The following is a 1,153,433-nucleotide window of genomic DNA, read 5'->3' as shown; positions in this document are numbered from 1 at the left end:
AATGTCCCATTCCCAGCAGTCACCTCTCCAGTCATAACCCAGACACATCCCCTGGTGTTACTGTATAATGCCCCATTCCCAGCAGTCACCTCTCCAGTCATCACCAGGACACGTACCCTGGTGTTACTGTATAATGTCCCATTCCCAGCAGTCACCTCTCCAGTCATAACCCAGACACATCCCCTGGTGTTACTGTATAATGCCCCATTCCCGGCAGTCACCTCTCCAGTCACCACCCAGACACACCCCCTGGTGGTACTGAATAATGTCCCATTCCCAGCAGTCACCTCTCCAGTCATCACCAGGACACGTCCCCTGGTGTTACTGTATAATGTCCCATTCCCAGCAGTCACCTCTCCAGTCATCACCCGGACACATCCGCTGGTGTTACTGTATAATGCCATATTCCCAGCAGTCATCTCTCCAGTCAAAATCCAGACACGTCTGCTGGTGTTACTGTATAATGCCCTATCCCCAGCATTCACCTCTCCAGACATCACCCAGACACATCCCCTGGTGTTACTGTATAATGCCCCATTTCCAGCAATCACCTCTCCAGTCATCGCCCAGACACGTCTCCCGGTGTTATTGTATAATGCCCAATTCCCAGCAGTCACCTCTCCAGTTATTGCCCAGACACGTCACCTGGTGTTACAGTATAATGCCCCATTCCCAGCAGTCACCTCTCCAGTCAGCAGCTGAATGATCTTTTGGTGAGTTCCAGGAGCTTCTGGTCATTGTGTCTCTTATGTATCAGTGACTGAGGTGGAGGCACCGCGATGGAGCTCTGGGTCCTGCTTAGTCCACCTGACACACGAGGATGGCTGCTGAGTGTCTCACACTCACCGAATGTTATGATCCTGACACTCAGGTCAGGGTAGATCTTATACGGTGGGACCTGAGTACCAGGACGTAATGCTGGGAAAGGGAAATGGAATGGGAATAGCCCCTGGCACCCTATCTCCATTGTCTCACCCGTGCTGTCAGTACACTCTTGCGAGACTATGGTTTCTTGGGTCCATGGCAGCCGCGTTTGAAGGGCGGATTACATCTGCCCAACTCCGATGCCCCCTCAGGTCTTAATGAGAGACAAAGAGTGAACTGAGACAGGGTGATAACAAGGGGCCCTCTAACTAATCAACAAGGCCAGGGGCTACTGGCAAACCTGAAACTAAAAGTATGTGCGGATTACCGCCAGGGAAAAGAACAACCAAAATATTCCACTTGTCCACTCTCCTACACGGCACCGCCGAGTACCGGAGAGGACTATGGAAGCGGAAACCTCCGCAAATGCACCAGTACAATGAAATAATACTAAAGTGCCCTAGGCCACAACATGCGGCAGGGCCGCAACTCACGAAACCAAGAGAGAACCTCAATCGACTGCCACAGGTAACTTAGGACCAGAAGAACTCCATGGGACCAGGTGACTAACTCCAAGATTCAGGAACTCAGAGAACTGGTGGGACCGGACACAGCTAACCAGGAACAGACGTTCACCAAACATGAGCAGCATGCAACGGGGAACGCGGTCCACCAGTGGCGTCCGCGTTGCTAGGGACCTGGCGGCTCAGCGCGCACGGCGTACTAGCGTTGCTAGGGACCAGGTGGCTCAGTGCGCACGGCGTCCCTAGTTGCTAGGCGCCGGGCAAGGAGGAAGCCCCGGACCGCGGCGCCTAAAACCGGATGTCTTCTTCACTACAGTGTAATCCTGCGAAATGGGGGAGACATCAATATCACTGTAAATATTCCCAGATAACCTCACCTCCCCAGTAATGTCCTGTAATAGATATAAGTGATGTCACTGTGATGCTCCCAGATCCCCTCACCTCCCCAATCATGTCCCTGTATTATTACTATAGATATAAGTGATGTCACAGTGACACTCGCAGATCCCATCACCTACCCAGTCATGTCCCTGTATTATTATTATAGATATAAGTGACGTCACTGTGACGCACCCAGATCCCCTCATCTCCCGTCATGTCCCTGTATTATTACTATAGATATAAGTGATGTCACTGTGACACTCCCAGATCCCATCATCTCCCCAGTCAGGTCCCTGTATTATAACTATAGATATAAGTGATGTCACAGTGACACTTCCAGGAGTCTGATATACATTTGCTTCATACTGCTGCAATTATCATCTGTTACACATGCCAGGGATAATATGGTCCCTGCTTTAATATATCCTAGAATTTGAGAAAAATTTTCAATCCCCACAATTACATATTATAATAATAACAACAACAACAACAACAACAACGACACTAAAGGCTGCACCCCAGTATAAAAATAATAACACTTGCCTTTAAAAGCAGGACACCTCAGTCCATTCCTCCTGTATTTTAGGACATCACCACCACTCCCAATGTATAATAATAATAATAATAATAATAATAATACTACCAGGACACCACAAGCTGCTCTCCCTGTATAATAATAACCATACACAAAAAACCTGCTCCCTCTGTCTAACACTAATAACAACAGGACATCCCATTCTGCTCTCCTTTTATAGTAATAATAAAATGACACCACAGGCTGCTCCCCCTGCAAAAAAATAATATTAATAGGACACAACAGGCTGCTCCCCCTGTATTATAATAATAATAATAATAATAATAATAATAATAATAACAGGACACCACAGACCGCTCCCGCTGTATAATAATAATAACAGGACACCACAGGCTGTTCCCCCTGTATAATAATTATAATAATAATGACAACAACAATAATAATAACAATAATAATGAGATTTATGGTAAGAACTTACCTTTGTTAAATCTCTTTCTGCGAGTTACACTGGATTCCACAGGAAGAGTACACAAAGAGTAGGATTTTGATCCGAGGCACCAACAGGCTAAAAGCTTTGACTGTTCCCAGGATGCATAGCGCCACCTCCTCTATAACCCCGCCTCCATGCACAGGAGCTCAGTTTTGTTAACCAGTCCAATGCAGCAGCAGGTAAAAGATGACAACAGTTAGTAGCCACCGACCACACATTCTCACGACAGGAGACGGTATCAGTGGCTAATGCCATACCAACCCAAAGAAGCTAAGTGCGTCAGGGTGGGAACCCTGTGGAATCCAGTGTACCTCGCAGAAAATAGGATTTTGATACCTACCGGTAAATCCTTTTCTCCTAATCCGTAGAGGATGCTGGGGTCCACTTCATGACCATGGGGAATAGACGGTTCCGCAGGAGCCATGGGCACTCTTAAGACTTTTCAATGGGAGTGAACTGGCTCCTCCCTCTATGCCCCTCCTCCAGACCTCAGTTATAGGAACTGTGCCCAGGGAGACGGACACTTCGAGGAAAGTATTTACTTTAACACTAGTGATGATATACTTACCAGCTCACACCTCAACCATGCTGCACAACATGGCATTCAACATATCACACGCCAACAGGCATGAACCATTTACAGCAACATGCTGAAAACAAATGTAACACAACTTGTGTAACCAAAATGAACAAAACTGCAGGTAAAGTACGCACTGGGACGAGCGCCCAGCATCCTCTACGGACTAGAAGAAAATAAGATTTTACTTACCGGTAAATCTATTTCTCGTAGTCCGTAGCGGATGCTGGGGACTCCGTAAGGACCATGGGTAATCAGAATCAGCTTTATTGGCCAGGTGTACTCACGTACACTAGGAATTCTTTGTGGTACAATGCATCGCCAAGCAGCAACATGAAGGGGGAATACATAGCATACGAAGGGGGAAGAACATAGCATACATTACACACATTACACGTATGAGTTGATACTGCACATTGCAACTGTACAATAGACTCAACATATTAGACATATTATACATGTAGGACTAAACACAAAGGCTGCTTGGCAGAGCAGCACCGAGGCAGCCATCCGCGGCGCCAACTAGAACTCAAACAATGCACATAATACAGAAGATTTAAGTATTACATCAAAAGATAAACCACACAGACAATAAAGACAGAAAGCATAATGCAGGGTTGGTGTAAGCATTTTGGGTAATAACCTCCAGGGGTTGTGTATTCCACCCTCACAAGGTACCAGGTGCGGCAGCCATCTTAGGCGCTCTGCGTAGGATTACCCAGGGTGGAATAGTCCACCCCTAGAAGAGAACACAAAACGGGGAGATTGCAGAGTCCTTAGGTTCAGAGTAGGGTTCCAGTAAAACCATCAGGTCCATGTATTTTTCATCCCATCCACAAGTTTACCAGATGAGGCAGCCATGTTGGGCACACTACGAAGGTTACACAGTGGGAGATGAGCCATACAAGGGCCAAATGCATTCACGGGAAAGCTGACACGAGTGTAGGAGTATGCTATACCCTGCATGGAAAGATCCAAATGAAGCACACCCTGCCCATGGAGGAACCATCCGAGGCAGCCATGTGAGGCGCACTGTGTAGGTTACTGCTGGCAGGGTGTGCAACCAATGGAGGCACACATTACAGGAATAGCACACAGTGGGGAGAAAGAAAGTACCCTGTAAGAAGAAAGAAGAGAAAGACACATTTGCAGGAAAACATTAATTTGTGAAAATGATAAATGTCCTGGTCTCATGAGAGCAGTGCGGGTGGGTGTGAGAGTGTGGGGAGCAGTGCGGGTGGGTGTAAGAATGTGGAGTGCACACTAATGTCCAATGGAACTGACCCAGCAAAATCTGGTCCTGATGCGCACGCCCCTCAGTTCCCTGCTCAGCTTGAGGGGTAGTCTTGGGGGCAGTCATGATGTTCTTGGACAGAGAAGTAGCAGGCATTGGTCCTGGTGTTCTCAAGGCAGAGGGGAGGAGAGGCCACATGATGGTCCCGAGTTGCAGTGTTTGGGGAAATTGTATTATTCGAGATTTTAGCGTAGTCCAAATCCAGTTCTAACTCCATTCTTAAATCATATTCTTAATAATTGCATTCTTCACAATTGCAAGCAGGCCAAGTCCTGACTGCAGGCCTTGATAATATTGCTCTTAAATGCTCCAACTATATCAGCTGGCAAAGGGGGAGGTATGCAATCAGAAGTTCAGCTAATTAACAGAGGTTATTTTGCATTGAAGAAGGATCACAGACATTTGCAGACAAACTTTCTTGGGGTGTGAAAAGTGTAGCCAGAGAGAGATGAGAGACTCAGATATACAAGCATGAACATGGTGTTTTTACCTGTGAAGAGAGGAGAAATGGTTACCAGTTCCGGTTCTAACTCCATTCTTAAATCATATTCTTAACAATTGCATTCTTCACAATTGCAAGCAGGCCAAGTCCTGACTGCAGGCCTTGATAATATTGCTCTTAAATGCTCCAACTATATCAGCTGGCAAAGGGGGAGGTATGCAATCAGAAGTTCAGCTAATTAACAGAGGTTATTTTGCATTGAAGAAGGATCACAGACATTTGCAGACAAACTTTCTTGGGGTGTGAAAAGTGTAGCCAGAGAGAGATGAGAGACTCAGATATACAAGCATGAAGATGGTGTTTTTACCTGTGAAGAGAGGAGAAATGCTTTTCAGTTTCGGTTCTAACTCCATTCTTAAATCATATTCTTAACAATTGCATTCTTCACAATTGCAAGCAGGCCAAGTCCTGACTGCAGGCCTTGATAATATTGCTCTTAAATAGACGGGTAATAGACGGGCTCCGCTGGAGACAGGGCACTTTAAGTAAGAATTAGGAATACTGGTGTGCACTGGCTCCTCCCTCTATGTCCCTCCTCCAGACCTCAGTTAAGGAAACTGTGCCCGGAAGAGCTGACAGTACAAGGAAAGGATTTTGGAATCCAGGGCAAGACTCATACCAGCCACACCAATCACACCGTATAACTCGTGATAAACTTACCCAGTTAACAGTATGAACAACAACAGAGCATCAGATAAACCTGATGCAACCATAAAATAACCCTTATTTAAGCAATAACTATATACAAGTATTGCAGAAGAAGTCCGCACTTGGGACGGGCTCCCAGCATCCACTACGGACTACGAGAAATAGATTTACAGGTAAGTAAAATCTTATTTTCTCTAATGTCCTAGTGGATGCTGGGGACTCCGTAAGGACCATGGGGATTATACCAAAGCACCCCAAATGGGCGGGAGAGTGCGGATGACTCTGCAGCACCGAATGAGCAAACTCAAGGTCCTCCTCAGCCAGGGTATCAAACTTGTAGAACTTTGCAAAGGTGTTTGAACCCGACCAAGTAGCCGCTCGGCAAAGCTGTAACGCCGAGACCCCTCGGGCAGCCGCCCAAGAACAGCCCACCTTCCTTGTGGAATGGGCTTTTACTGATTTTGGAGGCGGCAAGCCAGCCGCAGAATGAGCCTGCTGAATCGTGTTACAGAGGGAAAAGGGCCCTAATTTGCACACCTTAATTAGGTAGTGAGGTGCTACTCTGCTTGAGACTTAGTAAAGTGTACAGAGGGAAAAGGTAGCAGGTGCACTATCTCACACTAGCTCAACCTGTAGTAACCAGAGGCACTTAGCATATTCCTGGCCAGGGCTATGAGCTTACCCACCGCATCAAGGTAGCCTCTCATTGGGTAAGTCCCTAACACTAACTATAGGGGTTCAGGTCCGGGGGGCAGGACACCCCAGAGCCACCCAGCCAGACAGATCCAGCGAGCAATAGTTTGCTTTGAAGCAGGAGCACCCAGCTTGTTGGATGCATACAGGATAAACAGCAACTCAGTTATCCTGACTCTAGCCGTTCTGGCGACATAAACCTTCAAAGCCCTGACTACATCCAGTAACTCAGAATCCTCCAAGTCACGAGTAGCCACAGGCACCACAATAGGTTGGTTCATATGAAAAGATGACACCACTTTTGGCAGAAATTGCATACGAGTCCGCAATTCTGCCCTATCCATATGGAAAACCAGTTAGGGGCTTTTATGTGACAAAGCCGCCAATTCTGACACTCGCCTCGCCAAAGCCAAGGCTAATAGCATGACCACCTTCCACGTGAGATATTTTAACTCCACGGTTTTAAGTGGCTCAAACCAGTGTGATTTCAGGAAACGCAACACCACATTAAGATCCCAAGGTGCCACTGGAGGCATAAACGGGGGCTGAATATGCAGCACTCCCTTTACAAATGTCTGAACTTCAGGCAAAGAAGCCAGTACTTTTTGAAAGAAAATTGATAGGGCCGAAATCTGGACCTTAATGGACACCAATTTTAGGCCCAAAGTCACTCCCGACTGTAGGAAGTGACGGAAACGGCCCAGCTGGAATTCCTCTGTAGGGGCATTCCTGGCCTCACACCAAGCAACATATTTTTGCCATATACGGCGATAATGTTTAGCCGTCACGTCCTTCCTAGCCTTTATTAGCGTAGGAATAACCTCATCCGGAATCCCTTTTTCTGCTAGGATCCGGCGTTCAACCGCCATGCCATCAAACGCAGCCGCGGTGAGTCTTGGAACAGACAGGGCCCCTGTTGCAACAAGTCCTGTCTTAGAGGCAGAGGCCATGGGTCCTCTGTGAGCATTTCTTGCAGCTCTGGATACCAAGTCCTTCTTGGCCAATCCGGAACAATTAGTATTGTTCTCACTCCTCTTTTCCTTATGATTCTCAGCACCTTGGGTAAGAGAGGAAGAGGATGAAACACATAAACCGACTGGAACACCCACGGTGTCACTAGTGCTTCTACAGCTATTGCCTGAGGGTCTCTTAGCCTGGCGCAATACCTCTGTAGTTTTTTGTTGAGGCGGGATGCCATCATGTCCACCTGTGGCCGCTCCCACCGACTGGCAATCTGCGCGAAGACTTCTTGATGAAGTCCCCACTCTCCCGGGTGGAGGTTGTGCCTGCTGAGGAAGTCTGCTTCCCAGTTGTCCACTCCCGGAATGAACACTGCTGACAGTGCTCTCACGTGATTCTCTGCCCAGCGAAGAATCCTGGTGGCTTCCGCCATCGCCACCCCGCTCCTTGTGCCGCCTTGGCGGTTTACATGAGCCACTGCGGTGATGTTGTCTGGTTGAATCAGCACCGATTGGTTGCGAAGCAGGGTCTCCGCTTGACTTAGGGCGTTGTATATGGCCCTTAGTTCCAGGATATTGATGTGAAGGCAAGTCTCCTGACTTGACCACAGACCCTGGAAATTTCTTCCCTGTGTGACTGCCCCCCACCCTCGGAGGCTTGCATTCGTGGTCACCAGGACCCAGTCCTGAATGCCGAATCTGCGACCCTCGAGAAGGTGAGCACTCTGCAGCCACCACAGAAGAGACACCCTGGCCCTGGGGGATAGGGTGATCAGCCGATGCATCTGTAGATGTGATCCGGACCACTTGTCCAACAGATCCCATTGAAAGGTCCTCGCATGGAACCTGCCGAAGAGAATGGCCTCGTATGATGCCACCATCTTCCCCAGGACTCGCGTGCAGTGATGCACCAACACCCGTTTTGGCTTTAAGAGGTCTCTGACTAGTGTCATGAGTTCCTGAGCCTTCTCCATCGGGAGAAAAACCTTCTTCTGGTCTGTGTCCAGAATCATGCCCAGGAAGGGCAGACGCGTCATAGGAATCAGCTGCGACTTTGGAATATTCAGAATCCAGCCGTGCTGTTGTAACACTTCCCGAGAGCGTGCTACGCTGATCAGTAACTGCTCTCTGGACCTCGCCTTTATGAGATCGTCCAAGTATGGGATAATTGTGACTCCTTGCTTTCGCAGGAGCACCATCATCTCCGCCATTATCTTGGTAAATATTCTCGGTGCCGTGGAGAGACCAAACGGCAATGTCTGGAATTGGTAATGACAATCCTGTACCACGAATCTGAGGTACTCCTGATGAGGTGGATAAATGGGGACATGCAGGTAAGCATCCTTTATGTCCAGAGACACCATAAAATCCCCCTCTTCCAGGCATGCAATGACCGCTCTGAGCGATTCCATCTTGAACTTGAACCTTTTCAGGTAAATGTTCAGGGATTTTAAATTCAAAATGGGTCTGACCGAACCGTCCGGTTTCGGTACCACAAACATTGTGGAATAGTAACCCCTTCCCTGTTGAAGGAGGGGAACCTTCACCACCACCTGCTGGAGATATAATTTGTGAATTGCCGCTAACACTATTTCCCTCTCCAAGGGGGAAGCTGGCAGGGCCGATTTGAGGTAACGATGAGGAGGCATCACTTCGAATTCCAGCTTGTATCCCTGAGATACAATCTGTATAGCCCAGGGATCCACCCGTAATCGAACCCACTGGTGGCTGAAATGTCGGAGACGCGCCCCCAGCGTCAGGCGGTGGATTTAGAGGAAGCCGTGCAGCTTCTTTCCTCTACCCCTGCCTCTGGCAAGAAAGGACGCACCTCGGACTTTCTTGCCTCTTTGCGATCGAAAGGACTGCATTTGGTAATACGGTGCTTTCTTAGGTTGTGAGGTAATATATGGCAAAAAATTTGACTTCCCAGCCGTAGCTGTGGAAACTAGGTCCGAGAGACCGTCCCCAAACAATGCCTCACCCTTTTAAGGTAAAACCTCCATGTGCCATTTTGAGTCGGCATCACCTGTCCATTGCCGAGTCCACAGGACCCTTCTGGCCGAAATCGACATTGCATTTATTTTAGAGCCCAGTAGGGTAATATCTCTCTGGGCATCTCTCATATATAGGACAGCGTTTTTTATATGCCCCAGGGTCAGTAATATAGTATCCTTGTCCAAGGTATCAAGTTCCTCAGATAAAGTATCTGTCCATGCTGCGACAGCACTACACATCCAGGCCAACGCAATTGCCAGCCTTAGCAGAGTACCTGAATGTGTATAAATGGACTTCAGAATACCTTCCTGCTTTCTATCCACAGGATCCTTTAGGGTGGCCGTATCCTGTGACGGCAGGGCCAGCTTCTTAGATAAGAGTGTCAAAGTTGTCTACCCTAGGGGAGGATTCCCAGCGTAACCTGTCCGTTGGCGGGAAAGGATACGCCATAAGCAACCGTTTGGAAATCTGCACTTTCCTATCTGGAGATTCCCAAGCTTTTTCACATAACTCATTTAACTCATGTGAAGGGGGAAAGGTCACCTCATGCCTTTTTTCCCCAAACATATAAACCCTCTTGTCAGGGACTGGGTTTTCCTCTGAGATGTGTAAAACATCCTTCATTGCTATAATCATGTAGTGGATGGCTTTAGCCATTTTAGGCTGCAACTTTGCATCATCGCCATCGACACTGGAGTCAGAATCTGTGTCGATATCTGTGTCAACTATTTGGGATAGTGGACGCTTCTGAGACCCTGACGGCCCCTGCGTTGTAGGGTCAGGCATGGGTTGAGACCCCGGCTGTCCCAATGCTGCAGCTTTATCCAACCTTTTATGCAGGGAATTAACATTATCATTTAAAACCTTCCACATATCCATCCAATCGGGTGTCGGCGGCGATACCACATTCATCTGTACCTGCTCTGCTTCCACATAGCCTTCCTCGTCAAACATGTCGACACAAGCGTACCGACACACCAAACACACAGGGGATGCTCTATTTGAGGACAGAACCCCCACAAGGCCCTTTGGAGAGACAGAGAGAGAGTATGCCAGCACACACCTCAGCGCTATATGACCCAGGGATTACACAGTAACTTAGTGTTTACCCAGTAGCTGCTGTATACACTGATTTTGTGCTAAATTTATGTGCCCCTCCTCTCTTTTTACCCTCTTTCTACCGTGATTCTGCAGGGGAGAGCCTGGGGAGCTTCCTCTCAGCGGAGCTGTGGAGAGAAAATGGCGCTGGTGAGTGCTGAGGAAGAAGCCCCGCCCCCTCAGCGGCGGGCTTCTGTCCCGCGATTTTGTGTAAAATAATTGCGGGGGCTCATGCATGTATACAGTGCCCAACTGTATATATGCTCTTTTATGCCAAGAGGTACTTAATTGCTGCCAAGGGTGCCGCCCCCCCCCCCCCCCTGCACCCTACAGTGACTGGAGAGTGCGGGTTTAATGTGGGAGCAATGGCGCACAGCTGCAGTGCTGTGCGCTACCTCATATGAAGACTGGAGTCTCCTGCTGCCGCTTTCGAAGTCTTCTTGCTTCTCACGCCGGCTTCTGGCTTCTGGCTCTGCGAGGGGGATGGCGGCGCGGCTCTGGGATCGGACGACCAAGGTTAAGTTCCTGTGTTCGATCCCTCTGGAGCTAATGGTGTCCAGTAGCCTAAGAAGCGCGACCTATCCACAGTGAGTAGGTCTGCTTCTCTCCCCTCAGTCCCACGTAGCAGAGAGTCTGTTGCCAGCAGATCTCTCTGAAAATAAAAAAAACCTAACAAAACACTTTCTATTCAGCAAGCTCAGGAGAGCTCACTAATGTGCACCCAGCTCGTCCGGGCACAGATTCAAACTGAGGTCTGGAGGAGGGACATAGAGGGAGGGGCCAGTGCACACCAGTATTCCTAATTCTTTCTTAAAGTGCCCTGTCTCCAGCGGAGCTCGTCTATTCCCAATGGTCCTTACGGAGTCCCCAGCATCCACTAGGACGTTAGAGAAAAGGATTTACCGGTAGGTATCAAAATCCTATTTTCTCATACATCCTAGAGGATGCTGGGGTCCACTTCATGACCATGGGGTTTATACCAAAGCTCCAGTACGGGCGGGAGAGTGCGGATGACCCTGCAGCACCGATTGACCGAACTTGAGGTCTTCATCGGCCAAGGTGTCAAACTTGTAGAACTTAGCAAATGTGTTTGACCCTGACCAAGTAGCTGCTCGGCAAAGTTGTAATGCCAAGACTCTCCGGGCAGCCGCCCAGGATGAGCCCACCTTCCTAGTAGAATGGGCCTTCACTGACGTAGGTAACGGCAATCCAGCCGTAGAATGTGCATGCTGAATCGTACCTCTGATCCAGCCCGCAATACACTGCTTGGAAGCAGGACACCCAATCTTGTTGGGAGCATACAGGACAAACAGAGTCTCTGTTTTCCGTATCCTAGCTGTTCTAGTGACATAAATCTTCAAAGCCCTAACCACATCTAGAGACTTTGACTCCGTGAACGTGTAAGTAACTACTGGCACCACAATAGGTTGGTTTATGTGGAAAGATGAAACCACCTTTGGAAGAAAATGTTGGCAAGTTCTCAACTCTGCCCTATTTTTATGGAAGATCAGGTAAGGGCTCTTGTGAGACAAGGCCCCCCAATTCAGACATCCGCCTTGCCAATGCCAAAAGCATCACCCCTTTCCAAGTGAGAAACTTCAACTCTATCTCTTGTAGAGGCTCAAACCAATCCAATTGAAGGAACTTCAACACCACATTAAAGGTCCCATGGTGCCACAAATGGAGGCTGGATGTGCAGAACACCTTTCACAAAGGTCTGTACCTCTGGAATAGCGGGCAATTGTTTCTTGAAGAAAATTGACAAAGCCGAAATCTGGACCTTGATTGACCCCAATCGAAGGCCCGCCTCCACACCAGCCTACAGAAAATGGAGAAAACGTCCCAATTGAAACTCTTCCGTAGAAGCCTTCTTGGATTCACACCAAGACACATATTTTCTCCAAATACGGTGGTAATGTTTCGACGTAACTCCTTTCCTGGCCTGAATAAGTGTGGGAATGACTTCTTTCGGAATACCCTTTCGGGTTGGGATCTGGTGCTCAACAGCCATGCCGTCAAACGTAGCCGCGATAAGTCTTGATACACGAACGGCCCCTGCTGCAGCAAGTCCTCGCGAAGAGGAAGAGGCCGAGGCTCTTTTATGAGCAACTCCTGAAGATCTGGGTACCAAGCCCTCCTTGGCCAGTCCGGGGCAATGAAGATTGCTCGAACTCTTGTTCTTCTTATGATCCTGAGAACTTTTGGGATCAGCGGAAGTGGAGGGAATACATACACTGACCGGAATACCCACTGGGCCACCAGCGCATCCACTGCTACTGCTTGAGGGTCTCTCGACCTGGAACAATATCTCTGAAGCTTCTTGTTGAGACGAGATGCCATCATGTCTACTTGAGGAACTCCCCAAAGACTTGTCACCTCTGCGAAGACTTCTTGGTGGAGGCCCCACTCTCCTGGATGGAGACTGTGTCTGCTGAGGAAGTCTGCTTCCCAGTTGTCTACTCCCGGAAAAAAAAATTGCCGACAGAGCTTTTACATGCCTTTCTGCCCAGAGTAGGATCTTCGTCACCTCTGCCATTGCCGCTCCGCTTTTCGTTCCGCCCTGCCTGTTTATGTACATGACTGCTGTTACATTGTCCGACTGGATCTGCACGGGATGATCTTGAAGAAGATGTACCGCTTGTCAAAGGCCGTTGTAAATGGTTCTCAATTCCAGCACGTTTATGTGAAGGAAGGCTTCCTGACTTGACCATTTTCCTTGGAAGCTTTCCCCCTGAGTGACAGCTCCCCAGCCTCGGAGACTTGCATCCGTGGTTACCAGGACCCAGTCCTGAATCCCGAACCTGCGTCCCTCTAGTAGGTGCGAACTGTGTAGCCACAACAGGAGCAAAATCCTGGCTTTTGACGACAGGACTATCTTCCGGTGCATGTGTAGGTGGGATCCCGACCACTTGTCCAACAGGTCCCACTGGAATACTCTGGCATGGAACCTGCCAACCTGTATGGCCTCGGAAGCTGCCACCATTTTCCCCAACAACCGAATGCACTGATGGATCGACACACTTGACGGTTTCAATATCTGTTTTACCATTGTCTGGATTTCCAGAGCCTTTTCCACCGGAAGAAATACTCTCTGAACTTCTGTGTCCAGAATCTTCCCGAGAAAAGACAATCTTTTCGTCAGTTCCAACTGTGACGTTGGAAAATTTATGATCCAACCGTGTTGTTGGAGTATGGACAGGGAGAGCGTGATGTTCTGTAGCAACTGCTCCCTGAATCTCACCTTTATCAGGAGATCGTCCAGACTAGGAATTATATTGACTCCTTTTCGACGAAGGAGGACCATCATCTCCACCATCACCTTGGTGAATACCCTCGGCGCCGTGGAGAGACCGAAAGGCAACGTCTGGAACTGGTAATGGCAGTCCTGAACCGCGAATCTCAGATAAGCCTAGTGAAGAGTATAAATGGGAACATGTAGGTAAGCATCCTTTATGTCTACTCACACCATGTAATCCCCCTACTCCAGACTGGAAATCACTGCCCTGAGTGATTCCATCTTGAACTTGAACCGTTTCAAGTAGAGATTCAGATTTTTTAGGTTTAGGATCGGTCTGACCGAGCCGTCCGGCTTCGGAACTACTAAGAGGCTGGAATAAAACCCCTCCCCTTGTTGTGACAAAGGTACCAGGACTATGACCTGATCCTGACATAATTTTTGAATTGCCGCTGTTACTGCCTCTCGTTCTGCAAGAGAAGCTGGCAAGGTCGATTTGAAAAATCGGCATGGGGGAACGTCTTGAAACTCCAGCTTGTATCCCTGTGATACTATCTGCAAAACTCAGGGGTCCAGGCCAGATTGAATCCAACCTTGACAGAACAGTTTCAGACGTGCCCCCACCCGAGCGGCCTCCCGCAAGGGAGCCCCAGCGTCATGCTGTAGATTTGGCAGAAGTAGGGGTTGACTTCTGCTCCTGGGATCCCGGAGATGCTGCGGGCTTACTACCTCTTCCCCTTCCCCTACCTGCAAAGAAGGGGGAACCTCTGTCCTTTTTGTATTTGTTGGACCGAAAGGACTGCATGTATGAGGGATGTGTCTTTTTTGCCGATGCAGGGGCATATGGCAAAAACATTGACTTACCTGCGGTAGCCGCCGAGACTAACGCATCCAGCCTATCGCCAAATAAGGCCTCACCTTCATATGGGAGAGCCTCCATATATTTTTTTTGAATCTGCATCCGTGTTCTACTGGCGAATCCATAACGCCCGCCGAGCCGATACTGCCATGGTAGCGGCTGTTGAACCCAAGAGTCCAATATCTTTCATCGCTTCTAGCATGTATGCGGCTGCGTCTTTGATATTACCTAACTTTAGGAGTATCTCATCCTTATCAATCGTGTCAATTTCCGAAGATAAGTTGTCTGACCATTTTTCAATCGCACAACTCACCCATGCGCAAGCAATTGTGGGCCTGAGCAGCGTACCATTGGCAACATAAATGGATTTCAATGTAGTCTCCATTTTGCGGTCTGCCGGCTCCTTTAGCAAAGCCGTGCCAGGTGCAGGGAGAATTACCTACTTTGTCAACCTGGACAGTGCACTGTCTAACACAGGGGGTGACTCCCATCTTTTTCTGTCCTCTACAGGGAAAGGATAAGCTATCTGAATCCTCTAGGGAATACGAAATTTCTTTTCGGGATTCACCCACACCCCTTCAAAGAGAGTATTCAGCTCGTGTGAAGGAGGGAAAGTTACCTTAGATTTCTTTTCCTTATAGAAATAGGCCTTCTCCTGAGGTACAGGAGCGGCTTCCGTGACTAAGTAAGAATTCCAGACCCTATGATAAATCCGAGCAGATGCCCTTCAACATAGTTTGAATCATCTCGGAAAATCCGTTGGCCCTCAGAAATGAAGCATCAAGAGCCACGTCGTCAAAGCCAGCCGAGCCAAATCCTGGTAGACACAAGGGCCCTGAAAGAGGAGGTTTGGGCGTTGCGGAAGTAGAAGAGGACGCTCGAATGAGAGACCCTGTAGGTCTGAGAATCAATGCCGTCTGAGCCACGCCGGAGCAATCAGAAGAAGGATCCCTCCTTCTTGCTTGAACTTCCTTATTACCCTGGACAGGAGGCGACACTGGAGGGAACACGTACGGCAGCCGAAAGTTCCATGGAATTGCCAGTGCATCCACGAACGCTGCTTGAGGATCCCTTGTCCCTGCTCCGAAGACCGGAACCTTGTGATTGAGTCAAGACGCCATTAAATCTACGTCTGGTAGGCCCCACTTGTCCACTAGGAATTTAAATACTTCTAGTTGAAGGCTCCACTCTCCAGGCGTGTATGTCCTGATGACTGAGGAAGTCCGCTTCCCAGTTGAGGACCCCGGAATGAACACTGCCGATTTGGCTGGTAGATGGTGTTCCGCCCATTGAAGAGTCTTTGACACTTCCATTATTGCCATGCGGCTTCGAGTAACGCCTTGGCGATTTATGTACGCCACCATGGTGGCGTTGTCCGACTGTACTTGAACAGGCCTGTTCTATATCAGATGCTGGGCCAGTGCCAGAGCATTTAACACTGCCCGTAATTCCAGAATGTTTATCGGGAGGAGGGACTCCTCCCTGGTCCACCGACCCTGAAGGGAGTGTTGCTCCAACAGCTCACCCCAACCCCTCAGACTGGCTGGCGTCTGTCATTAGGAGGACCCAGTTGGAGATCCAGAAGGTGAGGAAGACGAAATGTAACATAGATATTCTTCAGGTGGGAAATAGGAAAACTACGTAATTAGAATTTTAATAAACCTCTCCTAAGGGGATGAAAAGGGAGTTGACATAATGACGTCATTACCGATGTGTGGTTTGCGCTGCGTGAACGATAACGCCCAAACGGACAATCTGATCAAAATTTGGATTGTGTAGAATTTAATAAACTACAAAAATTGTCCTGTCACTTTTTACCGTATCTGCTACGGGTGCTCCTCGGGTAACGCCAAGAACCATGGATTCATATTTACTTACATTAGGACGTCTCAGATTTACATCTCTATAGATTTACCAAATTATTGACACTCATTTATGTGTACAACCATGAAGATCAGAAACTCTCGTGTGAAGAGCGAGTAGAACAGCCAGTAACTTATAAATAATAAGATTTTACTTACCGGTAAATCTATTTCTCGTAGTCCGTAGAGGATGCTGGGGACTCCGTAAGGACCATGGGGATAGACGGGCTCCGCAGGAGACATGGGCACTTTAAAAAAGAATTTAGTTCCTGGTGTGCACTGGCTCCTCCCTCTATGCCCCTCCTCCAGACCTCAGTTAGAGAAACTGTGCCCAGATGAGATGGACAGTACAAGGAAAGGATCTTGTTAATCCAAGGGCAAGATTCATACCAGCCACACCAATCACACCGTATAACTTGTGATATACTACCCAGTTAACAGTATGAAAACAACATAGCATCAGTTCAATACCGATGCAACTATAACATAACCCTTATTGAAGCAATAACTATATACAAGTATTGCAGAAGAAGTCCGCACTTGGGACGGGCGCCCAGCATCCTCTACGGACTACGAGAAATAGATTTACCGGTAAGTAAAATCTTATTTTCTCTAACGTCCTAGAGGATGCTGGGGACTCCGTAAGGACCATGGGGATTATACCAAAGCTCCCAAACGGGTGGGAGAGCGCGGATGACTCTGCAGCACCGATTGAGCAAACATGAGGTCCTCCTCAGCCAGGGTATCAAACTTGTAGAATTTTGCAAAAGTGTTTAAACCCGACCAAGTAGCAGCTCGACACAGCTGTAGTGCCAAGACCCCCCGGGCAGCCGCCCAAGAAGAGCCCACCTTTCTAGTGGAATGGGCCTTGACCGATTTTGGTAACGGCAAACCAGCCGTAGAATGCGCTTGCTGAATCGTGTTACAAATCCAGCGAGCAATAGTTTGCTTTGAAGCAGGGGCACCAATCTTGTTGGATGCATACAGGACAAACCGCGCTTCAGTTTTCCTGACTCTAGCCGTTCTGGCTACGTAAATTTTCAAAGCCCTGACCACATCAAGTAACTCGGAATCTTCCAAGTCACGCGTAGCCACAGGCACCACAATAGGTTGGTTCATATGAAAAGATGAAACCACTTTGGCAGAAATTGCGAACGGGTCCGCAATTCTGCTCTATCCATTTGAAAAAACAAATAGGGGCTTTTATGTGACAAAGCCGCTAATTCAGACACTCGCCTAGCCGAAGCTAAGGCTAATAACATGACCACCTTCCACGTGAGATATTTCAACTCCACCGTTTTAAGTGGTTCAAACCAGTGTGACTTTAGGAAACTTAACACCACGTTAAGATCCCAAGGTGCTACCGGAGGCACAAAAGGAGGCTGAATATGCAGCACTCCCTATACAAAAGTCTGAACTTCTGGGAGAGAAGCCAATTCTTTTTGAAAGAAAATGGATAGGGCCGAAATCTGAACCTTAATGGAACCTAATTTAAGGCCCAAATTCACTCCAGTTTGTAGAAAGTGAAGGAAACGACCCAGATGGAATTCTTCAGTAGGAGCATTCTTGGTCTCACACCAAGAAACATATTTTCGCCATATATGGTGATAATGTTTTGCTGTTACTTCCTTCCTAGCCTTTATCAGCGTAGGGATAACCTCAACCGGATTGCCCTTTTCTGCCAGGATCCGGCGTTCAACCGCCATGCCGTCAAACGCAGCCGCGGTAAGTCTTGGAACAGACAGGGTACCAGTTGCAACAGGTCCTGTCTTAAAGGAAGAGGCCACGGATCTTCTGTGATCAGTTCCTGCAGATCTGGAAACCAGGTCCGTCTTGGCCAATCTGGGACAATGAGGATTGTTCTCACTCCTTTTCTTCTTACTATCCTCAACACCTTTGATATGAGAGGAAGAGGAGGAAATACATAAACTGACCAGAACACCCACGGTGTCACTAGGGCGTCTACCGCTACTGCCTGAGGGTCTCTTGACCTGGCGCAATACCTCTGTAGTTTTTTGTTGAGACGGGACGCCATCATGTCTATCTGTGGCAGTTCCCACCGACTCGCAATCTGTGCGAAGACTTCTGGATGAATTCCCCACTCTCCCGGGTGTAGGTCGTGTCTGCTGAGGAAGTCTGTTTCCCAGTTGTCCACTCCCGGAATGAACACTGCTGACAGTGCGCTTACATAATTCTCCGCCCAACGAAGAATTCTGGTGGCTTCCGCCATTGCCACTCTGCTCCTTGTGCCGCCTTGGCGGTTTACATGAGCCACTGCGGTGATGTTGTCTGACTGGATCAGAACTGGTCGGTCGCGAAGTAAGATCTCCGCTTGACGTAGGGCGTTGTATGCCCTTAGCTCCAGGATGTTGATGTGAAGACAAGTCTCTTGACTTGTCCAAAGACCCTGGAAATTTCTTCCCTGTATGAATGCTCCCCAACCTCGGAGGCTTGCTTCCGTGGTCACCAGGATCCAGTCCTGAATGCCGAATCTGCGGCCCTCGAGAAGGTAAGCACTCTGCAGCCACCACAGTAGTGACACCCTGGCCCTGGGGGACAGGGTGATCAACCGATGCATCTGAAGATGTGACCTGGACCACTTGTCCAGTAGGTCCCATTGGAAAGTCCTCGCATTGACCCTGCCGAAGGGAATGGCCTCGTATGCCGCCACCATCTTTCCCAGGACTCGAGTGCAATGATGCATTGACACCTGTTTTGGTTTTAATAGGTTCTTGACCAGAGTCATGAGTTCCTGGGCCTTCTCCATTGAGAGATAAACCCTCTTCTGGTCCGTGTCCAGAATTATGGCCAAGAAGGGCAGACGAGTCGTAGGAACCAACTGCGACTTTGGAATATTGAGAATCCAGCCGTGTTGCTGCAACACTGTCAGTGAAAGAGATACGCTGTTCAGCAACTGCTCTTTTGATCTCGCTTTTATGAGGAGATCGTCCAAGTACGGTATAATTGTGACACCTTGCTTCCGCAGGAGCACCATTATTTCCGTCATTACCTTGGTGAAAATCCTCGGGGCCGTTGAGAGACCAAACGGCAACGTCTGAAATTGGTAATGACAATCCTGTACCGCAAATCTTAGGTACGCCTGATGAGGTGGATAAATGGGGACATGAAGGTATGCATCCTTTATGTCCAGTGACACCATAAAATCCCCCCTTTCCAGGCTTGCGATGACCGCTCTTAGCGATTCCATCTTGAACCTTTTCAAGTATAGGTTCAGAGATTTTAAATTCAATATGGGTCTGACCGAACCGTCCGGTTTCGGGACTACAAACATGGTCGAATAATAACCCCTTCCCTGTTGAAGGAGGGGATCCTTGACCACCACCTGCTGAAGATACAATTTTTGTATTGCGTTTAACACTATTTCCTTCTCTTGGGGGGAAGATGGTAGGGCCAATTTGAAATACCGGCGAGGAGGCACCTCTTCGAATTCCAGCTTATAACCCTGAGACACAATTTCTATTGCCCAAGGATCCACCTGGGAGTGAACCCACATGTGGCTGAATTTCCAAAGAGGCCCAGCTCCACCAGTGGAGCCCCAGCGTCATGCGGTGGATTTTGTAGAGGCCGGTGAGGACTTCTGTTCCTGGGAACTAGCTGCGTTGTGCAGCTTCTTTCCTCTGCCCCTACCTCTGGCAAGAAAGGACGCACCTCGGACTTTCTTGTTTCTTTGTGAACGAAAGGACTGCATTTGATAATGCTGTGCTCTCTTAGGCTGTGAGGGAACATAAGGCCAAAAATTTGACTTGCCAGCTGTAGCTGTGGAGACCAGGTCCGAGAGACCTTCCCCGAACAATTCCTCACCCCTGTAAGGTAAACCTCCATATGCCTTTTTGAGTCGGCATCACCTGTCCACTGCCGAGTCCACAGGACCCTTCTGGCAGAAATCGACATAGCGTTTATTCTAGAACCCAGTAGACTAATGTCCCTATGAGCATCTCTCATATATAGGACAGCGTCTTTTATATGCCCCAGGGTCAATAATACAGTGTCCTTATCTAGGGTATCCAATTCCTCAGACACGGTATCCGTCCATGCCGCTACAGAACTACACACCCAGGATGACGCAATTGCCGGTCTTAGTAAGGTACCCGAATGTGTATAAATGGACTTCAGGGTAACCTCCTGTTTGTGATCAGCAGCATCTTTGAGGGTAGCCGTATCCTGTGACGGCAGGGCTACCTTCTTGGATAAGCGTGTTAAAGCTTTGTCAACCCTAGGGGAGGATTCCCATCGTAACCTATCCGTTGGCGGGAAAGGATACGCCATAAGAATCCGTTTGGAAATCTGCAGTTTCTTATCTGGAGATTCCCAAGCCTTTTCACATAACTCATTCAGTTCGTGTGAGGGGGGAAAGGTTACCTCAGGCTTCTTTCCTTTATACATATGCACCCTCGTGTCAGGGACAGGGGTTTCCTCTGTGATGTGCAAAACATCCTTTATTGCTATAATCATATATCGAAGGGATTTAGCCAATTTTGGCTATAACTTTGCATCTTCGTAATCGACACTGGAGTCAGAATCCATGTCGGTATCTGTGTCAACAATTTGGGATAGTGGGCGCTTATGAGACCCTGACGGTCCCTGCGACATAGGATCAGGCACGGGTTGAGACCCTGACTGCCCCAATGCATCAGCCTTGTTCAATCTTTTATGCAAGGAATTAACATTATCATTTAAAACCTTCCACATATCCATCCAATCAGGTGTCTGCGCCGTCGGCGGAGACACCACATTCATTTGCTCCAGCTCCTCTCCCACATAGCCTTCCTCATCAGACATGTCGACACAAGCGTACCGACACACTACACACACACAGGGAATGTCCTTTCTGAAGACAGTTTCCCCACGAGGCCCTTTGGTGAGAGAGAGAGAGAGAGAGAGAGAGAGAGAGAGAGTATGCCAGCACACACCCCAGCGCTATAAAATCCCAGGAATAACACAGTAACTTAATGTTAACCAGGTGTTACAGCTGTAGCTGTGAAGACTAGGTCCGAGAGACCTTACCCGTACAATTCCTCACCCCTGTAAGGTAAAACCTCCATATGCCTTTTTGAGTTGGCATCACCTGTCCACTGCCGAGTCCACAGGACCGGACCTTCTGGCAGAAATCGACATAGCATTTATTCTAGAACCCAGTAGACTAATGTCCCTATGAGCATCTCTCATATATAGGACAGCGTCTTTTATATGCCCCAGGGTCAATAATACAGTGTCACCACTGATTATACTTATCTCTGCCTTCCTTTTCTATATCACTCTCTATGAGGACATAGTTTCTATGAGCATAGCTAGACATACAATCTGAACCTATGCCATATGACTTTATGGGTAACCAACAAAGTGTATAGCATTGACCTAATGAAAGTGGTCTTTCTATGACAAAATATGCACACTGACCTCCTCCTTGGGTCCCATTAATACAGAATATCTGTACTGGTCAGGAGAAACGGTTGTCAGACTGTCTAGTGTCTGCAACCTTTCTAATCTTTCTCTCACGATTTATAGACCAGAACATTCTTAATATATATATATATATATATATACATATATATATATATATATATATATATATATATATATATATATTTATATTATTTTTTTGCATTTTTTGTGCACTCTCTTTTTTGGATCGGAGAAGGGTATTTGTTTTAACTAATCAATAAAATAATAAGAATTTACTTACCGATAATTCTATTTCTCGTAGTCCGTAGTGGATGCTGGGAACTCCGTAAGGACCATGGGGAATAGCGGCTCCGCAGGAGTCTGGGCACATCTAAAAAAAGCTTTAGGATCACCTGGTGTGCACTGGCTCCTCCCCCTATGACCCTCCTCCAAGCCTCAGTTAGGATACTGTGCCCGGACGAGCGTACACAATAAGGAAGGATTTTGAATCCCGGGTAAGACTCATACCAGCCACACCAATCACACTGTACAACTTGTGATCTGAACCCAGTTAACAGCATGATAATAGAGGAGCCTCTACAAAAGATGGCTCACTACAGCAATAACCCGAATTTTTTGGTAACAATAATTATGTACCAGTATTGCAGACAATCCGCACTTGGGATGGGCGCCCAGCATCCACTACGGACTACGAGAAATAGAATTAATCGGTAAGTAAATTCTTATTTTCTCTGACGTCCTAGTGGATGCTGGGAACTCCGTAAGGACCATGGGGATTATACCAAAGCTCCCAAACGGGCGGGAGAGTGCGGATGACTCTACAGCACCCAATGAGAGAACTCCCGGTCCTCCTCAGCCAGGGTATCAAATTTGTAGAATTTTACAAACGTATTTGCTCCTGACCAAGTAACTGCTCGGCAAAGTTGTAAAGCCGAGACCCCTCGGGCAGCTGCCCAAGATGAGCCCACCTTCCTTGTGGAGTGGGCATTTACATATTTTTGGCTGTGGCAGGCCTGCCACAGAATGTGCAAGCTGAATTGTACTACAAATCCAACGAGCAATAGTCTGCTTAGAAGCAGGAGCACCCAGCTAGTTGGGTGCATACAGGATAAACAGCGAGTCAGATTTCCTGACTCCAGCCGTCCTGGAAACATATATTTTCCGGGTCCTGACAACGTCTAGCAACTTGGAGTCCTCCAAGTCCCTAGTAGCCGCAGGCACCACAATAGGTTTGGTTCAGGTGAACGCTGAAAACCACCTTAGGGAGAAACTGAGGACGAGTCCTCAATCCCGCCCTGTCCGAATGGAAAATCAGATAAGGGCTTTTACAGGATAAAGCCGCCAATTCTGACACGCGCCTGGCCCAGGCCAGAGCCAACAGCATGACCACTTTTTCTGTGAGATATTTTAACTCCACAGATTTAAGTGGGTCAAACCAATGTGACTTTTGGAACCCAAAAACCACCTTGAGATCCCAAAGTGCCACTGAAGGCACAACAGGAGGCTGTATATGCAGTACCCCTTTAACAAACGTCTGAACTTCAGGGACTGAAGCTAGTTCTTTTTTGGAATAAAATTGACAGAGCCGAAATTTGAACCTTAATGGACCCCAATTTCAGGCCCATAGATACTCCTGTTTGCAGGAAATGTAGGAATCGACCCAGTTGAATTTCCTCCGTCGAGCCTTACTGGCCTCGCACCACGCAACATATTTTTACCAAATGCGGTGATAATGTTTTGCGGTTACATCCTTCCTGGCTTTGATCAGGATAGGGATGACTTCATCCGGAATGCCTTTTTCCTTCAGGATCCGGCGTGCAACCGCCATGCCGTCAACGCAGCCGCGGTAAGTCTTGGAACAGACAAGGTCCTTGCTGGAGCAGGTCCCTTCTTAGAGGTAGAGGCCACGGATACTCCGTGAGCATCTCTTGAAGTTCCGGTTACCAAGTCCTTCTTGGCCAATCCGGAGCCACAAATATAGTGCTTACTCCTCTCCATCTTATCAATCTCAGTACCTTGGGTATGAGAGGCAGAGGAGGGAACCCATACACTGATTGGTACACCCACGGTGTTACCAGAGCATCTACAGCTATTGCCTGAGGGTCCCGTGACCTGGCGCAATACCTGTCGAGTTTTTCCCAACGGTTTATAATCATGTGGAAGACTTCTGGGTGAAGTCCCTACTCTCCCGGGTGGAGGTCGTGCTGAGGAAATCTGCTTCCCAGTTGTCCACTCCCGGAATGAAAACTGCTGACAGTGCTATCACATGGTTTTTCGTCCAGCGAAGAAATCCTTGCAGCTTCTGCCATTGCCCTCCTGCTTCTTGTGGCACCCTGTCTGTTTACGTGGGTGACTGCCGTAATGTTGTCCGACTGGATCAACACCGGCTGACCTTGAAGCAGAGGTCTTGCTAAGCTTAGAGCATTGTAAATGGCCCTTAGCTTCAGGATATTTATGTGAAGTGATGTCTCCAGGCTTGACCATAAGCCCTGGATATTCCTTCCCTGTGTGACTGCGCCCCAGCCTCGCAGGCTGGCATCCGTGGTCACCAGGACCCAGTCCTGAATGCCGAATCTGCGGCCCTCTAGAAGATGAGCACTCTGCAACCACCACAGGAGGGATACCCTTGTCCTTGGTGACAGGGTTATCCGCTGATGCATCTGAAGATGCGACCCGGACCATTTGTCCAGTAGGTTCCACTGGAAAGTCTTGCGTGGAATCTGCCGAATGGGATTGCTTCGTAGGAAGCCACCATTTTTACCCAGAACCCTTGTGCATTGATGCACTGAGACTTGGTTCGGTTTTAGGAGGTTCCTGACTAGCTCGGATAACTCCCTGGCTTTCTCCTCCGGGAGAAACACCTTCTTTCTGGACTGTGTCCAGGATCATCCCTAGGAACAGAAGACAAGTCGTCGGAACCAGCTGCGATTTTGGAATATTGAAAATCCAATCGTGCTGCCACAACACTACCTGATATAGTGCTACACCGATCTCCAACTGTTCCCTGGATCTTACCCTTATCAGGGAATCGTCCAAGTAAAGGATAACTAAAATTCCCTTCCTTCGAAGGAATATCATCATTTCGGTCATTACTTCAGTAAAGACCCGGGGTGCCGTGGACCATCCCTACGGCAGCGTCTGAACTGATAGTGACAGTTCTGTACCATAACCTGAGATACCCTTGGTGAGAAGGGTAAATATTGACATGAAGGTAAGCATCCTTGATGTCCCGAGACATCATGTAGTCCCCTTCTTCCAGGTTCGCAATCACTGCTCTGAGTGACTCAATTTTGAATTTGAACCTCTGTATGTAAGTGTTCAAAGATTTTAGATTTTAAAATCGTTCTCACCGAGCCGTCTGGCTTCGGTACCACAATAGTGTGGAATAATACCCCGTTCCCTGTTGCAGGAGGGGTACCTTAATTATCACCTGCTGGGAATACAGCTTGTGAATGGCTTCCAAAACTGCCTCCCTGTCAGCGGGAGACGTCGGTAAAACAGACTTTTGGAAACGGCGAGGGGAATACGTCTCGAATTCCAATTTGTACCCCTGAAATGTTACCTGAAGGATCCAGGGGTCTACTTGCGAGTGAGCCCACTGCGCACTGAAATTCATTGAGAACGGGCCCCCACCGTGCCTGAACTTGTAAAGCCCTAGCGTCATACTGAGGGCTTGGCAGAGGCGGAAAAGGGTTTCTGTTCCTGGGAACTGGCTGATCTCTGCAGCCATTTTCCTCTCCCTCTGTCACGAGCAGAAAAGAGGAACCCTTTTGTCCGCTTGCCAACCAGGACTGCGCCTGATAATACGGCGTCTTATTTTGAGAGGCCACCTGGGGTACATCCCCTTTTTTAAGGCAATACTTCCAAATGCTGTTTGGAATCTGCATCACCTGACCACTTTACTGGTAGAATTGGACAACGCACTTATACTTGATGCCAGTCGGCAAATATTCCGCTGTGCATCATGCATATATAGAAATGCATCTTTTAATTGCTCTATAGACAATAATATACTGTCCTTATCTAGGATATCAATATTTCCAGTCAGGGAATCCGACCACGCCAACCCAGCACTGCACATCCAGGCTGAGGCGATTGCTGGTCGCAGTATAACACCAGTATGTGTGTAAATACATTTTAGGATACCCTCCTGCTTTCTATCAGCAGGATCCTTAAGGGCGGCCATCTCAGGAGAGGGTAGAGCCCTTGTTCTTACAAGCGTGTGAGCGCCTTATCCCCCCTAGGGGGTGTTTCCCAACGCACCCTAACCTCTGGCGGGAAAGGGTATACTGCCAATAACTTTTTAGAAATTATCAATTGTTATCGGGGGGAAACCCACGCATCATCACCCACCTCATTTTATTTCTCAGATTCAGGAAAACTACAGGTAGTTTTTCCTCACCAAACATAATACCCCTTTTTTTTGGTGGTATTCATATTATCAGAAAAATGTAAACATTTTCCATTGCCTCAATCATGCAATGTGTGGCCCTATTGGAAATCACGGTTGTCTCTTCACCGTCGACACAGGAGTCAGTATCCGTGTCCGCGTCTGTATCTGAGGTAACGGGCGCTTTAGAGCCCCTGTATGAGACGTCTGGACATGCACAAGCTGAGTAGCCGGCTGTCTCATGTCAACCACTGTCTTTTATACAAAGCTGACACTGTCACGCAATTTCAACAGTACATCCACTCAGGTGTCGACCCCCTAGGGGGTGACAACACTATTACAGACACTCTACTCCGTCTCCACATCATTTTTCTCCTCATACATGTCGACACAAACGTACCGACACACAGCACACACACAGGGAATGCTCTGATAGAGGACAGGACCCCACTAGCCCTTTGGGGAGACAGAGGGAGAGTTTGCCAGCACACACCAGAGCGCTATATATATACAGGGATAACCTTATATAAGTGTTTTTCCCTTTATAGCTGCTGTATTGTTTATACTGCGCCTAATTTGTGCCCCCCTCTCTTTTTTAACCCCTTTCTGTAGTGTAGTGACTGCAGGGGAGAGCCAGGGAGCTTCCCTCCAACTGAGCTGTGAGGGAAAATGGCGCCAGTGTGCTGAGGAGATAGGCTCCGCCCCTTTCTCGGCGTCCTTATCATCCGTTTTTCTGTATGTTTTGGCAGGGGTTAAATGCATCCATATAGCCCAGGAGTTATATGTGATGCATTTATTTTAGCCATATAAGGTTTTTATCGATTTATTGCGTCTCAGGGCGCTGCCCCCCCAGCGCCCTGCACCCTCAGTGACCGGAGTGTGAAGTGTGCTGAGAGCAATGGCGCACAGCTGCGGTGCTGTGCGCTACCTTATCTGAAGACAGGATCGTCTTCTGCCGCCGATTTTCCGGACCTCTTCGCTCTTCTGGCTCTGTAAGGGGGCCGGCGGCGCGGCTCCGGGACCTATCCAGGCTGAACCTGTGATCGTCCCTCTGGAGCTAATGTCCAGTAGCCAAGAAGCCCAATCCACTCTGCACGCAGGTGAGTTCGCTTCTTCTCCCCTTAGTCCCTCGATGCAGTGAGCCTGTTGCCAGCAGGTCTCACTGAAAATAATAAACCTAAACTAAAACTTTCACTAAGAAGCTCAGGAGAGCCCCTAGTGTGCACCCTTCTCGTTCGGGCACAGAGATCTAACTGAGGCTTGGAGGAGGGTCATAGGGGGAGGAGCCAGTGCACACCAGGTGATCCTAAAGCTTTCTTTAGATGTGCCCAGACTCCTGCGGAGCCGCTATTCCCCATGGTCCTTACGGAGTTCCCAGCATCCACTAGGACGTCAGAGAAAATGTTTTAACAATCTTTTTCCAATTGAAGAATTTTTTCTTCTCTTTTCTTTTTCTAAGAGTGCGCCCACACAAGAGCTTTCTTTCTCTCCCACTGCCAGTACTCGTACTCCCTAGCTCTGGGCGCACCACCAATAAGGACTATTATTGAAAGAACGTATCTCCCTTTCCTATAGTTTAAATGTCCGCCTTTGGTTTTTTACAATATTATCAACAACCGATTACATACCAGTGCCCAGTCGCTCCTTTTCTCTGTACATAGAAATCGACATAGCGTTTATTCTAGAACCCAGTAGACTAATGTCCCTATGAGCATCTCTCATATATAGGACAGCGTCTTTTATATGCCACAGGGTCAATAATACAGTGTCCTTATCTAGGGTATCCAATTCCTCAGATAAGGTATCCATTCATGCCGCTACAGCACTACACACCCAGGCAGACGCAATTGTCGGTCTTAGTAAGGTACCCGAATGTGTATAAATGGACTTCAGGGTAACCTCCTGTTTGCGATCAGCAGCATCTTTGAGGGTAGCCATATCCTGTGACGGCAGGGCTACCTTCTTGGATAAGCGTGTTAAAGCTTTGTCAACCCTAGGGGAGGATTCCCATCGTAACCTATCCGTTGGCGGGAAAGGATACGCCATAAGAATCCGTTTGGAAATCTGCAGTTTCTTATCTGGAGATTCCCAAGCTCTCAATGCTATAATCATATATCGAAGGGATTTAGCCAATTTTGGCTATAACTTTGCATCTTCGTAATCGACACTGGAGTCAGAATCCATGTCGGTATCTGTGTCAACAATTTGGGATAGTGGGCGCTTATGAGACCCTGACGGTCCCTGCGACATAGGATCAGGCACGGGTTGAGACCCTGACTGCCCCAATGCATCAGCCTTGTTCAATCTTTTATGCAAGGAATTAACATTATCATTTAAAACCTTCCACATATCCATCCAATCAGGTGTCTGCGCCGTCGGCGGAGACACCACATTCATTTGCTCCAGCTCCTCTCCCACATAGCCTTCCTCATCAGACATGTCGACACAAGCGTACCGACACACTACACACACACAGGGAATGTCCTTTCTGAAGACAGTTTCCCCACGAGGCCCTTTGGTGAGACAGAGAGAGAGTATGCTAGCACACACCCCAGCGCTATAATATCCCAGGAATAACACAGTAACTTAATGTTAACCAGGTAGCTGCTGTATGGTATAGATTTTGCGCCTAATTATGTGCCCCCCCCCCTCTCTTTTCAACCCTCTTCTACCGTGTATCAGCAGGGGAGAGCCCGGGGAGCTTCCTCTCAGCGGTGCTGTGGAGAAAACATGGCGCTGGTGAGTGCTGAGGGAGAAGCCCAGCCCCTCGGCGGCAGGCTTCTGTCCCGCTTAAACTGTAATTTTGGCGGGGGCTCATACATATATACAGTGCCCAGCTGTATATACGTGTTCTTTTGCCAATATGAGGTCCCAAATGCTGCACAGGGCGTCCCCCCCCCCCTGCGCCCTGCACCCTTACAGTGACCGGAGTATGTGAGGTGTGTGGAGCAATGGCGCACAGCTGCAGTGCTGTGCGTTACCCTAGTGAAGATCATGAAGTCTTCTGCCGCCTGTGAAGTCTTCTTTTCTTCTCATACTCACCCGGCTTCTATCTTCCGGCTCTGCGAGGGGGACGGCGGCGCGGCTCTGGGACGGATGGCGAGGGTGAGATCCTGCGTACCAATCCCTCTGGAGCTAATGGTGTCCAGTAGCCTAAGAAGCAGGACCTAGCTTCAGAGAGTAGGGCTGCATCTCTCCCCTCAGTCCCTCGAAGCAGGGATTCTGTTGCCAGCAGAGCTCCCTGAAAATAAAAAACCTAACAAAATACTTTCTATCAGTAAACTCAGGAGAGCTCACTGAAAAGCACCCAGCTCGTCTGGGCACAGTATCAAACTGAGGTCTGGAGGAGGGGCATAGAGGGAGGAGCCAGTGCACACCAGGAACTAAATTCTTTCTTAAAGTGCCCATGTCTCCTGCGGAGCCAGTCTATCCCCATGGTCCTTACGGAGTCCCCAGCATCCTCTAGGACGTTAGAGAAAATAGGATTTTGGTACCTACCGGTAAATCCTTTTCTCTTAGTCCGTAGAGGATGCTGGGGACTCCAAAAGGACCATGGGGTATAGACGGATCCGCAGGAGCTTGGGCACACTATAAAGACTTCAACTGGGTGTGAACTGGCTCCTCCCTCTATGCCCCTCCTCCAGACCTCAGTTAGAAAACTGTGCCCAGGAGAGATGGACAATTTGAGGAAAGAATTTATTGTTATAAACACGGTGAGTGTCATCCAGCTCACACCTCCACACACCGCAGAACGTGGCATTCAGTAGAATACCAGCCAACGGCATGAACAAAACACAGCCACATGCTGAGAGAATATATAACACAACCCGTGTGTCCACAGAAGCAAAAATACGACCCCACATGCTACGTCATGATCATCGGTAGCAACCGCCAGACAGAGAACAAGCACCACCAGGGTGTAACCAAAAGCAATAACTGCAGATACCGTACGCACTGGGACGGGCGCCCAGCATCCTCTATGGACTAAGAGAAAAGGATTTACCGGTAGGTACCAAAATCCTATTTTCTCATACGTCCTAGAGGATGCTGGGGACTCCAAAAGGACCATGGGGTTTATACCAAAGCTCCAAAACGGGCGGGAGAGTGCGGATGACTCTGCAGCACCGAGTGAGCAAACAAAAGGTCCCCAAAAATCAGGGTATCAAACTCGTAGAGCGTCGCAAAAGCGGTTGACCCCGACCAAGAATCCACTCGGCAAAGTTGAACCGCCGAGACTCCTCGGGCATTCGCCCAAGCAAAACCATTCTTCCCAAAAGAAGGAACTTCCACCGACTACGGTGACGGCAAGCAGTCTTAGAACGAACCTGCCAAACCGCATCACAAATTCGGCATGTAACAAACTGCATAACGCAGTCCCCCAAAGTAGGCTGGGAACATACCATACAAACAGGGCCTCTGTTTCCCCAACTGAGCCAAATTTATGACCTACATACTCAAATCCCAGGTTAGATCAAGGTCATTCGAACCAGCTAATGCCTAAGTGACCCCCGGCATCAACATAGGCCGATTTCTGCAAAACCCAGAAAAGCACTCTTGGTAGAACTACCAACGAGTACTCAAATCCTCTCTATTCACCTGAAAGACCAAACAAAGCTCTTGTGAGACAAAACCACCACTTCCGACACCCGCCTTAGCGGACGTCAAAGTCAATAGCCTGACTACTTTCCAAAAGAGAAATTTCGTAAAGAAACTCATTAGGCTTGCCATAGTCCCCGCCTACTCCTCTGCCCTATCTGACTATTATAATGTCCCTTGCCTTTACTCCACCCCCTCACCCTTAGTCTCCGCCCCTATCTTGATTCCTGAAACGTGTGTATTCTGTATCAGGACAGGGACAAGACAGGACGCAGTGTGGGGGTGCAGTGAGGAATAAGGTATACCTATGCAATAGGGGGGTTGTCTTAATACTGTCTGTGCTGGGGATGGTTTATTAATGTGTGTGGGGGGGGGCGGTGTATTCATATGCTTTCTTATTGGTGGGTCACAGATGGTCTCTGCATTATCTGGCGGTCACAGCGACGCTCTCTGCATTGTGTGGCGCTCTCTGCAGTATCTGGCGCTCACAGCGACGCTCTCTGCATTATGTGGCGCTCACAGCGACGCTCTCTGCAGTATCTGGCGCTCACAGCGACGCTCTCTGCAGTATCTGGCGCTCACAGCGACGCTCTCTGCATTATATAGCGGTCACAGCGACGCTCTCTGCAGTATCTGGCGCTCACAGCGACGCTCTCTGCAGTATCTGGCGGTCACAGCGACACTCTCTGCAGTATCTGGCGCATACAGCGACACTCTCTGCAGTATCTGGCGCTCACAGCGACGCTCTCTGCATTATATAGCAGTCACAGCGACGCTCTCTGCAGTATCTGGTGGTCACAGCGACGCTCTCTGCATTGTGACGCTCTCTGCAGTATCTGGCGCTCACAGCGACGCTCTCTGCATTATCTGGTGGTCACAGCGACGCTCTGTATTATCTGGCGGTCACAGCGACGCTCTCTGTATTATCTGGCGGTCACAGCGACGCTCTCTGCATTATATAGTGGTCACAGCGACGCTCTCTGTGTTATATAGTGGTCACAGCGACGCTCTCTGCATTATATAGTGGTCACAGCGACGCTCTCTGCATTATATAGTGGTCACAGCGACGCTCTCTGTATTATATAGTGGTCACAGCGACGCTCTCTGCATTATATAGTGGTCACAGCGACGCTCTCTGCATTATATAGTGGTCACAGCGACGCTCTCTGTATTATATAGTGGTCACAGCGACGCTCTCTGCATTATATAGTGGTCACAGCGACGCTCTGTATTATCTGGCGGTCACAGCGACGCTCTCTGTATTATCTGGCGGTCACAGCGACGCTCTCTGTATTATCTGGCGGTCACAGCGACGCTCTCTGTAATATCTGGTGGTCACAGCGACGCTCTCTGCATTATCTGGTGGTCACAGCGACGCTCTGTATTATCTGGCGGTCACAGCGACGCTCTCTGTATTATCTGGCGGTCACAGCGACGCTCTCTGCATTATGTGATGCTCTCTGCAGTATCTGGCGCTCACAGCGACGCTCTCTGCATTATCTGGTGGTCACAGCGACGCTCTGTATTATCTGGCGGTCACAGCGACGCTCTCTGTATTATCTGGCGGTCACAGCGACGCTCTCTGTATTATCTGGCGGTCACAGCGACGCTCTCTGTAGTATCCGGCGGTCATTGCACTGTGTAAGCGCTCTGTGCGTGCAATGCCAGAGACAGACGTCAGAGAAATCACAGCCGGGACTCGGGAGAGATAAATACATTGATAAATGCAATGTGCATCATGTGACCCTGTGCCTGCTTGCACTGAGGTGAGAGTAACTATGGGCGCTGCAGCTGCTGAGGTCGGGGTGTAGGGGGGGGAACGTGTCTCTGTGTGTAGCGGGGGGGGGGGCTTGTTGGTAGGGGGGCACCAACCATTATCTCCAGGCGCTCTACCCCCTATATACACACATATTACATACATGCCCTGTGTACAGTGATAATGCAGCACTACAGGCTGCTCCAGCTGCACTACAACAAGGCACCAGAGGCTGCTCCCCCTGTAGTACAGCAACCTGACACCAGAGCTGCTCAGCCTATAGAATGATAATAATAATAATAATAATAATAATAATAATAATAATATCATTACCTGCTGCCAGACACAGCAATGGCTGCTCTCTGCTCCTGCTGCCTCGTGGGAATGATAGAAGGAAGGTGGAGCTCAGACCAGGGGAAAATGGCCGCCGCTCCTGACGTCACTACACAGCCAGGGAACCTATTGCTGATAACTGACTGGTCTACAAGAACATGGCCGCTGGCCTCCTGCACTGAGGACATGTATGGTACAAGTGTTTACAGAGGGCGGGTGCTATGGTCGGGGTGTAGAAGGGGAGGGGTCAGTCTCCAGGAAGCAGCCTGTGCCAATCATGCCTTACTTCCGCCTGTGCGTTCCACCATACTTCCGGTCTTTGCGTTCCACACACAGGAATTGAGTTTTCATTGCTGCAAGTGGTGCTAAGGGACCTTTTCCGTCTGGGGGAGGAGTTACGACATAAGAGGGAGGAGTGTCCGTCGTGATCAGGTAATGGCGTCTTACTATACAGGGGGAGCAGCCTGTAGTATCCTGTTATAATTGTTATGCAGGGGGAGCAGCCTGTGGTGTCCTGTTATAATTGTTATGCAGGGGGAGCAGCCTGTGGTATCCTAATAGTATTATTATACAGGGGGAGAAGCCTGTGGTGTCCTGTTAGTATTATTATACAGAGGGAGCAGCCTGTGGTGTCCTGTTAATATTATACAGGGGTGAGCAGCCTGTGGTGTCCTGTTCGTATTATTATACAGGCGGAGCAGCATGTGGTGTCCTGTTAATATTATTATACAGGGGAGCAGCCTGTGGTGTCCTGTTAGTATTATTATACAGGCGGAGCAGCATGTGGTGTCCTGTTAATATTATTATACAGGGGAGCAGCCTGTGGTATCCTGTTACTATAGCAGCAATGTAATAATAACAGTAATGAGTGGTCACCCTCCGCTGTACACCCAGATTTCCTACTTTTGTTCCCCTCTCCCCAAATCTACACCCCTTCTGCTCTCCTGTGTAACTACCCCTGGTTATGAATCAAAGGGTCGCCCTCGATAAGGACAATGGGTTGACCGCTATTGGTCGACATGTGGAAAAGGCGGACGCGGGACAGGTCAACACGTGAAAAGGTCGGCATACATTAAAATGTGTTTGGTGTCATTTTCTCTGTAACATCACCAGGAACCCCAATTATTGCACCACATCCCCTTGCATGGCTCGCTGCGCTTCCCGGGTCACTATTCCCAATCATAGTCCACGTGGATCGTAAAGTATGAAAAAGATAAAAATAAACTATAAAAATGTCAAACTTTTCCTGTGTCAACCTTTTTCCCATGTCGACCAATAGTGGTCGCCCTATTGACTGCCACCCTACCATCCGGATCCCCTCTCCCCTCACCTCCCCCCTATCTGTGTGACCTGGGTACAGTCACAAATCCTCTCAGGTTCTAGAATAAATTGAATATAAAATCCCAACATCCCTAATTCATGTGTCTGTAACTGATTCCTGTGCAGCAACTGGCACCAAGTACGTGTCTGGGAGGAATAAGACCCCGGCCATGGAAGGAGCATTGGGGTAACATTATACAGTACAGCGCTGTGTGACTCTGAGGAGCCTTATGGGGAACAGGAACCTCTGACAGACGCTGACCAGGGATCTCTGGCTGTGGGGGCGTGGCAGAGGGGGTGTCTTAGTGGTCACGGAGTGTCATGTATCTGTGTTACATGCTTTCTCTGTCATGTGTGTGTTATATCTATTACATTTATTCCCAGACTCTCCAGCTGTGAGGAACCAGAGTCTTTATTACACGTCACACGTTCTGTATTCTCATCTATCACAAAGCATGGACATGGACGGAAGTCACAGGACTGAGAGGATAATAAATATCACCATGGAGATCATCTACCTGCTGACCGGAGAGGTGATGGGATCTGGGAGTGTCACAGTGACATCATTTATACCTCCTATAGTAATAATACAGGGACATGACTGGGGAGGTGAGGGGATCTGGGAGTGTCACAGTGACATCATTTATACCTATAGTAATAATACAGGGACATGATTAGGGAGGTGAGAGGATCTGGGAGTGTCACAGTGACATCATTTATACCTATAGTAATAATACAGGGACATGACTGGGGAGGTGAGGGGATCTGGGAGTGTCACAGTGACCTCACTTATATCTATAGTAATAATACAGGGACATGACTAGGTAGGTGAGGGGATCTGGGAGCATCTCAGTGACGTCTCATATCTATAGTAATAATACAGGGACATGACTGGGGAGGTGAGGGGATCCGGGAGTGTCACAGTGACATCACTTATATCTATAGTAATAATACAGGGACATGACTGGGGTGGTGAGGAAGTCTGGGATTGTCAGAGTGACATCACTTATATCTATAGTTATAATACAGGGATATGACTGGGGACGTGAGGGGATCTGGGAGAGTCACAGTGACATCACTTATATCTATAGTAATAATACAGGGACATGACTAGGGAGGGGATCGGGGAGTGTCACAGTGACGTCACTTATATCTATAGTAATAATACAGGGACATGACTGGGGAGGTGAGGGGATCTGGGAGTGTCACAGTGACGTCACTTATATCTATAGTAATAATACAGGGACATGACTGAAGAGGTGAGGGGATCTGGGAGTGTCACAGTGACATCACTTATATCTATAGTAATAATAAAGGGACATGACTGGGGAGGTGAGGGGTTCTTGGAGTATCACAGTGACGTCACGTATCTATAGTAATAATACAATTACATGACTGGGGAGGTGAGGGGATCTGGGAACGTCACACTGACATCAATTATATCTATAGTAATAATACAGGGACATGACTGGGGAGGTGAGGGGATCTGGGAGCGTCACAGTTACATCATATATCTATTATAATAATACAGGGACATGACTGGGACAGTGAGGAGATCTTGGAGTATATGTATTCATAGTTAGTGTCTTCCCCAATACACAGGATTACACAGTAGTGAGGAAGACATCCGGTGAGTATGAGACACCCAGCAGCCGTCTCCGCGTGTCAGGAGGACTGAGCAGGACCCAGAGCCCCATCACGGTGCCTCAACCTCACTCACTGATACATGAGAGACACAATGACCAGAAAATCCTGGAACTCGCCAACAAGATCATTCAGCTGCTGACTGGAGAGGTGACTGCTGGGAATGGGACATTATACAGTAACACCAGGGGATGTGTCTGGGTGATGACTGGAGAGGTGACTGCTGGGAATGGGGCATTATACAATAACACCAGGGGATGTGTCTGGGTGATGACTGGAGAGGTGACTGCTGGGAATGGGACATTATACAATAACACCAGGGGATGTGTCTGGGTGATGACTGGAGAGGTGACTGCTGGGAATGGGACATTATACAATAACACCAGGGGACGTGTCTGGGTGACGACTGTATTACTGTGTGTCAGGTTTATGTAAGGTGTCAGGATGTCACTGTCTATGTCTCCATGCAGGAGGGGGAGAATATAGAGGAACACAGGGGTCTGTACAAGGACGTGATGATGGAGAATCACCGGCCCCTCACATCACTGGGTAAGAGGAGACTGTCATGTATTGTACAGGGGAGAGCAGGTATGGGGGCACCTATATACACACATCACCTGTTAATCACATATATACACTGTACTCAGTCACTGTGTGTCTCCTACAGATGGGCCCAGTAACAGAGATACCCCAGAGAGATGTCCCCGTCCTCTGTATTCCCAGGATTGTACAGAGGAGAATCACAGGACCCCACAGGAGGATCAGGTAGGTGGGAGGAATACGTACGATTTACATGCACCCTCTATAAGGTGTTGTGGTATTATACTGTTTCACCTAAATTTAATCTGACTGTATGCAAATGTCATTATAGTGGGGTTTTTTTTTTTTAGTTAGAACACCTGTCTGATATTAAAACAGAAGATATAGAGGGAGAAGAAGAGACGTATGTGACTGATATGAAGACAGAAGATATAGAGAAAGAAGAAGAGACGTATGTGACTGATATGAAGGGAGAAGATATAGAGGGAGAAGAAGAGACGTATGTGACTGATATGAAGGCAGAAGATACAGAGGGAGAAGAAGAGACGTATGTGACTGATATGAAGGCAGAAGATATAGAGGAAGAAGAAGAGACGTATGTGACGGATATGAAGGCAGAAGATACAGAGGGAGAAGAAGAGACGTATGTGACTGATATGAAGGCAGAAGATATAGAGGGAGAAGAAGAGACTTATGTGACTGATATGAAGGCAGAAGATATAGAGGGAGAAGAAGAGACGTATGTGACTGATATGAAGGCAGAAGATATAGAGGAAGAAGAAGAGACATATGTGACTGATATGAAGGTAGAAGATATAGAGGGAGAAGAAGAGACGTATGTGACTGATATGAAGGCAGAAGATATAGAGGGAGAAGAAGAGATGTATGTGACTGATATGAAGGCAGAAGATATAGAGGGAGAAGAAGAGACGTATGTGACTGATATGAAGGCAGTAGATACGGAGGGAGAAGAAGAGCCGTATGTGACTGATATGAAGGCATTAGATACGGAGGGAGAAGAAGAGACGTATGTGAGAGGTGATCAGCAGTGTAAGGAGGAGAAAATTCCTACAGATATCAGCACAGGTGAGTAATAAACACTTATTACAGATAAGAGTCACATATTCTCCTTCCTCAGTCACTACAGCAATCTCTTATCCTACACCCTCCTCTGTCCGTACAAACTAATGAGCAAAGTATATTTTCCCAGTGGGGTAGTCAGGAGCCATCAGCCCCTATTATACTCCTGCTCTCCCCTTCACATCATGTCACTGTGTGTCACCAGCAGCCATGCTATGTACTATAATATATTATTATAGATAGATAGATTTATTTATATATATATATATATATATATATCTATCGTTTGAAAAAGGAATAGATCAGTGCGCTTCTCCCAGTCCAATATTTCTGTACCCTGATGTAGTCCACAGGGTTCCATGAAGTCCAATGTAGGGTTTATAGCCTCAATCTCACACACTCCACTTCTTTGGGCGGCTGCTCAGTTCCTCAAATTGCTACTAGGTAGATAGTCAAAGAATCTGTGAACAAGAGGGAGAGGAAGAAGCGCCAATGGTATAGTATTTCTTTTCAGGGTGCCCACACCCACCAATAATAAACTACGTACCAGATTGTGACTTGAATTACAGCATATCAATCCACTGCTTCATATACTAATATCTGGATCTGATCGTAGCAGCAAATTTGCTGCTATGATCAGACTGATTGCTAGTGTGGCTGCTGACCTTTACTGTATATCTGTCAGTTTTGCGGGTGTTATATATCCTCAATGCTGGTGCAAGGCAGAGAGGGATCGGATTGTATATCACTTTAGCAAGCTTACAGTGAATGTGGTCACAAATTGTGTAGTTAACACCATACAGGTGTGTGAATGCCATGTCTAAGAGAGGCAAGGGTTAGGAGGATACACTCTCCACAGCAGCACCAACATTGATATCATGTTTGTCATGCAAAGCAGGGTTAACCTCTCAAGATCTGGTACAAAATGGATTATGTGTTATAGCTTCCACCAAAGCCTCCATAGTAATCCAAGGCAGGCACAGGTTCTGTCAGAACCTCCATGGGCTTCTTTTACACAAACATTATCCAATATTGTTGAGCGGATTATACCAGCTCCCATACCAGGGATATGTTACCCAATTAACCCTTACATGCAACATTCTCCCTGGGTCTTATCAGATCCAGTCCAGGAATCTGCAGCCTTTCAACAAAAACAGGCTGAAAGGCCTGTGGAAAGTAAATCACACTGACATGAAACAACAATCTTCACAGTCTACACAGGTTTCAGAAGGGGACACTTCGGAGGATGAGGATGATTCATTGCATTCTGGGTCTGTATACAGAGATGAGGATGAAGGTCCCAGCTTGGTAGATATACCTGAGCTAATTAGTGCTATGAAAGCCATTCTATCCTTAGAGGAGGCACATGTGTTTAAATGTCCCAAAACGGTCAGAACTGAATTTCCGGAGACAGAACAGCTGACGGAAATCATGCAAGATGCTTGCGTCACACCCAATAAGAAGTTCATAATTCCTAAAAAATGGAATTCTCATTATCCTCTTCTGGATGGGGATTGTTTGAAAAGGGAAGTGGCTCCCAAAGTAGATACGCATGTCATTCGGTTGGTGCGTAAATCTACATTACCCCTGCCTTCAACATCATTAAATGATGTAACGGATAGAAAAATAGTTTTCTAAAAACTGTTTTTTCCTTGTCAGGGGCAGTTGTTAGGCCGGCCATGGCTTCAGCCTGGATGGTGAAAGCAGTGGCGGCCTGGGCTGATGCATTAGAAGACAATCTGCTAATGGTGTACAGAGAACAAAAGTCCCATATTGCTCATATTAAACAATCAGATGTCTTTATGGAAGAAGCAGCCTTGGATATGGGTACTATAGCTTCTCAAGCATCAGCCTCTGCAGTAGCAGCATGCAGAGCTGTCTGGCTACGTACATGGAAGGCTGACTCAGAGTCCAAAAAAGGACTAGAGATTTTGCCTTTTACTGGAGATATTCTTTTTGGTAAAGAGTTAAACAATATTCTGGCGTCAGAAGCAGACTCTAAGAAAGTGACGTTTCCTTCTACCTACAAGTCTAAACCTAGGTTTCCAGCTTTTCAGTCCTTTTGGACCCAAGGAAAAGCGAAAGGAAAGGGTTACGGCAAACAGTCCCGATCGGATAAGTCTGTAAAGAGTAAAAAGCATTGGGCTACCAGAGGGCCTGCTTCCAAACCAGAAGATAAGCCATCAGCCTCTGTACATTGCTGCATTCATCTTTCCCTACTTTCCGGATGCACTGTACATTTGGGTGCATCGTTTTCATATGGAGACTTTACGTTCCATTATCTTGGACGTGGAGCCGGGGGATTTTATGGCACCCCTAGATATCCAGGATGCTTACCTGCGTGTACCTATAGCAGGGATGGGGAACTTTGGGCCCTCCAGCTGTTGTTGAACTACACATCCCATCATGCCCCTCATCAGTTTTTGCATGGCCAAATAGCAAAAACTGTTGCAAGGCATGCTGGTATGTGTAGTTCAACAACAGCTGGAGGGCTGAAGGTTCCGCATCCCTGACCTATAGCACCGTTCCATCAGTGCTATCTCAGGTTTGCTATGCTCCGGCAACATTTTCAGTTTCAGGCCCTACCGTTTGGACTGGCTACAGCTCCAAGAGTGTTTACCAAAATGATGGTGGTGATGGCGGCTTATCTCCGTCTTCTGGGGACAAGAATTTTCCCATACCTGGGCAAACTGTTAATCCTGGCTCATTCCCAGGAAACTCTCCAGGGCCATCTGCAATTGACAATAGGCTGTTTACAAAGCCATGGCTGGCTCATAAATTGGGCGGTTATCCCTGGTTCCGTCTCAACGCATGATGCCCCTGGGGGCTGTATTGTATTCCAGGCTTCTGAGACTTTTTCTACCTCTGAACAGAATATCCACAATACAGACAAGGATTCAGTAGCTACTACACAATCAAAGAGTATCCATTCAGGCAGCAATGTGAGTGATGGAATCTATGGTGTCAACATTCGACATGGTGGAATATGCTCAATTCCACTAGAGGCCCCTTCAACGTCTGATTCTTTCCAGATGGAATGGGCTACATGAGATGATAAAACGCAGACTATGGTCTTTCCTCAGGAAGTACGGAGGTCGTTAGCCTGGTAGCTACAGACAAAGGGCGACCCTTTTGGATCTCGGAGTGGGAGGTTCTGATAACGGACGCCAGTCTTCAGGGCTGGGGATCCATGTCAGAAAAGTGCTGCTTCCAGGTGCAGTGGACCAAGGAAGAAAGTTGCCTGCCGATAAATATATTGGAACTTCGGGCCATATACTGTATATGGCATTCACTCAGGCAAATGACATACTTCAAGGAAAACCGGTACAGATTCTCTTGAACAATGCAACGGCAGTAGCGTACCTCAATCATCAGGGAGGAACTCGCAGCCAAATGGCAATGAAGGAGGTAAACCGCACATTAAGGTGGGCAGCCCTTCATCATCCAGATCCTGAGCAGAGTATCCCTCGGTGCTTGGATAGAGGCCTGTTAGGACTTTGGGAGTCTATGGATCCTATAAGTAAGAAGGTCCGCGGCAGAAGCCTTTCGGTGAAAGTTTCTGAATGAGGTCCGTGGCATAATCATAAAGCTCGTAAAGATTCGGCTTTCAGAGATAATCTGCGCAAAACAATCAGTAGTGCAGCTAAAGTCTATATCTATTAGTGCTTCCCCTTTGCACCATAAATATAATACAGTGTTTTAAAAGATTTTAGACAATAGACTTCAAGCGCTCCACAAATAGAACCAGTTCACCCTCTATACACCACAGATAGAGACAGAATAAAGAAGAAGAATAATACCGTCCCTTATTGTGTAGTATCAAATTCACAATTTGATTGATGGTATGTTCAAGATGTTTCTTTCGAGTGTACCATCTGTAATAAACTGTGTCCCCTTCATATAATATAAGAGCTGATAGATTTTGGCTCATAAAGGGGAACACATTAAAAACATCGATAGTGCAAATTATCGTTTTAAAAACATACAGGTTTTAATGACAATAACACACTTACAAACATAGAAGATAAAAGCGCATGTCACAAAATTCCCCCTCAGGCAGTAGTAGCAGTTGTGTGGAAGATCCTTATATATCCCAGATGGAGTTTTGGGTTAGCTGGACCGAGCTCCGGAACAAGGAAACAGCAGGATCTCCAAAAACAAGCACCGAGATGGGGTCGTGATAAATGGGAGAGCAGTACGCTTAACGCGTTTCAGACATCATCGTCCTTCGTCAGAAGCGTATCCTACTGCTCTCCTAATTCTCTCTTTATACCCTATACTAATACAGAGATCACCTGTCTTGAATCGCCGCTAATCGGCTGGTTAATCACGGCGCCGGTGTAGTTCTTTGCTGTTCGTCACTTCCGAGTCAGCTGTGCGTTCCATTTACTTCCGGGTGCGTTCCACCCGCCGGAAGTGATCATCGCAATCCGGAAATGGCGCTCCGTTACCGTTGTTTGCGTTCCACTTCATAGTTAGAGTATTCAGGTGATGATCAAACCTTGTCTCCTCTAGATAGGAGCAATTTCATTCCATGGGCTACACAATGTCCACTTCATAATCAATACTGATAGTATGCCTCAAAGAAAATGAACATTGTTATATATACAATCACACAGACTCATATAAAATTCCTAAAATTCAAATAAAACATGGACAGGGAACATAGAAGACATGTAGATGAGAAGGAATGTAGGAATGCCACGGGTCATAGTGGAAAAAACAATTTATATTTCTAATCAAAATTTGATTAAAAAAATCTTTTAGTTAAAGAATCTTTAAGTTAAAAAACATTTCAATTCGAAATCCCCATTGAGACCCCTGGGAACCAGGGTGTCTAAGTGGTAGACCCATCTCATTTCCGCTTGGGATAGGCGTTTTTCCACATTCCTATTTTTCCAATGGGGTAAAATCAGCTGGATTCCCCAAAACCCTTTTATTCTTCATTCATTGGACTCATGGCATTCCTTGAAATGGGATGACACAGTGTGAGTAAGCAAACCTTTCCTTATGTTATATATATGTTCTGCTGCTCTAATTTTAAGATTCCTAGTGGTCTTTCCCACATAGTACTGGCCACATGAGCATTCCAGAACATATATAACATTCCTTGAGTGACAGGATATGAATTCTTTTATTTCCACCTGCCTATTATTTATGGTTAAATGGGTGAATTTCCTTTCTGTCAATTTTACAGTTTTGCACATTAAACATTCACCACAACGGTGGAATCCCTTTGTTCTAATACTCTGTCTAGGGTTAATTTCAAGGTTGCTTCTCACTAACTGATTCTGTATTGAAGATGCCCTTCTATAAATAAAGACAGGTTTGTCCGGTATCACCTTGCCCAACAATGCATCCTGTTGAAGCAATTTCCAATTATTTTTAAAAATAGCCTCAACCTGCCTATGTTTGGTACTGAATTGACTTAAAAAGGCCCATTGGAATTTGTTGTCCTTTTCTCCATTTGTGTTTTTAATCCTTAAAAGATCAGATCTTTCCATATTGTCTACTCTAGCTCTGGCCCTACTCAAGGTGTTTTTTGAATAGCCCTTTGCTAAGAACCTTTCCGAAAGGTCATCCTGCTGTTGTTTACAAACAGAAATATCTGTACAGTTACGTTTGATACGAATATACTGGCTAAAGGGAATTGATTGTAGCCAGTTAGGGTGATGTTGGCTAGACATCTCAATAAAACTGTTAGAGTCGGTGGCCTTCCTAAAGGTGCGAGTCTTCAAGGCACCGCCATCAACATACAGTTCTAAGTCTAAAAAATGAATACAGATTTGACTGAGATCAAATGTCAATTGTATTGCTACATCATTTGTATTTAATGTGTTGCACAGACTTATTAGGCCTTCCATCGTCCCTCTCCAAACAAAAATAATATCATCGATAAAGCGTTGCCAGAGCACCAGGCTCGTCCCCAGCATGCCCCCACCATACACCATCCGTTCCTCCCAGTGGGCCATAAACAAGTTGGCATAGCTGGGGGCGAACCTGGTGCCCATGGCAGTGCCCCTCCTCTGCAAATAGAATGAACCATCAAATATAAAATAATTATTTATTAGAATAAAGTTGATACTTTCCAGAATGAATATTTTTAAATCCGGACTCAAGACGCTTTGGTCCAAAAAATAGGAAACAGCTGATATACCTTTTTCTCTATCAATGATAGTATAGAGAGATGACACATCAGCGGTACATAAATGGTCACCTTCTTGCCATTCGTACATATCTAATTTCTGAAGGATATCAGTCGTATCCCTCAAATATGCCTTCGTACCCTGTACAATTGGCTTAAGATAGAAGTCAATAAAGGCTGACAGGTTGCTAGTTATACTATTGCAACCTGAAATGATGGGCCTGCCTGGTGGGTGGAGGGGGTCCTTGTGGACTTTTGGCAGTACATATATTGATGGAACCGATGGATCCTTAATATTGATGAAATCAAATTCCATTTGCGAGATGGTTTTTGATTGTAATGCCTTAGAAGTGAATTAATTTAATTCTTTTATCACCCTCAACGTGGGGTCTCCTTTCAATTTCTTATAAGTATTGTCATCTGACAATTGTCTGTATATCTCATCAACATATGCTGCCCGGTCCATAAGGACCACCCCTCCACCCTTGTCTGCAGGCTTGATGACAATAGAGTCATCCTCTCTCAATGCTTTTAATGCAACAAACTGTTTCTTGGTGAGGTTTAGATTATTCCTTTTATTGGTTACTTGTGGAGTTTTTATCAGTTTTTCTATTTCATCAGTTACTACCTTGTTGAAGACATCTATACAACTCCCCTTACAAAAAGTTGGATTAAATGTGGATGGAGTACGAAAATTGGTTTTACTAACTGAAGCAACAGCAGGAGTTACATCATTTTCTTTTTCCTTATTCAAGAAGAAACGTTTAACTGTTAGTTTACGAGTGAATTTCTGCACATCTAAAAACAAGTCAAAACCTTTCGGTTCACTAGAGGGGGCAAATTTTAGTCCCTTTTGTAGGACTTGCTTTTCTTGTGCAGTTAACTGTTTTTTTGATAAATTAAAAATGTTAGTGTCTTACTCAGAATCAACCACATTTCCATTAGTAGCTAGTGTCCTATCTAACGACTGTTCCTCTCCAGAAGGTGTCTTTTTTAAATAAAGTTTGTTTCTCTTTCTATTTTTCCCGGCCCTTTTCCCCCTATGAGATTTTTTGGGGACCTTCACATTTTGTTTCTCCCCGATGATTTCTGTTCCCACTCTAAAAAAGACGTATTGAGATAGTTTGAATTTCCCGGGTCATCTATCTCTAATCTTTCATATCTATTGCGGACTACAGGATTATATTCATTACCCTGTCTGTATCCATTTTTTGGCTGTCGGGTATATACGGGATATTTATTTCTTCCCCAAGATTCCTGATTTGTTGTACCATTATGATTCCTAAGGACTGATCTATTGGGTCTTTGTTGGTGCAAATTAGTTTGATCTCGATAATAATTCCTATTGTGATCTGACTCACCATAGGGATTAAAGGGGGTATTTTGGATTTTATATCTCCTATCGGAGTTGCGCCAGGCTGGTGTTCTTTTTTTATTGGTTTTTAATACTTGTTTTTTAGGGGTTTCTGTTTTAGGAATCCCCTTACTTCCTTCCTGGGTACCTAACTTGTCTCTTTGATATTTTTTATTTTTCTTTTCCCTTAATTCCTTAGTATTTTTATTCATTTTCTGTAGGAGTTCCTTCTCATAAACCTGAAACTCCTCTAACTCCTTAAAGGGGTGTACCAAGGAGTGTAGCTCATTAATCTCATGATTTAATTGTTTCAAGGTGTTCCCTCTTTCTTTGATGATCAATTCGATTAAAGCTATGGAGCATGTATCAAGAATTTTGTTCCATTCATCCTGGAAACCCTCATTGATAGTTTCAAAAGATGGAGGTTTGACAATTTTCAATCCCTTAGGTATCAAATTCCCCTCAAGATACTTTTCCAGTGTAGTCACCTCCCACCATATTCTATTTTCCTTCATCATAATATTTTCTAATTTATGGAAAAGAGTACCTAGATCTTCATCACATAGATCTATTACATCAGTATTAGATTTGAAGGTGGTTTTAATGAGGTCATTTCTTTTTTCTCTGAATGTAAACATGGCTGCAGCAGAACTCAGAAAAATGAGGAAAAGTAGCAAGTAAAGATTCGGCTTTCAGAGATAATCTGCGCAAAACAATCAGTAGTGCAGCTAAAGTCTATATCTATTAGTGCTTCCCCTTTGCACCATAAATATAATACAGTGTTTTAAAAGATTTTAGACAATAGACTTCAAGCGCTCCACAAATAGAACCAGTTCACCCTCTATACACCACAGATAGAGACAGAATAAAGAAGAAGAATAATACCGTACCTTATTGTGTAGTATCAAATTCACAATTTGATTGATGGTATGTTCAAGATGTTTCTTTCGAGTGTACCATCTGTAATAAACTGTGTCCCCTTCATATAATATAAGAGCTGATAGATTTTGGCTCATAAAGGGGAACACATTAAAAACATCGCTAGTGCAAATTATCGTTTTAAAAACATACAGGTTTTAATGACAATAACACACTTACAAACATAGAAGATAAAAGCGCATGTCACAAAATTCCCCCTCAGGCAGTAGTAGCAGTTGTGTGGAAGATCCTTATATATCCCAGATGGAGTTTTGGGTTAGCTGGACCGAGCTCCGGAACAAGGAAACAGCAGGATCTCCAAAAACAAGCACCGAGATGGGGTCGTGATAAATTGGAGAGCAGTACGCTTAACGCGTTTCAGACATCATCGTCCTTCGTCAGAAGCGTATCCTACTGCTCTCCTAATTCTCCCTTTATACCCTATACTAATACAGAGATCGCCTGTCTTGAATCGCCGCTAATCGGCTGGTTAATCGTTTTTAAAACGATAATTTGCACTATCGATGTTTTTGATGTGGTGTATAGAGGGTGAACTGGTTCTATTTGTGGAGCGCTTGAAGTCTATTGTCTAAAATCTTTTAAAACACTGTATTATATTTATGGTGCAAAGGGGAAGCACTAATAGATATAGACTTTAGCTGCACTACTGATTGTTTTGCGCAGATTATCTCTGAAAGCCGAATCTTTACTTGCTACTTTTCCTCATTTTTCTGAGTTCTGCTGCAGCCATGTTTACATTCAGAGAAAAAAGAAATGACCTCATTAAAACCACCTTCAAATCTAATACTGATGTAATAGATCTATGTGATGAAGATCTAGGTACTCTTTTCCATAAATTAGAAAATATTATGATGAAGGAAAATAGAATATGGTGGGAGGTGACTACACTGGAAAAGTATCTTGAGGGGAATTTGATACCTAAGGGATTGAAAATTGTCAAACCTCCATCTTTTGAAACTATCAATGAGGGTTTCCAGGATGAATGGAACAAAATTCTTGATACATGCTCCATAGCTTTAATCGAATTGATAATCAAAGAAAGAGGGAACACCTTGAAACAATTAAATCATGAGATTAATGAGCTACACTCCTTGGTACACACCTTTAAGGAGTTAGATGAGTTTCAGGTTTATGAGAAGGAACTCCTACAGAAAATGAATAAAAATACTAAGGAATTAAGGGAAAAGAAAAATAAAAAATATCAAAGAGACAAGTTAGGTACCCAGGAAGGAAGTAAGGGGATTCCTAAAACAGAAACCCCTAAAAAACAAGTATTAAAAACCAATAAAAAAAGAACACCAGCCTGGCGCAACTCCGATAGGAGATATAAAATCCAAAATACCCCCTTTAATCCCTATGGTGAGTCAGATCACAATAGGAATTATTATCGAGATCAAACTAATTTGCACCAACAAAGACCCAATAGATCGGTCCTTAGGAATCATAATGGTACAACAAATCAGGAATCTTGGGGAAGAAATAAATGTCCCGTATATACCCGACAGCCAAAAAATGGATACAGACAGGGTAATGAATATAATCCTGTAGTCCGCAATAGATATGAAAGATTAGAGATAGGTGACCCGGGAAATTCAAACTATCTCAATACGTCTTTTTTAGAGTGGGAACAGAAATCATCGGGGAGAAACAAAATGTGAAGGTCCCCAAAAAATCTCATAGGGGGAAAAGGGCCGGGAAAAATAGAAAGAGAAACAAGCTTTATTTAAAAAAGACACCTTCTGGAGAGGAACAGTCGTTAGATAGGACACTAGCTACTAATGGAAATGTGGTTGATTCTGAGTTAGACACTAAAATTTTTAATCTATCAAAAAAACAGTTAACTGCACAAGAAAAGCAAGTCCTACAAAAGGGACTAAAATTTGCCCCCTCTAGTGAACCGAAAGGTTTTGACTTGTTTTTAGATGTGCAGAAATTCACTCGTAAACTAACAGTTAAACGTTTCTTCTTGAATAAGGAAAAAGAAAATGATGTAACTCCTGCTGTTGCTTCAGTTAGTAAAACCAATTTTCGTACTCCATCCACATTTAATCCAACTTTTTGTAAGGGGAGTTGTATAGATGTCTTCAACAAGGTAGTAACTGATGAAATAGAAAAACTGATAAAAACTCCACAAGTAACCAATAAAAGGAATAATCTAAACCTCACCAAGAAACAGTTTGTTGCATTAAAAGCATTGAGAGAGGATGACTCTATTGTCATCAAGCCTGCAGACAAGGGTGGAGGGGTGGTCCTTATGGACCGGGCAGCATATGTTGATGAGATATACAGACAATTGTCAGATGACAATACTTATAAGAAATTGAAAGGAGACCCCACGTTGAGGGTGATAAAAGAATTAAATGAATTCACTTCTAAGGCATTACAATCAAAAACCATCTCGCAAATGGAATTTGATTTCATCAATATTAAGGATCCATCGGTTCCATCAATATATGTACTGCCAAAAGTCCACAAGGACCCCCTCCACCCACCAGGCAGGCCCATCATTTCAGGTTGCAATAGTATAACTAGCAACCTGTCAGCCTTTATTGACTTCTATCTTAAGCCAATTGTACAGGGTACGAAGGCATATTTGAGGGATACGACTGATATCCTTCAGAAATTAGATATGTACGAATGGCAAGAAGGTGACCATTTATGTACCGCTGATGTGTCATCTCTCTATACTATCATTGATAGAGAAAAAGGTATATCAGCTGTTTCCTATTTTTTGGACCAAAGCGTCTTGAGTCCGGATTTAAAAATATTCATTCTGGAAAGTATCAACTTTATTCTAATAAATAATTATTTTATATTTGATGGTTCATTCTATTTGCAGAGGAGGGGCACTGCCATGGGCACCAGGTTCGCCCCCAGCTATGCCAACTTGTTTATGGCCCACTGGGAGGAACGGATGGTGTATGGTGGGGGCATGCTGGGGACGAGCCTGGTGCTCTGGCAACGCTTTATCGATGATATTATTTTTGTTTGGAGAGGGACGATGGAAGGCCTAACCAGTCTGTGCAACACATTAAATACAAATGATGTAGCAATACAATTGACATTTGATCTCAGTCAAATCTGTATTCATTTTTTAGACTTAGAACTGTATGTTGATGGCGGTGCCTTGAAGACTCGCACCTTTAGGAAGGCCACCGACTCTAACAGTTTTATTGAGATGTCTAGCCAACATCACCCTAACTGGCTACAATCAATTCCCTTTAGCCAGTATATTCGTATCAAACGTAACTGTACAGATATTTCTGTTTGTAAACAACAGCAGGATGACCTTTCGGAAAGGTTCTTAGCAAAGGGCTATTCAAAAAACACCTTGAGTAGGGCCAGAGCTAGAGTAGACAATATGGAAAGATCTGATCTTTTAAGGATTAAAAACACAAATGGAGAAAAGGACAACAAATTCCAATGGGCCTTTTTAAGTCAATTCAGTACCAAACATAGGCAGGTTGAGGCTATTTTTAAAAATAATTGGAAATTGCTTCAACAGGATGCATTGTTGGGCAAGGTGATACCGGACAAACCTGTCTTTATTTATAGAAGGGCATCTTCAATACAGAATCAGTTAGTGAGAAGCAACCTTGAAATTAACCCTAGACAGAGTATTAGAACAAAGGGATTCCACCGTTGTGGTGAATGTTTAATGTGCAAAACTGTAAAATTGACAGAAAGGAAATTCACCCATTTAACCATAAATAATAGGCAGGTGGAAATAAAAGAATTCATATCCTGTCACTCAAGGAATGTTATATATGTTCTGGAATGCTCATGTGGCCAGTACTATGTGGGAAAGACCACTAGGAATCTTAAAATTAGAGCAGCAGAACATATATATAACATAAGGAAAGGTTTGCTTACTCACACTGTGTCATCCCATTTCAAGGAATGCCATGAGTCCAATGAATGAAGAATAAAAGGGTTTTGGGGAATCCAGCTGATTTTACCCCATTGGAAAAATAGGAATGTGGAAAAACGCCTATCCCAAGCGGAAATGAGATGGGTCTACCACTTAGACACCCTGGTTCCCAGGGGTCTCAATGGGGATTTCGAATTGAAATGTTTTTTAACTTAAAGATTCTTTAACTAAAAGATTTTTTTAATCAAATTTTGATTAGAAATATAAATTGTTTTTTCCACTATGACCCGTGGCATTCCTACATTCCTTCTCATCTACATGTCTTCTATGTTCCCTGTCCATGTTTTATATGAATTTTAGGAATTTTATATGAGTCTGTGTGATTGTATATATAACAATGTTCATTTTCTTTGAGGCATACTATCAGTATTGATTATGAAGTGGACATTGTGTAGCCCATGGAATGAAATTGCTCCTATCTAGAGGAGACAAGGTTTGATCATCACCTGAATACTCTAACTATGAAGTGGAACGCAAACAACGGTAACGGAGCGCCATTTCCGGATTGCGATGATCACTTCCGGCGGGTGGAACGCACCCGGAAGTAAATGGAACGCACAGCTGACTCGGAAGTGACGAACAGCAAAGAACTACACCGGCGCCGTGATTAACCAGCCGATTAGCGGCGATTCAAGACAGGTGATCTCTGTATTAGTATAGGGTATAAAGGGAGAATTAGGAGAGCAGTAGGATACGCTTCTGACGAAGGACGATGATGTCTGAAACGCGTTAAGCGTACTGCTCTCCCATTTATCACGACCCCATCTCGGTGCTTGTTTTTGGAGATCCTGCTGTTTCCTTGTTCCGGAGCTCGGTCCAGCTAACCCAAAACTCCATCTGGGATATATAAGGATCTTCCACACAACTGCTACTACTGCCTGAGGGGGAATTTTGTGACATGCGCTTTTATCTTCTATGTTTGTAAGTGTGTTATTGTCATTAAAACCTGTATGTTTTTAAAACGATAATTTGCACTATCGATGTTTTTAATGTGTTCCCCTTTATGAGCCAAAATCTATCAGCTCTTATATTATATGAAGGGGACACAGTTTATTACAGATGGTACACTCGAAAGAAACATCTTGAACATACCATCAATCAAATTGTGAATTTGATACTACACAATAAGGGACGGTATTATTCTTCTTCTTTATTCTGTCTCTATCTGTGGTGTATAAAGGGTGAACTGGTTCTATTTGTGGAGCGCTTGAAGTCTATTGTCTAAAATCTTTTAAAACACCATAATCATAAAGCTCAGCATTTGTAACAGAATCCGGAATGCCCATTATTCTGATATTATTTCTCTGAGAGCATTCTTCTAAATCAATGACTTTATCACGAATAGAGACCATGTCTTCCTGAAGGGTGTCATGTACTGAAATCAGATCTTTGTGAGACGCAACAATCTCTTTCATCATAGTCTGTATGAGTGCCAATCTCACTGATATCGGACCTCAAAGCTTGAATATTAGAGTTAAGTTCTGAGGTTATTTCAGTCCTTTAATGTAGATAACATAGAATGTATAGAGCGTAGAGTAACAGGACCATCTAGAGTGTCTTAAGACGTCTTCAGCCATTACAGCTGGGCTGTGCGACTGACAAGAAGAAGCAGATGATGTTGTAGCGGTCTCAGAAAGACCACCTGAATTCGAGGTACCAAAGAGATGGATAGGTGGGGCCGATTTGGTACCTTTTAACATTTTTTAAAGCATGGTAAGCTGGCTACAAAGAGACAGACCTCTCAGAGATAGGAAAACACCAACAATCTCTAAATAAAAGGAGCAGTAGTACGCTGTCAGGAGGTTACATCAAGATGACTCCGTTCAAAATGACATTCTGGGTGACTGGTCTATCCGAGCCCAAATATCAAGTAAACAGGATGTAATGCAACTCAAATAACACAGTAATGAGCGAGAAATTCCACTAGAGGTCAGCGTGATCACAGACGTGAAGTACTCAGCTCAGAGAGACACAAATGGCAAAATATATTCAGTGAATAAATCCACAAAATAATATACTGTGAGGTTGTAATCAGAGTGTAATGAGCTGTACTCAGACGATACTTGATACTGGGCTCTGCATGTAGACTGAGAGGAAGTAGATTATAGTGGTACCATATACATAGAAGGTAGTTTCAACTCCAGGCAAATGCTTCAATGTAGTGTAGTGACCCCGGTCCAGCCGTCAGGACACTTATTTAGCAGCTTATATCAATTTTATTGAAGGCAGAAGGCAAAGCATGCGATGGCCGGGCACCAGGATTTAAAATGGCAGCCACCTCACTTCCCAATATCACCGCCGGGCTCCTGTGACTGTGGGCAGCCCGTTCTGTCCCCAGCAGTAGCGGGAGTTGTGCATCCGTGTGAGCGGGAGAGCAAGTGCTCCTGCCTGAGCAAAAGCGCCTCCAAGTCATGTGTCCGGAGCGTGCAGGAAAGACTGGGCGCACTTAGCCCCAGAATACAGCCCGAGGCTTCAGCGGCGTCACTAAGCTGAGACAGTGAACAATGCCCAGAGTGAGCTGAGCGAGCTGATTTAGGGCAGGAAGAGTGGGGGACTTAATAGATTGGGTCTTGGTCCCAGCGGCGGCTGAGAGCTATCAGGTAGGGTAGATAAGAAGCCACTTAGTGAGGAGAGCTCCAGAAAGCATGTCTGGATGAACTCCGCCCACGCCCCTCCTTATTTATTATTTTATATACTTACAGGGTGACAGGTTTGGTACATCCCTGCAAAGGCAGATCCAATCTCTTTCTCATCAGACTCTGCTGTCTTCCCTGCACTCTCACTCAGATGTTCACTGCTGCCAGTAGCACACGTATGAGAAGCAGAAGTATGGCGGCAGCTGTATAGATTCTGATATGTAATTCTCTGTATCGTACCATACACACATCATCCTTATTACTATTGAGAGTATAGAGGTAAGACACTGATTATGGGGGTGTAAGAGTGGACTATAACCTAGCAGATGTATGATGATTGCAGGGTATTATATGGTGTATTGCATGTAAAGTACCTTGTTCCACACCTGCTCTGCTGTAGCAATATACCTTATAATAGGATTTTAATTACCTACCAGTAAGTAATTTTCTCATAGTCCGTAGAGGATGCTGGGGTTCCATTTAGTACCATGGGGTATATGCGGGTCCCTTGGGAGCCATGGGCACTTTAAGAGTTTAATAGTGTGGGCTGGCTCCTCCCTACACAGATAGTGGTGAGATTCACACCAGCTCACACGTACGCAAAGAAAAGCCAAGCCAACTAGCTTGAAACGATTCAGCAATGGCTGAACAACAATACTTAACCAAGTAACAATGCAGTACTTAACCAAGTAACAATGCAGTACTTAACCAAATAACAATGCAGTACTTAACCAAGTAACAATGTAGGAAAACGAAGCACTGGGTGGGCGCCCAGCATCCTCTACGGAAGACGAGAAAAGGATTTACCGGTAGGTAATTAAAATCCTATTTTCTCTTCTGTCCTAGAGGATGCTGGGGTTCCATTTAGTACCATGTGGATGTACCAAAGCTCCCAGTACGGGAGGGAGAGTGCTGAGGTTCCTGCAGAACAGATTGACCAAACTTTAGGTCCTCAGAGGCAAAAGTATCGAACTTGTAGAACTTAGCAAACGTGTTCGACCCTGACCAAGTAGCCGCTCAGTAAAAAGTTGTAAAGCCGAGACACCCCGGGCAGCCGCCCAGGAAGAACCCACTTTACGAGTAAAGTGGGCCTTAACAGATTTTGGACACTAAAGGCCTGCCGTAGAATAAGCATGCTGGATAGTAAACATGATCCAGCAAGAAATCGTCTGCTTAGAAGCAGGACACCCAATCTTGTTGGGATCATAAAGGACAAATAGAGCTTCCGACTTCCTGTGACGAGAATTTCTCTTTACATAAATTTTCAAAGCCCTCACAACATCCAAGTACTTTGAGGTGATTGAGGAGTCAGTAGCCACTGGCACCACAATAGGTTGGTTGATATGAAAAGCTGATACAACCTTTGGAAGAAATTGCTGAGGCGTTCTGAGCTCAGCTCTATCCTCATGGAAAATCAAGTAGGGGCTGTTGCATGACAATGCCCTCAATTCTGACACACATCGAGCAGATGCCAATGCCAACAGTGTGACCGCCTTCCAAGTAAGAAACTTGATGTCGACCTCCTGTAAAGGCTCGAACCAATCCGATTGCAGGAACTGCAGCACCACATTAAGATCAAGGTGCCGTAGGAGGCACAAAGGGTGGTTAGATGTGCAGAACCCCTTTTAAGAAAGTCTGAACCTCACGGAGGGCATCCAATTGTTTCTGGAAGAAAATGGACAAGGCCAAAATCTGTACCTTTATGGAGACCAAAGGTCCACATTCACGCCTGCTTGCAGAAAATAAGAATTTACTCACCGGTAATTCTATTTCTCATAGTCCGTAGTGGATGCTGGGGACTCCGTAAGGACCATGGGGAGTAGCGGCTCCGCAGGAGACTGGACACAACTATAAAGAAAGCTTTTAGACTACTGGTGTGCACTGGCTCCTCCCACTAAGACCCTCCTCCAGACCTCAGTTAGGATACTGTGCCCGGAAGAGCTGACACAAGTAGGAAGGATTTTGAATCCCGGGTAAGACTCATACCAGCCACACCAATCACACCGTATAACTCGTGATACAATACCCAGTTAACAGCATGATAACAACTGAGCCTCTCAACAGATAGCTCAACAATAACCCTTTAGTTAAGCAATAACTATATACAAGTATTGCAGACAATCCGCACTTGGGATGGGCGCCCAGCATCCACTACGGACTATGAGAAATAGAATTACCGGTGAGTAAATTCTTATTTTCTCTAACGTCCTAAGTGGATGCTGGGGACTCCGTAAGGACCATGGGGATTATACCAAAGCTCCCAAACGGGCGGTAGAGTGCGGATGACTCTGCAGCACCGAATGAGAGAACTCAAGGTCCTCCTCAGCCAGGGTATCAAATTTGTAGAATTTAGCAAACGTGTTTGCCCCTGACCAAGTAGCAGCTCGGCAAAGTTGAAGAGCCGAGACCACTCGGGCAGCCGCCCAAGAAGAGCCCACTTTCCTCGTGGAATGGGCTTTTACTGATTTAGGATGCGGCAGTCCAGCCGCAGAATCTGCAAGCTGAATCATACTACAGATCCAGCGAGCAATAGTCTGCTTAGAAGCAGGTGCACCCAACTTGTTGGGCGCATACAGGATAAAAAGCGAGTCAGTCTTCCTGACTCCAGCTGTCCTGGAAACATAAATTTTTAGGGCCCTGACTACATCCAACAACTTGGAAGCCTCCAAGTCATTCGTAGCCGCAGGCACCACGATAGGTTGGTTCAGATGAAAAGCTGATACCACTTTGGGGAGAAACTGGGGACGAGTCCTCAATTCTGCCCTATCCATATGGAAAATCAGATAAGGGCTTTTACATGACAAAGCCGCCAATTCTGAAACACGCCTGGCCGAAGCCAAGGCCAACAACATGACCACTTTCCACGTGAGATATTTTAAATCCACGGTTTTCAGTGGCTCAAACCAATGTGACTTTAGGAAATCCAACACCGCGTTGAGATCCCAAGGTGCCATCGGAGGCACAAAAGGGGGCTGAATATGCAGCACTCCCTTAACAAAAGTCTGAACTTCAGGTAGTGAAGCCAATTCTCTCTGGAAGAAAATCGATAGAGCCGAAATCTGGACCTTAATGGAACCCAATTTAAGGCCCATAATCACCCCTGACTGTAGAAAGTGCAGGAACCGGCCCAGCTGAAATTCTTCCGTTGGGGCCTTCCTGGCCTCACACCACGCAACATATTTTCGCCATATGCGGTGATAATGGTTCGCGGTTACTTCTTTCCTAGCTTTTATCAGCGTAGGAATGACTTCCTCCGGAATGCCCTTTTCCTTCAGGATCCGGTGTTCAACCGCCATGCCGTCAAACGCAGCCGCGGTAAGTCTTGGAACAGACAGGGCCCCTGCTGCAGCAGGTCCTGTCTGAGCGGTAGAGGCCATGGGTCCTCTGACATCATTTCTTGAAGTTCCGGATACCACGCTCTTCTTGGCCAATCCGGAACAATGAGTATAGTTCTTACTCCTCTTCTCCTTATTATCCTCAGTACCTTTGGTATGAGAGGAAGAGGAGGGAACACATAAACCGATCGGTACACCCACGGTGTTACCAGAGCGTCCACAGCTATCGCCTGCGGGTCTCTCGACCTGGCGCAAAATTTTCTAGCTTTTTGTTTAGGCGGGACGCCATCATGTCCACCTGTGGTTTTTCCCACTGGTTTACAATCATTTGAAAGACTTCTGGATGAAGTCCCCACTCTCCCGGGTGGAGGTCGTGCCTGCTGAGGAAGTCTGCTTCCCAGTTGTCCACTCCCGGAATGAACACTGCTGACAGTGCTAACACGTGATTTTCCGCCCATCGGAGAATCCTTGTGGCTTCTGCCATTGCCGTCCTGCTTCTTGTGCCGCCCTGTCGATTTACATGGGCGACTGCCGTGATGTTTTCTGACTGGATCAGTACCGGCTGGTTTTGAAGCAGGGGTTTTGCCTGACTTAGGGCATTGTAAATGGCCCTTAGTTCCAGAATATTTATGTGCAGGGAACTCTCCTGACTTGACCATAGTCCTTGGAAGTTTCTTCCCTGTGTGACTGCTCCCCAGCCTCGAAGGCTGGCATCCGTGGTTACCAGGACCCAGTCCTGTATGCCGAATCTGCGGCCCTCTTGAAGATGAGCACTCTGCAGCCACCACAGCAGAGACACCCTTGTCCTTGGAGACAGGGTTATCAGACGATGCATCTGAAGATGCGATCCGGACCACCTGTCCAACAGGTCCCACTGAAAGGTTCTTGCATGAAACCTGCCGAATGGAATCGCTTCGTAGGAAGCTACCATTTTTCCCAGGATCCACGTGCAGTGATGCACCAACACCTGTTTTGGTTTTAGGAGGCCTCTGACTAGAGATGGCAGCTCCTTGGCCTTCTCCTCCGGGAGAAACACTTTTCTCTGTTCTGTGTCCTGAACCATCCCTAGGAACAGCAGGCATGTCGTAGGGACCAGCTGTGACTTTGGAATGTTTAGAATCAAGCCGTGCTGTTGTAGCACTTCCCGAGATAGTGCTACCCCTACCAACAACTGCTCTCTGGACCTCGCCTTTATCAGGAGATCGTCCAAGTACGGGATAATTAAAACTCCCTTCCTTCGAAGGAGTATCATCATTTCCGCCATTACCTTGGTAAAGACCCTCGGAGCCGTGGAGAGACCGAACGGCAACATCTGGAATTGGTAATGACAATCTTGTACCACAAACCTGAGGTACTCCTGGTGAGGATGGTAAATGGGGACATGTAGGTAAGCATCTTTGATGTCCAGCGATACCATGTAATCTCCCTCGTCCAGGCTTGCAATAACCGCCCTGAGCGATTCCATCTTGAACTTGAATTTTTTGATATATGTGTTCAAGGATTTCAAATTTAAAATGGGTCTCACCGAACCGTCCGGTTTCGGTACCACAAACATTGTGGAATAGTAAACCCTTCCTTGTTGAAGTAGGGGCACCTTTACTATCACTTGTTGTGAATACAGCTTTTGAATTGCCTGTAACACTGCCTCCCTGCCTGAGGGAGTGGTTGGCAAGGCAGATTTGAGGAAACGGCGGGGGGGAGACGTCTCGAATTCCAGTTTGTACCCCTGAGATACTATTTGAAGGATCCAGGGATCCACCCGTGAGCGAGCCCACTGATTGCTGAAATGCTTGAGACGGGCCCCCACCGTACCTGGCTCTGCCTGTGGAGCCCCAGCGTCATGCTGTGGACTTAGAGGAAGCGGGGGAGGACTTTTGCTCCTGGGAACTGGCTGTATGCTGCAGCTTTTTCCCTCTACCTCTGCCTCTGGGCAGAAAGGACGCGCCTTTAACCCGCTTGCCCCTATTGGGCCGAAAGGACTGTACCTGGTAATTTGGTGCTTTCTTTGGTTGTGAGGGAACATGGGGCAAAAATGTAGACTTCCCAGCTGTTGCTGTGGAAACGAGGTCCGAGAGACCATGCCCGAACAATTCCTCACCCTTATAAGGCAGAACTTCCATGTGTCGTTTGGAATCTGCATCACCTGTCCACTGCCGAGTCCATAACCCTCTCCTGGCAGAAATGGACATTGCACTAATTTTTGATGCCAGCCGGCAAATATCCCTCTGTGCATCCCTCATGTTTAAAAGTGCGTCTTTTATATGCTCTACGTTCAGTAAAATAGTGTCCCTGTCTAGGGTATCTATATTTTCTGACAGGGAATCTGACCACGCAGCAGCAGCGCTGCACATCCAGGCTGAAGCTATAGCCTGTCTCCGTATCACACCTGTGTGTGTATATATAGATTTCAGGATAGCCTCCTGCTTTCTATCAGCAGATTCCTTCAGGGTGGCCGTATCCGGAGACGGTAGTGCCACCTTCTTTGGCAAACGTGTGAGCGCTTTATCCACCCTAGGGGATGTTTCCCAGCGTGACCTATCCTCTGGCGGGAAAGGGTACGCCATTAGTAACCTCTTAGAAATTACCATCTTTTTATCAGGGGAAGCCCACGCTTCTTCACACACTTCATTTAACTCTTCAGATGGAGGAAAAGCTACTGGTAGTTTTTTCTCTCCAAACATTATACCCTTTTTTGTGGTACCGGGGGTAACATCAGAAATGTGCAACACATTTTTCATTAACTCAATCATGTAACGTGTGGCCCTACTGGAAGTTACATTAGTCTCTTCGTCGTCGACACTGGAGTCAGTATCCGTGTCGACATCTGTGTCAACCATCTGAGGTAGCGGGCGTTTTAGAGCCCCTGATGGTTTTTGAGACGCCTGGGCAGGCACAGGCTGAGAAGCCGGCTGTCCCACATTAGGTATGTCGTCAAACCTTTTATGTAAGGAGTCGACACTATCACGTAATTCCTTCCACAGCACCATCCACTCAGGTGTCGACCCCGCAGGGGGTGACATCACATTTACAGGCATCTGCTCCGCCTCCACATAAGCCTCCTCATCAAACATGTCGACACAGCCGTACCGACACACCGCAAACACACAGGGAATGCTCTGACAGAGGACAGGACCCCACAAAGCCCTTTGGGGAGACAGAGAGAGAGTATGCCAGCACACACCAGAGCGCTATATAACACTGGGATCCCACTATCAATGAGTGTTTTCCCTATAGCTGCTTTTTTATATATATTACATATATATATATATATATCTATACTGCGCCTAAATTTAGTGCCCCCCCTCTCTTTTTTACCCTTCTGTAGTATTCTCAGACTGCAGGGGAGAGCCAGGGAGCTTCCTTCCAGCGGAACTGTGAGGGAAAAATGGCGCCAGTGTGCTGAGGGAGAAGCCCCGCCCCTTTTCGGCGGACTTTCTCCCGCTTTTTCTGTGATACTGGCAGGGGTAATTTTACATCTATATAGCCTCTGGGACTATATATGATGTATATTTTGCCAGCCAAGGTGTTATTTATTGCCCTCAGGGCGCCCCCCCCCCCCAGCGCCCTGCACCCATCAGTGACCGAAGTATGAGGTGTACATGAGGAGCAATGGCGCACAGCTGCAGTGCTGTGCGCTACCTTGGTGAAGACTGAAGTCTTCTGGCTCTGTAAGGGGGACGGCGGCGCGACTCCGGGAACGAACACCAAGGTCGGGTCCTGCGGTCGATCCCTCTGGAGCTAATGGTGTCCAGTAGCCTAAGAAGCCCAAACTACCACCTGTTAAGTAGGTTCGCTTCTTCTCCCCTTAGTCCCTCGCTGTAGTGAGTCTGTTGCCAGCAGATCTCACTGAAAATAAAAAACCTAAATATACTTTCTTTCTAGGTGCTCAGGAGAGCCCCTAGTGTGCATCCAGCTCGGCCGGGCACAAGAATCTAACTGAGGTCTGGAGGAGGGTCTTAGTGGGAGGAGCCAGTGCACACCAGTAGTCTAAAAGCTTTCTTTATAGTTGTGCCCAGTCTCCTGGGGAGCCGCTAATCCCCATGGTCCTTACGGAGTCCCCAGCATCCACTTAGGACGTTAGAGAAAGAGGAGAAACCGTCCGAGTTGAAACTCCACCGTAGGAAATTTCTTGGATTCACACCAAGACACATACTTTTTCCAAATCTGATGGTAATGTTTAGACGTTACTCCCTTTACTGGCCTGTATCAGGGTAGGAATGACCTTTTTCGGAATGCCCTTCCGAGCTATGGTCTGGCGTTCAACCTCCATGCGTAGCTGAGGTAAGTCTTGATAAGCGAATGATCCCTGTAGTAGAAGGTCCTCGCGAAGAGGAAGAGGCCTCGGATCCTCCAGCAGTAATTCCAGAAGATCCGCGTACCAACCCCGTGTTGGCCAGTCCGGAGCAATGAGGATCGCCTGAACTCTTGTTCTTTTTATTAGTTTGAGAATCCTTGGGATGAGTGGAAGTGGAGGGAACACATACACCGATTGGAACACCCATGGAGTTACCAGGGCATCCACTGCCACTGCTTGTGGTATCTCGACCTGGAACAGTATCTCCAAAGCTTCTTGTTGAGGCGGGAGGCCATCATGTCTATCTGAGGTACACCTCATCGACTTGTTACCTCTGTGAACACCTCTGGGTGGAGGCCCCATTCTCCTGGATGGAGATCGTGTCTGCTGAGGAAGTCCGCTTCGCAGTTGTCCACTCCCGGTATGAAGAGAGGTATGCAGTGAGAAAATGGCGCTGGTGAGTGCTGGATCCACTCTGAGGAGAAGTCCCGCCCCTATAATGGCGCGTTCTCCCGCACTTAGTTGATTATACTGGCCTGAGGTATTTTATAGCTAACAGCGGGATTAGCCCCTGATAGCTATAGTTGACCAGTGTAGGATGATTGTGCTGGCCCAGGACGCCCCTCACAGCGTCATACACAGTGTGCCACTGAGCCTTCCGGAGCGCAGCCTGTCAGAGCTGTGCTCCCACTCTTGTGCCGCCATTCCCGCCGGCGACCCGCTTCCCGGGCCGCCGGCGCTGTACTCCCCACACTTCATTCTTCTGTCTCTGTTGGGGGTGGCGGTCGTGCTGCGGGAGTGATCGGTCGCCTCGTGGGCTTGAGATCAGCACCCTCAGGAGCTCAGTGTCCTGTCAGCGGAGATAGAGAACCATTAACTTCTAGACTTTGTTTCTACTCCCCCCCCCCCCCCAAGTCCCACGAAGCAGGAAGGCTGTTGCCAGCAGCAAAACTCTTAGGAGCTCCCCTAGCTGGGACCGGCTCCTCCAGGCACATTTTCTAAATGGAGTCTGGTAGGAGGGGGAGGGGCATAGAGGGAGGAGCCAGCCCACACTGTGAAACTCTTAAAGTGACCATGGCTCCCAAGGTACTAAATAACCCCAGCATCCTCTCGGGCGTGAGAGAAATAAGGGTGAGTAACACATGTACAGGCTTACCAGCGTATGAGCACACACATATAAAGGAATGCTACCTTACCAATGCTTCCAGGAGTAACGTTAGGCGACATTTCTCTGATCCATCAGCTCATATGACTGATGTTATTGTTCATCTAGAATCTCCAATTCATACGATATATTCCCCATCCATAGTTTTACATTGGTGCTGACATAGGACTTGGCGAGTGACTACATCTCCATTTATACTTCATGGTTAGTTACCAGTACAAGAGAGATATATCTAAGTCTTGTTATAATATCACGTTTGTTATTGTGAGTGTTCTCAGGAGAGTGGACACAATGATAGTCTGAGACACAATATTATAAAGCCTTCATTAAAAGTAATGTTTTATTATACACACACATTTACAATTAAGTGTCCCAGAAAGTCGTCTTCTTCTATTGTTTACAAGATTAATATTGTTACAGAAAATTTCACATTTCCATAATGTATTTTATTTCCAGCAGATGGACACACAAGCAGGAATATCTCAGAAGGACATCTAATGTTATCCCCGGATTGTGAAAAAAAAGATAATGACAGTAGACCGGATTCTCCAAGAGATGATCCTATTACCCCAATTATACATCCAGCTCTATCAGCTGGTCCCTCTGATCCTGGGAAATGTTCTCCTGATCACTCTGATATTGGTGCATCTGTTACAGCTCTGACAGTAGATACAGTGTTTCCCTGTTCTATAGATGCCAAATGTTTTACACAGAACACAAACCTTATTACCCATCAATCAGCTAAGGCAAGCGAGAGACTATTACCATGTTCTGAGTGTGGTAAGTGTTTTCCATACAAATCAGATCATGTTAAACATCAGGGAAGCCACACAGGTGAGAAGCCATTTTCTTGTTCTGAGTGCGGGAAATGTTTTACACGGAAATCAGGTCTTGTTACACATCAGGGAAGCCACACAGGTGAGAAGCCATTTTCTTGCTCTGAGTGTGGGAAATGTTTTACACGGAAATCAGGTCTTGTTACACATCAACGAAGTCACACAGGAGAGAAGCCATTTTCCTGTTCTGAATGTGGGAAATGTTTTATAAGTAAATTATATCTTGTTAGACATCAGATAATTCACACAGGTGAGAAGCCATTTTCTTGCTCTGAGTGCGGGAAATGTTTTACCCTGAAATCAAATCTTGTTACACATCAGAGAAGTCACACAGGTGAGAATCCATTTCAATGTTCTGAGTGTGGGAAAAGTTTTACACACAAATCAAATCTTGTTAAGCATCAGAGAAGTCACACAGGTGAGAAGCCATTTTCTTGCTCTGAGTGCGGGAAATGTTTTACCCTGAAATATAGTCTTGTTACACATCAGAGAAGTCACACAGGTGAGAAGCCATTTTCTTGCTCTGAGTGTGGGAAATGTTTTACCCTGAAATCAAATCTTGTTACACATCAGAGAATTCACACAGGTGAGAATCCATTTCCATGTTCTGAGTGTGGGAAATGTTTTACCCAGAAATCACAACTTGCTTCACATCAGAGAAGTCACACAGGTGAGAGGCCATTTCCATGTTCTGAGAAATAAATCAGCACACAATAGACATCACTCAGGTGAGGAACCATTTTATTCTTCTGGAGTATACTTATCATTGCCATGTAACATTCAAGGTTCTTATCCTATCTCCCATGCTTTTTGCAATACACGTGCTACCACTGGGTGAAACAGACATCATGTCCTCGTTTACCACTGCTATGCCGATGACTGGTCTTTTGCTCTGGGTACTGAGAACCCAATACCAATCCTAAATGTCTAGCTGAGCTCCAGGTGTGGGTGATGCCGGTTGGCTGTGACTCAATGCTGGTGAAACAGGTCCTTATGATAGAAGCTCACGACAAAGGGCAGGGCTACAGCTCAGCTTTGCTTACCAACCAGACTTACACTTGGGGGTTCAGAGTTACAAAATGCTGATCATGTGCGGAATCTTTGTGTCCTGGATGGTGGAGTGACATTTAGACATCAGGTATCAGCCACAATCAGATCCTCATCTGAGGAACATAGCCAGACTCCAGCACTTATTTCCCTCAGAACCCTCAGAAGACCTACAGTCATACATGCATTTGTAACATCACACATAGAACACTGTAATGCCCTCTACCTGGGTCTCCCAGCAAAAGAATTGCAGCACTTGTAGCTTGTACAGAATGCAGCAGCCAGGCTGTTACCTAACCAGCCCGTTCCTGCCACATACCACCCATTCTCTGCTCCCTCACCGGCTGCCTGTAAGATGGTGACTCTGGGCCTGATTCAGGTTGGTTTGCAGTGTGCGATCCAACCAGAATTATTGAGAAAACATTGCAGGCGCAGCACCCATCCTGCGCATGCGTCCTCATTTTCTTTGGGGGGAGCAGAACATGTGATTGGCCCTGCCTGTCAATCAGGCAGAGGTGGTCGCTGGGGGGCGGGTAACGCTCCATTTCCAGGGATTAGACTGGGCATTGTAGGACAAACGAGGGCGTGATCACGTCTGCTACGTGACATCACACGCAGCTGCCACGATCGAGAACGTGGTGTGCCAACTGCGGGTGCAGCTAAGCTGAACCAATAGGAGGCTTCACTAATTTCTATGATGGAGCAGAAATTGTGAGGCGATCGTAATTTCTGCTTCATCAAGGGGGGAGGTGGCAGTCAGCATGCTAGGAAAAGGATTGCAAACGCTGCTAATTAGCAGCACCATATTACAGAATCTTACTAACTCTCCGAGCCTTACATGACCAGGGTCCATGGTACCAGAAGCAGCTTCTGACTCCTTACTGCCCTGGTTACAGCCATCTGTTGATGAAGGACTGTTAGCAGTACCATAAATGCCCAAGCAGTGCTTAGATGTCAGGGGGAGACAGGGTGGGTGGCAGTAGTGCAGTCGCGGGGCTGCTGCAGGCAGTGGGTAATATTGTCCCCAATCAGCGCTGAGGTGGCAGACAGGACGAGTGGCAGTAGTGGGGGCTGCTGGAAGCAGTGTGTAAGTGGGTAATGTTGTCCCCAATCAGCGCTGAGGTGGCAGACAGGGCGAGTGACAGTAGTGGGGGCTGCTGGAGGCAGTGTGTAAGTGGGTAATATTGTCCCCAATCAGTGCTGAGGTGGCAGACAGGACGAGTGGCAGTAGTGGGGCTGCTGGAGGCAGTGTGTAAGTGGGTAATATTGTCCCCAAACAGTGCTGAGGTGGCAGACAGGACGAGTGACAGTAGTGGGGGCTGCTGGAGGCGGTGTGTAAGTGGGTAATATTGTCCCCAATCAGCGCTGAGGTGGCAGACAGGACAAGTGACAGTAGCGGGGCTGCTGGAGGCAGTGTGTAAGTGGGTAATATTGTCCCCAATTAGCGCTGAGGTGGCAGACAGGACGAGTGGCAGTAGTGGGGGCTGCTGGAGGCAGTGTGTAAGTGGGTAATATTGTCCCCAATTAGCGCTGAGGTGGCAGACAGGACGAGTGGCAGTAGTGGGGCTGCTGGAGGCAGTGTGTAAGTGGGTAATATTGTCCCCAATCAGCGCTGAGGTGTCAGACAGGATGAGTGGCAGTAGTGGGGCTGCTGGAGGCAGTGTGTAAGTGGGTAATGTCCCCAATCAGTGCTGAGGTGGCAGACAGGATGAGTGGCAGTAGTGGGGGCTGCTGGAGGCAGTGTGTAAGTGGGTAATATTGTCCCCAATCAGCGCTGAGGTGTCAGACAGGATGAGTGGCAGTAGTGGGGGCTGCTGGAGGCAGTGTGTAAGTGGGTAATATTGTGCCCAGTCAGTGCTGAGGTGGCAGACAGGACGAGTGGCAGTAGTGGGGGCAGCTGGAGGTAGTGTGTAAGTGGGTAATATTGTCCCCAATCAGCGCTGAGGTGTCAGAGGGGGAGACAGGGCGGATGGCCGCAGTGCAGTACCAGGGGCTGCTGGAGGCAGTAAAGAGGTGTATGGGTCCCGCACAGAACCAAATAATAATTAGACTTAATGATGATTATGCTTCCTTATGTCTAATTAATCCCTTGTATGTGATAATTTATTGTTATTTGCTGTGTCAGCCTTTATGTGTGTTCTGTGTAATAATCCTGAAAGTACTGGTGCTACCGATCTCGCATCATTTGTAGTAACTTGGAAAAGATGAGATATGAGATGCACGCTGGAAGCTTGTAGGGAGTTAATCAGAGATAGACGCAGATGTGACATCACTCAGCCCCCTGGAAAATGGTCCCGGCCCGCGTTCACCCCTCAGGGATGCGACCGCAATGTGTGTGTCCGCACGGCCGCTGCGCATGTGCATTTTGCCACCACCAGCAAACTGCTGCGGGCAGCTATTGCAGCTGGGTCTGAATGTCCCCCCTAAGGCTTTTGGCTCTCCTGATATGTATCTGTTTTACTTACCTGCAATACTAAAACATAACTTGAATTGTTTCTGTGCTTTAAAGGATATTTCTCATACGTCCTAGAGGATGCTGGGGTCCACTTTAGTACCATGGGGTATAGACTTCTGCAGGAGCAGAACTAGCTCCTCCCTCTATGCCCCTCCTCAAGACCTCAGTTTAGAAAATGTGCCTAGGCAGACTGGCCGCACTCTAGTGGGGCTCTACTGAGTTTCACTGAAAGACTTTATGATAGGTTTTTTATTTTCAGGCAGACTGCTGGCAACAGTCTCCCTGCTTCATAGGACTTAGGGAGAAGAAGTAGGAACCAACTTCCTGCATAGTTTCATGGCTCTGCTTCTTGCTGACAGGACACTAGTAGCTCCTGAAGGGTACTGAACACTAGCTGCGGCTATGCGCTCACTCCCACAGTACTCCGTCACCTCCCTAACAGAGCCAGAAGACGCGTGAGTATTATTACCGGAGATCTGCCACAGGGACCTCCGGTCATCGTGACGGCTAAAGGTACCGCGCAGCGAGCGGGAATGCTGCGCGAACATGCTATCAAAACTCAGGCACACAGCGGGTGCAGGGCACGGGGGGGCGCCCTGGGCAGCATAAAATCCTACTCTGACTGGCAAAAAGTGGCATATTGGACCGTGGCTCAATCCTACACCCCTGCAAGTATACATTTTTGTCAAATAAGCTGAGGGTAAATGCGCTATTACAGGGGTGGGGCTTCCTCCTCAGCCAGAACACCGCTCAGCGTCATTTTCTCCAAGCAAGGTTGCAGGGGAAGAAACGCTGGTCCTCCTCCACTTCTGAATCAAGTATCATGGTGCAAAAAGGGGGGGAAAGTGTAATATTGAGGTACTCAAACTACTATTGGCAATATATAAGCACTGGAAAGTCTCTGTGTACAAAGTACGCGACACAGGGATTTTTTCTTTAGGCACTGAGTTGTGGACTGGCAATTCCTTTCTGTGTCCCTCTGACAGATTTTACTGTGGGTCTGTCCCCTATAATCCCCAGAGTGTCTGTGGTGTGGTTGTGCACGTGTGTGACATGTCTGAGGTAGGGTGCTCTTCCCCTGAGGAAGCCATTTTAGGGACAGAGTTGTAATGTGGTGACACTGCCGACACACCATGAGCCTGAATGGGTGAAAGAATTACATGAAAGTGTGAATCATATCAGTAAGAGATTGGATAAGTCTGAGTCTCATGCAGAAACCTGGAGAAAGTCTGTGGAAGATGTGATTTGTCAAAACTCTGCTTTTTCATCCACAGGGGACCCCTCTGGGTCCCATAAGAGGTCATTTACTCAGGTAATACAGACTGACACCGACACGGACTCTGATTCCTGTGTGGACACTAGTGATTCCAGGGGAATAGATCCAAAATTAGCAAAAAACATTCAGTACATGATTGTGGCTATAAAGGAGGTGTTAGACGTAATGGAGACCCCTGCTTTACCTCAGCAGAAGGTTTACCTTTATAAAGAAAAGAAAATTAATGTAACTTTTCCTCCTCATGAACTGAACACTCTCTTTGAGGGTGTCTGGGCAAACCCTGAAAAGAAATTTCAGATCCCCAAAAGGATTCAGGCTGCTTATCCTTTCCCGGCAGAGGACAGGAAAAGGTGGGCGTCACCCCCGTTTTAGACAGTGCCCTGCCACGATTAACAAAAAAGGTAATTCTCCCTGCTCCTGGGACGGCTTCACTCAAGGAGCCGGCAGACCGCAAGTTGGAGACTACGTTAAAATCTATTTATGTGACCAATGGGACGCTACTCAGGCATACAATTGCCTGTGCGTGGGTAGTAGTGGATAGTAGTGCTATTGAAAAGTGGTCAGATAACTTATCATCTGAAATTGACAATAGATAGAGACGAAGTCCTCCTACCGTTGGGTCATATTAAAGACGCTGCAGGGTACATGCGTGAAGCCATGAGAGATATTGGGCTCTTGTGATCAAGAGCAACTAACATGGCAGTCTCGGCATGGAGAGTGTTGTGGATTCGTCAATGGAATGCTGACACAGATTCCAAAAGGAATATGAAGTCTCTCCCATATAAAGGGGAAGCCTTGTTTGGAGACGGGCTGGATACTTTAGTTTTTGTGGCTACCGCAGGTAAATCGACTTTCTTGCCTTATGCTCCGAAAAAGCCACATCACTTTCAGATGCAGTCCTTTCGGCCCAATAGATACAAAAAGGGAAAAGGTTCCCCTTTCTTTGCGGGTAGAGGAAGGGGAAGAGGAAAAAAGTCCACAGCGTCTCCAGGATCACAGGAGCAGAAATCATCCCCTGCTTCTGCCAAATCTACAGCATGATGCTGGGGCTCCCTTGCGGGAGTCCGCTCAGGTGGGGGCACGTGTGAAACTTTTCAGTCAGTTCTGGGTTCATTCTGGCCTGGACCCGTGGGTCTTACAAATAGTGTCCCACGGGTACAAACTGTAGTTTCAAGACGTTCCCCCGCCCCGTTTTTTCAAATCGGCCTTACCAGTTTCTTTCCCAGACAGGGAAGTGGTAACGGCAGCAATACAAAAATTGTGTCAGGATCAAGTCATCGTCCTGGTTCCCCTGTCACAACAGGGAGAAGGGTTTTATTCAAGCCTCTTCGTAGTTCCGAATCCGGACGGCTCGGTCAGACCGATCCTGAACCTGAAATCTATGAATCTCTACCTGAAAAGGTTCACATTCAAGATGGAATCTCTCAGGGCAGTGATCTCCAGTCTGGAGGAAGGGGATTTCATGGTGTCAGTGGACATAAAGGATGCCTACTTACACGTTCCTATTTATCCTCCGCATCAAGCTTATCTGAGATTCGCGATACAGGATTGTCATTACCAATTTCAGACGTTGCCGTTTGGACTCTCCACGGCACCGAGGGTCTTCACCAGGGTGATGGTGGAGATGATGGTCCTCCTTCGTTAGAAGGGAGTCAATATAATTCCTTACCTGGACGATCTAATAAAAGCGAGGTCCAGGAAAAGGTTGGTGCAGAACATTGCACTCTCCAACAACACGGTTGGATCATAAACCTTCCAAAGTCACAGTTGGAACCGACGACAAGGTAATCCTTTCGGGAATGATACTGGACACAGAAGTACAGAGGGTATTTCTTCCAGTGGAAAAGGCTCTGGAAATCCAGAGAATGGTCAAACAAATTCTGAAACCGACAAGAGTGTCAATTCATCAATGCATACGGTTGTTGGGAAAGATGGTAGCGGCCTACGAGGCCTTACAGTTTGGCCGATTCCATGCCAGAGTATTCCAGTGGGACCTGTTGGACAAGTGGTCCGGATCCCATCTACACATGCACCAGAGGATAATCCTGTCAACCAAAGCCAGAGTTTCGCTCCTGTGGTGGCTACACAGTTCTCACCTACTGCAGGGTCGCAGGTTCGGGATTCAGGACTGGGTCCTGGTGACCACGGATGCAAGTCTCCGAGGCTGGGAGGCAGTCACATGGAGTAAGCTTCCAAGGAAGATGGCAAGTCAGGAAACTTGTCTTCACATAAACATTCTGGAGTTGAGAGCCATTTACAACGTCCTTCTACAAGTGGAGCATTTTCTTCAAGATCTACCTGTACAGATCCAGTCCGACAATGTAATAGCAGTGGCGTACATAAACCGTCGGGGCGGAAAAAAAGCAGAGCGGCGATGGCAGAGGCAACAAGAATCCTCCTCTAGGCAGAAAGACATGCAAGCGCTCTGTCTGCGATTTTTCATTCCGGGAGTGGACAACTGGGAAGCAGACTTCCTCAACAGACACGATCTCCATCCAGGAGAATGGGGCCTCCACCCACAAGTCTTCGCAGAGGTGGCAGGTCTTTGGGGAGTTCCTCAAGTAGACATGATGGCATCTCGGCTCAACAAGAAGCTTCAGAGATATTGTTCCAGGTCGAGAGACCCTCAAGCAATAGCAGTTTGACGGCATGGCTGTTGAACGCCAGATCCTAGCCCGAAAGGGTATTCCCACTCTCATTCAGGCCAGGAAAGGAGTAACATCTAAACATTACCACCGTATTTGGAGAAAATATGTATCTTGGTGTGAATCCAAGAAGGCTCCAACGGAAGAGTTTCAGTTGGGATGTTTTCTCCATTTCTACAGGCGGGTGTGGTTGCGGGCCTAAAATTGGGCTCAACTAAGGTCCAGATTTCGGCCTTATCGGTTTTCTTTCAGAAACAATTGGCCTCCCTTCCAGAAGTTCAGACGTTCGTGAAAGGGGTTTTGCACATCCAACCTCCATTTGTGCCTCTGGTGGCACCATGGGATCTTAACGTGGTGTTGCAGTTCCTTCAATCACATTGGTTTGAACCTCTACAGGAGATAGAGTTGAAGTTTCTCACTTGGAAAGTGGTCATACTGTTTGCCTTGGCATCTGCAAGGAGGGTGTCTGAGCTAGGGGCCTTGTCTCACAAGAGCCCTTACTTGATCTTCCATGAAGATAGGGCGGAGTTAAGAACTCGTCAGAAATTTCTTCCAACGATGGTTTCCTCTTTCCATATAAACCAACCTATTGCGGTGCCAGTGGCCACTGACACCTTTTCTACATCAAAGTCACTGGATGTGGTCAGGGCTTTGAAAATTTATGTCGCAAGAACAGCTCGAATACGGAAAACAGAGGCTCTGTTTGTCCTGTATGCTCCGAACAAGATTGAGTGTCCTGCTTCTAAGCAGACCATTGCGCGGTGGATCAGAGGTACGATTCAGCACGCTCATTCCAAGGCAGGATTGCTGTTACTGAATTCTGTGAATGCACATTCTACAAGAAAGGTGGGCTCTTCCTGGGCGGCTACGTGGGGTGTCTTGGCGTTGCAACTTTGCAGAGCAGCTACTTGGTCAGGGGCAAACACGTTTGCCAAGTTTTACAGGTTTGATACCTTGGCCGATGAGGACCTCAAGTTTGGTCAATCGGTGCTGCAGGGTCATTTGCACTCTCCCGCCCGTTCTGGAGCTTTGGTATAACCCCATGGTACTAAAGTGGACCCCAGCACGTATGAGAAAACAGGATTTTAATACCTACCGGTAAATCCTTTTCTCCTAGTCCATAGAGGATGCTGGGCACCCGACCCAGTGCGCACTTTACCTGCAGTTGTTAGCTGTAATTACACAAGAGTTGTGTTACGCTTCTTTTCAGCATGTTGCTGTAAATTTGTTCTGCCGTTGACATGTTTTATGTTGAATGCCCTGTTGTACGGCGTGGTTGAAGTGTGAGCTGGTATGAATCTCACCGTTCACTTTAAAATAAATCCTTTCCTCAAAATGTCCGTCTCCCTGGGCACAGTTCCTATACTGAGGTCTGGAGGAGGGGCATAGAGGGAGGATCTAGTTCACACACTGGAAAAGTCTTAAAGTGCCCATGGCTCCTGCGGAACTGTCTATACCTCATGGTACTAAAGTGGATCCCAGCATCCTCTACGGACTAGGAGAAAAGGATTTACCGGTAGGTATTAAAATCCTGTTTTTATCCATGTTGTGCACATAGTAAAGTATTTTTTAAGTTTAAAATATAGATGGACAAAAATGTGTGTATTAAAGATATGAAAGTCATTTAAAAACAAAAGATTTCCGTTGAGTCTTTTTATTTGTCTGTGTATTATCTTATTATCAGATAATTGTTGCTATGGTGACAGAAACAATTCCCTGTTAATGTGTCATTGTATTGTTACTTTTGTGTCCACATAATATCAGTGTTGCGGTGTATAAATATCTCGTCTGGTGTGTAAAGGTGGGTACACACGCTGCCATTGTGACTGTGCGATTTCCCTTGAACTGGCCGGAGCCCAGAACCACCAATAGTGACTATATGTACTTGTGATTTTGGCTATGTCTGACTTTGACAGCTCATTAGAATAGTGGGATGACATTACAGAGGGGGGGCTCTGTGTAAATAAATAGTGGCAGACATTTTATATCAGTGCATTTATGTGGAGTGGGGGCGGTGGCCTGTCAGGAAGCTGCAATTACATCATGTGATTTCCTCTGATTTCCATATTCCCTTCTGTGTGTTTGTGTGTCTGTGTATATATATATATATATATATATATATATATATATTTTATAAATTATGTCTATTCAAAGGTTCTGTTTTCTTATTTTACTTGTAGGAGAATTAAGGTTGTCATTAAAAAAAAAACTTACCTGGCCTGGAGATGTACATGTATGAAGGTATGGGAGATACCTGCTGCAGTCTCTTCTACTTACATTTGGGAGGTACGGTTATTTGGGGGAATCAGCAGAAAATATTAAATGATACATTGGCTCCATAACATCTCGCTGACCCTCTGATTTTTACAAACTATGCTACAAAAAATTCCATTAACAACCATTAATTACACAAGAAAAATACCACTCATTTTCTCATACGTCCTAGAGGATGCTGGGGACTCCGTAAGGACCATGGGGTATAGACAGGATCCACAGGAGACATGGGCACACTATAAGACTTTGAATGGGTGTGTACTGGCTCCTCCCTCTATGCCCCACCTCCAGACCTCAGTTAGAGTCTGTTCCCAGGAGAGACTGGTCACACACTAGGGAGCTCTACTGAGTTTCTCTAGAAAGACTTTATTCTAGGTTTATTATTTTCAGAGAGACCTGCTGGCTACAGGCTCTCTGCTTCATGGGACTGAGGGGAGAGAAGTCAGACCTACTTCTTCTGAGTTAAGGGCTCTGCTTCTTAGGCTACAGGACACCATTAGCTCCAGAGGGTTCGATCACTTGGTGCGCCTAGCTGCTTGTTCTCGAAGCCGCGCCGTCAACCCCCTCACAGAAGACAGATGAGTATTGGAAGAAAAAGAAGACTTCAGGTCTCGGAGGTACAGCGCAGCGGTCGCGCTGCGCGCCATTGCTCCCACACACCAACGGTTCTACAAGGGCGCAGGGGGGGGCGCCCTGGGCAGCAATATACCTCTTTCCTGCAACCGGCAAAAGATGTATACAGTAGGCACTGTATAGGGACCCCCGCCAGTATAAAAATGAATAATATTAGAGGGCTGAAGCGCGCCGAGAGGGGGCGGAGCTTAGCCCTCACAATTTGTTACAGCGCTATTTTCTCCTCATGTCCCCGCCAAAAAGCACTGTTAGACAGCTACCTGTGGAAAACGAGGGGGGGGGGGCAAGGTGATTTTAGTGCAAAAGAGAAAATATAGCACTATACACTATAATGTGCGTGTTAGTTAATGAGTTGTACTGGTATTCTGTGTTTTTCCTGTCACATATACCCATGATAGCTTATAGTACTCATGTGTCGACATGTGTGTGTGCTCTGCCACGAGCTGGCTATGCGAATCCCTCTGTCGGCATTGCTGACTCCTGATGGTACTTGGGTTTGCAGATCAAGTGTCAGCAGATCGGTAGTTGTATGGGTGACACAGTAGTATGTGGGTGACCTGTCGGCGCCAACTGTTATTACTGGGTGTAAATTAACATGAAGTACATAACCTATACCTGTATAGGGCACGGTTCCATGGGCCTGTAGCTCTGGCACAGATGTGCTTTTATTTGTGGGGGAATGATATTAAATTTATGTGTATATACTTCCCTCGAACCCCTCAGGGTCGTAAGAATGTTATTTTACCTAGTTACCACTCCCTGTTGTCGACAAATTCTGTTTTATGTCGACCATAAGGTTTCCTGGTCAGATCCACAACTTGGGCATTTAGTACATGGTTGTACACATTCAGCACACATTAACGTCACTAGGGACCCTGGGGTTCTGGACAAAATACTTATACATGATATATAGATATATATATATATATATATATATATATAGGATATGTGTATATATGTGTATTCAAATATGTATATTCATATTGCAAGTTCTAATGAATGCTGAAGTAAAAGTATTCCTTCTCATGTGCTAGTCGCTCTGTTGATAAAGCTCTAGGTCGGCCGTGACGAGTTGGTCTCAGATCCTCATGAGGAGTCAGAGTGTTTATTCTTTTCCTGCCGCGGATAGAATACGGTGAAAGTCAACTCCTGGTCGGCACGGGGCCCTGTCACAAAGGATCGTATACAGGAAGCTAAGTGATATTTTACTTATATGTTTTGAGGTTATTTGCATTACATGCGCATGGGGGAGTGCTTGTATTCAGAAAAACATCCAATAGAATTACCCTAGAGAGAGAGGGGATGTTTCTTATGTTGGTTCTTCTCTATAACATTGCGGCAGGCTGCCGTGCGTCTGCAGTAGGTGTGGCCGGAGGAATACTGAGGCTGACTCCGAGAGATACTGGAGTTTTTCCCTGTGACGGTGTACCGCTGTTTGGGGATGCCTCAGTTAAGTCACTCTCGGTGAATAACACTGGTAAGTCTACCTTCGTGAGTTAGATTCCCTCACAACGGTTGGTGACGCGTTCTTTTGTGGGATACAGTAATTTTAACTGTTTCAATACAGTTCTTTTTTCCCTTTCTGTGCACATAATGGAAGGGGAAAAGGTAAGAGCTCTGCAGCCTTGTTAGGTTCGCAGAAGCAGATATTGTCTTCTGTTTCTACCACATCCACCGCATGTCGCTGGGTCTCTGGCTGGAGCCCACACCGGTGGGAACTCGTCTATTACTCTTCCGTAAGTCCGGGAATGGACTTGGACCTGGGGGTTAATAGTAGAAGCCAAAGGGGGACATACTGGAATTGACAGATGATTCCCCTCACTGAGTTTTCAAATAGATCTTACTGATTCCCCTCTGGAAGGGGCGGTAGTACGCGACGCCATACCAGAGTTGCGTCAGGTTCAGGATTTTGTCCTGCAGTCCCTGTTAAAAAAAAATAAATATATATATATAGCCACTCGAGTAGCCTAGTGGTACAGTGCTCTACACTACAACAGCTGGGGTCCTGGGTTCAGATCCCCATCCACCAGAAACAAAGACTTCTACTTACAAAGTTGAACTACAGGATGGAATCTCAGGCCAGGGAGCCCCAGCACATAAAGGTAGAAAAAGGGGTTAAATGCGTTTCTCAGCATTCAGCCTACCTGGGTTGATATCCAGGATTGTCTTTGCCATCTCACCGGAGTGTTGGCAGTATGATGGTTTTCTTTCAAGAGTAAGAGCCATTGTTATTCTGTACTGAGGCACTCCCCTGATTATGGTGAGGTCAAGAAACAAGTGCTCCAAATAGTTATTTCTCTCTGACTGTTCTGCGACACAGGGAATGGCTGTTGTTCACAACGATGCGGATGTCGGAGGTGGGTATCAGAGTAGATACTGAACGGTTGAGGTTCTGTGTTTTCCTGTCGAAAGAGGTCTGAGGATCCAGAGTCGGATCAGATTTGCAGTGACAATCCATCAATATGTTCCATTGATGAAGAAGATGGGTGCGGCCTAAGAGGCCTTTTTCGGTGAGCAGGTCAAATGCCAGAGTGGGTTTCACGGGACCAGTTGGAAATATGGTCCGGATCTCACCTGCACATGCACTGGAATATAATCCTAATGGCCAGGATATCGCTCCTGTCGTATCTGCACAGTCTCACCTCCTAGAGGGACGAAGGTTCGGGATTCAGGATTAGATCCTGGTTTCCATGCATGAAGATCTCAGAGGCTGAGGAGCAGTCTTTCCAAGGGAAGTATTTCAGAGGAAAAGATCAAGCTGGAAAGCTTGTCTGCAATAAGTTTTCTTGAATTAAGAGCTGTTTTCAACAAACATATTCTTCGTGATCTGCCCGTGTTATGTCTGTCGGACAATTTGACAGCAATGGCGTAAGTAAGCCGCTAGGACGGAACATGGAGCAAAGCGGCAATGGCAGAAGCCGCAAAGAAGTTTTCCGCTGAGCGGAAAGACAGGTAAACGATATATTAGCGGTCTTCGTTACGGATGTAGACGATGGAGAAATAGATTACCTCTGCAGACGCGATCTCCATCCGGGAGATATACACTCATCATCGAGAAGTTTTCACAGAAGTGACAAGTCTTTGAGGAGTGCCTCAATTGGACATGTTGGCATCTCGCTTCAACAAGAGACCTCAGGGATATTGTTCCAAGTCAAGTGACACTAAAGCTATAGCGGTGGATGCCCTCGTGACACCTTGCGTGTTTTCAGTCGGTCTGTGTGTCCCCTCCGCTTTCACTCTTTCTGAAGGTGATAAAAGTAAGAACAAAGGTTCAGGCAATCCTCATTGTTCCGGTCTAGCCAAGGAGGGCTTTGTATCCAGTTCTTCAAGGTTTACTCATAGAAGATCCCTGGCCTCTTCCTCTTCGTGAGGAACTGTTACAGCGAGATCCGGGCGTGTATCAAGACTTACCGCGGGTGCATTTGACGGCGTGGCGGTTGAATGCCATATCCTAGCCCGAAAGGGTATTCCCAGTGAAGTCCTTTCCACACTTCAGGCTAGAAAAGAAGTAACGGCAAAGCCTTACCACCGTATTTGGCGTAAATATGTGTCTTGGTGTGAATCCACAAAGGCTCCTACTAAAAGACTTTCACCTGGTCGTTCTTCTCCATTCTTTGCAAGCAGGTGTGGATGCAGGCCTAAAGTTAGGCTCCATTTCAGTACGGTTTTGGCCTTAAAAAAAAAAAATGATTTCAAGAAAAGAATTGGCCACCTTTCTGGAGGTTCGGATTTTAGTGAAAGGAGTACTGCACATCCAACCTCCCTTTGTGCCCTCATTGGCACTGTGGGACCTTGACGTGGTGTCACACTGATTGGAACCTTTATGAAAGGTAGTGTTAAAATTTCTCTTTTGGAGAGTGGTCATGCTTTTGGCTTTGGCGTCCATAAGGCGGGTGTCAGAAGTAGCGGATTTGTCTCACAAGAGTCCCTGTTTGATCTTCCATGTGGATAGAGCGAAATTGAGAACTCGGATAATAGTACTGTCAAAAGGTTTTTTTTCTGTGTTCCGCAGAAACCAGCCTATTTTGATGCCTGTGGTATCCTCAGCATTGGCGGATTCAAAGTCTCTCGATGTAGTCAGGGCTTTGAATATTTATGGCACCAATTTGGCTCAGTTTGGGGACACAGAGGCCCTGTTTGTCCGGTATGCTCTTAGCGTGATTGGGGCGCCTGCGTTTATGCCGTCTGTTACACGCTGGATCTGTGATACGATTCAGGGTGCTCATTCTACGGCTGGATTGCCGTTACCGAAGTCGGTGGAGGCCCATTCTACTAGGAAGATAGGCTCTTCTTGGGCGGATGCCCGTGGTGTCTCGGCGGTTTAACTTTGCCGAGTGGCTACTTGGTCAGGTTCAAACACCTTTGCTAAGCTCTACAAGTTTGATACCCTGGCTGATGGGGACCTCCTGTTTGCTCAATCGGTGCTGCAGAGTCATCCGCACTCTCCCGCCTGGTCTGGAGCTTTAGTATAAACCCCATGGTCCTTACGGAGTCCCCAGCATCCTCTAGGACGTAGGAGAAAATAAGATTTTAATACATACCGGATAATCCTTTTCTCTTAGTCCGTAGAGGATGCTGGCCGCCCGTCCCAGTGCGTACTGTATCTGCAGTTATTGGTTATGGTTACACTCTTGTGGTGTTTCTTTTCTGTCAGGATGTTTCTGACGTTGTTCATGCCATGGCATGCGGTACCTTCTTATTGGTTGGATTGACACACAGGTTGTGTTATATATTCTCTCAGCATGTGGCTGTGTAAATTTTCATGCCCGTGGCTGGTGTTCTATTGAATACCACGTTCTGCGATATGTTCAAGGTGGGAGCTGGTATGACACTCACCGTGTTTAAACAATAAAATTCTTTCCTCTACATGTTCGTCTCCCTGGGCACAGTTTTCTAACTGAGTCTGGAGGAGGGACATAGAGGGAGGAGCCAGTTCACACCCATTCAAAGTCTTGTAGTGTGCCCATGTCAACTGCGGAGTCCCCAGCATCCTCTACAGACTAAGAGAAAAGGTTTACCGGTAAGTATTAAAATCCTATTTTTTTTCCCTAAAAAAAACTTTATAGAATTCTGGTCTGGACTCATTGACTATCACGAGAACAAGTGTCTTTTTAGCAAGAACTATGCCACCAGTAAGCAGTAGAGCATAGGTTCTCAAACTCGGTCCTGAGGACCTCACACAGTGCATGTTTTGCAAGTAACCCAGCAGGTGCACAGGTGTATTATTTACTCACTGACACATTTTAAAAGGTCCACAGGTGGAGCTCATTTTTTCACTTGTGATTCTGTGAGGAGACCTGCAAAACATGCACTGTGTGGGGTCCTGAGGACCGAGTTTGAGAACCTGTGCAGTAGAGGAATCAGGCGTATCTCACAGAATATCAGTGCTGCCACCATACATTGGGGAGAGAAGATAAAGTGCAGATTTCTGAACAGTGCTTTTAGAAGGAACACAAGAAATACATAGATCACAATGATCAGAAGTCCGGGACAGTGAGGTCAAGAAACCAACGCTGTGGTACTAATGACCTCAATACAGGTCACTTGGAGCAAGAGACTAGGGTAACGGCAACCACAATATTTTAAACACAAAAAAAAATGGTTTGAAAAAAACTAATTATAAATTTCAAAAATAAGGATTGTCCAGTACAGAGGACTATGTACTAAGCATGTCTAAGTACACACCACTGGAGGAGACACTGGAATGGGAGGAGGGGGTGGGCTGTATGGGTCCTGGCAGAAAACTCGATTGTTGAGGAGGGTTTCCCGGCGCATACTGCATGGGTTGGTTATGTGGGCGGGGGCACATTTGGGAAACAGCGCCTGGCAGCTGGTGTTATCTCACACGCCTTGACAAGAGATTTGTTTTTGTGCATGAGGTAGCATTAGGAACCAGACACTTGTAGATATTCTTTTGATCATCCTTCATCAGTCGCATCTCCGCCACGATGTAATTGCCAAAAGTTTGCGCCAAGTCCATGGGCCTATTAAGAACTTCCTCGGCGTGAGTAAAAAGCTGTTGTGAGCTGGACGGGGTAGAAGTGGGTTTCTGGACGACCTTCGCTGTTTCGGGAGTCATGGCTGTGGAATTGGATCGTCCACTTCAGTTGCCTCGCTCATGGAAGGCACCACTTCCTGGTCCAGTGTAATATCCTGCAATATAAGACAAAAATGAACTCCATGTAAAAATGTGTGGGTACAATACAATACAAATGTGTGTGTACTTACCAGATCTAGACTCTCCGATGCCTCCTCTTCCACAAGAGTGGGAGAATACAAAACCAGATTACACCATGACCTTATCCTTGGCTCTTGCTCCAAAGTGAATTTCATGAGGTCATAATACCACAGTGTTGGCTTGTAAACCTCATTCGTCCCGGCTCCTGAACGTTGCGATTCCATGTACTTCTTGTGCTCCTACAAAAACACTGTTCGGAAATTTGCGATCCTCTTCTTTACCCAATTTAGGTCTGCAGCGCTGTTCCTGGCTCTACTGTTTCTGATAATCTGTTCTTATTCCTGATAACTCTGTGTCCTGTTGGCATAGTCCGCACTTTTTACGTGCCACAGGCACTCATTCTCGTGATACAATTCAATGAATCCAGACCAGAATTTGTGATTTGCCTCTGCTGACATATCTGTGGGAAAAACATTAAACACAATTTAACTACAAAATACAAGTGTAATGTACATACCTACGTCATACAACCTCTATAGTATAACACAAACAGCAACTTCATTTATGAGCACCCAGCTGAAAATTGAAACCTATCTTCAGCGTCATTACACATTATTACACACCGTTATACCCATTACACATTATTACACAGCATTATGCACATTATTACACACTGTAATGCCCATTATACACCGTAATGCCCATTACACATTATTACACACCGTAATGCCTATTACACATTATTACATACTGTAATGCCCATCACACATTATTACACACCGTAATACCCAATACACATTATTACATACCGTAGTACCCATTACACATTATTACACACTGTAATGCCCATTGCACATTATTACTAGAGATGAATGGGTTCGGTTCCCTCAGAACCAAACCCGCCCCGAACTTCACGCTCCGAGTCCGGCTCGGGACTTTGCCGCCAGACTCAGAAATCAGAACGAGGCAAAATGTTATCCCGCTGTCGGATTCTCGCGGGCTTTGGATCCCATATAAACAGCCGCATGTCACCATTTTCACTCCGGACTTGGAGAATGAGGGAAACAGACCTCTGTGTCTCTGTGCTGGTGGCATCAGGTGGGGTTAGTGTGTAGTCTGTAGAGGTGTTGTTCCTGTCACTGTGGTGTCTCCGTGCTGTGTTAGGGGTGCTGTCCTGGCTGTCACTGGTGTGTCATGTGCTGTTACGGCTGGGTGCTGCAGCTGTACATAGGTGTTGATGCCCTGGCTGTCACTGTGTTGTCTTAATAACATTACACTGGCCCTGACTGCTATATAAATTCAGGGGTGCAGTTCTTACAAATTAAAAGCACACTGCTCCTGTCACATATAGGTGTGCTGATGACTTAATAACATTACACCGCTCCTGTCACATATAGGGGTGCTGATGTCTTAATAACATTACACCGCTCCTGTCACATATAGGGGTGCTGATGTCTTAATAACATTACACCGCTCCTGTCACATATAGGGGTGCTGATGTCTTAATAACATTACACCGCTCCTGTCACATATAGGGGTGCTGATGTCTTAATAACATTACACCGCTCCTGTCACATATAGGGGTGCTGATGTCTTAATAACATTACACCGCTCCTGTCACATATAGGTGTGCTGATGTCTTAATAACATTACACCGCTCCTGTCACATATAGGTGTGCTGATGTCTTAATAACATTACACCGCTCCTGTCACATATAGGTGTGCTGATGTCTTAATAACATTACACCGCTCCTGTCACATATAGGTGTGCTGATGTCTTAATAACATTACACCGCTCCTGTCACATATAGGTGTGCTGATGTCTTAATAACATTACACCGCTCCTGTCACATATAGGTGTGCTGATGTCTTAATAACATTACACCGCTCCTGTCACATATAGGTGTGCTGATGTCTTAATAACATTACACCGCTCCTGTCACATATAGGTGTGCTGATGTCTTAATAACATTACACCGCTCCTGTCACATATAGGTGTGCTGATGTCTTAATAACATTACACCGGTCCTGTCACATATAGGGGTGCTGATGTCTTAATAACATTACACCGGTCCTGTCACATATAGGGGTGCTGATGTCTTAATAACATTACACCGGTCCTGTCACATATAGGGGTGCTGATGTCTTAATAACATTACACCGCTCCTGTCACATATAGGGGTGCTGATGTCTTAATAACATTACACCGCTCCTGTCACATATAGGGGTGCTGATGTCTTAACATTACACTGCTCCTGTCACATATAGGTGTGCTGATGTCTTAACATTACACTGCTCCTGTCACATATAGGTGTGCTGATGTCTTAATAACGTTACACCGCTCCTGTCCAAAAGTAAAACACCGTAAGCGCCCACCGCACATCTCTAATTATTACACACCGGTATGCCCATTACACATTATTACACACCGTTATGCCCATTACACATTATTACACACCGTAATGCCCATTACACATTATTACACACTGTAATGCCCATTACACATTATTACACACCGTAATACTCATTACACATTATTACACACCATAATGCCCATTACACATTATTACACACCGTAATGCCCATTACACATTATTACACACCGTTATGCCCATTACAGATTACACACTGTAATGCCCAATACACATTATTACACACTGTAATGCCAATTACACATTATTACACACTGTAATGCCCATTACACATTATTAAATGCCGTAATGCCCATTACACATTATTACACACTGTAATGCCAAATACACATTACCCACCATAATTCCCATTACACATTATTACACACCGTAATGCCCATTACACATTATTACACACCGTTATGCCCATTACACATTATTACACACCATCATGCCCATTACACATTATTACACACCGTAATGCCCATTACACATTATTACACACTGTAATGCCCATTACACATTATTAAATGCTGTAATGCCTATTACACATTATTACACACTGTAATGCCCATTACACATTATTACACACCGTAATGCCCATTACACATTATTACACACTGCAATGCCCATTACACACCGTAATGCCCATTACACATTATTACACAGCATTATGCCCATTAACACATTATTACACACTGTAATGCCCATTACACATTATTACACAGCATTATGCCCGTTACACATTATTACACAGTGTTATGCCCATTACACATTATTACACAGTGTTATGCCCATTACACATTATTACACACCGTAATGCCCATTACACATTATTACACAGCATTATGCCCATTACACATTATTACACACTGTAATGCCCATTACACATTATTACACAGCGTTATGCCCATTACACATTATTACACAGTGTTATGCCCATTACACATTATCACAATGCCCAGTGTTTGTTCCCATGTACCTCCCATTGGTGGTGTACAGTGGCACTTGTGTATGCACCACTATTCATGCCCCCACCTAAACCCATGTGGTGGTGTACAGTGGCAGTATACTAACTGCATTTTGTATTGCTTCCTCCTGCACACTGTCGATGCTTACTTGTCCGTCTCAGCACAGAAAATACACAATATGGGTGGTGGGGAGCGGCTGTGATGATGTAGATCGGTATCACACGATAATATCGGTCACTACTGGAAGCACGTGCTATATGCACTAGATCATGGGTCTCCAACCTGTGGCTCTCCAGCTGCTGTGAAACTACACATCCCAGCGTGCCCTGCAACAGTTTTGCTATTAAGCTATGCTAAAACTGAGGCAAGGCATCCTGGGATGTGTAGTTCCATGGCAGCTAGAGGGCCACAGGTTGAAGACCCATGCACTAGATAGTACACATAGTGAACATTGCCATGCCTGCACAGTCTATTGTTTTATTTTTTAAATACCAACCTCGCGGGACCGCGCATTAGTATCACAAGCTGTGTAGACACAGTGCGATATGTGATAACTTTTCTTACCATTGTGACTATATAATCATTGCAACATGTGTATACAGCTTTATTCCTTCTACACGAAGAGGGAAAGAAAGGTTGTACAGAATATCTGCCTATGGGGGTTATTCAGAGTAGTTAGCAAAGCAAAAAAATAGCATTTTGGCAAAACCATGTGCACTGCAGGTGGGGCAGATGTAACATGTGCAGAGAGAGATTGGGTGGGTTATATGGTTTCTGTGCAGGGTAAATACCGACTGGTTTATTTTTACACTGTAATTTAGATTTCTTGCACACCCCACCCAAATATAACTCTCTTGGGAGTATGGAGGGGTGGTGGATTACTAATTTAAATATTTAAATGTGCCTATCCCTGCTAACGCCCCATCCATATCCCAAGAGTACTCCAGTGATGCCAAGCGGATGAAAAATAAATACTTTTGATGGGGAAATAAGGCTGGTACTTTCTTGGCCAATATGACTAAAACCTACAACCGTTGCAATCATATTGCGACCATTCAAGATCCCATATCCAACATTCTCCACTAAGACTATTGATATTGCTAGGGTATTCCAGACTTATTATGAATCCCTTTACCAGGCCTCTTCCTCGGACCCTGACCTGATGGCTAAATTGCTTGATGAGGCAGACCTTCCTTGTCACGCCACAGAGCAGAGGGAGACCCTGGAGGCCATCATTACAAAGGAAGAGATAGTATCTGCTATTTCTCTTACGTCCTAGAGGATGCTGGGGTCCATATTAGTACCATGGGGTATAGACGGGTCCACCAGGAGCCATTGGCACTTTAAGAGTTTAACAGTGTGGGCTGGCTCCTCCCTCCTACCAGACTCAGTTTAGAAAATGTGCCCAGAGGAGCCGGTCACAGCTAGGGGAGCTCTACAGAACTTCTTTAATAAAAGTTTTTTTTAGAGTTTGCTATTTTACAGGGAGGCTGCTGGCTACAGCCTCCCTGCATTGAGGGACTGAGCAGGGAGCAGTGTCCGCCCTGCGAGGTCTGAGCCACTGTCTCCACTGACTGGACACTGAGCTCCAGAGGGGATAGATTGCTCCCCGCCGCAGGGGAACGCTCACCCCAGTAGCATGCCGCCACCTCCTTGCAGAGCTGAAGTGTGGCGAGTGAGTCATTGGCTCCCTGGCAAGCGGGGAGCCGATGTGAAGATTGCATCTACAGGGTAGTGAGCGCAGTACTGAGTGCGTTGCGGGGGATCAGCGGTACATGGTGCGGCGCTGTGAGGGGCGCCCTGAGCCGGTGCCAAAACCCTACACTGACCAGAAAGCCTGTCGGGGTCCTCGGATCTCAGCCAGCAGAAAATCCTCAGGCCAGTATAATCTTGGAAGCGTGGGAAGACAGCGCCATTAAGGGGGCAGAGCTTCTCAGAGCGGACCCAGCAGCGTTCACCATTTTCCTGCCTACAGACACGCTGCCTGTGAAGAGCAGTCCCTTCAGAGCACCTCCAGCTATCTGTACAGTACCAGGGGGTTGTAGAAGGGAGGGGAGGCTGTGTATAGACTGTGTCCCTTAATATGTGACATAGTCAGCGCTGGTTAAGGGTCTCCCTATACCTGTATAGCGCTGTGTGTGGGTTGGCTCCAATCTCTGTGTCTCTCTGACATTCTGGGGGGGGGGGGGGACTCTGCCCTGTACCCTGTGTGTATGTGGGGTGTGCAAGCAACCATGTCTAGAAACTGTCTCATATGCTGCAGAGGATATATCTTCTCAGGAAGATCCCATCCCATGTAATCAGGATTGCACTGTTGTAGCGCAGATCCCGGCTAGGGAACCGGAGTGGTTAGTCTCTCTTAGGGGGGCTATTTCTCAGATTTCTGAAAGGGTTGCAAGGACTGAGCATGCAACTCAGGTATTGCAGTCCTCTATGGCTGTATGGTCCGATACTGCTGCCCCAGGGCCCTCTGCGATACGTTCTCACAAGCGTGCTCTTGCCCAATTACGCAGGATGATACGGATACCGATTCTGACACTGCAGACGGTGATGGGGATGTGTCAAGGGGGGATGGCATCACTTGCTAAGGGGGTGCAGTTGATAATTGAGGCCATGCGGGATGTGTTGAATATTTCTGACACACTCCTGAGCAGGTTGAGGAGGCTTTTTAATGGACTGTAAGAAAGCCCCTCTCACCTTCCCTGCATCTAAGGAATTAAATGCCATTTTTGAAAAGGCCTGGGAAAACCTGGAGAAAAAATTCCAGATTCCTAAAAGGGTTCTGGTTGCTTTTCCCTTTCCGGAGGATGACAGAAAAAAATGAGAGTCTCCGCCTATAGTTGACGCCTCTGTTTCCAGGCTGTCAAAACAAGTGGTTTTGCCTGTACGTGGATCTACCACGTTGAAAGACCCGGCAGATCGCAAGGTGGATGCTACGCTCAAATCCATATACATGGCTTTAGGGGCGATACTGCGGCCTACTATTGCCTGTGCATGGATTTCAAAAGCAATAGCAAAATGGTCAATCACTCTGCAGAAGGACTTGACTACAAAGGATAAAGGAGACGTTAATTTGTTTTTACGTAACATACAGATTCTGCAGGGTTTCTGGTGGAATCCATGAAGGATCTGGGTTCCATGGCTGTGGGAATCTCCATGTCCGTCTCGGCTCACAGAGGTCTCTGGCTGTGCCAATGGTCTGCAGACGTGGAATCCAGGAAAAGTGTGGAGAGCCTATCCTATACAGGTCAGCCTCTGTTTGGGGAGGCGCTGTATGCGTGGCTTGCCACAGCTACAGCTGAACTGGCTACGGAGAAGCCTTTTTCTCCCAACACATCACAGTCCTTTCAGTCCACTAGGACTAGAAAGAACAAGCCCTCTCACACCTTCTTAAGAGGTGGTCGTGCCAAATCCAAAAAGACTGCTCCCGCAGATTCCCAGGTCCAAAAGCCTTCTTCTGGTGCCTCAAAGTCCTCAGCATGACAGGAAGTAGGTCAGGTGGGAGCGAGACTCCGGCATTTCAGCCACGTCTGGGTGTCGTCCGGCCTGGATCCCTAGATACAGGATATTGTGTCCTGGGGGTACAGGCTGGAGTTTCAAACTCTCTCACCTAACCGATTCTTCAAATCAGGCTTGCCGGCTTTGCTGGCAGACAGAGCTATTTTACTGGACGCTATCCGAAAATTGGTATTGTCGGAGGTCATTGTTCCAGTTCCACCTCATCAGTTGAACAAAGGTTACAATTCGAACCTTTTTGTGGTACCAAAGCCGGATGGTTCAGTCAGGCCAATTCTGAACTTGAAATCACTGAACCTTTATCTCAGGGACTTCAAATTCAAAATGGAGTCTCTGCGAGTGGTTATCTCAGGACTGATGGAGGGGGGAGTTCCTGGTGTCCCTGGACATCAAGGATGCGTACCTCCACATTCCCATTTGGTCGCCGCATTAGGCTTATCTCAGGTTTGCACTGCTAGACGATCACTATCAGTTTCAGGCACTGCCATTCGGTCTCTCCACGGCACCGAGGATCTTCACCAAGGTGATGGCAGAGATGATGGTTCTCCGCAAGCAGGGGGTGAACATAATTCCATATCTGGACGACCTGCTGATCAAGGCATCATCCAGGGAGAAGTTGTTAAGATCCATTGCTCTCATGACGCATCTGCTCAAGGAGCACAGTTGGATCCTGAACCTTCCAAAGTCTTATCTGGAGCTGACAAGGAGGCTGTCTTTCCTGGGGATGATTCTCGACACGGAGGTGCAGAGGGTGTTTCTACCAGTGGAGAAATCGTTGGTGATTCAAACAATGGTCTGGGATGTCTTGAAGCCGGTCCGGGTATCGGTTCATCAGTGCATCCGCCTTCTGTGGAAGATGGTTGCCTCCTACGAGGCTCTGCAGTACGGAAAGGTTTCATGTTCCGTCCTTTCAACTGGATCTCTTGGACCAGTGGTCAGGATCTCACCTACATATGCACCAGAGGATATGTCTGTCGCCAAAAGCTAGGATTTCACTCCTCTTGTGGCTGCAACTACCTCACCTACTAGAGGGCCGAAGGTTCGGGGTTCAGGACTGAATCCATCTAACCACAGATGCAAGTCTAAGAGGTTGGGGAGCAGGTGCTCAAGGGGAAACCTTCCAAGGAAGGTGGTCAAGTCAGAAATCCCTTCTTCCGATAAACATCCTGGAGCTAAGAGCCGTGTACAATGGCCTTCTTCAAGCGGCACACCTTCTACAGGATCGGGCTGTTCAGGTGCAGTCGAACAACGTGACCACAGTGGCCTACATAAACCGACAAGGCAGAACAAAGAGCAGGGCTGCAATGTCAGAGGTGACAAGGATCCTCCTCTGGGCAGAAAAGCATGCTGTAGCAATGTCAGCAATCTTCATTCCGGGAGTAGACAACTGGGAAGCGGACTTCCTCAGCAGACACGATCTCCATCCAGGAGAGTGGGGCCTCCACCCGGAGGTGTTCGAGGAGGTAATCGGTTGGTGGGGGGGTTCCTCACATAGACATGATGGCCTCCTGCCTCAACAAGAAGCTGAGGAGGTACTGTTCCAGGTCGAGAGACCCACAGGTAGTGGCAGTGGATGCACTAGTAACGCCGTGGGTGTTCACGTCAGTGTATCTGTTCCCTCCACTTCCTCTTATCCCAAGAGTACTACAACTTGTAAAAAGAACAGGGGTTCTGGCAATCCGCATTGCTTCAGACTGGCCAAGGAGGGCTTGGTATGTGGATCTTCTGGATCTACTGCTGGAAGATCCAAGGCCTCTGCATCTTTGGGAGGATCTTCTACTACAGGGGCCGTTCGCTTATCAAGACTTACCACGGCTACGTTTTAATGGCATTTTGGTTGAGTGCCAGATCTTAGCTCGGAAGGATATTCCAAGCGAGGTTATTCCTACTCTTATACAGGCTAGGAAGGGGGTAACGTCTAAACATTACCATAGAATTTGGAAAAATGTGTCTTGGTGTGAATCCAAGAAGTTTCCTGTGGTGGAGTTTCAACTTGGACGGTTTCTCCTTTTCCTGCAAGGAGGTGTGGATTTAGTCCTGAGTTTGGGCTCCATCAAGGTCCAGATTTCAGTCTTATCTATTTTTTCCAGAAACAATTGGCTGTCCTCCCTGAGGTTCAGACCTTTTTGAAAGGGGTTCTGCACATCCAGCCCCCTTTTGTGGCAACAACGGCACCATGAGATCTTGATGTGGTGTTGCATTTCCAGCAATCGGATTGGTTTGAGCCTCTACAGGAGGCTGAAATCAAGTTTCTCACATGGAAGGCGGTAACTTTGTTGGCCTTAGCTTCTGCTCGATGTATGTCGAAATTGGGGGCTTTGTCTTGTAAAAGTCCCTATCTGGTCTTCCATGAAGATAGGGTGGAATCAGGACTCATCCACAGTTCCTTCCTAAGGTTGTGTTGGCTTTTCATAGCAACCAACCTATTGTGGTGCCAGTGCCTACTGACTTCTCAGTTGTTTCAAAGGCCTTGGATGTTGTGAGGACTTTGAAGATTTATGAGAAGAGGACTGCTCGTCTCAGGAAATCTGACTCTCTGTCCTTTATGATCCCAAGAAAATTGGGTGTCCTGCTTCTAAGCAGTCGATTTCTCCCTGGATCAGGTTCATGCCTATTCTACGGCAGGATTGCTGTGTCCAAAATATGTTAAGGCCCACTTTACTCGTAAAGTGGGTCCTTCCTGGGCAGCTGCCTGGAGTGTCTCGGCCTTACAGCTTTGCCGAGCAGCTACTTGGTCTGGTTCGAACACATTTGCTAAGTTTTACAAGTTCGATACTTTGGCCTCTGATGACCTCAAGTTTGGTCAAGCAGTTCTGCAGGAGCCAGCACGCTCTCCCTCCCATTCTGGGAGCTTTGGTACATCCCCACGGTACTAATAAGAACCCCAGCATCCTCTAGGACAGGGGTGGGGAACCTCCGGGCCGTATAAGGCCCGCAAAGCCGTTTGCTCCAGCCCACCCGCTTCTCAGTGAGACACGCCGCCGCTCAGTCCGGCAGCAGCGTGTCTCAGCTGTCAGAACAGGGAGGAGAGCGCGGCTCGGCTGTCGGGTGGGAGCGGCGGCGTGTAGGACTTGAAACCAGCTGCCGGCTCGTGAGCCAATCAGGAGCTGCGGCTGCCGGTCTGCGAGCTCTGATTGGCTCTCGAACCGGCGGCTGGTTTCAAGTCCTACACGCCGCCGCCCAACATAGCCGCGCTCTCCTCCGTGTCCTGCCGAAAGGAGCGGTAAGGGGGATGGGGGGTGCATCTGTATACCTGGCACTGTGGGGACATCTGTATACCTGGCACTGTGGGGGCATCTGTATACCTGGCACTGTGGGGGCATCTGTATACCTGGCACTGTGGGGGCATCTGTATACCTGGCACTGTGGGGGCATCTGTATACCTGGCACTGTGAGGGGCATCTGTATACCTGGCACTGTGAGGGGCATCTGTATACCTGGCACTGTGGGGACATCTGTATACCTGGCACTGTGAGGACATCTGTATACCTGGCACTGTGAGGAGCATCTGTATACCTGGAACTGTGGGGGCATTTGTATACCTGGCACTGTGGGGGCATTTGTATACCTGGCACTGTGGGGGCATTTGTATACCTGGCACTGTGGGGGCATCTGTATACCTGGCACTGTGAGGGGCATTTGTATACCTGGCACTGTGGGGGCATCTGTATACCTGGCACTGTGAGGGGCATCTGTATACCTGGCACTGTAAGGGGCATCTGTATACCTGGCACTGTGGGGGCATCTGTATACCTGGCACTGTGAGGGGCATTTGTATACCTGGCACTGTGGGGGCATTTGTATACCTGGCACTGTGGGGGCAATTGTGGATCTGTCACTGCACTATTGGGGGCATATGTGTATCACGTCCCATTTTAACTGGCCACACCCATTTTTTGGGCGCGTGCCTCCGGCACGCACGGGGTACACATACTGAGGGGCAGGGTAACTTTTTAAGTTGAGAAATTTTGTATGGCCCCCGAAGGATTTTAGAAATATCTAAATGGCCCTCGGTAGAAAAAAGTTTCCCACCCCTGTTCTAGGACATAAGGGAAAATAGGATTTTAATTACCTACTGGTAAATCCTTTTCTAGTAGTCCATAGAGGATGCTGGGCGCCCGCCCAGCGCTTCTTTGTCCTGCAGTGTTTCTTTGGTTCAGTACTACCTGGTTCCTAGGTGAGTTCTGTATTCATTCCTGTTTCAGCTGTTGCCGAGTTCTCCGGCCTGTTGGCTGGATTTGCTTTGTTGTGTGAGCTGGTAGGACTCTCGCCACTATCTGTGTATTTCCTTCTCTCATAGTAAGTCGTCTCCTCGGGCACAGTTTCTATACTGAGTCTGGTAGGAGGGGCAAAGAGGGAGGAGCCAGCCTACACTGTTAAACTCTTAAAATGCCAATGGCTCCTGGTGGACCAGTCTATACCCCATGGTACTAATATGGACCCCAGCATCCTCTACGGACTACGAGAAAAGGATTTACCGGTAGGTAATTAAAATCCTATTTTCATCTCTCCATTCTAGCAAATCTACTGGTCCGCATGGGGACTCGGCCGAATGTTATAAAATGTTGAAACATGATATCATTCCGGTCCTCTGTGAACGTTTTAATTGTATTCAAACAGTAACAACTTTATTTCCTAATTTTAATCAGGCATTTACCACCCTTATCCCCAAACCAAATAAAGACTTAACACCCTGTAACCCTACTCAATGTGATTATAAATTAATAGACAAAATAATGGCTGATCTTACAGTCCCTTTCATCCTCTTTAATAACTGACCATCAACTTTGGTTTGTCGGGGAAGACACTCGGTAAAAGGTATACGAACTGCCAGTGCGGCAGTTATGGCTACTACACTCAAATCAGATTATCCTAGTCTCCTTTTATACCTTGACGCGACCAAAGTGTTTGACATGGTTTCATGGACATACCTTGTTGACATATTGGTCAGGAGAGGATTCGGACTGACTTTCACCAACATGATAACATTTTTCTATAACCAACCTACTAACTCTTTATTACTAAATGGTCTGCTGGGGGATCCATTAGTCATGCACAGGGGCACAAGACAGGGGTGTCCTTTATCACCCATACTGTTCATTTTGACTCTAGATCCAATGCTTAGGATACTACAAAATTGACCCTCTTTCCAGGGGATCAAGATCGGTCAATACAGTTAAAATATCAGTCTTTGCAGATGATGTCCTCTTATATGTGTCAAACCCAAAAGAGACCTTTGTGCCTTTGATGGAGTGAATAACAGAATTTGGTTTAACTTCAGTCTTTCAGGTCAACTTTGAAAAATCCACAACTCTGTATCTTCTACCAGGTTTCAAACGACCTGCATGGTCTAGTACTATCTAATCACATGGGCAACCAAATCTATTACTTATATAGGGCTACAAATCCCCAAAATATTCCAACTTTGTATAATTACAACCTGAAAACAATCTCACATAGTATTCAGGAGGATACCATGAGATGGTGCAAACTCCCTTTACCTTACCTGGGGTGAGCCAACCTGGTTACACTGATCCTATTTCCGAGACTGCTGTACTCTCTTCACTTCTTACCTATTATTATAACAAGAGACACTCTAGAGATTGGGGACATGATTAGAACATTTATTTGGCATGGTAAGAAGGCGAGAATAAGCCTTGTGACAGTTCAGCAGAGCAAGGATAATGGAGGCATTTACCTACCTAACATCACTACTTACAGTCATTCAAGTAATTTACCCTATAAGAGATTGGCTGCACAATACAGATATATACACCAGCATAGCTTTACAATCAGCCTTTTTGGAAGGGATTAGTTTGACCACATTTTTACATCTACATGACAGTGAAATACCCCTCTCTGCCCAAAACAATCCTTTATTAATATCAACCAAAAGACTGTGGCATATTCTCCAACATAAAAATCTTTTGAACCCAGCTGTATCTCTTTTTCTGCCCTTAACTAATCATCCTGGTTTTCAGCATGGAGAAGCAAGACACCCCTTCACTTTATGGTCACGTTCAGACCTCACGTGTTCATCATTCACCGATCCATCCACTAGACAACCATTATTTTCACAAGCTGCCACCTGTTGTCGGTTGAAAAACTCAAGCAACTAGGTTCTGGGATACATTGTGTTAAATATGGAGACTGACACAGGACATATGAAAAAGAATAAGCATTTATTTATCTAAGATACAATATTGAAAACCTGCAAATAACAAGTTATACTCAGTTTTATCTCAGATGTTTTAAGATCTGTCCCAGATGATGGTCATCGATTAAGTACTTTAATAATCCAGGGTCCCACCTAATAACTTTGTCGCAAGTTAAAAGCTGGAGGGCATTTGTAGAATTCTAGGTCCGCTGCAGCCAGACCCAGATTCAATCAGAACTCACTGCTATGTGTAAGTGTCTAGGCTTTATACCCCTGCAAGGATACGCTAACATTGTCTTACCAGATATTACATTGCCCCAAGGGAGATAAGCCATGTAGCATTAGGTCGACTGAGTGTGTCATCTAATTTGGCCCCTTTTAGAGGGGAAGAGAATAGCAGGGGCTTGATGGACAGTTATTGCAGGCAAGTGCAGGGTTAAAAGTGATGTACAGAAGGTGGGAGGTCCAAGAGATGGAGGAGGGGACGTGACCTGGAGAGAGCAAAAGGCTGAAGCACAGGATTGTCCTCTTTGCATGAGATCTTTCAGTCAGAAGCCAGATACATCTAGAAGGATAAGTAGTTTTCTTGGTATCCGGTATATAGATCTACACGATATATCTGTGATAGCTCAATAGTTTTATTAAATGTATGTTTATTGAGAAAGAAAAATCAAGCAGTACATATGAAATAAATGACGGGTATAGGCACAGTATGGTAGTAATAGGAAAAGAGGGGAGAGAGACTCTTTGTTGGGGCACTCTTAGTCCAAAATGTTAGACACTAAAACATAACTTTTAATAGATAGAATAAAAATCTAGTGACTCAATAATAAAAATTAAATCTTGTGAACAAATATATTCATGCATATTATTCATGCATATCGCTCAATGCTTCTAATATAGGAATAAATATAAGAAATGCCTGGGTGAAAATTATTTATAGTTAATATTTTAATTGGGACAGAACTGTCTATAATTTGAGACAGGGTGTAGTTATGGTCCCTCAGGATTATTACCTATGTTCAGTTTCTCAATGTTGTACAATTTCTTAAAGAAAAAAGATTCAAGACAGTATGATCTTTAAATGTTGCCTTAGAAGGTCCTTAGACACCTGCTGCGCAAGATCTGGGCAGTGGTGTTGCTGGGAAGGCTTGTTACTCGATTAGACAGTGTATTATTCGACTCTATGCAATCAATAGAAGTCTGAAAACACGATGTGAGGATAAAGGCATTTACATACACATTAAATAGTGAGCAGTGTATTATTAGACTCTATGTAATCAGTTAAGGTCTGAAAACACAATGTAAAGATAAATGCATTTACATACTCGGTGGTAAAACAATATTGTGATTAATAAAGGTATGCAAAAGACAGTATTATGGGTTTTGCATGGAAATATGTTGGAAACCAAAGGATTTATTTGTATACGGTATATTTAGTAATAATACAGTGAGATACTCACACTTAAATCAACAGAAAAATAAAGTAATTGAAGAAAGAAAAAAAGGAGGGGTATGTCTTACTTCTGCTGTTCAGCTGGGTTGTTTACTGCACCTGGTGTTCGCTGTTGGTCCCCCACACAGTTACTGACCAGGCCTACCACAGATTTGCTTCCAAGATCGGACGAGATCTAAAAGATGACGTCTGTTATCCAAGCTTGTGACAGGTAACACTGCCGTTAAAATGTACCCACTGTCAGAGTCTGTGGAACGCAATGCGTTCCCATGACTACCGAGACACAATCCCGTACATGACGAGATCACGTCCGGCACGGAGACATCCGCGTCTGACGTCACGTATCCATGACTACGCATGACGCCCGAGCTCCCAACCGGAAGTGTCCGCGGCAGCAATGAACCGGAAGTGTCCGCGGCAGCAATGAAGTGGAACGCATTGCGTTCCACTACTACAGAAAGACTTAGTTCAGACACGTACTACCGGAAGCACGATACTTCCATGCTAATCTTCTGCAGCCAATTAGGTAATTATACTCAGACTACATATACCCTCATTGTGAGAGTATCTGTCACCAGTGAGCAAGCCTATGGATAGGTGAAACGGGCCGTTTGGTTAATGGGACTTTGTGGGACTGCGCAACCCACCCCCGCACTAAGGGATCTACCGGTTCAGTAAGGACCCTTTTTAGGGTCACCAAAATTTATCATGTACTATTTCTATATCAAATATAATTCTTATTAATTCTTGCTCATAGTGATATAGCAATTTGCTACAATCTATGAATTGTGACTACATGCAAGTATTTGTAGCTTACTAAAAAATCTGATTTTTTGAGCATCTGTGTTACTCATATCATATAGCAGTGTGACCACATGCAACATCTGCATAGCAATCAAATGTCTGCAGTTCATCAATACCTCTGAATTTAGAATACCCTCTGACATTTATATTACATTTATGCAGTGTGATTACATGCAAAATCTGCACAAGAATTAAAATGCCCATAGCATTTTTTTTCTCATATCATATTGCAATGTGACCATATGCAATATTTGCACAAGAATCAAGCTTTTGCACTTTTGTCAATATCCTTGACAGTTTATATACTCCTTAACTGTTGGAATGTCAGGGCACTCTCTGATACTAAGGCATTTATGGTTATCGATTGGAAGTATTTATATGCAATATTGGTACAAGAACCAAATGACCACAGTTTGTTAGTATCCTTTAGGGATCCTTTTCTTTCTCTCTCTCTCCTGTAATTAAGAAATATACCTTTAACTAGTGGAGAGCACTAAGCTCCGTTTTTTCTGATATATTTACCTCTATGTAGAACTCCATCTGGGCACACTACCAAATCTGGCATCAGTTTAGAGCCCACTGTATATAAAATATATCTCTTTCATGCTCTCTCATCCATTAATTTGGACAGCAGAAGCACTTTGGCAGTCATACTCTCTCATTCAGCAGATTACGGCCATACTCCACAGGATACGCCTGATCTCGTCCGATCTTGGAAGCAAATCTGTGGTAGGCCTGGTCAGTAACTGTGTGGGGGACCAACAGCGAACACCAGGTGCAGTAAACAACCCAGCTGAACAGCAGAAGTAAGACATACCCCTCCTTTTTTTCTTTCTTCAATTACTTTATTTTTCTGTTGATTTAAGTGTGAGTATCTCACTGTATTATTACTAAATATACCGTATACAAATAAATCCTTTGGTTTCCAACATATTTCCATGCAAAACCCATAATACTGTCTTTTGCATACCTTTATTAATCACAATATTGTTTTACCACCGAGTATGTAAATGCATTTATCTTTACATTGTGTTTTCAGACCTTAACTGATTACATAGAGTCTAATAATACACTGCTCACTATTTAATGTGTATGTAAATGCCTTTATCCTCACATCGTGTTTTCAGACTTCTATTGATTGCATAGAGTCGAATAATACACTGTCTAATCGAGTAACAAGCCTTCCCAGCAACACCACTGCCCAGATCTTGCGCAGCAGGTGTCTAAGGACCTTCTAAGGCAACATTTAAAGATCATACTGTCTTGAATCTTTTTTCTTTAAGAAATTGTACAACATTGAGAAACTGAACATAGGTAATAATCCTGAGGGACCATAACTACACCCTGTCTCAAATTATAGACAGTTCTGTCCCAATTAAAATATTAACTATAAATAATTTTCACCCAGGCATTTCTTATATTTATTCCTATATTAGAAGCATTGAGCGATATGCATGAATAATATGCATGAATATATTTGTTCACAAGATTTAATTTTTATTATTGAGTCACTAGATTTTTATTCTATCTATTAAAAGTTATGTTTTAGTGTCTAACATTTTGGACTAAGAGTGCCCCAACAAAGAGTCTCTCTCCCCTCTTTTCCTATTACTTCAACTTATTGACTCTGGGAGCACCACCGACAAGTGATCAGCACTCATAGTGCATATAATTACTCCTAAGTCGGTCACAGATAAAGACCTGACGTTGGTCAATATCTGTACAAACAACCTGTTGCGGAACTACCCCTTTGTAGATTAACCACAGTATGGTAGTAGGCACAAGAGAGTCCACTCAGGGATACACAAGGTTGCTACAAAAATCAATTCGAAATCAGTGTCACATGGGAGAGCCTCAAGTAAAATGAAACAGATGAGAACCAACATACAATAAAAATACCTCCACAGTGTCTCTGGATGTGTTGTAACATAATAAAGAAAACTTCCAAACAACCCAGTTAGAAAGGAGGTGCGTTCCCCACCAGGGTTGCCATGTTATACCATGTAGTAAGGTGAACAATTCTTCTAATCTGGTCCTTCTCAATATTACGTAGCGTAACAATATAAGGCAGCCATATGTCAAAGAAGTTTGACGCTCGTGACTCAACATCCGAGCATTCAACCCAGTCCATTCTATAAACATGGGCAAGTCCGGAAACATACATGACAAAGAGATACGGTCAGGGTGTATCCATTTTGAGAGAATGGTTTTCTTAGCAACCGCAGGTATTTTGGCCAATAAGCGACAGACACCCATTGTTGGTTCATTGGACCTTGAGGAAGGAAAGTGATTCCACAAAGCCCATGAAACTGTCTCCGAGAAAGGAATGTGCAAGGTATCATTAATCTGGATCTCTTTCCAAAACAATTGACCAATGTCACAAGACCACAGACAGTGGAAGATATCAGCCTCCGGGAGTGGGAATATAAAACAATTAGAATTATCCAATATGCCCATTATAAAACGTAATCTGGGGGTGTAATAAGCCCTATGTAACATTTTATATTGTATTTCTACAAAAGAAGACAATATTAATTGTTTGTTCAATGAAACTGAAAGCTTAACTATAGCCTGCAAAGAAAGCTCAGGAACGGAATCCAACCACTTAACCGTACCAGTAGTAACCGCCGACAGGTCGAGTTTTTTGCTAATCTGATCATACAGCATAGAAGTGGGGAGCGGACCCCCTTTACGTTCCAATACTAAAGCATCAAAAGAGTTAGTCCTATCAATTAGGGAAAGCTCCGACATTGAAAAATATAGCTGCAGGCTTGAAAGTATGCGAACAATGGAATTGTAGCATTAGAGTATCATTCTGTGAGCTTGGACAGAGTAAGGATAGAGGATCGGTCGTCCTACAGAAATTGATGCACTGAGCGGAGTCCATGGAGGTGCTAAGTATTAAAAATAATGTCCGCACTCCCATTATGTAAGTCTCAAGTATGAACTAAAAGGTAAAAATAACATCTTGGTACAAGACAAGCAAAGTCTCCTACGTAAAAGATGCCAGGTCAAAATAGGATTTTAATTACCTACCGGTAAATCCTTTTTTCGTAGTCCGTAGAGGATACTGGGGTCTACATTAGTACCATTGGGTATAGACGGGTCCCTTGGGAGCCATGGGCACTTTAAGAGTTTAATAGTCTGGGCTGGCTCCTCCCTCTATGCCCCTACTACCAGACTCAGTCTAGAAACTATGCCCGAGGAGACGGACATACTTCGAGTGAAGGACATACACAGATAGTGGTGAGATTCGCACCAGCTCATACATACAAGGCAAACCAAGCTAACCAGCTTGAACTCAGCAACAGCTGAAGAAAATTACTTATCCAAGTAACAATGCAGTACGTAACCAAGAACAAACAGTACTGAATCAAGTAACCACTGCAGGAAAATGAAGCGTTGGGCAGGTGCCCAGCATCCTCTACAGACTATGAGAAAAGGATTTACCGGTAGGTATTGAAATACTTAATTTTCTCTTACGTCCTATAGGATGCTGGGGTCCACATTAGTACCATGGGGATGTACCAAAGCTCCCAGAATGGGAGGGAGAGCGTGGAGACTCCTGCAGAACTGCTTGACCAAACTTTAGGTCCTCAGTGGCCAACATATCGAACTTGTAGAATTTAGAAAACGTGTTCGACCCACACCAAGAAGCCGCTCAGCAAAGTTGTAAAGCCGAGACCCCCTGGGCAGCCGCCCAGGAAGAAACCACCTTACAAGTAGAGTGGGCCTTAACAGATTTTGGACACGGCAATCCTGCCATAGAATACACATGCTGGATCGCCTGTTTAGAAGCAGGACACCAAACCTTCTTGGGATCATAAAGGACAAACAGAGTCCGATTTCCTGTGACAAGCAATCTTCCTCACACAGATCTTCAAAGCCCTCACAACATCCAAGGACTTTTATGTAATTGAGGAGTCAGTAGCCACTGTCACCACAATAGGTTGGTTGATATGAAAAGCTGACACAACCTTTGGAAGGAACTGCTGATGCATCCTGAGCTTAGCTGTATCTTCATGGAAAATTAAGTAGGGGCTTTTACAGGACAAAGCCCCCAATTCCGACACACGTCTAGCAGAAGCTAAGACCAACAATGTGACAGCCTTCCATGTGAGGAACTTGACCTCAACCTCCTGTAAAAGGTTCAAACCAATACAATTTCAGGAACTGCAACACCACGTTAAGATCCCAGGGTGCTGTAAGAAGGACAAAGGGAGGCTGGACGTGCAGAACCCCTTTCAAGAAAGTCTGAACTTCAGGGAGGGCAGCCAATTGTTTCTGGAAAATAGATAAGGCCGAAATTTGGACCTTTATGGATCCCAAACGCAGGCCCACATCCACACCTGCTTGCAGGAAGAGAAACCATCCAAGTTGAAACTCCACCGGAGGAAACTTCTTAGATCCACACCAAGACACATTTTTTCCAAATGCGAAGGTAATGTTTAGACGTTACTCCTTTCCTAGCCTGTATCAGGGTCGGAATAACCATGGTTGGAATGCCTTTCCACGTTAAGATCGAGCTTTCAACCTCCATGCCGTCAAACGAAGCCATGGTAATTCTTCATAAGCGAATGGCCCCTGTTGTAACAGGTCCTTGCTAAGAGGAAGAGGCCTTAGATCTTCCAGCGGTAACTCCAGAAGATCCGTGTACCAAGCCCTTCTTGGCCAGTCCGGACCAATGAGGATCGCCTGAACTTTTGTCCTTTTTATTAGTTTGAGAATCCTCAGGATGAGTGGAAGTGGAGGGAATACATACACCGACTGGAAGAACCACTGAGTTACCAGTGCATCCACCGCCACTGCCTGTGGGTCTCTCAACCTGGAACAGTACCTGCGAAGCTTCTTGTTGAGGCGTGAGGCCATCACGTCTACCTGTGGTACGCTCCGAAGACTTGTCACCTCTGCAAACACCTTGGGGTGGAGTCCCCACTCTACTGGATGGAGATCGTGTCTGCTGAGGAAATCCGCTTCCCAGTTGTCTACTCCCAGAATGAAGATTGCCGACAGTGCCATCGCATGCTTTTCTGCCCAGAGGATTTTCGTTACCTCTGACATTGCCGCCCTGCTTTTCGTTCCGCCTGGTCAGTTTATGTAGGCCACCATTGTCACATTGTCCGACTGCACCTGAATGGCCTGATCTTGCAGAAGATGTGCCGCTTGTAGGAGACCATTGTACACGGCTTAGTCCCAGAATGTTTATTGGAAGAATGGATTCCAGACTTGACCACCTTCCCTGGAAGGTTTCCCCTTGGGCAACTGCGCCCCAACCTCTGAGACTTGCATCCATGGTTAGAAGGATTCAGTTCTGAATCCCAAACCTGCATCCCTCGAGAAGGTGAGGCAGTTGTAGCCATCATAGGAGTGAAATCCTGCCTTTCGGCGACAGACGTATTCTCTGGTGCATGTGTAGGTGCGATCCCGACCACTTATCCAGGAGATCCAGTTGGAAGGACCACGCATGAAACCATCCGTACTGTAGAGCCTCATAAGCGGCGACCATCTTCCCCAGCAGACGAATGCACTGATGAACAGATACCTGGGCTGGCTTCAAGACATCAAGGATCATTGTTTGTATCACCAATGCCTTCTCCACTGGCAAATACCCTCTGCACTTCCATGTCGAGGATCATCCCCAGGAAAGATAATCTCCTTGTCGGCTCCAAATGTGACTTTGGAAGATTCAGGATCCATCCATGATCCCTGAGCAGTCGAGTCGTGAGAATAATGGACTGTAACAACCTCTCCCTGGATGATGCCTTTATCAGGAGATCATCCAGATATGGAATTATGTTCACTCCTTGCCTGCGGAGTATCATCATCTCTGCCATCACCTTGGTGAACAATGATAATACCAAATGATTACCTTATAACCTTCACTATATATGGGTAAGAGACTAAGGGTACGCACTTAGCGTAGCGTATGCTCAGCCGTGATCGAGACGCACATGCGACACGCTCGCTCACAGCTTAATGCGTGGTGTCGAGCACGCTCTAGGCGGTCGACTACCGTAATGCTACGCTACCAGCGTAGCGGACGCTCGAGACCACGAGATCACGAGCGGCTCAGACGCTCACAGGATAACAATCAGTAAACCTTGTATGTGACACACAGAAAGGATACTCTTATGCTGTAAACCTTGTATGTGACACACAGAAAGGATACTCTTATGCTGTAAACCTTGTATTGAAATACTGTAGTGATGTAACGCTGCTTAACCTTGTTAATACTAAAGCTGTTTGAGCGATCGAGACGCTCCTATTACCCTCTGCAATGTAATGAACACACGATACCGTGCTAAGGTTCCAACACCTTTACTAACAAGCTTTTAGTTATATCGAAAAGGGGGAACAGTTGACAAGTCATACACTACAATCTAACATATAAGTCTAACAGAATATCTAGACCGAAATATACAATAGTAAACGATCACAAATACATAGACTAAGAATGAATGGCTAACATTACACGGGTAACAAAATGGTCACAGAGAAACATACCATACGGGGAACACTCGCAAGCGCAACCGGAATCCAGTCCTCCAATTATCAGAGATAAATGTTGAAGAGAGAGAGTACTGGCCGGTCTGGGGACAGTGACCCTTATATACACAACATACAGTGTACTACAAAGGGCCCTACAATCTTATTGTTCATTGGACACAGGAATGTCTCTCTGCACTGTAACAAAAGGTCATAGGTGGATTTAAACAGGTGGGCTGTGGCTATTACAAACTGCTCAGGTGGGATGGAATCGCCGGATTCCCGCCGCATGGATAATGAACGGCAAATATAGGAAATTTCCAGAAACTACTAATGGCCATAACTATATGCAGGAGCGATTAATCTTTACCTAAACAACACCGGATTATTGCTATTAAAATACTCTTCGGTTAGGTACCAGACACCACTGTTCAACCTTAATCAGACCCTTTGTACCACGTAAAGAGGGATTCCCAAGTCCGTGAACAAGTCACATTAAACAAACTTACAGTTATCATTAAGGGGAACATTACCTATAAAACCTGCTATATGGATTTATTAAGTAGCGATTGAGTCACTCGCTAGATGCACACAAAGTCTACCGTAAATGCACATACCATGCGCTCAAGCGCACGCCCGTAGGGGCGCCGTCACGCAACTGCGAGTATGTGCACGCACGCCAGGGAAAGTGCATGTGCAGCGGGCAAGAGCATGAGGTGAATATATGGCAACGTGTAGCGTGATATTTTTCTGACTTTGACAACAACCTCGATGCCGTGGAGAGGGCGAATGGCAGTGCCTGGAACTGATAGTGACAGTCCAAATCTGAGATAAGCCTGGTGTGACAGCCAAATCGGAATGTGGAGGTACGCATCCTTGATATCTATGGATACCATGAACTCCCCCTCCCCCAGACCTGAGATCACCACTCTCAGAGACTCCATTTGAATTCCCTCAGATAAGGGTTTAATGACTTCAGGTTCAAAATCGGTCTGACTGAACCGTCCGGTTTCGGTACCATAAATAGGTTTGAATAGTAACCCTTGCTTTCCAGATGAGGTGGAATTGGAACAATGACATTTGCCTTTTCCACTTTTTTGAATGGCTTCCTGTAGGATAGCCCTTTCTGTCAGCAAAGCTGGTAAGCTTGATTTGAAGAATCTGTGAGGTGGGAGCTCTGGAAAATCCAGTCTGTACCCCTGGGACACAATATCCTGTACCCAGGGATCCAGGCCTGATAACACCCAGATGTGACTAAAATGTCTGAATCTCGCTCCCATCTGCCCGCTTTCCAGGCAGTGAGGTCCACCGTCATGTTGAGGATTTTTAGGAAACAGAGCCGGGCTTCTGTTCCTGGGAACCTTCGGTACAGGTTTTTTTGATTTTCCCCACCCACTTCTGAAGTGGTAGGAAGCTTGGACTTCTTAACCTTTGTGGTCCGAAAGGACTGCATAGTAAACGTAGAAAAAGGTTTCTTCGGTGTCTGCATGGCTGAGGAAAGAAAGGTTGACTTACCCGCGGTTGCCGTGGAGATCCACCCATCCAATGCTTCCCCAAATAGAGCCTGACCTGTGAAGGGTAGGTTCTCCACAGTTCTCCTGGACTCCGCGTCTGCAGACCACTGGCGCAGCCAGAGTCCCATGCATGCCGAGACAGGCATGGAAGACGTCCTTGCATTTAGATGACCCAGGTCCTTCATGGCCTCCACCATGAAACCCGCAGAATCCTGTATGTGACATAAAAACATTTCAATGTCACTTCTATCCATAGAATCTAATGACTCCAGTAATGTGCCTGACCACTTTACTATGGGCTTTAGAAATCCATGCACAAGCAATAGTGGGCTGCAGTGTAAATGGATTTGAGCATAGCCTCAATCTTGCAGTCTGCCGGTTCTTGCAAAGCGGTAGACCCAGGGACAGGTAAAACCACTTTTTTTGACAGTCTAGATACAGAAGCGTCTACTATAAGCGGGTTTTCCCACTTTTTCCTATCCTCCTCTGGAAAAACAACTAGAACCCTTTTAGGGATCTGGAATTTTTTTTCTCCATGTTTTCCCAGGAATTTTCAAATAATGCGTTTAATTCCTTAGACGCAGGGACGGTCAGGGAGGCTTTCTTATTATCCGTAAAGTAAGCCTCCTCGACCTGCTCAGGTGCTTTGTCAGTAATGGCCTCAATCATGAGCTGCTCCCCCCTGGCCAGCGATGCCTCACCCCCTCATATCCCAATCACTGTCTCCCGTATCAGAGTCCGTATCCACCTCAACTTGCATAATCTGGGCAAGAGCACGCTTCTTTGGGCATAAACCAGGGGATTTTTTTTTTAATCCAATATTTTTTTATTCTTTTTCCATGATCTCAGACAAACAAAAAAAATCAGAAAATAACACAACAAATAAACATTTCCAGATTAAGGGAATACGCAGATTCCCGCATTATAACTAATATAAAAAAATAAGATTTTACTCACCGGTAAATCTATTTCTCGTAGTCCGTAGTGGATGCTGGGAACTCCGAAAGGACCATGGGGAATAGCGGCTCCGCAGGAGACTGGGCACAACTAAAGAAAGCTTTAGGTCACCTGGTGTGCACTGGCTCCTCCCACTATGACCCTCCTCCAGACCTCAGTTAGGATCCTGTGCCCGGAAGAGCTGACACAATAAGGAAGGATTTTGAATCCCGGGTAAGACTCATACCAGCCACACCAATCACACCGTATAACTCGTGATATTATACCCAGTTAACAGTATGAAATATAACTGAGCCTCTCAACAGATGGCTCAACAATAACCCTTTTGTGTAACAATAACTACGTACAAGTATTGCAGACAATCCGCACTTGGGATGGGCGCCCAGCATCCACTACGGACTACGAGAAATAGATTTACCGGTGAGTAAAATCTTATTTTCTCTGACGTCCTAAGTGGATGCTGGGACTCCGTAAGGACCATGGGGATTATACCAAAGCTCCAAAACGGGCGGGAGAGTGCGGATGACTCTGCAGCACCGAATGAGAGAACTCAAGGTCCTCCTCAGCCAGGGTATCAAATTTGTAGAATTTTGCAAACGTGTTTGCCCCTGACCAAGTAGCAGCTCGGCAAAGTTGTAAAGCCGAGACCCCTCGGGCAGCCGCCCAAGATGAGCACACCTTCCTTGTGGAATGGGCTTTTACTGATTTAGGATGCGGCAGTCCAGCCGCAGAATGCGCCAGCTGAATTGTGCTACAAATCCAGCGAGCAATAGTCTGCTTAGAAGCAGGAGCACCCAGTTTTTTGGGTGCATACAGTATAAATAGAGAGTCAGTTTTCCTGACTCTAGCCGTCCTGGAAACATAAATTTTCAAGGCCCTGACTACGTCCAGTAACTTGGAATCCTCCAAGTCCCTTGTAGCCGCAGGCACTACAATAGGTTGGTTCAAGTGAAAGGCTGATACAACCTTAGGGAGAAACTGGGGACGAGTCCTCAATTCTGCCCTATCCATATGGAAAATCAGATAAGGGCTTTTACATGACAAAGCCGCCAATTCTGATACACGCCTGGCCGAAGCCAAGGCCAATAACATGACCACTTTCCACGTGAGATATTTTAGATCCACGGTTTTTAGTGGCTCAAACCAATGCGATTTTAGGAAACTCAACACCACGTTGAGATCCCAAGGTGCCACTGGAGGCACAAAACGGGGCTGAATATGCAGCACTCCTTTTACAAATGTCTGAACTTCAGGTAGTGAAGCTAGTTCTTTTTGGAAGAAAATCGACAGAGCCGAGATCTGTACCTTAATGGAGCCTAATTTTAGGCCCATAGTCACTCCTGACTGTAGGAAGTGCAGAAATCGACCCAGCTGAAATTCCTCTGTTGGGGCCTTTCTGGCCTCGCACCTAGCAACATATTTCCGCCATATGCGGTGATAATGTTTTGCAGTTACATCTTTCCTGGCTTTAATCAGCGTAGGAATGACTTCCTCCGGAATGCCCTTTTCCTTTAGGATCCGGCGTTCAACCGCCATGCCGTCAAACGCAGCCGCGGTAAGTCTTGGAACAGACAGGGCCCATGCTGCAGCAGGTCCTGTCTGAGCGGCAGAGGCCATGGGTCCTCTGATCATCTCTTGAAGTTCCGGGTACCACGCTCGTCTTGGCCAATCCGGAACCACGAGTATTGTTCTTACTCCTCGTTTTCTTATTATTCTCAGTACCTTTGGTATGAGAGGCAGAGGAGGGAACAAACACTGACTGGTACACCCACGGTGTCACTAGAGCGTCCACAGCTATCGCCTGAGGGTCCCTTGACCTGGCGCAATATCTCTCTAGTTTTTTGTTTTGGCGGGACGACCATCATGTCCACCTGTGGCCATTCCCAACGATTTACAATCAGTGTGAAGACTTCTGGATGAACCCACGGTGTTACCAGAGCGTCCACAGCTATTGCCTGAGGGTCCCTTGACCTGGGGCAATATCTTTTATAGCTTTTTGTTGAGGCGGGATGCCATCATGTCCACCTGTGGCCTTTCCCAATGGTGTACAATCCTTTGGAAGACTTCTGGATGAAGTCCCCACTCTCCCGGGTGGAGGTCGTGCCTGCTGAGCAAGTCTGCTTCCCAGTTGTCCACTCCCGGAATGAACACTGCTGACAGTGCTAGTACGTGATTTTCCGCCCATTGGAGAATCCTTGTGGCTTCTGCCATTGCCATCCTGCTTCTTGTGCCGCCCTGTCGGTTTACATGGGCGACTGCCGTGATGTTGTCTGACTGGATCAGTACCGGCTGGTGTAGAAGCAGGGGTTTTGCCTGACTTAGGGCATTGTAAATGGCCCTTAGTTCCAGAATATTTATGTGTAGGGAAGTCTCCTGACTCGACCATAGTCCTTGGAAGTTTCTTCCTTGTGTGACTGCTCCCCAGCCTCGAAGGCTGGCATCCGTGGTCACCAGAACCCAGTCCTGTATGCCGAATCTGCGGCCCTCTAGAAGATGAGCACTCTGCAGCCACCACAGCAGAGACACCCTGGTTCTTGGAGACAGGGTTATTAGGCGATGCATCTGAAGATGCGATCCGGACCATTGGTCCAACAGGTCCCACTGAAAGATTCTGGCATGGAACCTGCCAAAAGGAATTGCTTCGTAAGAAGCCACCATCTTTCCCAGGACTCGCATGCAGTGATGCACCGACACCTGTTTTGGTTTCAGGAAGTCTCTGACTAGAGATGACAACTCCTTGGCTTTCTCCTCCGGGAGAAACACTTTTTTCTGGACTGTGTCCAGAAACATACCCAGGAACAGTAGACATGTCGTCGGAACCAGCTGTGACTTTGGAATATTCAGAATCCAACCGTGCTGGTGTAGCACCTCCTTAGATAATGCTACCCCTACCAACAACTGCTCCCTGGATCTCGCCTATATTAGGAGATCGTCCAAGTACGGGATAATTAAAACTCCCTTTTTTCGAAGGAGTATCATCATTTCCGCCATTACCTTGGTAAACACCCTCGGTGCCGTGGACAGTCCAAACGGCAGCGTCTGGAATTGATAATGGCAATCCTTTACCACAAATCTGAGGTACTCCTGGTGAGGATGGTAAATGGGGACATGCAGCCCCTCGTCCAGGCTTGCAATAACCGCCCTGAGCGATTCCATCTTGAACTTGAATTTTTTTATGTATGTATTCAAGGATTTCAAATTTAAAATGGGTCTCCCCAAACCGTCCGGTTTCGGTACCACAAACAGTGTGGAATAGTAACCCCGTCCTTGTTGAAGTAGAGGCACCATGATTATCACCTGCTGGGAATACAGCTTGTGAATTGCCGCTAGCACAGCCTCCCTGTCTGAGGGAGTAATCGGCAAGGCAGATTTTAGGAACCGGTGGGGTGGAGACGCCTCGAATTCCAGTTTGTACCCCTGAGATACTATTTGAAGGATCCAGGGATCCACCTGTGAGCTAGCCCACTGATCGCTGAAATTTTTGAGGCGGCCCCCCACCATACCTGGCTCCGCCTGTGGAGCCCCACCGTCATGCGGCGGACTTGGAAGAAGCGGGGGAGGACTTTTGCTCCTGGGAACCTGCTGTTTGTTGCAGCCTTTTTCCCCTACCTCTGCCTCTGGACAGAAAGGATCCGCCTTTTCCTCGCCTGTTTTTCTGGGTCCGAAAGGACTGTACCTGATAAAACGGCGCCTTCTTAGGCTGTGAGGGAACATGGGGTAAAAATGCTGACTTCCCAGCTGTTGCTGTGGAAACTAGGTCCGAGAGACCATCCCCGAATAACTCCTCACCCTTATAAGGCAAAACTTCCATGTGCCTTTTATCCTAGCAGAAATGGACAATGCACTTATTTTAGATGCCAGCCGGCAGATCTCCCTCTGTGCATCTCTCATGTACAAGACTGAGTCTTTTATATGCTCTATGATTAGCAGAATAGTGTCCCTGTCTAGGGTGTAAATATTTTCTGACAGGGAATCTGACCACGCAGCGGCAGCACTGCACATCCATGCTGACACAATAGCTGGTCTAAGTATAATGCCTGAGTGTGTATATACAGACTTCAGGATCGCCTCCTGCTTCCTATCTGCAGGCTCCTTGAGGGCGTCCGTATCCGGAGACGGTAGTGCCACCTTTTTAGACAAACGTGTGAGCGCTTTATCCACCCTAGGAGGTGTTTCCCAACGTGCCCTATCCTCTGGCGGGAAGGGGAACGCCATTAGTAACTTTTTAGAGATTACCAATCTTTTATCGGGGAAAGCCCACGCTTCTTCACACACTTCATTTAATTCTTCCGATGGGGGAAAAACTACGGGTAGTTTATTCTCCCCAAACATAATACCCTTTTTAGTGGTACCTGGGTTTATATCAGAATTGTGTAACACCTCTTTCATTGCCTCAATCATGAAACGAATGGCCTTAGTGGACATTAGATTAGACTCATCGTCGTCGACACTGGTATCAGTATCCGTGTCGACATCTGCGTCTGCCATCTGAGGTAGCGGGCGTTTTAGAGCCCCTGATAGCCTTTGAGACGCCTGGGCAGGCACGAGCTGAGAAGCCGGCTGTCCCGCATTTGGCATGTCGTCAAATTTTTTGAGTAAGGAGTCGACACTTGCACGTAATTCCTTCCATAAGACCATCCACTCAGGTGTCTGCCCCGCAGGGGGTGACATCACTTCTATAGGCATCTGCTCCGCCTCCACATCATTTTCCTCATAAAACATGTCGACACAGCCGTAGCGACACACCGCACACACACAGGGAATGCTCTAATAGAGGACAGGACCCCACAAAAGCCCTTTGGGGAGACAGAGTGAGAGTATGCCAGCACACACCAGAGCGCTATATAATGCAGGGACTAACTGAATTATGTCCCCTATAGCTGCTATTATATTTACTGCGCCTAAATTTAGTGCCCCCCCCTCTCTTTTAAACCCTTTTCTGTAGTGCAGACTACAGGGGAGAGCCAGGGAGCTTCCTTCCAGCGGAGCTGTGAGGGAGAAATGGCGCCAGTGTGCTGAGGGAGATAGCTCCGCCCCTTTTTCGTGGACTTTTCTCCCGCTTTTTAATGGATTATGGTAGGGGTATTTATGACATATATAGCCTCTGGGGCTATATATTGTGATATATTTGCCAGCCAAGGTGTTTTTATTGCTGCTCAAGGCGCCCCCCCCCCCCAAGCGCCCTGCACCCTCAGTGACCGGAGTGTGGGGTGTATGAGGAGCAATGGCGCACAGCTGCAGTGCTGTGCGCTACCTTGGTGAAGACTGATGTCTTCTGCCGCCGATTTTCCGGACCTCTTCTTGCTTCTGGCTCTGTAAGGGGGACGGCGGCGTGGCTCCGGGAACGAACACCAAGGCCAGTTCCATGCGGTCGATCCCTCTGGAGCTAATGGTGTCCAGCAGCCTAAGAAGCCCAAGCTAGCTGCAAGCAGGTAGGTTCGCTTCTTCTCCCCTTAGTCCCTCGGTGCAGTGAGCCTGTTGCCAGCAGGTCTCATTGTAAAATAAAAAACCTAACATATACTTTCTTTCTAGAAGCTCAGGAGAGCCCCTAGTGTGCATCCAGCTCGGCCGGGCACACAAATCTGAGGCTTGGAGGAGGGTCATAGTGGGAGGAGACAGTGCACACCAGGTGACCTAAAGCTTTCTTTAGTTGTGCCCTGTCTCCTGCGGAGCCGCTATTCCCCATGGTCCTTTCGGAGTTCCCAGCATCCACTAGGACGTTAGAGAAATATCATTAGAACTATGCAGACTTAAGGTTAAAAATCTGCATCTACAAATTCAAAGAAGTGTCACAGGTTGTCATAGATTATTCAAATATCGTGCATAAAATTACTTGTATCGAAGAAACACAGTTATGTAACACACAACATATCAGAACGTGCGGGCAAGGGAGCGGCTGGTCGCAGGTGCCAGGGAACTTCACGGGGAGAGAAGACTCTCCCGGTGCAGAGCTATGTCCGATATATTAACACAGGTCACTTGATAAGTGTCTTATTCCTCTACACATCCAGGTGTCGGATACACAGTGGCCGGTACTCAAACATTCCGATTCAGTGAGTGCGAGGACTCAAGCCATCTACCCCACAGATCTTGATATTTTTTCCCTGCTTTCCTGGCTAAATATACATATTTCTCGTGAGCAGCTGTATCATTAACAAGTGAAACCCAGGACTGTAATGTGGGAGCATCTTTAGCCAGCCACCGTCTGGCAATACACACCTTAGCCAAGCCACAAAGGTTAATTACGTATCGTCTGGCAGGAGGATCCAGGGCATCCTCCTCCATAGCTGAGAACACACAAGTCACCGGGGAGCATACAGAAGATGGAATTCCGGTCGACACCAGGGAGTTAATAACACCAGACCAAAATATAGCCATCTTGGGACAAAGCCAGAGAGTGTGCCAGAAGTCTGCATCCAAATTACCACATTTAGGACAACTAGTGGAGTGAGTACCCCCCATGCGGCACAATCGCACTGGTGTCATATATACTCTATGTATGATAAACAATTGGATTTGTTGAAATCTAGTGGTGGTGGTGGATAGTCGTGGGGAGTCCAAAGCACCCTCCCATATCTCATCAGAAACAGGGCCCAGATCAGATTCCCACTTAGTCCTGAGAAGGGATAATGGGTTGGAGTAATGAGTCCGAAGCACAGTAGTATAGATATTGGATACCAAACGTCTATTCCCCAGGCTTTGTAAAAGGGACTTGACTGGAGAATCGACAAGGACTGGAGGGGTATCAGGAAACTGGGCATTAATCGCATGTCTCAATTGCAAGTAGCGGTAGAAATGAGAATAGGGTATGTTGTAGTCCTGCTGGAGCTGCAGGAAGGATTTCAGTACGTTGCCATTATATAAGTGTCCCAGGGACGTCACACCCCCATCTCCCCCACACCGCCCAAGGTTGCAGCGAGGCCAATTCTGGGAAATCAAGGACATTGTCCAAAGGAGTATCTGGGTCTATACCATGGCCTAATAAAAGAACATGTACCTGTTTCCATACAAGAATGGCCTGCTTGATTATAGGGATCTTGGACAATTTAGGGTTCCTACAGAGAAGCATCTGTAAGTGAGTGCCATCCGGATATTCCTGTAAAAGCATTTGCGAGTGTATAGTAAGGGTATCAGTATCAGTCACCCATTCTCACACATGTGCCAACTGTGCAGCGTAGTAATAGAATTTAAAGATAGGGAGGGCCAAACCGCCCAGCAATCTTGGTCTGGACAAGATGTCAAGCCTCAACCGTGCTCTCCTACTGGCCCAGATCAAGGAAGATAGCAGGCTGTCAATCTGTTTGAACACCTTCATGCAAATATAGACAGGGGACTGCTGGAGGACGTACAGAAGCTTAGGCAAATACACCATTTTCACCAAGTTGACCCTACCAGTAACCGTCAGAGGCAAAGACCCCCAAACCTTAACCTTTGAACGAAGATACACAATCTGCGGCTTAATGTTGAAAGAAACGTAAGTACACGGATCATTTGACACCCATATGCCGAGGTATTTGAAAGAATCTACCCATTTAAGCGATGTATGGATTAGTGGGGCTATCGGGATCGGGCCACTAAGTGGGGTAATTGTAGATTTATCCCAGTTAATTTTAAGCCCAGAAAAGTATCCATAGGTAGTTATCAAATCAAGGAGTTTAGGCATAGATGAAACATAATTATCAACAAACAATAGGAGATCATCAGCATATAGTGCTATTCTGTCCTCTCTGGCGCCCACCCTAATGCCCACTATATCCTGAGAAGCCCTAATTAAACATGCTAAAGGCTCGATAGCAATGGCGAACAGAGCTGGGGACAAAGGGCATCCCTGTCTCGTTCCACTGGCAAGGGGAAGGAGCAGGACACATACCCGTTCACGGAAACTCTGGCCATGGGTAGGGAATACAGCAATCTAACATAGTTGATAAAGTTGGGGCCCAGACCAAATCTATCCATAGCCTCCCACAGAAAGGCCCACTCCACCGAGTCAAAGGCATCCAAAGAGGCCACTACAGAGGAGCAGCCCCCCCCTCCCGAGAAACCTGGAAATGAGTAAACAGACGACGCAGGTTAACAGCCGTGGACTTACCAGGCATAAAGCCCGTTTGGTCAGGGTGAATAATTTGAGTTATAACCTGATTAAGCCTGGAGGCCAAAACTTTGGCCAGGACTTTAATATCCGTGGGCAGTAGGGAGATAGGGCGGTAGGATTCAACCCTCCCGGGGTCCTTATCCGGTTTAGGAATCACTATAATTAGTGCCTCCGCCATAGATGGGGGAAGCATGTTTTGGGCAAAGATTGTATTAAATAAGTTAAGTAATTGAGGGGCAAAAAATTTAGAGTGTTTCTTATACAGTTCTGATGAAATGCCATCAAGGCCTGAGGCCTTACCATCAGGGGAAGCAGAGGTCGCCGTTTCGATCTCCTCCAGTGATAAAGGGGCATCAAGAAGCGCTCTGGCTTCACTAGAAATACGGGGCAGTTGGATGTTATTTAAATAATCACACAGTTCCGTCGGGGAACAGGTCAACTTGGAGCTATATAGTGCCTGATAGTATGAAACAAATTCCTCAACAATCTGAGGGGTACGGTCCAGCACCGTCCCGGCCGAGTTCAATACTTCCACTACTGTACGAGAGGATCGATCCCCCCTTGCAAGATTAGCCAAATAGGAGCTCGGTCTGTGCCCAGTAGCATAATGGACATGCGAGGAGAAGAGAAGTCTGTGCTGGGTTTTCCTCCACAGATAATCCTTCCATTCCCCCCGAGCATGGAGCCATTCCAGCCTAGAAGTATCCAAACCATCCCGCAAATATGCCAACTCTGAAGCATCGACCCGAGCCTCCAACTCAGCCTCATGTTTTCTAAAGGAGGATTTAAGACTTCCCACCCTCTTGATCAAAGTATCTCTCAGAAATGCCTTAAAGGTGTCCCAGAGCAGAGACACATTAGTAGTGTCGTCATGCAAAGCAAAAAATTCTAGCCAGCTAGCCTCCAACTCTGACCCCTCACCCATATGCGTCAGCCAGAAAGAGTTAAACCGCCACACTGCTTGTCCCCGCTGAGAAGCTAAGTCGATATGTAGCGATATAGGGGAGTGATCCGAAATACCCCTAGTCTCGTATTTAACATTATGAACCTTAGGCAAAAGCTCCCGGGAAAGGAGCGCCAAGTCTATCCTAGAGAAGGAAGAGTGAAAAACACGAATATTGCCTCAAATCGGGGTACCGCAATCTCCAAGGATCGACCAAACCCAGCTCAGAGACAGTGTCTGCAAACTGAGACCTCTTCGGCTGTGGGTTGGAGGATGCTGCAGAAAGCCTATCCATCGCGTGGATAACCAAAGCATCACTTTAATAAAGCAAACTACCCGCGACCAGCCGACTCCAACACACATAAGGGAAACGAAGCCCGTTAGTAGCTGTGACACATGCATATCAGAAACAAACACAATACATGTTAGGAAATGGAAATAAAAATATAATTTTCCTAAAATAACCCCCACCCCCACCCCATACACCACTTAAAACTTGCAGCATACCTGGTTCCCTAACAAACAAAACTCTCTAAACACTAACAATAGCAACTAAGGCAGAAAACACCTATGCATATCCCACCAGTAAAAAAAAACAAAAAACCCCAACACAAAAACAAAACCCCAGAATCCACTATCCCGAAAACCAAGAGAGGGCCAAGAATTTAATGACCTTAAGGCAAGAGAAGCCCCCAGCTAAATTCAACCCCCCACACAGGCCCCCGCAACAACCCCAGCTATATAGAATATCTGAGACTAGACTATACAGCAAAACAAATACCCATAACATAGAACATAACAAAAGTACAGAGAAAGCAATCAGCACTCTCCTCGTCTACACATGGCCGTATGACCCCGGCGATGTCACGCGCCAAGCAGAGAGCCTGTATAGACTCAGCACAGCAACCCAGCTCAAAACATCAACAGGAAATCCCCCCCCCCCTCCCTAGACCATCTTCATGTATGGCACAACATACAAGCAAGGGGCAATATACTTCCTAATTAAGGAACGAAGTGCAGGAGATCAGTCAGCGGCCAGCGCCCGCCGAGCCGGAAAGCGTCTGTCCAACCACACCAATGCTTCGCGGGGGGTCATGAAGAATTTAGTTTCTCCGTCTGAAACCACCCGCAGTTTAGACGGAAAGAGCATGGCATAGGGGATGTGCAGTTCACGCAGCCTGCGTTTCACAGAGACAAATTGAGCTCTATCTTTTTGAACATCAATGGCAAAATCAGGGAAGACTGAGACCGGAGATCCGTTCCACTTGAGAGGATCCTTAGTACGGGCCAATTTCAGAATCACATCCCTATCACGGTAATGAAGGAGCTTGGCTATGAGTGTACGAGGAGGCGCCCCCGGAGGCAATGGACGCATCGGGACTCTGTGAGCGCGCTCCTCTGCTCCAAACGCATCCCGCAACCAGCGTTCAAGAAATTTTTTTGGGGAGGCGCCCTCCTCCTTTCTCAGGCAAGCCGACGAAGCGGACATTGTTCCGCCGCAGTCTCCCCTCCATATCGGTCATCTTCTTGTGTACCTCCGACATTTGGGACTCCAGGGCAGCGGTACGTCTATCAATTGGTGGTACCGTGTCTTCCAGCATGGAGATGCGTGTTTCAACCTCACCGACCCTCTCCCGCACCCGTTGTAGGTCTTGGTGGATGATGGATAGGTCCGCCTGGACCTGGCCGATCTGGTCTGCCAGGCGGGTTTCGCTGGCAGCAACCGCCTCCAGTACTTTCTGTAGGGCCGAATCCGTGGCCTCCACAGAGGAGCTATTGGAAGGCGACGGTGGTGACGGAGACAAGGCCGACTGCGCTCGAGGGTTTCTGGCGTATTTCTCCAGTTTTGCTGCAGCCGCAGCATTCTGGTGTTGCTTAACCATGGTAGCCTGCCGACGGCGGGAATCAGGGGAATTCAGTATATCAATATTGTCCAGTCTCCGCCCGCAATGCAATATAGTATATCAAAACTGTCCAGTCGCTGCCCGCGGATAAATGTAGTATATCAAAACTGACCAGTAGGCGCTCACGTGGACCTTTAGTGGGTCTGGGACTCAGGGTCGACAGCACAAAGGTCGACACACTTTAGGTCGACACCAATTGGTCGACAGGGTCAAAAGGTCGACAGGATCAAAAGGTCGACAGGGTCAAAAGGTCGACATGAGTTTATGGGTTTTTTGTGTCGTTTTCTTCATAGAGTGACCGGGAACCCGAATTAGTGCACCGCGTCCCCTCGCATGGCTCGCTTCGCTCCGCTACCGCTTCGCTCGGCACACTTTACCGTTCCAATCGTAGTCCACGTGGATCGTTAAGTATGAAAAGGTTCAAAAAAAGAAAAAATGAAAAACTCATGTCGACCTTTTTCCATGTCGACCTTTTGACCCTGTCGACCTAATGTGTGTCGACCTAATGTGTGTCGACCAAAAGTGTGTCGACCTTTGTGCTGTCGACCTGGAGTCCGGATACCACCTTTAGTATATCAGACACATCCAGCCGCCGTCTGCCCTGAAGCATGAAGGAGAATCCTCAGCACAGGGGACGCATACAGCATGCAACCCGGCCAAACGTGCCCCTCGGCAACTTGTCCAGTTGAGCCCCAGGGGATCCTAGAGTGCGGGGCACTGGGCAGAACCACAAGCAGGCCCTCAAGGGGTTAATACAGCGCAGAGCACAGCAGGGCAACACCTATGACTGGAGAAAATGGAGAGGGGGCACAGAGAAGTACACAGCCCCTCCAAGCCCCGCTCCTCAGCCGCACCATCCAGAGGCTCAACGAGGGAGATCAGAGGCTAGAGCCGCAGGAGAGAGAGAGAGGAGAGCGGCGGCGGGTCATGTGTCAGGGTCGCAGCGGGAGATCCCGCTGACACGCACCCGGACACAAGCAGGGGGGAGAGGAGCGCTCACCGGAGCTCTCCCCGGCCGCAGTCACTCACAGGAGAGGCAGCAACGGCGGATGCAGGCAATGTACTGAGCGGCATCCGTGCACAATAACTCAGTGCGGGTAGACAGGAGGGCGGTGTCCCACGTGAGTGATCCGTCCCAGGAGCCCAGCACACAAATGTCGTCCGTCTGCAGCAGGAGTTTGATGAGCAGGTCTCAGAGTGGCACAAGGGTCCCACTCACCTTCACACAGGTTTTGGGGCAGTTTTCAGGCCCAGGGGGAGACAGGATGAGGCAACAGGATTATTTAGCTGGAGTCACACAGCCTGTGTGCTACTTCATGTCCGCCGAAGCCACGCCCCCTATACCAGGGGATTTTGATATGGTAGTGAGAACAGAACCAGACAAAACCTCCAGATAAATTCAAAACCTGTGTTTCAGTCTCATTATATGCTATCCTAGTAGAAATCTGGGATATCATTCCCTTTATGGAAGCCACCCACTGGTGTTCGGATTCGGAAGGCTGAGACATATTACATTCCTGAGTACATGGAATGGATTACTCTGGGGAAGATACATATTCTGCAGCACAAGACACAGAGTCCCTGGACATGGTACTGTGAGAAACTATACACACACACACACACAGGAAAATGTCAGTTTCCCCCAAGTACCTTCAGAGAAACAGAGTTAATGGAGCCAGCACCCACACAGCGCCCCAGTAGGCAGTTATAGAATAAGTGCCTGGCGCTGACTGTGAACCCTTAATAGACCACACAGTTATAGTGAATATACACTCTCCCTCTATAACCCGCTGGTACCGCACAGGATAGCTGAAGTTCTGTGGAGGGGCAGCGCTCCCAGTCGGCGCCTCAGTGTGATGATCTGCAGGGAGAAAATGGTGCTGGTGAGCTGATGGGTCTGCTATGAGAAGCTCCGCCCCCTAAAATGGTGCGTCTTCCCACACTTTGATTATACAGGTCTGAAGTAAATGATCGCTGGCAGCAGACAGAGTCCCTGATAGCTTAGAAGTGACCAGTGTTAGGGTATTGCACTGGCCCAGGGGGCCCCTCCCAGCGCCACACCATAGTACCGCTGAGCCCACCGGAGTGCAGCTTCAGTACTGTGCTCCCACCCTGATGCCGCCATTCTCACCAGCTCCCTGCTTGTCAGGTCGATGGTGCCCTACTCGCCATCGTAATTTTCTGGCTTGGTTAGGAGGTTGCAGGAGCGGTTGCCTCGGGGGCTAGAGATCATCACCCTCAGGAGCTTAGTGTTCTGTCAGCAGAGATAGTGGCCATTAACCTCAAGGGTTTGACACTACCCCCCTCCTAAGTCCCACGAAGCAGGGAGGCTGTTGCCAGCAGCCTCCCTGTGCCTAACATCTCTTAAAAAATAATAAAACCAGAAAAGCTCAAGGAGCTACCCTAGCTGTGAACAGCTCCACCGGGGACATTTTCTAAACCGAGTCTGGTACGAGGGGCATAGACGGAGGAGCCAGCCCACACTATTAAACTCTTAAAGTGCCCACGGCTCCTAAGGGACCCGTCTATGCCCCATGGTACTAATGTGGACCCCAGCATCCTCTAGGACGTAAGAGAAATATAGGGTATAGAGTAGAGTAGAGTAATGGATTATTGCATAGTTCCACTGGAAAATAAGTTATCGGTAAATGTAATAAGGCATCCAAAGTAACAGCAGAAAGAAACGCTTGATCAAGAGAATAACAAACATAATTGTCCACACTCCTTACCCAATCCAGTGCATATCGTAGGTTAGATGCCAGGGCATAAGCCTGAACATTCTGGAAGTTAATGCCTCCCAGCAATGGCTGCTGCAATTTATACAGTGATATCCTGGGGCGTTTACCAGACGATATTAATTTGGTTATAGCCCTATTAATATGTGCAACATCACGGTCAGTCAGAAGGAAAGGCAACATCTGGATTGGGTAAAGAAGTCTGGGAAAGGAAACCATCAACGGCCGATATAGGATAACGGCAAATGACGCCATTTATCAAAATCAGTCAACATTTGAGTAATAAAATAAGTAAAACTAACCAAATAAAGAGTGGATATATCCTCTGGAAATCGGAGTACCAAATACACTAAAAAATTTGGTGCCCAACGGAAAGGGAACGAGATACCTCAATAGTTTATGTTCATGCTTCAATGAAGATTTTATAATCCAAAAAACAAAACATAGGACATAGAATAGCACCTGAAGGAACAATGCAGGGAAATGGTGAAGACGAGTCTACTCCAGAAGATTAAAATGCTTCCCCACCTGTGTGATGTCTACAGTGTGCATCAAGAGCTGATTTATTTCTCACTCAGAACATGCAAATGGCCTCACCTGTGACTTCTCTGATGTCTAATCAGATGTGATTTCTGAGCAAAATATTTTCCACACTCAGTGCATGCAAAGGGCTTCTCACCTGTGTGACTTCTCTGATGTCTAACAAGACGTGATTTCGCTTTAAAACATTTCCCACACTCAGAACATGGAAATGGTTTCTCACCAGTGTGATTTCTCTGATGTATAACAAGCTGTGATGAAGTAGTATAACATTTTCCACACTCAGAACATGCAAAGGGCTTCACAACTGTGTGAAGTCTCTGATGTATAACAAGAGCTGATTTCCATGTAAAACATTTCCCACATTCAGAACATGGAAATGGTTTTTCACCTGTGTGACTTCTCTGATGTATTACAAGAGCTGATTTATTTGCAAAACATTTCTCACACTCAGAACATGAAAATTGCTCCTTACCTGTGTGACTTCTCTGATGTATAACAAGATATGATGCCTTAGTAAAACATTTCCCACACTCAGAACATGAAAATGGTTCCTCACCTATGTGACTTCTCTGATGTATAACAAGATATGATGCCTTAGTAAAACATTTCCCACACTCAGAACACTTAAATGGTTTCTCACCTGTGTGAGTTCTCTGATGTATCACAAGTTTTGATTTCGCTGTAAAACATTTCCCACACTCAGAACATGGAAATGGTTTTTCACATGTGTGACTTCTCTGATGTGTAACAAGAACTGATTTGTGTGTGAAACATTTCCCACACTCAGAACACTTAAATGGTTTCTCACCTGTGTGACTTCTGTGATGTGTAACAAGAACTGATTTGTGTGTGAAACATTTCCCACACTCAGAACATGGAAATGGATTATCACCTGTGTGACTTCTCTGATGTGTAACAAGAACTGATTTGTGTGTGAAACATTTCCCACACTCAGAACATGGAAATGGTTTCTCACCTGTGTGACTTCTCTGATGTGTAACAAGATACGATTTGTGTGTGAACCATTTCCCACACACAGAACATGGAAATGGCCTCTCACCTGTGTGACTTCTCTCATGTTTAACAAGATTTGATTTCAGTGTAAAACATTTCCCACACTCAGAACATGGAAATGGCCTCTCACCTGTGTGAGTTTTCTGATGTGTAACAAGAACTGATTTCCATGTAAAACATTTCCCACACACAGAACATGGAAATGGCCTCTCACCTGTGTGAATTCTCAGATGTGCAACAAGAGCTGAGTTGCATGGAAAACATTTCCCACACTCAGCACATGGAAATGGCCTCTCATCTGCCTTAGCTGACTGATGGGTAATAAGCTTTGTGTTCGGTGTAAAACATTTGGCATCTATAGAACAGGGAAACACTGTATCTACTGTCAGAGCTGTAACAGATGCACCAATATCAGAGTGATCAGGAGAACATTTCCCAGGATCAGAGGGATCAGCTGATAGAGCTGGATGTACAATTGGGGTAATGGGGTCAGCTCCTGGAGAATCCTGTATAATGTCATTATCTTTTATTTCCCAATCCGGGGATAACATTAGATGTCCTTCTGAGATAGTCCTACTTTTGTGTCCATCTGCTGGAAATAAAATACATTATGGAAATATTAATTTTCCTGTAACAATTTTAATCTTGTAAAGAATAATGGTAAAAAAATGGCAAATCACTATAAAATTAGTAGACAAGACCCAGGATGTTACATGGTACAATATATAATTCTATAAATGACATTGTAATCCGTACTATATTTCAATCATTGCTTTTCTGCTTAATTAACAATACTAGGAAGCTTGGACTGGAGTGCAACCTACACTGAGAGATCAAGTGGGATTACTAGAGGTGACATGGGCTGTGCAGTAATATAACATCTCCTGTGCATACATGTAGGTAAAACTGAGATCATGTGGGATTACTAGAGGTGACATGGGCTGTGCAGTAACATAACATCGCCTGTGCATACATTTAGGTAACACTGAGATCATGTGGTATTACTAGAGGTGACATGGGCTGTGCAGTAATAAATAGAGTTATGGTAGACCTACCCTTGATAACTCTTTCTCCGAAGTCCACAGTGTCTACAGGGTACCTTGGGATATGAGGTATCTTAAGCGGATTGGCACCAACGATCAAAGCTTTCAGCCTCCCAGAATGCAACAGGCCAGTCCCCTATATCCCTGCCTCTTGGCTCAGGCAATTCAGTTATTTTCCAAAGCTCAAGGCAGAAGCATCATAGAGAACCCTAATCAGGCGAGAAGAACACACATACACACTTCCATACAAAAAGGAAGGGGTTAGTAAATATAAGCATCCTCAAATCAGGTGCGTCAGGGTGGGAACCCACGTGGACACTATAGACTTCGGAGAAATAGAGTTATCAACGGTAGGTCTATCACAACTCGATATTTCTCCTGCATGGTCCACAGTGTAGTCCACATGGTACCTTGGGACGTTCCAAAGCAAACATTTAGTGGAGGGGATGCTCCTGATTGGACAGAATCCTTCGCCCGAATGCAGTGTCCTGAGAGGCATCAAAGGCGTAAAGTCTAATGAATGTATTGACGTAAGACCATGTGGCTTCCTCTCCCCGTATGTGGGCACCTTGAAGTTCTGCCAAGAAGCCATGAGATCTCTCTCTGGCAACCCCCATTTGTCTACCAGGCTCTGGAAGACCTCTGGGTGTAAAGCCCATTCGTTTGCATGAATGGTGTGTCGCATGAGAAAATCTGCTTCCCAGTTTAGGATTCCCGGAATGAATACTGCGGACAAGGCCGGATAATGAAATTCTGCCCACCTTAGTGTGCGACTTACCTCCTTCATTGCCTTTTGACTGCGCGTTCCTCCTTGATGATTGAGGTACACTACTGCCGTCGCATTTTCCGAACGAATCTGCACCGGCTTTTCCTGAAGAATGTCCTTCGCCTGAGCGAGAGCCAGATGCACGGCCCGAAGCTCCAATATATTTAATCGGCAAGCAACTTTCTTCTTTGGTCCACTGCCCCTAAAAGCAACCCTTTTCTGAAACGGCTCCCCAGGCCAAAAGGCTGGCGTCCGTTATCAGAATCTCCCAATCCGAGATCCAAAGGGTCGCCCTTTGTTCAGATGGGACGTCTGTAGCCACCAGGCTAATGACCTACAAACTTCCAAAGGAAGGACCAAATTCTGAATTTTAATTGTCTGATGTAACCACTTCCATTTGGAAGGAATCAGACGCAGAAGGAGCCTCAAGTGGAATTGAGTGATAATGTCGGTATTATCTTAGACCGCAAAGCTATACCTCTAAATACACTTTTACCGTTGAGCCGCTAGACTACGTGCACGTGCTACGCACTTTGTACGCTATTTGCGTACAGAGTCCTGCACGCGATACGCACTTGGCGTACACACGCCGCGCTGAGTGTACAGAAAACACACAGCGAGCGCACACACAATTAATAAACTTTAAACCTTGTTAACGATATAATGTAATATGCTTGCACTTAAAACCCTTAACAGTAAAGTACTGTAATGATGTTATACCTTTAAACCTTAAGTAGCGCTGGCGATACAAAGTACCCGCAGTGCATACACCTTAACAATGCTTATACACATTAAACAGGTTAAACTACTTTAAAGCCCATGCAGGAAAGTGAAAACACAACACTGATTTGTAGTTGAAACCACAGGGTTCTAAGGCCACCGTGGTTTGATTCCAAAAGATAAAAACAATAAAATGTATACACTACAGGCTAACAAGTAAATCTAAACAGAATAATGGCTACAGAGAATGTACGTACGTGAGAATATTCGCAAGCGCAACCCGAATCCGGTCCTCCGCTCATCAGGTAGATAGCGTTCAGAGTCTTCTGACCGGCCAGGCAACAGTGGTCTTTTTATACACAACATGCATACACAATACAATGTTCACTGTAATCTCATTGTTCATTGGACACAGGGACATGTCTCTACATTACAGTAAAGGTCATAGGTGGATTTGAAAGGGTGGGCGATGTCTTTCCCCATCTGCTCTTGTGGGTGGTATCCTCTGGATTCCCGCCGCATGTGTAATTTACAGTAAATACAGTTAATGTTCATATTCTACTTTTGTACATAACTATACGCAGGAGCAAGCTATCTTTCTCTAACTAACACCGGAATGTTACCCTCAAAATACCCTACAGCTGGATACTAGACATCACCTTCCAACCTTTATCTGACCCTTCCTATCATGAAAAGGCAAATCCCTTTGTCCAGGAACTGTTTAAACTAATAATACTCGCTGACATGGTCTAGGGGAACTACTTCTAAAATGTACGCTATTTGGGTTAAATATGCAATGTTCTAATAACACACTACACGCTCACAAACCCTACCGTAAATGCGCATACCACGCGCCAAGGCGCATGGCCGTGAAAGCTCCATTACGCAAAGTGCGGATATGCGCACGCACGTCAGAGCGAGTGCACGCGCAGCGGGCATGTGCATGGGGTTAGCACAAGGCATATACATTATATTTTTTGACTTTGACATGAGCATATTCTGCCATGTCGAATGTCGATACCATAGATCCCATCACAAGCATCGCTGCGTGAATGGACACCCTTCGACTGTGTAAAAGCTCCCGAATCCTTGACTGTATTGTGGATATTTTGTTCAGAGGGAGAAACACCCTCTGAAGACCGGAATCCAATACAACCCCTAAGTGCGTCATACTTTATGATGGAACCAAGGATGACTTTTGCCCAATTTATGAGCCAGCCGTGGCTTTGTAAATAGGCAATTGTCAGTTGCAGATGGCACTGGTTTCCTGGGACTGAGCCAGAATTAACAGGTCACCCAAGTATGGGAAATTCCTTACCCACTGACGACGGAGATAAGCCGCCATCACCACCATCATTTTGGTGAACACTCTTGGAGCTGTAGCCAGTCCAAATGTTAAGGCCTGAAACTGAAAATGTTGCCGGAGGATAGTAAACCTGAGATAATACTGATGGGTCTCTGCTATAGGTACATGTAGGTAAGCATCCTGAATGTCTAGGGATACAATAAAATCCCCCGGCTCCATGACCAAGATAATGGAACGTAAAGTCTCCATATGAAACCGAGGCACTCAAATGTATTTGTTCAGAGTTTTGAGATTGAGAATGCTCCGGAATGACCCATTTGGTTTCTGTACTAGAAACAGGTTGGAATAGAAACCTTGTCCCTGCTGTGCAGGTGGGACTAGTACTATCACCCCTGATTGTACCAACTTCTGAACTGCCTCCTGTAAAGCCCTGGCCTTCGCTTCCACTGAAAACGGGCTGGTACAAAGCTTACAGCTGCTAGAACAACAGCCCAAAGATCGTGGTCCGGCTCCTGCCGCACCAACATAAAAAACAGAATCGCCTGAGCCAGGAGGTGGGGATATAGGGGACTGGCCCATTGCATTCTGGGAGGCCAAAAACTTTGATCTTTGGTGCCAATCCACTGATGCTACCTCATATCCCAAGGTACCCTGTGGAATTTACTGTGGACCCTGCAGGAGAAAATACCTACTGGTAAATCCTTTTCTCATAGTCCGTAGAGGATGTTGGGCAGCATCAAAGACCATGGGGTATAGATGGGTCCTGTGGAGCCTTGGGCACTATAAAATTTGAATAGTGTGGGTTGGCTCCTCCCTCTATGCCCCTCCTCCAGACCTCAGCTTAGGAACTGTGCCCGAGGAGACAGACAACCTCGAGAGAGGATACTACAATGATATGCGGTGAGATTCACACTAACTCACACTGAACTTATAACATGCAACCACATGTAACTCAATGGAAACATGTCAGTATACATGTACCAAAGAGAGACCGCAACCGCTGCCATTTATTTAACAAGTAACTGTGCAGAGAATAGAAGCACTGGGCGGGCGCCCAACATCCTCTACGGACTACGAGAAAAGGATTTACTGGTAGGTATATTAAAATACTATTTTCTCGTACGTCCTAGAGGATGTTGGGGAGAATCAAATGCCATGGGGCCTATACCAAAGCTCCCACTAGGGGAGGGAAAGTGTTGATGTTCCCTGCAAAACTTATAGACCAACTGGAGGTCATCAGAGGCCAAAGTATCAAACTTGTAGAACAGTGATTTTCAACCTTTTTTTATTCGCGGCACACCGAACCATATTTTAAAATTGCCAAGGCACACCATCAGTTTTCCACAGAAAAAAAACAAAAAACCACACATTGGCCCTCATAGTAAAAAAAAATCCACACATACATTGGCCTACACAAAAAAAACAATCACATTGCTCCCCACATAAATCATATTGCTCCCTATATAAATCCTATTGCTCCCCACATGAATTATTCACATTGTTCCCCCCATAAATCCTGTTGTTCCCCACAGGAGAAGAAAAAAAACAAATATTAGCCCCTACTGGTCAGCTGTCCTCCTCCCTGTCCCTCAGTGCGTTGTTCATAGTGGAGTGCTGCGAATACTGAGCAGCGGGCGGTCGGGCAGGTGTGGATGTGGGTGGGCAAGGAAAGCTGTGTATGCAGGCGGGTACTGGAAGATGTGTATACAGGCGGGTGTGCTGGCTGGATGTTGAGACGCGGCGGCCCTGACCTATGATATTGCACCGCCACGTATTCAAGGCATACGTCACGGCCGGAGCACGACTGATCCTCTAAGAAGAGCCCGGGCCAACGGTTCACTCTGAAGGTGCAGGAAGCTGCTCTGGCTCCGCGGCACACCTTGCAACTGGTCGCGGCACACCAGTGTGCCACGGCACACTGGTTGAAAAAGCCTGTTGTAGAACTTTGCAAATGCGTTTGATCCTGATCATGTAGCTGCGCAGCAAAGTTGAAGTGCCGAGACACCCCGGGCAGACGCCCAGTAAGAGCCCACTTTAAGAGTAGAGTGAGGCTTTACCGATTTAGGTTCCGGCAATCTTGCCGTAGATAGTATGCGGAATAGTACATCTGATCCAGCGAGGAATAGGCTGCTTTGAAGCAGCACACCCAATCTTATTGGGATCATGAAGCACAAACAACGCTTCTGACTTTCTAAGAGGAGCAGTCCTCTTCACATATATCTTCAAAGCCTCTTGTGAGACGTCCAATGACTTATCTGAAGTAGAAATGTCAGCAGCCACTGACATCACAACAGGTTGGTTGATATGAGAAACTGACGCAACCGTTGGAAGGAAGATTGACGCGTCCTGAGCTCAACTCCAACCTCATGAAAAACAAGGAGGGCTCTTGTGAGACAAAGCCCCACATTCTGACACCCGCCTTGCGGATGCCAAAGCCAACAAAGTGACCAGCTTCCATGTAAGAAACTGAAAGTTAGCCTCTCGTAAAGGTTCAATGAATCCGAATGCAGGACTTGCAACATAACATCAAGATCCCACGGCACCATAGGAGGAACACAAAAAAAAAAAAATAGAGGCTGGATGTGCAGAATCCCTTTCAAGAAAGTCTGTACCTGAGGAAGTGCAGTCCGTGTTTCTGGAAGAAATCAAGGCCGAAATCTGGTCCTTGAGCTAGCCTAATCGTAGGCCCACAACCATACGTGACTGTAGAAAGAGAAGTAAATGACCCAAATGAAACTCCACCAAAGGGAATTCTTGGATTTACACCAAGACATCTTTCCTCCAATTTCAATGGTAATGTCTTGACGTGACTCCTTTTTCTCCTGCCTGAATAAGCGTAGGGATGACTTCGGAATAATATTTCGAGCTTATATCTGGTGGTCAACCTCCATGCCTTCAAACTTAGTTGTGGTAAGTGTTAATTAAAGAACTGGCTCCTGAAGACGCAGGTCCTCTTGACGAGGAAGAAGCCTTGGAACCTTTTGAAGTAACCTGAGAACCAGATAACAAGTTCTCCTTGGCCGTCTCAGGGCAATGAGGGACGCCAGATTTTATGTTCCATTTAGTGTAACTGGAGGGAACACCTCCATTAACTAAAACGCCCCCTGAACCAACAGAGGGCTGTCAATGTATGTGGGCTTGTTCTGGAACCATGGCCAGTATTTACTAAAAATCCGAGTTTTGCCGATTTGTGTTTTTTTTTCTAAGTCCCAATCCGGGAATTCACTAAGCAGAAAACTCGGCAGTGTCTGGTCTATTTGTAATGGTTTGATTGGCAAAGTTCTTAAATACGAATGAATAGACCATCGGTCAAATGCGGCTGTTATTTCATACAATACGGGTATTCACTATTCATTCGTATTTGGGTGTTAGTCTCTGAGTGCTCAAGTGCGGGTCTATTTTTTTTCGAATCGTTAAAAAAGCAGGAAAAAAATAGACCTGCTTTTTCCAGTCGAGTTTGGATAACCACGCACGGATCAGTGAGATCTGTGCATGGTTATCTAGGAGAAATGGTGTGTTTAGAGTCAAAAGTGAAAAAAAAATTGCGTGGGGTCACCCCTCCTAAGCATAACCAGCCTCGGGCTCTTTGAGCCGTTCCTGGTTGAAAAAATATGGGGAAAAAAATGAAAGGGGTTTCCCCATATTTGATCAACCAGCACTGGGCTCTGCGCCTGGTCCTGGTTCCAAAAATACAGGGGACAAAAACCGTAGGGGTCCCCCGTATTTTTAAAACTAGCACCGGGCTCCACTAGCCAGGTACATAATGCCACAGCCGGGGGACACTTTTATAGTGGTCCCTGCGGCCCTGGCATTACATAGCCAACTAGTCACCCCTGGCCGGGGTCTCCCTCTCCAGCCACCCAAGGGCCAGGGGTGAAGCCCGAGGCTGCCCCGCCCCCCATCCAAGGGTGGCGGATGGGGGGCTGATAGCCAAGTGTAAAAAAAGTGAATATTGTTTTTAGTATCAGCACTACAAGTCCCAGCAAGCCTCCCCTGCAAGCTGGTACTTGGAGAACTATAAGTACCAGCATGCGGTGGAAAACCTGGGCCGCAAAAAAACAGGACACACACACCGTGAAAGTATAAGTTTATTACATACATGCACACCTCCATACATACATACATACATACATACATACATACATACTTACCTATGTTCCCACGAGGCTCGGTCCTCTTCTCCCTGTAGAATCCTTGGGGACCTGTGAAAAAAATTATAGTCACATAATCCAGTGTAGATTCTGTCCTTTGTATAATCCACATAGTTGGCAAAACAAAAAAACGGAAACCCGACCACGCACTGAAAAGGGTCCCATGTTTACACATGGGACCCCTTTCCCCGACTGCCAGGACCCCCCCTAACTCTTGTCAAAGAGGGTCCCTTCAGCCTATCAGGGAGCGCAACGTCGTGGCACTCTCCTGATTGGCTGTGTGCTCCTGTAGTGTCTGTGAGGCAGCACATGGCAGAGATACAATGTAGCGCCTATGAGCTCCATTGTATCCAATGGTGGGAACTTTGCGGTCAGCGGTTGACCGAAAGTAACCTCACCGCTGACCGCAAAGTTCCCACCATTGGATACAATGGAGCTCATAGGCGCTACATTGTATCTGTGCCGTGTGCAGCCTCACAGACACTACAGGAGCACACAGCCAATCAGGAGAGTACCCCGAGGATTCTACATGGAGACGAGGACCGAGCCTCGTGTGAACATAGGTAAGTATGTATGTATGTATGTATGTATGTATGTATGTATGTATGTATGTATGTATGTATGTATGTATGTATGTATGTAGGTGTGCCTGTATGTAATTAAACTTATACTTTCACGGTGTGTGTGTCCTGTTTTTTTGGGGGTATTATTTTAATAGTAGTACTACTACAGGTACCAGCGGCCCAGGTTTTCCACCGCATGCTGGTACTTGTGGTTCTCCAAGTACCCGCTTGCGGGGAGGCTTGCTGGGACTTGTAGTACTGCTACTAAAACAATATTCACATTTTTTACACTTGGCTATCAGCCCCCCATCTGCCGCCCTTGGATGGGGGGACAGCCTCGGGCTTCACCCCTGGCCCTTGGGTGGCTGGAGGGGGAACCCCTTGATTTAAGGGGTTCCCACTCCTCCATGGTACCCCGGCCAGGGGTGACTAGTTGGGTATGTAATGCCAGGGCATCAGAGACCGCTATAAAAGTGTCCCCCGGCTGTGGCATTATGTACCTGGCTAGTGGAGCCCGGTGCTGATTTTAAAAATACGGGGGACCCCTACACTTTTTGTCCCCCGTATTTTTGGAACCAGGACCAGGCGCAGAGCCCGGTGCTGGTTGATAAAATATGGGGGAACCCCTGTGATTCCCCCCCCCCCCCATATTTTTTCAACCAGGACCGGCTCAAAGAGCCCAAGGCTGGTTATGCTTAGGAGGGGTGACCCCACGCAATTTTTTTCAGATTTTAAAACACTTTAAACACCTTTTTAAGGTACACAATGAAGCCCTGCACTGATCTCACAGATCCGCCTGGGATTCCTTGTGTTTTGTCAGGCAGTGTTTTACTCATCACTCCCGTAAAACACTGCCTGACATTACGAATCACATCGACATTGGAAAATACGAATTGGGAAAAGTCGGCAGCTTAGTGAATGACCGTATCAGGATTCAAAAAGTTGCAGTAAAATGCACCCGATACCATTCGAGATCAAACACCCTTCAAAACAGCAAAAACACGAATCTTTGTAAATATACCCCCATGTGTCCATAACTTTATTGTGAGACTTTGTCTGTTTGACCTTCTTCCTAGAATTATTGTACGAAGAAGTTTGAAAATGCGCGGAAGTACTACCCTTGCGCGAATGTCTTCCAATCTTTCTCCTGATAGAGGAGGATCCAGGTCTGACTCCTGAACCTGCGTCCCTCGAGTAGATGGTACCGTATTCCCCCTTTTAGGGGAATGAAATCTTGGTGGAAGCACAACGGCATACTCACTGTTACATCCAAAGATGTGATCTGAACACTTGTTCTAGAGATTCCGCTAGAAGAACTTGCCCTGGAATCGTTTAATTCCGCCACAGCAGTGCTGTGAGATATTACGTTATTTGGGGAGATGTCAACATCTGGACAAGGACCCTCTGCAACTTGGAGAGGTCTAAGAACCTCCGGAACTGCTCTAACAGTGTAGCATTGCTAACCTTATGAAGGCAAGAAGCAGAAGTTAATTGGGAAGCGGGCCTAGCCCCGCTAGTCTTAGAGACATCCTTTCCGAATTTAAATCAGAAGTTTAGTTTTCAAATTTCTTTGATAATTCTGCCAGGTGGGAGCCTGTTAAGTCATTGACTTGTGACCTTAGGTAATTCCTACCCTTAGCGGATCCCTGTCTCCCACCTGCTTTGACTCCCAGTCGGAAGCCTTAGCGTCATGCTAAAGTAGTAGGTGGACAGATGTATTCTGTTCCTGCCCCTCCTCTCCCGGAGAAAAAAAAAAGGGGGGGGGGGGGGGGACTCGGGACCATTTTGTTTTCCCGGCCCAAGGGTTGAGACAATATCATCCCTGTCAATCGAACATATATATATACCCACAATAGGTGGCCTGAGGACAGTTTTACTGGCCGTGTATATAAATCTGAGTGTAGTCTCAAGTTTGCGGACAGCCGGTTCTTTTAGTGAATCCGTACCGGGGGTGGGCCAGGTAACAGTAATCTGATAATCTGGACACGGCGGTGTTCACCATGGAAGAAGTCTCGCATTATGATTTATCCTTTTCAGGAAACGGCTAAGCTGTGAAAATCCCCTTAAAGATCAGGAATTTATGCGCCTGGGATGTCCCAGGCGTGTTCACACATAGCATTTAATGTATCTGAAATAGAGAATGTTATCACAGGTTTCGTATTTATATGAAAATAAACCCTTTTCTCCTGTACTGGAGGTACAACAGTGATTTCTAACTCTGCCCCGAAGTTTGCATCATAGTTTGAATACAGTTTGCTAGGGTAGCAGTCTGTCTACATATCCCCTTCCACGTCCCCCGTGTCGACCTCTGTCGACTTGCATTATACGTGTAATAGCACGCCTCGAGGGATCTGAGGGGTCTGAAGAAGTTTTCAGATTGTACAAATCTATCATTCAACTGAGAAATTATAACTTAATGTTCTCCAAATCCTTGTCATGGGGACCAGGAAACATTACACCGTCCGGTCTTACTGACAGGAATCAATAGCTGAATTACATTCTGCATTTCTGACATATTCCTTATAGACATGATATACCGCAATTTCACACATACACAGTGTATGCAGAACAGTTATCATACTGATTGATCAGGTTAATATGGCAGGAATTCATCTGTAGTTGACATACATTCCACATCCTCTGCTATATACTCTATAGATGGATAATGTGACCTTTCACCCACATACCCAGTCACAGAGGGTCTGGAGAACAGTTACCTCAGAGATCAGATTAATACAGAAGTATGAACCAGACGCATACCAGCGCTTCTAGAAGCTTTTTTATAACCTTCTGCTTTTGTTAATTAATACGTTAACATCATCACCAAAATACACCTTTGACTTTTAACCCCCTGGTACCACAGTGAGTTATGAGGAGGTCAGCGGTCTCTGCAGCGTGTCCTCTGCGGTGCATGCAGTCTCAAAATGGCGCTGGTGTGCTGGATCTGAAATGAGAGGAAACGCTGCCCACAAGATGGTGCGATTCTCCCGCTCTTTTTGTTATTTATACTGGCCGGAGGGATTTATACGCAAACACAGGGTTAATCACCCTTGGTTGCCGCTGGGCCAGTTAAGGGATAATATGGCAGCTCAGAGCGCCCCCCCCCCGCACTCTGCACCCAGTAGATTGCAGTTTAAGATAGTGTAGTGCAGCGCCTCATACCTGCGTCTCCGTCCCCCGTCAGCCGCCATAGACTCTAGCTTTCCGCTGCCGGCTTGTTAGCATTTTAATACTAACCACCGACGTCTTCTGGCAGTTTCAGGGGGTGGCGGCTGGTGCTGCAGGAGTGAGCGTTCGCCATCAGGGGCTATGCGATCAGTACCCTCAGGAGGTAATGGTGTCCTGTCAGCGGGAGCAGAAGCCATGAACTCTTTAGGAAGTTGGTTCCTGCTCCCTCCATGAGTCCCACGAAGCAGGGAGGCTGTTGCAAGCAGTCTCCCTGTAGTTTAAAAACTTAGAAATATTCTTTACTGGGCTCCTCTTCTGGAGCTCCCTGGAAGTGCTGCCGGCTCTCGGGCACAATTTCTAAACTGAGGTCTGGAACAGAAGCATAGAAGGGAGGAGCCAACCCACACTATTCAAATTTTATAGTGCCAAAGGCTTCACAGGACCCATCTATACCCCCTGGTCTTTGATGCTGCCCAACATCCTCTAGGACGCAAGAGAAGAAACATCGCCTGTGCATACATTTAGGTAACACTGAGAGAACATGTGGGATTACTAGAGGTGACATGGGCTGTGCAGTAATATAACATCGCCTGTGCATACATTTAGGTAACACTGAGATCATGTGGGATTACTAGAGGTGACATAGGCTGTGCAGTGATATAACATCGCCTGTGCATACATTTAGGTAACACTGAGAGATCATGTGGGATTACTAGAGGTGACATAGGCTGTGCAGTAATATAACATCGCCTGTGCATACATTTAGGTAACACAGAGATCATGTGGGATTACTAGAGGTGACATGGGCTGTGCAGTAATATAGCATCACCTGTGCATACATTTAGGTAACAATGAGATCATGTGGCATTATTAGAGGTGACATGGGCTGTGCAGTGATATAACATCTCCTGTGCATATATTTAGGTAACACTGAGAGAACATGTGGGACTACTAGAGGTGACATGGGCTGTGCAGTAATATAACATCGCCTGTGCATACATTTAGGTAACACCGAGAGATTATGTGGGATTACTAGAGGTGACATGGGCTGTGCAGTAATATAACATTGTGCATACATTTAGGTAACACTGAGAGATCATGTGGGATTACTAGAGGTGACATGGGCTGTGCAGTAATATAACATCGCCTGTGCATACATTTAGGTAACACTGAGAGATCATGTGGGATTACTAGAGGTGACATGGGCTGTGCAGTAATATAACATCGCCTGTGCTTACATTTAGGTAACACTGAGAGAACATGTGGGATTACTAGAGGTGACATGGGCTGTGCAGTAATATAACATCGCCTGTGCATACATTTAGGTAATACTGAGAGATCATGTGGGATTACTAGAGGTGACATGGGCTGTGCAGTAATATAACATCGCCTGTGCATACATTTAGGTAACACTGAGAGATCATGTGGTATTACTAGAGGCGACGTGGGCTGTGCAGTAATATAACATCTCCTGTGCATACATTTAGGTAATACTGAGAGATCATGTGGGATTACTAGAGGTGACATGGGCTGTGCAGTAATATAACATCACCTGTGCATACATTTAGGTAACACTGAGAGAACATGTGGGATTACTAGAGGTGACACGGGCTGTGCAGTAATATAACATTGTGCATACATTTAGGTAACACTGAGAGATTATGTGGGATTACTAGAGGTGACATGGGCTGTGCAGTAATATAACATCGCCTGTGCATACATGTAGGTAACACTGAGATCATGTGGGATTACTAGAGGTGACACGGGCTGTGCAGTAATATAACATTGCATGTGCATACATTTAGGTAACACTGAGAGATCATGTGGGATTACTAGAGGTGACATGGGCTGTGCAGTAATATAACATCTCCTGTACTTACATTTAGGTAACACTGAGATCATGTGGGATTACTAGAGGTGACACGGGCTGTGCAGTAATATAACATCGCCTGTGCATACATTTAGGTAACACTGAGATCATGTGGGATTACTAGAGGTGACATGGGCTGTGCAGTAATATGACATCTCCTGTGCATACATTTAGGTAACACTGAGATCATGTGGGATTACTAGAGGTGACACGGGCTGTGCAGTAATGTAACATCGCATGTGCATACATTTAGGTAACACTGAGAGAACATGTGGGATTACTAGAGGTGACACGGGCTGTGCAGTAATATAACATTGTGCATACATTTAGGTAACACTGAGAGATCATGTGGGATTACTAGAGGTGACATGGGCTGTGCAGTAATATAACATTGCCTGTGCTTACATTTAGGTAACACTGAGAGATCATGTGGGATTACTAGAGGTGACATGGGCTGTGCAGTAATATAACATCGCCTGTGCTTACATTTAGGTAACACTGAGAGATCATGTGGGATTACTAGAGGTGACATGGGCTGTGCAGCAATATAACATCGCCTGTGCATACATGTAGGTAACACTGAGATCATGTGGGATTACTAGAGGTGACACGGGCTGTGCAGTAATATAACATCGCATGTGCATACATTTAGGTAACACTGAGAGAACATGTGGGATTACTAGAGGTGACACGGGCTGTGCAGTAATATAACATTGTGCATACATTTAGGTAACACTGAGAGATCATGTGGGATTACTAGAGGTGACATGGGCTGTGCAGTAATATAACATTGCCTGTGCTTACATTTAGGTAACACTGAGAGATCATGTGGGATTACTAGAGGTGACATGGGCTGTGCAGTAATATAACATCGCCTGTGCTTACATTTAGGTAACACTGAGAGATCATGTGGGATTACTAGAGGTGACATGGGCTGTGCAGCAATATAACATCGCCTGTGCATACATGTAGGTAACACTGAGATCATGTGGGATTACTAGAGGTGACACGGGCTGTGCAGTAATATAACATCGCCTGTGCTTACATTTAGGTAACACTGAGAGATCATGTGGGATTACTAGAGGTGACATGGGCTGTGCAGTAATATAACATCGCCTGTGCATACATTTGGGTAACACTGAGATCATGTGGGATAACTAGAGGTGACATGGGCTGTGCAGTAATATAACATCGCCTGTGCATACATTTAGGTAACACAGAGATCATGTGGGATAACTAGAGGTGACATGGGCTGTGCAGTAATATAACATCGCCTGTGCATACATTTAGGTAACACTGAGAGATCATGTGGGATTACTAGAGGTGACACGGGCTGTGCAGTAATATAACATCGCCTGTGCATACATTTGGGTAACACTGAGAGAACATGTGGGATTACTAGAGGTAACACGGGCTGTGCAGTAATATAACATCACCTGTGCATACATTTAGGTAACACTGAGAGATCATGTGGGATTACTAGAGGTGACACGGGCTGTGCAGTAATATAACATCGCCTGTGCATACATTTGGGTAACACTGAGAGAACATGTGGGATTACTAGAGGTAACACGGGCTGTGCAGTAATATAACATCGCCTGTGCATACATTTAGGTAACACTGAGAGATCATGTGGGATTACTAGAGGTGACACGGGCTGTGCAGTAATATAACATCGCCTGTGCATACATTTGGGTAACACTGAGAGAACATGTGGGATTACTAGAGGTAACACGGGCTGTGCAGTAATATAACATCGCCTGTGCATACATTTGGGTAACACTGAGAGAACATGTGGGATTACTAGAGGTAACACGGGCTGTGCAGTAATATAACATCGCCTGTGCATACATTTGGGTAACACTGAGAGAACATGTGGGATTACTAGAGGTGACATGGGCTGTGCAGTAATATAACATCGCCTGTGCTTACATTTAGGTAACACTGAGAGATCATGTGGGATTACTAGAGGTGACATGGGCTGTGCAGTAATATAACATCGCCTGTGCATACATTTGGGTAACACTGAGAGAACATGTGGGATTACTAGAGGTGACATGGGCTGTGCAGTAATATAACATCGCCTGTGCTTACATTTTGGTAACACTGAGAGATCATGTGGGATTACTAGAGGTGACATGGGCTGTGCAGTAATATAACATCGCCTGTGCATACATGTAGGTAACACTGAGAGATCATGTGGGATTACTAGAGGTGACATGGGCTGTGCAGTAATATAACATCTCCTGTACTTACATTTAGGTAACACTGAGATCATGTGGGATTACTAGAGGTGACATGGGCTGTGCAGTAATATAACATCGCCTGTGCATACATTTAGGTAACAGTGAGAGAACATGTGGGATTACTAGAGGTGACATGGGCTGTGCAGTAATACAACATCGCCTGTGCATACATTTAGGTAACACAGAGATCATGTGGGATTACTAGAGGTGACATGGGCTGTGCAGTAATATAACATCGCCTGTGCATACATTTAGGTAACACAGAGATCATGCCGGATTACTAGAAGTGACATGGGCTGTGCAGTAATATAACATCGCCTGTGCTTACATTTAGGTAACAGTGAGAGAACATGTGGGATTACTAGAGGTGACATGGGCTGTGCAGTAATATAACATTGCATGTGCATACATTTAGGTAACACAGAGAGATCATGTGGGATTACTAGAGGTGACACGGGCTGTGCAGTAATATAACATCGCCTGTGCATAAATTTAGGTAACAGTGAGAGAACATGTGGGATTACTAGAGGTGACATGGGCTGTGCAGTAATATAACATCGCATGTGCATACATTTAGGTAACACAGAGAGATCATGTGGGATTACTAGAGGTGACATGGGATGTGCAGTAATATAACATTGCCTGTGCATACATTTAGGTAACACAGAGATCATGTGGGATTACTAGAGGTGACGTGGGCTGTGCAGTAATATAACATCTCCTGTGCATACATTTAGGTAATACTGAGAGATCATGTGGAATTACTAGAGGTGACATGGGCTGTGCAGTAATATAACATCGCCTGTGCATACATTTAGGTAACACAGAGATCATGTGGGATTACTAGAGGTGACATGGGCTGTGCAGTAATATAACATTGTGCATACATTTAGGAAACACTGAGAGATCATGTGGGATTACTAGAGGTGACATGGGCTGTGCAGTTATATAACATTGCCTGTGCATACATTTAGGCAACACTGAGAGATCATGTGGGATTACTAGAGGTGACATGAGCTGTGCAGTAATATAACATCGCCTGTGCTTACATTTAGGTAACACTGAGAGATCATGTGGGATTACTAGAGGTGACATGGGCTGTGCAGTAATATAACATCGCCTGTGCATACATTTGGGTAACACTGAGATCATGTGGGATAACTAGAGGTGACATGGGCTGTGCAGTAATATAACATCGCCTGTGCATACATTTAGGTAACACAGAGATCATGTGGGACAACTAGAGGTGACATGGGCTGTGCAGCAATATAACATCGCCTGTGCATACATTTAGGTAACACTGAGAGATCATGTGGGATTACTAGAGGTGACATGGGCTGTGCAGCAATATAACATCGCCTGTGCATACATTTAGGTAACACTGAGAGATCATGTGGGATTACTAGAGGTGACATGGGCTGTGAGTAATATAACATTGTGCATACATTTAGGTAACACAGAGATCATGTGAGATTACTAGAGGTGACATGGGCTGTGCAGTAATATAACATCGCCTGTGCATACATTTAGGTAACAGTGAGAGATCATGTGGGATTACTAGAGGTGACATGGGCTGTGCAGTAATATAACATTGCCTGTGCATACATTTAGGTAACAGTGAGAGATCATGTGGGATTACTAGAGGTGACATGGGCTGTGCAGTAATATAACATTGCCTGTGCATACATTTAGGAAACACTGAGAGATCATGTGGGATTACTAGAGGTGACATGGGCTGTGCAGTTATATAACATTGCCTGTGCATACATTTAGGTAACACTGAGAGATCATGCAGGTTTACTAGAGGTGACGTGGGCTGTGCAGTAATATAACATCGCCTGTGCTTACATTTAGGTAACACTGAGAGATCATGTGGGATTACTAGAGGTGACACGGGCTGTGCAGTAATATAACATCGCATGTGCATACATTTAGGTAACACTGAGAGAACATGTGGGATTACTAGAGGTGACACGGGCTGTGCAGTAATATAACATTGTGCATACATTTAGGTAACACTGAGAGATCATGTGGGATTACTAGAGGTGACATGAGCTGTGCAGTAATATAACATCGCCTGTGCTTACATTTAGGTAACACTGAGAGATCATGTGGGATTACTAGAGGTGACATGGGCTGTGCAGTAATATAACATCGCCTGTGCATACATTTGGGTAACACTGAGATCATGTGGGATAACTAGAGGTGACATGGGCTGTGCAGTAATATAACAACATCGCCTGTACATACATTTAGGTAACACAGAGATCATGTGGGACAACTAGAGGTGACATGGGCTGTGCAGTAATATAACATCGCCTGTGCATACATTTAGGTAACACTGAGAGATCATGTGGGATTACTAGAGGTGACATGGGCTGTGCAGTAATATAACATCACCTGTGCATACATTTAGGTAACACTGAGAGATCATGTGGGATTACTAGAGGTGACATGGGCTGTGCAGCAATATAACATCGCCTGTGCATACATTTAGGTAACACTGAGAGATCATGTGGGATTACTAGAGGTGACATGGGCTGTGCAGCAATATAACATCGCCTGTGCATACATTTAGGTAACACCGAGAGATCATGTGGGATTACTAGAGGTGACATGGGCTGTGAGTAATATAACATTGTGCATACATTTAGGTAACACTGAGAACATGTGAGATTACTAGAGGTGACATGGGCTGTGCAGCAATATAACATCGCCTGTGCATACATTTAGGTAACACTGAGAGATCATGTGGGATTACTAGAGGTGACATGGGCTGTGCAGTAATATAACATTGCCTGTGCATACATTTAGATAACACAGAGATCATATGGGATTACTAGAGGTGACACGGGCTGTGCAGCAATATAACATCGCCTGTGCATACATTTAGGTAACACAGAGAGATCATGTGGGATTACTAGAGATGACATGGGCTGTGCAGTAATATAACATCGCCTGTGCATACATTTAGGTAACAGTGAGAGAACATGTGGGATTACTAGAGGTGACATGGGCTGTGCAGTAAAATAACATCACCTGTGCATACATTTAGGTAACACTGAGAGATCATGTGGGATTACTAGAGGTGACATGGGCTGTGCAGTAATATAACATTGCCTGTGCATACATTTAGGTAACACTGAGAGAACATGTGGGATTACTAGAGGTGACATGGGCTGTGCAGTAATATAACATCGCCTGTGCAGTAACACCGAGATCATGTGGGATTATTAGTAATATAACATTGCCTGTGCATACATTTAGGTAACACTGAGAGAACATGTGGGATTACTAGAGGTGACATGGGCTGTGCAGTAATATAACATTGTGCATACATTTAGGTAACACTGAGAGATCATGTGGGATTACTAGAGGTGACATGAGCTGTGCAGTAAAATAACATCTCCTGTGCATACATTTAGGTAACACAGAGATCATGTGAGATTACTAGAGGTGACATCGCCTGTGCATACATTTAGGTAATACTAAGAGATCATGTGGGATTACTAGAGGTGACACGGGCTGTGCAGTAATATAACATTGTGCATACATTTAGGTAACACAGAGATCATGTGGGATTACTAGAGGTGACATGGGCTGTGCAGTAATATAACATCGCCTGTGCATACATTTAGGTAACACTGAGAGAACATGTGGGATTACTAGAGGTGACATGGGCTGTGCAGTAATATAACATCGCCTGTGCATACATTTAGGTAACACTGAGAGATCATGTGGGATTACTAGAGGTGACATGGGCTGTGCAGTAATAGAACATCGCCTGTGCATACATTTAGGTAACACTGAGAGAACATGTGGGATTATTAGAGGTGACATGGGCTGTGCAGTAATATAACATCGCCTGTGCATACATTTAGGTAACAGCGAGAGAACAGAAAGGAATTTCTCTTACGTCCTAGAGGATGCTGGGGTCCATATTAGTACCATGGGGTATGGATGGGTCCACCAGGAGCCATTGGCACCCTAAGAGTTTAACAGTGTGGGCTGGCTCCTCCCTCTATGCCCCTCCTACCAGACACAGTTTAGAAAATGTGGCCGGAGGAGCTGGTCACAGCTAGGGGAGCTCTATAGAGCTTTCTTTGAAAATGTTTATCTGGAGTTTTTTATTTTACAGGGAGGCTGCTGGCAACAGCCTGCCTGCAGCGAGGGACTAAGGGGGGAGCAGTGTCTGTTCTGCGGGGTCTGAGCCACTGTATCCACTGACTGGACATTGAGCTCCAGAGGGGTCTGATCGTTCGCCGCCGCAGGGGAACGCTTGCCCCAGCAGCATGCCGCCACCCCCTTACAGAGCTGAAGTAGTGGTGAGTGAGTCATCGACCCCCCAAGCAAGTGGTGGGCCAGTGTGAAGATGGCGGCATGGGAAGGGAGCGCGGCATTAACCGCGCTCCTGGAAGGCTCAGCGGCACATGGTGCGGCGCTGTGAGGGGCGCCCTGGGCCAGCGCTTACCCCCACACTGGTCACAAAGTCTGTCGGGGTCTGCGGATCTCAACCAGCAAGTATTACCTCAGGCCAGTATAATCTTGGAAGAGCGGGAAGACAGCGCCATTGAAGGGGTGAAGCTTCTCCTCAGAGTGGACCGAGCAGCGTTCCAGCACCATTTTCCTGCCTGCACAGCATTGGAAAACCGAACAGGTCCCTCCACAGCAGCTCCAGCTATCAGTATACGGTACCAGGGGGTTGTAGAAGGGAGGGGAGACTGTAATTATACTGTGTGTCCTATTAAGGAACTCAGTCAGCGCTGGTTGGGGGTCTCCCTTTACATATAGTGCTGTGTGTGGGTTGGCTCCAATCTGTGTCTCTTTTGCCATTCTTGGGGTGGAAACTCTGCCCTCACCTGTGTGTGTGTAGTGTGTTTTGTGGTCTCCTTTCACTATGGTGGTCATTCCGAGTTGCTCGCTGTGTATTTTTTTCTCGCAACAGAGCGATTAGTCGCTAATGCGCATGCGCAATGTCCGCAGTGCGACTGCGCCAAGTAAATTTACTATGCAGTTAGGTATTTTACTCACGGCATTACAAGGTTTTTTCTTCGTTCTGGTGATCGTAATGCGATTGACAGGAAGTGGGTGTTTCTGGGAGGAAACAGGCCGTTTTATGGGTGTGTGCGAAAAAACGCTGCCGTTTCTGGGAAAAACGCGGGAGTGGCTGGAGAAACGGAGGAGTGTCTGGGCGAACGCTGGGTGTGTTTGTGAAGTCAAACCAGGAACGACAAGCACTGAACTGATCGCAGATGCCGAGTAAGTCTGGAGCTACTCAGAAACTGCCAAGAAGTGTCTATTCGCAATTCTGCTAATCGTTCGTTCGCAATTTTACTATGCTAAGATTCACTCCCAGTAGGTGGCGGCTTAGCGTGTACAAAGCTGCTAAAAGCAGCTTGCGAGCGAACAACTCGGAATGAGGGCCTATGTCCAGGGACACTGTGTCCTACGCTGCTGAGGATTTATCCTCCCAGGGTGATCCCATTCCAAGTAATCAGGATAGCCCTGGTTTAGCACTGATTCCGGTAAAAGAACCAGAGTAGTTTTCCTCTATCAAATCTTGGATTTCTCAGATTTCTGACAGGGTTCCTAGTACTGAATCAGCAACCCAGGTGTTACAGGGCTCTGTGGCTGTATGGCCAAGTTCTGGTACCTCGGGACGCGCCGCTATATACCCCCATAAGCATGCGCTTGTGCAGATCACACAAGACGACACGGATACAGATTCGGATTCCGACGGTGATGGGGATATGTTGCGGGGGTCTGCATCTCTTGCAAAGGGGGTGCAACTGTTGATAGAGGCGGTCAGGGATGTGTTAAATGTTAATGATACCACACCTGAGCAGGTTGAGGCCTTTATCACTGACAATAAGAAGACCTCGCTAACCTTCCCTGCATCAAAAGAATTAAACGCTATCTTTGAAAAAGCATGGGAAAACCCTGAGAAAAGATTCCACACCCCTAAAAGGGTCCAGGTGGCGTTTCCTTTCCCTGAGGTGGATAGGAAAAAATGGGAGAATCCGACGATTGTTGATGCATCTGTGTCCAGACTCTCAAAGAAGGTGGTTTTACCTGTTCCAGGTTCTACCACCTTAAAGGAGCCGGCAGATAGGAAGATTGATAACACGCTTAAATCAATGTACACTGCTGTAGGGGCCATCTTGCGCCCCACTATTGCTGATGCATGGATTGCGAAGGCAATAGTAATGTGGTTGGCTACCTTGCTTGAGGATCTGGATACAATGAGGGACCTGCGTTCCATGGCTGCGGGAATTTCTTCCATGTCTGTCTCAGCTCGTCGGGGACTGTGGCTGCGCCAGTGGTCGGCCGACGTGGAATCCAGGAAAAGTGTGGAGTCCCTACCCTATACAGGTCAGGCTCTCTTTGGAGAAGATCTGGACGCGTGGTTCTCCATGGCTATGGCGGGTAAGTCTCCGTTTCTTCCCTCCGCAGCGCCTGCGCAGAAGAAGTATTTTTCTTCTTCTGCTACGCAGTCCTTTCGGCCCAACAAGTCTAGAAAGGCCAAACCGTCCAATACCTTTTTTAAAGGAGGTCGCGTTAAGTCCAAGAAACCTGCCGCTACTGGTTCACAGGAACAAAAGCCGGCATCTGGTACGCCAAAGTCCTCCGCATGCCGGTGGACCACGCGGCCGGGAGGTGGGGCCGGTAGGTGCGAGACTCGGACACTTCAGTCACGTTTGGGTTTCGTCCGGCCTGGATCCCTGAGTGTTAAATATTGTATCCCAGGGATACAGGCTGGAATTTCAGAATCTCCCCCTCATCGTTTCTTCAAATCAGGCTTACCGACTGTTGGCGGACAGCACTGTATTACAAGACGCTGTCCGGAAGCTAGTGGAGGCACAGGTCATTGTTCTAGTGCCTCCTCTCATGCAAATCAAAGGCTACTATTCGAACCTTTTGGTGGTACCGAAGCCGGATGGTTCGGTCGGGCCCATTCTGAACCTAAAATCGCTGAACCCCTTTCTAAAGGAGTTCAAAGTTCAAGATGGAGTCTCTCAGGGCTGTGATATCGGGCCTGGAAGAGGGGGAATTCCTGGTATCCCTGGATATCAAGGATGCATACCTCCACATTCAGATCTGGTAACCGCATCAGGCTTTTCTCCGGTTTGCACTGTTAGACGATCACTACCAGTTTCAAGCACTGCCGTTCGGTCTCTCCACAACACCAAGGTGATGGCAGAGATGATGGTTCTCCTCCGCAAGCAGGTGGTGAACATAATTCCATATCTGGACGATCTCCTGATCAAGGGCGTCCTCCAGGGAGAAGATGTTATGGTCCATTGCTCTCATGATGCAGCTGCTCAGGGATCACGGTTGGATCATCAACCTTCCCAAGTCTCATCTGGAACCGACAACGAGGCTGGTTTTCCTGGGGATGATCCTCAACACGGAGGTGAAGAGGGTGTTTCTCCCGGTGGAGAAATAGTTGGTGATACATACAATGGTCCGGAATGTCTTGAAGCCTACCTGGGTGTCGGTTCGGAGAGGACAACTGGGAAGCAGACACGATCTCCATCCAGGAGAATGGGGCCTCCACCCGGAGGTGATCGAGGAGGTAACCAGTTGGTGGGGGATTCCTAACATAGAAATGTTGGCCTCAAGCCTCAACGAGAAGCTGCGGAGGTACTGTTCCAGGTCGAGAAACCCGCAAGCAGTGGCGGTGGACTCCCTGGTAACACCATGGGTGTTCCTGTCGGTGTATGTGTTCCCTCCACTTTCTCTCATTCCAAGAGTTCTACAGCTTGTAAGAAGAACAAAGGTGTGACGGACGGTGGCCACGCTAGCGTCACGTCGCATATTTTTTGGCCAGCCTGGTCCTGCGCTTCAGTAGTGAACGGCAGAATGCCAGAGATAACTGTATTTTATCCTGTATAACACCCAGCTATCATTCGTATCTGAGCTGTATACCCCATACTACTGTATGCAGTGGACCTAAAGGAGTAGGACCTATATGTATTTAGGTAATTGTCCCTTTTTTTATATGGTTGTGACTCTGAGGGAATATCTTTCTAGCCCTGATTTGCTCCCTACACAATGCCTATGAAATGTATATGTGTGATTGTATTGTATTGCACTAATGGAGGTAAGTGCTTATTGTCAGGTGGGTGCCCAGCCAGGTGATGTACCAAAAGTGCAGGGCTGACCCCCCCCCCCCCCCCCTCTGTCACAGCACCCCTTCACAGGAAGCATCACTTAGCTGAAGTGGCTGTGACATCACAAATGACTACATGGGGTTCAGATTGACTCCGGTTATGGCCTCAGGGCGGCCAACCTTCCTATCTCCATAATTCAGTGCCTGCCAGTAGACTAAGTGACTCCAAAGCCACATGGGTCCCCTGGTGTCCCTGGACACTTTTACATATTAGGATTGAAAATCCCTCCAATCGGGACACCCTGCGGCATCACCAGGTGAGCAAAGCATCATGGGAGTTTAGGAGGTTTCAAAAGGGCCTGCAGAGAGATGGGAATGTGATTCTGATGAGGGAAAGCAAGCTGTTGCCAGGAGACTGTCCTGTCAGCCTGTGTGTGGGTACCTGAGGCCCAGCAGGCGATAATGTACCCAAGCGTATTGCTCCCACCGAAGCCATCCTACGTAACTGGCTTAAGTTTTGCCAGCAGGAGCTGGGTGAATTTTCCAGGTTACCCTAGTCGCAAGAGTAGTGGATTCACACAGGCCGCAGGGCCGGGATCAGCAAAACAGACATCACCCCTTCCAGGAACCAGTATCCACCAGGTGTCGCCAAACGCAAGTAGTCCCTGGGGTGGTTAGTGACTTTGTAGGGGCAGGAGTTGTTGCTTTTGTGTGGTTCTCTCTCGGCTATAATCTTAATCAATCATTATTAATGCTACCTGTGTATATTGTACAAAGTGTGTTACGGATTTTCCTGTATAATTAGTGTGTATGAATATAAAGGTGCCGTTGTACCTTGCTATTGCGTTCTTACTTTGTGATCTTGGGCACTCGGTAGCGACCTCGCGGCGCAGTGCAGAGCTTTAAACGCTGCCTATCTCAAGGCAGAGATAGCAAAAGGCGAGAATAATGCACACATGAACACGGGGTCCTCACAAAAGGTTCCGGCAATCCTCATTGCTCCGGACTGGCCAAGGAGGGCTTGGTACGCGGATCTGCTAAATCTACTACTGGAAGATCCAAAGCCTCTGCCTCTTCGAGGGGATCTTCTAATACAGGGGCCGTTCGCCTATCAGGATTTACCACGGCTTTGTTTGATGGCATGGCGGTTGAACGCCAGATCTTAGCGCGGAAGGGTATTCAGAGCGCAGTTATTTCTACCCTGATACAGGCTAGAAAGGGGGTAACGTCTAAACATTACCATCACATTTGAAAAAAGTATGTGTCTTGGTGTGAATCCAGGAAGTTTCCTGTGGTGGAGTTTCAACTTGGGCGTTTTCTCCTTTTCCTGCAAGCAGGTGTGGATATGGGCCTGAGATTGGGATCCCTCAAGGTCCAGATTTCGGCTTTATCCATTTCCTTCCAGAACCAATTGGATGCCCAAACTGAGGTTCAGACCGTTTTGAAAGGGTTTCTGCACATCCAGCCTCCGTTTGTAGCACCGATGGCACCCTGGGATTTGGACATGGTGTTGCATTTCCTGCAATCGGATTGGTTTGAGCCTCTACAGAAGGTTGAGGTCAAGTTTCTCACGTGGAAGGCTGTCACTTTGTTGGCCTTAACTTCGGCGCGACGTGTGTCGGAATTGGGGGCCTTATCCAGTAAAAGCCCCTATTTGGTCTTCCATGAAGATAGGGTGGAACTCAGGACACGTCCACAGTTCCTTCCTAAGATTGTGTCGGATTTCATATCAACCAACCTATTGTGGTGCCAGTGGCTACTGACTCCTCAATTGCTTCAAAGGCCTTGGATGTTGTTAGGGCTTTGAAGATTTATGTGAAGAGGACTGCTCGTCACAGAAAAATCGGACTCTCTGTTTGTCCTGTATGATCCCAAGAAAATTGGGTGTCCTGCTTCTAAGCAGATGATTTCTTGCTGGATCAGGTCCACCATTCAGCATGCTTATTCTACAGCGGGATTGCAGTGTCCAAAATCTGTTAAGGCCCACTCTACTCGTAAAGTGGGTTCTTCCTGGGCGGCTGCCCGGGGTATCTCAGCTCTGCAACTTTGCCAAACGGCTACTTGGTCTAAGTCGAACATGTCTGCTAAGTTTTACAAGTTCGATACTTTGGCCTCTGATGACCTCAAGTTTGGTCAAGCAGTTCTGCAGGAGCCTCCACGCTCTCCCGCCCGTTCTGGGTGCTTTGGTACATCCCCATTGTACTAATATGGACCCCAGCATCCTCTAGGACGTAAGAGAAAATAAGATTTTACTTACCGATAAATCTATTTCTCGTAGTCCGTAGTGGATGCTGGGACTCCGTCAGGACCATGGGGATTAGCGGCTCCGCAGGAGACAGGGCACAAAAATAAAGCTTTAGGATCAGGTGGTGTGCACTGGCTCCTCCCCCTATGACCCTCCTCCAAGCCTCAGTTAGGATACTGTGCCCGGACGAGCGTACACAATAAGGAAGGATTATGAATCCCGGGTAAGACTCATACCAGCCACACCAATCACACCGTACAACTTGTGATCTGAACCCAGTTAACAGTATGACCAACGTAGGAGCCTCTGAACAGACGGCTCACAACAATAACAACCCGATTTTTTTTTGTAACAATAACTATGTACAAGTATTGCAGACAATCCGCACTTGGGATGGGCGCCCAGCATCCACTACGGACTACGAGAAATAGATTTATCGGTAAGTAAAATCTTATTTTCTCTGACGTCCTAGTGGATGCTGGGACTCCGTCAGGACCATGGGGATTATACCAAAGCTCCCAAACGGGCGGGAGAGTGCGGATGACTCTGCAGCACCGAATGAGAGAACTCCAGGTCCTCTTTAGCCAGGGTATCAAATTTGTAGAATTTTACAAACGTGTTCTCCCCCGACCACGTAGCTGCTCGGCAGAGTTGTAATGCCGAGACCCCTCGGGCAGCCGCCCAGGATGAGCCCACCTTCCTTGTGGAATGGGCCTTGACAGATTTAGGCTGTGGCAGGCCTGCCACAGAATGTGCAAGTTGAATTGTGTTACAAATCCAACGAGCAATCGTCTGCTTAGAAGCAGGAGCACCCAGCTTGTTGGGTGCATACAGTATAAACAGCGAGTCAGATTTTCTGACTCCAGCCGTCCTTGAAATATATATTTTTAATGCCCTGACAACGTCCAGCAACTTGGAATCCTCCAAATCGCTAGTAGCCGCAGGCACCACAATAGGCTGGTTCAGGTGAAACGCTGACACCACCTTAGGCAGAAACTGAGGACGCGTCCGCAGTTCTGCCCTGTCCGAATGGAAAATCAGATATGGGCTTTTATACGATAAAGCCGCCAATTCTGACACTCTCCTGGCTGAAGCCAGGGCCAGTAGCATGGTTACTTTCCATGTAAGATATTTCAAATCCACCGATTTGAGTGGCTCAAACCAATGGGATTTGAGAAAATCCAAAACTACATTAAGATCCCACGGTGCCACTGGGGGCACAACCGGGGGCTGTATATGTAGTACTCCTTTTACAAAAGTCTGGACTTCAGGAACTGAAGCCAATTCTTTCTGGAAGAAAATCGACAGGGCCGAAATTTGAACCTTAATGGACCCCAATTTGAGTCCCATAGACAATCCTGTTTGCAGGAAATGTAGGAATCGACCCAGTTGAAATTCCTCCGTGGGGGCCTTCCTGGCCTCACACCACGCAACATACTTTCTCCAAATGCGGTGATAATGTTGTGCAGTCACCTCCTTCCTGGCTTTTACCAGGGTAGGGATGACCTCTTCCGGAATGCCTTTTTCCCTTAGACTTTGGCGTTCAACCGCCATGCCGTCAAACGCAGCCGCGGTAAGTCTTGGAATAGACACGGTCCCTGCTGAAGCAGGTCCCGTCTTAGAGGTAGAGGCCACGGATCTTCCGTGAGCATCTCCTGAAGTTCCGGGTACCAAGTCCTTCTTGGCCAATCCGGAGCCACGAGTATCGTTCTTACTCCCCTTTGCCGTATAATTCTCAGTACTTTTGGTATGAGAGGCAGAGGAGGAAACACATACACTGACTGGAACACCCACGGTGTTACCAGAGTGTCCACAGCTATTGCCTGAGGGTCTCTTGACCTGGCGCAATACCTGTCCAGTTTTTTGTTGAGGCGAGACGCCATCATATCCACCTTTGGTTTTTCCCAATGGTTCACAATCATGTGGAAGACTTCTGGATGAAGTCCCCACTCTCCCGGGTGTAGATCGTGTCTGCTGAGGAAGTCTGCTTCCCAGTTGTCCACTCCCGGGATGAACACTGCTGACAGTGCTATCACATGATCTTCCGCCCAGCGAAGAATCCTTGCAGCTTCTGCCATTGCCCTCCTGCTTCTTGTGCCGCCCTGTCTGTTTACGTGGGCGACTGCTGTGATGTTGTCCGACTGGATCAACACCGGCTGACCCTGAAGCAGGGGTTTTGCCAGGCTTAGAGCATTGTAAATCGCTCTTAGCTCCAGTATATTTATGTGAAGAGACATCTCCAGGTTTGACCACACTCCCTGGAAGTTTCTTCCCTGTGTGACCGCTCCCCAGCCTCTCAGACTGGCATCCGTGGTCACCAGGACCCAGTCCTGTATGCCGAATCTGCGGCCCTCTAACATATGAGCACTCTGCAACCACCACAGAAGAGACACCCTTGTCCGTGGAGACAAAGTTATCCGCTGATGCATCTGCAGATGCGATCCGGACCATTTGTCCAGCAGATCCCACTGAAAAGTTCGTGCGTGGAATCTGCCGAATGGAATCGCTTCGTAAGAAGCCACCATTTTTCCCAGGACTCTTGTGCATTGATGCACAGACACTGTCCCTGGTTTTAGGAGGTTCCTGACAAGTTCGGATAACTCCCTGGCTTTCTCCTCCGGAAGAAACACCTTTTTCTGAACCGTGTCCAGAATCATTCCCAGGAACAGGAGACGTGTCGTCGGGGTCAATTGAGATTTTGGAAAATTCAGAATCCACCCGTGTTGTTGCAGCACTACTTGGGTTAGTGCAACTACGTCCTCCAGCTGTTCTCTGGACCTTGCCCTTATCAGGAGATCGTCCAAGTAAGGGATAATTAATACGCCTTTTCTTCGCAGAAGAAACATCATTTCGGCCATTACCTTGGTAAAGACCCGAGGTGCCGTGGACAATCCAAACGGCAGCGTCTGAAACTGATAATGACAGTTTTGCACCACGAACCTGAGGTACCCTTGATGTGAAGGGCAAATTGGGACATGCAGGTAAGCATCCTTGATGTCCAGGGACACCATAAAGTCCCCTTCTTCCAGATTCGCTATCACTGCTCTGAGTGACTCCATCTTGAACTTGAATTTTTGTATATACAGGTTCAAAGATTTCAGATTTAGAATAGGTCTTACCGAGCCGTCCGGCTTCGGTACCACAAATAGTGTGGAATAATACCCCTTTCCCTGTTGTAGGAGGGGTACCTTGACTATCACCTGCTGAGAATACAGCTTGTGAATGGCTTCCAATACCGTCGCCCTGTCTGAGGGAGACGTTGGCAAAGCAGACTTTAGGAACCGGCGAGGGGGAGACTTCTCGAATTCCAACCTGTAACCCTGAGATACTATCTGCAGGATCCAGGGGTCCACCTGTGAGTGAGCCCACTGTGCGCTGAAATTCTTGAGTCGACCCCCCACCGCCCCTAAGTCCGCTTGTAAAGCCCCAACGTCATGCTGAGGGCTTTGCAGAAGCCGGGGAGGGCTTCTGCTCCTGGGAAGGAGCTGCTTGGTGCACTCTCTTACCCTTTCCTTTGCCTCAGGGCAGATATGACTGTCCTTTCGCCCGCTTGTTCCTATAGGAACGAAAGGACTGCGGCTGAAAAGACCATGTCTTTTTCTGTTGGGAGGAGACCTGAGGTAAAAAGGTGGATTTCCCGGCTGTTGCCGTGGCCACCAAATCCTATAGACCGACCCCAAATAATTCCTCCCCTTTATACGGCAATACTTCCATATGCCGTTTGGAATCCGCATCACCTGACCATTGTCGCGTCCATAAACTTCTTCTGGCAGATATGGACATCACACTTACTCTCGATGCCAGAGTGCAAATATCCCTCTGAGCATCTCGCATATAAAGAAAAGCATCCTTTAATTGCTCTAAAGTCAATAAAATACTGTCCCTATAACTTTTTCTAAGCAGCTCTTTAGGAGAGCCACCTAGATTGCACCCTGCTCGGACGGGCACAAAACCTAACTGAGGCTTGGAGGAGGGTCATAGGGGGAGGAGCCAGTGCACACCACCTGATCCTAAAGCTTTATTTTTGTGCCCTGTCTCCTGCGGAGCCGCTAATCCCCATGGTCCTGACGGAGTCCCAGCATCCACTAGGACGTCGGAGAAAATAGGATTTTATATACCTACCTGTAAATCCTTTTCTCGTAGCCCGTAGAGGATGCTGGGCGCCCGCCCAGCGCTTCTTTATCCTGCAGTGGTTATTTGGTTCAGTACTGCCTGGTTCCTAGTTAAGTTCTGTGTTCTTTACTGTTTCAGTACTGTTACGGCTGTTGCTGAGTTTTCCGTCCTGTTGCCGGATTTACTGTGTGTGTGAGCTGGTATGAATCTCGCCACTATCTGTGTATTTCCTTCTCTCGAAATATGTTGTCTCCTCGGGCACAGTTTCTAGACTGAGTCTGGTAGGAGGGGCATGGAGGGAGGAGCCAGCCCACACTGTTAAACTCTTAGCGTGCCAATGGCTCCTGGTGGACTCGTCTATACCCCATGGTACCAATATGGACCCCAGCATCCTCTACGGACTACGAGAAAAGGATTTACCGGTAGGTATATAAAATCCTATTATCACCAGCTATCCCTGTTACTGGAAATGCTCCATGTCAGACATTACAGTGGGAGACTCCCGTCTAGATTAGGTACAGAGGCTAGATACACATGCAGTGATGGTATATAGTGCAGCTCCTACTCTTACTCTGTATCTCTGTAATCACACACCTGATCCGACTTCCTAACACCCTCTGCCATGGATATATAGTGATCGCTGTCACCAAATGTAACGGGTGCAGGTCCCACTTCTTTCCATCCATCGGCTGTAGGTAACAAGACGGTAATACAACCTCCTGGGTGATGTGAGATGTAGATACATCTTAGGACAAGATATCTGGCCTGGTTCTTGGAGACCATGTACCCTTGTAGATATTTACAAAGGGATGTCTTCACCCAAGCGATTTATCTCTCCAACCTTTCTGGCAGAAGTAACTGGTACCAGTGTCACTACATTCCGTGTCACCAGTCTCAGAGAGACGTCATGTAGTGCTACAAATGGAAGATCCATCAGAGCATTAAGGCTGAGGTCCCACAAAGCATTGTGCATGGATAGAGAGAGGTATAGAGGAATCCACACCGCATAGGGGAAAAGACGTGTGGAATGGTTGCATTGGTTGGATCTGTAGTGGAATAACACCATATAATAAATGTCTTCCATACTCTGTTATATACTAATGTAGAGCTCATCTTTCTGCCTGCAAAAGTGCCCCAATTACAGACTCTGATGCTCCTGCTCCATTTCCATGCAATAAATCTAGTTCTATGTTCAGGTGAAAGACTGGGCCCTGGGACAATAATGTGGACAGCGAGGCACAGGCCATGGTTCTTCCTGAACATATCCCAAGCTACCTGGAAACAAGGATGATGAGGACAGAATGGAAGCATTGCCATCACCTCTACTTTCTCTTTCTAGATCTTTCTTAGCCTGTGAGATGAGAGGACACTGGGCAGCGGATACACCCAGGAAACAGTCCGTGCGTCCATTTTTTCTGCCCCTGGAAACCTGGGTTCTGTTGTGTTCTGCTTTGTTACCACAATGACTACTTGAAGAAGCCTGAATCTTTCTATCAGTAGCTGGGAGACTTCCCGATGTAGGGACCAGTCCCTTGGAACATCCTGCCTCTATTTCAGCTATTCGGCCACTGTATACTCCTAGCCTGCTACATGGAACGCGTGAGGTGACTCTCTCTACACAAGATATCAGCTCTGCCACTATCCCATTGCTCTCCTGGCACACTCTCTGTCTAAGAATACTCGGAGATGTTTCTCCAGTAACTGTTGATGGAAACATTGATCTACTGTACATACTGCTCTGACTTACAGGACATTTATGTGACACTTCTCTTCCCGTAACCACATACCTGGTGCTATCGTTGCCTTGAGGTGAGCTCTTGAACCTGTGGCAGTGTCTGATGTATCGGCCATTCTGGGTGTAAGGGAGACATTCCCTGTGTCGTTACCTTTAGATCATGACACCGGATGAGACATCTTCTGGTGGATCTCAGTAACCAGACGTTGTGATCCCAAGATGCCGGCATGTGATCCTACATGGTATTACATATGGAATCTACACACCTGCTATCTTGCACAGAAGACACCTCTATGGTGGAAGGGAACGTTCTCACCAGCTGTTACCCTTTCCTTACTGCTGTCTGCTGATGGGTCAGTAGATGATACGCCAAGGACTAGACCCTAACACATTACTCCGACAGTGTCACTTACCTCTGTATGGTATGTGTATGCACTGCCAGGAATGTCATGTGGATACATGACAGAGGCTGCACCGGATATTTCCTGTGTCATGTGGCATTAGGAACCCCCGAGCCTGTGTGCCAGCAAGTAGCCGCACCATGCCAGAGATAGGGAGAGGTTTATATATACACTGCCGAGTGCAAATAGTGACACTCTCAGGGCATACAGAGCTCACACAGTAAGACAAGTGACGTGTACCAGCATGTGACCAGACCTTCCTGGGTGTCATCTATGGGAGAATTCACCAAGCAGGATCATATATACTGACAGCAAGATGGGGTGTCACCTGACTAGTTTTCCCATAATCTGTAATATGCACTTCACTACCAGGATAGTATACTGTGACCTCACAGCTGTATGTCACTAACACATCCATAGCGTACATAATATAGCATGTAATACCATAGGCAGAGGTACTGCTAGCACACAGTATGGCTGCTGGTGACACACAGTGACATGATGTGAGGGGAGAGCAGGAGTATAATAGGGGCTGATGGCTCCTGATGTATGAGATACACCAGAGAGTGTGGGGAGGAGACTGGTCAGATCTCTGGGCTGGTAACACACAGTGGCATGATGTGAGGGGGAGAGCAGGAGTATAATAGGGGCTGATGGCTCCTGATGTATGAGATACACCAGAGAGTGTGGGGAGGAGACTGGTCAGATCTCTGGGCTGGTAACACACAGTGACATGATGTGAGGGGGAGAGCAGGAGTATAATAGGGGCTGATGGCTCCTATGTATGAGATACTCCAGAGAGTGTGGTGAGGAGACTGGTCAGATCTCTGGGCTGGTAACACACAGTGACATGATGTGAGGGGAGAGCAGGAGTATAATAGGGGCTGATGGCTCCTGATGTAAGATACACCAGAGAGTGTGGGGAGGAGACTGGTCAGATCTCTGGACTGGTAACACACAGTGACATGATGTGAGGGGGAGAGCAGGAGTATAATAGGGGCTGATGTCTCCTGATGTATGAGATACACCAGAGAGTGTGGGGAGGAGACTGGTCAGATCTCTGGGCTGGTAACACAGTGACATGATGTGAGGGGGAGCAGGAGTATAATAGGGGCTGATGGCTCCTGATGTATGAGATACACCAGAGAGTGTGGGGAGGAGACTGGTCAGATCTCTGGGCTGGTAACACAGTGACATGATGTGAGGGGGAGCAGGAGTATAATAGGGGCTGATGGCTCCTGATGTATGAGATACACCAGAGAGTGTGGGGGAGGAGACTGGTCAGATCTCTGGGCTGGTAACATACAGTGACATGATGTGAGGGGGAGAGCAGGAGTATAATAGGGGCGGATGGCTCCTGATGTATGAGATACACCAGAGAGTGTGGGGAGGAGAGTGGTCAGATCTCTGGGCTGGTAACACACAGTGACATGATGTGAAGGGGAGAGCAGGAGTATAATAGGGGCTGATGGCTCCTGATGTAAGATACACCAGAGAGTGTGGGGAGGAGACTGGTCAGATCTCTGGGCTGGTAACACACAGTGGCATGATGTGAGGGGGAGAGCAGGAGTATAATAGGGGCTGATGACTCCTGATGTATGAGATACACCAGAGAGTGTTGGGAGGAGACTGGTCAGATCTCTGGGCTGGTAACACACAGTGACATGATGTGAGGGGGAGAGCAGGGGTATAATAGGGGCGGATGGCTCCTGATGTATGAGATACACCAGAGAGTGTGGGAAGGAGACTGGTCAGATCTCTGGGCTGGTAACACACAGTGACATGATGTGAGGGGGAGAGCAGGAGTATAATAGGGGCTGATGTCTCCTGATGTATGAGATACACCAGAGAGTGTGGGGAGGAGACTGGTCAGATCTCTGGGCTGGTAACACAGTGACATGATGTGAGGGGGAGCAGGAGTATAATAGGGGCTGATGGCTCCTGATGTATGAGATACACCAGAGAGTGTGGGGAGGAGACTGGTCAGATCTCTGGGCTGGTAACACAGTGACATGATGTGAGGGGGAGCAGGAGTATAATAGGGGCTGATGGCTCCTGATGTATGAGATACACCAGAGAGTGTGGGGGAGGAGACTGGTCAGATCTCTGGGCTGGTAACATACAGTGACATGATGTGAGGGGGAGAGCAGGAGTATAATAGGGGCGGATGGCTCCTGATGTATGAGATACACCAGAGAGTGTGGGGAGGAGAGTGGTCAGATCTCTGGGCTGGTAACACACAGTGACATGATGTGAAGGGGAGAGCAGGAGTATAATAGGGGCTGATGGCTCCTGATGTAAGATACACCAGAGAGTGTGGGGAGGAGACTGGTCAGATCTCTGGGCTGGTAACACACAGTGGCATGATGTGAGGGGGAGAGCAGGAGTATAATAGGGGCTGATGGCTCCTGATGTATGAGATACACCAGAGAGTGTTGGGAGGAGACTGGTCAGATCTCTGGGCTGGTAACACACAGTGACATGATGTGAGGGGGAGAGCAGGAGTATAATAGGGGCGGATGGCTCCTGATGTATGAGATACACCAGAGAGTGTGGGAAGGAGACTGGTCAGATCTCTGGGCTGGTAACACACAGTGACATGATGTGAGGGGGAGAGCAGGAGTATAATAGGGGCTGATGGCTCCTGATGTATGAGATACACCAGAGAGTGTGGGGGAGGAGACTGGTCAGATTTCTGGGCTGGTAACACACAGTGGCATGATGTGAGGGGGAGAGCAGGAGTATAATAGGGGCTGATGGCTCCTGATGTATGAGATACACCAGAGAGTGTGCGGAGGAGACTGGTCAGATCTCTGGGCTGGTAACACACAGTGACATGATGTGAGGGGGGGAGAGCAGGAGTATAATAGGGGCTGATGGCTCCTGATGTCTGAGATACACCAGAGAGTGTTGGGAGGAGACTAGTCAGATCTCTGGGCTGGTAACACACAGTGACATGATATGAGGGGAGAGCAGGAGTATAATAGGGGCTGATGGCCACTGATGTATGAGATACACCAGAGAGTGTGCGGAGGAGACTGGTCAGATCTCTGGGCTGGTAACACACAGTGACATGATGTGAGGGGAGAGCAGGAGTATAATAGGGGCTGATGGCCACTGATGTATGAGATACACCAGAGAGTGTGGGGAGGAGACTGGTCAGATCTCTGGGCTGGTAACACACAGTGACATGATGTGAGGGGAGAGCAGGAGTATAATAGGGGCTGATGGCCACTGATGTATGAGATACACCAGAGAGTGTGGGGAGGAGACTGGTCAGATCTCTGGGCTGGTAACACCCAGTGCTATTGGCGACAGAAAGTACCTTGGTGCCAAAAAAGAGATAAGCTGCACACAAGTTGGTCAGAAGGTATCCCCAATACCAAGATATTAGCGTGAACAAGGGACGTTAGACCAGATGCAGTGCGCTAATCAAATAATGTCATGGGGTGTACTATGTATTTCAGACAAATGGAATCCATATATGGGAAAGATTCACCAGACGGACGGAGTGGTGTGATCTTTGGAGGCAGGTTCCGGACCAAGTGTCTCCCCATGTTGGCATCTTAAAGGCACATACCCCGCTTAAATCTGGTAAACCTCCATTATAGTGTTATTTGTTCTGTGAAAAACATACCAGCGAGCCACATTTTAAAAGCACCATTTAAGGCTTTTATTATACCATTCTCTGGTAATTCTCCATCTATCGCCATTTGATTGTAATATCATTTGACAGAATGGTTTTATTGGCAATTTTTATTTGATTGTATTAAAAAAAATTTGTCTTGAACATACTACACTATATTTGGAATTTTTTTCTGTCCCATATATGGATTCCATTTGTCTGAAATACATGGTACACCCCATGACAAAGGAATTGTGAGGGAAGTACTATTTTATTGTTGATTAGCGCACTGCATCTGGTCTAACTTCACTTGTTCATGGTAACACAGTGACATGATGTGAGGGGGAGAGCAGGAGTATAACAGGGGCTGATAGAGTATGGTGTAGGATAAGAGATTGCTGTAGTGACTGAGCAAGGAGAATATGTAATAAGTGATTATTACTCACCTGTGCTGATATCTGTAGGGATTTCCTCCTCCTTACACTGCTGATCACCCCTCACATACGTCTCTTCTTCTCCCTCTGTATCTTCTGCCTTCATATCAGTCACATACGTCTCTTCTTCTCCCTCTGTATCTTCTGCCTTCATATCAGTCATATACGTCTCTTCTCTCTCTATATCTTCTGCCTTCATATCAGTCACATACGTCTCTTCTTCTCCCTCTGTATCTTCTGCCTTCATATCAGTCACATACGTCTCTTCTTCTCCCTCTATATCTTCTGCCTTCATATCAGTCACATACGTCTCTTCTTTTCCCTCAATATCTTCTGCCTTCATATCAGTCACATACGTCTCTTCTTTTCCCTCAATATCTTCTGCCTTCATATCAGTCACATACGTCTCTTCTTCTCCCTCTATATCTTCTGCCTTCATATCAGTCACATACGTCTCTTCTTCTCCCTCAATATCTTCTGCCTTCATATCAGTCACATACGTCTCTTCTTCTCCCTCTATATCTTCTGCCTTCATATCAGTCACATACGTCTCTTCTTCTCTGTCTATATCATTTATCTTCATATCAGTCAGCTGTTCCCCCTAAATACATCAGAGAATATAGTGTAATGCCCGATGTTATTACTGGAGAGGAAACAGTATAATATCAGTGTATGAGACACACAGCTGCTCTGTACATCATATAACTTTGCATCTAGTCAAACCTTGTGTTTGTATGCAGGGTAAATACTGGATGCTTTTGCACGGAGCCTACAACTACTGGGCAGTTTTATTATGACAGATTCATTCAGATTTGAGATTGGACACGCTCCTCCCAGATCTGCCCCCTGCACTGCAGCACGGTGTCACCTACTTGCTCTTATTTGCTTCACTCCCACCTCAGTATCAGCCCAGTGACAGTCACTTTGGTATATTGGGGAGACCCTAAATCCCACCTACCTGATCCTCCTGTGGGATCCTGTGATTCTCCTCTGTACAATCCTGGGAATACAGAGGACGGGGACATCTCTCTGGGGTATCTCTGTTACTGGGTCCATCTGTAGGAGACGCACAGTGACTGAGTACAGTGTATATATGTGATTATCAGATGATGTGTGTATATAGGGGCCCCCATAGCTGCTCTCCCCTGTACAATACATGACAGTCTCCTCTTACCCAGTGATGTGAGGGGCCGGTGATTCTCCATCATCACGTCCTTGTACAGACCCCTGTGTTCCTCTATATACTCCCCCTCCTGCATGGAGAGATAGACAGTGACATCCTGACACCTTATAGGAACCTGACACACACAATGATACAGTCATCACCCAGACACATCCCCTGGCGTTACTGTATAATGTCCCATTCCCAGCAGTCACCTCTCCAGTCATCACCCAGACACATCCCCTGGTGTTACTGTATAATGCCCCATTCCCAGCAGTCACCTCTCCAGGCATCACCCAGACACGTCCCCTGGTGTTACTGTATAATGTCCCATTCCCAGCAGTCACCTCTCCAGTCATAACCCAGACACGTCCCCTGGTGTTACTGTATAATGTCCCATTCCTAACAGTCACCTCTCCAGTCATCACCCAGACACGTCCCCTTGTGTTACTGTATAATGCCCCATTCCCAGCAGTCACCTCTCCAGTCATCACCCAGACACATCCCCTGGTGTTACTGTATAATGTCCCATTCCCAGCAGTCACCTCTCCAGTCATCACCCAGACACGTCCACTGGTGCTATTGTATAATGTCCCATTCCTAGCAGTCACCTCTCCAGTCAGCAGCTGAATGATCTTGTGGGTGAGTTCCAGGATCTTCTGGTCATTGTGCCTCTCATGTATCAGTGAGTGAGGTGGAGGCACCATGATGGGGCTCTGGATCCTGCTCAGTCCTCCTGACAGGCAGGGATGGCTGCTGGGTGTCTCATACTCACCAGATGTCTTCTTCTCTACTGTGTAACCCTGAGAATTGTGAGACGACAAATATTACAATATACACTCCCAGATCCTCTCCCCTTCCCAGTCATGTCCCTGTGTTATTACTATAGATATAAGTGATATCACTGTGACGCTCCCAGACCCCCTTACCTCCCCAGTCATGTCCCTGTATTATTACTATAGATATAAGTGATGATAATGTGACGCTCCCAGATCCCCTCACCTCCCCAGTCATGTCCCTGTATTATTACTATAGATATAAGTGATGTCACTGTGACACTCCCAGATCCCCTCACCTACCCAGCCATGTCCCTGTATTACTACTATAGATATAGGTGATGATAATGTGACACTCCCAGATCCCCTCACCTCCCCAGTCAGCAGGTAGATTATTTCCAGTGTGAGATTTATTATCAAATCAGTCTTGTGTTTCTTGTCCTTTTCCATTCTGAGTGCTCCTTGTAATAACACCTCTCGCTCCTCACAGCTGGATTGTCTAGGAATAAATATAATACACATCACATAGAACACATGTAACAGTCATATATGTAACACCGAGTGACCATTAAGTCTCCCATCCCCCCTAAGCCGTAGAGCCCTGGTGTCTATCAGAGGATTCTCTTGTTACAAAGCGAGTACCTAAACCCTCTAACCCAGGGCTGGCCAAACCAGTCCTCGAGATCTACCTACAGTACACATTTTCCAGATCACCTAGCTGGTGTAGTCCTTACTAATTAAGATGTGCTGCATTCATTCCTAACTGACAATTCTACAGGTCTCCAGGAGGCCTGGAAAACATGAACTGTTGGTAGATCTCGAGGACCGGTTTGGCCAGCCCTGCTCTAACCCTACCCAGCGCTGCAGATTCACTGGCTTGTACATAACAGCTGACCAGTCACGTCGGGATTTTCCTGTAGCTGCAGTCCAGAACAGCAAGAGTGCCGCCATCTTGCCTAAGGTCAGCTGAGCGCTCCCAGCCATCCACAGTGTCCCTATGCTGCACATGACTCACACGTCCAATCCAATGCTAGAACCCAACCTAAACTGCTTATTGTCACCTGTACGTTGCCAGTAGAATAAGTCTCCTAGGACTACTCGTCCCCTGTGGCAGAAGCAGATCCCGGCTAATGAGCTCCGACCTCTCCATTCATTTACCTGAGTGCTCTCATTCCTGTGGGCTCAGCCTACATCAGTACTCATCATTCTGCTGCTAGAGTTACCACCTGCTCCTGCTGTAATCAGCGCTTCCATCAACACCAGTGCGCTGTCTGCCTCCTCCAGCACGCAGCCTCCTAACCCTGCACCACCTGAGTACTGAGCCGCTACTGACCTCCCTCGTTATTCAGCTGCTACCCAGATACACATGTAATAGTGTGATCACAGGCTGGTCCATCCAGTACACACTGTAGCACTCATTGCACCAGGTATACTCTCTCTCCTACATTACAAATTGGCCTAACTTAATGAGAAGGAACATTCATCCTCCTTGATACACATAATTCCCCTAGTAGTGCCAGGTACACATAATTCCCCTAGTAGTGCCAGGTACACATAATTCCCCTAGTAGTGCCAGAAACAGATAATTCACCTAGTAGTGCCAAATACAGATAATTCACCTAGTAGTGCCAAATACAGATAATTCACCTAGTAGTGCCATATACACATAATTCCCCTAGTAGTGCCAGAAACAGATAATTCCCATAGTAGTGCCAGGTACACATAACTCCCCTAGTAGTGCCAGAAACAGATAATTCACCTAGTAGTGCCAGATACACATAATTCCCCTAGTAGTGCCATGTATATATAATAGCCCTAGAGTGCCAGATACAGATAATTCCCCTAGTAGTGCCATGTATATATAATAGCCCTAGTAGTGCCAGATACACATAATGCCCCTAGTAGTGCCAGATACACATAATTCCCCTAATAGTGCCAGAAACAGATAATTCACCTAGTAGTGCCAAATACACATAATACCCCTAGTTGTGCCAGATACATATAATGCCCCTAGTAGTGCCAGATACACATAATACCCCTAGTTGTGCCAGATACACATAATACCCCTAGTTGTGCCAGATACACATAATGCCCCTGGCAGTGTCAGATACACATAATGCCCCTGGTAATGCCAGATACACATAATGCCCCTGGTAATGCCAGATACACATAATGCCCCTAGTAGTGCCAGATACACATAATGCCCCTAGTAGTGCCATGTACACATAATAACCCTAATAGTGCCAGATACACATAATGTCCCTAGTAATGCCAGATACACATAATGTCCATAGTAGTGCCATGTACACATAATGTCCCTAGTAGTGCCATGTACACATAATGTCCCTAGTAGTGCCATGTACACATAATGCCCCTAGTAGTGCCATGTACACATAATGCCCCTAGTAGTGCCATGTACACATAATAACCCTAATAGTGCCAGATACACATAATGGCCCTCATTCCGAGTTGATCGCTCGCAAGGCGAATTTAGCAGAGTTGCTCACGCTAAGCCGCCGCCTACTGGGAGTGTATCTTAGCTTCTTAAAATTGCGAACGAAGTATTCGCAATATTGCGATTACAAACTACTTAGCAGTTTCAGAGTAGCTCCACACTTACTCGGCATCTGCGATCAGTTCAGTGCTTGTCGTTCCTGGTTTGACGTCACAAACACACCCAGCGTTCGCCCAGACACTCCCCCGTTTCTCCGGCCACTCCTGCGTTTTTTCCGGAAACAGTAGCGTTTTTATCCACACGCCCATAAAACGCAGTGTTTCCGCCCAGTAACACCCATTTCCTGTCAATCACACTACGATCGCCGGAGCGAAGGAAAAGCCGTGAGTAAAAATACTATCTTCATAGCAAATTTACTTGGCGCAGTCGCAGTGCGAACATTGCGCATGCGTACTAAGCATAAAACCGCTGCGATGCGAAGAAATTTACAGAGCGATCAACTCGGAATGAGGGCCCATGTCCCTAGTAATGCCAGATACACATAATGTCCATAGTAATGCCAGATACACATAATTCCCCTAGTAGTGCCAGATACACATAATAAGTAATAATAAGTGTAATAAGTGACTGAGGACAGAGCGTGGTGTTTCCAGATAAGTGACTTTCTGTGTATAATACACACTAGATACTGAGACTGTCATTCCCCATTATTACTCAGAGTATAAATGTCACCATCACTCTCCTCCCTATACACATACATATTACACACATAGCACCTATTCATACATACATATATACTCACAGAGGGGTGTGCTGCCCTATATCCTCACCCCTGCTACACAGCCCATAATGCAGCACCACAGGCTGCTCCAGCTGCACTATCACAAGGCACCAGAGGCTGCTCCCCCTGTAGTACAGAACCTGACACCAGAGCTGCTCAGCCTATAGAATAATAATAATAATAATAATATTACCTGCTACCAGACACAGCAATTGCTGCTCTCTGCTCCTGCTGTATTGTGGGAATGATAGAAGGAAGGCGGAGCTCAGACCAGGGTGAAATGGCCGCCGCTCCTGACGTCACTACACGGCCAGGGAACCTATTGCTGCTGCTGCTGCTGCTGCTGCTGCTGCCGCCGGACTGGTCTACAAGAAAATGGCCGCCGGCCTCCTGCACTGAGGATATGTATGGTAAGATGCATTACAGATCCAAATCTGTGGCCGAGGTGTAGGAGGGGAGGGGCCAGTCACCAGGAAACAGCCTGTGCCAATCATGCCCTACTTCCGGCCTGTGCGTTCCACCTTACCTTGCTATCGGGTTGTGCGTTCCACACACAGGAAGTGAGTTTTCATCGTTTCTTGCAGCCTCCAAGTGTCCGTCGTGATCAGGTAATGGCGTCTTACTATACAGGGGGAGCAGCCTGTGGTGTCCTATTATTATTATTATGCAGGGGGAGCAGCCTGTGGTGTCCTATTATTATTATGCAGGGGGAGCAGCTTGTGGTGTCCTGTTGTTATTATTATACAGGGGGAGCAGCCTGTGGTGTCTTATTATTCTTATTATTATGCTGGAGTAGCAGCCTGTGGTGTCCTGTTATTATTCTAAAAAGAGAGCTGCCTGTGGTGTCCTGGTATTATTAATATACAGGGGGAGTCGCCTGTGGTGTCCTGTTGTTGTTGTTGTTATACAGGTGGAGTGGCCTGTGGTGTCCTATTATTATTGTTGTTGTACAGGGGGAGCGGCCCGTGGTGTCCTGTTATTATTATTATACAGGGGGAAACGGTTGCCGCTCCGGACTCCCCCCCCCCCCCCCAAAAGGCCCCGTCCCCCATTGGTGCTTGATTGTGTGTGTGTGTGTGTGTGTGTATGTGTATATATATATATATATATATATATATATATATATTATAATGTGCTACATGTCTGTCATATATTTATTTATTATTGTCCAGACTGTATAATGTTGGCGCTGGTTTTGTGTGCTGGAAAAATCCCGTGTCCCTCTGACAGTTTTACTCCCATAAGCAGGTGTGTCTGGGGGTACTTAGTACATATGTGTCAACATGTCGGTGGCTGTATGTTTTTTCCCAAGAGGAAACTATATTAGGGACACAGACATATGTGGGTGGCCCTGTCGGCACCACCATTAACTGACTGGGTAACACGCTTGCCTACCTGACCCTCTCCATGAGGGAGAAAATGCTCTGTTCCTGAACTTTCCTGTATGATTGCCATCACCTGTGGTGAAACACCTTTCTTATCAATTACCTAGCTCACCACAGGTGATGGAAATCATACATTACCAGGAGAGTCCAGGAACAGAGCATTTTCTCCCTCATGGAGAGGGTCAGGTAGGCAAGTATGCTGGGTAATAACTTGCATGATATAGTGTTCATATCAGAGTAAAGTTGCATAAATCTGTGTCCCAGGCACAGACGTAGAAATATCTATGGAGGATGTCATGTTCATAGCTATTTTTCCCTCAGACCCCTCGGGGTCGCAAAAATGTTATTTCTGATACGTCCTAGAGGATGCTGGGGTCACTCAAAGAACCATGGGGTATAGACGGGATCCGCAGGAGACATGGGCACTTTAAGACTTTTTAGGGGCGTGACCTGGCTCATCCCTCTATATCCCTCCTCCTCCAGACCTCAGTTTTAGAATTGTGCCCAGGGAGACTGGTCACACAAGGGGGAGCTTTACTGAGTTTCTCTGAAAAGAGTTTGTTAGGTTTTTTTATTTTCAGGGAGGCTGCTGGCAACAGTCTCCCTGCTTCGTGGGACTGAGCGGAGAGAAGTTCGACCCACTTCTAGTGAGTTTCAGGGCTCTACTTCTGCTGACAGGACGCTTCAGCTCCTGAGGGTGCTGATCACCGGGTACGCTTGGATGCTCACTCCCGCAGCCTGCCGTCACCCCCTTTCAGAGCCAAAAGTCAGAAGACAGGTGAGTAGAAGAAGAAAGAAGACTTCTCTTCAGTGACGGCATGTTAGAGGTACCGCGCAGCGGCTCATCAAGTGCGCGCCATGCTCCCATACACCAACGGCAGGGCGCTGGGGTGCGCCCTGAGCAGCATTTTCCTCTTATGTTAAACTGGCCAGAGGGGTCATAAGTGCCGCGGCACTGTCCCGACCCCCGCAAGTATAAATAATTAATTAATGGCGGGACGGAAGCGCACCATTACGGTGGCGGGGCTTCTTCCTCGCCTCACCAGCACTGCTCAGCGAATTTTTTTTCTCCTCAGGGAGAAGCTGGTCCTTCATTCACTGCTGACTAGTCAGGGTGCAACAAAATATGGGTGCTTAATTATATGGAGATATATATATATATATATATATATATATATATATATATATATATATAATATAATAAGCTACATGTCTGTATATATTTATTTATTGTCCAGCCTGTATATGGTTGGCGCTGGTTTGTGTGCTGGAAAAGTCCTCTGTGTCCCTCTGTCAGTTTTACTCCCGTCGGCAAGTGTGTCGGGGGGTACTTAGTACATGTGTGTCAACATGTCGGTGGATATATGTTTTTTTCTCTGGCTGGGTCCACAGGATTATCCACAGGATAACATTGGGATATTGTCGAGCGACAGCGAAAATGGCACCAACACGGTCACAAGCTTTCTGGCCTCCCAGGATGCATTGGGGCCTCCACTATATAGTCCCGCCCACTGACTCAGTCAGATCAGTTTTTTGCTTGGTGCGGCAGGAGCCGCATGGTCACAGGGCTGCTGTGAAAGCAGCCTCAAGTTTCATTACTTTATATTTTTATAGACTTACTGTTTTGGTTTTTGAGCGACTTCTCTTAACAGCGTCTTAAAAACACATATTAGAAAGAGTCGCTCCAACAACTCCCCACCGGGTCGCAACAACGCTTACCTTCGCGGTACAGTGCTGTCTCGACGGGCGTCTGTGTCGGATGTTCTAGCAGGCCCAGCAGACGTTACCAGGCTGTGGCCGGAGCATGGGGAGACGTTGAGTCTATGGACTTCCTCTTACTAGAGGGGTCAGGACACAGCTACACTGATTTGGTGGAGACTGCAAACAGTGTGTTGATGCGCCGAACATCTTGATTGTGACAGCGCTAAGCTCTGGGGATCATAGGCGCCAGGACTAGGTGAGGCCGCGATCCTGGGAGTTTAAGTCAACAGGGGGTTTCAGACGCTCTCCTGGTCGTCCCTCCTCCGAGTTCATGGCCAGTTCCCGCGTGTCTCTCGTTTCATAAACTGAATGACCTCACTTCCGGCTCAGACGCTACCACGAGGGTACTCGGTCGCAGCTTAGACGCTGCGGTTGTGTACACTGGATATAAACCCGCCCAGACCGAGTCGCAGGCCTTTAGTGTCTGCATGCACGTGGAGTCGCTCAGCGTCCGTGTCCGTTGGTGAGCGTCCGTGTCCGTTATCAGTTACCAAGAGCGGCAGTGTACACCAGTAGCGTCTGAATCCACTCAGCGTCTTACGAGCGTCTTTGCTTGGATATGGAAGTGTGGTGAGTCTCCCTGTATCCCGCTCCCTGGAGGCAGGGTATACAGTACTAAAAATTCCTTCTACTTCTTAGTGTGCACTGTTAATTTTTAGTACCTATTGCATATGAGACCTGTATATTACTGTGTTTTCTGCATGTTATGTTGAAAAAGAACCAGTTAAACAGAAGTACAATTTTCATTATGGAGGTTGTATTCTCATATAACAATGTCTAATGCTTTAACATGTGAATGACTGCTAGTATGTGTGCTGACTTTTCTGTGTAATGTCAGTCCTGACTGACCCTCAAATCAGGTGCACTGTGGTCAGATTGATTTCACCTCTATATACTGATTATAGGGTGTGGTTCAGTCACAAAATTGTGTAGTCAATATCAGAAAAAATAAGAATTTACTTACCGATAATTCTATTTCTCGGAGTCCGTAGTGGATGCTGGGGTTCCTGAAAGGACCATGGGGAATAGCGGCTCCGCAGGAGACAGGGCACAAAAAGTAAAGCTTTTACAGGTCAGGTGGTGTGTACTGGCTCCTCCCCCTATGACCCTCCTCCAGACTCCAGTTAGGTACTGTGCCCGGACGAGCGTACACAATAAGGGAGGATTTTGAATCCCGGGTAAGACTCATACCAGCCACACCAATCACACCGTACAACTTGTGATCTAAACCCAGTTAACAGTATGATAACAGAGGAGCCTCTGAAAGATGGCTCCCTAAACAAAATAACCCGAAATAGTTAACAATAACTATGTACAAGTCTTGCAGATAATCCGCACTTGGGATGGGCGCCCAGCATCCACTACGGACTCCGAGAAATAGAATTATCGGTAAGTAAATTCTTATTTTCTCTATCCTCCTAAGTGGATGCTGGGGTTCCTGAAAGGACCATGGGGATTATACCAAAGCTCCCAAACGGGCGGGAGAGTGCGGATGACTCTGCAGCACCGAATGAGAGAACTCCAGGTCCTCTTTTGCCAGGGTATCAAATTTGTAAAATTTTACAAACGTGTTCTCCCCTGACCACGTAGCTGCTCGGCAGAGTTGTAATGCCGAGACCCCTCGGGCAGCCGCCCAGGATGAGCCCACCTTCCTTGTGGAATGGGCCTTAACAGAATTAGGCTGTGGCAGGCCTGCCACAGAATGTGCAAGTTGAATCGTGTTACAAATCCAACGAGCAATCGACTGCTTAGAAGCAGGTGCACCCAACTTGTTGGGTGCATACAGTATAAACAGCGAGTCAGATTTTCTGACTCCAGCCGTCCTTGAAATGTATATCTTTAAAGCTCTGACAACGTCCAACAACTTGGAGTCTTCCAAGTCGTTTGTAGCCGCAGGCACTACAATAGGCTGGTTCAGGTGAAACGCTGACACCACCTTCGGGAGAAAATGCGGACGCGTCCGCAGCTCTGCCCTATCCGAATGGAAAATTAAATAAGGACTTTTATAAGATAAAGCCGCCAGTTCTGATACTCTCCTGGCCGAAGCCAGGGCCAGTAACATAGTCACTTTCCATGTGAGATATTTCAAATCCACCTTCTTAAGTGGTTCAAACCAATGGGATTTGAGGAAATCTAAAACTACATTTAGATCCCACGGTGCCACCGGAGGCACCACAGGAGGCTGTATATGCAGTACTCCTTTGACAAAAGTCTGGACCTCAGGAACTGAGGCCAATTCTTTTTGGAAGAATATAGACAGGGCCGAAATTTGAACCTTAATAGATCCCAATTTGAGACCCATAGACAATCCTGATTGCAGGAAATGTAGGAAACGACCCAGTTGAAATTCCTCCGTCGGAGCATTCCGACCCTCGCACCATGCCACATATTTCCGCCAAATGCGGTGATAATGCTTTGCGGTGACTTCTTTCCTTGCCTTAATCAAGGTAGGAATGACTTCTTCAGGAATGCCTTTTTCTTTTAGAATCTGGCGTTCAACCGCCATGCCGTCAAACGCAGCCGCGGTAAGTCTTGAAAAAGACAAGGACCCTGCTGAAGCAGGTCCCTTCTCAGAGGTAGAGGCCACGGATCGTCCGTGACCATCTCTTGAAGTTCCGGGTACCAAGTCCTTCTTGGCCAATCCGGAGCCACTAGTATCGTTCTTACTCCTCTTTGCCGTATAATCCTCAATACCTTTGGTATGAGAGGCAGAGGAGGAAACACATATACCGACTGGTACACCCAAGGTGTTACCAGCGCGTCCACAGCTATTGCCTGCGGATCTCTTGACCTGGCGCAATACCTGTCCAGTTTTTTGTTGAGGCGAGACGCCATCATGTCCACCATTGGTTTTTCCCAACGGTTTATTATCATGAGGAAAACTTCTGAATGAAGTCCCCACTCTCCCGGGTGAAGATCGTGTCTGCTGAGGAAGTCTGCTTCCCAGTTGTCCACGCCCGGGATGAATACTGCTGACAATGCTATCACGTGATTCTCCGCCCAGCGAAGGATCCTGGCAGCTTCTGCCATTGCACTCCTGCTTCTTGTGCCGCCCTGTCTGTTTACATGGGCGACTGCCGTGATGTTGTCCGACTGGATCAACACCGGTCTTCCTTGAAGCAGAGGTTCCGCCTGGTTTAGAGCATTGTAGATTGCTCTTAGTTCCAGAATGTTTATGTGAAGAGACTTTTCCAGGCTCGTCCACACTCCCTGGAAGTTTCTTCCCTGTGTGACTGCTCCCCAGCCTCTCAGGCTGGCGTCCGTGGTCACCAGGATCCAATCCTGTATGCCGAATCTGCGGCCCTCCAGTAGATGAGCCTCCTGCAACCACCACAGAAGAGATACCCTTGTCCTTGGCGACAGGGTTATCCGCAGGTGCATCTGAAGATGCGACCCTGACCATTTGTCCAACAGATCCCTTTGGAAAATTCTTGCATGGAATCTGCCGAATGGAATTGCTTCGTAAGAACCTACCATTTTTCCCAGGACTCTTGTGCATTGATGTACCGACACCTTTCCTGGTTTTAGGAGGTTCCTGACCAGGTCGGACAACTCCTTGGCTTTTTCCTCGGGAAGAAAAACCTTTTTCTGAACTGTGTCCAGAATCATCCCCAGGAACAGCAGACGAGTTGTCGGCATTAATTGGGATTTTGGAATATTCAGAATCCATCCGTGCTGCTTTAGCACCTCTTGAGATAGTGCTAATCCCATCTCTAGCTGTTCTCTGGACCTTGCTCTTATTAGGAGATCGTCCAAGTATGGGATAATTAATACGCCTTTTCTTCGAAGAAGAATCATCATCTCGGCCATTACCTTTGTAAAGACCCGAGGTGCCGTGGACAACCCAAACGGCAGCGTCTGAAACTGATAGTGACAGTTTTGTACAACGAACCTGAGGTACCCCTGGTGTGAGGGGTAAATTGGAACGTGGAGATACGCATCCTTGATGTCCAAGGATACCATAAAGTCCCCTTCTTCCAGGTTCGCTATCACTGCTCTGAGTGACTCCATCTTGAACTTGAACTTCTTTATGTACAGGTTCAAGGACTTCAGATTTAGAATAGGCCTTACCGAGCCATCCGGCTTCGGTACCACAAATAGAGTGGAATAATACCCCTTCCCTTGTTGTAGAAGAGGTACCTTGACTATCACTTGCTGAGAGTACAGCTTGTGAATGGCTTCCAAAACCGTCTCCCTTTCGGAGGGGGACGTTGGTAAAGCAGACTTCAGGAAACGGCGAGGTGGCTCTGTCTCTAATTCCAACCTGTACCCCTGAGATATTATCTGTAGGATCCAGGGATCTACCTGCGAGTGAGCCCACTGCGCGCTGTAATTCTTGAGACGAGCGCCCACCGCCCCCGAGTCCGCTTGAGAAGCCCCAGCGTCATGCTGAGGCTTTTGTAGAAGCCGGGGAGGGCTTCTGTTCCTGGGAAGGAGCTGCCTGTTGCTGTCTCTTCCCTCGACCTCTGCCTCGTGGCAGATATGAATAGCCCTTTGCTCTCTTATTTTTAAAGGAACGAAAGGGCTGCGGTTGAAAAGTCGGTGTCTTTTTCTGTTGGGGAGTGACTTGAGGTAGAAAGGTGGATTTCCCGGCTGTAGCCGTGGCCACCAAATCCGAAAGACCGACTCCAAATAACTCCTCCCCTTTATACGGCAAAACTTCCATATGCCGTTTTGAATCCGCATCGCCTGTCCACTGTCGTGTCCATAAAGCTCTTCTGGCCGAAATGGACATAGCACTTACCCGTGATGCCAGTGTGCAGATATCTCTCTGTGCATCACGCATATAAAGAAATGCATCCTTTATTTGTTCTAACGACAGTAAAATATTGTCCCTGTCCAGGGTATCAATATTTTCGATCAGGGACTCTGACCAAACTACCCCAGCACTGCACATCCAGGCAGTTGCAATAGCTGGTCGTAGTATAACACCTGCATGTGTGTATATACTTTTTTGGATATTTTCCATCCTCCTATCTGATGGATCCTTAAGTGCGGCCGTCTCAGGAGAGGGTAACGCCACTTGTTTAGATAAGCGTGTGAGCGCCTTGTCCACCCTAGGAGGTGTTTCCCAGCGCGCCCTAACCTCTGGCGGGAAAGGGTATAATGCCAATAATTTCTTTGAAATGATCAGCTTTTTATCGGGGGCAACCCACGCTTCATCACACACGTCATTTAATTCTTCTGATTCGGGAAAAACTACTGGTAGTTTTTTCACACCCCACATAATACCCTCTTTAGTGGTACCTGTAGTATCAGCTAAGTGTAACGCCTCCTTCATTGCCAAAATCATATAACGTGTGGCCCTACTGGAAAATACGGTTGATTCGTCGGCCTCACCACTGGAATCAGTGCCTGTGTCTGGGTCTGTGTCGACCGACTGAGGCAAAGGGCGTTTTACAGCCCCTGACGGTGCTTGAGGCGCCTGGACAGGCACTAATTGATTGTCCGGCCGCCTCATGTCGGCAAACGACTGCTTAAGCGAATTGACGCTATCCCGTAATTCCACAAATAAAGGCATCCATTCCGGTGTCGACTCCCTAGGGGGTGACATCCTCATATTTGGCAATTGCTCCGCCTCCACACCAATATCGTCCTCATACATGTCGACACACACGTACCGACACACAGCAGACACACAGGGAATGCTCTATACGAAGACAGGACCCACTAGCCCTTTGGGGAGACAGAGGGAGAGTCTGCCAGCACACACCAAGAAAGCGCTATATATGACAGGGATAGCCTTATGATTAAGTGCTCCCTTATAGCTGCTTTTTATAAATATATAGCCATTAATATGCCCCCCCTCTCTGTTTTACCCTGTTTCTGTAGTGCAGTGCAGGGGAGAGACCTGGGAGCCGTCCTGACCAGCGGAGCTGTGACAGAAAATGGCGCCGTGTGCTGAGGAGATAGGCCCCGCCCCCTTTTCGGCGGGCTCGTCTCCCGCTTTTTAGTGAAGTTTGGCAGGGGTTAAATATCTCCATATAGCCTCTGGGGGCTATATGTGAGGTATTTTTAGCCAGTATATAGGTTTACATTTGCCTCCCAGGGCGCCCCCCCCCAGCGCCCTGCACCCTCAGTGACTGCGTGTGAAGTGTGCTGAGAGGAAAATGGCGCACAGCTGCAGTGCTGTGCGCTACCTTAGAAGACTGCTGGAGTCTTCAGCCGCCGATTCAGGACCTCTTCTTGCTTCAGCATCTGCGAGGGGGCCGGCGGCGCGGCTCCGGTGACCATCCAGGCTGTACCTGTGATCGTCCCTCTGGAGCTTCATGTCCAGTAGCCAAGAAGCCAATCCATCCTGCACGCAGGTGAGTTCACTTCTTCTCCCCTCTGTCCCTCGTTGCAGTGATCCTGTTGCCAGCAGGAATCACTGTAAAATAAAAAACCTAAGCTAAACTTGTCTAAGCAGCTCTTTATGAGAGCCACCTAGAATTGCACCCTTCTCGGCCGGGCACAAAAATCTAACTGGAGTCTGGAGGAGGGTCATAGGGGGAGGAGCCAGTACACACCACCTGACCTGTAAAAGCTTTACTTTTTGTGCCCTGTCTCCTGCGGAGCCGCTATTCCCCATGGTCCTTTCAGGAACCCCAGCATCCACTTAGGACGATAGAGAAAATGTCTGTGAGCGGCAAAAGTGATGAGGAGAATTTGTCAAGCACTCCTACAGCCCTAACATGCTTATCTTGTAAGTCAGGGGTAATTGATATGATTCAATTGGTCACTTATGAGGGTTTGTGTGCAAACTGTTTCGCTTTTCAGCGAAGTAAAAAACAGGAGTTAGTTCAACCTCCAACAGAGCCACCATGGAATATGTTCGCAAAGACTCTGTCTTCAATAGCGGACAGGTTAGCTCCAGTAGCACCCCCTCAAGGGTTAGGTTACACTATGAACCCATACATGCAGCTCCCTTCCTATGGTTTGGTTCCAGTAGCCTCTACAAGCAACCAAGGGGTAGGTAAGACTAAGACAGATACGTCTGTATGGCAGACTACACAAGATGATACATCGGATGATGATGCGGAAACAATAGATTCAACTCCGTATGATGATCAGTCGCAGAGCTTTAGTTCAGAAGATGTAGCTGAACTCATTAATGCAGTAAAGGCTGTGCTTTCTCTGGAAGAACCAGCCAAGACAGTGTTAAAAGCAAAAGTACCTGTATTCAAACGAACAAAGTCAGTGAAAGCTGAATTTACAGCGTCAGAGGAGTTGACGGAAATGATGGATGAGTCTTGGGCAGCGCCCGGTAAAAAGTATAAGATTCCTAGGAGATGGGATTCTTATTATCCATTTCCTGCTGGAGATTGTTCGAAGAGAGAAGTTCCTCCAAAAGTAGATGCACATGTTCTGCGACTCGTGCACAAAACTGCTTTGCCACTGTCATCTACCTCTTTGAATGATGTCACAGACAGGAGGGTAAAGAGCCTATTGAAAAATATTTTTTCTCTTGTGGGTGCAGTGGTAAGACCTGCTATGGCTTCGGCCTGGGTAGCAAAGGCAATGGGCGAATGGATAGAGGAACTAGAGAATGACATCCCCTCTCCTACTAGGGAGCAAGAGGATCGTCTTTGCCGTTTAAGACAATCTGCCCAGTATTTAGAAGAAGCAGCCATTGATGTATGCACTGTTGCTTCTAAAGCTTCAGCCCTGGCAGTAGTCGTTCGCAGAGCAGTCTGGCTACGGACCTGGAAGGCAGATGCGGAGTCCAAGAAGGAATTGGAAGCATTGCCTTTCGTGGGTAATATATTATTTGGAAAACCTTTATTGGATATCCTAGAGTCAGAGGCTGAATCGAAGAAGGTCAGATTTCCGGCTACCTACAACCCTAAGTCCAAGGGTTCAAAATTTCGCTCATTTCACTGGCAAAGCGAAAGGTAAAGAGGAGCCTAAACAACCCCAGTTTAAATCCAGGGGTAGGAAGCAGTGGGCTAGCAAAAAGCCAGCTTCCAAACCTGAACAGAAGCCCTCAGCCTGAAGAGACGGGCCTCCGCCTGAAGGATTCCAGGGTTGGGGGCCGACTCCTGCAATTTGCACACACATGGCAACAGTCAACAACAGATGCCTGGGTGCAGGAGGTAGTATCTCAGGGGTATGGGTTCCCATTCAGGGGGCAGCCTCCTCAAAGATTTTTTTTGCACCAGCCCATCTCGTATAGAGTCGAAGGCCAATGTCCTGCAAGAAGCAGTCCAAAAATTACTGCAGTCAGGTGTGATTGTCCCAGTACCTCCATCACAAAAGGGACAGGGGCATTACTCCAATCTGTTTCTAATCCAGAAACCAAATGGGTCATATCAACCAATTCTAAATCTGAAGATATTGAACAATTACATATGGATCCCGAAGTTTCACATGGAGACGTTACGCTCCATAATGTTGGCTATGGAACCGGGAGACTATGGTATCTCTGGATGTGCGGGATGCTTACCTACATGTGCCTATAGACCTATCACATCAGTGTTACCTCAGGTTTGCCATCCTCAAGGAACACTTCCAGTTCCAAGCTCTGCCCTTCGGGCTAGCTACAGCACCCAGGGTGTTTACCAAGATCATGGTGGTTATGGCAGCTTGTCTGCGCAAACAAGGGATAAGGATATTCCCATGCCTAGACGACCTATTAATCTTAGCACAGTCGCAAGATTTACTGTTGAGCAATCTCCAACAGACGATAGTTTGTTTACAGAGACACGGGTGGCTCATAAATTGGGAGAAGTTGTCCCTGAATCCATCACAGTGGATGGTTCATTTGGGAGCCATATTGGATTCAGACCTACAGAGAGTTCTCTTACCAGAGAAGAAAATAGTCAAGGTGCAGGTCATGGCTCAGGAAGCGTTGCAAGCCCAGACAATGTCAGTCCATGCAGCCATAGAAACATAGAAACATAGAATTTGTCGGCAGATAAGAACCACATGGCCCATCTAGTCTGCCCCTTTTATTTTATTTTTTATTTTTATATATTTTTTTTTTATCACTAACCTTATTTGATCCTTATTTCTTTGTAAGGATATCCTTATGTCTATCCCATGCATGTTTAAATTGCTCTACTGTCTTAGCCTCTACCACCTCTGATGGGAGCCTATTCCACTTGTCCACTACCCTTTCTGTGAAACAATTTTTCCGCAAATTTCCCCTGAACCTCCCCCCCTCTCCAGTCTCAGTGCATGTCCTCGTGTCCTATTGCTTCTCTTCATTTGGAGAATGTTTCCCTCCTGGACTTTGTTAAAACCCTTCATATATTTGAAAGTTTCTATCATGTCCCCCCTTTCCCTTCTCTGCTCCAAACTATACATATTGAGATTTCTTAGTCTTTCTGGGTATGTTTTGTGATGTAGGCCATGCACCATTTTAGTTGCCCTCCTTTGTACAGTTTCTAATGTATTAATAGCCTTTTGAAGATATGGCCTCCAGAACTGAATACAGTATTCTAGATGAGGCCGTACCAATGACCTATACAGTGGCATTATTACTTCTTTCTTTCTGCTGCTGATTCCTCTCCCAATGCAGCCAAGTGTTAGGCGCCGGGGTCCGCCCGTCCGTGCGGCCCGGCGCCTAGCAACTAGGGACGCCGCAGGCAGACAGCCGCCGGCTCCCTAGCAACGTCAGACGCCGGGCGCACGGAGCCGCTCTGACCATAGCAACGGGGACGCCACTGTCAGACCGCGTTCCCCGTTGCTAGGTCTAATTATCAGTGCAGTGTTTTCCTGGCCGTGCAGCATGCAGCTGCACGGCATAAAGATTGATTGTCCTGTCTGGATCCTGATTGGAGGGGTCCTAAATAAAAGCACTCTTTGGACTCCTCTCAGACGCCGGTGATAGCTTCCTGTTTGCCTGATTCTGCTGCAGAGAGAGTTCCCAGTCCCGGTCTGTTCGTTTGTTCCTGTTCTCAGTGATCCTGTACTCGGAAGTTACCATCTGTTCCTGGAGTCTGACCGAGCACCTTTAACATCTGGTGGTGTTCGTGAGTCGCGGCGCAGCCGTGTGTTGCGGCTTGTCCGCTACTATTTATTATTGTGTTTATTTTGAGTTCTGGAGCCTTGCGGAGGATTCCGCTTCCACAAGATCCACTCTGGTGTCCAGCAGTGCCGGATAGGAGTGTCGGATCCGTGGATCCTTGGTTGTCCTTTTCCCTGGCGGCTAGTCCGCACATACCTTTTGATTTAGTTAGTTAGCTTGTAACCCCTGGCTTAGGTTGCTTAGTCAGAGGGCCCCTTGTTATCACCCTGTCTCGGACTTCCCCTTGTCTCCCATTAAGACCTGCGGGGGCATCGGGGTTGGGCAGACATAATCCGCCCTTCGAACGCGGCTGCCATGGGCTCAAGCAACCATAGTCTCGCAGGGGATTTCAGATAACACGGGTGAGACAACGGAGTTAGGGCGCCAGGGGTTACTAGGCTCTCCAGCTCCCACAACCTGTATTCCATTCCTGTACTCAGATCTCCGCCATAAGATCTTCTCCAGTCTGGAGTACAGGAATCGTAACATTATCACCGGCCAGACAAAAGAAAAAATTTCAACAGGAGTTAATTTTTTCACTTATCCAGTTGGGAGAATTTTGTCGGCCTCATGAATCCCACCGGTGTTGGGCCAAATCCTGGCCAGTTTTTGGTTAGTCAGATTCAGGAACTTACCCAGATGGTTCAGGATCTGTCCCTCCGGGTGAGCTCACAGGAAGATCTGTTACGGACTTCCCCGAGGGTCATCCCTGAACCAAAAATGCATCTGCCTGACCGTTTTTCTGGGGATAGAAAACAGTTTTTTAACTTTAAAGAGTCTTGTAAACTGTATTTTCGTTTAAGACCAGTTTCCTCAGGTACGGAGGCTCAGCGGGTTGGAATTATAATTTCTCTGCTTCAGGGGGATCCTCAGACTTGGGCTTTTGGTTTAAAAACAGACGATCCGGCCTTATCGTCTGTAGACGCCTTTTTGAAATCTTTAGGGCTATTGTATGACGACCCTGATAGAGAGGCATCCGCAGAAAGTCAGTTGCGTGCTCTAAGACAGGGTAGGAATCCTGCAGAGAATTATTGTACTGAGTTTCGCCGTTGGTCGAACGACTGTGGCTGGAATGATCCTGCCCTGCGCAGTCAGTTTCGCCTCGGCTTATCTGAATCTATAAAGGACAGCCTCCTTCAGTATCCCGCTCCTGAGAACCTTGATAAACTCATGGAGCTCTCTATTAAAATAGATCGTCGGCTCAGAGAGCGGAGGACTGAGAAAGGGGCATCTGTAGTTTCTTTTCCCTGTGTTTCTTCCGTTCCGATAGACATGGAGGAGCCTATGCAGATTGGTCTCTCCAAATTGTCTCCGGAAGAAAGAACCAGGAGGCAAAATTCTGGTCTGTGTTTGTACTGCGGAGGTAAGGGACATTTTGCCCGTAGTTGCCCAAACAAGTCGGGAAACTTCCTGACCAAGTGAATAGTGAGGGGGTTCACTTTGGTCTACAGCTCATCTCCTCAAATAATTCACTATTGGTTCCTGCTAAAGTTTCTTATGACAGCCTCTGTTCCTCGGTCTCTGCTTTTGTGGACAGTGGAGCTGCAGGAAACTTTATGGACTTAACATGGGCCAAGGCCTTAGGTATTCCTCAGTTAACCTTAAGTAGGTGTATCACCATGCATGGTTTAGATGGGAGTCCCTTATCCAATGGGGTTATTTCTCTATGTACACCTCCTGTTTTGCTCTCGGTGGGAGCTCTACATTCTGAAAAGATTGAGTTTTTTCTTACCCATTGTCCAGCAGTTCCTGTGGTTCTGGGTCACCCTTGGCTGGCCTTTCATAATCCCATCATAGATTGGCAGTCTGGGGAGATTCTACAATGGAGTACCATCTGTGATAAAGAATGTATTACACTTCCTATCCGAGTAGCTGCTGCCAGGTCCGCACATATTCCTGGAGAGTACCAAGATTTTTTGGATGTGTTTTCCAAGGGCAATGCGGATATTTTGCCTCCCCATAGGCCTTATGATTGTACCATTGAGTTAATTCCTGGTGCCACGTTGCCTAAAGGAAGGTTATATGCATTGTCTGGTCCTGAAACTGTGGCCATGAATGAGTATGTGAAAGAAAGTCTTGAGAAAGGGTTTATCAGGCCATCTAAATCCCCTTTAAGTGCAGGTTTTTTCTTCGTAGAGAAGAAGGATGGTTCCCTCAGACCCTGCATTGACTTTCGAGCCCTGAACAAAATCTCAGTAAAGAATACTTACCCTCTGCCTCTGATCTCTGTCCTCTTTGATCAGCTACGTTCGGCTGTTATTTTTTCTAAGATTGACCTGAGAGGAGCATATAATCTCATTAGAATCAGATCGGGGGATGAGTGGAAAACGGCATTCAGTACTCAATCAGGTCACTATGAGTATCTGGTCATGCCTTTCGGCCTATCTAACGCTCCGGCAGTCTTTCAGGATCTCATCAATGATGTGCTCCGTGAGTTTCTGGGAAGATTCGTTGTGGTCTATTTAGACGACATTTTGATTTATTCTGACTCTATAGAACAACATGTTACCCAGGTGCGTCAGGTACTTAAGAAATTACGTGAAAATCACTTGTATGCCAAACCGGAGAAGTGTGAATTTCACGTCACGGAGGTATCCTTTTTAGGGTACATTATTTCCCCTCGGGGATTCCGAATGGAACCTAAGAAGCTCCAAGCCATCCTGAGTTGGGCGCAACCCACCAACTTAAAAGCAATTCAGCGCTTTTTAGGGTTTGCAAACTACTATAGAAGGTTTATTCACTCTTTCTCTGACATAGTTGCTCCCATTGTGGCACTCACTAAGAAGGGAGCAGATCCTACCAATTGGTCATGTGAAGCTAAAGTATCTTTTCAGGCCTTGAAACAAGCCTTTGTCTCAGCTCCTGTCCTTAGACATCCCAACCCAGAATTGCCTTTCATCGTTGAGGTAGATGCCTCGGAGGTTGGTGTAGGGGCTATCCTTTCTCAAAAGGATCCAGATTCCCTTGAGTTACATCCTTGTGCCTTTATGTCCAGGAAATTCTCATCTGCTGAATCCAACTACGATGTTGGTAATCGGGAGTTGCTGGCTATTAAATGGGCTTTTGAGGAGTGGAGACATTGGCTTGAAGGAGCGACCCATACCATTTCTGTTTTGACGGATCACAAAAATCTTCAATACATTGAATCAGCTAAGCGACTGAATGCCCGACAGGCTCGTTGGGCTTTATTTTTCACTCGTTTCAAATTCATTATCACCTTCAGACCTGGTTCCAAGAATACCAAGGCAGATGCCCTCTCACGCAGTTTTCTTCCCGTTCAAGACAACAGTCCTGTTACTCTCATACTTCCGCCTTCAGTCATTCAGGCAGGTCTCACACAGGATGTTTTTTCTCAATTGATGCTGCTTCAACATCAAGCTCCGGGAAATACTCCTGCTGGTCGTCTTTTTGTTCCTGAGTTTTTGAGAGCAACTGTTTTGGAGGAATTTCATGATAGCAAAGTTGCAGGGCATCTGGGAGTCGCTAAAACTTTTGAATTGGTATCCCGCTCAGTGTGGTGGCCTGGTCTTTCTAAAGACATTAAAGAGTTTGTTTTTTCGTGTCAGGTCTGTGCACAGCATAAAGTTCCCCGTTCTTTGCCTATTGGTCAACTTATGCCATTGAATGTTCCCCTTAGACCATGGTCGCATATCTCCATGGATTTTGTGGTGGATCTCCCTCTGTCAGCTGGATGCACAGTCATATGGGTGGTAGTGGACCGTTTTAGTAAGATGGCTCATTTTATTGGTCTTCCCCGATTGCCATCTGCCCAGGGATTGGCAGTCTTGTTCCTCCGTCATGTTTTCAGACTCCATGGGTTACCCACTGATATTGTTTCTGACAGGGGTCCACAATTCATTGCACAGTTTTGGAAGTCTTTTTGTGCTTCGTTAAAAATGAAATTATCATTAACCTCCGGTTATCATCCACAATCAAATGGACAGACTGAGCGAGTGAACCAATCCTTAAAACAATATTTGCGTTTGTACTCGGCCAAACTCCAAAATGACTGGTCTGAGTTTCTTCCATTGGCAGAGTTTGCTTATAATAATGCCTGTCATTCCTCCACCAATGTGTCTCCATTTTTTGCAGTTTTTGGTTTCCACCCCAGAGCTAATTAATTTTTCCAACATTCCTCTGTCTCCTCTCTGGCCCTGACCTCTCATCTTAAACTTATTTGGAAAAAAGTGCACATAGCTCTCAGAAAAGCAGCTTTCAGGGAAAAAGATTTTTCGGACAGGTTCCGGCGGCCGTGCACTTTTAGAGTAGGAGACAGGGTGTGGCTGTCGACTCGCAATATCAAACTTCGACAAACCTCAGCCAGATTGGGTCCTAGATTTATTGGACCATTTCTCATTATCAAAAAAGTCAATCCAGTTGCTTTCCGGTTACAGCTACCAAAAACGTTACGGATCGGAAATACCTTCCATTGCTCTTTGCTCAAACCATATGTTTCATCTAGCAGATTTCCTCGTAAAAAACCTCAGGGGAGATCACCAGTTAATGTACAGGGTCAGCAGGAGTTCGTGGTTGAGAAGGTTCTCGATTCCAAGTTGTCCCGGGGTCGGCTCTATTTTTTGGTACATTGGAGAGGTTATGGTCCTGAGGAAAGGTCGTGGGTCCTGGATGAGGACCTTCATGCCCCAAGACTCAAAAGGGCATTTTTTCAAGAATTTCCTCAGAAACCCGGATTTAGGGGTTCCTTGACCCCTCCTCAAGGGGGGGGTACTGTTAGGCGCCGGGGTCCGCCCGTCCGTGCGGCCCGGCGCCTAGCAACTAGGGACGCTGCAGGCAGACAGCCGCCGGCTCCCTAGCAACGTCAGACGCCGGGCGCACGGAGCCGCTCTGACCATAGCAACGGGGACGCCACTGTCAGACCGCGTTCCCCGTTGCTAGGTCTAATTATCAGTGCAGTGTTTTCCTGGCCGTGCAGCATGCAGCTGCACGGCATAAAGATTGATTGTCCTGTCTGGATCCTGATTGGAGGGGTCCTAAATAAAAGCACTCTTTGGACTCCTCTCAGACGCCGGTGATAGCTTCCTGTTTGCCTGATTCTGCTGCAGAGAGAGTTCCCAGTCCCGGTCTGTTCGTTTGTTCCTGTTCTCAGTGATCCTGTACTCGGAAGTTACCATCTGTTCCTGGAGTCTGACCGAGCACCTTTAACATCTGGTGGTGTTCGTGAGTCGCGGCGCAGCCGTGTGTTGCGGCTTGTCCGCTACTATTTATTATTGTGTTTATTTTGAGTTCTGGAGCCTTGCGGAGGATTCCGCTTCCACAAGATCCACTCTGGTGTCCAGCAGTGCCGGATAGGAGTGTCGGATCCGTGGATCCTTGGTTGTCCTTTTCCCTGGCGGCTAGTCCGCACATACCTTTTGATTTAGTTAGTTAGCTTGTAACCCCTGGCTTAGGTTGCTTAGTCAGAGGGCCCCTTGTTATCACCCTGTCTCGGACTTCCCCTTGTCTCCCATTAAGACCTGCGGGGGCATCGGGGTTGGGCAGACATAATCCGCCCTTCGAACGCGGCTGCCATGGGCTCAAGCAACCATAGTCTCGCAGGGGATTTCAGATAACACGGGCGAGACAACGGAGTTAGGGCGCCAGGGGTTACTAGGCTCTCCAGCTCCCACAACCTGTATTCCATTCCTGTACTCAGATCTCCGCCATAAGATCTTCTCCAGTCTGGAGTACAGGAATCGTAACACCAAGCATCTGACTAGCCTTCCTCATTGCCTTGTTACATTGCTTACCTGCTTTTAAGTCATCTGAAATAGTGACTCCTAGATCCCTTTCCTCCTCAGTAGTTTTCAGTATAGTGCCATTAATACTGTATTTAGCTTTAGGATTTTTGAGACCCAAGTGCATGATTTTGCATTTTTGGGCATTAAACTGTAATTGCCAGACTCTTGACCATTCCTCTAGTCTACTTAGATCCTCAATCATTTGTTTTACCCCACCTGGTGTGTCTACCCTGTTGCATACCTTTTGTGTCATCTGCAAAAAGGCATACTTTCCCTTTAATGCCATTTGCAATGTCACCAATAAAGATATTAAAAAGCACTGGTCCAAGTACAGATCCCTGGGGTACTCCACTGGTAACATTTCCCTCCTGTGAATGCACTCCGTTTACCACAACTCTCTGTTTTCTATCCTTCAACCAAGATCTTATCCATTCAATAATCCTAATATCCAATCCCAAACTTTCAAGTTTATTTAGCAGTCTGCGATGTGGAACTGTATCAAAAGCCTTACTAAAGTCTAGATAAGCTATATCCATGGCTCCACCTTTATCCATCACTTTAGTCACACAATCAAAAAAGTCAATAAGATTTGTTTGACATGATCTCCCCCCAGTGAATCCATGCTGTTTGGGATCCAGTAAATTGCCGGATTTGAGATGATCTACAACTCTTTCTTTTAAGAGTGTTTCCATCAATTTCCCTACTACTGATGTAAGACTCACTGGTCTGTAGTTGTTTGCCTCTTCCTTGCTTCCACTTTTGTGCAGTGGGACTACGTTTGCTCTTTTCCAGTCCCCTGGAATTTCTCCTGTAGCTAATGACTGGTTGAATAATTCTGTCAATGGTGCTACCAGCACCTCTTTAAGTTCTTTTCGTATCCTTGGATGTATCCCATCTGGCCCTATAGATTTGTCCACTTTCAGCTTTGAGAGTTCTGTTAGGACCTTCTCCTCTGTAAATGTACTTGTTTAATTTTCCTGAATATCCCTGCAACTTAACTGTGGCCCCTTCCCCTCTCTTTCAGTAGTAAATACTGAGCAAAAATAATCATTAAGATGATCTGCTATTAAATTGTCTCCTTCAACAAGACTCCCAGTGTCCGTCTTTAGTTTTATAATTCCGCCTTTTGTTTTTCTCTTTTCGCTTATATACCTAAAAAAAGTTTTGCCTCCTTTACCCACTGACTGGGCCATTTTCTCCTCAGCTTGTGCCTTTGCACATCTGATTACCTTCTTTGTCTCCTTCTGTCTAACAAGATATATCTTTTTGTCTTCATTATTTTGTGTCTGCTTATATTTCCTAAAAGCCATCTTTTTTGCTCTCACAATATTTGCTACTTCTTTTGCAAACCACACTGGCTTCCTTTTCCTTGTGTTTTTCCTAACAGTTTTGATACAAAGGTCTGTTGCCTTCAATATTGCACATTTGAATGTTTTCCACCTCTCCTGCACTGTTTCCAAGTTCCTCCACTCTGCCAAAGAATCGCTTACACATTTTCCCATCCCTACAAAATCAGCCTTCCTAAAATCCAACACCTTTGTTTTTGTATGGGACGAGTCAGTCTCTGTCTTAATGCTGAACCACACTGCTTGATGATCACTGGATCCGAGGTTTTCACCCACTTTTACGTCCGATAATCTGTCTCCATTTGTAAGTATTAAGTCTAATATTGCGTCTTTCCGAGTGGGCTCCCTCACCAATTGGTGGAGGGATGCTCCCTGAAGGGAATTTAAAATGTTCCTACTTCTAGTGGAACTAGCAACAGACACCTCCCAGTTTACATCAGGAAGATTAAAGTCTCCCATGATTATTACCTCTCCTTTTAATGCCATTTTAGTTATGTCCTGCAATAGGTTCTTGTCAAGTTCCTCTTCCTGACCTGGTGGCCTGTATATCACGCCAATACGAATAATCAACTTTTCCCCTGTTTCTCTATGGTCACCCAAAGGGCCTCAGTTTTTTCTTCAATACTTTGTATTAATGTAGTATTTATGGCATTTTTTACATACATTGCTACCCCTCCTCCGATTTTTCCAATTCTGTCCTTCCTAAACAAAGTATATACCGGTATAGCTATGTCCCAGTCATGATTTTCATTGTACCATGACTCTGTAATTGCCACAATGTCTAGATCATCCCTTGTCATTATTGCAGTTAGTTCTGGGATTTTATTTCCTAAGCTCCTAGCATTTGCACACATAGCCATGCGACTGTTGATTCTGATGGTATCAACGTTCGACATGGAGGAATATGCGCAATTCCACTCCAGACCATTGCAGCATCTCATTTTGACAAAATGGAACGGAAATCATCAAACAATAAAGAAGCAGATGATAAAGATTCCAGTAAATGTAAAAAGGTCTCTAGCATGGTGGCTACAGACAGACCATTTAAACAAGGGGAGACCCTTTTGGATAAAAGAGTGGCAAGTCCTGACGACAGATGCCAGCCTGCAAGGTTGGGGGGCGGTACTCGGAAGCCTATGGTTCCAGGGAAAATGGACCGCAAGGGAAAGTCACCTGCCGATAAATCTGTTAGAAATAAGAGCCATTTACTTGGCCCTAGTTCAGGCAAAGGACAATCTACAAGGAAGACCAGTCCAGATCCGCTTAGACAATGCGACGGCAGTAGCATACCTAAATCATCAAGGAGGGACTCACAGCAAGAGTCTGATGGAGGAAGTAACTCCCATTCTAAGATGGGCAGAACCCCATCTCCCGGCATTGTCAGCAGTATTTGTCCCGGGTGTACTAAATTGGGAAGCGGATTTTCTCAGTCGGCACACCATTCAGGAAACCGAATGGGCACTACACCCAGAAGTGTTTCAGACACTGGTGAACAGATGGGGTCTACCGGAGATAGACCTTATGGCGTCTCGTCTAAACAACAAAGTTCCGAGGTACGGATCAAGAACAAGGGACCCAGGAGCAGTCCTGGTAGACGCACTGTCAGTAGAATGGAGGTTTCAGCTGGCATATCTGTTCCCTCCAATATCTCTGTTACCCAGAGTAGTGAGAAAGATACAACAGGCAAAAGGAGCAATCATTCTAATAGCTCCAGCTTGGCCAAGAAGGCATTGGTACACAGATCTGTTGAGAATGTCTGTGGAAGCACCGATACTGATCCCTCAACGTCCAGATCTGTTAATGCAGGGTCCTTGTTATCACAGTCATCTGGATCGCCTCTCTTTGACGGCGTGGCTGTGGAAACCTCTATCTTAGAGGCTAAAGGATTTTCAAAGCAAGTAATCCAAACCATGCTTAGAGCAAGAAAGCCTTCTTCGGCCCGTGTATATCATAGAATATGGCAAGCCTATATTGGTGTTCTGGAAAAAATTATAATCCGAGATCTTTTAAAGTAGCTAGAATTTTGGATTTTCTGCAGGCAGGATTGGATAAAGGGTTGAAGGTTGCTTCCTTGAGGGTGCAAGTCTCAGCGTTGACTGTATGGTTTCAGCAGAAGATTGCTGACCTACAGGATGTACGTACTTTTTTCCAAGGAGTAGTACATATTCAAGCTCCATTTGTTCCTCCTGCAGCTCCCTGGGATTTGAATTTTAGTTCTTACATTTCTCTCTTTGTTTGAACCACTTGAGAGAGAAGATCTTAAGTGGTTAACTGTTAAAGTTCTTTTCTCTTACGTCCTAGAGGATGCTGGGGACTCCAAAAGGACCATGGGGTATAGACGGATCCGCAGGAGCTTGGGCACACTATAAAGACTTAAACTGGGTGTGAACTGGCTCCTCCCTCTATGCCCCTCCTCCAGACCTCAGTTAGACTTTGTGCCCAGGAGTGATGGGTCACACACTAGGGGAGCTCTCCTGAGTTTCTCTGAAAGACTTTATGTTAGGTTTTTTATTTTCAGGCAGACCTGCTGGCTACAGGCTCCCTGCAGCGTGGGAGTGAGGGGAGAGAAGCAGGACCTACTTCTGTGAGTTTCAAGGCTTCTGCTTCTCGGCTCCTGGACACCATTAGCTGCAGAGGGTTCGATCACTTGGTGCGCCTAGCTGCTCGTTCCCGGAGCCACGCCGTCACCCCCTCACAGAAGCCAGAAGAAAGAAGCCGGGTGAGTATGAGAAGAACAGAAGACTTCAGTAACGGAGGTAACAGATTGTGCTACACTCCATGCTCCCACACACCAACGCACTCTTAGGGTGCAGGGCGCTGGGGGGGAGCGCCCTGGGCAGCAGGTTACTGGGGTTTTCCTGGGGTCTGACTGAAAAGTGGATCGGTGCCTGGGCACCGTTGTTTCCTACCCCCGTCAGCATATAGCAAAACCCCCTCCACAGCTCCCCCGGGTGTGGGGTGCTGGGCGCTCTGCTCGTGTTACTGGTGCCGCTTTATGGGGATTTTGTGTTTATTAACATTTTGAGTACTGAGACTGCCGGGGCTCCGGGTCCTGGTTACCCGGCAGCTCGTTGTGGCGCATTACGCGCCGTTCCTGGCCGCCGCTGGCTTTCCCGCTAAGTGTCCGGCGGGGCCGAGACTTTCTTACAGTGGCGGGGCCGGGGCTCAGTGTCTCAGACACCCGCTAGACTCTTAGAGCACACTGCGCTCCTTCTTCCGGCGCCGCCGGCTTCTCTGGGTGCGGGGCGCTGGGGGGGAAGCGCCCTAGACAGCGATCGATGTAGACCACTCATTGCTTGGAGCAGGCGAGGGTCCCTAGACACCACGGCCGAGACACCCGCCATTTGTCGGCTGCGGGCGCGCTGCGCGTGAAGGTTCCCATACGGTGACAGTTTGCTGGGGTGCAGGGCGCAAGGGGGGGTCGCCCTGAGCAGCATTGCCTCTGGTGGGTGTATAGTGCCTTAAAACTATATGCAGTGCCCGATATATATATATATAGATATATATGTTTATAATGGAATGGGGCTATAGCGCGCCGAGGGGGGCGGGGCTTAGCCCTCACACATGCATGGTCAGCGCCATTTTCCCTCTGTCCCGCCGAGAAATACAGAGGGTACAACAGGGGCACAGTGTTTAGTGTTATGTTAAACATACATAACCTTAGCGGAGTTAGGAATAAGCATCAGGTCAGGCTAGTATCTATTTTCGGTGTGCTCCCTGTCAGATGTACCCTTTATAGTACAATTGGGTCGAGGTTCACTGTTGGCATCGTCAACGCACGTGGGTACTTGCGATATAAGCATAACATTGCGATATATGATATAACATTGCGATATATGATATTGCGATAACATAAGCAGTGATCATTAGTGGACGGCACAATATTAGATTAGTGACCCTGTCGGCACTAAGTGTTGTCACCGGGAGTAAATGGGCCAGATGTATCTGCCTTATACAGTTGTATGTTACTCCCCTCGGTCCGATTGCGGGCGCAAGACTGTGCTTTTGCCTGATTACTACTGCCTGCTGTCGACGATTACTGGGGTTTTCTGTCGACTGGAATGTTTCCTGGTGGATCCACAGCTGGGGTTTTTCAGTACATGGTCCTATACGGTAAAAACACATTAATGTCACGGGGGTCCAGAAAGCTCAGGACAAACTGTTTATATGTATGTTATATATATATATATATATATATATATTTAGGATACGTGGCTATGTGTCTTGCAGTATGTATGTTTATATTATGATTTATGATGAATACTGGTGTAATAGTATTCCTTCTCATGTACTGGTCGCTCTGTTGATGAAGCTCCAGGTCGGCTGTGACTCACGCCCTCCACGGAAGTCCGAAGGGTGATTCTGTTTCCGCCATGGATGGAATATTGTGGAAGTCACTGACTGGTCGACGCAAGGCTTCCTCTCTCAAAGGATCGGCTACAGAAAAGCTAAGTGATTCTTTTTTCTATGCGGGGGGCTGTTTGTATTATAGACACATGAGAGTGTGTTTGTGTTCACTAAAAGGCGTAACATAGATTTACTCTAAGCAGAGAGGGGAGGTTCCTTATGTTGGATCTTCTCTATAAATTTGCGCAGGCTGCCATACTTATGCGGGTAAGGTGGCCGGGGGATTGCTGCTGCTGCTAGCTCCGAGAGTTACTGGGGGTTCTTCCTATGACGGTGTGCTACTGTTTGGGGGGATATCTCAGTTCAGCCAATCTCGGTGGATATTCCTGGTAAGTTTAACTTCGGGAATTGAATTCCCTGGCAACAGTTGATGACCCATTCCTTGTAGGGAGGCAGTCATCTTAATCGGTTGAATACTGTTTTTTGTTTTTCTCTTTCTGTACATCCTGTGAAGGGTGAAAAGGTAAGAATTCTGCAGCCCGGTTCGGTTCGCAGAAGAGGATGCCGGTTCTGTTTCTACACCACAGGTCGCGGAGTATATAGGGCGGGTTCCCGCTCTGGTAAGGACGCCGTTACTATTTTCAGTTAGTCCGTTAATAGACTAGGACCGGTGAGTTATGGATAGAATCCAAATGGCCATTCTGGGATTACAGATGGTTCTCCTCACTGAGTTTCTAAAGGATATTGCCATTTCCCTCTGGAAAGGAATGTAGTACGCAACGCCCTAACAAGGGGGTCTCGGCTGCAGGGCCTAGTCCTTCTGTCCCGGAGATATATATATATTTATATTTAAAAAAAAAAAAAAAGAAGCCATTGTTATTCTGCACTGAGATGTCCGCCTGGTTAGGGCGAGAAACAAGTGGTGTAAATTGTTGTTTCTATCTGACTGTTCTAAAACACAGGGAAGGACTGTTGTCCCCGCATGGCGCAGATGTCATGAGTGGTATCAGGGTAGATACTGCATAGTTGAGATTCTGTTTTTCCCTTGGTGAAGACGGTCAAAGGGAATGAGACACGGGTCTCCCAAGCACTTGCACCGGCAGGTAGTTATAATGGCCAGGATATCACTTCTGAAGGTGTCGGATCAGCTCTCACCTCTTAGAGGGTTGAAGGTTCAGGAGCCAAGAATTGGTCCTAGTGTCCGTGTATGCAGATCTCCGAGGATGGGAAGCAGTCCTTACTTGGGAAGTATTTCCAAAGGAAGAGGTCAAGCTGCGAGGCTTGTCTAAAATAAACTTTCTTGAATTAAAAGTAATTCTGTGTGATCTGCCGTGGGAATGATGATAGAGGATTTGACGACAGGGTCGTCAGTACGTCGCTAGGCCGGAACACGGGCCAATGCAGCGTTAGTAGAAGCTGACATAGCTTTCGGCGGAGTGGAAGGCTGGTAGGCGTTATATTGGCAGTCATCGTTATGAATGTAAACGAAGGAGAAATTGATTTCTTCTGCAGCCGCACTATCCATCCTCGAGAGGCTATTGTCATTGAGAGGGTTTACAGAAGTAACAAGCTTTGAGGGCTCTCTCAATTGGGTAAGTTGGCGTTCCGTTTCAACAAGAGACCTCCGGAATAGAGTTCCAGGTCAAGCATTGCTCAAACTATGGTAGTGGATGGCTTCGTGACACCTTTGGTGTTTTCGGTCGGTAGATGTATCACCTCAGCTTTCACTCTACTGAAGGGAAAACATAGGAAGGACAGAGGTACCGCCGATCTTCACGGTTCAGATCTAGCCAAGGAAAGCTGGGTATCCAGTTCTTTAAGATTGGTTCATATAAGATCCAGGGCCTCTTCCTCTATGGGTAGAATTGTTACAACAAAGTTGGGGCGTGTATCAGGACCTGCCGCGGCTGTGTTTCGCAGGGTGCCGGTGGAACACCATATTCTAATCCGATTGGGTATTCAGTGAGGTCATTTCCACATTTCTTCAGGTTAAGAAAGTAGTGAAGGCAAAGGTTTAACACTGTGTTTGGCGTGAATATGAGTCTTGGGTAAATCTAAGAAGCTTACTACGGCAGACTTTCAGCTGAATCATTCTCCTCCGTTCCTGGCAAGCAGGTGTGGAGACAGGCCTATTGTTAGGCTCTGTTTCAGGGCAATTTTGGCCTTGAAAAGGTTCTAAATTTGACCACATTTCCAGTGGTTAAAATTATTGTGAAAAGGAGTACTGCACATCCAACTTCCATTTGTGCCCCATTGGCACAGTGGGCTCTTGACATGGTGTTGCGTTTAGGGTGTCTCGCTGTTTGCAACCTGTATTAACGGTTATGTTAAAATTTCTCTCTTGGAGAGAGGTCATGCTTTTGCTTTTTGGGGACCCTAAGGTGGTTGTAGGAAGTACCGGGTTTGTCTCACATGAGCCCTGTTTGTTTTTCCATGTGGATAGTGTGGAGAACTCGGATAGTAGTTCTGTCGCAAAGGATTTTTGGGGGTTTATTGATAACCTGCCTTTTTCGATGACTGTGGTAACTTCAGCATTGGCTGTTCAGTCTCTCTCTCGATGTTGTCAGAGCTGTGAAGCTTTATGATGCCAATTGGACTCAGTTTGGCGTAACAGAGGCTCTGTTTGTCCGGTATGCTCCCAGCGGGCTGGAGACGCCTGCTCGTTTGCAGTCTGGTACACGCTGGTTCTGTGATAAGATTCCGTGTGCTATTTCTACGGTTGGGTTGCTGTTGCCGAAGTTGAGGGAGGCCCATTCTACTAAGAAGATGGGTTATTTTTTGCGCGAATGTCCGAGTTATCTCGGCGGGTTAGCTGTGCTGAACAGTGATCTGGTCGGGTTTCAAACACCTTTGTTGAGTTCTACCAGTTGATAGCCTGAAGGATGGGGACCTCTTGTTTGCTCGGTTGGGGCTGCAGTGTCGTCCGCACTCTCCCGCCCGTTCTGGAGCTTTGGTATAGACCCCATGGTCCTTTTGGAGTCCCCAGCATCCTCTAGGACGTTAGAGAAAATAGGATTTTGGTACCTACCGGTAAATCCTTTTCTCCTAGTCCGTAGAGGATGCTGGGCGCCCGTCCCAGTGCGTACTGTGTCTGCAGTTATTGCTTTTGTTGCACTTTGTGGTGTTTGTTCTTTATCAGGCTATCGCTAACGTTGTTCATGCCATGGCATGTGGTTCTTGTTATTGGTTGGATTGACACACAGGTCGTGTTACATAGTCTCTCAGCATATGGCTGTAGGTTTTTTCATACCGTGGGCTGGTATTCTGTTGAAGGCCATGTCTTGCGGTATGTTCGTGGTGTGAGCTGGTATAACACTCACTGTGTTTAAATTATAAATTCTTTCCTCGAAATGTCCATCTCTCCTGGGCACAGTTTTCTAACTGAGGTCTTGAGGAGGGGCATAGAGGGAGGAGCCAGTTCACACCCAGTTTAAGTCTTTATAGTGTGCCCAAGCTCCTGCGGATCCGTCTATACCCCATGGTCCTTTTGGAGTCCCCAGCATCCTCTACGGACTAGGAGAAAAGGATTTACCGGTAGGTACCAAAATCCTATTTTTTTACTGGCAATGGCGTCAGCCAGAAGTGTCAGATTTGGGAGCATTATCATGTAAGTCTCCTTTCCTAAGTTTTTTTCCAGACAGAGCAGTTCTCAGAACTAGATCTGGTTATCTTCCAAAGGTGGTGTCAAAGTTTCACCTGAATGAAGAGATTGTAGTCCCAGCTTTTCAGGTATCGGGACTATCTGCGGGAGAAGCGTCACTGGACGTGGTCCGGTCTTTAAAAATCTACATAGATCGTACTAGTGCCATCAGGAAAACAGATTCCCTCTTCATCCTCTACTGATTCCATAGGAGAGGTTGTCCTGCTAGTAAACAGACGCTGGCGAGATGGCTCCGAATGGTAATATCTGAAGCTTAGTCTCATGCAGATCTCCCTATTCCGGCTAATGTCTCTGCACACTCTACACGTAAGGTAGGTCCTTCTTGGGCAGCACAACAGGGTGCATCAGCAGAACAGATTTGTAAGGCAGCCACATGGTCTTCCATAAGCACATTCATCAGACATTATGCCTTGGATACTTTTGCCTCTCATGACGCAGACTTCGGGCGAAAGGTCCTCCTGTGCAATCAGGAGCGTCACCACCACTAAAATGGCTTTAGGAATCCCAATGTTATCCTGTGGATAATCCTGTGGACCCAGCCAGAGATTTTAATGTTATGGTAAGAACTTACCGTTGATAACGTGATTTCTCTTATGTCCACAGGTATCCACAGCGATCCCACCCTGACGCATCTGATTTGAGGATCTAGACAATCACTAAACCTCTTCCTTCTTGTATGGAAGGGTGTGCATGTGTGTTCTTATCGCCTGTACAGGTCTCTACCTAATGTTCCTGCCTATAATCGCTGTGGAAAGAACTGATCTGACTGAGTCAGTGGGCGGGACTATATAGTGGAGGTCCCAATGCATCCTGGGAGGCCGTGTTGGTGCCATTTTCGCTGTCGCTCGACAATATCCCAATGTTATCCTGTGGATACCTGTGGACATAAGAGAAATCACGTTATCAACGGTAAGTTCTTACCATAACGTTCATTTTTCCCAAGAGGAAACTATATTAGGGACACAGACATATGTGGGTGGCCCTGTCGGCACCACCAATAACTGACTGGGTAATAACTTGCATGATCTTGTGATTTATATCAGAGTAAAGTTGCATAAATCTGTGTCCCAGACACAGACGTAGAAATATCTATGGAGGATGTCATGTTCATAGCTATTTTTTACCTCCGACCCCTCAGAGTCGCAAATTTTTTTATTTTGCCCAGTTACTGCTCCCTGATACCGACACGGATTCTGATTCCTACGTCGACCATAATGTTCCTGTTTAGATATATAGATTTTAATACACATCTATAGACCCTTTTGTCAGGAACATCAGGGTCCTCCGTGACGTTAATACGTCCTTAATATGCACTAATGATGTACTCAAAGCTCTCTTTAAATAGTGTGTGTGTGTGTGTGTGTGTATGTATGTATGTGTATATATAATATATAATATATATATATATATATATATATATATATATATATATATATATATATATATATATATATATATATATATTGTAAACTCTGTTTGAGAATGTCTGGGTCGGCCCTGACAAGATGGTTTCAAATCCCCGAGAGGATTCCGATTGTTTGTTTTCTTTCCAGCCACGGACAGAATAAAGTGGGAGTCACCCCCTGTTCTGCACTGGGCTCTGTCACAATTCCAGCGGATCGTATGCAGGAAGCTACGTTATATATAGTTATGTGTCCACACGTACGTTATTTAGACCTCCCATTACATGAGCATTGGTGTGTAGTAGTAGCAGTCAAAACTGGTCGGATACCTTGTCATCCGGTATAGATACCCTGGGGAGAGATGGGATACTCCTTACGTTGGGTCATATAATGGACACTGCAGCATACGTACGCGAGACTGCAAGAGAGATAGGACTCTTGGGTTCACGGGCCAGTTCCATGGCGGTCTCGGCTAGGAGGGCGTTGTGGATTCACCAATGGAATGCTGATGCTGACTCCGAGAAGAAATGGAGTCTCTTCCCTATGATGGTGAAGCCTGGTTTGGTGACGGCCTGGTTGATTTGATCTCGGCAGCTGCCGCAGGTAAGTCTACCTTCTTGCCCTATGTTCCCTCACAACGGATGATGACGCTTCATTATCAGATGCAGTCATTTCGGCCGGGTAAATACAGATTCCCCTTTCTTTGCAGGTAAAGGAAGAATAAGAGGGAAGAGGTCTGTAGCCTCTTCAAGATCACAGGAGCGGTAATCATCTTCTGCTGCTGCCAAATCCACCGCATGATGCTGGGGGCCTCTCTTGCAGGAGCCCACGCCGGTGGGGCCACGTCTAATACTCTTCAGCCAGTCTGAGATGCGTTCGGACCTGGACCCGTGGGTTTTTACAAATAGTGTCCCAAGGGTACTAACTGGAGTTTCAAGAAGTTCCCCCTCACCGATTTTTCAAATCGGCCTTACCACTTCTCCTGTCTCTTATGTCTAAATTGAAATGTGCATACTATATCATTAATGCTAATTGTATTAATGGAGATCATAGCAGTGTATTGATATATATCAGTGGCGTGATCTATAGAAATCCAAATAGGCAGAGACCACTGTGATTATTCATCACTGAACTCAGACTATCCACCTCGAGTCAGACCTACCGTATTTGCCGGCGTATAAGACGACTGGGCGTATAAGACGACCCCCAACATTTCCACTCAAAATATAGAGTTTGTTATATACTCGCCGTATAAGACTACCCCCTCTTGCGCACACCTTCCACACACCAAATAAAACGTAAAAGAACAAAGAAGTTTAAAACTTGCATCATATTTCTTTCTTTTTGCTGGTGCCATGATAGGGTTGATAGGCGTTTGAAGGCTGGACTTTGTCCATGCTGTATTGTACTGTACAATGGTGCAGTACTGTGGTTGGCTGTATACAAAGCTTGATTGGATTGGTCCCTGCTCCCTGTCTCCCTGTCACTAGCAGCAGTCTATTAATACCAAGTGACATACTGTATATTATGACCGCATGTGCAAGGGGCGGGTCGGAGCGCCGCTGCTTCCCACCAAGCAGAACGGGCCGGTCATGCCGAAAAGGCTGGCACCCCTGTATCGCTGCTGATGCTCGCCGCAGCCACGCTGATGACCGGCCGCAGTGCATCGGGAGGCCACTTGGAGGCATGTTTTGCAGGGCAAAAAAGTAGTCTTATACGCCAGAAAATACAGTATATGCAAGGATAGTTTATTTAGTGGAGTGATCTGTGAAAATGTAAATAGGCAGAGACTATTGTGACTATTTATCATTGAACCCAGACCATCTACTATGAGCTAATTGTATATACAAGGATAATGTATTCTGAGTATCACGGATAAGGAATCTCATTGCCCAGATGATTACATACTATTAGATTTTTGCAAACCCAGAACAGAATTGAACACCACAATCATTTATAACTATACATACCAATTCCTATACTTATATCTGATCATTATGGAATAGTGTATTTATTCTAATACAATAGGGCTTGACACAGATAAGTGAGAGATTTTGGGAATTGCATTACAATATATATAGGGGGTCATGCCGTTCTCTGAGTCACTATAGGGATCAAGCATTACCATATGAAAGATTTGGTGAACTACTATGAGATAGAGAGATTTATATCTGACATCGTAAGTGAGAGATGATTCACTAATATTCATTGTGGGAGTACTTGTGAGTGACGGCTATCACTATCATACTCATTATTAAATACATGTAAGTGACACCAGACACTACATGACAGAAGACACCGGCTGACCGAATTTACATGTGAAGTGTGTCGCTATTTGGAAAACTGACACTATATACAAGAGGCATTCTAACCACACTTCACCATATATTTCTATATATACTTTCCCACTACTCTCTATGTCTGAAAAATCCCCTACATGACACAGTGACATGTGACAATATATGTGCGAGGGGATTGGCTGACCTAATCCAAGTGTGTAGTGTGTCTCTATTTTGAATTTTAATACTATAAGTAGGAGACACCTTAAACCCTTACTCCACTATACATATATTTAGAAATATACACACCTTCTCACTATGGTATGTGTCGAAAAATTCCCTATATGAGACGGTGACATGTGACAATATATGTGCGAGGGGATTGGCTGACCTAATCCAAGTGTGTAGTGTGTCTCTATTTTGAATTTTAATACTATAAGTAGGAGACACCTTAAACCCTTACTCCACTATACATATATTTAGAAATATACACACCTTCTCACTATGGTATGTGTCGAAAAATTCCCTATATGAGACGGTGACATGTGACAATATATGTGCGAGGGGATTGGCTGACCTAATCCAAGTGTGTAGTGTGTCTCTATTTTGAATTTTAATACTATAAGTAGGAGACACCTTAAACCCTTACTCCACTATACATATATTTAGAAATATACACACCTTCTCACTATGGTATGTGTCGAAAAATTCCCTATATGAGACGGTGACGTGACAATATATGTGCGAGGGGATTGGCTGACCTAATCCGTGTGTGTAGTGTGTCTCTATTTTGAATTTTGATATATGTAGGAGACACCCCCAATCACACGTCACCATATATATCCCCATATATATTTTTTATCACTACTTTACATGTCCAGGGGGGGGAGAAATTCCCTATGTGTATAAATGACTATTTAGCAGATTAGTCCTATCCGTATATTAAACATTTTATGGATAGATAGGACTTAGGTGTTTTCATAATATAATTTCTGGGCAATGAGCCAAGGGTTGGTTCTATATCTGAGTGGGAGAAGGGACCTTGTGACGTACCTAGGGGAGGAGACACGTCACCAAGGGGAGGAGCTACAGGTGAACAGGGTACCCGAAAAGTACCCTCGCGGGCTCGCTTCGCTCGCCGCGCTTCGGGCACGGTGGCGAGCTCCGCTACGCTTCGCTCGCCACTTGATTACTAAAGGTAATAGTTGGTGGCGTGGATAGTAGAGAAACTATCCCGCTGGCCTAGCTCCTCCCCCTTGCATTGTAACTCCTCCCCCTTACGGAAAAGGTCCCTTAGCCCACTTGATTCTAGCATCTACCATGAGCCAAGGTCTCTGACAAGAGCAAAAAAGTGATACTTTGCTATAAACCTTGATTATAAGGAACACAATTGTATTCAACTGTCTCCAATCCTCTCTTCAAGGTACGTAATAGAATCCCCACAGAAGTACAATTTGATTACACGTCATTAACATCTATATCCTCTCCTGCAGCAGACACACACTATAAGGGTTCGCACAGAGACAGAAATGATAGCGGACAGGCACGAAAGAGACGCTCAGAGGTTTTAATAATTGTGTATTAGTTATTTTTCTTTTTTCCTTCATTCACAGTGTTGTTATGTCATTACACCAATGTTACATGTTTTTTTAATATTTCGCAACAGTCAGACCTTACAGACATGTAATAAAACATGTCTTCACATTCATAACAATTTTTAAGATATAAAATAAAGGTTATATTTTACTTAAACAATCTATTACCTTGTGCACCGGAAACAGATCCTTTTTCTCTTTTTTCCTTTATTTTCCACTTTGGGAGGAGACTACCAAACAGTCGCTGGCGCTGCTGCCACCTCGGGTGCACCAGCGCTAGGCCTTCATTATCAGAGGCTCCAGGAATAGTATGAGGCCGCGATCCCTAGGGTTGATGTCAGCAGGGGGAGTCAGACGCTCTCCTGGTCGCCCCTCCCCCCAGTTCATAACCAGTTTCCTCCGAGTTTCCCGCCATGAACTGTCTCCTTGCTTCCGTCTCAGGCACTGTACACGAAGGGGACCTAGTCACAGCATAGGCGGCTGTGTGACTGGTGCGTCTGTGTTCACTATATGTTCATGGAGCGGCAGTGTACACTCGTAGCGTCTGGATCCACTCAGCGTTCACAAACGTATTAATTGGCCCTGGAAGCGAGGTGAGACTCCCTGTATCCCACTCTACTGAGTACGGGTAATACAGCGCTAAATCTCTATCTACCTTTTTGAGTATGAATAGTTAGATAAGTGCCTATTGCATATGAGTCTGTATACATTTACTGTTGTTTCTTTCGCAGTGCGTCTGAAAACGGTAGATCTGTTTAAACATGATTCAGTAATATGTTCTCCGACATACTTGAAATGTATTTGTAGTTGATTATGTACTCATATTGCTTATTATACTAATGTATAACATGTGACTGACTGCTAGTGTTATTGCTGACTTTACTATATATTCTGTCAGTTTTGTTCTATTCCGATCCTCAATGCTGGTGCATGGGTAGGGTCGAATTGTACGTCATTTTAAATGCTTAAAGTGATTACAGTCACAAATTGTGTAGTACACTGTGGAAGTGTTTATTATTTATCATGTCTAAGAGCGGCAAAGGTGAGGAAGATACACTCAGCAACATCAACACTCATCATATTTGTCTTGCAAAGCTGTGTTATCCTCTCAGGATCTGGTTCAGGATGGTTTGTGTGAAAATTGTTTTAGCTTTCACCAGGAGTTCTTGAAAAGTACAAGGCAGATTCAGGTGCAGGTTGATCCACCTTGGGATATGTTTGCACAGACTTTATCCAGTATAGCTGAACGGATAATTCCTCCATCTCCTGTACCAGGGATAGGTTACACGATTAACCCTTACATGCAGCTCCCCACCTGCGGTTTATCACGTCCAGCGGCAGCCTCTCAGAAGTAACAGGCTGATAAGCCAGTGGCAAGTAAATCTTCATCCTCACAGGCTACACATGGTTCAGATGAGGATTCACCAGACGATGAAAGCTCAATTAATTCTACTTCGGCATACGAAGAGGAGGAGGAAGGTCCCCGCTCAATGGATAGAGCTGAGTTAATTAAAGCAATGAAAGCCATTCTATCATTAGAGGATTCAGCAGAGCCTGTGTTAAAAAAAAAAAAACACCCTAAAACAGTTAAGACTGAGTTTCCAGGGTCAGATCAGCTGACGAAAATTATGGAAGAGGCTTGTGCTACGCCCAATAAAAAGTTTAGAATTCCTAAGAAATGGATTCAAATTCTCCTCTTCCAGCTGGGGATTGTTTAAAAAGGGAGGTGGCTCCTAAAGTAGATACGCATGTGATTCGATTAGTGCGAAAATGTACATTACCTCTCTGCCTTCAACATCATTAAATGATGTCACGGATAGGAGAGTGGATGGTTTTCTAAAAAACATATTTCTCATACGTCCTAAAGGATGCTGGGGACACTTCAAGAACCATGGGGGTATAGACGGGATCCGCAGGAGACATGGGCACTTTAAGACTTTGAACGGGTGTGAACTGGCTCCTCCCTCTATGCCCCTCCTCCAGACTCCAGTTTTAGAATTGTACCCAGGCAGACTGGATGCACTTGGAGGAGCTCTACTGAGTTTCTCTGAAAATACTTTGTTAGGTTTTTATTTTTACGGAGAACTGCTGGCAACAGTCTCCCTGCATCGTGGGACTTAGAGGAGAGAAGTCAGACCTACTTCTAGTGAGTTTAAAGGCTCTGCTTCTTGGCTACAGGACACCATTAGCTCCTGAGGGTTTGGAACACTAGGTACGCCTAGGGGTTCACTCCCAGAGCCCACCATCACCCCCCTTGCAGAGCCAGAAGACAGGTGAGTAGAAGAAGAAAAGAAGACTTCAGTGACGGCTTCTGAGGTACCGCACAGCGATCGCGCTGCGCTCCATGCTCCCACACACAGCGGCACTACAGGGTGCAGGGCGTGGGGGGAAGCACCCTGGGCAGCATAACACTCCTCATTAAGTCTGGCAAAGTGGAAATTAAGTGCTTAGACACAAAATCCTAACCCCCGCCAGTGTGATTATATATAAAAAATAGCGCGGCTGAAGCGCGCCATTCAGGTGGCGGGGCTTAGCCCTCACAACTCTCCTCAGCGCCAATTCCTCTTCACTGAGCTGCAGAGACGCTGGTCCTTCCTCAACACTGCTGTACAAATAACAGGGTGCAAAACAGGGGGGGGGGGGGCACAGTTAATTTGGTGCAAATATAAGTATTATAAAAGCGCTACAGGTCTGAAGCTTTATATTAACGTTTCAGAACCGGGATTGAGCGCTGGGTTGTGAGCTGGCAAACTCCCTCTGTGTTTCTCTGACAGGCTTTACTGTGGGTCTGTCCCCTTTTTTGCCCAGTGTGAGTGTCGGTATGCGTGTGTCGGCATGTCTGAGGCGGAGTGCTCTTCCCAGGACAGGACAGGCTAGTTAGGGACAGGAACGGCTGTGGGAGTGACCCTGTCGGCACCGCCGACTCCTGATTTTGTAAACATGTTGAATGCCTTGAATGCTAATGTGGCAATTATTAATAAGGGATTAGATAGATCTGATTATCAGAACCAGGCATGGAAGAAATCTGTGGAGGATATGTTATCACAGGTTCAGACCCCCTCGGGGTCACATAAACGTTTGTTTGCTCAGTTGGCAGACACAGATACCGACACGACGGACACTGACTCCAGTGTCGACTATAGTGATGCCAGATTAGACCCAAAATTGGCAAAGAACATTCAGTTCATGATTGTGGCGATAAAAGACATGTTACATATCACTGAAGACCCTGCGATTCCTGATACTAGGGTCTGTATGTTAAGGGAAAGAAACCTGAGGTAATGTTCACTCCCTCTCATGAACTGAATACTCTGTTTGAAAAAATGTGGGAAAATCCAGACAAAAAGTTTCTGATTCCCAAAAGGATTCAGGTGGTGTATCCATTCCCCTCTGGGGATAGAGAAAAGTGGGAGTCATCCCCCATTGTGGACAAGGCTCTATCACGGTTTTCTAAAAAGGTGGCTTTACCGTCTCCTGACACGGCAGCCCTTAAGGATCCTGCGGATCGTAGACAGGAAAATACGTTAAAATCCATTTACGTCACCACAGGTACACTGCTCAGACCAACCATCGCATCTGCGTGGGTGAATAGTGCTATCGAAAAGTGGGCAGAGAACTTGTCATCTGATATAGATACCCTAGATAGGGATAGCATCCTGTTAACTCTGGGTTATATCAAGGACGCTGCAGCCTAACTAAAGGAGGCGGTGAGAAAAATTGGCATTTTGGGATCAAAAGCCAATGCCATGGCGATTTCAGCTAGGAGGGCATTGTGGAATCATCAATGGAATACTGATGCTGACTCTAAGAAAGCTATGGAGTGTCTCCCATATAAAGGTATTGTCTTGTTTGGGGAAGGTCTCACTGATCTGGTATCTATGGCTACCGTGGGTAAGTCGTCATTTTTCCCTTATGTTCCTCCACAACAAAAGAAAGCTCACCACTTTCAGATGCAGTCCTTTCAGACGAATAAATACAAAAAAGGCCGAGGTTATTCCTTCCTTACTAATAGGGGAAGAGGAAAAGGTAAAAGATCTCCGGCCGTGGCAGGTTCACAGAAGCAGAAGTCCTCCCCGGCTTCTGCCAAATTCACTGCATGACGCTGGGGCTCCTCTGCGGGAGTCTGCACCGGTGGGGGCACGTCTCAAGCTCTTCAGTCAATTCTGGGCTCGTTCGGCCCTAGACCCATGGGTACAAACTGGAGTTTCAAGACGTTCCCCCTCACCGATTTTTCAAATCGGCCTTACCAGCTTCTCTTCCGCACTGGAAGGTTGTATGCGATGCAATACAAAAGTTGTGTCTAAATCAAGTCATTATCAGGGTTCCCCCGTCACAACAGGGAGAAGGCTTTTATTCCAGCCTTAATAAATAGTATTCACCAGCGCTAGGTTTTAAGATTAAAATAATAATAGTACTAAAAATAATTTCAGGACGGTAGGTTATGTTGAAAAAAGTATACAATAAATTTAATAAAAATAACATAAAATCACAGATGCCTATAAAGCGTAATTAGGAATTGAATGATCATGTGAAATGGCACATCCACATATTTCCTCAACATATGTTAATTCATACCCCGGCTAGGACTTCCACTGCAGTTGTGTCCATGAACTTGTTATTGGAGAGTTGATGAAAGCAATGGAGTGAAGAAAGTCCCTTTTAAGCATGTAGATGCAAGCGTTTTGAGCAGACAGGGAAGCCTCCAATTTTCTCCACAGATGGAACTGTCCAGGGAAATGCTGTCCAATTAGTGCCGTGTGGGTGATGATGACAAAAATCCAGCAGTGTTGAGGATAATTTTGAGGATGTGTCCTGCAATCTCTAACTCGACGCGTTTCGCTGGTGTTGACACCCAGCTTCCTCAGGAGTGAATGTTAGAAAGCTGTCCTAGGGCTCCTTATAAACCCTGAGCAATTTAATGTAATCATAGACACCTGAAAGGCAATTTGTTCAGCAAAAACCTAACCGTCCAAAAATGTAAAAGTAACACACAATTTATATTGCAATTGGTCCCACATGTGTATAGGTCCATTTGTATCTAAACACGAGTAGTAGAAAGTATTTAAAAGTACCTTTTAATTTACAATGTAAACATCCTCAAGTCCGGTCATGTGACTACATTTGTCACATGATCTGTTTGCTGTAAGTGATTGGTCGCTATTCGTCAGATGACTAGTCTGACTCAAAGACGTCATTGATCTCTGTTGGTGCGCATGCGCCAGACACGCGCACTCCCGCACCCACCGTGAACGTCCGCCGGCCCCCACCATGAACGTCCGCCGGCCCCCACCATGCCGCGCGGCGCGCGACACCGAAACACGTGATCAGTCACGTGACCGGAGCCCGAGCGTTGCACCATGGCAACGGGCCGTATGGAACAAAGTGAGCACGGACCAACGCGGCCCGCGCACGCGCACCAACCCGACTAGACCACAATCTTATTTAACAGATGGATAGAGCAAAAAATAGACAATGTAGTAATAGATCTGCCATGCTGAAATATAGTTCTATAGCAATCATGTAACTTAGAGCACAAGTTCTCAACGTACTTATAATAGTCAATATTCTTAGAGACATGTAATAAGGTTTATAAATCATTTACTAGTAAAGTAACATAATAATATTTAAAGGTTATTGATACAATGTATTGATCACTGGAATAGTGGTCAACTTCCCATTATAGCAAGTCACTGACTTGAATTGACAGGGACCACACTAGACCACCAGGGCAGGGGCACAGGTTGTGTTACCTCAGGTACCCGTTTATTAAGGCCCACAGTACCTGGTGACGAAGTCCAGCAAGGGGAGAAGGCTCTGACCTGTAGCCCCTCCCCCAGCACCTGGACGCCATTTAGAGTAAATGTTCCCGCCCTGGAGCTGCATCTTTCTGTTTCCCTCACTCTCTGTCAGCGTTTGGGGCGCCATTACACACATCTGCGCTGTTCTTGGGACTGCTGGGCGATGCCTCCTCTGTAAAGCCGCCTGCATCATCAGCGCTGTGCTTCTACAGGCCACTTAAGTATTCTACATGTCGTTGAGACAGTGTTAGTTAAGAACAAGTGCTTACTTCAGGGTTATTTAGTACAAGTACCCTGTGATATACATCCAGTTTTTACTGTGCATTGTTATATCTACTTTTATACATAGCTGTTCTCTGTATTTACTTAGTATTGCTAGTCCAGTGCAGTTTTACGGTTTGTCATAGTTACTGCATTGTATATGTGACTATATTACTCTTTCGTCCTAGAGGATGCTGGGGTCATCAATAGAACCATGGGGCACTTTAAACTGGCTCCTCCCTCTATGCCCCGCCTCCAGTTCTCAGTTTAGAAATGTGCCCAGGGAGACTGGTTACGTATCTGGGGAGCTCTCCTGAGCTCTCTGGAAAAAGACTTATGTTAGGTTTTTTATTTTCAGGGAGGACTGCTGGCAACAGCCTCCCTGCTTCCTGGGACTGAGGGGAGAGAAGCGTGACCCACTTCTGTGAGTTCTAGGGCTCTGCTTCTGCTGACAGGACGCTCTGCACCTGAGGGGAGATGATTGCCGGGTACGCTCGGATGCTCGCTCCCACAGCCTGCCGTCACCCCCTTTCAGAGCCAGAAGTCAGAAGACAGGTGAGTATAAGAAGAAAAGAAGACTTCACTTCGTCTGACGGCATTGCAGAGGTACCGCACGGCTCAGCGCGCCATGTTCCCACACACAGGCGGCACTACGGGTGCAGGGCGCTGGGGGAGGAGCACCCTGGGCAGCATTGACCTCCTATTACAGTATATTAGACTGCGGAGGCAGTAAATAGATAAATCCCCGCCATTTTTTACAAATCAGAGCGGGACCGAAGCCCGCCGCTGGAGGGGGCGGAGCTTGATCCCTCAGCACTAACCAGCGCCATTTTCTTCACAGAAGCTGCAGAAACGCTGGCTCTCCGGAGTCTCCCCTGCTGAACACGGCTCAGAGGGCTGAACAAGAGGAGGGGGGCACAATTATTGGTGCAGTGAGTGGGGAAATCATTATTATAACATAAAAGCGCTATCTGGGTTTATTCCAGTGTCAGTTTGGCGCTGGGTGTGTGCTGGCATACTGTCTCTCTGTCTCTCCAAAGGGCCTGATTGGGGATTTGTCCCCTTATAGTTATATCCCGGTGTGTGTGGGGTGTCGGTACGTGTGTGTCGGCATGTTTGAAGCGGAAGGCTCGTCCAAGGAGGAGGTGGAGCAGATGAGTGGTTAGTCCCCGTCGGTGGTGCCGACTCAAGAATGGTTGGATATGTGGCATATGTTAAATGCAAGTGTAGCATCCTTACATAAGAGACTGGACAAAGCAATCCACGGATTGGACCGACTCACAGGGCCCTTCAGGGTCTCAGAAACGTCCCTTGTCACAAATAGTAGACACGGATACCGACACGGACTCTGACTCCAGTGTTGACTATGATGAAGCAAGATTGCACCCTAGGGTAACAAAAGGTATTCAGTGTATGATTATTGCAATAAAGGATGTTTCGCATATCACTGATGAACCCTCTGTTCCCGACACGAGGGTACACATGTTTAAGGGAAAGAAGCAGGTAGTAACCTTTCCCCCATCTCATGACCTTAACGAGTTATTTGAAAAAGCTTGGGAAACTCCAGATAAGAAACTGCAGATTTCCCAAAATGGTTCTTATGGCGTACCCTTTCCCTACGCAGGACAGGGTACGTTGGGAATCCTCTCCCAGCGTGGACAAGGCTTTAACACGCCTGTCCAAGAAGGTGGCGCTGCCGTCTCCTGACACGGCGGCTCTCAAGGATCCTGCGGACCGCAGGCAGGAGACTACGTTAAAGTCTATTTCTCTGACGTCCTAGTGGATGCTGGGACTCCGTCAGGACCATGGGGGATTAGCGGCTCCGCAGGAGACAGGGCACAAAAATAAAGCTTTAGGATCAGGTGGTGTGCACTGGCTCCTCCCCCTATGACCCTCCTCCAAGCCTCAGTTAGGTTTTTGTGCCCGTCCGAGCAGGGTGCAATCTAGGTGGCTCTCCTAAAGAGCTGCTTAGAAAAAGTTTTTTAGGTATCTATTCTCAGTGAGTCCTGCTGGCAACAGGCTCACTGCATCGAGGGACTTAGGGGAGAGAAGTTCAACTCACCTGCGTGCAGGATGGATTGGCTTCTTAGGCTACTGGACACCATTAGCTCCAGAGGGATCGAACACAGGCCCAGCCATGGAGTCCGGTCCCGGAGCCGCGCCGCCGACCCCCCTTGCAGATGCTGAAGATGAAGAGGTCCAGAGACAGGCGGCAGAAGACTTTTCAGTCTTCCTGAGGTAGCGCACAGCACTGCAGCTGTGCGCCATTGTTGTCAGCACACTTCACACAGCGTGTCACTGAGGGTGCAGGGCGCTGGGGGGGGCGCCCTGGGCAGCAATGTATAATACCTTTTTATGGCTAAAAATACATCACATATAGCCCTTGAGGCTATATGGATGTATTTAACCCCTGCCAAGATATCACAAACTCCGGAGAAGAGCCCGCCGAAATAGGGGGCGGGGCTTATTCTCCTCATCACACAGCGCCATTTTCCTGCTCAGCTCCGCTGTGAGGAAGGCTCCCAGGACTCTCCCCTGCACTGCACTACAGAAACAGGGTAAAACAGAGAGGGGGGGCACTTTTTTTGGCGATATTATTATATATATATTTTTTTAAAATATTAATTTTTATTGTTTTGCGGGTAAACAAAGCAGTTGGGATAGGGATACAGAAAGGAAAAGAGGGGGGGGGTACACACATCAGGCATCATAATACAAACTAACCTACACAGTTTTATACAAGGCATTGTACATTGAAAGGGGGACTGCAGGAGTCACTCGTGTCTACCTGAGATACATGTTAAGCCTATATTATGAATATCTAGGCGTCCTGAGGGGGTGTGGAGATTGGAGGGCGATTATGCCAGTAGGTGGACCATGGATACCATCGAAGGAGCGGGGATAGGGAGGACGAAGCGTAGGCTATACCCGCTGTCTCAAATTCGTAATGTGATTGTATGGATCTTTCTATTGCTGAGATGTGGGGAGCCGTGGTGGAGCGCCAAAGGCGAGCTATTGAGAGTTTTGTTGAGAGAAGGATATGGTCTAGTATATATCGATCACCTGGTGTTAAATCTCCGTAGTATAGGTGGAGGAGGGCTAGTCGTGGGTGAGGGGAAATATGGTGGCCTAAGACTGTTTCTATGAGGTGGAAGACCAATGTCCACAATGAGGCAAGTAGAGGACAGTCCCAGAAAATATGCATTAATGTGCCAACCATTCCACAGTTCCGCCAACACATTTTGGTTGTAGAGGGTTGCATCACATGGAGGCGGGAAGGGGTGAAATACAGGCGGTAAAGCAGTTTATAAGACAGTTCTATATGAGATATACATTTAGAAACTGAGTAGCAGGATCTATATATCTTTTCCCATTCCTCCTCTGAAATTGAGCATTTAAGGTCTATCTCCCATTTCAACTGAAAGGGGGTTTTCTGCAATAGTCGGGGGTTATTAATGTAATTATACCATTTGGTAATACCCCCCCTGCCTTCTCCTGTTTCCAGGAACTTATGAACTAGTTTGGGCAAAGAGGGGGGGGGGGGGGGGGGGACAGTGGGTGTTGAGACTCCATGGAGCCAATGTCTAAGTTGCAAATATTTGTAAAATTCCCCACGTGGTAGTAGGAAATTTTCCTGGATCTGGGCATAGGGGAGGAGGACACCATGCTCCAATATATCCTGTAAAGACTGGATTCCATGAGATATCCAGTAATCAAATCTTAAGTCAGGGATCAGTGAGGCTATTCCGGTCAATGATATGGCCGTTGTGGGGAGGGTTATGTCATTTCTATTTCGCACCACCTCCATCCAGGCCTTCCTAGTGGACTGGACAGAGATAGACCGATTGGTTAGTGATGAGCCCTCAGATTTAGGGAGTAGCAATACATCAGTCAGGGGTAATGGGGTTATAAGACCTTGTTCCAGTTGTACCCATGATTTACACGTGGGTTGGTTATACCATGCCCCTATCTGTGCCAGCCGGCAAGCCAGTTGGTATGTGTGTATATCCGGGAATGCCAAGCCCCCGTCTCGTTTGGAGCGAGTCATTGTTTTCCTGGCCAACCTTGGTTTTTTGCCCCTCCACACATACGCGTTGAATATCGCGTTAAATTTGGATATAAGGGAGTTGGGAACGAGGAGGGGGATGGCTCGGAACAGATACATAAGTCTGGGAAGGACCGTCATTTTCAGCGCGGCTATTCTCCCCAGCCATGATACATGTTGCATCATCCAATCCGTGACTAGGGTTGTGGACTTGCGCAAAAGGGGGGGGGTAGTTAGCGGATATCATATCTTCTAGCTTCTTAGTGATATGGATTCCTAGGTATTTGAGACTTCCATCCTGCCAAGAGTACGAGTAGGAGGCCTTCAATTCGGCCAAGAGAGAAGGCGTAAAATTAATAGGGAGTGCCTCTGTCTTAGTGTTATTAAGTTTATAGTAGGATGCCTCTGAATAATCGGACATAAGTGTGTGTAGCGCCTTCAGGGAGGAGGGAGGGTTAGTAAGGGTCAAAAGGACATCGTCTGCAAAGAGACAAATCTTATGAGAATGTCCCAAATATTCCACTCCTGTAATCAAGGGAGAGGATCGTATTTTTTCGGCCAATGGTTCCATCGCCATGGCAAAGACTAGTGGAGATAAAGGGCATCCTTGGCGAGTGCCGTTCGTAATGGAAAAGGGGGATAAGAGCAGTCCGTTCACACACACCCTAGCCGAGGGGAGGGAGTATAGAGCAAAAATAGATGATAGGATTCTCCCAGTTAAGGCCAAATCTCCCTAGAACCGCCTGCAGGTATCCCCAGTGGAGGCGGTCGAACGCCTTCTCCGCGTCTAGCGAGAGCAATAATAAAGGAGATTCGGCTCCAGAGAAGACATCCAGTACATTTATTACTCGCCTAGTGTTGTCGGATGACTGTCTACCGGGAACGAATCCCACCTGGTCCCCGTGGATGATAGAAGGAAGTAGGGGGTTAATCCTATTGGCGACTAGCTTTGCGTATATTTTCAAGTCAGTATTTAATAAGGCTATAGGGCGGTAGTTGGGCATCATGGCAGGATTTTCCCCGGTTTAGGAAAAGCTACTATGCGGGCTTCTAGCATCTCCACTGGGAAGTTCCCTACTGTGGAGGCGTGGTTATAAACGCCATCCAGAATAGGGACCAGAGTGTCTTTGAAACATTTGTAAAAATTGTTTATAAACCCATCCGGGCCTGGGGCTTTGTCTAATGGAAGTGAGGCTATAGCCTGGGAGATTTCCGTCTGCGACCATGGTTGATTTAAGGATTGTAGAGATTCTGCGTCCAGGGAGGGGAGATTAACATCTTTCAGAAAGGCTGCTATAATAGCTGGTGTGGGCTGTAGGGTGGAGGCATCATCTTTTAGGTTATAGAGGGAGGAGTAATACGAGGCAAAGGAGTTAGCTATATCTGATGGGTCTGTTATCTTAGTATTATTTGAGTTAATGATATATTTCACCCTTTCCCTAGCATTTTTTCCCCGTAGTTTGCGAGCAAGCATTCTATCCGCCCTATCACCTTGCATATAGAACTTTTGCCGCAATCGAAAAAGGTTTTTACGTACTTCCGTCAGTTCTAATTTATTCAGTTCATCTCTGACCCGAGTCAAATCTCTGTATACTTTCTTATTAGAGGGATTCAGCTTAAGCAAAGCGTCTAGGTCTGCAAGTTGGGCTTCGAGTTCTACCTGTTTTTCCCGGGAAGTCCTGCGTATATAAGCAGCCGCTTGAATTGACGTTCCTCTGATTACCGCCTTGAGGGCGCACCAATGTGTGAATACGGACGTTTCTGCTGGGGTGTTAGTTTCAACATATAGGGAGAGGGCCTGAGCTATAGACCGATGGGCGTCCGGGTTTAAAAGGAGATAGTCCCGAAGGCGCCATAAGGTGGGAGTGGACCTCAGTTGGTGGGGGTACCACCGGACTAAGAGGGCAGAATGATCGGACCACGAAACTGGCAGGATAGAAGCCTTCGAAACCTGTTGGAGAGTCCATTTATCAGATATCACTAGATCTATCCTAGAGTAAGAGCCATGGACTGGGGAGAAAAACGAGTAGTCCCGGCTTGACGGATTCTTAGCCCTCCAGACGTCATAGAGGTCATATTCATGCATTATGTTTCTAAAGGCGTGGGAGCTGTCACGTTGTGGGTTTCCCTTGCGAGAAGGGCGGATTTGGGATCTGTCTACCGCTGGGTCAAGGACCATGTTAAAGTCACCCAACAGTAGTAGAGTACCCATCATGTGCTTCTGGAGGACTGTGAAAAATTTCCTAAGGAAAGGTATTTGTTTAGTATTGGGAGCGTAAAGTGTAGCTACAGTGACCGGCTTGTCTTCCAATTTACCCGTCAGTATAAGGTACCTACCCTCTTGATCTGAGATCTGGCACTCTAGAGAGAAATTACAGGAGTTTGAGAATAATATTGCCACTCCTGCTCTTTTTTTCGGGCCGTTGGACATATAGCTAATTGGGAATTTATTATCCCTGAATGGGGGGGGGTGACGAAAGCATAAAGTGAGTCTCCTGCAGGGCCACTATATGAGCCTTACATTTGGCAAAGTGACGTAGGGCTAATCGTCGTTTATTCGGAGAATTCAGCCCTTTTACGTTTAAAGAAAGTACATTAACCATTAGGTCTATCTGAGAGCCGAGCTATTATCAGGTTACATTTAATATCTCTGCAACCGGGTCTGCCAATGTATGTGTGTATTAAAACTTGGAGAGATGGGACGAACAGGGGGGATGACGGAAATAGGAAGGAAGGGGCGTAGAGCGGGCACCGCATGGGTGCCAAATATGGTTGCCTAGCGTGGCAACACATGGGGTCGGGGCGAGGTGCGGGGAGTTATCTCCCCCCACTCCTAAAACATTCAACCTAAACAAAAATAGAGCAGTAAACACCGGACCTCAGAGGGCTGCATGACATATGCTATCCTCTCGGGGAGCTTTACACATAACCTAAATAGCATCGACCTAAACGGCCCTTCCCCGTTTAGAGGAGCAGTATTGAGCAAGGTCAGCATGAGTACAGTGAAAATACAACACAATAAGCGTCCCAGGGGAAGCCGGCGCCGCCCCACACGCCACGCCCCCCCCCCCCCCGGAGTATCCTCCGGGGGGGTGTAGCCGCGGGACGCCGCGACCCCACAGGAAGCAGGCATAACAGCGACATGTATGACATCGATATACAACCTGAAAGAGAAAATCAGACTCTAATGTCCATTGTCTGCTGTCGACCACTCCCGTGTCAGCCTGAGTGTTGCCGGAGCCGTTTCGGATGTATCCTCTTTCCTCCAGGAATCCAATAATTTCAGACCCGCTTCTGGTGTGATAATCGCGTGCATAACACCATTCCGTCTAACCAACAGTTTCGTCGGAAATCCCCATCGGTAGAGAATGTCGGCTTTCCTAAGAGCCGTGGTCACCGGGTAGAATGAACGTCTCAGAGCTAGGGTGGCTGCCGAGAGGTCTCCGTAGACTTGTACATCTCCCAGGGTTCCGGCTGGCAGGTCCGGGCGCATGGCCGCCCGCAAGATCTGCTCCTTGATATGGAAGTAATGCATCCGCATTAGAGTGTCTCTCGGAGCGTCCTTCGGGGCATTCCTAGCTTTCGGTAGACGGTGGATGCGGTCAATAAGCAAGTCACCGATAGAACGGGTTGGTAAAAGCGCCATGAAGAGGTCCGTCGCAAATTGGGTGAGTTCTGCGTTGGTGACGGTTTCTGGGATGCCTCTGAGTTTTATGTTATTACGCCGTGACCTGTCCTCCAGGTCACATGTCTTCCTCCGTAGGTCCGCGACTTCGGCCTGTAGGTCTTCGAGTTGGGTAATCACCTCATTATGCGACTTCACCACCTCCTCACATTTATTCTCAAGGTGATCTGTGCGTTGGCCCACAGCGTCAATCGACTGTTGGCAACTTTGAAGCGCTGTTTTAACTTCCTTCGAGATATCATCTTTAAATGAAGCCAAAAGTTGTCGCATAGACCCCAGCGTGAGGGGTGCGTCATCATCTAGTTGAGAAAGATTAGATTGATTGGCCCGAGGAGTCGAGGATATGTCTTCGTCTGTTCGGGATTGTTTAGGTAAAGAGTCCGATAAGACAGAGCTTTTCTGGTTTTGGGAAGACGGGGACTGTTTAAAGAAGGCGACCTGGCGGGTTGGGGTCGGGTCTTTTTGGCGTTTAGGCGGCATAGTCCCAGTTTGCGTATCCTCCTCAGAATTATCTTATACACAGAAGATCGGACCAAGGAGGAGGAGAGAAAAGCCTATGTCGGCTTAGTGTGCATATCTCGGCAGCTTTACTTTTTTCAGGAGCGGGGGGGGAGCACCACGCTTCACGCAGGAGATCACATCAGAATGGTTTACTAGGGGATGAGACGCCCCACGGCATCCAGTCGTCGGGTGTCAGCGGGGAGTCACTGCTCTTATACGTATGTCTAACTTTCCCCTGTGCGGGCAGGGTCAAATATCAGGGAGTGAATATTCCTTGCGCCTACCTCTTATATAGAGGCACGGAGGTGCTGGTGTATTTTGCAAGAAAGATGTAGGACAGGGGCAAAAACTGCAGTACTGGCTATTATGCCAGCATTCAAGATGGCGCCTCCGGCTTCCAGCAATAGGTCTCTGATAGCTTGGTGTCTTGGGTTCCCTGTGATCATTGATGGTACCAGTGGGTGTGGGCCGAGGGTTTTTGGGGTCCCTGGCTCCCACTTCTCAATTTGACTCTCAGCAGGGTGCTCAGCTCTTTCTTGAGGAGATTCTCAGAGCTGCAGCATGGGATTCCAAGATGGCCGCCGGCTGGAGCCCAGGTAGGGAGTGTGCTCTGTAGTCTCAGCTCCTGCAGGCTGGGAGCGGTGGGACCTCGGCCTGTGGGTGCCCGGGTGTCTGGGGAGGACTGGGGAGCAGTTTGGGGAGAGTTAGGCAGCGGTGGGCGGCGCTACGAGTCCCGTTTTGGCCGCGGTCCGGACCCGGAGCTCGAAATCGGGTCGACCGCAAACTCAAGGCCCCGGTCTCGGATGTCTCTGTAGGCCGCAATCACGGGAGTCGGGCGGCGGTCTCCCGGCTGGGTCCTCTCGCTCAGGGCACTGTCCACAGCCGTGGGCACAGGCAGGCAGGGTATATGCTTGTGCAGGAGAGGTGAGATTACTGGGTTTTAACCCAGTTTAAAGCAGAGCTCCTGCACTGGACGTCCGATCAGTGCTGCGTCCAAACGATATTATTATATTTAAGTGGCTATAAGGATACAACACTTATATAGCGTTGTTCCCATATATATTATAGCGCTTGGGTGTGTGCTGGCAAACTTCCCCTCTGTCTCCCCAAAGGGCTAGTGGGGTCCTGTCTTCTATCAGAGCATTCCCTGTGTGTTTGCTGTGTGTCGGTACGTGTGTGTCGACATGTATGAGGACGATGTTGGTGTGGAGGCAGAGCAATTGCCGGTAATGGTGATGTCACCCCCTAGGGAGTCGACACCGGAATGGATGGCTTTGTTTATGGAATTACGTGATAATGTCAGCACTTTACAAAAATCAGTGGACGACATGAGACGGCCGGCAAACCAATTAGTGCCTGCCCAGGCGTCTCAGACACCGTCAGGGGCTGTAAAACGCCCTTTACCTCAGTCGGTCGACACAGACCCAGACACGGACACTGAATCTAGTGTCGATGGTGAAGAAACAAACGTATTTTCCAGTAGGGCCACACGTTATATGATCACGGCAATGAAGGAGGCTTTGCATCTCTCTGATACTACAAGTACCACAAAGAGGGGTATTATGTGGGGTGTGAAAAAACTACCTGTAGTTTTTCCTGAATCAGAGGAATTGAATGATGTATGTGATGAAGCGTGGGTTAACCCAGATAGAAAAGTACTAATTTCAAAGAAGTTATTGGCATTATACCCTTTCCCGCCAGAGGTTAGGGCGCGCTGGGAAACACCCCCTAGGGTGGATAAGGCGCTCACACGCTTATCAAAACAAGTGGCGTTACCGTCTCCTGATACGGCCGCCCTCAAGGATCCAGCTGATAGGAGGCTGGAAACTACCCTAAAAAGTATATACACACATACTGGTGTTATACTGCGACCAGCCATCGCCTCAGCCTGGATGTGCAGTGCTGGGGTGGTCTGGTCGGATTCCCTGACTGAAAATATTGATACCCTGGATAGGGACAGTATTTTATTGACTTTAGAGCAATTAAAGGATGCTTTCCTTTATATGCGAGATGCTCAAAGAGATATTTGCACTCTGGCATCGAGAGTAAGTGCGATGTCCATATCTGCCAGAAGAAGTTAATGGACGCGACAGTGGTCAGGTGATGCGGATTCCAAACGGCATATGGAAGTATTGCCGTATAAAGGGGAGGAATTGTTTGGTGTCGGTCTATCGGATCTGGTGGCCACGGCAACTGCCGGGAAATCCACCTTTTTACCTCAGACCCCCTCCCAACAGAAAAAGACACCGTCTTTTCATCCGCAGTCCTTTCGGTCCTATAAGAACAAGCGGGCAAAAGGACAGTCATATCTGCCCCGAGGCAGAGGAAAGGGTAAGAGAGGGCAGCAAGCAGCTCCTTCCCAGGAACAGAAGCCCTCCCCGGTTTCTGCAAAGCCCTCAGCATGACGCTGGGGCTTTACAAGCGGACTCAGGAGCGGTGGGGGGTCGACTCAAGAATTTCAGCGCGCAGTGGGCTTGCTCACAGGTGGACCCCTGGATCCTGCAGGTAGTATCTCAGGGTTACAGGTTGGAATTCGAGAAGTCTCCCCCTCGCCGGTTTTTAAAGTCTGCTTTGCCAACGTCTCCCTCAGACAGGGCGACGGTATTGGAAGCCATTCACAAGCTGTTTTCTCAGCAGGTGATAGTCAAAGTACCCCTCCTACAACAGGGAAAGGGGTATTACTCCACGCTATTTGTGGTACCGAAGCCGGACGGCTCGGTAAGACCTATTCTAAATCTGAAATCTTTGAACCTGTACATACAAAAATTAAAGTTCAAGATGGAATCACTCAGAGCAGTGATAGCGAATCTGGAAGAAGGGGACTTCATGGTGTCCCTGGACATAAAGGATGCTTACCTGCATGTCCCAATTTGCCCTTCACATCAAGGGTACCTCAGATTCGTAGTGCAAAACTGTCATTATCAGTTTCAGACGCTGCCGTTTGGATTGCCCACGGCACCTCGGGTCTTTACCAAGGTAATGGCCGAAATAATGATTCTTCTGCGAAGAAGAGGCGTATTAATTATCCCTTACTTGGACGATCTCCTGATAAGGGCAAGGTCCAGAGAACAGCTGGAGGACGGAGTAGCACTAACCCAAGTAGTGCTGCAACAACACGGATGGATTCTGAATTTTCCAAAATCTCAGTTGACCCCGACAACACGTCTGCTGTTCCTGGGAATGATTCTGGACACGGTTCAGAAAAAGGTGTTTATTCCGGAGGAGAAAGCCAAGGAGTTATCCGAACTTGTCAGGAACCTCCTAAAACCAGGAAAAGTGTCTGTGCATCAATGCACAAGAGTCCTGGGAAAGATGGTGGCTTCTTACGAAGCAATTCCATTCGGCAGATTACACGCACGAACTTTTCAGTGGGTTCTGCTGGACAAATGGTCCGGATCGCATCTGCAGATGCATCAGCGGATAACCTTATCGCCACGGACAAGGATATCTCTTCTGTGGTGGTTGCAGAGTGCTCATCTGTTAGAGGGCCGCAGATTCGGCATACAGAATTGGGTCCTGGTGACCACGGATGCCAGTCTGAGAGGCTGGGGAGCGGTCACACAGGGAAGAAACTTCCAGGGAGTATGGTCAAGCCTGGAGATGTCTCTTCACATAAACATACTGGAGCTAAGAGCGATTTACAATGCTCTAAGCCTTGCAAAACCCCTGCTTCAGGGTCAGCCGGTATTGATCCAGTCGGACAACATCACGGCAGTCGCCCACGTAAACAGACAGGGCGGCACAAGAAGCAGGAGAGCAATGGCAGAAGCTGCAAGGATTCTTCGCTGGGCGGAAGATCATGTGATAGCACTGTCAGCAGTGTTCATTCCGGGAGTAGACAACTGGGAAGCAGACTTCCTCAGCAGACACGATCTACACCCGGGAGAGTGGGGACTTCATCCAGAAGTCTTCCACATGATTGTGAACCGTTGGGAAAAACCAAAGGTGGATATGATGGCGTCTCGCCTCAACAAAAAACTGGACAGGTATTGCGCCAGGTCAAGAGACCCTCAGGCAATAGCTGTGGACGCTCTGGTAACACCGTGGGTGTTCCAGTCAGTGTATGTGTTTCCTCCTCTGCCTCTCATACCAAAAGTACTGAGAATTATACGGCAAAGGGGAGTAAGAACGATACTTGTGGCTCCGGATTGGCCAAGAAGAACTTGGTACCCGGAACTTCAGGAGATGCTCACGGAAAATCCGTGGCCTCTACCTCTAAGACAGGACCTGATTCAGCAGGGACCGTGTCTATTTCAAGACTTACCGCGGCTGCGTTTGACGGCATGGCGGTTGAACGCCGAATTCTAAAGGAAAAGGGCATTCCAGAAGAGGTCATTCCTACACTGGTTAAAGCCAGGAAGGAGGTGACTGCACAACATTATCACCGCATTTGGAGAAAATATGTTGCGTGGTGTGAGGCCAGGAAGGCCCCCACGGAGGAATTTCAACTGGGTCGATTCCTACATTTCCTGCAAACAGGATTGTCTATGGGCCTCAAATTGGGGTCCATTAAGGTTCAAATTTCGGCCCTGTCGATTTTCTTCCAGAAAGAATTGGCTTCAGTTCCTGAAGTACAGACTTTTGTAAAAGGAGTACTACATATACAGCCCCCGGTTGTGCCCCCAGTGGCTCCGTGGGACCTTAATGTAGTTTTGGATTTTCTCAAATCCCATTGGTTTGAGCCACTCAAATCGGTAGATTTGAAATATCTTACGTGGAAAGTAACCATGCTACTGGCCCTGGCGTCAGCCAGGAGAGTATCAGAATTGGCGGCTTTATCGTATAAAAGCCCATATCTGATTTTCCATTCGGATAGGGCAGAGCTGCGGACGCGTCCTCAGTTTCTGCCTAAGGTGGTGTCAGCGTTTCACCTGAACCAGCCTATTGTGGTGCCTGCGGCTACTAGCGATTTGGAGGATTCCAAGTTGCTGGACGTTGTCCGGGCATTAAAAATATATATTTCAAGGACGGCTGGAGTCAGAAAATCTGACTCGCTGTTTGTACTGTATGCACCCAACAAGCTGGGTGCTCCTGCTTCTAAGCAGACGATTGCTCGTTGGATTTGTAGCACAATTCAACTTGCACATTCTGTGGCAGGCCTGCCACAGCCTAAATCTGTCAAGGCCCATTCCACAAGGAAGGTGGGCTCATCTTGGGCGGCTGCCCGAGGGGTCTCGGCATTGCAACTCTGCCGAGCAGCTACGTGGTCGGGGGAGAACACGTTTGTAAAATTCTACAAATTTGATACCCTGGCTAAAGAGGACCTGGAGTTCTCTCATTCGGTGCTGCAGAGTCATCCGCACTCTCCCGCCCGTTTGGGAGCTTTGGTATAATCCCTATGGTCCTGACGGAGTCCCAGCATCCACTAGGACGTCAGAGAAAATAAGATTTTACTTACCGATGAATCTATTTCTCGTAGTCCGTAGTGGATGCTGGGCGCCCATCCCAAGTGCGGATTGTCTGCAATACTTGTACATAGTTATTGTTACAAAAAAATCGGGTTGTTATTTGTTGTGAGCCGTCTGTTCAGAGGCTCCTACGTTTATCATACTGTTAACTGGGTTCAGATCACAAGTTGTACGGTGTGATTGGTGTGGCTGGTATGAGTCTTACCCGGGATTCAAAATCCTTCCTTATTGTGTACGCTCGTCCGGGCACAGTATCCTAACTGAGGCTTGGAGGAGGGTCATAGGGGGAGGAGCCAGTGCACACCACCTGATCCTAAAGCTTTATTTTTGTGCCCTGTCTCCTGCGGAGCCGCTAATCCCCCACGGTCCTGACGGAGTCCCAGCATCCACTACGGACTACGAGAAATAGATTTATCGGTAAGTAAAATCTTATTTTATACACATACTGGTACGTTGCTCAGACCGGCAATTGCGTCGGCATGGGTATGTAGCGCAGTTGCAGCTTGGACAGATACCCTGTCAGCTGACCTTGATACCCTAGATAGGGATACCATTTTGTTAACTTTAGCCCATATTAAGGACACAGTCTTATATATGAGAGACGCTCAAAGAGACATTGGATTTAACTATTAAATTGAAGAAGATGGTGCAATTACTACTGATTTGTACAGAAAAGCAACTGCCACAAACAGTTCCCGTCTTCCAGCAACAATACGAGGAGTCCCTAAGGGAGAATTTATAAGGATACGTTGTAACTGCTCAAGTAAAGAAAAATGTGAAAAGAGGGCAAAAGAACTGAAGGAAAGGCTTAAACTGAGGGGGATACAGTAATAAAAGCATCAAAACCAGCTGCAAATACAGATAGAAAATCTCTCATTCTCCCCAAAAAAGCAAGAGCTACAGGAGAACAACAACCGGAAATTAGATTCATGGGAACATTCTGTAATGAACACAGAGATACGAGACATCTTACAGAAACATTGCCATGTGGTAATCATGGATGCAGATATAAAAGTAACCTTGGGAGAAAAGGTGTACACAAGTTGGAGAAAGTCACCAAACATAAAAGATACTTTAGTACCCGGCCATTTCCTGCGAGATGGAAAACATCATAAAGACAAAAACATCACGAGATGCTTTCCTTGTGGAGTATACAACACCTGCAAGTATATTCAACGGACAAAGAAGATTAAAGACCGCTATGGAAAACAAAGAAAGATACATGCCTATATCAACTAAATCAGTTGGAGTAGTGTATTGTGGGAAAAAATACATAGGAATGACAAGCAGGCAATTAAGGATACGCATCATGGAGCATATTAGAAACATCAGGAATGTATCCATAGATCTCTGAGGAGAATCACAGGACCCCACGGTAGGATCAGGTAGGTGGAATTTAGGATCTCGCCAATATACTAAAGTGACTGTCACTGGGCTGATACTGAGGTGGGAGTGAAGCAAATAAGAGCAAGTAGGTGACACCGTGCTGCAGTGCAGGGGGCAGATCTGGGAGGAGCGTGTCCAATGTCAAATCTCATTTACTCTGTAAGAATTAAACTACCCAGTTCTTGTTGGGCTTCATGTAAAAGCAGCCTGTATTTACCCTGCATGCAATCACAAGTTTTGTCCAGATGCAAAGTTATATAATATGCAGAGCAGCTGTGTGTGTCTCATACACTGATATTATACTGTTTCCTCTCAAGTAATAACATCAGGCATTATACTTTATATTCTCTGATCTATTTAGGGGGAACAGCTGACTGATATGAAGATAAATGATATAGACAGAAAAGAAGAAACGTATGTGACTGATAAGAAGCCAGAAGATATAGAGGGAGAAGAAGAGACGTATGTGACTGATATGAAGGCAGAAGATACAGAGGGAGAAGAAGAGACGTATGTGACTGATATGAAGGCAGAAGATATAGAGGGAGAAGAAGAGACGTATGTGACTGATAATAAGGCAGAAGATACAGAGGGAGAAGAAGAGACGTATGTGACTGATAAGAAGCCAGAAGATATAGAGGAAGAAGAAGAGACGTATGTGACTGATATGAAGGCAGAAGATATAGAGGGAGAAGAGACGTATGTGACTGATATGAAGGCAGAAGATATAGAGGGAGAAGAAGAGACGTATGTGACTGATATGAAGGCAGAAGATATAGAGGGAGAAGAAGAGACATATGTGACTGATATGAAGGCAGAAGATATAGAGGGAGAAGAAGACACGTATGTGACTGATATGAAGGCAGAAGATATAGAGGGAGAAGAAGAGACGTATGTGACTGATATGAAGGCAGAAGATATAGAGGGAGAAGAAGAGACGTATGTGACTGATATGAAGGCAAAAGATACAGAGGGAGAAGAGACGTATGTGACTGATATGAAGGCAGAAGATATAGAGGGAGAAGAAGAGACGTATGTGACTGATATGAAGGCAGAAGGTATAGAGGGAGAAGAAGAGACGTATGTGACTGATATGAAGGCAGAAGATATAGACAGAGAAGAAGAGACGTATGTGACTGATATGAAGGCAGAAGATACAGAGGGAGAAGAAGAGATGTATGTGACTGATATTAAGGCAGAAGATAAAGAGGGAGAAGAAGAGCCGTATGTGACTGATATTAAGGCAGAAGATACAGAGGGAGAAGAAGAGACGTATGTGAGGGGTGATCAGCAGTGTAAGGAGGAGGAAATCCCTACAGATATCGGCACAGGTGAGTAATAAACACTAATTACAGAAGTCACATATTATCCTTACTCAGTCATTACAGCAATCTCTTATCCTACACCGTCCTCTATCAGTACAGACTAATGAGGGAAATGTATCTGCCCAGTGAGGTAGCCAGAAGTCATCAGCCCCTATTATACTCCTGCTCTCCCCCTCACATCATGTCACTGTGTGTTACCAGCCCAGAGATCTGACCAGTCTCCTCCCCACACTCTCTGGTGTATCTCATACATCAGGAGCCATCAGCCCCTCTTATACTCCTGCTCTCCCCCTCACATCATGTCACTGTGTGGTACCAGCCCAGAGTACTGACCAGTCTCATCTCCACACTCTCTGGTGTATCTCATACATCAGGAGCCATCAGCCCCTCTTATACTCCTGCTCTCCCCCTCACATCATGTCACTGTATATTACCAGCCCAGAGATCTGACCAGTCTCCCCACACTATCTGATGTATCTCATACATCAGTACTGGGGGCGTCACTATAATGATCAAATAACTGAGACCCCATGTGACATTACCCATTATCTTCCTCGAGTAGTGTTAGTGAAGTGACTGATTTTCAGCATGATGTATCCTACACATCACAATACACACTTCACATAAACTGTATTTCTCTTATGTCCTAGAGGATACTGGGAACCATTTAGTACTGTGGGGTATAGACGGGTCCACAAGGAGCCATGGGCACTTTATTTGATAGTGTGCGCTGGCTCCCTCTATGCCCCGCCTAACCTAGGAGCCGGTCACGCTTATGGAAGCTCCTGAAGAGTTTTCTGCATTTATTTTATCTGTTATTTTCAGGCAGGACTAGGTGGCACCAGGCTACCGGCTTCATGGGACTTAGGGGGATAATGGCCCAACCTCTTGAAGGATTAATGGTCCCGTTCCCTGCTGATGGGACACTGGCTTCTGAGGGAAATATTTGCAAGTCCCACCACAGCGAGTGTACATTCCCGCAGCACGCCACCACCCCTAACAGAGCCAGAAGAGTGAACAGTGGGGAGTACTAATCCAGCGTCCTGGTTAGCGGGTCGCCGGCCATTATGGCGGCATGAGGGTATGAAGACGCATGGTTTCTAACCGGGGCAGACTTATGAGGGAGCGAACTGAGTCTCAGTAAACTGTACACAGTACCTACACTGGCAAACACAGACTTAAAACGACTCTGACTCCATTTTAAGCACTAAATTACCTCAGCCAGTATATAAAAAAAGCGGGAAGACAGCTCGCCATTTCGGGGGCGGGGCTTCACTATGAGTGGATCCAGCAACTCACCAGCGCCATTTTCTTTCTGCATTGGACACAGACGCTGACTAGACAGGGACACGCAGCTACTCCGGAGAGACTCCAGATTACCTCAGCGATACCAGGGGATCATAACAGGGGGGAGCGATTATTAGTGTACTAAGGACCCGCACGGCAGTGAAATCTGCTAGCGAGTGACCAACTCAGAATGACCCCCTCAGTCCCCAAACCAGCATCTCAGACCACTACCATTTGTCTGCAAAAACGTACACTGGCCCATATCTTGCAGTCTGACTCTGATGATGATGGGTCAGACATGGATGAGGGTGAGGCGGGGATGCTGCTCTGTCACAGGGAATAGAGGCTCTTATAGAAGCTATCAGAGACGTTCTGCAAATTCCTGATAAGGTGACAGAGGAGTGTGAGGAATCTTATTTTAATGTTAAAAAGAAATCCTCAGTCACTTTTCCTGCGTCAAGGTAGCTGAATACCCTGTTTGAAGAAATGTGGGTTAACCATGATAGTAAATTTCAAATCCCTAAAAGGTTACTCTCATCCTTTCCTTTTCCTCCTGAGGATAGGAAAAAATGGGAAAATCCTCCGATAGTGGATGCATCAGTCTCTAGGCTGTTACGTAAAATAATTTTTCCTATTCCTGGTGCAGCCTCCCTAAAAGACACGGCTGATCGTAGAATTGAGACCACACTCAAATCCTTGTACACAGCTGCTGGGGTGGCCCAGAGACACACTATACTATAGCATGTGCTTGGATCACAAAAGCCATTGCTACATGGTCAGGTAACCTAATTGATTCCTTATCTAGGGGGGAGGTTGTTTTACTCTTGCAACATATACAGGACTCTGCGAACTTTATGGTGGAAGCCATAAAAGAAATAGGTTTGCTTAATGCATGCACCACTGCTATGGCAGTGTCAGCTACGCCAGTGGACTGCTGATGCGGATTCCAGGAAAGGCATGGAAGGCCTACCATTTACAGGTGAGGCCTTATTTGGAGATGAACTGGATAAATGGATCTCCAAAGCTGCTGCGGATAAGCCCACATATCTTCCTTCCACAATTTGTAACCATAATTTATAATGATACTAATCTAGAAGAAATAATGATGAGCCTTTGAATGAAATCTGCTGCGCTTGAACTACACATGCACCAGTCAGTGTGACTACGGAAATAATAAACGTAGTGCGCATGTACAAATAAGTCGGCTGTGGAATCTGATTAGCAGTGACACGCAAGTGGAGCGCATGTAATGCGCAAGCGCGTGTATACGGACAAAGTGCCCGGAAATACAAAAAAGTACCCACTATTTAAACGAATGAATGGGAGCATAAGTTTTATTACTCCTGAGGAAGCCGCCGAGTATAGAGGCGGAGAAACGCGTAGAGTTGGATCTTTATACACGGCTGCGATCTGCTAACAATCTGGACATCAATTAACGGACTTGGTGCGGCGGGACCCCGGACAAGCTAAAGTGTCATACAGCAATTATTCAGCTGGAGGGGGGATCGGCTCCCAGTAGAATCTGCAGGTACTGGGGGTGATTACTGCAAAAAGCCAACCAAGATTCCAGTGTCCTGTTCATCGCCCGTGGCAACGGGGAATGTGCCAAGTTGTGAGTGCATGTAATTTACTAACAAAAAACTTTTAAAATCCACTAATTTGGAAACACACTAATCGTGACTATAGACATTGTTACAGATATTCTCTGATTATCTACTAATCAATTGCAATCTTGCTTCAAACCTCAGCAGAGGCTTATATCAATTTATGCACGCAGTGTTCGAATAACAGTTGTGGATAGTGTTTTTAACATCAATTTACACTAAATAATCTGCATGTTCACTTGATTGGAACTGAGACTCAAACTACTGAATGACTAACCAAGTCTTTTTTGCGGACTAATGTGCATGAATTAATCAACTAATAAGTACTGAGTTTATTTGTTGCATTTTCTTATTGAATATTGCATGATGTATATCCAATGGTTAGTGTGGAGTATTAATGAATTTTGGAATTAATTATCTAATTGATTTTAATTTACACCGGCCGTGTGTTTAGTGTTGTATGTATATGTTTGTTTTTTAAATAAATTTATAATAATATATCTGGCTGTACAGCGCTTCAATTTTTATTATTTTCCTTCCACAGCTCCCCAGTCAGGAAGGCCTACTCAGCTTCCAATTTGCAGTCCTTTCGAACAGCCAAGTTTAAGGGAAAACCAGAGGTTCTTCTATAGCCACCAGAGGCGCTAGAGGTAAACCACGAAAACCAGCAACTGCAGGTTCACAGGAACAGAACTCAAGTTCTGCTTCCTCAAAGCCGTCAGCATGACGGTGGACCGCGATGCCTGGAAGACCAGCAGGTGGGAGCCAGACATAAATTTTTCAGTCATGTCTGGACGACATCATGCCAGGATCCCTGGGTCATAGGATTTATCTCCCAGGGCTACAGACTGGAGTTTCAGGAGCTCCCACCTTACAGATTCTTCAAATCAGGCTTACCAGTTTCTCAGGAAGCAAGTATAACCTTACAGGACGCCATTCAGAAATTGGTACAGACTCAGGTCATTGTTCCAGTTCCACCTCATCTGCAAAACAAGGGATATTATTCCAACCTGTTTGTAGTACCAAAACTGGATGGTTCAGTAAGGCCATTTTTGAACCTCAAGTCATTGAACCAGTACTTACGGGTGATCAATTCAAGATGGAGTCTTTGAGAGCGGTGATCTCAGGTCTGGAGGAGGGGGAATTCCTAGTGTCTCTGGATATCAAGGATACGTACCTTCATATTCCAATCTGTCCGCCCCTCAGGCTTATCTATGGTTTGCACTGCAGGACTGTCCCTTCCAGTTCCAGGCCCTGCCATTTGGTCTCTCCACGGCACCGAGGGTGTTCACCAAGGTGATGGCAGAGATGTTTCTATTACGTCCTTGAGGATGTTGGGGACACCAAAAGAACCAAGGGATATAGACGGATCCGCAGGAGAAATGGGCACTTTAAGACTTAAGACAAAGGGGCGTGGCCTGGCTCCTCCCTCTATATCCCTCCCAAGACCCAGTTTTAGAAATGTGCCCGGAGAGTACACAGGCACTCGGGGGAGCTCTTAGAGTTTCTCTGAAAAGACTTAATGTTAGGTTTTTTATTTTGGGGAGATCTACTGGCTACAGACTCCCTGCTTCGTGGGCAAGAGGGGAGAGCAGTCTAGACCCACTTCTATTGAGTTTCAGGGCTCTCCTGCTGCTGACAGGATGCCTTCAGCTCCTGAGGGAAGAACAACGCCGGGCGCTCCTGGATGCTCCCTCCCACAGCCTGCCGTCCCCCCTCTTCTAGCCAGAAGTCAGAAGACAGGTGAGTATGTGAGGAAAATACATCTTCTCTTCAACAAAGACAGCATAGAGGTACCGTGCAGCGTGATTTGCTCAGTGCACACCAGGCTCCCGGGCAGTACACACCACTGGGTGCACGGCGCTGGGGGGGGGCGCCCTGGGGAGCAATTTGGACCTCAAATAAGGCTGGCATGTATAGATACAGTGCCCAGGCACTGTGCATAACCCCCACCAGGATAAATAATTAATGAAATAGCGGGACCGAAGCGAGCCATTACAGGGGGCGGAGCTTCGTCCCCACAGCTCACTTGGCGCCATTTCCTCCTCAAAGCAGCACCGCTGGTCCTTCCTCAAAGCAGCAAGTACCAGGGGATTTATTGCAAAACAGGGGGGGGGGGGGGCACAGTTATTATTATTATTATACAATATAGCGCTGCAGCTCTGTGACACTTCAGGGTGTTGTCAGACCTGCACAATTTGGCGCTGGGATGTGAGCTGGCTATCTCCCTTTGTGTTCCTGACAGGCGCTGTGTTTGTGGGATTTCTTTCTAGAGGACGACATGTCTGAGGCAGAGTTCTCCTCACCAGGGGATAACTTATTGGGGACACCTCCCGTGTTGTGGGTCCCTTTGTCGGCACAGCCGACTGCTGACTGGTTTTCTACGTTGAATGCTTTGAATGCAAATGTCACGCTTTTAAGTCAACAATTTTCTCAGTCTGAATCCAAGATCCATGTATGGCAGAGATCTATGGAGGATGTCATATTGCTCCAGGACCCTATGGGTTCTCTCAAATGTAATATTGACCAGGTAGCTGACACCGACACGGACTCTGAAACCGATGTCGACTATGCAGATTCTAGGTTAGATCCTAAATTGGTAAAGAGTGTTCAGTATATGATTGTGGCAGTTAAAGATGTTTTGCACATTAATGAGGACCCTTTTATACCTGAAACCACGGTCCTCATTTATGGGGAGAAGAAACGCTCGGTAACGTTTCCCCTCTGTTTTGAACTGAATTCTCTATGTGAGGGCATATGGAATACCCCTGATAAGAAATTCTTGATCCCTAAAAGAATTCCTGTGGCGTACCCTTTTCCCGCTGCTGATAGGGAAAAATGGGAGACACCCCCCACGGTTCACAAAGCCCTGGCGCGCTTGTCTAAACAGGTGGCCCTCCCTGCGGCTCAGTCAACGACCCTTAAGGAGCCGGCTGACCGTAAGCAGGAGGCTACTTTGAAAGCTATTTTTGCTACCACGGGGACGCAACTCAGACCTCTGCGTCTGCGTGGGTGAGTAGCGCTATTGAAAAGTGGGCAGACGGGTTGTCTTCGGGTTTGGATACTCTTGATAAGGATACCATCCATATGACGCTGGGTTATATCAGAGATGCAGCTGCGTACTTGAAAGAGGCTGCTAGAGACGCTACCCTGCTGGGTGCTAAGGCAAATGCTATGTCAATTGCAGCTAGGCGAGTGCTCTGGACTCACCAGTGGAATGCTGATGCAGATTCCGAGAAAAATATGGAGTGTCTCCCCTTTAAAGGTGGCAAACTCTTTGGTGACGGTCTTACTGATTTAGTGTCGGCAGCTACCGCGGGTAAGTCGACATATTTACCTTTTGTTCCTGCGCAACAAAAGAAACCGCACCATTATAACATGCAGTCCTTTCGGCCCAACAAATATAAAAAAGGCAGAGAAAATTCCTTTCTTGCCCACAGAGGCAGAGGAAGGGGGAAGAGGGCACCCGTCTCCTCGGGTTCCCAGGAGCAGAAGTCCTCCCCGGCTTCTGCAAAATCCACAGCATGACACCGGGTCTACTGTACAGGAGACCACTCCGGTGGGGGCACGTCTGAAGCTGTTCAGTCAGGTTTGGGTTCACTCAGACCTAGACCCTTGGGTGTTAAAAATTGTGTCCCAAGGGTACAAACTGGAGTTTCAAGATGCCCCCCCTCGACGTTTTTTCAACTCAACCTTACCAGCCTCGCACCCAGACAGGGATCTGGTCTGTGGGGCGATACAAAAGTTATGTCAAAATCAGGTTGTAGTACCGGTTCCCCTGGAACAGCAAGGGGAGGGCTTTTATTCCAGCCTGTTTGTAGTACCAAAACCGGACGGTTCGGTGAGACCGATCCTCAACCTGAAATCTCTCAATTTCTTCCTAAGGAAATTCAAATTCAAAATGCAGTCCCTCAGAGCAGTGATCTCCAGTCTAGAGGAGGGGGAGTTCATGGTCTCATTATACATAAAGGATGCATACCTTCCTGTCCCCATCTATCCCCCTCATCAAAGTTACCTGAGATTTGCTGTTCAGAATACTCACTACCAATTTCAAACGTTGCCGTTTGGCCTGTCCACGGCTCCGAGGATTTTCACCAAGGTAATGGTGGAAATGATGGTTCTCCTCCGCAAGCAAGGAGTTACAGTTATCCCGTACTTGGACGATCTCCTGATAAAGGCGAGGTCCAAGGACAAATTGATACAGGACATTGCACTGTCCCTGTCTATTCTGCAATGACACGGCTGGCTTTTAAACTTGCCGAAGTCACAGTTAATCCCGACAACACGGTTGGCGTTTTTGGGCATGATTCTGGACACGGTCCAGCAGAGAGTGTTTCTCCCTTTGGAGAAGGCTCTGGAACTTCAGAGTTTGGTAAAACTCATACTGAAACCAAAAACAGTCTCCATTCATCAATGCATTCGATTGCTGGGGAAAGTGGTTGCAGCATACGAGGCCCTCCAGTTCGGAAGGTTCCATGCCAGGGTGTTTCAGTGGGACCTGTTGGACAAGTGGTCGGGGTCCCACCTTTATATGCACAGGAGAATAGTTCTATCTCCCAACACCAGAATCTCACTTCTGTGGTGGCTCCACAGCTCTCACCTCTTAGCGGGATGCAGGTTCGGGATCCAGGACTGGATCCTAGTGACCACGGATGCAAGTCTCCGAGGTTGGGGGGCTGTCACTCAGGGGGTGACCTTCCAAGGAAGATGGTCAGGTCCAGAAACTCATCTTCACATAAACGTTCTGGAACTGAGAGCCATTTACAACGGCCTTCTACAAGCAGATCATCTTCTTCTAAACCTGCCAATCCTGATCCAGTCGGACAATGTCACGGCAGTAGCATACACAAACCGCCAAGGCAGCACAAAAAGCAGAGCAGCAATGGCGGAATCCATAAAGATTCTTCGCTGGGCGGAGAAGCATGTAAGCGCTCTGTCAGCAATGTTCAATCCAGGAGTGGACAACTGGGAAGCAGACTTCATCAGCAGACACGACCTAAATCCAGGAGAGTGGAGTCTCCACCAGGATGTCTTCACACTGGTGACAAGTCTCTGGGGGGTTCCCCATATAGACATGATGGCTTCTCACATCAACAAGAAAATTATGAAGTATTGTTCCAGGTCCAGGGACCCTCAGGTGGCGGCAGTGGACGCACTGACGACACATTGGGTGTTTCAGTCGGTATACATATTCCCTCCGCTTCCTCTCATTCCAAGGGTTCTGAGAATTTTGAGAAGAACAAAGGTTCCAGCGCTCCTTGTAGTTCCAGACTGGCCAGGGAGAATTTGGTACCCAGATCTTCAGACATTACTGATAGAAGATCCCTGGCCTCTTCCTCTTCGCGAGGACCTGCTATGACAGGGGCCGTTCGTCTATCAAGACTTACAGCGGCTACGTTTGATGGCATGGCGGTTGAACACCAGATTTTACCCCAAAAGGGTATTCCCAATGAAGTCATCCCTACCCTTATCCTTGCTAGGAAGGGTGTGACGTCGAAACACTATCACCGTATCTGGAGGAAATATATTTCCTGGTGCGAGTCCAAGAAAGCTCCAGTGGAGAAATTTGACCTTGGACGTTTTCTCCATTTTCTACAGAATGGAGTGGATGTGGGCCTTAAATTAGGTTCCATAAAGGTGCAGATTTCTGCGTTGTCAATTTTCTTTCAGGAACAATTGGCCTCACTTCCTGAGGTGCACATCCAACCTCCCTTTGTGCCCCCTGTGGCACCTTGGGACCTTAATGTGGTTTTAGCATTCCTTAAATCACATTGGTTTGAACCTTTACGTAAAGTGGAGTTGAAATTCCTCACGTGGAAGTTTGCCATATTGTTAGCTTTAGCATCCGCAAGGCGGATGTCTAAGTTGGCGGCCTTGTCTCACAAGAGCCCTTATTTGATTTTTCATGAAGATAGAGCAGAATTGAGGACTAGACAACAATTTCTGCCAAAGGTGGTTTCTTCCTTTCATATAAATCAGCCTATTGTGGTACCAGTGGCTACTGGTGCTTTGGCTGAGGAAAAGGCTCTGGATGTGGTCAGAGCTTTGAAAATGTATGTCGCCAGAACGGCTCCACTTAGGAAAACAGAGTCTCTGTTTGTCCTCTATGCTCCCACTAAGATTGGGTGTCCTGCTTCCAAGCAGACCATCGCCCGCTGGATATGTCAAACGATTCAGCAGGCTCATTCCATGGCAGGCCTGCCGTTACCGAAATTGGTTAAGGCCCATTCCACTAGGAAGGTGGGCTCGTCCTGGGTGGCTGCCCGGGGTGTCTCGGCATTGCAACTTTGCCGAACTGCTACTTGGTCGGGGTCAAACACGTTAGCTAAGTTTTACAAGTTTGATACCTTGGCCGATGAAGACCTGAAATTTGGTCAATCGGTGCTGCAGAGTCATCCGCACTCTCCCACCCGTTATAGAGCTTTGGTATGATCCCTTGGTTCTTTTGGTGTCCCCAACATTCTCAAGGACGTAATATAAAACAGGATTTTAATACCTACCTTCTTTTGGTGTCCCCAACATTCTCAAGGACGTAATAGAAAACAGGATTTTAATACCTACCGGTAAATCCTTTTCTGTAAGTCCGTAGAGGATGTTGGGCTCCCGTCCCAGTGTGTACTGTATCTGCAGTTTAGTTCTGGTTACACACAGGTTGTGTTATGGTTTCTTCAGCTTGTTGCTGAATTTTGTTCATGTCCGTTGACGTGTTCAGTTGAATACCATGTTATTCGGCATGTTTATGGCGTGAGCTGGTAATAGGCTCACCTTGTTATTAGTTCCTTTCCTCGAAATGTCCGTCTCTCCGGGCACAGTTCCAAACTGTGTCTGGGGAGGGATATAGAGGGAGGAGCCAGGTCACGCCCCTTTGAAAGTCTTAAAGTGCCCATGTCTCCTGCGGCTCCGTCTATATTCCTTTGTTCTTTTGGTGTCCCCAACATCCTCTAAGGACTTATAGAAAAGGATTTACCGGTAGGTATTAAAATCCTGTTTTCTCCTCCGCAAACAGGGAGTGAGCATTATTCCGTACCTGGATGATCTTCTGATAAAGGTGTCGTCCAGAGAGAGGTTGTTGGACAGCATTGCGCTCTCAACCAGATTACTCCGAGATCATGGGTGGATTCTGAACCTTCCGAAATCTCACCTAGAGCCAACACTGAGGCTTCCATTCCTGGGGATGATACTGGACACAGTCGCAGAAGGTGTTCCTTCTGTTGGAAAAGGCATTGGTAATCCAGTCGATGGTTGGGGATGTCCTGAAGCCAACCTGGATATCGGTGCATCTATGCATTCGTCTTCTGGGAAAACTGGGAAAAATACTTCAGTACAGAAGATTTCACGCAAGACCTTTCCAGCTTGATCTGTTGGACAAGTGGTCTGGATCGCATCTTCACATGCACGAGGATTAGTCTGTCGCAAAGAGCCAGGATTTCTCTTCTACTGTATAGTGGCTTCAGACTTCTCACCTAATCGAGGGTCGTCGGTTCGGGATTCAGAATTTGATTCTGCTAGCCACAGACGCAAGCCTCAGAGGTTGAGGAGCAGTCACCTAGGGGGTGCAATTTCAGCGAAGATGGTCAAGTCAGAAAGTTGTCCTTCCAATCAACATTCTGTAACTCAGGGCTATATACAACGCTTTTCTGCAAGGCTCATATCTTTTTCAAGATCAGGCCATTCGGGTCAGGTCAGACAATGTGACGGTGGTAACGTACATATACCGACAAGGCGGAACAAAAAGCAGAGCAGCAATGTCAGAGGTGATCAGCAATCTCCTCTGGGCAGAAAAACACGCTGTGGCGTTGTCAGTGGTCTTCATTCCGGGAGTAGACAACTGGGAAGCAGACTTCCTCAGCAGACACAACCTGCACCCGGGGGAGTGGGGCCCACACCCGGAGGTGTTCACGTACTTCATACGTCGGTGGGAATATCCACAGATCGACATGATGGCCTCTCGTCTCAAGAAGCTCAAGCAGTGTTGTTCCAGGTCGAGAGACCCACAGGCAGTGGTGGTGGATGCTCTGGTGACTCCATGGATCTATCAGATGGTGTATGTGTTTCCTCCACTTCCTCTGATCCCAAGAATTCTCAAATAATAAAAAGGGAAAAGGTTCAGACAATCCTCATTGCTCTGGACTGGCCAAGAAGGGCCTGGTACGCGGACCTTCTGGAGATGCTATTAAAAGGTCCGTAGCCACTACCGTTTTGCGAGGATCCCCTGCAACAGGGCCCGTTTGTCTTTCAAGACTTACCGCAGCTACGTTTGACGTTGGAAGTTGAATGGCTAATTCTTGCCCGGAAGGGGATGCCGTACAAGGTCATCCCGACTATGATCCAAGTCAGAAAGGGGGTAACGTCTAAACATTACCACCGTATTTGGAAGAAATACATCTCTTGGTGTGAGAACAGGAAATTTTCTGCGGTGGAATTTCATCTGGGACATTTACTGCTTTTTCTACAGTCAGGTGTGGATGTGGGCCTATGTCTAGGCTCCATAAAAGTCCAGATTTCAGCCTTATCCATTTTCTTTTAGAAACAATTGGCTTCTCTCCCTGAGGTCTAGACATTCTTGAAAGGTGTTCTGCACATCCAACGTCCCTTTGTGCCTTCCACGGCACCTTGGAATCTCAATTTAGTGCTGTAGTTCGTCCATTCGGACTGGTTTGAACCGTTACTGAAGGTTGACGTAAAATATCTTACGTGGAAGACCGTCACACTGTTGGCCTTGGCTTCAGCAAGACGTGTGTCAGAGCTGGGGGCGGTGTCTCACAAGAGCCCCTATTTAATTTTCCAAGAAGACAGAGCTGAACTCAAAACTCACTAGCAATTTCTTCCAAAAGTGGTGTCTCCTTTTCACATCAACCAACCTATTGTGGTTGCGGTTGTTACCGAAACCTCTGCTACTTCAAAGTCTTTGGATGTTGTGAGGGCTTTGAAGGTGTATGTAATGCGAACGGCTCATCACAGAATTTCGGACTTGCTGTTTGTTCTTTATGATCCCATTAAAATTGGGTGTCCTGCTTCAAAGCAGTCCATTGCATGCTGGATCAGGTTCACTATCTACCATGCTTATTCCACGGCAGGATTACCGGTTCCAAGATCTGTACAGGCCCACTCTACTAGGTCAGTGGGTTCTTCTTGGGCAGCTGCCTGGGGTGTCTCGGCTTTACAGCTCTGCCAAGCAGCTACTTGGTGAGGTTCGAACACGTTTGCTAAGTTCTACAAGTTCGATACTTTGGACTCTAAGGACCTTAAGTTTGGTCATTCAGTTCTGCAGGAACCTCAGCACTCTCCCACCCGATTTGGGAGCTTTGGTCCTTCCCCATGGTAAAATGGTTCCCAGTATCCTTTAGGACGTAAGAGAAAATAGGATTTTAATTACCTACAGGTAAATCCTTTTCTCGTGCTTCGTACTTCCTGCACTGTTATTTCGTTAAGTATTGTTGATTTATTCAGCCATTGCTGTTCCTCTTTTACAGTTTGGTTAGCATGGCTTTCCTCTTGTTCGTGTGTGCTGGTTCAGAATCTCACCACTGTCCTTTTGTATCCTTCTCTCAAAGTCTGGTAGGAGGGGCATAGAGTGAGGAGCCAGCCCATACTATCAAATTCTTAAAGTGCCCATGGCTCCTAGTGGACCCATCTATACTCATGGTACTAAATGGTTCCCAGTATCCTCTACAGATTACGAGAAAAGGATTTACCAGTAGGTAATTAAAATCCTATTTTTCTCACTCACACAGAGCTATAACCACACTCCCGTCATTATACAATGGCTGCCTCCAGGCTCTGTTCTTGGAGGCTCCGTACTAATGCTCTTTATCTGCTGATCTGTCTCTGTATCCTGCTCTAACCTTCTGATGTCTTCCTATTTCTGATGTTGCCTGTCTGTGTCCTGCGCCATTCCCCTACCCTGTCCTGCTGCCTCCCCGCTCTGTGCTCTGCGCCATTCCCCTACCCTGTCCTGCTGCCTCACCGCTCTGTGCCCTGCACCATTCCCCTACCGTGTCCTGCTGCCTCCCCCGCTCTGTGCCCTGCACCATTCCCTACCCTGTCCTGCTGCCTCCCCCGCTCTGTGCTCTGCGCCATTCCCCTACCCTGTCCTGCTGCCTCCCCGCTCTGTGCTCTGCGCCATTCCCCTACCCTGTCCTGCTGCCTCACCGCTCTGTGCCCTGCACCATTCCCCTACCCTGTCCTGCTCTGTGCCCTGTACTATTCCTCTACCCTGTCCTGCTGCCTCCCCGCTCTGTGCCCTGCACCATTCCCCTACCCTGTCCTGCTGCCTCACCGCTCTGTGCCCTGCACCATTCCCCTACCGTGTCCTGCTGCCTCCCCCGCTCTGTGCCCTGCACCATTCCCCTACCCTGTCCTGCTGCCTCCCCCGCTCTGTGCCCTGCACTATTTCCCTACACTGTCCTGCTGCCTCCCCCGCTCTGTGCCCTGCACCATTCCCCTACCGTGTCCTGCTGCCTCCCCCGCTCTGTGCCCTGCACCATTCCCCTACCGTGTCCTGCTGCCTCCCCCGCTCTGTGCCCTGCACCATTCCCCTACCCTGTCCTGCTGCCTCCCCCACTCTGTGCCCTGCACTATTTCCCTACCCTGTCCTGCTGCCTCCCCTGCTTTCTGCCCTGCACCATTCCCCTATCCTGTCCTGCTGCCTTCCCCGCTCTGTGCCCTGCACACATATACTGTATTTCTACAGCGGGGTACACTGGGATTCCACAGGGAATAGATTGGGGTGTAGAGTTTGATCTTGATCCGAGGCACCACAGCCTAAAGCTTTGATTGTTCCCAGGATGCACTGCACCATCTCCTCTATAACCCCGCCTCCAGGCACTGGAGCTGTTTTTAAGTTTGTGCCTGCAGTGCATCCCAGCTACTACACATCCCAGCAGGCCCTGACAAAGTTGTAGCTTTCCCAAATAGAAAAGCAGTAGCAGAGCATCATGAGTCTTGAAGTTTCACAACAGCTGGAGAGCCGCAGGTTGGCCAGGCCTGCTATATGGTATTCCTGGACATACAGAATGCTTATCTCCACATACCTATTGCCATTTCGCATCTGCAATATCTGCGGTTTGCTATTGGCAACCTACATTACCAATTCCAGGCTCTGCCATTTGGACTGACCACAGCTCCTCGGATCTTCACCAAGGTAATGGCTGTGATGACGGCCCATGTCCGTCGTCAGTGAATCAGAATCCTGTTGTATCTGGACGAATTGCTGATCTGGGCAAACCCCCAAGATGTTCTCCTCAGTCATCTGGAACTGATGGTACAATTCCTACAAGCCCACGGGTGGCTCATCAACTGGAAAAAGTTCTCACTGGTCCCTGCTCGGAGCATGGTGCACCTGGGGTCACTGCTGGACACACACAGTCAAAGATTGTTTCTGTCTCCAGAGAAAGTCCTGAAACTTAAGGACAGGATCAGATACTTCCTCTCTCGCCCAGGAGTGTCGATACACTCGGCGATGCAAGTACTAGGCCTCATGGTGTTAGCTTTCTACATGGTGGAATACACTCAATTTCATTCCCGCCCTCTGCAAACGTTAATCCTCTCCAACTGGGATGGCCGGCCTCAGTAGATCAGGTCTCAAATTATTTCCTTGACTCCGGATGTCTGTCTGTCACTGAACTGGTGGCTACAGGACCAACAGTTGATCATGGGTCAACCCTTCTGGATCTCCAACTGAGTCCTTCTGACAAAGGATGCCAGTCTGAGAGGTTGGGGCGCAGTGTTGGAGCAACACTCTCTCCAGGGTCGATGGACCAGGGAGGAATCTCTCCTCCCAATAAACACTCTGGAATTGCGGGCAGTGCTCAATGCTTTGACACTTACCCTGCCTCTAGTACGGAACAGGCCTGTTCAAGTACAATCAGACAACGGCACCACGGTGGCGTATATAAATCATTAAGGTGGCACTCGAAGCCGCATGGCAATTCTGGAAGTATCAAAAATTCTCATTTCGGCGGAACGCCATCTGCCAGCAATGTCGGCAGTGTTCATTCCCGGAGTCCTCAACTGGGAAGCGTATTTCCTCAGTCGTCAAGACGTTCACTCTGTAGAGTGGAGTCTTCATGCGGAAGCCTTTCAACTCCTAGTGGACAAGTGGGGCTTACCAGATGTAGACCTGATGGCGTCTCGACACAATCATAAAGTTCCGGTCTTCAGATCAAGTACAAGGGATCCTCAAGCAAAGTTCATGGATGTACTGGCAATTCCATGGAACTTTCGGCTGCCCTATGTGTACCCTTCTGTGTCACTCCTGCCCAGGGCACTACGGAAGTTCAAGCAAGAAAGTGGAATACTACCTCTAGTTGCTCCGGCGTGGCCGAGTCGGCATTGGTTCTCAGACCTGCAGGGTCCTCTTCTACTTTCTCAATTCCCAGACCTACTCGTTCAGGGCCCTTGTGTCTACCCAGACCTGGCCATACTGGCTTTGACAGCGTGGCTCTTGAAGCTTCACTCCTGAGGGTCAAAAGATTCTCTGAGGCGGTTATCCAAACTGTGCTAAGGGCCCACAAACCTGCTTCTGCACGGATTTATTATAGAGTCTGGAATTCTTACTTCACCTGGTGTGCTGCTAAGAATTACGATGCTTACAAGTTTAGTACTTCCAGACTTCTGGTGTTTTGCAACAAGGCCTGGATTTAGGACTTCGTCTGGCGTCCCTTAAGGTTCACATATCTGCCTTGTCAGTGTGGTATCAGAGAAAAATTGTGTCTATACCTGATGTTCATACATTCACTCAGAGTGTATTACAGATTCAGCCTCCCTATGTCCCTCCTGTGGCTCCATAGGATCTGTCTGTTGTCCTGAACGCCCTTCAAGAGTCTCCATTTGAACCTCTTGAGACAGTGACCTTAAATGGCTCACCGCCAAGGTCCTGATTTTACTGGCTATTGCCTCTGCTAGAAGGGTATTGGACTTAGGAGTGTTGTCCTGTCGTCCACCCTTTCTGATATTTAATCGTGACCAGGCAGTTTTTAGAACTCGCCCATGTTATTTGCCAAAGGTGGTGTCTTCTTTTCACCTTAACCAAGAGATTGTGGTTCTGGCTTCAACTCTTCTGGATTGTCCTCCAAAGAAAGGTCTTTGGATGTGGTATGGGCTCTCCGTATCTACATGGATAGGACTACCTCTATCAGGAGGTCAGATACCTTGTTTGTACTTTTTGGTTTTCACAAACGTGGCTGGCCTGCAAATAAGCAAACCTTGGCCAGATGGATTAGAATGGTGATTGCACAAGCCTATGCACAGACTGGACTCCCAGCTCCTGCTGCTATCAAAGCCCTTTCTACTCGGCGTTGGACCTTCTTGGGCGGCCCACCCTGGTGCGTCCGCTGAACAATTGTGCAAGGTGGCTCCGTGGTCCTCAGTGAACACGTTCATTAGGTTTTATGCCTTTGATACTTCCGCCTCCCAGGATGCTTCCTTTGAAAGCTGAGTTCTTGTGCCTGCTACAGTGCGTCCACTCCCATGAGGAACTGCTTTGACATACCCAATGCATTCCCTGTGGAATCCCAGTGTACCCTGCTGCAGAAAAGGAGATTTATGGTAGACTTACCATGGTTAAATCTCTTTCTGCGATGTACACTGGATTCCACAGGGTGCCCACCCTGACGCACTTAGCTTCTTTGGGTTTGTAGGGCATTAACCGTTAGAACCACATTCTCACGACAGGAGAAGGGACTATGTGAATAACATCTACCGTCTCTTTTACCTGCTACTGCATTGGACTGGTTAACGAAACTGAGCTCCAGTGCTTGGAGGCGGGATTATGGAGAAGGTGGGGCAGTGCATCCTGGGAATAGTAAAAGCTTTAGCCTGTTGGTGCCTCGGATCAAGATCCAACTCTACAGCCCAATGTATTCCCTGTGGAACCCAGTGTACCTCGCAGAAAGAGATTTAACCATGGTAAGTCTACCATAAATCTCCTTATATAACCACTTGGAGCACTTTGTGTAGTGTGGATGCAGTTGTTGGTAATTAGCACACAAGTGTCCCATGTTTATGTGTGAGGAGGTCTGGATGGATATTGTGGTTCAGCAACGTCACTGGCTGATGAGGCTTCCTGCTCTGTGATGCTGGCTAGGGAATGTTACCCAGCAAAGTCTGCATTATGGGGGGATATCCATTGGTGATGTGCTATCTGCATGTCCCTGTGGCCGGGGCTATGACATGTGCTGATAATGTGGTTGTGATATTGTAAGCCAGTGTTGTATCTGATCCGTGAGTGTATTTATTTGTTGTTTGTGCATTTGTAATGTGGTCAAAGGTTGTTTTTTTTAATGGATGCGCTACTTTTGTGTAAAAAAAAAACCCGGGATGATAGCGCGATTAATAACTAATTAATAACTGATGGTCTTCAATTAGAGCCCTTTTTTTTCCAGGAGAAAATGTTGCGTTATCGGGCAATCACCCATGGGTTCAGGGTTAATCCTATGTGTTGTCAAGGCTCTGTGGGCTATATCTTTGATTATGTGTAGCATAATCCCAGATAAGCGCTGTGTATTTGACTACGCGATTCCCCCGGGGGATTATTTAAGCGGTAAAGTACCACGGGTAATTGAATAGCCCCTAAAGTTTGCAGGTTTAAATGAATCCGCTAAACCTCTTTGTTAGTAATAGTAAGATAGCGGCGTAGTGGTTAGCATTGCTGTCTCACAGCACTGAAGTCATGAGTTCAATTCCTGAACTGTGTGGAGTTTGTTTGTGTTTGCACAATTACTCCAAAAATCATACTGGTAGGTTAATTGGCTTCTGATAACAAATTGACCCTAGTGTGTGCGTGTGGTAGGGAATATAGAGTGTAAGCTCCCCTGGTGGGCCTGATGTGAATGTCTAAATATTCTCTGTACAGTGTAATATGTAGGCGCTATATAAAGATCTGTGAATAATAATACTGCTATTTTATCACCAGTAGATGGAGGCACAAGCAGGAATTCCTTGGAGGGAGATCTCTTCTTGTCTGCAGATACTAAAACAGAAGATAACATCACACCAGATTCTCCAGGAGACAGCGCTGTTATGCTAAATATACATCCAGTACCTCACAGCGCATATATATCATCCAATCCCTCTAATCACGAGGACTGTTCTCCTGATACCTCAGCTTTTGTAACACATAGTGCAGCTCATACACCTGATAATATATTCCCCTGTTCTGAGTGTGGGAAATGTTTTACACTTAAATCACATCTTGTTACACATCAGAGAAGTCACACAGGTGAGAAGCCATTTCCATGTTCTGAGTGTGGGAAATGTTTTAGATGGAAATCACAAATTGTTACACATCAGAGAAGTCACACAGGTGAGAAGCCATTTCCATGCTCTGAGTGTGGGAAATGTTTTACACTTAAATCATATCTTGTTAAACATCAGAGAAGTCACACAGGTGAGAAGCCATTTCCATGCTCTGAGTGTGAGAAATGTTTCACACACAAATCAGTTCTTGTTGCACATCAGAGAAGTCACACAGGTGAGAAGCCATTTCCATGCTCTGAGTGTGGGAAATGTTTTACACAGAAATCAAATCTTGTTACACATCAGAGAAGTCACACAGGTGAAAAGCCATTTACATGCTCTGAGTGTGGGAAATGTTTTACACAGAAATTAAAGCTGGTTAGCCATCAGAGCAGTCACACAGGTGAGAAGCCATTTCCATGCTCTGAGTGTGGGAAATGTTTTACACTTAAATCAAATCTTGTTAACCATCAGAGAAGTCACACAGGTGAGAAGCCATTTCCATGCTCTGACTGTGGGAAATGTTTTAGATGGAAATCACAAATTGTTACACATCAGAGAAGTCACACAGGTGAGAAGCCATTTCCATGCTCTGAGTGTGGGAAATGTTTTACACTTAAATCATATCTTGTTAAACATCAGAGAAGTCACACAGGTGAGAAGCCATTTCCATGCTCTGACTGTGGGAAATGTTTTACACAGAAATCACATCTTGTTGCACATCAGAGAAGTCACACAGGTGAAAAGCCATTTCCATGCTCTGAGTGTGGAAAATGTTTTACACGTAAATCACGTCTTGTTACGCATCAGATTTCACACAGGAGAAGCATTACTATGAGTTGATACAAAACAGGGTTGAAGCAACACTCCTGTCACACACTATTTTAACACGTTATGTTATCCTTCCACAGATAATTGGAATGTGTGTCATTAATATAAGATGACTAGATCACTCCAGCAAAACTTTTAGTAATTTCTCCTATGGGGTATATGCAATTCACGGCGAATCGCGGCAATTTTTCGCCGTTTTTTAATTCGACACAATTCGACAGGTGAATTCCGGCAGGTGGGTGCCGGAATTCACCATATTCAATGAAAAACGGATTCGACAGACTTGCGGGCGAAAATCGGCCGATTTGCCGGATTTTGCCGCGATTTTAAAAAACGGGGAAAACCCGGAAAAAAAAATGGCGTGGGGTCCCCCCTCCAAAGCATAACCAGCCTCGGGCTCTTCGAGCTGGTCCTGGTTCTAAAAATTCGGGGGAAAATTGGGCAGGGATCCCCCGTATTTTTAAAACCAGCACCGGGCTCTGGTGCTGGTGCAAAAAATACGGGGGACAAAACGAGCAGGGGTCCCCCGTATTTTTCACACCAGCATCGGGCTCCACTAGCTGGACAGATAATGCCACAGCCGGGGGTCACTTTTATACAGTGCCCTGCGGCCGTGGCATTAAATATCCAACTAGTCACCCCTGGCCGAGGTACCCTGGGGGAGTGGGGACCCCTTCAATCAAGGGGTCCCCCCCCAGCCACCCAAGGGCCAGGGGTGAAGCCCGAGGCTGTCCCCCCCATCCAATTGGCTGCGGATGGGGGGCTGATAGCCTTGTGAAAAATGACAAGAATATTGTTTTTTCCAGTAGTACTACAAGTCCCAGCAAGCCTCCCCCGCATGCTGGTACTTGGAGAATCACAAGTACCAGCATGCGGGAGAAAAACAGGCCCGCTGGTACCTGTAGTTCTACTGGAAAAAAAATACCCAAATAAAAACAGGACACAAACACCGTGAAAGTAAAAGTTTATTACACACTACAGACACACACATACTTACCTATGTTGACACGCCGACTGCCACGGTCTCCGACGATCCGGGGTACCTGTGAAAAAATTATACTCACCTTCCAGCGTCCAGAGATACATCCACGTCCAGAGATAATCCTCGTACTTGTTAAAAAAACAAACCGAACACCCGTTCCATGCCGGACTGAAAGGGGTCCCATGCTTTCACATGAGACCCCTTTCCCCGAATGCCAGGACATCACGTGACTCCTGTCACTGAAGTCCCTTCAGCCAATCAGGAAGCGCTACTTCCGTGGCGCTCACCTGATTGGCTGTGCACTGTCTGAGCTGTCAGACAGCGCATCGCAAAGCTCCGTCCATTACTTTCAATGGTGGGAACTTTGCGGGTAGCGGTGGGGTTAACCCGCGGTCAGCCGCTGACCGGCGGGTGACCTCACCACTAGCCGCTAAGTTCCCACCATTGAATATAATGGACGGAGCTGTGCGATGCGCTGTCTGCTCAGACGCGCAGAGCCAATCAGATGAGCGCAACGAAGTTGCGCTTCCTGATTGGCTTTAGAGACCTTTCTGTGACAGCTGTCACTCTGAGAGGTCTCTCTGCATTCGGGGAAAGGGGTCTCATGTGTCAACATGGGACCCCTTTCAGTCCGCTGGATCGGGTATTTGCGTTTTGTTATTTTGCCAAGTACGTGGATTTATATCTGGACGTGGATTTACCTCTGGACGCTGGAAGGTGAGTATAATTTTTTTCACAGGTACCCCGGATCGTCGGAGACCGTGGCAGTCGGCGTGTCAACATAGGTAAGTATGTGTGTGTCGGCAGTGTGTAATAAAGTTTTACTTGTCACGGTGTCTGTGTACTGTTTTTATTTGGGTATTTTTTTTCAGTAGTACTACAGGTACCAGCGGGCCCGTTTTTCTCCCGCATGCTGGTACTTGTGGTTCTCCAAGTACCAGCTTGTGGGGGAGGCTTGCTGGGACTTGTAGTACTCCTGGAAAAAACAATATTCGTTAAAAATTCTCAAGGCTATCAGCCCCCCATCCGCAGCCAATTGGATGGGGGGGACAGCCTCGGGCTTCACCCCTGGCCCTTGGGTGGCTGGGGGGGGGACCCCTTGATTGAAGGGGTCCCCACTCCCCCAGGGTACCCCGGCCAGGGGTGACTAGTTGGATATTTAATGCCACGGCCGCAGGGCACTGTATAAAAGTGACCCTCGGCTGTGGCATTATCTGTCCAGCTAGTGGAGCCCGATGCTGGTGTGAAAAATACGGGTGACCCCTGCTCGTTTTGTCCCCCGTATTTTTTGCACCAGCACCAGGCGCAGAGCCCGGTGCTGGTTTTAAAATTACGGGGATCCGCTGTCAATTTTTCTCCCGGATTTTTAGAACCAGGACCAGCTCGAAGAGCCCGAGGCTGGTTATGCTTTGGAGGGGGGACCCCACGCCATTTTTTTCAGGGATTTTACCATTCCATCTATAAAAAAAAAAAAATATATATTATTTTTAAAAATATATAAATAATACTTGTGCCTCCAAAAAAGACAAACCAAGTACCTAATCCCTTCTAATATAAATAGATCTGCTATTCCAAAAAAAAAAAAACACAAAAAAAAAACATGTTTAAATTTTTTTTATTTGTTTTCACCCTCCAAAGTGTGGCGGAATGAAAATGACGAATTTGCTGTCTAAAAGCACTGCTGTCGAATTTCCAAACTTGAATTGAATATGCTTTTGTCGAATTGCAGCACTTGTATCATTGCAGAAAAGTCGAATTTCAAAAAATCGAATTTTGAAAGTCCGTTTTTTTGACGGAAAGCACTGAATTGCATTGACGATTTATTTATTTTTGCGAAAATGACCCGAAATTCGACAATTTCGGGAATTTGACCGCAATTGCATATACCCCTATATATTTTTCTGTATAATATTTCCTATATATGTAATTTAGTCTAGATGTTGCCAGCACTCTCCACAGTAATACCAGACCACATAACTGTTATGTATGGGTTACATTGTATGGATTTCAGTCACACAGATAAACGATAAAACACATCACCTTGTAAAAACATTTTATTCTGGAAACGTATGGGTAGAATCCAGCAATTGCTGTTCTGGAATGGTGGAGAAATGGTGAAGCACGAACCACAAAGTATTTCCTGTTGGTTAGAAAAAAAATTAAAACTTTCTTTTCACTTTTTTGCAATTTATTGAAACCTAATTATTTTGTCAAAAAGCAAGCTAATTATATTTTCTGGGGGTAAAAATATTGTGTGGGTCTCTACATCAGCACCTAATGAGCTGGCTACTTAGCTTCTATAAAAACTATTCCCCTCTTATCCCTCCTAACTCAGTGCTGAAGGAGCAGGTATCTCCCCTGTTCTCCATAGATGTCCAGGTTGGGTATGTGTGTCAGTGCTGAAGGAGCAGGTATCTCCCCTCTTCTCCATAGATGCCCAGGTTGGGTATGTGTGTCAGTGCGGTGTCTCTCCTTACTGGTTACAGGCTCTCTAAAGAGCAGATACTGGTGGCTGAGAAGGTGCTGTTTTCACACAGTTCTGAACAGATTCTGGGGTTTCAGAAGCAGGACCCCAGGCAGGGGGAAGGTGGGAGACACTGCAGTAACATTCCCAGGAGTGAGGGACAAGCCAGGTGCCCGCACTCTGCCAGCAGCACATGAAAGATGCTAGCAGAAAGTGCATCTTAGTCCTCTTTATCACCCTAACAAAAGGGCAATTGGTACGGGCAGACATGGTCACTGTCCACCCTAGTAGAGAGGGTAACACACTAAGATAGGTCATCTGACCAACTGGAACATCACTGCCAGAGCCGCATTAACCTACAGCCACCCACACTGGATATGCCCAATCTCATCTGATCTTGGAAACTATGCAGTGTTGGGCCTGGTTAGTACTTGGATGGGAGAACACCTGGGAATACCATGTGCAAATACTTTTGACTAATGGGATCATTGTAGGCTGCTTGATCAGAGGTATGTGCGAGAAGCATTGTGGATGTTAGGAAGGTTCCTAAATCCGCTCTGTCATTAATGCATGAAAGAAGAACGTTCACTGCAGGAATGCACCTCACCCTGGAAACCCCCAGCCCCCCAAACTGCACCCCAGGGAACGGAGAGTGGTAACCAGGGAGCTGCAAACGGGTCTTCCCATGCATACCATTGCACATGAGTTCCACATGGCCACTAATGTGCCGGTTTCCACAAGAACACTTCGTAGGGAGGCCCATGCAACTCTAATCACAAAGAAGAATGCAGCCCAGCGCTTATGATGGTGGTAAGACTGCAAAAACTGGACAATGGAACAATGGCGGCGAGTGTTATGGGGCGATGATCACAGTTTCCACTTTTCAGATCAGATGGACGTGTTTGAGTTTGGTGACTGCCAGGAGAAGGTCTGATACCAGAGTGTACAGTACCTACAGTAAAGCATGGAGGTGGTGGTGTTACGCTGTGGGGCTGTGTCAGCTGGTTTGGCATGGGTCCACTAGTTTCCAAGAAGTAAAGAAAGAGATACGCCCGGGCGCTATTATTTTCACTAATTAGCTAATAATATAATGATAAATCAAGCAGCAAAATATTACCCTCCTATATGCTTGTGAATATATACTCTATATACTGGCTACATATCCTGTATATAACAAACTGTAAAAAAAAAATCATTTTTTGAGAGTTTTGCGCTAGTTGTAAAAACACTCTGGGGTCTGATATCTGAATAAACCGTCCACACTAGATGTTATACCTCATACTGTACGTTCTTTCATTTATCAATGGCATGAATATTCATTATAAAAATATCACATGAACAACCGCTTATTCACAATACCAATAAAAGCAGACCTATAAGAAACATCACACATATATAACATACTGACCCTTGGTCCTAAATGAACTTTCCTACTAAAGGTGGATTTTGTATATTAGCTCTTACACGGGATTATGCACAGTCCTTGTGTTGAAACACTTCCAGAAAATAACTGGTTAAATCACAATGTCCTGATGCATTTGCTTTATTTCCTTTGTATATTAAATGGAGTTATCAAGGCATGGCGCACCTGGGGTCTGTATTGGATTCCAGGCTTCAGAGCGTTTTTCTACCTCTGAACAAAATATCCACAATACAGACAAGGATTCAGGAGCTACTGCAGAATTGAAGGGTATCCATTCACGCAGCAATGTGAGTGATAGGATCCGTGGTGTCCACATTCAATATGGTGGAGTATGCTCCATTTCACTCCAGGCCTCTACAACATCTGATCCTTTCCAAATGGAATGGTTTTCTTCAGACAATAAAAACACAGACTATGGTCCTTCCTCTGGAAGTAAGGAGGTCATTATCCTGGTGGCTACAAACATCCCATCTGGACAAAGGGAGACCCTTTTGTATATATGGGGAAGTTCTGACAATGGATGCCAGTATTCAGGGTGGGGGAGCAGTGTCAGGAAGAAGTTGTTTCCAGGGGCAGTGGACCAAGGAAGAAAGTGGCCTGCCATACACTGTAACATAGAACACAGTACACAGTAACATAAGGGGTAATTCAGAGTTGATCGCAGCAGGTAATTTGTTAGCAGTTGGGAAAAACCATGGGGGTCATTCCGAGTTGTTTGCTCATTGCAGATATTCACAACGGAGCAATTAGGTGGAAAATGCGCATGGGCATGGTACACCGCGCCTGCGCCAAGTTATTTAACACAAAACTTTGCTATTTTACTCACGGCATAACGAAGCTTTTCCATCGCTCTGCTGATCGTAGTGTGATTGACAGGAAGTGGGTGTTTCTGGGCGGAAGCTGACCGTTTTATGGGAGTGTGCGGACAAACGCAGGCGTGCCAGCAGAAAACGCAGGAGTATCTGGAGAAACGGGGGAGTGGCTGGACGAACGCTGGGCGTGTTTGTGATGTCAAACCAGGAACGAAAAGGACTGAGCTGATCGCAATGGAGGAGTAAGTCTGAAGCTACTCAGAAACTGTGGGGAAATCGGTACGAGAAAATTTGCTAAGGTTTCGTTAGCAAATCTGCTAAGCTAAGATACACTCCCAGTAGGCAGCGGCTTAGTGTGTGCAATGCTGCTAAACTCGGCAGCTAGCGAAAATCTCGGACTGAGGGCCCATATGCACTGCGGGGGGGACGACAGATATAACATGTGCAGAGACAGTTAGATTTGGGTGGGGTGTGTTCAAACTGAAATCTAAATTGCAGTGTGAAAAAATAAAGCAGCCAATATTTACCCTGCACAGAAACAATGGCCCTCATTCCGAGTTGATCGGTCGCAAGGCGAATTTAGCAGAGTTACACACGCTAAGCCTACGCCTACTGGGAGTGTATCTTAGCTTCTTAAAAGTGCGACCGAAGTATTCGCAATATTGCGATCACAAACCTCGTAGCAGTTTTAGAGTAGCTTCAGACTTACTCTGCCTGTGCGATCAGTTCAGTGCTTGTCGTTCCTAGTTGACGTCACAAACACACCCAGCGTTCGCCCAGGCACTCCCACCGTTTCTCCGGCCACTCCTGCGTTTTTTCCGGAAACGGTAGCGTTTTCATCCACACGCCCCTAAAACGCCGTGTTTCCGCCCAGTAACACCCATTTTCTGTCAATCACACTACGATCGCCGGAGCGAAGAAAAAGCCGTGAGTAAAAAAACTAACTTCATAGCAAAATAACTTGGCGCAGGCGCAGTGCGAACATTGCGCATGCGTACTAAGCGGATTTTCACTGCGATGCGATGAAAAAGGACGAGCGAACAACTCGGAATGAGGGCCAATATAACCCACCCAAATCTAACTCTCTGCAAATGTTATATCTGCCACACGTGCAGTGCACATGGGCCCTCATTCCGAGTTGATCGCTCGCAAGGCGAATTTTGCAGAGTTACACACGCTAAGCCGCCGCCTACTGGGAGTGTATCTTAGCTTCTTTAAATTACGAACGATGTATTCGCAATATTGCGAACACACACTACTTAGCAGTTTTAGAGTAGCTCCACACTTACTCTGCCTGTGCGATCATTTCAGTGCTTGTCGTTCCTGGTTTGACGTCACAAACACACCCAGCGTTCGCTCAGACACTCCCCCGTTTCTCCGGCCACTCCTGCGTTTTTTCCGGAAACGGTAGCGTTTTCAACCACACGCCCCTAAAACGCCGTGTTTCCGCCCAGTAACACCCATTTCCTGTCAATCACACTACAATCGCCGGAGCGAAGAAAAAGCCGTGAGTAAAAATACTATCTTCATTGTTAAATTACTTGGCGCAGTCGCAGTGCGAACATTGCGCATGCGTACTAAGCGGAATTTCACTGCGATGCGTTGAAAAAGAACGAGCGATCAACTCGGAATGAGGGCCATGGTTTTGCCCAACTGCTAACAAATTTGCAGCTACGACCAACTCTGAATTACCCCCATAGTATACAGTAGCACACAGTAACATAGGTGGTCATTCCGAGTTGTTCGCTCACAAGCTGCTTTTAGCAGCTTTGCACACACTAAGCCGCCGCCTACTGGGAGTGAATCTTAGCTTATCAAAATTGCGAACGAAAGATTAGCAAATTTGCGAATAGACACTCCTTAGCAGTTTCTGAGTAGCTCCAGACTTACTCAGCATCTGCGATCAGTTCAGTGCTTGTCGTTCCTGGTTTGACGTCACAAACACACCCAGCGTTCGGCCAGATACTCCCCCGTTTCTCCAGCCACTCCCGCGTTTTTCCCAGAAACGGTAGCGTTTTTTCGCACACTCCCATAAAACGGCCAGTTTCCGCCCAGAAACACCCACTTCCTGTCAATCACACTACAATCATCTGAACGAAGAAAAAACTTCGTAATGCCGTTAGTAAAATACCTAACTGCATAGCAAATTTACTTGGCGCAGTCGCACTGCGGACATTGCGCATGCGCATTAGCGACTAATCGCTCCGTTGCGAAAGAAAAAAAATGAGCGAACAACTCAGAATGACCACCATAGTACACAGTAACATAATACACAGTAACATAGTGACATAGTACACAGTAACATAATACACGGTAACATATGTCAAAGTCGAAAAATATCGTAATGCATATGCCTTGTACTAACCCCATGCTCGTGCACTCAGTCTGCCGTGCGTTCACATATCCGCAATTTGCGTAGGATCGCTCCGGCGATCATGCGCATGATATGGCTATTTATGGCGGAGTTTGTGAGCACGTAGCGGGTTATTAGAACATTACATATTTAACCCAAATAGTGCATTTTGTACCCATAGTTCCCTTGCACCATGTCAGCGAGTATTAATAGTTTAAACAGTCCCGGGACGGAGGGATTCACCTTTGCATGATAGGAAGGGTCAGATAAATGTTGTTGGAAGGTGATGTCTAGTATCCAGCTGTAGGGTATTTTGAGGGTAACATTCCGGTGTTATTTAGAGGAAGATCGCTTATTCCTGCGTATAGTTATGTACAAAAGTAGAATATGAACATTAACTGTATTTACTGTATTTTTATGTATGCGGCGGGAATCCAGAGGATACCACCCACAAGAGCAGTTGGGGAAATACATCGCCCACCCTTTCAAATCCACCTATGACCTTTTCTGTAATGTAGAGACACATCCCTGTGTCCAATGGACAATGAGATTACAGTGACCATTGTATTGTGTATACATGTTGTGTATAAAAAGACCATTGTTGCCTGGCTGGTCAGAAGTCTCTAAACGCTATCTGTATGACCAGCGGAGGACCAAGCCGGGTTGCGCTTGCGAAACATTCTCACGTATGTACATTCTCTGTAGCCATTATTCTGTTTAGATTTACTTGTTAGCCTGTAGTGTATAAATTGTATTGTTTACCTTTTTGGAATCAATCCACTGTGGCCTTGGAACCCGGTGGTTTCAACTACAAATCAGTGTGGTGGTCTTCACTTTCCTGCACAAGGGTTTAAAGTAGATTTATCTGTATAAGGTGTATCAGCATTGATAAGGTGTACGCACTGCGGGTACTTTGTATCGCCAGCGCTACTTAAGGTTTAAAGGTATAACATCATTGCAGTACTTTACTGTTAAGGGTTTAAAGTGTAAGCATATCATTACATTGTATCATTAACAAGGTTTAAAGGTTATCCATTGTGTGTGCGCACGCTGAGCGTACTCCGTACACTCAGCGCGGCGTGTGTACGCCAAGTGCGTACCACGTGCAGGGCTCTACACAAATAGCGTACAAAGTGCGTAGCACGTGCATTCAGTCTAGCGGCTATAGCGGCTCAATGGTAAAAGTGTGTTAGAGGTATAGCTTTGCGGTCTAAGATAATATCAGCATTATCACATAGCACACAGTAACATAGTGTAGCACACAGTAACATAGTACACAGCAACATAGCACCCAGTAACATAGTGTAGCACACAGTAACATAGTACACAGCAACATAGCACCCAGTAACATAGCACCCAGTAACATAGTACACAGTAACATAGTACACAGTAACATAGTGTAGCAAACCGTAACATAGCACACAGTAACATAGTACACAGCAACAGCACACAGTAACATTGTACACAGTAACATAGTAACATACTGTGGCACACAGTAACATAGCACACAGTAACATAGTACACAATAACATAGTACACAGCAACAGAACAAAGTAACATAGTACACAGTAACATTGTACACAGTAACATAGTAACATACTGTGGCACACAGCAACAGCACAAAGTAACATAGTACACAATAACATAGTACACAATACACAGTAATATAGTGCACAGTAACATAGGTCCTCATTCAGAGTTGATCGCTCGCTAGCTGCTTTTAGCAGCAATGCAAACGCTAAGCCGCCGCCCTCTGGGAGTGTATCAGCATAGCAAAAGTATGACCGAAAACATCGCAGTGCGGCGTCAAATGAAGACTGTGCAGTTTCTGAGTACCTGCAGACCTACTCCTTCCTTGCAATCACCTCAGACCATTCAGTTCCTGATTTGACGTCACAATTTCTACAGGCACACCTGCGTTTACATCTGTGACGCCTGCGTTTTTCCCAACACTCCCTGAAAACGGCCAGTTTCTACCCAGAAACACCCACTTCCTGTCAATCACTCTGCAGCGTTTACAGAGACTGAAAAGCTTAGTTCGGACATGAGTAAAAGTACTAAGAATGTAGTAAAAGATCGCCGCGCGTGCGCATTGCGGCCCATACACATGCGCAGAAATTACGATTTTTGCATTAGTAGAAGAAAGGCGAAAATCTGTAGCTAGCGATCAACTCGGAATGACCCCCTTAGTACACAGTAACATAGTACATAGTAACATAGTACACAGTAACATAGTACACAGTAACATAGTACACAGTAACATAGTACATAGTAACATAGTACATAGTAACATAGTACACAGTAACATAGTACATAGTAACATAGTACAGAGTAACATAGTACATAGTAACATAGTACATAGTAACATAGTACACAGTAACATAGTACACAGTAACATAGTACATAGTAACATAGTACACAGTAACATAGTACACAGTAACATAGTACATAGTAACATAGTACACAGTAACATAGTACCATACTGTAGCACACAGTAACATAGCACAAAGTAACATAGCACACAGTTTCATAGTACACATTAAAATAGTACATAGTACACATTAACATAGTACACAGTAATATAGTAAACAGTAACATAGTACACAGTAACATAGTACACAGTAATATAGTAACATACTGTAGCACACAGTAACATAGCACAAAGTAACATAGCACACAGTAACATAGTACACATTAAAATAGTACATAGTACACATTAACATAGTACACAGTAAGATAGTACACAGTAACATAGTACACAGTAATATAGTAAACAGTAACATAGTACACAGTAACATAGTACACTGTAACATAATACACAGTAACATAGTACAGAGTAACATAGTAATATAGTAAACATTAACATAGTATACAGTAACATAGTAACATAGTACACAGTAACATAGTACATAGTGACATAGGGGGTCATTCTGAGTTGATTGCTAGCTGCATTTGTTCACTGCGCAGCGATGAGGCTAAAAAATGGCCCTTCTGCGCATGCGTATGCGGCGCAATGCGCACGCGCGACGTACTATTACAACGACCAATGTAGTGTCACACAGGGTCTAGTGATGCTTTTCAGTCGCACTGGCTGCCGCAGATTGATTGACATGAAGTGGGCGTTTCTGGGTGGCAACTGACCGTTTACAGGGAGTGTTCAGAAAAATGCAGGCGTGGCTGGATGAACGCAGGGCGTATTTGTGACGTCAAATCAGGAACTAAATGGTCTGAAGTGATCGCAAGCTCTGAGTAGGTTTTGAGCTGCATCGGTCGTTGTAATAGTACATCGTGCGTGCGCATTGCACCGCATACGCATGTGCAGATGTGCCTTTTTTAGCCTCATCGCTGCGCAGCGAGCAAATGCTGCTAGTGATCAACTCGGAATGACCCCCATAGTAACATAGTACATAGTAACATAGTACATGGTGACATAGTACACAGTAACATAGTACACATTAACATAGTACACAGTAATATAGTACCATAATACACAGTGGCATAGTACACAGTAATATAGTACACAGTAACATAGTAACATAGTACACAGTAACATAGGCACTCATTCCGAGTTGTTCGCTCGGTCTTTTTCATCGCATCGCAGTGAAATTCCGCTTAGTACGCATGCGCAATGTTCGCACTGCGCCTGCGCCAAGTTATTTTGCTTTGAAGTTAGGAATTTTACTCACGGCTTTTTCTTCGCTCCGGTGATCGTAGTGTGATTGACAGGAAATGGGTGTTACTGGGCGGAAACACGGCGTTTTAGGGGCGTGTGGCTGAAAACGCTACCGTTTCCGGAAAAAACGCAGGAGTGGCCGGAGAAACGGTGGGAGTGCCTGGGCGAACGCTGGGTGTGTTTGTGACGTCAACCAGGAACGACAAGCACTGAACTGATCGCACAGGCAGAGTAAGTGTGGAGCTACTCTAAAACTGCTACGAGGTTTGTGATCGCAATATTGCGATTACTTCGGTCGCACTTTTAAGATGCTAAGATACACTCCCAGTAGGCGGCGGCTTAGCGTGTGTAACTCTGCTAAATTCGCCTTGCGAGCGATCAACTCGGAATGAGGGCCCTAGTACAGAGACACATAGCACACAATATAGTACACAGTAACATAGTACATAGTGACATAGCACACATTAACATAGTACACAGTAACATAGTACACATTAACATAGTACACAGTAACATAGTACACAGTAACATAGTGACATATTACACAGTAACATAGTACCATAGTACACAGTAACATAGTACAGAGTAACATAGTACACAGTAACATAGTACAGAGTAACATAGTACACAGTAACATAGTGACATATTACACAGTAACATAGTACCATAGTACACAGTAACATAGTACACAGTAACATAGGTGGTCATTCCGAGTTGTTCGCTCGTTATTTTTCTTTCGCAACGGAGCGATTAGTCGCTCATGCGCAATGTCCGCAGTGCGACTGCGCCAAGTAAATTTGCTATGCAGTTAGGTATTTTACTCACGGCATTACGAGGATTTTTCTTCGTTCTGGTGATCGTGATGTGATTGCCAGGAAGTGAGTGTTTCTGGGCGGAAACTGGTCGTTTTATGGGTGTGTGCGAAAAAACGCTGCCGTTCCTGGGAAAAACGCGGGAGTGTCTGGAGAAACGGGGGAGTGTCTGGGCGAACGCTGGGTGTGTTTGTGACGTCAAACCAGGAACGACAAGCACTGAACTGATCGCAGATGCCGAGTAAGTCTGGAGCTACTCAGAAATTGCTAAGAGGTGTCTATTCGCAATTCTGCTAATCTTTAGTTCGCAATTTTACTATGCTAAGATTCACTCCCAGTAGGCGGCGGCTTAGCGTGTGCAAAGCTGCTAAAAGCAGCTAGCGAGCAAACAACTCGGAATGAGGGCCATAGTACACAGTAACATAGTACACAGTGACATAGTACACAGTAACATAGTACACAGTACCATAGTACACAGTGACATAGTAACATAGTACACAGTAACATAGGCCCTCATTCCGAGTTGATCGCTAAGATTCTTCGCAACGCAAATGTGCGAAAAGTAAGTGTCTGCGCATGCGCAAAAGCGTGATTACGCATGCGCGAGTACATACGTACGACAATGGTGCAAAATTACACATAAAAAAAACCAACGTAACTGCCAAACAAAAACGAGGAGTGGCGTGGGCGTGGCGGAGGCGAGACTTCGCAATGCTCCGACATGGGCGTGAAAGTGGGCGTACAGTGTGGGTGTATGCAACTCGCAATGGGCGTGGATTTCGCAATTAAACTTTGTCGCTGTTAAAACTAACACAGGAAACCGTAGCTACCTTCACGCAGCAGCCGAGTAGGTCTGCAGTTACTCTACATTTGCGAAGTTCAGTTACAAGTGTGTGTATGCAGTAATTAGCTGTTAATTGGAGAGCACATTCATCTGATGCCCAATTACTTGTTAATTAATGCACAGATGAAAGTTAGCAACCACCAATTGTCTGAACCCACATTACATGTTTATTCTACTCACATATAAATCTCACACACTGCCAAATAAGTTGGTTATTTGTGTTACAGTTGGTGTGTAAACATTAGTTACAATTGTTTTAATGTGTGTAAGACTAACAAATACAAACAAGTGAAATTTGTTAAACTATTTTTATAAACCTGCATCATTTTTACTAAAGAAACAGACACCCACATAATGCAGCATACTGTTAAATTTTGTCTGAAATGTAACATTAATATGTGTTTAGAATATCTGTCAATGTTTAAAATGATGTCCTGTTGACCATAGATAAATGTAAAAAGTGTAGTGTCAGTTTACTTAATATGGACATTAATTTGTTTTCCCAAGCATACCTGTTTTTTTTTACTGTTGTTTTTGTATTTTAAATATTGCAGATTGGTCTACAAGTGTCTATATGCTGACCTAATCTTTAGGGAACTAAGATGTACCTAATGCATTATCTTCAATAAATTGATAATTTTTTGAAAATATTGTTTTTTATTACTGTACTAATATTTTACAACATGAAAATAACATGGCTACACGTGAGTCTCACAGCCAGAGATGGACCAAGCAGCAAGCATATGGCACTGACACAAATGATAGAGCAGAACTCAGTACTCAGCAAAAATCTGCTTCTGACAAATTTTTTGGAAAAAAAAAAAAAAACATATTACACACCCTGCCACACAAACATTTTTTTTTTTTTTTAATTCTTTATTTTTCATTTTTCATTATAGAACATTTTCCAAATATGTCAACATACATATCAAAAATAGAACATGAAGGGCTGTCTCACATCTTATCAACTGCAGTAATACAACATCAGTAAATGGTTGCGAAAAGGAGAGAGCAACAGATTCATATATATTATCTTAAGTTGTGCAACGGTCAGCAGAAATGGTAGAATCTGAAATAAAGAGCAATCTCGCAGCAATATCGCTTAGGCACACAGTAGTCCTACAAAGTGTGTGGTAGCAAACATTTGGAAACACATAAAGAGAGAGAGGCGGACAAGGGGAAGGAGGGAGAAGGGGAGAAGCAGAATAGGGGGGGGGAGCAGGTAGGCCATAGATGTAGAGCAGGCCTGGCCAACCTGTGGCTCTCCAGATGTTGTGAAACTACACATCCCAGCATGCCCTGCCACAGTTTTAGCATTCCACCATAGCAAAACTGTGACAAAGCATGATGGGACTTGTAGTTTTACAACAGCTGGAGAGCCACAGGTTGGCCAGGCCTGATGTAGAGCATTTAGAAGGCAGCGCGGGGGCCTTATCAGCCTCCGTCAGCAGTGTATGTCAGGGTGTATAGCTAGCATAGGTCTTAGTGGTCTTAAAATCAATCCAAAGAAACCAGGTAGCCATATAGTCTGAGTATTTGTCTAGTGCGGCAGAATACACATCTTCCATATGCATATAGAAATCAATGCGTTGGAACCATTCCCATATTGTCGGTGGGTTGGTGGATCTCCAGTGTACCGGGAGTACAGCTCTCGCCGCATTATTTAAGTGCTTAAGGAGGGACTTCTTGTAACGGGAGAGGGGTATGTCTGAATGTGACAATAGCCAAAAATCTGGACCCGGTGGAACTGGGCTTCCCAAAATCTTTGTTGATAAATCAATAATTTTATTCCAAAATGGGGTAATTGACGGGCAGTCCCACCATATGTGGATCAATGTACCAGTATCTCTACTACATCGCCAGCACAGAGGGGAAACGGAGGGGTAAAATTTATGTAGGAGAGATGGGCATCTATACCATCTCGTCAGTAATTTGTATTGCGTTTCCACAACGTCCAGGCTGGTAGAGCATTGTGCCATAACCTTACAGTGTGTGTCCCAGCAGATCTTGATTCCCCGATGTATTAAATCTCTATCCCAGGTGTCACAAAAAGAGGGGACAGTAGGAAAGGAACCCTGTTGAAGAATCTTGTAGATACCGGACACTACATGCAAGGGGGCTGTCTCCTGGTTGCACATGGATTCAAAGGGAGTGAGAGCCTTATAAAGGTCTATCGCCTCTCGCTGCGAGGTAATAAAGTGGTGTACCTGAAGGTAGAACCAATAATCTTTGGCGGGTATGGCACCCGTTTTCTGTATTTCAGAGAACGTTTTGAGTTTGCCATGTGCAAGCAAGTGGGCCACCCTAGTCACACCCGCCCCCTCCCATCTAGAAGCAATCACGTTAGACCTTCCTGGGGGGAATAACGGATTATCAAAAAGAGGTATAAGGGAACTCCGTTTAGACGAGATTCCCATCTTATAGCGGAGCGTCCGCCACAAAGCCAAGGTGGGCCCCACAGTGGGATGTGTTGAGCGACTAAATCTAGGGGACCAGGGCACTGCCTGCAGGTTAAGGTTGGTGGAAGAAGACTCCAGGTCAACCCACAGTTTCCTGTGTGTGAAATGGGACGGGACCAGTCTATAACTCTATGTAGTAGTGTGGCATGATAATATGAAGAAATCATAGGTAGTTGTTGTCCGCCTTGGGATTTCAGCCTAGATAAATGGCTATGCTTGAACCTAGGCTTCCGGCCGCCCCAAATGAAGTGGCTTATCGCCTTGTGCGCTTCAGCTAAGAATTGCGGGGGAAGTTTCAAAGGGATGGTTTGAAAAAGGTATAGCAACCTGGGGAGAATATTCATCTTTACTATATTTATACGGCCTAGCCATGAGAACCTCTGCGTGAGCCAGTATTTCATTTCCTGTCGCAGTTTGCGAAGTAGAGGGGTATGATTAATATTTGCTATAGTAGTGAGTGCCGACGGGATTCGGATTCCTAAATATGTAATATGGGATTTTTGCCATGTGAATTGAAATGATTGCGACAAGAGGGATGCCGTGGCGGGTGGGAGCGTGACATTCATTGCCATGGATTTCGAATAATTAATTTTAAAGTTCGACATGTCACCGAACCGCGCAAATTCTTTCATAAGGTTGGGTAGAGAGATCAAAGGATTCGTTATGACCGCCAGTAAGTCGTCTGCAAAGAGGGCCAAACGATGATCAATTTTGCACACTCGCAGGCCCGTGATGTTAGGGTTGCATCTGATCGCACGAGCCAGGGCCTCCATGCATAGCACAAAAATTAAGGGCGACAGCGGACAACCCTGGCGTGTGCCGTTGGAGATTGATATGGATTCGGAAAGAACGCCATTCACCCTAACCCGGGCAGACGGAGCTCTATACAATGAAAGAATCCTCTGCAGGAAAACCTCTCCCAGACCCAACCGCCGAAGCACTGCCTCCATAAAATCCCAATCCACCCGATCAAAGGCCTTTTCTGCATCTGTGGAAAGGAGCATGAGAGGAGCATCAGTTATCTGTGCGTGTGCTATCAAGTCAATGACTCTAATAGTATTGTCTCTTGCTTCTCTGCCCATAACAAAGCCGACCTGATCAGGGTGTAGTAGATCTGGCAGGAGTTGCTTAAGACGGTTAGCCATGAGTTTTGCAAATAATTTAACATCTACATTTAGTAGCGATATCGGCCGATAGCTGGAAGGGAGCGTCGGGTCCTTAGATTCCTTTGGGATGACAGTGATATGGGCATTTAAGGACTGGTCCGATAGAGGAACCGCTGAGGAAATGGCATTGCATGCCCACAGGAGAAGGGGGCTGAGTTTATCCTGAAAGGTCTTATAATACGTGATTGGGAAACCATCTGGCCCTGGGCATTTACCGTTAGGGGACGACTTTAGAGCAGCTCGCAGTTCTACCTCAGTAAAAGGGTCATCTAGGGCCCGAGCAACGTCCGTTGGGAGAGCCGGGAAAGTTATTTCATCTAGAAATCTCTGTATGGTGTGTATGTGATCCTTGCGTGCAGTTGAGGTCCGCGTAGAGGTCAGATTGTACAAGGCTGAGTAATAATTATGGAAAATCTCCGCTATCTCTGTATCAGAGGCCCGGGACAACCCATCAGCACCCGTGAGTTTAGAAATGTACGTTGAAGATCTCTGAGCCCTAAGAGCACGTGCTAGAAGTTTACCGGGTTTATTTCCCCATCTATGATATTTATGTCGGCAGTTACGAAACGCCCTGCGGGTACCGTCGCTAAGTAAAGTATTAAGAGCTTGCCTCGCTGTATGGAGCTCGGCAAAGGTGTCCGACGCCAACGTGGCCTTATGGGTCAGTTCTAGTTTTTTTATTTTCTCTAGCAAGACGTTTCTACATTCAGCCTTCTGTTTTTTCAGACGCGAGCCTAATTGTATGCACTGACCTCTAATCACACATTTGTGTGCTTCCCATAATATAACCGGGGAAACATCATCAGATGTATTCAAAGAGATATAATCATCTATTGCTGTCTCAATTTGGGCTCGGCAAACAGGGTCCCGAAGGAGTTGTTCATTAAATCGCCAGCGCCAGTGTTTGGGGGGAGGATGACGGGGAGAGAGTATGAGCGTAATTGGGGCATGGTCTGATATTGTTATTTGGCCAATTGTCGCATCAATCAATTGATCAAGATGGGCATGGCTCACGCAGAGGCAATCTATTCGAGAATATGAGTTATGTGGGGGTGAGTAGAAGGTGAAGTCTTTGTCTGAGTGATGTAAAAGACGCCAAGCGTCAACTAGTTGGAAATCATGTAAAACAGCTTTAAATTGTCTGGTCTCTCTAAGAGTATTCCGCGGAGACTCAGAGGAGGAATCTAAGCAGGGTTCAAGGACCCAGTTAAGATCTCCGCCCACTACCAAAGTGCCCTTCAGGTTTTGCTCGATTAGTTCCAATGATTCTCTAAGAAATCGAGTTTAGCCCCGGTTAGGAAGGTAGAGATTTACAAAGGTGAATGTCTGGTGGGCTATGGAAGCTCTGACCAGAATTCCCCTCCCATCACCTATCGACACTTCGGAAACATCCATCAATCTCAGATGTTTGGCGAAGAGTATGGCAACACCCCTAGCCTTCGCTCCCGAGTAATTGTTAAAGTAACCAGTAGGAAAGTGACGTGAGCGAAGACCAGGGGAGGCCCCCTTCTTGAAATGCGTTTCCTGTAAGAAAACAACTTCCGCCCCATCAGTATGTAGGGTGTGTAGTAAGCCCGATCTCTTTTCAGGGATATTTAAACCCTTGACATTATAGGAGATAATTTTTAAACTAGCCATATAGAAAAGAATGTAGGAACCAACAGACTGAACAATATGCCATGACTACAACTCCGACACAGTGCCTCGCCATATAAAGCCCGGGGTTGGTAGTGGCCCTGTAAAGGGGGGGGGGTAGGCAGGAGAACACACGAGGAAAGAAAGGAAGACATAGGTATTTTTAACACAGAAAAAAGGAAGTAAACCAAAGAAAGAGAAAAAAAAAACATAGACATCGACAAATAGTGGCAGTCTCTGCATTGATAGCCATGAGCATAAGTTAAGCAGCCCATGGTCTAAGAATATACAGCAGAAAGGGGGGGTCCAAAGGGTGATAACGGGATCAACACATTTAAATAGTTAAATAAAAAGGTTTTATAAAGGGAATATGTCATGGTCAGGAGGGAGATGTGCGGAGGTAAACCAATCAACCGCCTCCTCTATCTCGCCACCTAATCCCACACTGCCCACAAGAAACCTCGCAAACTAAGTACATGAATAACTGCTAACAATAAGGGAGTAGTAGGCAATCTCAGGGCAATTGAAGCTTATACATGGAACAACCTGTAAAAAGATCAACGTGAGCATTCAGTGAGGTGACATAGAAAAAGAATATCACGTTTTAGGATGGCAACCACTGTCACGGAATTTCAGATGTTTCAGCCGTTCTGCCAGCCCGATTACGTCTTCTGGAGGAGCCCACTTTTTTCCAAGGTTCTCCGCGGGGTAGTGTCGTGGTGGGAAGCTGCAGGGGGTCTGTCCAGTTTGGCAGCGAGATTAACGGTAGGCCCAACGCGGTACAAAATGCTGGGACACCATCATAGTCCTCAAGGACATGTCGGGTACCATCACGGGTGACCTGGACACTTAAAGGAAAGCCCCAGCGGAACCTGATATCCTTCTTCCGAAGAGCTTCCGTAAGGGGATGGAGAAGACGTCTCTGCTGTAGGGTCACCCAGGAAAGGTCCTGGAAAATCTGAATGTGGTGGCCATTGAAATCTATGGTCGGGACCTGTCTGGACTTCTGTAGAATAGTCTCTTTCACCTGGAAGTAATGTAGCCGACAGATGACATCTCTAGGACGCTCCGTGGGCGCCCCCCTCGGCCGTAGTGCCCGATGCGCTCTGTCAAACACTATTTGAGAGTTGGGGTCGGCACCAATAAGGCCGTTGAATATTGTAGTCAGTGCCGCGACCAAGTCCTGGGGTTGCACATCTTCGGGTAGACCTTTGACCCTTAAGTTATTCTGCCTACCTCTGTTATCTATATCATCCAGTCTACGTCTCATTTCGGTGGTGGTACGGGAGTATCGAGATACAAGATCGTGGAGGTCGGCGAGCTTAGAGTCCGTTTCATCTCTGTGATCTTCCAAATCAACCACTCTGTTTGCTACTTGCGTGAGATCAGACTGGATGGTGGAGAGACTCGCTTGTAGGGAATCCTGGATTATTTTCTCCATATTGGATAGGTCTTGTTGAATGTCTTGGCGAGTCGGAAGAGAGCGTAGTTGTAGGAGGACTGCCGCCATATCGGCAGATTCTTTACTGGCAGGACCAGCTTGGCGGTGTTTTGGAGAGGGCAGGGCCCCGGTGTCCTCCATGATGGTTGACGGCAGGGTATTAGAGAGAGGAATGGAGGTAACGGGGTCAGGCACGGGGTTGCCAAATAGAGTATGGAAGGCTGCAACTTGAGTGGTCGCGGATTTAGCTTTCGATGCGTTACCAGAGCGGCGCCGTCTTGTCCTCTGTCTGAGTGAAGAGAACAGAGTCCCGGACAGTTCCCAAAGGAAGTAAGAAAAAAAACTTTATGACATATCTCAATTAGAAGTATAACCCGTTATCCCCTCTGCGTGGCTTGGACATATTATAGCATAATATACGTCAGGCCAGCATCTGTAAGCACTGGGGTAGGCAGTGTGGTAGCATACAGGACACGGTTGTGGACGCTCCGCTTTTGGTGTTCACATAGCCCCGATGGGAGAGCCGCGTTGGCATTGGTGGTCGCTGGGAAGATGGCCGCAGGGAGGCAGCTCACTTAATGCACCTTATTCAGGTTCCCCAGACAGATCGCTCCCGGCCGCCGGCTCTCGTCTCGATCCGCCAAGCGACCGTCGGAGGTTGCAGTGATGACGGGGAGTGCGCCGGGTCAGATGCCGCGAGCAGCCGTCCGCCACTCCGCGTCTCCCGTCCAGGCCTCAGGCAGGGTTTCAAGAAGATGGTGGCCGCCGTCCCCACCGACCTCGCCGTCTGAAGCCTCAGAGTCCGGCAGCGGCGGGTGTCCACGAGGGCAGTCAATGCAAGGTGGGTGTCCTGTAAGCCCCACGCAGAGCTCCCGAATCGCCGGGAGGGGTACACGGACGTCTGGTACACAGGCCGGGTCCGCAATAACTCCAGGCCCCGGCTTCTGTCCGGGGGGAGGGCCGCAACCCGCAGGAGCGCTAAAAAGCACTCCGCGATTCCGCGGCGTTCCCCCAGAGCAGCTCAGAACACTCCACCGGCAATAAGGGAGACGGATGGATGTGGGTGAATGGGCCCAGGTATTCAAATATAGACTTTTATCAGGGGGATTCACAGGAGCTCTCAAGCTGTGTGTCTTTCTCCTCCAGCAGCCAAGCCACGCCCCCACACAAACATTTTTAGCAAACTGAGAAAGAATTTTGTTCCACCACACAAACACAACAATACATAGCACACTAGTAAGAGGAAGATGGCTCTGTTGTTTTTTTTTCAAAAAAATCACAGGCTACAATACCTCCAAACAGGAAAAAAAAATTTCACTAAGAGGGAGTTATCCATTCTGGCCACACAAGCCAACTCCAAAATAACATAGAGGCAACATGAAAAACATGGGTGCTGCCCATCTGGAGAGACATCACTTTCTTTTTTTTCGACCCGCCTGAGGCTGTTCTTCTTGGCTTGGTCTGCGGAGTGACCTTCGTTGGGCCTGCCCAGTGGCCTGTTCTTCCTGGGCAGGGGCGGGGGAGGGAGCCGATGTGGGTGGCTCTCTGCCACTATCTGCAAGGGAGACAGCGATGGCCTGGAGTCCTTGCAAGATGTTATTTGCAAGGCTTTGGAATGAGGAGGCAAGTTGTCCTTGGCCCTGCCTGATCTCTGCCAGACCTTGGCAGAGTTGAGCAACACCTTGCTCAACACTGGTTCGGTGCTCAGTGAGCCGGACAGCTATCTGGCTTACCTCCTGGATGACCCTGTCTTGAAATGCATTTAGGCTCTCACCATACCTAGCGATTTCAAGCAGGATCTCCGGGATAGCAGAGGGTTGGGTGGGGGGGCCAGTAGGAACCTGCAGAGGTGGGATTTGTGGCCCCACACTGGCAGACCCACTAGGTCCCTCCACCTCAGCCTCAGCCACATAACCCTCCTGTGACTCAAACTGATCACCCCCCTGTGCTGTGTTTTGTTGCAAGCAAACAGAAGAATGTGTGGGTGAAAAGGGAAATTTAAAATTAGTTGTTATTTAAAATATACAGTTTAAATTGCAGACAAATACATGTGTAAACTTACCTGGCAAGTCATGTCCCACCAGGATTTCAGGCAGGTCCGTGTCCATATGAGACACCCCTTGGCCCTCCTCATAACTTACACAGTCCATCGCCATCTCCTCCAAGTCAGTAAACTCCACAGCGACAGGTGGTCCTCCACCTATAGCCCTTGAGGCATTCCACTCCGCAGACCTCTTTGCCTTCAGGCGGGATTTGAAGTCGGCCCACCTACATATGTATTGTAAAAGAGGGACAAAGTAGAGTCTTATTATTTGTCTAAGCAAATATATAGGACACATGTTCTGCTTGTGTTTGCTAGACATAACATCACATGTAACTACATTTTTAAGTCAACTTAGCACAGAAAAAGGACTGCCAAGATGCACTTACCGTCGTCTCACTTCCTGCGATGTTCTGACGACAGAGCCAACTTCATTCACAGAATGTGTGATGTCCCTCCAGATGCGATCTTTTGTAGCAGCCCCCATGTTTTTTGGCCCTCTATGTATTTTCGACATGGCCTGCGTGACCAAGACACGCAACTCCCTCTTAGTGAATGCTGGCTGTCTTTTCTTCCATCTGGAGGTAGCCTGTGAGGTTTCTTCTTGTTGCTCCTCACCATCTTCCTCCTCACTAGCAGCTTCTGTCTGTTGTGTTTGTGTGGCTATTGCCGAATCTCCCTCAGTTTGGCCAGTATGTGTGTGTGGCAGGGTATCCCCACTCAATTGTTGGGGCTCAGAAGCAGACATTTGCAGAGTACTAGGTCCTGCCTCTTCACAATCCGCAGAGGTGGATTCCAACATGCGTCTTTGGCACTCTAGGCGTTTTTTCGCCAATGCCATCTGCTGCTCTGCAATGCGGTCCATCTCTGCTGCTATTTCCTCACGAGAAGCCATGTTTGCGATGACGTGTGTACGCCGAGGTGTGTGCTTATTTATACCTACGTGCGGCGCGTTCATTCACACAGGTGTACAGTATGTTAATCTTGGTAATGATTGCACTGCTTATTTAAGGGCCTACTTTGCACGCTGTGAGTGTTGGTAGTTTGGAGTTTGTATTTGTCAGTTTGGAGTTTGTTGGGCTGTGCGTGAAGGTGCTATTGTGCTTTTCAGAGTGAGTAATTGTCAAGCATACATTTGTCAGTTTGTTCGCGTTTAGAATATAGACAGTATTGCATTATTTTTGCGAAATTCCGTTTGTGTGTATTCGTGCATTCGTCTTGTTCCTATTTTTTATTTACAATTATTTTTTTGTGAATTATTTGTAATTCTTTTTATCACATATATATTTTGTTTGGCCATTTTTTACACTAAACCTGTGCTTCAGTGTTGCTGTTTTGTGGACTAATGTTACTATGTTGATCTTACTGTAATTTTAGGTCTCTTGTAGGTTTTTTTTGGGGGGTGAAGTAACCCCTTTTTGTTGATTTCAAGGAGTGTGATCTATAACACGAATTTGCCTGTTGTTTTCTTTGGAGCAGGTAAGTGCCCTTGGCCTGTGTTGGTGCCTGTTTGTGTTTGTTCAAAGTGTTTTGCTTATGTTTGTCTGCCATCTTGATAATAAATGTTACATTTTTTTCAAGGATTGTTGTGCAAAGTAATGCTGTTCTTGCCTGTACTAGCTACTAAAGGGATAACTTTGGTTGTTGTTTTGTAAATTATTTTTAACCTATTTTTCTACATTTTTTCGTTGGTGTTTGTGATGTGTTTGATGCTCTGAGTATGTTTTTTTAATTTTTTTTTTATTAAAATGAATTTAAAATATGTAGGTTTCAAACTTTTAATGTGTTTTTTTCCTTTTTGGTATCATTTTCATTTTGAACCTGAAATGAACCCAGAAAATATGTCTTATGCTCCTGCAGTAAGTTGACACCCCCTTTTTTTTAAAATGTTTTGTATATTTTTTGAGGTTTGCTTTTGTCTTATTCAACATATGTGTTATATGTTTTTAAAGTGTGTGTGATGTCAGTGTTTATCGCAGCGTGGTCCTGTGCGCTATACTACACAACATCGTGGTAAGGAGTAGCGTAGAGCTTCCTCAGACAGAGGAATTGCCTGATGAGGAGCCAGGGGTTGTCAGACACTTCGGTGGGGGGAGTGTTACACGGAGGGGGAGCCAAGTCAGGGCAAGCATTGTTGCTGAATATTTCAGGTATAGTGTTTTTTGTTTTTTTTGTTTTCTTAAAAAAAAACACAGTATGCTTATGTTCATTTTGTAATGTTGTATTTTTTTTAGCTATTGTAAGGTCATTGTGTAATTATTTTGGTGTGTGGGAATCTGTAATATTTTTTATCAAAAATATCCGTAAACAGGTTAAGCTTACAATGTGTTATTTGCAAATATAATAATGTTATGTTGCTAAATAGTGTCCTTATTTGTTTTCTTTCCTAAAAACCTGTTTATTTAAACAAACACACAAACAAATGAAAATGAATGTTGACCACTTTGTGACTGTCCAGCTGAATGATCACACAAACTGTGGTGAGTACACAGATATGTTTCGAAATTGAAACACTGTTTGTGTGTGTGTCTGTGTCTGTGTTTGTGTTGGGGTTTTATTTTTTTATTTTTTTTTATTCCTTCTGCGACTGCGTATTTCCGCTCGTGCGATTTAACACTCTGCTCTTCCCAGCATTGCAAAGATCAATAAAGTTATTAGAAATGACAGCATAGATTTTGGACCAATCACATGCTAACAGACACTATAAATATATGCCCAAATAAGGAAAACGCCATTGCCATGATGCGTGCGGCACCTTTCACCAGGCGGGAGCTCCGCGTCCTGGTTGCGGTGATGGACCGCCGCGTGGGCCACGTTGGGCGCTTCATCCCAAATCGGGTTAAGCGCGAGGCCTAAGCGGAGGTCCGCCACCTACTGCGGATTCGCGTCCGCAGCAGGCGGACAATCATCCAGCTGGAGAGGAGATGGAGTGATCTCCGCAGGAGGACTCCAGAACTGTTGGCGGAGATCCGCCAGCAAATCAGGGAAATGCATGCACGCAGTAAGTTACATTACATAAGATTATTAGCATAAATTTTGCAAATTTACACTAAGGGGTAGGCTAATAGCAACACTGAGTGAACAATTTTTAAAAATAGGACAGTGTGTGTGGTTAGGGCAAACAGTACTGACTGTGTCAAAGTGTCACCAAACAAGTGCATGTTGTACAGAATTAATACCCAGGCAGGAAACTGTACCCAAAAACATGATCAGTGGTGTCTATATAATATGGTGGCTTGAATAGTGATCTGGTGATGTTGCCTAGACCAATCAATATGACTCAATGGAATAGATTAAGGAATGAGCGTCCAAATAATTTATTTGAATCATTTTGGTTGCTGTGGCCAACATGAAGAGGTTTTTAAAATGTGTTGTTAAAAAAAAAAAAAAAAAACTGTGTATTTTACATGGAACAGAACAGTGTAATTTACAAATGTTTAGTATGTAATTTAACATGCAAATAAAATTTTAACACAAATATCATTATAGGACGACCACAACGGCAAAGACATACAGTGAGCCCACACTCCCCCTCCACTTCCCAGTCCCCCTCAGCTTCCCAGTCCCCCTCAGCTTCCCAGGCCCCCTCAGCTTCCCAGGCCCCCTCAGCTTCCCATATAGAACAACACAATGATTTGTGGTGTTAAAGTTACACTCACAAAATGCTAATTTGTAAAATTTAAACCTGTTTGACCTTATTTCGGAAACTGGATTTACATGGATTGTGGGCATGCTAGGATATGTAGTCCTTCTGAAGATGTTGATATGCAGTGTGATCATGCAGGAACAAACCTCCTTAAATTTAATTATCTTCAGTCCAGATGTGAATGAATGGCAACATGGTGTTACATTTACTAAGATGGTAGTTATCTTTAACATGGGATGTTGACCATAGCAACCAATAAGATTAGAAATTAAATTGTTATGCCCACTTTTACAAGATAACATGTTTAATTTGTTTGTTTGTTATGGTCTACTTCCCATCTTAAATTGAACTCCCGTAGTAGTAAATGGACAACATGGTGTGGTTCACTTTCTAGTTAAAAAAAAAAACATTGCTGAGCAGGATTGTGTATTATGCTACTGATTTAGCCTTAAAGCAGCCATGATGTAGTCACTTAGGCATTAAAGCAGGCCTGTCCAAACTGCGGCCCTCATGCTGGAGAAAAAATAAACATCACAGCATGCCCTGACACAGATTTGGCATTCTCTGACCACAAAACTGGGAAAAGGCATGCTGGTAGATGTAGTTTCACAACAGCTGGAGGCCAGCAGTTTTGACATGCCTGCATTTAAGTGTGCTTTGTGCCTTTCTTGGATAATAAGTAATGTAATTCAGTTATTAATGTTTCTGTTGCTTCTTAATTTCAGATGTTGCAGTTGGAGATACAACAAGTTTTGTAGGCATTATTGCCACAATGCGACAACACCTGCATGGTGTATTAAGTTGTCTGGATGATTTGGACAAATTTGCATGATTTTGTTTTTTTGGAAAAAATAATAATGTTTTCAAAAATATAAAAAAATTAAAAATTATGATTCAAGTTAACCGGGTGTTGTGCTTATTAATGCAAAAAAGGATCAGCAGAATGGCAGGCAGAAATAGTTTAAATTAAACATTACTCACATGTAACGTAAGTTTACAATTAAAAAATCAGTTAGGAGATTATTGTGTTAATAAACATGTAAACACCTTCATTCACAAACAACATCTTTTAAAAAAGATAAACGAATTTTTTAAATAAAAAAACTTTTTTTTTTTTTACACTTTTACATGTTGATGCCCAATTATGGCAACAAAGTGTTAATCAGGTTTTTTGGGCTGACTTAATTGTTTAGGAACATTATCAATCATTACACTAATTGGATTAGTAATTGACAAGGGCTTGTGTACTTTAAAATGAAAGGGGTAATTTCACTTAATCGCAAAAAAAAAAAATTTTTTTGCGTTTTACCTTAAAAGTGTGCAATTTTAAGGAAAAATGAGTAAATCTACTAAAACTTAGTATTTTTACGATGAAATATGTGTTTTTGCGAAGGCTTCGCAATGCTGTGATGGTTTCGCATTACTGCGATGTCATTTGGCGTACGCCCACTTTGTGCAATACTGCGTACGAATGTGCAAAAATACGTTGGGGGCGGATGTTCGCAAATTTACTACACTAACGCAACTTTGCAAATATGTTGTGCGAACGAAAAACTGAGCGATCAACTCGGAATGAGGGCCATAGTACAGAGTAACATAGCACACAGTAATGGGGTGATTCTGAGTTGTTCGTTCGCTAGCTGCTTTTAGCAGCATTGCACACGCTAAGCCGCCACCTACTGGGAGTGTATCTTAGCATAGCAGAATTGCGAACGAAAGATTCGCTAATTTTCTCGTAACGATTACCCTGCAGTTTCTGTGTAGCTCCAGACTTGCTCTGCCATTGCGACCAGCTCAGTCCTTTTCGTTCCTGGTTTGACGTCACAAACACCAAACACACCCAGCGTTCACCCAGCCACTCCCCCGTTTCTCCAGACACTCCCACATTTTTCCCTGAAACGCCTGTGTTTTTCCGCACACGCCCAGAAAACGGGCAGTTTCCGCCTAGAAACACCCACTTCCTGTCAATCACACTCCGATCAGCAGAACGATGAAAAAACTTTGTTACGCCATGAGTAAAATACGTACATTGTGCATGCGGAGTTTGCGATTAATCCCTCCGTAGCGAAAAAAAAATAACGAGCAAACAACTCGGAATAACCCCCATAGTACACAGTAACATAGTAACACAGTACACGTTAACATAGTACATAGTAACATAGTAAACATTAAGATAGTACACAGTAACATAGGCCCTCATTCCGAGTTGATCGCTCGCAAGGCGAATTTAGCAGAGTTACACACGCTAAGCCTACGCCTACTGGGAGTGTATCTTAGCTTCTTAAAATTGCGACCGATGTATTCGCAATATTGCGTTTACAAACTACTATGCAGTTTCTGAGTAACTTCAACCTTACTCTGCCTGTGCGATCAGTTCAGTGCTTGTCGTTCCTGGTTTGACGTCATAAACACACCCAGCGTTCGCCCAGACACTCCCCCGTTTCTCCGGCCACTCCTGCGTTTTTTCCGGAAACGGTAGCGTTTTCAACCACACGCCCCTAAAACGCCGTGTTTCCGCCCAGTAACACCCATTTCCTGTCAATCACACTACGATCGCCGGAGCGAAGAAAAAGCCGTGAGTAAAAATACTATCTTCTTAGCAAAATAACTTGGCGCAGTCGCAGTGCGAACATTGCGCATGCTTACTAAGCGGATTTTCCTTGCGATGCGATGAAAAAGAACGAGCGAACGACTCGGAATGAGGGCCATAGTACAGAGTAACATAGCACACAGTAACATAGTACACAGTAACATAGTAACATAGTACACATTAACATAGTACACAGTAACATAGTAACATAGTACACAGTTACATAGCACACAGTAACATAGTACAGAGTAACATAGCACACAGTAACATAGTACACAGTAACATAGTAACATAGTACACATTAACATAGTACACATTAACATAGTAACATAGTACACAGTTACATAGTACACGTTAAGATAGTACACAATAACATAGTATACAGTGACATAGTACATAGTAACATAGTACACAGTAACATAGTAACATAGTACACATTAACATAGTACACATTAACATAGTAACATAGTACACAGTTACATAGTACACGTTAAGATAGTACACAATAACATAGTATACAGTGACATAGTACATAGTAACATAGTACACAGTAACATAGTAACATAGTACACATTAACATAGTAACATAGTACACAGTTACATAGTACACGTTAAGATAGTACACAATAACATAGTATACAGTGACATAGTACATAGTAACATAGTACACAGTAACATAGTAACATAGTACACATTAACATAGTACACATTAACATAGTAACATAGTACACAGTTACATAGTACACGTTAAGATAGTACACAATAACATAGTATACAGTGACATAGTACATAGTAACATAGTGCATAGTAACATAGTACACAGTAACATAGTAACATAGTACACGTTAACATAGAATATATGTCGATATGCCGGGTGTTGGGATTCTGGTGCCGGTATACTGTGTGCCGGGATCCCGACATTCGGCAAACTGAAGACCACCCGTTAGAACCTGTGCAAAACCACAAAGGACTTTGTACCCGTACATCGCACGTGCGCATTGCGGTGCATACGCATGCGCAGAAATGCAGATTTTTAGCTTGACCGCTGCGCTGCGAACAACGGCAGCTAGTGATCAACTTGGAATGACCCCCATAGTAGACAGTAACATAGTACGCAGTAACATAGTATGCAGTAACATAGTAATATAGTACACAGTAACATAGTACATAGTAACGTAGTACACAGTAACAGTACACGTTAACATAGTAATATAGTACACAGTAACAGTACACGGTAACATAGTAACATAGTACACAGTAACATAGCAACATAGTAATATAGTACACAGTAACAGTACATAGTAACGTAGTACACAGTAACATAGTACACAGTAACATAGTAACATAGTACACAGTAACATAGCAACATAGTAATATAGTACACAGTAACAGTACATAGTAACGTAGTACACAGTAACATAGTACACGGTAACATAGTAACATAGTACACAGTAACATAGCAACATAGTAATATAGTACACAGTAACAGTACATAGTAACGTAGTACACAGTAACATAGTACACAGTAACATAGTACACAGTAACATAGTACACAGTAACATAGTAACACAGTAACACAGTAACATAGTAACATAGTACACAGTAACATAGTACACAGTAACATAGTACATAGTAACGTAGTACACAGTAACATAGTAACATAGTACACAGTAACATAGTAACATAGTACACAGTAACATAGTAACATAGTACACAGTAACATAGCAACATAGTAATATAGTACACAGTAACAGTACATAGTAACGTAGTACACAGTAACATAGTACACGGTAATATAGTAACATAGTACACAGTAACATAGCAACATAGTAATATAGTACACAGTAACAGTACATAGTAACGTAGTACACAGTAACATAGTACACAGTAACATAGCAACATAGTAATATAGTACACAGTAACAGTACATAGTAACATAGTACACAGTAACATAGTACACAGTAACACAGTAACATAGTACACAGTAACATAGTACACAGTAACATAATACATAGTAACATAGTACACAGTAACATAGTACACAGTAACATAGTACACAGTAACATAGTAATATAGTACACATTAACATAGTACACATTAACATAGTAACATAGTACACAGTTACATAGTACACGTTAAGATAGTACACAATAACATAGTATACAGTGACATAGTACATAGTAACATAGTACACAGTAACATAGTAACATAGTACACATTAACATAGTACACATTAACATAGTAACATAGTACACAGTTACATAGTACACGTTAAGATAGTACACAATAACATAGTATACAGTGACATAGTACATAGTAACATAGTACACAGTAACATAGTAACATAGTACACATTAACATAGTACACATTAACATAGTAACATAGTACACAGTTACATAGTACACGTTAAGATAGTACACAATAACATAGTATACAGTGACATAGTACATAGTAACATAGTGCATAGTAACATAGTACACAGTAACATAGTAACATAGTACACGTTAACATAGAATATATGTCGATATGCCGGGTGTTGGGATTCTGGTGCCGGTATACTGTGTGCCGGGATCCCGACATTCGGCAAACTGAAGACCACCCGTTAGAACCTGTGCAAAACCACAAAGGACTTTGTACCCGTACATCGCACGTGCGCATTGCGGTGCATACGCATGCGCAGAAATGCAGATTTTTAGCTTGACCGCTGCGCTGCGAACAACGGCAGCTAGTGATCAACTTGGAATGACCCCCATAGTAGACAGTAACATAGTACGCAGTAACATAGTATGCAGTAACATAGTAATATAGTACACAGTAACATAGTACATAGTAACGTAGTACACAGTAACAGTACACGTTAACATAGTAATATAGTACACAGTAACAGTACACGGTAACATAGTAACATAGTACACAGTAACATAGTACACAGTAACATAGCAACATAGTAATATAGTACACAGTAACAGTACATAGTAACGTAGTACACAGTAACATAGTACACAGTAACATAGTAACATAGTACACAGTAACATAGCAACATAGTAATATAGTACACAGTAACAGTACATAGTAACGTAGTACACAGTAACATAGTACACGGTAACATAGTAACATAGTACACAGTAACATAGCAACATAGTAATATAGTACACAGTAACAGTACATAGTAACGTAGTACACAGTAACATAGTACACGGTAATATAGTAACATAGTACACAGTAACATAGCAACATAGTAATATAGTACACAGTAACAGTACATAGTAACGTAGTACACAGTAACATAGTACACAGTAACATAGCAACATAGTAATATAGTACACAGTAACATAATACATAGTAACATAGTACACAGTAACATAGTACACAGTAACATAGTAACATAGTACACAGTAACATAGTAATATAGTACACGGTAACATAGTTACATAGTACACAGTAACATAGTACACAGTAACAGTACACAGTAACACAGTAACATAGTACACAGTAACATAGTACACAGTAACAGTACACGGTAACATAGTAACATAGTACACAGTAACATAGTAACATAGTACACAGTAACATAGTAATATAGTACACGGTAACATAGTTACATAGTACACAGTAACATAGTACACAGTAACAGTACACAGTAACGCAGTAACATAGTACACAGTAACATAGTACACAGTAACAGTACACGGTAACATAGTAACATAGTACACAGTAACATAGTACACAGTAACATAGTAACATAGTACACAGTAACACAGTAACATAGTACACAGTAACATAGTACACAGTAACATAATACATAGTAACATAGTACACAGTAACATAGTACACAGTAACATAGTAACATAGTACACAGTAACATAGTAATATAGTACACGGTAACATAGTTACATAGTACACAGTAACATAGTACACTGTAACAGTACACAGTAACATAGTACCATAGTACACAGTAACATAGTACACAGTAACAGTACACGGTAACATAGTAACATAGTACACAGTAACATAGTACACAGTAACAGTACACAGTAACACAGTAACATAGTACACAGTAACATAGTACACAGTAACAGTACACAGTAACATAGTACCATAGTACACAGTAACATAGTACACAGTAACAGTACACGGTAACATAGTAACATAGTACACAGTAACATAGGGGGTCATTCCAAGTTGATCGCTCGCTAGCTACTTTTAGCAGCCATGCACACGCTTAGTCGCCGTCCACAGGGGAGTGTATTTTCGCTTTGCAGGAGTGCGAACGCCTGTGCAGCCGCGCGGCAGCAAACACATTTTGTGCAGAACAAGACCACCCCTGTAGCTACTTATTTGTGCGATCAATCCAGCGACAAAGGATCCGGAATTGACGTCAGAAACCCGCCCTGTAAATGCCCGGCCACGCCTCATTTTTCCAAACACTCCCAGAAAATGGTCAGTTGCCACCCAGAAACTCCCACTTCCTGTCAATCTCCTTGCGTTCGCCAGTGCGACTGAAAGCGTCGCTAGAACCTGTGCAAAACCACAATGCTCTTTGTATTCGTATGACACGCTTGCGCATTGCGGTGCATACGCATTCACGGATTAGCCCCATTCTGCCATAGTCGCTTCGCTGCGAAAATCCGTAGCGAGCAATCAACTCAGAATGACCCCCAAAGTACGTAGTAACAGTACGTAGTAACATAGTACACAGTAACATAGTAACATAGTACACAGTAACATAGCACATAGTAACATAGTACACAGTAACATAGCACATAGTAACATAGTACACAATAACATAGTAACATAGTACACAGTAACATAGCACATAGTAACATAGTACACAATAACATAGTAACATAGTACACAGTAAAATAGCACATAGTAACATAGTACACAATAACATAGTAACATAGTAGACAGTAACATACTACACAGTAACATAGTAACATAGTAGACAGTAACATAGTAATAGTAACACAGTAACACAGTACACAGTAACATAGTAACATAGTACACAGTAACATAGTACACAGTAACATAGTACACAATAACATAGTAACATAGTAGACAGTAACATACTACACAGTAACATAGTAACATAGTACACAGTAACATAGCACATATTAACATAGTACACAATAACATAGTAACATAGTAGACAGTAACATACTACACAGTAACATAGTAACATAGTAGACAGTAACATAGTAATAGTAACACAGTAACACAGTACACAGTAACATAGTAACATAGTACACAGTAACATAGTACACACTAACATAGTAACATAGTACACAGTAACATAGCACATAGTAACATAGTAGACAGTAACATAGTAATAGTAAACAGTAACACAGTACACAGTAACATAGTAACATAGTAGACAGTAACATAGTAATAGTAACACAGTACACAGTAACATAGGGGGTCATTCAGATCCGATTGCATGCTGCAGTTCTTTGCAGCGGTGCAATGGGGTCAGAACTGCGCTGGTGCCGCAGTGCGCATGGCCGAAGGCCGTCGTTGCCTAGCGATCGCCTCTGCCTGATTGACAGGCAGAGGCGGTCATTGGGCGGGAGGGGGCTGGATGGCATCATTATGCCGCCGTTTAGGGGGCACGGTCCGGCCAACGCAGGTGTGGCCGGACCGTTGGGGTGGCGGGCCGCGGTGGCTGCATGACGTCACATGCAGCCGCTGCAACATAGTACACAGTAATATAGTACACAGTAGCATAATATATAGTAACATAGTACACAGTAATATAGTACACAGTAACATAATATATAGTAACATAGGCCCTCATTCCGAGTTGTTCGCTCGCAAGCTGCTTTTAGCAGCTTTGCACACGCTAAGCCGCCGCCTACTGGGAGTGAATCTTAGCTTCTCAAAATTGCGACCGACGGATTCGCAATATTGCGATTAAACCTCTCTTAGCAGTTTCTGAGTAGCTCCAGACTTACTCGGCATCTGCGATCAGTTCAGTGCTTGTCGTTCCTGGTTTGACGTCACAAACACACCCAGCGTTCGCCCAGGCACTCCCCCGTTTCTCCAGCCACTCCCGCGTTTTTCCCAGAGACGGTAGCGTTTTTCCGCACACACCCATAAAATGGCTTGTTTCCGCCCAGAAACACCCACTTCCTGTCAATCACATTACGATCACCAGAACGAAGAAAAAACCTTGTAATGTCGTGAGTAAAATACCTAACTGCATAGCAAATTTACTTGGCGCAGTCGCACTGCGGACATTGCGCATGCGCAGTAAGCGGTAAATCGCAAAATAACGAAAATCGGCAACGAGCGAACAACTCAGAATGACCACCATAGTACACAGTAATATAGTACATAGTATCCTAGTACACAGTAATATAGTACACAGTAACATAATACATAGTAATATAGTACACAGTAACATAATACATAGTATCACAGTACACAGTAATATAGTACACAGTAACATAATACATAGTAACATAGTACACAGTAACATAATACATAGAACATAGGGGGTCATTCCGAGTTCTTCGCTCGCAAGCCGATTTTAGCAGTTGCTCACGCTAAGCCGCCGCCTACTGGGAGTGAATCTTAGCATCATAAAATTGCGAACGACGTATTCGCAATATTGCGATTACACACTTCTTAGCAGTTTCAGACTTACTCGGCATCTGCGATCAGTTCAGTGCTTGTCATTCCTGGTTTGACGTCACAAACACACCCAGCGTTCGCCCAGACACTCCCCCGTTTCTCCGGCCACTCCTGCATTTTTTCCGGAAACGGTAGCGTTTTTTCCCACACGCCCATAAAACGGCCTGTTTCCGCCCAGAAACACCCATTTCCTGTCAATCACACTACGATCACCTGAGCGAAGAAAAAGCCGTGAGTAAAAATCCTAACTTCTTAGCAAATTTACTTGGCGCAGTCGCAGTGCGGACATTGCGCTTGCGCACTAAGCGGAAAATCGCTGCGATGCGATGAAATTTACAGAGCGAACAACTCGGAATGAGGGCCATAGTACACAGTAACATAATACAAAGTAACATAGTACATAGTAACATAGTACACAGTAACATAATACATAGTAACATAATACATAGTATCATAGTACACAGTAATATAGCACCCAGTAACATAATACACAGTAATATAGTACACAGTAACATAATACATAGTAACATAGTACACAGTAACATAATACATAGAACATGGGCCCTCATTCCGAGTTGATCGGTCGCAAGGCGATTTTAGCAGAGTTACACACGCTAAGCCTACGCCTACTGGGAGTGTATCTTAGCTTCTTAAAAGTGCGACCGATGTATTCGCAATATTGCGATCACAAACCTCGTAGCAGTTTTAGAGTAGCTTCAGACTTACTCTGCCTGTGCGATCATTTCAGTGCTTGTCGTTCCTGGTCGACGTCACAAACACACCCAGCGTTCGCCCAGACACTCCCACCGTTTCTCCGGCCACTCCTGCGTTTTTTCCGGAAACGGTAGCGTTTTCAGCCACACGCCCCTAAAACGCCGTGTTTCCGCCCAGTAACACCCATTTCCTGTCAATCACACTACGATCGCCGGAGCGAAGAAAAAGCCGTGAGTAAAAATACTTTCTTCTTAGTAAAATAACTTGGCGCAGTCGCAGTGCGAACATTGCGCATGCGTACTAAGCGGAATTTCACTGCGATGCGATGAAAAACACCGAACGAACAACTCGGAATGAGGGCCATAGTACATAGTAACATAGTACACAGTAACATAATACATAGTAACATAATACATAGTAACATAGTACACAGTAATATAGTACACAGTAACATAATACATAGTAACATAGTACACAGTAACATAATACATAGTAACATAATACACAGTAACATAATACATAGTAACATAGTACACAGTAACATAGTGTCAAAGTCGAAAAATAGCATGATGCGTATGCCTTGCACTAACCCCATGCACATGCACGCTGCTCGTATACTCGATCCTTTGTGCGTACACATCCCCGCAGGTTGCGTAAGGGATGCACCAGCGTCTCGTGCGCATAAGATGTGTATTTACGGCGGAGTTTGTGAACGTCTAGCGTGCAACTCGATCGTAGCATATTTAACCCATATAGTGTGTTTTATAGTTAATATTCCCCTAGACAATGTCAGCTAGTATGATTAGTTTAAACTGTTCCTGGACAGAGAGATTCCTCTTTGCATGATAGGAAGGGTCAGACAAAGGTTGAAAGGTGGTGTCTAGTATCCAGCTGTAGGGTATTTTAAGGGTAACATTTCGATGTTACTTAGGAAAGGATCGCTCGCTCCTGCGAATAGTTATGTACAAGTGTAGTTTATGAACATTAACTGTATTTGCTGTAAATTACACATGCGGCGGGAATCTTGAGGATACCTCCCACCAGAGCAGTTGGGGAAAGACACAGCCCACCTGTTCAAATCCACCTATGACCTTTGCTGTAATGTAGAGACACATTCCTGTGTCCAATGAACAATGAGATTACTGATACCATTGTATTGTGAATGTATGTTGTGTATATAAAGACCATTGTTGCCTGGCCAGCCTCTTGTCTCTGAAGGCTTTCTACCTGATAGCTGAGGACTGGACTCCAGGTCACGCTTGCGAATCATTCCCACGTATGTATATTTCTCTGTAGCCATTTTGTTGTCCATTTTATTCGCCATATGTTTCCATTTGTCCGTTTTTGTTTGCAATTGTTCGCCATTATATGTTTTATTCTCTGTTATTCTGTTAGATATCTTTGTTAGTTTGTAGTGTATAATTTGTACTGTTTTTCCCCTTTTACTCTAAACAATCCTCGGCGGTGTTAGAGCCGCTGGGGTTTCATATCCAAACTCGGTCGTGTGTTTTTCACTTTCTTGCATAGGGCTCTCTTAGCGTCTTAATCGCTCAAACAGCATACACATTGCTAAAGGTGTCAAAGTCGAAAAATATCATGATTCACATGCCTTGTACTAACCCCATGCACATGCCCGCTGTACGTGCACCCAGTCTGCGGTGCGTGCGCATATCCGCACTTTGCGTAAGATTGCTCTGGCGATCACGCGTGTGGTATTCGCATTTACGGTAGAGTTTGTGAGCATGTAGCGGGCGACTCGATCGCAACATATTTAACCTATATAGTGTGTTTTGTAGATAATATTCCCCTTAACAATGTCAGCAAGAATGTTTAGTTTAAATGGTTCGTGGACAGAGAGATTCCTCTTTGCATGATAGGAAGGTTGGAAGGTGGTGTTTAGTATCCCACTGTAGAGTATTTTATTAGTAACATTTCGGTGTTGGTTAGGAAGAGATTGTTCGCTCCTGCGTATAGTTATGCACAAAAGTATGTTTAGAACATTAAATGTATTTACTGATAATTACACATGCGGCAGGAATCCTGAGGATACCACCCACAAGAGCAGTTGTAGAAAGACACTGCCCACCTGTTTAAACCCACCTATGAACTCTCTTGTAATGTAGAGACACATCCCTTTGTCCAGTGATCAATGAGGTTACAGTGGCTATTGTGTTGTGAATGAATGTTGTGTATAAAAAGGCCACTGTTCCCTGACCGGCCAGTACTCTCTCTCATCAACATTTATCTACCTGATAATTGGAGGACTGGATCCGGGTTGCTCTTGCGAGTATTCTCACGTATGGCATGTTCTCTGTGGCCACTATTTATTTCTCTGTTATTCTGTTGGATTCTTATGTTAGCCTGTAGTGTATCACTTGTATTGTTTTATCTTTTAAAAATATACTTGTTTCCACGGCAGTGTTAGAGCTGCTGAGGTTTTGAAACTAACTGGTTGTCGTAATCACATTTCTGCAAGGGATTCTCTGAGCGTCTCAATCGCTCATATTGCATACACATTATTAAGGTTTTCCAGCGTCACATCGCTGCAGTGCTTTATGAGTAAGGTTTAGAGTTTAAGCATATCATCTCTGTGTTTAACATAACAAGGTCTAAAAAGGTTATCAACTGTGTGTGCCCCCGCTGTGTGTATTCCGTACACCCAGCGCAGCGTGTGTACGTTAAGTGCGTACCACATGCAAAGTCACTGTACGCAATTAGCGTACAGAGTCCGTAGCACATGCACGTGGTCTAGTGGCCATAACGGCTCCAAGGTGAATATATAGCTTATGTTTAAAGGTAATCTTATTGACATTATCAATTGGGAGCATCGTCCGCAGCCCAGTAGGACAAGGCAGACATTTATCTATCAGCAAAGGTCGGGAAGGTAGTATCCCCTGTTAACCGTTTGGTGGTTGGGGATACAGTAGTGCTGATTAGATAAAGCGTCTGCGCTGCTTGGTTTGTAGGGATGCTGGTGGAATCCGGTTCCAGAAGGTAAGAACGTAAAGCTTTGGTTTTTTAATCTGTTTAATTTCTGTTTGGTGCCAACTGCGCACTCAAGACACGTAACACGCGCACACACCTGTACTCTGCATATCTGATCATATTGTTGCAAAACAAGGTTCAAATGAGTCATATTGGCCCTCATTCCGAGTCGTTCGCTCGTTCTTTTTCATCGCATCGCAATGAAAATCCGCTTAGTACGCATGCGCAATGTTCGCACTGCAACTGCGCCAAGTAATTTTACAATGAAGAAAGTATTTTTACTCACGGCTTTTTCATCGCTCCGGCGATCGTAGTGTGATTGACAGGAAATGGGTGTTACTGGGCGGAAACACGGCGTTTTAGGGGCGTGTGGCTGAAAACGCTACCGTTTCCGGAAAAAACGCAGGAGTGGCCGGAGAAACGGGGGAGTGTCTGGGCGAACGCTGGGTGTGTTTGTGACGTCAAACCAGGAACGACAAGCACTGAACTGATCGCACAGGCAGAGTAAGGTTGAAGTTACTCAGAAACTGCAAAGTAGTTTGTAATCGCAATATTGCGAATACATCGGTCGCAATTTTAAGAAGCTAAGATACACTCCCAGTAGGCGTAGGCTTAGCGTGTGTAACTCTGCTAAATTCGCCTTGCGACCGATCAACTCGGAATGAGGGCCATTGTGTTTGATTCAGATTGGATTGCTTATCTGTTTAAGTAGGTTTAAAAGTATATTTAAAAGTTGTTGCAAAAGCCTTGATATAGTGTTGTTGTTTTTTTTTAACTAAGGCCTAAAATAACTTCAGGGGCTTGCATGGTGATATTTTTTTGTGACAAAGGAAGCCGCATGGTCTGTCCTGCATTTTTTGTAACCCCTATGGATGTGGAAGGGGGAGGAGCAGCGGCCATTTTGGGAAGGTCACATTTGTTTTTTTCTAAAATAGCTGATTTTCAGTCTACTCAGGAATAATCATCCGACCCTGGTCAAAAAGAAATCACCATTTGAGTTACCAATGCATTTATTTAACCCATGCCATAGTATTCAGATGGGGTTTAATAAAAGTTAATAGTAAGATGAATAATTTGATGTAAGAACAACACACAGATATAAAATAAAGTTTTTTTCTGTGTTCTTTACCTCCACGATTCTGTTAAAACTCTGCTTGTTGTAAGATAAGTCATTGAAATACAAATTAACCTGTGTGGCTGCTTTTTCCTGGCAGTGTAAAAAACTACCTTCACAGACAGTCAAAAGCACATTCATATTGTTAGGCGTCGGGGTCCGCTCGGCGGTGCGGCCCGGCGCCTAGCAACCAGGGACGCCGTGCGCGTTCAGCCGCCGGCTCCCTGGCAACGCTAGACGCCGGGCGCACTGAGCCGCTCTGACCTTAGCAACGGGGACGCCACGTTCAGCCGCGTTCCCCGTTGCTGGGTCTGTTTTGATTACCTGATTATGTGCTGGCCGTGCAGCATACAAGCTGCACGGCATGTCAGTAGATTACCCTGTCTGGATCTTGATTGGAGGGTTCCTGAATAAAGGCACCCTCAGGACTTCCTACAGACGCCGGTGATAGCTTCCTGTTTGCCTGTGTCTGCTACAGAGAGTTTCCAGTCCTGCTCAGTCCGGTTGTTCCTGTCCTCAGAGATCCTAACTCGGAAGTTGTCATCTGTTCCTGGAGTCTGACCGATCACCTTTAACATCTTGTGGTGTTCGTGAGTCGCGGCTCAGCCGTGTGTTGCGGCTTGTCCGCTTACTGCTTATTATTTAGTTTCTTGTGTTCTGGAGCTTTTGCGGAGGTTTCCGCTCCCACAGATCCACTCTGGTATCTAGCGGTGTTGGATAGGAGTAACGGATCAGGGGATCTTTTGGTTGTCCTTTTCCCTGGCGGCTAGTCCGCACATACCTTTGGTTTAGTTAGTTAGCTTGTAACCCCTGGCCTGGTTGCTTAGTCAGAGGGCCCCTTGTTATCACCCTGTCTCGGATTTCCCCTTGTCTCCCATTAAGACCTGCGGGGGCATCGGGGTTGGGCAGACATAATCCGCCCTTCGAACGCGGCTGCCATGGGCTCAAGCAACCATAGTCTCGCAGGGGATTTCTGATAACACGGGCGAGACAACGGAGTTAGGGCGCCAGGGGTTACTAGGCTTTCCTGCTCCCACAACCAGCATATTTTCCTTGTACTCAGACCTCTGCCACAAGATCTCCTCTGGTCTGGAGTACAGGAATCATAACATTATCACCGGCCAGACAAAGGAAAAAATTGTAATTAACAGGAGTTAATTTTTTTTCACTTATTCAGTTGGGAGATTTTTGTCGGCCTTATGAATCCCGCCGGTGTTGGGCCAAACCCTGGCCAGCTTCTAGTTAGTCAGATTCAAGAACTTACTCAGATGGTTCAGGATCTGTCCCTCCGGGTGAGGTCACAGGAAGATCTGTTACGGACTTCCCCGAGGGTCATCCCAGAACCAAAAATGCATCTGCCTGACCGTTTTTCTGGGGATAGAAAACAGTTTTTTAATTTTAAAGAGTCTTGTAAACTTTATTTTCGTTTAAGACCAGTCTCCTCAGGTACAGAGGCTCAGCGGGTTGGAATTATTATTTCTCTGCTTCAGGGGGATCCTCAGACCTGGGCTTTTGGTTTAAAGACAGACGACCCGGCCTTATCGTCTGTAGACGCCTTTTTAAAATCTTTAGGGCTATTGTATTACGACCCTGATAGAGAAGCGTCCGCTGAGAGTCAGTTGCGTGCTCTTAGACAGGGTAGGAATCCCGCAGAGAATTATTGTACGGAGTTTCGCCGTTGGTCGAACAACTGTGGATGGAATGATCCTGCCCTGCGCAGTCAGTTTCGCCTCGGCTTATCTGAATCTATAAAAGACAGTCTCCTTCAGTATCCCGCTCCTGAGACTCTCGATAAACTCATGGAGCTCTCTATTAAGATAGATCGTCGGCTCAGAGAGCGGAGGGCTGAAAAAGGGGCATCTGTCGGGCCTGCTCCTTGTGTTCTTTCCATTCCTGTAGACATGGAGGAGCCTATGCAGATAGGTCTCTCCAAATTGTCTCCGGAGGAAAGAACCAGGAGGCAAAATTCTGGTCTCTGTTTATACTGTGGAGGTAAGGGACATTTTGCCCGTAGTTGTCCGAACAAGTCGGGAAACTTCCTGACCAAGTGAGTTGTGAGGGGGTTCACTTTGGTCTGCAGCTCATCTCCTCAAATAATTCACTGTTAGTTCCTGCTAAAGTTTCCTTTGGCAGCCTCTGTTCCTCGGTCTCTGTTTTTGTGGACAGTGGAGCTGCAGGGAACTTTATGGATTTAACATGGGCCAAGGCCTTAGGTATTCCTCAGTTAACCTTGGGTAGGTGTGTCACCATGCATGGTTTAGATGGGAGTCCCTTGTCCAATGGGGTTATTTCTCTATGTACACCTCCTGTTTTACTCTCGGTGGGAGCTCTGCATTCTGAAAAGATTGAGTTTTTCCTTACCCATTGTCCAGCAGTCCCTGTAGTTCTGGGTCACCCTTGGTTGGCCTTTCATAATCCCATCATTGATTGGCAGTCGGGGGAGATCTTACAATGGGGTACCATCTGTAGTAAAGAATGTATTACACTTCCTATCTGAGTAGCTGCCGCCATTCCCGCACCTATTCCTGGAGAATACCAGGATTTCGTTGATGTATTTTCCAAAGGCAATGCGGATATTCTGCCTCCCCATAGGCCTTATGATTGTGCCATTGAGCTAATTCCTGGTGCCACGTTGCCTAAAGGAAGGTTATATGCATTGTCTGGTCCTGAAACTGTGGCCATGAATGAATATGTGAAAGAAAGCCTTGAGAAAGGATTTATCAGGCCATCTAAATCCCCTTTAAGTGCAGGTTTCTTCTTCGTAGAGAAGAAGGATGGTTCTCTCAGACCCTGCATTGACTTTAGAGCTTTGAATAAAATCTCAGTAAAGAATACTTACCCTCTGCCGCTGATCTCTGTCCTCTTTGATCAGCTGCGTTCGGCTGTGATTTTTTCTAAGATTGACCTCAGAGGAGCATATAACCTCATCAGAATCAAGTCAGGGGATGAGTGGAAAACGGCATTCAGTACTCAGTCAGGCCACTATGAGTATCTGGTTATGCCATTCGGCCTGTCTAACGCTCCGGCAGTTTTCCAGGATCTCATTAACGATGTGCTCCGTGAGTTTCTGGGAAGGTTCGTTGTAGTCTATTTAGACGATATTTTGATATACTCTGACTCTGTAGATCAACATGTTACCCAGGTGCGTCAGGTACTAACGAAATTACGTGAAAATCACCTTTATGCCAAGTTGGAGAAGTGTGAATTTCATGTCACAGAGGTATCCTTTTTAGGGTACATTATTTCCCCTCGGGGATTCCGTATGGAACCAAAGAAGCTCCAAGCCATCCTTAGTTGGGCGCAACCCACCAACTTAAAAGCAATTCAGCGCTTTTTAGGGTTTGCGAACTACTATAGAAGATTTATTCACTCTTTTTCTGACCTAGTAGCTCCCATTGTGGCTCTGACCAAGAAGGGAGCAGACCCTACCAATTGGTCACGTGAAGCTGGGTTATCTTTTCAGGCCTTGAAACAAGCCTTTGTCTCAGCCCCCGTCCTTAGACATCCCAACCCAGAATTGCCTTTCATTGTTGAGGTTGATGCCTCGGAGGTTGGAGTAGGGGCTATCCTTTCTCAGAAGGATCCTGATTCCCTCGAATTACATCCTTGTGCCTTTATGTCCAGGAAATTCTCATCTGCAGAATCCAACTACGATGTTGGTAACCGGGAATTGCTGGCTATTAAATGGGCTTTCGAGGAGTGGAGGCATTGGCTTGAAGGAGCGACCCATACCATTTCAGTTTTGACTGATCACAAAAATCTTCAATACATTGAATCAGCTAAACGACTGAATGCCCGGCAGGCTCGTTGGGCTTTATTTTATACTCGTTTCAAATTCATTATCACCTTCAGGCCAGGTTCCAAAAATACTAAGGCAGATGCCCTGTCACGCAGTTTTCTTCCAGTTCAAGACAGCAGTCCTGTTACTCCCATACTTCCGTCTTCAGTCATTCGGGCAGGCCTCACACAGGATGTATTTACCCAGTTAAAGCTGCTTCAACATCAAGCTCCTGGAAATACTCCTGCTGGTCGTCTTTTTGTCCCTGAGTTTTTGAGAGCAACTGTTTTGACGGAGTTTCATGATAGCAAAGTTGCCGGGCATCCGGGAGTCGCTAAGACTTTGGAATTAGTCTCCCGCTCTGTATGGTGGCCTGGTCTTTCCAAAGACGTTAAAGAGTTTGTTTTCTCGTGTCAGGTCTGTGCACAGCATAAAGTTCCCCGTTCTTTGCCTATAGGTCAACTTATGCCCTTGAATGTTCCTCTTAGGCCATGGTCGCATATTTCCATGGATTTTGTGGTGGACCTCCCTCTGTCAGTCGGATGCCGAGTCATATGGGTGGTAGTGGACCGTTTTAGCAAAATGGCCCATTTCATTGCTCTTCCCCGATTGCCATCTGCCCAGGGATTGGCAGTCTTGTTCCTCCGCCATGTTTTCAGACTCCATGGCTTACCCACTGATATTGTCTCAGACCGGGGTCCACAATTCATTGCACAATTTTGGAAGTCTTTTTGTGCTTCGTTGAAGATGAAATTATCATTAACCTCCGGCTATCATCCTCAATCCAATGGACAGACTGAGCGAGTTAACCAATCTCTTAAACAATATTTGCGTTTGTACTCGGCCAAACTCCAAAATGACTGGTCTGAGTTTCTTCCATTGGCGGAGTTTGCTTATAATAATGCCTGTCATTCCTCCACCAATGTGTCTCCATTTTTTGCAGTTTTTGGTTTTCACCCCAGAGCTAATTCATTTTTTCAACATTCCTCTGTCTCCTCTCTGGCCCTGACCTCTCATCTCAAACTTATTTGGAAAAAAGTGCACCTGGCTCTCAGAAAAGCAGCTTTCCGGGAAAAAAAATTTTCTGACAGGCTCCGGCGGCCGTGCACTTTTAAAGTAGGAGACAAGGTGTGGTTGTCGACTCGCAACATTAAACTTCGACAAACCTCAGCCAGATTGGGTCCTAGATTTGTTGGACCATTTCTCATTATCAAAAAAGTCAATCCAGTTGCTTTCCGGTTACGTTTACCAAAAACTTTACGGATCGGAAATACCTTCCATTGCTCATTGCTTAAACCATATGTTTCGTCCAGTAGATTTCCTCGTAAAATATCTCAGGGGAGATCACCTGTAAATGTACAGGGTCAGCAGGAGTTCTTGGTGGAGAAGGTTCTCGATTCCAAGTTGTCTCGGGGTCGGCTTTATTTTTTGGTACATTGGAGAGGTTATGGGCCAGAGGAAAGGTCTTGGGTCCTGGATGAGGATCTTCATGCCCCAAGGCTCAAAAGGGCATTTTTTCGAGAATTTCCTCAGAAACCTGGCTTTAGGGGTTCCTTGACCCCTCCTCAAGGGGAGGGTACTGTTAGGCGTCGGGGTCCGCTCGGCGGTGCGGCCCGGCGCCTAGCAACCAGGGACGCCGTGCGCGTTCAGCCGCCGGCTCCCTGGCAACGCTAGACGCCGGGCGCACTGAGCCGCTCTGACCTTAGCAACGGGGACGCCACGTTCAGCCGCGTTCCCCGTTGCTGGGTCTGTTTTGATTACCTGATTATGTGCTGGCCGTGCAGCATACAAGCTGCACGGCATGTCAGTAGATTACCCTGTCTGGATCTTGATTGGAGGGTTCCTGAATAAAGGCACCCTCAGGACTTCCTACAGACGCCGGTGATAGCTTCCTGTTTGCCTGTGTCTGCTACAGAGAGTTTCCAGTCCTGCTCAGTCCGGTTGTTCCTGTCCTCAGAGATCCTAACTCGGAAGTTGTCATCTGTTCCTGGAGTCTGACCGATCACCTTTAACATCTTGTGGTGTTCGTGAGTCGCGGTTCAGCCGTGTGTTGCGGCTTGTCCGCTTACTGCTTATTATTTAGTTTCTTGTGTTCTGGAGCTTTTGCGGAGGTTTCCGCTCCCACAGATCCACTCTGGTATCCAGCGGTGTTGGATAGGAGTAACGGATCAGGGGATCTTTTGGTTGTCCTTTTCCCTGGCGGCTAGTCCGCACATACCTTTGGTTTAGTTAGTTAGCTTGTAACCCCTGGCCTGGTTGCTTAGTCAGAGGGCCCCTTGTTATCACCCTGTCTCGGATTTCCCCTTGTCTCCCATTAAGACCTGCGGGGGCATCGGGGTTGGGCAGACATAATCCGCCCTTCGAACGCGGCTGCCATGGGCTCAAGCAACCATAGTCTCGCAGGGGATTTCTGATAACACGGGCGAGACAACGGAGTTAGGGCGCCAGGGGTTACTAGGCTTTCCTGCTCCCACAACCAGCATATTTTCCTTGTACTCAGACCTCTGCCACAAGATCTCCTCTGGTCTGGAGTACAGGAATCATAACACATATGCAAATTAGAAGAGTGAATGGGTCTCGGGAAACCAGTTAATAGTACATAGATATAATATTATAATTATGTGTGTGTTTATATCAATGTATGTTCTACAAGATAGCTATCCAATATGAATCATACTATTGGAAGCATTGATTACTAGATTAATTTAGAATTGTATTTGTGTATTTTCCACATATCTACCTTTCTGTTTGCCATTAGCATTGATCACGTGCTGAGAAAATTTGTTGCTATTTTAGTTAAAAGTAAAAAGTAATACTTAAGGGAGTAATTGTAAAAACACGCACGCAGCCTGACCCAGTTATACTGGTTATACAGGAGATACTGTGTGGTGCTTGGTAAACGATTAGTTAAACATCATTTACATTTATAGAAACGTGTTATTTGCGTTACTGTGAGCGTATCTGGCCTTTTGTATACGTGTCTCGGGCAACGTGCGAGATTACGTACGCAAACGCAAAGGCCTACACACGTGGCGTATATTATACAGCGTGCGTACGTATACGCCCACTAAATTCAAATCACACGATAGCATTGTTTTAGTGTGGGTGGTATAGTTACCATGAGAAAATAGCACAAATTTGTTCAGTGTCCTAAAATTTAGTTTAAAAATATCCTTCTCTCGTTGCATCTCCTCTGGGAATAGCCTGTGTTACTTGAATGAAAGAAATTTTCTGTACAGAAAAAAATCAAAGTATATATGAAGTGAAAGAAGCGTGTGTATGCAAGTAAAGTTTTCTTTGGTGTGAACCTTGAGAAAAATCGAGATCTCGTAGAAAGACACCCGTGAAGTGAACACGTGGTGGCGTGGGAGAAGGCCATCTCACGTTAACAGTGAATAAGGTAAAAGGAGCAATTAGTGTTACAGCAGACCAGAAGGTCCGCGAAAGTCAGAAAGCCGTTAAAAGTACCTATACGAAGTTTCTGAAAACCCTGATTTAAAGAAAGGTCAGAGGTAGTGAGCGCAGCCCCGGGGGTTGGCGCAGTACCCATATAGGCCCATTTTGAGAATACGCTCCGGCTGAAGGTTTCGCAGCCAGAACAACCGATTCTGTTGGTCGTTCAGCGGATAAGTAATAGTTACTTATAAGCAGTGCGACTGTACCGCATGTAATTGTGTGCATTAGTTAGTTACCTTGATACCCATTACGCAATTTGCGTACGCTTTGCGGGATCATAAACGCTATTTGTACACTTTAACGTGATTTGTGTAGGTTTTTAATTTTTAGTTTAAGGGAGGTTCGCTGATCACTCAGGAATTCCCCAGCAACTGATACTTACTGGGTAGGGTAGCATACTCCCACACGTCCTAGTAAATAGAGGTTACACAGGGGCCCTGGGTTGAGTACGCCAGCATTGGGCACAGTGTGTGGGCATATTGGTTGACGTTGGCGAGAGTGGGTGAAGGGACTCGTTGGACTTTCACCGTTGCCTTACCTCTGAGAACGTGGTTTTTGTAGGAATTCGCTGAGAAGGGAATACCTGCAAAGATGGGGGCCAGTTGCTCAAGTAAGGGACGATCAACCAAGGTTCAGGTTGATATAATTCCGCGGCCAGTAGGGTCGGCGAGGTACATAATGTGTGAAAAATATGGATCACACGCAGAGGTTTTATGCAATGAGTGGGAACGTATGACTGTGAACGATGGGGAGAAGTTTCCCAGGGTAGGCAGTTTTAATCCTGAGGTTTTGCAAAATGTAAGGAGGATATGTTTGATAAAATCCGGGAAGCAACGGATTAGACATTATGACTATTTACAGTTATGGCAACAGGAAGGGGAGATACAACAGGGATTAGCTCAAGCAGCTGGTTCCAATCCTATCAGGAAACTGATAGCTACCGCACCACCACCACCATACATAACAGGAGAGAAAGTGGCTACAGAGAATGGCATACTGGGAAATGATGATAATAGTGCACTTAGTAACTGTATTAATGATGATAAGAGTAAGCGTAATAAATGTGTTAATGACGATAGGAGTAAAACTGATAAATGTACAAATTCTAACCCGTGCAAGTTACACCCCATGTTAAACTTCCCTCAGGATTACAAGCAAGAAAGTGAGCCCAGCACGATGTCGGCACTTTTTCCAGCAGCCATCATACGAGACACCCAGGTGGGCACGGCCCAATCCATAAAGGCAGAAGTAAAGCCCCCTAACGGAGGGTCAGGTGAGGTCATGCCCACAGGTAAGTACGGTATTGTATGTTATGCACAGACAATTGCACCTCACATTGTAGAGTATAGAGAGGTAGCGGTTTCTGCATTAATGGATGGTTTAAAGGAAGTGTTGAGAACAAGGGTTCAGACCACTCAACCAAATTGGAAAGGTATGTCGGTGGCTGCTTCGAGAGAGACCGCTATTGAACATGGTCGGAACATTATAAGACACAGGGAGTCACAGGGGGGTAAGCGAATGACAATAAGTAGACAGGCCCTGACAACGAAGCCACATCAGCTTAAGCCCCAGACCCCTGTTGGTAAGTCGAAGGTGATAAAATGTTATAACTGCCAGAGGGGAGGGCATTATGCACGGAATTGTATGTTTAGAGACCCACATAAGGTATATAAACCCCCTAGACAACGACATAACGCACGTAATTGTAAGCAGGGATCATATAGGAAAAATTTTGGGTCGCACCTGTAATTTGCAGCCAGTGAAGTTGTTCATTAGCCATGATAGTAAGCCTGAGATTACAGTCGATGTAATTGGTAGGTCATTCCTTGTAGACACAAGGGCGGTCAGGTAAACTCTGTAATTTATCTTTACATATTTCCTTTTCATCTCTGACGTTCACCAGCAGAAATACAGCTCAAACGTCACATGTCTACTTGGTCTTTTCAGAGGTCTACCCAACCCCAGTATATCTCACCAGCATCGTTGTGTCTGGCCAAACACAAAGGGTGGAGAGTGGAAATACTGGTGGGGGAGACTTTTTTTGTACTTTCATGTTTTACGGATGGTATGTCACACAGCAGTTAGACAAATGGTAATGCAAGATTTATGCTCCTTACAGAAAGATCGCTGATTCGGAAAGAATATCGTATCACTGGAGTGTTCGTTTTGGGAAGACTGAGAGACAGCATTGTTGAAGACGACATCTGAGCAAGAAGAACAACAAGACCAGAGGACAAAATTATCGTAACAAGTTTTTTTTCCCTTCAATTATTTTCTGTACCCCCATTACAACTCTTTCTTTCACCTCCTGTAAGATGGACTCGCCCCAAGAGATTGCAGTCCGTGTTTTCCTGTTGACCCTGTTGTTGACCAGAGCAGTCTGTTTCGGTGAGAGTATCAGAGAGGTCGAGAAAGGATCTGGAATGGGTTCTGATGACAAGGACGGACTTGTGGAATTCCAAGAGCAACACAATCACAGAGTAAAGGCGAGTATCAGAAAACGATCTGGTAGCCATGACGTTAATAGACATTGTGAAGGATTGTTAGCTGAAGAGAACTGAAAATATAGTTGAGGACGGTTGCATCAAGAAATGTCAGTCCAGTTTTAATATCAACATGGACCGGCATCCATTGAGTGACTATCACTCATTAGTGGGTAAAGTGTTAAATCAGACAGACTGCTGGGTGTGCTCACAAGTACCTCAAGGTCATAGTAAGTCAGGACTAGTACCATTCCTTTTAACGATAGGTGAGGTACTTGAATTAAGGGGTGGGAGGCCGGTGGACAAGAGATTTAATATTTCTAGACCTCCTAGTTTGAAGCTCCACCAATACCATGTGGATAGGTCCTTAATATGTTTTAACATTTCCAATCCCCGAAAGCCAGGAAATTGGGAAGTGTCATGGAATAATCAAACCATGACATTTTCACACAGAGCCGACAGAATGCCCGTAGACTCAGAACTTATACGCCAAATAGCCGACGGTGAAAAATATTTCTGGTATAGGTACACTCTAGGAAGTAGGACCATGCGAGTTGGAGAAGTATCACCAGGATACTGTGCACATATCATACAGCCTGATACGTGTACTAGACAAATGAGAGAGTTAGCGATAGGACTTTTTACATGGAAGGTTTGTAATATGGTTGTGTCATATTCTGTCCCATATGTTCTCCCCGATGACGCATATTTCATATGCGGGAGAAAGGCGTATAAGTGGCTTGCCCCAAACTCAGAGGGATTGTGTTACGTTGGAAAAGTATTGCCTGAAGTAATGACCATTACCCATAACAAAATGAAAGACATTCACCGCAATGCTCAAGCTCCTTACACTCACACTCATTATGAACACATCGTTAAAAGACACCTTGTAGATAGGACAGAGCATGCGGCCTCTGATTTGATTCACAAATCCACCGGGATTCAATTCCTACTCGCGATAGATATCACCCGTACCGCCAGAGGAGTTATAAATTATAGGTATATTAATGCGCTAGCGAACCTGATAGACAATATCACCGAGATGTATGATGACACCTCCAGGTATACTGGGAGGGAGCTGCAAGCCTACAAAACGGAGCTGGTCCAGCATAGAATGGTTCTCAATTACCTCACAGCTGTAACAGGCGGGTATTGTGTCACCCTAGCAACTCATTATGGTGTGAAGTGTTGTACTTATATCACAAACAGCACTGAGGATCCAACTGAGGTCATAGATCAAAAGATGGATGACATCTTGCAATTAAAGTGGGAGTTCCGAAGGAGGCACAATCTTACTCTCGCTGCTGTGGGTAATGAACTGACCGGCTGGGTTTCATGGTTGAACCCACGCAATTGGTTCTCAGGTTTAGGAGAATAGGCTCAAGGCGTTATCATGGATGTAGGAAAACTTCTCTTGTGTATCCTGGGAGTTATCATAATGATTGGTCTGATATTCAGATGTGTTCGGACGTTAATGCATTGCAAGCGCAGTACCAAAGTGATGAGTCTTAGGAGCGAGGGCATTGTAACAACAACTGGTTTAATTTATGACACAACGATTGAGATAATGTTGTGATAAGACGTGATTCCATGGACCATTTCTTTCACCTGTTTCTCCTTTGTTTTTCTCCAAGGTAAAAAGAAACCCACCTGGAAGAAGATTTTGACGCACATCTCTACAAACCTCTGATGACCCATTATACAGACCATTGATGAACTGTTTCACCGACAATTGATGAACCCTTAGAGACTGTAATTTTATGGACACTTGAAGAGCTTTGCTTGCCACATACAGCAAAGATACAGCAATCTGGACAAGACATCAACAAGACTTCAGCAGATGCCCAAGGACGATCGCATACATAATCACAGAACTGCATTTATAATACATGTTTCTTATTTTCATCTCTACAACCTCCAGGTAATACCACACATAGTCGACAGGTGACTCTCACATACTAGCATCCACATATGTTTCCCCCCTCATGTATCATCAACTAAATGTGCTCCCCCATTTGTTGTAACCAAAAGCCGAAAAGAGCTCGGTAGAGTTTGACAGCCCATCCACAGACCCTTAATACGGGATAAGAAGGATTCAATGTATACTTCGCAATACCTTGAAGCTTATTTAAAACATGTACGGCGGTGTTGGTTAGGAAGAGATTGTTCGCTCCTGTGTATAGTTATGCACAAAAGTATGTTGGGAACATTAAATGTATTTGCTGATAATTACACATGCGGCGGGAATCCTGAGGATATCACCCACAAGAGCAGTTGTGGAAAGACACTGCCCACCTATTTAAACCCACCTATGACCTTTCTTGTAATGTAGAGACACATCCCTTTGTCCAATGAACAATGAGGTTACAGTGGCCATTGTGTTGTGAATGAATGTTGTGTATAAAAAGGCCACTGTTCCCTGACCGGCCAGTACTCTCTCTCATCAACATTTATCTACCTGATAATTGGAGTACTGGATCCGGGTTTGTGCTTGCGAGTATTCTCACGTATGGTATGTTCTCTGTGGCCACTATTTATTTCTCTGTTATTCTGTTAGATTCTTATGTTCAAAATGCAAAAAATGGTGAGCTGCTCAATCAGATAGTGATGTCACTCAGGTGCTAAAAGGGAGGGGTAATTCTGTGTAGGAAAAACCAATGGTTCCCTAATGCACACAGAGTGAAAAATATTACTACATAATAGTTGTTAGGCGCCGGGGTCCGCTCGTCTGCGTGGCCCGGCGCCTAGCAACCAGGGACGCCGTGCACGTACAGCCGCCGGCTCCCTGGCAACGCTAGACGCCGGGCGCGCTGAGCCGCACGGACCCTAGCAACGGGGACGCCACTGGCGGACCGCGTTCCCCGTTGCTGGGTCCATTTGAATTTATGGTGCACCTGTTCTCTGGCCGTGCAGCAAGGCAGCTGCACGGCATTTATGCTATCAGCTCTGTCAGCAGCTGATTGGAGGACTCCTGTTTAAATACACTCTCAGGGCTTCTCACAGACGCCGGTAATAGCTTCCTGCATGCTGCCTTTGTTTGCTGAGAGTCTGTATCCAGTCCTGCTGTATCCGGTCGTTCCAGTCTTCTGAAGTCCTGTACTTGGGAGAAGTCATCCCGTCCCTGGAGTCCTGACTGATCACCATTAACATCCAGTGGTGTTCGTGAGTCGCGGCTTTGCCGTGTGTAGCGGCTTGGCCGCTTTACCCTTTATTATTTGTGTTTGGAGCATTTTGCGGAGGGTTCCGCTTCCACAGGTCCACTCTGGTATCCGGTGGTGCTGGGTAGGAGTATTGGACAAGTGGATTTTGGTTGTCTTTTTTCCTGGCGGTTTTTCCGCACATACTTTAGGTTTTGTTAGTTAGCTCGTAGCCCCTGGCCTGTTTGTTAGTTAGAGGTCCTCTTGTTATCATCCTGCCTCGGATTTCCCTTTGTCTCTCATTAAGACCGGGGGGCACCGGAGTTGGGCAGACATAATCCACCCTTCAAACGTGGCTGCCAAGGGCTCAAGAAACCATAGTCTCGCAAGGGATTTCCGATAGCACGGGTGAGACAACAGAGTTAGGGCGCCAGGGGCTATTATTCTTTCCTGCTCCCATTACCAGCATGGTAGATGCTAGAATCAAGTGGGCTAAGGGACCTTTACCGTAAGGGGGAGGAGTTACGATGCAAGGGGGAGGAGCTAGGCCAGCGGGATAGTTCCTCTACTATCCACGCCACCAACTATTACCTTTAGTAATTAGGTGGTGAGCGAAGCGGAGCGGAGCGAGCCACCGTGCCCGAAGCGTGGCGAGCGAAGCGAGCCCGCGAGGGTACTTTTCGGGTACCCTGTTCGCCCGTAGCTCCTCCCCCTGGTGACGTAGCTCCTCCCCTCAATACGTCACAAGGTCCCTTCAGCCCCTCCGATATAGAACCAACCTTACCAGCATTCCATTCCAGTGCTCCGGTCATTATCATAAGATCTCTGGTCAGGAGTGCTGGAATCATAACATTATTACCGGCCATACCAAAACTTAAAATTAAACGGGGTTTAATTTTTTCTCATTCAGTTTTGTGAGAGTTTATCCAAATCCTGGTCAGCTCTTAGTCAGCCAGATTCAAGAACTTATTCAGATGGTTCAGGATCTTTCTCTTCGGGTGAAGTCGCAGGAAGATCTTTTGCGAGCTTCCCCGAGGGTAGTCCCTGAACCAAAGATGCATTTGCCTGACCGTTTTTCTGGTGATAGGAAAGAGTTTTTTAATTTTAAAGAATCCTGTAAACTCTATTTTCGTTTAAGACCGGTTTCCTCGGGTACTGAATCTCAGCGGGTCGGGATTATTATTTCTTTGCTCCAGGGGGATCCTCAGACCTGGGCATTTGGTTTAAAAGCAGAGGATCTGGCATTGTTGTCAGTGGACGCTTTTTTTGGGTCTTTAGGGCTCTTGTATGATGACCCTGATAGAGAGGCATGCGCTGAAAGTCAGTTACGCGCTCTCAGACGGTAGAAATCCTGCAGAGGTTTATTGTACAGAGTTTCGCCGTTGGTCGAACGACTGTGGCTGGAATGACCCAGCCCTGCGCAGTCAGTTTCGCCTCGGCTTATCAGAGTCTACAAAAGACAGTCTCCTTCAGTACCCCGCTCCTGAGACTCTCGATAAACTCATGGAGCTTTCTATTAAGATTGATCGTTGTCTCAGAGAGCGGAGGGCTGAAAAAGGAGCACCTGTAAGGTCAAGTCCATGTGTATATTCCATTCCTGAGGACGTAGAGGAGCCCAAGCAGATGGGTCTCTCCCGGCTATCTCCTGAAGAAAGAGCCAGAAGGCAAAATTCTGGTCTTTGTCTGTACTGTGGGGGTAAGGGACATTTTGCTCGTAATTTTCCGAACAAGTCGGGAAACGCTTTGACCAGGTGAATTGTGAGGGGGTTCACCTAGGTCTGCAGCTTATCTCCTCGAATAACTGCCTTTTAGTCCCAGCTAAGGTTTCCTTTGGCAGCCTCAGTTCTTCGGTGTCGGCTTTTGTTGACAGTGGAGCTGCAGGAAACTTTATGGATTTAACTTGGGCTAAGGCCTTAGGCATTCCTCAGTTACCTTTGGGTAGGTGTGTCACCATGCATGGCTTAAATGGGAGTCCACTGTCCAATGGGGTTATTTCTCTCTGTACACCCCCAGTATTACTTACAGTAGGAGCTTTACATTCTGAAAAGATCGAGTTCTTCCTTACTCATTGCCCAGCAGTTCCAGTAGTTCTAGGTCACCCTTGGCTGGCCTTTCATAATCCCACCATTGATTGCCGGTCGGGGGAGATTTCACAATGGGGTACCTTTTGTGATAAGGAATGTATTACGTTTCCAGTCAGAATTGCAGCTGCCATTCCTGAACTCATTCCTGTGGAATACCAGGAGTTTGCTGATGTGTTCTCCAAGGGCAATGCGGACATTCTGCCTCCCCATCGGCCTTATGATTGTGCTATTGAGTTAATTCCTGGTGCCGCATTGCCAAAGGGAAGGTTATATGCTTTATCCGGGCCAGAAACTGCGGCCATGAATGATTATGTTAAGGAGAACCTAGGGAAAGGATTTATTAGACCATCAAAATCTCCTTTAAGTGCAGGCTTCTTCTTTGTGGAGAAAAAGGATGGCTCGCTTAGACCTTGCATTGATTTTAGAGCCCTGAATAAGATCTCAGTTAAAAATACTTATCCTTTGCCGCTGATTTCTGTCCTCTTTGATCAGTTACGTTCGGCTGTGATTTTTTTCTAAAATTGACCTAAGAGGAGCGTACAACCTCATCCGAATCAAATCTGGAGATGAGTGGAAGACGGCCTTCAGTACTCAGTCGGGTCACTACGAGTACCTGGTTATGCCGTTCGGCTTGTCTAACGCTCCAGCAGTTTTTCAGGACCTCATTAACGATGTGCTCCGTGACTTCCTAGGGAAATTCGTGGTCGTTTACTTAGATGACATCCTGATTTATTCTGAATCACTGGAACAACATGTTACCCTGGTTCGTCAGGTTCTTCAAAAGTTACGTGAGAATCATTTATATGCCAAGCTGGAGAAATGTGAGTTTCATGTCACGGAGGTATCTTTTTAGGGTACATTATTTCCCCTCGGGATTTTTCATGGAACCTAAGAAGCTCCAGGCCATCCTTAGTTGGGCGCAACCCACCAATTTAAAAGCAATTCAGCGCTTTTTAGGGTTTGCGAATTATTATAGGAGGTTCATTCATTCTTTTTCTGACCTGGTTGCTCCCATTGTAGCTCTGACAAAGAAAGGAGCAGATCCCACCAACTGGTCGCGTGAAACTGAGTTGTCCTTTTGGGCCTTGAAACAAGCCTTTGTCTCGGCTCCAGTCCTCAGACATCCCAATCCGGAATTGCCCTTTGTTGTGGAGGTTGATGCCTCGGAGGTTGGAGTGGGGGCTATCCTATCTCAAAAGGATCCGGAGTCTCTGGAACTACATCCTTGTGCCTTTATGTCCAGGAAATTCTCCTCCGCTGAATCCAACTATGACGTTGGTAATCGGGAGTTACTGGCAATAAAGTGGGCTTTCGAGGAGTGGAGGCATTGGCTGGAGGGAGCAAAACATACTATTTCAGTATTGACTGACCATAAAAACCTGCAATACATCGAATCAGCTAAGCGGCTGAATGCCCGGCAGGCTCGTTGGGCTTTATTTTTTACTCGTTTCAAATTTATAATCACTTTCAGGCCTGGTTCCAAGAATACCAAGGCTGACGCCCTGTCACGCAGCTTTCTTCCGGTTCACAATAACAGTCCTGTTACTCCCATACTTCCATCTTCAGTCATTTGGGCAGGCCTCACACAAGATTTATTTACCCAGTTAAAACAGCTTCAACACCAAGCTCCTGGAAATACTCCTGCTGGTCGTCTTTACGTCCCTGAGTTTTTGAGAGCTACTGTTTTGACTGAATTCCATGATAACAAAGTTTCCGGGCATCCGGGGATCTCTAAGACTTTGGAGTTAGTCTCCCGCTCAGTATGCTGGCCTGGTCTTTCTAAAGACGTTAAGGAGTTTGTTTTTTCATGTCAGGTTTGTGCACAGCATAAGGTTCCCCGTTCCTTGCCTATCGGGCAACTCATGCCCTTAAATGTCCCTCTCAGGCCATGGTCTCATATTTCCATGGATTTTGTGGTAGACCTTCCCCTTTCAGCCGGATTCCGAGTCATATGGGTGGTAGTGGATCGTTTTAGCAAGATGGCTCATTTCATTGCTCTTCCCCGACTGCCATCTGCTCAAGGATTGGCAGTTTTGTTTCTCCGCCATGTTTTCAGACTTCATGGCTTGCCCACTGATATTGTTTCTGATCGGGGTCCACAATTCATCGCACAATTCTGGAAGTGTTTTTGTGCTTCATTAAAGATGAAATTGTCGTTAACATATGGTTACCACCCACAATCCAACGGGCAAACCGAGCGAGTTAACCAATCATTGAAACAGTATTTGCATTTGTATTCAGCCAAACTCCAGAATGATTGGTCCGAATTTCTACCGTTGGCAGAGTTTGCTTACAATAATTCTTGTCATTCCTCCACTAATGTATCTCCATTATTTTCAGTTTTTGGTTTTCACCCCAGAGCTAATTCTTTTTTTCATCATTCCTCAGTTTCCTCGCTAACCTTAACCTCCCATCTCAGAGCCATTTGGAAAAAAGTGCACCTTGCTCTCAGAAAAGCGGCCTTTCGAGAGAAAAAAAATTCTGACAGGCTCCGACGTCCTTGCACTTTTAAGGTGGCAGATAGGGTATGGTTGTCGACTCGTAACATCAGGCTTCGACAATCCTCGGCTAGATTGGGACCCAAATTTATTGGACCATTTCTTATTATTAAAAAAGTCAACCCAGTTGCTTTCCGGTTACGTTTACCAAGATCTCTCAGGATTGGAAATACGTTTCATTGCTCCCTGTTGAAACCATACGTTTCTTCCAGTAGATTTCCTCGGAGGATCTCTCAGGGTAGATCTCCGGTGGATGTACAGGGACAACAGGAGTTCTTGGTGGAGAAGGTTCTCGATTCCAAATTGTCCCGGGGCCGGCTTTATTTTCTGGTTCACTGGAGAGGCTATGGTCCGGAGGAAAGGTCTTGGGTCCTGGATAAGGATCTTCATTCCCCGAGGCTCAAGAGGGCATTTTTTCGGGGAATTTCCTCGGAAACCTGGCTTTAGGGGTTCCTTGACCCCTCCTCAAGGGGGGGGTACTGTTAGGCGCCGGGGTCCGCTCGTCTGCGCGGCCCGGCGCCTAGCAACCAGGGACGCCGTGCGCGCTGAGCCGCCGGCTCCCTGGCAACGCTAGACGCCGGGCGCGCTGAGCCGCACGGACCCTAGCAACGGGGACGCCACTGGCGGACCGCGTTCCCCGTTGCTGGGTCCATTTGAATTTATGGTGCACCTGTTCTCTGGCCATGCAGCAGGGCAGCTGCACGGCATTTATGCTATCAGCTCTGTCAGCAGCTGATTGGAGGACTCCTGTTTAAATACACTCTCAGGGCTTCTCACAGACGCCGGTAATAGCTTCCTGCATGCTGCCTTTGTTTGCTGAGAGTCTGTATCCAGTCCTGCTGTATCCGGTCGTTCCAGTCTTCTGAAGTCCTGTACTTGGGAGAAGTCATCTCGTCCCTGGAGTCCTGACTGATCACCGTTAACATCCAGTGGTGTTCGTGAGTCGCAGCTTTGCCGTGTGTAGCCAATTTTTTTCACCTTCAGTTCATACAGCTCCACGTGTGTTTATCTCCTCCATTATTTTTGAATGATTTGAATTTATGTTTATTTACACCTCACAGCGCTGCTACTTTGTTTGTTGTTTATTGTGTATAGTGTTTTCAGGACTGACTAGACCTGTTTTTTAGCAGCTGCTATAATTAGAACACCAGCCCACCTTGCGCCCGATTTTTAACCTTGGTTAAAAAAACTTTTTGCTTGCCGTGTGTAGCGGCTTGGCCGCTTTACCCTTTATTATTTGTGTTTGGAGCATTTTGCGGAGGGTTCCGCTTCCACAGGTCCACTCTGGTATCCGGCGGTGCTGGGTAGGAGTATTGGACAAGTGGATTTTGGTTGTCTTTTTTCCTGGCGGTTTTTCCGCACATACTTTAGGTTTTGTTAGTTAGCTCGTAGCCCCTGGCCTGTTTGTTATTTAGAGGTCCTCTTGTTATCATCCTGCCTCGGATTTCCCTTTGTCTCTCATTAAGACCGGGGGGCACCGGAGTTGGGCAGACATAATCCGCCCTTCAAACGTAGCTGCCAAGGGCTCAAGAAACCATAGTCTTGCAAGGATCATAAGATCTCCTCTGGCTAGGAGTGCTGGAATCATAACAATAGTCAGATAATACGGAGATCTTGGTTGCGTATATATGCAGATATAGGGTTAAGCCCCCAGGCTGATCGACAGGGCTTCTCCGTCACTGGGGGTCCCTAATACTAGGTATGGGTCCGGGGTGCAGGACTCCATAACGTCGGCACAGGCCGGCTACCCCAGGTCAGCACACAGGTGAGAGTTAATAAGGGTTAATAAGAAGCACAGAAGTGCTTTGTAAGTGGTGTGATTAAAATAATACAAAAATATATACAAACTGATAGGGAAAATCATAAGTGTTAATAAAGTGTTAGGGTGTGCCGACCTGAAGCAGCCCAGCCATACCGACACAGGGGCCACCCAGCCCCGGGTGATATATAAAATTCCTCCATGTTTTCTGGATATCTTTTCCATATGTAAAGAACCATTCGTGTATGTGAGCAATTGGTCAAGTTCATTCATTGGTATATACATAAACAAAGGCTCCACATTTATATCTATCACACCACATGATATTTAATCATGAAATATCTATGAGCACATCTAATGAGACTGTCCTATTTTTGGGAACAAAAACAAGGACATTGTTAATATATGATTATTTTTAGCCCTCTGTGGTCACTATTAGCTATATGATCCACCTCTCATGCTCAAATAGTCGTTTTAGTATTTAGCTTTTGATTTGGTTTCATTTGTATGCGCATACTAATCAATTTAATTATTGATGAACTTTCTGTGTATTTTATACATGATTGATTTTATAGATATTAAAATGATCTTACAATTATTCTATTGAGTGTATTCATGTCCTGTTGCCTCTAAATAAGTTTAATAGCGCAAGGGGTTTTATAGTTTGTTATTGCTAGACTGACATCTCTGGATGCTCTCATATTCAATTATAGGGTCACAATAACTACAAAATACAGTATTCCTCAGACAATAGCCTATCAGGTTACCTCCGAACTCCGTAACTACTAGTTCTTTGTAGATCTTTGATTTTCTCTGGCTTTAACAAACTGATAGGCTAATCCTGGGATCCTATAAAGAAATCACTCCTTCCTGCAGAACCAGTTCCAGTCCCACACTCGACTCCTCGTGAAAAACCTCACAAAAATTGAATGTCCTGAAAAAAATGTTTGTCAACGGGAAAAAGGAGAGAAAAAAATAGAACAAAACAAATCTTGTCCATAGCAAATCAATTACAACGACTGGTCTTTCTGTAATTCTTTAGTACGCTCAGGTAGTGTTCAACAGTGCTGCCTCTCTGTCTTCACGGAACAGACTCTCTGGTGATACTTCTGCGATCTCACTCCATTTACGAGTTCTTTCCGGACTACCAACTTTCCTGCAATAGGAATCGTTGACCCAAGTTTCTCTCTCTGGTATTTTCACTGGGATCATGCCGTCAACAAAACTTGGTATGGTCCTTCCCACCTGTCTATTAGGCAACCTGAGCGTAAGAACAATCACACAGTCTCTTGGTTCACAATCAAGACAGTTAAAATTTGGCATATCAGGAATCAACAGTTTAAAGTTATTTTGTCAAGTTCTCAAATGCTGGCTCATCTCGATAAGGTACTGTACTGTCACCTCATTGGTGTATTTCTGATCATTGTGTGGATCAAACATGACATGAGGTTGTCTTCCAAAAAAAACAAACAAACATTTTTTTTTAAGAGGGTGATTCGTTAAGTTAAGATCTGGGAGTGGTTCCAATGCTACATAATACCAGTGGCAGTATCTATGACCACAATAGTCCAGTTTCAAGCTATCACTTTGCTCCTACTCCTAGGGGTACCATATCTACACATACATTTCTGCACAATTTTCTTTGCAGTAAACACAGCAGTATCCGTAGTGGCAGGAAATGCCTCTACCCAGTTTGAGAAAACATCAGTGCACACCAATACATAACAATAATTCCTAAAGGGTGTTAACTGTATGAAGTCGATTTGTATTACCTGAAAAGGTCCGTCTGCAGGAGGGATATGGGATGGCTCTCTTAGTACTTCCTTACCAAATGTTCTTCCTCATGCAGGTCATTGCTTTCCTGAGAAGAGAACCCTGGAACACGTCAGTAAGCTCTTACCAATTTGCACATACCTTCCCTACCCTAGGTGAGTCAGACCATATTCCGCCTCAGCTAGGCTTGGGAGATACATCCTGGGGGCCACTGGCTTACCTTGTCCATCTCTCCAGAGTCCTGAGGACTCCTAACCATACCCCTGCGCCTTCCAGACCTCTTTTTCCTGTAGGGAACACAAATTTGTGTCTTAATTTAACTGTTGTGTGTTTGCAATGTAGAGTACCATGAGCATAACTAAAAAAAAAAGAAAAAAAGAAAAACATCTCTAGAGGAGAAACAGAAGAAGAAAATATCCGGTCTGCGTTCATCAATGGGCTGTCACTTATGTCTGGTCTTGTAGTAAAGGTCTGATTCAGATATTCCATACCATCATGCATATCAGTGTCTATACAAAATTTCCCTTCACCAGTATTCTCATCCTCCACCCTTTGTGCATGACAAGGCACATGCAGTAATACTGGTGCCATCGTGCTGATGAGACATACCGGGTTCGGGCAGAACTTTGAAGGACCAATACGGCATGTGGTGTATGAACTGTCAAATTATGTACCAGTACTATGTCCCAGGTATTTGACCCTTCTCCTACACAACTGTAGTTTATCCCTTGATACCTGGTGCACTGTTTGGAAGAGACGAAACAGAAACTGCTTTGTATCTGCCAGGGACGACTCAATTGAATCAGCGCACAACAACAATTCATCAACATATTGTATCAGCACTGACCCACTCTCAGGCTGAAAAGACTGTAAACAGGCATGCAGGGCTTGGGAAACAATACTCAGGCTGTCATTCAAAACCTTGGGAGAATCAGGTCCATGTATTTTACCACCCTGTGTGAACGCAAAAGATGAAGTGGAAACTGTGGAGAAACAGAATAGAGGTTGGTGACAGATAAGTTTGTAGAGGTGGAGGGGATTTTATTAAAATGACAACTGGATTGGGCACTACGGGGGAATTGATTAACTACTTGGTCTACCCCCCTTAAAGCTTGTGCTTGCTGTGTCACTACTGGGACTATCTCAGCCATCAATCCAGTGTCCTGTCCATCATAAGTTCAAAGGGAACCTGGTATCTGTGAGATAATTTCCTCTACCTGTGATGAACATGAATCTAGAAAGGTGGAATGCAACATTAGTCTTCGAGGGTATCTAACATACCTTGTACTTCCTGAGCGGGAGTAAAATATGTATTTCACATCTGTCGATTATGTTAGTCAGGGTCCACTGACTTCCTGCTGCTAGGAAAAAAAAGGAAAGGGTTTAGCATCATAGAGGCCCAATCGTAACTTCAGCAGGTTTTGTCAAAGGGTAATGTTGCACTTCTTTCGTTACTCCCATTTGCCGAATTAGTGTTTACCAGTGATCTTATCCAGAAGGAGAATTTTCTAGTACTGCAAAAGAAAAAAACATCAACAAGCTTCTAGGTCATGCGAAGTATTCATTCAATCCTTCTCATCCCGTATTAAGTGTCTATACATGGTCCAACAAACATTTCCGAGCTCATCTAGACTAGTGCATTACTAGAAATGAATACTTCTTATATGGTAACTAAAAGAAATACCCGGGGGTTACCCTAACTCTGTCCGCTTTCCTTCTGGCAAATTCTAATGTGCGGACAGGTTTATTCTCCATTTCTGATGTTATTCTTGATTTTTTTATTTTATGTTTGGGTTTTACTATCTATGTACTCGAATTACTCCATGCTTACCAGTTCCACTGGTCTCAGCCACTTCCCCTGCAGGCTACTGCTCCTCTTTTACAGGTTGGATACTCCTCTGAGTGCATGAGAAATGGCTGAAACCAGTCAGGTCGCCTTTTCCTCCTAAATAAAACTTTGACATTCATTAGTACATATATAGGTTACATTCATATTTTTCATATTTTCATATTTTTATTATTTTCTATAGTTTGTATGCTGGCCGTAACTGCTTCCACATCCACATATGGCGGTGTACTTACTTTCTCTTTTTTTTTACTTGTTTATTGTTGCTACAAGTTTAAACAGTTCTTATATTTCCGGTCTTGTCAGGATCAAACTCACCAACCCTAGGGAGTTATGCCCTATCTTCAGCAGTCATGCGTACCCATTAATTACAAAAAGCCCCCATGTGTGGACCATACTTCTCACACATTATTAACCTTGCTGACCCCTTGGGCTGCAACTCTCCAGCCTGAACCCTGGCTGCCGAACGCTCACCACTTGTCCAATTGGATCCTATCATGGACTTTTTGCCTTATACACAATCCCCATATGCACAACACCAGCAGATGGTGAAAGTTAACCTAGCGATTTCCTACTCCGCTGGCTGTACCACGACTCACTCCAATAGTGAACACCGCATACCCAGTGAGGACCCTATCAGCAACTGGTTTCTATTAACTGGAACTATTATAGGGAGAGAAACAGACTATATATCCCCCTTTCCAGTGAATGTCTCACCTTGGAAGATTTCTTCCTGAGAGAGAAACAGCGAAAAAACTCCCTTCTACTATACACAAATCACGTTTGCATATGCTCTACACAACGCGTATGATAACGCAATTTATACAAAAGCACGCAAACTGGTATCACGTTGCACCACGTATCGCATACACAAACGCGCGGTCCAATCGCACAGCATATAGATACTTGTTATCTATCCGCCCTATGATTACTGGAGTCAAAGTCACAAGCTGCGCTCCTCAGCTGGAGCGTAACACAAAAGACTTAAACTTCAATTCACAATTTATACTCTATCACGCTCCTGTGCAAGTCTCCTCACGACTTGCGTACTCCTGTATTATTAACTTAAGTTTGCCGACCTTACGCCACTGAGCCTCTGCTAACTCAAAGTCTCCATGGGATCACAAATTTCCGGGGTTCAATCTTCTCACTCTTACTTTCAGCTCACACAAATACACAATGTTTTTCTGTACAGAAAAATATCACTTCTGTTGATTGATGGTTTTAACACAGAGGCAGTACAGTTTAAACAAAGTCTTACAATAATCTGCTTTTGAAATCGGATTGTTATGTGCTATAGTATTAAATGTATTCTTTCCCGCCTTAAATTGAACTGCTATTGTGCGGTTATAATTTGCGCTCACAACTCTACGCAACCTTGCGTAAACATGCGACTGTGCGTGTCTCTACGCCACGTGCACGCTTCTGTTCACTGTCCTCGCGTATTGGACCACGTGTACAAACGTGCGTTCGCAATTAAATAAACCACACTATCTCGATAAATGTGAGCAATTAAACACACAATTGTTCCTTACATTCGCCGGAAGTCACCCACAAATATGATTCCCCTTTGAATGTATACCTAAACGTTTAGGTTGGAACTGCATTTCATGTTTTTATAATTATTCCCTTAACACATTAATTCAAATATATATATATATATATATATATATATAGAAAATAAATGTATCCGATTTCACACAGATCTATAATGACTGCAATAAGACTTGTGATGATAGATTACTTGTATTTAAGTCATAACAAACACAATTATTCCAACGTTTTGGGGCCCATAGCCCCTTTGTCCCGGAGTGCCACTGCTTTTGTTCGTCATATATATATATATATATATATACATACATACACACATACACACATACACACACACACACACACACACACACACACACTATATACTGCACTTCTATGAAACACCACAACCCTTCACTGCCTCTAATTTGCATATCAATAGAGGTTCATACGCCTGTTCAAGAGAGTATTAGGACAGGTTAATTAACATTTCAATGGCTATCCTACACTTGCAGAGTTAACTAAATCCTGGAAAAGAGGAGAGAGAAAAAACACTCTTTTTTTCTGTGTATAATTCCCTTACATCAAGTATTCATTTATCTCACCATTAACTCTCACTAGGCCCAATTGAAACTATTTGTAATTGACCATGGCATGGGTTAAATAAATTCATTGGTAACTTATAAATGGTGTTGGATTTGTACACATATGTTGTTTCTTTGTGACAAAGGAAACTGATTGTTTTAACCAGAATGAAAGTCAGCTATTAGCTAAATTGGATAAAGTGACATTCCTAAAATGGCCACTGCTCCTCCCCCTTTACATCCATGTGCCTTGAACAAGATGGTGGCTAGCCCAAAATAGAGGACAGGCCATGCAGCTATTTTGTCAAAATGAAATCACACTCTATACAAGCACCAAAAGTTACTTTAGGGATGGGTTTAAAAGTATACAAATTTGCCTCAGCATGCTAACACAGCTATATTATGGCTATGCACCAACTTTTAAATGTTCTTTAAATTTACTCAACAGATAAACAATCCAATCTGAATCAAAAACAATATGACTTATTTGAACTTTGTTTTGCAACAATAAAAATCCACTGTAGCATTTTAAATATTGTGAGAAACACATTGTCCCTTAAATTTCATATCAGCGCCTTACTGATTACACAAATAAAAAACAGCACGTGATTCGGCAGCATCAAGATGCGTCCATTGTTAGCTGGTAGACCACAGCTGCGTTTGCACAGTGCATCATTAATAACGTGATATCGCGGATGCAGCCCCCATCTGTTTAAGTCAAATTACTTTCTAATAAATATTTAAAATGCCAGCTCTAATATATACTGCGGATGCAAGGCGCATCTTATTACCATGTGCTATAAATGTGTCGCGAAACACTACATCCCATAATAGAAAACAATACACCCACACATTGTCTGAGTTTCAAAGCTCATTGATGGATATATTTGTTATTAAAAGGATATGTATACAATATATCACATGTACAGTATATATATATATATATATATATATTTACATGGTTACAATTTACACAGTAAGCAGTTATTACAAACTAATTAATTACAGACACGCCAGCAATACCTCACCATATTTTGCTCAATGCACCCTCCACTCCACATCACTCTCTCTCTCAGTAAAAACAAACAGCCACTGGACAGGTAGCATCTCGACCATCACCCGGGACAAACAGGAAACTCTTCTGTGTGGGATCAGCTATACACTGAGTCGGTTGGGGGTATACAGATCTCTTGTTATTGGTCTAGGGGAGGGAACTTTCTCATTCATGATGAGTCATTGGTCGGTGTGAGGGCTTTTGTTCAAGGTTGCTGGCCTCTGGTTTCCTGTCCACACATGCTCCTTTGAAAATCCTTTTGTTCCAGTAAAAGTGACTTCATATTCCTATATTTAATCATATCTACTCAAGGCAATGTGCTACATCTTAATCACAGGCATCAAATTGACACACACATTCTCCCGGTCATCCCGACACCATGCATGAAATACCCATCTTGCTCTGCTCCAACAATACACATACATGACGTTAGATTCCATTGTATAATTTAAAACCTTATGTCTAGGGTTTGATATGTGTAAGTTTATGTGCTGTATGAAAAATGTGTTGAATTTATCTTTGTAGCATGTCTGTGTCAATTCGTATGTTACCATATATTGCTGTGCTCGCTGCGCGTATTTGCAAGCATAGTGACTCATCTGTTTGGAGTTTGGATGTTCTCTCTATGTAATATTTTTTCTTCGACAAGTGTTTGACAGATAAAGGACTCATCATTAAATTTAAAGATAAAGTGTGCATCATCCAAAATGGAATAGAAACAGCCACAGCCAAAGCAGAACAACACCTGTATCATCTAGACACTGCGGCACAACAGGTGAGATTAAGCACACACGGACACACAGACTGCATTCACATGTGGCACAGACGACTAGGACACAGGCACCCAGGCAGCATTAAGGAACTACAAGAGAGAGGCCTAACAGAGGACCTCACAGCATCAGACTGTTCAGTAACCATGAGGTGTGACTGCTGTATAACAGAATGACAGTTCCAAGACAAAGTGAGAGCAGAGCCCAAAGACCTATAGATCTCATACACAGTGACGTGTCCTCCTCTGGAAAATCAGCATCTAGGTTAGATTCAATTAACTCACCTTCCTCCGTATCAAGGAGAAGACCCTCTTCCTCCTCTTATTCCGGTATAATAGGGAGAGGTCTTTAACAGCCTTGCGCACACTCATTTCTGCGTGTGCGGGCGGTGTTAACTTGATGAGAAATTACTCCAACGTCTTTGAGAATCCCGCAGTCCATTCTGATTGCTGCTTGCGCGATTCTGCCATCTCCTTGGAGATTCTATTAGCAAGGTTGTCTTCCCATGCCCTAGCCAGAGCACTGCTCCCAGGTGGAGCGTCCTTGTCTAAGCAGGAGTCGCACACCCCGGAGCTGCCAACCCGCGTGCTCTTCTTGTTACATTTTGTACAAACATAACAGGTCTTAGAGGTCTTGATTGCCTGAAACATGTTGTGTAAACCCCTTACCAGGGTATTACGCAGCGCTTTCACCCTTTAAACTAGGAAGAGAAAGACTGGGAGATGACGGAAGCGAAGGTATTGGATCCGGCTGGAATTACCTGTCCCTTATATAAAACGATCAGGCCAAAATATTTTTACATTAAAACATAAAAAAAAAACCCACCAGGCGACTCGCAAAACTCACACCCCAACTGTTAAATCAGCTACGATGTTAGAGTTGGTATCCGCTTGCTTCCGTGTATTTTTTTCAGGATCTTTGAAACAGAATTCCTTTGAAAATATAATCAATAAAGTATATTACTTTTTAGGAGATCCTCAGAGAAAGTAATATATATTTTATACCAGCAGGGGGAGCTATTAGCATAGTGAATCTCTCTTCTAATCACTATTATATATGTCACCAGCAGGGGGAGCTTGATGTAATCAGACTTTGAAGCATACTTGCCTACTTTTGAAAACTAGTTTCAGGGAGATTCCAGGCGGCAGCAGAATGCGCCGTGCAGGGGTGTGTCGAGTTCCGCCCAAGGGGTGTGTCTAGTTCCGCCTATGGGTGTATTTGTTGCAATCATGGGTGTGTCCTGCAATGGCATTTGAAAACTATAGTACAATAAGCATAAAAAAAAAAAAAAAAGAATTAGAAAAAAAGCAACAATATAAGTGCAAGATACATTAATTTAATCTACTGTGCACATTAAGTGACTGAGAAAACCAAAATCTATATACACTGGTGCGGGATTATATATATATATATATATACACACACACACACACACACACACATATATATATTTACATATACACACATATATGCACACATTATGCCACACGGTGTGAGCTGAAATTCACATTTTGCTACACAGTATGAGCCACAATCCACACGGAATGAGCCAAAATTCAGGGACAAGGAGAGTCATAGGGAGAGGACAGCAAAGACATACAGTAGGGAGAGAGAAAGGCGGCAGGGTAAGATTGGTTAATGAGCGGAGGAGTGTGTGGTTGGCGGTGTGGAGGATGAGCAGGCTGTGGTCATCGACGGTGCAGAGGAGGCGGCAGTGCGGAAGAGGAGGCTGAGGGCAGCGGCCTTCGGGGTAGCTATGGTCCACCTATGACCGCCACTATTTCAAATCTGCCGCAGACCAGCAGCCAATCAGGAGTGGATGCTCCTGATTGGTTGCTGGTTCAAGAGCTCCAAGTGGCACGTTAATAGTGACGAATTTGAAAAGATGCGGCAGTCAGTGCTCGAAGTGCCGGTATGCCATACCAGTGTATACCGGACCACTTTCAGCACTGTGTGTGTATACATACACCCACTACACCCACATACACATTATACCTAGTACATACAGCACCAGAATACATTGCATTATGCACTGCCCCCTCCCACTTATTACACCCAGCACATTACATTATACGCACCCCTCCCTCATATTACACCCAGCACATTACATTATACGCAACTCAACCATATTACACCCAGCTCACGTCATACACAGTCCCATACCCCATATTACACCCAGCTCACGTCATACACAGTCCCATACCCCATATTACACCCAGCTCACGTCATACACAGTCCCATACCCCATATTACACCCAGCTCACGTCATACACAGTCCCATACCCCATATTACACCCAGCTCACGTCATACACAGTCCCATACCCCATATTACACCCAGCTCACGTCATACACAGTCCCATACCCCATATTACACCCAGCTCACGTCATACACAGTCCCATACCCCATATTACACCCAGCTCACGTCATACACAGTCCCATACCCCATATTACACCCAGCTCACGTCATACACAGTCCCATACCCCATATTACACCCAGCTCACGTCATACACAGTCCCATACCCCATATTACACCCAACTCACGTCATACACAGTCCCATACCCCATATTACACCCAGCTCACGTCATACACAGTCCCATACCCCATATTACACCCAGCTCACGTCATACACAGTCCCATACCCCATATTACACCCAGCTCACGTCATACACAGTCCCATACCCCATATTACACCCAGCTCACGTCATACACAGTCCCATACCCCATATTACACCCAGCTCACGTCATACACAGTCCCATACCCCATATTACACCCAGCTCACGTCATACACAGTCCCATACCCCATATTACACCCAGCTCACGTCATACACAGTCCCATACCCCATATTACACCCAGCTCACATCATACACAGTCCCATACCCCATATTACACCCAGCTCACATCATACACAGTCCCATACCCCATATTACACCCAGCTCCTCATCATACACAGTCCCTTACCCCATATTACACCCAGCTCCTCATCATACACAGTCCCATACTACACATTACAAACAGCCCCCCTCCCCATATTAGACCCAGCACATTACACACAGCAAACACTACCCCCCCTCCCCCATATTACACCCATCACATTACATTATACACAACCCCCTCCCCCATATTACACCCAGCTCACATATTACACCCAGCTCCACATCATACACAGCCCCCTACCCCATATTACACCCAGTCAGTGCCACATTACATTCCCCCCATTACACACAGCAGTCACCTGGCTATGTTGTTCCTTCCTCTTAGCAGCAGACTGGAGGCCGACCCCAGAACAGTGTGTGAAGGCAGCAGTGAGAGCCGAGGAGCAAAGAGAGAGGTCAACTTCTGCTGCTAGCTTCATACACACAGCTCTCTCTCTCTCTCTGAGTGTGGTGGGAGGGGCCAGCCACAGGAAGCACACCCCTGATTGAGACTGCTTCCTTGTCACTGTGCTGTGCAGTGTGCCTTGCAAGACGGACACTGCCGCCCCCGAAGTCTCCCGTGCAGGTGCTGGGCCCTCCGGACTTGCGCATGCGCATTGCTGATTTTAGGTAAGGACCCTGAAAATCCGGGGGACTGGCAAGTTTGGCGGGGCAGCGGGAGGCTCACTTAAAAATCGGGAGCCTCCCGCTGAATGCGGGAGGGTAGGCAAGTCTGCTTTGAAGTGAGATTGGCACCTGTCTGGGATATTAAACTGGGCACCACTGAAGGAAAAAGAGATTTGCCTCATGAGTTATGCCCCAGCTAAACAGCGCTGTCTCCCCCACTTGTATCTCTAAACGGAGTCCTGATCTCTTTTATACAGGCCCCCACTGCCTGCTGGCTGTGCGCTCCCACTGCCCGTCTCCCACTGCACGCAGCTGAGGGAGTCTCCTCAGCTGCGCGACTTTTCCCTGCCGGCCAGCGCGCACCTGAACCGCTCTTACCGGGTCCCGTAGCGGCGCCTCTCAGTGACCACGGACCATTAGCGGAGTCTGTGCTGCTGATAGGGGAGACCCTCTGCTGCCTGTGTGAGAGACTTTGCGCTGTCTCCCTGCTGTTGGCCACGCCGCTGCGGGAACATTACCTTTTATCTAAGCAACTACAGCTACTTTTGTACAAGAAAGCCTATAGGAAAATAATAATAATAATTTTTTTTTTTATTAACTAACACTACTTGGGCCCTGTAACATGTTACTCCCGTTGCCCAAGTTGAAGAGGATCTCCTGTGGAGAGATGCAGGTCCCTTCAAAAGGGATCTTTGTCTCTCCAATATAAAGAGGCTTTGTCTCCCTTATATTAGCTGGACGCAGCACACTGTTTTAGAGTTTTAGTCAGGAGCTCAGTGCTCCCACGTGCTGTACTTCCAGCACAATTTTTCAAACTGAGGGAGGAGGGATGTGAAGGGGGAGGAGCCGGCTGTGCAGACAATACTAGTTTTAGATTGTGCAACACCTCTGGTTGCAAGCTTCACACCCCTACTGTATAGGACTCCAGTGTCCCCTAGTGGATGAAAGAGAAATAAAAGAAATTATCTGATAAAAAATTTTACATTTGCAATATGCCATTCACAACACGAAATGGCAAGGAAAAGCTAAGCCCTTGGCCTATGTTCATGACTGGTGGCTCAACTTCTCATGAGGATGGGAGCCCTCCGCCCTCTTAAAAAACATAAAAATATTAAGCTTGTTAAAATACAGGAAAAAAACGACGGTGCGTTCAGAGATATCACAAGTCTCCAAGGAGAGTCCAAGTGTGTCCGTGGTTGCGATGTCTAGGCCTGACCTTTCCAAGACTGTATGGAAAGAGAAGGCTCCTACCACCATTTGCACGCCCTCTGCAAGTGCGGGGAGGAGCACCGCCAGTCCAGTTGCTGATATTGAGATTGAGGATGTCACTGTAGACGTACACCGGGATGGGCAGGATATTGGTGTAGCTCTGAGGAGGAAGTTGATGATAAGGATTCTGATGGTGATGTAGTTGGTTTGAATAAGGCACCAGTGGAGACAGTTGTTGTCCGTGGGATGAGAAAGGCCATTGTCATGCCTGGACAAAATACCAAAAAAGCCACCTCTTCGGTGTGGAATTATTTCTCCACAAATCCGGACAACAGGTGTCAAGCCATGTGTTGCCTTTGTCAATCTGTAACAAGTAGGGGTAAGGGCGTTAACCACCTAGGAACATCCTCCCTTATACGTCACCTGCAGCGCATTCATCAGATGTCATTGTCAAGTTCAGAAACTTTGGGTAAGAGTGTAAGCAGTCCACTGACACCTAAATCCCGTCTTCCTGTTGAACCCAAGCTCCTGCAAGCCACACCACCAACTCCCTCAACGTCCATTTCCTCCTAAGTCAGGAACGTAAGTAGTCCTGCAGGCAATGTCACTGGCATGACTGCCAAGTCCTCTCCTAACCGAGATTGCTCCAGAGGATCCTTGAGTGGTACGCCTACTGCCACGAATGTTGTTGGTTCTAGGAGTCGATCATCATCCCAGAGGGGAAGTCAGAAGATCACTTGTACTACTTCAACTAAGCAATTGACTGTCCAACAGTCCTTTGCAAGGAAGATGAAATGTGACAGCAGTCATCCTGTTTCAAATCGGATAACTGAGGCCATAACAACTATGCTGGTGTTAGACGTGCGTCTGTTATCCGCCATTAGTGCAGTGGGATTTAGACAGTTGATGGACGTACTGTGTCCCCAGTACCAAATCCCATCTAGATTCCACTTCACCTTCACTAGGAAAGCGATTCCCGGACTGTACAGGGACATTAAGAAAAGTGTCCTCAGTGTCCTGAAAAATGCGTTTGCACCCAGTGTCCACTTAACCACGGACATGTGGACAAGTGGAGCAGAGCAAACTGAGGACTACATGACTGTGACAGCCCATTGGGAAGATGTGTTGCCTCCCGCAGCAACAACAGAAGCGGCACCAGCAGTGGTTGCCTCCCGCAGCAACAACAGCAGCGGCACCAGTAGCAGCATCTCGCAAATGCCAACTTGTTCCTAGGCAGGCTACGCTGTGTATCACCGGTTTCTATAAGAGGCACACAGCTGACAACCTCTTACAGAAAATGTCACACAATGACTTACCCCACTTATCTCCTGGGGATTTGTGACATCGGACAACACCACCAATATTGTGCGTGAATTACATCTGGCCAAATTCCAGCACATCCCATGTTTTGCACATGCAATTAATTTGGTGGTGCAGAATTTTTAGAAAAATGACAGGGGCGTGCAGGAGATGCTGTCAGTGGCCCAAAAAATTGCGGGCCACTTTCGACATTCAGCGACTGCGTGCCGAAGACTGGAGCACCAGCAAACACTCCTGAACCTGCCCTGCCATCAACTGAAGCAAGAGGTGGTAACGGGGTGGAATTCAACACTCTATATGCTTCATAGGATGCAGGAGCAGCAAAAGGCCATTGAAGCCTACACATCCACCTACGATATAGGCAAAGGAGTGGGAATGCACCTGACTCAAGTGCAATGGAGAATGATTTCCGTGTTTTGCAAGATTCTCAAACCCTTCGAACTTGCCACATGTGAAGTCAGTTCAGACACTGCCAGCTTGAGTCAGGTCATGCCCCTCATCAGGCTTTTGCAGAAGCAGCTGGAGAAACTGAAGGAGCTAAGACGTAGCGATTCTGCTAAGTATGTGAGACTTGTGGATGGAGCCCTTTATTTGCTTTGCCAGGATTCAAGGGTGGTCAATTTGTTGAAATCAGAGCACTACATTTTGTCCACCGTGATCAATCCTAGTTTTAAAGCCTATGTTGTATCTCTCTTTCCGGCAGACACAAGTCTGCAGAGGTTCAAAGACCTGCTGTTGAGAAAATTATAAACTCAAGCGGAATGTGACCCGTCAACAGCTCCTCCTTCATTTTCTCCCGCAACTGGGGCTGCAAGGATAAAATGTCTAAACCAATCCGCTGGTGGTGATGCAGGGCAGTAAGGAGCAAGTGTTGACATCTGGACATACTGTCACTGCATATGATGCTGTCACCATTGAAAGAATGGTGGAGGATTATATTGGTGACAGCATCACTGTAAGCATGACAGACAGTCCGTATGTATACTGGCAAGAAAAAGAGGCAATTTGAAGGCCCTTGCACAAACTGGCTTTATCTTACCTAAGTCCCCCCCCCCTCCAGTGTGTACTCCGAAAGAGTGTTTACTACAGCCAGTAACCTTGTCAGCGATTGGCATTGGATGGGCCAGCTGTTTGTGCCGCACACTTGTGTCACTTAGCTTATTCATCCAGCGACCTTGGTGCACCTCTTTTTTTTCTTTGCATGATGTGCTATTTGGGGCCTAGTTTTTAAAACTGCCATCCTGTCTGCCACTGCAGTGCCACTCCTAGATGGGCCAGGTGTTTGTGCTGCCCACTTGTGTCGCTTAGCTTAGTCATCCAGCCACCTTGGTGCAACCCTTTGGCCTAAAACCAATATTATGAGGTGTGAGGTGTTCAGAATAGACTGGAAATGAGTGGAAATGAATGTTATTGAGGTTAATAATACCGTAGGATCTAAATTACCCCCAAATTCTGTGATTTTAGCTGTTTTGTTTTTTTTTAAAAATCATCCAGATCCAAAACCCGAGACGGTGGTTTTGACATAACCAATCCAGATCCAAAACCAAAACACAAAACCTGAAAAGTGTCCGCCGCACATCTCTACTAATGACGAGTAACAAGTCGCCTTATAACCCACTAGGAATTGTCCAAACATATATGAATAGCCACTAATAGTAACAGGAATACACAACAGATTGCTCAGTGTTTACCGACATTCCTACCATCTAGAGATCACAGTAAAGGCCCATCCACACTAAACGAGCCCCCACCGGCGCCGATATTGGTAGTGGCGGGGATCCAGCGGGGTGCCGGCAATCACAAGAGCATACACACTTGCCGATGCCTGCGGGGAAGGGAGCGGCAGAGGGGGGGACACGCCCATGCTGCAGCTGCAGATGAGGGAGGGCGTGGATAACGATATTGAGTGTACACACTAGACGAGATTGTAAAAGATCTCACACAGAATGGCCGTCCTGAGCGATGTCTTTTATTCTCTCATCTAGTGTGTATGGGCCGTAAGGGCATCATACTCTAATAGCAGACACCAGCAAGGACCTGCTATAAGGGGATGCAGATAACATGCCGGCTGTCAGGATCCCGGCATTCAGGATACCGACACCGATATGAGCAGATAACATGCCGGCTGTCAGGATCCCGGCATTCAAGATACCGACACCGATATGAGCAGATAACATGCCGGCTGCCGGATCCCGGCATTCAGGATACCGACACCGATATGAGCAGATAACATGCCGGCTGCAGGATCCCGGCATTCAGGATACCGACACCGATATGAGCAGATAACATGCCGGCTGCAGGATCCCGGTATTCAGGATACCGACACCGATATGAGCAGATAACATGCCGGCTGTCAGGATCCCGGCATTCAGGATACCGACACCGATATGAGCAGATAACATGCCGGCTGCAGGATCCCGGCATTCAGGATACCGACACCGATATGAGCAGATAACATGCCGGCTGCAGGATCCCGGCATTCAGGATACCGACACCGATATGAGCAGATAACATGCCGGCTGCAGGATCCCGGCATTCAGGATACCGACACCAATATGAGCAGATAACATGCCGGCTGCAGGATCCCGGCATTCAGGATACCGACACCGATATGAGCAGATAACATGCCGGCTGTCAGGATCCCGGCATTCAAGATACCGACACCGATATGAGCAGATAACATGCCGGCTGTCAGGATCCCGGCATTCAAGATACCGACACCGATATGAGCAGATAACATGCCGGCTGTCAGGATCCCGGCATTCAGGATACCGACACCGATATGAGCAGATAACATGCCGGCTGTCAGGATCCCGGCATTCAGGATACCGACACCGATATGAGCAGATAACATGCCGGCTGCAGGATCCCGGCATTCAGGATACCGACACCGATATGAGCAGATAACATGCCGGCTGCAGGATCCCGGCATTCAGGATACCGACACCGATATGAGCAGATAACATGCCGGCTGCAGGATCCCGGCATTCAGGATACCGACACCGATATGAGCAGATAACATGCCGGCTGTCAGGATCCCGGCATTCAAGATACCGACACCGATATGAGCAGATAACATGCCGGCTGCAGGATCCCGGCATTCAGGATACCGACACCGATATGAGCAGATAACATGCCGGCTGCAGGATCCCGGCATTCAGGATACCGACACCGATATGAGCAGATAACATGCCGGCTGCAGGATCCCGGCATTCAGGATACCGACACCGATATGAGCAGATAACATGCCGGCTGTCAGGATCCCGGCATTCAGGATACCGACACCGATATGAGCAGATAACATGCCGGCTGTCAGGATCCCGGCATTCAAGATACCGACACCGATATGAGCAGATAACATGCCGGCTGCAGGATCCCGGCATTCAGGATACCGACACCGATATGAGCAGATAACATGCCGGCTGCAGGATCCCGGCATTCAGGATACCGACACCGATATGAGCAGATAACATGCCGGCTGCAGGATCCCGGCATTCAGGATACCGACACCGATATGAGCAGATAACATGCCGGCTGCAGGATCCCGGCATTCAGGATACCGACACCGATATGAGCAGATAACATGCCGGCTGTCAGGATCCTGGCATTCAAGATACCGACACCGATATGAGCAGATAACATGCCGGCTGCAGGATCCCGGCATTCAGGATACCGACACCGATATGAGCAGATAACATGCCGGCTGCAGGATCCTGGCATTCAGGATACCGACACCGATATGAGCAGATAACATGCCGGCTGCAGGATCCCGGCATTCAGGATACCGACACCGATATGAGCAGATAACATGCCGGCTGTCAGGATCCCGGCATTCAAGATACCGACACCGATATGAGCAGATAACATGCCGGCTGCAGGATCCCGGCATTCAGGATACCGACACCGATATGAGCAGATAACATGCCGGCTGCAGGATCCCGGCATTCAGGATACCGACACCGATATGAGCAGATAACATGCCGGCTGCAGGATCCCGGCATTCAGGATACCGACACCGATATGAGCAGATAACATGCCGGCTGCAGGATCCCGGCATTCAGGATACCGACACCGATATGAGCAGATAACATGCCGGCTGCAGGATCCCGGCATTCAGGATACCGACACCGATATGAGCAGATAACATGCCGGCTGCAGGATCCCGGCATTCAGGATACCGACACCGATATGAGCAGATAACATGCCGGCTGTCAGGATCCCGGCATTCAAGATACCGACACCGATATGAGCAGATAACATGCCGGCTGCAGGATCCCGGCATTCAGGATACCGACACCGATATGAGCAGATAACATGCCGGCTGCAGGATCCCAGCATTCAGGATACCGACACCGATATGAGCAGATAACATGCCGGCTGCAGGATCCCGGCATTCAGGATACCGACACCGATATGAGCAGATAACATGCCGGCTGTCAGGATCCTGGCATTCAAGATACCGACACCGAAATCCCGCCAGACGACAATGCCGCCATGATTGTCCACCCATAGAGTGGGAATAGATCCTGTGGTGAGCGCCCTTAGCCACCGAGCCCGCAGCGACTCTGCAAGGGGACTCTTAGTGCTCGCCCGACTGCCGGCATTCTGGTGGGTGGGATGCCGCTGTCAGGATAATGTATGTAACCCGCTATAAGAGCTCATGTAACGTTCAGCCATAGCAGTATCATTAGTGACCCCATATTGTATTCATCAACGCCCACATCTATAATGTCAGTGGCATGCCTGAGGAGTCCCAGTAATTTACATAACACTCTGCACAGAAACAATATAACCCACCCAAATCTAACTCTCTCTGCACATGTTACATCTGCCCCAACTGCAGTGCACATTACATGTGCCCCACCTGCATTGCACATGTAACATCTGCCCCACCTGCATTGCACATGTAACATCTGCCCCACCTGCAGTGCACATGTTACAACTGCCCCACCTGCATTCCACATGGTTTTGCCAAATTGCTAACTTTTTTGGTTTGCTAACAACTCTGAATTACCCCCATAGGCAGATAATCTGTACAACCTTTCTTTCCCTCTTCGTGTAGAAGGAATAAACCTGTATATACACGTTGCAATGATTATATAGTCACAATGGTAAGAAAAGTTAGCACATATCGCGCCGTGTATACACAGCTTGTGATACTTATGCGTGGTCTCGCGGTGTCAGTATCCCAAGAAAAATAGACTGTGAGGGCATGGCAATGTTCACTATATTGTGTACTATCTAGTGCACATCGCACGTGTTTCCTAGAGATGTGCACTGGAAATTTTTCGGGTTTTGTGTTTTGGTTTTGGATTCGGTTTCCGGGGCCGTGTTTTGGATTCGAACGCGTTTTGGCAAATCTCCCTGAAATTTTTTTATCTGATTCGGGTGTGTTTTGGATTCGGGTGTTTGTTTTTTTTTACAAAAAACCCTCAAAAACAGCTTACATCATAGAATTTGGGGGTAATTTTGATCACATAGTATTATTAACCTCAATAACCATCATTTCCAGTCTATTCTGAACACCTCACACCTCACAATATTATTTTTAGTTCTAAAATTTGCACCGAGGTCGCTGGATGACTAAGCTTAGCGACCCAAGTGGGCAGCACAAACACCACATGATGCAAAGATAAATAAAAAAAAGAGGTGCAAGATGGAATTGTCCTTGGGCCCTCCCACCCACCCTTATGTTGTATAAACAGGACATGCACACTTTAACAAACCCATCATTTCAGCCACAGGGTCTGCCACACGACTGTGACTGAAATGACTGGTTGGTTTGTGCCCCCACCAAAAAAGAAGCAATCAATCTCTCCTTGCACAAACTGGCTCTACAGAGGCAAGATGTCCACCTCCTCCTCATCCCCCGATTCCTCACCCCTTTCATTGTGTACATCCCCCTCCTCACAGAGTATCTATTCGTCCCCACTGGAATCCACCATCACAGGTCCCTGTGTACTTTCTGGAGGCAATTGCTGGTAAATGTCTCCACGGAGGAATTGATTATAATTAATTTTGATGAACATCATCTTCTCCACATTTTGTGGAAGTAACCTCGTACGCCGATAGCTGACAAGGTGACCGGCTGCACTAAACACTCTTTCGGAGTACTCACTGGAAGGGGGGTAACTTAGGTAAAATAAAGCCAGTTTGTACAAGGGCCTCCAACTTGCCTCTTTTTCCTGCCAGTATATGTACGGACTTGTCTGACATTCCTACTTGGATGCTGTCACTCATATAATCATCCACCATTCTTTCAATGGTGACAGAATCATATGCAGTGACAGCAGACGACATGTCAGTAATAGTTGGCAGGTCCTTCAGTCCGGACCAGATGTCAGTTTTTGCCCCTGACTGCCCTGCATCACCGTCAGCGGGTGGTTTTGGAAATCTGATCCTTTTCTTGACAGCTCCAGTGGTGGGAGAAAATGAAGGAGGAGCTGTTGGCGGGTCACGTTCCGCTTGACTTGACAAGTGTCTCACCAGCAGGTCTTTGAACATCTGCAGACTTGTGTCTCCCGGAAAGATACAACGTAGGCTTTACACCTAGAATCGAGCACGGTGGCCAAAATGTAGTGCCCTGATTTCAACAGATTGACCACCCGTGAATCCTGGTTAAGCGAATGAAGGGCTCCATCCACAAGTCCCCCAGAATCGCTCCTTTTTAGCTCCTCCTTCAATCTCTCCAGCTGCTTCTGCAAAAGTCTGATGATGGGAATGACCTGACTCAGGCTGGCAGTGTCTGAACTGACTTCATGTGTGGCAAGTTCAAAGGGTTGCAAAACCTTGCACAATGTTGAAATCATTCTCCACTGCGCTTGAGTCAGGTGCATTTTTGCCTATATCGTAGGCAGATGTATAGGCTTGAATTGCCTTTTGCTGCTCCTCCATCCTCTGAAGCATATAGAGGGTTGAATTCCACCTCGTTATCACCTCTTGCTTCAGCTGATGGCTGGGCAGGTTCAGGAGTGTTTGCTCGTGCTCCAGTCTTTGGCATGCGGTGGATGAATGACAAAAGTAGCCCGCCATTCTTCTGGCCACCAACAGCATCTCTTGCACGCCCCTGTCGTTTTTTAAATAATTCTGCACCAGCAAATTCAATGTATGTGCAAAACATGTGACGTGCTGGAATTTGACCAATTGTAATGCACGCACAATATTAGTGGCATTGTCCGATGTCACAAATCCCCTGGAGAGTCCAATTGGGGTAAGCCAATCTGCGATGATGTTCCTCAGTTTCCGTAAGAGGTTGTCAGCTGTGTGCCTCTTATGGAAAGCGGTGATACAAAGCGTAGCCTGCCTAGGAACGAGTTGGCGTTTGCAAGATGCTGCTACTGGTGCCACTGCTGCTGTTCTTGCTGCGGGAGGCAATACATCTACCCAGTGGGCTGTCATAGAGTCCTGAGTCTGCCCTGCTCCACTTGTATACATGTCCGTGGTTAAGAGGACACTGGGTACAACTGCATTTTTTAAGATACTTGTGAGTCTTTTTCTGACGTCTGTGTACATTCTCGGTATCGCCTGCCTAGAGAAGTGGAACCTAGATGGTATTTGGTACCGTGGACACACTAGCTCAAGAAATTTTCTAATTGCCTGTGAACTAACGGCGTATACCGGATGCACGTCTAACACCAACACCGCTGCCAAGGCCTGAGTTATCCGCTTTGCAACAGGATGACTGCAGTGATATTTCATCTTTCTCGCAAAGGACTGTTGGACAGTCAATTGCTTAATGGAAGTAGTACAAGTGGTTTTCTGACTTCCCCTCTAGGATGATGATCGACTCCCAGCAGCAACAACAGCAGCAGAGCCAGGAGCAGTAGGCGTTACACGCAAGGATGCATCGGAGGAATCCCAGGCAGGAGAGGACTCGTCAGAATTGCCAGTGACATGGCCTGCAGGACTATTGGCTTTCCTGTCTAAGGAGGAAATTGACACTGAGGGAGTTGGTGGTGTGGTTTGCAGGAGCTTGGGTACAAGAGGAAGGGATTTAGTTGTCAGTGGACTGCTTCCACTGTCACCCAAAGTTTTTGAACCTGTCAATGACTTCTGATGAATGCGCTCCAGGTGACATATAAGGGAGGATGTTCCTAGGTGGTTAACGTCCTTACCCCTACTTATTACAGCTTGACAAAGGCAACACACGGCTTGACACCTGTTGTCCGCATTTCTGTTAAAATAACTCCACACCATAGAGGTGATTTTTTTTTGGTAATTTTACCAGACATGTCAATGGCCATATTCATCCCACGGACAACATGTGTCTCCCCTGGTTCCTGACTTAAACAAACAACCTCACCATCAGATTCCTCCTTGTCAATTTCTTCCTCAGCGCTAGCAACACCCATATCCTCATCCTGGTGTACTTCAACAGTGACATCTTCAATTTCAATATCAGGAACTGGACTGTGGGTGCTCCTTCCAGCACTTGCAGGTGGCGTGCAAGTGGTGGAAGGCGTCACCTCTCCCCGTCCATTGTTGGGAAGGTCAGGCATCGCAACCAACACAATTGGACTCTCCTTAGGGATTTGTGACTTAGAAGAACACACAGTTCTTTGCTGTGCTTTTGCCATCTTAAGTCTTTTAATTTTTCTAGCTGGAGGATGAGTGCTTCCATCCCCATGTGAAGCTGAACCACTAGCCATGAACATAGGCCAGGGCCTCAGCCGTTCCGTGTCGTAAATGGCATATTGGCAAGTTTACGCTTCTCCTCAGACGCTTTTAATTTAGATTTTTGGGTCATTTTACTGAACTTTTGTTTTTTGGATTTTACATGATCTCTACTATGACTTTGGGCATCGGCCTTGGCAGACGACATTGATGGCATTGAATCATCTCTGCCATGGCTAGTGGCAGCAGCTTCAGCACTAGGTGGAAGTGGATCTTGATCTTTTACCTATTTTACCCTCCACATTTTTGTTCTCCATCTTTTAATGTGTGGAATTATATGCCAGTAATATATCAATAGCAATGGCCTACTGTACCGTACTGCTACTGGTGGTCATCAAAATTCTGCCCTGTCCTCCTACTATATACTGCGCACAACTACAATGCAGCACAGATATGGATAGTATATTTGACACAGAGCTGCAAGATAGAGCAATGGACTACTGTGCCGTACTGCTATATATATACTGGTGGTCAGCAAAATTCTGCACTGTCCTACTACATACTGCGCACAACTACAATGCAGCACAGATATGGATAGTATACTTGACACAGAGCTGCAAGATACAGCAATGGACTACTGTACTGTACTGCTATATATATATATATATATATATATATACATATATATATATATATATATATGAAAAAAACTGTGTTCCCTAATGCACACCGAGTGAATAATATTACTACATAATAATAGTCAGATAATACGGAGATCTTAGTTGCGTATATCTGCAGATATAGGGTTAAGCCCCCAGGCCGATCAACAAGGCTTCTCTGTCACTGGGGGTCCCTAATACTAGGTATGGGCCCGGGGTGCAGGACCCCACGATGTCGGCACAGGTCGGCCACCCCAGGTCAGCACACAGGTGAGAATTAATAGGGGTTAATAAGAAGCACAGAAGTGCTATGTAAGTGGTGTGATTAAAATAATATATACAAAGTGATAGGAAAAATAATAAGTGTTAATAAAGTGTTAGGGTGTGCCGACCTGAAGCAGCCCAGCCATACCGACACAGGGGCCACCGCACCCCACACCCACCCCATAAATAATTACAAATATATCTGGGTTAAATTCCCAGTGTAAGGCCACATGGTAATGGCACCTACAGCATCTGAGAGCCAGCTTACCTGGGGATACCCCTGGCTTCCCCTGTGGCACTTCTGGAGTCAGCAATCCCTCCTAATGCTGACCCATTTATGCCGCTCTATATACAATACACAAAGTGGAAAGCTGCTCAATCAGATTGTAATGTCACTCAGGTGCTAAAAGGGGAGGGGTAATTCTGTGTAGGAAAAAAACTGTGTTCCCTAATGCACACCGAGTGAATAATATTACTACATAATAATAGTCAGATAATACGGAGATCTTAGTTGCGTATATCTGCAGATATAGGGTTAAGCCCCCAGGCCGATCAACAAGGCTTCTCTGTCACTGGGGGTCCCTAATACTAGGTATGGGCCCGGGGTGCAGGACCCCACGATGTCGGCACAGGTCGGCCACCCCAGGTCAGCACACAGGTGAGAATTAATAGGGGTTAATAAGAAGCACAGAAGTGCTATGTAAGTGGTGTGATTAAAATAATATATACAAAGTGATAGGAAAAATAATAAGTGTTAATAAAGTGTTAGGGTGTGCCGACCTGAAGCAGCCCAGCCATACCGACACAGGGGCCACCGCACCCCACACCCACCCCATAAATAATTACAAATATATCTGGGTTAAATTCCCAGTGTAAGGCCACATGGTAATGGCACCTACATCTCTGCCATGGCTAGTGGCAGCAGCTTCAGCACTAGGTGGAAGTGGATCTTGATCTTTTACCTATTTTACCCTCCACATTTTTGTTCTCCATCTTTTAATGTGTGGAATTATATGCCAGTAATATATCAATAGCAATGGCCTACTGTACCGTACTGCTACTGGTGGTCATCAAAATTCTGCCCTGTCCTCCTACTATATACTGCGCACAACTACAATGCAGCACAGATATGGATAGTATATTTGACACAGAGCTGCAAGATAGAGCAATGGACTACTGTACCGTACTGCTATATATATATACTGGTGGTCAGCAAAATTCTGCACTGTCCTACTACATACTGCGCAAAACTACAATGCAGCACAGATATGGATAGTATACTTGACACAGAGCTGCAAGATACAGCAATGGACTACTGTACTGTACTGCTATATATATATATATATATATACTGGTGGTCAGCAAAATTCTGCACTGTCCTACTATATACTGCGCACAACCACAATGCAGCACAGATATGGATAGTATACTTGACACAGAGCTGCAAAATACAGCAATGGACTACTGTACTGTACTACTATAATTATAAACTGGTGGTCCCCACAATGCAGCACACTGAGCACAGATATGGAATGGATACTTGCAGTGACACTGAGCTGCAAGATACTACAGCAATGGCCTAATGTACTGTACAACTATATACTGTTGGTCACCAAAATGAAGTACACTAAGCACAGGTATTTCCAGCACACTGAGCACAGATATGGAGCGTTTTCAGGCAGAGAACGTAGATATTTGCAGCACACTGAGCCCAGATATTTGCAGTACACTGAGCACAGACAATGAGCTTTTCAGGGAGAGAACGCAGCCACATCCTCTCGCTATCTCGACAATGCACGAGTGAAAACGGCTGCGACGCACGGCTCTTTATATGCAATACGAATCTCGCGAGAATCCGACAGCGGTATGATTACGTTCGCCTCGTTCGGGATAACCGAGCAACGCGGAAAGATCCGAGGCTGGCTCGGACGTGTGAAAATCATGTGAAGTTTGGGGGGGTCGGATCTCGACGAACCGAACCTGCTCATCTCTAGTAGTGACCTATATTAGTGTGTGATACCGATCTACGTCATCACAGCCACTCCCCACCACCCATATTATTTATTCTCTGAGGCTGAGAAACAGCAAGCATGGGCAGTGTGCAGGAGGGGGCAGTACACAAAGCGGTGAGTATACTGCCACTGTACACCACCAATGGGAGGCACATGGGAACAAACACTGGGTATTGTGAGAATTTGTAATGGGCATAATGCTGCGTAATCATGTGTAATGGGCATAACGGTGTGTAATAATGTGTAATGGGCATAACGGTGTGTAATAATGTGTAATGGGCATAACGGTGTGTAATAATGTGTAATGGGCATTACGGTGTTTAATAATGTGTAATGGACATTACGGTGTGTAATGCGAAAGATGTGTAATAATGTGTAATGGACACTACGGTGTGTAATGTGTAATGGGCCTTACGGTGTGCAGCATAATGTGTAACGGGCCTTACGGTGTGCAGCATAATGTGTAATGGGCATTACGTTATGCAGCATAATATGTAATGGGCATTACGGATGTGTAATAATGTGTAATGGGCATTACAGATGTGTAATAATGTGAAATGGCCATTACGGTGTGTAATGATGTGTATTGGGCATTATGGTGTGTAATAATGGGGGTCATTCCGACCTGATCGCATGCTATCTTTTTTTGCAGCGTTGCAATCAGGTCAGAACTGCGCATGAATATGCATCGCAGTGCACAGGTTCGTGGCACGGGTATAAAGCAGATCGGTGCCCAATGATGGATTGTATGAAGAATCTATTCGAACATGCGTTCGCAAGGAGATTGACAGGAAGAGGGCATTTATGGGTGTCAACTGACCATTTTCTGGGAGTGTTTGGAAAAATGCAGGATATCTGACGTCAATTCCGGGCCCGGACAGGCTGAACTGATCACAGTGGCTGAGGAAGTTCTGCGCAACTCAGAAACTGCACAAACTGTTTTTGCACCGCTCGGCTGCACATGCGATTGGACACTTGCACAGCTAAAATACACTCCCCTGTAGGCGGCAACTATCTGATCGCAGAGCTGCAAAAAAGTGCTAGCGTGCGATCATGTCGTAATGACCCCCAATGTGTAATGGGCTTTACAGATGTGTAATAATGTGTAATGGGCATTACAGTGTGTAATAATGTGTAATGGGCATTACGGTGTGCAGTATAATGTGTAATGGGCATTACAGTGTGTAATAATGTGTAATGGGCATTACGGTGTGTAATAATGTGTAATGGGCATTACGGTGTGCAGTATAATGTGTAATGGGCACTACAGTGTGTAATAATGTGTAATGGGCATTACGGATGTGTAATAATGTGTAATGGGCATTATGGTGTGTAATAATGTGTAATGGGCATTATGGTGTGTAATAATGTGTAATGGGCATTACAGTGTATAATAATGTGTAATGAGCATTACGGTGTGCAGCATAATGTGTAATGGACATTATGGTGTGTAATAAAGTGTAATGGGCATTACGGTGTGTAATAATGTGTAATGGGCATTACGGTGTGCAGTATAATGTGTAATGGGCATTACAGTGTGTAATAATGTGTAATGGGCATTACGGATGTGTAATAATGTGCAATGGGCATTATGGTGTGTAATAATGTGTAATGGGCTTTACAGATGTGTAATAATGTGTAATGGGCATTACAGTGTGTAATAATGTGTAATGGGCATTACGGTGTGCAGTATAATGTGTAATGGGCATTACAGTGTGTAATAATGTGTAATGGGCATTACGGTGTGCAGTATAATGTGTAATGGGCATTACAGTGTGTAATAATGTGTAATGGGCATTACGGATGTGTAATAATGTGTAATGGGCATTATGGTGTGTAATAATGTGTAATGGGCATTATGGTGTGTAATAATGTGTAATGGGCATTACAGTGTATAATAATGTGTAATGAGCATTACGGTGTGCAGCATAATGTGTAATGGACATTATGGTGTGTAATAAAGTATAATGGGCATTACGGTGTGTAATGGGCATTACGGTGTGCAGTATAATGTGTAATGGGCATTACAGTGTGTAATAATGTGTAATGGGCATTACGGATGTGTAATAATGTGTAATGGGCATTATGGTGTGTAATAATGTGTAATGGGCTTTACAGATGTGTAATAATGTGTAATGGGCATTACAGTGTGTAATAATGTGTAATGGGCATTACGGTGTGCAGTATAATGTGTAATGGGCATTACAGTGTGTAATAATGTGTAATGGGCATTACGGTGTGCAGTATAATGTGTAATGGGCATTACAGTGTGTAATAATGTGTAATGGGCATTACGGATGTGTAATAATGTGTAATGGGCATTATGGTGTGTAATAATGTGTAATGGGCATTACAGTGTATAATAATGTGTAATGAGCATTACGGTGTGCAGCATAATGTGTAATGGACATTATGGTGTGTAATAAAGTGTAATGGGCATTACGGTGTGTAATAATGTGTAATGGGCATTACGGTGTGCAGTATAATGTGTAATGGGCATTACAGTGTGTAATAATGTGTAATGGGCATTACGGATGTGTAATAATGTGTAATGGGCATTATGGTGTGTAATAATGTGTAATGGGCTTTACAGATGTGTAATAATGTGTAATGGGCATTACAGTGTGTAATAATGTGTAATGGGCATTACGGTGTGCAGTATAATGTGTAATGGGCATTACAGTGTGTAATAATGTGTAATGGGCATTACGGTGTGCAGTATAATGTGTAATGGGCATTACAGTGTGTAATAATGTGTAATGGGCATTACGGATGTGTAATAATGTGTAACGGGCATTATGGTGTGTAATAATGTGTAATGGGCATTATGGTGTGTAATAATGTGTAATGGGCATTACAGTGTATAATAATGTGTAATGGGCATTATGGATGTGTAATAATGTGTAATGGGCATTATGGTGTGTAATAAAGTGTAATGGGCATTACGGTGTGTAATAATGTGTAATGGGCATTACGGTGTGCAGTATAATGTGTAATGGGCATTACAGTGTGTAATAATGTGTAATGGGCATTACGGATGTGTAATAATGTGTAATGGGCATTATGGTGTGTAATAATGTGTAATGGGCATTATGGTGTGTAATAATGTGTAATGGGCATTACGGATGTGTAATAATTACAGATGAGCTGGTTCGGTTCCCTGAGAACCGAACCCCCCGAACTTCACTACCCGAGCCCGGATCCGAGTCCAGCTTGGGTTTTCCCGCCTGCCTTGGAAATCAGAACAAGGCAAAATGTCATCATCCCGCTGTCAGATTCTCGCGGGGTTTGGATTCCATGTAAGGAGCCGTGCGTTGCCGCCATTTTCACTCCGGCTTTGGAGAATGTAGCTAGAGGACGTGTCTCCGTCCTCAGTGTCTGCGCAGGAGGGAAATTGGGGTGGCGATTCCAGTGCTGTCTTGTGCTCCTCGAGCCAGTGTAGTGTCTTATGCTCCATCAGTCCAGTCACAGTGGTGGTGTCCTCTGCTGCCATATGTCCAGTGTAGCTGTATAAGTCCAGTGCAGTGGTGCTGTGTTGTCCTGCATCAGTACAGTGGTAGTGTCTCTGTGTTGCTGTATAAGTCCAGTGGTACTGCCATATAAATGAAGTGGTACTAGCGTATAAATCCAGTCCAGAGATACTGCCGTGTATGTCCAGTGCTACTACCATATAAATCCAGTGAGACTGCCGTATATGTCTAGTGGTACTGCCATATAATTCCAGTGATCCTCCCGTATATGTCCAGTGGTACTGCTGTATAAATCCAGTGGTACTTGCGTATAAATCCAGTCCAGTGACACTGATGTATATGTCCAGTGATACTGCTGTATATGTCCTGTGGTACTGCCGTATTATCCAGTCAGTGATACTACCGAATAAGTCCAGTTGTACTGCCATAAAATTCCAGTGATACTGCCGTATAATTCCAGTGATACTACCGTATAAATCTAGTGATACTGCTGTATAATTCCAGTGATACTGACGTATAAGTCCAGTGGTACTGCAGTATAATTCCAGTGATACTGCTGTATAAATCAGGTCCAGTGGTAATGTCGTATAAGTCCAGTGGTACTGTCGTATAAATCCAGTACAGTGGTACTGCTATATAAGTCCAGTGATACTCCCGTGTATGTCCAGTGGTACTGCCATATAATTCCAGTGATACTCCCGTATATGTCCAGTGGTACTGCCGTATAAATCCAGTGGTACTTGCATGTAAATCCAGTCCAGTGATACTGATGTATATGTCCAGTGATACTGCTGTATATGTCCAGTAGTACTGTCGTATAAATCCAGTCCAGTGGTACTGTCGTATAAATCCAGTACAGTGGTGCTGCCATATAAGTCCAGTGGTACTGCCGTATAATTTCAGTGATACTGCCTTATAATTCCCGTGATACTGCTGTTTAAGTCCAGTGATACTGCCGTATAATTCCAGTGGTACTGGCGTACAAGTCCATTGGTACTTCCGTATAATTCCAGTGATACTGCCGTATAAGCCACTTGTGTCGCTTAGCTTAGTCATACAGCCACCTCAGTGCAACCTTTCTGCCTAAAAACAATATTTTGAGGTGTGAGGTGTTCAGAATAGACTGGAAATGAATGTTATTGAGGTTAATAATACCGTAGGATCAACATTGCCCCCAAATTTTGTGATTTTAGCTGTTTATATGTTTTTTCAAAGATCATCCAGATCAAAAAACAAAACTAAAACACAAAAGGGTGGTATTTTCAAAACCAATCCAGATCCAAAACACGAGCATGGAACCAGAACAAAAACATGAAAAGTGCCCATCGCACATCCTAATGTGTAATGGGCATTATGTGTGTAATAATGTGTAATGGGATTTATGATGTGTAATAATGTGTAAAGGGCATTACGATGTGTAATAATGTGTAATGGGCATTACGGATGTGTAATAGTGAGAAAGGGGCATTATGGTGTGTAATGTGTAATGGGCATTATGTGTGTAAAAATGTGTAACAGGCATTACGGTGTGTAATAATGTGTAATGGGCATTACGGTGTGTAATAATGTGTAATGGGCATTATGTGTGTATTAATGTGTAATGGGCTTTACGGTGTGTAATAATGTGTAATGGGCATTACTGATTTGTAATGATGTGTAATGGGCATTACGGTGTGTAATAATGTGTAATGGCAATTACGTATGTGTAATAATGTGTAATGGGCGTTACGGATGTTTAATAATGTGTAATTGGCATTATGGTGTGAAATAATATGTAATGGGCATAACAGTGTGCAGCAAAATGTGTAATGTGCATCATGGATGTGTAATAATGTGTAATGGGCATAACGGTGTGTAATAATGTGTAATGCGCATTAGGGTGTGCTGCATTATGTATAATGGGCATTACAGTGTGTGGCATAATGTGTATTAGGAATTATGGAGTGTAATAATGTGTAATGGGTATAACGGAGTGTAATAATGTGCAATGGGCATTACGGTGTGTAATAATATGTAATGGGCATTATGGAACTGTAATAATGTGTAATGGGCATTATGGTGTGTAATAATGTGTAATGGGCATTACGGATGAGCAATAAGGTGTAATGGGAATTACAGTGTAATAATATGTAATGGGCATTATGGAACTGTAATAATGTGTAATGGGCATTATGGAACTGTAATAATGTGTAATGGGCATTATGGTGTGTAATAATGTGTAATGGGCATTATGGATGTGTAATAATGTGTAATGGGCATTATGGTATGTAATAATGTGTAATAGGCATTACGGATGGGTAATTATGTGTAAGGGGCATTACAGTGTGTGGCATAATGTGTATTAAGCATTATGGAGTGTAATAATGTGTAATGGGCATTACTGATGTAATAATGTGTAATGGGCATTACGGATGTGTAGTAATGTGTAATAGGCATTACGGTATGTAATAAGGTGTAATGGGCATTACAGTCTGTGGTATAATGTGTAATGGTCATTACTGTGTGTAATAATGTGTAATGGGCATTATGGTGTGTAATAATGTGTAATGGGCATTACTGTGTGTAATAATGTGTAATAGGCATTACGGTATGTAATAAGGTGTAATGGGCATTACAGTCTGTGGCATAATGTGTAATGGTCATTACTGTGTGTAATAATGTGTAATGGGCATAACGCTGTGTAATAATGTGTAATGGGCATAACGCTGTGTAATAATGTGTAATGGGCATAACGCTGTGTAATAATGTGTAATGGGTATAACGGTGTGCAGAAAAATGTGTAATGGGCATTATGGATGTGTAATATATTCTAATGGGCATTATGGTGTGTAATAATGTGTAATGGGCATTATGGATATGTAATAATTACAGATGAGCTGGTTCGGTTCCCTGAGAACCGAGACCCCCCACCCCGAACTTCACTACCTGAGCCCGAATCCGAGTCCAGCTTGGGTTTTTCCACCTGACTCGGAAACCAGAACGAGGCGAAATGTCATCATCCCGCTGTCGGATTCTCACGGGGTTTGGATTCCATATAAGGAGCCGCGCATCAACGCCACTTACACTCCGGCATTGAAGAGTGCAGCGAGAGGACGTGTCTCCATCCTCAGTATCTGTGCGGGAAAGTGAAAGTGGGGTGGCGATTCCAGCGCTGCCTTATGCTGCATCAGTCCAGTCACAGTGGTGGTGTCCTCTGCAGCCATATGTCCAGTGCTGCTGTATAAGTCCATTGCAGAGGTGCTGTGTTGTCCTGCATCAGTCCAATGATGGTGTCTCTGTGCTGCTGTAAAAGCCCAGTGGTACTGCCGTATATGTCCAGTAGTACTGCTGTATAAATGAAGTGGTACTGGCGAATAAATCCAGTCCAGTGATACTGCCGTGTAATTCCACTCATACTCCCGTATATGTCCAGTGGTACTGCCATATCATTCCAGTGGTACTTGCGTATAAATCCAGTCCAGTGATACTGATGTATATTTCCAGTGGTACTGCTGTATAAGTTCAGTGATACTGCCGTATAATTCCAGTGATACTACCGTATAAGTCCAGTGATACTGCCGTATAATTCCAGTGATACTGTTATATAAGTCCAGTGGTACTGTCGTATAATTCCAGTGATACTGCAGTATAAATCCAGTGATACTGCCATATAATTCCAGTAGTATTGGCGTAAAAGTCCAGTGGTACTGCCGTATAAATCCAGGTCCAGTGGTACTGCCGTATAAGTCCAGTGGTACTGTCGTATAAATCCAGTACAGTGGTACTGCCATATAAATCCAGTGATACTGCCTTATAATTACCGTGATACTGCTGTTTAAGTCCAGTGATATTGCCGTATAATTCCAGTGGTACTGGCGTATAAATTAATTGGTACTTCCGTATAATTCCAGTGATACTGCCGTATATGTCCAGTGGTACTGCCATATAAATCCAGTGGTACTGCTGTATAAATCCAGTCCAGTGATACTGCCATATATGTCCGGTGGTACTGCCGTATAAATCCAGTGATACTGCGGTATATGTCCAGTGGTACTGCCGTATATATCCAGTGGTACTGTCGTATAAATCCAGTCCAGTGATACTGCCGTATATGTCCAGTGATACTGCCGTATATGTCCAGTGGTACTGCCATATATATATCCAGTGGTACTGGCGTATAAATCCAGTCCAGTGATACTGCCGTATAAGTCCAGTGGTACACTTGTACAACTTCAACTAAGCAAATGACTGTCCAACAGTCCTTTGCGAGGAAGATGAAATATGACAGCAGGCATCCTGTTGCAAAGTGGATAACTGAGGTCTTGACAGTTATGTTGGTGATAGACGTGCCTCCGGTATCTGCCATTAGTGCGGTGGGACTGCAGTGCCACTCCTAGATGGGCCAGGTGTTTATGCGGCACACTTGTGTCACTTAGCTTAGCCATCCAGCTACCTCATTGCACCTCTTTTTCTTCTTTACATTATGTGCTGTTTCAGGCCTATTTTTTAAATCTGCCCTCCTGTCCTACACTGCAGTGCCTCTCCTAGATGGGCCAGGTGTTTGTGCTGCCCACTTGTGTCGCTGAGCTTAGTCGTACAGCCACCTCGGTGCAACCTTTTGGCCTAAAAACAATATTGTGATGTGTTCAGAATAGAGTGGAAATTAGTGGAAATGAATGTTATTGAGGTTATTAATACCGTAGGATCAAAATTACCCCCAAATTCTGGGATTTTAGCTGTTTTTATGTTTTTTTCCAAAATCATCCAGATCCAAAAACAAAACTAAAACACAAAAGGGTGGTATTGTCAAAACCAATCCAGATCCAAAACACGAGCATGGAACCAGAACCAAAACACGAAAAGTGCCCGCCGCACATCATTATGTATAATGGGCATTGGCCCTCATTCCGAGTTGATCGCTCGCAAGGCGAATGTAGCAGAGTTACACACGCTAAGCCTACGCCTACTGGGAGTGAATCTTAGCTTCTTAAATGTGCGACCGATGTATGCGCAATATTGCGATCACAAACGAGTTAGCAGTTTCTGAGTAACTTCAGACTTACTCTGCCTGTGCGATCAGTTCAGTGCTTTTCGGTCCTGGTTGACGTCATAAACACACCCAGCGTTCGCCCAGGCACTCCCACCGTTTCCCCGGCCACTCCTGCGTTTTTTCCGGAAACGGTAGCGTTTTCAGCCACACGCCCCTAAAACGCCGTGTTTCCGCCCAGTAACACCCATTTCCTGTCAATCACAATGCGAACGTCGGAGCGATGAAAAAGCCGTGAGTAAACTTACTTTCTTCATAGTAAAGTTACTTGGCGCAGTCGCAGTGCGAACATTGCGCATGCGCACTAAGAGAATTCTCACTGCGATGCGATGAAAAACTCCGAGCGAACAACTCGGAATGAGGGCCATTATGTGTGTAATAATGTGTAATGGCATTACGATGTGTAATAATGTGTAAGGGGCATTACGGTGTGTAATAATGTGTAATGGGAATTGTGTGTGTAATGTGCATTACAATGTGTAATAATGTGTAATGGGCATTACGGTGTATAATAATGTATAATAAGCATTACGGTGTGTAATAATGTGTAATGGGCATTACGGTGTATAATAATGTATAATAAGCATTACGGTGTGTAATAATGTGTAATGGACATTACGGTGTGTAATAATGTGTAATGGGCATAACGTTGTGTAATAATGTGTAATGGGCATTACGTGTATAATAATGTGTAATGAGCATTACGGTGTATAATAATGTGTAATGAGCATTACGGTGTGTAATATTGTGTAATGGGCATTACGGTGTGTAATAATGTGTAATGGACATAACGGTGTAATAATGTGTAATGGACATAACGGTGTGTAATAATGTGTAATGGGCATAACGGTGTGTAATAATGTGTAATGGGCATAACGGTGTGTAATAATGTGTAATGGGCATAACGGTGTGTAATAATGTGTAATGAGCATTATGGTGTATAATAATGTGTAATGAGCATTACGGTGTGTAATAATGTGTAATGGGCATAACGGTGTGTAATAATGTGTAATGAGCATTATGGTGTATAATAATGTGTAATGAGCATTACGGTGTGTAATAATGTGTAATGGGCATAACGGTGTGTAATAATGTGTAATGGGCATAACGGTGTGTAATAATGTGTAATGGGCATAACGGTATGTAATAATGTGTAATGGGCATTATGGTGTATAATAATGTGTAATGAGCATTACGGTGTGTAATAATGTGTAATGGGCATAACGGTGTGTAATAATGTGTAATGAGCATTATGGTGTATAATAATGTGTAATGAGCATTACGGTGTGTAATAATGTGTAATGGGCATAACGGTGTGTAATAATGTGTAATGAGCATTATGGTGTATAATAATGTGTAATGAGCATTACGGTGTGTAATAATGTGTAATGGGCATAACGGTGTGTAATAATGTGTAATGAGCATTATGGTGTATAATAATGTGTAATGAGCATTACGGTGTGCAGTATAATGTGTAATGGGCATAACGGTGTGTAATAATGTGTAATGGACATAACGGTGTGTAATAATGTGTAATGAGCATTACGGTGTGTAATAATGTGTAATGGGCATTACGGTGTGTAATAATGTGTAATGGGCATTATGGTGTGTAATAATGTGTAACGGGCATAACGGTGTGTAATAATGTGTAATGAGCATTACGGTGTGTAATAATGTGTAATGGACATAACGGTGTGTAATAATGTGTAATGAGCATTACGGTGTGTAATAATGTGTAATGGGTATAACGGTGTGTAATAATGTGTAATGGCGCTGGAGATGGGTTTCAATTTTCAGCTGGGTGCTCATAAATGAAGTTGCTGTTTGTGCTATACTATACAGGTTGTACATTACACTTGTACTTTGTAGTTAAATTGTGTTTAATATTTTCCCCACAGATATGTCAGCAGAGGCAAATCGCTAATTCTGGTCTGGATTCATTGAATTGTATTATGAGAACGAGTGCCTGTTGTCAGGAATCGCTGTTCTGCAGCATCTCACTTACCAGCGCACTGGTGTGCAGGCATCCGGAGGTCATGGCCCCAGTCACAGCTGTATGAGTGCACTGCCCGCAAGCGCCATAACTGATGTCGCCGAGTACCTCTGAACTGCGTCCAGTGTGTGCCCCGCTGTGTGCTAGCGTTTGTCCGGCATGGGCGCTGCCATGACACCTGTGCTCAGCTGATCCGGACACCCAATCCAGCAGGGTGTGTTCTCACAGAGATTCAACATCCAATCATCACAGAGCAAGGGGTATAAACTCCAGTTCCTGGCTCAGTCTCATCGCCTCGGACAATGAGTCACACTCGGTGTACTAGTGTTCCTGGTTCCCGTGTTCCTGTCTCCAAGTGGATCCCCTGTTGTGCTTTTCTTCGTTCAAGTCTTCAGTTCTCATTCTACCAGCCTGCTTCAGACTCCAGCCACAGATCACTACTTCCATCTGCAGTAAGAGACTTTCCTCAGGTGTTACACTTTGCTGAACTTGTGCACCTAATTAATAGCATTCCATCCCGTGCATTGTATCCAGAATTTAACACTCTTGCTGAGTAGGACTGTCTCCTGCCTGTGCCATGCTAGGCTAAAGAACTTTCATGCTATAGAGACTGTGTGCTTTTTACAAACTACCGGAGTTCTGTTTTCTTCAGCCATAATTACAGTACCGTTTGCATCCAGTTTTTCAAGTTATCATTATTACCTATTTCTGTTACCAGTGACTTTTGCGTTCCTGTTATTATTGGCTTTCAAGTTATCATTTATTGCATTTCATCCCATCCGTTATTCAATTACTCTGTGACCTCTGTGACATAATAAACATCAGCGTATATGCGCAGGACTTTTATTCAGCCTCCTCGTTTTATCCACCACACCAGCACTGACCCACTAGTGCCTCCTCCGGGGACAGACAAAACTAGAGACCTGACAGTTTGACCGAGGCCCATGGACCCGGATGGTGGTCAGAGTGTAGGTTCAGGCCCATTCCAAAGTTTGGTGTCACGACTGGATGGTCAAGAGGTTGCACAGCAACAGATAATACAATTTTTGCAAGGGATGTCTTCCTGTCTGGAGACTCTACAACAAACCATTTCAAATCCTGTTTCTCCAGTTCCTGTTCCAGTTTACAGTTCTTCAGTTTCCAGTTGCTCCTGCTTCTACATCTCGCATTCATCTGCCTACGCCAAGCAAGTTTGATGGTAATCCTAAAATGTGTCATGGGTTTCTGAACCAATGTGAAGTCCACCTTGAGTTGCTGCCACAGAACTTTCCAACACCCAGGGCCAAGGTTGCATATATTGTGTCCCTGTTGTCTGGCTCCACCTTGAACTGGGTCTCCCCGCTGTGGGAGCGAGCTGATGCTCTCCTGAATAATTATACTGATTTTGTTGCAGCATTCTGACGCATCTTTGATTAACCGGGGTGTACAACCTCCGCTTCCTCAAGCCTTCTTCAGATTCGCCAGGGAACACGTACTGTGGGACAATATGTTATCCAGTTCCAGATATTGGCTTCAGAGGTAAAGTAGAATAATCAGGCGTTGGTTGCCGCCTTGTGGCATGGTCTATCCAACCGTATAAAGGATGAGTTAGTTACCCAGGATCTCCCAGAGCCACTGGAAGCCCTAATCTCTTTATGTATCAAATTGGATTTACGTTTACGCGAGCGGACCAGTGAACGTTCTCAAGGTGACCTTCGCAAGCATCGAGTTATGCCTCCAGTACAACCTTTACCCGTTATTCCTGATGAACCCATGCAGGTGAATAGATCACATTTAACGCCTGAAGAGCGGTCAAGAAGGTTAAGGGAAAGACTGTGTCTATTGTGCTGCTGCTGGTCATCTGATTGATTCCTGTCCTGCCCGTTCGGGAAACGCCAGGTCCAAACTTGTAATGGAGGAGTCAAGTTAGGGACCTCAATTAAAGCTCCTTCTTCTCAAGATCTCACTCTGCCTGTTACCTTTGAAACACAGAATGGTCTTCAGTCTTTATCTGCTTTAGTGGATTGCGGTGCTGCTGGGAACTTTATCACACAAGCCGCAGTGGTCAGAATCCATCTTCCTGTCTCAAAGCTGTCTCATCCTGTCTACCTCACTGCTGTGGACGGAAGTCGAATTACTGGTGGTTCCATTTTTCAGCAAACCAAGCCAATGGTCTTGGGAGTAGGCTTTCTTCATTCTGAGCTCATTGAATTCCTGGTCATTCCAAAAGCCACCTATGAGATTGTACTAGGTATGCCCTGGCTTCAATTACACAATCCACAATTCAACTGGTCCACATTACAGCTTTCTGCATGGAGTCCTTCCTGCTTCCATTCATGTTTGGCTCAAGTGCGTCCAATGAGAACAACAGGTGTAAAACTTCAGTCTGATCTTTCAGATGCCTATCAAGAATTTGCTGACGTCTTCAGCGAAAATGCCGCTGATGTTCTGCCTCCCCATCGAGAATGGGATTGCCCCATCGATTTGGTTCTGGGGAGTAAGCCACTGAGAGGGCGCACTTACCCTCTCTCTGTTCCTGAGACTCAAGCTATGAGTGAGTACATAAAGGAGAATCTTCAAAATGGGTTTATCCGTCCGTCCTCCGGCTGGTGCGGAGTTCTTCTTCGTCAAGAAAATAGATGGAGGATTACACCCCTGCATCGATTATCGAGGTTTGAATGACATTATTAAAAACAGCTATCCTTTGCCACTTATTATCGAACTGTTTGACAGAGTCAGGGGTGCTCGTATCTTCACTAAGTTAGATCTTCGCGGGGCTTACAATCTCATCAGGATCCAAAGTGCCAATGAGTGGAAAACTGCCTTCAATACCCGCGATGGCCACTACGAATATCTAGTGATGCCCTTTGGGTTGAGCAATGCCCCGGCAGTATTTCAGAACTGTGTCAACGAGGTGTTCAGAGATCTTCTGTATAAATGTGTGGTGGTTTACCTCGATGACATCTTGATTTTTTCCCATGACTTAGTTTCCCATCGCCAGCAAGTGAATCATCTTTATGGAAAATTATCTAAGTGCACGTCTGAAGCTTCTTCAATGCCTTTTCTGTGATACATTATCTCTGGTACCAACCTTCAAATGGGTTCAACTAAATTAGAGGCTATAGAGAACTTGTCCCTTCCTACGACACTCAAGTCAGTTCAATGTTTCATTAGCTTTGCCAATTATTATAGGAAGTTCATTAAAGGGTTCTCTACGTTGATAGCTCCTATTACTTGCCTCACTCGGAAGGGGGTAAATCCTTCCCAATGGTCATAAGAAGCACTGTCTGCCTTTAATAAAATTAAACAAGCTTTTGTTTCAGCTCCTGTGTTACAACAGCCAGATGTCAACAAGGCCTTCGTTCTAGAAGTGGACGCCTCAACAGTTGGTGTGGGCGCAGTCTTGTCCCAAGTCGGCACTGATGGTAATATGCACCCTTGTGGGTTTTTCTCTCATAGATTCTTGCCCGCAGAGATGAAATACGCCATCGGTGATCAGGAACTTCTAGCAATTAAACTGGCCCTTGAGGAATGGAGGTATCTGTTGGAGGGTGCAAGATTTCCCATTACCATCTACACAGATCATAAGAATCTTCTTTATTTGAAGGCAGCGCAGTGTTTAAACCCTCGACAAGCAAGCTGGGCTTTATTTTTCTCTCGTTTTGACTTTAGGTTGCTATTTAGACCTGGCTCTCAAAATGTCAAAGCAGATGCTTTATCTCGCTCTATGAGCTCCAATGAGGAATCTTCTGAGCAAGTTTCTCGCCCAGTACTGAATCCTGTTGTGTTTGCCGCTACCAATGTATCCTTAGTTCCACCTCCGGGCAAAATGTTTGTTTCTCCTGGGCTTCATCCCAATCTTCTGTCCTGGGCTCATACGTCCAAGTTTACCGGTCACCCTGGAATCTTAAAGACTTTTAAGTCTCTGTCTCAAACCTATTGGTGGCCTCATATGAAAGCAGATATTCAAGAATTTATAGCTTCATGTACCAAGTGGGCTCAACACAAGGTTCCTCGTCAGGCCCCTACGGGCCAACTGTTGCCAAATTCTATTCCAAGTCGTCCCTGGTCTCATCTGTCCGATGGATTTTATTTCTGACCTTCCTCCTTCAAAAGGGTATGATACCATCTGTGTAGTGGTCGACAGATTCTCAAAAATGGCTCATTTCGTTCCACTCATGGGCTTGCCCTCTGCTCCAAAATTGGCGCAGTTATTCCTTAATGAAATTTCTGGAGGGCTCTGTGTTCTGCGCTACAAATCAAACAAATTCTCCACTATCACCTCAAACAAATGGTCAGAGAGGGTAAACCAAGAGCTTGAGACCTTCCTGAAACTATATTTCTTCTTCACAGGATGACTGGGTAGATTTATTGCCTTGGGCAGAGTTTGCTCATAATTTCTGTTACCATACATCCACAGATACCACTCCGTTCTTCGCAGTTTATGGTCAACATCCTAGAGTTACGGATTTTCAAGATTTACCCATCATAGATGTGCCTGCAGCTTCTTCAGTTCTTCAAAAGTTTTCACAGATCTGGAAAAAGATTCATTTATCTCTCAAAAAGGTATACCATCAATACAAAGTTTTTGCTGACTGAAAAAGACAAGCAGTTCCTAGTTTAAAGCCAGGAGACAAGGTCTCGCTGTCTACCCAAAATCTCCGTCTTAGAGTACCTTCAATGAAGTTCGCTCCACGATTCATTGGTCCATTTTCAGTAGAACGTGTCATCAACCCAGTGGCATATAAATTGAAATTACCTTCCTTTCTGAAAGTTCCCAACTCATTTCATGTTTCTCTCCTTAGACCATTAATTCTGAATCATTTCCAGAGAGTTCTTCCGGCAGCTCCAAAAGTCCAGACTCATCGGGGTGTGGAATATGAGGTGGAGAAGATCCTGGACTCTCGACATCGCTATGGTCGTCTAAAATATCTGATTGACTGGTCCGGATATGGTCCTGAGGAGAGGAGTTTGATCAACGGCACTGACGTTCATGCTTCACGGGTAGTCCAATCTTTCCATAGACTCTTTCCTTTCAAGCCACGGGGGTGTTCGGTGCCCACCCATAAAGGAGGGGGTACTGTCAGGAATTGGCGTTCTGCAGCATTTCACTTACCAGCGCGCTGGTGTGCAGACCTCCGGAGGTCATGGCCCCAGTCACGGCTGCATGAGTGCACTGCCCGCAAGCGCCATAACTGATGTCGCCGAGTACCTCTGAACTATGTCCAGTGTGTGCCCCGCTGTGTGCCAGCGTTTGTCCGGCATGGGTGCCACCATGACACCTTTGCTCAGCTGATCCAGACACCCAATCCAGCGGGGTGTGTTCTCACAGAAATTCAACATCCAATCATCACAGAGCAAGGGGTATAAACTCCAGTTCCTGGCTCAGTCTCATCGCCTCGGATGAGTCACACTTGGTGTACTAGTGTTCCAGGTTCCCGTGTTCCTGTCTCCAAGTGGATCCCCTGTTGTGCTTTTCTTCGTTCAAGTCTTCAGTTCTCATTCTACCAGCCTGCTTCAGACTCCAGCCACAGATCACTACTTCCATCTGCAGTGAGAGACTTTCCTCAGGTGTTACTCTTTGCTAAACTTGTGCACCTAATTAACAGCATTCCATCCCGTGCATTGTATCCAGAATTTAACACTCTTGCTGAGTAGGACTGTCTCCTGCCTGTGCCATGCTAGGCTAAAGAACTTTCATGCTTTAGAAACTGTGTGCTTTTTACAAACTACCGGAGTTCTATTTTCTTCAGCCATAATTACAGTACTGTTTGCAACTAGTTTTTCAAGTTATCATTATTACCTATTTCTGTTACCAGTGACTGTTGCGTTCCTGTTATTATTGGCTTTCAAGTTATCATTTATTGCATTTCATCCCATCCATTATTCAATTACTCTGTGACATAATAAACATCAGCGCATATGCACAGGACTTTTATTCAGCCTCCTCGTTTTATACACCACATCAGCACTGACCCACTAGTGCCCCCTTCGGGGACAGACAAAACCAGAGACCTGACACCTGTGACACATAAAAAGCGCAGACTATGCCAACAGGACAAATAGGAATCTGGCATATGAGCAGCTGATCAGATACATTAGAGCCAGGAACAGCGCTGCAGGCCTAAATTGGGTAAATTAGTACTTTTGTAGGAGCACAAGAAGTACATGGAATCGCAACATGCAGGAGCCGGGACGGATGAGGTTTACAAGCCAACACTGTGGTATTATGGTCTCGTGAAATTCACGTTGGAGCAAGAGCCAAGGATAAGGTCACAGTGTAATCTGGTTTCGTATTCTCCCTCTCTTGTGGAAGAGGAGGCATCAGAGAGTCTGGATCTGGTAAGTACACACACATTTGTATTGTATTGTACACACACATTTTTACATGGAGTTCATTTTTGTTTTATATTGCAGGATATTACACCGAAGCTGGAAGTGGAGCCTTCCATGAGTGAGGCAACTGAAGTGGACAACCCAATTCCACAGCCACGACCCCCGAAACAGCGGAGGTCATCCAGACACTCAGTTCTGCCCCACCCTGTACACAACAGTTTTTTAATCATACCGAGGAGGTTCCTAATAGGCCCCAGGACTTAGAGCAATCTTTTGGCAATTACATTGTGGCAGAAATGCAACTGATGAAGGAGGATCAAAAGATCTACAAGCATCTGGTTCTTGATGCTACCTCATGCACAAATGACAAATCTCTTGTCGAGGCATGTGAGATACCACCACCTGCCTGGTGCTGTCTCCCAAATTTGCCCACACCCACCTACAGACATCCCCAACCCATGCATTATGTGCAGGGAAACCCTACTCAACAGATGAGCTGTTTTCCACCAGTACCATACAGCCCACCCCCTCCTCTAATTCCAGCGTGTCGTCCGGTGGTGCGTACTTAGACATGCTTAGTACATAGTCCTCTATATTGGACGATCCTCATTTTTTAAATGTATAATTAGGTTTTTTTTCAAACATTTTTTTGTTGTTGTTTAAAATGTTGTTGTCCTTACCTTAGTCTCTTGCTCCAAGTGACCTCTATTGAAGTCATTCATACCACAGCGTTGGTTTCTGGAGCTCACTGTCCCGGTTTTCTGATCATTGTGATCTATGTACTTCTTGTGTTCCTTCTAAAAGCACTGTTCAAAAATCTGAACTTTATCTTCTCTCCCCAATGTATGGTGACAGCACTGATATTGTGTGAGATACGCCTGGTTCCTCTACTGGTTACTGTTGGCATAGTCCTTGCTAAAAAGGCTCTTGTTCTCCTCATAGTCACTGAGTCCAGATCAGAATTGATTAATGGTTGTTAATGCAAATGGCATTTTGTGTAACATATTTTTGTAAAAATCAGAGGGTCAGCGAGATGTTATGGAGCCAATGTATCATCTAATATTTGCTGCTGATTCCCCCAAAACAACCGTACCTCCCAAATGTAAGTAGAAGGGACTGCAGCAGGTATCTCCCATACCTTCATACATGGACATCTCCAGGCAACGGTCAGGTAGTTTTTTTTTATTGTTAGATACAACAACCCTAATTCACCTACAAATAAAAAAACAACAACAAATAAACAGATCCTTTGAAGAGACATCACTTATTTTAAACAAAAAAATAATAATATATATACACACACACACACACACACACACACACACGTGGGGAAAGTACATTTAGGAAATTGTGTGTGTGTGTGTGTGTGTGTGTGTGTGTGTGTGTGTGTATATATATATATATATATATATATATATATATGACAGGAAAACAGAGTGTGCTAAAACATATACAGTGATAAAATAATATTTAATTCACAGAGTATGGTGACAGGTTCTCTTGAGTTCTGTTCCACTAGGTACCTTCCCAATTGGACCTATAGAGAAACCCTCTCACCAAAGGAAATAATCACCCGACAAAAAATACAGAACAGACGTGGGAGTTCGTCGATTGTTGTACACTGTCCTGTTGTTTCGAGTGTCCTCCTTCGAGCTCACACCGTTAGGTGAGGAGGTCACCTTGTTATATCATCTAAGCAATTTGATATGTGCCCAATCGATTGTTTATTTTATACAAAAACCTTGTAATAAAAACTCTTTTTAAAAAAAAAATTCCAGTATTAATCGATTGTATTTTTTGTCTGGTGATTATTTCTTTTGGTGAGATCCTTTGGACAACTCCCGGAAGGGACATTACTTTGCTGCTTAGATGTGTGCAGCTTATACATTGCGATCCCTCATGCTGAGGGCATGGCAGCTGTAGCTGCATTTCTTAATTTGCACCTCCCTGTTGATGTGTTTGACCATAACCTTTTCCTTACTCTGCTTGAACTGACACTCCATCGGAACTACTTTCTGTTTGACGGATAGTTTTTACAACTCAAGGGGTGTGCGATGGGGTCCCCAGTGGCCCCATCGTATGCCAATATTTACATGTTTATTCAGGAGAATGAGTTGTTTTTTAACAATCATGACATTAGCGACAATATTTTTATGTATTGTCGCTATATCGATGATGTCTTTCTACTCTGGACAGGTGGGGAAAGTACATTTAGGAAATTGATGTCAGATATCAACCTTAGGGATTCCCCTATAAAATTTACCTTTTCGTGCAGCACTAGTGAAGCACATTTTTTGGATGTTGCTATCAAAGTGGATAATGGCTTTTTGATTACCAATGTGTTCCATAAATCCACCGATCGCAACACCCTGCTTTTGGCTTCTAGCCACCATCCTGAGCCCCTTAAGAATGGCCTCCCCCGTTCCCAGATGATGCGTATTGCACGCATTGTCAGTGATCCATCGGTTTTAACTACGGAAATTGATTCACTGAGAGTTAAGTTTTTGGCCCGGGGATATGATAATGGCCTGCTACAGTCATATAAGACTGAGGTTTTGCAGATGCCTAGACAGAGGCTTTTATAATCTGCTAGGAAGACCAATAAACAAAAAATTCCATTCCCCTGTTTGTTCTCCACCTCCAACCCCATCATGAGAAGGGCCACTCGGGCACTTTGGCCCATAGTGGCCAATGACCCTGATCTGAAAGGACTTCACCAATCCGCCCCTATGATGGCATTTCGGCGGGGGAGGAATATCCGAGACAGGGTAGTTAAAACTGACATCACTGGTATGGGAATCTCTAAAATTCCCAACGTACATTACAAAGCCCCGGGTTGCTACCGATGCAGTGGTTGCACCATTTGCAATTTTATGTTTAATTGTAAAGCCTTCCAACACCCCCACTGCAAAGAGAAAAAATATGGCATCAGATTTGTCCTCACTTGTACCTCCACGTATGTGGTGTATATTATTATTTGTCCGTGTGGACTTTTTTATGTGGGACAAACCATTCGAAAATTCTCTGAACGAATGGCTGCCCACAGGTCGGCCATTAAACTCATCCTGGAGGGGAAACAGGTTGACCAGCCGGTTGCTAAACATTTTAAGCAGGCAGGACATCCCTTAGAATCCCTCCGTTACGTCATGATTGATCACGTCCCTCTCTGACTCCGTGGGGGGGGGATCGAGCCAAAACCTTATGGATTAAAGAAGCTCGATGGATTACTAGACTAGGGACCTCATCTCCAGGGGGTCTCAATGAGAAAATTAATTGGAACTCACTAGCTTAAACGTGTACTTTTTGCTCCATGGGTATAATTTCTCCTGTATCAGATAGCTTAACGAGGGTTGTTTTAGATGTATATTAGGAGCTCATGCAAATCATCGTTGTCCTTTTCCCCTTTTTTTGGCATTGTGTTGTTAATGTACACTGTGGTGTTTTTCTAATTGTACTTTATTCTTGTTAGTTTATTTTTCCTATGTTTTGATTTTAATGCTGGCCCGTCCTATCTCTCTTCTTCCCTGCAGTCTCCTCCACAATTAAGCCCCCCCCCCCGTGTGCAGGAGCCGTGGAGCGCAGCACAGGACCTAGGTGGAACGCATGTTCACGTTCCCTAGACAACCGCCAGCCCTGCGCCCGGAAATGACGTGGCGGATGCAGCTGGGTGGATGGGATGCGGTGACGGAAGCGGGAGACGGCGGGACCGGCGCTGCACGGTGGGTTACTTAAGGGGGTAAGTTTGTCTTTATGCTTCTGTGTTCATTCTGAGGACGGGGCTTGCTGCCCCGAAACGTTAATTAATATATACAGTTTTTTATCATATTATCTCTCAGTGCCGTGTTTTTTGGATTCATATATATATATATATATATATATATATATAAACAAACACACACACGTATATACACACACGCGCAGCTAAAGGGATTATGGAAATCAAATGTAATTGCAGCTTCCTGACAGGCCACCGCCCCCACTCCGCATAAATGCACGGATATAAAATGTCTGCCACTATTTATTTACACAGAGACCCCCCCTGTAATGTCACCTCACTATTCTAATGAGCTGTCAAAATTGGACATAGCCAAAATCACAAGTACATATAGTCATTATTGGTGGTTCTGGGCTCCGGCCAGTTCAAGGGAAATGGCACAGTCACAATGGCAGCGTGTGTACCCACCTTTACACACCAGAGATATTTATACACAGCAACACTGATATTATGTTGACACAAAAGTAACAATACAATGACACATTAACAGGAAATTGTTTCTGTCACCATAGCGACAATTATCTGATAATAAGATAATACACAGACAGATAAAAAGACTCAACGGAAATCTTTTGTTTTTAAATGACTTTATTTCATATCTTTAATACACATATTTTTGTCTATCTGTATTTCAAACTTAAAAAATACTTTACTCTGCACAACATGGATAAAATATCCTTTAAAGCACAGAAACAATTCAGGTTATGTATTAGTATTGCAGGTAAGTAAAACAGATACATATCAGGAGAGCCAAAAGCCTATGGGGGTCATTCAGACCCAGCTGCAACAGTGGCACGCAGCAGTTTGCTAGTGGTGGCAAAATGCACATGCGCAGCAGTCACGCAAACACATTGCTGTTGCATCCCTGAGGGGTGAACGTGGGGCGAGCCGAGACCATTTTCCAGGGGGCTGCGTGATGTCACATCTGCGTTCATCTCTGATTAACCCCCTATAAGCTTCCAGAGTGCACCTCATATCTCATCTTTTCCAAGTTACTACAAATGATATGAGATCGGTAGCAGCACTTCTTTCAGGATTATTACACAGAACACACATACCCCTCCCCTTTAGAATGTAAGCTCTCACGAGCAGGGCCCTCCTCCCTCATGTGCTTACCCTTTTCTTACTTTAATAATCTTCAGCTGCACCAAATCCAGCAGCCTTCTGCCACCTGATACTTATTCCAGTGTCATCTGCTGATGTAGCTATGTTTATTTACCCTGTACTTGTCCTACATTGTAGCCAACTGTAAGTTGCTGTTTTCCTAGTTGATTATTTGTTTATGTACTCTGTAATTGGGCGCTGCGGAACCCTTGTAGCGCCATATAAATAAAGGATAATAATAAATAATAATAAAGGCTGACACAGCAAATAACACTAAATTATCACATACAAGGGATTAATTATAAATAAGGAAGCATAATCATCATTAAGTCTAATTATCAACTTATTCTGTGCGGGACCCATACACCTCTTTACTGCCTCCAGCAGCCCCTGGTACTGCACTGCGCACAACCGCCCTGTCTCCCCCTCTGACACCTCAGCGCTGCTTGGGGACATTACCCACTTACACACTACCTCCAGCAGCCCCCACTACTGCCACTCATCCTGTCTGCCACCTCAGCACTGATTGGGGACAATATTACCCACTTACACACTGCCTCCAGCAGCCCCTACTACTTTCACTCGTCCTGTCTGCTACCTCAGAGCTGATTGGGGACAATATTACCCACTTACACACTGCCTCCAGCTGCCCCCACTACTGCCACTCGCCCTGTCTGCCACCTCAGCGCTGATTGGGGACAATATTACCCACTTACACACTGCCTCCAGCAGCCCCACTACTGCCACTCGTCCTGTCTGACACCTCAGCACTGATTGGGGACAATATTACCCACTTACACACTGCCTCCAGCAGCACCCACTACTGCCACTCGTCCTGTCTGCCACCACAGCACTGATTGGGGACAATATTACCCACTTACACACTGCCTCCAGCAGCACCCACTACTGCCACTCGTCCTGTCTGCCACCACAGCACTGATTGGGGACAATATTACCCACTGCCTCCAGCAGCCCCCACTACTGCCACTCGTCCTGTCTGCCACCTCAGCACTGATTGGGGACAATATTACCCACTTACACACTGCCTCCAGCAGCCCCCACTACTGCCACTCATCCTGTCTGCCACCTCAGCACTGATTGGGGACAATATTACCCACTTACACACTGCCTCCAGCAGCCCCCACTACTGTCACTCGCCCTGTCTGCCACCTCAGTGCTGATTGGGGATAATATTACCCACTTACACACTGCCTCCAGCAGCCCCCACTACTGCCACTCGTCCTGTCTGCCACCTCAGTGCTGATTGGGGATAATATTACCCACTTACACACTGCCTCCAGCAGCCCCCACTACTGCCACTCATCCTGTCTGCCACCTCAGCACTGATTGGGGACAATATTACCCACTTACACACTACCTCCAGCAGCCCCCACTACTGCCACTCGTCCTGTCTGCCACCTCAGCGCTGATTGGGGATAATATTACCCACTTACACACTGCCTCCAGCAGCCCCACTACTGCCACTCGTCCTGTCTGCCACCTCAGTGCTGATTGGGGACAATATTACCCACTTACACACTGCCTCCAGCAGCCCCCACTACTGCCACTCCCCCTCTGACACCTCAGTGCTGATTGGGGATAATATTACCCACTTACACACTGCCTTCAGCAGCCCCCACTACTGCCACTCGCCCTGTCTGCCACCTCAGTGCTGATTGGGGACAATATTACCCACTTACACACTACCTCCAGCAGCCCCCACTACTGCCACTCGTCCTGTCTGTCACCTCAGCGCTGATTGGGGATAATATTACCCACTTACACACTACCTCCAGCAGCCCCACTACTGCCACTCGTCCTGTCTGCCACCTCAGTGCTGATAGGGGACAATATTACCCACTTACACACTGCCTCCAGCAGCCCCCACTACTGCCACTCCCCCTCTGACACCTCAGTGCTGATTGGGGATAATATTACCCACTTACACACTGCCTCCAGCAGCCCCCACTACTGCCACTCCCCCTCTGACACCTCAGTGCTGATTGGGGACAATATTACTCACTTACACACTGCCTCCAGCAGCCCCGCTACTGCACTACTGCCACCCACCCTGTCTCCCCCCTGACATCTAAGCACTGCTCGGGCATTTATTGTATGGCTAACAGTCCTTCATCAACAGATGGATGTAGCCAGGGCAGTAAGGAGGCAGAAGCTGCTTCTGGTACCATGGGCCCTGGTCATGTAAGGCTCGGAGAGTCAGTAAGATTCTGTAATAGGGTGCTTCTAATTAGCAGCGTTTGCAATCCTTTTCCTAGCATGCTGACTGCCGCCTCCCCCCTTGATGAAGCAGAAATTGCGATCGCCTCACAATTTCTGCTTCATCATAGAAATTAGTGAAGCCTCCTGCTGGCTCAGCCACACCAATCACACTGTACAACCTGTGATCTGAACCCAGTTAACAGCATGATAACAGAGGAGCCTCTGCAAAGATGGGCGATTTTTGTAACAATAACTATGTACAAGTATTGCAGACAATCCGCACTTGGGATGGGCGCCCAGCATCCACTACCGACTACGAGAAATAGAATTATCGGTAAGTAAATTCTTATTTTCTCTGACGTCCTAAGTGGATGCTGGGACTCCATAAGGACCATGGGGATTATACCAAAGCTCCCAAACGGGCGGGAGAGTGCGGATCACTCTGCAGCACCGAATGAGAGAACTCCAGGTCCTCCTCAGCCAGGGTATCAAATTTGTAGAATTTTGCAAACGTGTTTGCCCTTGACCAAGTAGCTGCTCGGCAAAGTTGTAAAGCCGAGACCCCTCGGGCAGCCACCCAAGATGAGCCCACCTTCCTTGTGGAGTGGGCATTTACAGATTTTGGCTATGGCAGGCCTGCCACAGAATGTGCAAGCTGAATTGTACTACAAATCCAACGAGCAATCGTCTGCTTAGAAGCAGGAGCACCCAGCTTGTTGGGTGCATACAGTATAAACAGCGAGTCAGACTTTCTGACTCCAGCCGTCCTTGAAACATATATTTTTAGGGCTCTGACAACGTCTAGCAACTTGGAGTCCTCCAAGTCCCTAGTAGCCGCAGGCACCACAATAGGTTGGTTCAGGTGAAACGCTGACACCACCTTAGGGAGAAACTGGGGACGGGTCCGCAATTCTGCCCTATCCGAATGGAAAATCAGATATGGGCTTTTGTAAGATAAAGCCGCCAATTCTGACACTCGCCTGGCCGAGGCCAGGGCCAGCAGCATGGTCACTTTCCATGTGAGATATTTCAAATCCACAGATTTGAGCGGTTTAAACCAATGTGATTTGAGGAATCCCAGAACTACATTGAGATCCCACGGTGCCACTGGAGGCACACAAGGGGGCTGTATATGCAGTACTCCCTTGACAAACGTCTGGACTTCAGGAACTGAAGCCAATTCTTTCTGGAAGAAAATCAACAGGGACGAAATTTGAACCTTAATAGACCCCAATTTGAGGCCCATAGACACTCCTGTTTGCAAGAAATGCAGGAATCGACCCAGTTGAAATTCCTCCGTTGGGGCCTTCCTGGCCTCGCACCACGCAACATATTTTCGCCAAATGCGGTGATAATGTTGTGCGGTCACCTCCTTCCTGGCTTTGATCAGGGTAGGGATGACTTCCTCCGGAATGCCTTTTTCCTTCAGGATCCGGCGTTCAACCGCCATGCCGTCAAACGCAGCCGCGGTAAGTCTTGGAACAGACAGGGTCCTTGCTGAAGCAGGTCCCTTCTTAGCGGCAGAGGCCATGGGTTCTCTGTGAGCATCTCTTGAAGTTCCGGGTACCAAGTCCTTCTTGGCCAATCCGGAGCCACGAGTACAGTTCTTACTCCTCTCCTTCTTATAATTCTCAGTACCTTGGGTATGAGAGGCAGAGGAGGGAACACATACACTGACTGGAACACCCAAGGTGTTACCAGAGCGTCCACAGCTATTGTCTGAGGGTCCCATGACCTGGCGCAATACCTGTCTAGTTTTTTGTTGAGGCGGGACGCCATCATGTCCACCTTTGGTTTTTCCTAACGGTTCACAATCATGCGGAAGACTTCCGGATGCTGTCCCCACTCTCCCGGGTGGAGGCCGTGCCTGCTGAGGAAGTCTGCTTCCCAGTTGGCCACTCCCGGAATGAACACTGCTGACAGTGCTATCACATGATTTTCCGCCCAGCGAAGAATCCTTGCAGCTTCCGTCATTGCCCTCCTGCTTCTTGTGCCGCCCTGTCTGTTTATGTGGGCGAATGCCGTAATGTTGTCCGACTGGATCAACACCGGCTGACCTTGAAGCAGAGGTCTTGCTAGGCTTAGAGCATTGTAAATTGCCCTTAGCTCCAGTATATTTATGTGAAGTGAAGTCTCCAGGCTTGACCACACTCCCTGGAAATTTCTTCCCTGTGTGACTGCTCCCCAGCCTCGAAGGCTGGCATCCGTGGTCACCAGGACCCAGTCCTGAATGCCGAATCTGCGGCCCTCTAGAAGATGAGCACTCTGCAACCACCACAGAAGAGACACCCTTGTCCTCGGAGACAGGGTTATCCGCTGATGCATCTGAAGATGCGTTCCGGAACATTTGTCCAGCAGATCCCACTGAAAAGTTCTTGCGTGGAATCTGCCGAATGGAATTGCTTCGTAAGAAGCCACCATTTTTCCCAGGACCCTCGTGCATTGATGCACTGACACTTGGCCTGGTTTTAGGAGGTTCCTGACTAACTCGGATAACTCCCTGGCTTTCTCCTCCGGGAGAAACACTTTCTTCTGGACTGTGTCCAGAATCATCCCTAGGAACAGCAGACGTGTCGTCGGATTCAGCTGCGATTTTGGAATATTTAGAATCCACCCGTGCTGTCGTAGTACTATTTGAGATAGTGCTACTCCGACCTCTAACTGTTCTCTGGACCTTGCCCTTATCAGGAGATCGTCCAAGTAAGGGATAATTAAGACGCCTTTTCTTCGAAGAAGAATCATCATTTCGGCCATTACCTTGGTAAAGACCCGGGGTACCGTGGACAATCCAAACGGCAGCGTTTGAAACTGATAGTGACAGTTCTGTACCACGAACCTGAGGTACCCTTGGTGAGAAGGGCAAATTGGGACATGGAGGTACGCATCCTTGATGTCCAGAGACACCATATAGTCCCCTTCTTCCAGGTTCGCTATCACTGCTCTGAGTGACTCCATTTTGAATTTGAACCTTTGTATGTAAGTGTTCAAGGACTTTAGATTTAGAATAGGTCTCACCGAGCCGTCCGGCTTCGGTGCCACAAACAGTGTGGAATAATACCCCTTTCCCTGTTGTAGGAGGGGTACTTTGATTATCACCTGCTGGGAATACAGCTTGTGGATAGCTTCCAATACCGCCTCCCTGTCGGAGGGAGACGTTGGTAAAGCAGACTTCAGGAACCGGCGAGGGGGAGATGTCTCGAATTCCAATCTGTACCCCTGAGATACTACCTGCAGGACCCAGGGGTCCACTTGCGAGTAAGCCCACTGCGCGCTGAAACTCTTGAGACGACCCCCCACCGTACCTGAGTCCGCTTGTAAGGCCCCAGCGTCATGCTGAGGACTTGGCAGAAGCGGGGGAGGGCTTCTGTTCCTGGGAAGAGGCTGCTTGCTGCAGTCTTTTCCCCCATCCTCTACCCCGGGGCAGATATGAGTGGCATTTTGCCCGCTTGCCCTTATGGGGACGAAAGGACTGAGGTTGAAAAGACGGTGTCTTTTTCTGCTGAGAGGTGACCTGGGGTAAAAAGGTGGATTTCCCAGCTGTTGCCGTGGCCACCAGGTCCGATAGACCGACCCCAAATAACTCCTCTCCTTTATACGGCAATACTTCCATATGCCGTTTGGAATCCGCATCACCTGACCACTGTCGTGTCCATAAACTTCTTCTGGCAGAAATGGACAGCGCACTTACTCTTGATGCCAGAGTGCAAATATCCCTCTGTGCATCTCGCATATATAGAAATGCATCCTTTAAATGCTCTATAGTCAATAAAATACTGTCCCTGTCCAGGGTATCAATATTTTCAGTCAGGGAATCCGACCAAGCTACCCCAGCACTGCACATCCAGGCTGAGGCGATTGCTGGTCGCAGTATAACACCAGTATGTGTGTATATACTTTTCAGGATATTTTCCAGCTTCCTATCAGCTGGTTCCTTGAGGGCGGCCGTATCAGGAGACGGTAACGCCACTTGTTTTGATAAGCTTGTGAGCGCTTTATCTACCCTAGGGGGTGTTTCCCAGCGCGCCCTAACCTCTGGCGGGAAAGGGTATAATGCCAATAATTTTTTAGAAATTAGCAGTTTTTTATCGGGGGAAACCCTCATTTAATTCATCTGATTCAGGAAATACTACAGGTAGTTTTTTCACACCCCACATAATACCCCTTTTTGTGGTACTTGTAGTATCAGAAATATGCAAAACCTCCTTCATTGCCGTGATCATGTAACGTGTGGCCCTACTGGAAAATACGTTTGTTTCTTCACCGTCGACACTGGAGTCAGTGCCCGTGTCTGTGTCGACCGACTGAGGTAAAGGGCGCTTTAGAGCCCCTGACGGTGTTTGAGACGCCTGGACAGGCACAAATTGATTTGCCGGCTGTCTCATGTGGTCAACAGTCTTTTGCAAAGTGCTGACGCTATCACGTTAATTCCTTAAATAAGACCATCCAGTCAGGTGTCGACTCCCTAGGGGGTGACATCACTATTACCGGCAATTGCTCCGCCTCCACACCATTTTCCTCCTCATACATGTCGACACACACGTACTGACACACCGCACACACACAGGGAATGCTCTGATAGAGGACAGGATCCCACTAGCCCTTTGGGGAGACAGAGGGAGAGTTTGCCAGCACACACCAGAGCGCTATAATATGTATAGGGACAACCTTATATAAGTGTTTCTCCCTTATAGCTGCTATGTAGTTTATACATATATATATATGCCAATTAGTGCCCCCCCTCTCTTTTTTACCCTGTTTCTGTAGTGCAGGACTGCAGGGGAGAGTTAGGGAGACGTCCTTCCAGCGGAGCTGTGAGGGAAAATGGCGCTTGTGTGCTGAGGAGATAGGCTCCGCCCCCTTCTCGGCGGCCTTTTCACCCGCTTTTTACAGAAAAACTGGCAGGAGTTAAATACATCCATATAGCCCAGGAGCTATATGTGATGTATATTTTGCCAAAAAAAGTGTTTATATTGCGTCTCAGGGCGCCCCCCCCCCCCCAGCGCCCTGCACCCTCAGTGACCGGAGTGTGAAGTGTGCTGAGAGCAATGGCGCACAGCTGCAGTGCTGTGCGCTACCTTTACTGAAGACAGGACGTCTTCTGCCGCCGATTTCTGGACCTCTTCTGTCTTCTGGCTCTGTAAGGGGGCCGGCGGCGCGGCTCCGGGACCCATCCATGGCTGGGCCTGTGATCGTCCCTCTGGAGCTAATGTCCAGTAGCCAAGAAGCCCAATCCACTCTGCACGCAGGTGAGTTCGCTTCTTCTCCCCTTAGTCCCTCGATGCAGTGAGCCTGTTGCCAGCAGGACTCACTGAAAATAAAAAAACCTAAGTCTAACTTTTACTCTAAGCAGCTCAGGAGAGCCACCTAGATTGCACCCTTCTCGGCCGGGCACAAAAATCTAACTGAGGCTTGGAGGAGGGTCATGGGGGGAGGAGCCAGTGCACACCGGCTAGTCCTAAAGCTTTTACTTTTTGTGCCCAGTCTCCTGTGGAGCCGCTAATCCCCATGGTCCTTACGGAGTCCCAGCATCCACTTAGGACGTCAGAGAAATATACTTTCTTTCTAGGAGCTCAGGAGAGCCCCTAGTGTGCATCCAGCTCGAGCCGGGCACAGAGATCTAACTGAGGCTTGGAGGAGGGTCATAGTGGGAGGAGCCAGTGCACACTAGGTGACCTAAAAGCTTTCTTTAGTTGTGCCCAGTCTCCTGCGGAGCCGCTATTCCCCATGGTCCTTTCGGAGTTCCCAGCATCCACTAGGACGTCAGAGAAATAAGTGCTGGAGTCTGGCTATGTTCCTCTAATGAGGATCTGATTGTGGCTGATACCTGATGTCTATGTGTCACTCCACCATCCAGGACACCAAGATTCCGCACAGGATCAGCATTTTGTAACTCTGAACCCCCAAGTGTAAGTCTGGTTGGTAGGCAAAGCTGAGCTGTAGCCCTGCCCTTTGTCGTGAGCTTCTATCATATGAAACTGTTACACTAGGACGGAGTCAGAGCCAACTGGCATCACCCACACCTGGAGCTCAACTAGACATTTAGGATTGGTATTGGGTTCTCAGTACCCAGAGCGACCGGTCATCGGCATAGCAGTGGTAAACGAGGACATGACGTCTGTTTCACCCAGTGGTAGCACGTGTATTGCAAAAAGCATGGGAGATAGGATAAGAACCTTGAAGAACGTTACATGGCAATGATAAGTATACTCCAGAAGAATAAAATGGTTCCTCACCTGAGTGATATCTATTGTGTGCAACAAGAGCTGATTTATTTCTCAGAACATGGAAATGGCCTCACACCTGTGTGACTTCTCTGATGTGTAACAAGTTGTGATTTCTGTGAAAAACATTTCCCACACTCAGAGCAAGAAAATGGCTTCTCACCCGTGTGAATTCTCTGATGTGTAACAAGTTGCCATTTCTGGGTAAAACATTTCCCACATTCAGAACATGGAAATTGATTCTCACCTGTGTGACTTCTCTGATGTATAACAAGATTATGTTTCAGGGTAAAACATTTCCCGCACTCAGAGCAAGCAAATGGCTTCTCACCTGTGTGACTTCTCTGATGTGTAACAAGATTTGATTTCAGGGTAAAACATTTCCCGCACTCAGAGCAAGAAAATGGCTTCTCACCTGTGTGACTTCTCTGATGTGTAACAAGATTATATTTCAGGGTAAAACATTTCCCGCACTCAGAGCAAGAAAATGGCTTCTCACCTGTGTGAATTATCTGATGTTTAACAAGTAGCCATTTCCGGGTAAAACATTTCCCACATTCAGAACATGGAAATTGATTCTCACCTGTGTGAATTCTCTGATGTGTAACAAGAGCTGATTTCCGTGTAAAACATTTTCCACACTCAGAGCAAGAAAATGGATTCTCACCTGTGTGAATTCTCTGATGTGTAACAAGTAGCCATTTCCGGGTAAAACCTTTCCCACATTCAGAACATGGAAATTGATTCTCACCTGTGTGAATTCTCTGATGTGTAACAAGATTATGTTTCAGGGTAAAACATTTCCCGCACTCAGAGCAAGAAAATGGCTTCTCACCTGTGTGACTTCTCTGATGTATAACAAGATTATGTTTCAGGGTAAAACATTTCCCGCACTCAGAGCAAGAAAATGGCTTCTCACCTGTGTGAATTATCTGATGTCTAACAAGATATAGTTTACTTATAAAACATTTCCCACATTCAGAACAGGAAAATGGCTTCACACCGGTGTGACTTCGTTGATGTGTAACAAGAGCTGATTTCCGTGTAAAACATTTTCCACACTCAGAGCAAGAAAATGGATTCTCACCTGTGTGACTTCTCTGATGTCTAACAAGAGCTGATTTGGATTCAAAACATTTCCCACACTCAGAACATGGAAATGGATTCTCACCTGTGTGACTTATCTGATGTGTAACAAGATTTGATTTCAGGGTAAAACATTTCACGCACTCAGAGCAAGAAAATGGCTTCTCACCTGTGTGACTTCTCTGATGATTAACAAGAACTGATTTGTATGGAAAACACTTACCACACTCAGAACATGGAAATGGCCTCTCACCTGCCTTAGCTGATTGATGGGTAATAAGGTTTGTGTTCTGTGTAAAACATTTGGCATCTATAGAACAGGGAAACACTGTATCTACTATCAGAGCTGTAACAGATGCACCAATGTCAGAGTGATCAGGAGAACATTTCCCAGGATCAGAGGGATCAGCTGATAGAGCTGGATGTATAATTGGGGTAATAGGGTTATCTCCTGGAGAATCCGGTCTACTGTCATTATCTTTTTTTTCACAATCCGGGGATAACATTAGATGTCCTTCTGAGATGTTCCTGCTTGTGTGTCCATCTGCTGGAAATAAAATACATTATGGAAATGGGACATTTTCTGTAACAATATTAATCTTGTAAACAATAGGAGAAGACGACTCTATGGGACACTTAATTGTAAATGTGTGTGTATAATAAAACATAACTTTTAATGAAGGCTTTATAATATTGTGTCTCAGGCTATCATTGTGTCCACCCTCCTGAGAACACTCACAATAACAAATGTACTATTATAATAAGACGTAGATATATCTCTCTCTTGTACTGGTAACTAACCATGAAGTATAAATGGAGATGTAGTCACTCGCCAAGTCTTATGTCAGCACCAATGTAAAACTATGGATGGGGAACATATCGTATGAATTGGAGATTCTAGATGAACATTAACATCAGTCATATGAGCTGATGGATAAGAGAAATGTCTCCTAACGTTACTCCTGGAAGCATTGGTAAGGTAGCATTCCTTTATGTGTGTGCTCATACGCTGGTAAGCCTGCACATGTGTTACTCACCCTTATTTCTCTCACGTCCGAGAGGATGCTGGGGTTATTTAGTACCTTGGGAGCCATGGGCACTTTAAGAGTTTCACAGTGTGGGCTGGCTCCTCCCTCTATGCCCCTCCTACCAGACTCCATTTAGAAAATGTGCCTGGAAGAGCCGGTCACAGCTAGGGGAGCTCCTAGGAGTTTTTCTAGTTTTATTGTTGTTCTAAGAGTTTAGGATACAGGAAGGCTGCTGGCAACAGCCTTCCTGCTTCGTGGGACTTAGGGGGTGGGGGGGGGGGGGGGGGAGAAGAAACCGAAGTTAATGGTTCTCTATCTCCGCTGACAGGACACTGAGCTCCTGAGGGTGCTGATCTCAAGCCCATGAGGCAACCGCTCACTCCTGCAGCACGACTGCCACCTCCAACAGAGCCAGAAGAATGAAGAGTGGGGAGTACAGCGCCGGCGGCCCGGGAAGCGGGTCGCCGGCGGGAATGGCGGCACAAGAGCTCTGACAGGCTGCGCTCCTTAAGGCTCAGTGGCACACTGTGTACGATGCTGTGAGGGGCGTCCTGGGCCAGCACAATCACCCTACACTGGTCAACTATAGCTATCAGGGGCTAATACCGCTGTTAGCTATAAAATATATCAGGCCAGTATAATCAACTAAGTGCCGGAGAACGCGCCATTATAGGGGGCGGCACTTCTCCTCAGAGTGGATCCAGCACTCATCAGCACCATTTTCTCACTGCATACATCTCTTCATACCGGGAGTGGACAACTGGGAAGCGGATTTCCTCAGCAGACACGATCTCCATCCAGGAGAATGGGGCCTCCACCCAGAGGTGTTCGCAGAGGTAACAAGTCGATGAGGTGTACCTCAGATAGACATGATGGCCTCCTGCCTCAACAAGAAGCTTTGGAGGTACTGTTCCAGGTCGAGATATCCACAAGCAGTGGTGGTGGACGCCCTGGTAACTCCGTGGGTGTTCCAATCGGTGTTTGTGTTCCCTCCACTTCCACTCATCCCAAGGATTCTCAAACTAATAAAAAGAACAAGAGTTCAGGCGATCCTCATTGCTCCGGACTGGCCAAGACGGGGTTGGTACGCGGATCTTCTGGAATTACTGCTGGAGGATCCGAGGCCTCTTCCTCTTCGCGAGGACCTTCTACTACAGGGGTCATTCGCCTATGAAGACTAACTGCAGCTACGCATGGAGGTTGAACGCCAGACCATAGCTCGGAAGGGCATTCTGAAAAAGGTAATTCCTACCCTGATACAGGCCAGTAAAGGAAGTAACGTCTAAACATTACCATCAGATTTGGAAAAAAGTATGCGTTTTGGTGTGAATCCAAGAAATTTCCTACGGTGGAGTTTCAACTGGGACGAATTCTCCTCTTTCTGCAAACAGGCGTGAATGTGGACCTACGCTTGGTCTCTATAAAGGTACAGATTTTGTCCTTGTCCATTTTCTTCCAGAAACAATTGGATGTGCTCCATGAGGTTCAGACTTTCTTAAAAGGGGTTCTGCACATCCAACCACCCTTTGGGCCTCCTACAGCACCTTGTGATCTTAATGTGGTGCTGCAGTTACTGCAATCGGATTGGTTCCAGCCTTTACAAGAGGTGGACGTCAAGTTTCTTACTTGGAAGGCGGTCACACTGTTGGCATTGGCAACTGCTCGACGTGTGTCAGAATTGGGGGCATTGTCATGCAAGAGCCCTACTTGATTTTCCATGAGGATAGAGCTGAGCTCAGAACGCCTCAGCAATTTCTTCCAAAGGTTGTATCAGCTTTTCATATCAACCTATTGTGGTGCCAGTGGCTACCGACTCCTCAATCACCTCAAAGTACTTGGATGTTGTGAGGGCTTTGAAAATTTATTTGAAGAGAACTTCTCGTCACAGAATTCGGACGCTCTATTTGTCCTTTATGATCCCAACAAGGTTGGGTGTCCTGCTTCTAAGCAGACGATTTCTCGCTGGATCAGGTTTACTATCCAGCATGCTTATTCTACGGCAGGCCTGCAGTGTCCAAAAATCTACTCTGCATTGTTACTAGGTTTAGTACTGCATCGTTACTTGGTTAAGTATTGTTGTTCAGCCGTTGCTGAATTGTTTCAAGCTAGTTGGCTTGGGTTCTTTGCGTATGTGTGAGCTGGTGTAAATCTCGCCACTATCTGTGTATTTCCTTCTCTTGAAGTATGTCCGTCTCCTCGGGCACAGTTTCTAGACCGAGTCTGGTAGGAGGGGCATAGAGGGAGGAGCCAGCCCACACTATTAAACTCTTAAAGTGCCCATGGCTCCCAAGGGACTCGTCTATACCCCATGGTACTAAATGGAACCCCAGCATCCTCTACGGACTACGAGAAAAGGAGTTACTGGTACGTAATTAAAATCCTATTATAAGGTACATTGCTACAGCAGAGTAGGTGTGGAACAAGGTACTTTACATGCAATACACCATAAAATACCCTGCAATCATCATACATCTGCTAGGTTATAGTCCACTCTTACACCCCCATCATCAGTGTCTTACCTCTTTACTCTCATTAGTAATAAGGATGATGTGTGTACGGTATGATACAGAGAATTACATATCAGAATCTATACAGCTGCCTCCATACTTCTGCTTCTCATGTGTGTGCTTCTGAAAGCAGTGAACATCTGAGTGAGAGTGCAGGGAACACAGCAGAGTCTGATGAGAAAGAGATTGGATCTGCCTTTGCAGGGATGTACCAAACCCGTCACCCTGTAAGTATATAAATAATAAATAAGGAGGGGCGTGGGCGTGATCTATCCAGACGTGCTTTCTGGAGCTCTCCTCACTAAGTGGCTTCTTATCTACCCTACCTGACAGCTCTCAGCCACCGCTGGGACCAAGACCCAATCTATTAAGTCCCCCACTCTTCCTGCCCTAAAGCAGCTCGCTCAGCTCCCTCTGGGCATTGTTCACTGCTGCAGCCTAGTGACGCCGCTGAAGCCACGGGCTGTATTCTGTGGCTAAGTGTGCCCAGTCTTTCCTGCACGCTCCGGACACTTGACTTGGAGGCGCTTTTGCTCAGGCAGGAGCACTTGCTCTCCCGCTCACACAGGTGCACAGCTCCCTCTACTGTTGGGGACAAAATACGGGCTGCCCACAGTCACCGGAGCCCGGCAGTGATATTGGGAAGTGAGGTGGCTGCCATTTTGGATCCTGGTGCCCGGCCATCGCATGCTTTGCCTTCTGCCTTCAATAAAATTGATATAAGCTGATAAATAAGTGTCCTGACGACTGGACCGGGGTCACTACACTAAATTGAAGCATTTGCCTGGAGGTGAAACTACCTTCTATTTATATGGTACCACTATAATCTACTTCCTCTCAGTCTACATGCAGAGCCCACTATCAAGCATCTTCTGAGTACAGCTCATTACACTCTGATTACAACCTCACAGTATATTATTTTGTGGATTTATTCACTGAATATATTTTGCCATTTGTGTCTCTCTGTGCTGAGTACTTCACGTCTGTGATCACGCTGACCTCTAGTGGAATTTCTCGCTCATTACTGTGTTATTTGAGTTGCATTACATCCTGTTTACTTGATATTTGGGCTCGGATAGACCAGTCACCCAGACTAAGAATGTCATTTTGAATGGAGTCATCTTGATGCATCCTCCTGACAGCGTACTACTGCTCCTTTTATTTATAGATTGTTTGTATTTTCCTATCTCTGAGAGGTCTGTCTCTTTGTAGCCAGCTTACCATGCCTTCAAAAAAGGTTAAAAGGTACCAAATTGGCCCCACCTATCCATCTCTTTGGTACCTCTAATTCAGGTGGCCCTTCTGAGACCGCTACAACATCATCTGCTTCTTCTTGTCAGTCGCACAGCCCAGCTGTAATGGCTGAAGACGTCTTAAGACACTCTAGATGGTCCTGTTACTCTACGCTCTATACATTCTATGTTATCTACATTAAAGGACTGAAATAACCTCAGAACTTAACTCTAATATTCAGGCTTTGAGGTCCGATATCAGTGAGATTGGCACTCGTACAGACTAAGATGAAAGAGATTGCTGCGTCTCACAAAGATCTGATAATTTAGCACATGACACCCTTCAGGAAGACATGGTCTCTATTCGTGATAAAGTCATTGATTTAGAAGAATGCTCTCAGAGAAATAATATCAGAATAATGGGCATTCCGGATTCTGTTACAAATGCTGAGCTTTATGATTATGCCACGGACCTCATTCAGAAACTTTCACCGAAGGCTTCTGCCGCGGACCTTCTTACTTATAGGATCCATACACTCCCAAAGTCCTAACAGGCCACTATCCAAGCACCGATGGACACTCTGCTCAGGATCTGGATGATGAAGGGCTGCCCACCTTAACGTGCGGCTTACCTCCTTCATTGCCATTTGGCTGCGAGTTCCTCCCTGATGATTGAGGTACGCTACTGCCGTTGCATTGTTCAAGAGAATCTGAACCGGTTTTCTTTGAAGAATGTCATTTGCCTGAGTGAATGCCATATACAGTATATGGCCCGAAGTTCCAATATATTTATCGGCAGGCAACTTTCTTCCTTGGTCCACTGCACTTGGAATTAGCACTTTTCTGACATGGATCCCCAGCCCTGAAGACTTGCGTCCGTTGTCAGAACCTCCCACTCCGAGATCCAAAAGGGTTGCCCTTTGTCCAGATGGGATGTCTGTAGCCACCAGGCTAACGACCTCCGTACTTCCTGAGGAAAGACCATAGTCTGAGTTTTATCATCTGATGTAGCCCATTCCATCTGAAAAGAATCAGACGTTGAAGGGGCCTCGAGTGGAATTGAGCATATTCCACCCTGTCGAATGTTGACACCATAGATTCCATCACTCACATTGCTGCCTGAATGGATACTCTTTGATTGTGTAGTAGCTACTGAATCCTTGTCTGTATTGTGGATATTCTGTTCAGAGGTAGAAAAAGTCTCAGAAGCCTGGAATACAATACAGCCCCCAGGGGCATCATGCGTTGAGACGGAACCAGGGATGACCGCCCAATTTATGAGCCAGCTGTGGCTTTGTAAACAGCCTATTGTCAATTGCAGATGGCCCTGGAGAGTATGGGAAAATTCTTGTCCCCAGACGACGGAGATAAGCCGCCATCACCACCATCATTTTGGTAAACACTCTTGGAGCTGTAGCCAGTCCAAACGGTAGAGCCTGAAACTGAAAATGTTGCCGAAGCATGGCAAACCTGAGATAGCACTGATGGAACAGTGCTATAGGTCAGGGATGGGGAACCTTTGGCCCTCCAGCTGTTGTTGAACTACACATACCAGCATGCTTTGCCACAGTTTTTGCTATTTGGCCATGCAAAAACTGATGAGGGGCATGATGGGATGTGTAGTTCAACATCAGCTGGAGGGCCCAAAGTTCCCCATCCCTGCTATAGGTACACGCAGGTAAGCATCCTGGATATCTAGGGCCCCCGGCTCCACGTCCAAGATAATGGAACGTAAAGTCTCCATATAAAAACGAGGCACCCAAATGTACAGTGCATCCAGAAAGTAGGGAAAGATGAATGCAGCAATGTACAGAGGCTGATGGATTATCTTCTTGTTTGGAAGAAGGCCCTCTGGTAGCCCAATGCTTTTTACTCTTTACAGACTTATCCGATTGGGACTGTTTGCCGTAACCCTTTCCTTTTCGCTTTTCCTTGGGTCCAAAAGGACTGAAAAGCTGGAAACCTAGGTTTAGACTTGTAGGTAGAAGGAAACGTCACTTTCTTACAGTCTGCTTCTGACGCCAGAATATTGTTTAACTATTTACCAAAAGGATATCTCCAGTAAAAGGCAAAATCTCTAGTCCTTTTTTGGACTCTGAGTCAGCCGTCCATGTACGTAGCCAGACAGCTCTGCGTGCTGCTACTGCAGAGGCTGATGCTTGAGAAGCTATAGTACCCATATCCAAGGCTGCTTCTTCCATAAAGACATCTGATTGTTTAATATGTGCAATATGGGACTTTTGTTCTCTAGACGCCAATGACAGATCGTCTTCTAATGCATCAGCCCAGGCCGCCACTGCTTTCACCATCCAGGCTGAAGCCATGGCTGGCCTAACAACTGCCCCTGACAAGGAAAAATCAGTTTTTCGAAAACTATTTTTCTATCCGTTACATCACTTAATGATGTTGAAGGCAGGGGTAATGTAGATTTACGCACCAACCGAATGACATGCGTATCTACTTTGGGAGCCACTTCCCTTTTCAAACAATCCCCATCCAGAAGAGGATAATGAAAATTCCATTTTTTAGGAATTCTGAACTTCTTACTGGGTGTGACGCAAGCATCTTGCATGATTTCCGTCAGCTGTTCTGTCTCCGGAAATTCAGTTCTGACCGTTTTGGGACATTTAAACACAGGTGCCTCCTCTAAGGATAGAATGGCTTTCATAGCATTAATTAGCTCAGGTACATCTACCAAGCTGGGACCTTCATCCTCATCTCTGTATACAGACCCAGAATGCAATGAATCATCCTCATCCTCCGAAGTGTCCCCTTCTGAAACCTGTGTAGACTGTGAAGACTGTTGTTTCATGTCAGTGTGATTTACTTCCACAGGCCTTTCAGCCTGTTTTTGTTGAAAGGCTGCAGATTCCTGGACTGGATCTGATAAGACCCAGGGAGAATGTTGCATGTAAGGGTTAATTGGGTAACATATCCCTGGTATGGGAGCTGGTATAATCCGCTCAGCAATATTGGATAATGTTTGTGTAAAAGAAGCCCATGGAGGTTCTGACAGAACCTGTGCCTGCCTTGGATTACTATGGAGGCTTTGGTGGAAGCTATAACACATAATCCATTTTGTACCAGATCTTGAGAGGTTAACCCTGCTTTGCATGACAAACATGATATTAATGTTGGTGCTGCTGTGGAGAGTGTATCCTCCTAACCCTTGCCTCTCTTAGACATGGTAATCACACACCTGTATGGTGTTAACTACACAATTTGTGACCACATTCACTGTAAGCTTGCTAAAGTGATATACAATCCGATCCCTCTCTGCCTTGCACCAGCATTGAGGATATATAACACCCACAAAACTGACAGATATACAGTAAAGGTCAGCAGCCACACTAGCAATCAGTCTGATCGTAGCAGCAAATTTGCTGCTACGATCAGATCCGGATATTAGTATATGAAGCAGTGGATTGATATGCTGTAATTCAAGTCACAATCTGGTACGCAGTTTATTATTGGTGGGTGTGGGCACCCTGAAAAGAATTACTACACCATAGGCGCTTCTTCCTCTCCCTCTTGTTAACAGATTCTTTGGCTATCTACCTAGTAGCAATTTGAGGAACTGAGCAGCCACCCAAAGAAGTGGAGTGTATGAGATTGAGGCTATAAACCCTACATTGGACTTCATGGAACCCTGTGGACTACATCAGGGTACAGAAATATTGGACTGGGAGAAGCGCACTGATCTATTCCTTTTTCAAACGATATATATATATAGAAGGTATAGCTACTCCGGCACTCCACAGAGTCCAATGCTGGGCTCGAACTGCTCTGGTGCCCTCCCCAACCGGGAACCGGTGGTATGCAGTGGAACAAACGAGGTGGCACTCAGAGACTTTCACTTCTAAAATATAATTGGTGCAAATAGTGCAAAAGGTCACATCAGATGTGACCTTTTGCACCAATTATATTTTAGAAGTGAAAGTCTCCAAGTGCCGCCTCGTTTGTTCCAATATATATATATATATATATATATATATATATATACATATAAAAAAATATCTATCTATCATAATATATTATAGTACATAGCATGGCTGCTGGTGACACACAGTGACATGATGTGAAGGGGAGAGCAGGAGTATAATAGGGGCTGATGGCTCCTGACTACCCCACTGGGAAAAATAAGAATTTACTCACCGGTAATTCTATTTCTCGTAGTCCGTAGTGGATGCTGGGAACTCCGTAAGGACCATGGGGAATAGACGGGCTCCGCAGGAGACTGGGCACTCTAAAAGAAAGATTAGGTACTATCTGGTGTGCACTGGCTCCTCCCTCTATGCCCCTCCTCCAGACCTCAGTTAAGGAAACTGTGCCCGGAAGAGCTGACATTACAAGGAAAGGATTTGGAATCCAGGGTAAGACTCATACCAGCCACACCAATCACACCGTACAACTTGTGATAACCATACCCAGTTAACAGTATGAACAATAACTGAGCCTCATTCAACGGATGGCTCATAACAATAAACCTTTAGTTAAGCAATAACTATATACATGTATTGCAGAGAGTCTGCACTTGGGACGGCGCCCAGCATCCACTACGGACTACGAGAAATAGAATTACCGGTGAGTAAATTCTTATTTTCTCTGACGTCCTAGTGGATGCTGGGAACTCCGTAAGGACCATGGGGATTATACCAAAGCCTCCAAACGGGCGGGAGAGTGCGGATGACTCTGCAGCACCGAATGGGCAAACACAAGGTCCTCCTTAGCCAGGGTATCAAACTTGTAGAATTTTGCAAATGTGTTTGAACCCGACCAAGTAGCAGCTCGGCAAAGCTGTAATACCGAGACCCCTCGGGCAGCCGCCCAAGAAGAACCCACCTTCCTTGTGGAGTGGGCTTTCACTGATTTTGGATGCGGCAATCCTGCCGCAGAATGAGCCTGCTGAATCGTGTTACAGATCCAACGCGCAATAGTTTGCTTTGAAGCAGGAGCACCCAGCTTGTTGAGTGCATGCAGGATAAACAGCGAGTCAGTTTTCCGGACTCCAGCCATCCTGGCTACGTAGATCTTCAAAGCCCTGACTACATCAAGTAACTTGGAGTACTCCAAGTCCCGAGTAGCCGCCGGTACCACAATAGGTTGGTTCAAATGAAACGCTGATACCACCTTCGGGAGAAATTGGGGACGAGTCCTCAATTCTGCCCTGTCCATATGGAAGATCAGATAAGGGCTTTTACATGACAAAGCCGCCAATTCTGACACACGCCTAGTCGAAGCTAAGGCCAATAGCATGACCACTTTCCATGTGAGGTATTTCAGCTCCACGGTCCTAAGTGGCTCAAATCAGTGGGATTTCAGGAAATCCAACACAACGTTAAGATCCCAAGGTGCCACTGGAGGTACAAAAGGGGGCTGAATATGCAGCACTCCCTTAACAAACGTCTGAACTTCAGGCAGTGAAGCCAGTTCTTTTTGAAAGAAAATAGATAGGGCCGAAATCTGGACCTTTATGGACCCCAATTTTAGGCCCATAGTCACCCCTGACTGTAGGAAGTGCAGAAATTGACCCAGCTGGAATTCCTCTGTTGGGGCCTTCCTGGCCTCACACCAAGCAACATATTTCCGCCATATGTGGTGATAATGCTTTGCTGTCACATCCTTTCTAGCTTTTATCAGCGTAGGAATCACTTCATCTGGAATGCCCTTTTCCGCTAGGATCCGGCATTCAACCGCCATGCCGTCAAACGCAGCTGCGGTAAGTCTTGGAACAGGTCCTGTCTGAGAGGCAGAGGCCATGGGTCCTCTGAGATCATTTCTTGTAGTTCTGGGTACCAAGTTCTTCTTGGCCAATCCGGAACGATGAGTATTGTTCTTACTCCTCTCTTTCTTAATATCCTCAGTACCTTGGGTATGAGAGGAAGAGGAGGGAACACATAAACCGACTGGTACACCCACGGTGTCACTAGTGCGTCCACAGCTATCGCCTGAGGGTCCCTTGACCTGGCGCAATATTTTTTTAGCTTTTTGTTGAGGCGGGACGCCATCATGTCCACCTGTGGCAGTTCCCAACGATTTACAATCTGTGTGAAGACTTCTGGATGAAGTCCCCACTCTCCCGGGTGGAGGTCGTGCCTGCTGAGGAAATCTGCTTCCCAGTTGTCCACTCCCGGAATGAACACTGCTGACAGTGCTAGCAAGTGATTCTCTGCCCATCGAAGAATCATTGTGGCTTCTGCCATCGCCATCCTGCTTCTTGTGCCGCCCTGGCGGTTTACATGGGCGACCGCCGTGATGTTGTCTGACTGAATCAGCACTGGTTGGTTTTGAAGCAGGGGCTCTGCTTGACTCAGGGCGTTGTAAATGGCCCTTAGTTCCAGTATATTTATGTGTAGTGAAGTCTCCTGACTTGACCACTGTCCCTGGAAGTTTCTTCCCTGAGTGACTGCCCCCCATCCTCGGAGGCTTGCATCCGTGGTTACCAAGACCCAATCCTGTATGCCGAATCTGCGGCCCTCGAGAAGTTGAGCACTCTGCAGCCACCACAGCAGACACCCTGGCCCTCGGGGACAGGGTGATCAACCGATGCATCTGAAGATGCGATCCGGACCATTTGTCTAACAGATCCCACTGAAAGGTCCTTGCATGTAACCTGCCAAAGGGAATTGCTTCGTAAGAAGCCACCATCTTTCCCAGGACTCGCGTGCAATGATGCACCGACACCTGTTTTGGTTTCAGGAGGTCCCTGACCAGAGATGACAATTCCTGGGCCTTCTCCACCGGGAGAAACACCTTCTTCTGTTCTGTGTCCAGAATCATGCCCAGGAAAAGCAGACGCGTCGCAGGAATCAGCTGCGACTTTGGGATATTCAGAATCCAGCCGTGCTGTTGCAACAACTCCTGAGAGAGTGCTACGCTGACCAACAACTGCTCCCTGGACCTCGCCTTTATAAGGAGATCGTCCAAGTACGGGATAATTATAACTCCCTTCTTCCGAAGGTGTATCATCATTTCGGCCATTACCTTGGTAAATACCCTCGGTGCCATGGACAGGCCAAACGGCAACGTCTGGAATTGGTAATGACAGTCCTGTACCACAAACCTGAGGTACTCCTGATGAGGTGGGTAAATGGGGACATGCAAGTAAGCATCCTTGATGTCCAGCGACACCATAAAATCCCCCTCTTCCAGGCTTGCAATAACCGCTCTGAGCGATTCCATTTTGAACTTGAACTTCCTTATATAAGTGTTCAAGGATTTTAAATTCAAAATGGGTCTCACCGAACCGTCTGGTTTCGGTACCACAAACATTGTGGAAAAGTAACCCCATCCCTGTTAGTGGAAGCGGGGCAGGATTTTTGTTCCTGGGAACTGGCTGCCTGGTGCAGCTTCTTTCCGCTACCCTTGCCTCTGGGCAGAAAGGATGCGCCTCTGACCCGCTTGCCTTTCTGAGGCCAAAAGGACTGCATTTGATAATACAGTGCTTTCTTAGGCTGTGAGGGAACCAGAGGAAAAAAAGTCGACTTCCCAGCTGTTGCTGTGGATACGAGGTCCAAGAGACCGTCCCCAAACAATTCCTCACCCTTATAAGGCAAAACCTCCATGTGTTTTTTAGAATCAGCATCACCTGTCCACTGCCGAGTCCATAATACTCTCCTGGCAGAAATGGACATTGCATTACTTCTAGATGCCAGCAGGCAAATGTCCCTCTGTGCATCCCGCATATATAAGACGACGTCTTTTATATGTTCTATGGTTAGCAAAATAGTATCCCTGTCGAGGGAATCAATGTTGTCTGACAGGGTATCAGTCCATGCTGCTGCAGCACTACACATCCATGCTGAAGCAATAGCAGGTCTCAATATAGTACCCGAGTGTGTATACTCAGACTTCAGGATTGCTTCCTGCTTTCTTTACAAGCAAGCTCAGTAGAGCCCACTAGGAGCACCCAGCTCTGGCCGGGCACAGATTCTAACTGAGGTCTGGAGAAGGGGCATAGAGGGAGGAGCCAGTGCACACCAGATAGTACCTAATCTTTCTTTTAGAGTGCCCAGTCTCCTGCGGAGCCCGTCTATTCCCCATGGTCCTTATGGAGTTCCCAGCATCCACTAGGACGTCAGAGAAATATACTTCGCTCATTAGTTTGTACGGACAGAGGAGGGTGTAGTATAAGAGATTGCTGTATTGACTGAGGAAGGAGAATATGTGACTCTTATCTGTAATAATAAGATTTTACTCACTGGTAAATCTATTTCTCGCAGTCCGTAGTCGATGCTGGGAACTCCGTAAGGACCATGGGGAATAGTGGCTCCGCAGGAGACTGGGCACAATTAAGAAAGCTTTAGTACTACCTGGTGTGCACTGGCTCCTCCCACTATGACCCTCCTCCAGACCTCAGTTAGCATACTGTGCCCGGAAGAGCTGACACAATAAGGAAGGATTTTGAATCCCGGGTAAGACTCATACCAGCCACACCAATCACACCGTATAACTCGTGATAATATACCCAGTTAACAGTATGAAATATAACTGAGCCTCTCAACAGATGGCTCAACAATAACCCTTTAGTTTACAATAACTATGTACAAGTATTGCAGACAATCCGCACTTGGGACGGGCGCCCAGCATCCACAACGGACTACGAGAAATAGATTTACCGGTGAGTAAAATTTTATTTTCTCTGACGTCTTAGTGGATGCTGGGAACTCCGTAAGGACCATGGGGATTATACCAAAGCTCCCAAAACGGGCGGGAGAGTGCGGATGACTCTGCAGCACCGAATGAGAGAACTCCAGGTCCTCCTCAGCCAGGGTATCAAACTTGTAAAAGTGGTTGCATCCGACCAAGTAGCAGCTCGGCAAAGTTGTAAAGCCGAGACCCCTCGGGCAGCCGCCCAAGAAGAGCCCACCTTCATTGTGGAATGGGCTTCTACAGATTTAGGATGCGGCAGTCCAGCCGCAGAATGCGCCAGCTGAATTGTGCTACAAATCCAGCGAGCAATAGTCTGCTTCGAAGCAGGAGCACCCAGCTTGTTGGGTGCATACAGGAGAAATAGCGAATCAGTCTTCCTAACTCTAGCCGTCCTGGAAACATAAATTTTCAGGGTCCTGACGACGTCCAGCAACTTGGAATCCTCCAAGTCCCTAGTAGCCGCAGTCACCACAATAGGTTGATTCAAATGAAAAGCTGATACCACCTTAGGGAGAAACTGTGGACGAGTCCTCAATTCTGCCCTATCCATATGGAAAATAAGATAAGGGCTTTTACATGACAAAGCCGCCAATTCTGACACATGCCTGGCCGAAGCCAAGGCCAATAGCATGACCACTTTCCACGCGAGATATTTTAAATCCACGGTTTTTAGTGGTTCAAACCAATGTGAATTTAGGAAATCCAACACCACGTTGAGATCCCAAGGTGCCACTGGAGGCACAAAAGGGGGCTGAATATGCAGCACTCCCTTTACAAAAGTCTGAACTTCAGGCAGTGAAGCCAGTTCTTTCTGGAAGAAAATCGACAGAGCCGAAATCTGGACCTTTATGGAACCCAATTTTAGGCCCATAGTCACTCCTGACTGTAGGAAGTGCAGAAATCGACCCAGCTGAAATTCCTCTGTTGGGGCCTTCCTGGCCTCACACCAAGCAACATATTTTCGCCATATGCGGTGATAATGGTTTGCGGTCACTTCTTTCGTAGCTTTAATCAGCGTAGGAATTACTTCCTCCGGAATGCCCTTTTCCTTTAGGATCCGGTGTTCAACCGCCATGCCGTCAAACGCAGCCGTGGTAAGTCTTGGAACAGACAGGGCCCCTGTAGTAACAGATCCTGTCTGAGCGGCAGAGGCCAAGGGTCCTCTGATAGCATCTCTTGAAGTTCTGGGTACCAAGCTCTTCTTGGCCAATCCGGAACCACGAGAATCGTCCTTACTCTTTGCCTTCTTATTATTCTCAGTACCTTTGGTATGAGGTAGAGGAGGGAACACATAAACCGACTGGTACACCGACGGTGTCACTAGAGCGTCCACAGCTATAGCCTGAGGGTCCCTTGACCTGGCGCAATATCTTTTTAGCTTCTTGTTGAGGCAGGACGCCATCATGTCCACCTGTGGCCTTTCCCAACGGTTTACCAGCATTTGGAAAACTTCTGGATGAAGTCCCCACTCTCCCGGGTGGAGGTCGTGCCTGCTGAGGAAGTCTGCTTCCCAGTTGTCCACTCCCGGAATGAACACTGCCGACAGTGCTAAGACGTGATTTTCCGCCCATCGGAGAATCATTGTGGCTTCTGCCATCGCCATCCTGCTTCTTGTGCCACCCTGTCGGTTTACATGGGCGACCGCCGTGATGTTGTCTGACTGAATCAGTACCGGTTGGTTTTGAAGCAGTGGCCTTGCCTGACTTAGGGCATTGTAAATGTGAAGTCTCCTGGCTTGACCATAGTCCTTGGAAGTTTCTTCCCTGTGTGACTGCCCCCCAGCCTCGAAGGCTGGCATCCGTGGTCACCAGGACCCAGTCCAGTATGCCGAATCTGCGGCCCTCTTGAAGATGAGCACTCTGCAGCCACCACAGCAGAGACACCCTGGTCCTTGTAGACAGGGTTATCAACCGATGCATCTGGAGATGCGATCCGGACCACTTGTCCAACAGGTCCCACTGAAAAGTTCTTGCATGGAACCTGCCGAATGGAATTGCTTCGTAGGAAGCTACCATCTTTCCCAGGACTCGCGTGCAGTGATGCACCGAGACCTGTTTTGGTTTCAGGAGGCCTCTGACTAGAGATGACAGCTCCTTGGCTTTCTCCTCCGGGAGAAACACTTTTTTCTGGTCTGTGTCCAGAATCATCCCCAGGAACAGTAGACGTGTCGTAGGAACCAGCTGTGACTTTGGAATGTTCAGAATCCAACCGTGCTGTTGTAGCACTTCCCGAGATAGTGCTACCCGGCCAACAACTGCTCCTTGGACCTCGCCTTTATCAGGAGATCGTCCAAGTATGGGATAATTAAAAGTCCCTTTTTGCGAAGGAGTATCATCATTTCGGCCATTACCTTGGTAAATATCCTCGGTGCCGTGGACAGGCCAAACGGCAGCGTCTGGAATTGGTAATGACAATCCTGTACCACAAATCTGAGGTACTCCTGGTGAGGATGGTAAATGGGGACATGCAGGTAAGCATCCTTGATGTCCAGGGATACCATGTAATCCCCCTCGTCCAGGCTTGCAATAACCACCCTGAGCGATTCCATCTTGAACTTGAATCTTTTGATATATGTGTTCAAGGATTTTAAATTTAAGATGGGTCTCACCGAACCGTCCGGTTTCGGTACCACAAACATTGTGGAATAGTAACCCCGTCCTTGTTGAAGTAGGGGCACCTTGACTATCACCTGCTGGGAATACAGCTTGTGAATTGCCTCTAGCACAGCCTCCCTGCCTGAGGGAGTTGTCGGCGAGGCAGATTTGAGGAAACAGCGAGGGGGAGACGCCTTGAATTCCAGCTTGTACCCCTGAGATACTACTTGCAAGATCCAGGGGTCCACCTGTGAGCGAGCCCACTGATCGCTGAAATTTTTGAGACGGGCCCCCACCGTACCTGGCTCCGCCAGTGGAGCCCCACCGTCATGCGGCGGACTTGGAGGAAGCGGGGGAGGACTTTTGCTCCTGGGAACCGGCTGTTTGCACTTATTTTAGATGCCAGCCGGCAAATATCCCTCTGTGCATCTGTCATGTAAAAGACTGCGTCTTTTATATGCTCTATGGTTAGAAATACAGTGTCCCTGTCTAGGGTGTCAATATTTTCCGACAGGGAATCTGACCACGCAGCTGCAGCACTGCACATCCATGCTGAAGCAATAGCCGGTCTCAGTATAATGCCTGTGTGTGTATATACAGACTTCAGGATAGCCTCCTGCTTTCTATCAGCAGGCTCCTTTAGGGCGGCCGTATCCGGAGAAGGTAGTGCCACCTTTTTTGACAAGCGTGTGAGCGCTTTATCCACCCTAGGGGGTGTCTCCCAACGTGACATATCCTCTAGCGGGAAAGTAACCTTTTAGAAATTACCAATTTTTTATCGGGGGAAGCCCACGCTACTTCAAACACTTCATTTAATTCTTCAGAAGGGGGAAAAACCACTGGTAGTTTTTTCTCCCCAAACATAATACCCTTTTTGTGGTACCAGGGGTAACATCAGAAATGTGTAAAACATTTTTCATTGCCTCAATCATGTAACGAGTGGCCCTATTGGACATTATATTCGTCTCTTCGTCATCGACACTGGTATCGGTATCCGTGTCGACATCTGTATCTGCCATCTGAGGTAGCGGGCGTTTTAGAGCCCCTGATGGCCTTTGAGACGCCTGGGCAGGCACGAGTTGAGAAGCCGGCTGTGCCGCATTTGGCATGTCGTCAAATTTTTTATGTAAGGAGTCGACACTTTTACGTAATTCCTTCCATAAGTCCATCCACTCAGGTGTCCGCCCCTCAGGGGGTGACATCACATTTATAGGTATCTGCTCCGCCTCCACATAAGTCTCCTCATCAAATATGTCGACACAGCCGTACCGACACACCACACACACACAGGGAGTGCTCTGACAGAGGACAGGACCGCACAAAGCCCTTTGGAGAGACAGAGAGAGAGTATGCCAGCACACACCAGAGCGCTATATAACACAGGGACTAACTGAATTATATCCCTTATAGCTGCTATATATATATCTACATATACTGCGCCTAAATTGAGTGCCCCCCCTCTCTTTTTTACCCTTCTGTAGCTGTATACTGCAGGGGAGAGTCAGGGAGCTTCCTTCCAGCGGAGCTGTGAGGGAGAAATGGCGCCAGTGTGCTGAGGGAAGAAGCCCCTTTTTCGGCAGACTTCTCCCGCGTTTTTAAAACTCTGGCAGGGGTATTAATCTACACCTATATAGCCCCTGGGGCTATATATGGTGTATATTTTGCCAGCCAAGGTGTGTAATCATTGCCCTCAGGGCGCCCCCCCCCCCCCAGCGCCCTGCACCCATCAGTGACCGCAGTGTGAGGTGTACAAGAGGAGCAATGGCGCACAGCTGCAGTGCTGTGCGCTTCCTTGGTGAAGACTGAAGTCTTCTGCCGCCGCTTTCCTGGACCATCTTCATGCTTCTGGCTCTGTAAGGGAAACGGCGGCGCGGCTCCGGGAACGAACACCAAGGTCGGGTCCTGCGGTCGATCCCTCTGGAGCTAATGGTGTCCAGTAGCCTAAGAAGCCCAAGCTACCACCACTTAGGTAGGTTCGCATCTTCTCCCCTTAGTCCCTCGCTGCAGTGAGCCTGTTGCCAGCAGGTCTCACTGTAAAATAAAAAACCTAACAGAAACTTTCTTTCTAGGAGCTAAGAAAAGCCCCTAGTGTGCATCCAGCTCGGCCGGGCACAAGATTCTAACTGAGGTCTGGAGGAGGGTCATAGTGGGAGGAGCCAGTGCACACCAGGTAGTACTAAAGCTTTCTTAATTGTGCCCAGTCTCCTGCGGAGCCGCTATTCCCCATGGTCCTTACGGAGTTCCTAGCATCCACTAGGACGTCAGAGAAAAGTGTTTATTACTCACCTGTGCTGATATCTGTAGGGATTTCCTCCTCCTTACACAGCTGATCACCCCTCACACACGTCTCTTCTTCTCCCTCCGTATCTACTGCCTTCATATCAGTCACATACGTCTCTACTTCTCCCTCCGTATATACTGCCTTCATATCAGTCACATACGTCTCTTCTTCTCCCTCTATATCTTCTGCCTTCATATCAGTCACATACGTCTCTTCTTCTCCCTCTGTATCTTCTGCCTTCATATCAGTCACATACGTCTCTTCTTCTCCCTCTATATCTTCTGCCTTCATATCAGTCACATACGTCTCTTCTCCCTCTGTATCTTCTGCCATCATATCAGTCACATACGTCTCTTCTTCTCCCTCTGTATCTTCTGCCATCATATCAGTCACATACGTCTCTTCTTCTCCCTCTGTATCTTCTGCCATCATATCAGTCACATACGTCTCTTCTTCTCCCTCTGTATCTTCTGCCATCATATCAGTCACATACGTCTCTTCTTCTCCCTCTATATCTTCTGCCATCATATCAGTCACATACGTCTCTTCTTCTCCCTCTATATCTTCTGCCTTTATATCAGTCACATACGTCTCTTCTTCTCCCTCTGTATCTTCTGCCCTCATATCAGTCACATACGTCTCTTCTTCTCCCACTATATCTTCTGCCTTCATATCAGTCACATACGTCTCTTCTTCTCCCTCTGTATCTTCTGCCTTCATATCAGTCACATACGTCTCTTCTTCTCCCTCTATATCTTCTGCCTTTATATCAGTCACATACGTCTCTTCTTCTCCCTCTGTATCTTCTGCCTTCATATCAGTCACATACGTCTCTTCTTCTCCCTCTATATCTTCTGCCTTCATATCAGTCACATACGTCTCTTCTTCTCCCTCTATATCTTCTGCCTTCATATCAGTCACATACGTCTCTTCTTCTCCCTCTATATCTTCTGCCTTCATATCAGTCACATACGTCTCTTCTTCTCCCTCTGTATCTTCTGCCTTCATATCAGTCACATACGTCTCTTCTTCTCCCTCTATATCTTCTGCCATCATATCAGTCACATACGTCTCTTCTTCTCCCTCTGTATCTCTTGTTTTAATATTAGACAGGTGTTCTAACTAAAATAAAAAAAACACACTATAATGACATTTGCATACAGTCAGATTAAATTTAGGTGAAACAGTATAATACCACAACACCTTATAGAGGGTGCATGTAAATCGTACGTATTCCTCCCACCTACCTGATCCTCCTGTGGGGTCCTGTGATTCTCCTCTGTACAGTCCTGGGAATACAAAGGACGGGGACATCTCTCTGGGGTATCTCTGTTACTGGGCCCATCTGTAGGAGACACACAGTGACTGAGTACAGTGTATATATGTGATTATCAGATGGTGTGTGTATATAGGGGCCCCCATACCTGCTCTCCCCTGTAAAATACATGACAGTCTCCTCTTACCCAGTGATGTGAGGGGCCGGTGATTCTCCATCATCACGTCCTTGTACAGACCCCTGTGTTCCTCTATATTCTCCCCATCCTGCATTGAGACATAGACAGTGACATCCTGACACCTTATAGGAGCCTGACACACACAGTGATACAGTCATCACCCAGACACATCCCTGGTGTTACTGTATAATGTCCCATTCCCAGCAGTCACCTCTCCAGTCATCACCCAGACACGTCCCCTGGTGTTACTGTATAATGTCCCATTCCCAGGAGTCACCTCTCCAGTCATCACCCAGACACGTCCCCTGGTGTTACTGTATAATGTCCCATTCCCAGCAGTCACCTCTACAGTCATCACCCAGACACATCCCCTGGTGTTACTGTATAATGCCAAATCCCCAGCAGTCACCTCTCCAGTCATCACCCAGACACATCCCCTGGTGTTACTGTATAATGTCCCATTCCCAGCAGTCACCTATCCAGTCATCACCCAGACACATCCCCTGGTGTTACTGTATAATGTCCCATTCCCAGCAGTCACCTCTCCAGTCATCACCCAGACACATCTCCTGGTGTTACTGTATAATGTCCCATTCCCAGCAGTCACCTCTCCAGTCATCACCCAGACACATTCCCCGATGTTACTGTACAATGTCCCATTCCCAGCATTCACCTCTCCAGTCATCACCCAGACACGTCCCCTGGTGTTACTGTATAATGTCCCATTCTCAGCAGTCACCTCTCCAGTCATCACCCAGACACATCCCCTGGTGTTACTGTATAATGCCCCATTCCCAGCAGTCACCTCTCCAGTCAGCAGCTGAATGATCTTGTTGGTGAGTTCCAGGATTTTCTGGTCATTGTGTCTCTCATGTATCAGTGAGTGAGGTTGAGGCACCGTGATGGGGCTCTGGGTCCTGCTCAGTCCTCCTGATATGCGGAGACGGCTGCTGGGTGTCTCATACTCACCGAATGTCTTCCTCACTACTGTGTAATCCTGTGTATTGGGGAAGACACCAACTATGAATACATATACTCCAAGATCTCCTTACTGTCCCAGTCATGTCCCTGTATTATTATAATAGATATATGATGTAACTGTGACGCTCCCAGATCCCCTCACCTCCCCAGTCATGTCCCTGTATTATTACTATAGATATAAGTGATGTCAGTGTGATGTTCCCAAATCCCCTCACCTACTTAGTCATGTCCCTGTATTATTACTATAGATATAAGTGAGGTCACTGTGACACTCCCAGATCCCCTCACCTCCCCAGTCATGTCCCTGTATTATTACTATAGGTATAAATGATGTCACTGTGACACTCCCAGATCCCATCACCTCTCCAGTCATGTCCCTGTATTATTACTATAGGTATAAATGATGTCACTGTGACACTTCCAGATCGTCTCACCTCCCCAGTCATGTCCCTGTATTATTACTATAGGTATAAATGATGTCACTGTGACATTCCCAGATCCCATCACCTCTCCAGTCAGCAGGTAGATGATCTCCAGGGTGATATTTATTATCCTCTCAGTCCTGTGACTTCCGTCCATGTCCATGCTTTGTGATAGATGAGAATACAGAACGTGTGACGTGTAATAAAGACTCTGGTTCCTCACAGCTGGAGAGTCTGGGAATAAATGTAATAGATATAACACACGACATAGAAAACATGTAACAAAGATACATGACACTCCGTGACCACGCCCCCACAGCCAGAGATCCCTGGTCAGCGTCTGTCAGAGGTTCCTGTGCCCCATAAAGCTCATCAGAGTCACACAGCGCTGTACTGTATAATGTTACCCCAATGCTCCTCCCATGGCCGGGGTCTTATTCCTCCCAGACACGTACTTGGTGCCAGTTGCTGCACAGGAATCAGTTATAGACACATGAATTAGGGATGTTGGGATTTTGTATTATATTTATTCCAGAACCCGAGAGGATTTGTGACTGTACCCAGGTCAGACAGATAGGGGGGAGGTGAGGGGAGAGGGGATCCGGATGGTAGGGTGGCAGTCAATAGGGCGACCACTATTGGTCGACATGGGAAAAAGGTTGACACCGGAAAAGTTCGACTTCACATTTTTATAGTTTATTTTTATCTTTTTCATACTTTCCGATCCACGTGGACTATGACTGCGAATAGTAACCTGGGAAGCGCAGCGCGCAATACAAGGGGACGCGGTGCAATAATTGGGGTCCTGATGATGTTACGGAGAAAATGACACCAAACACATTTTAATGTATGCCGACCTTTTCACGTGTTGACCTGTCCCGCGTCCGTCTTTTCCACATGTCGACCAATAGCGGTCAACCCATTGTCCTTATCGAGGGCGACCCTTTGATTCATAACCAGGGGTAATTACACAGGAGAGCAGAAGGGGTGTAGATGTGGGGACAGGGGAAGTAAAGCAGGAAATCTGGGTGTACAGCGGAGGGTGACCACTCATTACTGTTATTATTACTCTGCTGCTATAGTGACAGGACACCACAGGCTGCTCCTCCTGTATAATAATACTAACAATACAACACAGGCTGCTCCCCTGTATAATAATACTAACAAGACAACACAGGCTGCTCCCCTGTATAATAATATTAACAGCACACCACACGCTGCTCATCCTGTATAATAATACAAACAGGACACCACAGGCTGCTCCCCTGTATAATAATATTAACAGCACACCACACGCTGCTCATCCTGTATAATAATACAAACAGGACACCACAGGCTGCTCCCCTGTATAATAATATTAACAGCACACCACACGCTGCTCATCCTGTATAATAATACAAACAGGACACCACATGCTGCTCCTCCTGTATAATAATACGAACAGGACACCACAGGCTGCTCACCCCTGTATAATATTAACAGGACACCACAGGCTGCTCCTCCTGTATAATAATACGAACAGGACACCACAGGCTGCTCCCCCTGCATAACAATTATAACAGGACATTACAGGCTGCTCCTCCTGTATAAGAATAGTAACAGGATACTACAGGTCGCTCCCCCTGTATAACAATACTAACAGGACACCACAGGCTGCTCCCCCTGTATAGTAAGACGCCATTACCTGATCACGACGGACACTCCTCCCCCTTATGTCGTAACTCCTCCCCTAGACGGAAAAGGTCCCTTAGCACCACTTGATTCTAGCATCTACCTCAACCGGACGGACACTGGGTGGCTGCAGCAATGAAAACTAAATTCCTGTGTGTGGAACGCAAAGACCGGAAGTATGGTGGAACGCACAGGCGGAAGTAAGGCATGATTGGCACAGGCTGCTTCCTGGACACTGACCCCTCCCCTCCTACACCCCGACCATAGCACCCGCCCTCTGTAATGTCTATACCAGCGTTTTTCAACCGCTGTGCCGCGGCACACTAGTGTGCCGCCAGCGGTTGTCAAGTGTGCCGTGGAGTCAGCGGAGTCAGAGCTGCCTTCAGTTCAACAGAACTGCCGGGTAGCGCTGGGCTCTCTTAGGGCGGCTCATTCACGCCACGGCCGTTACCTATGGAGACGGAGCAGCGTGTTCTGCAGCAGTCCTGGCCTGACACAGGAGTCAAGTGCTGCCTGAGATGACAGGAAGGGCTTGCATTGTGCAACACACACAGGCGGCCGCACCACCACTTGACAGCTTCCTGCATTCCAGGCCGGCCGGGGATCCACACGGCTTCCATTCAGCATGGTCACCTTGGCGGCGGCTGGGCTCTGTCACCACCTGACATCACACTAGTCACACACTGTGTACAAGTGGGTTCCAGGGTTACTGTGTCACGGCGGCTCAGGCATGCCGCAGCCGTGTCCGGCGGCTCAGGCATGCCGCAGCCGTGACCTATAGAGACGCAGCAGCGTGACATTATAGGCCACACATGCTGTGTTGCAGTCCTGCAAGCCAGCCAGCACGCCTGCATGCCCGTCCCCCCACCAGCCAGCATGCCCCCCACACACTGCTCAATGCTCTGCAGAGCGAGTGTGACTGTACCTCCCCAGCTGATGAGGTCCCGCTACAGATGACAGGTAGGGACCAATGTGTGTTATTTTTTTTCTATAGGGAGCAATGCGATTGTTTTTTCTGTGGGGGCTAGCCAATGAAATTGTTTTACTATGGGGAGCAATGGATTGGTTTTTTTTTTCTGTGGGGGCCAGTCAATATAATTGTTTTTTTTTTCTGTTGGAGCCAATGTGTGTGCTTTTTCCCCCGTGGGGGACAATGGTGTGCCTTGGGAATCTGAAAAAAATGTCAGTGTGCCGCGAGTTGAAAAAGGTTGAAAATCACTGGTCTATACCATACATGTCCTCAGTGCCAGAGGCCAGCGGCCATTTTCTTGTAGACCAATCCGGCAGTAGCAATAGGTTCCCTGGTCGTGTAGTGACGTCAGAAGTGGCGGCCATTTTCCCCTGGTCTGAGCTCAGCTTTCCTTCTATCATTCCCACAAGGCAGCAGGAGCAGAGAGCAGCCATTGCTGTGTCTGGCAGCAGGTAATGATATTATTATTATTATTCTATAGGCTGAGCAGCTCTGGTGTCAGGTTGCTGTACTACAGGGGGAGCAGCCTCTGGTGCCTTGTTGTAGTGCAGCTGGAGCAGCCTGTGGTGCTGCATTATCACTGTACACAGGGTATGTATGTAATATGTGTGTATATAGGGGGTAGTAGAGCACCTGGAGATAATGGTGGGTGCCCCCCTACCAACAAGCCCCCCCCCCCCCGCTACACACAGAGACACGTTCCCCCCACACCCCGACCTTAGCAGCTGCAGCGCCCATACTTACTCTCACCTCAGTGTCAGCAGGCACAGGGTCACATGATGCACATTGCATTTATCAATGTCTTTATCTCTCCCGAGTCCCGGCTGTGATTTCTCTGACGTCTGTCTCTGGCATTGCACGCACAGAGCGCTTACACTTCTTACACAGCGCAATGACCGCCAGATACTGCAGAGACCATCTGTGACCACTATATAATGCAGAGAGCGTCGCTGTGACCACTATATAATGCAGGGAGCGTCGCTGTGACCACTATATAATACAGAGAGCGTCGCTGTGACCACTATATAATACAGAGAGCGTCGCTGTGACCACTATATAATGCAGAGAGCGTCGCTGTGACCACTATATAATGCAGAGAGCGTCGCTGTGACCACTATATAATGCAGAGAGCGTCGCTGTGACCACTATATAATGCAGAGAGCGTTGCTGTGACCACTATATAATACAGAGATTATCACTGTGACCACTATATAATACAGAGAGCGTCGCTGTGACCACTATATAATGCAGAGAGCGTCGCTGTGACCACTATATAATGCAGAGAGCGTCGCTGTGACCACTATATAATGCAGAGAGCGTCGCTGTGACCACTATATAATGCAGTTAGCATCACTGTGACCACTATATAATACAGAGAGCGTCGCTGTGACCACTATATAATGCAGAGAGCGTTGCTGTGACCACTATATAACGCAGAGAGCATCGCTGTGACCACTATATAATACATAGAGCGTCGCTGTGACCACTATATAACACAGAGAGCGTTGCTGTGACCACTATATAACGCAGAGAGCATCGCTGTGACCACTATATAATACATAGAGCGTCGCTGTGACCACTATATAACACAGAGAGCGTCGCTGTGACCACTATATAATGCAGAGAGCATCACTGTGACCACTATATAATGCAGAGAGCGTCATTGTGACCACTATATAATGCAGAGAGCGTTGCTGTGACCACTATATAACGCAGAGAGCGTCACTGTGACCACTATATAATGCAGAGAGCGTCGCTGTGACCACTATATAATAAAGAGAGCATCACTGTGACCACTATATAATACAGAGGGCGTCGCTGTGACCACTATATAATGCAGAGAGCGTCGCTGTGACCACTATATAATGCAGAGAGCGTCGCTGTGACCACTATATAATGCAGAGAGCGTCGCTGTGACCACTATATAATGCAGAGAGCGTCGCTGTGACCACTATATAATACAGAGAGCATCACTGTGACCACTATATAATACAGAGAGCGTCGCTGTGACCACTATATAATGCAGAGAGCGTTGCTGTGACCACTATATAACGCAGAGAGCGTCGCTGTGACCACTATATAATACATAGAGCGTCGCTGTGACCACTATATAACACAGAGAGCGTCGCTGTGACCACTATATAATGCAGAGAGCATCACTGTGACCACTATATAATGCAGAGAGCGTCGTTGTGACCACTATATAATGCAGAGAGCGTTGCTGTGACCACTATATAACGCAGAGAGCGTCACTGTGACCAATATATAATGCAGAGAGCGTCGCTGTGACCACTATATAATACAGAGAGCATCACTGTGACCACTATATAATACAGAGAGCGTCGCTGTGACCACTATATAATGCAGAGAGCGTCACTGTGACCACTATATAATGCAGGGAGCGTCGCTGTGACCACTATATAACACAGAGCGTCGCTGTGACCACTATATAATGCAGAGAGCATCACTGTGACCACTATATAATACAGAGAGCGTCGTTGTGACCACTATATAATGCAGAGAGCGTTGCTGTGACCACTATATAACGCAGAGAGCGTTGCTGTGACCACTATATAACGCAGAGAGCGTCGCTGTGACCACTATATAATACAGAGAGCGTCGCTGTGACCGCTATATAATACAAAGCGCGTCGCTGTGACCACTATATAATGCAGAGAGCGTCGCTGTGACCACTATATAATGCAGTTAGCATCACTGTGACCACTATATAATACAGAGAGCGTCGCTGTGACCACTATATAATGCAGAGAGCGTTGCTGTGACCACTATATAACGCAGAAAGCGTCGCTGTGACCACTATATAATACATAGAGCGTCGCTGTGACCACTATATAACACAGAGAGCGTCGCTGTGACCACTATATAATGCAGAGAGCATCACTGTGACCACTATATAATGCAGAGAGCGTCATTGTGACCACTATATAATGCAGAGAGCGTTGCTGTGACCACTATATAACGCAGAGAGCGTCACTGTGACCACTATATAATGCAGAGAGCGTCGCTGTGACCACTATATAATACAGAGAGCATCACTGTGACCACTATATAATACAGAGGGCGTCGCTGTGACCACTATATAATGCAGAGAGCGTTGCTGTGACCACTATATAATGCAGAGAGCGTCGCTGTGACCACTATATAATGCAGAGAGCGTCGCTGTGACCACTATATAATGCAGAGAGCGTCGCTGTGACCACTATATAATAAAGAGAGCATCACTGTGACCACTATATAATACAGAGAGCGTCGCTGTGACCACTATATAATGCAGAGAGCGTTGCTGTGACCACTATATAACGCAGAGAGCGTCGCTGTGACCACTATATAATACATAGAGCGTCGCTGTGACCACTATATAACACAGAGAGCGTCGCTGTGACCACTATATAATGCAGAGAGCATCACTGTGACCACTATATAATGCAGAGAGCGTCGTTGTGACCACTATATAATGCAGAGAGCGTTGCTGTGACCACTATATAACGCAGAGAGCGTCACTGTGACCAATATATAATGCAGAGAGCGTCGCTGTGACCACTATATAATACAGAGAGCATCACTGTGACCACTATATAATACAGAGAGCGTCGTTGTGACCACTATATAATGCAGAGAGCGTCACTGTGACCACTATATAATGCAGGGAGCGTCGCTGTGACCACTATATAACACAGAGCGTCGCTGTGACCACTATATAATGCAGAGAGCATCACTGTGACCACTATATAATACAGAGAGCGTCGTTGTGACCACTATATAATGCAGAGAGCGTTGCTGTGACCACTATATAACGCAGAGAGCGTTGCTGTGACCACTATATAACGCAGAGAGCGTCGCTGTGACCACTATATAATACAGAGAGCGTCGCTGTGACCGCTATATAATACAAAGCGCGTCGCTGTGACCACTATATAATGCAGAGAGCGTCGCTGTGACCACTATATAATACAGAGAGCGTCGCTGTGACCACTATATAATGCAGAGAGCATCACTGTGACCAATATATAATACAGAGAGCGTCGTTGTGACCACTATATAATGCAGAGAGCGTCGCTGTGACCACTATATAATGCAGGGAGCGTCGCTGTGACCACTATATAACACAGAGAGCGTCGCTGTGACCACTATATAATACAGAGAGCGTCGCTGTGACCGCTATATAATGCAGAGCGCGTCGCTGTGACCACTATATATTGCAGAGAGCGTCGCTGTGACCACTATATAATACAGAGAGCGTCGCTGTGACCACTATATAATGCAGAGAGCATCGCTGTGACCACTATATAATGCAGAGAGCATCACTGTGACCACTATATAATACAGAGAGCGTCGTTGTGACCACTATATAATGCAGAGAGCATTGCTGTGACCACTATATAACGCAGAGAGCGTCACTGTGACCACTATATAATGCAGAGAGCGTCACTGTGACCACTATATAATGCAGAGAGCGTCGCTGTGACCACTATATAATGCAGGGAGCGTCGCTGTGACCACTATATAACACAGAGAGCGTCGCTGTGACCACTATATAATGCAGAGAGCATCACTGTGACCACTATATAATGCAGAGAGCGTTGCTGTGACCACTATATAACGCAGAGAGCGTCACTGTGACCACTATATAATGCAGAGAGCGTCGCTGTGACCACTATATAATGCAGAGAGCGTCGCTGTGACCACTATATAATACATAGAGCGTCGCTCTGACCACTATATAATGCAGGGAGCGTCACTGTGACCACTATATAATGCAGAGAGTATCGCTGTGACCACTATATAATGCAGAGAGCGTCGCTGTGACCACTATATAATGCAGGGAGCGTCGCTGTGACCACTATATAACGCAGAGAGCGTCGCTGTGACCGCTATATAACACAGAGAGCGTCGCTGTGACCACTATATAATGCAGAGAGCATCACTGTGACCACTATATAATACAGAGAGTATCGCTGTGACCACTATATAATGCAGAGAGCGTTGCTGTGACCACTATATAATGCAGGGAGCGTTGCTGTGACCACTATATAATACAGAGAGCGTCGCTGTGACCACTATATAATGCAGTTAGCATCACTGTGACCACTATATAATACAGAGAGCGTCGTTGTGACCACTATATAATGCAGAGAGCGTTGCTGTGACCACTATATAACGCAGAGAGCGTTGCTGTGACCACTATATAACGCAGAGAGCGTCGCTGTGACCACTATATATTGCAGAGAGCGTCGCTGTGACCACTATATAATACAGAGAGCGTCGCTGTGACCACTATATAATGCAGAGAGCATCACTGTGACCACTATATAATACAGAGAGCGTCGTTGTGACCACTATATAATGCAGAGAGCATTGCTGTGACACTATATAACGCAGAGAGCGTCACTGTGACCACTATATAATGCAGAGAGCGTCACTGTGACCACTATATAATGCAGAGAGCATCGCTGTGACCACTATATAATGCAGGGAGCGTCGCTGTGACCACTATATAACACAGAGAGCGTCACTGTGACCACTATATAATGCAGAGAGCGTCGCTGTGACCACTATATAATGCAGAGAGCGTCGCTGTGACCACTATATAATACATAGAGCGTCGCTCTGACCACTATATAATGCAGGGAGCGTCACTGTGACCACTATATAATGCAGAGAGTATCGCTGTGACCACTATATAATGCAGAGAGCGTCGCTGTGACCACTATATAATGCAGGGAGCGTCGCTGTGACCACTATATAACGCAGAGAGCGTCGCTGTGACCGCTATATAACACAGAGAGCGTCGCTGTGACCACTATATAATGCAGAGAGCATCACTGTGACCACTATATAATACAGAGAGTATCGCTGTGACCACTATATAATGCAGAGAGCGTTGCTGTGACCACTATATAATGCAGGGAGCGTTGCTGTGACCACTATATAATACAGAGAGCGTCGCTGTGACCACTATATAATGCAGTTAGCATCACTGTGACCACTATATAATACAGAGAGCGTCGTTGTGACCACTATATAATGCAGAGAGCGTTGCTGTGACCACTATATAACGCAGAGAGCGTTGCTGTGACCCCTATATAACGCAGAGAGCGTCGCTGTGACCACTATATAATGCAGGGAGTGTCGCTGTGACCACTATATAATGCAGATAGCGTTGCTGTGACCACTATATAATACATAGAGCGTCGCTGTGACTACTATATAATACATAGAGCGTCGCTGTGACCACTATATAATGCAGGGAGCGTCACTGTGACCACTATATAATGCAGAGAGCGTCGCTGTGACCACTATATAATACAGAGAGCGTTGCTGTGACCACTATATAATGCAGAGAGCGTCGCTGTGACCACTATATAATGCAGAGAGCGTCACTGTGACCACTATATAATGCAGAGAGCGTCGCTGTGACCACTATATAATACAGAGAGCATCACTGTGACCACTATATAATACAGAGAGCGTCGCTGTGACCACTATATAATGCAGAGAGCGTTGCTGTGACCACTATATAACGCAGAGAGCGTCGCTGTGACCACTATATAATACATAGAGCGTCGCTGTGACCACTATATAACACAGAGAGCGTCGCTGTGACCACTATATAATGCAGAGAGCATCACTGTGACCACTATATAATGCAGAGAGCGTCGTTGTGACCACTATATAATGCAGAGAGCGTTGCTGTGACCACTATATAACGCAGAGAGCGTCACTGTGACCACTATATAATGCAGAGAGCGTCGTTGTGACCACTATATAACGCAGAGAGCGTCACTGTGACCACTATATAATGCAGAGAGCGTCGCTGTGACCACTATATAATGCAGGGAGCGTCGCTGTGACCACTATATAACACAGAGAGCGTCGCTGTGACCACTATATAATGCAGAGAGCATTACTGTGACCACTATATAATACAGAGAGCGTCGTTGTGACCACTATATAATGCAGAGAGCTTTGCTGTGACCACTATATAACGAAGAGAGCGTTGCTGTGACCACTATATAACGCAGAGAGCGTCGCTGTGACCACTATATAATACAGAGAGCGTCGCTGTGACCGCTATATAATAAAGAGCGCGTCGCTGTGACCACTATATAATGCAGAGAGCGTCGCTGTGACCACTATATAATACAGAGAGCGTCGCTGTGACCACTATATAATGCAGAGAGCATCACTGTGACCACTATATAATACAGAGAGCGTCGTTGTGACCACTATATAATGCAGAGAGCGTTGCTGTGACCACTATATAACGTAGAGAGCGTCACTGTGACCACTATATAATGCAGAGAGCGTCGCTGTGACCACTATATAATGCAGGGAGCGTCGCTGTGACCACTATATAATGCAGGGAGCGTCGCTGTGACCACTATATAACGCAGAGAGCGTCGCTGTGACCACTATATAACACAGAGAGCGTCGCTGTGACCACTATATAATGCAGAGAGCGTCACTGTGACCACTATATAATGCAGAGAGCGTCGCTGTGACCACTATATAATGCAGAGAGCGTCGCTGTGACCACTATATAATACATAGAGCGTCGCTCTGACCACTATATAATGCAGGGAGCGTCACTGTGACCACTATATAATGCAGAGAGTATCGCTGTGACCACTATATAATGCAGAGAGCGTCGCTGTGACCACTATATAATGCAGGGAGCGTCGCTGTGACCACTATATAACGCAGAGAGCGTCGCTGTGACCGCTATATAACACAGAGAGCGTCGCTGTGACCACTATATAATGCAGAGAGCATCACTGTGACCACTATATAATACAGAGAGTATCGCTGTGACCACTATATAATGCAGAGAGCGTTGCTGTGACCACTATATAATGCAGGGAGCGTTGCTGTGACCACTATATAATACAGAGAGCGTCGCTGTGACCACTATATAATGCAGTTAGCATCACTGTGACCACTATATAATACAGAGAGCGTCGTTGTGACCACTATATAATGCAGAGAGCGTTGCTGTGACCACTATATAACGCAGAGAGCATTGCTGTGACCCCTATATAACGCAGAGAGCGTCGCTGTGACCACTATATAATGCAGGGAGTGTCGCTGTGACCACTATATAATGCAGATAGCGTTGCTGTGACCACTATATAATACATAGAGCGTCGCTGTGACTACTATATAATACATAGAGCGTCGCTGTGACCACTATATAATGCAGGGAGCGTCACTGTGACCACTATATAATGCAGAGAGCGTCGCTGTGACCACTATATAATACAGAGAGCGTTGCTGTGACCACTATATAATGCAGAGAGCGTCGCTGTGACCACTATATAATGCAGAGAGCGTCACTGTGACCACTATATAATGCAGAGAGCGTCGCTGTGACCACTATATAATACAGAGAGCATCACTGTGACCACTATATAATACAGAGAGCGTCGCTGTGACCACTATATAATGCAGAGAGCGTTGCTGTGACCACTATATAACGCAGAGAGCGTCGCTGTGACCACTATATAATACATAGAGCGTCGCTGTGACCACTATATAACACAGAGAGCGTCGCTGTGACCACTATATAATGCAGAGAGCATCACTGTGACCACTATATAATGCAGAGAGCGTCGTTGTGACCACTATATAATGCAGAGAGCGTTGCTGTGACCACTATATAACGCAGAGAGCGTCACTGTGACCACTATATAATGCAGAGAGCGTCGTTGTGACCACTATATAACGCAGAGAGCGTCACTGTGACCACTATATAATGCAGAGAGCGTCGCTGTGACCACTATATAATGCAGGGAGCGTCGCTGTGACCACTATATAACACAGAGAGCGTCGCTGTGACCACTATATAATGCAGAGAGCATTACTGTGACCACTATATAATACAGAGAGCGTCGTTGTGACCACTATATAATGCAGAGAGCTTTGCTGTGACCACTATATAACGAAGAGAGCGTTGCTGTGACCACTATATAACGCAGAGAGCGTCGCTGTGACCACTATATAATACAGAGAGCGTCGCTGTGACCGCTATATAATAAAGAGCGCGTCGCTGTGACCACTATATAATGCAGAGAGCGTCGCTGTGACCACTATATAATACAGAGAGCGTCGCTGTGACCACTATATAATGCAGAGAGCATCACTGTGACCACTATATAATACAGAGAGCGTCGTTGTGACCACTATATAATGCAGAGAGCGTTGCTGTGACCACTATATAACGTAGAGAGCGTCACTGTGACCACTATATAATGCAGAGAGCGTCGCTGTGACCACTATATAATGCAGGGAGCGTCGCTGTGACCACTATATAATGCAAGGAGCGTCGCTGTGACCACTATATAACGCAGAGAGCGTCGCTGTGACCACTATATAACACAGAGAGCGTCGCTGTGACCACTATATAATGCAGAGAGCATCACTGTGACCACTATATAATACAGAGAGTATCGCTGTGACCACTATATAATGCAGAGAGCGTCGCTGTGACCACTATATAATGCAGGGAGCGTTGCTGTGACCACTATATAATACAGAGAGCGTCGCTGTGACCACTATATAATGCAGTTAGCATCACTGTGACCACTATATAATACAGAGAGCGTCGTTGTGACCACTATATAATGCAGAGAGCGTTGCTGTGACCACTATATAACGCAGAGAGCGTTGCTGTGACCACTATATAACGCAGAGAGCGTCGCTGTGACCACTATATAATGCAGGGAGTGTCGCTGTGACCACTATATAATGCAGATAGCGTTGCTGTGACCACTATATAATACATAGAGCGTCGCTGTGACTACTATATAATACATAGAGCGTCGCTGTGACCACTATATAATGCAGGGAGCGTCACTGTGACCACTATATAATGCAGAGAGCGTCGCTGTGACCACTATATAATACAGAGAGCGTTGCTGTGACCACTATATAATGCAGAGAGCGTCGCTGTGACCACTATATAATGCAGAGAGCGTCACTGTGACCACTATATAATGCAGAGAGCGTCGCTGTGACCACTATATAATACAGAGAGCATCACTGTGACCACTATATAATACAGAGAGCGTCGCTGTGACCACTATATAATGCAGAGAGCGTTGCTGTGACCACTATATAACGCAGAGAGCGTCGCTGTGACCACTATATAATACATAGAGCGTCGCTGTGACCACTATATAACACAGAGAGCGTCGCTGTGACCACTATATAATGCAGAGAGCATCACTGAGACCACTATATAATGCAGAGAGCGTCGTTGTGACCACTATATAATGCAGAGAGCGTTGCTGTGACCACTATATAACGCAGAGAGCGTCACTGTGACCACTATATAATGCAGAGAGCGTCGTTGTGACCAATATATAACGCAGAGAGCGTCACTGTGACCACTATATAATGCAGAGAGCGTCGCTGTGACCACTATATAATGCAGGGAGCGTTGCTGTGACCACTATATAACACAGAGAGCGTCGCTGTGACCACTATATAATGCAGAGAGCATCACTGTGACCACTATATAATACAGAGAGCGTCGTTGTGACCACTATATAATGCAGAGAGCTTTGCTGTGACCACTATATAACGCAGAGAGCGTTGCTGTGACCACTATATAACGCATAGAGCGTCGCTGTGACCACTATATAATACAGAGAGCGTCGCTGTGACCGCTATATAATAAAGAGCGCGTCGCTGTGACCACTATATAATGCAGAGAGCGTCGCTGTGACCACTATATAATACAGAGAGCGTCGCTGTGACCACTATATAATGCAGAGAGCATCACTGTGACCACTATATAATACAGAGAGCGTCGTTGTGACCACTATATAATGCAGAGAGCGTTGCTGTGACCACTATATAACGTAGAGAGCGTCACTGTGACCACTATATAATGCAGAGAGCGTCGCTGTGACCACTATATAATGCAGAGAGCATCACTGTGACCACTATATAATACAGAGAGCGTCGTTTTGACCACTATATAATGCAGAGAGCGTTGCTGTGACCACTATATAACGTAGAGAGCGTCACTGTGACCACTATATAATGCAGGGAGCGTCGCTGTGACCACTATATAATGCAGGGAGCGTCGCTGTGACCACTATATAACGCAGAGAGCGTCGCTGTTACCACTATATAACACAGAGAGCATCGCTGTGACCACTATATAATGCAGAGAGCATCACTGTGACCACTATATAATACAGAGAGTATCGCTGTGACCACTATATAATGCAGAGAGCGTCGCTGTGACCACTATATAATGCAGGGAGCGTTGCTGTGACCACTATATAATACAGAGAGCGTTGCTGTGACCACGATATAACACAGAGAGCGTCGCTGTGACCACTATATAATGCAGAGAGCATCACTGTGACCACTATATAATACAGAGAGCGTCGTTGTGACCACTATATAATGCAGAGAACGTTGCTGTGACCACTATATAACGCAGAGAGCGTTGCTGTGACCACTATATAACGCAGAGAGCGTCGCTGTGACCACTATATAATGCAGGGAGTGTCGCTGTGACCACTATATAATGCAGATAGCGTTGCTGTGACCACTAAATAATACATAGAGCGTCGCTGTGACCACTATATAATACATAGAGCGTCGCTGTGACCACTATATAATGCAGGGAGCGTCACTGTGACCACTATATAATGCAGAGAGTATCGCTGTGACCACTATATAATGCAGAGAGCGTTGCTGTGACCACTATATAATGCAGGGAGCGTTGCTGTGACCACTATATAATACAGAGAGCGTCGCTGTGACCACTATATAATGCAGTTAGCATCACTGTGACCACTATATAATACAGAGAGCGTCGTTGTGACCACTATATAATGCAGAGAGCCTTGCTGTGACCACTATATAACGCAGAGAGCGTTGCTGTGACCCCTATATAACGCAGAGAGCGTCGCTGTGACCACTATATAATGCAGGGAGTGTCGCTGTGACCACTATATAATGCAGATAGCGTTGCTGTGACCACTATATAATACATAGAGCGTCGCTGTGACTACTATATAATACATAGAGCGTCGCTGTGACCACTATATAATGCAGGGAGCGTCACTGTGACCACTATATAATGCAGAGAGCGTCGCTGTGACCACTATATAATACAGAGAGCGTTGCTGTGACCACTATATAATGCAGAGAGCGTCGCTGTGACCACTATATAATGCAGAGAGCGTCACTGTGACCACTATATAATACAGAGAGCATCACTGTGACCACTATATAATACAGAGAGCGTCGCTGTGACCACTATATAATGCAGAGAGCGTTGCTGTGACCACTATATAACGCAGAGAGCGTAGCTGTGACCACTATATAATACATAGAGCGTCGCTGTGACCACTATATAACACAGAGAGCGTCGCTGTGACCACTATATAATGCAGAGAGCATCACTGTGACCACTATATAATGCAGAGAGCGTCGTTGTGACCACTATATAATGCAGAGAGCGTTGCTGTGACCACTATATAATGCAGAGAGCGTCACTGTGACCACTATATAATGCAGAGAGCGTCGTTGTGACCACTATATAACGCAGAGAGCGTCACTGTGACCACTATATAATGCAGAGAGCGTCGCTGTGACCACTATATAATGCAGGGAGCGTCGCTGTGACCACTATATAACACAGAGAGCGTCGCTGTGACCACTATATAATGCAGAGAGCATCACTGTGACCACTATATAATACAGAGAGCGTCGTTGTGACCACTATATAATGCAGAGAGCTTTGCTGTGACCACTATATAACGAAGAGAGCGTTGCTGTGACCACTATATAACGCAGAGAGCGTCGCTGTGACCACTATATAATACAGAGAGCGTCGCTGTGACCGCTATATAATAAAGAGCGCGTCGCTGTGACCACTATATAATGCAGAGAGCGTCGCTGTGACCACTATATAATACAGAGAGCGTCGCTGTGACCACTATATAATGCAGAGAGCATCACTGTGACCACTATATAATACAGAGAGCGTCGTTGTGACCACTATATAATGCAGAGAGCGTTGCTGTGACCACTATATAACGTAGAGAGCGTCACTGTGACCACTATATAATGCAGAGAGCGTCGCTGTGACCACTATATAATGCAGGGAGCGTCGCTGTGACCACTATATAATGCAGGGAGCGTCGCTGTGACCACTATATAATGCAGAGAGCGTCGCTGTGACCACTATATAACACAGAGAGCGTCGCTGTGACCACTATATAATGCAGAGAGCATCACTGTGACCACTATATAATACAGAGAGTATCGCTGTGACCACTATATAATGCAGAGAGCGTCGCTGTGACCACTATATAATGCAGGGAGCGTTGCTGTGACCACTATATAATACAGAGAGCGTCGCTGTGACCACTATATAATGCAGTTAGCATCACTGTGACCACTATATAATACAGAGAGCGTCGTTGTGACCACTATATAATGCAGAGAGCGTTGCTGTGACCACTATATAACGCAGAGAGCGTTGCTGTGACCACTATATAACGCAGAGAGCGTCGCTGTGACCACTATATAATGCAGGGAGTGTCGCTGTGACCACTATATAATGCAGATAGCGTTGCTGTGACCACTATATAATACATAGAGCGTCGCTGTGACTACTATATAATACATAGAGCGTCGCTGTGACCACTATATAATGCAGGGAGCGTCACTGTGACCACTATATAATGCAGAGAGCGTCGCTGTGACCACTATATAATACAGAGAGCGTTGCTGTGACCACTATATAATGCAGATAGCGTCGCTGTGACCACTATATAATGCAGAGAGCGTCACTGTGACCACTATATAATGCAGAGAGCGTCGCTGTGACCACTATATAATACAGAGAGCATCACTGTGACCACTATATAATACAGAGAGCGTCGCTGTGACCACTATATAATGCAGAGAGCGTTGCTGTGACCACTATATAACGCAGAGAGCGTCGCTGTGACCACTATATAATACATAGAGCGTCGCTGTGACCACTATATAACACAGAGAGCGTCGCTGTGACCACTATATAATGCAGAGAGCATCACTGAGACCACTATATAATGCAGAGAGCGTCGTTGTGACCACTATATAATGCAGAGAGCGTTGCTGTGACCACTATATAACGCAGAGAGCGTCACTGTGACCACTATATAATGCAGAGAGCGTCGTTGTGACCACTATATAACGCAGAGAGCGTCACTGTGACCACTATATAATGCAGAGAGCGTCGCTGTGACCACTATATAATGCAGGGAGCGTCGCTGTGACCACTATATAACACAGAGAGCGTCGCTGTGACCACTATATAATGCAGAGAGCATCACTGTGACCACTATATAATACAGAGAGCGTCGTTGTGACCACTATATAATGCAGAGAGCTTTGCTGTGACCACTATATAACGCAGAGAGCGTTGCTGTGACCACTATATAACGCAGAGAGCGTCGCTGTGACAACTATATAATACAGAGAGCGTCGCTGTGACCGCTATATAATAAAGAGCGCGTCGCTGTGACCACTATATAATGCAGAGAGCGTCGCTGTGACCACTATATAATACAGAGAGCGTCGCTGTGACCACTATATAATGCAGAGAGCATCACTGTGACCACTATATAATACAGAGAGCGTCGTTGTGACCACTATATAATGCAGAGAGCGTTGCTGTGACCACTATATAACGTAGAGAGCGTCACTGTGACCACTATATAATGCAGAGAGCGTCGCTGTGACCACTATATAATGCAGAGAGCATCACTGTGACCACTATATAATACAGAGAGCGTCGTTGTGACCACTATATAATGCAGAGAGCGTTGCTGTGACCACTATATAACGTAGAGAGCGTCACTGTGACCACTATATAATGCAGGGAGCGTCGCTGTGACCACTATATAATGCAGGGAGCGTCGCTGTGACCACTATATAACGCAGAGAGCGTCGCTGTTACCACTATATAACACAGAGAGCGTCGCTGTGACCACTATATAATGCAGAGAGCATCACTGTGACCACTATATAATACAGAGAGTATCGCTGTGACCACTATATAATGCAGAGAGCGTCGCTGTGACCACTATATAATGCAGGGAGCGTTGCTGTGACCACTATATAATACAGAGAGCGTTGCTGTGACCACGATATAACACAGAGAGCGTCGCTGTGACCACTATATAATGCAGAGAGCATCACTGTGACCACTATATAATACAGAGAGCGTCGTTGTGACCACTATATAATGCAAAGAACGTTGCTGTGACCACTATATAACGCAGAGAGCGTTGCTGTGACCACTATATAACGCAGAGAGCGTCGCTGTGACCACTATATAATGCAGGGAGTGTCGCTGTGACCACTATATAATGCAGATAGCGTTGCTGTGACCACTAAATAATACATAGAGCGTCGCTGTGACCACTATATAATACATAGAGCGTCGCTGTGACCACTATATAATGCAGGGAGCGTCACTGTGACCACTATATAATGCAGAGAGTATCGCTGTGACCACTATATAATGCAGAGAGCGTCGCTGTGACCACTATATAATGCAGGGAGCGTTGCTGTGACCACTATATAACACAGAGAGCGTCGCTGTGACCACTATATAATGCAGAGAGCATCACTGTGACCACTATATAATACAGAGAGCGTCGTTGTGACCACTATATAACGCAGAGAGCGTCGCTGTGACCACTATATAATGCAGAGAGCGTCGCTGTGACCACTATATAATGCAGAGAGCGTCGCTGTGACCACTATATAATGCAGAGAGCATCACTGTGACCACTATATAATACAGAGAGCGTCGCTGTGACCACTATATAATGCAGAGAGCGTCACTGTGACCACTATATAATGCAGAGAGTATCGCTGTGACCACTATATAATGCAGAGAGCGTCGCTGTGACCACTATATAATGCAGGGAGCGTCGATGTGACCACTATATAATACAGAGAGCGTTGCTGTGACCACTATATAATGCAGAGAGCGTTGCTGTGACCACTATATAACGCAGAGAGCGTCGCTGTGACCACTATATAATACATAGAGCGTCGCTGTGACCACTATATAACACAGAGAGCGTCGCTGTGACCACTATATAATGCACAGAGCATCACTGTGACCACTATATAATGCAGAGAGCGTCGTTGTGACCACTATATAATGCAGAGAGCGTTGCTGTGACCACTATATAACGCAGAGAGCGTCACTGTGACCAATATATAATGCAGAGAGCGTCGCTGTGACCACTATATAATACAGAGAGCATCACTGTGACCACTATATAATACAGAGAGCGTCGTTGTGACCACTATATAATGCAGAGAGCGTCACTGTGACCACTATATAATGCAGGGAGCGTCACTGTGACCACTATATAACACAGAGCGTCGCTGTGACCACTATATAATGCAGAGAGCATCACTGTGACCACTATATAATACAGAGAGCGTCGTTGTGACCACTATATAATGCAGAGAGCGTTGCTGTGACCACTATATAACGCAGAGAGCGTTGCTGTGACCACTATATAACGCAGAGAGCGTCGCTGTGACCACTATATAATACAGAGAGCGTCGCTGTGACCGCTATATAATACAAAGCGCGTCGCTGTGACCACTATATAATGCAGAGAGCGTCGCTGTGACCACTATATAATACAGAGAGCGTCGCTGTGACCACTATATAATGCAGAGAGCATCACTGTGACCAATATATAATACAGAGAGCGTCGTTGTGACCACTATATAATGCAGAGAGCGTCGCTGTGACCACTATATAATGCAGGGAGCGTCGCTGTGACCACTATATAACACAGAGAGCGTCGCTGTGACCACTATATAATACAGAGAGCGTCGCTGTGACCGCTATATAATGCAGAGCGCGTCGCTGTGACCACTATATATTGCAGAGAGCGTCGCTGTGACCACTATATAATACAGAGAGCGTCGCTGTGACCACTATATAATGCAGAGAGCATCGCTGTGACCACTATATAATGCAGAGAGCATCACTGTGACCACTATATAATACAGAGAGCGTCGTTGTGACCACTGTATAATGCAGAGAGCATTGCTGTGACCACTATATAACGCAGAGAGCGTCACTGTGACCACTATATAATGCAGAGAGCGTCACTGTGACCACTATATAATGCAGAGAGCGTCGCTGTGACCACTATATAATGCAGGGAGCGTCGCTGTGACCACTATATAACACAGAGAGCGTCGCTGTGACCACTATATAATGCAGAGAGCATCACTGTGACCACTATATAATGCAGAGAGCGTTGCTGTGACCACTATATAATGCAGAGAGCGTCACTGTGACCACTATATAATGCAGAGAGCGTCGCTGTGACCACTATATAATGCAGAGAGCGTCGCTGTGACCACTATATAATACATAGAGCGTCGCTCTGACCACTATATAATGCAGGGAGCGTCACCGTGACCACTATATAATGCAGAGAGTATCGCTGTGACCACTATATAATGCAGAGAGCGTCGCTGTGACCACTATATAATGCAGGGAGCGTCGCTGTGACCACTATATAACGCAGAGAGCGTCGCTGTGACCGCTATATAACACAGAGAGCGTCGCTGTGACCACTATATAATGCAGAGAGCATCACTGTGACCACTATATAATACAGAGAGTATCGCTGTGACCACTATATAATGCAGAGAGCGTTGCTGTGACCACTATATAATGCAGGGAGCGTTGCTGTGACCACTATATAATACAGAGAGCGTCGCTGTGACCACTATATAATGCAGTTAGCATCACTGTGACCACTATATAATACAGAGAGCGTCGTTGTGACCACTATATAATGCAGAGAGCGTTGCTGTGACCACTATATAACGCAGAGAGCGTTGCTGTGACCACTATATAACGCAGAGAGCGTTGCTGTGACCACTATATAACGCAGAGAGCGTCGCTGTGACCACTATATAATGCAGGGAGTGTCGCTGTGACCACTATATAATGCAGATAGCGTTGCTGTGACCACTATATAATACATAGAGCGTCGCTGTGACTACTATATAATACATAGAGCGTCGCTGTGACCACTATATAATGCAGGGAGCGTCACTGTGACCACTATATAATGCAGAGAGCGTCGCTGTGACCACTATATAATACAGAGAGCGTTGCTGTGACCACTATATAATGCAGAGAGCGTCGCTGTGACCACTATATAATGCAGAGAGCGTCACTGTGACCACTATATAATGCAGAGAGCGTCGCTGTGACCACTATATAATACAGAGAGCATCACTGTGACCACTATATAATACAGAGAGCGTCGCTGTGACCACTATATAATGCAGAGAGCGTTGCTGTGACCACTATATAACGCAGAGAGCGTCGCTGTGACCACTATATAATACATAGAGCGTCGCTGTGACCACTATATAACACAGAGAGCGTCGCTGTGACCACTATATAATGCAGAGAGCATCACTGTGACCACTATATAATGCAGAGAGCGTCGTTGTGACCACTATATAATGCAGAGAGCGTTGCTGTGACCACTATATAACGCAGAGAGCGTCACTGTGACCACTATATAATGCAGAGAGCGTCGTTGTGACCACTATATAACGCAGAGAGCGTCACTGTGACCACTATATAATGCAGAGAGCGTCGCTGTGACCACTATATAATGCAGGGAGCGTCGCTGTGACCACTATATAACACAGAGAGCGTCGCTGTGACCACTATATAATGCAGAGAGCATCACTGTGACCACTATATAATACAGAGAGCGTCGTTGTGACCACTATATAATGCAGAGAGCTTTGCTGTGACCACTATATAACGCAGAGAGCGTTGCTGTGACCACTATATAACGCAGAGAGCGTCGCTGTGACCACTATATAATACAGAGAGCGTCGCTGTGACCGCTATATAATAAAGAGCGCGTCGCTGTGACCACTATATAATGCAGAGAGCGTCGCTGTGACCACTATATAATACAGAGAGCGTCGCTGTGACCACTATATAATGCAGAGAGCATCACTGTGACCACTATATAATACAGAGAGCGTCGTTGTGACCACTATATAATGCAGAGAGCGTTGCTGTGACCACTATATAACGTAGAGAGCGTCACTGTGACCACTATATAATGCAGAGCGCGTCGCTGTGACCACTATATAATGCAGGTAGCGTCGCTGTGACCACTATATAATGCAGGGAGCGTCGCTGTGACCACTATATAACGCAGAGAGCGTCGCTGTGACCACTATATAACACAGAGAGCGTCGCTGTGACCACTATATAATGCAGAGAGCATTACTGTGACCACTATATAATACAGAGAGTATCGCTGTGACCACTATATAATGCAGAGAGCGTCGCTGTGACCACTATATAATGCAGGGAGCGTTGCTGTGACCACTATATAATACAGAGAGCGTCGCTGTGACCACTATATAATGCAGTTAGCATCACTGTGACCACTATATAATACAGAGAGCGTCGTTGTGACCACTATATAATGCAGAGAGCGTTGCTGTGACCACTATATAACGCAGAGAGCGTTGCTGTGACCACTATATAACGCAGAGAGCGTCGCTGTGACCACTATATAATGCAGGGAGTGTCGCTGTGACCACTATATAATGCAGATAGCGTTGCTGTGACCACTATATAATACATAGAGCGTCGCTGTGACTACTATATAATACATAGAGCGTCGCTGTGACCACTATATAATGCAGGGAGCGTCACTGTGACCACTATATAATGCAGAGAGCGTCGCTGTGACCACTATATAATACCGAGAGCGTTGCTGTGACCACTATATAATGCAGAGAGCGTCGCTGTGACCACTATATAATGCAGAGAGCGTCACTGTGACCACTATATAATGCAGAGAGCGTCGCTGTGACCACTATATAATACAGAGAGCATCACTGTGACCACTATATAATACAGAGAGCGTCGCTGTGACCACTATATAATGCAGAGAGCGTTGCTGTGACCACTATATAACGCAGAGAGCGTCGCTGTGACCACTATATAATACATAGAGCGTCGCTGTGACCACTATATAACACAGAGAGCGTCGCTGTGACCACTATATAATGCAGAGAGCATCACTGAGACCACTATATAATGCAGAGAGCGTCGTTGTGACCACTATATAATGCAGAGAGCGTTGCTGTGACCACTATATAACGCAGAGAGCGTCACTGTGACCACTATATAATGCAGAGAGCGTCGATGTGACCACTATATAACGCAGAGAGCGTCACTGTGACCACTATATAATGCAGAGAGCGTCGCTATGACCACTATATAATGCAGGGAGCGTCGCTGTGACCACTATATAACACAGAGAGCGTCGCTGTGACCACTATATAATGCAGAGAGCATCACTGTGACCACTATATAATACAGAGAGCGTCGTTGTGACCACTATATAATGCAGAGAGCTTTGCTGTGACCACTATATAACGCAGAGAGCGTTGCTGTGACCACTATATAACGCAGAGAGCGTCGCTGTGACCACTATATAATACAGAGAGCGTCGCTGTGACCGCTATATAATAAAGAGCGCGTCGCTGTGACCACTATATAATGCAGAGAGCGTCGCTGTGACCACTATATAATACAGAGAGCGTCGCTGTGACCACTATATAATGCAGAGAGCATCACTGTGACCACTATATAATACAGAGAGCGTCGTTGTGACCACTATATAATGCAGAGAGCGTTGCTGTGACCACTATATAACGTAGAGAGCGTCACTGTGACCACTATATAATGCAGAGAGCGTCGCTGTGACCACTATATAATGCAGGGAGCGTCGCTGTGACCACTATATAATGCAGGGAGCGTCGCTGTGACCACTATATAACGCAGAGAGCGTCGCTGTGACCGCTATATAACACAGAGAGCGTCGCTGTGACCACTATATAATGCAGAGAGCATCACTGTGACCACTATATAATACAGAGAGTATCGCTGTGACCACTATATAATGCAGAGAGCGTTGCTGTGACCACTATATAATGCAGGGAGCGTTGCTGTGACCACTATATAATACAGAGAGCGTCGCTGTGACCACTATATAATGCAGTTAGCATCACTGTGACCACTATATAATACAGAGAGCGTCGTTGTGACCACTATATAATGCAGAGAGCGTTGCTGTGACCACTATATAACGCAGAGAGCGTTGCTGTGACCACTATATAACGCAGAGAGCGTCGCTGTGACCACTATATATTGCAGAGAGCGTCGCTGTGACCACTATATAATACAGAGAGCGTCGCTGTGACCACTATATAATGCAGAGAGCATCACTGTGACCACTATATAATACAGAGAGCGTCGTTGTGACCACTATATAATGCAGAGAGCATTGCTGTGACACTATATAACGCAGAGAGCGTCACTGTGACCACTATATAATGCAGAGAGCGTCACTGTGACCACTATATAATGCAGAGAGCATCGCTGTGACCACTATATAATGCAGGGAGCGTCGCTGTGACCACTATATAACACAGAGAGCGTCACTGTGACCACTATATAATGCAGAGAGCGTCGCTGTGACCACTATATAATGCAGAGAGCGTCGCTGTGACCACTATATAATACATAGAGCGTCGCTCTGACCACTATATAATGCAGGGAGCGTCACTGTGACCACTATATAATGCAGAGAGTATCGCTGTGACCACTATATAATGCAGAGAGCGTCGCTGTGACCACTATATAATGCAGGGAGCGTCGCTGTGACCACTATATAACGCAGAGAGCGTCGCTGTGACCGCTATATAACACAGAGAGCGTCGCTGTGACCACTATATAATGCAGAGAGCATCACTGTGACCACTATATAATACAGAGAGTATCGCTGTGACCACTATATAATGCAGAGAGCGTTGCTGTGACCACTATATAATGCAGGGAGCGTTGCTGTGACCACTATATAATACAGAGAGCGTCGCTGTGACCACTATATAATGCAGTTAGCATCACTGTGACCACTATATAATACAGAGAGCGTCGTTGTGACCACTATATAATGCAGAGAGCGTTGCTGTGACCACTATATAACGCAGAGAGCGTTGCTGTGACCCCTATATAACGCAGAGAGCGTCGCTGTGACCACTATATAATGCAGGGAGTGTCGCTGTGACCACTATATAATGCAGATAGCGTTGCTGTGACCACTATATAATACATAGAGCGTCGCTGTGACTACTATATAATACATAGAGCGTCGCTGTGACCACTATATAATGCAGGGAGCGTCACTGTGACCACTATATAATGCAGAGAGCGTCGCTGTGACCACTATATAATACAGAGAGCGTTGCTGTGACCACTATATAATGCAGAGAGCGTCGCTGTGACCACTATATAATGCAGAGAGCGTCACTGTGACCACTATATAATGCAGAGAGCGTCGCTGTGACCACTATATAATACAGAGAGCATCACTGTGACCACTATATAATACAGAGAGCGTCGCTGTGACCACTATATAATGCAGAGAGCGTTGCTGTGACCACTTATATAACGCAGAGAGCGTCGCTGTGACCACTATATAATACATAGAGCGTCGCTGTGACCACTATATAACACAGAGAGCGTCGCTGTGACCACTATATAATGCAGAGAGCATCACTGTGACCACTATATAATGCAGAGAGCGTCGTTGTGACCACTATATAATGCAGAGAGCGTTGCTGTGACCACTATATAACGCAGAGAGCGTCACTGTGACCACTATATAATGCAGAGAGCGTCGTTGTGACCACTATATAACGCAGAGAGCGTCACTGTGACCACTATATAATGCAGAGAGCGTCGCTGTGACCACTATATAATGCAGGGAGCGTCGCTGTGACCACTATATAACACAGAGAGCGTCGCTGTGACCACTATATAATGCAGAGAGCATTACTGTGACCACTATATAATACAGAGAGCGTCGTTGTGACCACTATATAATGCAGAGAGCTTTGCTGTGACCACTATATAACGAAGAGAGCGTTGCTGTGACCACTATATAACGCAGAGAGCGTCGCTGTGACCACTATATAATACAGAGAGCGTCGCTGTGACCGCTATATAATAAAGAGCGCGTCGCTGTGACCACTATATAATGCAGAGAGCGTCGCTGTGACCACTATATAATACAGAGAGCGTCGCTGTGACCACTATATAATGCAGAGAGCATCACTGTGACCACTATATAATACAGAGAGCGTCGTTGTGACCACTATATAATGCAGAGAGCGTTGCTGTGACCACTATATAACGTAGAGAGCGTCACTGTGACCACTATATAATGCAGAGAGCGTCGCTGTGACCACTATATAATGCAGGGAGCGTCGCTGTGACCACTATATAATGCAGGGAGCGTCGCTGTGACCACTATATAACGCAGAGAGCGTCGCTGTGACCACTATATAACACAGAGAGCGTCGCTGTGACCACTATATAATGCAGAGAGCGTCACTGTGACCACTATATAATGCAGAGAGCGTCGCTGTGACCACTATATAATGCAGAGAGCGTCGCTGTGACCACTATATAATACATAGAGCGTCGCTCTGACCACTATATAATGCAGGGAGCGTCACTGTGACCACTATATAATGCAGAGAGTATCGCTGTGACCACTATATAATGCAGAGAGCGTCGCTGTGACCACTATATAATGCAGGGAGCGTCGCTGTGACCACTATATAACGCAGAGAGCGTCGCTGTGACCGCTATATAACACAGAGAGCGTCGCTGTGACCACTATATAATGCAGAGAGCATCACTGTGACCACTATATAATACAGAGAGTATCGCTGTGACCACTATATAATGCAGAGAGCGTTGCTGTGACCACTATATAATGCAGGGAGCGTTGCTGTGACCACTATATAATACAGAGAGCGTCGCTGTGACCACTATATAATGCAGTTAGCATCACTGTGACCACTATATAATACAGAGAGCGTCGTTGTGACCACTATATAATGCAGAGAGCGTTGCTGTGACCACTATATAACGCAGAGAGCATTGCTGTGACCCCTATATAACGCAGAGAGCGTCGCTGTGACCACTATATAATGCAGGGAGTGTCGCTGTGACCACTATATAATGCAGATAGCGTTGCTGTGACCACTATATAATACATAGAGCGTCGCTGTGACTACTATATAATACATAGAGCGTCGCTGTGACCACTATATAATGCAGGGAGCGTCACTGTGACCACTATATAATGCAGAGAGCGTCGCTGTGACCACTATATAATACAGAGAGCGTTGCTGTGACCACTATATAATGCAGAGAGCGTCGCTGTGACCACTATATAATGCAGAGAGCGTCACTGTGACCACTATATAATGCAGAGAGCGTCGCTGTGACCACTATATAATACAGAGAGCATCACTGTGACCACTATATAATACAGAGAGCGTCGCTGTGACCACTATATAATGCAGAGAGCGTTGCTGTGACCACTATATAACGCAGAGAGCGTCGCTGTGACCACTATATAATACATAGAGCGTCGCTGTGACCACTATATAACACAGAGAGCGTCGCTGTGACCACTATATAATGCAGAGAGCATCACTGTGACCACTATATAATGCAGAGAGCGTCGTTGTGACCACTATATAATGCAGAGAGCGTTGCTGTGACCACTATATAACGCAGAGAGCGTCACTGTGACCACTATATAATGCAGAGAGCGTCGTTGTGACCACTATATAACGCAGAGAGCGTCACTGTGACCACTATATAATGCAGAGAGCGTCGCTGTGACCACTATATAATGCAGGGAGCGTCGCTGTGACCACTATATAACACAGAGAGCGTCGCTGTGACCACTATATAATGCAGAGAGCATTACTGTGACCACTATATAATACAGAGAGCGTCGTTGTGACCACTATATAATGCAGAGAGCTTTGCTGTGACCACTATATAACGAAGAGAGCGTTGCTGTGACCACTATATAACGCAGAGAGCGTCGCTGTGACCACTATATAATACAGAGAGCGTCGCTGTGACCGCTATATAATAAAGAGCGCGTCGCTGTGACCACTATATAATGCAGAGAGCGTCGCTGTGACCACTATATAATACAGAGAGCGTCGCTGTGACCACTATATAATGCAGAGAGCATCACTGTGACCACTATATAATACAGAGAGCGTCGTTGTGACCACTATATAATGCAGAGAGCGTTGCTGTGACCACTATATAACGTAGAGAGCGTCACTGTGACCACTATATAATGCAGAGAGCGTCGCTGTGACCACTATATAATGCAGGGAGCGTCGCTGTGACCACTATATAATGCAAGGAGCGTCGCTGTGACCACTATATAACGCAGAGAGCGTCGCTGTGACCACTATATAACACAGAGAGCGTCGCTGTGACCACTATATAATGCAGAGAGCATCACTGTGACCACTATATAATACAGAGAGTATCGCTGTGACCACTATATAATGCAGAGAGCGTCGCTGTGACCACTATATAATGCAGGGAGCGTTGCTGTGACCACTATATAATACAGAGAGCGTCGCTGTGACCACTATATAATGCAGTTAGCATCACTGTGACCACTATATAATACAGAGAGCGTCGTTGTGACCACTATATAATGCAGAGAGCGTTGCTGTGACCACTATATAACGCAGAGAGCGTTGCTGTGACCACTATATAACGCAGAGAGCGTCGCTGTGACCACTATATAATGCAGGGAGTGTCGCTGTGACCACTATATAATGCAGATAGCGTTGCTGTGACCACTATATAATACATAGAGCGTCGCTGTGACTACTATATAATACATAGAGCGTCGCTGTGACCACTATATAATGCAGGGAGCGTCACTGTGACCACTATATAATGCAGAGAGCGTCGCTGTGACCACTATATAATACAGAGAGCGTTGCTGTGACCACTATATAATGCAGAGAGCGTCGCTGTGACCACTATATAATGCAGAGAGCGTCACTGTGACCACTATATAATGCAGAGAGCGTCGCTGTGACCACTATATAATACAGAGAGCATCACTGTGACCACTATATAATACAGAGAGCGTCGCTGTGACCACTATATAATGCAGAGAGCGTTGCTGTGACCACTATATAACGCAGAGAGCGTCGCTGTGACCACTATATAATACATAGAGCGTCGCTGTGACCACTATATAACACAGAGAGCGTCGCTGTGACCACTATATAATGCAGAGAGCATCACTGAGACCACTATATAATGCAGAGAGCGTCGTTGTGACCACTATATAATGCAGAGAGCGTTGCTGTGACCACTATATAACGCAGAGAGCGTCACTGTGACCACTATATAATGCAGAGAGCGTCGTTGTGACCAATATATAACGCAGAGAGCGTCACTGTGACCACTATATAATGCAGAGAGCGTCGCTGTGACCACTATATAATGCAGGGAGCGTTGCTGTGACCACTATATAACACAGAGAGCGTCGCTGTGACCACTATATAATGCAGAGAGCATCACTGTGACCACTATATAATACAGAGAGCGTCGTTGTGACCACTATATAATGCAGAGAGCTTTGCTGTGACCACTATATAACGCAGAGAGCGTTGCTGTGACCACTATATAACGCATAGAGCGTCGCTGTGACCACTATATAATACAGAGAGCGTCGCTGTGACCGCTATATAATAAAGAGCGCGTCGCTGTGACCACTATATAATGCAGAGAGCGTCGCTGTGACCACTATATAATACAGAGAGCGTCGCTGTGACCACTATATAATGCAGAGAGCATCACTGTGACCACTATATAATACAGAGAGCGTCGTTGTGACCACTATATAATGCAGAGAGCGTTGCTGTGACCACTATATAACGTAGAGAGCGTCACTGTGACCACTATATAATGCAGAGAGCGTCGCTGTGACCACTATATAATGCAGAGAGCATCACTGTGACCACTATATAATACAGAGAGCGTCGTTTTGACCACTATATAATGCAGAGAGCGTTGCTGTGACCACTATATAACGTAGAGAGCGTCACTGTGACCACTATATAATGCAGGGAGCGTCGCTGTGACCACTATATAATGCAGGGAGCGTCGCTGTGACCACTATATAACGCAGAGAGCGTCGCTGTTACCACTATATAACACAGAGAGCATCGCTGTGACCACTATATAATGCAGAGAGCATCACTGTGACCACTATATAATACAGAGAGTATCGCTGTGACCACTATATAATGCAGAGAGCGTCGCTGTGACCACTATATAATGCAGGGAGCGTTGCTGTGACCACTATATAATACAGAGAGCGTTGCTGTGACCACGATATAACACAGAGAGCGTCGCTGTGACCACTATATAATGCAGAGAGCATCACTGTGACCACTATATAATACAGAGAGCGTCGTTGTGACCACTATATAATGCAGAGAACGTTGCTGTGACCACTATATAACGCAGAGAGCGTTGCTGTGACCACTATATAACGCAGAGAGCGTCGCTGTGACCACTATATAATGCAGGGAGTGTCGCTGTGACCACTATATAATGCAGATAGCGTTGCTGTGACCACTAAATAATACATAGAGCGTCGCTGTGACCACTATATAATACATAGAGCGTCGCTGTGACCACTATATAATGCAGGGAGCGTCACTGTGACCACTATATAATGCAGAGAGTATCGCTGTGACCACTATATAATGCAGAGAGCGTTGCTGTGACCACTATATAATGCAGGGAGCGTTGCTGTGACCACTATATAATACAGAGAGCGTCGCTGTGACCACTATATAATGCAGTTAGCATCACTGTGACCACTATATAATACAGAGAGCGTCGTTGTGACCACTATATAATGCAGAGAGCCTTGCTGTGACCACTATATAACGCAGAGAGCGTTGCTGTGACCCCTATATAACGCAGAGAGCGTCGCTGTGACCACTATATAATGCAGGGAGTGTCGCTGTGACCACTATATAATGCAGATAGCGTTGCTGTGACCACTATATAATACATAGAGCGTCGCTGTGACTACTATATAATACATAGAGCGTCGCTGTGACCACTATATAATGCAGGGAGCGTCACTGTGACCACTATATAATGCAGAGAGCGTCGCTGTGACCACTATATAATACAGAGAGCGTTGCTGTGACCACTATATAATGCAGAGAGCGTCGCTGTGACCACTATATAATGCAGAGAGCGTCACTGTGACCACTATATAATACAGAGAGCATCACTGTGACCACTATATAATACAGAGAGCGTCGCTGTGACCACTATATAATGCAGAGAGCGTTGCTGTGACCACTATATAACGCAGAGAGCGTAGCTGTGACCACTATATAATACATAGAGCGTCGCTGTGACCACTATATAACACAGAGAGCGTCGCTGTGACCACTATATAATGCAGAGAGCATCACTGTGACCACTATATAATGCAGAGAGCGTCGTTGTGACCACTATATAATGCAGAGAGCGTTGCTGTGACCACTATATAATGCAGAGAGCGTCACTGTGACCACTATATAATGCAGAGAGCGTCGTTGTGACCACTATATAACGCAGAGAGCGTCACTGTGACCACTATATAATGCAGAGAGCGTCGCTGTGACCACTATATAATGCAGGGAGCGTCGCTGTGACCACTATATAACACAGAGAGCGTCGCTGTGACCACTATATAATGCAGAGAGCATCACTGTGACCACTATATAATACAGAGAGCGTCGTTGTGACCACTATATAATGCAGAGAGCTTTGCTGTGACCACTATATAACGAAGAGAGCGTTGCTGTGACCACTATATAACGCAGAGAGCGTCGCTGTGACCACTATATAATACAGAGAGCGTCGCTGTGACCGCTATATAATAAAGAGCGCGTCGCTGTGACCACTATATAATGCAGAGAGCGTCGCTGTGACCACTATATAATACAGAGAGCGTCGCTGTGACCACTATATAATGCAGAGAGCATCACTGTGACCACTATATAATACAGAGAGCGTCGTTGTGACCACTATATAATGCAGAGAGCGTTGCTGTGACCACTATATAACGTAGAGAGCGTCACTGTGACCACTATATAATGCAGAGAGCGTCGCTGTGACCACTATATAATGCAGGGAGCGTCGCTGTGACCACTATATAATGCAGGGAGCGTCGCTGTGACCACTATATAATGCAGAGAGCGTCGCTGTGACCACTATATAACACAGAGAGCGTCGCTGTGACCACTATATAATGCAGAGAGCATCACTGTGACCACTATATAATACAGAGAGTATCGCTGTGACCACTATATAATGCAGAGAGCGTCGCTGTGACCACTATATAATGCAGGGAGCGTTGCTGTGACCACTATATAATACAGAGAGCGTCGCTGTGACCACTATATAATGCAGTTAGCATCACTGTGACCACTATATAATACAGAGAGCGTCGTTGTGACCACTATATAATGCAGAGAGCGTTGCTGTGACCACTATATAACGCAGAGAGCGTTGCTGTGACCACTATATAACGCAGAGAGCGTCGCTGTGACCACTATATAATGCAGGGAGTGTCGCTGTGACCACTATATAATGCAGATAGCGTTGCTGTGACCACTATATAATACATAGAGCGTCGCTGTGACTACTATATAATACATAGAGCGTCGCTGTGACCACTATATAATGCAGGGAGCGTCACTGTGACCACTATATAATGCAGAGAGCGTCGCTGTGACCACTATATAATACAGAGAGCGTTGCTGTGACCACTATATAATGCAGATAGCGTCGCTGTGACCACTATATAATGCAGAGAGCGTCACTGTGACCACTATATAATGCAGAGAGCGTCGCTGTGACCACTATATAATACAGAGAGCATCACTGTGACCACTATATAATACAGAGAGCGTCGCTGTGACCACTATATAATGCAGAGAGCGTTGCTGTGACCACTATATAACGCAGAGAGCGTCGCTGTGACCACTATATAATACATAGAGCGTCGCTGTGACCACTATATAACACAGAGAGCGTCGCTGTGACCACTATATAATGCAGAGAGCATCACTGAGACCACTATATAATGCAGAGAGCGTCGTTGTGACCACTATATAATGCAGAGAGCGTTGCTGTGACCACTATATAACGCAGAGAGCGTCACTGTGACCACTATATAATGCAGAGAGCGTCGTTGTGACCACTATATAACGCAGAGAGCGTCACTGTGACCACTATATAATGCAGAGAGCGTCGCTGTGACCACTATATAATGCAGGGAGCGTCGCTGTGACCACTATATAACACAGAGAGCGTCGCTGTGACCACTATATAATGCAGAGAGCATCACTGTGACCACTATATAATACAGAGAGCGTCGTTGTGACCACTATATAATGCAGAGAGCTTTGCTGTGACCACTATATAACGCAGAGAGCGTTGCTGTGACCACTATATAACGCAGAGAGCGTCGCTGTGACAACTATATAATACAGAGAGCGTCGCTGTGACCGCTATATAATAAAGAGCGCGTCGCTGTGACCACTATATAATGCAGAGAGCGTCGCTGTGACCACTATATAATACAGAGAGCGTCGCTGTGACCACTATATAATGCAGAGAGCATCACTGTGACCACTATATAATACAGAGAGCGTCGTTGTGACCACTATATAATGCAGAGAGCGTTGCTGTGACCACTATATAACGTAGAGAGCGTCACTGTGACCACTATATAATGCAGAGAGCGTCGCTGTGACCACTATATAATGCAGAGAGCATCACTGTGACCACTATATAATACAGAGAGCGTCGTTGTGACCACTATATAATGCAGAGAGCGTTGCTGTGACCACTATATAACGTAGAGAGCGTCACTGTGACCACTATATAATGCAGGGAGCGTCGCTGTGACCACTATATAATGCAGGGAGCGTCGCTGTGACCACTATATAACGCAGAGAGCGTCGCTGTTACCACTATATAACACAGAGAGCGTCGCTGTGACCACTATATAATGCAGAGAGCATCACTGTGACCACTATATAATACAGAGAGTATCGCTGTGACCACTATATAATGCAGAGAGCGTCGCTGTGACCACTATATAATGCAGGGAGCGTTGCTGTGACCACTATATAATACAGAGAGCGTTGCTGTGACCACGATATAACACAGAGAGCGTCGCTGTGACCACTATATAATGCAGAGAGCATCACTGTGACCACTATATAATACAGAGAGCGTCGTTGTGACCACTATATAATGCAAAGAACGTTGCTGTGACCACTATATAACGCAGAGAGCGTTGCTGTGACCACTATATAACGCAGAGAGCGTCGCTGTGACCACTATATAATGCAGGGAGTGTCGCTGTGACCACTATATAATGCAGATAGCGTTGCTGTGACCACTAAATAATACATAGAGCGTCGCTGTGACCACTATATAATACATAGAGCGTCGCTGTGACCACTATATAATGCAGGGAGCGTCACTGTGACCACTATATAATGCAGAGAGTATCGCTGTGACCACTATATAATGCAGAGAGCGTCGCTGTGACCACTATATAATGCAGGGAGCGTTGCTGTGACCACTATATAACACAGAGAGCGTCGCTGTGACCACTATATAATGCAGAGAGCATCACTGTGACCACTATATAATACAGAGAGCGTCGTTGTGACCACTATATAACGCAGAGAGCGTCGCTGTGACCACTATATAATGCAGAGAGCGTCGCTGTGACCACTATATAATGCAGAGAGCGTCGCTGTGACCACTATATAATGCAGAGAGCATCACTGTGACCACTATATAATACAGAGAGCGTCGCTGTGACCACTATATAATGCAGAGAGCGTCACTGTGACCACTATATAATGCAGAGAGTATCGCTGTGACCACTATATAATGCAGAGAGCGTCGCTGTGACCACTATATAATGCAGGGAGCGTCGATGTGACCACTATATAATACAGAGAGCGTTGCTGTGACCACTATATAATGCAGAGAGCGTTGCTGTGACCACTATATAACGCAGAGAGCGTCGCTGTGACCACTATATAATACATAGAGCGTCGCTGTGACCACTATATAACACAGAGAGCGTCGCTGTGACCACTATATAATGCACAGAGCATCACTGTGACCACTATATAATGCAGAGAGCGTCGTTGTGACCACTATATAATGCAGAGAGCGTTGCTGTGACCACTATATAACGCAGAGAGCGTCACTGTGACCAATATATAATGCAGAGAGCGTCGCTGTGACCACTATATAATACAGAGAGCATCACTGTGACCACTATATAATACAGAGAGCGTCGTTGTGACCACTATATAATGCAGAGAGCGTCACTGTGACCACTATATAATGCAGGGAGCGTCACTGTGACCACTATATAACACAGAGCGTCGCTGTGACCACTATATAATGCAGAGAGCATCACTGTGACCACTATATAATACAGAGAGCGTCGTTGTGACCACTATATAATGCAGAGAGCGTTGCTGTGACCACTATATAACGCAGAGAGCGTTGCTGTGACCACTATATAACGCAGAGAGCGTCGCTGTGACCACTATATAATACAGAGAGCGTCGCTGTGACCGCTATATAATACAAAGCGCGTCGCTGTGACCACTATATAATGCAGAGAGCGTCGCTGTGACCACTATATAATACAGAGAGCGTCGCTGTGACCACTATATAATGCAGAGAGCATCACTGTGACCAATATATAATACAGAGAGCGTCGTTGTGACCACTATATAATGCAGAGAGCGTCGCTGTGACCACTATATAATGCAGGGAGCGTCGCTGTGACCACTATATAACACAGAGAGCGTCGCTGTGACCACTATATAATACAGAGAGCGTCGCTGTGACCGCTATATAATGCAGAGCGCGTCGCTGTGACCACTATATATTGCAGAGAGCGTCGCTGTGACCACTATATAATACAGAGAGCGTCGCTGTGACCACTATATAATGCAGAGAGCATCGCTGTGACCACTATATAATGCAGAGAGCATCACTGTGACCACTATATAATACAGAGAGCGTCGTTGTGACCACTGTATAATGCAGAGAGCATTGCTGTGACCACTATATAACGCAGAGAGCGTCACTGTGACCACTATATAATGCAGAGAGCGTCACTGTGACCACTATATAATGCAGAGAGCGTCGCTGTGACCACTATATAATGCAGGGAGCGTCGCTGTGACCACTATATAACACAGAGAGCGTCGCTGTGACCACTATATAATGCAGAGAGCATCACTGTGACCACTATATAATGCAGAGAGCGTTGCTGTGACCACTATATAATGCAGAGAGCGTCACTGTGACCACTATATAATGCAGAGAGCGTCGCTGTGACCACTATATAATGCAGAGAGCGTCGCTGTGACCACTATATAATACATAGAGCGTCGCTCTGACCACTATATAATGCAGGGAGCGTCACCGTGACCACTATATAATGCAGAGAGTATCGCTGTGACCACTATATAATGCAGAGAGCGTCGCTGTGACCACTATATAATGCAGGGAGCGTCGCTGTGACCACTATATAACGCAGAGAGCGTCGCTGTGACCGCTATATAACACAGAGAGCGTCGCTGTGACCACTATATAATGCAGAGAGCATCACTGTGACCACTATATAATACAGAGAGTATCGCTGTGACCACTATATAATGCAGAGAGCGTTGCTGTGACCACTATATAATGCAGGGAGCGTTGCTGTGACCACTATATAATACAGAGAGCGTCGCTGTGACCACTATATAATGCAGTTAGCATCACTGTGACCACTATATAATACAGAGAGCGTCGTTGTGACCACTATATAATGCAGAGAGCGTTGCTGTGACCACTATATAACGCAGAGAGCGTTGCTGTGACCACTATATAACGCAGAGAGCGTTGCTGTGACCACTATATAACGCAGAGAGCGTCGCTGTGACCACTATATAATGCAGGGAGTGTCGCTGTGACCACTATATAATGCAGATAGCGTTGCTGTGACCACTATATAATACATAGAGCGTCGCTGTGACTACTATATAATACATAGAGCGTCGCTGTGACCACTATATAATGCAGGGAGCGTCACTGTGACCACTATATAATGCAGAGAGCGTCGCTGTGACCACTATATAATACAGAGAGCGTTGCTGTGACCACTATATAATGCAGAGAGCGTCGCTGTGACCACTATATAATGCAGAGAGCGTCACTGTGACCACTATATAATGCAGAGAGCGTCGCTGTGACCACTATATAATACAGAGAGCATCACTGTGACCACTATATAATACAGAGAGCGTCGCTGTGACCACTATATAATGCAGAGAGCGTTGCTGTGACCACTATATAACGCAGAGAGCGTCGCTGTGACCACTATATAATACATAGAGCGTCGCTGTGACCACTATATAACACAGAGAGCGTCGCTGTGACCACTATATAATGCAGAGAGCATCACTGTGACCACTATATAATGCAGAGAGCGTCGTTGTGACCACTATATAATGCAGAGAGCGTTGCTGTGACCACTATATAACGCAGAGAGCGTCACTGTGACCACTATATAATGCAGAGAGCGTCGTTGTGACCACTATATAACGCAGAGAGCGTCACTGTGACCACTATATAATGCAGAGAGCGTCGCTGTGACCACTATATAATGCAGGGAGCGTCGCTGTGACCACTATATAACACAGAGAGCGTCGCTGTGACCACTATATAATGCAGAGAGCATCACTGTGACCACTATATAATACAGAGAGCGTCGTTGTGACCACTATATAATGCAGAGAGCTTTGCTGTGACCACTATATAACGCAGAGAGCGTTGCTGTGACCACTATATAACGCAGAGAGCGTCGCTGTGACCACTATATAATACAGAGAGCGTCGCTGTGACCGCTATATAATAAAGAGCGCGTCGCTGTGACCACTATATAATGCAGAGAGCGTCGCTGTGACCACTATATAATACAGAGAGCGTCGCTGTGACCACTATATAATGCAGAGAGCATCACTGTGACCACTATATAATACAGAGAGCGTCGTTGTGACCACTATATAATGCAGAGAGCGTTGCTGTGACCACTATATAACGTAGAGAGCGTCACTGTGACCACTATATAATGCAGAGCGCGTCGCTGTGACCACTATATAATGCAGGTAGCGTCGCTGTGACCACTATATAATGCAGGGAGCGTCGCTGTGACCACTATATAACGCAGAGAGCGTCGCTGTGACCACTATATAACACAGAGAGCGTCGCTGTGACCACTATATAATGCAGAGAGCATTACTGTGACCACTATATAATACAGAGAGTATCGCTGTGACCACTATATAATGCAGAGAGCGTCGCTGTGACCACTATATAATGCAGGGAGCGTTGCTGTGACCACTATATAATACAGAGAGCGTCGCTGTGACCACTATATAATGCAGTTAGCATCACTGTGACCACTATATAATACAGAGAGCGTCGTTGTGACCACTATATAATGCAGAGAGCGTTGCTGTGACCACTATATAACGCAGAGAGCGTTGCTGTGACCACTATATAACGCAGAGAGCGTCGCTGTGACCACTATATAATGCAGGGAGTGTCGCTGTGACCACTATATAATGCAGATAGCGTTGCTGTGACCACTATATAATACATAGAGCGTCGCTGTGACTACTATATAATACATAGAGCGTCGCTGTGACCACTATATAATGCAGGGAGCGTCACTGTGACCACTATATAATGCAGAGAGCGTCGCTGTGACCACTATATAATACCGAGAGCGTTGCTGTGACCACTATATAATGCAGAGAGCGTCGCTGTGACCACTATATAATGCAGAGAGCGTCACTGTGACCACTATATAATGCAGAGAGCGTCGCTGTGACCACTATATAATACAGAGAGCATCACTGTGACCACTATATAATACAGAGAGCGTCGCTGTGACCACTATATAATGCAGAGAGCGTTGCTGTGACCACTATATAACGCAGAGAGCGTCGCTGTGACCACTATATAATACATAGAGCGTCGCTGTGACCACTATATAACACAGAGAGCGTCGCTGTGACCACTATATAATGCAGAGAGCATCACTGAGACCACTATATAATGCAGAGAGCGTCGTTGTGACCACTATATAATGCAGAGAGCGTTGCTGTGACCACTATATAACGCAGAGAGCGTCACTGTGACCACTATATAATGCAGAGAGCGTCGATGTGACCACTATATAACGCAGAGAGCGTCACTGTGACCACTATATAATGCAGAGAGCGTCGCTATGACCACTATATAATGCAGGGAGCGTCGCTGTGACCACTATATAACACAGAGAGCGTCGCTGTGACCACTATATAATGCAGAGAGCATCACTGTGACCACTATATAATACAGAGAGCGTCGTTGTGACCACTATATAATGCAGAGAGCTTTGCTGTGACCACTATATAACGCAGAGAGCGTTGCTGTGACCACTATATAACGCAGAGAGCGTCGCTGTGACCACTATATAATACAGAGAGCGTCGCTGTGACCGCTATATAATAAAGAGCGCGTCGCTGTGACCACTATATAATGCAGAGAGCGTCGCTGTGACCACTATATAATACAGAGAGCGTCGCTGTGACCACTATATAATGCAGAGAGCATCACTGTGACCACTATATAATACAGAGAGCGTCGTTGTGACCACTATATAATGCAGAGAGCGTTGCTGTGACCACTATATAACGTAGAGAGCGTCACTGTGACCACTATATAATGCAGAGAGCGTCGCTGTGACCACTATATAATGCAGGGAGCGTCGCTGTGACCACTATATAATGCAGGGAGCGTCGCTGTGACCACTATATAACGCAGAGAGCGTCGCTGTTACCACTATATAACACATAGAGCGTCGCTGTGACCACTATATAATACATAGAGTGTCGCTGTGACCACTATATAATGCAGGGAGCGTCACTGTGACCACTATATAATGCAGAGAGTATCGCTGTGACCACTATATAATGCAGAGAGCGTCGCTGTGACCACTATATAATGCAGGGAGCGTTGCTGTGACCACTATATAACACAGAGAGCGTCGCTGTGACCACTATATAATGCAGAGAGCATCACTGTGACCACTATATAATACAGAGAGCGTCGTTGGGACCACTATATAACGCAGAGAGCGTCGCTGTGACCACTATATAATGCAGAGAGCGTCGCTGTGACCACTATATAATGCAGAGAGCGTCGCTGTGACCACTATATAATGCAGAGAGCGTCGCTGTGACCACTATATAATGCAGAGAGCGTCGCTGTGACCACTATATAATACATAGAGCGTCGCTGTGACCACTATATAATGCAGGGAGCGTCACTGTGACCACTATATAATGCAGAGAGTATCGCTGTGACCACTATATAATGCAGAGAACGTCGCTGTGACCACTATATAATGCAGAGAGCATCACTGTGACCACTATATAATACAGAGAGCGTCGTTGTGACCACTATATAACGCAGAGAGCGTTGCTGTGACCACTATATAACGCAGAGAGTATCGCTGTGACCACTATATAATGCAGAGAGCGTCGCTGTGACCACTATATAACGCAGAGAGCGTCGCTGTGACCACTATATAATACAGAGAGCGTCGCTGTGACCACTATATAATACAGAGAGCGTAGCTGTGACCACTATATAACACAGAGAGCGTCGCTGTGACCACTATATAATGCAGAGAGCATCACTGTGACCACTATATAATACAGAGAGCGTCGCTGTGACCACTATATAATGCAGAGAGCGTCACTGTGACCACTATATAATGCAGAGAGTATCGCTGTGACCACTATATAATGCAGAGAGCGTCGCTGTGACCACTATATAATGCAGGGAGCGTCGCTGTGACCACTATATAATACAGAGAGCATTGCTGTGACCACTATATAATGCAGAGAGCGTTGCTGTGACCACTATATAACGCAGAGAGCGTCGCTGTGACCACTATATAATACATAGAGCGTCGCTGTGACCACTATATAACACAGAGAGCGTCGCTGTGACCACTATATAATGCACAGAGCATCACTGTGACCACTATATAATGCAGAGAGCGTCGTTGTGACCACTATATAATGCAGAGAGCGTTGCTGTGACCACTATATAACGCAGAGAGCGTCACTGTGACCACTATATAATGCAGAGAGCGTCGTTGTGACCACTATATAACGCAGAGAGCGTCACTGTGACCACTATATAATGCAGAGAGCGTCGCTGTGACCACTATATAATGCAGGGAGCGTCGCTGTGACCACTATATAACACAGAGAGCGTCGCTGTGACCACTATATAATGCAGAGAGCATCACTGTGACCACTATATAATACAGAGAGCGTCGTTGTGACCACTATATAAGGCAGAGAGCGTTGCTGTGACCACTATATAACGCAGAGAGCGTTGCTGTGACCACTATATAACGCAGAGAGCGTCGCTGTGACCACTATATAATACAGAGAGCGTCGCTGTGACCGCTATATAATAAAGAGCGCGTCGCTGTGACCACTATATAATGCAGAGAGCGTCGCTGTGACCACTATATAATACAGAGAGCGTCGCTGTGACCACTATATAATGCAGAGAGCATCACTGTGACCACTATATAATACAGAGAGCGTCGTTGTGACCACTATATAATGCAGAGAGCATTGCTGTGACCACTATATAACGTAGAGAGCGTCACTGTGACCACTATATAATGCAGAGAGCGTCGCTGTGACCACTATATAATGCAGGGAGCGTCGCTGTGACCACTATATAATGCAGGGAGCGTCGCTGTGACCACTATATAATACAGAGAGCGTCGTTGTGACCACTATATAACGCAGAGAGCGTTGCTGTGACCACTATATAACGCAGAGAGTATCGCTGTGACCACTATATAACGCAGAGAGCGTCGCTGTGACCACTATATAACGCAGAGAGCGTCGCTGTGACCACTATATAATACAGAGAGCGTAGCTGTGACCACTATATAACACAGAGAGCGTCGCTGTGACCACTATATAATGCAGAGAGCATCACTGTGACCACTATATAATACAGAGAGCGTCGCTGTGACCACTATATAATGCAGAGAGCGTCACTGTGACCACTATATAATGCAGAGAGTATCGCTGTGACCACTATATAATGCAGAGAGCGTCGCTGTGACCACTATATAATGCAGGGAGCGTCGCTGTGACCACTATATAATACAGAGAGCGTTGCTGTGACCACGATATAACACAGAGAGCGTCGTTGTGACCACTATATAATGCAGAGAGCATCACTGTGACCACTATATAATACAGAGAGCGTCGTTGTGACCACTATATAATGCAGAGAGCGTTGCTGTGACCACTATATAACGCAGAGAGCGTTGCTGTGACCACTATATAACGCAGAGAGCGTCGCTGTGACCACTATATAATGCAGGGAGCGTCGCTGTGACCACTATATAATGCAGATAGCGTTGCTGTTACCACTATATAACACAGAGAGCGTCGCTGTGACCACTATATAATAGAGCGTCGCTGTGACCACTATATAATGCAGGGAGCGTCACTGTGACCACTATATAATGCAGAGAGTATCGCTGTGACCACTATATAATGCAGAGAGCGTCGCTGTGACCACTATATAATGCAGAGAGCGTAGCTGTGACCACTATATAATGCAGAGAGCGTAGCTGTGACCACTATATAATGCAGAGAGCGTCGATGTGACCACTATATAACGCAGAGAGCGTCACTGTGACCACTATATAATGCAGAGAGCGTCGCTGTGACCACTATATAATGCAGGGAGCGTCGCTGTGACCACTATATAACACAGAGAGCGTCGCTGTGACCACTATATAATGCAGAGAGCATCACTGTGACCACTATATAATACAGAGAGCGTCGTTGTGACCACTATATAATGCAGAGAGCTTTGCTGTGACCACTATATAACGCAGAGAGCGTTGCTGTGACCACTATATAACGCAGAGAGCGTCGCTGTGACCACTATATAATACAGAGAGCGTCGCTGTGACCGCTATATAATAAAGAGCGCGTCGCTGTGACCACTATATAATGCAGAGAGCGTCGCTGTGACCACTATATAATACAGAGAGCGTCGCTGTGACCACTATATAATGCAGAGAGCATCACTGTGACCACTATATAATACAGAGAGCGTCGTTGTGACCACTATATAATGCAGAGAGCGTTGCTGTGACCACTATATAACGTAGAGAGCGTCACTGTGACCACTATATAATGCAGAGAGCGTCGCTGTGACCACTATATAATGCAGGGAGCGTCGCTGTGACCACTATATAATGCAGGGAGCGTCGCTGTGACCACTATATAACGCAGAGAGCGTCGCTGTTACCACTATATAACACAGAGAGCGTCGCTGTGACCACTATATAATGCAGAGAGCATCACTGTGACCACTATATAATACAGAGAGTATCGCTGTGACCACTATATAATGCAGAGAGCGTCGCTGTGACCACTATATAATGCAGGGAGCGTTGCTGTGACCACTATATAATACAGAGAGCGTTGCTGTGACCACGATATAACACAGAGAGCGTCGCTGTGACCACTATATAATGCAGAGAGCATCACTGTGACCACTATATAATACAGAGAGCGTCGTTGTGACCACTATATAATGCAGAGAGCGTTGCTGTGACCACTATATAACGCAGAGAGCGTTGCTGTGACCACTATATAACGCAGAGAGCGTCGCTGTGACCACTATATAATGCAGGGAGTGTCGCTGTGACCACTATATAATGCAGATAGCGTTGCTGTGACCACTAAATAATACATAGAGCGTCGCTGTGACCACTATATAATACATAGAGTGTCGCTGTGACCACTATATAATGCAGGGAGCGTCACTGTGACCACTATATAATGCAGAGAGTATCGCTGTGACCACTATATAATGCAGAGAGCGTCGCTGTGACCACTATATAATGCAGGGAGCGTTGCTGTGACCACTATATAACACAGAGAGCGTCGCTGTGACCACTATATAATGCAGAGAGCATCACTGTGACCACTATATAATACAGAGAGCGTCGTTGTGACCACTATATAACGCAGAGAGCGTCGCTGTGACCACTATATAATGCAGAGAGCGTCGCTGTGACCACTATATAATGCAGAGAGCGTCGCTGTGACCACTATATAATGCAGAGAGCGTCGCTGTGACCACTATATAATGCAGAGAGCGTCGCTGTGACCACTATATAATGCAGAGAGCGTCGCTGTGACCACTATATAATACATAGAGCGTCGCTGTGACCACTATATAATGCAGGGAGCGTCACTGTGACCACTATATAATGCAGAGAGTATCGCTGTGACCACTATATAATGCAGAGAACGTCGCTGTGACCACTATATAATGCAGAGAGCATCACTGTGACCACTATATAATACAGAGAGCGTCGTTGTGACCACTATATAACGCAGAGAGCGTTGCTGTGACCACTATATAACGCAGAGAGTATCGCTGTGACCACTATATAATGCAGAGAGCGTCGCTGTGACCACTATATAACGCAGAGAGCGTCACTGTGACCACTATATAATACAGAGAGCGTCGCTGTGACCACTATATAATACAGAGAGCGTAGCTGTGACCACTATATAACACAGAGAGCGTCGCTGTGACCACTATATAATGCAGAGAGCATCACTGTGACCACTATATAATACAGAGAGCGTCGCTGTGACCACTATATAATGCAGAGAGCGTCACTGTGACCACTATATAATGCAGAGAGTATCGCTGTGACCACTATATAATGCAGAGAGCGTCGCTGTGACCACTATATAATGCAGGGCGCGTCGCTGTGACCACTATATAATACAGAGAGCATTGCTGTGACCACTATATAATGCAGAGAGCGTTGCTGTGACCACTATATAACGCAGAGAGCGTCGCTGTGACCACTATATAATACATAGAGCGTCGCTGTGACCACTATATAACACAGAGAGCGTCGCTGTGACCACTATATAATGCACAGAGCATCACTGTGACCACTATATAACGCAGAGAGCGTCACTGTGACCACTATATAATGCAGAGAGCGTCGTTGTGACCACTATATAGCGCAGAGAGCGTCACTGTGACCACTATATAATGCAGAGAGCGTCGCTGTGACCACTATATAATGCAGGGAGCGTCGCTGTGACCACTATATAACACAGAGAGCGTCGCTGTGACCACTATATAATGCAGAGAGCATCACTGTGACCACTATATAATACAGAGAGCGTCGTTGTGACCACTATATAAGGCAGAGAGCGTCGCTGTGACCACTATATAATGCAGGGAGCGTCGCTGTGACCACTATATAACACAGAGAGCGTCGCTGTGACCACTATATAATACAGAGAGCGTCGCTGTGACCGCTATATAATGCAGAGCGCGTCGCTGTGACCACTATATATTGCAGAGAGCGTCGCTGTGACCACTATATAATACAGAGAGCGTCGCTGTGACCACTATATAATGCAGAGAGCATCGCTGTGACCACTATATAATGCAGAGAGCATCACTGTGACCACTATATAATACAGAGAGCGTCGTTGTGACCACTGTATAATGCAGAGAGCATTGCTGTGACCACTATATAACGCAGAGAGCGTCACTGTGACCACTATATAATGCAGAGAGCGTCACTGTGACCACTATATAATGCAGAGAGCGTCGCTGTGACCACTATATAATGCAGGGAGCGTCGCTGTGACCACTATATAACACAGAGAGCGTCGCTGTGACCACTATATAATGCAGAGAGCATCACTGTGACCACTATATAATGCAGAGAGCGTTGCTGTGACCACTATATAATGCAGAGAGCGTCACTGTGACCACTATATAATGCAGAGAGCGTCGCTGTGACCACTATATAATGCAGAGAGCGTCGCTGTGACCACTATATAATACATAGAGCGTCGCTCTGACCACTATATAATGCAGGGAGCGTCACCGTGACCACTATATAATGCAGAGAGTATCGCTGTGACCACTATATAATGCAGAGAGCGTCGCTGTGACCACTATATAATGCAGGGAGCGTCGCTGTGACCACTATATAACGCAGAGAGCGTCGCTGTGACCGCTATATAACACAGAGAGCGTCGCTGTGACCACTATATAATGCAGAGAGCATCACTGTGACCACTATATAATACAGAGAGTATCGCTGTGACCACTATATAATGCAGAGAGCGTTGCTGTGACCACTATATAATGCAGGGAGCGTTGCTGTGACCACTATATAATACAGAGAGCGTCGCTGTGACCACTATATAATGCAGTTAGCATCACTGTGACCACTATATAATACAGAGAGCGTCGTTGTGACCACTATATAATGCAGAGAGCGTTGCTGTGACCACTATATAACGCAGAGAGCGTTGCTGTGACCACTATATAACGCAGAGAGCGTTGCTGTGACCACTATATAACGCAGAGAGCGTCGCTGTGACCACTATATAATGCAGGGAGTGTCGCTGTGACCACTATATAATGCAGATAGCGTTGCTGTGACCACTATATAATACATAGAGCGTCGCTGTGACTACTATATAATACATAGAGCGTCGCTGTGACCACTATATAATGCAGGGAGCGTCACTGTGACCACTATATAATGCAGAGAGCGTCGCTGTGACCACTATATAATACAGAGAGCGTTGCTGTGACCACTATATAATGCAGAGAGCGTCGCTGTGACCACTATATAATGCAGAGAGCGTCACTGTGACCACTATATAATGCAGAGAGCGTCGCTGTGACCACTATATAATACAGAGAGCATCACTGTGACCACTATATAATACAGAGAGCGTCGCTGTGACCACTATATAATGCAGAGAGCGTTGCTGTGACCACTATATAACGCAGAGAGCGTCGCTGTGACCACTATATAATACATAGAGCGTCGCTGTGACCACTATATAACACAGAGAGCGTCGCTGTGACCACTATATAATGCAGAGAGCATCACTGTGACCACTATATAATGCAGAGAGCGTCGTTGTGACCACTATATAATGCAGAGAGCGTTGCTGTGACCACTATATAACGCAGAGAGCGTCACTGTGACCACTATATAATGCAGAGAGCGTCGTTGTGACCACTATATAACGCAGAGAGCGTCACTGTGACCACTATATAATGCAGAGAGCGTCGCTGTGACCACTATATAATGCAGGGAGCGTCGCTGTGACCACTATATAACACAGAGAGCGTCGCTGTGACCACTATATAATGCAGAGAGCATCACTGTGACCACTATATAATACAGAGAGCGTCGTTGTGACCACTATATAATGCAGAGAGCTTTGCTGTGACCACTATATAACGCAGAGAGCGTTGCTGTGACCACTATATAACGCAGAGAGCGTCGCTGTGACCACTATATAATACAGAGAGCGTCGCTGTGACCGCTATATAATAAAGAGCGCGTCGCTGTGACCACTATATAATGCAGAGAGCGTCGCTGTGACCACTATATAATACAGAGAGCGTCGCTGTGACCACTATATAATGCAGAGAGCATCACTGTGACCACTATATAATACAGAGAGCGTCGTTGTGACCACTATATAATGCAGAGAGCGTTGCTGTGACCACTATATAACGTAGAGAGCGTCACTGTGACCACTATATAATGCAGAGCGCGTCGCTGTGACCACTATATAATGCAGGTAGCGTCGCTGTGACCACTATATAATGCAGGGAGCGTCGCTGTGACCACTATATAACGCAGAGAGCGTCGCTGTGACCACTATATAACACAGAGAGCGTCGCTGTGACCACTATATAATGCAGAGAGCATTACTGTGACCACTATATAATACAGAGAGTATCGCTGTGACCACTATATAATGCAGAGAGCGTCGCTGTGACCACTATATAATGCAGGGAGCGTTGCTGTGACCACTATATAATACAGAGAGCGTCGCTGTGACCACTATATAATGCAGTTAGCATCACTGTGACCACTATATAATACAGAGAGCGTCGTTGTGACCACTATATAATGCAGAGAGCGTTGCTGTGACCACTATATAACGCAGAGAGCGTTGCTGTGACCACTATATAACGCAGAGAGCGTCGCTGTGACCACTATATAATGCAGGGAGTGTCGCTGTGACCACTATATAATGCAGATAGCGTTGCTGTGACCACTATATAATACATAGAGCGTCGCTGTGACTACTATATAATACATAGAGCGTCGCTGTGACCACTATATAATGCAGGGAGCGTCACTGTGACCACTATATAATGCAGAGAGCGTCGCTGTGACCACTATATAATACCGAGAGCGTTGCTGTGACCACTATATAATGCAGAGAGCGTCGCTGTGACCACTATATAATGCAGAGAGCGTCACTGTGACCACTATATAATGCAGAGAGCGTCGCTGTGACCACTATATAATACAGAGAGCATCACTGTGACCACTATATAATACAGAGAGCGTCGCTGTGACCACTATATAATGCAGAGAGCGTTGCTGTGACCACTATATAACGCAGAGAGCGTCGCTGTGACCACTATATAATACATAGAGCGTCGCTGTGACCACTATATAACACAGAGAGCGTCGCTGTGACCACTATATAATGCAGAGAGCATCACTGAGACCACTATATAATGCAGAGAGCGTCGTTGTGACCACTATATAATGCAGAGAGCGTTGCTGTGACCACTATATAACGCAGAGAGCGTCACTGTGACCACTATATAATGCAGAGAGCGTCGATGTGACCACTATATAACGCAGAGAGCGTCACTGTGACCACTATATAATGCAGAGAGCGTCGCTATGACCACTATATAATGCAGGGAGCGTCGCTGTGACCACTATATAACACAGAGAGCGTCGCTGTGACCACTATATAATGCAGAGAGCATCACTGTGACCACTATATAATACAGAGAGCGTCGTTGTGACCACTATATAATGCAGAGAGCTTTGCTGTGACCACTATATAACGCAGAGAGCGTTGCTGTGACCACTATATAACGCAGAGAGCGTCGCTGTGACCACTATATAATACAGAGAGCGTCGCTGTGACCGCTATATAATAAAGAGCGCGTCGCTGTGACCACTATATAATGCAGAGAGCGTCGCTGTGACCACTATATAATACAGAGAGCGTCGCTGTGACCACTATATAATGCAGAGAGCATCACTGTGACCACTATATAATACAGAGAGCGTCGTTGTGACCACTATATAATGCAGAGAGCGTTGCTGTGACCACTATATAACGTAGAGAGCGTCACTGTGACCACTATATAATGCAGAGAGCGTCGCTGTGACCACTATATAATGCAGGGAGCGTCGCTGTGACCACTATATAATGCAGGGAGCGTCGCTGTGACCACTATATAACGCAGAGAGCGTCGCTGTTACCACTATATAACACATAGAGCGTCGCTGTGACCACTATATAATACATAGAGTGTCGCTGTGACCACTATATAATGCAGGGAGCGTCACTGTGACCACTATATAATGCAGAGAGTATCGCTGTGACCACTATATAATGCAGAGAGCGTCGCTGTGACCACTATATAATGCAGGGAGCGTTGCTGTGACCACTATATAACACAGAGAGCGTCGCTGTGACCACTATATAATGCAGAGAGCATCACTGTGACCACTATATAATACAGAGAGCGTCGTTGGGACCACTATATAACGCAGAGAGCGTCGCTGTGACCACTATATAATGCAGAGAGCGTCGCTGTGACCACTATATAATGCAGAGAGCGTCGCTGTGACCACTATATAATGCAGAGAGCGTCGCTGTGACCACTATATAATGCAGAGAGCGTCGCTGTGACCACTATATAATACATAGAGCGTCGCTGTGACCACTATATAATGCAGGGAGCGTCACTGTGACCACTATATAATGCAGAGAGTATCGCTGTGACCACTATATAATGCAGAGAACGTCGCTGTGACCACTATATAATGCAGAGAGCATCACTGTGACCACTATATAATACAGAGAGCGTCGTTGTGACCACTATATAACGCAGAGAGCGTTGCTGTGACCACTATATAACGCAGAGAGTATCGCTGTGACCACTATATAATGCAGAGAGCGTCGCTGTGACCACTATATAACGCAGAGAGCGTCGCTGTGACCACTATATAATACAGAGAGCGTCGCTGTGACCACTATATAATACAGAGAGCGTAGCTGTGACCACTATATAACACAGAGAGCGTCGCTGTGACCACTATATAATGCAGAGAGCATCACTGTGACCACTATATAATACAGAGAGCGTCGCTGTGACCACTATATAATGCAGAGAGCGTCACTGTGACCACTATATAATGCAGAGAGTATCGCTGTGACCACTATATAATGCAGAGAGCGTCGCTGTGACCACTATATAATGCAGGGAGCGTCGCTGTGACCACTATATAATACAGAGAGCATTGCTGTGACCACTATATAATGCAGAGAGCGTTGCTGTGACCACTATATAACGCAGAGAGCGTCGCTGTGACCACTATATAATACATAGAGCGTCGCTGTGACCACTATATAACACAGAGAGCGTCGCTGTGACCACTATATAATGCACAGAGCATCACTGTGACCACTATATAATGCAGAGAGCGTCGTTGTGACCACTATATAATGCAGAGAGCGTTGCTGTGACCACTATATAACGCAGAGAGCGTCACTGTGACCACTATATAATGCAGAGAGCGTCGTTGTGACCACTATATAACGCAGAGAGCGTCACTGTGACCACTATATAATGCAGAGAGCGTCGCTGTGACCACTATATAATGCAGGGAGCGTCGCTGTGACCACTATATAACACAGAGAGCGTCGCTGTGACCACTATATAATGCAGAGAGCATCACTGTGACCACTATATAATACAGAGAGCGTCGTTGTGACCACTATATAAGGCAGAGAGCGTTGCTGTGACCACTATATAACGCAGAGAGCGTTGCTGTGACCACTATATAACGCAGAGAGCGTCGCTGTGACCACTATATAATACAGAGAGCGTCGCTGTGACCGCTATATAATAAAGAGCGCGTCGCTGTGACCACTATATAATGCAGAGAGCGTCGCTGTGACCACTATATAATACAGAGAGCGTCGCTGTGACCACTATATAATGCAGAGAGCATCACTGTGACCACTATATAATACAGAGAGCGTCGTTGTGACCACTATATAATGCAGAGAGCATTGCTGTGACCACTATATAACGTAGAGAGCGTCACTGTGACCACTATATAATGCAGAGAGCGTCGCTGTGACCACTATATAATGCAGGGAGCGTCGCTGTGACCACTATATAATGCAGGGAGCGTCGCTGTGACCACTATATAATACAGAGAGCGTCGTTGTGACCACTATATAACGCAGAGAGCGTTGCTGTGACCACTATATAACGCAGAGAGTATCGCTGTGACCACTATATAACGCAGAGAGCGTCGCTGTGACCACTATATAACGCAGAGAGCGTCGCTGTGACCACTATATAATACAGAGAGCGTAGCTGTGACCACTATATAACACAGAGAGCGTCGCTGTGACCACTATATAATGCAGAGAGCATCACTGTGACCACTATATAATACAGAGAGCGTCGCTGTGACCACTATATAATGCAGAGAGCGTCACTGTGACCACTATATAATGCAGAGAGTATCGCTGTGACCACTATATAATGCAGAGAGCGTCGCTGTGACCACTATATAATGCAGGGAGCGTCGCTGTGACCACTATATAATACAGAGAGCGTTGCTGTGACCACGATATAACACAGAGAGCGTCGTTGTGACCACTATATAATGCAGAGAGCATCACTGTGACCACTATATAATACAGAGAGCGTCGTTGTGACCACTATATAATGCAGAGAGCGTTGCTGTGACCACTATATAACGCAGAGAGCGTTGCTGTGACCACTATATAACGCAGAGAGCGTCGCTGTGACCACTATATAATGCAGGGAGCGTCGCTGTGACCACTATATAATGCAGATAGCGTTGCTGTTACCACTATATAACACAGAGAGCGTCGCTGTGACCACTATATAATAGAGCGTCGCTGTGACCACTATATAATGCAGGGAGCGTCACTGTGACCACTATATAATGCAGAGAGTATCGCTGTGACCACTATATAATGCAGAGAGCGTCGCTGTGACCACTATATAATGCAGAGAGCGTAGCTGTGACCACTATATAATGCAGAGAGCGTAGCTGTGACCACTATATAATGCAGAGAGCGTCGATGTGACCACTATATAACGCAGAGAGCGTCACTGTGACCACTATATAATGCAGAGAGCGTCGCTGTGACCACTATATAATGCAGGGAGCGTCGCTGTGACCACTATATAACACAGAGAGCGTCGCTGTGACCACTATATAATGCAGAGAGCATCACTGTGACCACTATATAATACAGAGAGCGTCGTTGTGACCACTATATAATGCAGAGAGCTTTGCTGTGACCACTATATAACGCAGAGAGCGTTGCTGTGACCACTATATAACGCAGAGAGCGTCGCTGTGACCACTATATAATACAGAGAGCGTCGCTGTGACCGCTATATAATAAAGAGCGCGTCGCTGTGACCACTATATAATGCAGAGAGCGTCGCTGTGACCACTATATAATACAGAGAGCGTCGCTGTGACCACTATATAATGCAGAGAGCATCACTGTGACCACTATATAATACAGAGAGCGTCGTTGTGACCACTATATAATGCAGAGAGCGTTGCTGTGACCACTATATAACGTAGAGAGCGTCACTGTGACCACTATATAATGCAGAGAGCGTCGCTGTGACCACTATATAATGCAGGGAGCGTCGCTGTGACCACTATATAATGCAGGGAGCGTCGCTGTGACCACTATATAACGCAGAGAGCGTCGCTGTTACCACTATATAACACAGAGAGCGTCGCTGTGACCACTATATAATGCAGAGAGCATCACTGTGACCACTATATAATACAGAGAGTATCGCTGTGACCACTATATAATGCAGAGAGCGTCGCTGTGACCACTATATAATGCAGGGAGCGTTGCTGTGACCACTATATAATACAGAGAGCGTTGCTGTGACCACGATATAACACAGAGAGCGTCGCTGTGACCACTATATAATGCAGAGAGCATCACTGTGACCACTATATAATACAGAGAGCGTCGTTGTGACCACTATATAATGCAGAGAGCGTTGCTGTGACCACTATATAACGCAGAGAGCGTTGCTGTGACCACTATATAACGCAGAGAGCGTCGCTGTGACCACTATATAATGCAGGGAGTGTCGCTGTGACCACTATATAATGCAGATAGCGTTGCTGTGACCACTAAATAATACATAGAGCGTCGCTGTGACCACTATATAATACATAGAGTGTCGCTGTGACCACTATATAATGCAGGGAGCGTCACTGTGACCACTATATAATGCAGAGAGTATCGCTGTGACCACTATATAATGCAGAGAGCGTCGCTGTGACCACTATATAATGCAGGGAGCGTTGCTGTGACCACTATATAACACAGAGAGCGTCGCTGTGACCACTATATAATGCAGAGAGCATCACTGTGACCACTATATAATACAGAGAGCGTCGTTGTGACCACTATATAACGCAGAGAGCGTCGCTGTGACCACTATATAATGCAGAGAGCGTCGCTGTGACCACTATATAATGCAGAGAGCGTCGCTGTGACCACTATATAATGCAGAGAGCGTCGCTGTGACCACTATATAATGCAGAGAGCGTCGCTGTGACCACTATATAATGCAGAGAGCGTCGCTGTGACCACTATATAATACATAGAGCGTCGCTGTGACCACTATATAATGCAGGGAGCGTCACTGTGACCACTATATAATGCAGAGAGTATCGCTGTGACCACTATATAATGCAGAGAACGTCGCTGTGACCACTATATAATGCAGAGAGCATCACTGTGACCACTATATAATACAGAGAGCGTCGTTGTGACCACTATATAACGCAGAGAGCGTTGCTGTGACCACTATATAACGCAGAGAGTATCGCTGTGACCACTATATAATGCAGAGAGCGTCGCTGTGACCACTATATAACGCAGAGAGCGTCACTGTGACCACTATATAATACAGAGAGCGTCGCTGTGACCACTATATAATACAGAGAGCGTAGCTGTGACCACTATATAACACAGAGAGCGTCGCTGTGACCACTATATAATGCAGAGAGCATCACTGTGACCACTATATAATACAGAGAGCGTCGCTGTGACCACTATATAATGCAGAGAGCGTCACTGTGACCACTATATAATGCAGAGAGTATCGCTGTGACCACTATATAATGCAGAGAGCGTCGCTGTGACCACTATATAATGCAGGGCGCGTCGCTGTGACCACTATATAATACAGAGAGCATTGCTGTGACCACTATATAATGCAGAGAGCGTTGCTGTGACCACTATATAACGCAGAGAGCGTCGCTGTGACCACTATATAATACATAGAGCGTCGCTGTGACCACTATATAACACAGAGAGCGTCGCTGTGACCACTATATAATGCACAGAGCATCACTGTGACCACTATATAACGCAGAGAGCGTCACTGTGACCACTATATAATGCAGAGAGCGTCGTTGTGACCACTATATAGCGCAGAGAGCGTCACTGTGACCACTATATAATGCAGAGAGCGTCGCTGTGACCACTATATAATGCAGGGAGCGTCGCTGTGACCACTATATAACACAGAGAGCGTCGCTGTGACCACTATATAATGCAGAGAGCATCACTGTGACCACTATATAATACAGAGAGCGTCGTTGTGACCACTATATAAGGCAGAGAGCGTTGCTGTGACCACTATATAACGCAGAGAGCGTTGCTGTGACCACTATATAACGCAGAGAGCGTCGCTGTGACCACTATATAATACAGAGAGCGTCGCTGTGACCGCTATATAATAAAGAGCGCGTCGCTGTGACCACTATATAATGCAGAGAGCGTCGCTGTGACCACTATATAATACAGAGAGCGTCGCTGTGACCACTATATAATGCAGAGAGCATCACTGTGACCACTATATAATACAGAGAGCGTCGTTGTGACCACTATATAATGCAGAGAGCATTGCTGTGACCACTATATAACGTAGAGAGCGTCACTGTGACCACTATATAATGCAGAGAGCGTCGCTGTGACCACTATATAATGCAGGGAGCGTCGCTGTGACCACTATATAATGCAGGGAGCGTCGCTGTGACCACTATATAATACAGAGAGCGTCGTTGTGACCACTATATAACGCAGAGAGCGTTGCTGTGACCACTATATAACGCAGAGAGTATCGCTGTGACCACTATATAACGCAGAGAGCGTCGCTGTGACCACTATATAACGCAGAGAGCGTCGCTGTGACCACTATATAATACAGAGAGCGTAGCTGTGACCACTATATAACACAGAGAGCGTCGCTGTGACCACTATATAATGCAGAGAGCATCACTGTGACCACTATATAATACAGAGAGCGTCGCTGTGACCACTATATAATGCAGAGAGCGTCACTGTGACCACTATATAATGCAGAGAGTATCGCTGTGACCACTATATAATGCAGAGAGCGTCGCTGTGACCACTATATAATGCAGGGAGCGTCGCTGTGACCACTATATAATACAGAGAGCGTTGCTGTGACCACGATATAACACAGAGAGCGTCGTTGTGACCACTATATAATGCAGAGAGCATCACTGTGACCACTATATAATACAGAGAGCGTCGTTGTGACCACTATATAATGCAGAGAGCGTTGCTGTGACCACTATATAACGCAGAGAGCGTTGCTGTGACCACTATATAACGCAGAGAGCGTCGCTGTGACCACTATATAATGCAGGGAGCGTCGCTGTGACCACTATATAATGCAGATAGCGTTGCTGTTACCACTATATAACACAGAGAGCGTCGCTGTGACCACTATATAATGCAGAGAGCGTCGCTGTGACCACTATATAATGCAGGGAGCGTTGCTGTGACCACTATATAATACAGAGAGCGTTGCTGTGACCACGATATAACACAGAGAGCGTCGCTGTGACCACTATATAATGCAGAGAGCATCACTGTGACCACTATATAATACAGAGAGCGTCGTTTTGACCACTATATAATGCAGAGAGCGTTGCTGTGACCACTATATAACGCAGAGAGCGTTGCTGTGACCACTATATAACGCAGAGAGCGTCGCTGTGACCACTATATAATGCAGGGAGTGTCGCTGTGACCACTATATAATGCAGATAGCGTTGCTGTGACCACTAAATAATACATAAAGCGTCGCTGTGACCACTATATAATACATAGAGTGTCGCTGTGACCACTATATAATGCAGGGAGCGTCACTGTGACCACTATATAATGCAGAGAGTATCGCTGTGACCACTATATAATGCAGAGAGCGTCGCTGTGACCACTATATAATGCAGGGAGCGTTGCTGTGACCACTATATAACACAGAGAGCGTCGCTGTGACCACTATATAATGCAGAGAGCATCACTGTGACCACTATATAATACAGAGAGCGTCGTTGTGACCACTATATAACGCAGAGAGCGTCGCTGTGACCACTATATAATGCAGAGAGCGTCGCTGTGACCACTATATAATGCAGAGAGCGTCGCTGTGACCACTATATAATGCAGAGAGCGTCGCTGTGACCACTATATAATGCAGAGAGCGTCGCTGTGACCACTATATAATGCAGAGAGCGTCGCTGTGACCACTATATAATACATAGAGCGTCGCTGTGACCACTATATAATGCAGGGAGCGTCACTGTGACCACTATATAATGCAGAGAGTATCGCTGTGACCACTATATAATGCAGAGAACGTCGCTGTGACCACTATATAATGCAGAGAGCATCACTGTGACCACTATATAATACAGAGAGCGTCGTTGTGACCACTATATAACGCAGAGAGTATCGCTGTGACCACTATATAATGCAGAGAGCGTCGCTGTGACCACTATATAACGCAGAGAGCGTCGCTGTGACCACTATATAATACAGAGAGCGTCGCTGTGACCACTATATAATACAGAGAGCGTAGCTGTGACCACTATATAACACAGAGAGCGTCGCTGTGACCACTATATAATGCAGAGAGCATCACTGTGACCACTATATAATACAGAGAGCGTCGCTGTGACCACTATATAATGCAGAGAGCGTCACTGTGACCACTATATAATGCAGAGAGTATCGCTGTGACCACTATATAATGCAGAGAGCGTCGCTGTGACCACTATATAATGCAGGGAGCGTCGCTGTGACCACTATATAATACAGAGAGCATTGCTGTGACCACTATATAATGCAGAGAGCGTTGCTGTGACCACTATATAACGCAGAGAGCGTCGCTGTGACCACTATATAATACATAGAGCGTCGCTGTGACCACTATATAACACAGAGAGCGTCGCTGTGACCACTATATAATGCACAGAGCATCACTGTGACCACTATATAACGCAGAGAGCGTCACTGTGACCACTATATAATGCAGAGAGCGTCGTTGTGACCACTATATAACGCAGAGAGCGTCACTGTGACCACTATATAATGCAGAGAGCGTCGCTGTGACCACTATATAATGCAGGGAGCGTCGCTGTGACCACTATATAACACAGAGAGCGTCGCTGTGACCACTATATAATGCAGAGAGCATCACTGTGACCACTATATAATACAGAGAGCGTCGTTGTGACCACTATATAAGGCAGAGAGCGTTGCTGTGACCACTATATAACGCAGAGAGCGTTGCTGTGACCACTATATAACGCAGAGAGCGTCGCTGTGACCACTATATAATGCAGAGAGCGTCGCTGTGACCGCTATATAATAAAGAGCGCGTCGCTGTGACCACTATATAATGCAGAGAGCGTCGCTGTGACCACTATATAATACAGAGAGCGTCGCTGTGACCACTATATAATGCAGAGAGCATCACTGTGACCACTATATAATACAGAGAGCGTCGTTGTGACCACTATATAATGCAGAGAGCATTGCTGTGACCACTATATAACGTAGAGAGCGTCACTGTGACCACTATATAATGCAGAGAGCGTCGCTGTGACCACTATATAATGCAGGGAGCGTCGCTGTGACCACTATATAATGCAGGGAGCGTCGCTGTGACCACTATATAATACAGAGAGCGTCGTTGTGACCACTATATAACGCAGAGAGCGTTGCTGTGACCACTATATAACGCAGAGAGTATCGCTGTGACCACTATATAATGCAGAGAGCGTCGCTGTGACCACTATATAACGCAGAGAGCGTCGCTGTGACCACTATATAATACAGAGAGCGTAGCTGTGACCACTATATAACACAGAGAGCGTCGCTGTGACCACTATATAATGCAGAGAGCATCACTGTGACCACTATATAATACAGAGAGCGTCGCTGTGACCACTATATAATGCAGAGAGCGTCACTGTGACCACTATATAATGCAGAGAGTATCGCTGTGACCACTATATAATGCAGAGAGCGTCGCTGTGACCACTATATAATGCAGGGAGCGTCGCTGTGACCACTATATAATACAGAGAGCGTTGCTGTGACCACGATATAACACAGAGAGCGTCGTTGTGACCACTATATAATGCAGAGAGCATCACTGTGACCACTATATAATACAGAGAGCGTCGTTGTGACCACTATATAATGCAGAGAGCGTTGCTGTGACCACTATATAACGCAGAGAGCGTTGCTGTGACCACTATATAACGCAGAGAGCGTCGCTGTGACCACTATATAATGCAGGGAGCGTCGCTGTGACCACTATATAATGCAGATAGCGTTGCTGTTACCACTATATAACACAGAGAGCGTCGCTGTGAAAACTATATAATAGAGCGTCGCTGTGACCACTATATAATGCAGGGAGCGTCACTGTGACCACTATATAATGCAGAGAGTATCGCTGTGACCACTATATAATGCAGAGAGCGTCGCTGTGACCACTATATAATGCAGAGAGCGTAGCTGTGACCACTATATAATGCAGAGAGCGTAGCTGTGACCACTATATAATGCAGAGAGCGTCGCTGTGACCACTATATAACGCAGAGAGCGTCACTGTGACCACTATATAATGCAGGGAGCGTCGCTGTGACCACTATATAATGCAGAGAGCATCACTGTGACCACTATATAATACAGAGAGCGTCGTTTTGACCACTATATAATGCAGAGAGCGTTGCTGTGACCACTATATAACGCAGAGAGCGTCACTGTGACCACTATATAATGCAGGGAGCATCGCTGTGACCACTATTTAATGCAGAGAGCATCACTGTGACCACTATATAATACAGAGAGCGTCGTTGTGACCACTATATAACGCAGAGAGCGTCGCTGTGACCACTATATAATGCAGAGAGCGTTGCTGTGACCACTATATAACGCAGAGAGCGTCGCTGTGACCACTATATAATGCAGAGAGCGTCGCTGTGACCACTATATAATGCAGAGAGCGTTGCTGTGACCACTATATAACGCAGAGAGTGTCGCTGTGACCACTATATAATGCAGAGAGCGTCGCTGTGACCACTATATAATGCAGGGAGCATCGCTGTGACCACTATATAATGCAGAGAGTGTCACTGTGACCACTATATAATACAGAGAGCGTCGCTGTGACCACTATATAATACAGAGAGCGTCGCTGTGACCACTATATAATGCAGAGAGCATCGCTGTGACCACTATATAATGCAGAGAGCGTCGCTGTGACCACTATATAATACAGAGAGCGTCGCTGTGACCACTATATAATGCAGAGAGCGTCGCTGTGACCACTATATAATGCAGGGAGCGTTGCTGTGACCACTATATAATGCAGAGAGTGTCGCTGTGACCGCTATATAATGCAGAGAGCGTCGCTGTCACCGCTATATAATGCAGAGAGCGTCGCTGTGACCACTATATAATGCAGAGAGCGTCGCTGTGACCACTATATAATGCAGAGAGCATCACTGTGACCACTATATAACACATAGAGCGTCGCTGTTACCACTATATAACACAGAGAGCGTCGCTGTGACCACTATATAATGCAGAGAGCATCACTGTGACCACTATATAATACAGAGAGCGTCGCTGTGACCACTATATAATGCAGAGAGCGTCGCTGTGACCACTATATAATGCAGAGAGCGTCGCTGTGACCACTATATAATGCAGAGAGCGTCGCTGTGACCACTATATAATACAGAGAGCGTCGCTGTGACCACTATATAATGCAGAGAGCGTCGCTGTGACCACTATATAATGCAGAGAGCGTCGCTGTGACCACTATATAATGCAGAGAGCGTCGCTGTGACCACTATATAATGCAGAGAGCGTCGCTGTGACCACTATATAATACAGAGAGCGTCGCTGTGACCACTATATAATACAGAGAGCGTCGCTGTGATCACTATATAATACATAGAGCGTCGCTGTGACCACTATATAATGCAGAGAGCGTCGCTGTGACCACTATATAATGCAGAGAGCGTCGCTGTGACCACTATATAATGCATAGAGCGTAGCTGTGACCACTATATAATGTAGAGAGCGTCGCTGTGACCGCTATATAATGTAGAGAGCGTCGCTGTGACCGCTATATAATGCAGAGAGCGTCGCTGTGACCACTATATAATACATAGAGCGTCGCTGTGACCGCTATATGATGCAGGGAGCGTCGCTGTGACCACTATATAATGCAGGGAGCATCGCTGTGACCACTATATAATGCAGAGAGTGTTGCTGTGACCACTATATAATGCAGAGAGTGTTGCTGTGACCGCTATATAATGCAGAGAGAGTCGCTGTGACCGCTATATGATGCAGGGAGCGTCGCTGTGACCACTATATAATGCAGAGAGCATCGCTGTGACCACTATATAATACAGAGCGCGTTGTGTGACGACTATAATACATAGAGCGTTGCTGTGACCACTATATAATGCAGAGAGTGTCGCTGTGACCGCTATATAATGCAGAGAGCGTCGCTGTCACCGCTATATAATGCAGAGAGCGTCGCTGTGACCACTATATAATGCAGAGAGCGTCGCTGTGACCACTATATAATGCAGAGAGCATCAATGTGACCACTATATAACACATAGAGCGTCGCTGTTACCACTATATAACACAGAGAGCGTCGCTGTGACCACTATATAATGCAGAGAGCATCACTGTGACCACTATATAATACAGAGAGCGTCGCTGTGACCACTATATAATGCAGAGAGCGTCGCTGTGACCACTATATAATGCAGAGAGCGTCGCTGTGACCACTATATAATGCAGAGAGCGTCGCTGTGACCACTATATAATACAGAGAGCGTCGCTGTGACCACTATATAATGCAGAGAGCGTCGCTGTGACCACTATATAATGCAGAGAGCGTCGCTGTGACCACTATATAATGCAGAGAGCGTCGCTGTGACCACTATATAATGCAGAGAGCGTCGCTGTGACCACTATATAATACAGAGAGCGTCGCTGTGACCACTATATAATACAGAGAGCATCGCTGTGATCACTATATAATACATAGAGCGTCGCTGTGACCACTATATAATGCAGAGAGCGTCGCTGTGACCACTATATAATGCAGAGAGCGTCGCTGTGACCACTATATAATGCATAGAGCGTAGCTGTGACCACTATATAATGTAGAGAGCGTCGCTGTGACCGCTATATAATGTAGAGAGCGTCGCTGTGACCGCTATATAATGCAGAGAGCGTCGCTGTCACCGCTATATAATGCAGAGAGCGTCGCTGTGACCACTATATAATGCAGAGAGCGTCGCTGTGACCACTATATAATGCAGAGAGCATCACTGTGACCACTATATAACACATAGAGCGTCGCTGTTACCACTATATAACACAGAGAGCGTCGCTGTGACCACTATATAATGCAGAGAGCATCACTGTGACCACTATATAATACAGAGAGCGTCGCTGTGACCACTATATAATGCAGAGAGCGTCGCTGTGACCACTATATAATGCAGAGAGCGTCGCTGTGACCACTATATAATGCAGAGAGCGTCGCTGTGACCACTATATAATACAGAGAGCGTCGCTGTGACCACTATATAATGCAGAGAGCGTCGCTGTGACCACTATATAATGCAGAGAGCGTCGCTGTGACCACTATATAATGCAGAGAGCGTCGCTGTGACCACTATATAATGCAGAGAGCGTCGCTGTGACCACTATATAATACAGAGAGCGTCGCTGTGACCACTATATAATACAGAGAGCGTCGCTGTGATCACTATATAATACATAGAGCGTCGCTGTGACCACTATATAATGCAGAGAGCGTCGCTGTGACCACTATATAATGCAGAGAGCGTCGCTGTGACCACTATATAATGCATAGAGCGTAGCTGTGACCACTATATAATGTAGAGAGCGTCGCTGTGACCGCTATATAATGTAGAGAGCGTCGCTGTGACCGCTATATAATGCAGAGAGCGTCGCTGTGACCACTATATAATACATAGAGCGTCGCTGTGACCGCTATATGATGCAGGGAGCGTCGCTGTGACCACTATATAATGCAGGGAGCATCGCTGTGACCACTATATAATGCAGAGAGTGTTGCTGTGACCACTATATAATGCAGAGAGTGTTGCTGTGACCGCTATATAATGCAGAGAGAGTCGCTGTGACCGCTATATGATGCAGGGAGCGTCGCTGTGACCACTATATAATGCAGAGAGCATCGCTGTGACCACTATATAATACAGAGCGCGTTGTGTGACGACTATAATACATAGAGCGTTGCTGTGACCACTATATAATGCAGAGAGTGTCGCTGTGACCGCTATATAATGCAGAGAGCGTCGCTGTCACCGCTATATAATGCAGAGAGCGTCGCTGTGACCACTATATAATGCAGAGAGCGTCGCTGTGACCACTATATAATGCAGAGAGCATCACTGTGACCACTATATAACACATAGAGCGTCGCTGTTACCACTATATAACACAGAGAGCGTCGCTGTGACCACTATATAATGCAGAGAGCATCACTGTGACCACTATATAATACAGAGAGCGTCGCTGTGACCACTATATAATGCAGAGAGCGTCGCTGTGACCACTATATAATGCAGAGAGCGTCGCTGTGACCACTATATAATGCAGAGAGCGTCGCTGTGACCACTATATAATACAGAGAGCGTCGCTGTGACCACTATATAATGCAGAGAGCGTCGCTGTGACCACTATATAATGCAGAGAGCGTCGCTGTGACCACTATATAATGCAGAGAGCGTCGCTGTGACCACTATATAATGCAGAGAGCGTCGCTGTGACCACTATATAATACAGAGAGCGTCGCTGTGACCACTATATAATACAGAGAGCATCGCTGTGATCACTATATAATACATAGAGCGTCGCTGTGACCACTATATAATGCAGAGAGCGTCGCTGTGACCACTATATAATGCAGAGAGCGTCGCTGTGACCACTATATAATGCATAGAGCGTAGCTGTGACCACTATATAATGTAGAGAGCGTCGCTGTGACCGCTATATAATGTAGAGAGCGTCGCTGTGACCGCTATATAATGCAGAGAGCGTCGCTGTGACCACTATATAATACATAGAGCGTCGCTGTGACCGCTATATGATGCAGGGAGCGTCGCTGTGACCACTATATAATGCAGGGAGCATCGCTGTGACCACTATATAATGCAGAGAGTGTTGCTGTGACCACTATATAATGCAGAGAGTGTTGCTGTGACCGCTATATAATGCAGAGAGAGTCGCTGTGACCGCTATATGATGCAGGGAGCGTCGCTGTGACCACTATATAATGCAGAGAGCATCGCTGTGACCACTATATAATACAGAGCGCGTTGTGTGACGACTATAATACATAGAGCGTTGCTGTGAGCGCCAGATAATGCAGAGACCATCTGTGACCCACCAATAAGAAAGCATATGAATACTCCGCCCCCCCACACATTAATAAACCACCCCCAGCACAGACAGTAATAAGACAACCCCCCTATTGCATAGGTATACCTTATCCCTCACTGCACCCCCACACTGGGTCCTGTCTTGTCCCTGTCCTGATACAGAATACACACGTTTCAGGAATCAAGATAGGGGACTCAGGGTGAGGGGGCGGAGACTAAGGGTGAGGGGGTGGAGTAAAGGCAAGGGACATTATAATAGTCAGATAGGGCAGAGGAGTGGGTGGGGACTCAGGGTGAGGGGTTGGAGTCATGATAAGGGACATTATAATAGTCAGGGCAGAGGAGTAGGCGGGGACTCAGGGAGAGGGGCGTGTGTCTTGGAGGGTGATAGGAAGGAGAACATTCAGTAGTAGAAGAGAGTGACAGACAGGAAAGAGCAGGTTGGGGAGGACACACGGGGATCTCAGGCAGATTGGGGAGGGATTACATGTTGTGCATTCCACACCTGCAGATCAGGCATCCACTTCAGAGTCAGAAAGGATCTGCCGCTGCAGAGTGAACACGGAAGCAGTGCACAGTGCAGCCATAAACAGCTTGTATGTGACTGACAGCGGGACACAGGCAGAGAATGCCGCCCTGTGCCCAGCCACGCTGATGGTGTTATATAAGCGCACGGGCAGAACATGCTGGGCAGTGCAATAAATACACCCCCATTCCTGCGCGATTTCGGCTCGCTAATCCCCGCCCCGTTCAGAAAGGGGTATGGCCTGTAAGCAGTGGGGACGATGGGTGAATTACCTGAGTCCCTGGCCCCAAAGTGACAGTCCTAGCCTCCCGGACCAATAGAGCAGATGTCCCCTTCAAGCCTGGAGGCCGACGGCAGCTGAGTCCATTGTCCAGGAGTTCTTCCCCTGCACTTATTATTTCTTATTATGTATACATGGCTCTACTGGAGGCATTATGTGTACCTGGCACTACTAGGGGCATTATGTGTACATGGCACTACTGGAGGCATTATGTGTACATGGCACTACTGGGGGCATTATGTGTACCTGGCACTACTAGGGGCATTATGTGTACCTGGCACTACTGGGGGCATTATGTGAACATGGCACTACTGGGGGCATTATGTGTACATGGCACTATTGGGGGCATTATGTGAACATGGCACTACTGGGGGCATTATGTGTACATGGCACTACTGGGGGCATTATGTGAACATGACACTACTGGGGGCATTATGTGTCCCTGGCACTACTGTGGGCATTATGTGTCCCTGGCACTACTGGGGGCATTATGTGTCCCTGGCACTACTGGGGGCATTATCTGTACCTGACACTACTAGGGGCATTATGTGTACCTGGCACTATACTGGGGACATTATGTGTTACTGCCACTGCTGGGTGTTAGGAATCGGCGTTCAGCACGCTGGTAAGTGACATACCGCTGAATACTAATTCCTGCCTCCCAGTAGTGGTAGTAACACAAAATGTACCAGTATAGTGCGCGGGCCTCCGGAGGTAACAGTTCCAGCCTTGTGCTGCGTCTTGTCTGGGGTGCACAGAGCCTTCTACCATTTCGCACCACTGAATTCCATCTGGCATGTACCTTACTCTGATCACACCATCTGCACTGCATTGGCACCGCCATGACACTGACGGTCAGCTGATTTGGTGCTACCCAATCCTGTGCTGGGTAGTGCACACATGATTCGCTCATCCAATGGCTGCTGACCAGGAGCAATATAGGAAGAGTATCCTTGAAATGAACAATGCGTCGCATCCTATGCACAGCGTCTCCTGGCTCCAGTCTTCAGTCTCCTGAGAATCTCCTGTGTCAGAGCTCCATGGAACTACGGCATACCTCCCAATATGACCCTCTCCAGGAAGGACACAATGCTCTGCTCCTGGACTTCCCTCTTGATTTATAATTGCCATCACCTGTGCAAAAAAAGCCTTTCTTATCCAATTACTGGGGATGGCCATCGGTGGGTTATACATGGATGGTACCATTGATGGATAACCTCAATGGTGTGAAACCATCTGGTATTGAACCATTGATGGTTCCCCTACTGATCGTTCAACCTGCTTTAGTGTCCACAATCTACAGGCCAATCAGAGCTCGGGGGCGTGGCTTTGCGGGTGTCAGGAGGTGGAGCTAGGCTCAGTGTTTTGAGAGCTTGGAAAAAAAAAATATTTGGTTGCTCTGTAACAAAGATGGTTCTCCCCCATTGATGCTAAAAGTAGTTGTCATTGGTCCTAAACCATCGATTATTTAAAATCATCGATGGTCGATGGTCATGTTGGGAGGTATGCTCCTGGAGAGGGTCATGTTGGGAGGTATGCTCCTGGAGAGGGTCATGTTGGGAGGTATGCTCCTGGAGAGGGTCATGTTGGGAGGTATGCTCCTGGAGAGGGTCATGTTGGGAGGTATGCTCCTGGAGAGGGTCATGTTGGGAGGTATGCTCCTGGAGAGGGTCATGTTGGGAGGTATGCTCCTGGAGAGGGTCATGTTGGGAGGTATGCTCCTGGAGAGGGTCATGTTGGGAGGTATGCTCCTGGAGAGGGTCATGTTGGGAGGTATGCTCCTGGAGAAGGTCATGTTGGGAGGTATGCTCCTGGAGAGGGTCATGTTGGGAGGTATGCTCCTGGAGAGGGTCATGTTGGGAGGTATGCTCCTGGAGAAGGTCATGTTGGGAGGTATGCTCCTGGAGAGGGTCATGTTGGGAGGTATGCTCCTGGAGAGGGTCATGTTGGGAGGTATGCTCCTGGAGAGGGTCATGTTGTTATGATTCCTGTACTCCAGACCAGAGGAGATCTTATGGCAGAGGTCTGAGTACAGGGAAAATATGCTGGTTGTGGGAGCAGGAGAGCCTAGTAACCCCTGGCGCCCTAACTCCGTTGTCTCGCCCGTGTTATCAGAAATCCCCTGCGAGACTATGGTTGCTTGAGCCCATGGCAGCAGCGTTCGAAGGGCGGATTATGTCTGCCCAACCCCGATGCCCCCGCAGGTCTTAATGGGAGACAAGGGGAAATCCGAGACAGGGTGATAACAAGGGGCCATCTGACTAAGCAACCAGGCCAGGGGTTACAAGCTAACTAACTTAAACCAAAGGTATGTGCGGACTAGCCGCCAGGGAAAAGGACAACCAAAGATCCACTGATCCGTTACTCCTATCCAGCACCGCTGGATACCAGAGTGGATCTGTGGGAGCGGAATCCTCCGCAAAAGCTCCAGAACACAAGTAAACTAAATAATAAATAGTAAGCGGACAAGCCGCAACACACGGCTGCGCCGCGACTCACGAACACCACAAGATGTTAAAGGTGCTCGGTCAGACTCCAGGAACAGATGACAAACTTCCGAGTACAGGATCTCTGAGGACAGGAACAACCGGATTGAGCAGGACTGGAAACTCTCTGTAGCAGACACAGGCAAACAGGAAGCTATCACCGGCGTCTGTGAGAAGTCCAAAGGGTGCTTATAAGTGTGAGCTCCCCAATCAGGAGCCAGACTGGTTCATCAATATAAATGCCGTGCAGCTTGCATGCTGCACGGCCAGCACACCATGATACAATCAGCACACCATGATCAGATTAGGGCAGACCCAGCAACGGGGAACGCGGCTGAACGTGGCGTCCCCGTTGCTAAGGTCAGAGCGGCTCCGTGCGCCCGGCGTCTAGCGTTGCCAGGGAGCCGGCGGCTGCACGCGCCCGGCGTCCCTGGTTGCTAGGCGCCGGGCCGCACCGACGAGCGGACCCCGGCGCCTAACAGTACCCCCCCCTTGAGGAGGGGTCAAGGAACCCCTAAAGCCAGGTTTCTGAGGGAATTCTTGAAAAAATGCCCTTTTGAGCCTCGGGGCATGAAGATCCTAATCCAGGACCCAAGACCTTTCCTCTGGCCCATAACCTCTCCAATGTACCAAAAAATAAAGCCGACCCCGGGACAACTTGGAATCGAGAACCTTCTCCACCAGGAACTCCTGCTGACCCTGTACATTTATTGGTGATCTCCCCTGAGATATTTTACGAGGAAATCTACTGGACGAAACATATGGTTTCAGCAATGAGCAATGGAAGGTATTTCCGATCCGTAAAGTTTTTGGTAAACGTAACCGGAAAGCAACTGGATTGACTTTTTTGATAATGTGAAATGGTCCAATAAATCTAGGACCCAATCTGGCTGAGGTTTGTCGAAGTTTAATGTTGCGAGTCGACAACCACACCCTGTCTCCTACTTTAAAAGTGCACGGCCGCCGGAGCCTGTCAGAAAATCTTTTTTCCCGGAATGCTGCTTTTCTGAGAGCCAAGTGCACTTTTTTCCAAATAAGTTTAAGATGAGAGGTCAAGGCCAGAGAGGAGACAGAGGAATGTTGAAAAAATGAATTAGCCCTGGGGTGAAAACCAAAAACTGCAAAAAATGGAGACACATTGGTGGAGGAATGACAGGCATTATTATAAGCAAACTCTGCCAATGGAAGAAACTCAGACCAGTCATTTTGGAGTTTGGCCGAGTACAAACGCAAATATTGTTTTAGAGATTGGTTAACTCGCTCAGTCTGCCCATTGGATTGGGGATGATAGCCGGACGTTAAAGATAATTTCATCTTTAACGAAGCACAAAAAGACTTCCAAAATTGAGCAATGAATTGTGGACCCCTATCAGAAACAATATCAGTGGATAAGCCATGGAGTCTGAAAACATGGCGGAGGAACAAGACTGCCAATCCCTGGGCAGATGGCAATCGGGGAAGAGCAATGAAATGGGCCATTTTGCTAAAACGGTCCACTACCACCCAAATGACTCGGCATCCGGCTGACAGAGGGAGGTCCACTACAAAATCCATGGAGATATGTGACCAAGGCCTAAGAGGAACATTCAAGGGCATAAGTTGACCTATAGGCAAAGAACGGGGAACTTTATGCTGTGCACAGACCTGACACGAAAAAACAAACTCTTTAATGTCTTTGGAAAGACCAGGCCACCATACTGAGCGGGAGACTAATTCCAAAGTCTTAGCGATTCCCGGATGCCCGGCAACTTTGCTATCATGAAACTCTGTCAAAACAGTTGCTCTCAAAAACTCAGGGACAAAAAGACGACCAGCAGGAGTATTTCCAGGAGCTTGATGTTGAAGCAGCTTTAACTGGGTAAATACATCCTGTGTGAGGCCTGCCCGAATGACTGAAGACGGAAGGATGGAAGTAACAGGACTGTTGTCTTGAACTGGAAGAAAACTGCGTGACAGGGCATCTGCCTTAGTATTCTTGGAACCTGGCCTGAAGGTGATAATGAATTTGAAGCGAGTAAAAAATAAAGCCCAACGAGCCTGCCGGGCATTCAGTCGTTTAGCTGATTCAATGTATTGAAGATTTTTGTGATCAGTCAAAACTGAAATGGTATGGATCGCTCCTTCAAGCCAATGCCTCCACTCCTCGAAAGCCCATTTAATAGCCAGCAATTCCCGGTTACCAACATCGTAGTTGGATTCTGCAGATGAGAATTTCCTGGACATAAAGGCACAAGGATGTAATTCAAGGGAATCCGGATCCTTCTGAGAAAGGATTGCCCCTACTCCAACCTCCGAGGCATCAACCTCGACAATGAAAGGCAATTCTGGGTTGGGATGTCTAAGGACAGGGGCTGAGACAAAGGCTTGTTTCAAGGCCTGAAAAGATAACTCAGCTTCGCGTGACCAATTGGTAGGATCTGCTCCCTTCTTAGTCAGTGCCACAATGGGAGCAACTAGGTCAGAGAAAGAGTGAATAAATCTTCTATAGTAGTTCGAAAACCCTAAAAAGCGCTGAATTGCTTTTAAGTTGGTGGGTTGCGCCCAACTAAGGATGGCTTGGAGCTTCTTTGGTTCCATACGGAATCCCCGAGGGGAAATAATGTACCCTAAAAAGGATACCTCCGTGACATGAAATTCACACTTCTCCAGCTTGGCATATAGGTGATTTTCACGTAATTTCTTTAGCACCTGACGCACCTGGGTAACATGTTGTTCTACAGAATCAGAATATATCAAAATATCGTCTAAGTAGACTACAACGAATCTTCCAAGAAATTCACGGAGCACATCGTTAATGAGATCCTGGAAAACTGCCGGAGCGTTAGACAGGCCGAATGGCATAACCAGATACTCATAGTGGCCTGACTGAGTACTGAATGCCGTTTTCCACTCACCCCCAGATTTGATTCTGATGAGGTTATATGCTCCTCTCAGGTCAATCTTAGAAAAAATCACAGCCGAACGTAGCTGATCAAAGAGGACAGAGATCAGCGGCAGAGGATAAGTATTCTTTACTGAGATTTTATTCAAAGCTCTAAAGTCAATGCAGGGTCTGAGTGAACCATCCTTCTTCTCTACGAAGAAGAAACCTGCACTTAAAGAGGATTTAGATGGCCTGATAAATCCTTTCTCAAGGCTTTCTTTCACATACTCATTCATGGCCACAGTTTCAGGACCAGACAATGCATATAACCTTCCTTTAGGCAACGTGGCACCAGGAATTAGCTCAATGGCACAATCATAAGGCCTATGGGGAGGCAGAATATCCGCATTGCCCTTGGAAAATACATCAACAAAATCCTGGTATTCCCCAGGAATGGGTGCGGGAATGGCGGCAGCTACTCGGATAGGAAGCGTAATACATTCTTTACTACAGATGGTACCCCATTGTAAGATCTCCCCCGACTGCCAATCAATGATGGGATTATGAAAGGCCAGCCAAGGGTGACCCAGAACCACAGGAACTGCTGGACAATGGGTAAGGAAAAACTCAATCTTTTCAGAATGCAGAGCTCCCACCGAGAGTAAAACAGGAGGTGTACATAGAGAAATAACCCCATTGGACAAGGGACTCCCATCTAAACCATGCATGGTGACACACCTACCCAAGGTTAACTGAGGAATACCTAAGGCCTTAGCCCATGTTAAATCCATAAAGTTCCCTGCAGCTCCACTGTCCACAAAAACAGAGACAGAGGAACAGAGGCTGCCAAAGGAAACTTTAGCAGGAACTAACAGTGAATTATTTGAGGAGATGAGCTGCAGACCAAAGTGAACCCCCTCACAACTCACTTGGTCAGGAAGTTTCCCGACTTGTTCGGACAACTACGGGCAAAATGTCCCTTACCGCCACAGTATAAACAAAGACCAGAATTTAGCCTCCTGGTTCTTTCTTCAGGAGACAATTTGGAGAGACCTATCTGCATAGGCTCCTCCATGTCAACAGGAATGGAAAGAACACAAGGAGCAGACCCGACCGATGCCCCTTTTTCAGCCCTCCGCTCTCTGAGCCGACGATCTATCTTAATAGAGAGCTCCATGAGTTTATCGAGAGTCTCAGGAGCGGGATACTGAAGGAGACTGTCTTTTATAGATTCAGATAAGCCGAGGCGAAACTGACTGCGCAGTGCTGGGTCATTCCATCCACAGTCGTTCGACCAACGGCGAAACTCCGTACAATAATTCTCTACGGGATTCCTACCCTGTCTAAGAGCACGCAACTGACTCAGCGGACGCCTCTCTATCAGGGTCGTCATACAATAGCCCCAAAGATTTTAAAAAGGCGTCTACAGACGACAAGGCCGGGTCGTCTGTTTTTAAACCAAAAGCCCAGGTCTGAGGATCCCCCTGAAGCAGAGAAATAATAATTCCAACCCGCTGAGCCTCTGTACCTGAGGAGACTGGTCTTAAACGAAAATAAAGTTTACAAGACTCTTTAAAATTAAAAAACTGTTTTCTATCCCCAGAAAAACGGTCAGGCAGATGCATTTTTGGTTCAGGGATGACCCTCGGGGAAGTCCGTAACAGATCTTCCTGTGACCTCATCCGGAGGGACAGATCCTGAACCATCTGAGTAAGTTCTTGAATCTGACTAACTAGAAGCTGGCCAGGATTTGGCCCAACACCGGCGGGATTCATAAGGCCGACAAATTCTCCCAACTGAATAAGTGAAAAAATTAACTCCTGTTAAGTTAAATCTTTTCTTTTGTCGGGCCGGTGATAATGTTATGATTCCTGTACTCCAGACCAGAGGAGATCTTATTGCAGAGGTCTGAGTACAGGGAAAATATGCTGGTTGTGGGAGCAGGAGAGCCTAGTAACCCCTGGCGCCCTAACTCCGTTGTCTCGCCCGTGTTATCAGAAATCTCCTGCGAGACTATGGTTGCTTGAGCCCATGGCAGCCGCGTTCGAAGGGCGGATTATGTATGCCCAACCCCGATGCCCCCGCAGGTCTTAATGGGAGACAAGGGGAAATCCGAGACAGGGTGATAACAAGGGGCCATCTGACTAAGCAACCAGGCCAGGGGTTACAAGCTAACTAACTTAAACCAAAGGTATGTGCGGACTAGCCGCCAGGGAAAAGGACAACCAAAGATCCACTGATCCGTTACTCCTATCCAGCACCGCTGGATACCAGAGTGGATCTGTGGGAGCGGAATCCTCCGCAAAAGCTCCAGAACACAAGTAAACTAAATAATAAATAGTAAGCGGACAAGCCGCAACACACGGCTGCGCCGCGACTCACGAACACCACAAGATGTTAAAGGTGCTCGGTCAGACTCCAGGAACAGATGACAAACTTCCGAGTACAGGATCTCTGAGGACAGGAACAACCGGATTGAGCAGGACTGGAAACTCTCTGTAGCAGACACAGGCAAACAGGAAGCTATCACCGGCGTCTGTGAGAAGTCCAAAGGGTGCTTATAAGTGTGAGCTCCCCAATCAGGAGCCAGACTGGTTCATCAATATAAATGCCGTGCAGCTTGCATGCTGCACGGCCAGCACACCATGATACAATCAGCACACCATGATCAGATTAGGGCAGACCCAGCAACGGGGAACGCGGCTGAACGTGGCGTCCCCGTTGCTAAGGTCAGAGCGGCTCCATGCGCCCGGCGTCTAGCGTTGCCAGGGAGCCGGCGGCTGCACGCGCCCGGCGTCCCTGGTTGCTAGGCGCCGGGCCACACCGACGAGCGGACCCCGGCGCCTAACACATGTTGGGAGGTATGCTCCTGGAGAGGGTCATGTTGGGAGGTATGCTCCTGGAGAGGGTCATGTTGGGAGGTATGCTCCTGGAGAAGGTCATGTTGGGAGGTATGCTCCTGGAGAGGGTCATGTTGGGAGGTATGCTCCTGGAGAGGGTCATGTTGGGAGGTATGCTACAGGCACCAGCTATCCAGTTTGGTTGCAGCTCCATCTGCATTCTGCTCCAGCATTCATTAGCAGTCAGAGACTCTCCAGGTGCTGCATTGCCACTCTTACCTGCTCTTACCTGTCTGCAGAAGCGTTGTGCTATTCCACCTACACTAGGAATCCTGCTCTTTTCTTCAGCTGTCTCCTGCTAAGCCAAGCCAGATTCCATTGCTCCATTGCTCTTAAGTATACCAATTGCCTGAGTTTCCTCCATCGCACCACCACCACTAGTGCCCGCTTCGGGAACAGACACAAACACAGACATGACACTGGGGGCATTATGTGTAACTGGCATTATACTGGGGGCATTATGTCTAATTGACACTACTGGGGACAGTATGTGTATCTGACACTTATGTGAACAATATGTGTAAAGGTCATTACAATGTGTGGCATTATGTGTAATGGGCATTACGGTGTGTGGCATAATGTACAAGGGGCATTACAGAGTGTGGCATAATGTGTAATGGGCATTACGGTGTGTGGCATAATTTATAAGGGTATTACGGTATGTAGCATTATGTGTAATGGGTATTATGGTGTGTGGCATCATTTATAAGGGTATTACGGTATGTAGCATTATGTGTAATGGGCATTATGGTGTGTGGCTTAATGGGCATTACTATAAGGATCAAAAATGACAAATAATGTAAGGAGCAGGAATCAAGATTTTTTTTCTGGGCGTGCAGGTTGTAAAACTGGGGTCATCCAGACCACGCCCCCTGTTTGGGTAGGCGGATGCAAATTCTTTATTCTTACAAAAGAAAATGATTTATTCTTACCAAGTTCCTCCGCCCACTGTCGCTCCTCCCACAGTACCCTACAGCTCCGCCCACCCCGTGGGTTCCTGAACCTATGTTTTAGGAAACAGCACTGCTTATATGATTTGGTGGGGAGATTTGACTTTAAAAATAATTGGAATTATATATGATTTCTCTAACGTCCTAGAGGATGCTGGGGACTCCGTAAGGACCATGGGGAATAGACGGGCTCCGCAGGAGACCTGGGCACTTTAAGAAAGAATTTAGTTCCTCCCTCTATGCCCCTCCTCCAGACCTCAGTTTGATACGGTGTCCAGAGGAGCTGGGTGCTTTTCAGTGAGCTCTCCTGAGTTTACTGATAGAAAGTATTTTGTTAGGTTTTTTATTTTCAAGGAACTCTGCTGGCAACAGACTCCCTGCATCGTGGGACTGAGGGGAGAGAAGCAGCCCTACTCTCTAAAGCTAGGTCCTGCTTCTTAGGCTACTGGACACCATTAGCTCCAGAGGGATTGGTAGGATCTCACCCTTGCCGTCCGTCCCAGAGCCGCGGCGCCGTCCCCCTCGCAGAGCCGGAAGATAGAAGCCGGGTGAGTATGAGAAGAAAAGAAGACTTCACAGGCGGCAGAAGACTTCATGATCTTCACTAGAGGTAACGCACAGCACTGCAGCTGTGCGCCATTGCTCCACACACCTCACATACTCCGGTCACTGTAAGGGGGCAGGGGGGGACGCCCTGGGCAGCATTTGGGACCTCATATTGGCAAAAAGAACACACATATACAGCTGGGCACTGTATATATGTATGAGCCCCCGCCAAAATTACAGTTTAAGCGGGACAGAAGCCCGCCGCCGAGGGGGCGGGGCTTCTCACTCAGCACTCACCAGCGCCATTTTTTCTCCACAGCACCGCTGAGAGGAAGCTCCCCGGGCTCTACCCTGCTGATACACGGTAGAAGAGGGTTGAAAAGAGAGGGGGGGGAGGGGGGGCACATAATTAGGCGCAAAAACTATACCATACAGCAGCTACCTGGTTAACATTAAGTTACTGTGTTATTTCTGTGATTTTATAGCGCTGGGGTGTGTGCTGGCATACTGTCTCTCTCTGTCTCTCCAAAGGGCCTGGTGGGGGAACTGTCTTCAGAAAGGACATTCCCTGTGTGTGTGTTGTGTCGGTACGATTGTGTCGACATGTCTGATGAGGAAGGCTATGTGGGAGAGGAGCGGGAGCAAATGAATGTGGTGTCTCCGCCGACTGCGCCGACACCTGATTGGATGGATATGTGGAAGGTTTTAAATGATAATGTTAATTCCTTGCATAAAATATTGGACAAGGCTGATGCATTGGGGCAGTCAGGGTCTCAGCCCATGCCTCACCCTATGTCGCAGGGACCGCCAGGGTCTCATAAGCGCCCACTATCCTAAATTGTTGACACAGATACCGACATGGATTCTGACTCCAGTGTCGATTACGATGATGCAAAGTTACAGCCAAAATTGGCTAAATCCCTTCGATCTATGGCCCTCATTCCGAGTTGTTCGCTCGCAAGGCGATTATAGCAGAGTTACACACGCTAAGCCGCCGCCTACTGGGAGTGAATCTAAACTTCTTAAATGTGCGACCGATGTATTCGCAATATTGCGATCAAAACCGAGTTAGCAGTTTCTGAGTAACTCCAGACTTACTCTGCCTGTGCGATCAATTCAGTGCTTTTCGGTCCCGGCTGACGTCATAAACACACCCAGCGTTCGCCCAAGCACTCCCACCGTTTCTCCAGACACGCCTGCGTTTTTTCCGGAAACGGTAGCGTTTTCAGCCACACGCCCCTAAAACGCCGTACATCCGCCCAGTAACACCCATTTCCTGTCAATCACAATGCGTTCTCCGGTGCGACGAAAAAGCCGTGAGTAAAATTACTTTCTTCTTAGTAAAGTTACTTGACGCATGCGCAGTGCGAACATTACGCATGCGCACTAAGAGAATTCTCACTGCGATGCGATGAAAAATACCGAGCGAACAACTCGGAATGAGGGCCAATGATTATAGCAATAAAGAATGTTTTGCACATCAGAGGAAACCCCTGTCCCTGACACGAGGGTGTATATGTATAAGGAAAAGAAGCCTGAGGTAACTTTTCCCCCCTCACACGAACTGAATGAGTTATGTGAAAAGGCTTGGGAATCTCCAGATAAAAAACTGCAGATTTCCAAACGGATTCTTATGGCGTATCCTTTCCCGCCAACGGATAGGTTACGCTGGGAATCCCATAGGGTTGACAAAGCTTTAACACGCTTATCCAAAAAGGTAGCCATGCCGTCCCAGGATACGGCTACCCTCAAAGATGCTGCTGATCGCAAACAGGAGGTTACCCTGAAGTCCATTTATACACATTCGGGTACCTTACTAAGACCGGCAATTGCGACGGCTTGGGTGTGTAGTGCTGTAGCGGCATGGACGGATACCTTATCTGAGGAATTGGATACCCTAGATAAGGACACTGTATTATTGACCCTGGGGCATATAAAAGACGCTGTCCTATATATGAGAGATGCTCTAGAGGTTCTAGAATAAACGCTATGTCGATTTCTGCCAGAAGGGTGCTGTGGACTCGGCAGTGGACAGGTGATGCCGACTCAAAAAGGCATATGGAGGTTTTGCCTTATAAGGGTGAGGAATTGTTCAGGGAAGGTCTCTCGGACCTGGTCTCCACAGCTACAGCTGGAAAGTCAAATTTTTTGCCTTATGTTTCCTCACAGCCTAAGAGAGCACCGCATTATCAAATGCAGTCCTTTCGTTCACAAAGAAACAAGAAAGTCCGAGGTGCGTTCTTTCTTGGCAGAGGAAAGAGGCTGCACAACACAGCTAGTTCCCAGGAACAGAAGTCCTCACCTGCCTCTAAAAAATCCACCGCATGACGCTGGGGCTCCACTGGCGGAGCCAGGCCCTGTGGGGGCACGTCTTTGGAAATTCTGCCACATGTGGGTTCACTCCCAGGTGGATCCTTGGGCAATAGAAATTGTGTCTCAGGGTTACAAGCTGGAATTCGGAGAGGTGCCTCCTCGCCGGTATTTCAAATCGGCCCTACCATCTTCCCCCCAAGAGAGGGAAATAGTGTTAAACGCAATACAAAAATTGTATCTTCAGCAGGTGGTGGTCAAGGTTCCCCTCCTTCAACAGGGAAGGGGTTATTATTCGACCATGTTTGTAGTCCCAAAACCGCACGGTTCGGTCAGACCCATATTGAATTTAAAATATCTGAACCTATACTTGAAAAGGTTTCAAGTTCAAGATGGAATCGCTAAGATCGGTCATTGCAAGCCTGAAAGGGGGGGATTTTATGGTGTCTCTGGACAGAAAGGATGCATACCTTCATGTCCCCAGTTATCCACCTCATCAGGCGTACCTAAGATTTGCGGTACAGGATTGTCATTACCAATTTCAGACGTTGCCGTTTGGTCTCTCAACGGCACCGAGGATTTTCACCAAGGTAATGGCGGAAATAATGGTGCTCCTGCGGAAACAAGGTGTCACAATTATCCCGTACTTGGACGATCTCATAAAAGCGAGATCAAAAGAGCAGTTGCTGAACAGCGTATCACTGTCTCTGGAAGTGTTACGGCAACACGGCTGGATTCTCAATGTTCCAAAGTCACAGTTGGTTCAGAAGAGGGTTTATCTCCCAATGGAGAAGGCCAAGGAACTCATGACTCTGGTCAAGAACCTATTGAAACCAAAACAAGTGTCAGTGCATCATTGCACTCGAGTCCTGGGAAAGATGGTGGCGGCATACGAGGCCATTCCCTTCGGCAGGTTCCATGCGAGGACTTTCCAATGGGACCTACTGGACAAGTGGTCCGGGTCACATCTTCAGATGCATCGGTTGATCACCCTGTCCCCCAGGGCCAGGGTGTCACTACTGTGGTGGCTGCAGAGTGCTCACCTTCTCGAGGGCCGCAGATTCGGCATTCAGGACTGGATCCTGGTGACCACGGACGCAAGCCTCCGAGGTTGGGGAGCAGTCACACAGGGATATTTCCAGGGTCTTTGGTCAAGTCAAGAGACTTGTCTTCACATCAACATCCTGGAGCTAAGGGCCATATACAACGCCCTACGTCAAGCGGAGACCTTACTTCGCGAACGACCAGTTCTGACCCAGTCAGACAACATCACCGCAGTGGCTCATGTAAACCGCCAAGGCGGCACAAGGAGCAGAGTGGCAATGGCGGAAGCCACCAGAATTCTTCGCTGTTAGCAGTGTTCATTCTGGGAGTGGACAACTGGGAAGCAGACTTCCTCAGCAGACACGACCTACACCCGGGAGAGTGGGGACTTCATCCAGAAGTCTTCGCACAGATTGCAAGTCGGTGGGAACTGCCACAGATAGACATGATGGCGTCCCGCCTCAACAAAAAACTACCGAGGTATTGCGCCAGGTCAAGAGACCCTCAGGCAGTAGCGGTAGACGCCCTAGTGACACCGTGGGTGTTCCGGTCAGTCTATGTATTTCCTCCTCTTCCTCTCATACCAAAGGTGTTGAGGATAGTAAGAAGAAAAGGAGTGCGAAAAATCGTCATTGTTCCAGATTGGCCAAGACGGACCTGGTATCCAGATCTGCAGGATCTGATCACAGAAGATCCGTGGCCTCTTCCTTTAAGACAGGACCTGTTGCAACTGGGATCCTGTCTGTTCCAAGACTTACCGCGGCTGCGTTTGACGGCATGGCGGTTGAACGCCGGATCCTAGCAGAAAAGGGCATCGGTTGAGGTTATCCCTACGCTGATAAAGACTAGGAAGGAAGTAACAGCAAAACATTATCACCGTATATGGCGAAAATATGTTTCTTGGTGTGAGACCAAGAATGCTCCTACGGAAGAATTCCATCTGGGTCGTTTCCTTCACTTCCTACAAACTGGAGTGAATTTGGGCCTTAAATTAGGTTCCATTAAGGTGCAGATTTCGGCCCTATCCATTTTCTTTCAAAAAGAATTGGCTTCTCTCCCAGAAGTTCAGACTTTTGTAAAGGGAGTGCTGCATATTCAGCCTACTTTTGTGCCCTAAAGTCACACTGGTTTGAGCCACTTAAAATGGTGGAGTTGAAATATCTCACGTGGAAGGTGGTCATGTTATTAGCCTTAGCTTCGGCTAGGCGAGTGTCTGAATTAGCGGCTTTGTCACATAAAAGCCCCTATCTGGTTTTCCATATGGATAGAGCAGAATTGCGGACCCGTTCGCAATTTCTTCCAAAAGTGGTTTCATCTTTTCATATGAACCAACCTATTGTGGTGCTTGTGGCTACACGTGACTTGGAGGATTCCGAGTTACTTGATGTGGTCAGGGCTCTGAAAATTTACGTAGCCAGAACGGCTAGAGTCAGGAAAACTGAAGCGCGGTTTGTCCTGTATGCATCCAACAAGATTGGTGCCCCTGCTTCAAAGCAAACTATTGCTCGCTGGATTTGTAACACGATTCAGCAAGCGCATTCTACGGCTGGTTTGCCGTTACCAAAATCGGTCAAGGCCCATTCCACTAGAAAGGTGGGCTCTTCTTGGGTGGCTGCCCGGGGGGTCTCGGCACTACAGCTGTGTCGAGCTGCTACTTGGTCGGGTTTAAACACTTTTGCAAAATTCTACAAGTTTGATACCCTGGCTGAGTAGGACCTCATGTTTGATCAATCGGTGCTGCAAAGTCATCCGCACTCTCCCGCCCGTTTGGGAGCTTTGGTATAATCCCCATGGTCCTTACGGAGTCCCCAGCATCCTTAAGGACGTTAGAGAAAATAAGATTTTACTTACCGGTAAATCTGTTTCTCGTAGTCCGTAGAGGATGCTGGGCGCCCGTCCCAAGTGCGGACTTCTTTTGCAATACTTCAATAAGGGTTATGTTATAGTTGCATCGGTATTGTGCTGATGCTATGTTGTTTTCATACTGTTAACTGGGTAGTTATTACAAGTTATACTGTGTGATTGGTGTGGCTGGTATGAATCTTGCCCTTGGATTAACAAAATCCTTTCCTTGTACTGTCCATCTCATCTGGGCACAGTTTCTCTAACTGAGGTCTGGAGGAGGGGCATAGAGGGAGGAGCCAGTGCACACCAGGAACTAAATTCTTTTTTAAAGTGCCCATGTCTCCTGCGGAGCCCGTCTATCCCCATGGTCCTTACGGAGTCCCCAGCATCCTCTACGGACTACGAGAAATAGATTTACCGGTAAGTAAAATCTTATTATTTATAAGTTACTGGCTGTTCTACTCGCTCTTCACACGAGAGTTTCTGATCTTCATGGTTGTACACATAAATGAGTGTGAATAATTTGGTAAATCTATAGAGATGTAAATCTGAGACGTCTTAATGTAAGTAAATATGAATCCATGGTTCTTGGCGTTACCCGAGGAGCACCCGTAGCAGATACGGTAAAAAGTGACAGGACAATTTTTGTAGTTTATTAAATTCTACACAATCCAAATTTTGATCAGATTGTCCGTTTGGGCATTATCGTTCACGCAGCGCAAACCACGCTTCGGTAATGACGTGATTATGTCAACTCCCTTTTCATCCCCTTAAGGGAGGTTTATTAAAATTCTAATTACGTAGTTTTCCTATTTCCCACCTGAAGAATATCTGTAACATTTCGTCTTCCTCACCTTCTGGATCTCCAACTGGGTCCTCCTAACGACAGACGCCAGCCAGTCTGAGGGGTTGGGGCGCGCTGTTGGAGCAACACTCCCTTCAGCGTCGGTGGACCAGGGAGGAGTCCCTCCTCCTAGTAAACATTCTGGAATTACGGGCAGTGTTAAATGCTCTGGCACTAGCCAGCATCTGATATAAAACAGGCCTGTTCAAGTACAGTCAGACAACGCCACCACGGTGGCGTACATAAATCGCCAAGGCGTTACTCGAAGCCGCATGGCAATGATGGAAGTGTCAAAGACTCTTCAATGGACGGAACACCATCTACCAACCAAATCAGCAGTGTTCATTCCGGGGTCCTCAACTGGGAAGAGGACTTCCTCAGTCATCAGGACATACACGCCTGGAGAGTGGAGCCTTCATCTAGAAGTATTTCAATTCCTAGTGGACAAGTGGGGCCTACCAGACGTAGACCTAATGGCGTCTCGACACAATCACAAAGTTCCGGTCTTCGGAGCAGGGACAAGGGATCCTCAAGCAGCGTTCGTGGATGCACTGGCAATTTCATGGAACTTTTGGCTGCCGTACGTGTTCCCTCCAGTGTCACCTCCTGTCCAGGGTAATAAGGAAGTTCAAGCAAGAAGGAGGGATCCTTCTTCTGATTGCTCCGGCGTGGCCCAGACGGCATTGGTTCTCAGACCTACAGGGTCTCTCATTCGATCGTCCTCTTCTACTTCCGCAACCCCTAAACCTCTTCTTTCAGGGCCCATGTGTCTACCAGGATTTGGCTCGGCTGGCTTTGACGACGTGGCTCTTGATGCTTCATTTCTGAGGGCCAAAGGATTTTCTGAGATGATTCAAACAATGTTGAAGGGCCGTAAACCGGCTTCTGCTCGGATTTATCATAGGGTCTGGAATTCTTACTTAGTCACGGAAGCCGCTCTTGTACCTCAGGAGAAGGCCTATTTCTATAAAGAAAAAGAAATCTAATGTAACTTTCCCTCCTTCACATGAGCTGAATACTCTCTTTGAAGGGGTGTGGGTGAATCCCGAAAATAAATTTCGTATTCCCTAGAGGATTCAGATAGCTTATCCTTTCCCTGTAGAGGACAGAAAAAGATGGGAGTTACCCCCTGTGTTAGACAGTGCACTGTCCAGGTTGACAAAGTAGGTGATTCTCCCTGCACCTGGCACGGCTTTGCTAAAGGAGCCGGCAGACCTCAAAATGGAGACTACATTGAAATCCATTTATGTTGCCAATGGTACGCTGCTCAGGCCCACAATTGCGCATGGGTATGTCGTGCAATTGAAAAATGGTCAGACAACTTGTCATCGGAAATTGACACGATTGATAAGGATGAGATACTCCTAAAGTTAGATAATATCAAAGATGCAGCCGCATACATGCTAGAAGCGATGAAAGATATTGGACTCTTGGGTTCAACAGCCGCTACCATGGCAGTATCGGCTCGGCGGGCGTTATGGATTCGCCAGTGGAACGCGGATGCAGATTCCAAAAAAATATATGGAGGCTCTCCCATATGAAGGTGAGGCCTTATTTGGCGATAGGCTGGGTGCGTTAGTCTCGGCGGCTACCGCAGGTAAGTCGACGTTTTTGCCATATGCCCCTGCACCGGCAAAAAAGACACATCCCTCATACAAGCAGCCCTTTCGGCCCAACAAATACAAAAAGGACAGAGGTTCCCCCTTCTTTGCAGGTAGGGGAAGGGGAAGAGGTAGGAAGCCCGCAGCATCTCCGGGATCCCAGGAGCAGAAGTCAACCCCTACTTCTGCCAAATCTACAGCATGACGCTGGGGCTCCCTTGCGGGAGGTCGCTCGGGTGGGGGCACGTCTGAAACTGTTCAGTCAAGGCTGGATTCAATCTGGCCTGGACCCCTGGGTTTTGCAGATAGTATCACAGGGATACAAGCTGGAGTTTCAAGACGTTTCCCCATGCCGATTTTTCAAATCGACCATGCCAGCTTCTCTTCCAGAACGAGAGGCAGTAACAGCGGCAATTCATAAATTATGTCAGGATCAGGTCATAGTCCTGGTACCTTTGTCACAACAAGGGGAGGAGTTTTATTCCAGCCTCTTTGTAGTTCCGAAGCCGGACGGCTCAGTCAGACCGATCCTAAACCTAAAAAATCTGAATCTCTACTTGAAACGGTTCAAGTTCAAGATGGAATCACTCAGGGCAGTGATTTCCAGTCTGGAGTAGGGGGATTACATGGTGTGAGTAGACATAAAGGATGCTTACCTACATGTTCCTGTTATGATTCCAGCACTCCTGACCAGAGGAGATTTTATGACAAGGACCAGAGCGCTGGAATGGACTGCAGGTAACGGGAGCAGGAAAGACTAGTTGCCCCTGGTGCCCTAACTCTATTGTCTCACCCGTGCTATCGGAAATCTCCTGCGAGACTATGGTTTCTTGAGCCCCTGGCAGCCACGTTTGAAGGGCGGATTATGTCTGCCCAACTCCGGTGCCCCCCGGTCTTAGGGAGAGACAAAGGGAAATCCGAGGCAGGATGATAACAAGAGGACCTCTGACTGACAACAGGCCAGGGGCAACACGCTAACTAACAAAACTAGAAGTATGTGCGGAAACCCGTCAGGGAAAAGGACAACCAAAATCCACTTGTCTAATACTCCTACCCAGCACCGCTGGATACCAGAGTGGACCTGTGGAAGCGGAACTCTCCGCGAAATGCTCCAAAACACAAATAATAAATAATAAAGTGGACAAGCCGCAACACACGGCAAAGCCGCGACTCACGAACACCACTGGATGTTATACGGTGATTAGTCAGGACTCCAGGAATAAGATGACAACTTCCGAGTTCAGGACTTATACTGGAATGACCGGATACAGCAAGACTGGAAACAGACTCTCAGCAAACAGAGACAGCATGCAGGAAGCTATTACCGGCGTCTGTGAGAAGTCCTGAGAGTGCATATGAACAGGAGTCCTCCAATTCGGTGCTGACAGGGCTAATTACCTACATGCCGTGCAGCTGCCTTGCTGCACGGCCAGGAAACAGGTGTAAATTCATTAAACCCTGGACCCAGCAACAGGGAACGCGGCCCGTCAGTGGCGTCCCCGTTGCTAGGGTCCGTGTGGCTCAGTGCGCCCGGCGTCCAGCATTGCCAGGGAGCCGGCGGCTGTCCGCTTACGGCGTCCCTGGTTGCTAGGCACGGGCCGCACCGACGAGCGGTCCCCGGCGCCTAACAGTTCCCATTTATCCTCTTCACCAGGCTTATATGAAATTTGCGGTTCAGGACTGCCATTACCAGTTCCAGACGTTGCCTTTTGGTCTCTCCACGGCGCCGAGGGTATTCACCAAGGTGATGGCGGAGATGATGGTCCTCCTTCGTCGAAAAGGAGTCAATATAATTCCTTATCTGGACGATCTCCTGATAAAGGTGAGATCCAGGGAGCAGTTGCTACAGAACATCACGCTCTCCCTGTCCATACTCCAACAACACGGTTGGATCATAAATTTTCCAACGTCACAGTTGGAACTGACGAAAAGATTGTCTTTTCTCGGGAAGATTCTGGACACAGAAGTTCAGAGAGTGTTTCTTCCGGTGGAAAAGGCTCTGGAAATCCAGACAATATTGATATTGAAACCGTCAAGTGTGTCGATCCATCAGTGCATTCGGTTGTTGGGGAAAATGGTGGCAGCCTACGAGGCCATACAGTTTGGCAGGTTCCATGCCAGAGTATTCCAGTGGGACCTGTTGGACAAGTGGTCGGAATCCCACCTACACATGCACCGGAAGATAGTCCTGTCGTCAAAAGCCAGGATTTCACTCCTGTGGTGGCTACACAGTTCGCACCTACTAGAGGGACGCAAGTTCGGGATTCAGGACTGGGTCCTGGTAACCATGGATGCAAGTCTCCGAGGCTGGGGAGCTGTCACTCAGGGGGAAAGCTTCCAAGGAAAATGGTCAAGTCAGGAAGCCTTCCTTCGCATAAACGTGCTGGAATTGAGAACCGTTTACAACGGCCTTCGACAAGCGGTACATCTTCTTCAAGATCATCCCGTGCAGATCCAGTCGGACAATGTAACAGCAGTCGTGTACATAAACAGGCAGGGCGAAACGAAAAGCGGAGTGGCAATGGCAGAGGTGACAAAGATCCTCCTCTGGGCAGAAAGGCATGTAAAAGCTCTGTCGGCAATCTTTTTTTTTCCGGGAGTAGACAACTGGGAAGCAGACTTCCTCAGCAGACACGGTCTCCATCCAGGAGAGTGGGGCCCCCACCAAGAAGTCTTCGCAGAGGTGACAAGTCTTTGGGGAGTTCCTCAAGTAGACATGATGGCATCTCGTCTCAACAAGAAGCTTCAGAGATATTGTTCCAGGTCGAGAGACCCTCAAGCAGTAGCAGTGGATGCGCTGGTGGCCCAGTGAGTATTCCGGTCAGTGTATGTCTTCCCTCCACTTCCGCTGATCCCAAAAGTTCTCAGGATCATAAGAAGAACAAGAGTTCGAGCAATCTTCGTTGCCCCGGACTGGCCAAGGAGGGCTTGGTACCCAGATCTTCAGGAGTTGCTCATAAAAGAGCCTCGGCCTCTTCCTCTTCGCGAGGACTTGCTGCAGCAGGGGCCGTTCGTGTATCAAGACTTATAGCGGCTACGTTTGACGGCATGGCTGTTGAGCACCGTATCCTAACCCGAAAGGGTATTCCGAAAGAAGTCATTCCCACACTTATTCAGGCCAGGAAAGGAGTTACGTCGAAACATTACCACCGTATTTGGAGAAAATATGTGTCTTGGTGTGAATCCAAGAAGGCTTCTACGGAAGAGTTTCAGTTGGGACGTTTTCTCCATTTTCTGCAGGCTGGTGTGGAGGCGGGCCCTCGATTGGGGTCAATCAAGGTCCAGATTTCGGCCTTGTCAATTTTCTTCCAGGAACAATTGACCGCTCTTCCAGAGGTACAGACCTTCGTGAAAGGGGTTCTGCACATCCAGCCTCCATTTGTGCCTCCAGTGGCACCATGGGACCTTAATGTGGTGGGTAAGCTCCTTCAATTGGATTGGTTTGAGCCTCTACAAGAGATAGAGTTGAAGTTTCTCACTTGGAAAGGGGTGATGCTTTTGGCATTGGCATCCGCAAGGCGGATGTCTGAATTGGGGGCCTTTTCTCACAAGAGCCCTTACCTGATCTTCCATGAAAATAGGGCAGAGTTGAGAACTTGCCAACATTTTCTTCCAAAGGTGGTTTCATCTTTCCACATAAACCAACCTATTGTGGTGCCAGTAGTTACTTACACGTTCACGGAGTCAAAGTCTCTAGATGTGGTTAGGGCTTTGAAGATTTATGTCACTAGAACAGCTAGTATAAGGAAAACAGAGACTCTGTTTGTCCTGTATGCTCCCAACAAGATTGGGTGTTCTGCTTCCAAGCAGTGTATTGCGCGCTGGATCAGAGGTACGATTCAGCATGCACATTCTACGGCTGGATTGCCGTTACCTACGTCAGTGAAGGCCCATTCTACTAGGAAGGTGGGCTTATCCTGGGCGGCTGCCCGGGGGGTCTTGGCATTACAACTTTGCCGAACAGCTACTTGGTCAGGGTCAAATACATTTGCTAAGGTCTACAAGTTTGACACCTTGGCCGATGAAGACCTCAAGTTCGGTCAATCGGTGCTGCAGGGTCATCCGCACTCTCCCGCCCGTACTGGAGCTCTGGTATAAACCCCATGGTCATGGAGTGGACCCCAGCATCCTCTAGGACGTATGAGAAAATAGGATTTTGATACCTACCGGTAAATCCTTTTCTCTAACGTCCAACATGCTGAAAACAAATGTAACACAACTTGTGTAACCAAAATGAACAAAATTGCAGGTAAAGTACGCACTGGGACGAGCGCCCAGCATCCTCTACGGACTAGAAGAAAATAAGATTTTACTTACCAGTAAATCTATTTCTCGTAGTCCGTAGCGGATGCTGGGGACTCCGTAAGGACCATGGGGAATAGACGGGCTCCGCTGGAGACAGGGCACTTTAAGTAAGAATTAGGAATACTGGTGTGCACTGGCTCCTCCCTCTATGTCCCTCCTACAGACCTCAGTTTGAATCTGTGCCCGGACGAGCTGGGTGCACCTTAGTGAGCTCTCCTGAGCTTGCTGAATAGAAAGTATTTTGTTCGTTTTTTTTATTTTCAGAGAGATCTGCTGGCAACAGACTCTCTGCTACGTGGGACTGAGGGGAGAGAAGCAGACCTACTCACTGTGGATAGGTCGCGCTTCTTAGGCGTCTGATCCCAGAGCCGCGCCGCCGTCCCCCTCGCAGAGCCAGAAGCCGGCGTGAGAAGCAAGAAGACTTCGAAAGCGGCTGCAGAAGACTCCTGTCTTCAGATGAGGTAGCGCACAGCACTGCAGCTGTGCGCCATTGCTCCCACATTAAACCCACACACTCCGGTCACTGTAGGGTGCAGGGCGCAGGAGGGGGGCGCCCTTGGCAGCAATTAAGTACCTCTTGGCATAAAAGAGCATATATACACTTGGGCACTGTATATATGCATGAGCCCCCGCCATTATTTTACACAAAATCGCGGGACAGAAGCCCGCCGCTGAGGGTGCGGGGCTTCTTCCTCAGCACTCACCAGCGCCATTTTCTCTCCACAGCTCCGCTGAGAGGAAGCTCCCCAGGCTCTCCCCTGCAGAATCACGGTAGAAAGAGGGTAAAAAGAGAGGGGGGGCACATAAATTTCACACAAAATCAGTGTATACAGCAGCTACTGGGTAAACACTAAATTACTGTGTGATTCCTGGGTCATATAGCGCTGGGGTGTGTGCTGGCATACTCTCTTTCTGTCTCTCCAAAAGGCTTTGTGGGGGTTCTGTCCTCAAATAGAGCATCCCCTGTGTGTGTGGTGTGTCGGTACGCTTGTGTCGACATGCTTGACGAGGAAGGCTATGTGGAAGCAGAGCAGGTACAGATAATTGTGGTATCGCCGCCGACGGCGCCGACACCCGATTGGATGCATATGTGGAAGGTTTTAAATGATAATGTTAATTCCTTGCATAAAAGGTTGGATAAAGCTGCAGCCTTGTTACAGTTAGGGCCTCAACCCATGCCTGACCCTACAACGTAGGGGCCGTCAGGGTCTCAGAAGCGTCCACTATCCCGAATAGTTGACACAGATATCGACACGGATTCTGACTCCAGTGGCGATGATGCAAAGTTGCAGCCTAAAATGGCTAAAGCCATCCGCTACATGATTATAGCAATGAAGGATGTTTTACACATTTCAGAGGAAAACCCAGTCCCTGACAAGAGGGTTTATATGTTTGGGGAAAAAAGGCATGAGGTGACCTTTCCCCCTTCACATGAGTTAAATGAGTTATGTGAAAAAGCTTGGGAATCTCCAGATAGGAAAGTGCAGATTTCCAAACGGTTGCTTATGGCGTATCCTTTCCCGCCAACGGACAGGTTACGCTGGGAATCCTCCCCTAGGGTAGACAGCTTTGACACTCTTATCTAAGAAGGTGGCCCTGCCGTCACAGGATACGGCCACCCTAAAGGATCCTGTGGATAGAAAGCAGGAAGGTATTCTGAAGTCCATTTATACACATTCAGGTACTCTGCTAAGGCCGGCAATTGCTTCGGCCTGGATGTGTAGTGCTGTCGCAGCATGGACAGATACTTTATCTGAGGAACTTGATACATTGGACAAGGATACTATATTACTGACCCTGGGGCATATAAAAGACGCTGTCTTATATGTGAGAGATGCCCAGAGAGATATTACCCTACTGGGCTCTAGAATAAATGCAATGTCGATTTCGGCCAGAAGGGTCCTGTGGACTCGGTAATGGACAGGTGATGCCGACTCAAAACGGCACATGGAGGTTTTACCTTATAAGGGTGAGGAATTGTTTGGGGACGGTCTCCCGGACCTAGTTTCCACAGCTACGGCTGGGAAGTCAAATTTTTTGCCATATATTCTCTCACAACCTAAGAAAGCACAGTATTACCAAATGCAGTCCTTTCGATTGCAAAGAGGCAAGAAAGTCCGAGGTGCGTCCTTTCTTGCCAGAGGCAGGGGTAGAGGGAAGAAGCTGCACAATACAGCTAGTTCCCAGGAACAGAAGTCCTCCCCGGCTTCCTCTAAATCCACCGCCTGACACTGGGGGCACGTCTCCGACATTTCAGCCACCAGTGGGTTCGATCACGGGTGGATCCCTGGGCTATACAGATTGTATCTCAGGGATACAAGCTGGAATTCGAAGTGATGCCTCCTCACCGTTACCTCAAATCGGCCCTGCCAGCTTCCCCCTTGGAGAGGGAAATAGTGTTAGCGGCAATTCACAAATTATATCTCCAGCAGGTGGTGGTGAAGGTTCCTCTCCTTCAACAGGGAAGGGGTTACTATTCCACAATGTTTGTGGTACCGAAACCGGACGGTTCGGTCAGACCCATTTTGAATTTAAAATCCCTGAACATTTACCTGAAAAGGTTCAAGTTCAAGATGGATCGCTCAGAGCGGTCATTGCAAGCCTGGAAGAGGGGGATTTTATGGTGTCTCTGGACATAAAGGATGCTTACCTGCATGTCCCCATTTATCCACCTCATCAGGAGTACCTCAGGTTTGTGGTACAGGATTGTCATTACCAATTCCAGACGTTGCCGTTTGGTCTCTCCACGGCACCGAGAATATTTACCAAGGTAATGGCGGAGATGATGGTGCCAAGGAGTCACAATTATCCCATACTTGGATGATCTCCTCATAAAGGCGAGGTCCAGAGAGCAGTTACTGATCAGCGTAGCACGCTCTCGGGAAGTGTTACAGCAGCACGGCTGGATTCTGAATATTCCAAAGTCGCAGCTGATTCCTACGACGCGTCTGCCCTTCCTGGGCATGATTCTGGACACAGACCAGAAGAAGGTTTTTCTCCCGACGGAGAAGGCTCAGGAACTCATGACACTGGTCAGAGACCTCTTAAATCCAAAACGGGTGTCGGTGCTTCACTGCATGCGAGTCCTGGGGAAGATGGTGGCATCATACGAGGCCATTCTCTTCGGCAGGTTCCATGCGAGGACCTTTCAATGGGATCTGTTGGACAAGTGGTCCGGATCACATCTACAGATGCATCGGCTGATCACCCTATCCCCCAGGGCCAGGGTGTCTCTTCTGTGGTGGCTGCAGAGTGCTCACCTTCTCGAGGGTCGCAGATTCGGCATTCAGGACTGGGTCCTGGTGACCACGGATGCAAGCATCCGAGGGTGGGGGGTAGTCACACAGGGAAGAAATTTCCAGATTGCCAGTCGGTGGGAGCGGCCACAGGTGGACATGATGGCATCCCGCCTCAACAAAAAACTACAGAGGTATTGCGCTAGGCTAAAAGACCCTCAGGCAATAGCTGTAGACGCACTAGTGACACCGTGGGTGTTTCAGTCGGTTTATGTGTTTCCTCCTCTTCCTCTCTTACCCAAGGTGCTGAGAATCATAAGGAAAAGAGGAGTGAGAACAATACTAATTATTACGGATTGGCCAAGAAGGACTTGGTATCCAGAGCTGCAAGAAATGCTCACAGAGGACCCATGGCCTCTGCCTCTAAGACAGGACTTGTTGCAACAGGGGCCCTGTCTGTTCCAAGACTTACCGCGGCTGCGTTTGATGGCATGGCGGTTGAACGCCGGATCCTAGCAGAAAAAGGGATTCCGGATGAGGTTATTCCTACGCTAATAAAGGCTAGGAAGGACGTGACGGCTAAACATTATCACCGTATATGGCAAAAATATGTTGCTTGGTGTGAGGCCAGGAATGCCCCTACAGAGGCCTAAAATTGGGGTCCATTAAGGTCCAGATTTCGGCCCTATCAATTTTCTTTCAAAAAGAACTGGCTTCTCTGCCTGAAGTTCAGACGTTTGTAAAGGGAGTGCTGCATATTCAGCCCCCGTTTATGCCTCCAGTGGCACCTTGGGATCTTAACGTGGTGTTGAGTTTCCTGAAATCACACTGGTTTGAGCCACTTAAAACCGCAGAGTTAAAATATCTCACGTGGAAGGCGGTCATGCTATTAGCCTTGGCTTTGGCGAGCCGTGTGTCAGAATTGGCGGCTTTGTCACATAAAACCTCCATATGGACAGGGCAGAATTGCAGACTCGTCCGCAATTTCTGCCAAAAGTGGTGTCATCTTTTCATATGAACCAACCTATTGTGGTGCCTGTGGCTATTCGTGACTTGGAGAATTCCGAGTTACTGGATGTAGTCAGGGCTTTGAAGGTTTATGTCGCCAGAATGGCTAGAGTCAGGAAAACTGAGTCGCTGTTTATCCTGTATGCATCCAACAAGCTGGGTGCTCCTGCTTCAAAGCAAACTATTGCTCGCTGGATCTGTAACACGATTCAGCAGGCTTATTCTGCGGCTGGCGTGCCGCCTCCAAAATCAGTAAAAGCCCATTCCACAAGGAAGGTGGGCTCTTCTTAGGCGGCTGCCCGAGGGGTCTCGGCGTTACAGCTTTGCCGAGCGGCTACTTGGTCGGGTTCAAACACCTTTGCAAAGTTCTACAAGTTTGATACCCTGGCTGAGGAGGACCTTGAGTTTGCTCATTCGGTGCTGCAGAGTCATCCGCACTCTCCCGCCCGTTTGGGAGCTTTGGTATAATCCCCATGGTCCTTACGGAGTCCCCAGCATCCACTAGGACGTTAGAGAAAATAAGATTTTACTTACCGGTAAATCTATTTCTCGTAGTCTGTAGAGGATGCTGGGCGCCCGTCCCAAGTGCGGACTTCTTCTGCAATACTTGTATATAGTTTATTGCTTATATAAGGGTTATTTTATGGTTGCATCAGGTTTATCTGATGCTCTGTTGTTGTTCGTACTGTTAACTGGGTAAGTTTATCACGAGTTATACGGTGTGATTGGTGTGGCTGGTATGAGTCTTGCCCTGGATTCCAAAATCCTTTCCTTGTACTGTCAGCTCTTCCGGGCACAGTTTCCTTAACTGAGGTCTGGAGGAGGGACATAGAGGGAGGAGCCAGTGCACACCAGTATTCCTAATTCTTACTTAAAGTGCCCTGTCTCCAGCGGAGCCCGTCTTTTCCCCATGGTCCTTACGGAGTCCCCAGCATCCGCTACGGACTACGAGAAATAGATATACCGGTAAGTAAAATCTTATTTTCTTCTAGTCCGTAGAGGATGCTGGGCGCTCGTCCCAGTGCGTACTTTACCTGCAATTTTGTTCATTTTGGTTACACAAGTTGTGTTACATTTGTTTTCAGCATGTTGCTGTAAATGGTTCATGCCTGTTGGCGTGTGTTATGTTGAATGCCATGTTGTGCAGCATGGTTGAGGTGTGAGCTGGTAAGTATCTCATCACTAGTGTTAAAGTAAATACTTTCCTCGAAGTGTCCGTCTCCCTGGGCACAGTTCCTATAACTGAGGTCTGGAGGAGGGGCATAGAGGGAGGAGCCAGTTCACACCCATTGAAAAGTCTTAAGAGTGCCCATGGCTCCTGCGGAACCGTCTATTCCCCATGGTCATGAAGTGGACCCCAGCATCCTCTACGGATTAGGAGAAAAGGATTTACCGGTAGGTATCAAAATCCTATGTTCTGCGAGGTACACTGGATTCCACAGGGTGCCCACCCTGACGCACTTAGCTTCTTTGGGTTGGTATTGCATTAGCCGCTGATACCTTCTCCTGTCGTGAGAATGTGTGGTCGGTGGCTACTAACTGTTGTCATCTTTTACCTGCTGCTGCATTGGACTGGTTAACAAAACTGAGCTCCAGTGCATGGAGGCGGGGATATAGAGGAGGTGGCGCTATGCATCCTGGGAACAGTCAAAGCTTTTAGCCTGTTGGTGCCTCGGATCAAAATCCTACTCTACACCCCGATGTTATTCCTGTGGAATCCAGTGTAACTCGCAGAAAGAGATTTAACAAAGGTAAGTTCTTACCATAAATCTCATTATTATTGTTGTTGTTGTTGTTGTTGTTGTTGTTATTATTATTGTTGTCATTATTATAATTATTATACAGGGGGAGCAGCCTGTGGTGTCCAGTTATTATTATACAGGGGGAGTAGCCTGTGGTGTATAGTTATTATTATTATTATTATTATTATTATTATTATTATTATTATTACATAGGGGGAGCAGCCTGTGCTGTCTAGTCATTATTATTATTATACAGGGGGAGCAGCCTGTGGTGTCTTATTATTATTATTATTATACAGGAGGAGCAGCCTGTGCTGTCCTGTCATTATTATTATTATACAGGGGGAGCAGCCTGTGGTGTCTTATTATTATTATTATTATTATTATACAGGAGGAGCAGCCTGTGCTGTCCTGTCATTATTATTATTATTATTATTATTATACAGGGGAGCAGCCTGTGGTGTCCTGTTATTATAACTATTATTATTATTTAGGGGGAGCAGCCTGTGGTGTCCAGTTATTATTATACAGTGGGAGCGGCCTGTGGTGTTCTGTTATTATTAATCAGATGAAGCGGCCTGTGGTGTCCTGTTATTATTATTATTATTATTATTATTATTATACAGGGGGAGCAGCCTGTTGTGTCCTATTAATATTATTTTTTTGCAGGGGGAGCAGCCTGTGGTGTAATTTTATTATTACTATAAAAGGAAAGCAGAATGGGAAGTCCTGTTGTTATTAGTGTTAGACAGAGGGAGCAGGTTTTTTGTGTATGGTTATTATTATACAGGGAGAGCAGCTTGTGGTGTCCTGATATTATTATTATTATTATTATTATTATTATTATTATTATAATACATTGGGAGTGGTGGTGATGTCCTAAAATACAGGAGGAATGGACTGAGGTGTCCTGCTTTTAAAGGCAAGTGTTATTATTTTTATACTGGGTAGCAGCCTTTAGTGTTATTATTATTATTATGATTATTATTATATGTAATTGTGGGGATTGAAAAATGTTCTCAAATTCTAGGATATATTAAAGCAGGGACCATAATATCCCTGGCATGTGTAACAGATGATAATTGCAGCAGTATGAAGCAAATGTATATCAGACTCCTGGAAGTGTCACTGTGACATCACTTATATCTATAGTTATAATACAGGGACCTGACTGGGGAGGTGATGGGATCTGGGAGTGTCACAGTGACATCACTTATATCTATAGTAATAATACAGGGACATGACTGGGGAGATGGGGGGATCTGGGTGCGTCACAGTGACGTCACTTATATCTATAATAATAATACAGGGACATGACTGGGTAGGTGATGGGATCTGCGAGTGTCACTGTGACATCACTTATATCTATAGTAATAATACAGGGACATGATTGGGGAGGTGAGGGGATCTGGGAGCGTCACAGTGACATCACTTATATCTATTACAGGACATGACTAGGGAGGTGAGGTTATCTGGGAATATTTACAGTGATATTGATGTCTCCCCCATTTCGCAGGATTACACTGTGTCACGATCCGGGTATCTGGACGCCATTACTTACCCTTCAGATGCCTCCTAAGGCGGGCTCAGCGTTCCAGGACCAGATTCCGCTGTTCCTGAGTTTCCACATGCAGAGTGTCAGAGTGGTGTTTTCATCAGCCGCGGCCTCCGCTGTGCCCGCGTGGTTAAATGTGCATCTATCAGCCTGGCGTCTCCTGTCTCCGGTGGCCGGCGCCGCCATTACTGTTTCCCAGACCACATGGATTACAAACCAAACTTCCCTCCAAGTGTCTGCATGGGCGCAGCCATCTTGGATTCTGTCATCTGATCATTTCCACCAATCTGCTGTTTGTATTGTTGATTTGCATAATTGCCTAGCCAACCCCTTCCTTGCTGCAGGTATAAGTAAGCTGTGCCTGAGCAAGGAAGACGTCAGTGCTTTGGTTGTCAAACCTAGTTCCTGTTTGTCTCTCTTCTATGATTGTCTTCCAGGTTCCAGCTCCTGTCTCAAGACTTCCACCATAGAGACCCGCACCAGCATTCCACCTGCGGTGTAGCCTGACTCTCCAATCCATTGTGGATTCATCTGTTTCCAGCTACAACACTACCTGCTTCCAGCCTCAGCTTCCAGCAGAATACAGCTTCCCTTAAAGGGCCGGTGTCCTTTCTACACTTTACCACTCTCCACCGGAATTATTATTTCTCCACTCTCAAGTTCTACATTTCAGTTCACATTTCATCGCTCCCAAAGTTCATTTATTATTTAACTGGTTCCAGCCAGTATCCACTCCGTGCTAACAACAGTCTGGTTCCAGCCAGTATCCACAGCAGCTGTTTTACCTTCAGCAACCCAGCTCTTCCTGGAACACCAGCTGGTACAATCCTGGGTTATCTCCATTGCTACAGCCGGGCCTGGTAAGGACTTTCCATCTAGAAGATCATAAGAACTATCTCACACTACCAGTGCCCTGTGGCTCCTGCCATGCTGTAGTACTCAGGAACTGTATTTATTCTTTGCTGACTTTTACGTTTTCTTTTATTGCTGCTGTGATGCGGAGTTGTCATAATAAACATCATTGACTTTTATCTAAGTTGTCGTGGTCACGCCTTCGGGCAGTTATTATTCATGTTACTTACATGTCCAGGGGTCTGATACAACCTCCCAGGTTCCGGTACATCTCAGCCCCTACAACTGAGGCTGCCTCCCGTCAGCTCAGGCCCTCAGTTGTGACAGTAAGCACTGACCTAATGAATCCAGCCGGAGACCAGGATCAAGCGGCCAGGCCGATGCAAGAACTGGCAGCCCGACTAGAACATCAGGAGGCTGCACAGGGCCACATCATCCGCTGTCTCCAGGATCTCTCTACTCGGCTGGATGGGATTCAGACCACTCTCCGTGGATCAGGCGCGTCTGGTGCGTCAACCACAGTGACTCCAGCTATAACCCCACCCACCTTACCCATTCCTGCTCCACGTCTTCATCTTCCAACGCCAGCAAAATTTGACGGATCTCCAAGATTCTGCAGGGGATTTCTCAACCAGTGTGAGATTCAGTTTGAGCTACAACCTGGCAATTTCCCCAGTGACCGTACAAAAATTGCCTACATTATTTCTCTTCTCAGTGGCTCAGCCCTCGATTGGGCATCACCGTTATGGGAGAGGTCCGACACCCTGCTATCTTCTTACACTGCATTCGTGTCAACATTCAGGCGCATCTTCGACGAGCCAGGCCGGGTAACTTCAGCTTCGTCTGAGATTCTCCGTTTACGCCAGGGATCACGTACTGTAGGACAATATCTTATACAGTTCCAGATCCTGGCATCCGAACTGGCATGGAACGACGAGGCCCTGTATGCTGCATTCTGGCATGGTTTATCCGAGCGTATTAAAGATGAGTTAGCTACCAGAGACTTACCCTCCAAGTTAGATGAGTTAATCTCACTTTGTACGAAAGTTGACTTACGTTTCAGAGAGAGAGCAACTGAGCGTGGAAGATCATCTGCTCCAAAATCTTCTGCTCCTCCTCCTCGCCAACTGTCACCAACTAAAGATGAACCCATGCAAATTGGCCGTTCCCGTTTAACTCCTGCTGAGCGCCGAAGACGTCTCTCCGAGTTTCTCTGTTTGTACTGTGCAGCTCCGTCTCACACCATTAATGCCTGTCCCAAACGTCCGGGAAACTCCAAATCCTAGCTCGCCAAGGAGAGGGCCGGCTAGGAGTAATGATCTCCTCTCCATCTCCTCAAGATTGTAACTTCCCAGTCTCGCTTCAAGTTGCTCAACGTTATCAGAACGTCATTGCCCTCCTGGATTCCGGAGCAGCTGGGAACTTTATTACCGAAGCCTATGTTAAACGGTGGTCCCTACCCACCGAGAGACTTCCTTCGTCCTTTTCCTTAACTGCTGTGGATGGCAGTAAAATTTTTGATACAGTTATTTCTCTAAGGACTCTACCAGTTCGTCTGAGAGTGGGAGTTCTTCATTCCGAACTTATTTCACTTTTAGTGATTCCAAGAGCCACACATCCTGTGGTCCTGGGCCTTCCATGGCTCCGTCTTCACAATCCTACAATTGATTGGACGACTACGCAAATCCTGGCATGGGGTTCCTCCTGTACTAAGACATGTTTGTTTAAAGTGTTGCCTGTCTGTTCCTCCTCCCCCAGGTCGTCTGATGTTCCACCTCCTCCATATCAAGATTTCACGGATGTGTTCAGTAAAGCTTCTGCTGATATCCTTCCCCCTCATAGAGAATGGGACTGCCCGATTGATCTCGTTCCAGGGAAGGTTCCACCTCGAGGCCGAACTTATCCGTTGTCTCTCCCCGAGACGCATTCTATGGAGGAATACATAAAAGAGAACCTAGCAAAGGGGTTCATTCGACCTTCTTCTTCTCCAGCCGGCGCAGGCTTCTTTTTTGTAAAGAAGAAAGATGGTGGTCTGCGGCCGTGCATCGACTACAGAGGTTTGAACGACATTACCATCAAGAACCGCTATCCTTTACCCCTGATTACTGAGCTCTTTGACAGAGTTAGCGGAGCTACCATCTTTACAAAGCTGGACCTGAGAGGTGCATACAATCTCATCCGGATCCGTGAGGGTGACGAGTGGAAGACCGCATTTAACACCCGTGACGGACATTATGAGTACCTCGTCATGCCCTTCGGATTGAGCAATGCTCCAGCTGTCTTCCAGCATTTCGTCAATGAGATCTTCAGAGACATTCTATACCGTCATGTCGTGGTCTATCTAGATGATATCCTCATTTTTGCCAACAATTTAGAGGAACATCGTTTCTGGGTAAAGGAGGTTCTGTCCCGTCTCCGTGTCAATCATCTCTACTGCAAATTAGAGAAATGCGTCTTTGAAGTCAAGTCCATTCCGTTTCTAGGGTACATTGTGTCCGGTTCCGGACTAGAGATGGATCCTGAGAAACTACAAGCAATCCAGAATTGGCCAGTACCCTCAACCCTCAAAGGGGTCCAGAGGTTCTTAGGGTTCGCCAATTATTACCGAAAGTTTATACGAGACTTTTCCACCATTGTGGCGCCTATTACTGCTTTCACCAAGAAGGGTGCTAACCCGTCCAAGTGGTCTGAAGAAGCCATGCAAGCTTTTCATCTTTTAAAACAGAGGTTCATCTCTGCACCTGTCCTGAAACAGCCTGACGTCGACTCTCCTTTCATCTTAGAGGTGGATGCCTCCTCCGTTGGAGTAGGAGCGGTCTTATCTCAGAGGGCTAAAGATGGTCATTTACATCCTTGCAGTTTCTTCTCACGGAAGTTCTCCCCAGCGGAGCGCAACTATGCCATTGGCGACCAGGAGTTGCTAGCCATCAAGCTCGCTCTAGAGGAGTGGAGATATCTGTTGGAGGGAGCTTCTCATTCAATCACCATCCTTACAGACCACAAGAACCTTCTATATCTAAAAGGCGCACAATGTCTCAACCCTCGTCAGGCCAGATGGGCACTTTTCTTTTCCAGGTTTGACTTTAAACTCCAGTTCTGTCCGGGCTCTCAGAATCGCAAGGCCGATGCCCTTTCCCGCTCATGGGAGCAAGAAAATGAGTCAGAGTCTTCAGACAAGCATCCTATTATAAATCCGTTGGCATTCTCCACGGTAGGGATGGACTCTACGCCCCCATCAGGGAAAAGTTTTGTGAAGCCGACACTAAGGAAGAAGCTCATGCATTGGGCCCATGCTTCCCGTTTTGCCGGACATACAGGTATCCAAAAAACCCTGGAGTTTATCTCTAGGTCCTATTGGTGGCCAACTCTGAAAAAGGACGTTTTGGAGTTTATTGCATCTTGCCCAAAGTGTGCTCAACATAAAGTATCCCGCCAGTCGCCTGCGGGGCAACTGGTTCCACTATCTGTTCCCCGTCGACCATGGACCCATTTGTCGATGGATTTTATTACAGATTTGCCCATGTGCAACAAGTTCAATACCATCTGGGTGGTAGTTGACCGGTTCACCAAGATGGCACACTTCATTCCTCTCACCGGTCTTCCGTCAGCTTCCAAGTTGGCTCAAGTATTCATACAAGAGATCTTCCGACTCCACGGTCTTCCAGAAGAAATTATCTCAGATCGAGGAGTTCAATTCACAGCCAAATTCTGGCGAAGTTTATGTCAAGTCCTCCAAGTCAAGTTAAAGTTTTCCACGGCTTACCATCCTCAGACCAATGGTCAAACTGAGAGGGTGAATCAGGACTTGGAGGCCTTCCTCCGCATCTATGTGTCCTCCTCTCAAGATGACTGGGTTCAATTACTTCCCTGGGCCGAGTTCTGTCATAACAACCAGTATCATTCTTCATCTTCTTCAACACCATTCTTCACCAACTTTGGATTCCACCCTAAAGTCCCTGAGTTCCAACCGCTTCCAGCAACTTCTGTTCCCGCAGTGGATATCACCTTGCATCAGTTTGCCAATATCTGGAAGAGCGTACGATCAGCTCTGCTCAAGGCATCGTTCAGGTACAAGAAGTTTGCGGATAAGAAGCGTCGAGCAGTTCCTGCTCTCAAGGTGGGTGATCGGGTATGGTTATCCACGAAGAATTTGAGGTTAAGAGTTCCCAGTATGAAGTTTGCACCTCGCTACATCGGTCCTTTTAAAATTGATCAAGTCATCAATCCTGTTGCTTACAGACTCCAGTTACCTCCCTTCTTAAAAATACCCAGGACATTCCATGTTTCCCTGTTGAAACCGCTAATCTTGAATCGGTTTCATTCCTCACTTCCACCAACTCCCAAAGTCCAAACTCAACGAGGCGTTGAGTATGAAGTGGCCAAGATCCTGGACTCACGTCACCGTTACGGTCAACTTCAGTATCTCATTGACTGGAAGGGCTATGGTCCTGAAGAACGCTCTTGGACCAATGCCTCTGACGTCCATGCTCCTGCCTTGGTCCGAAATTTCCACGCAAAGTTTCCTTTAAAGCCTAAGAAGTGTCCTGGGGCCACTCCTAAAGGGGGGGGTGCTGTCACGATCCGGGTATCTGGACGCCATTACTTACCCTTCAGATGCCTCCTAAGGCGGGCTCAGCGTTCCAGGACCAGATTCCGCTGTTCCTGAGTTTCCACATGCAGAGTGTCAGAGTGGTGTTTTCATCAGCCGCGGCCTCCGCTGTGCCCGCGTGGTTAAATGTGCATCTATCAGCCTGGCGTCTCCTGTCTCCGGTGGCCGGCGCCGCCATTACTGTTTCCCAGACCACATGGATTACAAACCAAACTTCCCTCCAAGTGTCTGCATGGGCGCAGCCATCTTGGATTCTGTCATCTGATCATTTCCACCAATCTGCTGTTTGTATTGTTGATTTGCATAATTGCCTAGCCAACCCCTTCCTTGCTGCAGGTATAAGTAAGCTGTGCCTGAGCAAGGAAGACGTCAGTGCTTTGGTTGTCAAACCTAGTTCCTGTTTGTCTCTCTTCTATGATTGTCTTCCAGGTTCCAGCTCCTGTCTCAAGACTTCCACCATAGAGACCCGCACCAGCATTCCACCTGCGGTGTAGCCTGACTCTCCAATCCATTGTGGATTCATCTGTTTCCAGCTACAACACTACCTGCTTCCAGCCTCAGCTTCCAGCAGAATACAGCTTCCCTTAAAGGGCCGGTGTCCTTTCTACACTTTACCACTCTCCACCGGAATTATTATTTCTCCGCTCTCAAGTTCTACATTTCAGTTCACATTTCATCGCTCCCAAAGTTCATTTATTATTTAACTGGTTCCAGCCAGTATCCACTCCGTGCTAACAACAGTCTGGTTCCAGCCAGTATCCACAGCAGCTGTTTTACCTTCAGCAACCCAGCTCTTCCTGGAACACCAGCTGGTACAATCCTGGGTTATCTCCATTGCTACAGCCGGGCCTGGTAAGGACTTTCCATCTAGAAGATCATAAGAACTATCTCACACTACCAGTGCCCTGTGGCTCCTGCCATGCTGTAGTACTCAGGAACTGTATTTATTCTTTGCTGACTTTTACGTTTTCTTTTATTGCTGCTGTGATGCGGAGTTGTCATAATAAACATCATTGACTTTTATCTAAGTTGTCGTGGTCACGCCTTCGGGCAGTTATTATTCATGTTACTTACATGTCCAGGGGTCTGATACAACCTCCCAGGTTCCGGTACATCTCAGCCCCTACAACTGAGGCTGCCTCCCGTCAGCTCAGGCCCTCAGTTGTGACACACTGTAGTGAAGAAGACATCCGGTGAGTGTGAGACACCCAGCAGCCATCCTAGTGTGTCAGGTGGACTAAGCAGGACCCAGTGCTCCATCGCGGTGCCTCCACCTCACTCACTGATACATAAGAGACACAATGACCAGAAGCTCCTGGAACTCACCAACAAGATCATTCAGCTGCTGACTGGAGAGGTGACTGCTGGGAATGGGACATTATACTGTAACACCAGGGGACGTGTCTGGGTGATGCCTGGAGAGGTGACTGCTGGGAATGGGGCATTATACAGTAACACCAGGGGATGTGTCTGGGTGATGCCTGGAGAGGTGACTGCTGGGAATGGGACATTATACAGTAACACCAGGGGATGTGTCTGGGTTATGACTGGAGAGGTGACTGCTGGGAATGGGACATTATTCAGTAACACCAGGGGATGTGTCTGGGTGATGACTGGAGAGGTGACTGCCGGGAATGGGGCATTATACAGTAACACTAGGGGATGTGTCTGGGTTATGACTGGAGAGGTGACTGCTGGGAATGGGACATTATTCAGTAACACTAGGTGATGTGTCTGGGTGATGTCTGGGGAGGTGACTGCTGGGAATGGGGCATTATACAGTAAAACCAGCGGACGTGTCTGGATTTTGACTGGAGGGGTGACTGCTGGGAATATGGCATTATACAGTAACACCAGGGGACGTGTCCTGGAGAGGTGACTGCTTGGAATGGGACATTATTCAGTACCACCAGGTGTCTGGGTGATGACTGGAGAGGTGACTGCCGGGAATGGGGCATTATACAGTAACACCAGGGGATGTGTCTGGGTTATGACTGGAGAGGTGACTGCTGGGAATGGGACATTATACAGTAACACCAGGGGATGTGTCTGGGTGATGACTGGAGAGGCGACTGCCGGGAATGGGACATTATACAGTAACACCAGGGGATGTATCATTGTGTGTGTCAGGTTCCTATAAGGTGTCAGGATGTCTCTGTCTATGTCTCCATGCAGGAGGGGGAGTATATAGAGGAACACAGGGGTCTGTACAAGGACGTGATGATGGAGAATCACCGGACCCTCACATCACTGGGTAAGAGGAGACTGTCATGTATTGTACAGGGGAGAGCAGGTATGGGGGCCCCTATATACACACATCATATGATAATCACATATATACACTGTACTCAGTCACTGTGTGTCTCCTACAGATGGACCCAGTAACAGAGATACCCTAGAGAGATGTCCCCGTCCTCTGTATTCCTAGGATTGTACAGAGGAGAATCACAGGATCCTACAAAAGGATCAGGTAGGTGGGATTTAGGGTCTTCCCAATATACCAAAGTGACTGTCCCTATATGATGTGTAGAGCAGCTGTGTGTTTTATACACTGATATTTTACGGTTTCACCTCAGTTTAATCTGACTGTATGCAAATGTCATTATAGTGTCTTTTTGTTTTTTTTTAGGAAGAACATCTGTCTGATATTAAAACAGAAGATATAGAGGGAGAAGAAGAGACGTATGTGACTGATACAAAGGTAGAAGATATAGAGAGAGAGGAAGAGACATATGTGACTGATATGAAGGCAGAAGATATAGGGGGAGAAGAAGAGACGTATGTGACTGATATGAAGGCAGAAGATACAGAGGGAGAAGAAGAGACGTATGTGACTGATATGAAGGCAGAAGATATAGGGGGAGAAGAAGAGACGTATGTGACTGATATGAAGGCAGAAGTTATAGAGGGAGAAGAAGAGACGTATGTGACTGATATAAAGGCAGAAGATATAGAGAGAGAAGAAGAGACGTATGTGACTGATATGAAGACAGAAGATATAGAGGGAGAAGAAGAGACGTATGTGACTGATATAAAGGCAGAACATATAGAGAGAGCAGAAGAGACGTATGTGACTGATATGAAGGCAGAAGATACAGAGGGAGAAGAAGAGACATATGTGACTGATATGAAGGCAGAAGATATAGAGGGAGAAGAAGAGACGTATGTGACTGATATGAAGGCAGAAGATACAGAGGGAGAAGAAGAGACGTATGTGAGGGGTGATCAGCAGTGTAAGGAGGAGGAGATCCCTACAGATATCATCACAGGTGAGTAATACACACTTATTACAGAAAAGAGTCACATATTCTCCTTGCTCAGTCACTACAGCAATCTCTTATCCTACACCCTCCTCTGTACAAACTAATGAGGAATATGTATTTTCCCAGTGGGGGAGTCAGGAAACATCAGCCCCTATTATACTCCTGCTCTCCCCCTCACATCATGTCACTGAGTATTACTAGCCCACAGAGCTGACCAGTCTCCTCCCCACACTCTCTGGTGTTTCTCATACATCAGGAGCCATCAGCCCCTATTATACTCCTGCTCTCCCCTCACATCATGTCACTGTGTGTCACCAGCCCAGAGATCTCTCTTCCCCACACACTCTGGTGTATCTCATGCATCAGGAGCCATCAGCCCTTATTATACTCCTGCTCTCCCCCTCACATCATGTCACTGTGTGTTACCAGCCCAGAGATCTGACCAGTCTCCTTCCCACACTCCCTAATGTATCTCATACATTAGGAGCCCTATTATACTCCTGCTCTCCCCTCACATCATGTCACTTTGTGTTACCAGCCCAGAGATCTCTCCTCCCCACACACTCTGGTGTATCTCATACATCAGGAGCCATCAGCCCCTATTATACTCCTGCTCTCCTCCTCACATCATGTCACTGTGTGTTACCAGCCCAGAGATCTGACCAGTCTCTTCCCCACACTCTCTGGAGTATCTCATACATCAGGTGCCATCAGCCCCTATTATTCTCCTGCTCTCCCTTCACATCATGTCACTGTTACCAGCCCAGAGATCTTACCAGTCTTCTCCCCACACTCTCTGGTGTATCTCATACATCAGGTGCCATCAGCCCCTATTATTCTCCTGCTTTCCCCTCGCATCATGTCACTGTGTTACCAGCCCAGAGATCTGACCAGTCTCCTCCCCACACTCTCTGGTGTATCTCATACATCAGGAGCCATCATCCCCTGTTATACTCCTGCTCTCCCCTCACATCATGTCACTGTGTGTCACCAGTAGCCATACTGTGTGCTAGCAGTACCTCTGGCTATGGTATTACATGCTATATTATGTACGCTATGGATGTGTATTATTTGTGGCTTGGTGTGGCTGCTTGCTGGGGCACAGGCTCGGGGTTCCTCATGCCACATGACACAATGCTTAGGAATTATTTGGCACTGCCCCTGTCATGTATCCACATGCTCCTGTAACAGCCGGCCTCAGGAAATTGGCTAATGAGCGGCTCCTGTTACTGAATTGGCAGCATCTGAGTCTTGCTACCGTTGCCTTAGCTATATATTACATTTATTGAGTTTGTCTATGGGAACCTGCATTCATAATCCTGCACCCTGATTACCTGTCCCCTGGCACTTGGATGACGGCCTTCTCTGGCTTCTAATCCATGGCCTTAAGGGCACACCAATGGTTATTAATGGAAGTATCTTCAGAAGCGTTCACGTCTAAGTAGGAGGACAATGCCTCTTGAAAAATGATGGTGCCTTCAGCATCCATTAATATATAATCTTGCAATCTCCAAGGTGGTAAAGGAGGAGTAGTGGGAAAAGACGACCAGGACCATATCAGAGGGGTGTGATCAGACCATGAAATTGTTGTCGGTAGAAAAACTCAAGTGACCAGGTTCTGGGATACAATGTGATAAATATGGAGACTGACACAGGACATTTCATAAAGGATAAGAATTTATTTCTCTAAGTTACAACAAAGAAAACCTGCAAATAACAAGTTATACTCCGTTACAATAATAGCAAGAACAAATTATTATACTCAGCTCTTATCTCAGATGTTATAAGATCTGTCCCAGATGATGGACATCGATTATGTAGTTTAAACAATATAGTTCAGTCGCCCTCAGGGTCCCTCTTAAATAACTCTGTCTGAATTTATTAAACTGAGGTGGGTTTATAGAAGTCTGTATCCGCTGCAGACAGAACCAGCTTTGATCGGAACTAACCTGCTATGTGTTAGTGTCTAAGCTTTATACCCTGCAAGGATACGCTAACATTGTCTTACCAGATATTACATTCAGGGTCTGTGATGCTGGGTGCAGTAGTCCTTCAGTATAACATAATTTATCTTATCCTGGACAACTGTCCCCTTTCACCTACTTATGAATCCAATACCCCAAACATCTTACTAGACAGTTTCCATCTGAGATACTGATAACAGGAACATATATCTATAATAATCAGCCAGCCTAAAAGCTGTGTATATTCTTCTCACTAATCCTAACAAAATGTCCATATATAAAGCAATGAGGTCATACATATACAAAATGGAGTTACACATGTACAAAATGGAATCTAAAAAGTAGTTAAAAAATATCACCCCATACAGAAATATATCCATGCGAGGGATCAATTGTAACAACCTAGAAAAAGGTCTATTCTCTAACATGACTTGTGTACAGCAGAGTAATAAGTATAATTACGCACACCTGGATGTCTAATTCTCCGAGTATCATAGAGGTCAAATTCAGCTAATAAAGGGAGTAGGAGGAAGCTGAGGAACGGGCGACATCACTGGTCTGTTCATCAGTAGTGGAGGATCTATCAAGATGAGGGTCTGGAGCAAGATTAAATCTCCCAAAAGGAGAAGTGCAATTTCTTGTAGCTTTTGAAATTTTTTTTAAAGAATTCGGGGCTCTCTGGCATTAGGGGCATAGAGAGAAGTGAGGGGGACATATGTATAATGAACTATCCCAACTAGAATCCAATATCTACCATTGCAATCCACCCACTTATTTTCCAGGTGAAAGGGGCAGGATCTATTAGAAATGATGGCTACACCACAGGAGATATAGCATGTTGGGTAGTTATTGGTAAACTGAGGGGGAGAGTGCAGTGGAACATGTGATTCCTGAATGGCCACCACCTCCGCCTTCTGGTAAGCAAAATATTTTAGTGCAAGACATCTCTTACGGGGAGAATTGAGACCTTTTACATTAAGACTTAAAAACTTCACCATAATAGATAGATATCAGATTATGGTATGAAACCTCTAGGATCATCTGTGTAAAGTCCAATAGAGTCTGTATGTGTGTGCATACTTCAAACTATCAAATAACAGAAAAAATAAATAAAATAGGGAACAAAAACCGGAGACAAACAGAAAATAGCGTCCATAAAGGAGCTAGAGATTCCGTCACTAATGTACCGTGACAGAAAGGCGGAAAAAGGAGGCAGTCGGGCCTAAAAGAGATACCCACCGACTACCCCAAGTAGCCATACGAGAGTGCAAAATATAGTCATCATAGTAACAATTGTACAAAGAAATATCAAATCTCAATGTATCCAAAGGATGTAAAGGCCAAGAACATGGCCTGATATCCAATTTAGGTTCTACCAACACCGTTATAAGGGCAACAGGATGTTAGACGAATCAGTCATGCTTTGCCTGAACACCTAAGCATTATGGAAAGGAATAACTAAAAGTAACAGTGGAAAGAATATCAGACCGTATACATTATAGCAATTAAATAGCACAGGAAATAAAGATAAAAAAAATACGTTTTCTACCCATAACAAGAACAAATAAATCTGGCCCAAAAATAGATCCATGCCCAGTAACTTAGTCCCAGTTGTCACATGTTATAGTAGGAAACAGATTCTCAGAGTGTCTGCAACAGTCTTAGTCCTTTACCATATTAATTTGAGACGGAAGATAACTCCTCCGGGATTGGTTTAGCTAAAGTGTCATGAAGGACTGTCAACAGGAGTGTCCCACTCTTTCAGAACAGCAGGGTCATCCTCAGGTGAAGGTATCGCTGCGAAGGCGCCGTTTTGCATTACAATAATCTTAGTAGGAAAGCCCCATATGTATTGCACATGTCCTTGAGTGGAATAGACGCCTTTTGGCCAGCGTCACAGAAGAAATATCCGGAGATAGCTGCAGATTATCCAGACACTCAGCTGTGGATGAGGAAAACAAAGCAGCCTGTAGAATGTGTTCTTTAATATGAAAAAAGTGGACCCTGAGCAGAGTGTCCCTCGGTGCTTGGATAGATGCCTGTTGGGACTTTGGGAGTCTATGGATCCTATCAGTAAGAAGGTCCACGGCAGAAGCCTTCGGTAAACGTTTCTGAATGAGGTCCATGGCATAATCATAAAGCTCAGCATTTGTAACAGAATCCGGAATGCCCATTATTCTGATATTATTTCTCCGAGACCAGTCTTCTAAATCAATGACTTTATCACGAATAGAGAGCATGGACCAAATGTAATAGAGTGAGAGATTCAAAAAGTGAGAGATTTGGTAAGGTTTTACAGTTTATTTTAAAGTGGCAATCATTTACACAGTAAGACCAACCTGGTTTTGCAGTGTAAATGATTGCCACTTTAAAATAAACTGAAAAACCTTACCAAATCTCTCACTTTCTGAATCTCTCACTCTATTACATTTGGCCCCTAGTCTTCCTGAAGGGTGTCATGTGCTGAAATCAGATCTTTGTGAGACGCAACAATCTTTCATCTTAGTCTGTACTAGTGCCAATCTCACTGATATCGGACCTCAAAGCTTGAATATTAGAGTTAAGTTCTGAGGTTATTTCAGTCCTTAAATGTAAATAACAGAGAATGTATAGAGCGTAGAGTAACAGGACCATCTAGAGTGTATTAAGACGTCTTCAGCCATTACAGCTGAGCTGTGCATTTACAAGAAGAAGCAGATGATGTAGCGGTCTCAGAAGGACCACCTGAATTCGAGGTACCAAAGAGATGGACAGGTGGGGCCGATTTGGTACCTTTTAACCTTTTTTAGAGGCATGGTAAGCCGGCTACAAAGAGACAGACCTCTCAGAGATAGGAAAATACCAACGATCTATAAATAAAAGGAGCAGTAGTACGCTGTCAGGAGGTTACATCAAAATGACTCCGTTCAAAATGACATTCTTAGTCTGGGTGACTGGGCTATCCGAGCCCTAATATCAAGTAAACCATGATGTAAAGCAGGGGTGGGGAACCTCCGGCCCACGGCCCGCGAAGCCGTTTGGTCCGGCCCACCAGCTGGTGTCAGTGAGACACGCTGCCGCTCAGTCCGGCGGCAGCGTGTCTCAGCTGTTAGAACAGGGAGACGGAGGAGAGCGCGGATGTCGGGCGGCTGCGGCGACGTGTATTACTTCAAACCAGCCGCCGGTCCGTGAGCCAATCAGAGCTCGCGGACCGGCAGCCAATCAAGAGCCGCGGCTGCCGGTCCGCGAGCTCTGATTGGCTCTCGAACCGGCGGCTGGTTTGAAGTACTACACGGCGCCGCCGCTCCCACCCGACAGCCGCGCTCTCCTCCGTCTCGCAGGTAAGCAGCACAGAGGGGAGGGGGGAGGGCATCTACATACCTGGCACCGTGGGGGGCATCTGTATACCTGGCACTGTGGGGGCATCTGCATACCTGGCACCGTGGGGGGCATCTGTATACCTTGCACTGTGGGGGCATCTGCATACCTGACACTGTGGGGGGCATCTCTATACCTGGCACTGTGGGGGCATCTGTATACCTGGCACTGTGGGGGCAACTGCATACCTGGCACTGTGGGGGCATCTGCATACCTGGCACTGTGGGGGGCATTTGTATACCTGGCACTGTGGGGGCATCTGTATACCTGGCACTGTGGGGGGCATCTGTATACCTGGCACTGTGGGGGGCATCTGTATACCTGGCACTGTGAGGGCATCTGTATACCTGGCACTGTGAGGGCATTTGTATACCTGGCACTGTGGGGGGCATCTGCATACCTGGCACTGTGGGGGGCATCTGCATACCTGGCACTGTGGGGGGCATCTGTATACCTGGCACTGTGGGGGGCATCTGTATACCTGGCACTGTGGGGGGCATCTGTATATCTGGCACTGTGGGGGCATCTGTATACCTGGCACTGTGAGGGCATTTGTATACCTGGCACTGTGAGGGCATTTGTATACCTGGCACTGTGAGGGCATTTGTATACCTGGCACTGTGGGGGCATCTGTATACCTGGCACTGTGGGGGGCATCTGCATACCTGGCACTGTGAGGGCATTTGTATACCTGGCACTGTGGGGGCATCTGTATACCTGGCACTGTGGGGGGCATCTGCATACCTGGCACTGTGAGGGCATTTGTACACCTGGCACTGTGAGTGCATTTGTACACCTGGCACTGTGAGGGCATATGTACACCTGACACTATTGGGGGCATATGTGTATCACGTCCCATTTTAACTGGCCACACCCACACACGGCGCGCACACACAGTACCTCTAAGAGGCAGACCTACTGGGGGGCAGGGTAATTTTTTAAGTTGAGAATTTTTGTATGGCCCCCGAAGGATTTTATAAATATCCAAATGGCCCTCGGTAGAAAAAAGGTTCCCCACCCCTGATGTAAAGCAACTCAAATAACACAGTAATGAGCGAGAAATTCCACTAGAGGTCAGCGTGATACAGACGTGAAGTACTCAGCACAGAGAGACACAAATGGCAAAATATATTCAGTGAATAAATCCACAAAATAATATACTGTGAGGTTGTAATCAGAGTGTAATGAGCTGTACTCAGACGATACTTGATACTGGGCTCTGCATGTAGACTGAGAGGAAGTAGATTATAGTGGTACCATATACATAGAAGGTAGTTTCACCTCCAGGCAAATGCTTCAATTTAGTGTAGTGACCCCGGTTCAGCCGTCAGGACACTTATTTAGCAGCTTATATCAATTTTATTGAAGGCAGAAGGCAAAGCATGCGATGGCTGGGCACCAGGATCCAAAATGGCAGCCACCTCACTTCCCAATATCGCCGCCGGGCTCCTGTGACTGTGGGCAGCCCGTTCTGTCCCCAGCAGTAGCGGGAGCTGTGCACCTGTGTGAGCGGGAGAGCAAGTGCTCCTGCCTGAGCAAAAGCGCCTCCAAGTCATGTGGCCGGAGTATGCAGGAAAGACTGGGCGCACTTAGCCCCAGAATACAGCCCGTGGCTTCAGTGGCGTCACTAGGCTGAGACAGTGAACAATGCCCAGAGTGAGCTGAGCGAGCTGCTTTAGGGCAGGAAGAGTGGGGGACTTAATAGATTGGGTCTTGGTCCCAGCGGCGGCTGAGAGCTATCAGGTAGGGTAGATAAGAAGAACTCCAGAAAGCACATCTGGATGGACTCAGGCCACGCCCCTCTTATTTATTATTTTATATACTTACAGGGTGACAGGTTTGGTACATCCCTGCAAAGGCAGATCCAATCTCTTTCTCATCAGACTCTGCTGTGTTCCCTGCACTCTCACTCAGATGTTCACTGCTTTCAGTAGCACACATATGAGAAGCAGAAGTATGGCGGCAGCTGTATAGATTCTGATATGTAATTCTCTGTATCATACAGTACACACATCATCCTTATTACTATTACCAGTAAATCCTTTTCTCGTAGTCCGTAGAGGATGCTGGGGTTCCATTTAGTACCATGGGGTATAGACGGCTCCCTTGGGAGCCAGGGGCACTTTAGGCGTTTAATAGTGTGGGCTGGCTCCTCCCTCTATGCCCCTCCTACCAGACTCGGTCTAGAAACTGTGCCCGAGGAGACGGACATACTTCGAGGGAAGGAAATACACAGATAGTGGTGAGATTTACACCAGCTCACACATACGCACATCCGACTTGCTGTGACAAGTTCTCTTCAAATAAATTTTAAATGCCCTCACAACATCCAAGGACTTTGAGGCGATTGAGGAGTCGGTAGCCACTGGCACCACAATAGGTTGGTTGATATGAAAAGCTGATACAACCTTTGGAAGAAATTGCTGACTCGTTCTGAGCTCAGCTCTATCCTCATGGAAAATCAAGTAGGGCTCTTGCATGACAATGCCCCCAATTCTGACATGTCGAGCAGATGCCAATGCCAACAGTGTGACCGCCTTCCAAGTAAGAAACTTGATGTCCACCTCCTGTAAAGGCTCGAACCAATCCGATTGCAGGAACTACAGCACCACATTAAGATCCCAAGGTGCCGTTGGCACCACAAAGGGTGGTTGGCTGTGCAGAACCCCTTTTAAGAAAGTCTGAACCTCAGGGAGGGCAGCCAATTGTTTCTGGAAGAAAATGGAGAAGGCCGAAATCTGGACCTTTATGGAGCCCAAGCGTAGGCCCACATTCACGCCTGCTTGCAGAAAGAGGAGAAACCGTCCCAGTTGAAACTCCGCAGTAGGATATTTCTTGGATTTACACCAAGACACATACTTTTTCCAAATTCGATGGTAATGTTTAGACTTTACTCCCTTCCTAGCCTGTACCAGGGTAGTAAAATGAACTTTTTCGGAATGCCCTTCCGAGCTAAGATCTGGCGTCCATGCCATCAAACGTAGCCGCGGTAAGTCTTGATAGGCGAACGACCCCTGTAGTAGAAGGTCCCCGTGAAGAGGAAGAGGATTCTCCAGCAGTAATTCCAGAAGATCCGCGTACCAACCCCGTCTTGGCCAGTCCGGAGCAATGAACTCTTATTCTTTTTATTAGTTTGAGAATCCTTGGGATGAGTGGAAGTGGAGGGAACACATACACCGATTGGAACAACCACGGAGTTACCAGGGCGTCCACCAGCACTGCTTGTGGGTATCTCGACCTGGAACAGTACCTCCAAAGCTTCTTGTTGAGGTGGGAAGCCATCATGGCTATCTGAGGTACAACCCATCGACTTGTTACCTCTGCGAACACCTCTGGGTGGAGGCCCCATTCTCCTGGATGGAGATTGTGTCTGCTGAGGAAGTCCGCTTCCCAGTTGTCCACTCCCGGTATGAAGATAGCTGACAGCGCCATTGCGTGCTTTTCTGCCCTGAGGAGGATTCTTATATCCTTTGACATCGCCGCTGTGCTCTTTGTTCCGCCCTGTCGGTTTATGTAGGACACCGCCGTTACATTGTCCGACTGAACCTGAATGGCCCGATCTTGCAGAAGATGTGCCGCTTGTAGAAGTCCATTGTATATGGCCCTTAGTTCCAGAATGTTTATCGGAAGGATGGATTCCAGACTTGACCACTTTCCTTGGAAGTTTTCCCCTTGGGTGACTGCTCCCCAACCTCTGAGACTTGCATCCGTGGTTAGAAGGATCCAATTCTGAATCCCGAGCCTGCGGCCCTCGAGTATGTGAGAAGTTTGCAGCCACCAGAGAAGTGAAATTCTGGCTTTCGGCGACAGGTGTATCCGCTGGTGCATGTGAAGATGGGATCCCGACCATTTGTCTAGGAGATCCAGTTGGAATGACCTCGCATGGAATCTTCCGTATTGTTGAGCCTCGTAGGAGGCTACCATCTTCCTCAGAAGGCTAATGCACTGATGAACCGATACCCAGGTTGGCTTCAGGACATCCCGTACCATTGATTGAATCACCAACGCTTTCTCCGCTGGTAGAAACACCCTCTGCTCTTCCATGTCGAGTATCATTCCAGGAAGGGCAGTCTCCGTGTCGGTTCCTAATGTGACTTTGGAAGGTTCAGGATCCACCCGTGATCCTGGAGTAGTACAGTTGAGAGAGCTATACTCTGCAACAACCTCTCCCTGGAAGATGGTTTTATCAGCAGATCATCCAGATATGGAATTATGTTCACTCCCTGCCTGCGGAGGAGTGGCATCATCTCTGCCATGACCTTGGTGAACACCCTCGGTGCTGTGTATAGGCCTGGAACTGATAGTGACAGTCCAGCAGCGCAAATCTGAGAAGCCTGGTGAGGCGGCCAGATTGGAATGTGAAGGTACGCATCCTTGATATCCAGGGATACCAGGAATTCCCCCTCCTCCAGACCTGAGATCACCGCTCTTAGAGACTCCATCTTGAATTTGAATTCCCTCAAGTACGGGTTCAATGACTTTAGGTTTAATATCGGTCTTACCGAACCATCCAGTTTCGGTACCACAAACAGGTTTGAGTAATAACCTTTGTGCATTAGGTGAGGTGGAACTGGAACAATAACATTTGTTTACCCAATCTTTGAATGGCTTCCTTTAGGATAGCACTTTCTGTCAGCAAAGCTGGTAATCCTGATTTGAAGAATCTGTGAGGTGGTAGGTCTTGAAATTCCAGTTTGTACCCCTGGGTAACAATATCTTTGACCCAGGGGTCTAGGCAAGAGGATGCCCAGATATGACTGAAATCTTTTAGTCTCGCTCCCACCTGCCTGATCACCAGGCTGGGAGGTCCACCGTCATGCTGAAGACTTGGAGGAAGCAGAACCTGGTTTCTGTTCCTGGGAACCTGTTGGTGCAGGTTTTCTGGATTTTCCCCGACTTCCTCTAAAGAAAGTGGAAGGGGGTTTGGACTTTTTGACTTTTGCTGTCCGAATGGACTGCAATGTGGACGTAGGATAAGATTTCCTAGTCGGCGGTGTGGTTGAGGGAAGGAAGGTTGACTTACCCGCAGTTGCCGTGGAGATCTACGCATCCAATGCATCCCCAAACAGAGCCTGACCTGTGAAGGGTAGGTTCTCCACACTTTTCTTGGATTCCGCATCCGCAGCCAGAGTCCCCTGCGTGCCAAGACAGCCATGGAAGAAGCCCTTGCATTAAGCAGGCCAAGGTCCTTCATGGCCTCCATCATGAAACCTGCAGAATCCTGTATGTGACGTAAAAACAATTCAATGTCACTCCTGTCCATAGCATCTAATTCCTGTAGTTATGTGCCTGACCACTTTACTATGGCTTTAGAAATCCATGCACAAGCAATAGTGGGCCTTAAAGCCACGTCTGTAGCTGTGTATAGTCATTTGAGTGTAGTCTCAATCTTGCGGTCAGCCGGTTCTTTTAAAGTGGTCGACCCAGGAACAGGTAAAACCACCCTTTTAGACAATCGAGATACAGAAGTATCTACTATCGGTGGGGTTTCCCACTTTTTCCTGTCCTCTTTGGGGAAAGGAAAAGCAATGAGAACCCTCTTTGAAATCTGGAATTTTTTCTCTGGGTTTTCCCAGGATTTTTCAAACAAGGAGTTTTACTCCTTTGAAGCAGGGAAGGTAAGGGAGGATTTCTTATTGTCAGTAAAGTAAGCCTCCACCTGCTCAGGTGCTTTCTCAGTAATATGCAGAATGTCCCTAATAGCCTCAATCATTAATTGCACTCCCTTAGTAAGGGACGCATCATCACCCCCCCCCCCCCCTGCATATCCCCATCACTATCACAGTCGGTATCCATGTCAGCTTGTATTATCTGGGCAAGATCACGCTTATTTTGGTTATGTAGTAGGGGTCCCAGATGAGGTAGTGGGAGTTGAACACTGCAATACCTCTACAGAGTTCCTCAAAACCTGCGTTTGTTTCTCATTATATGACATCCTAGATTAAATCTGTGATATCATGCCCCTTATAGAATCCACCCATGGGGGTTCAGATTCAGAGGGCTGGGAAATTACATTGCAGTCCTGAGTACATGGAATAGACTCTTCAGGAGAAGATACACACTCTGCAGCACAGGACACAGAGTCCTTAGACATGTTAATGTGAGATATACACACACACACACAGGAAAATGTCAGACACAGTTTCCCACAGAGTACCTTCAGAGAGACACAGAGTATAAGGAGCCAATCGCACAGCGCCCCAGTAGGCAGTTATTAATACAAACTGTCGGCGCTGACTGAGTAACAATAGGATAAACTACATATAAACACACTCCCCCCTTGTCTATAACACCCTGGTACCGCAGAGGATAGCTGGAGTTATGAGGAGGTCAGTGCTCCCTGTCAGCGTTCTGATGCTGTGATCTGCAGGGAGAAAATGGTGCTGGTGAGTGCTGGATCCACTCTGAGGAGAAGTCCCGCCCCCTGTAATGGCGCGTTCTCCCGCACTTATTGTATTATACTGGCCTGAGGTATTTTATATCTAACAGCGGGATTAGCCCAATAGCTATAGTGGACCAGTGTAGGGTGATTGTGCTGGCTCAGGACGCCCCTCACAGCGCCGTACACAGTGTGCCGCTGAGCCTTTCCGGAGCGCAGTCTGTCAGAACTGCGCTCCCACCCTTGTGCCGCCATTCCCGCCGCTTACATCCATCTGTTGATGGACTGTTAGCAGTACAATAAATGCCCAAGCAGTGCTTAGATGTCAGGGGGGAGACAGGGTGGGTGGCAGTAGTGCAGTAGCGGGGCTGCTGGAGGTAGTGTGTAAGTAGGTAATATTGTCCCCAATCAGCACTGAGGTGGCAGACAGGGTGAGTGGCAGTAGTGGGGGCTGCTGGAGGTAGTGTGTAAGTGGGTAATATTGTCCCCAATCAGCACTGAGGTGTCAGAGGGGGAGTGGCAGTAGTGGGGGCTGCTGGAGGCAGTGTGTAAGTGGGTAATATTGTCCCCAATCAGTGCTGAGGTGTCAGACAGGACGAGTGGCAGTAGTGGGGCTGCTGGAGGCAGTGTGTAAGTGGGTAATATTGTCCCCAATCAGCTCTGAGGTGGCAGACAGGACGAGTGGCAGTAGTGGGGGCTGCTGGAGGCAGTGTGTAAGTGGGTAATATTGTCCCCAATCAGTGCTGAGGTGACAGACAGGATGAGTGGCAGTAGTGGGGGCTGCTGGAGGCAGTGTGTAAGTGGGTAATATTGTCCCCAATCAGTGCTGAGGTGACAGACAGGATGAGTGGCAGTAGTGGGGGCTGCTGGAGGCAGTGTGTAAGTGGGTAATATTGTCCCCAATCAGCAATGAGGTGGCAGACAGGGCGAGTGGCAGTAGTGGGGGCTGCTGGAGGCAGTGTGTAAGTGGGTAATATTGTCCCCAATCAGCTCTGAGGTGGCAGACAGGACGAGTGGCAGTAGTGGGGGCTGCTGGAGGCAGTGTGTAAGTGGGTAATATTGTCCCCAATCAGCACTGAGGTGGCAGACAGGACGAGTGGCAGTAGTGGGGGCTGCTGGAGGCAGTGTGTAAGTGGGTAATATTGTCCCCAATCAGTGCTGAGGTGACAGACAGGATGAGTGGCAGTAGTGGGGGCTGCTGGAGGCAGTGTGTAAGTGGGTAATATTGTCCCCAATCAGCAATGAGGTGGCAGACAGGACGAGTGGCAGTAGTGGGGGCTGCTGGAGGCAGTGTGTAAGTGGGTAATATTGTCCCCAATCAGCACTGAGGTGGCAGACAGGACGAGTGGCAGTAGTGGGTACTGCTGGAGGCAGTGTGTAAGTGGGTAATATTGTCCCCAATCAGCGCTGAGGTGGCAGACTGGACGAGTGGCAGTAGTGGGGGCTGCCGGAGGCAGTGTGTAAGTGGGTAATATTGTCCCCAATCAGTGCTGAGGTGTCAGACAGGACGAGTGGCAGTAGTGGGGGCTGCTGGAGGCAGTGTGTAAGTGGGTAATATTGTCCCCAATCAGTGCTGAGGTGGCAGACAGGACGAGTGGCAGTAGTGGGGGCTGCTGGAGGCAGTGTGTAAGTGGGTAATATTGTCCCCAATCAGTGCTGAGGTGACAGACAGGATGAGTGGCAGTAGTGGGGGCTGCTGGAGGCAGTGTGTAAGTGGGTAATATTGTCCCCAATCAGTGCTGAGGTGACAGACAGGATGAGTGGCAGTAGTGGGGGCTGCTGGAGGCAGTGTGTAAGTGGGTAATATTGTCCCCAATCAGCAATGAGGTGGCAGACAGGACGAGTGGCAGTAGTGGGGGCTGCTGGAGGCAGTGTGTAAGTGGGTAATATTGTCCCCAATCAGCACTGAGGTGGCAGACAGGACGAGTGGCAGTAGTGGGTACTGCTGGAGGCAGTGTGTAAGTGGGTAATATTGTCCCCAATCAGCGCTGAGGTGGCAGACAGGACGAGTGGCAGTAGTGGGGGCTGCTGGAGGCAGTGTGTAAGTGGGTAATATTGTCCCCAATCAGTGCTGAGGTGTCAGACAGGACGAGTGGCAGTAGTGGGGGCTGCTGGAGGCAGTGTGTAAGTGGGTAATATTGTCCCCAATCAGTGCTGAGGTGGCAGACAGGACGAGTGGCAGTAGTGGGGGCTGCTGGAGGCAGTGTGTAAGTGGGTAATATTGTCCCCAATCAGTGCTGAGGTGACAGACAGGATGAGTGGCAGTAGTGGGGGCTGCTGGAGGCAGTGTGTAAGTGGGTAATATTGTCCCCAATCAGTGCTGAGGTGACAGACAGGATAAGTGTCAGTAGTGGGGGCTGCTGGAGGCAGTGTGTAAGTGGGTAATATTGTCCCCAATCAGCAATGAGGTGGCAGACAGGACGAGTGGCAGTAGTGGGGGCTGCTGGAGGCAGTGTGTAAGTGGGTAATATTGTCCCCAATCAGCACTGAGGTGGCAGACAGGACGAGTGGCAGTAGTGGGTACTGCTGGAGGCAGTGTGTAAGTGGGTAATATTGTCCCCAATCAGCGCTGAGGTGGCAGACAGGACGAGTGGCAGTAGTGGGGGCTGCTGGAGGCAGTGTGTAAGTGGGTAATATTGTCCCCAATCAGCGCTGAGGTGTCAGACAGGACGAGTGGCAGTAGTGGGGGCTGCTGGAGGCAGTGTGTAAGTGGGTAATATTGTCCCCAATCAGCGCTGAGGTGGCAGACAGGACGAGTGGCAGTAGTGGGGGCTGCTGGAGGCAGTGTGTAAGTGGGTAATATTGTCCCCAATCAGCGCTGAGGTGACAGACAGGGCGAGTGACAGTAGCGGGGCTGCTGGAGGCAGTGTGTAAGTGGGTAATATTGTCCCCAATCAGTGCTGAGGTGGCAGACAGGACGAGTGGCAATAGTGGGGGCTGCTGGAGGCAGTGTGTAAGTGGGTAATATTGTCCCCAATCAGCGCTGAGGTGGCAGACAGGACGAGTGGCAGTAACGGGGCTGCTGGAGGCAGTGGGTAAGTGGGTAATATTGTCCCCAATCAGCGCTGAGGTGGCAGACAGGACGAGTGGCAGTAGCGGGGCTGCTGGAGGCAGTGTGTAAGTGGGTAATATTGTCCCCAATCAGCGCTGAGGTGGCAGACAGGACGAGTGGCAGTAGTGGGGGCTGCTGGAGGCAGTGTGTAAGTGGGTAATATTGTCCCTAATCAGTGCTGAGGTGGCAGACAGGATGAGTGACAGTAGTGGGGCTGCTGGAGGCAGTGTGTAAGTGGGTAATATTGTCCCCAATCAGTGCTGAGGTGGCAGACAGGACGAGTGGCAGTAGTGGGGGCTGCTGGAGGCAGTGTGTAAGTGGGTAATATTGTCCCCAATCAGCGCTGAGGTGGCAGACAGGACGAGTGGCAGTAGTGGGGGCTGCTGGAGGCAGTGTGTAAGTGGGTAATATTGTCCCCAATCAGTGCTGAGGTGGCAGACAGGACGAGTGGCAGTAGTGGGGGCTGCTGGAGGCAGTGTGTAAGTGGGTAATATTGCCCCCAATCAGTGCTGAGGTGGCAGACAGGACGAGTGGCAATAGTGGGGGCTGCTGGAGGCAGTGTGTAAGTGGGTAATATTGTCCCCAATCAGCTCTGAGGTGGCAGACAGGACGAGTGGCAGTAGTGGGGGCTGCTGGAGGCAGTGTGTAAGTGGGTAATATTGTCCCCAATCAGTGCTGAGGTGACAGACAGGATGAGTGGCAGTAGTGGGGGCTGCTGGAGGCAGTGTGTAAGTGGGTAATATTGTCCCCAATCAGTGCTGAGGTGACAGACAGGATGAGTGGCAGTAGTGGGGGCTGCTGGAGGCAGTGTGTAAGTGGGTAATATTGTCCCCAATCAGCAATGAGGTGGCAGACAGGGCGAGTGGCAGTAGTGGGGGCTGCTGGAGGCAGTGTGTAAGTGGGTAATATTGTCCCCAATCAGCTCTGAGGTGGCAGACAGGACGAGTGGCAGTAGTGGGGGCTGCTGGAGGCAGTGTGTAAGTGGGTAATATTGTCCCCAATCAGCACTGAGGTGGCAGACAGGACGAGTGGCAGTAGTGGGGGCTGCTGGAGGCAGTGTGTAAGTGGGTAATATTGTCCCCAATCAGTGCTGAGGTGACAGACAGGATGAGTGGCAGTAGTGGGGGCTGCTGGAGGCAGTGTGTAAGTGGGTAATATTGTCCCCAATCAGCACTGAGGTGGCAGACAGGACGAGTGGCAGTAGTGGGGGCTGCTGGAGGCAGTGTGTAAGTGGGTAATATTGTCCCCAATCAGCACTGAGGTGGCAGACAGGACGAGTGGCAGTAGTGGGTACTGCTGGAGGCAGTGTGTAAGTGGGTAATATTGTCCCCAATCAGCGCTGAGGTGGCAGACAGGACGAGTGGCAGTAGTGGGGGCTGCTGGAGGCAGTGTGTAAGTGGGTAATATTGTCCCCAGTCAGTGCTGAGGTGTCAGACAGGACGAGTGGCAGTAGTGGGGGCTGCTGGAGGCAGTGTGTAAGTGGGTAATATTGTCCCCAATCAGTGCTGAGGTGGCAGACAGGACGAGTGGCAGTAGTGGGGGCTGCTGGAGGCAGTGTGTAAGTGGGTAATATTGTCCCCAATCAGTGCTGAGGTGACAGACAGGATGAGTGGCAGTAGTGGGGGCTGCTGGAGGCAGTGTGTAAGTGGGTAATATTGTCCCCAATCAGTGCTGAGGTGACAGACAGGATGAGTGGCAGTAGTGGGGGCTGCTGGAGGCAGTGTGTAAGTGGGTAATATTGTCCCCAATCAGCAATGAGGTGGCAGACAGGACGAGTGGCAGTAGTGGGGGCTGCTGGAGGCAGTGTGTAAGTGGGTAATATTGTCCCCAATCAGCACTGAGGTGGCAGACAGGACGAGTGGCAGTAGTGGGTACTGCTGGAGGCAGTGTGTAAGTGGGTAATATTGTCCCCAATCAGCGCTGAGGTGGCAGACAGGACGAGTGGCAGTAGTGGGGGCTGCTGGAGGCAGTGTGTAAGTGGGTAATATTGTCCCCAATCAGTGCTGAGGTGTCAGACAGGACGAGTGGCAGTAGTGGGGGCTGCTGGAGGCAGTGTGTAAGTGGGTAATATTGTCCCCAATCAGCGCTGAGGTGGCAGACAGGACGAGTGGCAGTAGTGGGGGCTGCTGGAGGCAGTGTGTAAGTGGGTAATATTGTCCCCAATCAGTGCTGAGGTGGCAGACAGGACGAGTGGCAGTAGTGGGGGCTGCTGGAGGCAGTGTGTAAGTGGGTAATATTGCCCCCAATCAGTGCTGAGGTGGCAGACAGGACGAGTGGCAATAGTGGGGGCTGCTGGAGGCAGTGTGTAAGTGGGTAATATTGTCCCCAATCAGCGCTGAGGTGGCAGACAGGACGAGTGGCAGTAGCGGGGCTGCTGGAGGCAGTGTGTAAGTGGGTAATATTGTCCCCAATCAGCGCTGAGGTGGCAGACAGGATGAGTGGCAGTAGTGGGGCTGCTGGAGGCAGTGTGTAAGTGGGTAATATTGTCCCCAATCAGCGCTGAGGTGGCAGACAGGACGAGTGGCAATAGTGGGGGCTGCTGGAGGCAGTGTGTAAGTGGGTAATATTGTCCCCAATCAGTGCTGAGGTGTCAGACAGGACGAGTGGCAGTAGTGGGGCCTGCTGGAGGTAGTGTGTAAGTGGGTAATATTGTCCCCAATCAGCGCTGAGGTGGCAGACAGGATGAGTGGCAGAAGCGGGGCTGCTGGAGGCAGCGTGTAAGTGGGTAATATTGTCCCCAAGCAGTGCTGAGGTGGCAGACAGGACGAGTGGCAGTAGTGGGGGCTGCTGGAGGCAGTGTGTAAGTGGGTAATATTGTCCCCAGTCAGTGCTGAGGTGGCAGACAGGACGAGTGGCAGTAGTGGGGGCTGCTGGAGGTAGTGTGTAAGTGGGTAATATTGTCCCCAATCAGCGCTGAGGTGACAGACAGGGCGAGTGACAGTAGTGGGTACTGCTGGAGGCAGTGTGTAAGTGGGTAATGTCCCCAAGCAGTGCTGAGGTGCTAGAGGGGGAGACAGGGCGGTTGTCCACAGTGCAGTACCAGGGGCTGCTGGAGGCAGTAAAGAGGTGTATGGGTCCCGCACAGAACCAATTGATAATTAGACTTAATGATAATTATGCTTCCTTATTTCTCATTAATCCCTTGTATGTGATAATTTATTGTTATATGCTGTGTCAGCCTTTATGTGTGTTCTGTGTAATAATCCTGTGGTAGTGCTGCTACCGATCTCATATCATTTGTAGTAACTTGGAAAAGATGAGATATGAGGTGCACTCTGGAAGCTTATAGGGGGTTAATCAGAGATGAATGCAGATGTGACATCATGCAGCCCCCGGAAAATAGTCCCGGCCCGCCCGCGTTCACCCCTCAGGGATGCGACCACAATGTGTTTGCGTGGCTGCGGCGCATGTGCATTTTGCCACCACCAGCAAACTGTGCTGCGGGCCGCTATTGCAGTTGGGTCTGAATGTACCCCCTGAGGCTTTTGGCTCTTCTGATATGTATCTGTTTTACTTGCCTGCAATACTAATACATAACTTGAATTGTTTCTGTGCTTTAAAGGCTATTTTATCCATGTTGTGCACAGAGTAAAGTATTTTTTAAGTTTAAAATGTAGATGGACAAAAATATGTGTATTAAAGATATGAAATAAAGTCGTTTAAAACCAAAAGATTTCCGTTGAGTCTTTTTAATTGTCTGTGTATTATCTTATTATCAGATAATTGTCGCTATGGTGACAGAAACAATTTCCTGTTAATGTGTCATTGTATTGTTACTTTTGTGTCCACATAATATCAGTGTTGCTGTGTATAAATATCTCTGGTGTGTAAAGGTGGGTACACACGCTGCCATTGTGACTGTGCGATTTCCCTTGAACTGGCCGGAGCCCAGAACCACCAATAATGACTATATGTACTTGTGATTTTTTTATCTGTGTAAATAAATAGTGGCAGACATTTTATATCAGTGCATTTATGCGGAGTGGGAGCAGTGGCCTGTCAGGAAGCTGCAATTACGTCATGTGATTTCATCTGATTTCCATATTCCCTTCTGCTGTGTGTGTGTATGTGTGTGTGTGTGTGTGTGTGTGTGTGTGTGTGTGTGTGTGTGTGTGTGTGTGTGTGTGTGTGTGTGTGTGTGTGTATATATATATATATATATATATATATATTATTTTTTATTTGTTTTAAATAAGTTATGTCTGTTCAAAGGTTCTGTTTTGTTTTTTTTACTTGCAGGTGAATTAGGGTTGTATTTAAAAGAAAAAAAACAACAACTTACCTGACCCTTGCCTGGAAATGTACATGTATGAAGGTATGGGAGATACCTGCTGCAGTCCCTTCTACTTATATTTGGGAGGTACTGTTGTTTTGGGGAAATCAGCAGCAAATATTAAATGATACATTGGCTTCATAACATCTCGCTGACCCTCTGATTTTTACAAAACATATGTTACACAAAATGACATTTGCATTAACAACCATTAATTAAACAAGAAAAACACAACACTTTTTTTTTTCCAAAAAACTTTATGGAAAGAAAACAGAAGAAAATCGCCAATTCTGGTCTGGACTCATTGGGGTAAATTTACTAAGATGGGAGTTCTATTTAAGATGGGATGTTGCCCATAGCAACCAATCAGATTCTACTTCTCATTTATCTAGACCCTTCTAGAAGATAATGCCTGAAATCTGATTGGTTGCTATGGGCAACTTCCCATCTTAAATAGAACTCCCATCTTAGTAAATTTACCCCATTGACTCTATCAGGAGAACAAGAGCCTTTTTAGCAAGGACTATGCCAACAGTAAGCAGTAGAGGAATCAGGCGTATCTCACACAATATCAGTGCTGCCACCATACATTGGGGAGAGAAGATAAAGTGCAGATTTCTGAACAGTGGCCCTCATTCCGAGTTGTTCGCTCGCAAGGCGATTTTAGCAGAGTTACACACGCTAAGCCGCCGCCTACTGGGAGTGTATCTTAGCTTCTTAAAAGTGCGACCGATGTATTCGCAATATTGCGATTACAAACTACTTAGCAGTTTTTGAGTAGCTTCAGACTTACTCTGCCTGTGCGATCAGTTCAGTGCTTTTCGTTCCTGGTTGACGTCACAAACACACCCAGCGTTCGCCCAGGCACTCCCACCGTTTCTCCGGCCACTCCTGCGTTTTTTCCGGAAACGGTAGCGTTTTCAGCCACACGCCCCTAAAACGCCGTGCTTCCGCCCAGTAACACCCATTTCCTGTCAATCACATTACGATCGCCGGAGCGATGAAAAAGCCGTGAGTAAAATTACTTTCTTCATAGCAAAATTACTTGGCGCAGTCGCAGTGCGAACATTGCGCATGCGTACTAAGCGGATTTTCATTGCGATGCGATGAAAAATACAGAGCGAACAACTCGGAATGAGGGCCAGTGCTTTTAGTAGGAACACAAGAAGTGCCTAGATCACAATGATCAGAAGTCCAGGACAATGAGGTCAAGAAACCAACGCTGTGGTACTAATGACCTCAATACAGGTCACTTGGAGCAAGAGACTAGTGTAAGGGCAACAACAATATTTTAAACACAACCAAAAAAAAAAACTATTTGAAATAAATGAATAAATTTCAAATATGAGGATGGTCCAGTACAGAGGACTATGTACTCAGCATGTCTAAGTACTGATAATGTCAAATATTACCTTTAAACATAAGCTATATACTATTACGGACTAAGTACGCTATTGGCGCACTGAGTACCGTAAGGGTACGCACATAGCGTAGCAGACGCTAGGCCGTGGGCGCGACGCACGAGCGACATGTACGCTCACGGACTCACGCTTCATATCGAGCACGCTATAGGCGTCCCGAGTACCGTAATGCTACGCTATTGGCGTAGCGGACGCTGCACCGTGAGAGTGAGACACGAGCGGCGCAGACGCTCACAGAATGATACACAGTAAACCTTATTAACAAGATACAGTAAGGATATGCTTATACTCTAAACCTTAGTAATGTAATACTACAATGATGTAATGCTTATTAACCTTGATAATGTGTAAGCTGTTTGAGCGATTGAGACGCTAAGAAAAGCCCTTTGTAGTAACTAGTGAAAACGCAAGACCTGGTTTGGATTTAAAAACCACTCTGGCTCTAACACCTTCGTGGATGATTTAGAGTAAAAAGGGGAAAACAGTACAGATTATACACTACAAACTAACATCAAAATCTAACACACTAACGGAGAATAAGATGAACAATGGCAGACAATTGTAAACAAGAGCGAACAAATGAGAACATAAATGACAAACACAATGGATAACAAAATGGCTACAGAGAATAATACATACGTGGGGATGATCGCAAGCGCGTGCTGGATCCAGCCCTCAGCATTCAAAGAGAAAGCCTTTCTGAGAGAGAGTGAGTGACTGGCCCAGCAATGGTGGTCCTTATATACACAGCATACATTCACAATACAATGGTCCCTATAATCTCATTGTTCATTGGACACAGGAATGTGTCTCTGCATTATAACAAAAGGTCATAGGTGGATTTGAACAGGTGGGCTGTGTCTTTCTCCAACTTCTCAGGTGGGAGGTATCCTCAGGATTCCTGCCGCATGTGTAATAAACAGCAGATACAGTAAATGTCCATAAACTACTTTTATACATAACTATACGCAGGAGCGAGCGATCTTTTCCTAACCAACTCCGAAATGTTACCATTAAAATACTCTACAGCTGGATACTAGACACCACCTTTCAACCTTTATCTGACCCTTCCTATCATGCAAAGAGGAATCTCTCTGTCCAGGAACCGTTTAAACTAAACATACTTGCTGACGTTGTCTAGGGAAATATTGACTATAAAACACACTATATGGGTTAAATATGTTGCGATCGAGTCGCTCGCTAGACGCTCACAAACTCCGCCGTAAATACACATCTCCATGCGCACGAGACATTGGAACGTCCCTTACGCAACCTGCGGGATGCGTACGCACGGGGGAGTGGGTGCACGAGCAGCAGGCATGAGCATTGGGGTTAGTACAAGGCATGTGAATTATGATATTTTTCGACTTTGACAGTACACACCACTGGAGGAGACACTGGAATGGGAGGAGGGGGTTGGCTGTATGGGTCCTGGCAGAAAACTCGATTGTTGAGGAGGGTTTCCCGGTGCATACTGCATGGGTTGGTTATGTGGGTGGGGGCACATTTGGGAGACAGCTCCTGGCAGGTGGTGTTATCTCACATGCCTTGACAAGAGATTTGTTTTTGTGCATGAGGTAGCATTAGGAACCAGACACTTGTAGATATTCTTTTGATCATCCTTCATCAGTCACATCTCCGCCACAATGTAATTGCCAAAAGTTTGTGCCAAGTCCAGGGGCCTATTAAGAACTTCCTCGGCGTGAGTAAAAAAACTTTTGTGAGCTGGACGGGGCAGAAGTGGGTTTCTGGATGACCTCCGCTTTTTCGGGGGTTGTGGCTGTGGAATTAGGTCGTCCACTTCAGTTGCCTCGCTCATGGAAGGCTCCACTTCCTGGTCCAGTGTAATATCCTGCAATATAAAACAAAAATGATCTCCATGTAAAAATGTGTGTGTAAATACAATACAAATGTGTGTGTACTTACCAGATCCAGACTCTCTGATGCCTCCTCTTCCACAATAGTGGGACAATACAAAACCAGATTACACCATGACCTTATCCTTGGCTCTTGCTCCAAAGTGAATTTCATGAGGTCATAATACCACAGTGTTGGCTTGTAAACCTCATTCGTCCCGGCTCCTGAACGTTGCGATTCCATGTACTTCTTGTACTCCTACAAAAACACTGTTTGGAAATTTGCGATCCTATTCTTTACCCAATTTAGATATGCAGCGCTGTTCCTGGCTCTACTGTATCTGATAATCTGTTCTTATACCTGATAACTCTGTGTCCTGTTGGCATAGTCTGCGCTTTTTACGTGCCACAGGCGCTCATTCTCGTGATACAATACAGTGAAGTAGTCAGGTTTTAAGACTTTGTGATAGTGTAGGACCTGCATGAAGGTGGGGTACCTTGAAAATCGGTATGCAGGCTTCCGTGCATTGGCCAATCCACCAACTAAACCCCCATCATTTATTTATTGAATTGTTGAGGATAAGTGAGTTTACTTTGGTGAGTGCTGGGTTCTTTGTTTGTATGTATATATATATATAACTTGCACAGGGGCAGAGGCCCGGCGGGCACATCCAGAGGCACGGTGCTGACATGAGGTACAGGCCCCCTGAAGGCTTAATCCAGCCTTGCGGCAGCTATCTCCTCTCCTCTCTTGCTCCGGCTCCAGCAGCCCTCTAGAAGTGGAGTGGAACAGCTGGAGGACGAGCAGTCCCACCACAGAGAGCAGATTTGTTCATTCCTATCTCTGTTATCAGCATGAGCCGCACCTGGCTGTGATTTATGGGGGAGATATGCGGGTACTTTATTTTGACATAGGCTAAGCTCACCCATGCTGTATTGGGGACCCAAGGCTGTACTGCGTATGTTGTGTGCTGTATGCAATACTGCTGACAGAGTGGGACAGTAATGTACTCTCCCTAATATCACACTATCCCAGTCACCCTCTACTGTCAACCAAAGCTGGCACCATCTCCCTGTCACCCACAGCTGGTACCGACTGCTGGCATCCTGTCCCAGTCACCCACTGCTGTCACCTGCTTTCTGGCATCACCCTCTCTCTGTCACCTACTGCTGTCACCTGCTTCCTGGCATCACCCTCTCCCTGTCACCCACAGTTAGCATCGACTGTTCTCACCCTCTCACTGTTACCCTCTTCTTGTCACCAGCTCCCTGACATCACCCTCTCCCTGTCACCCACTCCCTGTAACCACCCTTGCATCACCCTCTCCCTGTCACTCACTGTATCTCCCCTGCATCACTGTCTCCCCATCACTATCTCTCTCCTGTCACCCTCTCTGTCACCCACTGCTGTCACCCTCTCCCTGTCACTCACTGTATCTCCCCTGCATCACTGTCTCCCCATCACTATCTCTCTCCTGTCATCCTCTCCCTGTCACCCACTGCTGTCACCCTCTCCCTGTCACTCACTGTATCTCCCCTGCATCACTGTCTCCCCATCACTATCTCTCTCCTGTCACCCTCTGCCTTTCCACACGGCCACGCCTCTTGTTGTGAGGCCACACTCTCACTGCAAGACCACAACCAGTTTTCTGGGAACGCGTTTGCCTTCGAGGCATGCAGGGTCAGTGGCTGTTGCGGGCTTCAGCTCGGAGGCGGTAGCGGGCATCGTCGGGACTCGGTGAACATTTTGGCTGCAGTGCCTCACCAGCCACTGACCTCACCACAGGCCACTGATCACTACTTACAGTCATTCGGCTCATTTACCCTATAAGAGATTGGCTACACAATACAGATATATACACCAGCATAGCTTTACAATCAGCCTTTTTGGAAGGGATTAGTGTGACCACATTTTTACATCTACATGACCGTGAAATACCCCTCTCTGCCCAAAACAATCCTTTATTAATATCAACCAGAAGACTGTGGCATATTCTCTGACATAAAAATCTTTTGAACCCAGCTGTATCTCTTTTTCTGCCCTTAACTAATCATCCTGGTTTTCAGCATGGAGACGCAAGACACCCCTTCACTTTATGGTCACGTTCAGACCTCACGTGTTCATCATTCACCGATCCATCCACTAGACAACCATTATTTTCACAAGCTGCCACCTGTTGTCAGTTGAAAAACTCAAGTGACCAGGTTCTGGGATACAATGTGATAAATATGGAGACTGACACCGGACATATTATAAATGATAAGCATTTATTTCTCTAAGTTACAATAATGAAAACCTGCAAATAACAAGTTACACTCAGTTATAATAATAGCAAGAACAAATTAGACTACTCAGCTCTTATCCCAGATGTTTTAAGATCTGTCCCAGATGATGGTCATCGATTAAGTAGTTTAATCCACAGGTTCTCAAACTCGGTCCTCAGGACCCCCCACAGTGCATGTTTTGCAGGTCTCCTCACAGAATCACAAGTGACATAATTAGCTCCACCTGTGGACCTTTTAAAATGTGTCAGTGAGTAATGAAGACACCTGTGCACTTGCTGGGTTTCCTGCAAAACATGCTCTGTGTGGGGTCCTGAGGACCGAGTTTGAGAACCACTGGTTTAAATAATCCAGGGTCCCGCCTAATAGATTTGTTGCAAGTTAAAGGCTGTAGGGGATTTGTAGAAGTCTAGGTCCACTGCAGCCAGACCTACTGTATCTTCAACCAGAACTCACTGCTATGTGTAAGTCTCTAGGCTTTATACCCTGCAAGTGTTAAAGCAGAATAACTTTCAGGAAGACAAGCAATACCTTAAATATATATCTGTTCAGGCCGCTGCGACCGCTAAGCATGTGTGTGAAAAACCCTAACAGGAGCATACACGTTACGTAAGCAAGCCGTCACGCTGTAAGCACAGAGTAGCTACACGTGAGGCGGAATACACTCTATAACCCCTAGCAGGAAAGGGACACGTCACCAATTGTATTTAAAATGTTGGGATCCAACCAACCAACAGTTATTTACTCAAAAGGGATTACAACAATAATACAATCACAATAAGAGAAGAGGCTACAACCAATGGATACATACGTTTGTTCGCCAGCGCCACCGGGTCTGGTCCTCAGTCAATCTGGAAAGATGAGCTTCAGAGAAGGTGTTTGACCGGCCAGGCAGCGTGGCTTTTATACATTAGTCCAAATCATAAAACAATGGAATCTGTAATCTCTTCACCCATAGGTCAAAGAGCTGGTTATTTATAGTACAGGAGGGGTCATAGGTCGGTTTGAATAGGTGGGCGATGCCTGGACCAGATGCACTTGCAGATGTCTTCCACTGCTGAATATCAAGAGTACAGTACATACAGTGTAATATTAATATTCTGTTCCTGCGCATAGATATGTGCAGGAGCGTGCTACCCTCTGGAAACTGCTACCAGAATATTGCTCTTAAAATACTGTACAGCTGGATACCAATCACCACCTCCTAACCTAATTCTGTCATCTCATATCCTGTAAAGTCGAATCCCTCTGTGGTACCTTTTAAACAAATGTAACTCGCTGGTGTGGTGCGTGCAGGCTATGTGTGAATTATGTGCTATGTGGATTAAATATCAGATATGTCTTTGTGGCTTTTCCATGCGAATGCACATGCTACCGTAATTGCTCATACCACGCGCTAACACGCAAGACCGCGTGAGCGATTATACGTAGCTTGCGAGTATGCGCACGCACGGCAGAACAAGCACCCGCATGGAGGTCATCTGTGTGGTGTTTGTACGTGATGAATGTGCCTATAATATTTTCGACTTTGACAGAAACTATATCGGTCATTGTAATAGTACATCGCGCGTGCGCATTGCGCCGCATAAGCATGTGCAGAAGTGCCATTTTTTAGCCCCATTTCCGCACAGCGAACGAATGCAGCTAGCGATCAGCTCAGAGTGACCACCAAAGTGCAGCCACACAGTAGCCATTCTCCTGTGCAGTCTACCAGACACATACAGTGCACTGATCAATGCTTTGGAAACAAGACCTGAAACAGAACTCACACTAGACTTTGTGATAAACAGGCTTCTAGATGAATGTCCGCGCAGGAAAGAAATCCCCAGGATTACATGAACAGTGACACAGAATAATCTCTCAAAGTTACAGATACTGGGGTGCATAACAAAGAAACAAAAGCATGCTGTAGATGCGAGGGGGTAGGACATTTAAAAAAGGACTGCTCTCTATGGAAAGGAGAATAGCAGAAACTACTTTCATAAGGGTCCAAGCAGAAAGTCAGGACTGCACTTACAGACATATGTTCAGATAAGTGGAGTCAGGGCCGGCGCTACCCGCTCAGCAAGGTCTGCAAAGCAGGGAGGCGCTGGGGTAGAGAGGCGCTGTCCCTGCTCCGCAACCATGCTGACGCGCAGCGCCTGTCACACTGTATTGTATCTGGCTGCGGCGCTGCCAGCTGTACACAGAGGCTCTTAATCTCCTCCTGCGTTCGGGCCCTCCCCCCTTCCTGCTTGCTCCTCCCCACTGCACTTGTGTTGCCCACTTCTCTTCCCTCCCGTCTGTGACTGAAGACACAGCACAGTCTTCAGCGCCGCCCACCTCTCTCAACTCCCTGTCTGTCAGTGGTGGAATTTAGTCTGGGCAGTGCAACCACTACACAGGAAGACGTGATACACACACTGACCTGTGACTGTGTGTAGGGGAGGAGCAAGCAGCCATGAGAAGAGAAGCAGCACTAGCAGCGAGCCACACGAGGAGCCAAGGCTCAGGTTAGTGCTGCTGCAGATAAACAAAGGGGGGAGAAACTGTCCTATTTATGTGTGCTTGGGAGTGGGAGGGGTGTTCTATTAACCTGTGCTTAGGAAGGGGGAGGGGGTTGTCCTATTACTGTGTGCTGGGGAAGGGTGGATGGGTGTCCTATTAACCTGTGTTTAGGAGGGGGGGGTCCTATTACTGTGTGCTGGGGAGGGGGGAGGGGTGTCCTATTACTGAGTGCTGGGGAGGGGGGTGTCCTATTAACCTGTGCTTAGGAAGGGGGGGGGTCCTATTACTGTGTGCTCGGGGGGGGGGTCCTATTACTGTGTGCTGGGGAGGGGGGGTGTCCAATTAACCTGTGCTTGGGGAGGGGGGGTCCTATTAATGTGTGCTGGGGAGGGGTGTTCAATTAATCTGTGCTTGGGGGGGGGGGAGGGTGTCCTATTAACCTGTGCTTGGGGAGGGGGGGTCCTATTACTGTGTGCTTGGAGAGGGGGGTCCTATTAATGTGTTCTAGGGAGGGGGAGGGTGTCCTATTAATCTGAGCTTGGGGAGGGGGGTCCTATTAATGTGGGAGGGGGAGGGGTGCCCTATTACTCTGTGCTTGGGGATGGGGGTCATTAATGTTTGCTGGGGAAAGGGGTCATACTAATGTGTGCTGGGAAGGGGGGGGTGTCCTATTAATGTGTGCTGAAGGAGAGCTGTCATTGTAATGGGGAGGGGTTCATATTAATGTGTGCGGGGAGGGGGATACAGGCTAGCAGCGATGTAGTGTGTGGGGTGCAGGGTAGCGGTGGGAGTTTCGAGTGTGAGGGGAGGGGGATGCGGGGTAGTGGCAATGTAGTGTGTGGGGAGTGTGGTTCAGGGTAACAGCTACAGTGTAATATGCGTGGAAGGGGGGCAGGGGTAGTACCAGGGCCGGCGCTACCCGCTCAGCAAGGTCTGCAATGCAGGGAAGCGCCGTGCTGGATAGGCACTCTCCCTGCTCTACAGACCTTGCTGATGTGCGATGGTGCTGCCTTTTGCCGCTACACCTATCACTCTGTGTGACAGGCAGCGGCGCCGGCAGAATGGAGAGCGGCTCCCCTCCCTGCCTCTGGAGCCTTGCGTGAGGGCAGCTTCATGACATGCAGTGCAGTGGTAAGGAGGCAGGGAGGGGGAGCCGCTCTCCATTCTGCTGGTGGAGCCTTGCTTGAGGACAGGTTACGCTGTCAACCAGACCCTAACAATCCGGCAGATGGGGGTGGGGCCTGCGGCACTCACAGCCGGGGTGCAACTGCTGGGGAACACAGGCACGGCGTCCCAGGGCTGCATCATGACAGGGTGCCTCAGGCTATTCATGCGGTGACACAGGGGGCTGATAAGGGGCTGAGTCTTGGGACAGATTATGGAATGACACAGGGGACAGATTATGAGGTAACACAGGGAACAGATAATGAGGTAACACTGGGGACAAATTATGGGGTGACAGTGGGGACAAATAATCAGGTGGCACAAGCGCCAGGGCTGGTTACAGGTAATGTGGTAGCACAGGTGCCAGGACTGGGGACAGATAATATAATAATCTGTAGTCACGCCCCTTCCCATGAAGCCACACCCCTAAATTTTCAGTGCGTGCCTGCGGCACGCATCTGTCCCTGTTGGATGTATGTGAGGAAGGGCGCAAATTAATTTTTTTGCAGGAGGGCGCCGAACACCCTAGCACCGGCCCTGAGTGGAGTGGAACTTTAAAAGTGACAGTAACACATAGGAACTTTAGTTGGTACATAGATTCAGGAGCGACAAGTCACATGACAAGCGCCAGTAACACATAGGAACTTTAGTTGGTACATAGATTTAGGAGCGACAAGTCACATGACAAGCGACAGAGATTTCTTCACTGAAACTGACACAAGTCATAGAGAAGCAATCTATCTGGCAGACGGTGCCAATATCACTGCGGAAGGTAGAGGGCATGGCATGCTCATATGCAGTGCCGTAACTAGGCATTTTAGCGCTGTGTGCAAGAAACAACATTGCAAGATAGGGGCAGTGCGCGAAAAAGTTATAGGGGCGTGGCTTCATGGGGAAGGGGCGTGGCCACAAAATAATAGCAATTCATACTACGGTGCACAGTAGTCTCCATTATTCAAATTACGCTGCACAGTAGCGCCACTACACCAGGTAGAGCCCCTTTTATACATTACAGCAGACAGCGTCACCCTTTTTACACATTACAGTAGACAGTCCCCCTTTTTACACATTGCAGCAGCCAGTCCCCCTTTTTACACATAGCGGCAGCCAGGCCCCCTTTTTACACATTGCGGCAGCCAGTCCCTCTTTTTACTAGAGATGAGCGGGTTCGGTTCCTCGGAATCCGAACCTGCCCGAACTTCAGTTTTTTTTACATGGGGCCGAGCGACTCGGATCTTCCCGCCTTGCTCGTTTAACCCGAGCGCGCCCGAACGTCATCATCCCGCTGTCGGATTCTCGCGAGGCTCGGATTCTATCGCGAGACTCGGATTCTATATAAGGAGCCGCGCGTCGCCGCCATTTTCACACGTGCATTGAGATTGATAGGGAGAGGACGTGGCTGGCGTCCTCTCCGTTTATAGAGAGTGAGACTAGAGTAGAGAGAGACACAGTATTATTTACTTTAGTAAATTTGGGGAGCATTAGGAGGAGTACTACTACTTGCTGAAGTGATAGTGTGACTGTATATCTGACTTGTGGGGGAGACAGTGGGGAGCAGTTAGAGAGTCTGAGAGCAGGAGTACATATTTTAACGTACAGTGCACACTTTTGCTGCCAGATTGCCACACTGCCATTGTGACCACACTGACCACCAGTATATATTGTGATTGTCTGCTTAGGAGTACTACTTGCAAGTTGCTGATAGTGTGACCAGTGACCTGACCACCAGTTTAATTAATCACCACCAGTTTAATATATATATATATATATATATATATATATATATAATTGTATATAATATATATATAATTGTATACCACCTACCCGTGTTTTTTTTTTCTTTCTTCTTGTTACATACTACTATAGTAGCTTACTGTAGCAGTCTGCGGTGCTGCTGAGCTGACAGTGTCCAGCAGGTCCGTCATCAGTCATTACATAATATATATACCTGTCCGGCTGCAGTACTAGTGATATTATATATATATATATATATATTAATTTCATCTCATTATCATCCAGTCTATATTAGCAGCAGACACAGTACGGTAGTCCACGGCTGTAGCTACCTCTGTGTCGGCAGTCGCTGGTCCATCCATAATTGTATACCACCTACCCGTGGTTTTTTTTTTCTCTTTCTTCTTGATACATACTACTATAGTAGCTTACTGTAGCAGTCTGCGGTGCTGCTGAGCTGACAGTGTCCAGCAGGTCCGTCATCAGTCATTACATAATAAATATATATACCTGTCCGGCTGCAGTACTAGTGATATTATATATATATATATATATATATATATTAATTTCATCTCATTATCATCCAGTCTATATTAGCAGCAGACACAGTACGGTAGTCCACGGCTGTAGCTACCTCTGTGTCGGCAGTCGCTCGTCCATCCATAAGTATACTAGTATCCATCCATCTCCATTGTTTACCTGAGGTGCCTTTTAGTTGTGCCTATTAAAATATGGAGAACAAAAATGTTGAGGTTCCAAAATTAGGGAAAGATCAAGATCCACTTCCACCTCGTGCTGAAGCTGCTGCCACTAGTCATGGCCGAGACGATGAAATGCCAGCAATGTCGTCTGCCAAGGCCGATGCCCAATGTCATAGTACAGAGCATGTAAAATCCAAAACACCAAATATCAGTAAAAAAAAGGACTCCAAAATCTAAAATAAAATTGTCGGAGGAGAAGCGTAAACTTGCCAATATGCCATTTACCACACGGAGTGGCAAGGAACGGCTGAGGCCCTGGCCTATGTTCATGGCTAGTGGTTCAGCTTCACATGAGGATGGAAGCACTCAGCCTCTCGCTAGAAAAATGAAAAGACTCAAGCTGGCAAAAGCACCGCAAAGAACTGTGCATTCTTCGAAATCCCAAATCCACAAGGAGAGTCCAATTGTGTCGGTTGCGATGCCTGACCTTCCCAACACTGGACGTGAAGAGCATGCGCCTTCCACCATTTGCACGCCCCCTGCAAGTGCTGGAAGGAGCACCCGCAGTCCAGTTCCTGATAGTCAGATTGAAGATGTCAGTGTTGAAGTACACCAGGATGAGGAGAATATGGGTGTTGCTGGCGCTGGGGAGGAAATTGACAAGGAGGATTCTGATGGTGAGGTGGTTTGTTTAAGTCAGGCACCCGGGGAGACACCTGTTGTCCATGGGAGGAATAGGGCCATTGACATGCCTGGTGAAAATACCCAAAAAATCAGCTCTTCGGTGTGGAAGTATTTCAACAGAAATGCGGACAACATTTGTCAAGCCGTGTGTTGCCTTTGTCAAGCTGTAATAAGTAGGGGTAAGGACATTAACCACCTCGGAACATCCTCCCTTATACGTCACCTGCAGCGCATTCATAATAAGTCAGTGACAAGTTCAAAAACTTTGGGCGACAGCGGAAGCAGTCCACTGACCAGTAAATCCCTTCCTCTTGTAACCAAGCTCACGCAAACCACCCCACCAACTCCCTCAGTGTCAATTTCCTCCTTCCCCAGGAATGCCAATAGTCCTGCAGGCCATGTCACTGGCAATTCTGACGAGTCCTCTCCTGCCTGGGATTCCTCCGATGCATCCTTGCGTGTAACGCCTACTGCTGCTGGCGCTGCTGTTGTTGCTGCTGGGAGTCGATGGTCATCCCAGAGGGGAAGTCGTAAGTCCACTTTTACTACTTCCACCAAGCAATTGACTGTCCAACAGTCCTTTGCGAGGAAGATGAAATATCACAGCAGTCATCCTGTAGCAAAGCGGATAACTGAGGCCTTGGCAGCCTGAGCGGTGAGAAACGTGGTTCCGGTATCCATCGTTAATTCAGAGCCAACTAGAGACTTGATTGAGGTACTGTGTCCCCGGTACCAAATACCATCTAGGTTCCACTGCTCTAGGCAGGCGATACAGAGAATGTACACGGACGTCAGAAAAAGACTCACCAGTGTCCTAAAAAATGCAGTTGTACCCAATGTCCACTTAACCACGGACATGTGGACAAGTGGAGCAGGGCAGGGTCAGGACTATATGACTGTGACAGCCCACTGGGTAGATGTATGGACTTCCACCGCAAGAACAGCAGCGGCGGCACCAGTAGCAGCATCTTGCAAACGCCAACTCTTTCCTAGGCAGGCTACGCTTTGTATCACCGGTTTCCAGAATACGCACACAGCTGAAAACCTCTTACGGCAACTGAGGAAGATCATCGCGGAATGGCTTACCCCAATTGGACTCTCCTGTGGATTTGTGGCATCGGACAACGCCAGCAATATTGTGTGTGCATTAAATATGGGCAAATTCCAGCACGTCCCATGTTTTGCACATACCTTGAATTTGGTGGTGCAGAATTTAAAAAAAAAAACGACAGGGGCGTGCAAGAGATGCTGTCGGTGGCCAGAAGAATTGCGGGACACTTTCGGCGTACAGGCACCACGTACAGAAGACTGGAGCACCACCAAAAACGCCTGAACCTGCCCTGCCATCATCTGAAGCAAGAAGTGGTAACGAGGTGGAATTCAACCCTCTATATGCTTCAGAGGTTGGAGGAGCAGCAAAAGGCCATTCAAGCCTATACAATTGAGCACGATATAGGAGGTGGAATGTACCTGTCTCAAGCGCAGTGGAGAATGATTTCAACGTTGAGCAAGGTTCTGCAACCTTTTGAACTTGCCACACGTGAAGTCAGTTCAGACACTGCCAGCCTGAGTCAGGTCATTCCCCTCATCAGGCTTTTGCAGAAGAAGCTGGAGGCATTGAAGGAGGAGCTAAAAGGGAGCGATTCCGCTAGGCATGTGGGACTTGTGGATGGAGCCCTTAATTCGCTTAACAAGGATTCACGGGTGGTCAATCTGTTGAAATCAGAGCACTACATTTTGGCCACCGTGCTCGATCCTAGATTTAAAACCTACCTTGGATCTCTCTTTCCGGCAGACACAAGTCTGCTGGGGTTCAAAGACCTGCTGGTGACAAAATTGTCAAGTCAAGCGGAACGCGACCTGTCAACATCTCCTCCTTCACATTCTCCCGCAACTGGGGGTGCGAGGAAAAGGCTCAGAATTCCGAGCCCACCCGCTGGCGGTGATGCAGGGCAGTCTGGAGCGACTGCTGATGCTGACATCTGGTGCGGACTGAAGGACCTGACAACGATTACGGACATGTCGTCTACTGTCACTGCATATGATTCTCTCACCATTGAAAGAATGGTGGAGAATTATATGAGTGACCACATCCAAGTAGGCACGTCAGACAGTCCGTGCTTATACTGGCAGGAAAAAGAGGCAATTTGGAGGACCTTGCACAAACTGGCTTTATTCTACCTAAGTTGCCCTCCCACAAGTGTGTACTCCGAAAGAGTGTTTAGTGCCGCCGCTCACCTTGTCAGCAATCGGCGTACGAGGTTACTTCCAGAAAATGTGGAGAAGATGATGTTCATTAAAATGAATTATAATCAATTCCTCCGTGGAGACATTGACCAGCAGCAATTGCCTCCACAAAGTACACAGGGAGCTGAGATGGTGGATTCCAGTGGGGACGAATTGATAATCTGTGAGGAGCGGGATGTACACGGTGATATATCGGAGGATGATGATGAGGTGGACATCTTGCCTCTGTAGAGCCAGTTTGTGCAAGGAGAGATTAATTGCTTCTTTTTCGGTGGGGGGTCCAAACCAACCCGTCATTTCAGTCACAGTCGTGTGGCAGACCCTGTCACTGAAATGATGGGTTGGTTAAAGTGTGCATGTCCTGTTTATACAACATAAGGGTGGGTGGGAGGGCCCAAGGACAATTCCATCTTGCACCTCTTTTTTCTTTAATTTTTCTTTGCGTCATGTGCTGTTTGGGGAGTGTTTTTTGGAAGGGCCATCCTGCGTGACACTGCAGTGCCACTCCTAGATGGGCCAGGTGTTTGTGTCGGCAACTAGGGTCGCTTAGCTTACTCACACAGCTACCTCATTGCGCCTCTTTTTTTCTTCTTTGCATCATGTGCTGTTTGGGGAGTGTTTTTTGGAAGGGCCATCCTGCGTGACACTGCAGTGCCACTCCTAGATGGGCCAAGTGTTTGTGTCGGCCACTAGGGTCGCTTATCTTACTCACACAGCTACCTCATTGCGCCTCTTTTTTTCTTTGCGTCATGTGCTGTTTGGGGAGTGTTTTTTGGAAGGGCCATCCTGCGTGACACTGCAGTGCCACTCCTAGATGGGCCAGGTGTTTGTGTCGGCCACTAGGGTTGCTTAGCTTACTCACACAGCTACCTCATTGCGCCTCTTTTTTTCTTCTTTGCATCATGTGCTGTTTGGGGAGTGTTTTTTGGAAGGGCCATCCTGCGTGACACTGCAGTGCCACTCCTAGATGGGCCAGGTGTTTGTGTCGGCCACTAGGGTCGCTTAGCTTACTCACACAGCTACCTCATTGCGCCTCTTTTTTTCTTCTTTGCGTCATGTGCTGTTTGGGGAGTGTTTTTTGGAAGGGCCATCCTGCGTGACACTGCAGTGCCACTCCTAGATGGGCCAGGTGTTTGTGTTGGCCACTAGGGTCGCTTATCTTACTCACACAGCTACCTCATTGCGCCTCTTTTTTTCTTTGCGTCATGTGCTGTTTGGGGAGTGTTTTTTGGAAGGGCCATCATGCGTGACACTGCAGTGCCACTCCTAGATGGGCCAGGTGTTTGTGTCGGCCACTAGGGTCGCTTAGCTTAGTCATCCAGCGACCTCAGTGCAAATTTTAGGACTAAAAATAATATTGTGAGGTGTGAGGTATTCAGAATAGACTGAAAATGAGTGGAAATTATGGTTTTTGAGGTTAATAATACTTTGGGATCAAAATGACCCCCAAATTCTATGATTTAAGCTGTTTTTTAGTGTTTTTTAAAAAAAAACACCCGAATCCGACAAAAAAAATTCGGTGAGGTTTTGCCAAAACGCGGTCGAACCCAAAACACGGCTGCGGAACCGAACCCAAAACCAAAACACAAAACCCGAAAAATTTCAAGTGCACATCTCTACTTTTTACACCTTGCGGCAGCCTGACCCCTTTTTACACATTGCGGCAGCCAGGCCCCCTTTTTACACATTGCGGCAGCCAGGCCCCCTTTTTACACATTGCGGCAGCCAGCTCCCCTTTTTACACATTGCAGCAGCCAGGCCCCCTTTTTATACATTGCGGCAGCCAGGCCCCCTTTTTACACATTGCGGCAGTCAGGCCCCCTTTTTACACATTATGGCAGATGGTGTCCCCCAGAGAGAGAGAGAGAGGGATATACTTACCTTCTCCCCGCTGACAGGCTCCTCGTGCTGGCATCTCCCTCTGTGCAGTGTGCAGGCATCGGACAAGGAGGAGGAGGGAGGGGGACTGGAGCCGCAGCAGCGCTATGTCATTGGTAGTAAGCGCCGCTGCAGCATCCCCCTCTCCTTCCGTATTGGTTGCCTGGCGCTGCTGTGGATGCTGGGATGGAGGAACCGCATCCCAGCATCCACAGCAGCGCCGGGCAGCCTATACGGAAGGAGAGGGGGATGCTGCAGCGGTGCTTACTACCAATGAAATAGCGCTGCTGCGGCTCCAGTCCTCCTCCTCCTTCTCAGCTGCCTCCGGCACTTCCCTCTCCTCCAGCGCGGCTACGGCGCGGACTTCAGAGGCGGCATGTAATGAGTCAATTTGACTCGTTACATGCCGCTGGCCGTGCGCCCTCAGGGCAACTGCGCTGTGCGCCAAGCCCACTTGGCACACACGTAGTTACAGCCCTGTTCATATGCCCCAGTGCTAATGGAAGTGACAGAACAATACCATTTAAAGACGTATTATATGTTCCCAGATTGGAAGGGGGATTAATATCTGCAAAGTGTTTGACAGATAAAGGACTCATCATTAAATGTAAAGATAAAGTGTGCATCATCCAAAATGGAAGAGAAACAGTAGCCACAGCCAAAGCAGAACAACACCTGTATCGTCTAGACACTGCGGCACAACAGGTGAGATTAAGCACACACGGACACACAGACTGCATTCACATGTGGCACAGACGACTAGGACACAGGCACCCAGGCAGCATTAAGGAACTACAAGAGAGAGGCCTAACAGAGGACCTTACAGTATCAGACTGCTCAGTAACCATGAGGTGTGACTGCTGTATAACAGAATGACAGTTCCAAGACAAAGTGAGAACAGAGCCCAAAGACCTATAGATCTCATACACAGCGATGTGTGTGGCCCAATGCAAGAACGTACACCGAGCGGTAACAGATATATACTGACTGTCACTGATGACTACTCCAGATATACAGTTACTTATCTGATCTAAAGCAAGGATGAAGTACTGGACACATTACATGATTACGTAACAATGGCTAGAAATACATTTCACAGAAATCCACTAGTATTTCATAGTGACAATGGAGGTGACTTCACAGGTCACACAATAGAACACTTCCTGAGACGACTCGATATAGAGCACCACAAGACAGTACCCTACACACCAGAACAGAATGGGCTACCTGAAAGATAGACTAGGACTCTGACAGAAATGATCAGATGCATGTTACCAGATACAGGATTACCTGACAAATACTGGGGTGAAGCCGTAACAACAGCCACATACTTACAGAACAGATTATTCTCAAGAACAGTGGAGAAAACCCCATATGAATTATGGCACGGCAGGAAACCTAATGTGAACCACATGAGAGTCTTTGGATGTAAAACATTTGTGTATATTTCAGCAGAAAGACGCAGGAAACTGCAGAACCGCGAAGTTGATGGAATCTTCGTAGGATACAGTGAATGTACCAAAGGATACAGAATTCTGAACCCAAAGACAGATACGATAACCATAAGCAATAGTGTAACCTTCGTGGAGGAACTAAGAAATGAAGTGATGATTCCAGCAGATCTGAATAAAGAAGACAACACTGACTCTTGTGACACCATCACAACAGATGCCGACCAAGAGGTTGAAATCAGTCTTGAACCAGATACCAAAGGTATGCAGGAGCGCACCACAGATGAAGTAAGGCGCCCCACCAGTGCATCTCTCATATAAAGCTAGCACCATTAATATACTGTACGTGAACCCACATCATGGGAAGAAGTATCTGACCTACCAGAAAGGGAAGCTGCACAATGGATAGAAGCAGCAAAAGAAGAAATGAAATCCATGCACGACAATCAGACATGGACACTAACAGAACTGCCAGCAGGAAGGAAAACCACCGGCAGCAAATGGACATTCAAAGTCAAATACAACACGATGGGAAAGTGGAGTGATACAAGGCCAGATTAGTAGCCAAAGGATATTCACAAAAATATGGAGAGGACTATACTGAGACATTTGCTCCAGTAGTAGAGCACACAACCATAAGGACATAAGGACATTGTCACGATCCGGGTATCTGGACGCCATTACTTACCCTTCAGATGCCTCCTAAGGCTGGCTCAGCGTTCCAGGACCGGATCCCGCTGTTCCTGAGTTTCCACATGCAGAATGTCAGAGTGGTGATTTCATCAGCCGCGGCCTCCGCTGTGCCCGTGTGGTTAAATGTGCGCTTGTCAGTCTGGCGTCTCCTGTGGCCGGCGTCGCCATTACTGTTTCAATTCTCACATGGATTACAAACCAAACTTCCCTCTAAGTGTCTGCATGGGCGCAGCCATCTTAGATTTTGTCATCTGGTCATTTCCACCAATCTGCTGTCTGCATTGTTGATTTGCATAATTGCCTAGCCAACCCCTTCCTTGCTGCAGGTATAAGTAAGCTGTGCCTGAGCAAGGAAGGCGTCAGTGCTTTGGTTGTCAAACCTAGTTCCAGTTTGTCTCTCTTCTGTGAATGTCTTCCAGGTTCCAGCTCCTGTCTCCAGACTTCTGCTATAGAGACCCGCACCAGCATTCCATCTGCGGTGTAGCCTGACTCTCCGATCCATTCTGGACTCACCTGTTTCCAGCTACAACAATCACCTGCTTCCAGCTCAGCTTCCAGCAGTGTACAGCTTCTCTTAAAGGGCCGGTGTCCTTTCTGCAGTTTACCACTCTCCACCGGTATTATTATTTCATCGCTCTCAAGTTCGTTTATTATTTAACTGGTTCCAGCCAGTATCCACTCCGTACCAACAACAGTCTGGTTCCAGCCAGTATCCACAGCAGCCGTTTTATCTTCAGCAGCCCAGCCTTTCCTGGAACACCAGCTGGTACGATCCTGGGTTCTCTCCATTGCTACAGTCAGGCCTGGTAAGGACTTTCCAACTAGAAGATTATAAGAACTATCTCACACTACCAGTGCCTGTGGCCCTTGCCACCCTGTAGTACCCAGGAATTGTATTTATCCTCTGTTGACTTTTATGTTTCTTTTTACTGCTGCTGTGTTGCGGAGTTGTCATAAATAAACATCATTGACTTTTATTCAAGTTGTCGTGGTCACGCCTTCGGGCAGTTATTCATCATGTTACTTACATGTCCAGGGGTCTGATACAACCTCCCAGGTTCCGGTACATCTCAGCCCCTACAACTGAGGCTGCCTCCCGTCAGCTCAGGCCCTCAGTTGTGACAGTAAGCACTGACCTTATGAATCCAGCCTGAGACCAGGATCAAGCGGCTAGGCCGATGCAAGAACTGGCAGCCAGACTTGAACATCAGGAGGCTGCACAAGGCCACATCATCCGCTGTCTCCAGGATCTCTCTACACGGCTGGATGGGATTCAAAGGACCCTCCGTGGACCTGGCACGTCCGGTGCGTCCACTACAGTGACACCAGCTGTAACCCCACCCACCTTACCCATTTCCAGTCCACATCTTCATCTTCCAACGCCAGCAAAATTTGATGGATCTCCAATGTTCTGCAGGGGATTTCTCAATCAATGTGAAATCCACTTTGAGCTTCTACCTGGCAATTTCTTCAGTGACCGTACCAATATTGCCTATGTCATCTCCCTTCTCAGTGGCTCAGCCCTTGACTGGGTATCACCTTTATGGGAGAAGTCTGATCCCCTGCTATCCTCCTATACTGACTTTGTAGCTACATTCAGGCGCATCTTCGACGAGCCAGGCCGGATAACATCTGCTTCATCTGAGATTCTCCGTTTACGCCAGGGAACACGTACTGTGGGACAGTATCTTATACAGTTTAAAATCCTGGCATCCGAACTGGCATGGTACGACGAGGCCCTGTATGCTGCATTCTGGCATGGCTTATCAGAACGCATCAAGGATGAGTTAGCTACCAGAGACTTGCCCTCTAAGTTGGATGAGCTAATTTCTCTTTGCACGAAGGTTGATCTACGTTTCAGAGAGAGAGCAATCGAGCGAGGAAGATCATCTACTCCTAAATCTTCTGCTCCTCCTCCTCGTCAACCATCTCCATCCAAGGATGAGCCTATGCAAATTAGTCGTTCCCGTCTATCTCCCGCTGAGCGCCGAAGACGTCTCTCTGAGTCTCTCTGTCTCTACTGTGCAGCTCCGTCGCACACTATCAATGCCTGTCCCAAACGTCCGGGAAACTCCAGATCCTAGCTCGCCAAGGAGAGGGCCGGCTAGGAGTAATGATCTCCTCTCCATCTCCTCATGACTGTAACCTCCCAGTGTCGCTCCAAATTGCTCGACGTTACAGGAACGTCATTGCCCTCCTTGATTCCGGAGCAGCTGGGAATTTCATAACCAAAGCTTATGTTAAACGGTGGTCCCTACCCACCGAGAGACTGTCCTCGTCCATCTCTTTGACTGCCGTGGATGGCAGCAAGATTTTTGACGCAGTCATTTCCTTAAGGACTCTTCCAGTTCGTCTGAGAGTGGGAGTTCTTCATTCTGAGTATATTTCCTTTTTAGTGATTCCAAGAGCCACACATCCAGTGGTTTTAGGCCTTCCATGGCTCCGTCTCCACAACCCATCAATTGACTGGACGACTACGCAAATACTGGCATGGGGTCCCTCCTGTGCTGAGACTTGTTTAGCCAAAGTTCTTCCTGTTTGTTCTTCCTTCCCCAGGTCATCTGATGTTCCGCTTCCTCCATATCAAGACTTCACGGACGTGTTCAGTAAAGCCTCTGCTGATATCCTTCCTCCTCATAGAGAATGGGACTGCCCAATCAACCTCATTCCAGGGAAGGTTCCACCGCGAGGCCGAACTTATCCGTTGTCTCTGCCTGAGACACACTCCAGGGAAGAGTACATCAAAGAGAACCTGGCGAAGGGTTTCATCCGACCATCTTCTTCTCCAGCCGGCGCAGGCTTCTTCTTCGTTAAGAAGAAAGACGGTGGTCTGCGTCTGTGCATCGACTACAGAGGTCTGAACGACATTACCGTCAAGAACCGATACCCTTTACCCCTGATTACCGAGCTCTTTGATAGAGTTAGTGGTGCTACCATTTTCACAAAGCTGGACTTGAGGGGTGCCTACAATCTCATCCGAATCCGTGAGGGTGACGAGTGGAAGACCGCCTTTAACACCCGTGACGGACATTATGAGTACCTCGTCATGCCCTTCGGATTGAGCAACGCTCCAGCAGTCTTCCAGCACTTCGTGAATGAGATCTTCAGGGACATCTTGTACCGCCATGTCGTGGGTTATCTAGACGACATCCTCATCTTTGCTAATAATCTCAAAGATCATCGTTTCTGGGTAAAAGAGGTTCTTTCCCGTCTCCGTGTCAATCACCTCTATTGTAAATTGGAGAAGTGTGTGTTTGAAGTTAAAACCATTCCGTTTCTAGGTTACATTGTGTCCGGTTCCGGACTAGAGATGGATCCTGAGAAACTCCAAGCAATCCAGAATTGGCCTATACCCTTAAGCCTCAAAGGGGTCCAGAGGTTCTTAGGGTTCGCCAATTATTATAGAAAATTTATACGAGACTTTTCCACCATTGTGGCGCCTATCACTGCATTAACCAAGAAAGGTGCTAATCCGTCCAAGTGGTCCGAGGAAGCTACACAGGCCTTTCACCTTCTGAAGCAACGGTTCATCTCTGCACCAGTTCTGAAATAGCCTGACACCGACTCTCCTTTTATCTTAGAGGTAGATGCCTCCTCCGTTGGAGTAGGAGCAGTGTTATCCCAGAGGGCCAAAGATGGACATCTACATCCTTGCAGTTTCTTCTCCCGGAAGTTCTCCCCAGCTGAGCGCAACTATGCCATTGGCGATCAGGAGTTGCTAGCCATCAAGCTCGCTCTGGAGGAGTGGAGATACCTGTTGGAGGGAGCTTCCCACTCAATCACCATACTTACCGACCACAAAAATCTTTTATATCTCAAAGGCGCACAATGTCTGAATCCTCGTCAGGCCAGATGGGCACTTTTCTTCTCTAGGTTTGACTTTAAACTCCAGTTCTGTCCGGGTTCTCAGAATCGTAAGGCCGATGCCCTTTCCCGCTCATGGGAGCAAGAAAATGAGTCCGAGTCTGCAGACAAGCATCCTATTATTAATCCGTTGGCATTCTCCACGGTAGGGATGGACTCTACGCCTCCACCAGGGAAAAGTTTTGTTAAGCCAGTTCTAAGGAAGAAGCTCATGCATTGGGCCCATGCTTCCCGTTTTGCTGGACATACAGGCATTCAGAAAACCCTTGAATTTATTTCTAGGTCCTACTGGTGGCCAACTCTGAAGAAGGACGTTATGGAATGTATTGCCTCCTGCCCAAAGTGTGTCCAACACAAAATCTCCCGCCAGTCGCCTGCGGGGCAACTGGTTCCATTATCTGTTCCCCGTCGACCATGGACCCATTTGTCGATGGACTTTGTTTCCGATCTACCTATCTGCAACAAGTTTAATACCATCTGGGTGGTAGTTGACCGGTTCACCAAGATGGCACATTTCATCCCTCTCACCGGTCTTCCGTCAGCTTCCAAGTTGGCTCAAGTGTTTATACAAGAGATCTTCCGACTTCACGGTCTTCCTGAAGAGATCATCTCGGATCGTGGAGTACAATTTGTAGCCAAATTTTGGCGAAGTTTGTGTCAAGCCCTCCAAGTCAAGTTAAAGTTTTCCACGGCTTACCATCCTCAGACCAATGGTCAAACCGAGAGGGTGAATCAGGACTTGGAGGCCTTCCTCCGTATATATGTGTCTTCCTCTCAAGATGACTGGGTTCAACTCCTTCCTTGGGCCGAGTTCAGCCACAACAATCAATACCATTCCTCATCTTCTTCTACACCATTCTTCATTAATTATGGATTCCACCCTAAAGTCCCAGAATTCCAACCGCTTCCCGCAACTTCTGTTCCAGCAGTGGATGTCACCTTGCGTCAGTTTTCAAATAACTGGAGGAACGTCCGCGCAGCCCTGCTTAAAGCCTCATTCAGGTATAAAAAGTTTGCCGATAGGAAGCGTAGAGCGGTTCCTGCTCTCAAGGTGGGTGATCGTGTGTGGTTGTCCACGAAGAATTTGAGGTTGAGAGTTCCCAGCATGAAATTTGCACCTCGCTACATCGGACCCTTCAAGATTGAACAAGTCATCAATCCTGTTGCCTACAGGTTACAGTTACCATCCTTCTTGAAAATACCCAGGACATTTCATGTTTCTTTGTTGAAACCGCTGATCCTGAATCGGTTTCATTCCGCACTTCATCCAGCTCCCAAAGTTCAGACTCAACGGGGAGTCGAGTACGAGGTGGCCAAGATTTTGGACTCACGTTTCCGTTACGGTCAGTTACAATACCTCATTGACTGGAAGGGCTATGGTCCTGAAGAACGCTCTTGGACCAATGCCTCAGACGTCCATGCTCCTGCCTTGGTCCGAAATTTCCACGCAAAGTTTCCTTTAAAGCCTAAGAAGTGTCCTGGGGCCACTCCTAAAGGGGGGGGGGTGCTGTCACGATCCGGGTATCTGGACGCCATTACTTACCCTTCAGATGCCTCCTAAGGCTGGCTCAGCGTTCCAGGACCGGATCCCGCTGTTCCTGAGTTTCCACATGCAGAATGTCAGAGTGGTGATTTCATCAGCCGCGGCCTCCGCTGTGCCCGCGTGGTTAAATGTACGCTTGTCAGTCTGGCGTCTCCTGTCTCCTGTGGCCGGCGTCGCCATTACTGTTTCAATTCTCACATGGATTACAAACCAAACTTCCCTCCAAGTGTCTGCATGGGCGCAGCCATCTTGGATTTTGTCATCTGGTCATTTCCACCAATCTGCTGTCTGCATTGTTGATTTGCATAATTGCCTAGCCAACCCCTTCCTTGCTGCAGGTATAAATATGCTGTGCCTGAGCAAGGAAGGCGTCAGTGCTTTGGTTGTCAAACCTAGTTCCAGTTTGTCTCTCTTCTGTGAATGTCTTCCAGGTTCCAGCTCCTGTCTCCAGACTTCTGCTATAGAGACCCGCACCAGCATTCCATCTGCGGTGTAGCCTGACTCTCCGATCCATTCTGGACTCACCTGTTTCCAGCTACAACAATCACCTGCTTCCAGCTCAGCTTCCAGCAGTGTACAGCTTCTCTTAAAGGGCCGGTGTCCTTTCTGCAGTTTACCACTCTCCACCGGTATTATTATTTCATCACTCTCAAGTTCGTTTATTATTTAACTGGTTCCAGCCAGTATCCACTCCGTACCAACAACAGTCTGGTTCCAGCCAGTATCCACAGCAGCCGTTTTATCTTCAGCAGCCCAGCCTTTCCTGGAACAACAGCTGGTACGATCCTGGGTTCTCTCCATTGCTACAGTCAGGCCTGGTAAGGTCTTTCCAACTAGAAGATTATAAGAACTATCTCACACTACCAGTGCCTGTGGCCCTTGCCACCCTGTAGTACCTAGGAATTGTATTTATCCTCTGTTGACTTTTATGTTTCTTTTTACTGCTGCTGTGTTGCGGAGTTGTAATAAATAAACATCATTGACTTTTATTCAAGTTGTCGTGGTCACGCCTTCGGGCAGTTATTCATCATGTTACTTACATGTCCAGGGGTCTGATACAACCTCCCAGGTTCCGGTACATCTCAGCCCCTACAACTGAGGCTGCCTCCCGTCAGCTCAGGCCCTCAGTTGTGACAGCCAGATTAGTAGCCAAAAGATATTCATAAAAATATGGAGAGGACTATGATGAGACATTTGCTCCAGTAGTAGAGCACACAACCATAAGGACATTACTTACAGTAGCAGCTGCAAAGGATATACAAGTGAGACACTTCGATGTAAAGACAGCGTTCTTACATGGCGAGCTAAAGGGGAATGCTATTTACATGGAACAGCCGCCAGGTTTCAAAGACCCTGAAAGACCAGATCTAGTGTGCAGGCTCCAGAAGAGCATATATGGTCTGAAGCAGGCAGCAAGAGCCTGGAACTCAAAATCAAATGAAGTACTCGTACAGGAAGCCTTTGTGAGAAGCAAAGCAGATCCCTGCTTATATGTCAAGGAAATAGCTGACAGGTGGATCTACCTGTTAATCTATGTGGACGATCTTGTAGTATGTTTCCAGCAAGAAGGGGATAAAGAGGAATTACTGTGGATTCTGAACAAGGAATTCAAAACAAAAGACCTATGAAATATACCATACTATTTAGGTTTTCAAATAAGAAGAGACAGAGAATCACCGGTACAGAAAGGCAGTAGGAAAATTGCTGTATGTTACCACTATTACCAGACCTGACATCACTACAGCAGTAGCAATTCTAAGCAGAAAGGTCTCCAAGCCAAGTCAGATGGACTGGAATGCTGTGAAAAGGGTATTACATTACTTAAAGGGAAACCATCGGTTTAGGACTTAAACTTCCAGCAAGCGGAAAGTGTAATCTGATCAGATATGTGGATGCAGATTGGGCTGGAGACACTACCGATAGAAAGTCCACAGGTGGTTACCTATTTCCACTTGGTGAAGGACTAATCAGTTGGACAAGTAGGAAGCAATCATGCGTAACTTTCTTCCACAGAAGCAGAGTATATTGTGGCAGCTTAAGCAAGTCAAGAGCTAATATGGCTGAGACAATTGTTATCTGATTTGGGACAGAAAATGTAGAACCTACAGAAATCTTTGAAGATAATCAAGGATGTCTCGCATTAGCAGTAACAGAATGTGTAAATCTAAGGACCAAGCACATTGATGTGAAGTACCACTTCTTGAAGGATCTACAGGAACAAGGTCTTCTCAACTTGGAATATTGCCCAACAGAAGAAATGACTGTGGACATTCTCACCAAGCCATTGGCTGGAGAAAGACATCACAGACTATCTAGAAAGATGGGTCTCATGGATCAAACCTCACCTATTGAGAAGAGGTGTTAAACTGCAATAGAGTGAAACTTTGATGTGTAATTGCACAGGAGGGACAGCAGGTGGAGATGTCGTATATGTGTTATGTGTTTTACAGTCTGTGATGTATGTCTTACACTTGTTTGTTCCTGCAGTGATTGCTGCTCATACACAGTTATCCTGTTCTGATTATCAGTTTGTATTATGATTGGTCCCAGCTTCATTACACACTGCTCAAAAAAATAAAGGGAACACTTAAACAACACAATGTAACTTCAAGTCAATCACACTTCTGTGAAATCAAACTGTCCACTTAGGAAGCAACACTGATTGACTATCAATTTTACATGCTGTTGTGCAAATGGAATAGACAACAGGTGGAAATTATAGGCAATTAGCAAGACACCCCCAATAAAGGAGTTGTTCTGCAGGTGGTGACCACAGACCACTTCTCAACTCCTATGTTTTCTGGCTGATTTTTTGGTCACTTTTGAAAGCTGGCGGTGCTTTCACTCTAGTGGTAGCATGAGACGGAGTCTACAACCCACACAAGTGGCTCAGTGCAGCTCATCCAGGATGGCACATCAATGCGAGCTGTGGCTAGAAGGTTTGCTGTGACTGTCAGCGTAGTGTCCAGAGCATGGAGGCGCTACCAGGAGGCAGGCCAGTACATCAGGAGATGTGGAGGAGGCCGTAGGAGTGCAACAACCCAGCAGCAGGACCGCTACCTCCACCTTTGTGCAAGGAGGAACAGGAGGAGCACTGCCAGAGCCCTGCAAAATGACCTCCAGCAAGCCACAAATGTGCATGTGTCTACTCAAATGATCAGAAACAGATTCCTTGAGGGTGGTATGAGGGCCCGACGTCCACAGGTGGGGGTTGTGGTTAAAGCCCAACACCGTGCAGGACGTTTGGCATTTGCCAGAGAACACCAAGATTGGCAAATTCACCACTGGCGCCCTGTGCTCTTCACAGATTAAAGCAGGTTCTCATTGGGCACATGTGACAGACGTGACAGAGTCTGGAGACGCCAAGGAGAATGTTCTGCTGCCTGCAACATCCTCCAGCATGACCGGTTTGGCAGTGGGTTAGTAATGGTGTGGGGTGGCATTTCTTTGGGGGGGCCGCACAGCCCTCCATGTGCTCACCAGAGGTAGCCTGACTGTCATTAGGTACCGAGATGAGATCCTCAGATACCTTGTGAGACCATATGCTGGTGCGGTTGGCCCTGGGTTCCTCCTAATGCAAGACAATGCTAGACCTCATGTGGCTGGAGTGTGTCAGCAGTTCCTGCAAGACGAAGGCATTGATGCTATGGACTGGCCCGCCCGTTCCCCAGACCTGAATCCAATTGAGCACATCTGGGACATCATGTCTCGCTCCATCCACCAACGCCACGTTGCACCACATACTGTCCCGGAGTTGGCGGATGCTTTAGTCCAGGTCTGGGAGGAGATCCCTCAGGAGACCATCCGCCACCTCATCAGGAGCATGCCAGGCATTGTAGGGAGGTCATACAGGCACGTGGAGGCCACACACACTACTGAGCCTCATTTTGACTTGTTTTAAGGTCATTACATCAAAGTTGAATCAGCCTGTAGTGTATTTTTCCACTTTAATTTTGAGTGTGACTCCAAATCCAGACCTCCATAGGTTAATAAATTTGATTTCCATTGATAATTTTTGTGTGATTTTGTTGTCAGCACATTCAACTATGTAAAGAACAAAGTATTTAATATGAATATTTCATTCATTCAGATCTAGGATGTGTTATTTTAGTGTTCCCTTTATTTTTTTGAGCAGTGTATAAACAAGTTATACCACAAAGAGCTTTCCGGGGTGTGTGCCTACTGATAGAAATTTAGCTCATGAGGTGATCCTGACTGCATGGGTAAAGCAATCAAATGCCAACACTGAGTAGGCCTTCCTAGATGGGGGAGTTGCAGAAGACAGATAGGTGGATTTACCCGCAGTAGCTTGTGAAATTCACCTGTCGAGTTCATGACCAAATAAGGCCTCACCTGTGAAAGGCAGGCCTTCCACACCTTTTTTGGAGTCCGCGTCAGCAGTCCACTGACACAGCTATAATCCCCTAAGTGCCAACACTGCCATAGCTGTGGTGCATGCATTAAGCAAACATATCTCCTTAATGGCTTCCAACATAAAGTTCACAGAGCCTTGTATGTGTTGCAGGAGTAAAAACAATTTCCTTTTGAGATAAGGTGTCTAACCCCTCAATTAAACCATTTAGCAATGGCTTGCATAATCGACCCACATGCTATAGTGGGTCTCTGGGCCACCCCAGCAGCTGTATAGAAAGATTTGAGTGTTGTCTCAATCTTACGATCAGTTGCATCCTTTAGGGATGCTGCACCAGGAACAGGTAATACTATTTTATGTGAGAGCCTGGAGACTGACGCATCCACTATCAGTGGATTTTCCCATTTTTCCTATCCTCAGGAGGAAAAGATGACAATAACCACCTAGGAATTTGAAAATTCTTATCTGGATTAACCCACGGTTCTTCAAACAGGGTATTTAGTTTCTTTGACACAGGAAAAGTGGCTGAGGATTTTTTCTTCACATTAAAGAAAGATTCCTCACGCACCTCTGTCACCATCAGGAATATTTAGGACTTGCCTTATAGAGTCTATGAGAGCCTCAACACCTTGCAACAGAGTACCTTCCCCTACCTCTATGTCCACCTCACCTTCCTCCATTTCTGACCCTTCATTATCAGAGTCAGAATGCAGGATATGGGCCAAAGAATGTTTTTACAGACAAATAGCAGAGGACTGAGATGCTGGTCTGGGCATTGATTCTTTTGTATAAACTAAGTCATAGACTGTCTTAAGTATTGTGTCTTCTCATTATGAGATAATTTAGTAGAGATGGTGGAAATCATCCCCTGAATGGACTCTAGCCATGCTGGCTCCGTCCCACTAGCCTGAGAAGGGACACTACACTGAGTACACACTAGTGAACCCCCTGGAGAAGAGAAACACTGTGTCTTGCATGATACAAACTCTTTGCCTGACACACTGCAGTTGTAACAGCAAACATATACAGGAAAAGGTTAAAAGCACAATTAACCCACAAAGAGCCCTTCCTGAGAGATACAGAGAGGATAGAACCAGCACATGACGCACTTATCGCTAAAGCCATGCTTAGCCAGGACACAGTCTTAGTACCTAGATTAGGGACTTAGTAGATGTCAAAATCGAAAAATATCATGCTACACGTTGCCATATATTCACCCCATGCGCTTGCCCGCTGCACGTGCACATTCTCTCCCGTGCGTACGCATACTCGCAGTTGAGTGACGGCGCCTCCATGGCCATGCGCTCGGGCGCATGGTATGTGCATTTACGGTAGAGTTTGTGTGCATCTGGCGGGCGAATCAATCGTTACATAGTAAATCCAAATAGTATGTTTTATAGGTAATGTTCCCCTTAATAATAACTGTAAGTTTGTTTAGCGTAACTGGTCCCTGGACAGAGGAGTTCCTCTTTGCATGATACGAAGGGTCAGACAGGGTTTGAGAGGTGGTGTTTGGTACCTAACTAAAGAACATTTTATTAGTAACAATCCGGTGTTGGTTAGGTAAAGATTAATCGCTCCTGCGTATAGTTATGTCTATTAGTAGTTTCTGGACATTTACTGTATTTGCGGTTCATTATCCATGCGGCGGGAATCCTGAGATTCCCTCCCACCTGAGCAGTTTGATATAGTCACAGCCCACCTGTTTAAACCAACCTATGACCTTTTGTTATAATGCGGGGAGACATTCCTGTGTCCAATGAACAATGAGATTATAGGTCCCTTTGTAGTGTACTGTATGCAGTGTATATAAGAACAGCCAGCTTGGGCCAGCTCAGTCTACTCTCCACAACGGTTTTCATCATTGACTAACTCGAGAGCTGGTGACCAGGACTGCGCAGCGATCATTCCCCACGTGTGTAAGTTTCTCTCTGTGACCACCCTTATTCTCTGACTGTATTTTGCCACGTTCTCTCTCTCTCTCTCTCTCTCTGTTATTGTTAAGGATTAAGACGCTATTGTATATTTATGTGTAGTTATTCTGTTAGATATTGATGTTAGCCTGTAGTGTATAAGATGTTAACTGTATTTTCCCTTTTTGCATAACTGAACCTCGTTAGTAAAGGTTTTGGAGCCTTAGCAAGGTATTGTGTGTTTATTACATTACTGAGGGTATTCGGAGCGTCTCAATCGCTCAAGCAGCATTTATATTAACGAGGTTAAGAAGCGTTATATCATAACAGTATTTCAGTAGTAAGGTTTACAGTATAAACTTAATCTTTCAGTGTGTTGCATACAAGGTTTACTGAGTGTCATCCCGTGAGCGTCTGCGCCGCTCGTGTTCCACTCATGGTCACGGCGTCCGCTACGCTAGTGGCGTAGCATTACGGTAGTCGGCCGCCTATAGCGTGCTCGATACCAAGCGTAAGCCGTGAGCGAACGTGCCGCTCGTGCGTCTCGACCACGGCTAAGCGTCTGCTACGCTAAGTACGTACCCTTACGGTACCCCATACGCCAATTGCGTACTGAGTCTCTTACCAATATATAGTGAATGTTATAAGGTAAATAATCAGCTTTATCAATTGAGGGCTCGTCCGTCCTCCACATATCTGCACTAACGAACACAGACTTTATCTGTCAGCAAAGGGCGGGAAAGTAGTATCCCTTCGTATCCGTATTAGTGGTGAGGGATACAGTAGTGCTGACTAGATAAGCGTCTGTTTCGCTACGCTGTAGGTGTGCTGGTGGAAACTGGAACCGGAAGGTAAGAACAGTCTGCTATTGTCTTTTAAAACTGTTTATTTCTGTTTGATACACATTGCGTACGCAACACACGCACACAACTGCATTTTTCCATTTGTGTAATTTTCACATCTCACCTTCCTGTTTGCCATTTATAATTGTTAACGTGCTGAGAAAGATTTGTTGCTATTGGTAGTTAAAAGTAAAAATAATACGTTAAGGAGTAATTTGTAAAACACACACACGGCTTTGCCTAAAGATACAAGGAAAGATCTGTGTGGTGCTCGGTAGATGATTACAGTTAAAGATCATTTACATTGATATAAACTTGTTAGTTGTATTTCTGTGGATATATCTGGCCTGCGTACACATGTCTCTAACAAAGGGGCAGAACTAGCGTACGCGACACAAGGGCCGACGCACGCAGCGTATATTACGCAACGGAGCGTATGGGTACGCCCACGTAATACAAATCACACGATAGTATTGTTTTAGTAGGCGATACGGAGGCAACGCGATTATAGCGCAAGTCAATCTCAGTGTCCTAAATTTTAATCTAATAGATCCTTCTCTAGTTGCAACTCCTCTGGGACTAGACTGTGTTACTGCATGAAAGGGATTTCTGTACAGAAACGAAAGTAAAGAGTATATGAGTTGAAAGAGTGTTTATATATAAGTATTTTCTCATTTTTGTTGGAACGTAGAAGTCGGGTTCTCGCAGAGGTACATCCGCGAAAGTGATGGCGCGTGGTGGCTTGGGAGGCATCCCTTGTTAAATATTGAAATAAGAGCATTAAAGTATAGCAGACCAAGAGGTCTACTGTAGACACAGACCAGGAGGTCACGGACCAGGAGGTCCAGAGAGACAGACCAGGAGGTCTAGGTACAGCAGACTAGGAAGTCCGCTATAGATAGAGAAAAGAAGCACAACCACAGGAGGGTTGGTGCAGTACCCATATAGGCCAACAAGCTCTGGCTGAAGGAATTCGCAGCCGTAATTTTCGATTCCACTGGTCGTTCCGCACATAAGATTAGTTGCTTGTGTGCAGTACGATTGTACCGCATGTAATTGTGTGCATTAGTTTGTAACTTGACCCAGTACCGTTTACGTACGCTAGAGGGGTCATAAACGCTATTTGTACATTCTAACGTGATTTGTGTAATTTTTTATTTTAAGGGAGATTCGCTGGTCACTCAGGAATTCTCTAACAACCAATAGTTACTGGGAAGGGTAAGTGCTCTTCGGATCACACCCACATGTTCCAGTAAATAGAGGTTCAGGTCGCAGGGGCCCTGGGTTGAGTATGCCAGCGCTAGGGCAGCGTGTGGGCGTATTGGTCGACGTGGGCGAGTGTGTGAAGGTACTCGGTAAACTTTCACCGTCGGACTACCCTGGACATCTTGGTTTTTGTAAGGGTTCGCTGAAGACCCTGATTTGAAGGTCAGAGGTAGTGAAAGCAACACCTGCAAAGATGGTGGCCAGTTGTTCAGGTAGGGGGCGATCAACCTTGGTTCCGGTTGATTTAGTAAGCCGACCAATAGGGTCGGCAAGGTATATCATTTGTGAGAAATACGGTTCACACACAGAGGTTTTGTGCGATGAATGGGAAAGAATGACTGTGCATGACGGGAAAAAGTTCCCACGGGTAGGCAGTTTTATCCCAGAGGTGTTACAAAATCTAAGGAGAAGGATATGTCTCATTAAATCTGCAAAGAGACGAATCAAACATTATGACTATTTACAGTTATGGCAACAGGAGGGTGAAATACAGAGAGGATTGGCTCAAGCGGCTGGATCTAACCCTATCAGAAAACTGATAGCCACCGCTCCCCCACCACCATACATGACAGGAGAGAAGGTGGTTACAGAGAGTGGCACACTGGTGTTTGATAAACATGCACTTAGTAAATGTATAGCTGTTAAGAATAATGTAACTAAGATTGTTGATGCTAAATACTAACCCGTGCAAGCTGTACCCAGTTTTAAACTTTCCCCAGGATTGTGATCAAGAGGATGAGCCAACAACAATATCAGCACTCTCTCTAGCAGCCACCATAGTAGAAACGACAGTGGGCACGGCCCAACCCGCAAGAGTAGTATCAAAGGCCCCTAGCGGAGGGACAGGTGAGGTCGTATCAACCGGTAATTACGGCACTGTACACTATGCAGAAACCATTACACCACATGTTGTAGAATCTACTCAGAATGATGTTATTGAACTTAATCCTGTATGGGTAATTGCAGTACCAAATGGGAAAACTGACACTTCAGGAGTCACTCCTGTCAGGAACATCGCCATGCACTGCCCCTTTTCCCGAACAGAATTAAGATCAATGATGTCTGAATTCCTTGATCCTAGAAAAGATCTGGTTGCAAGCCAGAGATACATTAGAGAGCTAGGTAACTCTGCAGAGCCCACTAACAAAGATTGGCGGACATTGCTGAGGGCATGTTTACCCCCCAATGTCGACTCAGTGAAATTTATCGCTGACTGTAAATTAGACGAAGAGGTACCCCTTACGGATGCGTACAATCAAGATAATGTAAAGAGAATCAATTTACAGTTAGGAGAGTATTTCCCAGCTGTTGTCAAATGGAACAAAATTTTCTCCATTAAACAAAAAGAGGGAGAAACAGCTGCCGATTATTTCCATCGGGCACTGCAGGACATGGCTAGGTATACAGGGATAGAAGACATTAAAACAAATGTGAATCATAGAGAAGTAGCAGTATCTGTGTTACTGGATGGTTTAAAGGAAGTATTGAAGACTAGGGTACAGACCACTCAACCATGTTGGCGAGGTTTGTCGGTGGCTACTTTGAGAGAGGCCGCTGTTGATGATGATCGGAATATCACCAGACACAGGGAGTCGCAGAGTGATAAGCTGATGGCCGTAAGTAAGTATACAGGCCCTGACCACAAAGCCACCTCAGCATAAGTCTCAGACCCCTGTGGGTAAGTCAAATGTGGTACTTTGTTATAATTGTCATAAAGAGGGACATTTTGCACGAGACTGTAGAATCAAAAACACACAAAACTCATACCAAACCCCTAGACAACGACATGACACACAAAATTGGGATCAAGGACCGCAGAGACGGAGTTATGAGCCACACGCAGGGGAAACAAGAAGGTATCCCCCAAGAAGAGACTGGCAAGTCTCCGATAGTTCCCATTTACCCCCTTCACAGGTAATAGCTGCCAGTGCGATACAGGTAGGTCACCACACACCATAGGGGTGGGGCCACACCTGCAATCTGCAGCCAGTGAAATTAATTGCGAGCCTTGGAAATGAACCCGAGGTCACAATTGATGTAGCTGGTAAATCTCTAAATTTCCTTGTAGATACGGGGGCGGCCAAATCAGTGATAAATTCGACCGTGGGCATGAGAACCACTGGTAAAACAATTCCAGCCATGGGAGTAACAGGAGTAGTACGACACTATCCTTTAAGCAAACCAGCAGAGATTACGATATGGCCTTTGCATACCAAGCATTCTTTTCTGCTGGCTGCATCGGCTCCGACTAATCTCCTAGGGAGAGATTTACTGTGCAAAATGGGATGCGTCATAGATTGTACTCCTGAAGGTGTGTTCTTGGACATACCCGAAAACCACGCTCAGGAAGTGCAGGATATGCTAGACTCCCCAACAAGATTAATGTCACACACTGTTGTTGTAAATAGGTGTCGGTCCAAGGTAGAGGAAATGATTTCCCAGATACCGGAATCACTTTGGACCAAGGATGGGCAAGACACTGGATTAATGGCAAATGTAGCCCCAGTAGTTGTACAAGTAAAAGATGGTAGGATAGCTCCAAAAATCCCACAATACCCTCTGAAGCCAGAGGTGGAGTTAGGAGTTTACCCTGTAATAGAGCGCTTGCTACAACAGGGCATTCTGGTAAGAGCGTCCAGCACTGCCAATAGTCCCACTTCCCTGTTAAAAAGAGTGGGGGGAGGGGTTACAGACTAGTGCAGGATCTAAGAGGGATCAACAAAATAGTTGAGAGTCAATTCCCCGTAGTGCCAAATCCAGCTGTCATCCTTATGCAAATCCCTCCCACTGCCAAATTTTTCACTGTGATTGACCTCTGCTCCGCTTTCTTTTCGGTACCTCTGCACCCTGACAGTCAATACTTATTCGCATTTACATACAGAGGAGTTCAATACACATGGACTCGCTTACCACAAGGTTTCATTGACAGTCCAAATATTTTCGGCCTTGCATGATTGTTTACAGTCTTTCCAACCTGAGAGTGGATCAATATTAATACAGTATGTAGATGATTTACTGCTGTGCTCAGATTCACTGGAATCGTCCCTGAGAGATACGAAACAACTCCTGTTTCATCTTTCAGACACTGGACACAAGGTTTCCAAAGATAAGTTACAATTATGCCAGACCAGGGTGAAGTATTTGGGACACTGTCTGACACAAGGACTGAGACACCTCACCGCTGATAGAATTCAAGCAATCCGTGACATGACCCTGTCACAAACCCAGCAACAGATTAGAACGTTTTTAGGAATGTGTGGGTATTGTCGTAACTGGATCCGTGGTTTTTCCATACTAGCCCTACCTTTGCAGGAGATGGTCTCATCAAACAAACCCGATCGGATTTCGCACACAGACGAGTCTGAGATGGCATTTGAGAGACTTAAACAGTGCCTAACGCAGGCACCGGCATTAGGTATGCCAGACTATGGGAAACCCTTTGAGCTGTACGGAACAGAGAGTGCTGGGTGCGCGGCAGGTGTCTTAACCCAGAAGCATGGTGATGCCAGCAGGCCGGTAGCCTACTATAGCACTCAGCTAGACACGGTAGCGTAATCCCTCCCCACATGCTTGCGAAGTGTTGCAGCGATAGCATTGCTAGTAAGTAAAAGCGAAGTTGTAGTGCTAGGACACAACCTCACAATTCATACACCACATGCAGTGTCAACTTTACTGAATTCTGCCCAAACCAGGCACGTCTCATCAGCACGGTTTACAAGATGGGAATTAGCACTAATGGCCCCGGTAAACATTACTATAAAAAGATGCAGCTCACTAAATCCTGCAACATATCTCCCAGGTGTGCCTGGACAGCCACAAAGGGTGGAGGATGAGAGTTATGGTGAAGGAGGATTTAGTAAGGACAATGACACACATGATTGTATGGAATATTTGACCCAAAATTTCACGGCAAGGCCTGACATCAGTGACAAACCACTGGAAGATGTAGATGTTACTTTCTACACTGACGGTAGTTGTCACAGACAGACGGACTCGGGAGACTTGTGTACTGGATATGCAGTCGTAGATGACCAAGGTACCATAGAAGCAGAACCGCTAGGCCCACCACACTCAGCACAAGTTGCTGAACTGGTTGCCCTAACCAGAGCATGTGAATTGGCTAAGGGCAAGTCAGCCAATATCTACACAGATTCTAGGTACGCCTTCGGAGTAGTCCATGATTTCGGGGCCCTATGGCGCCTCAAAAATTTCATGACGGCAGCTGGCACACCTGTAGCGCATGCAGCCCACATCAAAAGACTTCTAACAGCGATACAGGAACCTGACAGAGTGGCTGTTATCAAGTGTAAAGCTCAAACATATAGCCAAGACCCGGTATCACTTGGTAACAGCCGAGCAGACGAAGCTGCTAAATCAGCAGCCGGTACCCCCATACAGACAGACATCACACAACTGATGGTATTTAATACTGTAAACACAGAAATTATATGAAATGCAAAATTTGTGTTCACCACAAGAAAAGACAGTTTGGAGGTCATAAGGATATGGCCAGGAGTCCTCAGGACTCTGGACAGACGGACAGGGTAAGCCAGTGGCACCCAGAGCATACCTTCCAAGTCTAGCGGAAGCAGCACATGGGCTGACTCATCTAGGCAAAGAAGGAATGTGTAAGTTGGTAAGAGCTTATTGGTGCGCCCCAGGATTTTCTTCCCATGCGGGTAAAAGAGCGATGACATGTCTCACCTGCTTGAGGAAGAATATCGGAAAGGCAATACCAACAGAGCCATCCCATATCCCTCCGACAGATGGCCCTTTCCAGGTAATACAAATTGATTTCATACAATTGCCACCTTGTGAAAATTTTAAGTATGTATTGGTCTGTATTGACGTGTTCTCAAATTGGGTTGAAGCATTTCCCGCGGCCACAAATACCGCTGTGTTTACTGCAAAGAAAATTGTGCAGGAATTTGTGTGCAGGTATGGCATCCCTAGAATCATTGAGAGTGATAGGGGTACCCATTTTACAGGTGAAGTCTTTCAAACAATGTGTAAGTTGATGGGAATTAATAGTAAGATGCACACTCCGTACCGCCCCCAGGCGAGTGCGAAGGTGGAAAGCGTAAACAGCACTATTAAAAATAAATTAAGCAAAGTAATGACTGAAACAGGACTGTTATGGCCCGAAGTTTTGCCAATCGTATTATACAGCATCAGAACCACTCCCAGGTCCCCTCTTAATCTGTCTCCTTTTGAAATTCTGTTTGGTCGACAACCCCATGTTATGATGAACCCCCAGGATATTTTGAAATGTAACAATGAAGTAACCGTAAAGTAACTTGGTTAAGATGAGTAAGCAATTGAGAAATCAGAATGATAATCTAAAGTTGGTGATTCCTGATTTGCCAGACAGTAATTGTCATGACATTGAACCCGGGGATTATGTAATGATACAGAATTTTCTACGCTCAGGTTGCCTTATTGACAGATGGGAAGGACCATACCAAGTCTTATTAACCAGCACAACAGCATTGAAGGTTGCCGAGAGGGAGACTTGGGTCCATTCGTCTCATTGTAAAAAGGTGTCTGTTCAGGGAAGATTGAGACGACACCTGAGCGCTGAGAATAAAAAGACCGAAGGCGTTTGTCGAGCCAGATTTCTTTTTCCCATTTGTTATTTTCTCCAGTTCCCACCTCCCTACTATTTCCCTTCCCCCTTCTTATTTTTCTCCTTTTACTCCTCTAAGATGGACTTGCCCCAAGAGACTGTAATCCGGATTTTCCTGTTGACCCTGTTGTTGACCAGAGCAGTCTGTTTTGGTGAGAGTACCATGGAGGTCGAGAAAGGATCTGGGATGGGTTCTGATGACCAGAATGGAGGCGTAGATTTCCAAGAGCAGCACAATCACCGAGTAAAGGCGAGTATCAGAAAACGATCTGATAGCATTGACAATAGAAGGAATTGTGAAGGATTGTTAGCTGAAGAGAACTGCATCTGTAGGCACTGTGACAATATAGTTGAGGATGGGTGCATCAAGAAATGTCAGTCCAGTTTTAATATCCATATGGACCGGCATCCATTGAGTGACTATCACTCCTTAGTGGGTAAAGTGTTAAACCAGACAGACTGTTGGGTATGCTCTCAAGTACCTCAAGGTCATAGCAAATCAGGGCTAGTACCATTCCCTTTAACTGTATGAGAGGTACTTGAGCTAAGTGGTGGGAGGCCGGTGGACAAGAGGTTTATTATCTCTAGTCCTCCTAGTTTGAAGCTCCAGCAATATCATGTGGATAGGTCCTTAGTATGCTTTAACATTTCCAATCCCCGAAAGCCGGGAAATTGGGAAGTGTCATGGAGTAATCAAACCATGACATTCTCACATATAGCCGACAGAATGCTCATAGACACAGAGCTTATACGCCAGATAGTCGACAATGGAAGATTTTTCCGGTATAGGTACACTTTAGGAAGTAGGACCATGCGAGTTGGAGAAGTATCACCAGGATACTGTGCACATGTCGTACAAACAGATACCTGTACTAAACAGATGGGAGAATTAGGGTTAGGAGATTTCACATGGAAAATTTGTAACATGGTAATGTCATACTCCGTCCCATATGTTCTCCCCGATGATGCATATTTCATATGCGGGAGGAAGGCGTATAAGTGGCTTGCCCCAAACTCAGAGGGATTGTGTTACATTGGAAAGATACTGCCTGAAGTAATGACTGTATCCCATATCAAAATGAAAGACATTCACCGCGGTGCCCAAGCTCCTTATACTCACACTCATTACGAGCACGTCGTTAAACGGCACCTGATAGAAAGAACAGAGCATCTGGCCTCTGACCTGATCCATGAATCCACCAGAATTCAAGTCCTACTCGCGTTAGATATCACTCGTACCGCTAGAGGAGTGATAAACTATAGATATATATCTGCGCTTGCAAATTTATTATACAATATCACCGAAATGTATGACGACACATTCAGGTATACTGGGAGAGAGTTACAAGCCTACAAAACAGAACTGGTTTAGCATAGGATGATTCTCAATTACCTCACAGCTGTGACAGGCGGGTATTGTGTTACCCTAGCAACTCAATATAGAATAAAGTGCTGCACGTATATTACAAACAGCACTGAGGACCCAGCCGAGGTCATAGACCAAAAGATGGATGACATTTTACAATTAAAGTGGGAGCTCCGAAGGAGACATAATCTCACTCTCGCTGCTGTGGGTAATGAGCTGACCAGTTGGGTGTCATGGTTGAACCCACGAAATTGGTTCTCTGGTTTAGGAGAATGGGCCCAAGGTATTATCATGGATGTAGGGAAATTTCTCTTGTGTATTCTGGGAGTCGTCATATTGGTTGGTCTGATATTTAGATGCATTCGGATTTTAACGAAGTGTCAAGGTAATACCAGAGTAATGAGTCTGAGGAGCGAGGACACTGTAATAACAACAACAAATTTGATTTATGACCCAACGATAGAGACAATGTTGTGATGAAAATGTGATTCCACGGTCCGTTTTTTTCACCCGTTTCTCCTTTGTTTTCCTCCAAGGTACAAAGACATCCGCTTGGAAGAAGAATTTGACAACCTCTTTTATACAGACCATTGATGAACTATGTCACCAACCCCCCCAATATCCCTAGTGACTTAAAATTTTTACGAAAGCCCAAATACTTTAGAGACTGTAATTTTATGGACATTGGAGAAAGCTTTTGTCGCCATTTATAGCAAAAGCATCGAGAGACATTAGACAACATGTACATCAAGACAAGACACCAGACAAGACCTCAATCGGCGAAAGCATACTAAACTCACATAGTTTATGACTGCATTTATAACAATTGCTTCTTATCCTCATTTCTACAACCTTCAGGTAATGACACACATAGTCGACAGGGAATATAGACACATATATCAGCATTCACATGTTCCCCCCATTCATGTATCATCAACTAAATGTGCTCCCCCTTTTGTTGCAACCAAAAGCCGAAAAGAGCTCGGTAAAGTTTGACAGCCCATCCACAGACCCTTAATACGGGATAAGAAGGATTCAAATGTATACTTCGCAATACCTCGAAGCTTGATTTAAAACACGTACGACACGATGATACATGACCCCTCAAACATGAATTCATACACACACGCTTCTACTATCTCACTAGGTCATATTTTTCCCGCCTTCTCCTCTCCTCCCTTTACCCAATCATAAAAAGGTATTTACATGATGACATATATTTTTCTGTTTGAACTGTTTTATTAAGTGGCAGTTATTGATGACTGCCAAAGGGTGGACTGTCAAAGTCAAAAAATATCATGCTACACGTTGCCATATATTCACCCCATGTGCTTGCCCGCTGCACGTGCACATTCTCTCCCGTGCGTACGCATACTCGCAGTTGCGTGACGGTGCCTCCACAGCCGTGCGCTCGGGCGCATGGTATGTGCATTTACGGTAGAGTTTGTGTGCGTCTGGCGGGCAAATCAATCGTTACATAGTAAATCCAAATAGTATGTTTTATAGGTAATGTTCCCCTTAATAATAACTGTAAGTTTGTTTAGCGTAACTGGTCCCTGGACAGAGGAGTTCCTCTTTGCATGATACGAAGGGTCAGACAGGGTTTGAGCGGTGGTGTTTGGTGCCTAACTAAAGAACATTTTATTAGAAACAATCCGGTGCTGGTTATGTAAAGATTAATCGCTCCTGCGTATAGTTATGTCTATTAGTAGTTTCTGGACCTTTACTGTATTTGCGGTTCATTATCCATGCGGCGGGAATCCTGAGATTACCTCCCACCTGAGCAGTTCGATATAGTCACAGTCCACCTGTTCAAATCAACCTATGACCTTTTGTTATAATGCGGGGAGACATTCCTGTGTCCAATGAGCAATGAGATTATAGGTCCCTTTGTAGTGTACTGTATGCAGTGTATATAAGAACAGCCAGCTTGGGCCAGCTCAGTCTACTCTCCACAACGGTTTTCATCATTGACTAACTCGAGAGCTGGTGACCAGGACTGCGCAGCGATCGTTCCCCACGTGTGTAAGTTTCTCTCTGTGACCACTTTATTCTCTGACTGTATTTTGACACGTTCTCTCTCTCTCTCTCTGTTTGTTATGCACACCAGTGCCAGCAGGAATGTACTGGTGTCTGAACGGGGAGGGATGCAAAACAAATGAACTCACAGACAGACTGGGGAATATGACATTACATACACAGAAGGTGATAGAGTAACAAAATAAACACAAAGTGAACAGAGAAGCCCAAAGGCTAAGAAACTGTGTGTCTCCCTAGTATTAGTAATGCTCAGATGGAAAGAAGCGAGATGTTGTGATTTAATACGTAGAGAACCCGAAATGCTGTTGCTAAGGGCAACAGCAAAATCCTAAAGGGTTACCAATGGGTGTGGCAGTAAACTCCTTGGTCAGAGATGGAATAATAGACACAAGGAGAGTCTCCACAATCCTAGTCCTCACTTGCAGTGCACTGGTTCAGATTACTGCCACTAAACTGACACCTGAACACCTTGCACAGTGAGAAAGGATTTTGGCAGGCAAGTCTGAGAATACAACCGCAAACTTGCTAGGTTCACAGAGTAGCAAAAGAACCCCAGCAGGTTAAACGACTGACTCCAGTCTTACTGCTAGGTCTGGATTGGCAGAGTGTAGTACCAAATCCCAAGGCCTATTTGCAGTAAGCAACAAACAAATACAAAGTTACACAGTACTAGCTAACTTTCAGGAACTGACTAACCAACAAAGATTCAGCAGCATCTGCCTAACCTGAGAAGAGGGTTTATAAAGCAGGTGCTGTCCACGCCCCACTCAGACCTCACAGACTGTGAGCACAAAAACCAGCACCGGATCCCCTGCCATGCACAGAGCCTGTAACCACTGCACAGCAAAAGACCCGAACCGGAGTATCAGCTGTGCTCAGGTTACTCCGCTAGCACTTGTCTCCCGGTTGCCATGACGACGTGGCAGCACAGGGCAGGAGACCCTAACACTGTTATTGTTAAGGATTAAGACGCTATTGTATATTTATGTGTAGTTATTCTGTTAGATATTGATGTTAGCCTGTAGTGTATAAGATGTTAACTGTATTTTCCCTTTTTGCATAACTAAACCTCGTTAGTAAAGGTTTTGGAGCCTTAGCAAGGTATTGTGTTTTTATTACATTACTGAGGGTATGCGGAGCGTCTCAATCGCTCAAGCAGCTTTTATATTAACGAGGTTAAGAAGCGTTATATCATAACAGTATTTCAGTAGTAAGGTTTACAGTATAAACTTAATCTTTCAGTGTGTTGCATACAAGGTTTACTGAGTGTCATCCCGTGAGCGTCTGTGTAACGATTTCTAGAGTTCTCTGTGTGTGCGTGCTTGGAAAGATGTCAGCTGAAGCCAGGTGAAAATGAAGTAAAGTTTATTATGGAAAAAGTGGTGGTAAAAATAAATATAAACAGGATGCTTGATTATATGGAACAAAACACGATAAATGGAATATTTCAGGTTAAACATGATGCAAAATAAACATGAAGAAATCCGGTTTTAAATCAAGCAGGGGAAAAATAACATACCAAAAATGAAGTGATCAGGTAGGAATGGAAACAAACTGCAAATAATAGTCCAGAAATGTAGATGCTGAACCGGCAGGGTAAGAAGTCCAGAAGCAAGGCACATGCGTTTTAGCAAACTGCAGGGAAGTATCCAAGAAGCAAATAAGGCAGAATCTGAACAGGGTTACTGGAGAGAGCCCAGTCTCACTCCATACGGAACCACAATGATCTGCAACTAGATCCCTGTGAGCTGGACTTAAATAGCAGCAGGGTGTTGGGCTCCAGGTGCACACAATCAGGAAATTACCCTGCAGAGGCAGTGTGCAGCTGCCATTCAGACCTGAGGCAACAGGTGAAACCCCTAGAGGCAGGAATGAGGTAATGCAAGGCAAAAAACAACCACAAACATTCCTAACATTATCCCCCCCTTAAACAGGCGGATTCCAGACGCCTCAAAGTTCACCTTCTCTTCTTTTTTCCTTTTTTCTTAATGGGTTGCCTAACCCTATTTGAAGGTGTCACAAAGACACTTTTAGGCAATACAGGTCCATCAAAAACGAGTTTCGGATCATCCAGAAGCTCACTCTCAGAGTCGGAGCCACCACCCAGCGGTAGAACTGACCTCTTATTTTCCTGGATGGAATCAAGAGCGGATGGTAAACTTGTAGATGTTAAACTTGCCGAGCAATCTGTGTGAACACCTAGGGATACCTGCCCACATCTGAAAAACTGAGGGCGCTCCCCAGACTGCAAAGGCAGGTTCTCAGAGGGGCACACCTTAGTAGACTCATCTAGGAGAGTGAGGACAGTTGGTGGACTGAATCTTTCGGTCACAGCCTTGAGGAAAGCGGGCAAATCTTGTAACACTGGATCTCCCTTATCTATCAGACCATTTACCCACTTCAAGGCCCTCCCTCTGAATCTCATACATAAGTTAGCGATGATATCTATAGGGGACAAGTCATCAAAACTCAGAAAATATCTGAAGAGAGCTAAACAGTGAGAGATATTTCCGTAAAAGTAAGGCAGTTCCTCAGGCAAATCTTGGATTTCGAACATGGCAGGCACCTCTATCTGGTGCTGGACAGGCGGAACCCCCTCCTGGGGCTGGACAGGCGGAACCCCCTCCTGGGGCTGGACAGGCAGAACCCCCTCCTGGGGCTGGACAGGCGGAACCCCCTCCTGGGGCTGGACAGGCAGAACCCCCTCCTGGGGCTGGACAGGCAGAACCCCCTCCTGGGGCTGGACAGGCAGAACCCCCTCCTGGGGCTGGGCAGGCAGAACCCCCTCCTGGGGCTGGGCAGGCAGAACCCCCTCCTGGGGCTGGGCAGGCAGAACCCCCTCCTGGGGCTGGGCAGGCAGAACCCCCTCCTGGGGCTGGACAGGCAGAACCCCCTCCTGGGGCTGGGCATGCAGAACCCCCTCCTGGGGCTGGGCAGGCAGAACCCCCTCCTGGGGCTGGGCAGGCAGAACCCCCTCCTGGGGCTGGGCAGGCAGAACCCCCTCCTGGAGCTGGGCAGGCAGAGCCCCCTCCTGGGGCCGGACAGACCTTGGCCGGACCTCTGGCAAGGTGGACACCTCTCGGACCTCTGACAAGGTGGACACCTCTCGGACCACTGGCAAGGCGGGCACCTCTCGGACCTCTGGCAAGGCGTGGACCTCTCAGACCTCTGGCAAGGCGTGGACCTCTCGGACCTCTGGCAAGGTGGGCACCTCTCGGACCTCTGGCAAGGCGTGGACCTCTGGCAAGGTGGGCACCTCTCGGACCTCTGGCAAGGCGGGCACCTCTCGGACCTCTGGCAAGGCGTGGACCTCTGGCAAGGCAAGCACCTCTCGGACCTCTGGCAAGGCGTGGACCTCTGGCAAGGCGGGCACCTCTTGGACCTCTGGCAAGGCGGGCACCTCTCGGACCACTGGCGAAGCGGACACCTCTCGGACCTCTGGCGAAGCGGACACCTCTCGGACCTCTGGCGAAGCGGACACCTCTCGGACCTCTGGCGAAGCGGACACCTCTCGGACCTCTGGCGAAGCGGACACCTCTAGGACCTCTGGCGAAGCGGACACCTCTAGGACCTCTGGCGAAGCGGACACCTCTAGGACCTCTGGCGAAGCGGACACCTCTTGGACCTCTGGCGAAGCGGACACCTCTTGGACCTCTGGCGAAGCGGACACCTCTCGGACCTCATGCCGTGAGGCAAGGGCAACGGGGACCTCATGCCGTGAGGCAAGGGCAACGGGGACCTCATGCCGTGAGGCAAGGGCAACGGGGACCTCATGCCGTGAGGCAAGGGCAACGGGGACCTCATGCCGTGAGGCAAGGGCAACGGGGACCTCATGCCGTGAGGCAAGGGCAGCGGGGACCTCATGCCGTGAGGCAAGGGCAGCGGGGACCTCATGCCGTGAGGCAAGGGCAGCGGGGACCTCATGCCGTGAGGCAAGGGCAGCGGGGACCTCATGCCGTGAGGCAAGGGCAGCAGGGACCTCATGCCGTGAGGCAAGGGCAGCAGGGACCTCATGCCCGAAGGCAAGGGCAGCAGGGACCTCATGCCCGAAGGCAAGGGCAGCAGGAACCTCATGCCCGAAGGCAAGGGCAGCAGGGACCTCATGCCCGAAGGCAAGGGCAGCAGGGACCTCATGCCCGAAGGCAAGGGCAGCAGGGACCGACACCCCTCCTGGAGTCGCTGGGCCGGACACCCCTCCTGGGGTCGCTGGGCCGGACACCCCTCCTGGGGTCGCTGGGCCGGACACCCCTCCTGGGGTCGCTGGGCCGGACACCCCTCCTGGGGTCGCTGGGCCGGACACCCCTCCTGGGGTCGCTTGGCCGGACACCCCTCCTGGGGTCGCTGGGCCGGACACCCCTCCTGGAGCCGCTGGGCCGGACACCCCTCCTGGGGTCACTTGGCCGTACACCCCTCCTTTCGAAATTTGAGCACCACAGTGGCATAACTGAGCAGAATTTGGCACTATGGCAGAATGAGAAAAGCTCTTTTTATGTTTGCGAGCAGGACATAACTGAATAAAATGTCCCAACCTGCCGCAATAAAAACAGAGCTTCTTATCCCTTCTATGTCTCCTTTCTTCCTCAGAGAGACTGGGTCGTGGAAAACTCCAAAACTTGCCTTTGCTTACGCTAGAAAAACAGCAGCCAGAATTGAGAGCACCAGACTGATCTTTTCCCCTTTTTTCCTGCGTCTCCTTAAAGGGAGCAGGTAATCTTACTGAATCTTCAGGCAGAGCAGACAGTATCTCTGAAGATAGGATTTGAATACCCTCCAGTTTCTCTCTGAAATCCACCAGCAATGCAGAACTCAAAAACGGCAAAAACTTGAGAGGCAGGGAACCTTTCTGAAGTGAAGCCATTTTATGAGATTCAGCTGAATCAAAACAAAACTCCTGCACACGTTTATTTTGGCAGATCATTCTGTAACGATTTCTAGAGTTCTCTGTGTGTGCGTGCTTGGAAAGATGTCAGCTGAAGCCAGGTGAAAATGAAGTAAAGTTTATTATGGAAAAAGTGGTGGTAAAAATAAATATAAACAGGATGCTTGATTATATGGAACAAAACACGATAAATGGAATATTTCAGGTTAAACATAAATGCAAAATAAACATGAAGAAATCCGGTTTTAAATCAAGCAGGGGAAAAATAACATACCAAAAATGAAGTGATCAGGTAGGAATGGAAACAAACTGCAAATAATAGTCCAGAAATGTAGATGCTGAACCGGCAGGGTAAGAAGTCCAGAAGCAAGGCACATGCGTTTTAGCAAACTGCAGGGAAGTATCCAAGAAGCAAATAAGGCAGAATCTGAACAGGGTTACTGGAGAGAGCCCAGTCTCACTCCATACGGAACCACAATGATCTGCAACTAGATCCCTGTGAGCTGGACTTAAATAGCAGCAGGGTGTTGGGCTCCAGGTGCACACAATCAGGAAATTACCCTGCAGAGGCAGTGTGCAGCTGCCATTCAGACCTGAGGCAACAGGTGAAACCCCTAGAGGCAGGAATGAGGTAATGCAAGGCAAAAAACAACCACAAACATTCCTAACAGTCTGCACCGCTCGTGTTCCACTCGTGGTCACGGCGTCCGCTACGCTAGTGGCGTAGCATTACGGTAGTCGGCCGCCTATAGCGTGCTCGATGCCAAGCGTAAGCCGTGAGCGAACGTGCCGCTTGTGCGTCTCAACCACGGCTAAGCGTCTGCTACGCTAAGTACGTACCCTTACGGTACCCCATACACCAATTGCGTACTAAGTTTCTTACCAATATATAGTGAATGTTATAAGGTAAATAATCAGCTTTATCATAGACAAATATAAAGCTCCTCCCTGCTATGACCCCCTGGTACCGCTGAGGTAATCTGGAGGCTCTCCGGAGGAGCTACGCGTCCCTGCAGTCAGCATCTGTGTTAGCTGCAGTAGGGTAAAATAGCCTCTGTGTGCTGCTGGCTCCGCTCATAGGGCCTAATTCAGACCTGATTACACACAAGCGTCTTTTGCAGTGCTGCAATCAGGTAGTTGCCTCCTAGGGGGAGGGGGTAGTTGATGTGCAGGGGTGTGAACGCTTATGCAGAGAGCTGCACAAACAAAAGTGTCTCTGCACAGCTCAGAACTTACTCAGCCGCTGCGATGATCCGGCCAGGAGCTGACATCAGGAATCCTCCCTCCAAATGGCTTGGCACGCCTGCGTTTTACCAGACACTCCTGCGCATTGCGGAGCATATGCATGCTCAGTTCAGACCCGATCGCACTGCTGCAAAAGCTAGCATGCGATCGGGTCTGAATGACCCCCATATTGAAGCCCTGCCCCTGCAATGGCGCGCAGTCTTCCCGCTCTTCTTTATACTGCCATTATGTGTCTTTTAATCTGCAATGCCAGTCTGGGTACTGTGAACACTTACTGTGCAGTAAGTCTGGAAACTAAGTCCACCTCGTTAGAAGCCGTGTATCTCCGTACCCTAATTCTGCCATAATGGACGGCGACCTGCTAACCAGGACGCCGGCTTAGTACTCACCACTCTTCTGTCTTCTTGCTCTGTTGGGGTGGCGGCGTGCTGCGGGAATGTACGCTCACCGTGGTGGGGTTTGCGAATAGTTTCCTCAGGAGCTAGTGTCCTGTCAGCGGGGAATGGGACCATTAAACCTTAGTAGCAGTGGCGTAACTAGCGAGCGGTGGGCCCAGGTGCGAAAAAATGCTTTGGCCCCTCCATCCCATCCAAGTCCGCCCCCTCACCCCTGGAGAGGATCTGGTGAGGGGGACCTGCTAAGGGCCAGGGAAATGGATACCTAGCAACAGTGCTGTAACTAGTCATTTTAGCGCTGTGTGCAAGAAACGGCATCGGAGCCACCCCCCTCTATAGTAAACAGGGGCAGTGCGTGCCGTAGGCGCGCGCACAAAATATAGGGGCGTGGCCACAAAATAATATCAATTCATATAACGATGCACAGTAGTCTCCATTATTCAAATTACGCTGCACAGTAGCACCACTACACCAGGTAGAGTCCATTTTACACATTACAGCGGACAGATTCCCCTTTTTACACATTACGGCAGACAGCGCCCCCTTTTTTACACATAACGGCAGACAGCGTCCCCTTTTTACACATAACGGCAGAGTCCCCTTTTTACATATTATGGCAGACAGCGTCCACTTTTTACACATTACGGCAGACAGCGTCTCCTTTTTTACACATTACGGCAGACAGCGCCTCCTTTTTTACACATAACGGCATACAGCATCCCCTTTTTACACATTACGGCAGACAGCATCCTCTTTTTTACACATAACGGCAGACAGCGTCCCCTTTTCACACATTGTGCCAGACAGCGTCCCCTTTTTAAACATTACGGCAGACAGTGCCTCCTATTTAACACATAATGGCAGACAGCGTCCCTTTTTTACACATTACAGCAGACAGCGTCCCCTTTTTACACATTATGGCAGACAGCATCCCCTTTTTACACATTAAGGCAGCCAGTCCCCCTTTTTACACATTGTGGCAGACAGACAGAATAGATAGATAGAAAGAAAGAAAGAAAGAAAGAAAGAAAGAAAGAAAGAAAGAAAGAAAGAAAGAAAAGATTATACTTACTGTCTCTGCTGGCAGTCAGGCTCCTCGGTGCAGCTTGATGGTGGATGATGATCCCGGGCAGGGGATAAGGAGGAGGAGGGAGGTGGAGGAGGGAGCTGCAGCAGCGCAGTATAATTGGTGGAGGCGCTGCTGCTGCTGTCCTTCTCCTTCACCATAGGCTGTCCTCTGCTGCTGTGAATGCTGGGATGTGCACCAATTACACTGCGCTGCTGTGGCTCCCTCCTCCACCTCCCTCCTCATCCCCCCCTGTGGTGCAGCGCTCTGCTCCTCAGTGGGCGGTGGACAGCAGCATGTAATGAGTTAGTTTGACTCATTACTTGCCGCGCTGGCTTTGGGCCGCTGGAAAGTGGCGGGCCCCAGTGCAAGGCACTGCTTGCATTGACGGTAGTTTTGCCACTGCTTAGTGGGATTGGGCCGTCCCTTCCCCCCTAAGTCCCATGAAGCATGCAGGCTGGTGCCAACCAGTCCTGCCTGAGAATAGCAAACTTTTAAGATAAATACAGAAAACTCTTCAGGAGCTTCCAGAGATGTGACTGGCTTCGTCGGGCACATTTTCTAAACTGAGTCTGGTAGGAGGGGCATAGAGGGAGGAGCCAGCACACGTTATCAAACTTCTATAGTGCCCATGGCTCCAAGTGAACCCATCTATACCCCATGGTACTAAATGGATTCCCAGTATCCCATAGGATGTAAAAGAAAAAAAAAGTACACTGGCACTCTATGCTATATAAATTCTGTAGTGTAGTTGTTAAAATGAAAGCACACTAATCCTGTATGCTGTAAAATATAGAGGTGTTGCTGTTCAAATAACATTACACTGGCCCTGTATGCTGTAAGAATACAAGGTTGCTGTGAAAATAAAGGGGCACTGTTCTGTGTGCTGTAAGAATACAGGGGCCCTGTGAAAGTTAAGGGGTGCTGTCCTGTGTGCTGTAATAATAAAGGGGTTCTGTCCTGTGAAATGGAGAACAACAATTTGGAGAAAAAATAGTGGAAGATCAGGAACCACTTCCAGTTCCCAGGGCTAGTGCTGAAGCTGACATTGACGATGCAATTCCATCAATGTTGTCTGCTAAATCCAATGCCCAATGTCATAGAGGGCATGTAAAATCCAAGTAGCAAAAATTAATAATCAGAAAAAATTAGAAATGATCTGATGAGAAACGTAAAATTGGCAATATGCCATTCACAACACGAAGTGGCAAGGAAAGGCTAATGTTCATGACTGGTGGTTCAGCTTCTCATGAGGATGGAAGCCCTTCTCCCTCTCGAAAAATATAAAAAAAATGAAGCTTGTTAAAGTACAAGAAAAAAACAACTATGCATTCAGAGATATCACAAATCCCCAAGGAGAGTCCAAGTGTGTCCGTGGTTGCTATGTCTAGGCCTGACCTTCCCAAGACTGTATGGAAAGAGAAGGCTCCTACCGCCATTTGCACACCCCCTGCAAGTACGGGGAGGAGCACCGCCAGTCCATTTGCTGATATTGAGATTGAGGATGTCACTGTAGACGTACACCGGGATGAGCAGGATATTGGTGTAGCTCTGAGGAGGAAGTTGACGATAAGGATTCTGATGGTGATGTGGTTGGTTTGAATAAGACACCAGTGGAGACAGTTGTTGTCCATGGGATGAGAAAGGCCATTGTCATGCCTGGGCAAAATACCAAAAAAGCCACCTCTTTGGTGTGGAATTATTTCTCCACAAATCTGGACAACAGGTGTCAAGCCATGTGTTGCCTTTGTCAATCTGTAATTGTGACCGGATGGTCCAGTACGAAAGCCCTCACCGCTTTCGCGTCTTGTCCCCAGTACACAGAATGGATGTTTAGGTAATTCGGGACTTGACAACATAGGGGATTCCCGCTTACCGTCGGTAACTGCCTGTTACTGACTCCACCCACTGCGCCGTGGGCGGGTTTATGATGCCACTACCAAACTCCTAACCTGCCGTGGCGTTTGAAACCACAGTTCTGCTCTGTATGTGCCGACACATCTCAATCTCACAGAAATGGCTTGTCCACAGACCCCTTTCCAGGTGCCAGGGACATCAGCATCTCAATTCCTAGGTGAGACGCTTCCAAGGCCATTTATCCTCAAACGTAAATGCATTTTAAAATCAACACAGCTTACACATTCCTTCTAAGTGCTGGCATTTGCTGCATTGTAAATGTGCAATCCTACAACTGTGCCTAGAGCATTAAATATACCATGGTGAAAACACAGTATTAAACATATTTTTAAATACCCAGAGCCTAGCACCCACAATACATTTAAAGATGGCGCCTATCGCCAGTGCACAGTTTAAAAGTGGCACCAAGCGCCCACTGTCCTCCTAATGGCGCCGGGCACTAGGGTTTATCCCCTTCAGTGCCACGGCTGCCATTGTCCATGTGGCCACCAGGGCTGTCCGGCCACACTCCTCCAACCCAATTCAAGCGGGAAACCAGGGAGCCATGTCCCAACGATTTGACTCCTGGTCCCGCAGTCTCTTGGGTTGAAGAGGACGCTACCTGGGGGTGTAGGCTCCAGCCTAGAAAGTTCATCCATAGTGCAGTGGGCCTCTCTTCGTGGGTGCACAATGTTCAAGTAGTCCACCTGAAGTGCAAGTTCAAGGCTCCACCACAAAAGTCTGTCCGATTTCCCCAAGGTAGGTTGCAGACACCTAACAGGTGGGTGGAAAGTCACCACTGTAGGGGGCCAGTTACACAAGCAGAGTAAAAACTGGTCCAGTGTACACACAAGTGCCACCCAAGGTGTCCCAATTGTGGCATGCCCCACCTCCCACCATAGCAGTATTCTGCTCAAACAGGCCACAGGGTGCTCCTGCCCATATGGCTCTTTCTGGCTCAGTACTGCTCCCAGTCCGTGCAGTGGCACAGTGGTTTGTACCTCAACATCCAGGTCAAGAATGTGCACCATCAGCACTGGAGCGGGTACCAGAGCCTCCTCCAATGACTGGAATGCCAACTCACAAGCGGGTGCAATGTCCACTGACTTGGGGATGCCCTTCCTAGTCATCTCTGTAAGGGGGTTCACTACAGAACTAAAGTCGGTGACGTGTCGGTAGGGCCTTACAAGTTCTAAGGTCAGTACCAGTCTGGGTGATGTGGGCCAGGGACAGCCTTTGGTTGCCTCTGCCTTGGGCCTACCCCTATCTCCTCCCACATGGTGCCCCAGGCACTGCACCTCCGTCATCCCTATCTGGCAACGGTCTGCCCTAACTGTCAGACCTGCACTCCAATCCTCCTCTGTCGACCTATGACTTGGGAAACCTACCCTGTCACCTAGGTCTGCTCTTTCCTCCTCATCCACTACCTGTGCCACAGTGATGGCGGCCAGAGCACCAGCCTCTGGATCGTGTGTGGCATCCACTACAGGGATGCTGCATGTCCTCCCCGATCTACTGCGCACAGGCAGGGGACCTGCTATGTCCACAGCAACTTGCTGTAATGGTTCTCCTTAGGCCAGAGGCCCAGAGACTACACAACCGCTGGAGTGCCCTATCTGCCAACGCATGGCACCAGCCTTACAGTTGGTCTAGGCGTAATCTGACATTTCAGACCAGGGTAAGCTCTGTGTCAGGCACTTCAGGGCACAGTCTATCGCTGAGTGGCTGTCCAAAGTGGTTTCGCTGGCAACCGACACAGATTGTGCAGGAAAGTTCCCTGGGGGGACCAGCTGGACACGTTCCCTATCTGGTCCATCCCCTCCCACTTTCCTGTCTACCCTGTACCTTAACCCTTCCCGCCAGGTTAAACTTCCTGCCCCAACCCTGTCAGGGCCGCTGCCAGAGTGGCGCCTCATGCCTTTCAGGGATGGGTCAGAGAGTTGAGCCTCCCTAAACTCCTGCTTGGGGCCCTCAATCTCTCCTAAATTTTGACACTCTACAGGGGGATCTAGGTGGGGACTACTAAGGTCAGTCTGGAAGGGGTCAGTCACGGAAAAGTCAATGTGGTTTCTCACACTCACCGCCGGAGTTGGCAAACCACTTGGGTCAGGAGCATCATTGGGCACCCCCACAGGATCAAACAAGCTGGAACCAACATCCTCTGCGTTGCTAGGCGACGTAGGCATAACAGAGGCAAAAGGCATGCAGGGTCGATGTACCGATCTAGCCGCTGTAATCTTTTCCTCTGGGCTGGTTGATGCTGTGGTTGGCTGTGCTGGCAGTTGTCTAGCAGCTGTAATCTTTTCCTATGGGCTGTGTTGTGCTGGAGTAGCTGATGTCAACGGTGGTTGTGGAACTTGACTCCGGGGAATGGCGCTAGCACATGTGGTGACGATCCCACCACCTGTCACGAACCGGTCTCTCACCTCTGCGGGTTCTGGAGTTCATCCGTTGCCAGTGCGGTTGCTCGCGGTGCTGTGCGCCCGTGTGGGGACGCGGCGTGATCAGTGGCACAGGTAATGCAGAGTCTGGGAACTGGGAGTGCGGGGACCAAATGGCCTAAGGCACTGCGGTGTGTCTGCTGTATAGGAGGTGGCCATGTTGGAGACCAAATAGGTAATACAGAGCACTTGTGAAAACACCTGTGGGCAGGTGTAAGCCAATCCCGTGCGTGTGCTGCCTTTAAGTAGGCTGGGATTATGTTACTCTGGGTCAGTGCTTTGTTGTATCAATGCTGTGCTCTAGCTCTGAGCTCTCTCCGTGCATTCCTGTGTGATTCCCGTGGTCCAGATATCGCCTCCGTTCCCAGAGGTCCGTCTACAGCCTTCACTGCTAAAGATCCACCGGCTCTCCGCTGTGCTGTCAGTTAATTGCACACCTACTGGAAATAGTTGGATTCCCAGAGTCCTACATGAGGTTACCTTGTCTGTCTGCTTTCAACCATACAAAGTTTGGAGGATTCCATTACCCTCAGCTGTTCGTTTGTTCTACTCTGCATTTAACCCGTTCACCAGCTTGTCATCTGCTACAGTTTTCACAGTGATCTCCGGAACCCGCAAGTAACCCAATTCAGTACTTTTATTTTCTATGTTACCATTACAAGGATAATTCTTCACAGCTTCTCAGTTAACTCTCAAAACTTCATTGCAAATCCTTACAGTTATTTCTTCATGTCTGCATTAACCAGTTTAACACATTCTGCAGTTCAGCATCAAAGCTTGTTTATATTTGGACAATTCAACATTTATTCATCAGCTTGTTTTATATACAGTACCATGAACATTTCTTTTATTTGTCTTTGAGATTTATCCTGCATATTATTTCTGCCATTCCTGCAATACTTCAGTATAATATGATGATTAACAACTTGTCATTTAACTCTTTACTGAATTGTTATTTTTAATAAATATATGAAACGGAACTTTCTTCGTCCTCCCTGCTTTCTTCATACCCCAGCACCTACACCTGTGGTTGGTCCCGGGTTAACAGATTCACAAAAACACCCGAAACTGACACCACCCAGATAATTTCCTATGACCACATCAGTTGGGAGACCATCAGTGACGGCCAACTTCTCGCAACTCTGGTCCAGCTCCCCAGTCCAGGTAGACTCTTGCCATGGAAACCTCTTTCTCTGTTCCATCTGCCAGGGTGACCTTGGCAGTGCGACCCTGCAATACTGCAGCAGGATCTATGAGGATCCATAAGGTGGGGGCTCACAACAGTTATTGAGGATTCACAAAAACACCCGGACCTGACAGTAAGCACTGGCCACATGGATCCGTCAAGTGACAAATTTGCAGGAGGCGGTGCAACGTCAGATATCCTTTCCCGTCTGGAAAACCAGGAGTCTATACAGACACAAATAGTGGTTTATGCAAACTATGGCAGACCGTTTAGAGACTCTTCATACGGCTATTAAAACGTCTCAAGTCCAGATTCCAACTCCGGTTGTCCCAGTTACCACTACAGTTTCTCCTGTGACGCTGCCTACGTCCTGCTTGCAGTTACCCTCTCCGAGTAAGTTTGACGGAACTCCAAAACTTTGCAGAGGATTCCTGAATCAATGCGAGATCCAGTTCGAACTGTTGTCCGCCAGTTTCCCATAAGCTCGTTCTAAGGTTGCATATATTATTGCCCTCCTCTCCGGTCAGGCTCTGGAGTGGGCATCACCATTATGGGAAAGAGGTGATCCTATCCTCTCTAATTACAAGGAGTTCGTATCATCCTTCCGGAGAATCTTTGACGAACCAGGCAGAACCACCTCAGCATCTTTGGAGATTCTCCATCTACGTCAAGGTTTACGTCCTGTCAGTCAATATATTATTCAGTTTCACACGTTGTCTTCAGAGGTAAATTGGGATGAGGAAGCCTTGATCGCCGCGTTTTGGAATGGACTTTCAGAGAAAATCAAGGATGATTTAACCATCCGGGATGTGCCTACTAAACTGGATGAATTGATTTCTCTCTGAAACAAACTTGACCTACGCTACAGAGAGCGATGTTTAGAGAAATCCAGGACAGAGCGATCCAGTCCACGTTATCATCCTAGGCCTCGACAAGATTCTTCATCACAGTCGCCGGTAACAACAGAAGAACCTATGCAGATTGGGCGCTCTCGCCTCACAGAGGAATAACGACTTCGTCGTCGACAGGGTAACCTCTGCATGTACTGTGGGTCCTCCGAACATTTGGTTAAATCCTGCAAACTCCGGCCTGGAAAACTCTCGCTCCTAGCTTATTCAAGGAGGTTAAGCTAGGAGTTACTTTAGAATCACGTTCTGGGAAAGAGCCGACCTTGTCTATTCAATTAGAAGTTCCAAGTTCTACAGTGAAAGTTTCAGCTCTCCTAGATTCCGGGGCAGCCGAGAACTTCATCTCCTCAGCCTTTGTCATACGGTCTAAAGTTCAAACCATGCCTCTGGAAGCAGCAGTTGCCGTTACAGCAGTGGATGGAAGTCGAATTCCAGATGGTATAATTACTCATCGAACCGTATGTCTCAAGATGAAAGTTGGTGTGCTCCATTCCGAATACCTCTCCTTCTACGTGATTCCCAAAGCCTCTCAAGATGTGATACTTGGTTTACCTTGGCTGCAGAAACATAATCCTCAACTTAATTGGCAAACCATGGAAGTCCTTTCATGGGGTAAATCTTGTACCAAGGACTGTTTAGCCTCAAATGTACCTCTCCGGTCAATTAGCCTTCCCGACCTACCTCCGGTGTATCAATCCTTTGCGGATGTTTTCAGTAAACAAGCAGCAGACTCTCTACCTCCTCATCGCGAATGGGACTGCCCAATTGTCCTGGTTCCGGGTAAAACACCTCCTAGGGGACGAATTTATCCGCTATCCATCCCAGAGACGCAAGCTATGTCTGATTATATACAGGAAAATCTAACCAAAGGATTTATCAGACCATCTTCTTCACCTGCAGGAGCCGGATTCTTTTTAGTTAAGAAGAAGGACGGTGGGTTACGACCATGCATAGATTACCGTGGACTCAATGAGATCACTGTGAAAAACAAGTATCCATTACCCTTAATTCCAGAATAATTTGACCGGGTAAAGGGAGCTACTGTGTTTACAAAACTGGATCTCCGAGGGGCCTACAATTTAATCCGCATCCGGGCAGGGGACAAGTGGAAGACTGCTTTTAATACCCGGGATGGGCATTACGAATACCTTGTAATGCCTTTTGGTCTTTGTAATGCACCTGCAGTTTTTCAAAGCTATGTGAATTAACTTTTTCGTGATCTTCTCTACAAGTGTCTAGTAGTGTACCTAGATGATATCCTAATATTCTCTAAGGATCTAAAGTCTCACCGTCACCAAGTTAAAGAGGTACTGACACGTCTGAGAAAAAAATCAACTTTATTGTAAGTTAGAGAAGTGCACTTTTGAAGTATCTTCCATACCGTTCCTTGGTTACATCATTTCTGGATCAGTGCTATGTATGGATCCCGGTAAGGTACAAGCTATCCGAGATTGGTCCACTCCTACAACTCTCAAGGGGATTCAGCGATTTCTTGGCTTTGCTAATTTCTATAGGAGATTCATTAAGAATTATTCTACGTTAGCTGCTCCCATCACAGCCCTAACTCGCAAGGGAGCAAATCCTACGAACTGGTCTTCTGAAGCAAACAAAGCCTTCTCTGATTTAAGGCAAGCCTTTGTGTTGGCCCCTATTCTTCGACAGCCTGATTTGAATCGTCCCTTTCTACTAGAGGTGGATGCATCTACAGAAGCAGTTGGAGCTGTGTTGTCACAAGTCTTTGAAGATAAAAAGGTCCATCCCTGCGGATATTTCTCCCGTAAGTTCCTCCCGGCCGAACGTAATTATGCAATCGGTGAGCAAGAATTACTTGCCATCAAGTTGGCATTTGAGGAGTGGAGATACCTTCTAGAAGGAGCACAACATCGTATTACAGTTTATACTGATCATAAGAATCTTCTATATCTGCAGTCAGCTCAGTGCTTGAATCCACGACAAGCTCGATGGGCGCTTTTCTTCACACGATTTAATTTCAAGCTCACCTATCGTCCAGGGTCTCAGAACAAAAAGGCAGATGCCCTTTCCCGGTCCTTTGCTTCTTCTGAATTAAATGATGCTACCACGAATCAAGCCATTGTGAATCCTACGTCCTTTTTAATGACTCGAACCTCTCCAGTTCCTCCGCTTGGCAAGACCTTTGTCGCCACAAGTCTTCGAAAACGGCTGCTTACCTGGGCTCACTCCTCTTCCTTCATGGGTCATCCTGGGGTTCTAAAGACTCTCAAATTTATTCAACAGTCTTATTGGTGGCCACGTCTCAAAGCCGATGTCCAAGAGTTTATAGCAGCATGTCCTAAATGTGTCCAACATAAGAGTCCAAGAAGTTCTCCACCAGGTTTATTACATCCATTCTCCATACCCAAACAACCATGGACTCATATCTCAATGGATTTCGTGACCGATCTACCTCCATCAAAAGGGCGAAATACCATTTGGGTGATAATGGATCGATTTTCGAAAATGGCACATTACATTTCATTCCATTAACTGGGTTACCATCAGCCCCTTTATTAGCCAGATTGTTCATCTCTGAAATCTTCAAGTTGCATGGCCTTCCTCGAGAGATCATCTCTGATCGGGGAACACAGTTTGTGGCCAAGTTTTGGAGGTCGCTTTGTTCATCTTTAAATGTCAAGTTGAACTTTTCTTCTGCATATCATCCTCAGGCAGATGGACAAACTGAGAGAGTAAACCAAGACCTTGAAACATTCCTCCGGCTATATATATCGTCCTCACAGGATGACTGGGTTGACTACCTTCCATTGGCAGAATTTGCTCATAATAATCTCTTCCATTCGTCTTCTGAATCTACGCCCTTTTATATTAACTTTGGCTTTCATCCTCGTGTGCCAGAGTTCCATCCATTGCCAGCCCTAGAGGTTCCAGCAGCAGATTAAGAGCTTCAACGTCTATCTAGAATCTGGAGTTGTGTGCGTAAGTCGTTGGTCAAAACTTCCGCTCGTTATAAATCTTTTGCAGATAGAAAACGTAAAGCTGTACCGAATTACAAGGTGGGAGACCAAGTTTGGATTTCTACGCGCAATATCAGGTACAAAGTTCCTTCTAAAAAATTTGCTCCCAAGTTTATTGGTCCATTTCCCATTGTAAAAGTACTCAACCCTGTGTCATACAAAGTCAAGTTGCCACCGTCTTTGAGAATTCCTAACGCCTTTCATACATCTTTACTGAAGCCTTTGATTCTCAATAAGTTCCGTACTACCCAGTCCAAATCTCCTAAAGTTCACTCTTTGCAGAATGAGGAATTTGAAGTTAAAGAGCTTGTGGACTCACGTTCCCAATATGGACGTTTACAGTTTCTGGTCGACTGTAAGGGTTACGGTCCGGAGGAGAGATCCTGGGTTTTCTCTGAAGATATTCATGCTCCAAGACTGGTACAGAAATACTTCTCCAAAAATCCTGATAAGGTTCAAAGGTGTTCGGAGACCACCCTTAGAAGAGGGGGTACTGTCACGAACCGGTCTCTCACCTCTGCGGGTTCTGGGGTTCATCCGTTGCCAGTGCGGTTGCTCGCGGTGCTGTGCGCCCGGGTAGGGACGCGGCGTGATCAGTGGCACAGGTAATGCAGAGTCTGGGAACTGGGAGTGCGGGGACCAAATGGCCTAAGGCACTGCGGTGTGTCTGCTGTATAGGAGGTGGCCATGTTGGAGACCAAATAGGTAATACAGAGCACTTGTGAAAACACCTGTGGGCAGGGGTAAGCCAATCCCGTGCGTGTGCTGCCTTTAAGTAGGCTGGGATTATGTTACTCTGGGCCAGTGCTTTGTTGTATCAACGCTGTGCTCTAAGCTCTGAGCTCTCTCCGTGCATTCCTGTGTGATTCCCGTGGTCCAGATATCGCCTCCGTTCCCAGAGGTCTGTCTGCAGCCTTCACTGCTAAAGATCCACCGGCTCTCCGCTGTGCTGTCAGTTAATTGCACACCTACTGGAAATAGTTGGATTCCCAGAGTCCTGCATGAGGTTACCTTGTCTGTCTGCTTTCAACCATACAAAGTTTGGAGGATTCCATTACCCTCAGCTGTTCGTTTGTTCTACTCTGCATTTAACCCGTTCACCACCTTGTCATCTGCTACAGTTTCACAGTGATCTCCGGAACCCGCAAGTAACCCAATTCAGTACTTTTATTTTCTATGTTACCATTACAAGGATAATTCTTCACAGCTTCTCAGTTAACTCTCAAAACTTCATTGCAAATCCTTACAGTTATTTCTTCATGTCTGCATTAAAAAGTTAAACACATTCTGCAGTTCAGCATCAAAGCTTGTTTATATTTGGACAATTCAACATTTATTCATCAGCTTGTTTTATATACAGTACCATGAACATTTCTTTTATTTGTCTTTGAGATTTATCCTGCATATTATTTCTGCCATTCCTGCAATACTTCAGTATAATATGATGATTAACAACTTGTCATTTAACTCTTTACTGAATTGTTATTTTTAATAAATATATGAAACGGCACTTTCTTCGTCCTCCCTGCTTTCTTCATACCCCAGCACCTACACCTGTGGTTGGTCCCGGGTTAACAGATTCACAAAAACACCCGGAACTGACACCACCCAGATAATTTCCTATGACCACATCAGTTGGGAGACCATCAGTGACGGCCAACTTCTCGCAACTCTGGTCCAGCTCCCCAGTCCAGGTAGACTCTTGCCATGGAAACCTCTTTCTCTGTTCCATCTGCCAGGGTGACCTTGGCAGTGCGACCCTGCAATACTGCAGCAGGATCTATGAGGATCCATAAGGTGGGGGCTCACAACAGTTATTGAGGCCCCAGAGTCTCTTAGGCCTTCCCCCTGCAGGGGTCCCACATAGACCGGCTGCAGATGCCTCCACATATTGTGTAGGGGCTGTTTGGTCATACAGGTGACTCTCTCCGCAGAGTGCACCTGTTTCTCGCTACACTCCATCAGACTGACGGGAAGTGGAGCCGTAGCACTTCTTCTCCAGTCACGGCACCGATGATCTCTGATCATTTGCAGGGCCACCGGGGTTGCGGTTGCTGGCCAAGAGCACCCGGGTTGAAAGATGCTTGCTTTGGGGGGTGATGAGCTGAAGAGTGGTGTCCCCCTGGTGGTAGTCTTTAGGAGTTGGCTGCTGGCTGGGCGCTTCTGCCCCTGTGGCCGAATTGCCACATACTTGTCGGCTAACTGGACAGCCATCTTTAAGCTGGGTGGCTCCCATTCTAGCACCCACTCCTTCCCACCCAAATCTAATTCTCTCTGCAAATGTTATATCTGCCCCCCTGCAGTGCACATGGTTTTGCCCAACTGCTAAAACAATTTCCTGCTGCGGTCAACTTGGAATTACCCCCTATGTTACTATGTCACTGTGTTTCGGGGGTCATTTCGAGTTGATCGCTAGATGCCGATTTTTGCATTTAAGCTACTAAGGCAGAAATCAGCATTTCTGTGCATGCGTATGGGCCGCAATGCGCACGCACGGCGATCTTTTACTACATTCTTAGTACTTTTACTCATGTCCGAACTAAGCTTTTCAGTCGCTGTAAACGCCACAGAGTGATTGACAGGAAGTGGGTGTTTCTGGGTGGAAACTGGCCGTTTTCGGGGAGTGTTGGGAAAAACGCAGGCGTCACAGATGTAAACTCAGGTGTGCCTGTAGAAACGCAGGCGTGGCTGGGAGAACGCTGGGCGTGTTTGTTACGTCAAATCAGGAACTAAAAGCAGCTAGCAAGCGATCAACTCGGAATGAGGGCCTATGTTACTGTGCACTATATTACTGTGTACTATGTTATTGTGTAGCATATTTAGCAGCATTGCACACACTAAGCCACCGCCTACTGGAAGTGTATCTTAGCTTAGCAGATTTGCTAACGAAACCTTAGCAAATTTTCTCGTACCGATTTCTCCGCAGTTTCTGAGTAGCTCCAGACTTACTCCTCCATTGCGATAAGCTCAGTCCTTTTCTTTCCTGGTTTGACGTCACAAACACGCCCAGCGTTCGTCCAGCCACTCCCCCGTTTCTCCAGACACTCCTGCATTTTCTGCTGGCACGCCTGCGTTTGTCTGCACACTCCCATAAAACGGTCCGCTTCCGCCCAGAAACACCCACTTCCTGTCAATCACACTACGATCAGCAGAGCGATGGAAAAGCTTCGTTATGCCGTGAGTAAAATAGCAAAGTTTTGTGTTAAATAACTTGGCGCAGGCGCGCTGTGTACCATGCGCATTTTCCACCTAATCGCTCGGTTGCAAAAATCTACAATGAGCGAACAACTCGGAATGACCCCCATGGTTTTTCCCAACTACTAACAAATTAACTGCTGCGATCAACTCTGAATTACCCCTTATGTTACTGTGTACTGTGTACGGCAGGCCACTTTCTTCCTTGGTCCACTGCCCCTGGAAAGAACTTCTTCCTGACACTGCTCCCCCACCCTGAAGACTGGCATCCATTGTCAGAACTTCCCAATATATACAAAAGGGTCTCCCTTTGTCCAGATGGGATGTTTGTAGCCACCAGGATAATGACCTCCTTACTTCCAGAGGAAGGACCATAGTCTGTGTTTTTATTGTCTGAAGAAAACCATTCCATTTGGAAAGGATCAGATGTTGTAGAGGCCTGGAGTGGAATGGAGCATACTCCACCATATTGAATGTGGACACCATTGATCCTATCACTCACATTGCTGCGTGAATGGATTCCCTTCAATTCTGCAGTAGCTCCTGAATACGTCTGTATTGTCGATATTTTGTTCAGAGGTAGCAAAACTCTCTGAAGCCTGGAATCCAATACAGACCCCAGGTGCGTCATGCCATGATAACTCCATTTAATATACAAAGGAAAGAAAGCAAATGCATCAGGACATTGTGATTTAACCAGTTATTTTCTGGAAGTTTATCAACACAAGGACTGTGTATAATCCCGTGGAAGTGTCTTATAAGAGCTAATATACAAAATCCACCTTTAGTAGGAAAGTTCATTTAGGACCAAGGGTCAGTATGTTATATATGTGTGATGTTTCTTATAGGTCTGCTTTTATTGGTATTGTGAATAAGCGGTTGTTCATGTGATATTTTTATAATGAATATTCATGCCATTGATAAATAAAAGAACGTACAGTATGAGGTATAACATCTAGTGCGGATGCTTTATTCACATATCAGACTCCAGAGTGTTTTTACGACTAGCGCAAAACTCTCAAAAAATGTTTCGGGTTTTTTTCAGTTTGTTATATACAGGTCATGTAGCCAGTATATGGAATATATATTCACAAGCATATAGGAGGGTAATATTTTGCTGCTTGATTTATCATTATATTATTGGCTAATTAGTGAAAATAATAGTGCCTGGGCGTATCTCTTTCTTTACTTCTTGGAAACTAGTGGACCCATGCCAAACCAGCTGACACAGCCCCACAGCGTAACACCACCACCTCCATGCTTTACTGTAGGTACTGTACACTCTGGTATCAGACCTTCTCCTGGCAGACGCCAAACTCAAACACGTCCATCTGATCTGAAAAGTGGAAACTGTGATCATCGCCCCATAACACTCGCCGCCATTGGTCCATTGTCCAGTTTTTGCAGTCTTACCACCATCATAAGCGCTGGTCATAAGCGCTGGGCTGCATTCTTCTTTGTGATTAGAGTTGCATGGGCCTCCCTACGAAGTGTTCTTGTGGAAACCGGCACATTAGTGGCCATGTGGAACTCATGTGCAATGGTATGCATGGGAAGACCCCTGTTTGCAGCTCCCTGGTTACCACTCTCTGGTCCCTGGGGTGCAGTTTGGGGGGCTAGGGGGGGGGTGCATTCCTGCAGTGAACGTTCTTCTCTCATGCATTAATGACAGAGTAGATTTAGGAACCTTCCTAACATCCACAATGCTTCTCGCACATACCTCTGATCAAGTAGCCTACAATGATCCCATTAGTCAAAAGTATTTGCACATGGTTTTCCCAGGTGTTCTCCCATCCAAGTACTAACCAGGCCCAACACTGCATAGTTTCCAAGATCAGATGAGATTGGGCATATCCAGTGTGGGTGGCTGTAGGTTAATGCAGCTCTGGCAGTGTTGTTCCAGCTGGTCAGATGACCTATCTTAGTGTGTTACCCACTCTACTAGGGTACCAATTACCCTTTGCTGCTGGCAGAGTGCGGGCACCCGGCTTGTCCCTCACTCCTGGGGATGTTACCGCAGTGCCTCCCGCCTTCATCCCTGCTTCTGAAACCTCAGAATCTGTCCGGAACTGTGTGAAAACAGCGCCTTCTCAGCCACCAGTATCTGCTCTTTAGAGAGCCTGTGACCAGTAAGGAGAGACACCGCACTGACACACATACCCAACCTGGGCATCTATGGAGAAGAGGGGAGATACCTGCTCCTTCAGCACTGACACACATACCCAACCTGGGCATCTATGGAGAAGAGGGGAGATACCTGCTCCTTCAGCACTGACACACATACCCAACCTGGACATCTATGGAGAACAGGGGAGAAACCTGCTCCTTCAGCACTGAGTTAGGAGGGATCAGAGGGGAATAGTTTTTATAGAAGCTAATTAGCCAGCTCATTAGGTGCTGATGTAGAGACCCACACAATATTTTTACCCCCAGAAAATATAATTAGCTTGCTTTTTGACAAAATAATTAGGTTTCAATAAATTGCAAAAAAGTGAAAAGAAAGTAGTTTTAATTTTTTTTCTAACCACCAAGAAATAATTTCTGGTTCGTGTTTCACCATTTCTCCACCATTCCAGAACAGCAATTGCTGGATTCTACCCATACGTTTCCAGAATAAAATGTTTTTACAAGATGATAATGTGTTTTATCGTTTATCTGTGTGACTGAAATCCATACAATGTAACCCATACATAACAGTTATGTGGTCTGGTATTACTGTGGAGAGTGCTGGCAACATCTAGACTAAATTACATATATAGGATATATTATATAGAAAAATCTATAGGAGAAATGACTAAAAGTTTTGCAGGAGTGATCTAGTCATCTTATATTAATGACACACATTCCAGTTATCTGTGGAAGGATAACATAAAGTGTTAAAATGGTGTGTGACAGGAGTGTTGCTTCAACCCTGTATCAACTGATAGTAATGCTTCTCCTGTGTGAAATCTGATGCGTAACAAGATGTGATTTACGTGTAAAACATTTCCCACACTCAGAGCATGGAAATGGCTTCTCACCTGTGTGACTTCTCTGATGTGTAACAAGATATGATTTAAGTGTAAAACATTTCCCACACTCAGAGCATGGAAATGGATTCTCACCTGTGTGACGTCTCTGATGTCTAACCAGCTCTGATTTCTGTTTAAAATATTTCCCACACTCAGAGCATGAAAATGGCTTCTCACCTGTGTGACTTCTTTGATGTGAAACAAGATGTGATTTCTGTGTAAAACATTTCCCACACTCAGAGCATGGAAATGGCTTCTCACCTGTGTGACGTCTCTGATGTCTAACCAGCTCTGATTTCAGTGTAAAACATTTCCCACACTCAGAGCATGGAAATGGCTTTTCACCTGTGTGACTTCTTTGATGTCTAACAAGATCTGATTTCTGTTTAAAATATTTCCCACACTCAGAGCATGAAAATGGCTTCTCACCTCTGTGACTTCTTTGATGTGAAACAAGATGTGATTTCTGTGTAAAACATTTCCCACACTCAGAGCATGGAAATGGCTTCTCACCTGTGTGACGTCTCTGATGTCTAACCAGCTCTGATTTCAGTGTAAAACATTTCCCACACTCAGAGCATGGAAATGGCTTTTCACCTGTGTGACTTCTTTGATGTCTAACAAGATCTGATTTCTGTTTAAAATATTTCCCACACTCAGAGCATGAAAATGGCTTCTCACCTCTGTGACTTCTTTGATGTGAAACAAGATGTGATTTCTGTGTAAAACATTTCCCACACTCAGAGCATGGAAATGGCTTCTCACCTGTGTGACGTCTCTGATGTCTAACCAGCTCTGATTTCAGTGTAAAACATTTCCCACACTCAGAGCATGGAAATGGCTTTTCACCTGTGTGACTTCTCTGATGTCTAACAAGATCTGATTTCTGTGTAAAACATTTCCCACACTCAGAGCATGGAAATGGCTTTTCACCTGTGTGACTTCTCTGATGTGTAACAAGATTTGATTTCTGTTTAAAATATTTCCCACACTCAGAGCATGGAAATGGCTTCTCACCTGTGTGACTTCTCTGATGTCTAATAAGATGTGATTTCCGTGTGAAACATTTCCCACACTCGGAACAGGGAAATATATTATCAGGTGTATGAGCTGCACTATGTGTAACAAAAACTGAGTTATCAGCAGAACAGTCCTCGCGATTAGAGGGATTGGATGATATATCTGCGCTGTGAGGTACTGGATGTATATTTAGCATAACAGCGCTGTCTCCTGGAGAATCCTGTGTGATGTTATCTTCTGTTTTAGTATCTGCAGACAAGAAGAGATCTCCCTCCAAGGCATTCCTGCTTGTGCCGCCATCTACTGGAGATAAAATAGCTGTATTATTATTATTATTTACAGATCTTTATATAGCGCACACATATTACACTGTACAGAGAATATTTAGACATTCACATCAGGCCCACCAGGGGAGCTTACACTCTACATTCCCTACCACACGTACACACTAGGGACAATTTGTTAACAGAAGCCAATTAACCTACCAGTATGATTTTTGGAGTAATTGTGTAAACACAAACAAACTCCACACAGTTCAGGAATTGAACTCATGACTTCAGTGCTGTGAGACAGCAATGCTAACCACTACACCACCATCTTACTATTATTAACAAAGAGGTTTAGCGAATTAATTTAAACCTGCAAACTTTAGGTGCTATTCAATTACCGTGGTACTTTACCACTTAAATAATCCCCCGGGGAAATCACGTAGTCAGATACACAGCGCTTATCGGGGATTATGCTACACATAATCAACGATATAGCCCACAGAGCCTTGACAACACATAGGATTAACCCTGAACCCATGGGTGATCACCCGATAACGCAACATTTTCTCCTGGAAAAAAAGGGCTTTAATTGAAGACCACCAGTTATTAATCGCGCTATCATCCAGTTTTTTTTTTTTTACACAAAAGTAGCGCATCCTTAAAAAAAAACACCTTTGACCACATTACAAATGCACAAACAACAAATAAATACACTCACGGAACAGATACAACACTGGCTTATAATATCACAACCTCATTATCAGCACATGTCATAGCCCCTGCCACAGGGACATGCAGATAGCACATCACCAATGGATATCCCCCATAATGCAGACTTTGCTGGTTAACATTCCCTAGCCAGCATCACAGAGCAGGAAGCCTCATCAGCCAGTGACGTTGCTGAACCACAATATCCATCCAGACCGCCTCACTCATAAACACGGGACACTTGTGTGCTAATTACCAACAACTGCATCCACACTACACAAAGTGCTCCAAGTGGTTATATAAGGAGATTTATGGTAGACTTACCATGGTTAAATCTCTTTCTGCGAGGTACACTGGGTTCCACAGGGAATACATTGGGCTGTAGAGTTGGATCTTGATCCGAGGCACCAACAGGCTAAAGCTTTGACTGTTCCCAGGATGCACTGCACCGCCTTCTCCATAATCCCGCCTCCAAGCACTGGAGCTCAGTTTTGTTTAACCAGTCCAATGCAGTAGCAGGTAAAAGAGACGGTAGATGTTAGTCACATAGTCCCTTCTCCTGTCGTGAGAATGTGGTTCTAACGGCTAAAGCCCTACAAACCCAAAGAAGCTAAGTGCATTAGGGTGGGCACCCTGTGGAACCCAGTGTACATCACAGAAAGAGATTTAACCATGGTAAGTCTACCATAAATCTCCTTTTCTGCAGCGGGGTACACTGGGATTCCACAGGGAATGCATTGGGTATGTCATAAAGCAGTTCCTCATGGGAGGGGACGCAATGTAGCAGGCACAAGAACCCGGTGTCCAAAGGAAGCATCCTGGGAGGCGGAAGTATCAAAGGCATAAAACCTAATTAACGTGTTCACTGAGGACCACGGAGCCACCTTGCACAATTGTTCAGCGGACGCACCACGGTGGGCCGTCCAAGAAGGTCCAACGCTGAGTAGAAAGGGCTTTGATAGCAGCAGGAGCTGGGAGTCCAGTCTGTGCATAGGCTTGTGCAATCACCATTGTAATCCATCTGGCCACGGTTTGCTTATTTGCAGGCCAGCCACGTTTGTGAAAACTAAAAAGTACAAACAAGGTATCGGACCTCCTGATAGAGGTAGTCCTATCCATGTAGATACGGAGAGCCCGTACCACATCCAAAGACCTTTCTTTGGAGGACAATCCAGAAGAGTTGAAGCCAGAACCACAATCTCTTGGTTAAGGTGAAAAGAAGACACCGCCTTAGGCAAATAACCTGGGCGAGTTCTAAAAACTGCCTGGTCACGATTAAATATCAGAAAGGGTGGACGACAGCACAACGCTCCTAAGTCCAATACCCTTCTAGCAGAGGCAATAGCCAGTACAACAGGACCTTGGCAGTTGATCCATTTAAGGTCACTGTCTCAAGAGGTTCAAATGGAGACTCTTGCAGGGCGTTCAGGACAACAGACAGATCCTATGGAGCCACAGGAGGGACATAGGGAGGTTGAATCTGTAATACACTCTGAGTGAATGTATGAACGTCAGGTATAGACACAATTTTTCTCTGATACCACACTGACCAGGCAGATATGTGAACCTTAAGGGACGCCAGACGAAGTCCTAATTCCAGGCCTTGTTGCAAAACGCCAGAATTCTGGGAGTACTAAACTTGTAAGCATCGTAATTCTTAGCAGCACACCAGGTGAAGTAAGAATTCCAGACTCTATAATAAATCCGTGCAGAAGCAGGTTTGTGGGCCCATAGCATAGTTTGGATAACCGCCTCAGAGAATCTTTTGACCATCAGGAGTGAAGCTTCAAGAGCCACGCTGTCAAAGCCAGTCTGGCCAGGTCTGGGTAGACACAAGGGCACTGAACAAGCAGGTCTGGGCATTGAGGAAGTAGAAGAGGACCCTGCAGGTCTGAGAACCAATGCTGTCTCGGCCACGCTGGAGCAACTAGAGGTAGTATTCCACTTTCTTGCTTGAACTTCCGTAGTACCCTGGGCAGGAGTGACACCGAAGGGTACATGTAGGGCAGCCGAAAGTTCTATGGAATTGCCAGTGCGTCCATGAACTCTGCTTGAGGATCCCTTGTACTTGATCTGAAGACCGGAACATTATGATTGTGTCGAGATGCAATCAGGTCTACATCTGGTAAGCCCCATTTGTCCACTAGGAGTTGAAAGGCTTCCGGATGAAGACTCCACTCTCCAGAGTGAACGTCTTGACGACTGAGGAAATCCGCTTCCCAGTTGAGGACCCCGGGAATGAACACTGCCGACATTGCTGGCAGATGGCGTTCCGCCGAATTGAGAATTTTTGACACTTCCAGCATTGCCATGCAGCTTCGAGTGCCGCCTTGATGATTTATATACGCCACCGTGGTGCCGTTGTCTGATTGTACTTGAACAGGCCTGTTCCGTACTAGAGGCAGGGCAAGTGTCAAAGCATTGAGCACTGCCCGCAATTCCAGAATGTTTATTGGGAGGAGAGATTCCACCCTGGTCCACCGACCCCGGAGAGAGTGTTGCTCCAACACTGCGCCCCAACCTCTCAGACTGGCGTCCTTTGTCAGAAGGACTCAGTTGGAGATCCAGAAGGGACGGCCCCTGATCAACTGTTGGTCCTGTAGCCACCAGTTCAGTGACAGATAGACATCCGGAGTCAAGGAAATCATTTGAGACCTGATCCACTGAGGCCGGCCATCCCACTTGGAGAGGATTAACATTTGCAGAGGGCGGGAATGAAATTGAGTGTACTCCACCATGTAGAAAGCTGACACCATGAGGCCTAGTACTTGCATCGCCGAGTGTATCGACACTCCTGGGCGAGAGAGGAAGTATCTGATCCTGTCCTTAAGTTTCAGGACTTTCTCTGGAGACAGAAACAATCTTTGACTGTGTGTGTCCAGCAGTGACCCCTGGTGCACCATGCTCCGAGCAGGGACCAGTGAGAACTTTTTCCAGTTGATGAGCCACCCGTGGTCTTGGAGGAATTGTACCATCAGTTCCAGATGACTGAGGAGAACATCTTGGGAGTTTGCTCCGGATCAGCAATTCATCCAGACACAACAGGATTCTGATTTCCTCACGACGGACATGGGCCGTCATCATGGCCATTACCTTGGTGAAGATCCGAGGAGCCGTGGTCAGTCCAAATGGCAGAACCTGGAAATGGTAATGTAGGTTGCCAATAGCAAACCACAGATATTGCAGATGCGAAATGGCAATAGGTATGTGGAGATAAGCATTCTGTATGTCCAGGAATACCATATAGCAGGCTTGGCCAACCTACGGTTCTCCAGCTGTTGTGAAACTTCAAGTATCATGATGCTCTGCTACTGCTTTTCTATTTGGGAAAGCTAAAACTTTGTCAGGGCCTGCTGGGATGTGTAGTTTTACAACAGCTGGAGAGCCACAGGTTGGCGAGGCCTGCCATATAGTCTCCGGGTTCCATGGCCAGTACAATAGAGCTCAGAGTTTCCATATGGAATTTGGACACTCTCACAAAATTTGTTCAATGATTTGAGGTTGAGAATAGGCCGGAAGGACCCATTTGGCTTCGGAACTAGAAACGGGGTCGAATAGTATCCCCTGCCTCTCTGGGACAGAGGTACCAGCACTACTACTCGTGTGTCCAGGAGGGATTGCACAACCAAGTGTAGAGCTTGCGCTTTTAACGGATCCGAAGGGATTACCGTTGAGCAGAACTGGTGAGGGGGATGTCTCTGGAAAGAGATTGCCTACCCGTGAGAGACAACTTCCTGCACCCAAGCGTCCGAAGGAACATGCAACAGGCTTATCTTGCTTGGAAGCAGGCTGACAGGCGGCCTAGGATTGTTTCGGTTTAGGCTTAGTTGTTTTGGAAGCACAATCCTGCCTCGGGTATGCCTGACCTTTCAATTTTCCTGTAAGTCGAAAGGAACGAAAAGTGGTACTCTTAGCCTTCGGAGCAGAAGGATTAGTACATGAAAGAAACGCAGTCTTGGCAGACGCCAAGTCAGTGACACTCTTGTTCAGATCCTCCCCAAATAGGATGTCTCCCTTAAAAGGGAGTAATTCCAAGGTCTTTTTCGAGTCCAGGTCCACCTTCCAAGACGTCAACCACAAAATGCAGTCGAATGAGTATAGAAGTAGTACAGGCTTTGGCGGCCATTACACCTGCCTCAGAGGCCGCCTCCTGAATAAAGTAGGAGGCTGTGGTAATGTAAGACAGGTATTGTCTGGCGGTGTCAGAAAAATCCATAGGTAGGTAGCTCATCCTCAATTGCCTGAACCCATGCTTTAATTCCTTTCACTGCCCAGGAGGTTGCTATAGTGGGTCTATGTACAGCACCTGTCAGGGAGTAAATAGATGTTAGGCATCCCTCCACACGCTTATCCATCGGTTCCCTCAGTGAGGTGACGGTGGTGACCGGCGGAGTAGATGACACCACAAGACGGGCGACATGGGAGTCCACCGGCGGTGGAGTTTCTCACTTGTTACTCAGCTCCGCAGGGATAGGATAACAAGCTAGCATCTTCTTAGACAGGGAGAATTTCTTTACCTGGAGATGACCAGGGTTCCTGACGTATGTCAATTAAATGGTTAGAATGTGGTAAAACTACTTTAGTAACCTTCTGACATTTGAACTTGTCAGGTTTCTTAGACGCAGTAGTTGGCTCAAGCTCATCATCTATTTGGAGAATCAGCTTAATAGCCTCCACTCACTAGATCAGAAACATCAACCTGGGTTGTAGACTCCTCATCAGAAGCGACTGTATCAGTGTCTGATGGATCAGTATAGTCCCCATCATTATTAGAATGATCCGAAATATTTTTGGATTGTGAGGAAGTAATGGCCCGCTTAGATGACCCCTTGGCCCCAGAGGGACGTGGGGTAGACTTTTGTCTAACCAAACATTGATTTAATTGCTGTAAATAGACAGGCAGGGTATCCGCCCAAGACGGATTAACTACAGGGAAAATATGTGGCTGCAATGGCACAGGAGGTCCCACAGATGGCGTAAGACGTGTCACAAGCGTATTCAGCATACTTAGGAACGCTGCCCAAGGCGGTTCCTGATTGGCCATAGGTGCTGCAGGTTGACTGGGAGGTGTATGGAACTCAGTGCCTGAACCATCAGCTAAACCTTCCCCCTCAGGTAAATCCTTGGTGCAAGCACTGCATGATGGAGGAGCATCTGCGGATTTCCCGCCCTGTGCGGCAGACATTATAGGGAATGTAGCCTTAGATCGTAACAGTACAATATAGCCAGACAAACACAATACCTGCAAATAACTCCCTGAATTATGTCAGAGGATTTAAGTGGTATGAGGTGACTGAAATCACAGTAAAAAATACTAAATAGTATATGCTGTGTAGAACTATTTGTTATATGAAAACCCTGACGCACTTAGCCCCCTAGGGTATAGAATATAGTAATAGCAATAGGTGTGATACACGAGAATGAAATCCACACGGCAGCTACAGGCACACTCAGTCACAGGTACAATGCAAAAGTTATTACAGATAAACAATAAACTGCACTGGACTAGTAATACTACATATATAGATATATGACTATAGATATAACAATGCACAGTAGATACTGGATGTATATCACAGAATACTTGTACTAAATATTCAGATTGCAGTACACTTGTTCTTAACTAACACAGTCTAAAATTACATGTAGAATACTTAAGTGTCTGTAAATGCACAGCGCTGATGAGACAGACGGCTTTACAGAGGAGACAGTGCCCTGCAGTTCCAAAGATCAGCGCAGCTAGTGAAAATGGCATCCAAACGCTGGCAGGGAGTGAGGGAGAGAGATGCAGCTCCAGGGCGGGAACACCAGCAGTAGATGGCGCCCGGAGCTGGGGGAGGGGCTACAGGTCAACGCCTTATCCCCTATGCTGGTCCTCACCATCGGGTACTATGGAGCCTATAGCAAATGGATTTTAGTAAATCCGACCTGTGCCCCATGTCCTGGTGGATATAGTGGGGGTCCCTGCATGGCCACAGTGTCCACGCAAGCATCGTGGTCCATCTCCTAAGACCGCGACCGAATCGCAATTTACTGGCGGGTCCCACCTGGGGGACCCTCTTACCTCCTCCCTGATGTGCAGCCAGGCGATCCAGAAGAGCGTTCAGCGGTGTGTACGCCTGAAGACCGGAGCGCCTCCGCTGCAAGTACCCGGGAACCAGGCCACGGGAGTATGCAGCGCTGCGTGGGGAGGTGATGGAGCCACAGCACAGAATGTCAGAATGACTTTACAGTGCTGTGACCCTTGAAGTCTTCTTCAAAAAAGCTCTTGTCAGGGCTGCGTTACCTGCACTGCAGGCACCAACTTAAAAACAGCTCCAGTGCCTGGAGGCGGGGTTATAGAGGAGACGGTGCAGTGCATCCTGGGAACAGTCAAAGCTTTAGGCTGTGGTGCCTCGGATCAAGATCCAACTCTAAACCCCAATCTATTCCCTGTGGAATCCCAGTGTACCCCGCTGTAGAAATACAGTATATGTGTGCAGGGCACAGAGCGGGTGAGGCAGCAGGACAGGGTAGGGGAATGGTGCAGGGCACAGAGCGGGGGAGGCAGCAGGACAGGGTAGGGGAATGGTGCAGGGCACAGAGCGGGAGAGGCAGCAGAACAGGATAGGGGAATGGTGCAGGGCAGAGAGCGGGGAAGGCAGCAGGACAGGGTAGGGAAATAGTGCAGGGCACAGAGTGGGGGAGGCAGCAGGACACGGTAGGGGAAAGGTGCAGGGAACAGAGCAGGGGAGGCAGCAGGACAGGGTAGGGGAATGATGCAGGGCACAGAGCGGGGGAGGCAGCAGGACAGGGTAAGGGAATGGTGCAGAGCAGAGAGCGGGGGAGGCAGCAGGACAGGGTAGGGGGATGGTGCAGGGCACAGAGCGGGGGAGGCAGCAGGACAGGGTAGGGGAATGGTGCAGGGCACAGAGCAGGGAGGCAGCAGGACACGGTAGGGGAATGGTGCAGGGCACAGAGTGGGGGAGGCAGCAGGACACGGTAGGGGAATGGCGCAGGGCACAGAGCGGGGAGGCAGCAGGACACGGTAGGGGAATGGTGCAGGGCACAGAGCGGCGAGGCAGCAGGACAGGGTAGGTGAATGGTGCAGGACACAGAGCGGGGGAGGCAGCAGGACAGGGTAGGGGAATGGTGCAGGACACAGAGCGGGGAGGCAGAAGGACACGTTAGGGGAATGGTGCAGGGCACAGAGCGGGGGAGGCAGCAGGACAGGGTAGGGGAATGGTGCAGGGCACAGAGCGGGGAGGCAGAAGGACAGGGTAGGGGAATGGTGCAGGGCACAGAGCAGGGAGACAGCAGGACAGGGTAGGGGAATGGTGCAGGGCACAGAGCGGCGAGGCAGCAGGACAGGGGAGGGGAATGGTGCAGGGCACAGAGTGGCGAGGCAGCAGGACCGGGTAGGGGAATGGTGCAGGGCACAGAGCGGGGAGGCAGCAGGACAGGGTAGGGGAATGGTGCAGGGCACAGAGCAGGGAGACAGCAGGACAGGGTAGGGGAATGGTGCAGGGCACAGAGCGGCGAGGCAGTAGGACAGGGTAATGGAATGGTGCAGGGCACAGAGTGGCGAGGCAGCAGGACAGGGTAGGGGAATGGTGCAGGGCACAGAGCGGCGAGGCAGCAGGACAGGGTAGGGGAATGGTGCAGGGCACAGACAGGCAACATCAGAAATAGGAAGACATCAGAAGGTTATTATTATTATTATTATCATCCTTTATTTATATGGCGCCACAAGGGTTCCGCAGCGCCCAATTACAGAGTACATATGCACATAATCAAAACAGGAAAACAGTGACTTACAGTTGATGACAATTTAGGACAAGTACAGGGTAACTAAGCATAACTACACCAGTAAATGACAGAGAAGTTCCTTGTGGCCAAAAAACTGGTTGATTTGGGCAGTTGAGGATTATTAAAGTAAGAAAAAGGATAAGCACATGAGGGAAGAGGGCCCTACTCGTGAGAGCTTAAAGTCTAAGGGGAGGGGTAGACAGACAGGGGTGACACAGATGGGGTACACAGAGAGCGTGGAACAGAGGGTTAGGATGAGATTTGGCTGGGTTTGGTAAAGAAATGGGTCTTAAGAGCCCGTTTGAAGTTTTGTAGAGAGGTGGAGAGTCTGAGGGGGAGAGGTAAAGAATTCCAGAGGAAGGGAGCTGCACGTGAAAAATCTTGGAGATAGGAGTGGGAGGAAGTAATCAGAAGACAGGAGAGCCGGCGTGCATTAGCAGAGCGAAGAGGACGGGTGGGAGAGTAAAGGGAGATTAGGTCAGAGATGTAAATGGGAGAGGAGTGGGTGAGGGCTTTGTCAGTGAGTGTGAGAAGTTTGAATTGGTTTCTGAAAGGGAAGGGAAGCCAGTGAAGGGCTTGTAGGAGAGGGGAGGTGGACGTAGTGATACCAGGTGATATCTATGCAGGCTAAAATGTCCGATATCGAGGGGAGGCTACGGCGCAACAACGTTCGGTTTGTTGGGCTCCCTGAGAGAGCAGAGGGCACCTCCCCGGAATCCTTTCTGGAAAATTGGTTTGTTAAATTATTTGGCAAGGAAGCATTTACCTCTCAATTCGCGGTGGAACGAGCGCACAGGCTCCCGCCTAGACCGCCACCGCCCGGGGCTCCGGCTAGAACATTTATTGCTAGTTTCCTACATTTTAAGGACCGTGACGCTATACTCCGCCTGGCCAAGACACAGGGCCCTATCCAACTGGATGGACATAATATATCCGTCTTCCCTGATTTTGCCCTGGAGGTGCAAAAGAGTAGATCACAGTTTCTGCATATCAAACGTCAACTCAGTGACCGTAATATACAGTACTCTATGCTGTTTCCGGCCAGGCTGAGGGTGGTGTTCGATAACACCACTCATTTTTTTTCCACTCCGCAAGATGCTGTCGCATGGTTGGAACGACAGCCTCGTCCTCCTCGTTGATGTGTTATTATACACTTGTTGGTTTATTACTCTCTTATTGCTGGCTAAGCCTAACTGTTTCAAATTCCTATTATGCTAGTCATGCTGTGGGTGTATATGCAATGTTCTAATGGGGCAATGCTGGGCAGCCTAATGTCAGTGTCGATACTAGTCTTTGTTTTTTTTTGTTTTTTTCCCCCTTTTTTTCTTTCTGTATGCTGGGGTATGCTGCTAGATATGTTTTTTTTTTCAGGGTTAGGGTACTACTTCTATTGGTACTCTGTGGAGAGTTTATGCCGAAGATAGTGCATTTCTTTGGGTTCTTGGTTAGGCCCCTATCCCTTAGTTTAGTTACTTTGGTGGGAGTTATGGGATCCAGGTATACCTTATGTTCGCAAGGTGATACAGGGTGGGTGTGGGGGGAGGGGGGGTTAGTTTTTTTTTTTTCATGCCATCAATTTTTACTTATGTGTGTGTTCTGCTATACTGCGTTATTGTGAATGATATTGCTTTGATTTCCCCTGTTTCCAGAGACATGGGGGGACTGGCTGTCCTTATCCGCAGCCTACACTGCTTTGCGGCTCGGCACCGCCGGACTCTGATGTCTGTCTCTCTTTTATATCCTAGCACCCTTTTCTTACATACTTTTTATGTCTGTTGTTTCTGAGGGGCTCCGTCTGCTCAGCTGGAACGTCAGGGGATTGAACGAAAAGATTAAAAGATCGTTGGTCTTGACTCAGGTTAAAAAATACCAGGCAGACATAATCTGTCTCTCTGAAACCCATTTGTTTGGAGGTAGGGTGATGGCGCTCAAGAAACCCTGGATTAGTCATGTGTACCACTCCACTTTCTTCGGTAATGCTAGGGGTGTCTCTGTACTAATTAGAAAATCTATACAATTTCACTTAGACCTCTGTGAAGCAGATCAATATGGCAGGTACGTTTTTCTGCGCGTCCATATTAATCGTAGACTGTTCCTTATTTTAGCTGTCTATGTCCCCCCGCCGTATAACAATGAGGTTCTCCGTCATGCTGCCCGATTCCTTGCCCAGTCCCCCGCTACCCCTGTAATATGCTTGGGAGATTTTAACAATGTTATGGATCGTGCCCTGGACAGATGGAGGGAGTCGGTTACTTCTCCCTCTCCTTCGGTATCCCCTACTCCGTTTGCACGATTGGTGGGGGAGCTGGGGCTGGTGGATATATGGAGGAGTCGCAACCCCACGGCTAGTCTGTTCTCATGCCACTCCACTACCTATCATGCCTTCTCTCGCATTGATCTGATTTCTCCTGACCTGTCCCCTGATGTGTTGGCGGTGGACTATCTCCCTAAGGGTATATCGGACCACTCTCCTGTATCACTTATGGTTAGTGTTGGTTGGGAGCGCGGTGCAAAAATGTGGAAACGTAATCCCTTTTGGTTAACCTTATTAGGGGAGGGTGCGGATCTGATTGCTGCCTGGGAGGGGTTCCAGGTTGACAATCTACCTTATGATGATCTGGTGCTCAAACATGACGCTTTCAAAGTGTTCATGCGGGGCTCCTTTATAAAACGGATATCCGAGGTTAAATTCTCTAGTAAAAAGGAGGAAATGCGATTGGAGGCCCAATGTCAGCAATTGGAATCCCAATATATGGCTACCCGTTTACGTTCTGATGAACTGTTGTGGCGAGACGCGCAGGGAGAGTGGTCCGATTGCTTATTCGAGAAATCCAGGCGTAGACTCCTTTTTGCAGGACATGAACACTATTTTCGGGCGGAGATGAATGGTAGCTACTTGGCTTTTCTGGCTCGGTCTGAATCTACTAGAACTATGATTCCATGTGTGTGGAATTCTGATGGCCAAATGTGTTACTCTGGCTCGGCGGTGACTGAGACATTTCGTAGTTATTATTCCTCGTTGTATACGTCCCGGGCCACTTACTCCAGTGAACAGCTGAGGGATTATCTGGCTCGGCTGGATTTGCCCTGTTTGTCCCAGGCAGATTCTGGGGCCTTGGATGCACCAATTACTTTGGAGGAGGTGGAGGCTGCGATCCTGTCTCTTCCGGCGTCTAAGGCACCGGGTTGTGATGGCCTTCCGGGTGAAGTCTATAGGAAATTTAGCAAATTTTTTGCCCCCTATCTTTTACAATTATTTGACTTATTATTAGAGGGCGGGAATCTCCCACGCTCTATGGCCGAGGCTAATATCATTGTCTTATTAAAACCAGGGAAAGACCCATTTCCCTTCTCAGCACGGATGTCAAGATACTGGCAAAGATCTTGGCATCTAGATTGAATTTAGTTATTACAACAATCATTCACCCGGACCAGACAGGATTTATGCCAGGTAAGTCCACTGCCCAAAATTTGCGTAGACTGTTTTGTCATTTGCAGAGGCGAGATCTGGTGGAGTTGGATGCGGTGGTGGTGTCTCTTGATGCGGCCAAAGCATTCGACTCAGTGGCATTCGCAATAGCCGTGGAGCCGTTGGCTGGCTTGCTACGATCTGATGGCAGGATTAGGGGTGTTAAGGTTGGGGGCCAAGTGGATATTGTGGCCCTGTACGCAGACGATATGCTCCTTTTCTTACAGGACTCGGAGGACTCCTTGCAGGCTGTATTGCAGGTGGTGGAGGATTTTGGAGTTTTTTCTGGTCTACTAATCAACTGGGATAAGTCACATATTTTTCCCTTGTCTGGTCTTCTCCCTGAGAATACCCAGGGGGTGCACCCCTTACAATGGACACTGCGGTTCAAATACTTGGGTATCTGGATCACGCCTATGGCACACAGTTATGTGGCCCAAAACATTGACCCCATTCTGATAACATTTAAAGAGAAAGCTCATAGCTGGAGAAAACTACCACTGTCTGTCCTAGGTCGGGTTAATTTATTTAAAATGGTGATGAAACCAAAGTTCCTATATGCCCTGCACAACTCTCCGGTCTACCTCCCAAAAAAAGTTTTCACTGTTATTGAGGGCGTTCTGTCCTCATTTATATGGGGTAATAAACCAGCAAGAGTCTCCATTAAGACGCTGTGTAGGTCACAACTTTCGGGGGGTGCGAGTCTTCCTAATCTAAGATTATATTACGTAGCGGCACAATTGTCCCATTTGAGTGGGTGGACAGGGGATTCCTTGGATCCAACAATGGGGGGTTTTCTGGCTGAGCGGGCGGGGTGCTCTCCTGTTTTCTCCTTTTCTCCTCTTCAACTGCTTCTCTCTGGCCATTCGGCTTCTGGTATACCTCCCTTGTTACGTCAAGCCTTGCTAATCTGGCGCTATGCGCACACTCTCTATGATTGGGCGGGGGGGGGGCAGGATGCCTGTACTCCGCTATGGTTTAATAGTACGTATTCTGAGTTATACAAGATATCTTCAGATAATATTTGGATAACTAAGGGTGTAATATTTTTGAATCAACTGTACTGCGATGGAGTGCTCAAGTCTTTTCAGCAATTGAAAATCGAATTTGATATGCCCAACACTGCCTTATTACGGTATTTTCAGCTTAGACATGCAGTGCAGGCCCAGTTCCCTCATGGCCCACCTCCAATTGTAGATTCACCTGTTAAATCGTTGCGCACTTCTCTTAGTCGAAGGGGAAAAATATCTGTCATATATACTGTTTTGAATACTAGATATGGCCCTGATCATTTGAATACTCTTCGTATTAAATGGGAGACAGATTTGGGACCTCTGTCCCAGGAGCAGTGGATCCGGATTCTAGGCTCCATTAAATATACTACGCCATATATAAGATATAAGCAAGTCTTTTTTTCTATTCTGCACAGGGTGTATCGAACTCCTGTCACTATGCAAAGGGCTGGTCTTAGGGATAACTCTTGCTGCCCCAGATGCCGGGAGGCCGATGCCTGATTCTGGCACTTGCTATGGGATTGCCCTGTGGTTTCCCTTTTCTGGCGTAGGGTGTGGTGTGACATAACCTTGACTGCTCCATCCCTCCCTGCATTAGACCCTGGCCTATGCCTGTTTGGCTTGGACCTTGAGGAAACACACTCTGTCGTGATGTACAAATATGTCCTGTGTCTCACTACGTTGGCGAGGGTTGTCATTGCTAGGGTTTGGTTCTCGGCTGACATGCCTAGGGTGGAGCAGTGGAGGGCATTAGTAAATTCTGTAATCCAACATGAGAGACATATGTATAAGATAAGGGGTTCCGCCTCTCAATTTACAGTGAAGTGGGATCGCTGCTGCAACACAAGGCTGGGGGGACCGGTATTGGACACCTAGGCCTTCTTTTTTTACAGATATCATTTACCTTGGAACTCTCAGTGAATATATTTGACACACACACTGCACATTGAATTCAATATATATATCTTTATTGATGGCAATTGTTACAGTTAGTTTTACTGTTGTTGTATGTTTTATGTACTGTATAAATATCACAAAACCTAATAAAAATATTACTTGATTAAAAAAAAAAAAGATCCTTTTCCTCAGCCAAAGCACCAGTAGCCACTGGTACCACAATAGGCTGATTTATATGAAAGGAGGAAACCACCTTTGGCAGAAATTGTTGTCTAGTCCTCAATTCTGCTCTATCTTCATGAAAAATCAAATAAGGGCTCTTGCGGATGCTAAAGCTAACAATATGACAACCTTCCACGTGAGGAATTTCAACTCCACTTTACGTAAAGGTTCAAACCAATGTGATTTAAGGAATGCTAAAACCACATTAAGGTCCCAAGGTGCCACAGTGGGCACAAAGGGAGGTTGGATGTGCAGGACCCCTTTCACAAAGGTCTGCACCTCAGGAAGTGAGGCCAATTGTTCCTGAAAGAAAACTGACAACGCAAAAATCTGCACCTTTATGGAGCCTAATTTAAGGCCCGCATCCACTCCATTCTGTAGAAAATGGAGAAAACGTCCAAGGCCAAATTTCTCCACTGGAGCTTTCTTGGACTCGCACCAGGAAATATATTTCCTCCAGATACGGTGATAGTGTTTCGACGTCACACCCTTCCTAGCAAGGATAAGAGTACGGATGACTTCATTGGGAATACCCTTTCGGGCTAAAATCTGGCGTTCAACCGCCATGCCATCAAACGTAGCCGCTGTAAGTCTTGATAGACGAACGGCCCCTGTCGTAGCAGGTCCTCGCGAAGAGGAATAGGCCAGGGATCTTCTATCAGTAATGTCTGAAGATCTGGGTACCAAATTCTCCTTGGCCAGTCTGGAACTACAAGGAGCGCTGGAACCTTTGTTCTTCTCAAAATTCTCAGAACCCTTGGAATGAGAGGAAGTGGAGGGAATATGTATACCGACGGAAACACCCAAGGTGTCGTCAGTACGTCCACTGCCGCCGCCTGAGGGTCCCTGGACCTGGAACAATACTTCAGAATTTTCTTGTTGATGTGAGAAGCCATCATGTCTATATGGGGAACCCCCCAGAGACTTGTCACCAGTGTGAAGACTCCACTCTCCTGGATTTAGGTTGTGTCTGCTGAGGAAGTCTGCTTCCCAGTTGTCCACTCCTGGAATGAACATTGCTGACAGAGCGCTTACATGCTTCTCCAGCCAGCGAAGAATCTTTGTGGCTTCCGCCATTGCTGCTCTGCTTTTTGTGCCGCCTTGGCGGTTTATGTATGCTACTGCCGTGACATTGTCCGACTGGATCAGTACTGGCAGGTTTTGAAGAAGATGATCTGCTTGTAGAAGGCCGTTGTAAATGGCTCTCAGTTCCAGAACGTTTATGTGAAGATGAGTTTCTGGACCTGACCATCTTCCTTGGAAGGTCACCCCCTGAGTGACTGCCCCCCAACCTCGGAGACTTGCATCCGTGGTCACTAGGATCCAGTCCTGTATCCCGAACCTGCGTCCCGCTAAGAGGTGAGAGCTGTGGAGCCACCACAGGAGTGAGATTCTGGTGTTGGGAGATAGAACTATTCTCCTGTGCATATGAAGGTGGGACCCCGACCACTTGTCCAACAGGTCCCACTGAAACACCCTGGCATGGAACCTTCCGAACTGGAGGGCCTCGTATGCTGCAACCACTTTCCCCAGCAATCGAATGCATTGATGAATGGAGACTGTTTTTGGTTTCAGTATGAGTTTTACCAAACTTTGAAGTTCCAGAACCTTCTCCAAAGGGAGAAACACTCTCTGCTGGACCGTGTCCAAAATCATGCCCAAAAACGTCAACCGTGTTGTCGGGATTAACTGTGACTTCGGCAAGTTTAAAAGCCAGCCGTGTCATTGCAGAATAGACAGGGACAGTGCAATGTCCTGTATCAATTTGTCCTTGGACCTCGCCTTTATCAGGAGATCGTCCAAGTACGGGATAACTGTAACTCCTTGCTTGCGGAGGAGAACCATCATTTCCACCATTACCTTGGTGAAAATCCTCGGAGCCGTGGACAGGCCAAACGGCAACGTCTGAAATTGGTAGTGAGTATCCTGAACAGCAAATCTCACGTAACTGTGATGAGGGGGATAGATGGGGCCAGGAAGGTATGCATCCTTTATGTGTAATGAGACCATGAACTCCCCCTCCTCTAGACTGTAGATCAATGCTCTGAGGGACTCCATTTTGAATTTGAATTTCCTTAGGAATAAATTGAGAGATTTCAGGTTGAGGATCGGTCTCACCGAACCGTCTGGTTTTGGTACTACAAACAGGCTGGAATAAAAGCCCTCCCCTTGCTGTTCTGGGGGAACCGTTACAACAACCTGATTTTGACATAACTTTTGTATCGCCCCACAGACCAGATCCCTGTCTGGGTGCGAAGCTTGTACGGTTGATTTGAAAAAACGTCGAGGGGGGGCGTCTTGAAACTCCAGTTTGTACCCTTGGGACACAATTTTGAACACACTAGGTCTGAGTGAACCCAAACCTGACTGAACAGCTTCAGACGTGCCCCCACCGGAGCGGTCTCTTGTAGAGGAGACCCGGCGTCATGCTGTGGATTTTGCAGAAGCCGGGGAGGACTTCTGCTCCTGGGAACCCGAGGAGGCGGGTGCCCTCTTCCCCCTTCCTCTGTGGGCAAGAAAGGAATTTTCTCTGCCTTTTTTATATTTGTTGGGCCGAAAGGACTGCATGTTATAATGGTGCGGTTTCTTTTGTTGCTCCCCTGGTGTTACTGTATAATGTTCCATTCCTAGCAGCCTCTTTCAAGTACGCAGCTGCATCTCTGATATAACCCAGCGTCATATGGATGGTATCCTTATCAAGAGTATCCAAACCCGAAGGCAACCCGTCTGCCCACTTTTCAATAACGCTACTCACCCACGCAGACGCAAACAGAGGTCTGAGCTGCGTCCCCGTGGTAGCAAAAATAGCTTTCAAAGTAGCCTCCTGCTTACGGTCAGCCGGCTCCTTAAGGGTCGTTGACTGAGCCGCAGGGAGGGCCACCTGTTTAGACAAGCGCGCCAGGGCTTTGTCAACCGTGGGGGGTGTCTCCCATTTTTCCCTATCAGTAGCGGGAAAAGGGTACGCCACAGGAATTCTTTTAGGGATCAAGAATTTCTTATCAGGGGTATTCCATATTCCAATTCAGTTCAAAACAGGGGGGAAATGTTACCGAGCGTTTCTTCTCCCCGTAAATGAGGACCCTGGTTTCAGGTGTAAAAGGATCCTCAGTAATGTGCAAAACATCTTTAACTGCCACAATCATATACTGAATACTCTTTGCCAATTTAGGATCTAACCTAGAATCTCCATAGTCGACATCGGTTTCAGAGTCCGTGTCGGTGTCAGTGTCAACTAACTGGTCAATATTACGTTTGAGAGACCCCGTAGGGTCCTGGTGCAATATAGCATCCTCCATAGATCTCTGCCATACCTGGATCTTGGATTCAGACTGAGCAAATTGTTGACTTAAAAGGGCGACATTTGCATTCAAAGCATTTAAGGTAGAAACCCAGTCAGCAGTCGGCTGTGCCGATGACGGGACCCCCAACACAGGAGGTGTCCCCAATAAGTTATCCCCTGGTGAGGAGAACTCTGCCTCAGACATGTCGTCCTCTAGAAAGACATCCCACAAACACAAAGCCTGTCAGGAACACAAAGGGAGATAGCCAGCTCACACCCCAGCGCCAAATTGTGCAGGTCTGACAACACCCTGAAGCGTAACAGAGCTGCAGCGCTATATAAATATGGATTATTAGTAATAATAAGCACTGTGCCTCCCCCCGCTTCTGTAATAGACCCCTTGGTACTTGCTGCTTTGAGGAAGGACCAGCGGTGCTGCTTGGAGGAGGAAATGGCGCCAAGTGAGCTGTGGGGACGAAGCTCCGCCCCCATAATGGCACGCTTCGGTCTTGCTAATTATTTAATTATTTATCCTGGCGGGGGTTCTGTACAGTGCCTGGGCACTGTACCTACTCATACCAGCTTTATAGAGGGCCAAATTAGCTCCCCCCCCCCCCCCAGCACCCTGCACCACCCAGCGGTGTGTACAGATTGCACTGTGCAATCACGCTGCGCGTACCTTTTATATGCCGTCTTTTCCATGAAGAGAAGATGTCTTTTCCTCAATACTCACCTGTCTTCTGGCTAGAAGAGGGGGGGCGGCAGGCTGTGGGAGGGAGCATCCAGGAGCGCCCGGCGTTCTTCTCCCCTCAGGAGCTGTCAGCAGCAGGAGAGCCCTGAAACTCAATAGAAGTGGGTCTAGACTGCTCTCCCCTCTTGCCCACGAAGCAGGGAGTCTGTAGCCAGCAGATCTCCCCAAAATAAAAAACCTAACATTAAGTCTTTTCAGAGAAACTCTAAGAGCTCCCCCGAGTGTCTGTGTATTCTGCGGGCACATTTTCTAAACTGAGTCTGGGGAGCAATATAGAGGGAGGAGTCAGGTCACGCCCCTTTGAAAGTCTTAAAGTGCCCATGTCTCCTGCGCATCCGTCTATATCCCATGGTTCTTTAAGTGTCCTCAACATCCTCAAGGACGTAATAAAAAAGTGTTTATTACTCACCTGTGCTGATATCTGTAGGGATTTCCTCCTCCTTACACTGCTGATCACCCCTCACATACGTCTCTTCTTCTCCCTCTGTATCTTCTGCCTTCATATCAGTCACATACGTCTCTTCTTCTCCCTCTATATCTTCTGCCTTCATATCAGTCACATACGTCTCTTCTTCTCCCTTTATATCTTCTGCCTTTATATCAGTCACATACGTCTCATCTTCTCCCTCTATATCTTCTGCCTTCATATCAGTCACATACGTCTCTTCTTCTCCCTCTATATCTTCTGCCTTCATATCAGTCACATACGTCTCTTCTTCTCCCTCTATATCTTCTGCCTTCATATCAGTCACATACGTCTCTTCTTCTCCCTTTATATCTTCTGCCTTTATATCAGTCACATACGTCTCATCTTCTCCCTCTATATCTTCTGCCTTCATATCAGTCACATACGTCTCTTCTTCTCCCTCTATATCTTCTGCCTTCATATCAGTCACATACGTCTCTTCTTCTCCCTCTAGATCTTCTGCCTTCATATCAGTCACATACGTCTCTTCTTCTCCCTCTATATCTTCTGCCTTCATATCAGTCACATACGTCTCTTCTTCTCCCTCTATATCTTCTGCCTTCATATCAGTCACATACGTCTCTTCTTCTCCCTTTATATCTTCTGCCTTTATATCAGTCACATACGTCTCATCTTCTCCCTCTATATCTTCTGCCTTCATATCAGTCACATACATCTCTTCTTCTCCCTCTATATCTTCTGCCTTCATATCAGTCACATACGTCTCTTCTTCTCCCTCTATATCTTCTGCCTTCATATCAGTCACATACGTCTCTTCTTCTCCCTCTGTATCGTCTGCCTTCATATCAGTCACATACGTCTCTTCTTCTTCCTCTATATCTTCTGCCTTCATATCAGTCACATACGTCTCTTCTTCTTCCTCTATATCTTCTGCCTTCATATCAGTCACATATGTCTCTTCTTCTCCCTCTGTATCTTCTGTTTTAATATCAAACAGGTGTTCTAACTAAAAAACAAAAAACACTATAATGACATTTGCATACAGTCAGATTAAATTTAGGTGAAACAGTATAATACCACAACACCTTATAGAGGGTGCATGTAAATCGTACGTATTCCTCCCAACTACCTGATCCTCCTGTGGGGTCCTGTGATTCTCCTCTGTACAATCCTGGGAATACAGAGGACGGGGACATCTCTCTGGGGTATCTCTGTTACTGGGCCCATCTGTAGGAGACACACAGTGACTGAGTACAGTGTATATATGTGATTATCAGATGATGCGTGTATATAGGGGCCCCCATACCTGCTCTCCCCTGTACAATACATGACAGTCTCCTCTTACCCAGTGATGTGAGGGGCCGGTGATTCTCCATCATCACGTCCTTGTACAGACCCCTGTGTTCCTCTATATACTCCCCCTCCTGCATGGAGACATAGACAGTGACATCCTGACACCTTACATAAACTTGACACACAGTGATACGGTCATCACCAAGACACGTCCCCTGGTGTTACTGTATAATGCCCCATTCCCAGCAGTCACCTCTCCAGTCATCACCCAGACACGTCCCCTGGTGTTACTGTATAATGTCCCATTCCCAGAAGTCACCTCTCCAGTCATCACCCAGACACGTCCCCCGGTGATACTGTATAATGCCCCATTCCCAGCAGTCACCTCTCCAGTAAGCAGCTGAATGATCTTGTTGGTGAGTTCCAGGATTTTCTGGTCATTGTGTCTCTCATGTATCAGTGAGTGAGGTTGAGGCACCGTGATGGGGCTCTGGGTCCTGCTCAGTCCTCCTGATACGCGGAGCCGGCTGCTGGGTGTCTCAAACTCAACGGATGTCTTCCTCACTACTGTGTAATCCTGTGTATTGGGGAAGACACCAACTGTGAATACATATACTCCAAGATCTCCTCGCTGTCCCAGTCATGTCCCTGTATTATTACTATAGATGTGATGTCACTGTGACACTCCCAGATCCCCTCACCTCCCCAGTCATGTCCCTGTATTATTAATATATAGATGTAAGTGATGTCACTGTGACACATCCAGATCCCCTCACCTCCCCAGTCATGTCCCTGTATTATTACTATAGATATAAGTGATGTCACTGTGACACTCCCAGAACCCCTCACTTCCCCAGTCATGTCCCTGTATTATTACTATAGATATACAGTGATCTCAAATACTCGCTATAGCGCGTATTTTACGCGCTATAAGCAGTAAGGGACCCAGTTTTCAAAAATCAGCGGGTCCCACAGGACGCGCTGTGATTACCGCTGCACACCGCGATCAGCCAGTGTAATAATCCTCCTGCAGCTTCCCCTTCCAATTGGTGCTGCTGCGCTGCCGTGAGCTCCCCGCCCCCCGTCACTGATAGACAGGGAGGGTGGAGCATGGTTGGTGCCGCCTCCCCGTCCCCTTACAATAGGTGCTGCGCTGCCGTGAGCCCGCCCCCCCCGGTCAGTGATAGACAGGGAGGGTGGAGCATGGTTGGAGCCGCCTCCCCGTCTCCTTACAATTGCTGCTGTGAGCTCCCCGTCTCCCCTGGTCAGAGGCGGACAGGTCCCAAGGGTCTTGTAAAATCCCTCCGCTGCTTACTCGGAGTCGGCTCTCAGCTGCATCTTCCCACTGATGACACCTCACAGTGGGGGACATGGAGAGAGCGCGCTGCCGCCGATTGATAGGGGGGATGCCCCCCATCGGGCCCGTATACGGGCCACTGACAGTTTAAATAGCATTATTGCAGGCCCCGGCAGACTGTCAGCACAGTGAATGTAGTGTGACAGCTGCTGGGTGCCTGCTCCGCCTCCCCAGTCTCCAAATATCACCGCTGTAGTTTCCTGCGGGGGAGTGACATGATGCGGGTCGCCGCCCAATCAACAGCTCGTGATTGGTGCTGAGTGCCTGCATGTGTTTGTCTGTGCGTTTGTCACCCAGGACCCTGTATGTGAACTCCTCCCCCCAATGGGTATCACCATGTCCCCATCAAGAGCCTGTATACGTGTGTGCCACCATGTCCCCCCCTCATGCCAGTGTATTTGTGAAATCAGGTCATCCCCAGCCTGTATGTCACCATGGCCGCCTCCCCTAAGCCCCAGTGTTTTTTTTATATGCCCCACCCCACATTATTATGCATATCACCATGCCCATCCAGTCCTCAATATATGTATTCATGTCGCCCCATGCCCATATTTGTATCTTATAAAAGGAGTAATGGGCAAAGAAGAGAATATAACCAGATGTCCCTCTATTTTCTTCTCTGCTCATTACTCCTTTTATATCTGTACCCCCACCTTTTATCATTTATTCTTACCACTCACTTTTCCCCTGTGCCCTTCACAAACCACTATTTCTCCTGCCATCCCCTTTCTTCCACTTCTGCCCTCTTCCTTCCTCCTCATCTTCTGCTGAAGGTGATGGAGTCCTGCTGTGAAGCGGTCAGAAGCGACATGGTGAAACCGGAGGATGGCAGGTAAGCATCATTTTATCAGTTGATGCTATGTGCTTTTAGCCTAAAGCAGAAGTTTTCACTGAAATCTGCAGAAGGCAAATTAGCGCTGCAGATCGCAGTCCCTATTATATATGGGGACTACGGTCTTACCCCTATGTACCTAGCTCCGAAAAGCATTGCTTTTCAGAGTGTAGTCCTGCTGACACTTAGGGGTGCCGCAAGAAAAATTGAGACACTAAGGGTGCCGTGAACAAAGAAAGTTCAAGAACCTTCTGGATTAAGGTACAGTAGTAGCACGTGCCGCCTTCCCCACCCCACTCTTTCCTCTCTCTCTCTCTGAAGGGTCCGCCCTTTGGACACAGGGACATACGCAATTCTCTGATCACGCTGTCGCCGCAGCCCACCCCCCATCGGTTCGCACAAGCCTGTGCTGCCCGGGCCGCACCCCCTAAAAGGCGGCCACATGCCGCCGGACCGCCCCCTCCCGTCTCTGCCTGTCAATCAGGCAGATGCAATCGCAGAGCTGAGACAGCCGACGGCTGTCTGGCATGCACTGCGGCACAAGTGCATGCGCAGTTCAGACCTGATCGACTGCTGTGCGAAAACACACAGCAGCGATCAGGTCTGAATTAGGCCCCCAGGTTGTCAGTGCTATGGATTATTTGTGGGAGGGGGTCTCAAATTGGTATCTTGCTTAGGGCCCCATGAGATCTAAATCCGCCTCTGCCCCAGGTCACTGATAGACATTGCTGCCGCCTCCCCTCACTCACAGTAGGCCCGACACAGCAGAGAGAGCGGCACCCAGAACGGAGCAGTGATTACCTGGCGGCGGGGGCAGGACAGCATGTCAGGCACAGTGTCTATGGAGCTCGGACCTGGGGGCAGGCAGCAGGAGACGCGGAGTGGAACGCGCTCTGTTCTCGGCTAATTCCTTAATCCGCAGCTACTCCCAGGTTGTGACCTTATCGTCATGGATCCCCTGCCATTCTCAGCACCCAGCAACTCGGTAACAGGGATGGGCAGCTTGTGTCTGTATATATACACACATGTGTATACATGTGTGTCGATGTTTGTGTACTTATAATAAGTATGTGTGTGTCTATATCGTGCTCTGCCTGGCGCAATGTGTATAATAACGTGCTGTGCCTGGTGCAATGTGTAAAATAACGTGCTGTGCCTGGCGCAATGTGTATAATAACGTGCTGTGCCTAGTGCAATGTGTATAATAACGTGCTGTGCCTGGTGCAATGTGTATAATAACGTGCTGTGCCTGGTTCAAGGTGTATAATAACGTGCTGTGCCTGGTTCAAGGTGTATAATAACGTGCTGTGCCTGGGGCAATGTGTATAATAACGTGCTGTGCCTGGCGCAATGTGTATAATAACGTGCTGTGCCTGGCGCAATATGTATAATAACGTGCTGTGCCTGGCGCAATGTGTATAATAACGTGCTGTGCCTGGCGCAATGTGTATAATAACGTGCTGTGCCTGGCGCAATGTGTATAATAAAAGTGCTGTGCCTGGCGCAATGTGTATAACATGCTCTATCTGGCGCATTATGCATAGGAGGTTCTACCTGGTGCAATGTGTATAAGCGGCACTATTATGTGGTCATGTTCCATTCCCATGAAGCCACGCCCCTAAAATTTTGCAACGCGCCTTCGGCGCGCACCACCTATGCTTTCCAGCCTGGCAGGTGGAACACCAATACACTTTCTGCCTAAGGGCACCAGAATGTCTAGTTACACCTCTGGTGCAGGGTGTCCTGCATGCTGCACAGCCCAGCAGCATTGTCACCCTATCCCCCCACCTTGCAACACTTTTGTAGTGTCCAAACAAGTTTAAGATTAATACGAACCTTCATTCCAATGGGACCCAGAAAAAGACCGGTAGGACCCCAATTTTTAAAAGTGAGGGGTCCCTGGGACCCACTTTTTTTTTGGCTCAACGCGATCACTGGATATAAGTGATGTCACTGTGACACTCCCAGATCCCCTCACCTCCCCAGTCATGTCCCTGTATTACTATAGATATTAGTGCTGTCACAGTGACGCTCCCAGATCCCCTCACCTCCCCAGTCATGTCCTTGTATTATTACTATAGATATAAGTGATGTCACTGTGAAACTCCCAGATCCCCTCTCCTTCCCAGTCATGTCCCTATATTATTACTATAGATATAAGTGATGTCACTGTGACAATCCCAAACCCCCTCACCTCCCCAGTCAGCAGGTAGATGATCTCCAGGGTGATATTTATTATCCTCTCAGTCTTGTGACTCCCGTCCGTGTCCATGCTTTGTGATAGATGAGAATACCTAACGTGTGACGTGTAATAAAGACTGGTTCCTCACAGCTCGAGAGTCTGGGAATAAATGTAATAGATAAAACACACACATGGCAGAGAACACATGTTACACAGATACATGACACTCCGTGAACAGTAAGACCCCCCCCCCCCCAGCAACAGATTCCTGGTCAGCATCTGTCAGAGGTTCCTGTGCCCCATAAGGCTCCTCAGAGTCACAAGGCGCTGTACTGTATAATGTTACCCCAATGCTCCTCCCAGACACGTACTTGGTGCCAGTTGCTGCACAGGAATCAGTTACAGACACATGAATTAGGGATGTTGGGATTATGTATTATATTTTTTCCAGAACCTGAGAGGATTTGTGACTGTACTCAGTTCACACAGATAGGGGGGAGGCGAGGGGAGAGGGGATCCGGATAGTAGGGCGACAGTCCATAGGTCCACCACTATTGGTCGACATGGACATGATCGACATGGGATAAAAGGTTGACACAGGAAAAGGTCGACTTCACATTTTTATAGTTTATTTTTATCTTTTTCATACTTTACGATCCACGTGGACTATGATTGGGAATAGTAACCTGGGAAGCGCAGCGAGCCATACAAAGGGACGCGGTGCACTAATTGGGGTTCCTGGTGATGTTACGGAGAAAATGACACCAAACACATTTTAATGTATGCCGACCTTTTTACGTGTTGACCTGTCCCGCGTCCGTCTTTTCCACATGTCGACCAATAGCGGTCAACCTGTTCATCTTATACAGGGTGACCCTTTGATTCATAACCAGTGGAGAGTACACAGGAGAGCGGACGGGGTGTAGATGTGGGGAGAGGGGAACTAAAGTAGGAAATATGGGTGTACAGCGGAGCGTGACCACTCATTACTGTTATTATTACTCTGCTGCAATAGGTACAGGACACCACATGCCGCTCCCCCTGTATAATAATACTAACAGGATACCACAGGCTGCTCACCCCTGTATAATATTAACAGGACACCACAGGCTGCTCCTCCTGTATAACAATAATATCAGGAAACCACAGGCTGCTCCCCGTGTATAATAATACTAACAGGACACCACAGGCTTCTCCCCCTGTATAATAATACTAATAGAACACCACAGGCTTCTCCCCCTGCATAACAATAATAACAGGACACTACAGGCTGATCCTCCTGTATAAGAATAGTAACAGGACACTACAGGTCGCTCCCCCTGTATAATAATGACAATAACAGGACCCCACAGGCTTCTCCCCCTATATAACAATACTAACAGGATACCACAGGCTGCTCCCCCTGTATAATAATACTAACAGGACACCACAGTCTTCTCCCCCTATATAACAATACTAACAGGATACCACAGGCTGCTCCCCCTGTATAACAATACTAACAGGACACCACAGGCTGCTCCCCCTGTATAACAATACTAACAGGACACCACAGGCTGCTCCCCCTGTATAACAATACTAACAGGATACCACAGGCTGCTCCCCCTGTATAACAATACTAACAGGACACCACAGGCTGCTCCCCCTGTATAATAATAATAACAGGACACCACAAGCCGCTCCCACTGTATAAGAATAATAACAAGACACCACAGGCTGCTCCCCCTGTATAGTAATACGCCATTACCTGATCACGACAGACACTGGGACTCTGGGAGGCTGCAACAATCGATGGAAACTCGCTTCCTGCGTGTGGAACACAAAGGCCGGAAGTAAGGTGGAACGCATTGGCCGGAAGTAAGGTGTGATTGGCAGAGGCTGTTTCCTGGCGACTGGGTCCCTCCCCTCCAACAGCCCGGCCACAGCACCGCCCTCTGTTATGATTCCATACATGTCCTCAGTGCGGGAGGCTGGCGACCATTTTCTTGTAGACCAGTCCGGCAGCTGCAGCAGCAATAGGTTCCCTGGACGTGTAGTGACGTCAGGAGCGGCGGCCATTTTCCACTGGTTTGAGCTCCGCCTTCCTTCTATCATTCCCAGAAGGCAGCAGGAGCAGAGAGCAGCCATTGCTGTGTCTGGCAGCAGGTAATGATATTATTATTCTATAGGCTGAGCAGCTCTGAAGTCAGGTTTTGTACTACAGGGGGAGCAGCCTCTGGTGCCTTTTTATAGTGCAGCTGGAGCAGCCTGTGGTGCAGCATTATGGGCTGTGTAGCAGGGGTGAGGATATAGGGCAGCACACCCCTCTGTGATTATATATGTATGTATGAATGGGTGCTATGTGTGTAATATGTATGTGTAAAGGGAGGAGAATGATGGGATGCTGGGGTCCACATTAGTACAATGGGGTATAGACGGGTCCACTAGGAGCCACTGGCACTTTATGAGTTTGAGAGTGTGGGCTGGCTCCTCCCTCTATGCCCCTCCTACCAGACTCGGTCTAGAAAATGTGCCTGGAGGAGCCGCTCACAGCTAGGGGAGCTCCTAGGAGTTTCTCTGGTATTATTATTTTCTGAGTTTAGTTATGTGTATAATGCCCACATGTATATACCGCTATACCTGTGTATAATGCCCACGTGTATATACCGCTGCACCTGTGTATAATGCCCACATGTATATACCGCTGTACCTGTGTATAATGCCCACATGTATATACCGCTGTACCTGTGTATAATGCCCACATGTATATACCGCTGCGCCTGTGTATAATGCCCACATGTATATACCGCTGTACCTGTGTATAATGCCCACATGTATATACCGCTGCTCCTGTGTGTAATGCCCACATGTATATACCGCTGTACCTGTGTATAATGCCCACATGTATATACCGCTGCACCTGTGTATAATGCCCACATGTGTATACCGCTGCGCCTGTGTATAATGCCCACATGTATATACCGCTGCTCCTGTGTATAATGCCCACATGTATATACCGCTGCACCTGTGTATAATGCCCACATGTATATACCGCTGCTCCTGTGTGTAATGCCCACATGTATATACCACTGCTCCTGTGTATAATGCCCACATGTATATACCGCTGCTCCTGTGTATAATGCCCACATGTATATACCGCTGTACCTGTGTATAATGCCCACATGTATATACCGCTGTACCTGTGTATAATGCCCACATGTATATACCACTGCTCCTGTGTATAATGCCCACATGTATATACCGCTGCGCCTGTGTATAATGCCCACATGTGTATACCGCTGTGCCTGTGTATAATGCCCACATGTATATACCGCTGTACCTGTGTATAATGCCCACATGTATATACCACTGCTCCTGTGTATAATGCCCACATGTATATACCGCTGCTCCTGTGTGTAATGCCCACATGTATATACCGCTGTACCTGTGTATAATGCCCACATGTATATACCACTGCTCCTGTGTATAATGCCCACATGTATATACCGCTGCGCCTGTGTATAATGCCCACATGTATATACCGCTGTACCTGTGTATAATGCCCACATGTATATACCGCTGCTCCTGTGTATAATGCCCACATGTATATACCGCTGTACCTGTGTATAATGCCCACATGTATATACCGCTGTACCTGTGTATAATGCCCACATGTATATACCGCTGTACCTGTGTATAATGCCCACATGTATATACCGCTGCACCTGTGTATAATGCCCACATGTATATACCGCTGCACCTGTGTATAATGCCCACATGTATATACTGCTGCTCCTGTGTATAATGCCCACATGTATATACCGCTGCGCCTGTGTATAATGCCCACATGTATATACTGCTGCTCCTGTGTATAATGCCCACATGTATATACCGCTGTACCTGTGTATAATGCCCACATGTATATACCGCTGCACCTGTGTATAATGCCCACATGTATATACTGCTGCTCCTGTGTATAATGCCCACATGTATATACCGCTGCGCCTGTGTATATTGCCCACATGTATACCGCTGCACCTGTGTATAATGCCCACATGTATATACTGCTGCTCCTGTGTATAATGCCCACATGTATATACCGCTGTACCTGTGTATAGTGCCCACATGTATATACCGATGCGCCTGTGTATAATGCTCACATGTATATACCGCTGTACCTGTGTATAATGCCCACATGTATATACCCCTGCGCCTGTGTATAATGCCCACATGTGTATACCGCTGTACCTGTGTATAATGCCCACATGTGTATACCGCTGTGCCTGTGTATAATGCCCACATGTATATACCGCTGCGCCTGTGTATAATGCCCACATGTATATACCGCTGCACCTGTGTATAATGCCCACATGTATATACCGCTGTACCTGTGTATAATGCCCACATGTATATACCGCTGCGCCTGTGTATAATGCCCACATGTATATACCCCTGCGCCTGTGTATAATGCCCACATGTATATACTGCTGCTCCTGTGTATAATGCCCACATGTATATACCGCTGTACCTGTGTATAATGCCCACATGTATATACCGCTGCGCCTGTGTATAATGCCCACATGTATATACCGCTGCGCCTTTGTATAATTCCCACATGTATATACCGCTGTACCTGTGTATAATGCCCACATGTGTATACCGCTTTACCTGTGTATAATGCCCACATGTATATACCGATGCGCCTGTGTATAATGCCCACATGTATATAGCGCTGTACCTGTGTATAATGCCCACATGTGTATACCGCTGTACCTGTGTATAATGCCCACATGTATATACCGATGCGCCTGTGTATAATGCCCACATGTATATAGCGCTGTACCTGTGTATAATGCCCACATGTATATAGCGCTGTACCTGTGTATAATGCCCACATGTATATACTGCTGTACCTGTGTATAATGCCCACATGTGTATACCGCTGTACCTGTGTATAATGCCCACATGTGTATACCCCTGCGCCTGTGTATAATGCCCACATGTATATACCACTGTACCTGTGTATAATGCCCACATGTGTATACCGCTGTACCTGTGTATAATGCCCACATGTATATACTGCTGTACCTGTGTATAATGCCCACATGTGTATACCGCTGTACCTGTGTATAATGCCCACATGTGTATACCCCTGCGCCTGTGTATAATGCCCACATGTATATACCACTGTACCTGTGTATAATGCCCACATGTATATACTGCTATCTTTTATTAAGAAAAAATTGCAACATACATTACATAAATATGGTAAAACTCATAAAAATAGGACATACAATATACAATGTTGCCCAATAATCCAAACCAAAAAGCAACAAAGCTTGTATAACTATACGCAATGTCAAAATTGCTTAACATCTAAGCAAAAAACAACCTACTGTATTCGAACAACACATCTCATAACCATAAGCAATGAAAAGATGAATGAAGTCTTTTAGTCACATGCAAACCGCTTTAATGAAAAAACAGAAAAAAGAAAATCTACGGGAAGGTGAAGGATAGGAAGCCATAAGATGAACAAGAAAAGGACTTCTGCTACCCACTCAAGGGGGTTTCAGGTGGCGCCAGAGCCTGGACCACCCGACAGCATCCAACCTCTTCCTATCCATATCCATCATCCTCTTAACCTCGTGCAGAATATTTCCCACCACCTCCTCACAGGGGAGGACCTTTGCTCTGAGGGAAACCTGACACCGTGCACCCCATGTGTGAAACCTAACTGCTAAACTAACTATAAAAATTGTGGTTAAATCAAACCTTCTATACCCTTTGAACGCCCCATAAACCCACTCAGGGTAACTAAGCCCCGAAAGTCACGGGATGCGTAAGGCCCTTGATACCGCTCTGTAAACCTTTATATTGAAGGGACACTCAAGGAGGAAATGGTCCATTGTCTCCACCTCCCCTAGACATTCCTCACGTGGGCAGCCACGATCATTGGCACTTCGACACTTGAGGTTACCCCGCACATAAAGCCTCCCTTGGAAAGAAAGCCAGGCAATATCTCTGAACTTCAGTGGGATTCTTTGAGAATTAATCAAAGACAACCCATCTGAGCAGACACTGTCTGGGCAGTCCCTTAACGACAGCGGAGCATAAAAGTGAGTCTGCAAAATTCTTCTCTCCAACTCCCTTCTAGAGAAGTTTTTGACTTCACCCACCTCCAGCCCCCAAAGCCTCGTCATCTTCAAGCACAGTATAACGTAGATCGGGAGGTAGCCATGCCGGACTCGAAAGGTTTTTACTTGGCCACCATCCATCCATAACCTGAGGAAGGGAAACACCCAGGCCCTAAAACTCTCTACCCATCGAGGGGGAGTTCCTAGAAACAAACTCCCTAGATTCAGTTTTAAAAACGTTGTAGCAAAAAACACCACAGGGTTGACCATACTCAGCCCCCCCTGTTCCCTCGATCTGTAGGTGATCCCTCTCTTAACCAGATTCATTCTATTCCCCCATAACATCAGGAAGAATAAAGAATTCATCTTGGTCCACAAAGACTGTGGCAAGAAGCACACATAACTGACATACAGAAAAAGCGGAATCAGATAGGTTTTGCATAAGTCAACCCTCTCCCTGAGAGAAAGTTGCCACCTTCTCCAGGACTGCACCTTCCTGGTAGCATCTTCCAGCCTCTTCTCCCAATTCTGAGTGGCATAATCACCACGGCCAAATTTGATACCTAAAATTTTTATCTCTGGACTGGCGCGGGGGAGGCTATCCGGAAGGGTAAATTCATCACCTTCCTCCCCCATCCAGAAAGCTTCACTTATCCTGATTGATTCTGGAGCACGAAGCCTCAGAGTACTCACAGATAAGATGTTCCATGCCACGTGCCTCTGCCACAGATGACAGGACCACAGTAACATCGTCTGCGTAGGCCACCACCCTCAGCGGCAACCCAGGGCCCAGCTGAACCCCTGCCACAGCACCGCTCTCAATCCTCCGCACAAAAGGATCAATTGCAAATACATATAGAAGGGGGCTCAGGGGACACCCCTGATGGACACCCGAGTCGACCGCAAAAGCAGGGCCTACCCAGCCATTGACAAGTGGGAAGCTCTCAGCCTGATTGTAAATGACACGTAGCCAATCTACCACCCTCGCTGGAAGACCATACCTCTCCAGCACAGCCCACAGGTACTGATGATTAACTCGGTCAAAAGCCTTGGACTGATCCAATGCCAGCAAATACTTGCCCCATTTTTCAGCACGACATTGCTCCACAGCCTCCCGGATGCCAAGGACAGCACTAAAGGTGCTTCGGCCTTTTACAGTGCAATGCTGAGACGGAGAAAGTAACAGCCCGGAAACTTCCATCAGCCGATTAAAAAGTACCTTTGCCAGAATCTTTCTGTCTGTATTGAGAAGAGCGATGGGGCGCCAGTTCTCAACACGCACCGGGTCCCTACCTTTAGACAATAATATGAGAGCAGAGGATCTCATAGAGGGAGGGAGTGATCCCTTACCCAGGCTTTCATTAAATACCTCCATGAGATGAGGAGCCAATATGTCTGAAAAAGCTTTAAAAAATTCAGATGTTAACCCATCTGTGCCCGGAGATTTTTTTATAGACAAACCGTCTATGGCTCTCTTGACCTCCTCCACTGTCACATCACTGCCCAAAGAGTCAAAAGAAGGATCAAGTTGCTCAAGTCCAGGTGTCTCCCTCAGAAACTGATCCATCCTCTCTCTGATGAGTGGCTGCTCAGACAAAAGGCTGGAGTAATAGGACCTGATGACTCCCAAAATACCCTCCCTGTCTTCATGAAGAGTACCCTGGTCATCAAACAGGCCCCTGACCTCCCTCAAATCAACTGATTTTCTGCAACTCTGGTAGGGATCAGGCGAGTGGTATTTTCCATAATCCCTCTCCAGACTCAAAGAAGCCAGGCGATCGTACTGATATTCCTTCATCTGAGCCTTCACCCGGGAGATTTCCCCACTATCTCCACGCTCAGAGATCAAGAAATCCAGTTTCTTTCTCAGGCTCTGGTAGATACATCTTTTTGTCAAGTTTTTCCTGGCTACCAGCCTTTGAAAAAGCCTTCGAGTCCTCTTTTTACACTCCTCCCACCACTCAGACCTACTCCAACCAGCCTCCAGAAGCGTTTCCTGTAGTTGAAGAAAGTCTCTAAAGGACTGTCTAACTCCCTCCTCCTTTAGGAGCTCGGAATTCAAACGCCAAAGGCCCCGCCCTTTCTGAGGGGTTTCTGAGACGTTCAAAGCAACACACAGAAAAACGTGATCGGAGAACTCTACTGGCTTTGTCTCAGGAGGCAAAGTTTTCGAGGACTCCTTAACAAAAAACCTATCTATCCTAGACCTACGACTACCACAATGATAGGTGAAACCTGTGAGGTCTGGGAAATGGCGAACGTGCACATCCACCAGACCAGCCTCTCTAACCATGCTAACTAGAAAATTAGAATCATAGCCCAGGGTCGCCTTTGTGTCCCCTCTGTCTTTTGGCCTAATGACGGTGTTAAAATCACCTCCAAAGACAATCTGCCGGGCCGTAAAAAGAAACGGTTTTATCTCCCTGAAAAGACATTTCCTGTCCCACTTTGAATGGGGCCCATAGATGTTTATTAGCCTCAGGTCATGTCCTGTCAGGTTGACATCTAAAACCATGCACCTACCTACCTGTAAATCTATAATCCTGTGCACGTTTACCATATCAGTAAAAAGTACTGCCAACCCACTGGACGCCTCGGCCGCAAGAGACCAGAAGGAAGGCCCCCGCTTCCACTGACACTTGGCCCGATGGAGTGTGGCCAAGTCACCTACCCTGGTCTCCTGCAAAAATAAAAAGTCAACATCAACCGTGTTGAAAAAATCGAAGGCCAAGAAACGAGCACGTTCAGAAAACACGGAAGCCACATTAATGGTGGCACATCGTATAGGTTGGGGATCCATGTTTCTTGGATTATAGAGGTAGGACCCCATTCACTTTTTCTTTGCTTGTCTTTTAGAATCCTCATCCGAGGATCCTACTCTTTTACACGTAACCCCGAAGGGAAGAACATCCTCATCAGACAAAGAGATTTCTTCCACCTCCCCCTCCTCCACCCCACCAACAACTGAGATCGCAGTGTCACAGAACAGACCCTTAGATCCCTGTACAACAACACGCTCCCTAGTATCACACCCCTCCCCATTTGCAACCCTGTCTGGGGGAGGATCCGGATCAGGGACTTTTGGGGCACTAATACAAGAACCGCCCCCAGGATCATCCCCACCAGAGGACGCCAAAGGAGAATAGCTAAGGCTCCCCGCCTCAAGGCTAGGAGTCTCCTCCACCACCATCACCTCTCCCGGAGATTGAGGGGCCTTCCCCTCTGAACTCTGCACTACCTCAACCTTATTTAATAACGGTACCAAGGCCTGGCTTAACTCTGTCCCTGTAGGATCCCACTCTAGATCCCCCTGAGAACTATCTAAGTGCTTGGTTTTGCTCTGAACTTTACCACATCCCCCCTTTTCCTGTTTAGCTTTGACCGTAACTGCCACCCCATCAACAGAAAGATTAGAGGCCTGTTTTGGCTTTTTACTTTTAGAAGTATTCGGAACAAACACTAGCTCTTTTCCCCCAACCATGACTACCTCCCCCTCATCCTCCTCATCAGCAGAGGACAAAACGTCAAACCTATTAGAGCATACAACGTCCACCCCCTTCTTTTTCAGCTTCTTCCTCCTGCCTTTACTCACTGCCTGAAAAGATGCTTCCCCCCTTTCGACCTGTACTTTCCCTACCCCGCCAGCTTCTAGTTTCCTCAACATATCCTGATGCTGTAAAGCAACCACCATGTTATCCTCATGACTGGGCCTGATTTCTAGTGCCTCCTCAACCACCCCTGCATCATGATTATGCAATGCTTTAGGGCACCGACTATAGGGATGGCCATCCGCTCCGCAGAGATTGCACTTCACCTTATTACACTCACGGGACCCATGCCCCATCTGGCCACACAAAGCACATTTAACAACCGTACAATCATTACTAAGGTGGCGAAAGTCACCACACTTGTGACAAGTTCTGGGCTGCCCAGGATAGAAGCACTGAAGCCGGTCACGGCCAATATAAGCAGCAGATGGTATGTGCTTAGTCTCAGCCCCTACCTGGTGCAACCTCACAAAGGTCGAATAGGCACCACCCCAGACCCCCTTAGTGTAATCAAATTTCTCAAGCGGGGACAACACTGTGCAGGACCTGGACAACCAATATACGATATCCGCAGACGGTAGTGACTCATTGCGCACCAGAACAGTAATCTTTACCCTATCTTGCCTGGTGATGGTGTTGGTTTTAAAATGGCAATACGGCTCCTTGGTCTTGTTCTTCTCCCATTGGGAGCCAAAAGCTTGCAAGCCATTCAGGGAGAGGAAGCTCAGATCAAAGTCGGGAGTTCTCACCGGATGGATGCACGCAAAAAGGTCTGCGGCCCTAAAACCAAGCGAGAATACTATATCCAAGAACTCCGACTTTGAAGGAGCCTCCCCCTCCCCTACCCATCTAAACTGAACCACATTGCGCCTTTTTATAGGCTGACCCCCACTTACCCCAAGCTGAGGACCAGTACTAGCCCAACCAGAACCCTCCAAAGTTTTGGCATATGAACCAGATCCTGGTCTAACCACAGGAGGGATTACAGGGAGACCCTTGGGTGCCTGAACATTTACTTTCTTACTGACCTCTATACCCGCACTACCAGCCCCACCAGCCATCCTAGTTTGGTTTGCCTGGATCAAGCTTACGGCCGCTAAAGCCCTCACAGGCATATCCATATCTCCGTAAACTGTTTCTACCAGTGTAGTCTCCTCAGGGGTTAAGCTGCTCTTATCAACTGCCGGCAGTCCTTGGGCCAGTCTTTGCCCAGTTTTCAATATGGCTTCATACTCCGGAATTCCCATTGATGCAGTTAATGATGTCACTCGCGATATCACACATGATGCGTCTTTGGCCCCGCCCCCCTCAGCCACCACAGCGACTAAGCCAGAGCCAGTCGCTGCTGGCTTACAGGGAGAGCCAGCCTCAGCATCTACCACGGCCCGCACCGTCCCCATATCCGCAGCTTCAGAGACAAGTGCATCGGGAGCAAGTCCACAGGAAGCAGTAGCAGCCACCAGAGCTCCGGCACCCGCCGTCAACCCGGCAGCCACCATGCCCCCTGCACTGCCACCACCCAGCACTCTCTCTGGGAGAGACGCCTCCCCCTCATGGAAAGCACAGGATGTCGTCATCGCAGGGTTCCCTTCGGTATCCACGGCACCAGACGCAGTCCCAGAGGTTTCACCTCCATCATGACCCACGATATCCACCACTTCTTCTGCAGTCTGGCTGCCCACCTCCATGTCTTCCACTGGAAATATGAGCCCAGATGCCGCCACAGAACCCGGCGGGACTGGGCTGCCATCACATCCGCATTCTTGTCCTGGTGTGGACTCTAGCAGTGCTTTTTCCTTTTGCAATAGAGCCTGATCGTGCAACATTTTAATCCTCTTTTTAACTGCAGCCAAAGTGTCATTTAGCTCCCAAAGTTCATCTTTCAGGGCAACTCTCTCCCATCTGGTGCTACAGTTACGCCTTCTTTTTTTATAAGTAATGCGAGAGTATATACGGTTCTGCTCCATTCTTAATTCCTCTAGACTCATATTCATGTATTTCTCATTAGAGGATGTTGAATCCTCCAGGCTGCAATCAGAAACCTCAGCATCTCCACCTGCAACACTAACCCCCGCCCCACCACAGGCAAGTTCATTCACCTTATCACCTCCCTGAGTTACCTCACTCAGAGAGCCGGCATCCTGCGGTTTGGGGGTCTCCAGTTGGGGATCCTGTTTCATCACCGGACCCACACTCACTGGAAATGCTGTACTGTCCAAATCCTCCAGCACTGAGGCTTCCACTGCAATAGGTATGTCAGAATTCCCAGGGCCTCCCTCAGGCCTTGCAGCCTGGGACTCTCCATCATCCTCCTCCCCAGGAGGATCCATCCTCCCCTGGGAGGCTCCCAGGGGAAACACTGCAGGCTTTTAAGAAGAACCAGGGCCTAGGAGCTATACACTGTGCATCTGTGTAGAATGCTCACATGTATATACCGCTGCGCCTGTGTATAATTCCCACATGTATATACCGCTGCGCCTGTGTATAATGCCCACATGTATATACTGCTGCACCTGTGTGTAATGCCCACATGTATATACCGCTGCACCTGTGTATAATGCCCACATGTGTATACCGCTGTGCCTGTGTATAATGCCCACATGTGTATACTGCTGTACCTGTGTATAATGCCCACATGTATATACCGCTGCGCCTGTGTATAATGCCCACATGTATATACCGCTGTGCCTGTGTATAATGCCCACATGTGTATACCGCTGTGCCTGTGTATAATGCCCACATGTGTATACCGCTGTGCCTGTGTATAATGCCCACATGTGTATACCGCTGTACCTGTGTATAATGCCCACATGTGTATACTGCTGTACCTGTGTATAATGCCCACATGTATATACCGCTGCGCCTGTGTATAATGCCCACATGTATATACCGCTGCGCCTGTGTATAATGCCCACATGTATATACCGCTGCGCCTGTGTATAATGCCCACATGTATATACCGCTGTACCTGTGTATAATGCCCACATGTATATACCGCTGCGCCTGTGTATAATGCCCACATGTATATACCGCTGTACCTGTGTATAATGCCCACATGTATATACCGCTGCGCCTGTGTATAATGCCCACATGTATATACCGCTGCACCTGTGTATAATGCCCACATGTATATACCGCTGCGCCTGTGTATAATTCCCACATGTATATACCGCTGTACCTGTGTATAATGCCCACATGTATATACCCCTGCGCCTGTGTATAATGCCCACATGTATATACCGCTGTACCTGTGTATAATGCCCACATGTATATACCGCTGTACCTGTGTATAGTGCCCACATGTATATACCGCTGCGCCTGTGTATAATGCCCACATGTATATACCGCTGCGCCTGTGTATAATGCCCACATGTATATACCCCTGCGCCTGTGTATAATGCCCACATGTATATACCGCTGTACCTGTGTATAATGCCCACATGTATATACCGCTGCGCCTGTGTATAATGCCCACATGTATATACCGCTGCGCCTGTGTATAATGATCACATGTATATACCGCTGCGCCTGTGTATAATGCCCACATGTATATACCGCTGCGCCTGTGTATAATGCCCACATGTATATACCGCTGTACCTGTGTATAATGCCCACATGTATATACCGCTGCGCCTGTGTATAATGCCCACATGTATATACCGCTGCGCCTGTGTATAGTGCCCACATGTATATACCGCTGCTCCTGTGTATAATGCCCACATGTATATACCGCTGTACCTGTGTATAATGCCCACATGTATATACCGCTGCGCCTGTGTATAATGCCCACATGTATATACCGCTGCGCCTGTGTATAGTGCCCACATGTATATACCGCTGCGCCTGTGTATAATGCCCACATGTATATACCGCTGCGCCTGTGTATAATGCCCACATGTATATACCGCTGCGCCTGTGTATAATGCCCACATGTATAGACCGCTGCACCTGTGTATAATGCCCACATGTATATACCGCTGTACCTGTGTATAATGCCCACATGTATATACCCCTGCGCCTGTGTATAATGCCCACATGTATATACCGCTGCGCCTGTGTATAATGCCCACATGTATATACCGCTGCGCCTGTGTATAATGCCCACATGTATATACCGCTGTGCCTGTGTATAATGCCCACATGTATATACCGCTGTACCTGTGTATAATGCCCACATGTATATACCGCTGCGCCTGTGTATAATGCCCACATGTATATACCGCTGCACCTGTGTATAATGCCCACATGTATATACCGCTGCGCCTGTGTATAATTCCCACATGTATATACCGCTGTACCTGTGTATAATGCCCACATGTATATACCCCTGCGCCTGTGTATAATGCCCACATGTATATACCGCTGTACCTGTGTATAATGCCCACATGTATATACCGCTGTACCTGTGTATAGTGCCCACATGTATATACCGCTGCGCCTGTGTATAATGCCCACATGTATATACCGCTGCGCCTGTGTATAATGCCCACATGTATATACCCCTGCGCCTGTGTATAATGCCCACATGTATATACCGCTGCGCCTGTGTATAATTCCCACATGTATATACCGCTGCGCCTGTGTATAATGCCCACATGTATATACTGCTGCACCTGTGTGTAATGCCCACATGTATATACCGCTGCACCTGTGTATAATGCCCACATGTGTATACCGCTGTGCCTGTGTATAATGCCCACATGTGTATACTGCTGTACCTGTGTATAATGCCCACATGTATATACCGCTGCGCCTGTGTATAATGCCCACATGTATATACCGCTGTGCCTGTGTATAATGCCCACATGTGTATACCGCTGTGCCTGTGTATAATGCCCACATGTGTATACCGCTGTGCCTGTGTATAATGCCCACATGTGTATACCGCTGTACCTGTGTATAATGCCCACATGTGTATACTGCTGTACCTGTGTATAATGCCCACATGTATATACCGCTGCGCCTGTGTATAATGCCCACATGTATATACCGCTGCGCCTGTGTATAATGCCCACATGTATATACCGCTGCGCCTGTGTATAATGCCCACATGTATATACCGCTGTACCTGTGTATAATGCCCACATGTATATACCGCTGCGCCTGTGTATAATGCCCACATGTATATACCGCTGTACCTGTGTATAATGCCCACATGTATATACCGCTGCGCCTGTGTATAATGCCCACATGTATATACCGCTGCACCTGTGTATAATGCCCACATGTATATACCGCTGCGCCTGTGTATAATTCCCACATGTATATACCGCTGTACCTGTGTATAATGCCCACATGTATATACCCCTGCGCCTGTGTATAATGCCCACATGTATATACCGCTGTACCTGTGTATAATGCCCACATGTATATACCGCTGTACCTGTGTATAGTGCCCACATGTATATACCGCTGCGCCTGTGTATAATGCCCACATGTATATACCGCTGCGCCTGTGTATAATGCCCACATGTATATACCCCTGCGCCTGTGTATAATGCCCACATGTATATACCGCTGTACCTGTGTATAATGCCCACATGTATATACCGCTGCGCCTGTGTATAATGCCCACATGTATATACCGCTGCGCCTGTGTATAATGATCACATGTATATACCGCTGCGCCTGTGTATAATGCCCACATGTATATACCGCTGCGCCTGTGTATAATGCCCACATGTATATACCGCTGTACCTGTGTATAATGCCCACATGTATATACCGCTGCGCCTGTGTATAATGCCCACATGTATATACCGCTGCGCCTGTGTATAGTGCCCACATGTATATACCGCTGCTCCTGTGTATAATGCCCACATGTATATACCGCTGTACCTGTGTATAATGCCCACATGTATATACCGCTGCGCCTGTGTATAATGCCCACATGTATATACCGCTGCGCCTGTGTATAGTGCCCACATGTATATACCGCTGCGCCTGTGTATAATGCCCACATGTATATACCGCTGCGCCTGTGTATAATGCCCACATGTATATACCGCTGCGCCTGTGTATAATGCCCACATGTATAGACCGCTGCACCTGTGTATAATGCCCACATGTATATACCGCTGTACCTGTGTATAATGCCCACATGTATATACCCCTGCGCCTGTGTATAATGCCCACATGTATATACCGCTGCGCCTGTGTATAATGCCCACATGTATATACCGCTGCGCCTGTGTATAATGCCCACATGTATATACCGCTGTGCCTGTGTATAATGCCCACATGTATATACCGCTGCGCCTGTGTATAATGCCCACATGTATATACCGCTGCGCCTGTGTATAGTGCCCACATGTATATACCGCTGCTCCTGTGTATAATGCCCACATGTATATACCGCTGCACCTGTGTATAATGCCCACATGTATATACCGCTGCGCCTGTGTATAGTGCCCACATGTATATACCCCTGCGCCTGTGTATAATGCCCACATGTATATACCGCTGCGCCTGTGTATAATGCCCACATGTATATACCCCTGCGCCTGTGTATAATGCCCACATGTATATACCGCTGCGCCTGTGTATAATGCCCACATGTATATACCGCTGCGCCTGTGTATAGTGCCCACATGTATATACCGCTGCGCCTGTGTATAGTGCCCACATGTATATACCGCTGTACCTGTGTATAGTGCCCACATGTATATACCGCTGTACCTGTGTATAATGCCCACATGTATATACCGCTGCGCCTGTGTATAATGCCCACATGTATATACCGCTGTACCTGTGTATAATGCCCACATGTATATACCGCTGCGCCTGTGTATAGTGCCCACATGTATATACCGCTGCGCCTGTGTATAGTGCCCACATGTATATACCGCTGCGCCTGTGTATAATGCCCACATGTATATACCGCTGCGCCTGTGTATAATGCCCACATGTATATACCGCTGTGCCTGTGTATAATGCCCACATGTATATACCGCTGCGCCTGTGTATAATGCCCACATGTATATACCGCTGCGCCTGTGTATAATGCCCACATGTATATACCGCTGCGCCTGTGTATAATGCCCACATGTATATACCGCTGCGCCTGTGTATAATGCCCACATGTATATACCGCTGCGCCTGTGTATAGTGCCCACATGTATATACCCCTGCGCCTGTGTATAATGCCCACATGTATATACCGCTGCGCCTGTGTATAATGCCCACATGTATATACCGCTGCGCCTGTGTATAGTGCCCACATGTATATACCGCTGCGCCTGTGTATAATGCCCACATGTATATACCGCTGCGCCTGTGTATAGTGCCCACATGTATATACCGCTGTACCTGTGTATAGTGCCCACATGTATATACCGCTGCGCCTGTGTATAGTGCCCACATGTATATACCGCTGCACCTGTGTATAATGCCCACATGTATAGACCGCTGCACCTGTGTATAATGCCCACATGTATATACCGCTGTACCTGTGTATAATGCCCACATGTATAGACCGCTGCACCTGTGTATAATGCCCACATGTATATACTGCTGCTCCTGTGTATAATGCCCACATGTATATACTGCTGCTCCTGTGTATAATGCCCACATGTATATACCCCTGCGCCTGTGTATAATTCCCACATGGTATATACCGCTGCGCCTGTGTATAATGTATATACTGCTGCACCTGTGTATAATGTATAATGCCCACATGTATATACCCCTGCGCCTGTGTATAATTCCCACATGGTATATACCGCTGCGCCTGTGTATAATGCCCACATGTATATACTGCTGCTCCTGTGTATAATGCCCACATGGTATATACTGCTGCGCCTGTGTATAATGCCCACATGTATATACTGCTGCTCCTGTGTATAATGCCCACATGTATATACTTCTGCACCTGTGTATAATGCCCACATGGTATATACCGCTGCGCCTGTGTATAATGCCCACATGTATATACTGCTGCTCCTGTGTATAATGCCCACATGTATATACCCCTGCGCCTGTGTATAATGCCCACATGTATATACCGCTGCGCCTGTGTATAATGCCCACATGTATATACCGCTGTACCTGTGTATAATGCCCACATGTATATACCCCTGCGCCTGTGTATAGTGCCCACATGTATATACCGCTGTGCCTGTGTATAATGCCCACATGTATATACTGCTGTACCTGTGTATAATGCCCACATGTATATACCGCTGCGCCTGTGTATAATGCCCACATGTATATACCGCTGCGCCTGTGTATAGTGCCCACATGTATATACCGCTGCGCCTGTGTATAATGCCCACATGTATATACCGCTGCGCCTGTGTATAATGCCCACATGTATATACCGCTGCGCCTGTGTATAATGCCCACATGTATATACCCCTGCGCCTGTGTATAATGCCCACATGTATATACCGCTGCGCCTGTGTATAATGCCCACATGTATATACCGCTGTACCTGTGTATAATGCCCACATGTATATACCCCTGCGCCTGTGTATAATGCCCACATGTATATACCGCTGCACCTGTGTATAATGCCCACATGTATATACCGCTGTACCTGTGTATAATGCCCACATGTATATACCGCTGTACCTGTGTATAATGCCCACATGTATATACCGCTGTACCTGTGTATAATGCCCACATGTATATACCGCTGTACCTGTGTATAATGCCCACATGTATATACCGCTGCACCTGTGTATATTGCCCACATGTATACCGCTGCACCTGTGTATAATACCCACATGTATATACCGCTGCGCCTGTGTATAATACCCACATGTATATACCGCTGCGCCTGTGTATAATGCCCACATGTATATAGCGCTGCGCCTGTGTATAATGTCCACATGTATATACCGCTGCGCCTGTGTATAATGCCCACATGTGTATACCGCTGTACCTGTGTATAATGTCCACATGTATATACCGCTGCGCCTGTGTATAATGCCCACATGTATATAGCGCTGCGCCTGTGTATAATGCCCACATGTATATACCGCTGCGCCTGTGTATAATGCCCACATGTATATACCGCTGCGCCTGTGTATAATGCCCACATGTATATACCGCTGCGCCTGTGTATAATGCCCACATGTATATACCGCTGCGCCTGTGTATAATGCCCACATGTATATACCGCTGTACCTGTGTATAATGCCCACATGTATATACCGCTGCGCCTGTGTATAATGCCCACATGTATATACCGCTGCGCCTGTGTATAATGCCCACATGTATATACCGCTGCGCCTGTGTATAGTGCCCACATGTATATACCGCTGCTCCTGTGTATAATGCCCACATGTATATACCGCTGTACCTGTGTATAATGCCCACATGTATATACCGCTGCGCCTGTGTATAGTGCCCACATGTATATACCCCTGCGCCTGTGTATAATGCCCACATGTATATACCGCTGCGCCTGTGTATAATGCCCACATGTATATACCGCTGCGCCTGTGTATAGTGCCCACATGTATATACCGCTGCGCCTGTGTATAATGCCCACATGTATATACCGCTGCGCCTGTGTATAGTGCCCACATGTATATACCGCTGTACCTGTGTATAGTGCCCACATGTATATACCGCTGCGCCTGTGTATAGTGCCCACATGTATATACCGCTGCACCTGTGTATAATGCCCACATGTATAGACCGCTGCACCTGTGTATAATGCCCACATGTATATACCGCTGCGCCTGTGTATAGTGCCCACATGTATATACCGCTGCACCTGTGTATAGTGCCCACATGTATATACCGCTGCGCCTGTGTATAATGCCCACATGTATATACCGCTGCGCCTGTGTATAATGCCCACATGTATATACCGCTGCTCCTGTGTATAATGCCCACATGTATATACCGCTGCGCCTGTGTATAATGCCCACATGTATATACCGCTGTACCTGTGTATAATGCCCACATGTATAGACCGCTGCTCCTGTGTATAATGCCCACATGTATATACCGCTGCTCCTGTGTATAATGTATAATGCCCACATGTATATACCCCTGCGCCTGTGTATAATTCCCACATGGTATATACCGCTGCGCCTGTGTATAATGTATATACTGCTGCACCTGTGTATAATGCCCACATGTATATACCCCTGCGCCTGTGTATAATTCCCACATGGTATATACCGCTGCGCCTGTGTATAATGCCCACATGTATATACTGCTGCTCCTGTGTATAATGCCCACATGTATATACTGCTGCTCCTGTGTATAATGCCCACATGGTATATACTGCTGCTCCTGTGTATAATGCCCACATGTATATACTGCTGTACCTGTGTATAATGCCCACATGGTATATACTGCTGCGCCTGTGTATAATACTCACATGTATATACCGCTGCACCTGTGTATAATGCCCACATGTATAGACCGCTGCACCTGTGTATAATGCCCACATGTATATACCGCTGCGCCTGTGTATAGTGCCCACATGTATATACCGCTGCACCTGTGTATAATGCCCACATGTATATACCGCTGCGCCTGTGTATAATGCCCACATGTATATACCGCTGCGCCTGTGTATAATGCCCACATGTATATACCGCTGCTCCTGTGTATAATGCCCACATGTATATACCGCTGCGCCTGTGTATAATGCCCACATGTATATACCGCTGTACCTGTGTATAATGCCCACATGTATATACCGCTGTACCTGTGTATAATGCCCACATGTATATACCGCTGTACCTGTGTATAATGCCCACATGTATATACCGCTGTACCTGTGTATAATGCCCACATGTATATACCGCTGTACCTGTGTATAATGCCCACATGTATATACCGCTGCACCTGTGTATATTGCCCACATGTATACCGCTGCACCTGTGTATAATACCCACATGTATATACCGCTGCGCCTGTGTATAATACCCACATGTATATACCGCTGCGCCTGTGTATAATGCCCACATGTATATAGCGCTGCGCCTGTGTATAATGTCCACATGTATATACCGCTGCGCCTGTGTATAATGCCCACATGTGTATACCGCTGTACCTGTGTATAATGTCCACATGTATATACCGCTGCGCCTGTGTATAATGCCCACATGTATATAGCGCTGCGCCTGTGTATAATGCCCACATGTATATACCGCTGCGCCTGTGTATAATGCCCACATGTATATACCGCTGCGCCTGTGTATAATGCCCACATGTATATACCGCTGCGCCTGTGTATAATGCCCACATGTATATACCGCTGCGCCTGTGTATAATGCCCACATGTATATACCGCTGTACCTGTGTATAATGCCCACATGTATATACCGCTGCGCCTGTGTATAATGCCCACATGTATATACCGCTGCGCCTGTGTATAATGCCCACATGTATATACCGCTGCGCCTGTGTATAGTGCCCACATGTATATACCGCTGCTCCTGTGTATAATGCCCACATGTATATACCGCTGTACCTGTGTATAATGCCCACATGTATATACCGCTGCGCCTGTGTATAGTGCCCACATGTATATACCCCTGCGCCTGTGTATAATGCCCACATGTATATACCGCTGCGCCTGTGTATAATGCCCACATGTATATACCGCTGCGCCTGTGTATAGTGCCCACATGTATATACCGCTGCGCCTGTGTATAATGCCCACATGTATATACCGCTGCGCCTGTGTATAGTGCCCACATGTATATACCGCTGTACCTGTGTATAGTGCCCACATGTATATACCGCTGCGCCTGTGTATAGTGCCCACATGTATATACCGCTGCACCTGTGTATAATGCCCACATGTATAGACCGCTGCACCTGTGTATAATGCCCACATGTATATACCGCTGCGCCTGTGTATAGTGCCCACATGTATATACCGCTGCACCTGTGTATAATGCCCACATGTATATACCGCTGCGCCTGTGTATAATGCCCACATGTATATACCGCTGCGCCTGTGTATAATGCCCACATGTATATACCGCTGCTCCTGTGTATAATGCCCACATGTATATACCGCTGCGCCTGTGTATAATGCCCACATGTATATACCGCTGTACCTGTGTATAATGCCCACATGTATAGACCGCTGCTCCTGTGTATAATGCCCACATGTATATACCGCTGCTCCTGTGTATAATGTATAATGCCCACATGTATATACCCCTGCGCCTGTGTATAATTCCCACATGGTATATACCGCTGCGCCTGTGTATAATGTATATACTGCTGCACCTGTGTATAATGCCCACATGTATATACCCCTGCGCCTGTGTATAATTCCCACATGGTATATACCGCTGCGCCTGTGTATAATGCCCACATGTATATACTGCTGCTCCTGTGTATAATGCCCACATGTATATACTGCTGCTCCTGTGTATAATGCCCACATGGTATATACTGCTGCTCCTGTGTATAATGCCCACATGTATATACTGCTGTACCTGTGTATAATGCCCACATGGTATATACTGCTGCGCCTGTGTATAATACTCACATGTATATACCGCTGCACCTGTGTATAATGCCCACATGTATAGACCGCTGCACCTGTGTATAATGCCCACATGTATATACCGCTGCGCCTGTGTATAGTGCCCACATGTATATACCGCTGCACCTGTGTATAATGCCCACATGTATATACCGCTGCGCCTGTGTATAATGCCCACATGTATATACCGCTGCGCCTGTGTATAATGCCCACATGTATATACCGCTGCTCCTGTGTATAATGCCCACATGTATATACCGCTGCGCCTGTGTATAATGCCCACATGTATATACCGCTGTACCTGTGTATAATGCCCACATGTATAGACCGCTGCTCCTGTGTATAATGCCCACATGTATATACCGCTGCTCCTGTGTATAATGTATAATGCCCACATGTATATACCCCTGCGCCTGTGTATAATTCCCACATGGTATATACCGCTGCGCCTGTGTATAATGTATATACTGCTGCACCTGTGTATAATGCCCACATGTATATACCCCTGCGCCTGTGTATAATTCCCACATGGTATATACCGCTGCGCCTGTGTATAATGCCCACATGTATATACTGCTGCGCCTGTGTATAATGCCCACATGTATATACTGCTGCTCCTGTGTATAATGCCCACATGTATATACTTCTGCACCTGTGTATAATGCCCACATGGTATATACCGCTGCGCCTGTGTATAATGCCCACATGTATATACTGCTGCTCCTGTGTATAATGCCCACATGTATATACCGCTGCTCCTGTGTATAATGCCCACATGTATATACCCCTGCGCCTGTGTATAATGCCCACATGTATATACCGCTGCGCCTGTGTATAATGCCCACATGTATATACCGCTGCTCCTGTGTATAATGCCCACATGTATATACCCCTGCGCCTGTGTATAATTCCCACATGGTATATACCGCTGCGCCTGTGTATAATGTATATACTGCTGCACCTGTGTATAATGTATAATGCCCACATGTATATACCCCTGCGCCTGTGTATAATTCCCACATGGTATATACCGCTGCGCCTGTGTATAATGCCCACATGTATATACTGCTGCTCCTGTGTATAATGCCCACATGGTATATACTGCTGCGCCTGTGTATAATGCCCACATGTATATACTGCTGCTCCTGTGTATAATGCCCACATGTATATACTTCTGCACCTGTGTATAATGCCCACATGTATATACCGCTGCGCCTGTGTATAATGCCCACATGTATATACCGCTGTACCTGTGTATAATGCCCACATGTATATACCCCTGCGCCTGTGTATAATGCCCACATGTATATACCGCGGTACCTGTGTATAATGCCCACATGTATATACCGCTGTACCTGTGTATAGTGCCCACATGTATATACCGCTGCGCCTGTGTATAATGCCCACATGTATATACCGCTGTACCTGTGTATAATGCCCACATGTATATACCGCTGCGCCTGTGTATAATGCCCACATGTATATACCGCTGCGCCTGTGTATAATGCCCACATGTATATACCGCTGCGCCTGTGTATAATGCCCACATGTATATACCCCTGCGCCTGTGTATAATGCCCACATGTATATACCGCTGCGCCTGTGTATAATGCCCACATGTATATACCACTGCTCCTGTGTATAATGCCCACATGTATATACCCCTGCGCCTGTGTATAATGCCCACATGTATATACCGCTGCGCCTGTGTATAATGCCCACATGTATATACCGCTGTACCTGTGTATAATGCCCACATGTATATACCGCTGCGCCTGTGTATAATGCCCACATGTATATACCGCTGCGCCTGTGTATAGTGCCCACATGTATATACCGCTGCGCCTGTGTATAATGCCCACATGTATATACCGCTGCGCCTGTGTATAATGCCCACATGTATATACCGCTGCGCCTGTGTATAATGCCCACATGTATATACCGCTGTACCTGTGTATAATGCCCACATGTATATACTGCTGTACCTGTGTATAATGCCCACATGTATATACCGCTGCGCCTGTGTATAATGCCCACATGTATATACCGCTGTACCTGTGTATAATGCCCACATGTATATACCCCTGCGCCTGTGTATAGTGCCCACATGTATATACCGCTGTGCCTATGTATAATGCCCACATGTATATACTGCTGTACCTGTGTATAATGCCCACATGTATATACCGCTGCGCCTGTGTATAATGCCCACATGTATATACCGCTGCGCCTGTGTATAGTGCCCACATGTATATACCGCTGCGCCTGTGTATAATGCCCACATGTATATACCGCTGCGCCTGTGTATAATGCCCACATGTATATACCGCTGCGCCTGTGTATAATGCCCACATGTATATACCCCTGCGCCTGTGTATAATGCCCACATGTATATACCGCTGCGCCTGTGTATAATGCCCACATGTATATACCGCTGTACCTGTGTATAATGCCCACATGTATATACCCCTGCGCCTGTGTATAATGCCCACATGTATATACCGCTGTACCTGTGTATAATGCCCACATGTATATACCGCTGTACCTGTGTATAATGCCCACATGTATATACCGCTGTACCTGTGTATAATGCCCACATGTATATACCGCTGCACCTGTGTATAATGCCCACATGTATATACCGCTGCACCTGTGTATAATGCCCACATGTATATAGCGCTGCGCCTGTGTATAATGTCCACATGTATATACCGCTGCGCCTGTGTATAATGCCCACATGTATATACCGCTGCGCCTGTGTATAATGCCCACATGTGTATACCGCTGTACCTGTGTATAATGTCCACATGTATATACCGCTGCGCCTGTGTATAATGCCCACATGTATATAGCGCTGCACCTGTGTATAATGTCTACGTGTATATACCGCTGCGCCTGTGTATAGTGCCCACGTGTATATACCGCTGCACCTGTGTATAATGCCCACATGTATATACCGCTGTACCTGTGTATAATGCCCACATGTATATACCGCTGCGCCTGTGTATAATGCCCACATGTATATACCGCTGCGCCTGTGTATAATGCCCACATGTATATACCGCTGCGCCTGTGTATAATGCCCACATGTATATACCGCTGTACCTGTGTATAATGCCCACATGTATATACCGCTGCGCCTGTGTATAATGCCCACATGTATATACCGCTGCGCCTGTGTATAGTGCCCACATGTATATACCGCTGCTCCTGTGTATAATGCCCACATGTATATACTGCTGTACCTGTGTATAATGCCCACATGTATATACCGCTGCGCCTGTGTATAGTGCCCACATGTATATACCCCTGCGCCTGTGTATAATGCCCACATGTATATACCGCTGCGCCTGTGTATAATGCCCACATGTATATACCGCTGCGCCTGTGTATAGTGCCCACATGTATATACCGCTGCGCCTGTGTATAATGCCCACATGTATATACCGCTGCGCCTGTGTATAGTGCCCACATGTATATACCGCTGTACCTGTGTATAGTGCCCACATGTATATACCGCTGCGCCTGTGTATAGTGCCCACATGTATATACCGCTGTACCTGTGTATAATGCCCACATGTATAGACCGCTGCACCTGTGTATAATGCCCACATGTATATACCGCTGTACCTGTGTATAATGCCCACATGTATAGACCGCTGCACCTGTGTATAATGCCCACATGTATATACTGCTGCTCCTGTGTATAATGCCCACATGTATATACCGCTGCATCTGTGTATAATGCCCACATGTATATACCGCTGCTCCTGTGTATAATGCCCACATGTATATACCCCTGCGCCTGTGTATAATTCCCACATGGTATATACCGCTGCGCCTGTGTATAATGTATATACTGCTGCACCTGTGTATAATGTATAATGCCCACATGTATATACCCCTGCGCCTGTGTATAATTCCCACATGGTATATACCGCTGCGCCTGTGTATAATGCCCACATGTATATACTGCTGCTCCTGTGTATAATGCCCACATGGTATATACTGCTGCGCCTGTGTATAATGCCCACATGTATATACTGCTGCTCCTGTGTATAATGCCCACATGTATATACTTCTGCACCTGTGTATAATGCCCACATGTATATACCGCTGCGCCTGTGTATAATGCCCACATGTATATACCGCTGTACCTGTGTATAATGCCCACATGTATATACCCCTGCGCCTGTGTATAATGCCCACATGTATATACCGCGGTACCTGTGTATAATGCCCACATGTATATACCGCTGTACCTGTGTATAGTGCCCACATGTATATACCGCTGCGCCTGTGTATAATGCCCACATGTATATACCGCTGTACCTGTGTATAATGCCCACATGTATATACCGCTGCGCCTGTGTATAATGCCCACATGTATATACCGCTGCGCCTGTGTATAATGCCCACATGTATATACCGCTGCGCCTGTGTATAATGCCCACATGTATATACCCCTGCGCCTGTGTATAATGCCCACATGTATATACCCCTGCGCCTGTGTATAATGCCCACATGTATATACCGCTGTACCTGTGTATAATGCCCACATGTATATACCGCTGTACCTGTGTATAATGCCCACATGTATATACCGCTGTACCTGTGTATAATGCCCACATGTATATACCGCTGCACCTGTGTATAATGCCCACATGTATATACCGCTGCGCCTGTGTATAATGCCCACATGTATATACCGCTGCGCCTGTGTATAGTGCCCACATGTATATACCGCTGCGCCTGTGTATAGTGCCCACATGTATATACCGCTGCGCCTGTGTATAATGCCCACATGTATATACCCCTGCACCTGTGTATAATGCCCACATGTATATACCCCTGCGCCTGTGTATAATGCCCACATGTATATACCGCTGCACCTGTGTATAATGCCCACATGTATATACCGCTGCACCTGTGTATAATGCCCACATGTATATACCGCTGCACCTGTGTATAATGCCCACATGTATATACCGCTGCACCTGTGTATAATGCCCACATGTATATACCGCTGCACCTGTGTATAATGCCCACATGTATATACCGCTGCGCCTGTGTATAATGCCCACATGTATATACCGCTGCGCCTGTGTATAATGCCCACATGTATATACCGCTGCGCCTGTGTATAGTGCCCACATGTATATACCGCTGCGCCTGTGTATAGTGCCCACATGTATATACCGCTGCGCCTGTGTATAGTGCCCACATGTATATACCGCTGTACCTGTGTATAATGCCCACATGTATATACCGCTGCGCCTGTGTATAGTGCCCACATGTATATACCGCTGTACCTGTGTATAATGCCCACATGTATAGACCGCTGCACCTGTGTATAATGCCCACATGTATATACCGCTGTACCTGTGTATAATGCCCACATGTATAGACCGCTGCACCTGTGTATAATGCCCACATGTATATACTGCTGCTCCTGTGTATAATGCCCACATGTATATACCGCTGCTCCTGTGTATAATGCCCACATGTATATACCCCTGCGCCTGTGTATAATTCCCACATGGTATATACCGCTGCGCCTGTGTATAATGTATATACTGCTGCACCTGTGTATAATGTATAATGCCCACATGTATATACCCCTGCGCCTGTGTATAATTCCCACATGGTATATACCGCTGCGCCTGTGTATAATGCCCACATGTATATACTGCTGCTCCTGTGTATAATGCCCACATGGTATATACCGCTGCGCCTGTGTATAATGCCCACATGTATATACTGCTGCTCCTATGTATAATGCCCACATGTATATACTTCTGCACCTGTGTATAATGCCCACATGGTATATACCGCTGCGCCTGTGTATAATGCCCACATGTATATACTGCTGCTCCTGTGTATAATGCCCACATGTATATACCCCTGCGCCTATGTATAATGCCCACATGTATATACCGCTGCGCCTGTGTATAATGCCCACATGTATATACCGCTGCACCTGTGTATAATGCCCACATGTATATACCGCTGCGCCTGTGTATAGTGCCCACATGTATATACCGCTGCACCTGTGTATAATGCCCACATGTATATACCGCTGCGCCTGTGTATAATGCCCACATGTATATACCGCTGCGCCTGTGTATAATGCCCACATGTATATACCGCTGCTCCTGTGTATAATGCCCACATGTATATACCGTTGTGCCTGTGTATAATGTATAATGCCCACATGTATATACCGCTGCGCCTGTGTATAATGGCCACATGGTATATACCGCTGCGCCTGTGTATAATGCCCACATGTATATACCGCTGCGTCTGTGTATAATTCCCACATGTATATACCGCTGCGCCTGTGTATAATGCCCACATGTATATACCGATGCGCCTGTGTATAATGCCCACATGTATATAGCGCTGCGCCTGTGTGTAATGCCCACATGTATATACTGCTGCACCTGTGTATAATACACACATGTATATACTGCTGCGCCTGTGTATAATGCCCACATGTATATACCGCTGCGCCTGTGTATAATGCCCACATGTATATACCGCTGCGCCTGTGTATAATGCCCACATGTATATACCGCTGTACCTGTGTATAATGCCCACATGTATATACCGCTGCTCCTGTGTATAATGCCCACATGTATATACCGCTGTACCTGTGTATAATGCCCACATGTATATACTGCTGCACCTGTGTATAGTGCCCACATGTGTATACCGCTGCACCTGTGTATAATGCCCACATGTATATACTGCTGCACCTGTGTATAATGCCCACATGTATATACCGCTGCGCCTGTGTATAATGCCCACATGTATATACCGCTGCGCCTGTGTATAATGCCCACATGTATATACCGCTGTACCTGTGTATAATGCCCACATGTATATACCGCTGCTCCTGTGTATAATGCCCACATGTATATACCGCTGCGCCTGTGTATAGTGCCCACATGTATATACCGCTGCGCCTGTGTATAATGCCCACATGTATATACCGCTGCTCCTGTGTATAATGCCCACATGTATATACCGCTGCACCTGTGTATAATGCCCACATGTATATACCGCTGCGCCTGTGTATAATTCCCACATGTATATACCGCTGCTCCTGTGTATAATGCCCACATGTATATACCGCTGCGCCTGTGTATAATGCCCACATGTATATACCGCTGCACCTGTGTATAATGCCCACATGTATATACCGCTGCGCCTGTGTATAATGCCCACATGTATATAGCGCTGCGCCTATGTGTAATGCCCACATGTATATACTGCTGCACCTGTGTATAATGCCCACATGTATATATTGCTGTACCTGTGTATACTCCATTCCCGTCCTCACATCATGTCACTGGCCCTGTCACATACAGCCCTGTCCTCACTGACACATCACTCATCTCCTGATATACTCTGTGCTGCTGGGGACCCTGCTCCTCCCACTGTATAACTCTGTCTGTGGCCTCCTGCTGCCTCCATTCCCCTCCTCACATCCTGTCACTGCCCCTTTTTGCTTCTGTGTGCTGTGAGGTGTGCAGGAGAGTTCCATCAGTTGTAGCTGTCATATCGTGCTGCAGGGGTATTCCCTGCTGGCTTCCCCAGGGGGATGGATCCTCCTTTGGGAGAGAGCTTCCAGAGTGCAGGCCATGGCTCGGGCCCTAAACCAACAGCCAGACTAAAGACTTCCGGTGACCTGACAGATTGTGCGGCTGGCCAGTCGGGGACATCAAGAAGAGGCAGCAGTGGCAGTGCTAATGGAGCGGCTTCAGTGAGGCAACTGGAGCCGCAGTTAGTTCCCCATAACATACCGGAGGGTGCTGCTCTCCTGTGTGAGGAAACACAGGATCGAGCGGTGGCGGCTGCTACCTGCCCTGTCGGTGCGGCTCCATTAAAGGAACTAGAGCCATCAAATCTCCCCCATGTCCGAGGGTGCTCCCCCATGTGCTGTAACAAGGGGTGGAGTGGCAGCAGCCGCTGTCTGCCCTATGCACAGTGAAGTAGTGGGGGAGGAGATGAAGCACTTTGATGCTAAAGAGAATGTGCCTGAGTCTCCTGGAAGTACTGACGATGAGGAAGAAACTTTTGACAGCCTCAGTGTGAAGGAGCTACAGAAAGAATCAAAAAGAATAAGTGCAAGAATCGCTGATAAGAAAAATAGAAGAAACTCTTGCTTTAAATGGGAAAGACCTGTGCTAAGAGAGGCCATCAAGTCACTCTCTAAAGACCTGGAAAAGGTAAAAAGCAAGCTGCATGAAAAGCGGCAAGAGAAAAGACAAAGAAACAGCAGCACAAGCAGCAGTGCAAGGGTTACCTGGCCAAGCAGCAGCTAAGGTGTTGCAAGTGTCCATGCAAATGAGCTCTCAGGATGCAGAAGGGTGTGGTGTCCAGAGCATGATCACAGAGGCTCCAGTGAGTACAGAAAGCAGTGCAAACCCCGGGCTACTGACTGATCTGGAGACTGACAGTGGTGTGCAGGAGAATGCTGGTGTGCCGGTCTATGCGGGGTCAGAGGTGCCTACCACATCAGCAGCAGCTCAGCTTGGTCCCGCTCCTCCAGCAGTGGTGCCTCCTCCTGTGGTGATGGCTGCATTGGATGAGCTTGAGGATGAGGAAAAGCACACAGACTTCCAGTTGTGCATGGAGGTAATTAAAGCAGAACTAATGTTGGCCAAAAATGCAGAGAAAATAAAGTTAAAGGCCGGTGTACAAAGTAAATCAGTGAATGTCAGTAATGTGCCAGTGACTGGGGAGGCCCTGGGGGATAATGCTGGTGGGGAGACTGCAATCCTGCCGTACAGCACAGGGTATGCCGGCACTAGACAGTAGTACTCTGTCAGACTGTGGTAAAGACATTGGGGGTCATTCCGAGTTGTTCGCTCGCTAGCTGCTTTTAGCAGCAATGCAAACGCTAAGCCGCCGCCCTCTGGGAGTGTATCTTAGCTTAGCAGAAGTACGAACGAAAACATCGCAGAGTGGTAGCAAAAGAAGACTGTACAGTTTGAGTACCTGCAGACCTACTCCTTCCTTGCGATCACTTCAGACCATTCAGTTCCTGATTTTACGTCACACACACCCTGCGTTCTCCCAGCCACGCCTGCGTTCTCCCAGCCACGCCTACATTTCCACAGGCACGCCTGTGTTTGCATCTGACACGCCTGCGTTTTTCCACACACTCCCCGAAAACGATGAGTGGCCACCCAGAAACGCCCCTTTCCTGTCAATCACTCTGCTGCGTGCAGTGCGACTAAAAAGCGCCGCTAGACCTTGTGTTGTTGTGAAAGTACGCCGCGTGTGCGCATTGCGGGCCATACGCATGCGCAGAATTGACGGTTTTCATTCAATAGCAGAACAGCGATCGTTTTCAACTAGCGAACAACTCGGAATGACCCCCATTATTCAGTCTGTATATGGACAGATGGCTGCCCCAGCCAGGGCCAAGGCTGCTGCTGAATTGATTAGCCAGGAACAAAAGAGGCGCGAAGGGTTAAGAAATATAAATGTGGTTAATAAAAATGCAAATGCTATTGGAAATGTGAATGAACAGCCTGTTCCCAGTATAAAGTCTTATGCTAACATGGCTGCAAGGCCAAATGTTATTAATAATGTGCCACCAGTAATGGCCGGGCCTGGTCAGGTCAGTAAAATAAATCTTTTACAGTTTAAATGGGCAGGAACAGGTGACGTTTCCACTAAAGAAGTGCTGGAATACCGGCGGAGTCACGGAACAATAGCGCCAAAGCTTTTTGTTGAGACGAGGCCATCATGTCTATATGGGGTATACCCCAAAGATCTGTTATCTCCTTGAACACCTCCGGATGGAGACCCCACTCCCCTGGATGGAGATCGTGTCTGCTGAGGAAGTCCGCTTCCCAGTTGTCTATTCCCGGAATGAAGATTGCTGACAGCACCAACACGTGTTTTTCTGCCCAGAGGATGATTCTTGTTACCCCTGACATTGCAGCTCTGCTCTTCGTTCCGCCCCGTCGGTTTATGTAAGCCACTGTCGTTACATTGTCCAACTGCCCTTGAATGGCAAGATTTCTTAGAAGATGGGCCACTTGGAGAAGACTGTTGTAGATGGCTCTTAGTCCCAGAATGTTTATCGGCAGGCCGGCTTCCAGATTTGATCACCTTCCTTGGAAGTTTTACCCTTGGGTGACTGCGCTCCAGCCTCGGAGACTTGCATCCGTGGTCAGAAAGATCGAGTCCTGAATCCAAACCTGCGGCCCTCCAGAAGATGAGGTAATTGTAGCCACCAGAGGAGTGAAATCCTGGCCTTTGGCGACAGACATATTCTCTGGTGCATGTGTAGATGAGATCCCGACCACTTGTCCAGGAGATCCAACTGGAAGGACCGAGCATGAAACCTCCCGTACTGCAGAGCCTAGTAAGAGGCTACCATCTTCCCCAGAAGGCGAATGCACTGATGAACCTACACCCGGGCTGGCTTCAGGACATCCCGGACCATTGTTTGTATCACCAGTGCTTTTTCCTCTGGAAGAAACACCCTCTGCACTTCCGTGTCGAGGATCATTCCCAGAAAGGACAATTTCCTGGTTGGCTCCAAATGTGATTTTGGAAGATTCAGGATCCAACCGTGTTCTCTGAGTAGATGAGTCGTGAGAACAATGGACTGTAACAGCTTCTCCTTGGACGATGCCTTTATCAGCAGATTGTCCAGATATGGAATTATGTTCACCCTCTCTGCAGAGGAGAACCATCATCTCTGCCATCACCTTGGTGATTACCCTCGGTGCTGTGGAAAGGCCGAATGGCAGGGCCTGGATTTGGAAAGGACAGTCCAATAGTGCGAATCAGAGATAAGCTTGATGCGGCGGCTAAATCGGAAAGTGGAGGTATGCATCCTTGATATCCAGGGATACCAGGAATTCCCCCTCTTCCAAACCTGATATCACTGCCCTTAGAGACTCCATTTTGAACTTGAACTCCCTCAGGAAGGGGTTTAGCGATTTTTAAATTCAGAATGGGTCTGACCGAACCATCCGGTTTTGGTACCACGAAAAGGTTCGAATAGTAACCTTTGTTTTGCATATGGGGTGTGACTGGTACAATAACCTGTGCCTCCACCAACTTCTGTATGGCTTCCTGTAGGATAGCCCTGTCTGCCAGCAAAGCTGATTTGAGGAATCGGTGAGGAGGGAGATATTGAAATTCCAGCCTGTACCCCTGGGACACAATATCCTGCACCCAGGGATCCAGGGTGGACGACACCCAGATGTGACTGAAATGCCTGAGTCTCGCCCCCACCGGCCCCACTTCCAGGCCACGCAACCCGCCGCAGTAGGTTTGTTGTATGTTGGCCGACCTCCCCTAAAGAAGGTATGTGGCCTTTCTTGGCTTGGCAGTCCGAAAGGACTGTGATGCAGGTGAAGAAAAGGGTTTCTTTGTGGCAGGTGCTGCTGAGGGAAGAAAAGGAGGCATACCCGCTGTAGCCGGGGAAATCCACGCATCCAAGACTTCCTCAAAGAGAGCCTGTCCTGTATAGGGTTGGGTCTCAACACCTCTCCTGGATTCCGCGTCGGCAGACCACTGGCGCAGCCAAAGTCCCCTACGAGCTGAGACCGACATGGAAGAAATTCCTGCAGCCAGTGAACCCAGGTCCTTCATGGATTCCACCATAAATCCTGCAGAATCCTGAATGTTACGTAAAAACAATTCAACATCCCTTTTATCCATTGTGTCCAAATCCTCAAGTAACGTGCCTGACCACTTTACTATAGCTTTGGAAATCCATGCACTGGCAATCGTGGGACGTAGTATTGCCCCTGAAGCCGTGTACATGGATTTGAGTGTAGTATCAATTTTGCGATCAGCCGCCTCTTTTAAGGCGGTAGATCCTGGAACCTTTTTTGAGAGTCTGGATACAGACGCGTCAACTATGGGCGGGTTTTCCCATTTTTTCCTATCTTCAAGGAAGGTGAAAGCCACCAGAACCCTTCTAGGGATTTTGAATTTTTTCTCAGGGTCTTCCCATGCTTTCTCAAATATAGCTTTTAATTCCTTTGACGCAGGGAAGGTTAGCGAGGCTTTCTTATTGTCAGTGAAGTAAGCTTCCTCAACCTGCTCAGGTGTTGTATCAGCAATATTCAACACATCTCTAATGGCCTCTATCATCAACTGCACCCCTTTTGCAAGAGATGCTGCCCCCCGCAGCACATCCCCATCACCGATTGCCGTGTCAGAATCGGTATCCGTGTCATCTTGCATAATCTGTGCAAGAGCACGTTTGTGGGAACATACCGTGGGGAACCCTGAGGTAATAGAACCGGACCAAACTGCCATAGAGTTCTGTAGAACCTGAGTTGCAGATTCATTCTGAGCAACCCTAGTAGAAATTTGAGAAATCATATCTTTAACAGAGGCTAACCATTCAGGCTCCCTATGCTAAAACAGTGCACTCCTGATTACATGGACTGGGATCATCCTGAGAGGACATATCCTCTGCAGCATATGACATAGCTTAATGGAGACCACACACACACACTGTGGAGGACAGGCTTTCAACCCCAAGAATGGCAAGAGAGACACAGAGATTGGAGCCAACCCACACACAGCGCCTAAGGTATAGGGAGACCCCACACCAGCACTGACTGTGTCCCTTAATAGGTTACACAGTCTATACACAGCCCCCCCTCCCCCTTCTACAACCCCCTGGTACCGTAATAGATAGCTGGAGTTGATGTGATGGGACAGCTCTCACTGACGGCGCTTCTGAAGGCAGGAAAATGGCGCTGAACGCTGTTGGGTCCGCTCTGAGTAGAAGCTCCGCCCCGTTAATGGCGCAGTCTTCCAGCTCTTCTGGAGATTATAATGGCCTGAGGAATTATACTGGCAGCGATCCTGGGACCCTAACAGGCTTGGAGGTCAGTGTAGGGTGTAGGGGCTGGCTCAGGGCGCTCCTCACAGCGCCGCACCATGTACCGATGAGCTCCGGAGTGCAGGTAGTACTACGCTCCATACCTTGTTGCCGCCTCTTCACACCGGCTCCCCGCTTGCAAGGGCGGTCGGTGACTAACTCACCACTGATATTCTGGCTCTGTAAGGGGGTGACGGCATGTTGCCGGGGTGAGCGATTTTCTGTGGCGGGGAATGTTCTATCCCCTCAGGAGCTCAGTGTCCTGTCAGCGCAGACAGTGGCTCAGACCCCGCATGGTGGACACTACTCCCCCCCCCCCCCCCCCACCCCCTTCCTTAGTCCCACAAAGCAGGGAGGCTGTTGCCATCAACCTCCCTGTAAAATAATAAACTCTAAAAAATAACTTTACTAAGGGAACTCTGGAGAGCTCCCCTAGCTGTGACCGGCTCCTCCGGGCACATTTTCTAAACTGAGTCTGGTAGGAGGGGCATAGAGGGAGGAGCAAGCCCACACTCTCAAACTCTTACAGTGCCAGTGGCTTCTAGGGGACCAGTCTATACCCGATGGTACTAATGTGGACCCCAGCATCCTCTAGGATGTAAGAGAAATATAAGTTGTGAGGACAGGAGAGGAGCATTGGTGTAACATTATACAGTGCCGCTATGTATGATGCTGAGCAATCTAATGAGGCTGGGTCTAAGTTTGTATTTTACCCCAAGCTGGGGCTGCAGGGCAGGACTGGCTATTACTAGAAACACAACAAGGAGGTTGAATGGTCCTTCTCCTCATTAAGTTAGGCCAATTTGGAATGTACAGTAGGAGAGAGAGTAAACCTAGTACAATGAGTGCTACAGTGTGTACTGGATGGATCAGCCTGTGATCACACTATTACATGTGTATCTGGGTAGCAGCAGAATAACGAGGACGGTCAGTAGCGGCTCAGTACTCTGATGGTGCATGGTTAGAAGTCTGCGTGCTGGAGGAGGCAGACAGCACACTGGTGTTGATGGAAGCGCTGATTACAGCAGGAGCAGGTGGTAACTCTAGCAGCAGAATGATGAGTACTGGATGGATCAGCCTGTGATCACACTATTACATGTGTATCTTGGTAGCAGCAGAATAACGAGGAAGGTCAGTAGCGTCTCAGTACTCAGATGGTACAGGGTTAGGAGGCTGCGTGCTGGAGGAGGCAGACAGCACACTGGTGTTTATGGAAGCGCTGATTACAGCAGGAGCAGGTGGTAACTCTAGCAGCAGAATGATGAGTACTGATGCAGGCTGAGCCCACAGGAATGAGAGCACTCAGGTAATGAATGGAGAGGTCGGAGCTCATTAGCCGGGATCTGCTTCTGCCACAGGGGACCAGGAGTCCTAGGAGACTTATTCTACTGGCAACGTACAGGTGACAATGAGCAGTTTAGGTTGGGAGCTCTAGCTGTGGATTGGACGTGTGAGGGACGCTGTGGATGGCTGGGAGCGCTCAGCTGACTTTTGTCAAGATGGTGGCACCCTTGTTGTTCTGGACTGCAGCTACAGGAAAATCCTGACGTGACTGGTCAGCTGTTATGTACAAGCCAGGGAATCAGCAGCGCTGGGTAGGGTGAGAGGGTTTAGGTACTCGCTTTGTAACAAGAGAAACCTCTGATAGACACCAGGGCTCTACAGCTTAGGGGGAAGGGAGACTTAATGGTCACTCGGTGTTACATATATGACTGTTACATGTGTTCTATGTGATGTGTGTTATATTTATCCCTAGACAATCCAGCTGTGAGGAGTGAGAGGTGTTATTACAAGGAGCACTCAGAATGGAAAAGGACAAGAATCACAAGACTGATTTGATAATAAATCTCACTCTGGAAATCCTCTACCTGCTGACTGGGGAGGTGAGGGGATCTGGGAGTGTCACATTATCATCGCTCATATCTGTAGTAATACAGGGACATGACTGGGGAGGTGAGGGGCTCTGGGAGCATCACAGTGACATCACTCATATCTATAGTAATAATACAGAGACATGACTGGGTAGGTGAGAGGATCTGGGAGTGTCACAGTGACATCACTTATACCTATAGTAATAATACAGGGACATGACTGGGGAGGTGAGGGGAACTGGGAGCGTCACAGTGACATCACTTATGTCTATAGTAATAATACAGAGACATGACTGGAGAGGTTAGGGGGATCTGGCAGTGCCACAGTGACATAACATATATCGATAGTAATAATATAGGGACATGACTGGGGAGGTGAGGTGATCTGGTAGTGTCTCATTAACGTCACTTATATCTATAGTAATAATATAGGTACATGACTGAGTATTATAGTTATAATACAGGGACATGACTGTGGAGGTGATGGGATCTGGGAGTGTCACAGTGACATCACTTATATCTATAGTAATAAAACAGGGACATGACTTGGGAGTTGAGGGGATTGTGAAATGTATACAATGATTGTGTACTTTACAATCCACAGGGTTACACAGTAGTGAAGAAGACATCCAGTGAGTGTAAGACACCCATCAGCCATCCATGTGTGTCAGGAGGACTGAGGAGGACCCAGAGCCCCATCACAGTTCCTCCACCTCACTCACTAATACATAAGAGGCACAATGACCAGAAGATCCTGAAACTCGCCAACAAAATCATTCAGCTGCTGACTGGAGAGGTGACTGCTGGGAATGAGGCATTATACAGTAACACCAGGAGACGTGTCTGGGTGGTGACTGCTGGGAATGAGGCCTTATACAGTAACACCAGGGGATGTGTCTGGGTGATGACTGGAGAGGTGACTGCTGGGAATGGAGCATTATACAGTAACACCAGGGGATGTGTCTCGGTGATGACTGGAGAGGTGACTGCTGGGAATGGGACATTATACTGTAACACCAGGGATGTGTCTAGGCGATGACTGGAGAGGTGACTGCTGGGAATGGGACATTATACAGTAACACCGGGGGATGTGTCTGGGTGATGACTGGAGAGGTGACTGCTGGGAATGGGAAATTATACAGTAACACCAGGGGGTGTGTCTGGGTGATGACTGGAGAGGTGACTGCTGGGAATGGGACATTATACAGTAAGACCAGGGGATGTGTCTGGGTGATGACTGGAGAGGTGACTGCTGGTAATGGGACATTATACAGTAACACCAGGGGACGTGTCTGGGTCATGACTGGAGAGGTTACTGCTGGGAATGGGGCATTATACAGTAACACCAGGGGACGTGTCTGGGTGATGACTGGAGAGGTGACTGCTGGGAATGGGACATTATACAGTAACACCAGGGGACGTGTCTGGGTGATGACTGTATCACTGTGTGTGTCAGGTTCCTATAAGGTGTCAGGATGTCACTGTCTATGTCTCCATGCAGGAGGAGGAGTATATAGAGGAACACAGGGGTCTGTACAAGGACGTGATGATGGAGAATCACTGGCCCCTCACACCACTGGGTAAGAGGAGACTGTTGTGTATTGTACAGGGGAGAGCAGGTATGGGGGCCCCCTATATACACACATCATCTGATAATCACATGTACACACTGTACTCAGTCACTGTGTGTCTCCTACAGATGGGCCCAGTAACAGAGATACCCCAGAGAGATGTCCCCGTCCTCTGTATTCCCAGGATTGTACAGAGGAGAATCACAGGACCCCACAGGAGGATCAGGTAGGTGGGATTTAAGGTGACTGTCACTGGGCTGATACTGAGGTGGGAGTGAAGCAAATAAGAGCAAGTAGGTGACACCGTGCTGCAGTGCAGGGGGCAGATCTGGGAGGAGCGCGTCCAATCTCAAATCTCATTTACTCTGTAAGAGTAGAACTGCCCAGTACTTGTTGGGCTTCGTGTCAAAGCAGCCAGTATTTACCCTGCATGCAATCACAATAAATGTATGTGCCCCCTTGTAATGCAGCATGGTTTGTCCAGATGCAAAGTTATATGATGTGAAGAGCAGCTGTGTGTCTCATACACTTATATTATACTGTTTCCTCTCAAGTAATAACATCAGGCATTACACTTTATATTCTCTGATCTATTTAGGGGGAACAGCTGACTGATAGGAAGATAAATGATCTAGACAGAGAAGAAGAGACATATGTGACTGATATGAAGGCAGAAGATATAGAGGGAGAAGAAGAGACTTATGTGACTGATATAAAGGAGGAAGATATAGAGGGAGAAGAAGAGACGTATGTGACTGATATGAAGACAGAAGATATAGAGGGAGAAGAAGAGGCTTATGTGACTGATATGAAGGCAGAAGATATAGAGAGAGAAGAAGAGACGTATGTGACTGATATGAAGGCAGAAGATATAGAGGGAGAAGAAGAGGCTTATGTGACTGATATGAAGGCAGAAGATATAGAGGGAGAAGAAGAGACATATGTGACTGATATGAAGGCAAAAGATACAGAGGGAGAAGATGAGACGTATGTGACTGATATGAAGATAAATTATATAGACCGAGAAGAAGAGACGTATGTGACTGATATGAAGGCAGAAGATACAGAGGGAGAACAAGAGACGTATGTGAGAGGTGATCAGCAGTGTAAGGAGGAGGAAATCCCTACAGACATCAGCACAGGTGAGTGATAATCACTTTTTACAGATAAGAGTCACATATTCTCCTTTCTCAGTAACTACAGCAATCTCTTATCCTACACCCTCCTCTGTCAGTACAAACTAATGAGGGAAATGTATCTCCCCTGTGGGGAACTCAGGAACTATCAGCCGCTATTATACTCCTGCTTTTCCCCTGTGTTACTAGCCCATAGATCTGACCAGTCTCCTCCCCACACTCTCTGGTGTATCTCATACATCAGGAGCCATCAGCCCCTATTATACTCCTGCTCTCCCCTCACATCATGTCACTGTGTATTACCAGCCCAGAGATCTGGCCAGTCTCCTCCCCACACTCTGTGGTGTATCTCATACATCAGGAGCCATCAGCCCCTATTATACTCCTACTCTCCCCCTCTCATCATGTCACTGTTACCAGCCCAGATATCTGACCAGTCTCCTCCCCACACTCTCTGGTGTATCTCATACATCAGGAACCATCAGCCCCTATTATACTGCTGCTCTCCCCCCCCCCCCCCCCCCTACCCCATCAGCCCCTATTATACTCCTGCTGTCTCCTCACATCATGTCACTGTGTGTTACCAGCCCAGAGATCTGGCCAGTCTCCTCCCCACACTCTCTGGCGTATCTCATACATCAGGAGCCATCAGCTCCTATTATACCCCTGCTCTCCACCTCACATCATGTCATTGTGTGTTACCAACACAGAGATCTGACCAGTCTCCTCCCCACACTCTCTGGCGTATCTCATACATCAGGATCCATCAGCTCCTATTATACTCCTACTCTCCCACTCGCATCATGTCACTGTGTGTTACCAGCCCAGAGATCTGACCAGACTCCTCCCCACACTCTCTGATGTATCTCATACATCAGGAGCCATCAGCCCCTATTATACTCCTGCTCTCCCCCTCACATCATGTCACTGTGTGTTACCAGCCCAGAGATCTGACCAGTCTCCTCCCCACACTCTCTAGCGTATCTCATACATCAGGATCCATCAGCTCCTATTATACTCCTACTCTCCCCCTCACATCATGTCACTGTGTGTTACCAGCCCAGAGATCTGACCAGTCTGCTCCCCACATTCTCTGGTGTATCTCATACATCAGGAGCCATTAGCCCCTATTATACTCCGGCTCTCCCCTCACATCATGTCACTGTGTGTTACCAGCCCAGAGATCTGACCAGTCTCCTCCCCACACTCTCTGGTGTATCTCATACATCAGGAGCCATCAGCCCCTATTATACTCCTGCTCTCCCCTCACATCATGTCACTTTGTGTTACCAGCCCAGAGATCTGACCAGTCTCCTCCCCACACTCTCTGGTGTATCTCATACGTCAGTAGCCATCAGCCCCTATTATACTCCTTCCCTCCCCCTCACATCATGTCACTGTGTGTCACCAGCAGCCATACTGTGTGCTAGCAGTACCTCTGCCTATGGTATTACATGCTATATTATGTACGCTATGGATGTGTGTTATTTGTGGCATGGTGCGGGTACTTGCTGTGGTGCAGGCTCGTGGTTCCTCATGCCACGTGACACAATGCTTAGGAAATATCTGGCGCAGCCCCTGTCCTGTATCCACATGCTCCTGTAACATCCGGCCTCAGGGAATTGGGTAATGAGCGGCTCCTGTTACGGAGTTGGCAGCATCCGAGTCTTGCTACCGTCGCCTTAGGTATATATTACATTTATTGAGCTTATCTACGGGAACCTGCATTCAGAATCCTGCACCTTTCCTGCTGATTACCTGTCCCCTGGCACTTGGATGACGGCCTTCTCTGGTTTATGATCCATGGCCTTAAGGTCACACCAATGGTACGTAATGGAAGTATCTTCTGGACGTTTACCCTCTGCATCCATTAATATATAATCCTGCAATCTCCAAGGTGGTAAAGGAGGAGTAGCGGGAAAAGGCGACCAGGACCTTATCAGAGGGGTGTGATCAGACCATGAAATTGTTGTCTGTAGAAAAATTCAAGCGACCAAGTTCTGGGATACAATGTGATAAATATGGAGACTGACACAGGACATATTATAAAGGATAAACATTTATTTCTCTAAGTTACAACTATGAAAACCTGCAAATAACAAGTTATACTCCGTTACAGTAACAGCAAGAACAAATTATTATACTCAGCTCTTATCTCAGATGTTATAAGATCTGTCCCAGATGATGGACATCGATGAAGTAGGTTATACAGTATAGTTCAGTCGCCCTCAGGATCCCTCTTTAATATCTCTGTCTGAATTTATTAAACTGAGGTGGGTTTATAGAAGTCTGTATCCGCTGCAGACAGAACCAGCTTCAATCGGAACTAACCTGCTATGTGTAAGTGTCTAAGCTTTATACCCTGCAAGGATACGCTAACATTGTCTTACCAGATATTACATTCAGGGTCAGTGATGCTGGGTGCAGTAGTCCTTCAGTATAACATCATTTATCTTATCCTGGACAACTGTCCCCTTTCACCTACTTATGAATCCAATACCCCAAACATCTTACTAAACAGTTTCCATCTGAGATACTTATAATAGGAACATATATTTATTATTATCAGCCAGCCTAAAGGCTTTGTACACTCCCCAGTCACTATGGGGGTTATTCAGAGTTGATCGTAGCTGTGCTAAATTTAGCATAGCTACGATCAGGCACTCGGACATGCGGGGGGACGCCCAGCACAAGGCACACATTTTGTCCATGTGTAACTCCATTTTGTATATGTATGACTTCATTGCTTTATATAGGAACTTTTAATTAGGATTAGTGCTTTAGGCACCAATTAGAAATATCGATCCACAGCTGTCTTTCACCTTTGACCTAGTGTGAATGACATAGGGGATCATTCAGACCCGATCGCTCGCAGACGGCCGAAGGCCTTCGTAGCCTAGCGATCGCCTCTGAGGCAGAGGCCGTCGCTGGGCAGAAGGGGGCTGGACGGCAACGTCAGTGACGGCCCCCCCGCAGAAATGCGAAAGCATCGCACAGCGGCAATGCTTTTGCATCTCAGGAGTTACCCCCGGCCAGCGCAGCTCCTGCGGCTGGCCGGGAGAACCGCTTCACTGCCTCGGGTCGCAGCGACTGCGTGTGACGGCATGCAGCTGCCGCAACCTGCCTCCCAACGGTCCTGCATTGGCTGGACCGTGCCCCCCCCTAAACGGCGGCTTGACGCCGCCATCCAGCGCCCTTCTGCCCAGCTACCGCCTGTACCTCAGAGGCGACCGATAGGCTACGACGGCCTTCGGTCGCCTGCGAGCGATCGGGTCTGAATGACCCCCTATGTCCTTCACACTAGGTCAAAGGTGAAAGATAGCTGTGTATCTATATTTCTAATTGGTGCCTAAAGCACTAATCCTAATTAAAAGTTCATATATAAAGCAATGAGGTCATACATATACAATATGGAGTTACACATGGACAAAATGGCATCTAAAAAGTAGTTAAAAATATCACCCCGTACAGAAATATATCAATGCGAGGGATCAATTGTAACAACCTAGAAGAAGGTCTATTCTCTAATATGAGCTGTGTACAGCAGAGTAATAAGTGTAATCACGCACTGTCATGACATGTGGATCCGCGGCTAATCCGACAATCTACGTGTTTTCCGACAAGACGGGTGTCATGACTGTGGTTTTGTGAACCCGGTGTTAGTGAAGTCTGTGTGGGCAACTGGAGGACTATGTGAATACTATTACTGACCTGGTTTGGGAGTGTTGTGGGCTCGGGGTTTCTTCCGGTGACCGGGAAGAGGAACCGCAGCAGAGATGGCCGAATCTAGGTTTTCCTCATGCAAGATTTGGTCGGCAGACAGGAGGCACGTATGGATGCTGGAGGTCTCCTGAAAGACAGAACTTGAAAAGGTGCTGAGGAATGAATGAAGGAGTACCGGATGTTGGAGACACCAACTACGCTTGTGAGCACTGGGTGTTTGGAGGCACTGAGGTTCTTGGAGGCACTGAGGTTCTTGGAGGCACTGAGGTTCTTGGAGGCACTGAGGTTCTTGGAGGCACTGAGGTGCTTAGAGGCACTGAGGTGCTTGTAGGTGCAGAAGTGCCTGGAGGCACTGAGGTGTTTGGAGGAACGGAAGTGCTTAGGCACGGAGATGCTGAGGCACAGACATGCTGGAGGCACGAAGGTACTGAGGCACGGAGGTTCTTGGAGGCACGGAAGCCACAGGGATACGGGAGCTCTGGAGATCACAACTAGAACAGCAGTAAAGATGAAACGCAGCAGCTGTGGTTTTCAGTTGAGACTATGGAATACAGTACTGTGCCTTTAAGATGAACCACTGCAGCTGTGCCTTTACATTGAGACTCGTGGAAATAGTGAATATCAGTGGCAACACAAAAGTAAACCAGCGGGGTAACAAGGGAATAGAGTTTTCACAGGAACTATAGTACAAAGGTTACCTTTAGGGAGCTCAGCTTCAAGGCTCACACAGAGCTGTGTGTGACACGAGGAACTGGCCCAGTTTCCAAATCGGTCTCCCGACTTATACTTCCTGGTACTTGGTGATTGGTGAGCAGGATTAGGTGATGCAGAGAGTCTCAGGCTGGCAGAGGATTGGACAACTCTGGGTCAGGTGAACAGTCACTGTCATGTGAGTACTCTAGACTAGGCTGTGATGTAGAATGAGGCCTAGCAGGCCGAGAGAACACTGAAGCCTGAACTTCTGCAAAACATAGGATGCTGGTTTTTAGGCCTAAACTTCAGATTACTGAATTCAGCCTCACACAGAAGATCACCACAGGTGGAGCTAATTAACTATTACCTTCCAGGCAGAGAACTCAGGAAAACTCATAGTGCTAACAAGCTGTTTAACTCAGTGAGTAAAAGACACATGATCCAGGACAGATGGCAGGGGTAAGTCACCATATATAAACCTACAGTCAGGATTGTGACACGCACACCTGGATGTCTAATTCTCCAAGTATTATAGACGTCAAATTCATCTAATAATGGGAGGGTGAGGAAGTTGAGGAACGGGCGACATTACTGGTCTGTTCATCAGTAGTGGAGGATCTATCAAGATGAGGGTCTGGAGCAAGAGTAACATCTCCCAAAAGGAGCAGTGCACCTTCCCCCCCCCCCCACAATAAATGTTATTAAGCACCACAATTGTCAGTGATACATTACAATGTGTACATTACATTGATACATGTATATGGCAGAGAACGGGCACCCACAGGGCACAGTAAAGCAAGCACAGGAGATAGGTTACAGTGCAATAAAGGAATCCATAAGGTTATTCCATCTGTTTCCCAGAGTAGAGAGGATGTAGACTGCCATCATGGACGTAATACCGTGACGTGATATAACAATAGCATTGCCATTCATAGTAACATTATACAGTAATGAGTGATAAGGAGGGGGGAGGAGCCGCACAGGACCCAATCCCCAAAGGTGTCAACCAGACCCAAAAGGGGAGACAATAAGTATCTCCCCCTCATACGTTGAAGGGGAGATCTCCCATGATTCTCCGCTGCTCACACCACATAGTACTTTTAAGAGATATTACGAGTTTTGAAACTCCCTGGGCAGAGTGAAAATATAACTTTCCCATGTATCAAATAAGGCAGAACCAAGCGTTACTTATGCAGTGATGCTTCAATCCAATCCATGTTATAAACATGGAACAGCTTGTTATTAAACCTCTGTAAGGACGGCGGAGACATAGAGATCCAATTTTGTAGTTTTACTTTCCTGGCAGCAGCGCTTATATCCAACAATAATTTCCTCCACCCCTTGTCAATCCTTTGTGTAGTAGGCACCATCCCGAATATTGCCCACTCGGCACTGAGTGGAATGTAATTGACTAGATGATCCATAGAGATTTTTCTTACTGAAAGCCAAAATTGACGTAGCAAAGGACAAGACCAGAAACAATGGAGGAAGTCCGCTTGAGGGGACATGCATTGTAAACCGTTATGGGAGGTCATCCCTGCTAGATACTGCCTATGGGGTGTGAAATAGGACTAAGGAAAAAAAAAGAGGACGTCCATTGACTAACCCCCGAAGTGACCTGTTCATAATAACCAAACTTGCGTAATGTTGCCCCTGGAAAAATGCCAGAGGGAATCTTCGAAGTACTGGGTATTTTTCCCTGGCCTGCTCAAACGTCAGCAGACGCTTAGATGAAGGTTCTACAATACTACCTATATCCTTTACTCCCTCCCTCCACCCTAATGTAACAGACACTTAGATGAAGTATCTACAATACGACCTACATCCTGTACTCTCCCTCCCTCCGCCATAATGTAACAGACGCTCAGATGAAGTGTCTACAATACTGCCTACACCCTTTACTCCCTCCCTCCACCCTAATGTAACAGACACTTAGATGAAGTATCTACAATACGACCTACATCCTGTACTCTCCCTCCCTCCGCCATAATGTAACAGACGCTCAGATGAAGTGTCTACAATACTGCTTACACCCTTTACTCTCTCCCTCCACCATAATGTAACAGACGCTCAGATGAAGTGTCTACAATACTGCCTACACCCTTTACTCTCTCCCTCCACCATAATGTAACAGACGCTCAGATGAAGGTTCTACAATACTACCTACATCCTTTACTCCCTCCCTCCGCCATAATGTAACAGACGCTCAGATGAAGTGTCTACAATACTACCTACATCCTTTACTCCCTCCCTCTGCCATAATGTAACAGACGCTCAGATGAAGTGTCTACAATACTACCTACATCCTTTACTCCCTCCATCATAATGTAGCAGAAGCTCAGATTAAGGTTTTACAATACTACCTACATCCTTTACTCCCTCCCTCCGCCATAATGTAAAGGGAAAGGATGCTAATCCATTTTTAAAATCCGGGTTGGTCAGAAAGGGCAGAAACAAAGATTTATGCAAATGTAAATTGTTTTGGTGACGTAGTATATGCCACACCTTTCTCGTAGACCATAATAATGGGTTGTCCCGTATCTCCTGCCCAATTTCTGCATCATGTTGATGTAAGGAGCTAATTAAGTTACTCTTTGCCAAAAATTATCTAGAAATGAATCCGTATAAATATCACTATTATGTAACCAATCGCGTAAATATCGCAAAATAGATGTATGGTTGTAGTATGTTAAATGCGGAAAATGAATACCTGCATTGTCTGTGGCTGCTATAACTTCACCAGAGCAATTCTAGGACGTTTACCTTTCCAAATAAATTTCGTGTGTAAAGTATTAATCTTTAAAGTGTCCCGTTGTGTTAACAGGAGTGGTATGGACTGAAACAAATGAAGTAGACGTGGGAAGGTTACCATTTTTATTTCTCTAACGTCCTAGTGGATGCTGGGAACTCCGAAAGGACCATGGGGAATAGCGGCTCCGCAGGAGACTGGGCACAACTAAAAGAAAGCTTTCAGACTACCTGGTGTGCACTGGCTCCTCCCACTATGACCCTCCTCCAAGCACGGTAAGAAGGAACCTGCTGATAGAAAGCAGGAGGCTATCCTGAAGTCTGTATATACACACTCGGGCATTATACTGAGACCAGCTATTGCTTCAGCATGGATGTGCAGTGCTGCAGCTGCGTGGTCAGATTCCCTGTCGGAAAATATTTGCACTCTAGACAGGGACACTATTCTGCTAACCATAGAGCATATAAAAGACTCAGTCTTATACATGAGAGATGCACAGAGGGAGATCTGCCGGCTGGCATCTAAAATTAGTGCATTGTCCATTTCTGCTAGGAAAGGCTTATGGACTCGGCAGTGGACAGGGGATGCAGATTCGAAAAGGCACATGGAAGTTTTGCCTTATAAGGGTGAGGAGTTATTCAGGCATGGTCTCTCAGACCTAGTTTCCACAGCAACAGCTGGGAAATCAGCATTTTTACCCCATGTTCCCCCACAGCTTCAGAAAGCACCGTATTATCAGGTACAGTCCTTTCGACCCCAGAAAAACAGGCGGGGAAAAGGTGGGTCTTTTCTGTCCAGAGGCAGAGGTAGGGGAAAAGGCTGCAACAAACATCTGGTTCCCAAGAACAAAAGTCCTCCCCCGCTTCTTCCAAGTCCGCCGCATGACGGTGGGGCTCTACAGGCGGAGCCAGGTACGGTGGGGACCGCCTCAAAAATTTCAGCGATCAGTGGGCTCGCTCACAGGTGGATCCCTGGATCCTTCAAGTAGTATCTCAGGGGTACAAGCTGGAATTCGAGGCTTCTCCCCCCCGCCGTTTCCTCAAATCTGCCTTGCCGATAACTCCCTCAGGCAGCGAGGCTGTGCTAGCGGCAATTCACAAGCTGTATTCCCAGCAGGTGATAGTCAAGGTGCCCCTACTTCAACAAGGACGGGGTTACTATTCCACACTGTTTGTGGTACCGAAACCGGACGGTTCGGTGAGACCAATTTTTAAATTTGAAATCCTTGAACACATACATAAAAAAATTCAAGTTCAAGATGGAATCGCTCAGGGCGGTTATTGCAAGCCTGGACGCGGGGGATTACATGGTATCACTGGACATCAAGGACGCTTACCTCCATGTCCCCATTTACCATCCTCACCAGGAGTACCTCAGATTTGTGGTACAAGATTGCCATTACCAATTCCAGACGCTACCGTTTGGACTCTCCATGGCACCGAGGGTGTTTACCAAGGTAATGGCAGAAATGATGATACTCCTTCGAAAAAAGGGAGTTTTAATTATCCCGTACTTGGACGATCTCCTTATAAAGTCGAGGTCCAAGGAACAGTTGTTGGTCGGGGTAGCACTATCTCGGGAAGTGCTACAACAGCACGGCTGGATTCTAAACATCCCAAAGTCACAGCTGGTTCCTACCACACGCCTATTGTTCCTGGGGATGGTTCTGGACACAGAACAGAAAAAAGTGTTTCTCCCGAGGGAGAAGGCCGAGGAGCTGTCATCTCTAGTCAGAGACCTCCTGAAACCAAAACAGGTATCGGTGCATCACTGCACACGTGTCCTGGGGAAAATGGTAGCTTCCTACGAAGCAATTCCTTTCGGCAGGTTTCATGCAAGAACTTTTCAATGGGACCTCTTGGACAAGTGGTCAGGATCGCATCTTCAGATGCATCGGCTGATAACTCTGTCTCCAAGGACCAGGGTATCTCTGTTGTGGTGGCTGCAGATGGCTCATCTTCTAGAGGGCCGCAGATTCGGCATACAGGACTAAGTCCTGGTGACCACGGATGCCAGCCTTCGAGGCTGGGGGGCAGTCACACAGGGCAGAAATTTCCAAGGACTTTGGTCAAGTTAGGAGTCGTCCCTACACACAAATATTCTGGAGCTGAGGGCCATTTACAATGCCCTAAGTCAGGCAAGGCCCCTGCTTCAAAACCAGCCGGTTCTGATCCAATCGGACAACATCACGGCAGTCGCCCATGTAAACCGACAGGGCGGCATAAGAAGCAGGATGGCGATGGCAGAAGCCACAAGGATTCTCCGATGGGCGGAAAATCACGTCTTTGCACTGTCAGCAGTGTTCATTCCGGGAGTGGACAACTGGGAAGCAAACTTCCTCAGCAGACACGACCTACACCCGGGAGAGTGGGGACTTCATCCAGAAGTCTTCCAACTAATGGTAAACCGTTGGGAAAGGCCACAGGTGGACATGATGGCGTCCCGCCTAAACAAAAAACTAGAGAGATATTGCGCCAGGTCATGGGACCCTCAGGCGATAGCTGTGGACGCTCTAGTGACACCGTGAGTGTACCAGTCGGTTTATGTGTTCCCTCCTCTGCCTCTCATACCAAAGGTACTGAGAATAATAAGAAGACGAGGAGTAAGAACGATACTCGTGGTTCCGGATTGGCCAAGAAGAGCTTGGTACCCAGAACTTCAAGAAATGATATCCGAGGACCCATGGCCTCTACCGCTCAGACGGGATCTGCTACAGCAGGGGCCCTGTCTGTTCCAAGACTTACTGCGGCTGCGTTTGACGGCATGGCGGTTGCATACCGGATCCAAAAGGAAAAGGGAATTTCGGAGGAAGTCATTCCTACGCTGATAAAAGCCAGGAAAGAAGTAACCGCAAACCATTATCACCGTATTTGGCAAAAATATGTTGCGTGGTGTGGGGCCAGGAAGGCCCCAACAGAGGAATTTCAGCTGGGTCGTTTTCTGCACTTCCTACAGTCAGGAGTGACTATGGGCCTAAAATTGGGTTCCATTAAGGTCCAGATTTAGGCTCTGTCGATTTTCTTCCAGAAAGAACTGGCTTCACTGCCTGAAGTTCAGACATTTGTAAAAGGAGTGCTGCATATTCAGCCCCCTTTTGTGCCTCCAGTGGCACCTTGGGATCTCAACGTAGTGTTGAGTTTCTTAAAATCACATTGGTTCGAGCCACTTAAAACCGTGGATCTGAAATATCTCACGTGGAAAGTGGTCATGTTATTGGCCTTGGCTTCGGCCAGGCGTGTATCAGAATTGGCGGCTTTGTCTTGTAAAAGCCCTTATCTGATTTTCCATATGGATAGGGCAGAATTGAGGACTCGTCCTCAGTTTCTCCCTAAGGTGGTATCAGCTTTTCATTTGAACCAACCTATTGTAGTGCCTGCGGCTACTAGGGACTTGGAGGATTCCAAGTTACTGGACGTGGTCAGGGCCCTAAAAATCTATGTTTCCAGGACGGCTAGAGTCAGGAAAACTGACTCGCTATTTATCCTGTATGCACCCAACAAGCTGGGTGCTTCTGCTTCTAAGCAGACTATTGCTCGCTGGTTCTGTAGCACAATTCAGCTTGCACATTCTGTGGCGGGACTGCCGCATCCTAAATCTGTAAAAGCCCATTCCACAAGGAAGGTGGGCTCTTCTTGGGCAGCTGCCCGAGGGGTCTCGGCTTTACAACTTTGCCGAGCAGCTACGTGGTCGGGGGAGAACACGTTTGCAAAATTCTACAAATTTGACACCCTGGCTGAGGAGGACCTTGAGTTCTCTCATTCGGTGCTGCAGAGTCATCCGCACTCTCCCGCCCGTTTGGGAGCTTTGGTATAATCCCCATGGTCCTTTCGGAGTTCCCAGCATCCACTAGGACGTTAGAGAAAATAAGATTTTACTCACCGGTAAATCTATTTCTCGTAGTCCGTAGTGGATGCTGGGCGCCCATCCCAAGTGCGGATTGTCTGCAATACTTGTATATAGTTATTGCCTAACTAAAGGGTTATTGTTTTGAGCCATCTGTTGAGAGGCTCAGTTCTGTTTCATACTGTTAACTGGGTATAGTATCACGAGTTATACGGTGTGGCTGGTATGAGTCTTACCCGGGATTCAAAATCCTTCCCTATTGTGTCAGCTCTTCCGGGCACAGTATCCTAGCTGAGGTCTGGAGGAGGGTCATAGGGGGAGGAGCCAGTGCACACCAGGTAGTCCTAAATCTTTCTTTAGTTGTGCCAAGTCTCCTGCGGAGCCGCTATTCCCCATGGTCCTTTCGGAGTTCCCAGCATCCACTACGGACTACGAGAAATAGATTTACCAGTGAGTAAAATCTTATTTAAACTCACCCTACCCAAGTAAGATAACCAGAGTTGGCTCCACCCCTCAAGCTCCGCCGCGATGGAAAAGATTGCTTTAGTGATGTTCGCCGATGGCGATTTTGGCAGTTGTATTCCTAAATATGTGATGTGGGACCTGGCCCATGACAACGGTAGATATTTACTCCACGATGGTTGGACAACTCCAGGTTTCAAAAACAAGCCTTAGTCATGTTCACTTCGAAGCCCGAGACTTGTACAAAGTCTCTCACAATATTCAAGATATCGGGTGGAGAGTGCTGGGGGTTAGATATATATGATAGAACATCGTCTGCAAAAGCCGAGAGACGCACCTCTGCAGAACCAATTTGAATTCCCTGGAATGAAGGTGAAGTTTGCAGGATTTGAAAGAGCGCGTCTATTGCCAAACTGAATAATAAAGGTGAGAGGGGGCAGCCTTGACGTCTACCTCTCTGCATGTTTATTGAAGGGCCACGTAATCCATTAACAATTAAAGAGGTGGTAGGCGAGAAGTAAAGATAATGAAGCATTTGTATAAGGGGCGAATTCACACTTCTCAAGGAACTGAAACAGATGAGACCAAACTACGGTGTCAAAAGCTTTATGAGTATCTAAGCTTAGCAGCTTACAGTTAGGATTCAAGGAATTAGAAGTGACAAGAGCGGTTCGTATTGCCTTTACTGAGTGCCGACTTCGGACAAAGCACACCTGGTGATGAGTTACTAGCTCAGGGAGTATGCTCTGAAGCCTATTGGCCATGACTTTTGCAAATATTTTAAATTCAGTATTTAATAAGGAGATGGGTCTATATGCCCCCACCGAGGCAGTGTCCTTGCCTGGTTTGGGAAATAGAGTTGTAAATGCGTGAGAAAATGAGGGATATGAGGGAGTGTTTGGAAAAAGTTTACCATAAAGTTCAAGAAGAGCTGGGGGTAATCTAATTTTGGAGGAGTTTGAAATATATCCCAGTGTACCCATCCGGGCCGGGAGATTTGTGCCGTAACAGATTATTAATCACCATCTCTAGCTCTCCTTCCATTATGTCTGCCAACAAAAGATCTTTCTGAGCCTGAGTGTGGGGAGATTTACTTCATTCAAAAGTGTTGAATGTAAATCAGTATGAAATGGCCTTGCGGCATATAGTTCAGCATAAAACTGAGTAAACTGTGAAAGTATCTCTGATGTCTTAATGAGGACTCTACCAGTTGCCTGATTCTTAATTGAGGAAATAAACTTACATTTTTTCCAGGGTTTTGACATCATGGATAGCAGTTTTCCAGTTTTATTACCCCAATGATAAGAATGTTTTGTGTAATCCAAGCGTTGAGTTGCATTTTTTTGTGTTTGTAGATATGAACCTCAAGTTGAGTCAGAAGGGCAGGTGACATAATCAGGAGAACTATGTGATACAGCTTCCTGTAATATGTGATATTTGCTAGCATTATCCTTTTATCATTTTGCTACATAACCTATGATGTGGTCCCACATCACCGCCTTTGACGATTCCCAGAAAAGCACCCTGTCTTCCCAGTGCTCAATGTTGTCATCCAAGAAGTTAGTCCAAGTATATATCAAGAAGCGCTTAAAGTCTTCCGACTGAGCCAAGTAATCCAGGAAATCAGCAAAAGCGGTCCCGAGGATGAGCATTATGTAAATAGAGGGATAAATGAATCGGGGCATGATCAGATATTATAATATCTCCTATGTCTGTTGATGTAACCTGGGTCAGGAGTGAAGTATCTATCAAACAGTAATGGATACGCGATAGAGTTGTGTGCTGTAGCATGATGTGTAAACGTTCTATCCGCCATATTCAATAGACGCCAGGGGTCCCCTAAGTGGACTGTGTCTTTTATTTCCTGTATACAATGCAAACATTGTGATGTAATCCTAGCAGCAGGTGGGGATTTATCAATTGTTGGGTCATCAACCGTATTGAAATCGCCTCCAATAATCAATGAATATATAGTACGGCTAGCCAGCCTTTGACTTAAGTCATGGAAAAACGTGCCTTGACTAACATTGTGTGCATACACATTAAGCAAAGTGTATCGGGTGCCTCCCAGCTCCACATCCACCACCATATAGCGACCATTAGGATCACACACAGAGTCTAATATGGTATACCGCAAATCTTTATGGAAAAGCGCAGCCACCCCACGTGACTTCCGAGTGGTAAGACGCCAATATGCATTCCCCGATCCAAGAAGCCTTAAGAGTGGAGCCATCCCCCGCCACCCAGTGCCTTTCCTGCAGGATAATTACCTGAGAACGTAGCCTATGATTATGTGTAAGTACCTTTTTGTGTTTTATTGGGGAATTAAGGCCTCCCACATTCCAGCATAGCAAGGAAATATGTAATGGGGTTCCGAAAGTAGAGACATCATCAGGCTGTGCTGCCATCAGGTTTATCAGAGAATTTCCCAGGAGAAACTGGCCCATAGCATCCCCGTGCGGCTCCCCCCCGCCCCACCCCAAAAGCACTTTTTTAACTTCTTGTAGCTTTTGAAAAAAAAGATTTATGAAATCGGGGCTGTCTGGCATGAGGGGCATAGAGAGAAGTGAGGGGGACATATTATGAATCTTCCCAACTAGAATCAAAGATCTACCGTTGCAATCCACCCACTTATTTTCCAGGTGAAAGGGGCAGGATCTACTAGAAAGGATGGCTACACTACAGGAGATATAGCATGCTGGGTAGTTATTGGTAAACTGAGGGGGAGAGTGCAGTGGAACATGTGATTCCTGAATGGCCACCACCTCTGCCTTCTGGTCAGCAAAATATATTAGTGCAAGACGTCTCTTATATTGAGAATTAAGACCTTTTACATTAAGACTTAAAAACTTCACCATAATAGAGAGATACCAGATCATGGTATGAAACCTCTAGGATCATCTGTGGAAAGTCCAATAGAGTCTGTAGGGTGCGTGCATACTTCAAAACTATCAAATAACTGGAAAAAAATTAAAAATAAAATAGTGAACAAAAATGGAAGACATAGAGCAATAGACATAGAGAATCCGTCACTAGGGTTCTGTGACAGAAAGTTGTAAAAAGGTGGCGGTCGGGCCTAAAATGGTGGCCCACTGCTTACCCCAACTAGCCATACAAGAGTGCAAAATATAGTAGTCATCATAGTAACAATTGTAGAAAGAAATATCAGATATAGCATAACATAGTACTATTCTTATTCTCAATGTAACCAAAGGAGGTGAAGGTGTAGAACATATCCTGATATCCAATTTAGGTGCTACCAACACAGTTATAAGGGCAACAGGATGTTAGACGAATCAGTCGTGCTTTGCCTGAACACCCAAGCATTCTAGGAAGGTATAATCGAACATAACAGTGGAAAGAATGTCAGACCATATAGCAATTAAATAGCACACGAAATAAAGAAAGAAAAAAAAAGATACGTTTTAAACTCATAACAAGAGCAAATAAATCTGGGCCAAAAATAGATCCATGCCCAGTAACTTAGTCCCAGTTGGCACATGTTACAGTAGGAAACATCTCTGAGTGTCTCTAACAGTCTTACTCCTTTACCATGTTATATTAATTTGAAACAGAAGACCACTCCTGCGGGATGGGTTTAGGTTAAGTGTCATGGAGGACAACAGGAATGTCCCACTTTCTCAGAATAGCAGGGCCTCCTCGGGTGAAGGTATCACTGTGAAGGCACCATTTCGCATCACAATAAGCTTAGTAGGAAAGCCCCATTTGTATTACACATTTACTTTGCATAAAGCTGTAGCATTTGGGTTGAACAGATGTGTTTTGGCCAGCGTCGCTGGAGAAAGATACGGAAATATCTGCAGATTATCCAGACACTCAGCCGTGGATGAGGAAGACAAAGCAGCCTGTAGATTGCGTTCTTTAATATGAAAAAAGTGGACCCTGAGCAGAGTGTCCCTTGGTGCTTGGATAGGGGCCTGTTTGGACTTTGGGAGTGTATGTAGCCTATAAGTAAGAAAGTCAGCGGCAGAAGCCTTCGGTAAAAGTTTCTGAATGAGGTCCATGGCATAATCCTAAAGCTCAGCATTGGTAACAGAATCCGGAATGCCCATTATTCTGATATTATTTCTCAGAGACTTGTCTTCTAAATCAATGACTTTATCACGAATGGAGACCATGTCTTCCTGAAGGGTATCATGTGCTGAAATCAGATCATTGTGAGACGCAACAATCTCTTTCATCTTAGTCTGTATGAGAGCCAATCTCACTGATATCTGACCTCAAAGCTTGAATATTAGAGTTAAGTTCTGAGGTTATTTCAGTCCTTAAATGTAAATAACAGAATGTATAGAGCGTAGAGTATTATTATTATCCTTTATTTATATGGCGCCACAAGGGTTCCGCAGCGCCCAATTACAGAGTACATAAATAATCAAACAGGAAAACAGCAACTTACAGTTGACTACAATATAGGACAATTACAGGGTAAATAAACATAGTAACATCAGCAGATGACACTGGAATAAGTATCAGGTGGCAGAATACTGCTGGATTTGGTGCAGTTGAAGATTATAAAATTAAGAAAGGATAAGCACATGAGGGAAGAGGGCCCTGCTCGTGAGAGCTTACATTCTAAAGGGGATGGGTAGACAGACATGGGTGACACAGATGGGGTACATAGAGAGCATAGAACAGAGGGTTAGGATGAGATTTGGCTGGGTTTGGTGAAGTGGCTCTTCAGAGACTGTTTGAAGTTTTGTAGAGAGGGGGAGAGGTAGGGAATTCCAGAGAAGTGGTGCAGCACGTGAAAAATCTTGGAGGTAGGAGTGGGAGGAAGTAATCCGTAGATGGGAGAGGAGTGGGTGAGGGCTTTGTAAGCAAGTGTGAGAAGCTTGAAATGGATTCTGAAAGGGAAGGGAAGCCAGTGACGGTCTAGTAAGAGGGGAGAGGTGGACGTAGTGCGTTTGGTGAGCCGGGCAGCAGCATTGAGGATAGATTGGAGTGGAGAGAGGTATTTGTCAGGAATGCCAGTCAGGAGGAGATTACAGTAGTCCAGTCTGGAGATGACCAGTGAGTGGATAAGAGTCTTAGTAGCATCCTGAAAGGGTCTGATCCTGGAAATATTTTTTAGATGAAAACGGCAGGTTTGTGAGAGGTGCTGAATGTGTGGTTTGAAGTAGAGGGAGGAGTCAAGGATTACTCCAAGACAGCGCACTTGGGGGCTAGAGGAGATAGTAGTGCCATCAATAGATAATGAGATCGTAGGAGGTGAGGTTATGCAGGAGGGAGGGAAGATGATTAGCTCGGTCTTAGACATGTTAAGTTTAAGAAAGCACTGGGACATCCAGGATGAGGTAGCAGAGAGACAATTGGAGCTACGAGTGAGGAGGGCTGGAGAGGAAAGATAGATTTGGGTGTCATCAGCATAGAGATGATATTGGAAACCAAAAGAACGAATGAGCTTACCTAGAGAGGATGTATAGAGAGCGAAAAGAAGAGGACCAAGGACAGAACCTTGGGGTACCCCTACAGTTAGTGGAAGTGAGGGAGAGGAGGAATCATGAGAGGAGACAGAGAATGAACGGTCAGAAAGGTAGGAGGACAGCCAAGAGTGGGCAGTGTCACGCAGACCAATGGAGTGAAGGATTTGCAGCAGGAGAGGATGGTCCACAGTGTCAAAAGCAGCAGAGATCAAGTAGAATAAGTAGAGAGTAGTGTCCCTTAGATTTAGCAGCATGGACGTCATTGCATACTTTTGTAAGGGCAGTTTCAGTGGAGTGGAGAGGACGGAAGCCAGACTGGAATGGGTCAAGCAGTGAGTGTGAGGGAAGTAAGGCGGTTGTAGACAATACGGTCAAGGAGTTTGGAGGCAAAAGGGAGGAGAGAGATGGGTCGGTAGTTGGAGAGAGTGTTTGGATCAAGGGTAGGTTTTTTAAGAATAGGAGAGATGAGTGCATGCTTGAAGGCAGAGGGGACAGTGCCTGACGAGAGGGAGAGATTGAGAAGGTGGGAAAGATGGGAACAAGCAGAAGGAGAGAGGTAGCGGAGGAGGCGGGAGGGGATAGGGTCAAGTGGGGAGGTGGTGAGGGGACAGGAACGAATGAGGGCCATGACTTCCTCTCCAGATGCATGGGGGAAAGATGTCAGAGTAGGTGCGAGGGATGGGGAGGGTTGGTAAGGGATGGGAGAAGGCTGATTACTGATGGACTGGTGTGATGTGATGTCCTGACGTATGGAGTCAATTTTGGATGTGAAGTAAGTGGCAAAGTCAAGAGCAGAGAGTGAGGAAGGGAGACGAGGTGGAGGTGGGAAGAGGAGTGAGTTGAGAGTGGCAACGAGGCGCCGGGGGTTGGAAGACTGGGAGGAGATGAGGTTCTTGAAGTATGACTGTATAGCAAGAGAAAGGGCAGCACTGAAGGATGAGAGCATAAGTTTGTAATGGAGGAAGTCTGCCTTAGAGCGTGATTTCCTCCAGTGTCGCTAAACAGTACGTGAGCATTTTTGCAGATATCTAGTGCAATTGGTGTTCCAGGGTTGAGGTGTTAATTTGCAAGGGTGAATAGTGGTTGGTGGAGCAACAGAGTCAAGAGCAGAAGTAAGGGATGCATTGTATGTGGAAGTGGCTTGTTCAGGGCATGAGAGAAAGAGAGGAGAGAGAAGTAAGTCAAACAGGGAGGAAAGGAATGTGGTGTCAATAGCTTCAATGTTAAGCTTAGTGATGGTAGCCTTAGGAGGTAGAGATGGGGAAGTCGAGAGAGATAGGTTAAAGGAGAGGAGGTGGTGGTCAGAGAGGGGAAATGGGGAGTTGGAGAAATCAGAAATATCACAGCGGTGAGTGAAGACCAGATCCAGTGAGCTCCCATTCACATGGGAGGGTGAGGAGGTCCACTGGGAGAGACCAAGTGAAGAGGTGAGGTTAAGGAGTTTAGAGGCAGAGGATTGTGTGGGGATGTCAATAGGGATGTTGAAATCGCCTAGGATAATGGAGGGAATGTCAGAAGAGAGGAAGTGAGGAAGCCAGGAAGCAAAGTTGTCGATGAATTTGGAAGCATTGCCAGGGGGGGCGGTAAATGACAGGTACTCTAAGATGGACTGGTTGGAAGAGGCATATGGCATGGACCTCAAATGTAGAGAATGTAAGGGATGGTTCTGGTGGTATGAGTTGGTAGGAGTAAGTAGAAGGTAAGAGGACCCCAACACCACCCCCATAGCGACCCCCAGGTCGGGGTGTGTGTGTGAATGTGAGGCCCCCAGCAGAGAGAGCAGCAGGAGAAGTAGTGTCAGAGGGCGTAATCCAAGTTTCGGTAATGGCTAGTAGGTGTAGGGAGTTGGAAATGAAAAGGTCATGAGTGGGGACCAGTTTGTTACAAACAGATCTGGCATTCCAGAGGGCACAGGATAGGGGGTATGAGTTTGTGGGAGAGATGTAAATGAGATTATCAGGGTTGCTGTAGCGATGAGGTGAGATTAACTTTGAGGGAAGGGATGATGAGAGAGTAGTGATGGTGCGGGTGCCTGAGCTAGGAGGGGAAACTGCAGGAGGTGGGCAGGGAGGGAGGTCGTTGTGATGGGGGTATGGGGAGGTGACAGGGAATGGAGAAAGGGAGCAGGGCTGAGTTGTGGGGTAGCAGGACCATGGGGCAGAGTGGAATGAAAGTGGGGTAACAGGACAGGAGGGGAAAGGAAACAGAGGGATGGAGGGGAGACAGAGGAGGAGGTGCAGGAGATTAGGATGGAAGGATAAAGATTCATTATTATTAGGTATACACTGAGTGATGTGGGGAGTATAAGAAAGGCTTGACATAGTGTTAAGTAGGTAAATAGGTTGAGGGAAAGTGGAAGTAGGAGAGGAGAGTGTAAGGGAATCAGCAGAAGAATTGCAGAAATACAGGTGAGAGAAGCAGTGTAGGCTCAATGGGTGTAGATTTAGTATGAAATGAGTCAAAAGCGTAGATAAAGTGGGTGCAGAAATGGATTTGGGCTGTAAGAAATGAAAGGATTGTGAGAGGGTTAAGAAGCAATGGTCAATTTTTTTTTTTTTTAAGTGTTTGTAGATGAGAACTCACAATTGAACTCTTTGTGATCCTGATTATGGATGGAAACTCGATCTTACATATGTTTCTTTCTGCAAATGGGTTGCATAGTGTTCACAGAGTGAAAGTTGGAGGGTGATACATTTGCATATACAGTTGATATTGATAAGTAGTTCATCTGTTGTTGTTGTTTGTGTTGTTTGAGGTTTTCTTTCAGTTTTTCGTCCAGTTTAAGTCCAGGCTTTGATATTAAAATTATATATCTGCTCCCTTTGAGCCTCCTCCCTTCGAGTCCTACACCCTGGATCAATCAGCCAGGCTTAATCAACCAAGTATACTCTAGAGTAACAGGACCATCTAGAGTGTCTTAAGACGTCTTCAGCCATTACAGCTGGGCTGTGCATTTACAAGAAGAAGCAGATGATGATGTAGCGGTCTCAGAAGGACCACCTGAATTTGAGATACCAAACAGATGGTCAGGTGGGGCTGATTTGGTACCTTTTAACCTTTTTGGAGGCATAGTAAGCTGGAAACAGCAGTAGTATGCTGTTAGGAGGTTACATCAAGATGACTCAGTTCAAAATAACATTTAGTCGGGTTGACGGGAGTATACGAGCCACAATTTCAAGTAAACCTGATGTAATGCAACTTAAATAATACAGTAATGACTGAGAAATTCCACTAGAGGTCAGCGTGATCACAGAAGTGAAGTACTCGGCACAGAAAGACACGTGGTAAAATATAATCGTGAATAAATCCACAATAATTTATACTGGGAGGTTGTAATAAATTACGGTGTAATGAGCTGTACTCAGATGATACTTGATACTGGGCTCTGCATGTAGACTGAGGAAGTAGAATATAGTTGTACCATATAAATAGGTAGTTTCACCTCCATGAAAACGCTTCAGTTTAGTGTAGTGACCCCGGTCTGGCCGTCAGGACCCTTATTTAGCAGCTTAGATCAATTTCAAACCTTATTGAAGGCAGATGCAGAAGGCAAAGCATGCGATGGCCGGTGCTAGGATCCAAAATGGCAGCCACCTCACTTCCCAGTATCACCACCGGGGACTGTGGGGAGCCCATTCTGTCCCAGCAGTAGTGGGAGCTGCGCTCCCGTATGTGCGGGACAGTGAACTCCCGCCCGAGGTAAAAGCACCTCCAAGTCAGGTGTCCAGAGCGTGCAGGAGAGACTGGTCACAACCAGCCCCGGATTACAGCCCGCGGCTTTACTAGGCCACTACAGGGAACGGTGGCTGGCGCGAGCAGAGGTCTGCGGCTATAGGAAAGGAGGAGGGCTGGGACTTAATAGATTGGGTCTTGGTCCTAGCAGTGGCTGAGAGCTATCGGGTAGGGTAGGTAAGAAGCTACTTAGTGAGAAGAGCACCAAAAAGCATGTCTGGATGGACTCAGGCCACGCCCCTCTTATTTATTATTTTATATACTTACAGGGGTGCCGGTTTGGTACATCCCTGCAAAGGCAGATCCAATCTCTTTCTCATCAGACTCTGCTGTCTTCCCTGCACTCTCACTCAGATGTTCACTGCTTTCAGAAGCACACACATGAGAAGCAGAAGTATGGAGGCAGCTGTATAGATTCTGATATGTAATTCTCTGTATCATACTTACCGTACACATATCATCCTTATTACTATTGAGAGTATAGAGGTAAGACACTGATGATGTGGGTGTAAAATTGGATTATAATTTAGCAGATGATGACTGCAGGGTATTGTATGGTGTATTGCATGTAAAATACCTTGTTCCACACCTACTCTGTTATAGCAATATACCTTATATATGGGTGAGTAACACTTGTACAGGCTTACCAGCGTATGAGCACACACATAAAGGAATGCTACCTTACCAATGCTTCCAGGAGTAACGTTAGGAGACATTTCCCTGATCCATCAGCTCATATGACTGATGTTATTGTTCATCTAGAATCTCCAATTCATACGATATTTTCCCCATCCATTGTTTTACATTGGTGCTGACATAGGACTTGGTGAGTGACTACATCTCCATTTATACTTCATGGTTAGTTACCAGTACAAGAGAGAGATATATCTAAGTCTTATTATAATATTATATTTGTTATTGTGAGGGTTCTCAGGAGGGTGGACACAGTGAAAGCCTGAGACACAATATTATAATTCCTTCATTAAGTTATGTTTTATTATACACACACATTTACAATTAAGTGTCCCAGAAAGTCGTTTTCTCCTATTGTTTACAAGATTAATCTTGTTACAGAAAATGTCACATTTCCATAATGTGTTTTATTTCCAGCAGATGGACACACAAGCAGGAATATCTCAGAAGGACATCTAATGTTATCCCCGGATTGTGACATAAAAGATAATGACAGCAGACAGGATTCTCCAGGAGATAACCCCATTACCCCAATTGTAGATCCAGCTCTATCAGCTGATCCCTCTGATCCTGGGAAATGTTCTCCTGATCACTCTGATCTTGGTGCATCTGTTACAGCTCTGACAGTAGATACAGTGTTTCCCTGTTCTATAGATGCCAAATGTTTTACACAGAACACAAACCTTATTACCCTTCAACCACCTAAGGCAGATGAGAGGCCATTTCCATGTTCTGAGTGTGGGAACTGTTTTGCACATAAATCAAGTCTTATTAAACATCAGAGAAGTCACACAGGTGAGAATCCATTTCCATGTTCTGAGTGTGGGAAATGTTTTACACAGAAATTACATCTTGTTACACATCAGAGAAGTCACACAGGTGAGAAGTCATTTCCATGTTCTGAGTGTGGGAAATGTTTTACACGTAAATTACATCTTGTTACACATCAGAGAAGTCACACAGGTGAGAAGCCATTTCCATGTTCTGATTGTGGGAAATGTTTTGCGTACAAATCAGCTCTTGTTATTCATCAGAGAAGTCACGCAGATGAGAAGCCATTTTCTTGCTCTGAGTGTGGGATTTATTTTACCCAGAAATCACAACTTGTTACACATCAGAGAAGTCACACAGGTGAGAATCCATTTCCATGTTCTGAGTGTGGGAAATGTTTTGCATACAAATCAGATCTTGTTAAACATCAGAGAATTCACACAGGTGAGAAGCCATTTTCTTGCTCTGAGTGCGGGAAATGTTTTACCTGGAAATCACAACTTGTTACACATCAGAGAAGTCACACAGGTGAGTATCCATTTCCATGTTCTGAGTGTGGGAAATGTTTTGCATACAAATCACAGCTTGTTAAACATCAGAGAAGTCACACAGGTGAGAATCCGTTTCCATGTTCTGAGTGTGGGAAATGTTTTGCGCACAAATCAAATCTTATTAAACATCAGAGAAGTCACACAGGTGAAAATCCATTTCCATGTTCTGAGTGTGGGAAATGTTTTGCACTCAAATCAAATCTTGTTACACATCAGAGAAGTCACACAGGTGAGAAGCCATTTTCTTGCTCTGAGTGTGGGAAATGTTTTACACGTAAATTACATCTTGTTACACATCAGAGAAGTCACACAGGTGAGAAGCCATTTCCTTGCTCTGAGTGTGGGAAATGTTTTTCATGTAAATTACATCTTGTTACACATCAGAGAATTCACACAGGCGAGAGGCCATTTTCCTGCTCTGAGTGTGGGAAATGTTTTTCACGGAAATCACAAGTTGTTACACATCAGCGAAGTCACACAGGTGAGAAGCCATTTCCTTGCACTGAGTGTGGGAAATGTTTTTCACGTAAATTACATCTTGTTACACATCAGAGAATTCATTCAGGTGAGAAGCCATTTTCCTGCTCTGAGTGTGGGAAATGTTTTTCACAGAAATCACAACTTGTTAAACATCAGCGAAGTCACACAGGTGAGAGGTTATTTCCATGTTCTGAGAAATAAGCTCAGGTGAGGAACCATTTTATTCTTCTGGAGTGTACTTATCATTGCCATGTAATGTTCTTCAAGGTTCTTATCCTATCTCACATGCTTTTTGCAATACATATATATATATATATGCTACCGCAGGGTGAAGCAATCAGACGTCATGTCCTCGTTTAGCACTACTGTGCCGATGACCTGTCTTTTGCTCTGGGTACTGGTAAGCCTATACCAATCCTAAATGTCTAGCTGAGCTCCAGATGTGGGTGATGCCAGTTGGCTGTGACTCAGTCCTGGTGAAACAGGTCCTTATGATAGAAGCTCACCAACAAAGGACGGGGCAACAGCTCAGCTTTGCCTACCAACCAGACTTACACTTGGGGGTTCAGGGTTACAAAATGCTAATCCTGTGTGGAATCTTGGTGTCCTGGATGGTGGAGTGACACTTAGACATCAGGTATCAGCCACAATCAGATCCTCATATGAGGAACATAGCCAGACTCCAGCACTTATTTCCCTCAGAAGAACTACCTACAGTCATACATGCATTTGTATCATCACACAGGCCACTGTAATATCCTCTACCTGGGTCTCCCAGCAGAATAATTGTACCACTTGTAGCTTGTACAGAATGCAGCAGCCAGGCTGTTACCTAATCAGCCCGTTCCTGCCACATAACACCCATTCTCTGCTCCCTCACCGGCTGCCTGTCAGATGGTGACTCTACTACAGCGGTGGCCAACCTGTGGCTCTTTCTTTCTTCAAATGTGGCTCCTAACACACAAAGTCACATGACCAAAACAGATCCAGTAACCACTGCTCTCCAGAAAAACACGCAGCAGCACTACGGGGACTTAGAACTGAGGGAGCCAGATACTAGAGATAAGACACCCACCAGCAAACAGAGTACACATAAGCGGCTGCTGCAATGGCATAAATTGGGGGAAGCTGAAGTGACACATGAGGTAGCTGGCTGAAGTGACAGGAGGGTGCTGGTTGGAGTGACACATGGGGGAGCTGAAGTGTATTATGTGAATCTGGATTTTTCAATATATGTGGATCTGGCTTTTTCAATGTATTTTATGTTGCTTACTTTGACGTACCTAACACATTTTTTTAGGCTCTTTGTCTCTGATTGGTTGGTCACCCCTGCTCTACTACTTATTCTGCTTACTGACTCTCCCAGCCCTACATGACCATGGTACCAGGAGCAGCTTCTGCCTCCTTACTGCCCTGCTCACTTTCTTCCATCTGTAGATGAAAGACTGTTGCCAGCAGTACCAAGAAACCCCAAGCAGTGCTGAGATGTCAGGGGGGAGACAGGGTGGGTCGCACTAGTGCTGTAGCTGGGGCTGCCGGAGGCACTGTGGGTATATTATCCCCAAGCATCACTGAGGTGGCAGAGGGAGGACACGGTGGTGGCAGTAGTAGGGACTGCAGGAGGCAGTGTCTGTGCACAATCTTGTTCTCAAGCAGCACTAAGGTGTCAGAGGGGGAGACAGGATGGGTGGCAGTAGTGGGGAGAGACAGGATGGGTAGCAGTAGTGGGGGGGAGACAGGGCGGTGGCAGTAGTGGGGGGCTAGACAGGGCGGTGGCAGTAGTGGGAGGAGACAGGGTGGGTGGCAGTAGGGGGGGGAGACAGGGCGGCATCAGTAGTGGGGTGGAGATAGGACGGGTGGCAGTAGTGGGGGGAGACGGTGGGTGGCAGTAGTGGTGGGAAGACAGGATGGGTTGCAGTAGTGGGGAGAGACAAGGTGGGTGGAAGTAGTGGGGAGAGACAAGGTGGGTGGAAGTAGTGGGAGAGACAAGGTGGGTAGCAGTAGTGGGGGAGAGACAGGGTGGGTGGTAGTACAGTAGCGGGGCTGCTGGAAGCAGTGTCTATGTGGGTAATCTTGTCCCCAAGCAGCACTGAGGTGTCAGAGGGGGAGACAGGGCGGATGTCCGCAGTGCAGTACCAGGGGCTGCTGGAGGCAGTAAAGAGGTGTATGGGTCCCGCACAGAACCAGTTGATAATTAGACTTCATGATGATTATGCTTCCTTATTTCTAATTAATCCCTTGTATGTGATAATTTAGTGTTATTTGCTGTGTCAGCCTTTATGTGTGCTGTGTAATAATCCTGAAAGTAGTGGTGCTACTGACCTCATCATTTGTAGTAACTTGGAAAAGATGAGATATGAGGTGCACTCTGGAAGCTTATAGGGGGTTAATCAGAGATGAATGCAGATTTGACATCACTCAGCCCCCTGGAAAATGGTCCTGACCCACCCCGAGTTCACCCCTATGGGATGCAACAGCAATGTGTGTATCTGCGTAGCCACTGCGCATGTTCATTTTGCCACCACTAGCAAACTGCTGCGGGCCGCTATTGCGACTGGGTCTGAATGACCCCCATAGGCTTTTGGCTCTCCTGATTATCTGTTTTACTTACCTGCTATACTAAAACATAACTTGAATTGTTTCTGTGCTTTAAAGGATATTTTATCCATGTTGTGCACAGTGTAAAGTATTTTTTAAGTTTAAAATATAGATGGGGGGGCGTGGCTTGGCTGTATCCCTGAGCAGACGTGCTACTCCAGGGCTCCAGGGAATACAGCTTAAAAAACTATTTTGCTGCAGGCAGATCCGGTCTAGATCACCCCTAAGCGGGGTACTGAGGCCAGGGAGTGCTAGCCGTGAGACATCGGGACGCTGCGGGACACCGCGGGCCGCTCCGGTGCCGCGGCCTACATCAGCCACTGAAGCCGGGGCCTTGAGTTTGGCGGCGGCCCGGCGGGAAGCTCCGGACGGGCGCACGGCCGCAGCGGGACCCAGACGGCGCTCCACAGACACTCCTGGAGCTCCCTGACCACCTGGGGACCTGTCACAGACCCTTCAGGTCCACCACAATAAAGGGGAAATCTGCCAGAAGCCCACAGACGCCACACACAGACCTGCTCCCTCCAGCCTGTCACAGCAGCGGCGGCCATTTTGGAGTGTAAAACACAGTGCACACAAGCACACAGAGAAAGGGGCTCCTTTACTCATTCCTCCTCACCGGAAAAAAGGTAATACAGGCCTGATATTCCATATTACATACTATAGTGCACTGATCCCCTGCGAATATTGGGTCCCTGCCTCCCTTGGGGATGCCACACAGTCGTTAGACTCTGCTGCTTCCACATCTGGTCGGCCCCCAGGAGCGAAGTGCACACCTGAGACGGAGCGGTGCCCGACGGCTCACAGGTGCCTCGTGCCTCATACCTCATACCTACGAACCGGCAGGACTAAGCCCTGATATCGCACAGTGACGATCAGCTCCTGTCGCTGTCCATAATCTACACACGTCACTGACATTCCCAACCCCTACCGACACATATACCATACCTATCATTTACAGTAAATTTCTAAACCCGACCGCAGATTCCCTTGCAAATATGGGAAGACCCCTGGACACTCCTTGGAAGATGTGTCTGCTCGACTGATGCCGCCTTGAAGCCACGTGGGGGGCTACTGCATGGCGAGGGCCCGCGCTTTGTTATATTGCCGGGGACATGTGAAAGTATAATACTACTCCAACCTTATTACAGACCGATCTCATGGTGGGAGGCACGAAGAAACAAAAGGCAAAAACCAAGCCAGACGAAACTCCAAAATACGTGACGCGTCATTCATCGGACCTGCGTCAGTTTCTCACTCCATCAACCGCGGGCCATACTTCCACCCCAGCGACAGCGGATTCCTCGATTCTTCATATACCAAAGGGCGACATGTCGGTCTCCAAAGACGCACATTCCCCATGGACTTCCTCCTCATCTGCAGAAATTAGTGAAATTCTGTCTCACGTCAAGTCGCTTCCTACCAAACAAGACTTCTCCGCGCTAGAGACACGCTTACGCTCTACTATTAAACAGGAGGTGGCAACTCTCCAACAGGACATATCTCAAGTCGCGGCCCGGGTAGATATATTGGAACGCCACGAGACATCTGGCTTGGACACTCTAACTAAATTTCAAGAGGTGCTTACCCATCAGAGGAATGATATTGCCTTTCTTAGGTCACGTATCGAAGATATGGATAACCGCGGGAGGCGGAACAATATTAGGGTCAGAGGCCTCCCTGAGAGTGTCCAACAGACAGATCTGACGTCTGCCCTAACCTCAATATTTGGAGAGCTTATAGATCTGGATTCGAATGAGACAATCATGTTTGACAGGGCACATCGAGCCCTCCGTCCTCGCGGTATACCATCAGACAAGCCACGGGATGTGATTTGCAGGCTCCACTATTATGCCCAAAAGGAGGAGATAATGAGGAAGGCCCGTCAATTGAATGATATCGATTTCCAGGGGGAAAAGATTCAACTATTTCCGGATCTCGCATGGTCGACATTGCAACAACGCCGTGCCTTAAAGCCTCTTACCGATTCCCTCCGGAAACAAGAGGTGAAATATAGATGGGGCTTCCCTTTTTCTCTCCAGGTCACCCACAATGGCAGATCGATTATCCTCTCCAGACCTTCAGAGTTACCAGCTTTCCTCTTGACCGTGGGTTTGCAGCCAATATTGTTACCTGATTGGGACTCTTTTCACCACCAACCTGAAATACCAGAGGTGACTCCTCCAGATGATAGATGGCAACAAGTGCGATCCCCGCAGCCGCGAGAGACTGGGACTGGGAGCGCACGATCTTCCGAGCCTCCATGATGGCGTTGTCTTATTCTTTTGAGGCATAAAAGTTTTTGTTATTGCAGCCGCATAATTGGTTTCTTTTGCTCCTATGTGCCGCAATGCGCTATTGATATATATAATCGGTTCTGTAATGGTTCTTCTAAATGATTGTTATGTTTTAGTTAGCTTGCGTTTTGATTATGTCTAGACTGCATTTTTGCTAACGAGGCTAATACTTTCTTCATTCCTTAGTAATTTTTTGAGTACTGTATAGATTCCTAGACCCGTGGGCGGTCGCCTTCAGTGGCCCCCTGTAGGACCCCCTACATGCTGCACCCCCTACCTCTTCGGGCTGGGAGCTGGCAGGACCCCGCTCCTGTCCCTATTGCAGCAACCTTTATTCTACCACTACGGTTAGCTATGTTTGATATTATAGCACTTTGTGCTGTGGTTTTCCATGCTACATTCTTTTTTATTCTTCTTGGCTATATTCGGACTTTCTTCTTTTTTTTCCTTGCTGTCCTTTTTTCTTCTTCTCCCTCTACTATGGTTGAGATGATTGATATACATCTGGTCAGGTTTAGGCTATAATGAGTCACGGTGATTTACATGTTACTTCCCTCAATGTTAAGGGCTTAAATATCCCTGAGAAAAGGTCCAAACTTCTCAAATGGCTCAGAGATGAGAAAGTGGACGTTGCCTTTATCCAGGAAACTCATTTTAAGATTGGCCATGTACCATCACTTAAATGTCATTATTATCCCCAGGTCTTCATGACTAATAATCCCTCTGGTAAGACATTAGGTGTAGCTATTCTGTTTGCTCGTCACTTGCCTGTTCAAAATGTCACTTCTCATAGACTAGTGGAGGGCAGGGGGTTGCTGGTAAAGTGCGATATCCATAATCAACGCTTTTCCTTTTTGACTGTATATGCTCCCAATATTAAGCAGCCTTCCTTCCTGACCTCGGTTCTGGAACTCGCCGAGCCTCTGTTGGAGGGAGTGGTGGTGATGGGAGGCGACCTGAACTGGACTCTTGACCCTCTCCATGACTCATCTAAAAAGGTATCTCATAAACCGGAGAAGGAGTATAGGAGGATGAGACGTGCTTTGCTTGACCACCAGCTGATCGACACGTGGAGGCTGACACACCCTTCAGAGGTAGACTACTCTTTTTTTTCCCATCCCCATCAGACATATTCTAGGATTGACTACCTGTTTCTAAGCCACAGACACCTACACCTGATTTCTGACACCTCTATAGGACAGATAGTATGGTCCGATCATGCCCCTGTTAATCTCACGATACGCCTTCCTTCAAGTCCACAGCGTCAATGGTCATGGCGTTTCAACGACACACTTTTACAAGATGAGATATGTCGCTCTCAAATAGGAGCGGCTATAGACTCCTATATTGGCGATAATGACCTAGACGATATATCTAAACTTTCGGTGTGGGAGGCACATAAATGTGTCCTGCGTGGGGTTTGCATTCAGATAGGCTCTCGACGCAAGAAGCAGAGAGAACAGCTCAGAGAGGATCTACTATCTAAAATAAAATCCTTAGAACTCTTACATAAGAAGTCCCACACTCCTCAACACTATGCAGATCTCGAGACAGCTAGGGCAGATTTGAATAGACTGCTTTCCGATAGAGTCAAGTTCTCCTACCGGAAATGCCGAAGCAGATATTATCAATGGGGCAATAAACCGGGGAAATTGCTAGCCAGGGCTCTTCGTGAACAACGTGCTACTACTTTTATTCATTGCATTAAGGATGGTCGGGGGAAACCCCTCCACGAGACTCCCCACATAGCTAAAGCCTTCCAGGCTTATTACTCAGCCCTGTACAATCTTTCTGGGCCATCTGGGAGGGCAGACAAGATTTCACACCAAACAGCCATAGCAGACTATTTAAATAGCATAGATTACCCTACTTTGTCAAGAGAAGATGCAGAGGGTTTAGATGCACCCTTCTCTCCTGAGGAGGTTTTAAAAGTCATCGAATCCTCCCCCAATGGCAAAAGTCCGGGCCCCGACGGGTACACTATTGCTTACTATAAGGCCTTTAAGGAGAAATTAACCCCTATTCTCACAAGAGCTTTTAACACCGTGTCGGAAAAATCACAGTTTGCTTCACAATCCCTAGAGGCACATATCACTGTTTTACCCAAAGAGGGGAAGGACCCCAGCCTCTGCTCCAGTTACCGGCCGATCTCACTACTAAATTTAGATATAAAACTCTTCGCAAAGCTGATTGCAAATCGCCTTAAATTGCTGCTACCAGATTTAATTCATGGAGACCAGGCGGGGTTTGTCTTGGGTCGGGAAGCCAGGGATAATACCTCTAAGGTGCTTAATATGATTTATTATGCCAACCAGGCCACATCCCCCTCAATTATATTGTCAACTGATGCTGAAAAAGCGTTTGATAGGGTGGATTGGGACTTTATGTCCGGCATCCTGAGGCACCTGGGACTTGGCAACGCTTGTCTCCATAGAATCCTATCCCTCTACTCTACGCCATTTGCCAAAATTAAGATTAATGGCTCCTTATCAGACCCCTTTACCATTTCCAATGGCACGCGACAGGGATGCCTGTTATCCCCTCTACTTTTTGTCTTAAGCATGGAAGCTTTAGCGAGAAGCATTAGGGCTAACCGAAATATCTCTGGGTTATTAGTAAGAGGACGCGAATACAAATTAGCTTTGTATGCTGATGATTTGCTGGCCCTAATTTCAAACCCGGTGACTTCTCTCCCAAATTTGATGCTAGAATTTGATAGGTTCGGAGCCCTTTCTAATTTTAAGATAAATTATTCTAAATCCATAGCAATGAACCTAACTACTTCCCCTGGTGTCCTGACCGGCCTGAAGGGCTCTTTCCCCTTTACCTGGCACGAACATAGAGTTAAGTACTTGGGGGTAATGCTATCTAACGATTTATCTAAAATATTTCCCTTAAATTTCGGCCCTTTGTTGAAAACACTCCGTTTAGACTTCCAGAAATGGAAGAAATTGCGTTTATCTTGGTTTGGTAGGATTAACGTGGTTAAAATGAACGCTCTCCCCAGGATTCTATTCTTTCTTCAAACCCTCCCTATATTCATCCCCCCTCTGTGGTTCAGGGACGTTCAGAACCTCATTCGCACGTTTGTCTGGGGAGGTAGAGCTCCCAGATTTAAACATGACATTCTATTCCGGAGGGGACATCAAGGGGGACAACAACTCCCTCATATTCCCAGCTACTACCATGCGGTACAATTAAATAGAGTTTTGGAATGGACAAGGGCTAAAGACTGTAAACAATGGGTGCTTTTGGAAGAAGGATGTCTCCCACATTACATAGAAATAGTCCCGTGGCTGCCCTCCCTCCCGAAAATCGCTCACCCTACGGTCACCCCCACGCTTAAAGTATGGCACAAGCTCAGGTTAAAGACACACATCTCCTCTAAGTGGTCCCCCTTGACTTCCTTTCTTCATAACCCCGAATTTGGTCCTGGACTCCACAGCCTGGCATTTGCTTCTTGGGCGGAGGCGGGGCTTTTCAGGGTCGGTCAGCTGGTGAGTTCGGGTAGAGTGCGCTCATTCTCAGATGTTCAGTCCCTCTGGAAAATATCAAGCGTCGATTTTTGGAAGTTCCTCCAGGTTCATCATTTTCTAGCGTCCTCCAAAAATCTCTCTGACATAACCAGAGGTCTCACTAACTTCGAAAAACTATGCGTTTCCACCCGTTCCCCTACACATACCATCTCCCAAATTTATGTGCTTATTGTGGAGGACCTGTTTTCCCAACCCCCTGCCTTCATGACTTCTTGGGAAAGGGAAATGCGAGGGATAAACTCTCAGGGCGATTGGGACACTATATTTCGTAATGCTCAGGCAAGCTCTCTATGTTTGTCAACGAGGGAAACGGTATATAAGCTTATATATAGATGGTACAGGACTCCCCGTGTCCTTAATAAAATGTTTCCTACCTTGTCGAATCTCTGCTGGAGGTGTAAGGGGGCACCAGGGAGTTTTTTACACATCTGGTGGGACTGCCCTATTATAATTCCTTTCTGGAAGGACGTTTTTAGATGCTCCGAGCTGATAGTGGGAGATGAGATACCCGAGGGGCCTGAGTTTTGGCTCTTTAATCTTACCTCAGCAAGCACACATTCTTATAAATGCTCACTTCTGAGACACCTTAGCAACGCTGCAAGGGCCGTGATACCGGCTCTTTGGAGATCCACCTCCCCACCCTCGATCAAACAATGGTTTAATAAGATTACATACTTTTTAGACATGGAAGACCTTATATCCTTCTCGATGGGAAGAACCACTGACTTTACCACTACCTGGTTTCCGTGGTTTGACTTCATGGAGTCTCCGATATACAGGTCCTATATGGTAACCTAATCATACCCGTATAAATCTCTAGACAAAAAAAAAAAAACTTCATCTCAACTGACTTCTTTTATATTCTCTTCCCTTTCATATTTCTCACTTTCTTTCTGTTTCTACTCTCTTTTTCCTTTCCTACATTTCTTATAATTAATGCTTTATAATGTCTGTATTCCTTTATATATATTTTGATGGAAGAACAGTCAACTTTTCTATCTGTGCTATTATGTTTAAAACAAAGTTACTAAGACGGTACGACCAGATATGTTTTCCTTTGTGTACTTTGGATTCTATTGTTTGAAAATGTTGTACTACTGTTACATCTACAGCATTAATAAAAACAGATTAAACAAAAAAAAAATATAGATGGACAAAAATGTGTGTATTAAAGATATGAAATAAAGTCATTTAAAAACAAAAGATTTCCGTTGAGTCTTTTTATCTGTCTGTGTATTATCTTATTATCAGATAATTGTCGCTATGGTGACAGAAACAATTTCCTGTTAATGTGTCATTGTATTGTTACTTTTGTGTCCACATAATATCAGTGTTGCTGTGTATAAATATCTCTGGTGTGTAAAGGTGGGTACACACGCTGCCATTGTGACTGTGCCATTTCCCTGGAACTGGCCGGAGCACAGAACCACCAATAGTGACTGTATGTACTTGTGATTTTGGCTATGTCTGACTTTGACAGCTCATATGAATAGTGGGATGACATTACAGGGGGGGGGTCTCTGTGTAAATAAATAGTGGCAGACATTTTATATCAGTGCATTTATGTGGAGTGGGGGCGGTGGCCTGTCAGGAAGCTGCAATTACATCATGTGATTTCCTCTGAATTCCATATTCCCTTCTGCTGCATGTGTGTATATATATTTCTATTACGTCCTAGAGGATGCTGGGGTTCATATTAGTACCATGGGGTATAGATGGGGCCACCAGGAACCATTGGCACTTTAAGAGTTCAACAGTGTGGGCTGGCTCCTCCCTCTATGTTTTTGTGTATGAGGTAGCATCAAGAACCAGACGCTTGTAGATCTTCTTTTGATCATCCTTCATCAGTCGCATCTCCGCCATGATGTAATTACCAAAAGTTTGCTCCAAGTCCAGGGGGCTTATTAAGAACCTCCTCAGCATGAGTAAAAAACTGTTGGCGGGGCAGAAGTGGGCTTCTTAGATTACCTCCGCTATTTCGGTGGTCGTGGCTATGGGGTTGGGTTATCCACTTCAGTTGCCTCGCTCATAGAAGGCTCCACTTCCAGTTTTGGTGTAATATTCTGCAATATAAAACAAAAATGAACTCCATGTAAAAATGTGTGAGTACAATACAATACAATACAAATGTGTGTGTACTTACCAGATCCACTCTCTGATGCCTCCTCTTCCACAAGAGTGGGAGAATCCGGATCCAGATTACACCATGACCTTATCCTTGGCTCTGCTCCAAAGTGTATTTCATGAGGTCATAATACTACAGTGTTGGCTTGTAACCCTCATCCGTCCCAGCTCCAGAATGTTGCGATTCCATGTACTTCTTGTGCACCTACAAAAACACTGTTCGGAAATTTGCGATCCTCTTCTTTACCCAATTTAGGTCTGCAGCGCTGTTCCTGGCTCTACTGTATCTGATAATCGGTTCTTATGCCCGATTCCTCTTGGTCCTGTTGACATAGTCTACACTTTTTACGTGCCACAGACCGGAATTTGCGATTTGCCTCTGCTGACATATCTGTGGGAAAAATATTAAACACAATTTAACCACAAAGTACAAGTGTAATTGTGAGGATACGGATTCTCTGATCACTCAGGTAAACAGTTTAGTAAAGTGGCAAATGCCCTTTATTGTAAATATACACACCCAGTACACAATAACATTAACAATTACAAGCCAGGATGTTATCTTACTAAGTCCCCGCATTAGTTTAGGATTACAGATGACTGCAATCTCCTGCTGTTACACACTGGCAGTATTCTGGTGTCTCCTGACCTAAAACACCAGCTCACACAGCGTCCTTTGCCACGGATTCTCGCCACTGACTGACCCGCAATGCCTAGTCAGTGCCTGCACTTCAGAGGTACATCCACTCTCTGACCTTCTGTGCAGATCTCTCCCTCACCAGTAGAGCTCACTCCTCTTGTTACACCCTCCCCTGTCCATCACACAAACTGGTCAGTCGGGAGGTCACAGAGGAGTGGAGACAAGGTGTCTGGGCTCCTGTACACAATGGCGTGCATAGGATCAGATTACCTGCAGCTCCATACATAACCTGTTTACTACTTACCTACTCTTCCTAATGACATCTGATTGTACAGCTGGGACACTTACATTACAATGAACTGATGTAACTATGTTACTAACACTCAGGCATACAATCTCACACATTGAACACAGTATAACCAAATAAACTGCATATTCGTAATATAACAGATAAATAGACTTTTAATACCTACCGGTAAATCCTTTTCTCTTAGTCCGTAAAAGATGCTGGGGACACTTCAAGAACCATGGGGTATAGACAGGATCCGCAGGAGACATGGGCACTTTAAGACTTTAAAAGGGGTGTGAACTGGCTCCTCCCTCTATGCCCCTCCAGACTCCAGTTATAGGAACTGTGCCCAGGGAGACGGACATTTCGAGGAAAAAGGATTTATTTTGATTTAAACTAAGGTGAGATACATACCAGTTCACACCTCAAACATGCCGTACAACATGGCATTCAACCCAATGCATGCAACGGCATGAATTACCGCAACAGGCTGACTATAACCGCAACACAACACGTGTGTAACCATAACCAATATCTGCAGATACAGTACGCACTGGGACGGGCGCCCAGCATCCTCTACGGACAAAGAGAAAAGGATTTACCAGTAGGTATTAGAATCCTATTTTCTCCTTACGTCCTAGAGGATGCTGAGGACACTTCAAGAACCATGGGGTTTATACCAAAGCTCAAGAACGGGCGGGAGAGTGCGGATGACTCTGCAGCACCGATTGACCAAACAAGAGGTCTTCCTTAGCCAGGGTATCAAACGTGTAAAACTTTGCAAAAATGTTTGAACCTGACCAAGTAAATGCTCGGCAAAGCTGTAATGCCGGGACCCCCCGGGCAGCCGCCCAGGATGAGCCCACCTTTCTGGTAGAATGGACCTTCATTGATTTCGGTAACGGCAATCCAGCCGTATAATGAGCTTGCCGAATCATATTACAGATCCAGCGTGCAATAGTCTGCTTGGAAGCAGGAGCCCCAATCTTGTTGGTATCATACAGGACAAACAGAGCCTCCGTTTTCCTAATCTGAGCCGTTCTGGCTACATACATTTTTAAAGCTCTGACCACATCTAGAGACTCGATTCCTCAAAGGTGTCAGTAGCCACTGGCACCACAATAGGTTGGTTCATGTGAAACGGTGACACCACTTTAGGCAGAAATTGTTGACGAGTTCTCAACTCAGCTCTATCTTCATGGAAGATCAAATAGGGGCTTTTGTTAGACAAAGCCGCAAATTCAGATACCCGCCTTGCAGAGGCCAAGGCCAACAGCATGATCACTTTCCAAGTGACGAATTTCAACTCTACCTTACGTAAAGGTTCAAACCAATGAGATTGCAGGAACTGCAACACCATATTAAGATCCCATGGTGCCACCGGGGGCACAAAGGGAGGATGGATGTGCAGCACGCCTTTCTCGAAAGTCTGAACTTCCGTAAGGGAAGCCAATTCTTTTTGAAAGAAAATTGACAAGGCCAAAATTTGTACTTTAATTGAGCCTAACTTTAGGCCCGCATCCACCCCTGCTTGCAGAAAATTGAGAAAACAGCCCAGCTGAAATTCTTCCGTAGGAGCCTCCTTGGATTCACACCAAGACACATATTTTCTCCAAATACGGTGATAATGTTTCGCCGTTACCTCTTTTCTAGCCTGAAGCTGTGTGGGAATTACTTCACCGGGAATACCCTTTAGGGCTAGGATCCGGCGCTTAAACCCCAAGCCATCAAATAAAGCCGCGGTAAGTCTTGGTACACACAAGGCCCCTGCTGTAACAGATCCTCTCGTAGAGGAAGAGGCCAGGGATCTCTTATGAGCAATTCCTGAAGAACTGGATACCTGGCCCTCCTTGGCCAGTCTGGAACAATGAGGAGTGCATGAACCCTTGTTCTTCTTATGATCTTTATCACTTTTGGAATGAGCGGAATCGGAGGGAACACATATACCAACTGAAACACCCACGGTGTCACTAGGGCATCCACTGCTATTGCTTGAGGGTCCCTCGACCTGGAACAATATCTCGGACGTTTCTTGTTGAGACGAGATGACATCATGTCTATTTGAGGAATTCCCCAAAGACTTGTCACTTCTGTAAAGACCTCTTGATGAAGACCCCACTCTCCTGGATGGAGAGCGTGTCTTCTGAGGAAGTCTGCTTCCCAGTTGTCTACACCCAGAATGAAGACCGCTGACAGAGCGCTTACATGCCTTTCCGCCCAGCGGAAAACTTTTGTGGCTTCTGCCATTGCAGCTCTGCTCTTCGTTTCGCCCTGGCGGTTTATGTATGCCACTGCTGTTATGTTGTCCGACTGAATCAAGACGGGCAGATCGCGAAGAAGATGTTCCGCTTGTAGAAGGCCGTTGTAAATGGCCCTTTACTCCAGAATGTTTATGTGTAGACAAGCTTCCTGGCTTGACCATTTTCCCTGGAAATTTTCCCCCTGTGTGACTGCACCCCAGCCTCGGAGACTCGCATCCGTGGTCACCAGAATCCAGTCCTGGATCCCGAATCTGCGTCCCTCCTAGGAGGTGAGAGCTGTGCAGCCACCACAGGAGTGAGATTCTGGTTTTGAAAGACAGAATTATCTGTCGGTACATGTGCAGATGGGATCCGGACCATTTGTCCAACAGGTCCCACTGAAACACCCTGGCATGGAATCTGCCAAACTGAATGGCCTCGTAGGCCGCCATCTTCCCTAGCAACCAAGTGCATTGATGAATCGACACTCTTGCTGGCTTCAGAATCTGTTTGACCAGGTTCTGAATTTCCAGAGCCTTTTCCACTGGAAGAAAAACTCTCTGCAATTCCGTGTCCAGAATCATATCCAAGAACGAAAGCCTTGTCGTCGGAACCAACTGTGATTTTGGCAAGTTTAGGAGCCAACCATGTTGTTGCAGAACTGTCAGGGAGAGCGTCATGCTCTGCAGTAATTGTTCCTTGGACCTCGCTTTTATCAGGAGATCGTCCAAGTACGGGATAATTGTGACTCCTTGCTTGCGCAGGAGAACCATAATTTCTGCCATAACTTTGGTGAAAACCCTCGGAGCCAACGGCAACGTCTGAAATTGGTAATGACAATCCTGAACGGCAAACCTCAGGTAAGCCTGATGTGGAGGATATATGGGGACGTGTAAGTAGGCATCCTTTATGTCGACTGACACTATAAAATCCCCTTCATCCAGACTGGAGATCCCTGCTCGGAAAGATTCCATCTTGAATTTGAATTTTCTTGGGTAGAAATTGAGGGATTTGAGGTTCAGGATTGGTCTGACTGAGCCGTCTGGCTTCGGGACCACGAACAGGCTCAAATAAAAGCCTTCTCCCTGTTGCGACGGGGGAACCCTGACAATGACTTGATTGTGACACAATTTTTGTATTGCGGCACATACCACCTCCCTGTCTGGAAGAGAAGCTGGTAGGGCTGATTTGAAAAATCGGTGAGGGGGGACGTCTTGAAACTCCAGTTTGTACCCTTGGGACACTATTTCTAAAACCCATGGCTCCAGGGCCGAACAAGCCCAGAACTGACTGAGAGCCTGAGACGCGCCCCCACCGATGCAGACTCCCGCAGAGGAGCCCCAGCATCATGCGGTGGACTTGGCAGAAGCTGGGGAGGACTTCTGCTGCTGGGAACCGGCCACGGCTGGTGATCATTTACCTTTTCCCTTTCCTCTAGTAGCAAGGAAGGAAGACCCTCGGCCCTTTCTGTATTTATTGGGCCGAAAGGACTGCATCTGATAATGGTGTGCTTTCTTTTGTGGTGCAGACACATAAGGTAAAAATGATAACTTACCCGCGGTAGCAGTAGTTACCAAATCAGCGAGGCCGTCACCAAACAACACACCACCTTTATACGGTAGAGACTCCATAGCTTTCTTAGAGTCAGCATCAGCATTCCATTGATGAATCCACAATGCTCTCCTAGCTGAGACTGTCATGGCATTGGTCCGTGATCCCAAGAGGCCAATATCTCTTGCAGCTTCCTTTAGGTAGACTGCAGCGTCCCTGATATGACCTAGTGTCAAAAGAATGCTATCCCTATCCAGTGTATCTATTTCAGAAGACAAGTTATCAGCCCATTTTTCGATAGCACTACTCACCCACGCTGATGCAATAGGTGGTCTGAGTAGCGTACCCGTGGTGACATAAATGGACTTCAATGTATTTAGGGCTGCCGTGTCAGGGGACGGGAGAGCCACCTTTTTGGACAGCCGTGACAGAACTTTGTCCACAATGGGGGGTGACTCCCATTTTTCCCTATCCCCAGAGGGAAACGGATACGCCACTACAATCCTTTTGGGAATCTGAAACTTTTTGTCCGGACTTTCTCAAACCTTTTCACAAAGCGTGTTCAGTTCATGAGAGGGAGGAAATGTTACCTCAGGTTTCTTCCCTTTATACATACAGACCCTAGTATCAGGAACAGTAGGGTCCTCAGTGATATGTAATACATCTTTTATAGCCACAATCATGTACTGAATGCTCTTTGCCAGTTTTGGATCTAATCTGGCATCACTATAGTCGACACTTGAATCAGTGTCCGTGTCGGTATCCGTGTCTGCCAGCTGGGCAAATTAACATTTTTGTGACCCCGAGGGGGTCTGGACTTGAAATAACATATCCTCTACGGATTTCTTCCAAGCCTGGTTCTGAGACACAGATTTATCCAATCTTTTATTTATCAGAGCCACATTTGCATTCAAAGCACTCAGAACATTCACCCAATCAGGTGTCGGCAGTGCCGACAGGGTCACTCCCACAGCCGTTTTTGTCCCTAACATAGTCTCCTCCTGGGAAGAGCACGCCGCCTCAGACATGCCGACACACGTGCACCCACCACACGCAGATACACTGGGCCTAGAGGGGACAGACCCACAGTAAAGCCTGTCAGAGAGACACAGAGGGAGATATTGCCAGCTCACACCCCAGCGCTCAAACCCAGTCTGAAAACACTACAGACAATGTCCCATACCTGCAGTGCTGTTAGAAATTACATATAATGCACCAAAAGCACTGTGCCCCCCCCCCCCCCCCCGTTTTGCACCCTGATACTTTTACAGCAGTGAGGAAGGACCATCGTCCCTGCAGCCTTGTGGAGAGAAAAAGGCACCGGGCTGTGTGCTGTGAGGGCTAAGCCCTGCCCCCGTAATGCCGCGCTTCAGACCCGCTCTTTTTTTAAACTTTTTTATACTGGCGGGGGACCAGACAGTGCCCTGGCACTTAGTCCGCTCTTGCCAGGCAGTTATTAGAGGCTAACATGCTGCCCAGGGCACCCCCCCCCCCCCCCCCCGCGCGCCCTGTGTGCGGTACTTCAAAGCCGTCACTGAAGTCTTCTGATCTTCTTCTACTCACCTGTCCTCTGACTTCTGGCTCTGGGAACGTACCTAGCATTCAGACCCTCAGGAGCTAATGGTGTCCTGTAGCCAAAGAAGCAGAGCCTTTAAACTCACAGAAGTAGGTCTGACTTCTCTCCCCTAGGTCCCACGAATCAGGGAGACTGTTGCCAGCAGTTCTCCCTGAACATAAAAAACCTAGCAAAGTCTTTTCAGAGAATCTCAGTAGAGCTCCTCCGTGTGCATCCAGTCTGCCTGGGCACATATTCTAAACCGGAGTCTGGAGGAGGGGCATAGAGGGAGGAGCCAGTTCACACCCCTTTGAAAGTCTTTATAGTGCCCATGTCTCCTGTGGATCCCGTCTATACCCCATGGTTCTTTATGTGACCCCAGCATCCTCTAGGACGTATGATAAATTTAAAGACGTGGCTGAAGAACTCTGAAGATGAATGGATACTGAGTATTAGAAGATGTGGCTGAAGAACTTGGATATTCAAAGACGTGGCTGAAGAACTCGGATAGTCGAAGACGTGGCTGAAGAACTCTGAAGGTAGACTGGCCGACCCCACAGGGTACAAGGGAACCCAAAGTAGCAACCGGAGCACGGTTAACTGTGCGTGGTGTACTGGAGGGCTGGCGGGTAGTACACAGCAGTGAAAAGCAAGTATTCACAGGGAGTGGAGGGGGAACCGAGACTACCTGGAGACACAGAATCTATATGTGGGAGCACAGAGCAAGGCTTTTGCTAAGCAACTACAAAGCACTGAAAGAGAATCCAGTGGTACTGCCTTATAATTCCAGTGATACTGCCTTATAATTCCAGTGGTACTGGCGTATATGTCCAGTGGTACTGGCGTATAAATCCAGTGGTACTGCCATATAAATTCAGTCCAGAGATACTGCCGTGTATGTCCAGTGGTACTGCCGTATAAAACCAGTGATACTGCTGTATATGTCCAGTGGTACTGCCGTATAAAACCAGTGATACTGCTGTATATGTCCAGTGGTACTGCCATATAATTCCAGTGATACTCTCGTATATGTCCAGTGGTACTGCCGTATAAATCCAGTGGTACTGTCATATAAATCCAGTCCAGTGATACTGCCGTATATGTCCAGTGATACTGCCGTATATGTCCAGTGATACTGCCGTATATGTCCAGTGGTACTGCCATATAATTTCAGTGATACTGCCGTATATGCCCAGTGGTACTGCCATATAAATCCAGTGATACTGGCGTATAAATCCAATCCAGTGGTGCTGCCATATAAGTTCAGCAGTGCTGTTCTGTGCTGTATATTATCTACTCCAAATAACAGGGTTATTTATAGTTAATCCAAACAATTTTTACAGGGTTTGCCCTGTGTGGTGTAGAGGTACACTCTCCTTTGCTGCATTTTGTTATATAACTCCAGAAAAATAATAACAAAAATTTGGAGGCTAACATAGGGAAAGATCGAGAACCACTTCCTCCTACTACTACTGCTGCTGCTGTTGTCGCTGCTGGGAGTCGATCGTCATCCCAGAGGGTAAGTCAGAAGACCACTTGTACTACTTCAACTAAGCAAATCACTGTCCAACAGTCCTTTGCGAGGAAGATGAAATATGACAGCAGGCATCCTGTTGCAAAGTGGATAACTGAGGTCTTGACAGCTATGTTGGTGATAGACGTGCATCCGGAATCCGCCATTAGTGCAGTGGGACTTCAGTGACACTCCTAGATGGGCCAGGTGTTTGTGCAGCACCCTTGTGTCGCTTAGCTTAGTCATACAGCCACCTCGGTGCAACCTTTTGGCCTAAAAACAATATTGTGAGGTGTTCAGAATGACTGTAAATGAGTGGAAATGAATGTTATTGAGGTTAATAATACGACAGGATCAAAATTACCCCCAAATTCTGTGATTTTAGCTGTTTTTGTTTTTTTCAAAAATCATCCAGATCCAAAAACAAAATATGAAAGGGTGGTTTTGGCAAAACCAATCCAGATCCAAAACATGAGCATGGAACCAGAACCAAAACACGAAAAGTGCCCATCGCACATCATAATGTGTAATGGGCATTACAGTGTGTAATAATGTGTAATGGGCATTACGGTTGTGTAAAAGTGTGTAAGGGGCATTATGGTGTGTAATAATGTGTAATGGGCATCATGTGTGCAATAATGTGTAATGGGCATTACGGTTGTGTAAAAGTGTGTAAGGGGCATTATGGTGTGTAATAATGTGTAATGGTCATTATGTGTGTAATAATGTGTAATGGTCATTATGTGTGTAATAATGTGTAATGGGCATTACGGATGTGTAATAATGTGTAATGGGCATTACTGTGTGTAATAATGTGTAATGGGCATTACGGATGTGTAAAAGTGTGTAAGGGGCATTATGGTGTGTAATAATGTGTAATGGTCATTATGTGTGTAATAATGTGTAATGGGCATTACGGTTGTGTAAAAGTGTGTAAGGGGCATTATGGTGTGTAATAATGTGTAATGGTCATTATGTGTGTAATAATGTGTAATGGGCATTACGGATGTATAATAATGTGTAATGGGCATTACTGTGTGTAATGATGTTTAATGGGACTTACAGGTGTGTAATAAGGTATCTGGACTATAGGTCGACACCCATTGGTCGACAGTGTATGGGTTGACACTAGAAATAAGTTGACATGGACATTAGGTCGACATCAACACGTTCGAAATGAAAAAAGTCAACATGAGTTTTTCACATTTGTTTTGGACTTTGATACTATGATTAAGAACGGTAACCTTTCCTGCAGCATGACGAGTGAAGCGAGCCATGCGAGGGGACGTGGTGCACTAATTGGGTTTCCCGATCACTTGACGGAGAAAACGATACAAAAAAAAAAACCATGAAAAAACTCATGTCAACCTATTTTCATTTCGAACTTGTTGATGTCGACCTATTTCTAGTGTTGACCTATCCACTGTTGACCAATGGGTGTCGACCTAATCGGTGACGACCCTGAGACCCATAACCTTACAATAATGTGTAATGGACATTACGGATGTGTAATAATGTGTAATGGGCATAACGGTAATAATGTGTAATGGGCATTACAGTGTGTAATAATGTGTAATGGGCATTACGGATGTGCAATAATGTGTATTGGGCATTACGGATGTGTAATAATGTGTAATGGGCATTACAGATGTGCAATAATGTGTAATGGGCATAACGGTAATAATGTGTAATGGGCATTACGGTAATAATGTGTAATGGGCATTACGGATGTGTAATAATGTGCAATGGGCATTACGGATGTGTAATAATGTGTAATGGGCATTACAGATGTGCAATAATGTGTAATGGGCATAACGGTAATAATGTGTAATGGGCATTACGGTAATAATGTGTAATGGGCATTACGGATGTGTAATAATGTGTAATGGGCATTACGGATTTGCAATAATGTGCAATGGGCATTACGGATGTGTAATAATGTGTAATGGGCATTCATGTGTGTACTAATGTGTAATGGGCAATAAGGATGTGTAATAATAGGATTTTAGTACCTACCGGTAAATCCTTTTCTCTTAGTCCGTAGAGGATGCTGGGGACTCCAAAAGGACCATGGGGTATAGACGGATCCGCAGGAGCTTGGGCACACTATAAAGACTTAAACTGGGTGTGAAGTGAACTGGCTCCTCCCTCTATGCCCCTCCTCCAGACCTCAGTCAGAAACCGTGCCCAGGAGAGATGGACATTTTGAGGAAAGAATTTATAAACACGGCGAGTGTCATACCAGCTCACACCACGAACATACCGCAGAACGTGGCATTCAATAGAAAACCAGCCTACGGCATGAAAAAGACACAGCCACATGCTGAGAGAATATGTAACACAACCTGTGTGCCAACACAACCAATAATAAAACACCGCATGCCATGGCATGAACATCGGCAGCAACAGTCTCACAGAAAAGAAACACCACTAGAGTGTAACCAAAAGCAAGAACTGCAGACACAGTACACACTGGGACGGGCGCCCAGCATCCTCTACGGACTAAGTGAAAAGGATTTACCAGTAGGTACTAAAATCCTATTTTCTCATACGTCCTAGAGGATGCTGGGGACTCCAAAAGGACCATGGGGTCAATACCAAAGCTCCAGAACGGGCGGGAGAGTGCGGACGACTCTGCAGCACCGATTGAGCAAACAAAGGGTCCCCCTCAACCAGGGTATCAAACTTGTAGAGCATAGCAAAAGCATTTGAACCCGACCAAGTAACCACTCGGCAAAGTTGAACTGCCGAGACTCCTCGGTTATCCGGCCAAGAAGAGCCCATCTTCCCCGTATAATGGGCCTCCACCGACTTCAGTGATGGCAATCCAGCCGTAGAACGAACATGCCAAATAGCATCACAGATCCAGCGTGTAACCGACTGCAGAACACAGTCACCCAAACCATACTGGGAACATATCAGACAAACAGAGACCCTGTTTCTCCAATCTGAGCCAAATTGGCGACCTAAATATTCAAATCCCTGGCTACATCGAGAGAATTTGAATCAGCTAATGCCCAAGTAACCACCGGCATCAAATTAGGACAATTTCTGCAAAACCCAGAAACCACTCTTGGCAGAACTACTAACCGAGTTCTCAATTCCTCTCTATCCACATGAAAGATCAAACAAGGCTCTTGTGAGACAAAACCACCACTTCCGACACCCGCCTTGCGGATGTCAAAGCCAAGAGCATGACCACTTTCCAAGAGAGAAATTTTTGTAAAGAAATTATCAGGCCACACTCCCAACTTTAGGCTTGCGTCCACACCGGTTTGTAAAGTATGGATAAGAACGACCTAGCTGAAAGTCTTCCATAGGAGCCCCCCTGGATACACACCAAATCACATAGTTACGCCAACTACGGTGGTAAAGCTTAGCAGTTACTTCTTTCTTAGCCTGAAGAATTAAGGAAATTACCTCACAGGGAACACCCTTTCGGCTTAGGATATGGCATTCAACCGCCACAACGTCAGACGCAGCCGCGGTAAGTCTTGAAACATGCCCTGATCTTGTTGTAACAGATCCTCACAAAGAGGAAGAGGGCAGGAATCTTCTATGAGTAAATCATGAAAAACTGGATAGCAAACCCTTCTTGGCTAGACCGGATCCAAGAGGATCGCCTGAACCTTTGTTTATCCCACATATATGAAAGCGGAGAGGCCACATAGACCGACTAAAAACACCCACGGTGTCACAAGGTTGTCCACTGCTATAGCTTGAGGGTCCCATGACCTGGAACAATTTTCCTGAGGCCTCTCATGGAGGCGAGACGCCAACATATCCAATTGCGACAATCCTCAAAGACTTGTCACATCTGTGAAAACTTCTCGATGATGACTGAATTTCTCCCGGATGGAGATCGCGGCAGCAGAGAAAATCTATTTCTCCGTCGTTCACCTCCGGAACGAAGACTGCTAATATAGCATTTACCAGACTCTCCACCCAACAGCAAAACTGTGCATCTTCTGCCATTGCCGCTTTGCTCCTTGTTCCGCCATAGCGGTTTACTTACGCCACTGCTGACAAGTCTAGCAGAACTAACACGGGCAGAACACGAAGAATACGTTTGTCGAAACTAACTCTTAATTCAAGAAAGTTTATAGCAGACAAGCTTTCCAACTCGATCTTATCCCCTGTAAACACGTTCCTTGCAAGTACTGCTCCTCTGTCTCGGAGATCTGTATGCACGGACACCAGGGTCTACACCCGGAACCCGAACCTTCATCCCTCTAGAAGGAGGGACCCAAGCAGACACCACAGGAGCGATGTCCTGGCCGTTAGGACTATACTCAGGTGCATGTGCAGGTGAGACCCGGACCACATTTCCAACTGGTCTCTTGAAAACCACTCTGGCATTAGAGCCGCTCACCAAAAAAGGCCTCTCAGTCCGCACCCAACCGGTTAAGTAACGGAACACCTTGATGAAGTGTCACAGAAAAGCCGATCCAAATCTGGATCTTCAGACCTCTTTTCACATGGAAAAACACAGAACTTTAACCGGTCATTATCTACTCTGAAACCCACCTCCGACATCTGTGTCATTGGAAACAACAGCCAATCCCTGTGTCGAAGAACAGTCAGAGAGAAATAACGATTTGCACCTTTATACAGGGACAACCGGACAATGTCCTGATCATGACGCACCTCTGTATGGCGTTGCATACTATCTTCCCTTCCAGAGTGGAACGGCAAGAACTATTAGAAAAAACAGTAAGGGGAAACAACCGTAACTCAGAATGTTCCCCTTTGGATTCTATAAATAACCCACAGGTCCTAGTCTATTCCTGAACCAACTGAAAAATAGTAGACGAGTGCCCACCGGAGTGGGGACCAGCCCGATAGACTCAGCGACAAGTGGTGGATGTGGAGGAAACAGAAAACGACATCCACTACTGCGAACCTAACAAGGCTGCAGAACTCTTACCTTTTCACCTTCCACTGACTACACAGAAAAGGAAAAAGGACGGTATTGAACCGGTTAAAACGACTGCATCCCACAAAAGAAAGCGTCACCAATCGTTGTGAAGAAGGCTAACTCACAAAGTTAGACTTAGCAGTGGAATCCGCCGAGAGTGACTGAACAGAGGCCACACCAAACCGCAGTATACCTCCCTACAGCATCTCCCGGAGACATCCTCCGCATTTCTCCGGTCACACCTCCTGCTGTCACGTGGCAGCCTGCTGTAATGTTATAAGGTAGAACAACCATAGGCAAGCCTACCCACTCTGGGTAGGGTAATTCTATCGGATGCTTACCCGAATACAACACTGCCTCAAGTGCATACAGTGCAAATAAGGTCAAAGTATAGAAATAAAATTTCACTTAGCTGCCTGTGTATAATCCTTTGCAACCGGGCTCTGCGTCGACCAGGAGTTGACTGTCATAATTTCCTCTCCGCGTTGTGAAGAGAATAATATTCGGACTCCTTGAGAGGATCAAAACCAACTCGTCACGGCCAATCTAGAGCTTAATCAACAGAGCGACCAGCACATGATAAGAATACTATTATTTCAGCATTCATGGATATACATCATGTAATACACAATAAAACACACATATCCTAACCATGCATATATAAACATATATCTACATATATACACATATATATATATATATAGATATATATATATATATATATAGATATATATATATATAGATATATAACCTCTTCGCAAGTAGATTGTCCAGACCTGTCAGGTCCCTAGTGACAGTAATGTGTTGTGAATGTGTATGACCATGTACTGACATGCCCCGGATGTGGACCTACCAGGAACGTTATGGTCGACAGAAACTTAGTAAATGTCGACAGTAAGGAATAGTCAGCGGGCAAAAAATAATCCCGGAACCCCCAGGGGTCTGAGGGAAGCATACAAATACAATTTGATAACACTCCCCCCACATATACCAATAAATATATATATATATATACACTGCTCAAAAAATAAAGGGAACACTAAAATAACACATCCTAGATCTGAATGAATGAAATATTCTTATTAAATACTTTGTTCTTTACATAGTTGAATGTGCTGACAACAAAATCACACAAAAATTATCTATGGAAATCAAATGTATTAACCCATGGAGGTCTGGATTTGGAGTCACACTCAAAATTAAAGTGGAAAAACACTCTACAGGTTGATCCGACTTTGATGTAATGTCCTTAAAACAAGTCAAAATGAGGCTCAGTAGTGTGTGTGGCCTCCACGTGCCTGTATGACCTCCCTACAACGCCTGGGCATGCTCCTGATGAGGTGGCGGATGGTCTCCTGAGGGATTTCCTCCCAGACCTTGACTAAAGCATCTGCCAACTCCTGGACAGTCTGTGGTGCAACGTGGCATTGGTGGATGGAGCGAGACATGATGTCCCAGATGTGCTCAATTGGATTCAGGTCTGGGGAATGGGCGGGCCAGTCCATAGCATCATTGACTTCATCTTGCAGGAACTGCTGACACACTCCAGCCACATGAGGTCTAGCATTGTCTTGCATTAGGAGGACCCCAGGGCCAACCGCACCAGCATATGGTCTCACAAGGGGTCTGAGGATCTCATCTTGGTACCTAATGGCAGTCAGGCTACCTCTGGCGAGCACATGGAGGGCTGTGCTGCCCCCCAAAGAAATGCCACACCACACCATTACTGACCCACTGCCAAACCGGTCATGCTGGAGGATGTTGCAGGCAGCAGAACGTTCTCCTTGGCATCTCCAGACTCTGTCACATGCTCAGTGAGAACCTGCTTTCATCTGTGAAGAGCACAGGGTGCCAGTGGCAAATTTGCCAATCTTGGTGCTCTCTGGCAAATTCCAAACATCCTGCACGGTGTTGGGCTGTAAGCACAACCCCCATCTGTGGACGTCGGGCCCTCATACCACCCTCATGGAGTCTGTTTCTGATCATTTGAGTAGACACGTGCACATTTGTGGCTTGCTGGAGGTCATTTTGCAGGGCTCTGGCAGTGCTCCTCCTGTTCCTCCTACGGCCTCCTCTACATCTCCTGATATACTGGCCTGTCTCCTGGTAGCCCCTCCATGCTCTGGACACTACGCTGACAGACACAGCAAACCTTCTTGCCACAGCTCGCATTGATGTGTCATCCTGGATGAGCTGCACTACCTGAGCCACTTGTGTGGGTTGTAGGGAGGTCATACAGGCACGTGGAGGCCACACACACTACTGAGCCTTGACTTGTTTTAAGGACATTACATCAAAGTTGGATCAGCCTGTAGTGTGTTTTTCCACTGTAATTTTGAGTGTGACTCCAAATCCAGACCTCCATGGGTTAATAAATTTGATTTCCATTGATAATTTTTGTGTGATTCTGTTGTCAGCACATTCAACTATGTAAAGAACAAAGTATTTAATAAGAATATTTCATTCATTCAGATCTAGGATGTGTTATTTTAGTGTTCCCTTTATTTGTTTGAGCAGTGTATATACAGGTACAAGGCAATAACCTTTGAAAAAGTCACGTTAATCGTGACGAAACGCGTTAGGCTCCTCCCTCTTACTCCGACTCACCAGCACCACAGTCTCAAGGAACCTCACCTACAACGGAGAGTCCTCCAGTCTGCACTGTGGCTACACTGCAATCTCAGAACGGCACCAGCACAAACCATCTGACGGCTGCAGTCGGCGGCGGGACTTCGCCAGCCCATATCCTCTAACGGCTGTTCCCGGCAGTGGGAAAGCGACAGCCCGTGTCATTGATCCACGGCAGTGCCTGGCTGTGAAATAACACCGGCCCGTGCTGTCTAGGTTGCTGTTCGGCCGTGGGACAGTGTCTTGGTCTCACACGGACCAGTACAGCGGCTTCGGCGGGTGTCACACCTGTGAATCTTCACCGCAATCAGCGGCTACAGCGTGCGTTCCACTGACACTTCGGAAGATGTGATAATACCCACGCTCAGGGCATAAAAAGGATTTCCACCAGCCCTAGGTATTACACAAACGACTATCCTGCATTTGGGACCTACAAATTAAAGAGCAAGCTTGGATAATTATTTCCCTCATCAAAATCTTTTTCCTCAACATCATACTGTGGGCATTATACAGGACTCTACCGAGGACGCTCGGTAGTACCAGCCCATAGGAGAGGTAAAAACGGTATATTGTTCATTGCTCATTTGACTGCTGGGCCCTGTTTCTGTCTCCAATTACTGGAGAAAAAGTTCTGCTGTCTCCATTTATTCTTAGCCACATTACACTGTACAGAGTAAAATTGTAACGATTAAGTTTCATTATTGTTACAACCTTTAAATAAGTATCAATCCCGTACCATGAATCAGGGGATTACTAGACATAAATTCTGATTGATACTATGTGCTCATATTATGGTGCTTCTGAGTATAGTTATTTATATTTTATATGATTAATTTTATTTGTTGTAGATGTATTTTATATAATAAATAAATTTTATATAGAAGATTGTCAACTCTTCATGATTTATACCCATTTGTAAAGCACCTTAAGCGCAGCCGATTTTCTCTTTTCCTTTTCCCAACAAGGCAATAACAGCCTGATACATTTTTTACCCAGGAAATACCGTTGATGCCGACAGGGCGTCCACAAACACCTGTATCTCCCCTATCGTGTTCACTGTGTTAAGCACACAAACACCAATTTGCTAATACTTAATTTTCCGAATCAAGTACGGCCATGCGCCGGCAAAGCCGACAGGTATCCCCACAGCAGCTTGAGACAAAGCCCTCACACCTGCCGACATATGTCGACTAACCAATAGTGGGTAAAAACAGGGAAACAGTGAATTTATGTAATATAAGTGATTATGCGTCCATTATCAAACCTAATGCTATATGACACCCATATAGCATTAAAAACACTGTGCCCCCCTCCAACTTACTATCCAGCAAGTCCTGGCGGGGATCTGAGGAAAATGGCGCTGACTCCTCTGTGAGGGCTAAGCTCCGCCCCTTCCCGGCGCGCTAAAAGCCCACTCAAATTAAATAAATATATATACCTAAATTGAGTTGGGGGAACTAATATACAGGGAATAACCCCCTGTATATACACCTATATGTATAAATGCAGCGCAGGGCGCCCCCTCTGTGACCTGCACCCACAGAAGCCATTGGTGTGTGGGAGCCATGGAGCGCAGCGCGCATGCTGCGGTACCCTGGCGGGGTGAAGACACCCGGTGTCCGGGTATGTTCCCCCGCCAGGGATCATTCAATAAATGCTGCCCAGGGCGCTCCCCCCAACGCCCTGCAGGCCGATGGCATGCGGGAGCGCAGCGCTACCACTGCTGCCCCCTCCCATTCGCGGCGCACTGGCGTGACGGGCACCGAAGTACGTCCCCCCGCCAGTGAACTACATAATACATATATATATATATATATATATATATACTGCCCAGGTCGCTCCCCCCCCAAGCGCCCTGCAGGCCGATGGTGTGTGCGTGTGGGAGCAGGGAGCGCAGCGCTACCTCTGCTGCTCCCTCCCTTTTCACGGCACCCTGGCAGGGAGAACATACCCGGTGCCCGGGCACCTAAATATCTCCCTCCGCCAGCGTTTTAGACCCTCAGCAACATGCCCCCAGGGCACTCCCCCCCAGCGCCCTACACCCTGCCAGAGACGTTGGTGTGTGGGAGCATGGAGCGCAGCGCTACCGCTGCTGTTACCTCCATTACTGAAGTCTTCTGCCGTCACTGAAGTCTTCTTTTCTTCCAATACTCACCCGGCTTCTTTCTTCAGGCTTCTGTGAGGGGGGTAGACGGCGCAGCTCCGGGAACAAGCAGCTAGGCGCAGAGCCGTAACTAGGTATGTGCGCTGTGTGCATTGCACACAGCGCAGGATGAGCTGGGTGGCAAACAGCCGCCACCAAAATTTATATTAGACAGTGACTGTCAGCTCTGCTTCCACTACAAGCAAGAGCTTTCAGTGCAGATGCGGAAGCCGCGAGCACTGCACACGCCTCCACCACCCCACACCAAATGCTAATCATCTCCAGCGCTTTTCCCCCCAAAGCCCCGAAGCATATAATGTGTATTGCAGCAGCACGGAAAGCTGCGAGTAATGCCCGCCTCCCCGCCCCACACTGAGCCGCGCAATCGTCTCCGCCTCCTCCCTTCCCCTCCCAAGCTGGAGCTTGCCTTGTAGCAGAGTCGGATTAAAGGGGGACAGAGTTGCACAGACATGGCCCCCGCTGTTGGAAGCCGGAGAGACCTTCTGCAAAAGGTGTGTCCCGGTGAAGTCCCCAGAGAGCAGCTTTGCTTCTCCGAAGCGCCGCTGTCCCTGGTTCTCTGCCGGCTACCTCTCTCTCCCTGCTGTATGTGGGTGAGTGTTCTACGAGATCGGGGAGTGATTACCTGCCAGGTGGGGGTCCGGAGTGCCGGCCGCTGATACGTCCCGGCGGCGTGGGGAGGAAGGAGTGCAGACAATTGCCAGTGCTGCGGGGGGCGTGGGGGGGAACGACGACAAATGGGGTGTTGTCTGAGGTACATATTGTACCGTGCCACATGTTCTATATATATCGAGATCATGCTTGAATAAATAGCTTTTTACTACATGCTACAGAGCAGTGCTGTGTGACCTTGCCTCTACATTATCCACACCTGGATGATAAATATTATATATATGGGGCAAAGCTTATGTATAGTACAGTTAGATAGATATTATATATACAGTATATATATATATATATATATATATATGTATATATATATATATATATATGGTCAGGTGTGGATAATGCAGAAGCACTGCTCTGTAGCATATAGTAAAAAGCAATTTATTCCATCTTGTTGTCCGGTACTGACAAGAGGGGAGGGCCCCCTGTCTCAAGTGCTCTGGGCCCCACTAAGGCTTAATCCGGCCCTGGTTTATAGTGCAGCAGTGCTGAAACCCCGCCTCATGGTTAAACTGTGCCCCCCACCCGCAGGACCTTACAGCAGCGCCGGGCGACTGTGCAGAATGTGATCTGTGCTGCAGTGCCCGTGGAAGTTGATACTCGCCTTCTCCCCCGGCTCCTCTTCAGTACATAAGGTAACCGTAACATCAGCACAGCATGGGGGAGGGGGGAAGGTGGGCAGGCACAGGGGCAAACGCAGGATATTTCAGGAGGGAGGGTGGGTTATATATACACCATAGTGTGTAAAAAGTAGCTCTGCCTGCCGTACTGTGTGAAAGGGGGCTCTAACAGCTGTAATGTGTCAAAGAGGATTCTACCTGCCGTAATGTGTAAATGGGGACTCTGTCTGCCATAATGTGTCAACCGGGCTTCCACCTGCCGTAATGTGTAAAGGCCACCACACACTTGCCGCCGAGGTGCCCGACGGTCAACCCGGTGGTTGGAAGGGGGGTAGGGGTAGACGGGGAGAGTGAAGTTTCTTCACTCTCCTCATCACCGGCCCCATAGCCCTGCATGCTTATATGGCATCATTCATCGTTGGTGCATACACACTGAAAAATATGAACGTTATCGTTCATATTTTTCAGTGTAATCGGTAAATGTGTAGAGCCCATTAAAGGGGACTCTACCTGCCATAATTTGTAAATGGGGACTCTACCTGCCGTAATGTGTAAAAGGGGGCTCACCCTGGAGTAATGCGTGACAGTGGCTCGACCTGATGTAATGTGTGACAGGGGCACTACTGTTCGGTGTAATTTGAATAAGAGACCCCTGTGCAGCGTAATATGAACTACTATTATTTTGTGGCCACGCCACTTCCCCATGAAGCCATGCCCCTATATTTTTGGTGCGCGCCTGCGCCGCGCACTGGCCCTGTTTTAAGTACGGGGGGGGGGGCGCCGATGCTGTTTCTTGCACACAGCGCTAAAATGTCTAGTTACGGCACTGGCTAGGCGCACCAAGTGATCGAACCCTCTGGAGCTAATGGTGTCCAGTAGCCGAGAAGCAGAGCCTTGAAACTCACAGAAGTAGGTCTGCTTCTCTCCCCTCACGCCCATGCTGCAGGGAGCCTGTAGCCAGCAGGTCTCCCTGAAAATAACAATCCTAACATAAAGTCTTTCAGAGAAACTCAGGAGAGCTCCCCTAGTGTGTGACCCATCACTCCTGGGCACAAAGTCTAACTGAGGTCTGGAGGAGGGGCATAGAGGGAGGAGCCAGTTCACACCCAGTGTAAGTCTTCATAGTGTGCACAAGCTCATGCGGATCCGTCTATACCCCATGGTCCTTTTGGAGTCCCCATCATCCTCTAGGACGTATGAGAAAATGTGTAATGGGCATTACGGATGTGCAATAATGTGTAATGGGCATTACAGATGTGCAATAATGTGTAATGGGCATTACGGATGTGTAATAATGTGTAACGGCACTGTAAATGGGTTTAAATTTTCAGCTGGGTACTCATGCTTCAAGTTGCTGTTTGTGCTATACTATACAGGTTGTATGACGTAGGTATGTACATTACACTTGTATTTTGTAGTTAAATTGTGTTCAATGTTTTTCCCACAGATGTGTCAGCAGAGGCAAATCGCAAATTCTGGTCTGGATTCATTGAATTGTATCATTAAAACGAGTGCCTGTGGCACGTAACAAGTGCATACTATGCCAACAGGAGAAAGAGGAATCGGGAATAAGAACAGATTATCAGATACAGTAGAGCCAGGAACAGCACTGCAGACCTAAATTGGGTAAAGAAGAGGATCGCAAATTTCCATAAAATTTTTTTGTGGGAGCACAGGAAGTACATGGAATCGCAACGTTCAGGAGCCGGGACGGATGAGGTTTACAAGCCAACAATGTGGTATTATGACATCATGAAATTCACTTTGGAGCAAGAGCCAAGGATAAGGTCATGGTGTAATCTGGTTTCGTATTGTACCACTCTTGTGGAAGAGGAGGCATCGGAGAGTCTGGATCTGGTAAGTACACACACATTTGTATTGTATTGTGCCCACACATTTTTACATGGAGTTAATTTTTGTTTTATATTGCAGGATATTACACCGAAGCTGGAAGTGGAGCCTTCCGTGAGTGAGGCACCTGAAGTGGACGACCCAGTTCCACAGCCACAACCCACGAAACAGCGGAGGTCACCCAGAAACCCACTTCTGCCCCACCCTGTACACAACAGTTTTTTACTCACGCCGAGGAGGTTCTTAATAGGCCCCCGGACTTGGAGCAATCTTTTGGCAATTACATTGTGGTAGAAATGCAACTGATGAAGGAGGATGAAAAGATCTACAAGCGTCTGGTTCTTGATGCTACCTCATGCACAAATGATGAATCTCTAGTTGAGGCATGTGAGATACCACCACCTGCCTGGTGCTGTCTCCCAAATGTGCCCGCACCCACCTACCCATATCCCCAACCCATGCATTATGTGCCAGGAAACCCTCAACAGATGAGCTGTTTTCTGCCAGGACCCATACAGCCCACCCCCTCCTCCAATTCCAGCACGTCCTCCAGTGGTGCGTACTTAGACATGCTTAGTACACAGTCCTCTGTACTGGACCATCCTCATTTTTTAAATTTATAATTCGTTTTTTGTCAAAACGTTTTTTTTTATTTAAAATATTGTTGTTGCCCTTACCTTAGTCTCTTGCTCCAAGTGACCTGTATTGAAGTCATTAGTACCACAGTGTTGGTTTCTTGACCTCATTGTCCCGGACTTCTGATCATTGTGCTCTATGAATTTCTTATGTTCCTACTAAAAGCACTGGCCCTCATTCCGAGTTGATCGGTCGCAAGGCGATTTTAGCAGAGTTACACATGCTAAGCCGCCGCCTACTGGGAGTGAATCTTAGCTTCTTAAAATTGCAAACGATGTATTCGCAATATTGCGATTACTAACTTCTTAGCAGTTTCAGAGTAGCTTCAGACTTACTCGGCATCTGCGATCAGTTCAGTGCTTGTCGTTCCTGGTTTGACGTCACAAACACACCCAGCGTTCGCCCAGACACTCCCCCATTTCTCCAGCCACTCCCGCGTTTTCCCCAGAAACGGTAGCGTTTTTTCCCACACGCCCTTAAAACGGCCTGTTTCCGCCCAGTAACACCCATTTCCTGTCAATCACACTACGATCGCCGGAGCGAAGAAAAAGCCGTGAGTAAAAATCCTAACTTCATAGCAAATTTACTTGGCGCAGTCGCAGTGCGAACATTACGCATGCACACTAAGCGGAAAATCACTGCAATGCGATGAAATTTACAGAGCGAACGACTCGGAATGAGGGCCACAGTTCAGAAATCTGCACTTTATCTTCTCTCCCCAATGTATGGTGGCAGCACTGATATTCTGTGGGATACGCCTGATTCCTCTACCGCTTACTGTTGGCATAGTCCTTGCTAAAAAGGCTCTTGTTCTCCTGATAGAGTCAATGAGTCCAGACCAGAATTGGTGATTTTCCTCTGTTTTCTTTCTATAAAGTTTTTTGGAAAAAAAAAGTGCTGTTTTTCTTGTTTAATTAATGGGTGTTAATGCAAATGTCATTTTGGTTAACATACTTTTGTAAAAATCAGAGGGTCAGCGAGATGTTCTGGAGCCAATGTATCATCTAATATTTGCTGCTAATTTCCCAAAAACAACCGTACCTCCCAAATGTAAGTAGAAGGGACTGCAGCAGGTATCTCCCATACCTTCATACATGTACATCTCCAGGCAAGGGTCAGGTAAGTTTTTTTTATTTTTATTACAACAACACTATTTCTCCTACAAGTAAAAAAAAAAAAAAGATTTTAAACCTACCGGTAAATCTATTTCTCCTAGTCCTTAGAGGATGCTGGGGACTCCGTAAGGACCATGGGGTATAGACGGGCTCCGCAGGAGACATGGGCACCTAAAAAGAACTTTTCCTATGGGTGTGCACTGGCTCCTCCCTCTATGCCCCTCTTCCAGACCTCAGTTAGAGAACTGTGCCCAGAGGAGATGGACAATACAAGGCAGGATTTAAAAATCCAAGGGCAAGATTCATACCAGCCCGCACCAACCATACCATGGAACCTGGATCATACATAACCAGTTAACCGTATGAACAACAAACAGTGACGGTCCAAGACCGACTCCAACTATAACATAACCCTTATGTAAGCAACAACTATATACAAGTCTTACAGAGTTTCCGCACTGGGACGGGCGCCCAGCATCCTCTACGGACTAGAAGAAATAGATTTACCGGTAGGTTTAAAATCTTATTTTCTCTTACGTCCTAGAGGATGCTGGGGACTCTCCGTAAGGAACATGGGGTTAATACCAAAGCTCCCAATCGGGCGGGAGAGTGCGAATGACTCTGCAGCACCGACTGAGCAAAAGCTAGGTCCTCATCAGCCAGGGTATCAACCTTGTAGAATTTAGCAAAGGTGACACCGACCAAGTAGCCGCTCGGCAAAGCTGTAATTCCAAGACGCCTCGGGCAGCCGCCCAAGAAGAGCCCACCTTCCTAGTGGAATGGGCCTTAACCGAACTCGGAACCGGCAATCCAGCCGTAGAATGAGCCTGCTGAATCGTATTACAGATCCAGCGAGCAATAGTCTGCTTTGAAGCAGGTGCGCCAATCTTATTAGCAGCATACAGGACAAACAGTGCTTCTGTTATCCTAAGTCTAGCCGTGCTGGCTACATAAATTTTCAAAGCCCTGACTACGTCCAGGGACCTGGAATCCTCCAAGTCACTCGTAGCCACAGGCACTACGATAGGTTGGTTCAAATGGAATGAAGAAACCAGCTTAGGCAAAAATTGAGGGTGTGTCCTCAATTCTGCTCTATCCACATGAAAAATCAAGTAGGGGCTCTTGTGAGACAAGGCCGCTAATTCTGACACTCGCCTTGCCGATGCCAAGGCCAACAACATGATCACCTTTCAGGTAAGAAATTTCAACTCAACCTTGTTAAGTGGCTCAAACCAGTGTGATTTTAGGATCTGCAACACCACGTTCAGGTCCCACGGTGCCACTGGAGGCACATAAGGAGTCTGGATGTGCAGCACTCCCTTTACAAACGTCTGGTCTTCTGGAAGAGAAGCCAATTCCTTCTGAAAGAAAATTGAAAGGGCCGAAATGTGCACCTTAACAGAACCTAATTTCAGTCCCATATCCACTCCTGTCTGCAGGAAGTGGAGAAAAAGCCCCAGATGAAAATCTTCCGAAGGCGCGTTCTTCCAAGACACATACTTTCGCCAGATACGGTGATAATGTTTCACCGTCTCCTCCTTCCTAGCCTTTATTAAAGTAGGGATGACCTCCTCCGGAATCCCCTTCTCCACTAGGATTCGGCGTTCAACCGCCATGCCATCAAACGTAACCGCAGTAAGTCTTGGACTGTACAGGGCCCCTGTTGCAACAGGTCCTCCCTCAGAGGGAGAGGCGAGGGATCTCCTGTGAGCATCTCTTGAAGATCTGAGTACCAGGCCCTTCGAGGCCAGTCTGAAACAACGAGTATCGTCTGTACTCTTCTTCGCCTTATGATCCTCAACACTTTTGTGATGAGAGGAAGAGGAGGAAACATGTAGACCGAGTGGAACACCCACAGCGTTACCAGGGCGCCTACTGCTACTGCCTGAGGGTCCCGAGACCTGGCGCAATACCTCCGAAGCTTTTTGTTGAGGCGTGACGCCATCATGTCTATTTGAGGATTCCCCAAAGACGTGTTATGTCTGCAAAGACTTCTTGATGAAGTCCCCACTCCAAACATATATATTGCTAGATGCTCAATTAGCTTAGTGATATCCGTAACCAGATATAAATTCCACATAATAATAGAATTCAGAGATCTTCGTTACACATATTTGCGCAAATGTGTGAATAAGCCCCAAAGCCGCATCAAGGCGTCTCTGTATATTTGGGGTCCCTAGCGCTATATCTAGGTGCAGGGTGTGGCACCCCAAAACACCAGCATAAGCCAGAAAGCCCAGCGTAGCATACCAGTGAAAAAACTATAGTGTTAATAAATTAGTATTTAGGAAGCCGAAGCTATAGAGAGAGTGATACAAAAATGAAATGCAATTAAAATAGAGAAATAGTGTTAGAAAATTAATAAGTGAAAAGTGTTAATAGAATGTAAAGGTATGCCACACTAAGGCCATCCAGCTCAGCCAGTCTAGAGGCACCACACCTCACACCTCCATTACCCAAATCTGGGTCTAAGATTAACCAGCAAGGAGCCACATGATAATGGCTCCTTACTACAATATGTCTAAGCTAAGAGCTACCTAACTTGGAGCAACCCCATAATGCTCCATGTGGCATGTCTGGGCCTGCACCTCCTCCTAATGTAGGGACCTCTCTGCCTCTCACAACAAACATATATATTGGTAGATGCTCAATTAGCTTAGTGATATCATTCAGGTGCTCGAAAGGGAGGGGTATTTCTAACCCAAAAAAAAAAGGCATTTGTTTCCCCCAGCACCGTGAATGAAGTCCCCACTCTCCTGGATAGAGATCGTGTCTGCTGAGGAAGTCTGCTTCCCAGTGGTCCACTCCCGGAATGAAGACAGCCGACAGAGCGCTTACGTGATTTTCCGCCCAGCGAAGAATCCTTGTGGCTTCCGCCATCGCGACTCTGCTTCTTGTCCCGCCTTGGCGGTTCACATGAGCCACTGCTGTGACATTGTCTGATTGAATCAGAACCGGTAGGTTTCTAAGAAGACTCTCCGCTTGTCGAAGGCCGTTGTATATGGCTCTGAGTTCCAACACATTGATGTGTAGACAGGACTCCTGGTCTGACCACAGTCCCTGAAAACTTCTTCCTTGGGTGACTGCTCCCCACCCTCGGAGGCTCGCGTCTGTGTTTACAAGGACACAGTCCTGAATTCCGAACCTGCGACCGCCGTGATGTTGTCTGACTGGATCAGCACCGGCTGGTTTTGAAGCAGGGGGCTTGCCTAACTTAGGGCATTGTAAATGGCCCTTAGTTCCAGAATATTTATGTGTAGGGAAGTTTCCTGGCTTGACCATAGTCCTTGGAAGTTTCTTCCCTGTGTGACTGCCCCCCAGCCTCGAAGGCTGGCATCCGTGGTCACCAGGACCCAGTCCTGTATGCCGAATCTGCGGCCCTCTAGAAGATGAGCACTGTGCAGCAACCACAGCAGAGACACCCTGGTCCTTGGAGACAGGGTTATCAGCCGATGCATCTGAAGATGCGATGCGGACCACTTGTCCAACAGATCCCACTGAAAGATCCTTGCATGGAACCTGCCGAATGGAATTGCTTCGTAAGAAGCTACCATCTTTCCCAGGACTCGCGTGCAGTGTGCACCGACACCTGTTTCGGTTTTAGGAGGTCTCTGACTAGAGATGACAGCTCCTTGGCTTTCTCCTCCGGGAGAAACACTTTTTTCTGGTCTGTGTCCAGAACCATCCCCAGGAACAGTAGACGTGTCGTAGGAACCAGCTGCGACTTTGGAATATTCAGAATCCAGCCGTGCTGTTGTAGCACTTCCCGAGATAGTGCTACTCCGACCAACAACTGCTCCCTGGACCTCGCCTTTATAAGGAGATCGTCCAAGTACGGGATAATTAAAACTCTCTTTTTCCGAAGGAGTATCATCATTTCGGCCATTACCTTGGTAAACACCCTCGGTGCCGTGGACAGACCAAACGGCAATGTTTGGAATTGGTAATGACAGTCCTGTACCATAAATCTGAGGTACTCCTAGTGAGGAGGGTAAATGGGGACATGCAGGTAAGCATCCTTGATGTCCAGTGATACCATGTAATCGCCTTCGTCCAGGCTTGCAATAACCGCCCTGAGCGATTCCATCTTGAACTTGAACCTTCTTATATAAGTGTTCAAGGATTTAAAATTTAAAATGGGTCTCACCGAACCGTCCGGTTTCGGCACCACAAACATTGTGGAATAGTATCCCCGTCCTTGTTGAAGGAGGGGTACCTTGATTATCACCTGCTGAGAATACAGCTTGTGAATCACCTCCAGCACTGCCTCCCTGTCTGGGGGAGTTGTTGGCAAGGCAGATTTGAGGAAACGGCGAGGGGGAGACGTTTCGTATTCCAGCTTGTACCCCTGAGATACCACTTGTAGAATCCAGGGATCCACCCGTGAGCAAGCCCACTGGTCGCTGAAGTGTCTGAGATGGGCCCCCACCGCACCTGGCTCCGCCTGTGGAGCCCCAGCGTCATGCGGTGGACTTAGAGGAAGCGGGGGAGGACTTTTGATCCTGGGAACTGGCTGTATGTTGCAGCTTTTTTCCTCTATCTCTGCCTCTGGGATGGAAGGACGCGCCTCTAACCCGCTTTCCTTTCTGGGGTCGAAAGGACTGTACCTGATAATACGGTGCTTTCTTCGGCTGTGAGGGAACATGGGGTAAAAATGTCGACTTCCCAGCTTTTGCTGTGGAAACTAGGTCCGAGAGACCGTCCCCAAACAATTCCTCACCCTTGTAAGGCAAAACCTCCATGTGCCTTTTAGAATCTGTATCACCTGTCCACTGCCGAGTCCACAATACTCTCCTGGCAGAAATGGACATTGCATTAATTCTAGATGCCAGCCGGCAAATATCCCTCTGTGCATCTCTCATGTATAAGACTGCGTCTTTAATATGCTCTATGGTTAGCAATATAGTGTCCCTATCTATGGTATCAATATTTTCAGACAGGGAATTTGACCACGCAGCTGCAGCACTGCACATCCATGCTGAAGCAATAGCCGGTCTCAGTATAATACCGGAGTGTGTATATACAGACTTCAGTATAGCCTCCTGCTTTCTATCCGCAGGCTCCTTTAGGGCGGCCGTATCCGGAGAGGGCAGTGCCACCTTCTTTGACAAGCGTGTGAGCGCTTTATCCACCCTAGGGGATGTCTCCCAACGTATCCTGTCCTCTGGCGGGAAAGGGTACGCCATTAGTAATATCACCAGTTTCTTATCGGGGGAAGCCCACGCTTCATCACACACTTCTTTCAACTCATCAGATGGGGGAAAAACCACTGGTTGCTTTTTCTCCCCAAACATAATACCCTTTTTAGTGGTACCTGGGTTAATGTCAGAAATGTGCAACACATTTTTCATTGCCGTAATCATGTAACGGATGGCCCTATTGGAATGGACAGTAGTCTCATCGTCGTCGACACTGGAGTCAGTATCCGTGTCGACATCTTTGTCTGCCATCTGAGGTAGCAGGCATTTTTGAGCCCCTGATGGCTTTTGAGACGCCTGGGCAGGCACGGGCTGAGAAGCCGGCTGTCCCACATCTGCTATGTCGTCAAACCTTTTATGTAAGGAGTTGACACTGTCGCGTAATTCCTTCCACATAGCTATCCACTCAGGTGTCGACCCCGCAGGGGGTAACATCACATTTATCTGCACCTGCTCCGCCTCCACATAAGCCTCCTCATCAAACATGTCGACACAGCCGTACCGACACACCGCACACACACAGGGAATGCTCTGACTGAGGACAGGACCCCACAAAGTCCTTTGGGGAGACAGAGAGTATGCCAGCACACACCAGAGCGCTATATAATGCAGGGATTCACACTACACACAATGATTTTTCCCCTATAGCTGCTATAAATTTACAGATTGCGCCTAAATTTAGTGCCTCCCCCCCTCTCTTTTTTACCCTATTGAGCCTGGAAACTGCAGGGGAGAGCCTGGGGAGCGTCCTTCCAGCGGAGCTGTGAGGAAATGGCGCCAGTGTGTTGAGGGAGATAGCCCCACTCCCTTCTCGGCGGACTTCTCCCGCTTTTTTAAAGATATTTTTGGCAGGGGATTTTACACACAGTCTTACTGACTATATTATGTGTTTTATGCCAATATAAGGTATTCTTATTGCAGCCCAGGGCGCCCCCCCCCCCCCAGCGCCCTGCACCCATCAGTGACCGGAGTGTGTGGTGTGCATGGGGAGCAATGGCGCACAGCTGCAGTGCTGTGCGCTACCTTAATGAAGACCTGAGTCTTCAGCCGCCGATTTTCTGGACGTTCTTCTTGCTTCTGGCTCTGCAAGGGGGGCGGCGGCGCGGCTCTGGGACCGGACGACCGAGGCTGGGCCTGTGTTCGATCCCTCTGGAGCTAATGGTGTCCAGTAGCCTAGAAGCACAAGCTAGCTGCAAGCAGGTAGGTTCGCTTCTCTCCCCTAAGTCCCTCGTAGCAGTGAGTCGGTTGCCAGCAGATCTCACTGAAAAGAAAAAACCTAAAATATACTTTCTTTTCTAGTAGCTCAGGAGAGCCCCTAGTGTGCATCCAGCTCGGCCGGGCACAGAATTCTAACTGAGGTCTGGAGGAGGGGCATAGATGGAGGAGCCAGTGCACACCAGGTAGTCCTAATTCTTTCTTAGATGTGCCCAGTCTCCTTCGGAGCCCGCTATTCCCCATGGTCCTTACGGAGTTCCCAGCATCCACTAGGACATCAGAGAAATAAGATAATACAGACAAATAAAAAGACTCAGCGGAAATCTTTTGTTTTTAAACGACTTTATTTCATATCTTTAATACATATATTTTTGTCCATCTACAGTTTAATCTTAAAAAATACTTTACTCTGCACAACATGGATAAAATATCCTTTAAAGCACAGAAACAATTCAGGTTATGTTTTAGTATTGCAGGTAAGTAAAACAGATACATATCAGGAGAGCCAAAAGCCTCAGGGGGGTCATTCAGACCCAGCTGCAATAGCGGCCCGCAGCAGTTTGCTGGTGGTGGCAAAATGCACATGCGCCGCAGCCATGCAAACACATTGTGGTCGCATCCCTGAGGGGTGAACGCGGGCGGGCTGGGACCATTTTCCAGGGGGCTGTGTGATGTCTCATCTGCGTTCATCTCTGATTAACCCCCTATAAGCTTCCAGAGTGCACCTCATATCTCATCTTTTCCAAGTTACTACAAATGATGAGGTCAGTAGCACCACTACCACAGGATTATTACACAGAACACACATAAAGGCTGACACAGCAAATAACAATAAATTATCACATACAAGGGATTAATTAGAAATAAGGAAGCATAATCATCATTAAGTCTAATTATCAACTGGTTCTGTGCAGGACCCATACACCTCTTTACTGCCTCCAGCAGCCCCTGGTACTGCACTGTGAAAAACTGCCCTGTCTCCCCCTCTGACACCTCAGCGCTGATTGGGGACAAGATTACCCACATAGACACTGCCTCCAGCAGCCCCACTACTGTACTATTGCCACCCACCCTGTATCCCCACTTCTGCCACCCACCATCCCCCCCACTACTGCTACCCATCCTGTCTCCCCCCACTACTGCCACCCGCCCTGTCTCCCCTTACTACTGCCACCCACCCTCTCTCCCCACTTCTGCCACCTGCCCTGTGTCCCCCTCACTACTGCTACCCATCCTGTCTCCTCCCACTACTGCTACCCATCCTGTCTCCCCCTACTACTGCCACCCACCATCTCCCCCCCACTACTGCCACCGCCCTGTCTCCCCCTACTACTGCCACCCATCCTGTCTCCCCCACTACTGCCACCCGTCCTGTCTCCCCGTCTCCTCCCACTACTGACGCCGCCCTGTCTCCCCCCCACTACTGCTATCCACCTTGTCTGTCCCCACTACTGCCACCGCGCTGTCTCCCCCACTACTGCCATCCACCGTCTCCCCCCCCACCCTGTCTCCCCCCACTACTACCACCCACCCTGTCTCCCCCCACTACTACCACCCACCGTCTCCCCCCCCACTACTACCACCCACCCTGTCTCCCCCCCACTACTGCCACCAGTCCTGTCTCCACTACTGCCACTGCCCTGTCTCCCCCTCTGACACCTTAGTGCTGTGTGAGGACAATATTGCTCGCACACTGCCTCCTGAGTCCCCACTACTGCCACCACCGTGTCCTCCCTCTGCCACTTCAGTGCTGCTTGGGGACAATATTACCCACAGACAGCACCTCCGGCAGCCCCCGCTACAGCAATAGTGCCACCCACCCTGTCTCCCCCCTGACATCTCAGTACTGCATGGGGTTACTTGGTACTGCTGGTAACAGTCTTTCATCTGCAGATGGAAGAAAGCAAGCAGGGCAGTAAGGAGGCAGAAGCTGCTTCTGGTACCATGGACCCTGGTCATGTAGGGCTGGGAGAGTCCGTAAGAAGATTATGTAGTAGAGTCACCATCTTACAGGCAGCCGGCGGAGAGAGCAGAGAATGGGTGTTATGTGGCAGGAACGGGCTGATTAGGTAACATCCTGGCTGCTGCATTCTGTACAAGCTACAAGTGGTGCAATTGTTTTGCCGTGAGACCCAGATAGAGGATATTACAGTGGTCTGTGTGTGATGATACAAATGCATGTTTGACTGTAGGTAGATATTCTGAGGGAATCAAGTGCAGGAGTCTGGCTATGTTCCTCACATGAAGATCTGATTGTGGCTGTTACCTGATGTCCAAGTGTCACTCCACCATCCAGGACACCAAGATTCCACATTGGATAAGCATTTTGTAACTCTGAACCCCCAAGTGTAAGTCTGGTTGGTAGGCAAAGTTGAGCTGTTGCCCCGCCCTTTGTTGGTGAGCTTCTATCATAAGGACCTGTTTCACCAAGACTGAGTCACAGCCAACTGGCATCACCCACACCTGGAGCTCAGCTAGACATTTAGGATTGGTATTGGGATCTCAGTAACGGAGAAAAAGACAGGTCATCGGCATAGCAGTGGTAAACGAGGACATGACGTCTGATTGTTTCACCCTGTGGTAGCATATATATTGCAAAAAGCATGGGAGATAGGATAAGAACCTTGAAGAACGTTACATGGCAATGATAAGTATACTCCAGAAGAATAAAATGGTTCCTCACCTGAGTGACGTCTATTGTGTGCAACAAGAACTTATTTCTCAGAACATGGAAATGGCTTCTCACCTGTGTGACTTCTCTGATGTTTAACAAGTTGTGATTTTTGTGAAAAACATTTCCCACACTCAGAGCAAGAAAATGGCTTCTCACCCGTGTGAATTCTCTGATGTCTAACAAGATGTAATTTATCAATAAAACATTTCCCACATTCAGAACAGGAAAATGGCTTATCACCTGTGTGACTTCTCCGATGTATAAAAAGATTTGATTTGCATGTAAAACATTTCCCGCACTCAGAACATGGAAATAGCTTCTCACCTGTGTGACTTCTCTGATGTATAACAAGAGCTGATTTGTATGCAAAACATTTCCCACACTCAGAACATGGAAATGGCTTCTCACCTGTGTGACTTCTCTGATGTATAAAAAGATTTGATTTCAGTGTAAAACATTTCCCGCACTCAGAACATGGAAATGGCTTCTCACCTGTGTGACTTCTCTGATGTTTAACAAGATCTGATTTGCATGTAAAACATTTCCCGCACTCAGAACATGGAAATGGCTTCTCACCTGTGTGACTTCTCTGATGTATAACAAGAGCTGATTTGTATGCAAAACATTTCCCACACTCAGAACATGGAAATGGATTCTCACCTGTGTGACTTCTCTGATGTATAACAAGAACTGATTTGTATGCAAAACATTTCCCACACTCAGAACATGGAAATGGCTTCTCACCTGTGTGACTTATCTGATGTTTAACAAGATTTGATTTGTATGGAAACCATTTCCCACACTCACAGCAAGAAAATGGCTTCTCACCTGTGTGAATTCTCTGATGTTTAACAAGTTGTGATTTCTGTAGAAAACATTTCCCACACTCAGAACATGGAAATGGCCTGTCATTTGCCTTAGCTGGCTGATGGGTAATAAGGTTTGTGTTCTGTGTAAAACATTTGGCATCTATAGAACAGGGAAACACTGTATCTACTGTCAGAGCTGTAACAGATGCACCAATATCAGAGTGATCAGGAGAACATTTCCCAGGATCAGAGGGACCAGCTGATAGAGCTGGATGTATAATTGGGGTAATGGGGTTATCTCCTGGAGAATCCTGACTGCTGTCATTATCTTTTATTTCACAATCCGGGGATAACATTAGATGTCCTTCTGAGATATTTCTGCTTGTGTGTCCATCTGTTGGAAATAAAACACATTATGGAAATGTGACATTTTCTGTAACAATATTAATCTTGTTAACAATAGGAGAAGACGACTTTCTAGGACACAATTGTAAATGTGTGTGTATAATAAAACAAAACTTTTAATGAAGGCTTTAAAATACTGTGACTCAGGCTATCATTGTGTCCACCCTCCTGAGAACACTCACAATAACAAATGTACTATTATAATAAGACTTAGATATATCTCTCTCTTGTACTGGTAACTAACCATGAAGTATAAATGGAGATGTAGTCACTCGCCAAGTCCTATGTCAGCACCAATGTAAAACAATGGATGGGGAACATATCGTATGAATTGGAGATTCTAGATGAACAATAACATCAGTCATATGAGCTGATGGATCAGAGAAATGTCTCCTAACGTTACTCCTGGAAGCATGGTAAGGTAGCATTCCTTTATGTGTGTGCTCATACGCTGGTAAGCCTGTACATGTGTTACTCACCCTTATATAAGGTATATTGATATAACAGAGTAGGAGTAAAAATAGGATTTTAATTACCTACCGGTAAATCCTTTTTTCGTAGTCCGTAGAGAAGGCATTCCCAACCACGGTTCTCAAGGCACACCAACAGTGCAGGTTTTAGTGATATCCAGGCTTCAGCACAGGTGACTTAATTAGTAGCGCAGTTATTTTAATTTAACCATCTGTGCTGCAGCCTGGATATCACTAAAACCTGCACTGTTGGTGTGCCTTGAGGACCGTGGTTGGGAATGCCTGCCATAGAGGATGCTGCGGTCCATATTAGTACCATGGGGTATAGACGGGTCCACCAGGAGACATTGGCACTTTAAGAGTTTGATAGTGGGCTGGCTCCTCTCTCTATGCCCCTCCTACCAGACTCAGTCTAGAAACTGTGCCCGAGGAGACAACATACTTCGAGAGAAGGAAATACAAAGATAGTGGCGAGATTCATACCAGCTCACACATCAAAGCAAATCCAGCCAACATGCCAGACAAACTCAGCAACAGCTGAAACAGTACTGAAACAGTAAAGAAAGCAAAACTTACCTAGGAAACAGGCAGTACTGAACCAAATAACCACTGCAGGATAAAGAAGCGCTGGCCGGGCGCCCAGCATCCTCTACGGACTACGAGAAAAGGATTTACCAGTATGTAATTAAAATCCTATTTTCACTTACGTCCTAGAGGATGCTGGGGTCCATATTAGTACCATGGGGATGTACCAAAGCTCCCAGAACTGGAGGGAGAGCGCGCAGGCTCCTGTAGGACTGCTTGACCAAACTTGAGGTCATCAGAGGCCAAAGTATCGAACTAGTAAAACTTAGCAAACGTGTTCGATCCAGACCAAGTAGCTGCTCAGCAAGGCTGTAAAGCCGAGACACCCCGGGCAGCCGCCCAGGAAGAACCCACCTTACGAGTAGAGTGGGCCTTAACAGATTTTGAACAAGGCAATCCTGCCGTAGAATATGCATGCTAGATGGTGAACCTGATCCAGCGTGAAATCGACTGCTTAGAAGCAGGACACCCAATTTCCTTTGGATCATAGAGGACAAACAGAGAGTCAGACTTTCTGTGACGAGCCGTCCTCTTCACATAAATCTTCAAAGCCTTCACACCAGCCAAGGCCTTTGAAGCAGTTGAGGAGTTAGTAGCCACTGGCACCACTATAGGTTGGTTGATATGAAAAGAGAACACAACCTTAGGAAGGAACTGTTGACGAGTCCTGAGTTCCGCCCTTCATGGAAGACTAGATAGGGACTTTTACAGGACAAAGCGCCCAATTCCGACACACGTCGAGCAGAAGCCAAGGCCAACAAAGTGACCGCCTTCCACGTGAAAAACTTGATTTCAGCCTCCTGTAGAGCATCAAACCAATACGACTGCAGGAACTGCAACACCACATCAAGAGCCCAGGGTACTGTTGGCGCCACAAAGTGAGGCTGGATGTGCAGAACACCTTTCAAAAAGGTCTGAACCTCAGGGATGACAGCCAATTGTTTCTTGAAAAAAATGGCTAAAGCGGAGATCTGGACCTTGATAGAGCCCAATCTCAGGCCCATATCCACACCTGCTTGCAGGAAAAGAAGAAAACGTCCAAGTTGAAACTCCACCGCAGGAAATTTCTTGGGATTCACACCACGACACATACTTTTTCCAAATTCAATGGTAATGTTTAGACGTTACCCCCTTCCTAGCCTATATCAGGGTAGGAATAACCTCACTCGGAATACCCTTCCGAGCTAAGATCTGGCGCTCAACCGCCCTGCCGTTAAACGTAGACGTGGTAAGTCTTGATAAGCGAACGGCCCCTGTAGTAGAAGATCCTCCCGAAGAGGAAGAGGCCTCGGATCTTCCAGCAGTAGATCCAGCAGATCCACGTATCAAGCCCTCCTTGGCCAGTCTGGAGCAATGAGGATTGCCAGAACCTTTGTTCTTTTCATCAGTTGTCGAACTTTTGGAATTAAAGGAAGTGGAGGGAACACATACACTGACGTGTATACCCACGGTGTTACTAGTGCGCCCACCGCCACTGCCTGGGGGTCTCTCAACCTGGAACAATACCTCCGCAGCTTCTTGTTGAGGTGGGAGGCCATCATGTCTATGTGAGGAGCCTGCAGGACACATCCGCAAAACTTATCCCCAACACTGCTGGACATTTGTCATCATCACCCATACGGCATCTATTGGACAGCATTTCCCTGGACAGTTCCATCTGTGGAGAAAATTGGAGTTTTCCCTGTCTGCTCAAAACGCTTGCATTTACATGCTTAAAAGGGACTTTCTTCACTCCATCACATTCATCAACTCTCCAATAAACAAGCTCATGGACATAATTCCAGTGGAAGTCCTAGCCGGGGTATGAATTAAACATCTGTTGAGGCACTATGCGGATGTGCCATTTTACATTATGATTCAAATTTCATATGTTTTATAGGCATCTGTGATTTTATGTCATTATTATTAAATTGATTGTATATATTTTTTCAACATAACCTACCGTCCTGAAATTATTCTTATTATTATTATTAAGATTATTAATATAATTTTTTAAATTAATTAGTATTTTTTATCTTAATTTTAAAACTTAGCGCTGGTGAATATTATTTATTATTGTTTCTATATTACATTGGGGATTTACCACCCCCTACACCAGCAGCTTCTTGACAGCGCACTCTATCTTTGTGCATACCTATGTGAGGAGCCCCCCACCAACTGGTTACCTCCTTGAACACCTCCGGGTGGAGGCCCCACTCTCCTGGATCGTGTCTGCTGAGGAAGTCCGCTTCCCAGTTGTGTACTCCTGGAATGAAGATTGCTGACATCGCTACAGCGGGCCTTTCTGCCCAGAGGAGGATTCTTGACACCTCTGACACAGCAGCCCTGCTCTCAGTTCCGCCTTGTCGGTTTATGTAGGACACTGTGGTCACGTAGTCCGACTGAACCTGAACAGCCTGATCTGTAGAAGGTGTGCTGCTTGAAGAAGGCTGTTGTATACGTCTCTTAGCTCCAGGATGTTTATTGGAAGGGACTCCTGACTTGACCACCTTCCTTGGAAGGTTTCCCCTTGAGCGACTGCTCCCCAACCTCTTAGACTTGGATCCGTGGTTAGAAGGATTCAGTCCTGAACTCCAAACCTTCAGTCCTCCAGAAGGTGTGGTAGTTGTAGCCACCAGAGGAGCGAAATCCTGGCTTTCGGTGACAGATGTATCCTCTGGTGCATGTGTAGGTGAGTTCCGGACCACTGGTCCGAAAGATCCAGTTGAAAGGATCAAGCATGAAACCTTCCGTACTGCAGAGCCTCGTAGGAGGCAACCATCTACCCCAGAAGGCGGATTGCACTGATGAACAGATACCCGGGTAGGCTTCAAGATATCTCGGACCATTGTTTGAATCACCAACGCTTTCTCCACCGGTAGAAACACCCTCTGCACCTCCCTGTCGAGGATCATCCCCAGGAAAGAAAGCCTCCTTGTCGGCTACAGATGAGACTTTGGAAGGTTCAGGATCCAGCTGTGCTCCCTGAGCAGATGCGTCATGAGAGCAATGGATCTTAACAACTTCTCCCTGGACGATGCCATGATCAGCAGATCGTCCAGATATGTTCACCCCCTGCTTGCGGAGAACCATCATCTCTGCCATCACCTTGGTGAAGACCCTCGGTGCCGTGGAGAGACCGAACGGCAGTGCCTGAAACCGATAGTGATCGTCTAACAGTGCAAACCTGAGATAAGCATGATGCGGCGACCAAATAGGAATTTGGAGGTACGCATCCTTGATGTCCAGGGGCACCAGGAACTCCCCCTCTGACAGTCCTGAGATAACCGCTCTCAGAGACTCCATTTTGAATTTGAAGTCCCTGAGATAAGGATTCAAAGATTTCAAGTTCAGAATTGGCCTGACCGAACCATCCGGCTTCGGTACCACAAAAAGGTTCGAATAGTAACCCTTGTTCAACTGATGAGCTGGAAGTGACATTACCTCTGACACTACCAATTTTCGGATAGCGTCCAGAAGAATAGCTCTGTCTGCCGGCAAGCCTGATTTGAAGAATCGGTGAGGTGGGAGAGTTTGAAACTCCAGCCTGTACCCCCGGACACAATATCCTGTATCCAGGGCTACAGGCCAGACGACACCCAGACGTGGCTGAAATGCCGGAGTCTTGCTCCCATCTGACTTACCTCCAGGCTGTATGGTCCACCGTCATGCTGAGGACTTTGAGGTACCAGAAGTAGGCTTCTGGTCCTAAGAACCTGCGGGAGCAGGCTTTTTGGATTTGGCACGACCACCTCTAAAGAAGGTGAGAGGGCTTGTTCTTTTTAGGCCTAGTGGGCCGAAAGGACTGTGACGTGTTGGGAGTAAAAGGCTTTATCGTAGCCGGTGCAGCTGAGGGGAGAAAAGGAGACTTACCCGCGGTAGCCGTGGCAATCCACGCATCCAGCGTCTCCCCAAACACAGCATGACCTGTATAGGGTAGGCTCTCCAGACTTTTCCTAGATTCCGCGTCCGCAGACCATTGGCGCAGCCAGAGACCCCTGTGAGTCGAGACGGACATGGAGGAGATCCCCACAGCCATGGAACCCAGATCCTTCATGGATTCTACCAGGAACCCTGCAGAATCCTGTATGTTACGTAAAAATAAATCAGTGTCACCTTTATCCATCGTAGACAAGTCCTCCTGCAGAGTAATTGACCACTTTGCTATAGCTTTTGAAATCCATGCACAGGCAATAGTAGGCTGCAGTATAACCCGTGTATATGGATTTGAGCGTAGCATCCACTTTGCGATCTGCCATGTCTTTCAACGCGGTAGATTCCAGGACTGATAATACCACCTGTTTTGACAGCTTTGTCAACTATAGGCAGGGACTCACATTTTTTTTCTATCATCTTCCGGGAAGGGAAAAGCAACCAGAACCCTTTTAGGGATCAGGAATTTTTTCTCCAGGTTTTCCCAGGCTTTTTCAAATATAGCATTTCATTCCTTAGATGCCGGGAAGGTGAGAGGGACCTTCTTACTCTCTGTGAAAAAAATATACGTTATGGTAAGAACTTACTGTTGATATTGGTATTTCTCCTAAGTCCACAGGATAACATAGGGATATGATGGAGTGACAGCAGATTGGCACCAAACGATCACAAGCATTCAGTCCTCCCAAGATGCAACGGGCTCATCCATATATGCAACCCACTAGCTGAGGCAAATCAGTTTATTCCAAAGCATTTAGGCAGGCGCATTATGTAGAACCATATTCAGGCGAGAAGAACACACATACTCACACTTCCCTGCAAGAGTGTAAAGATTCTCAAATCAGATGCATCAGGGTGGGATCCCTGTGGAAACCTGTGGACTTAGAAATACCATTATCAACGGTAAGTTTTTTACCATAATGTATATATCTCCGGCAGGGTCCACAGGTTATCCACAGGATAACATAGGGATATGATGGAACGACAGCAGATTGGCACCAAACGATCACAAGCTTTCAGTCCTCCCAGGATGCAACGGGCTCGTCCATATATCCCCGCCCACTGTCTCAGGCAAATCAGTTTTATGTTTGGTGCGGCAGGAGCCAGACCATGGTCACAGGGCTGTTGGCTCCTGGTGGACCCGTCTATACCCCATGGTAATAATATGGACTCCAGCATCCTCTAGGACGTAAGAGAAACAAGGTATTTTACATGCAATACATCTCATAATACACTGCAATCATCATAATTTGCTAAGTTATAATCCACTTTTACACCCATATAATCAGTGTCTTACCTCTATACTCTCAATAGAAATAAGGATGATGTGTGTACGGTATGATACAGAGAATTACATATCAGAATCTATACAGCTGCCTCCATACTTCTGCTTCTCATTAGAGATGAGCGGGTTCGGTTTCTTTGAATCCGAACCCGCACGAACTTCACTTTTTTTTCCACGGGTCCGAGCGACTCGGATCTTCCCGCCTTGCTCGGTTAACCCGAGCGCGCCCGAACGTCATCATGACGCTGTCGGATTCTCGCGAGGCTCGGATTCTATCGCGAGACTCGGATTCTATATAAGGAGCCGCGCGTCGCCGCCATTTTCACTCGTGCATTGAGATTGATAGGGAGAGGACGTGTCTGGCGTCCTCTCCATTAGAATAGAGATAGATAGATTAGATAGAGAGAGATTGTGCAGAGTCGCAGACAGAGTTAGTTTACCACAGTCAGTGACCAGTGCAGTTGCTAGTTAACTTTTATTTAATATAATATATCCGTTCACTTCTCTCTGCTATATCCGTTCTCTGCCTGAAAAAAAAAACGATACACAGCACAGTCAGTCACACAGTGTGACTCAGTCTGTGTGCACTCAGCTCAGCCCAGTGTGCTGCACAGTCATCAATGTATAAATTAAAAGCTTATAATTAATTGTGGGGGAGACTGGGGAGCACTGCAGGTTGTTAGCAGGAGCCAGGAGTACAATTATATTAATTAACAGTGCACACTTTTGCTGCAGGAGTGGTGACCAGTGCCTGACCACCAGTATAGTATTGTTGTATACTACTAATATCTCTTTAAATATCAACCAGTCTATATTAGCAGCAGACACAGTACAGTGCGGTAGTTCACGGCTGTGGCTACCTCTGTGTCGGCACACGGCAGGCAGTCCGTCCGACCAGAATTGTATTATTTATTATTATATACCTACCACCTAACCGTGGTTTTTTTTTCATTCTTTATACCGTCATAGTGTCATCCTAATTGTTACGAGTATACTACTATCTCTTTATCAACCAGTGTACAGTGCGGTAGTTCACGGCTGTGGCTACCTCTGTGTCGGCACACGGCAGGCAGTCCGTCCGACCAGAATTGTATTATTTATTATTATATACCTACCACCTAACCGTGGTTTTTTTTTCATTCTTTATACCGTCATAGTGTCATCCTAATTGTTACGAGTATACTACTATCTCTTTATCAACCAGTGTACAGTGCGGTAGTTCACGGCTGTGGCTACCTCTGTGTCGGCACACGGCAGGCAGTCCGTCCGACCAGAATTGTATTATTTATTATTATATACCTACCACCTAACCGTGGTTTTTTTTTCATTCTTTATACCGTCATAGTGTCATCCTAATTGTTACGAGTATACTACTATCTCTTTATCAACCAGTGTACAGTGCGGTAGTTCACGGCTGTGGCTACCTCTGTGTCGGCACACGGCAGGCAGTCCGTCCGACCAGAATTGTATTATTTATTATTATATACCTACCACCTAACCGTGGTTTTTTTTTCATTCTTTATACCGTCATAGTGTCATCCTAATTGTTACGAGTATACTACTATCTCTTTATCAACCAGTGTACAGTGCGGTAGTTCACGGCTGTGGCTACCTCTGTGTCGGCACACGGCAGGCAGTCCGTCCGACCAGAATTGTATTATTTATTATTATATACCTACCACCTAACCGTGGTTTTTTTTTCATTCTTTATACCGTCATAGTGTCATCCTAATTGTTACGAGTATACTACTATCTCTTTATCAACCAGTGTACAGTGCGGTAGTTCACGGCTGTGGCTACCTCTGTGTCGGCACACGGCAGGCAGTCCGTCCGACCAGAATTGTATTATTTATTATTATATACCTACCACCTAACTGTGGTTTTTTTTTCATTCTTTATACCGTCGTCATAGTGTCATACTAGTTGTTACGAGTATACTACTATCTCTTTATCAACCAGTGTACAGTGCGGTAGTTCACGGCTGTGGCTACCTCTGTGTCGGCAGTCGGCAGGCAGTCCGTCCATCCATAATTGTATTATTATTATAATATATACCACCTAACCGTGTTTTTTTTCTTCATTCTTTATACCGTCGTCATAGTGTCATACTAGTTGTTACGAGTATACTACTATCTCTTTATCAACCAGTGTACAGTGCGGTAGTTCACGGCTGTGGCTACCTCTGTGTCGGCAGTCGGCAGGCAGTCCGTCCATCCATAATTGTATTATTATTATAATATATACCACCTAACCGTGGTTTTTTTTTCATTCTTTATACCGTCATAGTGTCATCCTAATTGTTACGAGTATACTACTATCTCTTTATCAACCAGTGTACAGTGCGGTAGTTCACGGCTGTGGCTACCTCTGTGTCGGCACACGGCAGGCAGTCCGTCCGACCAGAATTGTATTATTTATTATTATATACCTACCACCTAACCGTGGTTTTTTTTTCATTCTTTATACCGTCATAGTGTCATCCTAATTGTTACGAGTATACTACTATCTCTTTATCAACCAGTGTACAGTGCGGTAGTTCACGGCTGTGGCTACCTCTGTGTCGGCACACGGCAGGCAGTCCGTCCGACCAGAATTGTATTATTTATTATTATATACCTACCACCTAACCGTGGTTTTTTTTTCATTCTTTATACCGTCATAGTGTCATCCTAATTGTTACGAGTATACTACTATCTCTTTATCAACCAGTGTACAGTGCGGTAGTTCACGGCTGTGGCTACCTCTGTGTCGGCACACGGCAGGCAGTCCGTCCGACCAGAATTGTATTATTTATTATTATATACCTACCACCTAACCGTGGTTTTTTTTTCATTCTTTATACCGTCATAGTGTCATCCTAATTGTTACGAGTATACTACTATCTCTTTATCAACCAGTGTACAGTGCGGTAGTTCACGGCTGTGGCTACCTCTGTGTCGGCACACGGCAGGCAGTCCGTCCGACCAGAATTGTATTATTTATTATTATATACCTACCACCTAACCGTGGTTTTTTTTTCATTCTTTATACCGTCATAGTGTCATCCTAATTGTTACGAGTATACTACTATCTCTTTATCAACCAGTGTACAGTGCGGTAGTTCACGGCTGTGGCTACCTCTGTGTCGGCACACGGCAGGCAGTCCGTCCGACCAGAATTGTATTATTTATTATTATATACCTACCACCTAACCGTGGTTTTTTTTTCATTCTTTATACCGTCGTCATAGTGTCATACTAGTTGTTACGAGTATACTACTATCTCTTTATCAACCAGTGTACAGTGCGGTAGTTCACGGCTGTGGCTACCTCTGTGTCGGCAGTCGGCAGGCAGTCCGTCCATCCATAATTGTATTATTATTATAATATATACCACCTAACCGTGTTTTTTTTCTTCATTCTTTATACCGTCGTCATAGTGTCATACTAGTTGTTACGAGTATACTACTATCTCTTTATCAACCAGTGTACAGTGCGGTAGTTCACGGCTGTGGCTACCTCTGTGTCGGCAGTCGGCAGGCAGTCCGTCCATCCATAATTGTATTATTATTATAATATATACCACCTAACCGTGGTTTTTTTTTCATTCTTTATACCGTCGTCATAGTGTCATACTAGTTGTTACGAGTATACTACTATCTCTTTATCAACCAGTGTACAGTGCGGTAGTTCACGGCTGTGGCTACCTCTGTGTCGGCAGTCGGCAGGCAGTCCGTCCATCCATAATTGTATTATTATTATAATATATACCACCTAACCGTGGTTTTTTTTTCATTCTTTATACCGTCGTCATAGTGTCATACTAGTTGTTACGAGTATACTACTATCTCTTTATCAACCAGTGTACAGTGCGGTAGTTCACGGCTGTGGCTACCTCTGTGTCGGCAGTCGGCAGGCAGTCCGTCCATCCATAATTGTATTATTATTATAATATATACCACCTAACCGTGGTTTTTTTTTCATTCTTTATACCGTCGTCATAGTGTCATACTAGTTGTTACGAGTATACTACTATCTCTTTATCAACCAGTGTACAGTGCGGTAGTTCACGGCTGTGGCTACCTCTGTGTCGGCACTCGGCAGCCCGTCCATAATTGTATATACCACCTAACCGTGGTTTTTTTTTCTTTCTTTATACATACATACTAGTTACGAGTATACTATCTCTTTATCAACCAGTCTATATATTAGCAGCAGACACAGTACAGTGCGGTAGTTCACGGCTGTGGCTACCTCTGTGTCGGCACTCGGCAGCCCGTCCATAATTGTATACTAGTATCCAATCCATCCATCTCCATTGTTTACCTGAGGTGCCTTTTAGTTGTGCCTATTAAAATATGGAGAACAAAAATGTTGAGGTTCCAAAATTAGGGAAAGATCAAGATCCACTTCCACCTCGTGCTGAAGCTGCTGCCACTAGTCATGGCCGAGACGATGAAATGCCAGCAACGTCGTCTGCCAAGGCCGATGCCCAATGTCATAGTACAGAGCATGTCAAATCCAAAACACCAAATATCAGTAAAAAGCCTCTTTTTTTCTTTGCGTCATGTGCTGTTTGGGGAGGGTTTTTTGGAAGGGACATCCTGCGTGACACTGCAGTGCCACTCCTAGATGGGCCCGGTGTTTGTGTCGGCCACTAGGGTCGCTAATCTTACTCACACAGCTACCTCATTGCGCCTCTTTTTTTCTTTGCGTCATGTGCTGTTTGGGGAGGGTTTTTTGGAAGGGCCATCCTGCGTGACACTGCAGTGCCACTCCTAGATGGGCCCGGTGTTTGTGTCGGCCACTAGGGTCGCTAATCTTACTCACACAGCTACCTCATTGCGCCTCTTTTTTTCTTTGCGTCATGTGCTGTTTGGGGAGGGTTTTTTGGAAGGGACATCCTGCGTGACACTGCAGTGCCACTCCTAGATGGGCCCGGTGTTTGTGTCGGCCACTAGGGTCGCTAATCTTACTCACACAGCTACCTCATTGCGCCTCTTTTTTTCTTTGCGTCATGTGCTGTTTGGGGAGGGTTTTTTGGAAGGGCCATCCTGCGTGACACTGCAGTGCCACTCCTAGATGGGCCCGGTGTTTGTGTCGGCCACTAGGGTCGCTAATCTTACTCACACAGCTACCTCATTGCGCCTCTTTTTTTCTTTGCGTCATGTGCTGTTTGGGGAGGGTTTTTTGGAAGGGACATCCTGCGTGACACTGCAGTGCCACTCCTAGATGGGCCCGGTGTTTGTGTCGGCCACTAGGGTCGCTTATCTTACTCACACAGCGACCTCGGTGCAAATTTTAGGACTAAAAATAATATTGTGAGGTGTGAGGTATTCAGAATAGACTGAAAATGAGTGTAAATTATGGTTTTTGAGGTTAATAATACTTTGGGATCAAAATGACCCCCAAATTCTATGATTTAAGCTGTTTTTTTAGTGTTTTTGGAAAAAAACACCCGAATCCAAAACACACCCGAATCCGACAAAAATAATTCGGTGAGGTTTTGCCAAAACGCGTTCGAACCCAAAACACGGCCGCGGAACCGAACCCAAAACCAAAACACAAAACCCGAAAAATTTCAGGCGCTCATCTCTACTTCTCATGTGTGTGCTACTGGCAGCAGTGAACATCTGAGTGAGAGTGCAGGGAAGACAGCAGAGTCTGATGAGAAAGAGATTGGATCTGCCTTTGCAGGGATGTACCAAACCTGTCACCCTGTAAGTATATAAAATAATAAAAAAGAGGGGCGTGGCCTGAGTCCATCCAGACGTGCTTTCTGGAGCTCTCCTCACTAAGTGGCTTCTTACCTACCCTACCTGATAGCTCTCAGCCGCAGCTGGGACCAAGACCCAATCTATTAAGTCCCAGCCCTCCTCCTGTACTATAGTCGCAGACCTCTGCTCGCGCCAGGCACTGTTCACCGCCGTTGCCTAGTAAAGCTGCGGGCTGTAATCCGGGGCTGGTTGCGACCAGTCATTCATGCACGCTCTGTACACCTTTAGTCTTGCTCCAGACCCTCATCTTGATAGATCCTCCACTACTGATGAACAGACCAGTGATGTCGCCCGTTCCTTAGCTTCCTCATACTAGCATTTAGTAGCTGAATGTGACCTCTATGATACTCGGAGAATTAGACATCCAGGAGTGTGTGATTACACTTATTACTCTGCTGTACACAGGTCATATTAGAGAATAGACCTTCTTCTAGGTCGTTACAATTGATCCCTCGCATTGATATATATATATGTAGGGGGTGATATTTTTAACTACTTTTTAGATGCCATTTTGTCCATGTATAACTCCATTTTGTATATGTATGACCTCATTGCTTTATTTATGGACTTTTCATTAGGATTAGTGCTTTAGGCACAAATTAGAAATATAGATCCACAGCTGTCTTTCACCTTTGACCTAGTGTGAAGGACATAGTGAGTGGGGAGTGTTTAAAGCCTTTAGGCTGGCTGATTATAATAAATATATCTTCCTATTATCAGTATCTCAGATAGAAACTGTCTAGTAAGATATTTGGGGTATTGTATTCATAAGTAGGTGAAAGGGGACAGTTGTCCAGGATAAGATAAATTATGTTATACTGAATGACTACTGCACCCAGCATCACAGACCCTGAATGTAATATCTGGTAAGACAATGTTAGCGTATCCTTGCAGGGTATAAAGCTTAGACACTTATACCTGTTTCAGACCGCAAATGCCGGATCCTACCCGGTAAGACAAACGTGTACTTACCGGGTAGGATCCGGCATTTGCGTTCCGCTGCTGGCTTTCCGACCCGGCAATATACCGGGTCGGTTGCCATAGCAGCGGGGGGGCGCAGCAGCATCAGGGGCGGGGGTGGAGGCGGCGCCGGGAGATGAGCTCATCTCCTGCGCCGCCTCTGCCTATGCTGTGAATGGGAACCGTGTCGCATCGACACGGCTCCCATTCACACCGCACCTGACATGGTAATCAACCCGGGTAAAACCCTATTTTTTTACCGGGTTCAATTACCGGGTCAGGCGATCCGCTAATTCCGTCAGTGTGCTTTCACATCGCACACTGACCCGGGTCGACACGGCAATATGCTGTGTCGATACCGGGTTATTTGTGCGATGTGAAATGGGTATTACACATAGCAGGTTAGTTCTGATAGAAGCTGGTTCTGTCTGCAGCGGATACAGACTTCTATAAACCCACCTCAGTTTAATAAATTCAGACAGAGTTATTAAAGAGGGACCCTGAGGGCGACTGAACTATATTGTTTAAACTACATAATCGATGTCCATCATCTGGGACAGACCTTATAACATCTGAGATAAGAGCTGAGTATAATAATTTGTTCTTGCTATTACTGTAACTGAGTATAACTTGTTATTTGCAGGTTTTCATAGTTGTAACTTAGAGAAATAAATGTTTATCCTTTATAATATGTCCTGTGTCAGTCTCCATATTGATCACATTGTATCCCAGAACTTGGTCGCTTGAATTTTTCTACAGACAACAATTTCATGGTCTGATCACACCCCTCTGATAAGGTCCTGGTCGTCTTTTCCCGCTACTCCTCCTTTACCACCTTGGAGATTGCAGGATTATATATTAATGGATGCTGAAGGTAAACGCTCCTAAAGATACTTCCATTACTAACCATTGGTGTGACCTTAAGGCCATGGATCAGAAGCCAGAGAAGGCCTTCATCCAAGTGCCAGGGGACAGGTAATCAGCAGGGAAGGTGCAGGATTCTGAATGCAGGTTCCCATAGACAAGCTCAATAAATGTATTATGTACCTAAGGCGACGGTAGCAAGACTCAGATGCTCCCAACTCCGTAACAGGAGCCGCTCATTAGCCAATTCCCTGAGGCCGGATGTTACAGGAGCATGTGGATACAGGACAGGGGCTGCGCCAGATATTTCCTAAGCATTGTGTCACGTGGCATGAGGAACCCCGAGCCTGTGCCCCAGCAAGTACCCGCACCATGCCACAAATAATACACATCCATAGCGTACATAATATAGCATGTAATACCATAGGCAGAGGTACTGCTAGCACACAGTATGGCTGCTGGTATCACAGTGACATGATGTGAGGGGGAGCAGGACTATAATAGGGACTGATGGCTCCTGATGTATGAGATACACCAGAGAGTGTGAGGAGGAGACTGGTCAGATCTCTGGGCTGGTAACACACAGTGACATGATGTGAGGGGGAGAGCAGGAGTATAATAGGGGCTGATGGCTCCTGATATATGAGATACATCAGAGAGTGTGGGGAGGAGACTGGTCAGATCTCTGGGCTGGTAACACACAGTGACATGATGTGAGGGGGAGAGCAGGAGTATAATAGGGGCTGATGGCTCCTGATATATGAGATACACCAGAGAGTATGGGGAGGAGACTGGTCAGATCTCTGGGCTGGTAACACATAGTGACATGATGTGAGGGGAGAGCAGGAGTATAATAGGGGCTGAAGGCTCCTGACTCCCCCACTGGCAGATATATTTTCCTCATTAATGTGTACTGACAGAGGAGGATGTAGGATAAGAGATTGCTGTAGTGATAGGACAGGGAGAATATGTGACTCTTTCCTGTAATAAGTCTTTATAACTCACCTGTGCTGATATCTGTAGGGATCTCGTCCTCCTTACACTGCTGATCACCCCTCACATACGTCTCTTCTTCTCCCTCTATATCTTCTGCCTTCATATCAGTCACATACGTCTCTTCTTCTCCCTCTGTACCTTCTGCCTTCATATCAGTCACATACGTCTCTTCTTCTCCCTCAATATCTTCTGCCTTCATATCAGTCACATACGTCTCCTCTTCTCCCTCTATATCTTCTGTCTTCATATCAGTCACATACGTCTCTTCTTCTCCCTCTATATCTTCTGCCTTCATATCAGTCACATACGTCTCTTCTTCTCCCTCTATATCTTCTGCCTTCATATCAGTCACATACGTCTCTTCTTCTTCCTCTGTATCTTCTACCTTCATATCAGTCACATACGTCTCTTCTTCTCCCTCGGTATCTTCTGCCTTCATATCAGTCACATACGTCTCTTCTTCCTCTATATTTTCTGCCTTCATATCAGTCACATACGTCTCTTCTTCTCCCTCTATATCTTCTGCCTTCATATCAGTCACATACGTCTCTTCTTCTCCCTCTATATCTTCTGCCTTCATATCAGTCACATACGTGTCTTCTTCTCCCTCTGTATCTTCTGTTTTAATATCAGACAGACATTCTACCTAAAAAACAAAATAATGACATTTGCATACAGTCAGATTAAACTGAGGTGAAACTGTAAAATATCAGTGTATAAAACGCACAGCTCCTCTACAGATCATACAGTGACAGTCACTTTGGTATATTGGGAAGACTCTAAATCCCACCTACCTGATCCTCCTGTGGGGTCCTGTGATTCTCCTCTGTACAATCCTGGGAATACAGAGGATGGGGACATCTCTCTGGGGTATCTCTGTTACTGAGTACATCTGTAGGAGACACACAGTGACTGAGTATAGTGTATATATGTGATTATCAGGTGATGTGTGTATATAGGGGCCCCCATACCTGCTCTCCCCTGTGCAATACATGACAGTCTCCTCTTACCCAGTGATGTGAGGGGCCGGTGATTCTCCATCATCACGTCCTTGTACAGACCCCTGTGTTCCTCTATATACTCCCCCTCCTGCATGTAGATATAGACAGTGACTTCCTGATAACTTATATGCACCTGAAACACACAGTGATACAGACATCACCCAGACACATCCCCTGGTGTTACTGTATAATGCCTCATTCCCGGCAGTCACCTCTCCAGTCATCACCCAGACACACGTCCCCTGGTGTTACTGTATAATGTCCCATTCCCAGTAGTCACCTCTCCAGTCATCCCCCAGACATGTCACCAGGTGTTACTATAATTCCCCATTCCCAGCAGTCACCTCTCCAGTCATCACCCAGACACGTCCCCTGGTGTTACTGTATAATGTCCCATTCCCAGTAGTCACCTCTCCAGTTATCCCCCAGACATGTCACCAGGTGTTACTATAATTCCCCATTCCCAGCAGTCACCTCTCCAGTCATCACCCAGACACGTCCCCTGGTGTTACTGTATAATGTCCCATTCCCAGCAGTCACCTCTCCAGTCATCACCCAGACACGTCCCCTGGTGTCACTGTATAATGTCCCATTCCCAGTAGTCACCTCTCCAGTCATCCCCCAGACATGTCACCAGGTGTTACTATAATTCCCCATTCATAGCAGTCACCTCTCCAGTCATCACCCAGACACATCCCCTGGTGTTACTGTATAATGCCCCATTCCCAGCAGTCACCTCTCCAGTCATCACCCAGACACATCCCCTGGTGTTACTGTATAATGCCCCATTCCCTGCAGTCACCTCTCCAGTCATCCCCCAGACATGTCACCAGGTGTTACTATAATTCCCCATTACCAGCAGTCACCTCTCCAGTCATCACCCAGACACGTCCCCTGGTGTTACTGTATAATGTCCCATTCCCAGTAGTCACCTCTCCAGTCATCCCCCAGACATGTCACCAGGTGTTACTATAATTCCCCATTCCCAGCAGTCACCTCTCCAGTCATCACCCAGACACGTCCCCTGGTGTTACTGTATAATGTCCCATTCCCAGTAGTCACCTCTCCAGTCATCCCCCAGACATGTCACCAGGTGTTACTATAATTCCCCATTCCCAGCAGTCACCTCTCCAGTCATCACCCAGACACATCCCCTGGTGTTACTGTATAATGTCCAATTCCCAGCAGTCACCACTCCAGTCATCACCCAGACACATCCCCTGGTGTTACTGTATAATGCCCCATTCCCAGCAGTCACCTCTCCAGTCATCACCCAGACACGTCCCCTGGTGTTACTGTATAATGCCCCATTCCCAGCAGTCACCTCTCCAGTCATCACCCAGACACATCCCCTGGTGTTACTGTATAATGCCCCATTCCCTGCAGTCACCTCTCCAGTCATCCCCCAGACATGTCACCAGGTGTTACTATAATTCCCCATTCCCAGCAGTCACCTCTCCAGTCATCACCCAGACACATCCCCTGATGTTACTGTATAATGTCCCATTCCCAGCAGTCACCTCTCCAGTCATCACCCAGACACATCCCCCGTGTTACTGTATAATGTCACATTCCCAGCAGTCACCTCTCCAGTCATCACCAGACACGTCCCCTGTTGTTACTGTATAATGTCCCATTCCCAGCAGTCACCTCTCCAGTCATCACCCAGACACATCCCCTGGTGTTACTGTATAATGTCCCGTTCCCAGCAGTCACCTCTCCAGTCATCACCCAGACACATCCCCTGGTATTACTGTATAATGCCCCATTCCCAGCAGTCACCTCTCCAGTTATCACCCAGACACGTGCCCTGGTGTTACCGTATAATGTCCTATTCCCAGCAGTCACCTCTCCAGTCATCACCCAGACACATCCCCTGGTGTTACTGTATAATGTCCCGTTCCCAGCAGTCACCTCTCCAGTCATCACCCAGACACATCCCCTGGTGTTACTGTATAATGTCACATTCCCAGCAGTCACCTCTCCAGTCATCACCAGACACGTCCCCTGTTGTTACTGTATAATGTCCCATTCCCAGCAGTCACCTCTCCAGTCATCACCAGACACATGCCCTGGTGTTACTGTATAATGCCCCATTCCCAGCAGTCACCTCTCCAGTCATCACAAGACACGTCCACTGGTGTTACTGTATAATGTCCCATTCCCAGCAGTCACCTCTCCAGTCATCACCCAGACACTTCCCCTGGTGTTACTGTATAATGCCCGATTTCCAGCAGTCACCTCTCCAGTCATCACCCAGGCACGTGCCCTTGTATTACTGTATAATGTCCCATTCCCAGCAGTCACCTCTCCAGTCATCACCCAGACACATCCCCTGTGTTACTGTACAATCTCCCATTCCCAGCAATCACCTCTCCAGTCATCATGCAGACACATCCCCTGGTGTTACTGTATAATGCCCGATTTCCAGCAGTCACCTCTCCAGTCATCACCCAGACACGTGCCCTGGTGTTACCGTATAATGTCCTATTCCCAGCAGTCACCTCTCCAGTCATCACCCAGACACATCCCCTGGTGTTACTGTATAATGTCCCGTTCCCAGCAGTCACCTCTCCAGTCATCACCCAGACACAACCCCTGGTATTACTGTATAATGTCCCATTCCCAGCAGTAACCTCTCCAGTCATCACCCAGACACATCCCTTGGTGTTACTGTACAATGTCCCATTCCCAGCAGTCACCTCTCCTGTCATCACCCAAACACGTCCCCTGGTGTTACTGTATAACGCCCCATTCCCAGCAGTCACCTCTCCAGTCATCACCAGACACATCCCCTGGTGTTACTGTATAATGCCCCATTCCCAGCAGTCACCTCTCCAGTCATCACCAGACACATCCCCTGGTGTTACTGTATAGTGTCCCATTCCCAGCAGTCACCTCTCCAGTCATCACCAGACACATGCCCTGGTGTTACTGTATAATGCCCCATTCCCAGCAGTCACCTCTCCAGTCATCACCCAGACACGTCCCCTGGTGTTACTGTATAATGTCACATTCCCAGCAGTCACCTCTCCAGTCATCACCCAGACACGTCCCCTGGTGTTACTGTATAATGTCCCATTCCCAGCAGTCACCTCTCCAGTCATCACCAGACACATGCCCTGGTGTTACTGTATAATGCCCCATTCCCAGCAGTCACCTCTCCAGTCATCACCCAGACACGTCCACTGGTGTTACTGTATAATGTCCCATTCCCAGCAGTCACCTCTCCAGTCATCACCCAGACACATCACCTGGTGTTACTGTATAATGCCCCATTCCCAGCAGTCACCTCTCCAGTCATCACCCAGACACATCCCCTGGTGTTACTGTATAACGCCCCATTCCCAGCAGTCACCTCTCCAGTCATCACCCAGACACATCCCCAGGTGTTACTGTATAATGTCCCATTCCCAGCAGTCACATGTCCAGTCATCACCCAGACACGTCCCCTGATGTTACTATATAATGTCCCATTCCCAGCAGTCACCTCTCCAGTCATCACCCAGACACATCCCCCGTGTTACTGTATAATGTCACATTCCCAGCAGTCACCTCTCCAGTCATCACCAGACACGTCCCCTGATGTTACTGTATAACGTCCCATTCCCAGCAGTCACCTCTCCAGTCATCACCCAGACACATCCCCCGTGTTACTGTATAATGTCACATTCCCAGCAGTCACCTCTCCAGTCATCACCAGACACGTCCCCTGTTGTTACTGTATAACGCCCCATTCCCAGCAGTCACCTCTCCAGTCATCACCAGACACATCCCCTGGTGTTACTGTATAATGCCCCATTCCCAGCAGTCACCTCTCCAGTCATCACCCAGACACATCCCCTAGTTTTACTGTATAATGTCCCATTCCCAGCAGTCACATGTCCAGTCATCATCCAGACACGTCCCCTGATGTTACGGTATAATGTCCCATTCCCAGCAGTCACCTCTCCAGTCATCACCCAGACACATCCCCTGATGTTACTGTATAATGTCCCATTCCCAGCAGTCACCTCCCCAGTCATCACCCAGACACATCCCCCGTGTTACTGTATAATGTCACATTCCCAGCAGTCACCTCTCCAGTCATCACCCAGACACATCCCCTGGTATTACTGTATAATGCCCCATTCCCAGCAGTCACCTCTCCAGTCATCACAAGACACGTCCACTGGTGTTACTGTATAATGCCCGATTTCCAGCAGTCACCTCTCCAGTCATCACCCAGACACGTGCCCTTGTATTACTGTATAATGTCCCATTCCCAGCAGTCACCTCTCCAGTCATCACCCAGACACATCCCCTGTGTTACTGTACAATCTCCCATTCCCAGCAGTCACCTCTCCAGTCATCATGCAGACACATCCCCTGGTGTTACTGTATAATGCCCGATTTCCAGCAGTCACCTCTCCAGTCATCACCCAGACACGTGCCCTGGTGTTACCGTATAATGTCCTATTCCCAGCAGTCACCTCTCCAGTCATCACCCAGACACATCCCCTGGTGTTACTGTATAATGTCCTGTTCCCAGCAGTCACCTCTCCAGTCATCACCCAGACACATCCCCTGGTATTACTGTATAATGTCCCATTCCCAGCAGTAACCTCTCCAGTCATCACCCAGACACATCCCTTGGTGTTACTGTACAATGTCCCATTCCCAGCAGTCACCTCTCCAGTCATCACCCAGACACGTCCCCTGGTGTTACTGTATAACGCCCCATTCCCAGCAGTCACCTCTCCAGTCATCACCAGACACATCCCCTGGTGTTACTGTATAATGCCCCATTCCCAGCAGTCACCTCTCCAGTCATCACCAGACACATCCCCTTGTGTTACTGTATAGTGTCCCATTCCCAGCAGTCACCTCTCCAGTCATCACCAGACACATGCCCTGGTGTTACTGTATAATGCCCCATTCCCAGCAGTCACCTCTCCAGTCATCACCAGACACATGCCCTGGTGTTACTGTATAATGCCCCATTCCCAGCAGTCACCTCTCCAGTCATCACCCAGACACATCCCCTGATGTTACTGTATAATGTCCCATTCCCAGCAGTCACCTCTCCAGTCATCACCCAGACACATCCCCTGGTGTTACTGTACAAATGTCCCATTCCCAGCAGTCACCTCTCCAGTCTTCACCCAGACACATCCCCTAGTGTTACTGTATAATGTCCCATTCCCAGCAGTCACATGTCCAGTCATCACCCAGACACGTCCCCTGATGTTACGGTATAATGTCCCATTCCCAGCAGTCACCTCTCCAGTCATCACCCAGACACATCCCCCGTGTTACTGTATAATGTCCCATTCCCAGCAGTCACCTCTCCAGTCATCACCAGGCACGTCCCCTGTTGTTACTGTATAATGTCCCATTCCCAGCAGTCACCTCTCCAGTCATCACCCAGACACATCCCTTGGTGTTACTGTATAATGCCCCTTTCCCAGCAGTCACCTCTCCAGTCATCACCCAGACACATCCCCTGGTGTTACTGTATAATGCCCCATTCCCGGCAGTCACCTCTCCAGTCATCACCCAGACACGTGCCCTGGTGTTACTGTATAATGCCCCATTCCCAGCAGTCACCTCTCCAGTCATCACCCAGACACATCCCCTGGTATTACTGTATAATGTCCCGTTCCCAGCAGTCACCTCTCCAGTCATCACCCAGACACATCCCCTGGTGTTACTGTATAATGTCACATTCCCAGCAGTCACCTCTCCAGTCATCACCCAGACACATCCCCTGGTGTTACTGTATAATGTCCCGTTCCCAGCAGTCACCTCTCCAGTCATCACCCAGACACATCCCCTGGTATTACTGTATAATGTCCCGTTCCCAGCAGTCACCTCTCCAGTCATCACCCAGACACATCCCCTGGTGTTACTGTATAATGTCCCGTTCCCAGCAGTCACCTCTCCAGTCATCACCCAGACACATCCCCTGGTATTACTGTATAATGCCCCATTCCCAGCAGTCACCCAGACACGTGCCCTGGTGTTACCGTATAATGTCCTATTCCCAGCAGTCACCTCTCCAGTCATCACCCAGACACATCCCCTGGTGTTACTGTATAATGTCCCGTTCCCAGCAGTCACCTCTTCAGTCATCACCAGACACGTCCCCTGTTGTTACTGTATAATGCCCCATTTCCAGCAGTCACCTCTCCAGTCACCACCCAGACACGTCCCCTGGTGTTACTGTATAATGCCCCATTCCCAGCAGTCACCTCTCCAGTCATCACCCAGACACGTCCCCTGGTGTTACTGTATAATGTCCCATTCCCAGCAGTCACCTCTCCAGTCATCACCCAGACACATCCCCCATGTTACTGTATAATGTCACATTCCCAGCAGTCACCTCTCCAGTCATCACCCAGACACATCCACTGGTGTTACTGTATAATGTCCCGTTCCCAGCAGTCACCTCTCCAGTCATCACCCAGACACATCCCCTGGTATTACTGTATAATGCCCCATTCCCAGCAGTCACCCAGACACGTGCCCTGGTGTTACCGTATAATGTCCTATTCCCAGCAGTCACCTCTCCAGTCATCACCCAGACACATCCCCTGGTGTTACTGTATAATGTCCCGTTCCCAGCAGTCACCTCTTCAGTCATCACCAGACACGTCCCCTGTTGTTACTGTATAATGCCCCATTTCCAGCAGTCACCTCTCCAGTCACCACCCAGACACGTCCCCTGGTGTTACTGTATAATGTCCCATTCCCAGCAGTCAAATGTCCAGTCATCACCCAGACACATCCCCTGGTGTTACTGTATAATGTCCCATTCCCAGCAGTCACCTCTCCAGTCATCACCCAGACACATCCCCTGGTGTTACTGTATAATGTCCCATTCCCAGCAGTCACATGTCCAGTCATCACCCAGACACGTCCCCTGAAGTTACTATATAATGTCCCATTCCCAGCAGTCACCTCTCCAGTCATCACCCAGACACATCCCCTGGTGTTACTGTATAATGTCCCATTCCCAGCAGTCACCTCTCCAGTCATCACCCAGACACATCCCCTAGTGTTACTGTATAATGTCCCATTCCCAGCAGTCACATGTCCAGTCATCATCCAGACACGTCCCCTGATGTTACGGTATAATGTCCCATTCCCAGCAGTCACCTCTCCAGTCATCACCCAGACACATCCCCTGATGTTACTGTATAATGTCCCATTCCCAGCAGTCACCTCCCCAGTCATCACCCAGACACATGCCGTGGTGTTACTGTATAATGCCCCATTCCCAGCAGTCACCTCTCCAGTCATCACAAGACACGTCCACTGGTGTTACTGTATAATGCCCGATTTCCAGCAGTCACCTCTCCAGTCATCACCCAGACACGTGCCCTTGTATTACTGTATAATGTCCCATTCCCAGCAGTCACCTCTCCAGTCATCACCCAGACACATCCCCTGTGTTACTGTACAATCTCCCATTCCCAGCAGTCACCTCTCCAGTCATCATGCAGACACATCCCCTGGTGTTACTGTATAATGCCCGATTTCCAGCAGTCACCTCTCCAGTCATCACCCAGACACGTGCCCTGGTGTTACCGTATAATGTCCTATTCCCAGCAGTCACCTCTCCAGTCATCACCCAGACATCCCCTGGTGTTACTGTATAATGTCCCGTTCCCAGCAGTCACCTCTCCAGTCATCACCCAGACACATCCCCTGGTATTACTGTATAATGTCCCATTCCCAGCAGTAACCTCTCCAGTCATCACCCAGACACATCCCTTGGTGTTACTGTACAATGTCCCATTCCCAGCAGTCACCTCTCCAGTCATCACCCAGACACGTCCCCTGGTGTTACTGTATAACGCCCCATTCCCAGCAGTCACCTCTCCAGTCATCACCAGACACATCCCCTGGTGTTACTGTATAATGCCCCATTCCCAGCAGTCACCTCTCCAGTCATCACCAGACACATCCCCTGGTGTTACTGTATAATGCCCCATTCCCAGCAGTCACCTCTCCAGTCATCACCCAGACACATCCCCTGATGTTACTGTATAATGTCCCATTCCCAGCAGTCACCTCTCCAGTCATCACCAGACACATGCCCTGGTGTTACTGTATAATGCCCCATTCCCAGCAGTCACCTCTCCAGTCATCACCCAGACACATCCCCTGATGTTACTGTATAATGTCCCATTCCCAGCAGTCACCTCTCCAGTCATCACCCAGACACATCCCCTGTTGTTACTGTATAATGTCCCATTCCCAGCAGTCGCCTCTCCAGTCTTCACCCCGACACATCCCCTAGTGTTACTGTATAATGTCCCATTCCCAGCAGTCACCTCTCCAGTCATCACCCAGACACATCCCCCGTGTTACTGTATAATGGCCCATTCCCAGCAGTCACCTCTCCAGTCATCACCAGGCACGTCCCCTGTTGTTACTGTATAATGTCCCATTCCCAGCAGTCACCTCTCCAGTCATCACCCAGACACATCCGTTGGTGTTACTGTATAATGCCCCTTTCCCAGCAGTCACCTCTCCAGTCATCACCCAGACACATCCCCTGGTGTTACTGTATAATGCCCCATTCCCGGCAGTCACCTCTCCAGTCATCACCCAGACACGTGCCCTGGTGTTACCGTATAATGTCCTATTCCAAGCAGTCACCTCTCCAGTCATCACCCAGACACATCCCCTGGTGTTACTGTATAATGTCCCGTTCCCAGCAGTCACCTCTCCAGTCATCACCCAGACACATCCCCTGGTATTACTGTATAATGCCCCATTCCCAGCAGTCACCCAGACACGTGCCCTGGTGTTACCGTATAATGTCCTATTCCCAGCAGTCACCTCTCCAGTCATCACCCAGACACATCCCCTGGTGTTACTGTATAATGTCCCGTTCCCAGCAGTCACCTCTCCAGTCATCACCCAGACACATCCCCCGTGTTACTGTATAATGTCACATTCCCAGCAGTCACCTCTTCAGTCATCACCAGACACGTCCCCTGTTGTTACTGTATAATGCCCCATTTCCAGCAGTCACCTCTCCAGTCACCACCCAGACACGTCCCCTGGTGTTACTGTATAATGCCCCATTCCCAGCAGTCACCTCTCCAGTCATCACCCAGACACGTCCCCTGGTGTTACTGTATAATGTCCCATTCCCAGCAGTCACCTCTCCAGTCATCACCCAGACACATCCCCCGTGTTACTGTATAATGTCACATTCCCAGCAGTCACCTCTCCAGTCATCACCAGACACGTCCCCTGTTGTTACTGTATAATGTCCCATTCCCAGCAGTCACCTCTCCAGTCATCACCAGACACATCCCCTGGTGTTACTGTATAATGTCCCATTCCCAGCAGTCACCTCTCCAGTCATCACCAGACACATGCCCTGGTGTTACCGTATAATGCCCCATTCCCAGCAGTCACCTCTCCAGTCATCACCCAGACACGTCCCCTGATGTTACTGTATAATGTCCCATTCCCAGCAGTCACCTCTCCAGTCATCACCCAGACACATCCCCCGGTGTTACTGTATAATGTCCCATTCCAAGCAGTCACCTCTCCAGTCATCACCCAGACACATCCCCTAGTGTTACTGTATAATGTCCCATTCCCAGCAGTCACATGTCCAGTCATCAACCAGACACGTCCCCTGATGTTACGGTATAATGTGCCATTCCCAGCAGTCACCTCTCCAGTCATCACCCAGACACATCCCCTGATGTTACTGTATAATGTCCCATTCCCAGCAGTCACCTCTCCAGTCATCACCCAGACACATCCCCCGTGTTACTGTATAATGTCACATTCCCAGCAGTCACCTCTCCAGTCATCACCAGACACGTCCCCTGTTGTTACTGTATAATTTCCCATTCCCAGCAGTCACCTCTCCAGTCATCACCAGACACATCCCCTGGTGTTACTGTATAATGCCCCATTCCCAGCAGTCACCTCTCCAGTCATCACCCAGACACATCCCCTGGTGTTACTGTATAATGCCCCATTCCCGGCAGTCACCTCTCCAGTCATCACCCAGACACGTGCCCTGGTGTTACCGTATAATGTCCTATCCCAAGCAGTCACCTCTCCAGTCATCACCCAGACACATCCCCTGGTGTTACTGTATAATGTCCCGTTCCCAGCAGTCACCTCTCCAGTCATCACCCAGACACATCCCCTGGTATTACTGTATAATGCCCCATTCCCAGCAGTCACCCAGACACGTGCCCTGGTGTTACCGTATAATGTCCTATTCCCAGCAGTCACCTCTCCAGTCATCACCCAGACACATCCCCTGGTGTTACTGTATAATGTCCCGTTCCCAGCAGTCACCTCTCCAGTCATCACCCAGACACATCCCCCGTGTTACTGTATAATGTCACATTCCCAGCAGTCACCTCTTCAGTCATCACCAGACACGTCCCCTGTTGTTACTGTATAATGCCCCATTTCCAGCAGTCACCTCTCCAGTCACCACCCAGACACGTCCCCTGGTGTTACTGTATAATGCCCCATTCCCAGCAGTCACCTCTCCAGTCATCACCCAGACACGTCCCCTGGTGTTACTGTATAATGTCCCATTCCCAGCAGTCACCTCTCCAGTCATCACCCAGACACATCCCCCGTGTTACTGTATAATGTCACATTCCCAGCAGTCACCTCTCCAGTCATCACCAGACACGTCCCCTGTTGTTACTGTATAATGTCCCATTCCCAGCAGTCACCTCTCCAGTCATCACCAGACACATCCCCTGGTGTTACTGTATAATGTCCCATTCCCAGCAGTCACCTCTCCAGTCATCACCAGACACGTCCCCTGATGTTACTGTATAATGTCCCATTCCCAGCAGTCACCTCTCCAGTCATCACCCAGACACATCCCCCGGTGTTACTGTATAATGTCCCGTTCCCAGCAGTCACCTCTCCAGTCATCACCCAGACACATCCCCTAGTGTTACTGTATAATGTCCCATTCCCAGCAGTCACATGTCCAGTCATCACCCAGACACGTCCCCTGATGTTACGGTATAATGTCCCATTCCCAGCAGTCACCTCTCCAGTCATCACCCAGACACATCCCCTGATGTTACTGTATAATGTCCCATTCCCAGCAGTCACCTCTCCAGTCATCACCCAGACACATCCCCCGTGTTACTGTATAATGTCACATTCCCAGCAGTCTCCTCTCCAGTCATCACCAGACACGTCCCCTGTTGTTACTGTATAATGCCCCATTCCCAGCAGTCACCTCTCCAGTCATCACCCAGACACATCCCCCGTGTTACTGATTAATGTCACATTCCCAGCAGTCACCTCTCCAGTCATCACCAGACACGTCCCCTGTTGTTACTGTATAATGTCCCATTCCCAGCAGTCACCTCTCCAGTCATCACCCAGACACATCCCCTGGTGTTACTGTATAATGCCCCATTCCCAGCAGTCACCTCTCCAGTCATCACCCAGACACGTCCCCTGATGTTACTGTATAATGTCCCATTCTCAGCAGTCACCTCTCCAGTCATCACCCAGACACATCCCCTGGTGTTACTGTATAATGTCCCATTCCCAGCAGTCACCTCTCCAGTCATCACCCAGACACATCCCCTAGTGTTACTGTATGTCCCATTCCCAGCAGTCACATGTCCAGTCATCACCCAGACACGTCCCCTGATGTTACGGTATAATGTCCCATTCCCAGCAGTCACCTCTCCAGTCATCACCCAGACACATCCCCTAGTGTTACTGTATAATGTCCCATTCCAGCAGTCACATGTCCAGTCATCACCCAGACACGTCCCCTAATGTTACGGTATAATGTCCCATTCCCAGCTGTCACCTCTCCAGCCATCACCCAGACACATCCCCTGGTGTTACTGTATAATGCACCATTCCCAGCAGTCACCTCTCCAGTCATCACCCAGACACATCCCCCCTGGTGATACTGTATAATGCCTGTCATGAATCTGCATTCTCCATCGCATCACTACTGTGGAACTACAGGTTCCAGCAGTTCATTTCTGTTCCAGTTCTAGTTTTCAGTCTACTGCAGTCTGGAGTACACAGTGCTTCCGCTAACTCACAGCTGATTTGAACACCTAATCCAGCGGGGTGTGCTCTCACAGAGATGCAACATCCAATCATCACAGACCAAGGGGTATAAACTCCAGTTCCTGGCTCAGTCTCATTGCCTTGGACAACACGTCACATTCTGTGAACAGGCGTCTCCTGTTTGCAGTCCTCTGTCTGCAGAGATACCCCTGTGTATTGGACCTGTGGAACTACAGGTCCCAGCAGTTCCAGTTCCGTTCCAGGTTCCAGTCTTCAATTCTTTGTTTCCAGCAATCTCCTATTTCTGGCATCTGCAAGTTGTTTCCCTGTTCCAGTATTCCTGTGGAACTACAAGTAGCAGCAACCACTCCAGCTCTCCTGCGAGTCACATTCAGTGTGCAAGTTCCTGTGTTCCAGTCTCCAGTCTTCATTGTTCCAGTTTGCTACAAACTCCAGCCACAGTCTGCTACACCAATCTGCAGTAAGAGACTTTCCTCAGGTGTCTTCTCAGTTCTCAGCCTCTTCACCTAATTACCAGCATTCCACACTGTGCATTGCCTTTAGCACTTAACATCTTGCTGTGTTAGGACTGTCTCCTGCTAGGGCCTTGCTTGGCTTAAAGACGTATGCTTCTACAGAGACTGTGTGCTTTGATGGCTATTTGTTATATACCAGAGTTTTGTTTGCAGCATCTGATTTCATTATTGCCTTATTAATATCAAGTTTCAAGTTCATCTTCATTGCTTATTTGTTACCAGTGACTTTGAAATATTCATTTATCGGATTAAGTTATTATTCATTGTTCCTGCCATCGGTTATCCCTGTGTGATAATAAATATCAAGCGCACATGCGTGGAACTTTTTGTCCGTTTCCCAGTTTCCTCTATCACTCCTACACTGACCCACTAGTGCCCCCTCCGGGGACATACTAAATCAGAAATCTGACAATGACCCATTCCCAGCAGTCACCTCTCCAGTCATTACCCAGACACATCCCCTGGTGCTATTATATAATGTCCCATTCCCAGCAGTCACCTCTCCAGTCATCACCCGGACACATCCCCCGGTGTTATTGTATAATGCCCCATTCCCAGCAGTCACCTCTCCAGTCATCACCCAGACACATCCCCTGGTGTTACTGTATAATACCCCATTCCCAGCAGTCACCTCTCCAGTCATCACCCAGACACGTGCCCTGGTGTTACTGTATAATGTCCCATTCCCAGCAGTCACCTCTCCAGTCATCACCCAGACACATCCCCTGGTGTTACTGTATAATGTCCTATTCCCAGCAGTCACCTCGCCAGTCATCACCCAGACATATCCCCTGGTGTTACTGTATAATGTCCTATTCCCAGCAGTCACCTCTCCAGTCATCACCCAGACACATCCCCTGGTGTTAGTGTATAATGTCCCATTACCAGCAGTCACCTCTCCAGTCATCACCCAGACACATCCCCTGGTGTTACTGTATAATGCTCCATCCCAGCAGTCACCTCTCCAGTCATCACCCAGACATATCCCCTGGTGTTACTGTATAATGTCCCATTCCCAGCAGTCACCTCTCCAGTCATCACCCAGACACATCCCCTGGTGTTACTGTAAAATGTCCCATTCCCAGCAGTCACCTCGCCAGTCATCACCCAGACATATCCCCTGGTGTTACTGTATAATGTCCCATTCCCAGCAGTCACCTCTCCAGTCACCACCCAGACACGTCCCCTGGTGTTACTGTATAATGCCCCATTCCCAGAAGTCACCTCTCCAGTCATCACCCAGACACGTCCCCTGGTGTTACTGTATAATGCCCCATTCCCAGCAGTCACCTCTCCAGTCATCACCCAGACATGTCCCCTGGTGTTACTGTATAATGCCCCATTCCCAGCAGTCATCTCTCCAGTCATCACCCAGACACGTCCCCTGGTGTTACTGTATAATGTCCCATTCCCAGCAGTCACCTCTCCAATCATCACCCAGACACGTCCCCCGGTGTTACTGCATAATGCCCCATTCCCAGCTGTCACCTCTCCAGCCATCACCCAGACACGTCCCCTGGTGTTACTGTATAATGTCCCATTCCCAGCAGTCACCTCTCCAATCATCACCCACACACATCCCCTGGTGTTACTGTATAATGTCCCATTCCCAGCAGTCACCTCTCCAGTCATCACCCAGACACATCCCCTGGTGTTACTGTATAATGTGCCATTCCCAGCAGTCACCTCTCCAGTCATCACCCAGACACGTCCCCCAGTGTTACTGTATAATGTCCCATTCCCTGCAGTCACCTCTCCAGTCATCACCCAGACACGTCCCCCGGTGTTACTGCATAATGCCCCATTCCCAGCTGTCACCTCTCCAGTCATCACCCAGACACGTCCCCTGGTGTTACTGTATAATGTCCCATTCCCAGCAGTCACCTCTCCAGTCATCACCCAGACACATCCCCTGGTGTTACTGTATAATGTCCCATTCCCAGCAGTCACCTCTCCAGTCATCACCCAGACACATCACCTGGTGTTACTGTATAATGCCCCATTCCCAGCAGTCACCTCTCCAGTCATCACCCAGACACGTCCCCTGGTGTTACTGTATAATGCCCCATTCTCAGCAGTCACCTCTCCAGTCATCACCCAGACACATCCCCTGGTGTTACTGTATAATGTCCCATTCCCAGCAGTCACCTCTCCAGTCATCACCCAGACACATCCCCTGGTGTTACTGTATAATGCCCCATTCCCAGCAGTCACCTCTCCAGTCATCACCCAGACACATCCCCTGGTGTTACTGTATAATGCCCCATTCCCAGCAGTCACCTCTCCAGTCATCACCCAGACACGTCCCCCGGTGTTACTGTATAATGTCCCATTCCCAGCAGTCACCTATCCTGTCATCACCCAGACACATCCCCTGGTGTTACTGTATAATGTCCCATTCCCAGCAGTCACCTCTCCAGTCATCACCCAGACACATCCCCTGGTGTTACTGTATAATGTCCCATTCCCAGCAGTCACCTCTCCAGTCATCACCCAGACACATCCCCTGGTGTTACTGTATAATGTCCCATTCCCAGCAGTCACCTATCCTGTCATCACCCAGACACATCCCCTGGTGTTACTGTATAATGCCCCATTCCCAGCAGTCATCTCTCCAGTCATCACCCAGACACATCCCCTGGTGTTACTGTATAATGTCCCATTCCCAGCAGTCATCTCTCCAGTCATCACCCAGACACATCCCCTGGTGTTACTGTATAATGCCCCATTCCCAGCAGTCATCTCTCCAGTCATCACCCAGACACATCCCCTGGTGTTACTGTATAATGTCCCATTCCCAGCAGTCATCTCTCCAGTCATCACCCAGACACATCCCCTGGTGTTACTGTATAATGTCCCATTCCCAGCAGTCACCTCTCCAGTCATCACCCAGACACATCCCCTGGTGTTACTGTATAATGCCCCATTCCCAGCAGTCACCTCTCCAGTCATCACCCAGACACGTCCCCTGGAGTTACTGTATAATGCCCCATTCCCAGCAGTCACCTCTCCAGTCAGCAGCTGAATGATCTTGTTGGTGAGATCCAGGATCTTCTGGTCATTGTGCCTCTCATGTATCAGTGAGTGAGGTGGAGGCACCGTGATGGGGCTCTGGGTCCTGCTCAGTCCTCCTGACACATGGTGATGGCTGCTGGGTGTCTCACACTCACCGGATGTCTTCCTCACTACTGTGTAATCCTGTGTATTGGGGCCGACATCAATGAAAAGTTGAATTAATCTCCACCTAAATGGGGCTGATTATTCGGGTGTTCATGGTGCATAATATACAAGCGGAGTCTATTTTTTTTAAATATGTTTTCATTGACTCTGAAGCGTATTGAACAAAAGATGAAAGAGATGAAAAGACGGAGATAACAGGCAGAGGAAGCCAGCAGGGACATAAGTAACATTCTCCTCGTTTCCTCCCACACTCTAAGAAAACACAGGTAGGCTAATTGTCTCCCAATGAGAAATGAACCCTGGTGTGCAAGTGTGTGTATGTACATGCGTTTAGTGCAGACTGGATGGGCCAGGTGGTTCTTATCTGTCATCACATTCTATGATCCTATGATTGGCTAGTGTGGTACCGGCAGGAAAACAACAGGCGTTAGGCTCCGCACTCCACAACCCCTTCCCTATATAATACCTGCACACTCCACCTGGCCATCAGTTTAATTTTCTAACAAAGCGTATGAACCCTCAGGAATAATACAAACAGCAATTGTCACAATAAAAGACGACAGGGTGGGAGCGCAGTGCCCCCCAGCTGGATTATGAGGAATACCAAAATCAAGTTTCCTCATTCATCCACGATGAAGAACAAACTATATATTATGGTAAGAACTTACCGTTGATAACGATATTTCTCCTAAGTCCACAGAATAACAATGGGATATGATGCAGCGACAGAGGATTTTCACCAATCGGTCAAAGCTTTTTCGGCCTCCCAGCATGCAACGGGCCCGTCCATATATCCCCGCCTCCTGGCTCAGGCAGATCAGTTGTATTCCAAAGTTCAAGGCAGGAACATCATAGATAGCCCTAATCAGGCGAGAAGAACACACATGCACACCCTTCCGTACAAGAAGGAAGAGTTTAGTGAGTAAAAGGATCCTCAAATCAGGTGTGTCAGGGTGGGATCCCTGTGGATCCTGTGGACTTAGGAGAAATACTGTTATCAACGGTAAGTTCTTACTATAACGTATATTTCTCCGGCAGGGTCCACAGGTTATCCACAGGATAACAATGGGATTTCACAAAGCAATTTAGTGGTGGGGACACTCCTGACTGGACAGGAGAATCCTTAGCCCGAATTCAGCGTCATGAGAGGCAAAGGTATCCACGGCATAATGTCTAATTAATGTGTTAATGGAAGACCATGTGGCTGCCGTACATATCTGTTCTGCTGAAGCACCACGTTGTGCTGCCCATGATGGATCTACCTTACAAGTAGAGTGAGCAGAGACATTAGCCAGAACAGGGAGATCAGCCTGAGAATATGCTTCTGAAATCGTCATCTGAAGCCATCTTGCCAGTGTCTGCTTATCAGCAGGCCATACTCTTTTGTGAAATCCATAGTGAAAGAGGAGAGAATCTGTCTTTCTGATGGCACTGGTACGATCCAAGTAGATCCTTAAGGCACGGACCACGTCCAGCGATGCACTTCCCACAGAAAGGCCAGATACCTGAGAAGCCGGGACTACAATTTCTTCATTAAGGTGGAATTTAGACACCACCTTAGGAAGATACCCAGATCTAGTTCTGAGAACTGCTTTATCTGGATAAAAAAATCAGGAATGGGGAACAACCTGACAATGCCCCTAAATCGGATACTCTTCTAGCTGACACCATAGCCAGTAGAAAGAGAACTTTAGCTGTCAGCCATTTAAGATCCATTTTATTAAGTGGTGCAAATACGGCAACCTGAAGGGCCTTTAGGACTACACTTAAGTCCCAAGGCACTGTAGGAGGAACAAAAGGAGGTTGAATGCGCAGCATTCCCTGGAAAAAAAGTACGCACATCCTGTAAGTTTGCAATTTTCTTTTGGAACCATACAGTCAATGCCGACACTTGCACTCTCAAGGAAGCCACCTTCAAACCTTTATCCATTCCTGCCTGAAGGAATGCTAAGACCCTGGAAACTCTGAAAGACTTAGGGTCCATTTTCCGTTCACTGCACAAATGAATATAGGTTTGCCATATTCGGTGATAAATGCAAGCTGAGGAATGTTTCCTTGCTCTGAGCATTGATTGAATTACCTGTTGTGATTATCCTCGACTTCAGGATAGAGGTTTCAAGAGCCACGCCATCAAAGACAGTCAGTCCAGATGTCTGTGATAACAAGGATCCTGCATCAGTAGATCTGGACGTTGATGGAGCGGAAGTGGACCATCCATCGACATTCTCTGCAAATCTGTGTAACAATGCCTTCTGGGCCAAGCTGGAGCTATTAGTATCACGGTACCCTTTGCTTGCGTTATCTTTCTTACCACCCTGGGTAATAGGGTGATTGGAGGAAACACATAAGCCAGATGAAATTCCAATCTCACCGACAGGGCATCCACAAAGATCGCTCTGGGATCCTTTGTTCTTGACCCGTATGCGAGTACTTTGTTGTTCAGACAGGACACCATGAGATCTATCACTGGCAACACCCACTTGTCCACTAGAGTCTGGAAGACCTCCGGGTGTAGAGCCCATTCGCTTGCCTGAATGGCGTGTCGACTGAGAAAGTCCGCTTCCCAGTTTAGTACTCCCAGAACGAACACTGCGGACGAGGCTGGATGATGAAGTTCTGTCCACTTTAGTATGTGACTTACCTCCGTCATCACTTCCCGGCTGCGAGTTCCTCCCTGATGGTTGAGGTACGCCACTGCCGTCGCATTGTCCGAGCGTATCTGAACTGGTTTTCTCCGAAGAATGTCCTTTGCCTGAATCAGTGCCATGTATATGACCCAAAGTTCCAATATATTTATTAGCAGGCGACTTTCTTCCTTGGTCCATTGCCCCTAGAAACACGACCTTCCTGACACTGCTCCCCAACCCTGGAAACTGGCATCTGTTGTCAAAATTTCCCAATCTGATATCCGAAAGGGTCTCCCCTTGTACAGATGGGATGTCTGTAGCTACCAGGCTAATGACCTTCTTACTTCTATCGTAAGAACCATAGTTTGTGTTTTTATCATCTGATGCAACCCATTCCAAGAATCAGTTGCTGCAGAGGCCTCGAGTGGAACTGTGCATACTCCACCATGTCGAAAGTTGACACCATCAAACCCATCACACTCATTGCTGCATGTGTAGCAAGTCCTGAATCCTTGACTGAACCTTGGATATCTTGTTCAAAGGTAAAATTACTCTCTGAAGACTTGAATCCAGTACAGCCCCCAAGTGAGTAATCCGCTGTGGCGGAACCAGAGACGATTTTGTCCAATTTATGAGCCACCCATGTCATTGCAGATGACATAGGAGCAATTCCTGCGACTGTGCCAGGATGAAAAGATCGTCAAGGTATGGAAAAATTCTTATCCTCTGCTGGTGGAGATAAGCTGCCATTACCACCATAATCTTGTATATACTCTGGGAGCTATGGCTAACCCAAAGGGAAGGGCCTGGAACTGAAAATGCTGTTGGAGGATAGCGAACCTGAGATAATACTGATGGGACAGTGCTTCAGGAAAATGCAGGTAAGCATCCTGTATATCCACGGATACCATATAATCCCCTGGCTCCATGGCCAAAATGATGGAACGTAAAGTCTCCATGTGAAACCGAGGTACCCAAATGTATTTGTCCAGAAATTTGAGATTGAGAATGGTCCGAAATGACCAATTTGGCTTCTGAACTAGAAACAGGTTGGAGTAAAAACCCTGTCCTCGGGGGCGTGGCCTGGAGGCTGGGTGAACAAGCTGTGTTTCTGGTGAGCTCCCATGGACCTGGGAGTTTTCATATAAAATCTCAGCCTTTACATTATTTTTATTGGCCTAAAATACCCTGCATACGTCCCTATAGCACTGGGGCAGGTGGCGAGTTTGAGCTGCGGAATCGGGGAGCCGGTCTCCTGGCTCCCGCGGATTGCGGCCTACTCGTCGCCCAGAAGCCGGGGCCTAAATTTTCACTCCGTTCCTCGGCGGAGGGACGGACCTGCCGTGGACGCTGTACGGACCTGCCTCCACCCTGCTCATCGCAGGGACATTGAAACAGAACCCCTGGGGATCCCTGTTGGCTAGCGGAAGGAGGCCTGGGACCTGATAGAAGCCGGGAGGTGCGCTCCGGAGCGCGGGCGGCGTCCATCTTGGAGGACGGAGCATGGGAGCTGAGGCGGCGGAGGCACGGAGAAGACGCCTGACGGACTTAAGAGGTGAGCGTATAGCAGCATCCTCCCCACTGAAGTGACTGCTCGCCACCCCCGCCCGAGTCCCGGGTGTGTACACCGTCCACCGGCAGCGCGCTGCTACGAGGGGCCGGGGCTATCCCCCCCACCCCCCCCCCCTGCTTGTTGGATAAAAGCGTGCAGCCGGGATCTCTTGCTCCTGGGCCTACGAAGGGACTGCAGCTGCGGGACCCGACGGAGCGCCATATCCCTGCTCTCCCCCACCAACATTTACCTATCCCCGCTCCTGCCACATCCAGCGGCACCCAGCAAGAGTCCGCAGTCGTCCCCCTAACGGTCGACCACCAGGTGGCGTGCGGATCGGTTTGGGGCCCTCTCTGGGGGTTGTCTCCCGTCTTCCGGACCTCACCTGATTGCTGAGCCCTGCTCACCCTCCCCCCTGCTCACCCTCCCTCCTGGACCCACAGCATTGACATCGCAAAGCACACCTGGGGGCCCTAAACTGAGGTTAGCCCCACACATGCTGGCACACCATCTCTCTCCCCAGCATTTGATTTAAACCTATACGCAGGAGGTGCCTCTTGGCCCTTTTCAGTGAGACCATCATTCACCGGGCTCAATCTCGCTCACTCTCCCCCTAAGGGCCACCTATAACCATATATAACTGGGGCTATTTGTTTCTATCTCAAGGCACTGGACTTTTCCTATACTACAACATACAGCCCGGGGGTGCCACCCCCCGGCCTATTGCCGGAGTCTCTCTATACGATACCCAAGTCCCCCATGATCTCTTCAAGCCGGGGAATGCTCTGCTGAATTCCCATGGGCACGACCCGGGGGGTCTTCTCATGCTCTGTCTCTATGCAGCCTACATGATGGATCACTAATTACTTACGTTATACCTCAGCTCTGACCTATGACCTTCGCTATCCTCGGGACTGTCCTACACCATGCCTAAATCTAAATCCAAGTCTAAGAAAGCCACAGCTTCGGCGGAAATCTCGACCTTTATATCCAAGATGAAGTCTAGTGCGGCTAAACCCCTAGTTGCCCCCCCTCCTGACCTGGTTTCGGAATCTGAGGAAGAATCATCAGTCCCTGAACCTTCCATGAAAGAATGCTTCTCCTCAATTCTAACGGAAATGAAGTCGCTGAAGCAGGCTTTCCATTCGGAGATCCACAAAGCCATCTCCGGCCTTAAGGTCGAGATATCCGATCTTGGAGCCCGCACTAATGAGGTGGAACAGAAAATCGATGAAGTCATCACCTTCCAACAGGAGCTGGAGCGCTCAGTACAAGTCATGCAGGAGGATATATACCTTCTCCAAGATCAACAAGAGGACGCTGATAATCGCGCAAGACGTAACAACCTGCCCATTAAATATATCCCAGAGTCAGTAGAACCAGCCCAACTGGAGGATTTTCTCCTCAGGTTCTTCCAGCATCTCCTACCGGACGTCCCACGTGAGCAGTTCCTCTTGGACAGAGCCCATCGCTCACTACGTCAAAAGCCCTCAACCTCGTCTCCCCCGCGAGACGTAGTTTTACGCTGTCACTATTTCAAAACCAAAGAGAGAATTTTGTCAGCTGCCCGGAATAAAGATGTGTGCCTCTTCGAATCACATAAGCTATTGGTGTTTCAAGACTTATCCCCTACTACTCTCAAGAGACGCTTTGATTTGAGGGAGTACACCCAAATCCTCAGAAATAACAAAATCCGCTACAGATGGGGCTTCCCTTTTGCTCTAATTGTACAGCTGGATGGGAAAAGTCTGGTAGCACGTTCCAAAGAAGAGGCTCACAGGCTCCTGTTGAGACTGAACCTGCCCCCCCCGGAGGCCAACAAACCTCCCTCCCCTCGGGATGCGCCAGATCTCCGACATTCCCCAAACTCACCCCTCCCTCAGCGAGCGCCTAGACGTCTTTGGTCGACAGTCCCGGAGAAAACCTCTACAAGCCATGACCCGCCGTGAAAGTTTCTGTACAGATGTACTGCTGGGTCACTATAGATGTAAAATGTCATTGTTTTACAAACTAGTTTAGAGTTGTAAGAATCTCTTTCTGAGTTGAGATTGTTTATTTGCTTATTTACTTATATAATTCCAACGGTGGTCCACTGTGGCAGGTTGTTGCAACGACCCCCTCGGTCGCCCCCCCATAAGTTTAATTGGTGGGCGTCCCGGTGGCCGAGGCCGCGCCCTCCACCGAGCCTCCATAGTCAGTTTTGAGCATGAGGGAGTTCTCTTCTCCCTTAAATTCCCCATACGGGTGCTCAAACATACAGACCCGTACGCAGCGTACAATGGGTCGGTGGCTCGGTCAATTCTACTTGTTTATTTTACAGTATCTTAAAGGTCTTTTTGTGACTTTTATGATTCTTCTTTTTTTTCTTCTTTCTCTTTTTCTTCCCCTTATCTTTCTTCCCCAACTTCCCGCTCTTTCTCTCCCCCTTGTTCCCCTCGTTTCCCAGGGAGACTACTTAAGGTTCAATAAGATCTCTTATGCTATACTTATACTTGTAACTTTATGTCTGTTAACGTAATATCCTACAATGTGAAGGGCCTTAACAGTCCTCAAAAGAGGACCAAGTTATTTCTTTTTCTGAAACAGGTGAGGGGAGATCTGGTATTCCTTCAGGAGACGCATTTTAAAGGGATTTCCCACCCTGAACTATGTTCTAGACGCCACCCTGTTGCCATACACGCCTGTGATCGCACTCATAAGAAAAGAGGGGTCGCCATTCTGATTCCCGCCCATTTACATTTGGAATCAGACCGAATCATTAAGGATAAGCGCGGTAGGTTTCTCATTATAGTAGGTAAACTTAATAATGTCCCTATCACCATGGTTAATGTCTACGCTCCCAATATTAACCAGGCCTCGTTCTTTGCTTCCTTAGACTCCAAAATCGCCCAATGTAGGAAAGGTGACCTCTTAATAGCAGGAGACTTTAACACCATACTACATCATAGTCTGGATCGCTCCCATCCCCTCCCACGGTCCCAGTCCCGTATCAGCACCCGCAACTCCAGAGCCCTACAGTCGCTGCTTAAAAATCACCTCCTATTTGACTCCTGGAGGGTTGTTGATCCCCTAATTAAGGACTACACGTTCTATTCTCCAGTCCACAATCTATATACTAGAATTGATATGATTATGGTCGGGAGGGACCTAACATCCAGAATCCAGAACTGCTGTATTTATCCAATCACGTGGTCTGATCACGCCCCGATTTCTCTGACTCTGACTGGGCTAGCCAGCACTCCTCCCCCCCCCTCCTGGTCGCTTAACGACGCCCTCCTCCAACAACCTGAAGTATTACAGCAAACCACTCAGGTATTAACTGACTACTTCAACGAGAACCAAACCCCCGGTATATCCGATACGACCCTGTGGGAGGCACACAAGGCGGTCCTCCGGGGCCACTTCATTCAGACTGCGGCCAGGATCACCAAGCAGCGCTCCCAAAAGATTCTAGAGTTATCTAACCAGCTCCACCAAATGGAGGAAGTGCATAAGTCCTCTCTAGACCCTGCTGATTTTGAGACGGTTCTTAAAATCAGAGGAGAACTTAATTCACTATTGTCTCATAAGACTGAAATGTGCCTTAGACGCCTTAACCAGATTTACTACGAAAAAGGGGATAAGGCGGATAAACTATTAGCCAGAAAGTTGAGGGCTAGGATTTCCTCCAAAAATATCTTATCCATTCGCACCAAACAAGGGGCTTTGACCCATGATCCTGACCGCATTCTGGGTAAATTCGAGGAATTTTACAAATTGCTGTACAACTCAGAATCTACCCCCCCCTCATCACCGAGACTTGAAAAGGGAATTGATTCCCTCCTAGACAAATGTAACCTACCGTCACTGAATAGCGCGACAGTGTCCCAATTAGGCTCTGAGATTACTATTGAAGAAATAGAGAACGCACTAAAAACTCAGAAACCGGGCAAAGCCCCTGGACCCGATGGGATGTCAATTACTTATTATAAGAAATTTAAGGGATTGCTTCTACCCCACCTTTGCCGGCTCTTCAATGGTTTCCTAAGTGGTAACCCTCTATCACCCCGTACCTTAGAGGCACGAATAGTCTTAATACATAAACTTGGGAAAGATCCCAACTCCTGTGCCAGCTACCGCCCCATTTCCTTATTGAATAACGATATTAAGTTATTCGCCAAAATTATAGCCTTAAGATTAAACCCTGTCCTCCCGCGCCTAATACACGCTGACCAGGTGGGCTTCATCCCAGGCCGACAAGCCAGAGACAATACACGAAGAACTATTAATCTGGTTCATCTCATTAAGAAAACTAAAATACCTTCTGTCCTTCTCTCACTAGATGCAGAGAAGGCTTTCGACAAAATACTATGGCCTTTCATGTTTGCCACTCTACGCAGATTTGGTCTGGGAGGAAGCCTACTTCAAGGCATTCAGGCACTTTATTCCAACCCCTCCGCTAGAGTTCGGGTCAACGGCAAAGACTCTCAACTCTTTCACATTAGCAACGGTACACGCCAGGGGTGTCCCTTGTCTCCACTAATTTTTGCTATGACGATCGAACCTCTGGCGTGTATGGTGAGGGCCAACCCCGATATCAAAGGCATACATGTTGGGGAAGAGGAATTTAAACTGTCATTATTCGCAGATGATGTCCTCCTGACTATCTCCTCTCCCAATATATCCATCCCTAATCTATTTAAAACCCTCTCATTATACTCTCATTACTCTGGATATCGTATTAATTACTCCAAGTCGGAGGCCCTCCCACTACATCTCGACGAGAATACCAGATCTCTCCTTGCTGCTAACTATAACTTCTCTTGGCGCTCCAAGAAAATCAAGTACCTTGGAGTGTACATCACAAACTCCTACGACTCTCTATACTCTGAAAACTTCCCTGCCCTTTTCAAATGTATAGAGTCTGACCTTAGAGCTTGGGACAAACAGATTATAGCCTGGTTTGGATGGATAGTTTCAATTAAAATGAACATCCTCCCGAGGGTCTTATATCTGATCCAAACAATCCCCGTGAGCATCCCTGCTGAGGCCCTATGTCGAATCCAGAAATTATTTGTAAAATGTATATGGTCTGGTAAGCCCCCAAGAATTAGGACCTCCACTCTGATACGTGACCCGCTGGCGGGGGGTAGGGGATTGCCGGATATTCGTAAATATTATCATGCAACCCACCCGAGTCAGGCTCTGGCATGGTTCTCCCCTGCCCCCCACCTGCCTTGGATCCGAATCGAGCTTCTGGCGGCCGGGGTCTCCTCTTTGGTTTCCCTCCTCTCACCGACCAAGCCACTGCGGTCATTACAAACCTGTATCCCTTCGACAAAACTCACTTGCGCCTTGTGGCTCTCCTGCATTCGACATTATGGCCTATCCACTTTCCCATCTCCTATCACGCCCATATGGGATAACAGGGACTTCCCTCCAGGCTCCACTTTGCAATCTCACTCGTGGCTTCATCTGAATCCACGCCCGGGTATCGTATTTGATTTCATAGAGGGCTCCTCATGGCGTTCTCTACAATCTTTAAGTGACAGATACGATATCCCCCAACCCGTGTTTTACGAATATTTACAGCTCCGCTCCTTTTTAAGTTCCCTTCCCAAATCCCAAGTTATCCGCTAACTCACCCCCTTGGAACGTCTATGTATTTACTCTCCTATGCGGCAGGGTATTATCTCTATACTCTACGGATTATTACGTTCCCTGAAGGCAACAAGCACCCTCCCCCATGAACAGAAGTGGGAACGGGACCTAGGCCCTCCACCTGATGAAGACGCATGGGAAACCATTAGACAAAAGGTTGCCCAATCATCAATTTCCTCCCTTGTGAAGGAAAACTCTTATAAAGTCTACACTAGATGGTATCGGGTTCCAGCAACACTGCATAAAATTTTTCCCGGGTCCTCCCCATTGTGCTGGCGTGGATGTGGCCAGATCGGAGACTTTAAACACATCTGGTGGTCATGTCCCAAAATGCATACGTTCTGGTCTCAGGTGGAGGCTCTCTTAGGTTCTGTCTTCTGTTCAAGGATAACTCTGGGCCCCTGGTCAGCTTTGCTGAGCCTACCTTTACCCAACCTAGACAACCAAGCTAATAGCTTAGTTCTTCAAATCTTACATGCAGCCCGCTGTGTAGTAGCAAAAAATTGGAAAAATACCAATACTCCCTCTAGAAGCATGCTAATTGCTAAAATTTGGCATATTTCCACGATGGAGAAAATCACAGCCTCCTTACATGATAGGTCGGACAAATTTAGGAGGATATGGGAACCATGGTTCACCTATAATACGCCCCACGCTACCGGGATTGGATGAGATACGTCACACTGTGAGGCAGCTCTCTACACCACATAGGTCCCAATTAACTTAAGAGGTGTAATACAGACCCTGGTTGTACAGATGGTGTGATTGGTAGCTGGGAAATATTACTCTCCTATCACAAGTACTCACCTAGCCCGCCTCTCTGACGAACCACCACTCTCCCACCCCCCCTCCCTCTCCTTTCTTGCCCACACTCTTCTTCTCTCTCCTCTTATCAGAACCTTTCTTATTATTTTCTTTATATGATCGTTTGATGTTTAAACATAAAAAATTGTGATGGTCGAGTCATGCATACATTGGGTATCGTCACATTATGCCTTTGTCGCTGTAATTTTCGGTTACTCCCTAGGGGATAACTTGTATGTGATTAAGCATTTACTTGGAGCTATCATCTCCTGTTTGTTCTGTACTTGCATGCTCGACTTTTCTTTAATAAAAATATTAATAAAAAAAAAAAAAAAAAACCCTGTCCTCGTTGTGCAGGAGGAACTGGAATGACTACTCCTGACTGAAGCAATTTCTGAACTGCCTCTTGCAAATCACTGTCCTTCGTCTCTACCCGAGACGAGCTGGTACAAAAAAAAAAAAACCTTTCGAGGAGGGTGCTTCTTGAAGGCAAAAGCATAACCTAAAGACACTGCTTCCAGCATCCAGGCATCTGTCGTAGAAGTCAGCCCCCCCACCCACCCTGGACTCCCCCAAGTGGAGGCCCGCACCATCAGGCTGATGGCTTATTATCTATTTTACCAACCGGTCCACTGGTAGCCCTGAGTGGGATTCGAACACCGGTCTGCATGGTTTATACTATGGGGCATTAGTCCACTAGGCCATGAGAGCTATACCATTGGGCCGTTGGTTTTACTATTCTAAATACTCGTTATAGCTAAAGAAATTCTGAATAAATCCTATGTCTCTCCTTATAGGTACTAATGTATACAACATGTATTTATATTGTTATTCGATCTAGTTTGAGTGTTGCTATTTGGTTATATATGCTGTACTTATATCCATTGGTGTACAATTCCTATTATTACACCTTCTGATGAAACAGTTGTTTGGGTTAACGGAGAAATGCGTTAAGGACCCGCTACGCTGCTGATATTAGCTTCTGCACAGTACTTATCCACCGCCACAGCCGTCTCACCAGTGGCACCCGCTACAGCCCTCTGGCCGAGAGATGAGCCCTCCCTCACACGAGCTGATAGCGCCGCTCCCACACCAAAATCACGGATCCTGTGTGCGGATCATTGGTCTCACTGAGACCACACTGGAACCAGTGGTGAGCTAACAAATCTCTAGGCGGATGGGGAGGTGGTAGCATAGCGCACTCTCCACGGCCACAGCTCAGCTTAGCAGCTATTATAAAAGCATTTGAATTCAATTCACAATAAGACTCTCTTGAGATTCATTAATGTGTGCTGTGAGTACTTAGTGGACTACCACTTGAACTATATTCTGTATACGGACTGACTGTTGGTCTATTAGGTGATTCAAATACATATTTTACATAAGTGCTCTCTTGTGATATTTTAGTGTCATAGTTTTCCTATTAGTATAGATATAAGTGATGTCACTGTGACACTCCCAGATCCCCTCACCTCCCCAGTTATGTCCTTGTATTATCCCTATAGATATAAGTGATGTCACTATGACACTCCCAGATTTCCTCACCTCCCCAGCCATGTCCCTGTATTATTACTATAGATATAAGTGATGTCACTGTGACGCTTCCATATACCCTCACCTCCCCAGTCATGTAACTGTATTATTACTATAGATATAAGTGATGTCACTATGACACTCCCAGATTTCCTCATCCTCCCCAGTCATGTCTCTGTATTATTACTATATATAAAAGTGATGTCACTGTGACACTCCCAGGTCCCTCACCTTCCCAGTCATGTCCGTGTATTATTACTATAGATATGTGATATCACTGTGACGCTCCCAGATCCCCTCACCTCCCCAGTCATGTCCCTGTATTATTACTATAGATATAAGTGATGTCACTGTGCACTCTCAGATTTCCTCACCTCTTCAGTCATGTCTCTGTATTATTACTATATATATATATATATATATATATATATATATATATATGTGTGTGTGTGTAATATATATATATATATATATATTATACACACATAAGTGATGTCATTGTGACATTCCCAGATCCCTCACCTCCCCAGCCACGTCTCTGTATTATTACTATATATATATATATATATATATATATATATAAATATATATATATATATAAAAGTGATGTCATTGTGACACTCCCAGATCCCTCACCTCCCCAGTCATGTCCCTGTATTATTACTATAGATATAAGTGATGTCCCTGTGCACTCTCAGATTTCCTCACCTCTTCAGTTATGACTCTGTATTATTACTATACATATATATATATATATATATATATATATATATATATGTGTGTGTGTGTAATATATATATATATATATATATATATATATATATATACACACATAAGTGATGTCATTGTGACACTCCCAGATCCCTCACCTCCCCAGCCACGTATCTGTATTATTGCTATATATATATATAAAAAGTGATGTCATTGTGACACTCCCAGATCCCTCACCTTCCCAGCCATGTCTCTGTATTATTACTATAATATATATATATATATATATATTATATATATATAGTATATAGTGATGTCATTGTGACACTCCCAGATCCCTCACCTCCCCCAGTCATGTCCCCTGCATTAGTTACTATAGATATAAGCGATGTCACTGTGACGCTCCCTGAGATCCCCTCACCTCTCCAGTCATGTCCCTGTATTATTACTATAGACATAGGCGTGCGCAGCTGATTTTATTAGGGGGTGCACGGCCGGAGGGGCGTGTTTAACACCAACTTTGGGCGTGTCTAGCACTGCCCTGGGACATGTCTAGCACTATTTCACATTCCCTCAGTAAAATCACATAGCTTAATCTAATTTCTCCCTAGTTCTTAATAAAGTAAATATAATCCACCCCAGAGAAATAAAATATAATAGTGCGACCATCAGCTGGTACTGACTGCCTGCTATGGCATAACCCTTAGTCCTAGCTGCTACTGCACCCTATTGCTGCTTACACTTCCTCAACCTATCCCTGACCCAGTGGCGGGACTAGAGAGTGGTGAGCCTAGGTGCATACATATTCCTCTCCCTGCCACACACCCCACCCATTGCACCCCCCAGCACCAACACCCTGGTTTTGAGTGGGCCACTCTGAAAAGTATGGGAGATTTAGGGGGGCGAACATTTGGGTTTTAATATAACACAAGTAAAGTTTAAAATTTACTTATGTGCAATCAGAACCCTCGTTGGCAGGACACCAGCATTTGTCATGTATGTCCCCATGCTCACCAGTTAACCCTTATTCACATTATGCCACACAGTATGAGACAAAATTCACATTACGCTACACGGTATGAGTGGAAATTCACATTATGCCACATAGTATGAGCCAGATACAGATTACGCCATACAATATGAGCGGAAATTCACATTACGCCACATGGTATGAGCCAAATACAGAGTATTTCACACAGTATGAGTGGAAATTCACATTACGCCACATGGTATCGGCAAAAATTTACATTACGCCACACGGTATGAGCCGAATTCACATTATGCCACATAGTATGAGCCAGATACAGATTACGCCACACAGTATGAGTGGAAATTTACATTACGCCACACGGTATGAGCCGAATTCACATTATGCCACATGGTATGCCCCAGCAGTGCAGGGTACCCTTAAAGCCCCACTCAGGAAACTACTAATAAACAGCTAATATATTTTTATAACCCTTCTTCTCTTTAATTTTTTTTCCGGAGTACACATAAAGATCTTATATACTTTTTTTTTGGGGGGGGGGGGGGGGGGGGCAGCTTCATGTACACAGTACATATATGTATACAAAGTCAAACAGACAGTATGTATATTGCCCCTGTCTTTCCTCTACAGGAGCAGGCTCAGCTGCAGCACTGCAGTTAACTTACTTTAGTCACTGACTGAGCGGTGACAGTTACTTTCTCAGTCTCAGCTGAACCGTCTGCTGAGCTGAATTTGTCCTCGGGTCCGTGACTCCTCCTGATTGAAAGGAACGCTGTGCGGCTGTGGTGGCACTCAATGGAGAGAGAGCGGGAAGGGTGGGTGGCATGACCTCCTGTCACACCGCGTGGCGGAGCTGGGAGGAGGTTTTTACTTCAGTCATTCACCCACTGCCGAGTGTAGCCGCGCTGGTCAGTCCCCTCCCAGACAATCAGTCTGTCCTGACTGTGCGGTGGGGCAGGGCAGGGTGGCGCAGCAGGAGAAGGAGGAGGAACAGGCATGGAGCATGAGACGTTCACTGTGGTGCAGGCGTGCAGGGGGTGCCGGACATTAGGGGGTGCCTGTGCGCACCAGGCACCCCCCCGTTCGCACGCCTATGACTATAGATACGAGTGATGTCACTGTGACACTCCCAGATCCCCTCACCTCTCCAGTCAGCAGGTAGATGATCTCCAGGGTGATATTTATTATCCTCTCAGTCCTGTGACTCCCGGCCGTGTCCATGCTTAGCGATAGATAAGAATAGAGAACATGTGACGTGTAATAAAGACTCTGGTTCCTCACAGCTGTAGTGTCTAGGAATAAATACAATACATATATCACACATGACAGAGAACACATGTAACACAGATACATTACAGTCCATGACAAGTCAGACCCTCCCCCCCCCCCCCCCGCAGCCACAGATCCCTGTTTAGCGTTTCTCAGAGGTTCCTGTAACCCAACCCCATAAGGCTCCTCAGAGTCACAAAGCCCTATATTGTATTTGCAAGGGGATGCGGTGCACTCATTTGGGTTCCTGATCAGGTTACAGGGAAAATGACACCAAAAACATTTTTAAAAAATCAGGTCGACCCTTTGATTCATAAACAGAGGAGATTACACAGGAGAGCAGACGGGGTGTAGATGTGGGGAGAGGGGAACTAAAGTAGGAAATCTGGGTGTACAGCGGAGGGTGACCACTCATTACTGTTATTATTACTGTGCTGCTATAGTAACAGGACACCACATGCCGCTCCACCTGCATCATCATCATCATCATCATAATAATAACACCACAAACTGCTCCCCTGTATAATAATAAGAATTACAGGACACCACAAGCCGATCCCCCTGTATAAATAAGATTTTACTTACCGATAAATCTATTTCTCGGAGTATGCTGGGGTTCCTGAAAGGACCATGGGGAATAGCGGCTCCGCAGGAGACAGGGCACAAAAAGTAAAGCTTTTCCAGATCAGGTGGTGTGCACTGGCTCCTCCCCCTATGACCCTCCTCCAGACTCCAGTTAGGTACTGTGCCCGGACGAGCGTACACAATAAGGGAGGATTTTGAATCCCGGGTAAGACTCATACCAGCCACACCAATCACACCGTACAACCTGTGATCTAAACCCAGTTAACAGTATGATAACAGCGGAGCCTCTGAAAGATGGCTTCCTTCAACAATAACCCGAATTAGTTAACAATAACTATGTACAATTTATGCAGATAATCCGCACTTGGGATGGGCGCCCAGCATCCACTACGGACTCCGAGAAATAGATTTATCGGTAAGTAAAATCTTATTTTCTCTATCGTCCTAGTGGATGCTGGGGTTCCTGAAAGGACCATGGGGATTATACCAAAGCTCCCAAACGGGCGGGAGAGTGCGGATGACTCTGCAGCACCGAATGAGAGAACTCCAGGTCCTCCTTAGCCAGAGTATCAAATTTGTAAAATTTTACAAACGTGTTCTCCCCTGACCACGTAGCTGCTCGGCAAAGTTGTAATGCCGAGACCCCTCGGGCAGCCGCCCAAGATGAGCCCACCTTCCTTGTGGAGTGGGCCTTTACAGATTTAGGCTGTGGCAGGCCTGCCACAGAATGTGCAAGTTGGATTGTGCTACAGATCCAACGAGCAATCGTCTGCTTAGACGCAGGAGCACCCATCTTGTTGGGTGCATACAATATAAACAACGAGTCAGATTTTCTGACTCCAGCTGTCCTTGCAATATATATTTTTAATGCTCTGACAACGTCCAGTAACTTGGAGTCCTCCAAGTCACTTGTAGCCGCAGGCACTACAATAGGCTGGTTCAGATGAAATGCTGACACCACCTTAGGGAGAAAATGCGGACGAGTCCGCAGTTCTGCCCTGTCCGAATGGAAAATCAGATATGGGCTTTTGTAAGATAAAGCTGCCAATTCTGATACTCTCCTGGCAGAAGCCAGGGCTAGAAGCATGGTCACTTTCCAAGTGAGATATTTCAAATCCACCTTTTTTAGTGGTTCAAACCAATGAGATTTTAGAAAGTCCAAAACCACATTGAGATCCCACGGTGCCACTGGAGGCACCACAGGAGGCTGTATATGCAGCACTCCCTTAACAAAGGTCTGGACTTCAGGGACTGAAGCCAATTCTTTTTGAAAGAAAATTGACAGGGCCGAAATTTGAACCTTAATAGATCCCAATTTGAGACCCATAGACAATCCTGATTGCAGGAAATGTAGGAATCGACCCAGTTGAAATTCCTCCGTCGGAGCACTCCGATCTTCGCACCACGCAACATATTTCCGCCAAATTCGGTGATAATGTTGCACGGTTACTTCCTTCCTTGCTTTAATCAAAGTAGGAATGACTTCTTCCGGCATGCCTTTTTCCTTTAGGATCCGGCGTTCAACCGCCATGCCGTCAAACGCAGCCGCGGTAAGTCTTGAAACAGACAGGGACCCTGCTGAAGCAAGTCCCTCCTTAGAGGTAGAGGCCACGGATCTTCCGTGATCATCTCTTGAAGTTCCGGGTACCAAGTCCTTCTTGGCCAATCCGGAACCACTAGTATCGTTCTTACGCCTCTTTGCCGTATAATTCTCAATACTTTTGGTATGAGAGGCAGAGGAGGAAACACATACACCGACTGGTACACCCAAGGCGTTACCAGCGCGTCCACAGCTATTGCCTGCGGATCTCTTGACCTGGCGCAATACCTGTCCAGTTTTTTGTTGAGGCGAGACGCCATCATGTCCACCATTGGTCTTTCCCAACGGGTTACCAGCATGTGGAAGACTTCTGGATGAAGTCCCCACTCTCCCGGGTGAAGATCGTGTCTGCTGAGGAAGTCTGCTTCCCAGTTGTCCACTCCCGGGATGAACACTGCTGACAGTGCTATCACATGATTCTCTGCCCAGCGAAGAATCCTTGCAGCTTCTGCCATTGCACTCCTGCTTCTTGTGCCGCCCTGTCTGTTCACATGGGCGACTGCCATGATGTTGTCCGACTGGATCAACACCGGTTTTCCCTGAAGCAGAGGTTCTGCCTGGCTTAGAGCATTGTATATTGCTCTTAGTTCCAGAATGTTTATGTGAAGAGACGTTTCCAGGCTCGTCCATACTCCCTGGAAGTTTCTTCCTTGTGTGACTGCTCCCCAGCCTCTCAGGCTGGCGTCCGTGGTCACCAGGATCCAATCCTGTATGCCGAATCTGCGGCCCTCCAATAGATGAGGACTCTGCAACCACCACAGAAGAGACACCCTTGTCCTTGGAGACAGGGTTATCCGTAGGTGCATCTGAAGATGCGACCCTGACCATTTGTCCAACAGATCCCTTTGGAAAATTCTTGCGTGGAATCTGCCGAATGGAATTGCTTCGTAAGAAGCCACCATTTTTCCCAGGACTCTTGTGCACTGATGTACAGACACCTTTCCTGGTTTTAGGAGGTTCCTGACAAGCTCGGATAACTCCTTGGCTTTTTCCTCCGGGAGAAAAACCTTTTTCTGAACCGTGTCCAGAATCATCCCTAGGAACAGCAGACGAGTTGTCGGCATTAACTGGGATTTTGGAATATTCAGAATCCACCCGTGCTGTTTTAGCACTTCTTGAGACAGTGCTAATCCCATCTCTAGCTGTTCTCTGGACCTTGCCCTTATTAGGAGATCGTCCAAGTATGGGATAATTAATATGCCTTTTCTTCGAAGAAGAATCATCATCTCGGCCATTACCTTTGTAAAGACCCGAGGTGCCGTGGACAATCCGAACGGCAGCGTCTGAAACTGATAGTGACAGTTTTGTACAACGAACCTGAGGTACCCCTGGTGTGAGGGGTAAATTGGAACGTGGAGATACGCATCCTTGATGTCCAAGGATACCATAAAGTCCCCCTCTTCCAGGTTCGCTATCACTGCTCTGAGTGACTCCATCTTGAACTTGAACTTCTTTATGTACAGGTTCAAGGACTTCAGATTTAGAATAGGCCTTACCGAGCCATCCGGCTTCGGTACCACAAAAAGAGTGGAATAATACCCCTTCCCTTGTTGTAGAAGAGGTACCTTGACTATCACCTGCTGAGAGTACAGCTTGTGAATGGCTTCCAAAACCGTCTCCCTTTCGGAGGGGGACGTTGGTAAAGCAGACTTCAGGAAACGGCGAGGTGGATCTGTCTCTAATTCCAACCTGTACCCTTGAGATATTATCTGCAGGATCCAGGGATCTACCTGCGAGTGAGCCCACTGCGCGCTGTAATTTTTGAGACGACCGCCCACCGTCCCCGAGTCCGCTTGAGAAGCCCCAGCGTCATGCTGAGGCTTTTGTAGAAGCCGGGGAGGGCTTCTGTTCCTGGGAAGGAGCTGCCTGTTGCTGTCTCTTCCCTCGACCTCTGCCTCGTGGCAGATATGAATAGCCCTTTGCTCTCTTATTTTTAAAGGAACGAAAGGGCAGCGGTTGAAAAGTCGGTGCCTTTTTCTGTTGGGGAGTGACTTGAGGTAGAAAGGTGGATTTCCCGGCTGTAGCCGTGGCCACCAAATCTGATAGACCGACTCCAAATAACTCCTCCCCTTTATACGGCAAAACTTCCATATGCCGTTTTGAATCCGCATCGCCTGTCCACTGTCGCGTCCATAAAGCTCTTCTGGCCGAAATGGACATAGCACTTACCCGTGATGCCAGTGTGCAGATATCCCTCTGTGCATCACGCATATAAAGAAATGCATCCTTTATTTGTTCTAACGACAGTAAAATATTGTCCCTGTCCAGGGTATCAATATTTTCAATCAGGGACTCTGACCAAACTACCCCAGCACTGCACATCCAGGCAGTCGCTACAGCTGGTCGTAGTATAACACCTGCATGTGTGTATATACTTTTTTGGATATTTTCCATCCTCCTATCTGATGGATCTTTAAGTGCGGCCGTCTCAGGAGAGGGTAACGCCACTTGTTTAGATAAGCGTGTTAGCGCCTTGTCCACCCTAGGAGGTGTTTCCCAGCGCTCCCTAACCTCTGGCGGGAAAGGGTATAATGCCAATAATTTCTTTGAAATTATCAGCTTTTTATCAGGGGCAACCCACGCTTCATTACACACGTCATTTAATTCTTCTGATTCAGGAAAAACTATAGGTAGTTTTTTCACACCCCACATAATACCCTGTTTAGTGGTACCTGTAGTATCAGCTAAATGTAACGCCTCCTTCATTGCCAAAATCATATAACGTGTGGCCCTACTGGAAAATACGGTTGATTCGTCACCGTCACCACTGGAGTCAGTGCCTGTGTCTGGGTCTGTGTCGACCGACTGAGGCAAAGGGCTTTTCACAGCCCCTGACGGTGTTTGAGTCGCCTGGACAGGCACTAATTGATTGTCCGGCCGTCTCATGTCGTCAAACGACTGCTTTAGCGTGTTGACACTATCCCGTAGTTCCATAAATAAAGGCATCCATTCTGGTGTCGACATCCTCATATTTGGCAATTGCTCCGCCTCCACACCAATATCGTCCTCATACATGTCGACACACACGTACCGACACACAGCAGACACACAGGGAATGCTCCTAACGAAGACAGGACCCACTAGCCCTTTGGGGAGACAGAGGGAGAGTTTGCCAGCACACACCAAAAGCGCTATATATATATCAGGGATAGCCTTATAATAAGTGCTCCCTTATAGCTGCTTTGTTATATCAAAATATCGCCATAAATTTGCCCCCCCCTCTCTGTTTTACCCTGTTTCTGTAGTGCAGTGCAGGGGAGAGACTTGGGAGCCGTCCTGACCAGCGGAGCTGTGAGAGGAAATGGCGCCGTGTGCTGAGGAGATAGGCCCCGCCCCTTTTCTGGCGGGCTCGTCTCCCGCTATTTAGAGAAATCAGGCAGGGGTTAAATATCTCCATATAGCCTCTGGGGGCTATATGTGAGGTATTTTTAGCCTTTATATAGGTTACATTTGCCTCCCAGGGCGCCCCCCCCCAGCGCCCTGCACCCTCAGTGACCGCGTGTGAAGTGTGCTGAGAGGAAAATGGCGCACAGCTGCAGTGCTGTGCGCTACCTTTAGAAGACTGCAGGAGTCTTCAGCCGCCGATTCTGGACCTCTTCTGACTTCAGCATCTGCAAGGGGGCCGGCGGCGCGGCTCCGGTGACCATCCAGGCTGTACCTGTGATCGTCCCTCTGGAGCTTGATGTCCAGTAGCCAAGAAGCCAATCCATCCTGCACGCAGGTGAGTTGACTCCTTCTCCCCTCAGTCCCTCGCTGCAGTGATCCTGTTGCCAGCAGGAATCACTGTAAAATAAAAAACCTAGCTAAACTCTTTCTAAGCAGCTCTTTAGGAGAGCCACCTAGATTGCACCCTTCTCGGCCGGGCACAAAAATCTAACTGGAGTCTGGAGGAGGGTCATAGGGGGAGGAGCCAGTGCACACCACCTGATCTGGAAAAGCTTTACTTTTTGTGCCCTGTCTCCTGCGGAGCCGCTATTCCCCATGGTCCTTTCAGGAACCCCAGCATCCACTAGGACGATAGAGAAATAATAATAACAACAACAGGACACCAAAGGCTGCTCCCTCTGTATAATAAAAATAACAGGACACCACAGACTGCTCCACCTGTATAATAATAATACAGAGAAAAGGGGGGGGGGGGGGGGTGTTGTAGGTGCACTATCTCTAGCATTACTGATATCATACAGCTTAGCACAGTGGTCTCCAACCTTAATTGGGGTGTGAGCTACTTTCAGAAAATAATACCTCTGAAGGAGCTACCCCCTCCACCCAATGCGCGGGCGTTTCTGCAAAAGTGGTTGTGGCCTCACAAAAGTGGGTGTGGCCTCACAACTGCAAGTAAGCGCAACGGAATATGCTGCACTATATAAGAAACTGTTAATAAATAAATAAGTAATGCGCCCACCCCCCCCCCCCCCGCGTAGTGCCAGATACACAAATAATGCCCCCAGCAGTGCCAGATACACAAATAATGCCCCCCAGCAGTGCCAGATACACAAATAATGCCCCCCAGCAGTGCCAGATACACAAATAAAACCCCTCAGCAGTGCCAGATACACAAATAATGCCCCCCAGCAGTGCCAGATACACAAATAATGCCCCCCAGCAGTGCCAGATACAAATAAAACCCCTCAGCAGTGCTAGATACACAAATAATTCCCCCCAGCAGTGCCAGATACACAAATAATGCCCCCAGCAGTGCCAGATACACAAATAATGCCCCCCAGCAGTGCCAGATACACAAATAATGCCCCTCAGCAGTGCCAGATACACAAATAATGCCCCCCAGCAGTGCCAGATACACAAATAATGCCCCCAGCAGTGCCAGATACACAAATAATGCCCCTCAGCAGTGACAGATACACAAATAATGTCCCTCAGCAGTGCCAGGTACACAAATAATGCCCCTCAGCAGTGACAGATACACAAATAATGCCCCCAGCAGTGCCACATACACAAATAATGCCCCCCAGCAGTGCCATATACACAAATAATGCCCCCAGCAGTGCCAGATACACAGGGCATGATTATGTGTAGTGAGAAGGATTAAGGAATAGGTGAGAAAAGAGTGTTATGGGGTGAATTAATTCCCTGTGATGCTCTGGGGTCGGTTGGCTGTGGTGGTTTGGGGGATCTCGTGCCCTAGGTATGTACCCCCATAGTGTTAGGTACTGCAGTAGAGTGCCGTGGGGCTGCAGCTACATGCATTGATCAATACATAAGCAAACTCCACTATTTATTATGTAGCTGTATGATATCAGTAATGCTAGAGATACTGCACCTACAACACCCCACCCACCACCCTTTTCTCTGTAGAACTACAAGTCTCAGCAGGTAGCACCTCACATCACTAGCAGCTATAGGTGTGCAGTCTTAAGGACCCTCCCTAATAAAATAATAACAGGACACCACAGGCTGCTCCTCCTGTATAAAAAATAATTACAGGACACCACAGGCTGCTCCCCCTGTATAGTATTAATAACAGGACACCACAGGCAGCTCCCCCTGTATAGTAAGACGCCATTACCTGATCACGACGTACACTGGGAGGCTGCAGCAACCGATGGAAACTCACTTCCTGTGTGTGGAACGCATAGGCCGGAACTAAGGAATGAAGGAATGATTGGCACAGGCTGCTTCCTGGAGACTGACTCCTCCCCTCCTACACCCGGACCACAGCACAGCCCTCTGTAATGAATATTACAATACATGTCCTCAGTGCCGGAGCCCGGCGGCCATTTTCTTGTAGACCAGTCCGGCAGCTAAAGCAGCAACAGGTTCCCTGGCCGTGTAGTGACGTCTGGAGCGGCGGCCATTTTCCCCTGGTCTGAGCTCCGCCTTCCTTCTATCATTTCCACGAGGCAGCAGGAGCAGAGAGCAGCCATTGCTGTGTCTGGCAGCAGGTCATGATATTATTATTATTATTATTATTATTATTATTATTATTATTCTATAGGCTGAGCAGCTCTGGTGTCAGGTTGCTGTACTACATGGGGAGCAGCCTCTGGTGCCTTGTTATAGTGCAGCTGGAGCAGCCTCTGGTGCTGCATTATCACTGTACACAGGGCATGTATGTAATATGTGTGTATATAGGGGGTAGAGCGTCTGGAGATAATGGTTGGTGACCCCTCCCGCTACACACAGAGACACGTTCCCCCCACACCCCGACCTCAGCAGCTGCAGCGCCCATACTTACTCTCACCTCAGTGTCAGCAGGCACAGGGTCACATGATGTACATTGCATTTATCATTGTCTTTATCTCTCCCGAGTCCCGGCTGTGATTTCTCTGACGTCTGTCTCTGGCATTGCATGCACAGAGCGCTTACACTTCTTACACAGCGCAGTGCCATAGCTAGTAATGTGCCCCCTAATGCCCCAGGACCGCCCTGTACCTATCTGCAGTGCCATAACTAGTAATGTGCCCCCTAATGCCCCAGGACCACCCTGTACCTATCTGCAGTGCCATGGCTAGTAATGTGCCCACTAATGCCCCAGGACCTGCCTGTACCTATCTGCATTAGGTGCATTATGTGTAACTGGCACTAATAGGGACATTATATGTATCTGGCACTACTGGGGGAATTATGTGTACCTGGCACTACTAGGAGAATTATGTGCATCTTTCACTACCAGGGGAATTATGTGTATCTGGCACTACTAGGGGAATTATGTGTACGTGGCACTGCTAGGGAAATTATGTGTACCTGGCACTACTAGGGGCATTATGTGTAACTGGCACTACTAGGGGCATTATGTGTACATGGCACTACTAGGGGCATTATGTGTACCTGGCACTACTAGGGGCATTATGTGTACCTGGCACTACTAGGGGCATTATGTGTACCTGGCACTACTAGGGGCATTATGTGTAACTGGCACTACTAGGGGCATTATGTGTAACTGGCACTACTAGGGGCATTATGTGTAACTGGCACTACTAGGGGCATTATGGGTATCTTGCACTACTAGGGGCATTTTGTGTATCTTGCACTACTAGGGGCATTATGTGTATCTGGCTCTACTAGGGGAATTATTTGTACCTGGCACTACTAGCGGATTTATGTTTACATTTCACTACTAGGGGCATTATGTGTATCTGGCACTACTAGAGGAATTATGTGTATGTGGCACTAATAGGTGAATTATGTGTATGTGGCACTAATAGGTGAATTATGTGTATGTGGCACTACTATGGGCATATATATTTCTCTGACGTTCTAGTGGATGCTGGGACTCCGTATGGACCATGGGGAATAGCGGCTCCGCAGGAGACTGGGCACAAAGTAAAAGCTTGAACTAGCTGGTGTGCACTGGCTCCTCCCCCTATGACCCTCCTCCAAGCCTCAGTTAGATTTTTGTGCCCGAACGAGAAGGGTGCATGCTAGGTGGCTCTCCTGAGCTGCTTAGAGTAAAAGTTTATTTAGGTTTTTTATTTTCAGTGAGTCCTGCTGGCAACAGGCTCACTGCATCGTGGGACTAAGGGGAGAAGAAGCGAACTCCCCTGCGTGCAGAGTGGATTGGGCTTCTTAGGCTACTGGACATTAGCTCCAGAGGGACGATCACAGGTTCAGCCTGGATGGGTCCCGGAGCCGCGCCGCCGCCCCCCTTACAGAGCCAGAAGAGCGAAGAGGTCCGGTGAAATCGGCGGCAGAAGACGTTCCTGTCTTCAACTAAGGCAGCGCACAGCACTGCAGCTGTGCGCCATTGCTCTCGGCACACTTCACACTCCGGTCACTGAGGGTGCAGGGCGCTGGGGGGGGGGGGGCCTGAGACGCAATAAAACACATAATACCTTAGGATGGCAAAAGAAATACATCACATATAGCTCCTGGGCTATATGGATGTATTTAACCCCTGCCAGTTTTCCAGAAAAAGCGGGGGAAAAGGACGCCGAGAAGGGGGCGGAGCCTTTCTCCTCAGCACACAAGCGCCATTTTCCCTCACAGCTCCGCTGGAAGGACGGCTCCCTGACTCTCCCCTGCAGTCCTGCTACAGAAACAGGGTAAAACAAGAGAAGGGGGGGCACTTTTGGCAGCTAATATAAAACAGCAGCTATAAAAGGGAGTAACACTTATATAAGGTTATCCCTATGTATATATATATATATATATATATATATATATATATATATATATAGCGCTCTGGTGTGTGCTGGCAAACTCTCCCTCTGTCTCTCCAAAGGGCTAGTGGGGTCCTGTCCTCTATCAGAGCATTCCCTGTGTGTGTGTGCTGTGTGTCGGTACGTGTGTGTCGACATGTATGAGGAGGAAAATGATGTGGAGGCGGAGCAATTGCCTGTGTTAGTGATGTCACCCCCTAGGGAGTCGACACCTGACTGGATGGTCGTTTTTAAAGAATTACGTGACAATGTCAGCACTTTGCAAAAAACTGTTGACGACATGAGACAGCCGGCAAATCAATTAGTGCCTGTCCAGGCGTCTCAGACACCGTCAGGGGCACTAAAACTCCCGTTACCTCAGTGGGTCGACACAGACCCAGACACAGATACTGAGTCTATTGTCGACGGTGAGGAGACAAACGTAATGTCCAGTAGGGCCACACGTTACATGATCACGGCAATGAAGGAGGCATTGAACATTTCTGACACTACAAGTACCACAAAGAAGGGTATTATGTGGGGTGTGAAAAAACTACCAATAGTTTTTCCTGAGTCAGATGAATTAAAGGAGGTGTGTGATAAAGCGTGTGTTTCCCCCGATAAAAAACTGCTAATTTCTAATAAATTATTGGCACTATATCCTTTCCCGCCAGAGGTTAGGGCGCGCTGGGAAACACCCCCTAGGGTAGATAAAACGCTCACACGTTTAACTAAACAAGTAGCGTTACCGTCTCCTGATACGGCCACCCTCAAAGAACCAGCTGATAGAAGGCTGGAAAATATCCTAAAAAGTATATACACACATACTGGTGTTATACTGCGACCAGCAATCGCTTCAGCCTGGATGTGCAGCGCTGGAGTGGCGTGGTCGGATTCCCTGACTGAAAATATTGATACCCTGGATAGGGACAGTATATTATTAACTATAGAGCATTTAAAGGATGCATTACTATATATGCGTGATGCACAGAGGGATATTTGCACCCTGGCATCAAGAGTGAGTGCTATGTCCATTTCTGCCAGAAGAGCGCTATGGACGCGACAGTGGTCAGGGGATGCGGATTCCAAACGACATATGGAAGTATTGCCGTATAAAGGGGAGGAGTTATTTGGGGCCGGTCTATCGGACCTGGTGGCCACGGCAACGGCTGGAAAGTCCACCTTTTTACCCCAGGTCACCTCTCAGCAGAAAAAGACACCGTCTTTTCAAACTCAGTCCTTTCGTTCCCATAAGTACAAGCGAGCAAAAGGCCACTCATTTCTGCCCCGCGGCAGAGGAAGAGGAAAAAGACTGCACCAGGCAGCCTCTTCCCAGGAGCAGAAGCCCTCCTCTGCTTCGGCCAAGTCCTCAGCATGACGCTGGGGCTTTGCAAGCGGACTCACACACGGTGGGGGCCCGTCTCAAATAATTCAACGCGCAGTGGGCTCACTCGCAAGTGGACCCCTGGATTCTGCAGGTAGTATCACAGGGGTACAAACTGGAATTCGAGACGTCTCCCCCTCGCCGGTTCCTGAAGTCTGCTCTACCAAAGTCTCCCTCCGACAGGGAGGCAGTTTTGGAAGCCATTCACAAGCTGTATTCCCAGCAGGTGATAATCAAGGTACCCCTCCTACAACAGGGAAAGGGGTATTATTCCACGCTGTTTGTGGTACCGAAGCCGGACGGCTCGGTGAGACCAATTTTAAATCTAAAATCATTGAACACTTACATAAAAAGGTTCAAATTCAAGATGGAGTCACTCAGAGCAGTGATAGCGAACCTGGAAGAAGGGGACTATATGGTGTCTCTGGACATCAAAGATGCTTATCTCCACGTCCCAATCTACCCTTCTCACCAGGGGTACCTCAGGTTTGTAGTACAAAACTGTCATTATCAGTTTCAGACGCTGCCGTTTGGGTTGTCCACGGCACCTCGGGTCTTTACCAAGGTAATGGCCGAAATGATCATTCTTCTTCGAAGAAAAGGCATCTTAATTATCCCTTACTTGGACGATCTCCTGATAAGGGCAAGGTCCAGGGAACAGTTAGAGGTCGGAGTAACACTATCTCAGGTAGTGTTACGTCAGCACGGATGGATTCTAAATATTCCAAAATCGCAGCTGATTCCAACGACACGTCTACTGTTCCTAGGAATGCTTCTGGACACAGTCCAGAAAAAGGTGTTTCTCCCAGAGGAGAAGGCCAGGGAGTTATCCGAGCTAGTCAGGAACCTCCTAAAACCAGGCCAGGTGTCAGTGCATCAGTGCACGAGGGTCCTGGGAAAAATTGTGGCTTCTTACGAAGCGATTCCATTCGGCAGATTCCATGCAAGAACGTTTCAGTGGGATCTACTGGACAAATGGTCCGGATCGCATCTTCAGATGCATCAGCGGATAACCCTGTCGCCAAGGACAAGGGTGTCTCTTCTGTGGTGGCTGCAGAGTGCTCATCTACTAGAGGGCCGCAGATTCGGCATTCAGGATTGGATCCTGGTAACCACGGATGCCAGCCTGAGAGGCTGGGGAGCAGTCACACAGGGAAGAAATTTCCAGGGCTTGTGGTCAAGCATGGAAACATCTCTTCATATAAACATTCTGGAACTAAGGGCCATTTACAATGCCCTAAGTCAAGCAAAACTTCTGCTTCAGGGATCAGGCGGTATTGATCCAATCGGACAACATCACGTCAGTCGCCCACGTAAACAGACAGGGCGGCACAAGAAGCAGGAGGGCAATGGCAGAAGCTGCAAGGATTCTTCGCTGGGCGGAAAATCATGTGATAGCACTGTCAGCAGTGTTCATTCCGGGAGTGGACAACTGGGAAGCGGACTTCCTCAGCAGACGCGACCTCCACCCGGGGGAGTGGGGACTTCATCCAGAAGTCTTCCAAGAGATGGTAAACCGTTGGGAAAAACCAAAGGTGGACATGATGGCGTCCCGTCTCAACAAAAAACTAGACAGATATTGCGCCAGGTCAAGGGACCCTCAGGCAATAGCGGTGGACGCTCTGGTAACACCGTGGGTGTACCAGTCAGTGTATGTGTTCCCTCCTCTGCCTCTCATACCAAAAGTACTGAGAATCATAAAAAGGAGAGGAGTAAGAACTATACTCGTGGTTCCGGATTGGCCAAGAAGGACTTGGTACCCGGAACTTCAAGAGATGCTCACGGAGGACCCGTGGCCTCTACCTCTAAGAAAGGACCTGCTCCAGCAGGGGCCTTGTCTGTTCCAAGACTTAACGCGGCTGCGTTTGACGGCATGGCGGTTGAACGCCGGATCCTGAAGGAAAAAGGCATTCCAGAAGAAGTCATCCCTACCCTGATCAAAGCCAGGAAGGATGTAACCGCAAAACATTATCACCGCATTTGGCGAAAATATGTTGCGTGGTGTGAGGCCAAGAAGGCCCCTACAGAGGAATTTCAACTGGGTCGTTTCCTACATTTCCTGCAAACAGGACTGTCTATGGGCCTAAAATTAGGGTCCATTAAGGTTCAAATTTCGGCCCTGTCGATCTTCCAGAAAGAACTGGCTTCAGTGCCTGAAGTTCAGACGTTTGTCAAAGGAGTATTGCATATACAGCCTCCTTTCGTGCCTCCGGTGGCACCTTGGGATCTCAATGTGGTTTTGGGGTTCCTAAAATCACATTGGTTTGAACCACTCACCACTGTGGAATTAAAATATCTCACATGGAAGGTGGTAATGCTGTTAGCCCTGGCTTCAGCCAGGCGTGTCTCAGAATTGGCGGCTTTATCCTATAAAAGCCCTTACCTGATTTTTCACACGGACAGGGCAGAATTGAGGACTCGTCCTCAATTTCTCCCTAAGGTGGTTTCAGCGTTTCACGTAAACCAGCCTATTGTGGTGCCTGCGGCTACTAGGGACTTGGAGGACTCCAAGTTGCAGGACGTAGTCAGGGCTCTGAAAATATATATTTCTCTGACGTCCTAAGTGGATGCTGGGACTCCGTCAGGACCATGGGGAATAGCGGCTCCGCAGGAGACAGGGCACAAAAGTAAAGCTTTTAGGATCAGGTGGTGTGTACTGGCTCCTCCCCCTATGACCCTCCTCCAAGCCTCAGTTAGGTTTTTGTGCCCGTCCGAGCAGGGTGCAATCTAGGTGGCTCTCATAAAGAGCTGCTTAGAAAAAGTTTATTAGGTTTTTTATTTTCAGTGAGTCCTGCTGGCAACAGGCTCACTGCAACGAGGGACTTAGGGGAGAAGAAGTGAACTCACCTGCGTGCAGGATGGATTGGCTTCTTAGGCTACTGGACACCATTAGCTCCAGAGGGATCGAACACAGGCCCAGCCATGGAGTCCGGTCCCAGAGCCGCGCCGCCGACCCCCTTGCAGATGCCGAAGAGTGAAGAGGTCCAGAAACCGGCGGCAGAAGACTTTTCAGTCTTCATGAGGTAGCGCACAGCACTGCAGCTGTGCGCCATTGTTGTCAGCACACTTCACACCAGCGGTCACTGAGGGTGCAGGGCGCTGGGGGGGGGGGGCGCCCTGGGCAGCAATGATATACCTCTTTCTGGCTAAAAATACATCACATATAGCCCCTGGGGCTATATGGATGTATTTAACCCCTGCCAGGTCTCAGGAAAACCGGGAGAAAAGCCCGCCGAAATAGGGGGCGGGGCCTATCTCCTCAGCACACAGCGCCATTTTCCTACACAGCTCCGCTGCTAGGACGGCTCCCAGGCTCTCCCCTGCACTGCACTACAGAAACAGGGTAAAAAAACAGAGAGGGGGGGCACTTATTTGGCGATATTTATATATTTAAGCAGCTATAAAGGAAACAACACTTCTGTAGGGTTGTTCCTATATATTTATAGCGCTTGGGTGTGTGCTGGCAAACTCTCCCTCTGTCTCCCCAAAGGGCTAGTGGGGTCCTGTCTTCGATAAGAGCATTCCCTGTGTGTCTGCTGTGTGTCGGTACGTGTGTGTCGACATGTATGAGGACGATGTTGGTGTGGAGGCGGAGCAATTGCCGGTAATGGTGATGTCACCCCCTAGGGAGTCGACACCGGAATGGATGGCTTTGTTTATGGAATTACGTGATAATGTCAGCACGCTGCAAAAGTCGGTTGACGACATGAGACGGCCGGCAAACCAGTTAGTACCTGTCCAGGCGTCTCAAACACCGTCAGGGGCCGTAAAACGCCCTTTACCTCAGTCGGTCGACACAGGTACCGACACGGACACCGATTCTAGTGTCGACGGTGAAGAAAGAAACGTATTTTCCAGTAGGGCCACACGTTATATGATCACGGCAATGAAGGAGGCTTTGCATATCTCTGATACTGCAAGTACCACTAAAAGGGGTATTATGTGGGGTGTGAAAAAACTACCTATAGTTTTTCCTGAATCAAAGGAATTGAATGACGTGTGTGATGAAGCGTGGGTTACCCCCGATAGAAAACTGCTAATTTCAAAGAAGTTATTGGCGTTATACCCTTTCCCGCCAGAGGTTAGGGCGCGCTGGGAAACACCCCCTAGGGTAGATAAGGCGCTCACACGCTAATCAAAACAAGTGGCGTTACCGTCCCCTGAAACGGCCGCCCTCAAGGATCCAGCGGATAGGAGGCTGGAAACTACCCTGAAGAGTATATACACACATACTGGTGTTATACTGTGACCAGCAATCGCCTCAGCCTGGATGTGCAGTGCTGGGGTGGCGTGGTCGGATTCCCTGACTGAAAATATTGATACCCTGGATAGGGACAGTATTTTATTGACTATAGAGCAATTAAAGGATGCGTTTCTTTATATGCGAGATGCTCAGAGGGATATTTGCACTCTGGCATCGAGAATAAGTGCGATGTCCATATCTGCCAGAAGAAGTTTATGGACGCGACAGTGGTCAGGTGATGCGGATTCCAAACGGCATATGGAAGTATTGCCGTATAAAGGGGAGGAATTATTTGGGGTCGGTCTATCGGATTTGGTGGCCACGGCAACAGCCGGGAAATCCACCTTTTTACCTCAGGTCACCTCCCAACAGAAAAAGACACCGTCTTTTCAGCCGCAGTCCTTTCGTTCCTATAAGAACAAGCGGGCAAAAGGACAGTCATATCTGCCCAGAGGCAAAGGAAGGGGTAAGAGATTGCAGCAAGCAACTCCCTCCCAGGAGCAGAAGCCCTCCCCGGCTTCTGCAAAGCCCTCAGCATGACGCTGGGGCTTTGCAAGCGGACTCAGGGGCGGTGGGGGGTCGACTCAAAAATTTCAGCACACTCACAAGTGGACCCCTGGATCCTGCAGGTAGTATCTCAGGGTTACAGGTTGGAATTCGAGAAGTCTCCCCCTCGCCGGTTCCTAAAGTCTGCTTTGCCAACGTCTCCCTCAGACAGGGCGACGGTATTGGAAGCCATTCACAAGCTGTATTCTCAGCAGGTGATAGTCAAGGTACCCCTCCTTCAACAGGGAAAGGGGTATTATTCCACACTATTTGTGGTACCGAAGCCGGACGGCTCGGTAAGACCTATTCTAAATCTGAAATCTTTGAACCTGTACATACAAAAATTCAAGTTCAAGATGGAGTCACTCAGAGCAGTGATAGCGAATCTGGAAGAAGGGGACTTTATGGTGTCCCTGGACATCAAGGATGCTTACCTGCATGTCCCAATTTGCCCTTCACACCAAGGGTACCTCAGGTTCGTGGTGCAAAACTGTCATTATCAGTTTCAGACGCTGCCGTTTGGATTGTCCACGGCACCTCGGGTCTTTACCAAGGTAATGGCCGAAATGATGATTCTTCTGCGAAGTAAAGGCGTATTAATTATCCCTTACTTGGACGATCTCCTGATAAGGGCAAGGTCCAGAGAACAGCTGGAGGTCGGAGTAGCACTAACCCAAGTAGTGCTTCAACAGCACGGGTGGATTCTGAATTTTCCGAAATCTCAATTGACCCCGACGACACGTCTGCTGTTCCTGGGAATGATTCTGGACACTGTTCAGAAAAAGGTGTTTCTTCCGGAGGAGAAAGCCAGGGAGTTATCCGAACTTGTCAGGAACCTCCTAAAACCAGGAAAAGTGTCTGTGCATCAATGCACAAGAGTCCTGGGAAAAATGGTGGCTTCTTACGAAGCGATTCCATTCGGCAGATTCCACGCACAAATTTTTCAGTGGGATCTGCTGGACAAATGGTCCGGATCGCATCTGCAGATGCATCAGCGGATAACCTTGTCTCCAAGGACAAGGGTGTCTCTTCTGTGGTGGTTACAGAGTGCTCATCTGTTAGAGGGCCGCAGATTCGGAATACAGGACTGGGTCCTGGTGACCACGGATGCCAGTCTGAGAGGCTGGGGAGCAGTCACAAAAGGAAGAAACTTCCAGGGCGTGTGGTCAAGCCTGGAGACGTCTCTTCACATAAATATACTGGAGCTAAGAGCGATTTACAATGCTCTAAGCCTGGCAAAACCGCTGCTTCAGGGTCAGCCGGTGTTGATCCAGTCGGACAATATCACGGCAGTCGCCCACGTAAACAGACAGGGCGGCACAAGAAGCAGGAGAGCAATGACAGAAGCTGCAAGGATTCTTCGCTGGGCGGAAAATCATGTGATAGCACTGTCAGCAGTGTTCATTCAGGGAGTGGACAACTGGGAAGCAGACTTCCTCAGCAGACACGACCTCCACCCGGGAGAGTGGGGACTTCATCCAGAAGTCTTCCACATGATTGTGAACCGTTGGGAAAAACCAAAGGTAGACATGATGGCGTCCCGCCTCAACAAAAAACTGGACAGGTATTGCGCCAGGTCAAGAGACCCTCAGGCAATAGCTGTGGACGCTCTGGTAACACCGTGGGTGTACCAATCGGTATATGTGTTTCCTCCCCTGCCTCTCATACCAAAGGTACTGAGAATTATACGGCAAAGGGGAGTAAGAACAATACTCGTGGCTCCGGATTGGCCAAGAAGGACTTGGTACCCGGAACTTCAAGAGATGCTCACGGAAGATCCGTGGCCTCTACCTCTAAGAAGGGATCTGCTTCAGCAGGGACCTTGTCTGTTTCAAGACTTACCGCGACTGCGTTTGACGGCATGGCGGTTGAACGCCGGATTCTAAGGAAAAAAGGCATTCCAGAGGAAGTTATTCCTACCTTAATTAAAGCCAGGAAGGAAGTGACCGCACAACATTATCACCGCATTTGGAGAAAATATGTTGCGTGGTGTGAGGCCAGGAGGGCCCCGACGGAGGAATTTCAATTGGGTCGATTCCTACATTTCCTGCAAACAGGATTGTCTATGGGCCTCAAATTGGGGTCTATTAAGGTTCAAATTTCGTCCCTGTCGATTTTCTTTCAGAGAGAATTGGCTTCAGTGCCTGAAGTCCAAACTTTTGTTAAAGGAGTACTACATATACAGCCCCCGGTTGTGCCTCCAGTGGCACCGTGGGATCTCAATGTAGTTTTGGATTTTCTCAAATCCCATTGGTTTGAGCCACTCAAATCGGTGGATTTGAAATATCTTACATGGAAAGTAACCATGCTACTGGCCCTGGCTTCAGCCAGGAGAGTATCAGAGTTGGCGGCTTTATCGTACAAAAGCCCATATCTGATTTTCCATTCGGACAGGGCAGAACTGCGGACGCGTCCTCATTTTCTCCCTAAGGTGGTTTCAGCATTTCACTTGAACCAGCCTATTGTCGTGCCTGCGGCTACTAGCGATTTGGAGGACTCCAAGTTGCTGGACGTTGTCAGAGCATTAAAAATATATATTTCAAGGACGGCTGGAGTCAGAAAGTCTGACTCGCTGTTTATACTATATGCACCCAACAAGCTGGGTGTTCCTGCGTCTAAGCAGACGATTGCTCGTTGGATTTGTAGCACAATCCAACTTGCACATTCTGTAAATGCCCACTCCACAAGGAAGGTGGGCGGCTGCCCGAGGGGTCTCGGCATTACAACTTTGCCGAGCAGCTACGTGGTCAGGGGAGAACATGTTTGTAAAATTCTACAAATTTGATACCCTGGCTAAGGAGGACCTGGAGTTCTCTCATTCGGTGCTGCAGAGTCATCCGCACTCTCCCGCCCGTTTGGGAGCTTTGGTATAATCCCCATGGTCCTGACGGAGTCCCAGCATCCACTTAGGACGTCAGAGAAAATAAGAATTTACTCACCGGTAATTCTATTTCTCGTAGTCCGTAGTGGATGCTGGGCGCCCATCCCAAGTGCGGATTGTCTGCAATACTTGTACATAGTTATTGTTACAAAAATTGGGTTGTTATTGTTGGAAGCCATCTGTTCAGAGGCTCCTCTGTTATCATACTGTTAACTGGGTTCAAATCACAAGTTGTACGGTGTGATTGGTGTGGCTGGTATGAGTCTTACCCGGGATTCAAGATCCTTCCTTATTGTGTACGCTCGTCCGGGCACAGTATCCTAACTGAGGCTTGGAGGAGGGTCATAGGGGGAGGAGCCAGTACACACCACCTGATCCTAAAAGCTTTACTTTTGCGCCCTGTCTCCTGCGGAGCCGCTATTCCCCATGGTCCTGACGGAGTCCCAGCATCCACTACGGACTACGAGAAATAGAATTACCGGTGAGTAAATTCTTATTTTCCAGGACGGCTGGAGTCAGAAAATCTGACTCGCTGTTTATCTTGTATGCACCCAACAAGCTGGGGGCTCCTGCTTCTAAGCAGACTATTGCTCGTTGGATTTGTAATACAATTCAGCTTGCACATTCTGTGGCAGGCCTGCCACAGCCAAAATCTGTAAAAGCCCATTCCACAAGGAAGGTGGGCTCATCTTGGGCGGCTGCCCGAGGGGTCTCGGCTTTACAACTCTGCCGAGCAGCTACTTGGTCAGGGGCAAACACGTTTGCTAAATTCTACAAATTTGATACCCTGGCTGAGGAGGACCTGGAGTTCTCTCATTCGGTCCTGCAGAGTCCATCCGCACTCTCCCGCCCGTTTGGGAGCTTTGGTATAATCCCCATGGTCCTTACGGAGTTCCCAGCTTCCACTTAGGACGTCAGAGAAAATAAGATTTTACTCACCGATAAATCTATTTCTCGTAGTCCGTAGTGGATGCTGGGCGCCCATCCCAAGTGCGGATTGTCTGCAATACTTGTATATAGTTATTGTTACAAAATTCGGGTTATTATTGTTGTGAGCCATCTTTTCAGAGGCTCCTTCGTTTATCATGCTGTTAACTGGGTTCAGATCACAAGTTGTACGGTGTGATTGGTGTGGCTGGTATGAGTCTTACCCGGGATTCAATATCCTTCCTTATTATGTACGCTCGTCCGGGCACAGTATCCTAACTGAGGCTTGGAGGAGGGTCATAGGGGGAGGAGCCAGTGCACACCAGCTAGTTCAAGCTTTTACTTTGTGCCCAGTCTCCTGCGGAGCCGCTATTCCCCATGGTCCTTACGGAGTCCCAGCATCCACTACGGACTACGAGAAATAGATTTATCGGTGAGTAAAATCTTATTTTATCTGGCACTACAAGGGGAATTATGTGTGTCTGGCACTACTAGGGGCATTATGTGTATCTGGAACTACTAGGGGCATTATGTGTACCTGGCACTATTAGGGGATTTATGTGTACATTTCACTACTATGCGAATTATGTGTTTCTGGCACTACTAGGGGCATTATGTGTATCTGGCACTACTAGGGGAATTATGTGTATCTGTCACTACTAGGGGAATTATGTGTATCTGTCACTACTAGGGGAATTATGTGTACCTGGCACTACTAGGGGCATTATGTGTAACTGGCACTACTAGGGGCATTATGTGTAACTGGCACTACTAGGGGCATTATGTGTAACTGGCATTACTAGGGGCATTATCTGTATCTGGCACTACTAAGGGAATTATTTGTACCTGGCACTACTAAGGGAATAATGTGTACAGTGCAGTATTGGGGGCTTTATGTGTACCTGCAACTACTGGGGGAATTTTGTGTAGGTGGCACTACTAGGGTAATTATATGTATCTGGCAACACTATGGGAATTATGTGTACAATGCAGTATTGGGGGCATTATGTGTAACTGGCACCATACTGGGCCATTATGTTTATCTACCAGTACTAGTCACTTTATGGGTAACTAGCACTATACTGGGGCATTATGTGTATCTGGCACTACTAGGGTAATTATTTGTACCTGGCACTACTGAGGGAATTATGTATATCTCACACTACTTAGGGAATTATGTGTGCAGGGCAGTATTGGGGTCATTTTGTGTACCTTCAACTACTGGGGGCATTATGTGTAACTGGCACTATACTGGGGAATTATGTGTATCTAGCACTACTAGTGAAATTATGTGTATCTGGCAATACTAAAGGAATTATGTGCAACTGTCAGTATTGGGGGAATTATGTGTACCTGCAACTACTCGGGGCATTAAGTGAATCTGCCACTACTAGAGGAAATTTTTGTATCTGGCAGTATTGGGGGCATTATGTGTACCTGCAACTACTGGGGGCATTATGTGTACATGACACTACTAGAGGAATTATGTGTACCTGGTAGCACTAGGCGAATTATGTGTATCTGTCACTACTACGGGAATTATGTGTAACTGGAAGTATTGGGGACATTATGTGTATCTGGCACTACTGGAGGCATTATGCGTACATGGCACTACTAGGGGAATTATATGTACATGGCACTACTAAGGTAATTATGTGTACCTGGCACTATTGGGGGCATTATGTATACCTGGCACTATTGAGGGAATTATGTGTACATGGCGCTACTAAGGGAATTATGTGTACCTGGCAGTATTGGGGGCATTATGTGTGCCTGCAGCTACTGGGGGCATTATGTCAATCTGGTACTGCTAAGGGAATTATGTGTAACTGGTGCTATACTGGGACATTATGTGTAACTGGCACTATACTTAGGCATTATGTGTAACTGGCACTATACTGGAGACATTGTGTATAATGGCACTATACTGGGGGATGTTATGTATATAGGCATTATACTGGGGGCATTATGTTTATCTGGCACTATAATGTGTGGCATATTGTGTAATGGGCATTACGGTGAGTGGCAAATTGTGTAATAGGCATTACGGTGAGTGGAGTAATAGTGTTCATTCTAGCACCCTGCACCTTTCAAAACGTGCAGTTCCTCGTTCCTGCCTGGGGTGTCGCTCTCTGCTCTGGTGCTTCTCAGCACACTCTGGTCTGTATTTCAGTGCTGAGATACAGACCAGAGTGTTCTGAGAAGCACCAGAGCAGAGAGCGACACCCCAGGCAGGAAAGAAGAACTGCATGGATTTTGAAAGGTGCAGGGTGCTAGAGTGAACACTAGAGTAATAGGTATTATAGTGTGTGGTATAATGTGTAATGGGCATTATAGTGTGCGACATATTGTGTAATGGGCATTACGGTGATTGCCAAAATATGTAATGGCCATTTTGGTGTGTGGCATATTGTGTAATGAGGCATTATGGTGAGTGGTATATTGGAAGGGCAATACGGTGTGTGGCATTATAGAAGGGGTATTATGGTGTGTGGCATAATGTGTAATGGCCATTACAGTGGGGTCATTCCATATCAAATCAACTAAAAAAAAAAAAAAAATTTACTGACCATCTCCAATTTTTATGAAATTTGGTGTACCATTATGATGGGGGGAAATCTAATCTACACCAAATTTCAACATCATAGGTTGGATATTTTTGGAGGTGGAGCCATTTAAAAATGAACAAAATATGCAAATTTACTGCCTCTGGGGTCTTTTCGTTTGCCTGTAACTTGAGTTCTAATTAAGACAGAGAGATGAAATTAGTGTAATTTTGAAGCTTATGACTAGATCTTTTCACCTCAATTTTAATTTAGTAAGGTAGTACCAAAAAAAAGTTTAATAACCTTTGACCATGACCTTTGACTTCAATTTTTTTATAAAGGGATATTTTCTCTAACGTCCTAAGTGGATGCTGGGGACTCCGTAAGGACCATGGGGAATAGATGGGCTCCGCAGGAGACTGGGCACTCTAAAGAAAGATTAGGTACCAGTGATCGCAAAAACGCGCTATAGCGCGTATTTTACCCCAAAATGAGGACTGGGGACTCACTTTTTAAGAATGGGAGGGTCCCTGGGGACGTGCTCCGTTGGGATTGATTCTCTGGCGCTTGACTTTCTGCTCTGACGTTATTGGTCAGAGGGCGGGCACGTTGGACACGCGTGTCAGGCGGCTGCTGCTGGGCGGGATGATGGTAGTGCCGGCCAGAGAGAACGCTCTCAAGCTGAGAGGAGTGAGGGAGCCGGCACCACGGGAAGCAACAGCGCGGCGCTCCAGGACCAGGTGAGAGCTGCTGAATAAAAATGCCGTCATGCACTAGTCCACGGGTAGGGGAGAAGGGGGGTCCGTGATGCGAGAGCCAGGGTCTGAGCCGGAGCCGCTGCTGCCGGGTGACATCACCCGGCAGAGCGATTTAGTTTGCCGGGCCCGCCACCTGAGGGACAGATCCCTGCACAGAGCTGGCGGTGCAAAGGTAATTGAGGATGCAGGGACACTGGGGAAGGAGTGTGAGTGTGCGGTGCTGGAGCCACTGTGCGGGGCCAGGCAGAAACTGAACTGCAGCAGGCCAATGCTCCTTTCACAGTGTTTGCCCCTTCTCCAGCCCAGTGTCCCATTACTCACCCTGCCTCAGAGTGTTTCCCCCTTCCCTCCCCAACCAGTCCACTGTGCCATCTCACTGCCCTCCCATCTAAACCCCAATCAGTTCAGACATACTGATCCTCCCCCCAACCCAGTGTCACACCCCTATCTCACTGCTCCCTTCCCACCCTGCTCAGTCCCTCCCCATTCATAGTGTCCCCCCATACAGCCCTGTGTCCCCCACCATCTCATGAACTCCCTCTTCCCTCCCCCCAACCAGCCCTCTGCCCCCATCTCACTGCCCCTCAGCAAGAACCCCCTTCTACTGCCTAGTGATCCCGCATCCCACCACCATCTCTCTGCCCCCTTCCCACCCTGCTCGGTGCCTCCCCATTCATAGTGTCCCCCACTATCTCATGAACTGTGCTCTGCCTGGTGCAATGTGTATAATGTGCTGTACCTGACGCAGTGTGTATAACGTGGTCTGCCTGACGCAATGTGTATAACGTGCTCTACCTGACGCAATGTGTATAACGTGCTCTGCCTGATGCAGTGTGTATAACGTGGTCTGCCTGACGCAGTGTGTATAACGTGGTCTGCCTGACGCAATGTGTATAACGTGGTCTGCCTGACGCAATGTGTATAACGTGGTCTGCCTGGCGCAATGTGTAGGACGCGCTCTGCCTGGCGCAATGTGTAGGACGTGCTCTGCCTGACGCAATGTGTATAACGTGGTCTGCCTGGCGCAATGTGTATAACGTGCTCTGCCTGGCGCAATGTGTAGGACGTGCTCTACCTGACGCAATGTGTATAACGTGGTCTGCCTGACGCAATGTGTATAAGGTGCTCTACCTGACGCAATGTGTATAACGTGCTCTGCCTGATGCAATGTGTATAACGTGCTCTGCCTGACGCAGTGTGTATAACGTGCTCTGCCTGACGCAGTGTGTATAACGTGCTCTGCCTGACGCAGTGTGTATAACGTGCTCTGCCTGACGCAGTGTGTATAACGTGCTCTGCCTGACGCAGTGTGTATAACGTGCTCTGCCTGACGCAGTGTGTATAACGTGCTCTGCCTGACGCAGTGTGTATAACGTGCTCTGCCTGACGCAGTGTGTATAACGTGGTCTGCCTGGCGCAATGTGTATAACGTGGTCTGCCTGACGCAATGTGTATAACGTGCTCTACCTGACGCAATGTGTAGGACGTGCTCTACCTGACGCAATGTGTATAACGTGGTCTGCCTGGCGCAATGTGTAGGACGTGCTCTACCTGACGCAATGTGTATAATGTGGTCTGCCTGGCGCAATGTGTAGGACGTGCTCTACCTGACGCAATGTGTATAACGTGGTCTGCCTGGCGCAATGTGTAGGACGTGCTCTACCTGACGCAATGTGTATAACGTGCTCTACCTGACGCAATGTGTATAACGTGCTCTACCTGACGCAATGTGTAGGACGTGCTCTACCTGACGCAATGTGTATAATGTGGTCTGCCTGGCGCAATGTGTAGGACGTGCTCTACCTGACGCAATGTGTATAACGTGGTCTGCCTGGCGCAATGTGTAGGACGTGCTCTGCCTGGCGCAATGTGTAGGACGTGCTCTGCCTGGCGCAATGTGTAGGACGTGGTCTGCCTGGCGCAATGTGTAGGACGTGCTCTACCTGACGCAATGTGTATAATGTGGTCTGCCTGGCGCAATGTGTAGGACGTGCTCTACCTGACGCAATGTGTATAACGTGCTCTGCCTGGCGCAATGTGTATAACGTGCTCTGCCTGGCGCAATGTGTAGGACGTGCTCTACCTGACGCAATGTGTATAACGTGGTCTGCCTGGCGCAATGTGTATAATGTGGTCTGCCTGGCGCAATGTGTATAACGTGCTCTGCCTGGCGCAATGTGTAGGACGTGCTCTACCTGACGCAATGTGTATAATGTGGTCTGCCTGGCGCAATGTGTATAATGTGGTCTGCCTGGCGCAATGTGTATAACGTGCTCTGCCTGGCGCAATGTGTAGGACGTGCTCTACCTGACGCAATGTGTATAACGTGCTCTACCTGACGCAATGTGTATAACGTGGTCTGCCTGGCGCAATGTGTAGGACGTGCTCTACCTGACGCAATGTGTATAATGTGGTCTGCCTGGCGCAATGTGTAGGACGTGCTCTACTTGACGCAATGTGTATAACGTGGTCTGCCTGGCGCAATGTGTAGGACGTGCTCTACCTGACGCAATGTGTATAACGTGCTCTACCTGACGCAATGTGTATAATGTGCTCTGCCTGGCGCAATGTGTAGGACGTGCTCTACCTGACGCAATGTGTATAACGTGGTCTGCCTGGCGCAATGTGTATAACGTGGTCTGCCTGGCGCAATGTGTAGGACGTGCTCTGCCTGGCGCAATGTGTAGGACGTGCTCTGCCTGGCGCAATGTGTAGGACGTGGTCTGCCTGGCGCAATGTGTAGGACGTGCTCTACCTGACGCAATGTGTATAATGTGGTCTGCCTGGCGCAATGTGTAGGACGTGCTCTACCTGACGCAATGTGTATAACGTGGTCTGCCTGGCGCAATGTGTATAACGTGCTCTGCCTGGCGCAATGTGTAGGACGTGCTCTACCTGACGCAATGTGTATAACGTGGTCTGCCTGGCGCAATGTGTAGGACGTGCTCTACCTGACGCAATGTGTATAACGTGGTCTGCCTGGCGCAATGTGTATAATGTGGTCTGCCTGGCGCAATGTGTATAACGTGCTCTGCCTGGCGCAATGTGTAGGACGTGCTCTACCTGACGCAATGTGTATAATGTGGTCTGCCTGGCGCAATGTGTAGGACGTGCTCTACCTGACGCAATGTGTATAACGTGGTCTGCCTGGCGCAATGTGTATAACGTGCTCTGCCTGGCGCAATGTGTAGGACGTGCTCTACCTGACGCAATGTGTATAACGTGGTCTGCCTGGCGCAATGTGTAGGACGTGCTCTACCTGACGCAATGTGTATAACGTGGTCTGCCTGGCGCAATGTGTATAATGTGGTCTGCCTGGCGCAATGTGTATAACGTGCTCTGCCTGGCGCAATGTGTAGGACGTGCTCTACCTGACGCAATGTGTATAACGTGCTCTGCCTGGCGCAATGTGTATAATGTGCTCTACCTGGTGCAATGTGTATAATGTGGTCTGCCTGGCGCAATGTGTAGGACGTGCTCTACCTGACGCAATGTGTATAATGTGGTCTGCCTGGCGCAATGTGTAGGACGTGCTCTACCTGACGCAATGTGTATAATGTGGTCTGCCTGGCGCAATGTGTAGGACGTGCTCTACCTGACGCAATGTGTATAATGTGGTCTGCCTGGCGCAATGTGTATAATGTGGTCTGCCTGGCGCAATGTGTAGGACGTGCTCTACCTGGTGCAATGTGTATAACGTGCTCTGCCTGGCGCAATGTGTATAATGTGCTCTACCTGGTGCAATGTGTATAATGTGCTCTACCTGGTGCAATGTGTATAATGTGGTCTGCCTGGCGCAATGTGTAGGACGTGCTCTACCTGACGCAATGTGTATAACGTGCTCTGCCTGGCGCAATGTGTAGGACGTGCTCTACCTGACGCAATGTGTATAATGTGGTCTGCCTGGCGCAATGTGTAGGACGTGCTCTACCTGACGCAATGTGTATAACGTGCTCTGCCTGGCGCAATGTGTAGGACTTGCTCTGCCTGGCGCAATGTGTAGGACGTGCTCTACCTGACGCAGTGTGTATAATGTGGTCTGCCTGGCGCAATGTGTAGGACGTGCTCTACCTGACGCAATGTGTATAACGTGCTCTGCCTGGCGCAATGTGTAGGACGTGCTCTACCTGGTGCAATGTGTATAATGTGCTCTACCTGACGCAATGTGTATAACGTGCTCTGCCTGACGCAATGTGTATAACGTGCTCTGCCTGACGCAATGTGTATTATGTGGTCTGCCTGGCGCAAACTGCATAACGTGGTCTGCCTGGCACAAACTGTATTATGTGGTCTGCCTGGCGCAAACTGTATAATGTGGTCTGCCTGGCGCAAACTGCATAACGTGGTCTGCCTGGCGCAAACTGTATTATGTGGTCTGCCTGGCGCAAACTGTGTAACGTGCTCTGCCTGGCACAATGTGTATAATGTGCTCTGCCTGACGCAATGTGTATAATGTGCTCTGCCTGGCGCAGTATGTATAATGTGCTCTGCCTGGCGCAGTGTGTATAACGTGCTCTGCCTGGCACAATATGTATAACGTGCTCTGCCTGGCACAATATGTATAATGTGATCTGCCTAGTGCAATGTGTATAATGTGCTCTGCCTGGCGCAGTGTGTATAACGTGCTCTGCCTGGCACAATATGTATAACGTGCTCTGCCTGGCACAATATGTATAATGTGATCTGCCTAGTGCAATGTGTATAATGTGCTCTGCCTGGCGCAGTGTGTATAACGTGCTCCGCCTGGCACAATATGTATAACGTGCTCTGCCTGGCACAATATGTATAATGTGCTCTGCCTGGTGCAATGTGTATAACGTGCTCTACCTGGCGCAGTGTGTATAGGAGGTTCTACCTGGTGCAATGTGTATAAGCGGCACTATGGTGTGGTGTAATGTTAATTGGCACTATTATGTGGTCACGCCCCTTCCCCATGAAGCCACGCCCCTAATTTTTTGCGGCGCGCCTTCGGCGCACACCACATGAAGGGTCTGGGGCTCCAATTCACTTTCTGCCAAAGGGCATCACAATGTCTAGTTACACAGCTCTGGTGCAGGGTGTCCTGCATGTTATGCAGCCCAGCAGCACTGTCACCCCACCCCCCCACCTTGCAACACTTTTGTAGTGTCCAAATAAGATTAAGATTAATAAAAACCTTCATTCCGATGGGACCCAGGAAAGGACCAGTAGGACCCCAATTTTAAAAAGTGAGGGGTCCCTGGGACCCACTTTTTTTTGGGCGCAGCGCGATCACTGGGTACTATCTAGTGTGCACTGGCTCCTCCCTCTATGCCCCTCATCCAGACCTCAGTTAGAATCTGTGCCCGGCCAGAGCTGGGTGCTGCTAGTGGGCTCTCCTGAGCCTGCTAGAAAAAGAAAGTATTTGTTAGGTTTTTTATTTTCAGAGAGCTTCTGCTGGCAACAGACTCACTGCTACGTGGGACTGAGGGGAGAGAAGCAAACCTTCCTATCTGCAGCTAGGTTGCGCTTCTTAGGCTACTGGACACCATTACCTCCAGAGGGATCGAACACAGGTACCATACCTCGATCGTCCGTTCCCGCAGCCGCGCCGCCGCCCCCCTCGCAGAGCCAGAAGTACAGAAGCAAGAAGACATCGAAATCGGCGGCATGAAGACTCCTGTCTTCACATAAGGTAGCGCACAGCACCGCAGCTGTGCGCCATTGCTCCCACAGCACACCTTCACACTCCGGTCACTGTAGGGTGCAGGGCGCTGGGGGGGCGCCCTGGGTAGCAATTTGAGTACCTGTGGCAAAGATGGACATATATACAGTCACAGACTGTATATATGTAAAAAAAACCACCATTTTTACACACAAGAAGCGGGACAGAAGGCCGCCGCTGAGGGGGCGGGGCCTTCTTCCTCAGCACACCAGCGCCATTGTTTTCTTCACAGCTCCGCTGGAAGCAGCTCCCCAGGCTCTCCCCTGCAGTATCCAGGTACAAGAAGGACAAAAGAGAGGGGGGGGGCACATAAATTTAGGCGCAGAAAAACATTTAAATCAGCAGCTACTGGGTGGACACTAATTGTAGTGTAATCCCTGTGTTATATAGCGCTGTGGTGTGTGCTGGCATACTCTCTCTCTGTCTCCCCAAAAGCCTTTGTGGGGTCCTGTCATCAGTCAGAGCATTCCCTGTGTGTGTGCGGTGTGTCGGTACGTCAGTGTCGACATGTTTGAGGAAGGGTACGTGGAGGCGGAGCAAGTGCATATGGATGTGGTGTCGGCGCCGACACCTGACTGGATGGATATGTGGAAGGTGTTAAATGATAATGTAAACTCCTTGCATAAAAGGTTAGACAGAGCTGAAGCCTTGGGACAGTCAGGGTCTCACCCAGTGTCTGATCCCACAGCTCAGAGGCCGTCAGGGTCTCACAAGCATCCACTATCCCAATTAGGCGACACAGATGTCGACACGGAGTCTGACTCCAGTGTCGACGATGATGAGGCTAAATTACAGCCTAAAATGACTAAGGCCATCCACTACATGATTATAGCGATGAAGGATGTATTGCACATTTCTGAGGAAATCCCTGTCCCTGACAAGAGGATTCATATGTTTGGGGAGAAAAAACAAGAAGTGACTTTTCCCCCGTCACATGAATTAAATGAATTATGTGAGAAGGCCTGGGAATCCCCTGAAAGGAAGGTAATGATTTCCAAGAGGTTACTTATGGGGTATCCTTTCCCGACAAAGGACAGGTTACGCTGGGAATCATCTCCCAGGGTAGACAAGGCGTTAACGCGCTTGTCTAAGAAGGTGGCCCTGCCATCTCAGGATACGGCCGCCCTGAAGGATCCTGCGGATAGAAAGCAGGAGGCTATCCTGAAGTTTGTGTATACACATTCTGGTACTCTCCTGAGACCAGCTATTGCTTCGGCCTGGATGTGTAGCGCGGTGGCAGCATGGACAGATACTCTGTCGGAAGAGTTAGATACCCTGGACAGGGACACTATTTTACTAACCCTGGGGCATATCAAGGACGCCGTCCTATATATGCGGGATGCTCAGAGGGACATTTGCTTACTGAGCTCTAGGGTAAACGCAATGTCCATTTCTGTCAGGAGGGTCTTGTGGACTCTGCAATGGACAGGGGATGCTGATTCTAAAAAACATATGGAGGTTTTGCCGTGTAATGGTGAGGAATTGTTTGGGGACGGTCTCTCGGACCTGGTCTCCACAGCTACATATGGGAAGTCAAAATTCTTGCCGTATGTTTCCTCACAGCCTAGGAAAGCACCGTATTATCAAATGTCCTTTCGTCCTCCAAAAAGCAAGAAGGTCAGTGGTGCATCCTTTCTTGCCAGAGGCAGGGGTAAAGGAAAAAAGCTGCATCATGCAACTAGTTCCCAGAACCAAAAGTCCTCCCCGGCTTCCACTAAATCCACCGCATGACGCTGGGGCTCCACAGGCGGAGCCAGGGGCGGTGGGGGCGCATCTCCGACATTTCAGCCACCAGTGTGTTCGCTCACGGGTGGATCCTTGGGCAATACAAGTTGTGTCTCAGGGATACAAACTGGAATTCGAAGTGATGCCCCCTCACCGTTTCCTAAAATCTGCCTTGCCAGCTTCCCCCATGGAGAGGGAGGTAGTCTTGGAGGCAATTCACAAACTATATCTCCAGCAGGTGGTGGTAAAGGTCCCCCTTCTTCAACAGGAAAGGGGCTACTACTCCACCATGTTTGTGGTACCAAAACCGGACGGTTCGGTCAGGCCCATTTTGAATTTGAACTCCCTGAACATTTATCTGAGGAAATTCAAGTTCAAAATGGAATTTCTCAGAGTGGTCATTGCAACCTGGAAGAAGGGGATTTTATGGTATCTCTGGACATCAAGGATGCTTACTTGCATGTCCCCATTTATCCTCCTCATCAGGAGTACCTCAGGTTTGTGGTACAGGATTGTCATTAGCAATTTCAGACGCTGCCGTTTGGCCTGTCCATGGCACCGAGAATATTTACCAAGGTGATGGCAGAGATGATGGTGCTCCTTCGGAAGCAAGGAGTTACAATTATCCCATACTTGGACGATCTCCTAATAAAAGCGAGATCCAAGGAGCAGTTGCTGATCAACGTGGCACACTCAGGAAGTGTTGTGACAGCACGGCTGGATTCTGAATATTCCAAAGTCGCAGCTGAGTCCTACGACGCGTCTGCCCTTCCTGGGCATGATTCTGGACACAGAACAGAAGAAGGTGTTTCTCCCGGAGGAGAAGGCTCAGGAACTCATGACTCTGGGCAGAGGACTCCTAAAGCCAAAACTGGTATCGGTGCATCACTGCACGCGAGTCCTGGGAAAAATGGTGGCGTCATAGGAAGCCATTCCCTTCGGCAGGTTCCATGCGAGGATCTTTCAGTGGGATCTGCTAGACAAGTGGTCCGGATCGCATCTTCAGATGCATCGGCTGATCACCCTATCCCCCCGGGGGCCAGGGTGTCTCTTCTCTGGTGGCTGCAAAGTGCTCACCTCCTCGGGGGCCGCAGGTTCGGCATTCAGGACTGGGTCCTGGTAACCACGGATGCAAGCCTCCGAGGATGGGGGGCAGTCACTCAGGGAAGAAACTTCCAAGGGCTGTGGTCAAGTCAGGAGACTTGTCTGCACATCAATGTCCTGGCACTAAGGGCCATATACAACGCCCTGAGTCAGGCGGAGCCTCTGCTTCAAAATCAACCGGTGCTGATTCAGTCAGACATCACTGCGGTGGCCCATGTAAACCGCCAGGGCGGCACAAGAAGCAGGGTGGCAATGGCGGAGGCCACCAGGATTCTTCGTTGGGCAGAGAATCAGGTGCAGGCACTGGCAGCAGTGTTCATTCCGGGAGTGGACAACTGGGAAGCAGACTTCCTCAGCAGACACGACCTACACCCGGGAGAGTGGGGACTTCATCAAGAAGTCTTCTCGCAGATTGCGAATCGTTGGGAACTGCCACAGGTGGACATGATGGCGTCCCGGCTCGTCAAAAAGTTAAAAAGGTATTGCGCCAGGTCAAGGGACCCTCAGGCGATAGCTGTGGACGCACTAGTAACACCGTGGGTGTTCCAGTCAGTCTATGTGTTTCCTCCTCTTCCTCTCGTACCCAAGGGGCTGAGAATCGTCAGAAAAAGAGGAGTGAGAACAATACTCATAGCTCCGGATTGGCCATGAAGAACTTGGTACCCGGAACTGCAAGAAATGCTCACAGAGGACCCATGGCCTCTGCCTCTCAGACAAGACCTGTTGAAACAGGGGCCTTGTCTGTTCCAAGACTTACCGCTGCTGCGTTTGATGGCATGGCGGTTGAACGCCGGATCCTAGCGGAAAAAGGCATTCCGGATGAAGTAATTCCTACGCTAATAAAGGCTAGGAAGGACGTGACGGCAAAACATTATCACCGGATATGGCGAAAATATGTTGCTTGGTGTGAGGCCAGGAAGGCCCCTATACAGAGGAATTCCAGCTGGGTCGATTCCTACACTTTCTACAGTCAGGTGTGACTATGGGCCTAAAATAAGGGTCCATAAAGGTCCAGATTTCGGCCCTATCCATTTTCTTTCAAAAGGAACTGGCTTCCCTACCGGAGGTTCAGACGTTTGTCAAAGGAGTGCTGCATATTCAGCCCCCTTTTGTGCCACAAGTGGCACCTTGGGATCTCAACGTGGTATTGGATTTCCTAAAATCTCACTGGTTTGAACCACTTAAGACAATGGAGTTGAAGTATCTCACTTGGAAAGTGGTCATGCTGTTAGCCTTAGCCTCGGCTAGGCGTGTGTCAGAATTGGCAGCTTTGTCATGTAAAAGCCCCTATCTGGTTTTCCATATAGACAGGGCAGAATTACGGACTCGTCCGCAATTTCTGCCAAAGGTGGTGTCATCTTTTAATTTGAACCAACCTATTGTGGTGCCTGCGGCTACTCGTGACTTGGAGTACTCCAAATTGCTGGACGTAATCCGAGCTTTGAAGATTTGTGTCCAGAACAGCTGGAGTCAGGAAGACTGACTCGCTGTTTGTCCTGTATGCACCCAACAAGCTGGGTGCACCTGCTTCAAAACAAACTATTGCTCGCTGGATCTGTAACACGATTCAGCAGGCTCATTCTGCGGCGGGATTGCCGCATCCAAAATCGGTAAAGGCCCATTCCACGAGGAAAGTGGGCTCTTCTTGGGCGGCTACCCGAGGGGTCTCTGCATTACAGCTTTGCCGAGCTGCTACTTGGTCGGGTTCAAACAACTTTTGCAAAGTTCTACAGGTTTGATACCCTGGCTGAGGAGGACCTTGAGTTTGCTCATTCGGTGCTGCAGAGTCATCCGCGCTCTCCCGCCCGTTTGGGAGCTTTGGTATAATCCCCATGGTCCTTACGGAGTCCCCAGCATCCACTTAGGACGTTAGAGAAAATAAGAATTTACTCACCGGTAATTCTATTTCTCGTAGTCCGTAGTGGATGCTGGGCGCCCGTCCCAAGTGCGGACTTTCTGCAATACGTGTATATAGTTATTGCTTAATAAAGGGTTATTGTTATGAGACATCCGTTGAGGGATGCTCAGTTGTTGTTCATACTGTAAACTGGGTATGGTTATCACAAGTTGTACGGTGTGATTGGTGTGGCTGGTATGAGTCTTACCCTTGATTCACAAATCCTTTCCTTGTAATGTCAGCTCTTCCGGGCACAGTTTCCTTAACTGAGGTCTGGAGGAGGGGCATATAGGGAGTAGCCAGTGCACACCAGATAGTACCTAATCTTTCTTTAGAGTGCCCAGTCTCCTGCGGAGGCCGTCTATTCCCCATGGTCCTTACGGAGTCCCCAGCATCCACTACGGACTACGAGAAATAGAATTACTGGTGAGTTAATTCTTATTTATTTTTTTCTTTCAATTTTTCTTTTAAAAAATGCCCTTATATCTCTTCTAAATGTGTACCAAATTTCTTTTTGGGACTACTATAGGATGTTGAGCTAATTTGTTTTTGTTTTATGAATCTGATGATATAAGTCGCATCATGCCCGAAAAGAAAGACTTTGTTTCGGTAAAAATGCCAGATGGAAAAAGAGTTCATGTTCGGAAACGGTTGGTTTTAAGCAATTTAAAAGAGGCGTATACCTTGTCTAAAGAAAAATTTCCGCTGCAACGTCTTGGGGTTTCAAAGTTTGCAGAACCTCGCCCCAAACACTGCACCTTAGCTGGAGGAAGTGGTACACATTCAGTGTGTGTCTCCACCATCCACCAGAATGTCAAACTCATGATACTAGGTGCAAAGATTTCTGATTTGACATCAAAGGCCCGTTGATTGTTTGGCGATGATAATTTGCAATCCTCCTCAGCCAGCATGCTACCTTAATGAGTGTAATGAATGTGAAGACGCCAACCGCCTCAAACATTTTAAGGAACAGTTGAGGTAGTTAATGGATGACAGCATGATGGGTAATATTTCTTACAAACAATGGGTCTCTGTTGACCGTTCTAATCTTGAGACCGTTATTCATCTGATGACTTTCTGGACGCTTTCTGTGACAAGTTACAAATACTGCTGCGCCATTCCTTCATTGCCAGACAACAGTCGTCTTTTCAAGAAGACATTAAATTAAGTTTGCCTCTAGGGGAGTTTTTGGTAATCTGCGACTTTGCAGAGAACTATTCGTTTGTACTGCAAGACAAAGTGCAAGGTTTCCACTGGAATAACGCACAATCATCTCTTCATCCTTGTGTAGCATACTTCATAGATGAGACAGGGAGTCTAAAGCATATCAGCTTTGTTATTATATCAGACCACCTTCACCATGATACTGTTGCAGTTCATTCCAGGGGTTACTCATACATTTCCTTAAGGAAAAGTGTCCTATCGTTACAAAGATCATTTATTTCTCGGCTGGAGCTGCCTCTCGGTATAAAAATCTAAAGAATTTCATTAATCTTTGCCGTCACGAGCAAGACTTTGGAATTCCAGCCAAGTGGCACTTTTCAGCCACCTCCCATGGAAAAGGGGCATGTGATGGAGTTGGTGGCACTGTGAAAAGATTAGCTGCACGAGCGAGCCTGCAAAGGCCGTACGATCAACAAATAGTGACACCTCGACAATTGTTTGATTGGGCCGTTGAGAATGTTCCAGCTGTCTTTTTCAGGTACGCCAGTTCAGCTGACCATGAGGCAGAAGAGAAGTTCCTAGAAGCTCGAGTTGAGCAATCCCGCACAATTGCTGGAACCCAGAAACCACATTCCTTTATTCCCTTATCAACAACTACTCGTCAACTAAAGTTTATTCCTACTCTACATCTTCGAAAGTGGAACGAGTTTGTTTACTGGAGGACGAAGTAGAATTTAAAGACATTAAAGGATTTGTCACATGTGTGTATGATGCAGAATGGTGGGTAGCATGTGTTCTTGATGTAGATGAAATGTACGAATTAGTAAATGTCAGCTTTCTCCACCCACAAGGACCATCCCCATCATACAAATACCCAGGGAAACCCGACATTCTTCTAGTTCATCGTTGTGATATACTAACAACAGTAGACCCAATGACTACAACAGGACGTGTGTACACCATTACAGAAAGAGAAACTGTCTGCGACTTCAAAACTAAACTCATGGAAAGCATGAACAAAACCTGGTCTGTTATATATATTAAGGTTATATTGCTGTTTTTCAAAACTTTATAATACATTGTCTGCAAGTGAGAATTTTGTGTAATTTAGCTGCCTGCTTGTCAGTAAATTATTGTTATCGCATTATCCCATGGGAGTCCTAAAGGGAAATTTGGTTCATGTTTAAATGAAATATGGGAGAACTCATAATAAAAAAAAAATATCCCTATTTTAAAAAATTGAGGTCAAAGATCACTTTTTTTAGTACTACCTTACTAAATTAAAATTGAAGTGAAAAGATCTAGTCATAAGCTTCAAAGTGACACTAATTTCATCTCTCTGTCTTAATTAGAACTCAAGTTACAGGCAAACAAAAAGACCTCCGGGGCAGTAAAATTGCATATTTTGTTCATTTTTAAATGGCTCCACTTCCAAAAATATCCAACCTATGATGTTGAAATTTGGTGTCGATTAGTTTCTCGTCAGACCTAACAAGCACAGCAAATTTCATTGAAATCGGTGATGGTCATGAAAATGGCTGTGTTGATTTTATGTGGAATGACCCAGTGTGTGGCATATTGTTATAGGGGCATTACTATGAGGAGGAAAAATGACAAATAATTAAAGGGGCATGAAAATAGGATTTTAATTACCTACCGGTAAATCCTTTTCTCGTAGTCCGTAGAGGATGCTGGGGTCCACATTAGTACCATGGGGTATAGACTGGTCCACTAGGAGCCACTGGCACTGTAAGACTTTTGAGAGTGTGGGATGGCTCCTCCCTCAATGCCCCTCCTATCAGCCTCAGTCTAGAAACTGTGCCCGAGGAGACGGACATCTTCGAGAGAAGGATTATACACATATAGTGGCGAGATTCATACCAGCTCACACATACAAGGCAAACCAAGCTAACTAGCTTGAAACATCAGCAACCGCTGAAACATTACTTACCAAGTAACAATGCAGTACTCAACTAAAAACAAAGTTGTACTGAACCAGATCACCACTGCAGGCAAACGAAGCGCTGGGCTGGCGCCCAGCATCCTCTATGGACTACGAGAAAAGGATTTACCGGCAGGTAATTAAAATCCTATTTTCTCTTACGTCCTAGAGGATGCTGGGGTCCACATTAGTACCATGGGGATGTACCAAAGCTCCCAGAATGGGAGGGAGAGCGCGCAGGCTTCTGCAGAACTGCTTGACCAAACTTTAGGTCCTCAGAGGTCAAAGTATCGAACTTGTAGAACTTTGCAAACGTGTTCGACCCAGACCAAGCAGCCGCCCAGGAAGATCCCACCTTACGAGTAGAGTGGGCCTTAACAGACGTAGGACACGGCAAGCCTGCCGTATAATACGCACGCTGGATAGTGAACCTGATCCAGCGAGAGATCGTCTACTTAGAAGCAGGACACCCAATTTTCTTGGGATCATACAGGACAAACAGAGAGTCCAATTTTCTGTGATGAGCAGTCCTCCTCACATAGATTTTTAGAGCCCTTACAACATCTAAGTACTTTGATGAAATTACGGAGTGAGTCGCAACTGGCACCACAATAGGTTGGTTGATATGAAATGCCGAGACAACCTTCGGAAGAAAGGGTGACTGCGCTCCAACCCCGGAGACTTGCATCCGTGGTCAGAAAGATCCAGTCCTGAATCCCGAACCTGCGGCCCTCCAGAAGATGAGGTAATTGTAGCCACCAGAGGAGAGAAATCCTGGCCTTTGGCGACAGACGTATTCTCTGGTGCATGTGTAGATGAGATCCCGACCACTTGTCCAGAAGATCCAGCTGGAAGGACCGATGAAACCTCCTGTACTGCAGAGCCTCGTAAGAGGTCATCATCTTCCCCAGAAGACGAATGTACTGATGAACCGACACCCGGGCTGGCTTCAGGACATCCCGGACCATTGTTTGTAGTAGATGAGTCGTGAGAACAATGGACTGTAACAGCTTCTCCTTGGACGATGCTTTTATCAGCAGATTGTCCAGATATGGAATTATGTTTACCCCCTGTCTGCGGAGGAGAACCATCATCTCTGCCATCACCTTGGTGAATACCCTCGGTGCTGTGGAAAGGCCGAATGGCAGGGCCTGGATTTGGAAATTACAGTCCAATAGTGCGAATCGGAGATAAGCTTGATGCAGAGGCCAAATCGGAATGTGGATGTACGCATCCTTGATATTCAAGGATACCAGGAATTACCCTCTTCCAAACCTGATATCACCACCCTTAGAGGCTCCATTTTGAACTTGAACTCCCTCAGGAAAGGGTTTAGCGATTTTAAATTCAGAATGGGTCTGACCAAACCATCCGGTTTTAGTACCACGAAAAGGTTCGAATAGTAACCTTTGTTTCTCTAACGTCCTAAGTGGATGCTGGGGACTCCGTAAGGACCATGGGGAATAGCGGCTCCGCAGGAGACTGGGCACAACTAAAGAAAGCTTTAGGACTACCTGGTGTGCACTGGCTCCTCCCTCTATGACCCTCCTCCAGACCTCAGTTAGAATTTTGTGCCCGGCCGAGCTGGATGCACACTAGGGGCTCTCCTGAGCTCTTAGAAAAGAAAGTAATAGTTAGGTTTTTTATTTTCAGTGAGATCTGCTGGCAACAGACTCACTGCTACGAGGGACCTAGGGGAGAGAAGCGAACCTACCTGCTTGCAACTAGCTTGGGCTTCTTAGGCTACTGAACACCATTAGCTCCAGAGGGATCGAACACAGGCCCAGCCTCGGTCGTCCGGTCCCGGAACCGCGCCGCCGTCCCCCTTGCAGAGCCAGAAGCAAGAAGACGTTCATGGAAATCGGCGGCAGAAGACTTCGGTCTTCATTAAGGTAGTGCACAGCACTGCAGCTGTGCGCCATTGCTCCCCATGCACACCACATACTTCTGTCACTGATGGGTGCAGGGCGCTGGGGGGGGGGGGGGGGCGCCCTGGGCTGCAATAAGAATACCTTACTTGGCAAATTACCACATAATATAGTCATTAAGACTATATATGTGTAAAATCCCCTGCCATAACTGTATAAAAAAAGCGGGAGAAGTCCGCCGAAAAAGGGGCTGGGCTATCTCCCTCAGCACACTGGCGCCATTTTCCCTCACAGCTCCGCTGGAAGGATCGCTCCCCAGGCTCTCCCCTGCAGTTCCAGACTCCATAGGGTAAAAAAGAGAGGGGGGGCACTACATTTAGGCGCAATCTGTATTATATAAGCAGCTATAGGGGAAAAAATCACTGTGTAGTGTGTATCCCTGTTCTATATAACGCTCTGGTGTGTGCTGGCATACTCTCTCTCTGTCTCCCCAAAGGGCTTTGTGGGGTCCTGTCCTCAGTCAGAGCATTCCCTGTGTGTGTGCGGTGTGTCGGTACGGCTGTGTCGACATGTTTGATGAGGAGGCTTATATGGAGGCGGAGCAGGTGCCGATAAATGTGATGTCACCCCCTGCGGGGCCGACACCTGAATGGATGGACATGTGGAAGGAATTACGTGATAGTGTTGACTCCTTACATAAAAGGTTTGACGGACATAGCAGATGTGGGACAGCCGGCTTCTCAGCGCGTGCCTGCCCAGGCGTCTCAAAAGCCATCAGGGGCTCTAAAACGCCCGCTACCTCAGATGGCAGACACAGATGTCGACATGGATACTGACTCCAGTGTCGACGACGATGAGACTAGCGTACATTCCAGTAGAGCCACCCGTTATATGATTCCGGCAATTAAAAATGTGTTGCACATTTCTGATATTACCCCAGGTACCACAAAAAAGGGTATTATGTTTGGGGAGAAAAAACTACCAGTAGTTTTTCCCCCATCTGATGAATTAAATGAGGTGTGTGAAGAAGCGTGGGCTTCCACCGATAAGAAACTGGTAATTTCTAAAAAGTTACTAATGGCGTACCCTTTCCCGCCAGAGGACAGGTTACGGTGGGAGACATCCGCTAGGGTGGATAAGGCGCTCACACGTCTATCAAAGAAGGTGGCACTGCCGTCTCCGGACACGGCCACCCTAAAGGAACCTGCTGATAGGAAGCAGGAGGCTATCCTGAAGTCTGTATATACACACTCAGGCATTATACTGAGACCAGCTATTGCTTCAGCATGGATGTGCAGTTCTGCAGCTGCGTGGTCAGATTCCCTGTCAGAAAATATTGATACCTTAGACAGGGACACTATATTGCTAACTATAGAGCATATAAAAGACGCTGTCTTATACATGAGAGATGCACAGAGGGATATTTGCCGGCTGGCATCTAGAATTAGTGCAATGTCTATTTCTGCCAGAAGGGGTTTATGGACACGGCAGTGGACAGGGGATGCAGATTCTAAAAGGCACATGGAAGTTTTGCCTTACAAGGGTGAGGAGTTGTTTGGGGATGGTCTCTCGGACCTAGTTTCCACAGCAACAGATGGGAAATCATCATTTTTACCCCATGTTCCCTCACAGCCAAAGAAAGCACCGTATTATCAGGTACAGTCCTTTCGGCCCCAGAAAGGCAAGCGGGTTAGAGGCGCGTCCTTTCTGCCCAGAGGCAGAGGTAGAGGGAAAAAGCTGCAAAATACAGCCAGTTCCCAGGAACAAAAGTCCCCCCCCGCTTCCTCAAAGTCCACAGCATGACGCTAAGGCTCCACTGGTGGAGCCAGGTGCGGTGGGGGCCCATCTCAAGTACTTCAGCGATCAGTGGGCTTGCTCACGGGTGGATCCCTGGATTCTACAAGTGGTATCTCAGGGATACAAGCTGGAATTCGAGACGTCTCCCCCTCGCCGTTTCCTAAAATCTGCCTTGCCAATGACTCCCTTGGACAGGGAGGCAGTGCTAGAGGCAATTCACAAGCTGTATTCGCAGCAGGTGATAGTCAAGGTACCCCTCCTTCACCAAGGAAGGGGTTACTATTCCAAAATGTTTGTGGTACCGAAACCGGACGGTTCGGTGAGACCCATTTTAAATTTAAAATCCTTGAACACATATATAAAAAGATGCAAGTTCAAGATGGAATCGCTCAGGGCGTTTATTTCAAGCCTAGAGGAAGGGGATTACATGGTATCACTGGACATCAAGGATGCTTACCTGCATGTCCCCATTTACCCTCCTCACTAGGAGTACCTCAGATTTGTGGTACAGGACGGTCATTACCAATTCCAGACGTTGCCGTTTGGTCTGTCCACGGCACCGAGGGTTTTTACCAAGGTAATGGCCGAAATGATGATACTCCTTCGGAAAAAGGGAGTTATAATTATCCCGTACTTGGACGATCTCCTTATAAAGGCGAGGTCCAGGGAACAGTTGTTGATCGGAGTAGCACTAGCTCGGGAAGTGCTACAACAGCACGGCTGGATCCTGAATATTCCAAAGTCGCAGCTGGTTCGTGCAACGCGTCTCTTGTTCCTGGGGATGGTTCTGGACACAGAACAGAAGAAGGTGTTTCTCCCGGAGGAGAAGGCCAAGGAGTTGTCATCGCTAGTCAGAGACCTCCTCAAACCAAAACAGGTGTCGGTGCACCACTGCACGCGAGTCCTGGGAAAGATGGTAACTTCTTACGAAGCAATTCCATTCGGAAGGTTCCATGCAAGGATCTTTCAGTGGGATCTGATGGACAAGTTGTCTGGATCGCATCTTCAGATGCATCGGATGATAACCCTGTCTGCAAGGACCAGGGTGTCTCTACTGTGGTGGCTGCAGAGTGCTCATCTTCTGGAGGGCCGCAGATTCGGCATACAGGACTGGGTCCTGGTAACTACGGATGCCAGCCTTTCGAGGCTGGGGAGCAGTCACTCAGGGAAGAAATTTCCAAGGGCTATGGTCAGGCCAGGAGATGTCCCTACACATAAATATTCTGGAACTAAGGGCCATTTACAATGCCCTAAGTCAGGCAAGACCCCTGCTTCAAAGCCAGCCGGTACTGATCCAGTCAGACAACATCACGGCGGTCGCCCATGTAAACCGACAGGGCGGCACGAGAAGCAGGATGGCGATGGCAGAAGCCACAAGGATTCTTCGATGGGCGGAGAATCACGTGCTAGCACTGTCAGCAGTGTTCATTCCGGGAGTGGACAACTGGGAAGCAGACTTCCTCAGCAGGCACGACCTACACCCGGGAGAGTGGGGACTTCATCCAGAAGTCTTCACACAGATTGTAAATCGTTGGGAACTGCCACAGGTGGACATGATGGCGTCCCGCCTCAACAAAAAGCTAGAAAAATATTGCGCCAGGTCAAGGGACCCTCAGGCGATAGCGGTGGACGCTCTAGTGACACCGTGGGTGTACCAGTCGGTTTATGTGTTCCCTCCTCTTCCTCTCATACCCAAGGTACTGAGGATAATAAGAAGGAGAAGAGTTCCGGATTGGCCAAGAAGAGCTTGGTACCCAGAACTTCAAGAAATGATCTCAGAGGACCCATGGCCTCTACCGCTCAGACAAGACCTGCTGCTGCAGGGACCCTGTCTGTTCCAAGACTTACCGCGGCTGCATTTGACGGCATGGCGGTTGAACACCGAATCCTAAAGGAAAAGGGCATTCCAGACGAAGTCATTCCTACGCTGATCAAAGCCAGGAAGGATGTGACCGCAAAACATTATCACTGCATATGACTATGGGCCTCAAATTGGGTTCCATTAAGGTCCAGATTTCGGCTTTGTCGATTTTCTTCCAAAAAGAACTGGCTTCACTGCCTGAAGTTCAAACTTTTGTTAAAGGAGTGTTGCATATTCAGCCTCCTTTTGTGCCTCCTGTGGCACCTTGGGATCTCAATGTGTTGTTGGATTTCCTAAAGTCGCATTGGTTTGAGCCACTTAAAACCGTGGAGTTAAAATATCTCACGTGGAAAGTGGTCATGCTGTTGGCCTTGGCCTCGGCCAGGCGTGTGTCAGAATTGGCGGCTTTGTCATTTGTAAAAGCCCTTATCTGATTTTCCATATGGATAGGGCAGAATTGAGGACTCGTCCCCAATTCCTGCCTAAGGTGGTATCAGCTTTTCATTTGAACCAACATATTGTGGTGCCTGTGGCTACTAGGGACTTGGAGGATTCCAAGTTGCTGGACGTAGTCAGGGCCCTGAAAATTTATGTTTCCAGGACGGCTAGTGTCAGGAAAACGGACTCGCTATTTATACTGTATGCACCCAACAAGCTGGGTGCTCCTGCTTCAAAGCAGACTATTGCTCGCTGGATCTGTAGCACGATTCAGCTTGCACATTCTGCGGCTGGACTGCCGCATCCTAGATCGGTAAAAGCCCATTCCACGAGGAAGGTGGGCTCTTCTTCGGCGGCTGCCCGAGGGGTCTCGGCTTTACAACTTTGCCGAGCAGCTACTTGGTCGGGGTCAAACACATTTGCAAGATTCTACAAGTTTGACACCCTGGCTGAGGAGGACCTAGAGTTTGCTCATTCGGTGCTGCAGAGTCATCCGCACTCTCCCGCCCGTTTGGGAGCTTTGGTATAATCCCCATGGTCCTTACGGAGTCCCCAGCATCCACTTAGGACGTTAGAGAAAATAAGATTTTACTCACCGGTAAATCTATTTCTCGTAGTCCGTAGTGGATGCTGGGCGCCCATCCCAAGTGCGGATTGTCTGCAATACTTGTATATAGTTATTGTTTAACTAAAGGGTTATTGTTGAGAGCCATCTGTTGAGAGGCTCAGTTATATTTCATACTGTTAACTGGGTATAGTATCATGAGTTGTACGGTGTGGCTGGTATGAGTCTTACCCGGGATTCCAAATCCTTTCCTTATTGTGTCCGCTCTTCCGGGCACAGTATCCTAACTGAGGTCTGGAGGAGGGTCATAGAGGGAGGAGCCAGTGCACACCAGGTAGTCCTAAAGCTTTCTTTAGTTGTGCCCAGTCTCCTGCGGAGCCGCTATTCCCCATGGTCCTTACGGAGTCCCCAGCATCCACTACGGACTACGAGAAATAGATTTACTGGTGAGTAAAATCTTATTTTTGCATATGGGGTGGGACTGGTACAATAATCTGTGCCTCCACCAACTTCTGTATGGCTTCCTGTAGGATAGCCCTGTCTGTCAGCAAAGCTGGCAAGCCTGATTTGAAGAATCGGTGAGGAGGGAGATATTGAAATTCCAGCCTGTACCCCTTTGTACACAATATCCTGCACCCAGGGATCCAGGCCGGGCAACACCCAGATGTGACTGAAATGCCTGAGTCTCGCCCCTACCGGCCCCACTTCCAGGCCGCGCGGTCCACCGTTATGCTGAGGACTTTGGGGTACCTGAAGCAGGTTTCTGTTCCTGGGAACCCGCCGCAGTAGGTTTCTTGGATGTTGTCCGACCTCCCCTAAAGAAGGTGTTTGGGCTTTCTTGGCTTGGCAGTCCAAAAGGACTGTGATGCAGGTGAAGAAAAGGGTTTCTTTGTGGCAGGTGCTGCTGAGGGAAGAAAAGGAGACTTACCCGCTGTAGCCGTGGAAATCCACGCATCCAAGGCTTTCCCAAAGAAAGCCTGACCTGTATAGGGTAGGGTCTCCACACCTCTCCTGGATTCTGCGTCTGCAGACCACTGGTGCAGCCAAAGTCCCCTACAAGCTGAGACAGACATGGAAGAAATTCCTGCAGCCATTGAACCTAGGTCCTTCATGGATTCCACCGTAAATCCTGCAGAATCCTGAATGTTGCATAAAAACAATTCAACATCCCTTTTATCCATTGTATCTAAGTCCTCAAGTAACGTGCCTGACCACTTTACTGTAGCTTTGGAATTCCATGCACTGGCAATCGTGGGAGGTAGTATCGCCCCTGAAGCCGTGTATATGGATTTGAGCGTAGTATCAATTTTGCGATTAGCCATTTCTTTTAAGGCGGTAGATCCTGGAACAGGTAAAACCACCTTTTTTTGAGAGTCTGGATACAGACGCGTCAACTATGGGCAGGTTTTCCCATTTTTTCCTATCTTCAAGTAAGGGGAAAGCCACCAGAACCCTTCTAGGGATTTGGAATTTTTTCTCTGGGTTTTCCCATGCTTTCTCAAATATAGCTTTTAATTCCATTGACGCATGGAAGGTTAGTGGGGCTTTCTTATTGTCGGTGAAGTAAACCTCAACCTGCTCAGGTGTTATATCCGCAATATTCAACAAATCTCTAATGGCCTCTATCATCTACTGCACCCCTTTTGCAAGAGATGCCGGCCCCGCAACACATCCCCATCCCCGTCTGCCGTATCCGTGTCATCTTGCATAATCCGTGCAAGAGCACATTTGTGGGAACATACCGTGGGGAACCCTGAGGTAATAGAACCGGACCAAACTGCCATAGAGTTCTGTAGAACCTGAGTTGAAGATTCATTCTGAGCAACCCTAGTAGAAATCTGAGAAATCATAGCTTTAACAGAGGCTAACCATTCAGGCTCCCTATGCTAAAACAGTGCAATCCTGATTACATGGACTGGGATCATCCTGAGAGGACATATCCTCTGCAGCATATGACACAGAGTCCCTGGACATAGCTTAATGGAGACCACAGACACTCCACATACACACACTGTGGAGGACAGAGTTTCAACCCCAAGAATGCAAGGGCGGTCGGAGACTAACTCACCACTGATCTTCTGGCTCTGTAAGGGGGTGGCGGCATGCTGCCGGGGTGAGCGATCCCCTGTGGCGGGGAATGTTCGATCCCCTCAGGAGCTCATTGTCCTGTCAGCGGAGACAGTGGCTCAGACCCCGCAGGGCGGACACTACTCCCCCCCCCCCCCCTTAGTCCCACGAAGCAGGGAGGCTCTTGCCAGCAGCCTACCTGTAAATTAATAAACTCTAAAAAATAACTTTACTAAGGAAACTCTGGAGAGCTCCCCTAGCTGTGACCGGTTCCTCCGGGCACATTTTCTCTAACGTCCTAAGTGGATGCTGGGACTCCGTAAGGACCATGGGGAATAGCGGCTCCGCAGGAGACAGGGCACAAAATAAAAGCTTAAGGATCAGGTGGTGTGCACTGGCTCCTCCCCCTATGACCCTCCTCCAAGCCAGTTAGATTTTTGTGCCCGGCCGAGAAGGGTGCAATCTAGGTGGCTCTCCTGAGCTGCTTAGAATAAAAGTTTATTTAGGTTTTTTTATTTTCAGTGAGTCCTGCTGGCAACAGGCTCACTGCATCGTGGGACTAAGGGGAGAAGAAGCGAACTCACCTGAGTGCAGAGTGGATTGGGCTTCTTAGGCTACTGGACATTAGCTCCAGAGGGACGATCACAGGTACAGCCTGGATGGGTCACCGGAGCCGCGCCGCCGTCCCCCTTACAGAGCCAGAAGAGACGAAGAGGTCCGGTGAAATCGGCGGCAGAAGACATCCTGTCTTCAGACTAAGGTAGCGCACAGCACCGCAGCTGTGCGCCATTGCTCTCAGCACACTTCACACTCCGGTCACTGAGGGTGCAGGGCGCTGGGGGGGGGAGCGCCCTGAGACGCAATATAACAGAAATATACCTTAGGTGGCTAAAGGAATACATCACATATAGCTCCTGGGCTATATGGATGTATTTTATCCCCTGCCATTTTACACAGAAAAAGCGGGAGATAAGGACGTCGTGAAGGGGCGGAGCCTATCTCCTCAGCACACTGGCGCCATTTTCTCTCACAGCTCCGCTGGAAGGACGGCTCCCTGACTCTCCCCTGCAGTCCTGCTTCTGAATTAGGGTAAAAAAGAGAAGGGGGGGCATTTTGGCAGCAGATAACAAATAAAACAGCAGCTATAAGGGTTTAACACTTATATAAGGTTATCCCTGTATATATATAGCGCTGGGTGTGTGCTGGCAGACTCTCCCTCTGTCTCTCCAAAGGGCTAAGTGGGGTCCTGTCCTCTATCAGAGCATTCCCGGTGTGTGTGCTGTGTGTCGGTACGCGTGTGTCGACATGTATGAGGAGGAAAATGAGGTGGAGGCGGAGCAGTTGCCTGTGTTAGTGATGTCACCCCCTAGGGAGTCGACACCTGACTGGATGAATGTGTTTAAGCAATTAAGTGATAATGTCAGCAATTTGCAAAAAACTGTTGACGACATGAGAAAGCCGGCAAATCAATTAGTGCCTGTTCAGGCGTCTCAGACACCGTTAGGGGCCTTAAAACGGCCGTTACCTCAGTGGGTCGACACAGACCCTGACACAGATACTGAGTCTAGTGTCGACGGTGACGAGACAAACGTAATGTCCAGTAGGGCCACACGTTACATGATCACGGCAATGAAAGAGGCATTGAACCTTTCTGACACTACAAGTACCACAAAGACGGGTATTATGTGGGGTGTGAAAAAACTGCCAATAGTTTTTCCTGAGTCAGATGAAATACATGAGGTGTGTGATAAAGTGTGGGTTTCCCCCGATAAAAAACAGCTAATTTCTAATAAATTATTAGCACTATACCCTTTCCCGCCAGAGGTTAGGGCGCGGTGGGAAACAGGCGCTCACACGTTTATCTAAACAAGTAGCGTTGCCGTCCCCTGATACGGCCACCCTCAAAGAACCAGCTGATAGGAGGCTGAAAAATATCCTAAAAAGTATATACACACATACTGGTGTTATACTGCGACCAGCAATCGCATCAGCCTGGATGTGCAGTGCTGGAGTCGCATGGACGGATTCCCTGACGGAGAATATTGATACCCTGGATAGGGACAACATTTTGTTAACTATAGAGCATTTAAAGGATGCATTGCTATATATGCGTGATGCGCAGAGGGATATTTGTACCCTGGCATCAAGAGTAAGCGCAATGTCCATCTCTGCCAGAAGAGCATTATGGACGCGACAGTGGTCAGGGGATGCAGATTCCAAACGGCACATGGAAGTATTGCCGTATAAGGGGGAGGAGTTATTTGGGGCTGGTCTATCGGACCTGGTGGCCACGGCAACGGCTGGAAAATCCACCTTTTTACCCCAGGTTACTTCACATCAGCAGAAAAAGACAGTCTTTTCAAACTCAGTCCTTTCGTTCCCATAAGTACAAGCGAGCAAAAGGCCACTCTTTTCTGCCCAAGGGCAGAGGAAGAGGAAAAAGACTGCACCATGCAGCCGCTTCCCAGGAGCAGAAGCCCTCCCCTGCTTCGGCCAAGTCTTCAGCATGACGCTGGGGCTTTACAAGCAGACTCGGACATGGTGGGGGCCCGTCTCAAGAATTTCAACGCGCAGTGGGCTCACTCGCAAGTGGATCCCTGGATTCTACAGGTAGTATCACAGGGGTACAAACTGGAATTCGAGGCGTTTCCTCCTCATCGGTTCCTGAAGACTGCTTTACCAAAGTCTCCCTCCGACAGGGAGGCAGTTCTGGAAGACATTCACAAGCTGTATTCCCAGCAGATGATAATCAAGGTACCCCTCTTACAACAGGGAAAGGGGTATTATTCCACGCTGTTTGTGGTACCGAAGCCGGACGGCTCGGTGAGACCAATCTTAAATCTAAAATCTTTGAACACTTACATAAAAAGGTTCAAATTCAAGATGGAGTCACTCAGAGCAGTGATAGCGAACCTGGAAGAAGGGGACTATATGGTGTCTCTGGACATCAAGGATGCTTATCTCCACGTCCCAATATACCCTTCTCACCAAGGGTACCTCAGGTTTGTAGTACAAAACTGTCATTATCAGTTTCAGACGCTGCCGTTTGGATTGTCCACGGCGCCTCGGGTCTTTACCAAGGTAATGGCCGAAATGATGATTCTTCTACGAAGAAAAGGCATCTTAATTATCCCTTACTTGGACGATCTCCTGATAAGGGCAAGAACCAGGGAACAGTTAGAAGTCGGAGTGGCACTATCTCAGGTAGTACTACGTCAGCACGGGTGGATTCTAAATATTCCAAAATCGCAGCTGATTCCAACGACACGTCTACTGTTCCTAGGAATGATTCTGGACACAGTCCAGAAGAAGGTGTTTCTCCCGGAGGAGAAGGCCAGGGAGTTATCCGAGCTAGTCAGGAACCTCCTAAAACCAGGACAGGTCTCAGTACATCAGTGCACGAGGGTCCTGGCGAAAATGGTGGCTTCTTACGAAGCGATTCCATTTGGAAGATTCCATGCAAGAACGTTTCAATGGGATCTACTAGACAAATGGTCCGGATCGCATCTTCAGATGCATCAGCGGATAACCCTGTCGCCAAGGACAAGGGTGTCTCTCCTGTGGTGGCTGCAGAGTGCTCATCTACTAGAGGGCCGCAGATTTGGCATTCAGGATTGGATCCTGGTAACCACGGATGCCAGCCTGAGAGGCTGGGGAGCAGTCACACAGGGAAGGAATTTCCAGGGCTTGTGGTCAAGCATGGAAACGTCTCTTCATATAAACATTCTGGAGCTAAGGGCCATTTACAATGCCTTAAGTCAAGCAAAACCTCTGCTTCAGGGTCAGGCGGTGTTGATCCAATCGGACAACATCACGTCAGTCGCCCACGTAAACAGACAGGGCGGCACGAGAAGCAGGAGGGCAATGGCAGAAGCTGCAAGGATTCTTCGCTGGGCGGAAAATCATGTGATAGCACTGTCAGCAGTGTTCATTCCGGGAGTGGACAACTGGGAAGCAGATTTCCTCAGCAGACACGACCTTCACCCGGGAGAGTGGGGACTTCACCCAGAAGTCTTCCACCTGATTGTAAACCGTTGGGAAAAACCAAAGGTGGACATGATGGCGTCACGTCTAAACAAAAAACTGGACAAATATTGCGCCAGGTCAAGGGACCCTCAGGCAATAGCAGTGGACGCTCTGGTAACGCCGTGGGTGTACCAGTCAGTGTATGTGTTCCCTCCTCTGCCTCTCATACCAAAAGTATTGAGAATCATAAGAAGGAGAGGAGTAAGAACTATACTCGTGGTTCCGGATTGGCCAAGAAGGACTTGGTACCCGGAACTTCAAGAGATGCTCACGGACGAACCGTGGCCTCTACCTCTAAGAAAGGACCTGCTACTGCAGGGGCCTTGTCTGTTCCAAGACTTACCGCGGCTGCGTTTGACGGCATGGCGGTTGAACGCCGGATCCTAAAGGAAAAGGGCATTCCAGAAGAAGTCATCCCTACCCTGGTCAAAGCCAGGAAGGAAGTAACCGCAAAACATTATCACCGTATTTGGCGTAAATATGTTGCGTGGTGTGAGGCCAAGAAGGCCCCTACAGAGGAATTTCAACTGGGTCGTTTCCTGCATTTCCTGCAAACAGGACTGTCTATGGGCCTAAAATTAGGTTCCATTAAGGTTCAAATTTCGGCCTTGTCGATTTTCTTCCAGAAAGAACTGGCTTCAGTACCTGAAGTTCAGACATTTGTGAAAGGGGTGCTGCACATACAGCCTCCTTTTGTGCCTCCAGTGGCACCTTGGGATCTCAATGTTGTGTTGAGTTTTCTAAAATCACATTGGTTTGAACCACTTTCCACGATAGACTTAAAATATCTCACGTGGAAGGTGTCGATGCTGTTAGCCTTGGCTTCAGCCAGGCGTGTGTCAGAATTGGCGGCTTTATCATGTAAAAGCCCTTACTTAATTTTTCATTCTGACAGGGCGGAATTGAGGACTCGTCCTCAATTTCTACCTAAGGTGGTTTCTGCATTTCACATGAACCAACCTATTGTGGTACCTGCGGCTACTAGGGACTTAGAGGACTCTAAGTTGCTTGACGTTGTCAGGGCCTTGAAAATATATGTTTCCAGGACGGCTGGAGTCAGAAAATCTGACTCGCTGTTTATCCTGTATGCACCCAACAAGCTGGGTGCTCCTGCTTCAAAGCAGACGATTGCTCGTTGGATTTGTAGTACAATTCAGCTTGCACATTCCGTGGCAGGATTGCAACAGCCAAAATCAGTAAAAGCCCATTCCACAAGGAAAGGGGGCTCATCTTGGGCGGCTGCCCGAGGGGTCTCGGCTTTACAACTTTGCCGAGCAGCTACTTGGTCAGGGGCAAACACGTTTGCTAAATTCTACAAATTTGATACCCTGGCTGAGGAGGACCTGGAGTTCTCTCATTCGGTGCTGCAGAGTCATCCGCACTCTCCCGCCCGTTTGGGAGCTTTGGTATAATCCCCATGGTCCTTACGGAGTCCCAGCATCCACTTAGGACGTTAGAGAAAATAAGATGTTACTTACCGATAAATCTATTTCTCATAGTCCGTAGTGGATGCTGGGCGCCCATCCCTAGTGCGGATTGTCTGCAATACTTGTATATAGTTATTGTTACAAAAAAATTCGGGTTATTGTTGTTGAGCCATCTTTTCAGAGGCTCCTTTGCATTTATCATACTGTTAACTGGGTTCAGATCACGAGTTGTACGGTGTGATTGGTGTGGCTGGTATGAGTCTTACCCGGGATTCAATATCCTTCCTTATTATGTACGCTCGTCCGGGCACAGTATCCTAACTGGCTTGGAGGAGGGTCATAGGGGGAGGAGCCAGTGCACACCACCTGATCCTTAAGCTTTTATTTTGTGCCCTGTCTCCTGCGGAGCCGCTATTCCCCATGGTCCTTACGGAGTCCCAGCATCCACTACGGACTATGAGAAATAGATTTATCGGTAAGTAAAATCTTATTTTCTAAACAGAGTCTGCTAGGAGGGTGATAAAGCCGAATATTTATCTTACTTAAAACCCTCTAAGAGGTCAAAGAACACAGTACGCTATTGGCGTATGGAATACCGTAAGGGTACGCACGTTGCGTAACAATCGCTTAGCCGTGGTCGAGACGCTCGAGCGTCACGTTCGCTCACGGCCAAGAGAGCACAGGCAGGCACGCTATAGGCTGCCGACTAACGTAATGATACGCTATTAGCGTAGCGGACGCTCGGGACCACGAGGAGATCACAAGCGGCGCTGACGCTCACAGTATTAAACCTTTATAGCTATACCATAAACAATGTACTTATAATGTAAACCCTTGTGCGGTGATAAGGTGTAAATGCAACACAGTGTAACCTTGTTAACTTGAAAGCTGTACGAGCGTCTCCGACGCTCTGAGAATACTTAGAAATTTAATGAATACACAGATACCGGTCTTAGGTTCTAACACCTTAAATGAACGTTCTATTTCAAAAGAATATACAATACAAGTTATACACTACCAAAATAACACAGATCACCTAACCGAATAACTACACATAAAATACAGTAGTAGTACAATCACATTTAAGAGAAAAGAGAGAGAAAGAGGAGAGGAGAGGAGAGGAGAGAGAGAGAGAGAGATATGGCTCACAATAACAATAAAGACCATATGGTTGCAGAGAAACTTACGCACAAAGGAAACAATCGCATGCGCCTTTCTGGATATCCAGCTCCCGATTATCAGTGATGAGAACCGTTGTGAAGAGTAGAGTAGAATGGGAGCTGGATCAGATCGGCTTGTCTATATATACCCTACACACAATACAGTACAATGGTCCCTACAATTTCATTGTTCATTGGACACAGGAAATCGTCTCTGTATTATAACAAAAGGTCATAGGTTGGTTCATACAGGTGGGCTGTGACTATTTCCAACTGCTCAGGTGGGTGGGAAACTAGGTTTCCCGCCGCATGGATAATAAAGTGCAAATAATAGTAAAAGTCCATAAACTTCTTATGTCCATAACTATTCGCACGAGCGATTAATCCGTTTCAAACCAACACCGGAATATTGCTAATTAAATACTCTTCCGATGGATACTAAACACCACTGTGTAACCCCTGTCTGACCCTTCGTATCAAACAAAGAGGGATCTCTTTGTCTATGAACATGCTACATTAACTAAACTTTCAGATTCTATCAAAGGGACCATAATCTACAAAATACATTATATGGTAAAAATATGTAACGATTGAGTCGCACGCTAGATGCGCATAAACTCTACCGTAAATGCGCATACCGTGCGCCTGCGGGTGCACACAAAGGCGAGTATGCGCACGCACGGGAGAGGGCATGCACGCGCAGCGGGGACACGCATGATGTGCAAATATGGCAACGTGTGGAGTGATATTTTTCTGACTTTGACAAGGGGCATAGAGGGAGGAGCCAGCCCACACTCTCGAACTCTTAAAGTGCCAGTGGCTTCTAGTGGACCAGTCTATACCACATGGTACTAATGTGGACCCCAGCATCCTCTAGGACGTAAGAGAAATATAAGTTGTGAGGCCAGGAGAGGAGCATTGGTATAACATTATACAGTGCCGCGGTGTATGACGATGAGCATTCTAATGAGTCTGGGTCTAAGTTTGTCATTTACCCCGAGCTGGGGCCGCAGGGCAGGAATGGCAATTACTAGAAACACAACAAGGAGGTTGAATGGTCCTTCTCCTTATTACGTTAGGCCAATTTGTAATGTACTGTAGGAGAGAGAGTGAACTTAGTACAATGAGTGCTACAGTGTGTACTGGATGGATCAGCCTGTGATCACACTATTACATGTGTATCTGGGTAGAAGCTGAATAACGAGGACGGTCAGTAGCTCAGGTGGTGCATGGTTAGGAGGCTGCGTGCCGGAGGAGGCAGACAGCACACTGGTGTTGATGGAAGTGCTGATTACAGCATGAGCAGGTGGTAACTCTAGCAGCAGAATGATGAGTACTGATGCAGGCTGAGCCCACAGGAATGAGAGCACTCAGGTAAATGAATGGAGAGGTCGGAGCTCATTAGCCGGGATCTGCTTCTACCACAGGGGACCAGGAGTCCTAGGAGACTATTCTACTGGCAACGTACAGGTGACAATGAGCAGTTTAGGTTGGGAGCTCTAGCATTGGATTGGACGTGTGAGTCATGTGCAGCATAGGGACGCTGCGGATGGCTGGGAGCGCTCAGCTGACATTTGGCAAGATGGCGGCACCCTTGTTGTTCTGGACTGCAGCTACAGGAAAATCCTGACGTGACTGGTCAGCTGTTACATGCAAACCAGTGAATCAGCAGCGCTGGTTGGGGTGAGAGGGTTTAGGTACTCGCTTTGTAACAAGAGAATCCTCTGGTAGACACCAGGGCTCTACAGCTTAGGGGGGATGGGAGACTTAATGGTCACTCTGTGTTACATATATGACTGTTACATGTGTTCTATGTGATGTGTATTATATTTATCCCTAGACAAGCCAGCTGTGAGGAACGAGAGGTGTTATTACAAGGAGCACTCAGAATGGAAAAGGACAAGAATCACAAGACTGATTTGATAATAAATCTCACTCTGGAAATTCTCTACCTGCTGACTGGGGAGGTGAGGGGCTCTGGGAGTGTCACAGTGACATCACTTGTATCTATAGTAATAATATAGGGACATGACTGAGGAGGTTAGGGGATCTGGCAGTGTCATAGTGACATAACATAGATCAATAGTAATAATATAGGGACATGACTGGGGAGGTGAGGGGATCTGTTAGTGTCTCAGTAACGTCACTTATATCTATAGTAATAATATAGGTACATGACTGAGTATTATAGTTATAATACAGGGACATGACTGGGGAGGTGAGGGGATCTGGGAGTGTCACAGTGACATCTCTTATATCTATAGTAATAAAACAGGGACATGACTGAGGAGGTGAGGGGATTGTGAAATGTATACAATGATTGTGTACTTTACAATCCACAGGGTTACACAGTAGTGAAGAAGACATCCAGTGAGTGTGAGACACCCATCAGCCATCCATGTGTGTCAGGAGGACTGAGAAGGACCCAGAGCCCCATCGCGGTGCCTCCACCTCACTCACTGATACATGAGAGACACAATGACCAGAAGATTCTGAAACTCACCAACAAAATCATTCAGCTGCTGACTGGAGAGGTGACTGCCGGAAATGAGACATTATACAGTAACACCAGGGGATGTGTCTGGGCGATGACTGGAGAGGTGACTGCTGGGAATGGGACATTATACAGTAACACCAGGGGTTGTGTCTGGGTGATGACTGTATCACTGTGTGTGTCAGGTTCCTTTAAGGTGTCAGGATGTCACTGTCTATGTCTCCATGCAGGAGGGGGAGTATGTAGAGAAACACAGGGGTCTGTACAAGGACGTGATGATGGAGAATCACCGGCCCCTAACACCACTGGGTAAGAGGAGACTGTCATGTATTGTACAGGGGAGAGCAGGTATGGGGGCCCCTATATACACACATCACCTGATAATTACATATATACACTGTACTCAGTCACTGTGTGTCTCCTACAGACGGGCCCAGTAACAGAGATACCCCAGAGAGATGTCCCCGTCCTCTATATTCCCAGGATTGTACAGAGGAGAATCACAGGACCCCACAGGAGGATCAGGTAGGTGGGATTTAGGGTCTCACCAATATACCAAAGTGACTGTCACTGGGCTGATACTGAGGTGGGAGTGAAGCAAATAAGAGCAAGTAGGTGACACCGTGCTGCAGTGCAGGGGGCAGATCTGGGAGGAGCGTGTCCAATCTCAAATCTGAATTACTCTGTAAGAATAGAACTGCCCAGTACTTGTTGGCCTTCGTGTCAAAGCAGCCAGTATTTACCCTGCATGCAATGACAAAGGTATGTGCCCCCTTGTAGTGCAGCATGGTTTGTCCAAATGCAAAGTTATATGTTGTGCAGAGCAGCTGTGTGTCTCATACACTTATATTATACTGTTTCCTCTCCAGTAATAACATCAGGCATTACACTATATTCTCTGATCTATTTAGGGGGAACAGCTGACTGATAGGAAGGTAAATGATATAGACAGAGAAGAAGAGACGTATGTGACTGATATAAAGGCAGAAGATATAGAGGGAGAAGAAGAGACTTATGTGACTGATATGAAGGTAGAAGATATAGATGGAGAAGAAGAGACGTATGTGACTGATATAAAGGCAGAAGATACAGAGGGAGAAGAGGAGACGTATGTGACTGATATGAAGGCAGAAGATATAGAGGGAGAAGAAGAGACGTATGTGACCGATATGAAGGTAGCAGATACAGAGGGAGAAGAAGAGACGTATGTGACTGATATGAAGGCAGAAGATATAGAGGGAGAAGAAGAGACGTATGTGACTGATATGAAGGCAGAAGATATAGAGAGAGAAGAAGAGACGTATGTGACTGATATAAAGGCAGAAGATATAGAGGGAGAAGAAGAGACGTATGTGAGGGGTGATCAGCAGTGTAAGGAGGAGGAAATCCCTACAGACATCAGCACAGGTGAGTAATAATCACTTTTTACAGATAAGAGTCACATATTCTCCTTCCTCAGTAACTACAGCAATCTCTTATCCTACACCCTCCTCTGTCAGTACAAACAAATGAGGGAAATGTATCTGCCCTGTGGGGAACTCAGGAACTATCAGCCGCTATTATTCTTCTGCTTTTTTCCCCTCACATCGTGTCACTGTGTAACCAGCTCAGAGATCTGACCAGTCTCCTTCCCACACTCTCTGGTGTATCTCATGCATCAGGAGCCATCAGCTAGGGGCTCTCCTGCTCTCCTCCTCACCTCATGTCACTGTGTATTACCAGCCCAGAGATCTGGCCAGTCTCCTCCCCACACTCTCTGGTGTATCTCATACATCAGGAGCCATCAGCCCCTATTATACTCTTGCTCTCCCCTCACATCATGTCACTGTGTGTTACCAGTCTCCTCCCCACACTCTCTGGTGTATCTCATACATCAGGAGCCATCAGCCCCTATTATACTCCTGCTCTCCCCCTCACATCTTGTCACTGTGTGTTACCAGCAGCCATACTGTGTGCTAGCATTACCTCTGCCTATGGTATTACATGCTATATTATGTACGCTATGGATGTGTATTATTTGTGGCATGGTGCGGCTACTTGCTGGGGCACAAGCTCGGGGTTGCTCATGACACAATGCTTAGGAAATATCTGGCACTGCCCCTGTCATGTATCCACATGCTCCTGTAACATCCGGCCTCAGGGAATTGGCTAATGAGCGGCTCCTGTTACTGAGTTGGCAGCATCTGAGTCTTGCTCGCCTTAGGTATATAATACATTTATTGAGCTTGTCTATGGGAACCTGCATTCAGAATCCTGCACCTTCCCTGCTGATTACCGGTCCCCTGGCACTTGCATGACGGCCGTCTCTGGCTTCTGATCCATGGCCTTAAGGTCACACCAATGGTTAGTAATGGAAGTATCTTCAGGTGCATTTACCTTCAGCATCCATTAATATATAATCCTGCAATTTCCAATGTGGTAAAGGAGGAGTAGCGGGAAAAGGCGACCAGGACCTTATCAGAGGGGGGTGATCAGACCATGAAAATGCTGTCTGTAGAAAAATTCAAGCGACCAAGTTCTGGGATACAATGTGATAAATATGGAGACTGACACAGGACATATTATAAAGGATAAACATTTATTTCTCTAAGTTTTTTTTTTTTTTCAAAGTGTTTTTATTGACCAGTGAATTGCCAGTCAAACAGGTTTAACAGTGTGCATTATATGAGCAGTACATTACATTATGAACAGATAGTATCAAGAAATACAATTATACTCCGTGTAAGCCCTAGGTAACAATAGTATGGTAACTGTAGAGGGTGTGTAGTAACCTTTGAAGTGCGGGGGAGTTAGGTGATATACATGTGTGATATAGAGTCAGGGGTTCAGAAGGGGGGAGGTGCAGAGTCCAATGTCTCCTGCAAATACCATTTTGTGTCTTTGAAGCATCTCCGCAAAGCTTCCTTTGTAACCTGGGGGAGGGTCTGGATATAGGGTAGCCAAATGTGGAAAAATTTCTCGGTCAATTTGTCTTTCTGTAGGGCGGTATTGGTCCAGTCTAGGTGGAATAGATGAGAGATCCTAGGATGCAGTAATGCGATGGGGATTGGGTCGGTGGATATCCATTGTGATAGGATTGTTTTTTTTGTGGCTGCTGCCAATTTAATTAAGAGAATGCGTTGTCCTTTGGCTAGCCCGGGGGGGTGTTGTTTTGGGAATATGCCCCAGAATGCCCACGTCTTAGTGATGGTAAATTGTATCTGTAACTCTGTTGTAATATATGACTGGAGTGTCTGCCAGAGTGTGTGTACCTTGGGACACGACCATAGGCAGTGTACCAGATCTGCTTCTGGAGCAGTGCATTTGAAGCAGTGAGATGATGGAGCTGCACCAATAAGGTGCCGCAGCTTGGGAGTGATATATGCTCTATGTAAAAATTTTTGGTGCATTTCTGAGTATGTGACTGAGCCTAGTGTTTTGTCCAAGTATGCGTTAGCTTCCAGAATTAGTTTCATTGTGAGGTCTGGGAATTCTAGCTTCCACTTTAGGAGGCCTGTTGAGCCGGTTTCTACATCTAATAGAGTGCGGGAATATGTATATATGAGCGCTGTGGGAAAGCTACCATCTTGGGTGCGTCGTAATGTGTTGTCCAAGGTGTGGGAGTTATCCTGTGCAATTAATGAAGATGTAACCTTTTGTACGTAACTACATGCTTGAAGGAATGTAAAAATTGGGATTGGTAAGGATGGAAAGCGTGCTATGAGTTGAGATTGTGTAAGTAAGGTTAGAGTTTCGGCATGTAAGAAATGATGAATGTATTTTAGCCCACCATTGTACCAAGTCTGAAATATAGGGGAGGTGGTGTGAGGCTTGAAGTCAGGGTTGTTCCAAAGAGGTAAAAATAATGATGTGTATCGTGATATTTTCAGTCGAGCACGGGTCTGTCTCCATGCAGCGCAGGTGGAGGAGATGAGTATGTTGTCTGACACGCAGTGTGGTATGGAGCTGGGTGTGGTGTGTAGTAAAGATACCAGGGCCTGGGACGGGACAAAAGACTGCTCCAACTGTGTGTTAGCGTATATATCACATCCGCCAATCCAGTCCAAAGCGATTCTGTAGTTAGCTGCCAAGGCGTAGGAATAAAGGCATGGTAAATTAAGGCCTCCGAGGGAGCGAGTTTGGTGTAGTTTGAATAACGAGAATCTAGGGTGTTTATCCGCCCAAATAAATTTGGACAGTGCTTTGTCTAGTTGAGCTAGTATGTGTTTGGGTGGGATCAGTGGGAGCATATGTAGTACATAAAGTAGGCGGGGAAAACTTATCATTTTGTACAAATGGCTCCTGCCTGTGTATGTAAGGGGAAGGTGAGACCATCTGGCGAAATCTGTATATGTCTTGGCCAATAGTGGGGGGAGATTAAGCGAGTATAGTTTGGAGGGGTGGTCAGGGAATTTAATCCCTAGGTAGGTAATGCAATTGTTTGTGGCCCAGTGGAATGGGAAAGTTTCTCCCCAGCCTGTTTTTATGGAAGGAAAGAAGGCTAATGCTTCCGTTTTGGATGGGTTAATTTTGAAGCCAGAAACTAGTTCAAATGAGTCCAGGATGTCAAGTAGGTATGGCATGGCTTGTCGGGGATTGCTAAAGTAAAGTAGAATGTCATCAGCAAATGCTGAGAATTTGATTTCGTGATTGGCTAGTTTTATGCCGCGCCATCTATTTTCTCTGCAGAAATGGCGAAGGAGGGGATCTAAGGCTAAGTTAAATAGTAGAGGGGATAGGGGGCAACCCTGTCTGGTGCCGCGATGTAAGGAGAATGGTCTTGAATTGTGGCCATTCACCGTCAGAAAGGCTTGTGGTGTTTGATAGATGATGTGAAACACCTTGACAAAAGCAGTGCCAAAGTTTTGAAGTCTAAGTAATCTATCTATGTGGGCCCAGGACACTCGGTCAAAGGCTTTATCTGCATCACAGCTCAGTACCATATTGTCTAACTCCAGTGAATCGTGGGTTTTATACATAGCTGCTAGTAATGAGCGAATATTGTGCACTGAATGTCTATTGCGCATGAAGCCTGTCTGGGCAGGATGTAGTAATTTTGGTAGGACTGCTTGGAGGCGGGTGGCAAGGATCTTTGTAAATATTTTAAAGTCTTGGTTCAACAGTGAGATTGGGCGGTAGGATGATACTAACGTGTGATCCTTATTAGGTTTGGGGAGGACTATGATTCGGGCAGTGTTGAAATCTGTTGGGGCGGGATGTCCCTCCAAAAGCGCATTATATAACCGCCTGAGGTGTTCGCTTAGGTGTTGGAGAAGTCATTTGTAATAAGATGCCGACATACCGTTGGGTCCTGGGGATTTCCCATTTGGGAGAGATTTGATGGTTAGTTCCAATTCTGCTGCAGTTACGGGGCTGGTAAGTAGGTCTCTATCGCTTTCAGAGAGTGTGGGGAGATTTGCCTGTGTCAAGAAATCTATTCCTGCCGTGGGGTTGTCATGTGGTGCGGTGTATAATTTCTCAAAGAAAGTTAAGAAGGTGTCACTAATCTGGTCTTGTGTTGTTGAGGGGGTCTGTCTATGTCTCTAATTGAGGAGATGTACTTAGGTGTTGCATGAGTTTTCACCATGTTTGCTAATAGTTTCCCTGGGCGATTACCCCAGCGAAAGTATTTATTAGATTGGAAGGATAGGAATAATTTGGCCTGTTCGGCACAGAGAGTGTCACAAATAGATTTGGTGTCTTTATATAGTTTCCTGTTGGTTTCAGATGGGTCGGCTAGTAATTGGGAATAGGTCGAGGCTACCTGAAGGGACGCTTCTGCCATCTTCTCCCTGAGTTGCCTTTTCCTGGTGGCAACATAAGAAATGATCTGTCCTCTAAGGACGGGTTTGGAAGCCTGCCAGAAAAGGTTTGTGTCATTAACATGTGCTGCGTTATCCTGTGTATAATTAAAGTACGCTTGTGTCAAGAAGAGTTTGAAGTCTTCCGAGTGGGCAAGATATTCAGGGAACCGCCAGGTATATGAGTATTGTCGGGGTGTGGTTTGTTTAATTGTTAAGGTGATAGGGGCATGGTCTGATATGAGTATGTTGGCTATGGTGGAGTCCAAGATTCTATGTATTGCGGAGGTCGGTACTAACCAATAGTCTAATCTGGAGAATATTTTATGAGGGTGTGAGAAGAATGTGTATTCTCTAGAGTCAGGGTGGAGGAATCTCCATGGATCTAGCAGTTGCAAAGAGTCTTGTAGCAGTGACAGGGATGGTGGTGCGGATCTACTGTAATTCAGCTGTCTGGGGCCACCGGATACATCTAATAGTGGGTCTAATATGGTATTAAGGTCTCCCCCGATGATCAAAACTCCCTCCGTCCAATCCTGTAATTTAACATAGATGTCTGAGAAGAAGGAAGCGTTCGGTCCCGTGGGGGCGTAAATACATGCTAGGGTGAAAAGTTCACCCTCAACCTCTATCTTTAGGAACAAAAACCTGCCTTCAGGGTCTACCCAATCATTTTTGATCTTGTAGTTCAGTGATCTGCGGAATAGAAGAAGTACTCCCCTTGTTTTAGTAACATAGGAAGCGCTTCTGTAATCTCCAACCCAGGTGTCTCTAAGTGTATTGGGATCATTGGGACGCCAGTGTGTTTCCTGTAGGAACACTGTCAGGATGACATTTTTTGAGGTGTGTTAATACCTTTTTCCTTTTGATTGGTGTGTTTAGGCCCTCTACGTTCCATGAGACTAACTTAAGGGACGTCTTTGAGCCATCTTTAGAGGCCACAGTGTCCCTAGGGGTTGTCATTATCCAATTCCCATTCTAGTGGAACTTAAAAGGAGAAGCCATAAACGACAGTCCTTTCCCCCGTCCCAGCTTGCTTGGGGAGGACTAGAATGATGTGTCGGGCAAACTAACGGAGTTGGGGTATATATGTGAATATTAAACAATGCAATGCAAAAAGAAAATAGTAGCCGATATAGTATAGGCCACCAGTCATAACATTTTTTAAATTTTCGAACCAAGGAGGACAGAAGTAATAACCGTCCATCTGTAACAGAAGCTTTAGGTTGGTTAGCAGAGGGGAGGGGGGGTGGGGAAGAAAATAAGAACCATATAACAACTATTAACCATGTGTTATCCATTGGGCAAGGGAAAAAGATGTAACCACGGAGGGAGATACTTGGGACTAAGATAGTTAGTCCGCATCGTCCATTCGAGGATTAGAGTGTGGTGATGATAGGGACTTGAGAAAATTTCTAGCTGAATCTGTATTATCGAAGAAATAAGGTTTGCCGTCATGGAAGATTCTCAGTTTTGCCGGGTACAAAAGGGCAAATTTGATGTTTTTGGCATAGAGTTCCTTGCAGATTGGGGAGAACTCCCGTCGTTGTGTTGAGACTTGAAAAGAAAAGTCCTGAAACAAAAGAAGTTTGGATTCTTTGTACCGTAGGTCAGAGCATTTGCGATAGGCTTCCATGATCTTGATTTTGTCGAGATAGTTTAGTAGCCTGAATATGACTGGCCTGGGACGTGATGAAGAGGATTGTGAGGATTGTTTGTCAGGACCGATGCGATGGACTCGTTCCACCAGGTAAGAGGTGGGGGATGAGGGTAAATTAAGAGTTGTGGGTAGCCATTGCGTTACCAAGTCCATTAGGTCTGTTTGTCTGATGGTTTCTGGGAGGCCAATCATGCGTAGCTTATTTCGACGATTTCGATTTTCTAAATCTTCGATCTTATCGGTCATGGCCACTAGGGTGTTATCATGTGTTTGTTGTTGGGATTGGATTGTTTGATAATCGTCTTCCAAGGTAGATATTCGGTCTTCGGCTTCAGCCAGGCGTTGGGTGTGTTGGGTTAGTTGCGCCGCTGCTGACGTGATAGCTTCCATTAGAGGTGCCAATTTTGCGTCCAGTAGAGGAGATATGATGTCCGATATTTCTTTGGCCCTCTGTATTGAGGATGGGCTAGCTTGGACGTCGGTGGATATTGTGTCGTCAGCGGTATGTCTGTTTGGTGAACAGGGAGATCCTTGATGGATAAAGCTAGGTTCCCTTTCTTTGGTGGTTGTTTTGTTTTTATTTTGATAATTTTTATTCGCGCGTAGAGTTTTGGCCACATATTTTTCCATGGTGAGGGATGTATCTTTCAACGTGGTAAAAGATTTCTGACGTTTTAGGTTCACGACTTGTGAAGCAGGGAGCTATTGCTTCCGTGGCGGCGGGATATATTTTTGTTGCGTTCGGTCGTGTTGTATTAGGTCGGGTTGAGGTAGAGGGATAGTGTGGGATCCAAGGGGCTAGCAGGTAATAGCACGTTGCTGTAGGATGCCAGGGATCCCTCAGGCAGTCGGGTCTACTCTTTCTTTAAGACCCAAAATGGCCGCCGTCATTTGTTGCACACTTGTTTGTGTGCGTTTTGGTGGAGGAAGTGGTGAGGAATAGGTGGATGAGTTATAATTTGGCTCAGCGTGGGTAGACCAGATGAGAGTGATCTGTTAGCAGGTCTCGCCCCTGTCTGGGGGTTAATAGGTGTGAAACCAGCCTTTTGATGTTAGGAAGGTGAGTGACAGGTATAGTGCTCGCCTGCGTGCGCGTGTGTGGTATCGCTCAGCGGCAGGTTTCCAGTAGCGGGCACCCTGTATTTGTACCTTCCACCTTCAGTTATTAGTGGGGAGGCAGAGATAAGTGGAACTTTTAGGGGCTTGTTACCACTTTACAATTTCGGAGGGGTAGTAAGGCTTCACCGCTGGGCAGGGTGTGCAGTGCCGCTGCGTGCGTTCGCGCGTCTCGCCCCAGGCCTCCGTCGGTGTCTGTCTGCTAGGGAGTTGGGTAGGTGTCAGCAGCGGGAGGGGTGCTTCAGGGGAGCGGCTCACCTTCACTGCTGCTGTGCGGAGTCGCCGGGCTGCACGTCCGAATCGCTGTGTTCCGCTCCGTAGGACCCAAGATGGCCGCCGCCTTCGGTGCTCAGGGTTCCCGGCGTCCGCGCTCCAGCTGCCTCTCTCCTCTCCCGTGCTTCGTGACTCCGGGTGTTGTGGTGGGTCGAGGAGCGGTCTCTGGTGATGGCTAGCAGGTGCTCTCCGAGGGTGCCTTCCGGCCTGGTACTCGGCCCGGTCCTCCGTGTCAGCCTCCAGAATTTAGTCCCCGGCTTTATGGTGGTGGGTAGGTTGCAATCCGCGGGAGCCAGTATACCGGCTCCCCGATTCCGCGGCTCTATTCCACTGTAGCCGTATGTTCCCACAGGCAGGGGGGTTTAGGTTTAGAGAGGTTTTGCGGGTGAATTGGTGAAGAATCTCTGAGGAAAACTAATTGAGAGCAGTGGAAGTGATACCACAGGCGTATTTGGGTGGGCACTACTGACACCCCAAATAATCTGGTACGTAGGTCCACCCAACTTTTGGGATTCCATAAATTAGAGTAATCCCATCCATAGAATTATAACTGAATCTGACAATACTTCACTATATCGCTTTCTTTTCTATCTTTTGGGTAAAATCGTGTGAATTGGAGTGGAAAATCTTTGTTGAACTAGGAATACATTTTCCGGAGCATAACAAGTTTGAAGATTGTCTATTGCCCGAGTAACCCAGGGAGCGCACCACCGCAAACCTTGATTGTATAAACTGTGACTTTTTGGGATTTAGTGGACCATCCCGGCTGGTGGACTGCAGCACCTCTGAACTAAAGCGCTATCCTTACATCTTTTTGCTTTAGGCTGTGATGTAGAATGAGGCCTAGCAGGCCGAGAGAACACTGAAGCCTGAACTTCTGCAAAACATAGGATGCTAGCTTTTAGGCCTAAACTTCAGATTACTGAATTCAGCCTCACACAGGAGATCACCACAGGTGGAGCTAATTAACTATTACCTTCCAGGCAGAGAACTCAGGAAACTCATAGTGCTGACAAGCTGTTTAACTCAGTGAGTAAAAAGACACAGGATCCGGGACAGATGGCAGAGGTAAGTCACCAAATATGAAACCCACAGTCAGGATTGTGACACGCACATCTGGATGTCTAATTCTCCAAGTATTATAGAGGTCAAATTCAGCTAATAAAGGGAGGGTGAGGAAGTTGAGGAACGGGCGACATTACTGGTCTGTTCATCAGTAGTGGAGGATCTATCAAGATGAGGGTCTGGAGCAAGAGTGACATCTCCCATGAGGAGCAGTGCACCCCCCCCCCCCCCCCCCAATACATGTTATTCAGCACCACAATTGTCAGTGATACATTACAATGTGTACATTACATTGATACATGTATATGGCAGAGAACAGGCATCCACAGGGCACAGTAAAGCAAGTACAGGAGATAGGATACAGTGCAATAAAGGAATCCATAAGGTTAGTCATCTGTTTCCCAGAGTAGATAGTATGTAGACTGCCATCATGGACGTAATACCGTGACGTGATATAACAATAGCATTGCCACTCATAGTAACGTTATACAGTAATGAGTGATAAGGAGAGCGGAAGGGGAGAGGGGGAGTGAGGAGCCCAAAGATGTCAACCAGACCCAAAAGGGGAGACAATAAGTATCTCCCCCTCATACGTTGAAGGGGAGATCACCCATGATTCTCCGCTGCTCACACCACGTAGTACTTTTAAGAGATATTACGATGCTGTTTTGAAACTCCCTGGGCGGAGTGGAAATATAACTTTCCCATGTATCAAATAAGGCAGAACCAAGCGTTACTTATGCAGTGATGCTTCAATCCAATCCATGTTATAAACATGGAACAGCTTGTTATTAAACATCTGTAAGGATGGCGGTGACGTAGAGATCCAATTTTGTAGTATTACTTTCCTGGGCGCAGCGCTTATATCCAACAATAATTTCCTCCACCCCTTGGCCATCCTTTGTGTAGTAGGCACCATCCCGAATATTGCCCACTCAGCACTGAGTGGAATGTAATGGACTAGATGATCCATAGAGATTTTTCTTACTGAAAGCCAAAATTGACGTAGCAAAGGACAAGACCAGAAACAATGGAGGAAGTCCGCTTGAGAGGACATGCATCGTAAACCGTTATGGGAGGTCATCCCTGCCAGATACTGCCTATGGGGTGTGAAATACGACTTAAGAAAAAAAAAGAGGACGTCCATTGACTAACCCCCGAAGTGACCTGTTCATAATAACCAAACTTGCGTAATGTTGCCCCTGGAAAAATGCCAGAGGGAATCTTCGAAGTACTGGGTATTTTTCCCTGGCCTGCTCAAACGTCAGCAGACGCTTAGATGAAGGTTCTACAATACTACCTACATCCTTTGAAAGAGCGCGTCTATTGCCAAACTGAATAATAAAGGTGAGAGGGGGCAGCCTTGACGTCTACCTCTCTGCATGTTTATTGAAGGGCAACGTAATCCATTAACAATTAAAGAGGTGGTAGGCGAGGAGTAAAGATAATGAAGCATTTGTATAAGGGGCGAATTCACACTTCTCAAGGAACTGAAACAGATGAGACCAAACTACGGTGTCAAAAGCTTTATGAGTATCTAAGCTTAGCAGCTTACAGTTAGGATTCAAGGAATTAGAAGTGACAAGAGCGGTTCGTATTGCCTTTTACCGAGTGACGACTTAGGACAAAGCATACCTGGTGATGAGTTACTAGCTCAGGGAGTATGCTCTGAAGCCTATTGGCCATGACTTTTGCAAATATTTTAAATTCAGTATTTAATAAGGAGATGGGTCTATATGCCTCCACCGAGGCAGTGTCCTTGCCTGGTTTGCGTAATAGAGTTGTAAATGCGTGAGAAAATGAGGGAATGTTTGGAAAAAGTTTACCATAAATTTCAAGGAGAGTTGGGGTAATCTAATTTTGGATGAGTTTGCAATATATCCCAGTGTACCCATCCGGGCCGGGAGATTTGTGCGGTAATAGGTTATTAATCACCATCTCTAGCTCTCCTTCCATTATGTCTGCCGACAAAAGATCTTTCTGAGCCTGAGTGGGGGGAGATTTGCTTCATTCAAATGTGTTGAATGTAAATCAGTATGAAATGGCCTTGCGGCATATAGTTCAGCATAAAACTGAGTAACCTGTGAAAGTATCTCTGATGTCTTAAGGAGGACTCTACCAGTTGCCTGATTCTTAATTGAGGAAATAAACTTACATTTTTTCCAGGGTTTTGACATCATGGATAGCAGTTTTCCAGTTTTATTACCCCAATGTTAAAAATAATGTTTTGTGTAATCCAAGCGTTGAGTTGCATTTTTTTGTGTTTGTAGATATGAACCTCAAGTTGAGTCAGAAGGGCAGGTGACATAATCAGGAGAACTATGTGATACAGCTTCCTGTAATGTGTGATATTTGCTAGCATTATCCTTTTATCACTTTGCTACATAACCTATGATGTGGTCCCACATCACCGCCTTTGACGATTCCCAGAAAAGCACCCGGTCTTCCCAGTGCTCAATGTTGTCATCCAAGAAGTTTGTCCAAGTATATATCAAGAAGCGCTTAAAGTCTTCCGACTGAGCCAAGTAATCCAGGAAATCAGCAAAAGCGGTCCCGAGGATGAGCATTATGTAAATAGAGGGATAAATGATTCGGGGCATGATCAGATATTATAATATCTCCTATGTCTGTTGATGTAACCTGGGTCAGGAGTGAAGTATCTATCAAACAGTAATGGATACGCGATAGAGTTGTGTGCTGTAGCATGATGTGTAAACGTTCTATCCGCCATATTCAATAGACGCCAGGGGTCCCCTAAGTGGACTGTGTCTTTTATTTCCTGTATACAATGCAAACATTGTGACGTAATCCTAGCAGCAGGTGGGGATTTATCAATTGTTGGGTCATCAACCGTATTGAAATCGCCTCCAATAATCAATGAATATATAGTACAGCTAGCCAGCCTCTGATTTAAGTCATGGAAAAATGTACCTTGACTAACATTGTGTGCATACACATTAAGCAAAGTGTATCGGGTGCCTCCCAGCTCCACATCCACCACCATATAGCGACCATTAGGATCACACACAGAGTCTAATATGGTATACCGCAAATCTTTATGGAAAAGCGCAGCCACCCCACGTGACTTCCGAGTGGTAAGACGCCGATATGCATTCCCTGATCCAAGAAGCCTGAAGAGTGGAGCCATCCCCCACCACCCAGTGCCTTTCCTGCAGGAAGATTATCTGAGAACATAGCCTATGATTATGTGTAAGTACCTTTTTGTGTTTTATTGGAGAATTAAGGCCTCCCACATTCCAGCATAGCAAGGAAATATGTAATGGGGTTCCGAAAGTAGAGACATCATCAGGCTGTGCTGCCATCAGGTTTATCAGAGAATTTCCCAGGAGAAACTGGCCCATAGCATCCCCGTGCGGCTCCCCCCCGCCCCACCCCAAAAGCACTTTTTTAACTTCTTTTAGCTTTTGAAAAAAAAGATTTATGAAATCGGGGCTGTCTGGCATGAGGGGCATAGAGAGAAGTGAGGGGGACATATTATGAATCTTCCCAACTAGAATCAAAGATCTACCGTTGCAATCCACCCACTTATTTTCCAGGTGAAAGGGGCAGGATCTACTAGAAAGGATGGCTACACCACAGGAGATATAGCATGTTGGGTAGTTATTGGTAAACTGAGGGGGAAAGTGCAGATGAACATGTGATCCCTGAATGGCCACCACCTCTGCCTTCTGGTCAGCAAAATATATTAGTGCAAGACATCTCTTACATTGAGAATTAAGACCTTTTACATTAAGACTTAAAAACTTCACCATAATAGAGAGATACCAGATCATGGTATGAAACCTCTAGGATCATCTGTGGAAACTCCAATAGAGTCTGTAGGGTGTGTGCATACTTCAAAACTATCAAATAACTGGAAAAAAATAAAAAATAAAATAGTGAACAAAAATGGAAGACATAGAGCAATAGACATAGAGAATCCGTCGCTAGGGTACTGTGGCAGAAAGGTGTAAAAAGGTGGCGGTCGGGCCTAAAATGGTGGCCCACTGCTTACCCCAACTAGCCATACAAGAGTGCAAAATATAGTAGTCATCATAGTAACAATTGTAGAAAGAAATATCAGATATAGCATAACATAGTACTATTCTTAATCTCAATGTAACCAAAGGAGGTGAAGGTGTAGAACATATCCTGATATCCAATTTAGGTGCTCCCAACACAGTTATAAGGGCAACAGGATGTTAGACGAATCAGTCATGCTTTGCCGGAACACCCAAGCATTCTAGGAAGGTATAATCGAACATAACAGTGGAAAGAATGTCAGACCATATAGCAATTAAATAGCACACGAAATAAAGAAAAAAAAAAGATACGTTTTAAACTCATAACAAGAGCAAATAAATCTGGGCCAAAAATAGATCCATGCCCAGTAACTTAGTCCCAGTTGGCACATGTTACAGTAGGAAACAGACTCTGAGTGTCTCTAACAGTCTTACTCCTTTACCATATTAATTTGAAACAGAAGACCACTCCTGCGGGATGGGTTTAGGTTAAGTGTCATGGAGGACAACAGGAATGTCCCACTTTCTCAGAATAGCAGGGCCATCCTCGGGTGAAGGTATCACTGTGAAGGCACCATTTCGCATCACAATAAGCTTAGTAGGAAAGCCCCATTTGTATTACACATTTACTTTGCATAAAGCTGTAGCATTTGGGTTGAACAGATGTGTTTTGGCCAGCGTCGCAGGAGAAAGATCCGGAAATATCTGCAGATTATCCAGACACTCAGCCGTGGATGAGGAAGACAAAGCAGCCTGTAGAATGCGTTCTTTAATATGAAAAAAGTGGACCCTGAGCAGAGTGTCCCTTGGTGCTTGGATAGGGGCCTGTTTGGACTTTGGGAGTGTATGTAGCCTATCAGTAAGAAAGTCAGCGGCAGAATCCTTCGGTAAAAGTTTCTGAATGAGGTCCGTGGCATAATCATAAAGCTCAGCATTTGTAAAAATCCGTAATGCCCATTATTCTGATATTATTTCTCAGAGACCTGTCTTCTAAATCAATGACTTTATCACGAATGGAGACCATGTCTTCCTGAAGGGTGTCATGTGCTGAAATCAGATCATTGTGAGACGCAACAATCTCTTTCATCTTAGTCTGTATGAGAGCCAATCTCACTGATATCGGACCTCAAAGCTTGAATATTAGAGTTAAGTTCTGAGGTTATTTCAGTCCTTAAATGTAAATAACAGAATGTATAGAGCGTAGAGTATTATTATTATCCTTTATTTATATGGCGCCACAAGGGTTCCGCAGCGCCCAATTACAGAGTACATAAATAATCAAACAGGAAAACAGCAACTTACAGTTGACTACAATATAGGACAATTACAGGGTAAATAAACATAGTAACATCAGCAGATGACACTGGAATAAGTATCAGGTGGCAGAATACTGCTGGATTTGGTGCAGTTGAAGATTATAAAAGTAAGAAAGGATAAGCACATGAGGGAAGAGGGCCCTGCTCGTGAGAGCTTACATTCTAAAGGGGAGGGGTAGACAGACATGGGTGACACAGATGGGGTACATAGAGAGCATAGAACAGAGGGTTAGGATGAGATTTGGCTGGGTTTGGTGAAGTGGGTCTTCAGAGCCTGTTTGAAATTTTGTAGAGAGGGGGAGAGGTAGGGAATTCCAGAGAAGTGGTGCAGCACGTGAAAAATCTTGGAGGTAGGAGTGGGAGGAAGTAATCCGTAGGCAGGAGAGTCGGCGTAGATGGGAGAGGAGTGGGTGAGGGCTTTGTAAGCAAGTGTGAGAAGCTTGAAATGGATTCTGAAAGGGAAGGGAAGCCAGTGACGGTCTAGTAAGAGGGGAGAGGTGGACGTAGTGCGTTTGGTGAGCCGGGCAGCAGCATTGAGGATAGATTGGAGTGGAGAGAGGTATTTGTCAGGAATGCCAGTCAGGAGGAGATTACAGTAGTCCAGTCTGGAGATGACCAGTGAGTGGATAAGAGTCTTAGTAGCATCCTGAAAGGGTCTGATCCTGGAAATATTTTTTAGATGAAAACGGCAGGTTTGTGTTAGGGTCTCCTGCCCTGTGCTGCCACGTCGTCATGGCAACCGGGAGACAAGTGCTAGCGGAGTGACCTGAGCGCAGCTGATACTCCGGTTCGGGTCTTTTGCTGTGCAGTGGTTATAGGCTCTGTGCACGGCAGGGGATACGGTGCTGGTTTTTGTGCTCACAGTCTGTGAGGTCTGAGTGGGGCGTGGACAGTACCTGCTTTATAAGGCCTCTTCTCAGGGTAAGCAGATGCTGCTGAATCTTTGTTGGTTAGTCAGTTTCTGAAAGTTAGCCAGTACTGTGTAGCTTTGTATTTGTTTGTTGCTTACTGCAAATAGGCCTGGGGATTTGGTATTACACTCTGCCAATCCAGACCTAGCAGTAAGACTGGAGTCAGTCGTTTAGCTTGCTGGGGTTCTGTTACTACTCTGTGAACTTAGCAAGTTTGCGGCTGTATTCTAAGACTTGCCTGTCTAATCCTGTCTCACTGTGCTAGGTGTCAGGGGTCAGGTTAGTGGCAGTAAGCTGAACCTGTGCACTGCAAGTGAGAATTAGGATTGTGGAGACTCTCCTTGTGTCTATCATTCCATCTCTGACCAAGGAGTTTACTGCCACACCCGTTGGTAACCCTTTAGGGTTTTGCTGTTGCCCTTAGCAACAGCATTTCGGGTTCTCTACGTATTAAAACACAACATCTTGCTTTTCCCATCTGAGCAGTTCTAATACAAGGGAGATACCCAGTTCCTTAGCCTCTGGGCTTCTCTGTTCACTTTGTGTGTATTTTGTTACCCTATCACCTTCTGTGTACGTTATGTCATATTCCCCAGTCTGTCTGTAAGTCCATTTGTTTTGCATAACAGTTCAAACACCAGTACATTCCTGCAGGCACTGGAGTGCATAACAGTCCTGACACCAGTACTTTCCTGCAGGCACTGGTGTGCATAACATATTCAGCAGCCCAATACTCCTGTTGAAATTTTGTGGGAATATGGAGCATACCCCTCAAAATATGTTGCAACAGGTGGTCGATCAGGTGCAGGTCCTGACTCGACAATTTAATGATTTGTCCATTAAAATGCACACCTCCCAGGCTGCTGGCGGAGCTCCCGCAGCAGCAGCACCTGCAGGGGTTAAGGAGCCGAAAGTAAATCTCCCGGATCGTTTTTCTGGAGATCGCTCGCAGTTCTTTTGTTTCAAGGAGAGCTGCAAGCTATACTTCCGGCTTAGGCCTCAGTCTTCTGGGTCGGAGATTCAGCGGGTGGGCATAGTGATTTCCTTGCTACAAGGAGACCCACAGGTCTGGGCATATGGGTTGCAGCCTGACTGTCCGTCGCTTAAAAGTGTTGATGCTTTTTTTACGGCACTGGGCATGTTGTATGATGACCCTGACAAGACGGCCTCAGCCGAGGCTCAGATTTCGATCCTTAAGCAAGGGCGAAGGCCAGTTGAGGTTTACTGTACGGAGTTTCGGAGGTTGGCCCATGATACCCAGTGGAATGACCCAGCCCTGAGACACCAGTACCGAAGAGGTCTTTCAACCAGATAAAGGACCAACTGGTACAATATCCCTTGCCTGATAGCTTGGATCAGCTCATGCAGTTATCCATCCGGGTGGATAGACGGCTGAGAGAGCGTAGGCTTGAAAGGGAGACTGAGATTTCCTTCCTTCCCAAGGGAACCTAAGACTCTGAGGAATTTTCCGAGGAGCCTATGCAGATTGGGGCTACCCGCCTCTCCTCGCGTGAGAAGACGCGGAGGAGACAGCAGGGGTTGTGTTTGTACTGTGGGAATAAAGGTCATGTGGTAGTATCATGCCCAGAAAAGCCGGAAAACTTCAGGGCCTGAGGGTGATGGGAAATATCCTGTCAGGCCAGAAGTCAGAATTTCCCAAGAAGACTTTTATCATTCCGGTGACCTTGAAGATCCTCGGTCAAACTGTCAAGACTGAGGCCTTTGTGGACAGTGGGGCCGACGGGGTTTTTATGGACCGCCAATTCGCCCTGAAACACTCTGTTCCCTTAGTACCCTTGGCATCGGAAATTGAGATTTGTGGGTTAAACGGGGAACCATTATCCCAAGGTAAAATTACCTCTTGCACTAGCCAGATTTCTTTGTTTATTGGAGCCACACACTCTGAAAAATTGTCCTTTTATGTGACTGTCTGTACTTTTGCCCCATTGGTGTTGGGGTTACCCTGGTTAAGGGCCCACAATCCTCAATTTGACTGGGTCTCTGGGGAGATTCTTAGTTGGGGTACTGATTGTTTCAGGAGTTGCTTGAGCCTTCCAGTCAGGCTTTCGCAGCTAAGTTTGCCAGGATTGCCAGGGTGTTATGCAGATTTTGCGGACGTGTTCTCCAAAAAAGTTGCAGAGGTACTACCTCCCCATCGCCCCTATGACTGTGCCATTGATTTGTTGCCAAATGCTAAGCTTCCCAAGAGCAGGTTGTACTCCCTGTCACGTCCTGAGACTCAGGCTATGGCAGAGTACATTCAGGAGAACTTGGCTAAGGGATTTATCAGACCTTCACAGTCTCCAGTTGGGTCGGGGTGGTTCTTCGTGGGTAAAAAGGACGGTTCGTTGCGACCCTGCATCGACTTCAGGGAATTGAACCGTATCACGATTAAAAACTCATACCCACTGCCTCTCATTTCGGTCTTGTTTGACCAGCTTCGTACTGCCACCATTTTTTCTAAGATTGACCTACGCGGTGCGTACAATCTAATCCGAATAAGAGAGGGGGATGAATGGAAGACTGCCTTTAATACCCACTCAGGGCATTATGAATATTTGGTGATGCCTTTTGGGCTCTGTAATGCCCCGGCAGTCTTCCAGGATTTCATGAATGATGTGCTCAGGGAATATTTGGATAGATTCTTAGTTGTATACTTAGATGACATCCTAATCTTCTCCCATTCCCTGGAGGAACATCGGAAGCATGTACGCTTAGTCCTCCAGAAACTCAGAGACCACCGGCTTGGGGCGAAGCTGGAGAAGTGCGAATTTGAAGTTCAGCAAATCGCATTTCTAGGATATATTATCTCCCCAGAAGGTTTCCAAATGGAGGGTTCCAAGGTACAGGCAGTCCTGGATTGGGTGCAGCCCACTAGTTTGAAGGCGCTTCAGCGTTTCCTGGGCTTTGCAAATTTTTATAGACGATTTATCGCTGGATTTTCGTCTATAGTGGCGCCCTTGGTGGCACTCACTAAGAAAGGGGCGGATGTTGCTCACTGGTCTTGTGAGGCTAAAGCGGCTTTTGCCCGTCTCAAAAGGGCATTTGTTTCGGCCAAGGTGCAGCGACACCCAGATCCAGAGCGTCCTTTTGTGGTGGAGGTGGATGCCTCTGAGATGGGTATTGGGGCAGTGCTTTCTCAGATGGGAGTGTCTGATAATCGCCTTCATCCCTGTGCTTACTTTGAGATGAATTATGACATGGGTAACCGGGAATTGTTGTCTATTAAGGATGCACTCGAGGAGTGGAGACACTGGCTTGAGGGGGCTAAGTTTGTGGTCTCAATTCTCACTGACCATAAGAATCTGGCATATTTAGAGTCAGCGAAGCGTCTCAATGCCAGGCAGGCACGATGGGCTTTGTTTTTTGCTCGCTTTAATTTTTTGATAACATATCGCCCTGGGTCAAAAAACATCAAGGCTGATGCGCTCTCACTGAGTTTTGCTCCAATCCAGGAGACCACCGAGGAGCCGTTGCCCATTGTTTCCCCATCATGTATTAAAGTGGGCATTACCCAGGACCTCTTATCATTAGTCCTTAGAGCACAAGAGCAGGCTCCTCCAGACCTTCCGGTAGGTCTCTTGTTTGTGCCTCCTAGGTTAAGACAGCGAGTGTTCCTGGAATTCCATGCCAAGAAGTCTGCAGGTCACCCGGGTATTGCCAGAACTCGGGAGTTGCTATCTAGGGCGGTGTGGTGGCCCTCGGTGGCTAAGGATGTGGATCAGTGGGTTCGGGCATGTGACATCTGTGCCCGAAATAAGACTCCTAGAGGGGTTCCTGTTGGCCCATTACATCCACTCTCTATCCCATCTAAGCCATGGACCCACATTTCAATGGATTTTGTGGTGGACTTGCCCAAATCCTCGGGGATGACAGCCATCTGGGTTGTCGTTGACAGGTTTTCGAAGATGGCGCACTTCGTTCCACTGGTTGGGCTGCCATCGGCCAGACGCCTGTCTGAATTATTTATGCTGCATGTTGTGCGTCTCCACGGGTTGCCACTTGATGTGGTCTCTGACCGCGGATCCCAGTTTGTGGCCAAATTCTGGAGGGCATTTTGTTCCGATCTCCAGATTTCTGTCAGCTTGTCGTCGGGCTACCATCCGCAGTCTAATGGGCAGACTGAAAGGGTGAACCAGTCCTTGGAGCAGTTCCTCAGGTGTTATGTCTCCAAGTGTCAGACTGACTGGGTTGCTCATCTGTCCATGGCGGAGTTTGCCTATAACAACGCGGCTCACTCTGCTACAGGGATCTCTCCATTCCTTTGTGTGTATGGGCATCATCCTAAGGCCAAATCTTTTGACCCCCTGGACTCCACGCCTGGTGGTTCCTCTGTGGTTTCGGTCCTTAGAGGTATTTGGCGGAAAGTGAAGAAAGCCCTTGTGTCTGTGTCATTAGTGACCAAAAGGGTTTTTGATAAGCGGAAAAGACCCTGCAGCTTCAAATTAGGAGACTTCGTTAGGTTGTCTACCAAGAATTTGAAGTTGAGACAGCCATCTCATAAGTTAGGCCCCCGGTTCATCGGCCCTTATAAGATCACCAGGGTTATCAATCCGGTGGCATTTCAGTTAGATCTGCCCCGTTCTTTGGGTATCAATAAAACATTTCATTGTTCCCTTTTAAAACGGGCGATTAGTAATCCTTCTTCCAGTGGAAGACCTTCCCCTCTTCTGATACGTGGCCAGAGGGAGTTTGTTGTTGAAAGGATTCTTGACTCCAAGGTGGTTCGGGGTCGGCTGTCATTTTTGGTGCACTGGAAGGGGTATGGCCCGGAGGAGCGGTCGTGGGTGCGCAGTTGTGATCTTCATGCCCTGATACCCTCTTTCTTCTCGCAGTTCCCCGATAAACCCGGTGGTAGGGGTTCTTTGACCCCTCGTCAGAGGGGGGTACTGTTAGGGTCTCCTGCCCTGTGCTGCCACGTCGTCATGGCAACCGGGAGACAAGTGCTAGCGGAGTGACCTGAGCGCAGCTGATACTCCGGTTCGGGTCTTTTGCTGTGCAGTGGTTATATGCTCTGTGCATGGCAGGGGATCCGGTGCTGGTTTTTGTGCTCACAGTCTGTGAGGTCTGAGTGTGGCGTGGACAGCCCCTGCTTTATAAGGCCTCTTCTCAGGGTAAGCAGATGCTGCTGAATCTTTGTTGGTTAGTCAGTTTCTGAAAGTTAGCCAGTACTGTGTAGCTTTGTATTTGTTTGTTGCTTACTGCAAATAGGCCTGGGGATTTGGTATTGCACTCTGCCAACCCAGACCTAGCAGTAAGACTGGAGTCAGTCGTTTAGCTTGCTGGGGTTCTGTTACTACTCTGTGAACTTAGCAAGTTTGCGGCTGTATTCTAAGACTTGCCTGTCTAATCCTGTCTCACTGTGCTAGGTGTCAGGGGTCAGTTTAGTGGCAGTAAGCTGAACCTGTGCACTGCAAGTGAGAATTAGGATTGTGGAGACTCTCCTTGTGTCTATCATTCCATCTCTGACCAAGGAGTTTACTGCCACACCCGTTGGTAACCCTTTAGGGTTTTGCTGTTGCCCTTAGCAACAGCATTTCGGGTTCTCTACGTATTAAAACACAACATCTTGCTTTTCCCATCTGAGCAGTTCTAATACAAGGGAGATACCCAGTTCCTTAGCCTCTGGGCTTCTCTGTTAACTTTGTGTGTATTTTGTTACCCTATCACCTTCTGTGTACGTTATGTCATATTCCCCAGTCTGTCTGTAAGTCCATTTGTTTTGCATAACAGTTCAAACACCAGTACTTTCCTGCAGGCACTGGTGTGCATAACAGTTTGTGAGAGGTGCTGAATGTGTGGTTTGAAGTAGAGGGAGGAGTCAAGGATTACTCCAAGACAGCGCACTTGGGGGCTAGAGGAGATAGTAGTGCCATCAATAGATAATGAGATCGTAGGAGGTGAGGTTATGCAGGAGGGAGGGAAGATGATTAGCTCGGTCTTAGACATGTTAAGTTTAAGAAAGCACTGGGACATCCAGGATGAGGTAGCAGAGAGACAATTGGAGCTACGAGTGAGGAGAGCAGGGGAGAGGGCTGGAGAGGAAAGATAGATTTGGTTGTCATCAGCATAGAGATGATATTGGAAACCAAAAGAACGAATGAGCTTACCTAGAGAGGATGTATAGAGAGCGAAAAGAAGAGGACCAAGGACAGAACCTTGGGGTACCCCTACAGTTAGTGGAAGTGAGGGGGGGGAGGAGTCATGAGAGGAGACAGAGAAAGAACGGTCAGAAAGGTAGGAGGACAGCCAAGAGTGGGCAGTGTCACGCAGACCAATGGAGTGAAGGATTTGCAGCAGGAGAGGATGGTCCACAGTGTCAAAAGCAGCAGGGAGATCAAGTAGAATAAGTAGAGAGTAGTGTCCCTTAGATTTAGCAGCATGGAGGTCATTGCATACTTTTGTAAGGGCAGTTTCAGTGGAGTGGAGAGGACGGAAGCCAGACTGGAATGGGTCAAGCAGTGAGTGTGAGGGAAGTAAGGCGGTTGTAGACAATACGGTCAAGGAGTTTGGAGGCAAAAGGGAGGAGAGAGATGGGTCGGTAGTTGGAGAGAGTGTTTGGATCAAGGGTAGGTTTTTTAAGAATAGGAGAGATGAGTGCATGCTTGAAGGCAGAGGGGACAGTGCCTGACGAGAGGGAGAGATTGAGAAGGTGGGAAAGATGGGAACAAGCAGAAGGAGAGAGGTAGCGGAGGAGGCGGGAGGGGATAGGGTCAAGTGGGGAGGTGGTGAGGGGACAGGAACGAATGAGGGCCATGACTTCCTCTCCAGATGCATGGGGGAAAGATGTCAGAGTAGGTGCGAGGGATGGGGAGGGTTGGTAAGGGATAGAAGAAGGCTGATTACTGATGGACTGGTGTGATGTGATGTCCTGACGTATGGAGTCAATTTTGGATGTGAAGTAAGTGGCAAAGTCAAGAGCAGAGAGTGAGGAAGGGAGACGAGGTGGAGGTGGGCAGAGGAGTGAGTTGAGAGTGGCAACGAGGCGCCGGGGGTTGGAAGACTGGGAGGAGATGAGGTTCTGGAGGAAGTCTGCCTTAGAGCGTGATTTCCTCCAGTGTCGCTCAACAGTACGTGAGCATTTTTGCAGATATCTGGTGCAATTGGTGTTCCAGGGTTGAGGTGTTAATTTGCAAGGGTGAATAGTGGTTGGTGGAGCAACAGAGTCAAGAGCAGAAGTAAGGGATGCATTGTATGTGGAAGTGGCTTGTTCAGGGCATGAGAGAAAGAGAGGAGAGAGAAGTAAGTCAAACAGGGAGGAAAGGAATGTGGTGTCAATAGCTTCATTGTTAAGCTTAGTGATGGTAGCCTTAGGAGGTAGAGATGGGGAAGTCGAGAGAGATAGGTTAAAGGAGAGGAGGTGGTGGTCAGAGAGGGGAAATGGGGAGTTGGAGAAATCAGAAATATCACAGCGGTGAGTGAAGACCAGATCCAGTGAGCTCCCATTCACATGGGAGGGTGAGGAGGTCCACTGGGAGAGACCAAGTGAAGAGGTGAGGTTAAGGAGTTTAGAGGCAGAGGATTGTGTGGGGATGTCAATAGGGATGTTGAAATCGCCTAGGATAATGGAGGGAATGTCAGAAGAGAGGAAGCCAGGAAGCAAAGTTGTCGATGAATTTGGAAGCATTGCCAGGGGGGGCGGTAAATGACAGGTACTCTAAGATGGACTGGTTGGAAGAGGCATATGGCATGGACCTCAAATGTAGAGAATGTAAGGGATGGTTCTGGTGGTATGAGTTGGTAGGAGTAAGTAGAAGGTAAGAGGACCCCAACACCACCCCCATAGCGACCCCCAGGTCGGGGTGTGTGTGTGAATGTGAGGCCCCCAGCAGAGAGAGCAGCAGGAGAAGTAGTGTCAGAGGGCGTAATCCAAGTTTCGGTAATGGCTAGTAGGTGTAGGGAGTTGGAAATGAAAAGGTCATGAGTGGGGACCAGTTTGTTACAAACAGATCTGGCATTCCAGAGGGCACAGGATAGGGGGTATGAGTTTGTGGGAGAGATGTAAATGAGATTATCAGGGTTGCTGTAGCGATGAGGTGAGATTAACTTTGAGGGAAGGGATGATGAGAGAGTAGTGATGGTGCGGGTGCCTGAGCTAGGAGGGGAAACTGCAGGAGGTGGGCAGGGAGGGAGGTCGTTGTGATGTGGATGGGGGTATGGGGAGGTGACAGGGAATGGAGAAAGGGAGCAGGGCTGAGTTGTGGGGTAGCAGGACCATGGGGCAGAGGGGAATGAAAGTGGGGTAACAGGACAGGAGGGGAAAGGAAACAGAGGGATGGAGGGGAGACAGAGGAGGAGGTGCAGGAGATTAGGATGGAAGGATAAAGATACATTATTATTAGGTATACACTGAGTGATGTGGGGAGTATAAGAAAGGCTTGACATAGTGTTAAGTAGGTAAATAGGTTGAGGGAAAGTGGAAGTAGGAGAGGAGAGTATAAGGGAATCAGCAGAAGAATTGCAGAAATACAGGTGAGAGAAGCAGTGTAGGCTCAATGGGTGTAGATTTAGTATGAAATGAGTCAAAAGCGTAGATAAAGTGGGTGCAGAAATGGATTTGGGCTGTAAGAAATGAAAGGATTGTGAGAGGGTTAAGAAGCAATGGTAATTTTTTTTTTTTTTTTAAGTGTTTGTAGATGAGAACTCACAATTGAACTCTTTGTGATCCTGATTATGGATGGAAAATCGATCTTACATATGTTTCTTTCTGCAAATGGGTTGCATAGTGTTCACAGAGTGAAAGTTGGAGGGTGATACATTTGCATATACAGTTGATATTGATAAGTAGTTCATCTGTTGTTGTTTGATGTTTTCTTTCAGTTTTTCGTCCAGGCTAAGTCCAGGCTTTGATATTAAAATTATATATCTGCTCCCTTTGAGCCTCCTCCCTTCGAGTCCTACACCCTGGATCAATCAGCCAGGCTTAATCAACCAAGTATACTCTAGAGTAACAGGACCATCTAGAGTGTCTTAAGACGGCTTCAGCCATTACAGCTGGGCTGTGCATTTACAAGAAGAAGCAGATGATGATGTAGCGGTCTCAGAAGGACCACCTGAATTTGAGATACCAAAAGGATGGTCAGGTGGGGCTGATTTGGTACCTTTTAACCTTTTTGGAGGCATGGTAAGCTGGAAACAGCAGTAGTATGCTGTTAGGAAGTTACATCAAGATGACTCAGTTCAAAATAACATTTAGTCGGGTTGACGGGAGTATACGAGCCACAATTTCAAGTAAACCTGATGTAATGCAACTTAAATAATACAGTAATGACTGAGAAATTCCACTAGAGGTCAGCGTGATCACAGAAGTGAAGTACTTGGCACAGAAAGACACGTGGTAAAATATAATCGTGAATAAATCCACAATAATTTATACTGGGAGGTTGTAATAAATTACGGTGTAATGAGCTGTACTCAGATGATACTTGATACTGGGCTCTGCATGTAGACTGAGGAAGTAGAATATAGTTGTACCATATTAATAGGTAGTTTCACCTCCAGGAAAACGCTTCAGTTTAGTGTAGTGACCCCGGTCTGGCCGTCAGGACCCTTATTTAGCAGCTTAGATCAATTTCAAACCTTATTGAAGGCAGATGCAGAAGGCAAAGCATGCGATGGCCGGTGCTAGGATCCAAAATGGCAGCCACCTCACTTCCCAGTATCACCACCAGGGACTGTGGGCAGCCCATTCTGTCCCAGCAGTAGCGAGAGCTCCGCACCGGTATGTGCGGGACAGTGAACTCCCGCCCGAGGTAAAAGCACCTCCAAGTCAGGTGTCCAGAGCGTGCAGGAGAGACTGGTCACAACCAGCCCCGGATTACAGCCTGCGGCTTTACTAGGCCACTACAGGGAACGGTGGCTGGCGCGAGCAGAGGTCTGCGGCTATAGGAAAGGAGGAGGGCTGGGACTTAATAGATTGGGTCTTGGTCCTAGCAGTGGCTGGGAGCTGTCAGGTAGGGTAGGTAAGAAGCCACTTAGTGAGGAGAGCTCCAGAAAGCATGTCTGGATGGACTCAGGCCACGCCCCTCTTATTTATTATTTTATTTTATATACTTACAGGGGTGCCGGTTTGGTACATCCCTGCAAAGGCAGATTCAATCTCTTTCTCATCAGACTCTGCTGTCTTCCCTGCACTCTCGCTCAGATGTTCACTGCTTTCAGAAGCACACACATGAGAAGCAGAAGTATGGAGGCAGCTGTATAGATTCTGATATGTAATTCTCTGTATCATACTTACCGTACACACATCATCCTTATTACTATTGAGAGTATAGAGGTAAGACACTGATGATGTGGGTGTAAAATTGGATTATAATTTAGCAGATGATGACTGCAGGGTATTGTATGGTGTATTGCATGTAAAATACCTCGTTCCACACCTACTCTGTTATAGCAATATACCTTATATATGGGTGAGTAACACTTGTACAGGCTTACCAGCGTATGAGCACACACATAAAGGAAAGCTACCTTACCAATGCTTCCAGGAGTAACGTTAGGAGACATTTCCCTGATCCATCAGCTCATATGACTGATGTTATTGTTCATCTAGAATCTCCAATTCATACGATATGTTCCCCATCCATTGTTTTACATTGGTGCTGACATAGGACTTGGCGAGTGACTACATCTCCATTTATACTTCATGGTTAGTTACCAGTACAAGAGAGAGATATATCTAAGTCTTATTATAATATTATATTTGTTATTGTGAGGGTTCTCAGGAGGGTGGACACAGTGATAGCCTGAGACACAATATTATAATTCCTTCATTAAGTTATGTTTTATTATACACACACATTTACAATTAAGTGTCCCAGAAAGTCGTCTTCTCCTATTGTTTACAAGATTAATCTTGTTACAGAAAATGTCACATTTCCATAATGTGTTTTATTTCCAGCAGATGGACACACAAGCAGGAATATCTCAGAAGGACATCTAATGTTATCCCCGGATTGTGAAATAAAAGATAATGACAGTATACAGGATTCTCCAGGAGCTGACCCCATTACCCCAATTATAGATCCAGCTCTATCAGCTGATCCCTCTGATCCTGGGAAATATTCTCCTGATCACTCTGATCTTGGTGCATCTGTTACAGCTCTGACAGTAGATACAGTGTTTCCCTGTTCTATAGATGCCAAATGTTTTACACAGAACACAAACCTTATAACCCTTCAACCACCTAAGGCAGATGAGAGGCCATTTCCATGTTCTGAGTGTGGGAACTGTTTTGCACAGAAATCAAGTCTTATTAAACATCAGAGAAGTCACACAGGTGAGAATCCATTTCCATGTTCTGAGTGTGGGAAATGTTTTACACGTAAATTACATCTTGTTACACATCAGAGAAGTCACACAGGTGAGAAGCCATTTCCATGTTCTGATTGTGGGAAATGTTTTGCATACAAATCAGCTCTTGTTATTCATCAGAGAAGTCACACAGATGAGAAGCCATTTTCTTGCTCTGAGTGTGGGATTTATTTTACCCAGAAATCACAACTTGTTACACATCAGAGAAGTCACACAGGTGAGAATCCATTTCCATGTTCTGAGTGTGGGAAATGTTTTGCATACAAATCAGATCTTGTTAAACATCAGAGAATTCACACAGGTGAGAAGCCATTTTCTTGCTCTGAGTGCAGGAAATGTTTTACCTGGAAATCACAACTTGTTACACATCAGAGAAGTCACACAGGTGAGTATCCATTTCCATGTTCTGAGTGTGGGAAATGTTTTGCATACAAATCACAGCTTGTTAAACATCAGAGAAGTCACACAGGTGAGAAGCCATTTCCATGTTCTGAGTGTGGGAAATGTTTTGCGCACAAATCAAATCTTATTAAACATCAGAGAAGTCACACAGGTGAAAATCCATTTCCATGTTCTGAGTGTGGGAAATGTTTTGCACTCAAATCAAATCTTGTTACACATCAGAGAAGTCACACAGGTGAGAAGCCATTTTCTTGCTCTGAGTGTGGGAAATGTTTTTCACGGAAATCACAAGTTGTTACACATCAGCGAAGTCACACAGGTGAGAAGCCATTTCCTTGCACTGAGTGTGGGAAATGTTTTTCACGTAAAGTACATCTTGTTACACATCAGAGAATTCATTCAGGTGAGAAGCCATTTTCCTGCTCTGAGTGTGGGAAATGTTTTTCACAGAAATCACAACTTGTTAAACATCAGCGAAGTCACACAGGTGAGGTTATTTCCATGTTCTGAGAAATAAGCTCAGGTGAGGAACCATTTTATTCTTCTGGAGTGTACTTATCATTGCCATGTAATGTTCTTCAAGGTTCTTATCCTATCTCACATGCTTTTTGCAATATATATATATATATATATATATATATATATATATATGCTACCGCAGGGTGAAGCAATCAGACGTCATGTCCTCGTTTAGCACTACTGTGCCGATGACCTGTCTTTTGCTCTGGGTAGTGAGAACCCAATACCAATCCTAAATGTCTAGCTGAGCTCCAGATGTGGGTGATGCCAGTTGGCTGTGACTCAGTCCTGGTGAAACAGGTCCTTATGATAGAAGCTCACGACAAAGGGCAGGGCTACAGCTCAGCTTTGCCTACCAACCAGACTTACACTTGGGGGTTCAGGGTTACAAAATGCTTATCCTGTGTGGAATCTTGGTGTCCTGGATGGTAGAGTGACACTTAGACATCAGATAACAGCCACAATCAGATCCTCATATGAGGAACATAGCCAGACTCCAGCACTTATTTCCCTCAGAAGAACTACCTACAGTCATACATGCATTTGTATCATCACACAGGCCACTGTAATATCCTCTACCTGGGTCTCCCAGCAGAATAATTGTACCACTTGTAGCTTGTACAGAATGCAGCAGCCAGGCTGCTGCCTAATCAGCCCGTTCCTGCCACATAACACCCATTCTCTGCTCCCTCACCGGCTGCCTGTCAGATGGTGACTCTACTACAGCGGTGGCCAACCTGTGGCTCTTTCTTTCTTCAAATGTGACTCCTAACACAAAGTCACATGACTAAAACAGATCCAGTAACCACTGCTCTCCAGAAAAACTTGCAGCAGCACTACGGGGACTTAGAACTGAGGGAGCCAGATACTAGAGATAAGACACCCACCAGCAAACAGAGTACACATAAGCGGCTGCTGCAATGGCATAAATTGGGGGAAGCTGAAGTGACACATGAGGTAGCTGGCTGAAGTGACAGGAGGGTGCTGGTTGGAGTGACACATGGGGGAGCTGAAGTGTATTATGTGAATCTGGATTTTTCAATATATGTGGATCTGGCTTTTTCAATGTATTTTATGTTGCTTACTTTGACGTACCTAACACATTTTTTTTAGGCTCTTTGTCTCTGATTGGTTGGTCACCCCTGCTCTACTACTTATTCTGCTTACTGACTCTCCCAGCCCTACATGACCATGGTACCAGGAGCAGCTTCTGCCTCCTTACTGCCCTGCTCACTTTCTTCCATCTGTAGATGAAAGACTGTTGCCAGCAGTACCAAGAAACCCCAAGCAGTGCTGAGATGTCAGGGGGGAGACAGGGTGGGTCGCACTAGTGCTGTAGCTGGGGCTGCCGGAGGCACTGTGGGTATATTATCCCCAAGCATCACTGAGGTGGCAGAGGGAGGACACGGTGGTGGCAGTAGTAGGGACTGCAGGAGGCAGTGTCTGTGCACAATCTTGTTCTCAAGCAGCACTAAGGTGTCAGAGGTGGAGACAGGATGGGTGGCAGTAGTGGGGGGGAGACAGGGCGGTGGCAGTAGTGGGGGGGAGACAGGGCGGTGGCAGTAGTGGGGGGCTAGACAGGGCGGTGGCAGTAGTGGGAGGAGACAGGGTGGGTGGCAGTAGTGGGGGGGGAGACAGGGCGGTGGCAGTAGTGGGGGGCTAGACAGGGCGGTGGCAGTAGTGGGAGGAGACAGGGTGGGTGGCAGTAGGGGGGGGGGAGACAGGGCGGCATCAGTAGTGGGGTAGAGATAGGACGGGTGGCAGTAGTGGGGGGAGACAGGGTGGGTGGCAGTAGTGGTGGGAAGACAGGATGGGTTGCAGTAGTGGGGAGAGACAAGGTGGGTGGAAGTAGTGGGGAGAGACAAGGTGGGTGGAAGTAGTGGGAGAGACAAGGTGGGTAGCAGTAGTGGGGGAGAGACAGGGTGGGTGGTAGTAGTACAGTAGCGGGGCTGCTGGAAGCAGTATCTATGTGAGTAATCTTGTCCCCAAGCAGCACTGAGGTGTCAGAGGGGGAGACAGGGCGGATGTCCGCAGTGCAGTACCAGGGGCTGCTGGAGGCAGTAAAGAGGTGTATGGGTCCCGCACAGAACTAGTTGATAATTAGACTTAATGATGATTATGCTTCCTTATTTCTAATTAATCCCTTGTATGTGATAATTTATTGTTATTTGCTGTGTCAGCCTTTATGTGTGCTGTGTAATAATCCTGAAAGTAGTGCTGCTACTGACCTCATCATTTGTAGTAACTTGGAAAAGATGAGATATGAGGTGCACTCTGGAAGCTTATAGGGGGTTAATCAGAGATGAATGCAGATGTGACATCACTCAGCCCCCTGGAAAATGGTCCTGACCCACCCCGAGTTCACCCCTATGGGATGCAACAGCAATGTGTGTATCTGCGTAGCCACTGTGCATGTTCATTTTGCCACCACTGGTAAACTGCTGCGGGCCGCTATTGCGACTGGGTCTGAATGACCCCCATAGGCTTTTGGCTCTCCTGATTATCTGTTTTACTTACCTGCTATACTAAAACATAACTTGAATTGTTTCTGTGCTTTAAAGGATATTTTATCCATGTTGTGCACAGAGTAAAGTATTTTTTAAGTTTAAAATATAGATGGACAAAAATGTGTGTATTAAAGATATGAAATAAAGTCATTTAAAAACAAAAGATTTCAGTTGAGTCTTTTTATTTGTCTGTGTATTATCTTATTATCAGATAATTGTCGCTATGGTGACAGAAACAATTTCCTGTTAATGTGTCACTTGTATTGTTACTTTTGTGTCCACACAATATCAGTGTTGCTGTGTATAAATATCTCTGGTGTGTAAAGGTGGGTACACACGCTGCCATTGTGACTGTGCGATTTCCCTGGAACTGTCCGGAGCCCAGAACCACCAATAGTGACTATATGTACTTGTGATTTTGGCTATGTCTGACTTTGACAGCTCATATGAATAGTGGGGTGACATTACAGGGGGGGTCTCTGTGTAAATAAATAGTGGCAGACATTTTATATCAGTGCATTTATGTGGAGTGGGGGCGGTGGCCCTGTCAGGAAGCTGCAATTACATCATGTGATTTCCTATGATTTCCATATTCCCTTCTGCTGCATGTGTGTATATATATTTCTATTACGTCCTAGAGGATGCTAGGGTTCATATTAGTACCATGGGGTATAGATGGGGCCACCAGGAGCCATTGGCACTTTAAGAGTTCAACAGTGTGGGCTGGCTCCTCCCTCTATGTTTTTGTGTATGAGGTAGCATCAAGAACCAGACGCTTGTAGATCTTCTTTTGATCATCCTTCATCAGTCGTATCTCCGCCATGATGTAATTACCAAAAGTTTGCTCCAAGTCCAGTGGGCTTATTAAGAACCTCCTCAGCATGAGTAAAAAACTGTTGGCGGGGCAGAAGTGGGCTTCTTAGATTACCTCCGCTATTTTGGTGGTCGTGGCTATGGGGTTGGGTTGTCCACTTCAGTTGCCTCGCTCATAGAAGGCTCCACTTCCAGTTTTGGTGTAATATTCTGCAATATAAAACAAAAATGAACTCCATGTAAAAATGTGTGAGTACAATACAATACAATACAAATGTGTGTGTACTTACCAGATCCACTCTCTGATGCCTCCTCTTCCACAAGAGTGGGATAATCCGGATCCAGATAACACTGTGACCTTATCCTTGGCTCTGCTCCAAAGTGAATTTCATGAGGTCATAATACCACAGTGTTGGCTTGTAACCCTCATCCGTCCCGGCTCCTGAATGTTGCGATTCCATGTACTTCTTGTGCACCTACAAAAACACTGTTCGGAAATTTGCAATCTTCTTATTTACCCAATTTAGGTCTGCAGCGCTGTTCCTGGCTCTACTGTATCTGATAATCTGTACTTATGCCCGATTCCTCTTGGTCCTGTTGACATAGTCTACACTTTTTACGTGCCACAGACCGGAATTTGCGATTTGCCACTGCTGACATATCTGTGGGAAAGATATTAAACACAATTTAACTACAAACTACAAGTGTAATTGTGAGGATACGGATTCTCTGATCACTCAGGTAAACAGTTTTAGTAAAGTGGCAAATGCACTTTATTGTAAATATACACACACAGTACACAATAACAATTACAAGCCAGGATGGTATCTTACTAAGTCCCCACATTAGTTTAGGATTACAGATGACTGCGATCTCCTGCTGTTACACACTGGCAGTATTCTGGTGTCTCCTGACCTAAAACACCAGCTCACACAGCGTCCTTTGCTACGGATTCTCGCCACTGACGGCACCGCAATGCCTAGTCAGTGTCTGCACTTCAGAGGTACATCCACTCTCTGACCTGCTGTGCAGATCTCTCCCTCACCAGTAGAGCTCACTCCTCTTGTTACACCCTCCCCTGTCCATCACACAAACTGGTCAGTCAGGAGGTCACAGAGGAGTGGAGACAAGGTGTCTGGGCTCCTGTACACAATGGGGTGCATAGGATCAGATTACCTGCAGCTCCATACAGAAACTGTTTACTACTTACCTACTCTTCCTAATGACATCTGATTGTACAGCTGGGAGACTTACATTACAATGAACTGATGTAACTATGTTACTAACACTCTGGCATACAATCACACACATTGAACACAGTATAACCAAATAAACTACATATTCGTAATATAACAGATAAATAGACTTTTAATACCTACCGGTAAATCCTTTTCTCTTAGTCCGTAAAAGATGCTGGGGACACTTCAAGAACCATGGGGTATAGACAGGATCTGCAGGAGACATGGGCACCGTAAGACTTTAAAAGGGGTGTGAACTGGCTCCTCCCTCTATGCCCCTCCTCCAGACTCCAGTTATAGGAACTGTGCCCAGGGAGACGGACATTTCGAGGAAAAAGGATTTATTTTGATTTAAACTAAGGTGAGATACATACCAGCTCACACCTCAAACATGCCGTACAACATGGCATTCAACCCAATGCATGCAACGGCATGAATTACCGCAACAGGCTGACTATAACCACAACACAACACGTGTGTAACCATAACCAATATCTGCAGATACAGTACGCACTGGGACGGGCGCCCAGCATCCTCTACGGACTAAGAAAAAAGGATTTACCGGTAGGTATTAAAATCCTATTTTCTCCTTACGTCCTAGAGGATGCTGAGGACACTTCAAGAACCATGGGGTTTATACCAAAGCTCAAGAACGGGCGGGAGAGTGCGGATGACTCTGCAGCACCGATTGACCAAACAAGAGGTCTTCCTTAGCCAGGGTATCAAACGTGTAAAACTTTGCAAAAATGTTTGAACCCGACCAAGTAAATGCTCGGCAAAGCTGTAATGCCGGGACCCCCCGGGCAGCCGCCCAGGATGAGCCCACCTTTCTGGTAGAATGGACCTTCACTGATTTCGGTAACGGCAATCCAGCCGTATAATGAGCTTGCCGAATCATATTACAGATCCAGCGTGCAATAGTCTGCTTGGAAGCAGGAGCCCCAATCTTGTTGGTATCATACAGGACAAACAGAGCCTCCGTTTTCCTAATCTGAGCCGTTCTGGCTACATACATTTTCAAAGCTCTGACCACATCTAGAGACTTCGATTCCTCAAAGGTGTCAGTAGCCACTGGCACCACAATAGGTTGGTTCATGTGAAACGGTGACACCACTTTAGGCAGAAATTGTTGACGAGTTCTCAACTCAGCTCTATCTTCATGGAAGATCAAATAGGGGCTTTTGTTAGACAAAGCCGCAAATTCAGACACCCGCCTTGCAGAGGCCTAGGCCAACAGCATGATCACTTTCCAAGTGACGAATTTCAACTCTACCTTACGTAAAGGTTCAAACCAATGAGATTGCAGGAACTGCAACACCATATTAAGATCCCATGGTGCCACCGGGGGCACAAAGGGAGGATGGATGTGCAGCACGCCTTTCTCGAAAGTCTGAACTTCTGGAAGGGAAGCCAATTCTTTTTGAAAGAAAATTGACAAAGCCGAAATTTGTACTTTAATTGAGCCTAACTTTAGGCCCGCATCCACCCCTGCTTGCAGAAAATGGAGAAAACGGCCCAGCTGAAATTCTTCCGTAGGAGCCTCCTTGGATTCACACCAAGACACATATTTTCTCCAAATACAGTGATAATGGCCCTCATTCCGAGTTGTTCGCTCGGAGATTTTCATCGCATCGCAGTGAGAATTCTCTATGTGCGCATGCGCAATGTTCGCACTGCGACTGCGCCAAGTAACTTTACTATGAAGAAAGTAAGTTTACTCACGGCTTTTTCATCGCTCCGACGTTCGCATTGTGATTGACAGGAAATGGGTGTTACTGGGCGGAAACACGGCGTTTTAGGGGCGTGTGGCTGAAAACGCTACCGTTTCCGGAAAAAACGCAGGAGTGGCCGGGGAAACGGTGGGAGTGCCTGGGCGAACGCTGGGTGTGTTTATGACGTCAACCAGGAACGAAAAGCACTGAACTGATCGCAATGGCAGAGTAAGTCTGAAGCTACTCAGAAACTGCTAACTCGTTTGTGATCGCAATATTGCGCATACATCGGTCGCACATTTAAGAAGCTAAGATACACTCCCAGTAGGCGTAGGCTTAGCGTGTGTAACTCTGCTACATTCGCCTTGCGAGCGAACAACTCGGAATGAGGGCCAATGTTTCGCCGTTACCTCTTTTCTAGCCTGAAGCTGTGTGGGAATTACTTCACCGGGAATACCCTTTCGGGCTAGGATCCGGCGCTTAAACCCCAAGCCATCAAATAAAGCCGCGGTAAGTCTTGGTACACGCAAGGCCCCTGCTGTAACAGATCCTCTCGTAGAGGAAGAGGCCAGGGATCTCTTATTAGCAATTCCTGAAGAACTGGATACCTGGCCCTCCTTGGCCAGTCTGGAACAATGAGGAGTGCATGAACCCTTGTTCTTCTTATGATCTTTATCACTTTTGGAATGAGCGGAATCGGAGGGAACACATATACCAAATGAAACACCCACGGTGTCACTAGGGCATCCACTGCTATTGCTTGAGGGTCCCTCGACCTGGAACAATATCTCGGACGTTTCTTGTTGAGACGAGATGACATCATGTCTATTTGAGGAATTCCCCAAAGACTTGTCACTTCTGTAAAGACCTCTTGATGAAGACCCCACTCTCCTGGATGGAGAGCGTGTCTTCTGAGGAAGTCTGCTTCCCAGTTGTCTACACCCAGAATGAAGACCGCTGACAGAGCGCTTACATGCCTTTCCGCCCAGCGGAAAACTTTTGTGGCTTCTGCCATTGCAGCTCTACTCTTCGTTTCGCCCTGGAGGTTTATGTATGCCACTGCTGTTATGTTGTCCGACTGAATGAAGACGGGCAGATCGCGAAGAAGATGTTCAGCTTGTAGAAGGCCGTTGTAAATGGCCCTTTACTCCAGAATGTTTATGTGTAGACAAGCTTCCTGGCTTGACCATTTTCCCTGGAAATTTTCCCCCTGTGTGACTGCACCCCAGCCTCGGAGACTCGCATCCGTGGTCACCAGGATCCAGTCCTGGATCCCGAATCTGCGTCCCTCCTAGGAGGTGAGAGCTGTGCAGCCACCACAGGAGTGAGATTCTGGTTTTGAAAGACAGAATTATCTGTCGGTACATGTGCAGATGGGATCCGGACCATTTGTCCAACAGGTCCCACTGAAACACCCTGGCATGGAATTAGAGATGAGCGGGTTCGGTTTCTCTGAATCCGAACCCGCCCGAACTTCATGGTTTTTTTCACGGGTCCGAGCAGACTCGGATCTTCCCGCCTTGCTCGGTTAACCCGAGCGCGCCCGAACGTCATCATGACGCTGTCGGATTCTCGCGAGACTCGGATTCTATATAAGGAGCCGCGCGTCGCCGCCATTTTCACACGTGCATTGAGATTGATGGGGAGAGGACGTGGCTGGCGTCCTCTCCATTTAGATTAGAAGAGAGAGAGATTTACTGGAGTTTAGGACTAGGAGGAGTACTGTAGAAGTGTAGAGAGTGCAGAGAGTTTACTAGTGAGTGACCACCAGACAGTGCAGTTTATTTAATATATCCGTTCTCTGCCTGAAAAAAGCGATACACACAGTGACTCAGTCACATACCATATCTGTGTGCACTGCTCAGGCTCAGCCCAGTGTGCTGCATCATCTATATATATTATATATCTGTCTGACTGCTCAGCTCACACAGCTTATAATTGTGGGGGAGACTGGGGAGCACTGCAGTGCCAGTTCTAGGTTATAGCAGGAGCCAGGAGTACATAATATTATATAGTGAGTGACCACCAGACAGTGCAGTTTATTTAATATATCCGATCCGTTCTCTGCCTGAAAAAAGCGATACACACAGTGACTCAGTCACATACCATATCTGTGTGCACTGCTCAGGCTCAGCCCAGTGTGCTGCATCATCTATATATATATTATATATCTGTCTGACTGCTCAGCTCACACAGCTTATAATTGTGGGGGAGACTGGGGAGCACTGCAGTGCCAGTTATAGGTTATAGCAGGAGCCAGGAGTACATAATATTATATTAAAATTAAACAGTGCACACTTTTGCTGCAGGAGTGCCACTGCCAGTGTGACTGACCAGTGACCTGACCACACTGACCACCAGTATAGTTAGTAGTATACTTATATTGTGATTGCCTGAAAAAGTTAAACACTCGTCGTGTGACTTCACTTGTGTGTTGTTTTTTTTTTTTATTCTATAAAAATAAAACTCATTCTGCTGACAGACAGTGTCCAGCAGGTCCGTCATTATATAATATATACCTGTCCGGCTGCAGTAGTGATATATATATATTTTTTATATCCTTTATCATCCAGTCGCAGCAGACACAGTACGGTAGTTCACGGCTGTAGCTACCTCTGTGTCGGCACTCGGCAGTCCTTCCATAATTGTATACCACCTACCCGTGGTTTTTTTTTCTTTCTTCTTTATACATACATTACATACTACTACATCTCTTTATCAACCAGTCTATATTAGCAGCAGACACAGTACAGTACGGTAGTTCACGGCTGTGGCTACCTCTGTGTCGGCACTCGGCAGGCAGTCCGTCCATAATTGTATACCACCTAACCGTGGTTTTTTTTTTTTCTTTCTTCTTTATACATACATACTACTACGACATCTCTTTATCAACCAGTCTATATTAGCAGCAGACACAGTACAGTATGGTAGTTCACGGCTGTGGCTACCTCTGTGTCGGCACTCGGCAGGCAGTCCGTCCATAATTGTATACCACCTAACCGTGGTTTTTTTTCTTTCTTCTTTATACATACATACTACTACGACATCTCTTTATCAACCAGTCTATATTAGCAGCAGACACAGTACAGTACGGTAGTTCACGGCTGTGGCTACCTCTGTGTCGGCACTCGGCAGGCAGTCCGTCCATAATTGTATACCACCTAACAGTGGTTTTTTTTTCTTTCTTCTTTATACATACATACTACTACGACATCTCTTTATCAACCAGTCTATATTAGCAGCAGACACAGTACAGTACGGTAGTTCACGGCTGTGGCTACCTCTGTGTCTGCACTCGGCAGGCAGTCCGTCCATAATTGTATACCACCTAACCGTGGTTTTTTTTTCTTTCTTCTTTATACATACATACTACTACGACATCTCTTTATCAACCAGTCTATATTAGCAGCAGACACAGTACAGTACGGTAGTTCACGGCTGTGGCTACCTCTGTGTCGGCACTCGGCAGGCAGTCCGTCCATAATTGTATACCACCTAACCGTGGTTTTTTTTTCTTTCTTCTTTATACATACATACTACTACGACATCTCTTTATCAACCAGTCTATATTAGCAGCAGACACAGTACAGTACGGTAGTTCACGGCTGTGGCTACCTCTGTGTCGGCACTCGGCAGGCAGTCCGTCCATAATTGTATACCACCTAACCGTGATTTTTTTTTTCTTTCTTCTTTATACATACATACTACTACGACATCTCTTTATCAACCAGTCTATATTAGCAGCAGACACAGTACAGTACGGTAGTTCACGGCTGTGGCTACCTCTGTGTCTGCACTCGGCAGGCAGTCCGTCCATAATTGTATACCACCTAACCGTGGTTTTTTTTTCTTTCTTCTTTATACATACATACTACTACGACATCTCTTTATCAACCAGTCTATATTAGCAGCAGACACAGTACAGTACGGTAGTTCACGGCTGTGGCTACCTCTGTGTCGGCACTCGGCAGGCAGTCCGTCCATAATTGTATACCACCTAACCGTGGTTTTTTTTTCTTTCTTCTTTATACATACATACTACTACGACATCTCTTTATCAACCAGTCTATATTAGCAGCAGACACAGTACAGTACGGTAGTTCACGGCTGTGGCTACCTCTGTGTCTGCACTCGGCAGGCAGTCCATAATTGTATACTAGTATCCATCTCCATTGTTTACCTGAGGTGCCTTTTAGTTGTGCCTATTAAAATATGGAGAACAAAAATGTTGAGGTTCCAAAATTAGGGAAAGATCAAGATCCACTTCCACCTCGTGCTGAAGCTGCTGCCACTAGTCATGGCCGAGACGATGAAATGCCAGCAACGTCGTCTGCCAAGGCCGATGCCCAATGTCATAGTACAGAGCATGTCAAATCCAAAACACCAAATATCAGAAAAAAAAGGACTCCAAAACCTAAAATAAAATTGTCGGAGGAGAAGCGTAAACTTGCCAATATGCCATTTACCACACGGAGTGGCAAGGAACGGCTGAGGCCCTGGCCTATGTTCATGGCTAGTGGTTCAGCTTCACATGAGGATGGAAGCAATCAGCCTCTCGCTAGAAAAATGAAAAGACTCAAGCTGGCAAAAGCAGCACAGCAAAGAACTGTGCATTCTTCGAAATCCCAAATCCACAAGGAGAGTCCAATTGTGTCGGTTGCGATGCCTGACCTTCCCAACACTGGACGTGAAGAGCATGCGCCTTCCACCATTTGCACGCCCCCTGCAAGTGCTGGAAGGAGCACCCGCAGTCCAGTTCCTGATAGTCAGATTGAAGATGTCAGTGTTGAAGTACACCAGGATGAGGAGGATATGGGTGTTGCTGGCGCTGGGGAGGAAATTGACCAGGAGGATTCTGATGGTGAGGTGGTTTGTTTAAGTCAGGCTCCCGGGGAGACACCTGTTGTCCGTGGGAGGAATATGGCCGTTGACATGCCAGGTGAAAATACCAAAAAAATCAGCTCTTCGGTGTGGAGGTATTTCAACAGAAATGCGGACAACAGGTGTCAAGCCGTGTGTTCCCTTTGTCAAGCTGTAATAAGTAGGGGTAAGGACGTTAACCACCTCGGAACATCCTCCCTTATACGTCACCTGCAGCGCATTCATAATAAGTCAGTGACAAGTTCAAAAACTTGGGCCGACAGCGGAAGCAGTCCACTGACCAGTAAATCCCTTCCTCTTGTAACCAAGCTCACGCAAACCACCCCACCAACTCCCTCAGTGTCAATTTCCTCCTTCCCCAGGAATGCCAATAGTCCTGCAGGCCATGTCACTGGCAATTCTGACGATTCCTCTCCTGCCTGGGATTCCTCCGATGCATCCTTGCGTGTAACGCCTACTGCTGCTGGCGCTGCTGTTGTTGCTGCTGGGAGTCGATGGTCATCCCAGAGGGGAAGTCGTAAGACCACTTTTACTACTTCCACCAAGCAATTGACTGTCCAACAGTCCTTTGCGAGGAAGATGAAATATCACAGCAGTCATCCTACTGCAAAGCGGATAACTGAGGCCTTGGCATCCTGGGTGGTGAGAACCGTGGTTCCGGTATCCATCATTACTGCAGAGCCAACTAGAGACTTGTTGGAGGTACTGTGTCCCCGGTACCAAATACCATCTAGGTTCCATTTCTCTAGGCAGGCGATACCGAAAATTTACACAGACCTCAGAAAAAGAGTCACCAGTGTCCTAAAAAATGCAGCTGTACCCAATGTCCACTTAACCACGGACATGTGGACAAGTGGAGCAGGGCAGGGTCAGGACTATATGACTGTGACAGCCCACTGGGTAGATGTATGGACTCCCGCCGCAAGAACAGCAGCGGCGGCACCAGTAGCAGCATCTCGCAAACGCCAACTCTTTCCTAGGCAGGCTACGCTTTGTATCACCGGTTTCCAGAATACGCACACAGCTGAAAACCTCTTACGGCAACTGAGGAAGATCATCGCGGAATGGCTTACCCCAATTGGACTCTCCTGTGGATTTGTGGCATCGGACAACGCCAGCAATATTGTGTGTGCATTAAATATGGGCAAATTCCAGCACGTCCCATGTTTTGCACATACCTTGAATTTGGTGGTGCAGAATTATTTAAAAAACGACAGGGGCGTGCAAGAGATGCTGTCGGTGGCCAGAAGAATTGCGGGACACTTTCGGCGTACAGGCACCACGTACAGAAGACTGGAGCACCACCAAAAACTACTGAACCTGCCCTGCCATCATCTGAAGCAAGAAGTGGTAACGAGGTGGAATTCAACCCTCTATATGCTTCAGAGGTTGGAGGAGCAGCAAAAGGCCATTCAAGCCTATACAATTGAGCACGATATAGGAGGTGGAATGCACCTGTCTCAAGCGCAGTGGAGAATGATTTCAACGTTGTGCAAGGTTCTGATGCCCTTTGAACTTGCCACACGTGAAGTCAGTTCAGACACTGCCAGCCTGAGTCAGGTCATTCCCCTCATCAGGCTTTTGCAGAAGAAGCTGGAGACATTGAAGAAGGAGCTAACACGGAGCGATTCCGCTAGGCATGTGGGACTTGTGGATGGAGCCCTTAATTCGCTTAACAAGGATTCACGGGTGGTCAATCTGTTGAAATCAGAGCACTACATTTTGGCCACCATGCTCGATCCTAGATTTAAAGCCTACCTTGGATCTCTCTTTCCGGCAGACACAAGTCTGCTGGGGTTGAAAGACCTGCTGGTGAGAAAATTGTCAAGTCAAGCGGAACGCGACCTGTCAACATCTCCTCCTTCACATTCTCCCGCAACTGGGGGTGCGAGGAAAAGGCTCAGAATTCCGAGCCCACCCGCTGGCGGTGATGCAGGGCAGTCTGGAGCGACTGCTGATGCTGACATCTGGTCCGGACTGAAGGACCTGACAACGATTACGGACATGTCATCTACTGTCACTGCATATGATTCTCTCACCATTGAAAGAATGGTGGAGGATTATATGAGTGACCGCATCCAAGTAGGCACGTCACACAGTCCGTACTTATACTGGCAGGAAAAAGAGGCAATTTGGAGGCCCTTGCACAAACTGGCTTTATTCTACCTAAGTTGCCCTCCCACAAGTGTGTACTCCGAAAGAGTGTTTAGTGCCGCCGCTCACCTTGTCAGCAATCGGCGTACGAGGTTACATCCAGAAAATGTGGAGAAGATGATGTTCATTAAAATGAATTATAATCAATTCCTCCGCGGAGACATTGACCAGCAGCAATTGCCTCCACAAAGTACACAGGGAGCTGACATGGTGGATTCCAGTGGGGACGAATTGATAATCTGTGAGGAGGGGGATGTACACGGTGATATATCGGAGGATGATGATGAGGTGGACATCTTGCCTCTGTAGAGCCAGTTTGTGCAAGGAGAGATTAATTGCTTCTTTTTTTGGGGGGGTCCAAACCAACCCGTCATATCAGTCACAGTCGTGTGGCAGACCCTGTCACTGAAATGATGGGTTGGTTAAAGTGTGCATGTCCTGTTTTGTTTATACAACATGTGGGTGGGAGGGCCCAAGGACAATTCCATCTTGCACCTCTTTTTTCTTTTATTTTTCTTTGCGTCATGTGCTGTTTGGGGAGTGTTTTTTGGAAGGGCCATCCTGCGTGACACTGCAGTGACACTCCTAGATGGGCCCGGTGTTTGTGTCGGCCACTAGGGTCGCTAATCTTACTCACACAGCTACCTCATTGCGCCTCTTTTTTTCTTTGCGTCATGTGCTGTTTGGGGAGGGTTTTTTGGAAGGGCCATCCTGCGTGACACTGCAGTGCCACTCCTAGATGGGCCCGGTGTTTGTGTCGGCCACTAGGGTCGCTAATCTTACTCACACAGCTACCTCATTGCGCCTCTTTTTTTCTTTGCGTCATGTGCTGTTTGGGGAGGGTTTTTTGGAAGGGCCATCCTGCGTGACACTGCAGTGCCACTCCTAGATGGGCCCGGTGTTTGTGTCGGCCACTAGGGTCGCTAATCTTACTCACACAGCTACCTCATTGCGCCTCTTTTTTTCTTTGCGTCATGTGCTGTTTGGGGAGTGTTTTTTGGAAGGGCCATCCTGCGTGACACTGCAGTGCCACTCCTAGATGGGCCCGGTGTTTGTGTCGGCCACTAGGGTCGCTAATCTTACTCACACAGCTACCTCATTGCGCCTCTTTTTTTCTTTGCGTCATGTGCTGTTTGGGGAGGGTTTTTTGGAAGGGACATCCTGCGTGACACTGCAGTGCCACTCCTAGATGGGCCCGGTGTTTGTGTCGGCCACTAGGGTCGCTAATCTTACTCACACAGCTACCTCATTGCGCCTCTTTTTTTCTTTGCGTCATGTGCTGTTTGGGGAGTGTTTTTTGGAAGGGCCATCCTGCGTGACACTGCAGTGCCACTCCTAGATGGGCCCGGTGTTTGTGTCGGCCACTAGGGTCGCTAATCTTACTCACACAGCTACCTCATTGCGCCTCTTTTTTTCTTTGCGTCATGTGCTGTTTGGGGAGGGTTTTTTGGAAGGGCCATCCTGCGTGACACTGCAGTGCCACTCCTAGATGGGCCCGGTGTTTGTGTCGGCCACTAGGGTCGCTAATCTTACTCACACAGCTACCTCATTGCGCCTCTTTTTTTCTTTGCGTCATGTGCTGTTTGGGGAGGGTTTTTTGGAAGGGCCATCCTGCGTGACACTGCAGTGCCACTCCTAGATGGGCCCGGTGTTTGTGTCGGCCACTAGGGTCGCTAATCTTACTCACACAGCTACCTCATTGCGCCTCTTTTTTTCTTTGCGTCATGTGCTGTTTGGGGAGTGTTTTTTGGAAGGGCCATCCTGCGTGACACTGCAGTGACACTCCTAGATGGGCCCGGTGTTTGTGTCGGCCACTAGGGTCGCTAATCTTACTCACACAGCTACCTCATTGCGCCTCTTTTTTTCTTTGCGTCATGTGCTGTTTGGGGAGGGTTTTTTGGAAGGGACATCCTGCGTGACACTGCAGTGCCACTCCTAGATGGGCCCGGTGTTTGTGTCGGCCACTAGGGTCGCTAATCTTACTCACACAGCTACCTCATTGCGCCTCTTTTTTTCTTTGCGTCATGTGCTGTTTGGGGAGTGTTTTTTGGAAGGGCCATCCTGCGTGACACTGCAGTGCCACTCCTAGATGGGCCCGGTGTTTGTGTCGGCCACTAGGGTCGCTAATCTTACTCACACAGCTACCTCATTGCGCCTCTTTTTTTCTTTGCGTCATGTGCTGTTTGGGGAGGGTTTTTTGGAAGGGCCATCCTGCGTGACACTGCAGTGCCACTCCTAGATGGGCCCGGTGTTTGTGTCGGCCACTAGGGTCGCTAATCTTACTCACACAGCTACCTCATTGCGCCTCTTTTTTTCTTTGCGTCATGTGCTGTTTGGGGAGGGTTTTTTGGAAGGGACATCCTGCGTGACACTGCAGTGCCACTCCTAGATGGGCCCGGTGTTTGTGTCGGCCACTAGGGTCGCTTATCTTACTCAGCGACCTCGGTGCAAATTTTAGGACTAAAAATAATATTGTGAGGTGTGAGGTATTCAGAATAGACTGAAAATGAGTGTAAATTATGGTTTTTGAGGTTAATAATACTTTGGGATCAAAATGACCCCCAAATTCTATGATTTAAGCTGTTTTTTAGTGTTTTTTGAAAAAAACGCCCGAATCCAAAACACACCCGAATCCGACAAAAAAAATTCGGTGAGGTTTTGCCAAAACGCGGTCGAACCCAAAACACGGCCGCGGAACCGAACCCAAAACCAAAACACAAAACCCTAAAAATTTCAGGCGCTCATCTCTACATGGAATCTGCCAAACTGAATGGCCTCGTAGGCCGCCATCTTCCCTAGCAACCAAGTGCATTGATGAATCGACACTCTTGCTGGCTTCAGAATCTGTTTGACCAGGTTCTGAATTTCCAGAGCCTTTTCCACTGGAAGAAAAACTCTCTGCAATTCCGTGTCCAGAATCATATCCAAGAACGAAAGCCATGTCGTCGGAACCAACTGTGATTTTGGCAAGTTTAGGAGCCAACCATGTTGTTGCAGAACTGTCAGGGAGAGCGTCATGCTCTGCAGTAATTGTTCCTTGGACCTCGCTTTTATCAGGAGATCGTCCAAGTACGGGATAATTGTGACTCCTTGCTTGCGCAGGAGAACCATCATTTCTGCCATAACTTTGGTGAAAACCCTCGGAGCCAACGGCAACGTCTGAAATTGGTAATGACAATCCTGAACGGCAAACCTCAGGTAAGCCTGATGTGGAGGATATATGGGGACGTGTAAGTAGGCATCCTTTATGTCGACTGACACCATAAAATCCCCTTCATCCAGACTGGAGATCCCTGCTCGGAAAGATTCCATCTTGAATTTGAATTTTCTTGGGTAGAAATTGAGGGATTTGAGGTTCAGGATTGGTCTGACTGAGCCGTCTGGCTTCGGGACCACGAACAGGCTCAAATATAAGCCTTCTCCCTGTTGCGACGGGGGAACCCTGACAATGACTTGATTGTGACACAATTTTTGTATTGCGGCACATACCACCTCCCTGTCTGGAAGAGAAGCTGGTAGGGCTGATTTGAAAAATCGGTGAGGGGGGACGTCTTGAAACTCCAGTTTGTACCCTTGGGACACTATTTCTAAAACCCATGGCTCCAGGGCCGAACAAGCCCAGAACTGACTGAGAGCCTGAGACGCGCCCCCACCGATGCAGACTCCCGCAGAGGAGCCCCAGCATCATGCGGTGGACTTGGCAGAAGCTGGGGAGGACTTCTGCTCCTGGGAACCGGCCACGGCTGGTGATCGTTTACCTTTTCCCTTTCCTCTAGTAGCAAGGAAGGAAGACCCTCGGCCCTTTCTGTATTTATTGGGCCGAAAGGACTGCATCTGATAGTGGTGTGCTTTCTTTTGTGGTGCAGACACATAAGGTAAAAATGATAACTTACCCGCGGTAGCCGTAGTTACCAAATCAGCGAGGCCGTCACCAAACAACACACCACCTTTATACGGTAGAGACTCCATAGCTTTCTTAGAGTCAGCATCCGCATTCCATTGATGAATCCACAATGCTCTCCTAGCTGAGACTGTCATGGCATTGGTCCGTGATCCCAAGAGGCCAATATCTCTTGCAGCTTCCTTTAGGTAGACTGCAGCGTCCCTGATATGACCTAGTGTCAAAAGAATGCTATCCCTATCCAGGGTATCTATTTCAGATGACAAGTTATCAGCCCATTTTTCGATAGCACTACTCACCCACGCAGATGCAATGGCTAGTCTGAGTAGCGTACCCGTGGTGACATAAATGGACTTCAATGTATTTAGGGCTGCCGTGTCAGGGGACGGGAGAGCCACCTTTTTGGACAGCCGTGACAGAACTTTGTCCACAATGGGGGGTGACTCCCATTTTTCCCTATCCCCAGAGGGAAACGGATACGCCACTACAATCCTTTTGGGAATCTGAAACTTTTTGTCCGGACTTTCCCAAACCTTTTCACAAAGCGTGTTCAGTTCATGAGAGGGAGGAAATGTTACCTCAGGTTTCTTCCCTTTATACATACAGACCCTAGTATCAGGAACAGTAGGGTCCTCAGTGATATGTAATACATCTTTTATAGCCACAATCATGCACTGAATGCTCTTTGCCAGTTTTGGATCTAATCTGGCATCACTATAGTCGACACTTGAATCAGTGTCCGTGTCGGTATCCGTGTCTGCCAGCTGGGCAAATTAACATTTTTGTGACCCCGAGGGGGTCTGGACTTGAAATAACATATCCTCTACGGATTTCTTCCAAGCCTGGTTCTGAGACACAGATTTATCCAATCTTTTATTTATCAGAGCCACATTTGCATTCAAAGCACTCAGAACATTCACCCAATCAGGTGTCGGCAGTGCCAACAGGGTCACTCCCACAGCCGTTTTTGTCCCTAACATAGTCTCCTCCTGGGAAGAGCACGCCGCCTCAGACATGCCGACACACATGCACCCACCACACGCAGATACACTGGGCCTAGAGGGGACAGACCCACAGTAAAGCCTGTCAGAGAGACACAGAGGGAGATATTGCCAGCTCACACCCCAGCGCTCAAACCCAGTCTGAAAACACTACAGACAATGTCCCATACCTGCAGTGCTGTTAGAAATTACATATAATGCACCAAAAGCACTGTGCCCCCCCCCCCCCCCCCCCCGTTTTGGACCCTGATACTTTTACAGCAGTGAGGTAGGACCATCGTCCCTGCAGCCTTGTGGAGAGAAAAAGGCACTGGGCTGTGTGCTGTGAGGGCTAAGCCCTGCCCCCGTAATGCCGCGCTTCAGACCCGCTCTTTTTTTAAACTTTTTTATACTGTCGGGGGACCGGACAGTGCCCTGGCACTTAGTCCGCTCTTGCCAGGCAGTTATTAGAGGCTAACATGCTGCCCAGGGCACACCCCCCCCCCCCCCGCGCGTACTTCAAAGCCGTCACTGAAGTCTTCTGATCTTCTTCTACTCACCTGTCCTCTGATTTCTGGCTCTGGGAACGTACCTAGCATTCAGACCCTCAGGAGCTAATGGTGTCCTGTAGCCAAAGAAGCAGAGCCTTTAAACTCACAGAAGTAGGTCTGACTTCTCTCCCCTAGGTCCCACGAAGCAGGGAGACTGTTGCCAGCAGTTCTCCCTGAACATAAAAAACCTAGCAAAGTCTTTTCAGAGAAACTCAGTAGAGCTCCTCCGTGTGCATCCAGTCTGCCTGGGCACATATTCTAAACCGGAGTCTGGAGGAGGGGCATAGAGGGAGGAGCCAGTTCACACCCCTTTGAAAGTCTTTATAGTGCCCATGTCTCCTGTGGATCCCGTCTATACCCCATGGTTCTTGATGTGACCCCAGCATCCTCTAGGACGTATGATAAATTTAAAGACGTGGCTGAAGAACTCTGAAGATGAATGGATACTGAGTATTAGAAGATGTGGCTGAAGAACTTGGATATTCAAAGACGTGGCTGAAGAACTCGGATAGTCGAAGACGTGGCTGAAGAACTCTGAAGGTAGACTGGCCGACCCCACAGGGTACAAGGGAACCCAAAGTAGCAACCGGAGCACGGTTAACTGTGCGTGGTGTACTGGAGGGCTGGCGGGTAGTACACAGCAGTGAAAAGCAAGTATTCACAGGGAGTGGAGTGGGAACCGAGACTACCTGGAGACACAGAATCTATATGTGGGAGCACAGAGCAAGGCTTTTGCTAAGCAACTACAAAGCACTGAAAGAGAATCCAGTGGTACTGCCTTATAATTCCAGTGGTACTGGCGTATATGTCCAGTGGTACTGGCGTATTAATCCAGTGGTACTGCCATATAAATTCAGTCCAGAGATACTGCCGTGTATGTCCAGTGGTACTGCCGTATAAAACCAGTGATACTGCTGTATATGTCCAGTGGTACTGCCGTATAAAACCAGTGATACTGCTGTGTCACAACTGAGGGCCTGAGCTGACGGGAGGCAGCCTCAGTTGTAGGGGCTGAGATGTACCGGAACCTGGGAGGTTGTATCAGACCCCTGGACATGTAAGTAACATGAATAATAACTGCCCGAAGGCGTGACCACGACAACTTGGATAAAAGTCAATGATGTTTATTATGACAACTCCGCAACACAGCAGCAGTAAAAGAAAACGTAAAAGTCAGCAAAGAATAAATACAGTTCCTGAGTACTACAGGATGGCGGGAGCCACAGGGCACTGGTAGTGTGAGATAGTTCTTATGATCTTCTAGATGGAAAGTCCTTACCAGGCCCGACTGTAGCAATGGAGATAACCCAGGATTGTGCTAGCTGGTGTTCCAGGAAAAGCTGGGTTGCTGAAGGTAAAACAGCTGCTGTGGATACTGGCTGGAACCAGACTGTTGTTAGCACGGAGTGGATACTGGCTGGAACCAGTTAAATAATAAATGAACTTGGGAGCGATGAAATATGAACTGAAATGTAGAACTTGAGAGCGGAGAGATAATAATACCGGTGGAGAGTGGTAAAGTGTAGAAAGGACACCGGCCCTTTAAGGGAAGCTGTACTCTGCTGGAAGCTGAGCTGGAAGCAGGTAATGTTGTAGCTGGAAACAGATGAATCCACAATGGATTGGAGAGTCAGGCTACACCGCAGGTGGAATGCTGGTGCGGGTCTCTATGGTGGAAGTCTTGAGACAGGAGCTGGAACCTGGAAGACAATCACAGGAGAGAGACAAACAGGAACTAGGTTTGACAACCAAAGCACTGACGTCTTCCTTGCTCAGGCACAGCTTACTTATACCTGCAGCAAGGAAGGGGTTGGCTAGGCAATTATGCAAATCAACAATACAGACAGCAGATTGGTGGAAATGATCAGATGACAGAATCCAAGATGGCTGCGCCCATGCAGACACTTGGAGGGAAGTTTGGTTTGTAATCCATGTGGTCTGGGAAACAGTAATGGCGGCCAGATACCCGGATCGTGACAGCACCCCCCCCTTTAGGAGTGGCCCCAGGACACTTCTTAGGCTTTAAAGGAAACTTTGCGTGGAAATTTCGGACCAAGGCAGAAGCATGGACGTCAGAGGCATTGGTCCAAGAGCGTTCTTCAGGACCATAGCCCTTCCAGTCAATGAGATACTGAAGTTGACCGTAACGGTGACGTGAGTCCAGGATCTTGGCCACTTCATACTCAACGCCTCGTTGAGTTTGGACTTTCGGAGTTGGTGGAAGTGAGGAATGAAACCGATTCAAGATTAGCGGTTTCAACAGGGAAACATGGAATGTCCTGGGTATTTTTAAGAAGGGAGGTAACTGGAGTCGGTAAGCAACAGGATTGATGACTTGATCAATTTTAAAAGGACCGATGTAGCGAGGTGCAAACTTCATACTGGGAACTCTTAACCTCAAATTCTTCGTGGATAACCATACCCGATCACCCACCTTGAGAGCAGGAACTGCTCGACGCTTCTTATCCGCAAACTTCTTGTACCTGAACGATGCCTTGAGCAGAGCTGATCGTACGCTCTTCCAGATATTGGCAAACTGATGCAAGGTGATATCCACTGCGGGAACAGAAGTTGCTGGAAGCGGTTGGAACTCAGGGACTTTAGGGTGGAATCCAAAGTTGGTGAAGAATGGTGTTGAAGAAGATGAAGAATGATACTGGTTGTTATGACAGAACTCGGCCCAGGGAAGTAATTGAACCCAGTCATCTTGAGAGGAGGACACATAGATGCGGAGGAAGGCCTCCAAGTCCTGATTCACCCTCTCAGTTTGACCATTGGTCTGAGGATGGTAAGCCGTGGAAAACTTTAGCTTGACTTGGAGGACTTGACATAAACTTCGCCAGAATTTGGCTGTGAATTGAACTCCTCGATCTGAGATAATTTCTTCTGGAAGACCGTGGAGTCGGAAGATCTCTTGTATGAATACTTGAGCCAACTTGGAAGCTGACGGAAGACCGGTGAGAGGAATGAAGTGTGCCATCTTGGTGAACCGGTCAACTACCACCCAGATGGTATTGAACTTGTTGCACATGGGCAAATCTGTAATAAAATCCATCGACAAATGGGTCCATGGTCGACAGGGAACAGATAGTGGAACCAGTTGCCCCGCAGGCGACTGGCGGGATACTTTATGTTGAGCACACTTTGGGCAAGATGCAATAAACTCCAAAACGTCCTTTTTCAGAGTTGGCCACCAATAGGACCTAGAGATAAACTCCAGGGTTTTTTGGATACCTGTATGTCCGGCAAAACGGGAAGCATGGGCCCAATGCATGAGCTTCTTCCTTAGTGTCGGCTTCACAAAACTTTTCCCTGATGGGGGCGTAGAGTCCATCCCTACCGTGGAGAATGCCAACGGATTTATAATAGGATGCTTGTCTGAAGACTCTGACTCATTTTCTTGCTCCCATGAGCGGGAAAGGGCATCGGCCTTGCGATTCTGAGAGCCCGGACAGAACTGGAGTTTAAAGTCGAACCTGGAAAAGAAAAGTGCCCATCTGGCCTGACGAGGGTTGAGACATTGTGCGCCTTTTAGATATAGAAGGTTCTTGTGGTCTGTAAGGATGGTGATTGAATGAGAAGCTCCCTCCAACAGATATCTCCACTCCTCTAGAGCGAGCTTGATGGCTAGCAACTCCTGGTCGCCAATGGCATAGTTGCGCTCCGCTGGGGAGAACTTCCGTGAGAAGAAACTGCAAGGATGTAAATGACCATCTTTAGCCCTCTGAGATAACACCGCTCCTACTCCAACGGAGGAGGCATCCACCTCTAAGATGAAAGGAGAGTCGATGTCAGGCTGTTTCAGGACAGGTGCAGAGATGAACCTCTGTTTTAAAAGATGAAAAGCTTGCATGGCTTCTTCAGACCACTTGGACGGGTTAGCACCCTTCTTGGTGAAAGCAGTAATAGGCGCCACAATGGTGGAAAAGTCTCGTATAAACTTTCGGTAATAATTGGCGAACCCTAAGAACCTCTGGACCCCTTTGAGGGTTAAGGGTACCGGCCAATTCTGGATTGCTTGTAGTTTCTCAGGATCCATCTCTAGTCCGGAACCGGACACAATGTACCCTAGAAACGGAATGGACTTGACTTCAAAGACGCATTTCTCTAATTTGCAGTAGAGATGATTGACACGGAGACGGGACAGAACCTCCTTTACCCAGAAACGATGTTCCTCTAAATCGTTGGCAAAAATGAGGATATCATCTAGATAGACCACGACATGACGGTATAGAATGTCTCTGAAGATCTCATTGACGAAATGCTGGAAGACAGCTGGAGCATTGCTCAATCCGAAGGGCATGACGAGGTACTCATAATGTTCGTCACGGGTGTTAAATGCGGTCTTCCACTCGTCACCCTCACGGATCCGGATGAGATTGTATGCACCTCTCAGGTCCAACTTTGTAAAGATGGTAGCTCCGCTAACTCTGTCAAAGAGCTCAGTAATCAGGGGTAAAGGATAGCGGTTCTTGATGGTAATGTCGTTCAAACCTCTGTAGTCGATGCACGGCCGCAGACCACCATCTTTCTTCTTTACAAAAAAGAAGCCTGCGCCGGCTGGAGAAGAAGAAGGTCGAATGAACCCCTTTGCTAGGTTCTCTTTAATGTATTCCTCCATAGAATGCGTCTCGGGGAGAGACAACGGATAAGTTCGGCCTCGAGGTGGAACCTTCCCTGGAACGAGATCAATCGGGCAGTCCCATTCTCTATGAGGAGGAAGGATATCAGCAGAAGCTTTACTGAACACATCCGTGAAATCTTGATATGGAGGAGGTGGAACATCAGACGACCTGGGGGAGGAAAAACAGACAGGCAACACTTTAAACAAACATGTCTTAGTACAGGAGGAACCCCATGCCAGGATCTGCGTAGTCGTCCAATCAATTGTAGGATTGTGAAGACGGAGCCATGGAAGGCCCAGGACCACAGGATGTGTGGCTCTTGGAATCACTAAAAGTGAAATAAGTTCGGAATGAAGAACTCCCACTCTCAGACGAACTGGTAGAGTCCTTAGAGAAATAACTGTATCAAAAATTTTACTGCCATCCACAGCAGTTAAGGAAAAGGACGAAGGAAGTCTCTCGGTGGGTAGGGACCACCGTTTAACATAGGCTTCGGTAATAAAGTTCCCAGCTGCTCCGGAATCCAGGAGGGCAATGACGTTCTGATAACGTTGAGCAACTTGAAGCGAGACTGGGAGTTTACAATCTTGAGGAGATGGAGAGGAGATCATTACTCCTAGCCGGCCCTCTCCTTGGCGAGCTAGCATTTGGAGTTTCCCGGACGTTTGGGACAGGCATTAATGGTGTGAGACGGAGCTGCACAACACAGACAGAGAAACTCGGAGAGACGTCTTCGGCGCTCAGCAGGAGTTAAACGGGAACGGCCAATTTGCATGGGTTCATCTTTAGTTGGTGACAGTTGGCGAGGAGGAGGAGCAGAAGATTTTGGAGCAGATGATCTTCCACGCTCAGTTGCTCTCTCTCTGAAACGTAAGTCAACTTTCGTACAAAGTGAGATTAGCTCATCTAACTTGGAGGGTAAGTCTCTGGTAGCTAACTCATCTTTAATACGCTCGGATAAACCATGCCAGAATGCAGCATACAGGGCCTCGTCGTTCCATGCCAGGTCGGATGCCAGGATCTGGAACTGTATAAGATATTGTCCTACAGTACGTGATCCCTGGCGTAAACGGAGAATCTCAGACGAAGCTGAAGTTACCCGGCCTGGCTCGTCGAAGATGCGCCTGAATGTTGACACGAATGCAGTGTAAGAAGATAGCAGGGTGTCGGACCTCTCCCATAACTGTGATGCCCAATCAAGGGCTGAGCCACTGAGAAGAGAAATAATGTAGGCAATTTTTGTACGGTCACTGGGAAAATTGCCAGGTTGTAGCTCAAACTGAATCTCACACTGGTTGAGAAATCCCCTGCAGAATCTTGGTCAAATTTTGCTGGCGTTGGAAGATGAAGATGTGGAGCAGAAATGGGTAAGGTGGGTGGGGTTATAGCTGGAGTCACTGTGGTTGACGCACCAGACGCGCCTGATCCACGGAGAGTTGTCTGAATCCCATCCAGCCGAGTAGAGAGATCCTGGAGACAGCGGATGATGTGGCCCTGTGCAGCCTCCTGATGTTCTAGTCGGGCTGCCAGTTCTTGCATCGGCCTGGCCGCTTGATCCTGGTCTCCGGCTGGATTCATTAGGTCAGTGCTTACTGCTGTGTCACAACTGAGGGCCTGAGCTGACGGGAGGCAGCCTCAGTTGTAGGGGCTGAGATGTACCGGAACCTGGGAGGTTGTATCAGACCCCTGGACATGTAAGTAACATGAATAATAACTGCCCGAAGGCGTGACCACGACAACTTGGATAAAAGTCAATGATGTTTATTATGACAACTCCGCAACACAGCAGCAGTAAAAGAAAACGTAAAAGTCAGCAAAGAATAAATACAGTTCCTGAGTACTACAGGATGGCGGGAGCCACAGGGCACTGGTAGTGTGAGATAGTTCTTATGATCTTCTAGATGGAAAGTCCTTACCAGGCCCGACTGTAGCAATGGAGATAACCCAGGATTGTGCCAGCTGGTGTTCCAGGAAAAGCTGGGTTGCTGAAGGTAAAACAGCTGCTGTGGATACTGGCTGGAACCAGACTGTTGTTAGCAAGGAGTGGATACTGGCTGGAACCAGTTAAATAATAAATGAACTTGGGAGCGATGAAATATGAACTGAAATGTAGAACTTGAGAGCGGAGAGATAATAATACCGGTGGAGAGTGGTAAAGTGTAGAAAGGACACCGGCCCTTTAAGGGAAGCTGTACTCTGCTGGAAGCTGAGCTGGAAGCAGGTAATGTTGTAGCTGGAAACAGATGAATCCACAATGGATTGGAGAGTCAGGCTACACCGCAGGTGGAATGCTGGTGCGGGTCTCTATGGTGGAAGTCTTGAGACAGGAGCTGGAACCTGGAAGACAATCACAGGAGAGAGACAAACAGGAACTAGGTTTGACAACCAAAGCACTGACGTCTTCCTTGCTCAGGCACAGCTTACTTATACCTGCAGCAAGGAAGGGGTTGGCTAGGCAATTATGCAAATCAACAATACAGACAGCAGATTGGTGGAAATGATCAGATGACAGAATCCAAGATGGCTGCGCCCATGCAGACACTTGGAGGGAAGTTTGGTTTGTAATCCATGTGGTCTGGGAAACAGTAATGGCGGCCAGATACCCGGATCGTGACATGCTGTATATGTCCAGTGGTACTGCCATATAATTCCAGTGATACTCTCGTATATGTCCAGTGGTGCTGCCGTATAAATCCAGTGGTACTGTCATATAAATCCAGTCCAGTGATACTGCCGTATATGTCCAGTGATACTGCCGTATATGTCCAGTGGTACTGCCATATAATTTCAGTGATACTGCCGTATATGCCCAGTGGTACTGCCATATAAGTCCAGTGATACTGGCGTATAAATCCAATCCAGTGGTGCTGCCATATAAGTTCAGCAGTGCTGTTCTGTGCTGTATATTATCTACTCCAAATAACAGGGTTATTTATAGTTAATCCAAACAATTTTTACAGGGTTTGCCCTGTGTGGTGTAGAGGTACACTCTCCTTTGCTGCATTTTGTTATATAACTCCAGAAAAATAATAACAAAAATTTGGAGGCTAACATAGGGAAAGATCGAGAACCACTTCCTCCTACTACTACTGCTGCTGCTGTTGTCGCTGCTGGGAGTCGATCGTCATCCCAGAGGGTAAGTCAGAAGACCACTTGTACTACTTCAACTAAGCAAATCACTGTCCAACAGTCCTTGCGAGGAAGATGAAATATGACAGCAGGCATCCTGTTGCAAAGTGGATAACTGAGGTCTTGACAGCTATGTTGGTGATAGACGTGCATCCGGAATCCGCCATTAGTGCAGTGGGACTTCAGTGACACTCCTAGATGGGCCAGGTGTTTGTGCCGCACCCTTGTGTCGCTTAGCTTAGTCATACAGCCACCTCGGTGCAACCTTTTGGCCTAAAAACAATATTGTGAGGTGTTCAGAATGACTGTAAATGAGTGGAAATTAATGTTATTGAGGTTAATAATACGACAGGATCAAAATTACCCCCAAATTCTGTGATTTTAGCTGTTTTTGTTTTTTTCAAAAATCATCCAGATCCAAAAACAAAAAATGAAAGGGTGGTTTTGGCAAAACCAATCCAGATCCAAAACATGAGCATGGAACCAGAACCAAAACACGAAAAGTGCCCATCGCACATCATAATGTGTAATGGGCATTACAGTGTGTAATAATGTGTAAAGGGCATTACGGATGTGTAAAAGTGTGTAAGGGGCATTATGGTGTGTAATAATGTGTAATGGGCATCATGTGTGTAATAATGTGTAATGGGCATTACGGTTGTGTAAAAGTGTGTAAGGGGCATTATGGTGTGTAATAATGTGTAATGGTCATTATGTGTGTAATAATGTGTAATGGGCATTACGGATGTATAATAATGTGTAATGGGCATTACTGTGTGTAATGATGTTTAATGGGACTTACAGGTGTGTAATAAGGTATCTGGACTATAGGTCGACACCCATTGGTCGACAGTGTATGGGTTGACACTAGAAATAAGTTGACATGGACATTAGGTCGACATCAACACGTTAGAAATGAAAAAAGTCAACATGAGTTTTTCACATTTGTTTTGGACTTTGATACTATGATTAAGAACGGTAACCTTTCCTGCAGCATGACGAGTGAAGCGAGCCATGCGGCGAGGGGACGTGGTGCACTAATTGGGTTTCCCGATCACTTGACGGAGAAAACGATACAAAAAAAAACCCATGAAAAAACTCATGTCAACCTATTTTCATTTCGAACTTGTTGATGTCGACCTATTTCTAGTGTTGACCTATCCACTGTTGACCAATGGGTGTCGACCTAATCGGTGACGACCCTGAGACCCATAACCTTGCAATAATGTGTAATGGACATTACGGATGTGTAATAATGTGTAATGGGCATAACGGTAATAATGTGTAATGGGCAATACAGTGTGTAATAATGTGTAATGGGCATTACGGATGTGTAATGGGCATTACAGATGTGCAATAATGTGTAATGGGCATAACGGTAATAATGTGTAATGGGCATTACGGTAATAATGTGTAATGGGCATTACGGATGTGTAATAATGTGTAATGGGCATTACGGATTTGCAATAATGTGCAATGGGCATTACGGATGTGTAATAATGTGTAATGGGCATTCATGTGTGTAATAATGTGTAATGGGCAATAAGGATGTGTAATAATAGGATTTTAGTACCTACCGGTAAATCCTTTTCTCTTAGTCCGTAGAGGATGCTGGGGACTCCAAAAGGACCATGGGGTATAGACGGATCCGCAGGAGCTTGGGCACACTATAAAGACTTAAACTGGGTGTGAAGTGAACTGGCTCCTCCCTCTATGCCCTCCTCCAGACCTCAGTCAGAAACCGTGCCCAGGAGAGATGGACATTTTGAGGAAAGAATTTATAAACACGGCGAGTGTCATACCAGCTCACACCACGAACATACCGCAGAACGTGGCATTCAATAGAAAACCAGCCTACGGCATGAAAAAGACCCAGCCACACGCTGAGAGAATATGTAACACAACCTGTGTGCCAACACAACCAATAATAAGACACCGCATGCCATGGCATGAACAACGTCAGTAACAGTCTCACAGAAAAGAAACACCACTAGAGTGTAACCAAAAGCAATAACTGCAGACACAGTACGCACTGGGACGGGCGCCCAGCATCCTCTATGGACTAAGAGAAAAGGATTTACCAGTAGGTACTAAAATCCTATTTTCTCATACGTCCTAGAGGATGCTGGGGACTCCAAAAGGACCATGGGGTCAATACCAAAGCTCCAGAACGGGCGGGAGAGTGCGGACGACTCTGCAGCACCGATTGAGCAAACAAAGGGTCCCCCTCAACCAGGGTATCAAACTTGTAGAGCATAGCAAAAGCATTTGAACCCGACAAAGTAACCACTCGGCAAAGTTGAACCGCCGAGACTCCTCGGGCAACCGCCCAAGAAGAGCCCATCTTTCCAGTATAATGGGCCTCCACCGACTTCGGTGATGGCAATCCAGCCGTAGAACGAACATGCCAAATAGCATCACAGATCCAGCGTGTAACCGACTGCAGAACACAGTCACCAAAACCATACTGGGAACATATCAGACAAACAGAGACCCTGTTTCTCCAATATGAGCCAAATTGGCGACCTAAATATTCAAATCCCTGGCTACATCGAGAGAATTTGAATCAGCTAATGCCCAAGTAACCACCGGCATCAAATTAGGACAATTTCTGCAAAACCCAGAAACCACTCTTGGCAGAACTACTAACCGAGTTCTCAATTCCTCTCTATCCACATGAAAGATCAAACAAGGCTCTTGTGAGACAAAACCACCACTTCCGACACCCGCCTTGCGGATGTCAAAGCCAAGAGCATGACCACTTTCCAAGAGAGGAATTTTTGTAAAGAAATTATCAGGCCACACTCCCAACTTTAGGCTTGCGTCCACACCGGTTTGTAAAGTATGGATACGAACGACCTAGCTGAAAGTCTTCCATAGGAGCCCCCCTGGATACACACCAAATCACATAGTTACGCCAACTACGGTGGTAAAGCTTAGCAGTTACTTCTTTCTTAGCCTGAAGAATTAAGGAAATGACCTCACTGGGAACACCCTTTCGGCTTAGGATATGGCATTCAACCGCCACAACGTCAGACGCAGCCGCGGTAAGTCTTGAAACATGCCCTGATCTTGTTGTAACAGATCCTCACAAAGAGGAAGAGGGCAGGAATCTTCTATGAGTAAATCATGAAAAACTGGATAGCAAACCCTTCTTGGCTAGACCGGATCCAAGAGGATCGCCTGAACCTTTGTTTATCCCACATATATGAAAGCGGAGAGGCCACATAGACCGACTAAAAACACCCACGGTGACACAAGGTTGTCCACTGCTATAGCTTGAGCGTCCCATGACCTGGAACAATTTTCCTGAGGCCTCTCATTGAGGCGAGACGCCAACATATCCAATTGCGACAATCCTCAAAGACTTGTCACATCTGTGAAAACTTCTCGATGATGACTGAATTTCTCCCGGATGGAGATCGCGGCAGCAGAGGAAATCTATTTCTCCGTCGTTCACCTCCGGAACGAAGACTGCTAATATAGCATTTACCAGACTCTCCACCCAACAGCAAAACTGTGCATCTTCTGCCATTGCCGCTTTGCTCCTTGTTCCGCCATAGCGGTTTACTTACACCACTGCTGACAAGTCGTCTAGCAGAACTAACACGGGCAGAACACGAAGAATACGTTTGTCGAAACTAACTCTTAATTCAAGAAAGTTTATAGCAGACAAGCTTTCCAACTCGACCTTATCCCCTGTAAACACGTTCCTTGCAAGTACTGCTCCTCTGTCTCGGAGATCTGTATGCACGGACACCAGGGTCTACACCCGGAACCCGAACCTTCATCCCTCTAGAAGGAGGGACCCAAGCAGACACCACAGGAGCGATGTCCTGGCCGTTAGGACTATACTCAGGTGCATGTGCAGGTGAGACCCGGACCACATTTCCAACTGGTCTCTTGAAAACCACTCTGGCATTAGAGCCGCTCACCAAAAAAGGCCTCTCAGTCCGCACCCAACTGGTTAAGTAACGGAACACCTTGATGAAGTGTCACAGAAAAGCCGATCCAACTCTGGATCTTCAGACCTCTTTTCACATGGAAAAACACCGAACTTTAACCGGTCATTATCTACTCTGAAACCCACCTCCGACATCTGTGTCATTGGAAACAACAGCCAATCCCTGTGTCGAAGAACAGTCAGAGAGAAATAACGATTTGCACCTTTATACAGGGACAACCGGACAATGTCCTGATCATGACGCACCTCTGTATGGCGTTGCATACTATCTTCCCTTCCAGAGTGGAACGGCAAGAACTATTAGAAAAAACAGTAAGGGGAAACAACCGTAACTCAGAATGTTCCCCTTTGGATTCTATAAATAACCCACAGGTCCTAGTCTATTCCTGAACCAACTGAAAAATAGTAGACGAGTGCCCACCGGAGTGGGGACCAGCCCGATAGACTCAGCGACAAGTGGTGGATGTGGAGGAAACAGAAAACGACATCCACTACTGCGAACCTAACAAGGCTGCAGAACTCTTACCTTTTCACCTTCCACTGACTACACAGAAAAGGAAAAAGGACGGTATCGAACCGGTTAAAACGACTGCATCCCACAAAAGAAAGCGTCACCAATCGTTGTGAAGAAGGCTAACTCACAAAGTTAGACTTACCAGTGGAATCCGCCGAGAGTGACTGAACAGAGGCCACACCAAACCGCAGTATACCTCCCTACAGCATCTCCCGGAGACATCCTCCGCATTTCTCCGGTCACACCTCCTGCTGTCACGTGGCAGCCTGCTGTAATGTTATAAGGTAGAACAACCATAGGCAAGCCTACCCACTCTGGGTAGGGTAATTCTATCGGATGCTAACCCGAATACAACACTGCCTCAAGTGCATACAGTGCAAATAAGGTCAAAGTATAGAAATAAAATTTCACTTAGCTGCCTGTGTATAATCCTTTGCAACCGGGCTCTGCGTCGACCAGGAGTTGACTGTCATAATTTCCTCTCCGCGTTGTGAAGAGAATAATATTCGGACTCCTTGAGAGGATCGAAACCAACTCGTCACGGCCAATCTAGAGCTTAATCAACAGAGCGACCAGCACATGATAAGAATACCATTATTTCAGCATTCATGGATATACATCATGTAATACACAATAAAACACCCATATCCTAACCATGCATATATAAACCTATATCTACATATATACACATATAGATATAACCTATACGCAAGTAGATTGTCCAGACCTGTCAGGTCCCTAGTGACAGTAATGTGTTGTGAATGTGTATGACCATGTACTGACGTGCCCCCGATGTGGATCTACCAGGAACTTTACGGCCGACAGAAACTTAGTAAATGTCGACAGTAAGGAATAGTCAGCGGGCAAAAAATAATCCCGGAACCCCCAGGGGTCTGAGGGAAACATACAAATACAATTTGATAACACTCCCCCCACATATACCAATAAATATATATATATACACTGCTATAAAAAATAAAGGGAACACTAAAATAACACATCCTAGAACTGAATGAATGAAATATTCTTATTAAATACTTTGTTCTTTACATAGTTGAATGTGCTGACAACAAAATCACACAAAAATTATCAATGGAAATCAAATTTATTAACCCATGGAGGTCTGGATTTGGAGTCACCCTCAAAATTAAAGTGGAAAAACACACTACAGGCTGATCCAACTTTGATGTAATGTCCTTTAAAACAAGTCAAAATGAGGCTCAGTAGTGTGTGTGTGGCCTCCGCGTGCCTGTATGACCTCCCTACAATGCCTGGGCATGCTCCTGATGAGGTGGTGGATGGTCTCCTGAGGGATCTCCTCCCAGACCTGGACTAAAGCATCCGCCAACTCCTGGACAGTCTGTGGTGCAACGTGGCATTGGTGGATGGAGCGAGACATGATGTCCCAGATGTGCTCAATTGGATTCAGGTCTGGGGAATAGGCGGGCCAGTCCATAGCATCATTGCCTTCATCTTGCAGGAACTGCTGACACACTCCAGCCACATGAGGTCTAGCATTGTCTTGCATTAGGAGGAACCCAGGGCCACCCGCACCAGCATATGGTCTCACAAGGGGTCTGAGGATCTGATCTTGGTACCTAATGGCAGTCAGGCTACTTCTGGTGAGCAGATGGAGGGCTGTGCGGCCCCCCAAAGAAATGCCACACCACACCATTACTGACCCACTGCCAAACCGCTCATGCTGGAGGATGTTGCAGGCAGCAGAACGTTCTCCTTGGCGTCTCCAGACTCTGTCACATGCTCAGTGAGAACCTGCTTTCACCTGTGAAGAGCACAGGGTGCCAGTGGCAAATTTGCCAATCTTGGTGTTCTCTGGCAAATGCCAAACATCCTGCACGGTGTTGGGCTGTAAGCACAACCCCCATCTGTGGACGTCGGGCCCTCATACCACCCTCATGGAGTCTGTTTCTGATAATTTGAGTAGACACGTGCACATTTGTGGCTTGCTGGAGGTCATTTTGCAGGGCTCTGGCAGTGCTCCTCCTGTTCCTCCTTGCACAAAAGCGGAGGTAGCGGTCCTGCTGCTGGGTTGTTGCCCTCCTACGGCCTCCTCCACATCTCCTGATGTACTGGCCTGTCTCCTGGTAGCGCCTCCATGCTCTGGACACTACGCTGACAGACACAGCAAACCTTTTTGCCACAGCTCGCATTGATGTGCCATCCTGGATGAGCTGCACTACCTGAGCCACTTGTGTGGGTTGTAGGGAGGTCATACAGGCACGTGGAGGTCACACACACTACTGAGTTTTATTTTGACTTGTTTTAAGGACATTACATCAAAGTTGGATCAGCCTGTAATGTGTTTTTCCACTTTAATTTTGAGGGTGACTCCAAATCCAGACCTCCATGGGTTAATAAATTTGATTTCCATTGATAATTTTTATGTGATTTTGTTGTCAGCACATTCAACTATGTAAAGAACAAAGTATTTAATAAGAATATTTCATTCATTCAGATCTAGGATGTGTTATTTTAGTGTTCCCTTTATTTTTTTGAGCAGTGTATATACAGGTACAAGGCAATAACACCGTATACAAAGAGATACTTAGGTAAAAGATCTTTTGCGCAAATAAACAAACAGGCAGCCCTGTCTGGCAGATTCAAAAAACGAGTGTCCCTCCAATACACTCTAAAATTCGTCTAAAAAAATGGTTATGAATCCACTATAACATGGCGCCACCTTAAATAGTGCAACCGTCACCAAATGGTTAAAATGTTGTTTAAAATATAATTACGTTCCTTATGTATACATCAATCTCCTCTTGCCTTCAGAGCCTGGATTCCATCAGCTCAGCATATGTAAGGAGAATAGATACTCATGTGTAGTATTGTAATTTTAATAATACAAACACACACTGATATACATAAAACAATACAGAATATCCCACTATGATCCCATGTATTGTCCCCGGAGGACTGAGCAATTACCGGATGTTGTGGAGAACTGATAAACAGCTCTCAAACAAGCGATGTTACACCCAAAGGCAAAACCACCCGGGTAGGAAGCTTCAGATGTGGTATGCAGGTACCGTTCAGTGCTCCTGGAGTAACTCTGGAATCTAGGGGTCAGCAACACCATACATCCAACGCGTTTCAACCCCTTGGATCAGGGTCTTTCTCAAGGCAGTGTGTTGCTTTGTTAAACTGACTCCTTTTTAAACCAACAATGTCCAATCACAAAGACTCCTCAATTTCCGTTATTCCTACTTCCGGAAGTGCGTCACTCGGTGCCACACCTGCTGCACCCAGCGGCGGCTGTACACCCGGAAGTTCCATCTCGTCCGTCTATTATTAAACAGTCCTTGTCCGGAAGTACGTCACTCGGTGCGCCGCTTGTTGCACCCGACGGCGTCCGTATCCCCGGAAGTACGTCATCTGGGGTTCCGTGGTGTGTATTCACCTATGGTCGGGAGGTTTCCTCGTGTCTCCCGTCTGGTCCGGAAGTGTACCTACGAACTTCTGTTTAGCGGCAATGACTAAATAGAACACATAGCGCATTCTACATCATTAATCCCCTTCCTGAAAACGTCCTTATAGATACAACTGACATTGTCCATTATAGGATACTGCAAAGAAAAAACGTGATTCCCATAAAACACATGCTCAAATAGCAACATAAACACATTTGTTTCCTACAATACTATTTCATATAATGAATATTAAAAATTTCAATGAACAATACAATAAAAATGCAAAAATACAATAAAAAAGATATCTTTAGATTATAAAAACCATTTCAACTCAAAGTCGTTGTTTAGACCATGAGGATGTAATGTATTACATTCATAAATTAACTGCATTTCTTTTTTGGCTAAACTGGAAGCAGTGTCGTGTTGGCGAGGATATCCTTTTACCAATTTTATTCCTGCAAATCTTATAATACTTCTAGTGGAACAATTGTGGAATTTTTTAAAGTGGGATGACAAGGCATGTGTCTCAAGTCCCCTCTTAATATTCCTACAATGCTCACCTAGCCTCACTTTAAGTGCCCTTGAAGTGCGTCCTATATAAAATAGGTGACATGTGCATTCAATGCAATAGATGACATTGCTTGTATTGCATGTTATGAATTCGTGAACATCTAGCTTTTTTCCATTTATCTGTATCCTTTCAAGTTTTTTAGTACCATCACTCGTCACCTCTCTACAGCCTATGCACATTCCACATCTATGGAAGCCTTTAGTGATAATCCTCGGCTCCCGTTTGATTGGGGGGATATAACTGTTAACCAACATATTTTTTAAGTTCGGGGCTTTTCTATAAATAAAAGTGGGACGCTCTGGAATTTTTTCCCCCAATATAGGGTCTTTCTTTAAAATATTCCAGTTCTTCTTGATTGACCGTTCTAAGGCTCTGTATTGAGAATTATAACTGGTGATGAATGCCCACTCAAATTTTTCGTTCCTAGTTTGTTTGAAAGTGCTCGTGCTTAAAAGGGCATCTCTATTCACATTATTTGCCTTCTGTATAGCTGCTTCAATAACATCATCTTTATACCCACAGTTTTCAAATCTTGTTTTTAATTCCTCTACTTGCTCTTTATAGGTAACTTCATTGGTGCAATTTCTTTTTATACGCTTGAATTGGCCACTGGGTATGGAATTAAGCCAATTGATATGATGACAGCTAGTATAATCAATATATGTCCTTGAATCTGTTAATTTGGTGTATGTTTTAGTATGTATTTGATTATTTTCCACAAACACCGTTATATCTAAAAAATCAACTTCCACCTCATTTATATTAAAAGTAAGCTCAATATTTAAAACATTATTATTGAGGTATGAACAGAATTGGTCTAAGCTGGCACGATCTCCTCGCCATATAAAAAAGATATCGTCTATAAAACGTTTCCAGGACACCAGGCTCGCTCCGAATGGGTTGTTTTGCCAAATAAAGTCATCCTCCCATTGTCCCATAAAAATGTTCGCATAACTCGGAGCGAACCTGGTGCCCATGGCTGTGCCAACCTTCTGTATATAAAAATTACCGTCAAAACGTAAAATAATTATTGGTTAAGATAAACTTAATTCCTTCTTTAATAAAATCTTGAACTTGTTTTTCTGGCGGGGATCTGAGGAAAATGGCGCTGACTCCTCTGTGAGGGCTAAGCTCCGCCCCTTCCCGGCACGCTAAAAGCCCACTCAAATTAAATAATATATATACCTAAATTGAGTTGGGGGAACTAATATACAGGGAATAACCCCCTGTATATACACCTATATGTATAAATGCAGCCCAGGGCGCCCCCTCTGCGCCCTGCACCCACGGAAGCCATTGGTGTGTGGGAGCCATGGAGCGCAGAGCGCACGCTGCGGTACCCTGGCGGGGTGAAGACACCATGTGTCCGGGTATGTTCCCCCGCCAGGGATCATTCAATAAATGCTGCCCAGGGCGCTCCCCCCAACGCCCTGCAGGCCGATGGTGTGCGGGAGCAGGGAGCGCAGTGCTTCCGCTGCTGCTCCCTCCCTTTTTGCGGCACCCTGGTGGGGAGAACATACCCGGAGTTCGGGCACCAAAGTATGTCCCCCCGCCAGTGATCTACCTATTATACGTATATATATGCTGCCCAGGGAGCTCCCCCCCAGCGCCCTGCACCCTGCCAGAGACGTTGATGTGTGGGAGCATGGAGCGCAGCGCTACCACTGCTGTTACCTCCATTACTGAAGTCTTCTGTCGTCACTGAAGTCTTCTTTTCTTCCAATACTCACCCGGCTTCTTTCTTCTGGCTTCTGTGAGGGGGGTGACGGCGTGGCTCCGGGAACGAGCAGCTAGGCGCACCAAGTGATCGAACCCTCTGGAGCTAATGGTGTCCAGTAGCCGAGAAGCAGAGCCTTTAAACTAAGAAGAAGTAGGTCTGACTTCTCTCCCCTCACTCCCACGCTGCAGGGAGCCTGTAGCCAGCAGGTCTACCTGAAAATAACAATCCTAACATAAAGTCTTTCAGAGAAACTCAGGAGAGCTCCCCTAGTGTGTGTCCAGTCACTCCTGGGCACAAAGTCTGAGGTCTGGAGGAGAGGCATAGAGGGAGGAGCCAGTTCACACCCAGTGTAAGTCTTCATAGTGTGCCCAAGCTCCTGCGGATCCGTCTATCCCCCATGGTCCTTTTGGAGTCCCCAGCATCCTCTAGGACGTATGAGAAAATGTGTAATGGGCATTACGGATGTGCAATAATGTGTAATGGGCATTACGGATGTGCAATGTGTAACGGCACTGTAAATGGGTTTCAATTTTCAGCTGGGTGCTCATGCTTCAAGTTGCTGTTTGTGCTATAGTACTATACAGATTGTATGACACAGGTATGTACATTACACTTGTATTTTGTAGTTTAATTGTGTTCAATGTTTTTCCCACAGATGTGTCAGCAGAGGCAAATCGCAAATTCTGGTCTGGATTCATTGAATTCTATCATTAAAACGAGCGCCTGTGGCACGTAACAAGTGCATACTATGCCAACAGGAGAAAGAGGAATCGGGCACAAGAACAGATTATCAGATACAGTAGAGCCAGGAACAGCGCTGCAGACCTAAATTGGGTAAAGAAGAGGATCACAAATTTCCGAACAGTGTTTTGGTGGGAGCACAAGAAGTACATGGAATCGCAACGTTCAGGAGCCGGGACGGATGAGGTTTACAAGCCAACGATGTGGTATTATGGCCTCATGAAATTCACTTTGGAGCAAGAGCCAAGGATAAGGTCATGGTGTCATCTGGATCTGGATTCTCCCACTCTTGTGGAAAAGGAGGCATCGGAGAGTCTGGGTCTGGTAAGTACACACACATTTGTATTGTATTGTACACACACATTTTTTACATGGAGTTAATTTTTGTTTTATATTGCAGGATATTACGCCGAAGCTGGAACTGGAGCCTTCCGTGAGCGAGGCAACTGAAGTGGACGACCCAGTTCCACAGCCACGACCCACGAAACAGCGGAGGTCACCCAGAAACCCACTTCTGCCCCACCCTGTACACAACAGTTTTTTACTCACGCCGAGGAGGTTCTTAATAGGCTCCCGGACTTGGAGCAATCTTTTGGCAATTACATTGTGGTAGAAAGACAACTGATATAGGAGGATGAAAAGATCTACAAGTGTCTGGTTCTTGATGCTGCATCATGCACAAACAACGAATCTCTAGTTGAGGCATGCGAGATAACACCACCTGCCAGACGCTGTCTCCCAAATGTGCCCCCATCCACCTACCCACATCCCCAACACATTGTCACGATCCGGGTATCTGGACGCCATTACTTACCCTTCAGATGCCTCCTAAGGCTGGCTCAGCGTTCCAGGACCGGATTCCATCTGTTATACTGATGTCCACATTCCTGCCTCCTCTCCTGTCACTCTGAGACGCGGTCACCGCAACGCCTGTTACATCCGGAATGGCGTCTACCGCGGCCTCCGCCGCTGTTCCTGAGTTTCTACATGCAGAATGTCAGAGTGGTGATTACGTCAGCTGCGGCCTCCGCTGTGCCCGCGTGGTTAAATGTGCACTTATCAGTCTGGCGTCTCCTGTCTCCTGTGGCCGACGCCGCCATTACTGTTTTAATTCCCACATGGATTACAAACCAAACTTCCCTCCAAGTGTCTGCATGGGCGCAGCCATCTTGGATTCTGTCATCTGTTCATTTCCACCAATCTGTTGTTTGTAATGTTAATCTGCATAATTGCCTAGCCAATCCCTTCCTTGCTGCAGGTATAAGTAATCTGTGCCTGAGCAAGGAAGGCGTCAGTGCTTTGGTTGTCAAACCTAGTTCCAGTTTGTCTCTCTCCTGTGGTTGTTTTCCAGGTTCCAGCTCCTATCTCCACACTTCCACTAAAGAGACCCGCACCAGCATTCCACCTGCGGTGTAGCCTGACTCTCCTATCCATTTGGATTCATCTGCTTCCAGCTACAGATCCACCTGATTTCAGCATCCAGCTTCCAGCAGAGGTCAGCTCTTCTTAAAGTGCTGGTACCCTTTTCTGCAGATTATCATTTATCACCAGCATTATTATTTCACCGCTCTCAAGCTCCAAACATCACTTCATATTTAATCGCTCTCAAGCTACATTTATTATTTAACTGGTTCCAGCCAGTATCCACTCCGTGCCAACATCAGTCTGGTTCCAGCCAGTACCCACAGCAGCCGTTTTATCCACAGCAGCCCAGCTTTTCCTGGAACACCAGCTGGTACGATCCTGGGCTATCTCCTTTGCTACAGTCGGGCCTGGTAAGGACTTTCCAACAAGAAGATTATAAGAACTATCTCACACTACCAGAGCCCTGTGGCCCTTGCCACCCTGTAGTACCCAGGAACTGTATTTATCCTCTGCTGATTTTTATGTTTTCTTTTTACTGCTGCTGTGTTACGGAGTTTGTCATAAATAAACATCACTGACTTTTACCCTGGTTGTCGTGGTCACGCCTTCGGGCAGTTCTTCTACATGTTACTTACATGTCTAGGGGTCTGATACAACCTCCCAGGTTCCGTTACATCTCAGCCCCTACAACTGAGGCTGCCTCCCGTCAGCTCAGGCCCTCAGTTGTGACAGTAAGCACTGACCATATGAATCCAGCCGGAGACCAGGATCAAGTGGCCAGGCCGATGCAAGAACTGGCAGCCCGACTTGAACATCAGGAGGCTGCACAGGGCCAAATCATCCGCTGTCTCCAGGATCTCTCTACTCGGCTGGATGGGATTCAGACATCCCTCCGTGGATCAGATGCGTCCGGTGCATCAACCACAGTGACTCCAGCTATAACCCCACCCACCTTACCCATTTCTGCTCCACGTCTTCATCTTCCAACGCCAGCAAAATTTGACGGATCTCCAAGATTCTGCAGGGGATTTCTCAACCAGTGTGAGATTCAGTTTGAGCTACAACCTGGCAATTTTCCCAGTGACCGTACAAAAATTATGCTAGAAAGTATTTAGTGTGGAACCGCACTAGTCTGACAATAGTACTAAAGTATAAGGAATAAATGAAAAACCAATATATGTGCAGTTTTTGAATAATTCTTAAACTGCTAATGATTGGCGGTGCTCCCAGGAATTTTGTAGGTTAAACTACAATAAAAAGGAGAGGAAAGACAAAAAACCCTTGTTTGGGAGCACTCATTGGTAACGATCAAAATGTATGTGGTGAAAGGAATTGAAATAAAACTTAACCTTTAATTATTTCTTGAAAGTAAAAAGATATATATATAAAATAATATCTATAATGGAAGAGCTTGTTGCTGATGAAAAACTTGTTGACCTTTTTAACATATGAGGTACAAGATAGTTGAAAAAGGTGAAAATATCGAAAGAAAATGATGTGTTGTATATCTATATATGTATAAATATATGTGTGGATGCCGTGTAGTACCAATCGGCATTAAAGGCATCCAAAAAGATCATCACTGAGCATGCCCAAAATATAGGTATAACTGGTGGCGTGGTTGTAATGTTAATCTCAAGATTGGAGTACCAAAGAGGTAAGAAAAAGAATAATTATATTGAGATATGTTGAAGGTTTCCTTTAGGTAAAAAAGGCCCACTGCACCTGGTATTCTCAGGAGGTTTCCCTTCCGGATACTGACCAGGCCATGCCTGCTTAGCTTCCGAGATCGGACAGGATCGGGCGTATTCAGGGTAGTATGGCCGTGGGCCGTTGTTGGGATGAAAGAAAATGAAATGGAAAGAATAGGGGGGGAAAAAAAGGTCACTGCTGCTATCTGTACCGTACATAAATCAGAGGAAAAATTGATTCAATAGGTTTTTCCAGGAGCAAGAGTGTGGAGAATGGGTATTTTCCTTGAAAAAGGGCCCACTGCACCTGGTATTCTCAGGAGGTTCCCCTTCCTAGTACTAACCAGGCCATGCCTGCTTAGCTTCCGAGATCGGACAAGATCGGGCGTATTCAGGGTAGTATGGCCATGGGCCAATGTGAAGGAGGTAATGGGGAAACCACACTCTGCTTTCTGTATTTCACATCTAATGAAAGAAATTGATCTGAAATGGTATATCCAGATAGGAGTGTGTGTATGCAGTAGAGAGATATTGAGAAAGAGGCACGTGGGAAAAAGAATTGAAAAGGGATTAAAATGAGAAAATATATGTGTGTAGGAAAAATTAAGAAGATATATGTGTATGCAAGATGTGTATCTGCTGATAAAAAATGGGTTAGAAAGAGTGTATGTAGGTAATTGTGTGAGGCACTAAAAGTGATGACAATTGAATATTACGAATGGGTGCTTGCAGAAAATAACGAAAAAAAACGAAAAAAACTTATGTGTTGTACATATAGAGCTGAGTCAAATTGGCTGTTAAATTTGAAGCTCAAGGCCAGCTCCCAAAGATTAAATAGCAGAACAGTGCTCTTTTTTTTTTAGTTCCTTAAAGGGAACAGAAAGTGATAAAGATAAATGGATAATCATGTGTTAGTTTGGAGCTCAAGGCTGGCTCACATGAAGATGTATAGGTATACATAAACGAAAATGAACATAAAAAAAGTGATCATGAAAAAAATGAACATAAAAACTGAAAATAAAGAAATAAATATGAAAAAATATATATATACTGCAATTAATGAAAATCAAACTTGATGCAAATATACCATATTGATATGCTGGTTGATCTTGTGTTAATGTCAAATAACAAATGGAATCAGATTATACCATAGGTACACCACACTGATGAGGTATGCTGATTAATCAAATAGTTGATAAAAATATCAAACATCAAGGTTAAATACCGTAGCCTAATATATGGGCATGAACGGGAGAATGGTACAATATAGGTACTTAATAGTCCTGTGGGACGATACTATGCATGCTAATTCTGCAGGTAAACAATTTATGCTGCAGGAGAACACAGATTACAGAGTAAAGGGTATGGGTACAAATACAAAAACCCCGATGGTCTAGTGTTCGTTACCACAGCCGCAAGGTATGCGGCCAGTATCGTAGTTTCCTCCCACGGAGTCCCGCTGCAGTGATGAGCGCGGCCGCCCGCTTCCGGACTGGGCGTTTGCCGCGATGACGTCACTGAGGACGTTCTCCGACGTACGTTTCACCTATTCGGGCTTGGTCACGAGAGCTTCTCATTACTATTAAGTACCTATATTGTACCATTCTCCCGTTCATGCCCATATATTAGGCTAAGGTATTTTACCTTGATGTTTGATATTTTTATCAACTATTTGATTAATCAGCATACCTCATCAGTGTGGTGTACCTATGGTATAATCTGATTCCATTTGTTATTTGACATTAACACAAGATCAACCAGCATATCAATATGGTATATTTGCATCAAGTTTGATTTTCATTAATTGCAGTACTGTATATATATATATATATATATATATTTATTTTCATATTTATTTCTTTATTTTCAGTTTTTATGTTCATTTTTTTCATGATCACTTTTTTTATGTTCATTTTCGTTTATGTATACCTATACATCTTCATGTGAGCCAGCCTTGAGCTCCAAACTAACACATGATTATCCATTTATCTTTATCACTTTCTGTTCCCTTTAAGGAACTAAAAAAAAGAGCACTGTTCTGCTATTTAATCTTTGGGAGCTGGCCTTGAGCTTCAAATTTAACAGCCAATTTGACTCAGCTCTACATGTACAACACAAGTTTTTTTCGTTATTTTCTGCAAGCACCCATTCGCAATATTCAATTGTCATCACTTTTAGTGCCTTACACAATTCGATCTCGGAAGCTAAGCAGGCATGGCCTGGTTAGTACTAGGAAGGGGAACCTCCTGAGAATACCAGGTGCAGTGGGCCCTTTTTCAAGGAAAATACCCATTCTCCACACTCTTGCTCCTGGAAAAACCTATTGAATCAATTTTTCCTCTGATTTATGTACGGTACAGATAGCAGCAGTGACCTTTTTTTCCCCCCTTATTCTTTCCATTTCATTTTCTTTCATCCCAACAACGGCCCACGGCCATACTACCCTGAATACGCCCAATCCTGTCCGATCTCGGAAGCTAAGCAGGCATGGCCTGGTCAGTATCCAGTACCTATATTGTACCATTCTCCCGTTCATGCCCATATATTAGGCTAAGGTATTTTACCTTGATGTTTGATATTTTTATCAACTATTTGATTAATCAGCATACCTCATCAGTGTGGTGTACCTATGGTATAATCTGATTCCATTTGTTATTTGACATTAACACAAGATCAACCAGCATATCAATATGGTATATTTGCATCAAGTTTGATTTTCATTAATTGCAGTGTATATATATATATTTTTTCATATTTATTTCTTTATTTTCAGTTTTTATGTTAATTTTTTTCATGATCACTTTTTTTATGTTCATTTTCGTTTATGTATACCTATACATCTTCATGTGAGCCAGCCTTGAGCTCCAAACTAACACATGATTATCCATTTATCTTTATCACTTTCTGTTCCCTTTAAGGAACTAAAAAAAAGAGCACTGTTCTGCTATTTAATCTTTGGGAGCTGGCCTTGAGCTTCAAATTTAACAGCCAATTTGACTCAGCTCTATATGTACAACACATAAGTTTTTTTCGTTTTTTTCGTTATTTTCTGCAAGCACCCATTCGCAATATTCAATTGTCATCACTTTTAGTGCCTCACACAATTACCTACATACACTCTTTCTAACCCATTTTTTATCAGCAGATACACATCTTGCATACACATATATCTTCTTAATTTTTCCTACACACATATATTTTCTCATTTCAATCCCTTTTCAATTCTTTTTCCCACGTGCTTCTTTCTCAATATCTCTCTACTGCATACACACACTCCTATCTGGAAATACCATTTCAGATCAATTTCTTTCATTAGATGTGAAGTACAGAAAGCAGAGTGTGGTTTCCCCATTACCTCCTTCACATTGGCCCACGGCCATACTACCCTGAATACGCCCAATCTTGTCCGATCTCGGAAGCTAAGCAGGCATGGCCTGGTTAGTACTAGGAAGGGGAACCTCCTGAGAATACCAGGTGCAGTGGGCCCTTTTTCAAGGAAAATACCCATTCTCCACACTCTTGCTCCTGGAAAAACCTATTGAATCAATTTTTCCTCTGATTTATGTACGGTACAGATAGCAGCAGTGACCTTTTTTTCCCCCCCTATTCTTTCCATTTCATTTTCTTTCATCCCAACAACGGCCCACGGCCATACTACCCTGAATACGCCCGATCCTGTCCGATCTCGGAAGCTAAGCAGGCATGGCCTGGTCAGTATCCGGAAGGGAAACCTCCTGAGAATACCAGGTGCAGTGGGCCTTTTTTTCCTAAAGGAAACCTTCAACATATCTCAATATAATTATTCTTTTTCTTACCTCTTTGGTACTCCAATCTTGAGATTAACATTACAACCACGCCACCAGTTATACCTATATTTTGGGCATGCTCAGTGATGATCTTTTTGGATGCCTTTAATGCCGATTGGTACTACACGGCATCCACACATATATTTATACATATATAGATATACAACACATCATTTTCTTTCGATATTTTCACCTTTTTCAACTATCTTGTACCTCATATGTTAAAAAGGTCAACAAGTTTTTCATCAGTCAACAAGCTCTTCCATTATAGATATTATTTTATATATATATCTTTTTACTTTCAAGAAATAATTAAAGGTTAAGTTTTATTTCAATTCCTTTCACCACATACATTTTGATCGTTAACAATGAGTGCTCCCAAACAAGGGTTTTTTGTCTTTCCTCTCCTTTTTATTGTACCGTACAAAAATTGCCTACATTATCTCTCTTCTCAGTGGCTCAGCCCTTGATTGGGCATCACCGTTATGGGAGAGGTCTGACACCCTGTTATCCTCCTACACTGCATTTGTGTCAGCATTCAGGCGTATCTTCGACGAGCTCGGCCGGGTAACTTCAGCCTCATCTGAGATTCTCCGTTTACGCCAGGGATCACGTAGTGTAGGACAATATCTTATACAGTTCCAGATCCTGGCATCCGAACTGGCATGGAACGACGAGGCCCTGTATGCTGCATTCTGGCATGGCTTACCTGAGCGTATTAAAGATGAGTTAGCTACCAGAGACTTACCTTCCAAGTTAGATGAGCTAATCTCACTCTGCACGAAAGTTGATTTACTTTTCAGAGAAAGAGCAACTGAGCGTGGAAGATCATCTGCTCCAAAATCTTATGCTCCTCCTCCTTGCCAACTGTCACCATCTAAAGATGAGCCCATGCAACTTGGCCGTTCTCGTCTAACTCCTGCTGAACGCCGAAGACGTCTCTCTAAATCTCTTTGTCTTTATTGTGCAGCTCCGTCTCACACCATCAATGCCTGTCCCAACCGTCCGGGAAAACTCCAAATCCTAGCTCGCCAAGGAGAGGGCCGGCTAGGAGTAATGATCTCCTCTCCATCCCCTCATGATTGTAATCTCCCAGTCTCGCTTCAAGTTGCTCAACGTTATCGGAACGTCATTGCCCTCCTTGATTCCGGAGCAGCTGGAAACTTTATTACCGAAGCCTATGTTAAACGGTGGTCCCTACCAACCGAGAGACTTCCTTCGTCCATCTCCTTAACTGCCGTGGATGGCAGCAAGATTTTTGATGCAGTTATTTCTCTAAGGACTCTACCAGTTCGTCTGAGAGTGGGAGTTCTTCATTCCGAATTTATTTCTTTTTTAGTGATTCCAAGAGCCACACATCCTGTGGTCCTGGGCCTTCCATGGCTCCGTCTTCACAATCCATCTATTGATTGGACGACTACGCAGATTCTGGCATGGGGTCCCTCCTGTGCTGAGACATGTTTGTTTAAAGTATTGCCTGTCTGTTCTTCCTCCCCCAGGTCGTCTGATGTTCCACCTCCTCCATATCAAGATTTCACGGATGTGTTCAGTAAAGCTTCTGCTGATATCCTTCCTCCTCATAGAGAATGGGACTGCCCGATTGATCTCGTTCCAGGGAAGGTTCCACCTCGAGGCCGAACTTACCCGTTGTCTCTGCCTGAGACGCATTCTATGGAGGAATACATTAAAGAGAACCTCGCAAAGGGGTTCATTCGACCTTCCTCTTCTCCAGCCGGCGCAGGCTTCTTTTTCGTAAAGAAAAAAAGATGGTGGTCTGCGGCCGTGCATCGACTACAGAGGTCTGAACGACATTACCATCAAGAACCGCTATCCACTACCCCTGATTACTGAGCTCTTTGATAGAGTTAGCGGAGCTACCATCTTCACAAAGCTGGACTTGAGAGGTGCATACAATCTCATCCGGATCCGTGAGGGTGACGAGTGGAAGACCGCCTTTAACACCCGTGACGGACATTATGAGTACCTCGTCATGCCCTTCGGATTGAGCAATGCTCCAGCTGTCTTCCAGCATTTTGTCAATGAGATCTTCAGAGACATTTTATACCGTCATGTCGTGGTCTATTTAGATGATATCCTCATTTTTGCCAACAATTTAGAGGAACATCGTTTTTGGGTAAAAGAGGTTCTGTCCCGTCTCCGTGTCAATCATCTCTATTGCAAATTAGAGAAATGAGTCTTTGAAGTCAAGTCCATTCCGTTTCTGGGTTACATTGTGTCCAGTTCCGGACTAGATATGGATCCTGAGAAACTACAAGCAATCCAGAATTGGCCGATACCCTTAACCCTCAAAGGGGTCCAGAGGTTCTTAGGGTTCGCCAATTATTACAGAAAGTTTAAACGAGACTTTTCCACCATTGTGGCGCCTATTACTGCTTTCACTAAGAAGGGTGCTAACCCGTCCAAGTGGTCTGAAGAAGCTACGCAAGCTTTTCATCTTTTAAAACAACGGTTCATCTCTGCACCAGTTCTGAGGCAGCCCGACGTCGACTCTCCTTTCATCTTAGAGGTGGATGCCTCCTCCGTTGGAGCGGTGTTGTCTCAGAGGGCTAAAGATGGTCATTTACACCCTTGCAGTTTCTTCTCCCGGAAGTTCTCCCCAGCTGAGCGCAACTATGCCATTGGCGACCAGGAGTTGCTAGCCATCAAGCTCGCTCTAGAGGAGTAGAGGTATCTGTTGGAGGGAGCTTCTCATTCAATCACCATACTTACGGACCACAAGAATCTTTTATATCTGAAAGGCGCACAATGTCTCAATCCTCGTCAGGCCAGATGGGCACTTTTCTTTTCCAGGTTCGACTTTAAACTCCAGTTCTGTCTGGGCTCTCAGAATCGCAAGGCCGATGCCCTTTCCCGCTCATGGGAGCAAGAAAATGAGTCAGAATCTTCAGACAAGCATCCCATTATTAATCTGTTGGCATTCTCCACGGTAGGGATGGACTCTACGCCCCCACTAGGGAAAAGTTTTGTGAAGCCGGTACTGAGGAAGAAGCTCATGCATTGGGCCCATGCTTCCCGTTTTGCCGGACATACAGGTATCCAAAAAACCCTGGAGTTTATCTCTAGGTCCTATTGGTGGCTAACTCTGAGAAAGGACGTCATGGAGTTGATTGCATCTTGCCCAAAGTGTGCCCAACATAAAGTATCTCGCCAGTCGCCTGCGGGGCAACTGGTTCCACTATCCGTTCCCCGTCGACCATGGACCCATTTGTCGATGGATTTCATTACAGACTTACCCATGTGCAACAAGTTCAATACCATCTGGGTGGTAGTTGACCGGTTCACCAAGATGGCACACTTCATTCCTCTCACCGGTCTTCCGTCAGCTTCCAAGTTGGCTCAAGTGTTCATACAAGAGATCTTCCGACTTCACGGTCTTCCTGAAGAAATTATCTCAGATCGAGGAGTCCAATTCACAGCCAAATTCTGGCGAAGTTTATGTCAAGTCCTCCAAGTCAAACTAAAGTTTTCCACGGCTTACCATCCTCAGACCAATAGTCAAACTGAGAGGGTGAATCAGGACGTGGAGGCCTTCCTCCGCATCTATGTGTCTTCCTCTCAAGATGACTGGGTTCAATTACTTCCCTGGGCCGAGTTCTGTCATAACAATCAGTATCATTCCTCATCTTCTTCAACACCATTCTTCACCAACTTTGGATTCCACCCTAAAGTCCCTGAATTCCAACCGCTCCCAGCAACTTCTGTTCCAGCAGTGGATATCACCTTGCATCAGTTTGCAAACAACTGGAAGAGTGTACGAGCAGCTCTGCTCAAGGCATCGTTCAGGTATAAGAAGTTTGCGGACAAGAAGCGTAGAGCGGTTCCTGCTCTCAAGGTGGGTGATCGGGTATGGTTATCCACGAAGAATTTGAGGTTAAGAGTTCCCAGTATGAAGTTTGCACCTCGCTACATTGGTCCTTTCAAAATTGAGCAAGTCATCAATCCTGTTGCTTGCAGACTTCAGTTACCTCCCTTCTTAAAAATACCCAGGACATTCCATGTTTCCCTGTTGAAACCGCTGATCCTGAATCGGTTTCATTCCTCACTTCCTCCAACTCCGAAAGTCCAAACTCAACGAGGCGTTGAGTATGAAGTGGCCAAGATCCTGGACTCATGTCACCGTTACGGTCAACTACAGTATCTTATTGACTGGAAGGGTTACGGCCCTGAGGAACGCTCATGGACCAATGCTTCTGATGTCCATGCTCCTGCCTTGGTCCGGAGATTCCATTCCAAGTTTCCTCAAAAGCCAAAGAAGTGTCCTGGGGCCACTCCTAAAGGGGGGGGGGGGGTGCTGTCACGTTCCGGGTATCTGGACGCCATTACTTACCCTTCAGATGCCTCCTCAGGCTGGCTCAGTGTTCCAGGACCGAATTCCATCTGTTATACTGATGTCCACATTCCTGCCTCCTCTGCTGTCACTCTGAGACGCGGTCACCGCAACGCCTGTTACATCCGGAATGGCATCTCCCGCGGCCTCCGCCGCTGTTCCTGAGTTTCTACATGCAGAATGTCAGAGTGGTGATTACGTCAGCCGCGGCCTCCGCTGTGCCCGCGTGGTTAAATGTGCACTTATCAGTCTGGCGTCTCCTGTCTCCTGTGGCCAGCGCCGCCATTACTGTTTTAATTCCCACATGGATTACAAACCAAACTTCCCTCCAAGTGTCTGCATGGGCGCAGCCATCTTGGATTCTGTCATCTGTTCATTTCCACCAATCTGTTGTTTGTAATGTTAATCTGCATAATTGCCTAGTGTCACAATCCTGACTGTAGGTTTTATATTTGGTGACTTACCCCTGCCATCTGTCCTGGATCCTGTGTCTTTTCACTCACGGAGTTAAACAGCTTGTCAGCACTGAGTTTTCCTGAGTTCTCTGCCTGAGAGGTAATAGTTAATTAGCTCCACCTGTGGTGATCTCCTGTGTGAGGCTGAATTCAGTAATCTGAAGTTCAGGCTTCAGTGTTCTCTCGGCCTGCTAGGCCTCGCTGCACTTCACAGCCTCCTCTAGAGTAGTCACATGACAGTGACTGTTCACCTGACCCAGAGTTGTCCAATCCTCTGCCAGCCTGAGACTCTCTGCATCACCTAATCCTGCCCACCAATCATCAAGGACCAGGAAGTATAAATCAGGAGGCTGAGTTGGAATCTGGGCCAGTTCCTTGTGTCACATACAGCCTTGTGTGAGTATTTATGCTGAGCTCCCTTAAGGTAACCTTTGTACCTAAGTTCCTGTGGAAACTCTGTCCCCTTGTTACCGTTTGGTTTACTTGTGTGTTGCCATTTGATTTCACCATATCCCTGAGTCTCAATGTAAAGGCACAGCCGCAATGTTCCGTCTTAAAGGCACAGTACTGAATTCCGTGTTCTCCACTGAAAACCACAGCTGTCGTGTTTCAGTTTTACTACTGTTGTAGTTGGGATCTCCAGAGCTCAGTACCTCTGTGCCTCAGTACTCCATGCTTCCAGCATCTCTGTGCCTCAGTACCTCAGTGCCTCAGTACCTCCATGCTTCCAGCACCTCCGTGCCTCAGTACCTCCGTGACTCAGTGCCTCAGCACCTCAGTATCTCCGTGCTTCCAGCACCTCCGTGCCTCAGCACCCCAGTGTCTCTACGCACCCCAGTGCCTCTACGCACCCCAGTGTCTCCACGCACCTCAGTGTCTCCAAGTACCTCAGTGTCTCCAAGTACCTCAGTGTCTCCAAGCACCTCAGTGTCTCCAAGCACCTCAGTGTCTCCAAGCACCTCAGTGTCTCCAAGCATCTCAGTGTCTCCAAGCACCCCGTGCCCTTTAGCACAATTATACCTGGTATTCTTCACTGATTCATCAGTGCCTTTCCAGTTCTGTCTTTCAGGAGACCTTCAGCATGCCTCCTGTCTGCCAACCTAATCCTGCATGAGGAGAACCTAGATTCGGCCATCTCTGCTGCGGTTCCTCTTCCCAGTCACCGGAAGAAACCCAGAGTCCACAACAGTCCCAAACCAGGTCAGTGGTAGTATTCATATAATCCTCCAGTCGCCCGCACAGACTTCACTAACACCGGGTTCACAAAACCTTAGTCATGACAGTAGGAACTGGCCACATGGACCCGGCCGAAAGTGTTTGTCTGACGCATGACCTCCTAAGCAATATTGCAGGACGCTTGGAAGGTCTGGAGTCGACTCAGCATCGATTGGCACAGTGTCTGCAGCGAAATTCGTCCTCCAGAGATTCTATGACCTTCTGCTCTAAGACTCCTGACCAACTGCAGATTTTCTACCAGATGTTACTACAGTTACAAGAACTTTTGCCTAGTATTCTCTCTGTGTTGCCTGATCTCCTCAGGAATACTACCAACGTTGTTGATCCTGTTTTGTCCCATCCAGTTAATAGAGTCTCTTCCTCTGCGCAAGGGAAAGTTTTTCATCAGAGCTATCCACGGCCCAAGCTCTCTGAAGCTGAACGTCAGCGGCGTAAGGAGCTACATCTCTGTCTTTACTGTGGAAATTCTGGTCATTTTGTTAAAGACTGCATTCTTCGCAAGCCAGGTAATAGTGACAAATCTCAGTATCATAGTGCTCATGTCTACAAGTCATCCACAGTATCCGATCCTTCTGCTGCTGACGGGGGTATCAAGAAGGCTACTCTTCTGAGAGAGACTCAAATTTATGACTGGGGTCCGGTGGTTAAAAGACCTTATCCCAAGTTGGGTGTCCAGAGAAGAATGTTCAAGCCATTTACAGTCACAGAGGAGTCCGTGTCCACAGCCCCAGGAGGGGCGTCTTCAGAGCGTCCAGCCCCAGGAGGGGCGTCTTCAGAGCGTCCAGCCCCAGGAGGGGCGTCTTCAGAGCGTCCAGCCCCAGGAGGGGCGTCTTCAGAGCGTCCAGCCCCAGTGAGGGGTTCAGAGCGCCCAGCCCCAGAGAGTCTTCAGAGTGCTGCCCAGCCAGTGAGTCTACAGAGTGCTGCCCAGCCAGAGAGTCTACAGAGTGCTGCCCAGCCAGAGAGTCTACAGAGTGCTGCCCAGCCAGAGAGTCTACAGAGTGCTGCCCAGCCAGAGAGTCTACAGAGTGCTGCCCAGCCAGAGATTCTACAGAGTGCTGCCCAGCCAGAGATTCTACAGAGTGCTGCCCAGCCAGAGATTCTACAGAGTGCTGCCCAGCCAGAGATTCTACAGAGTGCTGCCCAGCCAGAGATTCTACAGAGTGCTGCCCAGCCCCGTGAAGAGGGGGCTCTTGCCTCAGCCCAGCCCCGTGAAGTGGGGGCTCTTGCCTCAGCCCAGCCCCGTGAAGTGGGGGCTCTTGCCTCAGCCCAGCCCTGTGAAGAAAGGGCTCAGCCCGTCCCGGTTCCAGCCGGTCCAGCAATACTCCAGGCCCTGCCAGGTCAGTCCGTTCCGGTTCCAGCCGGTCCAGCAATACTCCAGGCCCTGCCTGGTCAGTCCGTCCCGGTTCCAGCCGGTCCAGCAATACTCCAGGCCCAGCCTGGTCAGTCCGTCCCGGTTCCAGCCGGTCCAGCAATACTCCAGGCCCAGCCTGGTCAGTCCGTCCCGGTTCCAGCCGGTCCATCAATACTCCAGGCTCCGCCTGGTCAGTCCGTCCCGGTTCCAGCCGGTCCAGCAATACTCCAGGACCAGCCTGGTCCGTCTCCTTTGGCTCCAGCCAATTCAAGTATCCTCGGATCCAATCCAGTCCTACTCGTCCAGCCAAAGCTTTCTTCAGTTTCATCCTCTAAGCTTTCGTCTGATGGTTTTCCACCTATTTACTTTGATGGAGATTTATTGCAATATGCCGCTCTGGTTGAACAATTTCTCTCTCGGATGGAGTCTGATCCTTCAGGTGCAGTAACTCCTTCCAACGTTACTCGATATCTGTTCCTGGCATTCAGAGGAAGAGCTTTGGAGTGGGCCAACATGCTCTTTGAGAGTAATGATCCTGTGTTCCATGACTTACAGACTTTCAGTAACGCTGTAGTTAAAGAATTTAGTCCTAAACCTTTGGAATCTGCATCAACGAAGGTCCTAAATTCTTCTGTATGAATTTCTCAAGTTCCTCTAAGATTCAAGATGGGTGTCCGGAGTCCACCCTTGAAGAGGGGGATACTGTCACAATCCTGACTGTAGGTTTTATATTTGGTGACTTACCCCTGCCATCTGTCCTGGATCCTGTGTCTTTTCACTCACGGAGTTAAACAGCTTGTCAGCACTGAGTTTTCCTGAGTTCTCTGCCTGAGAGGTAATAGTTAATTAGCTCCACCTGTGGTGATCTCCTGTGTGAGGCTGAATTCAGTAATCTGAAGTTCAGGCTTCAGTGTTCTCTCGGCCTGCTAGGCCTCGCTGCACTTCACAGCCTCCTCTAGAGTAGTCACATGACAGTGACTGTTCACCTGACCCAGAGTTGTCCAATCCTCTGCCAGCCTGAGACTCTCTGCATCACCTAATCCTGCCCACCAATCATCAAGGACCAGGAAGTATAAATCAGGAGGCTGAGTTGGAATCTGGGCCAGTTCCTTGTGTCACATACAGCCTTGTGTGAGTATTTATGCTGAGCTCCCTTAAGGTAACCTTTGTACCTAAGTTCCTGTGGAAACTCTGTCCCCTTGTTACCGTTTGGTTTACTTGTGTGTTGCCATTTGATTTCACCATATCCCTGAGTCTCAATGTAAAGGCACAGCCGCAATGTTCCGTCTTAAAGGCACAGTACTGAATTCCGTGTTCTCCACTGAAAACCACAGCTGTCGTGTTTCAGTTTTACTACTGTTGTAGTTGGGATCTCCAGAGCTCAGTACCTCTGTGCCTCAGTACTCCGTGCTTCCAGCATCTCTGTGCCTCAGTACCTCAGCACCTCAGTACCTCTGTGCTTCCAGCACCTCCGTGCCTCAGTACCTCCGTGACTCAGTGCCTCAGTGCCTCAGTACCTCCGTGCCTCAGCATCTCCGTGCTTCCAGCACCTCCGTGCCTCAGCACCCGTGTCTCTACGCACCCCAGTGCCTCTACGCATCCCAGTGTCTCCACGCACCTCAGTGTCTCCACGCACCTCAGTGTCTCCACGCACCTCAGTGTCTCCACGCACCTCAGTGTCTCCAAGCACCTCAGTGTCTCCAAGCACCTCAGTGTCTCCAAGCATCTCAGTGTCTCCAAGCACCCCGTGCCCTTTAGCACAATTATACCTGGTATTTTTCACTGATTCATCAGTGCCTTTCCAGTTCTGTCTTTCAGGAGTCCTTCAGCATGCCTCCTGTCTGCCAACCTAATCCTGCATGAGCAGAACCTAGATTCGGCCATCTCTGCTGCGGTTCCTCTTCCCAGTCACCGGAAGAAACCCAGAGTCCACAACAGTCCCAAACCAGGTCAGTGGTAGTATTCATATAATCCTCCAGTCGCCCGCACAGACTTCACTAACACCGGGTTCACAAAACCTTAGTCATGACACCTAGCCAATCCCTTCCTTGCTGCAGGTATAAGTAATCTGTGCCTGAGCAAGGAAGGCGTCAGTGCTTTGGTTGTCAAACCTAGTTCCAGTTTGTCTCCTGTGGTTGTTTTCCAGGTTCCAGCTCCTATCTCCACACTTCCACTAACGAGACCCGCACCAGCATTCCACCTGCGGTGTAGCCTGACTCTCCTATCCATTTGGATTCATCTGCTTCCAGCTACAGATCCACCTGCTTTCAGCATCCAGCTTCCAGCAGAGGTCAGCTCTTCTTAAAGTGCCGGTACCCTTTTCTGCAGATTATCATTTATCACCGGCATTATTATTTCACCGCTCTCAAGCTCCATACATCACTTCATATTTCATTGCTCTCAAGCTACATTTATTATTTAACTGGTTCCAGCCAGTATCCACTCCGTGCCAACATCAGTCTGGTTCCAGCCAGTACCCACAGCAGCCATTTTATCCACAGCAGCCCAGCTTTTCCTGGAACACCAGCTGGTACGATCCTGGGCTATCTCCATTGCTACAGTCGGGCCTGGTAAGGACTTTCCAACTAGAAGATTATAAGAACTCTCTCACTACCAGGGCCCTGTGGCCCTTGCCACCCTGTAGTACCCAGGAACTGTATTTATCCTCTGCTGATTTTTATGTTTTCTTTTTACTGCTGCTGTGTTACGGAGTTTGTCATAAATAAACATCATTGACTTTTACCCTGGTTGTCGTGGTCACGCCTTCGGGCAGTTCTTCTACATGTTACTTACATGTCTAGGGGTCTGATACAACCTCCCAGGTTCCGTTACATCTCAGCCCCTACAACTGAGGCTGTCTCCCATCAGCTCAGGCCCTCAGTTGTGACACACATACATTATGTGCCAGGAAACCCTCAACAGATGAGCTGTTTTCTGCCAGGACCCATACAGCCCACCTCCTCCTCCAATTCCAGCGCGTCCTCCAGTGGTGCGTACTTAGACATGCTTAATACATAGTCCTCTGTACTGGACCATCCTCATTTTTTAAATTTAGAATTTGTTTTATGTCAAAACGTTTTTTTTTATTTAAAATGTTGTTGTTGCCCTTACCCTAGTCTCTTGCTCCAAGTGACCTGTATTGAGGTCATTAGTACCACAGCGTTGGTTTCTTGACCTCATTGTCCCGGACTTCTGATCATTGTGATCTATGAATTTCTTATGTTCCTACTAAAAGCAGAAATCTGCACTTTATCTTCTCTCCCCAATGTATGGTGGCAGTACTGATATTCTGTGGGATACGCCTGATTCCTCTACTGCTTACTGGTGGCATAGTCCTTGCTAAAAAGGCTCTTGTTCTCCTGATAGAGTCAATGAGTCCAGACCAGAATTGGTGATTTTCCTCTGTTTTCTTTCTATAAAGTTTTTTGGAAAAATAAAAGTGCTGTTTTTCTTGTTTAATTAATGGGTGTTAATGCAAATGTCATTTTGTGTAACATACTTTTGTAAAAATCAGAGAGTCAGCGAGATGTTATGGAGCCAATGTATCATTTAATATTTGCTGCTAATTTCCCAAAACAACCGTACCTTCCAAATGTAAGTAGAAGGGACTGCAGCAGGTATCTCCCATACCTTCAACACTATTTCTTCTACAAGTAAAAAAAAAAAAAAAAGATTTTAAACCTACCGGTAAATCTATTTCTCCTAGTCCTTAGAGGATGCTGGGGACTCCGTAAGGACCATGGGGTATAGACGGGCTCCGCAGGAGACATGGGCACCTAAAAATAACTTTTCCTATGGGTGTGCACTGGCTCCTCCCTCTATGCCCCTCTTCCAGACCTCAGTTAGAGAACTGTGCCCAGAGGAGATGAACAATACAAGGCAGGATTTAAAAATCCAAGGGCAAGATTCATACCAGCCCACACCAATCATACCATGTAACCTGGAACACACATAAACAGTTAACCGTATGAACAACAGTGACGGTCGAAGACCGACTCCAACTGTAACATAACCCTTATGTAAGCAACAACTATATACAAGTCTTGCAGAGTTTCCGCACTGGGACGGGCGCCCAGCATCCTCTACGGACTAGGAGAAATAGATTTACCGGTAGGTTTAAAATCTTATTTTCTCTTACGTCCTAGAGGATGCTGGGGACTCCGTAAGGACCATGGGGTTAATACCAAAGCTCCCAATCGGGCGGGAGAGTGCGAATGACTCTGCAGCACCGACTGAGCTAAAGCTAGGTCCTCATCAGCCAGGGTATCAAACTTGTAGAATTTAGCAAAGGTGACACCGACCAAGTAGCCGCTCGGCAAAGCTGTAATTCCGAGACGCCTCGGGCAGCCGCCCAAGAAGAGCCCACCTTCCTAGTGGAATGGGCCTTAACCGAACTCGGAACCGGCAATCCAGCCGTAGAATGAGCCTGCTGAATCGTATTACAGATCCAGCGAGCAATAGTCTGCTTTGAAGCAGGTGCGCCAATCTTATTAGCAGCATACAGGACAAACAGTGCTTCTGTTATCCTAAGTCTAGCCGTTCTGGCTACATAAATTTTCAAAGCTCTGACTACGTCCAGGGACCTGGAATCCTCCAAGTCACTCGTAGCCACAGGCACTACGATAGGTTGGTTCAAATGGAATGAAGAAACCACCTTAGGCAAAAATTGAGGGTGTGTCCTCAATTCCGCTCTATCCACATGAAAAATCAAGTAGGGGCTCTTGTGAGACAAGGCCGCCAATTCTGACACTCGCCTTGCCGATGCCAAGGCCAACAACATAATCACCTTTCAGGTAAGAAATTTCAACTCAACCTTGTTAAGTGGCTCAAACCAATGTGATTTTAGGAACTGCAACACCACGTTCAGGTCCCACGGTGCCATTGGAGGCACATAAGGAGGCTGGATGTGCAGCACTCCCTTTACAAACGTCTGGTCTTCTGAAAGAGAAGCCAATTACTTCTGAAAGAAAATCGAAAGGGCCGAAATGTGAACCTTAACAGAACCTAATTTCAGTCCCATATCCACTCCTGTCTGCAGGAAGTGGAGAAAACGCCCCAGATGAAAATCTTCCGTAGGCGCGTTCTTGGTTTCACACCAAGACACATACTTTCGCCAGATACGGTGATAATGTTTCACCGTCTCCTCCTTCCTAGCCTTTATTAAAGTAGGGATGACCTCCTCCGGAATCCCCTTCTCCACTAGGATTCGGCGTTCAACCGCCATGCCATCAAAAGTAACCGCAATAAGTCTTGGACTGTACAGGGCCCCTGTTGCAACAGGTCCTCCCTCAGAGGGAGAGGCCAGGGATCTCCTGTGAGCATCTCTTAAAGATCTGAGTACCAGGCCCTTCGAGGCCAGTCTGGAACAACGAGTATCGTCTGTACTCTTCTTCGCCTTATGATCCTCAACACTTTTGTGATGAGAGGAAGAGGAGGAAACACGTAGACCGAGTGGAACACCCACGGCGTTACCAGGGCGTCTACTGCTACTGCCTGAGGGTCCCGAGACCTGGCACAATACCTACAAAGCTTTTTGTTGAGGCGTGACGCCATCATGTCTATTTGAGGAATTCCCCAAAGACGTGTTATGTCTGCAAAGACTTCTTGATGTAGTCCCCACTCCAAACATATATATTGCTAGATGCTCAATTAGCTTAGTGATATCATTCAGGTGCTCGAAAGGGAGGGGTATTTCTAAGCAAGAAAAAAAGGCATTTGTTTCCCCCAGCACCCTGAATGATAACCGTAACCAGATATAAATTCCACATAATAATAGAATTCAGAGATCTTCGTTACACATATTTGCGCAAATGTGTGAATAAGCCCCAAAGCTGCATCAAGGCGTCTCGGTATATTTGGGGTCCCTAGCGCTATATCTAGGTGCAGGGTGTGGCACCCCAAAACACCAGCATAAGCCAGAAAGCCCAGCGTAGCATACCAGTGGAAAAACTATAGTGTTAATAAATTAGTATTTAGGAAGCCGAAGCTATAGAGAAAGTAATACAAAAATGAAATGCAATTAAAATAGAGAAATAGTGTTGAGAAATTAATAAGTGAAAAGTGTTAATAGAATGTAAAGGTATGCCACACTAAGGCCATCCAGCTCAGCCAGTTCAGAGGCACCACACCTCACACCTCCATTACCCTAATCTGGGTCTAAGATTAACCAGCAAGGAGCCACATGATAATGGCTCCTTACTACAATATGTCTAAGCTAAGAGCTACCTAACTTGGAGTAACCCCATAATGCTCCATGTGGCATGTCAGGGCCTGCACCTCCTCCTAATGCAGGGACCTCTCTGCCTCTCACAACAAACATATATATTGGTAGATGCTCAATTAGCTTAGTGATATCATTCAGGTGCTCGAAAGGGAGGGGTATTTCTAACCAAGAAAAAAAAGGCATTGGTTTCCCCCAGCACCGTGAATGAAGTCCCCACTCTCCTGGATGGAGATCGTGTCTGCTGAGGAAGTCTGCTTCCCAGTGGTCCACTCCCGGAATGAAGACAGCCGACAGAGCGCTTACGTGATTTTCCGCCCAGCGAAGAATCCTTGTGGCTTCCGCCATCGCGACTCTGCTTCTTGTCCCGCCTTGGCGGTTCACATGAGCCACTGCTGTGACATTGTCTGATTGAATCAGAACCGGTAGGTTTCGAAGAAGACTCTCCGCTTGTCGAAGGCCGTTGTATATGGCTCTGAGTTCCAACACATTGATGTGTAGACAGGACTCCTGGTCTGACCACAGTCCCTGAAAACTTCTTCCTTGGGTGACTGCTCCCCACCCTCGGAGGCTCGCGTCCGTGGTTACCAGGACCCAGTCCCAAATTCCGAACCTGCGACCCTCCAGCAGGTGAGCACTTTGCAGCCACCATAGGAGAGACACCCTGGCTCCTGGGGACAGAGTAATTTTCCGATGTAAGTGCAGATGCGACCCAGACCATTTGTCCAGAAGGTCCCATTGAAACGTCCTTGCATGGAACCTGCTGAAGGGGATGGCCTCGTAGGCTGCCACCATTTTTCCCAGAACTCGAGTGCATTGATGAACTGACACCCTTTTCGGTTTTAGCAGGTCTCTGACCATGTTCTGGATGTCCTGGGCTTTTTCCAAGGGAAGAAAAACCTTCATTTGTTCTGTATCCAGTATCATAGCTAGGAACATTAGTCGAGTTGTCGGAATCAACTGTGACTTCGGTAGATTCAGAGTCCAACCGTGTTGCTGGAGCACTCTCAGAGAGAGCGCCACACTGCTCAGCAATTTCTATCTTGATCTCGTCTTTATCAGGAGATCGTCCAAGTATGGGATAATTGTGACTCCATGCTTGCGCAGGACCACCATCATTTCCGTCATTAGCTTGGTGAAAATCCTTGGGGCCGTGGAAAGCCCAAATGGAAACGTCTGAAAATGGTAATGACAATCCTGTACAGCGAATCTCAGGTACTCCTGATCAAAGGAATCTATGGGGACATGAAGGTACGCATCCTTTATGTCCAGTGACACCATAAGCTCCCCCTCCTCCATACTGGTTATAATCGCCTTGAGCGATTCCATCTTGAATTTGAATCTTTTCATGTACAGGTTTAGAGATTTTAGATTCAACATAGGTCTTACCAAACCATCCAGTTTCGGGACCACAAAGAGGGTTGAGTAGTAGCCTCTTCCCTGCTGGTTCAAGGGAACCCTGATAATTACTCGCTGTAGACACAGCGATTGACTTGCAGCTAACACTACATTCTGTTCTGGTGTAGAAGCTGGTAATGCCGACTTGAAAAATCGGCGCGGGGGCACCTCTTCGAATTCCAGTTTGTGACCCTGGGAGACTATTTCCAATACCCAAGGTTTCAGGCCTGAGCTGACCCAGGCCTGGCTGAAAAGTCGAACACGTGCCCCACCGGTGCGGAGTCCCGCAGGGGAGCCCCAGCGTCATGCTGAGGATTTTGTAGCAGCCGGGGAGGACTTTTGTTCCTGGGCACCGGCCGAAGCAGGTGCTCTTTTCCCTCTAGCCTTACCTCTGGCAAGGAAGGAGGACCCCCAACCTCTTCTGGACTTTTGCGACCGAAAGGACTGCATCTGATACGGTGGTATTTTCTTTTGCTGTTGGGGAATAAATGGTAAAAAATTTGATTTACCTGCGGTAGCTGTGGAAACCAGGTCCGTCAGCCTATCCCCAAACAATATGTCTCCCTTATAGGGTAGGACTTCCATATGTTTCTTGGAATCCGCATCACCCGTCCATTGGCGAGTCCATAAGGATCGTCTCGCTGAGATAGACATGGCATTGGCTCTGGAAGCCAGCAATCCAATATCCCTTTGAGCATCTCTCATAAATAAGACTGCATCTTTAATATGGGCTAGAATTAACAATACAGTATCTCTATTCATGGTATCAAATTCAGCCATCAGATCATCTGTCCATGCTGAAATTGCGCTACATACCCATGCCGATGCAATTGTCGGTCTTAGCACAGCTCCAGTATGCGACTAAATAAACCTTAAAATAGTCTCCTGCCTGCGATCCGCAGGATCCTTGAGGGTCGCTGTGTCTGGAGACGGTAGCGCCACTTTCTTGGACAGGCGCGTTAAGGCCTTGTCCACAGTGGGAGGTGATTCCCAACGCCCCCTGTCCTGTTTAGGGAAGGAGTATGCCATATAAATTCTTTTGGGGATCTGCGGTCTCTTTTCCGGAGTCTCCCAAGCTTTTCCAAAGAAATCATTTAATTCATGAGATGTGGGAAAATGTATAATCTGTTTCTTTCCCTTAAACATGTGTACCCTTGTGTCGGGGACCGAGGGTTCATCAGCAATATGCAACACATCCCTTATTGCCACAATCATACACTGAATGCTTTTTGTCACCTTAGGGTGCAATTTCACTTCATCATAGTCGACACTGGAATCAGAGTCCGTGTCGGTAGTAGTGTCCACAATTTGTGCCAAGGGACGTTTTTGAGACCCCGACGGTTCCTGTGAGTCGGTCCAATCCGAGGATTGACCCCCTGATGCCTCCCTGGATTCAGCCTTATAAAGCCTCTTATGTAAAGATGCCACATCTGCATTCAACATATGCCACATGTCCATCCATTCCTGAGTCGGCACAACCGACGGGGACACACCACTCATTTGCTCCACCTCCACCTTGGAGAAGCCTTCCGCCTCAGACATTTCGACACGTACGTACCGACATCCCACACAAACAGGGATAAACCTATAAGGGGACAAAACCCCAACCAGGTCCTTGAGGAGAGACAGAGAGAGAGTATGACAGGACACACCCAGCGCTCAAATAACACTGGAAAAAATAAATAACCAGATAGCGCTTATATATATATATATATATATATATCCAATTCCCACTCACTGCGTTACCAATGTGCCCCCCTCCTCTTTTTCCAGCCTGTGAAGCGTTCAGCAGGGGAGAGACCGGGGAGCCAGCGTTCTCATGCAGCTTCTGTGGAGAAAATGGCGCTGGTTAGTGCTGAGGATCAAGCTCCGCCCCCCCAACGGCGGGCTTCGGTCCCAGTGTAATTGTAATAAAATGGCGGGGGATCTGTGATTTACTGCCTCCGCAGCCTAATCATACTCTATTGCCCAAAATTGAGGATTATTACTGCCCAGGGCGCCCCCCCCCCCCGTGCCGTGCCCATCAGTGCTGCCTGTGTGTGTTGTGTCTGGGAGCAATGGCGCGCAGTGGTACCTCACGAAGATCTGAAGTCTTCTGCCGCCTGAGATGTCTTCTATCTTCTCATACTCACCCAGCTTCTATCTTCCGGCATCTGTGAGGACGACGGCGGCGGCGCGGCTCCGGGACGAACCCCAGGGTGAGACCTGTGTTCCGACTCCCTCTGGAGCTAATGGTGTCCAGTAGCCTAAGAAGCAGAGCCTATCATTTAAGTGGGTCTGCTTCTCTCCCCTCAGTCCCACGATGCAGGGAGCCTGTTGCCAGCAGTGCTCCCTGAAAATAAAAAAACAAACAAAATTATTTTTCTACAGAAAACTCTGGAGAGCTCTCTGCAGTGCACCCTTTATACTCTGGGCACAGAATCTAACTGAGGTCTGGAGGAGGGGAATAGAGGGAGGAGCCAGTGCACACCCATAGGAAAAGTTATTTTTAGGTGCCCATGTCTTCTGCGGATCCCGTCTATACCCCATGGTCCTTACGGAGTCCTCAGCATCCTCTAGGTCGTAAGAGAAAAATCCAGAATCTTTAAATAGACATAATTTATTAACACACACACACACACACACACACACACACACACACACACACACACACACACACACACACACCAGAAGGGAATATGGAAATCACATGATGTAATTGCAGCTTCCTGACAGGCCACTGCCCCCACTCCACATAAATACACTGATATAAAATGTCTGCCACTATTTATTTACACACAGAGACCCCCCCTGTAATGTCACCCCACTATTCTAATGAGCTGTCAAAGTCAGACATAGCCCAAATCACAAGTACATATAGTCATTATTGGTGGTTCTGGGCTCCGGCCAGTTCAAGGGAAATCGTACAGTCACAATGGCAGCGTGTGTACCCACCTTTACACACCAGACAAGATATTTATACACAGCAACACTGATATTATGTGGACACAAAAGTAACAATACAATGACACATTAACAGGAAATTGTTACTGTCACCATAGCGACAATTATCTGATAATAAGATAATACACAGATAAATAAAAAGACTCAACAGAAATCTAAAACGACTTTATTTCATATCTTTAATACACAGATTTTTGTCCATCTACAGTTTAATCTTAAAAAATACTTTACTCTGCACAACATGGATAAAATATCCTTTAAAGCACAGAAACAATTCAGGTTATGTTTTAGTATTGCAGGTAAGTAAAACAGATACATATCAGGAGCCAAAAGCCTCAGGGGGGTCATTCAGACCCAGCTGCAATAGTGGCCCCGCAGCAGTTTGCTGGTGGTGGCAAAATGCACATGTGCAGCAGCCACGCAAACACATTGTGGTCGCATCCCTGAGGGGTGAACGCGGGGTGAGCCGGGACCATTTTCCGGGGGCTGCGTGATGTCACATCTGCATTCATCTCTAATTAATCCCCTATAAGCTTCCAGAGTGCACCTCATATCTCATCTTTTCCAAGTTACTACAAATGATATGAGATCGGTAGCACCACTACCACAGGATTATTACACAGAACACACATAAAGGCTGACACAGCAAATAATAAATTATCACAAACAAAGAAATTACCTAGAAATAAGGAAGCATAATCATCATTAAGTCTAATTATCAATTGGTTCTGTGTGGAACCCATACACCTCTTTACTGCCTCCAGCAGCCCCTGGTACTGCACTGTGGACAACCGCCCTGTCTCCCCCTCTGACACCTCAGTGATGCTTGGGGACAAGATTACCCACATAGACACTGCCTCCAGCAGCTCCCCTACTGTACTACTGCCACCCACCCTGTATTCCCCCACTTCTGCCACCCATCCTGTCTCTCCCCACTACTGCCACCCGTCTCCCCACACTACTGCCACCCATCCTGTCTCCCCCCACTACTTCCACCCACCCTGTCTCCCCCCACAACTGCCACCCACCATGTCTCCCCCCACTACTGCCACCCGCCCTGTCTCCCCCCACTTATGCCACCCGCCCTGTCTCCCCCCACTACTGCCACCCACCCTGTCTCCCCCACTACTGCCACCCGTCCTGTCTCCCCCCCACTACTGCCACCCACCCTGTCTCCCCCCTACTACTGCCACCCACCCTGTCTCCCCCCAGTACTGCCACCCGCCCTGTCTCCCCCCACTACTGCCACCCATCCTGTCTCCCCCCACTACTGCCACCCGTCCTGTCTCCCCCCACTACTGCTACCCATCCTGTCTCCCCGCACTACTGCTACCCATCCTGTCTCCCCCCACTACTGCTACCCATCCTGTCTCTCCCCACTACTGCCACCCATCCTGTCTCCCTCTCTGACACCTTAGTGCTGCTTTTGGACAAGATTGCTCGCAGACACTGCCTCCTGCAGTCCCTACTACTGCCACCACCGTGTCCTCCCTCTGCCACCTCAGTGCTGATTGGGGACAATAGTACCCACAGACAGTGCCTCCGGCAGCCCCCGCTACAGCAATAGTGCCACCCACCCTGTCTTCCCCCTGACATCTCAGTACTGCATGGGGTTTCTTGGTACTGCTGGTAACAGTCTTTCATCTGCAGATGGAAGAAAGCAAGCAGGGCAGTAAGGAGGCAGAAGCTGCTTCTGGTACCATGGACCCTGGTCATGTAGGGCTGGGAGAGTCCGTAAGCAGATTATGTAGTACAGTCACCATCTTACAGGCAGCCGGTGGAGGGAGCAGAGAATGGGTGTTAAGTGGCAGGAATGGGCTGCTTAGGTAACAGCCTGGATGCTGCATTCTGTACAAGATACAAGTGGTGCAATTGTTTTGCCATGAGACCCAGGTAGAGGATATTACAGTGGTCTGTGTGTGATGATACAAATGCATGTATGACTGTAGGTAGATATTCTGAGGGAATCAAGTGCTGGAGTCTGGCTATGTTCCTCAGATGAAGATCTGATTGTGGCTGATAACTGATGTCTAAGTGTCACTCCATAATCCAGGACACCAAGATTCCATACCGGATAAGCATTTTGTAACTCTGAACCCCCAAGTTAAAGTCTGGTTGGTAGGCAAAGCTGAGCTGTAGCCCTGCCCTTTGTTGGTGAGTTTCTATCATAAGGGCCTATTTCACCAGGACTGAGTCACAGCCAACTGGAATCACCCACACCTGGATCTCAGCTAGACATTGAGGATTGGTATTGGGTTCTCACTACCCAGAGCAAGAGACAGGTCATCGGCATAGCAGTGGTAAACGAGGACATGACGTCTTATTGTTTCACCCTGCGGTAGCATGTATATTGCAAAAAGCATGGGAGATAGGATAAGAACGTTACATGGCAATGGTAAGTATACTCCAGAAGAATAAAATGGTTCCTCACCTGAGTGACGTCTATTGTGTGCAACAAGAGCTTATTTCTCAGAACATGGAAATGGCTTCTCACTTGTGTCACTTCTCTGATGTTGAACAAGTTGTGATTTCTGTGAAAAACATTTCCCACACTCAGAGCAAGAAAATGGCTTCTCACCCGTGTGAATTCTCTGATGTCTAACAAGATGTAATTTATCAATAAAACATTTCCCACATTCAGAACAGGAAAACGGTTTATCACCTGTGTGACTTCTCTGATGAATAAAAAGATTTGATTTCCAGGTAAAACATTTCCCGCACTCAGAACATGGAAATAGCTTCTCACCTGTGTGACTTCTCTGATGTTTAACAAGATCTGATTTGCATGTAAAACATTTCCCGCACTCAGAACATGGAAATGGCTTCTCACCTGTGTGACTTCTCTGGTGTATAACAAGAGCTGATTTGTATGCAAAACATTTCCCACACTCAGAACATGGAAATGGACTCTCACCTGTGTGACTTCTCTGATGTATAACAAGAGCTGATTTGTATGCAAAACATTTCCCACACCTGTGTGACTTCTCTGATGTTTAACAAGATTTGATTTCAGGGTAAAACATTTTCCACACTCAGAGCAAGAAAATGGCTTCTCACCTGTGTGATTTCTCTGATGTATAACAAGATATGATTTGTATGCAAACCATTTCCCACACTCACAGCAAGAAAATGGCTTCTCACCTGTGTGAATTCTCTGATGTTTAACAAGTTGTGATTTCTGTAGAAAACATTTCCCACACTCAGAACATGAAAATGGCCTCTCATCTGCCTTAGCTGGTTGATGGTTAATAAGGTTTGTGTTCTGTGTAAAACATTTGGCATCCATAGAACAGGGAAACACTGTATCTACTGTCAGAGCTGTAACAGATGCACCAATATCAGAGTGATTAGGAGAACATTTCCCAGGATCAGAGGGATCAGCTGGATGTATAATTGGGGTAATGGGGTTATCTCCTGGAGAATCCTGTCTACTGTCATTATCTTTTATTTCACAATCCGGGGATAACATTAGATGTCCTTCTGAGATATTCCTGCTTGTGTGTCCATCTGCTGGAAATAAAACACATTATGGAAATGTGACATTTTCTGTAACAATATTAATCTTGTAAACAATAGGAGAAGACGACTTTCTGGGACACAATTGTAAATTTGTGTGTATATTAAAACATAAAACTTTTAATGAAGGCTTTATAATATTGTGTCTCAGGCTATCATTGTGTCCACCCTCCTGAGAACACTCACAATAACAAATGTAATATTACAATAAGACTTAGATATATATCTCTCTTGTACTGGTAACTAACCATGAAGTATAAATGGAGATGTAATCACTCTCCAAGTCCTATGTCAGCACCAATGTAAAACAATGGATGGGGAACTTATCGTATGAATTGGAGATTCTAGATCAGAGGTTCTCAAACTTGGTCCTCGTGGGCCCACACAGTGCATGTTTTGCAGGTAACCCAGCAGGTGCACAGGTGTATTAATTACTCACTGACATTTTAAAAGGTCCACAGGTGGAGCTAATTATTTCACTTGCAATTCTGTGAGGAGACCTGCAAAACATGCACTGTGTGGGCCCCCGAGGACCGAGTTTGAGAACCTCTGTTCTAGATGAACAATAACATCAGTCATATGAGCTGATGGATCAGAGAAATGTCTCCTAAAGTAACTCCTGGAAGCATTGGTAAGGTAGCATTTCTTTATGTTTGTGCTCATACATGTAAGCCTGTACATGTGTTACTCACCCCTATATAAGGTATATTGCTATAACAGAGTAGGTGTAAAAATAGGATTTTAATTACCTTCGGGTAAATCCTTTTCTCGTAGTCCGTAGAGCAGGCATTCCCAACCACGGTCCTCAAGGCACACCAACAGTGCAGGTTTTAGTGATATCCAGGCTTCAGCACAGGTGACTTAATTAGTAGCTCAGTTATTTTGATTTAACCATCTGTGCTGCAGCCTGGATATCACTAAGACCTGCACTGTTGGTGTGCCTTGAGGACCGTGGTTGGGAATGCCTGCCGTAGAGGATGCTGCGGTCCATATTAGTACCATGGGGTATAGATGGGTCCACCAGGAACCATTGGCACTTTAAGAGTTTAATAGTGGGCTGGCTCCTCTCTCTTTGCCCCTCCTACCAGACTCAGTCTAGAAACTGTGCCCGAGGAGACAACATACTTCGAGAGAAGGAAATACACAGATAGTGGCGAGATTCATACCAGCTCACACAACAAGGCAAATCCGGCCAACATGCCAGACAAACTCAGCAACAGCTGAAACAGTACTGAAACAGTAAAGAAAGCAGAACTTACCTAGGAACCAGGCAGTACTGAACCAAATAAACACTGCAGGATAAAGAAGCGCTGGGCCGGCGAGCGCCCAGCATCCTCTACGGATTACGAGAAAAGGATTTACCGACATGTAATTAAAATCCTATTTTCACTTACGTCCTAGGGGATGCTGAGGTCCATATTAGTACCATGGGGATGTACCAAAGCTCCCAGAACAGGAGGGAGAGCGCGCAGGCTCCTGCAGAACTGCTTGACCAACTTGAGGTCATCAGAGGCCAAAGTATCGAACTTGTAAAACTTAGCAAACGTGTTCGATCTAGACCAAGTAGCTGCTCAGCAAAGCTGTAAAGCCGAGACCCCCCAGACAGCCACCCAGGAAGAACCCACCTTACGAGTAGAGTGGGCCTTAACAGATTTTGAACAAGGCAATCCTGCCGTAGAATATGCATGCTGGATGGTGAACCTGATCCAGCGTAAAAATCGACAGCTCAGAAGCAGGACACCCAATTTCCTTTGGATCATAGAGGACAAATAGAGAGTCAGACTTTCTGTGACGAGCCGTCCTCTTCACATAAATCTTCAAAGCCTTCACACCAGCCAAGGCCTTTGAAGCAATTGAGGAGTCAGTAGCCACTGGCACAATAGGTTGGTTGATATGAAAAGCCGACACAACCTTAGGAAGGAACTGTTGACGAGTCCTGAGTTCCGCCCTATCTTCATGGAAGACTATATAGGGACTTTTACAGGACAAAGCGCCCAATTCCGACACACGTCGAGCAGAAGCCAAGGCCAACAAAGTGACCGCCTTCCACGTGAGAAACTTGATTTCAGCCTCTTGTAGAGGCTCAAACCAATCTGACTGCAGGAACTGCAACACCACATCAAGATCCCAGGGTACTGTTGGCGCCACAAAGGGAGGCTGGATGTGCAGAACCCCTTTCAAAAGGTCTGAACCTCAGGAGAGGACAGCCAATTGTTTCTTGAAAAAAATGGCTAAAGCGGAGATCTGGACCTTGATAGAGCCCAATCTTAGGCCCATATCCCCACCTGCTTGCAGGAAAAGGAGAAAACGTACAAGTTGAAACTCCACCGCAGGAAATTTCTTGGATTCACACCAAGACACATACTTTTTCCAAATTCGATGGTAATGTTTAGACGTTACTCCCTTCCTAGCCTATATCAGGGTAGGAATAACCTCACTCGGAATACCCTTCCGAGCTAAGATCTGGCGCTCAACCTCCATGCCGTCAAATGTAGCCGTGGTAAATCTTGATAAGCGAACGGCCCCTGTAGTAGAAGATCCTCCCAAAGAGGAAGAGGCCTCGGATCTTCCAGCAGTAGATCCAGCAGATCCACGTATCAAGCCCTCCTTGGCCAGTCTGGAGCAATGAGGATTGCCAGAACCTTTGTTCTTTTTATCAGTTGTAGAACTTTTGGAATTAGAGGAAGTGGAGGGAACACATACACTGACGTGTATACCCACGGTGTTACTAGTGCGTCCACCGCCACTGCCTGGGGGTCTCTCGACCTGGAACAGTACCTCCGCAGCTTCTTGTTGAGGTGGGAGGCCATCATGTCTATGTGAGGAACCCCCCACCAACTGGTTACCTCCTTGAACACCTCTGGGTGGAGGCCCCACTCTTCTGGATCGTGTCTGCTGAGGAAGTCCGCTTCCCAGTTGTCTACTCCTGGAATGAAGATTGCGGACATCGCTACAGCGGGCCTTTCTGCCCAGAGGAGGATTCTTGACACCTCTGACACAGCAGCCCTGCTCTCCGTTCCGCCTTGTCAGTTTATGTAGGCCACTATGGTCACGTTGTCTGACTGAACCTGAACAGCCCGATCCTGTGTGCTGCTTGAAGAAGGCCATTGTATACGGCTCTTAGCTCCAGGATGTTTATCGGAAGAAGGGACTCCTGACTTGACCACCTTCCTTGGAAGGTTTCCCCTTGAGCTACTGCTCCCCAACCTCTTAGACTTGCATCCGTGGTTAGAAGGATCCAGTCCTGAACTCCAAACCTTGGGCCCTCCAGAAGGTGTGGTAGTTGTAGCCACCAGAGGAGCGAAACGCTGGCTTTCGGTGACAGATGTATCCTCTGGTGCATGTGTAGGTGAGTTCCGGACCACTGGTCCAAAAAATCCAGTTGAAAGGATCAAGCATGAAACCTTCTGTACTGCAGAGCCTCGTAGGAGGCAACCATCTACCCCAGAAGGCGGATTGCACTGATGAACAGATACCTGGGCAGGCTTCAAGATATCTCGGACCATTGTTTGAATCACCAACGCTTTCTCCACCGGTAGAAACACCCTCTGCACCTCCCTGTTGAGGATCATCCCCAGGAAAGAAAGCCTCCTTGTCGGCTACAGATGAGACTTTGGAAGGTTCAAAATCAAACTGTGCTCCCTGAGCAGATGCGTCATGAGAGCAATGGATCTTAACAACTTCTCCCTGGACGATGCCATGATCAGCAGATCGTCCAGATATGTTCACCCCCTGCTTGCGGAGAACCATCATCTCTGCCATCACCTTGGTGAAGACCCTTGGTGCTGTGGAGAGACCGAACGGCAGTGCCTGAAACCGATAGTGATCGTCTAACAGTGCAAACCTGAGATAAGCCTGATGCAGCGACCAAATAGGAATGTGGAGGTACGCATCCTTGATGTCCAGGGACACCAGGAACTCTCCCTCTGACAGTCCTGAGATAACCGCTCTCAGAGACTCCATTTTGAATTTGAAGTCCCTAAGATAAGGATTCAAAGATTTCAAGTTCAGAATTGGCCTGAACGAACCATTCGGCTTCGGTACCACAAAAAGGTTCGAATAGTAACCCTTGTTCAACTGATGAGGTGGAAGTGGAACAATGACCTCTGACACTACCAATTTTCGGATAGCGTCCAGAAGAATAGCTCTGTCTGCCGGCTAAGCCGGCAAGCCTGATTTGAAGAATCGGTGAGGTGGGAGAGTTTGAAACTCCAGACTGTACCCCCGGGACACAATATCCTGTATCCAGGGCTCCAGGCCAGACGACACCCAGACGTGGCTGAAATGCCGGAGTCTTGCTCCCATCTGACTTACCTCCAGGCTGTATGGTCCACCGTCATGCTGAGGACTTTGAGGTACCAGAAGTAGGCTTCTGGTCCTGGGAACCCGCGGGAGCAGGCTTTTTGGATTTGGCACGACCACCTCTAAAGAAGGTGTGAGAGGGCTTGTTCTTTCTAGGCCTAGTGGGCCGAAAAGACTGTGACGTGTTGGAAGTAAAAGGCTTCTTCGTAGCCGGTGCAGCTGAGGGGAGAAAAGGAGACTTACCCGCGGTAGCCGTGGCAATCCACGCATCCAGCGTCTCCCCAAACACAGCATGACCGGGTATAGGGTAGGCTCTGCACACTTTTCCTGGATTCCGCGTCCGCATACCATTGGCGCAGCCAGAGACCCCTGTGTGTCGAGACGGACATGGAGGAGATCCACACAGCCATGGAACCCAGATCCTTCATGGATTCTACCAGGAACCCTGCAGAATCCTGTATGTTACGTAAAAATAAATCAGTGTCACCTTTATCCATCGTAGACAAGTCCTCCTGCAGAGTAATTGACAACTTTGCTACAGCTTTTGAAATCCATGCACAGGCAATAGTAGGCTGCAGTATAACCCAGAAGCCGTGTATATGGATTTGAGCGTAGCATCCACTTTGCGATCTGCCGGGTCTTTCAACGCGGTAGATTCCAGGACTGATAATACCACCTGTTTTGACAGCCTGGTCAACTATAGGCGGGGACTCCCATTTTTTTCTATCATCCCTCGGGAAGAGAAAAGCAACCAGAACCCTTTTAGGGATCTGGAATTTTTTCTCCAGGTTTTCCCAGACTTTTTCAAATATAGCATTTCATTCCTTAGATGCCGGGACGGTGAGAGGGACCTTCTTACTCTCTGTGAAAAAAATAAGAATTTACTTACCGATAATTCTATTTCTCATGGTCCGTAGTGGATGCTGGGGACTCCGTAAGGACCATGGGGAATAGCGGCTCCGCAGGAGACTGGGCACAAAAGTAAAGCTTTAGGACAACCTGGTGTGCACTGGCTCCTCACCCTATGACCCTCCTCCAAGCCTCAGTTAGGATACTGTGCCCGGACGAGCGTACACAATAAGGAAGGATTTTGAATCCCGGGTAAGACTCATACCAGCCACACCAATCACACCGTATAACTTGTGATCTAAACCCAGTTAACAGCATGATAACAGAGGAGCCTCTAGAAAAGATGGCTCACTACAGCAATAACCCGATTTTTGGTAACAATAACTATGTACCAGTATTGCAGACAATCCGCACTTGGGATGGGCGCCCAGCATCCACTACGGACTACGAGAAATAGAATTATCGGTAAGTAAATTCTTATTTTCTCTGACGTCCTAGTGGATGCTGGGGACTCCGTAAGGACCATGGGGATTATACCAAAGCTCCCAAACGGGCGGGAGAGTGCGGATGACTCTGCAGCACCAATGAGAGAACTCCAGGTCCTCCTCAGCCAGGGTATCAAAATTGTAGAATTTTACAAACGTATTTGCTCCTGACCAAGTAGCTGCTCGGCAAAGTTGTAAAGCCGAGACCCCTCGGGCAGCCGCCCAAGATGAGCCCACCTTCCTTGTGGAGTGGGCATTTACAGATTTTTGGCTGTGGCAGGCCTGCCACAGAATGTGCAAGCTGAATTGTACTACAAATCCAACGAGCAATAGTCTGCTTAGAAGCAGGAGCACCCAGCTTGTTGGGTGCATACAGGATAAACAGCGAGTCAGATTTTCTGACTCCAGCCGTCCTGGAATATATATTTTCAGGGCCCTGACAACGTCTAGCAACTTGGAGTCCTCCAAGTCCCTAGTAGCCGCAGGCACCACAATAGGTTGGTTCAGGTGAAACGCTGAAAACCACCTTAAGGAGAAACTGAGGACGAGTCCTCAATTCCGCCCTGTACGAATGGAAAATCAAATAAGGGCTTTTACCGGATAAAGCCGCCAATTCTGACACGCGCCTGGCCCAGGCCAGGGCCAACAGCATGACCACTTTCCATGTGAGATATTTTAACTCCACAGATTTAAGTGGTTCAAACCAATGTGACTTTTGGAACCCAAACTACATTGAGATCCCAAGGTGCCACTGGAAACACAAAAGGAGGCTGTATATACAGTACCCCTTTTACAACGTCTGAACTTCAGGGACTGAAGCTAGTTCTTTTTGGAAGAAAATTGACAGGACCGAAATTTGAACCTTAATGGACCCCAATTTCAGGCCCATAGACACTCCTGTTTGCAGGAAATGTAGGAATCGACCCAGTTGAAATTCCTCCGTCGGGCCTTACTGGCCTCGCACCACGCAACATATTTTCGCCAAATGCGAAGATAATGTTTTGCGGTTACATCCTTCCTGGCTTTGATCAGGATAGAGATGACTTATCCGGAATGCCTTTTTCCTTCAGGAACCGGCGTTCAACCGCCATGCCATCAAACGCAGCCGCAGTAAGTCTTGGAACAGACAGGGTCCTTGCTGGAGCAGGTCCCTTCTTAGAGGTAGAGGCCACGGATCCTCCGTGAGCATCTCTTGAAGTTCCGGTTACCAAGTCCTCCTTGGCCAATCCGGAGCCACGAATATAGTGCTTACTCCTCTCCGTCTTATAATTCTCAGTACCTTGGGTATGAGAGGCAGAGGAGGGAACACATACACTGACTGGTACACCCACGGTGTTACCAGAGCGTCTACAGCTATTGCCTGAGGGTCCCTTGACCTGGCGCAATACCTGTCGAGTTTTTCCCAACGGTTTATAATCATGTGGAAGACTTCTGGGTGAAGTCCCCACTCTCCCGGGTGGAGGTCGTGTCTGCTGAGGAAATCTGCTTCCCAGTTGTCCACTCCCGGAATGAATACTGCTGACAGTGCTATCACTGCCATTGCCCTCCTGCTTCTTGTGCCACCCTGTCTGTTTACGTGGGTGACTGCCGTGATGTTGTCCGACTGGATCAACACCGGCTGACCTTGAAGCAGAGGTCTTGCTAAGCTTAGAGCATTGTAAATGACCCTTAGCTTCAGGATATTTATGTGAAGTGATGTCTCCAGGCTTGACCATAAGCCCTGGAAATTTATTCCCTGTGTGACTGCTCCCCAGCCTCGCAGGCTGGCATCCGTTGTCACCAGGACCCAGTCCTGAATGCCGAATCTGCGGCCCTCTAGAAGATGAGCACTCTGCAACCACCACAGGAGGGACACCCTTGTCCTTGGTGACAGGGTTATCCGCTGATGCATCTGAAGATGCGACCCGGACCATTTGTCCAGCAGGTCCCACTGGAAAGTTCTTGCGTGGAAACTGCCGAATGGGATTGCTTTGTAGGAAGCCACCATTTTTCCCAGAACCCTTGTGCATTGATACACTCTTGGCTCGGTTTTAGGAGGTTCCTGACTAGCTCGGACAACTCCCTGGCTTTCTCCTCTGGGAGAAACACCTTTTTCTGGACTGTGTCCAGGATCATCCCTAGGAACAGAAGACGAGTCGTCGGAACCAGCTGCGATTTTGGAATATTGAGAATCCAACCGTGCTGTCGCAACACTACCTGAGATAGTGCTACACCGACCTCCAACTGTTCTCTGGATCATACCCTTATCAGGAGATCGTCCAAGTAAGGGATAACTAAAACTCCCTTCCTTCGAAGGAGTATTATCATTTCGGCCATTACCTTGGTAAAGACCCGGGGTGCCGTGGACCATCCAAACGGCAGCGTCTGAAACTGATAGTGACAGTTCTGTACCACAAATCTGAGGTACCCTTGGTGAGAGGGGTAAATTGGGACATGAAGGTAAGCATCCTTGATGTCCAGAGACACCATGTAGTCCCCTTCTTCCAGGTTCGCAATCACTGCTCTGAGTGACTCCATCTTGAATTTGAACTTCTGTATGTAAGTGTTCAAAGATTTTAGATTTAAAATCGGTCTCACCGAGCCGTCCGGCTTCGGTACCACAACAGTGTGGAATAATACCCCTTTCCCTGTTGCAGGAGGGGTACCTTGATTATCACCTGCTGGGAATACAGCTTGTGAATGGCTTCCAAAACTGCCTCCCTGTCGGAGGGAGACGTCGGTAAAGCCGACTTTAGGAAACGGCGAGGGGGAGACGTCTCAAATTCCAATTTGTACCCCTGAGATACCACCTGAAGGATCCAGGGGTCTACTTGCGAGTGAGCCCACTGCGCGCTGAAATTCTTGAGACGGGCCCCCACCGTGCCTGAGTCCGCTTGTAAAGCCCCAGCGTCATGCTGAGGGCTTGGCAGAGGCGGGAGAGGGCTTCTGTTCCTGGGAACTGGCTGATTTCTGCAGCCTTTTTCCTCTCCCTCTGTCACGGGGCAGAAGTGAGGAACCTTTTGCCCGCTTGCCCTTATGGGAACGAAAGGACTGCGCCTGATCTTATGTTGAGAGGCGACCTGGGGTAAAAACGTGGAATTCCCAGCTGTTGCCGTGGCCACCAGGTCTGAAAGACCGACCCCAAATAACTCCTTCCCTTTATAAGGCAATACTTCCATATGCCGTTTGGAATCCGCATCACCTGACCACTGTCGTGTCCATAACCCTCTTCTGGCAGAAATGGACAACGCACTTACTCTTGATGCCAGTCGGCAAATATTCCGCTGTGCATCACGCATATATAGAAATGCATCTTTTAAATGCTCTATAGGCAATAATATACTGTCCCTATCTAGGGTATCAATATTTTCAGTCAGGGAATCCGACCACGCCAACCCTGCACTGCACATCCAGGCTGAGGCGATTGCTGGTCGCAGTATAACACCAGTATGTGTGTAAATACATTTTAGGATACCCTCCTGCTTTCTATCAGCAGGATCCTTAAGGGCGGCCATCTCAGGAGAGGGTAGAGCCCTTGTTCTGACAAGCGTGTGAGCGCTTTTCCACCCTAGGGGGTGTTTCCCAACTCACCCTAACCTCTGGCGGGAAAGGATATAATGCCAATAACTTTTTAGAAATTATCAGTTTTTATCGGGGGAAACCCACGCTACATCACACACCTCATTTAATTTCTCAGATTCAGGAAAACTACAGGTAGTTTTTCCTCACCGAACATAGGCCCTCATTCCGAGTTGATCGCTAAGAGTCATCGCATCGCAAATGTCCGAAATGTAAGTATCTGCGCATGCGCAAATGCGTGATTACGCATGCGCGAAGACATACGTACGACAACTGTGCAAAATTACTTTGGACAAAAAAAGCCGTAACTGCCAAACGAAAACAAGGAGTGGCGTGGGCGTGGCGGAGGCGAGACTTCGCAATGCTCCGACATGGGCGTGAAAGTGGGCGTACTGTGTGGGAGTATGCAACTTGCAATGGGCGTGTTTTTCGCACATAAACTTTGTCGCTGTTAAAACTAACATAGGAAACCGTAGCAACATTCACGCAGCAGCAGAGTAGGTCTGCAGTTACTCTACATTTGCGAAGTACTGGTACAAGTGTGTATGCAGTAATTAGCAGTTAATTGGAGAGCACATTCATCTGATGTTCAATTACTTGTTAATTACTGAGCCCATGAAAGTTACCAACCAGCAATTGACTGAACACACATTACATGTTTATTCTACTCACATATTAATCTCACACACTGTTAAATAAGGTTGTTATTTGTGTTTAACTTGGTGTGTAAGCATTGTGCAGAAATGTTTGAATGTGTGTTAGACTACTAAATACAAACAAGTTACATTTTTATTTAAAGTTAGATAATTCTGCAACATTCTGATCAATTAACCAACACCCACATAATGCCGCATACACTATGATTTATTTTTCAAAGTCACAATAATATAGGTTTTTAACATCTGTCAATGTTTTCAATGATGTCATGTTGTCCAAAGATATTTTATCAAGTTGTCGTGTCTGTTTTATTAATATGGACATTAAAGTGTGGTGCAAAACATACCTTTTTTTTTTATTTAAAAAAAATTTGAAGGAGAATTAGCAGATTGGTCACCAAGTGTCTATATGTTGACATAATATTTTTGTAAGTAAGATTTTGCTAATGCATTACCTTCAAGAAATTGCACACATTTTGAAATTATATTTTTTATTTCAGAAATAATATGATCCAACATTTAAACATGGCTCCACATGAGTCTCACAGGCAGAGATAGACCAAGCACCAAGCAGATGGCACTGACAAAAATTATATTGCAGAACTCAGTACTCTGCAAATTTCTGCTTCTGACAAAAGTATCTTATAAATTCATAAATTCAACATATTTCACACCCTGCCACACAAAAATGTGACACAAACTGAGAAATAATTAGTATCCACCACACAAACACAACAATACACAGCACACTAGTGAGAGGAAGATGGCTCTGTTGTTTTTTAAAAGAAACTCACAGGCTACAATTCCTCCAAACAGAAAAAAAGACATTTCACTAAGAGGGAGTGATCCATTCTGGCCACACAAGCCAAGTCCAAAATAACATAGAGGCAACTACAAAAACATGGGTGCTGCCCATCTGGAGAGACATCACTTTCTTCTTTTTGGCCCCGCCTGAGGCTGATCTTCTTTGCTTGGTCTGCGGAGTGACCTTCGTTGGGCCTGCCCAGTGTCCTGTTCTTCCTGGGCAGGGGCAGGGGAGGGAGCCGATGTGGTTGGCTCTCTGCCACTGTGGGCAAGGGAGACAGCGATGGCCTGGAGCCCTTGCAAGATGTTAGTTGCAAGGCTTTGGTTTGAGGAGGCCAGTTGTTCTTGGGCCTGCCTGATCTCTGCCAGACTTTGGCAGAGTTGAGCAACACCTTGCTCAACACAGGTTCGGATCTCAGTGAGCCGGACAGTTATCTGGCTTACCTCCCGGATGACCCCGTCTTGAAATGTGTTTAGGCTCTCACCATACCTAGCAATTTCAAGCAGGATCTCCGGGATAGCAGAGGGTTGGGTGGGGGGGCCAGTAGGAACCTGCATAGGTGGGTTTTGTTGGCCCACACTGGCAGACCCACTAGGTCCCTCCACCTCAGCCTCAACCACATAACCGGCCTGTGACTCAAACTGTTCACCCCCCTGTGCTGTGTTTTGTGGCAAGCAAATAGAAGAATGTGTGGGGGAAAAGTTGGAGTCAAAATTAGTTTAAGATTATTAATACAGTTCAAATTTCAGACAAATACATGTGTAAACTTACCTTCCAAGTCATGTCCCGTCACAATCTCAGGCAGGTCCGTGTCCATATGAGACACCCCTTGGCCCTCCTCATAACTCACACAGGCCATCGCCATCTCCTCCAAGTCAGTATACTCCACAGCGACAGGTGGTCCCCCCCCTGTTGCCCTTGAGGCATTCCACTCCGCAGCCCTCTTTGCCTTCAGGCGGGATTTGAAGTCGGCCCACCTACATAAATATTGTGAAAGAGGGAAAAAGTTGAGTCTTCTTATTGTTCAAAGTAAATATCTAGCACACATGTTCTGCTTGTGTTTGCTAGACATAACATGACATGTAACTACATTTTTTAGGCAACTTAGCACAGAAAAAGGATTGTCAAGATGCACTTACCGTCGTCTCACTTCCTGTGATGTTCTGACGACAGAGCCAACTTCATTCACAGATTTTGTGATGTCTCTCCAGATGCGTTCTTTGGAAGCAGCCCCCATGTTTTTGGGGCCCCTATGTATTTTGGACATGGCCTGCGTGACCAAGACACGCAACTCCCTCTTAGTGAATGCAGGCTGTCTTTTTTTCCGTCTGGAGGTAGCCTGTGAGGTTTCTTCAGGTTGGTCATCTCCATCTTCCTCCTCACTAGCAGCTTCTGTCTGCTGTGTTTGTGTGGCTAAAGTCAATTCTCCCTCAGTTTGCTCACTATGTGTGTGTGGCAGGGTATCCACACTCAATTCTTGAGGTTCAGAAGCAGAAATTTGCAGAGTACTAGGTCCTGCATTAACCTCCGCAGAGGCGTATTCTAACAAGCGCCTTTGACACTCTATCCGTTGTTTCTGCAATGCCATCTGCTGCTCTGCAATGCGGTCTATCTCTGCTGCGATTTGCTCACGAGAAGCCATGTTTGTGATGACGTGTGTACGCCGAGGTGTGTGCGCTTATATACCTACGTGCGACTCGTTAATTCACACAGGTGTACACTTATTCTGTTGAATGATTGCACTGCTTATTTAAGGGCCTACTGTGCATGCTGTAAGTGTTGGTAGTTTGGCGTTTGAGTTGTTGGCTTGTGCGGGAAGGTGATAGTGGAATTGGCAGAGTGAGTAATTGTCAAGCATACCTTTGTCCTTTTCTTTGCGTTTTGAATATAGACAGTCATTTTTTGTGTGTATTTTCGTTTGTGAGTATTCTGTTTTTTTTTTAATTTTTTTGTGTTTGCAAGTTTTTGTAATACATTTTAATGTTTTAATTTTTATAACACATATATATTTTGCAAGTCCATTTGTGAAAATATTCCCGTGCTTCTTTGTTTTGACTGTCATTAGTGTTCTCTTGTAGGAATCTACTTTTTGGTGAGCAAAACCAATTTTGACTTCATTTTTGGGTGTGGTCCACAAAAACAAGACTTTATTTCTTTAGGAGCAGGTAAGTGTCGTTGGCCTGTGTTGGAGTTTGTTTGTTGGAAGTGTCTGTATGCTGTTTTTGACTGTCATTTGTGTTCTCTTGTAGGTTTTTTTTTTTTGGTGAGAAAAACCAATTTTGTCTTTATTTTTGGGTGTGGTCCACAAAAACAAGACTTTATTTCTTTAGGAGCAGGTAAGTGTCGTTGGCCTGTGTTGGAGTTTGTTTGTTGGAAGTGTCTGTATGCTGTTTTTGACTGTCATTTGTGTTCTCTTGTAGGTTTTTTTTTTTTTGGTGAGAAAAACCAATTTTGTCTTTATTTTTGGGTGTGGTCCACAAAAACAAGACTTTATTTCTTTAGGAGCAGGTAAGTGTCGTTGGCCTGTGTTGGTGCTTGTTTGTGTTTTTTTATTTTTTTTATTTTTTGTGTAAAGTTTGCTAAACAAAGTGTTTGGGGTTTCCAGGATTGATCTGCAAAGTAGTGTTTGTCTTTCCTGGACTAGGTACTAAATTTCTTATTATTTTTTTTTATTTTTTTTCTAAAGATTTTTTGCATTAATATATGTTTTTTATATCCAAATATTAAATTTAGTTTTATTTGCTTTTTATTTTTGCATTTTTGACATGAATTCAACACAGAAAAAATGTACGCTCCTGCAGTAAGTTGACACCACAATTGTAAAAACAGTTATTGTGTAAAATTTTGGAAAACTTTGTTTTTTTTTTAATTGACATTTCTTAACATTCTCTCCAAAAAGTGTGTGATGTCAATACATATTGCGGCAGAAGCCCTACCTCCCCAACCCACGCCAGCACTCCCACCCCAACCGCCAGCCCCACAACCACAGCCGGCTCCTCATCAACCAAGGCAACGGAGGCGTGCTAGGCCACCAATTTTCAGAACCCGTGTCATACTTTTTGGGATGCCAGATGATGTGGTGGTGCGTAGATACCGGCTGCCACCACATCTAATCCTAGACACTCTCTCCATAATAGAGAGTGATCTGGAGTCTGAAATTCGGTATCCTACAGCAATACCACCATTGACACAATTCCTTGCAGTGTTACATTTTTTGGCCACAGGATCATTCCAGCATGTTGTTGGAGACCTGGTTGGCATGTCGCAGGGCCAGTTCAGTAAGGTCCTGCGACGTGTCTGCCAGGCTTTCATCAAGCGTGTTAAGCAATTTATTGCTATGCCTTTGGATGTTGGTGCCCTAGATGTGGTGAAGCGGCAATTTGCGGAAGGTGGTAGTCGCTTCCCACATGTTATTGGGGTTGTGGATGGCACACATGTTGCTATTCAGCCACCAAGACATAATGAAGAAATTTATAGAAACAGGAAACTGTTTCATTCTCTGAATGTAATGGTTGTTTGTGGGCCATCCCTCCAGATCCTTTCCCTGAACGCAAAGTTTACAGGAAGTTCCCATGATGCGTATGTCATTAGACAATCAGGGATATGGCAGAGATTAAGATCAAGTCAACGACCAGACATGTGGTTATTGGGTGAGTTGTTGCTCAAATATTTTAGTTACAAACTTACAAAAATATATGAAAATTGTGAACTAAAATTTTGCTTTTATTCCAACAGGAGACCGTGGATATCCTTGCACCCCCTGGCTCATGACTCCTTACCGTAATCCCAGGCCAGGACCACAGATGGCATTTAACTCCGCGCTTACTGCCACTAGGCAGCTGGTGGAGCGCACAATTGGTGTCCTGAAAGGGCGCTTTCGTGTGCTCCACCGCACGGGTGGCGACATCATGTATTCGCCGGAGATGGCAAGTAAAATAGTGGTCCTGTGCGCAATACTCCATAATATCGCGGTAAGGAGTAGTGTCGAGCTTCCTCAGGCAGAGGAATTGCCTGATGAGGAGCCAGGGGTTGTGCCACGCTTCGGTGGGGGGAGTGTGACACGGAGGGGGAGCCAAGTGAGGGCAAGAATTGTAGCAGAACATTTCAGGTATAGTGTTTTTAACATTTATATTTGCACAAATAATACAACCCAGTATGCTTATGTATTTTTAAACATGATTGCATTTAGTATGTTCTTGTAAAGTGATTGGGTAATGCTGTTGTTGTGTTTGAATGGTTTTTTCTTTTTAAACACAAAAAACAAAAACACGTTAAGCTGACAATGTTTATGTAATAATTTAAATACTGTAATGATAATAAATAGTGTCCTTATTTATTTTATATCCTCAAATACTGATTATGTAAACAAACACACAAACAAATGATCCTCAATGTTTGACACTTTGTGACTGTCCAGCTGAATGATCACACGACCTGTGGTGAGTACACAGATATGTTTAGTAATTTTCAGTAAAGTCTGTGTCTCTGTGTGTTTATTCTAATAGTTTCTAACAAACATTTTTGCTTATGCTAATGCGAATTTCCGCTCGTGCAATTATTACACAGCATTGCAAAGATCAATAAAGTTATTAGAAATGACATATTTTTGGCCAATCACATGCTAACAGACACTATAAATATATGCCCAAATAAGGAAAACGCCATTGCCATGATGCGTGCAGCACCGTTCTCCAGGCGGGAGCTCCGCGTGCTGGTAGCGGTGATGGACCGCCGCGTAGGCCGCGTTGGGCGCTTCATCCCCAATCGGGTGAAGCGCGAGGCCTACGCGGAGGTCCGCCGCCTGCTGCGGACTCGCGTCCGCAGCAGGCGGACAATCATCCAGCTCGAGAGGCGATGGAGTGATCTCCGCAGGCGGACTCCAGATTTGTTGGCGGAGATCCGCCAGCAAATCCGTGCTCTCCATACCCGAAGTAAGTTACATTACATAAGATTTTTTGCTTAAAATGTGATAATGCTTCATCTTCCCAATTTTTAGCAAAAGGTTTTTTGTAAACCATTGTGCAAAACCATGTGCACTGCAGGGGAAGCATATGTAACATGTGCAGAGTGAGTCAGATTTGGGTGGGGTGTGTTAAAGCATCTCAATAATTTGCTGTGTTAAAATTAAACAGCCTGTATTTTCCATGGCCATAATTGAAAAAGTCCACCAAATCTAACTCTCTCTGCACATGTTATATATGCAACCCCTGCAGAGCACATGCTTTTGGACAATTGCAAACTACATTCCAGCTGTAATCCCCTTTGAATTACCTACATTTTACAGTAAGTGGTAGGCTAATTGCAACCTTCAGTCTCCTTTTTAGGAAATTAGGTCAGTGTGTGTGGTTAGGGGAAACAGTACTGACTGTAGTAAAGTGACACGAAACAAGTGCATGTTTCCAAGAAATAAGAAGCAGCCAGGAAACTGGTCCAAAATACTTGATAAGTGCTGGCTATATAATAAGGGCCCTTGAATAGTAATCTGGTGATGTTGCCTAGACAAATCACTATGACTCAATGGACTAGATTAAGGAATGAGCTTCAAAGTTAAAGTTTGGCTTCATTTTGTTTGCTATGGCCAACATGAAGAGGATCTTAACATGTTTGATTTTCTATTTTAAATTTTAAAAAAAAAAACATGTAACATAACATTTATATTTAAAAATCAATACTATGTAATTTTGCATGATTAAAAAATGTGGACAATATTTTCATTCTAGGACAACAACAACGGCACAACTCCCCACCCCCTTCCCCTTCCAACTCCCCCTCCCCTTCTCACTCCCCCTCCCCTTCTCACTCCCCCTCCCCTTCTCACTCCCCCTCCCCTTCACACTCCCCCTCCCCTTCACACTCCCCCTCAGCTTTCCAGTCCCCCTCATCTTCACAGTCCCCCTCAGCTTCCCAGTCCCCCTCAGCTTCCCTGGCCCACTCCACTTTCCATTCCCCTTCTCACCACACCTCGCCATCTCTTTCTGGGACCCCTTCTCCTCCTTCCCATACCCCTTCTCCTTCCACTTCGACATCCCCATCTGAACCCCCCTCACCCTCTATTGCTTTAAATTTCTCTCCGCCCCCCTCGCCCTCTCAATCAGACCCCCCCTCTGAAATTGCGGCACTAATCCAGCCTCCTTCCCCCATCCAGCCTCCTGCCCCAATCCCTCCTCCTTCCCCAATCCCTCCTCCTTCCCCAATCCCTCATCCTTCCCCCATCCAGCCGCCTTCCCCCATCCAGGCAACATCCCCACCAAGTGAATGGGCAGAGGAAGCCCCTGCAGAACATTCCGGGAGTCTGGATGTTTCCGAGGAAAGTAAGTTTATTTAAATTTTATACAATAAGATTACCCACTTACACTTACAATGCCAAAACATGCAGTGTTGTACTGTTTGAATTCTTGGACCCTGGAAAAATATTTTAACATTTCATCATGGTGTACATGTTGCCTTTACATATTTGTGAGTGTCATTATATGTACAGTGTGTATGTGTGCAATGTTTTGTGTGTCCACTCTAGGTTGACACTCATTAGGTAGCCAGGGTTGCCAGGAGAACAGGGTTTATATGTGTTACTTTTTCTGGGAAACAGTTAGACCTGAGTGGAGTTTAGTATGTTTGCCTTTTACACTTGGGCCTGTGTAGTCTGAATATTTACACTTAAAAATCACATGCTTCACTTTGTTATGCAGCCTAATGACACACTGTTTTTTTGTGTGAAAGTTACATTCTCAAAATTAATAAGTGTTCGAGTCAAACATGTTTGCACTTATTTAGTAAGGGCAGCTTTCATGGAGTGTGGGAATGCTATGATATGTTGGCCTTCTGAAGATGTGGATATGCAGTGTGATGATGCAGGACCAACCCACTAAAAATAAAAAACAAATAAAACAACAAATGGGAATGAATGCCAACATGGTGTCACATTGACGAAGATGGTAGTTATCTTTAACATGGGATGTCGGACATAGCAACCAATAAGATTATACTTAAAAAATTGGGATCCACTTCTACAATATAATAATCATATTTTTGCTTGATTGCTATGGGCAACGTTCCATCTTAAATATAACTCACATAGTAGTAAATGTAACACATGGTCTGGAACACTTTAAAATCTGATTAAAAGGCTGAGCAGGCTTGTGTGTTCTGCTAATGATTGTACCATAAAACAGGCAGGATGTAGTAACTTTGACATTAAAGCAGGCCTGTCCAAACTGCGGCACTCCAACTGTTGAGAAACTACACATCCCAGCATGCCCTGACACAGCTTTGCCATTCCCTGACCACAAAACTGTGTAAAGGCATGCTGGTATATGTAGTTTCACAACAGCTGGAGTCCAGCAGTTTGGACATGCCAGCATTTAAGTGTGCTTTGCGCCTTGCTTGGCTAATAAGTAATGTAATTAAGTTATTAATGTTTGTGTTGCATCTTAATTTCAGATGTTGCAGTTGGAGATCCCACAAGTTTTTCAGGGATACTTTACACCATGCGCCAACACCTGCAAGGAATGATGGATTGTGTGGACCATTTGCAAAAATTTGCATGACTTTTATTCTTTGATTTTAAAAAAAAAAAAAAAATTAACAAATACAAAAATAAAAAAGTTGATTAAAGTTAACCGGGTGTTGTGTTTATTAATGCAAAAAAGGATCAGCAGATTGGCAGGCAGAATTTGTTTTGTACAAAAAATTACACACATCTAACGTTACATTTTTACCAAAAAAAAAAGGAGATTATTGTGTTAAGAAACATGTAAACACCTTCATTCACAAACAACACCTTTAAAAATTAAAAAAGTGAAATAAAAAAAAAAAAAAATTACACTTTGACATGTTGATGGCCAATTATGGCAACAAAGTGTTAATTTTTTTTTATTCTCAGACTTAATTGTTTTGGAACATTATCAATCATTACACTAATTGGGTTCGTAATTGAAAAGGGCTTGTGGTCTTTAAAAGGAAAGGTGTCATTGCACTTAATAGGCCAAAAAAACATTTTTGTGCGTTTTACCTTAAAAGTGTGCATTTTTACGCAAAACTTTGTAAATATACTCAAACTTAGTATTTTTACGATTAAGTATGTGTTATTGCGATGATTTCGCAATGCTGCGATGGTTTCGCATTACTGCGATGTCATTTGGCGTACGCCCACTTTGTGTAATACTGCGTGCGAATTTGCAAAAATACGTTGAGGGCGGAGGTTCGCAAATTTACTAAATTAACGCAACTTTGCGAATATGTTGTGCGTCCGAAAAACTTTGCGAACAACTCGGAATGAGGGCCATAATACCCCTTTTTGGTGGTACTCGTATTATCAGAAATGTGTAAAACATTTTTCATTGCCTCAATCATGTAACGTGTGGCCCTACTGGAAGTCACATTTGTCTCTTCACTGTCGACACTGGAGTCAGTATCCGTGTCGGCGTGTGTATCTGCCATCTGAGGTAACGGGCGCTTTAGAGCCCCTGGCGGCCTATGAGACGTCTGGACAGGCACAAGCTGAGTAGCCGGCTGTCTCATGTCAACCACTGTCTTTTATACAGAGCTGACACTGTCACGTAATTTCTTCCAACAGTTCATCCACTCAGGTGTCGACTCCTAGGGGGTGACAGCACTATTACAGGCAATTTGCTCTGCCTCCACATCATTTTCCTCCTCATACATGTCGACACAAACGTACCGACACACAGCACACACACAGGGAATGCTCTGATAGAGGACAGGACCCCACTAGCCCTTTGGGGAGACAGAGGGAGAGTTTGCCAGCACACACCAGAGCGCTATATATATACAGGGATAACCTTATATAAGTGTTTTTCCCCTTATAGCTGCTGTATTTTTAATACTGCGCCTAATTAGTGCCCCCCTCTCTTTTTTAACCCTTTCTGTAGTGTAGTGACTGCAGGGGAGAGCCAGGGAGCTTCCCTCCAACGGAGCTGTGAGGGAAAATGGCGCCAGTGTGCTGAAGAGATAGGCTCCGCCCCCTTCTCGGCGGCCTTATCTCCCGTTTTTCTGTGTATTCTGGCAGGGGTTAAAATTCATCCATATAGCCCTGGGAGCTATATGTGATGTATTTTCGCCAGCCAAGGTGTTTCTATTGCTGCTCAGGGCGCCTCCCCCTAGCGCCCTGCACCCTCAGTGACCGAAGTGTGAAGTGTGCTGAGGAGCAATGGCGCACAGCTGCAGTGCTGTGCGCTACCTTGGTGAAGACAGGATGTCTTCTGCCGCCGATTTTCCGGACCTCTTCTTGCTTCTGGCTCTGTAAGGGGGCCGGCGGCGCGGCTCTGAGACCGGACTCCATGGCTGGGCCTGTGTTCGATCCCTCTGGAGCTAATGGTGTCCAGTAGCCTAAGAAGCCCAATCCACTCTGCACGCAGGTGAGTTCGCTTCTTCTCCCCTTAGTCCCTCGATGCAGTGAGCCTGTTGCCAGCAGGTCTCACTGAAAATAAAAAACCTAACACTAAACTTTTCACTAAGCAGCTCAGGAGAGCCACCTAGTGTGCACCCTTCTCGTTCGAGCACAAAAATCTAACTGAGGCTTGGAGGAGGGTCATAGGGGGAGGAGCCAGTGCACACCAGGTAGTCCTAAAGCTTTACTTTTGTGCCCAGTCTCCTGCGGAGCCGCTATTCCCCATGGTCCTTACGGAGTCCCCAGCATCCACTAGGACGTCAGAGAAATATACGTTATGGTAAGAACTTACTGTTGATATTGGTATTTCTCCTAAATTCACAGGATAACATAGGGATTATGATGGAGCGACAGCGGATTGGCACCAAACGATCACAAGCTTTCAGTCCTCCCAGGATGCAACGGGCTCGTCCATATATCCCCGACTGTCTCAGGCAAATCAGTTTTATGTTTGGTGCTGCAGGAGCCGAACCATGGTCACAGGGCTGTTGTCTCCTGGTGGACCCGTCTATACCCCATGGTACTAATATAGACCCCAGCATCCTCTAGGACGTAAGAGAAACAAGGTATTTTACATGCAATACATCTTATAATACACTGCAATCATCATCATTTGCCAAGTTATAATCCACTTTTACACCCATATAATCAGCGTCTTACCTCTATACTTTCAATAGTAATAAGGATGATGTGTGTACGGTATGATACAGAGAATTACATATCAGGATCTATACAGCTGCCTCCATACTTCTGCTTCTCATGTGTGTGCTACTGAAAGCAGTGAACATCTGAGTGAGAGTGCAGGGAAGACAGCAGAGTCTGATGAGAAAGAGATTGGATCTGCCTTTGCAGGGATGTACCAAACATGTCACCCCTGTAAGTATATAAAATAATAAATAAGAGGGGCGTGGCCTGAGTCCATCCAGACGTGCTTTCTGGAGCTCTCCTCACTGAGTGGCTTCTTACCTACCCTACCTGATAGCTCTCAGCCGCCGCTGGGACCAAGACCCAATCTATTAAGTCCCAGCCCTCCTCCTGTACTATAGTCGCAGACCTCTGCTCGGGCCAGGCACCGTTCACCGCTGCGGCCTAGTAAAGCCGTAGGCTGTAATCCGGGGCTGGTTGCGACCAGTCTTTCCTGCACGCTCTGGACACCTTTACTCTTGCTCCAAACCCTCATCTTGATAGATCCTCCTCTACTGATGACCAGACCAGTGATGTCGCCCGTTCCTTAGCTTCCTCATACTAGCATTTAGTAGCTGAATGTGACCTCTATGATACTCGGAGAATTAGACATTCATGTGCGTGTGATTACACTTATTACTCTGCTGTACATAGGTCATATTAGAGAATAGACCTTCTTCTAGGTCGTTACAATTGATCCCTCGCATTGATATATTTCTGTAAGGGCTGATATTTTTAACTACTTTTTAGATGCCATTTTGTCCATGTGTAACTCCATTTTGAATATGTATGACCTAACTTCTTTATATATGGACTTTTCATTAGGATTAGTGCTTTAGGCACCAATTAGAAATATAGATCCACAGCTGTCTTTCACCTTTGACCTAGTGTGAAGGACATAGTGAGTGGGGAGTGTACACAGCTTTTAGGCTGGCTGATTATAATAAATATATCTTCCTGTTATCAGTATCTCAGATGGAAACTGTCTAGTAAGATGTTTGGGTTATTGGATTCATAAGTAGGTGAAAGGGGACAGCTGTCCAGGATAAGAGAAATGATGTTATACTGAATGACTACTGCACCCAGCATCACAGACCCTGAATGTAATATCTGGTAAGACAATGTTAGCGTATCCTTGCAGGGTATAAAGCCTAGAGACTTACACATAGCAGGTTAGTTCCGATAGAAGCTGGTTCTGTCTGCAGCGGATACAGACTTCTATAAACCCACCTCAGTTTAAAAAATTCAGACACCGAGTTATTAAAGAGGGACCCTGAGGGCGACTGAACTTTACTGTAGAAACTACTTCATCGATGTCCATCATCTGGGACAGATCTTATAACATCTGAGATAAGAGCTGAGTATAATAATTTGTTCTTGCTTTTACTGTAACTGAGTATAACTTGTTATTTGCAGGTTTTCATTGTTGTAACTTAGAGAAATAAATTCTTATCCTTTATGAAATGTCCTGTGTCAGTCTCCATATTTATCACATCGTATCCCAGAACCTGGTCACTTGAATTTTTCTACAGACAACAATTCATGGTCTGATCACCCCCCTCTGATAAGGTCCTGGACGTCTTTTCCCGATACTCCTCCTTTACCGCCTTGGAGATTGCAAGATTATATATTAATGGATGATGAAGACACCAGAAGTGTTCTAATTAGACGTAAAATCTCCTGAAGATACTTCCATTACTAACCACTGGTGTGCCCTTAAGGCCATGTAACAGAAGCCAGAGAAGGCCGTCATCCAAGTGCCAGGGGACAGGTAATCAGCAGGGAAGGTGCAGGATTCTGAATGCAGGTTCCCATAGACAAGCTCAATAAATGTATTATAAACCTAAGACGATGGTAGCAAGACTCAGATGCTGCCAACTCAGTAACAGGAGCCGCTCATTAGACAATTCCCTGAGGCCGGATGTTACAGGAGCATGTGGATACATGACAGGGCTGTGCCAGATATTTCCTAAGCATTGTGTCACGTGGCATGAGGAACCCCGAGCCTGTGCCCCAGCAAGTAGCCGCACCATGCCAGAAATAATACACATCCATAGCGTACATAATATAGCATGTAATACCATAGGCAGAGGTACTGCTAGCACACAGTATGGCTGCTGGTGACACAGTGACATGATGTGAGGGGGAGAGCAGGAGTATAATATGGGCTGATGTCTCCTGATGTATGAGATACACCAGAGAGTGTGGGGAGGAGACTGGTCAGATCTCTGGGCTGGTAATACACAGTGACATGATGTGAGTGGAGAGCAGGAGTATAATAGGGGCTGATGGCTCCTGATGTATGAGATACACCAGAGAGTGTGGGGAGGAGACTGGTCAGATCTCTGGGCTGGTAACCACACAGTGACATGATGTGAGGGAGAGAGCAGGAGTATAATAAGGGCTGATGTCTGATGTATGAGATACACCAGAGAGTGTGGGAGGAGACTGGTCAAATCTCTGGGCTGGTAACACATAGTGACATGATGTGATGGGTAGAGAAGGAGTATAATAGGGGCTGATGGCTCCTGATGTACGAGATACACCAGAGGGTGTTGGGAGGAGACTGGTCAGATCTCTGGGCTGGTAACACACAGTGACATGATGTGAGGGGGAGAGCAGGAGTATAATAGGGGCTGAAGGCTCCCCCACTGGCAGATATATTTTCCTCATTAGTGTGTACTGACAGAGGAGGATGTAGGATAAGAGATAGCTGTAGTGATAGAACAAGGAGAATATGTGACTCTTCTGTAATAAGTCTTTATTACTCACCTGTGCAGACAACTGTAGGGATTTCCTCCTCCTTACACTGCTGATCACCCCTCACATACGTCTCTTCTTCTCCCTCTGTATCTTCTGCCTTAATATCAGTCACATACATCTCTTCTTCTCCCTCTGTATCTTCTGCCTTCATATCAGTCACATACGTCTCTTCTTCTCCCTCTATATCTTCTGCCTTCACATCAGTCACATACGTCTCTTCTTCTCCCTCTATATCTTCTGTTTTAATATCAGACAGACGTTCTACCTAAAAAACAAAATAATGACATTTGCATAGTCAGATTAAACTGAGGTGAAACCGTAAAATATCAGTGTATAAAATACACAGCTGCTCTACAGATCATATAGTGACAGTCACTTTGGTATATTGGGAAGACCCTAAATCCCACCTACCTGATCCTCCTGTGGGGTCCTGTGATTCTCCTCTGTACAATCCTGGGAATACAGAGGATGGGGACATCGCTCTGGGGTATCTTTGTTACTGGGCCCATCTGTAGGAGACACACAGTGTATATAAGTGATTATCAGGTGGTGTGTATATACGGGCCCCCATACCTGCTCTCCCCTGTACAATACATGACAGTCTCCTCTTACCCAGTGATGTGAGGGGCCGGTGATTCTCCATCATCACGTCCTTGTACAGACCCCTGTGTTCCTCTATATACTCCCCCTCCTGCATGGAGAGATAGACAGTGACACCCTGACACACACAGTGATACAGTCATCACCCAGACACGTCCCCTGGTGTTACTGTATAATGCTCCATTCCCAGCAGTCACCTCTCCAGTCATCACCCAGACACATTCCCTGGTGTTACTGTATAATGTCCCATTCCCAGCAGTCACCTCTCCAGTCATCACCCAGACACATCCCCTGGTGTTACTGTATAATGCTCCATTCCCAGCAGTCAACTCTCCAGTCATCACGCAGACACATCCCCTGGTGTTACTGTATAATGCCCCATTCCCAGCAGTCACCTCTCCAGTCATGACCCAGACACACCCCCTGGTGTTACTGTATAATGTCCCATTCCCAGCAGTCACCACCAAGACACATCCCCTGGTATTACTGTATAATGTCCCATTCCCAGCAGTCACCTCTCCAGTCATCACCCTGACACATCCCCTGGTGTTACCGTATAATTCCCCATTCCCAGCAGTCACCTCTCCAGTCATCACCCAGACACGTCTCCTGGTGTTACTGTATAAGGTCCCATTCCCAGCAGTCACCTCTCCAGTCATCACCCAAACACGTCCCCTGGTATTACTGTATAATGTCCCATTCCCAGCAGTCACCTCTCCAGTCATCACCCAGACACATCCCCTGGTGTTACTGTATAATGTCCCATTCCCAGCAGTAACCTCTCCAGTCATCACCCAGACACATCCCCTGGTGTTACTGTATAGTGTCCCATTCCCAGCAGTCACCTCTCCAGTCATCACCCAGACACATCCCCTGGTGTTACTGTATAATGTCCCATTCCAAGCAGTCACCTCTCCAGTCATCACCCAGACACATCCCCCGGTGTTACTGTATAATGCCCCATTCCCAGCAGTCACCTCTCCAGTCATCACCCAGAAACATCCCCTGGTGTTACTGTATAATGTCCCATTCCCAGCAGTCACCTCTCCAGTCATCACCCAGACACATCCCCTGGTGTTACTGTATAATGTCCCATTCCCAGCAGTCACCTCTCCAGTCATCACCCAGACACATCCCCTGGTGTTACTGTATAATGTCCCATTCCCAGCAGTCACCTCTCCAGTCATCACCCAGACACGTTCCCTGGTGTTACTGTATAATGCCCCATTCCCAGCAGTCACCTCTCCAGTCATCACCCAGACACGTCCCCTGGTGTAACTGTATAATGCCCCATTCCCAGCAGTCACCTCTCCAGTCATCAGCCAGACACGTCCCCTGGTGTTACTGTATAATGCCCTATTCCCAGCAGTCACCTCTCCAGTTATCACCCAGACACATCCCCTGGTGTTACTGTATAATGTCCCATTCCCAGCAGTCACCTCTCCAGTCATCACCCAGACACATCCCCTGGTGTTACTGTATAATGCTCCATTCCCAGCAGTCACCTCTCCAGTCATCACGCAGACACATCCCCTGGTGTTACTGTATAATGCCCCATTCCCAGCAGTCACCTCTCCAGTCATGACCCAGACACACCCCCTGGTGTTACTGTATAATGTCCCATTCCCAGCAGTCACCACCAAGACACATCCCCTGGTATTACTGTATAATGTCCCATTCCCAGCAGTCACCTCTCCAGTCATCACCCAGACACATCCCCTGGTGTTACCGTATAATTCCCCATTCCCAGCAGTCACCTCTCCAGTCATCACCCAGACACGTCTCCTGGTGTTACTGTATAAGGTCCCATTCCCAGCAGTCACCTCTCCAGTCATCACCCAAACACGTCCCCTGGTATTACTGTATAATGTCCCATTCCCAGCAGTCACCTCTCCAGTCATCACCCAGACACATCCCCTGGTGTTACTGTATAATGTCCCATTCCCAGCAGTAACCTCTCCAGTCATCACCCAGACACATCCCCTGGTGTTACTGTATAGTGTCCCATTCCCAGCAGTCACCTCTCCAGTCATCACCCAGACACATCCCCTGGTGTTACTGTATAATGCCCCATTCCCAGCAGTCACCTCTCCAGTCATCACCCAGAAACATCCCCTGGTGTTACTGTATAATGTCCCATTCCCAGCAGTCACCTCTCCAGTCATCACCCAGACACATCCCCTGGTGTTACTGTATAATGTCCCATTCCCAGCAGTCACCTCTCCAGTCATCACCCAGACACATACCCCCTGGTGTTACTGTATAATGCCCCATTCCCAGCAGTCACCTCTCCAGTCATCACCCAGACACATCCCCTAGTGTTACTGTATATTGCCCCATTCCTAGCAGTCACCTCTCCAGTCAGCAGCTGAATGATCTTGTTGGTGAGTTCCAGGATCTTCTGGTCATTGTGCCTCTCATTTATCAGTGAGTGAGGTGGAGGCACCGTGATGAGGCTCTGGGTCCTGCTCAGTCCTCCTGACACATGGTGATGGCTGCTGGGTGTCTCACACTCACCGGATGTCTTCCTCACTACTGTGTAATCCTGTGTATTGGGGACGACAATGAAAAGTTGAATTAATCTCCACCTAAATGGGGCTGATTATTCGGTGTTCATGGAGCATAATATACAAGCGGAGTCTATTTTTAAAAAAAATAAGATTTTACTTACCGATAAATCTATTTCTCGTAGTCCGTAGTGGATGCTGGGACTCCGTAAGGACCATGGGGAATAGCGGCTCCGCAGGAGACAGGGCACAAAATAAAAGCTTAAGGATCAGGTGGTGTGCACTGGCTCCTCCCCCTATGACCCTCCTCCAAGCCTCAGTTAGGATACTGTGCCCGGACGAGCGTACATAATAAGGAAGGATATTGAATCCCGGGTAAGACTCATACCAGCCACACCAATCACACCGTACAACTCGTGATCTGAACCCAGTTAACAGTATGATAAACGCAAAGGAGCCTCTGAAAAGATGGCTCACAACAATAATAACCCGAATTTTTGTAACAATAACTATATACAAGTATTGCAGACAATCCGCACTAGGGATGGGCGCCCAGCATCCACTACGGACTACGAGAAATAGATTTATCGGTAAGTAAAATCTTATTTTCTCTGACGTCCTAGTGGATGCTAGGACTCCGTAAGGACCATGGGGATTATACCAAAGCTCCCAAACGGGCGGGAGAGTGCGGATGACTCTGCAGCACCGAATGAGAGAACTCCAGGTCCTCCTCAGCCAGGGTATCAAATTTGTAGAATTTAGCAAACGTGTTTGCCCCTGACCAAGTAGCTGCTCGGCAAAGTTGTAAAGCCGAGACCCCTCGGGCAGCCGCCCAAGATGAGCCCACTTTCCTTGTGGAATGGGCTTTTACTGATTTTGGCTGTGGCAATCCTGCCACAGAATGTGCAAGCTGAATTGTACTACAAATCCAACGAGCAATCGTCTGCTTTGAAGCAGGAGCACCCAGCTTGTTGGGTGCATACAGGATAAACAGCGAGTCAGATTTTCTGACTCCAGCCGTCCTGGAAACATATATTTTCAAGGCCCTGACAACGTCAAGCAACTTAGAGTCCTCTAAGTCCCTGGTAGCCGCAGGTACCACAATAGGTTGGTTCATGTGAAATGCAGAAACCACCTTAGGTAGAAATTGAGGACGAGTCCTCAATTCCGCCCTGTCAGAATGAAAAATTAAGTAAGGGCTTTTATATGATAAAGCCGCCAATTCTGACACACGCCTGGCTGAAGCCAAGGCTAACAGCATCGACACCTTCCATGTGAGATATTTTAAGTCCACAGTGGAAAGTGGTTCAAACCAATGTGACTTTAGAAAACTCAACACAACATTGAGATCCCAAGGTGCCACTGGAGGCACAAAAGGAGGCTGTATGTGCAGCACCCCTTTTACAAATGTCTGAACTTCAGGTACTGAAGCCAATTCTTTCTGGAAGAAAATCGACAGGGCCGAAATTTGAACCTTAATGGACCCTAATTTTAGACCCATAGACAGTCCTGTTTGCAGGAAATGAAGGAAACGACCCAGTTGAAATTCCTCTGTAGGGGCCTTCTTGGCCTCACACCACGCAACATATTTACGCCAAATGCGGTGATAATGTTTTGCGGTTACGTCCTTCCTGGCTTTGACCAGAGTAGGGATGACTTCTTCTGGAATGCCTTTTTCCCTCAGGATCCGGCGTTCAACCGCCATGCCGTCAAACGCAGCCGCGGTAAGTCTTGGAACAGACAAGGCCCCTGCAGTAGCAGGTCCTTTCTTAGAGGTAGAGGCCACGGTTCGTCCGTGAGCATCTCTTGAAGTTCCGGGTACCAAGTCCTTCTTGGCCAATCCGGAACCACGAGTATCGTTCTTACTCCTCTCCTTCTTATGATTCTCAGTACTTTTGGTATGAGAGGCAGAGGAGGGAACACATACACTGACTGGTACACCCACGGCGTTACCAGAGCGTCCACTGCTATTGCCTGAGGGTCCCTTGACCTGGCGCAATATCTGTCCAGTTTTTTGTTTAGACGTGACGCCATCATGTCCACCTTTGGTTTTTCCCAACGGTTTACAATCAGGTGGAAGACTTCTGGGTGAAGTCCCCACTCTCCCGGGTGAAGGTCGTGTCTGCTGAGGAAGTCTGCTTCCCAGTTGTCCACTCCCGGAATGAACACTGCTGACAGTGCTATCACATGATTTTCCGCCCAGCGAAGAATCCTTGCAGCTTCTGCCATTGCCCTCCTGCTTCTCGTGCCGCCCTGTCTGTTTACGTGGGCGACTGACGTGATGTTGTCCGATTGGATCAACACCGCCTGACCCTGAAGCAGAGGTTTTGCTTGACTTAGGGCATTGTAAATGGCCCTTAGTTCCAGAATGTTTATATGAAGAGATGTTTCCATGCTTGACCACAAGCCCTGGAAATTCCTTCCCTGTGTGACTGCTCCCCAGCCTCTCAGGCTGGCATCCGTGGTTACCAGGATCCAATCCTGAATGCCAAATCTGCGGCCCTCTAGTAGATGAGCACTCTGCAGCCACCACAGGAGAGACACCCTTGTCCTTGGCGACAGGGTTATCCGCTGATGCATCTGCAGATGCGATCCGGACCATTTGTCCAGTAGATCCCACTGAAACGTTCTTGCATGGAATCTTCCGAATGGAATCGCTTCGTAAGAAGCCACCATTTTTCCCAGGACCCTCGTGCACTGATGCACTGAGACCTGGCCTGGTTTCAGGAGGTTCCTGACTAGCTCGGATAACTCCCTGGCCTTCTCCTCCGGGAGAAACACCTTCTTCTGGACTGTGTCCAGAATCATTCCTAGGAACAGTAGACGTGTCGTTGGAATCAGCTGCGATTTTGGAATATTTAGAATCCACCCGTGCTGACGTAACACTACCTGAGATAGTGCTACTCCGACTTCTAACTGTTCCCTGGATCTTGCCCTTATCAGGAGATCGTCCAAGTAAGGGATAATTAAAATGCCTTTTCTTCGTAGAAGAATCATCATTTCGGCCATTACCTTGGTAAAGACCCGAGGTGCCGTGGACAATCCAAACGGCAGCGTCTGAAACTGATAATGACAGTTTTGAACTACAAACCTGAGGTACCCTTGGTGAGAAGGGTATATTGGGACGTGGAGATAAGCATCTTTGATGTCCAGAGACACCATATAGTCCCCTTCTTCCAGGTTCGCTATCACTGCTCTGAGTGACTCCATCTTGAATTTGAACCTTTTTATGTAAGTGTTCAAGGATTTCAGATTTAAAATTGGTCTCACCGAGCCGTCCGGCTTCGGTACCACAAACAGCGTGGAATAATACCCCTTTCCCTGTTGCAGGAGGGGTACCTTGATTATCACCTGCTGGGAATACAGCTTGTGAATGGCTTCCAAAACTGCCTCCCTGTCGGAGGGAGACTTTGGTAAAGCAGACTTCAGGAACCGATGAGGGGGAAACGCCTCGAATTCCAGTTTGTACCCCTGCGATACTACCTGTAGAATCCAGGGATCCACTTGCGAGTGAGCCCACTGCGCGTTGAAATTCTTGAGACGGGCCCCCACCATATCTGAGTCTGCTTGTAAAGCCCCAGCGTCATGCTGAAGACTTGGCAGAAGCAGGGGAGGGCTTCTGCTCCTGGGAAGCGGCTGCATGGTGCAGTCTTTTTCCTCTTCCTCTGCCCCGGGGCAGAAAGGAGTGGCCTTTTGCTCGCTTGTACTTATGGGAACGAAAGGACTGAGTTTGAAAAGACGGTGTCTTTTTCTGCTGATGTGAAGTGACCTGGGGTAAAAAGGTGGATTTCCCAGCCGTTGCCGTGGCCACCAGGTCCGAAAGACCAGCCCCAAATAACTCCTCCCCTTTATACGGCAATACTTCCATGTGCCGTTTGGAATCCGCATCCCCTGACCACTGTCGCGTCCATAACGCTCTTCTGGCAGAGATGGACATAGCACTTACTCTTGATGCCAGGGTGCAAATATCCCTCTGTGCATCACGCATATATAGCAATGCATCCTTTAAATGTTCTATAGTTAACAAAATATTGTCCCTATCCAGGGTATCAATATTCTCAGTCAGGGAATCCGACCATGCGACTCCAGCACTGCACATCCAGGCTGAGGCGATTGCTGGTCGCAGTATAACACCAGTATGTGTGTATATACTTTTTAAGATATTTTCCAGCCTTCTATCAGCTGGTTCTTTGAGGGTGGCCGTATCAGGAGACGGTAACGCTACTTGTTTAGATAAACGTGTGAGCGCCTTATCTACCCTAGGGGGTGTTTCCCAACGCTCCCTAACCTCTGGCGGAAAGGGATATAGTGCTAATAATTTATTAGAAATTAGCTGTTTTTTATCGGGGGAAACCCACGCTTTATCACACACCTCATTTATTTCCTCTGACTCAGGAAAAACTATTGGTAGTTTTTTCACACCCCACATAATACCCTTCTTTGTGGTACTTGTAGTGTCAGAAAGGTTCAATGCCTCTTTCATTGCCGTGATCATGTAACGTGTGGCCCTACTGGACATTACGTTTGACTCGTCACCGTCGACACTAGACTCCGTATCTGTGTAAGGGTCTGTGTCGACCCACTGAGGTAACGGGCGTTTTAAGGCCCCTGACGGTGTCTGAGACGCCTGGACAGGCACTAATTGATTTGCCGGCTGTCTCATGTCGTCAACAGTTTTTTGCAAATTGCTGACATTATCACTTAATTGTTTAAATACAATCATCCAGTCAGGTGTCGACTCCCTAGGGGGTGACATCACCAACACAGGCAACTGCTCCGCCTCCACATCATTTTCCTCCTCATACATGTCGACACACGCGTAACGACACACAGCACACACACCGGGAATGCTCTGATAGAGGACAGGACCCCACTTAGCCCTTTGGAGAGACAGAGGGAGAGTCTGCCAGCACACACCCAGCGCTATATATATATACAGAAATAACCTTATAGAAGTGTTATTCCCTTATAGCTGCTGTTTTTATAGTTATTTGCTGCCAAAATGCCCCCCCTTCTCTTTTTTACCCTGATTCTGAAGCAGGACTGCAGGGGAGAGTCAGGGAGCCGTCCTTCCAGCGGAGCTGTGAGGGAAAATGGCGCTTGTGTGCTGAGGAGATAGGCTCCGCCCCTTCACGACGTCCTTATCTCCCGCTTTTTTGTGTAAAAATGGCAGGGGATAAAATACATCCATATAGCCCAGGAGCTATATGTGATGTATTCCTTTTGCCACCTAAGGTATATACTGTTTATATTGCGTCTCAGGGCGCTCCCCCCCTAGCGCCCTGCACCCTCAGTGACCGGAGTGTGAAGTGTGCTGAGAGCAATGGCGCACAGCTGCGGTGCTGTGCGCTACCTTAGTCTGAAGACAGGATGTCTTCTGCCGCCGATTTCACCGGACCTCTTCGTCTCTTCTGGCTCTGTAAGGGGGACGGCGGCGCGGCTCCGGTGACCCATCCAGGCTGTACCTGTGATCGTCCCTCTGGAGCTAATGTCCAGTAGCCTAAGAAGCCCAATCCACTCTGCACGCAGGTGAGTTCGCTTCTTCTCCCCTTAGTCCCACGATGCAGTGAGCCTGTTGCCAGCAGGACTCACTGAAAATAAAAATAAAAACCTAAACTAAACTTTTATTCTAAGCAGCTCAGGAGAGCCACCTAGATTGCACCCTTCTCGGCCGGGCACAAAAATCTAACTGGAGCTTGGAGGAGGGTCATAGGGGGAGGAGCCAGTGCACACCACCTGATCCTTAAGCTTTTATTTTGTGCCCTGTCTCCTGCGGAGCCGCTATTCCCCATGGTCCTTACGGAGTCCCAGCATCCACTAGGACGTCAGAGAAAATATGTTTTCATTGACTCTGAAGCGTATTGAACAAAAGATGAAAGAGATGAAAAGATGGAGATAACACGCAGAGGAAGACAGCAGAGACATAAGTAACATTCTCCTCGTTTCCTCCCACACGCTAAGAAAATACAGGTAGGTTAATTGTCTCCCAATGAGCAATGAACCCTGATGTGTAAGTGTGTGTATGTACATGTGTTTAGTGCAGACTGGATGGGCCAGGTGGTTCTTATCTGTCATCACATTCTATGATCCTATGATTGGCTAGTGTGGAACCGGCACGAAAACAAACAACAGGCGTTATGCTCCGCACCCCACAACCCCTTCCCTATATAATACCTGCACACTCCACCTGGCCTTCAGTTTCATTTTCTAACAAAGCTGTATGAACCCTCAGGAATAATACAAACAGCAATTGTCACAATAGAAGACGACAGGGTGGGAGCGCAATGCCCCCCAGCTGGATTATGAGGAGTACCAAAATCAAGTTTCCTCATTCATCCACGATGAAGAACAAACTATACATTATGGTAAGAACTTACCGTTCATAACGATATTTCTCCTAAGTCCACAGGATAACAATGGGATATGATGCAGCGACAGAGGATTTTCACCAATCGGTCAAAGCTTTTCGGCTTCCCAGCATGCAACGGGCCCGTCCATATATCCCCGCCTCCTGGCTCAGGCAAATCAGTTGTATTCCAAAGCTCAAGGCAGGAGCATCATAGATAGCCCTAATCAGGCGAGAAGAACACAAATGCACACCCTTCCGTACAAGAAGGAAGAGGTTAGTGAGTAAAAGGATCCTCAAATAAGGTGCGTCAGGGGGGCATCCCTGTGGACTTAGGAGAAATACCGTTATCAACGGTAAGTTCTTACCATAACGTATATTTCTCCAGCAGGGTCCACAGGTTATCCACAGGATAACAATGGGATTTCGCAAAGCAATTTAGTGGTGAGGACGCTCCTGATTGGACAGAAGAATCCTTCGCCCGAATTCAGCGTCATGAGAGGCAAAGGTATCCATGGCATAATGTCTAATGAATGTGTTAATGGAAGACCATGTGGCTGCCTTACATATCTGTTCTGCTGAAGCACCACGTTGTGCTGCCCATGATGGACCTACCTTACGTGTAGAGTGAGCAGAGACATTAGCCGGAATAGGGAGATCAGTCTGAGAATATGCTTCTGAAATCATCATCCGAAGCCACCTTGCAGGGTCTGCTTATTCGCAGGCAATCCTCTCTTGTGAAATCCGTAGATAACGAGGAGAGAATCTGTCTTTCTGATGGCACTGGTATGATCCACGTAGATCCTTAAGGCACGGACCACGTCCAGCGATGCATCTCCAGCAGAAAGTCCCGATACCTGAAAAGCCGGGACTACAATTTCTTCATTAAGGTGGAATTTAGACACCACCTTAGGAAGATACCCAGATCTGGTTCTGAGAACTGCTTTATCTGGATAAAAAAAAATCAGGAATGCGGAACAACCTGACAATGCCCCTAAATCTGATGCTCTTCTAGCTGACGCCATAGCCAGTAGAAAGAGAACTTTAGCTGTCAACCATTTAAGATCCACTTTATTAAGTGGTTCAAATGGGGCAACTTGAAGCGCTGTCAAGACTAAACTTAAGTCCCAAGGCACTGTAGGAGGAACAAAAGGAGATTGAATGCGCAGCATTCCCTGGAAAAAAAAGTACGCACATCCTGTAAGTTTGCAATTTTCTTTTGGAACCATACAGTCAATGCCGACACTTGCACTCTCAAGGAAGACACCTTCAAATCTTTATCCATTCCTGACTGAAGTAATGCTAAGACCCTGGAAACTCTAAAAGACTTAGGGTCCATTTTCCGCTCACTGCACCAATGAATATAGGTTTGCCATATTCGGTGATAAATGCGAGCTGAGGAAGGTTTCCTTGCTCTGATCATTGTTTGAATTACCTGTTGTGAGAATCCTCTTGACTTCAGGATAGAGGTTTCAATAGCCACGCTGTCAAAGACAGTCGAATCAGATGTCTGTGATAACAGGGACCCTGCATCAGTAGATCTGGACGTTGTCAAAGTCAAAAAATATCGAGATCCACAATGCCTTGTACTAACCCCATGCACATGCCCGCTGCGCGTACACCCAGTCTGCCGTGCGTGACACATGTCCGCAACTTGCGTACAGTCGCTCCGGCGATTACGCGCGTGATATGCGTATTTACGGTAGAGTTCGTGAGCTTGTAGCGGGCGAATCGTTCATAACATATTTAACCAATATAGTGTGTTTTGTAGATAATATTCCCCTTAATAATGTCTGCAAGTATGTATAGTGTAAATGGTTCATGGACAGAGGGATTCCTCTTTGCATGATATGAAGGGTCAGATAAAGGGTGAACGGTGGTGTTTGGTGTGCAGCTGAAGAGTATTTTATTAGGAACATTCCGGTGTTGGTTAGGAAGAGATTGTTCGCTCCTGCGCATAGTTATGTATAAAGGTAGTTTACAGACATTTACTGTATTTATAGTTCATTATCCATGCGGCGGGAATCTTGAGGATACCTCCCACCTGAGCAGTTTGAAATAGTCACAGCCCACCTATTCGAATCCACCTATGACCTTTTGTTATAATGCAGAGACACATTCCTGTGTCTAATGGACAATGAGATTGTAGGGACCATTGTATTGTACTGTAGGGTGTGTATATAAAGGCCACTGTTCCTGACCGGCCAGTACTCTCTCTCATCAACGATCATCTGCTTGATATCGGAGGTCTGGATCCGGGTTGCGCATGCGAGTATTCCCACATATGGTATGTTCTCTGTAGCCACTTTGTTACTTTTTGTGTATGCCATTCATTCTCACTCTGTGTATTTGTGTTTGCGATCGTTCGCTATTGTTTATACTTGTTTTATGTTATTCTGTTTAGTTATTAATGTTAGGTTTGTAGTGTATAAGCTGTAACTGGTTTTCCCCTTTTTACATACTAAAATCTACTAGAAGGTGTTGGAATCTTACTAAGTGTTGTGTGTTTCACCATTTATTACTAAGGGTTTCTGAGCATCTCAATCGCTCAAACGGCTTGCTTAATAACAAGGTTAACCAGTGTTACATCATTGCCGTATCTCGGTATTAAGGTTTATAGTATAAACATATTCTGTGTTTAAGGTTTAAAAGGTTATTGACTGTGTGTGCGCTCGCTGTGTGTATTCCGTACACCCAGCGCAGCGTGTACACGTTACTTGCGTACCACGTACGAAGCCTTTGTACACAAATAGCGTACGGAGTGCGTAGCACGTGCACGTGGTTTAGCGGCCATTACAGCTCCACGGTATTAGTATATAGCTTATGTTGAATGATAAATAGACTTTATCAATTGGGAGATAGTCCGGTCCACCTCATATCCGCAGTCAAGCAAAAACAGGCAGACTTTATCGATCAGCAAAGGTCGGAAAGGTAGTATCCCCTGTATCAGTGTTTGTGGTTGGGGATACAGTAGTGCTGATCGGATAAGCGTCTGCGTCTCTTGGTTTGTAGGGATGCTTGTGGGATCCGAGGAAGGTAAGAACATACAGCTATTGTTTTAAATCTGTTTAAAAAAAATTCTGTTTGGCGCCAATTGCGCACACAATACACGCACACACACCTGCATTGTTATTTGTGTATTCTCGCATAGTCACTCTCTTGTTGCCATTAGAATTGATTGCTAGACACGTGCTGAGGAAATTTGGTGCTATTTAGTTGATATTATAAAGAGTAATATTTAAAGGGAGTAATTGTAAAAAGCACGCACGCAGCATAGCAGATACTGTGTGGTGTTCGGTAAGCGATTATAGTTGAACATCGTTTACATTTATAGAAGCGTGTTATTTGCGTTACTGTGAGCGTATCTGGCTTTTTGCATACGTGTCTCGGGCAACGTGCGAGATTACGTACGCAAAACGTAAAGGCCGACACACGTGGCACATATTACGCAGCGTGCGTACGGATACGCCCACTAAACTCAAATCACACGATAGCATTGTTTTAGTGTGGGCGGTATAGTAGCCACGTGATAATAGCACAAGTTTGTTCAGTTTCCAAAAAGTTTAGTTTAAAGAGAACCTTTTTCTATTGCAAAACCCGGGGATTGAACTGTTTGCCTGAATGAAAGTCATTTCTGTACAGAAAAATCAGAGTGCATATGAGTGAACAGGAGTGAGTGTGCAAATAAAGGTAGTCTTTTTGTGAACCCAGAAATCGGGATCCCGTCGGAGACCACATCAGGTGAGTGGACACTTGGTGGCGTGGGATTGGCTTGCTCATGTTAACATTGTATAAGGTAAAGGAGCAATTAGTATCCGCAGACAAGAGGACTGCGAAGGTTAGAAAGCGCACCCCCGGGGGTTTGCATAGTACCCATATTCCGTTCAGTATAATGCTCCGGCTGAAGGTTTCGCAGCCTAAACAATCGATTCCATTGGTCGTACAGCGTATAAATATTAAGTTACTTATACGCAGTGCGACTGTACCGCACGTAATTGTGTGCATTAGTTTGTTACCTTGATACCCATTACTTTGTGGGATCATAAACGCTATTTGTACATTCTAACGTGATTTGTGTAGGTGTTTGTTATTTTAAGGGAGTTTCGCTGTTCACTCAGGAAATCTCCAACAACTAATATTTACTGGGGAGGGTAGCATACTCCCACACGCCCCAGTAAATAGAGGTTACAAAAAGATCCCGAGATTGGGTACGACCAGTGGTGGGCACATTGCTGGAATTCGTATTGGCCAATAGGGGCGTGAGTGGGTGAAGGCACTCGTTGAACTTTCACCGTCGCCTTATCTCTGGGAACTTGGTTTGTTTTGTAAGAATTTGCTGAGACAGCAATATCTGCAAACAATGGGGGCCAGTTGCTCAAGTAAGGGACGACCAACAAGGGCTCACCTTGGTATTTGTTGGCCCAAAGGGTCAGCGCGGTATATAATGTGTGAGAAATACGGATCAGACACACAGGTATTATGCAAAGAATGGGAACGAATGACTGAGGATGATGGGGAACAGTTTCCCAGGGTGGGCAGTTTGAATCCTGAGGTATTGCAAAATCTAAGAAAAAGGATAGGTCTAATAAAATCTGCAGAGCAGAGGATTAGACATTATGATTGTTTACAGTTATGGCAACAGGAGAGTGAAATACAACAGGAATTAGCTCAGAGAGCAAATTCATTCCCTGGCAGAAATCTGATAGCAACGGCACCACCACCGTATATAGTAGGGGAAAAAGTGGCTGCAGAGAATGGCATGCGGGTGTACGATAAGGGTGCACTTAACCAATGTAGTAGTGATAAGAGTAAAATGAATGTTAATGCAAATGTTGATGCTAATGCTAACCCGTGCAAGTTGTATCCCATTTTAAACTTCCCTCAGGAATACGACCATGAAGATGAGCCCACTACGATATCAGCTCTCTCTCTAGCGGCCATCATACACGATACTCCAGTGGGCACGACCCAACCAGTGAGAGCGGTAACAAAAGCCCATAGTGCAGGGACAGGTGAGGTTGTGTCAACAGGTAAGTACGGCACTGTACAATATGCTGAAACTGTTACACCACACAGTGTAGAATCAATACAGAGTGATGTAATTGATCTTAATCCTGTTAGAGTGATAGCGGTCCCCAATGGGAAGACCGACGCAAATGGAGTCACACCCATCAGGAACATTGCAATGCATTGTGCCTGGTCCAGAGCAGAATTGAGAACAATTTTGTCTGAATTTCCCGATCCCAGAAAGGATCTAGCCGCATGTCAAAGGTTCATTAAAGACCTAGGTAACTCCACTGATCCCAACAACAAAGATTGGCGGACACTACTGCGGGAATGCCTGCCCTCTAGTATTGACCCTGTGAAATTCATTACGGATTGTTAGTTAGATGCAGAGGTAACTCTCACTGACGAGTACAATCAGGAAAATGTTAAACAGATCAATCTGCAGTTAGGAGTATATTTCCCAGCCGTTGTAAAATGGAACAAAATTTTCTCCATTAAGCAAATGGAAGGGGAAACTGCTTCTGATTATTTCCACCGGGCACTGGAGGAAATAGCTAGATATACTGGGATCATGGACATTGAGGCAAATGTACATCATAGAGAGGTAGCGGTGTCCGTATTGATGGACGGTTTAAAGGAAGTATTAAGGACTAGGGTACAAACCACTCAACCTAACTGGAGAGGTATGTCGGTGGCCGCCTTAAGAGAGACTGCTGTCGGGCATGACAGGAACATCACAAGACGCAGGGAGTCACAGGGTGATAAGCAGATGGCCATAAGTATCCAAGCCCTTACAACAAGGCCGCCTCAGTTTAAATCTCAGACCCCTGTTGGTAAGCCGTATATGGTAAAATGTTACAATTGTAACAGGGAAGGATATTTTGCACGAAACTGCACCAATAGAAACTCACACAATGTATATCGACCCCCTAGACCAGAGCATGACCCACAGTATGGCACACGTAGATGGGATCAGGGACCGCAGAGGAGGAGTGATGAGCCACACGCAGGGGAAACTAGGAGGTACCCACCAAAAAGAAACTGGCAGATCTCTGAAAATTCCCAGTTACCTCCCTCACATATTGTAGCAACCAATGCGCTGCGTGAAGGTCTCAATCGACAATAGGGGTGGGGCCACACCTGTAGTCTGCAGCCAGTGACATTAATTGCGAGCCTTGGAAGTGAACCCGAGGTCACAATTGATGTAGCTGGTAGATCTCTACCTTTCCTTGTAGATACGGGGGCGACCAAGTCAGTGTTAAATTCAACAGTGGGTATGAAGACCACTGGTAAGACCATTCCAGCCATGGGAGTAACAGGAGTAGTACAATACTACCCATTAAGCAAACCAGCAGAGATTACGATAGGGCCTTTACAGACTAAGCATTCTTTTCTGCTGGCTGCATCGGCTCCAACTAATCTACTTGGTAGAGATTTACTGTGCAAGATGGGATGTGTCATATATTGTACTCCTGAAGGTGTGTTCTTAGATATACCTGAGAATCACGCTCAGGAAGTGCAGGATATGTTGGACACCCCACAAAGGTTAATGTCACACACTGTTGTTACAGATAGATGTCCGTCCAAGGTAGAGGAAATGATTTCCCAGATACCGGAATCACTTTGGACCAAGGATGGACAAGACACTGGATTGATGGCAAATGTAGCTCCTGTAGTAGTTCAAGTAAAAGATGGTAGGATAGCTCCAAAAATCCCACAGTATCCTCTGAAGCCAGAGGTGGAGTTAGGAGTTTACCCAGTAATAGAGCGCTTGCTACAACAGGGCATTCTGGTTAGAATGTCCAGCACTCCATCTTCCCTGTGAAAAAGAGTGGGGGGAGGGGTTACAGGCTAGTGCAGGATCTAAGGGGATCAACAAAATAGTTGAGAGCCAATTCCCCGTAGTGCCAAATCCAGCGGTCATCCTTATGCAAATCCCTCCCACGGCGAAATTTTTCACTGTAATTGACCTCTGCTCCGCCTTCTTCTCGGTACCTCTGCACCCTGACAGCCAATACTTGTTCGCCTTCACATATAGAGGAGTACAGTACACCTGGACTCGTTTTCCACAAGGTTTCATTGACAGCCCAAGTATTTTCTCGCAGGCTTTGCATGATTGTTAACAATCCTTTCAACCTGAGAGCGGATCAATATTAATACAGTATGTAGATGACTTACTGCTGTGTTCTGATTCACTCAAATCGTCCTTGAAAGACACAAAACAGCTTCTGTTTCCTCTTTCTGACACAGGACACAAGATTTCAAAGGACAAGTTACAATTATGCCAGACCAAGGTAAAATATTTGGGGCATTGTTTGACACAAGGACTGAGACACCTCACCACTGATAGAGTACAGGCAATTCACGACATGACCCTGCCACAGACTCAGCAACAGATTCGCACGTTCCTAGGAATGTGTGGGTACTGTCGTAACTGGATCCCAGGATTTTCCATACTAGCCTTACCTTTGCAGGAGATGGTCTCATCAAACAAACCAGATCGGATTTCGCACACAGATGAGTCCAAACTGACATTTGAGAGACTCAAACAGTGCCTAACGCAGGCACCAGCATTAGGTATGCCAGATTATGGGAAACCCTTTGAACTGTACGGTACGGAAAATGCTGGATGTGCAGCAGGGGTCTTAACCCAGAAGCACGGTGATGCCAGCAGGCCGGTAGCCTACTACAGCGCTCAGCTAGACACAGTAGCGCGATCCCTCCCCACATGCTTGCGAAGTGTTGCAGCGATAGCATTGCTAGTGAGTAAAAGCGAAGATGTAGTGCTAGGACACAACCTGACAATTCATACACCTCATGCAGTGTCAGACTTATTGAATTCTGCCCAAACCAGACACGTCTCATCTGCACGGTTTACAAGGTGGGAATTAGCACTAATGGCCCCTGTAAACATCACCATAAGGAGATGCAGTGCACTAAATCCGGCAACGTATCTCCCAGGTGTGCCTGGACAGGCACAAAGGGTGGGGGATGAGAATGATGGTGAAGGAGGATTTAGTACAAACACTGACACACATGATTGTATGGAATATTTGACCCAAAATTTCACGGCAAGGCCTGACATCAGTGACAACCCACTAGAAGGTGTAGATTTTACTTTCTACACTGACGGTAGTTGTCACAGACAGACGGACTCGGGAGACTTGTGTACTGGATATGCAGTCGTAGATGACAAAGGTACCATAGAAGCGGAACCCCTGGGCCCACCTCACTCAGCACAAGTTGCTGAGCTGGTCGCCCTAACCAGAGCGTGTGAATTGGCTAAAAATAAGTCAGCCAATATCTACACGGATTCTAGGTACGCCTTTGGAGTAGTTCATGATTTTGGGGCCCTATGGCGCCTTAGAAATTTCATGACGGCAGCTTGCACACCCGTGGCACATGCAACTCACATCAAAAGACTTTTAGCAGCAATACAGGAACCTGACAGAGTGGCTGTTATCAAGTGTAAAGCCCACACGTACAGCCAAGACCCAGTGTCACTTGGTAACAGCCGAGCAGACGAAGCTGCTAAATCAGCAGCCAGTACCCCCATACAGACAGACACCACTCAACTGATGGTATTTAATACTGTAAACACAAAAAAATTGTGTGAAATGCAAAATGTGTGTTCACCACAGGAGAAGGCAGTTTGGAGGTCAAAAGGATATGGCCAGGAGTCCTCAGGACTCTGGACAGATGGACAGGGTAAGCCAGTGACACCCAGAGCATACCTTCCAAGTCTAGCGGAAGCGGCACATGGGCTGACTCATATAGGTAAAGAAGGTATGTGCAAGTTGGTAAGAGCTTATTGGTGCGCGCCAGGATTTTCTTCCCATGCGGGTAAAAGAGCGATGACATGTCTCACCTGCTTGAGGAAGAGTATCGGAAAGGCGATACCAACAGAACCATCCCATATCCCTCCGACAGATGGTCCTTTCCAGGTAATACAGATTGATTTCATACAATTGCCACCCTGTAGAAATCTTAAGTATGTCTTGGTTTGTATTGATGTATTTTCAAATTGGGTTGAAGCATTCCCCGCGGCCACAAATACAGCTGTGTTTACTGCAAAGAAAATTGTGCAGGAATTTGTGTGCAGGTACGGTATCCCTAGGATAATTGAAAGCGATAGGGGTACCCATTTTACAGGTGAAGTCTTTCAGGTAATGTGTAAATTAATGGGAATTAATAGTAAGCTGCATACTCCGTATCGCCCCCAGGCGAGTGCGAAAGTGGAAAGAGTAAACAGCACTATTAAGAACAAGTTGAGCAAAGTGATGGCTGAAACAGGATTGTTGTGGCCTGAAGCTTTGCCACTTGTATTGTACAGCATCAGAACCACTCCCAGGTCCCCTCTTAATCTGTCCCCCTTTGAAATTCTCTTTGGTCGACAACCCCATGTTATGATTGACCCCCAGGACGATTTGAAATGTAACAATGAAGTAACCGTAAAGTATTTGGTTAAGATGAGTAAGCAGTTGAGGAATCAGAATGACAATCTAAAGCTGGTGATTCCTGATCTGCCAGACAGTAATTGTCATGACATTGAACCTGGGGATTATGTAATGATTCGAAACTTTCTACGCTCAGGTTGCCTTATTGACAGATGGGAAGGACCATATCAAGTCTTACTGACCAGCACAACAGCGTTAAAGGTTGCAGAGAGAGAGACTTGGGTCCATTCGTCTCACTGTAAGAAGGTCGCTGACCCAGAGAGGTCCCGTGACAAAGAATAGACGGTAGAGGAAATTGTATCATTAGAGTGTCTGTTCCAGGAAGGTTGAGACGGCACCTGAGCACTGAAAACAATAAGATCGGAGGCGGTTGTCGAGCTAGATTTCTTTTTCCCTTTTGTTATTTTCTCCAGTTCCCATCTCCCTCCGTTTCTCCTTCCCCCTTCTCATTCTTCTCCTTTCCCTCTTGTAAGATGGACTTACCCCAAGAGACTGTGCTCCGGATTTTCCTGTTGACCAGAGCAGTCTGTTTCGGTGAGAGTACCAGAGAGGCCAAGGAAGGATCTGGAATGGGTTCTGATGATCAGGATGGAGTCGTAAAAATCCAAGAGCAACACAATCACCGAGCAAAGGCGAGTATCAGAAAACGATCTGGTAGCCATGACATTAATAGACATTGTGAAGGATTGTTAGCTGAAGAAAACTGCATCTGTAGGAATTGTAAAAATATAGTTGAGGATGGTTGCATCAAGAAATGTCAGTCCAATTTTAATATCAACATGGACCGGCATCCATTGAGTGACTATCACTCATTGGTGGGTAAAGTGTTAAATCAGACAGACTGTTGGGTGTGCTCGCAAGTACCTCAAGGTCATAGCAAGTCAGGACTAGTACCATTCCCTTTAACGATAGACGAGATACTTGAGTTAAGGGGTGGGAGACCGGTGGACAAGAGATTTAATATTTCTAGTCCTCCTAGTTTGAAGCTCCACTAATACCATGTAGATAGGTCCCTAATATGTTTTAACATTTCCAATCCCCGAAAGCCGGGAAATTGGGAAGTGTCATGGAACAACCAAACCATGACATTTTCACACAGAGCCGACAGAATGCCCGTAGACGCAGAACTTATACGCCAAATAGCTGAAGGTGGAAAATATTTCCGATATAGGTACACTTTAGGAAGTAGGACCATGCGAGTTGGAGAAGTATCACCAGGATACTGTGCACATATCATACAGCTTGATACGTGTACTAGACAAATGACAGAGTTAGGGATAGGACTGTTTTCATGGAAGGTTTGTAATATGGTCATGTCATTTTCTATCCCATATGTCCTCCCCGATGATGCATATTTCATATGTGGGAGGAAGGCGTATAAGTGGCTTGCCCCAAACTCAGAGGGATTGTGTTACGTTGGAAAAGTATTGCCTGAAGTAATGACCATTACCCATAACAAAATGAAAGACATTCACTGCAGTGCCCAAGCTCCTTACACTCACACTCACTACGAACACATCGTTAAAAGACACCTTGTAGATAGGACAGAGCATGTGGCCTCTGATTTGATTCACGAATCCACCGGGATTCAATTCCTTCTCGCGATAGATATCACCCGTACCGCCAGAGGAGTTATAAATTATAGGTATATTAATGCGCTAGCGAACCTGATAGACAATATCACTGAGATGTATGATGACACCTTCAGGTATACCGGGAGAGAATTGCAAGCCTACAAAACAGAGCTGGTCCAGCATAGAATGGTTCTCAATTACCTCACAGCGGTAACAGGCGGGTATTGTGTCACCCTAGCAACTCAGTATGGTGTGAAATGTTGTACTTATATTACCAACAGCACTGAGGACCCAACCGAGGTTATAGATTGAAAAAATAAGAATTTACTTACCGATAATTCTATTTCTCGTAGTCCGTAGTGGATGCTGGGGACTCCGTCAGGACCATGGGGATTAGCGGCTCCGCAGGAGACAGGGCACAAAAAGTAAAAGCTTTAGGACTAGCTGGTGTGCACTGGCTCCTCCCCCTATGACCCTCCTCCAAGCCTCAGTTAGGATACTGTGCCCGGACGAGCGTACACAATAAGGAAGGATTTTGAATCCCGGGTAAGACTCATACCAGCCACACCAATCACACTGTACAACTTGTGATCTGAACCCAGTTAACAGCATGATAACAGAGGAGCCTCTGAAAAGATGGCTCACAACAATAATAACCCGATTTTTGTAACAATAACTATGTACAAGTATTGCAGACAATCCGCACTTGGGATGGGCGCCCAGCATCCACTACGGACTACGAGAAATAGAATTATCGGTAAGTAAATTCTTATTTTCTCTGACGTCCTAAGTGGATGCTGGGGACTCCGTCAGGACCATGGGGATTATACCAAAGCTCCCAAACGGGCGGGAGAGTGTGGATGACTCTGCAGCACCGAATGAGAGAATTCCAGGTCCTCCTCAGCCAGGGTATCAAATTTGTAGAATTTTGCAAACGTGTTTGCCCCTGACCAAGTAGCAGCTCGGCAAAGTTGTAAAGCCGAGACCCCTCGGGCAGCCGCCCAAGATGAGCCCACCTTCCTTGTGGAATGGGCATTTACAGATTTTGGCTGTGGCAGGCCTGCCACAGAATGTGCAAGCTGAATTGTACTACAAATCCAACGAGCAATCGTCTGCTTAGAAGCAGGAGCACCCAGCTTGTTGGGTGCATACAGGATAAACAGCGAGTCAGTTTTCCTGACTCCAGCCGTCCTGGAAACATATATTTTCAGGGCCCTGACAACATCTAGCAACTTGGAGTCCTCCAAGTCCCTAGTAGCCGCAGGCACCACAATAGGTTGGTTCAGGTGAAACGCTGACACCACCTTAGGAAGAAACTGGGGATGAGTCCGCAGTTCTGCCCTGTCCGAATGGAAAATCAGATATGGGCTTTTGTGAGACAAAGCCGCCAATTCTGACACTCGCCTGGCCGAGGCCAGGGCCAACAGCATGGTCACTTTCCATGTGAGATATTTTAAATCCACAGATTTGAGCGGTTCAAACCAATGTGATTTGAGGAATCCCAGAACTACGTTGAGATCCCACGGTGCCACTGGAGGCACAAAAGGGGGTTGTATATGCAGTACTCCCTTGACGAACGTCTGGACTTCAGGAACTGAAGCCAATTCTTTCTGGAAGAAAATCGACAGGGCCGAAATTTGAACCTTAATGGACCCCAATTTGAGGCCCATAGACACTCCTGTTTGCAGGAAATGCAGGAATCGACCGAGTTGAAATTCCTCCGTGGGGGCCTTCCTGGCCTCACACCACGCAACATATTTTCGCCAAATGCGGTGATAATGTTGTGCGGTCACCTCCTTCCTGGCTTTGACAAGGGTAGGGATGACCTCTTCCGGAATGCCTTTTTCCCTTAGGATCCGGCGTTCAACCGCCATGCCGTCAAACGCAGCCGCGGTAAGTCTTGGAACAGACAGGGTCCTTGCTGAAGCAAGTCCCTTCTTAGCGGCAGAGGCCATGGGTCCTCTGTGAGCATCTCTTGAAGTTCCGGGTACCAAGTCCTTCTTGGCCAATCCGGAGCCACAAGTATAGTTCTTACTCCTCTCCGTCTTATAATTCTCAGTACCTTGGGTATGAGAGGCAGAGGAGGGAACACATACACTGACTGGTACACCCACGGTGTTACCAGAGCGTCCACAGCTATTGCCTGAGGGTCCCTTGACCTGGCGCAATACCTGTCCAGTTTTTTGTTGAGGCGGGACGCCATCATGTCCACCTTTGGTCTTTCCCAACGGTTCACAATCATGTGGAAGACTTCCGGATGAAGTCCCCACTCTCCCGGGTGGAGGTCGTGCCTGCTGAGGAAATCTGCTTCCCAGTTGTCCACTCCCGGAATGAACACTGCTGACAGTGCTATCACATGATTTTCCGCCCAGCGAAGAATCCTTGCAGCTTCTGCCATTGCCCTCCTGCTTCTTGTGCCGCCCTGTCTGTTTACGTGGGCGACTGCCGTGATGTTGTCCGACTGGATCAGCACCGGTTGACCTTGAAGCAGAGGTCTTGCTAGGCTTAGAGCATTGTAAATTGCCCTTAACTCCAGTATATTTATGTGAAGTGAAGTCTCCAGACTTGACCACACTCCCTGGAAATTTCTTCCCTGTGTGACTGCTCCCCAGCCCCTCAGGCTGGCATCCGTGGTCACCAGGACCCACTCCTGAATGCCGAATCTGCGGCCTTCTAGTAGATGAGCACTCTGCAGCCACCACAGAAGAGACACCCTTGTCCTCGGAGACAGGGTTATCCGCTGATGCATCTGAAGATGCAATCCGGACCATTTGTCCAGCAGATCCCACTGAAAAGTTCTTGCGTGAAATCTGCCGAATGGAATTGCTTCGTAGGAAGCCACCATTTTTCCCAGGACCCTTGTGCAATGATGCACTGACACTTTTCCTGGTTTTAGGAGGTTCCTGACTAGCTCGGATAACTCCCTGGCTTTCTCCTCCGGGAGAAACACCTTTTTCTGGACTGTGTCCAGAATCATCCCTAGGAACAGCAGACGTGTCGTCGGGATCAGCTGCGATTTTGGAATATTTAGAATCCACCCGTGCTGTTGTAGCAGTATCCGAGATAGTGCTACTCCGACCTCCAACTGTTCCCTGGACTTTGCCCTTATCAGGAGATCGTCCAAGTAAGGGATAATTAAGACGCCTTTTCTTCGAAGAAGAATCATCATTTCGGCCATTACCTTGGTAAAGACCCGGGGTGCCGTGGACAATCCAAACGGCAGCGTCTGAAACTGATAGTGACAGTTCTGTACTACGAACCTGAGGTACCCTTGGTGAGAAGGGCAAATTGGGACATGGAGGTAAGCATCCTTGATGTCCAGGGACACCATATAGTCCCCTTCTTCCAGGTTCGCTATCACTGCTCTGAGTGACTCCATCTTGAATTTGAACCTTTGTATGTAAGTGTTCAAAGATTTCAGATTTAAAATAGGTCTCACCGAGCCGTCTGGCTTCGGTACCACAAATAGTGTGGAATAATACCCCTTTCCCTGTTGTAGGAGGGGTACTTTGATTATCACCTGCTGGGAATACAGCTTGTGAATTGCTTCCAATACTGCCTCCCTGTCGGAGGGAGACGTTGGTAAAGCAGACTTCAGGAACCTGCGAGGGGGAGACGTCTCGAATTCCAATCTGTACCCCTGGGATACTACCTGTAGGATCCAGGGGTCCACTTGCGAGTGAGCCCACTGCGCGCTGAAACTCTTGAGACGACCCCCCACCGCACCCGAGTCCGCTTGTAAGGCCCCAGCGTCATGCTGAGGACTTGGCAGAAGCGGTGGAGGGCTTCTGTTCCTGGGAAGGGGCTGCCTGCTGCAGTCTTTTTCCCTTTCCTCTACCCCGGGCAGATATGACTGGCCTTTTGCCCGCTTGCCCTTATGGGGACGAAAGGACTGAGGCTGAAAAGACGGTGTCTTTTTCTGCTGAGAAGTGACTTGGGGTAAAAAGGTGGATTTTCCAGCTGTTGCCGTGGCCACCAGGTCCGATAGACCGACCCCAAATAACTCCTCCCCTTTATACGGCAATACTTCCATGTGCCGTTTGGAATCCGCATCACCTGACCACTGTCGTGTCCATAAACATCTTCTGGCAGAAATGGACATCGCACTTACTCTTGATGCCAGAGTGCAATATCCCTCTGTGCATCACGCATATATAGAAATGCATCCTTTAAATGCTCTATAGTCAATAAAATACTGTCCCTGTCAAGGGTATCAATATTTTCAGTCAGGGATTCCGACCAAGCCACCCCAGCGCTGCACATCCAGGCTGAGGCAATTGCTGGTCGCAGTATAACACCAGTATGTGTGTATATACTTTTTAGGACATTTTCCAGCTTCCTATCAGCTGGCTCCTTGAGGGCGGCCGTATCCGGAGATGGTAACGCCACTTGTTTTGATAAGCGTGTGAGTGCCTTATCCACCCTAGGGGGTGTTTCCCAACGCGCCCTAACTTCTGGCGGGAAAGGGTATAATGCCAATAATTTCTTAGATATCAGCAATTTTTTATCGGGGGAAACCCACGCATCATCACACACTTCATTTAATTCATCTGATTCAGGAAAAACTACGGGTAGTTTTTTCACACCCCACATAATACCCTTTTTTGTGGTACTTGTAGTGTCAGAAATATGCAAAGCCTCCTTCATTGCCGTGATCATGTAACGTGTGGCCCTACTGGAAAATACGTTTGTTTCTTCACCGTCGACACTGGAGTCAGTGTCCGTGTCTGTGTCGACCGACTGAGGTAATGGGCGCTTTAGAGCCCCTGACGGTGTTTGAGACGCCTGGACAGGCACTAACTGATTTGCCGGCTGTCTCATGTCGTCAACAGTTTTTTGTAAAGTGCTGACACTATCACGTAATTCCTTAAATAAGACCATCCAGTCAGGTGTCGACTCCCTAGGGGGTGACATCACTAATACAGGCAATTGCTCCGCCTCCACACCATTTTCCTCCTCATACATGTCGACACACGCGTACCGACACACAGCACACACACAGGGAATGCTCTGATAGAGGACAGGACCCCACTAGCCCTTTGGGGAGACAGAGGGAGAGTTTGCCAGCACACACCAGAGCGCTATATATGTATAGGGACAACCTTATAAGTAAGTGTTTCTCCCTTATAGCTGCTATATATGTTTATATGCCAAATTAGTGCCCCCCCCTCTCTTTTTTACCCTGTTTCTGTAGTGCAGGACTGCAGGGGAGAGTCAGGGAGACGTCATTCCAGCGGAGCTGTGAGGGAAAATGGCGCTTGTGTGCTGAGGAGATAGGCTCCGCCCCTTCACGGCGGCCTTTCTCCCGCTTTTTATGAGGTAAAATGGCAGGGGTTAAATACATCCATATAGCCCAGGAGCTATATGTGATGTATCTTTAGCCATATATAGTGTTTACATTGCGTCTCAGGGCGCCCCCCCCCCCCCCAGCGCCCTGCACCCTCAGTGACCGGAGTGTGAAGTGTGCTGAGAGCAATGGCGCACAGCTGCAGTGCTGTGCGCTACCTTTCTTGAAGACAGGACGTCTTCTGCCGCCGATTTCTGGACCTCTTCACTCTTCTGGCTCTGTAAGGGGGCCGGCGGCGCGGCTCCGGGACCCATCCATGGCTGGGCCTGTGATCGTCCCTCTGGAGCTAATGTCCAGTAGCCAAGAAGCCCAATCCACTCTGCACGCAGGTGAGTTCGCTTCTTCTCCCCTTAGTCCCTCGATGCAGTGAGCCTGTTGCCAGCAGGACTCACTGAAAATAAAAAACCTAAGTCTAACTTTTACTCTAAGCAGCTCAGGAGAGCCACCTAGATTGCACCCTTCTCGGCCGGGCACAAAAACCTAACTGAGGCTTGGAGGAGGGTCATAGGGGGAGGAGCCAGTGCACACCAGCTAGTCCTAAAGCTTTTACTTTTTGTGCCCTGTCTCCTGCGGAGCCGCTAATCCCCATGGTCCTGACGGAGTCCCCAGCATCCACTTAGGACGTCAGAGAAATGGACGATATATTGCAATTAAAATGAAAGTTTCGAAGGAGGCACAATCTTACACTCGCTGCTCTGGGTAATGAATTGACTGGCTGGGTGTCATGGTTGAACCCACGAAATTGGTTTTCAGGTTTAGGAGAATGGGCTCAAGGCGTTATCACGGATGTAGGAAAATTCCTCTTGTGTATCCTGGGAGTTATAATACTGATTGGTCTGGTATTCAGATGTGTTCGGATTTTAATAAATTGCAAGCGTAGTACAAAGGTGATGAGTCTGAGGAGTGAGGGCATTGTAACAACAACTAGCTTAATTTATGACCCGTCAATCGAGACAATGTTGTGATAAAAATGTGATTCCACGGTCCGTTTCTTTCACCCGTTTCTCCTTTGGTTTTCTCCAAGGTACAAAGACATCTGCCTGGAAGAAGAATTTGATGACCTTTTTATACAGACCACTGATGAACTGTGTCACAGACACCTAATGAGTTTTAGAGACTGTTATTTCTATGGACACTTGAAGAAGCTTTGTTTACCAATTACCGCAAAGCTACAGTAAAGATACGACAATCCGGACAAAACATCAATAAGACCCCAATCGGCGACCACATACATAATCATACGAATGCATTTATAACGCATGTTTCTTATCTTCATCTCTACTATCTTCAGGTAGTGACACACAGTCGACAGGTGACTTTCACATACTAGCATCCACATATGTTTCCCCCCGCATGTATCATCAACTAAATTTGCTCCCCCATTTGTTGTAACTAAAAGCCGAAAAGAGCTCGGTAGAGTTTGACAGCCCATCCACAGACCCTTGATACGGGATAAGAAGGATTCAATGTATACTTCGCAATACCTCGAAGCTTGATTTAGAACACGTACAGCACGATGATACATGACCCTCAGACATGGATTCCATACACACATGCTTTTTCTATCTTACTAGGTCATACATTTCCCACCTCCTCCTCTCCTCCCTACTCCCAATCATAATAAGGTATTCCATGATGACATATAAATTTTTCTGTTTGAATTGTTTAGAAAGTGGCAGTTATTGGTGACTGCCAAAGGGTGGACTGTCAAAGTCAAAAATATCGTGATCCACAATGCCTTGTACTAACCCCATGCACATGCTCGCTGCGCATACACCCAATCTGCAGTGCGTGCACATGTCCGCAACTTGCGTACAGTCGCTCCGGCTATTACGCGCGTGATATGCGTATTTACGGTAGAGTTCGTGAGCTTGTAGCGGGTGAATCGTTCATAACATATTTAACCAATATAGTGTGTTTTGTAGATAATATTCCCCTTAATAATGTCTGCAAGTATGTATAGTGTAAATGGTTCGTGGATAGAGGGATTCCTCTTTGCATGATACGTAGGGGCAGATAAAGGGTGAACGGTGGTGTTTGGTGTCCAGCTGAAGAGTATTTTATTAGGAACATTCCGGTGTTGGTTCGGAAGAGATTGTTCGCTCCTGCGTATAGTTATGTAAAAAGGTAGTTTACAGACATTTACTGTATTTACAGTTCATTATCCATGCGGTGGGAATCTTGAGGATACCTCCCACCTGAGCAGTTTGAAATAGTCACAGCCCACCTGTTCGAATCCTCCTATGACCTTTTGTTATAATGCAGAGACACATTCCTGTGTCTAATGGACAATGAGATTGTAGGGACCATTGTATTGTACTGTAGGGTGTGTATATAAAGGCCACTGTTCCCTGACCGGCCAGTACTCTCTCTCATCAAAGATCATCTGCTTGATATCGGAGGTCTGGATCCGGGTTGCGCATGCGAGTATTCCCACGTATGGTATGTTCTCTGTAGCCACTTTGTTACTTTTTGTGTATGCCATTCATTCTCACTCTGTGTATTTGTGTTTGCGATCGTTCGCTATTGTTTATACTTGTTTTATGTTATTCTGTTTATTTATTAATGTTAGGTTTGTAGTGTATAAGCTGTAACTGGTTTTCCCCTTTTTACATACTAAAATCTACTAGAAGGTGTTGGAACCTTACTAAGTGTTGTGTGTTTCACCATTTATTACTAAAGGTTTCTGAGCATATCAATCGCTCAAACGGCTTGCTTAATAACAAGGTTAACCAGCGTTACATCATTGCCGTATCTCGGCATTAAGGTTTACAGTATAAACATATTCTGTGTTTAAGGTTTAAAAGGTTATTGACTGTGTGTGCGCTCGCTGTGTGTATTCCGTACACCCAGCGCAGCGTATGTACGTTACTTGCGTACCACGTGCGAAGCCTTTGTACACAAATAGCGTACGGAGTGCGTAGCATGTGCACATGGTTTAGTGGCCATTACGGCTCCACGGTATTAGTATATAGCTTATGTTGAAAGATAAATAATAGACTTTATCAACGTTGAGGTAGCAGAAGTGGACCATCCATCGACATTCTCTGCAGATCTTTGTACCAATGCCTTCTGGGCCAAGCCAGAGCTATTAGTATCACGGCACCCTTTCCTTGCTTTATCTTTCTCACCAACCTGGGTAATAGGGTGATTGGAGGAAACGCATAAGCCAGATGAAAGTCCCATCTCACCGACTGGGCATCCACAAAGATCGCTCTGGGATCCTTTGTTCTTGACCCGTAAGCGAGTACTTTGTTGTTCAGACGGGACGCCATGAGATCTATCACTGGCAACCCCCACTTGTCTACTAGAGTCTGGAAGACCTCCGGGTGTAGAGCCCATTCGTTTGCCTGAATGGCGTGTCGACTGAGAAAGTCCGCTTCCCAGTTTAGGACTCCCAGAACGAACACTGCGGACAAGGCTGGATGATGAAGTTCTGCCCACTTTAGTATGTGACTTACCTCCGTCATCACTTCTCGGCTGCGAGTTCCACCCTGATGGTTGAGGTACGCCACTGCCGTAGCATTGTCCGAGCGGATCTGAACTGGTTTTCCCCCGAAGAATGTCCTTTGCCTGAATCAGTGCCATGTATATGACTCGAAGGTCCAATATATTTATTGGCAGGCGACCTTCTTCCTTGGTCCATTGCCCCTAGAAACGAGACTTCCTGATTCTGCTCCCAAACCCTGGAAACTGGCATCTGTTGTCAAAATTTCCCAATCTGATATCCGAAAGGATCTCCCCTCGTCCAGATGGGATGTCTGTAGCCACCAGGCTAATGACTTCTTACTTCTATAGTAAGAACCATAGTTTGTGTTTTTATCATCTGATGCAACCCATTCCATGAATCAGATGCTGCAGAGGCCTCGAGTGGAACTGTACATACTCCACCATGTCGAAAGTTGACACCATCAAACCCATCACCCTCATTGCTGCGTGAATGGATACCTTTTGACTGTGCAGCAAGTCCTGAATCCTTGACTGAACCTTGGATATCTTGTTCAAAGGTAAAATTACTCTCTGAAGACTTGAATCCAGTACAGCCCCCAAGTGAGTCATCCGCTGTGACAGAACCAGAGACGATTTTGTCCAATTTATGAGCCACCCATGTCTTTGCAGATACGTTATCGTCTGTTGCAGATGACATACATAGGTGTGCGCAGGGGGGGGTGCCTGGTGCGCACAGGCACCCCCTAATGTCTGGCACCCTGATCTCACATGCCTGATGTAGCAAGCTGATTACAGTCCCCTCTGCGCTGCACCCTGTCAGGACTGCATTACTGACCAGACGCCTGGGTTAATCAAGGGTGCCACTGCCACCGGCTTTGAAACTCCCGGCTCCACCTCCATGTACAAAAACAGTGTGATGTGACGTGATTACGTCATGCTGCTCGCACGCCCACCCACCACATGCCCACCTCTCTCCTTCTGTGCTATGCCAACGCCAGCCACTGGTGAGGATTAGCATGCAACCAGCGTTCCTCTTAGGAACACAAATTCAATACTGGCAGACGGCCGGCAGCAGCATTGACACGTCACTCGTTTTTCCAGCAGCAGCAGTACTAGTCTGCGACTGTCAGTGTCAGTGAGTGACTGACTTGTAAGTAAGCTGCTGGAGCTTGCAGGGAAAAGAGAGGTGGAGCCAGAGTAGGCTGAGGAGGAGCAGTGTAATTGCAGTGAGTGCCATCAGGGGTGTTTGTTTGGTACACACCACAACATCTGACAATGTATCTGCTTTATTAGGATTGGTACAAGGGTGGATATTTTATATTGCGATGACCGTCAATAGATGGTGCTAGACACGCCCATAATGCGGTGCTAGACACACCCCTCCGACAGTGCACCCCCTAATAAAATGTGCTGTGCACGCCTATGATGACATAGGAGCAATTTCTGCGACTGTGCCAGGATTAAAAGATCGTCGAGGTATGGAAAAATTCTTATCCCCTGCTGGCGGAGATGAGCTGCCATTACCACCATAATCTTGGTAAATACTCTGGGGGCTGTGGCTAACCCAAAGGGTAGGGCCTGGAACTGGAAATGCTGTTGGCATTTGAGATAATACTGATGGGACAGTGCTATAGGAACATGTAGGTAAGCATCCTGTATATCCAGGGATGCCAAATAATCCACTGGCTCCATGGCCAAAATGATGGAACATAAAGTCTCCATGTGAAACCGAGGTACCCAAATGTATTTGTCCAGAAATTTGAGATTGAGAATGGTCCGAAATGACCCATTTGGCTTCTGAACTAGAAACAGATTGGTGTAAAAACCCTGTCCTCGTTGTGTAGGAGGAACTGGAATGACTACTCCTGAATGAAGCAATTTCTGAACTGCCTCTTGCAAAGCCCGAGACGGGCTGGTACAAAAAAAAAAAACCTTCGAGGTGGGTGCCTCTTGAAGGCAAAAGCATAACCTAGAGACACCGCTTCCTGCACCCAGGCATCTGTCGTAGAAGTCGGCCCCTCACCCTGGGCTTCCCCAGGTGGAGGCCCGCACCATCAGGCTGATGGCTTATTATCTATTTTACCAAGCGGTCCTCTGGTAGCCCTGAGTGGGATTCGAACACCGGTCTGCATGGTTTATACTATGGGGCATTAGTCCACTAGGCCATGAGAGCTATACTATTGGGCCGTTGGTTTTACTATTCTAAATACTCTTTATAGCTAAAGAAATTCTGAATAAATCCTATGTCTCTCGTTATAGGTACTAATGTATACAACATGTATTTATATTGTTATTCGATCTAGTTTGAATGTTGCCATTTGGTTATATATGCTGTACTTATGTCCATTGGTGTACAATTCCTATGTACATTCACAAAAGTTTGGTGCCTAATTAGGCATATAAACGCTGATTGTTATCATTCATTATACTCACCTGTGAACAAGTAATTACATAGCTGCACGGATTGGTCATCCTTGCTTTAAAAAGAATCGTCTCAGCACATTGTTACACCTTCTGATGAAACCGTTGTTGGGGTTATCGGAGAAACGCGCTAAGGACCCGCTACGCTGCTGATAATAGCTTCTGCACGGCACTTATCCACCGCCACAGCCAGAGCCGTCTCACCAGTGGCACCCGCTACAGTCCTCTGCCCGAGAGTTGTGCCCTCCTTCACACACCGACCTAATACCGTCGCTCCCACACCGAAATCACGGACCCTGTGTGCTGATCATCGGTCTCGCCGAGACCACACTGGAACCAGTGGTGAGCTAACAAATCTCTAGGCGGATGGGGAGGTGGTAGCATAGCGCACTCTCCACGGCCACAGCTCAGCTTAACAGCTATTATAAAAGAATTTGAATTCAATTCACTATGAGACTCTCTTGAGATTCATTAATGTGTGCTGTGAGTACTCAGTGGACTACCACTTGAACTATATTCTGTATATGGACTGACTGTTAGTCTATTAGGTCACAGGTTCTCAAACTCGGTCCTCAGGACCCCACACAGTGCATGTTTTGCAGGTAACCCAGCAGGTGCACAGGTGTATTAATTCCTCACTGACACATTTTAAAAGGTCCACAGCTGGAGTTAATTATTTCACTTGTGATTCTGTGAGGAGACCTGCAAAGCATGCACTGTGTGGGGTCCTGAGGACCGAGTTTGAGAACCTATGTATTAGGTGATTCTAAAAAGAAACGTGCTACACCATGCTTTAATATCAGCAGTGTTATTCATTGTTCTTATATATATGTTTTTTTATATTTCTAAATTTTATATTATTAATAAATTGTCTAAGACAAATACATATTTTACATAAGCGCTCTCGTGATATCTTAGTGTCATAGTTTTCCTATTACTATAGATATAAGTGATGTCACTGTGACACTCCTAGTTCCCTTCACCTCCCCAGTCATGTCCCTGTATTATTACTATAGATATAAGTGATGTCACTGTGATACTTCCCGATCCCCTCACCTCCCCAGTCATGTCCCTGTATTATAACTATAGATATAAGTGATGTCACAGTGACGCTCCCAGATCCCCTCACCTCCCCAGTCATGTCCCTGTATTATTACTATAGATATAAGTGATGTCACTATGACACTCCCAGATCCCCACACCTCCACAATCATGTCCCTGTATTATTACTATAGATATAAGTGATGTCACTGTGACACTACCAGATCCCCTCACCTCCCCAGTCATGTCCCTGTATTATTACTATAGATATGAGTGATGTCACTGTGATAATCCCAGTTCCCCTCACCTCTCCAGTCAGCAGGTAGATGATCTCCAGGGTGATATTTATTATCCTATCAGTCCTGTGACTCCCGGACGTGTCCATGGTTAGTGATAGATGAGAATACAGAACGTGTGACGTGTAATAAAGACTCTGGTTCCTCACAGCTGGAGTGTCTAGGAATAAATATAATACATATAACACATATCACAGAGAACACATGTAACACAGACACATGATACTCCATGACAAGTCAGACCCCCCCCCCCCCCCCACCACTCTCTCAGAGGTTCCTGTAACCCAACCTCATAAGGCTCCTCAGAATCACAAAGGCCTATACTGTACTTGCAAGGGTTAGCGGCGCACTAATTTGGGTATTTGGGTTCCTGGTCATGTTAGAGGGGAAATTACAACAAAAACAGAAAAAAAAAATTCAGGGCAACCCTTTGATTCATAACCAGGGAAGAGTACACAGGAGAGCAGACGGGGTGAAGATGTGGGGAGAGGGGAACTAAAGTGGGAAATCGGGGTGTACAATGGAGAGTGACCACTCATTAGTTACACTTACTGTGCTGCTATAGGTACAGGACACCACATGCCGCTCCACATGCATCATAATAATAATAACAACAGGACACCACAGACTGCCACCACTGTATAATAATAGGACACCACAGGCTGCTCCACCTGCTTAACAATAATAACAGGACACCACAATCCGATCCCCCTGTATTATTATTATTATTATTATAATAACAACAACAAGGCTGCTCCACCTGTTTAATATTATTATTATTATTATTAACTGGACACCACAGGCCACTCTTCCTGTATAATAATAATAATACTTGCAAGACACCACATGCCGATTCTCCTGTATAATAATAATAACAACAACAGGACACCACAGGCTGCTCCCCCTGTATAAGAATAACAGCACACCACACCACAGGCTGCTCCCCCTGTATAGTAAGACGCCATTACCTGATCACGACGGACACTGGGAGCCGAGGCTGCAAACTCACTTCCTGTGTGTGGAACGCAATGACCGGAAGAAAGGTGGAACGCACAGGCCGGAAGTAGGGTGTGATTGGCACAGGCTGCTTCCTGGTGACTGGTGCCTCCCCTTCTACACTCCGGCCACAGCACCGCCCTCTGTACGGATTACTACCATGCATGTCCTCAGTGCAGGAGGCCGGCGGCCATTTTCTTGTAGACCAGTCCGGCAGCAGCAATAGGTTCCCTGGCCGTGTAGTGACGTCAGGAGCGGCGGCCATTTTCCCCTGGTCTGAGCTTCCTTCTATCATTCCCACAAGGCAGCAGGAGCAGAGAGCAGCCATTGCTGTGTCTGGCAGCAGGTAATTATATTATTATTATTATTATTATTATTATTATTATTATTATTCTATAGGCTGAGCAGCTCTGGTGTCAAGTTCTGTACTACAGGAGGAGCAGCCTCTGGTGCCATGTTGTAGTGCAGCTGGAGCAGCCTCTGGTGCTGCATTATCACTGCACAGGTGGCTGACATGCTAGTGTCCTATTACAGTAATACAGGTGGTGCAGACCCCGCCTTTACTGTATTACAGATGGCGCAGGCTTCTCCGTTACCGTAATACAGGTGGCGCAGTACCCGCCATTACTGTAATACAGGTGGCGCAGACTTCTCCGCTACTGTAGTTAAGGTGCCGCTCACCCCGCCATTACCGTAATACAGGTGACGCAGACCCCGCCGTTACCGTAATACAGGTGGCACAGAACCCGCCGTTACCGTAATACAGGTAGCGCAGACCCCACCGTTACCGTAATACAGGTGGCGCAAACTCACCATTACCGTAATACAGGTAGCGCAGATCTCGACGTTACTGTAATACAGGTGGCGCAGACCTCCGATGTTACTGTAATATATGTGGAGCAGACCCCGCCGTTACTGTAATACAGGTGGCACTCACCCCGCCGTAACTGTAATTCTATCCACGGGACATTACAGTCTGTGTTGTCTTACTCTACAGGGGGAGTGGCCTGTGGCATCTTCCTATACAGGGGGAGCAGCCTGTGTTGTCATAATATACAGGGGTAACATCCTGTGCTGTCATAGTATACAGGGAAGTGGCCTGTGTTTTCATAATATACAGGGGTAGCATCCTGTGCTGTCATAGTATACAGGAGGAGCAGCCTGTGTTGTCATAATATACAGGGGTAGCATCCTGTGCTGTCATAGTATTCAGGGGGAGTGCATGTGTTGTCATAAGATACAGGGGTAGCAACCTGTGATGTCATAGTATACAGGAGGAGTGGCCTGTGTTGTCATAATATACAGGGAAGTGGCCTGTGCTGTCATAGTATACAGGAGGAGCTGCGTGTATTGTCATAATATACAGGGAAAGTGGCCTGTGTTGTCATAATATACAGGGGGAGCGGCCTGTGTTTTCATTATATACAGGGATAGCATACTGTGCTGTCATAGTATACAGGGGGAGTGGCCTGTGTTCTCATAATATGCAGGGGTAGCATCCTGTATTGTCATAGTATACAGGAGGAGCGGCCTGTGTTTTCATAATATACAGGGGTAGCATCCTGAGCTGTCATAATATTCAGGGGGAGAGGCCTGTGTTGTCATAATATACAGTGGTAGCATCCTGAGCTGTCATAGTATACAGGTGGAGTGGCATGTGTTGTCATAGTACACAGTGGTAGCATCCTCTGCTGTCATAGTATATAGGGGGAATGGCCTGTGTTGTCATAGTATACAGGGGTAGCATCCTGTGCTGTCATAGTATACAGGGGTAACATCCTGTGCTGTCATAGTATACAGGGGGAGTGGCCTGTGTTGTCAAAGTATACAGGAGTAGCATCCTGTGCTGTCATAGTATACAGGGGTAACATCCTGTGCTGTCATAGTATACAGGGGGAGTGGCCTGTGTTGTCAAAGTATACAGGAGTAGCATCCTGTGCTGTCATAGTATACAGGGGTAACATCCTGAGCTGTCATAGTATACAGGTGGAATGGCATGTGTTGTCATAGTACACAGTGGTAGCATCCTCTGCTGTCATAGTATATAGGGGGAATGGCCTGTGTTGTCATAGTATACAGGGGTAGCATCCTGTGCTGTCATAGTATACAGGGGTAACATCCTGTGCTGTCATAGTATACAGGGGGAGTGGCCTGTGTTGTCATAGTATACAGGGGGAGTGGCCTGTGTTGTCATAGTATACAGGAGTAGCATCCTGTGCTGTCATAGTATACAGGGGTAACATCCTGTGCTGTCATAGTATACAGGGGGAGCGGCCTGTGTTGTCATAATATACAGGGGTAGCATCTTGTGCTGTCATAATATACAGGAGGAGTGGCCTGTGTTGTCATAATATACAGGGGTAGCATCCAGTGCTGTCATAGTATACAGGGGGGTGGCCTGTGTTCTCATAATATACAGGGAAGCAATGGTGTTTAGGAATAAAACAGCAATTCTGTGAGAGGAACTGATAGTGTCTCTGGAAGCAAAACACTCACATAATATAGGTCGCTCTGGAAACCGGTATCACTTGGAATCCAGTTATTACTTTTATACAGAGGGAGCAGCCTGTGTTGTCCTGTTATTATTATTAATATTATTATTATTATAATACAGGAGGAGCAGCTTGTGGTGTCCTTTTATTAATATTATACAGTGGGAACAGCCTGTGGTGTCCTGTTAGTATTATCATATAGGGGAAGCAGCCTGTGGTGTCCTGTTATTATTATTATACAGGAGGAGCAGCCTGTGGTGTCCTGTTATTATACAGAGGGAGCAGCCTGTGGTGTCCAGTTATTATTTTTATTATTATTATTATTATACAGGGGTAGCAGCCTGTGGTGTCTTATTATTATTATTATTATTATTATACAGGGTGAGCAGCCTGTGGTGTCAAGTTATTATTATTATTATTATTATTATTATTACTATTATTATAATACACGGGGAGCAGCCTGTGGTGTCCAGTTATTATACAGGGGGAGCAGCCTGTGGTGTCTAGTTATTATTATTATTATTATTATTATTATTATTATACAGGAGGAGCAGCCTGTAGTGTACTGTTATTATTATTATTATTATTATTATTATTATTATTATACAGGAGGAGCAGCCTGTAGTGTACTGTTATTATTATACAGAGGGAGCAGCCTGTGGTGTACAGTTGTTATTATTATTATTATTATTATTATTATTATGCAGGGGGAGCAGCCTGTGGTTTTCTGTTATTATTTCTCTTACGTCCTAGAGGATGCTGGGGTCCATATTAGTACCATGGGGTATAGATGGGTCCACCATTGGCACTTCAAGAGTTTAACAGTGTGGGCTGGCTCCTCCCTCTTTGCCCCACCTACCAGACTCAATTTAGAAAATGTGCCCGGAGGAGCATGTCACGGCTAGGGGAGCTCTACAGAGCTTCTTTAGGTGAAGTTTATTTTAGAGTTTATTATTTTACAGAGAGGCTGCTGGCAACATCCTCCCTGCATCGAGGGACCGAGGGGGGGGGGATAGTGTCCGCCCTGCGGGATCTGAGCCACTGTCTCCGCTGACAGGACACTGAGCTCCTGAGGGGATCGATCGTTCCCCGTCGCATGGGATCGCTCACCCCAGCAGCATGCCGCCACCCCCTTACAGAGCTGAAGAGTGGCGAGTGAGTCATCGCCCCCCTGGCAAGCGGGGAGCCAATGTGAAGATGGCGGCAACAGGGTAGGGAGCACAGTACTAACTGTGCTCCGGGGCTCAGTGGTACATGGTGCGGCGCTGTGAGGGGCGCCCTGAGCCGACGCCTACACCCTATACTGACCACACAGCCTGTCGGGGTCCCTGGATCGCAGCCAGCAGCAAAATCCTCAGGCCAGTATAATCTTCAGAGAGCGGGAAGACAGCGCCATTAAGGGGGCGGAGCTTATCTTCAGAGCGGACCCAGCAGCGTTTCTGCGCCATTTTCCTGCCTGCAGCTGCCTGTGATGAGCAGTCCCTCCAGTGCACCTCCAGCTATCTGTACCGCACCAGGTGGTTGTAGAAGGGGGGGAGGCTGTATATAGACTGTGTCATCTAATAAGGGGCACAGTCAGCGCTGGTTAAGGGTCTCCCTATACCTGTAAAATGCTGTGTGTGGGTTGGATCCAATCTCTGTGTCCCTCTGCCATTCTTGGGGGGGAACTCTGTCTACCTTTTACCCTGTGTGTATATGGGGTTTGCAGGCAACCATGTCTAGGGACTCTGTGTCATATGCTGCAGAGGATATATCTTCTCAGGAAGATCCCATTTCATGTAATCAGGATTGCACTGTTGTAGCGCAGATCCCGGCTAGGGAACCGGAGTGGTTAGCCTCTCTTATGGGGGCTATTTCTCAGATTTCTGAAAGGGTTGCACGGACTGAGCATGCAACTCGGGTATTACAGTCCTCTATGGCAGTATGATCCAGTTCTGTTCCCTCGGGCGCCCCTGTGGTACAGTCTCACAAACGTTCTCTTGCCCAAATTACGCAGGATGACACGGATACCGATTCTTACACAGCAGACGGTGATGGGGATGTGTCAAGGGGGGCGGCATCACTTGCTAAGGGGGTGCAGTTGATGATTGAGGCCATGCGGGATGTGTTAAATATTGCTGACACAACTCCTGAGCAGGTTGAGGAGGCTTTTTTCACAGACATTAAGAAGGCCCCTCTCACGTTCCCAGCATCTAAAGAATTAAATGCCATGTTTTAAAAATCCTGGGAAAACCCGTTGAAAAAATGCCAGATCCCTAGAAGGGTTCTGGTTGCTTTTCCCTTCCCGGAGGACGATAGGAAAAAATGGGAGACCCCACCTATAGTTGACGTGTCTGTTTCCAGGCTGTCAAAACAGGTGGTCTTACCTGTCCCGGGATCTACCGCGTTGAAAGACCCGACAGATCGCAAGGTTGATGCTACACTCAAATCCATTTACACGGCTTCAAGGGCGATCCTGCGGCCTACTATTGCCTGTGCATGGATTTCAAAAGCAATAGCAAAGTGGTTAATTACTCTGCAGAAGGACTTGCCTACGATGGATAAAGATAACGTTGATTTGTTTTTACGTAACATACAGGATTCTGCAGGGTTTCTGGTAGATCCATGAAGGATCTGGGTTCCATGTCTGTCTCAGCTCGCAGGGGTCTCTGGCTGCACGAATGGTCTGCGTACGCGGAATCCAGGAAAAGTTTGGAGAACCTACAATACACAGGTCAGGCCCTTTTTGGGGAGGCGCTGGACGCGTGGATTGCCACGGCTAACGCGTGTAAGTCTCCTTTTCTTCCCTCAGCTGCTTCGGCTACGAAGAAGTCTTTTTCTCCCAACATGTCACAGTCCTATCGGCCCACTAGGACTAGAAAGAACAAGCCCTCTCACACCTTCTGTAAGGATTCTTCCTCTATCCTTTAACCCTCGATGTGATAGTCTCTTAGACGTCCGTGAGTGTAAACCTTTTGCTACAAGTAACATGCAAAACACAAGCAGTAAAGATTCACACTGTTTATTGTTTGTTTAACAAAAGTATATAAAAGAAAGGATTTAGGGCGTGTATGTCCCAAGTCAATAACTAATTGGACAGAACACAAAAGGGGGTCAACATAACATGATTGGCTAGAAACTGCCGCAGCGGAAGGATATACATATATGGGCAAATTTGTACTCAAATAGAAAAGTTATTCACACGGTATAAAAAGATAACAGACAAAGACAGTAGCAAAAAATGTGCTGGAACAAACAGTTCTGTAACACAAACAATTCTATGACATGTGAAGCAGAGACGAGCTTTAACCCTTTCATTCCCCTCTTAGAATCATTATTGTTATACTATATGATTCTTGCAAAGCTTACGTCTTTCTGCACGCCAGTGGACTAGATACTGGGCATATGACTCAGGGCCAGGTACCTCAGTTTCAGTAGTATGGGACAGGGCACCATTGTACATTATGGCATTATCGATACCCTTGGAGGTGAGCTTCTTACAGCACGGGATAATACAGTAAACAATAGTGGTAACAAGAATAAGGGTAATAAGTATAAATATACCTGTTTGTATAAGGGCTTTCATCCATCTTAAAGATAGACAGTCTCTTGAGTAGGGGTACTCCATCAGGTTGACTCCATCTGTTTAAGGCGTCTGATGGTCTGTACCCCCAATCAAGTCCCGTGTTCCACCCCACGGATCCCCAGGAATCACAGTTATATCCCCACCAGGAATCAGTAACACAAATATAAACTGTTTCGGACATCCCTGCTTTCCTTCTTTGCTGTATGAAATGTTTGTTGTCAGCAAGCTTGGGGAACATAAAATAGTCTAGGACATAGGTGGCTACGTGTGTGTTGGAGGAATTATACCACAAGGTGGGAACCCCGTCGGTGTGTGTAATGTCAACTTCACATGTTGTGAGGTGAATGAGGGCCAGTAGGGCTATCAAGGTAGTCCCCAGGGTAAAGATAGGGGGCATTTTCTTCATCCTCCTCTGGTCTTCTGTCTTCGCTAGGTGGGAGGTCAGGGCTGTCCGCCCCTGTTCGTACCTCACTGGAATCACCTGTTTCCTCCTCTATTTCTGGTCTAGGAATTTTCTTTACTCGGGAAGCATGGATCCAGGTGGGACTCTCTTCTGTCAGGACTGCGGTTCGGGTTACAGCAACGACTTCTGTCTCTGGACCATAGGTGAAGTCTCCCGGAGTCTTGTTCTTTGGGAGTACTTTTACCACGACTCTGTCTCCAACTTTGAAAGGATGTGTTGGTTCCTGTGGGTTCAAAGGATTTTTACAAACAACATCATGTTCAATCTCATCAAGTTTGGTTATGAGGGCCCTGACATACTCTTCCCTTATAAGTTCTAGATCTCCTTCCTGTATTATCAACGGTTTTTTTGCCCATGGGGTGGGAAAAGGCCTACCCATCAATATCTCAAAAGGGGAGTACCCTAGGGTTTTCTGTGGGGTCATCCTAATTTCTGCTAGGATGATAGGGAGGACTTGCTTCCATTTGTGGAAGGTACCTCCTGTGGCCTTCCTTAGTTTGTCTTTGAGGGTCCTATTCATTCTTTCTACGACCCCTGAACTCTGCGGGTGGTACGGGATGTGAAACTTCCATTCTATTTGCAAGGCCTTCACCAGGGCCTTTGTGACTTTGGCTGTAAAGGCTGTGCCTTTGTCACTATTTATCTGCAATGGGCATCCCCATCTCGGGATGATTTCCTGTGTTAGGATTCTAGCTACTGTCTTAGCATCCTCTGACTTAGTTGGGAATACTTCTGGCCAGCGAGAGAACATATCTACAATGACCAGGGCATATTCTTGTTTGCCTATGCCAGGGATATGGGTAAAATCAATTTGTAAGTGTGTAAAAGGGGTAGTGGGGTATTCAAGATGCTGGTGTTTCGCTTTATTAGGGTTGTTAGGGTTGTTCCTGAGGCAGGTGATGCATCTGCTAACATATTGGTCCACAAGTGTTTTGGCCTCAGTAACATAAAAATCCTTGGTTAGTAGGAGGAGTGTTGTGGCTTTACTATGGTGACCAACACCATGGTAATGGGCAATGAGCAAAGGGGCACTGGACTGGGGTATACAGGGTTTCCCCTCTTTGCAGATTAATCCTGATTTAGGATTTTTCTGCAGAATTGGGTAAGTCCAATCGGAGAGATCAGTATTAGTCGCAGCAGCTTGAAGTTGAGTGAGCAGATGGACGTTGTCAAGGGAGGGAGGGGCCATGACTGCCATGTGAGAATGGGCAGTAGGCTGTAGGGCCGCTTGTTTAGCAGTAGTGTCTGCAAGGGCGTTGCCAAGGGAGATATTATCCTTGCCGCCGGTATGTGCCTTGCAGTGGATAATGGCAATGTCAGAAGGGAGGGTAATGGCATGTAACAGATCAGAGATGAGCTGCGCATGCGAGATACCCTTACCATCTGCCCCGAGAAAGCCACGGCGTTGCCAAATGACCCCATGGTCATGAACAACGCCGTGGGCGTATCTGGAGTCAGTGTAGATGGTAACAGGCTTGTTCTGGTAGAGCTGACATGCTCTAGTGAGTGCAATGAGTTCTGCAGCTTGCGCGGACTGATAAGGTATTGGCAGGGCTTCCAATACAGTGTCAGGGAGGGTGACAATGGCATAACCAGCTTGGTATGTATTGTCATTGGGCCTACTACAGGAGCCGTCAACAAAAACTATGTCTGCGCCTGGTATGGGAACGGGAGACATGTCAAGTCTGGGAGAAGTTTCAGCTTCAATGGAAGCAGCACAGTCATGTAGGTCGGGTGGTTCATCCTCGGGACCTTTCAAGCCTAAAAGGGCATTGAGAATGGGTGCTGGGCCAGAAGAACTAGCAGTGTACTTGATGGTAAGGGTAGGGTTACTCAAAAGGAGTACTTCATATCCACTAAGGCGTTGAGCAGACATGTGCTGTGTGTGTAAGCCTTTAAGTATTGCCAGGACATCATGTGTGGTGTGGAGTACTGTGGTGTGGCCTAAAGTGAGGGTAGTGGCCATTTCTGCAACCATTGCACAGGCTGCCAAAGCCCTGAGGCAGGCAGGCATACCTTGCACAGACACTGGCATGACTTTGGAAAAAAATGCCACGGGGCGCAACTTCCCTCCATGAAACTGTGTGAGCACCCCCGCCATGGTTTTACAATTGTCCCTTGCATATAGATGGAAAGGTAGTACATAATTGGGGAGGCCAAGTGCCGGACTTTTCATCAACATACATTTTAAACTTTCATATGCAGTTAACATTTCTTGTGACCATTGTACAGTTTTAGGTTTGTCCTTCAGTGTGGCTTGTCTCAAAATGTTATCATAATAGGAGCAATCAGATATCCACTGTCTGCAGTAATTTACCATACCCAGGAAGGACAGTAGTTCCTTCTGGGTAGTTGGGGTGACCAGGCCCAATACAGACTGTATGCGTTGTGGACTGATTTTCCTCTCTCCCTGAGTGAGCACAAAACCTAAGTAATCAACATGCTTTTTACACCATTGCATTTTTGTTTTGGACACCTTGTGTCCACATTCACAAAGCCAGTTTAGTAATGAAACACCATCCTCTCGGCAGGCCTCCTCAGTTTGACTACAGAGCAGCAGATCATCTGCATACTGTAGCAGGACTGAACCATGGTGAGGTTGCCAGGGCCCCAATGTGGCCTGGAGTACAATGCTATAGACAACGGGTGAGTCAATATAGCCCATGGGTAATCTGCACCAGGTAAGTTGTTTACCCTCAAAAGAAAAGGCAAAAAGTAATTGTGTCTGTGAATCTACAGGTATGCTGAAAAAGGCATTCTTCAAATCAATTACAGAGAAGAACGCAGCATCTGCAGGGATTGCAGAAATGAGTGAGTTTACGTCTGGGACAATTGGTGCAATTGGGACAATTAGCTGATTGATCGCTCTGAGATCCTGTACAAATCTTATGCTGCCATCAGCCTTGGCAACAGGGTTCACAGGAGTACAGTATGGTGATACAATATGTCTGAGAATACCCTGTTGTAAGAATTGCTGTATCATGGGGCGGAGACCTTCTATCTTTTCTGGTGAGAGGGGATACTGTTTTTGATAAACAGGGTGTGAGTCGGGTTTGAGATTGGCCTTATATGGTGTGCATGAGATTAGGCCAGTGTCATATGGACCTTCTGACCAAAGAGCGGGGTTTACTTGGGCGAGGTCAGGCATGTTGGTAGTCATTTCCCAAATTGGAAAATGAGGGGATTCAATATCCAACCCAGTACCAGTAGGTGAGGGCAGAATAGAGATGGAAAGTTTGCTAAGCAGGTCCCTACCTAGTAGGTTAATGGGGCACTCAGGTATGACTGTGAACCTATGTTTGCCCATGCGCAACCCCTTTGTTGTGGAGACAGAGAGGGCCTTGGTTAGGTAGGCATCGGTGGGTATCCCATTGATTCCCATTGAAGGAGCAGTCTTTTCCAAATCACCATCATATAGGTCAGAACACAAAACACTGGTTGTTGCACCGCTGTCCACTAAAAAGGGAATTTTACTTCCATTTATAATAAGTGGCAGCAGAGGTGAATCTTTCCAATGACGGGTGAGTTGAATAAAGGCTGGGATACCCTCCTCCGGGCCCCGTCAGTGCGCGGGGTCTTGCCAGTCAACTCTGAAACGTACATGATCAGAGAGAGGGTTGTCATGGCGTGGGCGGGGGTGTTGTTGGGGGTCAGGATTCAGAGCAGGCTGTCGAGGTGTCTGAGGGGGCTGGGGGCAATCTCTTGCCCAGTGACCATCCTGGCCACAGTTGTAACAGGAGGTGTGCCGTTTGCCGGCCATGTCTCCTGTAGGTGATTTATGTTGGGGTCTTTGGAATCTTCCCTGACTGCGGGGTTGGTTCCGTCTGTCAAAGCGTCTGGAGTTCTGATAGTTATGAGTGGGTGCAGGTTTCTTTACATCAAAACACCCTGCAGCCTCTTTCTCATATAGATGTTTTTCAAAATCTTTCGTACTATCAGAAGTCCAGGAAGAGACGCTTTGCTTAACAGAAACTATGACAGAAGGTAGAAGGTTGTTAATGAAGGTGGAAATGAGTAAGCTTTCTGAGTTAAGCAAAGGTAAGCCAGCGTCATCTGTCCAGCAGTCCTTAAACCTTTTCCAAAACTCAGTAACAGACTCTGAGGGCTTCTGTTTACAAGCTACAGCGACAGGCAAAGAAGCACGGGTTTTAAAGACTTCCTTCATATGTGTATCAATTTCCTTCCACATATCCTCGATACCTGTCAGTGTGTTGAGGGGGTAAGCAGCGGCACTATTTTGTGCAGCGGGTGTGTGGATGGTAGGGACCTTTGTCCAATCCCATCCATTATAGTGGTCGATTACACCATCTATAATCAGCCTCATGTCTTCTTGTGTATAGCTGCGTCCTTTGCAAGCTTTGCGCAAATAAGATATACAGCCATCGGGGGTAATGGTGGGCTTGGGACAGTGTTTTACTATCCTGTCTAAATCTTCTATTTCAATGGGTTTTATTAACATTTGGTCTCCCACTGTCATAAATGGTAAGTGGAGGGCAACGGTGGTGGAAGAAGCTTCACCGCCGTCAGAGAATTCAGTTCCTCCTCGAGTGACATGGGGGGAGAAGGAGCCCTCGGCAGCGATAGTGGAATCGGCTGTGCGGCGGGTGGCTGATTGTTTAAGGGATGTGGGCTGGGAGGTTATTACACTATTATCTAAACTCTGGGTTACTGGTGCGTTAGGGATAGAGCTAGTGGACGCATTTTCTAGCAGTGGAGTTGGAGGCGATCCCATCTGCTGTGAAAGGGTTACTGCTGCTAAGAGATCTGTGTCTTTAAGAGCAGGATATACTGGAATGTAAGGGGGAGGCGAGAGGGTTTTCAAAGATTTACAGGTTCTCACTTCCTCCCTTCTGTGCTGTTGGGAACTGATATTTTTAATCCTCCTTTGTTTCTTATTGATGGATTTATCATACCAATAGGGCGCTATGGTCAGCCACTGCTCACCCCCGGCCCGCATATATGCCATATCTCATTGTGGATCATGATCATACCACGGCCAGGCTTCCCTGTCCCCTAAACAAAGACCTTTAACCATATCCATATAAAAAGGGTAATTACTGCCTTCCCGTGGGAATGGGTCCTATCCTGCTTTCTCTGTCCACCCTGCTAAATTATCCACCCAGGGATCAATCAAATAATAATCAGAGGTAGAGTTACGGGCCACGTATTCTTTACATGTCTCCTCGGGTAGGGGAGGGGGGTATACAGTTTTCTTACTCTGACCAGAGCCCATAGTAAAAACACAATTTCCAACAACTTTCTATGCATGCATCAGCTAACCAGTTAATTAGTTATTGACAATATCACAATATCATCTGCATAGTATTTTAACAAAACAATTGATAGTAATAATCTGTACGTTTACTCACCACTCGTACAGGGACTTGGAAATGCAGCGTATTGTGATAGGAAGCAAGAAAGTTATAAGGGTATTCAACAGACGTGCACTTACCACCCGTCAAGCTGAATACATGAAACTTATACTCTAATATCTGTTATGGCCATAACATAATAAGTAGACAATCAAATCGAGGTAAAATCTACGTTATGTATAGACTCCCAGGTCTATTTTAAGTATCCCAGATACTAACGTCTTTGGAGAATTGCGCTTGGACCCCTGGTCACTTCTCAGACGTATCTTTAAGTCCCAGACATTAAAGATGTTTGGTCACGTGTTCCCAGAACACTGACACGGATTCAGCTTCAGTGTATGACCGCAATCCCGTATGGCAAAGACAGACAATAAATTCTCTATCTTACCGTCCGGGGACGATCAACTGAATTCCGGCAAGAGCCCCCACTTGTAAGGATTCTTCCTCTATCCTTTAACCCTCGATGTGATAGTCTCTTAGACGTCCGTGAGTGTAAACCTTTTGCTAGAAGTAACATGCAAAACACAAGCAGTAAAGATTCACACTGTTTATTGTTTGTTTAACAAAAGTATATAAAAGAAAGGATTTAGGGCGTGTATGTCCCAAGTCAATAACTAATTGGACAGAACACAAAAGGGGGTCAACATAACATGATTGGCTAGAAACTGCCGCAGCGGAAGGATATACATATATGGGCAAATTTGTACTCAAATAGAAAAGTTATTCACACGGTATAAAAAGATAACAGACAAAGACAGTAGCAAAAAATGTGCTGGAACAAACAGTTCTGTAACACAAACAATTCTATGACATGTGAAGCAGAGACGAGCTTTAACCCTTTCACCTTCTTTAGAGGTGGTCGAGCCAAATCCAAAAAAACTGCACCTCCAGGTTCCCAGGACCCGAAGCCTGCTTTTGGTGGCCCAAAAGTCTTCAGCATGACTGTGGAGGTCAATCAGGTGGGAGTGAGACTCCGGCATTTCAGCCACATCTGGGTGTTGTCCGGCCTGGATCCCTGGGTACAGGTTATTGTGTCCCGGCGGTACAGGCTGGAGTTTCAAACTCTTCCACCTCACCGATTCTTCAAGTCAGGCTTGCCGGCTTTGCAGGCAGACAGAGCTATCCTACTGGAAGCTATAAAAAAATTGGAAATGGCAGAAGTCATTGTTCCAGTTCCGCTTCACCACCTGAACAAGGGTTACTATTCGAACCTTTTTGTGGTACCAAAACCGGATGTTTCGGTCAGGCCAGTTTTGAACTTGAAATCGCTGAACCCTCATCTCAGGGAGTTTAAATTCAAGATGGAGTCTCTGAGAGCAGTGATCTCAGGTCTGGCGGAGGAAGAGTTCCTGGTGTCCCTGGACATCAAGTATGCGTACCTCCACATTCCGGTATGGTTGCCGCATCAGGCTTATCTCAGGTTTGCACTGCTAGGCAATCACTATCAGTTTCAAGCACTGCCATTCGGTCTCTCCACGGCACCGAGGGTCTTCACCAAGGTGATGGCAGAGATGATGGTTCTCCTCCGCAAGCTGGGGGATGAACATCATTCCATATCAGGACGACCTGCTGATCAAGGCATTGTCCAGGGAGAAGTTGTTACATTCAATTGCTCTCACGATGCATCAGGGAGCACATTTGGATCCTGAACCTTCCAAAGTCTCATCTGCAGCCGACAAGGAGGCTGTCTTTCCTGGGGATGATCCTCGACACAGAGGTGCAGAGCTTGTTTCTACCGGTGGAGAAAGCGTTGGTGATACAAACGATGGTCCGGGATGTCTTGAAGCCTGCCCGGATTTCGGTTCATCAGTGCATCTGCCTTCAGGGGAAGATGGTTGCCTCCTACGAGGCTCTGCAGTACGGAAGGTTTCATGCCCTGTCCTTTCAACTGGATCTCTTGGAACAGTGGTCGGGATATCACCTACACATGCACCAGAGGATACGTCTTTCGCCGAAAGCAAGGATTTCACTCCTCTGGTGGCTACAACTGCCGCACCTTCTGGAGGGCCGAAGGTTCGGGGTTCAGGACTGGATCCTTCTAACCACAGATGCAAGTCTCAGAGGATTGGGAGCAGTCACTCAAGGGGAAACCTTCCAAGGTAGGTGGACAAGTCAGGAATCACTTCTTCCAATAAACATCCTGGAACTAAGAGCCGTATACAACGGTCTTCTTCAAACAGTACACTATCTGTAGGATCTGGCTGTTCAGGTGCAGTCGGACAACGTGACCACAGTGGTCTACATAAACTGACAAGGCAGAACGAAGAGCAGAGCTGCAATGTCAGAGGTGACAAGAATCCTCCTCTGGGCAGAATGGCACGCGGTGGCAATGTCAGCAATCTTCATTCTGGGAGTGGACAACTGGGAAGTGGACTTCCTCAGCAGACACAATCTCCATCCAGGAGAGTGGGGCCTCCACCCGGAGGTGTTCGAGGAAGTAACTGGTTGGTGGGGGGTTCCACATATAGACATGATGGCCTCCCGCCTCAACAAGAAGCTGCGGAGTTACTGTTCCAGGTCAAGAGACCCACAAGCAGTGGATGCACTAATAACACCGTGGGTGTTCACGTCAGTGTATGTGTTCCCTCCACTTCCTCTCATTCCAAAAGTTCTACAGCTTTTAAAAAGAACAAATGTTCTGGCAATCTTCATTGCTCCGGACTGGCCAAGGAGGGCTTGGTACGCGGATCTGCTGGATCTACTGCTGGAAGATCCAAGGCCTCTGCCTCTTTGGGAGGATCTTCTACTACAGGGGCCGTTCGCTTATCAGGACTTACCGCGGCTACGTTTGACGGCATGGCGAATTTGAAAAAAGTATGTGTCTTGGTGTGAGTCCAAGACATTTCCTGTGGTGGACTTCAACTTGGACGTTTTCTCCTATTCCTGCAAGCAGATGTGGATATGGGCCTGAGATTGGGACCCATCAAGGTCCAGATTTCAGCTTTATCCATTTTCTTCCAGAAACAGTTTGCCCTCCCTGAGGTTCAGACCTTTTTGAAATGGGTTCTGTACCTCCAGCCTCCCTTTGTGGCGCCAACGGCACCCTGGGATCTTGACGTGGTGTTGCATTTCCTGCAATTGGATTGGTTTGAGCCTCTACAGGAGGCTGAGGTCAAGTTTCTCACTTGGAAGGCAGTCACTTTGTTGGCCTTCGCTTCTGCGCGACGTGTGTCGGAATTGGGGGCTGTGTCCTGTAAAAGTCCCTATCTTGTCTTCCATGAAGATAGGGCGGAACTCAGGACTCGTCAACAGTTCCTTCCTAAGGTTGTGTCGGCTTTTCATATCAATCAACCTATTGTGGTGCCAGGGGCTACTGACTCCTCAATTGCTTTAATTGCCTTGGATGTTGTGAGGGCTTTGAAGATCTATGTGAAGAGGACTGCTCGTCACAGAAAATCGGACTCTCTGTTTGTCCTTTACGATCCCCAAAAAATTGGGTGTCCTGCTTCTAAGCAGACGATTTCTCGCTGGATTAAGTTCACTATCCAGCATGCATAGTCTATGGCAGGATTGCCGTCTACAAAATATGTTAAGGCCCTCTTCTTCTTCTTCTTTCTTCTTTCTTTTTTCTTATTTTTTCTTCCACATCACTTATATCTATATTAATGATACAGGGACATGACTGGGGAGGTGAGGGGTACTGGGAGTGGCACAGTTACACCACTTATATTTATAGTAATAGTACAGGGACATGACTTGGGAAGTGAGGGGATCTGGAAGTGTCACAGTGACACCACTTATATCTATAGTAATAATACAGAGACATGACTGTGGAGGTGAGGGGATCTGGGAATATCACAGTGATGTCACTTATATCTGTAGTAATAATACAGGGACATGACTGGGGAGGTGAGGGGATCTGGGAGCATCACTGTGACAACACTTATATCTATAGTAATAACACAGGGACATGAATGTGGAGGTGAGAGAATATGGAAGTGTCACAGTGATGTCACTTATATCTGTAGTAATAATACAGGGACATGACTGGGGAGGTGAGGGGATCTGGAAGTGTCACAGTGACAATACTTATATCTCTAGTAACAATACAGGGATGTGACTGGGGAGTTAAGGGGTTCTGGGAGCATCACTGTAACATCACTTATATCTACTGTATACCGGTAGTAATAATACAGGGACATGACTGGGGAGATGAGGGTATCTTGAAGCGTCACAGTGTCATCGCATATCTATAGTAATAATACAGGGATAGGACTGTGGAAGTGAGTTGGTCTGGGAACATCATAGTGACATCACTTTTATCTATAGTAATAATACAGGATCATGACTGGGGAGGTGAGGGGATCTGGGAGCGTCACTGTGACATCACTTATATCTATAGTAATAATACAGGGATAGGACTGTATAAGCGAATGGGTCTGTGATCATCACTGTGACACCATATATCTATAGTAATGATACAGGCTGGGGGAGGTGAGGGAATCTGGGAGTGTCACAGTCACACCACTTATTTCTTTTTCATCCACTAGGGGTCACTGGAGTACTCTTGGGATATGGACGGGCTTTAGCAGGACAGGCACTGAATATTTAAATTAGTAACACTCCTCCCCACCATATTCCCATAGTACCTCATTTTTTTTCGGTGCATCTCAAGGATAGACGCAATGGTGGTTCTTCCACATACTTCTATTTAAAAAAAAAAAATTTTACTACTTGAGCACATCCCTTCTTAGCTTAGACAAGAAGCGTGGGTCCGGCATAGTGCACGATGCAAGAAGCAGCTACTGGCGTGTCGGCACTCAGAAAAGGAGCACCCTCACAGCCAAAAGCAGCTCAGCTAACTTCAGCTAAGGCTGCAGGAAGGCCTGTACGGAGCTTACTGGAGAAGCCCGTCATAGCCAGGATCAAAGTATTTATGGCCGACGGGGAGGTCAGTTCACGTGACCGCCCCGCCGTGTGTGGGGACTGCTATGTGCGCCGCCAGGATACCGCTGCTCCTCTCCCCGCCGCCGCTCCCCTACTTCCTGCCGCCGCTCAGAGAAGCGCTGGATGGCTGCTCCAGGCGCCGCTGATAGCGCTCCCCGCATGTAGTGCACGCTAGGGGGGGGGGAAGCTGCTGGCGGCTCAGAACGCGGACAGCGTTCACTGCTGCCGCGGTCTGTCCCTATAAAACAGCCTCTTAAGCTGAGCAGACATGAGATCATTGTCCCTTTTACATGCAGCTCAGCTGCATGGGGGGGGGACTATGCCCACAGCAGCAGCAATAGACAGCGTATGCTAGGGGATAGGCTGCATTATTTATACTGTTATATGCATAAGGGCACATATTTTGGAAAAGGCTATATGTACCTTGACTATAAGCACATGGCTGGAGGCCATTTTAACCATGCTTCCTGTTTCTTTTCCAGAAATTTCCTGCCCTACAACACTACTCCACCGGATGGCGCAGAGGTGTTAGTGGGAATTTTGGATCAGGTTTCATATAGTCTGGCCACATGCACTGCACTTCAGCCATATACATACTTTAGTAACATTTTTACTGAGTCGTGGGATTTGTCTGTCTTTGTCTATTTATTTGTTTGTCTGTGTGCATAATGAGTAAGGCACCAGAAAAACAAAAAAGCAGTTTAACTGCAATGTCTGTGAGAGTGTGTTACCTGAGGGTTCTACCACATGCACAGTATTTTTTTTTTTTGTAAATACAACTACAAATTTTATCTCCTGACCCCCAATGGGCAATACTAGCGGAGGTAATGGCTGGGTTGCAATCAGAATTGGCCGCCGCTCGACAAGAGCGGGAAGCGGCAAGATCTGAGTCTCGGGTGAAACCGCCAGAGATACCAGAGGGGTCTCAGCCTTTGCAAAGGTCTAAGTCCAGTTCGGGTAAAAAAGATAGTTATGATTTGTCTTATAATTTTCCAGTTTCTACTATATTGCATCCTGACGATTCTATGCCAGACCTCGCTGCGCAAGATGAGCATTGATTGTATGGATAACACAACTCAAGTCTGCCCTCTCGGTGATCAAATCTGTGAAGCTGCTGAGTATCTATGTACAGCTTCTACGGACGTCTGTCTGGTCAGTTCTTTTAGCGTCACTAGTTACGGCACGGCGGTCACTCGGGGGGGGGGGGTCTGTTTTCCTACCATTACCTCCAACGGTACCTAGATGGAAATACTCTGGACCAGCGTTCAAATCCTTTATACCTCAGCCCTTTCGAGGCCGTGGTAGAGGAACAACCACATCTGGTAGACGTGGTAGAGGACGTGGTTTTCAACAAACCACCACTCGTCGTCAGGAAGCTAAGATCACCGACAAGCCAGTGGCATGACGGGCTCCCAGCCCATCTCGGATCTTCAGTTGTGGGGGCACGCCTTCCGACGTTTCATTTGGCGTGGTTCCAGACATCCACAGATCAGAGGATCCGCAATTTAGTGTTAAAAGGTTACAAAATAGAGTTCGACTGTCTCCCACCAGTGCGGTTTTTCAAGACAGGACTGCCTGTGTCAGAAGACAAGAAGGCAGTTCTGCAAATCGCAATTCAGTCTATGCGAGATTCAGCAGTTTTTATTCTGGTCCCTGTTCACCAACAAGGTCAGGGTTATTATTCCAATCATTTTGTAGTACCAAAGCCGGATGGCTCGGTCAGACCAATAGTGAACCTAATGGGTCTCAATCAGTACGTCACTTACTACAGATTCAAGATGGAATCCCTGCGGTCAGTAATTGCAGGCTTAGAGCCACAGGAATTCATGATAGCGCTGGATCTCAAGGATGTGTACTTACACATTCCAATTTGGCCACCGCATCAGAGGTACTTAAGGTTTGCGGTACGGCAAAACCATTACCAATTTCAGGCTCTACCGTTTGGCCTGTCGTCAGCGCCTCGGGTATTCACTAAAGTGATGTCTGTGATGAGATTTTATCTCAGATCCCTGGGAGTGATAATAGTTCTGTACTTGGACGATCTGCTCATCAAAGCTCCGTCTCAACAGATACTCCTCCAACATGCCTTGCTGGCATACAATGTGCTAGTTCAGCACGGTTGGATTGTCAATTTCAAGAAATCAAAACTGATTCCATCTCAACGACTTCAATTCCTAGGAATGATTCTCGATACGGTGAATCAAAGAATTTACCTGCCAGAACAGAAGGTACAGCGTATTCGTCATCTGGTACAGTTAGTGTTCAAGCCACGTACAGTCTCGGTACATTTTTGCATTCGACTGTTAGGGAAAATGGTGGCGGCTTTCGGGGCGCTTCAGTACGGAAGATTTCACTCACGTTCTTTTCAACTGGATGTGTTCGCACAGTGGTCAGGCTCGCATCTGCAGATTCACCAGATGATGCGGTTGTCTCCACGGGCCAGAGTGTCTCTACTCTGGTGGCTCAAAGTACACAATCTCACTGCAGGGAAAAGGTTTGGCGCCTGGAATTGGATAATTCTAATGACGGACACGAGTCTCAGAGGTTGGGGAGCTGTGATCCAAAAGTGTCAGCTCCTGGATCTCTGGGCAGATCACGAAAGATTGCTGTCTATAAATGTCCTGGAACTTCGGGCAATTTACAACACGCTGCGACAAGCTGTGCACATGCTCCGATCTCAGACTGTCCAGGTGCAGTCAGACAACGCGACGGCAGTCACGTACATCAACAAACGATGGAACGAGAAGCCGCATGGCCATGCGGGAAGTAGCTCGAATCCTCAATTGGGCCGAGCATCACCAGGTGATATTGTCGGCAGTGTTCATTCTGGGAGTAGACAACTGGGAGGCGGATTATCTCAGCCGTCGGGATTTTCATCCAGGAGAATGAGCATTAACTCCAGAAGTGTTTCACATGTTGGTCCAGAGGTGGGGTTACCCACAGGTGGACATGATGGCATCTCCAGTATGTGTCCAGAACACGAGATCCAACGGCAGTGGCAGTGGATGCTCTCACGATCGCGTGGCCGTACAGCCTTGTGTATCTGTTTCCACCGTTTCCGCTGCTCACTCTGTTGCTAAAACGAATCAAACGAGAGTCCACCACAGTCATACTAGTGGCACCTCATTGGCCACGGAGAGCATGGTTCTCGGATCTCCGCGGACTACTCGCAGGCGATCCTTGGCCGCTCCCGCTACGTCCGGACTTGTTACAACAGGGTCCGTTCCTTTACCCCGATTTAGCGCGACTGCGTTTGACGGGGTGGCTGTTGAGACCGCCCTCTTAAGAAGAGAGGGCATTCCGGAATCTGTTATACCAACCATGTTACGAGCTAGGAAGCCAGTTACGGCAGCTCATTATCACAAAATTTGGCGTGCCTATATAGGTTGGTGTGAAGCTCGGAAGTTTCCGACATCATCTTTCAAGTTATCCCGTCTTTTGTTATTTCTACAGACGGGATTAGATGGAGGACTACGTTTCTCTACACTAAAGGTGCAGGTATCTGCTTAGTCACTTTACTTTCAAAGGCATTTGGCTCTTTTGCTGACTGTACACACCTTTCTGCAAGGTGTCCTCAGAGTACAGCCTCCATTCATTCCACCTACAGCGCCATGGGACTTGAATCTGGTTTTGGATTTCTTACAGTCTTCATATTTTGAACCCTTACAACAAGTGGATATTAAGTTTCTCACTTGGAAAACTATTTTTCTCCTTGCCTTAGCTGTGACAAGGCGTGTTTCAGATTTGGGTGCCTTGTCATGCAAGCCACCATATTTGGTGTTTCATGATGACAGAGCGGAACTTCGGACGAATCCCGCTTTCCTACCAAAAGTAGGGTCCTCTTTTCACATCAATCAACCAATAGTAGTTCCTGTGTTATCAGAAGATTCAGGAACTTCAGCTACTTTGGATGTGGTACGCGCACTACGCGTTTATATAGCCCGAACGTCTACAGTTCGTAAGACGGATACATTGTTTGTTCTTTATGATGCTGTCAAGATGGGTTGGCCAGCTTCCAAGCAGACCTTATCCAGATGGATTAAATTTACCATATGTCAGGCTTACCTTCATGCTAGGCTACAGCCGCCTACATCAGTTACAGCTCACTCCACACGTTCTGTGGGAACTGCATGGGCAGCAGGTCGTGGGGCTTCTACGACACAGCTTTACCGTGCGGCTACATGGTCATCAGTGCACACATTTGTGTGCTTTTACAAGTTTTATATGTTTGCGGCATCAGCATCTAGCTTTGGCCGCCTAGTGTTACAGGTGCTAAACAGCTCTCCCGCCCAAGGGGGAAACTTTGGTACGTCCCAAGAGTACTCCAGTGACCCTTAGTGGATGAAAAAGAAAGTAGGATTTTGGTATTTACCAGATAAATCCTTTTCTTTGAATCCGTAGGGGTCACTGGACGCCCACCCAGAGCAGTTTTACCTGTCTTGTGGTAAGTTCAGTGGATCTTATGGTAAAACATTCTCACCGACTTGTTCAAATGTTCAGGTTATATCAATTATGGTGTCAACTGTTTAATCTTCAGTTACGTTATGTGTTAACTTTATTGTTGTCTGTTAAGTTATAATGTTATATGTACTTCTCCATTGTTCATCTTCTCTATCGCTACTGTTCGGCTCAGTAAAAAACACTGAGGTACTATGGGAATATGGAGGGGAGGAGAGTTACTAATTTAAATATTCAGTGCCTGTCCTGCTAAAGCCTGTCCATATCCCAAGAGTACTCCAGTGCCCCCTACGGATTCAAAGAAACGGATTTATCTGGTAAGTACCAAAATCCTACTATCTATAGTAATGATACAGAGACACAACTGGGGAGATGAGGGGATCTGGGAATGTCACAGTGACATCACTTCTATCTATAGTAATGATACAGGGACATGACTGGGGGAGGTGAAGGGATCTGGGAGTGTCACAGTGACACCACTTATATCTATAGCACAGGTTCTCAAACTCTGTCCTCAGGACCCCACACGTTTCATATTTTGCAGCTCACCTGTAGATTTTTAAAATGGGACAGTTGGTGATACACAGTGCACCTGCTGGGTGACATGGAAAACATGAACTGTGTGGGGTCCTGAGGACCAATTTTGAGAACCACTGATCTATAGTAATGATACAGGAACATGACTGGGGAGGTGAGGGGATCTGGGAATGTCACAGTGAATTCACTTATATCTATAGTAATACAGGGACATGACTGGCGAGGTGAGGGGATCTGGGAATGTCACAGTGACATCACTTATATCTATAGTAATAATACAGGGACATGACTGCGGAGGTGAGGGGATTTTGGAGCATCACAGTGACATCACTTATATCTATTGTAATAATACAGGGACATGACTGGGGAGGTGAGGGGATCTGGGAGTGTCACTGTTACAACACTTATATCTATAGTAATAATACAGGGACATAACTGGGGAGGTATGGGGATCTGGGAGTGTCACAGTGATGTCACTTCTATCTATAGTAACAATACAGGGACATGACTGGGGGAGGTGAAGGGATCTGGGAGTGTCACAGTGACACCACTTATATCTATAGCACAGGTTCTCAAACTCGGTCCTCAGGACCCCACACATTTCATATTTTGCAGCTCACCTGTAGATTTTTAAAATGGGACAGTTGGTGATACACAGTGCACCTGCTGGGTGACATGGAAAACATGAACTGTGTGGGGTCCTGAGGACCAATTTTGAGAACCACTGATCTATAGTAATGATACAGGGACATGACTGGGGAGGTGAGGGGATCTGGGAATGTCACAGTGACACCACTTATATCTATAGTAATAATACAGGGACATGACTGGCGAGGTGAGGTGATCTGGGAATGTCACAGTGACACCACTTATATCTATAGTAATAATACAGGGACATGACTACGGAGGTGAGGGGATCTGTGAGTGTCACAGTGACATCGCTTATATCTATACTAATAATACAGGGACATGACTGGGGAGGTGAGGGAATCTGGGAGTGTCACAGTGACATCACTTATATCTATAGTAATAATACAGGGACATAACTGGGGAGGTATGGGGATCTGGGAGTGTCACAGTGACATCACTTATATCTATTGTAATAATACAGGGACATGACTGGGGAGGTGAGGGGATCTGGGAGTGTCACTGTGACAACACTTATATCTATAGTAATAATACAGGGACATAACTGGGGAGGTATGGGGATCTGGGGGTGTCACAGTGATGTCACTTCTATCTATAGTAACAATACAGGGACATGACTGGGGAGGTGAGTGGATCTGGGAGCATCACTGTGACATCACTTATCTCTATAGTATTAATACAGGGACATGTCTGGGGAGGTGAAAGGATCTGGGAGTGTCACTGTGACATCACATATCTACTGTATAGTAATAATACAGGGACATGACAGGGGAGGGGAGGGGATCTGGGAGCATCACTGACACCACTTATATCTATAGTAATGATACAGGGACATGACTGGAGAGGTGAGGGTATCTGGGAATGTCACAGTGACTTCACTTATATCTATAGTGATAATACAGGAACATGAATGGGGAGGTGAGGGTATTTTGGAGTGTCACAGTGATGTCACTTATATCTATAGTAACAATATGGGGAAATGACTGGGGAGGTGAGCGAATGACATCACTTATATCTATAGTAATAATACAGGGACATGACTGGGGAGGCATGGGGATCTGGGAGTGTCACAGTGATGTCACTTCAATCTATAGTAACAATACAGGGACATCACTGGGGAGGTGAGGGATCTGGGAGAGTTACAGTGACATCACATATCTCTAGAAACAATACAGGAACGTGACTGAGAAGTTTAGGGGATCTGGAAGTGTCACAGTGACATCACTTATATTTCTAGTAATAATACAGGAACATGACTGGGGAGGTGACGGGGTCTGGGAGCATCATAGTTACGTCACTTATAGCTATAATAATTATACAGGGACATGACTGGGGTGGTGAGGGGACCTGGAAGCGTCACAGTGACATCACTAATATCTATAGTAATAATACAGGGACATGACTGTGGAGGTGAGGGCGTCTGGGAGCATCACAGTGACATCACTTTTATCCATAGTAATAATACAGAGACATGACTGGGGAGATGAGGGGATCTGGGAGCATCACAGTGACATCAGTTAAATTTATAGTAATAATACAGGGACATGACTGGGGAGGTGAGGAGATCTGGGAGTAGTTACATTGATATTGATGTCTCCCCCATTTTGCAGGATTATACTGTAGTGAAGAAGACATCCAGCAGCCATCCTCGTGTTCAGGTGGACTAAGCAGGACCCATCGCCCCATCGCGGTGCCTCCACCTCACTCATTGATACATGGGAGGCACAATGACCAGAAGATCCTGGAACTCACCAACAAGATCATTCAGCTGCTGACTGGAGAGGTGACTGCTGGGAATGGGGCATGGGTGGTCATTCCGAGTTGTTCGCTCTGTAAATTTCTTCGCATCGCAGCGATTTTCCGCTTAGTGCGCATGCGCAATGTCCACACTGCGACTGTGCCAAGTAAATTTGCTATGCAGTTAGGTATTTTACTCACGGCATTACGAGGTATTTTCTTTGTTCTGGTGATCGTAATGTGATTGACAGGAAGTGGGTGCTTCTGGGCGGAAACAGGCCGTTTTATGGGTGTGTGCGAAAAAACGCTACCGTTTCTGGGAAAAACGCGGGAGTGGCTGGAGAAACGGAGGAGTGTCTGGACGAACGCTGGGTGTGTTTGTGACGTCAAACCAGGAACGACAAGCACTGAACTGATCGCAGATGCCGAGTAAGTCTGGAGCTACTCAAACTGCTAAGAGGTGTGTAATCGCAATTTTGAGAATCTTTCGTTCGCAATTATACTATGCTAAGATTCACTCCCAGTAGGCGGCGGCTTAGCCTGTGCAAAGCTGCTAAAAGCAGCTTGCGAGCGAACAACTCGGAATGAGGGCCATTATACAGTAACACCAGGAGACGTGTCTGGGTGATGACTGGAGAGGTGACTGCTGGGAATGGGACATTATACAGTAACACCAGGAGACGTGTCTGGGTGATGACTGGAGAGGTGACTTCTGGGAATGGGACATTATACAGTAACACCAGGAGACGTGTCTGGGTGATGACTGGAGAGGTGACTGCTGGGAATGGGACATTATACAGTAACACCAGGGGACGTGTCTGGGTGATGACTGGAGAGGTGACTGCTGGGAATGGGACATTATACAGTAACACCAGGAGACGTGTCTGGGTGATGACTGGAGAGGTGACTGCTGGGAATGGGACATTATACAGTAACACCAGGGGATGTGTCTGGGTGATGACTGTATCACTGTGTGTGTCAGGTTCCTATAAGGTGTCAGGATGTCACTGTCTATCTCTCCATGCAGGAGGGGGAGTATATAGAGGAACACAGGGGTCTGTACACGGACGTGATGATGGAGAATCACCGGCCCCTTACATCACTGGGTAAGAGGAGACTGTCATGTATTGTACAGGGGAGAGCAGGTATGGGGGCCCCTATATGCACACATCATCTGATAATCACATATATATACTGTACTCAGTGACTGTGTGTCTCCTACAGATGGGCCCAGTAACAGAGATACCCCAGAGAGATGTCCCCGTCCTCTGTATTCCCAGGATTGTACAGAGGAGAATCACAGGATCCCACAGGAGGATCAGGTAGGTGGAATTTAGGGTCTCACCAATATACCAATGTGCCTGTCACTATATGATCTGTAGAGCAGCTGTGTGTCTTATACACTGATATTATACTGTTTCACTGTTTCTGACTGTATGCGTTTTAGGTAGAACGTCTGTCTCATATTAAAACAGAAGATATAGAGGGAGAAGAAGAGACGTATGTGACTGATATGAAGGCAGAAGATATAGAGAGAGAAGAAGAGACGTATGTGACTGATATTAAAACAGAAGATATAGAGGGAGAAGAAGAGACGTATGTGACTGATATGAAGGCAGAAGATATAGATGGAGAAGAAGAGACGTATGTGACTGATATGAAGGCAGAAGATATAGAGGGAGAAGAGGAGACGTATGTGACTGATATGAAGGCAGAAGATATAGAGGGAGAAGAAGAGACGTATGTGACTGATATAAAGTCAGAAGATATAGAGGGAGAAGAAGAGACGTATGTGACTGATATAAAGGCAGAAGATATAGAGGGAGAAGAAGAGACGTATGTGACTGATATGAAGGCAGAAGATATAGAGGGAGAAGAGGAGACGTATGTGACTGATATGAAGGCAGAAGATATAGAGGGAGGAGAAGAGACGTATGTGACTGATATGAAGGCAGAAGATACAGAGGGAGAAGAAGAGACGTATGTGACTGATATGAAGGTAGAAGATATAGAGGGAGAAGAAGAGACGTATGTGACTGATATGAAGGTAGAAGATACAGAGGGAGAAGAAGAGACGTATGTGACTGATATGAAGGTAGAAGATATAGAGGGAGAAGAAGAGACGTATGTGACTGATATGAAGGCAGAAGATATAGAGGGAGAAGAAGAGACGTATGTGAGGGGTGATCAGCAGTGTAAGGAGGAGGAAATCCCTACAGATATCAGCACAGGTGAGTAAAAAACACTTATTACAGAAAAGAGTCACATATTCTCCTTACTCAGTTACTACAGCAATCCCTTATCCTACACCCTCCTCTGTACAAACTAATGAGGAAAATGTATTTTCCCAGTGGGGGAGTCAGGAGCCATCAGTCCCTATTATACTCCTGCTCTCCCCCTCACATCATGTTACTGTGTGTTACCAGCCCAGAGATCTGACCAGTCTCCTCCCCACACTCTCTGGTATATCTCATACATCAGGATCCATCAGCCCCTATTATACAGATGTGTCCACTATTACCTTTCTGAAAAAAGTATCATGGCCTGCCGTTCATGGCACGAGATAAGTTTTCCTCTCAAGACATACACGACAAGCCATGTGTATCTCATCTGAAATATAGTGCAGTACCACTTTTCAGACAGCAGGTGGCATTTTCAGAGACTGAGCAAGCAGAAAGTCTGATAGAGATTCTAGAGGGAGTAGTTCAGACCTGATTCTAGCAGCATTTTATTTGCAAATGGGCAAAACCATGGGGGTCATTCCGAAATGATCGCACGCTAGGTTTTTTTGCAGCCGTGAGATCAGGTCAAAACTGCACCTGCGTATGCACCTCAATGCGCATGCGAGTCGTACAGATACAAAGCGGATCATTGCTGAGCGATGGATTTAACGAAGAATCGATTCGCACAGCAGATCGCAAGGAGATTGACAGGAAGAGGGCATTTGTGGGTGGCAACTGAACGCTTTCTGGGAGTGTTTGGAAAAACGCAGGCGTGTCCAAGCATTTGCAGGGCAGGTGTCCGACGTCAATTCCAGTCACCAACAGGCTAAAGTGATTGCCCCGAATTTACGTCAGACACCCACTCTGCAAACGCATTGACACACCTGCGTTTTTCCAAACACTCCCAGAAAACGGTCAGTTGACATCCACAAATGTTTTCTTCCAGTCAATCTCCTTGGATTCTTCATTAAATCCATTGCTCAGCAACGATCCACTTTGTACCTGTGCGACGCGCCTGCGTATTGCGGTGTACACACATGCGCAGTTATGACCTGATCGCAGCGCAGCGAAACAACCTAGTGTGCGATCAGGTCTGCATGACCCCCATGGTTTTACCCATCTGCTAACAAAATTGCAGCTATGGGGGGGTCATTCCGAGTTGATCGTAGCCCTGGGCTAGTTGCCCCGCAGGTCAGTTCCGCCCCAGTTGTGCTGCCATAATAAGTAACCGGGTGCTCTGTCTGCCATACAGGTGGATGCGGCACCTGTCTGCCACAAATCAGTCCAGTGCTTGGGCTGTGCTCCATAATAAGTCACTGGGTGCTCTGTCTGCCATACAAGCGGGTGAAGAAACATGAGACCCAGGGCCTGATCAGCCATAAAGCTGCAGCCTGGATAGCTGAGTCCTGGGGAGGGGGGCGCAGCACCGGCAGAATAGATGCTTAGGCTCTACCTACTACTGGAAGCTGCAGATTCCATGCAGACAGCATGGAAGACGGCCCTTCTAGGAGACAGATGCCAGGGGTATTACTAGACCATTACCCAGCGCTACCCAGAACGAGCATGTAACCCCCTGGCACTAAGCATGTAACCCCTATGGCAACAAGCATATGTAACCCCTGGCAATGAGCATGTAACCCCTGGCAACGAGCATGTGACCGGGTCCGACTTCCGGTCAGCAGAATCACGGATGCCGGTGGCTTCTCCTCCCACCTCTAGCCACCAACAGCACCGTGGGCAGCAACATGGACATCCATATGTGCAGGGTAGTTTATCCATCAGGCACACGGGAATATCAGCAGTGGCAGCTGATTGTGAAATATTAATTTATCTCCAATACATGTGGGAGTGCCAGTAGTGTCCTCGGTGCAGAGGTGCAGGTGGTGTAATCAGTGCAGGAGGACTAGCAGTATCCACAGTGCAGGAGTGTCGGTAGTGCGGGAGATGTCCTCCTTGCACTTGGTTGGTGGTACCGTGGACACTTCTGGCACTCCCACACTGCCAGCACCCCATAACTACTGCAAGGAGGACACCTCCCACACTGCCGACACCCCTGAACTCCTGCACCGAGGACACTTCTGGCACTCCCACACTGCCGACACCCCATAACTCCTGCACTAAGGACACCTCCAGTACTCCCGCACTGCCGACACTGGCAGTACCCCTGCACTGAGGACACTGCCAGCACCCCTGAACTCCTGCACTGAGGACACCTCCCACACTGCCAACACTGCTGGCATCCCTGCACCGAGGACACGTCTGGCACTCCAACACTGCCGACACCACTGAACTCCTGCACTAAGGACACCTCCAGTACTCCCGCATTGCCGACACTGCCAGGACCCCTGAATTCCTGCACTAAGGACACCTCCAGTACTCCCGCACTGTCAACACTGCCGGCACCCCTGCACTGAGGACACCGCCTGCACTGCCAGCACCCCTGAACTACTGCAATGAGGACACCTCCTACACTGCCGGCACCCCTGAACTCCTGCACTGAGGACATCTCCCTCACTGCCAACACTGATAGCACCCCTGCACCAAGTACCCCTGCACTGAGGACACTGCCCGCACTGCCAGCACCCCTGAACTCCTGCACTGAGGACACCTCCCACACTGCCAACACTGCTGGCATCCCTGCACTGAGGACACGTCTGGCACTCCAACACTGCCGACACCCCTGAAATCCTGCACTAAAGACACCTCCAGTACTCCCGGACTGCCGACACTGCCGGCACCCCTGTACTGATGACACCGTCGGCACTGCCCGCACAGCCAGCACTCCTGAACTCCTGCAAGGAGGACACCTTCTGCACTGCCGACACTCCTGAACTCCTGCACTGAGGACACCTCCCACACTGCCAACACTGCTGGCAGCCCTGCACCGAGGACACTTCTGGCACTTCCACACTGCCGCCCCCCCATGAACTTCTGCACTAAGGACACCTCCAGTACTCCCGCACTGCCGACACTGCCGGCACCCCTGCACTGAGGACACTGCCAGCACTGCCCGCCCTGCCCGCACTACGAGCACCCCTGAACTCCTGCAAGGAGGACACCTCCTGCACTGCCGGCACCCCTGCACTGGGGATACTGCCAGCACTCCTGCACTAGGACACCTCAGCAGTAGGCGTCCTGCTATGGAAAACCATTCACTCCCGCTGACATCACTGGGCAGGGGGAAAATCTCTCAGTGTGTATGCGCTGAGTTATTTTCTGCCCAGCAATATCGGTGATCATACGGGCTCAGCAAGAGAGATTTGTCACTGGCCGTGTTCGCAATAGAGAAAACATGGGCGATGACTAGATCTTTCAAGCAAGTGGAGATGCGCATCACTATCGCTATAGTCCATACACACATAGCGATTTGTGCTGAATTTCTAAGTGACAGTCAAATCACTTAGAAAAGCAGCCCAAATCGCTAAGTGTGTGTGATCGTATGCAGTTCGTTCTGATGTACAGTATGGCCAGCTTTAGAGTCCAATTCCTAATTGTGTAGGTGTGAAAATCTCAGTGTGAGATGCCTTTGAAGTAGATTCCTTGGGGGTTAGAGATACAGCACAGTAACATGTATTCTGGGTGGGGGAAGGGCTGCTGTCCTCGAATTTGAAATGAACAGTGAACTTTTAGCAATTCAGAGCCTCAGTTTATTAATGCAAAAATTTGAGTTATTTGTTACTCAGAGCACAGAGGTGAATGAAGTCTTAAGTGACATAAAAGAATAAGTCAATTAAAACTTAATAGTGCTACAAAGTAGGTGACTACTTTTTTTTAAAAACGATTTTCAAGATTGCATAACAAATGTAATACTCGGGTGAAGTACATGTTACAGATAAAATATAACAAATTAATTTAAGCAGGTAGTCTAATTTTGATATTTCAAGCATTTGCAGAAAGGATGAGTACGATAGGTAAAGGGCCCTTTATGCAAATTCTATGCATTATTCGTTTGCGTACTGTCTTTTTTGATGTGTCGACATATGGCCTGTCGACCAATATTGGTCGAGCTAATGACTGTTGACCTTCTTATTGTCGACAATATGACCCATTCCAATTACATGCAGCTGGCTTGTCCATTTCTTTCTATAATCACTGGCAGCACAGAAAATAAATGGTCTAAATAATTATTACAAGTCAGGGGGTCAGCAGTGTGGGAGTGCCAGAAGTGTCCTTGGTGCAGGGGTGCCAGCAGTGTTGACAGTGTGGGAGGTGTCTTCAGTGCAGGAGTGCTAGCAATAGGTGTGCCGACAGGGCGGGGGTGTCAGCAGTGCGAAAGGTGTCCTCATTGCAGGAGTGCCGGCTGTGTGGGCGGTGTCCTCATTGCAGTAGTTCAGGGGTGCTGGCAGTTTGGTAGTGCCGGAAGTGTTCTCTGTGCAGGTGTGCTGGCAGTGTCGGCAGTGCGGGAGTTGTCCTCATTGCAGGAGTTCAGGGGTGCCGGCAGTGTGGGAGTGCTGGAAGTGTCCTCGGTGCAGAAGTGCCGGCAGTGCGGGAGGTGTCCTCAGTCCATGAGTGCTAGCAATAGGTATGCCGGCAGGTCGGGGGTGTCGGCAGTGTGGGAGGTGTCCTCATTGCAGGAGTGCTGGCAGTGCAGACGGTGTCCTCATTGCAGGAGTTCAGGGATGCCGGCAGAGTGGGAGTGCCAGAAGTGTCCTCGGTGCGAGAGGTGTCTTCAATGCAGGAGTGATGGCAGTATCCCCAGCGCAGGGGTGCCAGCAGTGTCAGCAGTCAGGGGTGCCGGCAGTGCGGGAGTGCCGGAAGTGTCCTCGGTGCAAAAGTGCCAGCAGTGTCGGCAGTGCAGGAGGTGTCCTCAGCGCAGTAGTACTGGCAGCATCCCCAGTGCAGTGGTGTCGGCAGTGCCAGCGGTGTCCTCAGCGCAGGGTTGCCAGTGACTTACTTACCTGCTGCAACGTTTTCAGCCTGTTCGGTCCTGGCTCTGACGTCAGACACCCGTCCTGGACATGCCTGCATTTTCTCTCACCACGCCTTCGTTTTTCTTACCACTCCCCGAAAACGGCTGTAAACGCGGAGTTGATGCCCAGGAACCCCCTCCGCCTGTCAATCTTCGTGCGATCATTGCAGCAATCGCTTTTTTTTTTGTTCCAGCGTTGTTTCCCAGCGACAGCCGCGTGTGCGCATAGCGGCCATCGCGCATGTGCAGTAGGGACCCGATTGCAGCTGTGCGAACGACGACACGCTGCGATTGGGTCGTAATGACCCCCTAAGTCCAGAACTACTTAGAAACTGCACAACATTTTTTACCATAACAGGCCTGCACAAGTGATCAAAGCCTTGCTATGGGAAAAAAAACAACCCCCATAGGCGGAGGTTAGTTGGTCGCACGGGCTGCAAAAAGCAGCTTCATCTGATCAACTCGTAATGAGGCCCTTTATTTGGAAATATTTTATCATTGCAAAATCTTATAATATGTTCTCTTACTCTATAGCACTAAGGTTTTTATTAACTTATTATTTAATTTCACTTTAGAGTTCATTCACCTCTGTGCTTTGAGCAACATACTGTATAGTAAGCAGGGACGTGCCCACCGCACTTCACTGATAGTAACATCCCCCAGCCAGGATAAAATCTGTACCCCCCAAGGAGTCTACTTCAAAGGCCTCTCACACTGAGATTTTCACACCTACACAATTAGCAATTAGACTTTAAAGCTGGCCATACTAATTACAGTGTCTATTTAACAGCAATGTTAGTGCAAAGCTATGTTACGTGATGCACTGGCCACCCAGTGGTGAAACTATGAATTGTCACGAATTGTCACGGCACAATATGACGGCACAAAAACACAAGGAATATATGTCATGCCAAATTTACTACCATGGCACTGTTTTCAGAAAGGTAATAGTGGACATATCTGTACTCCTACTCTCCCTCTCACATCATGTCACTGTGTGTTACCAGCCCACAGATCTGACCAGTCTCCTCCCCACACTCTCTGGTGTATCTCATACATCAGGAGCCATCAGTCCCTATTATACTCCTGCTCTCCCCCTCACATCATGTCACTGTGTGTTACCAGCCCAGAGATCTGACCAGTCTCCTCCCCACACTCTCTGGTGTATCTCATACATCAGGAGCCATCAGCCCCTCTTATACTCCTGCTCTCCCGCTCACATCATGTCACTGTGTGTTACCAGTCCAGAGATCTGACCAGTCTCCTCCCCACACTCTCTGATGTATCTTATACATCAGGAGCCATCAGCCCCTATTATACTCCTGCTCTCCCCCCACATTATGTCACTGTGTTACCAGCCCAGAGATCTGACCAGTCTCCTCCCCACACTCTCTGGTGTATCTCATACATCAGGAGTCATCAGTCCCTATTATACTCCTGCTCTCCCCTCACATCATGTCACTGTGTTACCAGCAGCCATACTGTGTGCTAGCAGTACCTCTGTCTATGGTATTACATGCTATATTATGTATGCTATGGATGTCTATTATTTGTGGCATGGTGCGGCTGCTTGCTGGGGCACAGGCTCGGGGTTCCTCATGCCACGTGACACAATGCTATAGGTGATCCTATAACAGCCGGCCTCAGGGAATTGGCTAATGAGCGGCTCCTGTTACTGAGTTGGCAGCATCTGAGTCGTCGCCTTAGGTATATAATACATTTATTGAGCTTGTCTACGGGAACCTGCATTCAGAATCCTGCACCCTGATTACCTGTCCCCTGGCACTTGGATGACAGCCTTCTCTGGCTTCTGATCCATGGCCTTAAGGACACACCAATGGTTCGTTCTGGAAGTATCTTCAGGTGCATTTACCTTCAGCATCCATTAATATATAATCCTGCAATCTCCAAGGTGGTAAAGGAGTAGTAGCGGGAAAATGCAGCCAGGACCATATCAGAGGGGTGTGATCAGACCATGAAAATGCTGTCTGTAGAAAAATTCAAGCGACCAGGTCCTGGGATAAAATGGAGACTGACACAGGACATATTATAAAGGATAAGCAGTTTTCTCAAACGTCCTAGAGGATGCTGGGGATGCTTCAAGAACTATGGGGTATAGATGGGATCTGCAAGAGACATGTGCACACTATAAGACTTTGAATGGGTGTGAACTGGCTCCTCCCTCTATGCCCCTCCTCCAGTCTCCAGTTAGATTCTCTGCCCTGTGAGACTGGATGCACACTGAGGAGCTCTCCAGAGTTTCTCAGAAAAAGACTTTATGTTAGGTTTGTTATTTTCAGTGAGACCTGCTGGCAACAGGCTCCGGGCATCGTGGGAGTGACGGGAGAGAAGCAGACCTACTTCTTAAGAGTTCAAGGGCTCTACTTCTTAGGCTACTGGACACCATTGGCTCCAGAGGGTTCGATCACTATGGTACGCCTAGCTGCTTGTTCCAGGAGCCGCGCCGTCAACCCCCTCACAAAGCCAGAAGATAGAAGCTGGGTGAGTATGAGAAGATCAGAAGACTTCAGTGATGGCAGAAGAGGTACCGCGCAGCGGGCGCGCTGGGCGCCATGCTCCCACACATACCACAGCACGGCAGGGTCCAGGGCGAAGTGGGGGCGCCCTGGGCAGCATGAGACCTCAAATTCAGACTGGCATGTGTTATAACAGTGCCCTGGGCACTAGTTAAGGGACCCCCGCCAGTATAAACATAGATTTAAGAGGGAATGAAGCGCGCCATGTAGTGGGCGGGGCTTAGCCCACACAGCTCTGACCAGCGCCATTTTCTCTCCTCAGAAGCTGCAGAGACGCTGGTCCTGTCCTCCGCACTGCTGTACAAGTAACAGGGTGAAGAAGGGGGGGCACAAATAATTTGGTGCTGATTTGTTTATATATAAAGCGCTAACAGGTCTGGGCAGTCACTTTATTGGCCTCAGTACCGGGATAGGCGCTGGGTGTGAGCTGGCAGAACTCTGTGTGCCTCTTGCAGGCTTTATTGTGGGTCTTTCTCCTATAGCCCCGGTGTGGTTGTGGGTGTCGGTACGGGTGTGTCGACATGTCTGAGGCTGAATGCTCTTCCCAGGAGGAGGCTGGAGTGGGGACAGAAAATACTGTGAGAGTGACCGTGTTGGCACCGCCGACGGATGATTGGGTGAATATGTTGAGTGTTTTAAACGCAAACGTGACTAAGTTGACTAGGTGCTCTTCTGTATATACATTTCGGTTTGGAGGGGAGCAAATCTCCTACTAACGGGTCTTTCTTTAAGATTTTCCAATGTCTCTTTAATGACCCTTCCAACCTTTTGTGCTGGCTGCTAAAAGAGGTGATAAATGCCCATTCATAATTATTATTTCTAGTTTCACCTCGAATAGTGGGTTTTAATAATTCCTTCCTGTCTATTTCCGCTACCTTATTTTTGGAGCTCATTACCCTATCGGTGTTGTAACCTGAGGCTTCAAACTTTTTACTTAATATTTCTGCCTGTTCCTCATATGTACCATTGTTAGTACAATTTCTTGTGAGGTGTTTAAATTGGCCTTCTGGTATCGACTCCAGCCAATTAGGGTGGTGGCAACTAACTGCGCTCCGGGGACTCAGCGGTACTTGGTGTGGCGCTGTGAGGGGCGCCCTGAGCCCGTGCCTTAACCCTACACTGACCAAAAAGCATGTTGGGGTCCTCGGATCTCAGCCACCACAAAATCCTCAGGCCAGTATAATCTCAGAAGAGCGGGAAGACAGCACCATTAAGGGGGCGGAGCTTCTCAGAGCAGACCCAGCAGCGTAAAGCGCCATTTTCCTGCCTGCAGACACACTGCCAGTGGAAGAGCAGTCCCTCCAGAGCACCACCAGCTATCTGTACGGTACCAGGGGGTTGTAGAAGGGGGGGAGCTGTATACAGACTGTGTCACCTATTAAGGGACACAGTCAGTGCTGGTGAAGGGTCTCCCTATACTTATATAGCGCTGTGTGTGGGTTGGCTCCAGTCTCTGTGTCTCTCTGCCATTCTTGGGATGAAACTCTGGCTGTCCTGTACCCTGTGTGTATATGCAGTGTGTGGGGTGTACAAGCAAACATGTCTTGAGACTCTGTCTCATATGCTGCAGAGGATTTATCTTCTCAGGAAGATCCCATCCCATGTAATCAGGATTGCACTGTTGTAGCGCAGATCCCGGCTAGGGAACCGGAGTGGTTAGCCTCTCTTAGGGGGACTATTTCTCAGGTTTCTGAAAGGGTTTCAAGGACTGAGCATGCAACTCAGGTATTACAGTCCTCTATGGCAGTATGGTCCGGTCCTGTTCCCTCGGGCCCCCTTGCGGTACATTCTCACAAACGTGCTCTTGCCCAAATTATGCAGGATGACACGGATACTGATTCTGACACAACAGATGGTGATGGGGATGTGTCAAGGGGGACGGCATCACCTGCTAAAGGGGTGCAGTTGATGATTGAGGCCGTGCGGGATGTGTTGAATATTTAATATTTATTATTAAACATATTAAATATTTCTATCACACCTCCTGAGGAGGCTTACTTCACAGACAGTAAGAAGGCCCCTCTCACCTTCCCGGCATCTAAGGAATGAAATGCTATATTTGAAAAAGCCTGGGAAAACCCGGACAAAAATTCCAGATCCCTAAAAGGGTTCTTATTGCTTTTCCCTTCCCGGAAGATGATAGAAAAAAATGGGAGTCCCTGCCTATAGTTGACGCCTCTGTCTCCAGGCTCTCAAAACAGGTGGTCTTACCAGTCCTGGGATCTACCGCGTTGAAAGACCCGACAGATCGCAAAGTGGATGCTACGCTCAAATCCATATACACAGCTTCAGGGGCTATACTGCGGGCTACTATTGCCTGTGCATGGATTTCAAAGCTATAGTAACGATGGATAAAGGTGACGTTGATTTATTTTTACGTAGCATACAGGATTGTGCAGGGTTCCTGGTAGAATCTGTGAAGGATCTGGGTTCCATGGCTGTGGGGTTCTCCTCCATGTCCGTCTCGGTTCACAGGGGTCCCTGGCTGCGCCAATGGTCTGCGGATGCGGAATCCAAAGAAAGTGTGGAGAGCCTACCCTATACAGGTCATGCTCTGGGAAGGCGCTGGATGCGTGGATTGCCACGGCTACCGCAGGTAAATCTCCTTTTCTCCCCTCAGCTGTACCGGCTACGAAGAAGCCTTTTACTCCCAACACTTCACAGTCCTTTCGGCCTGCTAGGCCTAGAAAGAACAAGCCCTCTCACACCTTCTTTAGAGGTGGTCGTGCCAAATTCAAAAAGCCTGCTCCCGCGGGTTCCCAGGACCAGAAGCCTACTTCTGGTACCTCAAAGTCCTCCGCATGATGGTGGACCGCACAGCCTGGAGGTAGGTCAGGTGGGAGCAAGACTCCGGCATTTCAGCCACGTCTGAGTGTCGTCTGGCCTGGAGCCCTTGATACAGGATATTGTGTCCCGGGGGTACAGGCTGGAGTTTCAAACCATCCCACCTCACCGATTCTTCAAACCAGGCTTGCCGGTTTTGCCGGCAGACAGAGCTATTCTTCTGGACGCTATCCGAAAATTGTTCCAGTTCCACCTCCTCAGTTGAACAAGGGTTACTATTCGAACCTTTTCATGGTGCCAAAGCCGGATGGTTCGGTCAGGCCAATTCTGAACTTGAAATCTTTGAACCCTTATCTCAGGGACTTCAAATTAAAAATGGAGTCTCTGAGAGCGGTTATCTCAGGACTGTCAGAGGGGGAGTGTCTCTGGACATCAAGGATGCGTACCTCCACATTCCGTTCTGGTCGCCGCATCAGGCTTATCTCAGGTTTGCACTGTTAGACGATCACTATCGGTTTCAGGCACTGCCGCTCCGTCTCTCCACGGCATCGAGGGTCTTCACCAAGGTGATGGCAGAGATGCTGGTTCTCCTCCGCAAGCAGGGGGTGAACATAAATCTATATCTGGACGATCTGCTGATCAAGGCATTGTCCAGGGAGAAGTTGTTAAGATCCATTGCTCTCACAACGCATCTGCTCAGGGAGCACGGTTGGATCCTCAACCTTCCAAAGTCTCATCTATAGCCGACAAGGAGGCTGTCTTTCCTGGGGATGATCCTCGACACAGAGGGGCAGAGCGGTGTTTCAACCAGTGGAGAAAGTGTTGGGGATTCAAACAATGGTCCGAGATGCCTTGAAGCCTGCCCGGGTATCGGTTCATCAGTGCATCCACCTTCTGGGGTAGATGGTTGCCTCCTACGAGCCTCTGCAGTATGGAAGGTTTCATTCTCGATCCTTTTCAACTGGATCTCTTGGACCAGTGATCGGGATCTCACCTACACATGCACCAGAGAATACGTCTGTCACCGAAAGCCAGGATTTCGCGCCTCTGGTGGCTACAACTACCACACCTTCAGGAGGGCTGAAGGTTCGGAGTTCAGGACTGGATCATTCTAACCATGGATGCAAGTCTAAGAGGTTGGGGAGAGTCGCTCAAGGGGAAACCTTCCAAGGAAGGTGGTCAAGTCAGTAGTCCCTTCTTCCGATAAACATCCTGGAGCTAAGAGCCGTATACAACAGCCTTCTTCAAGCAGCACACCTTCTACAGGATCGGGCTGTTCAGGTTCAGTCGGACTATGTGACCACAGTGGCCTACATAAACCAACAAGGCGGAACGGAGAGGAGGGCTGCTATGTCAGAGGTGTCAAGAATCCTCCTCTGGGCAGAAAGTCACGCTGTAACGATGTCAGCAATCTTCTTTCCGGGAGTAGACAACTGGGAAGCGGACTTCCTCAGCAGAGAAGTTCTCCATCCAGGAGAGTGGGGCCTCCACCCGGAGGTGTTCGAGGAGGTAACCGGTTGGTGGTAGGTTCCTCACATAGACATGATGGCCTCCTGCCTCAACAAGAAGCTGCAGAGGTCAAGAGACCCCCAGACAGTGGCGGTGGTCGCACTAGTAACACTGTGGGTGTTCACATCAGTGTATGTGTTCCCTCCACTTCCTCTAATTCCAATAGTTCTACAACTAATAAAAAGAACAAAGGTTCTGGCAATCTTCATTGCTCCAGACTGGACAAGGAGTGCTTGGTACGCGGATCTGCTGGATCTACTGCTGGAAGATCCGAGGCCTCTTCCTCTTCAGGAGGATCTTCTACTGCAGGAGCCATTTGCAAATCAAGACTTACCACAGCTATGTTTGATGGCATGGCGGTTGAGCGCCAGACCTTAGCTCAGAAGGGTATTCTGAGCGAGGTTATTCCTATCCTGATACAGGCTAGGAAGGGGGTAACAAAATGGAGATAACTCTGCGCTTAGAAACACTTTACAAATTTTTTTGTAAGTGTGGTCTAAGCACAGCGTTATCTCCATTTTGTTCTAATTGGTTTTTTTTGTGCAGCCTAGCAAGCTGTTTCTACTCAGCAGCTTTAAAGAAACACTGGTTTTTAATGGAATATAACTAATTAGTGCCGGTTTATGGGGTTTGAGACCATTGTCTCTAACCACTTGTTCCTTCTATTCTAGGAAGGGGGTAACGTCTAAACATTACCATCGAATTTGGAAAAAATATGTGTCTTGGTGTGAATCGAAGAAATTTCCTGCGGTGGAGTTTCAACTTGGACGTTTTCTCCTTTTCCTGCAAGCAGGTGTGGATATGGGCCAAAGATTGGGCTCTATCAAGGTCCAGATCTCAGCTTTATCCATTTTTTTCCAGAAACAATTGGCTGTCCTCCCTGAGGTTCAGACCTTTTTGAAAGGGGTTCTGCACACCAATCCTCCCTTTGTGGCGCCAATAACACACTGGGATCTTGATGTGGTGTTGCAGTTCCTGCGAATCGGATTGGTTTGAGCCTCTTTAGGAGGCTGAAATCAAGTTTCTCACGTGGAAGGTGGTCACTTTGTTGGCCTTGGCTTCAGCTCAATGTGTGTCGGAATTGGGGGCTTTGTCCTGTAAAAGTCCCTATCTGGTCTCCATGAAGATACTGCGGAACTCAGGACTCATCAACAGTTCCTTCCTACGGTTGTGTCGGCTTTTTATATCAACCAACCTATTGTGGTGCCAGTGGCTACTGACTCCTCAATTTCTTCAAAGGCTTTGGATGTTGTGAGGGCTTTGAAGATTTATGTGAAGAGGACGGCTCGTCACAGAAGGTCTGACTCTCTGTTTGTCCTCTATCATCCAAAGGAAATTGGGTGTCCTGCTTCTAAGCAGTCAATTTCACGCTGGATCAGGTTCACCATCCAGCATGCATATTCTATGGCAGGATTGCCGTGTCCAAAATCTGTTGAGACCCACTCTACTCAGAAGGTAGGTTCTTCCTGGGCGGCTGCCCGGGGTGTCTCAGCTTTATAGCTTTGCCGAGCAGCTACTAGGTCTGGATCGAACATGTTTGCTAAGTTTTACAAGTTCGATACTTTGGCCTCTGATGACCTCAAGTGTGGTCAAGCAGTTCTGCAGGAGCCTGCCCGCTCTCCCTCTCGTTCTGGGAGCTTTGGTACATCCCCATGGTACTAATATGGACCCCAGCATCCTCTAGGACGTAAGAGAAAATAAGATTATAATTACCTACCGGTAAATCCTTTTCTCGTAGTCCGTAGAGGATGCTGGGCGCCCGCCCAGTGCTTCTTTATCCTGAAGTGGTTATTTAGTTCAGTACTGCCTGGTTCCTAGGTAAGTTCTGCGTTCTTTACTGTTTCAGTACTGTTTCAGCTGTTGCTGAGTTTGTCCGGCATATTGGACGGATTTGCCTTGTTGTGTGAGCTGGTATGAATCTCTCCACGATCTGTGTATTTCCTTCTCTCTAAGTATTTTGTCTCCTCGGGCACAGTTTATAGACGGAGTCTTGTAGGAGGGGCATAGAGAGAGGAGCCCGTCCACACTGTTAAACTCTTAAAGTGCCAATGGCTCCTGGTGGACCCATCTACACCCCATGTTACCAATATGGACCCAAGCATCCTCTACGGACTACGAGAAAAAGATTTACCGGTAGGTAATTAAAATCCTATTTTCACACCTACTCTGTTATAGCAATATACCTTATATAAGGGTGAGTAACACATGTACGGGCTTACCAGCATATGAGCACACACATAAAGGAATGCTACCTTACCAATGCTTCCAGGAGTAATGTTAGGAGACATTTCTCTGATCCATCAGCTCATATGACTGATGTTATTGTTCATCTAGAATCTCCAATTCATACGATATGTTCCCCATCCATTGTTTTACATTGGTGCTGACATAGGACTTGGAGAGTGATTACATCTCCATTTATACTTCATGGTTAGTTACCAGTACAAGAGAGAGATATATCTAAGTCTTATTATAATAGTACATTTGTTATTGTGAGTGTTCTCAGGAGGGTGGACACAATGATAGCCTGAGACACAATATTATAATTCCTTCATTAAAAGTTATGTTTTAATATACACACACATTTACAATTAAGTGTCCCAGAAAGTTGTCTTCTCCTATTGTTTGCAAGATTAATATTGTTACAGAAAATGTCACATTTCCATAATGTGTTTTATTTCCAGCAGATGGACACACAAGCAGGAATATCTCAGAAGGACATCTAATGTTATCCCCGGATTGTGACATAAGAGATAATGACAGTATACAGGATTCTCCAGGAGCTAACCCCATTACCCCAATTATACATCCAGCTCTATCAGCTGATCCCTCTGATCCTGGTGAATGTTCTCCTGATCACTCTGATATTGGAGCATCTGTTACAGCTCTGACAGTAGATACAGTGTTTCCCTGTTCTATAGATGCCAAATGTTTTACACACAGCACAAATCTTATTACCCATCAACCAGCTAAGGCAGATGAGAGGCCATTTCCATGTTCTGAGTGTGGGAAATGTTTTACATACAAATCAGCTCTTGTTATACATCAGAGAAGTCACACAGGTGAGAAGCCATTTTCTTGCTCTGAGTGTGGGAAATGTTTTTTACAGAACTCACACCTTGTTAGACATCAGAGAAGTCACACAGGTGAGAAGCCATTTTCTTGCTCTGAGTGCGGAAAATGTTTTACCGTGAAATCAAAACTTGTTACACATCAGAGAAGTCACACAGGTGAGAAGCCATTTCCATGTTCTGAGTGTGGGAAATGTTTTGCATACAAATCAGATCTTGATAAACATCAGAGAATTCACACAGGTGAGAAGCCATTTTCTTGCTCTGAGTGCGGGAAAAGTTTTACCTGGAAATCAAATCTTGTTACACATCAGAGAAGTCACACAGGTGAGAATCCATTTCCATGTTCGGAGTGTGGGAAATGTTTTTCACACAAATCGGATCTTGTTAAACATCAGAGAATTCACACAGGTGAGAAGCCATTTTCTTGCTGTGAGTGTGGGAAATGCTTTACCCAGAAATCAGCTCTTGATAGACATCAGAGAAGTCACACAGGTGATAAGCCATTTTCCTGTTCTGAATGTAGGAAATGTTTTATTAATAAATTATATCTTGTTAGACATCAGAGAATTCACACAGGTGAGAAACCATTTTCTTGCTCTGAGTGTGGGAAATGTTTTTCACAGAAATCACAACTTGTTACACATCAGCGAAGTCACACAGGTGAGAAGCCATTTCCATGTTTTGAGAAATAAGCTCAAGTGAGGTACGATTTCATTCTTCTTGAGTATACTTATTACTGCCGTGTAACGTTCTTCAAGGTTCTTATCCTATCTCACATGCTTTTTGCAATATACATGCTACCGCAGGGTGAAACAATCAGACGTCATGTCCTCGTTTACCACTGCTATGCCGATGACCTGTCTTTTGCTCTGGGTACTGAGAACCCAATACCAATCCTAAATGTCTAGCTGAGCTCCAGGTGTGGGTGATGCCAGTTGGCTGTGACTCAATCCTGGTGAAACAGGTCCATATGATAGAAGCTCACCAACAATGGGCAGGGCTACAGCTCAGCTTTGCCTACCAACCAGACTTACACTTGGGGGTTCAGAGTTACAAAATGCTTATCCTGTGAGGAATCTTGGTGTCCTGGATGGTGGAGTGACACTTAGACATCAGGTATCAGCCACAATCAGATCCTCATCTGAGGAACATAGCCAGACTCCAGCACTTAATGCCCTCAGAAGATCTACCTACAGTCATGCATGCATTTGTATCATCACACATAGGCCACTAATATTCTCTACCTGGGTCTCCCAGCAAAAGAATTGCACCACTTGTAGCTTGTACAGAATGCATCAGCCAGGATGTTACCTAATCAGCCCGTTCCTGCCACATAACACCCATTCTCTGCTCCCTCCACCGGCTGCCTGTAAAATGGCGACTACTACATAATCTGCTTACTGACTATCCCAGCCCTATGTGACCAGAGTCACAGGTACCAGAAGCAGCTTCTGCCTCCTTACTGCTCTGCTTGTTTTCTTCCATCTGCAGATGAAAGACTGTTGCCAGCAGTACCAAGAAACCCCAAGCAGTGCTGAGATGTCAGGGGGGAAACAGGATGGGTGGCACTATTGCTGTAGCAGGGGCTGCCGGAGGCACTGTCTGGGTACTATTGCACTAATCAGCATTGAGGTGGCAGAGGGAGGACACAGGGCGGTGGCAGGAGGCAGTGTCTGTGTGAGCAATCTTATCCTCAAGCAGCACTAAGGTGTCAGAGGGGGAGACAGGACTGATGGCAGTAGTTGGGGAGAGAGGGTGGGTGGCAGTAGTAAGGGGAGACAGGGCGGGTGGCAGTAGTGGGGGGAGACAGGATGGGTAGCAGTAGTGGGGGGGATGGTGGGTGGCAGAAGTGGGGATACAGGGTGGGTGGCAATAGTACAGTAGCGGGGCTGCTGGAGGCAGTGTCTATGTGGGTAATCTTGTCCCCAAGCAGTGCTGAAGTGTCAGAGGGGGAGACAGGGTGGTTGTCCGCAGTGCAGTACCAGGGGCTGCTGGAGGCAGTAAAGAGGTGTATGGGTCCCGCACAGAACCAATTGATAATTAGACTTAATGATGATTCTGCTTCCTTATTTCTAATGAATCCCTTGTATGTGATAATTTAGTGTTATTTGCTGTGTCAGCCTTTATGTGTGTTCTGTATAATAATCCTGTAAGTAGTGCTGCTACCGATCTCATATCATTTGAAGTAACTTGGAAAAGATGAGATATGAGGTGCACTCTGGAAGCTTATAGGGGATTAATCAGAGATGAATGCAGATGTGACATCACCCAGCCACCGGAAAATGGTCCCGGCCCGCCCGCGTTCACCCCTCAGGGATGCGACCACAATGTGTTTGCGTGGCTTCGGCACGTGCATTTTGCCACCACCAGCAAACTGCTGCGGGCCGCTGTTGCGGCTGGGTCTGAATGACCCCCATAGGCTTTTGGCTCTCCTGATATGTATCTGTTTTACTTACCTGCAATACTAAAACATAACCTGAATTGTTTCTGTGCTTTAAAGGATATTTTATCCATGTGCACAGAGTAAAGTATTTTTGAAGTTTGAAATATAGACAAAAATGTGTAATAAAGATATGAAATAAAGTTATATAAAAACAAAAGATTTCCATTGAGTCTTTTTATTTATCTGTGCATTTAATTATTATCAGATAATTGTCGCTGTGGTGACAGAAACAATTTCCTGTTAATGTGACACTTGTATTGTTACTTTTGTGTCCACATAATATCAGTGTTGCTGTGTATAAATATCCCGTCTGGTGTGTAAAGGTGGGTACACACGCTGCCATTGTGACTGTGCGATTTCCCTTGAACTGGCCGGAGCCCAGAACCACCAATAGTGACTATATGTACTTGTGATTTTGGCTATGTCTGACTTTAACAGCTCATTAGAATAGTGGGGTGACATTATGGGGGGGGGGGGGTCTCTCTGTGTAAATAAATAGTGGCAGACATTTTATATCAGTGCATTTATGTGGAGTGGGGGCGATGGCCTGTCAGGAAGCTGCAATTACATCATGTGATTTCCTCTGATTTCCATAATCCCTTCTGCTGTGTGTGTGTGTGTGTGTGTGTGTGTGTGTGTGTGTGTGTGTGTGTGTGTGTGTGTGTATATTTATGTTTAAAATAAGTTATGTTTGTTCAAAGTTTCTGTTTTTTACTTATAGGAGAATTAGTGTTGTATTTGACCCTTGCCTGGAGATGTACATGTATGAAGGTATGGAAGATACCTGCTGCAGTCCCTTCTACTTACATTTGGGAGGTACAGTTGATTTTGGGAATTTAGCAGCAAATATAAAATGATACATTGGCTTCATAACATCTCGCTGACCCTCTGATTTTCTCATACGTCCTAGAGGATGCTGGGGATGCTTCAAGAACCATGGGGTATAGAAGGGATCCGCAGGAGACATGGGCACTTTAAGACTTTAAATGGGTGTGAACTGGCTCCTCCCTCTATGCCCCTCCTCCAGACTCCAGTTAGATTCTGTGCCCAGAGAGACTGGTCACACACTAAGGAGCTCTACTGAGTTTCTCGGAAAAATACTTTTGTTAGGTTTTTTATTTTCAGAGAGACCTGCTGGCTACAGGCTCCCTGCATCGTGGGACTGCGGGGAGAGAAGTCAGAGCTACTTCTTATTTAAAGGCTCTGCTTCTTAGGCTACTGGACACCATTAGCTCCAGAGGGTTCGATCACTTGGTGCGCCTAGCTGCTTGTTCCCGGAGCCGTGCCGTCATCCCCCTCACAGAACCAGAAGCTGGGTGAGTATGAGAAGATCAGAAAACCAGTGATGGCAGAAGACGCGTTTGAGGTACCGCGCAGCGCGCCATGCTCCCACACATAACACGACACTGCAGGGCGCAGCGGGGGCGCCCTGGGCAGCATGAAAACCTCAAACAGCACTGGTATAAGATAAAACAGTGCCCCGGCACTAGTTAAGGGACCCCCACCAATATAAATTTAAGGGGGACTGAAGCGTGCCATGTAGTGGGAGGGGCTTAGCCCACACAGCTCTGACCAGCGCCATTTTCTCTTCACAGAAGCTGCAGGGACGCTGGCCCTGACCTCCACACTGCTGTGCAAGTAACGGTGCAAAATGGTGGGGGGGGTACAAGTGATTTGGTGCTAATTGATAGCACTATTATATATATACTAGGCGATTCATCGCGCCCTACAGGCGCTCTTCACACCGTCGAAAGGGGCTACGCCCCCTTAACCCCTGCACGCCTTGCTGGGGTTCAATATTTGTATGAGTATTACCTGCATTCCTAGGTTTGTCAGTGGTCAAATATTGCACGATGAAAGGGCTTGAGATGGTGAAGGGGGTGTAGGCCCTTGCGACGGCGTTAACGGTGCCTGCAGGGCACGATGTACAGAAAGTAGCGGGGGTGGGGGTGGGGGGCGGATGAGGCAGGGAGTATGTAGATGCTGCGGGTGGAGGGGGAGGTGGAAGCAGGTGGGGGGTGGGTGCAGGACCTATAACTATATGATTGTATGTGTAACAATATATAGGACACGGATAAGGATGTATGTGATATACACATACCCGCATGAAGAGGTATATGGTGTCATTAGACACAGAGAGGAGTGCTGGTACAATGCGGAACAGAGGCAGCTGTGTCCTCTCTACACCGTACCATCCTTCAGGTGTAGCAACGCGGACATGTTGCGCACGCAATGTCTCGCCGCGGCCGCAGCTGCACCAGTCCCCTCTGCATGCGCTATGTGCGTGCCCCCCTCAGGTGCAGTAGGAGGAGGGTGCGCAGGCTGGTGCTGCTCCCAGGGCCAATGGGCATTGACAGCACGGTCATGTGCTGGGTGCTGGGCTTGCGCCCTGCGCTTGCCGAGTGAGGGATAGGGAGGAGGCGGCACAGCGGAGCATCACCAATATACCGGTAACTATGGGGGGCACCGCAGGGGGATATGGCTCCTGTCCTCCTAATGAGGGTTTGTCAGGGAGGTATCAAGGAGCCGGTGGTATGGACCGTGTATGGGACGCAGACGGGTAGGGAGAGGATACAGAGACGCAGGGCGGTAGGGAGAGGATACAGAGACGCGGGGCGGTACGGAGGGGACAGAGACGCAGGGCGGTAGGGAGGGGATACAGAGACGCGGGGCGGTAGGGAGGGGATACAGAGATGCGGGGCGGTAGGGAGGGTATAGAGAGACGCGGGGCGATAGGGAGGGGATACAGAGACGCGGGGTGGTAGGGAGGGGATACAGAGACGCGGGGCGGTAGGGAGGGGATACAGAGACGCGGGCGGTAGGGAGGGGATAGAGAAACGCAGGGCGGTAGGGAGGGGATAGAGAGAAGCGGGGCGGTAAGGCGGGGATACAGAGGCGTAGGGAGGAGGGGATACAGAGACATGGGGCCTTAGGGAGGGGATACAGCGGGGCGGTAGGGAGGGGAAAGAGAGACGCGGGGCGGTAGGGAGGGGAAAGAGACGCGGGGCGTTAGGGAGGGGATAGAGAGACGCAGGGTGGTAGGGAGTGGATACAAAGACGTGGGGCGATAGGGAGGGGACAGAGAAACACGGGGCGGTAGGGATGGGACAGAGAGATGCAGGGCGGTAGGGAGGGGACAGAGAGACGCGGGACGGTAGGGAGTGGAAACAGAGATGTGGGGCGGTAGGGAAGGGACAGAGAGACGCGAGGTGGTAGAGGCGGGGCGGTAGGGAGGGGATATAGAGACGCGGGGCGGTAGGGAGGGGACAGAGAGACGCGGGCGGTAGGAAGGGTACAGAGAGACACGGGGCGGTTGGGAGGGGATAGAGAGACGCGGGGCGGTAGGGAGGGGACAGAGAGACGCGGCCGGTAGGGAGCGGACAGGGAGACGCGGGGCGGTAGGGAGGGGACAGAGACGTGGGGCGGTTGGGAGGGGAGAGAGAGACGCGGGCGGTAGGGAGGGGACAGGGAGACGCGGGGCGGTAGGGAGGGGACGGAGATGCGGGGCGGTAGGGAGGGGACAGAGACGCGGGGCGGTAGGGAGGGGACAGAGAGACGCGGGCGGTAGGGAGGGGACAGAGACGCGGGGCGGTTGGGAGGGGATAGAGAGACGCGGGGCGGTAGGGAGGGGAAAGAGACGCGGGGCGGTTGGGAGGGGATAGAGAGGCGCGGGGCGGTAGGGAGGGGATAGAGAGACGCGGGGCGGTAGGGAGGGGACAGAGACGCGGGGCGGTTGGGAGGGGATAGAGAGACGCGGGGCGGTAGGGAGGGGAAAGAGACGCGGGGCGGTTGGGAGGGGACAGAGAGACGCGGGCGGTAGGGAGGGGACAGAGAGACGCGGGGCGGTAGGGAAGGGACAGGGAGACGCGGGGCGGTAGGGAGGGGACAGACGCGGGGCGGTAGGGAGGGGACAGAGAGACGCGGGCGGTAGGGAGGGGACAGAGAGACGTGGGGCGGTTGGGAGGGGATAGAGAGACGCGGGGCGGTAGGTAGGGGAAAGAGACGCGGGGCGGTTGGGAGGGGATAGAGAGACGCGGGGCGGTAGAGAGGGGACAGAGAGACGCGGGGCGGTAGGGAGGGGATACAGAGACGCGGGGCGGTAGGGAGGGTCCCCAGTGAGGAAGCTGATGAAGAAAGGGGGGAAGTAGTGGAGGGGGTGGAGTTGTGTAAAGTGGTGACCAGACATACAGTGGCTAGGATGGGCTGAGGGACTCACCGTTGGGGCTGTGGGTGGCTGCTGCAGGCTGTGAATAGTTCAGTATCCAGAGGCGTCTGTACTATGACATTTCCTCCCCCAGGGCCCCCCCCCCTCGCACGGCGAAATGGGGGCATGGCCTAGAGTAAAAGGGGCGTGGCCTCGCGGGTCTTTTCTCTCTCGCTCCGGGGGTGTTTCCAGCTTGCCTGTAGATGCTGGCAGCCCCCGGAGACTGGAGTGTGTGTGCCGGCTGTGTGACTGGAGGAGAGTGCTGCAGGAGATGACGTCACTGCAGCACTCGGCTCCTGACAGCGGAATGTGTGCGGAGGAGGCGGCGGGTCTGTGTACGCGGGGCAGGGAGGGCTATGAGAGCCTTCTCCTGCGCCACCCGTCCCTCCTAATGTGTATGCCGGGGGCAGCAGTTGTTGTTCGCGCGCCGTGGCTGGTTAGCTAGATTTGCTGGGGGGGGGGGGGGAGAAGGGGTGTGACATGGACAGGCAGCAGGAGCAGAGACTTGCTGCACATGTGGTGGGTGGGCTCTGTGACTCCGCCCACCGCTGTGACTCCGCCCAGCGTTACGGGCACAGAGTCACAGATTTGAGCAAATATATAGGAGATAGCGCTAACAGGTCTGGGCAGTCTTTTTACTCACTTCAATACCGGGATAGGCGCTGGGTTGTGAGCTGGCAGAACTCCCTCTGTGTCTCTCTAACAGGCTTTGTTGTGGGTCTGTCTCCTATAGCCCCAGTGTGGTTGTGGGTGTTGGTATGTGTGTGTCGACATGTCTGAGGCAGAGTGCTCTTCCCAGGAGGAGGCTGGAGTGGGGACAGAAAAGACTGTGAGAATGACCGTGTCAGCACGGCCGATGGATGATTGGGTAAATATGTTGAGTGTTTTGAATGCAAATATGACTCGGTTGTCAAAGAGGTTTGATCAATACAAGTCTAAGAACCAGACATGCAGAAAATCTATGGAGGATGCTTTGTCACAAGCCCAGACCCCTTCGGGGTCACAGAAACGTGCTTTTACCCAGATAGCAGAAACAGATACCGACACGGACTCTGATTCCAGTGTCGACTATAGTGATGCCAGATTGAATCCAAAACTGGCTAATAGCATTCAGTATATGTGGCAATAAAAGAAGTGTTGCATATAACAGAGGACCCTGCTGTTCCTGATACTAGGGTCTGTATATATAAAGGGAAGAAACCTGAGGTAACGTTTCCTCCCTCTCATGAACTGGAAGCGCTTTTTGAAAAGGCTTGGGAAAATCCTGATAAGAAGGTACAGGTTCCCAAAAGAATTCCAGTGGAATATCCGTTTCCTTTTGGGGACAGGGAAAAGTGGGAGTCAACCCCCACGGTGGACAAAGCTCTATCGCGTCTATCCAAAAAGGTGGCGCTTCCGTCTCCTGAAACAGCAGCCCTAAAGGATCCTGCGGATCATAAGCAGGAAAATACACTAAAATACATTTATGTCACTACGGGTTCGCTACTCAGGCCTGCCGTTGCTTCGGCATGGGTGAGTATCGCTATTGAAAAAGTGGGCAGATAACTTGTCATCTGAGATAGATACCCTAGACAAGGATAATGTGCTTTTGACTTTGGGTCATATCAGGGACTCTGCAGCATATTTAAAAGACGCTGTAAGGGATTGTTATGCACACCAGTGCCTGCAGGAAAGTACTGGTGTCAGGACTGTTATGCACTCCAGTGCCTGCAGGAATGTACTGGTGTTTGAACTGTTATGCAAAACAAATGGACTTACAGACAGACTGGGGAATATGACATAACATACACAGAAGGTGATAGGGTAACAAAATACACACAAAGTGAACAGAGAAGCCCAGAGGCTAAGGGACTGGGTATCTCCCTTGTATTAGAACTGCTCAGATGGGAAAAGCAAGATGTTGTGTTTTAATACGTAGAGAACCCGAAATGCTGTTGCTAAGGGCAACAGCAAAACCCTAAAGGGTTACCAACGGGTGTGGCAGTAAACTCCTTGGTCAGAGATGGAATGATAGACACAAGGAGAGTCTCCACAATCCTAATTCTCACTTGCAGTGCACAGGTTCAGCTTACTGCCGCTAAACTGGCCCCTGACACCTAGCACAGTGAGACAGGATTAGACAGGCAAGTCTTAGAATACAGCCGCAAACTTGCTAAGTTCACAGAGTAGTAACAGAACCCCAGCAAGCTAAACGACTGACTCCAGTCTTACTGCTAGGTCTGGATTGGCAGAGTGTAATACCAAATCCCCAGGCCTATTTGCAGTAAGCAACAAACAAATACAAAGCTACACAGTACTGGCTAACTTTCAGAAACTGACTAACCAACAAAGATTCAGCAGCATCTGCTTACCCTGAGAAGAGGCCTTATAAAGCAGGTGCTGTCCACGCCCCACTCAGACCTCACAGACTGTGAGCACAAAAACCAGCACCGGATCCCCTGCCATGCACAGAGCCTATAACCACTGCACAGCAAAAGACCCGAACCGGAGTATCAGCTGCGCTCAGGTCACTCCGCTAGCACTTGTCTCCCGGTTGCCATGACGACGTGGCAGCACAGGGCAGGAGACCCTAACAGTACCCCCCCTCTGACGAGGGGTCAAAGAACCCCTACCACCGGGTTTATCGGGGAACTGCGAGAAGAAAGAGCGTATCAGTCTGGGGGCATGAAGATCACAACTGCGCACCCACGACCGCTCCTCCGGGCCATACCCCTTCCAGTGCACCAAAAATGACAGCCGACCCCGAACCACCTTGGAGTCAAGAATCCTTTCAACAACAAACTCCCTCTGGCCACGTATCAGAAGAGGGGAAGGTCTTCCACTGGAAGAAGGATTACTAATCGCCCGTTTTAAAAGGGAACAATGAAATGTTTTATTGATACCCAAAGAACGGGGCAGATCTAACTGAAATGCCACCGGATTGATAACCCTGGTGATCTTATAAGGGCCGATGAACCGGGGGCCTAACTTATGAGATGGCTGTCTCAACTTCAAATTCTTGGTAGACAACCAGACGAAGTCTCCTAATTTGAAGCTGCAGGGTCTTTTCCGCTTATCAAAAACCCTTTTGGTCACTAATGACACAGACACAAGGGCTTTCTTCACTTTCCGCCAAATACCTCTAAGGACCGAAACCACAGAGGAACCACCAGGCGTGGAGTCCAGGGGGTCAAAAGAATTGGCCTTAGGATGATGCCCATACACACAAAGGAATGGAGAGATCCCTGTAGCAGAGTGAGCCGCGTTGTTATAGGCAAACTCCGCCATGGACAGATGAGCAACCCAGTCAGTCTGACACTTGGAGACATAACACCTGAGGAACTGCTCCAAGGACTGGTTCACCCTTTCAGTCTGCCCATTAGACTGCGGATGGTAGCCCGACGACAAGCTGACAGAAATCTGGAGATCGGAACAAAATGCCCTCCAGTATTTGGCCACAAACTGGGATCCGCGGTCAGAGACCACATCAAGTGGCAACCCGTGGAGACGCACAACATGCAGCATAAATAATTCAGACAGGCGTCTGGCCGATGGCAGCCCAACCAGTGGAACGAAGTGCGCCATCTTCGAAAACCTGTCCACGACAACCCAGATGGCTGTCATCCCCGAGGATTTGGGCAAGTCCACCACAAAATCCATTGAAATGTGGGTCCATGGCTTAGATGGGATAGAGAGTGGATGTAATGGGCCAACAGGAACCCCTCTAGGAGTCTTATTTCGGGCACAGATGTCACATGCCCGAACCCACTGATCCACATCCTTAGCCGCCGAGGGCCACCACACCGCCCTAGATAGCAACTCCCGAGTTCTGGCAATACCCGGGTGACCTGCAGACTTCTTGGCATGGAATTCCAGGAACACTCGCTGTCTTAACCTAGGAGGCACAAACAAAAGACCTACCGGAAGGTCTGGAGGAGCCTGCTCCTGTGCTCTAAGGACTAATGATAAGAGGTCCTGGGTAATGCCCACTTTAATACATGATGGGGAAACAATGGGCAACGGCTCCTCGTGGTCTCCTGGATTGGAGCAAAACTCCGCGAGAGCGCATCAGCCTTGATGTTTTTTGACCCAGGGCGATATGTTATCAAAAAATTAAAGCGAGCAAAAAACAAAGCCCATCGTGCCTGCCTGGCATTGAGACGCTTCGCTGACTCTAAATATGCCAGATTCTTATGGTCAGTGAGAATTGAGACCACAAACTTAGCCCCCTCAAGCCAGTGTCTCCACTCCTCGAGTGCATCCTTAATAGCCAACAATTCCCGGTTACCCACGTCATAATTCATCTCGGCAGGCGAAAATTTACGGGAAAAGTAAGCACAGGGATGAAGGCGATTATCAGACACTCCCATCTGAGAAAGCACTGCCCCAATACCCATCTCAAAGGCATCCACCTCCACCACAAAAGGACGCTCTGGATCTGGGTGTCGCAGCACCTTGGCCGAAACAAATGCCCTTTTGAGACGGGCAAAAGCCGCTTTAGCCTCACAAGACCAGTGAGCAACATCCGCCCCTTTCTTAGTGAGTGCCACCAAGGGCGCCACTATAGACGAAAATCCAGCGATAAATCGTCTATAAAAATTCGCAAAGCCCAGGAAACGCTGAAGCGCCTTCAAACTAGTGGGCTGCACCCAATCCAGGACTGCCTGTACCTTGGAACCCTCCATTTTGAAACCTTCTGGGGAGATAATATATCCTAGAAATGCGATTTGCTGAACTTCAAATTCGCACTTCTCCAGCTTCGCCCCAAGCCGGTGGTCTCTGAGTTTCTGGAGGACTAAGCGTACATGCTTCCGATGTTCCTCCAGGGAATGGGAGAAGATTAGGATGTCATCTAAGTATACAACTAAGAATCTATCCAAATATTCCCTGAGCACATCATTCATGAAATCCTGGAAGACTGCCGGGGCATTACAGAGCCCAAAAGGCATCACCAAATATTCATAATGCCCTGAGTGGGTATTAAAGGCAGTCTTCCATTCATCCCCCTCTCTTATTCGGATTAGATTGTACGCACCGCGTAGGTCAATCTTAGAAAAAATGGTGGCAGTACGAAGCTGGTCAAACAAGACCGAAATGAGAGGCAGTGGGTATGAGTTTTTAATCGTGATACGGTTCAATTCCCTGAAGTCGATGCAGGGTCGCAACGAACCATCCTTTTTACCCACGAAGAAGAACCCCGACCCAACTGGAGACTGTGAAGGTCTGATAAATCCCTTAGCCAAGTTCTCCTGAATGTACTCTGCCATAGCCTGAGTCTCAGGACGTGACAGGGAGTACAACCTGCTCTTGGGAAGCTTAGCATTTGGCAACAAATCAATGGCACAGTCATAGGGGCGATGGGGAGGTAGTACCTCTGCAACTTTTTTGGAGAACACGTCCGCAAAATCTGCATAACACCCTGGCAATCCTGGCAAACTTAGCTGCGAGAGCCTGACTGGAAGGCTCAAGCAACTCCTGAAACAATCAGTACCCCAACTAAGAATCTCCCCAGAGACCCAGTCAAATTGAGGATTGTGGGCCCTTAACCAGGGTAACCCCAACACCAATGGGGCAAAAGTACAGACAGTCACATAAAAGGACAATTTTTCAGAGTGTGTGGCTCCAATAAACAAAGAAATCTGGCTAGTGCAAGAGGTAATTTTACCTTGGGATAATGGTTCCCCGTTTAACCCACAAATCTCAATTTCCGATGCCAAGGGTACTTAGGGAACAGAGTGTTTCAGGGCGAATTGGCGGTCCATAAAAACCCCGTCGGCCCCACTGTCCACAAAGGCCTCAGTCTTGACAGTTTGACTGAGGATCTTCAAGGTCACCGGAATGATAAAAGTCTTCTTGGGAAATTCTGACTTCTGGCCTGACAGGATATTTCCCATCACCCTCAGGCCCTGAAGTTTTCCGGCTTTTCTGGGCATGATACTACCACATGACCTTTATTCCCACAGTACAAACACAACCCCTGCTGTCTCCTCCGCGTCTTCTCACGCGAGGAGAGGCGGGTAGCCCCAATCTGCATAGGCTCCTCGGAAAATTCCTCAGAGTCTGAGGTTCCCTTGGGAAGGAAGGAAATCTCAGTCTCCCTTTCAAGCCTACGCTCTCTCAGCCGTCTATCCACCCGGATGGATAACTGCATGAGCTGATCCAAGCTATCAGGCAAGGGATATTGTACCAGTTGGTCCTTTATCTGGTTAGAAAGACCTCTTCGGTACTGGTGTCTCAGGGCTGGGTCATTCCACTGGGTATCATGGGCCAACCTCCGAAACTCCGTACAGTAAACCTCAACTGGCCTTCGCCCTTGCTTAAGGATCGAAATCTGAGCCTCGGCTGAGGCCGTCTTGTCAGGGTCATCATACAACATGCCCAGTGCCGTAAAAAAAGCATCAACACTTTTAAGCGACGGACAGTCAGGCTGCAACCCATATGCCCAGACCTGTGGGTCTCCTTGTAGCAAGGAAATCACTATGCCCACCCGCTGAATCTCCGACCCAGAAGACTGAGGCCTAAGCCGGAAGTATAGCTTGCAGCTCTCCTTGAAACAAAAGAACTGCGAGCGATCTCCAGAAAAACGATCCGGAAGATTTACTTTCGGCTCCTTAACCCCTGCAGGTGCTGCTGCTGCGGGAGCTCCGCCAGCAGCCTGGGAGGTGTGCATTTTAATGGACAAATCATTAAATTGTCGAGTCAGGACCTGCACCTGATCGACCACCTGTTGCAACGTATTTTGAGGGGTATGCTCCATATTCCCACAAAATTTCAACAGGAGTATTAGGCTGCTGAATATGTTATGCACACCAGTGCCTGCAGGAAAGTACTGGTGTCAGGACTGTTATGCACTCCAGTGCCTGCAGGAATGTACTGGTGTTTGAACTGTTATGCAAAACAAATGGACTTACAGACAGACTGGGGAATATGACATAACATACACAGAAGGTGATAGGGTAACAAAATACACACAAAGTGAACAGAGAAGCCCAGAGGCTAAGGGACTGGGTATCTCCCTTGTATTAGAACTGCTCAGATGGGAAAAGCAAGATGTTGTGTTTTAATACGTAGAGAACCCGAAATGCTGTTGCTAAGGGCAACAGCAAAACCCTAAAGGGTTACCAACGGGTGTGGCAGTAAACTCCTTGGTCAGAGATGGAATGATAGACACAAGGAGAGTCTCCACAATCCTAATTCTCACTTGCAGTGCACAGGTTCAGCTTACTGCCACTAAACTGACCCCTGACACCTAGCACAGTGAGACAGGATTAGACAGGCAAGTCTTAGAATACAGCCGCAAACTTGCTAAGTTCACAGAGTAGTAACAGAACCCCAGCAAGCTAAACGACTGACTCCAGTCTTACTGCTAGGTCTGGATTGGCAGAGTGTAATACCAAATCCCCAGGCCTATTTGCAGTAAGCAACAAACAAATACAAAGCTACACAGTACTGGCTAACTTTCAGAAACTGACTAACCAACAAAGATTCAGCAGCATCTGCTTACCCTGAGAAGAGGCCTTATAAAGCAGGTGCTGTCCACGCCCCACTCAGACCTCACAGACTGTGAGCACAAAAACCAGCACCGGATCCCCTGCCATGCACAGAGCCTATAACCACTGCACAGCAAAAGACCCGAACCGGAGTATCAGCTGCGCTCAGGTCACTCCGCTAGCACTTGTCTCCCGGTTGCCATGACGACGTGGCAGCACAGGGCAGGAGACCCTAACAGGGATATTGGCCTTTTGGGATCAAGGGCCAATGCCATGGCAGTCTCAGCAAGGAGAGCATTGTGGATTCATCAGTGGAATGCTGATGCCGACTCTAAGAAGCCGATGGAGTTGTTACAGTTTAACGGTAGTGTCTTGTTTGGTGACGGCCTCACTGACCTGGAATCTACGGCTACCGCGGGTAAGTCGTCCTTTTTACTTTATGTTCCTGTACAACAAAAGAAAATACCCCACTATCAGATGCAGTCCTTTTGGGCCAATAAATACAAGAAAGGACGAGGGTCCTCCTTCCTTGCTACGAGAGGAAGAGGAAGGGAAAAAAGGTCACAGGCTGTGGCAAGTTCCCAAGAGCACAAGTCCTTTCCGACTTCTACCAAATCCACCGCATGACGCTGAGGCTCCCCTGCGGGAATCCGAACCGGTGGGGGAACAAACGTCTGAGGCTCTTCAGTCAGGTCTGGGTGCCCTCAGACCTGGATCCTTGGATATTAGAAATAGTAGACCAACGGTACAAATTAGAGTTTCAGGACATGCCCCCTCACTGATTTTTCTCTTCCAGAAAGAGAGGTTGTATGCGCTGCGATACTAAAGCTGTGTCAAAATCAAGTCATTGTCACGGTACCCCCGTCACAACAGGGGGAGGGTTTTTATTCGAGTCTGTTCGTGGTACCAAAGCCGGATGGCTCGGTCAGACCGATTCTGAACCCAAAATCTCTCAATTTCTTTCTAAAAAAAATTCAAATTCAAGATGGAATCTCTCCGAGCAGTGATCTCCAGTCTGGAGGAGGGCGATATACTTACACGTTCCCATATATCCTGAGGTTTACTGTTCAGGATTGTCATTACCAATTCCAGACGTTGCCGTTTGGTCTGTCCACGCATCCGAGGATTTTCACCAAGGTTATGGTGGAAATGATGGTGCTCCTGCGCAAGCAGTGAGTAACAATTATCCCGTACTTGGACGATCTCCTGATAAAGGCGAGATCCAAGGAACAATTGCTGAAAAATGTTGCACACTCTCTGACGATTCTGCAACAACATGGTTGGCTCCTAAACTTGCCAAAATCAAAGTTGGTTCCAACGACACGGTTGTCGTTCCTGGGTATGATTCTGGATACAGAATTACAGAGAGTTTTTCTTCCAGGACCAGGATCTCCCTTCTGTGGTGTCTGCACAGTTCTCACTTTCTGGAGGTAAGCAGGTTCGGGATTCAGGATTGGATCCTGGTGACCACAGATGCAAGTCTCCAAGGCTGGGGAGCAGTCGCACAGCAGAGAAATTTTCAGGGAAAATGGTCAAGCCAGGAAGATTGTCTGCACATAAACATTCTGGAATTAAGGGCCATTTACAACGGCATTCTGCAAGCGGATCATCTTCGCGGTCTGCCCGTCTTGATTCAGTCAGACAACATAACAGCAGTGGCGTACATAAACCGCCAGGGCACAACAAGAAGCAGAGCGGCAATGGCCAAGGCCACGAGAATTCTTCGCTGGGCGGAGAAACATGCAAGTGCTCTGTCAGTGGTCTTCATTCCAGGTGTACACAACTGGGAAGCAGACTTCCTCAGCAGACACGATCTCCATCCAGGAGAGTGGGGTCTTCATCAAGAGGTCTTTGCAGAAGTGACAAGTTGTTGGGGAATTCCTCAAATAGACATGATGGCGTCCCGCCTCAACAAGAAACTTCAGAGATATTGTTCCAGGTCAAGGGACCCTCAAGCGATGGCAGTGGACACCCTAGTGACACCATGGGTGTTTCCGTCGGTATATGTGTTCCCTCGACTTCCACTCATTCCAAAGGTGATGAAGATGATAAGAAGAACAAGGGTTCAGGCGATACTCATTGTTCCAGACTGGCAAAGGAGTGCCTGGTGTCCCGATCTTCAGGAATTACTCATAGAAGATCCCTGGCCTATTCCTCTATGAGAGGACCTGTTGCAACAAGGACCGTGCGTGTATCAAGACTTACCGCAGCTGCGTTTGACGGAATGGCGGTTGAGCGCCAAATCCTAGCCCGAAAGGGTATTCTCAGTGAAGTCATTCCCACACTTCTTCAAGCTAGAAAAGAAGTAACGGCAAAGCAATACCACCGTATTTGGAGGAAATATGTGTCTTGGTGTGAATCCAAGAAGGCTCCTACGGAGGAATTTCAGCTGGGGCGTTTGCTCCATTTTTTTGCAAGCTGGCGTGGATGCGGGTCTAAAGTTGGGCTCAATTAGTACTAATTTCGGCCTTATCGATTTTCTTTCAGAAAGAATTGGCCTCCCTTCCAGAAGTTCAGACCTTCGTGAAAGGCGTACTACTCATCCAACCTCCCTTTGTGCCCCCAGTGGCGCCATGGGATCTGAATGTGGTGTTGCAGTTCCGGCAATCTCATTGGTTTGAACCTTTGCGTAAGGTTGAGTTAAAGTTCTTTACTTGGAAAGTAGTCATGTTGGCCTTGGCTTCTGCAAGGCGGGTATCTGAAATGGCAGCTTTGTCTCACTAAAGCCCCTATTTAATCTTCCATGCGGATAGGGCGGAGTTGAGAACTCGTCAGCAATTTTTGCCAAAGGTGGTTTCATCGTTTCACATAAATCAGCCTATTGTGGTGCCAGTGGCTACTGACGCTTTGGCGGAATCGAAGTCTCTCGATGTGGTCAGAGCTTTGAAAATCTATGTCGCCAGAACGGCTCAAATTAGGAAAACAGAGGCTCAGTTTGTCCTGTGGGCTCCCAACAAGATTGGGGCTCCTGCTTCCAAGCAGACTATTGCGCGTTGGATCTGTAATACGATTCAGCAAGCTCACTCTACAGCAGGATTGCCATTACCAAAATCGGTGAAAGCCCATTCTACCAGGAAGGTGGGCTCATCCTGGGCGGCTGCCCGAGGGGTCTCGGCATTACAGCTTTGCCAAGCAGCTACTTGGTCGAGATCAAACACCGTTGTGAAGTTTTACAAGTTTGATACCTTGGCTGAGGAGAACCTCTTGTTTGGTCAATCGGTGCTGCAGAGTCATCCGCACTCTCCCGCCCATTCTAGAGCTTTGGTATAAACCCCATGGTTCTTGAAGCATCCCCAGCATCCTCTAGGATGTATGAGAAAATAGGATTTTAATACCTACTGGTAAATCCTTTTCTCTTTGTCCGTAGAGGATGCTGGGAGCCCGTCCCAGTGCGGGCTATATCTGCAGTTTGGTTGTAGTTACGCTCATGTTAAGTTCAGTCAGTCTGTGACTAATATTGGTCATGCTACTGCATGTGTTGTTGTTGAATGCCATGTTGTACGGTGTGTTAGTGGTGTGAGCTGGTATGTATCTCACCTTAGTTTAAAAACGTTAAAAAAATCCTTTTCCTCAAAAGTCCGTCTCCCTGGGCACAGTTCCTATAACAGGAGTCTGGAGGAGGGGCATAGAGGGAGGAGCCAGTTCACACCCATTTAAAGTCTTAAAGTGCCCATGTCTCCTGCAGATCCCGTCTATACCCCATGGTTCTTGAAGCATCCCCAGCATCCTCTATGGACTAAGAGAAAAGAATTTACCGGTAGGTATTAAGGCCCTCATTCCGAGTTGTTCGCTCGCAAGCAGATTTACTCCCGCTAAGCCGCCGCCTACTGGGAGTGAATCTTAGCTTCTTAAAATTGCGAACGACGTATTCGCAATATTGCGATTACACACCTCTTAGCAGTTTCAGAGTAGCTTCAGACTTACTCGGCATCTACAATCAGTTCAGTGATTGTCGTTCCTGGTTTGACGTCACAAACACACCCAGCGTTCGCCCAGACACTCCCTCGTTTCTCCGGCCACTCCTGCGTTTTTCCCAGAAACGGTAGCGTTTTTCCGCACACACCCATAAAACGGCCAGTTTCCGCCCAGTAACACCCACTTCCTGTCAATCATATTACGATCATCAGAACGATGAAAAGGCCGTGAGTAAATTACCTAACTTCTTAGCAAATTTACTTGGCGCAGTCGCAGTGCGAACATTGCGCATGCGCACTAAGCGAAAAATCGCTGCGATGCGAAGAAATTTACCGAGCGAATGACTCGGAATGACCACCTAAAATCCTATTTTTACAAAAATATGTTACACAAAATGACATTTGCATTAACAACCATTAATTAAACAAGAAAAACACAACACATTTTTTTTCCAAAAAAAACTTTATAGAAAGAAAACAAGAAAATCGCCAATTCTGGTCTGGACTCAGTGACTATCAGGAGAACAAGAGCCTTTTTAGCAAGGACTATGCCAACAGTAAGCAGTAGAGGAATCAGGCGTATCCCACAGAATATCAGTGCTGTCACCATACATTGGGGAGAGAAGATACAGTGCAGATTTCTGAACAGTGGGGGTCATTCCGAGTTGTTCGCTCGCAAGCTGCTTTTAGCAGCATTGCACACGCTAAGTCGCTGCCTACTGGGAGTGAATCTTAGCTTATCAAAATTGCGACCGACGGATTCACAATATTGCGATTAGACCTCTCTTAGCAGTTTCTGAGTAGCTCCAGACTTACTCGGCATCTGCGATCAGTTCAGTGCTTGTCGTTCCTGGTTTGACATCACAAACACACCCAGCGTTCACCCAGACACTCCCCCGTTTCTCCAGCCACTCCCGCGTCTTTCCCGGAAATGGTAGCGTTTTTTCGCACACACTCATAAAACGGCCTGTTTCCGCCCAAAACACCCACTTACTGTCAATCACATTACGATCACCAGAACGAAGAAAAAACCTTGTAATGCCGTGAGTAAAATTCCTAACTGCATAGCAAATTTACTTGGCGCAGTCGCGCTGCGGACATTGCGCATTAGCGACTAATCGCTCCGTTGCGAGAAAAAAATACAGAGCGAGCAACTCGGAATGACCACCAGAACGATGAAAAAGCCGTGAGTAAAATACCTAACTGCATAGCAAATTTACTTGGCGCAGTCGCAGTGCGAACATTGCGCATGCGCAATAAGCGGAAAATCGCTGCGATGTGAAAGAAAAATACAGAGCGAACAACTCGGAATGACCACCAGTGCTTTTAGAAGGAACACAAAAAGTGCATAGATCACAATGATCAGAAGTCTGGGACAATGAGGTCAAAAAACCAACGCTGTGGTATGAATGACCTCAATACAGGTCACTTGGAGCAAGAGACTAGGGTAAGGGCAACAACAATATTTTAAACACAACTAAAAAAAATGGTTTGAGAAATACTAATTATAAATTTCAAACATGAGGATCGTCCAGTACAGAGGACTGTGTACTCAGCATGTCTAAGTACGCACCACTGGACAACGCACTGGAATGGGAGGAGGGGATGTGCTGTATGGTATTAGCAGAAAAGAGCTCGATTGTTGAGATGGGTGCACATTTGGGAGACAGCGCCTGGCAGGTGGTGTTATCTCACATGCCTTGACAAGAGATTTGTTTTTGTGCATGAGGTAGCATCAAGCTGGGCTGGGCAGAAGTGGACTTCTTGGATGACCTCCACTCTTTCGGCGGTCGTGGCTGTGGAACTGGGTCATCCACTTCAGTTGCCTCAGGCTCCACTTCTGGCTGTGGTGTAATATCCTGCAATATAAAACAAAAATTTCCTCCATGTAAAAATGTGTGGGTACAATACAATACAATGTGTGTGTACTTACCAGATCTAGACTCTGATGCCTCCTCTTCCACAAGAGTGGGAGAATCCGGATCCAGATTACACCATGACCTTATCCTTGGCTCTTGCTCCAAAGTGAATTTCATGAGGCCATAATACCACAGTGTTGGCTTGTAAACCTCATCCGTCCCGGCTCCTGAACGTTGCGATTCCATGTACTTATTGTACTCCTACAAAAACACTGTTCAGAAATTAGCGATCCTCTTCTTTACCCAATTTAGGTCTGCAGCGCTATTCCTGGCTCTACTGTATCTGATAATCTGTTCTTATGCCCGATTCCTCTTGGTCCTGTTGGCATAGTCCGTGCTTTTTACGTATCACAGGCACTCGTTTTAATGATACAATTCAATTAATCCAGACTAGGGAGGCCAATCCCGGGATTGGGATCTGCGGGATCCCGGGATTTGGGACCAAAAATGCCGGGATTTGAATCCCGGGATTGGAGCATCTAATCCCGGTATTCACGGGATTATAATGCGCATGCGCGGCGGCGGGAGGGTGGATGTGTAAGTAATAGTACTTACTAATATTAGGCGGGCTGCAGCCATGAAGAAGTTGAACGCTGCGGCACTTCAAATGTAGCGCCGGCCGCCAGCCAATCAGCTGGCGGACCGGCAGCCAATCAGGGAAGCTGCAGCCAATCAGGAGTGACTGCTGCGGCTGCTTCCCTGATTGGCTGATGGTCCGCCAACTCTGGTTGGCTGCCGGCCAACGCTTCATTTGAAATACCGCCACGTTCAGTGTGTTAATGGTTGCCGCCCATCTAATAGTAAGTACTATTACTTACACCCACCCTCTCTCCCTCCCTCCCTCCCTCCGTGCAGTCAGTGGTGCTCCCTACAGCACCGCTGCCAACCCTCCCTGCTGCAACCTACACCCTCCCTTCTGAGTCCTGCACCGCTACCTACACCCTCCCTACCTCCCACACCGCTACCGACACACTCCCTACCTCCCGCACCGCTACCTACACCCTCCCTACCTCCCGCACCGCTACCTACACCCTCCCTACCTCCCGCACCGCTACCTACACACTCCCTCCAGCGCTGCTCCCTACAACTTTCTCTGATCCCTACTGCAATCCTAGGATTGACCGTTTTTCAATCCCGAATCCCGGGATTGAAAAAACGTCCCAGTATTGGCCTCCCTAATCCAGACCAGAATTTGCAATTTGCCTCTGCTGACATATCTGTGTGAAAGATATTAAACACAATTTAACTACAAAGTACAAGTGTAATGTACATACCAATGTCATACAACCTGTATAGTATAGCACAAACAGCAACTTGAATTATAAGCACCCAGATGAAAATTGAAACCCATCTGCAGCGCCATTACACATTATTACACACCGTTATACCCATTACACATTATTACGAACCATAATGCCCATTACACATTATTACACACCGTTATACCCATTACACACCGTTATACCCATTACACATTATTACACAGCGTTATGCCCATTACACATTATTACACACCGTTATACCCATTACACATTATTACACACCGTAACGCCCATTACACATTATTACACACCGTAATGCCCATTACACATTATTACACAGCGTTATGCCCATTACACATTATTACACACTGTAATGCCCATTACACATTATTACACACTGTAATGCCCATTACACATTATTACACAGCGTTATGCCCATTACACATTATTACACACCGTTATGCCCATTACACATTATTACACATAGTAATGCACATTACACATTATTACACACCGTTATACCCATTACACATTATCACACGCCATAATGCCCAATACACATTATTACACATCCGTAATGTCCATTACACATTATTGCACGGGTATGGGTCTCAGGGTCGACACTCATTGGTCAACAGTGGATAGGTCGACACTAGAAATAGGTCGACATCAACAAGTTTGAAATGAAAAAAGGTTGACATGAGTTTTTTATGGGGGTTTTTTGTATCGTTTTATCCGTCAAGTGATCGGGAACCCCAATTAGTGCACCACGTCCCCTCGCATGGCTCGCTTCACTCGTCATGCTGCAGGAAAGGTTACCGTTCTTAATCATAGTCTCATGGATCGTAAAGTATGAAAAAGTCACCAAAAAACTTGAAAAACTAATTTTGACTTTTTTTCATTTCGAACTTGTTGATGTCGACCTAATGGCCATGTCAACCTATTTCTAGTGTCGACCTATCCACTGTCGACCAATGGGTGTCGGCCTCATTGGTGTCAACCTAGAGTCCAGATACCTTATTACACACCGTAATGCCAATTACACATTATGCCACACACTGTAATGCCCATTACACATTATTACACATCCGTAATGCCCCTTACACATTATTACACACCATAATGCCCCTTACACATTATTACACATCCGTAATGCTCATTACACATTATTACACACCGTTATGCCCATTACACATTATTACACATCCGTAATGCCCCTTACACATTATTACACACCGTAATGCCCCTTACACATTATTACACATCCGTAATACTCATTACACATTATTACACACCGTAATGCCATTACACATTATTACACACCGTAATGCCCATTACACATTATTACACACCGTAATGCCATTACACATTATTACACATATAATGACCATTACACATTATTACACATTATTACACACCATAATGCCCCTTACACACTTTTACACAACCGTAATGTCCATTACACATTATTACACACCATAATGCCCCTTACACATTTTTACACAACCGTAATGTCCATTACACATTACAGGTTGAGTATCCCATATCCAAATATTCCGAAATACGGAATATTCCGAAATACAGACTTTTTTGAGTGAGATAGTGAAACCTTTGTTTTTTGATGGCTCAATGTACACAAACTTTGTTTAATACACAAAGTTATTAAAAATATTGTATTAAATGACCTCCCGGCTGTGTGTATAAGGTGTATATGAAAAATAAATGAATTGTGTGAATGTAGACACACTTTGTTTAATGCACAAAGTTATAAAAAATATTGGCTAAAATGACCTTCAGGCTGTGTGTATAAGGTGTATATGTAATATAAATGCATTCTGTGCTTAGATTTAGGTCCCATCGCCATGATATCTCATTATGGTATGCAATTATTCCAAAATACGGAAAAATCCCATATCCAAAATACCACTGGTCCCAAGCATTTTGGATAAGGGAGACTCAACCTGTATAACACACATAATGCCCATTACACATTGTTACACACATAATGCCCATTACACATTATGATGTGTGATGGGCCCTTTTCATGTTTTGGTTCTGGTTCCATGCTCGGGTTTTGAATCTAGATTGGTTTTACCAAAACCACCCTTTCGTATTTTGTTTTTGTTTTTGGTTCTGGATGATTTTTGAAAAAAACATAAAAACAGCTAAAATCATAGAATTTGGGGGTAATTTTGATCCTGTGTTAATATTAACCTCAATAACATTAATTTCCATTCTTTTCCAGTCATTCTGAACACCTCACAATGGTGGTCATTCCGAGTTGTTCGCTCGCAAGGCGATTTTAGCAGAGTTGCTCACCCTAAGCCGCCGCCTACTGGGAGTGAATCTTAGCATCTTAAATTTGCGAACGATGTATTCGCAATATTGCGATTACAAACTTCTTAGCAGTTTCTGAGTAGCTTCAGACTTACTTGGCATCTGCGATCAGTTCAGTGCTTGTCGTTCCTGGTTTGACGTCACAAACACTCCCAAGCGTTCGCCCAGACACTCCCCCGTTTCTCCAGCCACTCCTGCGTTTTTTCCAGAAACGGTAGCGTTTTTTCCTACACGCCCTTAAAACGGCCTGTTTCCGCCCAGAAACACCCATTTCCTGTCAATCACACTACGATCGCCTGAGCGAAGAAAAAGCCGTGAGTAAAAATACTAACTTAATAGCAAAATTACTTGGCGCAGTCGCAGTGCGGACATTGCGCATGCGCATTAAGCGGAAAATCGCTGCGATGCGATGAAATTTACCGAGCGAACGACTCGGAATGACCACCAATATTGTTTTAGGCCAAAAGGTTGCACCGAGGTGGCTGTATGACTTAGCTTAGCGACACAAGGGTGCGGCACAAACACCTGGCCCATCTAGGAGTGGCACTGAAGTCCCACTGCATTAATGGCGGATTCCGGATGCACGTCTATCACCAACATAGCTGTCAAGGCCTCAGTTATCCGCTTTGCAACATGATACCTGCTGTCATATTTCATCTTCCTCGCAAAGGACTGTTGGACAGTGATTTGCTTAGTTGAAGTAGTACAAGTGGTCTTCTGACCCCTCTGGGATGACGATCGACTCCCAGCAGCAACCTCACAAACCGGAAAAGGCCAGCTAACCCCAGGGCAGCACAATGCGAGAAGGTAAAGTGTTAGTATGTGTTAATAAAGGAAAACAAAATCTATATACAAAAACTGATATACTAGTGAAAGTGTAATTAAAAGACCAGAAGGATTAATAAATGTGTTAAAGGGGTGCTAAATAAGATCTCGCAGTGTGCTACCCCAGAGCAGCCCAACCCCACCAATCCAGGGGGAACTAGTATGTAACTAGGATTCTATTATATGTATGTATATATATATATATAATATATATATATATATATATATATATATATATATATATATATATACAAAGCGTCTCCAAGCATGCAGCGGCACTCAGGGAATGATGCAAGCAATTATAAGGCAAAAGGTGTTTATTCCATAGTGAAGAAAATGGTCCAACGTTTCGGGGTGCAACCACCCCTTCGTCAAGGTGAACAACAGAAGTGAAAACATAATACAAAGTGGTTACCTTTATACGTGAAGAGAGTGAGGAGGTCCCGCCAGCGGGAGGTGCAGCAGCGCTTCCGGGGACAGGATTACTATTCCTTCCCTGCTTGTGTGCGTAAGAGCGTGGTACGTCAGCTCCGGTCACGTGGTCCGGCATCGCGTCCCTTGGCGTCCTGGTTCCCATAGTGACTATCCGTGTTGCTGTTGTACCTTAACAGCCTGCACGGAGAACAAGGGAACTCACAGGGTGTCATGGCGCGGTGGACACGGTCCGTGCTAAAAAGTGAACGTGTGCCAGTGAGAAAATTAATGTGTCATCAGCGGAAAAAAAACTGCGTGAAGATACATAGAATATACGTTATATATAGAATATATGTTAAAGCAACTATAGCATTCAATTATAGATCACATTTATTATAATCACATGCTTGTATTTAAAATAGTGTAAATCATATTCTGCACTATAACTTATGTTCCACACCTGGGGCTAAAGTGCACCCCATCCAGTGTCTGTCCCATGTGGACAGAACACGGAGGGGCGCATCCCGGGCGCCGGTGTGAACAGGGTTTTTTTTGTACTGAAATCGTGCCTATATCCTGATGTTATGAATCTCTGACTTAAAAACTGACATTATTAAATATCAAAATACATTCCACGGCATTTTGTCATTGAGTCCTTTGGGTTTGATGGTTGCCAGTTTGTAGATCCATCTTGCCTCTAGCCTCAGCAAATCACCTGCTCTGTCTCCACCCCTCAGTTTTTTTGGGCATTGATCGATGATCTGAAATCTCAGATCATTCATAGAATGACCACAGTCGGCATAATGTCGAGCTACCGGCTGTTCTGATGGTTTGCCTGATAGTGCAATCTTGACAGCAGATCTATGTAGTGCAAGACGATCCCGGGCATTACGGATGGTCTTGCCCACATATTGCAGCCCACAGGGGCAGGTGATTAATTACACTATGAAAGTGCTAGTGCAGGTAAGTATATGCCTGATGTCATATGTTTTTCCTGTGCTACAGGATATGAAAGTAGAACCAGGATTCATAAATTTACAAGTCTCACACCCTAGACATTTGTAACATCCAGAGGATCTGGAGAGAAACGTGGTTGGTTCCGGTTTGTCGAAACCTGTGATGTCCGAATGCACAACCCAATCTTTAATGCTCTTTCCCCTGGTATGACAAACCATGGGTTTCTTCCTATGCAGCGATGGTAATGACTTGTCAGTTGTAATAATGGGCCATAGTGCTTGTAAGGCCCTGGGCACTACCGGACTGGCTGTGTTATATTTCGTGACGAATGGTAAGATGTGAGTGTTTTTTTTAGTTTTTTGACATAGCAGATCTTCCCTGCACATGCCTGCTACTTCATGCTGGATGGTCTGTAATGCTTTGATGTTGTATCCCCTTTCACTGAATCGATCCTTTACTACAGTCAAGGCCCCCTCTACTTCAGAAGGGTTGCTAGTGATCCTTGCCGCCCTAATAAATTGTGATTTTGGCAATCCTTTCTTCAATGCCACAGGGTGGTGGCTGTTGTGTCTGAGCAGTGTATTTTTATCTGTTGGTTTGTAAAAAACTGCTGTCGATATTTTGTTGTTATTATTAATAGAAACCATCACGTCTAAATAATTTAATGAGGACGGACTCCATGATGCTGTAACCTTAATGGTGGAGATTCTGTTGTTTATGAGGGCAATGAGTGCTTCAAATTTCTCCTGGCCGCCAGTCCATAGTGTATTTAATCACCTGCCCCTGTGGGCTGCAATATGTGGGCAAGACCATCCGTAATGCCCGGGATCGTCTTGCACTACATAGATCTGCTGTCAAGATTGCACTATCAGGCAAACCATCAGAACAGCCGGTAGCTCGACATTATGCCGACTGTGGTCATTCTATGAATGATCTGAGATTTCAGATCATCGATCAATGCCCAAAAAAACTGAGGGGTGGAGACAGAGCAGGTGATTTGCTGAGGCTAGAGGCAAGATGGATCTACAAACTGGCAACCATCAAACCCAAAGGACTCAATGACAAAATGCCGTGGAATGTATTTTGATATTTAATAATGTCAGTTTTTAAGTCAGAGATTCATAACATCAGGATATAGGCACGATTTCAGTACAAATAAAACCCCTGTTCACACCGGCGCCCGGGATGCGCCCCTCCGTGTTCTGTCCACATGGGACAGACACTGGATGGGGTGCACTTTAGCCCCAGGTGTGGAACATAAGTTATAGTGCAGAATATGATTTACACTATTTTAAATACAAGCATGTGATTATAATAAATGTGATCTATAATTGAATGCTATAGTTGCTTTAACATATAGATGTATATTCTATGTATCTTCACGCAGTTTTTTTTCCGCTGATGACACATTAATTTTCTCACTGGCACACGTTCACTTTTTAGCACGGACCGTGTCCACCGCGCCATGACACCCTGTGAGTACCCTTGTTCTCCGTGCAGGCTGTTAAGGTACAACAGCAACACGGATAGTCACTATGGGAACCAGGACGCCAAGGGACGCGATGCCGGACCACGTGACCGGAGCTGACGTACCACGCTCTTACGCACACAAGCAGGGAAGGAATAGTAATCCTGTCCCCGGAAGCGCTGCTGCACCTCCCGCTGGCGGGACCTCCTCACTCTCTTCACGTATAAAGGTAACCACTTTGTATTATGTTTTCACTTCTGTTGTTCACCTTGACGAAGGGGTGGTTGCACCCCGAAACGTTGGACCATTTTCTTCACTATGGAATAAACACCTTTTGCCTTATAATTGCTTGCATCATTCCCTGAGTGCCGCTGCATGCTTGGAGACGCTTTGTGTACTACATTTCCCAGAAGGCACCGGGGCGCCTGTAACTACGAAGGGTGAGTGCCAATCCATTGGAATACATATATATATATATATATATAGTCTTTCATGTCTTGGTACAGGTACAGCTCGGTGTGCTGGGGGACACCTGGGGTTTATCCCCAATGTTTATCTGTAAAAGGTATGACAGGAGGCATTAAGGAATCTTGATATGTGTGTGAGTGCACAAAGTGGCATGCCAGTGGCCGAAAAGGTGGCAGGGCCTCAGGTAAAGGGAGCAAAGTGTTGTGTGGAGGGCGGGGCCTCACTCCACAACTCCCTTTCATCATTTTGGGGGCATGCCTAGCGCCCCATGAGCACAAGGCCCTACACCAGAGATACCGATTTATGTTTTTGCTGGTGGGTGCTCAAGCCTGTTGAGGGGGAGTTAAAGGGAGGCTGAGGGCAGGGATACTGAGGAAGAGTTACAGGGAGGGTGAGAGCAGGGACGCTGAGGGGAAGTTGCAGGGAAGATGAGGGCAGTGACGCTGAGGGAGAGTTACAGGGAGGGTGAGTACAGGGATGCTGAGGGAGAGTTACAGGGAGAGTGAGGGCAGGTACGCTGAGGGAGAGTTACAGGGAGGGTGAGAGCAGGGATGCTGATCTAGAGTTACAGGAAGGGTGAGGGCAGGGGCGCTGAGTGAGACTAACAGGGAAGGCGAGGGCAGTGATGCTGAGCGAGAGTTACAGGGAGGGTGAGGGCAGGTACGCTGAGGGAGAGTTGAAGGGAGGGTGAGGGCAGGTACGCTGAGGGAGAGTTGCAGGGAGAGTGAGAGCAGGGACACTGAGGGGGAGTTATAGGGAGGGTGAGGACAGGGACGCTGAGGGGAAGTTACAGGGAGGGTGAGGGCAGGGATGCTGAGGGAGAGTTGCAGGGAGGGTGAGGGCATGGACGCTGAGCTAGAGTTACAGGGAGGGTGAGGGCAGGGATGCTGAGGGAGAGTTACAGGGAGGGTGAGGGCAGGGACGCTGAGGGAGAGTTGCAGGGAGAGTGAGAGCAGGGACACTGAGGGGGAGTTATAGGGAGGGTGAGGACAGGGACGCTGAGGGGAAGTTACAGGGAGGGTGAGGGCAGGGATGCTGAGGGAGAGTTGCAGGGAGGGTGAGGGCATGGACGCTGAGCTAGAGTTACAGGGAGGGTGAGGGCAGGGATGCTGAGGGAGAGTTACAGGGAGGGTGAGGGCAGGGACACTGAGGGAGAGTTGCAGGCAGGATGAGGGCATGGACGCTGAGCTAGAGTTACAGGGAGGGTGAGGGCAGGGACGCTGAGGGAGAGTTACAGGGAGGGTGAGGGCAGGAAGACTGAGGGAGAGTTACAGGGAGGGTGAGTTCAGGGATGCTGAGGGAGAGTTACAGGGAGGGTGAGGGCAGGGAGGCTGAGGGGGAGTTACAGGGAGGGTGAGGGCAGGGTCGCTTAGGGAGAGTTACATGGCGGGCGAGGGCAGTGACGCTGAGGGAGTTACAGGAAGGGCAAGGGCAGGGACGCTGAGGGAGAGTTACAGGGAGGGTGAGGGCAGGGACGCTGAGGGATGGTTACAGGGAGGGTGAGGGCTTAGACGCTGAGGGAGAGTTGCAGGGAGGATGAGGGCAGGGACGCTGAGGGGAAGTTACAGGGAGGGTGAGGGTAGGGATGCTGAGGGAGAGTTGCAGGGAGGGTGAGGGCATGGACGCTGAGCTAGAGTTACAGGGAGGGTGAGGGCAGGGACGCTGAGGGAGAGTTACAGGGAGGGTGAGGGCAGGTACGCTGAGGGAGAGTTGCAGGGAGGGTGAGGGCAGGTATGCTGAGGGAGAGTTACAGGGAGGGTGAGAGCAGGGACACTGAGGGGGAGTTATAGGGAGGGTGAGGACAGGGACGCTGAGGGGAAGTTGCAGGGAGGATGAGGGCAGTGACGCTGAGGGAGAGTTACAGGGAGGGTGAGGGCAGGGACGCTGAGGGAGAGTTAGAGGGAGGGTGAGGGCAGGGACGCTGAGGGAGAGTTGCAGGGAGGATGAGGGCATGGACGCTGAGCTAGAGTTACAGGGAGGGTGAGGGCAGGGACGCTGAGGGAGAGTTACAGGGAGGGTGAGGGCAGGAAGGCTGAGGGAGAGTTACAGGGAGGGTGAGTTCAGGGATGCTCAGGGAGAGTTACAGGGAGGCTGAGGGCAGGGAGGCTGAGGGGGAGTTACAGGGAGGGTGAGAGCAGGGACGCTGAGGGGAAGTTGCAGGGAGGATGAGGGCAGTGACGCTGAGGGAGAGTTACAGGGAGGGTGAGGGCAGGGACGCTGAGGGAGAGTTACAGGGAGGGTGAGTACAGGAATGCTGAGGGAGAGTTACAGGGAGGGTGATGGCAGGGACGCTGAGGGAGAGTTACAGGGAGAGTGAGGGCAGGTACGCTGAGGGAGAGTTGCAGGGAGGGTGAGGGCAGGGATGCTGATCTAGAGTTACAGGAAGGGTGAGGGCAGGGGTGCTGAGTGAGAATAACAGGGAAGGCGAGGGCAGTGATGCTGAGCGAGAGTTACAGGAAGGGTGAGGGCAGGTACGCTGAGGGAGAGTTGCAGGGAGGGTGAGGGCAGGTATGCTGAGGGAGAGTTACAGGGAGAGTGAGAGCAGGGACACTGAGGGGGAGTTATAGGGAGGGTGAGGGCAGGGATGCGGAGGGAGAGTTGCAGGGAGGGTGAGGGCATGGACGCTGAGCTAGAGTTACAGGGAGGGTGAGGGCAGGGACGCTGAGGGAGAGTTACAGGGATGCTGAGGGAGAGTTGCAAGGAGGATGAGGGCATGGACGCTGAGCTAGAGTTACAGGGAGGGTGAGGGCAGGGATGCTGAGGGAGAGTTACAGGGAGGGTGAGGGCAGGGACGCTGAGGGAGAGTTGCAGGGAGGATGAGGGCATGGACGCTGAGCTAGAGTTACAGGGAGGGTGAGGGCAGGGACGCTGAGGGAGAGTTACAGGGAGGGTGAGGGCCGGAAGACTGAGGGAGAGTTACAGGGAGGGTGAGTTCAGGGATGCTGAGGGAGAGTTACAGGGAGGGTGAGGGCAGGGAGGCTGAGGGGGAGTTACAGGGAGGGTGAGGGCAGGGTCGCTTAGGGAGAGTTACACGGCGGGCGAGGGCAGTGACGCTGAGGGAGTTACAGGAAGGGCAAGGGCAGGGACGCTGAGGGAGAGTTACAGGGAGGGTGAGGGCAGGGACGCTGAGGGATGGTTACAAGGAGGGTGAGGGCTTAGACGCTGAGGGAGAGTTGCAGGGAGGATGAGGGCAGGGACGCTGAGGGGAAGTTACAGGGAGGGTGAGGGTAGGGATGCTGAGGGAGAGTTGCAGGGAGGTTGAGGGCATGGACGCTGAGCTAGAGTTACAGGGAGGGTGAGGGCAGGGACGCTGAGGGAGAGTTACAGGGAGGGTGAGGGCAGGTACGCTGAGGGAGAGTTGCAGGGAGGGTGAGGGCAGGTATGCTGAGGGAGAGTTACAGGGAGGGTGAGAGCAGGGATGCTGAGGGGAAGTTGCAGGGAGGATGAGGGCAGTGACGCTGAGGGAGAGTTACAGGGAGGGTGAGGGCAGGGACGCTGAGGGAGAGTTACAGGGAGGGTGAGTACAGGAATGCTGAGGGAGAGTTACAGGGAGGGTGATGGCAGGGACGCTGAGGGAGAGTTACAGGGAGAGTGAGGGCAGGTACGCTGAGGGAGAGTTGCAGGGAGGGTGAGGGCAGGGATGCTGATCTAGAGTTACAGGAAGGGTGAGGGCAGGGGTGCTGAGTGAGAATAACAGGGAAGGCGAGGGCAGTGATGCTGAGCGAGAGTTACAGGAAGGGTGAGGGCAGGTACGCTGAGGGAGAGTTGCAGGGAGGGTGAGGGCAGGTATGCTGAGGGAGAGTTACAGGGAGAGTGAGAGCAGGGACACTGAGGGGGAGTTATAGGGAGGGTGAGGGCAGGGATGCGGAGGGAGAGTTGCAGGGAGGGTGAGGGCATGGACGCTGAGCTAGAGTTACAGGGAGGGTGAGGGCAGGGACGCTGAGGGAGAGTTACAGGGAGGGTGAGGGCAGGGACGCTGAGGGAGAGTTGCAAGGAGGATGAGGGCATGGACGCTGAGCTAGAGTTACAGGGAGGGTGAGGGCAGGGATGCTGAGGGAGAGTTACAGGGAGGGTGAGGGCAGGGACGCTGAGGGAGAGTTGCAGGGAGGATGAGGGCATGGACGCTGAGCTAGAGTTACAGGGAGGGTGAGGGCAGGGACGCTGAGGGAGAGTTACAGGGAGGGTGAGGGCAGGAAGACTGAGGGAGAGTTACAGGGAGGGTGAGTTCAGGGATGCTGAGGGAGAGTTACAGGGAGGGTGAGGGCAGGGAGGCTGAGGGGGAGTTACAGGGAGGGTGAGGGCAGGGTCGCTTAGGGAGAGTTACACGGCGGGCGAGGGCAGTGACGCTGAGGGAGTTACAGGAAGGGCAATGGCAGGGACGCTGAGGGAGAGTTACAGGGAGGGTGAGGGCAGGGATGCTGAGGGATGGTTACAGGGAGGGTGAGGGCTTAGACGCTGAGGGAGAGTTGCAGGGAGGATGAGGGCAGGGACGCTGAGGGGAAGTTACAGGGAGGGTGAGGGTAGGGATGCTGAGGGAGAGTTGCAGGGAGGGTGAGGGCATGGACGCTGAGCTAGAGTTACAGGGAGGGTGAGGGCAGGGACGCTGAGGGAGAGTTACAGGGAGGGTGAGGGCAGGTACGCTGAGGGAGAGTTGCAGGGAGGGTAAGGGCAGGTATGCTGAGGGAGAGTTACAGGGAGGGTGAGAGCAGGGACACTGAGGGGGAGTTATAGGGAGAATGAGGACAGGGACGCTGAGGGAGAGTTACAGGGAGGGTGAGGGCAGGGATGCTGAGGGAGAGTTGCAGGGAGGGTGAGGGCATGGACGCTGAGCTAGAGTTACAGGGAGGGTGAGGGCAGGGACGCTGAGGGAGAGTTAGAGGGAGGGTGAGGGCAGGGACGCTGAGGGAGAGTTTCAGGGAGGATGAGGGCATGGACGCTGAGCTAGAGTTACAGGGAGGGTGAGGGCAGGGACGCTGAGGGAGAGTTACAGGGAGGGTGAGGGCAGGAAGGCTGAGGGAGAGTTACAGGGAGGGTGAGTTCAGGGATGCTGAGGGAGAGTTACAGGGAGGCTGAGGGCAGGGAGGCTGAGGGGGAGTTACAGGGAGGGTGAGAGCAGGGACGCTGAGGGGAAGTTGCAGGGAGGATGAGGGCAGTGACGCTGAGGGAGAGTTACAGGGAGGGTGAGGGCAGGGACGCTGAGGGAGAGTTACAGGGAGGGTGAGTACAGGGATGCTGAGGGAGAGTTACAGGGAGGGTGATGGCAGGGATGCTGAGGGAGAGTTACAGGGAGAGTGAGGGCAGGTACGCTGAGGGAGAGTTGCAGGGAGGGTGAGGGCAGGGATGCTGATCTAGAGTTACAGGAAGGGTGAGGGCAGGGGTTCTGAGTGAGAATAACAGGGAAGGCGAGGGCAGTGATGCTGAGCGAGAGTTACAGGAAGGGTGAGGGCAGGTACGCTGAGGGAGAGTTGCAGGGAGGGTGAGGGCAGGTATGCTGAGGGAGAGTTACAGGGAGAGTGAGAGCAGGGACACTGAGGGGGAGTTATAGGGAGGGTGAGGGCAGGGATGCGGAGGGAGAGTTGCAGAGAGGGTGAGGGCGTGGACGCTGAGCTAGAGTTACAGGGAGGGTGAGGGCAGGGACGCTAAGGGAGAGTTACAGGGAGGGTGAGGGCAGGGACGCTGAGGGAGAGTTGCAGGGAGGATGAGGGCATGGACGCTGAGCTAGAGTTACAGGGAGGGTGAGGGCAGGGACGCTGGGGGAGAGTTACAGGGAGGGTGAGGGCAGGAAGGCTGAGGGAGAGTTACAGGGAGGGTGAGTTCAGGGATGCTGAGGGAGAGTTACAGGGAGGGTGAGGGCAGGGAGGCTGAGGGGGAGTTACAGGGAGGGTGAGGGCAGGGTCGCTTAGGGAGAGTTACACGGCGGGCGAGGGCAGTGACGCTGAGGGAGTTACAGGAAGGACAAGGGCAGGGACGCTGAGGGAGAGTTACAGGGAGGGTGAGGGCAGGGACGCTGAGGGAGGGTTACAGGGAGGGTGAGGGCGGAGACGCTGAGGGAGAGTTGCAGGGAGGATGAGGGCAGGGACGCTGAGGGGAAGTTACAGGGAGGGTGAGGGTAGGGATGCTGAGGGAGAGTTGCAGGGAGGGTGAGGGCATGGACGCTGAGCTAGAGTTACAGGGAGGGTGAGGGCAGGGATGCTGAGGGAGAGTTACAGGGAGGGTGAGGCAGGGACGCTGAGCTAGAGTTACAGGGAGGGTGAGGGCAGGGACGCTGAGGGAGAGTTACAGGGAGGGTGAGTGCAGGGAGGCTGAGGGAGAGTTACAGGGAGGGTGAGTACAGGGATGCTGAGGGAGAGTTACAGGGAGGGTGAGGGCAGGGACGCTGAGGGAGAGTTACAGGGAGGGTGAGTGCAGGGAGGCTGAGGGAGAGTTACAGGGAGGGTGAGTACAGGGATGCTGAGGGAGAGTTACAGGGAGGGTGAGGGCTGGGACGCTGAGGGAGAGTTACAGGGAGGGTGAGGGCAGGTATGCTGAGGGAGAGTTGCAGGGAGGGTGAGTGCAGGGAGGCTGAGGGGGAGTTACAGGGAGGGTGAGGGCAGGTACGCTGAGGGAGAGTTGCAGGGAGGGTGAGTGCAGGGAGGCTGAGGGGGAGTTACAGGGAGGGTGAGGGCAGGGAGGCTGAGGGGGAGTTACAGGGAGGGTGAGGGCAGGGACGCTGAGGGAGAGTTACAGGGAGGGTGTGGGCAGGTACGCTGAGGGAGAGTTGCAGGGAGGGTGAGTGCAGGGAGGCTGAGGGGGAGTTACAGGGAGGGTGAGGGCAGGTACGCTGAGGGAGAGTTGCAGGGAGGGTGAGTGCAGGGAGGCTGAGGGGGAGTTACAGGGAGGGTGAGGGCATGGAGGCTGAGGGGGAGTTACAGGGAGGGTGAGGGCAGGGTCGCTTAGGAAGAGTTACACGGCGGACGAGGGCAGTGACGCTGAGGGAGTTACAGGAATGGCAAGAGCAGGGACGCTGAGGGAGAGTTACAGGGAGGGTGAGGGCAGGGACGCTGAGGGAGAGTTACAGGGAGGGTGAGGGCAGGGACGCTGAGGGAGAGTTACAGGGAGGGTGAGGGCAGGGACGCTGAGGGAGAGTTACAGGGAGGGTGAGGGCAGGGACGCTTAGGAATAGTTACACGGCGGACGAGGGCAGTGACGCTGAGGAAGTTACAGGAAGGGCAAGAGCAGGGACGCTGAGGGAGAGTTACAGGGAGGGTGAGGGCAGGGACGCTGAGGGAGAGTTACAGGGAGGGTGAGGGCAGGGACGCTGAGGGAGAGTTACAGGGAGGGTGAGGGCAGGGACGCTGAGGGAGAGTTACAGGGAGGGTGAGGGCAGGGACGCTGAGGGAGAGTTACAGGGAGGGTGAGGACAGGGGCTCTGGAGTGCGTGACTACACACCATAACCCTGAATATCCTTATCCAATAGTTTATCTAACCCATTCTTAAAGGTGTTGACTGAGTCCGCTGTTACTACTCTCTCAGGCAGGGAATTCCAAACACGTATTGTCCTTCCTTATTGTGAAAAAACCTTTTCGCCTCATTGTGCGGAATCTCCTCTCCTCTAACCTCAGCGAGTGACCACGTGTCCTCTGTGCTGATCTTACCAAAAACAGGTCCAGCGCAAGCTCTGCATATTGTCCTCTTAGTCTCCTCTTTTCCAGTGTAAACATGCCTAGCCTTGCAAGCCTTTCCTCGTATTCCAGCATCTTCATGCTCTTAATTAGTTTGGTCGACCGCCTTTGAACCTTTTCTATTTTCAGGATATCCTTTTTGTAGTATGGTGCCCAAAATTGTACACAGTATTCGAGATGTGGCCTCACTGGCAATTAATATAATGGTAGTATAAACTCTCATTCCTTGCATCAATTCCCCGTTTTATGCATGCTAATATCTCAGCCTTCTTTGCTACAATCCTACTTTGGGTACTGCTGCTTAGTTTGCTATCTATGTGAACACCCAAGTCTTTTTCCAGTACAGAATCCCCTAATATTACCCCATTTAGTATGTAGGTGTCATTTTTGTTCTTGCTACCACAGTGCATTACCTTTCACTTGTCTGTATTGAATATCATTCTCTATTTTGCTGCCCATTCATCTAGTTTAACTAAGTCGTTCTGAAGAGACTCGGCATCCCCCTCCGTATTTATAACCTTACACAATTTGGTATCGTCTGCAAAAGTTGACACCATGCTCTCTAGACCTACAGTTAGGCCGTTAATGAAAATGTTGAACAAAATTGGTCCAAGTACAGACCCTTGTGGCAAACCACTTAGCACTTCAGTCCAATTTGAAAATTACCCATTAACCACAACGCGCTGCTCCCTATTATTTAACCAATTTCTGACCCAAGTTCATATTGTGCTCCCTAGCCCTATTTCTTGTAGCTTAAAGATAAGTTGCATGTGTGGTACTGTGTCGAAAGCTTTGGCTAATTCTGAAAAGATTACATCCATCTCCTTACCCTGAAAAGGTTCGCACTTACTGTTTCATAAAAGCCAAGTAAATTGGTTTGACATGAACTGTCCTTCACAAATCCATGTTGGTTCCTTTTAATGACCTTATTGCCTTCAAGGAACTTCTGAATACTATCCCTTAGAATACCTTCCAATACCTTCCCCACTATAGATGTAAGACTAACTGGTCTATAATTACCCGGTTCAGCTTTGCTTCCCTTTTTGAATATTGGCACTACCTCCGCTATATGCCAGTTATATTTTATGTTACAGCCGTATTCCAAAGTGAAATTCTACACACAATACCCCATGACGTGAAAAAAGTGTTTGAGATTTTTTTCAAATTTAGTCAAAATAAAAAATTAAGAAATCACATGTATATAAGTATTCACAGCATTTGCTCAATACTTTGTTGATGCACCTTTGGCAGCATTTACAGCCTCAAGTCTTTTTGAATATGATGCCACAAGCTTAGCAAACCTATCTTTGGGTAGTTTTGCCCATTCCTCTTTGCAGCACCTCTCAAGCTCCATCAGGTTGGATGAGAAGCGTCGGTGCACAGCCATTTTCAGATCTCTCCAGAGGTGTTCAATCGCATTCAAGTCTGGGCTCTGGCTGGGCCACTCAAGGACATTCAGAGTTATCCTGAAGCCACTCCTTTGATATATTGGCTGTGTGCTTAGGGTCGTTGTCCTGCTGAAAGATGAACTGTCACCCCAGTCTGAGGTCAAGAGCGCTCTGGAGCAGGTTTTCATCCAGTATGTCTCTGTACATTGCTGAATTCATCTTTCCCTCTAGCCTGACTAGTCTCCCAGTTCCTGCCACTGAAAAACATCCCCACAGCATGATTGATGCTGCCACCACCATGCTTCACTGTAGGGATGGTGTTGGCCTGGTGATGAGAGGTGCCTGGTTTCCCCCAAACATGATGCCTGGCATTCACGCCAAAGAGTTAAATCTTTGTCTCATCAGACCAGAGAATTTTGTTTCTCATGGTCTGAGTCCTTCAGGTGCATTTTGGCAAACTCCAGGTGGGCTGCCATGTGCTTTTTACTAAGGAGTGGCTTCTGTCTGGCCACTCTACCATACAGGCCTGATTGGTGGATTGCTGCAGAGACAGTTGTCCTTCTGCATGGTTCTCCTCTCTCCACAGAGGAATGTTGTAGCTCTGACAGAGTGACCATCGGGTTCTTGGTCACCTCCCTGACTATGGACCTTCTCCCCCTGATTGCTCAGTTTAGACAGCCGGCTAGCTCTAGGAGTCCGGTTGGTTCTGAACATTTACGGATGATGGAGGCCAATGTGCTCATTGGGACCTTCAAAGCAGCAGATATTTTTCTGTACCCTTCCCCAGGATTTGTGCTTCAAGACAATCCTGTCTCGGAGGGCTACAGACAATTTCTTTGACTTCATGCTTGGTTTGTGCTCAGACATGCACTGTCAAGTGTGGGACCTTATATAGACAGGTGTGTGCCTTTCCAAATCATGTCCAATCAACGGAATTTACCACAGGTGGATTCCTATTAAGCTGTAAGAACATCTCAAGAATGATCAGTGGAACAGGATGCACCTGAGTTCAATTTTGAGCTTCACGGCAAAAGCTGTGAATACTTATGTACATGTGATTTCTTAGTTTTTAATAAATGTGCAAAAAAAAAAAAAGTTTTTCAGTCATTATGGGGTATTGGCCCTCATTCCAAGTTGATCACTCGCTAGCTACTTTTAGCAGCCGCGCAAATGCATTGTCACCACCCACAGGGGAGTGTATTTCCACTTTGCAGGAGTTTGAACGCCTATGCAGCAGAGCGGCTGCAAACACATTTTGTTCAGAACAAGACCAGCCCTGTAGTTACTTATTCTGTGTGATGATTGCTGTGACGAAGGACCCGGTATTGACATCGGATACCTGCCCAGCAAACGCCCGGCAACGCCTGCGTTCCCAGAAAATGGTCAGTTGCCACCCAGAAACTCCCACCTCCCGTCAATCTCCTTGCATTCACCAGTGCGACTGAAAGCGTCGCTAGAACCTGTGCAAAACCATGATGCTCTTTGTACCCGTACGCCATGCATGCACATTGCAGCGCATGCACATGCGCAGTTTTTTTTAAATGATCGTTACGCAGCAAACAGCGGCAGCTAGCGATCAACTCGGAATGTTGGCCATTGTGTGCAGAATATTGAGGGAAAAAAATTAATTTATTCCAGTTTGGAATAAGGCTGTAACATAACAAAATGTGGAAAAAGTGAAGCGCTGCAAACACTTTCCGGATGCTCTGTATATTACATAAATCATAGGAGATAGGATTGATCCTTGAGGAACAATGCATGACAATGATGAGTATACTCTAGAAGATTAAAATGGTTCCTCACTTGGGTAATGTCTGTGTTCAATAAGAGATGATTTATTGAGGGGTGTGGCCTGACGGGCTAGGGAGAAGGACGTGCCTTGGAGCTGCTCCTACACAGCATCTTTAAAAGTGCAACATGAAACCACTAATTAGCCCGCTAGGTTCTCCCACATTCTCTACTAACCCTTTGCTGCCGGCGGGGGACCGGAGGAAGCGGGTTGCGGAGCCAGAGGATGCTCAGTACGTTCTTGCGGGTTGCGGCCCTCTTCACTCCCCAAAGTCGGGACCTCAATTACGCCGGGCACTACAGGAACCTCCTGTTCCGCTCATGCCCGCAGCTACAGCGCTGCCTCTCCTGGTCCCTGGAGACTATGACCTGGTGGTTCTGGCCCTGACCTCCTCCTATATATATTTTTTTTCTGATTTATATTTCTATATGTATGCTTTTTATTTTATTTTTATTGTTCGTCTCCCTTCTGGAAATTAATATTTATATTCAAACAACCATCAATGCTGGGTACTGGACACTATTGATCACCTGATCAATAAACTGCAGTTGTCCTGAGGCCCGCTCTCCTGGAGAACATTCTAACAGTTTTTCATTTACACTGAATATCAAATATTCTGTGAAACTTTAAAAACAGCTAACCACCCTTAGTTTATGGTGTTGGAGCTCGCCCAGCTGGCGGGAAATCATATTGCAGTACATTTACTTTTATATGCATTTGTCTAAGTCTTTTATACCTTGTCATATACTACGGCCTTTGTAATACCTCAAGTTCCTAATAATGGATAAGTACATGGCTAAAACTCCCAGAAATCCCCACAGCTCACAAGTGAATAAAGGCCGGGGTCAGGACAACATCCCTACAGATAGTCCTCAATCAGCGGCATCTGGCCCTAATAATATTCCATTGAGACGCGCATCACTTATTACAACACAGGATCACGCCAAATCCTTTACAACGCATGAGATTACTGACATATTGGCTTCACACCTAGATCAAAAATTGGCCCCGTTAAAGGATTAATTGGACTCTGCTCTTACCCAATTGAATTATCATGGCCAACGTTTATCGGAGGTGGAGCAAATAATCTCAGGCCTTGAAGATGATTTAACAACGGCTAGAACGGCGCTCTCTGAACAAGATAAAATAGTGACGTTCATGCAGGAGAAACTTGAAGATTTGGAGAATAGAAATAAAAACAGTAATGTGCGCCTTATAGGACTTCCAGAAACAGTGAAACCTTACGAACTTATGAATCTAGTCTCTCAGTGGCTGCCGAGAGAATTGGGATGTGTATCAGATTCTGACTCATTGCTGATTGAATGTGTTCACCGTATCGTTCCTTATCAACAATCTACCAAGGACAGGCCTAGACCGGTTATCATGAAGTTTTTAAATTACGGTTCGTCTGCTTGATGCTTATAGAAAACGCTCCACTCTCAAATACCAAGATCCTACTTTTTCAAGACTTCTGTTACATGGTGGCTGCAAAGCAACGTGAGTTTTCCCCAATATGCAAACGCATGTTCGAGATGGAACTTCGGTTTGCATTACTGTATCCTGCCAAGCTGAGGGTCACTCACTCAGGAAAATCCTACTTCTTTGACACTCTACAAGCTGCAAAAAAACTTTGTGGACTCTGACTTCTTCACGCTCGTCTAGGATGGACGATGTGGATTGACACTACAGAATTGCATTGTGATGTCATCTTAAATTTTTGAATATTCAGGTTACGGATGACCGTATATGGTTGGAAATGGTTTTGGTTTATTTCAGGTTGCTTAGTGCCTAGCTATTATGTAATATTTCTTAGCATTTGTTGGAGTCTTTTAAGGGCCAAACTTCATGCTGAAAATCTTCTATTCAGGTTTACCTTTTTCTTCTTTGGCTCACTCACCCTTTTTTTCTTATTCTTTCTATATCTCACTGATCTTCCTTCTTCTTTTTCTTCTGTTTGCTACTCAGCTTTTAGAATGCTTTAGTATAAGAAGGCCTTCTGGTTCGAAATCCCTAATGTTACACTGGTATGATTATGTCCTGGCATGTTATGCAGGGATGCGACTCAGTCGGAAATCCTTCTGGGTTCATATAATGTTAAAAAGGTTTACGAAAATTATTGGAAATTTAACTGTGGGTTAACACACATGGTATATTGCTACTAACTGTGATGTTTATATATCCCCCTGTTGAGACTGTATTCTCCTCCCCTTTGCCCGCTCGCTGGGACGGGTAAGGTTCTTCTAAAGAGAATTGATAAATATTTGACTTGGCCTAAGGTTGGTATTGGATAAATGACAGCAACTGTGAATCCCCCTACAAAGATAAAAACGGCCCTGAAATTAGTAACTTGGAATGTGGAGGGCCTTAATTCCCCTATAAAGAGGAAAAAGATTATGACCCACCTAAAACTAGTGATGAGCGGATTCGGTTTTACTCGGTTCTCAAAACGGCACCTTATTGGCTATCCAAAACACGTGACATCCGTGGGCCAATAAGATGCCGTTTTGAGAACCGAGTAAAACCGAATCCGCTCATCACTACCTAAAACATTTACGACCAGATATAGTTTTACTACAAGAAACACACTGGAAGATTTCTGACCCTAATGTGGTAAGGGATACATGGATAGGAGACTTCAAAATGGCATCTTATACATCCAAACAAAGAGGGGTTATGATTATTTTTAGCAAATTCCTTGTTTATATTAGTCACTGCTTAATAGACCCGGAGGGAAGATATGTTTTTAAAATTGACTATACATGGTATATCTGACTTACACAATAGCTAAAATTGATACCAATAGACACTTTTTCTCGGATATTTATGCAAAGTTACAAGATTGGGCAGAGGGTGCAATTATTCTGGGTGGGGACTTTAATTGTGTTCAATTGACAGGACTGGACAGATCCACCTCAGCCAATACCCAAATGTTCGACTGCTCCCCCATCGCTTTCTTTGTTAACCAACTCCATGAGATTATGTGATCCGTGGAGGTGCCAACATCCTGATTCTCATGAGTTTACATTCTACTCGCACCCCCACCACTCCTCGTCCAGATTAGATTATTGGTTGATTACAGATACCCTTCTGCAACAGGTGGTACACTCCCAGATAGATCCTATTCTCCTTTCTGACCATGCCCCGGTGTGGTTCACTATAAAGTTAGACACCCCTATACCACACTCTTACAAATGGAAGTTTCCAGCGTATATGGAAAACTTCAGATTTTTGCCTACATCTTGAACAGTCATTTCTAAACTATAAAACTGATATAGAACATGTTGAAGACATAAATCTATTTTGACCTGCCTCGAAGCCAGGAATACGAGGTCAGATAATGGAGTGTGTCTCCAGGAGATGCAAGGCACTTAACAATCAATGAAAGGATCTTAGTCAAAACTTAACTAAAACTTATAATTTCGCATTACTCACTTGAAAATCACCAGGCCTACCTAGCTTCTAAACAGCAATATGATACACTATGCACTGAGTGGGTGAGTTTTTCTCATGATATTCGTAGAAACAAGTTTTTTAGAACTGGTAATAAATCGGGCCGGTTGTTGGCAAATTTAGTTTGGTCATACTCTGCTCCTTCACGTATCACTCAATTGTCTATCGATCCCACCGTTATGAAAACTCCTGTTATCTCTGAGGAAATTTAACGTTATTACCAAACTTTATATAAGTCTCCGCCTGATCACCCAATAGATGGCATGAGATTCCCAAATAAAGCAGGACTCCCAGTGTTAACGGAAGAAGAGAGGGAATTGCTAACGGTACCGATTCAGGAACCAGAATTATCCCTAATTAAATTGTTAAAAAAGGGAAATCCCCTGGACCGGATGGTTTTGGGGTGGAGTATTACTGAATGCTTGCTCCTCACTTGATGCCTCACATGCTAGCTTTTTTAATTCTTTATTACAGGGAAATCCAGCCCCGACTAGCTTTGATGAAGCTAGAATAGTAGTCTTTCCGAAACCCGGAAAAGATCCCAAATATGTTCAATCCTATAGGCCGATTTCCTTGCTGAACCAGGACTTAAAATTATTTACTAAATTATTAGCGTTCCAAAATGGGTTTGTTAGGAACAGAACTTCAGTGCATAATATCCGTACTTTATTGGCGGCAATACATAGTTCGAAACAATCAGGTTATCAAAAAGCCCCTATAGTCAGTTGTGATGCCGATAAGGCGTTCGATCGTGTCTCCTGGGCTCATATACTGCGAGTCATACATGTCGAACACTTTGGTACAAAATGTATTGATGTCTTTAAAACACTATATGCCACACCTCAGGCGTTTATCACGATTAATGGATTAAACACAAAATCATTTGTTACATAGGGGAACGAGACAGGGCTGCCCCCTCTCCCCCTTGTTATTTAACTTGGCTTTAGACCCGCTCATACACACGTTCATAAGTGATGTATCTTGGAAGGGTATCGAAGTGGGCCCCCATATCATATAGGTCTTCACTTTTGCGGATGACCTTCTGCTATATTTCAGCGACCCTATTACATCCTTTCCCTCACTACTGACATTACAGAATTTTTATTTGATATCAGGATTTTTTATTAATTTTGACAAGACGGAGGCACTGGCATTGGGTGAAGACGCAAGGGTGGGATGGGATGATGCGTTCCCATTTAAATGGGCACACAATTATATAAAATATCTTGGTATAAGTGTATCATCTAATCCCTTCTAATTGTATTCTTTAAACTTTTCTTATTATATTAATAGGATGATTGAGGACTTTACGAGGTGGCAACACCTGCCGATTTCTTACTTGGGTAGGTGCCACTTGTATAAAATGGTATCTTTTCCTCGTTTGCTTTACCCGATACAGATGCTTCCATTCTTGCTACTAAAAAAAGACATTCATACAATAGAGCCATTACTCATTTTATATGGGCGAATAAGCGTCCTCGTATTGCATTGTTTAACTTAAAACCACCACCCTCACTTGGAGGAGTTAATCACCCCTGCCCGGAAGATTACTCCTTGGCGGCTATTTACAGATGTGCCTTAGATTGGATAGGTAATGGAGACAATTTTGTTAACAAGGCTCTGGAACAGGCCTTATTTCCTTATCATGATTTACTAAAGATTTTACATTTCCCGAACCCCTTCACATTACAGGATATAAAATCTATTCCATTATTATATGCTACTTACAAGGCATGGCATCAAATTAGAAAACGTTCTAGACTCACTGGCACATTCTTTGTTTCAACCTTTGTTAGGGAATCCAGCTTTTCAGGGAGGAGAGGCGGGCGATGTTATGTACAGTTGGCACCTTTAGGGACTCCGTTCCTTATTTAAATTTTCGAATGATGACTGTTCAGCGCTATTATCACTGTCCCAATTACAAGATAGATACCAGACCTTAAATTTTCCCTTTTTTTGCATTTTCAGATGCGTAGTTTTGTCACATACATTATATCCCGCCTACAGAATAGTACGAAGACGTCTAGACTCCCCCCACTCTACGTCTTTAATGTACTCTTATATCAGATGAAAGATTGACTATAATGAGCTCACTACAGGCATAGTTAAATGGAAAGACGCCTTTACGGTAGTGGATATACACACTATTATAAAGTGGTCTAATTTGCTTAATAAACAATTGGTATCTTCCTCTTATGCAGAGATGCATTTAAAAATTTTACATAGAGCTTATTACACCCCTTGGCTACGATTTTTTACGAGGGCAGCGGACGATTATGTTTCAAATGTAGGTCCCAAGATGCTGATATTATACATTGTTTATGGTCTTGCCCAGTTATACAATCTTTCTGGGAACTAATACAAGTATATATTAAGACTAACTTGGGTATACCATTTACATTGACAATGGCATGGGCCTTTTGGAATTATATAGAACCCCAAACTCCTGCATTAACCAAGGGTATGAGACTGCTTCTGGCTCGCATTACAGCAGCAGCGAAGAAAACAATAATATCTTGGTGGATACAAAAAATAAGAATTTACTTACCGATAATTCTATTTCTCGGAGTCCGTAGTGGATGCTGGGGTTCCTGAAAGGACCATGGGGGAATAGCGGCTCCGCAGGAGACAGGGCACAAAAAAGTAAAGCTTTACTAGGTCAGGTGGTGTGCACTGGCTCCTCCCCCTATGACCCTCCTCCAGACTCCAGTTAGGTACTGTGCCCGGACGAGCATACACAATAAGGGAGGCATTTTGAATCCCGGGTAAGACTCATACCAGCCACACCAATCACACCGTACAACTTGTGATCTAAACCCAGTTAACAGTATGACAACAGAAAGGGCCTCTTAAAGATGGCTCCTTAACAATAACCCGAATTAGGTAACAATAACTATGTACAAGTATTGCAGATAATCCGCACTTGGGATGGGCGCCCAGCATCCACTACGGACTCCGAGAAATAGAATTATCGGTAAGTAAATTCTTATTTTCTCTATCGTCCTAAGTGGATGCTGGGGTTCCTGAAAGGACCATGGGGATTATACCAAAGCTCCCAAACGGGCGGGAGAGTGCGGATGACTCTGCAGCACCGAATGAGAGAACTCCAGGTCCTCCTTTGCCAGGGTATCAAATTTGTAAAATTTTACAAACGTGTTCTCCCCCGACCACGTAGCTGCTCGGCAGAGTTGTAATGCCGAGACCCCTCGGGCAGCCGCCCAAGATGAGCCCACCTTCCTTGTGGAGTGGGCTTTTACAGTTTTAGGCTGTGGCAGGCCTGCCACAGAATGTGCAAGTTGAATTGTGTTACAAATCCAACGAGCAATCGACTGCTTAGAAGCAGGTGCGCCCAACTTGTTGGGTGCATACAATATAAACAGCGAGTCAGATTTTCTGACTCCAGCCGTCCTTGCAATGTATATTTTTAAGGCTCTGACAACGTCCAACAACTTGGAGTCCTCCAAGTCGCTAGTGGCCGCAGGCACCACAATAGGTTGGTTCAGATGAAATGCTGATACCACTTTAGGGAGAAAATGCGGACGAGTCCGCAGTTCTGCCCTATCCGAATGGAAGATTAGATAAGGACTTTTATAAGATAAAGCCGCCAATTCAGATACTCTCCTGGCAGAGGCCAGGGCTAGTAACATAGTCACTTTCAATGTGAGATATTTCAAATCCACCTTTTTCAATGGTTCAAACCAATGGGATTTGAGGAAATCTAAAACTACATTTAGATCCCACGGTGCCACCGGAGGCACCACAGGAGGCTGTATATGCAGTACTCCCTTGACAAAAATCTGGACCTCAGGGACAGAGGCCAATTCTTTTTGGAAGAATATTGACAGGGCCGAAATTTGAACCTTAATGGATCCCAATTTGAGACCCATAGATAATCCTGATTGCAGGAAATGTAGGAAACGACCCAGTTGGAATTCCTCCGTCGGAACCCTCCGATCCTCGCACCACGCTACATATTTTCGCCAAATGCGGTGATAATGTTTCACGGTGACTTCCTTCCGTGCCTTAATCAAGGTAGGAATGACTTCTTCTGGAATGCCTTTCCCTTTTAGGATCTGGCGTTCAACCGCCATGCCGTCAAACGCAGCCGCGGTAAGTCTTGAAAAAGACAGGGACCCTGCTGTAGCAGGTCCCTTCTCAGAGGTAGAGGCCACGATTCGTCCGTGAGCATCTCTTGAAGTTCCGGATACCAAGTCCTTCTCGGCCAATCCGGAACCACTAGTTTTGTTCTTACTCTTCTTTGCCGTATGATCTTCAATACCTTTGGTATGAGCGGCAGAGGAGGAAACACATACACTGACTGGTACACCCAAGGAGTTACCAGTGCGTCCACAGCTATTGCCTGTGGATCTCTTGACCTGGCGCAATATTTGTCCAGTTTCTTGTTGAGGCGAGACGCCATCATGTCTACAATTGGTCTTTCCCAACGGTCTATTAACATGTTGAAGACTTCTGGATGTAGACCCCACTCTCCCGGATGAAGATCGTGTCTGCTGAGGAAGTCTGCTTCCCAGTTGTCCACGCCCGGGATGAACACTGCTGACAGTGCTATCACGTGATTCTCCGCCCAGCGAAGAATCTTGGCAGCTTCTGCCATTGCACTCCTGCTTCTTGTGCCGCCCTGCCTGTTTACATGGGCGACCGCCGTGATGTTGTCCGACTGAATCAACACCGGCTTTCCTTGCAGGAGAAGTTCCGCCTGGCTTAGAGCATTGTAGATTGCTCTTAGTTCCAGAATGTTTATGTGAAGAGACTTTTCCAGACTCGTCCATACTCCCTGGAAGTTTCTTCCTTGTGTGACTGCTCCCCAGCCTCTCAGGCTGGCGTCCGTGGTCACCAGGATCCAATCCTGAATGCCGAATCTGCGGCCTTCTAATAGGTGAGCCTTCTGCAACCACCACAGAAGTGACACCCTTGTCTTTGGTGACAGGGTTATTCGCAGGTGCATCTGCAGATGCGACCCTGACCATTTGTCCAACAGATCCCTTTGGAATATTCTTGCATGGAATCTGCCGAATGGAATTGCTTCGTAAGAAGCCACCATTTTTCCCAGGACTCTTGTGCATTGATGTACTGACACTTTTCCTGGTTTTAGGAGGTTCCTGACCAGATCGGATAACTCCTTGGCTTTTTCCTCTGGAAGGAAAACCTTTTTCTGAACCGTGTCCAGAATCATTCCTAGGAACAGCAGACGAGTTGTCGGGATTAAATGGGATTTTGGAATATTCAGAATCCACCCGTGTTGTCTTAGCACCTCTTGAGATAGTGCTAAAGCTGTCTCCAGCTGTTCTCTGGACCTTGCCCTTATTAGGAGATCGTCCAAGTATGGGATAACTAATACGCCTTTTCTTCGAAGAAGAATCATCATCTCGGCCATTATCTTGGTAAAGACCCGAGGCGCCGTGGACAATCCGAACGGCAGCGTCTGAAACTGATAGTGACAGTTTTGAACAATGAACCTGAGGTACCCCTGGTGTGCGGGGTAAATCGGAACGTGTAGATACGCATCCTTGATGTCCAAGGATACCATAAAGTCCCCTTCTTCCAGGTTCGCTATCACTGCTCTGAGTGACTCCATCTTGAACTTGAACTTTTTTATGTAGAGGTTCAAGGACTTCAGATTTAGAATAGGCCTTACCGAGCCATCCGGCTTCGGTACCACAAATAGAGTGGAATAATACCCCTTTCCTTGTTGTAATAGGGGTACTTTGACTATCACCTGCTGAGCGTACAGCTTGTGAATGGCTTCCAACACCCTCTCCCTTTCGGAAGAGACGGTTGGTAAGGCAGACTTCAGGAAACGATGAGGAGGATCCGTCTCTAATTCCAACCTGTACCCCTGAGATATTATCTGCAGGATCCAGGGGTCTACCTGCGAGTGAGCCCACTGCGCGCTGTAATTTTTGAGACGGCCCCCCACTGTCCCCGAGTCCGCTTGAGAGGCCCCAGCGTCATGCTGAGGTTTTTGCAGGAGCCGGGGAGGGCTTCTGTTCCTGGGAAGGAGCTGCCTGTTGGTGTCTCTTCCCTCTTCCTCTGCCTCGTGGCAGGTACGACAAGCCCTTTGCTCTCTTATTTTTGTAGGAGCGAAAAGGCTGCGGTTGAAAGGTCGGTGCCTTTCTCTGTTGGGGAGTGACTTGAGGTAAAAAAGTGGATTTCCCGGCAGTAGCCGTGGCCACCAAGTCTGATAGACCAACTCCAAATAACTCCTCCCCTTTATACGGCAAAACCTCCATGTGACGTTTTGAATCCGCATCGCCTGTCCACTGTCGTGTCCATAAGGCTCTTCTGGCTGAAATGGACATAGCACTCACCCGAGATGCCAGTGTGCAAATATCCCTCTGTGCATCACGCATATAGATAAATGCATCCTTTATTTGTTCTAACGACAGTAAAACATTGTCCCTATCTAGGGTATCAATATTTTCAATCAGGGATTCTGACCAAACTACTCCAGCACTGCACATCCAGGCAGTTGCTATAGCTGGTCGTAGTATAACACCTGCATGTGTGTATATATTCTTTTGAATAACTTCCATCTTTCTATCTGATGGATCCTTAAGTGCGGCCGTCTCAGGAGAGGGTAACGCCACTTGTTTGGATAAGCGTGTGAGCGCCTTGTCCACCTTAGGGGGTGTTTCCCAGCGCGCCCTAACCTCTGGCGGGAAAGGGTATAATGCCAATAACTTTTTTGAAATTATCAACTTTTTATCAGGAGCAACCCACGCTTCATCACACACGTCATTTAATTCTTCTGATTCAGGAAAAACTGTTTGTAGTTTTTTCACACCATACACAATACCCTGTTTTACGGTATCTGTAGTATCAGCTAAATGTAACGTCTCCTTCATTGCCAAAATCATATAACGTGTGGCCCTACTGGAAAATACGTTTGAATTTCTACCGTCGTCACTGGAATCAGTGCCCGTGTCTGGGTCTGTGTCGACCGACTGAGGCAAAGGGCGTTTTACAGCCCCTGACGGTGTTTGAGGCGCCTGGACAGGCATTAATTGATTGTCCGGCCGCCTCATGTCCTCAACTGACTGTTTAAGGGAAGATAAACCATCACGTAATTCCACAAATAAAGGCATCCATTCTGGTGTCGACCCCCTGGGGGGTGACATCTGCATATTTGGCAATTGCTCCGCCTCCACACCAATATCGTCCTCATACATGTCGACACCACGTACCGACACACACCGCAAACTCACAGGGAATGCTCTAATGAAGACAGGACCCACTAGCCCTTTTGGGGAGACAGAGGGAGAGTCTGCCAGCACACACCACAAAGCGCTATATATACAAGGGATATCCTTATATTAAGTGCTCCCTTATAGCTGCTTTAATATATATATATATAGCCATTAATGTGCCCCCCCTCTCTGTTTTACCCTGTTTCTGTAGTGCAGTGCAGGGGAGAGACCTGGGAGCCGTTCTGACCAGCGGAGCTGTGACAGAAAATGGCGCCGTGTGCTGAGGAGATAGGCCCCGCCCCTTTTTCGGCGGGTTCTTCTCCCGCTATTTTTCCAGTCAGGCAGGGGTTAAATATCTCCATATAGCCCCTATGGGCTATATGTGAGGTATTTTTAGCCTTGTATAAGGTTTATATTTGCCTCTCAGAGCGCCCCCCCCCAGCGCTCTGCACCCTCAGTGACTGCCCAGTGAAGTGTGCTGAGAGGAAAATGGCGCACAGCTGCAGTGCTGTGCGCTACCTTATGAAGACTGAGGAGTCTTCAGCCGCCGGTTTCCGGACCTCTTCACGCTTCAGCATCTGCAAGGGGGTCGGCGGCGCGGCTCCGGGACCGGACTCCACGGCTGGGCCTGTGTTCGATCCCTCTGGAGCTAATGGTGTCCAGTAGCCAAGCAGCAAATCCACTCTGCATGCAGGTGAGTTTACTACTTTCCCCCTAAGTCCCACGTTGCAGTGATCCTGTTGCCAGCAGGACTCACTGTAAAGAAAAAAACCTAAACTAAACTTTCTCTAAGCAGCTCTTTAGGAGAGCCACCTAGATTGCACCCTTCTCGTTCGGGCACAAAATCTAACTGGAGTCTGGAGGAGGGTCATAGGGGGAGGAGCCAGTGCACACCACCTGACCTAGTAAAGCTTTACTTTTTTGTGCCCTGTCTCCTGCGGAGCCGCTATTCCCCCATGGTCCTTTCAGGAACCCCAGCATCCACTTAGGACGATAGAGAAATAAACTATTCCTGTGTCTCTTACGTTACCCCGGTTATTATTTCTATTCCAAATGGACTGGACAAAATGTTCTTTAGATGTTGAATCTCGTGCTGCTAAGTTTCTTGAGATCTGGCTTCCTTTTCTAATCACACTGCCCGTTAATACCAAAGAAAGTATTCGTAAGGTGGTAAGGTTAACAACTTGGTATAATGTAGTAACTCTTACTGATGGGTCACCACCGTTTTGAGTATCTTTGAACAGAGCTCTCGCCATTGGATATTTACCACTCCGCAACTAACTATAGTCATACACTTGTGTAGTTGGTTTATTTTGTTATACTGTATTTCATGATCACTAGGGAATACACTACCTTGTTTCTTAGTATCCTACAATTAAACATATCACTATGATGTACGGACAGTGGATTTGACTGTTCGCCTTTATTGTTCTGTATTAATAATGTTACACGTGTGTTACATTTCTTCTTATCAATTAACAATTTTAAAAAAAGATGATTTATTTCTCACACGCAGGGAATGCAAATGGCTTCTCACCTGTGTGACTTCTCTGATGCTTAATCATACTTGATATCTGTGTAAAACATTTCCCACACTCAGAACATGGAAATGGCTTCTCACCCGTGTGACTTCTTTGATGTGTAACAAGATCTGATTTCTGTGCAAAACTTTTCCCACACTCAGTACATGGAAACAGCCCCACACCTGTGTGACTTCTTTGATGTATAACAAGAGATGATTTGTGAGTATAACATTTCTTACACTCAGAACATGGAAATGGCTTCTCACCTGTGTGACTTCTCACATGTGCATCAAGAGAAAATTTGTTCGTAAAACATTTCCCACACTCAGAACAGGAATATGGTTTCTCACCTGTATGTATTCGCTCATGTTTAACAAGATGTGATAGCGCTGTAAAAGTTTTCCCACACTCAGAACATGAAAGTGTCCTCTCAACTGTGTGACTTCTCTGATGTCTAAAAAGATATGATTTCACTTGAAAACATTTCCCACATTCAGAACATGGATATGGCCTGTCACCTGTGTGACTTCTCTGATGTGTATTCAGATTTGATATCTGTGTAAAGCATTTCCCACACTCTGAGCATGCAAATGGCTTCTCACCTGTGTGACTTCTCTGATGTGCAACAAGATGTGACTTACTTGTAAAACATTTCCCACACTCAGAGCAGGAAAATGGACCCATACCCGTGTGACTTATCTGATGTGTAACAAGGTTTGATTTACTTAAAAAACATTTCCCACACTCAGAACATGGAAATGGCCTTTCACCTGTGTGACTTCTCTGATGTCTAACAAGCTTTGATTTAATTAAAAAACATTTCCCACACTCAGAACATGGAAATGGCCTCTCACCTGTGTGACTTCTCTGATGTGCAACAAGATGTGACTTACTTGAAAAAGATTTCCCACACTCGGAGTAGGAAAATGGCCCCTGACCCGTGTGACTTATCTGATGTGTAACAAGGTTTGATTTACTTAAAAAACATTTCCCACATTCAGAACATGTTAATGGCCTCTCATTTGTATGACTTCTCTGATGTGTAACAAGATATGATTTCCGTGTAAAACATTTCCTACACTCAGAACATGGAAATGGCCTCTCACCTGTGTGACTTCTCAGATGTGTAACAAGATGTGATTTCCGTGTAAAACATTTCCCACACTCAGAACATTGAAATGGCCTCTCACCTGTGTGACTTCTCCGATGTGTAACAAGATGTGATTTTTGTATAAAACATTTCCCACACTCAGAACATGGGAATGGCATCTCACCTGTGTGACTTTTCTGATGTGTAACAAGATGTGATTTTTGTATAAAACATTTCCCACACTCAGAACATGGGAATGGCATCTCACCTGTGTGACTTCTCTGATGTCTAACAAGAGATGATTTGTATGTAAAACACTTCCCACACTCAGAACATGGAAATGGCCTCTTATCTGCCTTAGCTGCCTGATGGGTGATAAGCTTTGTGTTCTGTGTAAAACATTTGGCATCTATAGAACAGGGAAACACTGTATCTACTGTCAGAGCTGTAACAGATGCTCCAATATCAGAGTGATCAGTAGAACATTTCCCAGGATCAGAGGGATCAGCTGATAGAGCTGGATGTATAATTGGGGTAATGGGGTCAGCTCCTGGAGAATCCTGTATACTGTCATTATCTTTTATGTCACAATCTGGGGATAACATTAGATGTCCTTCTGAGATATTCCTGCTTGTGTGTCCATCTGCTGGAAATAAAATATATTATGTAAATACAAGTATATAAATATATATATTTTATACCAAATAATCCTGCATAGGAGACCACAAATAGGTTGAACTCGATGGTCAATTGTCTTTTTTTAACCTTAGATACTATGTTACTATGTAAGATCCAGGATGCCATAGGGTACAATTTATATTTCTAGAAAGGACACTGTAACCCGTACTATAGTTCTGGCTTTGTTTTTATGTTATTTTAAAAAAGACTAAGATGCTTGGACTGGAGCTTGATCAACACTGAACGCTCATGTGGGATTACTAGAGGCGACATGGACGCTCATGTGGGATTACTACAGGTGACATGGACGCTCATGTGGGATTTACTAGAGGTGACACGGACGCTCATGTGGGATTTACTAGAGGTGACACGGACACTCATGTGGGATTACTAGAGGTGACATGGACGCTCATGTGGGATTACTAGAGGTGACATGGACGCTCATGTGGGATTACTAGAGGTGACATGGACGCTCATGTGGGATTACTAGAGGTGACACGGACGCTCATGTGGGATTACTAGAGGAGACACGGACGCTCATGTGGGATTACTAGAGATTTCATGGATGCTCATGTGGGATTACTAGAGGCGACATGGACGCTCATGTGGGATTACTAGAGGTGACACGGACACTCATGTGGGTTTACTGGAGGTGACATGGACGCTCATGTGGGATTACTAGAGGTGACATGGATGCTCATGTGGGATTACTAGAGGTGACATGGACGCTCATGTGGGATTACTAGAGGTGACACGGACGCTCATGTGGGATTACTAGAGGAGACACGGACGCTCACGTGGGATTACTAGAGGTGACACGGACGCTCATGTGGGATTACTAGAGGTGACATGGACGCTCATAGGGGATTACTAGAGGTGACATGGACGCTCATGGGGGATTACTAGAGGTGACATGGGCTTTACGATAATAAAACACCAAAGAAGAGAAAGTGCTGTACTGTTTGTCCCACTAATAAATAATATATAACCTTTATTTAGTACAGTAAAGTATGTAAGCTAAATCAGTGATATATTAAATGTAAAGGTAAGTGTATAAAGAGGTGAATAAAGTAATTTAAAAGTTGTGTTTATTTGTGGTTAAACATCAGCGTGTATATTATATTGGGTATAACTTGATTCAGTGTTGGTAATTCTGTTCAGTAACAATATATTACACCCAATAAATCTTATTATTCATACCAGGATGGGCTAAATTAAACATTCAATTATATTGTGTCAGATTTTCCTCCAGCTGTAATCACAATGTAACGTCATACGTATAAACACTTTATGGGGGGGATCCAGTTGATCACAAAAACTCCCTATCCAATTATCTGCAAAAAGTTATTGGTGATAATTCTCCAAAGGTTTTACTGCAAATGTCGCTGTACTGTGCAGTTGTGCGGTGTTATAAGGAACTCGTGAAAGGGCTTCTTAGATCGTTTCCTACTGCATTGTCTTACTGACCTATAGTTGCTTACTGTATTGTCTTACTGACCTATAGATTCTTACTGTATTGTCATACTAACCTATAGTTTCCTCTGTATTGTCTTACTGACCTATAGTTTCTTACTGCATTGTCTTACTGACCTATAGTTTCCTTCTGTATTGTCTTACTGACCTATAGTATCTTACTGCATTGTCTTACTGACCTATAGTTTCCTTCTGTATTGTCTTACTGACCTATAGATTCTCACTGTATTGTCGTACTAACCTATAGTTTCTTACTGTATTGTCTTACTGACTTATAGATTCTTACTGTATTGTCTTACTAACCTATAGTTTCCTCTGTATTGTCTTACTGACCTATAGTTTCTTACTGTATTGTCTTACTAACCTATAGTTTCCTCTGTATTGTCTTACTGACCTATAGTTTCTTACTGTATTGTCTTACTAACCTATAGTTTCCTCTGTATTGTCTTACTGACCTATAGTTTCCTTCTGTATTGTCTTACTGACCTATAGTTTCTTAAGTCTTTAAAATGCTGGCGTTATGGAGAATGAGAATAATTACACCGTCACTTTTGCCAGAGAAGTTTAGTATCACCTAATTTGTCTCCAGAAGACAGGGCCCCTATAAATGGGATATTAGCTAGGTATTTTATTTGACCAAGCATCTGCTGCCCAGAGGCCTATAGCCAGGCCATTTCCCTAGCCCAGGAGCCTATAGCCAGAACCTTCCCCCAGCCCAGGGGCCTATAGCCAGGCCCTTCCAGTACCCACTCTAGCTGATGCTGTAGACCTGAAAATACAAGGTGCTCAAAGAAAGCGCTTACAGGAATTCTATCCCTCCTTACATGATACCCACTCTAATCAGGGATGGTCTGGATGCCTTCTCCAGGACATCCATACAAAATCTCCATAATCATTGCTTTTCCCATGAATTATGAAGCAAATCTCTATCTATGAGGTCTGTATACTATGCTAGTACCTACCTTACGGACCAATTTTGTATTTCTTCATCCTTAAACAGAACCTTAAACATATACAGATGTCACATACAGGTCCCATTACTCTGCTTTACAAACTGGGAACTATGAAGTGGTTCTGGGTCCTATCTACGGTATGGTCCCTTGAAGCCAGCGACCTCCCATGGTGCATTGCACATGCATGCTCAGAATACCGTTGGCCAAATCCAGAACTGATACAAAGAGCGGACTGGTGATCTCCAGTAGTGAGCTCAGTTTTCGGTTTGCCTTCATGTGGCTGAGAACCAAGAGGTAAGCTGCAGAAAAATGAGAGTTAGGGTAAAACTTTCCTTTGTTAACTCTCTTTCTTCGAAGTCCATAAGGTCCACAGGGATTACCATGGTGGATGCAGGTGGTGAAGGACCTGGGCACCAGTTAAGTTTTTGGTATCCCAAGATGCATTGGTCCTCCCCCCACATACCACACCTCCATGCTCAGCTTTGTCAACAAGTCAAAGGCAGGAGCAGGATAGGAGAGAAGGAAGATTGTGGCACACACAAGAACACACACTCTCTGATAAGTGTAGGGAACCGGTGACCAAGAAAAGTCACTCATAGAAGCCAGGTGCGTCAGGGTGGGTACCCTGTGGACCCTATCGACCTCAAATAAAGAGAGTTAACAAAGGTTCCATGGAGCTCCACAGGGATTACTATGGGGATATCCCAAAGCAGTTATTTAAGGGAAGGGATGCTCCTGAGCGGATAAAAGAATCTGGCGTCCAAATGAAGCATCTTGGGAAGTCAATGTGTCAAAAGGCATAGAACCTAAGAAAGGTGTGGTTAAAGACCATGTAGCCACCTTGCACAGTTGTCCTGCAGACACGCCACGGTGTACTGCCCAGGAAGGACCCACAGAGTGAATAGAATGAGCTGAAACTGTAGCCGGTACGGGAAGGTCAGCCTGAATGTACACTTGTGATATAGTCATACGAATCCGTCTGGCCAGTCAGTTTGTCTGCTGGTCACCCCCTCTTGTTGAAGCCACAAAGGACAAAGAGGGAGTCTGATTTCCGAAGGGAACTGGAACGATCCACATAACTCCTTAGAGCACAGACTACATCGAGGGCTCCCCAGTCGAAAGTTTGGAGAGAGGAAGGCCAGTACCACAGTTACTTCATGAATATGGAACTGGGACATTACCTTAGGAAGTTAATTGGGTCTAGTACGTAGAACAACCCTGTCGCTATGAAAAATAAGAAAAGGGGAGTGACAGGACAGCGCTTCCAAATCTGATACCCTGCGGAAGCAATAGCTTTTGGTTTTTTTTGTTAACCACTTTAGATCCACTGATTCTGGAGATTCAAATGGAGAGTCCTGAAGAGCTCTGAGGACCACTGATAAATCCCATGGAGCTACCGGAGTTACATATGGAAGTTGAATACGAAGTACACCTTGGAGAAAAGTACGAACATCCGGTACTGGAGCAATTTTTTGTTGGAACCAGATGGAAAGTGCCGAGATGTGCACATTCAACGTTGCTAAGTGAAGTCCAGCTTGGAGGAAGGCGAAAAATCCTAGATATGCTAAAAAACAGTTGGTTATAGCACATTGTAGCGCACCACTGAAGGGATGTTTGCCACGTCCGATAATAGATACAGCCAGATTCCGGCTTCCTCACTTTAAGCATGGTCTGGACAACCGACTGTGAGAATCCTTTTGCCCTTAGGATGGATGACTCAAGAGCCACGCCATCAAATTGAGCTAGGTCTGGATGTAGACAGGGACCCTGAGACAACAAGTCTGGTCGCTGGGGAAGTGGAAAGGGTTCTGTAGATCGGAAAACCAATGACATTTGGGTTATGTCGGGACTACCACTATGATGGTACCTCCTTCTTGTTTTAACTTCCAAAGACCCTTCTGAAAAAGTGAAACCAGAGGGAAAACATATGGCAGACGGAAGGTCCACTATATGGCCAGGGCATCCATGAAGGCTGCTTCAGGAACTCTTGTTATGGACCCATATACTGGAACCTTGTTGTGTCTGGATGCTATGGGGTCCACATACGGCTGGCCCCACTTGTGTACCAGGAGCTGGAAAACCACTGGGTGTAGGGACCACTGTCTGTTGTGTACATTGTGATGGCTGATAAAATCTGCTTCCTAGTTTTGAACTCCTGGGATGAAGACCACAGGGATGAAGACCACAGAGATGACTAGGTGGTGGCATTTGGCCCACTGCAGAATGTGAACTACTTCCTTCATTGTCAACTGACTGCAGGTGCCTCCCTGATTGTTTAGGTTGATTACTGCTGTGGCATTGTTGGACTGGATCTGAAAAGGTTTGCCCTGAAGAGCTTCCAGCACCAGAATGAGTGCTCTGTAGACAAATCATAACTCAAGGTCGTTTATCGGTTAAAGGGTTTCTGCCAGAGTCCAACGGGCATGAAAGGTAAGTTGTCTGGTTACTGCACCCCATCAGGAGACTGATGTAGTACCCAATCCAGGATCCATAAGGGTCACCCCTTGTTCAGATGTGGAGCCACCAGATTAGTGACAGTCTGACCTTCGGAAAGGGGATCATCGTCTGGGACCTGAACTGATATGGCTGTCCATTCATCGAGGTCAGGATCAGGTGTTGTAGAGGCCTGGAGTGGAACTGGGCATACTCCACAATGTCAAAGGTGGATACCATGGATCCCAATACTTGCATGGCCGAGTGTAAAGACACACGATGACTGCTGAGCAAGTGGCATATCTGCTGTTGTAACTTTATGTGTTCAGGAAGAGCCTCTGGACCCGACATTACAGAAGAGCTCCCAGAGTATCATGCGTTGTGAAGGTGTGAGGGATGACTTATTCCAATTGATGAGCCATATGTGTTGTTGTAGGTAGGAAATAGTCAGCTGGAGATAGTTGTTTAGTACCTCTGGGGAATGTACCAAGAGGAGCAGGTCATCCAGATAAGGAAGAATTCTGACTCCCTGACAACGTAGCTGTGCTGCCCTAACCGCCATAATTTTAGTGAAGACCCTGGGCGCAGTGGAGAGTCGAAAAAGGCAATACCTGAAATTAGTAATTTTGGTGAATAATAGCAAACCATAGGAATTTTTGGTGGGGTGATACTATAGGAACATGCAAGTAAGCATCCTAAATGTCTAGACACCATGAAATCCCCCGACTCCATTGCTAGAACAATGGAGCGTAGTTTACGGAACTTGGGTACTCTGACAAACTTCAGAGATTTGAGGTTTACCATAGGTCGATAAGACCCATTGGGTTTCTGCACCAGAAAATAAGATTTTACTCACCGGTAAATCTATTTCTCGTAGTCCGTAGTGGATGCTGGGGACTCGGTAAGGACCATGGGGAATAGACGGGCTCCGCAGGAGACTGGACACTCTAAAGAAAGATTTAGTACTACTGGTGTGCACTGGCTCCTCCCTCTATGCCCCTCCTCCAGACCTCAGTTAAGGAAACTGTGCCCGGAAGAGCTGACATTACAAGGAAAGGATTTTGGAATCCAGGGTAAGACTCATACCAGCCACACCAATCACACCGTATAACTTGTGATAACCATACCCAGTTAACAGTATGAACAAACAACCTAGCATCAACCAAAGGATGCCAACATAACTTAACCCTTTATTAAGCAATAACTATATACACGTATTGCAGAAAGTCCGCACATGGGACGGGCGCCCTGCATCCACTAAGGACTACGAGAAATAGATTTACCGGTGAGTAAAATCTTATTTTCTCTAACGTCCTAGTGGATGCTGGTGACTCCGTAAGGACCATGGGGATTATACCAAAGCCTCCAAACAGGTGGGAGACAGCGGATGACTCTGCAGCACTGAATGGGCAAACACAAGGTCCTCCTCAGCCAGGGTATCAAACTTGTAGAAATTTGCAAAAGTGTTTGTACCTGACCAAGTAGCCGCTCTGCAAAGCTGTAATGCCGAGACCCCTCGGGCAGCCGCCCAAGAAGAGCCCACCTTCCTTGTGGAGTCGGCTTTCACTGATTTTGGATGCGGCAATCCTGCCGCAGAATGAGCCTGCTGAATCGTGTTACAGATCCAGCGCGCAATAGTCTGCTTTGAAGCAGGAGCACCCAGCTTGTTGGATGCATACAGGATAAACAGCGAGTCAGTCTTCCTGACTCCAGCCATTCTGTTAACATAAACCTTCAAAGCCCGGACCACGTCCAGCAACTTGGAATCCTCCAAGTCACGAGTAGCCGCAGGCACTACAATAGGTTGGTTCAAATGAAACAAAGACACAACCTTTGGTAGAAATTGCGGGCGAGTCTGCAATTCTGCCATGTCCATATGGAAAACCAGATAGGGGTTTTTACATGACAAAGCCGCCAATTCTGACACACGCCTAGCCGACGCTAAGGCCAACAGCATGACCACTTTCCATGTGAGATACTTTAGCTCCACGGTCTTAAGTGGCTCAAACCAGTGGGATTTCAGGAAACCCAAGACCACGTTAAAAACCCAAGGTGCCACTGGTGGCACAAAAGGGGGCTGAATATGCAGCACTCCCTTAACAAACGTCTGAACCTCAGGCAGTGAAGCCAGTTCCTTTTGAAAGAAAATGGATAGGGCCGAAATCTGGACCTTTATGGATCCTAATTTTAGGCCCATAGTCACTCCTGACTGTAGGAAGTGCAGGAATCGACCCAGCGGGAATTCCTCTGTAGGGGCCTTCTTGGCCTCACACCAAGCAACATATTTTCGCCATATACGGTGATAATGTTTTGCTGTCACATCTTTCCTAGCCTTTATCAGCGTAGGACTAACTTTATCCGGAATGCCCTTTCCCACTAGGATCCGGCGTTCAACCGCCATGCCGTCAAACGCAGCCGCGGTAAATCTTGGAACAGACAGGGCCCTTGTTGTAACAGGTCCTGTCTGAGAGGCAGAGGCCATGGGTCCTCTGTGAGCATTTCTTGCAGTTCCGGGTACCAAGTCCTTCTTGCCAATCCGGAGCAATGAATATTGTTCTCACTCCTCTTTTTCTTACAATTCTCAGTACCTTGGGTATGAGAGGAAGAGGAGGAAACACATAAACCGACTGGAACACCCATGGTGTTACTAGTGCGTCCACAGCTCTCGCCTGAGGGTCCCTTGACCTGGCGCAGTTCCTGTTTATCTTTTTGTTGAGGCGTGACGCAATCATGTCCACCTGTAGGAGTTTCCATCGATTTGCAATCAGCGTGAAGACTTCTTGATGAAGTCCCCATTCTCCCGGGTGGAGGTCGTGTCTGCTGAGGAAGTCCGCTTCCCAATTGTCTACCCCCGGACTGAACACTGCTGACAGTGCTTGCACGTGATTCTCCGCCCAACGAAGAATCCTGGTGGCTTCTGCCATCGCCACCCTGCTTCTTGTGCCGCCCTGTCAGTTGACATGGGCCACTGCAGTGATGTTGTCTGACTGAATCAGCACTGGTTGGTCTCGAAGCAGAGGCTCCGCTTGGCTTAGGGCGTTGTATATGGCCCTTAGTTCTAGGATATTTATGTGCAGACAAGTCTCCTGACTTGACCACAGCCCTTGGAAGTTTCTTCCCTGAGTGACTGCCCCCCATCCTCGGAGGCTTGCATCCGTGGTCACCAGGACCCAGTCCTATATGCTGAACCTGCGGCCCTCGAGGAGGTGAGCACTCTGCAGCCACCACAGAAGAGACACCCTGGCCCTGGGGGCCAGGATGATCAGCCGATGCATCTGAAGATGCGATCCGGACCACTTGTCCAACAGGTCCCACTGAAAGATCCTGGCATGGAACCTGCCGAAGGGAATGGCTTCGTATGACGCCACCATCTTTCCCAGGACTCGCGTGCAGTGATGCACCGACACCTGTTTTGGTTTCAGGAGGTCCCTGACCAGAGTCACGAGCTCCTGAGCCTTCTCCTCCGGGAGAAATACCTTCTTCTGGTCTGTATCCAGAATCATGCCCAGGAAGGCCAGACGCTTCGTAGGGATCAGCTGCGACTTTGGAATATTCAGAATTCAGCCGTGCTGCCGCAACACTTCCTGAGAGTGTGCTACGCTGATCAGTAACTGCTCCCTGGACCTTGCCTTTATGAGGAGATCGTCCAAGTATGCGATAATTGTAACTCCTTGCTTCCGAAGGAGCACCATCATCTCCGCCATCACCTTGGTAAATATTCTCAGTGCGGTGGACAGGCCAAACGGCAGCGTCTGGAATTGGTAATGACAGTCCTGTACCACAAACCTGAGGTACTCTTGATGAGGCGGATAAATGGGGACATGCAAGTAAGCATCCTTGATATCCAGAGACGCCATGAAATCCCCCTCTTCCAGGCTTGCAATGACCGCTCTGAGAGATTCCATTTTGAACTTGAATTTCCTCAGATAAATATTCAGGGATTTTAAATTCAAGATGGATCTGACCGAACCGTCCAGTTTCGGTACCACAAACATAGTGGAATAGTAACCCCTTCCCTGTTGAAGGAGGGGAACCTTTACTACCACCTGCTGGAGGTATAGCTTGTGAATTGCCGCCAGCACTACCTCCCTTTCCATGGGGGAAGCTGGCAAGGCCGATTTTAGGTAACGGTGAGGGGGCGTCACTTCGAATTCCAGCTTGTATCCCTGAGACACAATTTGTATAGCCCAAGGATCCACCTGTGAGCGAACACACTGGTGGCTGAAATTTCGGAGACGCGCCCCCACCACTCCTGGCTCCGCCTGTGGAGCCCCAGCGTCATGCGGTGGATTTAGTGGAAGCCGGGGAGGACTTTTGTTCCTGGGAACTAGCTGCATGGTGCAGCTTTTTTCCTCTACCCCTGCCTCTGGCAAGAAAGGATGCGCCTCTGACTTTCTTGCTCTTTTGTGAACGAAAGGACTGCATTTGGTAATACGGTGCTTTCTTCGGCTGTGAGGGAACATAAGGCAAGAAATTTGACTTTTCTGTCGTAGCAGTGGAAACTAGGTCCGAGAGACCGTCCCCAAATAATTCCTCACCCTAATAAGGCAAAACCTCCATGTGTTTTTTAGAGTCGGCATCCCCTGTCCATTGCCGAGTCCATAAGACCCTTCTGGCAGAAATGGACATTGCGTTTATTCTAGAGCCCAGCAGGCAAATGTCCCTCTGGGCATCCTGCATATATAGGACAGCGTCTTTGATATGTCCCAGGGTCAGTAGAACAGTTTCCCTGTCCAGGGTATCTATCTCCTCAGAGAGATTATCAGTCCATGCTGCTACAGCACTACACATCCAGGCCGAAGCAATTGCTGGCCTCAGTAGCGTACCAGAATGTGTATAAACAGACTTCAGGATAGCTTCCTGCTTTCTATCCGCAGGATCCTTTAGGGCGGCCGTATCCTGAGACGGCAGGGCCACCCTCTTAGATAAGCATGTCAACGCCTTGTCTACCCTAGGGAAGGATTCCCAGCGTAACCTGTCCGTTGGCGGGAAAGGATACGCCATCAGTAATCTCTTGGAAATTACTACTTTCCTATCAGGGGAATCCCACGCTTTCTCACATAATTCATTTAATTCATGTGAAGGGGGAAAAGTCACTTCTTGCTTTTTCTCCCCATACATATAAACCCTCTTGTCAGGGATAGGGTTTTCCTCTGATATGTGCAATACATCCTTCATCGCTATAATCATGTAGCGGATGGCTTTAGTCATTTTAGGCTGCAACTTTGCATCATCGTCACTGGAGTCAGACTCCGTGTCGGCATCTGTGTCAACCATCTGGGATAGTGGGCGCTTGTGAGACCCTGACGGCCTCTGCATTGTAGGATCAGGCATGGGTTGAGACCCTGACTGTCCCAAGGCTACAGCTTTATCCAACCTGTTATGCAAGGAGCTTACATTATCATTTAACACCTTCCACATATCCATCCAATCAGGTGTCGGCACCGTCGGCGGCGACACCACATTCATCTGCACTTGTTCTGCCTCCACATATCCTTCCTCATCAAACATGTCGACACTGACGTACCGACACACCGCACACACACAGGGAATGCTCTGACTGAGGACAGGACCCCACAAAGGCTTTTGGGGAGACAGAGAGAGAGTATGCCAGCACACACCCCAGCGCTATATAACCCAGGGATTACACTGTAACTTAGTGATTACCCAGTAGCTGCTGTTTGTGATCGTTTGCGCCTAAATTTATGTGCCCCCCCTCCCTCTCTTTTTTTACCCCTTTTTGCACCTGGATACTGCAGGGGAGAGTCTGGGGAGCGTCTTTCCAGCGGAGCTGTGAAGAGAAAATGGCACTGGTGTGCTGAGGAAGAAGGCCCCGCCCCCTCAGCGGCGGGCTTCTGTCCCGCTTCTATGTGTAAAAAATGGCGGGGGCTCAAACATATATACAGTGCCTGACTGGATATATGTATTATTTTGCCAAAAGGTACCTTAATTGCTGCCCAGGGCGCCCCCCCCCCCTGCACCCTACAGTGACCGGAGTGTGTGGGTGTGCTGCGGGAGAAATGGTGCACAGCTGCAGTGCTGTGCGCTACCTTAAGTGAAGACAGGAGTCTTCTGCCGCCGATTTCGATGTCTTCATTCTTCTGCTGCTTCTGTACTTCTGGCTCTGCGAGGGGGACGGCGGCCCGGCTCCGGGAACGGACAATCAAGGTTAGGTACCTGTGTTCGATTCCTCTGGAGCTAATGGTGTCCAGTAGCCTAAGAAGCGCAACCTAGCCACAGTTAGTAGGTTTGCTTCTCTCCCCTCAGTCCCACGTAGCAGAGAGTCTGTTGCCAGCAGAAGCTCTCTGAAAATAAAAAAACCTAAACTAAAATACTTTCTTCTTAGCAAGCTCAGGAGAGCCCACTAAAAGCACTCAGCTCTGGCCGGGCACAGATTCTAACTGAGGTCTGGAGGAGGGGCATAGAGGGAGGAGCCAGTGCACACCAGCAGTACTAAATCTTTCTTTAGAGTGCCCAGTCTCCTGCGGAGCCCGTCTATTCCCCATGGTCCTTACGGAGTCCCCAGCATCCACTAGGACGTTAGAGAAATAATTTTGAATAGAACCTAGTTCCGCATTGAGAGCAAGGGACTGGTATTATCTCTATTGACTGCAGGAGGGATTGGATAACCTTTTGTAGGGCCGAAGCCTTGCTGGGGTCTGAAGCGGGGCCTGTGAAAAAGAACTGTTGAGGGGTCGTCTCTTGAAGGAGACAGTGTACCCATGAGAGACCACTTCTTGCACTCAGGCGTCTGTTGTAGTTTGGTGCCAGGTGTGCTCAATCTGAAGAAGTTGGCCTCCCAATCTGGGGTCCCCCCAGGAGGAGGCCCACTCCATCAGGCTGCGAGCTTGTCGTCACATTTGGCTGGTGGCCTGCTTGGACCTAGGTTTTGTAGTATTAGTAAATATTTTTTGTCTAGGGAAGGTCTGGCTTTCCCTTGTGGGCAAAAGGCACGAAAAGTGGATGTCCGAGCTCTTGGCGTACGAGCCAAGGACAGAAAAGCCGTCTTGGCAGCCGTTAGTGTAGCCACTATTTTATCCAATTCCGCTCCAAATAAGATATCCCCCATGAAGGGTAAGAATCCCAATGCCTTCTTAGAATCCATGTCCGCTTTCCATGAGTGGAGCGAGAGGATGCGTCTAGCAAGGACTGAGGTAGCCGACGCTTTGGAGGCCATTCTCCTATCCAGAGTTTTCTTTAAGGAAGACGTTGAAGGAATAGGCAAGGTGGGTGATTTCACCAAACGTGCGCCATGAGAATCCACCGATGGGGGAATCTCTCACTTTATACAATCAGTAGCTGGAAAAGAGTAGAAAGAAGTTAATTGCTTAGGAAGCGGAAACTTCTTTCCCGGAGTATTCCAAGCTTCACGCCTGAGTTCCATAAGGTGTTCAGGCTGAGGAAACTCCTCCTTGGCGCTTAAAACGGTTCAGGAGTTTTTCGGTTCAGGAGCAGGCTCATCATCCTCCACTTTGAGGATAGATTTGACCAGTACTGACTGCAGCCACAACCAGGGTAAGTGACCCTCCTCCCCTCCTGAGGGGGACCATTTGAGAGAGACATCAGCCTTTTCTTCACCAGATGATGCCTCTGAATCTGTAATATGTGCAGATTGAGAGGATGGGACAGTACACCTAATGGCCCTATAGGGTAAAGCCCTGTCATTCAGTAACATCTGCTGGAAGGTCACAGAGGTTTGTGTCAGGATCTGTACCGAGGTAGAGAGCACATCCACCGAAGGAGATTAATGGCTGTGACTGGCATAGCCGGAGACATTGGGGACTGATATAGCAGTATGCACCTACTGAGGAACTCCCACAGGGGGAATAACTGCAGGAGTAGCCAGGTGGTCAGCTATCTGACTCAGTAACTGAGAAAAAGGAAGCCTATGGGGGTTCCTGCCTAGACACTGAAGGAGCTGGCTGGTACCCAGAAACTGAGGTAGGTGGAATATAACAAGCTGCACAAAACCCGTCCTGTATAATGTCCTGATGTGACAGACCTGCAGAACAGGACTTGCATGAAATTAACAGAGGTGCCTCAGGATCTTTGTGACCCTTGCCTTTACCATACATGGCTACTAGGGAATCACAGGGCCTAATTCAGACCTGATCGCAGCAGCAAAATTGTTCTTCAATGGGCAAAACCATGTGCACTGCACAGAATCAATATCACCCACCTAAATCTAACTCACTCTGCACATGTTAGATCTGCCCCACCGGCAGTGCACATGGTCTTGCCCATTAGAGAACAATTTTGCTGCTGCGATCAGGTCTGAATTAGGCCCACAGTATGGTAATCGTTACAAAGCAATGCTGACAGATTTGTGACTATTTGCACTAGCTCTATAGAGCAGTGAATATTTTAGAACCCTTTAACTTGCACAGGGAAAATACACTCCCCCTGTAGGCGGCGGCTTTCTGATCGCAGGGCTGCAAAAATCGCTGCGTTGTAATCAGGTCTGAATTCCCCCCTTTGTCTGTGTGACAGGAAGGAGGAAATTGATCATGCAGTTATCTCCTTTTACAATGTAATTTATTTATTATCCTGATTGGATGGAAAAGAAGACATGGAGGGCTTCCCCCCTGAGATAGTGTATTACTGTATAAAGAGTGCTGAGAGCCCTGTGTAGGTATTATACCATCTTCTTTCTGCTGTAAACATCTGGCTGTATGATATCCCCTGGAAAAAGGGGAGGGGCCTATTCAGGACTTGATTTCAGCAAATAAACATCTTTTGCCTCCAGACGACCGCTTCATCTTGCGACCAGCAAGGGTATGCCAAACGTATCCCCGTTCTGCCGTCCAGGGTAACCCTAGCGTCTCCAAGCTCCGCCTTCAGCCAACTACCGTGCAAGTGACCAGTGGGGATCAGTCACCGCCACACAGGGGTATTAAGACAGCGTGTCGACGCATACGGAGCAGAACCGAGCCACAGGAACAAGAAGTCTGGTGGCGGCGGCATTGTACCCGCCCACTGCCCAGTGGGTGGAGTCAGTAACTGGCGATTGTAAGCGTGAATCCTCTAATTGGCCAGGTCCCGTGTGACCTAAACCCATTCCGTGACCATGGGACGCGAAGCCTTAGGAAGCGTCTGGTCACAGCGCTCTGTTCCTCTCCACTACATATATTGTTTTATGTGATCACTGACTAAGAAGCTGCGATTCACATACAAAATGAGTGTCATATAGCCATTATTTTAAGAGATCTTGTCTTTGTATATATATTTCTCTACACGTGTGTGTTACACCGTTACCTGTGCGCCTCTTCATCCGCTACTATATATAATTCTTAATAATAATAAACTTCTGCTTGTTATTTTTAATAACATTATAGTAAAGTGTGTAATAACTCTCCATGTGATATTTGTCATGGAAAACCTTCTGTTATAAACACCCAACTGAGAACAGGGCCGATGGCGTAGGAGGGTGTAGTATAAGAGATTGCAGAAGTGACTGAGCAAGGAGAATATGTTACTACTGTAATAAGTGTTTATTACTCACCTGTGCCGATATCTGTAGGGATCTCCTCCTCCTTACACTGCTGATCACCCCTCACATAAGTCTCTTCTTCTCCCGATATACCTTCTGCCTTTATATCAGTCACATACGTCTCTTCTTCTCCCTCTATATCTTCTGCCTTCATATCAGTCACATACGTCTCTTCTTCTCCCTCAATATCTTCTACCTTCATATCAGTCACATACGTCTCTTCTTCTCCCTCTATATCTTCTGCCTTCATATCAGTCACATACGTCTCTTCTCCCTCTATATCTTCTGCCTTCATATCAGTCACATACGTCTCTTCTTCTCCCTCTATATCTTCTACCTTCATATCAGTCACATACGTCTCTTCTTCTCCCTCTATATCTTCTACCTTCATATCAGTCACATACGTCTCTTCTTCTCCCTCTATATCTTCTGCCTTCATATCAGTCACATACGTCTCTTCTTCTCCCTCTATATCTTCTGCCTTCATATCCGTCACATACGTCTCTTCTTCTCCCTCTATATCTTCTGCCTTCATTTCAGTCACATACGTCTCTTCTTCTCCCTCTATATCTTCTGCCTTCATATCACTCACATACGTCTCTTCTTCTCCCTCTATATCTTCTGCCTTCATATCAGTCACATACGTCTCTTCTTCTCCTTCTATATCTTCTGCCTCCATATCAGTCACATACGTCTCTTCTTCTCCCTCTATATCTTCTGCCTTCATATCAGTCACATACGTCTCTTCTTCTCCCTCTGTATCTTCTACCTTTATATCAGTCACATTCATCTCTTCTTCTTCCTTTACATCTTCTGCCTTCATATCAGTCACATACGTCTCTTCTTCTGCCTCTATATCTTCTGTTTTAATATCAGACAGACGTTCTTCCTAAAAAACAAACACTATAATGACATTTGCATAGTCAGATTAAACGGAGGTGAAACAGTATAATATCAGTGTATAAGACACACAGCTCCTCTACAGATCATATAGTGACAGTCACTTTGGTATATTGGGGAGACCCTAAATCCCACCTACCTGATCCTCCTGTGGGATCCTGTGATTCTCCTCTGTAGAATCCTGGGAATACAGAGGACGGGGACATCTCTCTGGGGTATCTCTGTTACTGGGCCCATCTGTAGGGGACACACAGTGACTGAGTACAGTGTATATATGTGATTATCAGATGATGTGTGTATATAGGGGCCCCCATACCTGCTCTCCCCTATACAATACATGACAGTCTCCTCTTACCCAGTGATGTGAGGGGCCGGTGATTCTCCATCATCACGTACTTGTACAGACCCGTGTTCCTCTATATACTCCCCCTCCTGCATGGAGACATAGACAGTGACGTCCTGACACCTTATATGCACCTGACACACACAATGATACAGTCATCACCCAGACACATCCCCTGGTGTTACTGTATAATGCCCCATTCCCAGCAGTCACCTCTCCAATCATCACCCGGACACATTCCCTGGTGTTACTGTATAATGCCCCATTCCCAGCAGTCACCTCTCCAGTCATCACCCAGACACATTCCCTGGTGTTACTGTATAATGTCCCACTCCCAGCAGTCAGCTCTCCAGTCATCACCCAGACACATTCCCTGGTGTTACTGTATAATGTCCCATTCCCAGCAGTCACCTCTCCAGTCATCACCCAGACACATCCCCTGGTGTTACTGTATAATGTCCCATTCCCAGCAGTCACCTCTCCAGTCAACAGCTGAATGATATTGTTGGTGAGTTCCAGGATCTTCTGGTCATTGTGCTTCTCATGTATCAGTGAGTGAGGTGGAGGCACCGTGATGGGGCTCTGGGTCCTGCTCAGTCCTCCTGACACATGGTGATGGCTGCTGGGTGTCTCACACTCACCGGATGTCTTCCTCACTACTGTGTAATCCTGTGTATTGGGGACGACATCAATGAAAAGTTGAATTCATCTCCACCTAAATGGGGCTGATTATTCGGGTGTTCATGGTGCATAATATACAAGCGGAGTCTATTTTTTTAAAATATGTTTTCATTGACTCTGAAGCGTATTGAACAAAAGATCAAAGAGATGAAAAGATGGAGATAACACGCAGAGGAAGCCAGCAGGGACATAAGTAACATTCTCCTCGTTTCCTCCCACACTCTAAGAAAACACAGGTAGGTTAATTGTCTCCCAATGAGAAATGAACCCTGGTGTGTAAGTGTGTGTATGTACATGTGTTTAGTGCAGACTGGATGGGCCAGGTGGTTCTTATCAGTCATCACATTCTAGGATTCTATGATTGGGTAGTGTGGAACCGGCAGGAAAACAACAGGCGTTAGGCTCCGCACCCCACAACCCCCTCCCAGTATAATACCTGCACACTACACCTGGCCTTCAGTTTCATTTTCTAACAAAGCCGCATGAACCCTCAGGAATAATACAAACAGCAATCGTCACAATAGAAGACGATAGGGTGGGAGCTCAGTGGCCCCCAGCTAGATTAAGAAGGGATTTTATGGTGAGTACTACAATCAATATATAAGGAGATTTATGGTATAACTTACCATTGTTAGATCTCTTTCTGCGAGGTACACTGGATTCCACAGGGAAAAACATTGGGATGTAGAGTAGGATCTTGATCCGAGGCACCAACAGGCTAAAGCTTTGACTGATCCCAGGATTCCTTGCACCGCCTCCCCTATAGCCCCGCCTCCAGGCACTGGAGATCAGTTTTGTTAACCAGTCCAATGATAGTAGTTTGTAGCCACACAGAACCACCTTCTCCCGATGGGAAAAGGTACCAGAGGCTAATGCCACACAAACCTAAAGAAGCTAACTGTGTCAGGGTGGGCGCCCTGTGGAATCCAGTGTACCTCGCAGAAAGAGATTTAACAAAGGTAAGTTCTTACCATAAATCTCCTTTTCTGCAGAGGGGTACACTGGTATTCAACAGGGAATAACATTGGGGATGTCCTAAAGCAGTTCCTCAAGGGAGGGGACCCACTGTAGTGGGCACAAGAACCCGGCGTCCAAAGGAGGCATCCTGGGAGGCAGAAGTATCAAAGGCATAAAACCTGATGAACGTGTTCACAAAGGACCATGCAGCCGCCTTGCACAACTGTTTGAGGGACGCACCCCAGCGGGTCGCCCAAGAAGGTTCAACAGACTGAGTAAAATGGGTCTTGATAGTAGCAGAAACTGGAAGACCAGCCTGTGCGTAAGCTTGTACAATCACCATTCTAATCCATCTGGCCAAAGTTTGCTTATTCGCAGGCTAGCTCCATTTGTGAAAACTAAAAAGGACAAAGAGAGAAACAGATCTCCTAAGTGAGGCAGTTCTCTTCACATAAATACGCAGAGCCCGTACCACGTCCAAATACTTTTCTTTTGAGGACAGACCAGGAGAGATAAAGGCCAGAACCACAATCTCTTGTTTAAGGTGGAAAGCGGACACCTTAGGTAGATAACCAGGGCGAGTTCTAAGAACTGCCCGGTCACTGTGAAAAAATAGAGAGGGTGACCTACAGGATAAGGCACCCAAGTCTGAAACCCCGTCTAGCAGAGGCAATAGCCAGCAAAAATAAGACCTTAAGAGTAAGCCATTTAAGGTCCACTGTCTCAAGAGGTTCAAATGAAGATTCTTGTAGGGCAACAGACAAATCCCAAGGATCCACAGGAGGCTGAATGCGTAAAACACCCTGAGTGAAAGTATAAACGTCAGGTAGAAACTCAATTTTTCTCTGAAACCAGACCGACAAGGCTGAAATATGAACCTTGAGGGAGGACAGACAAAGGCATATGTCTAGGCCCTGTTGCAGAAAGGCCAAAAAGTGTGGTAGTACTGAACTTGTATGCATCGTAATTCTTAGCCGCACACCAGGTGAAGAATTCCAGACCCTATAATAAATCCGAGCCGAAGTGGGTTTACGGGCTTTCAACATAGTTTGAACGACCGCCTCAGAAAATCCTAGTAGACTCAGGGCTCCTGATTGAGGAGGCCTGGGCATTGAGGAAGTAGAAGAGGACACTCTATCGAGAGACCCTGCAGGTCTAAGAACCAATGCATTGAATGGGTGCAGTATTTGGAAGGCATGCTGTTCCTTGTAGTGCCAATGGGAGATCCTGGGGGTGGCTCCTGGGTAAGTTAGCTCTCTGTCTGGATGTGTTTTAGTAATAGCCTTTATCATGAGGCCTACTGTAACAAATTACATGGCCCCATGTGGGCACTGCCATTATGTAGTGTTAGGACTGCTGACATCAGAGAAGCCGTGAAGTGGCGCAGCAGCTTAAACATGTGTTTGCAAACATGTGTAAACCAATTCTCTGAATTTATATTACCAGATAGATTCAGGTATGGTTACAGGTAATTTTTTAGTGTGCTGAAGGGAAATGTAGTGGTGGGATTTGCAACCCCTCCCCTCTCTGTTTGTCTGTGCTCCTTCCCCCTTTCCAGCACCTGAAACATAATTATCTCCAAGAATGATCGAGCTTTTACCATTGTTTTTCTGCTAAGAACCAATGACGTCTAGGCCACGCTGGAGCGATTAGAAGTAGTATTCCTCCTTCTTGCTTGAACTTCCTTATTACCCTGGGCGGGAGTGACACCGGAGGGAACACGTCCGGCAGCCGAAAGTCCCATAGTGTGTCTAGTGCATCCACGAATGCTGCTTGAGGATCCCTTGTCCTTGCTCCGAAGACCGGAACCTTGTGATTGTGTCGAGACGCCATAAGGGCTACGTCTAGTAGGCCCCACTTGTCCACTAGGAGTTGGAATACTTCTGGATGGAGGCTCCACTCTCCAGCGTGAATGTCCTGACGACTGAGGAAGTCTGCTTCCCAGTTGAGGACCCCCGGAATGAACACTGCCAATATGGCTGGCAGATGGCGTTCTGCTCATCGAAGAATCATTGACACTTCCAACATCGCCATGTGGCTTCGAGTGCCGCCTTGATGATTTATGTACGCCACTGTGGTGGAGTTGTCCGACTATACTTGAACAGGCCTGCTCTGCAGCAGAGGCAGGGCAAGGTTCAACGCATTGAACACTGCCTGCAATTCCAGAATGTTTATCGGGAGGAGGGATTCCTCCCTGGTCCACCAACCTTGGAGAGAGTTTTGCTCCAACACTGCACCCTAACCTCTCAGACTGGCATCCGTCGTCAGAAGGACTCAGTTGGAGATCCAGAAGGGATCATGTTAAGGAGATCATGTAAGATCTGATCTGGTGAGGCAGGCCGTCCCAATTGGAGAGAATCAACCGCTGTAGAGGGCGAGAGTGAAATTGAGCGTACTCCACCATGTCGAATGCCGACACCATGAGGCCTAGTATTGACACTCTTGGGCGAGAGAGGAAGCATCTCATCTTGTCCTGGAGCTTCAGGACCCTTTCCTGCGACAAGAACAAACGTTGTGCGTGTCCAGGAGTGCCCCCGAGTGCACCATGGTCTGAGCAGAGACCAGCGAGGATTTCTTCTAATTGCCATCCGTGGGCTTGTAGGAATTTGACCGTCAGATTGAGATGACGGAGAACCTCTGGGGAGTTTGTCAGGATCAGCAAGTCATCCAGATATGGCAGGATCCTGATACCTTGATGACGGAGGACGGCCGGCGTGACTGCCATAACCTTGGTGAAGATCCTTGGAGCCATGGTCAGTCCGAAAGGCAAGGCTTGGAATTGATAATGAAGGTTGCCAATAGCAAACCGCAGATACCACTGATGTGACACGGCAATAGGTATGTGTAGGTAAGTATCCTGTATGTCCAGGGATACCATATAGTCCTTGGGCTCCAAAGCCAGAACAATACAGCGAAGAGTTTCCATACGGAATTTGGAAACTTTCACAAACTTGTTCAAAGACTGGAGGTTGAGAATGGGCCGGTAGGATCCATTCGGCTTTGGGACTAGGAATAGCGTTGAATAGTATCCCCTGCCTCTCTGAGACTGAGGTATAGGTACTATCACTCCTGTGTCCAGGAGGGACTGTACCACGGAGTGCAGAACTTTTGCTTTTAACGTATCCGATGGGATAACTGTCAAGCAAAACCGGTGAGGGGGACGTGTCTCGAAGGAGATGGCGTATTCATGAGTGACGACTTCCCTCACCCAGGCATCTAAAGTGGTCTGTAACCATTCCTGAGCGAACCACAGAAGTCAGCCTCCCACCCTAGGATCCCCCAGGGGGAGGCCCGCCCCTTCATGCAGCCGGCTTGTCTGTTTTGGAAGCAGGCTGACGGGCAGCCCAAACACGTTTAGGTTTGGGCTTTGAGGTTTTGGAAGTGCGAGCCTGTTTCGAGTACGCCTGACCATTTGATTTGCTTGGAGGTCGAAAGGAGGTACTCTTAGCCTTCGAAGCCGAAGGATTAGTACTCGGTAGGCATGCAGTCTTAGTAGACGCTAAGTCAGCCACAATTGTGTTCAAATCTTCCCTGAAGAGAACATCACCCTTGAAAGGGATAACGTCCATGGTCTTTTTCGAGTACAGGTCCACCGACCAGGACCGCAACCACCGAATCTGGCGAGCCAAAATGGACGTAGAAGACGCTTTGAATGCCAGAACACCGGCAACAGAGGCCTCCTCCTGTATGTAATGAGAGGCTGTGATAATACATGAAAGACACTGTCTGGCATTATCAGAACAATTCATATGCAGCTCCGCCTCCACAGCTTAAACCTAGGCCTCAATACCTTTAGCAGCCCAAGAAGCTGCAATAGTGGGTCTTATGTACGGCACCCGCAAGAGTGTAAATAGATTTCAAGCAACCCTCCACACACTTATCCATCGGTTCCTTCAGAGAGGTGACGGTAGTGACAGGCAGAGTAGAAGACACCACAAGGCGAGCTACATGTGAGTCCACAGGTGGCGGGGTTTCCCAATTCTTGCGTTACTCTGCAGAGAGGGGATAGAGAGCTATCATCTTTTTATTTTTTGTATAATCTGTTTTTATTGTAACAATACAGACTTATAACAGGTTGCAAACATTTCTGGGTAACAATCAATGGCAAAATGATGTGACAACATGAGCGTACACAGATTGATAATCGCATGTTCAGTACAGTTATAGTCCGCATTAACATTTTGGGTTAAGGAAGCATAATAAAGGATAGGTATATAACAAGAGAAAAGAAAAGAGAAAAAGGAAACATCAAAGGAGTGAGGTGGCTGAACCGAGTATGTTAAGAAAAGGAGAGTAAGATATGTGCGATGATTCAAGGGTTAAGCTTATTCGTCTAGGACCCCATTACAAATTGAGTCAGAAGGCAGTTCCCGTCATCTACTCTATTTCGCAGAGGAAATGTAAGTCTTATACGACTCGGATGTCTTGTAGTCTATCCAAGGCCACCACATAGCAGTAAATTCTGAGCGCCTGTCCCCTGCGCTCATTAATACATCTTCCATGTTCATGTAATAATCTAGCCTAGAGAACCAGGTATGCCTTGTGGGAGGACTGACAGATTTCCACATTGTGGGGATCACTGCTCGTGCGGCATTGCCCAGGTGTCGTAATAACGATGACTTGTAGGCAGAGATTGGGGTAGTGGAATGATTTAGTAACCAAAAGGCCGGGTCAGATGGGACGGAAGTATGTAAAATAGCACCGGAGTTAGAAATTACGTCATCCCAGTAATTTTTAATAAGGGGGCAGGTCCTCCAGATGTGTAGTAGAGAACCTAGGTCCCCATGACATCTCCAACAAATAGGTGAGATGGATGGGGAAATGACGTGTAAAAGAGTGGGGTGTCTGTACCACCTCATCAGGATCTTATATTGCGTTTCTCTAACCTGGACACAGATGGAGCTCTTATGGGTTTTAAGAAAGATAGAGTCCCATTCCTTGTCTGAGAGTGAGATGTTTAGATCCCTCTCCCACTTTTGAATAAAATGGGGAGGTGTCAGGGAGTCAGACGCGCATAGGAGTTTGTACAGGGTGGAGATAGTATGTACGGGATTCATAGGGGCCACACACATTTTTTTCAAACGCGGTCAGCTCCCTTGATGCCTCACGGTATGCATTATCTTTGTGTAGGAAGTGTCGGACCTGCAGGAATTTCCAGAAGTCTGTCTGTGGGATCTCCCATTTCTCTCGTATCTCCGAGAACTGTTTAACCCCAGATGGGTGGACCAGCTGCCCCACTCTAAAGAGTCCCTCTAGCGCCCAATTTTGATAATATCCCAGTGAGAGGCCAGGTGGAAAAGTCGGATTGCTCAGAAAGGAGGTGAGGGGGCCCAAAACTGAAGAGATGCACGATCTTCGTCGTGTCCCCTTCCAAAAAGAAAGTGTAGGAGTAATGGTCGGGTGAGGGCGTTGTAGTTTGGGCAAGGTCGGGAGCCACGGGAATATTTCTGGGAACAGTTGTAAGCATAAACCTTCTAAGACCACCCATTGTTTAATCTCCCGGCTCCTGGTCCAATCTAAGACTCTGTTTAAGAGGATTGCTTGGTAATAAATTTTAATATCTGGGAGCATGAACCCACCTTTTTGAGGTGGTCGAGTCAGGATGGATCTACTGATCCTAGGTCTCTTACGACGCCAAATAAATTGCTGGATCAAAGATCTCACAGTCCGGAACCAGGAGTCGGGGATCTGAATTGGTAAGGTCTGAAGGAGATAGAGCAGTTTGGGTAACGTGTTCATCTTTACAACGTTAATTCTACCTAGCCAAGAGAGATTATGATATTGCCATCTGCAATAGTCATTTCTAATGGCTTGGAGAATGGGGTGGAAGTTCAAGGACAATAGACGTGAAGGGTCGCTAGATAGCTGAACTCCCAGGTAAGTGATGTGGGAGTCTCTCCACTGAAAGGGAAATGTGGCTTTCAAGTCGGTTAAGACCGAATGGGGGGTTGAGACATGAAGGGCATAGGATTTGGATGTGTTGATTTTAAAGCCTGATAGTGAGCTGAAAATGTCCAACTCGCTCATCAGGTTGGGGAGCGAGAGTGCGGGGTCTGTAACCGTCGTCAGCAGATCATCTGCAAATAGAGCAAGTTTATAATCTATATCTCCTACTTGTAGTCCCTTAATCTTGTCATTAGCCCTAATCGCCCTGGCCAGGGCTTCAATACAAAGGACGAAAATCAGGGGGGACAAGGGGCAGCCCTGTCTCGTTCCATTACTGATAAAAAAGTTATCAGAGAGGGTCCCGTTAACCCGTACTTTAGCTGATGGTTGTGTATACAAAGATAATATTCTATGGAGGGCTCGTGGGCCCAACCCAATATGCTCCAGCACCGCTCTCATGAAGTCCCAACTTACCCTGTCGAAGGCCTTTTCGGCATCTGTAGACAACAGTACAGTGGATGTCTTACTGCTAGAGGCCAAATGGATTAGATTGAGGAGTTTAGTCGTATTATCTTTAGCTTCACGACCGGGTACGAAGCCCACTTGGTCATTATGGACGAGCGACGGGAGAAAGTCATTCAATCTAAGAGCCATTAACTTCGCAAAGAACTTGAGATCTAGATTAAGCAGGGAAATTGGCCTGTAACTGGAGCATACTGAGGGGTCCTTTCCTTGTTTAGGAATCACCGTGATGTGGGCCTCAAGTGATTGTCTAGAGAAGTGGGTTTCGGCGGATATGGAGTTAAAAGCCCGCAGTATTTTGGGAGCAAGAACTTCTTTAAACATCTTATAATAGGTGGCTGTGAAGCCGTCTGGGCCCGGACTTTTACGTAGGGGAGCGGTAGAGATAACATGTTCCACCTCGTTTAAAGTGAAAGGTGCTTCTAAAGATTTCCGAGCAGACTGTGATAGTTGAGGAAATGCCACATCGGCTAGATATTTCCTGGCTCTCAACATATTGGAGAGAGGATCATGGGCCTGGGAAGGGTTACCTAGGTTATATAGAGTATTATAATAGTTTTTAAAGCATGCTGCTATCTCCGGAGATTTAAAGCATGTGGAGCCCGTGTTATTTTTCATTGAAGGAATGAAGGAGGCCAATCTCTGGGATCTAAGTGCTTGGGCCAACAGCCTACCTGGTTTATTCCCCCACTTATAATATTTACTATTACATCTACGTAAGGTGGCTTGGGTTTTGTTATTAAGGGTTGTTTGGAGTTGTGCTCGGGCCGCAGACAGCTCCACCAAGTCTGATGGGGTCAGGGAGGATTTGTGGCAGGTTTCTAAGGCATGAATTTTATGTAATAATGTAGTGATCAAGGCCTGACTGTTTTTCTTCACAAATGAGCCTAATTGGATTAGTTTACCCCGTATAACACATTTGTGGGCTTCCCAGATCGTAATTTCAGACACCTCTCCTGTATCGTTGATATCAAAATAGTCGGACAGTGCCTTATCCAATTCTGATTTGCAGTATGTATCATATAAGAGTGATTCATTAAGGCGCCAGGTCCAAGGACCGGGGGTCCGAGAGGGGGCCGATAGGGACAAGGATATTGGGGCATGATCAGACCACGTGATGGAGCCAATAGAGGCTTCTACAATTAGGGGGAGGTGTCTATGGCTTAAGAACAAATAGTCAAGGCGTGAGTAAACCTGATGTGGGTGTGAGAAAAAAGAGAAGTCTCTGTCCGTGGCATGTGTGACCCGCCAGGAATCAGCCAATTGAAAATCGTGGAAGATCTTCCTAACCTGTCTATGTTTGTGTTCAGAGAATCTAGGGGCTGGGGGAGAAGTGTCGATGGAGGGGTCCATGGACCAGTTTAGGTCGCCTCCCAAAACCACTATACCTATCGCAAGGGCTTAAAGCCGGGGAAGGAAGGATCGAAAAAAGGGTATTTGGCCTTGATTTGGAGCGTAAAGGGATATGAGGGTGTATGCCTGGGAGGATATATTGCATTGGACTACTAGTAACCTCCCTGGGACAAGTTTATGGACCGAGACATTAGACACTTGGAGGGCTTTGGAGAAAATGATGGCGACTCCCTTAGATTTATTTTCAGGGTTATTGGAATAGAAAGCCAGGGGATATCTTTGATTTACTAAGGAGGGGCCTCGAGCAGAGATCTTAAAATGTGTCTCCTGAATTAGAGCCACATCCACTCTGTCGGATCGTAGTGTCCAAAGTAAATGGGATCTTTTCTCGGGGGTGTTGAGTCCCTTTGCATTGATCGAGGTGAATTTAATTACACCTGAAATGGACATCACACTGTATCACAACACAAAGAAGCGTAGCACTCGGACAGTTCATCAAGAAAAAATAAGAATTTACTTACCGATAATTCTATTTCTCGGAGTCCGTAGTGGATGCTGGGGTTCCTGAAAGGACCATGGGGAATAGCGGCTCCGCAGGAGACAGGGCACAAAAGTAAAGCTTTCCGATCAGGTGGTGTGCACTGGCTCCTCCCCCTATGACCCTCCTCCAAGCCAGTTAGGTACTGTGCCCGGACGAGCGTACACAATAAGGGAGGAATTTTGAATCCCGGGTAAGACTCATACCAGCCACACCAATCACACCGTACAACTTGTGATCTAAACCCAGTTAACAGTATGATAACAGCGGAGCCTCTGAAAAGATGGCTCACAACAATAATAACCCGATTTTTGTAACTATGTACAAGTATTGCAGATAATCCGCACTTGGGATGGGCGCCCAGCATCCACTACGGACTCCGAGAAATAGAATTATCGGTAAGTAAATTCTTATTTTCTCTATCGTCCTAGTGGATGCTGGGGTTCCTGAAAGGACCATGGGGATTATACCAAAGCTCCCAAACGGGCGGGAGAGTGCGGATGACTCTGCAGCACCGAATGAGAGAACTCCAGGTCCTCCTTAGCCAGGGTATCAAATTTGTAGAATTTAGCAAACGTGTTTGCCCCTGACCAAGTAGCTGCTCGGCAAAGTTGTAAAGCCGAGACCCCTCGGGCAGCCGCCCAAGATGAGCCCACCTTCCTTGTGGAATGGGCATTTACATATTTTGGCTGTGGCAGGCCTGCCACAGAATGTGCAAGCTGAATTGTATTACACATCCAACTAGCAATAGTCTGCTTAGAAGCAAGAGCACCCAGTTTGTTGGGTGCATACAGGATAACAGCAAGTCAGTTTTCCTGACTCCAGCCGTCCTGGAACATATTTTCAGGGCCCTGACAACATCTAGCAACTTGGAGTCCTCCAAGTCCCTAGTAGGTGCAAGGCACCACAATAAGCTGGTTCAGGTGAAACACTGACACCACCTTAGGGAGAGAACTGGGGACGAGTCCGCAGCTCTGCCCTGTCCGAATGGACAAACAGATATGGGCTTTTTTGAGAAAAAACCACCAATTTGACACTCGCCTGGTCCAGGCCAGGGCCAAGAGCATGGTCACTTTTCATGTGAGATGCTTCAAATCCACAGATTTGACTGGTTTTAAACCAATGTGATTTGAGGAATCCCAGAACTACGTTGAGATCCCACAGTGCCACTGGAGGCACAAAAGGGGGTTGTATATGCAATACTCCCTTGACAAACTTCTGGACTTCAGGAACTGAAGCCAATTCTTTCTGGAAGAAAATCGACAGGGCCGAAATTTGAACCTTAATGGACCCCAATCTGAGGCCCATAGACACTCCTGTTTGCAGGAAATGCAGGAAACGACCGAGTTGAAATTTCTTTGTGGGGCCTTCCTGGCCTCACACCACGCAACATATTTTCGCCACATGTGGTGATAATGTTGTGCGGTCACCTCCTTTCTGGCTTTGACCAGGGTAGGAATGACCTCTTCCGGAATGCCTTTTTCCCTTAGGATCCGGCTTTCCACCGCCATGCCGACAAACGCAGCTGCGGTAAGTCTTGGAACAGACATGGTACTTGCTGAAGCAAGTCCCTTCTTAGCGGCAGAGGCCATAAGACCTCTGTAAGCATCTCTTGAAGTTCCGGGTACCAAGTCCTTCTTGGCCAATCCGGAGCCATGAGTATAGTTCTTACTCCTCTACGTCTTATAATTCTCAGCACCTTAGGTATGAGAAGCAGAGGAGGGAACACATACACCGACTGGTACACCCACGGTGTTACCAGAACGTCCACAGCTATTGCCTGAGGGTCTCTTGACCTGGCGCAATACCTGTCCCGTTTTTTTGTTCAGACGGGACGCCATCATGTCCACCTTTGGTATTTCCCAACGGTTTACAATCATGTGGAAAAAACTTCCCGATGAAGTTTCCACTCTCCCGGGTGGAGGTCGTGCCTGCTGAGGAAGTCTGCTTCCCAGTTTCCATTCCCGGGATGAAACACTGCTGACAGTGCTATCACATGATTTTCCGCCCAGCGAAAAGTCCTTGCAGTTTTTGCCATTGCCCTCCTGCTTCTTGTGTCGCCCTGTCTGTTTACGTGGGCGACTGCCGTGATGTTTTTCCCACTGGATCAATACCGGCTGACCTTGAAGCAGAGGTCTTGCTAAGCTTAGAGCATTATAAATTTACCCTTAGCTCCAGTATATTTATGTGGAGAAAAGTCTCCAGACTTGATCACACTCCCTGGAAATTTTTTCCTTGTGTGACTGCTCCCCAGCCTCTCGGGCTGGGCTCCGTGGTCACCAGCATCCAATCCTGAATGCCGAATCTGCGGCCCTCTAGAAGATGAGCACTCTATAACCACCACAGGAGAGACACCCTTGTCCTTGGATATAGGGTTATCCGCTGATGCATCTGAAGATGCGATCCGGACCATTTGTCCAGCAGATCCCACTGAAAAGTTCTTGCGTGAAATCTGCCGAATGGAATTGCTTCGTAGGAAGCCACCATTTTTACCAGGACCCTTGTGCAATGATGCACTGTTTTTAGGAGGTTCCTGACTAGCTCGGATAACTCCCTGGCTTTCTCTTCCGGGAGAAACACCTTTTTCTGGACTGTGTCCAGAATCATCCCTAAGCACAGCAGACGTGTCGTCGGGATCAGCTGCGATTTTGGAATATTTAGAATCCACCCGTGCTGTTGTAGCAGTATCCGAGATAGTGCTACTCCGACCTCCAACTGTTCCCTGGACTATGCCCTTATCAGGAGATCGTCCAAGTAAGGGATAATTAAGACGCCTTTTCTTCGAAGAAGAATCATCATTTCGGCCATTACCTTGGTAAAGACCCGGGGTGCCGTGGACAATCCAAACGGCAGCGTCTGAAACTGATAGTGACAGTTCTGCACCACGAACCTGAGGTACCCTTAGTGAGAAGGGCAAATTTGGGACATAGAGGTAAGCATCCCTGATGTCCCGGGACACTATATAGTCCCCTTCTTCCTGGTTCGTTATCACTGCTCTGAGTGACTCCATCTTGATTTGAACCTTTGTAAGTGTTCAAAAAAATTTTTAGAATAAGTCTCACCTAGCCTTCTGGCTTCAGTACCACAATATAGTGTGGAATAATACCCCTTTTCTTGTAGTAGGAGGGGTAATTTAATTATCACCTGCTGGGAATACAGCTTGTGAATTTTTTCCCATACTGCCTCCTTGTCGGAGGGAGACCTTGGTAAAGCAGACTTCAGGAGCCTGCGAAGGGGAAACGTCTCGACATTCCAATCTGTACCCCTGGGATACTACTTGTAGGATCCAGGGGTCCTGTACGGTCTCAGCGCCATGCTGAGAACTTGACAGAAGCGGTGGAACGCTTCTGTTCCTGGGAATGGGCTGCCTGCTGCAGTCTTCTTCCCTTTCCTCTATCCCTGGGCAGATATGATCTTATAGGGACGAAAGGACTGAGGCTGAAAAGACGGTGTCTTTTTCTGCAGAGATGTGACTTAGGGTAAAAACGGCGGATTTTCCAGCAGTTGCCGTGGCCACCAGGTCCGATGGACCGACCCCAAATAACTCCTCTTCCTTTATACGGCAATACACCTTTGTGCCGTTTGGAATCTGCATCACCTGACCACTGTCGTGTCCATAACATCTTCTGGCAGATATGGACATCGCATTTACTCTTGATGCCAGAGTGCAATTATCCCTCTGTGCATCTCGCATATATAGAAATGCATCCTTTAAATGCTCTATAGTCAATAAAATACTGTCCCTGTCAAGGGTATCAATATTTTTAGTCAGGGAATCCGACCAAGCCACCCCAGCTCTGCACATCCAGGCTGAGGCGATCGCTGGTCGCAGTATAACACCAGTATGTGTGTATATACTTTTTATGATATTTTCCAGCCTCCTGTCAGCTGGTCCTTGAGGACGGCCCTATCTATAGACGGTACCGCCACTTGTTTTGATAAGCGTGTGAGCGCCTTATCCACCCTAAGGGGTGTTTCCCAACGCGCCCTAACTTCTGGCGGGAAAGGGTATACCGCCCATAATTTTCTATCGGGGGGGACCCACGCATCATCACACACTTTATTTAATTTATCTGATTCAGGAAAAACTACGGTAGTTTTTTCACATCCCACATAATACCCTCTTTTGTGGTACTTGTAGTATCAGAAATATGTAACACCTCCTTCATTGCCTTTAACGTGTGGCCCTAATAAGGAATACGTTTGTTTATTCACCGTCGACACTGGATTCAGTGTCCCTGTCTGTGTCTGTGTCGACCGACTAAAGTAAACGGGCGTTTTAAAACCCCTGACGGTGTTTTTGAGACGTCTGGACCGGTACTAATTGTTTGTCGGCCGTCTCATGTCGTCAACCGACCTTGCAGCGTGTTGACATTATCACGTAATTCCCTAAATAAGCCATCCATTCCGGTGTCGACTCCCTAGAGAGTGACATCACCATTACAGGCAATTGCTCCGCCTCCTCACCAACATCGTCCTCATACATGTCGACACACACGTACCGACACACAGCACACACACAGGGAATGCTCTGATAGAGGACAGGACCCACTAGCCCTTTGGAGAGACAGAGGGAGAGTTTACCAGCACACACCAAAAACGCTATAATTATATAGGGACAACCTTATATAAGTGTTTTCCCTTATAGCATCTTTTTTATATATTTCTAACGCCAAATTAGTGCCCCCCCTCTCTGTTTTAACCCTGTTTCTGTAGTGCAGTGCAGGGGAGAGCCTGGGAGCCTTCCCTCCAGCCTTTCTGTGAGGGAAAATGGCGCTGTGTGCTGAGGAGATAGGCCCCGCCCCTTTTTCGGCGGCCTCGTCTCCCGCTCTTAACGGATTCTGGCAGGGGTTAAATATCTCCATATAGCCTCCGGAGGCTATATGTGAGGTATTTTTAGCCAAAATAGGTATTCATTTGCCTCCCAGGGCGCCCCCCTCCCAGCGCCCTGCACCCTCAGTGACTGCCGTGTGAAGTGTGCTGAGAGGAAAATGGCGCACAGCTGCAGTGCTGTGCGCTACCTTTAGAAGACTGAGGAGTCTTCTGCCGCCGATTCTGGACCTCTTCTTACTTCAGCATCTGCAAGGGGGCCGGCGGCAAGGCTCCGGTGACCATCCAGGCTGTACCTGTGATCGTCCCTCTGGAGCTGATGTCCAGTAGCCAAGAAGCCAATCCATCCTGCACGCAGGTGAGTTCACTTCTTCTCCCCTAAGTCCCTCGTTGCAGTGATCCTGTTGCCAGCAGGACTCACTGTAAAATAAAAAACCTAAGCTAAACTTTTCTAAGCAGCTCTTTAGGAGAGCCACCTAGATTGCACCCTTCTCGGCCGGGCACAAAAATCTAACTGGCTTGGAGGAGGGTCATAGGGGGAGGAGCCAGTGCACACCACCTGATCGGAAAGCTTTACTTTTGTGCCCTGTCTCCTGCGGAGCCGCTATTCCCCATGGTCCTTTCAGGAACCCCAGCATCCACTAGGACGATAGAGAAATAAAAGAACAATGAGGAGAAAAAGAGTGAAGAAAAGAGCAGGTTACAAAAAATAGAAACATCGTAAACATAGTAACATCCGCAATGGGGGAGTTGGTAGGTATATTAACCAGCATCCCCATGGGGCACAATGGCCGTATGCGGGATCGGGGTAAGGGAGTCACCCCTACAGGCACTATTTTTAGCATAAACATCGTAATAGTACAATACTAATTTAGTAAAGCTTATAATAACCAATAATATTAATCGGTGGAAACAAGTAATTAACTTCTAATAAAGTCCCGTCGCTGAATTCTAGGACTGAGAATGAGACCGGGGGGAGGGGGAGGAAAAGGGAACACAGCAAAATGAGGTCAAATTGGCACTAGGCCGCGTGTAACGTGTCTCACCCGGTACCTTACAGTCAGGATATTCAGTCCTCCCAGAGAAAACAGCAGAGTTCAATCAGCAAAATAGTGGGAGACAATTTCTTCAGGTGGGGGGGTGATCCTGGCGTGCAGGAAGTGGTTTTGAGGGTTTCTTTTGAGCACTGCCGACCACTTGCCATGGCTCTCCCCCTCCTGAAGGCTGTGGTGGGTGTAGATCCGGGAGGGTGAAGTCCCAGTCTGGGACCTTTAAGGGTGGGAGACCGAGACCGGAGCAGAAAGTAGGGAGGTCAGATGTGGTGTGGAGAGAGTGTATCTTGCCTGAGGAAGATACTTGTAGGCTGAAAGGGAAACCCCATCTATATTTCATCTGTCGCTTGCGGAGTTCATCCGTCAGGGGGCGAAGAATCTTCCTTTGTTGTAGGGTGTGCCAGGAGAGATCTTGAAAAATGGAGATAGGGTCGCCGTTGTAGTCCAAGTCATCAATATGACGCGCTTTATTCATGATTTCTTCCTTCTGGGCGTAATAATGCAGGTGACATATGACGTCTCGGGGTCGATCGGAGGACAGCCCCCTTGGTTTTAGAGCGCGGTGGGCTCTATCAAATGTTATGACGGCAGCTGGGTCTTTACCCAGAATTGTGTTGAAGATTATCGTCAAGGCATCCACTATGCCCGCCTGGGGGACCTCCTCCGGAACACCTCTCACCCGGATATTGTTCCTCCTCCCTCTGTTATCTAAATCCAATACACGGGACCGTAGCAATCTGATCTCTTCTGACTGGGATTTGATAACGTCTGCTAAGGACCCCAGAAAGTTATCAGTGGAGTCTCGGTGCTCTTCCAGTGTGTTTACCCTTTCAGAGAGCTGTGAGATATCTTGTTTGATTGATGCCAGCTCCCTTCGCATGGTATCTTGGATATCCTGCTTAGTTGGGAGTGTTTTCATGAATTGCAGGATATCTTGAAGAGCGGTATCGCTGTGAGTGTGTAAAATAGGCTGCTCCATCATTGACGGGGAAGCAGAGGAAGCAGAATGACAGGAAGACGGGCTGGAGGGAGAGATGTTTCCGGATAGCCTTGCGGGAGTAGGTTGTAGGAACGATCTCATTCCCGGTTGGGTCGCGGTCTCCTTAGGTATTACATTTTTTTTCCCCGGATCTAACCATGCTTAAAAATGAGTAGATGAATACTTGATTGCAAGAGGTATCATAAGTGTAGACTTGGCATTGCTTGGTGCGCTATGAAGTGCCTATAGCATGGTGACTCCCAATGGAATGGCACTAGCACGCCATTAATCGGTGATCGTTATTAGAATAACAGGCACATAGATGGCATCAGATCTCGCTTCTTCGGTAATGTGGAGGTAGACATGAGGTGTCCGCATTGCCGGCTCCCAGGGAGCGACCCACTTCCTTTGCAGATTCTCTCAGGGAAGTATAAAGGGACCTGAGTGACACATGTATAACTATGTATATGGATAGGCCACTAGAGGGAGCTCCAGCTCAAGACATAAATCACAAAGGGCACTGCCACTGGAGATTAGGAGTTAATCCCACTGGTCCCAGTAGGTATAATATCAGAACTGTAAATCATAAAGGGTCCTCTATGGGACTCAGCAGACACAGTGGGATATAATGAAATAAATGGTGCAGGGTCTCCAAGGGGTGTATTCACATCAATGAGCTGTGTGTTATTGGGGTATATAATATTAAATAATGAATACCCCCATACATTGAGTGCTGATAGAAGCTATTTTTAGGCCTGCCACAGGTGGAGAGGGGCCCTCTGGATGAGGAAGGTGGTTGAGGGTGCGTGCTTGGAGCCCGCCGTGTCTCGTTCCGGTCCCGGAACTCACGGCCGGGCCTCTTCCAAACTTCAGTCCCCGGCCCACGGATGCGGGGGGGTGGAGGCCTCGGATGTCGGGCCCAAGCTGGGCGCCTTTCTGGCTGAGCGACAGGGGGCGGGAGAGGTGCAATGGATGCCGCCGGGCCGTCGGGTGGCGAGGGACTGGCAGGCTAGTAAAAACCTACCAGCCGTCGCCTCCGTCTGATCCGCGGGTATTCCGGACCTCCGTCACCGCGCCTTGGGAGCGAAGGTTCAAGGGGCTTACGTCTCCACGGCCCGCGGTCTCCCTCCTCACCTGTCGCCGCCTCTCGATGTGGGCAGGTGTAGGCTCCGTCTCCGGGGTGCAGCACTTGGCCGAGTGTCGGAACGGATCCGGGGGGGGGGGGGGGGGGGGGAGGAGTATCTATTCCAGTCCCCGGCTTCACAGAAAAACCTCAGGCCTTGCTTTCAAGATGGCCGCCGGGCTCCCGCCAGTTCCGCCCCGCGCGACGCTTCTCCGGGTCCCCACCGGGCGGGAGTGTTATAATTGTAGCAGAGAGCGGGGAGGTACGCTTAGTCGCGGTCAGCGACAGCAGGAGGCCCAGAGCTCCGAAGGAGATTCGCGGCCCGAGCAACGGGTCCTGGAACCATCTCCGGCTTGAGGTCAAAATCGAGGCCCTGGCTTCCGTGATCCCCGTAGGCCGCAACCCGCGGGAGCAGTTAAAACTGCTCCCCGATTCCGCGGTGCCTCGGGGGACTCAGCAGGGGGTACAAGAAGGGCAGAGAAGGTGTTGGGGCAGGCAGGAGGTTTTAGGTCAGTGCAGTTTGAGCGTTTTTTGCTGTGGGTCCCGGGAGCTCCACTAATACACAGCTGCCTCCTTCAGCAGCCAGACCACGGCCCCCGCTATCATCTTTTTAGACAGGAAGAATGTCTTTCCTGGAGAATCTCAGGGCTCCTGACGTATGTCAACTAAATGGTCAGAATGAGGAAAAACTAGTTTAGTGACCTTCTAACGTTTGAACTTATCAGGTTTCTTAGACTGAACTGGAGGATCAGTTTCATCATCGATCTGAAGAATCAGTTTGATAGCCTCCAACAGATCAGCAACATCGGCCTGTGTTGTAGAATCCTCATAAGAAGCAGCTGGATCAGTGTCTGAGGGATCAGTATATACGCCATCTTCGTCTGACGAAGTATCCGACACATGAGTGGATTGTGAGGAAGAAATGGCCCGCTTAGGAGGGCGAGAGTCAGGTTTTTGTTTAATCAAATTGCTGTAACTGAGTTGACAGAGTGTCCGCCCATGGCGGATTAACTACAGGGACAATATGTGGCTGTAATGGCACAGGAGGTCCCCACAGGGGGCGTGAGTCTTGTTACTAGCGTAGTCAGTAAATTAGAAAAGGCAGCCCAAGGTGGGTCTTGGTGTGCCACCGGTGCTGCAGACTGACTGAGGGGTACTAAGTCCCCAGAACCCGGACCCTCAGCTGGAACATTTTCATCAGAAGAATCCGCGGCGTCAGCATTGCATGATGCAGGACCAGCCACGGATTTCCCGCCCCGCGCAGCAGACATTATTATGAAATGTAACCTTAGGGCGTTACAGTGCAATATAGCCAGACACAGTACCTGACAAATAACCCCTGTGGAGTGCGACTGTAAATGCAGAACACAAACAGAGGATTTAAGTGGTGAATGGTGACTGAAATACACAGAGAAAAACATTAAAAAGTATATCCTGTGAGACACTATATTTATATAAGACCCTGATGCCCTTATCCCCCTCAGGGTACAGAATATAGGGATAGCAGTAGGTGTGAGATACACTGAATGGAAAACACACACAACAGCCATAGGCACACACAGTCACATATGCAATGCAGAAATTATTACAACAATAAAACTGCACTGGACTATTAAATAATACTATATCCTGCAGTCCGAGGATCAGCGCAGCTTGTGTGTAATGGCGCCCAAACGCTGACAGGGAGTGAGGGAGAGAGAGAGATGCAGCTCCAGGGCGGAACACCAGCAGTAGATGGCGCCCAGAGCTGGGGGAGGGGCTACAGGTCAGCGCCTTCTACCCTCTGCTGGTCCTCACCACCGGGTACTTTGGAGCCTGTGTAATGTGGATTTTAGTAAATCCTACCTGTGCTTCTTGCTCTGGTGGATATAGTGGGGTCCCTGCCTGGTAACAGTGTCCACGCTAGCGGTGCGGTCCGTCTTCGGGGACGGCAACCAGATCGCAATTTCTGCGGGTCCCCCCCCCCCATTAGGGATACTCCTTACCTTTTCCCTTCTTGATAGTGTGGCCACCCGATCCAGAAGAGCAGCGATGGTAATGTGTGCCTAAATGGGACCGGAGCGCCTCCGCTGTAAGTACCTGGCAACCAGGGCACGGGAATATACAGCGCCGCTGAGGGAGGTGATGGAGCCGCAGCACGATATGTCAGTATGACATACAGCATCTAGTGCCTGTGCTGCGGCCCTTGATGTCTTCTATCTTCATTAAGACAAGCTTTTCTGGGCTGCTGTGAGCAGCCCTACCTGTTAGCTGCCTGGCACCAACTTATAAACTGAGCTCCAGTGCCTGGAGGCGGGGCTATAGAGGAGGCGGTGCTAGGCATCCTGCAGTCAAAACTTTAGCCTGTTGTTGCCTCGGATCAGGATCCTACGCTACACCCCGATGTTATTCCCTATGGAATACCTGTGTACCCTGCTGCAGAAAATAAGATTTTACTTACTGATAAATCTATTTCTCGTAGTCCGTAGTGGATGCTGGGACTCCGTCAGGACCATGGGGATTAGCGGCTCCGCAGGAGACAGGGCACAAAAATAAAGCTTTAGGATCAGGTGGTGTGCACTGGCTCCTCCCCCTATGACCCTCCTCCAAGCCTCAGTTAGGATACTGTGCCCGGACGAGCGTACACAATAAGGAAGGATTTTGAATCCCGGGTAAGACTCATACCAGCCACACCAATCACACCGTACAACTTGTGATCTGAACCCAGTTAACAGTATGATAACGTAGGAGCCTCTGAAAAGATGGCTCACAACAATAAACAACCCGATTTTTTTGTAACAATAACTATGTACAAGTATTGCAGACAATCCGCACTTGGGATGGGCGCCCAGCATCCACTACGGACTACGAGAAATAGATTTATCGGTAAGTAAAATCTTATTTTCTCTGACGTCCTAGTGGATGCTGGGACTCCGTCAGGACCATGGGGATTATACCAAAGCTCCCAAACGGGCGGGAGAGTGCGGATGACTCTGCAGCACCGAATGAGAGAACTCCAGGTCCTCTTTAGCCAGGGTATCAAATTTGTAGAATTTTACAAACGTGTTCTCCCCCGACCACGTAGCTGCTCGGCAGAGTTGTAATGCCGAGACCCCTCGGGCAGCCGCCCAGGATGAGCCCACCTTCCTTGTGGAATGGGCCTTGACAGATTTAGGCTGTGGCAGGCCTGCCACAGAATGTGCAAGTTGAATTGTGCTACAAATCCAACGAGCAATCGTCTGCTTAGAAGGAGGAGCACCCAGCTTGTTGGGTGCCTACAGTATAAACAGCGAGTCAGATTTTCTGACTCCAGCCGTCCTTGAAATATATATTTTCAATGCCCTGACAACGTCCAGCAACTTGGAATCCTCCAAATCGCTAGTAGCCGCAGGCACCACAATAGGCTGGTTCAAGTGAAACGCTGACACCACCTTAGGCAAAAACTGAGGACGCGTCCGCAGTTCTGCCCTGTCCGAATGGAAAATCAGATATGGGCTTTTATACGATAAAGCCGCCAATTCTGATACTCTCCTGGCTGAAGCCAGGGCCAGTAGCATGGTTACTTTCCATGTAAGATATTTCAAATCCACCGATTTGAGTGGCTCAAACCAATGGGATTTGAGAAAATCCAAAACTACATTAAGGTCCCACGGCGCCACTGGGGGCACAACCTGGGGCTGTATATGTAGTACTCCTTTTACAAAAGTCTGGACTTCAGGAACTGAAGCCAATTCTTTCTGGAAGAAAATCGACAGGGCCGAAATTTGAACCTTAATGGACCCCAATTTGAGGCCCATAGACAATCCTGTTTGCAGGAAATGTAGGAATCGACCCAGTTGAAATTCCTCCGTGGGGGCCTTCCTGGCCTCACACCACGCAACATATTTTCTCCAAATGCGGTGATAATGTTGTGCAGTCACCTCCTTCCTGGCTTTTACCAGTGTAGGAATGACCTCTTCCGGAATGCCTTTTTCCCTTAGAATTCGGCGTTCAACCGCCATGCCGTCAAACGCAGCCGCGGTAAGTCTTGGAATAGACACGGTCCCTGCTGAAGCAGGTCCCGTCTTAGAGGTAAAGGCCACGGATCTTCCGTGAGCATCTCCTGAAGTTCCGGGTACCAAGTTCTTCTTGGCCAATCAGGAGCCACGAGTATCGTTCTTACTCCCCTTTGCCGTATAATTCTCAGTACTTTTGGTATGAGAGGCAGAGGAGGAAACACATACACTGACTGGAACACCCACGGTGTTACCAGAGCGTCCACAGCTATTGCCTGAGGGTCTCTTGACCTGGCGCAATACCTGTCCAGTTTTTTGTTGAGGCGAGACGCCATCATATCCACCTTTGGTTTTTCCCAACGGTTTACAATCATGTGGAAGACTTCTGGATGAAGTCCCCACTCTCCCGGGTGTAGATCCTGTCTGCTGAGGAAGTCTGCTTCCCAGTTGTCCACTCCCGGAATGAACACTGCTGACAGTGCTATCACATGATCTTCCGCCCAGCGAAGAATCCTTGCAGCTTCTGCCATTGCTCTCCTGCTTCTTGTGCCGCCCTGTCTGTTTACGTGGGCGACCGCCGTGATGTTGTCCGACTGGATCAACACCGGCTGACCCTGAAGCAGGGGTTTTGCCAGGCTTAGAGCATTGTAAATTGCTCTTCGCTCCAGTATATTTATGTGAAGGGACATCTCCAGGCTTGACCATACTCCCTGGAAGTTTCTTCCCTGTGTGACCGCTCCCCAGCCTCTCAGACTGGCATCCGTGGTCACCAGGACCCAGTCCTGTATGCCGAATCTGCGGCCCTCTAACAGATGAGCACTCTGCAACCACCACAGAAGAGACACCCTTGTCCGTGGCGATAAGGTTATCCGCTGATGCATCTGCAGATGCGATCCGGACCATTTGTCCAGCAGATCCCACTGAAAAGTTCGTGCGTGGAATCTGCCGAATGGAATCGCTTCGTAAGAAGCCACCATCTTTCCCAGTACTCTTGTGCATTGATGCACAGACACTTTTCCTGGTTTTAGGAGGTTCCTGACAAGTTCGGATAACTCCCTGGCTTTCTCCTCCGGAAGAAACACCTTTTTCTGAACCGTGTCCAGAATCATTCCCAGGAACAGCAGACGTGTCGTCGGGGTCAATTGAGATTTTGGAAAATTCAGAATCCACCCGTGCTGTTGCAGCACTACTTGGGTTAGTGCTACTACGTCCTCCAGCTGTTCTCTGGACCTTGCCCTTATCAGGAGATCGTCCAAGTAAGGGATAATTAATACGCCTTTTCTTCGCAGAAGACACATCATTTCGGCCATTACCTTGGTAAAGACCCGAGGTGCCGTGGACAATCCAAACGGCAGCGTCTGAAACTGACAATGACAGTTTTGCACCACGAACCTGAGGTACCCTTGATGTGAAGGGCAAATTGGGACATGTAGGTAAGCATCCTTGATGTCCAGGGACACCATAAAGTCCCCTTCTTCCAGATTCGCTATCACTGCTCTGAGTGACTCCATCTTGAACTTGAATTTTTGTATGTACAGGTTCAAAGATTTCAGATTTAGAATAGGTCTTACCGAGCCGTCCGGCTTTGTTACCACAAATAGTGTGGAATAATACCCCTTTCCCTGTTGTAGGAGGGGTACCTTGACTATCACCTGCTGAGAATACAGCTTGTGAATGGCTTCCAATACCGTCGCCCTGTCTGAGGGAGACGTTGGCAGAGCAGACTTTAGGAACCGGCGAGGGGGAGACTTCTCGAATTCCAACCTGTAACCCTGAGATACTATCTGCAGGATCCAGGGGTCCACCTGTGAGTGAGCCCACTGTGCGCTGAAATTCTTGAGTCGACCCCCCACCGCCCCTGAGTCCGCTTGTAAAGCCCCAACGTCATGCTGAGGGCTTTGCAGAAGCCGGGGAGGGCTTCTGCTCCTGGGAAGAAGCTGCTTGGTGCACTCTCTTACCCTTTCCTTTGCCTCGGGGCAGATAAGACTGTCCTTTCGCCCGCTTGTTCCTATAGGAACGAAAGGACTGCGGCTGAAAAGACGGTGTCTTTTTCTGTTGGGAGGGGACCTGAGGTAAAAAGGTGGATTTCCCGGCTGTTGCCGTGGCCACCAAATCCGATAGACCGACCCCAAATAATTCCTCCCCCTTATACGGCAATACTTCCATATGCCGTTTGGAATCCGCATCACCAGACCATTGTCGCGTCCATAAACTTCTTCTGGCAGATATGGACATCGCACTTACTCTCGATGCCAGAGTGCAAATATCCCTCTGAGCATCTCGCATATAAAGAAAAGCATCCTTTAATTGCTCTAAAGTCAATAAAATACTGTCCCTATCCAGGGTATCAATATTTTCAGTCAGGGAATCTGACCAAACCACCCCAGCACTGCACATCCATGCAGAGGCGATGGCTGGTCGCAGTATAACACCAGTATGAGTGTATATACTTTTCAGGGTAGTTTCCAGCCTCCTATCCGCTGGATCCTTGAGGGCGGCCGTTTCAGGAGACGGTAACGCCACTTGTTTTGATAAGCGTGTGAGCGCCTTATCCACCCTAGGGGGTGTTTCCCAGCGCGCCCTAACCTCTGGCGGGAAAGGGTATAATGCCAATAACTTCTTTGAAATTAGCAGTTTTCTATCGGGGTTAACCCACGCTTCATCACATACATCATTCAATTCGTCTGATTCAGGAAAAACTACCGGTAGTTTTTTCAGACCCCACATAATACCCCTTTTTGTGGTACATGCAGTATCAGAGATATGCAAAGCCTCCTTCATTGCCGTGATCATATAACGTGTGGCCCTACTGGAAAATACGTTTGTTTCTTCACCGTCGACACTAGATTCAGTATCCGTGTCTGGGTCTGTGTCGACCGACTGAGGTAAAGGGCGTTTTACAGCCCCTGACGGTGTCTGAGACGCCTGTACAGGTACTAACTGGTTTGCCGGCCGTCTCATGTCGTCAACTGATTTTTGTAATGTGCTGACATTATCACGTAATTCCATAAACAAAACCATCCATTCCGGTGTCGACTCCCTAGGGGGTGACATCACCATTACCGGCAATTGCTCCGCCTCCACAACATCGTCCTCATACATGTCGACACACACGTACCGACACACAGCAGACACACAGGGAATGCTCTTATCGAAGACAGGACCCCACTAGCCCTTTGGGGAGACAGAGGGAGAGTTTGCCAGCACACACCCAAGCGCTATAAATATATAGGAACAACCCTATAGAAGTGTTGTCTCCTTTATAGCAGCTTAATATATATAAAAATCGCCAAAAAAGTGCCCCCCCTCTCTGTTTTACCCTGTTTCTGTAGTGCAGTGCAGGGGAGAGTCCTGGGAGCCTTCCTGGCAGCGGAGCTGAGCAGGAAAATGGCGCTGTGTGCTGAGGAGATAGGCCCCGCCCCCTATTTCGGCGGGCTCTTCTCCGTTGTTTGTGAGACCTGGCAGGGGTTAAATACATCCATATAGCCCCAGGGACTATATGTGATGTATTTTTTAGCCAGAACAAGGTATTATCATTGCTGCCCAGGGCGCCCCCCCCCAGCGCCCTGCACCCTCCGTGACCGCTGGTGTGAAGTGTGTGACAACAATGGCGCACAGCTGCAGTGCTGTGCGCTACCTCATGAAGACTGAAAAGTCTTCTGCCGCCGGTTTCTGGACCTCTTCACTTTTCGGCATCTGCAAGGGGGTCGGCGGCGAGGCTCCGGGACCGGACTCCATGGCTGGGCCTGTGTTCGATCCCTCTGGAGCTAATGGTGTCCAGTAGCCTAAGAAGCCAATCCATCCTGCACGCAGGTGAGTTCACTTCTTCTCCCCTAAGTCCCTCGTTGCAGTGAGCCTGTTGCCAGCAGGACTCACTGTAAAATAAAAAACCTAATAACTTTTTCTAAGCAGCTCTTTAGGAGAGCCACCTAGATTTGCACCCTGCTCGGACGGGCACAAAAACCTAACTGAGGCTTGGAGGAGGGTCATAGGGGGAGGAGCCAGTGCACACCACCCGATCCTAAAGCTTTATTTTTGTGCCCTGTCTCCTGCGGAGCCGCTAATCCCCATGGTCCTGACGGAGTCCCAGCATCCACTTAGGACGTCAGAGAAAAACCGAATACTTTTAACACACATAACAGAGAACACATGTAACACTGACACATGACACGCCGTGACCAGTAAGACCCCCCCCCCCAGCCACAGATCCCTAGTCAGCATCTGTCAGAGGTTCCTGTGCCCCATAAGGCTCCTCAGATTCACACAGCGCTGTACTGTATAATGTTACCCCAATGCTCCTCCCATGGCCGGGGTCTTATTCCTCCCAGACACGTACTTGGTGCCAGTTGCTGCACAGGAATAAGTTACAGACACATCATGGCGACCCATTAATTCATAACCAGGGGAGAGCAGACGGGGTGTAGATGTGGGGAGAGGGATGACCACTCATTACTGTTATTATTACTCTGCTGCTATAGTAATAACAACAAGACACCACAGGCTGCTCCTCCTGTATAATACTAATAACAGGACACCACAGGCTGCTCCCCCTGTATAATAATACTAACGGGACACCACAGGCTGCTCCCCCTGTATAATATTAATAACAGGACACCACAGGCCGCTTCCACTGTATAATAATAATAACAGGACACCACAGGCTGCTCCCCTTGTATAATAATAATAATAATAGCAGGGCACCACGGGCTGCTCCCCCTGTATAATAATAATAGGACACCACAGGCTGCTCCTCCTGTTTAATAATAATAACAGGACACCACAGGCTGCTCCCCCTGTATAGTAAGACGCCATTACCTGATCACGACGGACACTGGGAGGCTGCAGCAACCGAAGAAAACTCCCTTCCTGTGTGTGGAACGCAAAGACCGAACGTGAGGTGGAACGCACAGGCCGGAAGTAGGGTGTGATTGGCACAGGCTGCTTCCTGGAGACTGACTCCACCCCTCCCCTCCTAATCACCGGCCACAGCACCGCCCTCTGCAAATATTATTAACATACATGTCCTCAGTGCAGGAGGACGGCAGCCATTTTCTTGTAGACCAGTCCGGCAGCTGTAGCAGCAATAGGTTACCTGGCCGTGTAGTGACGTCAGGAGCGGCGGCCATTTTCCCCTGGTCTGAGCTCCGCCTTCCTTCTATCATTCCCACAAGGCAGCAGGAGCAGATAGCAGCCATTGCTGTGTCTGGCAGCAGGTAATGAGATTATTATTATTATTCTATAGTTGAGCAGCTCCGGTATCAGGTTGCTGTACTACAGGGGGAGCAGCCTCTGGTGCCTTGTTATAGTGCAGCTGGAGCAGCCTCTGGAGCTGCATTATCACTGTACACAGGGCATGTATGTAATATGTGTGTATATAGGGGGTAGAGCGCCTGGAGATAATGGTTGGTGCCCCCCTACCAACAAGCTGCCCCCCCCCCCCGCTACACACAGAGACACGTTCCCCCCACACCCCGACCTCAGCAGCTGCAGCGCCCATACTTAATCTCACCTCAGTGTCAGCAGGCACAGGGTCACATGATGCACATTGCATTTATCAATGTCTTTATCTCTCCCGAGTCCCGGCTGTGATTTCTCTGACGTCTGTCTCTGGCATTGCACGCACAGAGCGCTTACAATTCTTACACAGCGCAATGACCGCCAGATACTGCAGAGACCATCTGTGACCGTCCGATAATGCAGAGAGCGTCGCTGTGACCACTATATAATGCAGAGAGCGTTGCTGTGACCACTATGTAATGCAGAGAGCGTCGCTGTGACCACTATATAATGCAGAGAGCGTCGCTGTGACCACTATATAATGCAGAGAGCGTCGCTGTGACCACTATATAATGCAGAGAGCGTCGCTGTGACCACTATATAATGCAGAGAGTGTCGCTGTGACCACTATATAACACAGAGAGCGTCGTTGTGACCACTATATAATGCAGAGAGCGTTGCTGTGACCACTATATAATGCAGAGAGCGTCGCTGTGACCACTATATAATACAGAGAGCGTCGCTGTGACCACTATATAATACAGACAGCGTCGCTGTGACCACTATATAATGCAGAGAGCGTCGCTGTGACCGCTATATAATGCAGAGAGCGTAGCTGTGACCACTATATAATACAGAGAGAGTCGCTGTGACCACTATATAATAGAGAGAGCGTCGCTGTGACCGCTATATAATGCAGAGAGCGTCGCTGTGACGACTATATAATGCAGAGAGCGTCACTGTGACCACTATATAATGCAGAGAGCGTCGCTGTGACCACTATATAATGCAGAGAGCGTCGCTGTGACCTCTATATAATGCAGAGAGCGTCACTGTGACCACTATATAATACAGAGAGCGTCGCTGTGACCACTATATAATACAGAGAGCGTAGCTGTGACCACTATATAATACAGAGAGCGTAGCTGTGACCACTATATAATACAGAGAGCGTCGTTGTGACCACTATATAATACAGAGAGCGTCACTGTGACCACTATATAATGCAGAGAGCGTTGCTGTGACCACTATATAATGCAGAGAGCGTCGCTGTGACCACTATATAATGCAGAGAGCGTCGCTGTGACCACTATATAATGCAGAGAGCGTCGCTGTGACCACTATATCATACAGAGAGCGTCGCTGTGAGCGCCAGATACTGCAGAGAGCGTCGCTGTGACCACTATATAATGCAGAGAGCGTCGCTGTGACCACTATATAATGCAGAGAGCGTCGCTGTGACCACTATATAATACAGAGAGCGTCGCTGTGAGCGCCAGATACTGCAGAGAGCGTCGCTGTGACCACTATATAATGCAGAGAGCGTCGCTGTGACCACTATATAATGCAGAGAGCGTCGCTGTGACCACTATATAATACAGAGAGCATCACTGTGACCACTATATAATACAGATAGCGTTGCTGTGACCACTATATAATACAGAGAGCGTCGCTGTGACCACTATATAATGCAGAGAGCGTCGCTGTGACGACTATATAATACAGAGAGTGTCACTGTGACCACTATATAATGCAGAGAGCATCGCTGTGACCACTATATAATGCAGAGAGCGTCACTGTGACCACTATATAATACAGAGAGCGTCGCTGTGACCACTATATAATACAGAGAGCGTAGCTGTGACCACTATATAATACAGAGAGCGTAGCTGTGACCACTATATAATACAGAGAGCGTCGTTGTGACCACTATATAATACAGAGAGCGTCACTGTGACCACTATATAATGCAGAGAGCGTTGCTGTGACCACTATATAATACAGAGAGCGTTGTTGTGACCGCTATATAATGCAGAGAGCGTTGCTGTGACCACTATATAATACAGAGAGCGTCGCTGTGACCTCTATGTAATGCAGAGAGTGTCGCTGTGACCGCTATATAATGCAGAGAGCGTCGCTGTGACCACTATATAATGCGGAGAGCGTCGCTGTGAGCGCCAGATAATGCGGAGAGCGTCGTTGTGACCGTCCGATAATGCAGAGAGCGTCGCTGTGACCATCCGATAATGCAGAGAGCGTCGCTGTGACCATCCGATAATGCAGAGAGCGTCGCTGTGACCGCCAGATAATGCAGAGAGCATTACTGTGACCGCCAGATAATGCAGAGCGTCACTGTGAACTCCAGATAACGCAGAGCGTCCCTGTGACCGCCAGATAATGCAGAGAGCGTCGCTGTGACCACTGTATAATGCAGAGAGCGTCGCTGTGACCACTGTATAATGCAGAGAGCGTAGATGTGACCGCCAGATAATGCAGAGAGCGTAGACGTGACCGCCAGATAATGCAGAGAGCGTCGCTGTGACCACTAGGTAATGCAGAGAGCGTCACTGTGACCACCAGAAAATGCATAGAGCGTTGCTGTGACCACTATATAATGCAGAGAGCGTCACTGTGACCACTATATAATGCAGAGAGTCGCTGTGACCACTATATAATGCAGAGAGCGTCGCTGTGACCGCTATATAATGCAGAGAGTCGCTGTGACCACTATATAATGCAGAGAGCGTCACTGTGACCACTATATAATGCAGAGAGTCGCTGTGACCACTATATAATGCAGAGAGCGTCGCTGTGACCGCTATATAATATACAGAGAGCGTCGCTGTGACCACTATATAATGCAGAGAGCGTCACTGTGACCACTATATAATGCAGAGAGTCGCTGTGACCACTATATAATGCAGAGAGCGTCGCTGTGACCGCTATATAATGCAGAGAGCGTCACTGTGACCACTATATAATGCAGAGAGCGTCACTGTGACCACTATATAATGCAGAGAGCGTTGCTGTGACCACTATATAATACAGAGAGCGTCGCTGTGACCACTATATAATGCAGAGAGCGTCGCTGTGACCACTATATAATGCAGAGAGCGTCGCTGTGACCGCTATATAATGCAGAGAGCGTCACTGTGACCACTATATAATGCAGAGAGTGTCACTGTGACCACTATATAATGCAGAGAGCATCGCTGTGACCACTATATAATACAGAGAGCGTCGTTGTGACCACTATATAATGCAGAGAGCGTTGCTGTGACCACTATATAATGCAGAGAGCGTCACTGTGACCACTATATAATACAGAGAGCGTCGCTGTGACCACTATATAATGCAGAGAGCATCACTGTGACCACTATATAATACAGAGAGCGTCGTTGTGACCACTATATAATGCAGAGAGCGTTGCTGTGACCACTATATAATGCAGAGAGCGTCACTGTGACCGCTATATAATGCAGAGAGCGCCGCTGTGACCACTATATAATACATAGAGCGTAGCTGTGACCACTATATAATGCAGAAAGCGTCGCTGTGACCACTATATAATACAGAGAGCGTCGCTGTGACCACTATATAATGCAGAGAGCGTCGCTGTGACCGCCAGATAATGCAGAGCGTCACTGTGAACTCCAGATAACGCAGAGCGTCCCTGTGACCGCCAGATAATGCAGAGAGCGTCGCTGTGACCACTGTATAATGCAGAGAGCGTCGCTGTGACCACTGTATAATGCAGAGAGCGTCGCTGTGACCACTGTATAATGCAGAGAGCGTCGCAGTGACCACTATATAATGCAGAAAGCGTCGCTGTGACCACTATATAATGCAGAGAGCGTCACTGTGACCACTATATAATGCAGAGAGCGTCGCTGTGACCACTATATAATACAGAGGGTGTCGCTGTGACCACTATATAATGCAGAGAGCGTCGCTGTGACCACTATATAATAGAGAGCGTCGCTGTGACCACTGTATAATAGAGAGCGTCGCTGTGACCACTGTATAATGCAGAGAGCGTCGCTGTGACCGCTATATAATACAGAGAGCGTCGCTGTGACCACTATATAATACAGAGAGCGTCGCTGTGACCACTATATAATGCAGAGAGCGTCGCTGTGACCACTATATAATGCAGAGAGCGTCGCTGTGACCACTATATAATGCAGAGAGCGTAGATGTGACCACCAGATAATGCATAGAGCGTCGCTGTGACCGCTATATAATGCAGAAAGCGTCACTGTGACCACTATATAACGCAGAGAGCGTCGCTGTGACCACTATATAATGCAGAGAGCGTCGCTGTGACCACTATATAATGCAGAGAACGTCGCTGTGACCACTATATAATGCATAGAGCGTCACTGTGACCACTGTATAATGCAGAGAGCGTCGCTGTGACCACTATATAATGCAGAGAGCGCCGCTGTGACCACTATATAATGCAGAGAGCGTCGCTGTGACCACTATATAATACAGAGAGCGTCGCTGTGACCACTATATAATACAGAGAGCGTCGCTGTGACCACTATATAATGCAGAGAGCGTCGCTGTGACCACTATATAATGCAGAGAGCGTTGTTATGACCGCTATATAATGCAGAGAGCGTCGCTGTGACCACTATATAATACAGAGAGCGTCACTGTGACCACTATATAATGCAGAGAGCATCACTGTGACCACTATATAATACAGAGAGCGTTGTTGTGACCGCTATATAATGCAGAGAGCGTTGCTGTGACCTCTATGTAATGCAGAGAGTGTCGCTGTGACCGCTATATAATGCAGAGAGCGTCGCTGTGACCACTATATAATGCGGAGAGCGTCGTTGTGACCGTCCGATAATGCAGAGAGCGTCGCTGTGACCATCCGATAATGCAGAGAGCGTCGCTGTGACCATCCGATAATGCAGAGAGCGTCGCTGTGACCGCCAGATAATGCAGAGAGCATTACTGTGACCGCCAGATAATGCAGAGCGTCACTGTGAACTCCAGATAACGCAGAGCGTCCCTGTGACCGCCAGATAATGCAGAGAGCGTCGCTGTGACCACTGTATAATGCAGAGAGCGTCGCTGTGACCACTGTATAATGCAGAGAGCGTAGATGTGACCGCCAGATAATGCAGAGAGCGTAGACGTGACCGCCAGATAATGCAGAGAGCGTCGCTGTGACCACTAGGTAATGCAGAGAGCGTCACTGTGACCACCAGAAAATGCATAGAGCGTTGCTGTGACCACTATATAATGCAGAGAGCGTCACTGTGACCACTATATAATGCAGAGAGTCGCTGTGACCACTATATAATGCAGAGAGCGTCGCTGTGACCGCTATATAATGCAGAGAGCGTCGCTGTGACCGCTATATAATATACAGAGAGCGTCGCTGTGACCACTATATAATGCAGAGAGCGTCACTGTGACCACTATATAATGCAGAGAGTCGCTGTGACCACTATATAATGCAGAGAGCGTCGCTGTGACCGCTATATAATGCAGAGAGCGTCACTGTGACCACTATATAATGCAGAGAGCGTCACTGTGACCACTATATAATGCAGAGAGCGTCACTGTGACCACTATATAATGCAGAGAGCGTCACTGTGACCACTATATAATACAGAGAGCGTCGCTGTGACCACTATATAATGCAGAGAGCGTTGCTGTGACCACTATATAATGCAGAGAGCGTCGCTGTGACCGCTATATAATGCAGAGAGCATCACTGTGACCACTATATAATACAGAGAGCGTCGTTGTGACCACTATATAATGCAGAGAGCGTTGCTGTGACCACTATATAATGCAGAGAGCGTCACTGTGACCACTATATAATACAGAGAGCGTCGCTGTGACCACTATATAATGCAGAGAGCGTCGCTGTGACCACTATATAATACAGAGAGCGTCGCTGTGACCACTATATAATGCAGAGAGCGTCGCTGTGACCACTATATAATACAGAGAGCGTCGCTGTGACCACTATATAATGCAGAGAGCGTCGCTGTGACCGCTATATAATGCAGAGAGCATCACTGTGACCACTATATAATACAGAGAGCGTCGTTGTGACCACTATATAATGCAGAGAGCGTTGCTGTGACCACTATATAATGCAGAGAGCGTCGCTGTGACCACTATATAATACAGAGAGCGTCGCTGTGACCACTATATAATGCAGAGAGCGTCGCTGTGACCACTATATAATACAGAGAGCGTCGCTGTGACCACTATATAATACAGAGAGCGTCGTTGTGACCACTATATAATGCAGAGAGCGTCGCTGTGACCACTATATAATGCAGAGAGCGTCGCTGTGACCACTATATAATGCAGAGAGCGTCGCTGTGACCACTATATAATGCAGAGAGCGTCGTTGTGACCGCTATATAATGCAGAGAGCGTCGCTGTGACCACTATATAATACAGAGAGCGTCGCTGTGACCACTATATAATGCAGAGAGCGTCGCTGTGACCGCCAGATAATGCAGAGAGTGTCGCTGTGACCACTATATAATGCAGAGAGCGTCACTGTGACCGCCAGATAATGCAGAGCGTCACTGTGAACTCCAGATAACGCAGAGCGTCCCTGTGACCGCCAGATAATGCAGAGAGCGTCGCTGTGACCACTGTATAATGCAGAGAGCGTCGCTGTGACCACTGTATAATGCAGAGAGCGTAGATGTGACCGCCAGATAATGCAGAGAGCGTAGATGTGACCGCCAGATAATGCAGAGAGCGTAGATGTGACCGCCAGATAATGCAGAGAGCATCGCTGTGACCACTATATAATGCAGAGAGCATTGCTGTGACCACTATATAATGCAGAGAGCGTCGCTGTGACCACTGTATAATGCAGAGAGCGTCGCAGTGACCACTATATAATGCAGAAAGCGTCACTGTGACCACTGTATAATGCAGAGAGCATCGCAGTGACCACTATATAATGCAGAAAGCGTCGCTGTGACCACTATATAATACAGAGAGCGTTGCTGTGACCACTATATAATGCAGAAAGCGTCGCTGTGACCACTGTATAATAGAGAGCGTCGCTGTGACCACTGTATAATAGAGAGCGTCGCTGTGACCACTGTATAATGCAGAGAGCGTCGCTGTGACCACTGTATAATGCAGAGAGCGTCGCTGTGACCGCTATATAATACAGAGAGCGTCGCTGTGACCACTATATAATACAGAGAGCGTCGCTGTGACCACTATATAATACAGAGAGCGTCGCTGTGACCGCTATATAATACAGAGAGCGTCGCTGTGACCACTATATAATACAGACAGCGTCGCTGTGACCACTATATAATGCAGAGAGCGTCGCTGTGACCACTATATAATACAGAGAGCGTCGCTGTGACCACTATATAATGCAGAGAGCGTCGCTGTGACCACTATATAATGCAGAGAGCGTCGCTGTGACCACTATATAATGCAGAGAGCGTAGATGTGACCACCAGATAATGCATAGAGCGTCGCTGTGACCGCTATATAATGCAGAAAGCGTCACTGTGACCACTATATAACGCAGAGAGCGTCGCTGTGACCACTATATAATACAGACAGCGTCGCTGTGACCACTATATAATGCAGAGAGCGTCGCTGTGACCACTATATAATGCAGAGAGCGTTGATGTGACCACTATATAATACAGAGAGCGTCGCTGTGACCACTATATAATGCAGAGAGCGTCGCTGTGACCGCTATATAATGCAGAGAGCGTCGCTGTGACCACTATATAATGCAGAGAGCGTCACTGTGAGCGCCAGATAATGCAGAAACTATCTGTGACCCACACATAAGAAAGCATATGAATACAACCCCCCACACACATTAATAAACCACCCCCAGCACAGACAGTAATAAGACCCTCCCCCACCATTGTATAAGTATACTTATCCCTCACCACACCCCCACTGGGCACTTACTTGTCTTCTCCATATCCTGATGTTCTCCAGGGAACAGGAACAGAATACACACGTTTCAGGAAACAAGATAGACTGAAGGGACGGGGACTCAGAGAGAGTGGGCGGAGTCATGGCAAGGGACATTATAATAGTCAGATAGGACAGAGGAGTGGGGGGAACTCAGGGTGAGGGGGCGGAGTCATGATGAGGGACATCATAATAGGGCATAGGAGTGGGTGGGACTCGGTGAGTGGGTGGAGTCATTGCAAGGGATATTATAATAGTCAGATAGGGCAGAGGAGTAGGCGGGACTCAAGGTGAGGGGACGGAGTCATGACAGGACATTATAATAGATAGGACAGAGGAGTGGGCGGGGACTCAGGGTGAGTGGGCGGAGTCATGGCAAGGGACATTATAATAGAGTAGAGGAGTTGGTGGGGACGTGTGTCTTGGAGGGAGACAGGATGGAGAAGTAGAGCCATGCTGATGGTGTTATGTAAGCGCACGGGCAGAAGATGCTGGGCAGTGCAAAAAAAACACTCCCATTCCTGCGCGATTGCGGCTCACTAATCCCCGCCCCTTTCAGAGAGGGGTATGGCCTGTAAGCAGTGGGGACCATGGGTGAATTACCTGCCTCCCTGTCCCCAAAGTAGCAGTCTGAGCCTCCTGGGACAGTGGAGCAGGTGCCCCCTTCAGGCCTGGAGCCCGGCGGCAGCTGACTCCGTTGTCTCCGGGAGTCCCGCCCTTGCACTTATTATTACTTATTATGTGTACCTAGCACTACTGGGGCATTATATGTATCTGGCACTACTGGGGGCATTATGTGTACATGGCATTACTAGGGGCATTATGTGTACCTGGCACTACTGGGGGCATTATGTGTACATGGCATTACTAGGGGCATTATGTGTACCTGGCACTACTGGGGGCATTATGTGTACATGGCATTACTAGGGGCATTATGTGTACCTGGCACTACTGGGGGCAATATGTGTATCTGGCACTACTAGGGGCATTTTGTGTACCTCGCACTACTGGGGGCAGTATGTGTATCTGGCACTACTAGGGGCATTATGTGTATCTAGCACTACTGAGGGAATTATGGGGGTAATTCTGAGTTGATCGCAGCAGCAAGTTTGCTAGCAATAGGGCAAAACCATGTTCACTGCAGGGGGGGCAGATATAACACTTGCAGAGAGAGTTAGATTTGGGTGGGATATATTATTTCTGTGTAGGGTAAATACTGGCTGCTTTATGTTTACACTGCTATTTAGATTTCAGCTTGAACACACCACACCCAAATCAAACTCTATCTGCACATGTTATATCTGCCCCCCCCCCCCCCCGCGGTGCACATGGTTTTGCCCAACTGCTAACAATTTTGATGCTGCGATCAACTAAGAATTAGTCCCTATGTGTGTCTAGCACTACTGTGGGAATTATGTGTGCAGGGCAGTATTGGGGACATTATGTGTACCTGCAACTACTGGGAACATTATGTGTAATTGGCACTATACTGGGGAATTATGTGTACGTGGCACTACTAGTGGAATTATGTGTACGTGGCACTACTAGTGGAATTATGTGTATCTGTCACTACTAGGGGAATTAAATGTACGTGACACTACTAGTGGAGTTATGTGTATCTGGCACTACTAGGGGAATTATGTGTACGTGACTCTACTAGTGGAATTATATTTACATGGCACTAGTGAAATTATGTGTATCTTGCAATACTGGGGGAATTATGTGCAACTGTCAGTATTGAGGGCATTATGTTTACCTGCAACTACTGGGGGCATTATGTGTACATGACACTACTAGAGGAATTATGCATATCTGGTACTACTTGGGGAATTATGTTTATCTGGCACTACTATGGGAATTATGTGTAACTGGCAGTATTGGGGGCATTATGTGTATCTGGCACTACATGGCACTACTAAGCTAATTATGTGTACCTGGTACTATTGGGGGTATAATGTATACCTGGCACTATTGGGGACATTATGTGTACCTGCAAATACTGGGGTCATTATGTGTACATGGCACTACTAGGGGCATTATGTGTAACTGTCACTATACTGCTGCAGTATGTGTGCCTGGCAATACTAGGGGAATTATGTGTGCCTGGCACTACTAAGGGAATTATGTTTACCTGGCAGTATTGGGTGATGATGCGTACCTGCAACTATTGGGGGCATTAGGTGTACCTACAACTACTGGGGGCATTATGTGAATCTGGTACTACTAAGGGAATGTGTAACTGGCGCTATACTGGGGACATTATGTATAGCTGGCACTATACTGGGGCATTATGTGTAACTGACACTATACTGGGGACATGATATATAGCTGGTACTATACTGGGGCATTATGTGCAACTGGCACTATACTGGGTACATTATGTGTAACTTGCACTATACTGGGGACATTATGTGTATAATGGCACTATACTGGGGGATGTTATGTATATTAGGCATTATACTGGGGTCATCATGTGTATCTGGCACTATAATGTGTGACATGTTGTGTAATGGGCATTACGGTGAGTGGCAAATTGTGTGAAGGGCACTGCGATGAGCGGCATATTGTGTAATGGGCATTGCGATGAGTTGAGTTATAGGCATTATAGTGTGTGGCATATTGTGTAATGGGCGTTATGGTGAGTGGCATAATGTGTAATGGGCATTACAGTGTGTGACATTGTGTAATGGGCATTACGGTGAGTGGAGAAATATGCATTATAGTGAGTGGCATAATGAGTAATGGGCATCTTAGTGTGTGACATAATGTGTAATGGACATTACTGTCTGTGACATATTGTGTAATGGGCATTACTATGAGGAGGAAAAATGACATAATTTAAGGTGCATGAAACAGGATTATTTTTCCTGTGATGGCCAATGTCTGGGCATGCAGGTTGCAAAACTGGGGTATAAGGTAGTATTTTCCTGTAAGAACACGCCCCTTGCAGTGTGGCCACACACCCTTTTTCTAGAAGACCGGCACTGCATATATGATTTGGTGGGGAGTTTTGACTGTAATAATAATTAGAATAATACAGAGATGATATATATAAGTTGTGAGGACAGGAGAGGAGCACTGGTGTAACATTATACAGTGCTGCTATGTATGACGCTGAGCAATCTAATGAGGCTGGGTGTAAGTTTGTCATTTACCCCACGCTGGGGCCGCAGGGCAGGACTGGCTATTACTAGAAACACAACAAGGAGGTTGAATGGTCCTTCTCCTCATTAAGTTAGGCCAATTTGTAATGTACAGTAGGAGAGAGAGTAAACCTAGTACAATGAGTGCTACAGTGAGTACTGGATGGATCAGCCTGTGATCACACTATTACATGTGTATCTGGGTAGAAGCTGAATAACAAGGACAGTCAGTAGCATCTCAGTACTCAGATGGTGCACGGTTAGGAGGCTGCGTGCTGGAGGAGGCAGAGAGCACACTGGTGCGGATAGAAGCGCTGATTACAGCAGCAGCAGGTGGTAACTCTAGCAGCAGAATGATGAGTACTGGATGGATCAGCCTGTGATCACACTATTACATGTGTATCTGGGTAGCAGCAGAATAACGAGGATGGTCAGTAGCGGCTCAGTACTCAGATGGTGCATGGTTAGGATGCAGCGTGCTGGAGGAGGCAGACAGCACACTGGTGTTGATGGAAGCACTGATTACAGCAGGAGCAGGTGGTAACTCTAGCAGCAGAATGATGAGTACTGGATGGATCAGCCTGTGATCACACTATTACATGTGTATCTGGGTAGCAGCTGAATAACGAGGACAGTCTGTAGCAGATCAGTACTCAGATGGTGCAGGGTTATTAGTCTGAGTGCTGGAGGAGGCAGACAGCACACTGGTGTTGATGGAAGCACTGATTACAGCAGGAGCAGGTGGTAACTCTAGCAGCAGAATGATGAGTACTGGATGGATCAGTCTGTGATCACACTATTACATGTGTATCTGGGTAGCAGCAGAATAACGAGGACAGTCAGTAGCGGCTCAGTACTCAGGTGGTGCATGGTTAGGAGGCTGCGTGCTGGAGGAGGCAGACAGCACACTGGTGCGGATAGAAGCGCTGATTACAGCAGCAGCAGGTGGTAACTCTAGCAGCAGAATGATGAGTACTGGATGGATCAGCCTGTGATCACACTATTACATGTGTATCTGGGTAGCAGCTGAATAACGAGGGAGGTCAGTAGCGGCTCAGTACTCAGATGGTGCAGGGTTAGGAGGCTGCGTGCTGGAGGAGGCAGACAGCACACTGGTGTTGATGGAAGCGCTGATTACAGCATGAGCAGGTGGTAACTAGCAGCAGAATGATGAGTACTGATGCAGGCTGAGCCCACAGGAATGAGATCACTCAGGTAAATGAATGGAGAGGTCGGAGCTCATTAGCCGGAATCTGCTTCTGCCACAGGGGACCAGGAGTCCTAGGAGACTTATTCTACTGGCAACGTACAGGTGACAATGAGCAGTTTAGGTTGGGAGCTCTAGCTGTGGATTGGACGTGTGAGTCATGTGCAGCATAGGGACGCTGTGGATGGCTGGGAGCGCTCAGCTGACATTTGGCAAGATGGCGGCACCCTTGTTTTTCTGGACTACAGCTACAGGAAAATCCTGACGTGACTGGTCAGCTGTTATGTGCAAGCCAGTGAATCTGCAGCGCTGGGTAGGGTGAGAGGGTTTAGGTACTCGTTGTGTAACAAGAGAAACCTTTGATAGTTACCAGGGCTCTACAGCTTAGGGGGGATGGAAGACTTAATGGTCACTCGGTGTTACATATATGGCTGTTACATGTGTTCTATGTGATGTGTATTATATTTATCCCTAGACAATCCAGCTGTGAGGAGCGAGAGGTGTTATTACAAGGAGCATTCAGAATGGAAAAGGACAAGAATCACAAGACTGAGAGGATAATAAATCTCACTCTGGAAATCATCTACCTGCTTACTGGAGAGGTGAGGGGATCTGGGAATGTCACAGTGACATCACTTATATCTACAGTAATAATACAGGGACATGACTGGGGAGGGGAGGTGAGTGGATCTGGGAGTGTCACAGTGACATCACTTATATCTATAGTAATAATACAGAGACATGACTTGGGAGTTGAGGGTATTGTGATTGTGAGTATTTGTAATGATATTATTGTTTCCCCAATACACAGGGTTACACAGTAGTGAAGAAGACATCCAGTGAGTGTGAGACGCCCATCAGCCATCCCCATGTGTCAGGAGGACTGATCAGGACCCAAAGCCAGATCACGGTGCCTCCACCTCACTCACTGATACATGAGAGACACAATGACCAGAAGATCCTGGAACTCACCAAAAAGATCATTCAGCTGCTGACTGTAGAGGTGACTGCTGGGAATGGGACATTATACAGTAACACCGGGGGATGTGTCTGGGTGATGACTGGAGAGGTGACTGCTGGGAATGGGACATTATACAGTAACACCAGGGGATGTGTCTGGGTGATGACTGGAGAGGTGACTGCTGGGAATGGGACATTATACAGTAACACCAGGGGATGTGTCTGGGTGATGACTGGAGAGGTGACTGCTGGGAATGGGACATTATACAGTAACTCCAGGGGATGTGTCTGGGTGATGGCTGGAGAGGTGACTGCTGGGAATGGGACATTATACAGTAACTCCAGGGGATGTGTCTGGGTGATGACTGGAGAGGTGACTGCTGGGAATGGGACATTATACAGTAACACCAGGGGATGTGTCTGGATGATGACTGGAGAGGTGACTGCTGGGAATGGGGCATTATACAGTAACACCAGGGGATGTGTCTGGGTGATGACTGGAGAGGTGACTGTTGGCAATGAGGCATTATACAGTAACACCAGGGGATGTGTCTGGGTGATGACTGGAGAGGTGACTGCTGGGAATGGGGCATTATACAGTAACACCAGGGGACATGTCTAGGTGATGACTGGAGAGGTGACTGCTGGGAATGGGACATTATACAGTAACACCAGGGGACGTGTCTGGGTGATGACTGGAGAGGTGACTGCTGGGAATGGGACATTATACAGTAACACCAGGAGATGTGTCTGGGTGATGACTGGAGAGGTGACTGCCGGGAATGGGACATTATACAGTAACACCAGGGGATGTGTCTGGGTGATGACTGGAGAGGTGACTGCTGGGAATGGGACATTATACAGTAACACCAGGGCATGTGTCTGGGTGATGACTGGAGAGGTGACTGCTGGGAATGGGACATTATACAATAACACTGGGGGACGTGTCTGAGTGATAACTGGAGAGGTGACTGTTGGGAATGTGACATTATACAGTAACACCAGGGGATGTGTCCGGCTGATGGTTGGAGAGGTGAGTGCTGGGAATGGGACATTATACAGTAACACCAGGGGATGTGTCTGGGTGATGACTGGAGAGGTGACTGCTGGGAATGGGACATTATACAGTAACACCAGGGGACGTGTCTGGGTGATGACTGGAGAGGTGACTGCTGGGAATGGGGCATTATACAGTAACACTAGGAGATGTGTCTGGGTAATGACTGGAGAGGTGACTGCTGGGAATGGGACATTATACAGTAACACCAGGGGATGTGTCTGGGTGATGACTGGAGAGGTGACTGCTGGGAATGGGACATTATACAGTAACACCAGGGGATGTGTCTGGGTGATGACTGTATCACTGTGTGTGTCAGGTCCCTATAAGGTGTCAGGGTGTCACTGTCTATGTCTCCATGCAGGAGGGGGAGTATATAGAGGAACACAGGGGTCTGTACAAGGACGTGATGATGGAGAATCACCGGCCCCCCACATCACTGGGTAAGAGGAGACTGTCATGTATTGTACAGGGGAGAGCAGGTATGGGGGCCCCTATATACACACATCACCTGATAATCACATATATATACTGTACTCAGTCACTGTGTGTCTCCTACAGATGGGCCCAGTAACAGAGATACCCCAGAGAGATGTCCCCGTCCTCTGTATTCCCAGGATTGTACAGAGGAGAATCACAGGACCCCACAGGAGGATCAGGTAGGTGGGATTTAGGGTCTCACCAATATACCAAAGTGACTGTCACTGGGCTGATACTGAGGTGGGAGAGAAGAAAATAAGAGCAAGTAGGTGACACCATGCTGCAGTGCAGGGGGCAGATCTGGGAGGAGCGTGTCCAATCTCAGATCTGAATTTCAGTGTAAGAATAAAACTGCCCAATACTTGTGGGCTCCATGTAAAAGCAGCCAGTATTTACCCTGCATGCAATGACAATAAATGTGCCCCCTTGTAATGCAGCATGGTTTGTTCAGATGCAAAGTTATATAATGTGCAGAGCAGCTGTGTGTCTCATACACTGATATTATACTGTTTCCTCTCCAGTAATAACATCAGGCATTACACTTTATATTCTCTGATCTATTTAGGGGGAACAGCTGACTGATAGGAAGATAAATGATATAGACAGAGAAGAAGAGACGTATGTGACTGATATGAAGGCAGAAGATACAGAGGGAGAAGAAGAGACGTATGTGACTGATATGAAGGCAGAAGATATAGAGGGAGAAGAAGAGATGTATGTGACTGATATGAAGGCAGAAGATATAGAGGGAGAAGAAGAGACGTATGTGACTGATATGAAGGCAGAAGATATAGAGGGAGAAGAAGAGACGTATGTGACTGATATGAAGGCAGAAGATATAGAGGGAGAAGAAGAGACGTATGTGACTGATATGAAGGCAGAAGATATAGAGGGAGAAGAAGAGACGTATGTGACTGATATGAAGGCAGAAGATATAGAGGGAGAAGAAGAGACGTATGTGACTGATATGAAGGCAGAAGATATAGAGGGAGAAGAAGAGACGTATGTGACTGATATGAAGGCAGAAGATACAGAGGGAGAAGAAGAGACGTATGTGACTGATATGAAGGCAGAAGATATAGAGGGAGAAGAAGAGACGTATGTGACTGATAGGAAGGTAAATTATATAGACAGAGAAGAAGAGACGTATGTGACTGATATGAAGGCAGAAGATATAGAGGGAGAAGAAGAGATGTATGTGACTGATATGAAGGCAGAAGATATAGAGGGAGAAGAAGAGACGTATGTGACTGATATGAAGGCAGAAGATATAGAGGGAGAAGAAGAGACATATGTGACTGATATGAAGGCAGAAGATATAGAGGGAGAAGAAGAGACGTATGTGACTGATATGAAGGCAGAAGATATAGAGGGAGAAGAAGAGACGTATGTGACTGATATGAAGGCAGAAGATATAGAGAGAGAAGAAGAGACGTATGTGACTGATATGAAGGCAGAAGATACAGAGGGAGAAGAAGAGACGTATGTGACTGATATGAAGGCAGAAGATATAGAGGGAGAAGAAGAGACGTATGTGACTGATATAAAGGCAGAAGATATAGAGGGAGAGGAAGAGACGTATGTTACTGATATGAAGGCAGAAGATATAGAGGGAGAAGAAGAGACGTATGTGACTGATATGAAGGCAGAAGATATAGAGGGAGAAGAAGAGACGTATGTGACTGATATGAAGGCAGAAGATACAGAGGCAGAAGAAGAGACGTATGTGACTGATATGAAGGCAGAAAATATAGAGGGAGAAGAAGAGACGTATGTGACGGGTGATCAGCAGTGTAAGGAGGAGGAAATCCCTACAGATATCAGCTCAGGTGAGTAATAATCACTTATTACAGGAAATATTCACATATTTTTCTTGCTCAGTCACTACAGCAATCTCTTATCCTACACCCTCCTCTGTCAGTAGAAATTAATGACCGAAATGTATTTGCCCAGTGCATATATGCATCAGGAGCCATCAGCCCCTATTATACTCCTGCTCTCCCCTCACATCATGTCACTGTGTGTTACCAGCCCAGAGATCTGACCAGTCTCCTCCCCACACTCTCTGGTGTATCTCATACATCAGTACTGGGGCGTCACTATAATGATCAAATAACTGGTCAGTGTGATGTGACCCCATGTGACATTACCCATTATCTTCCTCAAATAGTGTTAGTGGAGTGACTGATTTTCAGCATGCTGTATCCTACACATCACAATACACACTTCACACACACTGTATTTTCTCACACAGAGCTATAACCACACTCCCGTCATTACACAATGGCTGCATCCAGTCTCTGTTCTCTGATGCTCTGTACTGCTGCCATTTATCTGCTGATCTGTCTCTATCCTGCTCTTCCCTTTCCCCTACCCTGTCCTGCTACCTCCCCGCTCTGTGCCCTGCACCATTCCCCTACCCTGTCCTGCTGCCTCCCCCGCTCTGTGCCCTACACCATTCACCTACCCTGTCCTGCTATCTCCCCCGCTCTGTGCCCTGCACCATTCCCCTACCCTGTCCTGCTGTCTCCCCCGCTCTGTGCCCTACACCATTCACCTACCCTGTCCTGCTATCTCCCCCGCTCTGTGCCCTGCACCATTCCCCTACCCTGTCCTGCTGTCTCCCCCGCTCTGTGCCCTGCACCATTCCCCTAACCTGTGTTGCTGCCTCCCCACTCTGTGCCCTGCACTATTTCCCTACCCTGTCCTGCTGCCTCCCTCGCTCTGCGTCATTCCTCTACCCTGTCCTGCTGCCTCCTCCACTCTGTGCCCTGCACCATTCCCCTACCCTGTCCTACTGCCTCCCCTGCTCTGTGCTCTGCACCATTCCCCTCCCCTGTCCTGCTGTCTCCCCCGCTCTGTACCATTCCCCTCCCCTCCCCTGTCCTGCTGTCTCCCCCGCTCTGTGCTCTGCACCATTCCCCTGCCCTGTCCTGCTGCCTCCCCTGCTCTGTGTTCTGCACCATTCCCCTACCCTGTCCTGCTGCCTCCCCCGCTCTGTGTTCTGCCCCATTCCCCTACCCTGTCCTGCTGCCTCCCCCGCTCTGTGCCCTGCACCATTCCTCTACCCTGTCCTGCTGCCTCCCCGCTCTATGCCCTGCACCATTCTCCTACCCTGCCCTGCTGCCGCCCCCGCTCTGTGCCCTGCACCATTCCTCTACCCTGTCCTACTGCCTCCCCTGCTCTGTGCTCTGCACCATTCCCCTACCCTGTCCTGCTGTCTCCCCTGCTCTGTGCCCTGCACCATTCCTCTACCCTGTCCTGCTGCCTCCCACGCTCTGTGCCCTGCACCATTCCCCTACTCTGTCCTGCTGCCTCCCACGCTCTGTGCCCTGCACCATTCCCCTACTCTGTCCTGCTGCCTCCCCCGCTCTCTGCCCTGCACCATTCCCCTACCCTGTCCTACTGCCTCCCCTGCTCTGTGTCCTGCACCATTCCCCTCCCCTGTCCTGCTGCCTCCCCCGCTCTGTGCCCTGCACCATTCCCATACCCTGTCCTGCTGCCTCCCCCGCTCTGTGCCCTGCACCATTCCCATACCCTGCTGCCTCCCCTGCTCTGTTCTCTGCACCATTCCCCTCCCCGCTCTGTACCATTCCCCTACCCTGTCCTGCTGCCTCCCCCGCTCTGTGCTCTGCACCATTCCCCTACCCTGTCCTGCTGCCTCCCCCGCTCTGTGCCCTGCACCATTCCTCTACCCTGTCCTACTGCCTCCCCTGCTCTGTGCTCTGCACCATTCCTCTACCCTGTCCTACTGCCTCCCCTGCTCTGTGCTCTGCACCATTCCCCTACCCTGTCCTGCTGCCTCCCCCGCTCTGTGCCCTGCACTATTCCTCTACCCTGTCCTGCTGCCTCCCTGCTCTGTGCCCTGCACCATTCCCCTACCCTGTCCTGCTGCCTCCCCCGCTCTGTGCCCTGCACCATTCCCCTACCCTGTCCTGCTGCCTCCCCCGCTCTGTGCCCTGCACTATTCCTATACCCTGTCCTGCTGCCTCCCTGCTCTGTGCCCTGCACCATTCCCCTACCCTGTCCTGCTGCCTCCCCCGCTCTGTGCTCTGCACCATTCCCCTACCCTGTCCTGCTGCCGCCCCCGCTCTGTGCCCTGCACCATTCCTCTACCCTGTCCTACTGCCTCCCCTGCTCTGTGCTCTGCACCATTCCCCTACCCTGTCCTGCTGCCTCCCCCGCTCTGTGCCCTGCACCATTCCTCTACCCTGTCCTGCTGCCTCCCCGCTCTATGCCCTGCACCATTCCCCTACCCTGTCCTGCTGCCGCCCCCGCTCTGTGCCCTGCACCATTCCTCTACCCTGTCCTGCTGCCTCCCACGCTCTGTGCCCTGCACCATTCCCCTACTCTGTCCTGCTGCCTCCCACGCTCTGTGCCCTGCACCATTCCCCTACTCTGTCCTGCTGCCTCCCCCGCTCTCTGCCCTGCACCATTCCCCTACCCTGTCCTACTGCCTCCCCTGCTCTGTGTCCTGCACCATTCCCCTCCCCTGTCCTGCTGCCTCCCCCGCTCTGTGCCCTGCACCATTCCCATACCCTGTCCTGCTGCCTCCCCCGCTCTGTGCCCTGCACCATTCCCCTCCCCTGCTGCCTCCCCTGCTCTGTTCTCTGCACCATTCCCCTCCCCGCTCTGTACCATTCCCCTACCCTGTCCTGCTGCCTCCCCCGCTCTGTGCTCTGCACCATTCCCCTACCCTGTCCTGCTGCCTCCCCCGCTCTGTGCCCTGCACCATTCCTCTACCCTGTCCTGCTGCCTCCCCCGCTCTGTGCCCTGCACTATTCCTCTACCCTGTCCTGCTGCCTCCCTGCTCTGTGCCCTGCACCATTCCCCTACCCTGTCCTGCTGCCTCCCCCGCTCTGTGCTCTGCACCATTCCCCTACCCTGTCCTGCTGCCTCCCCGCTCTGTGCCCTGCACCATTCCTCTACCCTGTCCTACTGCCTCCCCTGCTCTGTGCTCTGCACCATTCCCCTACCCTGTCCTGCTGCCTCCCCCGCTCTGTGCCCTGCACCATTCCTCTACCCTGTCCTGCTGCCTCCCCGCTCTATGCCCTGCACCATTCCCCTACCCTGTCCTGCTGCCGCCCCCGCTCTGTGCCCTGCACCATTCCTCTACCCTGTCCTACTGCCTCCCCTGCTCTGTGCTCTGCACCATTCCCCTACCCTGTCCTGCTGTCTCCCCTGCTCTGTGCCCTGCACCATTCCTCTACCCTGTCCTGCTGCCTCCCACGCTCTGTGCCCTGCACCATTCCCCTACTCTGTCCTGCTGCCTCCCACGCTCTGTGCCCTGCACCATTCCCCTACTCTGTCCTGCTGCCTCCCCCGCTCTCTGCCCTGCACCATTCCCCTACCCTGTCCTACTGCCTCCCCTGCTCTGTGTCCTGCACCATTCCCCTCCCCTGTCCTGCTGCCTCCCCCGCTCTGTGCCCTGCACCATTCCCATACCCTGTCCTGCTGCCTCCCCCGCTCTGTGCCCTGCACCATTCCCCTCCCCTGCTGCCTCCCCTGCTCTGTTCTCTGCACCATTCCCCTCCCCGCTCTGTACCATTCCCCTACCCTGTCCTGCTGCCTCCCCCGCTCTGTGCTCTGCACCATTCCCCTACCCTGTCCTGCTGCCTCCCCCGCTCTGTGCCCTGCACCATTCCTCTACCCTGTCCTACTGCCTCCCCTGCTCTGTGCTCTGCACCATTCCTCTACCCTGTCCTACTGCCTCCCCTGCTCTGTGCCCTGCACCATTCCCCTACCGTGTCCTGCTGCCTCCCCCGCTCTGTGCCCTGCACCATTCCCCTACCCTATTCTGCTGCCGCCCCCGCTCTGTTCCCTGCACCATTCCCCTACCCTGTCCTGCTGCCTCCCCTGCTCTGTGCTCTGCACCATTCCCCTACCCTGTCCTGCTGCCTCCCCCGCTCTGTGCCCTGCACTATTCCTCTACCCTGTCCTGCTGCCTCCCTGCTCTGTGCCCTGCACCATTCCCCTACCCTGTCCTGCTGCCTCCCCCGCTCTGTGCCCTGCACCATTCCCCTACCCTGTCCTGCTGCCTCCCCCGCTCTGTGCCCTGCACTATTCCTCTACCTTGTCCTGCTGCCTCCCTGCTCTGTGCCCTGCACCATTCCCCTACCCTCCCCTGCTGCCTCCCCCGCTCTGTGCTCTGCACCTTTTCCCTACCCTGTCCTGCTGCCTATCCCCAAACCCCCCCCCCCCCCCCCTCCCACTCTGTGCCCTGCACACATATACTGTAAATATAACCACTTGGAGCACTTTGTGTAGTGTGGATGCAGTTGTTGGTAATTAGGCCACAAGTGTCCCGTGTTTATGTGTGAGGCGGTCTGGATGGATATTGTGGTTCAGCAACGTCACTGGCCTCGCGAGGTGTCAGAGCCGCTTCCGCGGTTGAGAGGTTGTTGTACAGCGGGGCACTGCGCCTTGGCGGTCACAATCGCAGCACGCTGCACACCCCTACCAATAGCCTGAAGGTGGTGACAGTGGTGAGTACAAACCGGGGGCCCAACTAGGGGGGTCCCCCGGTTCAAGGTGCGGCTGACATGCAGAGGAGGCATACAGGACCCTCCTGGGAGGGACCCCCTATAGCCCCCTGTGTACACTGGCTAGCGGTGGCTTAGACTACCACTTGTGTGATTTTTTTAAAGCTGTTTGGGAGACATTGCCAGTGTAAAAAACACTGTAGCTCAGGCGCCATTGGAGCTACCTCAGAGCAGGACCAGCGGCGTTTTGGCGCCTTCCTCTGCTTACAGCTGCAGCAGCACGGCACACACAGCTCCTCCAGACACTCAGTAAACACTGGAAAACTGGTACAGGGTGTAGTAGAGGGGGAGAGCCGCTATTGAAAACAATCTGTGTCCTGTAAAGGACAGTGGTCATAGGTGTTTCATCTTGTAATAATAGCATGCAGCCTCACTGGGGCTATTTAGCTTGGGTGTGCTGGTCCTTTTGTCTGTCTCCCTCTCGCATACAGTAAGGGCAGGCTTGCTAATTTATTACTTGTCTGTGTGTATATCAGGGTGATTTACTGTGACCATGGTAAAACACAAATTATGCAGAGTGTGCCACACCAGATTCTCTCCCTCAACATCTGATTCTGTATCCTATGAACAATGCAGCCAATCTTCACAACCTAGGGGGTAATTCCAAGTTGATCGCAGCAGGAATTCTGTTAGCAATTGGGCAAAACCATGTGCACTGCAGGGGAGGCAGATATAACATGTGCAGAGAGAGCTAGATTTGGGTGGGGTGTGTTCAATCTGCAATCTAATTTGCAGTGTAAATATAAAGCAGCCAGTATTTACCCTGCACAGAAATAAAATAACCCACCCAAATCTAACTCTCTCTGAAAATGTTATATCTGCCCCCCCTGCAGTGCACATGGTTTTGACCAACTGCTAAAAATGTTCCTGCTGCGACCAACTTGGAATCACCCCCTTAGTGAGGGGGCTGGGGGGGGGGGGGGGGGGGGGTCAAGAGCCCTCCTGGCTAGGTGCCAATAAACCTATGATGTCTTATATGATTCCCCTTCAACCCAGGGTATTGAAACCCTCATTCTAGCTGTATGTGTTAAAGCTCCCTCTAGAGCACGCTGCGACACAGCAGTCATTCTTCTTTACACAGAATAAGCAAAGTGTCACTTTCCCTGATTCTGCAGAGTTAGATTATCTTTCTCTGACGTCCTAGTGGATGCTGGGAACTCCGAAAGGACCATGGGGAATAGCGGGCTCCAAAGGAGGCTGGGCACTCTAGAAAGATCTTAGACTACCTGGTGTGCACTGGCTCCTCCCACTATGACCCTCCTCCAAGCCTCAGTTAGATTTTGTGCCCGGCCGAGGTTGGATGCACACTAGGGGCTCTCCTGAGCTCTTAGAAAGAAAGATAGTCTTAGGTTTTTTATTTTCAGTGAGACCTGCTGGCAACAGGCTCACTGCAGCGAGGGACTAAGGGGAGAAGAAGCGAACTCGCCTGCTTGCAGCCGGATTGGGCTTCTTAGGCTACTGGACACCATTAGCTCCAGAGGGATCGACCGCAGGCCCAGCCTTGATGTTCGGTCCCGGAGCCGCGCCGCCGTCCCCCTTACAGAGCCAGAATCAAGAAGATGGTCCGGAAAATCGGCGGCATGAAGACATCAGTCTTCACCAAGGTAGCGCACAGCACTGCAGCTGTGCGCCATTGCTCCTCTCACACACTTCACACTCCGGTCACTGAGGGTGCAGGACGCTGGGGGGGGGCGCCCTGTGGCAGCAATAAAAACACCTTGGCTGGCAAAAATACCTCAATATATAGCCCCAGGGGCTATATATGAGGTAAATACCCCTGCCAGATTCCATAAAAAAGCGGGAGAATAGGCTGCGGAAAAGGGGCGGAGCTATCTCCCTCAGCACACTGGCGCCATTTTTCCCTCACAGCTCCACTGGAAGGAAGCTCCCTAGCTCTCCCCTGCAGTCTACACTACAGAAAAGGGTTAAAAAAAAAGAGAGGGGGGGGGCACTAATTTTAGGCGCAGTATACATTATATAGAAACAGCAGCTATAGGGGACATAACACAGTCCCTGCATTATATAGCGCTCTGGTGTGTGCTGGCATACTCTCACTCTGTCCCCCCAAAGGGCTTTTGTGGGTCCTGTCCTCGTTTAGAGCATTCCCTGTGTGTCTGCGGTGTGTCGGTACGGCTGTGTCGACATGTTGAATGAGGAAGCTTATATGGTGACGGAGCAGAGGCCGATATATGTGATGTCGCCCCCTGTGGGGCCGACACCAGGGTGGATGGATAGGTGAAAGGTATTAACCGACAGTGTCAACTCCTTACATAAAAGGGTGGATGACGTAACAGCTGTGGGACAGCCGGCTTCTCAGCCCGCGCCTGCCCAGGCGTCTCAAAGGCCATCAGGGGCTCAAAAACGCCCGCTCTCTCAGATGGCAGACACAGATGTCGACACGGAGTCTGACTCCAGTGTCGACAAGGTTGAGACATATACACAATCCACTAGGAACATCCGTGACTTGATCCCGGCAATAAAATAATGTGTTATACATTTCTGACATTAACCCAAGCACCATCTAAAAATGGGTTTTAGGTTTGGGGAGAAAAAACAGGCAGTGTTTTGTTCCCCCATCAGATGAATAAATGAAGTGTGTGAAAAGCGTGGGTTCCCCCGTTAAGTAACTGGTAATTTCTAAAAAGTTACTGATGGCGTACCCTTTTTCCCGCCAGGAGGATAAGTTACGCTGGGAGATATCCCCTAGGGGGGATAAGGCGCTCACACGGTTGTCAAAAAAGGTGGCACTGCCGTTTTAGGAACGGCCACTTTGAAGGTACCTGTTGATAAAAAGCAGGAGGCTATCCTGAAGTCTGTATTTACACACTCAGGTACTAGACTGAAACCTGCAGAGCGTGCTGCTGCAGCGTGGTCGGTGACCCTGTCAAGCATACTAGTTTGCTAATATGAGAACATATTAAAGACGTCGTCTTATATATGAGGGATGCACAGAGGGATATTTTGCCGACTGGCATCCAATATGAATGTAATGTCCATTCTGTCAGGAGGGTATTAGAGACCTGTCACTGGACAGGTGATGCTGACTTAAAAGGCGCATAGAGATTCTGCCTTATAAGGGTGAGGAATTATTTGGGGATGGTCTCTGGGACCTCGTATCCACAGCAACTGCTGGGAAGAAATATTTTTACCTCAGGTTTCCTCACAGAAAACTAAGAAAAGCACTGTATTATCAGGTACAGTCCTTTCGGCTTCAGAAAAGCAAGCGGGTCAAATGGCGCTTCCTTTCTGTACAGAGACAAGGGAAGAGGGAAAAAGCTGCACCAGTCAGCCTGTTCCCAGAATCAAAATTCTTTCCCCGCTTCCTGTGAGTCCATAGCATGACGCGGGTGCTCCACAGGTGTAGCCAGGTACGGTGGGGGGCCGTCTCAAAAATTTCAGCAATTAGTGGGCTCGCTCACAGGTGGATCCCTGTTTCTCTCAAGTAGTATTTCAGGGGTACAAGCTGGAATTCGAGATGTCTCCCCCCAGCCGTTTCCTCAAATATGCCTTGCCGACAACTCCCTCAGGCAGGGAGGCGGTGCTAGAGGCAATTAATAAGCGGTATTCCCAGCAGGTAATACTCAAGGTGCCCCTACTTCAACAAGGACGGGGTTACTATTCCACACGGTTTGGGGGATCGAAACCGCATGGTTCGGTGTGACCCATTTTATATTTAAAATCCTTGAACACATACATAAAAAAATTCAAGTTCAAGATGGAATCGCTCAGGGCGGTTATTGCAAGCCTGGACGAGGGGGATTACATGGTATCCCGGGACATCAAGGATGCTTACCTGCTTGTCCCCATTTACCATCCTCGCCAGGAGTACCTCAGATTTGTGGTACAGGTTTGCCATTACCAAGTCCAGACACGGCCGTTTGGACTGTACATGGCACCGAGGGTGTTTACCAAGGTAATGGCCGAAATGATGATACTCCTTCGAAAAAAAGGGAGTTTTAATTATCTCGTACTTGGACGATTTCCTAATAAAGGCACGGTCCAAGGAACAGTGGTTGGTGGGAGTAGCACTATCTCAGGAAGTGCTGCGCCAGCACGGCTGGATTCTGAATATCCCAAAGTCACAGCTGGTTCCGACTACACGTCTAATGTTCCTGGGTATGATTCTGGACACAGTCCAGTAAAAAGTGTTTCTCCCGGAGGAGAAAGCCAGGGAGTTGTCTTCTCTAGTCAGAGACCTCCTGAAACCAAAACAGGTATCGGTGCATCACTGCACGCGGGCCCTGGAAAAGATGGTAGCTTCTTACGAGGCAATTCCATTCGGCAGGTTCCATGCCAGAATCTTTCAGTGGGACCTGTTGGACAAGTGGTCCGGATCGCATATTCAGATGCGTCGTTTAATAACCCTGTCTCCAATGAACCAGGGTGTCTCTTCTGTGGTGGCTGCACAGTGCTCATCTTCTGGAGGGCCGCAGACTCGGCATACAGGACTGGGTCCTGGTGACCACGGATGCCAGCCTTCGAGGCTGAGGGGCAGTCAAAAGGGGAAGAAACTTCCAAAAAGGACTATGGTCAAGTCAGGAGACTTCCCTTCACATAAATATTCTGAAACTAAGGGCCATTTACAATGCCCTAAGTCAAGCAAAATCCCTGCTCCTACACCAGCCGGTGCTGATCCAGTCAGACAACATCACAGCAGTCGCCCATGTGAATCGACAGGGCGTCACAAGAAGCAGGATGGCAATGGCAGAAGCCACAAGAATTCTCCGATGGGCGGAAAATCAGCTAATAGCACGGTCAGCAGTGTTCATTCCGGGAGTGGACAACTGGGAAGCAGACTTTCTCAGCAGGCACGACCTCCACCCGGGAGAGGGGGGACTTCATCCAGAAGTCTTCCAAATGATTGTAAATCAGTGGGATTGTCCACAGGGGGACATGATGGCGTCCCACCTAAACAAAAAACTAGAGAGGTATTGCGCCAGGTCAAGAGACCCTCAGGCAATAGCTGTGGACACTCTAGTGACACCGTGGGTGTATCAGTCAGTTTATTTGTTCCCTCCTCTGCCTCTCATACCAAAGGTATTGAGAATAATAAGAAGGCGAGGAGTAAACACAATTCTCGTGGTTCCGGATTGGCCACGACGAGCGTGGTACCCGGAACTTCAAGAGATGATCTCAGAGGACCCGTGGCCTCTGCCGCTCAGACAAGACCTGCTACAGCAAGGGCCCTGTCTGTTCCAAGACTTATCGCGGCTGCGTTTGACGGCATGGCGGTGGAACGCCGGATCCTAAAGGAAAAGGGCATTCCGGAAGAAGTCATTCCTACGCTTATTAAAGCCAGGAAAGAGGTTACAGCAAATCAATATCACCGCATATGGCGGAAATATGTTGCATGGTGTGAGGCCGAAAAGGCCCCAACAGAGGAATTTCAACTAGGTCGATTTCTGCATTTCCTGCAAGCAGGAGTGAATATGGGCCTAAAATTAGGTTCCATTAAGGTACAGATCTCGGCTCTGTCGATTTTCTTTCAAAAAGAACTAGCTTCAGTACCTGAAGTTCAGACATTTGTAAAAGGAGTGCTGCATATTCAGCCCCCATTTGTGCCTCCTGTGGCACCTTGGGATCTCAACGTGGTGTTGAGTTTCATAAAACCACATTGGTTTGAGCCACTAAAGACCGTGGATCTGAAATATCTCACGTGGAAAGTGGTCATGTTTTTGGCCTTGGCTTCGGCCAGGCGAGTATCAGAATTGGCGGCTCTATCATGTAAAAGCCCTTATCTAATTTCCATACGGATAGGGCAGAATTGAGGACTCGTCCCCAGTTTCTCCCTAAGGTGGTGTCAGCGTTTCGCCTGAACCAGCATATTGTGGTGCCTGCGGCTACTAAGGACTTGGAGGACTCCAAGTTTGCTAGACGTTGTCAGGGCCCTGAAAATATATGTTCCAAGACAGCTGGAGTCAGAAAATCTGACTCGCTGTTTATTTTATATGCACTCAACAAACTGGGTGCTCCTGCTTCTAAGCAGACTATTGCTCGTTGGATTTGTAGTACAATTCAGCTTGCACATGCTGTGGCAGGCCTGCCACAGCCAAAATCTGTCAATGCCCATTTTACAAGGAAGGTGGGCTCATCTTGGGCGACTGCCCTAGGGGTCTCGGCTTTACAACTTTGCCGAGCTGCTACTTGGTCAGGGGCAAACACGTTTGCAAAATTCTACAAATTTGATACCCTGGCTAAGGAGGACCTGGAGTTCTCTCATTCGGTGCTGCAGAGTCATCCGCACTCTCCCGCCCGTTTGGGAGCTTTGGTATAATCCCCATGGTCCTTTCGGAGTTCCCAGCATCCACTAGGACGTCAGAGAAAATAAGAATTTACTCACCGGTAATTCTATTTCTCGTAGTCCGTAGTGGATGCTGGGCGCCCATCCCAAGTGCGGTTTATCTGCAATACTTGTACATAGTTATTGTTAACTAAATCGGGTTATTGTTGAGCCATCTGTTGAGAGGCTCACTTGTTTCATACTGTTAACTGGGTATAATATCACGAGTTATACGGTGTGATTGGTGTGGCTGGTATGAGTCTTACCCGGGATTCAAAATCCTTCCTTATTGTGTACGCTCGTCCGGGCACAGTGTCCTAACTGAGGCTTGGAGGAGGGTCATAGTGGGAGGTGCCAGTGCACACCAGGTAGTCTAAGATCTTTCTAGAGTGCCCAGCCTCCTTCGGAGCCCGCTATTCCCCATGGTCCCTTCGGAGTTCCCAGCATCCACTACGGACTACGAGAAATAGAATTACCGGTGAGTAAATTCTTATTATTTAATTTAGCCTGGAAAAATCCAGATAAAAAATACCAAGTGTCAAAAAGATTTTTGCACACTTTCTCATTTGCTCCTGTAGGCAGGAAATTCTGGGAAGAGGCCCCGGCTGTTGATGTATCAGTCTCTCGCCTATCTCAAAAGGCAGTGCTGCCTGCCCCGGGCTCCTTTACCATAAAAGACCCTGGGGACAGAAAAATAGAGACTACACTGAAGTCTACACATCAGCAAAGGCTGGCAATAGCAGGTTGCTGGATGACATATGCCATTCATCCGTGGGCTACTCAAATTCATTAGGGCCTCTCCGGGGATATTCCTCTGGTTACTACGGAGACTCTCTTAAGGCACATTCAGCACACTGCTCGCGTCCTGTGTGACTCTCTCACTGCCATGGCAGTGTCTCTCACTGCCATGGCCTTGTGGATAGCGGAAGAGGAGTGGATAGCGGAAGAGGAGTCCTAGCGCAGTGTGGAGTCTCTCCCCTTTACTGGGGAATGGCTGTTCGAGGTTGAGTTGGATACGTGGATTTCTAAAGTTACCGTGGGGAAATCCACATTTCTCCCCACTGGTGCCCCGGGACCGTCTGTTCAGTCCTTTCGGTCTAACAGATTTCATTCTAGGGTCAGAGGTGCCTCCAATGCGGCTAGAGGCACCAGAGGTAAGACAAAAAAAACAGTGATCACCGGTTCTCAGGATCAGAGCACGGGTCAGCTTGCACAAAGGCCTCAGCATGACGGTGCCCACCCATCGCGAGGTGGGGGCTCAGCTGCGTCACTTCTGCCGCATCTGAGAAGGGTCCTGCCAGGATGCCTGGGTACGGGACCTCATTTCTCAGGGCTACAAGCTGGAGTTCGACGGTGCTCCTCCCCAACAATTTTTCAAATCAAGCTTACCAGCTTTGGAGGATACACGAGTTATGCAGCAACTGGCCATCCTAAAGTTGGTCCAGTCCCAACACAACAAAAGGTAAAGGGTTATTACTCCAACCTGTTTGTGGTACCTTAACCTCATGGTTTGGTAAGGCCCATTTTAAATCTCAAATCCTTGAACCCTTAACTAAAGGTTTTCAAGTTCAAAATGGAATCCTTGCGAGCAGTGATTGCGGGCCTGGAAGAACAGGAATTCATGGTCTCCCTGAATATCAAGGACACCTATCTCCATATTCCAATTTGGCCACCTCATCAGGCTTACCTGAGGTTTGCCCTACTGGACGATCACTACTAGTTCCAGGCGCTACCCTTCAGCCTGTCCACAGCTCCAAGGGTGTCCAGGAAGGTAATGGCAGAGATAATGTTCCAGCTCCGGATCCAGGGGGTCAATGTTGTCCCTTACCTGGACGATCTCCTGATAAAACAAGATCCAGGGAGCTTTTATTGCTCCATATCGACCGCACTATCCAACTTCTATCACACCATGGGTGGATTTTCAATTTACAGAAGTTCCAACTGGAGTTGACTCAGTGGCTCCTGTTCCTGGGGATTTTGCTGGATACGGTGGCCCAGAAAGTATTCCTGCCAGAGGACAACGCGAGAACACTTCAGGAGATGGTCCGCATGGTTCTCCGACCTGCTCGAATATCCATCCATCTTTGCATAAGATTGTTGGGGAAGATGGTAGCCTCATACAAGGCGATCCAATATGGAAGGTTCCATACCAGAACATTTCAATTGGATCTCCTGAGCAAGTGGTCTGGTTCACATCTTCAGATGCACCGGATTATACGTCTGTCAACTCAGGCCGGGATTTCCCTCCTGTGATGGCTGAAGTCTTCAAATCTACTTGCAGACATTTCGGGATTCAGGATTGGATCCTCCTCACGACGGATGCGAGTCTCAGAGGATGGGGAGCTGTCACCAAAGGGGCTCAGTTCCAGGGAATGTGGTCAGCCCACGAAGCCCTCCTTCCGATCAACATTCTGGAACTTCGGGCGATCTACAATTCTTTGGTTCAGGCCTCTCCTTTACTCAGGGATCACGCAATCCAATTACAGTCGGACAACGCCACGGCAGTGGCGAACATCAATTGACAAGGTGGGACAAAGAGCAGGGCCTGCATTCGAGAGGTGTCAAGGATACTCCTCTGGGCAGAAAGAAATGCAAGAGCAGTGTCCGCAATCTTCATTCCGGGAGTAGACAACTGGGAAGTGAGGGCTCCACCATCAGGTGTTTCAACAGATCATCGACCGGTGGGGATGCCCACAAATAGACATGATGGCTTCTCGACTCAACAAGAAGCTTTGTTGGTATTGCTTACGAACCAGAGACCCTCAGGTGAGGGCAGTGGATGCACTGATGTCACTTTGGCTGGTCTACCTGTTTCCTCCGATTCCATTGCTCCCAAGGGTGCTAAACCAAATCAGGAATCAAGAAGTCCAAGCAATTCTGATTGCCCCGGATTGGCCTCGGAGGACGTGGTACGCGTATCTTCTGGACATGTCCGTCGAAGACCCTTGGTCTCTACCACTAAGAAGAGATCTTCAACAAGGACCGTTTGTCTACCCGAACTTATGACGACTTTGTTTGACGGCATGGAGGTTGAGCTGGTCATCCTAGCTCACAAGGGCCTTTCCAAAAAGGTTATTGCTACCATGGTTCAGGCCAGGAAACCTGTGACGTCAAAACAATATCATATCTGGAGAAGATATGCCTCATGGTGCGAGTAACACACGTACCCGCCTGCGGAGTTCAACTTGGAACGGTTCCTCCTTTTCCTGCAGGCTGGTGTGGATAAGGACTTGCGTCTGGGATCCATTAAGGTCCAGATTTCATCTCTCTCCATTTTCTTCCAGAAGAAATTGGCAGTGTTGCCAGAAGTGCAGACCTTCTTGCAAGCGGTGCTTCACATTTAGCCTCCTTTTGTGCCGCCCACAGCACCTTGGGATTTGACTGTTGTGTTGGAATTTCTGCAGTCCTCCTGGTTTGAACCTTTGATGACGGTAGAAGACAAGTACCTCACGTTTAAAACGGTGATGTTACTGTCCCTGGCTTCAGAACTGGGGGCCTTATCATGTAAAAGTCCCTACTTGGGGGTAAATTTACTAAGATGGGAGTTCTGTTTAAGATGGTATGTTGCCTATAGCAATCGATCAGATTCCAGGTATTATCTTCGAGAAGGTGCTAGATAAATGAGAAGTGGAATCTTATTGGTTGGTCCCATCTTAAATAGAACTCCCATCTTAGTTAATTTACCCCATGGTCTTTTATGAGGACAGAGCGGACCTCCGACTAGGCAGCAGTTCCTGCCGAAGGTTGTCTCTGTGTTTCACTTGAATCAACCATCAGGTTCTGGCACTTCTGCTCCTCCAGAGGCATTGGATGCTGTGCGAGCCTTGAAGATATAGGTCAAGAGAACGGCTCGAATCAGAAAGACGGATTCCTTGTTCGTGCTATATGATGCACAGAGAAAGGGTTGCCCTGCTTCTAAGCAGTCCATTGCTTGTTGGCTTAGGCTCACTATCCAACAGGCCTATGTGTCGGCAGCCTTTCCTGTTCCACAGTCTCTGAAGGCCCACTCTACAAGATCGGTGGGGTCTTCCTGGACGGCTGCCCGTGGAGTCACGGCCTTGCAACTATGCCGAGCTGCTACCTGGTCAGGGAAGAACACCTTTGTAAAGTTCTACAGGTTTGATACCCTGGCCAGTTTGGGCAGGCGGTGCTGCAGTTGTCTCCGCACGTTCCTACCCGTTCTGGAAGCTTTGGGACGTCCCCATCGTACTAGAGTCCCCCAATATCCCTTATGGATACTAGAGTAAATAGGATTTTAATTACCTACCGGTAAATACTATTCTTGTAGTCCATTAGAGATATTGGACGCCCGCCTCAGTGCATTGACTTTTTTCTGCAGTTTGTCTCTTATATGTTTACCTGTTTAGCTGTTGCTGTTTTGTTACCGCCCGTTACTGGTTGTTTTATGTTAGTGGTGTGCTGGTGTATACATTTCACCACTCGTTGTTATGTTCTTGCTCTCAAGTATGTCCTTTCTCCTTCGGGCAATGTTTTCCCTATAACTGCCCGTGGGAGGGGGCATAGAGGGGAGGAGCCAGGACACCCAGTTGAAGAGATTTAAACTGCATCGGCTCCTTTGGACCCCGTTTATATTCCCATCGTACTAGATTCCCCAAATATCCCTTATGGACTACGAGAAAAGGATTTACCGGTAGGTAATTAAAATCCTATTTTTTTCTGTCAAAAAAAAAAAATGGGATGATAGCGCAATTAATAACTGATGGTAATTATCGTGCTCTTCAATTAGAGTCCGTTTTTTTTTTTCTTCAGGAGAATGATAAGCGCTGTGTAACTGGCTACGTGATTCCCCGGGGGATAATTTATATGGCAAAGTACCACAGGTAATTGAATAGCCCCTAAAGTTTGCAAGTTGAAATTAATCAGCTAAACCTCTTTGTTATTAATAGTAAGATAGCGGTGTAGTGGTTAGCATTGCTGTCTCACGGCACTGAAGTCATGAGTTCAATTACTGAACGGTGTGGAGTTTGTATGTGTTTACACAATTGATCCAAAAACCATACTGATAGGTTAATTGGCTTCTGATATCAAATTAACCTAGTGTGTGCGTGTGGTAGGGAATATAGAGTGTAAGCTCCCCTGGTGGGACTGATGTGAATGACTAAATATTCTCTGTACTGTGTAATATGTAGGCGCTATATAAAGATATGTGAATAATAATAATACAGCTATTTTATCTCCAGTAGATGGAGGCACAAGCCGGAATGCCTTGGAGGGAGATCTCATCTTGTCTGCAGATACTAAAACAGAAGATAACATCACACAGGATTCTCCAGGAGACAGCGCTGTTATGCTAAATATACATCCAGTACCTCACAGCGCAGATATATCATCCAATCCCTCTAATCGTGAGGGCTGTTCGCCTGATAACTCAGCTATTGTTACACATAGTGCAGCTCATACACCTGATAATATATTTCCCTGTTCAGAGTGTGGGAAATGTTTTACACACAAATTACATCTTGTTATACATCAGAGAATTCACACAGGTGAGAAACCATTTCCATGCTCTGAGTGTGGAAAATGTTTTACACAGAAATCATATCTTGTTATACATCAGAGAATTCACACAGGTGAGAAACCATTTCCATGCTCTGAGTGTGGAAAATGTTTTACACAGAAATCAGATCTTGTTAGACATAACAGAAGTCACACAGGTGAGAAGCCATTTCCATGCTCTGAGTGTGGAAAATGTTTTACATACAAATCACAACTTGTTATACATCAGAGAAGTCACACAGGTGAGAGGCCATTTCCATGCTCTGAGTGTGGGAAATATTTTACACACAAATCAAAACTTGTTATACATCAGAGAAGTCACACAGGTGAAAAGCCATTTCCATGCTCTGAGTGTGGGAAATGTTTTACACGGAAATCACATCTTGTTAAACATCAGAGTAGTCACACAGGTGAGAGGCCATTTCCATGTTCTGAGTGTGGGAAATATTTTACACTGAAATCAGATCTTGTTAGACATCAGAGAAGTCACACAGGCGAGAAACCATTTTCATGCTCTGAGTGTGGGAAATGTTTTACACAGAAATCATTTCTTATTAGACATAACAGAAGTCACACAGGTGAGAAGCCATTTCCATGCTCTGAGTGTGGGAAATCTTTTACACAGAAATCATTTCTTATTATACATCAGCGAAATCACACAGGTGAGAAACCATTTCCATGCTCTGAGTGTGGGAAATGTTTTACACAGACTTCACATCTTGTTACACATCAGAGAAGTCACACAGGGGAGAAACCATTTCGATGCTCTGAGTGTGGGAAATGTTTTCCACATAAAGCACGCCTTGTTATGCATCAGATTTCACACAGGAGAAACATTACTATGAGTTGATACAGGGTTGAGGCAACACTCCTGTCACACAGTATTTTAACACTTTGTTATCCTTCCGCAGGTAATTGGAATGTGTGTCATTAATATAAGATGACTAGATCACTCCGGTGAAACTTTTAGTAATTTCTTCTATATATTTTTCTATGTATTATTTCCTATAGATTCTATTTAGTGTAGATTGCAGTCAAATACTTAAAAGATAAAACGCATTATCATCTTGTAAAACATTTTATTCTGGAAACTTACGGGTAGAATCCAGTAATTGCTGTTCTGGAATGGTGGTGAAGTACGAATCACAAATTATTTCCTGGAGGTTAGAAAAAAAATAAAACTATTTGCTTTTCACTTTTTTGCAACTTATTGAAAAATAATTATATTGTCAAAAAGCAAACTAATTATATTTTCTGGGGAAAAATATTGTGTGGGTCACTACATCAGCACTTAATGAGCTAGCTAATTAGCTTCTATAAAAATTAATCCCCACTGACCCTCCTAACTCAGTGCTGAAGGAGCAGGTATCTCCACTGTTCTCCATAGCTGTCCAGGTTGGGTATGTGTGTCAGTGCGGTGTCTCTCCTTACTGGTTACAGGCTCTCTAAAGAGCTGATACTGGTGGCTGAGAAGGCTCTGTTTTCACACAGTTTCCGGCCAGATTCTGGGGTTTCAGAAGCAGGGACCTAGGGAACGCGGTAGGCGCTGTGGTGCAATCCCCAGGAGTAGTTGGTAGGGGCAGACACGGTCAATGCCTACCCTAGTAGAGAAGGTAACACACTAAGATGGGTCATCTGGCCAGCTGGAACAACACTGCCAGAGCTGCATTCACCTACAGCCACCCCACAGTGTATATGCCCAATGTCATCTAATCTTGGAAACTATGCAGTGTTGGGCATGGTTAGTACTTGGATGGGAGAGCACCTGGGAATACCATGTGCTGTAGGTAATGGAGATTATCGGCAGCAAAGCCAGTCTCTCACCCTATATGAAAGCGTTTGACAGTAGGTAACCTTTACATCCTGAGAGGTATATTACTCTGTGCAACATGTCTGAGAATACCACTAAGGGTAAAGCTGGAGGCGGAAAGCTCTGTGTTCTTTGTGAACCGAATCACGTGTCAGAAACTGCGACTAGTTCTGTGAAAGAGCCAACCAGGGTTTAGTGTCTTGCAATGTCTATAACTTCTGCTAGGGTGATAAGTATCTGCCAAATTATATATTTACACAGATATTTATGGTAACTGTAATATAAACTATATGGACAAAAGTATTCGGAAGCCTGAACATTACACCAACAGGGACTGTAATGACCTTGTATTCAAATACATATACTTTAATATGGAGATGGTCCCCTTTTGCAGCTATAACTGCTCCACTCTTCTTTGAAGGCTTTCCACAAGATTTGGGAGTATTTCTGTGGGAATTTCTGCCCATTCATTCTGTAGAGCATTTATGAGGTCAGTCACTGATGTTGGATGAGAAGGCCTGGCTCGCAATCTCTGTTCCATTTCTTCCCAAATGTGCTCAATGGGGTTGAGGTCAGGGTTCTGTGTTGGCCAGTCAAGTTCTCCCACATCAAACCATGTATTTATAGTCCTTGCTTTGTGCACTGGGTTACAGTCATGTTGGAATAGATAAGGGCCTTCCCCAAACTGTGGCCACAAAGCTGGAAGCATAGCATTGTCCAATTCAGATTGCCCTTCACTCGAGATAAGGGGCCTAGCCCAAACCCTGAAATACAGCCCCATACCATTTTCTTTTTCATCCACTAGGGGTCACTGGAGTACTCTTGGGATATGGACGGCTTCCACCGGAAGAAGGCACTCAATAAATTAATTTTGAGACTACTCCTCCCCTCCATATCCTGCAGCACTTCAGTGTTTTTTCTGTGCTCGACACAGTTAGAAGGCATAGTGGAGCTCGTCCACAAAGTATTGGAATTTTTTCTAAGTTTTTTTTTTTTCTTCAATTTCCACGTCCTTTCCCCCCTTCTAACAGGCGTGGGTCAGGGACAGTGGAAGCGGCTGAGTAGCCGTGAGTGTCGGACCTCTCTGTAAAGAGCTCCCTCACTCCACTTGCAGGCTGCCTGCAGGAAAGCTGGACGGAGCTTGGATGAAAGCCCCGTCATAGACTTTTGTCACGGTCCAGGTATGTTGGGTTGGGGCGGTCAGCGCTTGCTGCCGCTCCACTGTTGGGGATTGTTGGGTACTCACCGCTGCCCGGAGCGCGTGTACATGGGCCGCTTCACGGTCCATGCGGCGCGCTCTCACTCTCCGGCTCCCAGCATCCTAAGAGACCGCTGTTCCCTGCGCAGCAGCAGCGCTGCTTGGCTACACAGACACGCCGCTATGCTGTGTGTGGCGGGCGGGAGCACGTGTGCATAGGCCGCTCCACGGCTCTATGCAGCACGCTCTCTGCTTCCGCCATCCGCCCGCAGCAGCCGAGGAGTTCCGTTGTCCGGGGTCTACAGGACAGGCCGCTCACACGGCCCTTTGCAAAACTTCCACAGGCCCAGACCCGGTGCTGTACACGGAGGTCGTGGGAGTGGGGGGAGACTTTAACAGTATTTGGCAGTGTCAAGCTTTTAGGAAAGACTTGGTGCTTAGTATGTTTAATGTTCTCCTGTCTGTTCCAGGTTTCCTATTTTACATCTCGGCTAGGAGTGGTACTAGGGGAATTTTGGGGTCAGTTTTCGTATTGCTGGCAGGCACTGCACTTGCCTAGATATATACCAGGAACTTTGGTGTTATTACTGAGTCGTGCAGTCTGTCTGTGTGGAGTTTGTATTGTCTGTCTTCATAATGAGTAAGACACCAGCAAAATCTAAGAAACATTTGTCATGTCATGTCTGTAAGAGTGTGTTGCCTGATGGATCCACCACATGTACAGCATGTGTTGTTAATACAGCCATAAATACGATTTCCATTCCAGAAGTAAAGCCAGCATCTCAGGACCCTCCATGGGCTTTACTTGCAGATGTATTAGTTGGTTTACAATCAGAGCTGGCCGCCTCTCGTGAAGAAAGAGAGGCGGCAAGATCTGAGTTTAAGATGAGACCATTTGAGTTACCTGGGGAGTCTCAAACTGGTCATAAGTCCACCTTGAGTGGAAAAGATAAGTTTCCTTTTCCTACTAATTTTCCTGTCTCTGGGATACTAGATCTCACTGAACAGGAGTATGAGGAGGGCGAAATAGAACAACAGTCAGAAGGTGACGACTTTGACAGCCCAGGTATTGACAATCTCATCAGAGCAGTTCGTCAGTCGCTGGAGTTTACGGAAACTGAGGAGCCAAAACAAAATTTATCCTGCACCAGACTAAATATAATTAATTAATTCAATAACAGAAACCAACTAAACAAAAAAAACCATTAAACCCGCATCAGCGGCTATTTTAACGTTGGAGGTGCTCCTAGGAATATGTACCAGATACATGTTAATTCAGTGGGAGTGGAAGAACCCACATCTCACCAAAAGAAAAGAAATTCCTTTGTTTGGAGCACTCTTTTAAACATTCAATGTGAATTGAAATGAGAAATTGAATAAATTAATACTTAACTTTTATTATTCCTTACTTAACTAAAATTTAAGAGGGATTGGTATATGTATCTCAAATTATTGTATCCCTATATAAACAGTGGTAAAATATAAAATAGGAGCAAAAACAATGGTAGAATATATATTGATGTGATTGCTCAAATAGTAAAATAACAGTGATAGTAATCTATCCGACCATTCAGACAGACAGCAGTGGTGATATTTGTATACTCTTGTAAAGTCAGAGGATTCATGACCATTGAGATATCACCAATAAGTTCAGACTAATAATGTGCGTCTGAGTTTCATCAAGCGGTGTAGCTATTTCTATATGAATTCATTAGATCAGCTAATCCCCCGACCTCAATCAAAATTGTACACAAGGACTGATCCTTTATCATGTAGCAAAAAAATATATTATCCATATCTAGTGTTTTAACATATGTTGTATCACAATTGTATGGAGCAGATATAAATGCATAAATAGCCACCTTGTATTGGGGCTAACTTCCAATCACTAAGTCACACAATCATATGAGTCAATAGACATACAGTAACATTCAAAATCGACAGAGTATGCATTGCAAATCCTGTAATTTGTTCAAAAATTAATCCAAGATCTGGAAGTACATTGCTACATAAACAGTAGATGTGTTGTGTTGTGTACCAAATGTGGAGGGGAGGGGGGAGAGAGAGAGACAAAAGGATAGACACTCTAGTCTGTCTGAATGGTTTAGTTAAGTAAGGAATAATAAAAGTTAAGTATTAATTTATTCAATTTCTCATTTCAATTCACATTGAATGTTTAAAAGAGTGCTCCAAACAAAGGAAACTGAGGAGCCACTGACGAATGATGAAGTAGTCTTTACTAAACGACAGAGATCTCCGATGTGTTTCCCTATCTCGGAATCTCTTAATAAAATGTTACTGGAGTCACGGAAAAATCCGGACAAACGGTTTTCTATTCCTCGTAGATTTAAATCGAGTTACCCGTTTCCAGAGGCCATGACAGCTACATGGGAGAACCCACCATTGGTGGATTCATCCGTATCTAAACTTACGAGGAAGTTAACCATACCAGTACCAACTGCTACTACGCTTAAAGACCCTGCAGATCGTAAAATAGAGGCTATGCTAAGGTCCATGTATACAGCAACTGGAGTGCTGTTAAGACCTGGGTTGGTTGGCATTTGGGTTACTAAAGCTTTAATGGTATGGATAAAAGAGCTCAAATCGGCTCTGCAAGAGGATCATCTTATACTTCTTGCGGATCAAATCTGGGAAGCTGCTGAATATCTATGTACAGCTTCTACTGACGTCTGTCAGCTTACTTCTCGCCTGTCCTCATCGCTAGTCACAGTACGACGAGCACTTTGGCTGCGTTCGTGGCAGGCGGAGACGGAGGTTAAAAAAGGTATAGAGGCATTGCCTTATGATGGCGAGAAACTTTTTGGTCCTGAATTGGACAAATGGATTTCTGAGGCTACTGGAGGGAAGTCTGTTTTTCTTCCATCGCCTACAACTATACCTAAACGGAAATATTCTGGTCCGGCGTTCAAATCCTTTAGAACTCAGCCCTTTCGTGGGCAGGGAGGAGCAGTCACGCCGGGCAGAAGAGGTCGGGGACGTAGTGCCCGACAATCCAATGCACGTCGTCAAGACACCAAGACCACTAACAAACCAGTGGCATGACGGGCTCCCAGCCCATCTCGGATCTCCAATTGTGGGAGCACGCCTTCAGAGCTTTCAGGGGGCGTGGCTGCAGACGTCCACAGATGGGTGGATCCGCAATTTAGTATTAGAGGGTTACAAAATAGAGTTCGATTATCTTCCGACAGGAAGATTTTTCACGACAGGACTGCCTGTGTCGGACGACAAGAAAGCAGTTCTGCAGGTTGCCATTCAGTCTCTGCTGAATGCTGCAGTGATAATTCCGGTCCCTGTGCAGGAACAGGGGCAGGGTTATTATTCCAGTCTGTTTCTGGTACCAAAACCAGATGGCTCAGTCAGGCCAATATTGAACCTAAAAGGTCTCAATCATTACGTCACTTACCACAGATTCAAGATGGAATCTCTCAGGTCAGTAATTGCAGGGTTAGAGCCACAGGAATTCATGATTGCACTAGATCTCAAGGATGCGTATTTGCACATTCCGATCTGGCCACCTCACCAGAGTTTCTTAAGGTTTGCGATAAGGCGAGACCATTACCAATTTCAGGCTCTACCGTTTGGCCTCTCATCAGCGCCTCGGGTATTCACCAAGGTAATGTCCGTGATGACAGCTCATCTCAGGTCCCTAGGGGTAATAATTGTTCCGTATTTAGACGATCTACTCATAAAGGCTCCGTCTCAACAATTGCTTCTCCAACATGCCTTACTAACGTACAATGTACTAGTTCAGCACGGTTGGATAGTCAGTTTAAAGAAATCACATCTAATTCCGTGTCAACGACTTCAATTCCTAGGGATGATTCTCGATACAGTAAAACAAAGGGTTTTCCTGCCACAACAGAAAGTACAGGGCATTCGTCATCTGGTGCAATTAGTGCTCAAGCCACGCACAGTCTCAGTACATTTGTGCATTCGCCTTTTAGGCACAATGGTGGCGGCTTTCGAAGCACTTCAGTTCGGAAGATTTCACTCACGTCCGTTTCAACTGGAGGTGTTAGCACAGTGGTCGGGATCACATCTGCAGCTGCACCACAGGGTGAGGTTGTCACCACAAGTCAGGGTGTCTCTTCTCTGGTGGTTAAAAATACACAATCTATCTGCAGGGAGACGATTCGGCGTCGCGAATTGGATAATTCTGACAACAGACGCAAGTCTCAGAGGTTGGGGAGCTGTAGTTCAGAGTTATCGGCTCCAGGGCCTCTGGGCGGATCACGAAAGATCGCTATCCATAAATGTTCTGGAACTCAGGGCGATTTACAATGCTCTAAGACAAGCGGTGTACATGTTTCGTTTTCAGACTGTTCAGGTGCAGTCAGACAACGCGACGGCAGTCGCATACATAAACAAACAAGGAGGAACGAGAAGCCGCATGGCTATGCGGGAAGTAGCTCGGATCCTCAGATGGGCCGAATATCACCAGGTGATATTATCGGCAGTGTTCATTCCTGGAGTGGACAACTGGGAGGCAGATTTTCTCAGTCGTCGGGATTTTCATCCAGGAGAGTGGGCATTAAATCCAGAAGTATTTCAGATGTTGATCCAGAAGTGGGGTTACCCTCAGGTGGATCTAATGGCATCCCGCCACAATCATCAGGTGTCAAGATATGTGTCCAGAACAAGAGATCCAAGGGCAGTGGCGGTGGATGCTCTCACAGCCACGTGGCCATACAGCCTTGTGTATCTGTTTCCACCGTTTCCGCTGCTCCCGTTGGTGCTAAAACGGATCAAGAGAGGGTTCGTCACAGTCATTCTAATAGCGCCTCATTGGCCTCGGAGGGCTTGGTTCTCGGATCTCCTCGGGTTACTCGCAGACGATCCGTGGCCACTCCCACTACGTCCGGACCTGTTACAACAGGGTCCGTTCCTTTACCCCGATTTAGCGCGGCTGCGTTTGACGGGGTGGCTGTTGAAAAGGCCATCTTAAGGAAAGAGGGCATTCCTGAGTCTGTTATACCAACCATGGTACGAGCTAGGAAGCCGGTTACGGCAGCTCATTATTATAGAATTTGGCGTACTTATATAGGTTGGTGTGAAGCTCGGAAATTTCCGACATCGTCTTTTAAATTATCCCGTCTTTTGTTATTTTTACAAATGGGGTTAGATGGAGGACTACGTCTTTCCACACTAAAGGTGCAGGTATCTGCGTTGTCAATTTATTTTCAAAAGAAATTGGCCTCGTTGCAGTCAATACATACGTTTCTACAGGGTGTAAAGAGGATACAGCCTCCTTTCATTCCACCTACAGCACCATGGGACTTGAATCTGGTTTTAGATTTCTTACAGTCCGATTACTTTGAACCCTTACAACAAGTGGATATTAAATTTCTCACTTGGAAAACGATTTTTCTTTTAGCCTTAGCTTCGGCTAAGCGTGTTTCAGATTTGGGTGCCTTGTCATGCAAGTCACCGTATTTAATTTTTCATGATGACAGAGCGGAACTTCGGACGAATCCCGTTTTTCTACCAAAGGTAGTGTCGTCTTTTCACATCAATCAACCAATAGTAGTTCCTGTGTTAACAGGAGATTCTGGAACGTTGGATGTGGTTCGCGCATTGCGCATCTATGTTTCCCGAACGTCTACTGTGCGTAAGACAGATACGTTGTTTGTTCTCTATGACGCAGCTAAGAGGGGTTGGCCAGCCTCTAAGCAGACCTTATCCAGATGGATCAAACTGACTATACGTCAGGCTTACCTTTATGCTAAGTTACAGCCACCTACTTCAGTAACAGCTCATTCCACACGTTCTGTGGGGACGTCATGGGCAGCGAGTCGTGGGGCTTCTACGACACAGCTTTGCCGTGCGGCTACTTGGTCGTCAGTGCACACGTTTGTGCGCTTTTACAAGTTTGATACGTTCGCGGCATCAGCATCTAGCTTTGGCCGTTTAGTGTTACAAGTGCCAAACAGCTCTCCCGCCACGGAGGAGACTTTGGTACATCCCAAGAGTACTCCAGTGACCCCTAGTGGATGAAAAAGAAAATAGGATTTTGGTACTTACCAGGTAAATCCTTTTCTTTGAATCCATAGGGGGCACTGGACGCCCACCCAGAGCAGTTTACCTGTTTTAGGAGTCCAGTGGTTCTTATGGTAACACACTTTCACGACTGGTTTAAATTTAACAAGGGTTAATCAGTTATGGTGTCAACTGTTTAGTTGTCTGTTACGTTGTGTCAACTTTATTGTTGTCTGTGAGACTATATGTAATTCTCCTTTTGTCAATCTCTCTATCGATCCTGTTCGGCTCAGTAAAAAACACTGAAGTGCTGCAGGATATGGAGGGGAGGAGTAGTCTCAAAATTAATTTATTCAGTGCCTTCTTCCGGTGGAAGCCGTCCATATCCCAAGAGTACTCCAGTGCCCCCTATGGATTCAAAGAAAAGGATTTACCTGGTAAGTACCAAAATCCTATTATCCCTCCACCAAACTTCACGGTTGGCATAATACAGTCAGACAAGTGACATTCTCCCAACATCTGCCAAACTCAGACTCGCCCATCTGACTGCCGAACAGAGAAGCGTGATTCATCACTCCACAGAACACGTGTCCACTGCTCCACAGTCCAGTGTCGGTGGGCTTTACACCTCTCCATCTGACGCTTGACGTTGGACTTGGTGATGTGAGTCTTGCATGCAGCTGCTCGGCCATGGAAACCCATTCCATTAATCTGCTGCCGAACAGTTTTTGCGCTTACATTAATGTCAGTGGAAGTTGGAACTCTTTAGTTATGGAATCAGCAGAGCGTTGGCGACTTTTACGCACCCTGCACCTTTGAAGTCGTTGACCCTGCTCTGTGATGTTATGTGGTCTTCTGCGTCGTGTCTGAGTTGCTGCTGTTCCTAAATGCTTCCACTTTCTAATGATATCACAGTTGATGTGGAATGTCCAGCAGGGATGAAACCTCACGAAAATAAGAATTTACTTACCGATAATTCTATTTCTCGGAGTCCGTAGTGGATGCTGGGGTTCCTGAAAGGACCATGGGGAATAGCGGCTCCGCAGGAGACAGGGCACAAAAAGTAAAGCTTTTCCAGATCAGGTGGTGTGCACTGGCTCCTCCCCCTATGACCCTCCTCCAGACTCCAGTTAGGTACTGTGCCCGGACGAGCGTACACAATAAGGGAGGATTTTGAATCCCGGGTAAGACTCATACCAGCCACACCAATCACACCGTACAACTTGTGATCTAAACCCAGTTAACAGTATGATAACAGAGGAGCCTCTGAAAGATGGCTCCCTAAACAATAACCCGAATTAGTTAACAATAACTATGTACAAGTATTGCAGATAATCCGCACTTGGGATGGGCGCCCAGCATCCACTACGGACTCCGAGAAATAGAATTATCGGTAAGTAAATTCTTATTTTCTCTATCGTCCTAGTGGATGCTGGGGTTCCTGAAAGGACCATGGGGATTATACCAAAGCTCCCAAACGGGCGGGAGAGTGCGGATGACTCTGCAGCACCGAATGAGAGAACTCCAGGTCCTCTTTTGCCAGGGTATCAAATTTGTAGAATTTTACAAACGTGTTCTCCCCTGACCACGTAGCTGCTCGGCAGAGTTGTAATGCCGAGACCCCTCGGGCAGCCGCCCAAGATGAGCCCACCTTCCTTGTGGAATGGGCCTTAACAGATTTAGGCTGTGGCAGGCCTGCCACAGAATGTGCAAGTTGAATTGCGTTACAAATCCAACGAGCAATCGACTGCTTAGAAGCAGGCGCACCCAACTTGTTGGGTGCATACAGTATAAACAGCGAGTCAGATTTTCTGACTCCAGCCGTCCTTGAAATGTATATTTTTAAAGCTCTGACAACGTCCAACAACTTGGAGTCCTCCAAGTCGCTTGTAGCCGCAGGCACTACAATAGGCTGGTTCAGGTGAAACGCTGATACCACCTTAGGGAGAAAATGCGGACGCGTCCGCAGCTCTGCCCTATCCGAATGGAAAATTAAATAAGGGCTTTTATAAGATAAAGCCGCCAGTTCAGATACTCTCCTGGCGGAAGCCAGGGCCAGTAACATAGTCACTTTCCATGTGAGATATTTCAAATCCACATTTTTTAGTGGTTCAAACCAATGGGATTTGAGGAAATCTAAAACTACATTTAGATCCCACGGTGCCACCGGAGGCACCACAGGAGGCTGTATATGCAGTACTCCTTTGACAAAAGTCTGGACCTCAGGGACTGAGGCCAATTCTTTTTGGAAGAATATTGACAGGGCCGAAATTTGAACCTTAATAGATCCCAATTTGAGACCCATAGACAATCCTGATTGCAGGAAATGTAGGAAACGACCCAGTTGAAATTCCTCCGTCGGAGCACTCCGATCCTCGCACCACGCAACATATTTCCGCCAAATGCGGTGATAATGCTTCGCGGTGACTTCCTTTCTTGCCTTAATCAAGGTAGGAATGACTTCTTCTGGAATGCCTTTTCCTTTTAGGATCTGGCGTTCAACCGCCATGCCGTCAAACGCAGCCGCGGTAAGTCTTGAAAGAGGCAGGGACCCTGTTGAAGCAGGTCCCTTCTCAGAGGTAGAGGCCACGGATCGTCCGTGACCATCTCTTGAAGTTCCGGGTACCAAGACCTTCTTGGCCAATCCGGAGCCACTAGTATCGTTCTTACTCCGCTTTGCCGTATGATTCTCAATACCTTTGGTATGAGAGGCAGAGGAGGAAACACATACACCGACTGGTACACCCAAGGTGTTACCAGCGCGTCCACAGCTATTGCCTGCGGATCTCTTGACCTGGCGCAATACCTGTCCAGTTTTTTGTTGAGGCGAGACGCCATCATGTCCACCATTGGTCTTTCCCAACGGTTTATTAGCATGTGGAAAACTTCTGGATGAAGTCCCCACTCTCCCGGGTGAAGATCGTGTCTGCTGAGGAAGTCTGCTTCCCAGTTGTCCACGTCCGGGATGAACACTGCTGACAGTGCTATCACGTGATTCTCCGCCCAGCGAAGGATCCTGGCAGCTTCTGCCATTGCACTCCTGCTTCTTGTGCCGCCCTGTCTGTTTACATGGGCGACTGCCGTGATGTTGTCCGACTGGATCAACACCGGTCTTCCTTGAAGCAGAGGTTCCGCCTGGCTTAGAGCATTGTAGATTGCTCTTAGTTCCAGAATGTTTATGTGAAGAGACTTTTCCAGGCTCGACCACACTCCCTGGAAGTTTCTTCCTTGTGTGACTGCTCCCCAGCCTCTCAGGCTGGCGTCCGTGGTCACCAGGATCCAATCCTGTATGCCGAATCTGCGGCCCTCCAATAGATGAGCCCTCTGCAACCACCACAGAAGAGATACCCTTGTCCTTGGAGACAGGGTTATCCGCAGGTGCATCTGAAGATGCGACCCTGACCATTTGTCCAACAGATCCCTTTGGAAAATTCTTGCATGGAATCTGCCGAATGGAATTGCTTCGTAAGAAGCCACCATTTTTCCCAGGACTCATGTGCATTGATGTACAGACACCTTTCCTGGTTTTAGGAGGTTCCTGACCAGGTCGGATAACTCCTTGGCTTTTTCCTCGGGAAGAAAAACCTTTTTCTGAACCGTGTCCAGAATCATCCCTAGGAACAGCAGACGAGTTGTCGGCATTAATTGGGATTTTGGAATATTCAGAATCCATCCGTGCTGCTTTAGCACCTCTTGAGATAGTGCTAATCTCATCTCTAGCTGTTCTCTGGACCTTGCCCTTATTAGGAGATCGTCCAAGTATGGGATAATTAATACGCCTTTTCTTCGAAGAAGAATCATCATCTCGGCCATTACCTTTGTAAAGACCCGAGGTGCCGTGGACAAACCAAACGGCAGCGTCTGAAACTGATAGTGACAGTTTTGTACAATGAACCTGAGGTACCCCTGGTGTGAGGGGTAAATTGGAACGTGGAGATACGCATCCTTGATGTCCAAGGATACCATAAAGTCCCCTTCTTCCAGGTTCGCTATCACTGCTCTGAGTGACTCCATCTTGAACTTGAACTTCTTTATTTACAGGTTCAAGGACTTCAGATTTAGAATAGGCCTTACTGAGCCATCCGGCTTCGGTACCACAAATAGAGTGGAATAATACCCCTTCCCTTGTTGTAGAAGAGGTACCTTGACTATCACCTGCTGAGAGTACAGCTTGTGAATGGCTTCCAAATCCGTCTCCCTTTCGGAGGGGGACGTTGGTAAAGCAGACTTCAGGAAACGGCGAGGTGGATCTGTCTCTAATTCCAACCTGTACCCCTGAGATATTATCTGCAGGATCCAGGGATCTACCTGCGAGTGAGCCCACTGCGCGCTGTAATTTTTGAGACGACCGCCCACCGTCCCCGAGTCCGCTTGAGAAGCCCCAGCGTCATGCTGAGGCTTTTGTAGAAGCCGGGGAGGGCTTCTGTTCCTGGGAAGGAGCTGCCTGTTGCTGTCTCTTCCCTCGACCTCTGCCTCGTGGCAGATATGAATAGCCCTTTGCTCTCTTATTTTTAAAGGAACGAAAGGGCTGCGGTTGAAAAGTCGGTGCCTTTTTCTGTTGGGGAGTGACTTGAGGTAGAAAGGTGGATTTCCCGGCTGTAGCCGTGGCCACCAAATCTGATAGACCGACTCCAAATAACTCCTCCCCTTTATACGGCAAAACTTCCATATGCCGTTTTGAATCCGCATCGCCTGTCCACTGTCGCGTCCATAAAGCTCTTCTGGCCGAAATGGACATAGCACTTACCCGTGATGCCAGTGTGCAGATATCCCTCTGTGCATCACGCATATAAAGAAATGCATCCTTTATTTGTTCTAACGACAGTAAAATATTGTCCCTGTCCAGGGTATCAATATTTTCAATCAGGGACTCTGACCAAACTACCCCAGCACTGCACATCCAGGCAGTCGCTATAGCTGGTCGTAGTATAACACCTGCATGTGTGTATATACTTTTTTGGATATTTTCCATCCTCCTATCTGATGGATCTTTAAGTGCGGCCGTCTCAGGAGAGGGTAACGCCACTTGTTTAGATAAGCGTGTTAGCGCCTTGTCCACCCTAGGAGGTGTTTCCCAGCGCTCCCTAACCTCTGGCGGGAAAGGGTATAATGCCAATAATTTCTTTGAAATTATCAGCTTTTTATCAGGGGCAACCCACGCTTCATCACACACGTCATTTAATTCTTCTGATTCAGGAAAAACTATAGGTAGTTTTTTCACACCCCACATAATACCCTGTTTAGTGGTACCTGTAGTATCAGCTAAATGTAACGCCTCCTTCATTGCCAAAATCATATAACGTGTGGCCCTACTGGAAAATACGGTTGATTCGTCACCGTCACCACTGGAATCAGTGCCGGTGTCTGGGTCTGTGTCGACCGACTGAGGCAAAGGGCGTTTCACAGCCCCTGACGGTGTTTGAGGCGCCTGGACAGGCACTAATTGATTGTCCGGCCGCCTCATGTCGTCAAACGACTGCTTAAGCGAGTTGACGCTATCCCGTAATTCCACAAATAAAGGCATCCATTCTGGTGTCGACCCCCTAGGAGGTGACATCCCCATATTTGGCAATTGCTCCGCCTCCACACCAATATCGTCCTCATACATGTCGACACACACGTACGACACACAGCAGACACACAGGGAATGCTCTACACGAAGACAGGACCCACTAGCCCTTTGGGGAGACAGAGGGAGAGTCTGCCAGCACACACCAAAAAAGCGCTATATATGACAGGGATAGCCTTATAATAAGTGCTCCCTTATAGCTGCTTTATATATATCAAAATATTGCCATTAAATTTGCCCCCCCTCTCTGTTTTACCCTGTTTCTGTAGTGCAGTGCAGGGGAGAGACCTGGGAGCCGTCCTGACCAGCGGAGCTGTGAGAGGAAATGGCGCCGTGTGCTGAGGAGATAGGCCCCGCCCCTTTTCCGGCGGGCTCGTCTCCCGCTATTTTGTGAATCCAGGCAGGGGTTAAATATCTCCATATAGCCTCTGGGGGCTATATGTGAGGTATTTTTAGCCTTTTAATAGGTTTTCATTTGCCTCCCAGGGCGCCCCCCCCCAGCGCCCTGCACCCTCAGTGACTGCGTGTGAAGTGTGCTGAGAGGAAAATGGCGCACAGCTGCAGTGCTGTGCGCTACCTTAAGAAGACTGCAGGAGTCTTCAGCCGCCGATTCTGGACCTCTTCTTACTTCAGCATCTGCAAGGGGGCCGGCGGCGCGGCTCCGGTGACCATCCAGGCTGTACCTGTGATCGTCCCTCTGGAGCTGATGTCCAGTAGCAAAGAAGCCAATCCATCCTGCACGCAGGTGAGTTCACTTCTTCTCCCCTCTGTCCCTCGTTGCAGTGATCCTGTTGCCAGCAGGAATCACTGTAAAATAAAAAACCTAAGCTAAACTTTCTCTAAGCAGCTCTTTATGAGAGCCACCTAGAATTGCACCCTTCTCGGCCGGGCACAAAAATCTAACTGGAGTCTGGAGGAGGGTCATAGGGGGAGGAGCCAGTGCACACCACCTGATCTGGAAAAGCTTTACTTTTTGTGCCCTGTCTCCTGCGGAGCCGCTATTCCCCATGGTCCTTTCAGGAACCCCAGCATCCACTAGGACGATAGAGAAACATCTTATTGCAGAGGTGGCATCCTATCACAGTACCAAACCTGAAGTCACTGAGCTCTTCAGATCCACCCACGTCTGCAGTGGGGTACATTGGTATTCCACAGGGATAACATTGGGGTGTAGAGTAGGATCTTGATTTGAGGCACCAACAGGCTATAAGCTTTGACTGTTCCCAAGATGCTCAGCGCACCTCCGTGCGCAGGAGCTCAGTTTGTAAGTTGGGCCTGCAGCTAGCAGGACACTAACAGGTAGGGGCTTCTCCTGCAGCCCTCAGAAGAGCTTTTTAAAGAAGAAATAGAAGACTTCAAGGGCTGCAGCAGAGGCACTCTGAGTGCTAGATATCATTCAGACATCTCCTGCTGCAGCTCCATCACCTCCCCCAGCGGTGCTATATACTCCTGCGTCCATGGTTGCCGGGTACTTACAGCGGAGGCTCCGGTGCTTCACCCAGGGCACACACACTCACTGCTGCTCTCCAGGATCGCGTGGCCGCATTCAGGGAGGAGGTAAGAGGGTACCCCAGGTGGGACCCGCAGAAAATCGCGACCCGGCGCGGCCATTAAGAGGCAGGCTGCGCGCGCTAGCGTGGACACTGTGTTTTACAGGGACCCCACTAGACCACCAGGGCAAGGGCACAGGTCGGGTTACCTCATGAACTAATTTTTTAAGGCCCGCAGTACCCGGTGGTGAAGTCCAGCAAGGGTATAAGGCTCCGGCCTGTAGCCCCTCCCCCAGCCCCTGGGCACCATTTAGAGTAAATGTTCCCGCCCTGAAGCTGCATCTTTCTGTCTCCCTCACTCCCTGTCAGCTTTTGGCACCATTTCACACAAGCTACGCTGATTCTGGGACTGCTGGGCGATGCCTCCTCTGTAAAGCCGCCTGCATCATCAGCGCTGTGCTTCTACAGGCCACTTAAGTATTCTACATGTCGTTTAGACAGTTAGTTATGTACAAGTGCATACTTCAGGGTTATTTAGTACAAGTACCTGTATCTGTTTATATACATAGCCTTACTCTGTAATTACTTAGTATTGCTAGTCCAGTGCAGTTTTATTGTTTGTCATAATTCCTGCATTGTACATGTGACTGTGTGTGCATATAGCTGCTGTGTGATCTCTACTCTGTGTATCTCACTCCTACTGCTATCCCTATATTCTGTAACCTGAGGGGGCTCCGTGCATCAGGGTTTTTAGATAATATAGGTATTTCACAGGATGTACGTATTTTGTATTTTTCTCTGTGTTTTTCAGTCACATTTTACCTCAGATATCCGCTGTTTGTGCTGTCACGCTGCACAGGGGATTTGTGTTAGGTATTCTATATCCTGATACTGTGTCACCCGTGGTTTACACTTTCATATCATGTCAGCTACAGGGGGCGATGGTTCTGGGGCTGATTTCGCTGTGCGCTTTTATGATGTCCCAGATGCATTGGAGGATAACATGGCTGCGGAGGGTTCAGGTTTTGGGGGTTCTGTACCCCCCAGTCAGTTTGTAGCAACGGGGGCACATCAGGGCCCACCTTGGGCTGCCTTTTCTAATTTACTGACTACGCTGGTAACTAGACTTGCACCCCCTATGGGACCTCCTGTGCCTTATCAGCCTTATAAGGTCCCTGCGGTTAATCCACCATGGGTGGATGCTCTGTCCACTCAATTACAGCACTTGAATAACTCTTTGGATAAACGTATTCCTGACCCTCGCCCGCCTAAGACTAAAACTAAGTCCTCTAAGCGGGCTGTTACTTTCTCTCAATCCACGCATGTTCCGGATACCTCTTCCGATGAAGATGGCGTGTATACAGACCCCACAGACTCTGATCATGACGTTTCTGATGGGGAATCTGTGTCACAGGTGGATGTTCCTGATCTCTTAGAAGCTATCAGGCTCATTCTTCAGATTGATGATGATCCTGAGCCTGCTACTACCTCTAAGAAACCGGATAGGTTCAAATGTCAGAAGGTTACTAAATTGGTTTTATCTCATTCTGACCACTTGGTTTACATACGGCAGGAGTCCTGGGAGAGCCCAGGAAGGTAATTCACCTCAAACAAGAAGATGCTAGCCCGCTATCCCCTTGCGGCAGAGTTGAGTAAAAATTGGGAAACCGGTGGACTCTCAAATCGCTCGGCTGGTCACTACCGTCACTTCTCTCAAGGAGCTGATGGAAAAGCGTGTGTAGGATTGCTTAAAGGCTATTTATACCCTTGCAGGGACTGCGCATAGGTCCACCATTGTGGCTACTTGGGCCGTAGAAGCTATTGAGGCGTGGGCTCAGGAGTTACCGTCCAATTTTCAGGACAATGCCAGACAATGTCTCTCTAATATTGTCATGGCATCTCATTACATTAAAGAAGCAGCTTCAGATGCAGGTGTTCTGGTGGCCAAGGCTGCTACGACATCCATTTTGGCTCACTGTATTCTCTGGTTGATGTCCTGGTCGATGGACTTGGACTCTAAGAAAACCCTGGAGGTGCTCCCATTTAAAGGAGACATCCTCTTTGGTGAGGATCTCAACAAGATTGTTGCTGACTTAGCGTCTGCTAAGACTGCATGTCTACCTAGTACTACTCCTTTGGCCCCAAAGACTAAGAATATTTCCTTTCATTCCTTTCGTCCTCCAAGTAAAGCAAAGGGTCAGGCGTACCTGAAACAGTCTCGCACTTCCAAAACCACCAAGCCCAAGCCTAAACGTACATGTGCTGACTGTCAGCCTGCTTCCAAATCTGACAAGCCTGCAGCATGACGGGGCATGGGCTCCCTCTGGGGGATCCCAGGGTGGGAGGCCAACTTCTACAGTTTTACCCAGGTATGGTTAAAGACCACTTCAGATGCTTGGGTACAGGAAGTCGTCACTCACGGATACGCTATATCCTTCAAGACACGTCCCCCTCCTCGCTGTTATCTGACGGGCATCCCTTCGAATCTGGTGAAAGCAACAACTCTCCGTTTAGTGGTACAATCCCTCCTGGACACTGGAGTGGCAGTATCGTTGCCACTGGCTCAGAGGGGCAGGGGGTACTATTCAACACTGTTCTTAGTCTCCAAACCGAATGGTTCCTCCCGGCCAATTCTCAACCTCAAATCTTTGAACAAGTTTGTGATTGTCTCCAAGTTTCGTATGGAGACCTTTCACTCTATTGTGCTGGGTTTGGAACCAGGGGACTATATGGTATCCCTGGATATACAGGATGCTTACATGCATATCCCTATTACAATGTCACATCAGCAATACCTGCGGTTTGCTATTGGCAATCTCCAGTACCAATTCCAGACCTTACCGTTTGGTCTGACCATGGCTCTGCGAATTTTCACCAAGGTCATGGCTGTTATGACGGCTTTACTCCGCCGTCAGGGCATCAGGATCCTGCCATATCTGGATGACTTGCTGATCCTGGCCAATTCCCCAGAAGTACTCCTCCATCATTTGGATCTGATGGTCCAGTTTCTGCAAGCCCATGGGTGACTCATCAACTGGAAGAAATCATCCTTGGTCCCTGCCCAGAGCATGGTGCATCTGGGGGCATTGTTGGACACACACAACCAGAGATTATTGTTTTTGTTAAAGGAGAAAGTCCTGAAGCTTCGGGACAAGATACACTGCTTCCTCTCTCATCCGCGTGTGTCAATACACTCGGTGATGCAAGTACTAGGTCAGACAATGTCGGCTTTCGACATGGTGGAGTACGCTCAATTTCATTCCTGCCCTCTGCAGAAACTGGTTCTGGCCAAGTGGGACGGCCTGCCTCACCGGATCAGGTCTCAAATGATCTCCTTGTCGCCGGAGGTCCATCTGTCACTGACCTGTTGGCTACATGACCAACGACTGAGCAGGGTCGTCCCTTCTGGATCTCCAACTGGGTCCTTCTGACGACGGATGCCAGTCTGAGGGGTTGGGTTGCGGTGTTGAAGCAACACTGTCTTCAGGGTCGGTGGACCAGGGAGGAGTCTCTCCTCCCCATAAACATTCTGGAATTGCGGGCACTGTTCACTGCTCTGAAATTTGCCAAGCATCTGGTACTGAACAGGCCTGTTCAAGTACAGTCAGACAACGCCACCACAGTGGCGTACATAAATCATCAAGGTGGCACTCGAAGCCGCATGGCGATGATGGAAGTGTCAAAGATTCTTCAATGGGCGGAATGCCATCTGCCAGCCATATCGGCAGTGTTCATTCCGGGAGTCCTCAACTGGGAAGCGGACTTCCTCAGTCATCAGGACGTACATGCCGGAGAGTGGAGCCTTCATCCAGAAGTACTTCAACTCCTAGAGGACACCAGATGTAGACCTGATGGCATCTCGACACAATCACAAGGTTCCGGTCTTCGAAACAAGAACATGGGATCGTCAAGCGGCGTTCGTGGATGCACTGGCAATTCCATGGAACTTTCGGCTGCTGTATGTGTTACCTCAGGTATCACTCCTGCCCAGAGTAGTAAAGAAGTTCAAGCAAGAAGGAGGAATCCTACTTCTAATAGCTCCGGCGTGGCCCAGACGGCATTGGTTCTCATATTTACAGGGTCTCTTGCTAGAGCGTCCTCTTCTGCTTCCACAACGACCAGACCTCCTCATTCAGGGCCCTTGTGTTTTGGCCTGACTGGCTTTGACGGCATGGCTCTTGAAGCTTCCGTACTGAGGGCCAAAGGATTTTCTGAGGTGGTCATTCAAACTATGCTGAAGGCACGTAAGCCGGCTTCTGCTCGGAATTACCATAGGGTCTGGAATTCTTACTTTGCTTGGTGCTCATCTAACAATCATGACATTTGCAAGTTTAGTATGGCCAAACTTTTGGCCTTCCTACAACAGGGCTTGTACTTGGGCCTTCAGCTAGCCTCCCTCAAGATTCATATTTCTGCCTTGTCGGTATGGTTTCAGAGGGAAATTGCGACTCTGCCTCATGTACATACATTCACTCAGGGTGTTTTACGGATTCAACCTCCCTATGTCCCACCTGTGGCTCCTTGGAATTTGTCATTGGTTCCGGAGGCTTTGCAAGAGTCTCCGTTTGAACCTCTTGAATCTGCGGACCTTAAGTGGCTTTCCCTCAAGGCATCAGATTTGGGTGCCTTAACTTGTAGGTCCCCCAATCTAATTTTTCACCGTGACCAGGAGATTGTGGTTCCCGCCTTTGTCTCTCCAGATCTATCCTCCAAAGAGCGGTCTTTGGATGTGGTATGGGCTCTCTGTATCTATGTGAAGAGGACAGCCTCCGTTAGGAAGTCTGATTCTCTCTTTGTACTGTTTGGTTTTCACAAATGTGGCTGGCCTGCTAACAAGCAGACCTTGGCCAGATGGATTAGAATGGTGATTACACATGCTTATGTAAAGGCTGGCTTTCCAGCTCCTGCTACCATCAAAGCCCATTCTACTCGGTCTGTTGGACCTTCTTTGGCGGCCCACCGTGTTGCGACCCTTGAAAATTGTGCAAGTTGGCTACGTGGTCCTCAGTGAACATGTTCATAAGGTTCTATGCTTTCGATACTTCCGCCTCCCAGGATGCTTCCTTTGGACGTCGGGTTCTTGTGCCCGCTACAGTGTGTCCCCTCCCATGAGGAACTGCTTTAGGACATCCCCGGTGTTATTCCCTGTGGAATAGCAGTGTACCCTGCTGCAGAAAAGGAGATTTATGGTAAGAACTTACCTTTGTTAAATCTCTTTCTGCGAGGTACACTGGATTCCACAGGGGGCCCACACTAACGCACTTGGCTTCTTTGGGTTGGTATGGCATTAGCCGCTGATACCTTCTCCTGTCGCGAGAATGTGGTGTCTGTGGTTACTAACTGTTGTCTCTTTTACCTACCACTGCATTGGACTGGTTAACAAAACTGAGCTCCTGTGCACGGAGGTGGGGCTATAGAGGAGGTGGCGCTGAGCATCTTGGGAACAGTCAAAGCTTTTAGCCTGTTGGTGCCTCGGATCAAGATCCTACTCTACACCCCAATGTTATTTCCTGTGGTATCCAGTGTACCTCACAGAAAGAGATTCAACAAAGGTAAGTTCTTACCATAAATCTCCTTATTTTAATCACACTTCACTCACATAGCACTTATGTGCTTTTTATTAACCCCTACTGATTTTCACCTGTGTGCTGACCTTGGGTAGCCAACCTGTGCCGACGTGATGGGGTCCTGCACCCCGGACCCATACCTTGTATTAGGGATCCCCAGTGACAGAGATGCCTTGCTGTTCGGCCTGGGGGCTTAACCCTATATCTGCAGATATACGCAACTAAGATCTAAGTATTATCTGATTATTATGCAGTGTTATTTTTCACTCAGTGTTCATTAGGGATAACAAAATGTTTTTTCTTACACAGAATTACCCCTCCCTTTTAGCACCTGAGTGACATCACAATCTGAGCAGCTTACCAGTAAATGTCCTCATCTTTATCTACAAGTATTGCTAACATCCTCAGCTTCTTCTACAAGCATTGCCGACATCCTCGGCTTCATCTACAAATATTACTGATATCCTCAGCTTCGTCTACAAGTACTGCCAACATCCTCAGCTTCATCTACAAGTATTGCTGACGTCCTCAGCCTTGTCTACAAGTATTGCTGACGTCCTCAGCTTCATCTACAAGTATTGCTGACGTCCTCAGCCTCACCTACAAGTATTGCTGATGTCCTCAGCCTCGTCTACAAGTATTGCTGATGTCCTCAGCCTCGTCTACAAGTATTGCTGATGTCCTCAGCCTCGTATACAAGTAATGCTGACGTCCTCAGCCTCGTCTACAAGTATTGCTGACGTCCTCAGCTTTGTCTACAAGTATTGCTGACGTCCTCAGCTTTGTCTACAAGTATTGCTGACGTCCTCAGCTTTGTCTACAAGTATTGCTGACGTCCTCAACCTCATCTACAAGTATTGCTGACGTCCTCAGCTTTGTCTACAAGTATTGACGCCATTCTCAGCCTCGTCTACAAGCATTGCCGACGTCCTAGGCTTCGTTCACAAGTATTGCTGATGTCTTCAGCTGCAGCTACAAGCATTGCCGACATCCTCAGCGTCATCTACAAGTATTGTTGATGTCCTCAGCTTCGTCTACAAGTACTGCCGACATCCTCAGCCTCACCTACAAGAATTGCCGACATCCTCAGCCTCATCTACAAGCATTGCCGACATCCTCAGCCTCGCTACAAGCATTGCTGACGTCCTCAGCCTCATCTACTAGTATTACTGACGTCCTCAGCTTTGTCTATGTTAGGCGCCGGGGTCCGCTTGTCTGCGCGGCCCGGCGCCTAGCAACTAGAGACGCCGTGCGCGTACAGCCGCCGGCTCCCTAGCAACGCTAGACGCCGGGCGCGCTGAGCCGCACGGACCCTAGCAACGGGGACGCTACTGGCGGACCGCGTTCCCCGTTGCTGGGTTTTTGTAGTGATAGGTTCACCTGCTCTCTGGCCGTGCAGCAAGGCAGCTGCACGGCATTTATTCTAATCAGTCCTTGTTGCAGCTGATTGGAGGACTCCTGGTTAAATACACTCCCAGGGCTTCTCACAGATGCCGGTAATAGCTTCCTGCATGCTGCCTTTGTTTGCTGAGAGTCTGTTTCCAGTCCTGCTGTATCCGGTCATTCCAGTCCTCTGAAGTCCTGTACTCGGGAGTTGTCATCTCGTCCCTGGAGTCCTGACTGATCACCGTTTAACATCCAGTGGTGTTCGTGAGTCGCGGCTCTGCCGTGTGTAGCGGCTCGGCCGCTTTACCTTTTATACTTTGTGTTTGGAGCATTTGCGGAGGGTTCCACTTCCACAGGTCCACTCTGGAATTCGGCGGTGCCGGGTAGGAGTATTGGACAAGTGGATTTTGGTTGTCCTTTTCCCTGGCGGTTTCTCCGCACATACTTTAGGTTTTTAGTCAGCTCGTAGCCCCTGGCCTGTTTGTTTAGTTAGGGGGCCTCTTGTTATCATCCTGTCTCGGATTTCCCTTTGTCTCTCACTAAGACCGGGGGGCATCGGAGTTGGGCAGACATAATCCGCCCTTCAAACGCGGCTGCCAAGGGCTCAAGAAACCATAGTCTCACAAGGGATTTCTGACAGCACGGGTGAGACAACAGAGTTAGGGCGCCAGGGGCTATTATTCTTTCCTGCTCCCGTCCCCAGCATTCCGTTCCAGTGCTCCGGTCCTTGCCATAAGATCTCCTCTGACCAGGAGTGCTGGAATCATAACAGTCTACAAGTATTGCCGCCATTCTCAGCCTCGTCTACAAGTATTGCTGATGTCCTCAGCCTCGTCTACAAGTATTGCTGATGTCCTCAGCTTTGTCTACAAGTATTGCTGATATCCTCAGCTTCGTCTACAAGCATTGCCGACGTCCTAGGCTTCGTTCACAAGTATTGCTGATGTCTTCAGCTGCAGCTACAAGCATTGCCAACATCCTCAGCGTCGTCTACAAGTATTTTTGATGTCCTCAGCTTCGTCTACAAGTACTGCCGACATCCTCAGCCTCATCTACAAGCATTGCTGACATCCTCAGCCTCGTCTACAAGCATTGCTGACATCCTCGGTTTCGTTTACAGGTATTGCTGATATCCTTGGCTTCGTTTACAAGTATTGCTGATATCCTCAGTTCTTGTCTCCAGTCATTGTCATAGACTTCTACCTCTTCACAGCTACCACACTGGTTCCAGCCAGTGACCCGAGCCTTTCCTGCACTGCTGATCCTCCCAGAATTCCGTTACTCACCAGTCCTCATGTGACTCTCTTTATAGGTGTTACTTGGCTACCCATTGCACTGGTGGCTCCCACCATTAGTGTTCCAGTACCCATAGCCGGTCACCTACTATCACAGTTCATACTGCCTGACTGCCACCCCTGAATGCGCAGACCAATTGGTATTGGCTGAGCAATCAGGGAGAGTCAAGAGTGCATCAGATAGGCTTTGGAGAGTCATGTGATGAGGGCAAACATGGCTGCGCCCATGTTTGGTTCTGGAGGGAGTCTGTTTGTATCAGCATGTGGAAACCTGTAGTAATGGCGGCGGAGGACAGGAGATGCCATCTGCTGGAGCAGGAGGAACATGTTTACTAGTTACCATGACAGCGTTGCCGGGATTGCTGAGGGGAGACTGAGGAGATGCCGTGCAGCGTGCTGCACCCAGACAGTGCAGGTGGAATCCAGACTTGGAACACAGGGACAGTCTCAGGAAGCACTTAGATGGTAAATAAGTGTGTCTGGTTACCCAGATCGTGACAGCACCTTTAGCGGTGGCCCCAGGACACCTCTTAGGCTTATGGGTAAACCTGGCGTGGAGAGCCTGGACCAATTTAGGAGCATGAACATCTGAAGCATTCATCCAGGAACGTTCTTCAGGCCTGTAGCCCATCCAATCAATCAGATATTGAAGGTGACCATAGCAGAAGCGTGAGTCCAGAATCTTTGCCACCTCCTACTCGACACCACATTGAGTCTGGACCTTGGGTGCTTTGGGTAGTGCTAAGTGATATTGATTCAGGACCACCGGCTTGAGGAAAGAGATGTTAAATGTCCTTGGAACCTTTAAGAATGGAGGCAACTTGAGTCTATAGGCGACAGGGTTGATAACTTGCTCAATCTGGAAGGGCCCGATATATCGAGGAGCAAACTTCATATATGGAACCTTCAGCATCAGATTTTTTGTAGACAGCCAAACACGATCCCCTGCCTTGAAAGCAGAAACTGCTTTGCGCTTCTGGTCCACAAATTGATTGTACCTTGAGGAAGCTTTTAAAAGTGCTGACTGAATATTCTTCCAGTTTTGAGAAAACTGGCAAAGTGTAATATCAGCTGCAGGTACTGACGTTGCTGGAAGCAATTGGAATTCAGGGACCTTGGGATGGAACCCGTAGTTGGCAAAGAAAGGTATGGAAGAAGATGATGATGATTGATACTGGTTGTCGTGACAAAATTGGCCCACGGAAGATGAACCCAGTCGTCTTGTGAAGAGGATTCATAAATTCAGAGGAATGCATCCAAGTCCTGATTAACCCTCTCGGTTTGCCCATTGGTCTGGGAGTGATAGGCAGTAGAGAACTTCAATTTGACTTGGAGAGCTGTACACAGACTTTGCCAGAATTTGTCTACAAACTGGACTCCTTTGGAAATTATCTCTTCGGGTAGCCCATTTAATCTAAAGATTTCTTGAATGAATACTTGAGCCAGCCTGGAAGCTAACGGAAGACCGGTGAGAAGAATGAAATGTGCCATCTTGGTGAACCGGTCAACTACTCAGATGGTATTAAACTTGTTACATTCAAGGAGATCAGTAATGAAATCCATTGATAAATGGGTCCAAGGTTGATGAGGAATTGACAAAGGCATCAGTTGACCAGTGGGTGACTGGCGAGGTACCTTGTGCTGGGCACACTTAGGGAAAGATGCAATAAACTCTGATGTCTTTCTTTAGGGTCGGCCACCAGTATGATCTGGAAATGAATTTGTAAGTTTTCTGAATACCCGTGTGTCCGGCGAAGCGAGAAAAATGTGCCTATTGCAAGAGCTTCTTTCTGAGAGCCGGTTTTACGAGGCTTTTACCTGGTGGAGGCATAGAGTCCACTTCCACGGTGGAGAATGCCACTGGATTGATAATAGGATGCTTGCCAGTGGATTCAGACTAATTTTCTTGCTCCCAGGAGCGGGAAAGAACATCAGTCTTACAATTCTGTGACCCTGAGCAAAAAGAGAGCTTAAAGTTGACCCTGGAAAAGAAGAGTGCTCACCTGGCTTGCCAAGGATTGAGACACCGAGCGGCTTTCAGGTACAGAAGATTCTTGTGTTCTGTTAAGATGGTAATAATGTGAGAGGCACCCTCAAGCAAGCATCTCCACTCTTCTAGGTCGAGCTTGATTGCTAGAAGTTCCTGATCGCCAATGGTGTAGATGCGCTTTGCAGGTGAGAACTTCCGCGAGAAATAGCCACAGGGATGCAAGTGCCATCATCAGCTCTTTGGGAGAGAATAGCACCAACTCCTAGCGATGAAGTGTCCACCTCCAAGGTGAAGGGTAAGTTGGTATCTGGCTGTTTTAGGACTGGAGCGGAGACAAACTTTTGCTTGAGAAGCTGGAAGGCTTGAGTGGCCTCTTCTGACCACTTGGAAGGATTGGCATCTTCCGTGTGAGGCCAGTGATCGGCGCCACAATGGTGGAGAAACCTCGGATGAATCTCCTGTAGTAGTTGGCGAAACCCATAAATCTTTGAACAGCTTTCAGTGAAGTAGGTATAGGCCAATCTCGGATAGCCTGAATTTTCTCAGGATCCATTTCTAGACTGGAACCAGAAACGATGTATCCTAGAAATGGAATCGACTTAACTTCAAAGACACACTTCTCTAACTTGCAGTAGACATGATTGGCATGGATATGGGACAGGACTTCCTTCACCCAATAGCGATGTTACTCTAGATCGTTAACAAAGATGAGAATATAATTGAGGTAGAACACATGTCGGTAGAGGATATCATGGAAGACTTAATTGACGGGTTGAAATACAGCTGGAGCGTTGCCGAGTCCGAATGGTATGACGAGGTACTCATAATGTCCGTCACGGGTGTTGAACGCGGTTTTCCAATTGTCACCCTTTTTCGAATACAGATGAGATTGTATGCACCCCTCAGATCTAACTTGGAGAAGATGGTAGCTCCACTGACATGGTCAAATAACTGATTTAGAGGTAACGGATACCGATTCTTTACTGTGATGTCATTGAGCCCACGGTAATCAATCCACAGGCGCAGTCCACCATCTTTTTTTTTCACAAATAAGTAGCCTGCACCTGCTGGAGAATAGGAAGGCCGGATGAAACCTTTGGCAAGGTTCTTTTTAATATAATCCTCCATGGCACGGTTCTCTGGAAGTGACAGAAGGTAGGTGTGTCCCTGAGGAGTCTTCCCTGGGATGAGATCTATAGGACAATGCCGCTCCCTATGAGGAGGAAGAATATCTGCGGATGACTTACTAAAGACATCGGTAAATTCTTGATACTGAGGAGGAGGAACATCTGAAGGCTTGGAAGTAGAACTTCAAGCTGGAAGAACCTTTTGAAGACAGGTTTCAAAACAGAAAGGACTCTATGCCAAGACTTGTATAGTCTTCCAGTCAATCTGGGGATTATGGAGATGAAGCCACTGAAGGCCCAGAACTACAGGATGCATAGGTTCTGGAATGACTAGGAACGATATCAGTTCGGAGTGAAGAGCTCCTACCTTCAGACAGATAGGCAGGGTCTTAAAGTTAATAACTGCATCAGAAATCTTACTGTCATTCACGGCAGTCAGGCATACAGAGAACGAAAGTCTCTCGGTGGGTAGTGACCACCGTTTAATGAATTCAGCTGTAACAAAGTTCCCGGCTGCTCCAGAATCCAGAAGAGCAATGAGATTCCTGAAGCGCTGAGACACTTGAAGGGATACAGGAAGATTACAATCACATGTTGATGGAGAGGAGTTCATCACTCCTAGCCGGCCCCCTCCTTGACTGGCTAAAATTTGGAGTTTCCCTGATGTTTAGGAAAAGTGTTAATGACATGGGATGGAGCAGCACAGTGACACAGGTATTTGGACAGATGTCTTCTACGCTCTGCAGGCGACAGACGAGAATGGTTATTCTGCATGGGCTCATCTCTAGGAGGAAATGGCTGACGAGGAGGAATAACTGCAGAGATCATCCAATTTTTGAGGTAAGTCTCTGGTAGCTAGCTCATCTTTGATCTGTTCGGATAACCCGTGCCAGAAAGCTGCATAGAGAGCTTCATTATTCCAGGAGAGTTCAGATGCTAGGATTTGTAATTGCACCAAGTATTAACTTACTGTTTGCGTTCCCTGGCACAGCCAAAGAACGTTGGTGGAGGCAGACGTCACTCGTCCTGGTTCATCGAAGAGATGCCTGAAGGTCGCCATGAAATCCGTGTAGGAGGAAAGCAGTACATCGGACTTCTCCCACAAAGGTGACGCCCAGTCCAGGGCGGAGCCTCTGAGGAGAGAGATAATGTAGGCAACCTTGGTGCGATCTGTAGGGAAATTGCTAGGCTGATGCTCGAAATGAATCTCACATTGATCCAGGAACCCCCAACAGGCTTTAGGGAAACCATCGAACTTGGCTGGTGTTGGCAAATGAAGTCGAGGTGCAGAAATAGGAATGGTGGGTGGAGTTACCACCTGTGGTACTGCAGTCGGTACACTGGATGCCTCTGAAACACGGAGGGTTGCTTGAATTCCATCCAGCCGGGTGGAGAGGTCCTAGAGACAGTGAATCACTTGACCCTGTGCAGCCTCTTGCTGTTCCAGACGGACTGCAAGCTGTTGTTCTGGGCTGGTCGCTTGGGCCTGTTCTCTGGCCATATTCATATGGTCAGTGCTTACTGTCACACCTGAGGGCTGAAGCTGACCTGGGGAAGCCTCAGGCATAGGGGTTGACGTGTACTTGAACCTGGGAGGTAATATGCAGGGCCGGCGCCACCACTAGGCAGATTTAGGCAGCTGCCTATGGGCGGCGACCACTGAAAGGCGGCATCGCACAGTCAGTGAATGATGGAACGCTCTCTTTATCATCCTGCCGTCCCCCACCTCCGCGATAGCAGCACCCGGCATAGATGTACCGCGGCCCCGTATTGTGGAATGTTCAGTCTGCTGCCGCATGTGCCCGCGGTTCCCCCGCGATTGGCTCCAGCGTCATGATGCCCGCTCCGGCGTGAGCCCCCCTGCGATTGGGCCTCCTGTCACTTACTCGATCCGCTGCTGCCGCATCTCGTTACCCGCTCCACCCCTTCACAGTAGCAGTGTACGGTGTAACTGAGACAGCAGGTCCGGCGCCGGCGGCATCACATCAATGCCGAGTCCCGGCCTTGAACGGTACCTGCAGCACATCTCCTCCTTCCCCATGTACTGGCAGCAGCACATTCCAGCTCTGTAGCAGCAGATCCTGGCCTCGTGTTATGGGCAGGACGGAGGGGGGTGAGCAGCAGCCACCTCTGTGCTGTGGACAGGGGGGTGAGCAGCTTACTATGGCCAGGAGGGAGGGCGTGAGCAGCAGTCGGGTTCACGCTGTGGGCAGGAAAGGGAGGGGGGAGAATCACCTGGCACTGTGCTGTGCACAGGATAGATGGGGGAAAGCAGTAACTGGCACTGTGCTGTGTACAAAATAGATGGGGGAGAGCAGTAGCCGGCACTGTGCTGTGTACAGGATAGATGGGGGGGAGAGCAGTAGCCGGCACTGTGCTGTGTACAAAATAGATGGGGGGGAGAGCAGTAGCCGGCACTATGCTGTGTACAGGATAGATGGGGGAGAGCAGTAGCTGGCACTGTGCTGTGTACAGGATAGATAGGGGGAGAGCAGTAGCCAGCACTGTGCTGTGTACAAAATAGATGGGGGTAGAGCAGTAGCCGGAACTGTGCTGTGTACAGGATAGATGGGGGAGAGCAGTAGCTGGCACTGTGCTGTGTACAGAATAGATAGGGGGAGAGCAGTAGCCAGCACTGTGCTGTGTACAAAATAGATGGTGGTAGAGCAGTAGCCGGCACTGTGCTGTGTACAAAATAGATGGGGGTAGAGTAGTAGCCGGCACTGTGCTGTGTACAGGATAGATGGGGGAGAGCAGTAGCCGGCACTGTGCTGTGTACAGGATAGATGGGGGGAGAGCAGTAGCCGGCACTGTGCTGTGTACAAAATAGATGGGGGGAGAGCAGTAGCCGGCACTGTGATGTGTACAGGATAGATGGGGGGAGAGCAGTAGCCGTCACTGTGCTGTGTACAGGATAGATGGGGGAGAGCAGTAGCCGGCACTGTGCTGTGTACAAAATAGATGGGGGGAGAGCAGTAGCCGGCACTGTGCTGTGTACAGGATAGATGGGGGGGAGAGCAGTAGCCGGCACTGTGCTGTGTACAGGATAGATGGGGGGAGAGCAGTAGCCGGCACTGTGCTGTGGACAGGATAGATGGGGAGAGCAGTAGCCGGCACTGTGCTGTGTACAGGATAGATGGGGGGAGAGCAGTAGCCGGCACTGTGCTGTGTACAGGATAGATGGGGGGAGAGCAGTAGCCGGCACTGTGCTGTGTACAGGATAGATGGGGGAGAGCAGTAGCCGGCACTGTGCTGTGTACAAAATAGATGGGGGGAGAGCAGTAGCCGGCACTGTGCTGTGTACAGGATAGATGGGGGGGAGAGCAGTAGCCGGCACTGTGCTGTGTACAGGATAGATGGGGGGAGAGCAGTAGCCGGCACTGTGCGGTGGACAGGATAGATGGGGAGAGCAGTAGCCGGCACTGTGCTGTGTACAGGATAGATGGGGGGAGAGCAGTAGCCGGCACTGTGCTGTGTACAGGATAGATGGGGGGAGAGCAGTAGCCGGCACTGTGCTGTGTACAGGATAGATGGGGGAGAGCAGTAGCCGGCACTGTGCTGTGTACAAAATAGATGGGGGGAGAGCAGTAGCCGGCACTGTGCTGTGTACAGGATAGATGGGGGGGAGAGCAGTAGCCGGCACTGTGCTGTGTACAGGATAGATGGGGGAGAGCAGTAGCCGGCACTGTGCTGTGTACAGGATAGATGGGGGGAGAGCAGTAGCCGGCACTGTGCTGTGTACAGGATAGATGGGCAGAGAGCAGTAGCCGTCAGGGAGTGAACACTTCGGGAGCCCCAGCAATGGACACAGAAGGTTGGGGACACCAGGACTGACACTGCTGCTGCTACTGCTTCAGGTCGGTCACTGTCTCTACTTGCCTGATGTACAGTACACCCACAGCAGGTCTCTAGTACAATCCCAAGCAGCCACGCCCTATGTTATGCAGCACATCTGATTGCTTTCTATGCCCCTGACTGCTCCCTATGCCCGATATACCCTGACTGCTCCGTGTCCATGATACACCCTGACTGCCCCTATTACCCTGCTCCATATGCCCCTGATATATCCTTAATTGCGCCCTATGCCCCTGATTGCTCCCTATGCCCCTGATACACCCCTGACTGCTCCCTATTCCTGATTGCTTCCTATGCCCTAGACTGCTCCTTATGCCCCTGACTGCTCACTATGCCCCTGATACACCTCTGCTTGCTCCCTATGTCCCTGATACACCCCTGACTGCTCCCTATTCCCCTGACTGCTCCCTATATTCCTGATACACCCCTGACTGCTCCCTATTCCCCTGACTGCTCCCTATGTCCCTGATACACCCCTGACTGCTCCCTATTCCCCTGACTGCTCCCTATGTCCCTGATACACTCCTGACTGCTCCCTATGTCCCTGATACACCCCTGACTGCTCTCTATTCCCGACTGCTCCCTATGTCCCTGATACACCCCTGACTGCTCCCTATGTCCCTGATGCACCCCTGACTGCTCCCTATGCCCCTGATACACCCCTGACTGCTCCCTATGTCCCTGATACACCCCTGACTGCTCCCTATGTCCCTGATACACCCCTGACTGCTCCCTATGTTCCTGATACACCCCTGACTGCTCCCTATGTTCCTGATACACTCCTGACTGCTCCCTATGTCCCTGATACACCCCTGACTGCTCCCTATGTCCCTGATACACTCCTGACTGCTCCCTATGTTCCTGATACACCCCTGACTGCTCTCTATTCCCGACTGCTCCCTATGTCCCTGATACACCCCTGACTGCTCCCTATTTCCGACTGCTCCCTATGTCCCTGATACACCCCTGACTGCTCCCAATGTTCCTGATACACCCCTGACTGCTCTCTATTCCCGACTGCTCCCTATGTTCCTGATACACCCCTGACTGCTCTCTATTCCCGACTGCTCCCTATGTCCCTGATACACCCCTGACTGCTCCCTATTTCCGACTGCTCCCTATGTCCCTGATACACCCCTGACTGCTCCCAATGTTCCTGATACACCCCTGACTGCTCTCTATTCCCGACTGCTCCCTATGTTCCTGATACACCCCTGACTGCTCCCTATTCCCGACTGCTCCCTATGTTCCTGATACACCCCTGACTGCTCCCTATTCCCGACTGCTCCTTGTGTCCCCGATGCACCCCTGACTGCTCCGATACACCCCTGACTGCTCCCTGTGTCCCCGATACACCCCTGACTGCTCCCTGTGTCCCCGATACACCCCTGACTGCTCCCTGTGTCCCCGATACACCCCTGACTGCTCCCTGTGTCCCCGATACACCCCTGACTGCTCCTTATGTCCCCGATACACCCCTGACTGCTCCCTATGTTCCCGATACACCCCTGACTGATATACCCCTGACTGCTCCCTATGTCCCCGATACACCCCTGACTGCTCCCTGTGTCCCCGATACACCCCTGACTGCTCCCTGTGTTCCGGATACACCCTTAACTGCTCCCTGTGTCCCTGATACACCCCTGACTGCTCCCTATGTTCCCGATACACCCCTGACTGCTCCCTGTGTCCCCGATACACCCCTGACTGCTCCCTGTGTTCCGGATACACCCTTAACTGCTCCCTGTGTCCCTGATACACCCCTGACTGCTCCCTATGTTCCCGATACACCCCTGACTGCTCCCTGTGTCCCTGATACACCCCTGACTGCTCCCTATGTTCCCGATACACCCCTGACTGCTCCCTATTCTCCTGACTGCTCCCTATATCCCTGAAACACAAAGTTATTTTTTGTGGTACCGCACTAGTCGGAGAATTATAGTAAATACTGATATGAATATGGAATATTCCTGATACACCCCTGACTGCTCTCTATTCCAGACTGCTCCCTATGTCCCTGATACACCCCTGACTGCTCCCTATGTCCCTGATACACCCCTGACTGCTCCCTGTGTCCCTGATACACCCCTGACTGCTCATTATGTCCCTGATACACCCCTGACTGCTCCCTATGTTCCCGATACACCCCTGACTGCTCCCTTTGTCCCCGATACACCCCAGACTGCTCCTTATGTCCCTGATACACCCCTGACTGCTCCCTATGTCCCTGATACACCCTTGACTGCTCCCTATGTACCCGATACACCCCAGACTGCTCCCTATGTCCCCGATACACCCCTGACTGCTCCCTATGTTCCCGATACACCCCTGACTGCTCCCTATGTTCCTGATACACCCCTGACTGCTCCCTATGTTCCTGATACACCCCTGACTGCTCCTTATGTCCCTGATACACCCCTGACTGCTCCTTATGTCCCTGATACACCCCTGACTGCTCCCTATGTTCCCGATACACCCCTGACTGCTCCCTATGTACCCGATACACCCCTGACTGCTCCTTATGTACCCGATACACCCCTGACTGCTCCTTTTGTCCCCGATACACCCGTGACTGCTCCCTATGTTCCCGATACACCCCTGACTGCTCCCTATGTTCCCGATACACCCCTGACTGCTCCTTATGTCTCTGATACACCCCTGACTGCTCCTTATGTCCGATACACCTCTGACTGCTCCCTATGTCCCTGCTACATCCCTGACTGCTCCCTGTGTCCCTGATGCACTTCTGACTGCTCCCTGTGTCCCTGATACACCCCTGACTGATCACTATGTTCCCGATACACCCCTGACTGCTCCCTATGTCCCCGATACACCCCTGACTGCTCCCTGTGTCCCGATACACATCTGACTGCTCCCTGTGTCCCTGATACACCCCTGACTGCTCCCTGTGTTCCTGATACACCCCTGACTGCTCCCTATGTCCCCGATACACCCCTGACTGCTCCCTGTGTCCCCGATACACCCCTGACTGCTCCCTGTGTTCCGGTTACACCCTTGACTGCTCCCTGTGTCCCTGATACACCCCTGACTGCTCCCTATGTTCCCGATACACCCCTGACTGATATACCCCTGACTGCTCCCTATGTTCCTGATACACCCCTGACTGCTCCTTATGTCCCTGATACACCCCTGACTGCTCCTTATGTCCCTGATACACCCCTGACTGCTCCCTATGTTCCCGATACACCCCTGACTGCTCCCTATGTACCCGATACACCCCTGACTGCTCCTTTTGTCCCCGATACACCCGTGACTGCTCCCTATGTTCCCGATACACCCCTGACTGCTCCCTATGTTCCCGATACACCCCTGACTGCTCCTTATGTCTCTGATACACCCCTGACTGCTCCTTATGTCCCTGATACACCTCTGACTGCTCCCTATGTCCCTGCTACATCCCTGACTGCTCCCTGTGTCCCTGATGCACTTCTGACTGCTCCCTGTGTCCCTGATACACCCCTGACTGATCACTATGTTCCCGATACACCCCTGACTGCTCCCTATGTCCCCGATACACCCCTGACTGCTCCCTGTGTCCCGATACACATCTGACTGCTCCCTGTGTCCCTGATACACCCCTGACTGCTCCCTGTGTTCCTGATACACCCCTGACTGCTCCCTATGTCCCCGATACACCCCTGACTGCTCCCTGTGTCCCCGATACACCCCTGCCTGCTCCCTGTGTTCCGGTTACACCCTTGACTGCTCCCTGTGTCCCTGATACACCCCTGACTGCTCCCTATGTTCCCGATACACCCCTGACTGCTCCCTGTGTCCCTGATACACCCCTGACTGCTCCTTACGTCCCTGATACCCCCCTGACTGCTCCCTATTCCCCTGACTGCTCCCTATGTCCCTAATACACCCCTGACTGCTCCCTATGTTCCTGATACACCCCTGACTGCTCCCTATTCCCCTGACTGCTCCCTATGTCCCTGATACACGCCTGACTGCTCCCTATTCCCCTGACTGCTCCCTATGTCCCTGATACACCCCTGACTGCTCCCTATGTTCCTGATACACCCCTGACTGCTCTCTATTCCCCTGACTGCTCCCTATGTCCCTAATACACGCCTGACTGCTCCCTATGTCCCTGATACACCCCTGACTGCTCCTTACGTCCCTGATACCCCCCTGACTGCTCCCTATTCCCCTGACTGCTCCCTATGTCCCGAATACACCCCTGACTGCTCCCTATGTTCCTGATACACCCCTGACTGCTCCCTATTCCCCTGACTGCTCCCTATGTCCCTGATACACGCCTGACTGCTCCCTATTCCCTTGACTGCTCCCTATGTCCCTGATACACCCCTGACTTCTCCCTATGTTCCTGATACACCCCTGACTGCTCTCTATTCCCCTGACTGCTCCCTATGTCCCTGATACACGCCTGACTGCTCCCTATGTCCCTGATACCCCCCTGACTGCTCCTTACGTCCCTGATACCCCCCCTGACTGCTCCCTATGTCCCTAATACACCCCTGACTGCTCCCTATGTTCCTGATACACCCCTGACTGCTCCCTATTCCCCTGACTGCTCCCTATGTCCCTGATACACGCCTGACTGCTCCCTATTCCCCTGACTGCTCCCTATGTCCCTGATACACCCCTGACTGCTCCTTACGTCCCTGATACCCCCCTGACTGCTCCCTATTCCCCTGACTGCTCCCTATGTCCCTAATACACCCCTGACTGCTCCCTATGTTCCTGATACACCCCTGACTGCTCCCTATTCCCCTGACTGCTCCCTATGTCCCTGATACACGCCTGACTGCTCCCTATTCCCCTGACTGCTCCCTATGTCCCTGATACACCCCTGACTGCTCCCTATGTCCCTGATACACCCCTGACTGCTCCCTATGTCCCTGACTGCTCCCTTTGTTCCTGATACACCCCTGACTGCTCCTTATGTCCCTGATACACCCCTGACTGCTCCCTATGTTCCTGATACACCCCTGACTGCTGCCTATGTCCCGATACACCCCTGACTGCTCCCTATGTCCCCGATACACCCCTGACTGCTCCCTATGTTCCCGATACACCCCTGACTGCTCCCTATGTCCCCGATACACCCCTGACGGCTCCTTATGTCCTTGATGCACTTCTGACTGCTCCCTGTGTCCCTGATACACCCCTGACTGCTCCCTATGTTCCTGATACACCCCTGAATGCTCCTTATGTCCCGATACACCCCTAACTGCTCCCTGTGTCCCTGATACACCCCTGACTGCTCCTTATGTCCCTGATACACCCCTGACTGCTCCCTATGTCCCCGATACACCCCTGACTGCTCCTTATGTCCCTGATACACCCCTGACTGCTCCTTATGTCCCTGATACACCCCTGACTACTCCCTGTGTCCCTGATACACCCCTGACTACTCCCTATGTCCCTGATACACCCCTGACTGCTCACTATGTCCCTGACACACCCCTGACTGCTCCTTGTGTCCCTAATACACCCCTGACTGCTCCCTATGTTCCTGATACACCCCTGACTGCTCCCTATTCCCCTGACTGCTCCCTATGTCCCTGATACACGCCTGACTGCTCCCTATTCCCCTGACTGCTCCCTATGTCCCTGATACACCCCTGACTGCTCCCTATGTCCCTGATACACCCCTGACTGCTCCCTATGTCCCTGACTGCTCCCTATGTTCCTGATACACCCCTGACTGCTCCCTATGTCCCTGACTGCTCCCTATGTCCCTGCTACACCCCTGACTGCTCCTTATGTCCCTGATACACCCCTGACTGCTCCCTATGTTCCTGATACACCCCTGACTGCTGCCTATGTCCCGATACACCCCTGACTGCTCCCTATGTCCCCGATACACCCCTGACTGCTCCCTATGTTCCCGATACACCCCTGACTGCACCCTATGTCACCGATACACCCCTGACGGCTCCTTATGTCCTTGATGCACTTCTGACTGCTCCCTGTGTCCCTGATACACCCCTGACTGCTCCCTATGTTCCTGATACACCCCTGAATGCTCCTTATGTCCCGATACACACCTAACTGCTCCCTGTCCCTGATACACCCGACTGCTCCCTGTGTTCCTGATACACCCCTGACTGCTCCCTTTGTCCCCGATACACCCCTGACTGTTCCTTATGTCCCTGATACACCCCTGACTGCTCCTTGTGTCCCTGATACACCCCTGACTACTCCCTGTGTCCCTGATACACCCCTGACTGCTCCCTTTGTCCCCGATACACCCCTGACTGTTCCTTATGTCCCTGATACACCCCTGACTGCTCCCTTTGTCCCCGATACACCCCTGACTGTTCCTTATGTCCCTGATACACCCCTGACTGCTCCTTGTGTCCCTGATACACCCCTGACTACTCCCTGTGTCCCTGATACACCCCTGACTTCTCCCTATGTCCCTGACTGCTCCCTATGTCCCTGATACACCCCTGACTGCTCCCTATGTCCCTGATACACCCCTGACTGCTCCTTATGTCCCTGATACACCCCTGACTGCTCCTTATGTCACTGATACACCCCGGACTGCTCCCTGTGTTCCCGATACACCCCACACTGCTCCCTTGGGGTCCCATTTTTCCGTGATATTTGCAATGTAACCTGAGCAAGATATTAGCGCCCAGGATTGCATTGCAGAATGCGATCATATCAGGTGTATGTATCACCTGGCTCCAAAAGGAGCCTGTCCCTGCAAAGCACCGAGTGTGGTGCCGGGCTGCTGCACATGCGCTGACAAGGTGACCGCCATGCACAGCGGCCATTTCCGTCAGAGGGTTCCTGGGAAACCCTGCCCGATCTACATCCCACAAAGTGTCGCCCATAGGCTACCATGGGCTACCGCAATGAAAAGAGTGGTAAATCTGTCAGCATCGCACCCCCCAAAGAAACCTACAGTATAGGGGATGCAGCTGTGAGCGGCAGTGGAGGGATTGCAGCAGGTATCATAGATACCTACTATGGTCCCTTCTTCTTACATTGCAGGGATACATAATATTGTGGCTAATCATTACACCTAACTTTAATACCTTAACCCAAAGTGGAAAATCAACCCTAATATACAATAATATCCCTAACCCCATCCCCGAAACTAACCATAATACCCAAACCCAAACCACTAAATTATCAGGCGGTGGCTGTGAAACTTGTAAGAGATGCCGTGTCCGAACATTTTCTCCTGAGGGGCTCCGTATTTTGCTGAGTAGTGGGGGGGGGGGGAGGGTTTGCTGTTGATTTGCCTAGGGTGCTGATAAACCTTGCACCGGCCCTGGTAATATGAAATTCTTGGTCATGCAGAGAACCTTAGCACCGATACCCGAAGGCATGACCAAGACGACAGGATAAAAGTAAAAATAAGATTTTAAACCTATCGGTAAATCTTTTTCTCCTAGTACGTAGAGGATGCTGGGGACTCCGTAAGGACCATGGGATATAGATGGGCTCCGCAGGAGACATGGGCACTCGAAAGACTTTAGATGGGTGTGAACTGGCTCCTCCCTCTATGCCCCTCCTCCAGACCTCAGTTAGAGAAACTGTGCCCAGAGGAGATGGACAATACGAGGAAAGGATTTTTCTTAATCTAAGGGCAAGATTCATACCAGCCCACACCATTCACACCGTATAACATGGAACATACGAACCAGATAACAGCATGAAACAAAACAGCATCAGCCAGAGACTGATCAAAACTGTAGCATAACCCTTACGTAAGCAATAACTATATACAAGTCTTGCAGAATTTAGTCCGCACTGGGAAGGGCGCCCAGCATCCTCTACGGACTAGGAGAAAAAGATTTACCGGTGGCCCTCATTCCGAGTCGTTCGCACGGTAAATTTCTTCGCATCGCAGTGAATTTCCGCTTAGTGCGCATGCGTAATGTCCGCACTGCGACTGCGCCAAGTAAATTTACAATGAAGATAGTATTTTTACTCACGGCTTTTTCTTCGCTCCGGCGATCGTAATGTGATTGACAGGAAATGGGTGTTTCTGGGCGGAAACAGGCCGTTTTATGGGCGTGTGGGAAAAAACGCTACCGTTTCCGGAAAAAACGCAGGAGTGGCCGGAGAAACGGGGGAGTGTCTGGGCGAACGCTGGGTGTGTTTGTGACGTCAAACCAGGAACGACAAGCACTGAACTGATCGCAGATGCCGAGTAAGTCTGAAGCTACTCTGAAACTACTAAGAAGTTTGTAATCGCAATATTGCGAATACATCGTTCGCAATTTTAAGATGCTAAGATTCACTCCCAGTAGGCGGCGGCTTAGCGTGAGCAACTCTGCTAAAATCAGCTTGCGAGCGAACAACTCGGAATGAGGGCCCTTATTTTCTGTTACGTCCTAGAGGATGCTGGGGACTCCGTAAGGACCATGGGGATTATACCAAAGGTCCAGACCGGGCGGGAGAGTGCGGATGACTCTGCAGCACCTATTGAGCAAACATGAGGTCCTCCTCAGCCAATGTATCAAACTTGTAGAATTTAGCAAAAGTGTTTGAACCCTACCAAGTAGCCGCTCGGCAAAGTTGCAATGCCGAGACACCTCGGGCAGCCGCCCAAGAAGAGTCCAGCTTCCTAGTGGAATGGGCCTTTACCGAATTTGGTACCGGCAATCCAGCCATAGAATGAGCCTGCTGAATCGTGTTACAGATCCAGCGGGCAATAGTCTGCTTAGAAGCAGGGGCGCCAACCTTGTTGGCTGCATACAGGACAAACAGTGTCTCTGTTTTCCTAACCCAAGCCGTCCTGGCTACATAAACCTTTAAGGCCCTGACTACATCAAGAGACTTGGAATCCTCCAAGTCCCCCATAGCCAAAGGCACAATAGGTTGGTTCATATGAAATGATGAAACCACCTTAGGCAGAAATTGAGGACGAGTCCTCAACTCTGCTCTATCCATATGGAAAATCAGATAGGGGCTTTTGTGAGACAAAGCCGCCAATTCGGACACCCGCCTTGCAAAATGCCAAGGCTAACAACATGACCACTTTCCAAGTGAGAAATTTCAACTCAACTGTTTGAAGAGGTTCAAACCAGTGTGACTCGAGGAACTGTAACACCACGTTAAGGTCCCATGGTGCCACTGGGGGCACAAAAGGAGGCTGTATGTGCAGCACTACCTTTACAAAAGTCTGGACTTCTGGGATAGAAGCCAATTCCTTCTGAAAGAATATGGACAGGGCTGAAATCTGTACCTTAATAGAGCCTAACTTTAGGCCCATATCCACTCCTGGCTGCAGAAAGTGGAGAAAACGGCCCAGGTGAAAATCTTCCGTAGGAGCATTCTTGGCTTCACACCAAGATACATATTTCCTCCAGATACGGTGATAATGTTTCGCCGTCACCTCCTTCCTAGCTTTTAACAGGGTAGGGATGACCTCCCCCGGAATACCTTTCCTAGCTAGGATTTGGTGTTCAACCGCCATGCCGTCAAATGTAACTGCGGTAAGTCTTGGAACACGCAGGGCCCCTGCTGCAACAGGTCCTCCCTGGGAGGTAGAGGCCACAGATCTTCTGTGAGCATTTCCTGAATATCTGAATACCAGGCCCTCCGAGGCCAATCCGGAACAATGAGTATTGTCTGGACTCTTTTTCATTTTGAGATGAGTGGAAGAGGAGGGAAGACATAGACTGACGGAAACATCCATGGTGTCACCAGGGCGTCTACCGCTACCGCCTGAGGGTCCCGTGACCTGGAACAATACCCCCGAAGTTTCTTGTTGAGGCGTGACACCATCATGTCTATTTCAGGAAGCCCCCAACGACTTGTTATCTCTGCAAAAAATAAGATTTTACTCACCGGTAAATCTATTTCTCGTAGTCCGTAGTGGATGCTGGGAACTCCGTAAGGACCATGGGGAATAGACGGCTCCGCAGGAGACTGGGCACTCTAAAGAAAGATTTAGGACTATCTGGTGTGCACTGGCTCCTCCCCCTATGACCCTCCTCCAAGCCTCAGTTAGGACACTGTGCCCGGACGAGCGTACACAATAAGGAAGGATTTTGAATTCCGGGTAAGACTCATACCAGCCACACCAATCACACCATATAACACGTGATAGGAACCCCGGTTAACAGTATGATAACAAATGGAGCCTCTGAAGAGATGGCTCACAACAAAACCCGATTTTTGCAACAATAACTATGTACAAGTATTGCAGATAATCCGCACATGGGATGGGCGTACAGTATCCACTACGGACTACGAGAAATAGATTTACCGGTGAGTACAATCTTATTTTCTCTGACGTCCTAGTGGATGCTGGGAACTCCGTAAGGA

At 47.2% G+C, this 1,153,433-nt stretch overlaps 8 protein-coding genes, 2 long non-coding RNA genes and 5 pseudogenes across 18 annotated transcripts; 6 read left to right on the top strand and 9 right to left on the bottom strand.

Moving 5' to 3' along the window:
• Nucleotides 1–33,357: 33,357 nt before the first annotated feature.
• Nucleotides 33,358–62,957, top strand: LOC135056979 (zinc finger protein ZFP2-like). 3 transcript variants are annotated; one of them, XM_063962800.1, is made up of 7 exons: nt 33,358–33,447; nt 34,720–34,868; nt 35,938–36,129; nt 36,450–36,528; nt 36,647–36,744; nt 36,870–37,605; nt 61,858–62,957. In XM_063962800.1, the coding sequence occupies exons 2-7, from the start codon at nt 34,791–34,793 to the stop codon at nt 62,934–62,936; spliced, it is 2,262 nt and encodes a 753-aa protein (XP_063818870.1). In that variant the 5' UTR covers nt 33,358–33,447; nt 34,720–34,790; the 3' UTR covers nt 62,937–62,957. The 3 variants fall into 3 exon arrangements, with proteins under 3 accessions (XP_063818870.1, XP_063818868.1, XP_063818869.1); XM_063962798.1 differs by having other exon boundaries at nt 61,855–62,957; XM_063962799.1 differs by lacking the exon at nt 33,358–33,447 and adding an exon at nt 33,478–33,668 and having other exon boundaries at nt 61,855–62,957.
• Nucleotides 62,958–113,019: 50,062 nt separating this feature from the next.
• LOC135056958 (zinc finger protein ZFP2-like) lies at nt 113,020–160,179 on the bottom strand. Its single transcript, XM_063962752.1, has 7 exons — nt 160,112–160,179; nt 157,055–157,181; nt 156,518–156,709; nt 155,919–155,997; nt 155,703–155,800; nt 154,757–155,345; nt 113,020–118,834 (listed from the first exon to the last, which is right to left on the bottom strand). The coding sequence occupies exons 2-7, from the start codon at nt 157,130–157,132 to the stop codon at nt 117,282–117,284; spliced, it is 2,589 nt and encodes an 862-aa protein (XP_063818822.1). The 5' UTR covers nt 157,133–157,181; nt 160,112–160,179; the 3' UTR covers nt 113,020–117,281.
• A 47,965-nt stretch (nt 160,180–208,144) lies between these two features.
• LOC135056945 (uncharacterized) lies at nt 208,145–1,113,027 on the top strand. The gene is made up of 21 exons (XM_063962726.1): nt 208,145–208,310; nt 214,870–215,839; nt 233,639–234,691; nt 293,001–293,017; nt 644,959–646,042; nt 818,283–818,976; nt 856,436–856,742; nt 856,819–856,944; nt 942,583–942,643; nt 966,330–966,502; nt 967,484–967,562; nt 967,681–967,782; nt 967,908–968,687; nt 983,102–984,169; nt 1,040,785–1,040,815; nt 1,047,738–1,048,044; nt 1,055,792–1,055,955; nt 1,091,505–1,091,631; nt 1,094,092–1,094,196; nt 1,094,443–1,095,355; nt 1,111,550–1,113,027. Exons 2-21 carry the CDS (start codon nt 214,888–214,890, stop codon nt 1,112,713–1,112,715), a joined length of 9,309 nt encoding a protein of 3,102 aa, XP_063818796.1. The 5' UTR covers nt 208,145–208,310; nt 214,870–214,887; the 3' UTR covers nt 1,112,716–1,113,027.
• On the bottom strand, nt 348,585–369,322 carry LOC135056969 (oocyte zinc finger protein XlCOF6-like). Its single transcript, XM_063962769.1, has 2 exons — nt 368,464–369,322; nt 348,585–350,708 (listed from the first exon to the last, which is right to left on the bottom strand). Exons 1-2 carry the CDS (start codon nt 369,320–369,322, stop codon nt 349,126–349,128), a joined length of 2,442 nt encoding a protein of 813 aa, XP_063818839.1. The 3' UTR covers nt 348,585–349,125.
• LOC135057034 (uncharacterized) lies at nt 370,723–373,108 on the bottom strand. Its single transcript, XR_010244117.1, has 3 exons — nt 373,000–373,108; nt 371,401–371,549; nt 370,723–370,909 (listed from the first exon to the last, which is right to left on the bottom strand). It is a non-coding gene; the product is annotated as an uncharacterized LOC135057034 (long non-coding RNA).
• Nucleotides 471,945–473,137, top strand: LOC135057035 (uncharacterized). Its single transcript, XR_010244118.1, has 3 exons — nt 471,945–472,062; nt 472,881–472,959; nt 473,078–473,137. It is a non-coding gene; the product is annotated as an uncharacterized LOC135057035 (long non-coding RNA).
• On the bottom strand, nt 557,261–585,177 carry LOC135056971 (oocyte zinc finger protein XlCOF6.1-like). Of its 3 annotated transcripts, none has more exons than XM_063962774.1 (4): nt 584,889–585,177; nt 583,157–583,303; nt 579,159–579,350; nt 557,261–558,959 (listed from the first exon to the last, which is right to left on the bottom strand). In XM_063962774.1, the coding sequence occupies exon 4, from the start codon at nt 558,850–558,852 to the stop codon at nt 557,542–557,544; it is 1,311 nt and encodes a 436-aa protein (XP_063818844.1). In that variant the 5' UTR covers nt 558,853–558,959; nt 579,159–579,350; nt 583,157–583,303; nt 584,889–585,177; the 3' UTR covers nt 557,261–557,541. The 3 variants fall into 3 exon arrangements, with proteins under 3 accessions (XP_063818844.1, XP_063818845.1, XP_063818842.1); XM_063962775.1 differs by lacking the exon at nt 584,889–585,177 and adding an exon at nt 583,935–584,469; XM_063962772.1 differs by lacking the exons at nt 579,159–579,350; nt 583,157–583,303; nt 584,889–585,177 and adding exons at nt 577,463–578,486; nt 578,610–578,702.
• LOC135056977 (zinc finger protein ZFP2-like) lies at nt 686,845–743,664 on the bottom strand. Of its 2 annotated transcripts, none has more exons than XM_063962793.1 (7): nt 743,535–743,664; nt 735,697–735,845; nt 720,525–720,716; nt 704,950–705,073; nt 704,734–704,831; nt 703,949–704,585; nt 686,845–689,101 (listed from the first exon to the last, which is right to left on the bottom strand). In XM_063962793.1, the coding sequence occupies exons 2-7, from the start codon at nt 735,772–735,774 to the stop codon at nt 687,939–687,941; spliced, it is 2,292 nt and encodes a 763-aa protein (XP_063818863.1). In that variant the 5' UTR covers nt 735,775–735,845; nt 743,535–743,664; the 3' UTR covers nt 686,845–687,938. The 2 variants fall into 2 exon arrangements, with proteins under 2 accessions (XP_063818863.1, XP_063818864.1); XM_063962794.1 differs by having other exon boundaries at nt 704,950–705,028.
• Nucleotides 859,497–859,614, bottom strand: LOC134896474 (5S ribosomal RNA; annotated as a pseudogene).
• Nucleotides 859,770–859,887, bottom strand: LOC134894290 (5S ribosomal RNA; annotated as a pseudogene).
• LOC134895869 (5S ribosomal RNA) lies at nt 862,843–862,960 on the top strand (annotated as a pseudogene).
• LOC134896473 (5S ribosomal RNA) lies at nt 863,116–863,233 on the top strand (annotated as a pseudogene).
• Nucleotides 882,535–942,369, bottom strand: LOC135056994 (oocyte zinc finger protein XlCOF29-like). Of its 3 annotated transcripts, none has more exons than XM_063962834.1 (7): nt 942,270–942,369; nt 941,313–941,461; nt 911,209–911,400; nt 908,868–908,946; nt 908,667–908,764; nt 908,265–908,520; nt 882,535–884,741 (listed from the first exon to the last, which is right to left on the bottom strand). In XM_063962834.1, the coding sequence occupies exons 2-7, from the start codon at nt 941,388–941,390 to the stop codon at nt 883,552–883,554; spliced, it is 1,893 nt and encodes a 630-aa protein (XP_063818904.1). In that variant the 5' UTR covers nt 941,391–941,461; nt 942,270–942,369; the 3' UTR covers nt 882,535–883,551. The 3 variants fall into 3 exon arrangements, with proteins under 3 accessions (XP_063818904.1, XP_063818906.1, XP_063818905.1); XM_063962836.1 differs by having other exon boundaries at nt 882,535–884,738; XM_063962835.1 differs by lacking the exon at nt 942,270–942,369 and adding an exon at nt 941,854–942,243.
• LOC135056956 (zinc finger protein 665-like) lies at nt 1,033,762–1,078,330 on the bottom strand. 2 transcript variants are annotated; one of them, XM_063962749.1, is made up of 6 exons: nt 1,078,262–1,078,330; nt 1,052,029–1,052,220; nt 1,051,564–1,051,640; nt 1,051,348–1,051,445; nt 1,050,321–1,051,197; nt 1,033,762–1,035,927 (listed from the first exon to the last, which is right to left on the bottom strand). In XM_063962749.1, the coding sequence occupies exons 3-6, from the start codon at nt 1,051,595–1,051,597 to the stop codon at nt 1,034,168–1,034,170; spliced, it is 2,769 nt and encodes a 922-aa protein (XP_063818819.1). In that variant the 5' UTR covers nt 1,051,598–1,051,640; nt 1,052,029–1,052,220; nt 1,078,262–1,078,330; the 3' UTR covers nt 1,033,762–1,034,167. The 2 variants fall into 2 exon arrangements, with proteins under 2 accessions (XP_063818819.1, XP_063818820.1); XM_063962750.1 differs by having other exon boundaries at nt 1,033,762–1,035,924.
• A 509-nt stretch (nt 1,113,028–1,113,536) lies between the features above and the next one.
• On the top strand, nt 1,113,537–1,113,655 carry LOC134897034 (5S ribosomal RNA; annotated as a pseudogene).
• The last annotated feature ends 39,778 nt before the right edge of the window (nt 1,113,656–1,153,433 follow it).

Source organism: Pseudophryne corroboree, chromosome 3, assembly GCF_028390025.1.
Source record: "Pseudophryne corroboree isolate aPseCor3 chromosome 3, aPseCor3.hap2, whole genome shotgun sequence".
NCBI lineage: Eukaryota > Metazoa > Chordata > Amphibia > Anura > Myobatrachidae > Pseudophryne > Pseudophryne corroboree.
This window is presented reverse-complemented; position numbering and strand designations above follow the sequence as displayed.

Coding starts and splice junctions, on each gene's coding strand:
- LOC135056979 (XM_063962798.1), top strand. CDS start 34,791: ATGGACATGGACGGAAGTCACAGGACTGAGAGGATAATAAATATCACC. Junction 36,745..36,869: donor GGACCCCACAGGAGGATCAG/GTAGGTGGGAGG, acceptor TTTTTTTTTTAG/TTAGAACACCTGTCTGATAT. Junction 37,606..61,854: donor TCCTACAGATATCAGCACAG/GTGAGTAATAAA, acceptor TTTTATTTCCAG/CAGATGGACACACAAGCAGG.
- LOC135056945 (XM_063962726.1), top strand. CDS start 214,888: ATGAAGATAAATGATATAGACAGAAAAGAAGAAACGTATGTGACTGAT. Junction 646,043..818,282: donor ACATCAGCGAAGTCACACAG/GTGAGAGGTTAT, acceptor GAAGTCACACAG/GTGAGAATCCATTTCCATGT. Junction 967,783..967,907: donor CCCACAGGAGGATCAGGTAG/GTGGAATTTAGG, acceptor CGTTTTAGGTAG/AACGTCTGTCTCATATTAAA.
- LOC135056994 (XM_063962834.1), bottom strand. CDS start 941,390: ATGGACACGTCCGGGAGTCACAGGACTGATAGGATAATAAATATCACC. Junction 911,401..941,312: donor TCTACCTGCTGACTGGAGAG/GTGAGGGGAACT, acceptor CCCAATACACAG/GATTACACAGTAGTGAGGAA. Junction 884,742..908,264: donor CCCTACAGTTGTCTGCACAG/GTGAGTAATAAA, acceptor TTTTATTTCCAG/CAGATGGACACACAAGCAGG.
- LOC135056971 (XM_063962772.1), bottom strand. CDS start 578,420: ATGAAGGCAGAAGATATAGAGGAAGAAGAAGAGACGTATGTGACTGAT. Junction 558,960..577,462: donor CCCTACAGATATCAGCACAG/GTGAGTAATAAA, acceptor TTTTATCTCCAG/TAGATGGCGGCACAAGCAGG.
- LOC135056958 (XM_063962752.1), bottom strand. CDS start 157,132: ATGGAAAAGGACAAGAAACACAAGACTGATTTGATAATAAATCTCACA. Junction 155,801..155,918: donor CCGGCCCCTCACATCACTGG/GTAAGAGGAGAC, acceptor CGTCTCCTACAG/ATGGACCCAGTAACAGAGAT. Junction 118,835..154,756: donor CCCTACAGATATCAGCACAG/GTGAGTAATAAT, acceptor TATTTCCAGCAG/ATGGACACAAAAGTAGGACT.
- LOC135056977 (XM_063962793.1), bottom strand. CDS start 735,774: ATGGACACGGCCGGGAGTCACAGGACTGAGAGGATAATAAATATCACC. Junction 704,586..704,733: donor GGACCCCACAGGAGGATCAG/GTAGGTGGGATT, acceptor TTTGTTTTTTAG/GTAGAATGTCTGTCTGATAT. Junction 689,102..703,948: donor CCCTACAGATATCAGCACAG/GTGAGTTATAAA, acceptor TATTTCCAACAG/ATGGACACACAAGCAGAAAT.
- LOC135056956 (XM_063962749.1), bottom strand. CDS start 1,051,597: ATGATGGAGAATCACCGGCCCCTCACATCACTGG. Junction 1,051,198..1,051,347: donor GGATCCCACAGGAGGATCAG/GTAGGTGGGATT, acceptor TTTGTTTTTTAG/GAAGAACGTCTGTCTGATAT. Junction 1,035,928..1,050,320: donor CCCTACAGATATCGGCACAG/GTGAGTAATAAA, acceptor TTTTATTTCCAG/CAGATGGACACACAAGCAGG.
- LOC135056969 (XM_063962769.1), bottom strand. CDS start 369,322: ATGAAGGCAGAAGATATAGAGGGAGAAGAAGAGACGTATGTGACTGAT. Junction 350,709..368,463: donor CCCTACAGATATCAGCACAG/GTGAGTAATAAA, acceptor TATTTCCAGCAG/ATGGACACACAAGCAGGAAC.